The 1,153,433-nt window shown below is 40.6% G+C and overlaps 4 protein-coding genes across 9 annotated transcripts; 3 read left to right on the top strand and 1 right to left on the bottom strand.

The window, feature by feature from the left end:
* Positions 1-26,044: 26,044 nt before the first annotated feature.
* On the top strand, positions 26,045-90,796 carry ARHGEF3 (Rho guanine nucleotide exchange factor 3). Its single transcript, XM_065407770.1, has 10 exons — positions 26,045-26,140; positions 52,786-52,893; positions 56,774-56,944; positions 65,492-65,554; positions 65,889-65,985; positions 66,079-66,155; positions 73,343-73,600; positions 78,341-78,511; positions 89,130-89,316; positions 90,450-90,796. Exons 1-10 carry the CDS (start codon positions 26,045-26,047, stop codon positions 90,794-90,796), a joined length of 1,575 nt encoding a protein of 524 aa, XP_065263842.1.
* A 38,800-nt stretch (positions 90,797-129,596) lies between these two features.
* On the top strand, positions 129,597-182,514 carry TASOR (transcription activation suppressor). 6 transcript variants are annotated; one of them, XM_065408463.1, is made up of 24 exons: positions 129,597-130,133; positions 140,004-140,149; positions 142,289-142,381; positions 143,772-143,844; positions 145,088-145,179; positions 145,593-145,751; positions 155,082-155,209; positions 156,887-156,918; positions 158,498-158,603; positions 159,054-159,157; positions 159,256-159,359; positions 159,577-159,649; positions 159,758-159,832; positions 164,124-164,816; positions 167,372-167,796; positions 171,378-171,522; positions 173,086-173,142; positions 176,117-176,946; positions 178,195-178,317; positions 179,061-179,220; positions 179,984-180,092; positions 180,270-180,448; positions 180,535-180,693; positions 181,376-182,514. In XM_065408463.1, the coding sequence occupies exons 1-24, from the start codon at positions 129,752-129,754 to the stop codon at positions 181,927-181,929; spliced, it is 5,001 nt and encodes a 1,666-aa protein (XP_065264535.1). In that variant the 5' UTR covers positions 129,597-129,751; the 3' UTR covers positions 181,930-182,514. The 6 variants fall into 6 exon arrangements, with proteins under 6 accessions (XP_065264535.1, XP_065264534.1, XP_065264539.1 ...); XM_065408462.1 differs by having other exon boundaries at positions 175,994-176,946; XM_065408467.1 differs by lacking the exon at positions 181,376-182,514 and adding an exon at positions 181,100-181,226.
* Positions 182,515-188,478: 5,964 nt separating this feature from the next.
* Positions 188,479-234,185, bottom strand: CCDC66 (coiled-coil domain containing 66). Its single transcript, XM_065408469.1, has 19 exons — positions 234,077-234,185; positions 232,000-232,064; positions 227,271-227,296; positions 224,807-225,251; positions 221,075-221,243; positions 220,787-220,890; positions 219,135-219,268; positions 217,631-217,807; positions 216,895-217,026; positions 214,812-215,065; positions 213,240-213,324; positions 212,207-212,368; positions 210,062-210,206; positions 209,398-209,535; positions 199,198-199,697; positions 196,635-196,672; positions 194,822-195,108; positions 192,981-193,108; positions 188,479-188,562 (listed from the first exon to the last, which is right to left on the bottom strand). Exons 1-19 carry the CDS (start codon positions 234,085-234,087, stop codon positions 188,479-188,481), a joined length of 3,084 nt encoding a protein of 1,027 aa, XP_065264541.1. The 5' UTR covers positions 234,088-234,185.
* Positions 234,186-323,144: 88,959 nt separating this feature from the next.
* Positions 323,145-969,088, top strand: ERC2 (ELKS/RAB6-interacting/CAST family member 2). Its single transcript, XM_065408253.1, has 17 exons — positions 323,145-323,801; positions 439,625-440,041; positions 513,121-513,195; positions 532,818-532,973; positions 540,279-540,446; positions 625,932-626,099; positions 669,904-670,041; positions 686,652-686,792; positions 688,761-688,901; positions 692,973-693,008; positions 701,384-701,577; positions 744,616-744,751; positions 807,964-808,124; positions 936,967-937,114; positions 938,282-938,401; positions 967,136-967,270; positions 969,035-969,088. Exons 1-17 carry the CDS (start codon positions 323,145-323,147, stop codon positions 969,086-969,088), a joined length of 3,045 nt encoding a protein of 1,014 aa, XP_065264325.1.
* Positions 969,089-1,153,433: the final 184,345 nt, after the last annotated feature.

The raw sequence follows: 1,153,433 nt of genomic DNA, 5'->3' as shown, positions 1-1,153,433 counted from the left end.
TCTGGTGAATGAGGTCATCCCATGAAACATTTCTAAACATAACTAGTTGTACAGCTGCTCATGTGGCATCTTCTGCTATTACTATGCAGATACCCAAATGATGCCACTCTCTTTATAGTGGTTTGCATAGCATTTTATATAAGGCTTCTCACTTGTTAAAATTCATTCAAATAAATTCTGGTTAAGATCTATGATTGAGCTGGAGAGTAAGAAATGGAAATGTGGAAGAGATCACTTACTCATAGCAATATTAGAATTTCTCCTGTAAAAGGACTGTCACACAAGCCAAGAAACATACTTTGCCATTACTTAGAAAACCATTCCTTGGCCCTAGTGATTGACACATTAATCTTATAAGGATTTAAGCCAGGTTATTTGAAAACTGGTGTAGGAACCAATTTCTTGTTCTGAATTTACAGCTAAAAATTTTTTCTATTTACTATTAGAAAGGAAAGTTGGCATAAGCCAATGAAAGTTGCATTTGCGGATTTGAGCAGCAGAAGCTGATATGCATTAAAATGGCTTCTTTTTTTCCTGGGAGGAAAATATTGTCAAGAACTATTCAAAATTATTCGTGCATCATGGAGTTGAAACATGACATCTACTCTATGAAGTGCTAATGAGAGAACATACACAAAATATTTAGTACTTATAGCAATTTGCATCTCCAAAAGGCTGTGTGAACAGTAATTAGTTCCTCAAAATATCCCTGTGTAGTTTTGTAGAGTAGTTTTTCACGTTTTATAGATGTGGAAGAACTCACCTAAGGCTACAAGACAAATCAGTGGCAGAACCAAGTTTAGAACTCAGGATTTCTTGTGGTCAGTGCACTAGACCGTGCTGCGCCTCTAGTGTACATTCATCAACAGTATATTTGGATACTACTTTTTGAAAATCATACTGAATGTTTGTATTTGTGGTGTCTAGTGATTGACAGCAGTGACAACAGAATTCCTTTTTAAAAAATCAATAGACCAAACCCAGAGTAGCAGCAATAGAGTATGCGTCTTCATCCTGCTCTTTTAATGATCTCTGTATTAACTTGGCAAGACTATCTCCCTGGAGTAGTTCATTCTCTGTACCAGCTCACTTCTGAACTTCTCATGAATAGGCACTCAGCTGTGCAAAATGGTATCAATTGTGCAGAAATGTGCCAAATTATTTGAATTGTGATCTGCTGTTCATTTAACACAGGGTTGAGGGCACCAGCCTCCTTTTATATAGGACTTCAAGCTGTTTTGAACATTTTTTCTAGAAACTATCTTATCTGCAGAACTGTGGCTTATAATGCTAAAATAGAAATATTCTGAAAAGCCCAGATTCTCTGGTCAACTAAATCCACTTTGTACTGCATAAATGACATAAAATGGACTTAAAGCCAGACCAGTGGAGAAGTCTGCTGTGCAGGGGAACTCTTTGCTGATGGAAAGTTGGCAGAGGGGCTCTACTATCTTCTGTGTCAGTCTCCCTTTCCACCCCTGGCATGTGGGAGCAATGTGGCATCCCAGGCCGGTGGGATCTGACATGGCAGAGTTCTTCCATTTTCTATTGCTGCATCTATTATTCTAACATATATTAGTTACTGGTGAGTGGCTGTTACACCTGTGAATTTCCTGACATAAAAATTGAACACTTGATGGTGATTTAAATTTTTTAATTGGATTTTCTTTTCTAATGGAATGTGTTAACATATTTGGTAGTAACTTAATTACCTTTGTGAGTTTTAATGTAGAATATGAATTATGTTAACGTCACATTTTACACTGTATATTAAGGAAATCTCTGTCTGTAGTAAGAGCGACAAGGTGGGTGAGATAATATCTTTTATTGAACCAACTTCTGTTGGTGAGAGAGACAAGTTTTAGAGCTACACAGAGCTCTTCCTCACCAGACCTAAATCTGTCCAGCATTTTGCAGATCCAACTGAGTTGCCCATCCGTTAAATCAGTAGGGACACTTTAGTTACTGACATTCTGATCATAAACTACAACAAAGTGGAATAGTGGTCTTGTAAATAAGGCACTAGTCTGGAACCTGGAAGATGTGGGTTCAATTCCTAGCTCTGCACAAACTGCCTGTGTAATCTTGGGAAAATTACTTTAACCTCCGTTTCTGTTCTCTGTCTGCACAGTGAGGATAATGCTTCTTTTTCCCCATCTTTTGTCTGTCTTGTCATTTCAATTGTAAGCTCTTCAGGAAGCTGACTCTCATTGCACATTTATATAGTGCCTCACACAATAGGATGTTAAATTGGTTGTGACTTCGAGGCACTGCTGTAATACAAATTAATAACAATACAATTATCAGGTCCATATAAGTCCCTAGTTAGATATAAATATAAAAATATGGCTGATATACTAAACACTGTAGTCTGGTTAACTTTAAATGTTAGCACAGGCAGAAGTAGAATTAAGCAAGTATTTAATACGCACACATATAATCTACTGTATGTACTCTAGAGTACATAAATAATCAGAGCAGAAAATGTTACCGAGCCACACTCCAGGTCACTCAGCACTTTCTGTTTGTGTGTGGTATTAATCAGTCAAAGTGGCTAAATGATATCTTAATCGTTAAATGTGGGAGTTCTTAGTTACACAAAGATCAGTTGGGGAACGGGGCGGGGAAGCTAAATCAAGAAAAAAGAACTTGGACAAAAAGAAACAAAACAGATACATTATGTGCCTTCAGTGCAGGTCCAACAGAAAATTAGAATCAGAGGATCACTCTAAAACTACCAATCATTCAGGGATTTAAGTGAGACTTTTGATGAAGATTATGGATATTTTACTGTTTAATAATCTAATAAAAAAGATACTTTACGAAACACAAAGCCTTACAAGTTTCGTGTTCAAACAGATACATCAGGATTTAAGAGAAAAAATTACAAGGTACAAGACATACATTAGGACAAAAGATTGGTTTTATTATCAGAAGATCAAGGTCTGAGCATATTTAAACTTCATGTGGTTCTTCAGATACGGTACTTGTTTTCTAAATTGGTCATGTGACAAACAGACGCACATACACGCTGTCTGTGAGTGTGCACAAATGGGGTATTTTATTTGTTGCACAAAATAATCTTGAATATGCCTGTGCAAAAATATACACAAACCTCAGGGCTGAGCTTTCTGAGACTCAAGCCCATAACGTTTGTTTGTGCCTTAATTTCTATAATGTTTAAACTAACTGAACTAATTTGATTGTTACATATGTTGGTGTAAGGCAGCAACACCTCATGAATTATTCCTTGGCGTCACAAATTTATTTCTAATCTTACAAATTCTTCTATCTCTGGTTCATAGGGTCTGCAGTACACAGAATAGAATTAGCCTCCAGTTCCATTTCTTTGTGAATTTCTGTTCACATATTTTAGTTTGTGGCAGTGAACGAAAACTAGCTTTATGGGCAAATGTCATTATCTTGTGCCATAGTGCCCCAACTCACTATACTTTTCACTAATATTCTTGAGTACACCTTGCTGATAACATTTCTCTTACATATACTATAAACATATTAAGAGCAAGGATTCTTCAAAAATAAATAAATAAATAGTACCACATCTTTGGGAACAGTTATGAATCCATGTAGTTGGTTAGGCCCCAATTTAGCAAGCTACTTAAGCACATGTATAAATTTAAGTACATCATTAGGACTACTCCCATTTTTAAAGTTACTTAATTGCTTACATACTTTGCTGAACCAGAGTCTTAAAGGTATCAGAAGAAAGCTTCAGGATTTGAGACTTAATTTTTTGTTTAGAGACAAGATAGGTGAGGTAATATCGTTTAATGGACCAACTTCTGTTGGTGGAGGGTACAAGCTTTCGAGCTACACAGAGCTCTTCTTCAGGTCTGGGGAAGGAAGCAGAGTGACCTGAAGAAGAGCTCTGTCTAGCTCAAAAGTTTATACCTTCCACCAACAGAAGTTGGTCCAATAAAAGATATTACCTCACCCACCTTGTCGCTCTCATATCCTGGGACCAACATGGCTACAACAACAATGCCAGGTGTAGAATTCATTACTTATCCTAACCAGTCTCAAATAAGGACAAAATGTAGATTTATGCTGAAGAAAAGACCCTTTAACTTTCTTTTACTATACTAACTTGGGTAAGCTGTGGTAAGTTTGTTTGTCAGTTTCTTTTTCTGACTCTCATACAGGATACAAGGGCTAAATATATTTTTGGCTTTCTTAGAATAAGCTGTTATGAGTTAGCAAAACTGTATCATTTGACAGTCGAGCTTGTAAAAGAAACTTCTGTATTGATGTACTTCAGTTCTCAGACAATCTGCCTAAACGCTCACCTGTCTAAAGCTGTCTAAAGCTCACCTGTCTAAAGCTGTCTTTAGTAACCTGAAGCTTTCAGAATACAATTTCCTCCAGCCTTACGGAAATGAACAACAATATTCTGAGTTGCTTATACAAATTAATCTCCAGCAAACCTGAAATGGCTCAGCATTTTTCCTGGTTTTCCTTAGAGCACACATGTATCAGAGTGCAAGGTCTTTGAGGCCTGTGGAGAATTATTGTGTTGGTACCATGTTGGACCTTGGGGTCCTCACAAATGTTATGGTGTTCAAAGAAGCACACCTTCTGTTGGGTGATGGTTGGTGACGGGGGAAGTGCACAAGATGTAAGGACTACGTTGCCCATAGGCATTTGTTATGTTTGGGTTGTTTTTTATATATGCATTCGTCTTCTGAGCATGCTTTAATGCTCCAGGATATGGAGGAATATGTACTCCGGTTACAGTGGAAAGCATGGGCCACAATCTGCAATCATTAGAAGACTGAAACAGCTGTGATATTGCTCTACTCAAAAGCGGGGGGTGGGGTGGGGTTCACTGAGTTTCCTAGGAAGAGAGATGCTGGTCTAGTGGCTAACATAGGACGAAGAGCCAAGAACTCCCAAGTTACAATCCTAGCTCTGATAGTGGTTTCTTCCATAACTTTGGGCTAGTTACTTTTAACCTGCTTTCAATTTCCCCTTCTGTAAAATGGACATACTGCTTGTCTCCTTAAATGGTTGTTCTGAGAATTAATATTTGTAAAAAGCTTTGAAGACTAAAATGATTTTGTTAAAAATTCTCCTGAAGGAGCTGAAAGGGAGGCTCGCCTCAAGTGAAATGGTGTAAATATGATTAACATCCCAAGACCAAAGACCAGATCTATTAAAACAGGAGAGATCTGTAAGTCACATTGAGAATCTTGAAATAAATGTGTACAGTTTCCAGGATTTTAGAAATAGTCTTGTGAGAGCTGAGACTGTTTTAAAAAAAATTGAAGGAAATGTTCCAGAAATAGGACATTACAGGATGTCTTTTTAGCCTATACCAATAGTGCAAGAACTGTCCAACAGAAGAAATTATACTAAGATGAGCAGAACTCTGAGCTTGCAGCCTATCACTGCTCCAGCATGTACAACAAGAATGATGAAATTTAATTTAAAACACAATAATGTAACAGTTGTCCTATTTAATATCCTCACTGTAGATTTCAAGATGGTGATAGGTGCCTTTCTATTGTGAATAAAAAGAAAAACTGTGTGTCACTAAGAACGAACAACTTCCTCTCCAGAATTCTGTTTTAATGTATCATCCCAGCAAACAAAAGAATTATCAGTCAAATTAATTAGTTCATCCTTCATTTCCTTTTCCAAAGATACTTGATGTAACCTTTTCCAGCAAAATATTAGCTATGTTAAGAGAGCTAAGGAATGGTGCATGGTGTGTGGAAATCTGGCATGACGGAAACTATCATTCTTCAAAATATGAGAGTTATGTACCTGGTCTTATCTATGAGAATGTGACTGGTGCTCACTACTAAAAGCTGATCAAGAAAAAAGGCAGTAGAAATGAGACTCCTGTGATGAGTCACTGAGTACATAGGCTTGACTAGATTCATGACCCTGACATTCCAGCTGAATTAGTAGTTGAAATGTTGATTCTGTATACTGAGTGATTCCAGCTCAGACTGTTAGGAACGTATGCATGAATCACAAGGCTTTAGACAGACTATTGAAAATAAATGTAAAACCAAAAATGTCTGACAATGCCCAAAAGCAAGTCCTAATCAGACTGGATGCCTATTTTTTATTACATCTGTCTGCTCAGGGAATGGCTCATTGAGACTGAGAAACCCCAGATGATTGAGGGACCATCACTACTGGCATCGCTCCTTTGTTGGAGTCACCTCTGGTTTTGCTATAGTGATATAATTTTTATATTTTCTTGCATCTGTTTTGTAGCCATTATGTTCAAATTCCCACTTAGAGGAGGCAGCTAAAATACAAACATGCTTTGATACAAAACCACCCTTTTTGCCAGGTGTGAATGGGCTAACGGTATGTATATGACTTAGTTCAACAGGAAGAAGTAACAGTTTTAGGTTTAATTAAGCAAGCTATCTTAAATGATCTCTTTTCCTTCCTCCTCCTCCAGCACTTCCAGTTATTTCCTGATATATTTTAGGAGCCAACTTTAGCAGGTTTAGGGAGGAGCTGTTTTAAAAAACAGATGTATGCTTCCTGAAAGACAACATTAAAAGCTTCCAGTGAGAAAGGCAAAGAAGTCTGTACCCTTTAAGGAGATGAGTGCATGACATAAGAAACAATGGGTGTATCTACACAGAATGTAATCTTAAGAAAAATATAAATATTTCACAAAACTCGAACCAGGAATCTTAAAAACTAAAAAGCAAATAAATATAGCTTTTCATGGGAGAGTCTCTCTTTATTATTTTGAATATTCTAATTAACTCCATAAAAAATGGTAAGATTTTTTGTTTTTTCCCCCAGACTTATCAGTTAGTTAAATTACTTCCACTGGTACTAGTCACCAGGCAGGCATGCTGTTCACTGATGACTAGAAGAAATATGGAATAGTATGAAGTCTAAATCAGTTTTCTATAGTTACCTTTAACTTTCAAAGACTTTTGACCTCTAAACTTGTATATTGGCCATTTAAAATGTACTAGCAGAGGTATTTATAGCAATGAATACATATCATGGCCAGGATCAGAAAATCACACTGAAATTTTTCAGTTTGGACTTTAGCCTTAGGTTTTAGCAGGTGAATATTAAAACATCACACAATATATCCAATACTGTTTTTGTCACAATTAGCTAGGATTTTTGCTTCTTCTTTTCAAATTCCTCGATGTTGCTAATTTTTATGAAATTCTTGTCTTTTGGGTGGCTCATTGAAAACTTACAGTTCTACTGAAATGACCTGTATGTGACCCACTAATTGAAAGTTTTTGATCTCTACATGTCAAAAGTGGCATCAGGTGGTATTTAACTGCGGGGGGTGGGGAAATGGGTTCTGTTGATTTCCCTGTTCTGATTTTCTCCTTTTGGTGGGAACATGCCTTTCTCACAGTTAATCACAAATTGTTTCTCACAATTACTGAAAAAAACAATTCAGATCAATCAACACTATGGAAGGGAAACTGCAACAACAAAACCCTCACACACTCTCACTTTATAACAGTCTGGACACTGAAATATAGAATTAAGACCCAAAACTGACACATGATTTATTGGTTACACTTATGATGGGCCCTCAGTTAGTGTATCTCTAATTTAAATATGTTAGAAGGTAGATTGATTTAGTTAGAAGAATTTGCAGCTAAAACATTGTTGTCAGCGTCATTGAGAGAGATGGAAAAAAGTCATAAAAGAAGCTGTATAGAAAAAGTATGGATTTGCTTTTAATTTAAGTAGTTGTAAAAATATTTACATTCATTTTTTAAAACAATCTTGGGGAAATGGTGTACAAGGCTGCATATATAGTTAGACATATTTATAATGTAAATATTTAAATGAACAATGAAAAGAATGCAAAGGTTATGCTAAATACAGTAGGGTGAAATGGCTGCACTGTACTGCTGGAAGGCATAAGATTATATGTGGATCTGTTGCCTAGTGATCATCTTTTCCATATGTGCTAGTAATATCAGACAGGTGATTTAGTTTCATAGAGATCAGGGGGACTGCTCATGTTCACAAAGGCCTTTGTACTTTCTTATTTCAGCTGTTTGGCTTATTCCTGTGATGTGGTTAATATATCCTGCAATGTAACATTTTAATACACATCTGTTGTTAGATAACACACAGTGAAATAAATGTAGCTTCCTGAGCTAACAAAGCAGACGTTCTTAGCAGGGTAAGTTTGAAAGAATTTTTGGGGGTATATTTCTTTAGTTCTGACAGAGGTGGCTGAGTGCCAGATTTTATTCATTAGAGAGAAAGCAGTAATGATCAGAAGCAACCAGTCTTTACACATTTGTACTAAAACAAAGTTACCAGATTTCTGTGAACACTGTGTAACAAGATACCTGCATTTCTCTTCCAGACTTAAAGTAGATTTCATTCTCCACTATAAAGCTATCCTTTAGCCATGCACCTCTTATCCATGAACACTATGGCTGGGATTTTCAAAGAGGTCTAGGGGAATTATATACCCAGTTCTCATCCTTTCAGAAGCAATGAGGTGTCTAACTCCCTTAGGCCCCTTTGGAAATTCCAGACTACGTTTCACTCCATGTTATGTTATAATTTAAGGTGCTATGAAGATTGTGAATTAATTTCACAGAGTTCACAGATAAGTCTGAAAACATTTATGTCAGACAATGGGCTCTAAAGAGTACCTAAAGGTTAGTGATCATTCTTACACATTGCCATGCACATGCTCTTCCTTGCTCTCTCTCCTTCCTTTTCTTGTTTAGCACACTGCTTACTTTTCCCTTATGATATGTGGAATGCTAAAAGTATATTATGAGCATCTTAGTGGCATCAAACTTCCACCCAGTAAGTATCACTGCAGGTACAAATAAAGGCAATGTCATTATTATCAGGAAACTGTAACCCACAGCCAAAGAAACATCGTATTTTCATTCTTGCTTCTCCTTTTATCTCCCTCTCTCTGCCTCATGCTTCTGTGTATGATAGGGACTTTTCTCCTTCATCCTATAGCAGCAGTTCTAGATAGGAATGAAATGATGGAAAGCCTTCCGTTGACATCAGTGGGAGTTGATTAGGTCCTTAATTTTTCCTGGTACCAAACACCTGAAACTGGGGTACATTGGAACAGTTCAAATCACAGTTAATGCTGGTGCAACTCATCTCTACTGAGGTAAAATCTTGGTCTCACTGAAGTTAATGGCAAAATTTGCATTGACTTCAATGAGGCCAAGATTTCAGTATAGATGTTTGCACCATTGCAGCCATACAAAGTGTAGCTGAGCTGGTGGCTGAAATCCCCATTTTAGACAAAGCTTAAATCATAGTTTTATCCTGGACTGGAAATGGAAATACTTCAAGAAATTATTTGGACAGTGACTGAGTTAAACAAAGCCAGATAGTATAGGGAATCTCACAAGACAGCTTAACATATTAATTACTAATCAAATCGCCCCTGAAAGGATTTTCCTTGCTAACTATCTGCACTCCTGCCAATTAACCAAACTTTTTTTATATGTTAGAAATGCCTTTTAAACATTGTTCAAATGGCACATTAGCCTTTTGCGTGTTATGTAATCCATAAAATGTGAAGGATATGTCATGACTCTGCATTATTTTTGGCCATGTCATTAATCAGTTGGGCTTAAATGCTAACCAGCTCTTATTTTAGTTTGCATAATTCTTTTGAAGCGTTGTTATGAGCCCTTTGATAATTTACCTCATTAAGGTGCTCAAAAGCCTTGCTGACTAGCACACATCAGGCAGACATTTTTTTAGAGACATTTCTAAAGAATATGGTATGATAATTCTTGGTATTGTCTCTGTTCCATTCTGTAGTGCTCTGGCAAGGTATATGATAATTTAATAGTGGAATATTTGGAGCATATTTGTTTTCAAAATGGAAATGAATCTGGCCATATGTTACCAAAGATGTGTTATGACATGCAAAATTCAAGCATAAGAATTTGTCTAACACTAGAATAGCATATTTCCAAGAATTCTATGGCTGTATTCTTGGAATGAAAAGGACTTTTTTAATCAAGTGAGAAAGTGATTCTAACTGCTTCCACAAATCAAGGCATTCTGCTACTAGGACAGACCTATTGTTTAACCCTCATCATGAAAACAAGAGAATTCATGGCTTTTGGTTAATTTTAAAGTTTTTTCATTTCTCTCATTCTACCCTGCAGCCATTTACTAAGATCTATCACACTTACTTACCTACATTACAGTGATTTTGTGAGGATTAATAAGCTTATGTTTGTACAGGGCTTTGAAGATACAAACTATGTGTATTCCAAGCATTATTACTATTTTTCATCAGCAAAAAACGCTGAATTGTAAGTCTATATAATGAAGTTAGAATGTGTGCCAAAGTATTTGTCTATAGAATCTTGTCTTGGTATTATATCTCAAGATGAAAAATCCATATGTGGAATACTAAGAATAAATGAAGTGTACTTTGGTAATAAAAAGGTTTGACTTAAAAAATCAGTTGTAAATGTAGGGTGTATTACGTCACGGAGGTGGCTAGAAAATTAGAACCATATTAAAGTTGGCACATTTTGTCAAAAACAAACCATTTGCCATCGTAGTAAATATTGTAAAAAATATCATAATATTAGCATATGATCATTTAAAATATATATTGTTATAATCTTTTAGAAGGAGATTAAATTGTGTGACAGATTATTCTAGTGATAAACCTCACATTTCCTCTCAACTTCCTTATCCTGAAGCCAAGATGTGCCCCCACCCTTCCCAGAACTTGATTGGCAAGCAAAAGTAGTGATATTTTCTAGCTTAATCAGTAGTTTTAAACTCATATTTTATTGTCAAACTTTGTGGCAGGAATTCAATAGCTGAATTTGTAAGTATATGTAGAACAGCTCATTTTTGTGTGTGTCAATGTGGTGATGATGTGCTTATTATTATTGTTTTAAGGTTAAGTAATGTTTTGAGTGATTTTTGTTTTATATGTAATCTATTTGAAATTTTACCTTAATGGCAGTTTTGCTTAATTGCCATCTATGCTATTAAGAAACTAAGCTATCTATGATGGAAGGTCTGAGGACCTACTCACAGTCCATATTTCTTGGCAAAGGAAATAATTGCTTAAAGGGGTTGACCAAGAGGCCTCATAACAACTAGAAACAATCAGCCAACGAAGTCTGAAAGATGAAAAGTGAAGCAGGTTGTTAAGCCTTTGAAAGACAGCACTAATCATGTTCAGTGGAACGTTTCCTGGAAGGTGGACTCTGAAACTGGCTACCAAATCCTTCTGTGTGCATAGGTAACTGGAGAGAACTGGTTTGGAAAGTGGGGCTAGTTCCCCTGGATCAGTACTGAGGGCTTATAAGGATGTTAAGTGAGGAAAGGAGACATTTCATCTCTTTCTAGACAGCAGAATAGTGCTGACAGGCTGATCACAGGGATCAGATAGGGGATTGCTTTTGGGAGATACAAGCTATTCACTTTACCTTTTCTCTCTGTAACTAAGCTGAGAATGCCTTATCTAGTTTAGCTTATGAGAAGCGTAAATTTACACGTTAAGCAAACCATTTATTTTATTTTAATACAATTTTCTCTCTCTTTTTATTTAATCTTGTATTAAAATTACTGTTATATGGGTAATTTCATGCAATTTGCCCTCAAAAAGAAGCAAACCTCATAACTTCGAAGGATTGGTGCTGAAAGATAAAGAATTTCTGGAACCTACTTCCCTGTCCCCCCTGATTCTTGGTCAAGGAGCATAAACTGGCCTATTCCAATAAATTGTGTTGCCATCAAGCTGTGATGGGCAAATACAAGGGTAGAAGCTGAAAGACCAAGGAGGAGATGAGAGTTGGTGGTGGTGTTAGTCTCACTATCATCTCTCATTTTTAATTTGTAGTGTTTGTTTTCTTGCTGAATGTTAAGGTATAAAGGAAATATATTATTGAACATAAAAGAAGATGTAGTTGTCCTATTGTTAAGCTTTTAGAAAACCTTTACTATCAAGCTCATTTCTATGATCATATAAAGCTAAAACAATGGGGACTGGCTGTACAATAGTTCCATTGTTATACATTATCTGATCTGATCTTTGCAAGGAAACTTCTATTACCTGATGTGATGCCATATTTACAAGTATTATTTTTAGCTCCACCTCCAGTAAAATATAAGAGATTGCTTGGTTGGTATTTTCTTCTTGATTTTTATCTGCTTTTTATTAGCTCATATCACATGGAGCTAGTCAGTTCTCTTAAAAGGGGGGTTAATTGACCATCAGAAATAAAATAGTCCATACCAAATGCTCATTCAATGATGATTCAAATGGGAAGGCACTGCACTGGCTCATGGAAACCTGCGTTCAAGAGCAAGCATGGGGATCTCCCATCCCAGATTATCAGAACTATGGGAGCATTGCTGGGTACAAGAAAAGTACTTAGGCTATGGCTACACTATAGCTTAAGTTGACATAAATTATGTTGCTCGGGGGTGTGAATTAGCCACCCCCCTGAACGACATAACTTATGCCGACTTAAGCGCTGGTGTGGACAGTGCTATGTCATAGTTACCACCACTTGCAGGGGCTGCAGTAATTAAACCGATGGGAGAGTTCTCTCCTGTTGGTTTAGAGCGGCTACACTAGAGAGTTTACAGTGGCACAGCTGCATTGGTGTGCAAGTGGCAGTAGCTATGTCGGCAGGAGAAGCTCTCCCGCTGACATAGCACTGTCCACACTGGGGCTTAAGTTATGTCGCTCAGGGGGTGGCTAATTCACATCCCAGAGCAACATAATTTATGTCGACTTAAGCTGTAGTGTAGCCATAGCCTTAGTTTCATGAGTTCTCATGATTGGAGGCTTACATCTTTGCCCTCATTTGTGTCTGGTTGTGGACCAGTTTGTAGTTTGAGATTTTTGCTCATAGTGGAAATATATAGTGTGAATCTGTTTAGTATGGGTTGTGACCTTAAGCCCATTAAAGTCAATGGGAAGTTTTCCATTGACTTGAATGGGCTTTTGAATCAAGCCCTTAATGAGAAAACACATTGATGTGAATTACTTTATATTTCATCCTTATGAGTGTGTTACCTGTGTTCCTATTTTATACAAGTTTCTCCAATAAAAAAAGTTAAAGAAACAAAACATGCACACCATACCTCTATATTTAGGTGTGTATAAAAAAGTTATATGAGGAAAAAGATGGTCCACATTGAAAATGGAGGTGAACATTTTATAATCCTTGCTCAAACTAGGCCAAAATAACTTGAGTTAACAACTCAGGGTGGGGAAATGCTGCTGGCATCTGCTTTGGTTGTAATCTGGCAAAGGAAAGGCCAGGCTCAGGAAAATATAAAAAAATAAAGTTAACTTTTGGGCTTGTATTCAAAGTAGTTAAACTCAGGAAACTTGGATGTTCTTTGTGTGCCTAATTTCAGATTGGCAACAAAAGTATTTATTAAAAGAAATAATAGTGGACTATTGTTATGAAATAATTCATGGGTTGGGCTTTCTTTTTTTAGCTTCTGATCTGGAAACTAAGCAAAAAGCTGATGCTATATTTTAGAAGTATCAGAATATTTTATTTTGTTTGCATTTTGAGTATACCAGCTGCCTGGAGTACAAGATAATAACACACTCTAAAATAAAATTTGTAAAAATAATAAAATCTTTATGAAGGGTTGGTTGTGCTTCAGTAGTTCATGAGAACTTCACAAGACTAAGAGAGGATTGCACTAAGAAGCAAAGATTAGTAGAGCAGCAAAAGTCAACTGAATCTCTGAACACTGAAAGCTATAACATGCTTTATAATTAGTGCAGTTAAGCAAATAAAATATTTATTAGGGATGTGACCCTGCAGTAATGAAGGGAATAGGAGTTCTGCCATTAATTTCAATGGAAGCAGGATCAGGCCCAGTGTCCCTACTGTCCTTACTGTAACTCAACGTCTGTTATTGCTATTGTTTTTATATTAAGTAGTACTTAGAGGCCCCAACAGAAATTTGGGCCCTATTGTGCTAGGCACTATACGGACCCATAGAAAACAAAAGTTCCTGCCCCAAAGAGGCAATCTAGCAGACAAGATAGGGAAAGGATGAGAGGGGGAACAGAGGCTCAGAGTGAGGAAGTGACTTGGCAGTGTTACACAACAGAACAGTAGTAGAGCTCAGAACAGAGCCCACTTCAGAATCCTAGTCCTGTGCCCTATCCACTAGATCATGCTCCCTCTTACATTTAACTTTCTTTCTGGAAGACATTAAAAACAATATGGACTAATGAATAGTGATTTCTTCTCCTGATTTTTTTAATCCCTTCTTCATTTGCCCCCTGCCCATACACACCAAAGCCCATACATTCACATATAGTAGCAAAGTCTCTGAGGATCACTATTCTGGTATCTTAATATAAACACCTGGGGCTAGAGCAGGGGTTCTCAACCAGGGGTACTTGTACCCCTGGGGGTACTCAGAGGTCTTCCAGAGGGTACATAAACTCATCTAGATATTAGCCTAGTTTTACAACAGGCTATATAAAAAGCACTAGCAAAGTCAGTACAAACTAAAATTTCATACAGATAATTACTTTTTTATACTGCTCTGTATACTATATACTGAAACGTAAGTACAATATTTATATTCCAATTGATTTATTTTATAATTATATGGTAAAAATGCGAAAGTAAGCAATTCTTCAGTAATAGTGTGCTGTGACACTTTTGTATTTTTATGTCTGATTTGGTAAGTTTTTAAGTGAGGTGAAACTTGGGGGTACACAAGATAAATCATTCTTGAAAGGGGTACAGTAGTCTGGAAAGGTTGAGAGCCACTGGGCTAGAGGCAGGGATTTCTTGCAGAGAAAATAATAACACTCTTTAGCTGCTCAGACATCAGGGGAGCTCAGTGGAGAGCTTCTGCCTTCTCCTCTTCTGACTCCTCCCATAAAGACTGGATACCTGAGTCTATAATTTAACATAACTATCTAAATTACAAACACTTAATCTCTCTTAAATACCGTACAGGCAGTTCCAATTCATTCCCTCTCTATAAAGTCAAACTTTTAATATAAAAATGAAGCAAAGGGCAGTTGTATTTGTGTTCATCGTCATGATCTGGAACAGAACGTGACACACACAGTTTAAAATCTAAATTAGTAAATCAAGCCAGTCCCCTGACCCCCTGCACACACTCCCAAAATGTGTATATTAAGCCAACCCTAGCCAACTTCTTTATTATAAATGTAGCTTGTGAAAGGGGCCATTTTATCCTGCCTTACCACACCCTCTACATTCCCTAGTGAGGGACCACCATGGTTAGTAATTAGTTTGCATTGTTGGGTGTGTGAGAAGGGTGGAGAAGCATGAAACTCTTGGTAATTTTCTCAGTGGGCCATCATTAGTTTTGAGCTGCAGGAGGTCAAAGGAATTTCAATGTATGAAATCTGGACATTTTTACAAGTAGCCTTCTATTATCTCTGCAGGGATAAATTCTGCGTGTATGCACAGTTATCTCTGTAAATGTGTAATGCTGTCAGGTTCAGCCATCCTTTAACTTCTCAGGACTTTTCACTATAATCAGAACAGTTAGATGGAAAAGACCCATTAGGTCACCTTGTCCTTTCCCCTCCCAGTGCAGGATTGTTCCACAGAGTATATTCACATTAAAAAGAAACATCTTTCATTCCAAAGGATCCCAGAGTGTTTTATTAAATGCATATGTGTTTACACAGCAGTATGTGTATAGAGGAATTGCCTCCCCCATTCCAGCACAACTGAAATGCACCTCTAGGTAAGAATGTAGCACTTTGGAATAGTAAGCACGGAAGAGCTTGGAAGCCAGTGGAGACTCCTATTTAAACTTTGACCCCTGGGTTTGGGTCAGGGCATCTTTTGCTACAAAAACCAAGTAATTGTTAGAGCTGATTGGAAATTTTCCGTTGTTGGGAAATGCTGGTTTGTCAAACCTGAAATGTCTCATGAAAATGAGTCTGGTTTGAAGAATTTTCATTGAATCGCAGGCAAAGTTCCAGTGGAAAGCCACTTGGTTCTCAACCAGCTCGCCTGGTGGGCTGTTTGGGAGCCCAGGTTTTCAGTGTCTGTGTCTCTGGGTCAGCCCCACCATGCCAGGGTTTCCAGGATTACCAGACTCCCTGCAGTGGAGCTGGGGCCCTGAAAATCCAGAAGGCTCTCAGAGCTTTCAAGCTCCCAGCTGCAGAACTGGGAGCCTAGCAGTCCTGGAAGCCCTGACAAGGGTATGTCTACACTGTATTTAGGAGTATTCCTCAACCTAAGTAGACAGATGTGCTCATCTTCCTATGGCGGCACGTGCCCCACCATGGAGACTGCCCCAGGGTGGGGACCCCATGGCTTCCAGACTCCCAGGTCAGCTGGCTCCCTAGGCATGCCTATTGTCATGCTGCCCACTCAGTAGTCAGGCAGCCCAGGGAGCCAGCTAGCCCATAGTCTGGAAGCTCTAGTGTAGTCCGCATAACAGGGTTGCCCTGGAGCCGCAAACCCTGGAAGTCCCAGCAGCTGCTGACTGAAACAGATACTCTTGTTGGTTTCACAGCTGCATGTTGCCGGAGCATATTTCATGTGTCTATGTTTCAAAAACAATTTTTTTCAGGATTTCTGGTTCAAGAGAAATTTCCACCAGTTTCAGCAGCTTTAGTAATGGCCACGATATGATTAGAGGGCAAATGAGCAATATTCTTTATGTGTTTTCTGCCTCTACATAAGCTATATAGATGAAAGTTATTTCAAAGCCAGTCTTTAGAAAATTGTCTGAATGAATGAGCAAAAATTAGGTCCTGATCTTGCACACTGTCGAAGGTAGATAATTAGTTACTCCCATGCAGACTTCCATTGCTCTGTGCTTGTCCTTTGCAGGATTAGGGCCTAATTAGAAAAAGCCTCAGCCCATGAAATTTTAAGACACTTTTTTTTTAGTGGTAATTTTATGTTAACTATTTATCCTATAATCATATTTTATTCCCCTTTCTAAGCCACCAATTCTTTTAATCAAGTGCTCAGTAGTTTAAAATGTGAGCTATTATATTTGGAATTCTAAATTTTATCTTGTAACCTATCTGCTTTCTACCTACTAACATCACTACCAGGACTTTTTTCTACATTCCAAACTCTGAGCAGCTTCAAATGGCCACAACTGTGTTTAAACTGACCTGCTGGAGGGAAATTTTCTTTCCTTTTCCAAAGGTGGAATTACCTTAAGATTACTCCAGGGAGTTGTTATAATGGGCAGAGGGAAACTGATGCAGTCAAAAGATAATGCTTCTATATATATGTGGATATGTGCATGCACCTTTAGTTTGATTAATTTATACTAGTCATTTTGGAATGGTAACTTACTCTGATGAACATTTTCAGAGGAGTAATTTGTCTGCTAAGTAAGTGGGTCCCATTTCCTACCAAACTATGCCGCTTTTTGTGATACACATCCCCTCATATTGCTACCAGGGATTGCAACTTGTTCAGTCTTTTTCTGAGAACTTCTGTGCATTGTAACTTAGATAAGTATTTGCATTCCTTAGCAGCTTTTCCAGTTAACATAATATACCAATAGCCTAGAACATTACCCAGAGCTATATGGAGATGCTGCTGCTCTGAGCCACTTTTTATATTAAAGAAAGATTTTTGTTCTAGATTCTGTTGCCAGTGTAAATCTGGAATAACTTGCGCTAGTGTAAGTGAGATCAGGATGAGAACCAAGGTGTGTCAAATAACGACATGGTCTTTTTAAAAAAATAAACAAAGCAACCCTATTATTTACAGTTATCATCTTTCTTTCCTGTGCGCCCTTTATTTTTTTAATTTTTTGGAACAATAGTGTGTATCTGAAAACAATAATGCAGTTTTGTAATTGATTCTATATAGTCTACCTTTTAATAGCTTCGTGCTTAGTCGCTTGGAATTCATATCATATGAATACCTTCACAGTAACATATATGTTTTGGTTATTTTTCTCCTATAAATTACCAACATGAAAGAAAAAAACAAAATAAAAACCACCACCACCCTACTAGATATTTTCTCTCAGACTCTAATTAGGAAGCTTATAGTCTAGATTTGATTAATGCTGCTCTATAAGGTTGAGAGCAGGGGAGGAAGAAACAGATCAAAGTGAAAAACTGACCCAAACTTGAATCACTTGAGAATGAAATTCATCCAGGCAAGTTAGCATGTTTTTAATTTTGTTCTGCCACCAGCAATCCAAGAAAGATTACGAGAGAGAGACTGAATCTTTGCTACTAGTGCTTGGCTAGTTATTATTCAACACAGCCAAAAGACAGACCAAAAACAAGTAGAGAATTGTTGATTTAGGTCTTGTTACTGTAAAATGAAATAAAGAGAGATCCAGTGTCCTTTACACAGCCCCGATTGTCCTTAGAGAGGTACAGTTCTTAATAAAGAGAAGAATTAAGAATCAGTAATATACACAGATTTCTCTTTATTCATTTAATCTTTCAAAAATAGCTATACAAAGCAGATTTTGGATTTTAATGTGCTAAGTAGTCAGAATACCAGCGTATCAGGAAGACAGTAAATCAACTTCTGGGTGTAGACTTTTCAAAATATTTCTGTTTAATCACACATTCTGCATTTCTGCCTAAAGGCTACTGGAACGTGTTGGCAATGATCAGGTAAAAAAAAAAAAATTAAACCTTCAACATTCTATTTTCCAGTTTTCTTCCTCAGGCTGAAATCAGCTTTCACTGTTTTTTCCCCCCCTCCCTTTTCCACTATACTTTGAAAAAACAAAAACAAAAAAACAAAACATTGTTTGTATAGCTTGGAGATTGTGCTTTCCAGATTTACGTATTTAGGTTTAGTTTTCAGATCTCTGTGCCATTGCTCAATATCCTGGCTTCTTAAAAGCCTTTTATTAGCACAAGATGACAAAATCATCTCTTCCTACCTGTGATGGGTTGGACTAGGTCTGGAAGCCCCCTGCTGGAGGCCATGTGGTCCTGCCTCACCCCTCCCCAGAAAAGAGCACAGGAGAAGTCCTCCAGGCAGCCTAGAGTGGGTGTAGGAAAAGCAGCCAATCAGTGGCCAGAAAGGCCCTATGAAAAGGAGTAGCAGAGACAGTGGATTCAGTTGCTGCCTGGGGCTGGAAGAGGGAAGTCTGGGCTCCTGGCTGGCTGGAAGAGCAGCAGGACTGCAGACAGCTCAGTATGGGCAAGACTGAGCCCAGGGCAGGATGCTGAAGACCGGGGGAAGCTAAGAAGGAGCTCCTGGATGGCTGAGGGGATTAAGCAAGGCCTGAGCCCGGAACCTAGCCAGACCAGGCAAGGGTACAGTGATGGGTCCTGGTGGTCTGGTTAAAGACTGACCCCAGGGAGGGATGCCATAAAGGACATGCCAACTGAGGGTACCATGATGGGCCCCTGTTGGACTGTTACAGGAGGGCAGTGTCTCCAGGGAGGAAGCCTTGGTGGGAAGGTAAAGACTGTATACCCTGGAAGGGGTTTGTTTGTTTGTTCCATCTACAGACAGTGTGACTCAGCTGGAGGGTAGAGTCACTGAAGACCCACTGAAAGAACTATCATCCAGGGGGCACTCACAAGAGGTTGGTGCCACCTGTTGTAAAAACTGAAAGAAAAGCAGGCTCACACCTGATCAGAAGGGGGGGTGCTTGGGAGAGGTGGGTGCTGAACCCATTACACGACTACATTTTTAGAACAATGTGTAGTATTAATTTTCTTTTTGCAAGTGTTCTGGATTAATTTAATACTCGTTAAATTGAGTGACTGATAGCACTGGTGGGGCATGGAGCTCCACTGGGTGTTTCACTACTCTGTGTCAGCCCCTCTTGTCAGACCTAGCATGCTCAGTGCACCTCACACACTGTGTGGTCATATCTATCCAAAAGGTGGCATGCACTGTATCACAGGAAAACTAATAACTCATTGATCATCAATATTATTGAGTCATGTATGTACAGTTAACCTACAAAAAATTATACAGATGTGCTTGAAATATCTAAAATGTGTTTAAACCAGGCATATCCAGGAAAGTTGATTAACAAGTTTTTCCAGGCAAAGGAAAGGGGCCAGCATCTTAAGCCAGTTGTGGCCAAGAACAGTAGGCTATTCATTTGTATCAGAGATTACATAAAAATCATTTGCATTGTAAAAAATAACAAGTGGGGGAGAAGCCAGGCTGGCATTTACACCAGACAGCATGGTGTCTACACCCAGCACAGTAAAAAAACTTTATCTGGGGATACACTTCCAAAGAATATGTTTCAAAGGTTTACTGGACTGTAAAGTGGGGGAGAGAGCACCTAAGCTAATCAAGTCCTGTGAGCTCTGTTTTGGGTCCTGGCTGACAACTGGCCAGCCATACTGGAAGAAGAGACTGCGGTGAGAAAATTTTCTTTGAACAAAAGACTAAAATCTGACTTGACTTAAAGAGTCTTAGAAGCATGTTTTACTTTTGTTTGTTTTTAACCATTTCTACCTTTATTCTTTCTACATGATATCACTTAAACCTATGTCCTTTTGCTAATAAACTTCTTTTACTTTTACCATAAACCAGCTAAGTGGTTTAATTGAAGTGGAGGGTCTGTCAACCCCAGCTAAGTTAATAAACTGCTGTGTAATGTCTCTTTAAAAGAGCAGCTAACTTAATAAGGTTTTGTGCATTCTACAATCAGAGGGGCTGAACATGGCAGAGAGGCATTTTTGGGGAGAACTCAAGCCTGGAAAGGTTGTTGAGGTCCTCCTGCAAGGAGTAACCTGTCTTGTGCAATCCAGAGTGAGGTCATTGTGCTGTAAACAGGCTGCTGGCATCAGAGCTCTCAGCCAAAGCAGCACAACACAGAAGCACCCAGCATTACAGGACAGCAATGACACAATGCCTTACTGGTCTAGGTTGAACCCCAAAGCATGTCACACTGACATGAGCCAAACACAACCAGTCTTTCCTACGTAGCTCTGTCCAGTAACTTTATTTCTGAACCACAGTAATGGGGACACTTCTCTGGAACAGAGACTTGTTGTTTTAACACATAATTTAGTACCTTTGTTTGGCCGATAAATATGGAGTAGTATAAAATCACCAAACTCAACTTCACTTTTGGCTTAGAAAAAATTGGATTCCGTGCTCCAAAAGTGTAAGACTACTGCACTAGCCTACTGTGTGCCATCTAATCAACTTATCTTTTTTTGGTTAAAAAATTTAAGTGACATGCAAGATCTATTTAATTTTTATAGAAATCAGATGGGTTAGTGGTCTAAGCATATGTTTTGGAATGGCTAATCTCTCTGGAACCATTTGCTCAGGTATCTTTCAGATACAGACTTAAAACTCAAGGCTTGTTTTGCCTAGATGTTAAATATCCATTGACATCATATACTGTGGTTTAGTGGGTAACTGCTCCCCACCTCAGACTTGACTTCATTCAAGTGGTTCTGTATATTAAATGGTTTGTAAGGTTTTTAGAGATCTTTCAGGGTGACTGTAATATGGTGTATTGATTGACACATAGCACTGTATATACTCCCAGTTTCTGTACTAAGAAATAGCAGTTTGGTATGATGATTTTTGTGGCACCAGAGGTGCACTTGGCACTTTACAGACTAATTAAATAGGGCTGGTTCCTGCTGCAAGGATTCACAATCTAAGGTTCTGATCCTCCACAGGGATCTGTGCAGGTGGAACCTTCTGACTGTGTAAGCAGCCACCCACAGAGATCCCTTGTAGGATAGGGGCCTAACATCATTGTGATCTAAGAACATTCCTTATGTTGTACACTCTGAGGAGCTATGTACAGTACATAATTAAAGTCAAAATCAATGTTCTTTGCAATTTTTGGTAGCTGTGTAAATGTCAGACATACCATCTTTTACACTCCTTGGAAATACTTAACATACAATCTAGCTGTGTAATCTCTCTCGCTCTTTAATATAATCTTTGCATAAAATATTTAACTTTATTCCTATGTAGATTATTTTATTTTCATGACATCATGAAATTTTGCTTGATATTATAGTTCATATAGAAGATTTCTCAAGAAGAAAACAAAATCACCTTAATCAGTTACCTGTTGACTCATGCATGAACATTTTAGCCTAGAGCACACCTTAATTGACACTGGCTTTTCCCTATATTACACATTCATTGTTGAAATTTGTGCAAGCCATTGAGAATTACATAGATATGGTCAACTGTGATTTCACTGATCTGAGAACAGAGTCCAAGTGATACTGAGGAATAGCTCTGCTGTACAAGATGGGCTTCAAATTTCATTTTTCACTGCTACTCTTTATGACCACCTTTCAGTTTCAGTTAGTGTACAAGGTAGGGGCCTCTGCAGCACCATGAGCATTACTGAGACCATTGTATCTGTGCTCTGCATGGTTCCAAATGCTGTTCAGATATTGATGTTTAATGGATAAAGCCTTGTGTGGTCTAGGTCCTAGCTACCTAAGGGTCTGCCACTGTTTTTCTGTGTACCCTCCTATTGTCTTAGTTCAGTAGTTGCATTACATAATACTCCCTAAATTCAAATGTTTGAGGACTGGAGGTAGAGCATTCTCAATGGAGGCTCTACAAGCCTTGAGCTTGTTTCCCTTGGTGGTTCACCAGAACCCAAGTTAATTAACCTTCAGGGGATAATGGGATGCTCTTCTGTTTACTCGGGCTGTTGCCTAAGGAGATTTGTGTTTAAAGGAATTAGATACAGTATTGTAGTGACATTATGGCAGGTTTCCGTTGATTTGAAGTGTTTACAATGTTGCCTGGCTACTGGAAATGGCATTCTTATTGGCTTCCATTGTTTTAATTGGATGTGTCCAATGGCCCCTAGACAATGAGCACATGCTGTTAAAAATACAAATGTAAGTACATTCTTTGGGTTTGAAAAGATTAAACAAGTGGGTGACCTAGATATTAAAAGTGGATACCTTTCCTAGATTAAAAAAGTAGATTGAGGAACATAGTCACTTTGTGTCCTCATCCTTTTTAGAAGAGAAGCAACAAGCCTATAAAATGGGCTTGTAATTGACCATTTAGAAATAGCTTATATAATTAAATGTATGTAGGAACACACAGAAAACTGAAATAGTCTGACTGGCTACCCGGTCAGTAATACCCACAAAGTTTTCCAAGCCTTTGCTGTACATATTCTTTCTCTCTTCCTGGGAATTGCTTGGAATTGTAGCATCATGATGTTGACTTGTTGTACATGATGTAGATTAAGTTTATAAAATATTGTGCTATTCATAGACTATGGGTCCAGATTTCAGTTTTTATGTAGAAACTTTACTATGTCTGCCAGAATAGCCAAAGATCTGAGAGGTCTGAAAAATCCTCTTCTGGATTTTGACAGATCATTATCATCTATCCTTCCATGAAAAGGCTGCTCTGAAACACTGATAGGAGTCTCCCTTTCCTGTACCAGTAAGGGTACTGCATCCCTGCTGAAATGGTCTCTTCTTGTCTCTCAGGAGAGGCCATTTAAACTGCAGTGCACTAATCTGATCAGTAGAGGAAAAACAGAATCCTTGTACTGGCACATTTCCTGGAAATGTAAACCAGAGTTCATTATTTCAATCCCTGAACCAGTAGACTGTTTTCCGGTATGAAACACTGCTTATGTTGTGAAACATTTTATAGGATTAGAATGCTGAGTTTTTTAGGGCAACTCCTGAAAGGCACTTTGTCTTATTGATTTAAGTGAAGCTGATTGTTAGCACACAAGCCCATACACAAACACACAGGCATTATTTAAAATCAAGGCCTCTACAGCCTGACACCGGATAGCACAACAGCTGCAGTACTCTCTGGACTTCTGCTTCTTAGACTGGCATAAAACTACATATTTTGGGGGTTGATATACTTGTTTTCTAAGGAACAAAGTGCTAATACACAACTTCTAATACCAGTTGATACAGTATATCACCCAAACATATCACTGAGGCCCAGTAAAAGCAAATTATTGAAAAGTAAAACAACACCATCATAGAAGAAAAAATCACGACCTGTAGTTTAGGGAGCAAGTAACACATGGAATCTCTGCATAAACTAAAATATTTTCATGTTTTTATAGTGTTTCATATAAAAGTACCGCTGAGGACTTTACAACTTTGTCATGTACAGCCTAGAATTATAAATTATTTAGGTTATAATATACCAGATTATTTATACATCAGATGTGTATATGACATTTCATAGACAAAAACTTCCCGTTCTCTTCTGCAAGGGTATTCTGAATAAACTAGACTAGCCCTCTGGTTTCTGCACGATCTATGCATTGTAGTCTGCATTTGGTTCATATTATAAATTAAGTTTACTACTAGGGTGTAACCTTCTCTTGTGCTGATCACTCTCTTTCCTTTTCCTTCTAATGTTACAGGTGCTTCTTTGTTAAATGATCTAAAGGCCCTCACTATATCCTAATAGTCCCTAGTTGAGTACTAGTAATTAACAACTCCAAATTCCCAGTGCTGGATCTGCATATGGTCCTTTAGCACAATGCTAAATTTCTCAGGCTAACACTATGACCACAACCTCTCCATTATTTATTATTTTTACTATTTATTCATAAAGCCCCATAGATGTACACAGCACTCTGAAGTGGGTAATATGTGCTGAGCAAATAAGACAGGTTTCAGAGTAGCAGCCGTGTTAGTCTGTATCCGCAAAAAGAACAGGAGTACTTGTGGCACCTTAGAGACTAACAAATTTATTAGAGCATAAGCTTTCGTGCATATGCATCCGAAGAAGTGGGTTGTAGCCCACAAAAGCTTATGCTCTAATAAATTTGTTAGCCTCTAAGGTGCCACAAGTACTCCTGTTCTTTTTGAGCAAATAAGAGTAACTCCCACAAAGAGCTTAAATTCTGAAGGCACTAATACCTGTTATCAAGCTTTGGAGAAAATAATTAAAAAATTCTCATGTATTCCTATAACCCTCCTTGAAAACACAGTTTCTCTAATAAAGTTATCTCCTTATGGCATTCCTCCTCCGTGTCTGAAATTGCTCTTAAGTGTTCTTTCCCCTCCCCCAACTTCCTAGTCACAGCTTCCGTTTCCTTGTCTCCTTTGTCAGACAGATCCCATACTCCTCTTGTAACAAGACGGCCCCTGACACTTCCTCTCTTTTTTCAGGCAATTTTCACTACCTTTGTACTGTAGTAAAGATCAAACGGAACCACGTGGCTGCCTATACACTGAATCGTACTGTATAACAAATCAGGCAAAGGTACTTTTCCACTTCCCCAGTCTGCTACAATGCGGGGGAGGGAGTTCTCTGCGTAAACAATGGATGCAGAGCGTAATTAAAAAGAAAACAAACCTATTCCCTGCCAAACAGGAAAAAGCAACAAGCTGGACTAATAAAAACTGAAAAATATCACATGCTATAAGGCTATGTTGTGATACTTTTTAACCCCACCCGTTCTCCTAGATTGGAATTAGTGCCCTTACACACCACATAACATAAATTCAGCTGACATAATCCATAGGAAATTAATAAAACTAGGATTTTATTTCGGACAATAAAACTCTGCATTTGATGGTTAATACACTATACTGTCTGGAGGACCCAACAAAGAGATACTAATTAAATTGCAAGTTATCCTGCAAGGAACAAGCTGGGATAATGTCAAATTAAAATTCATATTTATGTCATTTAACGTTGATGACGCATAGCCAGCGGTGAGTAAAGGTGTAGGAGAGAAGATGAGTAATGTTCTGCTGAAAATAGCATAATTTTCTCTAAGTGTTTTCCACTGGTAGCTAACTGTGTGAGTTTAAATAATTTGCTCCTTTCCACTGATTCAGCTGAATATTTCTCCCCCATCCCCTCCCCCATCCTGGGCTAGTGGGCGGGTTTTAGTTTAGTAATAAGCTGTGTTGCGTTACTCTTGACTGACATAGGGAGCTTGTCTTTTTCCTGCCTTATTCGAGACCAAGAGTTGCATAGGTTATGCTGTGCTATCAGAAGCCTAGTGCGGGGTCTTTCAATTACTGAACTGCTGGGCGCCGTGGAAGGGAGACTCCGCTTTCTTTGAATTTTGCACTCCGATAGAATCAGCTGTGACATCCGAAACTGCTGCTCCTGCAGCCACAATGGTGGCCAAGGATTACCCTTTTTACTTCGCGGTCAAGAGGGCAAACTGCTCCTTGGAAGTACAGACGGTGATCAGCCCAGCTAAAGAGACGGAGGTGCAGTCTGCTGATATGTTTTCTCTTTTTCTGTCTTCTTTTTCTCTGCAGCTTTTATCATCCGAACAGTCTGCATATGTTTGGGGAAAACTAGATTACTCTTTGAATATAAATTGCCAAGTATAGCTATTTATCTGATTTGTCTTGTGCATCCTGCACTGCTCTCTAGAATGTGCATTTTCAGACTGGAGTGAGGCAAACCCTCTTTATTATCAGCAGTCTTTTGTATAATAAGATTAATCTCTGCAACTATCAGTTGAGAAATTTCCTTTCCTGATAGATGCATTGCTTGTATATTCCAATACCTAATGTCAGTTATTTTTACTTGCTAAACTTAGAATTGTAGCTGATCAGGTCCAGGGAGGAAATCAGGATAAGTGCATCTTTAATATTCTAAGTAAATTGGAAAACTTAATCTGTTAACTAGGGTTAATATTAACTGTGTCTAATCTGACTCTCTAATCAATGAAAAATGAATGCTTCTAAAATGAGGGATATTTTTAATGTGGGATTAAGGAAAAAATTGACTAAATAGTTTGTTTGCAAAAGGTGTGAATTTAACACAGATAGTGTTCATTTAATACTCCAATATTTGATACTCCAGATTAATGTTTAGTCATCTTTGTGTGCCTTTTTGGCAAAGAGAACAGTGACCCTAAGGATTAGGTCCAACTGAAGGAAGGGGGAGAAAAACTTGTCTTTGGGACTCTTATCACTGAAAATACATATTTTCAATAGGCTTGTTTGCATAGTAATTTGAAGGCAGATTGCTAAATTGTGCATGGTTAGTATGAATGCATCAAAGATGATTGCTTCCAATAGTCAGTTGAACTGATCCAAACTGAAAGAAGTCCAGCCATGTCACCTTGTTTAAACAGTTTGTGTAGGTTAAGAGCCAATAAGAACATACTTTACTTGTACTTGTCAGTGTACTTTTATATCTGTGAGTATTTGATAGTACAGTTGTGATATTTAGGGGCCTTTTAGAAAATATACACATAATAGAATAATATTTGCTATTATGATCAAATTAACCAAGTCAGGAAACTCTGAGTACAGGAAACCCTTGCTTGTTTTTTATGTAGTGCTGTTTTAATTATTTGTGAACCATGAAATCTCGTAATCCCCATTGTCACCCATATTGCAAAATGTTTTGCATTAATTCAGAGCTCATTTACTAACTAATACTAAGTAAATATCTTAATTTTTTATTTTATTATGGGAATGTGCAGTTTTGTATAAAGGAACAAAATTGTCAAATTAAATATTAATTTAAAATAAAAGTTGGAACCTGGTTTTTTAACAGGTGGTATATAATCTTTACCATAGGCAAAACTATCAAATTTCAAAGAAAGTAAAATCACAACTACTGTATATTCTAACAAAAGCCTAGAGCATAGGGATATATCTTTCAATAGACGTGACAAAATGCAATAGCTTTAATTAATAATCTTGATCCGGTCAATTGTCCTGGATTTGTATTTAACTTTTTATATATAAACAAGAAAATGCTCCTTATACTGCCAGTCTGAAAAATGCTGTTTGCTTAGACTACAGCAGACTTGCAGCATTGTGGGGGGGGAAAAATAAAGCAGCATTTGTTGAACACCCCTTTGTTGATCCTGTTAAACAATATTGAGAAAAGCTGTCCCCTCTCCTCCCCCAGTCATAAGGGTGGGTTTAAAAAACACCACCACCCACACACACTTTGGGGAAAGCATTTACAGGAATAGACATATGCAGCCCATTCCTTTAAAGTTTTTCAACATAGAATTCTCTTCACTAGCTCTGTGGTTAAGCTGTCTCTCAGCATTTACAGTGAATCTAACCAAGGTTATTGGGCGCCTTCTACCATTATTTTGTATTACTGCATTAGCAAAGCAGCTAGCTGTATAAGTGTGAATGCTTAGCCTTGAAAAGCTATTGCTTGGTGTTAGTTGCTGACATGAAGCTTGTTTGTCACCCAACATTTGCATAAACTTTGCCTTCTGAACTAAAATCTGTGAAGTTAGAATAGGTTTTTTGATGGAGGTGTTTTTAAAGTCATAATTCACATGTCCATGTAAACATTCCCCTCACCTGAATAACATTCTTTTAACACTTTTTGTGAACATGTAAAATACCAATAAGTGCTGTATGGCTCCGTGTGTGCATGTATATGGTTTTGTGTATGTGTAAAATAAGTATGTATTTTAGTGCAGTGAATATATTTAACGTCTGTATGTAATATTTTACCTGTCACTCTAATTAGTCAATGAACTTACTGTATGAATTGAAGTGTAAAAGATGCATATAAAATGCTTTTACTCTGTATGCTGTCTGCTCTAAAGATACTATCTCAAACTCATTTACAAATCCCTCCCTCAAGTGTTTAAAATAGTTTTACCCTAACAGTAAACAATTTCTTCTTTTCATAAGTAATCATTAAGATGGTGAAACTTGTTCTTTGTGATACATAGCTTTTTACCTTGGAGTTACAGTATACATAGAAAATAGCTGCTTAATATTGGCATTTTCCAGAATAAATTTAGTTTTTCTTTTGTCTTCTTAGACAGGTTAAGTAACTTGTCCACTATCACACAGCAAGTCAGTGGCAAACAGAAGATGTAGGTGAAAAATAAAAATTTGGGGATTCTGAGGACAGTTTGGAAATTTTCATCAAGTGGAGTTGCTACAGCTATTAAATCTATTGTAAAGCAAACAATGTTAGTGTGACTAAGGAGTAGGATGGAGAATAATATAGAAAAATTATATACATTAATGGGAACCCCCCACTTAGAGTGACTAGACAAGAACACTACTTCATCTACAGAAAAAATTGGATTCAGAGATTGGCAACGAGCAACTAGAGAAATGGAAGACCTTCTGCACGTAGAAAGACTGAAAAGATTGGGTCTTTAATTTTAGAGAGGAGATGGATATGGAAGGACATGATAAAGATATATAAAATGAGTAGTATAGACAAGTTAGGTCAGGCACTTCTCTCAACGCTTTCTCAAAATACAAGAACAAAGGGACAGTCAATGGAACTGAAAAGCAGCTAGCTGAAAAAAATGTTTCCTTTGGTTGGCTTTCAATGCAATGCACAATTTGCTTATGGAACTCACTGCTACAAGATATCACTAAGGCCAAGAGCTAAGCAGGATTTTAAAAAAGGTCAACATTTATATGGATAATGGGATCATCTATAATCACAAAGCAAGGAGATTAAGAGCGTGAGAATGAGTTTTGGAAGGAATATCAACTGACATTTTTTCAGGGAATAAACCAACCTTTATTTAATAGGAATTAGGAGGAAACTTTTCTGTTAGCAGGCTATACCATAACTGCCAACTGCAGGGTTTCTTGTGCCTTTCTTTTAATCATCAGTACTATTTACTCTCCGCGACATGATACTGGAGTAAATGGACCACTAGTCTGATCTGACATAACTACTATCCAACATTCTTTCTGTGTTTGGTCTGCTCCCACACAAGTTACGGAGTCTTCCCTTTCTCTGGCACAGACCAGCAAGATAACCATGAACAAAATTAAAGTATTTTTATACCCCCTAGGTGGCTTTTCCTTTCTTCTTCCTTTTCCCTAGTTTGCTACCTGCTCTTCACGAAAATAAATTGAGAGCAATCTGTAAACCCTTTCCCCATCCTACCTGTAGAGCTGGAGGCCCATAGGGGAATAGGGAAAGAGGAGAGCATGCCAAGGAAGTAGTACTTTTCCCTTGTATGCCTTCTATCCTGGTCCCATGGGCACAACAGTCTCTCCTGGTTATGGATGTGGAAGGGAACATGAGGGGAAAAACTAGACAAACAAGAAGGGGGATAACAAGGTAACAAAACCAGTCAAAACCTCAATCCCTTTCCAGCTATGAGTAAAACTAAGAATCTTAAACTAGGTAACAGAATAAGGGCTAAGGATCCAAGAACAATTTAATGAATTCTAATATACTTTCATAATGCTGTAATACTATGTTATATGAGCGTACACACATCGATGGAATGATCATTATGGGAGCTAAGGAAGACTAACTGGAAAGTATGGATGTCACTGCTCTTTCTCTCCATATTCTGGAGGTTGATCTTAAGCACAAGTAAGAAGACAAGGGGCTGCATGGAGACCATACACTTCAGAGCTCACAGTAGGCTCAGTGATTAATATCACCGTTCCTGAGATTCTGATGCTACTGTGGGACTCACCCAAACAAACAAACCAACACCTATTGGCCCTGTGTCTTAGGGTATGTCTACACTACGAAATTAGGTCGAATTTATAGAAGCCGGTTTTATAGAAATCGGTTGTATACAGCCGATTGTGTGTGTCCCCACATAAAATGCTCTAAGTGCTCTAGTCGGCGGCCCGCGTCCACAGTACCGAGGCTAGCGTCGACTTCCGGAGCATTGCACTATGGGTAGCTATCCCACAGTTCCCGCAGTCTCCGCCGCCCATTGGAATTCTGGGTTGAGATCCCAATGCCTGAATGATGCAAAACAGTGTCGCGGGGGGTTCTGGGTACATGTCGTCAGGCCCCTCCCCCTCCGTCAGAGCAACGGCAGACAATAGATTCGCGCCTTTTTACCTGGGTTACCTGTGCAGACATCATACCACGGCAAGCCTGGAGCCCGCTCAGCTCAGCTCACCGTCACCGTATGTCATCTGGGTGCCAGCAGACGTGGGACTGCATTGCTACACAGCAGCAGCAGCTAACTGCCTTTTGGCGGTAGACGGTGCAGCATGACTGGTAGCCTTCATCGGCGATCTGGGTGCTGGCAGCCGTGGGGCTGGCAGCCATAGGGCTGCATTGCACCAGCCCCTTGCCTTTTGCCTTTTGGCAGTAGATGGTGTATTACGATTGGTAACCGTCGTCATCGTACAGCAGTGGCTGGAACTCCGTATGTCCTCCAGTCCCCCACCCTCCAGTCATATTCTGCTGCCTTCACAATGACGATGATGGCTATCAGTCGTAGTATGCCATTTTCTGCCAAGCGCCCAGTATTTTCTGCTAAGCACCCAGAAGAGGCCGAGGGCGATCTGGGTGCTGGCAGGCGTGGGGCTGCATTGCACACAGCAGCAGCCCCTTGCCTTTTGGTAGAAGCTGGTATATTATGACTGGTATCCGTCGTCATCGTACTGCAGTGGCTGTCAATCATGGGCACCTGGGCAGACATGCTCAGTCCTATCGAACTGTCTTGATGATGATGGCTATCAGTTGTAGTATGCTATTTTCTGCCAAGCACCCAGAAGATGCCGAGGGCTATCAGTCATGCTGCACCGTTGTCTGCCAGCTTAAGATGTAAAAAATAGATTTGTTCTGTATTCATTTGCTTCCCCCTCCCTCCGTGAAATCAACGGCCTGCTAAACCGAGGGTTTTGAGTTCAATCTTTGGGGGCGGGGGGGCATTCTGTGTGACAGTTGTTTGTGTTTCTCCCTGATGCACAGCCACCTTCGTTGATTTTAATTCCCTGTACCTGTACGCCATGTTGTCACTCGACCCTCCCTCCCTCCCCCAGTCCGTCAGATACTAGTTTCGCGCCTTTTTTCAGACCAGACGCCATAGCTTGCACTGGGATCATGGAGCCCGCTCAGATCACCGCGGCAATTATAAGCACTATGAACACCACGCGCATTGTCCTGGAGTATATGCAGAGCCAGGACATGCCAAAGCAAAACCAGGACCAGCCGAGGAGGCGATTGCAGCGCGGCGACGAGAGTGATGAGGAAATTGACATGGACATAGACCTCTCACAAGGCACAGGCCCCAGCAATGTAGAAATCATGGTGTTACTGGGGCAGATTCATGCCGTGGAACGCCGATTCTGGGCCCGGGAAACAAGCACAGACTGGTGGGACCGCATCGTGCTGCAGGTGTGGGACGATTCCCAGTGGCTGAAAAACTTTCGCATGCGTAAGGGCACTTTCATGGAACTTTGACTTGCTTTCCCCTGCCCCGAAGCGCCAGAATACCAGGATGAGAGCAGCCCTCACAGTTGAGAAGCGAGTGGCGATAGCCCTGTGGAAGCTTGCAACGCCAGACAGCTACCGGTCAGTCGGGAATCAATTTGGAGTGGGCAAATCTACTGTGGGGGCTGCTGTGATCCAAGTTGCCAGCTCAATGAAAGACCTGGTGATATCAAGGGTAGTGACTCTGGGAAACGTGCAGGCCATAGTGGATGGCTTTGCTGCAATGGGATTCCCAAACTGTGGTGGGGCCATAGACGGAACCCATATCCCTATCTTGTCACCGGAGCACCAAGCCACCGAGTACATAAACCGCAAGGGGTACTTTTCAATGCTGCTGCAAGCCCTGGTGGATCACAAGGGACGTTTCACCAACATCAACGTGGGATGGCCGGGAAAGGTACATGATGCTCGCGTCTTCAGGCACTCTGCTCTGTTTCGAAAGCTGGAGGAAGGGACTTTCTTCCCGGACCAGAAAATAACCGTTGGGGATGTTGAAATGCCTATCGTGATCCTTGGGGACCCAGCCTACCCCTTAATGCCATGGCTCATGAAGCCGTACACAGGCAGCCTGGACAGGAGTCAGGACCTGTTCAACTACAGGCTGAGCAAGTGCCGAATGGTGGTGGAATGTGCATTTGGACGTTTAAAAGCGTGCTGGCGCAGCTTACTGACTCGCTCAGACCTCAGCGAAAAGAATATCCCCATTGTTATTGCTGCTTGCTGTGCTCTCCACAATATCTGTGAGAGTAAAGGGGAGACATTTATGGCGGGGTAGGAGGTTGAGGCAAATCGCCTGGCCGCTGATTACGGCCAGACAGCCAGACACCAGGGCGGTTAGAAGAGCACAGCAGGGCGCGGTGCGCATCAGAGAAGCTTTGAAAACGAGTTTTGTGACTGGCCAGGCTACGGTGTGAAACTTCTGTTTGTTTCTCCTTGATGAACCCTCCGCCCCCCCCCCATCCGGTTCACTCTACTTCCCTGTAAACCAACCACCCCACCCTCCCCTCCCCCCTTTGAGCACCGCTTGCAGAGGCAATAAAGTCATTGTTACTTCACATTCATGCATTCTTTATTAATTCATCACACAACTAGGGGGATAATTGCCAAGGTAGCCCGGGATGGGTGGGGGAGGAGGGAAGGAAAAGGACACACTGTAGTTTAAAACTTTAACTCTTATTGAAGGCCAGCCTTCTGATGCTCGGGCAATTAGCTGGGGTGGAGTGACAGGGTGGCCGGAGGCCCCCCCACCGTGTTCTTGGGCGTCTGGGTGAGGAGGCTATGGAACTTGGGGAGGAGGGCTGTTGGTTACACAGGGGCTGTAGCGGCGGTCTCTGCTCCTGCTGCCTTTCCTGCAGCTCAACCATACGCTGGAGCATATCAGTTTGATGCTCCAGCAGCCGGAGCATCGACTCTTGCCTTCTGTCTGCAAGCTGACGCCACCTATCATCTTCAGCCCGCCACTTGCTCTGTTCATCCCGCGATTCAGCCCGCCACCTCTCCTCTCGTTCATACTGTGCTTTTCTGTAGTCTGACATTGACTGCCTCCACGCATTCTGCTGTGCTCTCTCAGCGTGGGAGGACATCTGGAGCTCCGTGAACATATCATCCCGCGTCCTCCGTTTTCTCCTTCTAATCTTCACTAGCCTCTGTGAAGGAGAAACATTTGCAGCTGGTGGAGGAGAAGGGAGAGGTGGTTAAAAAAGACACATTTTAGAGAACAATGGGTACACTCTTTCATGTTAAATTTTGCTGTTCACATTACACAGCACATGTGCTTTTGTTACAAGGTCACATTTTTCCTCTTATATTGAGGGCCTGCCGGTTTGGTGTGAGAGATCACTCACGCAGTGCCAGGCAACAGATTTCGGCTTGCAGGCAGCCATGGTAAGACACAGTCTTTTGGCTTTTTTAACCTTCTTAACATGTGGGAATGGTTTCAAACAGTAGCGCTCTCATTTCCCATACCAAGCACCCGTTGGGTTGGCCATTTAAAATGGGTTTGCAATGTAAAAGGAGGGGCTGCGGTTTCCGGGTTAACATGCAGCACAAACCCAACTAACTCCCCTCCCCCACACCCCCAATTCTCTGGGATGATCACTTCACCCCTCCCCCCCCACCGCGTGGCTTACAGCGGGGAATATTTCTGTTCAGCAGAGCAGGAAGGGGCACCTCTGAATGTCCCCTTAATAAAATCGCCCCATTTCAACCAGGTGACCGTGAATGATATCACTCTCCTGAGGATAACAAAGAGCGATAAGGAATGGATGTTGTCTGCATGCCAGCAAACACCGGGACCATACGCTGCCATGCTTTGTTATGCAATGATTCCAGACTACGTGCTACTGGCCTGGCGTGGTAAAGTGTCCTACCATGGCGGACGGGATAAGGCAGCCCTCCCCAGAAACCTTTTGCAAAGGCTTTGGGAGTACATGAAGGAGAGTTTTCTGGAGATGTCCCTGGAGGATTTCCGCTCCATCCCCATACACGTTAACAGACTTTTCCAGTAGCTGTACTGGCCGCGATTGCCAGGGCAAATTAATCATTAATCATTAAACATGCTTGCTTTTAAACCATGTGTAATATTTACAAAGGTACACTCACCAGAGGTCCCCCGTGTGCCCTCAGGGTCTGGGAGCACGCCTTGGGTGAGTTCGGGGGTTACTGGTTCCAGGTCCAGGGTGATAAACATATCCTGGCTGTTGGGGAAACCGGTTTCTCCGCTTCCTTGCTGCTGTGAGCTATCTACATTATCTCCATCCTCATCTTCCTCATACCCCGAACCCGCTTCCCTGTGTGTTTCTCCAGTGAGGGAGTCATAGCACACGGTTGAGGTAGTGGTGGCTGCACCCCCTAGAATGGCATGCAGCTCCGCTTAGAAGCGGCATGTTTGTGGCTCTGCCCCGGACCTTCCGTTTGCTTCTCTGGCTTTGTGGTAGGCTTGCCGTAGCTCCTTAATTTTCACGCGGCACTGCTGTGCGTCCCTGTTATGGCCTCTGTCCTTCATGGCCTTGGAGACCTTTTCTAATATTTTGCCATTTCGTCTCCACCTTTCTGAAACAGATCCTGGTCAGAGAGAAAATACTTACACTCTTCTGGTAGTTTAGAACTTGCGTAAGCAGAAAACCAGTTTTGCTTGCTTCTTGCAAATATGAATGCTATCTCTGTGGTGGATAAAGACATCATTCCCACTTTTATATCTAGACTATGGTACAATAGACTTTAGCTTCTATGTGTATGTTCATGCAGTTAGTCTCACTTTGGGATGCCAATGTGGATGCATGGCATCTCTGGAAACAAAATACTTTCCGAATGAGATGGTATTAGGTGTCCGCTTTATGTCAAGGCTTGCCCTTTGGTATCATGTCATTAATGAATGCTGCTGAATGTAAATCCTATTCACAGAATAGAGAAGAGAGTATCCCATGTCTGTATGTTAATTTCACTGAGACTGTGCCAGTTGAAACTGTTCAAATCCTAATCAGCGATCATGCAAGATCAATGTTTTTGGGCACAACAGTGGTGGTAACGTCAATAGGTGGTAAAGGTGCTTCTCAAGAGGCACCATCTTTTTGTGTGTAAATCACATCTTAACTTGGTTTTCATATACTGAAAACAAAAGCAGGGTTGTAATAAACAGAATTTAAAAGGAATCTAAATGATAGCAGTAAGCTATTTATATTTTCCAGTTATAGGATAGAATATTAAGTTATATTTGACCTTCTGAGAAGGAGGAAGAGAGGATAAGATCTGGGACAAAGCTTTCTTGTCAGAAATTAAATAATAATAATTATAAATAATTAATGGAGATATCCCATCTCCTAGAACTGGAAGGGACCTTGAAAGGTCATCGAGTCCAGCCCCCTGCCTTCACTAGCAAGACCAAGTACTGATTTTGCCCCAGATCCCCAAATGGCCCCCTCAAGGATTGAACTCACAACCCTGGGTTTAGCAGGCCAATGCTCAAACCACTGAGCTATCCCTCCCCCTAAAAAATTTATGGAGGTATCCTATCTCCTAGAACTGGAAGGGACCTTGAAAGGTCATTGAGTCCAGCCCCCTGCCTTCACTAGCAGGACCAAGTACTGATTTTTGCCCCAGATTCCTAAGTGGCCCCCTCAAGGATTGAACTCACAACCCTGGGTTTAGCAGGCCAATGCTCAAACCACTGAGCTATCCCTCCCCCCCCTATTAATTAATTTTACTGCTGCTGTTTCTTTCAAGCCGGGTTGACTTCAGATTCAAGTGGCAACCAAAAATGTAAGGACTGTAATTGTTGGCAGAATATATTTAAGAGACTTAAACTGTAAGGATTCTTAAGAAAAATCAGCACAAAGCAAATGTTTGGTTTTTCTTTCCTATTTAGAAACAGGAAAACTGCAATATCCTACAGATTTAAAATACTGTATTGCTTGTTACAAAATTTGGAGACTGTTGACAAAATGCTCCATCAGCTACCCAATCAGCATTTGCCTCTTTGTGACTGGAACTTGGCATTGGCCATATAGAGTGGTGTAGTTCAACAGCAGAATCTTTAAAAGTAATTTTATTTTATGAATAAATAGTACGAAAGGGTCAAGAACAAGAATATATGTTCCTGATTATTTTCCATGTAGTATAGTACACTGGCAGATCAGTTCAGTACAAGCTGAACTTTGTTAATCCATCTATTTGATAAACAGGCAAGTAATGCATTACAAGAGTCTGGTCTGGAAAAGATAAAAGACTGAACAATGTTTTTGGATCCCAACAAGGATAAACATGGTGCAGTGGTTTTTCAAATGATAACATAAAATCTTAATAATGTGGTGAGCATTGTGTTCAAAGGACAGCTCAGAATCAAAGACCGTGTTTTCCCTTCATGGAAATCATTAACTGAGTGTATTTTTATCAGGAATTGAGGCATAGAGCCAAAAGGAAAGTCAGTCAGAACTAACTCTGTTTTAGCTAAATGTAGTTGAAGACAACTAAATCAGCCATGCCATTGTCTGCAAGGCATTTTGTCAATATGGAATTAACCTACTTAGGATCTGTGGTCTTAAATAATAAACAAATCTGTATGTTCTTCACATAGATGGGAAATCCAATATCATGCCTATAAATGACTGAGCCCAGAGGCAGCTGTTAAATTAAGTGTGCCCAATGTCAAGCCCTTTGATACAGCACCACCAATTACCCTTGTAAAAAAGACAGTAATTTGCCCAAAGAAGCATAATCTGCCTGTCAGGGAATAATATACTGCTATGGCAGGTGATGGCTGATGATGATGAGGTTTTTATTAACAGCAGTGCCTGAACAATATAGTTGTTCAATATGAACAGTGTTATTTGAGGATATGTCTACATGGCAGTTTATCAAAGAGTTTTGCAAGCAGATCTACAAGAGGATTTTGAGAGTGCAGCTAGCACATCCCAACAACTATAAAAGTTTGTCTTCAAAATACTTATGTAACCCTTTATTTCCTCCCCAATTTTTACCCTAGTGTCTTCATGGATACCTATTTGTAAAGCCACCAAAAAATAATATATGTCCCCTCTGCATGCCTAATTTGGTATAGCAATGTGTTACCAAATTGAATAATAGAAATATAGGATTGGAAGGGAATTCAGGAGGTTATATCGTGCATCCCCAGCAGAGGCTGGTGCTGAATCATGGAGCACTAAGAACTTTAGTTATTAGAATTACTAACCAGATATTGGGACTACACCTCTACCCCGATATAACGCTGTCCTCGGGAGCCAAAAAATCTTACTGCGTTATAGGTGAAACCGCATTATATCGAACTTGCTTTGATCCACTGGAGTGCACAGCCCCGCCCCCCGGAACGCGGCTTTACTGCGTTATATCCGAATTCGTGTTCTATCGGGGTATAGGTGTATATCCTAGCAGCAGGACTGATATGTAAGAAATAATGTAATTGGCATAGTTGCATGATATGATTTCTGTATGTATTTGGTTTAGCCTTATAAAAGAACATAACTTACACATCAGTGATTTGAAATTACTAGTGACTTATTTCTTTGACGATAGATTGGCAGGACCTTTGCAATTCCTGAGCACAATCAGGCCCTCCATGAGTGGCAAGTCGTGTGTGTGTGTGTGTGCGCTCTTGAGGCTCATGACCTGCTGAGTATTTCCACAGCCAGAGCTGCTAGGTGGAGGCTGTCCCTACCTGGGGAATCTGCAGACCCAGATTTTAGACTTGCTGCTCCTTATGTCACCCCCTATTTCCCCCATTGGTGACCCTATCGTATTTCCAGGCAACTCCCTTTTATATATATATATATATATATATATATATTTTTTTTAGTTGCTTTTGTTGAAAGCCTCTATTAGAACAGGGGCGTGTAAGTGGTTTTTCGGTTCCCAGGACTGTTCTCCGGGACGCTGAGGTTCTCAGTTCCCAAGTCCGACCAGCTGGGCTCAGAGGAAGGTCTCAGTGCTGCCGCTATACATAAAAACTTCAGCCTGGCCTCCTGGTCCTTTTTCATGCAGATCACTTGAGAAAACTTGCCGAAGCAAGGAGAACAGTTCCAGCAGCTGTCATGGGCAGTAAGAAGGACCTGCCGGGGTGCAGGGTCGGCTGGGCCCTTTACACCGGTGCTATGAGCGCATGGCACCAGAGGGCACTTGAGCCGCCCTGATGGGTACCACTGAGGGAAAAAATTTCTGGTGACTGTGCTCAGGATATGTACATGCCTACAGTGGCATGCACATGTGCAATCACTCGAACGTAATTTACCTGCTTGATCATGGGGTCTTCCTGGACCTGGACAGGTGTCAGAGAGTGGTTGCATTCGGCTTGGAAATGTTTTCTATGAAGGGCTTCTGAAGAGAGATGTTGCAAATGTGGTGTATTTTGAGTGACCTGTGCAAGCAGAGTTTAACGGGGACAGTGCTAATTAGCTGGCAAATTTGAAACTGTATGAGATATTGGTGATCTACTTTATGGGATGATCTAGTGGTGTGGAGATGTTTGGTTGATAGCCAAACCTTCTGGCCCAGGGGTGGCCAACCTGTGGCTCCGGAGCCACATGCAGCTCCTTGTATAGGCACCGACTCTGGAAAGTTGGCGCCTGTAGCTCCAGCCCCGATGTGCTGGGGGGTGCTCACTGCTCAACCCCTGGCTCTGCCAGAGACTCCACCCCCTCCCCTGAGCCTGCCATGCCCTCGCTCCTCCCCCTCCGAGCCTTCTGCACACCACGAAACAGCTGATTGGGAGGTGCGGGGAGGGAGAGGGAGGCGCTGATTGGCTGCCCACTGCTGGTGGGCAGGAGGCGCTGGGAGTCGGGGGTGGGGAGCTGATGAGGAGCTGCTGACTTATTACTGTGGCTCTTTGGCAATGTGCATTGGTAAATTCTGGCTCCTGCTCAGGTTGGCCACCCCTGTTCTGGCCTGTCTTGAATTCCAGCCCCTTCTGTCTCTTGCGGTCTGCATGTTGTTTGTAGGCCTCCTTTGTCTCCGCCGGGTGTTCCTTGAGTTCTTCCTAGACATGGTGGATTTGCTGGACCTTATCACAGGCCAATGGGTTTTGGGATCTGACCAGTAAAGCGTAAAAGAGTAAAAAGCAATGAAATGCTAACTTCAAAATGAATCTGGGTTGTTTTTTACTTAGCACCATTGGCCTTTGTGTTGCATGTGTTGCTTGACTCAACAGTTAAAACACATGAGATATGCCTGAAAATTACTAACAGCATTCTAAAGAGAACAAAGGAAGATCCTTTGTCTTGGGGTCATGGTAAGGAAGTCCATAAGTATTGAAATAAGCCTCAGGCTTTTTGCACAAATTGTGCTCAAATTATGTAAGAGACTTTCTGCAAAATGGTTCTTTTGAACATGGTTTTTTAACCTTTTCCCACCACTTTTCTTTTGAAGACCTGAAATTCAGCAATTTAATTTAAAAAAGAACAATCCTTAAAATATGGGGATCCTTTTCATCATTGATTCCTAGCTTAATCTGCAGCTCTTCTATTCTTTCAACAAATGGTAAAAATTAAAAATTTGTTGTTGTGACAGGGAGCTGGGCAAAGGGTTGCAGATCCAGCCCTCTGTCACGCCTGCTCCTCGTTAGGGGAACAAATTAGAGTGGGCTGGAGGTAACCTGGCCCTAATTGGGGAGATGGAGACAGCTGCTACTTACAGTAATTAGCCTGGGGGTGCATAAAAGCCTCAGGGGAAGGAAGCCAGGGGAGAGCAAGAGAAAAGGAAAAAGGCAGGGAATGGAAGTAGAGAGGTAGCTCTCCCCTTCCTCCTGCCTGCAGATGGTGAAGGGTTACTTGTACATGGTGAAATGGTGGTGGGAACAAGCGGGAGAATAAAGTGCACCAGTGGTTACAAAACCCAGGATCTCAGAGTGACTTTGTGAGCCTAGCAGGGGCAGAAGCCAAGGGGGCCCTGCCACACTGTGCTGCAGTTGTCCATAAAAATAACTTTTTATTGTTGTGAAACCTTCAGCTTGCTTGGGACTGTACATTTACATACAGTGAGGACTTGATGTATTAAACAAAGCAAATTAAATGCTAGGGGCACCATCCTACACTCCTTACACAGACAAAACTCCCGCTAAAGTCCTTTGAGTATACTGAGCGACATCAGAGTGAATGGGGTGGCTGAGGTTCAAGACCGAAGTACAGTCAGACAAGAAAGGGTAAAAGGTCAAGGACCAAACCAGTTATGTGGTGCCAATATTTTAACAAGGGGCTCCCACAAAAATGTCCCCCTTACTTTGTGATAAATCTATACCCTACGGGCTTGTGTGCTCACAAAGAAGAAGGGTAAGGGACTGGAATTAGCTGTTTCATTTACACAAAAATGCTTTCTCAGTCACAAATGAGGACACCACATTGCTCGACCATTCAACTCATATATTAGGTGTACTTTGTTTATACTTTGTTCCTAAACGCTTATTGCGTATATTGCATTGTTTAGCTTGTGGCACTCTAAAACAGAAGGTGAGGACTGAGACTCTGTAATGAGGTATGGGGGTATTCTTCCACTGGATATGTTTTAAAAGTCTCAGATACTAGGTATCATCTTATGCATTGCAAAGGCAAAAATAAATATTTAAAAAATGTGGTCACTTCCAAGCCCAGTGAGTCAGAATGTGAGCCACTCAGGGAAGGGACTCTCCTCTACTTTGTTTGTACAGCACCTAGGACAATGGGACCCCTATCCTGATTGGCATCCCCGCGTACTACCATAATACAATTAGTAATAATACTTACATTTTTGTCAGATCTAGCAGTTTGCAGAGGTTGGGGTTAAGTCCAGTGGAGACAGAGAAATCACTCTAACCTGCCATTCAATTTGGTAACAGAATTTTAATGTGGGTCACTTAGAATCCTCCATGAGCTAGGCTCCTTCAGTCTATCACTGAACTGAGCCTTTTGGAACACCCTAGAGGAGAGAAATGCTTGTTAGCATTTTGAAGGCAGTTGACAGTATAACTGTGTCACCTATCAATACTGATGTAGCTTGGATATCCCTTGCATGCCATGGCATATGCTTTTATAATTTCTGAGGGGCAACATTTCCTATAGTGACCGGCAACCCTTTTGTTCTGTATTGGACCTTTTAACAGTGGAAGACGCCTATCTCTAAGTGTAGCTGCTGTGTAGGGCCTGATCCAGAGCCTGCTGAATTCAGTGTAAAGTCATCTATTGACTTCAGTGGGCTTTGGATCAGGCCCATAATGATCACTTTTGTTTATGTGATAGTAGGCCCACTTTGAAAATATTTTAAGCAGAGGCAGTGCACTAGTGAATGCGCACAAATTTCAAATGGCTAATTTATAAATAAAATGGAGTGTATGTGCAGCATTGGACATGGCAGTGCTCACCTAGAATGAGAATTAAACTGCAAGTCTTCCAACCAGCTTCTAAACTGTGCCACAGGCAAATTTTGACTATATGAAGGCTTTATAAAAACATTTTCATTTGCCCCCATTGAAATTGCTTACCATATTATGCAGTAAGAGTACTATATGTAGAAAAGAGCCTCGGTGACGTTACTACGCTGTTTTATTCTAGAAAACAAATATGCCCCTTTGGCCTTTTGTAATATAAATAGTTTAGCTCAGGAGTAACCAGATTTTTCTTTTCTTTCATCTTGTTACAAACACAATTCTTGTCTTCTCTGGAATCTTTTATTGGCTTTCTTTGAAGCTGTTACAAACAACAGTACAAATTTTTAACAAAAGTAAGCTGTGGTTGTACTTTTTTTTTCAAAAGCAAACCAAAATATTTGTTTAGTACTTAATGTAGCACAGTTGCTCCTCAAGGCACTGGACAGATACGAATTCATCTGCACAACACTCCTGTGAGGTAAGGGAGTACTATTATCCCTGTCTTACAGATGGGGAAACCAAGGTTAAATGACGTGTATCAGATCACAAGACAAGTAAATGGCAAAGCCAGAACTGGAACACAGGAATTCCTGGCTGCAACCCTCAAACTTAATCAATAACACTGCTCTGGCCCTCGTTTAAACTTTGCTTTAATTGAAATTAGATGAAGTTTATTCGGACATTTTTATTTATATATATAAAGATATATATATATATATCTTTGTAAAGAGAGTGCACAACTTTCTTATGGGAGGGAGGTTGATGGGTAGAGTTTAGGCTCAGAGATGGTGGGTGGGTCAATCTGAGTCTCATTACTATGGAAAAGGGACTGAAATAGCTTTTGGAAAGACCTGTTGGCATGAGGGATGCTTGTTCTCTCCCCACCCAATTACTTTCCTCCTCTTCCAGGGTCTTCTAGCTTCTGTCCTGTAACAATATTCTTAGACCCAGATATCCTGGTACTGGGCCCAGCTGTGCTGTCTTTTGTCCCTCTATGCTATTGAGTGTACTACAATACAGTTTGGGACACCTCGTACTCCATTTCTCAGGAGCATGCTTGATTCAGTGAGAAAGTGGCAGACTGATGGGCAATACGTGTGAGGCCCAGCACAGAGGCCTCTGGGCAGGGGCGGCAGAGCATGCCCAAAAGTGGGGGGGGTAGGGGCCAGGCCTCGCTGCCCCCCCTCTTCCACCTGAGGCCCCGCCCCCAGCCAAGCCGGGAGCTGCGGATCCTCCACCTGCCCAGGATGGGGGGGGGGGGTCAAGAGCAGCCCCTGTCTGTGTCCGTGCCCCGCGGTCTCCCGCCCAGGGCAGGTTGGAGGGCTGCGTCCCCAGAGCCACATGTGGGGAGCCGCAGACGCTCTTGCCCTGGAGGAGAGGAGGATGGGCCTGGGGCTGCTCTCGACTCCCCCACCCCTAGCAGCTGGAGGGTGTGCGGCGTGGTGCTCCACAGCTGCCCAGGCTCTCCAGCTGCGCTACAGCTGTCAGCGTGGCTGGGGGGCGGGACCTCGGGGGGAAGAGAAGGGGTGGGGATGGAGCCCCTGCTGAAAAGTGGGAGGGCCATGGCATAGGGTTGCCAACCCTCCAGGATTTGCCTGGAGTCTCAATCTTTAATTAAAGATTATGTCATGTGAGGAAACCTCCAGGAACATGTTTGAGCAAAATTCCGGCATCCCTGCCTCTGGGTCAACACACAGTGTTCAGGTAATAAGTGGGTAGAGAGCCAGGAGCATTTGTGAAGAGCTGCAGAGATGGGAAGAAGATGCTATATTGCTGATCTTCATAAAACAGGAATAAAATCTGGGGGCAGCTGTCTGAGACAGGAGATTTCCCACCAAATTGGGACAATTCTGGTAAATTTAGGACCTCTGCTCACAAGGGAAACGTGATCTAGATGAAAGTATTATTTTCTCTGATCTAGATGGAAGTATTATTTTTCTCTTCCATACTTCTTGTGAAATATCAGCAGTCCTATTTTGAATAGATTTTTAGGTAACTGTAGTCCCAGTATGAACAGCAATTGCTGTAAACTAAAAACAAAAGCATACTCTCTCATCACACTTAGAATTGCTGATCTATTCTGCCGATTGCCAGTTTGAAACAAACAGCTTATTTTTTTTTATATTCCCATTTTAGTAGCTCATCTTATAATGTTTGTGAACTGACATTCCAGCTTCACATCTAATTTGTTTCAGTATGGAAAAGGCCTTTCTCCAGTGGCCTTTACAAACAGCTCTTCACTAGAGGAACTGCATTTGGAAGTTTTGTAATTCAACCAGCTCTACATTATTTGTGTGTGTTTAAAATTTTCTGTTACTCATTTTAATTCACCTTGATGTTTTGGTTTTTCTGCAAACTCTCCTCCATTTCCTAGTTGCAAGTGGATCTATTGATGTCTCTGCTCATGTTAGGGCCGGATACGCTTTCAATTGCAGAAGTGAAAGGCAGCTCAAAGAAAGTTGTTTCAGCTTAGCCTTGTGCTGCTGAAATACTTTAATGGTTTTGTATTCAGGATCTTTTATAACTGCTGCCTCCTTTAAGGATTCCAGATCCATGATTTTCGAGACGCTGATGGGGCAACAGCTCCTGTAGGATGGGGCCCTGTAGCTCCCCACAACATCCTTTATAACAGTGATTCTCAACAAGGAGTCTGGGCGCCCACGAGCAGGTTTCAGGGGTCCACCAAGCAGGGCCAGCGTTAGACTTACTGGGGCCCAGGGCAGAAGCCAAAGCCCCGTCATGCGGGGCCGAAGCCCAGAACCCCAAGCCCTGTCACCTGAGGCTGAAGCCGAAACCTGAGCAACTTATCTTTGCAGGCCTCCCCTGTGGTGTGGGGCACCGGGCAATTGCCCTGCTTGCTACTCCCTAACACCGGCCCTGGATTTTATATGCAGAAAAACAGTAATTGTGGCAGGGCTGTGGAGTTTTTAATAACATATTGGGGGGTGGGGGGGGCTCAGAAAGAAAAACTTTGAGAACCCCTGCTTTATAACACAGTACTCAAGTTCAACTGACTCTGGATTATTGTAATTTACTGGTTCATTATATGTGAACACTGACACTAATAGGTAGCAGGTTTAAAACAAACAAGGAAATATTTCTTCACCGAATGCACAACCATCCTGTCAAACTCATTTCCATGGGATGCTCTGAAAGTCAAAAGTATAACGAGGTTAAAAAAAGAATTAGATCAGTTCATGGAGGAAAGATCCATCAATAGCTATTAACAAAGATGGTCAGGGATGCAATCCCATGCTCCAGGTGTCCTTAAACCTCCAATTGCCAGAAGCTGGGACTGCACAACAGCGGATGGATCACTCCAAATTGTCCTGTTGTGTTGATTCCCTCTGAAGCATCTGTCCACTGTCAGTGACAGGATACTGGGCTAGATGAACCATTGGTCTGACCCAATATGCAGGGCCGACTCCAGGCACCAGCCCAGCAAGCAGGTGCTTGGGGCGGCCAAGGGGAAGGGGCAGCACATCGGGCTGTTCAGTGGCAATTTGGTGGCGGGTCCCTCTCGGAGGGAAGCACCTGCCTCCGAATTCCCGCCGAAGAAGAAAGCGGCACGGTGGAGATGCCGCCAGAGTGCCGCTGATCGCAATTGCGATTGTGGCTTTTTTTTTTTTTTCCCGCCGCTTGGGCCAGCAAAAACCCTAGAGCTGGTCCTGCCAGTATGGCTGTTTCTATCTTCTTATGAGAGGATAACAGACCCACTACTACCACAAGCTGGTGGGGGGGGGGGGGGGGGGAGGTTCAAGTGGTGCTAACCAGTGGTTTTGTAGGAAAGAACCAGAGTTCGTTCTATCAGAGATACTCCATGGGTGCAGTTTAGCTGATAATCAAAGCATCTGTGTCCATGGAGCATATGGATTAATTACATTGTGAGTTCAATCTCTCCTTTTCGTCTCCCTCTCCTCTTCCTGGCAGTGCTTTCAGGTTGATATATTTCCTATGATTTGGGATGGATTTTTGTAGGCAATTAAGGGTAGCTTCCTAATAGCTGTAACAATATCTCAGGCTGCATTTATAGTACATACTCCCCTCCTCCCCCTCACTGGTTCCTACAGCTCTACAAGAGTTAACACTACTTAAATTTGGAACATTTCTAAGCTATCGGGAAGCAAAGGTAAATCTTCTGCAGCTAATAAAAATACACCAAAAGTGGGCTCTCAAGGCTCAGGAAACCACTGACAGCTGTATGCTTGATTCAAGGATTCCCATTGGTTACTGAGGGTACATCTACACTAGAAATGCTACAGTGGCACTGCTATAGTGTAGATGCTTGTGACAGGAGGGGTTCTTCTGTCGCTGTAGTAAATACACCTCTCTGAGAAGCGGGTACCTTTGTTGACGAAGAATTCTTCTATCAACCTAGTGGTGTCTACACTGGGGCTTAGGTCAGTTTAACTACTGTATGTCTCTCGGGGGTGTAAATTTTTCACTCACCAGAGCAACTTAGCTACGTCGACCTAACTTTGTAGTGTAGACCAGCCCTGAGAATTGTATGGGTTAGAACATCCAATAAATCAATGCGTCTGCTATTGTGGAGCTCATTTTCCAGTTCTGCTGTTGATCTCATAGACCATGTCTACATTGCAATTAAAAACCCAGGGCTGGCCCATGCCAGCTAACTCAAGCTAAGGAGCTCGGGCCCTAGATACAGCCCTACAGTTAGCTCATCTGCTCTTACTGATTGAAGAGTTAATTCTGTTTTCACAAGGAACAGCTACTTTTAAATTCCTCTCTTTCTAAACAAGCATAAACACTGCCTAGGCATGACTTAATTTACTGTTAGGTGAAATATTTGCTGTACTGAGAGAGAACCTATTGTACCATGTGAGTGTGTTTAATTTTGGTGAAGGTTAAGTATTTGTAATATCCTGTGGAACAGAACTTGAATGTGGTTTTCTACTGAACTCCAATATTTGGGAATGTTTATTAGAACTTTTTAATCCTGGGCCAATTTAACCAGTAGCCGACTAATAATAATTTTGAGCTTTCTGCCATGACAAATGTTGACATACTCTTATAATGTTGACTAAAAACTAATAACTTTTAAAGTAAATGAGTATGGAAACCTTGCCAGAAATATAGTGTCTGAAACAGATTGGTTCTGTTTTATTTTACTGGCAACACTTGTGGACTATGTTTGAAACAAAGACACTGCACTGTTTCAGCTTTTAGAGACACGGTTAACCCTTTTGAGGCTAATTTGTTTTCCAGAATGAAACCCTTTACCAGTAATGAATGCTCCACTGTCAAGGAGTTAATACTTTGAACACCTACTTTACTAGATTTACATAGATAAAGGGGGTAGGATAAAAAGGAAGGTAACTAGAGTATTTTTGATCATGTGACAAGAAGAAAAACACAACAAAAACTGATTTGGGTTTGTACAGAGTTTTCTTTTTATTTCAAAGATTGACAGATCCAAAAGTATTCTGGACACTAACAGTGTCAATACTAATAATTGCACTTTCCCATGATGTATTGAATAAGAAGCATAGTTAATGGATCTGTGCCAATTTCATTTATTTTATTTTGTTTGCTAAGTTGAGAGCTTCATTTGCAACCTTTTCTGATGAAGGTTTTGGGAAGATGTTTATATTTTAAAATGCTGAGTTTCTTTAGAAGGTTTCTATTATCACTATTGCTTGGAGGCTGAATTGAAACTTTTTGTGAATTTATAAAGAAAACATGCTAAATAATCAGATTTATACAATGTGGTGGTGATAGTCTATGGCAACGTGCAACACTAAGGTATAATGACTCCTCAGGGGATTGTTTGGGCTTGTTTGTCAAATTCAACACCGGTCATGTAACACACAGTCCCTTTGTTGAAGTTGCTGATAAGGGGTGCAGGGAGTCGGGTGGAGAAACAATTGTGATCAGCTCATATACACTCAGACTTTAATTGTTAGAAGGTAAAAATTACTACACTGCCTAAGTATCAGAGGGGTAGCCGTGTTAGTCTGAATTTGTAAACAGCAACAGAGGGTCCTGTGGCACCTTCTGTTAGTCTTAAAGGTGCCACAGGACCCTCTGTTGCTTTTTACACTGCCTAAAAGAGCACATCAAAATAAATTTCAGAATTAGGTACCATGTCAAATAGAGCCCTATTGTATGGCACCTGGTCGTATACTATATGGGTTTTCTAGCATATGTTATCCAGGTCATTGCTTCTGCCATTCTGCAGACAATATAAGGTGAATGTGGGTGGTGGAGCGGGGTTCTGCTAAGAAAACTTAAAACTGATCTTTACTAGAGTGCTTTACCCAACAGTGTGTGGAAATTAGGAGGCTGTGGGGGGCCTGATTTAATGAGACAGTATAGAAAACTAACCAGTATTATGAAATAGATTTAACTCAATTTGACCAGCAGGCTCTCACTTTGAACTTTGGGGAATTCCCGTTCTTTAAATAAACTAATAAGAGAGTCACTCTGCATTGTGGTTGAGTTGAATGACAGCAAGGGCTCTTGGCCCCTGCTTCAGACTTTTCTACCCACATATCGTACTACTGCATGCTGTTTTGTTGAGTGAAGAGCAAACAGTAACGTCAGCTTAGAACTCAGTAAATTGCAAGAATGTAAGAGCTCTATTCTCCAAGGTGCCAAGAATCCTCAACTTTAATTGGCTTCAGTAGGAATTGAGTGCTCAGCACACCACAGGATAGGGTCCTAGATATTAAGGCTTGGGGTTTTTAAGCGGGGGCCTGTGTATAATATGATTATGCAGCTTCAAAAATAGATGTATAACTTACCTTTTGGTTAAGATGCCACATAATTTTAAAATGACCATTTTCCAGCTTATGATGCAGTGGAAGAAAGAGCAGAAAGGACTGAAACAGTATTTGGGAGAAATCTGACAGAAGGGCTGCATGAGGAGGTGGCTACCATCTGGGGCTCCGAGGCTCCACATGAGTGAATCTGCATGATAGGTGCATTCCCCAGACACCCAAAAGCAGAATGCTGATCTTATGAGGTGTAAGCGTTCTCTATGGCTATTACTTCTCCTTCCTGTGCAGCAGTCTTAAAACTACCCTGGGTTTTAGTAAATCAAGGTTTATTTTTAGAGGGAGTGAGTCATATTAAAACAAAAGCTATGAGGTATGATACACAAGTACCATTTGGGCCTTACAGCAAAGAAGCAAAGTTTTATATTTCTAGAGTACTCCTCTCTTCCAGCTAGTTTATTTCTTCCTCGCAATATGATGTGGTATCTCAGAACCAGACTCAGCTGACTCCCTAGCATGAGCACACGCTATCCAGAATTTACTGACCATGTCTAGATTAGACTGGTTTTCACCATCATCTGCATGTCTTGAACCAGCAGGGAGGTTACTCTGCAAATTGAAAGTCGCAATGAAGTTTATAGTCACAAAATGGCATTCTCAAACCATGGCATTCACAATTTGACCCAGGCATGGTCCCAAACTGTTACATTTGTATGCAAAAAACTTTATTTTCTTGTTTAAAGAAAGTTCAACGCAATAAGATTATCTACTTCAAATTTCTTCTTTAAACCTAATGTGGAGATGGAGATGCAGGATTTATTTTCCAAAGTCTGACACTGCAATGTTATCTTGAATTACTGTCTCGGAGTAAGTCCTGCAAACGCTGCAGATGTGTTTTAATTTGATTTTATTCTTAAATTTGTTTGTATGAGTCCTTTCAATTTGTTCTACAGATTCTAATAATTTAGATTTTGATAAAAATCTATACAACCCATTTAGTTTAACCCCCTTTGCTATCAGAACTAAGTGCAGTAGGTAAAATGGATCAGTGTGATGGGAGGAATAAGACCTCAAAGAACAACCCCACAGATATGTGACCTAGTCAGCATATTGTGACTCCAGTGGCTACTGTAGTAGGCTCTGACAGTGACTTCTGGCTCTTTTACAGCTAGCAGCTGTAGTCATATCCTATCCTATCCTTCTTGTGGTTGCAGCAGCCCCTAGTGGAGGCAGCTAGGTTGATTTCTTCTCCTTAATGTCTACTTCTAGGCAGGTAGGCTCTGCAGTACAGAGAATAGTGAAAATATTTTGTCTCCTGAGCAGTTTGGGTATAAGAATGAAGATTGCCACATAGCAAACCTCACAATCCCCTGCAGAATAGTGAAATGGTTTATTTTTAAAAGGTTAAGGAACGTGTTTCTAGTTCTTCCCTCTCCTCTTGCTGGAACCGTAAAATAACTCCTGCAACCCCATGTGGGAAAAAGGAGTGTTCAGATAGGGTTAGGGCTGTTCAGGGATGGAGCAGGGGTTCAGGGAATTCATTTACACCTTTTATCTTCCTCCTTTCCCCCTATCTTCCAAAAGGGATGGTGGTTTCCCTTCTTTCTCGCAGGATAATCTTCTCCAGGGTTAGTTGCTGCTGTGCATCAATTTACATGGCTGTTTGAGGTTATTAACCCCAGACAGTTGAGAAAATTAGGTACAGGATTGAGCCCTTCACCTGCAGGCTTTCTGTAGCCATTAATAAACTGCAGATGCAGACAATGGAAAAATATGTATATGAAAAATTCAAAGTGGGTCTAGACTTTTTTTTTCTGTTTATCAACTAGTCTCAGACATTGCTCAAGGGGGGTAATTCAAGTTTCACACAGTGGTCCTGAACAAGACACTTAAGAGTCACAGTGGAATATGAATTTACTTGCTTTGTAACAAAATTTACCCTCCTTAGGGATTCTTAATGGGCATCACAATATCATTCCTAAAATGTTAGTATTCGTTATTTGTTGCATTTAAATTTTGAGATTGAAAGTGTGTGTTTGTGATTTGTTAATATGCACAGAGATTAATAGACCGTTCTAATAGATTTTTAATTGGAATTTGATTTTCTAACTTTCAAGCAGGTTACACTGTGATATAATGTAGGGCCAAATTACATCTCTTTACTCCAGAACTGACTTTGGGCCATTGTATCAGAAACATAATTCTAGTTTGACCAAAGACCACATACAGAGCAGCAAAGATGCCAAACCTTGTGGAAAATGGTACAGCAATAGGGGAGAGGAGAATCCTCTCTCAAGGGTCCCCTTTGCCTATTTTCTGGGAAGATATATTTGCCTTTCTTGCTGTCCTGATTCCTCAGTCTGCATAGTTCTAAATACCAGATTCTAGTAGCATTAGAGATAATACGTGCCCAAGTAATCTCTGCTGCTAGGTATACAGTAGCACTCGCTTCGCCTTGGGACTTCAGTGTCCTCTCACTGCAGTGCAGTGTGATTAATGACAAGCAGTCTTTACCATGGGAAGCTAGTGGATTGGCATTATGAATTTAAAAAATAAACAAAACAGCTGATGACGGTGGTGCCAGTCAGACGAGAATTCTAGTCGAAGCTGAAAGACTCTGTAGTGTGTTCAGTATGCCAGTCGTGCTCCAGTGACGTAAAAAAAATGCTCCTTCAAAAAAGCTGTGTCAAAGAGATGGTTGCTGGAAAGGAAAGAATCTGAATGGCACCTTCATGATGAAGATAAGAGTGCAGGCTGAATATTTATATATATATATATATTTTTGGTGCTGAAATGATTGTAGCACCACATTCCATGTGTGGGGAAATTTATTATTTTTTTGTTGGGGGAAGGTTAACATTTTGGTCCTGCATTTCACGAGATGTTTATGGAGTTGCAGCTCTGCCTGCTGATAAATCAATTATTTGCTGGTTCTCATCTTTCTTCTCTGTCACTGTGCTAATGAAACAGAATATTGCTGACCAGTAATGAAAATCGTGAGTTACTACTTCTGGGATTTTTCTAAATACCAGGAAGGATGGGAAGTCCACATCTCTAAAAGGATTCATATCTCTGAGCAAAAGAATAGTATGAAATGGTACATTCTCCTACGGATTTGTCTAGAAAACTGGAGGTAGAGGATGCCTACACATACTTTATAAACATGACTGAAAAAGAAAGATGAAGTGCTATAGGATGTACTTATAATATGATGTTGGATGGGTTTTTTAACTTCACTTGGAAGGTTTGGCGCTTTTTCTGTCAAAAGTAGCATTTTGCATGTGCTGTTCAAGATCCATTAAATATCAGATGGAGGTTAGCAAGCCAAGGGTAACTTCTGTTTTTACATATTTGTAATCTTTCCTTGTATTGCACTTATTGTTTATATTTTTATTTTTTGTACGCAAAACAAGTGGAATATTATACTTCACAAAAAGTAGGCATTCTAGAGGTTAAAAAGTGTGTGAGGGAAGAAAAGTACTAGTTTTTACAGTAGATTTTTGTTGAAAAGTTTTCTTTTATTTCATTTAAATATATACTGTGTGTACACATCTATATGAATATGCACGTGCATGTATATGTACATGTAAATATGAACACATGACACAAACTGTGTTTGTTTTAATTTGTACTTATTAGAATAAAATGTTAATCAAATGCAGAACTACATACTTACAATGACAGAGCAAAAACAATGGGGTTGGAATTTTTTGTATTTGTACATGTTCCCTTCAATGACACGGTCATCATAATATGCATTAGCTGCAGAGCACTTTTCAGTTTGAGGGGCACTCCCCGCAAACAAACCATTTTAAAAGGAGTATCTCAATAGAAGGATGCTATATATGGAGAGAGCTTTTTTTTGTGCCTTTTTGTCTTTCCTAGTCATGCCACTACTTCTGCCTACTGCCTATTTCAGCCATTGCTCAGATCTGTATGCACCAAGCAAGGATAATCTGTCATTGCCAGCATTATAAAACTGGAATTATTTGTTTACTACCATAGCTGTGTGTCTATATTGCTCACATTAGAAAATTAACAAAACTAGCATAAATGTTTTTCTGATGCCTTTTTCATGTTCTCCCCCCCACCCCCCTTCTTTAAACTACAGGAGCCTAGTAACAAACGGGTCAAGCCTCTTTCTAGAGTTACATCACTAGCAAGCTTCATTCCTCCTGTGCGGGCAACCCCGTTAAAGAGGTTCAGTCAAACACTTCAGGTAAAGATAATATATTTCTGTATTTAATGTTCAGATCTGCATTTCAATAAGAGAAGCACAAGTATGCTATCACATTCTTTTAGGGGTTGTGCTTTTCAAAATTTATTTTGTATATGTGTATATATATATGTGAGTATCTCACATATCTTTACGGAAAAAATGAAAAACTTTTTTCCCCCAACATAAAAGGTGCAGTGGTAATGGACAGTGTAAACCTCAGTAGTGGCAAGTGAAAGTGCTCTGGTGCTGTTACAGCTGTGTAGTCATTCACCAGCATAATAATCTTTCTGTCATAGAATGCTTATGTTTCTTGTGAAATCTTTAAGAAACAAACTGCAACTATATATCCATTCTTGATGTTATGATAGAGATAAAGAAACCAATATAAAAATATGTGCATAGCCCAGTTGCATGAGAAGATATGTTTAATATATCTTTGACTTTTGAAGGTGTGAGTTTTAGAGATATATTTAAAAGGGTGCCATATGCTCCAGCACCTTTGACATACTTTTAAATGACATTTTAAAGTGGAGTAGTACAGTTTAAGATAATCCATGACCAGTGAGCCAGGAAACTGAAAAACTCAAATCCCTCCCTCTCAAAACAACTCTCTGCCCTGTAGTTCTTCATCATATTGAAATGACTGGGGAAAAAAGATAAGCTTTGCCATAGAATATTAGTATTTTTAGCTTAAATGCGAAAACAAACAAACAAAACCCCAACCAAACCTATGGAATATCTATTAGAGCTGGTAGGGAAATTTTGAGTTTGGAATTTTAAATGAAAAATAAATTTTCCATTAATTTTTTTTTGGTGTGTGTTTAGGGTGGGTGGGTGGGTGAGTGAGTGGTGGTGGTGTTTTTTTAAAAGTCTACGTGCATGTAATATTGCTGAATCCTCACTATTAATAGTGAACTTTGACCTCCAGTGGACAAAAAGTCTGGCGATCAGATGGAAAATGGAGCCTTGAGCCAACATTCAAAGCATATGTCAAAGCTGAATATTTTAAATAATTAAAAAGCAATCAAATAACAATGCAATTCAAATTTACATTTTATTCTGAAGATATTCTGCTTTGTTTGTAGGTCTCTCAAACTTACAGGTGCACCATGTAGAATATGAGATGCTTGGAGACTCATGTAGGACTTGATCCTACAAAATATTGCATGTCCCCTGCAAGAGGCTGAGTACCTTAATTTCAGTGACTTCAGGAGGAGCTCAGGCAATTGAGCACCTCAGAGTGGGCATTCAGTGCTTTGCAGGATTGTGCCATTTCCCCCACTAAAATAGTAGGTGTTTGAGAAAGTACACTTAAAATCTACAGTGAGTTATAGAACAAGGTTAAGCTCTCTGAAGAGTGAGAATGAATAAAATATCTCTATTTTAGTAAGAAATAATATCTGTTCAAAAAGGTAACTTAATCATGACTCTACTGCAGCTATGAGTTAATTTTGGAAAGGAAAAATAAAACTATTTATTTTTACACTAGAGGCTCGTCTGACAAATACTTAAACAGAGTAAAAAGCCATGGGAAAAAATACATTTTTCTGCAGTAATAGTTTATCTAGGAAGCAGACATGCCAGCATTTGGTTAGCAATGTATCTCTGGTATTCCTTCAATATGTTGTTGAAAGAGCATACCTATGCATACAAAAGCAACCTTTATCGACATGGGGGATAGGCAAGATGTTTGAACTCACCTCAGTGTGTTTGATCCAGTAGGTATACTGTAGTGTGAGGGAACTGGGATTGTTTAGTCTGCAGAAGAGAAGAATGAGGGGGGGATTTGACAGCTGCTTTCAACTACCTGAAAGGGGGTTCCAAAGAGGATGGATCTAAACTGTTCTCAGTGGTAGCAGATGACAGAATAAGGAGTAATGGTCTCAAGTTGCAGTGGGGGAGATATAGGTTGGATATTAGGAAAAACTTTTTCACTAGGAGGGTGGTGAAGCACTGGAATGGGTTACCTAGGGAGGTGGTGGAATCTCCTTCCTTAGAGGTTTTTAAGGTCAGGCTTGACAAAGCGCTGGCTGGGATGATTTAGTGGGGATTGGTCCTCCTTTGAGCAGAGGGTTGGACTAGATGACCTCCCGAGGTCCCTTCCAACCCTGATATTCTATGTATACTTGTTCATAAGCCGAATTTTTTTAGTAAAAAAGGGAAGCACTAGAGAAGGGAGTCGGCTTATGAACGGGTATAGAGAGGGAGAGGTGGGACACAGCCCTTCCCCCCAACAGAGGGAGCAAGGAGAGGCAGCAGAGCCAGAAGGGAAGAGGCGGGGCCAGTGTGTGTCTGCTTCTGGCCACGCTGCTTTCCCCCCAGCCTCCGAAGCAGCTGCAGCTCCGGGGCTGGCAGGCTGCGGCTGTGCTGCTCGGCCCTGCCCCCCAGAGCAGGTTGTGGCTGCGCCGCCCAGCCCAGCCCGCCGGAGCATGCTGCGGCCGTGCCGCCCAGCCCAGCCTGCTGGAACATGGTGCGGCCTCGCCGCCCGGTCTGGCCCGCTGGAGCAGGCTGCAGCTGCGCTTCCCAGCCTGCCGGAGCAGCTCCAGCCAGGTAAGAGACATCCTCCCCTGGCCCTCCCCAGATAAGGTGGGAAGGGATGTGATGGGGAGAGTGTGGGGGTCCCAGGCTAGAGGTGGGTTACTCCCCTGACCCCCAGCTTCTTCCCGCCCCCCCCCCCAAAAAAAATTTCCCCACCAGTTGCCATCCCAGCCCGTCAGGGTAAGCAGCTGGTACGCTGGGACACTTTTGTTTACTTAGGTTTACCTCCGTGCCTGCAGACACTCGAGGTAAACAAACCATCTCGGCCCACCAGCGGCTTATCCTGATGGCCCAGGAGCCAAAGTTTGCCGACCCCTGAAGTATAGGGTCAGCTTATGAACGGGTCATAAAAATTTTCCATTTTTACTTACCCATCTTGGGGGGGGGTCGGCTTATAAACAAACCAGCTTATGATCGAGTATATACAGTATGTCCCACCACCTTAATTGGTTAATACCCAACAAAATTAATTATACAGCAGACAGAAACAATCACAGAACCAGACAGAGATCATGCAAATAAACCATAGCAAAGTGGGGGCCATAAAGATAAAACATACAGAAATGAGGGTTTCACAACCACGACTATTGAGAAGTGATTTCTTGCCAGACAGGATGCTATCAAACTAAGTTTTCTTTAAATCTTCTAGGCTCTTCTCTTTCTTTGGAGGTGATAGGCATTATTAGGACAGGATTGTATTCCTAACAGCCCAATCGCACCTTATTTCAATGTGACTAGTTTGGAATGTAAGGATGTGACCATACACTTTCCAGCTTATGGCTGCCTCTGCTGTTTAGCCAAAGATCTTAGCCTAAGAACACGGCCTTAGACTATCCTAGTGAGAGAAGGCCTATAAACAGGCAGACTGTGATTTTGATTCTCGTTTTGTACCTCTATAACTAGCTAAGTGATAAACATAGACCTAAATTCTTAAAGTATAGGCCTTTACAGACAGGCCTAAATATCTATATCATAACGTTCTTATTGATTGCAATGTGTATGAATGCTCTACATAGAATGTACACATTAATTCTATACACACTGAGGATAGAGAGCAAATGTATGCCACTGCAGGAAGGAGGTTATTGAACTATAAATGGACCAGAAACATACTTTCACATGCCATTACTTATGTTTCTAGTACTAAAATAAAAGGTTGTAGCGCCAATATCCTCAACAAATTTGGAAAAATTGGAATTGATAGTTATATAAACCATTTAATTTTATTGCACAAATATGCAACCTTTTCTTTTAAATATATTATTTTTGCTTTGGGGAATCTGAAATGAAATGTGAGCAAACTGATCTCTCTAACATTTGTCCTACTTTTATGTCTTGTTAGCGTTCTATCAGTTTCCGTAGTGACAGTCGCCCTGATCTGTTCACCCCACGACCGTGGTCTCGAAATGTACCTCCTGCTAGCACAAAACGAAGGGACAGCAAGCTGTGGAGTGAGACCTTTGATGTTTGTGTCAATCAGATGCTTACATCCAAAGAAATCAAGCGTCAAGAGGTACTATTATTTCAATGCTTCTAAACTTTTGACAGTTTTGTCTAAAGCAGAGGTTCTCAGACTCTTTGCTAAGGCAATTCACCAACTGCATTTTGTCTCTTTGCAACCCTCCATTACATATATGCATCCTCTGCTCCAACATCACAACCCTAATCCCATCCTGGCCTGGTGTGTAGGGAAGGCCCGGAGGGTTGGAGAATGAGCCCAGTCCACGCTTGCCTGCAGTGGCGGCTCCTCTTCTGCAGGGCTGGGCTCAGCTCCCCACTTTGGGAGTTGCGAATTGGCACATGGGGTTGCAATGCCATTCAGGTTTGGTCTGGCTGCCCCTCCATCATGATGGTGTACTGTGCAGTACTGCGACTCTGAATGCCCCAGCCCAGTAGGATCTGAGCTGCCACTACAATGTGGGGTGACCTCACCCTCCAAAACCCCTCACTCTGGGAGCTCCCCTGTATGTTTGTTTTCACCAGGAAAATCTGTCTCTGGATTTGACAACCCGTCTAGAACCTTTCTGTGACCCGCTGGTGGGTTGGGACCCATCATTTGGGAAACACTGGTCTAAAGCGTGGAATTCAGGGATGATAGTAAATTAGTAAACATTAGCTCAGCATTTGAAATTACAGGGTAAAATCCTGGCTCCACTGCAGTCAATGAGAATTTTCCCATTGACTTCAGTGGAACAGGATTCCACCTATGGTCTTTATAATGAAACCATACTAGATTTTTTTTTTTTTTTTTTAAGAACAAAGTTGTTTCAATAATTCCTGTATATTAACATTAATATTTGAAATTAAAATTGTTTGTGTGGGTGTGCATGTTTTGGGTGGTGGTTGTTTTATCTGTACTACCATAGTACCCACAGACCGCAATTAGAATAATGTACATGCTAGGTACTGAGTGCACACAGGAAAGCACAATCTTTATCCCAGGGAGCTTTCAGTAGAAGAAGTTTATTATACAAATAATGTTACTCAGTTGACCAAGGGTCTACATTGGTCTCTGAGTGCAGACCCTGGCACAGGGTCCTCAATTGTAGAAAGTCCACTGGTGATGATTTAGAAGAGAATCTTTAGTGTAATGCACCCACAGCCTCCATTGGTGGCCTTGCAGCCAGAGAGCAGCAACCCCAAAGTGGGCATGGCAGTCTGGAGAGGGAAATGTTGCCAGGACACCCAGAGAAAATGCTGATTCAAGGATGTCACTCTACACAGCCTCTGCTGGCTGTGCTCTTATAGCACCCTTCCCAGAAATGAAAGCTGGCCTGTAGTCAACAGTGTAGGTGTACATTTCTGCTTTTCTCTCAGGGTCAGGAAGGTAATTGTCATGTGTCAGACTGGTTAAACCAGAGCATCAGAGGTTTAGGAGACTATAAACTTCTTGCGGGTGGGAAGGTCCAATGATAGGTTTCTACTAGGTGCCCTCTGCAAATATTTACAAATGAGGCACTGTCTGAAGGGGCCATGAAGAAATAACCTTTACAGTACTGATTTGCCCATTGTGGTTCAATGCAAAAATGATTTTCAAACTCTGGAACCTCCAGAATTCATAGAACCATAGGGTTAGAAGGGACCATAAGGGTCATCTAATCTATCCTGCTGCCATGATGCAGGACTTGTTGTGTCTAAACCATCCAAGGCAGATGGCTATCCAACTGCTTTTTGAAAACCTCCAGTGAAGGAGCTTCCGTGACTTCCCTAGGCAGTTTGTTCCATTGTCCTACTATTCTTACAATTAGGAAGTTTTGCTTGAGATTTAATCTAAATCTGCTATGCTGTAGTTTGAACCCATTGCCTCTTGTCCTGCCCTCTGTGGCAAGAGAGAACAATTTTCCTCCATCATTGTTATGGCAGCCTTTCAAGTATTTGAATACCTCTGTCATGCCCAGTTTCTTCAGCCTTTGCTCATATGGCTTGCATTCCATCCCTTTGATTATCTTTGTCACTTGCTTCTGGATCCTTTCCAGTTTCTCTACATCCTATCTATATAATGGTGATCAAAATTGGACACCATACTGCAGCGGAGGCCTGACCAGCACCAAGTAGAGCGGTACTATCACCTGCTGTGACTTGCACGTTATGCCTCTGTTAATGTAAACCAAAATTGCATTTGCTTTTTTTGTGGCAGCATCGCATTGTTGACTCATGTTGAGGTTGTGATCCACCACAACTCCCAGATCGTTCTGAACAGTGTTGCTGCCAAGCCAGTTATCCCCCATTCTATATTTGTGCATTTGGTTTTTCTTCCCTAAGTGTAGCACCTGACATTTCTTTGTTAAATTTCATCTTGTTGTCTATAGCCCAGTTCTCCAATTTATTAAGAGCCCTTTGAATTTTTGCTCTATCCTCCAAAGTGTTTGCAACCGCCCCCCTTTCCCCCCACCCCCAACTCTGTTTTATCTGCAGATTTGATCAGTATGCTCTCTCTTCCAACAGCCAGGTCATTAATAAAGGTGTTAAATAACACTGGACCAAAAACAGATCCCTATGGAACTCCTTTCAATCTGACATCGTTCTATTAATAGTTACTCTTTGTTTGAGGTTGCTTAACCAATTATGTATCCACTTAATGGTAGTTCTACTGAGCCCACAGTTCTCCAGCTTATTTATGAGACTGTCATGTGGGACTGTGTCAAAAGCCTTGCTAAAGTCCAGGCATATTGTGTCCACTGTATTCCCCCTATGCACCAAACCAGTTACCTTGTCAAAGAAGGAAACCGAGTTTGGTATGATTTATTTTTAGTAAATCCATGCTGGCTGCTAGTGATCACCCTTTCATCCTCAAGGTATTTGCAAATTGAATGTTTTATACATTGTTCTGATAGCTTCCCAGGTATTGAGGTCAGGCTGACTGGTCTATAGTTCCCTAGCTCCTCCTTTCCCCTTCCCTCCCCCCCTTAAAAGATGGGCACTGTATTAGCCTTTCTCCAGTGTTCTGGGACTTCTCCTGTCATCCAAGAGCATGCAAATACTATTCTTCTTCGAGTGCTTGCTCATATCGATTCCAATTAGGTGTGCGCGCGCCGCGTGCACGATCGTCGGAGAATTTTCTACCCTAGCAACACCCGGTGGGTCGGCTGTGGAGCCCCCTGGAGTGGCGCCTTCATGGCGCTGGATATATACCCCAGCCGACCCAGCGCCCCCTCAGTTCCTTCTTACCGCCCCTGACGGTCTTTGGAACTGTGGAGCGCGGCATAGCTGTTCTCCACTCTCCCTAGCTTATCCTGTTATCACTGTAGATAGTTGTAGTTATAGTTGTTGTATAGTGTTAGATAGTTATTCATTTTAGTTTTTAATAGTTGTAAATAGTTAGCGGGGGTTAAGGGGGTTGTTCTCCCCCCTTTTCCCCCCGGCGCATAGCCGGGCTCATGCCCAAGGCTCCTGGCTTTAAGCCATGCGCGTCCTGCGCTAAGCCTATGCCTACGAGTGATCCGCATGACTCGTGTCTGAAGTGTCTCGGAGAGTCCCATCAGACAGATAAGTGTAAGATCTGTAAGGCCTTCAGACCAAGAACCAAAAAGGAGCGGGACTTTAGGCTTAGGCAGCTCCTCATGGAGGCGGCACTTAGCCCGGATCCTCCCTCGGCGCGCCCAGCCCCGGCACCGAGCGCCTCGGAGCGCAGCGCCCCTGCGGCACCGACCGGTACTGCACCGCAGGCAGAATCGGACAAGCCCTCACGGCACTGGCCTCCTTCAGCACCGCGCCCGCCACAGGGGCCTCGGCGCCGGTCCCTGTCTCCGGGACACAAGAAGTCCCGTAAGGCGCAGGAGACTGCTGTCCTGAAGACGCCGGCTCCCCCGGTGCCGGGGGTAGAGCCGCGTCCGCCTTTGGACCGCCAGAAGCAAGTGCCTGCTACACCGTCGACTCCGGCACCGCGGCCGTTGAGTCCGGTGCGGACTGAATCACCACCTCGGTCGGCGGTGGAGCCTTGTCTTCCTTCCACCCCAGAGACCTTCGCGACGGCGAGAGACCTTATTGCTCTCACGGAGCCGGCACCGCCCCAACCTCCGGCACCGTCGGCTCCTCACGCAGTACAATCCAGGGGCAAGCCTGCCCTGGTGCGCCCGCCGTCTCCGGACGTGGACTCACGGCACTGCTCCAGGTCTCGGAGCAGGTCCCGACGCCGCTCGCAGTCCCGGCGCCGACTATCGCCTCGGCACCGGTCGTACTCACGGCCAAGATCTTCTTCGCGGCACCGCTCTACGTCTCGGCACCGTCACGATCATCGGTACCGATCGGACTCCAGACGTAGTTCTCGGCACCGGTACGAGCGCCGCTCGAGTTCGAGGGGCCGCTCCCGGTACCAGGTCTACTCGCGGTCGTCGTCGTCGTCTCGGTCAAGATCCGGATCTCGGCACCGGCATGGCCACCGGCACCGATCCCGATCCCGCTCACCGGCACCGCGCAGGGACCGATCACCTCAGGACCGGCACCAATCAGCACCGTACCATCCGGAGCCGGTTTCGACGCGTTCGGCACCGCCTTGGCCCTCGAGATCAGCATCTCGTTCCTCCGATGGGGCCTCCAGATCGGCATACCCTCCTCAGGGTCAGGCTGCTACGGCTGACTTGGGCCACTGGCAGGAGGTGGCCGAGGACCCTGCAAAGGGACCTATGCACTGGTCGTTCTGGACCCCGTGGGCCTATCACCAGGCGCAGGGGGCTCCACCATCAGCCTCTCGCTCGGCACGTTCTGAGCCCAGGGTCCCGGAGGCCACTATCTCCCGCCCTCCCCCAGGGGGCATGGAGGCTCCCGTGCCTACACCACCTGAGGCCCTGGACCCAGGGGCAGGCGATGCTCCGCTTCAGGGACCCCTGGAGCAGGACCCGCCATTAGACCCCTTGCCACCTGAGGCATCCTCCCCATCTTCCCCAGATGAGGCGGTGGCGGGCACAACCGCCACAGGTCCGCCCCCGATAGATCTTCGTGCCCACCAGGACCTATTACGTAGGGTGGCGCGTAATATGGATCTCCAGACGGAGGAGATAGTAGAGGTACAGGACCCGCTGGTGAGCATCCTCTCGGCTGATGCCCCATCCAGGGTGGCATTACCTCTGATACGCACGATTCAGGCTAATGCCACTACAATATGGCAAACTCCTGCCTCTATTCCACCCACAGCCAGAGGGGTGGAAAAGAAGTACTTTGTCCCTTCCAAGGACTATGAGTACCTATATACTCATCCCCAACTGTGTTCACTAGTGGTGTCATCGGTGAACGCACGGGAGCGTCACGGCCAGCAGGCTGCAGCGCCCAAATCGAAGGACGCTAAGCGCTTCGATTTGTTTGGATGTAAGGTGTATTCAGCGGGAGGGCTACAACTCAGAGCGGCTAACCAGCAGGCGCTCTTGAGCCGCTACAACTTTAATTCCTGGAACTCTATGGGGAAATTTAAAGAGTTGGTTCCCCAAGACTCAAGGGAAGAGTTCGGGGCCTTAGTGGAGGAGGGTAAGAAGGTGGCACGGACCTCCTTACAGGCCTCTTTGGACATAGCGGACTCGGCCGCAAGGACGCTGGCCTCAGGTATCGCCATGCGGCGAGTCTCCTGGCTCCAGGTCTCAGGCTTGCCGCCGGAACTGCAGCAGACCCTGCAGGATTTACCCTTTGAGGGCCACGGGCTGTTCTCAGAGAAGACGGACTCTCGGCTGCAGAGCCTCAAGGACTCGAGAACGATCATGCGCTCCCTGGGGATGCATGTCCCAGGGCCCCAGCACAGACCCTTTAGGCCCCAGCCTCAAAGGTTCTACCCTCCCCCGCCTCGTCCGAGACAGGACTTCGCCAGAAGGCGGGGCCGAGGTGGTAGGCGAAGGTCGACCGGCCCTCAACCCGGTCAGAACCAGGGGCCGCCTAGGCCACCTTCAGGCCCTAGGCAGAACTTTTGAAGGTGCGGTCGAGGACGGCGCCCCAGCCACTACCCAGGATCCAGCTCCCTCCTTTCGGGATTGCCTCTCCCGTTTCCACCGTGCTTGGTCCCTTATAACCTCGGACCGTTGGGTCCTTCGCACGGTGGAGAGGGGATACGCTCTCCAGTTTTCTTCGTCCCCCCCCTCCCACCTCCCCTCCCCGTCCCTCTTCAGATCTCATCTCTCAGGACCACGGCTGACTATGTCACCCCGACCTGCAATCGCTCCACCTCACGGTGTGGATGCTCCATGGCTGAATCGGACAGAGCGGCAATGCTCGCAGCCCGTCCAGCAGATTCTGCTGGGAAGTAGAAAGCCCTCTACACGGACCACTTACTTAGCCAAGTGGAAACGGTTCTCCTGTTGGTGCGAGCAACGAGCTACGTCCCCCTTGCAGGCGCCTATTCCTCTCATACTTGAATATCTCCTATCCCTAAAACAACAGGGCTTGGCGATATCTTCAATCAGGGTTCACCTCGCCGCTATTTCGGCGTTCCACCCAGGAGAACTCGCTTCCTCGGTCTTCTCTAACCCGATGGTCGTTAGATTCCTCAAGGGCTTAGACCGACTGTACCCGCAGCAACGCCAGCCCGTTCCGACGTGGGACCTCCAACCTGGTTCTTTCCAAGCTCACAGGGCCTCCGTTCGAGCCATTGGCTACCTGTTCACTCCTGTACCTATCCTGGAAGACAGCCTTCCTTGTAGCCATCACCTCAGCACGGCGCGTTTCTGAACTCAGAGCGCTTACGTCCGAGCCCCCATACACTGTGTTCCATAAGGACAAGGTGCAGCTTTGCCCCCACCCTGCCTTTCTTCCCAAGGTAGTCTCATCTTTTCACGTGAACCAGGATATATTTCTCCCGGTCTTCCATCCGAAGCCACACGCTACTCGCCAAGACCAGCGTTTGCATTCTTTGGACGTACGCAGGGCCCTGGCTTTCTATATTGACCGTACAAAGCCGTTTAGGAAGACGACACAACTCTTAGTTGCAGTGGCCGACCGGATGAAAGGCTCACCGGTCTCCTCACAGTGCCTGTCCTCTTGGGTCACGTCCTGTATTCGTGCTTGCTACGACCTGGCCGGTGTCCCGACGCCGCGCCTCACCGCTCACTCCACGAGGGCCCAGGCCTCCTCGACTGCCTTCCTGGCTCAAGTCCCGATCCAGGACATTTGTAGAGCTGCAGTTTGGTCATCGGTCCACACATTCGCTGCTCACTATGCGCTGGTGCAACAATCCAGAGACAATGCTGCATTCGGGTCAGCGGTTTTGCACACAGCAATGTCTCACTCCGATCCCGCCACCTAGGTGGGGCTTGGGAGTCACCTAATTGGAATCGATATGAGCAAGCACTCGAAGAAGAAAAAATGGTTACTCACCGTTGTAACTGTTGTTCTTCGAGATGTGTTGCTCATATCCATTTCAAACCCGCCCCCCTTCCCCACTGTCGGAGTAGCCGGCAAGAAGGAACTGAGGGGGCGCTGGGTCGGCTGGGGTATATATCCAGCGCCATGAAGGCGCCACTCCAGGGGGCTCCACAGCCGACCCACCGGGTGTTGCTAGGGTAGAAAATTCTCCGACGATCGTGCACGCAGCGCGCGCACACCTAATTGGAATGGATATGAGCAACACATCTCGAAGAACAACAGTTACAACGGTGAGTAACCGTCTTTTCCCAATGGTTCTGAAATTTCTTCTGCTAATTCCTTTAGCACCCTGGCGTGAATAGCATCAGGGCCCGCTTACCTGGATTTCTTCAAATTAGTCAGAAAATCTCTAACATTCTTTACTTATCCTGATCTGCATCCCTTCCCTTTTATTGTCTATGATAACTTTGCTAGTGGTCTGGTCACGTGTTTTTTGTGTGAAGACTGAAGCAAAGTAGGCATTGAACAGATCTGCTGACTTATCTTCCATTACCAACTCACCACCTCCATTGAGCAGTGGACCCACACCATCCCTGGTTGTTTTTTTGTTTTGTTTTTGTTTTTTTGTCTGACCTATTTGGATACTGTCACTGGTAAGATATTGTACTGGAAGTGTGCATAACATTAAATTGCTATTTATTTCTAATAATAAAATGCAAAACTCACTTCATAAGAAGTGGCTAGTATGAGGAGAAAGTCCCACAGAGTTCTGTGTTTCCTTCAAGGAAAAACTGCTGTGCCAAATTTAAAAGTACTTTTAATACCACCTATACATTTAAAGCAATCCCAACATTTGTACCATTAGACAGTCTGGAACCTTTTCCCAACTATGTTTTTTTTTAAAAAACGCAGACACAAAACTCTCTCATAATTAGCTGTACAAACACCAATTATTTTACCAAAAATAGTTGATATAGTTTAGTTACATCAAAATATCATAACATATAAGATGGCCTTCTGGATTGGAAACATGTCAAACCAAAAACTGTACTTCTGTAACTTTTTCAGACAAATGTTTCATGAGAAGTCTTGCAAGAACAGGTCTTCAAAAATAATGCTGAGCAAATAGGTGGTTTTATAGATTAAATTTACATTTATTCCTTCAACTAGATTTAGCAAGAAAATGTAACTGTGCACTAATACAGCTGTTCAGAATATAACAACAATTTTTAAAGTTGAGTACAATTTAAATAAGAAATTTATTCTATGTCCTTTTTTACAGGCTATCTTTGAACTTTCCCAGGGAGAAGAAGATTTGATAGAAGACTTGAAGTTAGCAAAAAAGGTATTTATATACATACATGATTCAAAAATTGTGGGTTTTTCTGCCTTTTTAAACCTCCCCTCCCGCCCACTTTTTTTATAGTAGATTTAATAGTAGCAACTGCCATCTAGTTAAGGTTGAAAAACAACTACTACAATCCCTGTTTTTACACTCTTAACATTCTGAAACATTCAACTTTTGGACTGAGTGTTTTCTAATTGGTATCTAACGCAAGGTGTGCTTGTGAAAATTTGAATAAAATACCATCAGCCACTTTAGAGTTATGGGAGGATTTAAGAGCTATCTCTAATTTCTTGGATATCAAATATATGCTAAAGTTTGCTTGTTTTTGCAGGCTTATCATGATCCTATGCTTAAACTCTCCATAATGACAGAGCAAGAATTAAACCAGATTTTTGGAACACTGGATTCACTAATCCCGCTACATGAAGGTATAATTCCGTTCAATGAATTATTATGATTCTACACTCATTTATACTTAGCATGCTCAGCAAGTGAATTTTTCTTTATTTTATTTTGATCAGATCTTCTTAGGCGGCTTCAGGAGGTCAGGAAACCTGATGGATCTACTGAGCATGTTGGTCATATCCTTGTGGCCTGGGTAAGGCAGATTTTCTAATCAAATTTGAAGTTAATTTGTAATTGTTTCATGGTTTGTAGCTTTTAGCAGACCATTTATCTTTTATGTTGAGTATCTCTTCAAAAGTATATTTCAAGTCTTAATTTTTAAAGAGACAGTTGGCTAATAAGAATTGCAGTACAATCAAATTAGGAACATTTCCCCTACATTTTCTGACTTGTCATTTAAAATTTAGAAAAGGATGTGTTTTCAAAGCCCTAGTTGTTTTAGTGATAAGTAGTGTTAAGAGCACTTTAAGTAAAAATCATGCGCCAGCCACCTGAGGACCTGACATGACCCCATGTTTATATGGAAAGATACAGAACCTTTCTTTTGTAAGGATTTAGATGAACAGTTTATTTTATAGTATAAAGAAAGTGATTTTATAATCAGCAGAAAATAGGTTTTGCTGTTTTCAAGGCAATAGCCAGTGGAAGATATTTAGCAGCCCTTTTCAAAACACTGGGCTATTAAGAGGCAGAAATGTGTGCATCTGTGTGTGTAATGCAACTAGTTAATGACTGTTGGTGCGTGACAAAAATGTACTCTGGTTTTCTTGGAGTAAAAGAATTATTAGATTTGTTTTTGTTTTGTATTCAAACTTCAGCTTGTCCATAGATGGTTAGAGGTAATTTGAATTTAGAAGATTTTATGTATATTCATATATAAATGTAAAGCTTTTTAGCTGAGGTACCATTAAAGTGCCAAAGGCCCAGATCCACAAAGGTACTTAGGCACCTAAGTCCCAGTTTTAGGCTGACTGTGATCCACAAAATCCCCGCTGGGATGCTACCTCGGTCATTTTCTAAACTCAGTGCCTAAATTTTCAGGGTAAAAGTTCTCTAGACACCTAAATTCTTGCCTCTGGGGATGCACACTGCCGCTGATCCCTATCTCCCACCTAATCCCCAATGTAATACACAAATAGGTGCTCTTCTTCCTATCTTTCCCCAGTCTCACCTGTGGAACCCAATCTGGCATGTACTCGGAGGTTGCCAACTAGATTGTATCCAAATCAAAAGGGGGGGAGGGTGCCACCCATGTATTCACCTGGATAGTTGAAGACCCAAGTTCAATTCTCCCCTCTGCCTGGAGGTGGGGCGGGAGGGGAAGAGGATTTGAACAGGGATCTCCTACCTCTCAATGGTGTGCTCTAACCACTGAGCTATGGGATATTCTGATGTGGGGCTCCCTCAGTCTCTCCTCTTGAAGCTGTTCCACTCTTTATAAATATTTAGTCACTGGGCCAGAGAGAGAGAGTGGGTCTAATCCAGTGGTTAGGGCAACCACCTAGGTTGTGGGAGACCCAGATCTAGTCCCCCTGCTCCAAAGACTCTTTCTTTATATATTGTGAAATAGCTTCAGTATGACAAATGAGGGAGCCCCACATGTGAATATCCCATAGTTTGGTGGTTTAGGGTACCTATTTCTCCCCATTCATTTTATAGGAAGCCTGGGTGCCTAACTCAGGCTTTGTGGATTGCAGTGTTGTTCCTCTGTGGATCCATGCCTAAACTCCCTAATCCTGTGGTACCTTATTGAGCCTCTCAGCTCTCTGTAACGGGGGATCCAGCTCAGCAGACTCTGAAGGTCTTTTGTGCTTTCCTTAGTGCAGACTTCAAAGCTGAACTAGTTCCTCTGGTTATCAATTCCTTGATTATTCAAAGGTTTTAGGTACTTCCCTCCCTACCCCCCCCCCCCGAAAAGACTTTATATAACTGAGATTGTATTATACACAGCTGGCACCACCAATCATAAAATAGCTTTGTTCTCAACAAGATTTTGTTTAGGCCAAAGAGGTTTGGAAAAATTTGTGGTAAACATTTGAGACTTTTGGACACTTATCCAAACCAGAGTACTAAATCTTTTGAAGCTTCATCATCAATAGGTAATCTACAGTAATTCAAAAACAGTCTTTAAAAGTCCCTGCCATCTTTTGATCGTCTTGATTTTCTTAGCTTGGGTACCCTGACTGTTTATCTTAAAATTGTCGGTAAAATTTTCCTAAGCACCTAAGTGACTTAGGAGCCAAAATCATGCTATGGTAAATTTTACCCTGTGTCTAGAACAAACTAATAATTCTCCATATAGTATACATCTTCACATCTAACACACAAAATCCATTTTGTTTTTTAAATACATCTAGCATTAAGGTTTGCTTGTAACTGCAGATGTCTTTACGCTAGTAGGAACTGCTGACCAAAAAGGAAAAAGTGAAAAGGCCCCTTTAAACAAGAAACCCTTTGAGACGGTGACCCTTGTTATTCTTTTTGACCTCAAATGAATCACTTATTTCCTATCTTGAAAGCCTATAAATGGATGAGTGATTACTTTTCTTCACTGAGCCATCTCTTTTTTTTAATGTGGCTATTTCCCACTGTTTTAGTTAAATGAATTTTCAGTTAAGTTTTCAATTATTTCCAGCAATTTAACTTGATTTCGAGTGGGTGATGGGTGACTTGTTTGAGAGAATCAAACCATTTAAAAATGTTACAATGGACACAAGTAATTTTGATACATTCAAAATACTTAGCTACCCAATGTGAAAAATAGCAGTTGAATTTTGAGATGAAATATTAATTCATAAGGAGTGGAAAAAACATCATATAGTGAAAAACCAAAATGTTTTTATTCTCATTAGTTTAGAATGATTGATTCGTTCTGGAGTAGTGTAGTGAAGTCACAAATAAATTATAATTGATTACCCTAAATGAGTTAGACTCATGGGTTTGTTATTCACCTATGTAGGTATTCAGACATGCAACCAAAAATTGAAGTTTCCAAGACTGGGCAAACACGTTGTTTGGACACTACATTATCATGAAATGCACATTGATGTGTGCATAACTAGCCCAGACAGTTATGAGAATCATGCCTCAAAATATAATTTTTACTCTTCTGGTGTTGCATCGTTTTGTATAATTTCTGTAATTATAATCCATATTTATACAGGAGGAAGACTATAACATTTTCCTGGTTCTCTAAATAATGGACAAAATATTTATTATTTTTTAAAAAAAAAGGCACCACAGACCACCAATTAGTTTGTACACTGACTTTTGCTTTTTACCTCAAAAGTTTATCTTTGCCTAAACAGGTATAAACAGATTTATTTGTCTTTTATATACATTTCATTCACTACAATATTTTGGAACACTACTCTCTTTAGTATTTTCTTGCTCTATAAGATATGCTTTTGTTATATTGTCTTGTAAAAAGTAGCTTTTGCTCGACAATTTTGATGTTGCCACCATCACAGTAGGTTCATCTTGAACAAATGGAGAGAGCTATTCAGAGTATGCAGAGGGAACAAGAAAACTGATCTAGTGTGAAAGCAGGATTATAGGAGTTGTTGGTTACCTTGGCGGTTGGGCAGCATAGTAAAAAATGTAATGATACGAGTGGCAAATGGGCAGTGATGTGCTAAGGATTTTAGTTAGTTTTTGTGTCCACTACTTACTGCTAATTCCTTTTTTTGTAATGGAAATATTGGACATTTACAGGGTTTTGAAAAGGAGGAAATAGAACCTAAATTAGCAGTGACTCACGGACAATTTTAATTAATTAAAAAATATAAATTACAAATCAGCAAAGTAAGTAAACTAGAATTCTATCAGAAAAGTTGAACTAGGATATTCTTTAAGGATTAAGTGTAACACATATTTCATACAGCTATTTTGTTTTCTCCTAATGAGAGGTTAGTGATTTAACTGGATCCTGCTTCAGGTCACTGTTCAGCAAGGTTCTTAAATACATGCCTAACTTTAAGTATGTGAGTAGTCTTACTGACTTCTAAGGGACTACTCATAGGTTTAAAGTTAGGCATTTGCTTATATACTTTGAGTCAAGGTATTAATTAGCCAATAACATTTTCAAATGACTACTGTTTACAGTACTTAATATTAACATGAAGAAAATGATAGCTTTTTGGAACTTTCAAAATAAATTTTAGCATGATTTTCTTTAGGAACTGTGAAAACCCATGAAGGCATTTTTAAAGTAAAAAGTATAAAAATATAAACAAGTTATTTCAGTTTTGCTTTCAGCTGCTTCACTATGCTCATTTTCAATGAGAATCATGAGAAGTAAAATATCAAAGAAATGTTAAAATATTAGAAGTACAATTATGATTTTATTGCACACTGAGTGTAGCTTTTTTTATTGTGTGTAAAATCTAACCTATCTGATGATACATTGTGAATCATTTTTGGTCAGCAGTGTGCAGAAAGAGTGGAGTATTGTTTAAACATTTTTTTTTTTAAATGCACACAAATTAGGATGGAGTTAATTTTGGTACTTTTGTTTAATTTATTAGTACCCAAAGTTGTAAACACCATTTTATTTGTAGAGCTTAAGCTAATATCACCTGAGACAAGAAGGAAAGGAACAAATAGTGCTTAAATTTAATGTCTCTGATCTTGTTTTTAAAGAATGTAACTTTTAGAACTTGTCAGGGAACACTATCCTTTGGCTTGGAGGAAAATAAAGGGAATGGAGAAAATATTACCAGCAGTTTTTGTTTTGTTTTTTTTACTTAAAGCACAAATTTGGCAGCCAAATCAAATCAGGCCTGTTGAGTAATCATGGTTGGTAAATGTATTGTTGCACCCCAGGAACCCAGTCTGAAGAGTAGGAGAATGGAAGGATCTCACCCCAGCCTTGGGCTTCTCACCCCAAGGGGTTGCACTTAGAGACTGAGTGGGGTCAAAGATGCAGCCAGCTCTGAACCATAAGTCTCATAAGAGGAGGTGTTGGGACAAAATGATAAATTAAAAAGCAGTGAGTTGCCAGGCCCAAATGGTATACATCCAAGAGTTTTGATGGAGCTTAAGAATGAAGTCACTGAGCAGCTAACAACAAATCTGCCCTTTTCTAATTTAAAAACAAAACAAAACAGCTACTATACCAGAGTATTTGAGAGCAGGAGATCTTCTTGTATTTGAAAGTGGTTCTAGGGGGTGATCCAGGGAATTACAACCAGTAAGCTTCACAAATGTACTTGGTAAATGGGTCAAAAATATAATTAAAAAAGAAAGAAAGAAAATGAAAGTACTTGGAAAATTCTAATATGATAGGGAGCATGGTTTCTCCAAAGGAAAATCATGCCTCATTAATCTATTACAATTCTTTGAATGTTTCAGAGTAGTGGATAAAGGAAAACTAGTTGGAATAATTTAGTTAGAATTTCCACAAACCTTTAACAAGTCTCGCAAGAGACTATCAAAAAAGCTATCATGGGGAGAGAGTAAGTATTATCATAGATCAAAAACTGACTTAGAAAAGACAGAACAGGAATTAAGAGTCACTTTTCACATAGCAAAAGTTGAACAGTGGTGTGCTTCATGGTTCTATATTAGAACTAGCATTGCTTGATATACTAATGATCCGGAAAAGGGATTGCGCAGTCAGGTGCCAAAAGCTGCAGATGTTACACATTTAGGTTAGTGAAGTCCACAGAAGACTGTATGGGAAATTTAGAGGGCACTAACTAAACCAGATAAACCACAGCCCAGTGGTAGATGAAATTTTAAGTGTTGATAAATGCAAAGTAATGCACATTGGAGGGGGGAAATGAACTACTCCTATACTTTACATGTTTCTAAATTTAACAGTATCAACTCGGGTCAAGGACGTGGGCATTGTTGTGGACAGCTCAATTAAACATCTTTGCTCAGTGTGCAACTGTGGTCAAAAAGTGAACAAAATACATAAGGATACATAAGGAATGGCATGTAGAATAATATGGAAAATATAATTTAAATATAAATGCAATGATTCACCACCTTGAATAACATGTGCAGTATTGGTCACCCCATTTCAAAAAGGTTATTGCAGGATTAGAGGAGATACAGAGGAAGGCAATGAGAATTATTAGGAACGTGGAAAAACTCTTTTGAGTAGAGTTTTAAAAGAGTAACGATAGAATAGAGACTAATAAGGGGGGAACGATAACACATAATAATGGATGATATAAAGGAGGTAGATCGGGAGATTCAATTGTTCCCGTCTCCTAACAAAAGAACAAGAGGATATTTAATTAAATTGAAAGCCAGCAAATTCAAAACTGATAAAAATAAATATTTTTTTTCTCACAACTCCTAATCAGACTGTGAAATTTATTGCCAGAGGATGCCACTGAACCAAGAATTGAGCAACATTCAAAGCAGGGTTGGGCATTTATATAGATAACAATATCAACATTTAATATAGTTAATTCTAAAATATTTTTTAAAGTGATAGAAAACCTTATACTTTATGCCAATCTCTAATAGAGATTCGGATGAGACCTTCATGGCGAGTAGATTCTACCACACCTACCTTCTGTGGGGTAACTTGTATCTTCTTCTGAAGTATCTGGTGGTGGCCGTTGTCAGAGACAAGATACTGGACTTAGATGGACCCCAGGTCTGATCCAATGTGGCAGTTCCTTTCTTCCTATGGAAATGCTACAGTGTTACAAAAATGTACAAAGCACTACCACCGTTCATTTTTGTTACTCAAATCTTCACAACCTGCAACAGAAGTCCAGGTGGTGTGGGAAATGTTTCAGTAAGTAAAGTCCAGGTCGAGGGGACTACTTGGGAGGACTTAGAGGGAACCCACAACAGGATTGAAAAGCCCAGAGGCTAGGTCATCCATGCAAAAGCATTGAGCCTCCTCACTATCTCCTGGTTCTCTCTGGCTGACTGGTAGTGTCTCCACAAAAATCAGGCTGTCAGAGCCTCTTCCCACCAGTCGTTCCTCCAGGAGCCCTTTTCATTGGGGAGACTCCCCAACAGGAACCTGCTGAATTAATACTTAAGGGCCATGAATGAACAATGGTGAGGACTATGTACAAAAGAATTTGCAAATTAGGAGTTAGAGCAGTATCATGGCCAAATCCAAACTCCAGGTACTTAATTTCTGCCTTATCTAACAATTTACAGGAATAACTGTGTAGAATAATTTATCTTGCTGCAGGGGAAATTTAGTAATCGGAGAAGATATACCTTGTAAACCTTATCTAACTCCCATTATTACTAATGAGCTATGGTTCAACACCAAGGAGAGAGACCTCTAAATCAATTTTAAAATACCTGAAGCACAGAGGGGGTTTTGTACAGCACACTGCCCTTCTGCTTTCAGTTTTACATCTTATAGTTTCAAAATACATTTTTCTCTTTCCTCAGTTGCCTTGCCTAAACTCATATGATAGCTACTGCAGTAATCAAGTAGCAGCCAAAGCCTTATTGGACCACAAGAAACAGGATCACAGGGTGCAAGACTTCCTACAGCGCTGCTTAGAGTCTCCTTTCAGCCGCAAACTGGACCTCTGGAATTTCCTTGACATCCCAAGAAGTCGCCTAGTGAAATACCCACTGCTGCTCAGAGAAATTTTGAGGCATACTCCAAATGATCATCCAGATCAACAGCACCTTGAAGAAGCGGTAAGTGGGGTGGGTTTTTTTTTTGTTTTGTTTTGTTTTTGGTAACAAATTTCATAGCATTTAGCTTCAACTCTGAAGGGTGTTCCATAAAACTAATTCTAAACATGTAGATTTTTCTGAAAATGTAATTAGGTCATATGGCTGTTAAAGTGACATCCAGAAAGGGTAGATCATTTTCTCCCTGGAATAGCAGCTTCAGCTTCTCCATACCAGTTGTACTGGGGTGCTGGCCCCACTGCATCAATGTAAGGGCCTAATCCAGAGGACATTGAAATCAATGGAAAGACTCCCAGTAACTTCAGTGGACTTTGGATCAAGCTCTAAATGCTGACATGCAGCCCATTCTCTGGACATCTCTTGATCATCTTTTCTTAATGTGGCCTTCCATGCAGGTGTATGGAGGCCCAACGTGGAGACTCCGTCTTACCTGCCTCTTCATTCCCAGCTTTTAGGAGGTTGTAGAAGCACTCCTGTTCAGCCAGATTGATTACCTGAACAGTCTCCATACCCAGGTGAATTTCACCCACAGAAATCGTACTGAAAAAGATATGATTTGAGCTGGCCTCTATTCCATGTTTTATTCTGATCAGTGTATGTGGTATGAAATAAAAACAGAGGAAGTGAGGTGAATTCAAAGCATATATTTTTAAAGGAAAGGGCCTGATTGACATGTTGACAGACTTCCCTTCCCTTTGCCTTACCTTTTGGGAGTATGGCATGAATGTCACAACACAGCTAGTAAGATATATTGTGCAACAAATTTGTTTGAAAGAAACCATTTTACATGCTTTGCAGTTATTTTTTAACACCCCAGGCATAATTATTACAAATTAAATGGAACTACATTTAATTAAAAGTTCTGTCATTATCAGAATTCATTATTAGCCTTAGTTGTATGTAGAGCTTGTAGATTTTAACAGTTACTTGCTGAAAAATTCAGGGGCTATTTTTTGACAATATAATATTTCACAAGACATCACAGAGTACACATCTGCTATCACTATGCTACTCATTACCCAAATGCCTTGCCCAGCTCTACTCCTTAATATAAAACTGTTCAGCTATGATGCAAAATTTAGAGCCTTGATATGTGGAGTTTACATGCAGATTTAAGTTTTAATCTACATGCTTTACAATGTATGCTTTTTTCCCCTATAAATGTCTCTTTAAATCAAAAATGACAGAAACTTTAATTAAACAGTTCTTGTTCTTTATTTCAAATTTTTGTTTTGTCTCTAGCCAATGTCTGGTAAAATACCTTCTCATTTCAAAATGCTTCCTTTCCAGGAATGATATATTTGGTAGGTGTTTTAACAGTATATAATCAGGATAATTTTTCTTGGTATTACAGTAATTTCATATTAAATAGATTACTGCAAAACTATCAGAGTTTATCTTTGAAGTGATATATTTCACAAACTGTACAGTTGCCAAGTAAAATTCAGGACAAGTAATTACTAAATGTTATCTCCTAAAACTGTTAGGTTTATAAGATAAATTTGTCCTCCCTTCTGGAAATATGCTCTGCCAGTTAATCCCTGGTATATTTCTATTGGAATTGATAGAATTAATCTGGGAAAGAATCTTGAAAAAGAACCATACTTTATGCACATTCTACAGATTCTGAATGGCTACATATCGCTTTCAGACAATCTGGTAAAATGGATTTACATAACTGTATGATTATTTACCAGTGACCCTGGAATGAATGGTAAAATTCCAGTTGGCTACAACTCTCCCCATTTGCATGCCCATAACTCAAGCAGGATGAATTAATTAGTAACAAATTTACTTACTGAATATTGCATCTTCTATTTAAGAACTGTTTACATGCTGCTTGCTAAGTACTCGAATTTATTAGTGCATTATCTCACAGAACACTTTCTCCACGTGTTGTGAATAGTTGCACTTCAATATTTGCATTGTGTTGATATAATTTCTGTCTCTTTTTGAATGAAATTCACTAACAGTGTGAATTTTTAAAAAACAAATTTTGTTTTGACATTCAAATATTTGAGTTTAAAATTTGCTTTTTGCAAGTAGTCAGACTAGTGATACTTGTGCTCGAATGTTTGCAGAAAATGCAGATGATTGTGAATACAGTCTAAAAATGTATTTTCCGATTTGAGTGAATATTTCCTCAAAACTTTCTTCATTAGCAGCTCATTTCTACCTAAAAGAACCATGGCCACCTAGATTTCCAATTCCCTTCCCATGCTGTCATCACATCTAACACCAGATAGTGAATACAATTAAATTTTAAAAGGGATTGCTCTTAGTGGGGTAGGAGAGAAAGATTTAAACCTTCAAGCAGTGAAGAGAGAAATTGAAAAGATTTTGGATAGGGGTGGGTGACTGGGTGAGGATTGCATCAGAAATTTAGGTAGCCAAATAAACATGTTTTGTTTTGAGTATATGGCTGAGTTCTCAAGACAATAGCTAATCCCTGGAGAATGCAGAACACAGGAAAAAGTGAGAGGGAACACATTTAAACAAAATAATAATATGAATGTATCCTTTTTATCAAGATAATGAACTCCTCTGAGTTTATTTAGCCGGTGAGGACATAGTTAGTTATTACCTTATAAAACAGAAGCACCTTGAAGCTGTTAGCTGGGAGAAGGACAGAACCAGACTGCAAGCCAAAGACATAATAAATCCATACATGCAAAATGGTATTTGTAGGGAGATTTACTATGGTGTTGTAGAAGATACTACTTTTGTCATTTCTGAACAAATTTTATGAAGGTGGCATAATGTACTTTAACACACGCACTCCCCCCACACACATGCAAACAACACGCTAGAAAATAAGTGTTGTATTGCATTGTTGTTGACAACCGATGGCAATTATGGAAAGAAAAAATTATGGGCTGTGTGAGCCCTTATCTTAATGTACTTGAAATTAGGATTGTAACAAAATTTGTAGAAGGTCCTTTTGCTGTATAGAAGTGTAGTGATTATGAGGTAGCAGTTATGAGGCAGTAGCAAAAACCTAAGCTCCCTGTAAAATCTCTTATCTAACATGAAAGTTCAAAGGTTAGATTTCAGCAGACAGGATTTCGTTTGGAGATAACGAAGCAGTTTCTTTAGCATAGGAAAAGTCAAATCCACTAAATTCCAGAGAGCCTACCCAGCAATATTTTCATATTTCATTTGATATTGTAGTTACTGACCTTGCATATTAACTTTACTAGCCTTTGTATTTCACAGAGATCAAGTTGTATAATGGTACTGATGGCTGCTGTTCTCAAAAGTTCTAAAGGATAATGCATCTGAAACTGCCTGATATGATATAGCTATAGGTTTGATTAGTTGTTTATGGCTTCCTTGGGATTTTTGTCTACCTTGTACTTTTCAACTCCCACAAGTGTAGACACAATAATTGAAATTAGACTTTTAACTGATCTAACGTGCAAGTATCAGAACAATAAAATACAAATAATATGCCTTTATTCCCTTAACAAGTGTAATTTTCATAACTGGCACAAATTCAGTGAGAAAAGCCAGTCTAATATTTTATTAATAGTACTACTTAGTCACCTGCTCTCACCACCTAGAAATGATGCTGAGCGAGAAGAAATGAATTTATTCCTGACTGTTAATCTCTTATGTGACCTTGGGCAAAACACAGCCTTTCTGTACTCAGTTTCTCCATTTGTAATATGGGGATAATAAATAGTTTTTATTATACTGCCCACAAAGTAACAAAAATTACTCGTAATCCTGATCCTGCAAACGTACATGCTCAAGTATAACGTTAGTCGTGTAAATAGTCTGTTAAGCCAATACAAATACTCACGTGAGTAAAGTATGCATAAAGTGTTGCAGGAACAAGGCCTTAATTTGCTCTGCTGTACATTGTTTGGTACAATATAGAAGATTCTGAATGTGATTTTTATATTCTATAAATATACATATAGGCTGTTTATGTACATGCATGGTTGTACCAAATAGAGTGTATGTACACATACATATACAGTAGAACCTCAGAGTTACAAACTAACTGGTCAACCATACACCTCATTTGGAATCCGAAGTATGCAATTAGGCAGCAACAGAGACTAAAAAAGCAAATACAGTACTATGTTAAATGTAAACGTCTAAAAAAAATAAAAGGAAAGTTGAAATTTTTTTTTTTTTTTTGATAAAGTAAGGAAACTGTTTCTGTGCTTGTTTCATTTAAATTAACATGGTTAAAAGCAGCATTTTCTTCTGCCTAGTAAAAGTTTCAAAGCTGTATTTAGTCAATATTCAGTTGCAAACTTTTGAAAGAACAACCAAATCGTTTTGTTCAGCGTTATGAACATTTCCATTATGAACAACTTCCATTCCCGAGGCGTTCGTAACTTTGAGGTTCTACTGTAAACAAATTTTAGTTGAATAAAAAATGCATTTGGTTTCACAGTTAAATCTGTTTACCTTCATTCTAAACATTTAGGGTTGATATCAAGAAGCAAGCTTCAGATTTCAAAGAGGCAAAGTGTTAGAAACAAACATAAGCCAAACTATAGTACCTGTACACATTGTCGTCTGCTCCATTCTGGCTCTCACATTCATACCTTACACTTGAAACCTTCCAAACAAGACCACCATAAGACTGACTAAGAAATATGAAATGCTTTGTGAAGTAAAGTGACTCTTTTCCTCTTATCACCTTCTTACAATTAAGAATGAGTGTGAAAGGCCCATCTGATGGAAGTTCAGGTATTTTCATTCCTCTTTGTTCTTTTTCCATAGATAAATATAATTCAGGGTATAGTTGCAGAAATCAACATTAAGACGGGTGAATCTGAGTGCCAATATTACAAAGAGAGGCTCATTTATCTTGAAGAAGGCCAAAAGGACGCACTGATTGATAACTCACGTGTGGTGTGTTGTCATGGTGAACTAAAGAACAACAGGGGAGCGGTAAGGAGTAAATATTTTTTATCACTATATACTTTAAGATAAGGTCTCTTCAGTGCTATGGTGTTACAAGTTGGGATAGAGAGGATATAGCATCGGTTCAATTTTGAGAGAGAGAAAAGGTTGTTGGGACCATTGTGTTATGCAGGATCCTATTCTGTGGGATTCTATCCCTCCATGGAGGCCTTTAGGAACACGGGTGAGTTCCACAGTGTCACACTGTATTTAAATCCCTAGGAAATGGCTCACTCATCTTCTGGACTGCTACAGTTACATCTATTTATAAGAGAGGTTAGACTTGATCCCACTGTCACTAAAGTTAATGAGAGAAGGATCAAGCCCTAGATGTGGAAATATGAAATGGTGGTCCCAGCTCATGTGGACCATTTGTGTTTTGCACTAGGAAGGCTATGGGAGAATTGCCACTTGATTGGCTGGAGATAACTGCTTTCCTTTAAAAGAAAGGGGAAATTGCAGATACCTTTTTATACTTACTGTAGAAAAGATATGCAGTACTTACTAGAGCCCTGCGTGGATAGTCTGATCCGCAAAAATTGTGCACGGATGTGGATATCCGTGGATTTGCAGGGCTCTACTAACACCTCCACAGGTCACTGTGCACCAGTGATTCACGGCTGTGCCAAACCCCCATCCCCTAACAGCCCCCACTTCTCCCCAGAGACCTCCTGCCCCCCGTATCCCATTCCCCACTCCAGGCAGGGAGGCTACAATCCTGAACCCTCACGTGCTGCACTGCCTTCCCAGTCAGGGGCTCAGACATCCCTACGCAGCCGCGGCAGCTCTAGTGCACACAGCACTTGGCTCACTACGCAGGAGCACATGGTCACGTTCCTTTCTGGGAGTTGTAGTTTACCTTCTCCATCCAAGCAATTTGCAGATTACAACTCCCAAAATGCCAGCGGGCTAATGCCACATATTGCAGCTCTCTGCTGCATGATTCAGAGAGCCAAGCTGGAGTTTGAGGGCTGGGTGACAGCCAGTCCATTTGGGTGAGTCTGTGTTGCAGAGCCCTGCACGGATACAAAATTTGTATTCACATTTGAGCTGCGAGCTGCAAAAATGGTCCGTCCATGGATATCCATGGATTTGCAGGACTCTGCTTACTAGCCAAATATTTAAACCAAGTTTGCTTAAGTCTCTTGAACTAGGAAGAAAGATTGGTGAAGTTTTGTGAAACTTTTTGCTTGTATCTTTGAAATAATGCCAAAATAGGACTCAACTATTTTAATTACATTTCAAGTATTAGTGTGGTGTTTTTAATCAGCTTGCAAATAGCTTTAGTCTTTAATGGTCATATGCAAATTATGAATTTAACATGCTAAACGTGAATTAATTAATTTCCATGCATTGCATTATAAACTGCTTAAATCTAGCTCTTCTTGACTGAATACTAGATGTATGTTTCTGAAATGCAACCCACAGTAGTGAGTTAACATGTAACAGAGGAAGCATTAGCTCTGAGGCTCTGTCTAAACTACAGCTTTTTACCATGACTTTATAACCAGTTAGAGACACAGTCACTTTAATCTGTCACAAGTAACATGGTTTAGTTTGTGTCTCTGCAGAAGCCTTTCTACATTGATTGTCATAGAAAGAAACCTGTAAATCTAATAAATAAACATGTGCAACTGAAAATATACTGACTTGATAAATATTAACCATACAACATGCACATTTTAGGTTACCGCCAAATGCATGCACAGGAAAAATTATACAGTGTATTGTGTCTCTCCCGGAGTATATGGCACCTATAAATATGGCTAAATTAGTGTGTGTATGAATTCTGCCTTGAATTTAGATTAACCTGTCTTTATGTGCATGCATTTGACTGGTAGTCTAAAATATGCAGGTTATAATCGTATAATTATGTACTAGATTCTGCTCTCGGGGTCATAATTCACCCTCATGTATTTACATCTACAATTAAAGTCTTCATATGCAAGTCCTTGGCTGGTAGTTTAAAAATGCCAAAAATTAATGTTGTTCAAGTCAATATATCGCCAGTCATTTATTAGAACTGTTGAAATTCAGTGGGGTGTCATTATGTAAGTTTAACTGACCTATTGAAGAGGTAAAAGACTGTGCGTGTGTGGCAGGAACAGCAATTAATGAAAGGATGTTAAGATGAAGCAGAAAGGACCAGCTTTATCTTATAAACCTACCTGTCTTCTGTTCTTATGATATGATATGTCACAGAATGCCACATTAGTACAAGCTGCATTACTTTACTGCTTATGTATATTCTTTTGACTGGTTAACACCTGACATGTTCATTGGTGACAAATGATAATGAAAATTACATGTCCCACTGTGTATATCTATGGGGTTTTCTTCATTCCCCAGGAAGCCAAAAGAATACCTGCTATAAGCTCCCCCATGGTGGCAGTTTTTTTATGGTAGCACCAAGTAATGTCAATAAGGGATCAGAACCCCATTGTGCTAGACCCTATAGACAAATAAAGCCAATCCCTGCCCCAGAGAGCTTAGTGGAAAGTCTGCTTCAGGATGAGTCTCACTAATGCAAGCTCCCCAACACCAAGTCAGGAGGCCCTTTGCTGGAGCCTCATAGCCAGGTAGTACAGCCCACAGAATGGACTGGGTGAGCTGGAGCTGCGTTGGGTCAGATGGGACAAGAGACTGATTAGAGGCCTCAACCAGCTCAATTCTAGTGGTATCATTGCTAGATTGTAAAGCTACTCATCCTTGATAGAACCCACACAGAAAGCCAGGAGGAGCGTGAATCCCACGCTCTGGCACATTTCAGTTGGGTGTAGAAGTTAATTTGTTTGAGCCTAAAAATGGGTTTAACTAGTGCAAACTGGTTTATGTTATAGCAACTGTTTAACCAAACACGTAGTTTGTTCTTCGAGTGCTTGCTCATGTCCATTCTACGTTAGGTGTTTGTGCGCTGCGTGCGCCGTTGCTGGAGATTTTTCCTCAGTGGTATCAGTTGGGCCAGTTCTAGCACCCTCTGGAGCTGCACGCTTATGCACTGGCATAAGGGGTGCCGTTGGCCATGCATCCTCTCAGTTCCTTCTTATCACCTGTGACAGTTGCTGGAACAACCCTTCTTCCTCCGGCAAGGCTTTGTTCCCAGTGTTTAATGGACTCTTCTCTTCATTGGTAGTTATCATAGTTTAGTGTACATTGTTTTTTTTAAATTATTGTTAGCATAAATAGTTCCTATTGTCAAGGGACTTCTTCACCCCAAGAGCCAGGCATGCCCTGGTCCCTGGGCTTCAAGCCTTGTACCTTATGGCAAACCTATGCCCGGGAATAACTTGCACTCCAGCTGCTTAAAGTGCTTGGGGGAAACTCACATGAGGGACAAGTGCCAGATCTGTCGAGACTTTAGACCCCACACTAAAAAGAACATAGACATTAGGCTGAAGGGTATCCTCATGGAAGCCACCCTGAGACCAATCTTAGAGCCAAGCCACTCCAATTTGGCAAAGAGTACTTTCTCAGAGCAAAGCGCTCCCCTGGTACCATTCACCATCTCTGGTGCTGAGAAAGGAGCACAAAAAGCAGCACCCCAAGAGAGGGTGCTCGCCGATGCAGAAGAGAGACCAGCTGGGGGAAGGCAGCATAATGAGACCAGTGCTGGGCTACTCTTCCTCTCCTGGACCCGTGATGGCACCATCGACTCTGCCTAGAGCACTGAGTCCGGTGTGGGACCCTCCACCAGCGGTCTCATGGTTCCATTGACCCCAGAGGCTTTCCAAGCAGTTTGGGACCTTCTTTCTCTGCCAGTCCCTCCAACTCCAATAGGACACCTACCAGCTCCCCTACCTGGAAGCAGGATGGAACAAGGAGCGTCGGGCTCCTTCCTGGCCCCCCGGCACCCGCTAGGGACAAGTCTTCCCTGATCCTGGTATCTGCTCTGCTGTGGTTTCTGAGAGAAGACTCCTCTTCTGAGTCTGAATCTGACGTGCCACCTAAAGCCTACCAACGGTACAGAGTTTGTGCCACTGGACTTCGGTGCCGGTCTCCCTGCCAGCACCTGGCCAGCAGGTCACTAGTCAATGCAGTGGCCTTATTGGAACCCCTGGGGATTTCCCCAGGTACGGGGTTCTCCCTCCTATCACTCCTACTCAGTGGTTTATGAGAGACGGGCTACCACTCCTTCCCACTCAGCACCGGACGCCAGATCTGGTACCGATGTCCAGGAGATGGCTCCAGCGGATGTAGTTGAGGCGGAGGAAGGAGCTCCACCTCCTCCTCTCCAGATGAGGTTGTCACAGGACCCTGTAGCCTGTTTCTGCAGGATGACTGCAGGGCTTGTCAGGACCTTCTGAAGCAGGTCGCTGTGTACGTGGGTCTGGAAATTGAGGAGCTCAGAGACATCACACAGCCTTATTGATATCCTGGCTGCAGCAGCTCCCTCAGAGGTGGCCTAGCCCATGAATGAGGTGGTGATGGGACCTCTCAAGGCCCTGTGGCAAACTTCTTCTCTGCCCCCCACCTCAGAGGGCCGAGAAGTATTATGTGCCAGCAAGTAGGTTCGAATACCTGTAGTCGCGTGCGCGCGCGCACACACACACACACACACACACACACACACACACAGAGTCACTGGTGGTATCTGCAGCAAACAAAAGGGACAAGGAGGACCAGTCGAGTGCTACTCCTAAGTAAAAACACACCAAGAGACTAGACCATTACAGAAGAGAGGTTTATTTCACAGGTAGCCTTCAAGTACGTATCTCCAACCAGCAAGCTCTGCTGGGCAGATAAGACTTTAATCGGTGGGACTCCTTGACTAAATTTAAAGACTCCCTGCCCCCAAGATTCAAGGCAGGAATATGTTGCCCTCTTGGAGGAGGGTCAGAATGTGGCCAGGACCTCTCTCCAGGTGGCTCTGGACGCTGCCAACTCGGCAGCTAGGACAATGGCCTCCGCTGTCACCAGGAGGCATTATTCTTGGCTCCTGTCCTCCGGCCTTCCTCACAAGGTCCAACAGTCTATCCAAGACCTCCCCTTCGAAGACTCCTCTCTGTTCTCAGAGCAGATGGACACAAAACTTCATGGCCTGAAGGACTCACCAAGATCTTTAGGCCTTTATGCTCCATTGGCGTCTAGGAAGCACTTCTGGCCCCAGCAGCCTGCTTGTTGCCTTCAACACAGGAGCCATACCAAAAGAAAAGGGAGAGGTTATAAAACAGCGCTTCCCAGATGGGGTCTTAAAGATACCTCAAATCATAAGAATCATATCGAGCCATTCATAACTTAATGTTTGTTGTTTAGCACCTAAAAGTGAAAATTAGTGTGTTGTCCTCCCCTCATAAAGCTTATTGACTTTTTCATAAATATGAAACTCATTTAAATGGTGATGGGCTCTTGTAGTTACTTTTGTATTCAGTCAGACCTATGAGTGCTTGGTACCTATGGAAATCAGACCAGACAGACCGGTTGAAACAGGACTTGGAACTTAGAAGGGTCTCAAAATTGACCACTTCATTGTTTCTAAGATAAAATAAATGTTGTTAGTGTCACATACTGAAACCACAATACAAAGAATGAAGAACAGATTTTAAGTGACCAAATTTCAAAACAAATAAGCTATTTTAGTATTTTTTAAACTATATAAATTGGAATGGTTTGCCAAAAAATTAGAAAATAATCACCTTTCTTAACACACACAACTGTGCTCATCAGTGCCTGAGACTTAGTCCCAGACAGATTTCCTATCTACCTTAAATTAATTCGTGTGAAAAGAGGGTATTTGCAAAACACATTCATGGTCAAGTAAGCCTTCCCAGCTTTTGCAACTGGCACATCTCAAAAGGAAAAAGATAAGCTTTTCAACACATTATGGAAGGAGGAGCTGTGGATGCAAATGCTAACATAACAGCAGAACAAGGGACCAAACAAAAAGTGCTTCGACTCCAACCCTGCAAGCACTTAAGCATGCGTGTAATTGTATGCCCTTGAGTAGCCATCTTGAAGTCAAAGGGACTACTCATGGGCGTAAAGTTATGCATGTGCTTAAGTGTTTGCAGGATCAGGATATATGCTTGGAAGATAGAATAGAAATAAGAATAGCAAGAAAACTGTACAGAGTTTCTATATGTAGACAGAGCCAGGTCAATTTAAGAATCAGAGAAATTGTTCACTGACAGTAAAAGGAAAATCTTGACAGTGAAGGGTATGTCTCCACTACAAAATTAGATCAATTTTATTTAAGTTGACATTGAGCCTCTGATTTAAGCAAGTCGATTCTGCATGTCCCCACTATTCTCATTGTGTTGGCAGAGCACATCCTTACTAGCAGAGCGCTGCACTGTGGGTAGTTGAGTGGAATGTTGGGTTGGGTTGGGCTTGCAATGCCTCATGGGATAAAAAACATTTGCGCAGGTGGTTATGGGAACATGGTATTAGCCTCCCATGATGCACTTATCTCCCTCCCTCCCTGAAATCAGTGGCAAACAAACCAAGCCTTTTTGGCACCTTAAGCCTGGGTTATCCGTGCAGATGCCATAGCACGGCAAGCATCGACCCTGCTCAGCTGTACACTGTTTTTGTGAGCATTACAAACACCTCATGCCTTATCCTGCAGTATTTGCTCAGCCGAAGCAGGAGCTGCTGCACAGAACAATGTGATGCCACGCAAGCAGCCCTGCTGGAAGCCATGGAGTGGAACAATTCACAGATGCTGGTGAGAGTCCTGCATCACCTTGACATGGTGGAGCGCTGCTTCTGGGCCCGGGAAACAAGCACTGACTGGTGGGACCGCATAGTTATGCAGCTATGGGATGATGAGCAGTGGCTGCAGAACTTTCAAATGCGTAAGGCCACTTTCATGGAACGGCACAAAGAGCTTTCCGCAGCCCTGATGTGCAGCAATACTAAAATGAGAGCTGCTCTGACGGTTGAGAAGCGAGTGGCAATAGCTCTTTGGAAGCTTGCAACACCAGACCGCTACCGGTCAGTGGGGAATCAATTTGGAGTGGGTAAATCTACTGTGGGGTCTGCTGTGATCCAAGTTGCCACGATGGGATTCCCTAGCTGCGATGGGGCGATAGACGGAATGTATATCCCTATCTTGGCACCAGACCACCTTGCCAAAGAGTACATAAACTGAAAGGGGTACTTCGCAATAGTGTTGCAAGCGCTGGTGGATCACAGGGGCCGTTTCACCGACATCAACGTGGAATGGTCGGGAAAGGTGCATGATGTGCGCATCTTTAGGAACTCCGGTCTGTTCAGAAAGCTGCAAGCAGGAACTTTCTTTCCAGACCGCAAAATAACTGTTGGTGATGTTGAAATGCCAATCGTGATCCTGGGAGACCCAGCCTACCCCTTGCTTCCATGGCTCATGAAGCTGTACACAAGCAGCCTGGATGGTATGGAGTGGCATAGTTTGCTTACTAGGTTACAGTGAAAGCAATATCCCCATTCTTGTTGTTGCATGGTGTGTGCTCTGTAATATCTGTGAAACAAAGGGGAAAAAGTTTCTGGTGGGCTGGGAGGTTGAGGCAGATCACCTGGCAGCCAATTTTGAGCAGCCAGACACCAGGACAATAAGAAGAGCACTTTGAGGTGCACTGAGTCTCTGTGAGGTTTTGAAAACTAATTTAATCAATGCCCCACAGTAATGTGATTCTTGTGTGTTATTCCCTACCAAGTTGTCCCCTTCATTGCATGTACTCCCCTGTAAACTACAACCCCACTAACCAGTGTGCTGAATGAATAGTCTTTTCTCCTCAATCCATTAATTTTTATTATGCTCACAAACACTGAGAGACAGTAAAGAAAAGTAAGATAACCTGAGGCTAAGGGGCTGATAATATGGGGGCGGAGGGGATGATGACAAGGACAGCTTGCTTACAATTGCACTGCAGTAACAATCAAAGGTGTCGGAATGGGCGCCTTCTGGTCCTTGTACCCTCCCCTGGAGTTGAGCGCAAGGGATACCCGACTCTTTCCCCGCCCCCCTCCCCATCCTAGAACGTCTGGGAGAGAAGGATGTTGAACTTGGCGACGATGGCAGCAGGTTCATTTGCCCCCTCATAATCTGCACCATCTCGTCCTGCGTGTCACGCTTTTGCTCTCTGCATGCTCTCATGTCCTCAGTCATTGTGCAGGCTCTCTGACAGTGCAATCCTCCATGCGCTGAGCTTCGTCTTGTCACTCTCGGAGACGCGCATTAACTCTTGAGCATGTCCTCCCGAGTCATCTTTTTCCACCTTCTAATCTGGGAAAGTCTGTCCCTGTATGGAGGATGCGCCTATGGACAAGGTTTCAGCTGCAAAGAATACAAAGCACAAGGGTAGCATTGACAGTGCATACATTGTTTCTGGTGCAAGATTCAATCTTTTTATAAAAGAAACACCCCTCAATGCATTTCCATGCAAGCCACAACGTAAGCAGAACTGCTGGCTACTGCAAGAATCGGTTTGCTGCTACAGCCATGGTGAGTAAGGCAACAAGGCATGGTCAATAGGTCTTGTGCTGCAGCTTTTGTTAAGACATCCTTCGGATCAATGGTTCCAACCCATAGCAATATGGATGGTGCTTGAGGACAGGCACCAGCATAAAGCCCCACAAATAGTTTGTTTGTTATAAAAGTGGCACCAGGTTGGGGTGGAAGGGAGACTACCAGGAAGTGTTGCCCTCTGCTTTAAATGCTGGCTGCAATATGGGGTGATCCCCTCCAACCGCAACCAGGGCACACTCGGGAAAGCATGGTTGTGTGACCCAGAATTCACCAAACGGGGTGGATTATTTATTGACTTGCTTGCGGTTTAAGGGCTAGCATTTAAAACTTCCCCCGTTTCCCCTAGTTGACCATATGCGATATCACTCTCCTGAGGGTAACAGAGGTGGAAAGGGAGCAGATGCTGCAAGTGTCTGGGCACAGACCTGGTCCTTATGCTGCGCGCCACAATGATGCCAGAAGATTTAATACTGGAGTGGCATGGGAAAGTGTCCTACTGTGGTGGACGAAATAAGGCAGCCCTTCCCAGAAACCTTTTGCAAAGAATTGCAGAGTACCTCCATGAAAGCTTCCTAGAGATCTCCCTGGAGGATTCTCAGGCCATCCTGAGCACATAAACAGTCTTTTTCTGTGAGCACCCTCTGTGTAGCTGGAGTGGCCACTGATAACCACTATCTCAATTTTTTTATTCAGATTCAACATTACAAATAATAGCATGTAACTCCTACAGTTTGATTGAAAATGTGTACTCACCAGAGGTGACTTCCCTGGCATCACGCTCCGCCGACAATTGGTCCTGTGAGGGGATGGGCTCCAGAGTTTAAAAAAAAGTTCTTGGCTGTTGGGGAGAATGGATCCCCCACTTGCCTGCCTTGCATTCTCCTCCTCCTCTTCAACTATGTCCTCCTCGTTGTTGCCCGGGGCTCCTGGGAGGTATCCGCGGAGTGTTTTGGGGTAGTGGTGAGATCACCGCCTAGAATTGCACTCCTCATAGAAGTGGCATGTCTGTGGCTCAGAACCAGAGCGACTGTTCGCCTCCCTTGTCTTCTGGTACGCTTGCCGAAGCTCCTTTATTTTCATGCAGAACTGCTGTTTGTCCCTGGTGTAGCCCTTCTCCCCCATAACCTGTGCAATTTTGGTATAGATGTTAGCATTTCTTCTGATGATTTGGAGCTTTGCCTGCACAGACTCTTCTCCCCACACAGCAATAAGATCCACTACCTCCTGTGTGCTCCATACTGGAGCACATTTGCGGCCTGGAGCATACATGGTCAGATGTGCTGACGAGCTCTCCACACCGATCAAACAGGAAATGAGAATTCAAAAGTTCCCAGGGCTTTAATGGGAGTGGCTGTTTCCTGTGTACCTGGCTGAAGTGCAGTGGAGTTGAAAGTGCTCTCCAGAGAGGTCACAGCGGAGCACTGTGGGACACCTCCTGGAGGCCAATTCATTCAAATTACACAGCACAGTGTCTAAACTATCCCCATATTCATGCATGGATGTCGACTGAAGTGGTACGCCTCTTGCGGAGGTGGAGTACAGAAGTCGACTATACAAGCATTTAGGTCGGCGGAAGGGACTTGGCAGTATAGACGCATACATTATTAACTTGACCTAACGCGGCATACGTCAACCTAACTTTGTAGTGTACCTGGCCACAGTATCTCAGTGAAATACTGATGGTATTTCTACACAGCAGCTGAGAGGTATGATTTCCACGTGTGGGTAGACAGATTCATGCGAACTCATCTCTGCAACTGAGAAAGTTGTGGAACCTCAAACATAACATTTCATTTCTGTTATGAATAAGGCCCACATTGTGCAAGATGTTCTAGGATCACTGGCTAAACACATTGGATATGGGGATAGAAAAGCATTTTTTGTTTTCTCCTTAGTTTACATAAGTTACATGTGGGTATGAATATTTATACTATATTAAGCCACCAACAGTATTATAATGGGAGGGAGGGAAGAGAGTCCCACTGATGATGTGGTGAACAAATTTACATTTGTTTATTTATTTATGTCTAAGCAAGGGGAACTAAAAGCGAATATATATTGTTAAAAGAACACAGATGTATATTACAGTTAAAATAAACTTTGTTTAGTGACTTTTTAAAAGGAATAATGATTTTATTTTCCTTTTATGCTTTTTAACAGAAACTGCATGTCTTCTTGTTCCAAGAAGTGCTGGTGATTACCCGAGCTATTACCCATAATGAACAACTCTGCTACCAACTATACCGGCAGCCCATCCCAGTAAAGGATCTTGTTCTGGAAGATTTGCAGGATGGAGAGGTGCGACTGGGTGGATCCATACGTGGTGCATTTAGCAACAATGAGAGAAGTATGAATACACTTTTGATTTGAATACTTTATCATTAGTTCATAGGAAATACATGCATCTTTGAAATCTCCCTTCATTTAAAATAACACCTTAGGTACAAAATTTGACCTTTCTTTCAAACTGTTGTTATGCAAGACTCTAAATGTCCATTTTAAAAATCCATCATATCAATAATGTGATTCTCTCCCCCCCCCTCCAAAACAACAACAACACACACACACCCCTTTACTGCACTGGGAAGTGAAAAAGGGAGTAGAATGTAGTAGCAAAACAAGAATTTATAAACAGTTTCCCCAGAGTATATTTTGAAATTTTGTAGCTTATTTAGAAACCTTATGACAAGATTTATCTATTGTGATTCTTCATCTTGTTATGGAGGCATTGGCTGCTACTCCACAGTTAAGGCTGTGATCCTGCAAATACTTATGCATGTGCTTAATGTTAAGCATCTGAGTCATCCTTTTATAGTCAACTGGACTACTCATATTCTTAAAGTTAAGCACGTTAAGTGTTTGTTGAATCAATGCCTATGAATTAACCAGGTTTTTACAAACCATCTTTTAACCTTTTCTGAGAAATAATTTTGAAATTTTTTTGTGACTGATTTATGTTGTGGGTTACAGGTAAGAGGGGGCCCAACCTGCCACAGGAAAAAGTAGTCCTGGCTGCTCTGTAGGGAGCAAAAGTGAAATTTCACAACTCTGCAGGGCTGTTATAGCCAGAGAGGCTCCATAGGGCTCTGGGGGTAGCATCAACTCTGAGCTGCTTAAGGTTCCAAGCTTGAAACGGTAAACTGGCATAGAAATCAGCCAGTTTAGGCATTCGTGGTTGGTTTTATGCATGTATAGCATCACTATATTGGCTGAACTCTAAACTAATTAACCTAGCAAGCATTAAATTTTTAGCAACTCCAGTAGTATCTGGGGTTGCCCCACTGCCCTACAGAGGTAGGAGTGACACAAGGTCCTTGGGTTTTCCCTCGCCTCCTATTTATTCTATGGGTTTTTAACTTAGCCCTGGGGAAGCAACCCAGTAAACCTAAGAACTTGATTGAGTGTTTTAGTATTTTAATGTACTCACTTATTAAAAATGCAGACACCCAAAGCAATCAATGGACATATTTTGTTTTTCAGTTAAAAACTTCTTTAGAATCAGCTTCAAAAGTGGATCACAAAGCCAGTCCCACTCACTGCAAGCCAATGACTCCTTCAACAAACAACAGTGGCTTAACTGTATCCGACAGGCCAAAGAAACAGTTGTGTGTGACGGAGAGGCTGGAACACTGGATTCAGAAGGACATTTCCTAATATCCCCAAATGGGAGTAGGGAACCACAGAGAGAAAGCAGGCTTGAGCAAATGGACCAATCAGACAATGAGTCAGACTGTAGTATGGACACTAGTGAAGTCAGCATTGATTGTGAACGCATGGAACAGATAAACTCTTGTGAGAATGACAAACCGATAGAAACCAACATTTGACTGAAACTTACAGTTCATGGAAGTAAACCTATGTCTTACCTGTACAGTATTTGCATTCCATAAATGGAGCAGTTTGGAAAAGCACTTTTAACACTTTTTTGTGACAATGTCAACACAATCTTTCTTGTACTTGTACCTTTGAGTGTAGTACTGTAACTGCCAATCTATGTAAGCTGGAATCTGTTACAAGTCCTATCCTGTGATATTTCCATAAACATCTGGGTGGATGAAAGTGGTACTTGACCAGTTATTTTCATTGTCCTGCTGGTAGAAAGAATCTCTCAACTCAGAGATGATGCATAACTGTTGATAGTAGGGGGGCACAATTTAAAGGTTCTGGTAGTATTCAGCAGGGTTCAGGGCAGGGCATATAAACCCTGGTAGAAATCGGGGGGGTGGGGAGGCACTGGACCCCGCAGACCTCCCTCATGCGTCTCCTCTGTCTAAACTACTGTTTATATGTATATTACTTAAGTCTCTCCATGCTTTTTACAGTGTTTGACCTCTAACGTGGCACCTAAAGACAAACTTTGTAGTGGATCTTAAAAGGGGTATCGAAGTCTGCGTTTAATTAGGAATGGCATTCAAAATTTTCAGAAAGGCAAATGTCTACAAAAATAACATCTTGGAATAAGGTAAGTTAGCTATTGTGGTGGCAAATCAACAGGAAATGTAAAGAATAGGCCATGTTAACAGTGACACTTAGGGATTAATTTTAGAAAGTATGAAGCACTGTATGAAGATCCAGCAAACCAACATAGTAAGCTGGTCAATTAGAAGGGTCAGTGTAGTGGCCGTGGTTTACTTATTGGCGCACATAATACTAAAATCAATTGAAAGAGAAGTCTACTGCTAACACTGAATCTTCAAATTAAATGTTGGGAATGTGTAAATAAAAAGTTGATAGTTTGCTTACAGTGCCATGTATAACTCTGTATTATCCTGACTAAGACAGGAAGAATCTAAAAAAGCATTAGATCATTGAATAGGCCCTCCAGCATTTTGCACTCCATTGACCTGACTTACTGTTACCACTAAACTAAAGTTAAAACATCCCAAGATTTTGTGTAGATGACTCTGTTTACAATAACATATAGTTGTTTTTTAAGACTGAGACACAATCTTGTATCAATGGTGCTGTACAAACACCCCTTAGAAGACAGTAGAGAAAGTTTAAATAAAAAAGGGAATTGATTTTTCCTTTAGGAAATATCGCATCCTTTATATTTTTGTCAAGTTTTTTTAAATTTTGCTGCATCTAAACCTTATGCTGTAATTGGAACCACTGCTGTGTTTTTTGGTGGCTGATTTAATTAAGTCTATTATTGGCCTGACTCATTATGATGAGAGGCAGATCAGCCAATTTAAGATGCAGTCTAAAACACTGTGCAACAGCCTGACTATTTTAGGAATCCGTGGTTCATCTTTTATTTCTCAGTGCAGGAAATAATGCCAATCTACTGAAAGGTAAAGTAGGCTGCAAAATTTGTGTCCTTACTAATTGACATGATCCTTGATATTATAAAAATTCAGGATGACCTGTGCAAAATAGACGCACACCAGCACAAGTAGTAAAACTGCTAAATTATTGCCAAAAATGTTTGTTTCATGTGTGTTATAAGTTTACAGAAAGAAAGCAGTAAATAAAATGTCACTTACCTTGTATATATGTCATGAAGTGCATTAAAGGAATCAGTGTGGCAAGATAATCAATATAAAAACAAGGTATATTACTTTTTTTTTTTTTTAAAATACTGTTGTCAGTTTTACCCTGTAGACCATATTTCTGTATTTATAGTTTTTAAAACATTGTGAATTTTTTCTATTGCAGGCTTGTAATTTATTTAAACTGCTTCATTTTTAGAGTAGAATGTTTGAGCATGCCAGTGAAGAAGAACAGGACAAGGGAACATGTTATTGATGGGGGAAAAAAATAGAAAATATATTAGGCTATGAACTTTTGGTATGACAACTGTTGGCCAAAGTGTTAGCAAAAAGCATGTAAAGTACTGACTTATGGAAAAGAGGAGAGAATGTATGTGTTGATGAAATATTTGTGTATAATGGCCTTAAACTTTTATGGAAGCATTTCAAATAAATTACATTAAACTGTTTTGGTTTTTAATTGTTTTGATTGCTTATTATCCAAGGAGCCCACTATGGCTGAATCCACACAGGGCTTTCAACAGTATTTAGCATACCTAAGCAATATTTATATTTTGGTTCTGGCTGAAGTGGGTCATGTACCCAGGGCTGGACAAAAATTTTCTAATTTCATAATGTTGATGGAAAAATTTTCAGAGCGTTGGGAGGGAAATTGGTAGAAATTTTCACAAAAAGTTCTCCCTGATTTTTTTTTTTTTTTTTCTGTACCAGCACAATTTATACAGGTTAGACATTCAATGTGAGTGAGGAAAAAATGTTATCAGTTTAAAAACAAAAGAAAGAGTTTCAATTCCTGTAGAGACCCAGCGTACAACAGATTTGTATAAAGTATTATGGGCCACAAACCTGCCATTGCATGCACTAGCATAAATCCATGCAGTGGCATAGAGCTCCACTGGAGTACACACTAGTGCATCTAATTTCAGAGTCAACTCTATGCTTTGGCCATCCAAACCATATTATAACAAACTTCAGCCATAACTGATGATGTCTATATACTCTTCTTCAAAACATGGGAAAGCTTTATGTAGATCAGGGCTTGTTGCATCATTTAGAAAACTGCCTTGCTGTGCTATAAATACTGTTCATGATAGCCAGGGAACTGTTCTGTGAGGGCAACCTTTCAAACATGAAGAGTATATAAAGTTCTCTTCCTGAATCTGCATGCAGCCTGAAACAATAGCTGAGATAGGTATATACTGTCCCAGTTCAAGTACAGAAGAACCTGAGAGTTATGAACACCTTGGGATGGAGGTTGTTTGAAACGCTGAAATGTTCATAACTCTGAACAAAATGTTATGGTACTTTCAAAAGGTTACAACTGAACATTGACTTAACAGTATACAGCTTTGAAACTTCACTATACAGAAGAAAAATGCTGCTTTTAACCATCTTAATTTAAATGAAACAAGCATAGAGAGTTTCCTTACCTTGTCAATTTTTTTTAAACTTTCCCTTTATTTTTAGTAGTCTGTTTAACAGAGTGCAGTACTGTGTATCTGCCCCCTCCTTCCCCTTTTTTTGGTCTAGTCTCTGCTATTGCCTGATTGTGTACTTCTGGTTCCAAATGAGGTGTGTGGTTGACTGGTTAGTTTGCAACTCTGAGGTGCTACCGTAATAGGAATTCAAGACTCCCGAACATTGTCACTACCACCTCTGACCACAAAAGAAGGTCCCCCCCCTCTCCCCCGGAGGAGGAGAACTCACATGCTCATAATAGTTATAAAGGTAGAGATATTCAGAAATAACTGGATGAAAGCTTAAGTTGAGCTCATGCTTCAGTGCTTTGCTGAATCTGGCTATAGTGCTCATTGTTTTCAAAACACGTCACAAACATGAATTTACCTTGAATAACACCAGTATGAGGTAAGTAAGCCTTATCCCCAATTTTATAGGGAAAGTGAGACAGAGAAGTTTGACTTGTCCAAATCTACAAAATGAGAAATGGTAGAGCCTGGATTAAACCCAAGAATTCCTGGCTATGTGCTAAATTTACTAGACCAGTGGTTCTCAATCCTTTTTCATTTGCAGACCCCTTTGGAAAACTATTGTCTGTGTGTATATATAGTTGAATTCTGTTCAGTCAGTTTTCAGTCTAAGTCCTTTGCAAACCCCTTACACGCAGTCTGTGGACCACAGGTTGAGAACCACTGTACTAGACCACATTGATTTAAAATAACATGGAGACAAATATATCAGTCAAGGTTTGCTTTTAAATGTTGGCTGTAAAAATTATGTATTACTGTTCCCCACCCTGTGTTTTACTTATTTGGATTGTAAGCATGTAAACATGTCCCTTCCTTCATAATTTTACAGTCCCTAGCACAACTGGGTCCCTGATTCTGATTGAGGCCTTCAGCCATTTCTGCAATGCAAATAAAAATGAACAAGTTAGCCTAACTGATATGGCAATCTAGGGCTGTTCTACATAGATTTTTTTTTTTTTTTTTTTTTTTTTACTAGTATAACTATTTTTGGTAGGGCTATGGTTTTTTTTTTTTAAACTGAGATAATTATACTGGTACAACCCATTAGTGAGGATGCTGTCAGTGTTATAAAACATCTTTTATACCAATATAACTGTGTCTGCACAAGGGGAACTACAGCTATACTAACATAGTTAAAGCTGTAAAGTGGCGCAACTCTGATGTGTAGAGAAGTCCCAGGAAGTGTAGAGTTCTCTACTTAAGAGTTTATTTTATCAGAAAAGAGTGAGAGCAACAACTTGCCAGGAAAGCGATGTGTAACAGAAGACCTTCAGTTCAGTTTTAAGAGAAGACTATTACACAGGATAGTTCTGATAGGTTACTTTTAATTAGCCAAGATGACACATGGTTAGCTGGCCCTTTAAGGGGAAGCCCCTGTGCTACACTTATCTCCTCCTCCAGGGGGAGTCAAGCTAAGCAACAGTGTCAGGTGACAAAGGGCTGGTCTACACTGAAAACTTATATTGGCATAGTTACATCACTCGGGGTGTGAAAAATCCACACCCTGAGAGACATGTATCAACCTAGCCCCCGCGCTAGACAGCGCTGGGTTGACGGAAGAATTTTTCCTTCAACCTAGATTGCCTCTTGGGAGGTGGATTAACTACTGACAGCTTGGTTAATTAGGATTCCTAGTACTCGGAAGCACAGCACAGGGCAAACATGGGCTTCCCCTATGCTGCTACCCTGTGGAGTGCAGCAACTTCTGCTATTAAGGGGACAATGGAGATATGTTTTTTTTATGCCACCATCTAGTGATGGTGTGCAGTGATCCTTGCTAACAAGGGGAGAACAAAGGGACTGCTTAGAGTCCAGGAGGGCTGAAAGGATAACAGCCTTTACTAAAATAAATATAGAACACATACTTTTTAATCTATGAAATACACTAATGCTATCCACATTTGTTAATGTGTTTCATATTGAATAATGTGGGCCATCAGCATGGAAAAATCAAGTAAATGACAATGAGATTTTTTTGTAAGCTCTTACATCCAAAAGGGTTAACCACAACACCTTAGTCAAAATTTTAACTTGGTTAAGTGTTTTACGCCTATCTAAATTTACTCTGCATTTTCAATCAAATAAACTATTCTTTGCTTCCAATTAGGACTGTCAATTAATTGCAGTTAACTCACGTGATTAACTCAAAAAAAATTAATCATGATTAATCACAGTTTTAATCGCACTGTTAAACAATAGAATACCAATAGAAATTTATTAAATATTTTTGGATGTTTTTCTACATTTTCAAATATATTTATTTAAATTACAACACACAATACAAAGTGTGCAGTGCTCACTTTATATTACTTTTGATTACAAATATTTGCACTGTAAAAAAGAAACAAGAAATAGTATTTTTCAATTCACCTCATACAAGTACTGTAATGCAATCTCTTTATCATGAGTGCAACTTACAAATATAAATTTTTTTATTACATAACTTTGTTTGTTTATATTTACGGGAGATAATGCTGCCCGCTTCTTATTTACGTCACCTGAAAGTGAGAACTGGCGTTCGCATGGCACTTTTGTAGCCAGCGTTGCAAGGTATTTACATGCCAGATATGTTAAACATTCACATGCTTCTTCATGCTTCGACCACCATTCCAGAGGACATGCTGATGATACATGTTTAAAACAATGAGTTAATTAAATTTGTGACTGAACTCCTTGGAGGAGATTTGTATGTCTCCTGCTCCATGGTTTTACCTTCATTCTGCCATATATTGTGTGTTATGGTAGTCCCATATGGTGTTCGATTTAAGAACACTTCACTGCAGATTTGACAAAACACAAAGAAGGTTCCAATATCAGATTTCTAAAGATAGCTACAGCACTCGACCCAAGGTTTAAGAATCTGAAGTGCTTTCCAAAATCTGAGAGGGATGAGGTGTGGAGCATGCTTTCAGAAGTCTTAAAAGAGCAAAACACTGATGCAGAAACTACAGAACCCAAACCACCATAAAAGAAAATCAACCTTCTGTTGGTGGCATCTGACTCAGATAATGAAAATGAACATGCGTCGGGCAGCACTGCTTTGGATCATTATCGAGCAGAATCTGTCATCGGCATGGACTCATGTCCTCTGGAATGGTGATTGAAACATGAAAAGGACATATGAAGCTTTAGCGCATCTGGTACGCACATGTCTTGCGACGCTGGCTACAATGCCATGCAAATGCCTTTTCTCACTTTCAGGTGACATTGTAAACAAGAAGCGGGCAGCATTATCTCCTGCAAATGTGTAAAAAATTGTTCGTCTGAGCAATTAGCTGAACAAGAAGTAGGACTGAGTTGACTTGTAGGCCTTAAAGTTTTACTTTATTTTTGAATGCAGTTATTTTTTTGTACATAATTCTACATTTGTAAGTTCAACTTCCATGATAGAGAGAATCCACCACAGTATTTGTATTAGGTGAACTGAAAAATGATTTCTTTTGTTTTTTTATAGTGCAAATATTTGTAATCAAAAATAAAGTGAGCACTGTACACTTTGTATTGTAATTGAAAATGTAGTAAACATCCAAAATTTAAATAAATGGTATTCTATTATTGTTTAACAGTGCCATTAATCTCAAATAATATTTTTAATTGTGTGATTAATCGCAATTGATTTTTTTAATAGCTTATCAGCCCTACTTCCAATCCTAAAGCAGTCACTACATTTGTTCCCAAAGCAAAGCTCCTTTCAGCATAAGATGTAATTTTGTCTGTATATGGTTTGTAAAGCACTTTGGGATCCTCTAACATGAACAGTGCTATCTAAATACAAGATTATTAGTCTCTACAAATGCAATCTGTAATAAATCTAGTGCAGTCTGTTTAATGCATAATCAAAGTAAAATATATTACAAATTAATATATTTTAAATTCTTGAACAGTATGTTGCTGCCATCTGCTGGGAATATATATATATATATATATATATATATATATATATTTTTAGAGCTAGTTTGATTTAAAACATTTTATACACAATTTTGAAGAAAACAAACGCAAAATATTTCAATAGAAGCAATTTCAAGTTTTAGCCTTTGATGCTACAAATCTATTAGGAAAAACTGCTAGGTTGTGCTTACGTGTTTTGTTTTTTGTTTGTTTGGTTTTTTGTGTGGTGGTGGTGGTGGTTTAAGTGAAATTAAGGGTTTTTAATTTTATTTAAAAAGAAAGATTAAATAGTCACTTTAGAAGATCAAATGGAAAGGAGAGTCCGTGTAACACTGGTAAAGGTACTGACGTTCATAAGACTCATATCCTCAGCATCAGTAACATCAACAATAATTCTTGAACGGCTCACATGGTCTTTAGCTTGTTTAGATAATAGTATTCTTTTGTTGACTGGTGGTATGAATAGATGTCTCTTTATTAAGTGGTATTTTTGCCTACTCTTTCTTTTGTTCAGTCAATCTGTGTATTACAGTGAATTATATTATACTTTTCTGAAATGTACCACTACTATAAAGTTGCTTATAACTTAGAAAGTTTTGATAAAAGGAAATTTTAAAAAGTTTGACAATTGTAAGTACTAGATGAGAGAGAAGTGAGTTTTACAATTACTTCCTTCCTTTATAGATTTACATAAATTACATTACAACACTTTTACTGTTTTCCGATAAGAAATCACTGCTGTAGATCTACTGTGCACCACCAAGAATTCAGTGCTGTGAAGAATCAATTATTTTTAGATATTGCATTTAAATTGTCATAATATATCTATACTTACTGAGTAAATAACTTTCCATTTTTGTAGTTGCTTTCATCAGAGAATACCGAAGCAATTTATGCAACGAGGACCCAATATGCCTTGAAAAATCAAATAAAGAAAAAATTTCATTTGGAAACTTGTTTTATAACAGCTTTTATGTGTCAAAGCAACAATATAGGACTGACTCTCTCTCTCTTATATCTATAAAAAAAACACTATTTGCTTTTTTGGTTCACCTTTGTTCCTTGGGTATGGAGTTTTTTGTAGTTTTTCACTTGTGCGTGATCTGTGTCTCATATATTTGGTGTTATTAGTCTGACCTGAACTTGCTATACTGGGAGGGATGTGTGTTTTCAGTTGTTTTTACTTCAGTTAGTGTTAGACAGCTCTTCTCTTGTGAGAGCAATTTTTCAGTGGAATAAAGTTTTATCGTCTTGTCAACCAGGATGTGTAATTCATACTGGAAAAGTGATCTAGATCTGTTCTATCCTTTTTCTCAACACTACTTAAGGCTAGTCTACACTACCGCACTACATTGGTGCAGCTGCACCACCGTAGCATGTCTGGTAAAGATGCGCTATGCCAATGGGAGCGTGCGCTCCCGTTGGCATAATTACTCCCCCTCAATAAGAAGCGGAAGTTATGTCAGCAGGAGTGCATCTCCCACCAACATAGCACAATGTAGAGACCCCTTTAAGTCGATGTAACTTCATCGACTTAAGCGGTAGTGTCGACAACCCCTTAGTATTTTGCTGTGCAGTTCTCACAAATGCAAAATCTGGCATGTTGTCTTTTGCTAGTTTATATATAAACTGATTCTGATCAAAGAGAAGTAGTGAGAATATCCTTTTTAAAATGTGTGGTAGCCTGAAATTATCTCCAAGTTTTTTTGTTTGGGCTTTGCTGTAATACACATTTATAGTATTGTGTATATTTCTACAGTTACTGAGTATGCTAGTAATACTGTTTAGTATTCCCTGTTCAGGAGGCAGGTGATAGAAAGTACACTTTAGATAGTGGAAGAAGGAGGTCTGTAGTTACTGGTTTCCTCACTCTATCTTTTCTTGCTGTGGTTTGTTTTACTTGTCAAGCTTATTTTATTTTATTTATTTATATTTGCAGAATTGGTCCATATAAAGGGAGAATTATTAGAATCTAGTGAAAATATGGTATCCATAATCACTACATTTAGTCTGGAAAGTCTTTGAAATCTGTCATATGACAGTCCATTTTGTACGGTGTGTGGGGCAGATTCTCAATTGGTAAAAAGTGATTCATATCAGCTGCAGAGCTGTTACCAAGACTGTAGAGTTCCACAAAAAAGTTGTTTTGCAACAACAAAATATAAATGTGCATTTTTTCTTCTTGGAATAGGTATTTTATAAAATATATGCTGCTTTTATATAAAACCATTACTAAAAAGATTCATATTCATATATTTTTGTAGAGGTGCTGGTTGTAGTTACATAATTAAGATTACCTTCTAAAATGTGACAAATTCATGTTTTCCATTAAAAGTAGGTGGCCTTTTGGTGTGAAATTTTTCAGCAATAGTTTCTCTGTCTTTTGAATTTTCTATACAAGTTTTAAAAATATTTTATTAGGAAGTGTTTTAAACAGGGCTCTGGCTGAGGTTTGACCATGGCAGCCCAATTTTCCTTTGTTCACTGATACAGTTAAAACACATTGCCGATCAAAACAAAAACTGATGGAGGGGAGGATGTTGAATAGATATGGTGCAGCAAATATTTTGATTTTTTTAAAATATGGATTTAATTTTTATTTGTCATAACTGAAAATTTATGCACAAGCAATTGCTGATAGATAAATTGTGTGTGTATGCACATACAGTCTTTGTCAGAAGCTACACTTGTGTCAGAATTTCTTATAATGGAAAAGGTTTTATGTATGGCTACTGATGGATAAAATCTGTCAGCAGCTTCACTTCTATCCCCACATAGCTGTCCTATCCTTCCCCCCTTGCTTGCCTACACATTAAAAGATAACTAGCAACATAATACAAAAAAGATTGTGAAGCAGTTAAGGCTGCTACATACAACATACCTAATATGAAAGCAGAAAATTGAAAAATTAAGTCACTTAACAGTATATACTGTCTATTTCTCCCCCCACAGACACTTATCTTTTCCACAACTACCATATTTTACTTTGCTCTTCTAGGAAGACTAATCTTCTATAATTCCCTTTACTACACCACCCCCTTCTCAACTACATTAAATATCCATAACTGTTACTTTTGGGAGAGCGTAGTATGGTGAAAGGGCATATGCAAAAGGGAATGTTGAGGGAGGCAGAATTAAAGACTGTGATGTAGTTAAGAGTGTGCCTGGGACTGGAAGATATTTACTGTTAAGTGACATATTTCACACAGAAATGAAAAGTGTGTGTATCATCTTTGTGTATTAATATACACAAACAAAAATGTCATAAGGATGCAAAGGTTGAAAAGTTAAGCACTCAATAAGTTAGCAAATGCCCCCCCCCCCTTGCTTATATGTATTATGCTACTGTCTTTATATGATCACATACTAAAATGACTATGGATTTAGGCCACTACTGAGCACTTTTGAAAATCTCACCTAAACTCTGCAGTTCTCAACCTTTTCCATACTACCATGAGAAGGTTACTCACCTTGTGCAGTAAATGAGGTTCTTCGAGATGTGTGTCCCTGTGGACGCTCCACTTCAGGTGTTAGTGTGTCCTCGCGCTGCTGATCGGAGATTTTCGGTAGCAGTGCCTGGTCGGGACTCACGTGCGCAGTAGCCGTCTTGCGGTGCCATTGGCGATTCAACTGATGCCCGTGCATCCCGACCCCCTCAGTTCCTTCTCTACCGTAGAGTCTTTATTGCAAATTCCAAAGTAGAGGGGAGGAGAATGGGTAGTGGAGCACCCAACAGGGACACACATCTCGAAGAACCTCAGTTACTGCACAAAATAACCTTCTCTTCTTCTTCGAGTGCTGTCCTTGTGGGTGCTCCACTTCAGGTGAATGTAGAGCAGTGCCCTCATGAGGATGGAAGGGACTTCAGAGTGGAGTTAGTAGCTGAGGCTAGTACCACCTCGTGTCTGAGCTTGAACTGAGAGTAATTGCATAGTGGTTCGTGAATGTATGTTCAGAGGCCCATGTGGCTGCCCGGCAGATGTCTAGAATGGGAACATTGTGCAGGAATGCTATGGAGGTAGCTAAAGCTCTTGTCAAGTGGGTTCTGATGCCCGGAGGGGCTTTAGTATTGCATAGTGAATAGCATGTATGGCTACAGCTGGATATCCATTTGGATAATCTTTGCGTTGATATGGCAGAGCCCTTTGATCGTTCAGTTGTTGACACAGAGTCTAGCTGATTTACGTAAGGGCCTTGTTCTGTCTAGGTAAAAGGCTAAAGCACAGTGCACATCCAATGTGTGCAGGATTGCCTCTTGAACGTTAGTGGGTGGTTTTGGGTGGGATGTAGGTAAGTGAATTGGTTGGTTGAGGTGGAATGAAGATGATAGTTTGGGCATACACTTAGGATGTGTTCTAAGTGTCAAAGAATATTGTGTACAGGGGTGAGCCATGAGAGCCCCTATCTCATTGACTCTTCATGCCAATGTAATGGTGACCAGGAATGCCACTTTCATAGATAAGTGACGTAATGAGCATGTGGCTAAAGGTTCAAAAGGGGCTCTGGTTAGACTTTTAAGAAACAGATTTAAGTCCCATGCAAGTGTGGGTGCTCGGATGTCTGGGGACATATTCTGTATGCCCATTAGGAATCACTTGGTAATCAGGTGGGCGAATACCGACGTCTACCTGTTGATGGAAGGCCATGATGGCCGCAAGGTGAACTCTAAGTGAATTCCTAGCAAGTCCTGAGTTCTTTAGGGATAATAAATAATCCACGATTAGTGGAAGTGGTGCCCAGCCTGCAGATAGTTGCTTGTTCTGGCACCACAGGAATCATAGAATATCAGAGTTGGAAGGGACCTCAGGAGGTCATCTAGTCCAACCCCCTGCTCAAAGCAGGACCAAACCCCAGATAGATTTTTGCCCCAGATCCCTAAATGGTCCCCTCAAGGATTGAACTCTCAACCCTTGGTTTAGCAGGCCAATGTTCAAACCACTGAGCTATCTGCCCCCCCCCCCCCCATGGAATCTTTTCCATTTTTGGAGGTAGATAGGTAGGTATGTGTGTTGTGCTTCCTACTGTTTATTAACACTTGTTTTACCTGTTCTGAGCAGGCTAGTTTGTCGGGGTGGAGCCATACATTCAGGTGAAGCCTCTCTGGGTCTGGGTGGAGGACCTGACTATCATCCTGAGAGAGAAATTTCCATAGAGGAGGGAGAGTGAACGGTGTGCGGATTGCCATGTGTGTGTCAGGTAAGGAAACCAAGTCTGTTTGGGCCATGTCGGTACTAAGAGTATTATTTTGGCTCTGTCGGTTCGTATTTTGTGTATCACTCTGGAGATCAGAGGTATCGGAGGGAATGCGTATAGGAGAGGACCATTCCATTTGATGAGAAAAGCGTCCCCCATGGATTGTGTTCCGAGTCCTGCTCGTGAGCAAAACTTTGGGCATTTCTTGTTTACTGATGTCGTGAACAGATCTATGTGTGGTGAGCCCCACATGTGAAATACGTGTTGTGTTATTTCGTCATTGAGTTCGCATTCATGCTCCTAGGAAAACTGTCTTCTTAAAGCGTCTGCCATCCTGTTCACTTGGCCTGGGAGATATGCTGCTGTAACAGACATGTTGTGTTTTATACATCAGTTCCATAGTTTTAGGGCCTCTGTGCATAAGGAGTGGGAACGTGCCCCATCCTTATGGTTTACATAGAACATACACATGATGATGTCTGTCAGGATCCTTATCGTTTTGCCTCATATAATAGGGAGGAAATGTAGGCACGCGTTGCAGATCATGTGTAATTCGAGCAGGTTGATGTGTAAGTGGGTTTCCGTGGGGGACCACTTGCTTTGGGTTGTATGTTGGTTTAGGTGAGCTCCCCATCCGATAAGTGAGGCATCTGTTGTGATTGGTAAGGATGGCGGATCTTGTTGAAATGGGATGCCTGAGCACACGTTTGTTGGGTTTGTCCACCATCGTAGTGAATGTAGGACCTCTGTGGTCAGCATGAGTCTTTTGTGTAGGCTGTGCTTTTGTGGAATATACACTGAATTCAGCCCTGAAAGCAGCGCAAGCGTAGTCTGGTGTGTTTTACAACAAAAGTGGTGGCCGCACTGTGTCCAAAGAGGAGTTCACAGATTCGTGCAGACACCCAGGACTGAGATCACCAATATGAGAGAGGTCATCACTGTGACTCGGTAGTGAAGCTTTGGCCTCTACACCAGCTGTGTTCCTATGAAGTCCAGTTGTACTGTAGTTAGGGCAGATTTCTTTTCGTTGATTTGTAGCCCTAGGGAGTGAAACAGAGAGATGGTTTGTCGAGTGATGTGTCATGTTTGTCCTGGTAGGGCCTTTTAGTAGGCAATTGTCTAAGTATGGGAATATCAATATTCCCTGTCTGCACAGATGAGCATCTATCACCGCAAGGGTTTTGGTAAAGACTTGTGGAGCTGTCAACTGTCCGAATGGTAGTACTCTGTACTGGAAGTGATACTGCCATTGGAGTGCCATCTACAGCCGAGGATGGTTGAGAAGGAACTGAGGGGGTCAGGATGAGCAGGCGCTAGTTCAATCACCAATGGCACCGCGAGACAGCTACTGCGCATGCATGTCCCGACCAGGCACTGCTACCGAAAATATCCAATCAGCAGCGCCGGGATGCACCGATACCTGAAGTGGGGCACCTACAGGGGCAGCACTTGAAGAAGAACCTATGCTTCAACAGCAAAAACAAACAAACAAAACAGGACACATTTTTTACCCCAACGTGGAGAAACCATGGCCTCAATTACATCCACAAAAAGAGAATTCAATGTTGCAACTTAAATTGTCCATATTGCCTTCAATGCATAATTTCAAAGGGAAGACTTACAGTGGTTAAACATCTATGCATAGGAATTTCAAGGCATATGGTACGCTAATTAGTCTCATCTTAATTTCCTTTTTATTGATACAGAGGGTTTCAACATTAAGGAAACTTTTTGTTTGTTTGTTTCTTTGGTTCTTTTGTTTTGGGTCATTTAATTTCCTGTCTGCTACAGTAGTTGTAAAGGAAGAAGAGTGGAAGTTTCAGCAAAGGAAGAAGAGTGGAAGTTTCAGCAAAGTATGAGACTGCCAGAGTACCGACATACAAATTGTTTTTTTTTTTCATTTAGTTTTTAATTAAATATATGCATTCTCCATATATTTAATTAAATGTATGATCTACCAGTTTCAACAGTCTCTGCTTTTATGATCTATCTGTTTCAACAGTCTCTGCCTGAACAGAGTGGACTTCCAGAAACAGATCCCCTTGATGTTTCTAAATTCAAGAGCACTTCACACAAACACAATTTTGAAGATTTCTCCAATCTTATTTTGTAATGCTGAATAATGTTAGAGCAGTCATGTAGCTGAGAAGATTACTGGCCATTGGGAATAGGAAGTTTTTAACTTTTCTTCCATCTGCAGGTCCTAAGAATGAAGTACTGGTAGATGAGTCATGTAGTCCAGTGATTCTCAATCATTTTTCATTTGCGGACCCCTAAAATTTTTCTAATGGAGGTGAGGACCCCTTTGAAAATCTTAGACAACCTGCAACCAGACCCCCAGGTGTCTGGAACACAGATTGAAAACCACAGTTCTATGGTAATTACAACCTTTTGTGGACCCCTCAGACATAGTCTGCGAACATCCGGGGTCCACAGAGCACAGGTTGAGAACCACTGATGTAATTCACATTTTTCAAAAATCTGTAAGAATTTTGAGTTACAGGGCTTAAAATATGGATATCTCCAAGTATGAAGCCAAACAGCCTGTTGCTCGTTCGAAGAACACCTGAATCTATCATTCCTGATGGAGGACAACTTTTTAAGTGGGCAGGCAATTAACAGTGGTAGTGTTGTCTTTGTTGCCTCCATCTTCTCATTAAAAATAAACAATTTTTTAAAAAAAATCCATCAAAATAGCTATTCTTGTTGCCGTACCAAAGAATACGTACACCCAATGTATTCAATGTTTTCTTCTTAAAGGGATGACAACTACGTGCATGCAATAATTTTTTAAGTGAAAAGACAAAAACCTTTTGATCTACCATCTATATTTTTAGTCATATTAGGCAGATGCTACTGTGCACCTTTTTATACCAGATCTGGCTATAATATCCTTCAACATCAACCCACACATAGAGTGAAAGAGCTAGCTGCATACTAAAGTATTCAGGAAGAGGAAATTAGGATGTAATCAATATGTACTTTATGATAAAGTCCAAGATATTATTGATGGATGCAGTTATATCTATAAGGGTCAAGGAATCTACCCTGGAGATTTCAGGATCTTGGATGAGACCGTCACCTCCCTTCAAACATCAACATTTGTGTTGTGGGAACTTTTGGATAAGCCAGGAGCAAGCTGAGGCATTCCCCCAGACTTAAATAGCTTAAAATGACTTAGCAGCTCCCATATCTATTGTCATGGGGCCAAATTCTCTGCTGGAATAATTCCACTGACATCAATGAAGTTATGTCAGCAGAGTATTCGGCCCATAGTCTATCAGTCTGTTGGTGATGGACATTTTACAACAGAGAAACATTTCACTCCACTAAGGGGACACTTCTCCAGTGTCAACGTTCTGAAAATAAAAACAATATGTAGTATCAACATTTCTGAAAATAGCTACCCGCAATGGAAAAACAAGAACTCCCACCTGTTTCACCTTCCCTCCTCTACCCCAAAAGAAATTAACTGAAGATAGGAAATCTATGAAGGAAAAATTTCCCCTTGGTCCAAAGTACTTTTTTTGGTTTTGTTTTAAATGTACAGTTACAGGAGTCAGTGGCAGGAGTGGAATCAGAGTACTCTTTAAAAAAAACCCAAATGCCCTGAAGGGGAAGATCCAATGAAATGTAGTTGTAGATTCATCTTCTGCTTGGAAGAAAAAAACTATACAATAATGGAAGTGACAGTTACATTTCCCCAGCAGGTAAACGCTGCATCTGGGTTTATGTCTTCACTGGAGAGTTAGCCCAGGCTCTTATTCACATGTTGCTCCATACCCCACTTCTATCCAAACACAAAATCTTCTCACCTGAGATAAGGGGGGTTTTCAATGTGGGCTAACTGGCATGACTGGGTTAGAGCCTAGTTCTGCTTTCACTTGGGCTGGTAATCCATCCATTTTGCAGTGAGGATTCAGGCTGATAGTCCTCCAATGTCTTCCCACAATTTTCTGTGGGAAAGAGTCAGAGTGGCTCAAATATTGCAACACAAAAGAATCATGGGATATGCCCCCAGAAGTCCTGGCAACACACAAGTGACTATACCTCCAGTGAGGACACAGTAATTTGGGTAGGACTTTTCAAGTGTTTTCTCACATCTGGGCTAGGGTGACCCATGTGTGCTCAGACCTGGATGTCAATCACAATCTAACTCTGCAGTGACCCTTTCTCTTCAGTGAAAACACACCCTAGGAGAGAAGCAATTTAACTGCTCTCCTTCAACTGTGCTTTTAGAAGCATTCAGAATCTAGTTACACAAAGATACATGATCTGACAAATAAGAATTGATTATCACAGACTTAAATCCCAAGTAGTACTACTTTAGCAATTTGGATATCCAAGTTCTCTTCTTCGTATATAGAATTTCCATTTTCATGTTGTGATATCCAATAAAATGAGTCTTTTATAAAATATTGATTCCTTTCTAACATCTTCCTTTCTCCCATTTAAATCTCCAAGGAAAGTGAGTCAAATTCTCTGGGAGACAGTCTAATTAACCACAGAATGAAAACCACAAATGCAGTATACAGTTTATCTGGATAATTGAACACCATACTTCTGCAATTAGATAAATATATCTATGATGTTATGTTTCCGTAATTTATGTAAATTACAGCCAGAGAAACTAATTACCCTATTTAAACTTGGCTACCTCCCCAAAGACTTCTAAGAAGAAACTAATTATTAATACCCTATCTTTTTGCAAACCACTGGAGGGTACCACAAGACCAGATCATTTGTGTTGGAAAGATTTTTAAATAGGTGACCTAAAGAAAGAAGCAAAAACCACCAACCAGGGGTTAGGACACAATTTTTAACTTGCATCTAGAGACTGCCACATTTTAAGCCTTGTAACGTATGAAACTACAATTTAAAAAAAAAAAAACCAAACCCTAAACTTTCCAAGATAAGATTTTTGGCTTAAATATCCAAAACAGAAATAAATACGTATCCCATCATCAGTCCTAAACTAGCATTTCTTTCTCTCAGAAACCATCAACTGTGAACTTCTATTGTTTGGATAGTTTGTGAAAGTAGCAAGTGGGTGCCCCATATGTGACCCAGAGACCTCTTGATGGCAACTAGCAGAGCACACAGGGCATAAAGGTTACAGGGATCTTCTAAATCTGGTATCTATATATTAATTCACCAAAGAATGTCATATAAGGTCTCCAACGAAAGCCTGTGTCACACTGGTTCCCATAATCATTGCAAAATGTATATACAGATATGTAAGGAGTTGTATAAGTATTCTGAAAATTATGTTCTTGTGCTCTGTGACTTGGGGCTGGTCACCAGAAAAGGTGAAAAATGGGTTTCTTTCAGGCAAAATATGTTTATGTATCTGTCTACATGTAAATAGATTATTGTATGGTTCACAATGAGTGCCTATTTACAGTCTAAGCAAAATCCTAATCAAGTGATTGAAAAGTCTCCAGGAGAGACCCTAGACAGGAAAACACAAGTTGCGGGGTTATCCCGTGTACAGGCACAGACAATGGATTTTTGGATTATAAGTATAGAGACAGACAGAGACAAACTTGATGTCATTCCACTGAGGAGGCAAGAGGACAACATGCTTGTTGCATGAATGGAAGATCACAGCCAAGCCTAGCTGTAAAAAGTTGGAAGGAATCTGGGTGAGCTTTTGCTCTTATGACACGACAATATCTTATTAGTTAAGTTTAGGCTTTAGTATGCATATTATGATTTTATTTTATATGTAAGCTTTGTTTCCAACATTTCTGTTTGCTATCATTTGACTCTCTGTTCTTTGCCAAATATATTTATACCTGATTTCTCTAAGGCCTGGTCTACACTAGGCTTTTATGTCGAATTTAGCGCCGTTACATCGAATTAACCCTGCACCCGTCCACACCACGAAGCTATTTAGTTCGACATAGAGCTCTCTTAAATTCCACTTCTGTACTCCTCCCCAACGAGAGGAGTAGCGCTAAATTCGAAATGGCCATATCGAATTAGGCTTGGTGTGGATGGAAATCGACGCTAATAGCTCCGGGAGCTATCCCACAGTGCACCACTCTGTTGACGCTCTGGACAGCAGTCCGAGCTCGGATGCTCTGACCAGCCACACAGGAAAAGCCCCGGGAAAATTAGAATTCTTTTTCCTGTCTGGGCAGTTTGAATCTCATTTCCTGTTTGGACATCGTGGCGAGCTCAGCAGCACTGGCAACGATGCAGAGCTCTCCAGCAGAGATGGCCGTGCAATCCCAGAATAGAAAGAGGGCCCCAGCATGGACTGATCGGGAAGTCTTGGATCTCATCGCTGTGTGAAAGTCCGTGCTTTCAGAGCTGTGCTCCAAAAGAAGGAATGCAAAGATCTACGAGAAGATCTCTAAAGCCATGGCAGAGAGAGGATACAGCCGGGATGCAATGCAGTGCCGCGTGAAAATCAAGGAGCTGAGACAAGGCTACCAAAAAACCAAAGAGGCAAATGGACGCTCCGGATCCCAGCCCCACACATCCCGTTTCTACGAGGCACTGCATTCCATCCTAGGTGTGGCCGCCACCACTACCCCACCACTGACCGTGGACTCTGAGGATGGGATATTGTCCGCGGCCGGTTCCTCGTCGGACATGTTAGCGGACGGGGAAGATGAGGAAGGAGATGAGGAGGACGAGGCAGTCGACAACGCTTGCACCGCTGTTTTCCCCGACAGCCAGGAGCTCTTCATCACCCTTACCGAGATCCCCTACCAACCGTCCCCATCCGTTACCCCGGACACAGAATCAGGGGAAGGATCAAGCAGTTAGTGCTTTAAACATCTAAACATTTATTTTTAAGAGAACTGGAAAATTTATAATATTAACAATGGGTTTTTCATGAAGTGATTTAAACATCTAAACTTTTATTTTTAACAGAACTGGAATATTTATAATATTAACAATGGGTTTTTCATGATTTCTTTGCCTTAGGCGCTTAACTATTTAGTCCCAACTATTTAAAAAAAATCTAACAATGTCCGGTTTTTCATGATTCTGCTGCCCAAGACGCTCCACTCTTTAGTCCCTGCCAGTGCAACTACAACAGAATCCGGTCTATATGTCCGGGGATAGAGACGAAATCCTCATGGGAGATCTCAACGTAGCTCTCCTGGAGGTAATGTTCAAGCCTGTTCATCAGGTTCCTAGGGAGAGCGATCTTATTGGGTCCTCCATGGTACGACACGTTTCCGCGCCAGGAGACAATCAAGTACTCAGGGATCATTGCACAGCAGAGCATGGCGGCATACGGCCCTGGTTTTTGCATGCTTTCCCTAAGCATCCGTTCCTTCTCGCTGTCCGAGATCCCCATCAGGGTGATGTCGCTCATGATGCCCTGCTTTGAATTAGGGAGGGGAATGTTAGTATTGGAACTGCTTTACAGCCACGCGGTGGAGGCGGGAGAGGGGCAGCATACAGGGATCTTTCCCTGGGACAGCCGCGAGGGGGTGGGATAGGGGCAGAGTTCATGCTTGCCGGATTGCTGGCGGCAGAGACTGGCATTGCTTTCAATGTGAAAGGAGGCCAGTGCTACTATTAAAGTTTTAAGCAGCCACAAGTCTACGGCTTACCATGTTTGCCTGCTACACAAGTTCAGGTGTCCTGCCCCGCTTCTCAGATCGCCACTGCAAGACCCCAGGCACTGAAGGCGAGGGCCGAAAATTCGACCTTGTCCTGAGTGCGCATGTGAGAGGTGCAGTGCATGGTCTTGTTCACAGAGAAAGACTATGTTCTTTGTTCACAACTTCAGTTATCTGTCTCAGGAATTCACTCCCTTTTTCCCATTCCCACAGACACATCTGCGACTGTCTCCCAACCCAGCCTGGCATCACACTCCCAGAGGCTAGCGCAGATTAGGCGGAGGAAGAAGAAGACGCGTGAGGACATGTTCTCAGAACTAATGGGCTGCTCCCGAGCCCAGGCAGCCCAGCAGACACAGTGGAGGGAGAACTTGTCCCAAATGCACCGAGCAATCATGGAACGGGAGGAGAGGTGGCGTCAGGAAGACCAGCAGGCGACTCAAACGCTGCTTGGACTAATGAGGGAGCAAACGGACACGCTCCGGCGCCTTGTGGATGTTCTGCAAGACCGGAGGCAGGAGGACAGAGCCCCGCTGCAGTCTCTCTCTAACCGCCCTCCCCCGCCACCAAGTCCCACACCCCCCTCACCCAAAGTCCAAAGAAGGAGGGGCGGCAAGGGCCGTTAAAACTTTCAGTCAACCCCTGCAGACTGCTCTAGCACTAGAAGGCTGTCATTCCCCAAAATTTGAAAAGTCCTTTCCTACCCACCTCACACAAGCCCCCGTCCAAGTTTCACCTCCCCCCCCCCCCCCCGTTTCATGTGTGGTTCATAATAAAATATTCGTTTCTGTAAATTACTGTTTCCATGATTTTCTTTTGGAGGAGACTCTGTCTGAAGGGGGGGAAGGGGCTTGGTAATTGGACAGGACAGTCACCTTTAGCAGGGTACAGAGGCGGGGGCAGGTCCAGCAGCAGGACACATACACAGTGCAGTCACTAGTTACCCTGGTCAGTCTGGGAGGTGGTTTTCATGTTCTGTGTGTGTGTGTGGGGGTGTTGATCTGTGACTTTGTGGCGGGGGAGGGCAGTTACAGATCTTATGCCGCGGTCCTTATCCTGGATCACAGAGCCACGCAGCAGGGGATCTGTAACCCTCCTCCCCCTGCCAGAAAGTCACATAGCCGACACATACACGCAGTCCCGCCCAGGAGTGCTGGCAGGCTCCGTTGAAACAACCAGTCCACCACTGCGGAGCCTGTCATTCCTGGAGTTTAGAAGCATCATTTGCATCAGAACAGTAAACCCGCCCCCCGCCAGAGTCTGCGTCCCCGGTTTAAAACATTCCCGCGAAAACAGTACTAAAGACAACGGTGTTCATTAACAAAACAGAACAGATTTTATTTTTTGGGAAGGTGGTGAAGGGGGTATGTAACTTGGAAGGATAGTCAACATTAACTGGGTAAAGAAACGGGGGCAGGTTCAGCTTCTGTGTCCACAAACTTAACAGTCACTGGTTACCCTGCTCACTCAGGAACCTAGCTTTCAAAGCCTCCCGGATGCACAGCGCGTCCCGCTGGGATCTTCTAATCGCCCGGCTGTCTGGCTGGGCGTAATCAGCAGCCAGGCTATTTGTCTCAACCTCCCACCCCGCCATAAAGGTCTCCCCCTTGCTCTCACAGAGATTGTGGAGCACACAGCAAGCTGCTATAACAATGGGGATATTGGTTTCGCTGAGATCACAGCGAGTCAGTAAGCTTCTCCATCTCCCCTTGAGACGGCCAAAAGCACACTCCACCACCATTCTGCACTTGCTCAGACGGTAGTTGAACAGTTCTTTTTCTGTGTCCAGGGCGCCAGTATAGGGCTTCATGAGCCAGGGCATTAGCGGGTATGCTGGGTCCCCGAGGATCACTGTGGGCATCTCCACATCCCCAAGACTTATTTTGTGGTCCGGGAAGTAAAGACCTTCCTGCAGCCGTCTAAACAGACCAGAGTTCCTGAACACGCGAGCATCATGAACCTTGCCCGGCCATCCGACGTTGATGTTGGTAAAACGTCCCCTGTGGTCCACCAGTGCTTGCAGCACCATTGAAAAGTAGACCTTTCTGTTAATGTACTGGCTGGCCTGGTGGTCCGGTCCCAGGATAGGGATGTGAGTCCCATCTACAGCCCCACCGCAGTTTGGGAATCCCATCGCGGCGAAGCCATCTATGATGACCTGCGCGTTTCCCAGGGTCACTACGTTTGAGAGCAGTACCTTAACGATTGCGTTGGCTACTTGCATCACAACAACCCCCACGGTAGATTTGCCCACACCAAAGTGGTTCGCGACTGACCGGTAGCTGTCCGGCGTTGCAAGCTTCCAGAGGGCTATGGCCACTCGCTTCTGGACAGTCAGGGCTGCTCGCATCCGGGTGTCATTGCGCTTCAGGGCAGGGGACAGCAACTCACAAAGTTCGAGGAAAGTCCCCTTCCGCATGCGAAAGTTTCGCAGCCACTGGGATTCATCCCAGACCTGCAGCACTATGCGGTCCCACCAGTCCGTGCTTGTTTCCAGGGCCCAGAATCGCCATTCCACAATATCCACAAGACCCATTGCCACCGTGATGTCCTGGGCGCTGGGTCTCGTGGTTTCTGACAGCTCTGTGCTACTCTCCGACTTCAGGCCCTCACGGCGGTGCCGTAGCCTCCTCTCCTGATTTCTCTGCATCTGCCTCAGGGAAAGGTGTATGATAAGCTGCGAGGCGTTGAGAACGGCCACAACTGCAGCGATGGTCGCAGCGGGATCCATGCTCGCAGTGCTGTGGCGTTCGCGCTGTCACTGATCAGAAAAGTGCGCGAACTGATTTCCCGCCGGCGCTTTCAGGGAGGGAGGGAGGGCGGTAGTGACGGACGGATGACGACAGTTACCCAAAAGCACCCTCGACACATTTTTTTACCCAGAAGGCATTGCCGGCTCGACCCAGAATTCCAATGGGCAGCGGGGACTGCGGGAACTGTGGGATAGCTGCCCACAGTGCACCGCTTCCAATGTCGACGCTTGCCCCGTTAGTGTGGACTCACAAAGTCGAATTACTGTCCTTAGTGTGGACACACACGTTCGACTTTGTAATATCGATTCCACATATTCGATTTAAGTGAAATCGAACTACTCTCGTAGTGTAGACATACCCTAAGTGTGGTGTGCTAAGAGGAGTTCTGTTCTGTGGTGTAACTGGTAAACTGTGGTGTTCTGTTTCTTTGGGAGTCTGTAAGTGTCCAGTGGATCAGGGGTTGGACACTCCAGGGAGATACTCAGGGTGTGGGAGGGGAGCATTGGAATGTGCCTATTGTTTACCTGTGAAGAAAGAGCAGGGCCTCTGGTGGCCTAGATGGCACGCTTGTGTTGCCAGAGGCTGGAGATGTTGGGGAACTGACCTACACCAGGCACAGACAAGGCTTCCTCACCCTAAGGGCAGGTAGTAGAAAAGTGCCTTTCAATTCTGAGTACCTCTGGGCAGTGTCACACTATATCACTTAGCTAGAGCTGGGTAGATTATTCTCAGAGGACAACTGAATGAACATAGTCCATTTTTCTATTTGTTCACATATCCGTAAGCAGTCTGATTTTTACAGAGTTACTTATTTGATTCAAGGTTTGTGCAACCGTATTTGTCAAACTGATTGCTGGTCAACTATTTTCTGTACATATTGCTTTCAGAATTGATACTTTTACTTTTGCTGTGTGATCACTTAAGTTGTATGGTATTGTTTTTTCTCCATGACTGTATGGCTCCTAAATATACAAAAGGCTTTTCAATGGCTGTGCAAATGCTCTCAAAATGAATGCTCTTTTGAATAAATATTCCCTAATTTTAAGTCCAATAGTCCAATAACTGTATCCATTGGTCAAGCATCAAAATGTTCTTTGGACCTGAGCTGTGGAAAAAATACTTTTGTTTGCAGCAATGAGCAGAGCATTCTTTTCAGACAGACACACGTTCATTAACTTATGGTTGGATCTATATCTACATTTGGCATCTGTAGTGATATCTATGCACCATGAAATACATACCCAGTAGAGTGCCAGACCAGCCAGAATGGCAACCTAAAGCTAAAGCTGCCATGTGCATCTGTGGATGTCCTCTTCTGTAGGCAACAGCATTTCACAACAAAGTTTCTCTTTTTACTTCATTCTATTTTACTTTATTAATTGATTCAATTATTTGTCGCATTCCTCAGGTGCAACTAAGATTTACTGGACACAGCATGTTCTTATAGAAACCCACAATGGACAAAACATCAGTGGCATTAACATCCTACACAGCCTATTCCAAAATTTATGGAAATTTCCAGTCAAGACTTAGGATGGGATTAAGGTTTTTCCCTGGAAATAAACTATTACATACTGGCCAGGTCTTTCTTATCTTATGACATCTGCTGAGATAACAACTGGGGCTAATTCAGTTGTTTTGAAAATGCAAACAGATTTGACTCTTAGATTTCCTTTTAATTATTAACATACCAGAATGGTTGTTACTGACCTTAAAAAACTAGGCTAAAGGTAGCAATGCTCTATTTAGCTTTGTTTTAGGATTTCATATAGTGCCTATCACCAGGGCATTTTTTCTGCATTCAACATTTACATCAGAACATTTGATGAAACTGTGACATGATATAGGCTCCAGTGCCATCAATCTGCCCGTGATACACAGCTCTACATATTTTTCTCAGCAGACACAACCAGCTCTGTAACTGAGAAGTTGCAAAAGAGATGATAAAGGTGAAAATATATTTAAAAAAAAAAAATTAGCAGTAGAATCAAGACATTGAGGAGTTTTTTCTAGACAAAGTACCAACTTTATTTGTAATTTCTTTTGAAAAATATAACTGGTAATATACCAAATGTTCAGAAAGTATCAAGAAAAGATATTACAGAAATGTTTACTTGAACAGCATTTTTGTCTCATCAACCAAACCATTATAGGATCTCTCTTATTTTTACCTCCTCCCTTGCTGCACATTACTTCCTGATCTCAATTGAAATGCCAGAATCTTTTCCCAACCCTCTGGAAAGTAATAGTATCTGTACCTGTACATCAACTTCTCAGATGTAGGTTTCTCACTCCCCCAATTAACTCAAATCCTTCAACTCCCTCTTCTGAATTTCCTCCAAATTATCTATACAAAATATAATGAATGTTGAAAGGCACTATAAATTTTGGATCCACATGAGTGAGGAAACAATGACACATTAGACAGATGCCAACCATTACAGTGGTTCTACAAAAAACATTCATATCAGCATTTTTTCCAACCTCGGATTCTGAAAAAGAGATTCATCACCAAGGCATACATACATGTCTTCAGTCCCATAATCCATGTGGTCTTTTCTTTCTTCCACCATTCAAGACTGATGCAGGAACCACTGATAAGTAAGGGCTTATCTACATGGAGACACTCAGGAAAGTGAAGGTGAATCAATGAAATGTGTGAAGTTAATGTGCATAAGTTAAAGCCCACTAAACCCCAGTGTGGATGCTCACATTCAGGAGTAAACATCCTCAGAGGAGGATTAAGCTACAACAAATTAAGGCTACTTTACACCTGAATTAGACATTCAGGTCTAACATGCTATAACTTACATGCTTTAACTTTCCTGAGTGTCCCTGTCTAGCCATGGCCTAAGAGCAAGTAATTATCAAGAAAAGATAACAAAATACAATGCAACATAACTTTGCAATCAGACAGAAGTACATATATTTGTGTTGGAGAGCGGGAAGTGGACTTACATACCTGAAATCTTCACTTTCATTAAAAAAAACAAGTCTAAGCATAATTACTAATATGTAAACTAACACATTTTGAAGAGTTGGTTTTTAAATGCCGGCTGTACTTGAAAGTTCCAGGAGGACTTTAACATAGCCCTGGTCTACACTACGAGTTTAGGTTGAATTTAGGAGCGTTAGATTGATTTAACCCTGCACCCATCCTCACAACGAAGCCATTTTTGTCTACTTAAAGGGCCGGCTCTTAAAATCGATTTCGGTACGCCTACCCGACGAGGGGATTAGTGCTGAAATCGACCTTGCTGGGTCGAATTTGGGGTAATGTGGACACAATTCGATGGTACTGGCCTCCGGGAGTTATCCCAGAGTGCTCCATTGTGACGGCTCTGGACAGCACTCTCAACTCCGATGCACTGGCCAGGTAGACAGGAAAAGCCCCGCAAACTTTTGAATTTCATTTCCAGCGTCGCAAGCTGATCAGCACAGGTAACCATGCAGAGCTCATCAGCAGAGGTGACCATGGAGTCCCAGAATCGCAAAAGAGCTCCAGCATGGACCGAACGGGAGGTATTGGATCTGATCACTGTATGAGGAGACGAATCCGTGCTATCAGAACTCCGTTCCAAAAGACGAAATGCTGGAATATTTGAAAAAAATCTCAAAGGGTATGAAGGACAGAGGTTATAACAGGGACCCGCAGCAGTGCTGTGTGAAACTTAAGGAGCTGAGGCAAGCCTACCAAAAAAAAGAGAGAGGCAAATGGCCGCTCTGGGGCAGAGCCCCAGACATGCCACTTCTATGATGAGCTGCATGCCATTCTAGGGGGTGCCCCTACAACTACCCCACCCCTGTGCTTTGACTCCGTCAATGGACCTCTCATGCAACAGGGATGCGGATCTAGGGGACGAGGAAGAGGAGGAGGACGTTGAAGTTCGCGCACAGCAAGGAAGCGGAGAAAACGTTTTCCCCGACAGCCAGGAACTGTTTATCACCCTGGACCCAGTACCCTCCCAACCCACCCAAGGCGGGCTCACGGACCTAGAAGGCAGCGAAGGCACCTCTGGTGAGTGTACCTTTGTAAATATTGTACATGGTTTAAAAGCAAGCGTGTTTAATGATTAATTTGCCCTGAAGACTTGGGATGCATTCACGGCCAGTACAGATACTGGAAAAGGCTGTTAACTTGTATGGGGATGGAGTGGAAATCCTCCAGGGACATCTCAATGAAGCTCTCCTGGATGTACTCCCAAAGCCTTTGCAAAAGGTTTCTGGGGAGGTCAGCCTTATTCCGTCCGCCATGGAAGGACACTTTACCACGCCAGGCCAGTAGCACGTAGTCTGGAATCATTGCATAACAAAGCATGGCAGTTTATGGTCTTGGTGTTTGCTGGCATTCAAGCAACATCCGTTCTTTATCTCTCTGTGTTATCCTCAGGAGAGTGATATCATTCATGGTCACCTGGTTGAAATAGGTAAATTTTATTAAGGGGACATTCAGAGGTGGCCGTTCCTGCTGGGCTGTTTGCCTGTGGCTGAACAGAAATCATCCCCGCTGTGCGCCACAAGGTGGGGGGGAGGGGTGAAGTGATCATCCCAGGGTGGGGTGGAGGGCTTTAGTTGGGTTTGTGCTGCACGTTAACCCGAAAACCACAGCCCCTCCTTTTAAATGGTCAACCCAACGGGTGCTTGTTATGGGACATGAGGTCGCTGCTATTTGAAACCATTCCAACGTGGAATTCCAACCGGCAGGCCCTCAATATAAGAGGCAAAATGCGACCTTGTAAAGAAAGCACACGTGCTATGTAATGTTAACAGTTTGGTTCACTGTGGAAGAGTGTACCCATTGTTCTCTAAAATGTATCTTTTTAAATACTACTCTCCCTTTTTATTTCCTCCCGCAGCTGCAAATGTTTCAATGCTCGCTGTATCTTCTCCATCCCAGAGGCTAGTGAAGATTAGAAGGCGAAAAAAACGCACTCGCGATGACATGTTCTCTGAGCTCATGCAGTCCTCCCACACTGAAAGAGCCCAGCAGAATGCGTAGAGGCAGACAATGTCAGAGTGCAGGAAAGCACAAAATGAACGCGAGGACAGGAGGGACCAGTGAGAGGAGATGTGGCGTCAGCGTGATGAAAGGCGGCATGAAGGAATGCTCAGGCTACTCAAGGATCAAACTCATATTCTCCGGCGTATTGTTGAGCAGGACAGGCAGCAGGAGGAACCCAGACCGCCGCTGCAGTCCCTGTGTGACCAACCGCCCTCTTCCCCAAGTTCCATAGCCGCCTCACCCAGACGCCCAAGAACACAGTGTGTGTGTGTGGGGGGCCTCCGGCCACCCAACCACTCCACCCTAGAGGACTGCCCAAGCAACAGAAAGCTGGCATTCAATAAGTTTTGAAGTGCAGTGTGGCCTTGTCCTTCCCTCCTCCACCACCCCACCCGTTGCTTCCCTCCTCCCCCACCCCTCAGGGCTACCTTGGCAGTTATCCCCACATTTGTGTGACAAAGTAATAAAGAATGCACGAATTTTAAACAACAATGACTTTGTTGCCTCTGCAAGCGGTGATCAAAGCGGGGAGGGAAGGGTGGCTGGCTTACAGGGAAGCAGAGTGAACCAAGGGGGTGGGTTTTTATCAAGGAGAAGCAAACAGAACTTTCACACCGTAGCCCCCTGGCCAGTCATGAAACTGGTTTTCAAAGCTTCTCTGATGCGCACTGCTGTGCTCTTCTAATCGCCCTGGTGTCTGGCTGCGCGTAATCAGCGGCCAGGCGATTTGCTCAACCTCCCACCCCGCCATAAACATCTCCGCCATACTCTCACAGATATTGTGGAGCACACTGCAAACAGTAATAACGATGGGAATATTGGTTTCGCTGAGGTCTAACCAAGTCAGTAAACTGCGCCAGCGAGCTTTTAAACGTCCAAAGGCACATTCTACCACCATTCTGCACTTGCTCAGCCTATAGTTGAACAGCTCCTGACTACTGTCCAGGGTGCCTTCATGAGCCATGGCATTAAAGGGTAGGCTGGGTCCCCAAGGATAACTATAGGCATTTCAACATCCCCAATGGTTATTTTCTGGTCTGGAAAGTAAGTCCCTTGCTCCAGCCGTTGACACAGAGCAGAGTTCCTAAAGATGCGAGCGTCATTTACCTTTCCCAGCCATCCCACGTTGATGTTGGTGAAACGTCCCTTGTGATCCACCAGTGCTTGCAGCACCATTGAAAAGTACCCCTTTCGGTTTATGTACTCGCTGCCTTGGTGCTCCGGTCCCAAGACAGGGATATGCGTTCCGTCTACCACCCCACCACAGTTAGGGAATCCCATTGCAGCAAAGCCATCCACTATGATCTGCAGATTTCCCAGAGTCACTACCCTGGATAGCAGCAGGTCAAAGATCACTTTGGCTACTTGGATCACAGCAGCTCGCACAGTAGATTTGCCCACTCCAAATTGATTCCCGACTGACCGGTAGCTGTCTGGCATTGCAAGCTTCCAGAGGGCAATCGCCACTCGCTTGTGAACTGTGAGGGCTGTTCTCATCTTGGTATTCTTGCGCTTCAGGGCAGGGGAAAGCAAGTCACAAAGTTCCATGAAAGTTCCCTTACGCAAGTGAAAGTTTCGCAGCCACTGTGAATCATCCCAGACCTGCAACACTATGCGGTGCCACCAGTCTGTGCTTGTTTCCCAGGCCCAGAATCGGCATTCAACAGCATGAACCTGCCCCATTACCACCATGATGTCCAAATTGCCAGGGCCCGTGCTTTTAGAGAAGTCTGTGTCCATGTCCTCATCACTCTCGTGACCGTGCTGCCGTCGCCTCCTCGCCTGCCTCTGCAGGTCCTGGTGCTGCATACACTGCAGTATAATGCGCATGCTGTTTACAGTGCTCATAACTGCCGCGGCGATCTGGGCGGGCTCCATGCTTGCTGTGCTATGGCGTCTGCGCGGAAAAAAGGCGCAAAACGATTCTCAGCCATTGCTCTCAGTGAGGGAGGGGCGACTGACGACTGTAGCTATCCCACAGTTCCCACAGTCTCCGCCAACCATTTGAATTCTGGGTTGAGCTCCCAATGCCTGATGGGTCAAAAACATTGTGGCGGGTGGTTCTGGGTACATGTTGTCAGACCCTCCCCCCCCAGTGAAAGCAACGGCAAAAAATCGTTTCTCACCTTTTTTCACTGTCACCGTATGTCTCCTGGGTGCTGCTGGCAGACTCAGTACTGCAGTTCTACAGAGCAGCATCCCCTTGCCTTGCCTTGCGGACAGCAGAGGGTGCAGTATGACTGGTAGCCATCATCGTCGTCCCATGGGTGCTCCTGGCCGGCCTTGGTGAGGTCGGTCGGGGGTGCCTGGACAAAAATGGGAATGACTTCAGGTCATTCTCTTCTTTAAGTTTTGTGTAATGGAGATTCAGTCCTGCCTGGAATATCATGCCAGCTGAAGGCCTCTGCCTCAGGCTGCTCTCCCAGTCGGCAGCACTGCGCGGTCGCACCTACCCCAGCCTACCCCTTGCTCCCATGGCTCATGAAGCCTGGACAGTAGTAAGGAGCAGTCCAACTATAGGTTGAGCAAGTGCAGAATGGTGGTTCACTCTACTTCCCTGTAAGCCAACCGCCCCGCCCGCCCCTCCCCAATTTGATCTCTGCTTGCAGAGGCAATAAAGTCATTGTTGTTTAAAATTCATGCATTCTTTATTAATTCGTCACACAAATGGGGGGATAACTGCCAAGGTAGCCTGGGAGGGGTTGGGGGAGGAGGGAAGCAACGGGTGGGGTAGTTGTACGGGCACCCCTTAGAATGGCATGCAGCTCATCATTTCTGCGGGATGTGTGGGGCTCTGATCCAGAGCGGCCGTTTGCCTCTCTGGTTCTTTAGTAGGCTTGCCTGATATTCCAGGTAGGACTGAATCTCCATTAGACAAAACTTAAAGAAGGGAATGACCTGGAGTCACGCAGTGGCGTAGCCAGGATCTAAGAGTAGAGGGAGCAAACATAAAAAAGGCGCCCCCCCTTGGCTCCTCCTAGCCACGCCCCCCTTGGCTCCTCCTCCGGCTGCTCTGCGTCCCCCCCTTGGCTGGCTCCTCCGGCTGTGCCCCCCCCCATTGGCTGCCGGCCGCCATGCTGCGCCCCCCCTTGCTCCTCCGGCCACGGCTGCCGGCCGCGCTGCGGGCTGCCTTGCTGCCCCCCCCCGCCTCCTCCGGCCGCACCTGCCGCCCCGGCCCATTGGCTGCAGGCCACCCTGCTGCGCCCCCCCTCGCTGCCACGGCTGCCGGCCACGCTGCGGGCCGCCTTGCTGCGCCCCCCCCCCCACTCTGCCTCCTCCGGCCGCGCCCGCCGCCCCGGCCTATTGGCTGCAGGCCGCCCTGCTGCGCCCCCCCTCGCTCCCCCGGCCGCGCTGTGTGGGCCGCCATGCTGCGCCCCCCCTCGCTCTGCCTCCTCTGGCCACGCTGCGGGCCGCCCTGCTGCGCCCCCCCTCGCTCCTCCGACCGCGGCTGCCAGCCACGCTGCGGGCCGCCTTGCTGCGCCCCCCCCCCTCGCTCCCCTGGCTACGGCTGCCGGCTGCGCTGTGCGGGCCGCCCTGCTACGCCCCCCCCTTGCTCCTCCGGCTGCCGGCCACGCTGTGCGGGCCGCCATGCTGCGCCTCTCCTCCGGCCACGCCCACCGCCCCCCCATTGGCTGCCGGCCACGCTGTGGGCCGCCCTGCTGCGCTCCTCTGGTCGTGCCGCCCCCTCCCCATGGCTCCTCTGGCCGTGCTGCCCCCCCTTGCCTGCAGGAGATTAGCGCCAGCCGGCAGGCGCGCCGCTTTTTGAAAACGTGCTGAGGGGAAGCGGCTGCTTCCCCTGCACCCCACTAGCTATGCTACTGGAGTCACTCCCATTTTTGTCCAGGTGCCCCCGACTGACCTCACAGAGGCCGGCCAGGAGCACCCATGTCTGCCCAGGCGCCCCCGACCAACCTCACCGAGGCCGGCCAGGAGCAACCAGGAGACAGCAGCAGACGGTACAGTATGACTGGTAACCGTCTTTGCCAACTTGCAAAGGCAAGGAGCTGCTGCTGTGTAGCACTGCAGTATCGCGTCTGTCAGTAGCACCCAGGAGACATACGGTGACAGTGAGCTGAGCTGGCTCCATGCTTGCCGTGGTATGTCGTCTGCATGGGTAACCCAGGAAAAAAGGCGAGAAACGATTTTTTGCCGTTGCTTTAAGGGGGGGGGGCTGACGACATGTACCCAGAACCACCCGTGACAATATTTTTGCCCCATCAGGCATTGGGAGCGCAACCCAGAATTCCAATGGGGGGCGGAGACTGCGGGAACTGTGGGATAGCTACCACAGTGCAACACTTCGAAAGTCGACGCTAGCCTCGGTACTGTGGACGCACACCGCCGAATCAATGCGCTTAGTGGGGGGACACAAACGAAAGTATCAAATTGATTTCTAAAAAATCGACTTCTATTAAATCGACCTAATTTCGTAGTGAAGGCATACCCATAGATCCAATAAACTGACTAGAACATTCAGGTTTGATGTATATTATACTGCTGCTAAATTAACCCTTAGTTTCAAATGCGTATCAAAGCTTATTTTACAAGTTTGAAAAACTCCCATTTCTTACTTGCTTTCAGAAGCTAAGGTGCATTGTATTTCAACCAATTTCATCATACACCTGTACTTCCCACTAAAAAGTATAAGTAAAGTGGCATCTCTGACAGATACCATTCATTATAAAAATATTCAAACATAACAAGCATTTCCAAAACTGTTCCAAAAATTATATATATTTCTTATTTAATAAACAATTAGCTAAACTAGCTAAATCACTACTTTTCCTTAAAGCTCAGCCTAGAATAGAAACATTTGAGAAAGTGGGATAACAATTCCAAATCTGACTGATATTCTTCATTGCTCAGAAATAATTTATAGACTATATCATAATGGTAGAAGGCCAAATGGATCTTTCCATTGTATTCCAAAACCTTTCCTCATGATTTAATGTTTGATGCATCTTATAAGAACAGAAAGAAAAAAGTGCTTGTTCAATTATCATTCACTGGAATGATTACTAAAGATCCCCCTAATGATATTTCTATACATACAAAAAGCTAAACAAAATTATTGTATACCAATTTGCCGGCTTATCATTAAAGTTAGCTCAAGAGTGGACTTGTGTGCACACCCCACACTGCAGCTTCTCCCTAAGAAAGCATGAAGAGGCCTCAATAAAAAATGCATTTTACCTACACAGCAAGGATGTTATAATTGCCAAAGTCAAGACTTACTGTGGAATAGCCAACAAATATTAATAAGCATATTAAATTTTTTTATAAGTCCACACATTCATTTTTTCAGATGTAACACTTTGAAATATCAGTCATCAGCATTACATTCAAAGCTTTGATTTTCCTTGGAAGCCAATTCACCTCCATGAGCACAAAGATTAGACTTTTTCTCCTTTTCTATCATTTGTAAAAAACTTAATTTCTATTAGCACTTTCCAATATAGTTGAATTGCTAGGATTAAGACTGGAAATAGTTGCCATATCCAATTTTATTTTCTTTGTAGATGACAACATCCACGTCTACACTACAAAGTTTGGTTAACACAAGTTACGTTGCATACATCTGCTGAAGTTTGTAGATCAGTCAGTATTTGAACACTTGGCTGCTTGCATCGGTACTGTGTGTACTAACCAGGACTGCTTCTATCATCATAACGTCAATGTAAAGTGCAGTGCATCCCAGGTAGGTACGCCTGCTCTGCCATCCAGTGCAATGTGTTTTGAGACATTTTCACAGAACTTTGTGGGATCATAACAAATCACCGAGGAAGTTCTGGGAGCTACGGGTCAAGTTCCTACTATGCCACTCTCCACATCCCATAATACTTTTCACAACCCATAATTTTTACGTCTCTTTCAAAACTATCACAGTCCTGTGTGGCACTTCTTGGCACACATCTTCACTCTAACAGAAGCATGGAGCTGCAGAGCTCAGCACAATTGTGTCCTATTGCAATGGAAGAAACAAGGCTGCCATCACTAGAAATCTTTGGGAGAGGATTGAAGTGTATCTCTCAAGTTTCATTGAGATTTCTCAAGACAATGAGACATCCCTCTTCTGATAAACAGAGTACTCCCCATCACCTAGCTCAATAAGCCAAAAATATTAAAAGCAGATGCCAATCCTAACTCTGTTTGATCTACCTCTACCCGAGCACAAGACACGGATGTGACATGGACTGTGTAACTGTACTGTGTAACCAGACAGCCTTACCACCTTTTTTAGAATGAATTCCCTAACCTTTTGTTTTCTAACATTATACCAGTACAGCAATGAAAAGTCGATCCCTGTGCCTTAATTTGTTAATGGGCTGGAGCCATTTTTCAATGGAGAACAAGGACAGTGAGGTGGGATGAGGTATAAGGAAAAGGAAAAAAATGGCAAAGAATAATGCACATACGCAGTTGCCCAAGCTCTCTTCCCCTTCATCGGTGGCTCACCTGGCTAGACTGCTGCAGAGTTTCAAACAGTTCCTAGCTCGTGGCATAGTTTGAGTGCCCTGCTGGATCTCTCCTGCTCCTGCTTCCTCCTCATGGTTCATGGCAGGGATCTCCATCTCAGGCTTCTCTGAGGTGTCCACAGTTGACTGCAGAGTTCAGGTTGGGTCACTACCAAATGTGGCATGCAATTTGTTGCAAAAGTGGCAGGTCTGTGAGCAGCACAAAATGTGTTTTTTGCCCTTCTTGCTTTGTGATATGCTTGGGGTAGTTCCTTCACTTTCATGCGACATTGCTGCTGATCTCTGTCATGCCTCTTTGCCAGTATCCCTTGTGCAGTCTGCCCAAAGATGTCCATGTTTCTTTGGGTGATCCATATCCGTGCTTGCATAGCCTTCTCTCTACAGGACAAGGAGATCCAATACTTCTTCCCTACCTCAGGCAGGAGCGCATCTAATAGCTCTCTGTGTGTGGAGCCAGCATGGTCAGTTGGATACACACACAAAAAAGGTGTGCTACTAGGTGTGCTCAACCAAGGTGGGCAATCAGGAAAAGGCATTTCAAAAACATGGAAGGGTTTAAAAGGTGTTGGGGGGATTCCAATCTCTGTGACCCTTGGGCTGGGGAATTCAAAACTGTGACCAGAACAGTCACTGTCACGAGGACAGAGGCACTGTCAGACAGGTGCTGGAGCACTAAGGTTGGCACAACTAATGCAGTGTCTATATTTGCACTGCATTGACCTCACTAGGTTGGCTATGGCTCTGTGCCACTAAGGGAGGTGCTGTTACTGTATCTCTGTAATGGGCCATGTAAGTTGGCAGAAGACAAATATAAGTGTAGACACATGCATAACTAAGTCAACACAAGTGGACTTAAGTTGACCTAACTTTGTAGTGTAGCTCTAACCATCCTTCTTTACAATTGCTTAAAATTCTTTTATCTCTATAATCGGACAAAATACCAATTATAGGTATCCCCACACTCCATGCTGCAGCACCTCATTCCTTTGATTCCCTGGTTAGCACATTTCCATGCAAACCAGTTTCTCTTCTGTGTTTATTTAGCCTCAGTAGCACCAAATAATTCTTCCAAACACCAATATTCCCTGGTACCTAGATGATATGGACTTTCTTGCCTTGAACAATTTGTCTTTGTTCTCCTGGTCATATACGATGTTTTGTTCATTAAGAGTTTCTGTAGGATACATTTTAGTGACCTTTTTTACTGTCTCTCTAACTAGTCTACATGTGGTGTATTTGCTTAGCCACAGGGACATAAAATCATTAATCTTTGTAACAACATTTCCAAACTACTACTAAAAATTCCATGGCGTAGACTGAAGATGCTCAGATTTTCTATGGAGCAATTCTAAAACTTCTTCGCAATCGTATGACCAACACTGTTGAAGGAACAAGCTGATGTCTTTTTTTTTTTTTTTTTTTTTAATATTGAGTCATCTTACAGTATTTTTATATTCTTGCATCTTTTATCTTCTCTGGTTTATAACAGGAAACAAATGCTTAAAATATTTCTAAAGGAGGAAAGAATAGTTATAGCAACAGTTTTGTTATAGCAAAAAAAACATTGTCCAGCAACTAGCTTAGTTTTGCCATAAACCTAAATTTTAAAACTGTTAGGTTTAAACTGAACCTTTTTCTAGATCCAGCTGAAAGAATTCTAACAGTGGGCTGGAGTATTTCCTGAAGTTATATACATTAGATGTACACAGAAATGGATGACCTTATTTTCTACTCTCCATTTTGTTTTGTTTTTTTAAGTGGTTGGTTACTCACAATTTGCAGTTTTTCTTGATAAACCTCAATTGAAGTTTCTAGTACAAGTCATGGAGCAAAGGTACCAATAATCACTTCAATATCCTTCATGTAAAAATAACTCCCTTTAGCTCTGATCTTATAAAGAGTTACACACACGCTTAACTTTACATATTTGTGAATAGTTCCATTGACTTCAAAATACATAAAGTTAAGTAACTGTGCAAGTCTTTGCATGATTAGGTGTTTCCTGTGCAGTTTCCAAGTCCACAACAGAGCATGAGGTGGCACAACCAACCACATTTGTGAACTGCTAATTCTAAACTTCCTCGCTCAAAAATACTAGTAGCAGACCATAGAAAATGGGCTATTCCTCTCTGCGGTGGCTGCATAAAATTTTCTGGCATCTTTTTCTCTGAAGGCTGGATGTCAAACTGTTCAGAACAAGAGAAATACAACAAAAATAAATGTACTTACCCCATATTCTCCACTTAAGCAGCTAGCACAGTTGAAGAAATGTTATGAAGAACAAACAAAAGTGAAGCAGCAGCAAAGAACTCAAACCATGCTACCATGCTGATAGCTTCTCAGTTTACAAATGTTATGCAGGAAATAATTTTGTCCCACTTTTTAAAGTATTTAATGGATTCAGGCAAAGAAATATCTTCAATCTCCTACAGTGTATTTCTTTCATGTCTAAAGCTGTTTACCATAGCCAGAGCTGCTTTCTTAGAACTATTCATGGAGCAAGGGCACAGATTCTGAAGAGAGGGCAGGTTCTGAAAATGCCACACAGCATACCTTTCAACTTTCCAAGGCACAAATATGGGACCCAATATGAAGGAGACAGAAAATTATTCATTTAAAATGATTATTCTATTTCTATTCAAGATCTTACGCTGCCTTCTGTATTGCAGTACCTATGCACCTTACAAAAGTGCATTAAGTAACGTATCTACCATGTATGGTTCTTTCTTTCTCTCATCTTCTTCCCAGAGGGAAAAATTATGAGAGATTCGGTTTTAAATTATTTGTACCAGTATACTGTGCTGTGTGTTTATATTACAAGGTAAGACCAAAGTGGGTTTTGCACTTGGATCAAAAGACAGTAAGTTTAATGGGAGTAGGGGATTTAGATTCTGAGTTTATTCCTTTCTTGGGCAGGCATGTGAGAAAGCTGCTTCCTGGATAAACAAGCTTTGTTCTTGTGGTAGACAATTCCATTGTGGCAGAGGTCTGGAGCTGTTGAACATAGTCCTCGTCCTAGAACTTTAAGTGATCTTTAGGGTAACAGTGTTCAATATCTTGAAAGTAAGGATTGAGACCTTGAATCTGACATGCTATTCTATGGGAAATAAGTATAGTGAAGAGTGAACAGGTTTGATATACTCATTGCAGACCTTGTTGCTGAGATGTGCTGCTGCATTCTGTACTTGGGAGTTTCCAGAGGGTTGATGAGGGTGTGTAGGTAGACTGCATTGCTGTAGTGTTGTCAGAAGAATACAGAAGTGTTATTACCAAGCCTAGGTCACTGTCCACCAGGAAAGTCTCAATGAACTGTAGGTGGTAGAACACATTGTTTGCAGATGCTGATGATGTAGGATTAATTCTCTTGGTGTAAATATCTATATCATCTCAGTTTCATAATTAATTATTTCTGATGCAAGTTATTTAAACAGAAGCGAGCAGACCAAATTTGTGTGGAATGTAAATACTGGGACGAAATGAGTGACATCTCTAAATAGTAATACGCTTCTTAAGTGAAATATCCAGTAGTCAGCATAAAATTGGTGAGAAACTCCTCACAGTACCTCTTATTTTCAGTTTTTGTTATTCGTAATAGTTACTGAAGAACTATAAATGTTCAGACACAAGCACATAGCTAGATGGGACACCCAAATTACCAAGCTACACAGGAACCACACATTTAAAACCCCGACAGCACTGAATCAGTCCTTATCTTTCTGGAAAAGATAAACTGAATTCCATTCAGTTTATGGTGTAGGAGATCTTTGGATGAGACCTTAAAAACACAAATCCCATCTTTACCTTGTAGACATTCAAGCAGGGATAAGGACCCATGAATTCTCTGTTGCCACTTCGAGAGGCAGAGTGGGGAACTAGACCTCGGCCTTTTTCTCCCTTTCTGCAGAAATAAGGTTGGAAACTAGGCCCACACTTTCATCTCTGTTCCCAATCATAAAAAACGGTGGGGATCAGACTGATACCTTCTTCTCTGTTCCTGTTTCTTAACGGAGCAGGCTATTACACCTGTGTCGTCTTCTCCATTCCCACTCCTGGAAGTCGGATGGCTTACGTTGCCACTTTCTTTTTTGTCCAGAATGCTAAAGAGAGCAGGAAACTGTTCTCTGGCCTTCTCCTCTGGTTCTGGTGATTATCAAAGGCTGAGTGGTACCTTTAGGGATCAAGCATACTTGGAGGAGCTGCAGGACAGGCAGCAGTTGGTCCTACAGGTTCCCCCCTGCTTCCACCGTTGCAGCACAGCAGCAAGAGCTGGTACAAAGGCTTGTCGACTTCACGTGGTACAAACGCTCCCTCTCACAATATGGGTGTGACCCATGGTGGGTGCTTCAACTGCCTGGGCAGTGCAACAACCGTCAATGGTGCCAAGCCACCCTTTTGTGACTGTTGTGCTGCCTGAGAGGAAAAACCACCACGATCGGTATGAACTCTCCCTTATCTTGCTGCCAGGGCGAGAAGACATAAAATAGGGATGGGAACCAGCCACCACAAGGAGTCTAGGAGTGGGAGGGAGGGACGGACTTGAAGCAGAGGCGCGCCAAACGAGGTGCCATTTTTGCCGGTTTGATACGTTCTCGCTTCGCTGCGCCACTTGCACGGCACGCACCTCCTCCCATATTTATAACCTGCCCTACGCATTGATTGGTCGACGCTGGCCGGACGCTGGCCACGCCCCTTTCCCAGCTGCGGCGCCGCCGCCGCCATGTTGGGGGGAAGGAGAGGCGGAGTTGTTGCCATAAAGTGAGCCCCCGGAGTGGTAGAGCGGCGCAGCGCGGTAGAGGCTAGCGGTGGGTGGTGCATGGAGCTTGGGAAGGGGCAGCTCCGTGCGAGAAGACGAGAAGAAACAGTTGTTAGCGCTCAGTTGTTTCCTCGCCCTAGAGTTCAATGGCGGATGCTGGGGTTACTGGCGGTGGCGAGATAGAGCCGGAGCAGCTTCAGCGGACGGAGAAGAACGACCGGGGCCTCCTCGGTGTGGAGAGCAGCAGCAGCAGCGCAGCAGCTGAGGACAACACACAAGATGGCGGCCGCTCTGATAGTACCGCTGAGGAGGCGCTGCTGGTGGCTGCTACAGAAGACCAGGCCCCCCCAAATCTCAGCAGCAGCAGCAGCCAGCGGAAGAGCAGCGTCTCCACGGCACATGAACAGCAGCAGCAGCCAAAACAAACCAGCGACGTGTTGGGGGGTCCTCCCCCTCTCCCCAAGCCCCCTGAAGATCTGCCTATTAGGAGGAATTTTCAGATCCCCAGGAAGAGCAGAGAAAAGAAAGGTTGTTCCCTTCCTCCCCCCTTCTTCTCTCCCTCACCCCCCTCTTCATCTTATTCATTAGGGAGGCTCTTTATACACTTCTCACAGCTGCATGCAAAATCCTGCGGGTGTGGAGGAGGCTGTGGCATGGCTCCGATTAGAGAGGCTTCTGGGGATGAGATTTTTAGTGTTAGGCATTTTAAATTCTCCTTTTTGTGTAAGGGAAAAAAAGCTTGAATTTGAGATGGTAGCTTAAAAATGGAAAAGGCTGGATTTGATCAGGGTGGGCTTGGAAACTGTTTATCACAGCCCCACTTCTGAGATGCACAGACACACACAGAGAAGATGGTTCTCTGTGGGACACGCACACGGACATAGAGAGAAGATGGTTCTTTTTCTGTCTTTCCCCCTTCTTCCCTCTCTGCAGGAGACAATTGCGTCCATATTTAGATTGAGCTGGTAAACACTTTATACATTTCTACTTCAGAGACACATGCAGAGAAGATGGCCCTTCTTTCCTTACCCATTGAAAGCTTGCGTGTGTCTCCATCTCTTTGCAGGAGAGAAGTGTGCATCCCACATTCATGTGCCTCACACTGGAAATGCTACTTTTTTGAGGCTCCTATTTTTTTAATGGAACTTCCTCTGAAAGCCAGTGCCATCTCTCTCATTTTCTGGGAGACTGTTCATTTCTGCTTGCTTTTATTTTGTTAATTTGCCAAGAAGTTTTACTTACTTTGGTGTCTCCCCCTCTTCCCCTCCTCCCCCCAAGTTGCCCCTTTCTTGCCCTTCCCTAGTAGTGGAATAGGGCTCAATAACACAACAGTTACTATTGCAAAACATTTTCACACAGGGTTTTCATCTTTCAAAGGGGTTGTTTAACTTTTGTAACTTTCTTTAAATTTTGTTCTGTAAGGAGGAAGTGAAGGTAGGTTTGTTTGATTATCCCATTTCTCCTTCCCATTTTAAAGATGGCAGTAATTCTCTCAGAAATACAAAAGTGGATATGAAGCCTAGCAGAGGCCAATGTAAAAGGAGCCGATTGACTTAAAGCAGTGGTTCCCAAACTTTAACAACCCATGAACCCCTTTCACTAAAATGTCAAGTCTTGCGAACCCCCTCCTAAAAATGAATATTTCCAGGGATTTTCTCCTTTACCTGAGAATAAATTATAAAAGCAGTGATCTTGGAAATATAAAATTTGTTTTTGACATGCTTATTACACACTATTATTAATTATCATTACAGTATTTTATTACATTATGAAAATGGCAACACTTCCAAGATCTCACTTTTGTAGCTTGTATCACTTTGAGTAAGCCTCTTATAAGACAAGGCTCCTATATTTCATCAAGTATCAGATGTGAAGTAGCATGAAGGTATTTAAGAAGCCAACTCAAAGAGTTCCTCCTACACAAGCATTCAGGTCTTGAGCAGTCCAGGCAAACAACGCATGTTACAACAAAGCTTAAGCTTGTTCTTCATAATTTAAAAACAATTCTAGCTGCCTATTTAATTTTAAAAACAGGAAAAAATATCCACCTCCCTTTCCATTTCTTATAAGGAGTCTTGAAGTTTAAATAATCTCAGTGTGGTAGATATGCTTGCTTTGATCTGCTTAGCTCTTGGAAGTCCAGAGGCTCCAGGCTGCTGGCCCCATGCTGCCCAGGGTCCCTAGGGACAGCTCTGTCCACCTTTAGGGAATTTTTTTCCCGAGAACCTCCTGTAACATCTTGTGAACCCCCAGGGGTTCAGGAATCCCAGTTTGGGAACCACTGACTTAAAGTAATGTCCTGTCCTCCTGGATGGTCATCTGATAGAAAAATGCCTGGATTTTAAAAGTGGCTCCTTGTTTCAGATGTCCCAAGACCAAGTGTGATTGTTTTAACCACAAAGTTATAGAACCAAATCTCAGAGGCATTCAGTGCATCACATAAGATTTTTTATTTTTTTTAAGTACCTATCTAGCACTTGGTTCCATTGTGAATCTGGATAAACCTGAAATACATAAACTAGGTCTGGAAAACACCTTCTTGGTCATCTAGTACATCACCTGCCTGTGCAGGATTGTTTTCCTGCAGTATATGTTTCTGACCAGTCAAGCATTTTAAATACCTTGAGTTTAGAACTACTTCTATCACTTCCTTTGGGATGGAGGGAGAGACTAGTCTGATCTAACTGGTTCCAACTTACTTGCTAACATCAAGATTTTATTTGGATGTTCTTATGGATTTCATCTTTTAGTGTATCAGAATTTCTTCTTTAAAATATTGTCCAAAGAGGTCTCTGTTTTTAATAATACTTGCTAGTTAAGAAACTTTTGGACACTTGAAACATTTCTTTCCATTCCATCATATACATATGCTGGTTTATTGTTTATGGGTGCTTGGCTGTTGCCATAACAATACCATAGTATAATAAGCCATGATGATATCATGGCACATCAGAAGCCATAACACAATTGGGCCAGATCAGTAATTGGATGGAAGGCTTCCAGAGAGAACTTGGGTGTTGCAGGAAGTGTTAATGATGAATTGGGAAGTTTTGGTATTAAATCAGTACTACACCAGTACCCCAATTTAATGCCAGAGTGACAGTGCACTGCTGGCACTTTGGTCTTCTGGATGTGTTCTGAAACCAAGATCACCCCATTCTTCCACCAAGCACTTAATGGCTGATAAAGATGACCTGATTCTCCTTGGAAAGGTAGGGATATTGATATTGCTGCCCTGCCCAAATTCCAAACTTGGGAACACTAGGCAACATTGCTCTCTCCTCTCTTTTTCTCCCTCCCCCCCCCCCCCCCCCATTCTTCTATAACTTCCAGTGGAAGTTATTCTTGGCCTCTTGTCTAAAATTATGTTGTAGCATTGCTGGTGCAGAATGGCTGCTGTATTCCACCCACAAGGTGACTGTTTTTTAGTTGTGGGAAACTGATCCCTATAATATATGACCTATAACAGTTCTTTGCGCTCCTCCATGATGAAAGCACTAGATCAGTGCAAGTCATAACTACATTTTCTTTTCCATTGCATTTTAAAAAGGACACTAAAACCTATTATACTTTGTGGACTTTTTTTTTTTTTTTAAATAACTATGTGAGGCAATTTAAAAACTACATGGAATTTGCAAAATCAGAAAACACAGGTAAATCCTCGGTCTACCAGCTTCTTCGGTTTCTGAAGCAGGAATAGGTGTTCCTTGAATGACGACTAGAAACAAATGAAAGCATGATATCAAGGCTAAGCCTACCATCTAAAGAGTTACAGAAAATGTGATAACGTGAGCTGAACAAAGCAGATGGAGCTAATTGAGGGATTATATAATGATTCTCTTTCTATTGATTCTTTATTAGACTCTAATTCCCGGGGGGGAACTCTTATAAACTTTTTCATTAAATGCCAGGAGGAATTTTTAATTTATTTGCTCTCCCTTTTCTATAGGGACAATTCAGGGAGTATGGCCTTAAATATACACCTCTACCCCGATATAACACGAATTCGGATATAACGCGGTAAAGCAGCACTCCGGGGGGGCAGGGCAAGTTCACTATAACGTGGTTTCACATATAACGTGGTAAGATTTTTTTTTTTTTGGCTCCCGAGGACAGCATTATATCGGGGTAGAGGTGTATTTATAAGCAGGAAAGATTAAATTTATTTTGACTTGAGGATTTGGTCTATTTTATGGTATCTAGTCACACAGGGCACTAATTGTAATAGTACAGTTTCCTGTTTTGTTCATGAACCTTGTGGCTTACTGCCCTACTACCATGTTGTGAATTATTTATTTGTTTATTTTTTAAAGCCATATCTTGCAAGCTGGCCAGCTTGAGCCTGGCCATTGCTTTGAGATGCCTTTCACCCAATTGTGACAGGGAAGGGCAAGTGCACAATAAATAGTGCTGGTACCAGTCTTCCTTTGGACTACCTGTTGGACTAACTCATCAGCATTATGCCTTTGATTTCAGAAAGGCAGTTAAATATGTGCTTGAGTAGTCCCACTGCTGCTCCTATGCATAAAGATAGGCACATGAGTACCTTCCTGATTTGGCAAGCACTTGTTAGGGTGCCGCCACTTCTTTCACTGTCTAGCTGCAAAATCTAGGTCTTGCTTACTTGTCATTAAAGACTCCATGGCACTTGTAAGTGCTGGGTTGTTAGCCAAACTCCAGTTCACGTGAGGGTGGTTTTTTGATGACCTATATTGTTTGACAGTTCATTAGATATGTATTTTTCCATTATTCTTCCTAAACTTTTGGGAAGGGTGGCTGTATGCTGTTCACCATTGACAGTTTCCACCCTAGGGGATTAAGTGATTCCCTGAATTTGTAAACTGTTTACGGACCTTTTAGGGGCAAAGATGCTACAGTAATACAAGCTCAAGGCTTATATTAACCATTCTGATGTCCTATTTTATCAGTGCATATCTGTCTTGATGATCTTGCCCTTGGAAATCGTGACTTCAAGAAAATGGTACTTTTCATATCTTGGTGGCAGAAATACTTCATTCCTAAAGAGCAATATCATCCTGCTCTTTTTTACTGATTTGATAAGAAGGAAAATACTTTGTATTCCTGGAAACCTGAAGTGTCAGGTGAAGACAGTCAGTATTCCTCAAGAAAGCAAGATTATTTTTCTGATGTAGTTGCAAGTTCAAACAGTCTTTAAAAAAAAAAAAAAAGGGGGGGGGGGGGAGGAAACCTGCAGATTTAATCTGATAATTTGAATGATTTGATATATTGCTTACTGAGAGTCATATACAGAAATTGACTAACGGTGGTGTCTTGGCATTGAAAACCAGGCATAGCACCAGTCTAGACAGTCCAGCACCAATATCTGATTTCAAACATTAAAATGTCTCTTTTTATAAAAAAAAACAAAAAAAACAAAACCCACATTTATAGATTTTTCTTTCTATCTAACAAAACGACTGTTATAATACTGGTCTAGCTTCTGTGCAAGTGTAGTGAAATCTTTTTTGTACTTCAAACAAAATATCACAAACCGTTGAGCATAGTTCCTATATGTCATAAGGATGCTATAAATTAGTTTTCTCGTTTCCATAACTGTATGCAGTTAACATTACAAAAACTGGAAAATGGCCGGTATAAACAGGTCAGGTATTTTTCTAGTCCAGGTTATTGTTAGGGCCCTACCAAATTCAGAGTCTATTTTGGTCGATGTCATGGTCATAGGATTTTAAAAATCATAAATTTCATGATTTCAGATATTTAAATCTGAAATTTCATGGTGTTGTAACTGTAGGGGTCCTGACCAAAAGGGAATTTGGGGGGGGGGGAGGGATTTGCGGTATTGCCACCCTACTTCTGCACTGCCTTCAGAGCTGGGTGGCCAGAGTGTGGCAGTGGCTGGCCAAGGGCCCAGCTCTGAAGGCAGTGCAGAAGTAAGGGTGGCAATACTGTGACGCCCTCCCCCCCACGATAACTTTGTGATCCCCCACAACCCCATTTTGGGTCGGGACCCCACCAGTTTGAGAAACACTGATCTCCCTCATGAAATCTGTACGGTATAGGGTAAAAGTACACAAAAGACCAGATTTCACGGTCCATGGTGTGTTTTTTCACGGCTGTGAATTAGGTAGGGCGCTAGTAATTGTACTTTGCTTCCTGAGCTCCTCGAAGAGTAAGGCCAGAAATAAGCTTAATGAATACCATTAAAATCTAAATCATGTGCACCTATTGCAGGATGTGGTGATTACCTTTTAGGCATAGTAATATAGACAATATGATCTGGAACTGCACTTCTATAGTTACAATTAGTACTTGGTTGCAACAAAAAACTTGACATGGCATAGTCTGTATAGGAACCATACATTCAACTGGTGGTTCTGGGGCTATGTGCCTCCTGAACTGTATTAAAATACCTTCTCTGGCTTAGATTTACGTTCTAAGCAACAGGTGATCTGTATAGAAAAATGTTCCCTGACCTACCCCCAAATGCTCCCTTCCTTTTTATAAAAACAAAAAACACCTCCCGAAACCCAGGTTGTGTTAAAACTTTGTTGACTGGGTTTTTGCTGGCTGAAGTCCGAGTTGAATGACTTCCCCATCCACCACCTAATAAAATTAGCCTTTTGTTTTTGTTTTGTTACATCCCCCCACTAAATTCCATCTAAACAATTCAATCTAACTACTATTTCAGCAGCTGAGGCAGTAGGGATGTAAGAGCCCCGCTGTTTGCTGTATGCTTTGAGAAGATTGCTTTTCCTTAGGCCTCGGTAACCCAACTCTAACACACACACACGACTATTTTCTAAGATAGAAGCGCAAGGCTGTTGATCATTAAATCTTTTACAGTACCTTAAACATTAAGTAACAACAAAGTTACAGAATTTTTACTTTTTTCTGTGTTTTACATGTGAACAGGCAGAACTTGCTCTATAATGAAATTTGTGGTGTGTGTGTTTTTTTTTTTTTTTTTTTTTTAAGACAGTACCACCAAAAGACGCATCATAAAGCCTTGCTGCTTGCTTGATTTGATGAAAACAAATCATATACAGAATATGAGATCCTTCATTAAACTTTTTTTTCCCGTCAGGTGAAATGCATATTTCGGGTTTAAAGCACCTTCAACTCGGAACTTTAGGGTCAAGATATTCAAAAATTAGAAAGTCAAACCAGGCACCCAAATGTCACTCATAAAGGGGCCTGACTTTTCCAGCGGTTGAATGTTCAACACTTTCTGAAAATCCAAGGTGCTTTAAGGGGTCTCAAATTGATATATTGCCAATGGATCTATATTTAGTTCAGAGATGGCATCAATTCTCAGCCTAACTATAGTTCTTGCGATAGACATAAATTAATAAAATTTCATTAATGTAAAAAAAATTACATAATACACTTTCAAAACCTATTCTTGAACAGCTATGCATATCTTTCTCTGCATATAAAACTTTATTCCCAAGAAATTAAAAAAACAAACCTTTGTTATTACCAGAGCTGTGGACTACATATACTCCCCTCTTTCAAGGGATTAGGTGGTAATACCACAGCAATCTATGTGACTTGCCATATGCAAAACTGTTTGATGTCTAGTTGTCAATAACACATTATTCATCGTAGAAGAAAATGAAGATAAGGCTTGTGAAGAAACTACATTTTGGAGGACTGCTGATCTCCATAAAAATCATTCATCAGAGTGCAAGGTCTAAGAAAACACAAATGTGTAACCTCATTAATAATGTCCCAACAGAGTTTTAACAGCGGGCAGGACCTCTCCATAGGCAGTAATGTGCCTTTTACAGACTTGCATTGAGGAAGTAGACAATATGCTGCTGTAATATGTGGCCACTCTTGCATATGATATTGCAAGTCTCGTGAACTGTATACATAATATTGAGCGGCTAAGGCAACTTTGTTCATTGAGATTACAGGAATTCAACAACAGCCTTAGTAATATAACTGGACAACCACTTCAAACCACTGCTATTTTTACTGCAAGACATTTGAAGAAAATTTCTTTTTAGTTGCTCTAAACAGAAATCCCCTGGGTGATCAAAGTTCGATACAATCTATAGTGAAACTGTTTCCAGCATAATTTATTGAATGGAGTGCATGTAGATACTGTATAAATGCAGAATTACTGCAGTCTTAAATCAGATTTATTACTCAAGTGACTTCTTAAAAACTTTGACGCACAGATTTATTTGTAGATAATGTGGAAATTTTCCAATACTTTGATGTAACTTTTCTTAATCCTATAAGAAGAGCTCTAATATAGTAAACAACAAAGCACATGTTCTTTAGATCTGAAGAAATCAAGATGTAGCCAAGATATTGTGTGTGTGTGTGTGTGTGTGTGTGTGTGTGTGTGTGTGTGTGTGTGTGCGCTAAAACTGCTGCTGTAATCCATCTTCATTAATGGAGGAAAAAACTGTTATCCTGACTTTCCTCTCTGTTCCTTCCCTGTGCTTGGTTGGGTGTCTTTCTCTCTCTCCTGCCCCGCTTCCCCCCCCACCCAATGTCTTGAACTAAGATTGTGAGCTGTTTGGATTAGGGACCATTTTATTGTATGTCAGTATGATACCTGGTAAAATGGGGCCATGAGTTGGTGGTTGCCTTCAGACTCTACTGTAATACGTATAATGCACACTCTAGCCAAACTTTGTCATTAATAGGGTTCACGTGCATAATTAACTGTGTATGTATAACAGGTAGCTTTTGTGTTCATGCTTACCATGGCATTAAATCTTTAAAGTACAACTGTATGATCTCTACAGCTGCAAGAACTAGGCCTTCTGCCTCTGTTGAAAGATGACTTGTTTCAGTAACAAATTAAAAAAAAAAATCAGTAAAAACAGGATCAATTATTTTTTTAATGTCCATGCTAAATTTAGCCGCCTTGCAGAGACAAATGTATGGTTCAGCTGCCTTAAATAACCATGGCAGTGACTTAATACTGCGTAAAGAAACAAATCATGACTCCTATATCTAGTAATTTCTTCCTAGAAGGGTCTGATGACTGACTGGATGGCACTGGAAAGCAAACTGCTTGCTCATTAGTCTTTTTCCACTATATATCTTTAAGTCTCATTCTTGCAATATAATTAAAACATGCAGCACTCACTATTTTCACTTTCCATTAAGATGGACTCAATTGCATGACCATAAATATAGCAATAGATGCTGTCCATGTCTTCTCATTGGCAGTAACTGACCAGCTGTTGGTCAAGCTGTTCTTGTGACTCTATAATGACCCTATTTAATTTTGTGCACCTCTCCCACCCCTTTAAAAACCATGCAGATGCATACACCGTGGCCCAGTCTTGTGTAATCCTTGACACGCACTCTAAATCATTTATTGCTATTTTGGTAAATATTCTGTACTTTTATCCACATTTGTTTTTGTGATTCTTCTAGAACTTCTGTGCCTCCTGCGCTTTTAGAGCGGGAGGCAGGCAGTAATAGAAGGGCAAAAGCACTATTTTGAAGGTATGTAGCAGAACTGTTTACAAACAAGAACTCCTGTACCGTCAGGTTAAAGCGCTATTTCTGTACACCTTAAAAAAGCTGTGTAGAGAAAATACCTGGTACATGATGTTTTAGGAGTACAGCTCCATTTCTTTGGGTCTTCTCTCTCCAAGTCTGTTTTTCAGTTCTTTGCTACTCCATGCTCTACAGTCCCCTGCTGGTCATTTGGCCCTCATTCTGTGCATCTGAAATGGTTGGTGGGGATGGAGATGAGGGGCTAAAAGATAAACCCAAATCAAGGAGACTGCTACGCAGATTTAGGCAATAGCTTAGCAAAAAAGTAAATTTTGAAGTGGCCATCTTTGTGAATGCATAATTATGTTATACAGAAGACCCATGTTGTCTTGGGGGATTTCTTAAACTAGAATGTGAGCAACCATAGCTGAATCTATATTGTCCCCTCTATAATAGCCATTTATTGTCAGGGTAAGTAGCCTACGTGTTCACCAGACACTAACATCAATTTAATTTTTTTTTTTTTTTTGTTGTTGAGAAAACGGAGAGGCTACAACCTGAAACGACTGCATTCTTACAATAACATTATTCTGTATAACTGCGTGTTACAGCTTTTTGCAATGTGTCTGCTACTTTCTTGGGAGTATGTTTAATTACATTAGTGTACTTCCCTTGGAAAGCTCTTGTAAACTAAGTTGACAACTTGCTCAAAAGTAAATACTGGTATGGGATGGAGAAATGATAATGATGTGCCTGGCTGTGATACTGACAAGCCTAAATTCCACCTTTTGTGAGACAGTTTTTAATACAAAATATCTAAAATGAATCAAGCCTTTAAACATAAATAGTTTTATAAGATCAAGATAAAAATCCTATTAGTGAAATGAAAATGTAGTGGGAAGTTTTCAAATCTGTATTGATACTAACTTTCTTCTCTTTGTATAGCACTCTTTCAGCCAGTAGCTATGGGATCTCGAGAGTTTGAAGATGTTGTGAAAATTTTGCATTCATCTTATTTGGAGTCAGGTTCGATGGCCAATTTCAATTACAAAAGAGCCAGCTTAATCCATAGTGAGCTGTTGGAAAAGGAGGTGAGTACCCACAGTTTGCTGTTTATGAAACTGTGCGTAAGCTATAAACTTTAGTGGTTTTGCCCAACTCCATTTACTTGAAGCCAAATGGTTTAATATGCTTAAGTGTTGGATCCTTGTAGTTTTGCTTCATGCTGGGTTCTTGAGGACACTGTATGTGACTGCCTGTATTTGAGTTAGTTTGCTATTCTTAAATGGATAGCACTACAGAAATAATCCAATAAGCTTTTAAATTCAAGATAACTAAATTAGGGCTATTTCAAAACATAACATGATTCTTACTAATACACAATGTGAAATATAAAGAAATACTGTTTACAAACGATATTATTAGTCTTTCCTCTTGGAAGTTCCCATTACTAGCAGAGCTAACCAGATTTGCAATAGATGGTGTATACAGCAGAGATCTTTCGGGGGGGGGGGGTGTTACTGGTGCCCTCTTCTTTTTTGGGGGCAGGGACCAAAGTGTGTGTGTGTGGGGGGGGGCTTGATGATTTGAGCTTGCTGCCTCCAAGATGAGGGAAATGGGTGCTGTGTACCCTACCATTTCTATTACGGAGGCCTTTAGGTTTCTCCTGCCTGCCTGGCCTTGTTTTTCTTCTGAATAAAACAGACTGGTTGCTGTGAATATCATTTGAACTGAGGTAAACACAAAATTTAACACTATATGAAGTTACCAATAGGAGAGCTACTATGACTCTTCTCCCGCCGTGGCCGCTCCCCCCCCCCGCCCCCCCCCCCCCCCGAGTCTAGGTTTAAGCCCAGTGTTAATGGAAATCTTACGATTTTTTTTTTTTTTTTTTTTTTTTAATCTCTGTCCAAAAGAGATATCAGAAGATAGCTGTGCAGAAAACAGCCTGCAACATTTAAATCTCTTTTTGGCCATAGCCAAGCCAGTAACCAAGACTGTGCTTCTTCAGACGTCTGGTATCCAATTGCAGAATCTGGCCCCAAATGTCCAGACTACTACTGTTCCAGCAATTTTACTACTGACTATGCTTAGAAATTTCATACTGCTGGCTTGATGTCAGGAATATCTAAGAGTTTTATGGTGGATGAAACTCTAGCATCCTGAAGTGAGGAAAAAATGTGAGGGGGAGCTAGTGCCAGTGCTGTTCGAGATCTGAGCTTTGTGCTTCCTGTTTGTCTTTCAATTTTGAGGTGCATAATTATTGTAAATTAACGGTGGTATCTTCCAATACAGGTTTAATGCCTTCTGCATAAGCTATAGTAGTCTATTTAATTTTAAATATTGCTCTTGCATTAAATCATCTCTTCTAGATTTATAGTTCTCTCAGAAGCAGTGGCAAAACAAGTTCAATAGCTGAATTAGCAAATCAAGCAGTGTCATTGGCTTTAAAACTAACAAGCAGTCATGAAAATACTGTGCTGAACCCTCTTGAAGAAAAAACTTGTTTGCCTCCTCGGTGCCACACCAAAAAAAAAATCACTGCATTCTAGAACTATAACATCAGATTTTACTGGCTTGTGTATTGTCTTGTTTTCAGACAATTCACTAACTGTTGATGATTTCCTGAGTGTTTTTGTGACTACGTAATTTGGCTGAATACTACGAAGTTTTCAAGTATGGGGAGAAGAATATAGCCTTGTTAATGTGCTTCTCCTTTCTTGGAAATGAAAGCACTAGTTAAAGGGCAACTTTTTTTCCTTTTTATTCTGTTAAAATAACACATGGGTTCAATGCAAGCTTGCTTGTAACTGTCTTCTTCAGTTACAAAAATCTGATACAAACTGATAGCAGTGAGGCAAGACTAACAAAATGTGAAATTCGGACTTGGTTTTTGTGCAACAGAAATCAGTGGTCGGAAGTGATGATCAACTTCTGAACCATAGGACTTGCATCTAGAATGGAAGTCCAAAATGATATATGAGAACTTAAGCTGAATGCTTCCCCCTCCCATACCCTTGGTGAAAGGATACAGACTCTTCTGAAATTGTTTATTGGAAACTGTGCTGAAACATTAACCTCATTCAAATTGGCCTTTTGATTATTTGCACCTCGAGCTAACAATGTAGACTGTAACTTAGCCAAATTAGGCTTCTTGGAAGCCAGGTGGCACTTGATCGTGCCAATACTGGTTTCTTCATTGCACGTATTAAGACTTTGCTTGATAATAGTTCACAGAAAAACGCAGAGAACTGAAATGTGATGGTCGCCTAGAAAAAGAGCTTGTTGAATCCTATGCGTTTCTGATGGTTGATCGACCTCAGGTGAGTAGAGACAAGCTTTATAAAATAACTTTTTTTTTTTTTTTTTTAAGTTCATTTTTTCTTGTTCTGCCTTGGGATGGTCTTTCAAACAGAATTGTTTGTTGATGACTTTAGTATCCACTAACTACCGATATGTGTTCTGCATCTGCAGAATTCAGCACAAGGGAGCCATAGTAATTACAGACTAGAGGAATCTTGTCATAGAACTGATCTGTTACGCTGTGGAATTAATAGAGTTCCAGTTACAAATGTTTTTGTTTTTCTTTACCTTTTGGGATCATACCTCTTAGGCTTATGCTTACCCCTCTTTCTCCCCCCCCATCCCCCCAAAAAAGAGAGTGCATTCTAAGTTTTACCTATTGTGTGTTTTAAACATTTGGCTTTTTTAAATATGCATGCTTTAACACCTCAAAAAGGGATATTACCTGCTTGATTTTGAGACTTTTTTGGGGGGATCTTTGGGTAACTTGTACTGCTTTTCTCTTGACATGAACACAAGTGAGACCCCCCCCCCCCCCCCCCCCGAAAATTGTTGTGTGACATGTTGGCTAGTTGGAACTATAGCAGTGAGTCCCTTCTTTCTGATCAGACTCTGTATGAAAATAAATATATAAAATTAAAAAATGTCTTTCTCAATGAGGCTGTATATCCCCAAGAGCCCTACATAATGTGCCATATTTGCAATCAGGATCCTATAGGAAAGGCACCATATTGGATGGGGCCCTTCTGCTGCTACCTTATGATGGATATAAGGTGGAGGAAGAAAAGATTCTGTATTCTCTTTACCTTTATGATACAGAGAGAAGTCATCAAAATGTAGTAATTACACATTCAAGTGTGTGGCTGTTGATCAAGAACATCTTATTTTCTATAATTTTTTAGGTCTATACAGCTTAACCATAGCCATCTATGTCAATAAATGCATTGCCTCCACAGCAAACAAAACTGTCCACATTTTGCATGCATTAAAGTTTATGCCCTAAGACAGGGGTTCTCAGACAGGGGGTCGCGAGGTTATTCCATGGGGGGTCACGAGCTGTCAGCCTCCACACCAAACCCTGCTTTGCATCCAGCATTTATAATGGTGTTAAATTAAAAACACTTTTTTATATATTTATAAGGGGGGGGTCGCACTCAGGCTTGCTACATGAAAGGGGTCACCAGTACAAAATTTGAGAACTACTTCCCTAAGAGTTGTACAGTAACATAAGGTACAATTATAATTGAGATTACGCTAATTTTGTATTAAGTGTTTGGCATACAAATATAACTTACAGTATGTACTCCTAAAAAGGAGAGGCTTATTAAACTGTTGCCTGTTCCATTCATATTCTAACTTTACTTTGCAAATATGTATGCATCTAAAATTAGATATATTTGTTCAATTCAGGTGCAAAATATATGTGAAAAAGGGCTACAGGCGGGCCATTCCAAAATAACAATTCTTGGCAGCCCTTCCATGGGTAACTATCTTTTCTCTTTTCTTTCTGTATATTTACATCATACAGTGTGGGTTTGTTTTTTTTTTTACGATATGAAGAATGTGATATTACTTTAAACCTATTGTCCTTGCTATAGAATTTCCCAAAATTTGCACTTACACTTCAGAAAAATCCCACCCAGCTGGTTTCAGGTAATGACCTTTGATTCAGGAGCAGTACAGTTCACAAATACACAAATTAAACAAAATTAAGCTTGTCTGAAAAATGGATTTCACAGAAGTAAGAATGAATTACCTAATTACAAAATTTCAGGGAATGTTCTAGGCATCCATAGGCAGAATCCTATTCATTTTTGGGGGATAACTGGAAAACCAGATTGGGGGGAGGGAGCACATGGAGCCCCTGTGATCTGTTTAGCTTGAAGTTGTAGTTCTGCACTCTTGCAGTTGTCTGTAGATCAAAGAACAGGTTGATGGCACCCATTTAAGGCCTTCCAGCATAACTATACCCCCAACTCAGCTGAAACTCTACACGGAGGCAAACAATGGGGGAAAGGGTGAAGGTGCTGCAGAGGGCTGACAGACACAACTCTGGCCAGGAGTCTGTGCTTTGCCCCACCAGGATCAGCATTCCCTATATCTTGTGCCTTCAGAGATCGGGTGTCCCAGCACCATGGCCATGCAGGGACCTCTCTACGGTTCCACTGTCATGGCCTTGCTCGGTCATTTACCAGCCAGAGTGTAGGAGCCATCCCTGCGCAGGAACTATTTTTATCAGTACGGTGGTCTCCTCCACAGCTGGGGCTTGTCGGTGTCCTTGCCGTCATCGGGACTCTGCTCTGCTGGGCCAGGATGACTGCAGCCACCTGCACACCTTGTGCCCTGATGTTTTGGGCTTCTTGGCAGCACAGGGAGCCCCCTGCAACAGCACTGTCAGCCCTGCCTAATCCCAACCCTACAACTGTAAAAATAAAAATAGATTCAGAAAAAAATCAAGTTCTGCCCAGCTTAACTGTGGAATGTTGCCCACAGTTTAATGTAGTAGCATGAAAGGTGGCTGAACACATTGTTATGCTTCTCATCAAGCAATTTAGTCTGTTTGTCCTTCTATGTAGCTACAGTATTGCTACAATTTTACTGAACTGATATTTGTCTTATTATAGAAATGGCTAAAACTCTTGTCATGCTGATTAATCTCCTAAGTGTAACATTTTAATCTTCAGAATCTTCATTTTCTTAACTTTGTACTCTACCTTCCTCATCAGGTGTATATCTCTCCAGATATGCTGATTTATTACAGGCTAATCCCCTGGAAGCTGGAGCAACTGGTGACATGATTATTTTTAAAATAATAAAGGTAACGTCTACTCTTAGCGTTTATCTTCAAAGGCTGCATTTCTTATTACTGAAGCTTTCTTGCTTTTGGTGGCTTGTTATAGAATTCTGCTACTTGTTTTTGGCGAGAATCTGAAAGTATACAAGGCTCTGTAGTAGGAAGAAAATATGTAATCATTTTTATTTAAAAGCATACATTGACTTTAATAAACCACAACTTAGCTCTTGCCCTGCAGATTTAATTGGTTTGTTTTTGTTGTTCGTTCAATTTTGCTTTTTCTTCAAAAAGATGGAATGAGAATGACTTTTATAAATACTTGTAACTAAATGTCAGTTACCTCATTCTTACAGTGCTGTTGTACTTTATCTGTAGCTGCTCTAACAATTGATATAGTTAAGAAATTAACCTTGCAATTCTTCTTTTTTGCTCTATAGGGAAAAATGAAAAGCATATATGACCATATGGGTGTGAAAACAATGGAATCAACAGTTAAAAATGCACTAGATCCAACACCAAAGCATGAGTGCCACGTTTCAAAGAATGCTAATAAAGTAAATTCCTTGTTGGCTTATAGAGCATATGAGCTTACTCAGGTAGGAGAGCAGCTTCATTTATTATATTGTATATTTGTATCTATGAAAAGAAAGCATGGCGTAGTAGTGTTACAGATTTTAACACTTCAGACAGGGAGTCAGATGTGGATTACCTGATACCTTACTGTACAAGTAAGATATTTGCCTGTTCTAAAACCTTACATATACCTCAACATAGTTTTCAGGGGGGAGGGATAGCTCAGTGGTTTGAGCATTGGCCTGCTAAACCCAGGGTTGTGAGCTCAGTCCTTGAGGGGACCACTTAGGGATCTGGGGTAAAATCAGTACTTGGTCCTGCTAGTGAAGGCAGGGGGCTGGACTTGATGACCTTTCAGGGTCTCTTCCAGTTCTATGCAAGAGGTATATCTCCATATATTTTTTTTTTCATTCTGTTGTAATAAAAACATTGTAAGTGGTCCTGTATCCCTTTGTTAAGTTCACAATAAGTTTCTCCCTCTCTCTAAAATATTATCTTTGCATATGATTCCACTGCAGGTGAGCACACACCTCACATGTATAAGAACAGAGTGGCTTTTTTTAAAATAGTGTCTGGATCAGTGTACATACTCTGTCTCCTCATACTCCTGTACAAGGGCATTCCCGCCCCCTCCCTCAGTTTCCTCTTCTCACCCATGGCAGTGAGACGGAATTTGATGAGTGTCTGACCCCACTGCTGCTTGTTAGCTCAGGCTAAAACTTTTCAAAGTCTTCTGATACTTCTCATTTTCCTATATTTTGACCTCCAAGGACTGATTCAAACTCTCTACTGGTGAGACCAGCCCACCCTCTGACTTCAAGTCTTATCCATCCTGTGATGGATTAATCCCCCTGAAGTGTGGACACAGGAGGTGTCTTCCCAACCCCTTCTTTTTTAGGAGGGGTGGGGTGAGGATCTCACATTTCATATGCTTGTCATTCTCTGCTAGAGTGAACTTCAGCTTCGTGACTTGCGTTTTCTTGAACAGCCCACAAAGGTCTCCTCAGACTGCTAAGAGACAAACTCCAGAGTCCTGCTTGATAAGTCAGTGCTGCACTGAACAGACAAGTGATGACAAAGACCATCGTGGAGAAGACTGCACCAAGAAAAGACCTGGTGTTGACATGGCTCTGATGCCCTTGCACTAAAGCAGACCTCAACATCAACATTGAAGCTGGTACCAGGATCCCAGGTCTTGAAGTCTGGCACTGAGAGGAGCTGCTGTGACTCCAGATGGAGCTCAGCATCCTTCCATTAAAAATGGAGAAGCCTGTGACGCTGTGGACTCTGCCAGCCTTGGTTCTGACAATGCACTCCTTGGTGTGGACCATTATTGGTGCCCAGCCTCTTACTAGCACTGGTACAGACTTAATACTTAGTATGCCTTGTGTGTCTGTGCCACCCCTAAAAGAGGTTTACTCTTCACTATCACTGGGGCATATATGCTCCCTGTCTTTGAGCAGAGAACCATCTCCTCCGAGCTCTGTGATTACTACTATTAAGAGCCCTCCTGGCTTTTCCCCTGCAGGGCTCACTCCCTGCTGGCTTGACTCATTCAGTGCTAATCTTGACAACACCCAGCGACTCAGCTGTACTCCTGTGGCATGCTGCTCTGGCCCTATTGCAGGTGCTATGACCCATCATTTGGACATTGCGAAACCAGTCTATGATGCCATTGAGGAAGAGATCTCTCTCCGCACCAGCATCCCTGCCCAGACCACCAATGCCTGAATATCAGGCAGGGCCATATCCAGAAGTAGAGCAACTCCTGCACCATGTCACTGCCAAAGGATCTCTCATCTTCATGTGTTGAAGTAATAGCCTTGGCGTCAGTACTGGCACCTGATGACTTTAAAGTGTTCTAGGAGTTACTTGTGAGGATTACTGGGACTCTAGAGACTGAGATGTCTGTCATATCGGTGAAATCCCACAAGCTGTTTGACATCCTGTCAACTGGTCCAGCCAGGAAAACCCTCCCATTAGCGATGGGCTGCTTGACCTAGCCAAAGCAGTGGCAGACACCAGCCACAGTAATGCCAACTGTGAAACAGGTCAAGATACACCAGATTACCTCCCATCCTCTATGGGATTTAAATAATTCTATACTCACCCCAACCCAGACTCCTTAGTCATGTTGGTCTTACAAGAGGAAAGAAAGGAAAAGGACCCCAAATCACTCCTCCATCCTCCCCCCCCCCCCCCAAAGTCATATCCTTCAGCTTAGCTGCAGCTGCATCTGACTAGTTGCCAGGCCCTACTGGTCAAGTATGGACAGGGTGACACCCTCATTTGTGAAGCCCCCTTGTGAAAGCAGAGAGGAGCTTAAGGACTTAAGTGAGGAAAACCAGCTGGTGGCCAAGATCATCTTTCAGGTCATGATGGAGGCCTCTGACACTCTGCACATGGTCACTGTGGTTGCTGTGGATGTAGCCAGAGTGTCATGGCTCCAGGCATCAGCCATGCTAAGAGAGGTGCAGGCCACAATTGAGGACTTATCCTTTGAAGTCTCGGAGCTGTTTAGTGAGTAAGTGCTCTGCACCTACTGAAGTATTCAAAAGCTCTCATGTGTTTTCTGGGGATTTACACCTCTGTTTTCATACCTCCTTGGCCCATGCTGTGTACGAACTTTGCCATCCAACTGACCCGTAGGAAGTGCCTGAGATTCACTGTGGGGCTCAACCATTATGAATACAGGTTGTGTCCTTTGGACTCTCCATAGCATCTTATGATGGAACGCTCCCTTTGCCCCGTGTTGTAGCCAGGTCAGGAGAACCTGTCTCTATATCAGTCTCCAGGCAGCTCTAGTGCCCCTTTAATCTCTGCCTATCGCTCTGTTGAAGGGGAAGGCCTCAGAGACTTCTAAAGGCCCCAAGAAGAAAAACTGACTCGTCTCATAAGGACTCTGCTCCAGAATGATCTAAGTCCACTGTCTCCGAATCATCGACTTCTTGGTCCAGTTCCATGGAGGCTGCAGGTTCCTCCAGTAATACTCAGGGCTGGAAAACCAAGAAGCTCCTCCAAAAGCAAACACTGTTCTGAGAGCCACAGTACTGACCAGGCATAACAGGGACAGCAAGGAGAGGCATTCCTCAACCACCGGTACTGCCCTTGATGGATCCATTAGTACCATATAGATTGAAGCATATACCTCTGCACCCCATCGGAACATTCTAAACCCTCACTACAATCTACTTCCAACGAGACCATCACGTCATTACCGACATCCTATTTGGTACTGCAAGAATTTTGGTATTTGAAGGACTTAACTGTAGTGGAGAAACTACAGTCTCTGTTAATCATGGGCACAGTGGGTCCCTTGGTACTGAGACTAGTTCAGTCTCTAACTGGATGTCCATTTATCACCTACATGATTCATCACCATTTTCATTTGTGGCTCCTCCACTGCTCTATAAGGAAGAGGATGAAGGGGACTTTCATTCCATCTATTCAGCCTCTTCAGTCTTGGTAGAGGGTCTCCTACTCACCCTCACAGGAACTCTTTCTCTGCAGGCCACAGAAATAGGGAGGAATCTAGGACAAGACATGACAAGCAGTAGAAGAAACACTGGATGCCACCCTGCTTTCCAGTATGGAACACCTTCTAATCCCCCACCCCCCATGGTCACGCTGGGATCCCTGGGCTGCTTACAGACAGCAGTTTCTAGGGCTCTGAGCCTAGGGTGCTGGGATGAGGGGGAGATAATCTCTCTACTACCTCAGAGCATTTCCTCAGTGGGGGAGACAGTTGAGGATCAAGAAGCTAGAGTGGTTTGAGGAGTAGCCTCCTCATCTGCTATCTCCTCGTCTTTAGCTGATGAAGCTATAATGCCCCTCCACCATCTATGGCTAATGACTTTTTAAGCAATTCCAAGACCTCATCAGGTGCATGGCAGACTCATTTTTTCAGATGCCATTCGCAGAGGTCAAGGAGTCACCCAGTAACTTTTGTTGTATCTTCCAACTGACAACACTGACCTTCCGATCAGTGAGGCGATATTGGATCCCACGAGGACGGTTTGGCAGACTCCAGCAACAGAGCCACCAACTTGCAAAAGGTCTGATAAAGGACTCTGAATTTTTGTTTTTCATCCCTCTCTTAATTCGCTGGTAGTGGAGGCAGTAAATGACTAGGGAAAACCACATCATGCCAAGGTGACCCCATCTGACAAGAACCAGAAGCGTCTCAGTCTTTTTGAGCGGAAGTGTTATTTATTGGCGACGCTCTGACTTCAGATCATTAATTACCAGGCCAATCACATGAACTACACAAAGTGTAAGCATTTATTGAGAGCCTCCCTCTGGAACAAAGAGTAATTTTAAGCTGTCAGTGCTGAAGGACAATTATTAGCCCAGACATCTCTCTGAGTGGATGCTGTAGACACTGTGGCCCGTTCCATCTTTCTGATAGCAGTCATCATGGGCTTCAGCAGTTCGGTTTCCCGAGGGAGGTCAAAAGTATGGTGAACTTTTCCCCTTAGGTGGGCTTAAGTTATTTTCAGAGAACACAGATAAGTCCCTCCATACTCTGAAAGACTCCAGAGGCAGTCTGCAGTTGCTGGGAATTTATACCCCTGCAATCAAAAAAAAAAAAAAGAGCTTAGTAGTAGATCACACACTGCATAGAGATCCCACCAGATACATTTCTCCAGGTTCTAGAGACCCACAGAAGTTCCAGAGGAAGAGAACCATAAACTATCTGGTTTAAGTATACAACTAGCTTCATCATCAAAGCACCAGTTTTGATCGGCTGGTTGAGGGTGTGAAGCCTCCTCACTCTAGCCTGCCAGCTACAACAGTTTGCTTGGAAGCCAGCTCTCCCATTTCTAACATGCATGGGACTGGATTACCACAGACAAATGGGTTTTGGAGATGGTTACATTGTGCCATCCATTTCACATCCCCATTCCTCTTCAGGGATCCCTTTCATGAGCTCCTACTAAGAAAGGAGATAAAATCCCTCCTTTGCTAGGAGCAGTTGTCTGTCCTGGCTCTACATGAGGAACGGTTTCTATGTGAGTTAATTACTCATACCAAAGAGAAATGGAGGATGGAGACTGGTATTTTAGATCTAAGATTCCTAAACAAATTTGTGAAGTCCCAAAAATTCAGACTGGTGACTCTGGCAGTGATCATTCTTAAATTCAGGGGACTGGTCTTCAGCCCTCAGCCTACAAGACACACTTCCAAATTGTGGTACACCAGGCTTACATTTTTGTGAAAGGCCAGAAGCACTTTCGATACCATGCGATTCTTTTCAGTCTCAACTCCAAGAGTTGTCACAAAGGTTCTAGTGGTGGTGGCTGCTCACCTTCGTCTAGTGGCAGCTGTGGTATTCCCATGAACAACCAGCTGTTTAGATAAGGGTTGGTCTTACGGGGAAGTGCTATCAGCCACCCACAGGGCCCTATCGCTATTCCTGCAGTTAGGCCTTCAGCTCAATGTCAGTCTACGTTGACCCCTGAGTGGAAAATACAGTACATAAGGGACATCTTTAGATTTTGCTGACTGCCAGGACCTATCTTCCTGTGCACAGATTCATAACTTTATCCAACGTTGTCAAGAGCAATCAAGTGAACCCTGAAACCTCAGTAGGATTCTGTTTACAGCTTCCGTGTCACATGGCAGCTTGCACCTTCATCATGCAATGTTATATCTTTGCGGCTTTCAGGGTGGCTCAGGATAGACTACTCAGGAGAGACCGCTTTGATTTTTAAACCAATTTCTTTTCCATGACTGGTGAAAGATTCCCTAGACTGGTGGCAGAATCACCACAATGTCAGGACAGACGTTTCTTCAGCCAGTACTGTTGGTCACCATACTATGGGATGTGTTGCTACTCAGATGGAGTGCATCTATGTCCATATAGTCCCGGGGACATAGTTACGTCAGGAGACCAGTCTCCACATCAACCTGGTGGAACTACAGGCAGTCAGAAATGCCTGTCTCCACTTTCTACCTCCTAGGGAAGTCTATCAAAATCTTGATGGACAGTGATGTTTGCATGTTTCATATTAACCTATGGAGCAGAGGGAGATATGTCTGTGTGCTGAAGTAATAAAGTTATGGAATTGGTGTATAGCCTATTGTATTCACATTTCAACAGTGCACCTTCCTGGAATACAAAACATCACGGCCCATGTTCTCAGCAGGGGCCTTTTCCAGGACTCTGAAAGAGAGCTAGACCACTGAATGTGGCGCTGTCTGGAAGTGGCTTTCTTTGCCTCTTCCACAAATAGGAAGTGTTGTCTGTTCTGTTCGGGGAAGGTGGCCTTCAGCCTTCGGCAGATGCCTTTCTCCTCCTTTAGACAAAGGGACCTGTAATTACATATTTTTCTCAACACTTTGGATTCTAAAGGTGAAGAACAAGATCAGGCAGGACAAATGATAGTTAACCCGATAGTCTTTATGTGGCCAAAATAAGCATTGTATAAAACATTGTCTCCTTGTTCAGTAATCTATTAAAACAGGTAATCTTCCATGCTTTGCTTATCTTAAGATGTGAATTGCATCCCAACCTAAAAATTCTCCAGCTCAAGGCCTGGTTCTTCAATGGTTCGCTGGTAGAGGTATAGCAAGTGTTAAACAGCAGGAAGAAATTTAAGCATGATCCTTACCTTCAGAAGTGAAAGATTTTTTGCTATTGGTGTGAATGTCGGCAAATTGCACTTGAATTTTCCTTACTTGCATTTATCCTGAATTACCTGCTACAGCTGAAGAAAACAGATTTATAAGGTAGCCCAGTTAAGGTTCATCTGGCGACAGTATCAGCCTTCCATTCTCCAGTGTAAGGGTTCTCAGTAGTCTCTTGCCTCACAACTGTAAGATTTATTAAAGCAGTGGTTCTCAAACTAGGGCCGCCGCTTGTTCAGAGAGAGCCCCTGGCGGGCCGTGCCGGTTTGTTTACCTGCCACGTCTGCAGGTTCGGCCGATCGTGGCTCCCACTGGCCGTGGTTCGCCGCCCCGGGCCAATGGGGGCTGCAGGAAGGGCAGCCAGCACCTCCCTCGGCCCGCGCCATTTCCTGCAGCCCCCATTGGCTTGGAGCAGTGAACCGCACCAGTGGGAGCCACGGTCGGCCGAACCTGCGGACGTGGCAGGTAAACAAACCAGCCCGGCCTGCCAGGGGCTTTCCCTGAACAAGTGGCGGCCCTAGTTTTGAGAGCCACTGTATTAAAGGACTGGGGAACCTCTTCCCTCAAGTAAAAGACCTTGCTCCGGTCTAGGATCTTAATCTAGTTCTCAGGTCTCCCAGGACCTCCTTTGAACCTATAGTGACCTGCTTAATATACCTATCCATAAAGACAGCCTTTTTAATAGCTATTATATTGGCTTGAAGAACTGGGGAAATTCGATGCCTTCATAGTGGATCCTCCCTTTACAGTATTTTCAAGGACAGTTTCCCTACTTCCACATCCCAAATTCCTTCCTAAGGTATTATCGGAGTTTCATCTGAACCAAACCATACATTTTACACACACCCTTTACCCCCCCCCCCCCCCAAACCTCTGGTCAGGAAGCTTTTTTCCATACCTCTGATGCAGGGCCGTCTCCAGGCACCAGCTGAGCAAGCTGGTGCTTGGGGCGGCAGATTGTTGGAGGCGGCATTCTGCCCAATCCTAGGGCAGCACGGCAGGCGGCAGGAGGCGGCGCAGCGGGAGGGGCCATGTGGCAGCGCCCCTGCTGTAGGCCTGGCTGCCCCCTTCTCTCTCTCTCTCTCTCTCTCTCTCTCTCCTCTCCCCTTCTCTTCCCCCCCAGTCGGTCCCCCTGCACCCGTGCTCCGGCTGCGCCGCAGGTTTTTTTTGTTTTTTTTGCTTGGGGCGGCCAAAAAGCCAGAGCCGGCCCCTGCTCTGACGTCCAGAAGAGCACTGGCGCTTTTTATCTCAATAGGACCAAACCGTTTCAGAAGTCTTCTCGACCATTTGTCTCCATTGCCAACAGATCTAAAGGCTCCACTGTTTCTACCCAGAGACTATCCAGGTGGATTTTGGGATCTATTATCATGTGCTATGAGGTTGCTAATGTCCAGCCTCCTGCTAGGGTTCTGTCCCACTCCACTAGGTGTCAGTCAACATCTATGGCTTTCCTTAAAGATGTTCCAATACTTGAAATCTGTAGGTCTGGTATGTGGTCTTCAATACATGCTTTCTTCAAACACTGTGCCTCTTGGTCCATGCCTCTAGAACTGATGTGGCAGTGGGCAGTGTAGTTCTGTCTTCTGTACTAGACTCTTATCCGAAGCGCACTCCTCCTGGGGATACTGCTCAAAGTTACCTGAATTGGAGCACCATTAGGACGCTACTCAAAGAAGGAAACTTTACCCTGTGCAGTGACTGTAATTCTTCAATTCCTGTCCTCCTTCCTCTCTGCTTTGGCGTTTTCTTCGTGGGACTTTGCAGTAGAGAAGGAACTAAGGGGTGGTTCACCCACACAGCCCTATGTAGCCTAGGTGTGGGGCACGAGGATGCGTAGGGCAGATACATAGATTAAACAAGCACTGCTACTGAAATCGCTAGTTGAAGGCACATGGGCATTTGAGCACCCATAGGGGGAACACATCTTGAACTACAGTTATTGCACAGGATGAGTAACCTTTCCTGTAAGTGACTTGTGTAGCATTATGTAGGAACTCTGTGGCAGAAGAAGGGATAGAATCCAATTCTCTGGCCAGTAGTCAACTCCCTTAAACACAATACTTTTTCTTCTTGTAGTGCCTTGCTTCATTCAGTACACACCTTCAAACTTCTGCAACAAAGGACGCTGGGGTCCTGCAGATAAGTCTCCTGTAGTACACAATTTTGGTTGATCCTTACAGCTGGTCCATCCTGTGCACTGAATAAAGCTTTGTGCCTGTAGGAAAAATAGTATATAATGATATAATTAAAGAGTGACATAATAGATATGCCTAAGGTGGCTGAATTAAGGTTGCATAGGAAATGTTTGAGTGCTTGACTTTGAAACCTTAATATTCTGTTTAATGTAGGTGGTTTTTAATGTATAATATAATTTGGATTGCAAAATGTGTATGAATTTGCATTTTTGTCTGTACTCTATACACTAGGCTTTATAGAAAATATTTCTTCCAGTTAGTAAAATTAGCTTATGCTTTTTAAAATCTAATCTACTGTGCTGTTCATTTTGGGCATAATTTAATACTTCAAAAGCATTTATTTCTGGATTATTTAAAACTGTTTTGGCTAATAATAAAAATACAGGATTTCTGAGGGATGGCTGTGAAACTAGTGGCACATTTTTCTAAAAACTGGAAACCATTCATCAGCTCTTGGTAAACTTGCAAAATACAAATTGAACATATTTCTAATTTAGTTAACATTTGTGCTTTTGCTTCTTTTATTAGTACTACTTTTATGAATATGGCTTTGATGAAATAAGACGAAGACCAAGACACGTGTGTCCATATGCTGTTGTTTCATTTGCTTATAAGGATGAAATGGTACAAGTACCAAAGTTTTTGCCCCCATCAAGGTAAGGTAGGATGCAGGTTTATAGAGAATGTCAGTGTTGAACTTGAAGAGACTTGTAATCCCTAACATACTCCGTTTAGCATTACTATCACCAAACAGTGGTGATGTGTGCATATTTAATACTGGGGAAATTGAGGGCTTGCTGTTCAGAGCTTCAAGCCCACTATGAGAGGCTGTGAGTATTTTGTGCAGCACAGTGACCAGTGCAGAACATAGTTTTTTTTGCTTTTCTTCCCCTCCTCAAAACCATGCTGCCCAACCAGAGGGGTGTTTATTTTCTGTAAAAACTCCTTCTAACTTTTACAAAATATTAAAATCAATTTTGAAATCTAGTCTTTGTATAAAAAGAAGTTTAAAAGTAGTTTTATGTATTCTGTCGGACAGCAAGCCCCGCACCAATGTTTGTGGTCTTACAATAATATGTTCTTCCACTTTTTTAATAATGAAAAATCTTGTCTGAAAGAGCAACACAAACAGGGAAAACCTCCTATTATACAGAGGAAATAGACTATGTACAAAATGTGTACAAAGTAAACTGAAAAATGGATCCCTTTCAATTATAGTAAACTTTTGTGGCTTTTGTAACAGAAGTAGGCTTAAAGTATCTGACCGGCTTCAGTAGTGGTGTCCCTTTTAAAGTACTGTATGTCTATTTGTGCAAATTACTTAAGAATTTGGTAATTCTGTGGAGACAGAAGGCAGAAAGATTGACTTATCATTCCCAGCAAAGGCATTTCTGGACTTGATCTGCCGAAGTTTGAAATTGCCACCCACAACTTAAAGGATTCACATAGGACGTGGTTTTCAGATGCTTCCCCAACCTGGTACGGAGAAAGGGTTTCAGATCCCACTCTGGCATGGAATGTCCACCTTCTCACTTGGTTGTATGCTCCTCCAAACCTCTATCAGAAGTACAGTGGTCTTCCTTTTGGGTTAGAATTGTTGTGATGAGTATCCAACTTCTCTACTGCTCCTAGGGTGACCAGACAGCAAATGTGAAAAATCAGGGATGGAGGGGGGGGTAATTAGGAGCCTATATAAGAAAAAGACCCAAAAATCGAGACTGTCCCTATAAAATCGGGACATCTGGTCACCCTAACTGTTCTTGAAATATAATGGCTACTAAAATATTCTCTTCACACTAGTCTAACTGCAACTTCTGAATTGCTTTTAACTATATCTGACGCTGCTCTGACAGATATGGTTAAAACAGTACGACTCCCTAGTGTGGATGCAGTTATACTGTTATAAAAGGTGCTTAATTGGGATAACTTATTCCTATAAGTTACACACTGAAGCTATACTGGTATAACAGCATACACTCTAGGGGGTTGTTTGTACTGTTTTAACTATATTGGCATAGAAATTGATACGGATAAAGCAGTACAAACCCTGTTTTTAAGCAAAATCCTTGATCATTCGCTCTTCCTCACTTCCCCCCAATGGATATGTGTGTTGATATCTGATATCTGATATCTGTTATCCCAGACAAACTGATAACATAGGATCAGAGGATACGTGATTGCAGTGTTGCTGTCCTGTTAGACTTGCCAACTAATAAAACATCCTAAATCTGAAGGGGGGGTGGGGAGGGGGTGGTGTGGGGGTGGGGCAGGGTTAATTGTATATTGAGAGAAGCTTCTGTTTAACTTTTTTGTCTTGTTTTATATTTTGTTAGGTCAAACAGCTTTAATACAGACAGAAGCACAGGTAAGGATCAGTTGTACTAGAACTCTTGCATTTATTATAAATGCAAGGAATACTTTTAGTCACTTTACCTGTGCTTTATTTTGATAACCTGTTTTGGGTCATTGTAGTTAGAGAGAATAAAGAGTAGGTATTACCTTTGGTGTAATTGATCTCTAAGGGTAAAAAAACAAACGGATCAGTGTTGATGACATTATGGAGTGGCCAGTTGGAACCCAAGGGGTAGTTTTTCCTATCTCATATTACACTTGAGGCTCAAAATAGTAATATAAGAAAACATGCTGCCTTCCTGCATTTTTTTTGCAGAATTGTATCAAAACTGCAAGAAAAACTGAAAAAATCACTAACCATACCTGTGGTGGGATTGTGTTGTCTGAGGCAACTTTCCTGCTCTTATTAGCTGAAGTTCTTTGACAGTTGATACAAAAAGTTCTTTTCTGACATACTAATGAAATACAGCCTCCTGACTTCCATAACTAGCAATTGATTTTTCTATGCCACTTGACAAAGCACATTTGTTTTACAGTATCTTTAAAATATATGTAAATAGACAGTTAAGAGCTACAATATTCTAATACTGCAGTGACTATTCAGTGGCACCTCAGTTACAGCAGCATTCCAGTTTTAATTTTTAAAAAATGTAGCCCTCTATGGCTTTAGAAAGAAACTTTCTGGTATGTGATTTGGAGCAGTGCTGCTTTCTGGAGTTTGTAGAGAACAGGAAACAGCTTTAAAGTCTGAACAGTCCCAAGTTATTTCCATGGGGAATCCGCTCTGATGCCTAATAATGAAGTATGTGTCACTGTAGCTAGTAGTTTCTCTGCTATCCATTTCAGCAAAAATATCTAGGAGTGAAAATGGAAAAGGGTGGAGAAGATCTAGTAGGTTTGTGAAGTACTGTGTGTATCCCTTGGCACTCCCATCCCTCTATCCTCAATGCAATAGACAGCTTTAACAAAGTCAGAGTTTAACTGTTGATTGGAGTCAGGTCTATGTGGCTAAATATCCTTTTTCACCTAGGAATGAGGGAAATCCTCCCTAAACCCCAGTAGTTACAGCTTTCTACAATGCCCAGAAAAGACACATCTTCTCTTTCACTAGGGAACAACTGGAACAATATCCAGGGATTTCTCCTTGCTATTCAGCCCGAGTGACAACAACTTCTTTTATTTCTCTGCTACTTCTGTGCAGACTTCACGCTCTCCTATCTTTGCCTTTTTCTCTTCAGTCTTGTCCACACTGATGGTTTTTTTGTGTTTGTTTTTTGTTGTTTGTTTGTTTGTTTTTTTGGCTGCAGTTCCACTAGTGGAAGCACTGTGTAGACAGGACAAAGCGAACGTTTTCCATCATATTGTCTCTAGATCTAGTCTAAAGTAAGACAACATAGTAGTAAAAATTGCCTGTGCTCTTTTTTTTCATTGCCACCAGCAGTAGAAAATGTCCCAAAACTTAGGCAGGCTGCCTCTACACTTTCTCTCTTGTCCCTCTCTTGCTTCAGTCTCTTCCTAGTGTATCTTCACTTGAGACAACTGCTTTACTTTTTTTTTTTTTTTTTTTTTTTCTTCCCCCACTCTTCTGTTAGATAAGACTAACTACACCTTATGGAGAGGTCAGCTTTTGAATAAAGGGAAGCTTTTATGCCATGCTGCTTTGAAATCTGCATCACGTCCTTTCCTTCCATGTAAACTGTAAGTATTGATTTGAAAACAAAGTTGAAAAATATTGGTGTTTAAAAACCATCTTTAGCAGAATCTGGTGAATTCTGGCCAGTTTATGTTAATTTTTAAAATTTAATCTAAATTTATTAGGTAACATTTTCAAGTTACTTAGGAACACAAGTCCAACTTGTGTTTCTAAGTTACTTAAGCACTCTGGAAAATATTGTCAATTGACACATGCATTTGATTTAAACAAATGTGTTTGGTTTGTTTGTTTTTTTAAATGACACAACAGGCTTTTCTCTGCAATTCCCGTTCCACTGGTAGAAAACTTCCGTGAATCCTGTTAGTTTCAAGGAATTAGTTTTTCAAATGAGTATTTAAAAACAAAACCAAACACCCTTCAATTTTTATTTAATCGATGAGACTAGGATCATGGGGTAAAGAGAAGCTGATTTTTCATTTTCTCTTTGATTTCAGTCCTGAGAAGCTTAACGTTGAAACTGTTATGAGCATTGATTCACTAAAGAAGAAAATTGCACCAGCATTGTTCTATAAAGAAACTTATCTAGGGGCAAAAGAAGGTAAACACTTGTCTTTTTGAACTAAAAATAACATCTGGGTATAAACCTGAATTTTTAAGACTTTTTTGTTTGTTTGTTTCCCTTCCCCTCTTAATTAGTGTGCAAGAGTGGAATGTACTGTAGCCTTTATGAGATTGTGGAAAAGACAAGGTCTGGAAGTAACTTGGAAGGCTTACTTCAAAAACTGGAGAAAGAGAAATTAGTAAGTAGAACATGTTTGACTCTGTTGGTTTAAAAAGAAAAAAAAATTCTGTAATATTTCAAGAAAATGGAGAGAATCTCTGCTTGCTGGCAACACATCACAGACATAAGAGGATTGTTTTTCAGTGCCAGTGATACATTGGAGCTTGTTACCATTAACAAACGACTCTCCTAATCTTTGGTGCATACTAGATATACTTTTTTGCTTGAAAACACAGGTTCTTGTTAAACCACTTGGGGACAGAGGATATCTCTTCCTTCTTTCTCCTTGGCAAATGACATCCCCATATGGTATGTAATTTTTTTTAAAATACTTAATGATCTTTTGAAATATAACTGTATTCCTCTTAATAAATTACATAATTCTATTACTCTTCTTTTTTTTTTTTTTTTTTGTAGAGCACCAAACTGGAAGGTCCCGCATTCTACAGGCATTGTTTCTATTTCAGGAACCTAGAGGTATAGTGACTTCAAGTAAGTCCACTGACTTCTGATTGCCTTTGGTTAGATATAGTTAACATGCAGTTGAGGTGCTCATCTACATAGCTTAGGTTTAGGTCAGGGTTGCTGTTCATAATGCATGAGCATGAAAGAACATGGATTGATTTAGATATCGGTGATTGCGGGGCTAGCACTAAAAAAAGCCTTTTTACTCTTTTGTTACTTAGTACAATAGTTCAGTTTTTTCTGTTCTCTTTTATGAAAGGGAGCAATATTTATTTCCACTAAGTTCCAGTAGAACTAGCTATCCATCTGTCCTTGAAGACTACCTTTTATTAAGATGTATCATTACAGCTACACACTTAAATTATCTATTAGTTTTGACCCATAAAACATAAAGGACAAAATATAGCTGTAGGGCACTATGTAACACCGTTAATTTGGTTACTTGAAGTTATGCACTGGGGGACAAATCATGTTCTCAATTCAATAATTGAGCAAAGAAAATGTTCAGTGAGAGAAGCATAGGATAATCAGTTATCACTAATACCACTAAAAGGAACTGAATTTAGTAGAACTTTAATAGATACGTCTGGAACGTAACTTAAAAAAATCCACCATTCAGAGCTGAAACTTTTCTGCTTCTAGTATTACTTATTGAGCATGTACTCTTCACAACTTGCTTTGAAATAGTCCACACATGAACGTAGTAAAATCCAGCCTTTCCCTTGCTTTTTACTTTAACAAATGAATTAATAACCAAATATCATGGTTCAGCTCAAGCCAGGGGTCCTACCTCACCCTACCCCTTAGATGTCTTCACATTCTAGAGTAGTCCATGTAAGTATCAGGGAGATGAATGACTTCCTTATATCTTTCAGTCAGGAAAATACCATAGCCAAACACAGTGGGTTCACAGACGTACACTGCCAGCCTGCTGCACTAAGGGGTCTAGTTAGTTCCCCACTACCATATAAACTTTTTCATTGTTATTCCAATTCATTTTATATTGCCTCCAAAAACATACATGTGGGTCAAAATAACTACTAGAAATGGACCCTTTAATAAAAAGTGGTATTTCATAACTCAACATAAGAATGGCCATACTGGGTCAGACCAGTGGTCCATCTAGCTCAGTATCCTGTCTTCTGGCCAAGGCCAGATGCTTCAAAGGGAATGAACAGGACAATTACCAAGTGATCCATCCCCTATCGTTCAGTCCTGCATCTGGCAGTCAAGAGGCTCAGGGACACCCATGTCATGGGGTTGCATCCCTGACCATGGTGGTAAATAGCCATTGATGGACCTATCCTCTGTGAACTTGTATAGTTATTTTTTGAACCTAGTTATAGTTTTGGCCTTCACAACATCCCTTTGCAGTGAGTTCCATAGCCAACCTATATGTTGTGTGAAGAAGTACTTCTCTTCCCCCCCCCCTCCCTTTTTTTTTTTAAACCTGTTGCCTATTAATGACCCGTAGTTCTTGTGTTATGTGAATGGGTAAATAATGCTTTTATTCACTTTTTCTACACCATTCATGATTTTTATAGACTTCTATCATATCCCCCTTAGTCGACTCTTTTTTTGTTTGTTTTTGTTTGTTTTTGTCGTCCCCCCCCCCCCCCCCCCCAAGCTAAACAGTCCCAGTTTTTTAAATCTCTCCTTGTATGGAAGCAGTTCTATATCCTTAATAATTTTTGTTGCCCTTCTCTATACCTTCTCCATTTCTGATACCTTTTTTTGAGATGGGGGCGGGGGCAGAACTGCATGCAGTATTCCAGGTGTGGGCGTACCATGGATTTCTATAGTGGCATTGTTATTTACTGTCTTATCTATCCCTTTCTTAATGGTTCCCAACATTCTGTTAGCTCTTTTGACTGTCGCTTACACGTTGAGTGGATGTCTTCAGGGAACTATCGACAGTTACTCCAAGATCTTACTTGAGTTGTAAAGCTAATTTAGAGCTCATCATTTTGCATGTGTAGCTGGGATTGTTTTCTGATATGCATTACTTTGCATTTCTCAACATTAAATTTCATCTGTCATTTTGTTGCCCAGCCACCCAGTTTAGTGAGTTCCCTTTGTAACTTTTAGCAGTCTGCTTTGAACTTGCATATCTTGAGAAATTTTGTATCCTTTGCAAACTTTGCCACCTCGCTGTTCCGCCTTTTTCCAGATCATTTATGAATATGTTGAACAGCACAGATCCCCGTACAGATCTTTGGGGAACCTGCTGTTTACCATCTCTCCATTCTGAAAATGGACCATTTATTCCTACCTTTTGTTTCCTGTCTTTTAACTAGTTACTGATCCATGAGAGGATCTTCCTCTTATCCCATGACTGTTTAACTTGGTGAGGGGACATTCTCAAAGTATTTTTGAAATTTTAAGTACACTATATCCACTGGATTACCCTTGTCCACATGTTTGTTGATTCCCCTCAAAGAATTCTAATAAATTGGTGAAGCAGATTTTCCCTTCACAAAAGCAGTGTTGTCTCTTCCCCAATAAATTGTGTTAATCTATGTGTCTAATTCTGTACTTTACTATAATTTCAACCAATTTGCCTAGTACTGAAGTTACCCTTACCAGTCTCTAATGCCAGTATCACTTCTGGAGGCTTTTTTTTTTTAAAATGGTGTCACATTAGCTATCCTCCACTCATCTGGTACAGCTGACTGTAAGTGATAAATTACATACCACAGCTAGTAGTTCTGCAATTTCATGTCTGAATTCCTTCAGAACTCTTGAGTAAATACCATCTGATCCTAGTGATTTATTACTGCTTAATAAGGGGGGAAATTTTATCCACATTGAAACTTTTAGTCTCTCTGACTTTTCCTCCCTCCCCAGGACCCATCACTTATTAATATTTATATTGTACTAGCCCATAAAGGTACCAGCTGGGGACCAAAGCTCCATTGGGCTAGGCACTGTGCATGTGTATGATAGTCCCTTCCTCAAATAGAGCATAAATACAATAAATGTTGAGACACAACAGGTAGATATTGTCCTTCCTTCTACCTTTTTTGTAACAGTGAGCCTACTGTAATTAAAGTAATAAGCAATGATTGCTGCACACCACACAACAGACAAAGCTATATTAGAGATGGATTAGCTCCAAAAAGCATTAGAATATTTTTCAATAAGTGAATTGCAGACAATTTTTCAGAATAATATAACTCTTTAAAACCTGGAATTTTTCATTTCTTTCCGGGGGGGGGGGGGGAATGTACCTGTCAGGGCTCTAGCCAGAAACCTAAGGAAGATCAGATCTTTTTACAGAAGTTAGGTGGGGTTGAAAATTAAACTAACAATGAAGAGCTTCACCCTGTGATGGGTGACTTCATCAATTCCATGATAATGGACTAAATCTTAGAAAGGGCTGGATTTCAAACTGAGCTAGGGAATGGTTGAATCCAGGGTTTAGATTTTGTACCCTGTATCTCTACTCTCATGCCTTGATTTTTGTCGTCTTTAACTTGTCAAAGAGTTTGACCTGGTAGGTGAAGTCTCCAATTTCTGTTTCTAATTGAGAAATCTTAATTAGGACTGGTCTTAACTGATGATTTGGCAACTTTTACTCTCAAAAAGGAACTTGGAAGCTGTAAGAGTATGAGATATTCCTCAGTCTTGGGTGAAGTGATTCATCCATGGCAGACAGGCTGAAAGAAGTTAGTATAGCAGGTGCTGGCATCTGAACTGTGTGCCATGTACTGTGAAAAATCTCACTTCTCCTCTCCCCCCGCCACCCCCCTTCATTTGTGTCCTGGCTTCTTTGAACATTTCTGAGACTTAGTTTTGGGTTTGGTTTGTTCTCAAAGCAACGGCTAATTGACCTTATGGATTTTAACTTCCAAGAATTGGGGCATTGCTTGAATAGTTGGAGAATGGAGGAAGGCCTTCATTGCCATGGTGATGAGAACAGTATAAAAGTGTACATAGAAAGGCGACAAGTGGTGATGAAGGCCTTTAGTCTGATCATGTTAATCAGACTCATCTTTTTTTTATTTTCAGGAGTGAAAAATAGGGGAGGTGGGGGGGAAAGTCTTCACTACAGAAAGATAGCAAACAGGATGATCTACTCATGTTCGATAAATGTCTCTAGCTTTTTTGTAAGTAGATTAGCTTGATGATTTTTCCTGAGGTAAAGACTGGATTTAGATAATATTGCCATAGCTATAATTGTCACAGATAGTCACCAGCAAAATTGAAAGTGTAATAGTTTAGCAGTCATATTTTTGTCACAGCTTTCTTAATTACTTGTTTTAATCATGGGCTCTCTTTCCTTCCGTTGCAGCACAAAAAAATGTTCCCTTCACAGCACAGAAAAGTTCAGCTACATCAGTACTGCAGGAAAACCATGAGATTATGCCAAAGCTCATGAAGTTCATTCAGTCACTACACTTCGCTTTAATTCAGTCTCGTAAAGACACTACTGCAGACTTCAATACTGTTGTGGAAAAGCATATAAACGAATATTTGAAGCGAAGCATTAGTGGGTCTAGCAAATATAGGGAATTTGTATTATACCCTTATGAATCACGGCTGGATGACAGAAAATTTCTATATCCTGCTCCAAAAAACAAATCCCATATTGACAGCTGCTTGCGTAATTACATCTTTGGTGCTGAAGCCTATCAACTGCCTGTTTCTAAAGCAAAAGAATTAATGGAGGGAAATCAGAAAGTTCAGCAGTTCAGTCCCATTTCAGATTATGAAGCCCCAGAAGAAGAAACGGACTTCGCAAATGCAAAAACTGGGAAAAGAAATGGTTCTAAATGTGATGGTGCTGCTGCCAAGCAAAAACCCCCTCATCCTGGGGACTATGATCCTGATAGACTCAAAGAGCTGATTAATTTAATTCAGTGCAAGAAAAAAAATGTAGGTGGAGAATCTGATACAGAAGACACTAGAAACAAAAGTGGACTGAAACGAAGACTACACAGTCACTCTGAAAATCTGCGGAAGCACTTAAAAATGAGTGAATCTTCAGAAAATAGTTGCCAGTATGAAGGTAAGAAAAGTAATTCATCTAGAACTCACTTTTTAAATAGTAAAATTATATTGAAAACTTGAAATGGAAGTGCTTTAGGCCTTTAGTGCTTAAGACCATTGGAATAACTTCATTGTTGCTTAGTGCTGTTCTTTTTATGCACAGTTCCTTCATTCATAAATGATTAGTGTGAAAGATTCATAAATAAAGGGATGATTGTCATTGGACACCTTTATAAATATATATGACCTGACTCTCTCTAGCAGCCATGAGCACAAGCAACTGCCATTGACTTCCACAGATGCTGCTGATGTTCTGCAGCTCTAGAAATAAGACCAGTGACCTCTTAGGCCAGGGCTACACTACCGCGGTAGTTCGACAGCTGGCAATCGAAGTTCCGGGTTCGATTATCGCGTCTGGTCTGGACGCGATAAATCGATCCCGGAAGCGCTCGCCGTCGACTGCGGTACTCCAGCTCGGCGAGAGGAGTACCGCGGAGTCAACGGGGAGCCTGCCTGCCGCGTGTGGACCGCGTCTGAACCGCGGTAAGTTCGAACTAAGGTATGTCGACTTCAGCTACGTTATTCACGTAGCTGAAGTTGCGTACCTTAGTTCGAATTTGGGGGTTAGTGTAGACCAGGCCTTAGAGAGTTTGCTTATAAAAGGATATATTTTGGAGGCTGTAGATATAAATGCACAGAATGTGTGGAGAGTCTTTATAAAGCTTTTTGATATCCTAATACTTTCTGTAGAATTTTAAATAATTGTGTCTATCCCTTTATGGTTCCAGCATGGTGGTGTAGTTTCCCTGAATGTGCAGACAAACTGAAACAGTAGCTTAGAGAAGCAAGCACTGCCGTCATTCCTCTTGATGTTTTAAAACACTGAAGTTCAATATAACTGACACCAGCACTGTTAGCTATTTAATTTATCTTGGTAGAAGCTTAACTAATGCACTTATCCAGTGTTGCTGAATGTTGCATTCCTTGAAAGAATGTTAACCAGAAATAAGCTTGCAATTAATTATCACATTCATGGGTTCTGTTTTTATTGTTGTCCCCACACACCTAAAACAAATGAGCATAGGGCACTTTTCTCTGCACCTTTTACCGCATTGGCACAAGATAATAGATCACAGTTTTGCTAAAAAGGCTTTGATTCCTGGAGAGTGCTGCAATGTCTAATTTTTACTTTTTTTTTTTTTTTAAAGCACCTCTTGGCCTGCTTGGCACATGCACTTTCTACAGCAATTGAAGTTCCTGGTGTTGCCAGCAGTAGCTCACTTTTTTCCTCTCCTCCCTCCCCTTTTTCTCTCCACTCCTTGGAGAGGACAAGGATGGCATTAGTTCCCTTCAGTCCCTGATCTGTGGATAGTCTGCCTCCTGGCTTGCTATGGGAATCATAAGGATGTAAATCTGAAGCCACAGGAGTTGGACTCCTGCAGTGCTGCTAATGGGATTTATGGAGCCTTTCCTTCTCTTTGAGATCAGTGTAAAATATAGGATTAGGGCCAAATAGAAATGCAAATAAAACACAATCCCACAACATCCTTTTTGGCTAAATCCTACTGTTGTGTGTTTTTTTTTTAAACTTTCTCCTGCTTGGGTTGCATTTTCTATGCTTTCTATAGGCCCAAAAGTGAGGTTTTTGTTTTGAAAACCTTTTGATTTAAAAATAATTTAAACTAGGTTTTGTACAGGTTAGTTTTGAGCTCTAAAGACCAGAGAAGTTTGGTTATTGGTGCCAAATTGTGTCTAATTGGTATAGACATGCCTTAATTTATGAACTCCAGAAAAAACATTTTTCTAATCTCTGCAAGTGCAGCACTGGTAAAATAGCTAAAGTGTCAGATATTTGAAGTAGTTTAACATTTTTTGGTTTACTTCTTTATTTTAAAATAAATGAATAAATAAAAGTCAACTAACACCCCATAATTTGGGGGTATGGGAACTGGGGCAAGGAATAAATGGAATAAGATTACTAATTCCTTGGTTTTTGCCTGTGTCAATAGGGACAGTAATTTTATACCATTAAATAAACTTGTAAAATTGTGCCTGGGCTATTAAGTTGTTATGATGATCTACTCATCTTCTTTTAATGTAATAATGGGGTTAGGGAGGGAGAACTAATTTCTTTGCTCACTCTTTCCCTCCCAGCAAGTGAGCAAGTTAGTATTTTGCAAGGTTGCCATAAAATATACAGGATATGTAATGTTGCCAAGTTAACCTTAAGAGAACTGTAACTTCTTTATTTTCTGATGTTATTACAGTACTCTTACATTAAGCAAATATTAATTAATGCAACATTAATCCTTTTTTCTGTTGTGTAAAATAAAATGGCATTGTGCAAAGTGGTCTGAAATAGGGCTGATCAGATCTGGGGGTAGACTCCCAGCCCTAGGAAATTGCTGCCCCCTCTCTTCCCTTATTCACCCAGATTAGTCCAGATTTTCTCTGCATGTGAACTATGGGAATTTACTCTGGAGCCTGGGAGGATGGCTTAGAAAGATGACTTGGTATTGAATGGCTTTTTTCCCCCTCCCATTCCCTTTCCCTCTAAAGGAGGAAGAACCTCAGAATCGCCACAGTCTGTTTTCTCAATAATTACCGGTCTCGGGGGACATGATACTGACTTGAGACAACAAGATGTATCGGACCCTGCAGTTACAGACACACATGGTCTCATTAAGTTGCTCTTAGAAACACTAGCTAGTGCAGGACACTTGGATTCATCATTGGCACGGTCTGTAAACCAAGCTTTAGGATTGGACACTGATGAAATAGAGGATTTAAGGCTAAAACACGAATACGAATCCATTCCAGCACAGGATAAGGAAGAACATGTGCTTCCTAATATTGCACAAGCTGAAAATGTAAACTTTAAGGATCCACATAGCCCAGTGATGTTGGAAACTGAAGCAACATGCTTAGCCTATCCTACTGATGTTGACCTAAGGCTTTCTGCTAGTGAAGTAGGCATTGACCACACGCTGCGTTTAAAAGTAAGTATCTTCAAGGGAAAAATCCAGTATTGCTAGGATGCTGATTAAGTGTACAGTGTTTACAGTTGTGAGAATTTCTTAATCATTTAGTTCCTATAAATTGCATGTAAGACTTCTGTTCTTAGGCATTTGTTTCTCCACATCTTGGAGCTTTTAGATTTCCCAGGAACCATACTGAAAAGTCAAGTTTTCTGTACACCAACTTTTTTTGGATATGTGCTCTCGGCTATTAGGCCCATTCCTTTCCTTTAAAAAAATAACTAAAGAGAACCTTTGAAGATGAGACATACCTCTAGTCTCAATCTGTTCTTTCCTAGTTTTTCAACGTGCTTGTGGGGGAGCTCCAATAATATGGTTGCTGTTCCTTTGCTTAAGCAGGTAGCTGCCTGTTACCAAAAGACACCAGTCTATAATTTATCTTTTTCACCCCAGGTTGGAACCCGCCATCACTAACAGTCCATCTTTCTACCTCTTGCAGGGATCAGACATTTTTATTCAGCCTCTTAGATGATTCATGGTGGTGTGGCTTCTCTGTGGAGTATCAGGGGTTGTATTTTATGGGAGCAGGCATAGTAATGATTATATAATGGGCCCTGTGTGCCCCTCCTGCTTAGCCACCTCTTTTTATCTCCAGAGAATGGAGAGATCCACTGTGGTCAACCTTCTATTACCATCCCCTTGGGATGGCATTGGATCCTGCTGGGATGAGGCCTGCTACATTTGGAAGCACAGTAAGGAGAGGCTGGGGGCCCAAGTTCCTAGATCCAGCTGGGAAGGGTATTGTACAGTCCTTAAACGCTGCCTTCCAAAATGCTAAGGCACAAAGGATCTTTCTTCTCCCTGTTTACTCCTGCAGTCAGTTTTCTGTGGGCAGGTTAATGTGCTCCCCAGTCAGATGTGTCCAGTTCTAGTGTCCACAATTCAATAAGAAGGTTCATAAATTGAAGAGGGTTCAGAGAAGAGCCATGAGAATGATTAAAGGATTAGAAAACATGCCTTATAATGATAGACTCAAGGACCTCAGTCTATTTATTTTAACAAAGAGAACATGAAAGGTTGACTTGATTAGTCTATAAGTACCTATATGGGGAATAAATACTTGATAATGGACTCTTCAGTCTAGCAGAGACAGGTATAACACTAGCCAATGGCTAGAAGTTGGACACATTCAAACTGGAAATAAGATGTCCCTGAAGTCTTATCTGCATCTCCATACGTGAGAAATTCAGGATCTGAGGCCAGATCTATACTATATAAATTTACATTGGGGTAACTACATCAGGGGTGTTAGCAACACAATTATACCGACCAGGCCCCTGGTACAGACAGCACTGTGTCAGTGGGAGGGCTTCTCCTGTCAACATAGTTACCGCCTCTCGTGGAGGTGAATTAACTATGCTGATGGGAGAAGCTCTCCTGTTGCGTAGTGGCATCTTCTCTATAACGCTGCACCACTTCAAGGGTAGACCTTCCCTCAGACTCCTCATCTGTCTTAAATTCTGACCCCTGGAAATGGCAGTCCACTTCCTATTCAGTTATTGCTAGAGCATGGATTCTCAAACTGCGGGTTGGGACCCCTCAGGGAGTCACGAGGTTATTACATGGGGGGTCGCGAGCTGTCAGCCTCCACCCCAAATCCCGCTTTGCCTCCTGCATTTATAATGGTGTTAAATATAAATATATATTTAAAAGGCTTGCTATGTGAAAGGGGTCACCAGTACAAAAGTTTGAGAACCACTTTGCTAGAGGGATTCAAGTATATATTAAGGAAGCATGTATAGTGGATGGACTTCCATGTCTTATTGGGATTAAGCATGACATTTTTCAAAACGGTTCAGCGTTGGCCTGACTCTGCCCCCATTGAAGTCAGTGTGGGGAAAAACTGCCATTGATTTTCAGTGGGGCAGTTAGGCCAGTGCTAAGCTCTTGAAAATCTCACCCTAGAACTCTTTCCCAAAATATGACCACTTGGGCCTACAGAGAATCTGAGCAGCCTGTAAGTGGCCCATATATACTTCCCTACACCATTATTGTATGAAAGTTGGAGTTTCCTCTCAGTACAGCTTTTGATTGTAGGGTCTTGAGAGTTCCAGTCCAAGGATCTTCTAGTTAAGTTTCCCAGATAAATTCTCCCATGGTCTAGGGGTAATCAGGTATTACCCAGCTCCTAGATTATTGGAGCTCCCTGAGCAGAAAAAGGAATTTTGGTCCTATTTGTAAATAACACTTATGTAAGCAGTTCTGACAATCGGAATCTGTTTGCAATGGTGTTGTAGCTGTGTGGGTCCCAGGATATAAGAGACATGTGGGTGAGGTAGTATGTTCTACTAGACCAACTTCAGTTGGTGGAAGAGACGATAAGCTTCACAGAGCTCATCTTCAGGTCTGCAAAAGGAAACCAGAGTGTCACAGTTAAATGCAAGGTGGGAAACATTGTTAAGCATAAGGGGTTAAAGCTGTGCAAGAAACTACTTAAAATTAAGTGGGCAGGTAACACCTCTGAAGCTGTAGGACAAAGGAAGGTTAGTGGGTTACAAATTTCTATAATGAGCCCAAAAATAGTCTCTGTGGAGACCATGATTTTTAGGCGATGTCTACACTAGCAACTGAACTACACAATTTTTTTCTTTCAGAGGTATTTAAAAAAAACAAAAACAAAAAACCACACACACACAACCCGAAAGACACAAGTTTTGCAGACAACAAGCGCTGGAACGTTTTGCACAGCTAACACTGCTCATTGGGGGTGGAGGTTTTTTATCAGCAGGAGAGCCGACAAACAGCGGCTACACGGCGCGCCTTTTAGCGGCACGGCTGTAGCAACACAGTTGTGTCGCTAAAAGCAGTGTCGTGTAGACATAGTCTTCATGTCTAGCAGAGTTATGAATTTAAGTTTGCAGGCTTGTCTTTTGAAGGTGTTGTGCAGAGGCTCATTAAGAGTGAACCCCACACAACATGCCTTTCCAGATTCATTTGTCCTACGCATATGCCTATCACAACATGTGGTGTATCTCATTCAGTACATCAAATGCTGCTCCAATGACAACTGTGTTGGTGAAACCAGATAATCACTACTCTCTTGAGTGAATTCACCCAGCTTGTCCCAATCTGGAATCTAGCTAGGAATCGTACAGATTCTATAAATTGAGGTTAAATTCTGAAAGTTATCAACTAGTTGAGAGAGGTGTCTCTCTCCTGCCTTGGCTGTCAGCTGACTGAAGCTACCTCCTTAAGGAAAGGAAGAGAGCAATCCACTTATAGATGGTTCACAATCCTTGAAACGTGGGGGGAGGTGGGAGAGACCATCTAGCAAATGTGCCTAAAATGGCATTCTGAATTACTATGCGGAAAGACACTGTTTTTGTCACTTCAGAAGCTTTGCTGATGTTCTGTCAAGGATAGAAATACTTATGGTGAAATATTTCTGCCTGTGTTCAGATTTGATTAACTTAAAGGCAAAAATTCCATTAGATTGGTGATCTTATCTACATTCCTACTATTGTTGAGATGGCAAAGCTTAATACTTGTGTTAAGGATGCATCATAGTCTTGAACTGAGGGGTTGTGGTTGTTTTTTTTTAGGAACCAAGTACCGGAAGTGTTAGTAGCTTTGATGACTACAGCCCGTGTCCTAGCACTCCTATTGAACATGCTTATCGCAGACAACATTCTAGTTCAAATAATATAGGAGAGGTTGGAATACACTGGAAGCTGATTCCAATTACAGGTAAGACACATTACTAACTCTTATGCTGCCCTAAAATACAAAAATGTAAAAGAACCAGTTTTCTAAAGGTCTCATCTTTCATAGATCCCACTCTTGGGTCACATTGTATGTAGAGTTTTGGTTTTAATATTTGATTATTACAGAAATAGGCGGAACTATAAGACCCCAGGGATCAGATTCTGCTGTGTTTATACCCATGAAACATCCCATTCTCTTTATTGGGCATGGTTAGCTGTAACAGAGACCAGATTTTAACCTCTTGGATGTGATGAATAAATAGGAATAGCTTTGGCAATATACTGACATATAGTGTAGCTGTCTAGAATTGTGGTCATTTGCTTGAATTTGTATCTCACAAGATGTATCAGACTTAAAAAAAAAGTTGCAGTTGTCACTTTGGTAATGATGGCACACTTTTAGTTGCAAGATTAAACAGGCTGATACTACAATGGGGTTCAACATAGAAATCATTTAAGGTTACAGTTGACCTTGCTGGAAGAAGAGTCCCTTTTCACCAAATCAAGCTATCCTACTAGAGGTACTTCAAAGTCTTTTTTTCATCTTTGACCATAAGAATGAAACCCATTTTTCTCAGAGAATCTTCTTTAAAGAACCTTCTCATCCTACTTCTTGATGACTGAGTCGACAGTATTAAGTCCCTGAGAAACTTAACGAGTGTTGGCTTGAAGGGTGTGGATGGTGAGATAGACGAGGTGAGAAGTCAAGAGTCATAAATGCATCTGAGGCTGGGCACTGAGTCTTTTTCTCCCCCACCCTCCTTTCCCTTGTGACTGACCCAAATAAGATGTATTAACTGTCATACCCCATGAGTAAAAGCTATTGGTTCCTGCTCATCTTCTAAGAATCCTGGAGTGGTGGCTGTAGGTGGAGCTGGATTGGCTTTATCAAAGGGCACTGAGACCATTTTAATACCCATCTTCTTGTTTTTTATTTCCACAAACTTCTTCTTAAACTTTTCAATGAGATAGGATAGCTTGGATATCTGACCTTTTGCAATTTAAGCCCCAAAGGACATCAATACCAATTCAGTGCTTTGCCAAATGGCGAAAAATTGAGAGACTGTCAAGTGTTATGGTGGACAATGTATTTTTTGCATTATGGGATGGAAACAATTACTATGTGTGCTGACACCACATGGTTGTTGAAGTAGCAGTGGAAAGGAACAAGATTAGGCAGCTCAAACTATAGTTTATCATAAATGCTGGATGTGGGAGTTCTTATGAGGATTTGCCAGTTGGCTGTTACAGTGTATAGTCAACTATTAAGTTTCAATATTATGCCAAGTTTTTATCTGAACCATGCAATTCTCTCTGAAGTATTCTTTTGGATAAAAAGAGAAGGAACATCCCTGATCACCAGAGATGAAGGAGGTGGTGTGTTAAATAGACATCACCAGTGTTACAAACTCTAGTTCCATAAGAGTTAACTTGAAAGTTAACCCCATAATCAGTATGTAAATACAATAACACAATTAGTTTATGAGAGGTGCTAGATAAGTATCTATGAGAAACTCTACAAATGCTAACTGCTGCTCTCCCTCAGGAGGGGCAGGAAGAGATCCAGAGGATCAACTGGAAAAACATGGAGATAACCAAACAGGTGAGAAGGATGGCTTCTTTTTTTTTTTTTTTTTGTGCATATGCCACTACTTCCCAATTGATAGTTTCTTCTGGTATTGAATTTTCATCAGGAAACTGGGAAGTGGAGCAGTAGTCTGCCATTCAATTAATGGAATTGATTCACTGAAGCGACTCAAGAATGTTAAAGGAGAATTAGAACAGTCTGAAGATTTCAGGCTTTTCCGTCAGTTGTTTGATTCTATCAAACATACCTTGCTGAAAATGTAATGGTGTCAAGGAGCCTTTGAATTTGCTTGTAGGGATTTAAGATCTTTTTAATATCATCATTTACGATAAGCTTCTCTGCCTCTATATAATAGACTGCATCTGATGGTTTGTGGGTTTCTGTATTTTTGTGGTGGAGAGATGGTTGTGGAAGGAAAGCATAGGCCCCAGGGAAAGCAACTTCAGTTTTTCACTTTTTCTCAATTGTAAGGAGATAAATTAGTGATTGATCTCTTGCTATCAATTTATAAATAGTAAGGGGAAATAGTAATTTGCAATTTTGATTTTTTACATTTTCAATCCTCTATCGTGGTTGTGAGGAATGATAGAAAGTTCTGATTTTTGTTTTAAGTAGTAAATTCTTTGCTTTTTGTTGCATGATGCTTTCCAGTCCTTGTCATTGAAAAAACTTATTGAGGGAAAACTTGCCTTTAGTTACCTAACTTATATGGATATCTTGTGTTGCTGAGCACTGGGTAATCTTTCATGTCTTAATTACTACATAAGCCAAACTCCACAATAGGCTGGAAATAAACCTGGGTTTGTTTTAGCTATCCGCTTTCTTGCTTATGATCATTTGTCCTAACCAGAACCTAGTTTTATTCCTTAAATTAAAAGTTCATCTTGAATCGGGGGCTGGTCTCTGACTCCAGAAATTCATTCCAACTTGGTTCTTGCTTGCTTTTTCCCTGATACCTTGTACAAGAAGGCTAATGGGATAGTAGATTATATTAAAAATGATAGCTTTTAATTCTATTCATCTTGCACCCTAAGCTATTAAATGTTCTGGGATTTTTTCCTTTGGCATGCACTACTTGAACTGCTGATTTCCCGCCCTCCTCCCCCCCCAATAAACTCATCAAAATACAGTCTTTCTTCCTTTTGTCATTCTAGAATTACATCTTTCTACAGCATTGCAGAATCTTGTTGTAAATCAACAAGGATAGCTAGATTTTATTTTATTTTTAAAGCTGGTATTTTTTCAGGCAGTCCTTTTTTTCTACAAACTAACTGGACAGACCAAAGTAAAGTAGGAAGTCAGATCTTTGAACAGGAACAAACGCTGGAAGTTATTTGCTCAATATACCTGTTTGACAATTTGTGCTCCTCCCTACACACTTAGTTTCTCTTGAGTACTTGTGACCCAACGGTGTAGATATGTGAAGGATGAGAGTGCTCATTAGAAGAAATCGCCCCCCCCGCCCGCTGGAAAAGTCTTCAGGGGGAGATGGAGAAGGGAATATGTTTTTTAAATGACTCTTAAAAATATCTGTGTAGCAGTGACTTCTAGATTCAAATGCACTCTGCATACCGGTGTAAAAAATAATATATCCCAACTTCGAGCCCTGCAAAACACATCACTGGTTCTGAGTCAAGCTCTGTTCTCTTCTTTTTGCATAATCCCCAAAATAAAGATTCTGCAGGTCATTTTAGACCCTCAGTTACACCTAGGCAACCCAGTTGCCTTCAGTTGTAATTGCTTGGAACTTAATTGGAAAAGAGGGATGGGGGAAGCCTGGCACAAAGGAATAGAATCTGTTCACTTCTGACTGGCTTTGCAGAGACAACAGGATTTTAAAATCCTAAAACAAATCTTATTTTTGTCACTAAATTAAGTAGATTGGTATCCTGTTAAGCACACAAACAGGTCTGTTTGTGTGTGTTTTTTTTGTACTTACTAGTAAAAGTATAATTGCACTTTAAAGGGACATGAATTTAAGACATTATTACATAATTTTGGATACCATTTCTACTCCAGAGATGACACTCCTCTTCCCCCATCCCCCAGCCAGATTTAGGGGTTTTACAATCTCATTCCTCCCCCCACTTTTTTTTTTTTTAATGGTTTTTCTGTCTCATGGTGCTGTTAGAAAGACCCACACAAACCAAAGAGGAAACTGATTGAAATTTCAATTTCCCCAGGTGGTACTACACAAAGTGATGTCAAAAGCACAAAGTAAAAACCTTTGCAGATTTGGCAAAGAGGCAATGGATTGAATGTGCTTGGGGACGGAACTAACCATATCTAGAAATGATCTGTGTGAAACTTAGAATACAGTGAAACTTTATGAGGGAGTCACTACCTGAACTCAGATTTTCATAATTGCATGCCAACAATGCTTCAGTAATGGCTAGCCATCCAACTCATCATTTTACATGCACACAATTTAAACTCTACACCATAGTATGTGACTTCTACTTAGAAGCTAGATAGGAAGAAAATGTCAATGATTTAATTGGTCACCTACCCACTTCAATTTGCTTAAATCTCCTGAAGGTTATGTTGCTTCCTGTTGTGCAATAGTGCTCATCGGATATTGTTGTCGGGCAAAATGACTTGCTTAAGAATGAAAATCCATAAGCAAGAGTAATGAAAAATCCTAAAATATTCTGTTTTTCTCCCCTCGCCCCCTCCCCCTCAAACCTAAGAAAGGTTAAACTCTGAGTGCTTCTGTACTAGCACTTGGCATTAATGCCTCAAATGCAGAGTTAAGTTGTTAGGCAGAAGTTGATGCTGTTTTAAAATTTATTACAAACTTCAAGTGTCTGTTTTATTTTTGACTTTTCAAAGATTAGATTTATAATAATTAACTCTTCCTGTATAGGTCTGAAATCACCAGAAGAACAACTGGTGTATTTACCACCAAAGGATGCCCTTCCTAATGACCCCCGGGTAATAAATAGACAAAGAAGTTCTGATTACCAGTTTCCATACTCTCCATTTTCAGACATACAAAAGGGGACAAAAGAAGATGGACTGTATACAAGTCACGTGGAGAAAAATGAAGATCAGTGTGCACTAACAGATCACCCTCTTGCATCTAAGCACTCCATAAGTGGAATAATAGAGTCTACATTATTGGAAGAATACAGTCTCTTTGCAAGAAAGATTCAGGAGATTTTGCAGCAGAAGAATATTGCATATGTGAGTGGAATGTCCACTCCTGTCTTTTCAGCCCAAGAGAGGGTAATGAGACTTTCTAAATACATATGTTTACAGGCATTCGACATCTCTGTCCAAGAGTATATAGAGAGGCTGAGTGAAAAGCTGAATAATGTTGCTCTGTCATCTTCATGTGGTAGGCATACTCCACCTCTTAATTCTAGTCCTGATCCAGCAGGAGATGCTGTAACTGAGGCCGAATTGAATCCTCTACCAGAACAGGGTGTATCTGTTTCAAGTGACTTTGACAATGCACTGTTATCAGAACCACCGAGTAACAGTATTGTGGAGGAGCCAAACTGTAATGAGCAGCATTCATCAGTGAACTTAACCATAGTGAAAGAGGAAATGGACTGTGTTAGTGCCACCACAGAGGTTTTACTGACATCTGATAAGAACACTTCCAGTGATGATCCACTGGAGCCACCAGAAAAGACTCAGAAATCGCCGGATAACTTAAACATTTCAACCCAACCAGCACTCTCTGATTTTATAAGCCAGTTAAAACCTGAAGTATTCAGCAGCTTGGTCAAAATAATTAAAGATGTACAGAAAAACACTGTGAAATTTTACATTCATGAAGAGGAGGAAAGTACCCTCTGCAAAGAAATACAGGTAAATAGGTTTTTCCTTTGGGACCTATCCTTAGCATAGAGCACGCACTTCATAGCTTATGTAGGCTGAGCAAATTGCATGCAGCAGGGGCTTCTTGCATTCCTTCATTTCCCTTTCCCCCCACTCCAAGACAGCAGAAACTCACTTTGTGCCATGCTCCCATCCCCTTCTGTTTCAGGAACTCCCATCAACCAGTCCTTTTGATCTATAAACAGTTGCAGAGGTGCTCAAAGCTATGGCTCTGTTAATCAGCTGGCAGTGGCTGTGTCCCCCATTTTCCTCCTTCCTGTCTTTCAGTTATTCCCCAAAATCAACAGGATTCTGCTCATTGATGCTTGGAACATTCCCTGAAATAGTGATGTTCAAAAATTGCTCTACATCCAAACAGAGAAATGCCATTAAGTTGAGTGTAAGGCCTTGAAAGCTTGTCCAAATAGTTCTACATTTTAAAAATGGTGTTAATGGAGCCATTCAGTCTGGGGTGAATAAACCTGACTTGCAAACACCTCAATAAAGGCATAGATGCATTTGGGCTTTGAAATTTTGGTGTTACTTTTTCATGAGTTAATGAAGGCTCTCCTATGGTATATTTGCACTCAATTTTTAAGTCTTCCTCTTGTCTAGGCAAGGTATAAACCTTTCCAGCTGGACAGTGGGATTGGTTGTAGAAGAGCCCTTGTTTTGTTCTTTTTGAAAGTAGCCCTGTAGGGCAGCTTCTGTGAGATTTCAGGAATAAAAGAGAAACATGATCAAAAGCATATTGTTCTCCGTTCTACTTGAAGTGGAAAATTTATTAAGGAATGGTCAGGGAATGAAAAATTCCTATAAAATTCCTATAATTTTTGCTTCTTGAAATTCCAGATCATGTTGAGAAATTGCACTTTTGTGTTTAATATTAAATATCATGGAGTTGAAAGTAAAATGTTTTTGGCTTTTAGTGAAAAGTGCAATTTTCAGCAGAGACTAAGGTGGTCAGCCATTTAGATTAAATGGCTGACCACTTTTTAATCTAAAAAGCCATTTAGATTAAAATTAAAAATAATTACAGAAATAGCTTTACAAAATGAATCTAGTCCCTGTGTTTCTATACCTTTTTAGCTAGTTCACTTGGGTACAGGTAAAAATGAATGTGTAGGATTTTTTATTTTAAAATGCCTATGTGCTTGCTTGAATAGTAAAAACTCTACATGGTGAGCTTTTAAATTGCATTGGTTTAACTAATTTTTTTTTTTTTTTTTTGTGGGGTAGGAATACCTTACAAAATTAGGTAATACAGAATGCCACCCAGAACAATTCTTAAAAAGAAGAGCTACTTTAGACAAACTATTGATAATTATTCAAAATGAAGATATTGCCAGCCTCATTCATAAGGTACATTAAATATATTTAATAGTACTAGTTTAATTTAACTGTGAAATATAGAAAGTTGACTCAAAGCTTAAGTTAGTCACTTGCATTTAAAATGTTTCATTGTAGTGTGCATCTTGAGTAGAAGGGATTAAACTTGTTTTGACTTATCCAATTTTGTAACTCTTGCACCACTACTTATGACCACAACTTTTTTCCTTTTAATTTATATTGGATAAAATGGAAGCACTGCTAGCCAAGGTTGAGTTGAGTTTGCACCTAAAGCAGGGATTTAACAATTTTGTTGTAGTATTTGTTGAGTAATATTCAGATCTTGTAAGTAAATTGGTTAGTTTGAGTTAAAATTAAGAAATTTAATACCAAGTGTTAGGGAATTTTGAAGCAATTTGCTCAGTTAAGATTATTCTGAACAAAGTCTTTAAAACTCACTGACATCTTGGGCACTGTATACAGAAAGCATGGTGGTTGTTTTTTTGTGTTTTTTTTTGTTTTTTTTTTAAAGGCTTGTTTTCCATTATTTTTCAACAGTGAAAGTTCCTCTTTCAGCAGGGACTAACTATTGTTCTCTAGAGAATTCCACATATAAACAGGTCTTTCAAAATGGAACTAAGGTCAACTTACCTAATGTCAGGTGTAATCCTTGGTTTACTTTTTCATAGCGTTTCAAATCAACCACTCTTCCCTTGTCTGCTTGCATCATACTTGTACACCTTTAATTCTAACTATATATTTCTCTTTTTAAACAGATACCTGGTTTAGTAACTCTGAAGAGGCTTTCATGTGTCAGCTTTGCTGGTGTTGATAGCTTGGATGATGTGAAAAACCACACATACAATGAATTGTTTGTGTCTGGTGGTTTTGTTGTGTCTGATGAATCTGTTCTTAATCCAGAGTCTGTCACAGTTGGTAAGAATTTTTGTTAAAAATCATGAATTTTTAGTACAGGAGAAAGACGTCTTATTGACAGCACTTGAGAATGAAATCCTCCATTTAACTACAGAAGAGAGGCGATGAAAACTTCTTGCAGTGATATGTATCAAGCTTGTTGTAATGGATCACCTCGAAGAGGGTTAAATCAGTTCATTCTCATATGCACTTTATTATTAGCCTTTCTGGAGGTAGCTGTCTATAACCAACTGGATTGGGGCCACCAATTAAAATTTCATAGGCTGCTGATGTAGAAGTCAGTCTAGTCTCTCAGCCTGGGTCAAATTGAATAGCTACCTTGACATGAAAAGTTTTGTATGATGCTACCAAACCATTAAAATTCCAGTCCTCAAAGAATTATACACAGCTTTTATAATTGTAGCCTTTATTTAAGACCGCATACTTCTCTCCATTCTCTCCCCCCCCCCCCCCCCCCCCGAAACAAAACTTAAGTTAATTCGTTTTTAATGGATCTCTCTTAATGGCAATAAGTCACTGAGTCAAATTTAGTGTAAGCTTACACAACTGTAGTGGACCTGGGCCACTGACAGCAAACTAATCTATTAGAAACTGAATCTAAAAAAAAAAAGACAGTTCTTACAAAGCTCAGTACTGGGGTTATGTTTTCAGCTGTTAATCAAAGATCTGTAAAATGGAAGACACAATAGTTTTTGTGCTTAGCTTAGATTTTAAATGGTTTTTTTTAAACTATATAACACAAATTATTTTCTCTCCAAAATAGATAAACTTAAAAATTTCCTAAAGTTCCTTGAGGACCTCAATACACCTGATGGGAAATGGCAGTGGAAAGTCCACTGTAAAATACAAAAAAAACTCAAGGAGCTTGGGAGGTAAGCAGTGTACTCTAAATACCAAAGTGTTGAAATGACATGTTAGAAAAACAGTGCTTTCAAAGATATAAAATCTTAAAGAAAGAAAATTATTTTTGAAGGGAGTTTTCATTATGTGATATATTATGTAATTTGAATATTGATCTAAATGTAAACCTCCAATCCTCTTTTAAATAGAATGAATGCTAAAGCCTTGAGTCTGCTGACCCTTCTGAATACCTATCAGAAGAAACACATGGTTGAGATTCTGTCATATCATAACTGTGACTCTCAAACACGAAATGCTCCAGAATTAGACTGTCTTATCCGACTTCAGGCTCAGAATATACAACAAAGACATGTTGTCTTCTTAACAGGTAAAACCAGAACTTGCAGCTCTTTTTCTTAAGTTTGATATTATTGTGTTACTAAGTCACTCCTCTTTCTCTCTTTGTAAATTCAGAAAAGAATGTCAAAACATTTTCAAATTATGCTGATAATGGAATAGTAGTTGCTACAGTTGATGACTTTATGCAAAACTTCAAAAATCTCGTTGGCTACCACAATTCAATTACTGAAGGAAACAACCTTCCTTCACCTGGTGTTCCTGAAAGACAATCAGGTAATATTCAGCATATTTTATACTTTCCAGCTAATCAGAGGAGTGGGGTGGAGGTCCTTTAAGTGTAGTGTGTCTTTACTCTTACAAAACGAACTCTGTAGATTTGTGAGGAAATCCCAACTCTCAAATACTCTGTATTTTAAGAAGTGGGAAAGGGATGCTGGGATGGAATACTTTACGATATCTTCAATACAGAATTACTGACTAATTCAGTATCCAAGAAAGCCTGATGATGATGATTGATTAAGAGGGAAAGGTAATGTGTAAGCCAAATGACATTCCCTTCTGTTCTGAGAGAAGGATAAGCTTAATGACAGATTTAATAATGGTAACAAAATGAACTTGGATGTCAGTAATTGTATTCTGTAATTGTCTGATCAAATACTGACCTACTGTATAACTTTAGATGCTGTTTTGACATTAACCCCTTTGGAGCTGGGAGTTGGGATTTCCCAACACTAAACATGAACACAATGCGCAGAAGCTTTTAGCATCGGAATATCTGGACATTCACACAAAGGGTTAAGTGTGTGTGTTGAGTAAGTGAACAAGAGTGGCAGAAGACCAAGCCTTAAGTGATATTGGATTTACCTACCCGAAGCATAACACTCTGTGAGTAGTGTATAGCTTTTTTAAAAAATCATATATTTCAATAGAGTAGGACTTCTCTTTCTTAATATAGTTCTTGTAGAAAGCGATGAAAAGGACGAGGAAGATATGTCTTTGGATTCAGGGGATGAAACATCACAAATAGAAATCTGCAGTGATGCCTCAAAGTATGATTCTCATTCAGAAGCTTTGCAGACAGAGACCAAAGGCTCACATGGAACAGATTCAAAAGAAAAAACTCTAACCGATATGCAGCTGTCTTCTGAAGGACAAATTGGGTTGATGGAAAAAACTTCTAAACTTGATTTGGAGGAGATACAGCCAATAACTCCTGTTTCTACAACATGCTCTGCTGAAGGAGACAAAAACAATTCAGTAGAACAAGTTCCTTTCAACAACTTTCAAGTTTACAGTAGACAATTAAGTATGTCCCATCAGTTCAGTCATTTTAATGTTCTCACTCATCAGACTTTTCTGGGAACAACATACCCAATTTCCACAAATCAAAACCAAGAAGGTGGGAATTATTTTCTGTCTGCTTACAGTCAGAGCATGGATACAGACAAGTCGTCATCTCCTAGTAATTGGGATGTAAATTGTGAATCTTCCAGGCCATATTCAAAATAGAAATAAACACAAAACTAAAACTTTTTATAGGTTTGTTGTGGACTTCTTTCTGTTTCTAAAAAAGTGAATTAACAGTTTCTATTTTATTCTCTGAACAAAATATTTCTTGTCGTTTAACTCAAATGTTTCCGTCTTATTTAAATCATGATGGCCTGTACCAGTTGAAGCATCTGAAAACTGAAATAAATATATATTTTTTAACATTTATTGTATTTGAATTATCTTGTTTTGTTGGCACTTTTAAGTTTTTACATTTGTATTTGACCTGTAATTGGGCTTCAGTTTGAAGTCTGTTTTAATGTAAAACTGAATGTTTGCCTAAAGCATGTGAAATAGCAAAGCTTCATTTTTTAAGTAAACTGTAATAGAGTATCCAAGCCACTTGTCTTTAAATGAATATAAAAACTGTTATGTATTTATTTGATTGACATTGGACACACATTTTGTACAAAATGTTTTTACATAGCGATAAGGCAGTGTAGTTATTTTAATGAAAAATATATATAATACTGGATTTTGGCTAAATACCTCAATTAGAGTAACCAATGGTGCAGTTCCATTTAAAAAAAAATAAACTCTTCATGCACATGGGCCTTAGTAGCAACTTGCTTTGTTTTATATCCTGTTTCTAAAATACAGAAAACTGATGCTGCAAAATTTATTTCAATACCATTTTTGTGTGCATCTAATTAATCTGTTTAGTACCTTCTGTTTACCACAACTGCATGGAAATAGCCCTACAGTTGTAAAGTTCTGTATCTTCTTATAAATGTACAGATGGCAGACAGCTGATTTGTTCTGTCTTAACTTGAATTACTATAGTAGTGTAACAGGTAGATACTTTTAGGCTCTGAACTTAATCTTCTGCTAAATGTGGCAATGCCACTAAAATGAATATCTTCATAAGAGTTTAATTACTGTTCTCACCCTTTCTTAAAAATTATATGTATTGTGCTAGATTTTTGTCTCTCCCCCCCCCCCCCCCGAACATTTTTCTGTAGTAACTCAATTATTGAATCACAAATGTATCAACTTTCCTTGTGCACAGTCTTGTAAATACTATCGAGAAGATTTCCAGAAAATACTATGTGGATGGTAAAACAAACTCTGGCATACTACTTTTTTTTTTTTTTTTTAATTTAGTGTTAAAGTCCACTACCACCTAAACGTTTTCTTATATTACTAAGTTTTGGTTTTTTGTTTTTTTTTTTTTTTTCCATCAAGACAGTTTATTTTTGTTGCAGTCAGTTTAAGTTTTAGTACAGCCAGGGGACAAATGTTTTAAAGGCAAAATGTGATTAAGCAGCCACAAATGACAGGTGCACTCACTACTTTATAGTAGCTAAAACTAACTAATTTCAAGCTGGTATTTATTTTTAAAATACCCATTTAATGCATTTTAAGTAAAACATTTCTATAAAAAGATGACTTCTAAAAATAGAAGAAAAGCTCCCACTCATTCAGAACAGAGGTGGCTACAGCAGCAGCCCAGATAGATATGGAAGCAGAGGCTACTCAGGCAATCAGGTGCTGGCAGTCTAATGCAAACGGAACGTATGTAAGACCGCAGGTGGAAAATCAACATTAATCAGTTGTGTTCTCATTTCAGATACAGGACAACCGGCTATACACACGAGGGTGTGGATCTGTGGGCACAGTATTGTGTTTTGGGTGCATATGCACGCATCCAGGTTGCCCAAGGGCTCCCAGCTAGGATTCGGTGGCGAAGCATTACTCAGTTGGCACGCACGGAGGGGCATGTTATAGGATCAACTGATACTGCTGTTGTATGCTGTGCAAGCGCATCAGCAGCCAACGGATCTATTGGTGATACACCTGGGAGAAAATGATCTGGGAACACTTAAAGGGGTGGAATTAATGCTTCTAACTAGGAGGGACCTGATGCAGATCCTGGGAATTTTTCCGGGGGTTAACATTGTCTGGTTGAATATGCTTCCATGTAGGGAATGGTCAGGAGCCATAAATCCCACCAGGGTAGACAAAACCAGGAAGTATGTGAACAGGGAGGTGGCCAAATTCTTGTTGCCCTGGGGGGGCAGTAATTTCACATCCTGGCATAGTCTATGGGGCACCAGAGTTACTTCAGGAGGATGGGGTGCACCTGTCAGACTCAGGTGCTGCCATGTTTTTGGCTGATGTAAAAGAGGGTATTGGGAGATGTCTGGGAACCCGGCTGGCTGTGGGGAGAAGGCAGCCAAGCTAATGGCTGGCACCTCCTTGTGGTGGATGTTCAGTGCAGGTACTCCATAAATTAAGGCACAGAAGAATGGATAAATGGCTTGGGAAAGGAATTGAGGAGAGGTGCTTGGTAACTGAGCGAGCTGGGGGCAGTTAGGGGCTCCACTGATTGGTATGGCAGGGAGCCAACCCCCTATCATTATAGTCCACCTTAACCCCTCCTACCAGGGGGTGGGGATTGGTAAGATCCCAGCAAGGGAATTGCTGGAGGGACCTGGATGAAAAGGTGGGGAGAGCTGGAGGAAGCACCACCCCATCCACCCTGGAATTGGCAGGAATGGGAGGTTCCTGGCAGTGGATCTGCTGGAGGGACATGAACGGAAAGGGGGGGCTGGTAAAATCAGCCCCCCCCCATTAATTGTGGGGGTTTACCTGCACTGCACATTTTATCTGCTGGGTTAGTCCGAGACATCTAATAAAGTTGCGGCCTGATTAAACCCGTATCTAATGTCTCCTGTCATTCTTTCGGCATAGCCAGATGATCACTGCCCCGCACTTTGAGCCGGGCGAGGGGGTGTCAGGCTGGCTGGGAGAAGAGGGCAATGCTTTCTGGCTTGCGGGGAGAAGGAGAGCCGTAAAACTGCTGGAAAAGCAGTCAGTGTGGTGAATGACTCACCACCTAGGAATGAGGGGTTTAAAAAGGTCACCCTGGCCCTGAACTCATCACTCAGAGCAGGTTACGCAGCACCCACCCACCCTATTTAGGTCAGAAATAGGCTGGGTGATTAGCTACATCTGCTGTGGGCATTAGGCTAGCTGCCCCGTTGAGGGGGGCTGGGAAGGAATTTTTCCCTTACCACCATATTGGCCAGGTGCAGTTGGGGTTTTTTTGCCTTCCTCGCAGCAGGTTCAGGTGGGCTCTGTTCATGCATAGCATGATGGGCCGTAGGCCACATGTTGCAACTCTTTATTTAAGTGTATAATGGATGTTCAGTGCAGGTACTCCATAAATTAAGGCACAAAAGAACAGATAAATGGCCGGGAAAAGGAATTGAGGAGAGGTGCTTGGTAATTGAGGGAGCTGGGGGCAGTTAGGGACTCCTGATCGGTACAGCAGGGAGCCAAAACCCTCCCCCCATCATTATAGTCTACCTTAAACCCTCCTACAAGGGGGGGGGGGGGGTCGGTAAGGTCCTAGCAAGGGAATTACTGGAGGGACCTGGATAAAAAGGGTGGCGGGGAAGCTGGTAGAAGACACCCCTTCCCCCCCCACCTTGCAATTGGAGGTTCCCGGCAGTGGATCTGCTGGAGCGACATAAATGGAAAGGTGGTGGGCTGGTAAAAGCACATGTGCACTTTCTCTCTCTCTCTCTCTCTCATTTATTTATATATATTTTATATATATATCCATCCGCCAGGTTAGTCCCAGACATCTAATAAAGTTGCGGCCTGATTAAACCCCTATCTAATGTCTCTTGTCATTCTTTTGGCATAGCCAGACAATTATACGTATTGTGCTAGATTTTGTCTCCTTTCCCCCCCTTCCTCCCCGAACATTTTTCTGTAGTAACTCAATTATTGAAGCACACATGTATCATCTTTCTTTGTGCCCAGTCTTGTGAATACTATAGAGAAGAGTTCCAGAAAATACTATGTGGATGGTAAAACAAACTCTGCCATATTACCATGTGTTTTGTTTTTTAATTTAGTATTAGTTTAAGTCCACTACCACCTAAGAGTAATATAAGAAAACTAGTTTATTTTTGTTGCAGTCAGTTTAGGTTTTAGTACAGCCAAGGGACAAATATTTAAAGGCAAACTGTGGTTATTAAGCCACAAACGGCACGTGCACTCACTACTTATAATAGCTAAAACTATTTTTTTTTTTTTTTTTAAGCAAACTCATTTCAAGCTTCAGAGTGGTAGCCGTGTTAGTCTGTATCAGCAAAAAGAACGAGGAGTACTTGTGGCACCTTAGAGACTAACCAGTTTATTTGGGCATAAGCTAATGCCCAAATAAATTGGTTAGTCTCTAAAATGCCACAAGTACTCCTTGTTCTTTTTGGTAATTTCAAGCTGGTATTCATTTTTAAAATACTCAATGCATCTTAAGTAAACACTTCTATAAAAAGATAGCTGTTCTTCTATTTTTAGAAATCCCTTGACTTCATTTTACTGTATCTAGTATAGATACAAAAAGCTATTCCTTCTGGAATATCAAACTGTATTCTGTATTACAGAATAAACTGTATTAGGAACTAAGCCACTGTATGGCACATGCAAAGTCATCATGCAGGGGCAATTCTTCTCATGAAGAAAAATACTCTCAATTTCCTTTCATCATTAAACTTTAGACAGATTGCCATACAGAAACAACTCTATTACAAAGCGCACATTCAGATGTGTGTGGTTCTCGTGTATATAATGAGAGAGTTTATCCAAACTGTTGCCTAACAAATGGCCAAATGTTTATCACCTGTAAATTAAACAAATGCTCTTTGATGTTGATTTAAGGCAGTTATCTTCAAATACATACAAGATGATAAGACCAGGGAGGGATGGGCCACTCTTTATTCAGTTATGGGAGTTCCCTCACATACTAGTTTGCTACAGTTTCAAGATAGGGACTGGCAAGGTTGGGATGCCCAGCATATGAATTTTGGTTCCCATTCATCCAGGATCTAGGCCGCAACAGCAGCGGCCTAGCTGGGAATGGGGGTTAGGACAATTCAGGCAATTGGGCATTGCTATTCTGAAGTGTGTAGAATGAGGGGGTGGGGGGAAATCAGTGTTAATCTTCCTTTGTATTTTCATTACTGGGTGCATAGGTGGGCTTCCAGGTTGGCTGGAGGTTTGCAGCTGGGCCTCAGTGGTGAAGCAGTCCTGAGCTGGCAGGGGAGGAGGGGCATGTTATGGGACCAGCTGATACCCCTTCGTTACGCTGCAGGGGCCTGTGAGCAGGCATCAGATATAATTGTGGTTCACCTTGAGGAAGATAATGTGGGACTGTGTAACGAGGTAACCTTAATGGTCAGAGTTAAGAAGGACTTGGGGCTGATCCTGGAACTTCTCCTAGGAGTAAAAATTGTACGATTGGATATGCCACAACGCAGGGCGTGGCAGGGAGCTGCAAAGCCCCTGAAAGTTCAACAAGGCTAGGAGGTATGTGAATAGGCAGGTGGCCAAATTCATGGATGTCATAGGAGGGTCAGTCTTTTCACAGCCAGGTATAGTATATGAGGCACCAGAATTATTCAGGGAGGATGGGGTCGACCTGTCAGACTTGGGAGCTGAGAAGTTTTTGGCTGATATTAAAGGGGGCATTAGGAGATATCTGGGCACCTGGTTAACTGGGGGAGGGGTAGCCAAGCTAATTGCTGGTTCCTCTTTTGGCAGATGCCCACTGCAGGTATTCCATGGGGAAGGGCTACAGTATCAAATAAAATGCATTGGTAAAGGATTTAAAGGAGAAGAAATGGGAGGGGATGAGGGGAGGGTTGGGACTCCTATGGCTGGTATAGCAGGGAGCCAACTCTCCCCCTTCTTTATAGTCTCTCTTAACCCTCATTTGAGGAGGGGGGAAGGTGAGGTCCCTGCTGTGGGGTGGCTGGGGACCAGGGTAGATAAGGGGGAGAGCTGACAGAAGCTCCCAGCTATATATTGAAATGATTATGGAATTATCTGCACTGTACACTTCTATCGGCCAGGTACTCCCAGACTTTTAAGAAGGAAGTTGTGGCCTAACTAAACCATGCTGCGTGTCTCTTGTCCTCTTTCTGGCATAGCTGGACAATAAGCACTGCCATTCAGTTTTAGCTAGCTTATTCAATACATATGCTGTTTTTTTTAGTGCTGGGTTGCTCACTAGCACACAAATAATTTATCTAAGTGATCAGACAGCTTTTGGGGCAAGGCAACACTGAAAGGGGAAGAGATTTGGCACGTCTAATTTTATTTTTTTTAGTGTGAGGCAAAAATTGGTATGTCATTAAATATTTAATACATTTATTTATACCAAAAATACATATATTTTAAATTTTACAAAAAAATTAATGTAAATAAAAACTTTCTATATTGCTGTTTTTCTACTACATAATCTTAAGAAATGTTCAAAGCAGAAGACCGTTCTAAACAGCAAATGCATTATATATTAGATTCAAGCATCTTCAAACAACCACATGGGGGGAGGAGGAAAGGGCACGAAACCACATAACCTGTCACATTTCATGTAGGAGATAAGACCTTGGTTAAAAAAGATTTAGATGCAGTTAGTAAATTACAGTAGCAAATATAAAGTGCTGTGCCTGACATTTTTAAAGCTGAATGTTTTTGTATACGTGTGTACCTTTTTTAAAATGGAGAAATAAAGTTTTCTTCTTGATTTATGGTTGGAATTAGACCAGTCTCCAACTCCTTCTGCTTCTGGAGGAGACCCTGAAATAATGAGTACAAAGTAAATGCTCTTCCTTCTGCACAAAATAGGAGCAGTGGCAAGCTTCTACTTTATTTCTTATTCATACGTTTAAGGCTCTTTAACCAGTTTAAAATATGTAATTATGAAAAAAAAAAACTATGGTAAGTCAAGCACTCAAAGTAGGAAAAACGCCCCACTAAGATTGCAGGTGCTGTTTTACTTCAGTTTTCTTTTGCACATGGAACGTGAGAGTCTTGCCTTCCATCTGTAGGAGGTCTGTGGCAGAGCAAGGAGTGGAACCTAGCTCTGACTCCCAGAACAGTGCCTCAAACAAAAGAAATGTCCTCTGTTCTTTGAACTCTACTTCATTCACAGTCTATCCTGGGCACTGAATGAGGTAGGAATCCTGCAGCACAAACAGTACATGATTATGTAATTAAATACTGCAGCTGTTCTAACAGTTTTTGGTATGTAATTTCCTATGGCTTTAAAACAACAGAAAAAGTACATTTTAGCATGGGTTTTTAGTAAAGTTGGATCCCAGAACATTTTAGCTATACCAATAATTAGTAGGAATAGTAGGCTGTTTTTTTTCTCTGTGCATCATTCCTTGGAAGAGAATCAAGCACTCATACATATGTTAGCCTTCGCTTACATGTGTGGATGTGCAAGGCAACGAAGAACTGGAAATCAAGACTCTTGGGATCTATTCCTGCCGCTGGAGGAGCATGTGAGCTCTAGTAGCTAGAGTGAGCATAGTTAAAGACTTGAAATGCTGATTCTGAAGAGTGGTTTGGGTAAAGCAACACGAGTTGAGGCAGTAACACTAAAAATGTGGAGATTCTAGCCCTTGCTACAGCTTCTTTATCCTGCTCCAGCTGCACTTGCGGCTGGTGTGGTCCCTGGAGCTACTCCCCAGCAGTAGGGCAGTGTATGGCTAACATAACATACTATTATTTGTAATACTGTAGTGGCAAGGGGCCCTAGTGGTGGACCAGGACCCCACGGGACTAGGTGCTGAACAAAAAGATGGTCCCTTACATAAGCCTTTTGCTCCTGTGCACCCCCACCATAAGCCCTAACATAGAGGTAGGCTGGAGGCAGGAACTGAAGTGGCAAAATTGTATGGGCTTGGCAATTCCAAGGTGCAGCGAGGCCCATAGGTATGATGTTAGACTGTCATATATTTAGGTGTGGAAAGATTAGATTTTTATTGGTAAAATGTTGGTTTTGCCATACATACACAAACTGATGAAAAAAATATTTCTATCAGTAGTAACTGACATTTACAGACAAAGTAAGAAAAATGCTGCTTAAGGACTTAGTTTGATTTAAGGGTGTTTATTTTGCATGTTTTGACATATAATCTTGACAATTTGTGTGTTAAGTTAGAAAGCTTTAACTTTTTGATGCTCACTGTCTATCATTAATTGTACTAGACCCCACCCCCCCCAATATCCCACAACTGTGATTCAAAAAATGCTTAAAACCCACAAATTTGCACTACTGTGAAAATTTAAGTAGATTAGAAAGGATTAATAATAAACGGTGAGAGTGTTACAGTAGGTTGCCAGAACTTACACTGGAGGCTGCACAGATCCTGGAAGGAGCTCAGAAAGTGGAAAGGTGGCCTAAAGGCTCTTTTGCCCCTCACTAACTACACCAGGGCTGCACCTTGCATGCTGTGACCATTGAGACTTAGAACAATAGCTGGTCCCTCAGTTCTATTCTTATATCTGCCAGAAATGACCCTGTGCAACCTCTCAGTAAGAGGGAGAGAAAGATACTTGCAGTCTTCCTAAAATACATTTATGAGATCTTGCTCACAAATAGGGGCTAAGGTAGTCAGTCACTGGAAAGGAGGTGACTAGAACTCACGGGGTTTTTTTGTTTGTTTGTTTTGCTGCCTACCATACCTTTTTTTGATGACTAAGTTTGAGTGAAACATGAGTGGCAGATCTTGCTACACCTGTGATGGAGAAAATGGAGCACTGCTCCATCATAGTTGAAAGAGGAGAGGAAGATATCTCTGCTTTTTGGGAGGAGGCTGTGCTCATCCTCCTTTTTACCCCCCCCCCCTCCACACACACTTTTTTTTTTTTTTTTATTCCTGCCTTTCCTAGGCCAAGGAGTGGTGGCAGCTAAGAATACCACTGCTCCTGTATTCCTGTAGGTAGGAAAACATCCCTATTTCACCCCCCTACGGTAAACCTGAAATCACTGATCTCAACACCGTAAAGCACTAACACCAAACTTCTTTGCTAAGCTCACCTAGAACAAACTGCAGGAATGCTCAGCAACATGCTGGCTTCAGTCCCCATAATTGAACACCATTTTGCAAATATGGTGTAGCTAGAGGAATAGTCAAAAGTGATGGATCTTTGGCAAGCATTTCCACAAGCTCAGAGAAACCCAGCCAAATGGAATTGGACAATGTAATGGATCCAGCTACATAGACAGTTTCTATTTACAATCTCCCACATGTACATGCCAGCTAAGGTCTGGCGATTTTGGAATCCCAGCTAGCTCATTCAGAATTGGACAATAAGGACGACTGCCACCTTTGTCTTCCTCATATTTTGCAGGGGCATTGTGTGGGGAAGGGGGTATATCTGCTTCCGGTGTACCAAATGTGCAGGGGCAGAAGCATGTCTCCCTAGAAGCACAGTAATTATTACAATATATTGTAAATGTTTATAGTTCTGCTGGAATGCTTGCAGACTTTCTCCCTCTAGCTGCTTTACCCAACGTATTTGTCGTGCTTCTAGAGCTGTAATGCTTTGGTGAAAGAAGTGGCACTAGTCAAAACTGCAAATTAATTACTTCTGTCAATAAATTACTGGTAGAACCTGCTTATCTTTTGGTTAGACCACTGCTGCACCAAACAATATGACACTACATTAGGACATATTCTCATTAGGAAAATAATGCAAAGCAGGTCAGAGAGTTGAAGTTCCACTAGTAAGTGTTCCTGCTTTCATGAATTAATTTTTAATGGCAGAATGGGAGTGCAGCCTGAAAAGAACCTGATACTGAATGAAATAAAGTGACACAAACACTGTTTGCAAAGGCCAGTTTTCTAGTATTGTAGTTTAGCAGTTCAAACTGATGTTTAATGTTCAGAACGAAAGGCATTATTGTTATGCCTATGAATAGCTCCATACTTTCACTTACACCAAAAAAGTTCTGTGTGAAAGATATGCAAACTTGTAGGGTATTAAAATGTGAGCTATTTTAGGAGTTTTGTTATAGTATGCACTTTGCACTCCCACCCACCTATACCAGGTTATTTAGCAGAGGAAAACCATGAAGCATTTGTGCTGATCATCCAAGTCTACTACCTCAATTGGCCTGGCCATGCAGAAAGACTGGCCTGAAGTAGAGAGAGTGTTCTTACTGAGATGCATAAATACCCCCACCTCTTGGGCACTTGTTGTGCAAGTGTTTCCCATACCTGGTCTTGCTGCTTCCCTTTCCTGCTTGTCTCTGTTCAGATGAGTTCCCCTTTCCTCACAATTCCTTGGACTGCTCCTTAAAGAACCCCAAAATGTCTTTCTTTCTGTAGCCAGACAAGGACTCATTGCATCCAGCTGCAGTGAGCATATTTGCTTTGAACCACATTCTATTATCCACTAAATCACTCCTGTTTTACTAACTAGATGGATAGCAACATCATCTCAATAGTATCTTGACCCCATACAAAAAAGTATGTAGCCTTCAGAGGCATCAGTTGATGTTTTATGTGCAGTGTCCATACTCTTAAATATTTTAAACTTTTCACTAAAAAGAAACAGATCTCATTCAAATTGTTTTCACTAAATCTTGTGGAGGTATGTCATTACCATTAATTTACTAGAGGTAACGAAGCAAACATTACGTACCTTATACAAATGTGCACGTGCTTTTGTTTTGAACAAATTCAGTTATATGATATTTTGTTAAGTCACTTCTTATTTGTATAGATAGACTGGGAATCCAAAAACAGATTTCCATGTTGACAAAATAAAACCTAATTTAGGGAAGGTGTTTTATAACAATTCATACTTCAGATTAACAAAGTAAAATATTTTTCATAGTTGCTATATGATTGCCAGCCCTGTTAAGTCTTTTGCTGTGAGTGGATAGCTACACCTTGACAGGCTCAACCACCAGTTGTGGGAATGTCATCCCCTTAAGATAGGGTCCTGATGTGCTGTGAAAAAATTATTCCACTTTTATCCCAGAGTTGAATCATCCCCTCCCCACTTTCTTAGGTGCTCAACTGTCTCAAAGCTAGGAAAAGAAAGAGGCTAAAGATGAGAGTAATGTAAGAAACACCAGGGCAAAAAAGTAGGATGAAAGACAGGGATAGAATCAAGAATAGGGCTAAAAGGATGGGAAATGATTATGAAAATACAAAACTTTAAAATGTTCATTACAGATTTAGCTCATACTGTACCTGGCGTAATTCTGATAGTCCTTTGAGGATTGCCTGTTGTCGGTCTCTGTTTTTCACCACATTAGGATTAAGAAGTGGATCTCTCACATGATCAGAACTAAAAATCTGTCGTGGTGTATGGCAAGAATCTAAAGATAAGTATAAATCAAATTAATTATACTAAGTAATTGTTTCAATTTTACTTTAATTTCTTCCAAGTAATCTTTATATAGGCTTTGCAGAATTTGTTTTTTTTTTTTATATAATTAACGGAAAATATCAATGTTTATTTTTAAGCATGTTTTTTCTATTTCTATAGATTTAACTTTTCACAGTTGCAAGAAATTATGGGGAGATCGGACAACTAGGGGTTAGACAATAATTGTTAATGCCAGTGGATGCTGAGATTCAAAAAAGTTAAAGCTGCATAACCATTAAAACACAAATTGTCAATATTACATGTCAAAATATACAAAGTAAATATCCTTAAACTAAGTCCTTAAGAAGCATTTTTTTTTTTTTTTTACTTTGCCTATCTTGTAAATTTTGGTTACCATTAGGGCTGTCAAGTGATTAAAAAAATTAATCGCAATGTTAAACAATAAAAGAATACCATTTATTTAAATATTTTTGGATGTTTTCTACATTTTCAAATATATTGATTTCAATTACAACACAGAATACAAAGTGTACAGTGCTCACTTTATATTTATTTTTGATTACAAATATTTGCACTGTAAAAAACAAAAGAAATAGTATTTTCAATTCACCTGATATAAATACTGTAGTGCAATCTCTTTATCATGAAAGTTGAACTTACAAATGTAGAATTATGTACAAAAATATAACTCCATTCCAAACTAAAACAATGTAAAACTTTAGAGCCTACAAGTCCACTCAGTCCTATTTCAGCCAATCGCTCAGACAAACAAGTTTGGTTACCTTTGCAGGACATAAAGCTGCCCGCTTCTTGTTTATAATGTCACCTGAAAGTGAGAACAGGCGTTCGCATGGCACTGTTGTGGCCGGCGTCGCAAGATATTTATGTGCCAGATGCACTAAAGATTCATATGTCCCTTCATGCTTCAATCACCATTCCAGAGGATATGCATCCATGCTGATGACGGGTTCTGCTCAAAACGATCCAAAGCAGAGTGGACCGATGCATATTCATTTTCACCATCTAAGTCAGATGCCACCAGCAGAAGGTTGATTTTCTGTTTTGGTGGTTCGGGTTCTGTAGTTTCCGCATCTGAGTGTTGCTCTTTTAAGAGTTCTGAAAGCATGCTCCAGACCTCATCCCTCTCAGATTTTGGACGGCACTTCATATTCTTAAACATTGGGTCGAGTGCTGTAGCTATTTTTAGAAATCTCATATTGGTACCTTCTTTGCCTTCTGTCAAATCTGCAGTGACAGTGTTCGTAAATCAACAACATGTGCTGGGTCATCATCCGAAACTGCTATAACATGAAATATATGGCAGAATGCGGGCAAAACAGAGCAGGGGACATACAATTCTCCTCCAAGGAGTTCAGTCACAAATTTAATTGACACACTATTTTTTTAATGAACATTATCAGCATGGAATCATGGCTTCCGGAATGGTGGCTGAAGCATGAAGGGGCATACGAATGTTTAGCTCTGTTAACTTTATTTTCTTTTAACACTATCCATTAGTGGCCTACCAAGTACAGGCTCTCTGTATAATACTGCGCCACAACTGATAAGGATCCTTTATAAGGATAAATGTCAGAGACTTCAGTGCACTATTTACATCAGGTATTCACACAACTCTTAAAACTAAATCACTATAACGCCTCCCTCCCCCATCTTAATATCGGTTTACAATATGTTTCAGTACCATTAAACTGTCGATATTGTGGATCATGTGTTGAAGGTCTAGTCATTGGTGCATCTGGATCAAGGTAATAAATTTCATTTGTTCGCACATAGGGAATAAAATGAGAAGAGGGTGGCCGTTCAGCTTCAATAACTGGAGAAGACGATTTGCTCTGTTGCATGTCTGTGTTGATATTTTTCTCTCTTCCGCTATTGCCATTCTGAATTGGGAAATTAGAAGTATTTATCTGCCTTTGTTGTACTTGGTATAATCTGTTTTTAACTGCTGGAACAGGTGGTGATTCAGATCTGTGCAAAACAATTTTAGTTAGACCAAAATTTTCAAGCAATATGCTTCATTTTATTAATACGCCTAAAAACTAATGAAATATTGTTTAATAGATCTTTAAACAAAATCTAAAATGATGTCTTCCCTCCCCTATGTGCTTTATGTGCACTATAAACATTTAGGCTTTTCACGCTTTTAGCGCAAAGTGGCCAGAAACTCAAGGATCTTGCTAATTAGGAATTCCCAGATGACAAAGAATCAGCATAATAACACTGTGCTACTTCTCTTGTCACTCCAGGATAGGCTGCATGGGTTGATGAAAGGGAGAACCCGCACAGCTCTGGTTATTCCCACCTGCCAAAATGGTCACTTGGGACCAAAGAGCAGTCTGAAGGATTGGCCAGACCGGAGAATCAGGCCATGAATATTCTATTTCTATTAGCTTGCAGACAATTGTGGGCTCTTCTTTCCTAGACTGAGTGGCATCCTATAGTTTTCCTTCTACAGTATTTGACACTTTTATTTTAAACATTTAACAGAAATATCTGTTTTCTAGAATTAGCCATTTGCTTGTCATTCTCTCTGTACCTGAAAACAAGCTCTGTGCAATTTATATAAGTAATTCATATTAATTAAATCTGTGCTAGTTCTTTTAAGGATAAAATGCATTCTAAACACTTTTTTATGAAGGCAAATGCAAATAAATGTGCTAGACAAAAAATATATACTGCAAAACGTCATGTTCCCTGCCCAAGTGACAGAAAGGAAAAGAGTAGATCCTGTTCTTAAATAACTAAACTTGCCCTCATTTTGGGACAGATTCTGCTGTCTAATATATGCGTTTAGCTCACAATGAAGCACATCAAAAGGCTATTTTGATCTGATCCAATATCTTCTCCTTACACAGAGAGGTTGCAAGAATGGGCCCTTCAATAAGGAATCCGATTCATTTGGCACTTGGGTGCTTAAAGCAGTCTATGAGGGAAGTTAGTCAGTGACAGCAGGAGCAGAGTTTACAAAAATGTGTACTTCCTGTATTGCCAATCCCAACCATTCAAAAATTGTGAGTAAGGCCCCCCCAAATTACAATTAACTTAAAAATCATCCAGTATTTTAGTAATAAATGTTAAATTAATTTAATTTGCCTTGTAGCACTGAAAACCAGTCAAGTTCATGTTTAAAGCTTTTCTCTACAACCATGAGGGAATTATTTGTGTATTTTTCTCTCATTACAAGTACAGTATCTTTGACATCTGACATTCCAGTTATGAAGGGGTTAAGGGAGATCAGAACACTCCAAATCTAAAGCAAATCCAAAGAACCTTTGAAAGACTCCACATTTGATCAGCTGCCATACTTTTATACTTAAATGTCCAGCATAGTTTACCCAAGTATAGTACTCTCTGAAATGTTTTTTACTTGAGATATATATAAACTTTTATTTTAAAATGGTATATTTTTAGTAAAAAGTAAAAATGGCACTAAAACATATCTAATTTCTCATTCTTAATTTCCTTGTAATAACTGATTCAGAATGCAGACCTACCTTTCTTCATTCAAATGACTCTTCTGAGATTGTTCCTCCTAGAATAAGATCAAAAGAAGTAAAAAAAAAATCCTAATTTTTTATAATATATATTTTATTTTGTAAGACAAAATGTTTTTTTCCTTCTCAAGTTCCTAAAGTAGTGTTAGACCTGAATTCAGGGGAAATATACTTATCTAAGCCTTTAATCAATGAGATGCTATTATAAACACTGCAGACCAAATTCATTGCTGATGTAATTCTCTGAAGACAACTTACACCTCCATGAAGTTAAATGTGCAGAGTAAGTTTGGGATTTCCAGAGCTGATGCAAAAGGTAAGAAGAACCAGGGACATTAAGGTCTGTAATGCTAGTAATGATTGGAGGCAGGGTGTATACAGGTTGTTTGTGACTCAAGGGGGCACCCTTGAGATCATGACACTCCTTGACCAAGTTTTGCCATTAGGGGGAACCTCACTAACTCAGAGAAGGACAAGTTCTGGCCACTAGAGCAGTGGTGGGCAACCTGCGGCCCATCAGGGTAATCTGACTGCGGGCCGCAAGACATTTTGCTGACATTGTCCATCCGCAGGCACAGCCACCCCCCGCCCCCGCAGCTCCCAGTGGCCACGGTTTGCCGTTCCCGGCCAATGGGATCTGCGGAAAGGAGCGGGCCGCAGGGACGTGCTGGCCGCCGCTTCCCACAGCTCCCATTGGCCAGGAATGGCAAACCGTGGCCACTGGGAGCTGCAGGGAGCCGTACCAGCAGACGGTCAACATCAGCAAAATGTTTCAAGGCTCACAATCAGATTAGTTGCCCACCACTGCACTAGAGGTACCACTAACTGCTACTCCTAGAGAAAGTAAGGGTTAAAATTTCAAGCCTCAGAATCAGTTTGTCTAGTGGGGTGTTCCATAGGAGTGGTACCCTGGAAGAGTGATTAGGCAAGAATTCCTTCCTCAACTCTTGTGAAGCCAAGGAAGCAGCTGAGATCTCTGCTAACGCTGTTGCATCAAAGCAGGTGAGCCATAACACCTAATCACCAACTCAGAAAAAGGGCTGGCATCCTATCAGGGAAACGCAAAATTGAAATCTCTAAGGGAGGAAAGGGGTGTAAGAGTGAAAAATTCTCCATGGTATAAAGTAGGATTATGGAAATACACACACACACATTATATTATATATATAAAAATATATGTGGAAAAGTACCTACAGGTGGTTGGAACAATCAGAACCACCAGGATATAGGACCTGATGCAGTACATTTTATGGCTGGATCCATACTACCCAAAGCTTCAGGCTGAGCACTATTATTAAATGTAGGTCCCTTTTTCCAGACACCAGGGAAAACAGTTTTTTCTTATAAATGAAAAATATTAATTTATATATGGTTTATTAGACTTTTGAACAAGCAATTTATACCCTACTTCAATTTATCTTGTATTTTCACTTAAAGGCCAACTTTCCTGAAAACCAACTGCAGAACTCAGTTGTAATAACTGCCATCGTTGTTGACTAACGTAAGTGAAAAACTGTCTTCAGTTTTGCAATTCTATCTTCCACATTCACATACATGAATACCTATGGAATTTCACAGATTACTTATTGTGCCTACAGCCTATGAAGTAGTGCATTTGTAGCATTCATTTTCAGCCAAACAAATAAATGGCTTCTTGGCTGGCTATACAGAATTACAGAGGTCACTTTATCTCACAGACACATTTTTCACTGGAAGGTAGACCTGGCGTGAAGGGAAGGAATGAGGCACAATGTCAATGCTGGGAGGTGAGCAGTATCAGCAGTATTTTCTTTAAAGTATGGGAAGATAGGATTTTTTTTCAGCCATGGGCTGCTGATTATGTGTGTTTAGTGGAATGGGAGAAGGAAGAAAAGGTGCAATTATGAAGTATGTACTTTGCTGTCATAAATTCTCTCACAAGTCAACAATGGCTTTTTTGGTTGTTTGTGAAAATTAACATTGTTCTCCTGTATGTTTTCCTGCCTTTGATGGACACAGAGGGTCAAGTCAGTTTCATAATTTCAATCTCCAAGGGTACGTCTACACTACCCACCGGATCGATCTATCGGGGATCAATTTATCGTGTGTAGTGTAGATGCGATAAATCGATCCCCGATCGCTCTCCCGTCAACTGCTGAACTCCAGCTCAGCGAGAGGCGGAAGCAAAGTCGACGGGGGAGCCACGGCCGTCGATCCCGTGCCGCGAGGACGCGAAGTAATTCTACGTCGATCTAAGATACGTCGATTTCAGCTACGCTATTTTCGTGTAGACCAGGCCCAAGAGTACAATGATACACAGACTTGTATCTTGCTGCCAATCAGATTCCCTCTTTACACAAAGAATAAGTGACAACTAAATAACAGGGAATAAATACACAGAGGAGGGTTATGGTGACATCAAAATCCAGGTGAGTGAAATCTGAACGTATTATGTCACTAGAATACCCACGTTACTGAACTAAGTGCTGGAGTTGCACCAATGATCTAGCCCAGACACAAATGAGATATTAAGTGAGCCAAGGTTATGATGAAAATTTTTTGCTGTTAAACACCAAATCATTACCTTTGTGACTGCATGTCCCTTACTCTTTGTATTAGTTTCCTGGTGAGGTGAAGGAGACCTTTCTGGAGAGACTTCTTTCTTTTGGCAGAGTTTGCCAGGAGTATTTCTTTCTACCAACTGAAGCAGCTCTATCTGTCGTCTTACTTTCTTTTCCTCCCTTTGCTTTTGTAGCCGTCTAGGGTATCTTTCTGATGCTGGAATATACCTTTTCCCAGGTTTGTTTATGTTCCAGTCGGGTCTCTTACCATATTTTTCCATAGGTTTTGTTTGTTTCTCTTTTCTTGCAAATTGGTTATATAAATCAGTGTAACTGCCGTTATTCTCTTTTTCTGAAATTTTAGTTTTATCTGGATACTGCATTTCTTTCTTGCATTTTTTGATGTTAAATTTCTCTTTATATTCTATGGAAATATCTGGAGATGTACAGTCCACAGTTCTTCTTTCTACAACTGGCTCAGTACATGTTTCAGTTCTGATGTATGCTCTGGTGTCAAAGTCATCTAAAAACAAAAGTATCTCTTTTATATTTTTCTAAGCAGGCTACGTGACTTCTTTGATTTATATTTCAGTATTTAGTCTATAAATGCATTACTACTCACTTCATTCAAAACATTGGTTGCTACAATATTGGCATACTCTTTTATTCCTTCTGATGTTTCAGAGTAAACAGCACAGGGAAGAACCAACATAGTGATCAGATAAACTCAGTCCATGTTTAAAAACATGGGGAACAAAATGTAAGAAAACTTAAAATATAAATGAAATGAAACTACATTGTCTTGATATATAGAGTTCATCTTGTATTGTGATAGCCCAATGATGAACAACAACATGAAGCTTTTATATAAATATCTAAGGTGCATCTTGTTCATAGTTTGTCAGATCATATTCACCATTTTAAGTGCTACTGAGTGTAACAGGCATTCTCAATCTGGTTTCTTTTTTCTCTTCTCTGACAGGGGTTCTGAGTTAGGAGCTGACTCAGTAACCTGTCACTTGGATCCCCACCAATATAGGTTAATTGGGATCTAAGTGGAAGACCAATTAACAAATAGGGGCACAGCTGAAGGGCTAATTAGAGGGAAAAGCTATCCTAGCAGCTGGGAGCAGATACATAGAGAGGAAGGAAACCCTGGAAAGGGTGGAGGTGCAGAACTTGAAGGAAGACAGACCTGGTTGTTCTTAGTACTGCTTCCTTTTTCCTTAGTAAGAGGGGAGCTGACTAGGACTTGTACATATGTAAATAGTACTATAGGTAGTGGCCTGATAGAACACTATAATAAAGAACAGTGGTGGGGAAGTTTGCTGGAGTGTGTGGGTTTGTACCTAAGGCAAGAGAGACTCCCAGGGGACCACCCTGCAACATACTTGGGGGCTTCTCCAGGACCCGTGTCCCTCATCTGTGCAGGAAGCCAAAGAGGGAGCCAGCGCCAGGGTCAATGGTCTGGGAAATGGAAGAAATCCTGAAATGGATTATGGAATAGTAAAAGGAGCTGCAGTAGTCCATACAGTTTTTTCAACAGTCCTACCAACCAGAGCAGCAGGCCCAGATAGTGTGGCAGGCAGACCAACAGAATGTTCTCCAGGACTTTATCAAGGAACAGATGGCCATACAGCATGGGATACTGCAGAATCTGGTGAGTCCCGTGACCGGGGTTAACAATAGAGCCCAGGGATCTGGACATTGTAAAGTGGCTCCAAAAAATGACCTTGAGGCCTTTCACCAAACTTTTGAGAAGGGTGGCTTTAAGTTCTGGTTGGGATAAGACATCATGGGCTTTGCAAGTGGCTCCTTATCTGATGGACAAAGCCCAAGCATCCCTAAGTGAAGAACATGCCATCGCAGATAGGATGGTTCTGTTGTCAGAAAGATCCCAACAGAAATTTAGGATGGTGAAAAGCACAGAGGCTGTCAAGACTGGGCTACTAGCTGGTTGTTACCCCCAGAGAGCCAGGGGGTGGAGGAAGCGATGGATGTCTGATCGTAGAATAGTTCTTGCAAGGTCTTCCTGTGGTGGGGAGTATATGGGTGAACAGGCATCAATCCTCAACATTGGACAGCGTGGGGAAGCTGACTGAAAAATTCGTAGAGGCTGACCTACCCAGAAAGACAGTTCATCTCTTGCTGGAGATGAGAGAAAAGTTGGTAGATACTCAGCCAGGAAAAGGGACTGAGAAAAGGAGAGAGAAGTCCAAAGGGCCCTCATACTCTGCCAGAAGAGGGATGGTGTGTTACCAAATGTCGGTGGCCAGGACCCATAGAGAGTGTTCGTGTATGGACTGCAAGTTGGTGCTTTTGTTCTGAGAGACTTGATGTAACTCCAGTAGATGTTACCAGGGAGGGCATATGGTTAGAATGTATACATGGGGAAAGGGGACATTCCTCTTGGAGGTCAAGAGCGTGTTTATATGGAAAGTGGGAGTGGTGGAGGCTTTAACCCATACAGTTGTGTTGGGTCTGAACTGGAAACCCTTCCCAGTGAGAGAGAGGAAACTCCAAGGAGATCACAGGGTCAGTTATGGAATGTGGAAAAGGAGCTAGAAGAAAGGGGCTGTCAGAAATAAAAAAGACCCAGACAGGGAGAGAAAAGTCAGGAAGGTCAACAAGAGAGAAGAGAGTCTGGTAGAGGAGGAAGGAAAACAGAGGTATAACAGGGGCTGATGACTGAGACCCATATGGATATAGCTGATAAAACAAGGGTTTCCTGGGGAGTCCCAGGAATAGACCAGAGCAAGAATGAGATGTCAGGGACAGAACAAAGTGTCATGGAGAGTGAAGAGAGCCTAGAATTAGAGGTAGAGTAGCAACAAATTAGAGGGAAGGTCAGATTGTCTTCATGCCAAGAGCATTCTACTGACAGGCAGAGACTGAATTGTGGGGACAATCCCCACCCACAGTTGGGTTTTTTTTGGGTGGGTGGGTGGAAAACAGAAGACAGCCATTGAGGAGCTGTGAATAAACCCAAAGATGAGGTCCCACAAAAATCAGAGAATGGTGATAAAGGCAGAGCTCAGCCCAAAAGAAAAGAGAGCATTTGGAAGAAGATGGGGAGGTGTGTGACAGGTTCTGAGTCAGGAGCTGACTCAGTAACCTGTCACTCAAATCCCCACCAATATAGGTCAATTGGGATCTAAGTGGAAGACCCATTAACAAGTAGGGCCACAGCTGAAGGGCTAATCAGAGGAGATACGCAACCCTAGCAGCTGGGAGGAGATAAATCGAGAGGAAGGAAACCCTGGAAAGAGGGGCGGGGAATGCAGAACCTAAAGAAAGGCACAGCTGATCTCTTTTTCCCCAGAAGTAAGAGGGGAGCTGACTGGGATGCATATATATGTAAATAGTACTTGAGGTGATGGCCTGATAGAACACCATAATAAAGTACAGTGGTGGTGAAGGTGGCCTGAGTGAGTGTGGTCTGTATGGAAGAAAAGAGAGACTCACAGGGGACCGCCCCATGACACCCTCTTCTTCTAAAAGGGAAAACTTTGTTTCATTGTTTAAAACAAATAAACCACCTTCCCACCCTACCAGTCCCCTTCATACATTAGGCACACCCCAAATACTTCTTAATTCCTTAGAATTTGCAAATCTCCATTGATCTTTCTATACTTGCTGCCAAGCCCAAAATATAGATTTCTAGTTAAAGAAACAAAAAATATTTCAATGGAATTTCCCAACCCACTTGAGGGCTGGAGGTTAGTGACTGTGCACCTACTCTAGGTATTTGTTGCAATAAAAAAACTTATCTAGTTAAACTAAAAGGCACACAATGGCTGTATGTTTTTACTAAATATAATAATTTTTGCCTTAACTATAGTGCTAAGAAATGTAAAGTGTCCTTGATCTTCATTTCTAGTAATAATGTTTGACATCTGGGAACAAATTGGAATGTCTTGGTATGTGTTAGCCAAAGGATCTCTCAATACCAACTGGCAAAGGTTCCTGTCAGGCCTGACAAACTCACTACACCTAACACTTTGCTGTTATAGTATTTATCTATAAAGAATACCATGTGAGTTCTTAAATGAAAGCCAGGATCATGCTAGTCCTTAATATCATTGTGAAATGTATGTACTGATTTATATTTAAAGTTATGTATATTAAAAGTATGTCCCTATAGTTTGTTTCAAGATGTTACTCACCAGCACAGGTGAAAAACCAGTTTTGCCAGACAAAGGGATGTATAGTCACATGGCTACATAGGTTCATGTGTAGTTTAGGCATTGTAAGCAAAACACAATGGGAGCTACACTTGTATTTCAAGACATCTTGACTCTGGGGTCAACACAATGAGTGTTGGTTAATATAAGGAGAAGCAAAAAGCCATTTAGTTATCCATTGGCTGAGGAAACCCCTTGAAGGGGGTGAGGTGTATTCATGAAAATTTGGATCCTGTTTTTGTCTGAAAACCAGCAGCTCTGTCTAAGACTGAATCCCTGGGAGAAAATGGTTATATTTCCTATTTTATAAAGTAGATTAATAAGTGTTACTAGTTCTGTTTCCACCCACTAGCCTTACTCAGTATCTCTCTCTATATTTGATCATAAGTTTGATTTTTCACTATAAGTACATTTCACTGTTGCGGTGTTATACATGACCTGATTTTGAGTTCTATCAGTCAAGCTGTGTGTATCTGGCTCCTCTGGGGATAGTGAACCTAGTAATTACGGTGGATGTCCAGTGACAGGGGCTAGACACTATAGGGAGCATTCTGAGGACTAAGGGGTTGGTGTATACTTGGCACTAACCTGCACAGAGAGGGGAGGTCTGCAGAGACCTGGAAGTAAGTGCTTGTGGAGCCAAAGGCTGTTTGTTTCAGGGAACTAAAACATAGCAGGGACAGACAAGACTACTCCACCCTAAGGGCATGTAGTGATGAGGTACCTGACTACCCTAAGGACCCTCACAGTATGAGATTTGGATACACCAACTACTTTTATGCATGTTTTGCAAGGAGGAATTGTGGAAGGCTTTGCCAATTATTAAACAAAATGCTTTTATACCTTAACTCCAAAATCACTAGCAGCAATTTTCTAGTATCTTCGCTACCTCTTTAGGGCCCAATTCATAAGATATTAGGCATGTACTTAAGCATGAGAGTAATTCATAGATTCATAGATTCTAGGACTGGAAGGGACCTCGAGAGGTCGAGTCCAGTCCCCTGCCCTCATGGCAGGACCAAATACTGTCTAGACCATCCCTGATAGACATTTATCTAACCTACTCTTAAATATCTCCAGAGATGGAGATTCCACAACCTCCCTAGCCAATTTATTCCAGTGTTTAACCACCCTGACAGTTAGGAACTTTTTCCTAATGTCCAACCTAAACCTCCCTTGCTGCAGTTTAAGCCCATTGCTTCTTGTTCTATCCTTAGAGGCTAAGGTGAACAAGTTTTCGCCCTCCTCCTTATGACACCCTTTTAGATACCTGAAAACTGCTATCATGTCCCCTCTCAGTCTTCTCTTTTCCAAACTAAACAAACCCAATTCTTTCAGCCTTCCTTCATAGGTCATGTTCTCAAGACCTTTAATCATTCTTGTTGCTCTTCTCTGGACCCTCTCCAATTTCTCCACATCTTTCTTGAAATGCGGTGCCCAGAACTGGACACAATACTCCAGTTGAGGCCTAACCAGCACAGAGTAGAGCGGAAGAATGACTTCTCGTGTCTTGCTCACAACACACCCGTTAATGCATCCCAGAATCGTGTTTGCTTTTTTTGCAACAGCATCACATTCCATTGAAGTTAATGGGAATATTCATGTGTTTAAAGTGAGGTATATGTTTAAGTACCTTGCTGAACTGGGTCCTATTTTGTTTACTCACATGACCGTGAGTTAGTGCCACACACTGCAGTCAGACCCATATGGATTTGTTATAAGATAGGTAACAGACTATGCCAAGCACCCTATGTATTCAAACCCGGTAATACAGTTAATTTGGGCAACAGGCTGATAATACTCTTATGCAGTACTTGTGAAACATGAAGGCACATAAGTCTAAGCATGCCTTCCTTTCTTAGGAATATCACATCTCGTCCAGTGTTAGGCCTTGTCTATGCTACACAGTTTTGTCAGCAAAAGGCGGCTTTTGTCGACAAAACAGTGGAGGTGCAGGCATGACAATGCTCCTCCTGCCAGCAAACTCTCCTGCTGTGTCAACAAAATAAAAACCACCTCAATGAGAAGTGTAGAGCTTTTTGTGGCAAAGTTAGATCGACAAAGCATCAGTATAGACACTGTATTCGTTACGTTGCTGTAACTGGCCTCCCAGGAGGTATTCCCGATGCCCTCCATGACTGCTCTGCTCACTGTTTTAAACTCCAGAGCCCTGTATCCAGCTACACAGGCATGTGCCCCTCCCCTTTCTAAGCCCAGGAAGTTTTGAAACTGCTCAGTGTGGAGAGCTCACATAGCTCCTGCCCAGCTGATCATATGGGGAGAGAAGGCTGTGGGAGAACTCTTAGGAAATCACAGAATCAAAACATTAACTTGGAATCCTGCTTGCCCTGGCACTGGGACTGTAGCAGCAGGCAGGCTGCTGCTGGGGGGAAGGGAAGGGGCAAGAAGGGAAGAGACTGCTGTACAGGGAAGGGAGGTGGGGGCTGATGTCGGAGTATCCCCTTCCCCCTGCTGGTGTACCAATCTCTGCTGAGCTGGGGTGGGGAGACACCAGCTGTCCATGCCCCAGTGTTTGCCTCAGGATTGGTTGCTTCTGTGGGTTTCTTTTGTAAGTGTTCAGCAATATCAGTTTGGTTATAATACAGAGTGCCACTTTAAAAAGTGATTTTAAATGTGTTACTTTTCATGCACACACAGTAATCATTACAAGGTTCAGAGCACAGTACAAACAAACAAGGCCAGGCTCAGCACACTACAGCAACACACATCACTGTGGTTCAATGTTAATATGCTCCTTCAAGGCATCCCCCCAGCCGAATAGCCCCTTGTTAGGCTTCTCTTATAGCCTTGTGATCTTAATGCATAGTACAATACTGAAGAGCGGATCCATACTTTCTGATAGAGGTGGCTGGGTTGCAGGTTATAAGGGCAGCTGAAAAGCAGCAGGGTGGATAAAAATCAATGATTTTTAAAATAAATAAATTAAAAAATCAGATTTTTTATTTAAATCATATTTTTTTGATAAAATGCTTTTGGAGGGAAAAAACCTACCTAAAGATAGTTTTAATTAAGATACATTATGGCTCAAAGATATCCCATCATGGAATAGGGATTATAAATTCTAATTTTATAGTATGAGACAATATATTCATGTAATGTTTAAGAAAAGTTTTGTAAATGAGTTCCAACAGTTCATGGATTAGGGACCCAATCTTATGGGGTTCCAGGGGCTTCTGTATAGATTATTTAGGTTAATGTTTCTATCTACCCATTGGGACTCAGTGCTCAGTCTAGAAGATACCATCAGATGCTTAGTTTTGCAGTTCTCAAACTGTGGATTTGTGTCTCCAGAGATAACATGCTTGTTAACAGCAAAAATGTTTTTAAATAAATAAATAATATATAGAGGTGAGAAATAAAAGACCTCAACCCTATTGTCCCTCTGCAAATTTGTGTACATAGAGTCAATCCCTTACCTCTCTAAAAGTGCAAAGTTTCAAAAAGTTCAATAAATAGAAGATTGTTGGGGGCAGAACTACACTCTGCCCCCACTATATCAAGAACTGGCCTAATGTGATGACAGTTTGTGAACAAAATCCTGAAAAAATAGATGGCACTGTCACAGCCAAAGTTCTCAACATTGGGCTTAAGAGAAATGTTGAACACATGCTGAATACCCTGAAGCCTATTTCTGTAGCCTTGAACAAAATGCAGGGAAATAGCTGTTTTATTGCTGACGCTGTTGAAATTTGGAAGGAACTGAGTGAGATCTTAAAAAGAGAAATATGCAATGACAGAGTTAAATTACAAGTATTAAAAAAATGAATGGGACAAGCATTATCTCCAGCTCATTTTCTTGCAAATATTCTTCAGCAGTTAAGGTTTGACCCTGGTACTGAGTATTGAGAAGAGGAGTAGGCTACGACATGGACATCCAGCAATCATCCCTCCATACTGCCAACTATAATAAACTTCAGAGTGAAGGGTGAACCATTCAAGAAATATATGTTTGCTGCTGCTGTTTTAAAGAAAGACACACCAGTGAACTGGTGGAATTCACTTAAACACTTGGATTCAGAGACTGTTGAAGTGATAATCTCACTTTTAACAGTAGTAGCTTCTTCTGCCGGTGTAGAAAGAATATTTTCTTTCTTTGGACTAATTCATTCCAAATTGAGAAATCGTTTGGGACCTGAAAAAGCAGGAAAGCTTGTTTTTCTTTTCCAGATTATGAACAAACAGGAAAATGAAGGTGAAGACGACTGAGTTAGCTGCAGAAGCCAATATTTTAAGTTTCTCATGTTGACCTGGCTGACATAAATGAAATATTTAAAAAATAATAATAATAATTAAGTCCAACTATTTTAGTTAAAAACAATTTTACCAAAAACAAACCTGATTTTAAAAAACTTGAATGTTTAACTAAATTCAAAAATTAATATGCTTATTTTGTTAAAATATTATATGTTTGCTATTGAAGAAAATAAATCCAGAATACGTAATATTGTTTTAGTTAAATAAAACAATTTAAACGTCTGTCTGGTGATGTTCTCTTCCTAATACAGCATGGCAAGAAAATCCTCCAAATATTAATGATTAACATGTTGAATTGGAGATAGTACACCTCCCAATGACTTCATAAATATCTGCTTCAATTACCTTTGGAAATAACCAAACAATCATTCATTTTCTGATATAGCTGTACAACTAATCTGAAAAGTTTCCAAAATAAATCACTTTAAAAATGTATAGTGTTTACCTTCTAAAAATGAAACCTATATCTATCTCTGAGTTGTGAAGAATATGTATTAAGGTTATAACAACCAACAAGAATGCACTTTTATGAAGAAATCCATGATTAAATCGAGTCTTCCTGACTAGTGATTTAAATCAAATCCACCCTGAAAAGCAGCTGGCAATCTCGTAGGATGCTCATGGAACAATGGGATTGAGAAACCTTCATCATGTGACGCTGTACCTGCCCCCATGAGTAGGGCCCTACCAAATTCATGGTCCATTTTGGTCAATTTCATGGTTATAGGATTTTCAAAATCATAAATTGCATGATTTCAGCTATTTAAATCTGAATTTCACAGTGGTGTAATTGTAGGGATCCTGACCCAAAAAGGAGTTGGGGGAGTCGCATGGTTATTATAAGGGAGGTTGCAGTACTGCTACCCTTACTTCTGTGCTGCTGCGAGTGACGGCACTGCCTTCAGAGCTGGGCAGCTGGAGAACAGTGGCTGTTGGCTAGGAGCCCAGCTCTGAAGGCAGAGCCACCACCAGCAGCAGTGCAGAAGTAAGGATGGCATGGTATGGCATTGCCACCCTTACTTCTGCACTGCTGCTGGCAGGACGCTGCCTTCAGAGCTGGGTGCCCAGATAACAGTTGCTACTCTCCAGCTGCCCAGCTCTGAAGGCAGTGCAGAAGTAAGAGTGGCAATACCGCGACCCCCTTAAAATAACCTTGTGACTCTCCCCCCACCCCACAACTCCCTTCTGGGTCAGGACCCTGAATTTGAGAAATGCTGGTCTCCCCTGTGAAATCTGTATAGTATAAGGTAAAAGCACACATAAGACCAGATTTCATGGGGGGAGACCAGATTTCACGGTTTGACACATTTTTCATGGCCGTGAATTTGGTAGGGTCCTACCCATGAGGCATTGCAAACCCTTCCCAAAGCACCCTGCAGCTAGTTGCACAGTGGGATAGCTACCCACAGTGCACTGCTCTCTCTGTCGATGCAAGAGTTGCTGTTGTGGATATGCTCCACTGACACAAGGATCATAGTGTGGACATGCAACAGTGGTTTAATTACAGCAGTGGCTGTACGTCGTCATAACTTGCGCTGACAAAACTCTCTAATCTAGACAAGGCCTTAGTTTCCTATTGCTGCTATTTTATTTACTCTTGATACTCTAATCTGTCTAAGCAGTCACTTCTAGTTTTACGCTGTGCTGTATAAACAAGATTTGCCTCTACTGATAGCCTGAGCTAATGAAGGAGCTATTCCACTATTTTTTTTCCTTATAGAACATGATATCCTACTAAATCATATTATTTTTTGGAATTTATACCTGTCTGCACAGCAGTATCTTTCCGAGGAGAGGTTACGGTTTTTACATCTTGATGCATCTTACTGCTCACTTCATCAGAACAATGATCATGACTTACATTTGAAAGGCCAGTATTATAACTCTCACATATTTTATCACCTAAAAAGGAAGAAACAAGTGACTTAAGTAAGCAATTTTCTATTAATGGTCTATATAAATCACACTATCAAGTTAACCCTATCCCTGTAGTTTAATAATTAGGGCTTCTGGGTTCTAGTCCTGACTCTGCAATTGGCTCACAGTGTGACCTTGGCCACATCTCTTAGCCTTTCTGGGGAAGATTTTCAAAAGAAATTACAGGACTTAGGCATGCAAGTCCCTCTGAAAGCCAAAACAGTTGTACTTGTGCTCCTGAAAATCTTCACTTGTGTCTTTCTTCCATTATAAAAGATGGAAAATGCTACTTGGTGTTTGAGGCTTGATTAACATTATATATGTTTAGCTTTTTGAGGTACTTGACTGAAAGGAGTTTAAAAGGATAAAAGTTTTGTTCAGTTTCTGAAGCCAAGGAGCAATGACTAGACTGACCGGATGTTTTTTCTCAAAAATAGGATCCACAGCTCATGCAACCCCCCCAAAAATAAAATGAAATATATTAAAGTTTGGTACTTGCCGCCACCACCACCCCCAAGATTCTTCTGCAGTTTTGAGATGTCATGTCCTTTTTGAGCCAACTCTCGAATACGTTGTTCCTGTTTTAATCTCTGTGCCTGTTCTTGTGCTCTCTGCATTGTCTGATAGAGCTCATTTGTTTTAAGAGTCATGATTTCCTATCATAAAAAGGGAGACAAATGCATGAGATCATTTAGTCGGAGAATAAAATAAACAGGGTTGCATAATCTCCTATAAATTTACATCTATTCATGATTTTTTATATTTGGGTATTTTTTTTTAAGTGAGCAAAAGAAATAATAGAGATGCAAAGATCTTTATGTGAGGCTAACGGAGAGCTTAGTGCCAGCACTGTAGCAGCATAAAGAGCTAGACTACGTCGTGATTCCCCTGTATCATGTGACTTGAAGGGAAGCAAAGAAGCATGTATTAGAAAACTGTGCACTCTATACTTGTGTCAGAGAAACAGCAAGTCATCCCCAAGCAGAGATGCTCCTTCACACTTTTAAGGCTCTGTGGGTTTAAGGTGCAGGAAATGGAGCCAGGTAACAGCTCCTCTCAGCACATTACAGATTTCAGAGTGGAAAGAAGTGCCGGAGTTCTGGTCTCCTCTGTGGTTCTTAGTACATGTTGGTAAAGGGAGGGGAGCATCTGACGGCAGTAAGTTTCCTGAAGGAGCTGTGCTGCTTGAGGGAAGTGAGTCCTAAAGCAGGTCATCTGTACAGGATCTCACTCCCTAAGACCTATAGGGATGCCTCTGATTTCCTTGCAGAATCTGGAGCCCTATGTGGCTTGAGATATACCTGCACGATGCCTTCCTTGAACCCCACAACATCTCCTCCAAAAGAGGAGAATAACTCAAGTTAAGTGGCTCAAAACATCAGCTAAATCATTTTATCTTAATTTTATTCCTTCCGCACATTTGTCCATAGGGGGTAAGGATGGGGTCCCTAGAACACTACGTTTGAATCCACCAATGGGTGAGAAGGCTTCTGCCATCGGAAGATTGAAATAAAATGTATATGGAGTGTTTTGTGTGGTGGTCTCAAAGTATTCTAGTACCTCCAGAATGTGTCATTGATTTTTTGACATGACATTACTAAAATTTATTCGGGGGGGGGGGAGAACTTCAGCCCTGACATGACACATCTAGTCATGACATTTGTGTGGTCTCTCAAAGCATCAAGCTACAGACCAATACTCCAGTTAGGTATTCTCAGATGCTATTACAGCTCAAAGCAGTTTTTGCTGTTTTAACTAAAAATTTTAAAAATCCTATTTTGGGTACGAAACATTGCCTAAGACTTTATCTTCCCCAGCTTTATTTAAAACTATTTGAGGTTTTTGTCCATCTTGGTGTCGTTTTGTGAAAATTGCCTGGACCTCATACCACCCTCACCCACCAAAAAGAAACCACAACCAACCCCTCAAACTAGCGAGTACCCAAAATGAATTATATTGGTGAGGAGAGAGATTTCAGTTTAATGCATGTGAAGTTAATAAGTTCATATTTTTTAATTATGGAAAAATAGGTGGATAATGTCCTTTCTAAAGTGAAAAAAGCTTGAGGTGGTGTTGGGGGGAGTAAGGCAATACTTTCCCCTCACAATAGGGTGGTATTAGTGCTGACTTAATTTTCTAGGCTTTCTAATTTAATCAAAAACGGTGGGTAACATTTTTGAATCAATCCCGTGGGTTCTGTCACTTCTTCCATTCAAATATTAAAAACTAGTAATTTATGTTAACAGAAGTGTGGCAAAATCCCCTACACTGCTTCAAAAATCTCAAGATTTTCTACCTTAACTATAGTCACAAATAGAATTTCAACACTAGTCTTGCCTCATGCATTAGATAATAGTATTATTTATCAGAGGGGTAGCCGTGTTAGTCTGAATCTGTAAAAAGCAACAGAGGGTTCTGTGGCACCTTTAAGACTAACAGAAGTATTGGGAGCATAAGCTTTCGTGGGTAAGAACCTCACTTCTTCAGATGCAAGAACCTCACTTGCATCTGAAGAAGTGAGGTTCTTACCCACGAAAGCTTATGCTCCCAATACTTCTGTTAGTATTATTTACTATTTATTTCTAAGTCTATTAGGCATTGGCAGTTCTATTAAACACTGTCCTTTACTTGCACAAAGTAAAGGCTTAACACCCACTTCCTTTTGTTTTTGTTTGAGCATATCCTCTTCAAACTGTTTTTGCATCAGTTCTCGTTCTCGTGCTAAGCGGTGTTCTTCTTGTTGTTCTTCCCATTTTCTTTGCTCTTCCTCCAGCTGCTTCTTTCTTCGCTTTTCCTCTACTTGAGCCATTATAGCTTTCTAGTGATGTCAAAATCATAATAAAATTTAGTAAAATTAACACTTAGTAGTATGCATAATATAAAATGTATTACATAATTTCATATATATATATATATATAAAAATATGTAATTTGTATTCTGATTCCATAAAAATCCAGTTCAATAAGAAAGATATTATTTTCTGTGACACACAAAATAAATGAAACGTAGCTCTCTGCAGGTAAACCTACTCAGCAGAAAGTATGGCAAAACAAAATACAATTTTTAAAAAGTCTCACAGGGTGTGGGAGGGTGTACACACATGCCCCTGAATGGTATCACATTGATTACTTTTTATAGGCTTCAATTTCCCTGGGGGGATAATAAGGCATCTGATGTACCTCAATCCATCTGTTTGCCCTGGAAGGTGTTATAATGGTATTGTACAGTATATTATGACTCCAGTCAGACACAATAAACCATACTGCTCTGGCAGTGGATGTAAATATAATTAGGGGGCTTAGTGTAAATGAGAATAAGGACCATACTGTTTTAAACATCTGCTGACTAGGAACTACGATATCAGTCAAGCTAAGCTATGCTGTGGGCTAGAGGGAAGGGGCACACACGTCCTATTAGATGCTTAAGGATGTGTCCTATTTTTCTGAGGCATCAGTTTAATAATAGAGGCTCTTAAAGCACTTGACAAACATTAATTATGCCTTACACATTACTGCTGTAAGTGACATACATCTGGTTAACCAGGGTAATCTGGTGAAGGAAAAGTCACAGTTTCTATTCCCTTGAGCAATGTGTACTGGCACCCTGGCTCCTGCCCTAGTCACATCATCACACGTACCCTCATTCATTCTTCCCATTTAGGCTGTGTCAGATTAAAACATGATTGTACCTGATGTTCTAACTGTTTCTGCCGCCTCCTGTCTCTTTCCTCAATTTGTGCAGGATCCAAGAGAGCTGTCATTGACCGTAGAAAACTATGAAGAGAATCATTTACATGTTTTTCCATTAAAAAAAAAATTCCAGTTTTATTTAATCTGAAATATCAACAAGATTTAAATGTAAGACTTTTGTGTCAAAATATGTACCTTTCATTCATTGTCATAGGTTTGCACTACAATAAATACAGTAACTCCTCACTTAACGTCATCCCGGTTAACGCTGTTTTGTTGTTACGTTGCTGATCTATTAGAGAACACGCTCATTTAAAGTTGCACAATGCTCCCTTATAACGCTGTTTGGAAGCTGCCTGCTTTGTCCACTGCTTGCAGGAAGAGCAGCCCATTGGAGCTAGCAGGTGGGGGCTTGGAACCAGAGTGGGCCGGCAGCCCCCCTATCAGCTCCTCTAAGTTCCCTGTGCAGCAGCCGCCCAGCAGGCTATCAAATGCCGGTCAGTTCAGGTGTCCCTCCCCCAACTGCCATGTGCTGCTCCTGCCCTCTGCCTTGGAGCTGCTCCCGGGAGCCTCCTGCTTGCTGTGATGGGGGTGGGAAGAGGGGTGCTGATGTCAGGGTATCACCCTCCCCCCGCTCCTGTACCCCATCTCCACAGAGCAAGGGGGGGACACCAAAGGGTTCAGGACGGAAGGAGCTTGCTGGCAGCAGCTGCTGTCTCAACTTGCTGATCTACTTAAAAAGGCAGTGTACTTAGAGTGGGGTCAGCGTACTTAAAGGGGCAATACCTCTCTCTCTCTCTCTCTCTCACACACACACACACACACACACACACACACACACACACAGTGCGTGTGTCTCTGTCTCACATGCACATGCACCCCCAGGCACTTTGGAAAGTGGAGGGAGTGATGCACTCCAGTGGGATAGCATGGGTTCATCATCACATTCAGTTTCCGCAGGAAATGTTTGCAGCCACTGCCATGCATCTATTGTCTCCTTCCTCCATTCATGCTGCCTTGTAGAGCGTGAGGCTACATTAACAATAATGTGTTAACCCTTCAGGGCTTAGCTGAGTGCTAGTTCATCATTTAGCAGCAAGGCATTCCCTGGGAAATATCCCACTCTCTTCCACCCTCTGACTCCACCACCTCAACCAAGCTTCACAATCATCATTGCTGTGTACAGAATTAAATTGTTTGTTTAAAACTTATACTGTGTGTAAGTCTTTTGTCTGGTGAAAAAAATTTCCCTGGAACCTAACCCCCCCCCATTTACATTAATTCTTATGGGGAAACTGGATTTGCTTAACATTGTTTCGCTTAAAGTAGCATTTTTCAGGAACATATCTACAACATTAAACAAGGAGTTACTGTAATGACATTGAACATAAGAATGTTATTTCCGGTAAATTTTACTAGTGAATAATTGAAATACATTTCTTTTTCAGTAGGGAACCATACAAATTCCTGAAGAGAGGAGTAAATACCAAATTCAGAGACTTATTAACTTCTAAAGACATTCCAGAAATGAATTGATTGGGAAGACTACTGTAATTGAGACATGCACTCACCTGGCTTTTTGACTTTGTTCCGAAGTAGTGTTCTCAACAGTTTTTTCTACATTCTCCACCTTTGAATGTATGAGATGGCCTAAAGCTGCAGGTGTAAAAGGATGAATAACAGCAGTCAGGGCCTGAGATTCGGGGGACAGGCAAAGAATTTCAGGCTGCTTGGTGTATGTTCCATTTATGGGGTGTTGTGGATTAGCACGAGAGTAGTTCTTCAAAGAATCAAAATGCACTGCCCATCTCTCATGCTCCTCAGCCTAAATAGATATGAAGCAATAAAGAAAATGGAAATACACTCAGTTACACTGTCATATAAAGTACTTTTAACTAAATATTTTGATAAAAGCTAAACAGCAGGATTTGCGTTTTTAAAGCTCTATTATGGTGCTGTGCCACATAGAGTAGTTAATTATAGAAATAGGAAAACTGGTTCATATGAAAGTGACCTGACCTGAAGCAGACCAAAATTAAAACCAAATCTTTTTGGTGAAAAATCACTTACAGTGCATTTCTACTTGCAATGGCAAGACTCCAAAACTAGCAAGTGAAAAAGTTAAATTTGTCAAGAATCTTTCAGTCTTGTATAAAATAAGTTAATACTAGTACAGGGTTTTCCATACAGCTTTCTTTGCAACCTTATCTTGATGTACATTATTTTTCATGCTGTCAATTAGTCCTACAAGCTGCTCAGCTGATTGGTTACCATCCTAGTCACTCATCCATGCAGCTTTGTCTGGCTCCCCAGATATTCTCTAGCAGCATGAATGAGGAGCAGCAGCAAGTTCTTTTGGGTGACAGAAAGCTTTTCTTAAACATTTTTTGTGGGCACATATCAGAACAAGTATTTGTATTCTTTCTCACCAGCCCACATCCATCCCCCTGCACTTTCATTCTGGGACAGCAGTCGGCATGCTAGGTGCAGGGATCCTCGCTACTATGAATTCTCTTCCGTCTCCCTAATTTTTCAACCAGGCAGTAGAGCCTGCTCAGAAACACTGCATCAACAACAAGAAGTGTTCCATGTATGAAGCCTTTTCAGGGAGGGTCTTTCAGTCTCCTCCACAAACATGCACTTTAACAAATCACAAAGATCCTGGCCATAGGCATTGGTACATTGTTCATTGTGCTGTCTGAGGTTTTTGAGGAAGAGGTATCTTGTTTCCCTCCCACATAACCACCTAGAGATTTTTTTATTTTTTTTTTGGCCCTAGTCTGTCAAATGGGCATTCTGACATGACACCCACACAAGCCAAAGGAACCAAGGTTTCCCCTGTGGGTCCTCTCTACCATGGGTGTATATATACAGTTTTCACATTTGACTCTCCTAACTTCCAGAAGGAATTGCCTTTTTGGAAGGATTGGGGGAATGTTCCCTTAGTATTTGCCTTCTGAAGAAAAGAAACTAGCACATCCCATATAAAATCTTGCATGGGGTCACTTCCCAGAAGCATAAATCCTCTTCTCTGGCAGAAAAAGTTTTAGTCCTATATTAGAGAGCCAAGAGAAGCAAGGAGTCCAGGAAAAAAAGGAAATTTGAAAAAATGTTTTCAATCCTCCTCCCACTCTTCCTTGAGTTTCTTGTCCCCTAAGGGAGGTAAGCTGTCTGACTCAGATGAAGAGCTACAGTCGGGTATTTGGGGAAAGAATTTTTCTTCTATAAGTCTTTTGGTGTAATGTACAGAAGGACTACAGAAATAACACACATATGAGCTGACTTAGAATGGACTCTTTGTTCCCTTTACTGTCAAAGTACTAGAATGCTACTTCTGCCGTTACTGGCTGGTTGTTTAGCTAGAGCTCTCTGAATGTCATAAAGACTTGGGGTAAACTCCTGGTCCTAGTGAAGTAAATGGGAATTTTACCACTGAGTTCGAATGGACCAGGATTTCACCTTTGATTTTTCAGAGGTACTTGGTGCCCACAACTCCCACCAAAATCAATAGGAGTTGTGGATGCTTATTGTCAGGCTTTCAGAGTTGGTGTGATCTACAGTTTGTTGATAGACTTCCACTTCAGCAGAATTGAAAGAGAATGTTAAAAAACAGACCTTTTCTTATTCCAAATCACCCCTCTAAATTACAGTTACCTTTGATAAATTATGTTTTTCCTCTATTTTTCGTAGTTTAGCCTCTTCCTTTTGTTTGTCCAGATCTAGAAGCCACTTCTTCTGTTGTTCTCGTTTCATGGCACTAAAGGGGTGCTCCACTGGTGTAGCTTCCTGAAATGACGCAGATACTAGTCTTTTACCTGCAGCAGAGTAACTGCCTGCCTCCCCTCAGCCCCCATTTCTCATTTTTAAGTAGTACTGCCATTCATGAATACCTGCATTACTTCACATACTGCTGTTCTATCTGGCGTAAAATAACAGACTTCATTTTCAATACTATCTGGCCCAAATTAATTGTCCCATCAAGGTCTTCATAACGTTCACTATAAAATGCAGCTGATGATAAACTCTCTATTCATCTTTATTTCCATTGATATCTTCAGCAATAGTTAATTTCTACGTTTGCTAGATTTTATTTAACCTCTTAATTTTCCTTCGTTTTTGTATTACGAGCTACATACAGGGATTGGCTCACGAATCAAGTACTTTCCTTGATATCAATCCTATTAACATCAGCTCTAAAAATATCTACTAAAAATGCACGATTTCACAGAAACACCTCATAACATCAATATCCTTGTAAACAGTGGATTCAAATGAAGCAATAAAAATGATAGGGGGAAAAAAGTTTGGAACAGGCTTGCTTAATGCAGATACACACCCACAATAGTAAATTCTTCTTAGAGACAAGCTACTGCATGCAACTTAGTCTTACCCCTAACACAAATGCTGTACGAATGGCAGCTGGCAAGTCAGGAGAACTGAAATTAGATGACTGTCCAGTTGGTCCACTTGAAACACTGGGTACAACTTCACTAGCCTCTGTGACCAAAGTGGTTCTAAAAATGTGGTTTTCCTCAGTAGCAATGCTCAAATCAGCTGGAAATGTCATCTGCAAATAATAGTGTCTTGGTGATTTAAAATACTCAATTTAACTTTTTTGGGTTGATTCTTTCAATATAAACACATTTTAAAAAGTATTTTTAAATAAATTGTACTTTAGGTTTGTACAAGCTGCAGTTCATAGAAACTTCTACCAAAATATGTAATGTACATGCAATTACCACTGTCCAACAGTCAGAAAAAAAAAAGTCAAATAAATCCCAATTCTTAGGGTCCAAGATGGACAACTTTCAAAGGATTCTGAATGCTACATAGGAAAGCAATAGCCTACTTATGCCATAATGCTGATAGATGCTACAATCTGGAGAATTCTGCTTGGCAGGGTCCAATGAAATGGATAGAATGAAACCCAGTCCACCCTGGTTATGTTCCCAAGAGGATGCCATTATCACTTATTTATCAGGTTGCAATTATATTTTTAAACCTCCAAAAAAGTCATGCTTCCTAAGTCAAGACATATTAGGTACCAAATCCTTGGATAAGATTAAGATAGAGTGACTGAATTTGTTTTCCTTTCTATTAGTAGAGGATCCATCCCACTCAGACTCTCAAACTAAATATTGGTTTAGATATGTAGATTCTTATAGTTGAACTTGTCTTTAATCTAATTGGTTCTACATACTGTACTTGCACAAGAAGGTAAATGTGTTAAACACCAAAATTAATGAACAACCTAAGTATTGCTTGACTGATCATAACTATACTGTTTTATTCTTCTCAAACCACAGAACAATGAAAGAGGAAAAAGTCAACAAATTAAGAATAAAGGTTAATAAGAAACACCAGAATGAACAAAGTAAAGAGGTAGGAATTAAATGATAGTTACAGTATGAACAAAGTCGCGAATTATAGGCAATAGGCAAAGTATGAGGCTAAGAGGCTGATTTCACTTGACAAGAAGCTCTACATAGGGTTTCTGTGGCAACACTGAGGGGGTCTAATGCAAGACAGACCAGAGAGAGTGGACATGGGATCACTGGGGCCACTTCCCCCCACCCCACCTCCACCCACACAATAAGAGCTTCATATAGAGTCCTTCAGGGCTCTGTTAGGACATACAAAGATCTCTGTTACCGTTTTTCTACCAGGGAGAGGAAAAGGAATCTACATGTGCACAGCCTATTAACATGACCTGTGTGCTGGGATTTATCCCTAAATGCAGATTTTACAAGTAATCAGTGGATACACATTGAAAACAAACTCTTATAGAGCAATTTTGAAGTATGAACAAAATATAGCACTATAAAAAAAACTAAAATCAATCTGTTCTCTAAGACACACATTGCTTTTATTGAATGGTCCCTTGCTAGCCTTACTTTAGCTTGATTAACTGGCTTCAGTTTTTCCAAATGGGTTTTATCACCATCACCATCCGTTTTCTCCCAATGGTAGTATTTCGTCTGTCGCTCCAAAGTTTCTTTTAATTTCTTCTTTAAAGCTATCTGTTCATCTTTAAAACAATTTTTTTAGAATAAGTAAATATAAATAATTGCAATTTCAAAAAAGAATAATATGCAATCTGGTAATATAAAAAACATAGTGTAAGCCACTTAAGACGGTAATTGGGCTTTGCCTGATTAGTCTTTCTAACCAGATGTTTGTTCTAAGTGTTGAAAGGCTCTGCCTATGAGAAATATGGCTGCAGAGGATGTGGAAACAGGAGGCAACTGGGAAATCTTTATTGGGAGAGGATAAAACTGTGACGGACTATCAGTGACTCAGGAAAATATTTATCAAAAATATTGCATCTGTTGCTTAAGAAATAGCAGAGGTCCTGAATTCTCCTCATTTCATTGTTAGTTTTGTGCCAGTATGACTATACTGAAACCAAGTAAGTTACACCAGGTTAGAATTGGTGTATCACCGTGCAGGATCAAACCCAGAAATATGGTGGGAGATTTTGGAGGGGTTTTTGTCCGTACAGTTTACATCCAGGTTAAACAAAATCTGCTCTATAGGAATTAATGGCTTCATTATTCCATTAGGAATTTCCAGTAATCTTAGATGATCTTATTCTCCTGAAAACACTGATTCAAAGACAAATATCAATAGTTATGTTTAAAAAAAAAGCTTACACCACAATGGTGTTCAGAATTTGGATGCCAGGACTGAGTATAAATTCCTACAAGTCTATTTAAAATGGGGGAAGGAACCAAATTCATATCCCTTTCTACAGCTTTCCCTCTCCTTACCAAAACAGTGTTTGCTTTCTACCTGCTGACTCTGCAGCAGTAGTTGAAACCTGTGGATCAGTGCTATGTTGCGCCCCTTTGAGCCAGCTAGGCTGCAGCAAAAGAGCCAAAGGGCAGGCCTCAGGCCTCAGGAAAATATCTGAGGCATCAGGCCTCAGGAAAATATCTGCAGCACAGAGAGCCTCAGTGTTGTTATTGCTGGAGGTCCACATCCAAGAAGCATTCTCCAGATAGGACCAGACTAGGGGAGGAAGGAGGTGTGTTAAGAACAAGGGGAGGAATGATTGGGATGGACCAGTGCCCTGATCATTCTCTGACCATGCCAGGGCCCACAAAAGCTACTGCAACAGGAGTGAAAGTTATGTAGAATGCCTTAGCCTGCTCCAAGGGCTCCACTAGCCATGTATATGCTGCATAGGGAAGACAAGTCATAAGCTGACTCCTGTCAATTCCTGCCCTGGTGTAGGCACCAGTGCAAGGATGAATATATCTTTATCTACATGCATGTAAATTCTGTCTGAAACAAAACAAGGAAAGATTTTAAAAATAAAAAGCTATTTTAGCCAAGTCTAATTAGAAGCTCAAGCAAATGTTTTTTACAAACAGAAAAAACACAAACTGATAGAAAATATTTAAAATGCTTTTAAACTTTAGTCATATCAATAGATTTAAACCTTTATAACTAGAAAAAAATGGAAGCTTTGTCTATATTAAATGACCAATGCTACAACATAATACCTTAATATAAATATGGCAAATTATATTTTAATGCATACCTAGTTCCTTCTTCCATTGGGACTTCTTTGCGTCTAACAAAATTTTATCCTCTTCTCTTTCACCTAGGGTACTAAACATGTCAGCTGGTTTCCATGAATTCTTACTGAAGAAAAAAACAAAATTAATTTATTTTTAAAAGTCAAGGTGCCTAATTTTAAATTAGCTATTAATTTACATTGGAACTACTCAGGTTCCATTTCATTACTAATGTACTAATATTAAAAGTTTAATATAGGATACAAGAATAAAAAAAATATTTTGAATGATTAATTAACAGATCTACATACATAACTTTCTGTTCAGTCTGCTCAGATGCTGCTTGTTTTCTGCCTGAGGCATAATTATTTTCATTTGGAACAGATGAAACTTCATCAGCTTTTTGGAGTAATCCCATAATGTTCTCCTCTTGTGGGGCCTGATTAGCAGCAGTGCTACTATCAGAGTTTTTGTTTTGGCCTACAAAGTAAAATGTACATGTTAATAAATATGGCACTAGATTGTCACTCCACATTGTATACAATCGTTTATATGAACAGTAGAACCTGGCTAATTCAAATTAGTGGAAGCTCACGTGAACACTAGAACTACTAAGTACCGCACCTCAGAAGGGGTGCACATACAGGGGAGTGACATTAAGCAATGGAAGCACTTCCCCTGAGTACTGGCAAGGTATTATGTCTCCTTGATTTCTAGACCTCCTGCTGGCCTGGTGCAATGCCACAAAACTTCAACACAGTGCAATGCCTAACATGATTCAATTCTGCACTAACTGTTGATGGAGTTGCTTGCAATTTTGCTTTCCAAGAGTCTACTTAGAATATTCTTAAGTAACCTAGTTATTTTAAGGGCACAAACTCTGGTAAATGTGTTTGCAGTAAGATGTTATCTTGTGCACCAGGGAATGTGATAGGAAGGATGGCACTACGGTTAAGAAATTGGACTAGTAGAACTGAGGAGACCTTGGTTCAGTTGTCCTACAAATTACTTTGTGACTTTGGGCAAGTCCCTTAATCCTTCTGTGACTGTTCTGCAACTGTAAAGCAAGGATAAATATTGCTTCCTTTCTCCCAAACCCTTTTTTTCTTTCTGAATCTGTAAGCTTATTTGGGATAGGAACTGTTTATTAATATATATGAACAGCATCTATTACAAAGGCCCTGATCTTGGCTGGGACCTCACAGTGCTACTGTGATACGCATAATACTAATAACAAGGTGTCATTAAAACTATCTGAAAACTATTCTTAACATGCCAGGAGACTCTAAACTCGTGTATCAAAAGAGGGTCAAAATCTTTAAGTTGTACCTCTTTCAAAAACAAACTTCTTTTTAAAAGTGTCTCAATAGGGTACAGTCTTCAGACATGGAATGCTAACTCTTTTCAACCCATTTATTTAGGCCCAGGTTATACCCATTTCATAATGTATTAAGTAGAGAAACTAAAATCAATGGTGGATGCTGTTTTTAGGGAAAACAGATGAAAGATGTCTGTTCTTGCAGAGGCACACAGGGGATTAAACAACTTCCAATAGCTTTAAAAGCAGTTACACCTCTACCCCGATATAACGTGGCCCGATATAACATGAATTCGGATATAACGCGGTAAAGCAGCGCTCCGGAGGGGCGGGGCTGCACACTCCGGCGGATCAAAGCAACTTCGATATAAGGCGGTTTACCTATAATGCGGTAAGATTTTTTGGCTCCCGAGGACAGCGTTATATTGGGGTAGAGGTGTATCTCCATCACTCTTCCTTGCTCTAATCACAAAAGTAGACTTTTAAAAAATAATAATTTTTAGAAAACATAGAATACATAAAGTGTTTGGGTGCTTTTCCCCCCCAGAAATATAGGCAAGAGTATTAGGATAAAAATAAAATACCTTAAATGTACAAAAATATTGAAGACAATATTTAAAATAGAAAATAAAGCAGTATGCGATAATAGTTGGTTTGAACTGATTTGCCAGCTGCTCCATTTCACAGCTAAACCAAACCTAGAATTTTTTACATACCATTGCTTAACATAATCAAGAGTTCCTAATGACATATTTGAAAATATTGACACAGATCTGAGATTGATTTCAATTAGAGCTATAGTTATGATAGTACTGGTAGCTAAACTACAATCCCATATGTAACAATTCAGTGTGAAATATAGATACTGTGTTCATTCCAGGAATTAAAAAAAAACTTGGCTTTTATATTTCCGCTGATAAACTGTTAGACCAATTTTTTCATAATCTCAATCTTAACATACATTTTGTAAAAGCAACTATGGCTACAAAATTAAGGAGCTGATCCTGCAGCAATCCACAGTTGGAACTTTAGGGGGAGTTCAGCACACAAAGGGCTTATAGGATCAGGACCTAAATTTGAGAGATGAGATCCTCTTGCGCGCGCACACACTCACCCATCCCCCACATGCAGATTAAGAATAACTTTCATTGGCATTAATGGGAGTTATTCATATCCTGCATGGTCAAACTGGACTTATGACTTCCAAGTACAATTCTGATTAATGTAGCAGGTACTCAGGAAATGTCTGAAACAAGAAAATTGATTTCCTCTTCCTCTCGGTGATATGTAATCAATTTTTACCAATAGTCTTAATATTATCTAATGTTTTCTACAGGACTAAGGGAAAATCAGTTTGTTCTGGCTAATCAATATGATTGTTTCACTCACAGATTCTGTCACAGTCTCACACATGGATAGGCTATATGAACCTTTTCTCTCAGTAAAGTAAGAATAGATCCTAAAGTGATGGTATTACTTCCTTGTGGGAAGACTGTCAGTGTCAAATCTGGCTTTATTTTAAAATAATCCAGGTCACCTACGTCACTAGTTGGAACCAGGAACAAGTTCATAGCAACTGAAATGAGCTGGTGGCCTCAGTTTAGTTTCTAATGAACTGGTGGCCTCATCACTGAACATAATCATATTTGGCATGTTAGTTAAGACTTTCAACAGACACACTTAGGGCCAAATGCTGGGATAAATTGGTGTTGCTCTAGTGAAGACAACAGAGCTGCACCTTCATTATATGTTCCAGTATGTACTATGATATTACACCCATCACACCATCTGCTGGAGCATGAAACTGGCTTTGGGGTGGAATAAGTCAGGTCTTTTTAACTGGGCACACAGACTTCCAAATATTTCTCTCTCTCTCTCTCTCTCTCTCTCTCTCTCACTCACACACATGAAAAAGAAAATCTTCAAATGTATGCAACTGTCAAAGGCCCAGACCCCACAAACACTCACTTAATGCAGCATCTTAATGAATTCAGTAGTGGATCAGATCAGTTCCTTGTGCAAAAAGTTAAATGGATGTACATTTGCAAGATCAGGGCCAAATACAGCACTTACCTCTGCTCACCCTCCCAAACAAGTCTGCTCCAAAACAGTTCTATGTTGGATCCCCTGGGAGGGAGGATTTAATCCCTACTCACTTGTGATCTTTTCCTGTTTACTTTCTTTAAGTAACGTGCTTGAGAGAGAATTTTCAATTATGTATTTTAGGATCATGTCTAAATACCGTATTCCACGTCTAGAGATAGCCTCTTGTTTAGAGGAACAACTTGTAAATCTTTATACATTTAGATAAAACACACCTGAGAGAAATTAGTTTCCCAACAAAACACAAGTATCTGACTGAGTCTTTACATAACTGAAGACAATATATATATCAGAAGATAATTTTAACAAGTGTGTAAATTCACAGTAATAACTTAGAGATGGCTTTGTAGTTTTTAATTTATAATGGAAAATGTTCCTTTTAAAAATAAATTAAAATATTTTCTTTTTACTCAAAAAGTGCCTTTGACATTTAATAAATACGAAATAACTTTTTTTAAAAAACTGTACATTTAATTATTGAGCAGACTCCCTGAATTTTAAATCCAAAGTTAAAGCATTTCATTTTTATTTCAAAAATCTGCTATTCATTTCCATAATACAAACCTTCTAAAAGCTACCAGTAAGAGTAAATTTCATTTTTGCTGCAGGATATATATCTTACTTGTTTCTTCTTGCTTTTCCTCCTGGGCCTGGGACTCAATTTTGGTTCCTTGTTTTACAGTCATCAGAATCTGTTCAAGTTGCTCTTGTGTTAAACACACCAAATTGTTCCTTAGATCTTCACCTGAGATATGAGGTTTTTGAGACTTCTGTTTGGGCTTTTTAACAGCAATTTTATTAGGGTTCTGTAAATCCGGCATTCCAGTTGTGTTGTCTTTTTGGATAATCAAAGCATGGTTTTTATTTAAGGATTCCTTTGATGAATCTTTAGATGATGACAAAGTCACACAGTTTTTTTCACCTTTTATTGCTGACCATCTTGATCCACTTCTGGGTTTTGCTAAAATATGTTCATGCTTGACACAGGAATTTTGTGTTGATTTCAGAACATGTCCAGACTGTTTTGTTCTCAATGTATGTTTGAGGATTTTAGCTTTATTATCCATCTGTTAAAACAATAACAGTTTTATCTTTCATAGGATATTAAAGTAAATAAACTATGTACCCTTAGTCTTTTCCTTCCTTCAGGTAGTAAAAGCACATTTTTTCTATCTGTCATATCTAAATATTAAAAGCCAATTCTGTTCTCCGTTACATTAGTAGAAACTCTAGTTCACTAAACGGAATGACTCCAGATGAATACTAATGTAACTGAAAGGAGGATTTGCCTCCAAAGTGTGCATTACTGTTAATTTTTTAATTTGAATATGAATGTCTAAAGCAACAATATAGAAATTAGTTTTACAGTATGGTCACTTGTCCCATACTGTCAGTATTAGAGATAATAATCCCTCTTCTGCATTATGGTTGCTGCTAGCAAATAATCAGAATAAAATTTTAATAATCTGATTCTGATCAGAAGCACCAATTTAGAATGTATTTGCAGTCAACTGTCAGCTTTCAAACCCTTTGGTGAACAAAACAGGATAATTTTCCTTTAACCTCTTGCATGCCAGGCATAATCTAGTCTCCTTTCAAATAATGGGCCCAATGATTTCAATATTATGTCATGGGATAGAGTTGTATGAATGTCTTCCGGCTGGGTAAGCATCATAAATGCAAGGGCACTAGACTTGTTACAGTCACATTTATCTGATCAGGTATGAAGGGCTCAGGCAGATGTGGGTGCTGGGGAAAAAGACAGTTTTCAGGTAAGTATTCTTTAAAAACACACTTACCCAAGATAAACTACTCTCTTCTACAAACTGAAGTAAAACCACAGTATTATCTAACAGTCTTGTAATTGTATGAAGTCATGTGCATAGTAAAAAATTATTTTTCCTCACCTTCTCCATCCTATCCCATCCCCAAGGCAACATTGAACCCATAGAAATCAGAACAAGTCATCTCAGGCTGAGCTATTATGGTCGACATTAAGTGGCAAATTCATCCCTCAAAAGACTCATGTGCAACTCTTACAGATATGAACAGGAGTTTTATGCAAGCATCTGAAGGCACAATTTGTTTCTAAGTAAGGTTTCAGAATGACAAAAGGCAAGGCGGATATTTCATTACAATGGCTTCTACTATGTATTAACTGCATAGGAGTTCCTTTGATCCTCTTCTCCACCTCTCTGCTGGAGTTCCCCAGAGATCTCCCTTGATTCTCGCTCTCTCTTTCTACCCCTGTATCTATGTATGTTCTTGGGTAACTTCATCTGCTCCCATGATCGTGCTTAGCATTTCTGTGCTGATGATGACTCTCAATTTACTCATGACCTCTCCACCTCTATTCAGGCTCACAACTCTTTATCATCTTTTCCTGAAAGTCATGTTGCTTTTCTTCAAATTAAACATGGCTAAAAATGAAACTTCTAAAGCTTGGCTGCTGGAACCATGCATATTTTTCTCCTCTTCTCCCCACACATCAGTATGTTGCCAAACCTTATTTTGTTCTGTACTATATAAATATCTCTCTCTCACACTCATTTTCCCTTCAGCTGTAATATTTGTCTATGCTTTGGTTCTCTCTTGCCTTAACTACTGAAACATCCTCTCCTTTGGCCTCTCCATCTCAAATCTTGCTCCCTTCTAGTTCATACAAAAAGTAAGGATGGCCTTGTGGTTAAGATACTGGAATGAGACTCAAGAAAATCTGGCTTCAGTACCCAGCTCTGAAGCCAGAGTCTGTGTGGCTTCCAACTAATCACTTAATCATCAGAACGTTATCCAATGTAGTTCATTGTACTACTGTCTTTTTTTCAATCTCTCTTCTGAGAATTTAAGTTTTAGGCATATTGCATGCAGAGTATTTTCCAGAGATAGAGGGGTTCAAGTCATATTAATCCTACCTATTTTGTCAGCTACCATGAGTTTTGTCAATGGAACTTCATTCTTTCATAGTTAACATTGACCACAGATATTTAGACACATCAGAAATCACTATTTAAACACATTTTGAAAAGATATTAACAATTTTATTTTTGGTTCTTATCTAAAAATCAAGGAATCATTACTCCACTTACCTTAACTGTGGATTTTGATTTACCCACTGTAAAACAAATAAAACAAAATAAACACATGAGAAAAATATTCAATAATCAACAATTATTTCCTTGAAAACCACATCCTGAGAAATTCATGGTCCCACCTAGCCTTAAAATCTATTATTCTATTATGGTTACCTAGTCTCACCTCCTGCCTAATGCAGTCCAAAGAACCTTACTTGTAATTTCTGCATCAAAAACTTGTTAGATGCAGTAAACTTTTAGAAAGATATCCAGTCTTTTTATTTAAATACTTCAACTGAGGTAAAATTCATTACAAACCTAGGTTCCAATGGTTAATAACCCTCTTTCTTAAAAAATGTGTATGTTATTTCTAGTCTGAATTATCTAGCCTTCAGCTTCTAACCACAGGATCTTATTATACCTTTGGGCTTGTCCACACAAAGACTTGGTGCGCAACAAGCCATGGAATGAATGTACGGCCCACTAGCTTGCTGTATAGTGACTTGCTGTGTGGACCCTACTACTGCACACTAAAAGTTCCAAAGTGTGCTTTGTCCTTAGTGTGCAGCAGCAGGATCCACTTAGGGCTTGCCTACCCAGCATGGTAAAGCTCTCTAGGGGGGTATGAATTGTAGAGCACTCTAACTGCCCTGCATAGACCGTGCTGGCCCATTCTAAAAAGTACCTAGTTTGTGATAACATAGTTCTGTGCAGGATCTACTGGGGCAGTTAGAACGCAACACATTAGAGCATTCTACGAACTGCATTCCTCTAAAGCACTTTTTCTGCACCATGTAGACAAGCCCTTAGTATGTGGTAGGCTAGAGTGTTGTATAGTCACACCCTGGCTTGCCATATACTAAGTTGCCCTTTTACTGATTGATTTAAAGAAGCACCTACTATCAGAAATCTCTTTTCTATGTAAATACTTGTAGACTGTAATCAAGTAATCTCTTAACCTTCTCTTGGATAAACTAAACAGATTGATCTTCTTTAGTCTCTTACTATAAAGCATGTTTTCCAGACCTTGAATTATTCTGGTAGCTCTTTTCTGGACCCTTTCCAATTTTTCAACATACTTTTTGAAGTGCTGACACCAGAAATGAATACAACATTCCCATAATGGTTTCACTAATGCTGTATACAGATGTAATATCATGTCCCCATTCCTACTTGATATTCCCTTGCTTATATATCTAAGGATGGTGTTCGTCCTCTTAGCTACAGCATCCCATGTTCAACTGATTATCTACTATTACCCCTACAGTTCTTCTGGGTGTCACGGCATTCCAGGATACAGGCCTCTATCCTGTAAGTGAGACCTACATTCTTTGTTCTTAGACATATGACCTTGCAATTGAAAGTCTTTAAAAAATATGTTCAAATGAGTCCATCTTGTCACGCAACCCAGGGCTGTCTGTATAACTGACCTGTCCACTTCACTATTTACCGCTCTGGTAATTTTTGTCTCATGTGTAGGGCCCTACCAAATTCACGGTCCATTTTGGTCAATTTCACAGTCATAGGATTTTAAAAATCATAAATTTCATGATTTCAGCTATTTAAATCTGAAATTTCATGGTGTTGTAATTGTAGGGTCCTGACCTAAAAAGGAGTTGGGAGGGGGTTACAAGGTTATTATAGGGGGGGTTGCAGTACTGCTACCCTTACTTCTGCACTGCTGCTGGCTGCTGGAGAGTGGCGGCTGCTGGCAGGGAGACCTGCTCTGAAGGCAGAGCCACTGCCAGCACCAGCGCAGAAGTAAGGATGGCATGGTATGGTATTGCCACCCTTACTTCTCCGCTGCTGCTGGCAGGGCACTGCCTTCAGAGATGGGCTCCCATCTCTGAAGGCAGCACAGAAGTAAGGGTGGCAATACTGCAACCCCCCTAAAATAACCTTGTGACCACCCTGCAACTTCCTTTTGGGTCAGGACCCCCAATCTGAAAAACGCTGGTTTCCCCTGTGAAATCTGTATAGTATAGGGTAAAAGCACACAAAAGACAAGATTTCACGGTCTGTGGTGCGTTTTTCATGGCTGTGAATTTGGTAGGGCCCTACTCGTGTAAATATTACCAGCAATGACTTTATATTTTCTTCCAGATCCTTGATAAAGATCATTTACAGCACTAGGTCAAAGACAGATCTTTGTGGGACCCCAGTGGAAACAACCTCATTGATAATGATTTTCCATTCTAGATAAATATCCTTACATTCATATTTACATTAATTTTTATGCTCCTAAGGCCCTGTAACCAGGTGTGCTGTCCCTTAAGGACTGGCCCCAAGTCCAGCACTGCCCTGTTTTCAGTTTCAGCCTGAAATGAAGGTATTTTGGGATCATAGTTCCCAGTAGGCTCCGTGGCCTCTTGCCTTACTTGAGGGGGGGAGAAGAGGGAGTTTGTTGTCCTGGTGGGCTCTGCTCACCAGTCCAGAACCAAATAAGCAGGAACTGCAGTTCTCAGAAAGCCCATGGGAATAACAGGCTATATAGCAAGGAATGCTGGGACAGGAGGCAGGAGTATATGGTTCCTGCCCTCATAACACTGAGAAACTGGAGGGAGTAAGATTTTTTGTGATGCTGTTCTGCTTCGTAAGAGGGAGACCTGTAGAGAGTAGGGCTGCTAACAGTATCTCTCCAGTGAGGAGCGGAAACATCCCCTTGAAAGACCCCTTTGGTAAGTATTTGTTTTATTGTGGCCTTCCTTTTACTGTGAAAGGGTGGAATTTAGGGTTTGGCTAGAGCAGGGGTTCTCAAACTGGGGGTCGGGACCCCTCAGGGGGTCGTGAGGTTATTACATGGGGGGTTGCGAGTTGTCTGTCTCCACCCCAAACCCCGCTTTGCCTCCAGCATTTATAATGGTGTTAAATGTAAAAAAGTGTGTTTTTAATTTATAAGGGAGGGTCGCACTCAGAGGCTTGCTATGTGAAAGGGGTCACCAGTACAAAAGTTTGAGAACCACTGGGCTAGAGGATTACTCAGACAGCCAGAGAAACTGCAGCACAGCTTGCATCTATATGAGGGACAAGTAAAGATCCTCTGTTTAGGGGCACCATTATCTTGAAATCTAGTCAGTTTAAAAATAATGAATTCAAAGTAGCTTTAGCCAGTATGCCTGACTTTGAATCCCCCTGCCTCTATTTCTGACTCTACAATCTCATTTTCTTTTTCATTTAAATGGCTTATTCTCTCCACTGTTACTGTGTAAAAGACACACACAATAATTTCTTTGAAACTGGGTGTCTTAAACCACCACAAGATGTTCCTGATTAAAGTCTCACTGCTGTTTGGAAATTTTAATATTGTATAGGAAACTGAAATTCATAAATGTAACCTGATACAATTTAGCTGAATATCACTGCTGTTTACATCAGTCTCATGAACTTTATAAAAATAGCTTTTCTTGGACAAGATTTCATATTTTATTTTTTTAATTTAATGCCAATCCAGCAGCTAAAGGGTAGCGTTCTATCTTGCTTTGTGAGAGCATTCTGGAGTGACTACTGGTTCCAATCCACTGAGGCCCATAAAGGTGGGAAGATTGCCAGATGTAGCATCTACAGTCCAGAAGGAAAAAGAGAAGAGGAGGGAAGCATGCTAAAGTGGTTAACAATGTCTATAGCAGACTGACTGGCATTGATTGGCTCAGAAAGTAATCCCATAAAGTCTTCCCTGGACAAAAATATCATAAATGCAGAACTTGGAAGATGAAATATGGCTTTAAAGAGAGGGGGAAAGGCAGAGATCTTCAGGCTTCTGTCAGCTATGTAGTGAACCCTGGGAGATTTTGGGAAAGGGGATTTATACTTAGATATAAATTAGCAGTGTTTTATTCTGAACATCAGATTTAGTGTTTATTTATGAATGACTTGCACAACTTATTGAGTTGATCTGTGCTACTGTCCATTCCACTTATAACATCCTGCATTTATATTTTTTTGACTAATACCTATGCTAGTCAGCAATATGGATAGCTGACCCTTCAAGAAATCAAAATTGTTCCCAGTTGCCTTCTTAACAAAATATGATCATATACTTTGATGCTGGGTTATTACTGTAAAAGCAATGCTTTCCATTCAAGCCATTTAATAATGAACAAATACTGGAAAAGAGATTTTTGCATCTCAGCAGCAAGAATGAGAGGTGGCCTAAATATATTGGTTTTTAAAAGTAAAAATGTTCACAAAGTTTTGTCCTGTGGTTAGTGATTCATTCCAAACCTCAGAGAAAGCTGCAGTGTCTTGCAACTTAGAAGGAACTACGTTTACAAAAAAAGATTTTTTTTAACATGCTCCCTCTGTTTAAATACAGCACTGTAAAGATATGGAAGTATTCCTCAAATCAGGTCAATCTATATATAATGGTCAATTTATCTCTGGATGCACAAGAAGAGCCAAAAGACTGCTGAGAGCTGAGCTGAGAGTATCTTAGACTTTGCCAGTTGATCAATATTTGTGATGATCAAAACCATTATTGTCAGACAGTACATATGGCTGGCAACGCATGATTTATGGAAAGTCAAATACAAACCCATGCCAGTAACATTTTGGTGAATATTAGGACCCATAAATAACAATGTACAGAATATTTCATCAAAACCTTGAATAGTTCTTTCACATCACTATACAAAACATTAATACTTAACCTTTATAACAAGATATGATTAATTTTGTTTATCTTCAAGGAGATTTAAAATGTATTAGAGACAATTGAACTTAACGATTATACATAATAAAATCATACCATATGAAGCCAAAATTAGCCTAGGTTTTCCATCCAAAATTTCAGTTTCAAGCTTTAATCCATCTCTGTAAAACAACAACAAAAACAGCTAAACTCTTCTGTACCTGAAATCATCATCAGCAAAGTATGTGAGATTATGGCACAAGGAGATAGGTGCTCTCAAGATACTTAGCTCATATCACCATTTCATATTCTATGTTTATATTAAATACAAACTTAAGCAATTCCTTCTTATAAATATGCAAATATTGGGAGATAGCCATACTACTCAAGTGCTGGTGCTTTTAAGCCTGTACATCTCAATATATATCTAAGTTGGGCTGACATATTTCAATATACACGTCTACCCCGATATAAAGCTGTCCTCGGGAGCCAAAAAATCTTACTGCATTATAGGTGAAACTGCGTTATATCGAACTTGCTTTGATCCGCCGGAGTGCGCAGCCCCCCCTGCCCCGAGCGCTGCTTTACCGCGTTATATCTGAATTCATGTTATATTGGGTCACGTTATATTGGGGTAGAGTTGTATTCATACCTTGTCATGTCTGATTTCTGACCTGATCCAAGAGATGGGTAATGGGATAATTGATAAAGTGGTGAACTAAAGAAAGGTATATTAAACAATATAAACCATGTTAATTTCAGCACCAAAGAAGCCTGAGAGATGGCTACAACTGGGGGGAGGACAATATTTTAAAAACAGTATTTAGCTGTCATTTAAATAAAAATTTAAATTGTCTTCATATTCTAATACACCCCATACCGTTGAGAGAGAGGATTCTTCAAAAACAAAAGAAAAACACCGGGGAGACCTCCAGGGAATGGAAATTAATGTTAAAGATTTACAATTTTTTCTTTCAATCTTACATTTAAGCATTTCAACTCTATTTTACCGAAATCCCAGTTCTTACTGAAAACAAAAAACAAAAATAGTTTGAGATATTAATCCTAATATTAAGGCAGGAGTGTTGTCAGCTCTTTTGATTCATGGTATTTTTCTTGGAGCCCTGGCTGTTAGAATCCGATAATCTGTGAATTTTAGCTTTCATTAAAAAAAAAAAGAGCTTTCTAGGCCTCATAGTTGCATAGAAAAGCCTGAAACCATGAACCCTAAATGCTTGAGCACTACAAGGTAAATAAAAAGAACACATTTTTTTTTAACTTCATTGTTTTTATGCTAAGATCACGATGTTTGAGGCCTGAATCATGATTTTTGAACTCTTGGGGCCACTGATACTGAGACCAACCGAAGTGAAATTAGCGATAAAGAGTCCTGTGGCACCTTATAGACTAACAGAAGTATTGGAGCATAAGCTTTCGTGGGTGACTACCCACTTCGTCAGACGCGTCTGATGAAGTGGGTAGTCACCCATGAAAGCTTATGCTCCAATACTTCTGTTAGTCTAAGGTGCCACGGGACTCTTTGTCGCTTTTTACAGATCCAGACTAACACAGCTACCCCTCTGATACTGAAGTGAAATTAGTAGAGTATGCATAAATTGACCATTGAGAGCATCACTAATGGGCAACGTAAAGTAGTGTTTACTCGGGGGGGAAAAACACCCGTGAAAATCCTAGTTGGAAGAACTGGGAGTAAAGGCTGACAGCTAAAGGTCAGTCAGAATCCTTCCCTTACCTAGCGGATTTTTTCCTTCCAATAGCCACGACCTCTTATAACACGCTACAGGGTTACGATAGCCGCAGTTCTAGGGAGGGACTTTATATACCGAGTCGTGAGGCACAGAACAAAGTACCCAGAGCAACCCACTGAATGCCCTGGACAAAGAGCAAACAAAACACGGACTGGGGGGGCAGGGGCGCATCAGACGTTGCCGGGGCGTCTCTGAGACGTCACCTGCCAGAACAAACCCAGGTGCCGAGACGTCACGTCACGTCGCACATTTTACATTACAACGTTTTGCAGGCCCTGGCCCTAACTGTGGTAGCCCGTTAGCCGCAGGCGGGGCGAGGCACAGCCCTGCCCGACTCTGGGGAGCGGGTCATTATGGAGATCCAGACCACGGGGACAGACACGCCCAGCGCAGAGGAGCCAAAAGCCGGGCACTGCCCTGCTTACCCCAGGTTCATGGCCCTTCCCCTTCTACACCCACGGGATGCGGCGACAACCAGGGGCGGCAGCGCGGCTGGAGCGAGACCGACGCCGCTGCCTGGCGCCCTAGTGTGTGTACGTTGGTTGCTGCCACCGCACAATGAGACGGGAGGTGATAGGCTTCCCCAAGGCTCGGGCCCTCCCGCCAATGAGCGCCCCTTACACTGCGGGGCTGGCTTCGCCTGCGTGCGAGGCATTGTGGGGGCTGGAGTCCGGAGCTTCGCCCGCTCCTCAGCCGCGTGCTGCTGAGCGGGTGACGCAGGGGCCTCGCAGGGCCAGTCCAAAAGCTGCAGCCGGGCGCGCCGCTGGGGACCCGCGCGCCCATGGGGCTGTCCTCGATACAGAACTGCTAGTAGAGGGGTTGGGCGGCGGAGGGGGGAATCGGACATAACAGTGTTAAGATGTATTGGAGTGGGGGAGGGGTAGATGCAAAACTATTCGTATTGTTCTGTATCCTGCGTAAAATAGTAACCGGGGGAGGGGACTACGAAAACCCCAATTCTGCAGTGAGGTTTGCATGGACAAAGCCTGGTGTGGATTTCAGTGCTGGCTTCAGGCCCAAATTATTATTAATTATTATTATTATGTTCTTTATTATTAATTTTGCTTGGGGAGAAAAATGCAGTAGGTACAAAAGTATTTAAGAATATTTGGGAGGTGGGGTAAAAGCGCACAATAGTTCATTGGGGATACAAGTGTATTCAAACTGGTTTGGAATCTGTCACTCCCCAACTTACTAAAAATGGGGGGGGGGGCTATACCAAATTATTAATAGTATATTAAAATAGACAACTAAGGGCCCAGTTGTGCAGTTACACATGTGAGTAACTTTCACTAGAATCAACACTTTACTTAGTATGGGGTTTTCTTGTTACAAAAGTATTGGTTTTTTGCTAGAGGAATAAATCGGGAGCTATGGTTGCTTACTACTGTTGAAAATCAGGCTACTCATTTAGATGTCACGTATGGGTTGGGTGATGAGCTCTAGTCAGCCAGGTTTGAAAATGTTGGGTTAATTGTTTAAAAGTGGTCAAATAAGGGCCAGTGTTTTGAAAGTGGCCTCTTATCACCTTGAGGATCAGTTCCTTAGTACATGGGCGTCAGCTGACTTCGTCCTTGGCCATCTTTTCCGTCCTCTTTTCTTGTCTCCTATTGAACAGCTAGAATTGCAGCTCCCTACCTTTGTATTGCCATCAATGATGCTTTATGGGAAATGTTTCAGGAGTAGGACATTGAGCACCCTGTAACCTATTGCTTTCTTGACATAGTTTCTTTAATAACAGCGCATATGAGAAATACTATTATTTTTAATTGGAACCTTAATTATTTTTTAATCGGAATCCTGAAGTGTTTACTACTTTTTCAGGGAGAATTACTTATGACTTCATAGGGGGCATTAGGCTCTGATTCAGGAAAGCGTTTAAGCATCTATTTATGTCCATCCCTATTCAAGGCAACATTTAAACTCATACTTAAAATTAAATGTGCTTATATCCTCTTGATTTCAAAGGAAGTAAGCACATATTCTAATAGTGTCCTGAATAGCAATGCAAAGTAAGTGTTTGGCCCCAGACTGAATATAATGGATCATATACTGGAGTATAACTCAAAACTCCCGCTGAAATCAACAGGAATTTTGCCTGAATAAGCACCACAAGATTTGTCCCAATACAAGTAAGTGGCAGTCAGATAATAATGGATAATCAAGCTGGATTTGATGTGTACAAAAAACCCAATTTATCTGATGCTGTTTGGAATTACTTTGGATAATTACTGTGCCATACTAACTCATCTCATATTTAACAGACTTCCACCTGTTTCCATCCAAATGGACCTTCCCACGTAGTAGTGTGTTATTGTTGATCTGGTAACTAAAAAAGCCAAACAGTCAATCTTAGACACTTTGGACCAGATCCTCAAAGGTATTTAGGTTCCTAACTCCTTTGATCTGAGACCTCCATTTAAGGAGCAGGATAAGGAAGGAAAAGAGAATCAACACGGGAAACTTTTCTCAGTAAGCTGCTAAAATTGAATTTAAGTTCTGTGAATAGAGGAAATGCTATATTTGATTACAGGATACAATTTAGCTTTTTTTGCTGGCTCCTCTGTTCCAGCCCCTTTCCTTCAGCTCTGCCTTTCACTCAGATATGCCAGAGACACCAACTGTAGGCTGGCTGAATTTATTTTATTTATCTAGCTGATGTATTTTCATGATCATCACGGTGTCTGAATATCTGAAGAATATCTGAAAACAAAATAGTGGGGAAAATTAGACTTCTTCATTTCAAAGATGATAATCTACCAAAATACATATTTAAAACAAAATTCTGTGCCATTTTGAGGTTTGACCATCTGTTCAGAGAATATATTGTATTTGTGAACTGTATTGTCTGTCTAATTTAGATTGTAAAATATTTAGGACAAGAACATGTCTTTCTCCATGTTTTGCGCGCCAAGCACTCTTTCAACTTTCAACATATTTTTTTCTTTCCACTATTATTAGTATGTCTGTGTCAGAATTACTACGTTAAAACTTCCACCTTCCTTCAATCAAATAGCTGTGTTTCAGATAGTTTTTTGTGCAGGTTGGCTCTTCTTTTGTTAGTTCCTGCTCATATTTCTAACCTTCATAGGTACATTTTGTATCTCCCCCCCCCCCCAGCCCCCACTGGTGTTCATAACCCATTTCCACTATAGGCAAACAGAATGTAAATTAATTTGCATATCTTTCAGATGACTAAGTAAGACTGGCCCTATCCCCAATCTCCTCAGCACCTCACGGGACGCATCCCCCTAGCTCAATGCATTGCGGTGTATCATTACTGTATATGCTGACCAAATATTGATTTGCTGCACAAAATCCAAACAAATAAGGTTTGATCAGAGGAGATATAGGAGGCTGAAGAGACTCTTCCCCTTTTAGCCAATGGCAGGGGTTGCAACACTATTACATCCACAGCCTCTACTACAGTGTCTTTCAACCCACTACGTCCCTAGGAGATTACTTTAGCTAGTGGTTTTATATAGTCATGGACCCCCTAACCTGGCCACATCCCATCCCCCACATGCCTGCACACTGCACCACAGACCATTGCTCTATGGTGGCAGGAGTGTGGAGATCCTCAAGGCAGTCTTTTGAGAGCTATTTTCTTTTCTTCCCTCTTCCGTTGTCCTCTCTTTGGTTCTTGCATGGCCACAGGAGGAGGAGAAGTCTTCAGAGGGCAGTGGGGGAAGGAGATATGGTCCTAAATCTGTCAGTATGTTTTCAAACTATATTCTTTCTTCAGAACTTCAAATATAGTATTCCAACAGCACTATTTTTTTAAACAAAATAGAATGTAGTATCGTTTCCAGTCTCCATTTAAGCCAGCAGGTGGCAGTATAGCTTCAAGCATATCAGGCAAAAGCTTGACTTTCTCATGGAGGAAAATTTATTTTAGGCAGTCTGCAAAACCAGTTTTTAAAAGTTTCCTTTTAAAACAACAACAAATTTTTCATTATCTCCAGGCTATTTTATCAAGTAATTTTTTTTTCAGAAAGCACCAGCAGTTTGCTAGACTTTTTTTTCAGACAAGTTTGAAGATAAGGTTCCTGCTTCAAAGATCTTACAATCTAAATCGTAGAATCATAGAACTGGAAGGGACCTCGAGAGGTCATCTAGTCCAGTCCCCTGCACTCAAAGCAGGACTAAGTATTGTCTAGACCATCCCTGCCAGGTGTTTGTCCAACCTGCTCTTAAAAATCCCCAATGATGGAGATTCCACAACCTCCCTAGGCAATTTATTCCAGTGCTTAACCACTCTGACAGTTAGGAAGTTTTTCCTAACGTCCAACCTAAACCGCCCTTGCTGCAATTTAAGCCCATTGCTTCTTGTCCTATCCTCACAAGTTAAGAAGAACAATTTTTCTCCCTCCTCCCTGTAACAACCTTTTATGTACTTGAAAACTGTTATCATGTCCCCTCTCAGTCTTCTCTTCTCCAGACTAAATCCAGTTTTTTCAATCTTCCCTCATAGGTCATGTTTTTTAGACCTTTAATCATTTTTGTTGCTCTTCTCTGAACTTTCTCCAGTTTGTCCACATCTTTCCTGAAATGTGGCGCCCAGAACTGGACACAGTACTCCAGTTGAGGCCTAATCAGCGTGGAGTAGAGTGGAAGAATTACTTCTCGTGTCTTGCTTATAATACTCCTGCTAATACATCCCAGAACGATGTTTGCTTTCTTTGCAACAGCGTTACACAGTTGACTCATATTTAGCTTGTGATTCACTATGACCCCCAGATCCCTTTCCGCTGTACTCCTTCCTAGACAGTTATTTCCCATTTTGTATGTGTGCAACTGATTGTTCCTTCCTAAGTGGAGTACTTTGCATTTGTCCCTATTGAATTTCATCCTATTTACTTCAAACCATTTCTCCAGTTTGTCCAGATCATTTTGAATTTTAATCCTATCCTCGTAAACAATATTGATCTAGTGCTGCTGTTCTGTTTTAGGCAGAGTCCCATATATTGCGATTATACACCTGCACAAATTGCTACCCTTTTGCCAAGATGCCATTCTTTATTGTATTTTTTTTTTCCTTTGGTTCCACAGTAATGTCAGTTTTTCTTCAAGTGCTTGTTCATGTCCATTCCAATCAGGTGTGTGTGCGCACGTGCACAGTAGCCGGATAATTTTTCCCTTAGCAGCATCCGTGGGTCGGCTTGGGCGCTGGGAGCTGTGGGGGTGGCGCTTGGGGCAGGGGCAGCTTTCAGAGCAGTGTCCCCCTGAATACCACTATGCATAGGAGCCAGAGTGAGGGCCATGCTGCTGCTTCAAGGAGCTGTGTGGAGCAGCCCCCGACCCTGCTCCCCAGCGGGAGCTTGAGGGCCAGATTAAAATGGCTGGTGGGCCAGATCTGGCCCGCGGGCTGTAGTTTGCCCACCCCTGACCTAAACAATTCCTTCATTTGACTCTTTCTATCAATATACCTATCTGTAAGGAAACAGCATAAAAATATATCTTTCACTGGACATTTATTCCCTTATATCTAAGTTATGGCATGGGGTGCACACATCTCTGACTAAAATAAACAGGAGTTATGTGCTCACCTCCAAGAGAAGAATTTGTCCCCTATTTCCTCTCCCACTAATCAGAACTCAAACCCATACTCTCTCGCCTGAGATTCTAATGGAAAATTTGAGAACTGGAGTAAGTTGGTATAGTCAAAGTCAATAGAGTTTCACTTATTTACCCCAGCTCTGAATTTGACTTGTGGTCTCATAATGTATTCATCCCTGAAGGCACTTAAGCACCTATTTGTTTGTTCTTCTTTTGCTATTGGCTTTTGTCCCTTTTAAAAAAAGCATGTAAAATGTGAGTTATTGCTGTTGAGGTGTAGTGGGCAATATTTATTATAAGTAAATGCCAGGAACTATGTAGATAAAATCAAGGATTTTCCCCTTACTTCATACTTGCTTTTCATATGCCCAGTTGTTTCTGCCCTTAACTACAGCACAGTTATAAAACTCTAGAGCAGTTCAAATTATTGTGTGTTTTCATATCATGAATGAGGTGGGCAGGGAAAAAGAAGCTGAGCTACACTGTTATCAGAAGTTAAGAGATTAAACTTCACATGTTGAGAGGAGGGAAGATGTTGTTTCATCAGCCTCCATATCCCTAGCGCTGCCTCCATTCCACTCAGCCTGAAATGGCTCCCACTGCCTTTACAACTTCTGTCCGTAATAGGCTCTCTTATCCTCCTGGCACCCATGTACTGATATTTTCCAGCCTGAAAGACCCAGACTATTCCTGCTGTCTCACTGGTTTCTCTGCCCAGAAAAATGCCAGTAGGCTTGCATTCCCTTCCTGTTACCATTCCTCTCAGAGGACTTCAAGAGGGGCAGGATTATGCATTTACATCTCTTCCCAGTTACAGATTTAGAATCCAGTTAAGAAATGGGTGCCAGGAGGCAATCAAGGCTGCCATTTGGAAAACTTGTATCAGGGTTTTTTTAAATGTTTTGATTTGAATAGGTTAGAAAATGTTGTGCTATGAAGTACACCTGGCCTTACATACCACTGTAGATCACAGGACACAAAAATATGGATTTACATGCATGTTTTGAAAATAACACAGACAAATGATTCTCTTCCTGATGGACATTTATGGCTAACTTAGTAAAATGCCTGGGGACTGTATCTCCACCTGTAGGAGAGGTTCAGAGTTTTATATTTGATGGACTTTCCTATCCCGTATCATGGAGAATAATATATGCCTGACCTCTCCTGAGAAGATTTATCTATCTTAGGGTTTGTACTGCTACCCATCACTATGATATACAAGCCCCTCCAAGGAAAATTAAACTGTCGTAATAAGGTTCCCAGTAGACTTCATGGAGTCATTAGTTCTCCTGCCTTCTCAAGAGAGCAGAAAGAAGACCAATAATTGTTTGTTTGTTTTCATAAACAAAGGCTGTAGTCCTTGGTGGTTGCTCATCAACAAATAATATTTATAATTTGTCTAACTAAGTATTTTAATGTTTTTTTATATATATAATATATGTATTTTTAAAAAAACCCTGCAATTCTGTAGAGAAAAGGTATGATCAAATGTTGCATTATGATGGGAAATGTGGAAATGAAGTTTCAATTTCAAAATTCTAATGCTTGGCTTCTTGACCTAAATATAATTCCCTTGGATGACTCTATTATCTGTGAGTTATCAATGAAATGTAGTTAATGGAAGAAAATTAAAATATGGGTTGTTCAAGGTATATGATTTCCTTCTTTGAAAAGTGGCATCTGTTTAAAATCGGGAGCTTTCGATATGCACATTCCAAGAGATTTAATATAAACTATATTGCAAAATTTAAAAGTCCCATTTACATTTTACCAAACTATAGGTTAATGTTCACAATTTGCTGTAATGTGCCAACAGATACCGTTTCTTATGTAGTTTACCTCATCCATGTTCTCATACATGTCTACATGTGAGGTTTTTTTAAGAGGAAAAATCTCACATAGGGTTCAGAGTTTGTCACAAGCAAAATACATAGTTCAAAACAAATGTAAGACCTTCGTAATAGAATTATTCATCACAATGGAGAAAAATTGCTATCTTCAAGGTTTGCATTACCAACAAAAGTTGTAAATTAAACTCTTAAACATACGGATTTTTAAAATCTGCATCTGAAGTGGTTTGATTTGTACATGAAACACTATGGACCAAATACATCCATTAACTTAAATAGTTACATCAAGGATGAATTTGGCCCAATGAGTTTAATTTTGTACATTGCTTTAACAACCAATATGAAGATTTGCCATATACATTTTTCATGGATCATATTTTGCTTTATGTCTTCTAATTAGTATAAAGATATTATTAAATAAACATATACTTTTAAATGACATTTTAAAAATGTGTCTATTCCAAATATGCAGAATATAATTTATAAAAATGGACTTTCTACATTTAAAAAAAAGGTTAACACTTCCCTTAATACAAACATTTTTTGATATTAGTATGAAGGGTACTTTTTAAAATACCCTGGAGAAATCCTACTGAAGTATCATGAATCATTCCCATGGTAATATCAAAGTATCCAGTTTCCTTAACCGAACAACTGTTTCATAGGAGATGGTATGTAGTGATTCTCTCTTGTAGGAAAGATGTTCCCAAAATATTCATCTATCAAAGTGGGGAACGAGAAGCATTCTATCCAGCTATTATGGCAGTGCAATTATCTAACCAGTACTGAGAGAGATGCATTGTGCATTAGTGCTGATAATAGGAATTCTAAGACATCTAATTGTGTCAGCTTTTAAACTGAGATGCTGTCTCAAACAAGTTAGGAAATTTAACTGTATCTTATATACATGCTGTAATTTAACTACAGTGGAGTTGCATCTTACGCGGGGGTTAGGTTCTAAGTCCGCGCGTAAGGCAAAAATCGCGTATAGTCAAAATTACCCTTGAAAATCCCTTAAATCGCCCATAAAGTATGTACAATATACTGTACATGGTTTTGTGTATACAACCCTGTACAGTAATATGTATAATGTATACAGTAATGTACAGTATATAATAAAGAGTACTTATGCAAAATATAATTTTACAGTACTGTATTTTTAATTACAGGGGGTAATTACAGGGGGTCGTCAGGGCTTGATGTCGATCCAGGAGACGGAGGTGACGGAGAGCGAGTCGTAGACAAAGTGGTTGGCTCTGGTTCAGCTCGAGAAGTTGATTGCATAGGTTGTTTTTCCTTGAAAAATATGGTGATCGGCAACTGTCGCTGTTGTCTCTTGAGCTGCTCAAACATTTTTTGATATGGTCTCAAATCGTCCATAATACTACATGTGATTTTGAGGCTTCGTTCCATAGAAGGATCGTATTCAGAAAATAAATAATTCAAGTGTTTTGCTGCTTGGAACACTTCAGCAAATTTATGAAGATTCCAACTTGCTGGCTCTTCCTGTTCGTCATCTTCATCTTCTGTAGACGATTTTATCAGTTTCTCTAACTCTTCGTTAGTCAATGTTTCTCTATGGCTCACAATTAATTCTTCAGTTTCTTTCTCAAGGATGTCGACGAAGCCATCACCACCCACTTGCCTGGCCACCTTTACAATGCGTTTCTTCTTTGTCAGTGGTCGGGAAACCCTTAAAATCATTCACACGTTCTTTCCATAGGTTTCGCCAACATGCATTGACTGTTTCAGGCTTGATTGCGTCCATTGCCTGTTTAATATAAGTGATGCAGTCGGCAATGTTGAAGGACTTCCAACATTAAGATTGGGATCAGCATCCATAGCGCTACATATCCGTGAGAACATAAGCCTCGTGTACGTGGCCTTGAAACAGCAAATCACGCCTTGGTCGAGAGGTTGGAGGATGGAGGTGGTATTGGGAGGGTGGGGAGAAAGACGACTTCAACATCGTTATGTGCAAACCAGAGTGCCGCAGGGTGGCCAGGAGCATTGTCTAGGATCAGCAACACTTTAAAGTCAAGTCCTTTCTCTTCGAGGTACCGCTTGACCTCCAGAATGAAACACTTGTGGAACCAATCCAGAAATAATGTTGTCGTCACCCAAGCCTTTTTATTTGATTGCCAGAACACAGGCAGGAGATTTTTGTTCTTGCCTTTTAGGGCATGGGGATTTGCAGCCCTGTAGAGCAAGCCCGGCTTTATTAAATGCCCAGCTGCATTGCCACAAAACAACACAGTCACACGGTCTTTAGCTGCTTTGAAGCCAGGGGCTTGTCTTTCTGATTTCGAAATGTAAGTGCAGTTGGGCATTTTTTTCCAGAAGAGCCCAGTCTCGTCCGCATTAAAAACTTGTTCCGGAAGATAGACATTTTCTTCTATGATTTTCTTTAATTGTTCGGGGTAGGCTTTTGCTGCCTTTTCATTGGCAGATGCAGCTTCACCAGTAGTCTGCACGTTTTTGAGGTTGAAGCGGTTCCTAAAATTGTTAAGCCAGCCTTGGCTGGCTTTGAATTCCTTCTCATCAGAAGGCTGTCCCTCTTCAGCAGGAGGTTTGAACAGCGCGTAGAGGCTAAGAGCCTTTTCTCGCAACGTGTTGCCATCGATAGGCACACGTTTATGATTCATGTCTTCCAGCCATATGTTTAATGCCCTTTCAGTCTTCGCTAAAGTCTTATCACGCACCTGGCTCGTCACCTTAGCAGTTATTGGAGTACTTGATGCCACTGCTTGACGAATTTCTCTCTCTCGAATCTTGATGGCACGGATGCTAGATTCGTTGTGGCCATATTTATGTGCCACGTTGGAGACTGACATACCGTCTCTCAATAAGTCCAACACAGCCAGTTTTTCCTCCAGCGTTGGAACAGATCGCTGTTTCTTCGGTTGAGCACCAGATGAAGTAGTTGGTTTGCGTTTAGGGGCCATGTTGTACGAAAAATACATATCTTTAAACACTAGAATCACATTCAGCACGGCAAGATGCTCACACTATGAGAGGCACACGGGAACTGAGACCAGCAGATTCACGTCTCCCATCTCACGCTCACTCCGGGGCATACGCTCATTGAGTGGAATGGTGGGTGGAATCGCCTGCACTATTCACAGGTATCTTGTTGTTTTTCTTTTTTTTCCGAGCGCGTATAGTTGAATTCGCGTAAATTAAATGCGCGTATGATGCGACTCACCTGTATTGTCACAATACAGAACCCTTTAAAGAATAAACCCTGCTATAGAATATGTTTCAAACAAGATCCACTTAACTCAAATTTCTCTAGTTGCACCTACTTTCTTAAATTTTGGGGAGGGGGTCAACACAGTTAATCGTATTGTTTTAGTCAATGATCTTTAACACGGATTGCAATAGACAGTGCAGTCGTGGAGTTTGAATTACAGTTTGCTTAGCTCATTATCACCAGTCTCTTCATCTAATATAAAAACGATTAACCCCAGTTAATGTACTTTTGTGGAGTGGATACTTTTAGTATCAAAGAGGTGAATAAAGAGAACACTCCTAGGGCAGTGGTTCTCAAACTTTTTTTTTTTCACGGACCACTTGAAAATTTGGATAAAAGCGCTCTATAAAAAAACCCTTAATAATAAACTTTTTTTTGTTCTACAAATAAAAGCACACAACTCATATTTTAATATCCGTAGTCTTACCTTTCTAATGCGATGGATGTGCCCTCTTTTCCCCCGCCGCAGCATCCCCCAAGCTGGAGCTGGGAAGGAGAAGGGTTTCTTCCTCTCTCCCCTGCCATGGGAGCCCCTGAGCTGGGGCTGGGAAGGAGGGAGGTCTCTCCCCGGCAGCCACAGCTCTGGAGCTGGGGAAAGTCGCCTCTTTCTCTGGCTGCCGCAGCCCTACATGTTCCAAATTACCCCCACCCCCTCTTCTCACCCCACTGCCCCCTCCCATCTACCTCCTATTCCCCCAAGGCCACCACCTCACCTTACATGTGTGTCTTCTCAGGGGCCAGGCACCTAATTAGTGGAGCCACGCCTGCGCAGCTCCACTAATTAGGCGGGTGGCCCTTCATTCTCTTGTGTGCGGCTGCCCAGGCGCACACCTTTGAGGGAACTACTCGTGGACCACCTGAATAGAGCTCGCAGACCACTGGTGGTCCACAGACCACAGTTTGAGAACCTCTGCTGTAGGGATTAGACATTCCTATATTGCGGACTAGAGATCCTCTCTTCTCTGCATGTGTTGTATACCCATTCATGGATTTATTTCTCATTTTATTTCTGCATTCTAGCTGGGTTCCCTTCTTCAGTATGAATTAGTTTTCTTATGTATTATTAGCAAATCTTCTGCTTAGTTACTGATTTTTCAACTGCAGAATTTAATGTGGATAGTAGAATCCAAGGACCTGACCCTGACTGGAGGGAAGAGAAAAATATATTTGCAAAAGTCTAAACATGATACCTCAAACTACTGCTTGCCCAAAAAAATTGATTAAAGTAAATGGACTTCTGGAAGGTAGAGTAGAGCAGCTAATATTTGCTCCGATAATGTAAGGATTATTGGAATGCTTGCAGGAAAAGAATACCAGGCCCTACTTCATTTAATGACATATTAATCACCAACACTCTTGAACTTTGTATGTAGGAGGATTTGCAATATGTGGGGGAAAAAATTAGTGACTAGTAATAATTTCAAATTATATGTCTCTTCTTCTGGTGATCTTGAAATCCCCTGGATCCGGGGGTGAGGTAAAAAGTTTGGGGACCACTGGAATAGGATCAGGATTTCACCATGTGGTAGGAAAGGAGTCATGGTGGACGTGATGTCAGTTGTGCAGGCATTTGTGATTTTACTAGGACTTTGTGACTGGCCTGGAAAGATTATATCAACTCCAATGCTACTACAGCTAATGTCTCAGGTGGTAGAGGGCTGCTTTTGTATCTAGAGTTTGTTTTAACACTGATGGTATGTGTGTACAGGCTAGTTGATAACTATAATGTCTGCTACCACTGCAGTTACCCACAGTAGTTGTCCTAGACAGTCTATATTAAAATATTTCTACCTTTAATTTTCATTAATCAAAGCAAAGTGCAGTCCATAAGAACATCTTACTAAGTTTTTTTGGAACTAAGGACTTTAGGCCCTAATTTGTACAACAGGTGAACAAATATGTAAGTCAAGTGTGGTGCACGGTGTCACAGAGTGACTGGCTCCTTTAAGGGGACATAGTGGCCAGCCACACCTGGGCCATAATTAATTAGCTTCTTGTGAGCCTCAGTGGGTAGAATTAAGAGGGTCACAAGATAGTTTAATAGATAGCTGGACCTCATAAAAAGGCTGAGAGAGATCAGTCTGGGAGTGGAAACGCAGGGAGTAGGTAGGCTTCTGTAGAAGGCTCTAAACTAGGCTTTGGAAGAGCAGTAATGAAATCACAGGAAGTGGGCAAATGGCTGTGGAAGCCTTTGAGGCAGCAACTGCTGGAGGCCAGGTACTCCAGGGGAACCAGCCTTGAGGCCCAGTGCTCTGTACTGGAACAGGGAAGGATGCAAAGAATGGAGCCCAGCAGATGCTGAGATCAGTACTCCAGGGGAATGCGCCTGAGGGCTGTATGCTTTATCAGAAATAGTCTAAAATGGATGTGGGAGCAGGGCTCAGAGATAGGCTGAAGAGAAGTCCCCAAAGGGCAGAAAAACCTTTTGTTTGTTGGGCTCGAAAGTTTTGTTTGCAACTTGGTTGGAGGCTCAAGTTATGTCTGCAGCATGGATCTGTGTGTGGAAAGCCAAGGAAATCCACCTTGGGGAGGGAAATTGAGGCAGGGAATGCCTACAGTGCCACACTCAAAAAGCAGATATGTCGAATGACATACAATGATAAATATGATCTGGGATCAGGCACCACTTTTGTAAGGTAAGAAAGAGGAATTATCTTTCCATCCTGGAATGGTAACTTTCTGTAATTGCTTTGTCTAATATTTTAGTGTGCAAACTAGTAGAAAGTGACAGAATCGGAATTTTAAAACTACACCAATAGCTCCATTCACACCAGTCATCCCAATTTTAAGGTATATCTTACAAAATACTTCTTAAAAGCCAAAGATTGATTATTTGCAAAGAAATGCAGCTGAAACTGGCCATGACATCTATTCTAACAGAGGATGTGGAATATGGAAGACAGTGGTCTAAATGTGAGAACTATCACTTTTAAAAAATCACTGGCATTGTGCTCCTTTTCCTTTATTATGTGAGAACCCTTTCTCTTGCTAGAAGGGTTCAATGCTCATCCCTTCCAGGTGGTTAGTGTCTCTCAACTGGCAGGAAGTGTTGGGAAAACAAACTGATTTGCACTCTTCCCCCAGTGATGACTAAGGGCCTCATGTTGGAGGGACATAGAGAAAATCCCAGCTGGCTTTGTGCCACACAAAGCTGAGGAGCGCTCCAGGAATAAGCATCTGTGGGAGTAGAATCTGGCTGGATATTTTTTTTTTAAAAGCTGAATTGAGCACTGTATAAGTCCTGTTGGGTTCCATTAGCCTGGGAAATAGGTTTCCATAATCAAGAGTTTCTCAAACTTTGCATAGTGTGGGCCGTGACTTTTACAGAAAGTGTGTCTTGTGGACATCTCTCACTCAGGATCACACAGACTTCATCTCCTTCTACTTGTAATTACATAACATCCTCTGGGGATTACAACAACAGGCTGACATGGAAAAGTAAAATGAGGAGGTCTTTTAATGTATTTTTAGTGCCTTTTAATGGCGTTTGCAGTGTTGGTCCAGCTGTGTTGGTCCCAGGATATTAGTGAGATGAGGTGGGTGAGGTAATATCTTCTATATGAAGAAGAGCTCTGTATAGCTCGAAAGCTTGTCTTTTCCACCAACAGAAGTTGGTCCAATAAAAGATATTAACTCCCCCACCTTGTCTCTTTAGTGGAGTTTAGCAGTTGGAAACAAGGAAATGGTATCTTCTCTATGTAACCAGCAAACCAGCAGCAAGTGCATCACAGACTGCCAGTGGACTACAGACCACAGTTTAAGACTGCAGCTATAGGCTGTTGTAAACCCAGGACCTTTCTTAAGGCAACATAATGCCTTATTATGTGTCATTGGGCAGGCTCAAATTCTTATTCAGTTTTTAGCTCTTCATAACTTAACTGTGAACTTATAAAGCATTTTTTGATACTAACTTGCATTATACCTCAGGGAATGTAAATGTAAATTTTTATACTTGTTTACTTAATTGCTTTCCACTAAAAATATTAGAGAGAGTAATCATCAACTTTCTGCAATCAAATGCCGGCATGAGTGTATTAATCTTTAACTAGCACATCTGACAATTAATGAAGTGAACATATGAGCTGTATGCCAACTAAATTTATTGCTGAAATCAAGCAAAAGAATCTCTTTCAAGAAAAGCAGTGATATTGATTGGCAGTATAGTTGGGTAAAGAACTTCACATTCTGATTAGACAGCATGAGAGTTCATGGCACAGTAGTCAGTTTCTGAGACTACTATATCTACACACTAAAATACTCCCAATATTCTTTTGTGGAGTGATGCATGTTTCTTGAAATTTGAATGGTAGTTCTGTTGCCAAAACATGTGCACTCATCATCCTTTTAATCTCAGTACATGACTTCCGACATTTCCCGCTGATATTTTTGGGGCTAAGTGATAGTTAAGATAGAGGTTGTATTAACAGGCTCTCCTCCCCACTCCATCCTATTTAAGCTTGTCACCATAAAAGCATTCATGGCATGGAAAACTTGTATTTCTTTAATTACATACAGCATATGGCAATTGAAGTCTTTGAGATATAGTGCTAGTGAAGCATCTTGCATATTTCTTGGATGGAAAAGCAGATGAACGCTTAGAAATATTATTGGAGAGAAGCAAATTCTGTTCTCAGAAATCAACAGGCACAAACATATGTACTTTGGTCATGGCAAGTGCAGAGATGGGAATAACCTTGAGAAAATTATTGTAGAAGTAATGGTGGCAGGTCATCATAGTAGGAGATGACCAGCAAGGAGATGGTATGTGGCAGATCATTGGGATGTCAACTGCTGAGTGTGTGAAGTTAGCAATGGATCAAGAAGGCTTCCAAAAATTTGTGCTATGATGTCACCAGAATTCAGACATGAATAAATATGGCACCCAGTAGAAATTCTAGTCACACAAAAAAGCATGCAGTTGTCCTCACACATTGAGGTTCATTACAGTACAACTTTAAAATGAGAAAACACCCTTTAAGGTGGTTTTTACCTGAATTTATATAAATATAGAATCTTTATTAGCAAGTATGCGAAGGGGGACTATTTCTTCCCACTCCTATTTCTCTTTGATTTTTTTTTCTTTAAGATCAATTTAATCATCTTGGGGCCATATTCACAGATGGTAAAACCTGTCACAACTCCATTCGTGTCTTCCATAAAAAATGAAACTTTTAACCCACTTTTAACTTTTAGGTGCCTCTAGAACGCCGGTGCCCCTAGGCATGTGCCTACTGTGCCTAATTGGAAATCTGGCCCTGGTTGAAGTGAGTTTTGCTTCAAAAAGAAGAGTGTACTCACTGCATATTTATTGTCTGTACATGTACTTGATACTTTAAAGTTCCAGACAGTTTTTCTCCCTTATTATTTACCCATTCTAACTTATTTTGCCATCTCTTCATGGCAGTGTTACCAAATACAAGCCAATTAAAAATCCCTGTTTGTTGTGAATTTGAACATTCAAATTAATAAAAGTAACTACACAAATCCTTTTATCAGGATCATCAAGGCTAAACGGCGTGAAGATGGAACTATTTTGTAGTAAATGAGGAAAGGCAATAGAGAGATTGAGAATGTTAGCAAGTGCAGAATGGATTATGGTCAAAGGTAAATATCAGTGTATGTCCATGTTTATTACATTTCTTTCTACAGTTACGTTAGAAAAGAAATAAAAATGAAGTGTCTTGTACTACATTATAAAACACAATGGTTGTTTGGAACAGAAATAGCAACCCAGGTGAAATTATAGTGCTTGTTACCTGTATAAGCAGGGGTTCTCAAACTGGGGGTTGGGACCCCTCAGAGGGTCACGAGCTTATTACATGGGGGGTCGTGAGCTGTCAGCCTCCACCCCAAACCCCGCTTTGCCTCCAGCACTTAAAATGGTGTTAAATATATAAAAACATGTTTTTCATTTATAAGGGGGGGTCGCACTCAGAGGCCTGCTATGTGAAAGGGGTCACCAGTACAAATGTTTGAGAACTGCTGCTATATAGTGAATGTTTCCACCATATGTTCAGGGGAGAGGGGTGGTGGGACTTCGCACTTCAGTAAAATTAAGCATTGAGTGGTGCTGAAGTCTCAATATCAGCTATATAATGGGAAAATGTAGGATCAAGTTTGTTTGGATGTTTGTAGAATGAAATTGCTAAGAATGAATGATCAGTAACACCAAAGTCTTTGGATTAGTCAACACTTTTCTGAAGGATACATCATTACTTTTAGAAAAGACACGTGTGTTATGATATGAATTTTAATATAACACCATATAAGCAAAGATTTCCATTTAGCACTCCATTCTTGTCAGGAAAGCATCTCATCTTCTGCAAAATAGTTACAAATGAGTCTCTTACTCCTCAAGGCTTGACTGAAATGCATTATGCACAAATCTGACAACTCTTCAGTATGATTTGCAAGCTGCAGAGAATTCCAAACACTTCTATATTCCTAGGAAGAAATTCACTTCAGTGTAGAGGGCTTGTGGAGACCATATGCATCATGTATGTCCATATTGCCTTTATTGACAAACCCATATTGACAAGTGTGTTAGGACTGGCCTGCTTAGTTCCTGCAGCTTTAAATATTTCTTGAATATCTGATTTCCCCCCCCCCCTTCACCTATTTAAGAATTTTCTCTTTAGGTGTAACATCTTTTCAGACAATGCATGTAATATTTTTGCTGAGGAGTCAAATCAGACTTATATGCTCCCTCTGGGACTACAAATCTTGAAGGTGATTAATTTCTTCTTCCTTTTTTGTTTTAGAAGTGAATGCAGATGTCACAAAATTGGCACTGGGGACCTCATCAGCTAATTCAACAGCTTCATATACAGTAACTGACAAAGGTGAGCATGATGGGGACTGTGAGGAAAGAGAAAATCATTCCAGGCCCCTTTGTGTTACAAGAGTATTTATTATAATTAACTAATGTCTACTGATGTTTCACCATTATACTTCTGCATGATATAGGAGACAAGCTAATAGCGGAAAAAGCAGAAAGTGTCCCCACAGAAACTCAGAAATAAGCGATATATTATTTGGTACCACATATCATAAACATGGGGCGGGGAAAGCTGACCCGCCTGTACTGTGTACTGAAAATATTAACCAAATATTAAAACCGCTCATGGTATTTGTTGAACTCCCACCTAAATGTGAAGGCCAATTGGCAAAGATTGGATACTAATTAAGTTAAATACAGATACCAAGTTTTTTGAAAATTCCACAAAAGCCAAAGGCTCACTCCAAAGTTCTTAAACTTAAAAAAATGGTATCAGTAGAGTGGCAGCTGGTCAAGCAATAGGGAGAAGGAGGTCAATACTACCCTCTCTGCTCCCTGAAATCACCTTTATGGGGTCAAGGCCAATGTTAGATCCCTCTGGAATGCTACTGGTCCATTAGTGTAGAGGGGAATGCTATAACACCTCTCCTTCCCCCCCACCACTCTATATTAAGTGTAACTTCTCTTAAGCAGAGATTTTTTCAAAGATTGCTACAAAACTACATAGATATTAATATTTTTCCTTTTACTATTTTTTTTCCTACTAAAAGCAGCAGGCAACCACCTATGTTCAATAAAACTCTGAGAAATCATAATGCAGACGATGTGCTAGGAGAAAGTAATCAGATTTAAACCAGCTGCATAGATATAATAGAAAATGATAGCTTTAGCAAATGAATGCTAGTAATTATATTTCCATCACTCCCTGGTATATTGTGTTTTAGCTTCTTGGGATAAAACTGAACTTATTCAGCATCTGAATTACATAAGCTTCTAGGTCTCATGCTGATGGACTATGTTTAAAAATCCATGAGGAAAAGAAAAACTAAGGATACCTGAAAGCTAAAAGGTATTTTTCTGTTTCTGGAACCTCTCACTCTAGTGTTTAAGATTAAAAGAAAGCTATAGAAACTTTTAGGTAATATTTAACCTGAATCCCTTATCTTTTCACTCAACATTTAACTTCTACATTTACAGGGCAAAGGTGTCCTCAGAGATGCTACAATCATACCTCTCATATGTCCCACATTTTGAGGAACATCACCCATTTTAGTCCCCAGTTATCTGCATGAATCTGGTGTCCCTTCACTTTTATTGTTGAAAATTATTTACATTAAAAATAAGTATGAATCTATGGAAAGGGTTGTTTATTCTAAAAGAATGAATTCCATATCATTAGCTCAAACAGAATTTATGGGCTTGATGCAGAAATTACTGGGTGAGGGCTTTTGTGTTATGCAGAAGGTCATATGAATAGCTATACTGGGTCAGACCAATGGTCCATCTAGTCCAGTATCCGGTTTTCTGATAGTAGACAGTGCGAGATGATTCAAAGGGAATGAACAGAACAGGGCAATTCTCAAGTGATCTGTTCCTTGTCATCCAGTCCCAGCTTCTGGCAGTTAGAGGTTTAGGGACATCCAGAGCATGGGTTGTGTCCCTGACCATCTTGGCTAATACTCATTGATGGACTTATCCTCCATGAACTTACTAATTCTTTTTTGAACCTAGTTGTACTTTTGGCCTTCCCAACATCCCATGGCAATGAATTCCAAAGGGTCACTGTGCATTGTGTGAAGAAGTACTTCTGTATGCTTGTTTTAAAGCTGCTACCTATTAATTTAATCAGCTGATCTTTGGTTCTTGTGTTATGTGAAAGTATAAATAACATTTCCCTATTCACTTTCTCCACACTGGTCTTGATTTTATAGACCTCTATCATATCCCCCCTTAGTCATCTCTTTTCTAAAATGAACAGTCCCAGTCTTTTTAATCTCCTTATTTGGAAGCTATTCCATACTTCTAATCATTTTGTTGCCCTTCTCTGAATCTTTTCTAATGCTAATATCTTTTTTTTTTTTTTTTTTTTTTTTTTAGATGGGGCAACCAGAACCGTATGCTGTATTCAATGTGTGGAATTATATAGTGGCATTATATTTGCTGTCTTATATCTATCTCTTTTAAACAACTAACAAAATCATCCAAAGCCCAAGATTTGGTGGTGATGGGGGGACTTCAACTATCCAAATATATGTTGGGAAAATAACACAGCGGAGCACAGACTATCCAACAAATTCTTGGACTGCATTGCAGACAACTTTTTATTTCAGAAGGTTGAAAAAGCTACTAGGGGGGAAGCTGTTCTAGACTTGATTTTAACAAATAGGGAGGAACTTATTGAGAATTTGAAAGTAGAAGGCAGCTTGGGTGAAAGTGATCATGAAATCATAGAGTTTGCAATTCTAAGGAAGGGTAGAAGGGAGTACAGCAAAATAGAGACAATGGATTTCAGGAAGGCGGATTTTGGTAAGCTCAGAGAGCTGATAGGTAAGGTCCCATGGAAATCAAGACTGAGGGGGGAAAACAACTAAAGAGAGTTGGCAGTTTTTCAAAGGGACACTATTAAGGGCCCAAAAGCAAAATATTCCGCTGGTTAGAAAAGATAGAAAATGTGGCAAAAGACCACCTTGGCTTAACCACGAGATCTTGCATGATCTAAAAAATAAAAAGGAGTCGTATAAAAAATGGAAACTAGGACAGATTACAAAGAATGAATGTCAGGCATGACATGCTTAGCTCAGCTTTGCTCTGCCCCTCACCACCAGGGAGTGAATAACCACTCAGAGACTTCAAACAGCAGGGCTGATCAAAGCTCCAAGGTACAGAGCCTTGAGACCCTCACCAAGGCACCAAACAGGCCTGTCTCAGCTGCTTACTCAAGGATCCATAGCCCAGCTTTGCAGTCTGTACACAGAGAACAACCAACCATAGATGGACCAAACACACGCCTCACAGAGTCCCGTTGCCATCGAGCACAGCGTCCTTTACAAAAGTAGGTGTGATTCTCCACTGCCTTGCTATGTTTGTGGTCACTTACACCTGTGCAAAGGAAGCAGATCAGAATAGTAGCATTTTGCACCAACTTTGCACAAGTATAAATTACAACACAAGGTTCATGGTAATGGAGAATCAGACCCTAACTCCTTAAACCTCACAACTAAGTGACCACTAAAAAGTTTGTTTATATATTGGCCCTAATTTGCCATCAATTACAGGCTTCAGTAGGGTTGCACAGGTGTATCTGAGGCCTGAATTTAGCCTAGTAGGCATGTGATATTCCATTGACTGCAAAGGTGTACCTGATGCTGTCCTTGCAGCTTCATGTTCCAGAAGGTTCTAGGGTTTGTCACTCCTTATATGAAGCTCAGTAAGTGTCTGAGCTTAATCCTGCTGCAATCTTTGGCAAACCCCTCTGCTGACTTCAGTGGTGCAGGATTAAAGCCCTAAAGCAGCAACATCAGTGTTCAGCTCTTGATTGAATAAAGGTATTTGCAGAAATTAATATGGGTAGAGGTCCATCTACTAGACTGAAATCTTCTTTCCAAAACCAGGCTATTGCAACTGGAAAATTCCTGCTTTTATCCTTATCTGCCGCCTTTCTAACCTGTCCAGCCCTAGAGCATAGTTGATGCAAAGAAATTTCAGCATAACAGATGGAGATTTAGCAAACAGGAAAATGATGGCCTATGTAAATGTAATGCTTTCTCCACTCTTTCACATAAATCTCTGCTTTTGTCAAGTTTTATGAGCAAAGCTCTTTAGCTGTAACTTGCTTTTTTAATCCAGTTTGGTTTTGGACTTAAATTTATCTCAAAAATAATCTTAACGAGAAGAGCTCAGCAAATGCTCTATGCTGCATGTAACTGTTTTTATCTGTGCTTTAGAATTTTCAGAGATGAAAATTCATTTAAGAAATAATCCTTATCAAACTGTCTCTATAGAAGGGGGATTCATTATATCTGGTGATAATTGTTTTGCAGAAAATTAGGAAAATAGCCTAATCTCTGTGTGGGTTAAGAGTCACTCCTGCTGAATGAAAAAGCTTCATCTGTTTTGTTTCTACACATGAAAGTTATCTCCCCCCCCCCCGTTTGTTCTGAAAGCTTGGTGCTGTTGAATTAGATAAGCTTGAATAGAAACGTACTGGGACACTAGTAAATTAGGATATTTCTTTTGAACAGGCAAAGAAGCTTTATTAAGGAAGGGAGATAAAAATGTTGTGCCATAGCTTTCAGAAATGTTGTTGTAGGCCTCAAAAGAAAAATACATTTATCTGTCTGACTACAAGATGAGACTGAACTTGTGATGACAAGCGTGACAACAAATCATCACGTTGCCTGCTGTGGCGCAAGCCAGGCAGTGAACTTTTTTTCCTGTGATGATTTCCCATACTACCTCAATGCCCTGTATCTGTCTAATAGTGTTGTTTTTTATACTCTGGGGCAACTGAATTTTGCAGGCAATTATACAAATATCTGCAGGGAATCACCTCTGTAACTGTGCAAATCTTTGCAGGTTGTCCAAAATCAGTGGAGTTTCTGAAAAGGTTTTTTATTCCAGTTTTCTATAACTTTATATTTCACACTAGATCTTATTTTAAAGAAGCCTGATTTTACAATAAATTATTATATCAGAAGCATATATTATGGTGCTATGATAGCAAGTACGAGCCAGTTACTAATATTCTTACTCATGTTGAATAGTACCTTACTCAGAATTTCACATTCTTCCTCTTAGACTAGAGAATGTATGTGGGCTCGCTGACAAGTTGTTTTTAGTTATGGAACTTATTAAAAATTATCTTTTTCCTCTTAGAAAATTGTTTTAACATTATTTTTCTTCTTATAATATAACTTAGGTGGTTTATTTAAAAATCTCCAGACTTGTTTTATGTATCAGCCCACAAAGAGAATTAGTGCACAGCACATATTTACTGTTCTGGTGTCCCTAACTTTTTAGGACTAAATTGAAGATTTACAGTCTGCCTTGAGTAAGAGGCAGCGTGCAGTTTTACCACCACATGAGCAAACCAGAGAATGAATTGTTAGAGTCTCCCTCTGAGCAAGTAGTTTTACAGAGGCTGGGACTGGGAAGAGCTGTGGACAGAAGAGCTAGGGCTTCTTCCACTCTTTGCCCATCTCTGCCCACTTGCTCACAAGAGGCAGTACTTGGCAACGAGCTCATCCCCATGCCTGAAGTCACAGTCTGAACAGATCTGAGCAGGGGACTAAGAGGGAAGGACGTTTTCTTATTTCCCCTTACTCAGCTGTGCAGGGGTTTAAGGTCTGTGACTTATTTAATAAATTCTCTATGTATATTTGACATATGAAGAAGTTAAGGTGCATATCATGTTTACTGTGTAGAGATTGACTGACTGACTAATTTCTAAATCTCTCCAGTTTATCAGGTAGCTTGGGAGCTTGGGCAACTACTAGAGGCAGATAGCATCTTTGCTGGTCCTCTTCACAGGGCCTAGATTCCCTTTAAAGTGGGAATGGTAAGAATGTAGATGTTAGGCAAATGAAAAGCTGGGAATGGAGTCGAATAGCAGAAGAGTTTAGATTATCTGGCAAATTCTGGCATATTAAAACAATTAGGAAGAGTGGAATATTATTTTATTCCAATGAGTGGTGTTTGTCTTCTGGAGTCAAGTGATAAAATTATACAGAGTAAGGGATAAACCTCCTCACTTCCACAATCCCATACCACCCTGCAAATGGTGGATAAAGATCTTGTGGCCGCCATTTATATGTTTTGGGTAAGGGCTGAGGATTTCAGGGTAGAATTTCCATAGCAATCTCTTAGACTCATCTGCAAAGTCAATCATTTTCAGAATGCTGAAAGTGCTGACATTTTTTCCTACTGGACCAATGCCATGTATGCAATAACTATAATAATATTTGCATATTGGATAGACATCAATTTAATCAATGTCTTAGTTGGTCAGAGCTCCAGCAACTTGCAATTATAATTGAGCCATACATTTAAACACAGATATGTCACAGGAAACAAGGGACAAGTATTTTATATCTCTATGGTGCTGAAACTTCTGCCAAGGAGCGTCAAGATGACCTATTTGTCCCATATGTAAACTGAGTTAATCTCCAAATTTTTTCCTTTCCATAACTCTGACATCTTTTAAATAACACATTATCAGACTGAAATTATGTTGTGAATGATGCCTTACTGCCATATATCATCTCAGAGAAATATACTTAGGATATATTATTTGAAAAATATCTTTTTCTCAAGGGCTGAAAGAGTCAGAACCCAAATCAAAATAATTATAGGATAAAGGTTGCCTTTACACGCGTGGCCAACATACTGTCAGGCTGCATCTGGAATTAGCTGGACATGCTTCTGGACCAATTGCTGTAGCAGAAAAGAAACTTTCTGTTTGGACTAGATAGCTCAGGTTAATTAGTACCAAGCGCTTTTAGCATCTAGGTTGTAATAAGTTCAAATCCAGTCCAAGGTTAATCATGATGCTACCATTTGCAGACTGTTTGATATCTGTGGAATGAATTTGGTAGTCTCACTTGAGTTCCTAGTAGACAGTCATCCCGTAACAAAAAAGGACCTGTCTTGACATTGAAGGGAAATTTTGTTTTTAGTCTTAACAGAGGAGGTCAAAGATTGAAAGAGTTCTCACACCTATAGATGGATTTTCTGTAGTGGAAAGCTGAGGTACATTGTGAAGCTTGAGCAGAAAGGCTTTCACTCTGCCTATTCTGTGGGGAAGGGCATATCAGGGCTATGGCAAAATATGATCATGTGACTGTTCAGGTTTGCATATGTCTTTTTTTCTGATTTTTGAGGAACAGATCCTTACAGAAATGTATACACATTTTCTACAAAAGTTTAGTTTTCTTTAAAAATAATTTGCAGATCAGCCAGCCCCATTTCCCCCATGTGGTGGGGTTCCCCTGGGGTTCTAGAAGAGGGGACAGATTATCCAGTTATGGTGCTAGCCTGGGACTTAGAAGACCCAGGTTTAATTCCCTGATCTGATGCAGACTTCCTGTGTGACCTTGGATAAGTCACTTGGCCCTAGATCCTCAAAGATATTTAGGCACCCAACTCCCATTGCAATAGCTTTGAGAATCTGGGCCTTAGTCTCTCTTTGTCTAAGTTCCCCATCTGTAAAATGGGTTAATAGTACTGCCTTACCTCACAGGGATGTGGTGAGGATAAGTTAGGGGTTTATTACAGGAGTGGGTGGGTGAGATTCTGTGGCCTGCGTTGTGCAGGAGGTCAGACTAGATTATCATAATGGTCCCTTCTGACCTTAAAGTCTATGAGTCTATGAGTATAAATTCATTAAAGATTGTGAGGTGCTCAGGTACTACAGTAATGGGGGCCATGTAAGTACCTAAGATACCTAGATAAAATAAGTGGCAGCTCTTCTGTTCAGGAGTAGTGTTTTAAATACTGTATCTGCCAATCACAAAGTACAATAGAGTCCATTTACGGAGACACACATGAAGACATAAAACATATTCTAAGTAGTTTTGTAGGTATTAAGTAGCAATGCCATTGCTCAGGTCTGTCTAGTATTATTTCAAGCAGAATATCTGAAATAGGGAGGGAATGGTTATGGAAAAGCTGTTTTGCATTTATGGCCCTTGATTTTTTTAAAATGATGAGTGCAGGTGAAGAGCGGGTATAGAATATGTTCAAAAATTGTTCCTGGCTCTCACAAAATATAGCATATACCAGGGGTTCCCGGTATATGTTGGGGTTGCATTTTTGAAAAGGGCAACTGATAACGAAACGACAGATACTGGGGACAGATACCCTCCACTCCTGCCCCACCTCTTCCCACCCAGTTCCACCCCCTCCTCCGAGCGCACCCCATCCTCGCTTCTCCTCCTCCCTCCCAGCGCCTCCAGCACGCTGCTGAACAGCTGATTGCGGCGTGCAGGAGGTCCCGGGAGGGAGGAGGAGTTGATCGGTTACCTATGGGGCCGCTGGTGGATGGGAGGTGCTGGGTGGGGAGGGAGGGCACTGGCTGCCGATGACTGAGACCCGGATCGGAACACGTTCCCTATTGATAAGCGACAGATATGCAAAACGACAGATCAGGGGGAGACGTATACCGGGAACCTCCTGTATACCATTTTTGTTTCTACTAAAAACAGAAAAATACGGGTTACTCTTATGATATAGGAATGTAGCTTGACTTTATATGTCCTACATGACTCTGAAAATGATCCTGATAAAACCATGGCCTCATTTATTATATCAAGGTAAAGAAGTAATTTTTCCTAGGAAAAAGCATTGTAATCAAAATAAATGTACATAGGAAAGGTTAGCTGCTTGCCTGGCTGGGCCAGTATAATTTTTTTCAAAAATGAAGTAAGGAACTCAAGCAGCTGAGGCACTGAAGCTTTGCACAAAAGCTATTTGGAAAGGGATTTTTCTCCTCTCTTACTTTTCTATGTAATAACTGATGTCAGTCAAAATAAATTAGCATACAAGTATAGAACCAGTGACTACAATCTAAGTGAACTAATGTTAGTACTTTCACGGGAGATGAGGAAATGAACTTTCCATAATACTGTTTGCCATTAGAATTTTTTAGTTTCTTTTTATAGAGAGTGGGTTTATTCCCTTCTGGGAGAATATGATAAGGAAATATTGCCCAAGGCACTCGGATCCCTGGGAAAGAGACTTGGGTAGCAGTTTAGTATGATTAAAGCACAAATTTTCACTCGGTCCATCATTCTTTGTGGCCATTCTTCCCACATGTCAGCTGTATCACTGTACTGAGACTTCCAAAGTAGACTGCTTCTTTTGAAACTATAATTGCAGTCTATGGTCAACCTGTCGGGTCTGGCTCTCTTACCTCAGACTCGGTGTCCTACTTTCACAATACTCCCAGTCCCCTACCATCATGTGGTCGAGCATTAGGCCTGAGATTGGATTCAAATTTGCATCTCTGTATGGCAACAAAAAGTTGACTCCTATTGTTATATTCACTTCTTACATTACCTTAAGAGATAAGATGTTGATGTATCTTACTTTATGATCCTCACTGTCATGTTTGTGCTTTTTTTTTTTTTTTTTTTTTTTTAAGGCTACTGCTAAAGCTGTATTTGAAATAAAATAACAATACTGTAAAATGAATAACATACCATATTGATCCAACAGAGATGTGGGCTGAACTATGTCAAATTAAATTATTCCGACACTTTTATTAAAAAAAAAAAAAAAAGAGAGAGCGAGAGTTCACAAGAGATACCGACCTATTTGACTCCTGGGTTGATTGGCAGAGCCTTCCAGAACTACAAAAGGCCTGCTCCCTCAGATGAGGGAGGGACCACAGATCCTAGACCTCAGATAGCCATGGACAAAGAATGCAAAATCAGGGACTGGGTATAGGTCATGCTATTTCTCCCCCTCCCCCGCCCCCCCCAAAATCAGCAGTGAACCCCAGTATGAGAAATGCTGTATTGACAGCAATGGAGATTGAAGTATTTTATTTTCATAGCAAGTATGGCATGGTTTCTGGCAATGAAAGCTTTCACACTCCCTCCCCTCCCTCTGTTGTGTTCTACATCCACCTGTCACATTTTGTCCCCATTTAGAGTGTCAACTCTCTGAGTTTGGGCCTGTCTTATGTTTACAGAGCATCCAGCCAAGTGAGGTCTTCATTCTGATTGGGGCCGCTGAGCACTACTGAAATAATAACGTCTCAACTCAACAACAGAAGCAGCTATAAACGTGAGAGGCCAATTCCATCATCTTGGCCTTTCAATTTTGGTCTCTGCTGCTTAGTACCAGTTGTTTCAATAGTATTGTCTCCTTACCTATGCTTTGCTGTCCTGAAGATTCACCTTGCTTTGAGGATAATGACAGATCATTCAGAAAGATTTGTTTGCAAGGCTTGACATATGGGTGAGCAGAATGACATACACTTTCTGGTAATAGATATTCCTGTGCTGAAGTACATCTGGCTGAACAAAGATATCGGAGGAACAAAAAGCCCCAAATAATTTTGATAATATGAGACATGAAATAGAATCATGCTAATCACTAAATGGCATAATATTTTCTAAGGTTTTGTGAAATGAGGAAACCATATCAAGTTGTCATTATTTGTTCAAGCATTGTTATTGAATTGCTGGAAGGTCTGTGTATTCCAGTGGTTCTCAAACTTGTTTGATCGTGCCCCCCTTCTTTGTGTCTGAAGTAGTGTGGCGGGAGGAGAGGTATAAACAAGTACATATACGGATTTTAAAACATGCAATTCACTAAATATTAAAACCAGTAAGGCGTTGATTCAAACAGAGCCAATTTAAGTATACAGTAATGTAAATTTTAAGTGAGCTACTGCTTAATTGCATCACGTTGTTAATAGTGGGATGGATGTGCCTTTTTTTTTTTTTTTTTTTTTTTTTGAGCAGAGCAATTCTATTCTGGGTTGGATGCTTGTGTGATGTTGTGCAGTCTATATGGTTTTATAAAAACATAATAAGTGAATATAATGTAACTGGAATATGCTTCATGCAAAAGGTCTCTTGTAAGGTATCCTTACAAAGCTTATAATCTACTGAGTGTGATCATCCCATTTGTATAAATGTACCACTCTTGTATCTGAAACTAGAAATATGAAATATAACTCTGAGGGCCTATTGTAATTATGTAAAGTGTGGGCCATTAATAATGGTTTGGAATCTTGATGACTCCCATTAACCAGGACCATTGTCTGCCGATGACTGTGTTTACCTGTTAGTCTTCCTGTATATGTGTGTGCTGGCAAGTGGGCAATGAAGTCTTGCAGTGACATGTGATCATGTCACCTGAACTGTAATCCATCTTTAACCTGGTGCTTTTCCAGTGAGCGGGGGGCGGGGGAGGGTGGAAACCCAGAGGGACAAAGGGTTCCCGCCTTATGCAAAAGATATATAAAGGGGTGGAAGAGAACAGAGGAAGGAGAGGAGCCATCATGAAGAATCCCCTAGCTATCACCTGAGCTGAAACAAGAGCTGTACCAGGGGAAAGAATTGTGCCCAGGCCTGGAAGGTGTCCAGTCTGAGAAAAACTTACTGAAGCATCTCTGAGGGTGAGACTATCTGTATTTAGTCTGATTAGACATAGATTTGCGCATTTTATTTTATTTTACTTGGTGACTTACTTTGTTCTGTCTGTTACTACTTGGAACCACTTAAATCCTACTGTCTGTATTTAATAAAATCACTTTTTGTTTAGTAATTTACTCAGAGTATGCATTAATACCTGGGGGAGCAAACAACTGTGCATATCTCTCGATCAGTGTTATAGAGGGCTAACAATTTATGAGTTTACTCTGCATAAGCTTTATGCAGGGTAAAACGGATTTATTTGGGTTTAGACCCCATTGGGAGTTGGGCATCTGAGTGCTAAAGACAAGCACACTTCTGTAAGCTGTTTTCAGGTAAACTTGCAGCTTTGGGACAAGTGATTCAGACCCTGGGTTGGTGTTGGAGCAGACGGGAGTGTCTGGTTCAGCAAGACAGGGTGCTGGAGTCCTGAGCTGGCAGGGAAAACAGAAGCAGGGGTAGTCTTGGTACATCAGGTGGCAGCTCCCAAGGGGGTTTCTGTGATCCAACCCGTCACAGCTTGAGACAGCTATCCGGAGATCCCCGAGACAGCTATCCGGAGATCCCTTTCTACCTTCAATTAAATGTGCACACAGTGTCATAGCAAACGGATTAATGTACAGATGGCAATGACTTTGTATAATGCTATGCAAGCTTAACAGAAATCCATCAAAATGCACAGCGCCATCTGATGACCCGATATGTCTGGAGGAATCACTTTTGCAAGTTATTCGTTGCTGTGGATAAAATGTGGGCAGTAAGTTTGTTGTTGTTGGTTCCCCCACGCAAATCTTCTCAAGCCTTCCCCCCCCCCCCCCCGAATACATTCTGTGCCTCCCAGTTTGAGAACCTCTGATGTATTCTACATGCCTCATACATTTTGAGGAGACTTCAGTCTCCACATATCATTTCTGCAATGTATGACAAGAAAATGAAAATTATTCAACTCCCACCTCCATTTTTCTATCCAAGATTGTCTTGTATGCTAGAAAAAAGGTCAGTTAAGACCAAGGGTTTTGCCTTTCTGGGAAAGATTTTTTTTTTCTGCAGACCCAAGGAGTTCTTATAAAAGTTACACTCAAATGTATTTTTAGATTTAAAAAGTCATAAGTCTGGAACAGTTTATTTCACAGTAAACTGTTCAATTAGCTATGTGACAATGTGCCAAATGTGGCAGCACTTTAGACTAAAATTGTTACTTTTCCCTAAAGAGACATAATAATATAAACATATTGTATTCATTAATTTGCAAATATACCTGCTTAAGCAAGTTATGAATAGAGAACAGATTGTGAATGTGGATGTTAAATTCAAATAAATAACAGGAATTCTCAAAATATCCCTAGTAACACACATGCTGCATTTGTGGAAAGAGTACAATTGTGCATGTCTATTCTCTTTCTTACTAATGAGTCTCTTTCACTTTTTTCTATTTTAGAAGCCGTAAAACCTTAGAAAGAGAGGTCACTTGGAAACATTTAAAATGAGGGGGAAGCCATCACAACAGAAATTCTTCAAAGAATCCGTCACTAAGGAATGTATTGTCACTTCAGTGCATTCAGCTACCACATATATTCTCAACTAGCTGCAGTAAAATACAATCATGCAACTCTTATTAACCTAGTAAGTGACTGAAGGAGTGCACAAACCCCACACTGGAAATGAATGGGTTAAAGAGCTACTCCGGGCCCAGGTAGACATGCCTCACTGTACCTGCACAGGCTGGAGGAACTCCAAAAGGGGAGCACAGTGGAGGAGAGCTGACCTACACTCTGAGCTCCTGCTGCCTGAGGCCTTGCTATATTGACCTGACCAAGCCTACAAAAAAGGAACCTGTGATTCTGTAAATTTCAGAGATTTATTTTTGTGTTTAGTTCTTTCTTTTTCCCCTGGGGTAGAGAGAGGCAGGAAGTGATCCATGGAGGCAGCCATATAGCACCTGAGGGTGCAGGGTTTAGCTGCCTACCATTGCGCCCTGGATTGGAGCCTGGTGGAGAGGGTGGGCCCAGGCTTTTCTACCAACCCCTAAAGAGGTACAAATATGGAAGTCTAGCCTTTGAAGTGGGACTGGGTTAGGGGAAGATCCTGAAAGTACAAGGGTGTGAACCATGACACCCTGACCCAAGGAAGAAGCCCTGATTCCCTTGCTTAATCCTGAAGACTTCCCAACATTGGACTCCGTATATATACCCTGCAAGGGGAGGACATGAAAAAGTCACCTGGCTAGAGGGCTGATTCACTGAAAGGACAGACCACTATAGGGCAGGATGATAGTAAGAAAGTGTCATGCCTGGGAGGAAGACAACCTCCCATGCTCCTGCCTGATCACTAGGTGGCACTGATGGTGAGTATTCCCCTGTATAGTGCCACACCGTATATCATGTTATATGGCTTCTACAGTGCTGCAAATATTACATAGAACTTGAGGATATTTAGCAATGCATCTGACTATATGTCCATAAGAGTGGCACTTGTAAGTTCGTATAAGTCCACAAGATACCAACACAATTAATACTAATGGGATTTTCCTAGAACAGGCTAAGGAAAGGTGTGATTGAATGTAAGAGTCCCATTGACTTTCATAACCTTTATACCTTGCTCTATCTAGCTTTGTATAAGGTCGCCTTTCACCATGGTACCTGTGGATGTGTTGGATAGAAAACTTTCCATTTATTAAGTGTACATAGCTGCCATTTTGGATCGGTGAAAGGACAGCTGGTCATCCATCTTGGCACCCCTTCTCCTTTAGCTCTTGCACTCTTTTTCAAGTTTGGCACCAAAGCAGAGGGAAAGATAGTGTCACGTGATAGTGAAATCTGCCTCGCAACAGGGAATGTATATAAGGGTGTGCTCAATCCCTGAGGGGGGTTCTTTCTGTGTCTCTGGATGCTGTGAAAGCAGGTCATCCCTGTGAGGCATAGAATCCCTGCCACACCACTGGCCTTGCTGGTAACTAGAGCCCTGAGGGAATAAGACTTAAGGTGGACCAGTAACACCTAATAAGGTTCCTTTGGACTTACCCTCATTCGCCTATTAAACCATCACACATTGTAGTGTCCACATTCAGCACACAGGACATAGAGGTCAAGAGTAGAAGTCAGAAGACATCCTGCCAAAGATGTAGTTACCTGTCACAGAGGTTCCTGAACTCCGATTTCTGTTGTGTTCCTGATCCTTCCCTGAGGTCCTGGTTCCCGTCTGTGTTCCTGTTCTCCTGTCCAGTGTCTGCAAGAAATGGTATAGTCCTTCTCTGTTATTTTTGTAAACCCCAGTGTGTAAGGGTTTGGGCTCTGAGGTTCATTCCCCATTATACCATCTGTGTTAACAACTGAGCAGTTATTCTTTGTGTTATCTTAGTTGCAGGGAGTGCTAGTTTGTTTTTGTGTATCTCAATAAACACCATTTTGTTGTTTGCAACCTTAACCTGCCTGTGTCTTAACTACACTAAAACACTATTGATAGATGCGGAGGGGGGTAGAATACTGCAGATAGCCCGTCTTTTTGTGAAATAAAACCTAATCTTAACTGTCTCAGGCTAGCAGATGGGATAAAATTCAGGTCTTTAAAAACTCTTCTAGTCCAGGAGGAGGGGGGAGACAGAGAGAGAGAGACTAACTGGGCTGAAAATTTACTTCCCACCCTGTGCCTACTAAAACAGATAAGCTATTGGAAGAAGAGTGTGAGTCTGCCACTCTAATTTGGGCAAACTCTGTACAATGACACTGAGGTGGGAGGGGGGTGGAGAGGTCCTCCAGCCACAGCTTGGTATCTCCACACCCTCTCTTTGAGGTGAGGATTTTTATTTTAAACATTCCTCCCCCTTAGACCAGGGAGGGAGTGCTCTGTCTCCCCTCATGGTACACTCAGCTTGAGTTAATTTCTAGGTAATTTTTCTGCTAGCTATGTGAACCCAGCATGGTTGATGGGCAGGGCTAGAAGTGAAGACCCTGGAGTTTGGAAAGCAAGATGAGAATTTACGTGAGTTTCTATCCACTCCTGAACAACTTTTGGGAGGTTGAAGAGACTCTTACCCTTCCAGCCAATGGCAGGGCTTGCAACACCCCTACATCAGCAGGCTGTGCTATAGGATCTATCAGCCCACTACATCCCTAAGAAATGGCTTTAGCTAGTGGTTTTCATAGTCACAAACTCACTCTCAGTTGCTTTGCTGGCTGGTTTGTGCTCACGTGCTCAGAGTCTAATTGATCTCCATATGTGGGGTTGGGAGGGAATTTTCCCCCAGGTCAGATTGGCAGTGACTTTTGGGGAGGGGGGGGGGCTACCTCTGCAACACGGGGCACGGGTCCCTTGATGGAATCATCTGGGTCTCTCTCACTTAATCAATTCCTTTCCATTGCAGGGGCTTTGGTGCACTTTGGTTCCTCCTATTCTTTGCCTGATGCACACAATAGTTTAGCCTCCTGTGGGCTGTAATACTTTGGTCTAACTTTGGTTGTTGGGCTTAGTGTATGGGTGCTGGGATATGTTGGTGGCCTGTGATATACAGGAGGTCAGACTACATGATCTGGTGGTCCGTTCTGGCCTTAAACTCTGACTGCATGACATTAGCCAGGGCCTTATCCCATTCTCGACATCCCTGCACGTTGCTGTGGAGGGTCCTTCCACAGACCATTGTTCTCTGGTGTGCAGGAGTGGGGTGGGGGGAGACATCTCTAGGAAAATCAATCTGCCACCTAACCAGAAACCATAGAAAGCTATGGATATTTTTGATTGGGTACCCTAAAAGGCTTTAGGTTTAGGTACAAAACAACCTTACTATCAGCATGAACTCTTAATAATAATTCAAGAAACTTGCCTCACGCTTGTTTGTCTGCTACTAGAAAAGTGACAATTTAAATACATACTTTAATTTATTAAAATAGCACAAACTGAACATTGAACTGTAGTTAAACTTGATTAACCAGGGTCTTTCCTAACAGTAATATTTCCACAAAATCCAGACATTCCATCTGCTATGCAATAAATGGTCTAATCTCCCTTTTATGCATGTTTAATAGACCTTTAAGTATTTTTTAAATTGTATTACTGCATCTCAAGAAGGTATTGGTATTCTACATATTGGTATATCAGGCAACAACTGTGAAATAAATCACTTGCTGAAAAGTTATGTCAAATCACTGACTTGGTATCTGAATTTATTCAAGCACAAGTTGGGCCTCTAAATACCGAGTTGCAGTTTCAGTAATAATGAACATGTCCCAAGTACCAAAGGAATCAATACAGAGAGGAAATAAAAATGAATAAATGAGGAAATAAAAGCAATTGTATAAGTTGTCACAGTAACATCAAAGAGCAAGGTTCAAAAGCCCAAGAGAGCTGTCCAATCAATTCCTAACACACATTCCCTTTACAGATAAAATATCTCAAAAGAAAAAAATGGTGCTGATAAAATCTGGCAAACTAGTCTAATGATTAATCTAAGTATCTTTATTTAATCTTAATATTCCAATATACCTTCTGATATTGCTGGGTTATGCATCACTTTTTCAGCTGGTGGAGAAAGAATACACTACAGCTTTAAGGGATGTCATGGACCTTATCTACCTGTGTGCCACCCCAGAAACCATAATGTTTTTTTATCTCTACCATGTAGAGGGCAGCCAGACAGATAAATTAGTTAAAAGATAAGCCCTGTCCATTTGCTTGCACATGCCAGCTTGGAAGTATTTGTCCCACATCTCCAACACATGGAATGTCTAGGTTCATGCTGCACTTCTAGGAACCGTGTAAAGCTGGTCACAAAACTCATAGTCAGCTAACTAGAAACCTTTATTAGAATTGTGGAATCACTAACACGAGGAAAGAGCCAAGTGGAAAATGAACTCCTACATAGTAAAATGTTGCATAAACTGGAGCTTGAAAAATGTACAGGACACCTACTAGGCTAGAAATAGATAGAAAAGTTATCAAGGCAGTGCAGGGCTGGAACAAGTGAGATACAGGGACAGCCGCATGGTGAGCAAACTATCACTCTCTTCCAGCTGTGAATGTGGAGAGTTACAGATTATTACTAGGTTCCTATCCTTGGATCCGGTTAGGGCTTTCTCTTATATAATCTCTGGCTCATAGATGTTGGATAAATTTGAAGATTCTGACCCACTTTGGTTGTCTGAAGTAGAATGAGCTCTCTCTTTCAGTTCTTCGCCTTACTTCTTACCCCCAGAGCCTCCATATTGCTGAGAGGTGAATGGATGGGCCTCTGTTACTACTCCTTCTGTCCAGTCTCTGTCTGGGTTGTTGTTCAGGAAGAATTCCAAGCCTTCCTGAAGAACATTTATATAGCACCTACATTTATGTAGCACTTTTCACCCAGAAAGACCCCAAAATACTTTTAGAGACTGAGCTGCAATAGTGATTATTTCATCCACCTGTGTAAGGAATGGTGGTATCTGCTTAACAGTACAGTGCTATACAACTGGGTTTCCCTCAAGATCGTGTAATCATCAACTTCCATTCAAATGCTATTCTATGCAAGGGAAGGAGAAGAAATCTGGGATTGACTCAGGCATGGGGAGATTTTCTGTACAAACAGAGGAGGGACTTCTCTCCATGCTGAAGGCCAGAAGAAAGGGAACTCCCAGAAAGTGTATCTTTCCCATCTCTATCGTCATGATGGAAGAAAAACAAGATATTTTGCTCGGTGACAGCCAAATGCTGCAAGCCCAGTGTAAAATAGGACTTATGATACAGACTGTCCTTGTTTTGCCTGGTCTAACACTAGAGCTGGCTAAGCAAGGAGAGTCCAGAATAAAACTCCTATTCTGCAGCAAGGTTGAAGCTTATAGCTGGAAGCAACTCAGGAGAAATAGCTGGTTGACTTTTCTGACCCTTCTTCCCTGTCAGAGGGGAGAAGAGCACAGTCAGCTGGGTTGAAGAGACTGTAACGTTAGAAAAATAAGTATTTCATTGGAAATAAATGAATTTGTTCCTGTTCACTGCTGTTATAAAGCTTGTTATTTTAAAAAACCTACTTTGTTATATTGCATTTTTTACTTCGTAAACGAAGTGTCAATGTATTTATCGCTTCATTTGATTAGTCATAAAACTGTCAAATGAACTCTAGGGCATAATCTTTATTTTTTTTTAAATCTGTATTCATTTTTCTCATGACAAAATGAACAATCTCCAGCCAAGCTATTCATCTAAGAGGAAATTAAATTCACATACCATTCTTATGGATTGTATGTGAAACAGATTCTTGGTTTTTTTTCTAACATTCTGCATTCAGCACATAAAATCAGTTCCACTGAAAACAATACATTCAAATAAGTTCATGTTAAGTGGTTCACTTAGTTTACATTATGTAATATACAACAGTATATAAAAATGGAAATAACATTTCCATTAGACCATTTTAAATTGTTGGACAGCTTCCCTTAAAAATCAGAGGCTTAATGAATGTGTTTTGTGAAAAAGGAAAAAAAAAATAGAACAAGATTCAGAAAACAAAATTACTGAGTCATCAGTTTGTGCCTGCATAATGATAAACAGCACTAAAGCAACATTTAATGTGGTAGCTAGAAATAGCTGTATGGGAGAAACTCTAGTGTGGGATCACTAAAAATATGCAGTCTTGTAAGATTTAGAGAAGTCCTAGTAAACCCAGCATTGATGAAATGAGAGATTACTCAATACTAGTGCGAGCCAAGCAATGGTCAGCACTATGAATACAAAGATGCACTTTAGCCTTATTGATTCTGTATTATGGCACTTGTTTATTTTAATGGAATCTAGGCTAAAATACAATACATTTCCCCTCTGCTAATGCTTCTTTCATAAGTCTTACTGTCACTCAGCTGCAGTAGTTTTTTTCTTCTCTAGTCGCCTACAAATAAGAACTTAATTCTTGTTGTATTTACCCTACGCTTCTTTGTAATTTTCTTCTTTCCTTTTTTTACTTAGTTAATTTTTTTCTACTTTGCACACGAGTATCATTTCTTTTTACACATCAGGTGGTGTGTTGCCTGCAAATTGATCTGAAAAAGCAACTTCTAAAGTACAAGCAAATTAGTGAGTGGGCAGGGTTTGAATCATCACATGCAGGCGCTTACATTTCAAATGTGGATACATGAATTTTCCCTCTTTTGATCAATAAGGGACTAGATGAGTCTTCATAGACAGATCACTTCCGATGGTCTTCAGCAGTGGACAGAATTTGTCATCTAATAACAGTGTGGGAGAACTATAGTACCTCAACAGTCTTCTTCATGCTGAACACTGTGAAGCAGCCAATTTTGCCTTCCAAAATGCTGCTGTTGCACACACTTGGATGCTGATTGCAAGTATTTTCTTAAGAGAATCATGTCTTAACATTAAGAAAATTAGTCCTCTTCTAAAGCCTTCTTTTATACTTCTTCTGCTAGCTTTGTAGCAACAGAGATAACTGATAAATAGCATCATTCAATTCCATGGTGGCTGTCTGCTGGGTTTTTTTATTTATTAAACAAACAAACCAAAAAAATCAAACAACAACCTGCAGCGTCTCAGCAAGAAGAAAAACTAAATGTCTGCCTGGTGATGAGAATCTCAGCCTACGTGAGAACAAAATGGTAAATTGCACTGCAGTGGAACCAGTGCAGTTCAACTGTACAAAGGGGTAGGAGCGAGACTTGAGAAGGGCCAGTTATAAGGTATACAACCTCTGTGCATTGTGTAGACTGTGCGGTAATGGACTTTCTGCAAAGCATTGCTCAGGTGTTAGCCCTGGAAAAGGGGTAGGGTATGACCTGAATATCTGCCACTTTGTGTGTTGTGTTAGGAAAAAATGATGTGGCAAGTATGCAGAGTTGTGGGAAAGAGATCTTTATTAAGTATGCTAAGTGGCCAGTGTTACAAGCTGTGGCTTTAGAGATTTATGTGTAAGCAACCTGGGCCCAGCTTACATTCCTGAGACCCTCAGGCCACTCTAAATCCTGCTGGAGACTTGACCCTTTTCCCCCAGTTCTACTCATCATAATAAAGTGTGGATCTTTGCTGCCTCTGCATCAGGGACACATAAGGGCAGTGAACAGCTGCTTCAGCCAACAGGGTGAAGTAGCTTTTGTAGTTGCTGTGTAGGAGGGAGTGGAGAGAAAGATTTCTCTTTCTCACTGTAGTGCACCCCCTCGCATCTGCCCACTGTTCAGTCCAGCTATTCAAGTTGGGTGCTAGCATGAGAATTTGACCCAGGGTTATGAGGGATAGAGACTAACTGGTTTTGCCTAATTTCTAACCCCCTGAAATGTTGTGTATTTGAAATTCTTCTCATATAATTGGGCTCATATTCTCCTGCAGGAGGAAAACTGCATAGGAAAAAAGGGAGAAAAACATGGCAGAGAGAGGTCAGAGTGAAATACAAATAGAGAGAAATTCTAAGGAGAAAACACCATGTTACACAGACCACACAGAAGGCCCCACTTATGCTGGCTTCATTTTGGCAATATGTAAGGAGTGGGGTGGTGGATAGGACTATTATGCTTGACACAGATCGTAGATTTATTTTGAGCCAGAAAAATATATTCTATAATTGAACAACCCTGGATAGAAATGTTACAAATACACGGTAGAAGTATTGCAAACCCTATAAACACTTTAATGACTATGCACACCTAGAACTTGAAAGACAGTGTGAAACTATTAACTAAGGTCTTCACATGTACAGTTATATTAGGGTATGTCTACACTACGAGAGTAGTTGGATTTTACTTAAATCGAATATGTGGAATCGATATTACAAAGTCGAACGTGTGTATCCACACTAAGGACAGTAATTCGACTTTGTGAGTCCACACTAACGGGGCAAGCGTCGACATTGGAAGCGGTGCACTGTGGGCAGCTATCCCACAGTTCCCGCAGTCCCCACTGCCCATTGGAATTCTGGGTCGAGCCCCCAGTGCCTGCTGGGGAAAAAAATGTGTCGAGGGTGGTTTTGGGTAACTGTCGTCATCCAACCGTCACTCCCGCCCTCCCTCCCTGAAAGCGCTGGCGGGCAATCAGTTCGCGCACTTTTCTGGTGAGTGACAGCGCGGACGCCACAGCACTGCGAGCATGGAGCCCGCTGCGACCATCGCTGCAGTTATGGTCGTTGTCAACACCTCGCACCTTATCATCCACCTTTTCCAGAGGCAGATGCTGAGAAATCGGGCGAGGAGGCTACGGCAGCGCGGTGAGGACATGAAGTCTGAGAGTGGCACAGACCTGTCACAAAGCATGGGACCCCGCGCCGTGGACATCATGGTGGCAATGGGTCATGTTGATGCTGTGGAACGGCGATTCTGGGCCCGGGAAACAAGCACGGACTGGTGGGACCGCATAGTGCTGCAGGTCTGGGATGAATCACAGTGGCTGCGAAACTTTCGCATGCGGAAGGGAACTTTCCTGGAACTTTGTGAGTTGCTGTCCCCTGCCCTGAAGCGCAAGGACACCCGGATGCAAGCAGCCCTGAGTGTCCAGAAGCGAGTGGCCATAGCCCTCTGGAAGCTTGCAACGCCAGACAGCTACCGGTCAATCGCGAACCACTTTGGCGTGGGCAAATCTACCGTGGGGGTTGTTGTGATGCAAGTAGCCAACGCAATCGTTGAGGTACTGCTGTCAAAGGTAGTGACCCTGGGAAACGTGGAGGTCATCATAGATGGCTTCGCCGCGATGGGATTCCCAAACTGCGGTGGGGCTATAGATGGAACTCACATCCCTATCCTGGGACCGGACCACCAGGCCAGCCAGTACATTAACCGAAAGGGCTACTTTTCAATGGTGCTGCAAGCACTGGTGGACCATAGGGGACGTTTTACAAACATCAACGTCGGATGGCCGGGCAAGGTTCATGACGCTCGTGTTTTCAGGAACTCTGGTCTGTTTAGACGGCTGCAGGAAGGTATTTACTTCCCAGACCACAAAATAACTGTTGGTGATGTGGAGATGCCTATAGTGATCCTCGGGGACCCAGCCTACCCGCTAATGCCCTGGCTCATGAAGCCCTATACAGGCGCCCTGGACAGTGAAAAAGAACTCTTCAACTACCGTCTGAGCAAGTGCAGAATGGTGGTGGAGTGTGCTTTTGGACGTCTCAAGGGGAGATGGAGAAGCTTACTGACTCGCTCTGATCTCAGCGAAACCAATATCCCCATTGTTATTGCAGCTTGCTGTGTGCTCCACAATCTCTGTGAGAGCAAGGGGGAGACGTTTATGGCGGGGTGGGAGGTTGAGGCAAATAGCCTGGCTGCTGATTACGCCCAGCCAGACAGCCGTGCGATTAGAAGAGCCCAGCGGGACGCGCTGTGCATCCGGGAGGCTTTGAAAGCTAGGTTCCTGAGTGAGCAGGGTAACCTGTGACTATTAAAAAGCAACAGAGGGTCCTGTGGCACCTTTAAGACTAACAGAAGTATTGGGAGCATAAGCTTTCGTGGGTAAGAACCTCACTTCTTCAGGGGTGGAGTGACAGTTTTCACGGACTCTGCCGCCCCTCCTTCTTGGGACTTTGGGTGAGGGGGGTATGGGACTTTGTGGCGGGGGAGGGCGGTTACAGATAGACTGCAGTGGGGCTCTGTCCTCCTGCCTCCGGTCCTGCAGAACATCCACAAGGTGCCGGAGCGTGTCCGTTTGCTCCCTCATTAGTCCAAGCAGCGTTTGAGTCGCCTGCTGGTCTTCCTGCCGCCACCTCTCCTCCCGTTCAATGTGTGATCGATGGATTTGGGACATGTTCTCCCTCCACTGGGTCTGCTGGGCTGCCTCGGCTCGGGAGCAGCCCATAAGTTCTGAGAACATGTCCTCCCGTGTCCTTTTCTTTCTACGCCTAATCTGCGCCAGCCTCTGGGAGTGTGATGCCAGGGTAGGTCGGGAGACAGTCGCAGCTGTGGGATGGGAAAAAGGGAGTGAATTCCTCAGAAAGATAAATTTTTTTGTGAACAAAGAACATAGTCTTTCTCTGGGAACAAGACCATGCATAGCACCTATCACATGCGCACTCAGGACAAGGTCGAATTTTCGGCCTTCGCATTCAGTGCCTGGGGTCTTGCAGTGCAGATCAGACAAGCGGGGCAGGACAGCGGAATTCGGGTAGCAGGCTGACATGGTAAGCCGTAGACTTGTGGCTGCTTAAAACTTTAATAATAGCACTGGCCTCCTTTCACGTTCAAAGCAATGCTCCTAGCGTTGGCCAGTTCCTGCTGCCAGCAATCCGGCAAGCATGAACTCTGCCCCTGTCCCACCCCCTCGCGGCTGTCCCCGGGAATGATCCCTGTATGCTGTCCCTCTCCCGCCTCCACCGCGTGGCTGTAAACCGCCGGTTACAGTTCTGTAAAGGAACAGGCAAGCAGTCCCAATACTAACATTCCCCTAATTCAAAGCAGGTCACCATGAGCAACATCACTCTGATGAGGATTTCAGAGACCGAGAAAGAACGCATGCTTCGTGAAAGCCTGCAAAGACTAGGGCCGTATGCCGCCATGCTCTGCAAGACAATGATCCCGGAGTAGTTGCTGCTAGCCTGGCGCGGAAACGTTTCCTACTACGGAGGACACAATAAGGCCGCTCTCCCAAGGAACCTTATGCAAAGGCTTTCCAATTACCTCCAGGAGAGCTTCATGGAGATGTCCCATGAGGATTTCAGCTCTATCCCCGGACGTATAGACCGAATTTTACTGTAGCTGCACTGGCAAGGACTAAACAGTAGAGCGCCTAGGGCAAACCAATCATGATAAACCGGACATTGTTAGATTTTTTTGCAGTAGTTGCACTGCCAAGGACTAAAACGTTAAGCGCCTAGGGCAAACTAATCATGAAAAACCCACTGTTAATATTAATGTTCTGTTCAAAATAAATGTTTACATGTTTAAAACACTTACCGACTGATCTTTCCCCTGATTCTGGGTCCGGGTTAACGCCTGGGGACGGTTGGTAGGGGATCTCTGTGAGGGTGATGAAGAGATCCTGGCTGTCTGGAAAATCAGCGTTGTAAGCGCTGTCGACTGCCTCGTCCTCCTCATCTCCTTCCTCATCTTCCCCGTCCGCTAACATCTCCGAGGAAGCGGCCGTCAACAATATCCCATCCTCAGAGTCCACGGTCAGTGGTGGGGTAGTGGTGGCGGCCGCACCTAGGATGGAATGCAGTGCCTCGTAGAAACGGCATGTCTGGGGCTGGGATCCGGAGCGTCCGTTTGCCTCTTTGGTCTTCTGGTACCCTTGTCTCAGCTCCTTGATTTTCACACGGCACTGCATTGCATCCCGGCTGTATCCTCTCTCTGTCATGGCTTTTGAGATCTTCTCGTAGATCTTTGCATTCCGTCTTTTCGATCGCAGCTCCGAAAGCACGGACTCATCGCCCCACACAGCGATCAGATCCAAGACTTCCCGATCAGTCCATGCTGGGGCCCTCTTTCTATTCTGAGATTGCATGGCCATCTCTGCTGGAGAGCTCTGCATCGTTGCCAGTGCTGCTGAGCTCGCCACGATGTCCAAACAGGAAATGAGATTCAAACTGCCCAGACAGGAAAAGGAATTCAAATTTTCCCGGGGCTTTTCCTGTGTGGCTGGTCAGAGCATCCGAGCTCGGACTGCTGTCCAGAGCGTCAACAGAGTGGTGCACTGTGGAATAGCTCCCGGAGCTATTACCGTCGATTTCCATCCGCACCTACCCTAATTCGACATGGCCATGTCGAATTTAGCGCTACTCCCCTCGTTGGGGAGGAGTACAGAAGTTGAATTTAAGAGACCTCTATGTCGAACTAAATAGCTTCATTGTGTGGACGGGTGCAGAGTTAATTCGATTTAACGCTGCTAAATTCGACATAACCTCCTAGTGTAGACCAGGCCTTAGTTAATGGTAACTTTTTCAGTTTTAAAGCTAGTTTACAGCAATCTTTATTGGAACCTGTTACAAAAAAAAGACAAGAAAAACCCAAACAGTCTTTAAAATACATAAACATGCACATTTTCTTACCAGTTGGGTAGTCAGCTTCAGGAAGTGGTCAATTGATTGATGTGGGTCATCACCCAAGAGAAAGTCTGTGTGTTACTTATCACCAGATCTTTACTCAGCTGTCAGCTTTCAGCTCAGTTATTGCAGTATCAGCTCCTGCTGTGAACAAACAGGTGGAGCAAAGGACAGACATGACTGTAGTCATTTGCTGGTGCACTGTAGTCATTTCCTGGGCAACCTGAATTGCTGGAAAGTAGAAAGACACCCAGGTGGGCAGCCCAGGACCTCAGTCTTCTCCCTTCCAAGTGTCTTTGGATTTCAGAAAGAAATATACTGAAGGAGACAGGTAATTTTATCCTATTTCTGCTTTGTGGTCCAACTTTGCTTCTCTTCATGGAAGTGGTAGCATGAACCAATCAGTTAGTAACTCTCATTTCTTTCAGAGATTGAAATGTCCAGCCAAAAGGTCATCCTCTCTCACCATGCAATAAGGGAAGAGACATCAACTTTTGAGTTCTTGCAACTGGAACTGGATTTTTTTCTAGTCTCTTTATGCAACATATCTTGCCACACCAGCTTGTGTAAGAAAAATTAGGCCATACAAGTTGGCACAACCCTCTTGGGATAAACCTTGAACACCAGCTGATTTGCTCTGTTCAGCAACTTACCGTGTTTCCCCGAAAGTAAGACATCCCCAGAAAATAAGACCTACTTCCAGGTTTGCCTCTCGCTGTAATATAAGGCATCCCCCCGAAAATAAGACCTCCCCGATAATAAGGCCACCCCGGAATATAAGGCCCTGAAGCTACTGTAAGGCGTCTGACTCCTCTGGACTGTAGCGGCGGGCGCCGCCGCGCAGCTCACTGATTGGCCGCAGCGCAGCCGGAACTGTTCAGGCAGTGCGAGGAGCCTGCGCCGCCGGCAGGACAAGCTGCCGCGTGCTGCTCGCTCTGCCCTGACGGAGTCTGGCTGACTCACAATTAGACAGTGAGTGAGTCGCGCGGGGCAGGAGCAGGGCCGGCTCTACGATTTTTGCCGCCCAAGGCAAAAACAATTTTGGCCGCCCCCCCCCCGCCGTTTTTTAATTATCCCACCCCCGGCTCAACTCTGTCCCTTTCCTGCCTCCTCCCCCCCAGCCTCTCAAGCCTAGGAGGGAGGGGGAGAAGCGGCGCCCGCGCCGCGGCCACTCAGAGTCTCCTCCTCCCTCCCAGGTTTGAGAGCCTGGGGGGAGACTCCGAGTGGCCGCGGCGCGGGCGCCGCGTCTCCCCCTCCCTCCCAGGCTCTCAAGCCTGGGAGGGAAGGAGGGAGGGGGAGCAGCGGCGCACGAAACAGCTGTTTCACGTGCCGCGGCCGCTCGGGATCTCCCCCTCCCTCCCAGGTTTGAGAGCCTGGGAGGGAGGGGGAGACTCCGAGTGGCCGCGGCGCGGGCGCCGCTTCTCCCCCTCCCTTCCAGGCTCTCAAGTCTGGGAGGGAGGGGGAGCAGCGGCGCGCGAAACGGCCGCTCGGGATCTCCCCCGCCCTCCCAGGTTTGAGAGCCTGGGAGGGAGGGGGAGACTCCGAGTGGCCGCGGCGCGCAAAACAGCTGTTTCGCGCACCAGCAGCAGCGGAGGTGAGCTAGGGCGGCCGGGGCACATTTTTAGGGGCGGCATTCTGGCGCCGGCCATGCCGCCCCTAAAAATGTGCCGCCCCAAGCACCAGCTTGTTTTGCTGGTGCCTAGAGCCGGCCCTGGGCAGGAGTCGGGCACATTGTGTGGAATCTGGCCGGCACAGACACACAGGGGTGACTGAGGTGGGGGGATGTCTGGTAAAGGGGGGGGGGGAATGTCTGGTGAAGGTGGGAGGGGGGAGAGACTAAATAATCCACTGTCCACTGGCACAGGGGTGGGGGGAGGGGGACTCACTTAAAATGACACAGGGTGGATTTGAGGGGGGGGGATCAAAATGGCACAGGAGGATCAGAAGGGGGTACTAAAATGGTAATCCCCCCCTCTGATCCTCCTGTGCCATTTTTATTGATTCCCCCCTCTGATCCCCCCTGTGTCATTTTAAGTGATCCCCCTCCCCCCACCCTGATACCCCTGTGCCATTTTGATTCCCCACCTTCTGATCCAGTGTGTCACTTTAGGGGGTGACTGCTTTTCTGCTGAAGGGTCTAAAGTACAAGAAATACTGGTAAACAGTGCTGGTATATTTTTACCCCTAGACATGAGCGCAAAAAGAAAGAGCTACTCCATGGAGTACAAGAAAGGAATCGTGGAAGACTCTTGGGGCCAAAATCTTACTGCTTTCTGCAAAGAGAATATGTTGAGTATCCGATTGGTCCGAAAATGGCGAGCAGAGTACGGTAACCTCATTGAACAAGTGGACAGGGGAAATGCTAAAAAGCGCAAGTGTGGATCAGGTCGGCAACCATTATTTTCCGAACTGGAAGACCTGATCTGTGAATGGGTTGTTGACAGGAGAGCAAAGGCTTTAGTTGTGAATAGGGCTCAGATTCAAGAATTTGCCCTTGCAATGGCACCACAGTTTGACATAGCCCCCAAAGACTTCAAAGCATCACAACACTGGCTGGATAATTTCCTTCAGCGAAGTGAACTGTCTTTAAGAAGATCCACAACACTGTTTAGGCTGGAAGATGCTCAAGTTATTAAGCGAGCACTTGCATTCAAGTCCTTTATTGATGATGCTGACTTCTCTAAATACAATCTTTCCAACATGATTGCTATGGATGAAACTGCAGTGTTTATGGGCCAATCATCTCAAACAACAATTGAACAGCGGGGTGTCTCCTCAGTGTACATTCCCTCCACTGCTTACGAAAGTGCACGTGTTACCTGTATTTTGGCAATTCGTCTGGATGGCACTAAAATCCCACCTTTAATCATTTCTAAGGGCAAGAAGGAAAAGATTGAACGTGTTTTGGGAATTTTTATTCTTGAAACTGAAAAAGCCTGGGCCACACAAGCAGTTATAAGGAAGTGGGTCGATTTAATGCTGCCGCTTGTTATGCAAGGGAACCAAAGAGGTCTGCTAGTCTGGGATGCAGCCAGCACTCACTGTGCTAAAGACATGAAGAAATTTCTTCACGAAAGAAAAATAGATCAAATAATGATTCCCGCAGGAATGACGGCCTATCTCCAGACTCTTGATATTGCAATAAACAAGCCATTCAAGGACGATTTGCGCATGGAAATTAATGACTACATTGAAAATAGAATGGAGAGAAATCAGCGTGGAAACTTTGTGAAACCTAAACTGCAAGAGGTTGTGACTTGGGTGAAGAATTCATGGGAGAAAATCACTGACAGTTGCATTGCAAATGCACTACGAGCAGGCTACCTTGACAAGAAGTACTCATTTAAGGACAGTGCTATTGCTAAACATGAGAGATTTGGTCCACTGATTCTGAAAGAAATGGAGTCACAAGAAATTCACCAGAAAATTCAGGGTTTGGATTGTTATGATGATGTTCCAGAAGATTATGACATGACTGTCATTGAATAAATCTTACTTTGTGTTCATACCGGTAAATATCAGTATCAGTAAATGTACCATAGATTGTTGTACATGGAAATAATGGTAGTAACAAGAAATTCTTGATACCGTAGGATTCACAGTTTGTCTGGTTATGCTGGTTTGTGATGACAACTACTACCGTACCGTATACAGGTAATAAATTTCCTTTTTTTTTGTTCAACAATAAATGTGTACCGTATTCTTCTTCATGGAAAAATAAGACCTCTCCTGAAAATAAGACCTAGCGCATCTTTGGGAGCAAAAATTAATATAAGACACTGTCTTATTTTCGGGGAAACAGGGTACCTCTGCAAGTTGCTTTCTGGGACCCCTTCTGTGGTGCATCCCTTGCTGCTTTTGCAGTTAGGCTTGCTCAAGTTGCAGTTTCTCCATCAATACTCTGCTAGCTGCTGAAGTGTTTATTTTAAAATTCATATAATTTATACAAAGTTCATCTATATTCTGTGATGTTCTTTAGACTTTTTTTTAACTGTCCATTATACAATGCAGTCACTTCTGGAACTGTTGTTCTCCAGCAAGCCAGAAGGGCTGTATAAATCTTCCATTTCTGTTCATCTTGCTTAACAACAATGGTAGGACCTTAGTATATATGGCTGAGCTAAGTCTGTGCATTATTAAACAAACATTACATTTCTGATTATTCCATTCCATGGTCAAGTGTTCTTATAAACACACTATTTGGTTTCATTTCCCTTTATTTACTGCTTCTTTCAACGCAGGTATATTTTACTAACTTGATAGCATAAACATGCTTGATTGCAAACATTAACCTTACTTCTTCACTTTATCACTTAAATTAAAATAAAACAATATGCATACAACCTCTTTCTTTCATAACAGGATTGCCCATGGAGTAAATCCTGTCATTTATGTTTACAATATTTTGCCCAACACAGTTTTAATCACACTGTTAAACAATAGAATACCAATTGAAATTAAATATTTTTGGATGTTTTCTACATTTTCAAATATATTGATTTCAGTTACAACACAGAATACAAAGTGTACAGTGCTCACTTTATATTATTTTTATTACAAATATTTGCACTGTAAAATGATAAACAAAAGAAATAGAATTTTTCAATTTACCTCATACAAGTACTGTAGTGCAATCTCTTTATCGTGAAAATGCAATTTACAAATGTAGATTTTTTTTTGTTACATAACTGCACTCAAAAACAAAAACAATGTAAAACTTTAGAGCCAACATGTCCACTCAGTCCTACTTCTTGTTCAGCCAATCGCTAAAAAAACAAGTGTGTTTACATTTACAGGAGATATGCTGCTTGCTTCTTATTTACAATGTCACCTGAAAGTGAGAACAGGCGTTCACATGGCACTTTTGTAGCCCGCATTGCAAGGTATTTACATGCTAGATATGCTAAACATTTGTATGACCCTTCATGCTTTGGCCACCATTCCAGAGCACATGCTTCCATGATGATGACACTCGTTTAAAAAAAAAATGTGTTAAATAATTTGTGACTGAACTCCTTGGGGGAGAATTGTATGTTTCCTGTTCTGTTTTACCCACATTCTGCCATATATTTCATGTTATAGCTGTCTCAGATGATGGCTCAGCACATTGTTCATTTTAAGACCTCTTTCACAGCAGATTTGACAAAACGCAAAGAAGGTACCAATGTGAGATTTCTAAAGATAGCTACAGCACTCGACCCAAGGTTTAAGAATCTGAAGTGCCTTCCAAAATCTGAGAGGGATGAGGTGTGGAACATGCTTTCAGAAGTCTTCAAAGAGCTACACTCCGATGTGGAAACTACAGAACCCGAACCACCAAAAAAGAAAATCAACCTTCTGCTGGTGGCATCTGACTCAGATGATGAAAATGAACATGCAGCGGGCCACACTGCTTTGGATCGTTATCGAGCAGAACTTGTCATCAGCATGGACGCATGTCCACTGGAATGGTGGTTGAAGCATGAAGGGACATATGAATCTTTAGCGCATCTGGCACGTAAATATCTTGCAATGCCGGCTACAACAGTGCCACGCGAATGCCTGTTCTCACTTTCAGGTGACATTGTAAACAAGAAGTGGGCAGCATTATCTCCTGCAAATGTAAACAAACTTGTTTGTCTGAGCGACTGGGTGAACAAGAAGTAGGACTGAGTGGACTTGTAGGCTCTAAAGTTTTACATTGTTTTATTTTTTAATGCAGTTTTTTTTTTACATAATTCTACCTTTGTAAGTTCAACTTTCGTGATAAGGAGATTGCACTACAGTACTTGTATTAGGTAAATTGAAAAATACTATTTCTTTTGTTTTTTTTACAGTGCAAATGTTTGTAATCAAATATAAATATAAAGTGAGCACTGTACACTTTGTATTCTGTGTTGTAATTGAAATCAATATATTTGAAAATATAGAAAATATCCAAAAATATTTAAATAAATGGTATTCTATTATTTAACAGCGTGATTAATCGTGATTCATTTTTTAATTGCGCAATTAATCGCGATTAATTTTTTTAAGCACATGACAGCCCTACTAACAATATATTTTAGCAGCTATAAAAATACCCTGTCCATCTAGAAAGCTATATGAATAGCATAAGGCCCACACCTACACTCCTTATTCAAGCAAAACTCATTAGGCCAAATACCCAGCTGGTGTAAATTGACAGAACACCATTGACTTCAGTAAAGCTATGCTGACTGAAACTATCTGCAATTTGACTCGGTGACTTCAATGTGAGTTCTTTTTTCCTAAGCAAAGACCGAGGAAAGATTGCAGGATTTGGTTCATAGATAATATAAATAAAATGAATAGTTTTTTAGCACATTTTGGGCAGCAGAAAACAAATGCACCACACATGCTTTCCTGAGCAAAACTGATGTTAAACTGATTTGTGTGTCCCCTTATTAAAACAGTTTTATGCAAAGAGATGAGCAGTATGAGGAAAAAACAGCATTAAGAAAATCTCTAGTTTAAAATATTTCTGTTGCTGTATCATTCTTCACTTACAATGCATGAAATGCCTATGTTACGGGGGGTGGGGGGAATTACCTCGGACTAATAGCACCTTAGATTATTACAATTGAAAGAATTGTAAAAATTCCAAATACTTAGCTTTCCCCATTTATACTCTTTCTGTCTGGTCTTTTTCTCAGTGTACACAATAAAAATAGCTTCAATTCCCTCTTATTTTTAGTCAGATTTTTTTCATGTCTGTCAAGTTCAGGCAATAAGTCTGTTTTGGCTTTTAACCCTGCAAAGGATTTTCAAAAACAAAAACAAAGCAATTAATTGCAAAATATTTACATTCATTCAAAATATTTACATTCACATTGGGTTTTTACACATCTCCATGGCCACTTTTTCATGGTATAAAAAAAGGAAATAGAATGGAAATAAAGAATATTGGAAAATCATGGAACATCTTGGAAAATCAACACAGTTAGACAAGAAGTAGACAACGGCTTACTAAAAATATTGCTGTTATAATTATTGCCACCTGTCTTATCTTATTCATATTAAAGACGATTGCAAACGGTGCTCATTGCAACACTGATACTGTAACACAGTCTCCTCCAGGGTTCAGGAAATGATTCTCCATATTGTAGCCTGATCTTTTGTGGCTTATAAAAACCTTTAATTGAGCTATACTTCAGTGAATAATACATTTATTCTCCCCTTCACAGTAGCTACCAATGCTGTAACATATGCTTTGCCTGTCTGCTTCTTGCGATACATATTTGCTTTCCAATTAGTCTGAAGATTTCCGAATGAATCCAGAAAGGCATGTCAAACCATTCCACTCCCTGCCCCACCATGAAGTGCTTTTCATCGTTGAGGATCCCAAAATGTTTTCAATATAGAGGAATGAAGGTTTACTAGGGAGGCATCTCCTCACCTCTCCCCCATCTCAATGGTTGGCAGATTTATTAAATTTGTGTTTGTGTTTCTCCTTACTTCTCCGCCTGGCTGGCAGACTTATTAGAGGGCTCTCATGGGTACTTCTCCCGGTTTCTGATTTGGCTGGCTGATCTGATTGTGCACCTAGATACTTTTCCCCTACTTCCCTCATCCCATTTGATGTACTGAAAAGGGAATAAGTGATGTTTTTTTCCTGCCTTCCTTCCCATCTGCCAGATTGAGGGGCACTGGTGCATCTCTTTGCCGCTTCTTAACCATCAGATTGACAAGAGCTTGGATGCTTCTCTCCAGCTTCGTCTTTAGATGGCAAACTTCTTGGCAGGGAGGCAGGGCAGGGCAGGGCAATGGCTGCTTGTAGCTATTCTTTGCTGTTTTGGCAGACTGTACAAGTGCCTTCTTCTCATTCTGAAATTCCTGCCCAAGTTGTCAGAAGGGGATGGGTTTTCTTCCTAAAAATAAATGTGTGTGGAAGGGAAGGTAAATTATGAGGGAGCTCTTCAAGGAGCTAAAATTACAGCAGCATATTTTATATATAAATCAGAGTTGGTCTGTAGCTTGCAAAGTGAAGTCAGCGATGTTGGCTATACCTTACTTTTCCCCAAGAACCTTGAGAAAAAACAATTCAAAGAGGAGGCAGCCCACAAAATTAAAAAAGACATCAACTACCGTCATAATTTTACTGTCCGAAACAGCACTTTATTAAGTGGTATCTCAGCAAGATTAGTGCCTGAATTTGGAAGAGTTCTTTCATGAGAACTGCCTTCTCCACACACACATGTCCTCACACCAGGTACATTTGTGCATAAGAAATACATGTGCTTAGATTTGAGTCTGCTAGAAATTATCAGACTTGTATTGAGCTGGGATGGCATAAGTGCATTTTTTGACACTTCCCCTTTTCCCTTCCCCCAGCCAAATGCATTGGGGTGATGGCAAGAGGTTGGAAGTTTTGCTAGTGACACTGGCTGAAATAATATGGGGTTGAAGCCGGATGTCAAGTTCTCAGTGGGAGAAGGGAGTGCCTGGCTAGTAAGAAGGTGAGAGAAGCAAGATTTCTTGGTGCCACTGGGTCAAACAATGGGGAAGGCAGTGGGTCAGAAGGTAGAACTCGGAGGAGAAGGATGTGAAGAAGACATCTTATTGGTAGCACTGAGCTGATTCTTGAGCAGCAGGCCTAAACACACCTTAGACAGGGGAAAAGCCTTGTCAACCACTACACATCCTGTAAGTAGGCTTCCTTCAGCCACAGCACAGGTACTGATGGGGACTCTCAATGGGTGCCTAGATCGAGGTACAGAAGCAGCCCAGGCTGAGAGCATGGGAAGGGAGCCTTTCAATTAAGAGTTTGGTTCTGGATGGCTGAGGCACAGATAAAGGTATAGGAGGAGATATGGAAAATGGAGTAAGAGAATTAAGAGGATGAATGGAATGAGGGAGGGAAAGAAAACATCTGTTCTTTTTGGCAATGGGTCCTTCCACAACTGGCATATCCTTTCCTCTCAGACATCTCTTCCATTTCAGCAATCATTAGTAGGACTTTAGTTAAACAGATATAGCTATAGGTTATCAGATATGGTCTGTGTTTTACAATATGAGAGCTCAGGCAGGGTAGCCATAGATTTGTTGTTCTATAATGCCTTCCCAAACACTAGTACAAGCACTAGTGAATTAAACCTCATATAAAATGGGATTAACAATGAAGTTATATGTGGAAAGTTAGGCATAGAGTTTAAATGTCTTGCCCAGGGTTATGTAACAAGTTTGGGACACAGACAGGAACAGAAGCTAGATCTCCTGTCTTTATTCTATGCTTTAACCATTAGACCCTGTGTTCTCTGAAAGATATTAGTAATGTATTTATTTATTATTAACATTTAAATTAATTCAGACAGTAATAAACTGATAACTTACCACTTTGAAATGGATCAGATCACTTTATCTACTGTATTTTAAATATTACCACTGAAAGCAAAGGAGTGATTGTGGCAGTTTTTGTCCCATAGGAAAACATTTTGTCATCCCATCTACCATCCTAAATGTTAAGTCATAGAAAAGCCACTGTTACTATTATTGAATGCAGTCCAATGGACTTTGAAGCAGGTCCTTTGTGCTACATGGCACCAATATGACCATTGTTACCTGGGCATCTAGAGTCCGGAAACTCATTTAAAAATATTTACAAACCATCTTACTGGGTAGAAGTATGAATCTCTCTTTAGACAGTAAGGTCAGGTGATTACTTAAATAACTTTTTGAAGGGAGTTAGAAAAATAAAACAATTTATTCACTACTTCTCAGCTGTATAGCACACAGTAAAACTGCATGACTTAGAACTTGACTATATAATCACTGAGGACCTGGTCTTGTAGCACTTACACACAGTTAACTTAAGTCAATGGGAATTTTACACTTGTAAGGGCTTCAGAAATTAACGGGAACTGATACATATAGAAACAAAGACTTTCTAATTTATTTCAAATATTTGATATATAGTATTTTGCTTTATCCATTTTAACCTAATTTAAGTAAATAGTTCATTAGTAGCACTTTACACTCACTTTGCACAGATTTAAATGACTACATATGGTACAAATCAGTCTTCTGGTCTTAGGACCCAATTCAACATTGATATAAAGCATGCAACTCTATTGGGAAAAGGAGGGAGGAAATTCTGGCTGTGATATTTTTATAAGGTACTCAAACATTAGAGTGACAGGCACAGTTTACACGACTGTTTAAATAGGCTGGCCTTAGTTCACCCTTATGATCTGGCTGAAAGCCAGTTTAAAATGACTACATAGGGTTTCCCCTCACACATGGCATAGGGCTAGGAAAAGCAGCATGATTGAAGCACCACTGCACAGTCTACATCTGCCAAAATGGCTAGTTGAAGCAATCAGCAGCTGGGCGTAAGTTAGAGCAGCCCTAAGGCTCTAAGTTGCACTGTAGCCAGAGCTGCCTATAACAGGCCTCAGGAGGAGAGAACAGTAAAGGCAGCATAAATCCAAATCCTCCCACAACCTTAGGTCCTGTGCTGAGTGTAACTCAGCTGGACCATAGAATCTGGACTATTTACTTAAATGGAGTTGCACCCATTTATACCAGGTATGAATTTGTGTTGTGTTAAATTGTGTTGGCCAAGTTTTAAGCAAAGAAAATAATTCCATAGTATATTTGTAAACTCATGGAAATAGATGATGATGGCAGAAATATTTATAGATATTTAACCATAGCAGCATAAATGGATTCTGCTAAACTTAGATTTTAATTTTGTTTACATTTTGATGGAGCAGAGTATGAATGACTGCTTATTTAGCATGGCATGTGCCCTTAGCATTAAGTAGCTCTTTTATTTTTCAGAACTGACAAGAGTGGAATACAATGCAATCAAAAGTTAACAGATCCCCTGGGAAATGCTTTAAGCTATACTCAAAATTAAAAGGTTGGAGATATTGTATTAACATTGCAGAAAATATGAACATTAAATGAGTATAAACTGTCCAGCCTATTAAAATGAAAAAAAAAGGCAAAAATGTATTAACTCAGAGAGAAATCTCTAGTGTACCTGTGTGGGTTTGTACATTCTATTGCACACTGTACATCTGAATAAGTAACATAAAATTTAAAAAAGCATAAGAAATATTTTATGCCATTCTAACTAGAGCGGTGTAACCCAGAAACTAGGGGAAACAACAGTTTTTTAACACACTCTAAACTCAGCTCAGGTTTAGTAAAAAGTTTGCTAGGCTTCTTTGATGGGGTGTATCTGGCCCTTCATGGTCCTCTGTTGGAGGGTCTGCAGCCCTACTATACCCCTCCCCAGGAAAGGAGCAACCAAGGAGGGTCCACCAGGCTTGTCTAGAAAAGCCAATCAAAGCCCAGCAGGCTCAGCTAAAAGGAGCTACAGGGGTGAGCAAGGGTGCTTCTCTGTGGCCAAAGGGAGATTGAGTGGGTGTATTTACTGGAGCCGGGATGGGGGAAGAGGACCTGGGAACTTTAACCCTAAGGTAATGGGTGGAGGTAAAGGGACCAGGTGGGAAGAGGGCCAGGAAATGCAGCAGCTAACTAAAGGAATCGGTATGTGGCTGCTGTTGATAGGGTCCCTGGATTGGAAACTGGAGTAGTGAGTAGTCCTGGGTTCCCCCGCTGGCAAAGTAGCCTAAGCCTGAGAAGGGGACAAAGCTACTTGAGAAGCACAAGTGAAAGGCTGGAATTAAAGGGCCCAGCGATGGGGCAGAAAACACTGGTGAGAGCAAACAGTTTGTTGAACTCTTTACTAGCCTGGAAGTGATCTGTTCTTCACTGTGTGACTTGTCCAGAGTGCTGAGCCCCTGAAGACCCACCAAGTGAGGTTGACAACCTACAGGGGGCACCAAGAGTGGGAAAAGGACTACAGTGCTGTATGCAGCAGCAGGAGGTGCTCAAGAGGTGAATGCCCCCTGTTACAGGTTGACATGTCTTTTAAATATTTTGATAGAACCTGAGCCTAAATGTCAGATGGTTTTGTATCAAAACCATGTAGAACTTATGATGTTTTGATGAAAATGTATTCATTAGGAATATTAGGGGGATGGATTGGGTGTAAAAACACAAGTGAACACTTAGCACAAGTTGGCTGGAGTAATATTTTAGATAAAATTGGCCTGCTTCTCCATTATCCTTGACTTTTATAGTCACTTAAACCAGTGCAAAATGGATGTAAAATGCTACCAAGTTAGAATAGTAACACTTAACACCTACGTTTAACTGTTGTCAGTAACTACCCAAGATGCAAGGTAACAGGTCTAATTACTATAAATGTGGAAGCTCTGAGATATTAGCATGAGTACTATTTCTCCCATGTAAGGTCAGTGACTGGGCAGGATACCTAGCACAGCTGCTAGCCAGGCCAGCCTATATATTTCTAGCCTCCATACCTGTGCATAGATCCACTTGTGACTTCTTGCCACTATGTTGTAGATTGTCAAGCATCAGGTTAGTCAACCAGCACATTGTTACTGTAAGTTAGTGCACTAATAGCTAATGCAGTAAAACATCTGGAAGGTTAAATTTCTGCCTGGGCCAATTTTTTTTCAGTTTGTTTCTTAATTTATTTCTCTCACTGGTCTCGATGATACACAGGGAAGGAACTCCTTCTCCCTGGCTGCACACAATTGGGGAACAGAAAAGAGATTCTTCATGTGGGATGAGGTGGTGGGAGCGCTTGAAAATTTTACTTCCATGCACATCTACACTGAAGTCCCATTTTCAAAAGTGAGTTAGGCACTTAGGCCCAGATTCTCAACCAATGGGAGTTAAGTGCCTAAATGTGTTTGAAGATCAGGGCCTTAGGAGCTTATGAGACATAAGCTCCTAAAAGTCTAAGTTGTTTTTGAAAATAGGCCTTAGGTGCTTTTGAAATTTTTTACCCAGAGTCTGGGAGTGCACAGGCTGTCAGGGCTAGCAGCAGCATTCAGTCGTTGAGCATGAGATACTGTCCATAGTCAATATTGGTATCCTAGCACTCCCATGAAAAGAGATGCAGTCAGTTTTATAAAGTGTCATTGATTAAATTATTAGATCTCTATGATAAATCAATCCAATTCAAGATTTTTCACCAAATATACTGGATATCCTTGAGGGCCTCTTGAACTTGAACTAGAGTAGGAGATGTTCAGATTTATGGACTATGTTATGGGAATGCCAATTAGTAACCCCATTTTGAGACATGGTACTCAAGAGAGCTCTAAAACTGACTATTTTCACTATGAAATGGTTTTGCTGTTCACAGTAAAACCAGGAGCACATGCTAGAGTAGTTTTATTTCTAATTTAAGTAAGATGTGGTGCAAAATAAACCCATTTGATTATGCAGTTATCAATAAAAGCACAAAAACAAGGAAGTTAAACAATTCTACAATACATTTTGCAGAGAATTCCACAATAACTCCTTTTCACATACATCCTGAGTAACATCTTTTCCTCATGCTCTTTAAACATGAGCTAAAATGGTCCCTAAGTGCCACACTGGCAGTTTAAAAAAAAAAAGCTAATAATTTTGGAAACCAAGGCGACAGCATTGGATTAGCTCTCGCCTAAGGATAGCAAAGTGTGAAATATCTCTTGTGTATAGGGTAAAGAAATTGTCTCCAACAATCAGAGTTAACTGCCATTTCTAGGCCTCTGTTTTGATTAAGGGGAAGAGCTCCAGCAAAACCACAGCCACAGTTCATACTTAAATCAGCCTTATTTTCATCAAAATTCAGTACATAGCATTTCCAGTCCGCATGTGATTCCATATGATTACTATTGGCTACACTGGTCTCACTATTCTGGTTTTTTTTTCTTCCTCCTGTCTCTTTAACTCTTCAGAGCCACCTGAGCATCTTGTCTCATTCCAGTGCAACTGTAATTTATGTCAGTGAGAATTGCAGCAGTTCTCACTAACCTCTTCAGGGTTAGGCCGCTAAAAAGATGATTCAAAATCCATTTAAATTTAATGGGAAAAACTCCCAGGGATTTCACTGGGCTTTGGATCAGGCTCTTAATGAATATATGGTCACCACCTCCTGGTAAATAATTTCTTAGTTAGATATACAAATCTATTCTGTACATGTCCAGTTAAAGTTGTGCTGCTCTTCTTCTAGGGGGGGGGAGGGATAGCTCAGTGGTTTGAGCATTGGCCTGCTAAACCCAGGGTTGTGAGTTCAATCCTTGAGGGGGCCACTTAGGGATCTGGGGCAAAAATCAGTACTTGATCCTGCTAGTGAAGGCAGGGGGCTGGACTCAATGACCTTTCCCTTCCAGTTCTAGGAGATGGGATATCTCCATTAATTTATATTTATTTATTTTTAATTCTAGGAATATGAGCATACTTATGTGACAGTAATTCTCCTCTCCCTCTAATTTGGTCTCTTTCGTACAATTAAAAGTACATAAAATGCATTAGTAACAGGATGCATGGTCTGTCATAAATGGCACAAAGTAGGCTTTATGCAATGGGGAGAACTCTGGTCATTTTTTCTTTGTAAGAGTATAATCCAAGTTTGTTATCTGTATGCACATTTTACATAGTTTTTGTTTTTACTTCACTGTGCATTCTTCCTGTTTAATCAATAAAAAACAATATTTAATTTTTTTTAGAAACAAACACTGGCAGACTAGACCACATTAATGGTCCATCTAGTTCAGTATCCTGCCTCCAATTGTGGCCTATATCTGATGAAAAGATGGGTATACACACATGCACACACACATACATTCTCCTTCTCTTTCCCTCTTCACACCTAACCAATTGTGCAGTACTGTACCATGAAGGCAAAATTCCTTCCTTATCATAGCTGGAAATCAGCTGATATTATGAATCATAACTTCTTTCCTAACTAATGTAATTGCAGACTCTATTTTTTCAATAAAAATGTGTATTCCTCTGAATATTCGTGACGGTATTTGCCTCAATAATACCTTGTGACAGTGAGTACCACAGATTAATTATAAGCATAATTTAAATTGAACTTATCAAGTGTGTCACCTTGATATTTTTGTTTGTTATTTTTAAATTATGGGATAGGATAAATAGGAGCACTGGTTGTCCTACATTATACTAGTGTAGTGTAGACTGTACTAGTACCAGCTTCTGTACTTGTATCCTTTTACTTTGCTCCTTGTCAAATAAAATACACCTTGAGGCAGACTCTCAGTCCTGCCCCTAGCTTTTTATATTTTTGTCTATTTAGGAAGCCTACTGTGTGTCTCTAACCATCTCCATGCCTTTTGCTGCATTATTTCTAATCTTGCTCTGTTCTTTGTGATAAAGTGACCAAAAACTTTTGTGCACTGTAAATTTATATAATGGGAGCATTACTTTACTTTTCCAAGCCATTTCCAACTTTTAATTTGTATTTTAAAAAGTACAATGGGCTGCTATTTAATGTTCCTGATTTAACTTCTGTAGTAGATGGTGAAAGCTGAAAGCAGCTCAGCCACTAGGGAGGCACAGATGAAAGTGGCAGGGACAAGGTTCATGGGAATAAAATTTGTAATGCAGTTTTTTCTCTTCTTTTTAAAGCATGCACCTGTTGTTGCTGCTTTCAATTATGCAGCAGCAGTGACTATGTTCCATTCACACTTGAATTCCTATTTAAAAACAGGTCTGCTAAACAGCTCCTGTCTTCACCATTTTTATATAATCTAAAATATGAAAAGGGGCCAGCTGCTACTGAAGTGTTGTTGGCACAGATAAGGGCAGAGGAGACTGAGCTGGTGAGAATAAAAGAACGTGTTGCAGATGAAGAAAAGCAATACAATTATACTTTTTATAATGTTTGTTTTGAATTTTTTTAAATAAAAAAAAAACTGAACAGAAAAATACCATAAAACAAATCTTACATGTTTTAGGTTGTACATATTCCTAAAACCAGAGTTGCAGCAGAGATGGGGGAGGAAAATATAAAACTGGATTTTCTTATCTTTTTTTTCTTTTGTGTATTTTATTTTTGGAGCCTAAGCTTGCTCCCATTTAAGTCAACAGGAGTTTTGCCATTGATTTCAATAGGCCCTTCACAGGTTCTGATACATCAGTGGTTTGCAAACTTTTTGAGCTGAGCCCCACCTTTTGAGTTTTTGGCTGCACACCCCTAGCCCAGACAAAAGTAGACACATGCAAAAGGATGCTTGATAGCCTATTTATAAACCTAACAGAGACCTCCACACAACTTTAATTAAATTACCTATACCTGTAAGTTTCAAATACACAGATACTTACCAATGGCACAGCCAAGGATTCCTCAGCAGTGGGCTGCTTTTACCTTGCAGTGATACTACATCGCTAGAGCAGGGCCAACACCTGCTCCTCCCCTCTCTTGTTTTCAGGGTGGGGGAAGGTGCATGTGATGGTCTCTGGGTGCGGAGCCAGCGCTGGGTGCGGAGGTTGTCAGGAGTGGAAATGGGCATGACCATGGCGGATATTGATCCTCACCCACAGGCTGGGTGGCCTGCTCAGGTGAGTCAGGGTGGAGGTGGGGCTCCCTGCCCACCTTCCCTGTGAGGACTGGCACAAGCCACCTGATGTTACCGCTGGCATCCCTGAACATTCATCCATGCCCCCCTATTGGGGTGTGCCCCACCGTTTGAAAACCTCTGATATATGGTAGGTAAACGAAGAATTGTAGATATAAGGTATTGCTACATTTTCAACACAGAAAGGGCTTCAGGAAAAAGTCATTTATAAACCAACCAGAAAATATGCCAGAGCTTACCTAAAATGTATAAAATATATTAAAATCAAAATTATGTAAAATAAAAATATCATGACATTGCATATTACATTATATGTGGATATGTTAATAAATATATTTATATGAGCTGGATGAAACATTGTGATAGGTTTGAGTTTAAACCTCTTTGAGAGTGAGTGTGACTGTACCCTTTAATTAAAATGTCATGGTGTGTTGTGAACTCCCCTAAGAGTTTGAAGAGTGGAAGACAGGGGAGGCAAAAGAGCAAGATAGCCAAGCGGTAGCCAGTGAGCACAGTGTGACCATGGAAAAACCTAGAGCGAGAGCTTTTGGGTCTGTTGACTAAAGAGGGTTGGGGCTGTAAGCTAAGAACCGACTCCTCTTGTTTTGGTTCTTCCTGTGTTCAGAGAAATAGGACTTTGTATGTTCCTTGTATATAAACAACATTGCATCAAAGAAAATACCAGACTCCATCAATTTCTGCTTCTAATGGAACATTCCCAGGGCACTGAACTTTGACTAGCTGCTCAGGTTGTAAAGGGGCTATGCTATGTTTAAATAACATAACATAAAAAGCTGCTTCCCTCAAAGAGCTGTCTAAACAGTCTTGTTAGAATCATACAATCATAGAATATTAGGGTTGGAAGGGACCTCAGGAGGTCATCTAGTCCAACCCCCTGCTCAAAGCAGGACCAATTCCCAACTAAATCATCCCAGCCAGGGCTTTGTCAAGCCTGACCTTAAAAACCTCTAAGGAAGAAGATTCCACCACCTCCCTAGGAAACCCATTCCAGTGCTTCACCACCCTCCTAGTGAAAAAGTTTTCCTAATATCCAACCTAAACCTTCCCCACTGCAACTTGAGACCATTACTCCTTGTTCTGTCATCTGGTACCACTGAAAACAGTCTAGATCCATCCTCTTTGGAACCCCCTTTCAGGTAGTTGAAAGCAGCTATCAAATCCCCCCTCATTCTTCTCTTCTGCAGACTAAACAATCCCAGTTCTCTCAGCCTCTCCTCATACGTCATGTGCTCCAGCCCCCTAATCATTGTTGTTGCCCTCCGCTGGACTCTTTCCAATTTTTCCACATCCTTCTTGTAGTGTGGGTCATATACCAGGAACTTCTCCATATGAAAAAGTAGTTGCTGATCACTCATCTGGTCAGGCTTTCTCCCCTTCATACTTAATATTAACATCTCGATACCAAAGAGTAATAACTATAAATGGGCCTGATTTAAGAAGCTCAGATTCATGTCAGAATTAACTGAATGATTGGGAAGGTTTGGATCTGCTGTTTTGGTTTGGACCCATGTTGTCTCTACTAATAACAACCCATGCAGGGTATCTGCAGAATCCTGGCAGCTCTCTTTGCTTGAATTCTACATTTTCCCCCTCTAACAATTTCTCTCCCTCCCTACCCCTGTAGTTGACAGTATATGGGGATGGGGGGTCTCCAGAAGTTCTCTACCAAATAGCCCTATATATACTATGGAAATTTTGCCCTTTGGTGTTAGCCACATTGGGAGCCCTAGTGCAGATGGATTGTTGGCTACGATTAGTTCTGCTCTGAGCTGGGTTAGATGACTGTCTAATTCGTGGTTGCCAAATTGGCCTCTCGCAACCCTGTTGATCAGAGAGCAGAAGCTGCTTTTTTCCTACATTGGCACAGGGATATAGCATAGTCACAATGCTTAAAATGCTGTCAGCAGTTGGTGACCCATCTACAATAAAACTCCCACTGTTAATATGGTGGAGCAAAATTGGTATTAACAATAGTGAAAATTGTTTGTGAAATTTCCCTAGTGTAGACAGGATAAGATTTAACTTTTGAAAATAAGGCAAAGTTACTATAAAATGCCACTCATGAAGGTGAATCATATTTTCCGGTGTCAGTATACCCTCATAGATAACAGGCTTGATAGATCCTCAAATCTAGAAAGGAGAATCACTTCCCAGTTGCTTTTTTTGACCATGTGAACATTCATTATTCTATACCAAGTCATACTTTTGGTAACTACTTACAGCAAAGTTCTGCTCATGTAGATATGCAGCCTTTGAAGAGTAAAATTTGGACTCGATCAGATTGTGATAACTAGAATAAAGACAGCAAGCATTATGTCCTGAGCTCAGGGGGGAAAAAAGGGGATTTCAATCCCATATTGTATTTTTACCTAAAAGACATAGAAACATCAAGGAGGGGCATATTTTTAAAGGAAGACACACTTTTATTATGCATCCTGTCCTGTTTGTTTGGATTCCAGTACTGTCTTGAATAGTAACATCTCTGAATGAATATTCATGACAGAAAATGATTTCAGCTGGCTTTGGATAATGCAAATGTCATACCACTGAAGGGATTAAATCAGTCAGACTGGCTGAAATCAACTTCTTTGGGCATAATATTTTATTATAGAAATGCCACAAAATCTGTCCCAAGCAAGGCTGTTCAACAGAGTCTATATATATATGGGTGAGCCAGGAATAAAGTAAAATACAGATTTGAAGATATTACCCTACAGCAACACGGTTAAAAAGAGGCAGACAGTAATTTATTTGTGAAATTCCTGGAGTGGAGGAGAAGTCTTGAAGCTGTAGTCTGAGGTAAATCTGTCATAATACAATGATACAAATGATAATTCTGACCAGAAAAAAATAAGATAGTGAGCAAAGGGGGGAAGAAGCAGAAAGGAAAAAGTACATTCCCCAACATGAAAAGTCAGTGATTAGAGCTAGGAAACAGAATGTTTGTTTGTTTTGTTTGTTTTTTTAAGGGAGATTTTCCTGGTTCACCTCTCTACAAAATAAATTAATAAATAAAAGTAGTCAGTTTCTTAATACATTTTGCAACATAATACATTTCTTGTGAAATAAATTAGATTCTGTATACTTGAACTTTTAATTTGGGAGTTGCAATAACTAATTTCCTATTTGTTCTCTTCCCCCCCCAATAGCCTTAATTCGGCCTATATATATATATATATATATGCATTTAGATACTTAATGTAGGCATGTGGCTTTGAAAATGTTGGCCTTTTGAATAGAGGCAAGAGAATAGTTTAATCACAACTGGCTCTGTATGCAGACTATTTAATTTTGGGCTGTTTTAAAACCATCAGCCCTTTGTCCTTTCAGACCCACACATATTAGACGGGGATAGTGGAACCCCTGGGTCTGCAATGAGTGAACAGAGACAAATACTTGGGTGGGAATCCATGGGGTTGCAGTGCCTGTGGTTGTGCTGCTAGAGCTCTTTTTGCTCTGTTATTAGGGAGTTTGCTGCTGCCCCTTGTGGCAGGTTGCTCAGCCCTAATGAAAACCCAGCTCCTCGGGAATGCTGGGAATGTTGAGTCAGGGACTAGCAAGCCAGAGAGCCAGGCTCGCAGTTTACGGAGGGAGACTCGCTGAGGGACAGAAAGACGAGGGATAGAAATACACAAACCTCTCCTGACTGCAGCAGACTCCCTCTCTCCCTTGCCTCTTAAATGTTCGCCTGTTCCAGCTCTCCACGCTGCCTCTTTCCTCACTGTAATCAGCTGTCAGCTAGACTTGATGTTGTAAAATCCATGTGAGGAGGAAAGACAGATGCAATGATTTGAAAGGTGAGAAGCTTAAGCAAGAATATGGCCATAATAGATTTTTGTGTATTAATTTTGATTAACAAAATTGTTATATATTGCTGTCTAAAATTATTTAGTGGCTGAAAATGAAGAAAGAAATGGCAAAAAAGGGTTTTTTTCCCCCCAGCCCTTTAATACATTGCAATAAATGTGACCAAGTGCACATCTTATTCTAGTAGCAATGAGTGCCTCTCCCTACAGAATCGTCTACATACCTTTCTTGCAATTTCTCCTAAAATCAGCCATATAATTGTCATGTTTGTGAACAGTTTACAAATATTATTATTATTGTATTAAAGTCTAGCATGGAATTGATGAGAATTTAAAATTCCTAGCTTTGTAGCCCATATAATTTGTAAAGCTTGGTGGGGTTTTTTAAAGACAAACAGTGTCAGAAAAAAAACTGATTTATTTTTTCTTTTTGTGGCTGGGAAAAGGAAATCAAGAGTCAGACTAACAGGATATTATTTTGCAGTTATATAATGAATGAATACTTAGTTGGGTTGCACGTTTACAATGCTGTGTTGGTTTAAGGATCATTTTAGGTGGCCCAAGATTATGATGCAGATGATAAACCCAGGAATATATTTATCATACAAACAAACATTTTTTTCTTAAAGAGCTGGAGTAATAATGTGATGGGGAGAAGGGTGGTGTCTGTTTTATTAGTGTGTGATTGATTTCTAGGCGGCTACCTGCTAAGCCTTGTGATGGATGGAAGGGAATCTACTCCCTTAGCGGCGAATTGATATTTCCCTTTTGATGGACAATCCAACAGGCCACTTGCACTGGCAGAAACTGGCTCGTTGCAATGAGCACGGCCAATGCGTGCAGCCAAGAGGAGGGCAAATCCCACTTGTCAGGGATAGTTTCCTGCTCTGGCTTTTTAAATCAAGGGTTTCACTTAACCATTTGTTATTTTCCCAAGCAGTTGTGGGCCCGGTCCCCCCCGCCTTCAGTGCCCCTTCCCCACAGCTCCACCAAAGGGGGGAGGAAGCCTTCTGTAGCCCTTTCCCCTCACAGGCGGGCAGCGTTCTCCCCCTAAGTGGCTTCTGCGCTGCTCCTTCATTTCCCTAGGGCGCTGGGCGGTGTAGAAAGAGAGACTCAGCACCTGTCTCGGCCCCCTTTCCGTGCCGCCCCGCGGGAGGGGAGGACGTGCTACGCGCCAACTCCCCCGCCCTGCCATCACAGGGACACAGACAACTCCTCTGATGCCTTCCCTAGCCGCTCCCCCCGCGCTCAGGGAGAGACACCCCCAGTAACCTTAGGCTCCCTCGCAGCACTCAGTGCACCGTGAGGCTTGTCTCTGCGCCCCCAGGCTCCCCTCGCATGCTGGGGTGTGAAGACCACCAGCCCCCACGACTCTTGCAGCTTCCACCCCCCTTGCATGGCACGTGTGTGAACGGACCCCCACCCCCAGCGGCCGGGGAGGTGCTTTTTCTCCCCCGAGCCTGCTCCAGGAGTGAGAAGGCTGCAGCTCATCACGCTGCACAGGTGGAGCGGGAAATTTCCTCCTGCTTCTATGGAGGCAAGAAGCTCCCCCAGCCCTCCCTCCACCCCACAGCACCGCCCGCCGGCTCAGGGGGGTGAGACTTTCACCCAGGCTCCCGGATAGCTAGGGAGGAAATGGGCTCAGTTCGGTTCCCTTCTCTGCCCGCTGGGGGAAGGAAGAGAGACACCGCCCCATGAACGAGAGAGGTGGCTTCCCATCTCCTTTAGCTGCCCCCGAGAAGGAGAGGCGAGAGTGCACCCCATCTCTTCCTCACTGTCGTTTCCCTGGGAAGAGGAAAAGAGACTCCCCTCTTCAATGGGGTATGTTAGTGAGACACTTCTCCCTGCTCTGTGGCAGAGGGGTAAAACTCCTTCCCAGGCTCCTCTTGCTGCTATAGTAGCACGGGAAGAACTTGCCCCACCTCCCCTCACTGCCCATGGATGGGTGAGGAAAAACAAACATGTTCTGGGTCCCCTGAAGTGCCTCCTGGGGGAGAGGAGAGACTTTCCCGGTTCCCTTACTTCCCTATACATGGAGGGGAGAAAGAGTCTCTCCAGGCCCTATTATTGCCTTATGTGGTAGCAGTGAGGCAGACAGTCTCCCCAGATCCTTTCACTGTTTTATGGTCTGGGGTTGGGAAGAGACGGGCTGCCCAGTTGGTGCTGGAAGCAAGTCCTTGCTGCTAGGATATTGATATGGAGGCCCAATTTCCTGACTCCCCTATGCTGGTATAGGAAATTGACTCTCTCCAGGTCTTCTCACTGCCTTATGGAAGTAGAAGGGTTTAGAGGGACACCCCCAATATTTGTGCATTTGGAGACCCTCCCTCAATAGTTCTAACTGCCCTATGTGGGAGAAAAGGCTCTGCCCACCTAAACTATTCTACTGCCCCCATAACATAAGAATGGCCACACGGGGTAAAATCAATGGTCCATTTAGTCCAGTTTCTTGTCTTCTGATAGTGACCAGTGCCAGATGCTTCAGAGGGAATTAACAGAACAGGACAATTATTGAGCCCCGTTGTCCAGTCCCAGTTTCTGGCAATCAGAGGCTTGTTGACACCCAGGTCACCGGGTTTCCCTGACCATCTTGGCTAATAGCCATTGATGGACCTGTCCTCTATGAACTTATCTAATTCTTTTTTGAACCCAGTTATACTCTTGGCCTTCACAACATCCCTTGGCAATGAGTTCCAGAAGTTGACTGTGAGTTGTGTGAAGTATTTCCTTATGTTTGTTTTAAACCTGCTGCCTATTCATTTCGTTGGGTGACGATGACCCCCTGGTTCTTGTGTTATGTGAAGAGGTAAATAATAATTCCTTATTCACTTTCTCCATACCGTTCATGATTTTATAGACATTTATCCTATCCCCCCTTATTCTTCTCTTTTCTAAAATGAGCAGTCCCAGTCTTTTTAATCTCTCCCCATACGGAAACTGTTCCATGCCACTATTAACTTTTTGCCCTTTTCTGTACCTTTTCTAATTCTAATACCTTTTTTGAGATGGGATGACCAGAACTGCATGCAGTATTCAAGGTGTGGGTGTACCATGGATTTATATGGTGGCATTGTGATATTTACTGGCTTATTATCTGTCTCTTTTTCTAATGGTTGGCTTTTTTGACTGCTGCTGCACGTTGAGCAGACAAGTTCAGAGAACTATCCACAATGACTCCAACATCTCTTTCTTGAGCAAATTTAGACCCCATCATTTTGTATATATAGTTGGGATTATGTTTTCCAGTGTGTTTTACTTTGTACTTAGCAACATTGAATTTCATCTGCTGTTTTGTTACCCAGTCACCCAGTTTAGTGAGATCCTCTTGTAACTCTTCACACACTGCTTTGGACTTAACTATCTTGAGTTATTTTGTATAGTTGACCCTTTTCTTGATCATTTATGAATATGTTGAACAGCACGGGTCCCAGTAGAGATCTTTGGGAACCGTGCTATTTACCTGTCTCCATTCTGAAAATTGACCATCTATTCCTATCCTTCGTTTCCTGTCTTTTAACCAGTTACTAATCCATGAGAGGACCTTCCCTCTTATCCCATGATTGCCTGGTTTGCTTAAAAGCCTTTAGTGAGGGACCGTGTCAAAGGCTTTCTGAAAGACCAAGTAAACTATATTGACTGGATTACTCTTGTCCACATACTTGTTGACTCCCTAAAAGAATTCTAATAGATTTAAAAGGGAAATCATGCCTCACCAAAAGCAAAGTTGACTCTTCCCGCAACATACTGTGTTTATCTATGTCTGATAATTCTGTTCATTACTATAGGTTCAACCAACTTGCCTGATACTGATGTTAGGCTGTAATTGCCAGGATCACCTCTGGAGCCTTTTTAAAAAATTAGCATTGCATTAGCTATCCTCCAGTCATCTGGTACAGAGGCTGATTTAACTGATAGGTAACATACCACAACTAGTAGTTCTGCAATTTCATATTTGAGTTCCTACAGAATTCTTGGGTGAATGCCATCTGGTCCAGTGACTTATTACTGTTTAATTTATCAATTTGTTCCACAACCTCGTCTATAGACACCTCAATCTGGGACAGTTCCTCAGATTTGTCACCTAAAAAGAATGGCTTAGGGCTGGTCTACACCCAGCCGCTAGTTCCGCGGCTGGGGATCGAAGTTCTGGGTTCGACTTATCGCGTCTGGTCTGGACGCGATAAGTCGAACCAGGAAGTGCTCGCCGTCGACTGCGGTACTCCAGCTCAGCGAGAGGAGTACCGCGGAGTCGACGGGGAGCCTGCCTGCCGCGTGTGGACCGCGTCTGAACCGCGGTAAGTTCGAACTAAGGTATGTCGAATTCAGCTACGTTATTCACGTAGCTGAATTTGCGTACCTTAGTTCGACTTGGGGGGTTAGTGTAGACCAAGCCTTAGATGTGAGAATTTCCCTCACATCCTCTGCAGTGAAGACCAATGCAAAGAATTCATTAAACTTCTCTGCAACAGCTCTGTCTTTTTTGAGTGCTTCTTTAGCTCCTTGATCATCCGGTTGCCCCACTGATTGTTTGTTTGGCAGGCTTTCTGCTTTTGATGTACTTAACATTTTTTTTGCTGTTGATCTTTGTGTCTTTTACTAGTTGTTCTTCAAATTATTTTTTGGCCTGCCTAATTATATTTTTACATTTGACTTGCCAGAGCTTATACTGCTGTCAGTCTTCCTCAGTAGGATTGGACTTCCAATTTTTAAAGGATGCTTTTTTGCTTCTGACCACTATGTGGTTTAGTCATGGTGACATTTTTTAGTTCCCTTACTGTTTTCTTTTTTCTTTTTTGGGTGAGGAGTATATATTTAGTTTGAACCTCTATTTGTTTTCAAATACAGTAAAAGCTGCCAAGAGCGACCACTCATGGGAGTTAGCAAAAGTGGTCGCCTGTAAGAGGTGGGCTCTCTTCAAAGGTTTGAACACCAGAGAGTGGTGGTGTTCCAAGGCCTCTGCAAGCCGTCACTCTTGTCAGGTGGTCTCTCTTCAGAAGTGGTCTCTAAGGCAGGTTTTACTGTAGTTACCATGCAGCTTGCAGGCATTTCACTCTTGTGACTGTTCTTTTAATTTCTGTTTAAATAGGTTCCTCATTTTTGTGTAGTTTGAAGTTAAATGCTTCTGTGGTGGATTTCTTTGGTATTTCCCCTCCTCCTTAAAGAATGTAAAATTTAATTACATTATGATTGCTATGACTGAGCAGTTCTGCTCTTGGGCCAAATACTGTTCTACACTTAGGACTAAATCAAGAATTGCCTCTCCCCTTGTGGGTTCCAGGACTAGCTACTCCAAGAAGCAGTGGTGTCTAGAAATTTTATCTCTGAATCCCATCCTGAGGCGACATTTACCCAGTCAATATGGGAATAGTTGAAATCCCTCTTTATTATTGGGTTTTCTGTTTTTGTAACCTCTCTAATCTCCCTGAGCATTTCACAATCACTGTCACCATCCTAATCAGATGATTGGTAGTATGTTCCGTCTGCTATACTCTTATTATTCAAGCATGGAATTTCTGTCCATAGAGATTCTATTGTAGAGTTTGATTTTTCATTTAAAATTTTTACTATGTTTGACTCTATATGCTTTTTCAGAGATAGTGCTACTCCCACACATGTGCAACCTACTCTGTTATTCCTATATATTTTGTACCCTGATATGCCACCATTGATTGCGATCATTCCATCAAGTTTCTGTGATGCCTGTTATATCATTATCTTCATTTAATACCAGGCACTCAAGTTTACCCATCTTAGATTTAGACTTCTAGCATTTGAAGACAACACTTATAAAATTTGTCTATATTTAGTTGTCTGCTTTCATGTGATGTATTTGGATGGGATTGTTTTTTGTTTGATTGTTTATCTTCTGTTCCCACCTGTACTTCTTCAACTTCTATCCTTTCTTCTTTATTAGGATATAGAGTATCTCCTTTAATAAATCCTTCCCTAAGGGATGTTTCTGTCTGAACTGTGTGCTTCTGTGCACTTGTTGGCTTTCCCTCAGCCCTTAATTTAAAAACTCCTCTACAACCTTTTTTATTTTACATGCCAGCAATCTGGTTCTGTTTTGGTTTAGGTGGAGCCCATCTTTCCTGTATAGGTTCCTTCTTTTCCATAAGGTTCCTAAATTCCTAATAAACCTAAATCCTTCCTCCCAACTCCACCATCTCATCCACTTATTTAAATCCTACAATTCTGCCTGTCTAAATGGCCCTGTGTGTGGAGCTGGAAGCATTTCAGAGGAGCATTCCCCCAAGGTGAAAAGGAAAAAGAGCTCTAAGGCCACTAAGGCCTGTGTGTGTCTTCTTCAAAGACAACTTCTCTCCCAGTATTTATAGTACTTCTATCCATCCTAACATGTTATGTTTTTGATCTAACATAGACTGTGAGGGGCAGAGTCAGTAATTTTTATTCACTTTAAAAATACCCTAGGTGAGGTGCAACTTTGTAATATTCTTGCATGAATTTTTGCAGTGCTGAAAGGCTGATGTACTGTGTGCTCTTATGTATATCTTTTCCAGTCTTCAGGGTTCTTTACTGTGTATCCTCAATGTATTTTTTCAATATAGATGATAGTCTTTTGGATGCTTTTATGTGTATTTGGCAATGTTGAGGGTGGCTTACCAGATGCTTTGATTTTTAGTTTGCAATGTTAATGCTGTATTTTCATAACTTTTTTACTTTTATTTTTTTCATAGTCCTTGAAGCAAGACAAGTGTTACTTAAATGGAAAAGTAGGTAACTTCATTTTGAGAATCACAGGTCACCAGGGAGAACTTGGGAAATGTAAAATATACCACATTCTTAGAAACTGCATCAAAAACCATGGGTCCAGAGTAGCTTTGGCTTCAGGCTTGCAAAATTAAAACCCAGTGACTGAGACTTTACAAAATTGAAAGCAAAACCATCACTCCCTTTTTGTCCCTCTCTAGTTTGTACCAGCAATGGTGATTTTTCTGGGCAATACTAAAAAGAAGAAATAGAAAATATAGATCAGCAGAAAAAATCAATTAAAATTGTTCCAGAGCATTTTTGCCTTTAATTGGGTTCCCTTTTTGTTTGAGTGTGTGTTAATGACTCTTTAAAAAATGATCCTTTTGAAGTAAAGTGGATTGGATTTATGCTAGGCTATTGCTGTCCATATCTAATGTGTGAAGTAAACTGGTTGGGTTTTTTTTCTGTTCTGCCTCAGAATGGTTATAGGCTATATTTGGGGTCTAGGCAAGGCTATAAACTTAGATATCAAATGTGCATTTGTACAGAAAAAATTTGGGCATGATCTTCATTCTACTAAATATTGGTTCCTGAGCTTCAACTTTCGTGCTCTGTGTTATTATTTATACCAGACAACTGGTGCTTTTTGATAAATTCCAGTGTTAAGGACAGAGGTAAGAGCTTCAGAAGATATTTAAAATTAGTGTAACAGTTTTGGCTCTTTTCAGGGAAGTCTAGCAATTTACTTGGTTTATTTGCCTGTGATTTCTAATCCCCACTTCTTAAAGTAATAATTGGTTCTTTTCTTTTTCCATGAAGAAACTGGTCCAGCAAGGATCATGGTGATTCTGATAGCGCAAGTTAGGCCTTGTCAGCCATGGTGTCCAGAATTTGGAGAGAGGTTGCTGTCTTCCTCTCTGGAACCATCTTCTATCATGCATTCAATATGTCTATAGAACCTCATTTATCTATGTCTGTTGATGTTGCTCTTGAAAAGGTTTTCCTGAGGTGATAGTGTTTTTTGTAGCAGAGAATCACTATGCTAATACACTTGCATGGCAGCATACTACCACACATGAGAGATCTTTTGGAGCTGGTGCTGGTGAAAACGGCTTTAGTTTCCCATCATTTTTAGTCTAAAGATATCCAGTCTCTTTCCAGAGGAGTCTGGACAGTGGAGAAATATTGATTGTCTTAGGGTCCAGGCAGCAGTCTTTAGTAGCATATAACCTGCCTTTGGTTCCAGTAGGAGGATATTCCGCCTCTTCGCGCCCCCCCCCCCTTTAATGGCAGTGGATAGGGTACATCTGAGGATAAGAGCTTGGTTCCACCGTAGGGTTGCAAGCTATCCTTGAATGCCTAGGTAGATTTGCCCTTCAGTTGCCTAAAGAAATTTCTCACTTCTGAAGTCATGTTCTGGAAATAAGGAGCAGATGAATTTTCTGGGCTAACACAGACCATTCTCCAAGAAACCTACTTTTACAGTATAGCACTTATTTTAAGTGAGAATTTGGAACAACTACTCTCTGGCCAGCCTGCCTTCTTTCTTTAATGATCAGATTACCATTTTTTTCAAGTGTTGTTCCATTTCTAATTTGTCTATTTGCATATTTAACAGTTTTAAGCTGTTTGCATGTCATGCTAACGCATTTTATGGTACTGCTCGGACTACTCCTGGCCCAATGCTGCAATAGAATCTAGTGGCTGGTGTTTGGAGAAATGGAGAATAAGTATTTTAGCAAGTAAAATGATTGGAAAGATTGTGCTTTAGAGTTTAAAATAATTAAATTAAAAAATCTAAAAATGTAGGATATAAGCATGAAAAGATAAAGGGAGGCAAAAGATCTGAGAAGAGAGTAAGATAAATGGTAGCTTTACCTGTAAAAACTGCTAGTGTTATTGTCATTCAGATAACTGTGGGCAGTTGGGATAGGTGTTGCTGGAAAAGGGGAACTGGTATGACAGGTTGTTAGCTGCCAGTCTGGTTATCAGTGTGAATGCAAGGGAAACAGACTTGTTTCAGAGGAAGTGAGAGAAGTAGAAGTACAGTGCTGCCACTCACCCAATAAGGGTATTGTTAATAGGATACAGAGCATTTTACCTCCAGGTAACTAGTTCAGATCCAGTGCAGCTGATGTAAGGTTAGTAAAATAGGATGACTGCTCAGTGCAGTTGCAAATGAAGTTTACAAAGTCCAACCTCACAAATGGAACCAGTAACATCCTTTTGATTCCCAGAGGCCATTAACTGAATTGACCTGGAGATGGTCCCTTCATGTCAAATTTTGAGGGAGATTGCATTGCTGCTGCTCCTTTAGTCTTCAATGCTGTTAACCCAGCACCTTTCACAGGCAATAAAATTAATTTAAAAATTAATTTTCCAAGAGATACATGACCAACGTAGTATTTTGTTGTGTGTATGTTATACCCTGTATGAATCTTCTGTTTTCTAAAAAAAGACCACCTAGGGTCTAAATTTTTCTGTGACCTCATGAACTATGTCTTTACAATTTTCTCCCATCTCCCCTCTTCCAAAAAGAAACATTATTTTTTTGAAATACAGCTTCCTTGTTACATCATTCTTTGAATACTGAGACAAGATTAGCAAAATAGTAGAACATGATAAAGCATAACTGCATTCAGTCTTGGTTCTTTTTCTGCTGCTACTACAGGAAGATACAGGTGCTCCTAAATGCTTCTTTTGGCCTCCTTCTTTGGAAGAAACAGTTTGCTGTGAAAGGCGTATTTACTTTTGATTGCCAAATATTGGCAGGTATGCTGTACTGTGGCTTTTATACAGACATCTTTTTTTAAAAAAATTGTAAATCTGCTCAGACAACTCTTTTTGCTAAGTAGAATAACACTGAAAACAGATGTTAGATGTTCATATTTGATGTCTACAATGATGGCTCACAATTTCTTATGAATTGGCATGGATAATGCTTGAACAGATTAGGCTCAACTTTTGTACTAAGGCAGGAAAGGAGGGTGTAACACAGCAGAAAAGTACTATGAAATATTTAATAATTATTCCCAGTTGTTTGGGAATTCAGTTCTGTCTCCTCAGAAAAATGGCAACTCCAGTAGCAGAGATAACGAGGTTAGTTCAATCAGGGAGGATGAGGCCCTCTTCTAGCAGTTGAGGTGTGAACACCAAGGGAGGAGAAACTGCTTTTGTAGTTGGCTAGCTATTCACAGTCTTTGTTTAATCCTGAGCTAATGGTGTCAAATTTGCAAATGAACTGAAGCTCAGCAGTTTCTCTTTGAAGTCTGGTCCTGAAGTTTTTTTGCTGCAGGATGCCTACCTTTAAATCTGCTATTGTGTGTCCAGGGAGATTGAAGTGTTCTCCTACAGGTTTTTGTATATTGCCATTCCTAATATCTGACTTGTGTCCATTTATCCTTTTACGTAGGGACTGTCCAGTTTGGCTGATGTACATAGCAGAGGGCATTGCTGGCACATGATGGTGTATATTACATTGATGGACGTGCAGGTGAATGAACCGGTGATGTTGTGGCTGATCTGGTTAGGTCCTGTGATGGTGTCGCTGGTGTAGATATGTGGGCAGAGTTGGCATCAAGGTTTGTTGCATGGATTGGTTCCTGAGTCTGAGTTACTATGGTGCGGTGTGTGGTTGCTGGTGAGAATATGCTTAAGGTTGGCGGGTTGTCTGTGGGCGAGGACTAGCCTGCCTCCCAAGGCCTGTGAAAGCGAGGGATTGTTGACCAGGATGGGTTGTAGATCACTGATGATGCGTTGGAGAAGTTTTAGCTGAGGACTGTAGGTGATGTCCAGTGGAGTTCTGTTGGTTTCTTTCTTGGGCTTGTCTTGCAGCAGGAGGCTTCTGGGTACACTTCTGGCTCTGTTGATTTGTTTCCTTATTTCCCCGTGCGGGTATCATAGTTTTGAGAATGCTTGTTGAAGATCTTGTAGGTGTTGGTCTCTGTCTGAGGGGTTGGAGCAAATGTGGTTGTACCTCAGCGCTTGGCTGTAGATGATGGATCGTGTGGTGTGTCCGGGATGGAAGCTGGAGGCATGAAGGTAGGCATAGTGGTCGGTGGGTTTTTGATATAGGGTGGTGTTAGCGTGACCGTCACTTATTTGTACCGTGGTGTCTAGGAAGTGGACCTTCTGTGGAGATTGGTCCAGGCTGAGGTTGATGGTGGGGTGGAAGCTGTTGAAACTGTGGTGGAATTCTTCCAGAGTCTCCTTCCCATGGGTCCAAATGATGAAGATGTCATCAATTTAGTGTAGGTAGAGAAGGGGCATGAGTGGACGAGAGCTGAGGAAGCGTTGTTCTAGGTCAGCCATAAAAATGTTGGCATATTGTGGGGCCATTCGGGTTCCCATAGCGGTGCCACTGGTCTGGAGGTGTATATTGTCACCAAATTTGAAATAATTGTGTGTGAGGATAAAGTCACAGAGCTCAGTAACCAGTTGTGCTGTGGCATCGTCAGGGATACTGTTCCTGACAGCTTGTATTCCATCTGTGTGTGGGATGTTTGTGTAGAGAGCCTCCACATCTATGGTGTTTAGGATGGTGTTTTCTGGAAGACCACCAATGCATTGTAATTTTCTCAGGAAATCAGTGGTGTCACGGAGATAGCTGGGAGTGCTGGTGGCGTAGAGTCTGAGTAGAGAGTCCATATATCTGGACAGTCCTTCAGTGAGAGTGCCAATTCCAGAGATGATGGGGCGTCCAGGATTTCCAGGTTTGTGGATCTTGGGTAGTAGATAGAATAACCCCGGTCGGGGCTCTAAGGGTATGTTGATATGTACCTGTGTTAGTGTAGGGAGTGTCCTGAGTAGATGGTGCAGTTTCTTAGTGTATTCCTCATTGGGATCTCAGGAAAGTGGCCTGTAGAATTTGGTATTGGAGAGTTGTCTGGCAGCCTGCTTTTGGTAGTCAGACCTGTTCATGTTGACAACAGCACCTCTTTTATCAGCCTCTTTGATTATACTGTTAGGGTTGTTTCTGAGGCTGTGGATGGCATTGCGTTCTGCACGACTTAGGTTATGAGGCAAGCAATGTTGTTTTTCCACAATTTCTGCCTGTGAACGTCGGCGGAAGCATTCTGTGTATAGGTCCAGACTGTCATTTCAACCCTCAGGAGGAGTCCATGTGGAGTTTTTTCATAGATTCATAGATTCTAGGACTGGAAGGGACCTCGAGAGGTCATCGAGTCCAGTCCCCTGCCCTCATGGCAGGACCAAATACTGTCTAGACCATCCCTGATAGACATTTATCTAACCTACTCTTAAATATCTCCAGAGATGGAGATTCCACAACCTCCCTAGGCAATTTATTCCAGTGTTTAACCACCCTGACAGTTAGGAACTTTTTCCTAATGTCCAACCTAAACCTCCCTTGCTGCAGTTTAAGCCCATTGCTTCTTGTTCTATCCTTAGAGGCTAAAGTGAACAAGTTTTCTCCCTCCTCCTTATGACACCCTTTTAGATACCTGAAAACTGCTATCATGTCCCCTCTCAGTCTTCTCTTTTCCAAACTAAACAAACCCAATTCTTTCAGCCTTCCTTCATAGGTCATGTGCTCTAGACCTTTAATCATTCTTGTTGCTCTTCTCTGGACCCTCTCCAATTTCTCCACATCTTTCTTGAAATGTGGTGCCCAGAACTGGACACAATACTCCAGTTGAGGCCTAACCAGCGCAGAGTAGAGCGGAAGAATGACTTCTCGTGTCTTGCTCACAACACACCTGTTAATACATCCCAAAATCATGTTTGCTTTTTTTGCAACAGCATCACGCTGTTGACTCATATTTAGCTTGTGGTCCACTATAACCCCTAGATCCCTTTCTGACGTACTCCTTCCTAGACAGTCTCTTCCCGTTCTGTATGTGTGAAACTGATTTTTCCTTCCTAAGTGGAGCACTTTGCATTTGTCTTAGTTAAACTTCATCCTGTTTACCTCAGACCATTTCTCCAATTTGTCCAGATCATTTTGAATTATGACCCTGTCCTCCAAAGCAGTTGCAATCCCTCCCAGTTTGGTATCATCTGCAAACTTAATAAGAGTACTTTCTATGCCAATATCTAAGTCATTAATGAAGATATTGAATATTCTTCTTGTGCTGTTGGGAGGGTATCTGTGTATCAGTGTGCTGTTCAGTGTTATCTTGAAAGTATTCTTTGAACAGGATGCTATTCTATTGTTTTCCTAAACAAAAATAATGTTCTTATTACTAAAAGGAAAAACTGATATATGGTTTTATTCTGCAAATAGTTGAGTGTGTATAATTTTACTAACAGGATAAGTCCTAAAGAATTCAGTGGAAACTATTCCTATACATAAAGGTCTGGGGTGTTTGGTGTATATATATGTGTGTGTGTGTGTGTGTGTGTGTGTGTGTGTTTGCATAATTTTTAAAGGCACTTTAGGAACCTATGAAATGAAAGGATGAAGTTTTATTTGTTTAATAACAGTGTTGGTAATCAGATATAGAATTGTACACAAATTTGCTCAACTAGTTATAGATTCATTTGAGTACTTTGTGTGTTTGTATATATATATATAATTTATTTTAGAGAATCTTGAGGCAGTTTTATCATTACTTTCAAGTCCTATCTGTGAATTCTTTATATGAAAATAAATAGCCTATCTTTAAACTCCCTTCCTATAATAAATAGGTCACACTGTATGCTTAGTGTATTGACACTTTGTGCTTCAAAAAGTTATTTAATTTATAATCATTATGTCTGTGTATATGTAGACAATCATAGATATTTGAGGCACTATAAGCATGTTTTACATGCCTTCTGGTTACTATTCTACCAGTACCTCCTACATTATGCAAATAATAAAATTTATTTTGGATTACTGACACCTCTATCATGCAGTCCAAATATGACTTTTCCAATCATATCTTAATTTAATTTATAAGGAAAGAAATTATTTTCATGTCATGACATGTTTATCACTTTTTGATTGAACCAGTTATCTGTATGAGTTCATTTTGTAGTTTGTAGAGCTGATGAATTATAATAGTGTTTTATGAAAATCATGCGTCACTTATTGGATATCAAAGGGAAAACAAATACAGAGATTGATCCTCCATAATGAGTTGATATTGTGTTAAATGAGCCTGTTGCATGAAACAATATAAATGGCTCTCCTGTCTGTTCCCCTTTTAAAAATAAAATATGGCCTTATCTACATCACAAATTTCTGAAAAGTCTAAAACATAATAGCTGCTGTACCCATAGTCTTTTACTCCCTAAATTTTGTATGGGTCTTTTTCCCAATCCATATTCTTACAACATAGTATAGAAACTAATATAAGTGATTAAAGGAATTCCTCCTAAAATGTTCAAGATTATAAAAAACTTAATTTCTTCTACTGATGGGCTTCCTTTATCTAAAGGGCCTGAATTGAATAATATACACAAATATATTCCCTATGAGAAAATAGGCATATATAAAAACCAAGCCTTAATATAATAGCCTTTATTTATAAATAAGATTTAAGCCTTAATCTTGCAATTGGATCTAATAATGAAGGGGTCTGAACTAACAAATCCAATTGCAGGACCAGAGTCTTAATTTGTTTGCCAAGACTCGCAGCTCTTTATGCACTTAACACACATTCTCTCTGTTTTGGTGAGATGCCGAATTAGTTATACCATGCTGCATGTATGAATCGTACCTGACTGCTTAAAATGCAGTTGGACACTCAAATGCAAATTATAGTCTCCAACTGGGGCAAAATAGTGTGAATATTTAAACTGTAATATAAACATAATACTTCCAGTTTATCTTATCCATTTTTGTTTTCTATTAATTTTTAAAAATATTTCTCATTTTAGGCCATTCCACTAGCATTCTAACAGTACGTAAACTGGACACTTTCCTTCCTGCTGAAAGTCTGGCCTAATATGATGAATCATTGATTTATACTATGTATTGTATTTGGAGTTACATACCATTTATGGAAACGGTTGCTTTTCTTTAATACGTCTGGAACCCCCTCCATACTCCATTTGATTTTAAAGATGATCTGCAAAAGAATTTTTTTAAATTGGGCTTTTGCCATTTTTTCTTCTTTATGACTTAAAAACAAGGCCTGAAAGATTGTTAGAAACGTTTTTTTTTTTTTTTTTTTAATGCATTTATACTAGAAATACCAGGAATCGGAAGATTGGTCTTCCTTAAGTTTTCTGGTGGACCTTCTCCAATCATATTTTTTGCAAGCTCTAACACCTTATTTGAAAGAGGAAATGTTGATGAATCTTTAACCAAGACATCCTTTATTCTAAAATTTTAATTAATAACTGAAGTTAAATAGGTATTAACAAAAAAAATCCCCACATTATATGCTACCCATTGTGCATATTTTTCATGTTATGATAAATTGTTTTCCCAATATTAATTAAAACAATTCTCTCCCCAGAGAGATCCTAAATATCAATGTGTACAAATGTCAAACTGTTTAGTCTGTAGTTTTTAAGCTCGAAAGACCCAAATATCGTGATGTAAAATATGAATTTTTTAAAGACCCGTTTTTAATTGATTAGCACTCATAAATTAACAGATTTACTTAAAAATTATCTGTGTGTTCAGTCTTTACTCAGAGATTGTGCTGTAAATTTGGAGAAGATTAATTGTATTTTTCATACAATACAAAGAGAATGAATCCTGGCTTAAATGCAAAGTTGAACCCAACCCTAACTAGGATGTAACTACAGCTCTTCCATAATTACATATTTTTTAAGCAAGTTTAAAAAAAAACCCTCTGCATCACAATCTCTCATCTTCAGGGTAGTTCAAAGTCTCATCCAAACACTGTAAACGGGACCCGTCATTCTAAATGAAGACTATGGGTCAAATCTTCTGATGGCATAAATTTGCATACTTGCATTAGCTTCAGTGAGCAACACTCATTTAAACCGGCTAAAGGTCTGACTCTGTAACTGTCATACATTATAACCACTGTCCATTTTATATGCTGACAAGTTTGGGTGGTGGAGAGGCATACCTTAGGAGGGATGTGTGTCAAAAAGTGGCCATCTTTGCTCTCCTTTTATTTTGGGCTGAATCCCACCCCTACAAATTTGCAACCCTCTGGGACAATTTAAATCTGCCTGGTGGCAGTCTTAAATTGTGCTGGCTGTAGTCCCAATCTTCCAGCTGCTGGATAAGGTACCTTTAAGGGAGCTTCTTGCTGGTGGACCAGCACAAAGCTGCCCCTAACATAAATAAGGATGTGTTCCATCATGTTAATGGTTGCTTCAGGCTGCTTTTACAAACAAAAGTTGTAATGAATATTTTCCCTAATGTTTTTATGTGTGGGGGAAGGTGTATCTGAAAGACTGCTTTGATTCTGTATATGTTAATTAATTGGGTAAACCAAGAATTTAATTTTTTTTTTTTAAAACTAGGGTTAAATTCAGTCTGTAATGTAAAATACATCAACTTGAAAATTGGGAGGGTTACAATAATGGCTATTTTGTTATATGTCATCTTAAATCTGGAAGTTGAATGTGATGAGGGAAAAATCAGATTTTAAAACAGTGTCTTTATGATTGCTGCAGTAACAGGTTTTTTTCTGTTTTAGTTTTCAGCTGAAAAAACTGAGCATTTTAATCAATGAAATGTCAAAGTTAAAATAGTACAGCACTTGCCAACCTTGTGAACTCCCTTAGAGACAATACTACTACATAGAAAATGTGCATTAGGAAGAACTAACTTCTGTGTAGAAAGGGTCAGAGAAGTGAGATTTGTTTCTTCTAGGTGGAAATAGAATTATTTAAAAGCACCTCCTAGAATTTGCAGGAGCATTCGGTAAACATAACAAAATCTTCTTTAATCTCTAGGGCAGTGGTGGGCAATATGTGGCCCATAGGCGGCCTGTCAGGGTAATCCACTGGCGGGCTGCGAGACAGTTTGTTTACATTGACCGTCCGCAGGCATGGCTGCCTGCAGCTCCCAGTGGCCGTGGTTTGCTGTTCCCGGCCAATGGGATCTGCAGGAAGCGGCGTGGGCCACAGGTTGCCCATCACTGCTCTAGGGGCATCTGCTGCCTGCTGAGAGGACCTGCATGGGCCAAGAAGGCCCAAAGAGGCACACTTGAAATGAATTTCTACACCAAGAATCATTAAAGGATTAGAAAACATGCCTTATAGTGATATACTCAAGGAGCTAAAACTATTTAGTTTAACAAAGAGAAGGCTGACTGGTGACTTGATTACAGTCTGAGCACTGACGTGGGGAACATATATTTAATACTGGGCTCTTCAGTCTAGCAGAAAAAGGTGTAACACGATCCAATGGGTAGAAGTTGAAGCTAGACAAATTCAGACTGGAATTAAGGCACGTATATGTTTTTTTTAATGGTGAGAGTAATTAATCATTGGAATACTTTACCAAGTGTCATGATATATTCTCCATCACTAACAAATTTTAAAACTAGATTGGATCGTTTTCTAAAAGATATGCTGTAGGAATTATTTTGGTGAAGTTCTGTGGCTTGTGCAGTACAGGAGATCAGACGGGATGATCACAATGGTCCCTTCTGGCTGTAAAATCTATGAAAGTTTTAAAGTTGTGTGTTTGTTTGTTTTGGTGAATTTCTGTTTGTTTTTTTGTTTTGTTGTTTTGTTTTTACATTAAAAGCAGACAGGACTTGTATTTTTAGTGAATGAAGAATTAGTGAAATGATGACATGACAAGAGCCCAGAAGTGGGAGAATTGACCAACTGAGAGGGGAAAAGACTTCTAACCTAACTCTTAGAACTTTGCTTTTTGTTAGTTTGCTTAGTTAAATTCAGTTACCAACATTTTCAATAAAGGATTTTATTATTAAACATCCTTGGCTCTTTCAATTAAGGAGCAATCAATCAAAATAAATATGCACGGAGACATCCAACCTTCTTTGGAAGACAGTTTGCTGTATTAAGTGTGCTTATTTTTGATTGCCAAGTATTGGTAGGTATGCTGTACTGTGCTACTGGAACAGAGCCGAAAGAGGCTCCACGTGGCCACTGCGCTGGTCTGAATCCTGGGAGTTGGGGAATGCTGGCCAATCAGCACCCCTCTCCCCCAACTAGCCAATGGGTGCCAGAGATTCCACTGGGAGGAGTTACCTATGGTCCTTTGGCAAGTGCCTCCCTCCCTTAGTACTGGGGACTGTCTCTTTTTTACCGCTGGCCCCATCAATTTCCCCCACCCTTTGATGCGGGTGGTGGCATTTATAAAGATATGCAATATGTTCTACAGCAAAAATTAGGGGAGATCAGAGCACTACGGCACAGCTGTGGCATTGTAGCATTTTTAAGTGTAGACAGACTCTCAGAAAAGCTATAAAATGTTTTTTAGAACAAAACACATCCCCTTTCCGGCCTTTTGATGTATCAAAATAACCCTCCTCCCCCAAGGCCAGTTCAGGTTATCCTGACTCAGGCAGAAGATGATATGTTTGGAATACTGTTAATGAGAGAAATTCAGATTAGATTTTAAAGATTATTTCTTTACACTCTTTAAGTACTATCTAACGTAAAGGCTGAAAATTGACTTAACTATAATGTAAATATTTAATAAAACGGGTTTAGCTTTAAAGTTGTTCTTAAAAGTTAGTTGTTCAAAACATTGCTGTTAAAAAAAAGTGATGGTTTAAAAACAGTACAGAGCCAGGACATTTTTTAAAAAAGAATACTGCTTTTTTTGTCTTTATTTTGAATATTAGAGTTAGCAAAAAACCTAAACCTCTGGAAAAAAAATTAATAAGGCAGTAGTGACTTTCTACTCACCTACATTTGGTAATAATATAATTGCTCATTCATTCAGCATGCCTGCTACCCAACATGCTTAATATTGCTTTTGGGGCAAACGGTTTTCATTGTTGGAATTTTGTGAACACACAATAAGTATTAATTGCTGTCACTGTGCCTGACAGCAGCAGAATGCCTGACAGCTTTATTTTACAATCTTATACATTCTAAGATGCATATTCTACAACCATTCCTTTTCTCTCCTTCATTCGCTATTCCATTTGCATTAGCTAGAATGCAATCTGGGAAAGAGCACCTCCTGTGAGGTGATGAATGCCCTCAACTTCCATTAACATCAGCGGGAGTTGAGGGTGCTCAGCAACATACACCATCAGGTGGTAGAGTAATCAGTTAAATTCTCATACACAGATATATACATTTTGTTGTAACACACTACAGCAGTGAGTCTTCTGAAAATTTCTGAAATTATTGCTTAAATTATGTGTTAGCTGAAATTTACAATATTAGTAAAAAGACTATAATAATACCAGCAATCCAGTTTCAGAGCATGATTTAAAAATAATCTAAATTTGAATGTTGCCATTTGGTATATTGTAATGGTGTATGTTAGCAACATACAAAAAATCTGAACATACCAATATGTATTTGTATCCCTCCAGTTTTTTTTAAATTTAGTTTTTCAAACTCTTAACAGATATTTTAAAATATAAAGAATCATATTGTGTGGTTGTGACCAGTTTACAACCCCCCATCTCATTTGATCATTGCTCATACCTCCATGCAGCAAACCAAGAAAGGACATTTTAATTTTGATAAACACAATGTCTAGTGCATATATGAACAGGCTTTTTGTTCATTGTCTTTTTAGTATAGATATAGTAAAATGACAAAAGTGCTGTAGAACTCAGATTAGCTAATGAATACACCCTTCTATACAATGTGTTTCACTTTTCCATTTTCCAATTTTTCCTCACTTTTTGTTTTTAATGCAGTAATAAATGTAAAAAAAAAGAATATTCAAAGAAAATTATATCCTGCTTTGCTTGGTGATGTGTTGAGCCACAATTAAAACAAGAAAAATCCCAGATAAAGCTAACAATAAAATATAAATACCTCCAGTTCTGGGCCACTGGTTATAAAAGCGTGCAGCCCTCAAAACTTGGATAAATCCTGCTTACCATTCTATGGTGAGGGTATATTTTAAAGAAATCATAAAGGGTGTCAAGACACACTTTTATTTGTGAAGTAGGCATGCATCTTTTCCAGAAACCATTTGTCAACTGAGGTGTTTAAAAATGTTGGAAAGATAAGTTATAAGGGAGAGTATAGAGACACTGTGTCTTCTTTCTTTCTCTCATCTCCCAGTCCTTTTTATATCTGTTATTTTGTTTTCCTTTTACCTCCAAGGAACTTTAGAAGTACTGAACTATGTCCAGACAGTTTGGAAGGCTTTCTGAGCATATTAAAAATCAGGTTGATAATGTCTATACTTACTTGGCAATGCATATTATTTTGTGGTTTTTAGTAAGCATCAATGAAGTTACAGATGTTGGCGCTCTCGGTAATGAGAACATTGGCAAGTCTTCAGGTGTTTCACTATTTCAGGAGTAGCTTGTTTCCAGGGTTTGGTGGTGACAGCTAGAAGATGCTGGACCAGGGAGGAGAAAGAGACTGTAAATGGTGTTTGAGGTTCCAAGTGGAGTTGCCAGGGTTATAGTGGTGCAGCAATACCACTATAGTTAAGGTTGCGTCACAACTTCTGTTTAAAGATTGACCTAAGTTCTCTAAAATTGACATGTTTAGGAGGATACTCTTTGAAATTTGATGTGCCTTATGAGAGTGCAGGATAGGGTTAGTGACCTAAATTTAGGGTCATTTGAGCTAGGAGTTGCAGAGATATAAACCCTGAAAAAATTGCCATTTTTTCAAAAAGTTTCTAGGAGATGTGTTGTTGTTTTTGCTCAGAGCTAGAGATTAAACTATTGATGTGATATAGGTGAAAATTGTCTCTATATGTTGAGTTCCTAATGGTGGTTTGTTTTTGTCCATATGGTGACTTCTGTGACATAATTATTGCTCTTTTCATGTAACCTGTGTTACATTTTGTTGCCTGCACGAGTCAGACATTCATTCAGATATTGATAAGTTTCTCTGTTTTTTAGTATACAGTGATTTGATGGTAGTCCCGTGCAATTGTTGTGTCTACTATGGAAGTAGATGTACTGGTAGGGTTGTCAACTTTCGAATCACACAAAACTGAATGTCCCTTCTCCGAGGCCCCGCCCCCTCCCGCTCCATTCCCCCTCCCTCCGTTGTTCGTTGTCCCCCACCCTCACTTTCACCAGGCTGGGTGTGTGTGTGTGAGGGCTCCGGCTGGGGGTACAGCCTCTGGGGTGGGGCCGGGGATAAGGGATTTGGGGTGCAGGAGGTGGCTCAGGGCTGGGGCAGGCAGTTCGGGTGTGCGGGTGTTGCAGGGTGCGAACTCAGGGAGGGAGTTTGGGTGTAGGAGGGGACTCTGGGCTGGGGCAGGGGGTTGGGGTGCGGGAGGGGGTCCAGGATGTGTGGTCTGGGCAGCATTTACTGCAGCTTCCAGGAAGCGGCCGCCAGGTCCCTATGGCCCCTAGTTGCATGAGCGGGCAGGGAGGCTTTGTGCGCTGCTCTCGTGTATGCAGGCACCGTCCCTGCAGCTCCCTTTGGTCATGGTTCCCAGCCAATGGGAGCCTCCTTGCGCCTAGGGGCTGCAGGGACCTGACAGCTGCTTCTGGGAGCCAAGTGGAGCCAGGGCAGGTAGGGAACCTGCCTTAGTCTTGGGCCCCTGCTGCACCACCAACCGGACTTTTAACAGCCCGGTCGGCAGTGCCGATTGGAGCCGCCAGGGTCTGTTTTTCACCGGGCGTTCCGGTCGAAAACCGGATGCTTGGCAACCCTATTGTACTGGGGATCTGTACCAAGCTTCATGTGTTTTTGTTTGTTTTTGTTTTTGTTCCTTTAAGGTCTAAAAGTCACAGACCAGGGAATCTATGGAATATAACACAATCATCAACATTTTACATGTAAACTGATTGTCCAATTTACAGGTGCTCAGATGCTACAATCAGGGATATGTTATAAATAGACAGATCTCATCTACGCATGCAATGCGCTTGTGATTCATTAGGAGATAAAAATATAGACAGGTACAATGTAGAAAATTTCTCACAAGCTTTTAATTCAGTGGAAGTGATTTAGCGCTAGCAAAATCCAAACAGGATCTTAACAAAATTAATGGTTCTGTGTAGAAATAAGTAAACAGGATGAAAATATAATAATGAATATAAAACAAATCTCAGAGCTTAGTGAAGATTATATTCTTGCAAGAAAACTGTATAATGTGTACCACAAGAATATTAGTGCACTTGGAAATATAGTAGTAAGGCAGTACTAGAATTAAAAACTTGAGTTTTTAGTCTAAATAAAAATAGAAAGTAAAATTCAAATAAAATCCAGTGTGTGAGACTTATGTAGATCATGTGAGTCCATGATATTATTGTCAGCAGAATACAGATGATGAGATGAGGCAGAAATCTTGAAAATAAATGAAACCTAATTTAGAACAGCCATCAAGAAGTACTTTCTTCCTAAAATAGACTATTCCCTATTCTCTCAGATCTTCAGGGGAGACCCTAGAATAAAATACCCAATAATTTTCTTTCTGAGCATGTGTTCTTAAGAGGCCCCAAATCCTTTTTTACATTAAACAATACTTGATATTAAAATAATAACAAGTAGCTTTAGAAATTAATATAAAATACACATTTAAAAGCTATTAAAATAAATTGTTGAGACAATAAATGTGCAGTTTTTAATATTTCTAGTGCCACTACATTGAAATGATTGGATTTTTAAAAAATGGAAAGTAACTGTTTAAAGAAAATATGACCCTGATCCATATCTAATATGGACCAAATCCTACACTCTGTCCCAGGCCTGAGTAAATGAGCTTGGGAGGAAGAAGGGCCACAGAAAAGTTTGGGTGGGGATGGGGAAGAATGCAGTCCTCCCAAGCCAGTCCACATAGCTGTATTGGAGCAGCTCTAGGCCTGCTACTGCAACCTCTGTAGCTTCAGTGGCTGGTGGATGCATGTGGTTGTGGATCCCCTGACTTTGTTCCTAAAGCCCCTTCTAGGGTGATATGCAGGAGATGCTTATCATTGGCATGATCTCTCTCTGATTTACTTTCCAGTCTCCATGCCCTGGAACCACCTGGTTTTGCTCTGGTTTAGGACACTCCATGCTTGAGGGATGGGGACAGCAGTGTTTGCTTCTAAATGAATTACATTTTGTGCTGATAGCATTTATTCAAGAGAAACATTGTAAATGGCATTTAATTTCCAGGGTCTGAATCCTCCGCATGTGCCTCTTCCTCAGCCCAAGCTCACTAACTGGGTTTAATGCCAGTAGATTCTATAAGCAGTGAGGGGTGGCTGCTACTGTGGCCCTGAGGGAAGTGTCCCCTGCTGCTCCTGGGCTCCATGCTGGCCCCTGAATTCTGATACCTGAGGGACGCAGGAAATCCCTGTGGAGCTAGCTTGTATGGATTTCAGTAAGGAGGACCCTCTGTGTAGGTGCCCTCAAAACCTTTCTCGTCTCCTCCTTGCAGCAGTTCTAAACTGCTTCTACTGCATCTGGGACTCTTTCACAGCCATACAGAAAGGGACAGGATTAGCCCACAATTAATTGATGTACTCCCACATAAGGAAACACGTTTGTATGCTGTATTTCACACTGGCTACATTTTGCATGCAGATCTGTATAATTCAAAATAAGATGTGCAATGGATTGCAAATTAAAATACACATGAACTGCAAATGTTTCTTAAGTAATTTTTCAGTTGCTGTTTCCTCACTTTTTTTTTCTTGTTTTCAGAACTTTCACATATAGGTTACATTATTAAAACAGAAATGTGAACATATCACAAAAGCACACAGTAAAGGAGAAGTCTGGGGAAAAGCAAGGCCTCTTTCTACAAGCTCAGCAATAGGGACTGATGAAAAAAATCAGTGTTGAACAAGACCCAAATTATTGCTCTCTTATAGTCATTAATCTTACAGACTTCACACATGCTGGAGAGGGAAGGAATTGAACAGACTACAGCTAAAAAAGGAGGGCTAAGTAACTTAATAAATGAATTAAAGGAGCTAATGTAAATCATACCAAATTGTGGTAGAAATGGTGGCATTAGAATACCAGACATGGTCCTGATATACTGTAGGTGAGTCCTATGTTTCTCTGAGACACAACCTCACCAATGCCTCAGCCTCCCACATCTGAAGCTTTTAAGTGAGCTCAGTTTAAACAATACTAAGGATTTTGGTAGTTCATTACCACTGCATCTCCTTGCTTATCACTGTGCCAACTGTTTATCAGTGTGGAAAGGAGTTGCTCTTGGTGGTGGGAAGCACATACGAATTAGCTGCATGATCTTTGAGTTGTTATATATGGATCCTCACTCTATACCTATTGTGCTGTTGTGGGGAAGTAGAGATCATCAGGGATCTCTGACTACATTAAAAAAAAAAATTTGGTGAGAGGGTGATTGGGGAATTATGAGAAAGGATCAAATTGTCCCAACCCCAACAGTCATGAGGTGTTGTGTGTTCTCTGCTTCAGTGACCTTAACTTCACTCCCTGATTGTTTTGGAACTGAGATGTCAGAAATATTGTGTACCCTAGTGAATCAATTGTTATACACCATGTGTCAGCTGGAGCTGGCGAGACATAGATTTTGTCTCTTTACTGGGGGTATGTCTGGGCACCCAAATACTAGGATAACAGGCACTGTCGTAAGAACTTAGATAGGGAAACTGCATCTGGCTCTTCTAGGATTTGAGTTTGCCTCCATTGCAGTAGAATTCCAGTAAGACTCCAAACGGCTTCAGGGCTCAATTCCTTGGGCAAGGCTTTGGCCTATATGATTAAAATGTTTCAGCATTACTCTAAAGGCTGAGTAGTTCCTATTGACTTCATTGGAATTTACTTGTATACTTCAGCAGGAGAGCGTTGCTAGAGTCTAATTTCACATCCACTATTTTTGCTTAAATAGTCAAAATTCCAGTACTTGTCAGAATGGATGTGTCTGTGTGGCATCCTGCAAAATTGAGGCTTATTTCTACATGGAAGAAACATCTGTATTTTGGGACAACAGAACTGCCTCTCACCTGCTGGGGAAAATACAAACCAACAGGAAACAGTGACTCTCATTAAGCTGGTTAATACAAAACAATGTTGTGTTAGCACTGGTTGATCCAGTTTGCCTAGGGCTGTATTTGCACTAGAGAAGGGAACTATTTGAAATTGGACTGCTTGGATAGAAACCGTTTTAGCACAAACCGTTCGGTGTGTTCATTTTAGCCACATTGAAGGACATCAGAACCTTGCATTTTTGCCCCATATACACAATCACTATTTTAAACCATTTCCATTGCAATGCCATCCAGGTACTAGTCCTATAATTCCAGGGCCAATTCGCATAAAAAGTGGATTCTGGAATATTTTGAAAGGGCACTGATGTGCTGCAGAATAGTACCGAGGGGATCAAGAAGAAACATTTTAGCGTGTCCAAATCCATGCTTGCAATGAAACAGCTCAGACTGAAGTGGTTTACACTATACTGATTCTTAGACCTATTGAAAACCTAGTCTACTCCCAACAGTTTTTAGAATCCATGTAAACCACTTGGAACACATTGTATGAGGTCATGGATGGTTTACAAATCTTGGAGATTAGAATGGTTTGCAATGGTACATTTCTCTAGTATAGTGGGGACTTGTTTTTGTCTTTGTTTGCACTAATGTCCGTAATTGCTTTTTCTAAAATGGTTCAAACACAGTGGCAATGACTTAATATACTAGCTTTATTCTTGGTTTAAGAATATTTATATTCCCTCTCTCTCTTCCCACCCCCCACCCCCACCAAAAAAACAACAACAACCCTCAACACAAATGTAGAATGAACATTATAGAATTGGAATAGGGTACCTGTATGTAGTCGTAATGTCCTGGGGAAATGCTTAAAAATTGCTGGATTTAAGTGACTTAGACTTGCTGCTGCTGCTCTGAACTAATCACCTCTTTAAGAAATTATTTTAGATCTGGTTTAGTTATTGCAGCCAAGTTACTTAATTTCACAGATTGCTTGGAATGCTTGTTTGTTGTTTAAAAAAAATCAGTGAAGGCTCATAGTTATGGGTGATAAATGTGGATCAGATGTTCCTGGTATTATCAGATTCTTTATTATTATGTTTATTTTTACTGGTTATGAAATGCCCAGTAACTTTAACTGTTCTGATTATTTAAATCAATTACAAAAGTAAGCTTGCTACAGAAATACCATTATGACACCAAATGCAGAAAAGGAGATTTGACAGTCCCTCCTTTACTTGAGGAAAGAATTAACTGTTTATAATATACTTTTTCCTTGAAGTAGGCAAACGACAAATACCAACAAGCCTGTGATTTATAGTACCAGTCATCTTTCTAATAATTTCTAATTGTTCTGAAGACAATTATTCTCTGAAATTAACTGTCTTATTGTAAACCTTAAAATTTAGCTTAACAATATCTGTTTCTACCGCTAAAGCGGAGCTATCAGAAGTACTGTGTTTTATTTAACCTCCCCTCTCATGGCCTCCATCATGTCCCCACCATTGTGGTATTTATTCAGCCAATGTTATTACAGGAAAACAGATATGTTGTGTTTTGAAAATATATTCTTGACCTCTGGTTTCAATTTGTTTTTGTGTAGACATCAGACAGTTTCATCCCTGGTGTAATTTCATTGTGATAATTGATTTAAATGAATTGACTTAAATGACTGAAGTTACATTAGGGATATATTTGGTCCACAGTGTTACTAAGTCAAAATGCCAAAAATAGTTTCTAGCAAGAAAAAAATGAACAGTTGTTTCTCCATTTGAAATTCCATTAAATATGGAAATTCACAGGTCATAATCCTAAATGTAAAATACAGTATTATTCTTACTTTAAAAATAATTATTCCAAGACCAGTTGATGTATGCTGTGTTTTCTGATCCACTTTCATCTTTGTAAAGTTACTTTATATTTAATTTGTTACTTTATTCAACTTTAATTTTTTTTTCCAGATCTTCATCAATTTTTGCCTACTTGAAGAATGCAGTGAAACCGTTTGCCAGCATTATTATCTGGAATTATAGGTTTAATATCCAACATCAGTGTTACTAATTTCTTATTAAATAGTACCTCACAGTAGTAGAAAAATGTATGGAAGTGCAAGAACAATCAGTAATTTGGAAGGCAGTCCTTCCAGGTCTCCTCGTTTGCCAAGATCTCCTCGTCTGGGCCACAGGAGAACAAGCAGCGGGGGAGGTGGAGGAACGGGTAAGACACTATCAATGGAGAACATCCAGTCCCTTAATGCAGCCTATGCAACATCTGGACCGATGTATCTTAGTGACCATGAAGGTGTAGCATCTACTACTTTCCCAAAGGGCACAATGACTCTTGGAAGGGCTACAAATCGAGCTGTGTATGGTGGTCGAGTCACAGCCATGGGGAGTAGTCCAAATATTGCTTCAGCTGGACTTTCTCACACAGATGTCCTTTCTTATACTGATCAGCATGGAGGTCTGACCACATCTTCACATCATCATCATCATCAAGTTCCCTCTATGCTGAGACAGGTAAGGGATAGTACCATGCTAGATCTACAGGCTCAGCTCAAGGAACTACAAAGAGAGAATGATCTTCTGAGAAAAGAACTGGATATCAAGGACAGTAAGCTGGGATCTTCCATGAATAGCATCAAGACTTTCTGGAGTCCTGAGCTAAAAAAGGAAAGAGTCTTGAGAAAAGAAGAAGCTGCCAGAATGTCAGTTCTTAAAGAGCAGATGAGGGTTTCTCATGAAGAGAACCAGGTAAGTAATCCTGAAAGTTTATTTCTACCAATTTTCAACTAAGCACTTAATATTTTGCTTATAATACTGTGACCTGTATTGGAGCAAGTTTGGCATCATCAACAGGAATTCTGTGTCTTGCTGTATCTGCCTCTGGCTGCTAAGCAGTAGGAAAGCATACTAATAAGAAGCTGGATGTAGCTTATAATTTCCTTGATGCAGCATTCCTTTACATTAGTGCTGAGGAGAATGATCGACTGTTTGCCACTACCTGTTTTCTTATTTGTGAGACATTCTGTAGTATTTTTTTCAACAGCAGTCTAAATAAATTCTGCAGCCTTTACTGAAGAGGGAATTGCACCACTTCTACACATAGCTGGAAAAGTATGAATAAGTATGTGGGGACACATTTTGTATGAGGTGAATAGGGATTTAGCGGCCTAGTTTCCATGAAAGCTAAAGGGAGACATGATATTAAATCCCATCGATTAAATTTTATAATATTCTGTATTATATCAACCATGAAGTAAATTGGAATTGTGCTTTGTCAGCTACTTTCCTTAAACAGACCTATCCTTAGGAAATGAACAATTTGAAAATGTTTAGTTATATCGGAAGTGTAATTACTAATGTTTCCATTCTCTGTTATAAAATGATTGAAGATATAGTCATTAATGATTCAGATTATTTATGATTAAATATACAATGCCATCATCAGAAAAGTAGCTATTCTGTACTGTTTCCAAGAAGCTATATAGATCAATGGCAAAGGTGAGATTGCAAGTTCCTATTTTGCACAAGTTTCCTACACACACTTTCACTGATGCTCTTGTATATTTAAAGCTGCCCCTTTTTAGAACATCTATTGATTCTCTTATGAAAAAATATAATACATAATATGTTCTTCACTCTTAGAGATCTCTGATCTGTGCTCCTCCATTAACAGGCAAGCAGCAACAATCAGGGTTTTTGATGCCTTCTTTTTCCCAGGTTTCTAATCACCAGTATTGCTTTCCCTCTGCAGAAGCACTGCTAGTAGTGTGCCTCTCTGAACTTCCCAGTGCATTTAGATGTTTCAATGTATATTATTTCTATCTCCACAAATATTTAAGTAGTGTACCATGTGTGACTGGGTGAAAGCACTATGTCAGCTTTTCAGACTTCATCTTTCAAGATATGTCTCAAGAATTTCTGGAGTCCTGAGCTAAAAAAGGATCTTTCAAGATATATCTCAAGATTTCCTTCAGTTCAAAAAAATCAAGTATTGAGCAAAATTCAGAATTTTCATACTGTGGAAAATTCTGACATTTCAACATTTTTGTTTTCATTCTAAATCAGAATGAAAAGTTTCGATATTTTTCATGGAACAGAAATTCAAAAAGATTTTCAATTCAGGTGTCACATTTCTGTTCTGTTTTGATCAATTGTTTCAACATTTTTGATCAAAATTAAACATTTCAACATTCCCAAAGTCAAAACATTTTGGTCTGGTTTGTTGAAATGACCCCAAATGCTTAATTTCCAGTCAGTTCAACATTAAACTGCATGTTCCCATTTTGGCACATTGCCTCATGGGAGTTGTGGTTTGGGAACTTGATGCCCCCATTGTCTCCTATAAACCAGACTACTACAAAATGCAGATTTGGGTCAACTGAAACATGTCACACATTTGTGTTGAATTTGCTGAATTGTTTCACTCTGAGAGGAAGAAAAAACAAACAAAATTCCCAAAACAGAAAAACTCCTTGTTTTGACATTTTCTAAATGACTCTTTGTTTCAAAATTTACTTTAACTTTTCTTAATATTTTTTAAATAAAATTGAAGTCCAAATTTTTTTTATTTTGGGTTGAATCAAATGTTTCTTTTGACCCACAATAAAATTATTTCTCAATTTTCTGGTCTAGGCAGCAAGCCAGTAGTGCATGAATGTAGTTCTTGTGTTGTTCAGGTACCAAACTGACAGCCATGGAGACTGAAGACCTCTGTTTATAGTGAATGCACTTGAAAATTTCATTCTAGTTGCTGTTATATTCTGTATTCTTCAAATTCTAGAACCCATAATATCTCTAAAACTGAAATGAATTTATAAATGTGTCTCTTGTATATGTACTGTAGGTTCTACCTAGGTACCTCAGTTTTACTCTGGAGGGGACCACTTCTGTTATGTGAGGGTGGATTAGCTGACGTATGTTTGTACAGAATTTGAAGATTCCAAGTGCTATATAAATGCCAAGTATCACTACTCTCATCAGTGCTTCACTGTCTGCACCTATTCAGTCCTTGGTCTATCTTAAGAATGTCCTCGAGCGTGCCAGTCTTGGTGATGTTTCTTGTGATACGGACTGAGACAACCAACAGCCTTAATATGGTAATGATTTTCAGTCACTCCTAATTTCTTCTATATCTAAAAGCAAAAGTATCTTTTTTCCATTACCAATCTTCTCCAGGAAAAAAACGTAATGGAGGTAGTAATTCTCCATGGGCTGGATTGGTTTAATCCTAACCCTGAATGTCAGTCTCCATCTCACAGGATGGGGAGCTCATCTGGAGTCACAGGACTCAAGCAAACTGTACATAGTCCAAAAGAGAACTCCACATAAACAGTGTGTAGCTCAGGTTAGTAAACTGGCACTTCAGTTTTTTCAGTGCTCTTTAAATCAAAGCAGTGCTTATTTACACACAAACGTTAGTTCTTGCCCTCATCAAAAGCAATGGACCCTGCACCCCTACCTTCTGCATTCAACCTTATAATTCAAAAGTGAGGTTATCTAGCAATGAACTGGTCACAACAAGATCCAGCACAAAACTCTTTGGATGGGCTTGGTTTACAGATCTGTTGCAGCTATCAGCTGCTGACCATCTCCTTTTGTTTTGTATGCCAAAGGGTTCCTTTCTGCATTCTGACATGGCAGCTCTTCCCATAATGATTTTGCTTGTGAAAGTTTAAATTTAGAGAGATTGGGACTATCCGATATAGTGTCTGATACTCTTTTACAATCTAGGTGTTCCATGTGCTATTTATAATCTTCTCCCTTCAGTTTTATAGGACCATGTGAGGGGTGTTCACCATCCCCAAAAGGGTTAAGAAAGCTGAGAAAAGGGCCAATTAGTGAGAGAGGCCACACATGAGGGATTTAGGCTGGCGAAGCAAGACCTGACTGGAAGATGGAGCTCAGCTGAGGCTGGACTACCATAAAGCCAGGAAGCTGGCACCAGAAAGGGTTGCAGTGAGGAAGTCTGCAGCCACTTTGTGCATTAGAGAGGGAAGGATGGCACTAAGGGAAAGAGCAGGACCCCGGGGGCTCTGAGGGAAGGACATACCCAGAATAGAGAAGGGTGCAGAAGAAAGCAAGTGGGAAGTGAAGTAGGAAGCAGCCCAGGGGAAAAGCCAGCAGGGTTAGGGACTCAACAGACTTTGGCTGTCTGTTGTAGGGTCCCCAGGCTGGAACTTGGGTGATGGGTGAGCCCGAGTTCCCCTACCAGTCACTGACTAAGTGGCATCGCCTGGACAGCGGGTCCAGTGAGACTCTGCCCCGGAAGGGGAAACCACTTAGTGACCTGGCCAGAGGACTGAGTTACGAAGAGGAAGCTGCAGCTCCTGGAGTGAGAGAGGCCAGTGGGAGAGAATGCGGGGGGTGAGGAGGGTGGGACCTGGAAGAGAGCTAATCCCCAGAACAGCCATGAGGAGGCACCACCCATGGTGAGTGAGTGAATTCCTGTGGCAGACCACAATAAAGAAATTGCTGTTTACCTCATAGTTTGGAATTTGTTTACAGGTTTATTGGTTGTTTGAGGGTCTGGTCTCTTGTTCTATACAATTTCACACCTTTGAGCTCAGTCAGCATTTTTACTGTTAGAACTTATACAATCACACTGTATTGTGGTGGGTTTTCTTAGGGCAGTGTCATTTTAGTGCCTTCGGTCCAGAGATACTATTCCCTGTATAGTCTAAGTCTGGTTCTTAAGTGACTGCAAACTCTGCCTCTATTATTACATTAAGGTATTCTCTAGAGGCTATTTCTTCAACTGGGAGTGTAAGTAAATTAATAATTAGTTTTGAGTTCCTTCCATTTTTATCAGGAGATCGTCCTTTCTGTCTTTTTTGGGTCTGAATCTTTGCAAGAAAGGATATCTCTGATTCTGCTTGGATATTTAAAGTAGGACCTTAAAATTTCAATTACAGTAGTCAAAGAACTTACATTCATTGAGAGACTGTTCCCCTTTTTTCTGGGCCCCAAAACCGGGTGCCGGGATTTTCCGTAGCTCAACCGATTCATTGCTATTATCTCTGAGGTTTACAAAGCTGAAAGGGTGCTACCCTCATTTGTAAATTAGGGCCCTCTTTTGTTGGGGCGGGGGGCTGGGGGGAGGAGAGACAAGGATCCTATGCAGTGGAGGTCTGTAAGGACATCAACCTTATCAGTCTTGCATCCCTTTTAAAAATACTTTTCCCTCTGCAGCTGTGCCCTTTGGGTTTCATGTTCACAGGGCTGAAGTATTGTTTTGTCTCCCTATCTCTTCCTTGCTTGTGCCAAGTTTTTTTGGTTTTGTTTTTAATCGGGGTCATTGGGATTGCCCAGAACGTGGATTGGTGATAAAGGGGCAGCAAGTTGTCTAAGGCTTTGTCTTCACTACCCGCCGATCCGGCGGGTAGCAATCGGTTTTTCGGGGATCGACTTACCGCGTCTAGTGAAGACGCGGTAAAATCGATCCCTGATCGCTCTGCCGTCGACTCCGGAAATCCACCTCGGCAGGAGGCGGCAGCGGAGTCGGCGGCAGCGCGGCAGCGGTCGACTTTCCCGCGTCCTCACCGCTAGGTAAGCCGACCTAAAATACGCAACTTCAGCTACGGTATTCACGTAGCTGAAGTTGCGTATCTTAGGTCGGACCCCCGCTGCAGTGTAGACCTAGCCTAAGATTTTAAACCTGTAAATGGTGTTTCTGCATCTTAGAATCACCAATCCATAATGTCCCAACCAGATACTCTGTGTATATTTTTTCCTGATTAGTAAGAATACCAATCTTCTTAATTTTAGTTTATTATTCAGAAGGGATATTATAGAAGCTTTGTGTGGGGATCAGAAGGCTGAGAGCAGGGAGTGCACCAAAAATCATTCAGTGCTATTCACTCCCTGCACTGCTGCCTGTCAAAAAAGGAGAGAAAACTAGCACCATCCATTTGAACTGATGATTCCAACATGAAGAACCACCATATATAATTCTACTTTTGTGAGATTGCAATAGTTTATTTATATCACACTCTGTCTGTAAACAACAATTATAACATAATTGAATGAAGAAAAAAACTGTGTGTAAACGTCATTATTTAATAGTTGATTTTCAAAACAAATAATCCACTATTGGACATAATGGGCCAAATTAATTTCTGTTGTTGATTTAACTGGAGTTACACCAAGGGTTAATTTGGTCCATTGATTTTTTCATAAAGTAAACTTCCTGCGAAGGTGGTTATTATTTGCTCTTTGAAAACGTATTATAAATTATCTGATCTTTTATGTTGAATTTTCTTCTCTGTTATGATAAGAGTTTGCTTCTGATTAATGAGAAAAAGATAAATGATAAGAAGGATAATAGCAAATCCTCTGAAAGTTTGATAGGTTTGCATGTAAAAATGTTTCTTAAAATGGGTTGTGCACATCTACAGAAATACTAATGAATTGTGGATACTGCAATTACAAGGATAAAGTTGATAAAAGTAAGAAGATTTAACCAAAAGGATCAGCATATGTAAAGTAGTAAAATAACTTGAATTGCGACTGGCTCCTCAAATATTAACATATGATTTCAAGACAAGTGTCCAGAACAGTCAATAAAAATAAATTAGCAAACATGCAGGAAGGTAGTTTCACTTCCTAATATTAATTAATTCACATTTATTTACAGTAAAATCTAGCATGATCAAACAAATATATTAACATGAATTACAGGCTTTACTCATCTTGCAGTTTTGATGACATTACACATCACCCAAGCTATACTTTTTATGTTTATCATTTTGTTTGGCTGTATGATCTAATCCCTGAGTTACCCGTATAATAGACTTAAAAATTTTATTAAGATGATGTTAAAAAAAAATAGTGAACAGAGTTTGAGCATAGAAGTTTCTGGTTATCAGGGAATAACATACAGATTATCGAGGGTGCAAAGTTTGGTTTAAGATCACATGGCATGAGGAATACATAATCTGCAATATCCCCGATTGGAGGTAAAAGGTTGATGGGTCAAAGTACAGACATTGAGATATGAGGGTATGAAGTTCATAGAGTGGTTGTGTTCGGGGGTGGAGTATAATGAGTAGATATGATGATAAGGATGGATTGACCCTCATTTGGTGAGATTTAATGTTTAGGGAGTTTATGGTTCCAGTTCATATGATCCAACGGAGAAGGTCACTTGGTCCCTTTCTCGTAGTGGGAGAACGATGTCACTCTGGCTCACGCCTCCTGGTACTGTCGGTGGCCGGTGATGTGCTCGATGTAGATGTCACTGGATCATCGTATGGCGACTGAGACCATGAGGCGCCGCATGAGACGTGTGTAGCGTCGACCGATCCCGCAGGTCCGCAGCACACGCTCGTTGCAGGGGTCCCAGGCGCCCAGGGCTCCGACAATCAGGGCGTCCATCTGCACCTCATAGCCCTTCGCTCTCGGGGTGTCAGCCAGGGGGGCGTACTTTTCCAGCTTACGAGCTCGGGCTTCGCAAAATGCCGGAGTCCTGTTCTCAAAGGAGACCGTGACTTCGACGAGGATGATCTTTTTCTGGGCCTCGTCGGTGACGACCACGTCAGGTCGTAGCTGGCTGTCGGTACCGGCGATGGTGCAGTTCACGGAGATCTCCCCCAGGCGTGGCGCGATGGCTTTCACCAGGCGGTTCTGGATGGCGTTGTGGCGCAGCTGCCAGGCTCTGGAGTGGGGTTTGCAGCTGCACAGGACGTGGGGCAGGGTCTCGTTGGGGTAGCCGCACTTCCAGCAACGCTTGTCTCGGTTCCCGTGGCGGACGGCTCCGTTGAGCGGGATGCAGTTGAGCCGGGCACAGTGGATGAACCGCCAGTCGGCGAAATGGGTGAAGCCGCCCCCGGCGAGGAAGTGGTTGCTGGCGTACCACTTGCTGGTCAACTCAAAGGCTTTACCCTGGTCCGGTTTACGCTTCAGGGTTTCCACGTACAGCGAGCGGATGGCGGCCTTCAGAGTCCTCTCCAGCAAGCCCCTGGCCGTCGGGGTGACGATGGTGTTGTCGTCGGACCTGATCTGTGGCACCTGGATTCCCAGCTCCTGGCACTCCTCGCACCACTCCCAGCGGCAGCCGATGTGCTTCCCCAGGCGACGCGTGGTGTTGCGAGTGCGGGACCACAGTGAAGCGATGTCGCACCCGTCCCGTCCGAATTCCCCATCCAGGGAGCCGCTCAGGAAGGTGGCGATGTCTTGGTTCGAGGGGGCTCTGCCGATCCGCTTCTCTGTCGCATCACGCAGGGTGTTTGCTGCAATGTTCCTCACCGTGGCGTCGGGACATGTCAGCAGGCGGAAGGCGTGGGTAATCACCGCGACGTCGCACAGGTCACCCATGCGGGGGACGTTGGCGCCGCCGTGCCTGTGGGTGATGTAGACCAGCTCGTTGCTGGCTCTCTGGGGAAGGAACAGCCACTTCTTCACCAGCTTCCAGATGATCTTGTCTGCCTTGTTGAGGGGCACCTTCGCCACGGCGGATCCCCTTAGGGTGAACGAGATGCGTGGGATCAGGAAGGTGTTCAGGGCGTTTATCTTCTGCCACGGTACCAGCAGGGAGGCATAAATCTTGGCAGCGTCCTGCAAGATCTCCTGATGGTGTCCTCGGGTGTCTGCCGGACCGGAACCCTGTTGGCATGCCCAGGTGCTGGTATGCCTGCCCCTCTGCCAGGGGGATGACGGGCTCATCCTGGATCTGGAACCCCGTTGTCTGCACCGAGTCCCTTTTGCTGCCATCAATGTGCAGAGTTGCGCACTTCTTCGCATTGAAGCGGAGCCCCATCCAGTCAGTAGCTCGGCTGGTGGCATCTAGCATACCTTGGAGGCTCTCTGGGTCGTCCGTGGTCAGGACCAGATCGTCCGCGTAGGCCAGAATGCTGAGTTTCTTGCCGTGCAGGTCGAAGCCGGTTGGGCCGCTGGAGATGGCTCGGGTGAGCGGTTCCATGGCCAGGTTGAAGATGATGGGGCTAAGGGGGCATCCTTGTTTCACGCCGCGGCGGATGGGGATGGCGTCCGTCTCTCTGTCCGTGGCGCGTATGGTGGTGGTGCAGTCCTTGTAGAGGTCCCGGAGGATCTGGATGAAGGTTTCTGGCATCCCGAACTTTCCCAGGGTAGCAAAGATGTGATGGTGGGGTATGGACCCAAAGGCGTTGGTCAGGTCAAGCCATGCTACTGTGCACTGCCTCTTGGACCTCCTGGATGGCCGGCTGAAGGAGGAAGTTGTGCTCGTAGCATCCCTCGCAGGACATGAAACCCTTCTGCACTGAGCTGATGGCGCCCCCGCACACTGACCAGTCTGTGATTCTTGCCGCGAGGCAGCTGGCATACAGCTTGTAGATGGTGGAGCAGAGGGAGATGGGCCTCCAGTTGCCGGGGTCGTCTCGTTCGCCTTTTTTGTAGATGAGCACGGTCATGGACTTTTTCCAGGAGCGGGGAACGCGATGGAACTGCTTGCATTTGTTGAAGATGGCAGCGAGCACCAAGCAGCCGGGGTCTTGCTTCTTCAGCAGGGGGTAGCGGATGTTTTCCAGGGGCGGTGTTTTTGGTCCTCGACAGCCTCGCCTGCACCTCCTGCGGGGAAAAATCTCGCTCCAAGTCCTCCGTGAGGTCGATCCGGGGTAGCGGGGAAAGGCACTCTGGGCGTCGCAAGTTGGTCTGGGCCTCGTGATCAAACACGTCCTTGAAGTAGGAGTAGAGCCTCTCGGGCTGGATGGCGCAGTAGGAGGAGGTCCCGTCGAGGATCTCCCTCATGGCTTTCGTCCGGGGTTCATCCTGTATAGTTTCTGAACACGGGATGCAGCCGCCGGATCTTAGCAGCGGCCGACGTCCCCTCTCCTGCCTTCTCTGGCAGTGTTGTTACGGCTCAGCGCAGGGAATCTGTGAGTGGCCCGTGCGGCTTCCCGGGGTTCCCTCCTTCTGGCCGTAATTTCCGCAGACAGTTCTGCAGTCAGTCTGTCCATCAGGGTATCGAAGGTCTCAAAGTCCTCAGCCTTTCCCAACTCCTCCATCCAGGTGGATTGCCACGGCGTGGCGACCCTCGCTCGTGGCCGTCGCTCCTCCTGCTGCGTTGTCTCTGCAGGTTCAGGTGCTGCGGGGACGGTTTGCGGTCTTGTTGTCCCTCGGACTGTGGAGCGGTGTTCAGGTGGGTCTTGAGGCGGGGGTCCTGATGTGGTGGGGAGGGCAGCTCTCGGTGTCTCCGAGGCAGCACTGAATCTTCCGGGAGGGAGTGGGGTTCTGGAAGCACCGGTGCTGGGCTTTGTCGGGGCGCGGTGGTGTTTGGAAGCGCTGGGGATGGTTCTGGTTCTTCTGCGGGCGGCATCCGGCTGGTGGGTCCTCGGTGGGGCTTGGGGTTTTTGGCGGTCAGAGGCTCTTTGGGTAACCTTGGAGGAGGTGTTGGGTCTCCCGGGGGCAGGGTCTGGCTGTGGGATCTGGGGGCTACGAGAGGCTCCTCCGTTAACTTTCAAACTAAGGCCCCAATGCTGCAATGAGCTTCATGCAGGTGAAGTGGCTCTGCATGGGCCTATTTGGAGCTCATTGTAGGACTGGGCCCTAATTTGCTCTTTATCTGCTATACAGTATTGTATATCAATATAGCTGTGTGTGTGTGTGTGTGTGTGTGTGTGTGTGTATGTATTCACACATATACATAAACAATATCACCATTTGTGAAGTCGTTGTACATATTCATCATAAAGTACAAGGCTACATGCACAATGATGATCTGAATAACCTGAGAAGTGCAAGTATTCTATGCTTGTCTTACTGGTCTTCATGAGCTGTGTTATCACTTTTACAAATGAGTTACAAAATCCCAAGAAAACATGTTACCTGAAATACTTTTATTGAACATTTCGTTCACCAAGATAAAGTAAGCCATTAAAATTGTTTTCACCTCCGCTTCATAACTCAGTATTTGAGACATTATTAAAGTCTATTTTAAGGTCTCACTTTGAGCTTGTAGTTCAGCATGCTCATACTCCCTATTTTCTGTTTCTCAGTATTCTGCTGTTCTGTTTTCTTCAACTTTTCTTTTTAAAATCTCTTCTCTGTTAACAGCTGCATGTTTACTTGCTGGTTTTAACTTTATTTTCGATGGTATTTTCATTAAATTCTTCACTTTCATTCATTGAAATTGATGAGTAAGTGAGACACATTTCCAGTTTATCTTCTGCTTTAACTGTTTAAGATGTGGAAAAATGATGAAAAAATACAGGCCTATTAATAAAACTGTCAGACTATTCAATGACAATGTGGTTGTGCCAGATATAGTTGGAAACTTTTGACTGTCAGTCTGTTGTTTCATTTCATAGTTGTCTTTTTTATACATATATATTTAGGCATTCTTAAGTAATTTATATTAAACCTTCTTAGAAGAATTTTTATTGTGATTATAACTATAACCTAAAGTGCTTGTAACCTGTGTAAGTATGTGGAGTGCATTAAATATTAATTTAAGAACAAAAATGATATAATCTAAAAACACATGCGGAATGAAAGACTGGCCATCAGTATTTTGTCATAAATAGGACCATAAACATGGAGGCTCTATCAAATGGGGGTGTGCTGGATGGAAAAGATCTTCAAACATCTTTGTGTTGTTCTTAATTAATCCTTACCGGGGGGGGGGGGGGATGGGAGCTATTGTGATATAAATATTACACAATATTCACATCTGTATTATTATTTATCAGAAACTAATTAATCTCTTCCAGCTGTGCAACAACCAGGTGTGTCAAAAATCACCTGATAAAGGCAAGGTCCTTTCTTGCATTTTTATGAGCTATAAAGAAGGTATGAAAGATGTGTGGGTTTTTCTGTTAATAGTTTACCTTAAAATATCAGGAATGTCAGTGTTGATCTTGGTTTTGCTCTGGGATGTGGTGGGGTTTTTAGAGGCTATATATAATATGTTCTCACATCTTAAGCCTGGTCTTGATCGATAAATTAGATCTACCTACCTACGTTGCTCAGGGCTGTTTTAATTTTTTATTTTTAAAATCACACCCTGTACGACATAGTTAGGTTACCCTAATCCCCACTGTGTGTGCAACTAGGTTGATGGAAGAATTCTTCCATTGACCTAGCTATCACCTTTGGAGAGGTGGATTGCCTATATCAGTGTGTGTGGGGGGGAACCTTCTGTTGATGTGGGAAGCGTCTGTGCTACAGTTGCAGTGAAGTAGCTATGTTGCTGTAGTGTAGATGTACCCGTAGTTGAAGGGGAACTGGTGTTGAATTTAAAACAGACTTCCTTTCTCCAAAGTGCTAATTAGACATTGAAGTTATATAGGTGTTAGCAAAAACAACTTTTAAAAGAGTTTTAATAAAGCTGACAAAAAATATTACTTTCTCAGTTGAACAACTCTTTTGGTGATGTCATTGTATTCTGCAATAATCATAGTCTTCTAGTCTAGGCAGGAGCTGAATTTCTGATGTAAAAAACAGGTAAATTTTTTTTCACAGAATGTTTCAAGCCTTTTTTATACATCAGAAAGAACTAAAACCAAGACAAGTCAACTTCTGAGGAAAGATGGATACTGTATAGCTGAACAGACCAGTAGAACTTTACCTGCTGCCATACGATAAAGGGCTGTGAGCTCATCAGCTTTCAGATTAAACACAGGCATGCTTGGTTAATATTTGGACAGTAGATCTGAGAGTGCTACAAGAAGTGTTGGTGATTCAACAGGTGGCTTTCTTTCCTCTGAGTGCACTGTACTGCTAGATATCAGTATCTAGACAAGTTCCAAATTGGGTAATTACGTTTTGTTCACTATAACTATATTTCCTTTGCCATTTCACTTGGGTACGATATTATTCATTTCCTGTCCTGATTTGTTTTGAATTAGTGCTATGTGCTGTTCAGTAGTTGCTGTCTCATACGTTTCTGTGGGGGGTGAAATGATTTTTGTATATAGAGGCCCCGATTCTGAGCTGAGCCTCCCAGATGCAATCATGCACAGCTCAGGAGGTGCAGTCCCAGCAGGCAGTGTGTGTGTGTGTGTGTGTGTGTGTGTGTGTGGCGGGGGGGGGGGGAGGGTAGCTGGCTTTATCACCTTTGTACTTCCTGGATTCTGGGCTCCCAGTACAACTTGAAGCAGCCTCTTCTGCAGCTTCCCACAACTACTTATGGGCCACTCCAGTGGCCCTGAGCAGACTCAGTACAATGTGCTGTGGATATGCCCCCTCCCATCCCTTGTCCATCCTCTGAGCAAGAGGTTGGAGGGCAGCAGTGTTCCACAAGGAACGGTTCTACACTGCCAGAGTGATGTAAGAGGAACATTGTGAGGAGAAAATTGGGAACTGTGTGTGTAAATTGTTTTGGATTCTTCTGGAATGAAAAACGTTGGATGCAGCGCACAAATAACTAGTTATCTGTCTAACTGAAATCCTTTTTTTTTTTTTTTTATAAAGTTAAAGAAGTATGGGCTGGATGAATGGACTGTAAGGTGGATAGAAAGCTGGCTAGATCGTCGGGCTCAACGGGTAGTGATCAATGGCTCCATGTCTAGGTGGCAGCCGGTTTCAAGCGGAGTGCCCCAAGGGTTGGTCCTGGGGCCAGTTTTGTTTAATATCTTTATTAATGATCTGGAGGATGGTGTGGACTGCACTCTCAGCAAGTTTGCAGATGACACTAAACTGGGAGGCGTGGTAGATACGCTGGAGGGTAGGGATCAGATACAGAGGGACCTAGACAAATTAGAGGATTGGGCCAAAAAAAACCTGATGAGGTTCAACAAGGACAAGTGCAGAGTCCTGCACTTAGGACGGAAGAATCCTATGCACTGCTACAGACTAGGGACCAAATGGCTAGGTAGCAGTTCTGCAGAAAAGGACTTAGGGGTCACAGTGGACGAGAAGCTGGGTATGAGTCAACAGTGTGCTCTTGTTGCCAAGAAGGCTAACGGCATTTTGGGCTGTATAAGTAGGGGCATTGCCAGCAGATCGAGGAACGTGATCATTCCCCTTTATTCGACATTGGTGAGGCCTCATCTGGAGTACTGTGTCCAGTTTTGGGCCCCACACTACACGAAGGATGTGGAAATATTGGAAAGAGTCCAGCGGAGGGCAACAAAAATGATTAGGGGTCTGGAGCACATGACTTATGAGGAGAGGCTGAGGGAACTGGGATTGTTTAGTCTGCAGAAGAGAAGAATGAGGGGGGATTTGATAGCTGCTTTCAACTACCTGAAGGGGGGTTCCAAAGAGGATGGAGCTCGGCTGTTCTCAGTGGTGGCAGATGACAGAACAAGGAGCAATGGTCTCAAGTTGCAGTGGGGGAGGTCTAGGTTGGATATTAGGTAACACTATTTCACTAGGAGGGTGGTGAAGCACTGGAATGCGTTACCTAGGGAGGTGGTGGAATCTCCTTCCTTGGAGGTTTTTAAGGCCTGGCTGGGATGATTTAGTTGGGAATTGGTCCTGCTTTGAGCCGGGGGTTGGACTAGATGACCTCCTGAGGTCCCTTCCAACCCTGATATTCTATGATTCTATGATTCTAATGAGTAAGTCAAGTCAGGTGAGAAGATTAGGTAAAGATTGTACTTCATGAATTAGTACAGTTCTTCACAAGTATTGTAGATTGTACATCAAACATAATTTATGTCCCGGGTAAATTTTTCTTTTCTTTTTTGTTCTTCCCCGCTGGGGGATCCTCTGTGATCATGATGAATCCTTGAGGAAATCTTCCATTTTCTCTTTATCGATTAGTCTCTCTAAAATATTTTCCTTCTCATCTTTAACCCAGAGGCCCCAGGGTTAGTTTGAAGGACAAATTTTCAGAGAGTGACTATATTTTCATCATTTGAGGTAGCGGATGGGGTGGCAAATGGGGACAGTGAGAGATGGGATTCACTTCTTTCCTGTTACAACGTTTAGTCTTTACTTGTTCAGACACTGCCCCTCATTTAGGTCCTTTCATCTTAATTTTCTCAGTGTTGCCCCTAATTTCTCTGTCAGATCGTTGACAGTGTCATCCTCAATTAGTCTACAGCAGAGAATTCCTCCCTGTAGGATATGCAAAACCCTTTTAGGTACCCTGCAGAACATTTTACATATATATATGGATAAACTTGCCTGCCACCTCCTGACTTTCCTCCTTTCCTGCTTTATTTCTAAACTCATAGGAAATGTTTCAGATTGTATTAAAAGACACATTCAGATGTTTGTAATGCTGTATCAGAAAAAGAGAACTTTAAGGTGGTGGCTAATCGTGAGAGGTGTGAAGTGCCCGCAACACAAGTAGTTATGGGTCCTTAGCATCTCTCAGGATCAGGCCCTTTGTCAGTCACTTTCTCTATACAAAGAACATCCAGTATTCCTGGCTATAGGATTGTGTACTGCCCAGGTGCCAGAGGGCTCTCAGGAGAGCTGTTTGTCATGAGCTCTGACCTGCCACTTTAACTTATTAGGTCTGTGTCTGTTGGGTCAGCTGTGGTAACATTCAGAAGTGTTCTGGATATATTTTATGTAGTAATAACTTACTTCCTGATGCTACAGGCAATAAATGTTTGATTTTTAGTACTAGAATATTTGGCTCATGGGGTTGGAAGTTTATTTACTTTTCAAATTTCCCAAGGTATCTCCCACAATGCAGTTATTTCCCTGACTTCCAGCATTTTGAGATGGTAGACAACACTGAAAAACAAGGCTCTTCCAACATGAAAAACATGTGAAATCAAGGCTCTTCCAACCTTGAAATGAAGGGAACAAATGCTTCTTTGCCAACAGCAAAATCCTGAGGCAAATAAATGTAAATATTTTTTAATTAAAGGGTCAGAGAGCAGCAAGGTCTTGTAATGTGATCTCTATTCCAGGCCCCTTTATAATGGAATGAGAATGTGGGGTCTCCACCTCACATTTCTATAGAGGAAAAACAAAGGTCAGCGTAAACTGGAGGAGGAAGCATAACACAGTGAGATTCAGCTATAGAGGCACAGTAAATTCTGAGACATCATCTGCTTCTTCCAGAGACCCATGTTTTCCATGATTCTGTAACAGTGTAATTGGCTACAGAATCCACCTCTTACTGCATAATCCAGGTTTCCATTGAAAAATTGCATTTCTAATGGCTTTTATAGTTGTGAAAAACCCAAAGCTTCTTCATATGAGCCAAGTGTAAATGGACACAGTGTTGTCTCCTTGAATCTGTAGATGACAGCTTGAAACCATGACTTCCAGAGGGGTGAAAAGTCCCCATTCAGCTTAGTGTGATGTTAATGTCAAAATATAATCATGACAATTTAGTGTCAAGATTATTAACTATTTCACTGGAGAAATATCTAGCTAATGTTTTTATCTAGCGCTGCTAGATGCAGTGGCGAGATACTGGGTGCATGTGAGGGCAGCAGGAGGAAGAATAGTGAGTGAGCTGGTTGCTGTGAGGCTCTGATCCAGCAAAGGGTCTAATCACTGATGTAAATTTAAGCATGTGAATAGTTCTGTTGAAATCAGCTGTGCTATTCACATGCTTAGGTTTACAAACACACTTTACTGCTTTGGGACATGACTTACTGGAGTAGGAAACTAAGAGTTCATGCATTTCCTCCACATTTTTTCAAGGCTCCCCAAAGCCAAAAATCTCCACTGCTCTTCAGGCACCAGAGACCTAAGCTACTTCCCATCCCTTACTGGATGGATGCCAAAAAACTCAGATTACCCCTTCACCAGTTGCCAAGAGCTCTAGGTTCCTGCACACAACTCCTACAATGCACTTAACTGTTGTCATCACAAAATTCTGTGGAAGATTGAAAATTTGTCTGTTTAAAAATTTGAAACATTCCAAAATAGAGTTCTGTATTGAATTTAGTGTCAAAATAAACAATATGAAGAATATTGTGCTCAGGCAGCAGGTGGGAGAGCTACAGGAGGAGGTGGCTAGGTTGAGGAGCATCCGAATCCACGAGCAATTCCTGGACAGTCTCCATGTGGAGACAGCTGAGGTAGCTGTCCCAGTACACAGGACTGCTGACACACCACTGGTGGAGGAGGAGATGGCTCAGGGTGGACACTAGCAGCTGGTTACTTGTGGCAGCAGGCAGTGCTCCACCCCTGCTCCAAACCCTCCCGCTGTGGTAATAGGTAACCGTTATGCTGTTCTTGATACAGGAGAGAAGGAATCACCTCCTACAGCAGAGGAGGAGAAGCCTCGTACCCCTAAGGCTGGGAGGTCTGCTGCCACCACTGCGAATAGGAAACGTAGGGTAGTGGTGGTCGGAGACTCTCTGCTGAGGGGGACGGAGGTGCCCATCTGTCGCCCTGACATTTCATCTCGGGAGGTATGCTGCCTGCCAGGGGCCCGTATCCGAGACGTTACGGAGGCATTGTCGAGGATTATCCAGCCCGCTGACTACTACCCCATGCTACTCATCCATGTGGGCACAAATGATACTGCGAGGTGTGACACTGAGCAGCTCAAGAGTGACTACAGGGCTTTGGGATTACGGGTGAAGGAGTTTGGAGCGCAGGTGGTATTCTCTTCCATCCTTCCTGTCAATGGTAGGGGCCCGGGCAGAGACAGGTGCATCATGGAGGTGAATGCCTGGCTGCGAAGATGGTGTCGCCAGGAGGGCTTTGGCTTCCTCGACCACGGGATGCTATTACAGGAAGGACTGCTAGGCAGAGATGGCGTTCACTTTTTGAGGAGGGGAAAGACCCTATTTGGACACAGACTGGCTAACCTAGTGAGGAGGGCTTTAAACTAGGTTTGATGGGGACAGGTGAGCAAAGCCCACAGGTAAGTGGAGAACATGGAGACCTGGGAGATGGGTCGGAAATAGGAGGGAGCATGGGCTATAAAGGCAGAGAGAAAGGAGGGTCAGGTCAAAACTGGGAGGCAAGATCAAATCAGGATCTTAGATGCCTATATACAAATGTGAGAAGTATGGGTAATAAGCAGGAAGAACTGGAAGTGCTAATAAATAAGTAGAACTATGACATTGTTGGCATCACCGAAACTTGGTGGAATAATACACATGATTGGAATGTTGGTGTGGATGGGTACAGCTTGTTCAGGAAGGATAGACAGGGGGAAAAGGGAAGAGGTGTTGCCTTGTATATTAAAAATGTACACACTTGGACTGAGGTGGAGACAGAAGTGTTGAGAGTCTCTGGGTTAGGCTAAAAGGGGTAAAAAGCAAGGGTGATGTCATGCTACTACAGGCCACCTAACCAGGTGGAAGAGGTGGATGAGGCTTTTTTTAAACAACTAACAAAATCATCCAAAGCCCAAGATCTGGTGGTGATGGGGTACTTCAACTATCCAGATATATGTTGGGAAAATAACACAGCGGGGCACAGACTATCCAATAAGTTTTTGGACTGCATTGCAGACAACTTTTTATTTCAGAAGGTTGAAAAAGCTACTAGGGGGGAAGCTGTTCTAGATTTGATTTTAACAAATAGGGAGGAATTCGTTGAGAATTTGAAAGTGGAAGGTAGCTTGGGTGAAAGTGATCATGAAATCACAGAGTTCACAATTCTAAGGAAGGGTAGAAGGGACTACAGCAAAATAGAGACAATGGATTTCAGGCAGGCAGATTTTGGTAAGCTCAGAGAGCTGATAGGTAAGGTCCCATGGGAATCAAGACTGAGGAGAAAAACGACTGAGGACATTTGGCAGTTTTTCAAAGGGACACTATTAAGGGCCCAAAAGCAAGCTATTCCGCTGGGTAGGAAAGATAGAAAATGTGGCAAAAGACCACCTTGGCTTAGCCACGAGATCTTGCATGATCTAAAAAATAAAAAGGAGTCATATAAAAAATGGAAACTAGGACAAATTACAAAGGATGAATATAGGCAAACAGCACAGGAATGCAGGGGCAAGATTAGAAAGACAAAGGCACAAAATGAGCTCAAACTAGTTACGGGAATAAAGGGAAACAAGAAGACTTTTTATCAATACATTAGAAGCAAGAGGAAGACCAAAGACAGGGTAGGCCCACTGCTCAGTGAGGAGGGAGAAACAGGAACAGGAAACTTGGAAATGGCAGAGATGCTTAATGACTTCTTTGTTTCGGTCTTCACCGAGAAGTCTGAAGGAATGCCTAACATAGTGAATGCTAATGGGAAGGGGGTAGGTTTAGAAGAGAGAATAAAAAAAGAACAAGTTAAAAATCTCTTAGAAAAGTTAGATGCCTGCAAGTCACCAGAGCCTGATGAAATGCATCCTAGAATACTCAAGGAGCTAACAGAGGAGGTATCTGAGCCTCTAGCTATTATCTTTGGAAAATCATGGGAGACAGGAGAGATTCCAGAAGACTGGAAAAGGGCAAATATAGTGCCCATCTACAAAAAGGGAAATAAAAACAACCCAGGAAACTACAGACCAGTTAAGTATCAGAGGGGTAGCCGTGTTAGTCTGAATCTGTAAAAAGCAACAGAGGGTCCTGTGGCACCTTTAAGACTAACAGAAGTATTGGAGCATAAGCTTTCGTGGGTGAATGCAAGTCTGATGAAGTGGGCATTCACCCACGAAAGCTTATGCTCCAATACTTCTGTTAGTCTTAAAGGTGCCACAGGACCCTCTGTTGCTTTTTACAGACCAGTTAGTTTAACTTCCGTGCCAGGGAAGATAATGGAGCAAGTAATTAAGGAAATCATCTGCAAACACTTGGAAGGTGGTAAGGTGATAGGGAATAGCCAGCATGGATTTGTAAAGAACAAGTCATGTCAAACTAATCTGATAGCTTTCTTTGATAGGATAACGAGTCTTGTGGATAAGGGAGAAGCGGTGGATGTGGTATACCTAGACTTTAGTAAGGCATTTGATACGGTCTCGCATGATATTCTTATCGATAAACGAGGCAAATACAACTTAGATGGGGCTACTATAAGGTGGGTGCATAACTGGCTGGATAACCATACTCAGAGAGTAGTTATTAATGGTTCCCAATCTTGCTGGAAAGGTATAACGAGTGGGGTTCTGCAGGGGTCTGTTTTGGGACCGGCTCTGTTCAATATCTTCATCAATGACTTAGATATTGGCATAGAAAGTACGCTTATTAAATTTGCAGAAGATACAAAACTGGGAGGGATTGCAACTGCTTTGGAAGATAGAGTCAAAATTCAAAATGATCTGGACAAATTGGAGAAATGGTCTGAGGTAAACAGGATGAAGTTTAATAAAGACAAATGCAAAGTGCTCCACTTAGGAAGGAAAAATCAGTTTCACACATACAGAATGGGAAGAGACTGTCTAGGAAGGAGTATGGCAGAAAGGGATCTAGGGGTTATAGTGGACCACAAGCTAAATATGAGTCAACAGTGTGATGCTGTTGCAAAAAAAGCAAACGTGATTCTGGGATGCATTAACAGGTGTGTTGTGAGCAAGACACAAGAAGTCATTCTTCCGCTCTACTCTGCGCTGATTAGGCCTCAACTGGAGTATTGTGTCCAGTTCTGGGCACCGCATTTCAAGAAAAATGTGGAGAAATTGGAGAGGGTCCAGAGAAGAGCAACAAGAATGATTAAAGGTCTCGAGAACATGACCTATGAAGGAAGGCTGAAAGAATTGGGTTTGTTTAGTTTGGAAAAGAGAAGACTGAGAGGGGACATGATAGCAGTTTTCAGGTATCTAAAAGGGTGTTATAAGGAGGAGGGAGAAAACTTGTTCACCTTAGCCTCTAAGGATAGAACAAGAAGCAATGGGCTTAAACTGCAGCAAGGGAGGTTTAGGTTGGACATTAGGAAAAAGTTCCTAACTGTCAGGGTGGGTAAACACTGGAATAAACTGCCTAGGGAGGTTGTGGAATCTCCATCTCTGGAGATATTTAAGAGTAGGTTAGATAAATGTCTATCAGGGATGGTCTAGACAGTATTTGGTCCTGCCATGAGGGCAGGGGTCTGGACTCGATGACCTCTCGAGGTCCCTTCCAGTCCTAGAGTCTATGAATGTATGAATCTATGAACTGTATTGGTTTTCATGTTTAATCCAATAAATAACCTGTTTCTGAATCTAGTTGTTCCTATATATTGCATACAATATCTTTGGGGACCGCACTGTATTAAATCTATGAATGGTTTATGTATGATTGTGTTCTGCTCCCTGGAGGAGGGTCACCATAGCTTCTACAGGATCTGAAAATGGCGGGGGGGAGGGAATTAAGGTAGTCATTGAGACTAAGAACTCTAAGGGGTACTATCGATGGGAGTGGTTTGCATATACTGGTTCAAAATGGGTTTTACAGAGACTAGGAGACAAAGAAAGAGCTTTTGGAATAAAAGTCATATTGAACTCACACAGGGCCTTCTTTCTGATCCAGCATATGGACAGGACCTCCTGTCCAATGGGGGCCCCAACCCTTGGAGAAGGGTTGGAAAGTCTTTGGCCTGCTAGGGCCTCATAAGAATGGCGTGTGAATTCTGATGTGGCTAGTGTGTTCTTCAACCTGTTTTTTGTTTTCTACATGTTTTCACTGTCATGCTTTTACCTTAAGAATAAAGGAAAGAGCTGTATGGTAACTTGTTATTGCTGACAAAACTCTGTAGTTCTGAGAGAGAAAGCAAAGCACAGGTGCAGGTCTTTGGCAGATTGGTTTGCTGGCGATATCACAGTGTAAGGCAGGGAGCTGTACAGCCTTACAACTCTTGGTCAGGCTGGAGAGAGACAGGGGTCTCTGCCCAAGAGAGGTGATGGTTAGGAGCCAGAAACCTTCAGTGGGTGCTTTTGAGGGACCATGGTGGAGGAATACAGACGCAGTTACCCTGAAACCATTACAGATCTTGCTTCAGAAATGGCATCATTCCACTGAAATAGCATTGCTTTGTTTCAGAAATGTAAGGTTCTTGCTGCAGAATTTAGAGTGAAGAGTACACATCACTTCTTATAATAATGTTTTTTATTTCCGAGCGTATGATATATTGGTGTGTGCCAACATAGGTTTTACCAGAGATTCCTGGCCCAGTTCAGAGAGAGAGACCAGTACCTGGCATTCTGCAATCATAATTTTCAGCCTGTATTTTGTTTCTTCTGTTTTAGAAGGTAGTTCCCCCATTTGTGACACCAAAGGTATCCATCGTAAGCATTGTTAGTCTGTGCAAGGCTCTAGAGGATTTCGATATAGATGGAATGTATGACTTTATAACTAAAAGTAGGCAATGTAATACTTTCTTTACTTTAGAGAAGCATGTTTTGCCCTCAAGTTCTCCTGAGCCAATAAGAGCAGGAGAGGTAAAGAAACCATAGTTGGAGTACAAAAATTATCTAAGAAAGCAAAGGCAGGCAGTCTTCATCTCGGTCAGGCAGCTTATCCCCTGAAGAGGGAAAGCTGTCAGAATGAGAATCTGAACAATTAGACAAGAATACCCACTGTAGACTTTTTCCACCTGAACACTTTGAATTTATTATTAAGACTTTAGAACTGCAAAGTGAGCAGGCAGAGCTAGTCCCATAAAGCTTAAAAGGGTATATTTCCAAAGCTAGTTCCAGAAAGTGGTCTATTATTCCCTTTTACAAAGCTGGAATGGGTATAGGAGCACTTCAGCAATAAAGGTTGCAGGTTAAACAGGCAGACCATTACATTTTACAAACATTTAAAAAAATCTTTCACTATACAAGGTGTCACCTAAGCAGACAAAGGGGTGTCATTCCTAGGCAAGCATGCTACCACCTCATCAGAAGGAGAAATTTTCCTCAAAAGATTCAAGTGACGGGAAAATAAAATCTCCCTGAAGACATTTTGATGCATCAGCTGTAGCTATGCAAGTATCCTCTCCTTTTCATGTACTTGTTACAATGGCCTTGGAAAAAATTACAGAATCAGCTGAAGACAGTATCTTGAAATCTGCCATTCAAAAACTTCCTTAGCAGTATATTTTGTAAGAGCAGTATATTTTGTAAGATGCATCTAGAGGGGTCATTTTGGTCCAAAGGCTGTAAGGAGGGAAGGAAACATGGAGTTGCAGATAACTTTGCACATCCATGGACTCACTAGGATCTATGTAAGTCCCTCTGTCCTCCCTTCAAGGCTACACAGCAACACCTTGACTGACACTTGCAACCAGTAATTTACACTGATGACTGTTTGTAAGTGTGTATATTTCCTCTGGTTTCCATGAAAAAGGATACATGGCATGATGATCATACCATTATACAGTGCAATAGTTTTTATTTCCCTCCAAGATCTCTGTATATTCCTTAACTTGTCTCTCCCCTTTTGGGCAGTCCATTTCTCTACATGTTTCCTTGTCTCACCCTTCCCTTTTGGCGTGCATGGTCTCTCTCTCTCTTCTAGATGTTCTGTTCCTCCAGCTCTCTCTCCTCCCCATTAACACACCCATTCCTTCTTGTCTCCCCTTCAGATATTCTAGTTTCCCCGCTCCACTTCTGTTTACTGCTCCATCTTATTCTCCATGTTCCCTCTCAGGAGCTCTGACCCAAATTTGGTCTCTCCCCTGATATTCCCTTTGTTTTCCTTGTTCACTGTTTGTAGTGATTTTTCTGCTAACGTGTTTGACTGTAGATGGTAAGGGCTTGATGTGGTCTGCTTGATCTGATGTATCAAAATTCCTGAAATGAGCCACTAGTGAATTGTAGGCAATTATTTGTTACTAATTCAGTGTGAATCCCAGGACAAACTGATTTACAATGTGTCGTTATATTGCTACTTGATGTATTGTTCAACATCTCAATTTCAAAAATATTTTAGTAGTGCACTATTAAGAGAAAATATTTAAATCAAATAGAGCTGTGCCAACTTTGGACAAGATTGCCCTTAAATCGTATGTGGTTTCAGTGGTTCTTTTGAATTCTGTCCCTGTATTTATTGTTGGTTTCACTCTCGACAATTTTATCTTCAATAACTGCACTCATGCTTCACCCAAAATAGATTATCTCAAGTGCTGTTGTTGCATTTCTCAATACTTGGATGGGCACTGTAGATTATGATTAGCATTTGTGACCTCATGCTGTGTAGTGTTATTCCATGATGTTTGTATAGAATCCCATCATGTGCATCAACTTCATCTCTATAGTCCCATTAAGATTTTATACCTGAAGATGTATGGGCTTTACCTGTTGGCCATTCAGCTAGAATTACTCTCTTAACTTATTGTAAGGTTGAGCCACTTTGTGTTTACTTTTCATTTGTCAATTTTTTTTTTGGAAATGGATACTATTTGAGTCACATTTATTTCATCTTCCAACTCCTGCAGGTTGCAGCAACATGGTTTTTATAAGCTCTCTTGGAAGCATGTCTATTATGACACATGACAAGAGTTAGTATCTGTGACCCAGTGTGCCTAGGGCAGCCCTCACTGGAAATGCCAAGGAAATGCAAAAGGGAGAGCAGATACTCCCAAGACTGGTGGGTAACACGGAAGTTAATCTCCCCAACCAGTCACAAACTGTGCTTCTGATCCCCACACTGGTTATCAAGAAGCAAAATAAAAAGAGAAATCACACAGCCCCTTTATTGCATTCCAGTTCTCTGGCTCCCAGTCAGCACCTAGGTCCAGTACAGTGAGAAGTTATTTTAAAATTCTGCTCACAAATACAAAATGTTCTTCTGACCCCAAAGGGTCAGCCACGTTACCAGGTCAATATAAGTTTGGATCTTACCCCAAATACCACACTGCCAGTCAATCCTTTAGTATCTAAAACTAAAGGTTTATTATAAAGAAAGAAGAAAGAACAAGAAGAGAGATGTTAAATGGTAAAACGGTCACATACATACAAAGATTTCAAAGTCCATCAGGTTCCTAGCAGTATTGGTGAGTTTGCTGGCTCGAAAGTCCCTCTATAACATATCCACAGCTTGGATGGATCATTCTGTCCTTTGTTCAGAGCTTAGTTTGTAGAAAAGTTATTTCAGAGGTAAGAAGCAGGCCTGAAAACCAAAAGCAGGACTGAAGACAAAATGGAGAAGATGCAGCTGCCTTTTATAGTCTTTTGCCATGCAACTTGATTTCCTTTGTTCCAAACACAAGCTGCCCAGCACACAGGGCCGGCTCCAGCATTTCTGCCGCCCCAAGCAAAAAAAAAAAAAAAAAAAAAGCCACGATCGGCGGCGGCAGTTCAGCGGCAGGTCCTTTGCTCCTAGAGGGAGTGAGGGACCTGCCGCCCCCGAATTGCCGCACATGCCGCCCCTCTCCCTTGGCCGCCCCAAGCACCTGCTTGTTAAGCTGCCAGCACATGGCCTGGAAGCCTTAGAGTTCTGTCCATAGGCATGCCCCTGCATGCCTTGCTGAGTCATAAGGTGTATCCCTTGCCTTCTCTCAATGGGTCAGTTGTATAGCTGATGTCCCTTGATGGGCAGTCAAGCAGGCTAGGCAATGCTAATGCCAATCTGTCTGGGGGTGTCATCTAGATGCACAGCACAAGTTTGGAACTACAGACATACCATACATATAACTTACAATACAAAAGTGGTACAAACACATAAACGAGATTATCATAAATGGCAAATTATAACATTTTTGCAGATACCTTACACGGCATATCTGGCATAACTCATTGCAATTTTATAATATTGGTATTCATAATATCCTAAAGTGCCCCCCAAATACCATACAGCATCACAGTATCCTCTGACTCCTGTGGCTCTGTTGCATGCAAGGGCTCTGTTCCTGACTATCTCACTCTTATCCTTGTTCTCCTGAGGGTCTCTTTGTCCCCCTACCAGGTCTTGTCTCCCAGATCTCTGGGCCAAATTCTGGTCTCAGAAGAGTTCCTTATTTACAGCAGTATAATTAAGAACAGAATCTGGGCCTATGTCCCTTCCCCTGCCGTCTTCCCAGTATCTCTGTCCTCTTATGCCCCCCTGAGTCTGTTCCCCTAATACTTACCCCCAGATCCTCTACTCTATAACAGAATAGGATGCTCCTTGAAGATGCTCTGTCAAAGCCTATCTATGATGGGTAGATCTCTTTGCTCTGCAGTAGCTAAGATAAGGTGAGTTTTCAAACTAGTGCCGGAATCGATTGTTCTAAGCATATATAGTCATTAAAAGTTTCCATAAGTGTATCATAGGTATGAGTGTGACATAGAATTGTGTGTCTGGGAAAGAGAACTGGATAAAAGTGTGGTTTGTTTGTTTTTAAATCTGGCCTTTTTTAGTAGCCACAGATACTTGATTTCAGAGTACAACATTCAGACCATCTGAAATATTCTGTAGTCAAATATGCACATCACAATCAAGATTCAGTGTCTGATAAAATTGGTTGAAAGTGTATATTAACATTCTTTCCAGACAACATAATATACAAAATATTTTCATCACTGGATTTTATTCTGTAGGTCAATAGCGTCTTTATATTGAGTGTCTTTGTTTTTTTTTAATATTATCTTTTTTGACGAGATTACAAGTTTGGTAGAGAAAGATAATAGTGTTGACATAATATGCTTAGATTTCTGAAAGGTGTTGGACTTGGTACCACAGGACACTTTTAAAAAAATAGAATGATATAAAATTAACATGGCACACATTAAGTGCATTAAAAACTGGCTAATTGGTAGGTCTCAAAATGTGATTGATTGTAAATGGGGAGTCATCATCACTTGAGTATATTTCCAGTGGGGTCCTGCAGGGATCAATTCTTGGCCCTACTCATTTTTATCGATGACCTGGAAGAAAACAACATAAAATAAACACTGATAAAGTTTGCAGATGACACACAAATTGGGTGAGGGTAAATAATGAAGAGGACAGGTTACTGATTCAGAGTGATCTGCATAGCTATATAAACTGAAGCAGACAAACACTGTGCATTTTAAAACTGCTAAGAGTAAATGTATACATCTAGGAACAAAGAATGTAGGCCATACTTACAGGATGGGGGACTCTATCCTGTAAGTATGGCCTACATTTTTTTGTTCCATGACCTTTGTGGGGGTCATGGTGGATAATCAACTGAACATGAGCTCCCACTGTGACGCTGTGCCTAAATGATCTAATGTGATCCTGGGATGCATAAATGGGAATCTCAAGTAGGTGTAGAGAGGTTATTTTACCTCTATATTTGGCATTGAGGCGATCACTGCGGGAATATTGTGTCCGGTTCTGGTGCCCACAATTCAAGAAGAAATTGGAGAGGGTTCAGAGAAGAGCTACGAGAATGATTAAAAGATTAGAAAACATGTCTTATAGTTATAGACTTAAGGAGCTCAATCTAGTTAGCTTGACAAAGAGAAGAATCAGGGTAACTTGATTACAGCTTATAAGCATCTACATGGGGAACAAATATTTAGCAGAGAAAAGTATAACACAGTCATATGGCTGGAGGGTGAAGGTAGGCAAATTCAGACTGGAAATAAAATGTTTAACTCTGAGAATAATTAACCATTGTAACAATTTACCAAGGTGATGATGGATTCTCCATCACTGACCATTTTAAAATCAAGATTGGATGTTTTTCTTAGAGTATAGAATTATTTGGGGGAAGTTCTATGGCCTGTGTTATACAGGAGGTTGGACTAGATGATCACAATGGTCCCTTTTGGCCATGAAGATTTCAAATATCTTAAGGCAGTAAATTTGGGCTCTAAAATAACATGACTACACACCTATTTTTCCTAGTGTAGACACAGCCTAAGATACACAAATGCAATAATTTAATGTGGCTCTCCAAGGAATTAGGAGAGGAGCACGATATGTATTGGAGCACTGAATTGTATCACCATTTGAAATAATTTTTACTCTCATTTCACTGCTAGAAAGAATTACATGCAGAGTTTATTTCAGCAATTTAAAAATAATTCTTGCCAGGCAAAAAAACAGGGTATTGAAGGAAAGGTACCTTGTTTCCATTCCAAAATTCCACTAACAGGTCAGAAGGTTCCTGCACTACATTCTTTGCAACTCATGCAGAAGAACTCATGCAGTTGGGTTGGAGCCAAACTGTTTCCTGCTCAGTCAGAAAGAATTTTTACACTTCTGTGAAAAATGAATATGAGAAACCTGATGCTGATGATATCAATCCAAGTTACTTAAGCTCGCTGCCTATTACATGAATTATTAGCTATACACCAATTGCTCAGATATTGAAAGCATGGTTGATTAGTTTTTATGTTTTTTTTTTTTAAATAAGTGCAATGCAGTAAGCTATAATTTTGGTATACATTCAGGAAAAGCTGGAGTAACATTATTTAGAGCTCTAAAAAAAGAAAAGATCAAAAATAGAAAAGTAACTAAAATAACCATGTTATGAGATTCTACTCACACGATTTTGAGTGCTAAGAGGAATAATTGTTTAGTTTGGACTTCTAACAGTATGCTGCAGATTAACTTTTTCCCTTAGAAAAAGGTGATTTTTTTTGAAATTATGGTGAAAAGACCAACTAAAACAAGCAGTGAAGTATTTCCCTTTTGGGTCTAAGATGGATTTCTATTATTCCCATGAATTCTGCATTAGCTAAGGTAATTGGAGAATACCCTAGTAAATGTAATCAAAATAGACAAGCAGTGAATTTGTGTAAACGTCAGAAAGCTATATTACGTTCAGTCCAGATTCCTAAAGTGGCTGCTGCTGTTGTATCTTTGGTCAAAAGTATAGTCATCCAATCAGAAGGAGATTTCCCTTAAGGTCCAGAGGAATCAAAAAATATAATCTTTGAGAGAGAATTTTTATGCTTCACATGCAATTAGGCAGACCTGCTATATCTGCCACATCATTTTTAAAAAGGCTATTGTAGTATGGTGCAACAAATTTGAAAAAGTCTGCAGAAGATAAATTGTTTAGATCTGTATTGAGTAAAATGCACCATCTAGCCCTATCTTTTATGTTAGGTGCCTGAAAGGATGCACTGAAATTATCTGCTAAGGTTATGTATGCAAATACAGTGTAAAAATACACATGTGACTATACCCATGGACAATAGATGGCCATGATAAGCAGCTGCTAAAATCCAGCAAAATTTTTTAGAGTGAGATTATTTGGGAAAAGGCTGTAGCTGATCATGAAGAAAAAGAAAAGCATGTTATACTCTCAGCAGAGCTCCCTAGGAAAGTGAACAAAGATCATTCCTCTATGTCAGCAAAAATATTTCAGCAAGAAAATCTAATATGGAGAAAATAGATCGTGGAACAGAAGAGGAAAGTTGGCAAATTAGCCCTCTTTCAGCATTAGATCATTTTATGTTGTCAGAATATCTCTCTCCAATGAAGATGATATCAGCATTGGGGAAGATGGGTGCATTTTCAGCAACAACAGGTGAATAAGTTTGGTAGTAGCGGTGGTACAAAAATGTTCTGTGAATTGCTTGAATGAGAAAAATCTACTTGCTGTGGCCACGCTCACTTCTTCTGTGTTTACTTTTCACAAACATTTGAATGAATAAGGTTATGTTTGCAGCAAACTAATTTCAAATTTACTTCAGGAATATTAACATAAAATGTATTTTAAGCAAACAAAGAAAGGAGGTGAATGAATATCTGAACACAGCCTTTGTAGCTAGGTCTGCATATGCATTTTGTGTGTGTGTGTGTGTGTGTGTGCGCGCGCGCGTGTGCATTTTAAAATTTAACACGAACTGTGATCATGACAGAAACCTACATACTGATAAATATAATACATTGGGTATATTTTATACAGGATGGGAAACTTTTTAACACAGAAGGGGGACAGGCTTCCCAGAATTCCTCATCAGACTCTCCTGGCATAGAAACAATTCAACCAGCCAGACAATGCGATAAAGAAAAAAATTTAAATTAAAACTCTGCACCCAACCAATAAATCTGACAGTAGCCTATTTTATTTTATTTGTTAGGAATGATGCCTCTGTGTGGCCCAGAAAAGAAAAGCTTTTTAAATATTTCTATAAACAAGATTAGGACAGTATCTGTTCACTTTCTCTTAAGTGCTACATCCCAAGGGATTCAAAATCACAGTGATTCCCTTCACCCTCAGCTCTCTATTTGATTATAAGAGTTATGATCATCCAAGTAATGAACAAAAACAGTACCTTGTGACTCCTGGCTAATCCCAACAAATTAACATATATCAAATGTTAAAAATATATAGGGTGACCAGACAGCAAGTGTGAATAATCGGGATGAGGGGGGGTAATAGGAGCCTATATAAGACAAAGCCCCAAATATTGGGACTGCCCCTATAAAATCAGGACATCTGGTCACCCTAAGAACATAGGAATGACCATACTGGTACAAACCAGTGGTCCATCTAGCCCAGTATCCTATTTGTGACAATGGGCAGCATCAGACTTTTACGAAGAAGGTGCAAGAAACCGCATTGTAGATGGTTATGGAAGGGGAAGTTCCTTCCTACCTCTTATTGCTTAGTGGCTTGCTTATGCCCTGAAGTATAAGTGTTTATATCCCTACTAAAATGTTTTTAGCTTATCTGTGGATGTTCTTATTATCCCTATAAATGTCTAATCCTTTTTATAAAGCCCAGGGCCGGCTCTGGCTTTTTTGCTGCCCCAGGCAAAAAAGCCTCCTGCCGCCCCCCCCCCCCGGCGGGGAGCGCAGCAGGGGAGGGCGCCGAGCCCGGCCGCGGCCCCGCTCTCCCCGACTGGCCGGAGCGCCGGGGGGAGGGCGGCGAGCCCGGCCACGGCCTCGCTCTCTCCGGTGGCCGGAGCGCTGGGAGGAGGGCGGCGAGCCCGGCCGCGGGCCCGCTCTCCCCGGCCGGCCAGAGCGCCGGGGGGAGGGCGGCGAGCCCGGCCGCGGCCCCGCTCTCCCCGGGTGAGCGCTGCCCCCCTCCAGGTGCCGCCCCAAGCACATGCTTGGTAGGCTGGTGCCTGGAGCCGGCCCTGATAAAGCCTACTGAGCTCCTTATCTCAGTGATAACTTCTGGCACTGCATTCCACAGGTTAATTTTTCATTGTGTTAAAAGTATTTCCTCTTTTAAAATTGTTGCATGTCAGTTTCATTTATTGTCCTCTTGTTGTTTTATTATGCTGGAGCTCATTTTACCCCTTCTATATCATTCATTATTTTGTATACCTCAATCACCCCCTGGTCTTATTCATTTTTTCCTGAACAGTCCCAGTCATTTCAGTGTCTCCTAATATGGAAGTCTTTTTTTCCATGCTTCTAAATCAATATTGTTACCCATCCCTGAATAAGTGGAATACTGAATATCGCACATCCTGTAAACTATTCACAGAGCATTAGAAAAAATTTCACAATGACTAAAAGATTATGATCTGTCCATGGACATTCTCTGAGCAGAAAATGAGCCTAATATTTGTCAGGTTATTCATTATAAATAGAACCCTATTTGGCAGTCACTTTCTTACTGTTTGTTTTGTCATCTGCTAGTGCTACTGATATGTTGTCTGTGGGATACTTTTATAGGCACATTAACCCTACATGACATGAACAGTGAGCCCTAAAGATTTTCTGTGGCAAAATTTCCAAATGTAGTGTGTGAAGTTTCTAATGTTTCTTCTGGTGAAATTTCCCAGTTTAATTGCATTTACTCTGACACAAACTTCACTACTATAAATGCCCTACTCCTTGGACCTCAGAAAAATTGCTATCTAAATAATTCAAGGAAAACATCTGCTGGAAAACTGCATAGTAGTGCTGATTTTCAAAGGTGCTGAGAACTCGCAGCTCTAGCTGAAGATAATGGGAGCTGCTACTCACCACTTCTGAAAATCAGGCCCTTAAATAATGGCCATTATTTTAAACTGTTAGTAAGAAATACTAGAATTACCTAGCAACTGTTGTCAGGTTTCAGAGTGTTTAATTGGACAGCAGGGAGGAGTTACCCAATTAACTAAAAGGATTAGTTGTGGTCTAAAGTGTAGAGGACAGTTTTTTATTCCATCTATCTAATCCAGCTATCATCTTTTCTTTCTTTCTTTCTTTTTTTTTTTTTTTAAGTAAAAGCAAATATTTTTGTTGTGCTCTTTACTGTTCCTTTTTGATGTGGAAATGTGGCCTCACAAACATTTAAAAAAATATTTCCCTACTTTTTGCATTTGCAATATCAGGTCTTCACTTCCTTCTCTCTTTGCTGGAGGATCTTCACAAGGTCTTTGGAGGATCTGAATAATACTGTAACATGAGGCTATAATGTAAACTGTTGCTCTCCCTCCTGTTTAGATGATCTAAGAACTAGTATTCCCTCTCCCTCATTTGGGAGATGGAGTGGAGAGCTGCAGTTTACATTACAGCCTTACATGACATCCCTATTAAAGTCCTTAGCCAGATGATTAGAAAAGGTTTGCCAGTATAGCTATACTGACAAACCCTCCGAGTGCAGACATAGCATATACTGGCAAAAAAGTGCTTTGCTCGTATAGCTTATACCGGTTCCCCAAGCAAAATAAACTATACCTGGAAAAGCACTTTTATGCAGACCTAAGCTGTGTCTGCATTAGGGCTTTTGGTGGTATAGAAATGTCATAAAAAAATCTCACTCCTAACAACAATACTGTAGTGGAAAAAGTTTCTGCTGTAGACCTGGCCCTTCAGAGGAAATGGTGAAGTGCTTCAGAAACGAGACGAAAGTGCAGGCCTTATATTTCTAATGTGAAAGACAATCAAATATAAATGGTTAATCTACAACATTCTTTTAAAAAAAGCAGCCCCCAGCTGTGGAGGTTTGTGAAGGAGGTGATAGATTGGAGGGATGAAGTGAGAAGTCAGGAGTGTGGCTGGTTTACAAAGTCAGAAGTAGGTGTAGGCTTTGGAAAACCAAGAGAGCAGTTTTAAATTGGATTTGAAGCTAGATATAAAGGGATAACAGATACAGTCTTGGGGCCATATTCTAGACCCTGCTGTGGCCCCATTGCATGTTCCACTGGCATAAGGCAGCCAGAAAGAGCCCCCTGGAGAATACTCCAGTGCTGGGGAAAGGGGTAGGGCTGAAGTAGGGAGACTTACATAGCCCTCCTGTGCAGACTTCAGGTTATGAGAATGCAGGAGCTGTGGGCAGACCACAATGTGCTTTGGTTACTCTGGGGTGCGAAGCTTTACTTGGCTACCCTATGAGCTGCTCCTGTAAAGTAGAACAGTACTTAGGGCCATGCCAGCCTCCAGAGCAGCTCAGGATTAGGGAAAAATAAAGCCGCCTTTCCACTTCTCCTGGGCTGTGTCTTCTGTGCTGAACCAAGCTGCTCTTGGATTATAGAACTGGTCTCCTGAAATTTAGAGTTAGGTTAGGGAACATCAGAAAAGTGGAATGCGATTTTGGGAAGTATGAATAGCATGCAGATGTATGTTTACTCTGAGTTTGGAAACAAACTCCACTTAATCAGAAACTAGCTCATTCACAGATGTATAATAAACTTTTAATAAACTGTAATGTCATGAATGCTTTGCTTATAGGATAAAGACAGAATACATATTTTCTGTGCATCAGTCAGGATGCAGATTCATTATGATACAATGAAAATGTGATGCACTGGTGCAGTGCAGTATCAAAAGTTTCTGTTTTGGAGAATTAACCAATGTTGTGTTTTACTTCCTATTGTTTTAAAAAATAATTTGGTCAAAAAGATAGTCAGTGGAGTAGAGTGCAGTGACAGGATAATAGTATTCCACTTTGAAAATGAATGTCTCTGCCAAACCACAATGTCTATAAGCTTTCGTGGGTGAATACCCACTTCGTCAGATGCTCCAATACATCTGTTAGTCTTAAAGGTGCCACAGGACTCTCTGTTGCTTTTTATAGATCCAGACTAACACGGCTACCCCTCTGATACTTGACACAATGTCTGTGTTCTATGTATGCCTTATATACTCCCAATCATTTTATAGTGCCACAGAATACCATTATTATATCAGTTTTGGGGTTGGGTTGTTTTTGGCATTTTTCTTAATTTTATAACTTCCGAAAATTCTCATCAGTGAAATAGTAGAAAAATGATTTTTTTTAATTATAAAAGGTAAAGAGTAAATACACAAACATACTTAAAAGAAAACTGTATTTGGATAAAACTGCAACCAAGAATTTAATTCCCCTCCCCTTCCTTTTTTAAATTAGCTGCTTACCCATTCATAATAAAAACCATACAGGCCTTGGGGAAAACATTGCCCTTTGTTAATAGAGGTGAAGATATCTCTTGGTTTATCTAGCAAACAGCCCACTCTAATGATTGTGATGTAATGCAATGCTAATATTGTTTAATATGAAAGTAGTTGCTTTATCTAAATGCATCCTAAGTCATGAAGTTAACTTGATATGAATGAGTGGATTCTTGTTTTAGGATGATCAAATCATTTTTAGTGTCACTTTTTAGATACAAATGTATGCTGAACTCCCTGCAGGAAATTTAAGGATTGTAAATTCCAAAGGCAAGATGGGGTCAGGGCAGGATGGAATATGAGTGCCTTTCAGCTTGGTCATAATACAGGTATCAACCGTGTCTCAACTATTATTATTTAGCCACAAATAAACACAGTGGAGGTTTTGGGACACATTTTTTATTATTCTATGACTAGAGGGTATTATTTAAAAGTAACAAAAACAACAAGTGAAGAACCTGCATACATCATTATTTAAAATAGATCAACTATCTTGACTGTGGTATAACATACTCCCTTATTCTGAAATCCTTACCGAGGGAAAACTCACATTAAATTGGGATTCAATGGGAGCATTGGCTGGCTACTCCTTCTAAGGCAGTGATTCCCAGCCAGGGGTACATTTACCCCTGGGGGGTACGCAAAGGTCTTCCAGCGGATACATCAACTCACCTAGATATTTGCCTAGTTTTACAACAAGCTATATAAAAAAGCACTAGCGAAGTCAGTACAAACTAAAATTTCATACAGACAATGACTTGTTTATACTGCTATATACACCTCTACCCTGATATAACGCGACCCGATATAACATGAATTCGGATATAACGTGGTAAAGCAGCGCTCCGGGGGGGTGCGGGGGGCTGCACGCTCCGGCAGATCAAAGCAAGTTTGATATAATGCGGTTTCACCTATAACGCAGTAAGATTTTTTGGCTCCCGAGGACAGCATTATATCGGGGTAGAGGTGTATATATGCTATATATACTATATCGGCAGTTGCCAAAGCAGGTGTTAGACTAGCTGGGGCCTACGGCAGAAAGTTGAAGCCCAAGCCTGAGTTTTTAAGTGAGGTGAAACTTGGGGTACACAAGATGAATCAGACACCCAAAAGAGGTACAGTAGTCTTGAAAGGTTAAGAACCACTGTTCTAAGGAATGCATCAAGTCTTCCTGCTCATTGCATTCCGCCTGCTCCTGTATCTCCAAGTTCTCTAGTAGTGGGTTCATGCTTTGCAAAGGGCTTCCGCTTCCAGCACTATTGCTCATGCAGTGGGCCTCCTGCACTTCTTTAGCATGGCTGTGTCATATAAGACAGTGGTTCTCAAACTAGGGCCGCCGCTTGTTCAGGGAAAGATGCTGGTGGGCTGGGCCGGTTTGTTTACCTGCCGCGTCCGCAGGTTCGGCCGATCGCAGCTCCCAGTGGCCGCGGTTCGCCGCTCCAGGCCAATGGGAGCTGCAGGAAGCGGCGCGGGCCGAGGGACATACTGGCCGCTGGTTCCCGGCAGGTAAACAAACAGGCCCAGCCCACAGGGGCTTTCCCTGAACAAGTGGCGGCCCTAGTTTGAGAACCACTGCTATAAGAAAGTGCATGAATTGTACCAGAGAAAGTGGGCATCATTGTCTCCTTATACATCAGCCAACAGATACACTTCGTTCCCCCATGATGGATCAGATGATGACTGTAACAGGCTTACTGATGTCCTTGGATGTGATCCCAGAGCACTTTTCTGTGTATCTTTGTATCTTTCCCACATCCGTTTCCTCTCTCACTATTAACAGATAATATGGGATCTCAAATGCAGGGTATGATAAATGTATTTTTGAATCTCTGAAGGGTCAACCATTCTATCAACTACCAATTTTTTTTATGGAGCCCTTGAAATTGATGATCTGTTTGGGGAGACTTAAATTACTCTTAACCTAAAGGGAGCTTTTCTTCCTGTGAGATTAAAAAGTCTAGATTTCTGACAGTACACTGCAAGTTGTACCCTCTATTGTCTCTCTTTGTGTTCTGATGACTTTCTTTTCCTCCTTGTTTTGCTCTCCCCTATTCAATTGTCAGCCCTTTCTTTCTCTTTTCACTATTTCTCCCTTTATTTTTCCATTTGATTTTTTTAAATGTCTCACATAGGAAAATTATCCTTCTCTTCAGATGTATAATTTTAATATAGAATTTTAGCTTAGCTTATCCATATAAAAGATATTGGGTGACATTCAGCTTATTGGAGCTATATCAGGGCTGAAATTGGACTGCAGTTTTCACCATACCTACTTTTTGTTATTGAAGTGACTTTCAGAAAGCCATGTTCCATTATTTCCTTTATTCAGTGACCCCTCTCTCATACACCTCAGTATCCTCTAGTCATCACTGGTCCGTGTGACTTAGTCTGACTTTTGGAAACTCACCCATTGTTGTATCTCTCTGGTGCAGCCTTCCTCAGGTTGTTCGAGTGAGTTAAGGATTTTGTTGTCATGGATTAGGTTTTTGTGTCTTTAATATTCTCTTGTTAGCCGAGGGATTTAGTTCCGTTCTGCACATGCCACTTCCCCTTCCCCTGCCCCCCCCCCCCAAAAAAAAAGGAAAGGAAAGGGGGAGCTTCCCTTTTGGAGGAGGAGCTGAAGTGTAGACCCAGCAATTGTTCTAGGCGCAGATCCTCGCCAGCTGGGTTTAAGGGTAGATGACAGGGACGTTCTAGGTTTGACTCCCTGACAGGCTATCCTCAACCCCACGTCACCCTGTGATTGATGCTTTGTGAAGCTCCCCTATTGGGATCAACGACAGGACTCACTCTGTACCAGACACAAACAGGTTTTTAGAAGGTCTGTTTAGCATGGTACTGAACATTAAGTTCTAGTTATACTCCCACATGCTCCTGAGAAGTTTTGTATTATCACTTTCTAACTCAACGGTAACATTTATTAAGGAGAGATAATCACAGTTAAGGGTGTATAAATTAGCGAACAGGTCATTTTATAGAAACACTTTGTCTCTTTATTAAGCAATGTTGCTATGTTGCTCATCTGTTAGATTTTCATACCAGCAGTTGGAAGAAAATGTTTTTTTCACAAATAAATATCGCAGTTCCCCTACCATGTAAGGAAATTATGAGAAGGCTTGAGCCTCCCACTGACTTCTTAATGCTGTTTGTTCTTTCAGAGAAGGAGAGGATTTCCTTTGGAAATACTATATGTGGATGAAGCTTTTTAATAAAGCCCAAACATTTTCTAAAGGCTATGTAGCTGTCTTGCATTCCAAGAAATTACACTGAAAAACTTATTTATACTACAGTGAATTCAAGTAAAAGAAGTGGAATAAGGAAAAGATGGGAGTTAATGAGAACCAGCAGGGCCTTTGAGCAGAATGCATAATAGTGTAATAAGGCTAGATAAACACCTCAACTCTCCCAGTATCCCTCAGAATAGCAAGCAAATGTAAGTAATTGAACACATTCCTGCGGTTTTCCTTATTCCACTGTCCAAATTGTCTTATAATAGATCAGTTTGTCATAAATACCACAAGGAACAAAATAAACACTCTAGATGTACTGGTAGGCTTTGTTCAGGTTTCAGACATAAAGATCTAAGGGCTGTTTCTATCACTGAGGTTTTTAAAAAAAATCCTTAGAATCAAGGTCCTGAATCAACAAGATACTTAAGCATATGACTTCACTACCACTACTCACTTGCTTTAAGCACGTGATGATTTTATGTACTTTGTTGAATTGAGACCTTAGCCTTGCTCTTACGAATTTTCCATTCATCTTGATAATTCTTACGTCTGGAGCAATTCTCCAGATCACTTTACTTATCTGTTGTTGCTGAAATGCCTTATTTTCTTTCTTCGCAATTACTGATATGTTGCCTAATCTTCTTTTCTTTATGCTTCAGCAATCCATATTTCAAACTGAGCAGTATCCATTCAATGGGGTATATTCATATCTGATTAGACATCATTAGTTACAACACAGTTAAGACAGTGATGAATTTATGTAAGGTCTTCTAATATATGTTGTTAATTCAATTTTAGTTTAGTTTCAATTGTGGGAACTGGATGACACAGGGGATTGGTAGTGTGATATGGAGTCTTTCAATTCTAGGGGCTCAGATTTTTAAAGATATGTAAGCATTGCTCTGCTCACCACTGCAAAAGCCTAAGTGACTGAGGCCTGGTCTACACTATAGCGCTAGGTTGGCAGCGTATGTCGACCTAGTTAGGTCAGTGTACATATTACTGCCTTGCTTCTCGCTCCCTGCTGGGAGCAGGGCAACTGCACCAGGCTTCTCAGCTCCCTGCTCCCCACCAATTGGTCCCCACCAATAATGGGACAGCTGACCAGACATTGTGGGTGGATCTCCCTGACAGGAGCCTGGCTGCCCCCAGGCTCTTGGAGCTCCCCACCGGGCACAGTCGTGCTCCTGTTGGGGAGCCATGTTTGGAGTCCAGTTGGCTGCTGGGCTCCCAGCAGGGAGCTGCACGCAGAGCTGAGAGCCCTCGCTCTCAGCCCCTCGCCCCCGCCACTGCCCCTCCTAAGTCAGTGGAAACGCTCCTGGAGAGGATGCACACCACTGACAGAAAAAGGGCAGTGTGGACATGAACCACTGCAGTAACATAGGTCAACTTAAGTTTATAGTGTAGACATGCCCTTCAATGGTTAAATTCCATTTTTAAAAATGACTTGGGGCACTGAGAAGCCTGTGTCTCACTGAAAGTCAATGATGCCTTGAAATGCTGAGTAGAACAACATCTAAATATCTTTAAAAATCTAGCTCGGTAGTGTGAATCCAGCTCATGTCCAAATAAAAGTTGTTAAAATTTGATGTCTTTGTTCATATAAATTGATTGACGTATGGTTCAGTGAGTGACCAGTGAGTTTTGAAGGCCAAAGAGGCAAATTTGAATTAGATTTGGAAATGGACAGCAAGCCAGTAAAGTTGATAGAGTCTGAGGTTTGTGTACTCTTACTTTTGGAAGTGAGAAAATAGTTGCTAGAGCATTTTGGAATACAGAATTTTAGCAATTAGGATTTAGCAAGACTATTAAAATGTAATTGCAGTAGTCTACGTGGGAGGGATTTAAGCATGAATAAAGACTTTAGCAGAGGCACAATTTTGTTTGTTCTCTTTGTCCCCATGAAAAATGTCAAGTAAAGGTGTAAGTTTACAGTACCTGACACTGTTCTTACACTAGTAATTTACGGTCCGTACGCATCGGTTCCTTTTTATTCTCACTGTGATCATACTCTCTTTTTTCAGTCAGAAAGAGTTTGAACAGAAAGTGTTAACTTGTTATGAGTTCTTCTTCCAAGTTTTTCATGGTGAGATTCTCCATTATCCGGATCATAGGAAAAGATGCACTTCAAGTTGTACACAAAGCAAATGCAGACTATTCAAGAAGGTTTTTCTTTTCTCAGACTGAAACCTCCCCTTCTGGTGTCACCCCAAATTATTTTTTTTTCTGATGCTAAAAACAAATTTGGTTTACGCAGCGCCAGGCTGCTGTCTGTTAAATTATACCTGTGCATTTATATGAGAAAGCACTAAAGACGGGCAGAATTTCCTAATCCAAGAAGGACACTGCTTCTGAAAAGAAGCTTGTCCTCCTTTTTCTTCCTCTTTTGTATTATCTGTACAGCGTGGGAAGAGAGTCTACTACATTGCTGAAAAAGGTGAGATCTTGCAGCTTCATCATCAACATTAACAAGAATCTGCACCTTCCTCGTTACTGAGTTAACGTGTTTATTGTAGACTGCTGTTTGGCAGTCCCCTGAGATTAACTGTTTGGGGTAGAAAAAAAAAGTGTTGTACAGTATTGAGGACCAAGTAGTTTGTCCCTAAAATTACTAAAAATGTATATTCTAGAGAAACAAGAAATGGTACAGGCTAAATGCTAATAGTTGTCTTTCTTGTTAAGAACATAAGAATGGCCATACTGGGTCAGACCAAAGGTCCATCTAGCCCAGTGTCCTGTCTTCTGACAGTGGCCAATGCCAGGTACTCCAGAGGGAATTGTTGCCAATTCAGAGATATGACTCCTACTATTTTACACACATGGAGTTCTTGCTGGGCCCAGGAGGCATCATGATTAAAGACACAATAATCAGAAATAAGGGACTATTATTTTTTCTTTTCTTTAATAATAAAACACAAATAAGCAGTAAACAATGATTACTTCAGTTACAATCCTCTGTTACAATCTCTTCTGTATGTCTCTGAATTGTTCTCAGCAGAAATTGCCCCTAAGAAGTGGGTTCACCTCTGGTGGGGACATTCTTCTCTATGTGACTTAAAACCAAGTATACTATTCCCAATATCAGGAATGAGTCCTTTCTTAATGTATCTTAGTTAACTAGAACAGTTTATGGATGGGTAAAATAATTTCATTCAAGTGTTGGTGGTTTCTGTTGTGTTGATCATGGATAACATAAAGAGTATATTACTGAGCAGAGAGGTAAGTTGTCTATAGTAAGTCATATGAAGCCAGTTATTTAAGCCATTCAAGGAATGAACTTGAAACAGGAAAAATAATTAATATTAGGAATTGTAAATTCAAATTAAATCCAACTATGTTCCTCTGTTTACCAAGGTTGTCACTGAGGCGGTGCTCAAGATGCAGTGCATGAGCTGCTTGGGGCTGGCTGGGAGTGGAGGCTCCATGGGGAACGAAGGTGGGGGGAGAGAGAGCTGGGCCTCGCTAGAGCCCTAGAGAGTGAGGGGGGAGAGCAGGGCAAATGGGCGGGTACCCACCTGTCCCTCCCTGATCCCCCTCCTGCCCCTCAGTCACCTCTGCCCTTCTCCCTGCAGAGGCCACGCTTAGAGTGGTCACATGTCCCCAGGCTTTTAATTGTGCTCCCCCACTATTGCCAGTTACGAGTGGGCTGTGGTTGTGGCTTCTTTGTTTTTTTTTAATTGTCTTATTGCTGCTGTTTGCTTGCTTATAGAGATGAAATGAACAGGCTAGGCTGAGGGCTGAAAGCATGAGTGGAGACGAGTTTAGGACCATAAGTGTAAGAGTGTAATAAAAGTAGTGTAAAAGTAACCAAGAGAGCATATAAACCCAAGAAGCAGTTCAGAGGAATTTACTCCTTTATTTTCCATATTCTCACTGATGGTGAAAGAGTGTCTCCCTCCCCCCCCCCCCCCAGTTACGTGGCTGGATTCATATATCAGCTGCTGTCACCTTTTACTGGCTCAATTCCTTCATGGAATGGTCTTGGTAGCGTCTTCAGCTCATGAATATGCCATTGTTAATGTATATACAGCAGGGTTGTAATTCTTCAACTTTATGATTATATTGCTTTTGTGTTCGTGGCAGGAAATTCTCAGAACATTTTTAAAAATAGAGCTTTAACTTCTTCTTTTCCTCAGTTCATTTTCTGAAATACTCCTTTAGTTCCATCAGGTTTTAATAGGCGTGGAAATTCTGTTTCAAATGAACCCAAACTCTCCTATTTCCTATTTGAATGTCTTCTATCTCTTAAAATAGTCTTTTTAATTTAAATGATTCTTAGAGAGTCTTTAAATTTAAATGGTGGTCAGTGAAGGTATTATCTTTTCTTAACAATCTTTGGAGATTGTTGTCTTCCTGTGTTTGGTAAAGAGTTGCTTAAACATTGCCAGATAAGTGTGAGAAAGAGAGGTTATATAAAACACGTTACTTAAGTAAACTATTTAACCAGTTATGTCTACTAGGTTTCTCACTGTTCTTTGGATCTGTATTACTTAGCTAAAATACAGATTGGAGAATTATTATAAATTTGAGTTTTATTAGCTAAAATAGCTTTTAAAGCAAATAAATTATAGAAGGCAAAATAAAGCTAGTTAGATGGTAGTGTTCACAATGTCAAATTGAACTCCATATGGAATGCTACAATTTTCAATACATAATAATTTAGGTCAATTAATTCAAGGTCTTATCACAATCTTGTAACAAAGGCAGACTTTTATCTAGTTCTGTATTAGTCTGGGCAGGTGACTTTGGTGCCAACATGGAACTCTGGATCCTTTTTATTTCCAATCAAGTTTATAAGACAAGGGAATTATGGGGGACTGCTCATGCTACTTCAATCCAAATAATTCTAAAGGTGAATTTAGAAATTTAGACAAGTTACTTAATTATCAAAGAATGGCAATTCAGTTCAAAATTACCTTGCCCGGGTTATACTCATAGCCAAGCATTGCCACTTACACATGCAAAACTATCACATATTAAACCCAAAACAAAATATGCAGGTAATAACTTTGATGTTATTCTAATTTCTCAGGATTTTCACCAGTACTTTAAGCTCTTATACCACTTTAGCCAAGGGGTCAAACAGTGGTATCAGTCAATTAAAAGTTTCTTCCTCTTTTTGTCTAAGAAGCAGTCAGTTCTCTAGACCACAAAATGTGTGTATTATTTTTGTGTGTGTGAACTCTTTGAAACACTCAGTAACTTTTGCTGTTGCGGAGCACAGTTTCCTATTGCAACAGTACTAGGGCTAGTGAAATGAATTTCTACAGCCTTAACATTCTCAATTACTCATTGATTTAGAGTAACTTCTCGATAACTCAGGGTTTGTCTACACTATGAAATTAGGTCGGGTTTTAGAAGTCGATCTTTAGAAATCGATTTTATACAGTCGATTGTGTATGTCCCCACTAAGCGCATTAAGTCGGCGGAGTGCATCCTCAATACCGTGGCTAGCATAGACTCACAGAGCGGTGCACCGTGGGTAGCTATCCCACAGTTCCTGCAGTCTCCGCTGCCCATTGGAATTCTGGGTTAAGCTCCCAATGCCGGATGGGGCAAAAACATTGTTGCGGGTGGTTTTGGGTACATATCGTCAGTCTCCCCTCCCTCCGTGAAAGCAATGGCAGACAATCGTTTCGTGCCTTTTTTCCTGGGTTACCCGTGCAGACGCCATAGCACGGCAAGCATGGAGCCCACTCAGCTCACCTCTGCTGTTGTGAGTATTGTAAACACCTCACGCATTATCCTGCAGTATGTGCACAATCTGGCTAAGAGACACCAGTACGAGGACGATTGTGAGGAGGACATGGACACAGACGTTCCTGAAAGCATGGGCTGTGGCAATTGGGACATCATGGCAGCAGTGGGGCTGGTTGATACAGTGGAACGTCGATTCTGGGCTCAGCAAACAAGCACAGACTGGTGGGACCGCATAGTGTTGCAGGTCTGGGATGATTCACAGTGGCTGTGAAACTTTCGCATGCGTAAGGCCACTTTCATGGAACTTGGTGAGTTGCTTTTCCCTGCCCTGAAGCGCAGGAATACCAAGATGAGAGCTGCCCCGACAGTTGAGAAGTGAGTGGCAATAGCCCTGTGGAAGCTTGCAACGCCTGACTGCTAGCGGTCAGTCAGGAATCAATTTGGAGTGGGTAGATCCACTACCCACAGTGGGTAGACTGTGGGGACTGCTGTGATCCAAGTAGCCAATGCAATCACTGACCTTCTGCTATCAAGGTAGTGACTCTGGGAAATGTGCAGGTCATAGTGGATGGCTTTGCTGCAATGGGGTTCCCTAGCTATAGTGGGGCAATAGACGTAACACATATTCCTATCTTAGCACCGGACCACCTTGCCAACCAGTACGTAAACTGCAAGGGGTATTTCTCAATGGTGCTGCAAGCACTGGTGGATCACAAGGGACGATTCACTGATATCAACGTGGGATGGCCGGGAAAGGTGCATTACGCTCACATCTTTAGGAACTCCAGGCTGTTTGAGCAGCTGCAAGAAGGGATTTACTTCCCAGACCATAAAATTACCATTGGGTAGGTTGAAATGCCAATAGTTATCCTTGTGTATTATGAAGCCATACACAGGCAGCTTGGACAGTAGTACGGAGCAGTTCAGCTATAGGCTGAGCAAGTGCAGAATGGTGGTAGAATGTGCCTTTGGACGTTTAAAAGCTCGCTGGTGCTGTTTGATGACTAGGTTAGATCTCAGCGCAACCAATATTCCCATTGTTATTGCTGCTTGCTGTGTGCTCCATAATATCTGTGAGAGTAAGGGGGAGACGTTTATGGTGGGGTGAGAGGTTGAGGCAAATTGCCTGGCAGCCGATTTTGAGCAACCAGACACCAGGGTGATTAGAAGAGCACAGCTAGGCATGCTGCACATCAGAGAGGCTTTGAAAACCAGTTTCATGACTGGCCAGGCTACCGTGTGACAGTTGTGTGTGTTTCTCCTTGATGCACACACCCCCTTTATTGATTTTAATTCCCTGTGAGCCAACCACCCTCCCCCCTTCGATCACAGCTGGTAAAGGAAATAAAGTAACTATTGTTTTGAAACCATGCATTCTTTCTTTCTTAATTAAAAAAAAAGTGAGATAACTGACAAGGTAGCCCAGGTGGGATGGATGGGGGGAGGGGGGAAGGACAAGGCCACATTGCTTATTGTAGCCACACTACAAATCAAAACTGTTTGAATGACTGTCTTCTGTTGCTTGGGCCATCCTCTGGAGTGGAGTGGCTGGGTGCCCGGAGCCTCCCCCCCCCCACGTTCTTGGGCGTCTGGGTGAGGAGGATATGGAACATGGGGAGGAGGGCAGGCAGTTACACAATGGATGCAGTGGGGGTCTGTGCTCTTGTTGGCTTTCCTGCGGCTCCACCGGATGCCTCATCATGTCCGTTTGCTCCCCCATTAGCCTCAGCATTGCCTCCTGCCTCTGCTCATCACGCTCACTTAATGCTTTCCTGGACTCTGCCACTGAATGCCTCCATGCATTCAGCTATGCCCTATCAGTGCGGGAGGACTGCATGAGCTCGGAAAACGTGTCATCACGAGTGCTTTTTTTTTGCCTTCTAATCTGCGATAACCTCAGGGATGGAGATGATAGGGGGAGCATAGAAACATTTGCACCTGTGGGGGGATAAAAAGTGAGTGTAAAATTTAAGATAATACCTTTCTGAGAACAAAAGGGAGACTCTTTCACAGTGAATCAAGCAATTCACAGCAGACAGCACATGTGCTTTAAGTACAAGGTCGCATTTTGCCTTTTATATTGAGCGCCTGCCGGTATGGTGACACATCACACACAGCTGGGCAACAGAATTCGGTTTCTAGGCAGCCATGGTAAGCCAAAGGGTACGCGGCGTTGGCTTCTTATGCCTTCATAACATGTGGGAATGGTTTCAAGCTGCAGCACCCTCCTTTCCCATAGCAAGTAATGCCGGTTGGGTTTCACATTTAAAAGGAGGGGCTGCGGTTTTCGGGTGGATGTGCAGAACACATCTCCCCCTACCCCACCGCATGGCTATTCTCTGGGATGATCCCTTTTAGCCAAACGCAAACAGCTGAGCATGAACAGGGTCCTTTTACTGTTCCCTTACAAAAATTCTCCTACTTCAACCAGGTGACCATGAATGATATCACTCTCCTGAGGCTAACACAGAAAGATATAGACTGAATGTTGCTTGAATGTAACCAAAACCCAGGACCATTCGTTGCCATGCTTTGTGCTGCAATGCTTCCAGACTACTTGCTACTGGCTTGGCACAGTAAAGTGTCCTACCATGTAGGATGAAATAAGGCAGCCCTCCCCAGAAACCTTCTGCAAAGGCTTTCAGAGTACGTCCAGGAGAGCTTCATGGAGATGTCCCTGGAAGATTCCCACTCCATCCCCAGACACGTTAACAGACTTTTCCAGTAGCTCTACTGGCCGCGAATGCATCCCAATTCTTCAGGGCAAATCAAACATTAAACACTATTGCTTTTAACCCTGCACTGTAGTTACAAATGTGCACTCACTAGAGGTGCCTTCTCCAGCTTCAGGGTCGGGGATCCCGCGTTGGGAGGGTATTGGCTCCACAGTGATGAAAAGGTCCTGGCTGCTGGGGAGAACGGATTCACCACTTGGCTGCTGCGCATTCTTCTCCTCCTTGTCTTCCTCATCCACAAAATTCTCCTCCCTGTTGCGTGAGACTCCCTCCTTGCAGGTGTCCACGGACAGTGGTGGGGTAGTGGTAGGGTCCCCCCCCTAGAATGCCATGCAGCTGATCATAGAAACATCATGTATGGGGCTCTGACCCGGAGTGACCGTTTGTCTTCTTTGACTTTTGGTAGGCTTGCCTGAGCTCCTTAACTTTCACGCAGCACTGCTGTGTGTCCCTGTTATAGCCTCTCTCCACCATGCCCTGTGCAATTTTGGCATATATATTAGCATTTCTTCTTTTTGATCGGAGTTCTGCCTGCACAGATTCTTCTCCCCATACAGCAATCAGATCCAGTGTCTCCCTTTCGGTCCATGCTGGAGCTTGTTTGTGATTGTGGGGGGACTGCATGGTCACTTGTGCTGCTGAGCTCGCCACGCTGACCAAACAGGAAATGAAATTCAAAATTTCCTGGGGCTTTTCCTGGCAAGTGCATCGGAGTTCAAAGTGCTGTCCAGAGCAGTCACATTGGAGCACTCTGGGATAGCTCCCAGAGGCCAATACCAGCGAATTGCACCTGCACTACCCCAAATTCGACCCACCAAGGTGGATTTTAGTGCTACTCTCCTCGCTGGGGAGGAGTACAGAAATCGATTTTAAGAGCCCTTTAGGTCGACGGAACGGGGTTAGTTGTGTAGAGGCATTCATTTTAAAATTGACCTAACGCGGCTAAATTTGACCTAGCCCCGTAGTGTAGACCAGGGCTAAGACTAAACTTGTTAAAACACAAGTCCACGTTATACATGTTAGTTATTCATTAACTCATGTACATACTTCTGAGAAGCATTTAGCTTGACATAACCAAGTTGTCACTTGAGTAAACAATGCATCTTTAAAAGTCATTTGATTGGTTAGTTGGAACTGGCATAAAGGTGGGTTTTCTAGCTCAGCTTCACAGTTGCAATGACTGGTTTCTCAAGATAGATAGGGAGCTCATTCAGGCAATTCACTCATGATGTTATGACAGCTGTACTCTTATTCTCTTTCTGGATTTCACAACAGTCTCCTTAGATAATTAGTTATCTCCTTTAAAAGACAACTAACAGGGTGCTTAGTTGAACCACGCAAGGAGTGTTCCTGCTGTCCCTCTCGGTCTCTCTGCAGATATTTAGGCTTCAGGGAGCAATGTGTTGAACAACACAGGCCATTTAATATATTTTCTGCTGGGTAGCATGTCCTGGTTTCTCTTTTTAGCAACACTAATGTGGGCCAATCAGAAAGTGACTTTTAATTTGTTAAAGATTTGAAATGTCAAACCAGGAGGTGAGTTGTGCCCCTTTCCATCATCCAGTGAGGAAAGCAGTCTTCTCCTTTAGACTGCTTGCAACTTTGTCTGGAAAATTCCAATATCCTTATGCAAAACATCTTGTGCGAGACCAGTTTGTGTGGACATGTTCAACATATGGCCCAACAACTTCTGGCTTAACTCTGGTCAACAATCTGTTTCTGCAAGCCCCTTTGCTGTATGATCACTTGGCCAACTTTGCACAATGCCATCCTCTTTACATCAGCACTCTTACCTGTCTACAGAAATGTCCCTTTTGATGTTTAGAACAGTCTTTCTGGAGTGGCTCTTCACACACCTGGGTGGTTCTGTCCTTGTTTAGTAGCTCAGCATGCAGCAATATAAAGTAATCTGACTCATTTGATTGACCAATCATCAATTGGAGATAGCAATTAATTAAATCATGCAACATAGCTGTACACACCTCTGTACCAGTGTGAAACTTCCAAGGGGTACTCAGAGTTGCGAGACATTTCCCAACCTTCTCCCCTTAGCATGAAGAAGCCTTTGCATGAAGTTGCCAAGGGTCAGCTCCCTGAATCTCCCAGCCAGAGGCAAAAGAAGCTCTCCTCTCTCAGCCCACATAGCATCTGCTGTCCCTCGTGCAGGTTTGCGATGTGCATTCTCCAACCTCCAAGTCCTCTGAGAGTCTCCTTGCCGTGTCAAGCCCCTTATTCATTGGACAGTCACAGAATTACCAGACCTGCTGTTCCCAAAGAAACAGTACATAGGATGACCAGATCGCAAGAGTAAAATATCAGGACACATGGAGGGGGGGGGGGGGCAGAGCAGCCCCAGGCGCACAGCCCTGACTGGAGCCATGGGAGGGGAGGACACACAGCCCTAAGAAGCTGCAAGGGGGGGGGGGCGTATGGCCCCAGCTGCGGCCCCAGCCGCAAGCCACGGGGGAGGGGCACATGATCCCCGTTCCAATTCCTACCGCAAGCCGTGGGACAGGAACGCAGGATCCCGGTTGCTGCCCCAGTTGCAGGGCAGGGGAGCGAAGGGTCCTGGTTCTAGCCCTGGCTCCAGCCCCAGCTGCAGTCACGGAGGGGGGCCCACAGTCCTGCCTTCGGCCCCGGCTTCAGCCGCTGACAGCTGAAGCAAACTAAGTCAGGGAGGCCCGGAATCAGTGACTGCCGTGCCCTCCCTGACTAAATCGTAGACTTAGTTGCAATCCATATTTAAACATACAGATTTTTTTTGTACACTAAACAAACAACGGGGTAAAGGGCAGGGGGTTTTATTCAGTCAATAAATCAACTTCACAATTTGCATACCTCTCAGACATGCCAGAAGTCTAGTACTTCTTGGATGACTTTGCCATAGTCATGACTTGCTTCTGGGCAATTACAAAGCTGTAGAAGTCCTTGCAACTCATCCTGAAATTCATTTTGACAAGGGTTTCACACCACACCAAGTCTGTGCTGCTTGGATTCCGGATGTCGGTCCATGCACTTTCCATAATTGAAAATACACGCTCTGTCTATGTAATGCTTACTGGTATGCTAAGCATGTATGACACCAGCTTTGTCATGTTCAGGAATTCAGTGCTTCCGTCCTTGTTTCTCAGCACTTGAAACCAGAGTTCCACAACTGAGTGTTTGCCAGGCTCCAACTTGGAGTTGATGTATTCATCATAGAGCTGATCAAGATCCAGTTTTTTTGTAGGTTTACAGCAGTCACAACTGCAGAAAGATCCCTGTATTCGAATTCCCTATTAACTTTGATGTTTAAGCACTGGGTATTGAACAAGTAGCCAGTTGTCAAAAAATGAAACCATTTCTCCAGATATAGGACTGACACATCGTAAAATTTTATGAAGTCTTTTTGGAGACATTCAGCAGTGACGGGCAGTATCTCAGTTAATGCATTTTCAACTTTGGAGCCAAAGAATTTGTCATTCTTCCATTGCTGAAGTTTAATTCTCAAATTCATTATGGCATACACCTCACATTCTTCAGAGTTGCAGCCATGTTAGTCTGTATTCGCAAAAAGAACAGGAGTACTTGTGGCACACTTTCATTTTCCAAACAGAGCACAGTATCACTGAAGATTTTCAGGACATTCTGGAGGAAAAACAGATGAACCTCAACTTTGGTAGGCCCCTCACCTTGTTCACTGTTTTCCATGTGGAGAACAGCATCCATAGAGATTTTGGACACTCGACACTGCCCAGAGAAACAAAGTAGCACTTAAGAGCCTGCCACGTACACCTCTACCCGGATATAACGCTGTCCTTGGGAGCCAAAAATTCTTACCGCATTATAGGTGAAACAGCGTTATATCGAACTTGCTTTGATCCGCCGGAGTGCGCAGCCCCGCCCCACCCGGAGCACTGCTTTACCGCGTTATATCCGAATTCGTGTTATATCGGGGTAGAGGTGTATTTACAAGCCTGTTTACAGCTGGGAAAGACTCAATCAGTATGTCAGAACGTGGCACAGTAAAGTGGGGCATACTCCATATCCACAAAGTCAAACATATCCTTCAGTGCTGCTACTCTTAGCAGAACTGCTGAAATGATTGAACATCTTAATCACCAGAGTCTCAATGTCAACTTGCAGGATATTGCTAGCATGTTTCATGGCTGTTGCCATTTCGGGTGGGGTTTTCGGCTGAAGACCATTAGCTAGATAGCTATCAACTGAAAAGAACAGCGCAGTCTCTGTGCTTCTTACACATTATTATGTGCCCACTGTAGTTTGTGCTATGATGCGCACTGTGGTTCAGAACTGTAATGTAAACTAGATATCCCTACTGTAAATTGTGTTGCACCTGAAAACAACCTGAAAAAACAAAATTGCCAGCAGATAGCATAGAGTGCAATCAGGTTTAACAAATAGGACAGCCCCAATTGACTAATTTTCTATTTCACTACCAACATTAACATTTTACCTGAATATTGGGACAAATGGTGTCCCAATCGTACATCAGTCAGGTGCATGCCCCCAGGTAGGGACCCTGCTCGCCAGTGTGGGTAAGTGACCTGGGCAGCAACTTAGCAGCGCTCAGCCCCGGCCTGCCCTGGGTGGAATCAGCATGTGCAGAGCTCCAACAGCAGCCTCTCAGCCCTTCCCCAGCATGGCTGGGTACCTCCTTTCCCTGGCTGTGCCGTGAGCTAGGTGGGCAGGTCTGCAAACGCTCTGCTGGGGGGAGGATGCAGCTATTACCTCTGCAGGCCACCTGCCCCCGCCTCCCCCATTGAACACAGAGCCATGTCTCATTTCAGAGCCAGCAGTTCTAGGCCTTCCGCTGCATCCATGGAACCAGCCATGGGGGACTCCCTGACTGGATCTGGATGTGAGCTTCCCTGCCCAGCCCTTCTTAGGGGCACCCTGAGTGCAGAGGGGTCCCGCTCCAGGGCTGTCACTCAGCCCTGGGTGCCAAGAGCCATTGGAACACTCCAGCCCTGGGGCTGGGTTGCGGGTCAGCAGCCGCCCAGGCTCAATTGGCTGGGGTGGGTTATTCCCTCTATTGTCACTGCAGAGTGAGTTTCTCGAATGGCAGAGCTTTCTGGGGTGCTGTCCCTGCCCCTTAAAAATAAATGGGCATCTTCAGTTCACTTCAGATAGGTCGGATCCCAAAGCTTGTTCGCCAAGAGCGGGTTTGGATCTGGTGTAGCGCTAAGCCTGGTCACAAAGAGCTGGCAGGTGACAGCTGAATTGAAGCGTGACTTTTGTTCGCAGCCTCAAGGAAAGGGCAGCTCTTTCCAGTACCGGGTTTACAATGGCATCAGTGGCGTCATGGTGCCAGGCCCAAACTCAGAAGGGGCCCTGGCATGGCCCACTCCAATTGTGCTGCGTCCCCAGGTCCCACCAAGCCCGCTGGCTTCTCTCCGTCCCCGATCCCTCCACCCCTCCACTTGATGCACAGGGGGCCGGGATACTCAGTGCCCCTGCAGCAGCAGCAGCCTGAGCACGCTCCGCTCCGCACCCAGGTGCCGGCGTGAGGCCCTTGGCGACAGTGTGGGGGCGCAGACCGAGGAGGGGGTGAGGTTCAAATGTGCACACGGCAAGCAGCCTCCCCCCTCCCAGAGCTTCCCAGGAGCTCCGTGGAGCTAGGTAGGGAGCCTGCCAGGTAGGGTGACCAATCCAGTCCCATGCCAAATATCAGGACAAATGGCATCCTGACTGTACATCGGGACCCTAACAGTACACCACAGCTTACTAGCTCACCTTAAAACACAGTTCTGCTTAACTAGGGTGACCAGATAGCAAGTGTGAAAAGTTGGGACAGGGACTTGGGGGTAATAGGGACCTATATGAGACAAAGCCCCGAATTTTGGGAAAGTCTGATAATACTGGGATGTTTGGACACCCTACTCTTAACACACAACAATTAGATTTGTTTATAGAGAAAGCAAGTATGTGTTTATTTAACGAAGAATAGATATTTATATGTTAGAATTGGAAATGTTAGAAACAAAGGGTTTTATATACAACAAAACCAACTCATGCATTCTAGAGCCTAAACTCAACCAACAAGATACCTTCTTGTCTAATAAGGTACTGCTTACCCCTTTTAGATTTATTTTATCTAGTATCATGAGGTGTGGTTTTATTACTGTATCAAACAGCATCACTTCATCTACTGTATCTTTATTAGAAATGTATTTGTATAAATCTGGTAAAATAGAAGAAAAAGGTAAAAGGAAATTACTTCACAAACTAAGAGTTTGTGTTTAAGCCTAGCTAGTTAGCTGTTATGAGTTCTGTAGGCACTTCAAGCTGGGGATGTAATTCCAAACTTGAGAAGTCATATCCATACTAGCTCTGATGGAGCTAGTATGCTCAAAATAGAGCGTAGCTATGATGGTGTTAGTAGTAGGAGGGGCTCACCACTCTGAGTACGTGCCTGGCAACTTGGACGGGTACATACTCGGGAAGGCCAGCCCCTCCTGCTGCTGAGTTACACTTCCAGATCAAAGTGTAGACATACCCTTAGTTACTCACTGTAGTGAATCAGTGTGGCTCCCCGGCGCCCCAGAGGGGGCAGAGCCCATCTGGAGGCCGCAGTGGGCGGAGCCAGGGAGCTCTGAGCCTGCCCCTCCCGGGGTCAGGCGGCGACCCGGAAGTATAAAAGCTGGCCCTCAGAACTCAGTCAGGCCCCAGCCGCCAAAGAGACCAGACTTCTCCAGCCTAGCTCGGGGCTGGGAAACCTCTGCAGCCCGGGGCGGCCGCCAGGAGCTGCCGGGCCTGCCCTGCGCCTGCTATCCAGAGGAGCCACCGAGCCTGCCCTGCGCCTACTATCCAGAGGAGCCGCCGGGCCCGCCCTGCACCCTCTACCCAGAGGAGTTGCCGGACCTAACGAACGATGCCTGGCCGGACGAACCCAGGATCCAGGATCCCCCCGAGGCCGACACCGGCCCCCAGGTAGGCCCAGAGGGGGAGTGTGGAAGTAGCCCGGGGGCAGCCGACCCCAGTCTGGCTGCAGCATTGCCAGAGCCTATGTCAGTGTGTTGCGGCCAGGATCCCCACTGACTAAGCAGCTGGCCTTCTGCCGCTGCTAGGGCCCAGTGGAGTGGGAGGGCCTGCGTCCCCCCTGCCACCCATGGGTTGGGTGGCAATCTCCCCCTCTCCCAGGCCTGTTGAGGCTTAGTTTATATTATTGTTGCTCAGCCCTGACTGAGGGCCTGAGTGCCTGCCCCAGCGTTTGTTGCCCCGCCCTGACCTAGGGCCTGGGCCTAAATACTTATTATTGTTGCTCAGCCCTGACTGAGGGCCTGAGTGCCTGCCCCAGCGTTTGTTGCCCTGCCCTGACCTAGGGCCTGGGCCTAAATACTTTATATTGTTGTTGCTCAGCCCTGACTGAGGGCCTGAGTGCCTGCCCCAGCGTTTGTTGCCCTGCCCTGACCTAGGGCCTGGGCCTAAATACTTTATATTGTTGCTCAGCCCTGACATAACATTGGTGTCCGCCCGAAGCTTGGGTCGGGCTTATCGTGTCTCTCAGGACAGCGAGGACTGACGAGGAACCCGGCCGCTGGACAGAGGGCCCAGCCATGGTGTGTAGTGAGTCGGTGTGGCTCCCCGGAGCCCGGAAAGGGGTCGAGCCCCGGCAAACTCTTGTACACGTGGTACCAGGAGTGGGGTTACTGATCCCTGGGCCCTGTGAGAAGGGCCTGATGGGGGACATTCTTCCCCCCCCCCCGAGAACCATGGAGATAGAGCGACTGTTTCAACTGCTGGCTGAGAGCCAGGAGCGACAGCAGGCCGCCCACGTTCAGCAGCAGCAGGCAGCTGCCCAGCTCGAACAACAACAGCAGGCCGCTGCCCAACTCCAGCAGCAGCTCATTCAGCAGCTGGGGGACCGGCTGCAGCAACTTGTGACCGCAGTGCCACCCCCCGTGGATCTGCAGCCAGGGGACGGGGCGGGGTCGCCCCGCACCGCCGTCCCGGTCCGACTAACCAAGATGGGTCCCGACGATGACCCTGAGGCGTTCTTGGTTACGTTCGAACGGGTGGCGCTGGTTGCGGGGTGGCCCCAGGTTCAATGGGCTACCCTTCTGGCCCCCTACCTTACAGGGACCGCCCAAATGGCATATCGAGGGCTGGCGACGGAAGATGCAAGGGATTACAGCCGGGTGAAGGCCGCAATCTTGGATGCATTAGACGTCAGCCCAGAGACGTTTCGGCAGCGGTTCCGGAGCCAAACGTACTCCACGGGAACTAGACCCAGGCTGGTGGTCCAAGCCCTGAAGGAGGCGTGTAAGCGGTGGCTACAGCCAGAAACGAGGACAGCGGAGGAGGTTACAGAACAAGTCGTCCTCGAACAATTTGTACACATCCTCCCGACGCGAGGACGGGCCTGGGTGCTCCGCCACCGGCCGGCGACGTTAGCTGTGACCGTCGCACTAATGGAGTACTTCCTCGCGGCCGAATCGCCAGTGGGACCCGGCCTCCGAGCTCAGAACCCCGGACCGGAGCGCCTGAACACCGAACGGAGAGGGGACGCCGCGACCGAACCGCGGAATCTGGGCCGCGGGCAAGAGGCCCGCCCGGGACCTCGGCTCAGACTCCCGGAACCTCCCCCTTGGACCGGACCGTTCACCCCCGTGCCGAGTGTCGCGAGGGTTCCCCGGAGCCCCCCTAGGAGTCCGAGGGGAGCCCCTCCCGTGGCGGCCGTCCTGAACTTGGGCCCTGCTTCCGTTGTGGGAAGTCGGGGCACTTGCAACGGGACTGTACGGACATGGACTGTAGCTTCAGCCAGGTCTGCGCAGGGGACACCAGGGCCCGGCTACCACAGGCCCCCAAGATCACGGTCCTGGTAGTTGTCGGTGACCACTCCACCCAGGCCTTGATCGACTCGGGCGCGGCCAGACCCTGGTGCGTCAGGCTTTAGGACCCCAGGTGGACCCCCACTTGGGGACAATCCACCTGCAATGCATCCATGGGGAGGTACGGCCGAACCCTAGTGCCTGGGTCCGGTTAACAGTGGCTGGCGTCACCCACTGAATCGTAGTGGGCTTAGCCCCTCGACTGGCGTACCTGGTGATCCTGGGGCGGGACTGGCCCGCCTTTGAGGAGATCCTCCGGTCCACCCCAGCCCTGGAGGGGAGTCCCAGGGGGCACTACCGGAAGAGGAGCCCGAGGACCCAGAACCCGAGGCAGGAACCGGAGAGGCCAATGACCCCTGGCCTGGGCCCTAGGTTGAGCCCCTCCTCCATACCGATTTCTGCCGTGACCAGAGAGCTGACCCCACCCTTAGTCGACGGGACTATCATCGACTCCCAGCGGGCGACCCAGTGGCCCCATTTCGAATTACGCCGGGACCGTCTTTACCGGGTAGACCGTGACGCCCGTATGAAGGAGCCCCAAATGCAGCTACTGGTACCAAGGTGTCACCGGCCCGCCGTGATGAAGTTGGCGCACGACATCCCGGCGGCTGGGCATCTGGGCCAGGAGAAGAACCTTGCGCCAATTTTAACTCGGTTCTTCTGGCCCGGTGTTCACCAGGAGGTGAGGAACTATTGTAGTTCCTGCCTGGAGTGCCAGGTAGCCGCTCCGCAAAGGGTACCCCGGGCCTCCCTTGTCCCCATGCCTATAGTGGAAACCCCATTTGAACAGGTGGCCATGGACCTGGTGGGACCCCTCCCAAAGAGTGCGTCGGGGTTCCAGTATGTCCTGGTTATCATGGACTACGCCACCCGTTTCCCGGAGGCCATTCCCTTGCGGAGCACCACGGCCCGGACCATCGCCGGAGAACTGGTGAAGGTCTTTGCGCGGGTGGGGTTGCCCCGAGAAATCCTCACGGACCAAGGCACTAACATCACCTCCCGCCTGCTGCAGCAGGTTTGCAAGCTCCTGGGGATCAAACAATTACGGACTTCCCTCTACCACCCGCAGACAGACGGGTTGGTGGAACGATTTAATCGGACTCTCAAAGAAATGTTGCGAAAATTCCCCCCGGAGGAGCTACGCCAGTGGGATCAGTTGCTCCCTCCCCTGCTGTTAGCTATCCGCGAGGTACCCCAGTCCTCAACCAAGTTCTCCCCGTTTGAACTGCTGTACGGGCGCTGTCCGCGGGGCCTGTTGGACTTAATGCGTGAAACGTGGGAGCAGTCCCCTTCTCCAACTCAGGGCCTCCTGCACTACGTCCTCCAGCTGCAGGAATACGTTGCTCAGGCTGGGGCCCTGGCCCGTGAAAACTTAAAAGCTGCCCAGAACCGGCAGGAACGGACTTATAACCGGGAGGCGCAGGTGCGTGACTTTGAACCCGGTGATCGGGTCCTGCTCCTCCTGCCCTCGAGCGAGTCGAAGCTACTGGCCCGTTGGCAGGGGCCCTATGAGGTAGCTTGGAAGGTGGGGCCCGTCACCTACAAGATCCGCCAGCCCGACCAACGCAAGAAGACGCAGCGGTACCATGTAAACCTGTTGAAACCATGGCGGGAGCAGGAGGGCCTGCTGATTAATCCCTACCCGCCAGAGCCGGAGTTTGGGCCCCACGCACGCCAGACCGAGGACCCCCCGTCTCCCCTGCTTGGCGACACCCTTATGGAGGAGCAGCGCCAGCAGGCCAAATGTCTTCTGCAGGCCTTCCCAAGCACCTTCACGGCCCTACCCGGGTACACGACCCTGGTCTGTCACTCGGTCCAGACTGAGCCAGGGAAGGTAATCCGTGAGATGACCAGACCCTTGCCATACCGGATGCGTCAGGAGGTGGAAGAAGAGGTGCAGGCCATGCTGGCCTTAGGAGTCATCGAGCCATCGCAGAGTGAGTGGCGTAGCCCGGTGGTCTTGGTGCCCAAGCCTGACGGCACCCGACGCTTTTGTATAGACTTCCGACGGGTGAACGCCATCTCACGGTTCGACGCCTATCCGATGCCCCGGGTGGACGAGTTGCTGGGCGAGGCCCGGTTCATCACCACCCTCTACCTCAGTAAGGGGTATTGGCAGATCCCGCTCGATGACCCCTCTAAGGAAAAGACCGCATTCGCCACCCCTACGGGACTGTATCAGTTCACCTGGATGCCTTTTGGCCTCCATGGGGCCCCGGCGATGTTCCAGTGACTAATGGATCGCCTTCTGCGGCCCCATCATGACTATGTGGCCGCCTACCTGGACGATGTCGTGATCTATAGCCGGCACTGGGAAGACCACCTGGAACGGGTGGCGGCGGTCCTGAGAGCCCTGCGTCAGGCGGGACTGACAGCCAACCCGAAGAAATGCCGCATCGGATGGCAGGAGACCACATACTTGGGGTACACCATAGGGGGAGGACGAGTGAAGCCCCTCGTCGGGAAAGTACAAGCCCTGGCAGCCTGCCCGACCCCCACCACGAAACGCCAAGTCCGACAGTTCCTGGGACTCATCGGGTACTATCGACGCTTCATTCCCCAGTTTGCATCCATCGCAGCTCCCTTAACTGGACTGTTGACAAAGGACAGCCCCCGGCAGGTACGGTGGTCCCCAGAGTGTGAAAACGGTTTCCGGACACTCCAGACGTGTCTTTGCCAGGAGCTGGTCCTATACAGCCCCAACTTCCACCGGGGGTTCATCCTGCAGACGGATGCTTCAGAGGTTGGGCTGGGGGCTGTACTATCCCAAGAAATTGATGTAGAGGACCACCCGGTTCTGTACCTGAGCCGAAAGTTGTTCCCCCGTGAAAAGAACTACGCTGTGGTGGAGAAAGAGGCGCTCGCCATAAAATGAGCCTGCGACGCCCTACGATACTACCTCCTTGGGGCGCCGTTCTTGCTAGTCACAGACCATGCCCCCCTCCGATGGTTGATGAGAATGAAAAACAACAATGACCGACTACTGAGGTGGTATATGGCCTTGCAACCCTACGCGTTTACCATCCAGCATAGGGCGGGCAAGAAACATGCAAACGCAGACTTCCTGTCCCGCCTCGGGGGGACAGAGGGGTCTGGCCCCGAAGAACAGGAGCCAGACTTGAGGGGGTGTGTGTGTAGTGAGTCAGTGTGGCTCCCCGGCGCCCCAGAGGGGGAAGAGCCCATCCTGAGGCTGCAGTGGGCGGAGCCAGGGAGCTCTGAGCCTGCCCCTCCCGGGGTCAGGCGGCGACCCGGAACTATAAAGGCTGGCCCTCAGAACTCAGTCAGGCCCCAGCCGCCAAAGAGACCAGACGTCTCCAGCCTAGCTTGGGGCTGGGAAACCTCTGCAGCCCGGGGCAGCCGCCGGGAGCCGCCGGGCCTGCCCTGCGCCCGCTACCCAGTCTGGCTGCAGCATTGCCAGAGCCTATGTCAGTGTGTTGCGGCCAGGATCCCCACTGACTAAGCAGCGGACCTTCTGCCGCTGCTAGGGCCCCGGGCTGGGACGCAGTGGAGTGGGAGGGCCTGCGTCCCCCTGCCACCCAACCCGTGGGTGGCAATCTTCCCCTCTCCCAGGCGTGTTGAGGCTTAGTTTATATTATTGTTGCTCAGCCCTGACTGAGGGCCTGAGTGCCTGCCCCAGCGTTTGTTGCCCTGCCCTGACCTAGGGCCTGGGCCTAAATACTTTATATTGTTGCTCAGCCCTGACTGAGGGCCTGAGTGCCTGCCCCAGCGTTTGTTGCCCCACCCTGACCTATGGCCTGGGCCTAAATACTTTATATTGTTGCTCAGCCCTGACTGAGGGCCTGAGCCCTGACATAACATTGGTGTCTGCTCGAAGCTCGGGTCGGGCTTATCGTTTCTCTCAGGACAGCGAGGACCGACGAGGAACCCGGCCGCAGGACAGAGGGCCCAGCCACGGTGTGTAGTGAGTCGGTGTGGCTCCCCGGCGCCCGGAAAGGGGTCGAGCCCCGGCAAACTCTTGTACACTCACCCTCCATCTCCTCTGTGTGAAACAGAAGCAGCATCTTCTGTTTGATTCTTTAAAGATTTAGGCCTAAGTTATACCAAGAATTCTGGCATATGTATGGATGTCTAAATATTATTGTTTTTAATAAGCTCCACATTTTTCTGTATCATTACTACGTAACTAATTAGCTTCCCAACTAATATAAAAATATGTTCAAATGGCTTCTTACTTAGTAACCAGTTATAGCATCAATTGGCCTTGCTATATTTGTCATTTTTGCCTAAATTCTTTTGTTAGTTAACAAACTGTGTAGTCCTAAATTTTACTGGAATGTCTCATACATACTCGAAGAAGAACATAGGGTTGTATCTGCGTGGATTTCACTCTAGGTGTGCCTCGTGCATGAAATCAGAATATTTGAACAGCAATGTCTGTTGGGCTGTATTTACACTGTGCATGTTCTCACCTGAGGACATAAAGGGCATAGCTTCTGCAACTGTCCCTTAGTTCCTTCTTGCCACCATGGGCAAACTGAACAGAAGGTATCCACCCATTTCCCCCTTAGCAGACTTTTACTTTTTGTGATTTTTTTTTAATCTAATTAGACAAGGATAACTTTATCAGTGAAATTCCTCCTTTGTTTCTTTGATTTTTTTTTTAATTGAAATAAAATTTTAATTTTATCCTTGGCACTTAGCACTATCTTAACCTGTAGTGGCATATTCAAAGCCCTTGAGCTTCAAAAAAGAAGAAGAAAATTCTCAGCGACACTCCTTTGAAGTTGTACCTTCCCAATCAATTGATGAGAGGAACTTCAGACCCTGAAGAATGGGCATTGACCTTCAAGATGAGACTAGTCACTTCTAAGTCCCACTTAGCCAGTGTCCCTGTTAGCTGTCACCAAGGCCGGCTCTAGGCACCAGCAAAACAAGCTGGTGCTTGGGGCGGCACATTTTTAGGGGCAGCATGGCCGGCGCCAGAATGCCGCCCCTAAAAATGTGCCCCGGCCGCCCTAGCTCACCTCCGCTGCTGCCGCTCGTACGCCATGGCGCGCGAAACAGCTGATTCGCGCGCCGCTGATCTCCCCCTCCCTCCCAGGCTCTCAAACCTGGGAGGGAGGGGGAGATCCCGAGTGGCCGCGGCACCCGAGGCAGGGCTGGGGATTTCGGGAAGGGGCGGAGCTGAGGCGGGGCCGGGGGTGGGGTAAGAAAAAAACAGGGGGAGGGGGCGGCCAAAATTGTTTCTGCTTGGGGCGGCAAAAATCCTAGAGCCGGCTCTGGCTGTCACACAACTCCTAAGGTCAGTACGGGCCAAGGATCTGCAGCACCATTGGACAAGGAACCAAGACTAGTGAAAATCACCCAAGACTGATTCTGCCTCCTCATCAAGAAAAGAGAGATCAGAAAACTGGACTAAACATGATTCCTGATGCCGATCCCCCTCTTTTCTCCCTAAGGTGAAGCTTAAACCTTCACTCTCCTCCAAGGTATAGAGCAATAAGCCCACTCATACAGCAGGCTCAAGTAATGCTGGCTCAACATCTGGCTCGGAACTGAAGAGACAGAAGACACTTGCTGCCTACCCCTGACAGTGTTTGAGATCTTTACACAGTTCCTTTTGTTGCAGAGTTTGCTGACCCTTTAGGTTGATGTAATGGAGACCAAAAAAATAAGTCTTGAAGTAAGGTGGTGTAAACTGCATTCAGAAGGGCTCACAGGTGGGTTCCGTGGGGATGGTATGCTCAACTGTAGAGTTGTGTCCTTTTGGAAGCAAAGTTATTTTTATCTGAAAATGGTTCAAGGTGTATACTCCACCCTGTTTCTGATGCCTCAGTGATCAAGGTCTTTGTAGTAGGTGGTGTGGAGAAGGGTACCCCCTTTTGAACATTCTTCAGTGAAAACAGAATGCGAGCTTGGACCACAACATGCATGTGTATTTGATGTCTGATGGGGTTATATCTGGATCATAGCCAGCTTTGTAAAGGACATAAGTGAAGCCTGGCTATTAGCAGTGTCACACATGTGTACACTGACATGTGGCCTAGAAGTTTGAAGCAGGTTCTTACCGTGATTCATGGATTCATTTTGATGCTGGTGATAAATCACCTGGATAGAGTGAAATCTGTCCTTAGGAAGAAATCCTTTTGCTGATTTGGAATCAAGTAGGGTAGTGACAGATCTCTGGAAGAAGATGAAGGACATTGGTCAGGTAGCTCGAGCCCTGCCTGTTCTTCATCTGCAAACTGTTCTTGCTCCTTCCTGTCCACAATCAGCAATTTGGCAATTGATGAAATAGAGTGTAACTGCTGAATCTTCTTGACTGGTTGGAGGTAGACCAGAACCTAGATGGAAGTCTCCAGTATGTCAAATAGTACCAAGGTGGAGCATTGTAGGGATAAGGTTGGTTAGGCTATTGCTGTGCGTGAAGTGGACAAGTTGGAACACTGATGTGAGTGTCATTGGTTTGGCAAGAGCCTCTCCTGACATTTGAAAGGTTCTCTACTGGAAAGTGTAGAGACGGTGGGTTCCAGCGAGCAAGAAGAGGATAACACTTTCTCTCGTGCTGATCTTCGAGGCGACATCAGTACCAGGAGGTCTGAGATGTGTACTGGTGCTGAGTGTAATGCCATCGAAGCCAAGGTTGATGCTGGAGATGTAGCAGCTTCCTCTAACATCAGGTCAGCTAGAACTGATAATGCTTCTGTTGTCAGTGCCAGTACCAGTGCCTGGCAAAATTTGCAGTTGATACAAAACTACTCAAGATAGTTAAGTCCCAAGCAGACTGCAAAGAGCTACAAAAGGATCTCACGAAACTGGGTGACTGGGCAACAAAATGGCAGATGAAATTCAGTGTTGATAAATGCAAAGTAATGCACATTGGAAAAAGTAGTACCAACTATACATATAAAATGGTGGGGTCTAAATTAGCGGTTACCACTCAAAAAAGAGATCTTGGAATCATTGTGGATAGTTCTCTGAAAACATCCACTCAATGTGCAGCAGCAGTCAAAAAAGTGAACAGAATGTAGGGAATCATTAAGAAAGGGATAGATAATAAGACAGAAAATATCATATTGCCTCTATATAAATCCGTGGTACGCCCACCTCTTGAATACTGCGTGCAGATGTGGTCGCCCCATCTCAAAAAAGATATATTGGAATTGGAAAAGGTTCAGAAAGGGCAACGAAAATGATTAAGGGTATGGAATGTCTTTCATATGAGGAGTGATTAATAAGACTGGGACTTTTCAGCTTGGAAAAGAGACGAATAAGGAGGGATAGAGGTCTATAAAATCATAACTGATGTGGAGAAAGTAAATAAGGAAGTGTTACTTACTCCTCATAACACAAGAACTAGGGGGTTGCCAAATGAAATTAATAGGCAGCAGGTTTAAAACAAACAAAAGGAAGTATTTTTTCACACAATGCACAGTCAACCTGTGGAACTCCTAGACAGAGGAAGTTGTGAAGGCCAAGACTATAACAGTGTTCAAAAGAGAATTCGATAAGTTCATGGGGGATAGGTCCATCAATGGCTATTAGCCAGGATGGGCAGGAATGGTGTCCCTAGCCTGTTTGCCAGAAGCTGGGAATGGGCGACAAGGAATGTATCACTTGATGATTACCTGTTCTGTTCATTCCCTCTGGGGCAACTGGCATTGGCCACTGTCGGAAGACAGGACAATAGACTAGATGGACCTTTGGTCTGACCCAGAATGGCCATTCTTATGTTCTTATGTTCTATGTTCTATAAACTTGTGTATGTAACACACTTCACAAACAAAGGGAGTGCACAGTTGAACTTTTTGGACAACCTCCCACTGTACTTCCTGGAGGTGGTGATTTTTAGTCACTCCCTGCCTGTGCTCTTCTTGGCTGGAGTTGCTGGGCTATGGGGTAGGTGAACATTTTGGTTTTGGAACGGTTTTCTTACTGAACCCTGAGTCTCTCCTCTGTGTTACAAGTGTGTGCTGTATGTTTATACTGACTGAGCTAATAAAGGATCCTGTGTTTAAGGACAGAATCCATGTTTTGAAGCGTTAAATGTTCAGCTTTTGAAATTCAGCCTGCAAGAGCATCATGGGTGTGTGTGTATTAAAAAAAAAAATCTGCCACATTCAATAGAATTACTGCCGCTTTCCACAAGTATAATGGAGAGTAGAATTTGTTCCTATGTATTTTATATTGGTAAGAGTTAAAGCCCTCTTTAGGTAAAATTGCAGAGAAAACACTCAAGCTAACTTTTTTAACCTTTTAAAAACAAACTGCAAGTGGTATGGTAAGTGTTGACTATAAATAATTTACAGTAAATTACAAAGTATAATTATGGGGTATATTGGGGACGGTTATCCTGTATGACTGTAGGATAAGACACATGGCTATCATCTTAACTACATCTGGGTTATACAGTACATGGGGATTTCAGTGGATTTGTGTAAACTAAAATAGATTAAATGTATTAATAAAATAAAACATCAAGTGAAGGCTTAGGTCCTGATCCAACTCCCAATGAAGTCAGTGGAAATCCTTCCAGTACCTTAAGTGCTGGATCAGTCCCTTAGATAGCAATATGTTACAGTATGCAACTTCCACCCCAAGCTTCAGTGTGGAATATCCTTCTGTGCTATATTACAGTGACTATTTTAGAAGCTATTTTGTTGCTCACAGTGAGCCAAATCCTGACCATGTATGCAGTACAGAGCCCTCAGGACTCTGGTGACCTACTTGGGCTCCACATCTGTGGAAGCTAACGTGAACCTGAAGGAAGAAAGACCCTCTGTCTTTCTCCTCTCCTGAGGTTGTTGCACAGTACTTACTTTTGCATAAGTTCCCCTACCATCCCCAAGCAGCTTCATAATGCCCACTTGTGGGAAAAGGTCCAGTTCCCCTCCCCTCACTTGTTTACTGGATCTGGTTATTCTAGATCCAAGTTGGCCTGGTGCATATCCAACTGATGTATCTGCATGTACTCCATAGGACCACATAAACTGGCCTAAGAATTGTACGTAGTATATTTGGCAAGCAGTGTCAAAACATAACATGTAAACCACTAAGCAATTCATATTTGTAAGACACATAATTTAAAACTACACTTTGTTACCCCTTTTGACCTATCTGGTTAGCCAATATTTGGGATCTTGCGGGTTGTTTCTGTTAGGAGAAATTGATGTGATGTGATCCTGTTTTATTTACAAAGAATATACACAAAGTCTTGTTTCCGCGAACACAGTAGGAAATCAAACAGGAGAAAGTTTCTTTGCTCTCAGTTCCAAGTCTCCTTTTTGCCAACATGCTACCCAAAAGCTCCCTGTCTTGGCTTTTTCTCAGGGTCACGCTACAGGTGTCTCTCTAGCTGGCTCTGGTGCTTCCTTTCTGCCTTCTGTGTGTACTTTGGTGATGTTTCTGCTTTCTTCAGTTCCCCTGTATTTGCACTGAGCTCCCAGTCTAACCCCTCCTCCCACATAGCTCAGATTCCTTGCCACCCTTGCATGGGGCTGGTGTTTTGGGTGGTGGCTCCTATTGTTTCAGCTATCTATTCCATAAATGAGCTTAAGTGCTTTTCACATTTATCCTGAATGAAGGGTGGCTCTTATACCACCAAAATTCAACAAGGTTTCACCCAACCCCTAGCATATCTCTATCCATATTCACATGAGAACAAAACTAAACTATTTTGAAATTGGTTGCACTGTAAACATTTTATTAAGTGGTTTGAGTGTCCATGTCAGGTCACCAGGAACAAGGTCATAGCTACAGCAAAGCCTTGATCCTACAAGGTGCTGAGTACTCTGACCTACATCCAGCGAACACTTAAATGGCGCTCTGTGTGAGTAGGCCCTTTGATACTTTGTTGAGCACTTTGGCCTTGATCCAGCACTTTGCATGATCCAGCCATGAATTACGGTGGACAGAATGGTGTTCAAGAATAACTTGAACCTCTCTTCTGTTTCAGCAGGGATCCAACACAGATGTTTAATACTGTCAAAACATTGTTCTAAAATAGTATAATGAGGCTTACAGATCACGCTCCTTGCTTTTTAACTGTTAGCAGTTTTAAAAATAGTGGTGTGGACAGGGCTTCTGTCTGAAACCTTGAAATGCTGATAAAAAGGGAACATTTTACTTGGATTTGGTTATTTCTATCAGATAAGAGGCTTTTATCACTTGCTTGCCCACCCTTTTAGTTACACCTGTGTTTTTGTGTTTTCTCTATCTTAACAATAGAAACTCCTTTTATGGTGGTAATTAAACAAGACACGAAGGGTCTAAAATAACCAGTCTTTTGTTTTAGCCCAGAGGTTCCCAAACTTTTCTTATTGTGTACCCCCTTCTAGATCTACCAGCTGACCACGTACCTCTACCCTTATCATCACTGATACTTTGTGTGTTCTTATTAACACTACCTGTCTTTAGCCATCTATCCATATTTCACTGGTACGTACAGATATAGTTATAATGTGACTACACAACCGAACCCCCCCCAACAACCCTGACTAAGTTCTGAGCTTAGTTAGACTGGACAATTGCTGGGCAAATTAACCCATGCTGTACAGTGATTGAAGGTGAGGAAAGAGTTTTGAAGTTTTTTCTGAGTAGCCCAGTGGTCCCCAACCTTTCAGGCCGGACGACCAGCCGCCAAAATGCTGCTGAGGAGAGCGGCCACCGCCGCACAAGCAGCCGCCAAAATGCCGCTGAGAAGCGGCAACGCCAAGAAGTGTCGCCGCCAAAATGCCGCCGAGAAGCAGCGTCATCAAGAAGCATCGCTGCTGAAATGCCGCCAAGAAGCAGCAGCATTTCGGCAGCGACACTTCTTGACGTTGCCGCTTCTCGGCGGCATTTCGGTGGCTGCTTGTCCGGCGGCCGCACTCCTTGGCGGCGGCGTGCTCCCTTGTCAGTAGGCGGGTACACATAAATGCCCCGGCGGGTGCCATGGCACCCGTGGGCACCGGCGTTGGGGACCACTGGAGTAGCCTATTATGAAAATGCAATAAATAAAATAATTAACAAATAAAATCTACGATTAAACACTTTCTTCTGTGTATCCCCCAAAGATGTGTTGCATAACCTGGGAGGTTCCACAGTTTGGGAACCCCTGCTTTAACCGATTGGATCTGTCTTCACAACCCTTTCACTTCATCTGTAGTATAATTGATTATAGAAAGAACTGTGTATGATTAGTGGAATACAAATAGGTCAATAAAATATAGTTATCTATTGTGTTGTTTGCTTCCTTTAGAGGTTTGGTGGCCCCATGGCAATCCCGAGACCCTACATTGTGGACCCTTCATGTCTTTTGAGGGGGCCGGGGGATGAGGAAGGGTGCGGGAGGGGGGTGGGACCTGGGGCAGAGTGGGGGCGGAGCCTGGGAGGAGCAGGGGTGGACTGTGGACGGGGCTGACGGCATCCCAATGTGTCCCGATATTTGTGGTGTTATCTGGTCACCCTAGTTGCCCTCCACATTTGAGTCTGGCAGGCAATGTGACAAAAGGGTGTCTTGCTCTGTACAACCTGCATCCTGTAATACTGTAATCCTTTTTCTTTGAAAGAAGAGAAAAATATTTGCACAGGGAGAGAAACTGACAGAAAAGAAAATAAGAAAAATATTAATAGATTTTGACAAAAAGATAGGATGGAATATTATTTTCCTGTATGTGATGTATGTGTAACTGTGTACATTTCCATGAAAGTATACTGTGTGGTATCCTGAACCTTGAAGTTTAATGTACTTATTAATTTGTACTAAACAGTTTGTTGCAAAGTATCTTGGACTCTTTTTCTGGAAGATTTGTGAAAGTTAATATTTTGTATGTAACCTCTGCAAAAGGTCTTTTGTTTACTGGAAAGTTTAGGATTCTGCTACTTGAGCTTTATCAGATGGTATTACTAATGTCTTTCGGTCTTATGCTCCCTCCCTTTTAGCATCATCAGTTTGAGGCATCTAATCATGTGTATTTTTAAAGCAACATTTTTACTTTGGAAAGCCTGAAAGTTTGGTTGTTTATTTACCCAGACAATTAAAGCAATATGTATTCCTGATGTAAAGTAAATTGGGTAATTATTATAATTCTAGTCAGGGAAGAAACCCACACTATAATCTTAAACCCTAATTTCCATTGGCTGAGTCTCACTCTATTAATACATCTCTCTCTCTCTCACCAACAGAAGTTGGTCCAGTAAAAAGATATTACCTCACCCACCTTGTCTCTCTATTAGTACATAGCAGTCACAGAGGAAGCTCCACTGGCGTTAATGCTGCTCTTTCTGGGGGATGAACAGGGGATGCTGTCCCATGTTCAGCCTTGTCCACCAAACCTTAATGAAAGAAGACTGTCAAGCACTTGTAAAGAGACCTTTCTATTGTCCAAAGGAGATAGAGGGGAAGATACCAGGGTGTTGGTACGTCTGCTCTTCTGACCCCCTTGAAGATATTTTGTCACAGAGAGCAGATGGGATGATCTGCAGCATGGTATATTGGCAAGCACTTATCTAATTGATGAATTAACTTAATCCTGATTTCTTGTGCATCATCTTTATTATGCATTGGAGGAATAGTAACATGAATATGCATGTGGTAGGAGTAAAAAAAAATGCTTACCCTGTTGCTTTGTGTTTGTTTGGTGGGTGGGAGCACTTTTATTAAAATATAAAACAACCTGAAAACTTTTTCAGATGGAAAAGTGAGTTAAGTCAGGCAATTACCATATATTTTATGTGACTGCTTATTGTACTCCAATAAAGAAAAGAGTAATTATAATAGCAAGGAATAACATGTAGTACAGAGAATATGTTGTTCTGAGATACATATATTATACTCACAGTGATATTTTAAACTTTTCTACTCAGTGTTTCAGTGCTTTAAGGGGAAGATTTTGAAAAATGCCCAATGGATTTGGAGCAAGCGTCATATTGATTTCAATGGGACTTGTGCTGCAAAATCCTTTAGGCGCTTTTGGAAATCCCCTCCTAAAATAATACACCAGTTTTAAGGAAGTGTCACACAACTATAATCATGTGACACTTAAGAAAGTGTCACACAACTTGAATGCACTTACCTTTAACAGTCTCTTGCTGTGTGTAATAACCTGGGGGAAGGGATGCCAACTGGTTGTACACTGTGGGAAAAACTGTAGCTAAGAATGATCTAAGGCTTCAGTTGTTAGTAAAGACTGCACCCTTATGGAAAATTCTATAGAAGCTATATGGAAATGTAATGGTGTTCTTTGCATAACTCTCTAAAAGGCTTTAATAACCAATATTTTTCTATAGGTATTTTGAACCATTCTGTATATTTCTGTAGCAGAATATTTTATATTAAATAATTTTAGGATGGTTAAAATATCTATAAAACATTTAATTTTCTATTAAATTATATTGGACTTCTGCATAAGGGAAAGTTCACGCATATTGATATTGCTATATTCTCATTCTATAGAGAACTGATTTAACAAGTCAGGATGTCTGGACAGCTTACTGGTTATCCACAGTACAATTCAGAAAATAGATGCTAGAAGAAGCCTGCTGAAAAATATATCTTGAGTTTCCATCATAACAAAGTATAGTGTGTGATAGCACAATAGAATACTTTCAAATGGACGCCAGTTAAAGGGATATTTCTATTTTGAAAAAAAATGCTTCTGCTTTGCCAGCTAAATATTGTATTGTCTCAATAGGTGTTTCCTATTATCTTTCGTAATAAGGATACTGTTCTCTCCTGAATAAGAAAAATGTAATTATGTTAATGAATATATAGTGAGAAGAGAGACAAAACAGTAAGGTTCCAATCTCTCCGAGAAGTTAGAGATCGGAGCTTATTATTAATTTATGGTTGGAATTTACAGTATGTTGTAAAATATGTTTAATAATATATAGGCCTGAGTGGAACCTGTTTATAGATACTGAGTTGCAGGAGTCATAGAGTTAAGTGCTCCTTTAATCATCTGCGTCTGTGTCAAAATCTAAAATGGAAAGTTGTCTGCTTCCATTTCAAAATTTTCAGTGCGCCAACTCTAGCTGTCCTCAGTCCTCTTTATTCTGGTAAAATGCCCTTTGATGTCAATTGGAGTTTTTTGCCTGAATATGGAATGAGTAAGGGCTGGAGGAGCTAGCACATTGAAAACTACTGTAGTAGGGCCCAGATGCCCCATCAGGATTGTATCAAGTGATATCAAACGCATCATAAGAGACAGTTGCTGCCCTGAGAAGTGTTCAGTTTTTCTTGGAAAACTTGGAGGAGGGATTTATTTTGGCAAATGTTTTTTTTTGGTGTGGCATTTATTGTAGCATTCCTGATAGTGTTGTAAACCTATCAATTTAATTGTTAATGAGGTTCCCTCTTACCCAGTCTGATCCTTACAGCATATGAAGAAAATCAGACTTCTCCTCTCTGCTACTATGGTTACAACACTGGTTATCTTCTATCTAACTACTATACCCTTATCCTCACTGACCTCCCCCATTTCCATCCTGCTTCCCTCAGTTTTAGCTTCTCCTGCTGCTTTCTAGGTGGAATGATCTTTCTTCCCTGCCCCTCAGACCATATTATTCTCTTCTCTGTATCTCTCCAATGGATTATTTCCTTTTGTTTTCAATATAGTTCTAGTTTCTCCTGTTCCCTTCCGGTGCTCTTCATCGTAGGCAGGGGTGGAGTTGTAGTCTCTTCTGTCCTTCCTTACCACTCCCACCTCATGCCTTCATTTATCTGCCAAAGAAACTTCCTTTGTTTCATTAACACAGCTCTTGTCTTGATGGCATCTTCAAGGACTAGGTAGCTGCCACCTGCTGGGAGGTGGAGTCTTTCCCCCTAAGTCCTCCATGTAGTGCTTGACACAGTGTACATTTACTTGGGGAGCGGGGTCTGAGAGAAAGAAAGAGAATTTTACCTGTACAATAATTTGCATTTATTTTTCTAGAAGGAATTATCCAAGTTATAGAATGGAATTAATTTTTTTTTAAATCTTCTTACCCTGCAACTAAATAAAGAAGTATATTTTAGCAGTCCATGCATACTATAGTACACTACTTAAAAAAAAAAAAAAAAAAAAGACAGGCTGAATATGACATTTGCCTTTTTTAAAGGTAAAGTTGAGGGTTACATGAAACTTTTTTACCCCCATCAAAATCATATAAAGCTCTCACACAGTTTTCAAAGCATGCAAAGATGTGATGTGTTTGTTTAAAACTCTCTTGGTTTAGCTATTTGGAGCCTTAGGTATTGACAGTTTATATTTGAAAAGGATTTGATGCATAAAGGCCTGATTCCCTTCTGACTTACACTGTTTTTTCACTGGGACAGCTAGTTGACTTTAATAGAGATACTCCTGATTTAGCAAGTGAGAGAAGAATCAGGCTTTTTTTGCCTTTTTTCCCCCTCCCACAGATGTCCTAGTTTCTGCTGGATTCAGTGGGATTGTAGGTGTAAATTAATCCTGTTTGATATTCAATTATCTATTAAAATAATTTTGAATTGTTTAACAAGGCAGCTCACCCACAATTTTCGCATATAGATGGTAATAATTAACTTCTGTTTCAGATTCATTTTTTTATTTTTAGAAGGTGTGACAAGCCCGCTGCCCGCCCCTCTTCCTGGAGCCCACTGGCTGCCCCAGTAAAGCTCAGAGAGGCTTCTAGTTGTGCAGCACCCCTGGCTTTATTTACACAACATTCTCCCACCACCAGTGTTATGCTATATACAGAGCTTGCAGGCCTGATAATCTCCTCTCCTAAACAGAGTCTGCCCTCAGCCTGGAGACTGATCTTCCCCTGGCCATTCCCCCTTCTTCTGGCTGCCAGCCAGCCTTTATAGCCCTTGAATCCTCAGGCCTGCAGGTGCAGCCAATTCTAAAGGCCAGGCACCAGGCTTCTTCCCAGCCCCAATCTATTTCTCCTGATTGGGACTGGCTGAGCAGGGGCTAATTTGCACAAGCACCCTGCTACAGAAGGGCTCAGGAGCAAATTGAAAGATTAGTAGAGACTCATTCCTCTATTGGTCTTTCTAAACGTAAATACATCTTAAAAAAATCTTTCATGACTTTTAGACTAATAGAGAACAATTATATTTATATAACTTTGCTCTGACTGAATTTAATTGCAAATCTAGCAAGTTGATTTAAATTTTTTTGAGTACTCTGACATTTTGTCATTTATACTTTAATAATTGTACTCATATGGCTACCTCTCAGATATGGATTATTGTAATATAAAAAATTGGATTTGTTATTGTGGCCATAACCTGTGGTTGTTACTTAGTCAAATGCTAATTGAAGTCAATGGGTATTTCCCTTGAGTAAAAGATTGAGGGTCAGATAGCCCTCTCTTTTTCCACGTAGAAAAATTTTAAAAACTGCAAAAATGAACAGATTTTTGTAGAGGGGGTTGAACTTCCGCCACACCTCAGTGATTCTACAAAAACCCCTTCACACAATCTCCATGATTTTTTGACTCTGATGCATCAGACCATAGGTGGTCGAGCTGTCAGAAACAGTATTATTCTATATGGGTTCCCACTTTGCTCAGTGAACTCTTTGACCCCAGAGAATGCATTTGGGGCAGCTGTTTGGGAATTTATGGGAGCATGGCTCCTAAGAGAGCCATTTTGCCATAGAGAAAAGAATGGAGGCACTCTGGTTCTCTGCACAAATTTCCAAGACTCTTGCAGATGTGCCAAAATACACAGTATCTTCCCATGGATCTTGGAACATCCACAGGGTTGGAGGACCATACTTCCTGAAGGGTTGCCCATTCTGCAAGGAGGCAATCTATACCATTCCTTGTTCACCTGTCCACCTCTTGATATGATAATTCCAGGGAAACCCACTTCACCCATGAAAAGGATTATTTAGTCCTTAGTAAGGGCTATAGGATTTGGTCTTCTGTGATTAGAGGGTACTTGGACATTGAACTATCAGATTATAAACTTGCAGTCATATGCAATGTCACTGAAGTAATATTCCTTATTGTCTTCAGTTTTACATCACACATAGTACTGTTTTCCAATAGTTAAATTATTCCTTCTGTGTTTCAAAGTGTGAACAAAATAACTCCTACAGCACATACACCTGCCCACTTAATACATACTGGAGATTACAGTGGGATCAGTCTTGCAGTTAGCTTGACCACTAAGTGAACAGCACTTAGGATGGAAGAATCACTTCTGAGAAGCTGTTCTTTTCAATATTATCAATGAATTTAGGATAGCAAGGTGATTACAGAATTGAGTATCAGAGGGGTAGCCGTGTTAGTCTGAATCTGTAAAAAGCAACAGAGGGTTCTGTGGCACCTTTAAGACTAACCGAAGTATTGGAGCATAAGCTTTCGTGGGTGAATGCCCACTTCATCAGACGCAAGACGCTTGCGTCTGATGAAGTGGGCATTCACCCACGCAAGCTTATGCTCCAATACTTCGGTTAGTCTTAAAGGTGCCACAGAACCCTCTGTTGCTTTTTACAGAATTGATACCACTGTAATCCCCAGAATTTACCAGTGGGCAGGTGTGGGTAGTGGTTGAGTTGTTTTATGGTATATTTCTGTTCTGCAAACATTGACTAAGGCAACATTGCTAACAAGAGAAGATAATCTCAGTGATACAGTACAGTGTTTAAACAAGATTATTCAAGATAGGTGCTTCAAGAAGAAATACCATTCTGTATTAAGGATAAGCAAATCTTGTTATGTCTGAGACTAACTGTGTAGACTAATTTTTAGGATATTTGGGGTTTGAAAAATTAATTTGAGTTCACAGGGCCAGATTCTGTGCTGTGCCTTCTGTGACGCACAGCCCTCAATGGTGATATGCAAAGGTGGCTTTGTCATCTTTTGCACCTGTGTGAGTAGCCAGAGTGTAGTGTACTCTGGCACACCCTTTCCACACCAGGGTTGGTACAGGAAGCCCAGAGGTATCCAGAGTAGAGGGTGGGAATGGGTTCACCTAGCAACCCCAAGGAGTAGGTGTACAAACCCTCCACAATGGCTGTTGAGCCCAGCAAGAGGGCAGCAGGCTGAAACAAGGACTGATTGCAGAAGGGCCCAGAGAAGGCAGAAGGATTTCTTTTATCTTGAAGATCTTTTTGGGATTTTTAGTTGGGACAACTATGACCCTGGAAGGGGTTAACTAAAGACTATGGAGGCCTGAGTCACTGGATGGATTACTAGCAGAGAAACAACCACGGTGCCAGAGTGATCATCGGTAGTGGTTGCTAGCCCCGGGAGAGAGCAGCAATGCTATTCCTGGTCATGAGTGGGCACCCAGTGGTGAGTAGACTGTTACAGGAACAGAATCTACCCTGCAACCTTTTTTTCCTGTAATTTAAAGTCATGTCAAGCCCAGTTCGGTTTAACAATGATTTTCTATTTATTAGGAATCTTGTGCTCTTTAATAAGGATAGAAGAACCTCCCGAAACATCTAGGTTGGCAAAAGTAGTGCCTTATATATGTTCTGTACCTAGGCTATTGTTGCTAGAATTTCTTTCTGTACCATCTCTGATTCCCTGTTAAGCAAAATGTGAATTGAATAGACTTTTGAACTCATGATGTTTGTGTGCTTGAAATGGGACAAAATGACTTCACTGTCAAATGAGTTCATTGTCTTCCAAATTAAATCAGAAGGTTTTTTAAAAATAAGCTATATTTATGTTTAAAATACCCAGTGGTTCAAAAAGCTGTACTGGTGTGGACATGCACAATAGTCTGTATAGACAGCCAGAGTGGTGATGGTACCAGGAAGTCTCATGATCATACTCACCTCCTTTCTTTTGTTTAAACTTTCAGCAGTACTAGATGTTCTTTCTCAGGTAGCCATTGACTAAGGAAATTCAGAATGCCTTTTCTTACTGTTTATAAGAGTCTAGAACTTTCAGTGAATGTAGTTAGTCACTTTCTTCACTCTAGGTGTCCTGGAACTTCTTGGACATAGGATTGGATGTTATTTTTCATGTGATGTGAGCAGAAGAGTGACAAGTGTTTCTCTGTTAAGAGTATTTACAGCAAAGGATAGACAAAACTTCTGCATTGACTAGACTAAAATTTGAGGCTTTGACTATTTGTACCTTGATGGATAAAAATAAGGTCATTATGGGATGAAGTATTACTCTAAGCAGGTTGAACTTTTTACCTGGTCAAAAGCAGTTGGCAAAGTTAATTTTATTTATCAACTGTGGTGCCTAGGTACTATGGTGATAAGCACATTAAAATATCTCTAGTAGAAAATTGATAGTACAGTAATATTATAAGATTGGCGATGCAATTGCAAATACTGCTAGGCTTTTCATCTAAACCTGTTTTTCACAGTCTGTAATAACAAGAAAGGTTTTCCATTTCATTGATGAGTCATCATTTAGCCTTATAGTGCTGCCTGGGAGGAAGGGAGGACTACTAGCCTGCTGCTGCTATGATATTGGGAAGTAAGAATTACTAAGGAGCTGTCTTCATCCTTCTGAACCATACTCAAGTAGGCAGCTTAAATAAGCAACTAGCAGTGTTCTTCTGATAGAATAAAATTGGACAGCCACTACCAGAATCTGAAAACTTAATATTTGAATGGGTTTGGTGTAAACAAGTACAGTTGACTTAAGGTAGGATTGTTGGCATGTCACATGATTCCCTCTTGTCCCTTACAGGGCAAGTTCTGTTGAATATTTAGCTTTTTATCTGGAAAGTATATCAGAAAGGAATAATTTCACCACTAAAGTTATCCTCTCTAAAAATGAATCCCTGGGATTAAATGTCAGCATTAACTTTTTGACTATCATCAAAGGGAGGACATGACACCCAGAATGCATCTGCAGGGCCATATGATTCTTTAGCTGACTGCATGCTGAGTGTCTTGACACACTGAAAGCTTTCATTAAAATTATTCTTAAACTTCTTGTTTGTTTTGGTTTTGTGTTTTTAAGCAAAATCAATTGTAATTGTAGAGAGGATATTATTTTTTCAGGTGATATATTTTGTATGAATGTGTTTCAAGGTTTTAGATATTATTTATGAATTTGATTATGAAAATATTCACCAGTGAGTTATTGGCTAATAAACTTAGTTTTTTAATTGTATAATGTTTCTAATATTGTTTAGTCTTGACATAAAGGAAAACCCGCATTTATATTGCATATGAAAAAAATCAAACTGCAATCATGATAGGGTGCAGGTTTATTTCAGACAGAATCCTAAAGGTCCAATAAGCACCGGTACAATGTGGAATAACTGAACCATGCATTTTTCTTTTTTGAACACCACTAAGCCAAACATTTTGATGATATATTTTTGGTATGAATTAACTATATGGAGATTTTTCTGTATTGCGAGTTCAATGCTTGCAGTTTAAAAAACAAACAAACCACAAAACACCCAGTCCATGCACAAAAGTTTAGTTCAGTGACAGTCAAGGAGGCCTCAAGACACACCTCACCAATATAAAGCCTGAAAAATATAAAGATAACTAAGTGGAAGAACTCCTGCATTCCTTGCAGGTTGATGACAATACTCTAACACACTCTGGCATTCCATAAGGCTTTCTCTTTCACCTCCAACAGATATTGAAGAGCAATACATACCCCCAGCTTCATCAAACTTGCACTCTAGCACAAAGCCTTAACGATAACCTCAGCAACATTGTCAGAATAACTTCCCCGCTCTATGGAATGTGTGAAGGTAGATCCCGAAGAGCAATATGGACAGCCAGTATTCATTCCATAATTAAGGATGTAGTTGAGTTTCTGTTTCAGTAAAAATCATTATTCCAATCTATCATGGAATAGAATTTATTGTACACAGTAAATAAAAAAAGGCAGTCCAAAATCCTACGTCATTTAAAACAAGTAGGTGAGGTTACAGATGCAGTCAGAGCAAATTTAAAGCAGTAGGTAAAGATCGCAAAATACCGGATTCACAAAAGAGTAGTGAGGGGCATCTCTTGATCAAATATAATGACAAATGATCAGACTATCCAATATGGAACCACTGAGATCAGCATGGCTGATGCTACATTTTGGAGTAATTCTGATCTGAAGTTTAGAACATTGGTTCTCAGATTCATTCATAAAGTGGACCACATTTTAACAGAGAGAGTATTTTATGACCACCTCTATTACTGTTGACTGGACCATTATTCCTGGACCAGTCCACACAAGAGATCCACTTCCTGGACATTATAGTGCAAATAAGTGATGGTCACATAAACACCACCCTATACCAGAAACCTACTGACCACTATACTTACCTATATGTCTCCAGCTTCCATCCAGGACACATCACACGATCCATTGTCTACAGCTAAGCCCTAAGATACAACCGCATTTGCTCCAGTCCCACAGACAGAGACAAACACCTAGAAGATCTCTATCAAGCATTCTTAAAACTACAATATCCACCTGGGGAAGTGAGGAAACAGATTGACAGAGCGAGACGAGTACCCAGAAGTCACCTACTATAGGACAGGCCCAACAAGAAAAATAACAGAACACCACTGGCCATCACTTACAGCCCCCAGCTAAAACCTCTCCAGTGCATCCTCAACGATCTACAACCAATCCTGGAAAATGATCCCCCACTCTCACAGGCCTTGGAAGGTAGGCCAATCCTTGCTTACAGACAGCCCCCCAACCTGATGCAAATACTCACCAGCAATTACACACCACACCACAGAAACACTAACCCAGGAACCAATCCCTGTAACAAACCCCGTTGCCTTCTCTGTCCTCATATCTACTCTAGCGACACCATCATAGGACCCAACCACACCAGCCACACCATCAGGGGCTCATTCACCTGCACATCTACTAATGTGATATATGCCATTGTGTGCAAGCAATGACCCTCTGCCATGTACATTGGCCAAACTGGACAGTCTCTACGTAAAAGGATAAATGACACAAATCAGACATCAGGAATGGTAACATACAAAAGCCAGTAGGAGAACATTTCAATCTTCCTGGACATTCAATAACAGATTTAAAAGTAGCCATTCTTCAACAAAAAAAACTTCAAAAACAGACTTCAAAGAGAAACTGCAGAGCTACAATCATTTGCAAACTGAACACCATCAATTTGGGCTTGAATAGGACTGGGAGTGGCTGGCTCACTACAAAAGCAATTTTCCCTCTCTTGGTATTGACACCTCCTCATAAATTATTGGGAATGGACCACATCCACCCTGACTGAATTGGCCTTCTACATTGGTTCTCCATTTGTAAAGTAATTCCCTTCTCTTCATGTGCCAATATATATTTATGCCTGTATCTGTAATTTCCACTCCATGAATCTGAAGAAGTGGGTTTTTTACCCACGAAAGCTTATGCCCAAATAAATCTGTTAGTCTTTAGGGTGCCACTGGACTCCTCGCTGTTTTTGTGGATACAGACTAACACGGCTACCTCTCTGATACTTGTTTGCATTCAGGCAGAATACCTCCCCTGTCATTCATAATCTCACAACACACCTATGGCAGCTACATCAATGGCTTTTAAGGAAGCCTAATCATAGGAAACATTCATGAATTTAAACTGTCTTTAATATGTTTAAGAGCCTGGGTCCCTGTAGGGTAAGCTGGAGATAAGGAAGAGGAGAGTCAGTATCATGTGGTCTACCAGCACTTTGCAGACTACTGGCAAATAGTGTGACCACTTTTTCAAAATGTGAAAACAAGACACATTCAGGAGCCCCGTCCCTCCTCCTCCTCTACCTCCTGAGGCCCTGCCCCCGGCCAGGCTGGAAGCTGGAGGTGGGCTGAGATAAGAGCCACCCAGGGAGTCTGGGCTGCTGTGGGGAGCTCCGGACTCTCCATCTGCTCTGAGCAGGGTACTAGGGTGCCAAGGGCAGCCCCTGGCCTGTGCGTGCTGAGCAGGGCAGGTGGAGAGTCCAAGGCTCCCTACAGCGGGACTGGGCAGCATTTGCTCCCTGGGCAGCATTTGCTGCTGCCCAGCTCTGGCTTCTGGGCTGGCCAGGGCCAGGGCCTCGAAGGGAAGAGGAAGAGCGGGGGCGGGGGGATAAGACCCACCTCAGCTCACCCTCCCCCCAGTGGGAAGAGTCTAGCACCGCCCCTGAACCTTGGGCAGGCGTGGAGCGGGTTGCAGAGAATCCAGGACAAATGCTGTCCTGGAGTCATTCAGCCTGGGACTGGGACTTGAAATGTACATTTCGGGACTGTCCTACCAAATTAGGGATGGGTGGTCACTCTAGTGGCAAGGGCTTCATAGACCACTGGCAATCTGCAGGCCCCATTCTGAGAACAGCTGGCTTAAAAATTTATTTTATGAATTTGTAAAATTACTTTACCATTTCCCCCTAAAATGTTCCTGTTTGGTAACTTCCCATGTCTTTCTGCCGTGACATTTTATCCATGTCTATGCTCTCACCATCTTGCAAAACTTCCTGATCCATAAGTGGAATCTCTCCTGTCATCCATACGGGAATGGTAACAAACAAGATGGTGGTAAAACATCACATACATTAAAAAAAAAAATTATTTCTTAGATTAGAGTTTATTCAGAGAGAATGCTCTGGCTTTGTAAAATCACAAGTCTGGACATTTTTTAAATATATAAACCTGTTTGCTTATCTTGTTAATAACTCCTTCTCTTGTCTTGTGGCTGCTTCATAGACTTATTGAAAATGTTTAGACAATACTAAGCCGCTTCAATTTATTAGGCTGAATTCAGTGGGAGTTGAGGATGCTGAGTCCCTGAAGGGCGTGGGCCTATTTGATAGTGTGATTTGTTCTACTAGTGAATATTATTTTATATCTATTGTTTCAACAAAATTGTTATGTATGGGACTGCAATCACAATTGTTGTAATTTATTATCTTTTTAACTTGTCCCCTTTATTTCATTTTGATAAAATTGTTTAGGAGAAAATGAATCTTCCATAAAAGGTAGTAAGGGGTTTCTTTATCCTTTTTCTGAATTATTAATAAAAATGTTTGCTCTAGTTTTGCAAAAGAAGAGCGTACCACACAATATGAGAAATTCTACTGACTTCATTTGTGTGGATTACAGAGGCCAGTTGCATAGCTCAGTACCCTTTTTACATTCAAATGTAGTGTTTTGCAAAAATTTATCCTTTCAACCCTTAATATAAACCTTCAAATAATTCATACTTTTTTTTTAAAATAAGCATTACATGAATACAGGTCAGCCTATGCTGCCTCTGAATATTCCACAGAACTTGTGCAGTGACTTTCAGATAGGCTAGTGGGCAGTTTTTATATGCAGTGGATACCCTTATCATTCATTGTTTCCAATGTATCTTACCTAAAGATCGGTGTTAGAACTGACATACACAAAGTCCAAGATTGTTTAAAAATGTGAATCTAAATTTAGGCCCTTAAATCTGAACACCTGCCACATTTTCATAAGTGCTCAGCACAAAACAGCTCTCATTGAGATCAGGGAGAGTTGTTGGGTGCTGAGAACTTTTGAGAAGCAGTCAGCTTCTAGATATGGTTTTAGGATCCTAAAGTTAGGCTCCTATCTTTGAATAGCCTAGAGTGCTAATGGCATGTACCTCAGGCATTGTGTGTGTGTGTGTGTGTGTGTGTGTGTGTGTGTGTGTGTGTGTGTGTGTAAAATAAACCCAAACCATCTTTAATAGTGATGCAGAAAAAAGTATTTCTTTTCCGTGTTTGCTCATTACCAAGCTATGTAGAATTCTCCCTCCTGCTTTATATTTTAGGGCTGTACCCTATGAGGAGCTCAGAGTCTCACATAATTGGGCATTTAATCAGTTTGTTCATGTATCCCATTATGTTGGTTACATTATGATCTGGGTTTCTGTCATCACCAGTAAACTGTAATGTCACAAACTTGTTTGTAAAAATTAAGACAAGAGAGAAGGCAGATTAAGAAGGAGAGAGCTTATGTTTATACCCAGATATCTTGGCAATTAGCAATGATGGGGAGACAGGAGTACAAAATTGTAACCTGATAGTGTCTATCAGGTGTCTAAAAATAGTAATAAGAAAGTCTAGTGGAATTCTGAGAATAAAATTAATGTAGCCGTGTTGAATGGTTTTGCCTCATAATTGGAATGTTTTGGGTCCAGTCCTGAAAACATTTATTAGCAGGGTACTGTTTTACTGCTATGATTCGCTGCATTGATTTTGAGGTGTGGACTTTAGCTAGTCTGCTCACAGTAGTAATGCTGCTTTCAATAGCCTGTGTTTGCAGGAGTAGACCCTTCTATTTACTTAATTTTAAAATTTTCTGGAGCTGGGAGCTCCAGGATACATCTAAACTTGAGTACCACACTCTCTGAGAAAATGCAACTCTGGAGCCTATGCCCTTCTCCTCCGCATGCAATAAATGCACTAATCTTTTGCAGATTGCCAAAACGTTCACATCTCTTGTGAAAAGAGCCCTTCACCCTTTCCAGCTGTCACAGTCTTTCCCTCATGCTAAGGGTTATTGAAGTCCAGTATGTTGGACTTTGCACAGATTCTCATAAAATTTATGGATGACTATAGAGTTAATCACAAGTCTCAAGGCAGAGTGTTGCAGTCATCTGCGGTGTGGCAATATCCCAGCATGACACTCACCTTTGTCATATTATATTTGTTAGAAAATTGCCATCTCCATTTGTTTCTAGTTTTCCCTTTCATATTAGCTATTCTAGTCTGGCATCTCCTCTTTCTTGGGAGGCAGTTTAGTCATTATTTGAGAAAAGTTTATTAAATATTTCTGAATCAACAGTTTCATGAGGGAAGGAGGGGAGAAACACAGGACCTACTATGATTAAACACTGTTGGGTGTTACTTTGATTAGCTGTCCCAAGTGGCTACCTTTCCTTAATTTAAAAAGGTAAAAAACTTTTTCAGTGTGTCTTTTAAGCAACAATTCACCCAGTGCAACAGCTTCCAGGACCTTGCAGTATTTCAGGTATAGGTTGAATCTGATTATCTACTACTCTGTTTAAAAAGGCGGTTAGAAATATATTTGTTACTTCCCATTTCAGTATTTTAATGATCAAATAAGTTGTTTTCAAACTAAAGGATACAGCTTTAAAATTTAGAGCAATATTTTGGCCTGCCTAAACAAACTGATACATTCCCTTCAGTTTTGCCTATGTCATTTGGTTGTTTTTATCAACCAAAATGTAATATAGTCACTAAATTTAGGCCTTCTTGTGTTTCGCTCTACTGTGACATACCCCTGAACTCATGTAAAGACCAAATTAAGTCAATGGGGTGCCTCATTGGGTCCAGGACTTTAAACGAATTGTCCCAATACAGGATCTAGGGCAAATCAATTATGGTAAGTACTGACTCCAGTTCTATCGAGATGAAAGATATGCTGTTTTGTAGTTGGTGGGTTATACAAGTTTTTTAATAAGGTGTTTGTAAAAAGAGAGGTCATTTAGTAGAGTAGATTGTTCTGTGGGTAGAGTTAAATTCCATTTGCCTAAAGAAGGAAGTATAATCTATAGTCTTTTCTCTAGCTACACATGATGTGCACTGATGCTAATGATTTATCTGTGAGCATTGGATGAATACACTTTTGAGGTGTCTTTGAGCAATATTTGATCCTTCAATTACACCCACCCCTGAATCTGTTACTTACAAAAATGAATTACCTATATGGACTCTGTTCGAAACCTGTCAATGATATTAATACATTTTAAGAACAGAGCAATCATAGTAAGTAATAAATAATATAAGGTCATCAATGCATGATAGCTTGTGAGCATATCTATCAGTCTCTGCTCCAGACATTCTCTCATTCATTCTCATTGCCTCAGCCAGGGATTCTGTCTCCAAAAGAAATGAAAAGGTGCTGGGAGGACAGTTCTGTCTAGTGCCACATTGACAACAAAACTAAATTAGCCATCAACAAATTTATAACAGATACTCTTGGACTGATTCATAGAATCATAGAATCATAGAATATCAGGGTTGGAAGGGACCTCAGGAGGTCATCTAGTCCAACCCCCTGCTCAAAGCAGGACCAATTCCCAACTAAATCATCCCAGCCAGGGCTTTGTCAAGCCGAGCCTTAAAAACCTCCAAGGAAGGAGACTCCACCACCTCCCTAGGTAACGCATTCCAGTGCTTCACCACCCTCCTAGTGAAAGTGTTTCCTAATATCCAACCTAGACCTCCCCCACTGCAACTTGAGACCATTGCTCCTTGTTCTGTCATCTGCCACCATTGAGAACAGCTGAGTTCCATCCTCTTTGGAACCCCCCTTCAGGTAGTTGTAGGCTGCTATCAAATCCCCCCCCATTCTTCTCTTCTGGAGACTAAACAATCCCAGTTCCCTCAGCCTCTCCTCATAAGTCATGCACTCCAGACCCCTAATCATTTTTGTTGCCCTCCGCTGGACTCTTTCCAATTTTTCCACATCCTTCTTGTAGTGTGGGGCCCAAAACTGGACACAGTACTCCAGATGAGGCCTCACCAATGTCGAATAAAGGGGAACGATCACGTCCCTCGATCTGCTGGCAATGCCCCTACTTATACAGCCCAAAATGCCGTTAGCCTTCTTGGCAACAAGAGCACACTGTTGACTCATATCCAGCTTCTCGTCCACTGTGACCCCTAGGTCCTTTTCTGCAGAACTGCTACCTAGCCATTCGGTCCCTAGTCTGTAGCTGTGCATGGGATTCTTCCATCCTAAGTGCAGGACTCTGCACTTGTCCTTGTTGAACCTCATCAGGTTTCTTTTGGCCCAATCCTCTAATTTGTCTAGGTCCCTCTGTATCCGATCCCTACCCTCTAGTGTATCTAGATTGTGTTAACTCTTTTGACAATACTTCCTTGAACACCAAAAGCTTGCAGTCACTAAACAAGAATTGCCTTTTGACAAAGTCAAATGGCTACTCAGTATCCAAACTGTGACAAGCATAACCTTTTTGGAATATTTTAAAGGACAATGCATTTGGGTTTAATAATCTATACATTTTATTCAGGGACATCACATTTTGGATACATCCTATTGGTTGGGATCAATTTGACCTGCAACAAAGTTTCCTTCAAGTGATCACCAGTTATGTTGGAAAGCACTTAAAATCCAAGGCAATAGATACATTCCAGTCAATACTCAGATTTATCTCTTTTTAAAAAATGGTACTTGGGAGACTTTTTGTGGACGGTTGCATATTGTATTATAAAACTGAAACCCATCCCACCAATCACAGAAGAGGCTATACCAACATTCTAAGAGCCTCTGTTTCTCCAAAAGTCACATTACCTTGTTCTATAGATTCTTTATTCAGAGGCACACTGAAGCAAACACCATTTCTCGCAGTTTGTTACATCAGTAGCTGCAAGGGATGTGCTTTAAATAACTAAGAGCCCCACAGACCCCTTCTTTGGAATATATTTATCTACCCATCTTTTCTTAGGGGAAAGGGCTAATGGCATCATGTCCTTGAGCGAGCATAGCCTTGGAGTCTCTTGTAACCCTGGATCCATAAAGAATACTGGACCGAAATCTGTAGAACATATGACATCCAAATGCAGTTCTCCTGTTATGCGCTGTCCCCTCTGTGTCTTGGTATCACAGTTGGTTTGTTGGATGTTCTGCCAGATTCCTTACTTGTGGTTGCATGCTCCTACCTTCATGGGGGAGAGGAGCACGATTGTTAGAAATTGTGAGTGTAATACAGAAAAGCATTAACTTCCATGGGGATTTCTGGCATTAGAATATGCTAGTTTGTTGGGATATCACCTTGTCCAGAGCACTTATCTTCCCTCCCCCTCTCCTCCCCTCATACACCACCATCAGTGGGATCATCTCTGCACCCCCTCTAATACTCCACAGAGCTGTGAAGAGAGACACTGCAAAGTGTTCTCCGTGGGCTTGGAAGATGCAAGAAGCAGAATACAATGATTCCCTTGTCCCCTGGTCACCAGGGCTTTGGAGCGGAGCTCGGAGCTGGAGTGCGGACCAGTAGGTTTTTGCCCAGAGCCGGAGCGGAGCAATTCAAAAATTTGATTGCTCCAAATCCCTGCTGGTTACATTTGACTCTTAGAAAGTATTTAGTAGTTCTCATAGAATATTCCACAGCCTTGTAGAGATAAGCAAAAACCTGTATGGCACTAGTTTCTGTGTCTACAACACCAAATAATAGAGACCAAGATGTGCATTGGTGACACAAGTTAATTGCATGATTAATGAGAACAACATTAATTTAAGTTACTGTGTAATTACTAATGCTTTCAGTGGGATTACGATGGTATTAACAAGTTATGGTTATTATTGAAGGTGGAGTTGTTGAGTCCTCAACTCAAATTCTGAGGCTGAATCGAAGAATAAAACCCTGTTTAATGGGAGAAAGATTGTCAAAGGAGCTTTTAAAGTTCTTTTAAAGAACACTTCCCTTTCTTCAGTAACTCTTGTTACATGTCAACAATTTGTCTGTTACGGGGTGTGTGTGTGTGAGTGTGTGTGTATATACAACTCTACCCCGATATAACGCTGTCCTTCGGAGCCAAAAAATCTTACCGCGTTATAAGTGAAACCGCGTTATATCGAACTTGCTTTGATCCGCCGGAGTGCATAGCCCCTCCCCCCCGGAGCACTGCTTTACCGCGTTATATCTGAATTCATGTTATATCGGGTCACGTTATATCGGGGTAGAGGTGTATATTTTTCATGCAAACTTTAGAATTTTTCTGTTTCCCAATGAAGAGTAAGAGGCTGAAGTACTATCTTTATTGCTGGCAAACAGCATGAAAATTCTGAACCGTTCTGCATATTCACAGTATGTTTACTGCAAAATAATTGGATATTGACTAGATGATTCAGGGTCATGCTTAGCTGGAAAAAATTACACGGCTTTACATTAATAATTATACGGCATCCTTGCACTCTGTGCACTCTGTAGTTTCTATTATACAGAAAGGCTATTGTCTCAAACACACCTTATTTAGTGGTAACTATGCAGTTTCTGAAACTCATTTCACCATGGTAACTTTCAGCACAATTTCTTTTTAAATGTCTGTTTTAAATGGCATTGGTCAGGAAGAACACATCTGTGAAATTATACAATAAATATAAATAAAACTAGTTCATGCTTACAATTCTGGAGTATTCTTAATAAAACTGTCTAAATGGAAACCTTAAGGTTAAAGCAATAAGAACCAAAAAGAGAAATTACCAGCTAGTGTTCCAGAGAGTATAACTAATGTTGCTTTATCGATGTCATGAGGAAAAAGATAAGATTCCACAGAATATAATACTCAAGTAAAGTCCATCTATAGGAAAAGAAACGCATGTGCACACCATGGCTCTGACTGACACACCAGCAAAGAGAGAACAAAATTAATTAAATGTCTAATTTGTCTTCATTTTTTGAACTGTCTGACTGAATTTTCTCCTTTATTTCTCTCCTGCAATAGTTAAAAACAAATCAGCCAGCTGGCTGAAGACTTTTCACTTGGCAGGTAAGCCCTCAGTTTTATCCTCCAAGGAGCTCAGGGTATCTTGCATTCATTCTTGGAATGAATCCTTCCCAGTCTCTGCTTTATAGAGCCTCCTGCAGTATTGGAGGAAAGAAGAAACAAAGGTGTTGGGAAGCCTGAAGAATGGCATAGGGCAATTGGAGAGAATATGGGGTGTAAATACATTTTTAGCTTTTTTCCCCCCCCAGCACTCTTCTTTCAGTAAAAATAGCGCAGAGACCAACCAGCAGAATAGCTGCTAGGAAAGATAAACACATTGTCTAATGCTGCTGCAATTTCCCCTGCATTATGAAAAGAGGAATACTAGTATAACAAATGTCAGACATAGGTTTTAGAGAGTATTACAGTGGAGGTTTTGTGATACATCTTGTTACATGGAAGCTTTATTCTTCTACCAAGTCTTTGAGTTGTGCACAAAGTGCAAATAAATGGGGATCAGAGAGATTATTTTCCTGCACTTCCAGGTCTGTAGTAGCATCTGTAGCCCCTGTACTCCTCTTCTGTGAAAGTTTTGACCAGCGGACTCATGTAGCTGTAGACCAATTGACTGTTCTTTCTACTGCCCTGCCCCTGAAAATTCTTCCACCTTGCTGTGGCGAGATCTGCTGCAGAGCAGTGCTCCAAAACATGCAGTGGGGGTGCGGTCCCTCTGTGCAGCAAAACATGGTGCTTTTGCTGCAATTAGGGCCCTTTGTGAGTGTGTGACTGAGAGTTTTGCCCTTAAAAGGCATGTGGTTCAGTGTCACCTGCTGTTATCTAAAGTGTAATTGGTTTTCTAAACAAACGGGGAAAAAAACAAAACAAAAATCATTTGATGGATTTATTCTTTTATTGGGATAACTTTTTTCTTTCCATATACTTAAATATTTTATTATACAAACCTGTATTCCTATTAGGTGCTCTTCTAGGAGGAGTGGATGTCCACTATTTATGCCTTGGCATGGTGCAGAGAAATGTATGATTGTTAGTCATTGTTTATTTTTGTATAGCTCTGCACATAGTAAAGTATCGCAAGATGCTTCAAACCAGACCACAGTTTATAGGCTAAATTTCAGCAGGTGTAGGGCATATCTGGATAGAAATTGTTTACACTAATCCTGATTGTATAAACGCCTCTCTGTAGGATCTTCATATGTATTTTAGAGGAAAGGGCTAAAGAGACATTGTGAACCTCCTTATGCTTGTACTCCCCCTGTCCACTCTAGCATAGGTCCCTTTGTATCTCCCACATACATTGTTTGTTTGTTTGTTTGTTTGTTTTGTGTTCCTGGTAGGAATAATTTGGGAGGGAGGAAAGGGCTGTGCATGGAGCTGCTGCCAGCCCAAATATGAACATAGAACAATACTGCTTTTGCAAGAAATGTGTTTACCTGCTTGATGATGATGCTGGCACTTGGTCTGGAAGCAGGGGGTAAGGGCTGGGTTCCTCAGACACTGTCTGCGGAAGGCCACAAGGGGATAGGCCCACTGAGCCAAAGTCTGGCCCCATGCATACAAATGCAAGTAATCTATATATAGTACAATATAGCGTACACATAGCATCTATAAATGTCATAGGGTGGGGGGTGAAGAGGAGTATGATTAAAAAAAACCCACATGTCCAGGTTTTACTGGGACAATTACTGCTTTTCATATAGTGTTCTGGTGTCCAAAGAACTTCTTCTGGAGCACCTGAAATATCTGTTTTTATTTTATAGTCAAAACAAATTATTGCTATACTGAGAATTTGACCTGTTCATTGGAATAAAGTGATGAACAGTTTGGAGTGAAGGGAAAAGCTGAATGAATATAGACACTATCATAGCTTTTCTTGTTCTTTCACTCTGTGTTAATGACACTTGTTTAATGCTTTTTGGTAAACTATTTTATACCATCAAGATATTGGAAAAAATCACCTTCTTTGAGAAATATGCACGTGTCATGTCGAATCAGAAGTTGGCAGTGAAGATGGCAGACGTTCTTTTTTTTTAAAGTGCACTCTCATCTTCTGAGAGACTATTTCTTGACCTAAAAAAAAATCATTAGAAGTGTTTCAGTTTTAAACTTTTTTTATAATTGGTGAAAAATCTATGTCATGCACTGAACATGGAAGCTGGGAAGCTTGCAGAATAGGATTTGATTTTTAGAGATAGTAGAAAATCAGCAAGGTGTCATGGTCAAGAAAGATGGTGATATCAGTAGGGAAGAAAAATCTACTTTGAAGAAAGAAACTAGAAGGCCCAGAAAGAAAATTTTCGTGAAGAGGATTATGAAATGTGACTAGAGATAAGATGGTGGTTGGTGAGGGAGAGAGGCCCTATAGCAGGGATGGGCAAATTTTTTGGCCCGAGGGCCACATCTGGGTATGGAAATTGTATGGTGGGCCATGAATGCTCATGAAATTGAGGGTTGGGGTGTGGGCTCTGGGATGGGGCTGGGGATGAGGGTTGGGGTTGCAGGAGGGTGCTCTGGGCTGGGACCGAGGGGTTCAGAGGGCGGGAGGGGGATAAGGGCTGGGGTAGGGGGTTGGGTGCGGGAGGGTGTCAGGGGTGCAGGCTCCAGGTGGCGCTTACCTCAAGCAGCTCCCAGAAGCAGTGGCATATCCCCCCTCCGGTTCCTACGCGGAGTTGCGGCCAGGCAGCTCTGCGTGCTGTCCTGTTTGCAGGCCCCGCCCCTGTAGCTCCCATTGGCCGTGGTTCCCAGCCAATGGGAGCTGTGGGGGGGTGGTGCTTGGGGAGGCGGCAGTGTGTGGAGTCCCCTGGCTGCCCCTACACATAGGAGCCGGAGAGGGGACATGCTGCTGCTTTCAGGAGCCGCACAGAGTGGGGCAAGACCTCAACTGCGCTCCCCGGCTGGAGCGCCGGAGCCGGGCAAGCCCTGGATCCCTCTCCCCGGTGGGAGCTCAAGGGCCGGATTAAAATGTCTGGAGGGCTGGATGCGGCCCCCGGGCCATAGTTTGCCCACCCCTGCCCTACAGGGAGCTATTTTTGATATTGTGTTGGGATAATGATGGCTGTTGAAAGATATCAGGGGGAGAGAGGGCAATGAATGGTTTAGTATTTCACTGAGTTATGAATAGAACTACAGAGTTAGTTCCAGAAACTGTCTTTAGCACTGTAGTACTTTGGTCTACTGGAGTTGTTATATGGCAGATAAGGGTCTTCTGTATTTGAAAGTTCTGTGGCCATATTGAATAAAATTGTAGTTATTGAACAGTGTTCTTTGGCCCAAATAAGGTAAATACAGCACACTACTAAGAAGCAGTTGGAAGCAGGGAAAGGAAGAAAGGTAGTGTGCTAGTGGGTTTTTTGTTTGTTGAAGTACTTATTTATGATATGGCATTGAGAGATTGCTATTACTTCTCCATGTGAGCAATTGCTGTAATTTCTACATAGACGTTATGTGATCACAAAAGGGAAGGCAGATGGTCTGTGATACAAAGTATTTAATGTATTTGTATCTGTTTTTAATCGAGAAGTATTTTGTCTTATTTGAAAAAATCTAGTCACACTGCCTTTTTTTGCTCTGTGTTTCATTTCTCCTCCCATCTGTTCTGTTTGCTTTCCCAGCTGCCTGGACCCTTCTCCCCTGTTTTCTCTGGCTGCCCCATTCCCTTGTGTCCTGAATATCTCTTCCACTAGTGACCAGCAGGTCCATTCACACTAGCTGCTTTGCTAAAAAAAATAATGCATATTTCCTCTTCTGCTCTTTAACAGCAGCTTCTAACAGAGGCAGCTAGATTGCCACCTGCAGAGAAGCTGGAAAAAAGAAATAGACCCTTACCATGTGAACAGCCAGCTCTCCACTGGCCACCGGCCCACAGATTACCATAGATCCGCAAATGCCAGTTTAGGAACCTCTGCTCTGAGGCACTAAGGGACAATGTTAAGCTGAATATTGGTCTCACTGTGCCATTAAAGTACAACAAAATGCACTGAATAGAATATTATTGCTTAATTAACCAACTCTCATATTGTTTAAGACACTTTAAAAGCAGAATTTATACAAACTTTCCCTCTTGGACTAATAGACTGAATCTAAGGAGATTTGGCCTATGATTATAGGCATGTCAGCCTATAGGATCTTCTATATGTAGAAATCACTGCTAATTTCATTCTTCTCTTGCTTCTGTTTTTGTTCTTGTGTGAGGAAAAAAAAGGCTGCACATGTTTCTTCAGAAGTATAGTCTTCTGGTAGTATCCCTAAACCAAAATATAGTCCTTCTGGGGATGCAGACTTCATTCTTTTGATTAAGACAGATTGACACTAGTTCTCATTTAGGACCATATCTGTTTTGGGCCATACTCTCTGGTCCCCAAAGCAAGTCAAAGTTGCTTTAAACTGGTCAGAGATTCCTAGTGTAGAATTCTCTTTGTTTATGGGGTGGTTCCACTGGTGTACACCTGCAAGAGGGTGGCATAGACACCTCTACTAACTCCAGTGTAAGTGGGAGGAGGATGCATATCCGGGGTGAGATGGGCTATGATGTGAAGTGGGCAGAACTGAGCTCTTCTATGAGCAGCAGCAGGAGTGACCCCTCCTTCTCTAAATTACGCTGGGGCCAGGTGGCCCTAAATCAGGAAACTACAACAAGCTCCCTGTGACTGGCCCCCTCTGCTCTATTTGAGTGCAGCTGTCATGAGAATCAAGTGCAGTGGAGAATTAAGGGCTTTGACTTCAGTGGCAGCAGGACCAGGGCCTTAAATACTTGGGGGATAGTTACTATTTTTGGCACTAGCCCAGATGACCTCAATATTATGACTATTGTGTATATTCAGAGTATTTAGCACTGTGCAAGGATAGAGGGAGATAGGTTCCTTGGGGAAGGAACCTACCGTCTGAATTACGCCTTCAAAAGATTACAGGAGAGGAGCTGATGAGAGTTCATATTTTAGGGTCTCGTGTGGTGTGAAGATAGCTCAAGGCTGTTCTGTATTGCACCGATTGGGTAATGGACTCAAAGGGAACATTATAGCAGCTGGGGAATCAAACTGATATATCTGGCTATACTCCCTTTTCTCCAGCAGTGCCCCCTACACCACTATGTAGAAGGTGGCATGGCGGAGGAGCAGATAGTCCAGTTCTATGCCATCCAAGCAGTCCAGCTATTTAAGCCAGGTTTCCAACTGGTTTTCATTGCACAAAGCAGCCAGAGCAGAGACCGAATCTGGCCCTTAATCTTTAAACAAAAATCCATTTACTTTTCATATTAATAAATCTTCTCATGTTTGCTAATTATGTAAGCCATTTCTGTTTAAGCAAAGGGTTTCTCCTTCACACCTTCCCTGAGATTCTGCTGTGGAGTCAGAATGATAAATTTCTGACTTCAGAATAACTTGAGGTACAGTAGAACCTCTTAATAATCTAATTGGAGAATGAGGAGTTCATAAAATTGAAACATTCATATAATTGAACATTGAAGAATTACTGTAGGCATAGTGCATAAGTTGCAGTATGGTGTTCAGCCTTGCTTTCTTCTTGTATTTCAAACCACTGCAAAGTGATTTCCAATGCAATGAAGGCATCAGAATGTGAAGGGATATTGACTCTTGACTGACATCATTTTTGTTATGTGATTTATTTATTTTGTTCTCCCACTGGGGAAAAATGGTTTGTATATTGTAATATAGATTGATGACAAACTGAGCTGATTTTTCTGATAATTTTTTTTTTTTGGGGTGGAAAATGCTGTTTCCTCGAACCTGAAATGTTTTGTGGAAACATATTGTGTTCAACAAATTTTCATTGACTCACATGCAGAATTCTGATGGAATCCTGCCTGGTTCTCTGGCAGGCTGCTGGAGAGCCTGAGCTCTGGGACAGCCCTGCCATGCCAGAGTCTCCAGGCTCTGTGAAAATCCTGGGACCCCCAGCTTAAGCTGGGACTTGTCTCCCCCTTGGACCTGCAGCAGAGAGTCTGGAAGCCCTCAGAACACCATCTTGAATCAGGGCTTCCATGCTCCCTGCTGTGTAGCCAGGCTCCTGGAAACTGAGTTGCGGGGGCCCTCCGAAGTGGTTAGCCATGGTAACCAGCTGGCCCAGGAGTCTGGAAGCCCTGGAGTCTACCATCAGGAATGCCCAAGAGCTACCTGGGAGCCTCAGACTGTGGAAGATCCTGGGAGCCTAGTGAATAGTGTGGTAAAACTGACAAGAATCATGTCAATTTCAGTCAGTAGCTGCTGGTCCCAGGAGCATATTTTGTTTTGGAAACATCATGTGATTGTGTTCCCAAAACAATTTTTTAGGGGAGTTTCCAATTCACAGGAAATTATGAAATAGCAAAATCTTCTGTGAACCAGAAATCCCAAGTTTCGGCCAGCTTCAGAAATAAGCCTACAATTATAATATGATGACTTTAATCGTAAAGTCCATATGTTGTTGAGACAAACATTCTTTGATAACATCCAAGGTGTCAGGAGGGCAACATGAGTACCAAGGGCCATAAGTTCTCTTCCACTTGCACAGTGTCGAGGGGAACAGGGTGAGCTCTAATAACACAGGAGAGTTGGGAGCAAGGGGAGGACATGTGTATGGGAAAGGCAAGTATGCAGTATGTTGCCTGCCATTGCATAGCTGTATCTATGGCTATAATATATGGGAAAGAGTTGGAGCGGCACTGAATGTGGTTCTTTTTGGGCAGTGTAAGCAGAGTGGGCAAGGCATTAAATTGCTGCTGCCCAGAGTAGCGTTAAATTCCCATATAGAGCTGTCACAATCTGAAGAGGGGGTGGGTGACCATGGACTAGTGGGGAGGGAGATTTGCAGAGGAGCCAGTTGCAGAATTTTCTTGACTGCTTTTAATGAAAGTGGGTCTTGGAGGGATGTGGAGGCAAAGTGCGGATCACATCTACAGCTTGAGGTCTGTGGATATTCCTTATCTATTGCTGTGGATCTCGGGCTAAAACTCCTATTTAAACAGTTCTGCTTTGCACAGCTGCTGCCCTGCTAGTCCCACGGGTGTGGTATCCCAAACCAGCATCTCTTCCTAAGCGATATAAACTTCTTTTGAGAGCAAAGCACTTGATGAAGCTGAAGTGGTTTGTGAAACCATTTATAGCTGGGAATGCATGTGTACCCTTAATCACAGACATTTTTCTATGTTGTGTCCAATTAGTAAACTATCACAAATTTTAAAAAGTAAAACGTATTTTATGAACATTTTATAAATAAAATGCCTGTGTTGCATGTTTACTGTTTCTCAAACAGATTTTTAAAACAGGGAAAATAGACAATACCAATACTATGTATTGACAGAAAAAGAGGGAATACCAACAGTTTAATATTCAGCACTGGGGAGTGCAATCAGCCAGCAAGGACCCCATGCTGGGAGTATCTGAGCACCCTCAATATCCACTTACTTCATTGCACTTGGCACTCAGCAGCTCCCAGGAGGCACCCAGCACTTCATAATATGCATATGGGCATACTAGTATTTCCATATTGTAATAAGACTGCCATGGATCCGATTAAAAACCCTCAAAAGCAGGAAAATTTCATTATTTAAAAAAACAACAACCACCCTCTAGTGCAATTAAACAAAACAATACGGCATTAAGAACCTCCTGCCGTGGTTTAATATTGGAGATTTAGTCCTTAACGGTGAGTTTTCTTGTTATTGTGAGTTTTTCTTACATCTCTATTTTGATATATTTTTGTTGGGGGAAAAATACAGAACAGGTTTTACAGCCATGTTTAACACAATTTGTCAGTGCTTAAAATTCATATTCCCAAATACTGTACTCCTATAATTGAGATTTAATTAGACAGTTATTGTGCAGCACTGTGTGCTAAACAGTGATTAGTGAAACATTTATGGTGATTTATCAACCATGTGGTGGATAAGGATGTACTGTATTAATTTGTTGCTAATCTTTATCAAAGATATTTGTCAATCTGTATTAGAACATGCATGAACAATACTATTAAATCTGGCTGTTTGAGTTAGAGACTGCAGGCTTTACCCACTGCTCAACATCTTCTGTTGACCCTATAAAGAGGGTTGTTTAAAGCTTTGGAGGAGGCCAGGCAGTCCTTACAATGGAACCATGCTGCCTCAGAGTCTATATTTCTAGCTAGTTACTTATCTGGCCCTCATCACCATACTGTCTGTGCACGTCAGTTATTAATGGATTTTCCTTTCACCACACCCCTGTGAGGTAGAGAAACTAATAGTCCTAATTATTTTAGAGATGAAATTGTGGCACAGATTTATACTTGCCAAAGTGATGCAGGAGATCTGCGAGTGAACTTGAAATTGAAGCCAGGTCTCCTGAATCACAGCCCAGTGCCCTGTCTACTAGGACATATTTCCTATCCCATGGGAAAGGTATCACTGACAATTCTGCATTACTTTTTCTGTCTAATCTCTGTGGGGCCATGTGTGGGATGATGTATGTCCCCTCACTCTGTTTAGCTGGGCAAGTCTTGTCCCATGGTCAAATGCAAAATGTCCACATTGTTTAAAAAAAAAAGAATCAGAAAGGTATTTTTAGCATGATGCAGATCTTCCCTTAATAGCAATAACAATTATGCAGGTACTTCCTATTGGGTGATATAAACATTCAGTTATATCTAAACCAGTTATTTGGTGGTTCTGAGAGTGCGTGTAGGAGTAATGGCTGTTGTATGTTTTAGGTATATGATGATGTGCTGTAAATGCCCTTCATCTTTGTGCCAGCTGCCTGCATTGTTCTGAAACATTTGTGTTCTATCATTGCTGAAGCTGCTTTTAAAAATCATTGGATCCAGTTTTGTAGAAATAGCTAAGGTGGAACAGCTTGCAGTTCTCCCTGACTACCTGATCAACAGTAAAATGGGAGGACTACCAATAGATTGTTAAAGTAGTGAGCACTCTAGATTATTTTTGCTTCTCTCTCTGAGGTGTCTTTCAAATAAATGTCATAATGCACCACGTTTTTTAATAACAAAATGTTTATCTGTATATAAAACAACCCAGGAAACTACAGACCAGTTAGTTTAACTTCTGTGCCAGGGAAGATAATGGAGCAAGTAATTAAGGAAATCATCTGCAAACACTTGGAAGGTGGTAAGGTGATAGGGAATAGCTAGCATGGATTTGTAAAGAACAAATCGTGTCAAACCAATCTGATAGCTTTCTTTGATAGGATAACGAGTCTTGTGGATAAGGGAGAAGCGGTGGATGTGGTATACCTAGACTTTAGTAAGGCATTTGATACGGTCTTGCATGATATTCTTATAGATAAGCTAGGCAAATACAATTTAGATGGGGCTACTATAAGGTGGGTGCATAACTGGCTGGATAACCATACTCAGAGAGGAGTTGTTAATGGTTCCCAATCCTGCTGGAAAGGCATAACAAGTGGGGTTCCGCAGGGGTCTGTTTTGGGACCGGCTCTGTTCAATATCTTCATTAACGACTTAGATATTGGCATAGAAAGTACGCTTATTAAGTTTGCGGATGATACCAAACTGGGAGGGATTGCAACTGCTTTGGAGGGCAGGGTCATAATTCAAAATGATCTGGACAAATTGGAGAAATGGTCTGAGGTAAACAGGATGAAGTTTAACAAAGACAAATGCAAAGTGCTCCACTTAGGAAGGAAAAATCAGTTTCACACATACAGAATGGGAAGAGACTGTCTAGGAAGGAGTACGGCAGAAAAGGATCTAGGGGTTATAGTGGACCACAAGCTAAATATGAGTCAACAGTGTGATGCTGTTGCAAAAAAAGCAAACATGATTCTGGGATGCATTAACAGGTGTGTTGTGAGCAAGACACAAGAAGTCATTCTTCTGCTCTACTCTGCGCTGGTTAGGCCTCAAGTATTGTGTCCAGTTCTGGGCACCGGATTTCAAGAAAGATATGGAGAAATTGGAGAGGGTCCAGAGAAGAGCAACAAGAATGATTAAAGGTCTTGAGAACATGACCTATGAAGGAAGGCTGAAAAAATTGGGTTTGTTTAGTTTGGAAAAGAGAAGACTGAGAGGGGACATGATAGCAGTTTTCAGGTATCTAAAAGGGTGTCATAAGGAGGAGGGCGAAAACTTGTTCACCTTAGCCTCTAAGGATAGAACAAGAAACAATGGGCTTAAACTGCAGCAAGGGAGGTTTAGGTTGGACATTAGGAAAAAGTTCCTAACTGTCAGGGTGGTTAAACACTGGAATAAATTGCCTAGGGAGGTTGTGGAATCTCCATCTCTGGAGATATTTAAGAGTAGGTTAGATAAATGTCTATCAGGGATGGTCTAGACAGTATTTGGTCCTGCCATGAGGGCAGGTGACTGGACTCGATGACCTCTCGAGGTCCCTTCCAGTCCTAGAATCTATAAATATATATATAAACCAACTAACTGAAAACTACTATGCAAAGTATTTTCTGGAGTGCCTGAAAGATTGACATAGCAGTATATATAAAATATTAAAAGGGGAGAAAAAACTTTTTCTGATTTCCTTAAAAAAAGGAGTAATGTCAGAAAAGCAAACAGATTTTTGTCAGCCTTTGTTGCACACATTTGCTAAACATTAGAGAAGCTTTGGGGAGTGCTAACAGGATAGAGCACGTTTAGGTTACTGGTTCAAATCCACACCAATGTGGTAATGACCTACATTTGCTGGCATCTCTTTGGTAGTCTGTGTAAAATGAGCTGGTGTCTCAATCCAGTTCTTAATGGACAAATATTCAGAGCACATAAAATATGATCATATTCAGCATTAGCTGGCGTGTATTAGTGTGCCAAGCTGCTCAAACTATCTTCAAACCCTTCACGGTGGTACTTCCAGTCATGGTTGGGACAGAGAAATAAGCTTCTTAAGCTGCTTCACTTGATTTGTGGGTAAACTTTAGCCTCCAGTGCTACCAGTTTGGTACTTTAATAACAATTTTGTAAATTTTGTAAAAAGTTTTTGCGCAGTAACATTATGCTTAGTTTGAAAAAAAGACGATATGTATGTTTTTGATTAGCAATAATGTTAGCCCTTCATGTGAATTATGGTTCATGTCTTTATCGGAATTCATTAAAAACAAGAGATGGTCCAGAGCCACAAAATTCTAATCTATATTTGAGCCATCTCAAAGTTTAGGTACCCGTTGATATTGCTTCATCTTACTTTAAAGATGGGGCCAGCTGTGAAACTTGACTCTTCATTTGAAGTTTCCCGAAACTTAAGGTATATTCCTCTTGGATTTTGGGTTTAGTCCCATCTCTAATTTTAACAAAAAGATAAAACTGTCCAAGACTATTGATTCTCATCTGGCAGTCTTGAATAATCAGGGTTGTGTGGCTTCTCTTAATATCTAAAATATTTTATGATCATTTATGAATAAATTGGAGAATAAATGTTTTAGATTTTAGAAACAGTTCATATACTATTAAAGTCCTTTCAATAATGGGGAAAGTAGCCATTGACTTTAGGAAGGAAGAACCTGGTTTAGACTATAACTTTGGCCTGGTTTAGACTAAATACTATAATAATAATAAAAAAATAATTAATGGAGATATCCCATCTCCTAGAACTGGAAGGGACCTTGAAAGGTTATTGAGTCCAGCCCACTGCCTTCACTAGCAGGACCAAGTACTGATTTTGCCCCAGATCCCCAAGTGGCCCCCTCAAGGATTGAACTCACAACTGTGGGTTTCGCAGGCCAATGCTCAAACCACTGAGCTATCCCTCCCCCCTACAGTATTTAATACCTCATACATAAAAGAAAATTTATTTTAGTAAAATGTTATATCAAACATTATAAAGTGTTCTGTTGCTTAGGAATCTGTCCATAATTTTTTCACTGCTCCTTTCCCTTTGATCCTTATTTGTAGGATATAGATTTGGTGCCATCTTGTGGGGAAGTGTCACAATTGCAGCTTTCTTATTTTCTTTTCTATTTATTTATTTTCTTATTCAGGGTACAGGAGGCATTCAAGCCTCAAAGTAGATACTGTAGGTGAATCTGAGAGGGGAAAATATAAATTTAATAAAGTGTACTGTGAAATCTGAGCATTCTGTCTTCTGAAAACATGTTATGGTCTATTTTGTGGATTTGACAAGTCAGCGAGACTCTCTCTAATAATTTATCTTTCGTGCTTTAACTCGGGATGCGACATCATCTCCAGATGGTCATTCCAGGTTTTGATACATCACATTTTTCTCTGTTGGCTTTGACTGAAGGCTGTTGTGATTGGAACTGCTAAAACCACTGGCTTTTTTTAAATTTCCCATCTCTAACAGAGCACAGAGTGACAGAACTCCTTTTCAAACAATTTGAATAGAAACTGATTATGTATTATTTAGCTCTCACAACTATTGCTAGTTTTAGCAGAGAAGAATAAGAGATTGAGCCTGGAGAATATTCTCCTTTGTTATTTTGTCTGATAAAATAGATCAGGGATATGCTGGGATTGGAGCTTGCACTATCACTTGTTTTATTTCTAGATTACCAGATGCTGTTTTTAAAATTGTGATGTTGTCTTCCTCAGTAACATCAATTCATGTGTTGCCTAATGACCAGTAACAGAAAGATACAGAGGGAAGTTTTCAAAAGCACAAAGAGTTAGGTGCCCAACTTCATGGAAAGTCAATGTGAGTTAGACACCTAACTGCTCTCTGTGCCTTTGAAAATCTCCCTCATAGTGACTTCTTGGACGTTTTTGCTTGTCATTTAGAGAGCCTTTAGATTAGCAGTGCAATGTTGAGATTTTGTACCAGGTCTTAAAGTTCTTCAGAGGTGTCACTCTGTCTTTCTATTCTCTTTTTCAATGTAAGAGAGTAGTCATCAGAACCTTGCTTCCCAAGACTGAACTTACATATCTTGTGTTTATACTTTTCAGGGCATTTCCCCACGTCTCATTATTAATGCATTTTATGTAAGGTTTTAATTTACTGTATACAGTACACTGAGGTGAACTGAGGGTGTGTCTTCACAGCACAATTAGCCTGAGTTGTAACTCAAGCATTAACCCTAACTTAACTCCTGTCCCCCCCATAAATCTCTAGACTGACTTAAGTGGTGCTTTAAGCTTGAGCTAGCTGGCTCCTCAGGGTATGTCTGTGTGAAGCTGGGAGGTGTGATTCCCAGCATGAGTTAGCATGAATCTGTCTACCCACCTTGAACTAGAGTGATTAAAAATAGCAGCGTGGACTTCGGCAGAGGTAGCTGCCTGAGCTTGGACTCAACGGGTTAGGTGGCCTTGGACTCATGTGGCTATCCCAACCTGCTGCCAGTGCCACAACATCTATGCTATTTTTAGCACTCAAGTCAAGTTAAGTTGGCGTGAGTCTGTTTACTGTGCTGGGAATCGTATCTCCCAGCTGCAGTTTAGATGTATCCTGGTGAGTGTGGAAGGTAGGGTTACCATACGTCCGGATTTTCCCGGACATGTCCGGCTTTTTGGGACTCAAATCCCCGTCCGGGGGGAAATCCCAAAAAGCCGAACATGTCCGGGAAAATCCGGCGCCGCTGGGTGCTGGGCCGGGGGGGCTGGGCCGGGGGCTGGCCCGGGGCCGGGGGCCGGCGGTGCTGGGCGGCCGGGGCCGGCTGTGCTGGGCCGGGGCCGCGCTGGGCTGCGGCCGCGCTGGGCCGCGGGCTGGCCCGGGGCTGGCACCCCAGGGCCCGAGCCGAGCCAGGCCGGGGCCGGGGCCGGCCGCCGGAGGGGGCCAGACTGGGCCGCGCCTCCTCCTCCCCTCGCTTACCTGCTGCCTGCTTCCTGCTTCAGGCTTCCCGCGAATCAAATGTTCGCGGGAAGCAGGGGAGGGGGCGGAGTTGGGGCGGGGCGGGGGCGGGGCGGGGCTGGGGCCCCGTGGAGTGTCCTCTTTTTGGACACTCAAAATATGGTAACCCTAGTGGAAGGTGAGGGTTCAAGTTCGAATGATGCTGATGCTTGAGCTAGCAATGCAAGTAGAAATGCAACAGCTCAAGTTACAGCAACTCATCAGCTAATTCAATCACTTGTGCTGCTAATCAAATCACTCTTAAAATATGGCTGTTGTTACTCAAATTAGGCTAGCTCAAGTGCAGTATTCTGAGTCTACTAAACTGAGCTAACTGCTGCAAGAAGACAAGCCTTGAGAGAGCAACAGATCCTTCTAATTAGGTATATAAAAGCTCTTTCATTACATTTTTAGATAGTTTTGGTGCCTCAGTACCATTCATGATGTAATTTAATGGTATCTACCGCCTTGGTGCACTTACAAGAAGACATCAATGGTTGAGCTAACTTCTTGAATTGTAAATGTCACTCAGGGTACGTCTATACTTACCTCCGGGTCCGGCGGTAAGCAATCGATCTTCTGGGATCGATCCCGGAAGTGCTCGCCGTCGACGCCGGTACTCCTGCTCCGCGAGAGGAGTACGCGGAGTCGACGAGGGAGCCTGCCTGCCGCGTCTGGACCCACGGTAAGTTCGTACTAAGGTACTTTGACTTCAGCTACGTTATTCACGTAGCTGAAGTTGCGTATCTTAGTTCGAAGTGGGGGGTTAGTGTGTGGACCAGGCCTTAGGCTTATTTCTTTATTTTGCCACTTTAGTCTATACAGACTGAATTGACCCTCCTTATCCTTGAGGAAATGTATGCATATTTCTCTTGGCTGAGGACTTAGTCACTGTGGTCCATGGTCTTGTCATCTCCAATTTAGATAATTTCAACTCTGTCTACTGAATGTGAAGTTGAAGGCTGCATAGAAACCACTGCTTGCAGTAGCCAGCCTTTTAATACACGAAAAGCTGTCAAAAGCACATCACATCAGTCCCTTTACTGGTTCCTCTTGTGATTGTGGATGCACTTCAAGGTCTTTGTCTTAATCTTCATGATTCTGAATGGTCTATTGCCTCAGTGGGAATACTGAGGCTGATCCAGTCCAGAGTCAAAATCTCAGGAGCATCAGGCACAGAGCTCTCTGTAGAGGCCCCTTTACTGTGGAGCTCATTAAAGCAAGATGTCAGAACGACTTCAAAGCAAAATACAAACCTCATATTTCTGCAAAGCTTTCATGGAATAATGAAGGTCAAGAACAGACCATCATCATTTCTCGGGGACACATAATGTTTTGCATTTGGTGCCTAGATGCTAGTGATAGTCAATGATTTTAGTTTTATTGAAATGTCTGGTACAGTTTTTCAAATCAGCCTGCATTTCTTCCCAGGATTTAGTTTATCCAGTCTATTCTACAATACCTTTATTATAATATGATTTATTAATTTTTCACCTTGTATTAGTATATTTGGACAATGGTCACAATCTGTATATGTTTGAACCTATATTCAGATGCTGATTCCTCTTTGAAACATTCTCCTTATTGAAGCAGTATGAATAAAGGCAAAATATAGAATTCAGTTTACTATTGGCTTCAGTTTTTAAGGGCTATATTCTCCCCTATGTTAGGGTTTTTTTCCTTGGTAGGGCAGTAATTTCTGACTTTTTTTGACTGTGGAGTTTTTGCTCCTTGTTCTGTCTACGGTGGAAGAAACTAAGTCTTTCTCCTTGAACAAAGTCTCTACAAGGCAGTGGAACAAAGCCCAGTTCATAGGATGCTATTCAAGAAAAAGTTTCTACTTTTAAGTTTTTTCTAGGATCTTAACAAACATCCTATCAGAGAGTCCCCAAACCTTCTTAAGGAAGAAAACCAGTCAAATAAGAGAGGATTGAAAATTATGTATCCACAGGTTCTTCAGTGTTTGAAATCTGACCTTGATTGCTCTCATTAATCTCTTTTAGTAAGTGGTTTGCTGAATCAGTGACTGAAAAATAATTCTTTTTCACATGCGTAATCTTCAATTTTATGAGAAGCAGACTTCTCATGCACATTCTACATTTAGAGTGAATTAGCCTCCCTGCCTGCAGCCACCACCAAACTGGATGATATTTCAAGTGCAGGGGAGAGAGACTTCCAAAAAACCCTTTGGCTTAGAGGTAGGGTTGCCAATTCTGGTTGGACATATTCCTGGAGATTACATCACAGGACATAATCTTTAATTAAAGATTAATCTGTAACTCCTGCAGACTCGAGGACAATCCTGGAGGGTTGGCAACCCTACTTAGATGTGGTTGCCTTAGGCTAGGATTGCCACCTTTCTAATTGCTGGTAACTGGACCCCGGAGGCCCTGCCCTTTCTCTGCCTCTTCTCCTTGAGGCCCTTCCCCCGTTGCTTGCTGGATTGTCTCAAGGAACCTGCTGGCAGGTAGGAGGCGGCCCTGGCTGAGCAGGGGCTGGCTCGGGTTAATGACCCAGTGCCTCCCCCCGACCACAGTAACCCTAAATGGCACCCGGACACAGAAACCAAAAACTGGATTATCCGGGTAAAGCCCGGACTGGTGGCAACCCTACATTAGGCTGGTAGCCAGGAGGCCATGAGTCCTGAAATTCCCCTCTTCCATTAACTTGTATCTATACTTCTCTTCACTTATTATTGAGCATGAGCTCATATACCTTACCTTAGGAGTAAGGCAAGTATAATTCCTTAGATTTTACAAATAAGTTAACTGAAAAATTGCCCATGGTCACTTCTAACAGAACTGTGAATAGAACTCTGGTCTCTAATATGACAGACACAGGTCTTATTCATGAATCTCAATTCTTTTTTTCTCTCTTCTGTCTATAAACACTGCTCTAACCACTAGACAACACTCCCCCTATACCCAAGGATAGAATCTAGGATTTTTGATCCCCAACTTTCTTCAGAAGTCTAGCAAATGATTGTGCAAAGTATGTACTTTCCTTCTAATGACTGGCCACGTGGAGAATAGTACTCTTAGCTCAATGAGTACCAATCTGTGTTGGGGATCTGATCGTCCTGGGTTCATCCTGCTGCTGGCCTATGGCAGGGGGTCTTTATGGTTGCACATTATAAAATTTCTGATTTTCCTGTTTTCTTTTCAAACAGCTGGCTTACTTAATTCCCATGGAGAAAAGGAATATTTAAAAGTGGATTTTATAGTTATGGTGAAAAATAGAACAAAAAAAATTCTCACATTTTGGAAATTTGTCACGTTTCAGTTGCCACGTATTGGCAGGTTTGAAGGCTGAGAAGAATGGGCAGAAGTCTGTCTCATCATCAGTGAAGGAATTTTTAATTTACACCAGTTCTCTCTGGCTAGCGCAGGGCCGGCTCCAGGGTTTTTGCCGCCCCAAGCGACGCAAAAAAACAAAAACAAAACAAAACAAAAAAAACAAAGCGGCGATTGCGATCTGCGGCGGCAATTCGGCGGGAGGTCCTTCGCTCCAAGTGGGAGTGAGGGACCGTCCGCTGAATTGCCGCCGAATAGCTGGACGTGCCGCCCCTCTCCGGAGTGGCCGCCCCAAGCACCTGCTTGGCAAGCTGGTGCCTGGAGCCGGCCCTGGGCTAGCGTGTTTGGCAGGAATAACATCAGGGAAGAATAAGACCATATACCCTTCATATACTATCATTTGTGCTGCCTGGTGGATTCTGTCTGTTCATTGCTAATTGTTTTTGAATAATAAGTACAGTACAATCATTATTATATAGCATTTCCCAGGAGTTACCACATTTCAGCCTATGCTGTACTTAGAAAAGGTGATACACACAGGCACTCTGTGATAAGGTTTAGAAAATGTTGACTTTAATGGCTTTTATTGTATATTAATAAAGATACAGTGGACACTATCAAAAAGAACATTTTCAGCAGTGCAATATAGATAACTTGTCATGGTCGTCATCATCATCATCATCACTCCCATAACTGCATTGGTCGTTGGGGCACTGTAGCGGGGTGGCTACCCCACTCCTGCCTGAGGGGTTTAAAACAGCCCTGGCAGAGGGCTGGGGCAAAGGGAAAAGCTACTGGGCTGATTGGGGAAGTAGCCACAGCTGGGCCACACCCCAATCAGGCCCCAGCTGGCCCTATATAAGAGGCTGGAAGCCAGGCAGCTCAGGAGTCTCTCTCTGCCTTCAGAGAGAGAAGGGCCTGGCTGCAGGGAGACAGGGTACCTGAGTGGAGCAGGGCTGGGGAAAGGCTGAGGAGCTGGGGAGCTCCAGCCTGGATAGCCCCAGGCTGCGGCCTGGTAGGAGGCCAAGGGGTACTGGGGGTTGCAGAGGGCAGCCCAGGGCTAGGCCAAGGCAGCAGGTCCAAACCCCCTTTGCCAGTGATGAGTGGCCGATATTGCAGTCTGCCCCAGGGAGCGGGGGCTAGTTGGTGACTGGCAGTGGCCTAGTGCTGAGGCAAGGTGAGGATAGTGGGTGGGGTTCCCCTGGGAGGGGAGACCTAGTGTGTGGGTATTGCCAGGAGGCAGCACCCAGAGCAAGGGGCACCGGGGTCCTGGGAAGGACACGGGGGCCAGAGAAGAGGAAAGGTGGATCACCGGCCTGCAGAGGGCGCTCCAGAGGCTGGTGAGCTAATTCCCTGGACGACCAGCAGGAGGCGCCGCAGGGGTGAGTCCGCCCGTCTACAGGCACCATCCTTGATGAGCAATCAACCAATTGTCTCCACCCCTGATGATTGTGTGTCAGTGCTTGAGTCTCTGAGAAGTCCATTCCTGTCCATTCTCCTCTTCTGTCTACCTCTTCTTTTCTTCCTCTGTACTGTCCCTTGGAGGATGATCTTGGATATGCCAGATGATCTGTTACATGGCCATATCACTTCAGCTTGCGCTTCTTCAAGGTCATCAGGAGGTCTTTGTAGTAAGATGAGGCCTTGAAACAAACCCTTATCAGAGGCCCAGTATGAAGCCTGAGGCCTGAACTAAAGTAATGGTCAAGACTTTGCTAACATAAAGCAAAGTTAAGCTGTGAGCCAGAGGCAGGCCCTGCTCACAGAAGCTGGCAAGGAAAGGGCTGATGCTGCAAAAAGACATACCTAAAAGGTACTGGACAGCAGATATCAGAACATTTGCATACTTGTACATTCCACACACAACAAGGAACAAGCTGACCCATCCCAATGACAGGGCCAAAAGGGTAATATGATGGATAGAGTTGTTTTGTTCAAACCAATATGTACAAGGTGAGAGGCGGCACCTTACTACGTAGAGGGGTTGCACCTCAATACGTCAGGAGTGATGTGTAACTTGTTTGTACCTGTGTATAAGAATGCACCCCTGAGTGGATGTCTTTGTCCAGCCTAGGGGGCATTGGAAAGTCCCGCCACTGACTGAGCTGAGTCCATTGTCAAGGGAGCACATATGTACTGGCTAGCAGCACCTTAGCAGCACCTTGGACTTTATTTGCCCAGGAGCTGGAGACTGTGAATCTCTAAAGGCAATAAAACTGGCCGACATGCCTTTGTACCTTACTAGAGTCTGTGGTCATTGGGGGTTCTCTCGGGGTCTGCTGTGTCAGCTATCTGTGCAGAGCTGGGACAGCACACAGAGGGAACACATGCACGCAGCCGATTGATATCAACATTGAACAGAGCAGAGCACCACACCGGTAGCGTCTGACAACAGTCTTCATATGACCCAGCACACTGGGTGATGATGTTGCGGACCTCTTCATTAGTGGACGAAGTAGGAGATCCCCAGGATTTTACGGAAATATCTCTACTACCTGTATTTTCCGTTCAAGTTCTGTCATAAGGGTCCGTGTCTCACACGCATACAGAAAAATGGAGATGTCTGATGCGTGCAGCAGTTTCAGTTTGGATTCCAGGGAGATGTTCTTATTCCTCCAAATTGACTTTAGCTTTGTCGCTGCTGCTGTTGTTTGCGCAGTTCTTGCCAGAATTTCTATCTTTGATCCTTCATCAGTGATGATTGCCCCAAATACTTGAACTGTTTCACTCTCCCCAGCTCTTGTCCACTGACGGTGATATGTGAGCTGATCCCGTCATGTTTGTTTGTCATTCGCTTGGTTTTCTCTGCACTGATTTCCATGCTGTATTTTGCGGAGGTTTCATCCAATCGTTTCACAAGGTTGGCAAGTTCATCTTCGCTGCCTGACAGACCATCAATGTCATCAGCGAACCAAAGATTTGAGATTGTTTGCCCCCCAATGCTGATTGTGCATATATGATCTTCTAGGGCATAAGTCATTATGTGCTCCAAGTAGATGTTTAACAGTGTGTGTGAAAGAAGGCAGCCTTGCTGGACTCCAATAGTGGTATGAAACCACTCTCCTTTTATGACATTGACGAGAACTGCACTGCTGGCATTGGCATACAGTTGTTTAATGGTAAGAATAAGATTACGACCAACATTGTACTTCTTCATGGTTGCCCAGAGAGCTTCGTGTCGTACTCAAACGCCTTCTTGAAGTCAACGAAGACTTGGTCGATATCCTGCTGGTGTTGTAAGTACTTATCACATAGAACACGAAGGTTGAAAATCTGTTCTGTGGTACTTCCAGCACGAAAGCCAGCCTGTTCTTCAGCAGTGATATTCTCCGCTTTTGGCTTCAATCTGTTCAATATGACTTTCAATATCACTTTGCTGGGATGGTCTGGTAATTTTTGCACAGTGGCAGGTTGCCTTTCTTTGGCAGAGTGATGATTAGTGACTGTGTCCACGTGGAGGGCCAGATCTTGCTGCAGTTCTTGGTGAGTACATCTATTACTATTTCTATTCTGAATTTCATCAGTTCGGCTGGGATGTTTTCAATACCTGTAGCCTTTCCAGTCTTGAGTGATTTCACAGCTGTCTCCACTTCTTCACTCAGTATTGGAAAGTCATCCTCCTCTGTTGAATCTGGGCTGTCTAGGACACTAAGATCTCTATTTGTCTGGTGGTTGTATAGATCAGAGCTGTAATTTGTCCACCTATTGATGATGTCCCTTTCTTCTGTAAGATTGTTCCCTTCTTTGTCTTGAATTGAGTTAGCTTTGGTCCATCTTTCATTCGTCAGATCTGGAAGGCTCATTTGCTATTTTTATTATTGATACACTCTTCAATTTTAGAGCATTGTTTTTCAATCCGTATCTCCTTGGCCACCTTCATTCCTTTCTTGATATTTCTGCCAATTGCTCAGTATTTATCAGCTCCCTCAGTGCTGTTCTTGTCTCTCTTAAATTCTCTTGTAATGTCACACATTTGTAGTATTTCATTTGTGACCCATGGTTTTGTCGTCTTACGATGTTTCCCCAGGATGTCCACTGCGGCCTCATTCATTACAGTGTTGCAATTGTTGGTCACTGTTTCTATGTCTTCCTCTAGAGCAAGGAGCGGGGCAAATTTTCTGCCGATCATTGCTTGGAATGACTCTGCAATGTTTCGATCTCTGAGTCTTTCTAAATCAAACTTGGTTCTGGTGAACTTTGGTCTGATGATTTTCCTTAGCTGAAGCCAAAAATTTAGCATCACAAGGTCGTGATCACTTTCAATATCAGCACCGGGGATGCTCCTTGTTTTAGCTCTGTTAATCTCAGAACAAAATCATTTTTGCACCATGATGTAGTCAATCTGGCTGTGATGTAGACCATTAGGTGTGTGCCACATTAATTGTCTAGATGCTTTATGTGCTCCTAATGTGTGTGCAAGAACCAGATTGTTATAGCTGGCAAACTCCAAAAGTCTCAATCCTCTCTCATTGGTTACCGCATTACAGAAAGGGCCACAATAATCTCACCAATCTGCCTGTGCATCAGTACCCACTTTAGCATTCCAATCTCACTGTACAATCAGGATATCTTTCTTGTGTACCTTATCCATGATGTCTTGGAGCTGATTGTAAAAATCTTCAATTTGCTCATCTTCATAGTCTGTTGTAGGGGCGTAGACTTGTACCACTGTGATATTAAACAGTACTGCCTTTAGACGGATGGAAATAACCCTGCTGGATGTTGGGTGGCATCCTAATACTGAATTCTCGATGTCTTTATGCACAAGAAATTCTACGCCGTTGACATGTTTGTCCTTTCCACTGTAATAGTGGCCTCTCCAAAGTTCTTCTTTCTGACCTTAGAGATTCCCAGGTGTATTGCTCTATTTCGTATGTGAGTTCTTTCAACCTCCCTATTTGTCTCAATGTCCTTACGTTCCATGTGGCTATGATGATATCTCTTCCACGGATTCTCTTTGTTGGGTTACACCAGTAGTATACTTGTCGCGTCTGCCCGGATGGCACGGTCATTATTAACCCAAGCTGCGACCAATTCGGTATGGATACGGTTGACTTGCTCATCATATGGTGTATCTTTGGCAAATTTCTAACCTGGCGGAGCTCATCCCTCTCCAGGCAGCCCCCTTTTAGTCACCTCTTATGACATGCAGGAGGAGCAGTGGGCCTATTCTGTTCCGGGACCCACATTATAATTATAATATTATAGCAATATTATACTAAAATATGTACTGCTTTTAATGGTGTAAATAAGACTATAGAATATAATAGTTTAGAGAATGTGATTTTATTGCCCTCATGCTATAAGACAATATTGAAGTTGACCGTGAAACAGCTTTCAGGCTATTGAAGTCATTGGGAATGCCAGTATTGACCGCAGTGCGAACTAGATCAGACACCCTTAGCATAATTCATTTTTAGGAGGATGAGGATCATATGATACAATCTCCTGTAATTATAAGCTTCCTGGGAAAGTTACACTCCATTTATTTCTACATGTGAAATCATATTTTTATCCCTCCAGGTGGGTAATGGGTTTAGCCAGTTTATTGTTATTTTTTTAAAAAATGGCAACAACTTTTTGAAAATTTCAGCTCACTTTATAAGAAATTTTAATTTTTTGGTTGTTAAAAAGGATTGTCAGAAATATTTGAATTATAAACAGTCCTTGAAAATTCTGTGAACATTTGCTCACACCGAACCAATATTTACCTCCTCCCATTTGAGATTTCTGAGATGCTAATTCCACCACTGAATTTAATCTGCCTTTTCCCATTAGCACTTCTAATATATGACCTTAATGCAATAGCATGCTGGATTGTTGTTCATTGTAAATCTGTTGTACACCATATTTTCTTAAAGGAATAGTAATGCAGTAGGCAATCTTTCTGTCTGTTTGCGGTTTAACATGGAGTCAGCCTATTTATGCTAGCAAAAAAGTTATTTTTTGAGACTTGCATCATGTCTGTCAAGTGATTTGTAATAAGATGCTGACAATTTGACTTCAGAGGATGGTTTAATGGAAGGAGTTGTAGTTGGCACTGCAAAGTATTTAATATTACATGTCCATGGCTTGAAAACTCACAAGTGTTTGACTTAAAACAAACTTGTATTTAAGCAAGAGGCCAAGGCAAGGGAGTGCCTTTTTGAGAGTGATTACAGTACATGCCCGCAGACTTGTTCTAAGGCATGAAGATGAAACCTGATTAACAGCTAACACCAGAAAAGAGCAAAAAAATCCCCAGAAATATAATGCCTTTTTTTCTTAGTTGGAAATGTTAGACTGGAAACACTAGAACAGAACCTACTTACAGAAAATGATGGAAATAATTTTTAATAGTGACTTTGGCTAACATGAGATAAGTGGTAGACCTCATCCAATTAAAAAATATTAAGACAACATTTGTTTGATCTTGCTGGTAGAAAAACTGGCCGGTTTTGTCTTTTAGATGAGACATAAAGCAGTGGTGCTGATCACTTAGAATTATTGAGCCATAGATGCACTTTTCACAATAATAGGGGGTTAAACATTAATGTTCTGGCTAAATTCCAATGTGATTAACTAAAATTACATTGGATAAGGTATCTTTCCTGACCTGTCCTAAACCATTATATAGTGTGCACTGTTCAGCACTTGTCATGTTTCAACCCCTATAGATGACTGTACAGTGGCAGCATGGATAATGTGTTTCCTATATATGGTTTTCAGAACATTTGGGGAATCTTCAGGCAGTATGGTGTTGTGTAAAATAAGTAGTTATTGCTTTTTTTATTGATTACTATTATTATTTATTAAACAGCCAACTTATTATAATGGCTATTGGAAACAAAAAACAACAACAACAACAAAAAGACAACCCTGCTATGTACATTGAAAGGTATTGCTTGATTTTTTTCTTTACTTAATACTAAATATGTTGTATTGCCATTTTGTGGCCTTGATCCTAAAAGGGGATCTGCCTCTGAATCTTAGTCCATTCAGAGTCCCATTGAAATCAACAGAACTCTGCATAGGTAGATTTCTATCTGTTAGGCCTGCATTATTACATGCTGCTCCACTGTATGAAATAAACTCTGTCGCGGGCCCCCATTGCTCTCCTCACTCAAATTTCTCCTCATGTTCCAACTTCTGCTATGTGACCCACAAACAGAAAAAAGACATTTCGATTTTTAAAAAAATATGTAATTGACTCTTTCATCTGAACTTCCCAGTTTGTCCTGTCTTTCTGTGTATACTCTCTAGATTTTAAGCTCTCCGAAGCAAAGGCTATTTTGAAATCTGTTTTATATACAGGGCCAAACATAATGTTGATTGACAAATATAATATAACAGATTCATATTATGATATATCTGAATATATATTAAAGTTAAAATGAATTCTTTTACTAGATTAACAAATTGCTGAAAAAATATAAATTCAGTCTTTTGAAGACTGCCCACATTTTAAACAGTAAGTATGTATTTTTGAAAGATTTCACTGATATCTAAATGTCATTTTTATCACATTTCCAGCAAAAGTGCTTCAGCAGGTTATGAAGTACATAAAAGGTTAAGATGGACCCCCTGCTCTGAATAATAATTTTCTTGTTTTCCCTATTATTCTTTTTAATTGGTGTTCTTTGATTTAACAGTTTGATTTAGCAGTTTCTTCAGGTGGAGGAGGTTTTACCATTAAAACCCTATTTTAGCCTCTCCTCTCAATTTAACAGAAAAGCTCCATTTGCCCTGGACTACCTCAGCCCACAGAAGAAATTTTTGAGAGGTTTGAAGGGGATTGGACAAGACAATATAAAAGTAAAAATAAAGATTTTTGTTATTTGAATGGGACTTTTTTGGGTTCATTAAGGCGAAAACTGCAGGAGTAATTCTAGTGAAGTCAATAGGAGTAGAACTACTTCAAGCTGACAAGCAACAAACAGAAATCATGAAATTTCCTGTTGGAGTGTCCAAAGCAATGCTTAATTTGTAATGAAAGTGGTGCCAGGGCTCAAGCAATTTTTTTACATTCATAATTGAGGCAGCAAGCCCAGCGGTGCTGGGGCTATGAACTGCCAAGTCTAGAGGTGAGCCCTGGTTAAGCACTGGTCCAAAGCAACCTTAACTCTGCTCCTTGTATCATGCCCTGTTCCACATATGGGTTACATAGTGATGTTGTGAATAGTTCAGCAAGGTATCCCATAAAATTGTACCTGTTTAACTTTTGATAAGCCCCAGAGCTGGAAAGAGAGGTTGTGAAATCTAAACAAAAATGCTTTATTTTATCAGCCTAATCCATCTATCAACCAACCGCTGTGGTATCCAGGCATGAAATAAACCATATCTAGAGTATTAATCATAATTATAGCTAAGGAGGGAGGCAGTGCTATTTGGCAAATTAAACTTAAACTAAGCTGCACATCCCTGGAAGTGTTTGCACTTTGTTCATAAAAACTAGAGCTGGTTAGAAAATGGGAAAATAAAAACCTGAAAATTTTCAAGTATTCCTTTTGAAAAGCAATGTTCAAAAATTTCCAATCAGCTCTAAGAAAACTGTACGGAGTATATTGCTAGTACAGCACAATGTTCAACTTGTATAATTTGAAATTTAGGAATGTGTATAGGTATCTCTTCTGCAGAAATAATATTGAAAATACTTGGCACATTGTAAAAGCAAACATTTTTTATTTCAGAAGTATATTTACAATATCCAGGTTTCAGTAATCTTTTGCAGGACCCAGATAGGGAGGTGAACCCCATTAGAAGCAGGGGAGACTTTTAGCAAGGGGTTTCCAGGAGTCTCCTCCAGCACCTCAGTGGAACTGCAGATTGATTCTCTTCCTCAGATACAGAATTGGGGAGCAGATTGGAAACTTGCTTTCTTGAAGGCCAGAAAGGGATGGGAAGGGTTTAATTGTAATTTTCATCCTAAACTGTTCATTAACAATGCTTTTTGTCATGTGGTTTTTCCTTGTTCTTTGAAGAAGCTTGAGTGCTTTTGAATGTCCTTAATATTCTGGTCAAACGCTGACTGCTGTGATAAAATAACTCCTGGGGATCCTGCTCTCTGACTTCAGAAGGCTGCCAGGAGTAACTGCAAGATTCAGATTCTGAGCATATTTGTAGACAACAGGCATTTGGAATCTGAATCCAAATGGGATTGATTATGTTGACTTTTAGGTTGTGAGAAATCATGTCAGGATTAAGGTTTAGTTAAGAGACCCAAATATCCTAGAAAGCTTCCCTAAAGCAGTGCTAAGCACTTCTGTTCTGAAGGAGAACAGATAAGGTTAAGCATGGCAAAGAAGTAAAATGAGAGAGACATCTTTGTAGATAAAAAAGAAAACGGTAAGTTTTGTTTTGTTTTTTTGTCTCCCTTCGACCCTTCCAACCACCATATATTGGTGGTGGTGGTATAATTTATTTGTATTACTGCAGTGCCTAGTAGGGGTCCTAGTAGACCAGGACCCCACTTCGTAGGCACTGTATAAACAGAGAATAAAAATACGGTCCCTGCCCTGGATGTTGTTACTTTAATTGCTGAAGGAAAAAATTTAAAACATGGATACCTAACATTAGACTGCAGGTGCTCAGCACCTCTAAAAATCAAGCTACTTTTAGTTAGATACTTAATGTTAGACAGCAAAATTTGAAAAATTTAATTAGTGTGCCTATATTAATCTAATTCTGATTCTTGGACTCTGTTCTTTATAATTTTTTTTGTTTCTACTGATTTATATAATTTACTAACCATAGTCAGTTAGGGCCACATTCTCCCATCCTTACTCACAGTGGAAGAACCTTACTCTTCAAATAGTCCTCAGTAGAGTAAAGTACTATTCAGTGAGTGAAGGTTGGAGAATTTTGGTTCTTGGAAAAAAATGCGTATCCTAGAAATGCTTGCCTTAGAAATCATGCTGTATTTTTCCAAAGGTACGAGCAAGAAGGATGACTAATTGTTTAAAAACATACCCTTAGAAACCACACTTTGTTGCAGTCTGAAGGCACCTATGGCACCAGTATTTTGTTGTAATATGATGGTGGTAATGATGATGATGATTGTTTTAATGATACACATTCTTTGTGCAAAGCTCTGCTGGGATCTGAGGAACTGCCTGGCTGCTGGCCATTTGTTTATATTTTGGTGCATGTATGTGTACTTCCTGTTGACATTTTGTTTGATATTTCCATTTTATAAATGTCCCTTTCTCCAGTGTATTTTATAACATCCGAAAGTAGTCGTTCACAGCAAACATTCCTCTTACAGCAACTGGTTGGTTTCAGAATCATTTGTATTGCCTGAGTAAGGACTACAGGATTTAGTCCATGAGTATTGGACTGATTCTATCAGTAAGAGGAAAACTATTGATTAACCAATTCTGAGAGAATATGGATAAAAAAGATTTTACTAAGAGGATTCTACAAGGTCCTGTGATATGCTGAAGACTTCTTGCATGATGCTGCATGCCCTGAGTTCCTATTGATAAAATGGGAATTGAAGGAGCATATTACTTCACAGGAGATGCTCCAAACCAGAGCTGTTTGAAAACCTAATAATATTATTTGACAAATAACAGCAATTATTCATTGAATAGAGTATTCAACCAGATCTGTTCAGAACAGGATCACGTTTAGGAGCAGGATGAATTCAAAAGTACTAAAATTAGTTCACTGACCACGAAAGAAGTAGATCATGCAGGAGAAATTCCATGTAAGAAACCTGGAGGGATATTTCAGACTTGTATCAATGGCTTTTATATGCAAAGAATGCTCCGAATTGATTAATATTCTCCCATGCTTTAGGGATTGACTACAATACACTAGGGGCCAAAAACAATCTGACAGCAAGAGATTATAGTAAAGTTTTGGAAAAGGAACTATCACTTCTCTAGACAGTGTATAGTGAGACTGGGTTCAGTGCATTAGGAAGTAATACAGTTTAACTGTGGCTGGATTTATAAAAGGACTGAATAATTTTCTTAACAATAATAAGATTTGCTATTTTGTCCCCTAAAGTAAGAAAGAAACCAAATCCCATGGTTCAGGATGCAAGCTGGTCACCTAAGGGGTCAGAAGATAATTTTTCCACTATGTGCAGCATTGTGCAATTGGTCAGCTGTGTAATAGGATTTTTTCACCTTCCTTTGAAGTATCACTGCTGGAGGCGGGATACTGGACTTGATGGACCAATGGTTTGATACCAACTGGCAAATTTTATAATTCTGTGCCCTAAAACTCAGGGCATTATATATAGGGCAACTTTATTCCATTTCCTTTCACACTGCAAAGAGATAATATGATAGTGCAAGATGGCCTTTGAGGTGTCCCATAACATCAAAATATTAGCTGCAGATGGTGTTTTTAGAGAAGTGTGTGTGTGTGTGTGTGTTTGTGTGTGTAAAATCTTAGTTGAATGTAGAAACGTACAAAAATCCTACATTCTAGGTCAGGCATTTTCAGAGTTGGGGGCTTCATCCTACAGCCCAAACAAAATGATAAAAACTCCTGTCACTTTTATGTACAATAAGAAAATGCAAAGAGCTGTATTAGGCTTTAGCTGGACCTGATTTGTGATATCTTTCTCATGCATCCATCAGGGCTGCAGGGACAAAGCAGGGTTTCCCCTTCAGTGAGACCACCATGAAAAGTGAGAAAAGGCATTCGCATGGCACTGTTGTAGCTGGTGTCACAAGATATATACGTGCCAGATGTGCTAAAGATTCATATGTCCCTTCATGCTTCAACCACCATTCCAAAGGACATGCGTCCATGCTGATGAAAGTTTCTGCTCGATAGCCATCCAAAGCAGTGTGGATCGACGCATGTTCATTTTCGTCATCTGAATCAGATGCCACCAGCAGAAGGTTGATTTTCTTTTTTGGTGGTTTGGGTTCTGAATTTCCGCATCAGAGTGTAGCTCTTTTAAAACTTCTGAAATCGTGTGCCATACTTCATCCCTCTCAGATTTTGGAAAGCACTTCTGATTCTTAAACCTTGGGTCTAGTGCAGTAGCTATTTTTAGAAATCTCACATTGGTACCTTCTTTGTTTTTTGTCAAATCTGCAGTGAAAGTGTTCTTAAAACGAACAACTTGTGCTGGATCATCATCTGAGAGTGCTAAACATGAAATATATGGCAGAATGTGGGAAAAACAGAGCAGGAGGCATACAATTCTCCCCCAAGGAGTTCAGTCATAAATTTAATTAATGCATTATTTTTTTAAATGAGCATCATCAGCATGGAAGCATGTCCTCTGGAAGGGTGGCCAAAGCGTGAAGGGGCAAACAAATGTTTACATATCTGGCATGTAAATACCTTGCAATGCCGGCTACAAAAGTGCCATGTGATAGGATTGCCAGGTGTCTGGTTTTTGACCGGAACTCCCAGTCGAAAAGGGAACCTGGCAGCTCTGGTCAGCACTGCTGACTGGGCCGTTAAAAGTCCGGGTGGCGGCGCAGCAGGGCTCAGGCAGACTTCTTGACTGCCATGGCTCCGCGTAGCTCCCAGAAGCAATGGCATGCCCCCTTTCCAGCTCCTACGCATAGGGGCAGCTGGGGGGCTCTGCACTCTGCCCCCGCCCCAAGCACCAGCTCTGCAGCTCCCATTGGCTGGGAACCATGGCCAATGGGAGCTGTGGGGGTAGTGCCTGCAGATGTGACGGCGCGCAGAGCTGCCTGGCCTCGCCTCCGTGTAGGAGCCGGGGGAGGTGGGGCATGCCACTGCTTCCAGGAGCTGCTTGAGGTAAGTGCCACCCAGAGCCAGCATCCCTGACCCCCTCTCGCGCCCAACCCCCCTGCCCTAGCCCTGATCCCCCTACCGCCCTCCGAGGTCCCGCCCCCCACTCACTCCATCCCCCCTCCCTGTGTCGCTCGCTCTCCCCACCCTCACTCGCTCATTTTCACCTAGTGACACAGGGAGGGGGGATGGAGTGAGTGGGAGGCGGGACCTCGGAGAAGGGGCGGGGCAGTTGCAGGGCAAGGGTGTTCAGTTTTGTGTGAGTAGAAAGTTGGCAACCCTACCATGTGAATGTCTGTTCTCACTTTCAGGTGACATTCTAAATAAGAAGTGGCCGGCATTTTCTCCTGTAAATGTAAACAAAATTGTTTGTCTTATTGCTTGACTGACCAAGAAGTAGGACTGAGTGGACTTGTAGGCTCTAAAGTTTTACATTGTTTTGGTTTTGAGTGCAGTTATGTAACAAAAAAAAATCTACATTTGTAAGTTACGCTTTAATGATAAAGAGATTGCACTACAGTGCTTGTATGAGGTGAATTGAAAAATACTATTTCTTTTATCATTTTTACAGTGCAAATATTTGTAATAGAATACAAAGTGCACAGTGCTCGCTTTATATTATTTTTGTTTTGTAACTGAAATCAATATAATTGAAAATGTCGAAAAACATCCACAATATTTAATAATTTTCAATTGGTATTCTATTGTTTAACAGTGCGATTAAAACTGCAATTAATGACGATTAATTTTTTTGAGTTTATCATGTGAGTTAACTGCGATTAATCAACAGCCCTACTTATCAGTGATTTTATATGAGAACTTGAGGAGCTTCAGAAAGTGCATTAGGATTAAAATATATGGTGCCATGTTTCCAAATGATCAGAATCTCACTGATATGCTTGCTGAGATTGAAAAGCTTTTGTTTTGGACCATATGACTATCTAAAAGTTTATATTTTTATGAAGTTTAGTACATTGTTTAGACAATTTCATGAATATAGGGGAATTATTAACTGCTGTGAAAACTGCAAATAACAATATAATCTGAAGTTATACCATAAACTATAACAATTCGGGACAATTACTTGTGGCCAAATCTAGTCTTCATTTAGGCAAATCTACTGACTCTGCCTTTAGTAAGGACTGCAAGGTTTGACTATCAGTGAATAGAAAACCACTTTATTTAGGCAGAGTACAGGAGGTACAAAATACTTAAGGACAATTTGCAGTGTAGAAATATATGGTAATCTAGAAGGAAACAAGTCGTCTTTATTCAATGATGGAATTACAACTTTTGGAACACTAATAAATTCATTTGTAATATATCCACTGGCTAGAATACGTCATAGCTTTAGAGTGATATGTTTAAATTCTTATAAAGTTGTCAGTGCTATACTGTATAACACAATAAAATGATTTTTTTCTGTTGAAAGTACTTTATGTTGAATTCAGTTCTTTCTGTTGAATATTCTTTGCTTGCATTTGACCTTTCTTTATGTTGATTTTGCTTCATTTTTTCATTTACCATGCTGTTCAGTTTTTGGATGCCAGGAGAACAAAGGTTTGTCCTCTTTTTGCAGTCAATTTGTTTTGCAAAATTCAGTATTGCTTATCATTTGTTCTATTTTTGTTTGTTTGAGATGCAGTAATCCTGTTTACTAAAGTTGTTCATTATTTATTTTTTTGAAAATAAAGCTATTAATTTTTATTTATGGGGATGACTATGATTTGCATGAGCAGTACCACTGAAAAAAGTGGAAGGCAGAATTACTTCTAGTATATGAAACAACTTAGAAAACAAGGAATACTGCGTCTTCAAGCTTTATAGGCACAAAGTGTACTAGTGGTTGTGTCACTTTGAGATTTTTGCAACAGTTCACTTTCTCTTCACTGCCTAGTTTTATTAAGCATTAATTTTACCTGTAACTGACACTATTTTGTGTTTGTGTTTCCATCCATGTTTTATATTTTTCCAGTAGCAGTTGAAAACCTTCATTACAAGTATTTTGTCACAGATGCATTTGACATTTTTATATGGTAGAATCATCACTGAGTCTATTAACTTTTGTACCTTTACCTACCAATAGATTAACAGAAGAAAAACTACATTTAGATCCTTCATTTACCTTATTTTTTTTTTTTTTTGTATTATAGCATTTGCAACTGACCATCCAGGCACTTCAAGATGAGCTTCGGACTCAGAGAGACCTTAATCATCTTCTTCAACAAGAAAGCGGAAACCGAGGAACTGAGCATTTTACTATTGAGCTTACAGAGGAGAATTTTCGAAGACTTCAGGCAGAACATGATAGACAGGCTAAAGAGCTCTTTCTCTTGAGAAAAACTCTAGAAGAAATGGAGTTGAGAATTGAAACACAAAAGCAAACACTAAATGCCAGAGATGAATCAATAAAAAAGCTTCTAGAAATGTTGCAAAGTAAAGGTTTGCCATCCAAAGGAATGGAAGATGACAACGAAAGAGCTCGAAGGATGGCCGAGGCTGAATCTCAGGTTAATCATTTAGAAGTGATTTTAGACCAGAAGGAGAAGGAAAACATACATCTTAGAGAGGTAAGAAAAGCACCTTCCTCTTAAATCTTTTCAGATAAAAGGACATTTTCCTAATTTTGAAAATATATTTTATACTACTTTGAAACTTGAAACTGGAATCTATTTTCTTTTTGACTTTTCTTAAAACAAAAAAGATCTTGAAACATTTAATTTGAAATTCTTCCAATCCACAAACACATAAACATAAGGAATTACATGGACTCTGGAAACAGGTATAAGAAAATAAATTAGGTCACATTTTGGGTTTTCCCACTTTGATAGTGTCCCTTTAACCACCAAGATACATTTCCTTTGAAAAATCAAACTTATGCAGCTATTGAGGAGAGAATGAATAGCTACTGATACTGAAAATTAAATAAGGAAGAGTTGACAAAAATGGAGTAAAATGGTGCAAGCTTATTTTTTTTTCTCTTTGACTGTCTTGTTCTTGGCATTAACACATGCAGGTTTCTGCTTCTGGTGTAAGACTGGGGGTTGAATCGGCCAAAGATCTGTGGCAGATCAAAGCATTGCATGTTGAATGTGAGGTGGTGGGAACTGGCTGGTACAGCAAATGTCTTAGAGTGGCAAAATGGTACATTTATCCAGAAAGGTTGGAACCACTCATCCAAATTCATTAAGGAGTACACATAATTTCTGATCAGAAGTACTTATTGTCCTTGTCATGGAGTAATTGTTTATGTTTACAGTTTCTTCAGTACTGGGAGAGAACAGCAGGAAGAAATATTTTTAAAGCATTCCTTTACATTTTCTTTTTTCTTTCTAACTTCTACAGCCTAGCAGCTTTCCTGTCACAAGGAGATATGGGCAAATCAGTTTGTCTGTAAAAAGAAATGACTCTAGTCTTCACCAGCCCTGAAACCAAGCTGAACTCAATTCTGCAGTTCAAAAAAGTTTGTTAATTTGTATATCTTTGTATGACTCTGAAGTTACTAGTCTTAAGTGAAATATTAAGGACATCCCTATTCTGGTGGTATTTGACCCATCTGAAGCCCAGAAGTACTGGAAATCTCACAAGACTTGTTCTTATATTTCTAACCCATTTTTCTTTCTTTCTTTGCAATACCCTGCTTTTTCAGGGAGGAAGAGTAAAGTTTTGTTCTCTAGGCATTGTGAGTCATAAAGCCTGTACCCTGAAGACCTTTCTCAGGCAAAACTCCCACTAAAAAGAAAAGTTATCCATTAGTAGGGTCTGAAGTCAATGGGATATTAAAGGAATTGCACCTGCTTGCATCAGCACTGAATTTGGCTCATAGTCTGCTAGAGTGAAGCTTCTGTGTTGTACTCTCTAGGCTATTAATCTAGCTTCCTGGTTTTGATCTGCTCTTGTCAGAATGACCTGTGCTGTTTATTTTAGGGTTAAATTATTTATTCATTTTTCATTGGCACTGTTTGTATCATGGAGCTTAGTATCAGTGTTGTTTAGGTCTGTGAGTAAAGCTATATAGGAATGGAATGTGTTTTACTTTCAAGTTTGATATACTGCTTTGTGATGAAGAAATTTAATTTTAAGATAAGGAAACGTGTAACTTGGGGTACTGAATGGGCAAATTCAGCCTCCACTTCTGCTCCCCGCCCCAACAAAATGGAGGTCCTCAGAAAGAATCCTGTCCATAAGTTAGGAACGGTTTTGGACCTTTATGGGGCAGACTGCATACAATTAGTGAATCATACCCAATTTTGCCACCTGGGTCTTTCCCTTAACAAACATTAGCAAAGCAATGGTCCCAACATAGATGTATTGGACTCCACTCTGTGATGAAATATTCACCAAGGAGCGCCAACTCCATGAGGCTAGATTATCCACTATAGAAAAAGAATATTAGAATGTCAGGTAGGTATTGGTTACTCTCTGGTGTTATCTCTTGGGGCCCTCTTTTTTGTTCTGGTAACTGACTATGCCCCCTGTGCACTGGCAACACATCATGAAAGTTTACAATCTTCAGTTCGTACTGCATTTCCTCTCTTTGTAGCTGTACATTTTGAGTCCTATGTTACTTGAGGACACCTGAATTCAGATTTTTCTCTCCGGAGAATGTAGAAAAGCTGTGATCTAAAGGGAACAGGCTCCTGGACCTAATCTATGGGAGAGGTATATGATAGGGTGTATCCCAGGGAGGGGACCCTGAAACCATACCACACCAAACCTCAATGGCATTGATAGGAAGAAGGCCCACCAAGCCAACCAGGACCCAGACAACACTGGGGTTTTGAATATAAATTGTCAGCCTGGTTTTGAAGGCTATGCAGGGAGGCATTGCCAGGTGGGAGCAAATTACATGCAGTGGAGTCCATTTAAGATCAACACCTTAAAGAAATGATTACTTTCAGACAGGAGAAAGAGGATTGTACTGTCCAGAAGCAGAGAGCTCTTATTGACCCATTGGAGTTACTCTGTATTGTTTGTACTATGGGGTATTATGTTTATAAATTTACTTCTTGCAAAACTGCATGGAATGAAATACACACTTTTTGCCAAATTAGTTTCAATTTGGGCTATGCCAGAATCTGTTGAATAAAACCCCATCCAGACAGGGTGACATTAATCTCAAACCTGAATCACTGTGAACCTTTGTATTGTTCTAGCTCTACTATATTTGATTTTTTTAAAGATCTTTTAAAGGTACCTTGAAATATCTTATCTTCTCTCACATTTCTGCCAGAACAAGAAACCAATATTTTGTAAAAGAAATCTGTACATTTCTATATACCTCTTTATTGGCTGGTTTATAGCGATGTGTAAAATTCATTGTTTCAAAGTAAATAATTTTTTATTCTCACTGCATCTCTCTTCTGATTTGGATGACACTGCTCTGATTTCTTTTTGTAAGAATGATTAATGGATTTTCAGGAAGCAGTAAGAGAGAGGTCAGTCTTGGTAAAATTAACAGCTTGGATTTAGTTTAGTATTGCTACCCATTTTGATCCAAGTGGTTTGCAAGTATTTGGGGTCATCTTGGTTGCTTGTGTTAGGATGAGAAATTGATGATGGAGACTTCCTTGATACAAAGACTGTGCACAAAGTCCTGTTTCCTTGAAGCCAGTAGGAATCAAACAGGAAACAATTTCCTTGCTCCATATTCCAAGCTGCTCTCCATATCAGAAGTGCTCTTTTTCTTAGCTTTTCCGCAGGTGGTAATTAGCTTTTCCGCAAGTACATCTTTTGCTGCTTTCTCCATCTGCTTCTGAGATGTTTCTTGCTTCATTTGCTACACATATGGTTCCACCAAAATAATACACAGGCCTCTGCATTTGCATTCAGTGCCCAGTTAACCCCTCTGCCCACATAGCTTAGCTCCTGACTGACCTTGCATGTGGCTTCTCTTTTGGACAGTGGCTGTTACTGTTTCAGCTATCTTTCTCTACAAAGACACTGAACCGCTTCTTAAATTTATCCTGAATGAAGGGTGGCTACTATGCCCACCAGCATCAATGAAGATTCACACAACTCCTACCATAATAGTATTGTTACAGTATATTCATATTCTTTTGAGAAGTCAAAGTTATCACAAGCTCTTCTTAAAAAATGAGCCTTTTATTAAAAAATTAGTGAATGGAATGGTGAAACAAAATCCTTCCCTCATTCAAAATAACTTTTTGCATGTCCAGGAACCATATAAAACCCTTTTCTGGATTGTTAGGCACATAGTTGCTCTGAGTGTCAGGCAGCAGAACCAAGAATATTTTATTGTGGCTATCTGCATAAGACCTAGAGTCATGAGAGATGGATTCTAGTTTTGGCTCTACCACTGACCTGCTGTGGGTAAATCACTTAATATTCATGGAATACATGAAAACTGCAGCTTTTAGATCACCAGTAACAGGAGCCAAGGCCAAGTGGAGAAAGTCATTGTGGGCCATGTTAGGAAGGCGTTTCACCATCTGTAAAATGACGATATTTCCCTACCTCCTAAGTCTGTTGTGAATCTTCTATTATTCATGTTTCTCAAGTGCATTGAGAACCTATTTAAGAGTCTTTATAAATGCAAATGATAAGCTTCACTGAATTTTTGGTGCCAAGGTTTGAATCTTTCTCCCACTTTTTCTCCCATGTCCTTTAAGTCTCCTGTTTTTGTTTTTTATTGAAGATGAGCAATTTTATTTTCAATTGAAAAGCATAACAAAGAGAAGGCAAGAAGTGTTCCTCTTATGAGAAGTTGCTTTAGCCATTTTAGTGCTCTTGCATTTTGCTGACACCATCATTAGTAGAGGCAATCTGAGGAGACTAGTGATAGGTCTTTATCCCTGAGTACAGCTAAAAGGTCAAACTCTTCCTTTAGAAAGGACAGGCTCAGAGATTAAGCAGCAATTAAAGTAATGATAGAAGCCTCCTGTTTGTGTGCTCCTGCTCCTCCTGTCATTGGTATTGTGAAAGTATATGTCCTATGCACTCCCTTCCTTCTATTTCAGTGACCTTTGTGGAGATGAGAGTGTGGGAAAGAGACATACAAACAGTTAGTACGTCCAACAAGCAGGAATAACATTGACAAGTAAAAATTGTTAATTGATTGGAATCAGTCTTGTGAGATATTTAACACTTGGTGCTTCACAATTCTGGACCCATTTCACTCTCTCTGTTGTGTTTGCTGTTACAGTTGCACTAACTAGTATAGCAGCAAAGAGGTAACCTTGCAGTAATATCATAATGTTTACTCCAGTGATGCATTCCCTGGCGTGAGATCAGGAAAGCCTCAATGTTGGAATACATGAAAACTGCAACTTTTAGATCACAAGTAACAGGACTCAAGGCTAAATGGAGAGGGTCATTCTGGGTCATGTTAGAAAGACTTACCTGTTGGAATGGAAGATTTGTAGAGAGGTAAGTAAAAGTGGAGTGAGGCCTATTGAGGTTTGTAGAAGGTGAAAAAAGCTAGCTAGACTGAACTTGAAATCCTGCTATCCTATCACAGAAATGGAAAAATGTCAATGTAGTTAGCTTTATTTTTTAATAGTTGTATGTGTGTGATATGATTTTTTTAAAGAGGGGTTTCATTTATATTCCATCTTTTAAGAAACTTAAATATATTTAATATATTTCTTTCTGAGAAAGGAAAAAAACAGATTTATATACTCCTGGAGTGTCTGCATCTATAACATGCATTGAATGAGATGCTATTTCACAGTCTAGTGTCATTCTTTGAACAAAAAAGATTTACATAAATAACCCAAAGCATTATATTGAATTTTGAATCCAGTTTTAAAGAGTAGCTTTTTGAAAGGACACAAAGTTATTTTCCATGATTTTTAGAACTTCTTTACTCATGATCATATTTCAACAGCTTAAAACTGAACCCTTGTCTGTAACTGTTTGCCTTAATTGTACACACACGTTCATTTTGTTAGGGTTTTTCAGTGTTAGGTGGATTGTACTGATATTTTTAAGAGGTGAGAGCACTGAAGCATTTGCTTGAAGAAGAAAATCACATACAGTATAATGAACTACATGGTCCTTGCAAATATACACACATAAGAAAAAAGATCTTGTTAGTCATTGCTGTGTCCCTTTTAAATTAAGCATTTTAAACGTTTAAAATGTGTTTGAAGTCATATGAAGTCTTATTATGGTTTGGTTGGCATTCAGAATTAAATATTATGAAGATCACTAAACATACATTCCTATCACAAAATGTGAGAGGCCTGCCTTATATTTTGTAAATTGGTTATCATGTATCTTTTCTAGGTTTTTAAATAAACATTTTTCTCCATAAGTTTGGGAGAACTTTAGGTAATACGGTGGTTTTATCATGTGGAAATCTAGCACAGATGTTTGGTATTACTTTTTTTAAACATGATGACCACACATGATTTACCCTAAGTACCATTAAGTATTTTTTTATTATTGCTATTAAAAACTTGCCTTAGGCAAAGTCCCACTAAATTTCTAGTAAAGTCAAATGTTAAAATTCCAGTACGTATGATTATATATAACACGCAGCATCTCCTATATAATGTATAATTTCACTAAAACCGAATCTGACATCATATTTAGTTTCATACATGCAATTTAACCCTTATCTTTTATGTATTCTTAAAATAATGCTATAATATGTAGTTTATAGCTACAGTTTTTTATACTTTGTAGAAACTTTTTGATTATAATTTGTGTACTTCAAACTTTCAGGATTTCTTAAAAAAATTCTGCTTCTATCTTTGAACTCAGTTGGTCAAATAATGAAGGTTGATGATAGGACTTGAACTGCCAGCATGAATTAGTTATTGCATGTTTTAAAAGTTATTAATGGAACAAAGTTCCTTCTTCCACTGTGAATAGAACAGATGCCCTGCAGACTTTCAATGTTTACTGTAAATGCCTTGCATTGGAGCCAGTAGTAATTTACTAAGGAAATACTTTATCAACACCAAACGTTTCTCCCCCCAAAGTTAGTTATATAGATTAACAACCACTCTAGACTAAACCTCTTTATTAGGCTCATTAGTGCGTCTTTCCCTTTTATTTCTACTGACCAGGCTCAAAATACTAATCTAATCAGTTACTAGAAGAATGCCTTCTATTTTAAAAAAGTTAAGTCAAAAATGTAAATTTGGCCTCCCTAAACCTTTTTTATATATGATTCTTAATATGTTGGTTATAAATACATCCTTATACAAAAGATCCTCATTAAGGCAATTATTTTATATCAAAATGTAAATAGTAATATGTACATTTTAAGGTGACCTCTTAGGTTTGGAAGAGGACTTTGCAATCATAGTAGCTGCTCCAGATATGAAAAAACAAACATGATTATGCCCTGGAGGACAGTAACTACTCTTACTTTCACCTATTCAGCCATATTTTCATTTTGCACCATATTATTCTTGTGAGGGTGCTCAGTTACAACACATTGTACAGTGCATGTGAAGAATTAGAAAGGTTACAGACTAAAGATTCAGTTTCTTTAAAAGACAGAACCACTCTCAATGAAGATTTTACAACAAGTTTAGAAAATGTGTCAGTTTAAATCTGTCAGTTTAAAACTGGAGTGGATACTTCTGAGTAACAAGTGAAGAAGTAGTTTGCAGTGTTTCAGATTTGAAGAAATAATCATAAGTGGAGGTAACAAAGGTATTTCAGGAATCCAGAATTTATGGATACGTCAGTTTTTATACCTTCCAATACATGGAGGTGATAAAGGCATCTTGACAGCATTCCTGGAAGGTGCAGTTTTCAGAAGGTAATTTTCTAGGAACTATCTCGAATTGTAAAACTGTAACATCAGACCTAAGTATATAAATAATATCGTGGCAGGGCTGCATGTCCAATTCACACACATTTTTGAGGGTTGCAGGTTTGACATAAGCATCTAAGGAGACTAACAACTAAACGGAGAAGTCCTGACATTCCTTTTGTTTCCACCATATTTTCTCTTATTTCTTTCCATATCTTCCCTGTTTTTCTCTTCCTTTTCCTTCTCTGGTCACACTAGCCTGGATCCACAAAAAGGACTGAAGTGTTGTGATACTCATGGTCACAATGCCCAAGTCTTAGTACCTAGAAAATCACAGGAACAACACGGTGATCCACAAAGTCTGAGTTAGACACCCAGGCTCTTATCCAGTCAGTGGGGAGAGATAGGCACCTAAGAATGTGATCGATAAAGCCAGCATGCTAGGCAGAGAACTGCCTAAGCTAGCCAATGGGGAGGTGCTGATGAGAGACATGTATGCTAATCTCCCACCTCTGACCTCAAAGTTCTCTGCCTAAGTCTGGGTTACAGGGAGGTGCTTGCATCTGGGTGAAGGTGGGCAGGACTAGTGGCAGGAGTTTTGAATCCCAGAACTGAAGCCAGGGATTAGAGCCAGTTTCAAGGTTGAGAATCGAGTCAGGAATCAGGCCCAGGGTCAATACCAGGTATCGCGTCTGTGTTGAGGTTCCAAGGGGACAATCAGGTGTCGGAATCCAAGTCAGAGCCAAGATCAGTACTGGGAGTTCAGAAGCAGGACAGTTGTGGCAGCTAGCTAGGGATCTGCATTATTTCCTGGACACTTGTTGGTATGTCCTATGGGCTTATACAGCGTCAGAGAGCTGTCAGGGAGCCAATCAAGGATTGCTAAGACTGCTGTCAATCAGATCACTCAAGGAGGATCTTCCTATGGCATTCAACCTGTCGGAATTGTAGGTTGCAGGGAGTGGCCAGGTTACAGCTGCCACCAGGGGATGTTGGTTGGCTGGTAGCCCTGCAGACCTTAGTTCAAGTCCCGCTGATCCTGACAGCATATGATTCACGAGCCAGGGGAAGATGTATATTCATCTGCCTAAGTTGTATGTTGGGTCCGATCAGAGGCTGCTTAACTCCACGTACAATGGGAGTGGGAGGCTGATGATGAACTCCTTCATAACTTTTAGCCTAGTGGTTAGGGTACTCACCCTCCATTTCAAGTCACCTTCTTATCAAGCAGAGGGGGTTTTGAACGGGAATCTGCCACTTCTGAGGTGAGTGCTCTAACCATTGGGCTATAGAGTCACTCTTTCTCTGGCCAATTAAATACTGAATTATTTAATGTGAAACAACATTCATAGGAAAAATTGAGGGAGATCCTCATTAGAATATTCCATACCCTAGGGTTAGGGCACTCATCTGAGTGGGGTGACTTGAACGAGGGACTCTCACATCCTGGTTGAGTATCCAAACCACTGGGCTAAAGGTTATGAGGGAAGAGGTCCTCCTTCTTCCCTTCCCCTCCCTGGCTGTTTTATGTGGAGTTAGGTGGCCTCTGAGTGCTTACTGGATCAGGACATGCAGGCAATTTAGGTGGCCAAACATATACTGTGAATGTACCCAGTGGAAGGAAGGTTCTGAATTAAACAGCCTTTTTTAAAAAACGTCTTTTAAAGTTAATAAATACACATGGGGCAGACAGTCCCATTTACACATTACAGGATCCTCACGCACAAGAACAGGGCAAACATAACGTAATTGTGATCAGTGGGATGGAGAAAGCAGTCCTTATTGTAGTAGGACAAATGAAGGAATTTAAATACAGTGGTTAAATATTTATATTCACAGGTTTGAGACTGGTAACCAAAGCCAGAAAGGAGGGCCATAGAGCTGCTTTCACTAACAAAAAGTATTTCTTCATTACCCTTCCTGGCATAACTTTAGTTAATATCAAGATGGGGGAGGGGGGGAGAGGGAGAGACAGAGACAATATATGATAGTTAGGAACAGATATCAAAATTAGTCAGTTTTGGTGTAACTGGTACATTTTCACACAGTGCATCACAGCTGAATCTGATAACAAAAAAGACTGACGTGTGAATCCCTTTTCCTTCCTTCTGGCTATTGTTCTATTTTTAATTTTGTTGTTGGACTTTTTATTTTAGTATAGGTGAAAACAATTTTGTATAGTCATAAACATGTTAGCACAAGCGCTTACCTGAATGGGGTGCTGGTAACAATAACATCAGTCTGCATTTAAATTTGGAAACCTTAAAAGTCAATAAAATAGCAAACTTCTCCCAGTCTACAGATGAGTCTGATAGAGGTCAATCATTGCTTAGTTTTTAAGATTCTGGTTGTCCTGGAATGGTGTCCAGATCATTTTATACTCCATGTTTTCTTTGAAGTTTAGTCACTTTTTCAGGACTGCTATGTCTTTCAGTTGTCTCATTTACTGTCCAACTTGCAGCCTTTTATTCCATGTATGTGCTTCACGATAGGTGCTTTTTGTAGGTATCTGTTCATCACTTCATTGGTTCTTCCAGGATAAGGCCAATAATCTGTTTTGTGGCATGGAGCATCTGGGTCACTGTAAATGCGTGGTCTCAATTTCCCTCTTGATTCCTCAAACGCAGTACGGTCTTCAGAGTTAACCCTTTTTGCACAGTTAATTTAATTCCAAAAATCCCACTGCCATAAATCAGAATCCCCTGAAGCACAGTCCAAACAATACATTTGTCCCAACAGTCAAACACCAAATATGGTTTCGGCGTCTCACCACACCTCACCCCACCCTTTGTAATTGGAGTGTTTCGCCACTCTGTTTCCTCCCCAGGTAGAGTTTCAGCTCTTGCCTGGAGACATCAGTGGGCTCAGCCCTTCCATCATTCTCCAGCTGTCCTGGCTGTCAGGTTCAGAGCCAGCAGGCATGTACTCTGCTGCTGTCAGTCTTGAGCCCTCTCTGGCCGTGGGTCGCTGGTCTGGGGAAGTTTGTAGGTGACCCACTTCCTGCCTTCTGCTTTCACCAGCCTGATCTGGCTCCACTGCTCCACCAGGGAACTCTGACTTCCCTCTCCTTCAGGGGCATCCCCTCCATTGAGTTTGCAGACGACCACTATTTTTCTGAGCTCTCCTTACTCTCAGGACTCTTTCTTCCTTTCTGAACTCTAGGTTCAAAACTTTCCCTTTAGCTACTCACTCAGGGTATGCGAATCTGTGTTCTGAATTCCCCTCTCAGACTTCTGAACTCTCATTTATAACACTCTGGGGCAGCCCAGTCCTCCTCATTACATCAAACTATAGCACGTCTAGACTGGAACAAGAGAGCTAAGCCCAATTTCATTTAAGGAGCCAGCTACCCTTTTACAGTAAGCAATAATCTATTTTGTTCAAAATAACTGTCTTCAGGATGTGAGGTCTAGAAATACTATCTTCAGATTCATATAAAAAACCTGTCCAGTAATTTTTTAATCATTGCAAATACCTATTTCCAAGTATCCTGTACATGCAAGTAGCCCCGTCCTGCACATGCATGATGAATGGTAACCCCAACCGTTCCCACCTTTTCCATCTGTTTGCTAGATGAACTGAATTATACTTGTAAAAGGGAACATCTATATGTAAACAGGGGAATGGTCCTGCTATTGTGGGGAACTTTCCTGGCTTATACACTACCCCGGTGAAGTGGGCTAGTGAAAGGATCTGAATCCCTGCTCCCACTTCCTTTACCCAGAGCCCTGCCTGACCTAGAGGACTCCCCTTCCACTCTCCTGTGTGGCAGAGTCCTCGTGACCCCAACATGGCTGGGCCCAGGATTCCTGGGGGGCTCGACCCCCAACCTTGTTGTGGTCACTTCGGAGTGGGGACACCCTAGCCCCTGCCCTGGGTGCTCTCTCTGCACTGGATGCTTCCCTGACCCACTGATCATTACATACAGTTCAAAGCAAATACAATTTATTATATACAACAATCAATTAAAAAAAATAAGGAAAAAATGGGAAAGGTTGAAGGAAAACACATGTCCCCATGCCACAGAGTGGGGTTATCACAACCAGCATCTCTGGAATGTCAGGGCAGTTCAACAAGTCCCAGGCCTCCTTCTCAGGCCCCGGCTGTGCTGCAGGGATGCTGCATGTCGGACACTTGCTCTGGCGGTGGCCACACGCTCTCAGACTCTAGGTGGCAGGACCCTTCTTCCCAGCATCGCCCCCGCCCTGACAGGGTTACGATCCCCCTCCAAGTCTGGCCTGCAGAGCCTCTTGGCTGAGGCGTCTCCCTGCGCTGGGCCCACTGCCCAGGGTCCCCCTTCTCTCCCCAGCTGCTCACCGCACCCAGCTCCGGACTGCTACAGCCTCCGCTCCAGCTCCACTCTGCCTCAGTACTGCTGCTGCTCTGCCTCCAGCTCCCTGGGCTGCTTCTCTGGCCTCTCTGGCTCTGGTTGCCGCAGCTCTGCTCCCAGCACAAGTCTGCTCTCTGGGCTGCTTCTGTGACTCTGCTCCCAGCACTGACCTGCTTCTTGGCTGCTTGTCTGGCCCCTCTGGATCTGGCACAGCTCTGTTCCCCAGCTCAGCTTGGGCCCCTGCATTCTCCTTAGCTTAGCCCCACTCTGCCCGACCCAGTAAATTCCAGCTCACACGGAGGATGGGACCCCCGCCTCCTGACTCTCTGATTAGCCTGGCCAACCTGTCAATCAGGCTGACCTGAAAGATTGGCCTTTCCCCATTGTTCCTGGGGACTGTCAGTCTCAGGGTCTTGATTTCCCATCAACCCTTCCCCTTTCTTTTGGTACTGGGAGCTAGCCAACCAAAACATCCCCACTGAGTTTTAGTAAGGGGACAGGTCTTTTTGGGAGCAATCAATTAATACTTTGAGGCAGTGCCGTAACAAGGGCGAGGCGAGTGAGGCACTTGCCTTGGGAATGCAAAGCAGAGGGGCGCAGCTCTCCCGCCCAAGCGGGGCGGAGGGGAAAAAAAAAAAAAGCCACGATCGGCGGTGCTTCGGCGGCAGCTCTACCGCCACCGCTTCTTCGGCAGCAATTCGGCGGCGGGTCCCTCAGTCCCTGTCGGAGGGAAGGACCTGCCACCGAATTGCCGCTGCCGCTTCATTCATTCTTCGGCATCAATTCGGCGGCAGGTCCTTCCCTCCGAGAGGGACTGAGGGACCCGCCGTCGAATTGCCGCCGAAGAGCCTGGAGCCAGCCCTTGCCTCGGGTGCAAAAATTCCTTGTTACGGCTCTGCTTCGAGGGAATCTAGATAGACCTTAGAGCAGTTCTTCAGGTGGACCCTAAATTCCTAAAACCCCTTCTCTAAGTTCCTTTATAAAATTCTGATCTGTTTCAGTCTTTTACTAAGTCCCAGCATAATTTAGAAATAAATTTTTAACCACCATAAATTCCCCAATTCGTGTCTTAAACAATAGTTTATGGAATGCAAAATTTTTACCTGTTGGTAATAAAATCTTAATTTGAACTAGCATATTCTTCAGTTTTGAAATGCAGTGGCTTACAGTATTTATTTAATAGAATTTTTTTTTTCATTTTATACTTAGAAATGATGCCTTTGAAAATTTCCTTTTGTGGTATTTTGCTACTTTCAGAATGTTTTCTTTTTCTAAACATTTTAATCTAGTGATCCTGTTCCAATCAGTTAACAATTAAGACTTATAATAATTCTTCTGCTACTTGGTTGTGCTTTTTTTTTTTTTTTTAGTAATTCTGCTTTCTCAAGGTTGCAAGGAAACTGGATTGATTGAGAGAATGTCTAATTACAGTACACAATACAACACTTGGAAAGTACCTGACAAAAGTAATGTTTACTTGATCCTGTAACTGAAAATCATTATTTCTAAACTGCCGGAGCTTTTTGAAAAAGTTAACATAGATGATGATGGTAATGCTATTAGAATCTTTAAGGAAAATAAATGTGGAAAAGGGGGGAAAGTATTGTTATGAATTGAAAACCTCACTGATAATTTTAGTGAACGATTGCTTATTTTTCATAAGCACAAGAAGTACCCTGTTTATATCTTTGGTCTTAGACAGCACAATAGCTGGGAAACTTGGGAAACTCAATATGGAAAAAGTGTAAGGTACTTATGTGGTACCCATCACCGCAGCATCTGAGCACCTTACAATCTTTTATTAAGGGGGAACAGAGAGACTAAGCAACCTGCCCAAAGTCATACAGGAAGTTTATAGAAGAGCAAGAAATTGAAGCCAGGTCTCCCAAGACCCAGGCCAGTGCCCTATAACCACTGGACCATCCTTCCTTTCCCACTGGACTATTACATTCTGGACTGAGAAGAATAAGTGGACCTGCAACGTTAAAAATAGTAGTAGAATGATTGGGCCCAAGGACACCGTAGAAGCTAATACAGAAGATATTTTGACATTATATTGAAGGGTTGTCTGTCCTAGGAAATACTGTATATTACTTTGATCATTTCATCATCAGAAGGGTATTGCTGAGAATGAAAAGACACAGAAAAGAGCAGTAAAGATGGCTAGACTTATACTAGGTCTTGCATAAGAAGATAGATTCCACAAACTAGGATTATTTAGATTGGAAAAGAAAAGCGACTGAGGTATTCAGAATGAAGAGTGTAATGAAAATTGTTCAGTTGCAACTTTTACCTTGTTTCATAATATTAGCACCAGATATTATGTGATTAAATTTTAAAAATGGCAAATTTGGATCAGATATGCCTGAGTATATTTTACTCCTGGAATTCATTATTACAGGTGGTTCAGAAAGAGGACTGGACAATTTCGTGACTGCTAACAACTTTAAACTAACAAAATCTCACCCTTCAGACCAGTGTTTCTCAAACTTATTTGATCACGCCCCCTTCTTTGTATCTGTAGTAATTTATGCCTTCCTCCTCTGGGCACCCGGTGAGCAGCTGCTGCTCTCCGGTCACCCAGCTCTGAATGTGCGCAGTAAATTTGTTTTTTTCCCTCTAAAGCTTCTCATGCACCCCCCAAATATATTCTGTGCCCCCCCCAGTTTGAGAACCACTTTTGCTTTAGACCATATGTTCCATCCTCATTTTCTCTCTCTCTCTCTCTCTCTCTCTCTCTCTCCCTCTCTCCTCCTGCCCCAAAATCATTGCACAATTGGCTAAATATATTAGGTCAGTGGTTCTTAACCAGGGGTTCTGGGGTATGCAGAGGTCTTCCAAGGGATACATCTACTCATCTAGATATTTGCCTAGTTTTACAACAGGCTACATAAAAAGCACTAGCAAAGTCAGTACAAACTAAACTTTCACACACACAATGACTTGTTTATACCGCTGTATATACTATACACTGAAATGTAAGTACAATATTTATATTCCAATTGATTTATTTTTTAATTATATGGTAAAAATGAGACTGTATGCAATTTTTCAGTAATAGTGTGCTGTCACTTTTTTTTATTTTTGTGTCTGATTTTGTAAGCAAGCAGTTTTTAAATGAGGTGAAACTTGGGGTAGGCAACACCAATCAGACTCCTGAAAGAGGTTCAGTAGTCTGGAAAGATTGAGAGCCACTGCATTAGGAAACTTTTTGAGTTTCCTCTAAGGCATGAGCTAGTGGCCAGAGGCTAGATACCAGACTAGATTGGTTAATGGCCTGGTCTAATATGGCTAAACCTGTCTTCCTAGATAAAACCCAATAAAAAGAAAGTTTAAAAATACTACAATCATACTTAGCAGGCATCAGAATAACAACCATGTCTGAATAAAAGAATTTGCACTAATTTAACCCAACTGACCTTCAACCAGAGAGCATAAGATACTTGAAATTTGATAGTCAGTTAGATCGCAAACTTAAATGAACATATTTTATTCCAGATGTATAATCCTTCAATATCCAGAAAGAGAACCTGCCTGAAAAAAATTCTATACATTCATTTATATCAAAGTTGTTAAATTTGTTTGATTTTTTTATGCTGCTCCTCTACTGTACAAATATTGAAGAAATACTACCATATTTATTGCAGCAGTGCCCCCAAATTGACCGTTTTTAGTTATGGAGATGAACCAAGCAGAATAGGACGTTATTTTAGAGCTAAACAGAAATTCAAGTTTTGTAAAAGGAATAGATCAGTAAAGTACAATTTCATTTGTAACAGACCTATTTTTCTAAAGCTCTTTTGCCTTGTAGGCCCAACCAAAGCAGGAGAGTATTATCAAAGTCCATTTTGTCATTGTTAGGGCTGATATTTCCTTTATGTATTTTCTGAACCCCAGATTGAAACTGCAGTTGCTAGTGCAGGACACACGCTAATTAGACTCAGACTGCTGACAAGGAAGAGACAGAATGGTTAATTGGCAAGTATCAGGTGCTTTCTTATTATCCATGTGTGAATAGTGCAGCCTTTATCCAGACCATGGAGATGGAGTCTTGAGCAATGATGAGTGACAGAGCCCCCATTTAGGCTTCCAGCACATAGCAGTGTGCTGACTCTCGCTGAAAACTTTTTAAGGGCTCACTGTCTGCCTAGCCAAGATAGTTCTTTCCTAATATGTGCAAAGGACAAAGGGAAGAAGAGAAAAATGGAAGGAGGCATTGGTTTTTACTTTTAGAAAAAGCTGCCTTTCATTTATTTATATGCACATTTTTGAGATATAAGGATGAAAACTGCTGTAAAAGGTGAGCATTGCCATTTAGAATACAACAATAACATTAATTAGGCAAAATGGTAATTATTGTAATGGTAATCCTGTTGCAGATTTAGGGCCTTATTTTACTTGTTTGTTGTCAAATCAAGTTTTGGGACCCTAATCTATATCTACAGAAATCAACGGCACAACACCCATTAACTCTAATGGCAGCAGAATCAGTCACAAATTCAGCAGGTTTTAAAACATTCTGAACAAATACCTTTTGGGCTGAAATATTTGGTTTCTGTCAGAAGATAAATTATTGACATTTTAATTTAAGCAAAAACATTTTAGAAGTTTTGAATTTAGTTAGGATGAAAAAACCTTATCTTGTTTTTTTGACTGCACTTTTCATTTGTACATTGTTACTGTAGATCAAAACGGTGGAAACTTGTCCTGGGCATAGTCCTCATTGAAGAGTTGTGCCACTACTTGGCTTACTTTTTTTTTCATTTGTACCTATGTTATGGCCATTGAAAAATCTCTACTGTGTTCACATGCAATAGAAGGTTTCATTCACTGGAGGGGAACACTTAGATTATAGATACAGTGTGCATGGGTGTGACTATCTGGAATTGTACATTATTCAAAAGTGGCAAAAAGCAGCATTCAGAATCTGATTTGTTGTATTAACTTTTTCTGTAGTATTTTTTGTAAATTTGAGCATCCATGTCCAGTAAAGCTCCTGGTGGAAATGTAGTAAATAGAATAATTCATCTAATTAAAAATTGTCTGTGGCCAGAGAACTGGCTAGGGAACCCTCAGGACCCACCTCTTCACTTGTACAGAAGAATAGATAAAATGACTTCAAACAGGAAGGACCTGCTAATTTTAGAAGCATCTTTGAAGTCCAAGGGATACCCACAGGGAAGGAGTTCCATTGACAAGACCATACTACTGAGAGAGGCCAGTCCCTGGTCTGTTTTAGATGTGTGTTAACATAACAATCCAACTTGTTTCACTTTCTTTGGTACAGTAGGAGGTATTAGGAGACAAAAGATGGTCTTGCAGGTCCCTTGGCCCTAAATTATGAACGGCTCTATATAGCAGTAAGACTTTGAAGTGTCTGATAGACTTACTTGCAGCCAGTGCAGTTCGTGGTGAACAGAGGTGATTGATTCCCATGCATCTATATTACGGTTCAAGCAAGCAGTTGCGTTGTTCGGTTGTTGCGGGTTTTGGATAGAGAAGGAGCAAAATCACAATTGAACCTGGAGGTGACAAGTGCAAATTTGGCCATGATAAAGTTTGTAAGGGAGATGCAGAGCACTGGAGTAGCACTGGAGCTCTTTCACAACTTAGATGACCCAGCAGCCCTGGATGCTTGACCAGGTCTTAAGTGAAAGATATATTTGACCTAATCCTGCTGCCACTGAAATCCATGGCACCTTTACCATTGACGTTGATAAGAGTCAGCTCATGCACATGAAGAACAGGAAGTGTTAAAATAATGGAGACTCCTTCAAGACTGAACCATCTCTTGCTGACTTTCTCATAGCCAGTTTAGAATCTGAACCAATGTAAACTTCCAAATTTAAAATAAAGTATTTTCCCCCCTAACTACTGTATAATAGATCCTTTTGGCTGTACAACTGAAGAAACAACACTAGTGGTCCCATTTCCTTTAAATATCTAACTTTGTAACTTTACATAGTATTTTACATTCAATAGTCATTTCCCTTCAGAGAGGTTTTTAATGACTATCATTAGGCTTGGCAGAATTTAATTTAATTTTTTTTATAATTGATGGATAATATCAATGTTTATTTTTAATTGAAATTTTCATAGTTGCACAGAATAATGGCTTTTAACCTTTTAAATTATATTTTTATCAATTTAAAAATTTACAGTTGTAGGAAGCTATGGGGGAAGAGTCACACAGTGAGTATCAGGCAGTTATTTAATGACAAACGTTGAGATCCAAAAAGTTAAAGCTTTATAACTGTTTAATACACAAATTGTCAACATCACATGTCAAAATATACTAAGTAAACATCTTTAAATCAAATTGTAATAAGTTCTCTAGCATCACTTTTTCTTACTTTGTCTATCTGTAAATTTTATTATTGAAGGAATTTTTTTTTGTTTATATGTATACAATGAAAACAACTTTTATTGACAAATATATAATCTTTCCAAGCCTAACTATTATAGTATCCGTCAGTCACAGAGAGGCTAGTATCCCAGAACATTTTCTATTTAGTCCTATGGGCTCTGACATCCCAACAGAATGTATTTAACAAGAAAACCCTCAGGTCATACACATGCAAGGTATAGCTCATAGTATGAACTGATGGACAGAACAGTAACATCTTCTACAATTATTTTAAGGTAAAAAAATATATTTAAAAAATGAAGACTATTTCAACTGAAGCTCGTTTCTGGAAAACCTTTATTCAAAAGATAGACATATAGTTGGCTGACCAAAAGAATTTGACACAAGCTGGTTCATTTCCATTTATTTGAATACTTTGCTAATTCCTGTCTTTTATAAATCCCATTTTTGCTCAGATGACACTGGATTCTTTAAAAGAGCTCCCCACCCCCCAAATAAAATAAAATAAAAAAGCTCTCTCACTACATTGTGTCATCCTAGCTGGGTTTGTATTCCTATCTGCCAGTCTCATTGTTTGCCCTTGGGTAAGTCTGCCTAAATATCTAGCCTAGTGATACCTACTCCCCTGTGTGAAGCAATTTAGGATCCCTCATTGAAAGGAACTCTATATGTGCAAAACAATATTATTTTATTTTAAAAGGTCTGCTCTGATTAGATATAATCTTATAAATTTAAAACTTTTGTATCTGTTAATTATTATGGGCTAAATTCTGGCTTGTTTTACATAAATGCATTGCACAGCAAAAGGGGTAGGGACACACTTCTTCCGATGCCCAGTGCAGGACCTTGGTAGAATACTGTTAATACTATTTCCTGAGCACAGGGTAGTTGTTATTTATCTTACTCTTCTGCTTAGATGCTCTAGCCATGGACCAGGATCCCCTGCTAGACTCCCCTGTAGAAACGTAACAAAAAGACAGTCCCTGCCCCATACAGTTTATACTCTAAGACAAGCCTGTTAGCATGCCTAGTATGGCCATAAATGAGGGATATGGAGAACTGGCTCTAGACAGTGGGGGAAGCACTCACTGCAGAAGTTGTAAGGAGTTCTACGCTGCATCTTCTCTTAGGCATTCTGCTTGTGTCTGCCTTGGATAGGCAGGGTACCTCAGAATACCCCCACATGGCTTCTACTTTTCCATATCTTTACCTCCTCAGTGCTCCAGAGAGGAGCTAAGAGTAGAGTCTGGTTCTGCTTCTCAGTCTTGTGTTGAGAGCTTAGTTAAGTTATTGGGGTAATACATTTTAGGGTAAAGATTAAGATTTCAGATACATACAGTGTGTGCATATCTTATAAGATCAACATTGTGCAAGTGTATGGAAGCATAACAGCCACATTTATAAAAGACTTTTCTTCTGCTTAAGAAAAAATCTGGCCTTTGGGTTTGCACTGCTATGCAAAATAAAATTGCTAAAGAAAATTAACATTAGTTGTATAAAATTCCAAATAAATTATATCATAAGTGCACTTCTTTATATTTTTTAGTTTCTGTAAGTTCCCATTCAGATATATTATATGTCATCACAATAAACTGGATTCAAGTATATGATAAATGTGCCATGACTTACTAATGTCCATTCATTCATTTTCTTTCTCTGTGTCCTGCTGAGCTCCTAGTTTATGTGATGAGGTTTTTTTTCTTTTTTTTTGTAAAACACATTAGGTTTCCTGAGTTTTGGTGTAGACTACATTACTTTCAATCATAATATTCATGCAAATGCAAACATTTAGCAAACATGTTCCTATACACTGTCTAGTTTAGCTGCAGAATAAAAGATATTCAACTATGCAACTGGGAACCCTAGTCTTTCAAGTGTAATCCTAGTTGAGTGTAGGGTGCAAAGAAGCTATAGTCTAACCAACAGAACACAAACACAGAACATTTTACTTTAAGTTTTTAAATTTGCCACATATAGTTCATATTCTGTATTACACATTTAAGAGGTCAGTAGATTCTGTACATAGTCCAAACTGTTGTAATCTAGTAGAAGAAAAGTGGTAATATAAATAATTAAAATTGAAAAGACTGCTTACCCATTTTGCTGCTTCTGGACTTGATAATTGCAAACAGATTCTGGCTACTTTTGTTTTTCCACTTAACTGAATCTTTATACTATCATTGCTCTGCTATGCAAGTGATCGCTTTCCTAACTCACTTCAAGCAAGCATTGCTTTCAAAAGCTTCCTGAAAGGGGATAGCCCCGCAGAAGAAAATGTACACCTCATTAAAGGGACCATGCTTCTGAACACACTTTTTTCCTCTCCTTCATAACCTACCATTTGCAACATGCCCTTTCTATTACCTCTGACTGCTGTTGATAGCATTATGTGTTCCTTCTCCCACAATACCTTAGGTACTAACTCAGGTACCTCATGTGTTTGTGGAAATACATGTACGGGGATGAACATGTGGACCTTAAATTTTACTTTTGTAACCAAATTTTAAAAATTTAATCACATGGCTACTTTTTCTGATAATGGCAGAAATGTGCAATCCCTTTTTATATAGTTTCCATTATGGAAATGGATATGATCCTACTGACACAGGGAACAGCTGACTAATTTATGAACTGCTGCCTCTCTCTTTTTTCAAGGTGCTTTCACTTTTTTTCTTAAACTTCAAGCAAATCCTCATTAGACTTTAACTAAAACTATTAGGGGCAGTAAGGAAACTTAGGCTCTTTGGTTTGCATGCATGTCACATCTTATCCAAATGAAGGAAGCTAAGTTGAGATGCAGAATGCCTCATGAATTTTAAATTGTTATTACTACAAATACCTTTTATATAAATGCCTTACTCTAGAAGAATATTTTCCCAGACAGGAGATTGTCATTAATGTGAAGTTTGCTAAATCAACACAAGCTATTTTTGTTAAGGAGGAAGACAGAAGACGAACTCATATGAATCTGTTCTTAAAAAGTGATGGTAAGTTTGTTTGAATTTATATTTACTCTTTCCTATTCAGGTAGGCTTCCAAAAGATTTCCTAACTACAGTAATGGTTTGTGTGCATTGAACAGGTAATAACATCTTATTGATTAGATGCCAGTGAAGGCATTCAAGAATAGTGAGATTAATTTGTGCTGGCATTTATCACATAAACCCTTGTGATTATTAGTAATACACAAGATTGTTTTAATGCTTGATTTAAGATCATCCTGTGACCAGCTTTCTTCTCTTTGTGTGAAATTGCTTAATTGCAAATGTCAGGAAAAGAATGAGGGTTAACACCTGTTCTGCATGATAACTTTTGATCAGAAACAGCTGTTTGGTAACCAAGTTGATTATGCTGCTAAATTTTGGGGGGAATGTTATATATATATATATATATATATATAAGCACAGCTACAGCATGGCTCAGACTGTTGTTCAAATATGACTTCCTTTGAAGTATGGTAGTTGTTGGTTCTTAGCTGGTCTTCTGGCAAAATATCTTGCTAATGGGTAATGTATTGAAGAGCCCCCATGAAACAGGAAAGAAAAGAGATAATGCTTTTGATGTGAACATGTGATTTTTAAAATATGGTTCAAGAATTTTTTTCAGTTGATAGACTATACTGTGTGGTTTTGATGTGCTGTTAGTTCAATTACTATGCTAAATGGACAAAATAGAGGATGTTATTTTATGTGAGCATATATATTAGAGGAATTTCAAACCAAATGGAGTTTCAGAAAATGTGGGAGTCTCGTATTATTCTGTTGTATTCATAATGTCAAAGGGAAGGTTGTGTCCCATTCTTCAGGGTTTCACACTATAACTCACCTGTAAAAACTGAAGTCAAGAAAAAACTTGATGTGGTATACTTTTTTTTTTATATATCCTCTGAGAAACTGTGGAGGAGTGACATTTTAATAGAACAAAGAAAAACTAGGCAATAGTCCAGGAGCAAGGCATGTTTAATTTTGGGTTTAAGAGTTTTACCACTTTGATTAGTAAAATGAAAGAATACAGTTGAGCTTTTTAACCTGCCACCAAATAACTCCCTAACTTTATATATAGTGTATATTTTGCAGTCATTTTGTCACAGAGGCCCTGATCCTATAAAGACTCACTCAGCTGCCTAATTTTAGAGTCTGTGAGTATTCAATGAGATGCCTGTCCCTAAAGTTAGGGATCTGTGTAAATCTTTGTAGGATTGGGGTTTAATATGGCCTAGCTGAATACTGTACTTTAAAAAAAAAAAAATAACGACTTCTGTTTAAAAAAAAATCACCCAAACTGTTCCCGACACTTGTATAACTTGTGGAAAATGATCTTATTTTAAGACTTTCCCATACCTCAGTTGACGTCAACAGGAGTTTTGCCATGAACTACAGTGGGAACAGGATATGACCTTTTAAGCCTGATCCTGCCTAGAGTTATGCACATGCACAATTTTACTTATGTAATTTGATGTGAGTAAAGTTGTACAGTGCTTAAGTGTTTAGTACTGGGACTGTAGTCATCAGTTTAAGATCCACACTACTCCTTTTATTTACACCACAAACCCATCGCCATAAGTATAGTTTTACTGGTGTAACTGAGAGAAGTTAGCCTAGCAATTTATTCTGCTAGGCCAAAAATGGACGTAATTTATTACTTTACAAGTAATCCGTGTACAAGTTGGAAAAAACAACAACCCCAAACAAAATCTTCATATCAAATCACTTGTGTCGCTCTCTAAGAACGTCTATCTGAGTCCTATACAGAAATAAATTTATGTGCACACAATCATCAGGCTCAAATGTATATGTATATACATATGCACACAGGATTGGGGCTATAGATATTCCAATTTATATTCCTCAGCCTTTACAAAATATCTTTCCTGTACAAGCCCCAGATTGTGGCTACTGGGCTAGCTACTATATGAAGCAGCATGGCCAGGTTATTGGGGAAATGACCCATAACTACCAAAAATAAATTTGCTTTCTCGTCGGTAACCCCAAAGATCCCCAGCTGCACCCCGGTCAACCCCTCCATCCACAGAGGCAGGAGGGGCAATTTGTAAATAGTTCACCATATAACTTGTTCTGTCTGCATAAATAATATAGTGTGTGCAACTAAAATATTTTTTGTCACTAGATGGCACTCTTGAATGAGGCTTGTGATTTATTCCTGGGCTGGCATTTCATTCACAAACAATCCCTCTCAATTTTTTATTTTAATCACTTCTTTTATAATGTTCTAGTGAAATAAAGAGAAGGTGGAAACTTTTATTTTAAACTGATATCAGGGTCACTTATTGGGCCTTTATAAGAGCATTTTAACTAAATGCAGTGTGGAACAATTGCAAGTAAGAACTGTCGCAAAGATGACACAGAGAATAGTGAAGCTTTCTTTACATAACATACAAGTTCAGTCCTAACAAATTAACCAAGCTTCTACCTTTAAAGTTTTAATGTTCTGAGTGTAAAGAAAAAATATATCTTTTTTTTGAATGGATGATAATTTCACTTAGGTACTTTTCTGCAGTTTTAGTTGGTTGTGATATTTTCAGTATTCTTCACAGACTAAACTGATTAGCATTGCTCTGGATTGTTAAACAGTCATAGTGTTGCACCCTATAAATAACTGCATTTCAGCAGTGAGTAATGTGGATGTGTATTTGTAACTCAATGAGTGATGTGTATGTAGTCATTTTAATATTTTCTGTACTGCCCATCTCCATCTAGCTGAGATGCAGAACAAAATGCAAACAGTGATTAAACCAAAACTGGATCTAGTGGGCCAGAAAAAAACAGCTATTTTATCAAACAAACCTGGAGGGCAAAATATTGAAAAGAGAAGAGCTGATGAAAGAGGGGAATGCAAGTTGATCCTAGGATGTAACCATCCAATTAGGTATTGCATCTATAGAACTTACCTTCTGGCCAACATTGAAGCTTTTGTGGCTCCTAAGTGGGACTCTGATCGATATCCTTGGGGAAGGAACTATATAGAAAGGGTTCCTGGACTCTAAAAAGGCTTTGCCAGCAGCCTGATTTAGAATTAAACTTGTAATGGAGAGCGGAGAGCTTTGGCAAACTCCACTGCTTTGGAGCAATATAGGAGAGAAGCAGACACTTAAGACTTTATATATCATAAAGAAACCTTGAATTAAACAACTTCAGTGCTTAAAGCAGTGCAGAACATGGATAGTGGGCATTAATAATTCTTCCCTTACAAATGAGCAGTTATGTTGAGGAACTGTTGCAGCTTCTGAATGACATCCAATGGCTAGGGGGTTTAAATACTAAATATTCCTCTTTGCTGTACAGTGCAGGTAGGAGCAAAGGACTTAAAAATGTTTTGGGACTTTTCTAACTAGTTGGTTACATGGGTATGTGGCATACTCCTGCTTGACCCCTAGCAGGCAGAAGTGGCTCTATGTGCCTATAAGTTGGCTTGGACCCTGGGAATTTGAGGTGGTGGGAAGAATGTCAGATGAGGGAACCAGGAAACATCTGTATTGCATGTTAATATGCCGCCTTCACCTCAAGAGACACTTCAAGCAGCATTAACTCAACATTTAATCTATATCGATATCTTTTCTATCTAATCTCAGCAAAATGACTGACCAAGTATTATTATTTATCAATTACAATTGGTTAATAACATAGTAAAAGCATCCTGATTGGTTATTAATTTAGACTGGTTAATAATTAAATCACACAGAGTTTTAATATCGTGTGTTGCAAAGAGCTGCAGGAGACACGTTAAAGAGCCATTTGTGGCTCCTGAGTCTCAGTCTGAATATCACTGCTTTAAGCTTAAAAATCAATAGCCTTGTCAGAAAACAAAGGTTGCTAAATAACATGACAGTAATGGCATGGAATTTGGGTACAGGATTTTGTGATGCAGAGTCAGAACAGGTCATATTGTTACAAGGTTGCAAAAAAGTTGCATGCAAATGAAACAGATGAAAACGAAACTGCCCATGTTACTCTCTAGCTTGCAACATCAAGTTGGGGGGGGGGGGGGGGTTGGTCTGATTTCTACATATTCAAATATGTTTGGCTGTATTTCTAAAGACAGTGCTTTCCTATACTTAGCATTAATAATACTGTACTTTGTCTTTAATACAGGAAGCTCCTATGGGGTTCTATAATGTGCTTACAAAAAATCTTGTCTAAAACTCATGAAATAAATAACACAAAACTGTTCTGAATAAATGAGTTAAGTAACAGAACCCTGTTTTAACAACAAGGAGTCTCTGAAGAAGTGAGGTTTTTTTACCCACCAAAGCTTATGCCCAAATAAATCTGTTAGTCTTTAAGGTGCCACCGGACTCCTTGTTGTTTTTATGGATACAGACTAACACGGCTACCCCCTGATACTTGAGAACCCTGTTTTGTATGTTAACATTTTATATGTACTGTTTATTTGTGTGTGTATATGCACACACACTTATACCTGCTACCATCACTATGATTAAGGGCCTATCTGCATTTCTATTATAAAATGAATTCATATATAGAGAGGGATTCCTCCATGCACGGATCTGTCCCTTCTTGTGTGGAAGGAGGGTCTTCCCCCACTTCCTCCATACCCCTCATGAATATGAGGGCCCATGTACCACACAGAGGAGTGGACAGAGACTAGTCAGGCCAGGGAGAGGAAAGAGCAGGTGGGCTAGGGGATGCACATTGGCCCTGCAGAGCTTATGTGGAAGCAATAATAGAGCCTGGGAATGTTTAATTTCTTGTAATGAGTCCTCCTTTGCTGTTTCCAGAGCTGTTGTGGTCAGGTGTAGTCCCTGTATTGTGGATCCAATGGAGCTTTGCTGCCAGGGGAAAAAAATTGTGCAGACAAATAGGGCCTATGCTTGGATGGGTGCAGCATTCCTAGGGCTGTGCAGATTCCCAGGAATCCATCAGGCTTGTGGGCTGCTTCTGCAATCTGTTCCATGGGATAGGTAGGCAACCCCCACCCTATCAATGGAATGCTCAGGGGGAAATTTCTTCTCCAAGAGCTGCATCCCACGGGTTTTACTGAATGAGAGAATGATCAGGGCCAGCACTGTAAATGAAAGACTGAGTTTCACATTTAACTCTGAATTTTCCTGGTTCTATATACGCCATGGAAATATGGATACAAACTTTCAGGGGACACAGAATTCATTTTCAAGAAAATTGAACAATCAAATTAGATGAGATAATACAGTTATAGTGATAATATATAAGCAATACAATAAAATACATATATTGATTGATTAGATATTTCTTATTTTACATGATCAAAACCACATTTCACAGCTGTGATGACCTGGTTTTCTGATGTAATCACCAAGAATTATGACATCAAATAGAACTGCAGAATGCATATAAGCTAAAGTAATTAGTTTTATTGGTTGAGTCACTAGTGATGACTCTCTTGTCGTACCATAGCAGTACCATATCTGTTCTGAAATAAATCTAGAATTATTTTTTCCTATATTAAAGCCTTCTTTTTTGGCGGGGGGTGGAGGGGAGGTAGTAGAATCTTGCAATCAATCAATATGCAGGAGGGAAGAAAGACGTTTAATAATTTGTTAAAGCTACTACGCTTTGGACGGATCTTTAACTGCTGTAACTTGATATGGCTCTATTGAAGTCAATAGAAGCTCTACCACTGATTGCAACGGGAATAGAAGTGGGCATAAATACATTGGGAATTGCTTAACCCATCACTGAAATGCTTCCATCTCTAGGGATGCAGGCAGCAACCAGTTGGTGCAGAGCAAGCTGTACAACAGTGGTAACAGTGAAAAGCAAAACGACAAGTTGTGGGATTTTTTTAAATTTTGTCTGAAATTCTCCTACCCCAGTGTTTCCCAGTCTTGTTTGGGATAGAGACCTTGGGTGAGGAGGGATTATCAAGGGTGGAGAAAATTGTAGGGGCCTGAATCCCTTTCCACCCTCCCTACCTCTCTCTCTCTCTCTGTAACCATGCTGCCAAATCTGCAGATGGCTCCTTGAAAGCACCCCAGCTTTCCTGCCTGCTCCTAGTATGGATTTCAGTATTATAGCTGTGGGGATCAGCTCACACCCAGGGCTACTGTCTCATGCCACAACTAACTGCCCAAACTTCCCTGCTCCTCTGTCACTCAAATATGATCTCAATGAACACCCTCTCCTCTCCCTCTCAGTATGTAGTGTAATGGGGAAGGGGATTAGAGAGGATAAGGGAACAAGTGTGGGGAGAAAAGTAAGGGAAAAAAGTTAGAAAGAAGGGGGGAAAAGAGCAAGACGCACAACATAGAAAGGACTAGAAAGAAAGAGCAGAGAAGCAAGAGAGAAACTAACAGGAAAAAGGATAGATGGTGGCAAATGTATCAGTATGTGCCTGGCATGGGGGAAGCAGTGCACAAATTCACCAAGCAGAGGCTGCAACAGAAAAGGAATTGGATCAACTGTCCTATATAGTTAAATGTGTGGAAAGAGAAAGGATAGTGTGACCTGAGGAGTGCAGGTTTTTCAAACCAATTGTTTACCTCACTATGCCATTCCCTTTGGCAATACAAAAATTAAAATAATGAATCTGAAGGGTAGAGGTAATCTTCCTGTAAGTGCAATCATAATGGCAGGAGATAGATGCTACTGCTATGCTGCCTGACTTGAATAGGATTTTTACTTGACTATCTATGGTGTTAACCCACAGGCATTCTTCTTTAGTTCAGGTAGGACAATTTATGCTTTTGGAAATAAAGGTCCTTATTTCTACTGCTACAGGTGACTGTTTTTGCCACATTGACAATTAATTAAATAAATTAATGTTTCTTAGTACACTTACTCTACAGGCAGATCAAAGCAAGATCAGTTACAGACAACTTGTGGTACATCTGAAGTGCATAAAAACAATGAAATACAATATGAAATGACGCCTGCAGTATGATAAGGTACAAATAGAATACAAGATGGTAGGTGGTATAATAAGCGTCATTTACACTTAACGTGGGAGATCATGAGTGGCATACTTGTGGTGTTATTTTGAGTTATAATGACATTACATTTAACTCATGAAAATAAATGTTTCCCTTCCCATTGTCACATGATATTCCTACATATTGATTTTTCTCTCTCCATCATAGATTTAGATAAAAACAGACACTACCCATCAAATTCAATAGGAGTTCTGCTGGTTTGCTAGCTACAGGACCAGACCCCTAACATACTGTATGCTATGTGTGAACATGTATGTTACTTTGCCTAATATTCATAATTTGTTGACACTCCACAATTTTATTTAGAGCTATAGGTTTTATTGTCAAATTTAAAGTCAGCAAAAGTTTAGCAGAATAAAGGTCTTGACAACCTTTAGGTTAAGGATTGGAAACATTTTTACTAATGCCTTAAATCTTGACACAGATTAGCTACTTATGAGTGTCAGTTAATGTTCTGTTAAATAAACTTCTCAAGATGTAGAGGACTGGTTTTCATGGAGACCTTGATGTTTTTGGCTCACTTCGTAGATTTCATTCATAAAGGCAGAGTCTTGATTGAAACTTCAGAAATGTCACTCAGTAGTGCAATAGGATGTCTGGTAGTTTGGTCATTGCAGCCAACACATCCATTAACTATAGATTTTTGCTCACTTAATATACTGACATGGGCACAGGTGTCTGGATATCTTCATTTTACTACCTTAGGTTCAGAAGTGTTGATAAAAGAAAATTAGCCCAAATTCTTATGTATTGTTAGCTTTTGGCCTTTGTTTGACCTGTAAAGTTATTTGTACCTTTCTCAAAGTAATAGCATGATCTAAGTCTAAAAATGTTTTATATTCCGCTCCCTTCCTGTCTATGTAGATCAATTAAATGTGAACATGGAAAACACTTTAGCCATAGAATGCTACTTTGTGTAACTTTTTAGGTTTTACTGCAATGTGTGTGATTACTGATTTAATTGTGGATAGGCTTCAAACCAATATAACGATTCTGTAGTACTTTGTTTTTCCTTATTATACTTAATACTCCAGAATTGTAATGTTCCTAATATCACATTTGGTGTGCAATTAGTGTACGTATAAAATACATCCATCTCTTTTTAGTTAACCAGTGTAAAAAAATTGAGAAACTAGAAAACACACTGAGGTCACAAAACACACCTTTGTACAAGTTAAAAGTGAAAGTTATTATCAGTAAACAATATGCATTGTTTCTGTGCTTGGAGATTTGATTTTTAAATAGTCAGATTTCATTCACACAATGCAATGTATACAGTGTCTCAGAAGAGATTTGTATGTGGGATGGTAGCTACCATCAATTACCAACTAATAGTTTAAAAACTTAAATAATTCATATGATATGCAGCATTTTAGTTAACATGGAATTTCTGGTATTCTTTGTCAGTCTGTAAAAATGTTCTGAGTGATCATTTTTCTTAATGACATATTCTTTTGCATGTCATGAATATTATGTGAAATTCAGTATAATAAAGTAGAACTTTAATTCAGCCAAGAATTCTTTCCTAAGATAATTTAGACAAGTGTCCAAAGAAACATATTGTATTTAAACACGGCAAGTTCAAACTGCTACTTACTCTTTCTGTAAAGATCCCCACTGATGATGCTGTGCAAACTATAATTGCCTCACCTGGGCAAAAAAGTGTATTTCCATATGTATATACAAATGTACAAGTAACTTTTCTCTAATGACAAAGTAAAAATTGGATGAGTGACAGAAAAGATTTTTGTTTTAAATATATTGGAATGCTTTCCATATGTAGTACATATTTGTGATTCAGAAAGAATAAAAACAGATTGTCCTTACTAGTCTTGTTAAGTTTGCATCTTCCAACATATTTGGAAATGTAGGTGCATGAATCATTCCTTTCACTCTTCAAGGTACAGGGCAAAATTCTGCATTACTTTATCCTCAGCCCTAAATAAAAAGCTGACATTTTGTAGCAAGAATTGCTTTCATGCACCAACCAGTATTCTCAGATGGAGCTCTGCACATTCTTTAATGGAACGTCTTGCAGATGTGGATGGTATTCGTAAGAAAAGATTTTTCCAACCATTTTCCAATGAATGACCTGTCAAAACTTTGCCAGGAAAAGGAAATGTATACTTTTAAAATTCTCAATATATTCTGAGCCAGATCAAATGCATAGTATTCCCAGGATTGGATTTATACACAGTGGTGCCTGAAAAATAAAAATCTTTAATGAGGTTGCTTGACTGATAATGGAAATTGCAAGTCAATATTAGCAGTGATAAATTAAAGTAGAAGGTAGGAGATATTTTGCATATTTCTGTAGTAATAAATATCGGTAGGACACGGGAATGTGAACTCTCATCATCCACAGAGGCAAATTCACACCTACCTGGAAAACATCAAGTTAATGAAGATGGAAACAGAGCAGCGAAGGACAAAGCTCACTGGTTTTTGATCCCTAGAAGACAACAGGATAACTATTGACCTTGGGGGAGGGAATAGTAATGAAAGAAAAAGGAAAAGGATGTCAATGTTCTTTCATCACTGTCCAGTCTGTGCAGGTGACAGGGGGAAGTAATATGTTTTCTGTCTCCCACTCCCACCAAACACTGTGGTAAGGGTCCTCATATTGCTTTAATAGCATACAGAAGATTAGTTAAGCTGTTTTTTGATTACGTCATCTTGGCAGTCTTAAAATACTGAGAAGTTGATGCTTCTTACTGAAAAATTTTAACAGTAGCAATGCTTACTCACTTTTTAACTTAAGGAAGTCTGTCAGGTATATTTATGTGGCATGAAGTAGAAAAGAACTAAGCATAGGTGCAGACTCCGTGGGTGCTCCGGGCAACCACTCACCGAAAAAAATAGGCAGTGCCCAGCACCCACAGGGCCGGATTAATCTTTTGTGGGTCCCAATGCCCGGACCGCCACTCTGCCCTGAGATCCCATCCCTGCTCAGCCTCTTTGCCCCAAGGCCCCGCCTGTCACACACACGGGGGGAGGGGGCAGAGAGAAGAACCCGCTGGCAAAAACAAAAGTCAGTGCCTGTGAACTGAAGAACAGTATAAAATTGAGTAACAGTATAAGACTATGGGCTTGTCTACACTTACCCGAGGATCACTGGTGGTCGATTTAGCGGATCTAGTGAAGACCTGCTAAATCGACTGCTGATCACTCTCCTGTCAACTCCTGTACTCCACCACTCCTGTACTCCACCTGATAGAGAAGAGTAAAGGGAGTTGACGGGAGAGCGTCTCCCGTCAACGTCACGTAGTTTGGACCCCGTGGTAAGTAGATCTAAGCTACGTCGATTTGAGTTGCACTATTCATTTAACTCAAATTGCATAGCTTAGCTTAGATCGACTTTTCCTTTTAGTGTAGACAAGGCCATAGACTCTTCTTAGTAGATCATCCATTCCTGCTACTGCTTTTGCAATGCAAAGGATGGAAATGTGGCTAAGGGAACAATATCTGAAGCTAACTAAGGAATTCCACTACTGCATGAATACAGTGGCATATGAAAATTGCAAATGATATGTCTGACCTGATGATTACCATGGAACTGTGACCATTTTCCCTAAGAGGCAAAAAGTCACATTTCTGCTTATTTAAATGCCTAGTTTGTGGAGGGTGCTGAAAGGTATGTGTGTGAAACACAGTTTAACAATGACTGGGAAGGATAAAGTGTGCTAATGCGTTTAAGAAGAGCTGGCCCGAAAATATTGAGGTAGAGTTTTAGGAAAGTCTGGTGAGGTTTTTAATGGTTTATCCTTTCTTGTCTACAAAACATTATTGATGGATGAGTACCTACTCTACTTTTGCCAAATGCTTCCCCCTCTTTCCCCGCCACTCAGTCATATTGTATGCAACTTTTAAAGAAACAGTTTAAATATAAACATGCCATGCATTTGTTAATAGAATTTTACTGAGGTTGCAAAATCAAGCACTCAAATTAAGGAAAGAGCAGAATTAATGTTGCCAATGTGACCTTACTTTGGCTCTGTTGTGTATATGTGTTATGATATGGTCTTTAGTTACATGATTATATGCTGTTTTTTTCCCCCCAGACCCGTACCTCATTTAGTGAACAAGATAGACAGTGCTCGGTTATTGAATCAGTATTGTGTAGTGAATGAGGCTGTTTGTAGTACCCTAGCCTCATTTGCTGTAGTTGGAAAGTATGTAGTGAATAAGAAAGCATGTAGGAAGAAAGACAAGTAGTGTGGTGGGTTAAGGCAGCTGACTGTGACCTGGAAGAACTGGGTTCAGTTGGTAGCACTGCCACACATTACCTATCTAATGTCACATCTGACAAACTTTTCACAGGTGTCCACTAGCTGTCTGTTCCTCATTATTTGGGTGCTCAACTTACTTAGGGCTTGATCTTTAGAAATACAGAGTACTCAAAGTGCAACTGAAGTTAATGTGAGTTGAAGATGCTCAGCACTTGTGAAAGTCAGGTTCTGGGTGTCCCAAGTTGGGCATCCAATCTCCTAGGCATCTAAAATTAGTCGACACTTCTGCAGATTTTGAAATTAATGTCTCTGTACCTCAATTTCCCATCTGTAAAATGCAGATAATACTTCCCTGCTCCACAGAGGTGCTGTGAAGGCAAATTAATTCATATTTGTCAGACATCAGAATGGTGATGAGTGACATAGTAAAAAACCTATGATTAAATTCCTTATGAGCTTTTTCTATGGCACTCATCACCATATCAAGTTTCTCACAAATATTAATGAATTTATCTTCACAAGACTCCGCAGAAGTAGGGAGGTGGTATTATCCCCATTTTACAGATGGAGAATTGAGACACAGAAGCATTAAGGCCAAAACTTGCAGAAGTGCCTGCCATCCATCCATCTCTAAGCTAAATACTAAATTTCTCATTCAGTGTGTGGCCCATGCTTTGTTTAGTGCAGTAAATAAAGCATAGGTCACCACTTTGAGAGACTAACAAGGACTCCTCATTGTTTTTGCTGATACAGACTAACACGGCTACCACTCTGAAACCTGTCACTTTGAGAGAGAAAATATTGAATAGCTATTTCATTCACTAAAAACTGTCTATCCTATACAGTGACTCACCAATTCAGCAAGATAGCTAAGCGTATGCATAACTAACAATGTGAGCAGTTCTGTCTGTATCAAGCTTAAATGGACATAAGTACCTTGTTGAATCAGAGCCTGAACGAACCTGCAGATAGAAACAATATGTGATCTCATAATGAATTATGCACGGGGAAAAATTTAAAACCCTGGCAGCACTGGCATTTTCTAATTTTTGTTCACTTGAATCTGAAGGTTTAACAATGTTCTTCTAGCATAGTTTTTTGTATATAATTATAATAAAAATTTGTTTCCCTTAGAAGGGGAACAAAAAGTAACAACTTTTCCTGGTTGGTTATCTCTCAAAGATTGTGTGTGAATATAAGTTTTACGTAAGTTCTGCTTTTGTCTTGGGTTGGGCGTAAACTTGATTGCAACCTATAAATGGGAGGATCACAGATCTGATACCTTTTATTTTGTTTTACTGGTATTTGCTACACACCAGATTAAATCAACTCAACCCAAGAAAGGGATATTTATATATTGTTCTGCCCTATAGTATTCAATTTCCCCTTCAAAGTAATGAACACAGAAAAACAATGCACAGTTGTATATTTTATAGTAAAAAGTCATAGTTCACTTTGGTCTGAAATGTTTAATTTTTTTAACCAGGAAAAGGATTTGTGGGAAATGGTGTTGGATTCTTTGAGATCCATCCTTTTCTTTTTTCTCTTTTTTCTTTTTTTAAAGCAAATTAAATCCCTTGTTATTTGTACATTATGGACTTGATGAAACCATTTTTACAAAGGAGAAGTTCCACTGATTTGAATTTGATTGATTTGAATTGAATTAAAGGCACAAGATTTGAATAGTGAAACATGCGATGGGGGTGAGGAAGGAGATTGTGATTCCATTACACGGTTCTTCTGTATGCATGCAAATTCCTCTCCAGGCATACTGTGAGTTGGGGTTCTGTTTTTTGGGAGGGGGAAGTCAAGGTAGAAGGGCATAAAGTTGGTTCCCAGTGGAGATTCACCATGGAGTTAATTCTGTGATCTGGGTCATCCAAAAGGTTAGTTCAGCTCCATAGTGTCCTAGGGATAGACTGCAGAAGAAAAGTGTGTGTGTGTGTGGGGGGGGGCGGAGTATAACATCTAGTAAGTGTCTAGTAAACTGACACAAAAAATAAATTCTAGCCTTTTAAAGTGCAGACTTCCCTAGAAGTAATCCAGAATTAATTATCATTCCATGATGTATATCTGAGGAGTGTCTCTGCTGATTTCTGAATGCTATGATGCTCGCACCACACTTCCTAGATGCCAAGTATATGATAAATGTATAGGAAAAAACCTTCAAGTTTATGTGGATTGTATAATTGTGCATTGTTAAGTGTAATGAAATTCAGGTTTTTGTCTTTGGGGGCTGAAAAAACTATAATATACTGTATACAATTATTTTGTTGAAGGCAAATTACAGAATTAATTGTATCTGAATATTGTGGATTAATACCAGAGTTTAAGAAAAATACAGTTTTGACTTAGACTTCTCAAATATGATATTAAAAAATATGCAATAGCCACATCTGCATTTTACTTCAGTTTTACTTAGGGTTGGAGGCAGCTAGAAATAATCAAAAGGCTGTGGATGCTTGCTGCCCACCTATCCAGGGAAAAAGTGGTCTGCTCTGCAGGACCAAAAAGAGTACTCCAGGGAGAAGTTGCAAAACAGTTCATTCTGGCCTGCATTCAGTAAGGAACTTAAGCACATCCCTAATTTTAAGTAGGAGAGTAGTTTAGTTGACTTCAGTGGGGTTAGGGATATGTTGAATGGGGACCTTTGTATGCAACTATAGTCCTAATGATCATCTCCTCCTCTGCTTAGTCTATTGAACCTGTGGGATTTTCTAGAGCCCACATTCTTCTCCCTCATCACTACCACCACTGAGGCCAAGAAAGGAGACAAACTGCTCGGTGTCATCTAAGGGCCATCTGGTATGATGGGGAATAGATAGTGCTTGGTGAAAATGTCCTTGGCCTTTTGACACTTTTCCCCTGGTTAAAATTAATATTTGTTTAATTTTAATATGCTGGGATACATTTGGGCAGTGCATGAGTGGGAATTTTGCCTGAGTCAGGACGTGGGGGTCAGGACCTTTAAGTATCATATGTGAGGAATTCTTATAAGAGTGTTCTGTGGAAACAATCATGAACAATAATGGATGTTGCCTGACTAGTTTTCCACAATAAAATATACCCAATTTAATCAAATAGTGCTGTTATTTTTAGTGAACATCTGCTATTTTTAATGTTCTTTTTGGGAGAAGAGAAAAACCTATATAAATCAAGAACAATAAATATTATTGTCTTACAATATGTTTTAGACATGTGTTGGGACAAAAACAATAACCACAGGCTGGTACTACAGAAATCTTTCTGTAGACCATTAGACTGTAGCATTGTTCTTTAATATCCTCCATTACTGTAATAGATAGTTTAGTTCCTGTGCACTTCTTAGTCAATAAACAAACATCCAGGGCATGCAAAAAGTTCATTTTCCACAGGTTTTGGAAAAATTAAATTAGATGAGATAATGCAGTGTTATGGTAATGCAAAGGCTAAAAAATAACACACATTCATTGTAACTTGAGCAGAGCTCAGAATGTTTTCTGTTAAATGTTTTCTGTTAGAAATTACTGGCATTAAAAATATTGCAGTGTTTTGTTTTGTTTTTGACTAAGGGAAACTCTTGTGAATTGTTTTAGTGTCATTACAATGCTATTTTCTCACCAATGTTTTGGGAAATTTAAGATGCTATAACTTTGAGTGTTCAAGACGTGTTTAGTCTTTAGATAACACTTGAGAGATAAGAGATTTATGTTCTTGTTCCTGACATTAACATCAACTTGGGCCCTGCTCTTGCTCCAATTGAGCAAACTCAGTTGGAGTTCTGGGTATTGGCAATCTCACAGGATCAAATTCTTGATTTCTTTGAGCTCAAGCCTGAAGTACTGAAAGAGGTGTGGTGAGCCAAGGGGCTAGCATTCTATCTAAATAGAAAATCTAGACATCAAAAGATGTATTTAAACCCACATTTTTAAAGCATGGTGAGCACTGTTGAATCTTCATTAAAATTTACACATGCAAATCCAGTGTTTGTTCTTGCTAACTCTTAGTTGGACACAGTTATCCACTTGCATGTGCAATATGAATTGTTTAGGTACACAAGCACTTTTATGTACACATCCAATCCCTCCCCCCCCCGCTTGAAAATTTGCCTTTCATCATAATACCTGGCCCTTATAGTGCTTTTCACTTGTTGATTTCATATGTTTTACACAGGTGGGTAAGTTCTGTTGTCCTTATGTTAAAATGAGAGAGATTGAGGCCCAGAGAAGGGAAATGACTTGCCCAAGGTCACCCAGCAGGTGTAAATGTGATTGGCCATTCTCACTTCATAACATTATCAAGCCAAAATTTTAATTTATTTTACAATTTATATTCTCCTATTGCATTCCCTTCTGTTTCCATACAGCCTGTATAATTGCTACCTAAAGACTGTGACTAGTGTAAAATTATGGTACTGTGTTGGAAAACTCTATGTTAAGAACTTTAGATTAAAAGAAAATCTCTGAATGCTTCCTGGTATAATCTAGAGTCTCCTTTCTCTCCACTTTTAAAAGATCTTGCCCTGTTGAATTGGCTGTCCCATCCTAATAAATAATTTCACATTTTGATACTTTTGCTATTACGTGCACTGTAAATCAGCAACCCAAATACTAGGGCTGTCAATTAATTGCAGTTAACTCGCACGATTAACTAAAAAAAAATTAATTGCGATTAAAAAAATTAATCGCGATTAATCGCAATTTTAATCACACTGTTACACAATAGACTACCAATTGAAATTTATTAAATATTTTGGATGTTTTTCTAAATTTTCAAATATATTGATTTAAATTACAACACAGACTACAAAGTGTACAGTGTTCACTTTATATTATTTTTATTACAAATATTTGCACTATAAAAATGATAAACAAAAGAAATAGTATTTTTTGGTTCACCTCATACAAGTACCATAGTGCGATCTCTTTATTGTGAAAGCGCAACTTACAAATGTAGATTTTTTGTTTTGTTTTGTTACATAACTGCACTCAAAAACAAAACAATGTAAAATTTCGGTGCCTACAAGTCCACTCAGTCCTACTTCTTGTTCAACCAACTGCTACAACAAACAAGTTTATTTACATTTATGGGAGATAATGCAGCCCGCTTCTTGTTTACAATGTCACCTGAAACTGAGAACAGGCATTCGCATGGGAATGTTGTAGCCGGTGTTGCAAGATATTTACAACAGTCCCATGTGAACGCCTGTTCTCACTTTCAGATGACATTGTAAACAAGAAGTGGGCAGCATTATCTCCTGCAAATATAAACAAACTTGTTTGTCTGACCGATTGGCTGAACAAGAAGTAGGACTGAGTGGACTTGTAGGGTCGAAAGTTTTACATTGTTTTATTTTTGAATGTAGTTATTTTTTGTACATAATTCTACATTTGTAAGTTCAACTTTCATGATAAAGAGATTGCACTACAGTACTTGTATTAAATGAATTGAAAAATACTATTTTATTTTTACAGTGCAAATATTTATAATAAAAATATAAGGTGAGCACTGTACACTTTGTATTCTGTGTTGTAATTTAAATCTATATATTTGAAAATGTCAAAAACATCAAAAATATTTATATAAATAGTGTTCTATTAATTTTTAACAGCGCAATTAATCACATTTAATTTTTTTAATCGCTTGTCAGCCCTACAAAATACCTGGTGTCATGGTTAAAGGGCATCCTGTGATTCAGACCCACTTTTAGTCCCGGTCAAGTATGCCTCTCCCGTGACTGGTTTTGCTACCTTCCTCTTTTCTGGATGGATCCATGTGGTCCTACTGCTCTTAGACAGGATCTCTGGGAGCCCACCCCCATTTACCAACTGTGTTAATAGGACATCTCCAACTGTGGCACCTGAAAACTCTCTTCCTTTTGAAAGCCTGTGACCATTGGCTGATTAAAGTGATTAAAAAATAGCTTCTTCAAAACAAAATATTTATTCATCCAAAGGTACATAGCAAGTGGAGAAAAGGGTTAAAATAACAAAAGGCCTATATGCCAAGATCTCACTTGAGTTTTATTCTTGCCTTGAAGTTTGGGGTAAATTTCACTCAGTCCAATCATCCCTACTCCTACAGTCCTTGCAGCAGTCTGAGTCTTTCTGCCAGAGACTCATCTCCAGCTGCTGCTGCCCTGCTCACCCTTTCATCCCTTTGATCTTATGCTTGGGCCTAGCAAAAATTAACCTGCTAGCCTGGTTGGAGCTAGGCTGGAGGGCATTTCTCTATTAATAACTCCCTTGTTGTTTCCCTAATGACCCTTGGTATTCTCTCTGATGGTACCTTATTGCTGTCATTGTTTCAGTGCCTGTCTGTTTCCTCCAACAGGCTCATTCAATTTAACTCTGTGCAGTCAGGCAGGATAATATCAAGCAGGTAAACTGAGGTGCATATGATAGTCATAAAAATAATACAAATAACTCATTCTCCTCACCTCCTCCATGTTATTTATTAGAAATGTCTCATTATCCTTACATGAGAGAAATATGATGGCAGGAGTACAGGATTAGTCATGCATAATTCACTTTCAATCACACTGTTGCTTTCCAGCTGAAAGCATTATCTTTACATGTACTTCGGTCAATGAGAACAATCAGAAAAAGCTCGAATTTGATGGAACAATAAAGACATGAAGTTATGCAAAGCAGAACTATCAGGAACTAAGAAAACTTAATTTCTTAAGGTATGAGGAAGAGCACTCCTTAGGGAGTTTTCAGAAAAAAGGGAGACAGTTCATTGTACCACTAAATCTTTAGTCTCCATAGTGGTCCTAAAGAAGCCAGACTTTACCGAATAGTCCAGGGTTTACCTCGGTAACCACGTTGGTGAAACTTCCTGGCTCTCAAACAGTCTGTGAGATTTCCAGTGTTTGTGGGAATTGTAGAAATGTAGGGCTGGAAGGGCCTTCAAAGTCAAGTTCAGCCCACCCCGTGCTGAGGCAGGACCAAGTAAATTTAGACCATTCCTGACAGGTGTTTGTCCAACCCATTCTTAAAAACTTCCAGTGATGGGGGTTCCACAACCTCCCTTGCAGGCTTAGTCCAGAGCTTACCTACTTTTATAGTTTTTCCTCATATCTAACCTAAATCTCCCTTGCTGCAGATTAAACCCATTGCTACCTTTAATGGACATGGAGAACAATTGATCACCATCCTCTTTATAACAGCCCATAGCATATTTGAAGATTATCAGGTCCCACATCAGTCTTCTTTTCTCAAAACCAAATATGCGCAGTTTTTTAATGTCATAGTCTCAGGTTGATCTTGAAGCATCCTATCTGTAGTCTAGCAAGTTTTTATGCTAAGGTATCCCTATTTCTGTAATATATTTATTTCTAAGGCCCTACTTAACTTGTGATGTTGTAGAAATTGTGGATTGTACCATATTAGGATTCCACCATAATTTTGATAGTGGGACCCCCAGTGTGCAGCGGGGCTGACAGTGGGAGCCCTCACTGTCAGCCCCGGGCAACCAACAGTGGAAAATCACAGACAAGTAATAATGGATTTTATAACTGCAAATAATAAGGTCCATAATTACTTTTCCACCATTTTCCATGACTTGTCCATAACTCAGATGTAATTTTTTTACAATCATCCCACAATTCAAGTAGGGCCTTATTTATTACTATAAGGTAATGTGAAAATGCCTATCTGTTGTGGAGGGAGACATATCCCCTTTTTTGAAGTTAGAACAGTCACACAGCTGGGTACCTGCTGATTAACATAGTATCGGACAACTTACTATGTTTCTGATTAACCTCAAAAGGGGAAGAACATGTTTAAATCTTCCTTTGTGGTATTGGCTTATGCTGAAACAATATTTGTTCCTGATTTAATTCACTTCCTCAACTTATATTGATATCTTAGGGTTTTCCTTCCCCCCCCCCCCCCCCCCCCGGCTTACCTAGGCAAATAAGGATTCTCCAAATTCCCTCCCTTTGACTGGTAAGATTGTACACTCCACCTTCTTTGGAGAGAGTTAATATACAAAATGGATGGGTTCCATTTTTATTTGAACTTTTATTAATGTATAAATAAAGGCATGTAGTAGTATAGTTCAATTGTGAAGTATATTTGTGAAAAAACAGGGGAAATTGACAACAATATGAATAATGAATATAGCTTATTAGTTTTTGGAAAAAAATAGAACTACTCAATTATACTTATGACAGTTCACTTTGAGAAACTTCTTCATTTCAAAGATGCTGTTCCTTGAGCCATTGGAGGAGGAGGTTCTGTCTTGTAGAGCTGTCTTTAACCAATTTACTACTAGTTTTCACCAGTCTCTAAATAGTGTTTAATATGACAGTTTTATAGATTACTAAACCTCAATCTTCATTTGCAAATATCAGTTTAATACACTTTCTAAACAATTTACTTGGGCTTGCTATGTACAAGACCAAAAATTGCTGTTAATGCTATTTAAACATGGAAGTGTGTACTCAAAAGGCATCGTTGCAAGTATACTCTGAATATTCTGGATAGCATTTTCAAAGCAGCCTCAAGGAGGCAGATGCACAACTCCCTGTATGTGCCTAACTCTCTTAAGCTCCTCCATAGATCCAGCCTTTTCCTCTTATTAAACATGATATGAAAATTCTAATGGATAAAAATCGTCTGCTCTAGACTGAGAATTCTGATTCTCCCTTGTTCTGTAGGACTACAGGCCTTTCTGAAGAATAGAAATATACACGTGTGGAATCTTTTGTAATAGTTGGACAATTGTAGACTAATGTACCTATTGTCTTTTCCTAACCCCAGATGATTAGTGGTTGTCGTGTATCCTGCAGTATGAGTTGCTATCCTTTTTTTTTTTAAATACCTTATATTTGGGTAATGTCTTTAACCACTCATATTTTAAAAATTTAATCTGTCAGTCACCTAAAGAAGTAGGCTGATTTTTTTTGTAAAGAGGTACAGTACTAGGCCTCCACAGCTCCTACTGACATCTGAAAATTAGGCTGATTTTATCCTTATTTAGGCAATTGACTATAAACAACCAGATGTGGATATAAGTTCTTAATATTAGCTGCCCAGGTATGAAAATGTTGGCCTCAGTGTATGCTGACATGCTGAGGAACAGTGGTAGCAATTTTTCTGAAAAGATGTGTTGAGTGATTTTTTTCCCCCTGCACAGCTCATGTAGGAAACTATCACAATAAGTAATTCTCAGACAAAAACTAAATTAAGATGGGCTAAGATTGAGAGTAATTTAGAGTAAAAAAACATACGGATGTTGTAATTATTCCCAAAACAAACCCTATAAAACCATTAAGTTCAGAGTTCAGATTGCTTTTAAGTTTAACCTTAACATATTAAGGTATGGAAATGCACAGTTTAAACAACTGTAACTTTTTCCCCTGTAACAACATCATGCAATAACTGCACAATTAATAATACACATGTTGTAGACCCAGATCAGAATAAACTGATTCATTCAGAGTATACATTTGATATTTTTTTTAAATCCCTCCCCCCGCTTCCCACTACATGGCAGAGTTATGGTTGGGTAGATGTCCAAACTCTGTGTTTCCATATTTTAAAAGTAAAACCTGATGTGTTAAACTTAAGGTTAACTCTGAATATCCTGGGTTTGTATTGCTTATTTTGACAATTATGAAATCCCTGTATTTTTTAACCCTAAATTTCTTATACATACTTACAGCCTTAACTCAATAGTTTGCCAATGGTTTAACAAATAATTTAAACACCAAGCCCATTGTGTAACCTGGAACAATTCCCAAGAATTGATCTTGAAATTGTTTGGGGGTTACAAGAGACTTTGTAACATGGGCTTGCTTAAGTTTAAAGTTTGGAGATGTTTAGCTAGAGGGTTTTGTTTGCACTTATTAGCATATGTAACAATAGGAATGGGCAATAGGAAAGTGAAACTTTGAGCCCGATACTGCACTGCTTTCTTAGCAAAGATTCCTAATGGCCTGACAGTTGCTTTCTGCAAAACTGCAGATGATCATTTAACAGCCAAAACCACAATTAGGCATTTACTCTTGTAAATGGGGTCATTCCATGTGCATACACCAGCTGCAGATATGGAGAGCAGAAGGGTGCAGCAGAAGAAAAAGAAAGGAGGTGCCTAAGCAGAGGTCCACTTCTCCCAGTGAACCACTCAGAAGTCATTAGGAGGAGCCCTTTTGTGGTAAGTTTATAGTGAGTGAATTTATTTTGCAGCTATATTTACATTGTTTACATTTGTCATCACTGAACTCATTTTTCTGTTTTTCTGTTTTCTACTGAATTTACTTTAACATTATTTTTCAGTTCCTCTGCATTCATCATCTTTATTGGTGGGGGAGGAGGAGAGAGGGGCTTGGCAAAAGATGTGATCAATTTAGGTTTAGTTTTGTTTCTCTTGCAGATACTGTATCATCTTCTAGGAATTACATTGCTATAAGAGAAGAGTAAGAAGAAGGACTTAATGATTTCCCTCCTCTCCTCCTCCTTCCCCCAACTGGGCCTGAAAGATTATAAACTGAGGCAGGTAAGGTTGCAATTCCTTGACTTTTATTTCTTTTACATTTGATGTGAGGATTGTGCACTAGCTGTATTGTAAGAATGCTGTCTGGGCATATATATATGAGGCAGAGTATTGATCATACAGATAAATAATACAGATCATAATTAGATAATGGGATTGTGAGTATGAAAGGTAAAAGTATTAAAGTAATATAGTATCTTTTTTTTCTCTCCTATAGATCTTGTATATGATGATGTCATCCAGTTTTACTTGCCAGTTTCCTCCCAGAAAACACAGGAAGATGGGAGACTCTGTAGCGGCTGGCTACACAAGGATTAAATTACACTTCGTCTTCCTTCTATAAATACTTCCTTACATTGTAAACTGATCTAAAGTATATAGTAACATCCAAAATTACAAAAAGTTTGTTAAAATAAATGTATTTAACCCATACAGTGTTCTTTAAATATACATTTTTACTGCAAGTGTAAAAAGCTCTTGTATATTGATGTAAATATCACAAATGCCCTCTGCAATGATTTCCCTTCAAACAGTCAGATTATAATTAATAGTTATTCCTGTTTTACACTGATGGAAGTATGATGAGAATCAGGCCTTAGATCTACAGGGATCACTTCACCTACCACTGAAATGCAACCTTCTGAATAATAGCATATTGTGATATCAACTAATAGGATATATGAAATGATTTTGAAGGGAGTTTTCAACATACTGAGATGTTGGATTATGTACCTGAAGAGAGTTTTGGTTCAAAGGAAACCAAGAATTGTAGATGTTCATGCGATATTGGTCAGTTTGCAAGTCCAGGTAAAAGACTAGCTCTTTAAGAATGGAGGTCATGTAGTAAAGTATGTGGGCCCAGAAAATCTGTTGGATTCTATGGAGAGAGTCTATAGAGAGCTATAAATAACTAGAAAGCATTTAACTAAGAAGCAATGGAATGAGTAAAATAAGAGGCAAATTGTTGCGATATTATGTTAGCAGGATTAGAGAGTTGGAAAGCTCGTGTGTTTAGTTTCATCTTATATGGAGCCTTGTGCCAAAACATCTTTGTGCATTAGCTTTACTAATTGGTGTCAGCACACCTCTGGGAATAAATGTTATTAGTTAACTGCTATTTCAGAGCCAAGGGCAACACAACTACTTATTTTTTTTATAAGTGCTACTAAACAAGTGGCTGTTTTTTGTCAATAATGATGTCATACAGTACATAAAATCTGAGGCCTTTCAAATATACAGTAGTAATCAATTTCAAGCAAAAAAAAAAAAAAAAAAAAAAAGGATTATACCCTTAGCTTGTGTAAACTGCTGTGTTTACACAGATTCAGGATCTGGCCTGTAAGAGTTGATGGTGTGTATTTTAGAGACCGGTGAAGGAGATAGGACACAGTCTCATGAGCTGAATTTAGGTGCAAATATGAGGGTCATAGGTCAACTGGCTCCAAGGCAGATGCTGTAAGTTGCACAGGCGCTGAAGATGATTATGACTGATCTTGTCCAAGACTATAAAAAGCTGAGTAGCAGATGTGAAGTATGTGCAGAATAAAACATTCCAGGCAGTCATCAGACAAAGGACAGTATGTACTGGGCTACAGAAACTAAGCAAATTGACTAAATCAGATTGATAAGTCTTTTTATGTACAGTGTGATAGTTACAAGAAAAAAATAGAATACCCATTGTGAAGTGCCTAAAGAGAAAAGTGTCAGGCTTCAACAAATGTTTAGGGAAATCTAGAAACAATGAGATGAAGTATTAAGAAAAACTGATAATTAAAGATGGGTGAAAGAGCTTTGAAAAGTTTGAATACCCCTGAAGGTAAAGGGTGGATCAGAATATGATACCAGTTATATGTTGATGTACATGGGGTTCAAATTGAATGTGTGGGTAAATGTGGGAAAATGGGTGTTACCCTACTCCAGGTCTTTTCATAATTTCAAAGCAGATAAATGTTTCGGCAAAGATGATAGGCATTGAAGTAGTTAATAATGTCAACATCTATTTTCTCATAACTAAGCATAAGAGTTAACGGGGATAGTTCAACTTGTTGGAGACAGTGGGCTAATTAATCTCTGGAGGCTTGGCATCAAGCAGTTCAATGCCAATGTAGAGTGAATTCCACACCAGTAATATTAGTACTGGTATTTCATTTAATGATTTCAAAAAGCTTTACAAATAACTAAATGCTGCAATATTTTTAGATTGTAAACTCTTCAGAGCAGGGATTGTGCCTTTTGGAAAGCACTTTCCAAACTGTGTAATCTATCAGATATAATTTATTAATACTTGAGACTGGTATGTATGGATATTTATATGATACAGATGCGTAAATCAAGGCAGAGAGAAGTTACGTAATGAGCTCGAGGCCAAAGTCATAAGAAGTCACAGTGGCAGAGCGGGGGAAAAAACGTAAGAACTGTGATTCCCAATCCCCTCTTCTGATTTCTATACCACATTGGATAAAATGAACAAACCCTATGCCTCTATACACTTCTTTAGAAATCCTGTTATGCCAAGGTTTTATTGAGTACATAGAATTTTTGAGTACTGCTAATTTATTAAGTGCTTCGAAAACTGACAGACCTGCCATTTTTTTGAGATTTTTTTTTTCTTGTTACAGCTAGGAAGTCTTCGGCAGATTGTGTTTTCCACAGATAATGGCTCTTATTAAATCAAACGCCATAAATGCCAGTCTCCATGGTAACATGTAGTTTTGTGTGCCAAGATCTGCTTTCGTAAGTCAGACTTATCAGCCCACAGGTAGTTTCACCGTTGTATAAAAATGGAGTCTTTGTCTTGTAATGAGAAGGAAGAAATAAGATCTGAAATGGTGTTTGCAGTTCACTTATGGTGGCATGTGTTGTATGTGTTTACATCTTTTTTGCACGGTAGATCTTAAATGTGTCTGGCTGACAGCAAAAAGTACTTAAAGACATTTTTTAAATTAATGTTTGTAGCATGTAGCACAGGAGTCAGTAAGAGACATAGTCTTGAAAAGCTGCTTGTGGATTGGACCTTCTAGAAACATTGTTGATCACATATTGTGATTGCTACCTATATTTCAGAGGTGGAAGAGTACATTATCCCATCAGTGCACAGATTGTGAATCATCTATCTACATGTAACTAGCAAAAATTACCTGCACACAAATGACTGGACAGAATATAATCACTTAGGAGATGTCCACACTACAGTAAAACACCTGTGGCTGGCCTGTGTCAGCTGATTTGGGCTTGTGGGGTTCAGACAGCAGGGCTATAAAATTGCAGTGTTAACATCTGGGCTCAGACAGGACTCTGGGACTCATGAGTTCCTTCCATATGTGTTTCCATATGTGTTTGGGGCCCAAGTATGCAAATCTTAGAGGGGGCAAGGCAACGTGGCAAGACTACTGAGTGATATTCACATATTTGGAGATAGGCTAACCAATGTTGTGTCATAATTTGTCATTCCCAAAGCAATCTATCTTGATTTACTGATGTGTATTACCTGGAAAGGGAGATTATCATCTTAATCTGGGTTGGAAGGGTGATCTAATGTATGATACAAATTGAAACATGAGACTGAACTGCCAAAACCCATATACCAAAAGCCATCTATGCTCTTGGATATATGCCAAGACTGAACTGACAGGCAGAAAGAGAAATCTGAGAGAGGAAGACACCTTTTGTTTTCATCAAGATACAGGTAAAATGTCAATATTGTCTTTAAATGAAGCTTAGTGTCAACCTTAGTATTTGGCAACATACATTATTTTGGCTTTTATTTTGTTTTCTATTTCTGTAAAACTTTTCTTTGTGACATTAGTATGAATTTGATTTCAGAGCTGTTAGGGGCAGTTTTGAGGGGCACCTTGAAGAGGAACTGAACTCTGACCTCAGGGAGGTAGTCGGGGTGGAAAATGGCTTTAATTTTGTATGTGATTGTAATGCACAGTCCAGGTAAAGCTCCCTCTGCTGGACACGCATGAGGCTGCTGTGTTGGTTCTCAATCTGCTGGAGGTGTGTGCTTGACGCTTCCGTGGATCTGAGAAGGCTGCTGCACTGTCTTTCTCCTTGGTCTCTCCGGCACATTTCATGGGCACCAGCACTCTGTTACCCCTTCACAGAAGTGGGACTGCATGGTCCAGATGCTCTAGAATCAGCACTGGCCCCCTACTCCTTAATAGCTGAAGTCCACAGTTTCCCTCTTCCGGGATACTTGATAGATGAGGCAGACAGACTCACAGATGAAAAAGGGTTATAAACACAATTTACTCCTTATTTACATAGCACAGAAGATTTACAGATCTAGACAAAAATAATAAATACACCTATACTAATTTCCCTGGATCAGTTTCCTCACCTCTCTGGAGCATTCTTGGGCTTTGTTCAGAGTCCTCTGGATTGTCCAGGGTGTGCTCCCTGCAGCTCATGGCTTCTTCTCTGAAACATGGAGTGTCTGTCTCTTTGCTTTCTTTAACCTGGGCAGGTCCTGCTGTTAAACAGGACCCCTCTGCTACAAAAGCCCCTCTGTTCCCCCTCCTGTCCACAGCTTCCTCTTTCTCTTACTTTGTGAGTCCCTTAAGTTTATAAGTCCTACCACTAAAACCTGGTTTCTTTGTACAGCTGCTGACGTAAGTCCACTCTTCAAATTCCAATCTCCTGCAGAGAAGTTAGAGCAAACTGGCTCCCCACCACCTTCAGCCATCTTACTGTTCTGTCGGGGCCCAGTTCTATTCATTAGTTAACAGCCCTAAACAACTGTCTCAAAGATAGGTTTGTAGGCTACATGCCCCTATGTTACCATCCCTTGGAATTTTGGTCCAACGTGGAAGTAAAAGGATAATAGAGAAGGCAACAAGTCCCACATTCAAATGTAGTTTGTGGTCTGACATAGTCTTCAATAGCAAAAAGAGTTAGAAAATGGCACATACAGATTCCCCAAATTGTCACATTGATATATCCATGCATTTACTGTGCTCATCACTATGATATGAAAGTGCCTTGGCATGGATATATGGCTGTCTGTGACCTCATTCCCCAAACAATAGCACAGAAGGGCTGGCATAGGATGGGAAGGTGGCTGGGGGAGCTGCATTAGTGTTGCTACAGATGCTGTAACTTTGACTGACTTGACTTCTGCAAAGTTGTAATTTCAACCTTACCATTACGTTGTAGTTTGGATTTAATCTATAACAAGGGGTCAAAATCTAAGTTTATCAGCCTTTCTGATTGTATATCACTGACTCCACTTTTAAAAAAAAGTTCTACATTAAATATTATGTCACTAAGTTGCAGTAAGAAGTTACTGGCTTGCAATTCTTTGCTGTAAATGGTGTCCCTGCTAGTTTATCATCTTGACATCTTTATGATTTGATATTTGATGGCCATTGATGAAATTTTATCCTATTTAAGATGATGTACTGTAAAAGTTACTGAAAAATCTGCCTGCAGAACCAACAGTTTATTCCTACATTGTCTGGATCTGATAAAGTTAATCACACATTTCACATATCATATTGCTGTAAATCTTCTTTACTTTGTTGCCAAATATTTTGAATACTTGGAAGTTAGAAAACTTTATGCATATTAAAATGTAATAGAAACAGTAAAATTAATTTACTTATGTAAATTGTGCTCCTGAAATAATTTCTAAAATGATTTAAACAATTTTACAGTGGACTTAGGCCATGTGTACACTAACGACCTTACAGCGGCACAGCTATACCAATGCAGCTGTGTCGCTTGCTGTAAGATCGCTTGTGTAGCCGCTCTATGCAGACGGGAGAGAGCTCTCCCATCGACATAATTAAACCACCAATACAACAATAACTACATTGTGATATGAGTTTTCGAGCCTCAAGTGTTGGCAGTCTCTATGGTCTGATTCTGGTCTCTCAGAGGCTTTACACAGGTGTGACCTCATTGATTTCAATTCATCTTCATTTACAATAGTGAGAGAAAATTGCTTAGAAAGGAGTGAAGTGCATGTTTCTAAATGCCATCAAGTATATGGTTGTGAGTGCAGCCTAGACATTATTATACCATATATGTCTGGTGAATAACAATATATGGTATAATAATGTCTAGACTGCACTCACAACCACGTACTTGGTATACTAATGTGCTTCATGGATAAGGAAAAATATTTTAAACAAAAATGTTGATTGGAAACATCATGAAAATGATTTCAAGAGCTTATCTCAAATATTTCTTACCATCATCAAAACTGTAATATGGATGAGGACATAGTGCCATTTATGTATCATGAGGACAATCCGCTATAGTCTGATACTCTGTTTCATGGGCTGGTAACAATGGAAGCAGAAGACTCAGAGAGGAAAATTGCTGGTCAGCTGAATTCAGGTTACCACAGCAACATCCTGTTCTGTTTCCCAGGCAATGGAGAAAGATAGCAACTGCTAAGTGGATTTGTTTCTTTTAATTTTAAAACACATTTTTTCTTTTAGTGAGCTGATGTATGAACTTCACTCTAAATAAAATGTTGATAGACTTAATCATAGGATAAAATATTCAGTTGAATATTAAATAGTATGTGTGGGTTGGTTATTGTGATTCAGATATGGTAAAACCTGAGGAACTGGTTGATTTTATATTGTAGTTCTTTTCTGCAATTTCAAAACTATTTTAGAGTATTCTGGGTTTAAAATGTACTTTTATAATGCATTAATGCTATTCCAGGGACGGGGTGGCTCTAGCTTTTTTGCCGCCCCAAGCACGGCAGGCAGGCTGCCTGCGGCGGCATGCCTGCGGGAGGTCCGCCAGTCCTGTGGCTTCGGCATACCCGTCGCCGAATTGCTGCCGAATCCGCGGGACTGGCGGACCTCCCGCAGGCAAGCCGCCGAAGGCGGCCTGACTGCTGCCCTCGCAGGGACCGGCAGGGTGCCCCCTGCGGGTTGCCGCCACAGGCACGCGCTTGCTGCGCTGGAGCCACTGCTGTCCAGGGAAAAGATACTTAGAAAGGAGTGAAGTGCATGTTTGATATTGAAATATTTTGAAAAACAAACCCTCGAAAGAGAGAGAGTTGTACCTCAGCTGTGATATCTGGGGAGGTTGTGACATCCCAAGTAAAGAGGTTAGAGATCCTAGATATCTCTGGTATGATAGTTTTTTCTCCCATAGTAGATATTTTGTCATGACCTTACAGGTAAATAGTGCTTTTTATCCGAAAGTAACCTTTTTACTGATGTACAATCTATACAAGGATTAAATGTTGTCTCTTAAAATCATTTTCAGTTATACCTCTAAATCAAAATTATATCCCTAATGAAATTAATACATCATACACGTTAATATTCTTTGGTTAGTTTGTATCATTAAAATAAATTAAGTGTATATAAGGATTGTCTTCAGATAATATAGGTTCCTGTGTTTTGATTTGGCCTAACTCACTTACACTTATTTTCAACTACTTGGAAGTAAAGCAGAGTGGTGGAATGGATCTAAATATTAGATAGGTGCAGTAGATTAAGTTTTGGCTGGTTTTGGGTTACAAATCAGTCTAATGCCCGATGCACTGTGAGGTTGGGTTTGCTTATGGTCACATGCTTTTGAATGTGGTTGTGGTGTTTTCCAAAATTAATGCTAAGTTCCCTTTCCCTTTTAATAAAATTTATCTTTTGTTACACACAGTCTCAGTGCTTGTGAGAGCAGTAGTATTGCCTCTTAGAGGCATCCAGGAGTGGTGGCAAGTTTTCCCAGCTTACTGGGTGGGGGCTCAAGCCAGTTCTGTTCTGTTTTGTTTTGTTAAGAGGAAGTACCTAGATATTGAACCTGGTCCTTGTTGCTGCCAACTCCACCTGGCAGAAGGGTTACATTGTGGTGGTGACGTTAGAACCCTCATTCGGGCATTGCGCTATGCACCGTGCAGGCAATGATCAAACAGATGTTCTGAGCTGAGAGATTTTACAATCTAAGATTACTTCTATGCTACGTGCTAGGGGTGTAACTTCCCCTCCTTATGTATAAGTGCTTGTGCTAGCTCAATGAGAGCTATTGCCAGGATGAATAGTTGTGTAGCTGTGGTAGCACAAGTAGCATCAGTGGAAGCATGGCTGACCCATGCCGACTACATACCCATAGGTTTCAGATGGTTTTGTACTCAGCACAGCTTAACCATGCTGTCTCTGCTGCTACCCATGCTACCATGGCTACGCTGCTATTTATATATGTGCTAACTCAAGTGCACACAAGCAGGGGAATCACACCCCTAGCTAATAGGGTAGACATAGCCTAAGTATAAGGAGAAAAAATAGGTGGATACCAGATAAAAAACAGATGGGGCAGGAAAAGATAACTGATATGATTATGAACAGCATGATAAGCAGTGGTCATAGAACACCAGATGCTTACCTAATGTCAAGTTTTTGTAGGCATCACAGTAGAGGAAAGATGGTCCAGTAGTAAGGGCTCTTGGGAGACCTGGGTTTAATTCCCTTCTCCTCCACAGACACTGTGTGACCATAGGCAAGCCACTTCGTCTCTCTAGCCCAGATCCACAAAAGGATCTAGGCACCTAACTCCCACTTTAGGCACTGAAGTCCAAAATTTAGGTGCCACTGAGATCCTTAAAACCCCTGCTAAGATGTTGCCTAATGCGGGAGGCATCTAAAGTCCCACAGCACCTACATTTCCGCTGTTAAAATCCCTGAGGTACCTAAGTTTCTGCCTCTAGGCGTGTACGCTGTGGTGGCACTTACCCAGGGTGTGGGTGACCCCGATTCAATTCCTGCCTCAGCCTAATGAGGAGAAGGCATTTGAACGTGGGTTTCTCACCTCTCACCCTACCCACTGGACTATGGGATATTCTGAGATGCATGTCTCAGTTTTTCTTCTTGAAGGTGTTCACTATGTATAAATAATTAAATATGCATTAGGCCATTGGGAGAGTGTTATTCTATAGTCCAGTGGTTAGTGCGCTCACCTGGGAGATGGGAGACCCTCTTCTAATCCCTTTTCATCATATAAGGGATTCAAACAGTGGTCTCCCACATCCTGGGTGAGTGTCCTCACCACTGGACTAAAAGTTGCAAGGAAAGCTGCCATCACTGCTGCCATCTCCTACTTTTTTGTGTGGAGTTAGGCATGTGCTGTTGTCTTTCTTGCAAGAAATGACTTTGTCACCTGACTCCAGGAGAGGGTTCATGGCTGTGGATCCCATGTGCAGATAGGCATTTCCCTCCAGCCTAGAATTAAGTACTTAACTGCCTGAGAGGGGCAGGGCTTAGCCTTCTGTCCCCTTAACTGCTATTGACTAGCATAAGTGGCTCCTGATCTAGTATGCTGGCTTTTATGGATCCCATTTTTAGGTACCTCTTTCTCCCTATGCATTGTATATGGAGCCTAGGTGCCTGATCCAGGGTTTACGGATTCTACTGGGTGGCTAGGCACCTAAAAGTTAGGTGTTGTAACCCCTAAGTCTCTTGGTGGATTTGGGCTTCTGTGCCTCAGATTCCTATCTGTAAAATGGGGGTTATTGTACCTCCAAGATAAATGCATTAAACATTGTGAGGCACTCAGAGACTATGTTTTTAGGGGCTGTATAAGTATCCAACATAGATAGCAGAAGAGTTTCAGGGGAGAGGGGGAATTTTAAGGACAACATGGTGGCTCTGTGGATGTTTACAGGGAGATTCTTGTGAGCAAACAGATGATTATCAAAAAAATTTGGTAAATGGACAATCAAGACAGGCACTACTAGCAGAGCAGAGGAAGGCACTGATGTCTCACTAGAAATCATCTACAAAGAAGGTGTAGAGGTAGAAATTTGTCTTTTTTTGGTCATGGTTTCTTGTAACATCAAAGAGATAAAAAGTAGTCTATAATTGATATAATTATATCGTTTTCACTTCTATACAATGTTTCCCTGGGAGAAAGGGAAGGATGGCTTGGGCATCCCGATGCCCCACTGATCCCTCGCTTTTGGAATGGACCCTTGGGGCCATCAACAGCTGTCACAATTAAGAGCCGCTCTAATTTACACTCTCAGACCACCAGCAGTATGTCCCCCTGATCAGGGGAGAGTAAGAGTAGCCTAACATAAACCTTCACTGCATCCCTCTCCCCAGCCTCCTTTCCTGAGCACTCTTCTGCTGCTGCTCCGGAACATGGGCCACTATATTTTAGACTTTTAATGAGCATGTCCTGGCTGTTTGACTAACATTTCCCAAACAATTCAATACTATCCAATGCCTGGCCTGTAATAAAATAGAATACAATTAATCATTTTCATTAAATATGCAACCTACTCAGTCCACACCTTGTGTATAAATAGTTCTTGGAAAATAAAAGGAATGATGCTAAAATATTAATGAAATCATTCTACTGTGGTTTAGATGATTGGTGTACACTTGCTGAAAACCACTCTTTCATGTGTGTATCACAAAGCTGAAAGACATCATGCTTGAAGTATTTTGTTCATATCTTTAAAAATCCTCTTCAGTGGTCAAGCTGAAGTTCAGTGACTACAAAACTAGTCAGAGCAGTCTTGTCTGTTTCAACTTTTAAAATATTCAGAGCTATTTTAAGGGTGAAATTGGTAATGCTATACAGTATCTCTCAAGCACATTGTGACAGCTTAATTAAGTAAATAAGGAGACAGACATTGGGTGATCCTGTTCTTGATGGTCCTTGATAAGCTGTTAATGGACAGAAATATTTTCCAGCAGAAGGTTAGATTTCACCAGGACAAAGGGGCTTCTGCTTTGTCTTTCTTGAAATAGCAATCTAAAGACAATATTAACTTTTCTTTTTGCCAAACACACATTCTAAATAAAAAGATTTAAGAGCAAAATCAGTGTTTCCAATAATGTCAAATACTTCTGTATCATTTTTTTCTCTAGAATAGCTGATGCCATTAATTTGCTGTTTCAGTTCGCTGTTTTGATTTGAAGACACAAAACATCTCTTCATTACAGATGACAATTGTCTTTAGCATTTGAATGAAATTCCATATCATAACAACTAAACAGAGCTCTTTTCCCCCTCGAACGTTTCCAGGTGTTTTACATTAGAAAACCAGCCATAGCCAACTCCATAAATTAGCTTAAAATGCTACAGTAGTTCAAACAAGTTTTTAGTCTTTCCCTAAAAGTACCCAATATTTTCATGTTCTTGATAAAAACAGATTTCTTGGTGCCGAAGAATGAAAACATACTTTAATAATCAACGTGGCTAAGGTAACTCAACATTCTGTGCCATAAACTGTAAGTATCTATGTATTCATAGGCTCTAAGTCATGGAAAGTATTTTAAAATAAAAGAGAGTATTGAGAGATAACACACATTGGATCACAGAGTACTTGAAAATACGACAAAGCTTAGTCCATGTTCTAAGCTATTCTGCACAAACCACAATTCATCTTAATCTATTATCAAGATCAAAACAAAAACTAATGTAGATATGTTGTTGAATAATAAGTTGTTTGAAAAATCATAGATTATGGTCCACAAAGACTACTTAGTTATTTACCATCTAATTCCCTAACCCTTTTTCCTTTAAAAAAATGACTTATAATGATGGTGTCTTAACCCCCAATCTTTGATTGTGTTTTCACCTGTCCAGTTTTCTTACAGTTAAAATTTTGAGGATGTAGTGTTAATTTTTCATTCTTTACTATAGCTTTAGATCTTTGTGCTCTTAATCAACTTCTATAATTATTATCTGAATTATTTATGCATTTCCATAATATGTAGAATTACCTGATGGATGTCGATAGACTGATCTTAAGTCTTCTGTACTAAACTACGTATATTTAGCTTCCTCAATTCTCTCTTTGTGACTTATTCATCAATCTTGTATCTAAACATTCTTTTCCTTTGTATTTTGTCTATTCTCTGAATGATTTTTCTGGAACTGGAATTGTGTTGACACCATGGCTGTTGGTATATACATTTTAGTACAACAGTGGGTTTCTGCACCACATACATGTGTTGCAAATTTGTTTTGTATTTTGTTCACCTCTGAGTTTAGGTTTCCAGTGAATTTATTACTTTCTAAATAAAGTACAGTAGCTGTCCCCAAACGTGTGTCTGTTTTTCATCTCAAAATACTATGTAGGACAGGGATCGGCAACCTTTGGCACGTGGCCTGCCAGAGTAAGCACCCTGGCGGGCCGGGCCGGTTTGTTTACCTGCCGCGTCCGCAGGTTCAGCCGATTGCAGCTCTCACTGGCCGCGGTTTGCTGCTCCAGGCCAATGGGGGCTGCGGGAAGCGGCGCAGGCCGAGGGATGTGCTGGCCGCCGCTTCCCACAGCCCCCATTGGCCTGGAGCGGCAAACCGCGGCCAGTGGGAGCTGCGATCGGCTGAACCTGTGGACGCGGCAGGTAAACAAACTGGCCCGGCCCGCCAGGGTGCTTACTGTGGCGGGCCACGTGCCAAAAGTTGCCGATCCCTGATGTAGGATTTCAAATTTATTTGTACTAAATTTCATCTTGCTGCATTGTGGTTCGCTCTTCCAAATCTCTTCAAGTGACCCAACAATGTATGTCTGTCATTCTGCATGATTGATATACATCGGATTTAATTTTAAATTTATTTTTGTAGTACTGGAATGCCTGATCATAGTTTCATTTATGCTTTATTCTAATTTGTCATGCTCTAGTATACTTAAACCAGGCTCTATGATTCTACAGTGATGGGGGCAATATAAGTATTTAGAGAGAGTAAAATATCAAACACTATCACTGCTGCAAATTCCATTTGATACTGTTCCCTCCTGGAAGTCAAACTATTAATAATTTCTTTCTGTTCATCAACGTGATTCTTGCTATTCAATTAAGGCTTCATAATGAGTCATCAAATGTCCCTACAAAAGATCTGTCATTGCAACAGACTGCAATACAGCAGATAGTTAATTTTGGCTGAGGTACTTCTGCAATCAGTTGGCATCCTTCTGAGCAGTTTAGCTAAAAGAGAACATGAGCCATTATCATTCAATTGGAGATACAATTTAGTGGAGAAGACTATTTTTTAAAAGTAAGTTCTATGACAGTTTCAGGAAGGATAACCATTCAATGTTTTTATTTTTTATTTTATCACTATTAACATATAAACTTTCCATACAAGTACTAACATAATTTATTCATAACCTGTATTTGTTCCTTTAATAAGACACATTTGTGTTTGGTTAACGTCTTCTTGTCTGTATATCTTGTTCACATTCCAAAAACGGCAACCATATGTTATAAAATCTGCTTTATCTTGTATGTGGTGGTGGTGGAGGGGGGTTATTATGTTTGGAAGAGCTGGGCTCATCTAAGCAATAGAACTCTGAAGAAACAAACTTAACTTATTAAAGTCTCATTAAAGGTAAATTTGTTTAAAATACCTTTTGTAAAATGTCCATGGATATCTGGCAATAGACTCTTGTCATCCAATTGATTTCCAAGAAAAATATGAGATCCCAAAATTGCAAATCAGGAAAAAAGCAGTGTACCTTTTATGTCTCCAGAAAGAAATGAAGGAACAACAAGATACTAAGTACATGTGCCTTATTGCACACTTTGCAAAAAATAAGGGGAAGCAGTTTAATTGCCTAGCATCGATCAAATGTACACTGCAATCCAGTACTTTCTTTTAATTCTTAATTCAAGATTTCTATTTACATTATTGTTGAATAGAAACTAATACAGCCACATTGTAGGTATCAGAGTGTAGTAAAAAATATTAAGTGACATCAGGCTATAGGCCCTCTCTTTGCTGACTGGAATTTCCTGCTGACATTGGCCACATTAAATGGGCAAAAGATTGCAGCCTGCACCTCCCTCTGGAATTGAGAGAATACAAAACATTTGTCAAGCAGCTACTATCTCAGCTTCAGGATTTTGGTATATGCATTTTGAAATATTTGCAGAGTCCTTACTTTCTCTTCCTTTGTTATAGCATAGTATTTAATTAGGCTTAGAACAGGAATATTTATTCTTAAGAGGTAGCATTCAGCAGTGTTTATTTGGTTTGAAACTTCCACAGGATATACTGTCCCAAGACTTGTTCCCTATAAATGCATCTACTTTCTGTCTAAAGAGCATGTTTCGGACAACATGACTACTCTTAAAAAATTATAATCACATACAGTGGTCCTCCTTAAAAAGTCAATGTTTACCAAATCAAAGTATATGAGATACTGTATTACTTAATGACAGGTTTCAGAGTAGCAGCCGTGTTAGTCTGTATCCGCAAAAAGAACAGGAGTACTTGTGGCACCTTAGAGACTAACTCTAATTTATTAATGCTCTAATAAATTTGTTAGTCTCTAAGGTGCCACAAGTACTCCTGTTCTTTTTGTATTACTTAATATTCTAAGAATTGGGAAAATTCTGCAATGCCTCAGATGCTCTACTATGATAACACTTGGTAAATTATTTTTAATAATTTAACCTAATAAGTAGAAATGAAATAAAACACGGTACTGGCTATATATTAAGTTTAAGATAATAAGTATAGAGAAATAATTCTAAGCATTCTGTTTAGCCCATATGGTTGACATAACTGAAAACCAAGCAAAAAGAATGGCTGAAAAGCAAACCCTTAACAGGAGAGACATTGACTTTCAAAATACAAATGGAGAAGCCATATCCAACTACCTAGCACTTCATATTTATGAACAAATCTAGTTCAAACAACTCTAGGAGTGAGGCTGTGCAAAGATATTTTATTGGATCCTTTTCCACCAACTGAAACACCCAAGATTCAGTGTTTGATTTCCTGCTTCCCCCCCCCAAACAAAACACAAAAACATCCCAAACTCTTATACTATAAAATTCCTATATTATGCTATCTGGATAGGAAAAGAATAGAATAGGTCAGCTGTCTAAAACTGAGGGATGTGATTCATGGGGAGGGGGATAATGTTAGAGGAATAGTGGCTTCACTTTTCCTGTCAAAGGAGAGAATGGGTGAAACTTGATGTATCCCAGTTGTGGTCATGACAGATGCTGAAAGGTCCCATGTTTCTAGAAGTGTTCAATTATTGTCACCACAGAACTTTTTCTTCACAAATCAGTCAATTCTCCACATCATCCAGCATTGGAGTTAAATTGTAAATAGTTCACTAGCTTCTCTGATGGCCCCTTTTTGGGATCTAGGTTTGGCATCATTTTCTGAAGGAGCCCTGCTGGATAAATCATATATAGCCTGAACTAATGGTGTTTTAAACAAATATAGGTAACACGTGCCATAGAAAAAAAAAAGAGAATAAGAAACCAAGAAAATCAAACGATTCTAGGGTATATACTTAATTGACCCAAAGTGAATACAAACAAGGAAGCACAAGGTACACCAGATTTTATGCTAGCACAATGATAGGAAAACAATGACAAAAATTAAATGCAAACATTGATATTGGCAAATTCTAAACTATAAACCTGCAATATTGTGAATCTAAAATAAAATTCCTTTTTAGAAAAAAAGAAAAGAAAAAAACCATTGCTAATAGTCACAGTTTATCAGAAATGTACAGATTTCTGGCTTCCATACTGCTGTAGCCATCATTTTCCTGTGGCTCTGTGCAGGTTATCTGCAATGCCAATTCTGCTAAAAATCTTATATTTGATGTGTGTAGTTTGCAACAGTGAACTATGCAAAAAGATATACAGTACCCTTAAAGTTTAGTGCATATTATCTGTTAAAACCAATTAAAAATGTTAATAACAATGCTAGCATATTTTTCAACAAGCTTAAAAGTTCTGGACGCCATATGTGTTGGGTAAGGGACATATGATAATTTGCGCTCTGATTCATATTCAGTTCCCTCTTTGTTTTTCCAGCACCATTCCCCCCCCATTTGAGGGACAAAGGTGAAATTATTCACCCATCTTCTGTCCAAATTGAAACTGGGCACACAGAGTACAAATGGAAGAAGCATAGAGGTGCATATGGAGGAGAGAAGGGTGGAAAATGTGCTAAAATGGATGTTGCCCTCTGACCCAAATCCCTGTCCTGGAATACCCCTAATGAAGATTATAGAATGCGAATTTGCGTAATTGCTATGCTCCCAATTCCAATACCAGTTATCCCATGTCTTATTACACTAAATAACTGAATTAATATACAATTGACACAACAAAATGTCCTTCAGCTATTTCCTCCATGTGATGGAGGGCCTCTAGCAGAAGGTTAGTGGCAGGATACTGTGGAATCCCACCTAACAAAAATGCTGTTTTATTTCCTAGCTGCTGTAGCCTGGCATGGAATATGTCAGTGTTGTCAATTCATAGTTGTGTCAGAAAAATAAAATGTGTTTGATCGTAATTTTTTTTACTGAGATGCTATCTCAAGTGTTTCATGCCTGTATTTTATTTTGTTTTTTGGTGGGGGGGAAAGGGGGAGAGATGGGGGGGGGGAGGGTATGCTGATAAATTAAGAATAATGTAACTTTCTTACATTACAGAATTTGTTTAGGATTCTGGTTTAATAGAATTTGATCTATCTTTGTAATGGTGTTTTTGGCTGGAGGACACTACAGTTGAGTTGACAATTTAGTTAAGTGCCTATGCTTTTATTTAAATGAAATAATTGATCAGAATGTTAAAATACTGCTGATCTCAAATTTTAAAGTTCAGGCAGGCTGATCGTGTAGGGGCAGTACAGTGCTCTTGTTCACCAGAAGAGTGGAAACCATCTGCTTTGTGGAGGTGTTGGAAAGAACTAGTTGTTCTTATGCCACAACTTGCTGTGACTTGCAGATTTGCCTGTTTTACCTGGGAATATTAGAAACTATGTTTACTGTGAGGCCTCTCCTGTGTCTAATTTAGCCTAGTCATTGCCATCTTTCATCTGTCCATTTAAATTTTCCTCTGGTTATCTGCCTCGGTTCCTTCTTAACAATCTCTATTTTTTCTATATTTTACATTTTTTTTTTGCTCTTGTCTTGTGGCTCCTCCTGCCTGTTTCCTACTCTGCAGAAGGTTATGTGCTGCTTGGAGAGAGGGGCATCCCCTGTTAGCCTCCTGGGGCTGGATCACATACTCTTTTATCATAGAATCATAGAATATCAGGGTTGGAAGGGACCTCAGGAGGTCATCTAGTCCAACCCCCTGTTCAAAGTAGGACCAATTCCCAACTAAATCATCCCAGCCAGGGCTTTGTCAAGCCTGACCTTAAAAACCTCTAAGGAAGGAGATTCCACCACCTCCCTAGGTAACCCATTCCAGTGCTTCACCACCCTTTTTTAGCTTATCATTGGATCAGAGGAGAAAAGTTTGGGCCTCTGAGTTGCTGCTGGCTGAGCCTTCAGCCTCCTGGGACATCAGTGGGATCAAGGATTGAAACTGGTTGGCTTTCAAGGAATCACCCATTGCTTTACCCACAGCCACAGATGTACCTTTGTCATAGGGATAGATAGAGAGGAAGGATGGTCCAGGTTTTAGCCTGCCCCCACTCTGCCGTAAATAGGCTTGGCAGAATTTGAGTTTTAAATCTGAGGAATAATATAGATGTTTATATTTAAGCATTTTTTTCATTTTTTTCACTAGTGTGGGAAATTATAGGGTATGTCAGAAAATAGTGGGGAGCAGACATAAAGACAGTAGATGTTGAGATTCAAAAGGTCAAAGCTTTATAATTGTTAAGCAAATTGTCAACATCACATCAAAATATACAAAGTAAATATCTTAACTCAAACTCTAAAGTTCTCAGGCAGCATTTTTCTTACTTTGACTATCTGTAAATTTCCGTTATTATCGATGTAAATATTTTTTCGTCTGTTTTTGTGTGTGTATGTGAAATCAATGTTTACTGGCATTTAACTGATAAAAATTGAATCCTCACAAGACTAGCCATAAACTTGTTGCGTTGCCTTTGGCAGGTCACTTAATTTCTGTGTCTCAGTTCCCCATCTGAAAAATAATAATAGCGCTTTCCTATCTCTGATCGGTTGGGATGATAAATTGTGAGGTGCTCTGACACTGCAATAATGGAGACCATGTAAGTACTGTACAGCAGATCCTACAAGTTCTCCTATGCCTTGTACAAAGGACATTTCTAGTGTGGGAGACACCACTATAAGGAATAAGGTAACCAAGAAACTAGTACTTTGGGTTTGGGTTCCATTCCAGTATTCAAATCCAACACCCCAGAAATACATGTGGAGGAAGAAGTGGGCAACCAGTTACTTCTGGTTTAGGCCCCATATACCCTAAAAAGTTATAGTAAATCTAAAACCTCCATGGATGCCAAAGAAAAGATCTATTTTTGGTGTGCTTATCACCATAATGACAAGGCACCATCATGCTATCTCTGTACTAGTATGCAGTATTCTGTGTAGCTCTTGAGAGAATCGTTTTTCAGTCTGCAGAATTCTGGTTAAATTGTACATACAAAGTAATTAACCAGAAAGATCTAGGAATTGCAACAATCCAGACTTCAGATGGGATATAATGAAAGCATAAATTAATAACTGAACATGCCCCCAAGGTTATTTGTAGAAGCCTTGCTAGTTAGGGGATAGTTTAAAGATTTTGTAATGTAAGCAAAAGGAGCTTCAGGCAAAAATTTCAGGATCAAAAACTACCTTATTTTAAAAAGTTCTAGAAGGCTCCCTGGTCCTTTTAATAAAAGTAATTTCAAAAGACAAAAACAGCATCAATTCAAAAAAAGACATAATGTGGAAAAATGTGGTTTCCTTATATTATAGTAACTGCATATTCAGAATGTCACTTAGGTAACTGTTTAATCAAATTATAAAGCACCTTAGATGATCTCAGTTAGAAAAACAATATATTATGCACATAAAGTGATATCAACATGTCTCTGAATCAATTTCCCTATAGAAAAAAATTGTACACCGAACAACATAAATTCAAGAACTGAGCCTTGTGATATCCCCAAATGTTTGAACCTGATTGGAAGAAAACCCACACAAAATAATAAACGGGGAGTCATTTTTTGATCTTCTCCAGAATCCCAAAGTCTGCTGCATTTTACCAGCAGGGCTAGAGAATAAAAGCTTTTAAGTCAGCCTGCATCAGATTGATTCATAAAGCTAACAGGAAAAGTATTATGAGGCAAGGCTTTATGCTATGATAGACATCTAGGAATACTCATCGTTGGCAGTCTATTCATCTTTGGCTAAAGGGGTGGAACTCTGGTTTGTTTCCCTGGGTAATCTATGGAATTCTGTTCATACTCCAACTCACTTTATATGCCCTTTGGGAACAGTGTCAAGTCTTAAAATTAGCTGTAATTTTTGTTGATCAGATAGGGAGTTGATTGGCCAGCTTTCCCCCCCCCCCCACACACACACAATTTCCACAGAAGAAGAAGATGACAAATCTAGGACATTCACTTAGTGTTTAAATCCATTGTGAGGTTGACATTTAATTAATTTTTCGTTTTCAACTGTCTGCTGAAACAATCAGTTAGTGATTGAGAGATTTCATCACTGAAGGTGACTTGTAAAGGTTTTTTTTTCTTTCTTTTGAAAAATTAGTTTTGTGCTAAATGCTCAGAACAGAAAGGGTAAAGGGGCATTCACTAATTGCTTTATTCTAAATGTACTTTTTAAAAAATATTTTTAGGGCAGATACTAGAAATTCACTGGTGCCGTGCACCATAATGGGCAGTTTTAAAATTGGCTCATTTTTAAATTTGGCAGTTTTAAAATTCTAAAAACCACAATACTGTATATCTTTTAACAAACAAATTTAAAACACCCAAATGTTTGCGGCACTACATGCTATCCTTAATTACCAGAGCCCTTATGGCCAGTGCAATTTCTGGTACTGGTGACATTGCAGCATGATGCATTGTATGCCATTGGTCAGTGGGATTCTGCAGGCCAGAAGTAAGAATTTTTGAATGGTATGTTTGGACTTCTATCATGCCTTCCTTCTATGGAAGCCATGGGATTTGGGGGAAGTGGTGGAATAAGACAAGCCAGTCAGAGTAAATCCAACTCCTATGTGATTATCAAGAAGTATGTATTATTTTATTAATATTTATTATTTGTATTGACCCTGGCACTTAGAAATCCTAGTCATGGACTAGGACCCAATTGTACTAGGCACTGTGCATACGCAACAACAAAAAGACCGTTCCTGTCACAGAGTATACAACAAGAGACAACAGATGGATACAGACAGAGGGAGATTTAAAGGAAACAATGAGACAATATTGGTCAGTGTGATAGGCAGTTCTCAGCATACCAATGTCCTAACTGTAACTTTAATACTAAACTGTTCCTAAGGTCATACAAACTGATCATAAGCATGAATAGAACTGCATGTATTATCTATGGAAACAGCCATCATTTCCTTCCCTTTAGCCAAAGATATATGGACTGTCAAAGATGAATGCTTCTGGATAAATCTCATGAAATTCGGTCCTGCCACATACTACTTTTCCTGTATGCTTTAAGTATAAAATGCTTCTTTGACTGTAAAAATTAAGATTTTTGGAAAATTGTATTGATTTATTCATTCACATGCTATATACGTGTAGATTGCTGAGTTATTGTCTTGTAGAGATATAACATCACATACAGGCATAGCAGAGTTAGGAAATACAATTAGCCAGGAAGCTGAGGGAAAGTGCATTTCTCGTAAACCTTTTGCTGGAAAAGTTCCTTTTTGCTAATTAATTTTTTTCTTTTGTGTAAGAAGAGCTTTTATTGTATTAATTATTGGCATCTTCCTTTGTATGCAATCATTTAGTTAATGTTGTTTAAAGAATCTTTGCTCACTTACGTGGAAAACTCATAACTAATTGGCTTTCCTTTTTTTTAGTTGTTTGTATAGATATTTAAAATATTAAATCCTGAATTCTTCAGGATGTGTTTTTTAGAGATGTCTTAAAATACTGTAGTAATTGATTTAATATCATGAGCCAAATTAGTTATTTTTATTTAACAGTTATATTGTGGTAGCAACTAAAAATTGCAACCGGGTTGGATTCCATTGTGCGTAAAGATATAATAAATGACAGCCCCTGATCACAAAAGCTTAACCTGTAAGGACAGGTCTACAGTATAATAAAAAACCCTGTGGCACTGAGTCTGGAGTCTGAGCCTGGGTGCCAGTCTGAGCCCAAATGTCTACACTTCAACTTTATAGCCCACAAGTCTAAGTCAGATGACCTGGGCCAGTTGCGGCCATGCTGTGGGTCTTTAATTGCAGTGTAGATGTACTCTAAAAGAGAAGGGTTTGTAACGGGTGGATGAGACTAACATATGTGCCAGAGTGGGATGGGGAAGATGAGATAAATATAATATGCTCACTGCAATTGAATGCTGTTGGTCATTTTCTGGGCAGCAGCAGCAAAAAAAGGGATAGGGATCCTACTGCATTTGGATTACAGGGAGGGGAAAGGGATTTACCTGAGTGGAGCCAAAGGGGGAACAGTAAGTGGCTGGACCAGGTGGGAGAAAGGGAAGGTATTTGTATATTCAGGAAGAACTCTCTCATTCGTCACAATCAGCAGCACCCACCAGCTCACCCATGGGGTGAAAGTAGACTGTTTTTAATGATCTGTCATTGGAATTGCGCTAGTTGCTTTTTATCTTTTCTTTTTTTGTGGGGGTGTGAGCTGGGAAGGAATTTTTCCATCTCTGCCAGATTAGCAGGGGCAGGGTGTTTTTTCCCCCATTTTCCCCATAGGTCAGGAACTGATGAGCTAGGTAAGGAGTTTAAGATGTCACAACTTAGTAGGTGGCAGGTGTCCGGTGCAGGTACTCATTAGAGAGGATATATAGTTCACTGATAAACAGGAATTGGAAGTGGATTTAAGGGAAGGTAAGCCCTAAGGAAGCTGGAAAAGAGGGTGTTGGGACTCCTAATGTCTGGTACAATGAAGAGATAACCTTGTTTTTCCCCAGATACCCCACCCCCCCATTTGAGGGGAGGGCAGTGGGGTCAAGAAGTGAGGTGGGACTAGGTTGGGAAGGGGGATTGCTGTTGGCAGCCCTCCTAAATGGGTAAAAAAGATTAAGGAAAGAGTGATGACCTGCATTGTATTATTTACTGCCAGATAGGTTAAGTGAATAAAGTTGTGGCCTAATTAAAACACATCTGTTGCATCATTTCTTTCTTCCTGTTTGTCTGAGACAGTGGGATGTGCCCAATACTTAGCTGGTTAGTAGTAATAATCACAGCTCTCCACCTGCTTAGCCCTTATCAGGTTGTCCTTTACTGTATGCATTATGGAAAGAGATGAGTTTTGAGGAGGAAACTGAATGATGACAAGGAGATGGCTTTATGGGTTTTGAGAGGGAGCTTTGCCCATTCATAAGGAGCAATATGGAAGACAGCACGAAATGGAGTTGCAGTGATATAACTGAGAGCAGCATTTGGTGCCAAATTTTATTAAAGACTTGGATGTTGATCTTATACTGTCCAGGTTATGAAACAGTCTCCAAGTCATTTGAAGTCCGATTGACAGTTACAGAGAAGCTTTTTCCCCCTGAAAATGTACTTCATTAGCTCTCCAAGGAGTAGGCTATGCTTAAGGCACTCAAAGCCCTGGTCTACACTACAGGGTTAGGTCGAATTTAGCCACGTTAGATCGATTTTTATAATGAATGTGTCTACACAAGCAACCCCGTTCCGTCGACCTAAAGGGCGCTTAAAATTGATTTCTGTACTCCTCCCCGGCGAGGGGAGTGGTGCTAAAATCGACCTTGCTGGGTCGATTTTTGGGTATTGAGGACACAAATCGACACTATTGGCCTCCGGGAGCTATCCCAGAGTGCTCCAATGTGACTGCTCTGGACAGCACTTTCAACACCAATGCACTAGCTAGGTACACAGGAAAAGCCTTGGGAACTTTTGAATTTCATTTCCTGTTTGGTCAGCGTGGCACGCTCAGCAGCACAGGTGACCATGCAGTCTCCCCAGAATCACAAACGAGCTCCAGCATGGAGCGAATGGGAGACACTGGATCTGATTGCTGTATGGGGAGAAGAATCTGTGCAGGCAGAACTCTGATTAAAAAAAGAAGAAATGCTAATATATATGCCAAAATTGCACAGGGCATGATGGACAGAGGCTACAACAGGGACACACAGCAGTGCTGCGTGAGAGTCAAGGAGCTCAGGCAAGCCGATCAAAAGACAAAGGAGGCAAACGGTCACTCTGGGTCAGAGCCCCATACATGCCGCTTCTATGATCAGCTGCATGGCATTCTAGGGGGGGACCCTACCACTACCCCACCACTGTCCATGGACACCTGCAAGGGGGGAGTCTCACGCAGCACGGAGGAGGATTTTGTGGATGAGGAGGAGCAGGAGGAGGAGAATGCGCAGCTGGCAAGCGGTGAATCCATTCTCCCCGGCAGCCAGGACCTTTTCATCACCCTGGAGCCAATACCCTCCCAGGGCGGGATCCCTGACCCTGAAGGCGGAGAAGGCACTTCTGGTGAGTGCACATTTGTAACTACAGTTCAGGGTTTAAAAGAAATAGCATTTAATGTTTGATTTGCCCTGAAGACTTGGGATGCATTGGCGGCCAGTACAGCTACTGGAAAAGTCTGTTAACATGTCTGGGGACGGAGCGGGAATCCTCCAGGGACATCTCCATGAAGCTCTCCTGGAGATACTCTGAAAGCCTTTGCAGAAAGTTTCTGGGGAGGGCTGCCTTATTTCGTCCTCCATGGTAGGACACTTTACCACGGCAAGCCAGTAGCAAGTAGTCTGGAAGCATTGCAGCACAAAGCATGGCAGCGAATGGTCCTGGGTTTTGGTCACATTCAAGGAACATTCGGTCTATATGTTTCTGTGTTAGCCTCAGGAGAGTGATATCATTCATGGTCACCTAGTTGAAGTAGGAGAATTTTTGTAAGGGAACAGTAAAAGGACCCCGTTCATGCTGGGCTATTTGCGCTTGGCTAAAGTGTATATCTCTCTCCCCCCAGCTTAGTGTTATCCACGAACTTGCTGAGGGTGCAATCATCCAGATCATTAATAAAGATCTTGAACAAAACCGGCGCCAGGACCAACCCCAGGGGCACTCCGCTTGATACTGGCTACCAACTAGACATCAAGCCATTGATCACTACCCGTTGATCCCAACAATCTAGCCAGCTTTCTATTCACCTTTATAGTCCATTCATCCAGCCCATACTTTAACTTGCTATCTATCCTGGCCCCTCATAGACTCATAGACTCATAGACTTTAAGGTCAGAAGGGACCAATATGGTCATCTAGTCTGACCTCCCGCATGATGCAGGCCACAAATGCTGACCCACCCACAACAGAATCTTCCCTCCTGCGACCCCTGCCCTATGCTGCGGAGGAAGGCGAAAAACCTCCAAGGCCTCTGCCAATCTACCCTGGAGGAAAATTCCTTCCCGACCCCAAATATGGCGATCAGCAGAACCCCGAGCATACAGGCAAGATTCTACAGCCGGACCCTCATTCTACCCGCGATGGCACGTTAATGCCTAATTGACCAAAATCACGTTATCCCATCAAACCATTCCCTCCATAAACTTATCAAGCCTAATCTTGAAGCCAGAGAGGTCCTTCGCCCCCACCGTTTCCCTCGGAAGGCTGTTCCAAAATTTCACCCCTCTGACGGTCAGAAACCTTCGTCTAATTTCAAGCCTAAACTTCCCCACGGCCAGTTTATATCCATTCGTTCTCGTGTCCACATTACTACTAAGCTGAAATAATTCCTCTCCCTCCTTTGTATTAATCCCTTTGATATATTTAAAGAGAGCAATCATATCCCCCCTCAGCCTTCTTTTGGTTAGGCTAAACAAACCGAGCTCCACGAGTCTCCTTTCATAGGAGAGGTTTTCCATTCCTCGGATCATCCTAGTGGCCCTTCTCTGTACCCGTTCCAGTTTGAGTTCATCCTTTTTAAACATAGGAGACCAGAACTGCACACAGTACTCCAAATGAGGTCTCACCAGCGCCTTGTATAACGGAAGCAGCACCTCCCTGTCCCTACTAGAAATACCTCGCCTAACGCATCCCAAGATCGCATTAGCTTTTTTCACAGCCACTTCACATTGCCGACTCATAGTCATCCTGCGATCAACCAGGACTCCGAGGTCCTTCTCCTCCTCCGTCACTTCCAACCTATGCGTCCCTAACTTATAACTAAAATTCTTGTTAGTCATCCCTAAATGCATCACCTTACACTTCTCACTATTAAATCTCATCCTATTATTGTTACTCCAATTTACAAGGTCATCCAAGTCTCCCTGCAGAATATCCCGATCCTTCTCCGAATTGGCAATACCTCCCAACTTTGTGTCATCCGCAAACTTTATCAGCCCACTCCTGCATTCGGTTCCGAGGTCAGTAACGAATAGATTAAATAAAATCGGACCCAAAACCGAACCTTGAGGAACCCCACTGGTGACCTCCCTCCAACCCGACAGTTCCCCTTTCAGTACTACCCGCTGCAGTCTCCCCTTTAACCAGTTCTTTATCCACCTCTGGATTTTCATATCGATCCCCATCTTTTCTAATTTAACCAATAATTCCTCGTGCGGCACAGTATCAAACGCTTTACTAAAATCTAGGTAAATTAGATCCACCGCATTTCCTTTATCTAGAAGGTCTGTTACTTTCTCAAAGAAGGAGATCAAGTTGGTTTGGCACGATCTTCCTTTCGTAAACCCATGTTGTAATTTGTCCCAATTGCCATTCACCTCAAGGTCCTTAACTACTTTTTCCTTCAAAATTTTTTCCAGGACCTTGCCTACTACAGAAGTTAAACTAACAGGCCTGTAGTTACCTGGGTCACTTTTTATCCCCTTCTTGAAAATAGGAACCACATTAGCTATTTTCCAGTCCATCGGTACCACCCCCGAGTTTACAGATTTATTAAAAATTATCGCCAAGGGGCTTGCAGTTTCTCGCGCGAGCTCCTTCAATATTCTAGGATGAAGATCATCCGGTCCGCCCGATTTAGTCCCATTTAGCTGGTCAAGTTTGGCTTCCACCTCTGATACTTTAATGTCAATCGCCCCTCCTTTATTCCCCTCTGTCCCGCTCCCTCTATTCCTAAGCCCTTCATTAGCCTTGTTAAAGACCGATGCAAAATATTCATTTAGATATTGTGCCATGCTTAGATTGTCCTTAATCTCCACTCCATCTGCAAGCTTCAGTGGCCCCACTTCCTCTACTTACATCAGTCTGGGAAAGGGAAAGAGTGCCAGATGAGTGGACCAATGGTGTTATAGCGAAGATACCAAAGAAAGGAACTCTCAGTAATTGTAATAACTGGCGTGGTATCACACTTTTATCTGTGCCAAGCAAAGTATGGTTTAAGATCATAGTCCAGCGTATATCAGAGGCACTTGATAGTGTTCTCAGAAAAGAGCAAGCTGGTTTTCAGAAAGGGTGTGGATACACAGACCAGATCTTCACTCATTGTAGAAACACTCACATACTCAGGCAGCACCATCAGCCAGGACGGCGGAACAAGCCAGGACATCCGGAACAAAATCAATAAAGCCAGGAACACCTTCAGGAGCTTAAATACAGTCTGAGTATGAAAAGTTGAAATAGTCATCATTTCTATGTCCTTCTTGCCCAGAATTTCCATTTTCACTGGAGTGTTAGGGACATTAAAAGCAAAATAATCCAGGAAGTCTGGCAAATAGGCAGCTGCACCATGTACTATGGCTAAAGCATAGTAGGCTGCATTTTTCTCATTTTCACTGAATGACAAAGCAAGAAATTCTTCTGCAAATCTCTCCATCTCCACTGGAGACAAAAATGTGAGTTCATCCATGTAGGCATGAAGGACCAAAGCACCACCATTAGACTGATGTTCTTCATGAATATAGTTACTAAATTTAGTGCCAGTTTTCCCTGAGAATAGCCACGTGGTGGGGGGAGGACTGAAGGGATTATCCCAAATAGCCATACGGAGGGGTGGGGGGAGGTTTGGGCTGCACGTCCACCCGAAAACCACAGCCCCTCCTTTTAAATGGCAAACCCAACCGGCATTGCTTGCTATGGGAAAGGAGGGCGCTGCAGTTTGAAAACATTCCCACATGTTATCAAGGTGTTAGAAGCCAAACCCACGTAGCCTTTGGCTTACCATGGCTGCCTGGAAACCAAATTCTGTTGCCCAGCCGTGTGTGATGTGTCACCGTACCGGCAGGCGCTCAATATAAAAGGCAAAATGCAACCTTGTACCTAAAGCACATGTGCTGTCTGCTGTGAATTGCTTGATTCACTGTGAAAGAGACTCCCTTTTGTTCTCAGAAATGTATTATCTTAAATTTTACTCTCACTTTTTATCCCCGCACAGGTGCAAATGTTTCTATGCTCCCCCTATCATCTCCGTCCCTGAGGTTATCGCAGATTAGAAGGCGAAAAAAACGCACTCGCGATGACATGTTTTCCGAGCTCATGCAGTCCTCCCGCACTGATAGGGCACAGCTGAATGCATGGAGGCATTCAGTGGCAGAGTCCAGGAAAGCATTAAGTGACCGCGATGAGAAGAGGCAGGATGCAATGCTGAGGCTAATGGGGCAGCAAACGGACATGCTCAGGCGTCTGCTGCAGCTGCAGGAAAGCCAACAAGAGCACAGACTGCTGCTGCATCCACTGTACAACCACCTGCCCTCTTCCCCAAGTTCCATATCCTCCTCACCCAGACGCCCAAGAACACTTGGGGGGAGGGAGGGAAGGCTCTGGGCACCCAGCCACTCCACTCCAGAGGATGGCCCAAGCAACAGAAGGTTTAACCTAGTCAGCAAACAGCACCAGCGAACTTTTAAACTTCCAAAGGCACATTCTACCACCATTCTGCACTTGCTCAGCCTATAGTTGAACTATTCCTTACTACTGTGCAGGCTGCCTGGGTATGGCTTCATGAGCCATGGGAGCAAGGGGTAGGCTGGGTCTCCAAGGATAACTATTGGCATTTCAACATCCCCAACAGTAATTTTCTGGTCTGGGAAGTAAATCCCTTCTTGCAGCTGCTCAAACTGCCCAGAGTTCCTAAAGATGTGAGCGTCATGCACGTTTCCCAGCCATCCCATGTTGATATCGGTGAAACGTCCCTTGTGATCCACCAGCGCTTGCAGCACCATTGAGAAGTACCCCTTGCGGTTTATGTACTGGTTGGCAAGGTGGTCCGGTGCCAAGATAGGGATATACATTCCGTCTATCGCCCCACCACAGTTAGGGAACCCCATTGCAGCAAAGCCATCCACTATGACCTGCACATTTCCCAGAGGCACTACCCTTGATAGCAGAATATCAGTGATTGCACTGGCTACTTGAATGACACCTGTCCCCACAGTAGATTTGCCCATTCCAAATTGATTCCCAACTGACCGGTAGCAGTCAGGCGTTGCAAGCTTCCACAGTGCTATTGCCACTTGCTTCTCAACAGTCAAGGCAGCTCTCATCTTGGTATTCCTGTGCTTCAGGGTGGGGGAAAGCAACTCAGAGTTCCAGGAAAGTGGCCTTACGCATGCGAAAGTTTAGCAGCCACTGGGAATCATCCCATACCTGCAGCACTATGCGGTCCCACCAGTCTGTGCTTGTTTGCTGGGCCCAGAATTGGTATTCCACTGTATCAACCAGCCCCACTGCCGCCATGATGTCCCAATTGCCACAGCCTGTACTTTCAGGAACATCTATGTCCATGTCCTCCTCACAATCGTTCTCGTGCTGCTGTCTCTTAACCAGGTTCTGCACATACTGCAGTATAATGCACGAGGTGTTTACAATGCTCGCAACAGCAGTGGTGAGCTGAGTGGTCTCCATGCTTGCCATGCTATGGCGTCTGCACGGGTAACTCGGGCAAAAAGGCGCAAAATGATTGTCTGCAGTTGCTTTCATGGAGGGAGGAAGGGAGGGGAGAGTGACGACATATACCCAAAACCACCTGGAACAATGTTTTTGCCCCATCAGGCATTGGGAGCTTAACCCATAATTCCAATGGGCAGCGGAGACTGCGGGAACTGTGGGATAGCTTCCACAGTGCATCACTCTGTGAGTCGATGCTAGCCACTGTAATGAGGACGCACTCCGTCGACTCAATGCGCTTAGTGGGGAGATACAAAATTGACTGTATAAAATCGATTTCTAAAAATCAACTTCTATAAAATCGACCTAATTTTGTAGTGTAGACATACCCTAAGGAATGTGTTCCCTCTATTTCTAGTGTTTGGTTTTAAAGGGACTAGTTTACAACATCAAAAACAATTGCTTAGAGATATAGTTTGAGGGTCTCTTAGGCACCTTTATTTGGGCTTATAAAGAAGAAACATGAATACAGGATTACCTAATTAAAATCCAAAATTTGGGCCTTTGAAGTCTCACCAGAAAGAATGGAAACCCAACGAGATAGGGATGGTAAATTGCTTGATCTGGATGAAGGAAGGGGTCAGGAGGGAAGAAGACACATCCACAGCATCATTTGCCCTCCATACTTGAAGATGTATCTCTGCAGAAATTGAGCTTTATGGATGGGAATAAGGTTGGGAATGGACAAGTTAGGACTTGCGGGAGACAGCGACTGTCCATAGTATAGTTCCCACTAATCCTGCAAGGAATCATCAAGTAAGCTAATTCTGAACCCATCAGCATTATTTTAGTCACCTCCACCTTCATAGCTCTGAAACTCATTGTGGGAAGGTTTGGTGGCAATGTCCTATGGCATTGTACTTTTCATGTAGGTCAGTGGGGCTGAGAGGGCCAGAAAACAATAGCCTTTACACAGATAATTCTGAATTCCAGCAGATCCTATGAGAACCCTAGAGTACCACATCTGAAATCCCTTTTGTTCTAACTGTGCACATGCGTGTGAAGGAGACACGGACAGAGACTGTAAAATAACCACATATGGAATACCATGGAATTTACAGTCACCTACAGTATGTGAGAAACATTCACGTCGGCATCAGAAGCAGTACTTTGAATAGATATTAAAATATTTTTCAATTAATGGTTTGTACACAGTTCTCAATGTTGTCAATATCTACCCTCAGTCTTCAGCTTTGAAGAGTGGCTGATGTTTGCTTTTGTTAATTGTACATCTTTGTGTAGCAATTGTAACCTCTATATTTTTATTACCTGTAGATTAAACTGTGAAAAATATCATACTGTGATACATAAAAACTGGAATGCAAAAGCTACTGTAGATGGTGCTGCATCAACCCATTATATAATTACTATTCTTAAAATGTCAAATTTGAATGTAATGGTTTTAAATTGCTTGCTTCAAATATTGGTAGAAAAACTCTAAGCAGAGAACTTCAGTAAAAGATTTTAAATGACATTTATTTTTCTTAGTTTTTGAATTAGCAACACAGTGTACTATAATTGAATGAATTATGATTTGATGTCTGGGCAAAAGCAGCAGTGTTGTATTTGGACTAAGAAATTACTTGCTGGCTTTGTCACAGTTGACGTTAATTATTGATAGAGGTTTCAGAAATAGCGCATGTGCCGACAGCGTTGACTGTAATATAAGATAGAGACTGCAGTGATGCTAGAGGGATCATAAGAAAGATGCACCTGTAGCATTTGGACTTGTGCACTTCTGAACATCAGACTTTTAATTTGCTGTGGACTGTGCTATATTTATATGAGAGACAAAATAATGGAAAGATGAGTCGTCAAGCTTATTTTTATCGTGTCCCTCCACAGGAACTACACAGAAGAACCCAACTTCAGCCTGAACCAGCAAAGACAAAAGCTCTTCAGACAGTTATAGAGATGAAGGTATGGACTTTGCATGCTTGCCAATACGTAATCTTTTAGTTTGAACTCAGTTAATACCAGTTAATATAAAAACAAGAAATGAGCTGTAGCTTTTATTGAATTTATTTTTGTGTAAAGCAAGGGAATAATCAGTATTTCCCCCCCCCCGCCCGCAAAAATTTCTAAATTTCATAGATCTGTAAAAGTTTTTTTAGATTCCTTGATTCCAAGGCCAGAAGGGATCATTGTGATCAGTTAGTCTGGCCTCTTGTATAACTCAGGCCATAGAACTTCCCCAAAATAAATGTAGCTACCATTTGCTCTTGTAAACATCTTATTCATAGTAACTGCACATACAGTTTTGCATTTTGACTAATACCCCTTTTTGGTGAAAAGCTAAGGCCTGCAATTTCACAAACGTGAGAATAGCATTCTGGGAAAGGTATAAAAATATTCTTTGTCTCCAGAAAGAACAAATAATTCATCTTTTTCCAAACCCATTATTGATAAATTAAATAATTTCCCCCTTTCCACATATTTTCTCAATAAATCATCCCCGTATTAGAAAGATGACTGATTTGCAGTGAGCAAGCTGATAAACTGGTTTTGCTGATCGTAGAAACTAGATCATACAGAAAGTAGTGGCCGTTTTCCTGTAATCATAGAGTAGAATTTCATATTCTACTAAAGCATAGTAAACATTTTTTCCTTTTACTAACCTCCATTTTAGTGGTTCTCCTCTTCACACTCATATCACTGTTCTTAGTAGTCCCCTTCAAAAAGCAGACAAGTTCTGCTCAGTGAAGTTTTGCAAGGATAATTTGGCTACATTCTAGGGCATGTCAATTAAATAACATACAGAAAAAAGTTGGACAATCAATGCATTGTAGTATTTTAGTTATCAGAACAGCTTGGGGTATATTTCAGGAAAACTTTGTTAGCTTTAGTAATTCGAAAACTCCAGAGGACTGATCCTGCAAACCCTTACTCCTGTGTATAGTCCTTTGATGAGGCTACTCACATGAGCAAGAGTTAGTAGGATTGGCTCATATATTTATTATTAAAGAATTAGTGCAGAAGACACACACCCACCAGCTTTTGTCACAGATAATAAGAATACATGCTAATGGCTTGCTTTTGGTTGGATGTTAATGTAAATCTGGACTAGCTCCATTAAGGTCTATGAAGTTACAGTGGTATAAATCTGGTGTAAAGGAAATCCGAATAAGCCCTGTATTTTTATGCTGCACACTTGCCATATGATACAATATTATAAATGGCAAAAACCTGAAAACAACCTTATCATCCACCTTAAAAGATAAATGACTCTTCAGCACTGAGCTGCATATTACTCATTTTTTGGATGTGAAATTCTTGCATTACAAAGCTATTCTTTCTTTCCCAAAACTGTGTGTGTGATTTGCCAAATTTGACTGTACTAACTGCTGTCAAAGCTGAGTGGATAAATGAATATTAATGAAAGGTATATTTTTATATCCGTTTTTTTTAACAGGGCTTCTGGGTATTTATGCCATTATCTGTTTCTGTATAATTCACTGTTCTTTTGATTATTAGATTTAATTATTGTGTCTAAGCCACTTTTTCTCAATCTGTAAATTGCTGGGCTCCTTGCAACCTGCTGGAAGCACAAAGAAACTCAGGTACAATGGGGGCAACAAAGGTTTTTTTTTAGTTTTTTTTGCTTGAGGCTTAGTAAAACCAAGTATTCTATTGCTGAATATTAAGGAATATTAAGGAATATAAATATTCAGTACATAGTTCCAGGTGTACTAAGCCCAAAGAGAATGATCAGGCATAAAAGAAAAAATAATAGCCTGTCTCTGACCAAATAATTGAAATCTGCCTCTCATCTGCCTCTCATACGAACCTTTTAAAGATCATTTTTCTGTTGAAGATCACTTGCCCATATTGCCTACCTGTCTCTTAAAACCATTTTCACACTGGAGACAGGTCAGAAATTTGTCTAAGGGGAAGAGTGCTGTGACAAAGCTTGATTGCTTTGTTTGATATATAGCATTGCCAACATCACACATTCAAAAATTACAATTCGGGCATTCAAAAAAGACCATTAGATTTTTTTAAATCTCATAATTTTAAACCAGAGTTATGTTGAGATCTTTTTATTTGCCTTCTGGGTTTTGACTCTTTAGGGGTAACAATTTGTAACATTTCTCCACAACCATATGGGCTACAATATTTTAATCAAAGCTGAGATTTTCACAGAACTATGTAAATGCACAAGTTGGGTCTTTAAGAAATAACTCAAATATTATTAGACTCATGATAAAATTGTGAGAGTTGGCAAACCATCCTGAATACAATAATGATGGCCTTTCACTTCTGTCTTAAAGGAAGTGCAAATTAAGGGCCTTAGTTTTGCCACTGACTTTTAAGTGAGTGACTACAGCATGTCTGAATGCTGAAGTAAATACAGGAGTTGCTTTTTTAATGGATAATTATTAGCTTGGATTATCCTATATGTCTAATGAAAAAAAGTTATACCCATGGCAGTGTTCCATGTACTGCTATATATTTTATGCAGAACTTGCTGTTGATTCCAGTCTGGGAATCCATGTATTAGCTGATACAAGAACATTGTCCAGCATTTTTTGCTGTAATTTATCAACTACAGCATATTAGAAAGTAGGAGACTATGTTTTGTTGGGATGATCATTTTGAACACTTAATGTTGAATAAGATCAATTAAAAAATAGTCAAACTGACGTGTTGCACCTGTGAGGATAGTAACAACAAAAAGAGGGCCCTAAAGGTTAAGCTGCAAAATAAATTTTGATTCTTCTGCAAATGCGCAAACCCATTCTCCATTTGGTAGGAGGAAGTACCCAGAGTCACAGGTATTCTGACAATTTTTCTGCCATTGAAGTCAGAAAGTCCTGTCTTTTGGCTCCTCAGGATACTAGGAAATATATTGTTTCCATTGAAAAAGGATTGAGAGCAGTGCTTTTTACCTGCAAGATCTTTGTAATGAGCACTCTCACTGGTCATTGCTGAGTCTGTAATTCCCTCACCTGACACTTTTACCTTTCCCCAGAGCCTTTTAATCTGTCCTCTTTTCATCAAATCCCTACACTCCCCATGTCTCTTCTCTTCTGCACCCCAATTCTCTTTCTTCCCCATCTCTCCTTTCTCTCCACCCAGAACTGCTTGCCAAAACTGCCATGTTCTCTTTTCCTAGCCCTATGTTTCCAGATACCAACCCCCCTCTGTCTCAAAATTCCTTACTCACTTTTTCCTTCCAAATTTCCAGACTTCTCCAGACCCCTAATTCTCCCTGCCTGCTTCCTCAAACACAGCCTCCCACTCCTCATTTCCACTCTCTTCCTTCTTCTCCAAAGTGCCTAGCTCCTCCTCAGTTTCCCCTGTACCTATCACCTCCCTTGTCCCCTCCCTCTCCACAAAAGCTCAGTTCTGCCGAGATGGGTCAGAGGACAGAGTGATCGCCTAGAGCCAGGAAACTGCAGCTCTGTTCCACTCTATCCCTCATTCCTTCAAGATTTATTTTTCTCCCAAACTTCCTTATCCACATTTACTCCTTGGTCTTAAAGGGTCTTCTTCTCCTGTCTGTAATAAGGATGGCACATAGACATGCTCTTTATTTCCTGGCATCAATCACACTACATGGGATGGAGTACAAGATGTTTCTGTCATATGATGGAGGTCAGTATTCACTGACTCCATAGGCTATTGTTTCCAGGGTTCTAGTATTGCCAACCACAAATGTTCAAAGATCATGAGTCAGGGTTCAAATCAAGAGGTTTATTAAGTAATACATTCATTCTGAGTTATTTTTTATTTGCCTTCTGGTTGTTGAGCCTTAGGGTGCTTTGCTTTATATTTTCAGGCTGTAATTTGCAACCAGGAAGGCAAGAATGTTATTTTTTTTTAAATGGAAGCTGAGATCCTCATGTTGTCTCCTGATTCCATCAGTTGGTTCACTAAAGAAAACAAATACTGAAGACAGAGAGTTGGCAACGCTGGTTGGGGTTCCCATCTGTCCCTGTTATTTCTCAGCCCCCCCTTTCCCCAAGGTTCCTCTGTCCTTTCTCCACCTTTGTTCTTCCATCCCCTTATCTGTCCCCTCAGGCACAGAGGAGGAAAAGCAGAAGCTGTTGGGCAGGCAGAAAGCCAGTAGCTTGGACTCCTCTTCAGCAGGCTAACATCCTTTTCCTTCTGCTGACCTCAGCCACTCGAAGCTGAAAGCTAGACGGCTAGGAGAGAGTTCACCTCTTAACAGGAATCCTAACCAGGGCCGGCTCCAGGCACCAGCTGAGCAAGCTGGTGCTTGGGGCGGCAGATTGTTGGAGGCGGCATTCTGCCCAATCCTAGGGTGGCACGGCCGTTTTTTTTTTTCCCCCCCCCGCTCCGGCCACCATGTAGGGGGCGGCGGCGCGGAGAAGCAGAGCGCCCTGCAGGGCACTCCTCTTCCTTCCCTCCCCGCCGACCGGAGCGGAGCCCTCGTGGCAGGAGGCGGCGCAGCAGGAGGGGCCGCGTGGCAGCGCCCCTGCTGTAGCCCTGGCCGCCCCCTTCTCTCTCTCTCCCGCCCGCTCCCTCCCCCTCCCTCCCCCCCCAGCCGGTCCCCCTGCACCCGCGCTCCGGACGCGCCGCAGGTTTTTTTTTTTTTTTTTGCTTTGTCGTTCTGGCCGCCCCGGTTTTTTTTTTTGGTTTTTTGGGGTTTTTTTTTTTTTGCTTGGGGCGGCCAAAAAGCCAGAGCTGGCCCTGATCCTAACTGTAGCCTCCTGCCTGCCCAACAAGGAGCGCAGCAACAGCTAGTGGTGGGAGACTTCACTGCAGTGTCTGCAGCAGCCTCCTGTTAGCTGAGCAAATCAAATAAACAGCTAGCTGATCCTCACCCAGAAATGGAAAGCAGGGCGGATTTCCTGAGCATTGGTACCTAAAGCAGCAGCTTCAGACTCCCCTTAGCTGTTTCTCCTCGCTCTACACTAGCTGGCTGAAAGTTGGTGGAGACAAACGGTGGTAGGGTTTTTTGGTTAGTTTTTTCAGGCTGAAATTTGCAGAGGGACAGTCTGCCTTTTTCTTCTCCCTCCTTAAAATAATGCCCAGGCATAAAAGGCTTGTTTAAGGAGGAAGGTCATTGAAAAATAGTCTGAAAACCTGAGGTATTTTGATATGCTAGCAAAATGTTAAGTGAATAACTGAATTAGTATAGGTTATAGTTTATCTGAATGAGATGTAAGCCAAAAGCATGTAATATTGGTGTCACCTGCCTTGCTAAGGGTATGTTCACAGGAGTCTGTGATGTGGGTGGATGGTAAACCTACTCTGATTATTCTGTTGAATGAAAGGTCATTGGTTAATAATATAATAGGCATCAGTTATTGGATGATACCACAGGCCTGTTATTAGTCCAGATCGTCCAGCTAGCTATGTAGTTCAGCGTGAATTGAGAGGGTTGAAAAAGTGGCGTAGTTGTTCTGTGTATGTCCTGCATTAAATGCAGATTGGATTTGACAATAAACGACTTTATTGATTGTTTGCTAAAATATTATAATGATCTGTTTCCATAACCAGTGATAGAGATGGTCCGTCACATCCTCTTCCTCAGCTTTGTCCTTGCAGTGCTAATGTAGATGATACGTGAGTAATGAAGTGGAAGGGAAGAAAGCTAGAGTGCTGGTGACATAGTTTCTGAGATCCTATGTTGTGGCTGTGCAGGAGTTGAAGAAAATATTCTTCACTTCGTAGCTTTCTGCAAAGATCCAGTCAGTGGAACTGTTCCTGGTGGTTAATCTAGTTAAACTGGACCATTTGCATCTGATGACGTGTGTTTCTTTCTGCAAGGAGTTGTCAGGTTACTTGTAATATACAATTACTCATATTTGGACAGAGTTCTCTGTATCCATGGTGGCTAAATCTGTTTTTGGGGAACAAATCAGCATCTTCTATGTTTGCATTTTATTATGTGGTGCATGTGGGAGGAACTGAGGCTGTACAGGACAAAAACCTGTATGTTAGATCCATGTTTCTTCTTTCTTGTGAAAAGCAGCAATGAGGTGTTGAGGACCTTGTTGGAATGGAATGTCAGTGCCTTGTTTAACAAGGGCAAGGTGTCAGATTCTCTTAAGAAGCAGTTGTTACACTCTTGCTTAAGAAACCATGTTTTGGTGTGGACAGTTTCTCTAGCTATCACTCATCTCAAATCTTCCATTTTTGCAGAAAGACATGAAATGAAAACTGTTTTACTGTGAAGTCTTACCAACAATTATGTATGCAAACCAGAAACGAGTTTTATTTAATTGACAAAGCAATGAGTAGTAGTAGTATATTTTTGTTTTTCTAAATGTTAGAAGATATGTTAATGCTAGGTTATTTACTGCAGTATACTTTGTTATATATTCCATACTAAAAAACTAAGTTGAGAATATATAATAGTACCACGCTATAAACTAAAAAGTCAAGAAATGTGTAATGCAGCCTTAACTCTGTCTCCATGTGCATATGCATTATGATAGACCAGGGGTCGGCAACCTACGGCACGCGTGCCGATTCTGAGTGGCACGCTGCCTGCCCGGTGAGAGGAGGAGGCGGAGGGGCCGGAAAGCGCCACGCCGGGGGAAAAAAGGGGAGGAGGGAAGCTTGGCTGCTGCAGGACCAAGCTTCTGCCTCCTGCCCCTGCAGGGGAGAGCGGTGGGGGGGAGTCCCGCCCCCCCGCCCCACTCAGCCCCCCCGCCCACCGCTCTCCCCTGCGGGGGCAGGAGGCAGAAGCTTGGTCCTGCGGCAGCCAAGCTTCCCTCCTCCCCCGTTTCTTCCCACAACCCCCAGCCTTCTGCCCTGACCTCCCCCCAACACCCAGCCTTCTGCCCTGCACTCCCCACACACCCTCCAGCCCTCTGCCCTGACCTCCCCCCAACACCCAGCCTTCTGCCCTGCACCCCCACACCCCCCCAGCCCACTGCCCTGACCTCCCCCCAACACCCAGCCTTCTGCCCTGCACCCCCCCCACACCCTCCAGCCCTCTGCCCTGACCTCTCCCCAACACCCAGCCTTCTGCCCTGCACCCCCACACTCCCCCAGCCCTCTGCCCTGACCTCCCCCCAACACCCAGCCTTCTGCCCTGCACCTCCACACACCCTCCAGCCCTCTGCCCTGACTTCCCCCCAACACCCAGCCTTCTGCCCTGCACGTCCACACACACCCCAGCCCTCTGCCCTGACCTCCCCCCAACACCCAGCCTTCTGCCCTGCACCTCCACACACCCCCAGCCCTCTGCCCTGAACCCCCCCACATCCAGCCTTGTGCCCTGCACCTCCACACACACCCCAGCCCTCTGCCCTGATCCTCCCCACACACACCCAGCCTTCTGCCCTGCACCTCCACACCCCCCTAGCCCTCTGCCCTGACCTCGAGTCGCCCCCAACACCCAGCCATCTGCCCTGCACCCCCACACACCCTCCAGCCCTCTGCCCTGACCTCCCCCCAACACCCAGCCTTCTGCCCTGCACCTCCACACACCCTCCAGCCCTCTGCCCTGACCTCCCCCCAACACCCAGCCTTCTGCCCTGCACCTCCACACACCCTCCAGCCCTCTGCCCTGACCTCCCCGCAACACCCAGCCTTCTGCCCTGCATGTCCACACACACCCCAGCCCTCTGCCCTGACCTCCCCCCAACACCCAGCCTTCTGCCCTGACTTCTGCCCTGCACCTCCACACACACCCCAGCCCTCTGCCCTGACCTCGAGTCGCCCCGCTCAGCCCGCTGCAGGCCTAGGTGAACAGAACCCCAGGTTGGAAGCGGGCTGAGCAGGCTGGCGGGGTAAGATCAGCATTCTAATTTAATTTTAAAGGAAGCTTCTTAAACATTTTGAAAACCTTGTTTACTTTACATACAACAATAGTTTAGTTATATAATATAGACTTATAGAGAGAGACCTTCTAAAAAATGTTAACATGTATTACCGGCACGCGAAAACTTAAATTAAAGTGAATAAATGAAGACTCGGCACACCACTTCTGAAAGGTTGCCTACCCCTGTGATAGACTTTCATTACATGATAATACTATTATTTTCCCTACCTCATTCAATGTACCAGTTGAATGACGTACATAAATGAGGCAGGGACACCTCGTGAGTGAGGCAGGTGTATTGAAATCCATTGCCTTTAACTGAATTGCACCCACTTACACTCTGAGTTTGGCATATGTGTTGTAATAATTTTATATGCTCTTTGGCATATAAGCATGTAAGATTGGTTACAATTGGTTAAAATAACCTAAAACATTAAAAGGAGGTTGAATATATTTGGCATGATTGCATTCATTGTTTGTATTAAGAACTAATACTGTGTATTTTGCAACACCAGGGCCAAATCTTGTTCATGCAAAGTCCCACTTAAACTAGCGAGACTACCTGTGTGAGTAAATTAGGCAGAATCTGCCTACCAATTTGGCATAATGCTCATCTTCATTGTAAACTAGTGACAATCATGCTGAAGTCTGAATAGCACAGAGACAAGAGCAAAAAGTATTTAAAATGGGAAGTTCTTAAGTGAATGAAAATATTTGTGATTTTACCTTACTTGCAGAAACAACCATCTTTATATATTGATCCAGCTTTGATATTTCAGGTATGTTACTAGAAAACTGCTTGTGTGTGTAGTGCAAAGTACTCTTCTTGTTCTGATTGCACGAGTCTTCCCTTTCTCTTGTTTTAAAGGTGAACCTGAATATTTTCTACACGCTACTTTTTAATATCTATACAGACACTGTCTATTTAATTATCATTATTTGTATTTCACTTTTTTCCTAAGGATTTTTTCTTTTTGGCTCTCTTGCAATAGCTGTCATGCTGGGCTTATAATCAGTGAATGTTTATCACAAAAAACTCTTTTCTGTGAAATTAATAATGAAACCATGTATATTCATAATAGGTTTGGTAATATCCTTCTTTTATAGGACTTAAATTTTGGGCCTAACCTTAAGGTGACACTATCTTCTTAGAAAATAAATCTTTTCAGAAAAAAAAGGAATGATCAAATGCTCAAGTATTGACATAAAAAAACCCATGAAACTAAAGGCTCTATTTCTCAATTGAGGGAATAGAAACATACCATGTGATGTGTGTGTTCAATTAAAACTGATCAAGGCAGATTGAATTTGCAATTTCAAATATCGAATACTGACATCGAGCTTCTTGTGAACACTCTAAAGAGTTATTCACGGAAATAATTTGATGAATACTTTTAAGTTACAAATACATTTGGGAATAGTGATTTGCTTGCTGACATTTCATGAACAGAAAGAGGCAAAATGCCTTGAATAAATTATTTCTTGCAGATTATTTGTCCAGCTCTATATTTTACTGTGTGTGTGTGTGTCAGGCAATATGCTACCAGCAGTTTTGTCATAATGTTCTGGGATATATGAGTCATTATCACTGGAAACTAATCTGCAAAGTCAGCTTCTTACTACTTCAACTTTCCTCAGCACAATCAGGACAATCCTGTATTAATTAATGCTCTTAATTTATGCTTTAAGGCAAACACTTAACACTGCCGGGACCAGTAAAGAAGGAATCCAATTCTTCTCCCAGGCCAAATATAGGATTGCACTGTTAGGTAGGGTCATTAATGGGGGGGGAGAGATGCCCCTTCCTCTGAAGCATTAGGTATTGGCAACTGTTGGAAGCAGTATACTAATTTTGATTAATAGTCTGATCCAGTATAGAAAGTCCTGCTATATATTCCTGTGTCTGTCAACAGGGTTTGGAGGGCCTAACTTCAATCACTGATGCCATATTTTTGGAGAACTCAGAGGAGTTATTAGTCCTAGTAATATTATACTTCTTCCTTAATCTTACTGTAGCCAAACCTTCTGTCTTTGTGATTCAAGCCCCAAGCTCTGTGGCTTATCTATACCAGCAGCATTCCAACAATCCCAGATCTGGAATGCTGCTGGTGTAGATAAACTGCAGAGCTTGAGGCTTGAAGGAGATACTGCATCTCAGTGTTTAATTTGTAATGAAAGAGGTGCTGGGGCCCAAGCAATTTTTTTACATTCATCACTGATGCAACAAGCCCAGAGGTGCCGGGGCTATGAACTGCCACACCTAGAGGTGCTGAGGCTCAGCCCTGGCAAGCCCTTGCACAAATTAAGCGCTGCTGCATATGCTCTTCTTTCAGGTTGTTAGATTGTCAGACCAAGTGTCCATAAATTTAGCCACAACTAACGCTTGTTGAAGTTTTTCTGACAGAATGGATTTCGGTCTGAAATGCTGATTCAACTGAATGGAAACCAGGGAGGCTGACTGGCTGGGCAGATTTCCTGCCAGTCTTCCCAGTTCCCTAGCAGCCTGGCTATCCTGATTCCCCATGTACCTGCCTAGTAGGCTTCCCAGCCTGCTCTGTTCCCCTAGAGCTTGCCTGATGGGAGCCTTAGGCTGCCTGGCTGCCCAGCTGGTGAGCCAGCTTGCCATAATGGAAATTCTTGAAAAATTTCATTTCGGTTTTTCCAAAATGGAATTTTTAAAAAATGTGTGTTCCGCAGAACATTTTTCATTTCTGAGGTTTATGTTCTGATTCTGAATGAAAAAAAATCAGTAATGTGAAATTTTCCCACAGCATTAGCCACAACACGCTGTTTGAGTAGAGACTAAAAAGAAATGTTTGATTTCAGCACTCAGGGCTTATGTGAACAGATACATAAATAGCTACAAGGCATAAAGTGAGAAATTTCTTACAAGACTTAAATTTTATGCCACAGGGCATAAACTGATCAATTACAGTAAAAGTAGAGAGATGTAACCCCCGCCCCACTCATGATAAAATTGCAGCATTAGTAAAACACAGTTAAAGGTTTTTTTGGATTTTGTCATACTCTGGAGTAACTGGGAAAAGAAGGTACTAGAAATAGGATATGGGGTTGGCTGGAGCAAGCTGGTTTGCTCCTTTACGGAATTTTCTATATTATAAGTACTACAGTAGTTGTTTGTTTGTTTATTCACTCTTGTCCCTTATTAAGGCTGATCATAACCACGATAATTTGTTGTTCTTTTGCACCCCCCCCTTTTTTTTGGATGATTTCACCAAAACAAGAATTCTATAAACAGGCACCTCCTTTTTTCTTGGTCTTACACTCCACCACACACTTTTCTCTCTCCTTCATCACATAAACCTTTCAGAAAAATGCTTTTGCAGAGGGCACAATAAATGCCTAATAATAGATGAGTTTTCTCTGAGTAGGTAATGTAATAGCAAAGAGATTTTTCTGTTTGCTTCTTTCAGTATCTTAATTCTCCAAGGTCTTCTCGTTATGAATATGAATAATGCTGATCTCCTCATCAAGATTTAGATACCATGGTGATAAGCTATGATTCTGTCCATGGAAACATGTCAGATTAGAGAGTTTCACCTAATAAATTACCGTATATACTCGATCATAAGCCGGTTCTTTTATAAGCCAACCCCCCCAAGATGGATAAGTAAAAATGGAAAATTTTTATAACCTGTTCATAAGCTGACCCTATAATTCAGGGGTCAGCAAACTTTGGCTCCCGGGCCATCAGGATAAGCCGCTGGTGGGCCAAGATGGTTTGTTTACCTCGAGCATCCGCAGGCATGGAGGTAAACCTAAGTAAACAAAGTGTCCCGGTGCGCCAGCTGCTTACCCTGACGGGCCAGGACAGCAACTGATGGGGAAATTTTTTTTTGGGGGGGGGGGAGAAGCTGGGAGTCAGGGAGTAACCCCTGTGACCACTCCCCACATGACCCCACCCCTAGCCTGGGACCCCCACACTCTCCCCATCCCATCCCTTCCCACCTTATCTGGGGAGGGCCAGGGGAGGATGTCTCTGACCTGGCTGGAGCTGCTCCGGCAGGCTGGGCAGTGCGGCTGCAGCCTGCTCCGGCGGGTCAGACCGGGCGGCGTGGCCACAGCATGTTCCATCCGGCTGGGCCGGGTGGCAGGGCCGCAGCGTGCTCTGGCGGCGTGGCCACAGCCTGCTCTGGGGGGGCGGGGCCGAGTGGCACGGCTGCGGCCTGCCAGCCCTGGAGCTGCAGTTGCTTCGGAGGCTGGGGAGAGAGCAGCGTGGCCAGAAGCGTAGAGACTCTGGCCCTGCCTTTTCCCTTCTGGCTCTGCTGGCTGTGCTGCCTCTCCTTGCTCCCTCTGTTGTGGGAAAGGGCTGTGTCCCACCTCTCCCTCTCTACACCCATTCATAAATAGACCCCCTTCTCTGGTGCTTCCCCTTTTTTACTAAAAAAAATTCGGCTTATGAACGAGTATATACGGTAGGTAATTTAGATGGCATTTTACCTACATGATTAAATACAAATCTGAAAATCCTGTTACAAACAAATGCCATTTAAAAAAATTTTTTTTTCCTTACAGCCGGTTGGAAATTTTTAGATGGAATGGTTTTCTATTGGAAATGGTCAATTTGTCAAAATCAAACTGTTCTGTAGGAAAGTGCCAATTTTGATGAAGTTCTGATGAAAACCAGGCAGGATTCTGCTTGAACGCTGCCTGCTAGGCTGGCTTCAAAACCTGCTTGGTTTCCTACTAGCTTGCATGCCTGGCATCTTTGCATCATGCACCTGGCAGACTGATGGGGAGCCAGGAAGACCTGGGAGCCCCATCTCCCAAGCTCCCTGTGACTACCAGGCAGGGCCGGTGCAACCCATTAGGCGACCTAGGCAGTCGCTTAGGGCGCTAGCATTTGGGGGGCGGCATTTCGGGTCCTTCGGCGGTGACCGCGGCGGCCGGATCTTCGGCCGCCCCATTCGTCGTCGGCATTTGGGCAGGGGAGTGCGGGGAGGGCCGCCTGCAGCAAGAAAGGGGGGGTGGCACGCAGGGAAACTCCCCGCCCCAGCTCACCTCTGCTCCGCCTCCTCCCCTGAGCACGCCGCCCCGCTCTGCTTCTCTCCCTCCCAGGCTTGCGTCGCCAAACAGCTGATTGGCGCCGCAAGCCTGGGAGGCGGGAGAAGTGGAGTGGTCACGGCGTGCTCGGGGAGGAGGCGGAACAGAGGTGAGCTGGAGCGGGGAGCTGCCGCACGGCTCCCCGGGCTGGGGAGAGCTGCCGCGGAAGGGTGGGGGGTGTGTGTGCCTCAGGGCGGAGGAGGGGAGCTGCTGCCGTGGGGTGGGAGGTACTTTAGGGTGGGTGGGGGGGAGCGGAGAGCTGCCACAGGGCTCGGGGAGGGGGGGGGGGGGCGCAAGGTGGAAGTTTCGCCTAGGGTGCGAAACATCCTTGCACCCGCCCTGCTACCAGGGCTTCCAATCTCCTTGGCAGGCTGCCCAGATTCCTGGGCTATTCACCCATCATCAGCCCAGGAGTTGTCCTCTCCTACTGCCTCCCATTGTTAGTTTAGGGGTTTCCTTCCTTGCAAGTGAACAAGGAGACCTGGGATAGGTGGCGGCAGCACTGGTATGTTCTCAAATTGGCCTATTCCATTTCGCAGGAAATTCTGAGATTTGAGGCTTTGAGATCTGATTCTGAATGAATTCTCGAACACTGAATTTCCTGTGGGATGGATACTGCATTTTCTGGCCAGCTCTATTTTACCTCCTTTATTGTCTGCTGTCTGAATGGCTCGGCTGTCTGTCGGGGAGTTTGGGGCATTGTGGTAAGGCTGGGGATGTGATCAAGAAGTTGTTTGAGTCAGTTTATTTAGGCTTCTAGCAGCACCTCTGATAGCTCTTATGTTCAGCGAGGTGTTCTCATTTTTTTTTCCTGTGTAATGATTTGGGTAAGAACACTTGCTGCTTTACTTTAATGCCCTCTCTGTTGTAGCTCCCCCTGAAGAAAGGGGAACAGGTAACATCATTAGCAGAATGTGCAACACAGTTGCTTGTCAAACTGGAAACAGCAATACAAGTGAAAGATGTGGAATAATGTTATATTTTCAGTATTATTCTCTGTCCAATTCCTTATGCATCCTAACATCTTGTTTGCTTTTTTGATCGTGGGTGCACATTGAGCAATTTACAGTGATGCACAGGTTCTTTTCCTGAATTGCTACAGTTAATATGGAATCATGTAAGGTGTATGAATAGTGTAAAATTTCTCTCCAAAGTGCATTACTTGGAATTTATTGACATGGAACTTCATTTGCCAGCATATCACCTCCCTACTTCTACTCAGTATTTCCCTGGTTTATGCATCTAGGAATCATATTCCCCATCTTGCTGCAGCATTGCACTTAAAAAAGACCGGTTGTTATATTTGCATAAAAATACAGTGGAAAAAATGTTTTAAAAATTCAGTATGTTAGGTAAGACTTCATAATGTATAGGGAAATATTTACCTAGTTCCATACCCCAAAATATCTCTGCTATTGCAATTTGCTATCCTATTGTCATGCAAATGAGTTACCCAACTTTTTCCCAGTGTAGTTTGTTTGTTCCTATTGTTACAGTTCTAGTAGCAAGCAGAATCTGCCTGTGACCAACAAGCTACCTGTCTTTTCCCCGGCCTCCTTTGTCTGATTTTGAACCACATCGTACACTCACTGCTGCATGGGTGGCTGTAGGGATTCCACTGGGCTAGGCATCCCTATGAGACTGTAGTAAGACAAGCAAATATTTACTGTAGGGATAGCTCAGTGGTTTGAGCATTGGCCTGCTAAACCCAGAGTTGTGAATTCAATCCTTGAGGGGGCCATTTAGGGATCTGGGGCAAAAATCTGTCTGGGGATTGGTCCTGCTTTGAGCAGGGGGTTGGACTAGATGACCTCCCGAGGTCCCTTCCAACCCGGATAGTCTTTGATTCTATGAGAGCCTAGGCAACTGCCTGCCCTCTCTGTGTAGCAGAACCAGCGCTGCATTGCTTTTGATTTTAAAATAATTCTTTTGTTGTATACTGAAATTTCTTAAAAATATCTATTAGTGTGACCCTTTTAATTGTTTAGTGTGCTGTGTTTTTGATTCTGTGACTTAATATAACTATTTAATAAATGTACACAGTATTTCACAAAGCATGATGCATGGTGTTACTCTGGTAGTAATTTTATAAATTGTTGGTGTTTAATCATTAACATGTTCTTGAATTCTTTGTTTCACACTGTAGATGACTTGCTGTTCTTGTGTTTTAGACAGAATAGGGTTGACAGAAGACTTACAGGGGCAAAGGGAATTAGTTAGATAAAATCACAAATTTTCCAGGATGTAACATTTTGTGTGACTTTGGTCTTTAACAAAACATATTATTTTAAACAGAAGGAAGAAAAGGCGCAAAATCCACCCAAACCACCCACTACCTTCAATACTAAGATGGGAACGTCCACACAGTTGTTTTTATAATTAATTCTGTTACATAACCATTTGTGAGTGTGAGAGTCATCACCAAAGGGGGCAAAACCTGTTATAATCTACAAGTAGAATGTAGAAATATTCCTTCCATGGGAGGGAGAACCAGATATTCAATCTTAAAGTCATAGTATTAAAAATAGAAAATATTCTTATTGTTATCTTGTCATTCTTGAAGATTAGCCTCCTAAAACACTGTGTGTCAGAGCAGCAAAGCCTGAATGAAAAGGTTTCTGTGGGAATTATGAGGCAGGTGATCAAGGAGGAAATAATCTTCTCTCCCAAAATGGAAGTGGAGGCTGATAGTTGATAGTTGGGGTCTATCCATTAAAGGTAATATTTCAGAAGGCAGTCTCTTGTTTAGCTACATGTACTGCTAAGAGGACACCATGGTCCTTCTTTACAGTTCCTTGGTTGTACGTCCTTGCATTTGTTTATACATAAACTGCAATTTCCTCATAACTATTACAACAGCTAAAAGGGCTGGGGAGCTATCCACAATGTGATGTAGAGCTCCCTTTTAAAGTTTCCATAATGATAACATTGTACTCTGAATGTTCTGAGGCGTCATATCTAAGGTGGTGACCATTTCCACATAAATCAGGGAGGAAGGCTGCTGTGTCTCTCCATTCTTAAGTAAATTAAGCAGTCATGGGATAAGAGGGATAACTGGTGAAAAGACAGGAAAGAAAGAGTAGGAGTAAATGGGAAGTTTTCAGAATGGAGAGGGGTGAATAGCGGTGTCTCCCAAGGATCTGTGCTGGGACCTGTGTTGTTCAACATATTCATAAATGATCTGGAAAAAAGGGTTAACCATGAGGTGGCAAAGTTAGCAGATGGTACAAAATTACTCAAGATAGTTAAATACAAAGCTGATTGTGAAGAGTTACAAAGGAATCTCACTGAACTGGGTGACTGGACAGCAAAATGGCAGATGAAATTCAATGTTGATAAATGAAAAGTAATGCACATTGGAAAACAAAATCTCAACTATACATACAGAATGATGGGATCTAAATTAGCTGTTACCACTTAAGAAAGAGATTTTGGAGACATGGATAGTTCTCTCAAAACATCTGCTCAATGTGCAAGGGCAGTAAAAAAAGCTAACATAATATTAGGAATCATTAAGGGATAGACAACAAGACAGAAAATATCATAATGCCACTATATAAATCCATGTACACCCACACCTTGAATATTGTGTGCAGTTCTGGTCACCCCATCTCAAAAAGGGTATTTTAGACTTGGAAAAGATACAAAGTGCAACAAAAATGATTAGGGGGATGGAACAGTTTCCACGTGATGAGGGATTAAAAAGACTGGGAGTTATCAGCTTGGGAAAGACACCACTAAGGGGGGATATGATAGAGGTCTATAGATCATGAAACCTGTGGAGAAAGTAAATAAGGAATTGTTATTTACTCCTTCTCATAACACAAGAAGTAGGGGTCACCAAATGACATTATTAGACAGCAGGTTTAAAACAAACAAAAGGAAGTATTTTTTCAATCAACACACAGTCAACCAGGCCAACACTATAACGGGATTCAAAAAAGAACTAGATTAGTTCATGGAGGATAGGTCCATCAATGGCTATTAGCCAGGATGGTCAGGGGTGCAAAAACGTGCTCTAAAGTGTCTCTAGCCTCTTTTTGCCAGAAGCTGGGAGAAAGGGGATGGATCACTTGTGAGAACAGGCTTCTGTGTACTAGGAAAATCTTCCAGTGGAGGGAGGGAGGGAGGGTGTGTGTGTGTGTGTGTGTGCGCGCGCACCCGCCTATGGGAGTACAAAGAGTGAATCTAACAGTGGTCTTTGCTATACTTTTTAATAGGTTCCACTAGGTGCTCCCCCTGTGCTGGCTTAGCTCCTTTGGCTGGTGCAGTGGGGGAATAGGTTTGTGGTGTTACTTTAAACTTGCACATCTCCACCTAATTATACTGTTGCTGCGAGGGTCTCCTGGTCTTTTCTCAAAAGCAAATATTTTATCTGTTCCCGCAGAAGCACAAGGTGGCTCTTTTGTGGGTTCTCCTCTCTTTTGTGCATCCATGGAGGCCTAGGTACAATCTAGATCAGCGTTTCCCAAACTTGGGATGCCGCTTGTGTAGGGAAAGTCCCTGGCGGGCCGGGCCGGTTTGTTTACCTGCCGCGTCCGCAGGTTCAGCCGATCGCGGCTCCTACTGGCCGCGGTTCGCTGCTCCAGGCCAATGGGAGCTGCTAGAAGCGTCGCGGGCCAAGGGACGTACTGGCCGCCGCTTCCAGCAGCTCCCATTGGCTTGGAGCAGCGAACCGCGGCCAGTGGGAGCCGCAATCGGCCGAACCTGCGGATGCAGCAGGTAAACAAACTGACCAGGCCTGCCAGGGGCTTTCCCTACACAAGCGGCGTCCCAAGTTTGGGAAACACTGATCTAGACCTCAGCATTTTGAAGTAAATGCTTGGTAATAAGATGATAGGCCTGGGAGTGGGGACTGAAAAAATAGGCATCTCATATAAGAATTTAGTCTTGTAATTCTCATTCTCTTACTTCTTTTCCACCAATCTATCAATACTCTGAATTTAAGTAGCCAAATTATGGATAATTATCACATAGCAAGCCGAAGAAGATATTATTCTAGAGACCGAATCTCTCCCATCCAACCATTTCACAGTTCTTTATTACTAATAAAGGAAATAAATGCATTCCATTAATTTCTTGGTTCTGCAAATCATTATTGGTTACAGGAATAAAGGTTAACAATACTACAACTCAACACAATGTCTTGCAGAAAAAGAAATTAATGTATATCCCTACATAGCTTTGGTTCCTCTTGGATATGTAACAATTCAAAGGGTTCAAAGTTTCATTTTGGGTTAGTAGTCAAAAGTTCAGATGCTTATCAGAGCTGTATCCAGGCTATCCAACCTCTGAAATTGCAAATTTGGCCTGGTCGTATCCTGAAAATAGGCTTTACTATCATGCAAAAAGTTTTGGTGCTGACTACTTCAGGACAGTCTGTAGGTAGTATAGGAATAACCTTTTTTAATATCTCAGAACTTCAGTTTCTGGCTAAAGACAGGCAGTACAGTCAACTGAAAACAGAAACAAAGTTTTATTTTACTACAGAGATTCAAATTTAGTTTGTCTTGGTTGAGCTTTTATTTTTTTTGAGAGAGAGAAGGGGTAAAATCCTGACTCCATTATAGTCAATAGGCCTTCTGCCATTGACTTCAGTAGGGCAAGGATTTTATCCCAGTTTCTAATATGTCTTGGCTACTTTGTATTCTTGGACTTAATTTCTCTGCGCTTGATCCATGGAGAATTTGTTCCCTAATAGATGTGTGAAAACAGATTGCCTACTGAGTCATTTTGCTATATTCTTTCAAAGTGAAAGTTGTGTGAATAGGTACTACAAGTCCTGATGATCGCTATCCATCCCCAAGTGGATAGATTTTTTAATTTACAGACAACAAATGAAAATGAGAGCTGAATCACTGGATTTTTTAAGTGCTGTGCTGGCACAAGCTGATAACCAGTATATGAGGTGGCATATGATCCGTGGTATATGAGGTGGCATTTCTGTTGTTGCAAATTAACTTGGTTACATACTGTTTGCAAAGCTCTCTGAGATTGTAGGATGAAAAGTATATAACCTGCGCTTGGCTATATGTGGGTATACCAGTGGAGGAAATGGACATAAGGAGACTCCTCTTATTTCTCAAAACAGCAGGACTGGATTGTAACCTTATTTTCAAGAGACCACTAGATTGAGAGGCCAGCCAGCTCCTGATAGCCCTAAGTAGTTGGCAAGGCCTATAAGTTATTTCCATATACGTCTGGCCCTGCTGTCCCCATCTATTGTCCTTCTTTTGTGTGCCTTCTAGGATGTAGGGCAGGATTTTGCCCAGATTGTGCATGAGCATCAAAATGCTCATTCTTAATTGATGCTAAAATAAAATCAAGCATTGTGCTGTCTTTTGTTTGAGAGCAGAGGTCCAAATCCTGTTTTCCCTTAAACCAGTGTCAGTGGAATTACCTGGGATTTACATCAGTACACGTCATAAGTGCTGGAACTAAGGATGCTGAGGGTGCTGCTGCTCCCCCTGGCTTGAAGTGGTTTCCATTATATACAGGGTTGACAGTTTGGTTCAATGACTCTCAGCACCCCCACTATACAAATTGTTCCAGCACCCCTGCATCAGTATAAATGAAAGCAGAATTTGTTCCAGTTTCTTGTGCTAGTGTATTATTATTGTACCACATTGCTACAAATACTGCATTTTTAACATCCAGGTTTCATATAATTACAAATTCTCTCTCTCTCTCTCTCTCTCTCTCTCTCTCTTTCTTTTTAAAATTTTTAATCCAGGACACAAAAATAGCTTCACTTGAACGCAATATAAGGGATCTCGAAGATGAAATACAGATGTTAAAGACAAATGGAGTTCTGAATATAGAGGACCGAGAAGAAGAGATCAAACAAATAGAAGTTTACAAGAGTCACTCAAAGTTCATGAAAAATAAGGTACAGTCTACTAATAAAATAGTTTAATGGTATTAAAATAATGTGAACAGAAGTTTTAATTGGACTCTTCAGTTTAAGCAGTCCTCTGTGAATTTGCTTATGGTAGATCTGCGGTACTTGGCACTGAAAGGAGTTGCTGCAGGAACCTTTTTTGGAATAAAAAAAAAGGCACTTGTAAGTATTAATTCAGGAGAAATAGAGAGGAGGCTAATCCATCACACTTCAGCGGCAAAAGCATTAATTAATTTACTACATTTCTCATGTTTTACACTTTCTTATGTTTCTTTTTCTTTCCTCCACATCTTATATATGGTCTCTTCATTTTCTCTTTTTTCAGCTTTATAACTCCTGCTTTCATTGTCCAAAGGCTGCTTTAAGACTTTATTGGTTTCCATTCTGACCTACAGTATTTTCATACCATTTTAATTGTTAATTTTTTCATTACCTTGATAATGGTGTTATGGTTAGTACTACTATGCCATAAATGATGCTGAGGAGTTATTTCCATTGTAAATGTGTGTTACATGTACAGTATTTTAAAATTCTAATAGTTTAAAAAATTTTAATTTGATAATTCTGATAGTTTGCACGTACACAGTTCCTTTAACTTAAGAATCTCAAAACATTCTACAAAGGTTGATACATATTATTATCCTCAATTTACAGAGAGAGAGAGAGAGAGACTAAGTGAATTGGCTAAGGTCACACACCAGTTAGTAGCAAAGTTTGGAATAGAACCCCAGGGACCTAACTCCCAGACTCACTAAACAATACTACCACTCAGTTATTTTAAAATAATCAGACTTAAACTTGGCACCTAACTTGTGATCCCAGCTGCACGTTTTTACCACACTTAATTTACATTTGTTTAGCTGCCATGTAGTTAAAGAGCAGTCCCAACATTTTGGTTTTTGTACTTTTGGATTACTTTTTCTGATTCTCTTTTCTCAACCAATAAAAATTTTTTAAATAGTTCAAAAAAAAAAATACAAACTATGATGAGTTTATTCCAAAATTTGTGTTCCTGATTATATTCTTGTTTGTTTATAAAGTTACAATGTACTGATATGGAGCTACCTTCTACAGTACAGGTGTACAGTGATCAGATTTTTAAAGTGGAAAAACTAGGACAGCAGTGATAGAGGAGGGGGAATGAAACATTCACATAGATGAATCTTGGGAAGTGGGAAAAGGAGGCATTTTACCTATAAGTTCCTTTAAGATGAGAATGAGCAGTGAGTGGGGAGGGGAATGCAGGAGAGGAAGGACAGCCAGCTGACTATAATGAAGTTGAGACTGGCCATAATAAACAGAGTAAAGCTGGTCAAAAGCACTGTAGCAATTTTGATTATGAAACAAATTTTTTTTTCTTGATATTTTTTTTTTTTTTGCATTCATTCCTCTGCATCCAACATCTATTTTTATGTGAAATTTTGTGGAGCTGATAATTTTTGAAGTGAAAATTGGAAAAGCCCCTTGTGTGCTTAAATTTGTAGCTAGGGATTTTGAAAAAGCATCACCCCCTCAAGCAGCTATCTGCTTCTGTGGAGCCCACATGATTTGGTGGAGAATCATAGACATGTTGGACTGGAAATGACCTTGATAGGTCATCTAGTCCAGTCCCCTGCACTGCAGCAGGCCTAACTATTATATAGACCATTCCTGAAAGGTATTTATTTAACCTGTTCTTAAAACCTCCAGGGATGGAGATCCATAACCTCCCTAGGTAATTTGTTTCGGTTCTTAACTTCCTTGACAGTTAGGAAGTTTTTCCTAATGTCTAACCTAAATCTCCCTCGCTGCAACTTAAGTCCATTACTTCTTGTCCTGTCCTCACTGATTAAGGAGAACTATTTATCACCCTCCTCTTTATAACAACCTTTTATGTATTTGAAGACTGTTGTCTCCCTTCTCAGACTTCTTTTCTCCAGCTTAAACCAACCCAGGTTTTTTCAGTCTTTCCTTAGAAGTCATATTTTCTAGATCTGTAATAATTTTTGTTGCTCTCTTCTTGACTTTCTCCAATTTGTCCACATCTCTCCCAAAGCATGGAGCTCAGAACTGGACACAGTATTCAAGTTGAGGCCTTATTAGTGCTGAGTAGAGGAAGAATTAATTCTCATGGCATGCTTACTACAATACTCGTGCTAATATATCCCAGAATTATGGGTTGTTTGTTTTTTTTGCAACGTTATTAAATTGTTGAGTCTCATTTAGTCTGTGATCCACTATGATCCCCAGATCCTTTTCTGAAGTGCTCCTTCCTAGGCAGTCATTTCCCATTTTGTATTTGTGCAATTGATTATTCCATCCTGTGTATAGTACTTTGCATTTGTCCTTATTATATTTCATCCTATTTATTTCAGACCATTTCTTCAGTTTGTCAAGATAATTTTGAATTCTAATCCTGTCCTCCAAAGCACTTGCAACCCCTCCCAGCATGGTGTTGTCCACAGACTTTATAAGTGTGCTCTCTATGCCATTATCCAAATAATTTTGGAAGATATTGAATAGAATCAGACTCAGGACATATCCCTGTGGAACCCCACTCAATAGGCCCTTCCAGCTTGATTGTGAATCATTGATAACTACTTTCTGTTTGCTTTTTCAACCAGTTGTGTACTCACCTTATGGTAGGTTCATCTAGGCTATATTTTTCTAGTTTGTTTATGAGAAATTCATGAGACAGTGTCAAAAGCCTTACTGAAGTCAAGATACAGTAAAAGCTGTTTTATCTAGCATGTAGGGGGGATGAGGGGTGCCGGTAAGTGAAAAATGCTGGTTAACAAAGAGGGAGGGAGTTTGGGTGCGGGGCTGGGGTTTGGGGTGTGGGCTCTGGGAGGGAGTTTGGATGCAGGAGGGGGCCTGGGGCACGGGTTGCCGGATCCAGGGGGTGCTTACCTTGGGTGATTCCCTGCCAGCGGCAACCTGTCCTGGCTGCTCCTAGGCAGAGGAGCGGCAGGCGGCTCTGCACGCTGCCCCCGCCTCTCCCCGAGCACTGCCTCCGCAGCTCCCATTGGCTTCTAGGCAAATCATTTTACTCTCTGATTCTTAGTTATCCCGAGTGTAAAATGGAGACAATGAGAAAAATTATCATTGTATGATATTAAAGGTATTAGGATTTGCCATCTCAGAAAAGGTACATTACCTTAATTTTAGCAAGTGTGGGATCTCCTGTATCTTCAGTATCCCGTGACACCTGCCATGTTTTAGCTACTGTCTTAGATTCTTCCCACTGGATAAATGAAAGCTTATGGCCCTTTTGGCAGCTTACTTTAAATATAAAGGGTTTTTTTTTAGCACTTTTTATGTTCAATACAGTCTTTTAAAACTCATATGTGGGGTTACCACTAGTGAGATTACAGTACGCTTTCAAATGTGGTTAACCTACAAGTATGCAGTTCTCAGTGACTTAGAATGTAATTACTACAATATCTCAGAAAAGTTATTGAAGCTTTTAAGGTATAAATAATGTCCAAAATCTTGTATATAAAGGGGAAGTTCCAGTGTTTTTGAGAGGAAGAGGTTCAATATAGTTCTTTTCTCTAAAGAGCAGATGAATGAGAAGAAGACTGTTATACATACCATTGTTTCATCACAAACTTCAGATCAGTACTTTGATAAGTATGTCACATTCTGATGAAACACTGTACAACTTCTTTCACCAGCCCTGTCCTTCCTCTTACAACTGAGATTTGCAGCAAAAGATACTAGTTCTGCCATTCATCAGAGAACCTTTCAAAGTGGAAAAAGTATTTATATGGCTGTCAGCAGGCAGATCTTATTATGCCTGATCTGTCGAACCTGAGATTGCTGATAAGAAGTTTTGATAAATATAAGTCCTGATTGATGCCAAACAATAGAACAAAGCTCTTTTCATGGTTAGGTGCTAGAATTCTCTTTATATTGTTATATTTAAAGAATATGTATTTAGTTTACATCTCTTCTTAATTTAAATCTAGAAAGGAAGGTGTATCAGCTGCATGCAGACCATTAGTAAATATTGCATTTGTACAGCATCAAGGTATTTTCTTTGTAAATTCTAATACACTAATAATAAACACACACCTCCAAACTTCTCCAGAGAATGAGATGGTCAGGAATAGAGACAATTAGTGGCCCTGGGATACCATATATGATATCTTCAATCTAGCAGAGAAGGGTAAAATACTATCCAATAGCTGGAAGTTGAAGCTAGACAAATTCAGACTGGAAATAATGGTGTATATCATTAACAGTGAGGGTAACTAACCACTGGAACAGTTTGCCAAGGGTCATGGTGGATTCTCCATCACTGGCCATTTTAAATCAAGATTGGCTGGTTTTCTAAAAATATGCTCTAGAAATTATGTTGGGGGAAGTTCTGTGGCTTGTGATGTGTTATAGAGGAGGTTAGACTAGATTATCACAATGGGTCCCTTCTGGCCTTGGATCTAGAATCTATATCCAGACATCTGGGTTAATCTTCATTGTAGTCTTTATTTCTAACTCACATGGAAGTTATGGTCATTGTTTTACTTTGACTCCAATAGAGAGGCATGGGTCCTCAATGGATCATGTCAACATTCTTCTTACATTCACCTTGATATGTGCACTTCAGCAAGGTCAAAGACTTGTTTAAAGAAGTGCTTAACTTTTTACAGAGAACCATACTGTACAAGAACCTTTTAACAATTGAGTGTATCAGATAAAAATTGTGAGGTCTTGTTCTGTCCTGGATATTTCTTTTTAAGGGAGAGGTCCCAGTTCTTGCATTCTTTTTCATTTTCATTTTTGTTTTATTTTATTTTTTTTATTAAAGAGTTTGCCAAAGACACAGTTATCCTAACTTGGATCTGTTCAGGAACTGTAACACATTTTCTTGACCTCCTTACAGTGTGCAGAACTCCAAACCGGAACTGCATGCTAATGAGCAGATAGTTTCTGAGCAATGAGGAGCATATCTGTGATGAAAATGAAGCCATTTTCCTTGCTTGTTGATTTCTCAGAGTGTTGATAGTGTCATTAACAAAACTGTGAAAAGCTTCCAACAGAGATTAGGTGTGTGTGATGTCCACAAGGGTCTAGGGTAAAACATGTAATATAATTAGATTGGCCTCAGATCTAGGGTTCCTCCTTTATATTATGTACTCAGACTTTCCCAGTCTATATTTTGTGTACCTTTTTCGTTTTAGTTTCCGCCCTTGCTTACATGTGCTGGCAAAGTAAATAAATGATGGGGAGGAAAGAAGAAGGTTTACTTCCAAGCAGAATTGTTTTTCTTTTTTGAGTAATTTTGGGATACATGTTGTATGTTTCTTTTTACTTTTCCCAACATCTGTTTTTCTTTCTTTCTACATTCCCTTTTCTTTTTTTTGGATAAATTAAGACTATAAAGGCTATTGCTTTAGCTTCCTGTATAGATTAGGATTTTGTGCAATAGACAAAGGGTGACCAGCCAAATTCTCCAACCTAGTGGATACATTTTGAAACTTGTGGAGAGAAAAAGAGAATAACCTTAACTATGTAATTCAGAATTACGGCTGTGACATATTATTGTGTTTTGATTGTGAGGATATGGCTAAACATGACAAACTTTTTTTTTTCTGGGCTACCACTCCCTTCAGCTCTAGATTTAACCTCATCCCAAGTGGCCTTTGGGATTAAACTGAAAGGAGAGAATGGATAGGGCAGTTCCAGCTCTTCTTTGGTCACCTTCATAGCATTTAAACTTTGATTTAAAATTAAAATGTCTGGCCCTTTTGGTTGTGAGGAAAAACGTTTAAATGAAAACCAAGGGTCTGCCACAGTTAGCAGAGGGACAGCCTGAAATAATATCTCTGAAAAGTTACTGCCCATTCAGCCCCATGTGAGCTGAAGTCATTTGGTAATTTAAATAGCTAATATTAAGTATCTCACAATGGAGCATTTGAGTAGCTAATTTGCTTGTCCACTGTTGTCACATAGAAGCTTGAGAAGAAGAATACCTGTTATGTCATCTAATATTTAGGATTGTTCTTTATAATATATTCTCCAGTGCTTTGACCAGTTTTAAATGTTCGAAATACTCAGTCTTTTCCATCCCAGGACACTTCTCCCATTTAGCAATATGAGAAGGGCAAGGTAGCTGTGATCCTCCTGACACCTGTTCATGAGCATCAGGTTGAGAACCTCTGTCCTAAGTGATGGGGTTTCCACAACTATTACAGTCTAATAGACTCACCATTTGGAATTCCCCTCCCCCCCCCCAATTCTCTCCTCCTCCCTGCCCCTCAGCCTTTTCTTAATTATGACTTTTTCCTTTGGCTTTCCTGTTACTGGAGAGCTCCACATGAGCTGCCAGGGAAGGAAAATGGAGGGTGAAGGGCATCAACTGTGTGGCAAGTGGAAGATGGTTAGAGTTCCATCACTCTGTTTCCCACCCCTCGGTTAAATTCCTATTCCTCATCTACCACTAATTCTTACTGCCATGCTCATAACCTGGGCTCACTCCAGCCAATGGTAATGATAGCTGTGGTCTTGGAGGGAGTATGGTGTTGCATTCAATCTACACATGCATGAAAGCTTTATTTTTCCTTTGTATAGAAACCATTCAAAATGAAATGGAAAATTAACATGCCCATTACAACATATGGTATACCTCCTCCAGTGCATCAAATGCACCAGCAACTACTATGTGGGTAAAACAAGAAAATCACTCCACTCTCAAATGAACTCACACAGAAAAATGATAAAAGACAAAATCATCCTCTCAACTGTGAGTGAACACTTTTTTCACAAAACAATCACTCCATATCTGACCTCATCCTCAAAGGAGACCTGCACAACACCTTCAAAAGTTCATCCTGGGAGCTTAAATTCAAAACTGCTAGACCTCAAAAATCATGGACTGAGTAGAGACATTGGATTTATGTCTCATTACAACAATCTATAACCCACTTACCCTCCTTTGTCCTCTAATTGCAAAGATATTAATTGCTCACTTCATTGTGATGCTCTGATTACCTTTCCCAGACATAAAAAAGAGCTCTGTGGAGCTCGTAGGCTTGTCACTTTCACCACAGAGGTTGGTCCAATAAAAGACATTGCCTCACTCACTTCTTGTCTCTTATATCCTGGGACCAGCATGACTATAACAACACTGCAAACATGAACTTAATAGAAATTGTGGGCGCCGAGCATCTCAGCATCAGAACCCTAATGCTTCTCCTGACTCTCCAGAAGGTATCTGGGTTGCATCACATGAGATTTATTCTCATCTCTCCAAACTCGTGTGAGTATAAATTGGAGATTAATGATGTAAAACAATGTTTTTTAATTTTGCAGATTGACCAATTGAAACAGGAACTTTCAAAGAAAGAATCAGAACTTCTCGCCTTACAAACTAAGCTTGAAACCCTTAGCAATCAGAATTCAGATTGCAAGCAACACATTGAAGTGCTTAAAGAGTCGCTTACTGCCAAAGAACAGAGAGCTGCCATACTTCAGACAGAGGTAAGCTATTTTCTCATCATACAATACAATATAAATGTTTAGTTAACAGAGCGTGTCAGGGTCAAAATGATGTATTAATTACAAATCTTTGCAGAAGATATATCCTGGGCTTTTTTTCAATTTGTTAAAAATCGTGTAACAGCTTAAACCCTGCCATGTGCTAATACATTTGGCATATTTTCCTTATTACAGTATGTTAGCACTGATCCTGCAGTTTTTGAAAAGAACCTACTGACTTCAATAGTGGTCTTGCATGTGTTAGTATTGCAAGATTGGACCCATGTATGGAATCCGCAACATCAAGGGTGTGTAGCTGTAGCTGAGATTTCCCTTGTCTTTAGTGGAATATATATATATATATATATATATGGCAGTTCTCATTTCTTCTTAATATTTTCACCCCTAATTTCAAATTGTCTTGAGATCGTTTGGGAGCTCAGACCTGTTTCCTCAAACCTAATGCTCATTTTTGTGTCTTCTATTGTACATTTCAATTCTAAAGAGAGAGGCCATTTATAAGTTTTGAAGGGTGCATAAATATAGGCGGGGTGTAGGTTATTGGTATGAAGTCTTTTTTTCTTACAAAATTAGCTTTCATTTTCAAATGTGAATAGATTGTTAATCCTTAATATAGGCCAGTATATTAGGGATTTTTTTATGTGTAATGTGTAAAGTACAGAGCTTGAAAATATAGATATTTAAATATGGTTTATGCAGTTGAGATGGTTTTCAAATGTGATTAAATAAACCATTTAAATGTTAAAATGGTCTCCACTAGTTCCTTTTCCATGGCTGTTTTTTACTGTGAAGGTATGAAACACAAAATAGGAATGAAATTTATATTTTAACTGTTTTATTTGTAAGTTTTGAATTGGTGTGCATTTTAAAAGAACATGAACAGTTAGACACTGCATTTATAAAAGGAAAATAAACTCTTTACATTCAGAAAAGTATACTAATTTAAATGGATTGGTTTCTTGCATGATAGTTCAAGGTTTAATCCTAGGTTAAGGAATTCCAGGGGCAAAAGTTCACTTTAGTTCATCATCTTCATGGGGAAAAGTTAGCTGACATTTATCTCTATTTATAAAATATATATTCTGAGATTCTGGGTGTCTATTGAACTGCATGTCCCAGGATTCATCCTCTTACATGTTAATAAGGTAGAAATAAAAATTTGAAATTGCAAATCTGCCCTCATCGGTCAAATAAAATAGAAGGAAACAAATATAAAATCATGATGATAGAATAAGATAAAAAACATCCTTCTGCCTACCACTACTTCAGAAAGAGCCACAGATCCCAAAGGAGACTGAGGCAGTCTTGTGGTTTTGGGTGTAGCCAGCTACATCTCCCCTTCCCACTCACCATCCCCACAGCGTCTAGCAACTGCCTGCTCTGACTCATGTGCTCAAGACAATGATCCAGGAGTACATCCTCCTTCCCCATTCCCCTGGTTTGGGGACTGGCTGACCTGCTTTTACAATGTTTGAGACTCTATTACAACAGACAATTGGGTCTTAAGCACTGTCCAAGAGGATTATGCCATACAGTTCCTCTCTATCCCCCCTTCCTACGTTGCTTTTCAGGGACCCCTTTCACGAGACACTGCTCTTTTAGCAGGTTCAGTCTCTACTGGCCTTTGGGGCTGTAGAGGAGGTCCTCTTGAAGCATTGGGGACCGGGATTATATTCTCAGTATTTCCCGGTTCTCAAACCCTTGGGAGACCTATCTTCAGCCTCTGTGATCTTAACAAATACATCTGATATGTGAGATACCAGATGGTCACCCTGGTAGCAATACTTCCTGCCTTAAACCACAATGACTGGTTTGCTGCCCTGTACCTTCAGGATGCTTATTTTCATGTAGCAATTCTCTCAAACTACAGGAGATTTCTCTGGTTTGTTGTGGTGGACCAACACTAGCAACACTAGCCCTTTGGCCTGTCTTCCGCCCCTGGGGTCTTTATGAAATGGATGGTCACAGTAACAGCATACCTCAGGAAGAGGGGAATTCATATCTTCCGATATCTGGATGATTGGTTACTGAGAGGCAAGTCAAGAGAGGATGTCCTGTGTCATGTCTAGTTCACACTATGCCTACTCAATCATCTATGTCTCCTCTTAAACATCGGGAGGTCAACTTTGGTTCCAACTCTAAGAATCAAGCTCATTGGGCCCTGATAGACTCTACGAATTCGAGAGCATTTCTGCTGACCAACCGATTCCAGGCAATCTGTCACTTATGTCTAGAGCTGAAGATCCAGCCCTCAACCACAGCCTGAGTATGCCTGAAGTTGCTAGCCCATATGCCTGCATGCACTCAGGTAGTCCAATATGCCATGTGACTTTATCCTCTTAAAATGTGACTGAAGTCAGCCTATCGTCCATACTGTCATCCTTTGAACAGATTGGTCAGTCTTCCACTGCCAATCCTGGATTTTGGTTCAGGACGTGTGTCGGGGCATTCCCTTCACTTGGTCACCACCATCAGAACTATTGTCATTGATGACTCCTTAATAGTTTGGGGACTGCATCTGGAGTCACTGAAGGTTCAAGGCCTGTGGTCAGAATGTGAAGCTTCTTTACATATCAATGTCCTGGAGCTTTATGCAATCTACGATGCTTGTCAGGCCTTTCAAGATCTCATCAGGGGCTCAGTGGTTTTCATGCTCACCAACAGTACCACTGCAATGTATTAAATGAACAGGCAGTGGGGGAGCACACTCCAATGTGTTTTGTCAGGAGGCAATCAGGTCCTGGCAGTTTTGCTCCAGGGAAAACATTACACCCATGGCTGATCACTTGCCTGGGATCCACACTCATTGGGCAGATCACTTCAGCAGGAGTTTCTCCCTGAATCGCGAGTGGTCTCTAAAGCTCAGCATCCTGCAGTCTGTCTTTGCACTCTGGAGTATGCTGACAATTGACCTGTTAGCCATGAAAGAAAACAAGAAATGCCAGTTGTTTTGTTCCCAAGGGGGGTCTAAGTTCAAGCTCTTTGATCGATGCTTTTCACTTGAGCTGGGAATTGGCACTCTTATATGCCATTCCTCCAATTCCGATTATCTTGAGGCTTGTTCTCCAGTGCAGTCGAGACAATATTGGTTTTCCAACCTCCTCACATTGTTGGTCCAACCTTCCATATCCCTTCCTCTTCATCCTGACCTCCTGACTCAGTAGCACAGTCAGGATTTTCACCCAGCAATCAGTTCCCTGCATTTCATAGAATGGATGCTGCATGGTTACATGAGGAGGAGGAATGATGCTCGGTGGCAGTCCAACAGGTCTTGCTTAACAGTGGGAAGCCCTCCACCAGGGTGGAAGTGGAAGTGGTTCTCAGTATGGTCATTAGCCTGGGGACTTCAACCAACATGGGCTTTTATCCAGGACATCTTGGAGTACCTATTACACCTTCAGTCTTCTGGCCTTGTGATTAGTTCACTGAAGATCCACCTGTGGCAATTTCAGCATTTCATCCACCTATCCATGGGAAGTTTGTGTTTTCAAACCCCATGGCAGTGAGATTCTTGAAAGATGTCGCTCGTCTCCACCTATCCGGTTAAAGAGCCAGTTTCTTTAATATTATTTTAGCAGCTGTTAAAGTACCTTTGGTTAAGCCTCTGGCAACTTCTTATTCCCGTCTGTGTCAGAAAACTGCCTCACCTGTGGCGATAACATCTGCAAGGAGAGTGTGCGAGTTGTATGCTTTGATGGCAGAGCTTCCTTACATGCAATTTTCCAAAGACAAAGAAACCATGTGTCCGCACTCCAAGTTTTTCTCTTATGTGGGATCCCAGTTTCATTTGAACCACATTATAGATCTACCAATGTTCTTTCCTAAGCCACATTCAATCCCAGAGGAGCAGTGGCTCTGGATGTTAGGTGATGTCTAGTATTTTATCTTGGCAGAACGGAACCTTTCTATTCCTCAACGCGCCTGTTTGTTTCCTATGCAGACCAAATGATGGGCCTTCACAGAGTGTCTCCAGGTGAATAACTTCCTGTATCATGACAGCATAGCCCAGGTTACACCTCCTCAAGGGGTACAAGCTCATTTCACAGAGCTCAGGCGATATTAGCGACATATCTAAATGACATTCCTATATTGGACATTTGCAGGGTGACCACGTGGTCCTCTGTGCATATCTCTACAAACCACTATGCCTTTAAGGCTGCACCCAGATCAGATGCAAACTTTGGGAAAGCAGTTCTGTAATCCTTCTTTAAATAGTCTCCGAGCCCCATGTTCTGTGATTACTGCTTGCAAGTCACCCACATAGAATATGCAGCTGCATTTACTCAAAGAAGAAAAAACGGTTACCTACTTCTGCCGCCCCCCATCTACTCTGCATTGGAGTCTGCACTTACAACATTTGGTGTGAAGGAGCTGAGAGGGTCAGGGTGGAGCCACCTTTATATGACCAGAGGAGGGGCTATGCCTGCAGGGCATCAGCGCTACCTCTACAGGTACTGCTAGGCAAAGTTATCCGGCTCCACTGCACGGGGCACCCCCCCATAGAACACATATCTGCATCACAACTCGAACAACAACAGTTACAGGTAGTTAACCGTTTTATCACTGTCTTCTTTATTACATGTCCTTAACATATATGAAGACTGTTATCTGATCTTTTCTCAGGACTAAACATGCCTGTTTTTTATGTTTCCTCATATATCAGGTTTCTAATCCTTCTATCGTTTTTATTGCTCTCTGAATTCTCTCCAATATGAGCACATCTTTCCTAAAGTGTGATGCCCAGAACTGGACACAATAATCTAGCTGAGGCCTCACCGGTACTGTGTAGAGTAGGACAATTGCCTCCAATATCTTTCCTACAATACTCATGTTAATACACCCCAGAATATTAGCCTTTTTTTTTTTTTTTTTTGCAACTGTATCACATTGACTCATATTCACTTTGTGATCCACTATAAACTGCTGATCCTTTTCAGCAGTACTACCATCCATTTTATGGGTATTCATTTGATTTTTCTTTCCTAAGTGAAGTACTTTGCACTTGTCTTTATTGAAATTCATCTTGTTGATTTCAGACCAATTCTCCAATTTGTCAGGATTCTTTTGCATTTTAATCCTGTCCTCCAAGGTGCTTATAATCCCTCACAGTTTGGTGTAATCTGCAGATTGTATAGGTATACTCTCCACTCCATTATCCAAGTCATTAATGAAAATATTGAATAGTATCACACCAAAAATGACACCTGCAGTACTAGATACACCCTCCCATTTTGACATTGGCCATTGATAATTACTCTTTGAGTATTGTCTTTCAACTAGTTGTGCACCCACCTTATATTAAATGAAACTGGACTGCATTTCCCTAGTTTTCTTCTGACAATGTCATGTGGGACTATGACAAAAGCCTTATTAAAAGCAAGATATATCCTATATACTGCTTCCCTCTATCCACTAGGCCAGTATCTCTGCCAAAGAAGGAAATTATGTTGGTTTGACATGATTTGTTCTTGACAAACCCATGCTGGCTATTCTTTATAATCCTATTATCTTCTAGGTGCATACAAATTGATTAATAATTTGTTCCAGTATCCTTCCAGATATCAAAGTTAGGCTGACTGGTCTGTAATTCCCAGCATCCTTTGTTTCCCCCTTTTAAAGATATGTATTATTTTTGCCCTTCTCCAGTCCTCTGGGATCTCGCCCATCCTCCATGAGTTCTCCAAGATAATTGCTAACAGTTCCAAGATTGCTTCAGCTAGTTCCTTAAATACCCTAGGAAGAATTTCATCAGGCCTTGCTGATTTGAATACATCTAACTTGCCTAAATATTCTCTAACCTGACCTTTCCCTGTTTTGGCTTGTTTTTCTTCCCCTTTGTTGTTAATATTAATTGTGTTGAGTATCTTGTCATCATAAATCTTTTTATAACTCAGATTGAGACTTATCCTTTCTGATTTTGTCCCTACATGCTTATGCTGTTCTTCTGTACTCCTCCTTAGCAATTTGTCCATATTTCCACTTTTTGTAGAATTTCTTTTTGATTTTCAGGTCATAAAAGAGCTCCTGATGGAACTGTATTGGCCTCTTACTGTTCTTCCTATATTTCTTTCACATCGCATAGTTTGCAGTGTGCCTTTTTAATATTATCTCCTTGAGCAACTGCCAGCACTCCTGAACTCCTTTTTTTCTTAGATTTTTCTTCCAATGGGACATTAACTACCAGTTCTCTGAGTTTGTTAAAGTCTGATTTTTTGAAGTCCATTGTCCTTATTCTGCTGCTCTCACATCTTCCTTTCCTTGGAATCCTGAAATCTATTATTTCACGATCACTTTCACCCAAATTGCCTCTTCCTCCGTGGTGGTCAGAATCATGTCTAAAATGGCAGTTCCCCTAGTTACTACTTCCGCTTTCTGAAACAAAAAGTTGTTCCTAATACATTCCAAGAACTTATTGGAAATTATGTGTTTTGCCATATTACTGTTCCAGCAGCTACCTGGGTAATTAAAGTGCCTCATTACTATCCAGTCTTGAGTTTTGAATATTTCTGTTCGTTGTAGATATGCCTCATCTACCTCCTCTTTCTGATTTGGAGGTCTCTAGTAGTCTACCCCTTTTACCCCTTTTATGTTTACCCAGAGACTTTCAACTGGTCTGCCTCTCACCTCCTCTGGATCTCAGAACAAGTGTAGTCTTCCTGATGGATAATGCAACATCTCCTTCCTTTTTTATACTGCCTGTCCTTCCTGAACAAATTGTACTCCTCTATACCAATATTCCCGTCATGAGACTTAGCCCACCACATCTATGTGATGCCAGTTAATTCATAAATTAGCTTATGGACAGATACTCCAGTTCTTCCTGTTTATTCACCATACTCCTTGTGTTTGTGTATAGACATCTAAGATGTTGAGCAGATTTCCCCCCCTAATTTCCCTGCCATACTGATGGTGATGTATTCCAGTTAGTTCTCCACTGATCTGATTACCTAATTCTTCATCAGCCAATACACATTAAGGGAAGTCCAGCATTTATTGTTATCATGTGGACTGTGGCAAAAAAGGGCTGACGCTTTCCTCTGAAACTGCAGTGTTACTTTGTGATGCGTTGCTGGCATCAGGCATTACGACAGAGAAGAAGTTTCTTTTCCCCATGCTTACAGTCCCTTCGGTCTCATTTGCTACATGACAACGGGCTCAAGCTTGAACATTTTGCAGGAAGCAGTTTGAGTTAAAATTAGCTGTAATTGTCTGATGTGCAAAGGATGTGAACCAATTGTTACACATCCATTTATTGTTAGCCTCTCAGGAAAACCAAAGGAAAGATGAATGTTAGAATGATTGGATAGGTGGAATGGTATGGTCTGAGCTCTTCAGGGCAGACAATATACCTGACTTTTATTATTGGCCATGTATATTTGTGGAACTATATAAGTGGTAATGAGATTTTGATCCAATACTGTGAGATACTGTTAACTTTAAATGGGAAAAGGATCCATATAGCAGTAGATTTTGTGGACTACGGAAGAATGGGTGCTATATAATTCCTGCTGAATATCATTACTTCACTATGCTATCCGGATCTAATTCATCTCTGTGCCAGAAGACAAGACTTAATCTGTTTATGACTGAAGCAAGGCTTTAAGTTTGTTGTGTATTTGTGGAGATCTTGCACTTTTTCCTGACTGCTGTGGGGGCTTGCTAAATCCATGCAGAGTGGACTTGAACTTGTCAATGACTTAATCACCAGAAATTGTTTTTTCAAATATATATATATATGTATACATTATATATGTATACATATGTGCATATTTTTATATAATATGCTAACTTTAATTAACTAATAAATTATTATAACTAATCTGAAACACAATGATCTAGTCTTGCACAAAGAAATTTGTTGACATTTTGAACAGTTTTTGTCACACTTTAATAATTAAATGACCTAATAAATTGATGAGGCTTTGAAGCACAGCAAGCTACTTTATATGTCCCATAGAAAAGCGTACTTCTTCTTTGAAGTAAGTAGTGTGGGCCTAATGATTTTATCATACGGCATCACAAGGAATTTTCTTTAGTTCTTTTCTCTCTTTAAGATCTCTTTGTGAAAGGAAATGGGGAAAGTTGCTTAATGATATCCACCTCTTACAGGAAGCAATTTGGGTTTAAATTAGCTGTAATTGTTCATGTGCAAGAGATTTTTGGCCGAAGGGTTGAACACATTAAAGTGACTTATTTTTCCCTGGGAGATCAGATAGAAACGAAAGCCTCTGTATATGTAATAGGTTAATAAGAGTTTTAGTCTTAATGCAGTGATATACCTTTCATCATACAGTAAAAGCCACAAAAAGAAAATGAGTTCCAATTCAAAACAAATATATGCAATGTACATCAAGAAGATTGTAAATGAAATTCCTTGAAATTTGCTTACCAAATAATTTTAACCTATCTGTCAATTTAGAATGGGGAATACTTTTTAGTTGACTCTGTAATGTCTGTGTTTCTCTGGGATGCATACAATTATAGTGTATACATTTAAAAATACTATTCCACCTTTGTAACAGAATATTTAAATAACTTGTGTTAAAATTTTTATTCATTTATACTATATGCCTTGATTTTATACCCTTAACTAATGTTTATACATTAGGTAATATTACAGAAATTCCATTTTCAGTTCCTTTGAAATATTCTGAATGCTTCATAGTTTCCCATGCTTTTTTGTGGATATATATTTGACTTTACTGGCAGGGCTGTTGCATTCTATTTGAATGATATTGAGTCCCAGATGTGCTAAAAACAGTCATATTTAATTTTGTACTGTAAAAACAGACTTTTTTATCTGTTATCTAGAAATGAAGTGTACTCCCTGTACCCAGTGCATTTCTAGAGGACTAGATGTATTAGGTACATAATAATAATAAACAATTTTTCATCAGATTCTCAACTCATTTTGGCACATAACATGCCACATTAATGCTCACATACAAATATAATTTCTGTTGTCAATTTTATACAAAGGTATTCTTAATTTGTCATCAATCCTTTTTATTACATTGCACATATAGAATTGTATAAAGTTGTTCATAGCTATAGTAGTGCAAAAGCTAGACGGTGTAGAACTACCCTTCTAGTGAATCAATAATAATGACTGATACCACTATATAGATAATTCTACATTAGTATTAATTAGGGTTGTCGATTAATCACAGTTAACTCACGCGATTAACTCAAAAAAATTAACTGTGATTAAAAAAATTAATCACAATTAATTGCACTGTTAAACAATAGAATACCAATTGAAATTTATTACATATTTTGGATGTTTTTCTACAAATGTATTGATTTCTATTACAACACAGAATACAAAGTGTACAGTGCTCACTTTATATTATTATTTTTATTGCAAATATTTGCACTGTAAAATGATAAACAAAAGAAATAGTATTTTTCAGTTCACTTCATACAAGTACTGTAGTGCAATCTCTTTATTGTGAAAGTGTAACTTACAAATGTAGATTTTTTGTGTGTGACATAACTGCACTCAAAAACAAAACGGTGTAAAACTTTAGCGCCTACAAGTCCACTCAGTCCTACTTCTTGTTCAGACAATTGCTAAGACAAACAAGTTTGTTTACATTTACAGGAGATACTGCTGACTGCTTCTTACTTACAATGTCACCTGAAAGTGAGAACAGGCATTTGCATGGCACTTTTGTAGCTGGCGTTGCAATGTATTTACGTGTCAGATATGCTAAACATGCATATGCACCTTCATGCTTCGGCCACCATTCCAGAGGACATGCTTCCATGCTGATGATGCTCGTTTAAAAAAAGAATGCGTTAATTAAATTTGTGACTGAACTCCTTGGGGGAGAATTGTATGTTTCCTGTTCTGTTTTGCATGCATTCTGCCATATATTTCATGTTATAGCAGTTTCGAATGATGACCCAGCACATGTTCGTTTTAAGAACACTTTCACAGCAGATTTCACAAAATGCAAAGAAGGTACCAATGTGAGATTTCTAAGGATAGATACAGCACTCGACCCAAGGTTTAAGAATCTGAAGTGCCTTCCAAAATCTGAGAGGAACGAGGTTTGGAGAATGCTTTCAGATGTCTTAAAAGAGCAAGTATCAGAGGGGTATCTGTGTTATTCTGGATCTGTAAAAAGCAACAAAGAGTCCTGTGGCACCTTATAGACTAACAGACATATTAAAAGAGCAACACTTCCATGCAGAAACTACAGAAAACCAAACCACCAAAAAAGAAAATCAACCTTCTTCTGGTGGCATCTTACTCAGATGATGAAAATGAACATGCGTCGGTACGCTTTGCTTTGGATCGTTATCGAGCAGAACCCGTCATCAGCATGGACGCATATATTCTGGAATGGAGTTGAAGCATGAAGGGACATATGAATCTTTAGCGCATCTGGCACGTATATATCTTGTGATGCCGGCTACAACAGTGCCATGCGAACACCTGTTCTCATTTTCAGGTGACATTGTAAACAAGATGTGGGCAGCTTTATCTCCTGCAAATTGTAACCAAACTTGTTTGTCTGAGCGATTGGATGAAGTAGGACTGAGTGGACTTGTAGGGTCTAAAGTTTTACATTGTTTTATTTTTGAATGCAGTTATTTTTTGTACATAATTCTACATTTGTCAGTTCAACTTTCATTATAAAGAGATTGCACTAAAGCTGAATTGAAATATACTATTTATTTTGTTTTTTACAGTGTAAATATTTGTAATAAAAATAAATATAAAGTGAACACTGTAGACTGTATTCTGTGTTGTAATTTAAATCAATATATTTGAAAATGTCGAAAACATTGAAAAATATTTAAATAAATGGTATACTATTATTGTTTAACAGTGCGATTAATCTTTTTAATCGCCTGATTAATCGCAATTAATTTTTTTAATCGCTTGACAGCCCTATATTAATACTCTACAGGTGTATAGTACCCTCCAGATGTGCATGTTAAAGCAGTTAACAAGCTTCACTGAACTAATACTCATGCTAGGTAAGCTAAGACAGAGTTTGTGTTGCACTAGTGTCACACAGGCAGTTTTTGTTAGAGTGGCTCCAGGCTCCAGCAGCAGCTGTTGCTCTTTCTGCCCCCCCCCCCAGTGGTGGAGGCCAGTTACTGCAGGTAACTGGACTTTTAGTGTCTGGGCCACAGTGCTGACCAAATACTGCCAGGTTCCCTTTTAGACCGGACACCTGGCAACCCTAGGAGTAGAACCCAGATTATCTGCCAGTGCTTTATTTAACCAGTGCTTAAAAAATAAAAGGTGGCGGGAAGTTCTCGTGGTCTTATAGTGAATTAATATTTTTTACTTTATCCCTGATTTACACAGTCTTCATTATTGTATTTCTGGTGATGACCTAATGGTTAAGGTTGTCCATCTATGAACCAGACTTCTATAAGGCCTATACCTTGCTCATGAACCAGATTCACATAATTGTGTATGGCCATGCTAAGATGGGAAAAATACAAGCTTACTAAACATCTTCAGAAAGATATAGTGACCGTTAACACAGAGCCCATTGATTTCGCAAGTAATGTCTTAACTGCAACATGCAGGAATATATATAAATGTAATGTATCACCTCAATGAGTAAGCAGCAGTTAAGAAATTTATGAAATATGACAGTCTGGATATGTACTAAAATAAGAGATATTTTGCGGAGAAAAGAGGAAGGAATTTTCTCCTCGGTCAGACTCGCAGAGTCCCTGGGGTTTTTTCACCTTCCTCTGCAGCATGAGTCATGGGTCACTTGAAGATTTAAATAGCATAAATGGTGGATTCTCTGTAACTTGAAGTCTTTAAGTCATGATTTGAGAACTTCAGTAACTCAGCCAGAGATTAGGAGTTTATTATAGGAGTGGGTGGGTAAGGTTCTGTGGCCTGCAAGGCGCAGGAGGTCAGACTAGATGATCATGGTGGTCCCTTCTGACCTTAAAGTCTATGAGTCTGAGTCTAACTAACAGCAGCTGAAACTGTAAATGGTCTCAAAACATAGGGGTATAATTATAACAGACTAAAAGCAGACAATCAGAATCATGCAGGTTGAAATCAACTGAGATCAAATGTGCCATGGGGTCTAACAGACTCTGGTTTGGTAGTGCATATGTTTTCTGTTATGTTCTGCCAGACAGTTTTTTAATAAAGTCAATCAAGCCTGGTTATCTGAAGTCTCTTTAATTATTAAGTAAATTTGAACCCATAAAATTATCAATTTTTGATTAATTGATTATAAGGTCGAGTTGAGTTTTGCACTTAAAGAAGGGATTCAACAATTTTGTCTGAATAATATGGTGTATTCTCTTCATACATATAGACAGTAGCTATGAGGTTACTCATGTGGGAGACCCAGGTTCAAGTCTCTGCTCTAAATCAGGCAGAGCAGGGACTTGAACCGGGGTGTCTGTTATCTCAGGTGAGTGACCTAACCACTGGGCTCTTGGGTATCCTAGCGTTTCTCTCTTGCTCAAATTTTTCACAAAAAGAATTCAAACGGTCTCAGTTTTGCCCCGATCTAAAACTGTGGAAATTTTTTGAAATCTTTGAAGATTTTGCAGGATGGGAAAACCATTTCTCACACAGCTGTATTTAAGGCACAGCTCATAATCCTGGGTTATGCAGAGATGTACAGCTTCAGGGAGAGTACTGGAAGACATTTTGTGTATATATGGTTAAGCTTACTCCCTGTGGTGCATGGCTACTGCTCTACAAGCCAGTGAATAGTTGAGGTGGGAACTTAACTCCATCTCCTCCTGGTCCTATTTGGAAATCTTTGCTAAGGCATATTAGAGGTGCCTCAGAATGAAGTTCTTTCCTACACGTCTTGTAAAGTGTATAAAAGTCCTTTTCTAACCCCATCACACTTTGTAAGGTGTACATATGCTGAGACCAGGGCAAAGATATTCTCCAACCTGGGATTCTATTGAAGTTAACAGGAGGGAATAAAGTGGAGCCCTCCTTCCTTCAGCCTTTGTTCACCCTATCAGATCAGCAGGGAAGGTGGAAAGGACTCATATAGACCTCTTGTCTCATTCTCTTTGCACCTTATGAGGTCAGCAGGATGTGGAAAAGGATCGCCAGGTTTTGCTGGTGGGTCTCAGCTTGCTCATTTTTTCTAGCCAAGTAGTCAGGTTAAGGAGGAGACCCTTACCAAAAGATTGTCCAGGTGTTGGGCCTTTGTGTCAGATGTCTTGTCTCCTAATCCTCACACATATGAAGCCTCATCTCACTATATTTTCTAACTAACTAGGGTAATGTTTTGAGATCTCTAAGACGGAATTCTCCTGTGCTTCTGTTCCTGAGATATTTTGCTGCTTGGTCCTTTGGTCTGTAAATGAATCTCAGGTATTGCTCCTTGCGGCTGTTTTGCAATTAAAGCTTCTTGTAGAGTTTCCTCACATACTGAGGTTTTGTCTCATTAAAGATACAAAGAAAATGATCAGTTTCTATGTTGCAGTGTTACATTTAGAAGTGTTTTTTTGTTTAGAAGTCACTTTTGTCACATTCTAATTGTGATTTCATTAAGTGTAAAGAAAGCACGCCTGATAAGCTTTAAGTTTTAACAGTATTCTAGTTTTGCCTGCACTGTGGCCTAAATATATGTCTCAGATGATACATTTTCATTCATTTTCCTCAAATATACCTTTCTAAAGTGAATGTAATGGTTTTGAAAGATGCCAGATGGATACAGTTCTATTCAGATTAGTTGGTGCGTTCAAATTAGTTATCACAAGTGCAAGAGAATTGGTTTGGGTCAGTTCTTGGGTTGGAGAACTCCATGGATAAATTTGGGGGATGCTGGGTGTAACATTGGTGATTCAGTAGGTGACATTCTTCCCTTTCCCACTAAATCCATGCTAATCTCCAAGTCTTAGCAGCAGTCTTCTGGATAAAACTTAAAAAACAAGGTCCCCAAACTGGTGGTTGTTAAAGTTCCCATGGCACTTGTTTGTAATGATAGTGTTATCTCTCCAGTTTAAATAAATACCTTCTTCAATTCCCCATGCAGGTTCAATTGGATATGGTATTATTCTTCATATTTCCACCCTTAAACTGTTTAGTATTTTGCTTTGATAAATAGTTGCCACTTTCCACTCCCAATGTGTCTGTATTTAAGTGGTGTCCAAAGTGCTAAATGCATCCATATACCATGTATAGGACAGACTGTTTTTCTTATTCTTTGTTTTACAGCACTCTAAAATTGTTGTAGAGACCTCACAGATTGCACAAGATTACTGTTTGGAAGAATTTACTATCTAATTTCACATATAATGCAATGAATGGACAACAAAATAGTGGTGTGGGATTGTTGATGAAAAGAGGTCACAGGAATCAGACTGTTCAGTTACTTAATAGAGAAATGTGGATAGCATAGACTTTTAATCTGACTCTTTTAATAAACTCTTGCAGCACTGGGGCAAAAGTGGGCTTTGAACACAGAAAGGGTGATTTAGTACATTTGTTTGGAATGGGCGTCCATTTTTATGGGGTAGAATGGAAGAAGGTTTGAGTCTGTAGTGGAACACAATAAGAGACAGTTTACATACATAGGGAGAGAGTTAATCAAGACTTTCCAAGAGAAGTATAAGAAGCTTTTAATTTAATGCGGTTTGTGCAAAGGAAGCAATGGAGAGAAGGAAGGATGGTTAAGGCACTAGATTGGAACTCATGAAACCTGGGTTCAATTCCACAGACTTTTGTGTCTTAGTTCTGCATGTATTAAATGGGGATAATACTTTCCTAGTCAGTAAGAGTATTGTAGGGATAAATTTGTTAATGTGTGTGAAGTGTTTGGATATTACTGTGATGAAGTACTCCAATCATGTAATCTGACAGCAGTGAGGGGTTATTAACCATTGGAACAAATTGTCAAGGGAAGTGGTGGTTTCTCCATTTTTTGAAGTCTTCAAATCAAGATTGCTTGCATTTCTGGTAGATATGGTTTAGCCTGACACAAGTTATTGGGCTCAATACAGGAGTAACTGGCAGAAATTCTATGGGCTGTGTTATGCAGGAGGTAAGACTAGATGATCTAATGGTCCTTCTGGCCTTAAAATCTATGAATTTAAGGCAGTAAGTTCTGTTACTATCCACCTGAACTGGATTTGAACCAGCAAAGTCATCATTAACAACTGTGTGCTAACCAGTCTCCTGTAACTTTATCTTGGGTTTTGTGGGAGAGCCTTAGAGCTGTCTTCACAGGTAAGTTTCAATTGGAAACAGAATATACTCCAAAATTAATGTAACAAAGCACAGGATTTGTCACCAGTTGTATCATAATAACTTAAGATGTTAGTTAGTTATTTACCATAACAGTCACAAGTTATAAATCCTTATATCTAAGCAATTTTATGATCAGAAAGCTAAATTTCTACACAAATGACCTGAATGTTCTCATACAATATAGTAACAAAGAACAATAGTATCAGTTAGCTCAGCTGTGCTTTTCCACATTAGTGGTAGAAATATCATAGTTCCTAAAAGCTATTTTGACTCTCCTTTCACTCTAAAGTGTGGAGAACTCTTAGGAGAAAAGGCAGTATTTCTATCTCTCTGTGGATCTGTGTTGAGCTGTTGTTGGTGATGGGTTAAAGGCTAAATTTGGTATCGATCTAATTCCAGGTAGCCTAGTTATTGGTCATTTTTGGTGGTAAGGTAAGAGAAATGTTCAATGAAAGAAAGATTTGAAAGTTTCTCTAACAAAGCCCAAGTATTTCCCAAAGAGTGGCTCTAACAACAGATAAGGAGGCTGAGTCATTTATTCACAGAACAGGTACAATTGTGTGCATAAGCACTGCAAGCTTCCACACACTATCCTGAAAACATGCTCCTAAACTGACCTGGAGAACTCACCTCTAGGGGTGAAAGATAACCATTAAAGACCTGTTCTAATATTGATTTCAATAGGATGTTTGTAGTTACACTGTCAACTTCCTGCCTCAATAGGATTACTTTGTAATCACTGTGTTGTTAATTAAATCAGCTCAAATACTGAATATTATATAACAGGATGTGATTCCACTTGATATTCCTCCACCTTGCTCACACGTTTCTTGCATACCAAGTACAATATGGCATGGGGCTTAAAACTAAGCTATTGGCATTTATTATGATTTCTTGTAGTTCGGCTATTTCATGAGGCTGATTAGTTTATTTGTTGGTGAATGGTATCAGTTTTTGCCATTCAGTAGAAGGCAGACCTTTCTATCCTCTTTATGATTCACATTGATTAAATAGAAACCTATACTCTTTCAAAAATATATAACAATATTTTCATTCTTGAATTAATATTATTTTCCTGTGAGCTTACTCTTTATATGCTTTGCATGTTTCAGTGACTAGCAGTGAAGGATATGCACAGATATAATAAGGGTTTGCCTAATACCTGAAGGTAGTTGAAGAGTAAGAATGATAATGCACTGTAGTGTGTTTATACAGATAGTTGCTTTATATATATTTATTTAGTGGATCATCATAAGTAAGAGAAAACTGATTATTTTTATTGACTGTAGTTAATTTTCCTCAAACAATGGTAATTTTTAAACCAGATTTTAGATACAATGGCACTTGAAGTCATAAGACATGAGAACTTTTTAAATATAGCAGTAAGTGGGTCGACTCTGCAAATCTAAATATGATGTTTTTCACCTACTTTATCTATGGTCTTTAATGTCAGTGGTTTCATATGTTTAAATGTTTCATATGTTTGACTGAAGAAGCCCACATTTGAAGTTTTTATTAACAAACCTTAGCTGAAACAAAAATATCTTATCCTGTAAAGCAATAACTATTGTGGTGGCCAGAGATGGGAGCTCTGAAAACTGGTTTATTGTCAGTAGGAAAAATGTTTGGAACCAGTTATTACAAGGTTTATCATCTCTGCTAGATGCATTTCATTTTTACATACATTTCATTTTGTTCTGTTTTGAGGGTTTATGGTGGTAGTGCCAACCTATGCAAACATTTCCTGCCCTAATGCATGTAGTCTTTGTTTTGATTCTCTTTGTTAATTACATGAAAACCTTGGGGTCAGATAAAAATGAGCCAAGGTTAGGATACTCCAGCTACACAACATTGAAAATGTCACTGTACTGTGGAAATACTGTTAAAAAGAAGGATATTAGACTTATTGAGTATTCTGTTCTGAAGATTTTAGCCCGATATTAACTTTTAAAGTGCAATCTGATGCTGTTACTTAAATGTTAGCGAGATTAAAAACACAAATGATCTGTTTTTGTGCTTTGTTTTTCAAGTGAGTAAATCTTTCTCATTTGTACATTCAAGTTAATGGCAGGTAGGCATTATATAGATTTTATTAGCACTTTTTGATCATGGCTGGCACATTTAACTATGCTCATGACATCGGAGCGAACTTTGACAGGTAGATACTAATACAACTAGTAGTTCGCTGGAGCAAAACATTCATTTCATAAGGAATTCTGATGGCCTTATTTAGCACTTTATTAGGCAGCGCATCGTTGCTTTAGATAACACAAACAATAACTGGCAGATGTGCTGTTTGAATATTAACGAACTGTAGGAAATTCTGTAAATTGTGAACACAGTCCTGTCAGGAGACTAAATGGATTAGAAAGATATATTAAGTTTGTACTGTAACTGAATACTGATGTGTTGATTGTACATGTATTAGTACTGAAAACTCAGCAAAACTAAGGAAGACAGGTGATTATGGTAAATTTAAAAAAACAACACATTAAACATTTATTTTCACAGAAGGCTCTGAAATGATCAACTTCTTGGCAGTTATTTGCACAAAGAATAAATATGAACAGACAGCATGGAATACTTAGAGCAGTGGTTCTCAAACTTCATTGCACTGTGACCCCCTTCTGACAACAAAAATTACTTCATGATCCCCTGAGGGGGGACTGAAGCCTGACCCTGCCCAAGCCCCGCTGCCCCAGGCAGGGGGGGCCAAAGCCAAGGCCAAGGGCGAGGGCCTGAACCTGAGCCCTACCGCCCAGGGCTGAAGCTTGAGCTCCGTTGCCCTGGGCTGAAGCGCTCGGGTTTGGGCCCCGGGTGGTGGGGCTCGGGCTTGGGCCCCGGATCCCAGTAAGTCTAATGCCAGCTTTGGTGACCCCACTTTGGGGTCCCGACCCAGAGTTTAAGAACCACTGACTTAGAGCAAAACCACAAGTACCTTATTTTCCATTATATTACAATATTTACATTGAATATCGTTTAAAGTGTAAATCTGTTTTTATAGTAGTGATATTATTGCTAAAGTTATTTCATTCGGAAACTGCTTTCTAGGGTAAAATTGTACTTTACATTCTTCTTCGAGTGATTGTTCACGTCCATTACACATTAGGTGTGCGCGCGTTGCGTGCACAGACGTCGGAAACTTTTTCCCTCAGCAGCTCCCGTCGGGCCGGCAGAGGTCTTCCCCCCCCCGCCAGAGCGGCGCCCCGCTCTAGCATATATATACACCTGCTGGCCCGACCCTCCCTCAGTTCCTTCTTACCGTCTGTGACGGCGTTGGAACAACTCTTATCTCTCGCCTGAGAGTGTCCCTTAGCGTTAATAGTATCAGCGTTAATGTTAGCAGTTATCAGTTCTTTAGAAGATAGTTAAGCTCCTTTGTTTTAGGTGTTTGGTTAAATCCCGACACCGGCCCTGGGTGGCGGGGCATGCCGCACGCCCAAGGCTTCCAGGCTTGTGCCACGTGCCGCAAGCCTATGCCGATTAGCGATCCCCACGACTCGTGTCTCTGTTGCCTGGGGGAATCGCACCAGAAAGAGCGCTGCAAGATCTGTAAGGCCTTCAAGCCCAGAACCAAGAAAGAGAGAGACTTTCGGCTTAAGCAGCTGCTCACGGAGGCTGCATTACAGCCCTCCACTTCAACTCATCCGGCCGCGGCACCGTCAGCCTCGGTGCGGAGTGCCCCGGCATCAGTTGGTGATCCTGCACCGGTGGGACACCCTAAGCCTACGGCACCGAAACAACAGGACCGCCCCCGGCACCGGTTATCTTCGCCGACAAAATCGAACGGCCAACCCAAGGCCCAAGGCTGCTCTCCACATAAAAAGGTAGCGCCCGTGAAGGACTCGAGTGCGCCCAAGGGCATTGCTGCCCCAGTACAGATCCCGGTGCCAGTGGCTCCGGCGCCGAAAGGCCTGTCGAGCCCCGGGATAAGCGCATCGAGTGAGGAGGAAGGGCTGGAGGAGCTTTTGGAACAGCCCTCCACGCCGGACATGTTTGAGGCAGCAAGAGACCTCATCGAATTGTCCGCGGAGAGCCCCCTCCAGGCCAAAGACAAGCATCCGGGGCCGACACTGAGACTGCCATCCAGAGGCAAGCCGGCAATGGTGCGCCCATCAAGGTCACCATCTCGGCACCATTCACGGCGCCGATCCCGGTCGAGTTCCGCCTCGGTGGACTCCCGGCTACCCTCGGCGCAGAGAGCCTCACAGGCGTCTGGCCCTAGCAAACGCCCGGTACCGGTCCAGTGTTCCCCGGCTCCTTATTCGAACAGGCACCGGGACGTGTCAGTCACGCGATCCCTGAGACTGACCACTAGCAGTTGTTCCGGGTCCCGAGGGCACCGGTACCGGTCCTGGTCCAGGTCGACAAGGTGCCACTCCCAATCCCGGTCCCAGTCCCGAAAGCACCACTCTCCGACCCTGGACCGGCACCGTTCCACGGCACCACCGTGGCCCTCAAGGTCACCGTCCGTGGCTTCTGAGGCAGACTCGGGCCATTCCAGCAGATATACCCACAGGGCACCAGCCAACAGGGAACACCAAGCCGCTTGGCATCCACAGTGGGGCCCGCCAGGACAGTGGCCTTTCTGGACTCCATGGGCCTACCACCAGCACCAAGGCCCTCCATCCAGGGCCTCGAGATCCGGCCCCTCAGGACACCGGTCCCGCTCCCCGCAGGGGCGCTCCTCCTCTCACAAGGAGGCCACGGTCTCCAGACCACCAGAGCAAGAGAGAGCCGACACGGCACCGAGCCCGGTACCGTCTCAGGCCCGCTCAGCTGGACAGACTCCAGAGGAGCTCCCAGCCGGTGAGGAGTTGCAGGAAGGGTTAGAGGAGGAAGCACAGAAGGCCTTAACTTCTTCCTCCTTGCCAGATGAAGCCGTGGCGGGCACGGCAGTTTCAGGCCCTCCCCCGATTGACCATCGGGCTCCGCCGAGTAGCCCTCAATTTGGGGTTACAGGCGGAAGAGACGGTAGAGCAGGAGGATCCCATGGTGGACATCCTAAGCCCTGAAAGCCCCTCTAGAATCGCGCTTCCGCTCATAAAAACGGTACAATCTAATTATAAGACAGTATGGCAAACACCGGCCTCCAGTGCACCAACTGCGAAGGGCGTAGAGAGGAAGTACTTTGCCCCCTACAAAGGGTTCGACTTCCTCTTTTGTCACCTGACAACCTGTTCGCTGGTTGTATCTGCGGTCAACGAACGAGAGCGACATGGCCAGCAAGCCCCGGCCCCCAAGGCCAAGGAGGCAAAGCACTTGGACTTGTTTGGTAGAAAGATCTACTCGTCCGGAGGCCTCCAGTTAAGGATCGCTAATCAGCAAGCGATTCTGAACAGGCACAATTTCAATTCTTGGGCATCAGTCTCCAAGTTTAAGGACTCCCTGCCTCAGGGTTCACAACCTGAGTTCGCAGCCATCGTGGACGAAGGGAAGGCGGTGGCCAAAACCTCTCTGCAGGCCTCCCTTGATTCCGCGGACACAGCTGCCAGGACAATCGCGTCAGGAGTGGTGATGAGGCGCTCGGCATGGTTAAAGGCTTCAGGCCTTCCACCAGAGGTGCAAAACACCTTACAAGACCTCCCGTTCGAAGGGTCAGGCTTGTTCTCAAACCAAACGGATGCCAGGCTACATAGCCTCAAAGACTCCCGAGCAACCCTCAATTCGTTGGGAACGCCCACCCCAGCGACACAGAGGAAGCCTTTTAGGCCCCAACCTCCGCAGCAGAGACAGTACCACCCTCGCCCCAGGCAGGAACCGTACCGCAGAAGGGGCAGGGACAACAGGCGTAGGCAAAACAACATGCCTAACCAAAGCCAAGGCCAAGGCAAGCCGCAGCCTGGCAACAAGCAAGGATTTTGAAGTTGCGATCGAGGACAGCGTACTGACCCTCATACCAGATCCTTCCCTATGTTTCAGGGACCGTTTGTCCCATTTCTACCGTGCTTGGTCCCGTATAACATCAGACCGTTGGGTCCTTCGCACGGTGGAGGTGGGATACACGCTTCAGTTCTCCTCGCCCCCTCCCTTCCACCCCCCATCCCCATCCCTCTTCAGGGACCCCTCTCACGAGCAACTCCTTATACAGGAGGTGCAGGCCCTCCTCAGAGCAGGGGCGGTGGAAGAGGTCCCTCCAGACCTAAGAGGGAAAGGGTTCTACTCCAGATATTTCCTTATCCCCAAAGCAAAAGGGGGTCTCCGCCCTATTTTGGACCTTCGCAAACTAAACAAATTCTTAGTGAAGGCCCGCTTTCGCATGGTCTCCCTTGGCGCTATTATCCCATCCCTGGATCCGGGGGATTGGTACGCTGCCCTCGATATGAAAGATGCGTATTTTCACATCGCCATCTGCCCTGCTCACCGGCGGTTCCTGCGTTTCACCATCAACCAACACTATTTCCAATTTACGGTCTTGCCCTTCGGCCTGGCGACGGTCCCTTGAGTGTTCACGAAATGCATGTCTGTGGTGGCAGCCTTTCTTCGAAAAAGAAAGATGTGGGTATACCCATACTTGGACGACTGGCTCCTCGCGGGCAGGTCAGAGGACGAGGTTCGCTCCCACGTGGCACTGGCGTTACATGTGTTCCACAAGCTCGGTCTCTTAGTCAATGTGCCCAAGTCCTCACTGATCCCCACACAGAGACTGGACTTCATAGGGGCAGTCCTGGACTCGGTGGAGGCACGAGCAAGTCTTCCAGTTCCCAGGTTCCTGGCCATTCAAAGAGCCGTAACCTCCATTCAACAATTTTCCACAACCACAGCCAGATGCTGTATGCAACTCCTGGGGCACATGGCGGCTTGCACACACGTAGTCAGACATGCCCGCCTGAGACTCAGACCGTTACAGCTGTGGCTAGCCCAAACGTATCGCCCCAGCAGAGACCCCTTGGACCTTGTAGTGACAATCCCAGCTCGGGTGTCGAACTCCCTCCGCTGGTGGCTCGATCGACAGCAAGTTTGCGAAGGGGTCCCCTTCACTGCACCGCAGCCCACCCTGACGCTAGTAACAGATGCGTCAGACCTGGGCTGGGGGGCACACTTAGGGGACCTACAAACCCAGGGCTTATGGTCCAGGGAAGAGAAGTTGCTCCACATCAATGTGAAGGAGTTCAGGGCGGTTCGCCTCGCCTGCTAGACCTTTCATGCTACCATAGAAGGCCACAGCGTGTCAGTTCTGACGGACAACACTACCGCCATGTTCTACATAAACAAGCAGGGCGGGTCCCGAGCCTCTCCCCTCTGTCACAAGGCGCTCCTCCTATGGGACTTCTGTATAGCCCACTCAGTCCAATTGGTGGCAGCATATCTTCCGGGGGTTCAAAACGGGTTAGCAGACTGCCTCAGCAGGTCGTACCACATGCACGAATGGACGCTGAGAAAGGACGCCCTGCATTCAATTTTCCAGAGGTGGGGTTTTCCCCAGGTGGATCTCTTCGCCACCAAGGACAACAGCCAATGTCCTCGGTTTTGTTCATTCCAGAATCTCAGCCCAGGCTCATTGGCCGATGCCTTCGCAATTCACTAGGGCGGGAGCCTGAGGTACGCCTTACCACCATTCCCGCTCATCCACAGGGTCCTGCTCAAGACCCGCAGGGACAAAGCGACAGTTATTCTCATCGCACCGGCATGGCCGCGCCAGCATTGGTTTACGACCCTGCTGGAACCGTCATTGACTGCCCCGATTTTCCTACCCCTCCATCGCGACCTCGTCACACAGGACCGGGGTCGCCTACTCCACCCGAACCTACCGTCGCTACATCTCACGGCGTGGAATCTCTCTGGCTAAACGCTACGAAGAATAGGTGCTCCCACCAGGTCCAACAAATTCTCCTTGGTAGTAGGAAGCCCTCCACAAGAGCGACCTACCTTGCCAAATGGAAGAGGTTCTCCCACTGGTGCGAGCCTAATCACATACAGCCTCTGCAGGCCTCCATCCCATCAATACTGGACTACTTGCTGCACCTCAAGCATCAAGGGCTCGCCCCCTTCTCAATTAAAGTGCATCTGGCCGCCATATCGGCGTTCCACCCGGGAGAGCTGGGTTTTTCGATATTTTCCAACCCCACAGTAGTCCGATATCTCAAGGGGCTGGAAAGGGTGTTTCCCTACTCACGCCCGCTGGTCCCTACATGGAACCTTAACCTGGTCCTAACTAAACTCATGGGACCACCCTTTGAACCCCTAGCCTCTTGCTCTCTCATGCACCTCTCATGGAAGGTAGCGTTTCTAGTGGCCATTACATCGGCTAGGAGGGTATCGGAGTTGAGAGCCCTCACTTCGGAACCCCCTTATACAGTTTTTTATAAGGACAAGGTGCAGCTGAGACCGCACCCCAAATTCCTCCCTAAGGTGGTCTCACAATTTCGTATGGGGCAGGACATTTGTTTACCGGTGTTCTTCCCCAAACCCCATACGGACCCAAGCCACCGCAGCCTGCATACCCTCGATGTCCGTAGAGCCCTGGCGTTCTATCTGGAACAGACCAGGCCATTTCGCAAGTCGACACAACTGTTCATTGCCATTGCGGAGAGAATGAAAGGCCAGCCTATCTCGGCACAATGATTATCATCATGGATTGTGCTTTGCATCCGCACATGCTATGAGCTTGCCAAAGTACCAGCCCCGGCGATCAGGGCTCACTCGACTAGGGCCCAAGCATCCTCAACGGCTTTCTTGGCGCAGGTTCCACTCCAGGAAATCTGTAAAGCGGCCACCTGGTCGTCGGTGCATACATTCACAGCCCATTACGCAGTCCATCATCAGACCAGAGAGGACGCGGTGGTCGGCAGGGCTGTGCTTCAATCAATTGTTGCTTGACTCCTACCCTCCTCCAATGGTAAGCTTGTGAGTCACCTAATGTGTAATGGACGTGAACAATCACTCGAAGAAAAAAACGGTTACCTACCTTTTCGTAACTGTTGTTCTTCGAGATGTGTTGTTCACGTCCATTACACTTCCCACCCTCCTTCCCCTCTGTTGGAGTCACCGGCAAGAAGGAACCGAAGGAGGGTCGGGCCGGCAGGTGTGTATATATATGCTAGAGCGGGGCGCCGCTCTGGCTGGGGGGGACCCCTGCTGGCCCGACGGGAGCCGCTGAGGGGAAAAGTTTCCAACGTCCGTGCACGCGATGTGCGCACGCCTAATGTGTAATGGACGTGAACAACACATCTCGAAGAACAACAGTTACGAAAAGGTAGGTAACCGTTTTTTTTGTTTCAAATCATGATAGGCCAGATCCTTCAGTGTACTGTCTGTCTTATGCTTAATTGTCAGTGTATTCTGGCTATAAAGCTAGCTTAATTGGTGTAGGGAGGATGACTCTGGTGTAGGGATGATTCTCTGATGTCATAGAATTGGCGAAGGGGCTTTTATGTCACTTGCCTTCCCTGCTTGTACAGCAGAGGAAAGAAGTCATAGCCAGAGGAAGAAGGATGGCCAAGTTCTTGCACTATGCTGATTATCAACAGTTTTGGTCCCTCATGTGACTGCTGCAGCCTGGCATAAACTACAGCATCCCTCACACCCAGGCCCATCCCTAGAGGGGTGCGGGGCCCGGAGCATAGGTGCCGAGTTTCTAATCTGCTGGGAGGTGCTCCGCCCAGACCCCGCCCCCACTCCACCCCTTCCCCCAAGGCCCTGCCCCGCCCACCTCTTCCCCACCTCTTCCCCGCCCAGTTCCGCTCCCTCCGCCGAGCACGCTATGTCCTCGCTCCTCCCCCACCAGTGCCTCCTGATGCCATGAAAAACAGCTGATCTGCGGCACGCAGTAGGTGCTGGGAGGGAGGGGGAGGCACTGATTGGTGGGGCTTGCCGGTGGGCAGGAAGCACTAGGGGGAGGTGGAGGTTCTGGTAGGGGGGCTCCTCCTTGCCCTGCCTGCCGCTCACCTCCCAATTTGCCTTCTCACCCTGCTTGCCCGCCCGCCTCACCTCCCTGCCTGCAGGGCCCCCCCAAAGCGTGGGGCCCGGGGTGTTCGCCCCGATTCACCATACCCAAGGGACGGTTCTGCTCACACTATTCTAACATATTTTAAGCAATTTCAGCTCTCCATACAAAAGAATATTGCTTTGATGTCCCTCTTTTCCACGTATCCATGATAACCCCAGGCCATCACTTGCCTGCTTGTGACCGTCTTACCCCAAGGCTCTGGAACCTGTCACCTTTCTTATAGTTTTGATGCGCTGTGGTCTTTGGTGACCCCGTACATAGGCACTAGAGAACATGACAGAGGAAGAAAGCAACAAGGGAATAAATTCAAGAACTTGAACTGGGAGATGAAAGGAGAACTGGATGTTGAGGAAAGGGGAACAACTATATTGTGCAGGACCAGGACCCTTGGATGAGCAAGTGCCTATGCTACAGCAGAAGTAACACAGCTTTATCCATTGGCATACAACATGTGGCTGAGGAATCAATTGTGGAGCTCAAAGCTCTAAATCGTATCCCTCAAGAGCAACTGTATTAAGAAGAAAAAATTATTTGTTTATTATATACCCTGAACTACACCCTCTAATTTTTAAACTGAATTGTTTGAATCAGCCTGTTGCTATGGAAAATAGTAGGGGGCACCACCTGCCAAATGCCTCCCACGGTTTCCTGTGCAACCCCAGGAGCAAATCTGGTGTGAACTGGAAGCACTCTGAACAGCTGCTGGTCCCTTCTCTGCTGGACTGTGGGAGCTCACAAGAGAGTAGGATGTGAGCTAGCCTGGCTCTGCCCTGCCCCAGCCTAGGGGGAATGCCTAGCAAAGGATGACTCCACTACCCCACTCACCCACTCAGGACACCACAGTAAGAAGAGAATAAGAGAAGCTCAGAATTATGGCTCTCTTCCCCAGTGCAGGTTAGAGCAGCCTAGGGCTTGCTGTAACTTGTGCCAGCTAGCAGTAGTTCCCTATGGACCATAAACCATTTGGAGGTAAACAGAGCTCAGTGTGCTCCAACCACTCCCCCTCTCCATGATCAGTACAGCAAGGGGCTGTATACAGGTAAGTGTAGGAATCATAGGACCAAATTCAGAAGTGATGCATAGGGTGCAGCAAATTTTCTATGCATGTACGTGGACACACTTACATTACTTAGATCTGCCTTAGATCTACGTACTCTTGATCTCCTTATATGTAAGGAAGTCTAGTTTATATGTCAAAGAGTCAGAAGATGATATAAGCTACAGGAGTCTCATTTTATCCTTACTTACACCTCCGTAAACCACCTTGCTGGATAAATTAGACTCCATTCTTTACACATGGGTTGAGAAGGCATAAGTTGGTTTGTGGGAGTTTGAATGTAAGGGAGTTTAACTGTCACTTATACATTACTTTTGAATTTGGCCAATATTTTAAAATGTATTTATTTGTAGAAATTTCCCCATTACTGAAGTATCTAAAAACCTCACAGATATTAATAAATTTGTTTTTACGACATCCTTGTGAAGCTGAGACGTATTATTATCCCTATTTTACAGTTGGGGAAATGGGGGAATTTAGACCGACAAGATCCCAGTTCTGCAAAGCACTTAAGTATAGGCTTAACTTTGAAGTCTGTGGTACTTCAACATATTAAGCACCTGCTTAAGAGTTTTACTGAATCAAGGCTTTTGTGATTTGCCCAAGATCACATGGTAAATTTGTGACAGAGCCGGGAACAGAACCCCCATAGAACTTGTTGCTTTCATTTTTGTTCCTTAACCACGAGACTATCCTTTCCCTTAAAATACTAGCTGGTGTTTTATGAAATTATGTGTTTTATAAAATGTTGCATATATATTTATTTTGTTTTTTTCTCCCTATCCTTATATGCTTTTAACTATTGTTTTCTAGTGGGAAATAAATGTCAGTAAAATGCCGTGTATGATGGCTTTTCTTTTTTTAAACTAAGATTCTGAGTTTTGCATTTTTTGCTACGAGAGAGTCATGACTTGCAATTTTTTGCAAGAAGAAACAACCGTGGTTAGTTATGATCCTGCTTTCATTCCTCTTCAGCCAGGCAATCTCAGTATCAGAAATGGTAACATTAACTTGTGGAACCACATCAGGGGCACCCTAACCTGATCTAAAATATTCATATGAGACTAATTCTTTCTGCTGAAATGATTTTCTAAGTTTTTAATATATTTCCTAAAAATAAAGGCAGTTGATTGCTATCTTAAACATGCATATTGGTTGCAGTATTTAAGAAAAAAGGGGAAAAGATCATGTAACTTATTTTGTATGAAAGTGTTGGCACCTAACAGATTTCTTTATTCCTTTAGAAATTCTTTGGATTTTGACAGTCTCAGCTGAATGGTTTTTCTCACAAGCGTGTTTAATTTCTCTAACAGAAAAAAATTAATTTTTAAAAACACTTTGGTAATTACACTGAAAAATCTGCTACCTTTCACAAATGCTGCATTGTAATTATTAATCTGCTAGTGACTCATCTTAAATTCTATCATTAGGATTTCACAATATATAATGAGGAAGATCTAAAAACTCTTGAGTAACATATTTAATGGGATTGTTTAGTAGAGTGACAATAAATCAGGATGTCAGAATTATAAACAGTCTCCAAAATGATTACCATCTGTCACAGAACTATTCAGAAAACGTTAAGGGATGTGATTGGGATGAGAAGCAGGGCAGCTTATGATGTGTTATAGCTCCAGTTACCACTGAGAAGTTTAAGATCATTCTGAGTTGTTTGAATGTTCATTAGGCTCAAGTTCATAACTCTCAAATTTTACCCCCATCCACAATAATCTGTAAAAAATGAGTGTGCGTTGAAGTCTGATTTTTTTCTCTTCTTGAAGGCATTTGTATTAAGAAAGTTAAATTCCTTTGGATTTTTATTTGGAATGTTTTCTGGATTGTTAACAGTAGAAGAGATTTTCCTATAATTTTATGAAAATTATGGTTAAATACTTTTACTTTTATGAAGCAATTTTTAATTCAGTTCCAGTGAATCATATATATCAACAAGTCATGTTTATTGACCGTGTATTAACAACTCAGTTGTTTTATTAAAAAGCCATGTTATGTGAGTGAGATAACTTAATAAATGTGTTTGGTTCTATATCATAACATACTGTACTTGAAATACATTTTGAAATCTAAAGCCTAGTCAATTGTGGCTGTGCTACAATCTTATTTATGGGGCGTGTGTAGCTGTACTGTCCCAGGAGCAGACCAAGAAGCAGAATTTGACCTGGAGAATCACAAACTGTCTTCCTGTTTCCTTGAACTTTGGGGGTGTAATGTGCATTGACTGTATATCTGGTGCAACATATGTCTGCAATACAGCAGCACTGGCTAGCAAGTTGAGGGGCCAGAGGCAGTGTTCTACCCATTCTCCATTCACATGCACTGGGAATATTTAGAGCCTTGTAGAATCTGCTCTTTCCATGCTGCTACCTATGCTATAGTTGGTGTAGGGCAATAAGGGGGCACCTTCTCTGTGTGAGCATACAGGATGGGCCCTCAAATAGTAGTACATGAGCTCACTGGATATCCACATTGATCTAGTACTTCTATTATCTAGTGAACAGAAAGAATTATAAATGCCGGTGACTGTAATACTGAAAACCACCGTTAATCTTAAAAATAAATAAATTAAAAATCATGGAACAGTTATAGCTGTTCAGAAAGAATTGTTTTAACAAAAGGATGCATCCTCTTTCTTTTAACTAGTTAGGAAACAAGCCTGCATTGCTTTGAGCAGATCCCTAGGCAGACCATGTTGGTCTGGTATTGATGACAATAACATATTAAATTACAATTGTGCAGCGGTTTCAAGCAGGCTGGAAAATTAGCTCTTTTGAAGGAAACAATTATAGATTTTTATCTTTATCCAAAATCTTATCACTCTATTTTATTTCAACAGGAAATGTAATGTACAAATAATTTGTCAAGCCACATTTTATAGGCAGTCCATGTTTAAAATGCATATTACAGTTTATATAATCTGAAAATAAGGTGTGACAAAGTAGATAATTATATATGGAGCATGAATTGGACCAACATATAAATAATAATATGCAGTTTGGGTTCCCTTTTCAGGTCTTGACAGTTTTAAAAAAAGGAAGCTCAGATAAACATTTACTATTAATATAAAAATAGCCATTGAAAGTAAGCAGCTTGCTGATATAATTAAACTCGTGATTATTCCAACCAGGTGACTTTTTTCCCTTCAGTGTTCCATCAATAGTAATAGTTTTACTTAGAATTCAGATGGTGTCTAGGCCTATTGCTGGACCTCTGCACAGGGGGTGAATTTCATCCATCAGTGAGTATCAGTCAGAGGATTCCATTTACAGTGTCACTCCTGTAGGTAGAATGCTTTATTTTTTCATATGAATAAACCTCTTCTTCTTTAATCTAGTTATATAGATGTTGCTGGGTTAGTAAAATGTGTATTTGGGAAGTGTCCTAAATCTCATCTTGCTTATTACAATAAAAAGGCAGTGTTTAGATGAAATTAGTGAGAGTTAATGTCAATGTAATACCATGTTTTAAGTGAGAAATAATAAAGAAAAGGTTATTATCAAAAGACCTTAATATATGGTTCTGATATTAAGGCGCTGATCTTGCAGTGAGAACCATGCTAACAGACAAAATTGGGTGAAATATATATTAAGAAGGTAGATTATGTAATAATTGAAAATAATAGCATTGTCTATCTTCAGAGTCCAAAGTACAACTAGAGCTTAGATCATAATGAAAAGTTTGTGTCTAATCCTAGTAAATTTCATTTTCCTGATGAGCTTCAAACTCTAGTTATTATCCATGGTACAGTAACACAACTCCATAGACATAAAGCAACAATTGAATTGGATGCTTCTCCATGCAATAATCTTCCTAAATGGCAGGTAGAAGAATGGGTAATTTGCTGCAGTGGTGGTGAAACAGAGGGGAAGGCTGCTTCTGCCTGGCACTACCCTTTTATGGGCAGTACCCTGCCACTTGATTGACCAGTCCTAGTACCTCTTGGGGCACTGGGATTGATCAATAGCAGCCCTCCTATTAAGGAAAGGCTGTCAATGGCCAGCACATGCTGCAGCTCTACTTCAGCACTGGACTTGCCCTCTTAGGCCTGGTCTATACTAGTTTGTTATTTCGGAATTAGCCAAGTTAATTAAAAAAAAAAAAAAGATTCCGTCCACACGACCAAACCAGTTTTTTCGATTTAAAGGGCTCTTTAATCCGATTTCTGTACTCTACCTCGGTAAGTGGAGTAGCGCTTAAATCGAGATCGCAATCCTGGGTTAAAGGTATTGTGGATGCAATTCGATGATATTGGCCTCCGGGAACTAGCCCAGAATGCTCCCTTGTAACTGCTCTGGACAACACTGTCAACTCTGATGCACTAGCCAGGTGGGCAGGAAAAGCCCCGGGAACTTTTGAATTTCATTTCCTGTTTGGTCACCATCAGCACAGGTGACTATCAACACAGTCCACCATCACAGGCGACCATGCAGAGTCCACCATCACAGGAGATCACGCAGTCCCAGATTCGCAGTCGAGCACCAGCATGGTCCGAATGGGAGGTACTGGATCTCATCGCATGTTGGGGAGACGAGTCTGTTATGGCAGAACTACGTTACAAAAAAAGGAACGCAAATACGTACGCTAAAGTCTCCAGGGTCATGACGGAAAGAGGCTACTCCAGGGACACAGAGCAGTGTCGTAAAAAAATCAAGGAGCTCAGGCAAGCGTACCAAAAAGCCAGGGAGGCGAATGGGCGCTCTGGGTCACAGCCCCATACATTCTGCTTCTACTGTGAGCTGCATGCAATTATGGGGGGTGACGCCACCACTACCCCACCACTGTCCGTGGAGACCTGCAAGGGGGGAGTTGCACGGAGCGAGGAGGAAGAGTCATTGGAGGACAAAGAGGAGGAGGAGGACAGTGCACAGGCGGCAAGTGGGGAATCCGTTTTCCCCCCTAGCCAGGAACTATTCTTAACGCTGGAGCCAAAAGCCTCCCCCCACTCCCAAGGCGGGCTCCCGGACCCTGACCCTGGAGAAGATACTTCTGGTGAGTGAGAGCCTGATCAGAGCCACGTGGTGGGGGGCGGGGAGGAAACCCAGCCGTGCTGGGTTGTTTAGTTTAAAGGGCTCATCCCTGCTCAGAGCCTCATCGGAGCCACGCGGTGGGAGTGCGAGGGTGTGTGTGTTGTGTGAAGCGATCATCCCAGAGAGCCTGCAGGCCCTCCTTTTATATGGCAAACCCACCAGGCGTTGCTTGCTATGGGAAAGGTGGCCCAGCAGTTTGAAACATTAAAATGAATGTAGAAGAAGCAGAACCCCGCGTGCCCCTAGGCTGCCTGCAAGCTGAATTCTGTTGCCCGGCCGTGTGTGATGGCTTACTCACACCAAAGTGTCCCCTTTGTTCTCTGAAATGTATCTTTTAAAATACTACCCTCCCCTTTTCTCCTCCCGCAGGTGCAAATGTTTCAACGCGGCCCATATCTACTCTGTCCCAGAGTCTGGTCCAGATTAGAAGGCGGAAAAAACGAACTTGGGACAACATGTTCGCCGAACTTATGCAGTCCTTCCGCACTGATAGGGCCCAGCTGAATGTGTGGAGGCAAACAATTGTGGAGTCCCGTAAAGCATTACAGGAACACGAAGACAGGAGGGATGCGTGCGATGAGAGCAGACAGGACGCTATGGTCAAGCTCATGGGGGAACAAACTGACACGCTCCGCTGTAGTGTGGATCTAATGCGGGAAAGGCAGCAAGACCACAGACTGCCACTGCAGCCCCTGTATAACCGCCCTCCCTCCTCCCCAAGTTCCATAGCCTCCTCACCCAGACGCCCAAGAACACGAGTGGGGAGGCTACGGGGACCCACACACTCAACCCCAGAGGATCGCCCAAGTAGCAGAAAGCTGGCATATGCGAACTTTTGATTTGGTTTCTGGACTTGTCCTTCCCTCCTCCTCCACCTCCCTAACCCAATCCCCCCCCCCCCCCCCCGGTCTACCTTCGGATTTCTCTCAATGTGTTGTGCAACAAATAATAAAGAACAGTTTTTAAACAATTTTGACTTTATTTCCTTTCATATATATAGAGGGCCGGTAACTTCAAGAGAAACAAACACAACTGTCACACGGTACCCTGGCCAGTCATGAAACTGGCTTTCAAAGCTTCTCTGATGTGCAGCGCGCCCTGCTGCGCTCTTCTAATCGCCCTGTTGTCTGGCTGTTCCATCTATCGCCCCACCGCAGTTAGGGAACCCCAGTGCATTAAAGCCATCCACAATGGTCTGCACATTTCCCAAAGTCACTACCCTTGATAGCAGTTGGTCAATGATTGCGTTGGCTACTTGCAGCACAGCAGCTCCTACAGTAGATTTGCCCACTCCAAACTGTGCTATAGCCACTCGCTTCTCAACTGTAAGGGCTGCTCTCATTTTGGTGTCTTTGTGCTTCAAGGCAGGGGACAGCAAGTCACAAAGTTCCATGAAAGTGGCCGTACGCATACGAAAGTTTTGCAGCCACTGGGAATCATCCCAGATCTGCAACACTATGCGGTCCCACCAATCTGTGCTTATTTCCCGGGCCCAGAATTGGCGTTCCACGGCATGAACCTGGCCCAATGCCAGTAATCGCACTGTATAGTAATCGCACTGTCGTTGCTTCCTCGCCCGGTTTTTCAGGTACTGCACATACTGCTGGATAATGCGCGAGGTATTTACAATGGTCAAAACTGCAGCGGAGATCTGAGCGGGCTCCATGTTTGCCACGCTATGGCGCCTGCATGGGTAATCCTGGAAAAAGGGCGCGAAATGTAGGAGGCCTGTTCGGTTCAAGATGGCCGATAAAAGGCAGTAAATGGTTGTCTTCTGTAGCTTTCACGGAGTCGGGAAGCTCGCTAGAGCTGCAAGAGCAGGAGAGCAGAGTTTGCGGCGGAAGCTGTGCGGCTCAGGTCACGATGGCCGAAAAATGGCAGGGAATTGTTGCCTTCTGTAGCTTGCACGTGAGCCCAGGAGAGACAACATGGAAAAATTAGCTAGTGATGCAAGATCGGGAGAGCAGAGTTTGCGGCGGAAGCTGTGCTGCTCGGTTCACGGTAGCCGAAAAAAGGCGGGAAATGGTTAGATAAAAGAATAGATAGAAAGATGAGAGGACATGCGAGGTGGATTCATAGTATCAGGAGACAGGCGGTGCACCATCCTGCACCATCAGCTGGCAGTATGGCGTCTGCCGTAGCTTTCACGGCGGGAGGAGCGAGTGACGCAGCCAGAAACATCCGCGAGAATGTTTTTGCCCCATCATGCACTGGGAGCTTAACCCACAATTCCAATGGGCGGCGGGGACTGCGGGAACTATGGGATAGCTTCCCACAGTGCACCGGACCGACATTCGATGCTAGCCTCGGTACTGTGGACGCACTCCGCCGAATTCATGCGCTTTAGTGGGGACACACAACACCAAATGTATAAAATTGCTTCCGAAAATTCGAATAGAATAAGTTCGAATTAATTTTGTACTGTAGACGTACCCTTAGTCCCACATAATTTAGCCTTACATAACTTCTGTAACCTCTCTTTATAAGTTAATTCTGTATTATTATATACTATTATTTCCTAATAGAGAACACACAGATTATTTTTTTCCTAAATAATTTGATTCTATCATTATTTTCCATATTTTCAGTTGGTATGTGTTAATCAGAAATATAAAAGGCTTTTTTTGGATTTTGCATTGTATTGTCAACTTAATGGGAGCCTAATTTTATTGTGGTTATTTGCAGTTTAAAACAATAAATACTTTTCTATCTGTGTAAGCTGAGTAATATAAAAACCCAGACACAACAGTGCTCTTTCATCTATTCAGGCAAGGAATAATACATGTGGAGCAAAGGCTGTCTTTCTGAAGTAGATTTGCTACTTCACAGTTTTACCATGGTGAGCAATGGTAGCTGAGTTGTGTAGCCTGAAGGCTTTAGTAAATAAAAGCCTGTGTGGATTGGCTGGCACTGACATGTGGCAACAATTTTCTTAGGTTTCAGTTGCTGTAGGGAGGAATTACAATTGTGGTGCACAGTGAGCCATGAAAGTTGTGGTCTTATACTTGAGAAAAAACTGAACTAAACTACTACTGTGTATAATAACACCTAGATAAAAAAAAAAAGCTTTGTTAAAGCAGCATTTTTAAGAGACAGAATGAATGAGAATTTTCTGAATTTAATGAATACCTTTAAATTAAAAATACAAAATACAAAACTTCTGAGTTTGCTGGATTTGTTTTTCTAGAAGAAAAATAATGTATTATGATAGTTTCAGAATTATTTAATTTCCTTGGATAAATGGTCTATTTATACTGTTAGTCACTGAAGCAGTTGAGATACTAGGAAACTGTTTATTCGGCTGAATCAATGTTGTGTCTGTTAGCCATCTTGGGTATCGCTTCCTCCCCAGTATGTGAGTCCTTTTTCCTTCTTTTTCTGTGATCTTTAATTTAAATCTTAGTCCTTGAAACAAATCAGTTGAAAGGAACGTTTCTTGTACAATGTCATGTACACATTCTTTGTATACTGGTATTCTCTCATTTTGAATTGCATATTATACTTGCTGTCAGTCAAATTATTTCTATTTCTGTATATTTAATTTTTAAACATGTAATTGCTAAAGAAATGGTACTTGCTATGCAGCATTATGTAATATAAATTTGCATAATTGCCAGGGTTACTGTCAGTCATGTGGAAAATAAGATTAAAAAAAAGAAAAGTCTTTGAATCCCTCCTCCTCTGTGAAACACCTTCCCAAACCTGTTCACCAGACCATTTCCCTCACCTAATTCAAAAACTTCCCAAACACCCACTTAATCATTGTACTTATGAGACATGAGGTAGGGGAGACAAGAAGGGAGGGAAAAGTTAATGGAATCTTCAAGACCTTTGGAATGAAATCCTTCATGTCTTCACTGATATTTGATTTTATCTTTGTTATCCTTGCTTTTAATGTGATTTTTTTTTTTTACTTTGTTACCCTGTCCATTCCTTTTCTTTACTGAGGGACTGAACTTGTCATGTTGAATTGACATGGTGTATTCTTCAAGACAGAACTGTATCTTAGTGTTTTGGGAGACATGTAGCACCTAAACATTAAAAAATAATCATGGACATATTTACAGTATGTGCCTCTTTTCATTATTAAATGTTATGTAATACAAACTACAAAAGGTAAAGTATTTAAAAAAGAGAATAAAGTCAATAGTTGTAAAGATGCAAGTTAAGTGTTCTTGAAGCCTGGATATTTGATGAGAGAATAATGACTGCAGTAATGGGAGAAGGGGAAGGGAAGCTGTGTTCAGTGATCTAAAGCTACAGGCTTGTTGAAGAAAGGAAGACCAAGTGTTCTAGTCAGTCAGAGCAGAACTAGTGAAAAAGGAATCCTGAACTACAGAGTTACAGAGCAGGATGGTAGAGAAAGCCAAGACTGGAGAAGTATGGGCTTGGTGAGTAGGAGAATAAAGTCCCACTTGAGCAAGCTACTTAGGCATGAATAGTCTCATGTTAGATGTGTTAAAAGACCTTGCTGAATTGGGCCCTCCTTAGATAAAGATTAATGAACTAAGAATTGAATACATTGGACTCTATATTTTCAAGACTCCATTTTAATTTTGGATCTGGAAGTTGATAGGAAGTCCATGAGAGTAAAAAGGACAAGGGTATTTTGTTTTTTTCTTTCTTGGGAAAGAGAACACTTTAGATTCCCCTAAAATTTAAAGAATATGAATTTAAAAACATCACAAAAGAGTAAAAATGCAAAAAGCATGATAGGATATGATTTTTAAAAAAGAAAGATTTCAGCTGAAGTGGATCTCTGCTTCATTTCCTTGTTAATGAACTGGAATCAGCAATGTCAATATAGATCCATGAAAGAGGTTTATAAGGACAAGTTAGTTTTTTCTGGTTACATTTGTTTTTGTGGTCGCACCAGAACAAAATATGAAAAATTAATAAGTAACTTTTTATTACAATATGTGTTCTAGTATAGCCAAATGTAAAGTCATAGATCTAGAGAACAAAGAATGTAGGCCATACTTACAGGATGGGTGACTCTATCCTGGGAAGCAGTGACTCTGAAAAAGACTATTGCATCATAGTGGATAATCAGCTGAATATAAGCTCCCAGTGCATTGCTGTGGCCTAAAAGGCTAATGTGTCCCTTGGGTTTATAAACAGGGAAATATCGAGTAGCAGTAGAGAGGTTATATTACCTCTTCATTTGGCACTGGTGTTCACAGTTCAAGAAGGATGTTAAATTGTAAAAGGGTCAGAGAAGAGCCACAAGAATCATAAGAGGACTGGAAAAAATGCCTTATAGTCAGTGATGTAGTGCTAAATTTTATAGAGCCAGAGACCTGCCCCTCCACACCTGCCCCCGGCCTCTCTTCACACGTGCCCTACATACTCCATTCTACCCACTCCTTGGATATCTCACAGCCACAACATCTCCCAGGGCAGCTGATCATTGGATGCTTTGGGGAAGAGCACAAGCCTTGCAGGGAGCCAATGGGAGAGGGGCAGGAAGAGGGGGAAATGCTGAAGAGCCAGAATGTTGCTCCATCTTGTCTTTCAGGTGCCATAATGATGCTCCAGTCAGTTCCAGCAGCACTATACCGTTGCGTATAATGAAGGACTGAAGGAGCTCAATATATTTATCTTAACAAAGAGAAGATTGTGATCAAGTTACTCCTTAATCTACACATACTTGCGTGAGGAACAGAAAAATGATAGAGGGCTCTTGAACCTTGCAGATACAGCTATAACAAGATCCAATGGCCGTATTTTGAGGCTAGACAAATTCACATTACAAATAAGGTACACATTTTTAATGGTGAGGATAACCATTGGGATAATTTACCCAAGGGTTGCAGTGAATTCTCCATCACTGAAAAATTAAAAGTCAAGGTTAGATGTTTTTCTACAAGATGTGCTCTAGTTCAAGCAGGAATTCATTTATTAAAGTCCTATGGCCTGTTATTCAGTAGGTGATATTAGATTACCACAATGGTCCCTTCTTGACATATAATCTGTTAACATTATGTTCTCATAGTGGGTTAAAAAGGCATTTTGAATTCTGAGAGTATTTCATGTTTAAAAAAATTGGCATTTCCTGACTTTTTTAGGGTTTGAGTTTACAACCTTAATCTTCTTTCAACATATTTCTTAAAATATATAATTTCCTAGCTTTTTAAAAAACCTAACTGAAAAAACAGAAATTCCATCATGTGGAACCATATTGATCCTGACATTGGCCATCAGTACTGTTGGAACCTTTAGATTTACAACACATATTTCTCCTACTTTAGCGAATGAAATAAGTGATAGCAATAGTAAGCTGTTAACCTCTGTGTGGACCAGCCTCTAGTGGAGGATGAGAAACACACTTTGCCAATGGGTTTAACAGCTGTGCAATGTTGGGACACTCAGATCCTGGGGGTTCTGTTACAGGTTCTGGAGGGGAGTGTTCTCTATTGGAAAGAGAGCCTTATGCTCTCTGAAGCTTCAATCTCCTTCTGCTTTTGTCCCCTAGTACAGCAGTTTCCAAAACTTTTTAGTAAGGTGACCCACAGACTGCATTTTATCTTTTTCTGTGACCCACCCAAGGTCCAAATTTGTGTGGGAGAGGGGCAAAATCACAGGCCTATGTCCTCCTCCTTGCCAAGGGGGCACCAGCCACTCTCAGCAGCACTCTCCAACCCAGCACTACAACCCTAATCCTAGCCCGGTGCACCAAGGAGGCCCTGAAGGTCATGGTTGGGAGAGCAAGCCCACCCCTCACTTGTCCCTCACTGGCAGCTTCTGTACATGGGTCTGGCTCTGGCGCTCTGCTCCAGGTTTTGCGCTAGGCAAATCCAAGTGAGTGGCTGTAGCGAAGCGAGACTCACCAGCATGGCACCTCCTGCTGGTTGTCTTGGGAATTAGCTCTCCAAGACTCAGAGTGCCTCCTACTGGCCGGTGTCTTACTTGCCGCTGGCCCCTGTGTCCGTCCTGGACCCCGGTGCCCTTTACCTTGGGGTGCTGCCCCAGCAGTACCCCACCATGCTCTGGGTCTTCCCACCCAGGGGAACCCCCAACCCTCTCACCCACCTTGCCTCAGTGGCTACTGCCAGTCATCATCTAGCTCCCGCTCACTGGGGCAAACCTCAGTCTGTCATGGCCACTCATCATTGGCAAGGGGGTTAGAACCTGCTGCCTTTGCTTATCCCCGGGCTGCAGCCTCTGCAGCCCCAGTACCTTCTTTAGGCCTTGCACAAGACCTGCAGTCTGGGGAGTTGCTTGGCTGGAGCTCCCCAGCTTCTCTTGCCTTTCCCCAGCACTGCTCTACCTCTGGTACTCTGCCCCCAGGCAGCTAGGTCCTTCTCTCTCCACTGCTAGAGAGACTCTCCAGTGCCTGGCTCAGAGCCCTTTATAGGGCCAGCTGTCTCCTAACTGGGTGTGGCCCCAGCTGAGGCTGCCTTCCCAATCATCCTACACTATTGGCTCCCCGGGGGGCAGCCCTTTCCCAGGGCTGTTTTAACCCCTTCAGGGCTGGAGTGGGGTGACCACCCCGCTACAGTGGCATTGTGACCTGGTGCATGAGATTGTAGCACCAATCGGTTTAGCCCAGCTAAATTTTTGCTGAAACTTTCCAAAAACACTCAGCTTGTAGTAGACACCTGGCAAGGAAATTCTAAGCCTGAATAGTTAAAATTTGATAAAGTTATAAACAGAAAACAGGGTCTGATAGTGAAGAGGCCAGATTTGCAAAAGTGCTGTCCACCCAGTAGCAAATCTAGCACAGTTTTGGATGCTGAATACTTTAGAATTTGTAGAGGCAGATTTTCAGATTATGGCTTCTTTAGTCTAAAAAGCACAAAATGCCCTAACTTCTGAGTTCTTAACTTTGCAACTTTAATATTCTAGTAATGTAGTTTGTGTAATTTCCTAGATTTTCCAAAAGCTAACTGAAAAAACAGAAATTTCATCATATTGACACCCACATGGTTCATCAGCGGAGTTGGAACTTTGCTACTGCACAGACCTTTGCCACTTGAGCTAATGGAGTAAATGATAGCAGCAGTAGTAGTTGGATTATCATTCTCTATGTATGTTGAGATTCGACACTTTGGCAGGGGGATTCACAGATATTTTCTGACCGCTGAGGAATGGTGAGATTCAAAAATCTACATTCCAGGTTCTGGTAAGGAGTATGCTGTACTGGGCACATACACTTCTGCCCGTTCCCCTCCTTCTCTGTCCACATCTTCTCTATTCCCCACACTGGTTCCTCGTTCCAGTACTGTTCTCTTCACCAAGTCAGTCCCAGTCTCCTTCCCCAGCAAGTCCTACTCCCACTCCTGGATTCCCAGTTTCCCCCCCAAATTCCAGTCTCTGCTCAGCCATTACTGGTTCCATCACCCACCAACCTACAGCTCCTTATCCCCAGTCTCCTTGCTCAGTCAAATCTAGTTCCTCAGTCCCAGCTCCTCCTCTGATTTGTCTCTGTCCTCTGCCTACATTCCCTGTCCCCATTGTCTCCCAGTTCCAATTTCCCTCCCCAGGCTCCTCATTCAATCTGTGTTATGCCCTGCCTCCACCCCTCATCTCCTTGTCCAAGTCTGTTTGCCCAGCCAGTTCCAGTTCTCTCCCTACAAACCAGCTCCTCCTCAAATATGTATCCACGCTTCTCTCACCTCCTTTTTTCCCAAGCCAGTGCTTTAAGTGGTCTGAAAAAAGTGTGTGTGTGTGGGGTCTATCATAATCCCAGCCGCAGTAAATTCTCATGCACTTGATACAGATAATTTACATTATTTTATATATTACATAAACATTCACTGTTTTGCTCATGAAGCTATTTATACTTGTTTTTAAATAAGGCAGCAGGTTTGATACAAATTTTTACAATACAGCCTGGGAGTTTGGTGGTTAGGCATCTGGGTGCAGTGGTATTCAGTGGGGTTAGAGGTCTCTGATATGCAGGGGTTGTGATGTAGTGAGATTCATTGGAGTAGGGGTTCTCTCTGGGGATGTGGGGTGCAGTGAGATTCAGTAGGATTGGAGGTCTCTGATTTGGAAGGGCTCTCTAGGAATAGGCGGCTGAGGGTGCTGTGAGATTCAGTGGGGTTGATCTCTATTGGTCTGGCAGTGCAAAGAGTCACTGGGATTGGGGTGGGGGTTTTCTGGAATTTGCAGGCTCTCGCTGGGGATGGTGATGCAGTCAGATTCAGTGGGATTGGAGGGTCTCTCGGGAGATTAGGGCCTGGGGGTAAGTACGATTCAGTGTGGTCAGGGGTCTCTCTGAGGCTACTGCATGGGGTGCACAGTGATGTTCAGCAGAGTTGGGGGTGTATCTGGGGACTGGGATTCAGCAACGTTCAGTGGGGTTTGGAATCTTGGGTTTAGGTTCTCTAGGATTTGAGGGGGTCTCAAGGGATGAGGGCTGTGGTGAGATTCAGTGGGGTTGGAGATCTCTCTGGGCATAAGGGTCTGGAAGTGCAGTGAGATTCAGTGGAGATTGGGGTCACTCTGGGATTGTGTCTCTCTGGGGATAAAGTGCTGAGGGTGCAGTGAAGTTTGGAGAGTATTGGGCTTGGGGTGAAGTGACAGTCAGGATGGAAAGTCTCTATTAGGCCCTGGGGCCTGGCTCTGAGTCAGGTGCTCCTGTCCTTCCCTTTTGGCATTGCTCTGAACATATCTCCCTATAAGGTACTGGGCAGCCGGTGAGGAAAGTCCATGCTCCCAGCAGCTTCGTCTGGCCCTCCCCAGCTTCTAGGTTGCACCACCCCCACCCCCACACTGCTGCCTCTGCTCCACTCCCCCATGGACACAGGCCCCCTGTGTGTGTGTGAGAGAGAGTGAGAGATAGAGATAGACAGGCAGCTTGGCCAATGAGTGGGCAATGGCTGTCTATGGGGGAGTGGAGGAGAGACCTGGGGACTGTATGAGGCAACAGCAGGAGCCTGGGCTGCTAGATGAGGCAGCAATTCCAAAAGAAGCTCTGTTCCCAGTCACCCCCCCAGCATCAAAAAAGTGTGTGTGTGTAGGGGGACCTCAAGCCACTGATTCTCAGTCCAATCTCCTTCCCCAGCTAGTCCCAGTTTCCTTCCCCGTAACTACCTCTTCCAGTCTGTTCCCCCTGCCCACATCACAGATCAGGCTCTTGTGCCTTCTGTATTCAAATCAGGCTACCTGGGTCCAGAATGGTGGATTATTGAGAAAACTTCACTCTCCAGTATATATGGACGCTGATATGTAGTAAAAAGTTACTTTACTGCGAGTCCATCCCATGTTTCTAATGTCAAACCTATTACAGGAGAGCCACAAACCAGTTTTTATCTAATTTTTCAATTTATCAAATAAATCACAACTGAATAAGCTGGCTCAAAATAAGCTCAACTTCTGTTAAACTGTATATAAACTAAAGGCATGGTTTGATCCTTGAATGCATGAATGTTATTGCGAAGTTGCCAGGAATTGGCAAAAATATTGAGAGTTCACTTTTACTTTTATATCTTATTAGGATGTTTTGAAAATTTTATAAAGCTGTGGTAAATAAAATAGTATGTACTTAATACTGCTTGTTAGTTTATGCTTGCAACTGGAGGGAAACAATTCACAGCAGTTTTCCTAATCATAACTGTAAGCATAGCTAAGGTTATGTTGCCAAGTGCCAGGCCACAAATAAAGACAGATGTGTGGTCAAGCTGGCCTCAGCTTTTATTAAATAACCAACTGAACCAAATAAGCTAACCTTAAATCAGGCAGGAAATCCTTGCCAGACTTGATGCAGAGTCATATACATTGGTAACATACGCCGTTGCCCAAACCTGCAATGCCTGTGACTCATGCCAAAGCACAGTGCACTAATCTGCCAAGGCCCATATCAACTGTTGATGGTCCCACTTGGGTTGGTGACTTATGACTTTGGGTACGTCTATACTTACCTCCGGGTCCGGCGGTAAGCAATCGATCTTCTGGGATCGATTTATCGCGTCTTGTCTAGACGCAATAAATCGATCCCGGATCGATCCCGGAAGTGCTTGCCGTCGACGCCGGTACTCCTGCTCCGCGAGAGGAGTACATGGAGTCGACGGGGAAGCCTGCCTGCCGCGTGTGGACCCGCGGTAAGTTCGAACTAAGATAGTTCAACTTCAGCTACGTGAATAACGTAGCGGAAGTTGCGTATCTTAGTTTGAAGTGGGGGGTTAGTGTGGATCAGCCCTTAGATGTACTAGGCCCTTTGAGGCCCCCTGCTGGAGGCCTTGTGGTCTTACCATGCCTTATCCCAGGAAAGGAGCAGAAAGGCTGGAGGGAAGCAGCCAATCAGAGCTCAGCAGGCTCAGTTAAAAGGAGCTGTAGGGCCTGAGCAGTTCAGTTGCTGGCTGGGACCAGAAAGTTGAAGGAGGAGTAAAAGGCTATAAAATCCCACAGGTAAAGAGACTGGGGAGAAACCCTGCTCAAGCATGGATAGGACTGGAGAGCTTTCCAGGCATAGAAGCCTGGGAGAGAGAACCCTGATTAAAAAGGAGGCAGAGACTGTTACAAGCTGTCCAGGCAAAGAGGCCTGAGGGAAGAGCCTGAAAAATCAGGACAGATGGAGAAACTCTCCAGGCAAGGAGGCCTAGGAGAGACCTTGTTGGGAACAGACAGGGAATCCAAGAAGGTGATGGAATAGAGTGGGAAGCAGCCCCGGGGATGCAACAACAACTGTTAAAGCAGCAAGTGGCTACTACTTGTAGGGTTCCTGGCGTGGGTCTGGGTTCTGCCACTGAGGAAGTGGCCTAAGCCCTAAGAAGGGAATAAGATTTAGTATTAAAAGCCTGAGAAAGGGGCTAAAATTTAAACAGGCCTAGAGATGGGGCTGAAGACCCTGGAGAGGCCCAACCATTTGTTGGACTGTGTTACCCTGGAAGGGGATCCATGCATTCAACTGTGTGAGACTTGGCCGGAGGGCTGAGCCACTGAAGACCCACCTGATGAGGCCAAGAGCCAACAGGAGGTGCTCACGAGAAATGAGCATGCCCCATCATACTTGGTAATGGCCCAGTGTGGTATTCTAAGTGCCTCTTCTGTTACAAATGGTAACGCAGGTCCTCACACAAATAGTGAGAGGATGGCCATGTGATTCAGACTCTTCCTGGGAGAAGAGTAGGGCATTCACAAATTGGTTAAAATACCCAAGAATATTGTGTTTATCACAAATTTTTAAATGACAGCTTTTCCATAACTGAAATCTCCCCTTTTTCCTCCTCCCCTAATTATGAGACTAAGTTGTGTTTTAGGTGTGGCCAGGGTGAACTAAAATTGTGTGAGAAAGGTTTGGATAAATATCTGCAGCAAAAATGAAAATTTAGTATAGCAAATGCTGAGCTGTAAGGATGGCATGCATCAAAGTCCACTATCTCCTGAGTTTTTTGTTTATTATAATAATAATTAACGAATACCATTTCAGCACCTTTGACCAGAGGATCTCTGATTGGTTAATTTTAACCTCATGCTATCCTTGTGCTGTATTATCATTTCAATTTTAAAACTGAGAAAACTGAAGCACAAAGTGTTTGCAACTTACCTAAGAGTCACACAGGAAGTCTGCAGTGGAGCTGGGACTAGAACCTGACCTGATTTTTCAGACTGCAGCATAACCACTAGACCCACCTTCTTTCACAAGTGGTGCATTTTTGCCCACTTCTGCTGTATGTAAAGTAAACAAAATGTTGCTGTCCTGTACCTGTTATCACAGCATGGGTCAAATGTAATCAAATAGAACCCGACAAGGACGTCATTCATCACGCCATCTTCTTTGTTGGTTGTCCTTTCTGTATTTACTATACACTGGTATCTATTTCACTTTATATAGGGCTATGTTCATTCCTTGTAGTGGAGGAATGTACTAATAATGCTTCCAGTGTTATCCTGGCCAGTATGAGGGGAGATTCACACTTGAAGCAGGCAGGCAGTGATTCCATCTTTGCCTTACCTTGCAGAATATGCCAGGGGAGGGCAGCATTATGTTCTTGCATGGGCTACATAGACGCATCAAAAGCAGAGGCTGCTGAGGGACCATCTAGCTTAATGTTGCCCCCCAGCTGAATAGCTCCTTCTAGAAAGTGCCACCTGTTTTTTGCCATGTTCTCATCCCCTACATGTTTCCTTTGTGGACTTTCTGCCACTAAGGCCATATACCAGGACATATTCATTTATGCCAGTGTAGCCTCTCAAATAAATCTAGCCTTTAGCCTCTCTTGATTTTAGTGTTTAGTAGCTGTTTTCATGATGATCTTTATTTTAATATCCTCATTCCCACTTTGTAGTAAAGGTGTGATACTTTTTTATTTTCTGAGCACAGAAACATGATGTGGGTCACAGTTGCAAAGGATCACATGTCCAGGTCAGTATCCTCTTAGTCCAGTGATACTATTACTTACCTCAGGGGTCGGCAACCTTTCAGAAGTGGTGTGCAGAGTCTTCATTTATTCACTCTAATTTAAGGTTTCGCGTGTCAGTAATACATTTTAACATTTTTAGAAGATCTCTTTCTGCAAGTCTATAATATATAACTAAACTATTGTTGTATGTAAAGTAAATAAGGTTTTTAAAATGTGTAAGAAGCTTCATTTAAAATTAAATTAAAATGCAGAGCCCCCCCGGACCGGTGGCCAGGAGCCAGGCAGTGTGAGTGCCACTGAAAATCAGCTCGTGTGCTGCCTTCGGCACGCGTGCCATAGGTTGCCTACCCCTGACTTACCTCCTCTTCTTCCTCTTTTAAAGTCAGATACAAATAAAACACATCAGCAAACAGTAACAGGCGCAAATGAATCCTGCCAGTTAATACAACACACAAACAATAATGGCTAAGATGGAAGTCAGGGGACAGAATGAACTCCTTGACAAATGAGATTACTCATTAATAGTGAGCCATTATCTATTAATTAAACTCCAATCCCATGGTGAACAGACTGCAATTTTCAATGTGTTTGTTACTATATTGTTACTTTTATAAAAACTGAGTAGTAATCTACTAATAAAGAGGGAATCATTCCTGTTTAATTCAAACAGATCTTTCTCAATCTTGGACCAAGAGCAAGCAGGAAAATTATTTCAATGATTAATATCTTTCCCTCTCTCCCCCTTGATATTATGTGGTCAGAAAAACACCAAGAGTGCAGCTCATTGGCCCTCTGCCCTACTTTCTGCTGGGTACCTCTCTCCACCACATGCATCTGGTCCACATTTTCCCCCTTGCTGAGTTGAACACACCTCTAGAAGCAATTGTAGGAAGCTGAAACTTGGAGCCAGGGGGCTAGCTGAGATTGAGGGCCCAGTCTGCTTGATAGTGGTTTGCCTCACAGTCCTGGGTCATTGGCTAGACCAGCAGTTTCCCAGAGTGTTTTTCAGAATGTAGCCCTGGTCAAACTAGGATGAGTGGCAGGCATATTAGTAACTTCACTCTTTGCTAATCAGAAGAATCTGCCTGGCAGGTGAGGAGGGGAGAGGGAGCATCCCTAGATGTTTTTGTAACTATTCTGTTGTAGCAGAGGACAAGCACTCTGGATGGGCAGTTGCTCAAAGAGAACATGAGAAGAAGCCAGATGTGTGGTTTAAAAGTTACTACTGGCTACTCTGTCTTGCTTCAGACTCTGAGCTATAAAGTAAGGGGGACACAAGTCCGGCAGATTCTTCACCCCCCCACCCCAATGCTGCTCTCCTCCAATCCCTGCAGGCTTCTCTAGCTGCTGCACTGACTCCCTATGTCTAAAGAAGGAATTCCTCCACAGGTTTAAAAACTGGATTATTTGGTTTTAAAATACAATTAAAATGTTTAAAATTAAAACAAATCATCATTTAAAGTTTCAAATGTAGCAGATGAGAGGGAATCCAGGATGGGGAGCTGTGATGTGGCAAACTGATCATTCAAGAAAATATAAATTCAAAACACATTTTATGACCCCAATAATACATTCCAGATTGTGCTTTATGGGATAATAATGGTACATCTCAAGTGCTAAAAGGTTACTTTGTCTTTGACTTGATGCCTCACAAAACATTTAAGGTGTACCATTATTATAGCTTAATGATAATCATAGTATGAGTTATTGTTATTGTCTACCTAATTTCTTAACTGAATAGGACTTAGACATTTGATTTATATTGTAAACTACTATTAGAAAATCTACAACTGTCCTTTTCTTAGTTACATAAGGTGCTCTTTGTATCATAGGAAATTGAAAACAAGAAAACTCTATTCGCTGTGGTAAAGCTTTAAAAATGAGTGTGAGAGCATTTTTATACAAGTGATGAGAACCTCCTGGACATGATTGACTTAAATTAGCTTGATTGCTTTTTATCAGTTGCAGCTGCACTATTTAGCATAAAAATGCAAAACATCTAAAAATCATTTGCCTTGCAGCACAGTAGAAAGATGTTTTTGGTTAGTTTTAAGATGCTTCAAATGTTTATTCTACACAGATTCTCTTAGAATGGATTCAGAACATATCTAGTTACAGAGCATTAGTATAGATATTGTAAACTTTGAGAAAATTAATTAAGGAAAATATTCTGCTTTATGAATTGCATATTTAGGATTTGGGTATTTTAGCTTTTAACTGTTACTAAGTTAAACAGTTCAGAGATATTTGTTGTAGTGGCATAATCAAGCATCTGTTGTTAAATACTAAAAGAAAGACTCCAGAATTTTTAATGTAATGTGCAATTAGTTTCACTTGGCTGAATAGTGACATGGTTGAAAGAAAAATCCAGAAGTCATGTAAAACAAAATTTATGTCAAAATCAGAGGAGAGAATTTTAGACCAGTATTGCTGATTGCAACCCAACTTTGAAAACTGACCTGAGTAAGGCTGCTATTGTTGTTTGATAGTTATGTTCTATACAGTGAGTTTGTGTGTGTATAGAGTGTCTTGCTGTCCTTTCTGGATTTCTTCAGTACCATGTTTTGGGGGCTATACCACATGCAAACTCAAATTTGTGTCATTTTATACAAGGACCGGTTTTTCATCAGTGGCATAGTAGTTTATGACTATAATTCCAGGCAAGTGCTCCCATGCATTCCTTAGATGCTCAATATTAGCTAATTCGGAGGAAAGATATGCTTGTGCACAGAAGGGTATGTGCCCGTGAGCACACAGAAACACATGCTTTGTCAAGAATTGCTACAGAAATCATGTTAAAATTATTCTTGTTTTTATGTCAAATAACCAGAATTCAGCTATTCTTTGATATGCTGTTATCTCAAATTGTGCTCTTTTGAAATGTGGTTTTGATCCAAGATTCCCACATCAAGATCAAAACCTTTTATTATTCTTTGGATTAGTGTATCCTTAGATCTTCTTTGAGTGCTTGCTCATGCCCATTCCAATGTAGATGGGTGCTCACCCTGACCTACGTGGTACAGCATGTGAAACTTCAGCTCAGACCTCTCCAGGCGTGGATGGCATCCATATACTCACCAAGCCAACACCATCTGGACAGTCATCACAGTCCCCCCCATTGGTGATCACCTCGCTGAATTGGTGGTTAAACCCGCGGACAGTGTGTGAAGGGGTCCCATTTTCAGGACCCCAACCTTCAGCATCTCTTGTCATGGGTGCTTTAGAAATGGGCTGGGGTGCTCACTTGGGGTCCCTCAGAACTCAGGGCCTCTGGTCTCCGGAAAAGCTCTCACTACACATCAACGTCAGAGAGTTCAGGGTGGTTTGCGTGGTGGTTTTCCAACCCCATGTAGTGGGCAAGTGCATGTCAGTCCTTAGACAACACAACAGCGATGTTTTATATCAACAGGCAGGTGGAGTGTGCTCCTCTCATCTGTGCCAAGAAGCACTCTGCTTGTGGAAATTCTGCATAGTCCATTTGATCCATGTTGAGGCCTTCTATCTGCTGGGATCACAGAATGAGCTAGCGGATCATCTCAGCAGATACTTCTTCAACCACCATGAGTGGTCTGTTCATTCAGACATTGTGAAAATCATCTTCCAGAAGTGGGGGACTCACCAGATAGATCTGTTCATGACAAAGCACAACAGGAAGTGTTTCCAGTTCTGCTCCTTCCTGGGTTGCAGCCTGGGGTCACTTGCAAATGCCTTCCTCCTCTCTTGGACAGGTCATCTTTTCTATGCATATCCTCCCATTCCTCTCATATGCAAGGCCTTGATCAGAAGGGACAAGGCACAAGTCATCCTGATGCCTTAGCCTGGCCACATCAGCACTGGTTCACCACGCTCCTAAACCTCTCAGTGGAAACACCAGTCTGTCTACCTCTGTTTCCAGACCTGATGTTTCAGGACCATGGCTGCCTTCGTCATCTGCACTTGGAGTCCCTTCATTTCATGGCCTGGAAGCTCTATGACTGAACCCTGTGGAGCCACCCTGCTCGGCGCCTGTTCGTGAAGTGCTTTAAAGGAGCAGGAAACCATCCACCAGAGCCACCTACCTGGCAAAATGGAAAAGGTTCTTGATCTGGTCTACACACAAAGGCATTTCAGCTATGCAGTCAACATTGTCATTCATTTTAGACTACTTAGTCCATCTGAAACAGCAAGGGCTAACTGTATTATCTATAAGGTCCCTCTGGCCACAATCTCAGCCTTCCACTCCTGGGTGAATGGTCACTCTGTTTTCTCAAACTCTATCTGCAGTCAGTTTCTTAAGGGCCTTGAGAGACTGTACCCTAAGGTATGGCAACCAATCCCTCCCTGGGATCTCAACTTGGTATTGGCAAGACGGACAGGACCTCCTTTCGAACCTCTGGCAACATGCTTGTTTCTCCATCTGTCATGGAAGGTAGCCCTCCTGGTGACCATTACTTCGGCCAGAAGGGTCTCAGAGATCCGGGCCCTCGCTTCAGAACCATCTCATACGATATTCTTCAAGGACAAGGTCCAATTGCATTCGCACTCAGCCTTCCTTCCAAAGTACAATTCCATAGTAACCAGGATATCTTCCTACCAATCTTCTACCTGAAATCACATGCCAACAGAGGAACAGAGGCTCCACTTGCTGGATGTTACATGCACACTAGCCTTTTAAGTAGAAATGACTAAATCTTTTGGAAATTCACTCAGCTATTCATAGCCATTGCAGACAGGATGAAAGGTCTTCCAGTCTCAGCCCAGAGAATTTCATTATGGATCACCTCCTGTATCTATACATGCTATGACCTGACCTCCTGCCCTGATGGCACCTTCCACAAGGGCCCAGGCATCTTCAACAGAAATGGCACAAATTTGTATCCAGGACATTTGGAGAGCAGCGATGTGGTCTTCAGTTCACACTTTTGCATCTCACTACACCATTACCCAATGGCTTGAGATGATGCTGGATTTGGCCAAGCATTACAACTTAGCATGCCAGTAAACTCCAAATCCTCCACCTGCATAACTGCTTGGGAGTCACCTACATTTGAATGGACATGAGCAAGCACTTGAAGAAGAAAAAATGGTTATTAACGTTCCATAATTGTTGTTCTTTGCGATGTGGTGTTCATGTCCATTCCACCCCATCCTCATATCTCTTTTGGAGTTAGCCAGTAAGGAGGGACTGAGGGGATAGCAGGTCGATGGGACTGTTTCTACTAGTACCATGAGTGTGCAATGCTAGGGGGCACCAGAGCCAACCTGATGGATACCACTGAGGGAAAAACCTTCCGGTGGTGGTGCTTGGGGCTAATACGCACCTGTATTGAGCAATACATCTCGAACAGTTATGGATAGTTAGTAACCGATTTTATTTCTAGGATGATGGTCCCAGTTTAAGTCTTTAGGCAGCCATTTTGACTGAAGATAGTTAAAAATAGTAGAAGATCCAATACATATGGATATTCAATTTCCTTAACCAAATTTATGAGTAAGTGCTTCATAATGGAGTTGGCCTCTACTCTTTTATCATCCCCAGAAGGTAGTGCTTCCTAGTAAACTGGTACAGCTTTTTGGTGAGTGAATAAAAATGATACCTTTCTTACTCCTCCGGTTTCTTCCTTGTGTGTATTATAAATCATGTGTATTCTGAGGTTAGTGTCTAAAAATAAGTTCTATTGGTCTTAGTTCTGTTGGACTCACAGGAGTAATAGAGCTAGGAGTGTGTGAGCTAGATTATATTTCTTTTTGTGCATCAATAATAGAGTTTTAACTTTATATTACAGGGGCAATTAGTTACACCTGTGCAAACTTTCTGAAGGTAAAGGGACTGCATAAGAGCCAATGAGGGCATATATACTTGAAGAGAAGAACCAAGCTTGACTTTCAGATCCTAGTTTAAACTTTCCGGACTGGCAGGAGAAAAAACATTTTTAAAAATGTGTATGAAGCACATTTGAGATGGAAATAATAGGGATTGATAAGCCTGTATCCCCTCAAAACTATTTTTACAGCACCACTTTTCATAGTAAAGTATATAGATTTGGTAACTGTTGGTTTTTGTCTTTAACTACTTACTTTTCAAATTTCCTCTGTGTTCCTAAGTTCCACTTTAAATGTTACCAACCACAGTCTTTGTCCTGGCTATAGACATTATTTTGACTGTATTTTTACTCTTGGAAGGATACTATTTATGCTTAAATGATCTCTTGTGCTTTTCCATTTAACTGAACTGTATGAAATGTGTGCCACTACATATGAGTTGGCCCCATTCCATTCTTGGTTAGTGAAAGCCATTGGAGACTGCCTAGGACAGCTACAGACAAAAATGTTAGCAGTTCTTCAACATGTCATCTTTAACCTCATCAAGGTCAGAAAGCATCTTTTTTGTTTGTCTGAGATGATATGGGGGGGAGGGATAGCTCAGTGGTTTGAGCATTGGCCTGCTAAACCCAGGGTTGTGAGTTCAATCCTTGAGGGGGCCACTTGGGGATCTGGGGCAAAATCAGTACTTGGTCCTGCTAGTGAAGGCAGGGGGCTGGACTTGATGACCTTTCAAGGTCCCTTCCAGTTCTAGGAGATGGGATATCTCCATTAATTATTATTATTATTATTATTATATTGTGATACTGTTACATATGTGCCAATAAATGTAATTAAATTTGCATAGTGCAGGGCCCTCTGCAGTTAATCTTTGGTAGACTTTATATTAAACTGCTTCTGTATGCTGGCATTTTCCTGTCCTGTGAAATGTATCTGTATTTTCACAATCTTTTGAAGAGATTAGAAAAAGGAACAGAATTTCACTTGTGCAGAATAATCTATGTCTGGAAAAAAGATTACTTTCAGAATGTTTCAAAGGCTCCCATGTTATTGTCAACTGTCAGAGGTTGGGGAATGAGTTTTGTTACTAAGGTTTTGTTTCCACCTCTCTGGTAAATCTGCTTTCACGTCACATCTAATTTTGTGGTAAACAGTTTGCTCCCTTATCATTTTAGCAGTAATATAAACAGTAATCAAAATACATATTCCAACTAAAGAAGAATATTAAGAACAATTAAGCAATAAATGTACATGCACAGTTGGCACCTTTAAAAAGTGAACAGTTATTGTATAGCAAAGTATTTATACTGCATTACTATATATTTCAAATATAGGAAATGCAGTGGAAAAGTCCATACCACACTATAGTATTTGTTTTCTTTTAAAGGCATCCACAGTGCCTAGGAAACAACTTTTGCACTAGTCCAAAAAGATTTAATATCACAAGTTGTAGCTTAAGGAACCTGTTTTTAGTTTCAGGAGCTAAAGTCATGGAAAGATGGGTCTTTTGGGGATATCCTGGTTAAATAAAAAGTAGAAATGCAGGGAGCACTTGAGTCTCTTATAAGTAGTGACTCTAAGAGTTCACAATTCTGTTGATAATGTAAGAACCAGAATAGAATCTAGCTGCCTCTCCCATAGTTGCATTGGCTAGCAAGAGTTTAAAAGAAGTATTAAAAACTTATTTGTCACTAAATTAAGAATATGTTTTGAATTCACAATAGGAGCAGATCACTTTAGTAAGAAGGAGCCATTTTTATTTAGCCACTTTTCAGAGAACCACTACACTTCAAGAGGCATAAAAATAGAATCAGCTGAATTAGCCATTGCATCTTTTTATAATGCTGGTGTTCTCAAAGCAGCATTCACTGGAAATTAATTTAGGATCTCTAGAAGCAGCAGCACCTTCATCTGACAATAAAGAAGATGCAGAAGTCAGGACTCCAGCTGTTGGACTACGAGATCACTACACAATGCTTCATTCTAAATCATAAAAATATTGTTTCTGTTGCAATTAAAAATTAAATGTGAAAAATGGTGTTATTACAAGATTTAGTAGTTAATGGTAAGCTAACATTGGTGTAGGAACTTTCAATTTCCTGACTTTTGGTAACTTTAACTATACAACCTTACCACAGATCCTGCAGATGCTTACTATGCATGTGATTACACTCGTTAGTAATCTGACTTCAACAGGAATATTCATGTTTGTAAAGTTAAGCGCATGTATAAGTATTTGCAGGATTGGGGTCTTAATGTAGTATTAGCACAGGTGTTTTTTATTTTATTTTATTTCCAGGTTTTTAATAGAAAAGGAAAAATGAGAGGGAGGGGGAGAGATACTTTTTGAAGTGGTATAAAAAATTGAACCAGAGTAAGGCTATGTCTATATCGCGCACCTTACAGCGGCACAGTGTAGCCGCTCTTTATCGGCAGGAAATAACTCATTCTCAACAAGGGGCGGTAGCTTTGTCGATGGGAGAGTGTCTCCCTCCAACAAAGCGCTGTCTACACTGGCGTTTTTTGTTGGTAAAACTTTTGTTGGTCGGAGTGTGTTTTTTTTACACCCCTGATGGACTAAAGTTTTACAGACAGAAGATGACATAACATTCTACTGTCTTAAGTATTCAGGGCTATATAAGTGCTTAATCCATTTTAACATCACACTTATGAAAGGATGTATACATGTATATGTTTTTCTCTAACACGGATTTAACTAAATTTTCTATGGCATGTATGCATTAATGAATACTCAGCTTATCATTGTTTACTCATTATTTAATCAGTGAGGCTGTATTCACTGAGGACCATTTACATGCCACATTTCAGAATTCAGACATTTTGGAGTTATTTGTGTGAAAAAAGTGTCAGGTTCTTTTCTCCATAAAGTGGAAAAATATTTTATTTTTACCTTCACAGAGCTCAAAAATGGTTCTTGAGATTTTGTTCAAAGTTTCCTCCAAAAGTCACCTTTGGGCAGACCATGAACCAGGAAAAGGCACTCAGCTATGGTGATAGGTACTAATATAAGAACACAGACAGTTAGAATGAAAAATTTCAGATCAAAAGGGGATTTTTGCAGAAATGCATGAGTATGTGAAAGTCACCAGTGATTGGTGAATCATTGGAACTGCTTTGCAGATTAAACTATAATCTATTGACCAGATCATGCAGGGCACTTTGTCAGGAGGTGCTAGGACCTTTGTTTTTCCATTAATATATTTTGTAGGCCCTGGAAATGATCATAAAATACACATTTGCAGTAGGTCATTATAAAATGTTACTATCTTTCACCTGCAGTGTCAAATTTAAGCAAGATAGCAGTGTTACCATAACTTACCAGGAAGTAATATACCATACTTCCCCTTTTCAATCTGTAAGACACACACATTGCCATAATTATATTGTTATATAATAATTAGTGAAGAGGCTGATTTTCATGAAGTACACTCCGCACTAATGCTCTTTCTGCAATATTACATTTTGATAGATATTAACAAGATGCTTTACATGGTGATCTATTTACTGTACTTTATACTAATCAGAAGCTACTTCATCAAAAAACAAAAACAAACAAAAAAACAACAACCCAGGAAATTCAAATACACATAGCAGAGATTTTATCTCTTAATTTCCTATTTGTACACCCTTTTCCTGTTTTGTCACCTAAATACACAGTTGGCAGTTTATGGTAGCTGAGGATTTGGGCCACATGTTCAACAACGCATTAGGGGTGAAATCCTGGCCTCACTGATGTTGGCTAGGATTTGACCCTTCAAGTGAAACTTACCCTAGATTTCTGGGACTCATACAGTGCCCTTGGCCCTATTTTTAGTCTTCATGTGGGCTTACTGTTGCCAACCCTCCAGGATTGTCCTGGAGTCTCCAGGAATTAAAGATTAATGTGTGATGAAACCTCCAGGAATACGTCCAACCAAAGTTGGCAACTCTATGTGGGCTTCAAATGGTGTGGAGTTGCATAGGCCATCTGGGCAGGGGTGCATTTCACTGTTTTAGGGGTAATGTTCAGAGTTTCACACTAATTATAATAATGTTAACAGTAATTGGATTGCAAAATAATACTCTGCACATAACATTGAATATTTTATCTAATTATTTTTCACCACATATTTATCTCTCGTTGCCCAGTAATAATAGAAATTGTTAACACTTATTATATTGTTCCTTCCAACAGAGGCCTTCAAACATTAAGGGGCAAACAGGAGCAATCAATCACTGGACTTCTTTGGGTGTTGTGGTGTACTGCATCTCAGGGAGCCACATAGAATTCTGTGACTCCTACCCCTGGTGCAATCATGTCATATTCTTTCAATACCCTCCTCCTTCCTACTGTATTTGGGGCAATATGCATATTCCTTATGCACTCCCCTATGTATCTGTGTAAGGTACCAGTCATCTGTCCCAAACTATGTAAGCCTCATAATAGTCCTGTGTGAGAGAGATCTTAGTACAGTGGTTCTCAAACTTTTGTACTGGTGACCCCTTTCACACAGCATGTCTCTGAGTATGACCACCCCCACCTTATAAATTAAAAACACTTTTTAAAAAATATTTAACACTATCATAAATGTTGGAGGTGAAGCAGGGTTTGGGGTGGAGGCTGACAGCTCGTGACCCCCCACATAATAACCTCATGACCCCCTGTGGGGTCCCGACCCCCAGTTTGAGAACCCCTGTCTTAGTATTTCCATTTTATATATTAGGGAAACTGAGATCTAGAGGGGTTAGAGGGAATCTATCGAAGGACACCTAGTGAACTACTGTCGGAGTTAGATCAGTCTCCTAATTGCCAATCCTGTGCTCTAACCATTAAAACTAATCTATAATACCTGTGTGAAATAGGTTTTACACTACTTAACACTGAATGTTACAGTTTGAATTTGTAAACAATTAGGAATTTCATCAGCCCTATATGAATTGGAAGAAAACGTACTTCCTATGAAGCAACGTTAATATTCTGTCTGAGAATTCTTGTTAAGGCCTGCTCACTTTTTTCTGTGTTATAACTTCTGTAAGCGGGGGGAGAGGGGAGCTGTGCCTGAATCTATGGTTATTTTATCTGTGTAAGCTTATTCACTGAGATTTCATTATCCAACACAATTCAGGGTATTTGATTCTTCAGTCATCAGAGAGATGTGGTTATTAGTCAGTTCCTCCTGCCCCTCAGCTCAGATAGCACTTCCTTTGAGATTACTGCTGCAGTTACTGGATATTTCATATGGTTCAGCTAGATAGGAAGTTGTCAACATCATTTTTTTTCTGCAAAAGCAATAATTACCTACACTTTGCAAAGAGTACAGTATTTACCATGTCTTCATATTACTGAGTATATCTTGTTATATTTTTCTGTCCTTTCCTTGGTGTTGTATGCTATATAGACTTATTTTTTTTACTGTAAATTCTGTTGGAAAACATCCACCATACAGATTAGATTAATGTCTATCAAATTCAACAGTAGAACGTCTTGCCATCAAGCTGCAAAGGAGATACAGGTAATGTAGTAGCTGGAAGGTCAACAGATTACGATTTTAGTGCATGGGGTGAACTTATCAGAAGAATACAGTGAAATGCACAGCCACATAGTTCTTTTAGATCCCAACTCTTGATCCTTCTGTGATCACAGTATGCTTCACCGGCCGAGCCCTGTTGTGGGAAGGTAATAACCAGTCAGGCATGAAGGCTCCCAATTTAAGGACAACCTTCCAAGTCCAGAATAGTCTGCACATGGCTCGAATCCTTCACACAAACTAACATGCTGTTTGGAATCGGGTATGGGAGTCTGCTTCCAGCAGCAGAAGTAAATGCACCCCTCCCCCCCCACATTTTTCTTCAATAACAGCACAATCTCAAACATAACATCCTTTCTTGGCCAAAGGATTTTGTCCAGCATTACTGAATAGCGTTTCCACAAGAGCAGAGCTTGACAGTGTGATATTAAATATGATAAAAAGTTTAGCCACTGCTGCATACCTTTTCAGTTGATCTTGTTCCTGCAATGCATCACTGAGGAACTGCAGCCCAACAATTCTTAAGACTGAGTCAGATGCAGATGCCCCTTGATCATGAAAGCCATAGAAATTAGTGCCAGCTTTGGATGTTGTAGATTGATCTATAGGCTTCACGGGATGTCACAATACATGAGATCTTGTTTAAAAATATCCTCTGCAGTTTTTCTCTAATCCTGATTCTGCATCCAATGCGACTTAAAAAATGAGTGTAACCCCAAAGTAATGCCAAATGACTTTGTTACTCACTGCTACCTCAAAGGTCAAAATGTGCCTGAACGGTTTTCTAAGTGGTTTCTTCAAATTATCTACCAAGCAAGACCTATATTTTGGAGCAAACTAGTCATGTCTGGATTTTAGCACAAGCACAGTAGGCAGAACAGCACAATGGAAAGACTGTTTTTCTGCCGCTGATGTTTGTCAAGTGCAATAGCAATTGAGGACATCACATCAAAAATTCCAGCTCTCGGTTGGAGAATTTTGGCAGCTGGAGATGCTCCATCACAATATTAATCCTATCACACATGTCTTAAATGTGGCGAAAGCAATCAAACTCTGAATTCCATCACATTGAATGGGAATTGTTTTTCCAAGTGTCATTTCACAATGTCAGTACTTTTTTAACTTAATGTGGAACACTTACCCATCACACTTTTGAGAAGATGCTTCTATTGAGTTCTTGGCCAGAGCTCCAGAAGCATCTGTAGTTGCTACCAAGTTGTGTGTGTGTGTGGGGAGGGAAATAGGTCATATGTGGTGGCAAGTAAAATATACACGCACAGTTGGCAGTATCACTTGATAAAACTTTATCCATACTTATATGGCTGGGTATATACATATTAGAATCTGGGGTGTCCACTTCCTTACCAGCATTGTCTTCCATTTGCTTATCAACATCATCCTCTGGTACTCCAGGTCCTGCCAGTAGCTTGAAGACTTTAAAAAAATGGTATCATTGTCTTTGACAACATACCTATATTATTTTTGTTGAGTCCAGATCTAACTGAGAGTAGATCTCAGTCAAGAGAGAAACAATCTTGTTGTACAAATGTGTTCTAACAATGTGTCGGAAGCCTAAGACTGCTGACACTCTTGTTAGGTTAGCTGAGTCAGTTCAGTGACAGGTAATACTATAGCTTCTTGCTTGATGTGTTTACATGTGTGTTGTACAAACATAAGGCATGGATGCCAGTTTGTTTTTAATTCTTTCAGTAACTGAGTTCTACTGTCCCACTAGTTGACTTTTTAATGTTTTCTGCACACATAATAGTGGCCTTGTAAATAATTTTGTTAAGTACTGTAAGTGCAAAAGCCACTCCCTTCAATAATCAACAAGGGCAGCATAATACTAAATTTTGTTAGTGATAACTTATCTAATTTTTCTTTGGATGCTGGTCCACCACAGAATTATTGCTGCAGGAAAGTATCCAAACAGGGACCCTTGTACTCTTGGAGTTTCCCCAGATGCTGTGAACAAGTCATCACCAGCTCTTGCATCTGAAATCCATACTTTCACATATCATCTTCAAATATTTATCTACGTTGCTTCGCTAAAAAAACAAATACAAAAGGAAAACAAATGCTAAATTGATGTACAAAACATACCATAAATACGGCTTGTATCTGTGTTTTACTAACTTAATTAGAGTAAATATGGTATTGTTGGCCTTTTCTGGCCTAGTGCACAACTACTTCAGGAAACTTACGAAAATAGTACTAGAAAAAATGATAAATATGTCCACCTGAGATGAAAATATAGCTAGCAAAAATTTGAATGAACTATGTCTAATTAATAATACATAATTATTTACCTGTACGTGCTGGGTGAAATTTGATGGTGCCTTATATTGTCAACAAATTGTCTTCCTTTTTGGTTTGCCACAAACTGCTTCAATAAAGTTCCCATCATCTTCAACACCATCTTTTGAGAAGTAAGTTCTCATAACAATCAGGAAAACTTTATTTTTAGACTCCATTACTGACTGAAGAGATATCCCAGGATTAAAGTAGATGAGAAACTATTTACAACAACAGGAAATCAGAGAAGCATAGAAGATTAGGGTTGGAAGAGACCTCAGGAGGTCATCTAGTCCAACCCCCTGCTCAAAGCAGGAACAACCCCATTAAACCATCCCAGCCAGGGCTTTGTCAAGCTGGGCCTTAAAAACCTCTAAGGAGGGAGATTCCACCACCTCCCTAGGTAACCCATTCCAGTGCTCCACCAAATGAACAGAACATACAATCAGTGAAAGACCCACTGGCTGTGGTGGCGCTAGGCAGAAACAGACTAAGCAATTGCTTAGGCCCAGTGTTTAATTTGTAATGAAAGAGATGCTGGGTCTCAAGCAATTAGGGGCTGGGGCTCAAGCAATTTTTTTTTTACTTTCATAACTGATGTGGTGAGCCTAGAGGTGCTGGGGCTCAGCCCTGACAAGCCCTGGCACAAATTAAGTACTGCTTAGGCCCCAAATTCTAAACAGACCTTTTAGCATTGGAGCATGCCCAGTGCCTGCTAAATGTTTCTTATCCCAACCTGCAGGGGATGCAGCTATTGGTCTTCTTCTCTTAATGCAGGACAGGGAGAAATATGTCTGGCTACTCTGCTTCCTCCTCCTCCTCGCCACTGACTCACACCTCTGCTGGGCCAGGCTAGGCAGAGAGTCTCCCTGCTGGCCTGGGCTGCAGATCGACTCACCCTACTGCTTATTTGCACTGACCAAGCAGAAGTGAAGGGGGATGGCTGCCACCGTACCTGGCTGGTGCAACAGCAGCACCAACAGAAAAAAAAACATGGCAGCCAGAACTCAGGGCCGGAAGCTCCCAAGCCTGGGACAGTGGATTCTGGGGCCAACCAGAATCCAGGACAGTTGGGAGGGATGTCATTATTTCCAAAAACCCCATTTATCACTAGACTCATAATTAAATTGACCCCATGAGTCTCTGCTCAATGCATAGTCAACCTGTCGAGCTTGTAGCTAGGGTTGCCAACTTTCTAATTGCACAAAACTGAACACCCAAGCCTTGCCCCTTCCCTGAGTCCCCACCCCCTTCCTTCTTCCTCTTCCTGGAGGCCCCACCCCTGCGCTCTACATTTCCCCCTCCCTCGGTGGCTCACTCTTCCCCACCCTCACTTTCACTGGGCTGGGACAGGGGATTGGGGTGCAGGAGGAGGTGAGGGCTGTAACTGGGTGTGTGGGCTCTGGGGTGGGGCCAGAAATGAGGAGTTCAGGGTGCAGGAGGGGGTTGCGGGTTGAGTCAAGAGGTTGGTGTGTGGGAGGGGCTGAGGGCTCTGGGCTGGGGCCAGGGATGTGGGGGTTCAAGGTGTGGGAGGTAGCTCTGGGCTGGGTCAGGGGGTTGCGGTGCAGGGGGGTGAGGGCTTTGTGCTGGGGGTGTGGGCTCTTGGGTGGAGCTGGGGATGATGGGTTTAGGGTGCAGGAGGGGGCTCTGGGTTTGGGGGAGGGCTCAGGGCTCAGGCAGGGGGTTGGGGCGCGGGCTTAGCTCGGATGGCTCCTGGTCAGTGGCGCAGCAGGGCTAAGGCATGCTCCCTGCCTGTCCTGGCACCACACTGCACCCCAGAAGCGGTTGAGAGAAGCCCAAGGTTCTGGTAAAAGACAGCAATAACGGGAGTAGTGCAGGCTCCTGCAAGGGAAGCCCAGAAATCAGGTTTGTGCAAGTGCAAGGAAGGACTTAAGTAGCCAAAGGGCATATAGGAATTATCCAGATTCATTTGGACTTGTTTGTGATACCCTGGAAGGGATTCAAACTTTGTGACTTGGCTTCAATGCTGAGCCAGAGAAGATCTACAATCAGAGGCAGGCAGCAAGCAGGAGGCACTGAAGTCAAATGTAGTGGCAACATCCCACACAGATGCAAGGGGGCGTTCTAAGGGTGAGTGAGCACCACCACAGCATGATTATCTGCTAGATCTTACATATAGAAACAGGAGAATTCTGCAGGCAGCAAATACACCCTCTCCTCAGCCACACCAAAAAAAGCCTCATCTAGCTCCTACAGAATTAATTCCATTAAAGCTGGTTGAAAATTGGTCACTGATTTTTTTTCTGTTAAAAATGGCTTTTTCAATAAAACAATTTTTTTCATGAGAGAGTATTTTAATTATTTTTGGGTTTTCATTGATAAAAACTCTTTACTAAAAATTAAAAAAAAATCCTGTAAATTTTTTCACAGGGAAAATCAAATCTTGTACTGACTAGTTCTAGTTTCCATGTGCTCTAAAGATGGAGATCATGTGTACATAGTTCTGGGCTCTCCCTCATTCCTGAGGTGAGATGCTGATTAGCTGGGTCTTCTCAGAAGTGACAGTTGGAGTCTAGATTTTTAAAATACTTTCACTGTTCATAATCCCAGGAATATAGGGAACTGCAGACTAGGAATTTTATTATTTCAGATATATTGGGCAGATCCCAATTTACAGAAAGTTCCCTTTTTTTGTTGGTAGCACTTAAAGCTTTCCTATCCGGGCCACTGAGATTCCCCCGGTGTGTGGAAACAGTAGCTGGTACAATACCTAGTTTTATATGCCTGTTTGCTTTACACCACCCCTTTGTTGCCTATTTGTGTAACACATGTGATGGGTATGTCTCAAGTGCACTCTGCTCCAGTCAGCCAATGCAATGACGACACAACAAGCCTGCACAAAATAGAGAATCCCTGAAGCTACTCTGCTTGGCTATTCCTGGGATCAGGGGATAGAAAGCCACCTTTATCTCTCCCACTACCACAAAGTGTGCCCACACAGCTTTGGTGTGCCTCCACTCTGAGGATTTAGCCCATTGTTTTTGTCTTCACGGTATCCTCTGTATTTTAATTAAGAAAAGGGTACAAATAGTGCAATCTCAGTGGCTTTTTATTCTTGAAGTCTGATAGTCATGAAAGCTTTTTTCCTGGACTCTTAAATTATATACTGTATTTGAATTAATATAAATAAAAATACTTGTTTAAACTTCTAAGGTTTTGGCTTTTAGCTACCAGAGACTTCTGTAACAAATAATCTGTATTCTAATCTGTGCCAACAGTTAAAAGATTACATATTTGGATATACCTCTAGGCTGCAGGAGGAACTTAATATAGCTATAAGAAGAAACAGTTTTGTACCAGACAGAAATGTAAATAAGAGAAGTTACTACAAAATTCTTTTGGAAATGCATGCTTTTGTCCTTGCGCTTGGTTTTGACCTTGTTTAATTCAACATTGTATGGTTGTTGTTTTTTAACAGTTATGTTTTCCTTATTATTCAAGGACATATTTCTACATTTAGGTTTGACCTAAATTTTGATGGCTATAATTTGTGTTCAGTCTTCTAATCTATTTATGTATTTTTAAAAACTAGTCTGATTATAGCCAAAACAGTTTTTGAGGAAGTTTTATTCCTGTGCAAGTAAGACGAGGAAAAGTGATTACTTATTTAACAATCTGATTTCAGAACACTTGAATTGTGAGAAGATAACATGAACAATTCACTTTCAGTAGCTTTAATTATTTAAATCTCATGGTAAATTAACTGAAGACTTTCTGATGCATTACACTCCTTACTTATTAGGCCTGATGGGGTATACCTTGCTCAAACTGGAACTTCCATTGACTTCAGGGGATAATTTAATCAAGAGATAGTAGACTGTACCCCTTTATTGGGAGTGCTAATCTAAGTGAGGAATGTAGGCTAGGCCTTTAATTAGCAAATACTAACACTGTTTTAAAGCTTCAAAAAGGCTTTACATGTCATGACTGCATTTTAGGCTTCTACATTTGTGCTACATGAACATGTTATAATGCAGTACCATTGCTGTCAATGAACTAGGAAGACAAGTGGCATGATACAGAAAACCAATTAGCCAACAGTTATGGGTTTACAATATTGACATATTTAAAGTGGTCTTTTTTCACTGCTACAGTGGAAAAAGTAAGGCAGATGTCTCCTCCACTGCTTCATTTACCCAACTATAAAATTGAATTTGGATGATTGTCTTCTAATATGTACAGGTTTTTTTGATGCTTTGTTCTTGCTTTAGTTTTTTCAGCCTCTTCTTTCAATAAATATCACTGGTGTCTACCTCTGAGAAAAATGGAGGTCTTGGCTCATCTAATGAATATACTTTACTGCGCTTAGGGACAAATTCTGCCCCTTCCTTTGCAGGTGCAGCATTCCCCCTGTTAGCAGAAACTCCTTTCCTACAGAAGAAAGGGTAGGGTGGCGTGGGGTGTGGTGGGACTGTGGACTTGGGGGCAGTGCAATGGCTGAGGTGTGCACTCCCTGAAAGCCATGTAGATCAGCTTACTGCTTGCCCGCATGCATTGAGCAGGAGACAGGTTGAGGGTGAGTCTAGAGCAGGGGTAGGGCACGCAAGCTGATTTTCAGTGGCACTCACACTGCCCGGGTCCTGGACACCGGTCCGGGGGGCTCTGCATTTTAATTTAATTTTAAATGAAGCTTCTTAAACATTTTAAAAACCTTATTTACTTTACATACAACAGTAGTTTAGTTATATATTATAGACTTATAGAAAAAGACCTTCTAAAATGTTAAAATGTATTACTGGCAAGCGAACCCTTAAATTAGAGTGAATAAATGAAGACTTGGCACACCACTTCTGAAAGGTTGCCGACCCCTGGGCTAGAGGATCCATTTCAATATAGGTTAGTGTAGCAGTGGCACTGCAAACCTCTTGCTTGTAGTAAAAGCCACAGAGTGGCTCCGCAGCTGCTTTACATCTGATGTTGTAGATGATTCCATCCTCAACTGCCCTGCATGTAGCCTGTACTTAAATTCTGATGACCTGGGTTCATTGATCAAGCAAAATTTTAGGGCCCCAGACCTTAACTAAGCCCTCAATGAGCTGCCCAGACCTGAAAGGGGAGTGCCCAAACAAGGATGCCCAGAACAACAGGAAAGAGTACCTGCCTGAGGAGACTCAGCAGGATAAGACCTTTTTTCATTAGGAAGACCTAATTAGACTTAGAGGATAAGAATATTAAATAAGAATATTAAAACTTATTTTCCATAAGATCTGGAGACAAAACAGCTATTTGTTTAGGCTTGGGCACCAAACAAAGACAGAAATTATGCAGGCGGACACATTTATGCTACTTTATTTTGATACTAGTGTGTGTCAAAGTTTTTCCTCACAAAGAAACCAAAGAAAATAAAGTGGGCTGGAATAATACAAAGAAAAATGTAATGAAATAATTAGAAAAAAAATTCTTGGAGACTTTCATCTAAGTGTTCCCATTTGTCTGGATTTGCAAGAGAGAGCTGGGCAGCCTACTGTTGATGGGGAGAAACTCTTGAGGCCCAGTCTGCTAAGTTGGCACTTGAATATATCTAGTGTCAGCTTTGAAGATTGTCCTGCTGGAGGAGGTTCGGCTGCTTCTCACACCCCTGCACAAGGGAGGTATCTGACTGTCAAGGTCTTTGGGTCTGTACAGGTTAACCTAGGAGATGTAGATGTGTGCTTAAAGTGGCTATCTCACAGTTAGGTCCAATTTCCAACAGATCTGGATTTGCAAAATCCAGATCTGGCAGCCAGGCATGGATCTGGGAGCTGCAAAGCTCTGATCCACAACAGAGCACAGATTCAGAGCTTAAAAAGTACACACACCTATGTACTGTGGCTGATAAGTATGTCTTTGGATCCAGTGTCAAAGACTGAATCCAGAGTCAGCAGTCAACATCAAGAACTGCCAAGCACAGTTATCAAGAAGGGACTAGATCTGTGCTCTGAGGGTCTGACACCTTTACTATTGTCACTTGTCTAGTGGCTCTGTATCACTGAGGCCTCTGACCTGCCCAGATCAGTCCATTTCTGACACCATGATCTTTGCTGAACTACTTGCCTTACTGATTCTGTGCCCAGCTTAGTGGTGATGTGAGCAAGCATCTTAGTGTGGGGGCCCTCACAACCCTGCACAGGGGGCGATATTTTATAAGCTGCTGATCAGATTGTTGGATCTCTGTTATAGGATCATGTTTTCATGTTGTGCTTCTTATTTGGCCATTTTCAGATGCACACACTTGATGCCCTGTTTGCTTGGGAGAAGGTTTTCCCTTTCTGATGCTCCATCTATCAGACCCTCCCCCTGTAGGCAAAAAGACATGGATGGATCTTTTCTTAGACTCTTATTGTCAGAAATTGTAGATGCCAATTTACTTGGTTCCAGAATTGTCAGTTCCATTGGTTCTGGGTAGGAACAGTTAAGGTTCTTTTGGGCTCCCTGACCATACCTAAGGACTAATTAAGCTTCCTAAGGCCAGGTTTACGAGAATCAAGCAGTTGAGAATCTGAAAGGCCAAGAACTGATGACAGGATCAAAGGCTCTCTTTAAATGTAAGGGTACTATATCCATCTCAGTTCTATCGATTCTGAGGTTCATGGATGTGAAGATTTTTTTGTTATGCAGCCTCTGGAGCAGAAACAGGGTTTAGTGTGTCAAGATCCATCTGATGCTCCAGAAAGGACTGCCTGTTGTTTTTGGCATCTCTTTGAGTATGTCTACGCTGCAGTGTAAGCCCAGGGTTTGAGCTCAGGCTCAAGCCTAACCCCTTTCTGTCTATGCACAAATTGTGCTAATCCAGAGCTCGAGCCCAGAGTCCCAGATGTAGTGGAGGGTCCGAGCCTGAGTCAAGCCAGGACCTAGGATTCAAGTCCTGTTGCTTTGCAGTATAGATGCAATCCCACTGGACTCGTTCTCTGGGAGTCTACCAAAAGTACTCCACAATTCCATTGGCCGACTATTACTCCATTGGACAGTCAAATTTGGTGGATAGACAAATTTTTCCACACTGCATCATGAACAAGGGGCTAGAGTGACCGCATTTTGGGAGGGCGCTAGGAAGTCTACAATATGGGTGGTTGGACTAGGGCCTGCATAATGTAGTGTAGATACTGGAGCGCTGGGTTGGGAGCCTGTGTCCAACAATTTCTAACCTGGGGTTACAAATGAGTGCAGATGCTCACATCCTAGTTTAACAAACCCAGGATCTAATAACTTGAGTGCTACTAACCCTGGGCTTACATTGCAGTGTAGACATGCCCTTTGTAACACTCAAAGGCAAAAGAGAGAGACCTGGAATCCTTTTTTCTTCAGGGAATTAAAGGGCACATTTCCAAGGTTCGGCAGAAAAGATAGTGTTGTAATCCCTAGTTGGATTTAGAGCTGTATATTTAGGGGCTGTGAGAACCACTCACTCTAGTTAATTCTCAACGAAACCTCTGACTTATGTTAACCTCCTAAAATTGTAAAAGTATCAGAGGTTTTTGCTCTTCTCTGATCTGCAGGAATCATGCTTTCTGGGAATCCCTTAAATCAATCTGGAGAAGTACAACAGAACATTTTCAGGCAGCATCTGATTCCCTCGATTGACATCTAAAGCATCTAGCCTGTGCTTGAGGCACAGTCTTCTGAGACCCATTATGACAGATTATTGGGTACCCTCATTCTTTTCAAGAGGATGTTATCCAAGCTCTACTGTTTAAAGAGCAATTAGAAGCTCATATTTTCCCCTTTTCTGAATAACTCAGCATAGCTAGCAATAGTGTTAAGAGAATGAACTCATTCAATTACAGCTTGGTGATTGAGGCAAATTTACCATTAGCATTCACTTGAATTTAAAAATGAATTCATTTAATCTGTGCTTATACTCCTTTTGTGTTCACTTACCACCAATGTTTCAGTGATCGCGTTTACTTTCATGAATGCGTGTGTAAGTATCTGCAACGGAAGTGGTGTATTTTTACATGGAAAGGGACACTAGCTGACGCAGCAGGGGGAGAGAGTTACTTTGGCACAGCGGAAATTAAACGAGTCAGAAAAGGATCTGACTGCACCCCTCACAGCTAGTTCCACACATGCAATTACTTTGTAGGAAGGTGATGAGAGAAAATTAAATTTAAACTCTATACTCAGCCAGCAAATCTTACAGAAGCCTAGTTTTACTAGGAATAATGCCTTGGGCAAAATCTGTGTGACCCAAAAAGGCAAAGGCTTACAATTTTCTAAAATTCCCTAACATCAGGAATATGTAACAGAAAACTGTTGTGCTACCCTAATTATTCAGTAATGTCAAAGAGAGAGAAGATTAATTGTTTCACCTTCTAGTAGTTATTGATTTACATCTTTTAAAATGCACTAATCAACACTCTCTTAGCACATGTACTTTTAAAAAAACACCAAGAACATTTATGAAATGGCATAATGACAAGAAATGACTCTCTCAGCCATCAACTTCCCCTCCAACTTAACCCCTCTCAACTTCCACCTCATGCAGGATGCATCTGTTCTCCCAAGGCTTTTATGGAGCAACATACCTTGACAGTCCTCAAAATGAGCTTTGTTAGTAGAAGGGGAGAAGTAAATTCCAGAGTCAAGGATGAATCACTGAGAACTTCCGCTCTGAAATAATAAAAATACTATTTCTCTATAGTAGCACCCATAACAAAGTACCGGTAGTTACTTTCCATACATTCAAGGAAGAATGGTCCCTGCTCTGAGGAGCTCACAACCTAAGGAACAAGGACGTACTGCATATCTTATGACAGATTCTGTTGTTACATAATTTCTAGTCCTATTTCAAGACCAGGGAGGTAATTTAAGAATCCAACCTTTATATATAAAATCTCATTTAGCAGAGTTAAGCCTGCAGTCATGGTTTCCACTCATTTGGTGGAACTAGAAACATAAAAGAGAATCTCAGCTTTTATTGTATTTTTAAAAATAATTCTGTAGCCCTTCTCCCTTGTAAATTAAGACTTGAAAATGTAGCTCAGTCTCTACAGCTGAAAGAAATGAGCAGCTGGGCTCTACTTTTGCAGTATTTGGCTAGGGGTACTTGAATAGTCTCTCCACACATACATCTGATGCAACATGACACAGTTAAATTATCATCTAGCTAATCCTCTCTGAAATAGTTAAACTGGCCTTCTGCATAGAATTGTGATAATTGTGGAGTAGATTTGGGGATCAGGGCACATCCAAAAATTCTGAGATCAGCTGTGGTGTCTGTCACTTCCTCATCCCAAGAGCCAGTATTAATATAGATATGTTTTGGAGGACTTTGCAAGAATCCAGGGAATGACTATTATATTAAATTGCTTCCTGCTGCATGGGACCCTGGAATACAGAAGAATAAACAGCCCTTTCTGTTAACAGATACATATAATAGGCTGTGGGGAATGATAAATATATTTACAAGTTACGGATGGCCTCAAAACCAGCAAGTTCCACACTGTGAAAGTTGGAAGTCTAACCTAAGGGACTACATTTTGACATGTGTAGATGGGGATTATGCCAGAGCCTCTGTTTAGACTGCAGCATATGTACACTGGGTTGAGACAGCATGAGTCATCAGGCTTTTTCCCAAAGTAGGGCATTTTGGGATAACTATGGGCCGCTTTACTATACAAGGCCACAACAGTCCATGAAGTTCACTTCAGTGGGAATAAAGGTAAGAGACGGAACAAAGAGTCTCTGAGCTGAGGTTTGCAAAGTTCTGCTATGCTTGCATGGTTCAATCAGAGTGGTAGGGGGTGAAAATGGAGAGTTGTTTTGTACTCCAACAAAGATTTCTTGCTTTGTATCTTTTTTTGTTGTTTTTTGTTTTTATAGGTTGGGTAAAATATCCCAGATAATCTCTTTGCTTTTCGTGCATGTAGTGATGCAGGACTAACCCCTGCGGCGCCTCCTGCTGGTCGTCTCTGGGAATTAGCTCTGCCAGCTTTGGAGCACTCTCTGCAGGCCGGTGTCCCACTGCCGCTTGGCCCCCGTGTCCCTCCCGGACCCGGTGCCCCGTTATCTGAGGTGCTGCCCCCTGGCAGTACACCCCTTAGTCTCAGGGTCTCCCCTCCCTGGGGAACCCCCACCCCCTATCCCCACCTCGCCTCAGTGTAAGATTACTGCCAGTCATCAACTAGCCCCCGTTCCCTGGGGCAGACTGCAGTGTATGCCACTCATCCCTGACAAGGGGGGTTTGGGCCTGCTGCCTTTCTCTGCAACCCAGTACCTCTATGGGGCCTTGGACTAGGCCCTGCAGCCTGGGGAGTTGCCAGCCTGGAGCTCCCCAGCCCCACCTTACTCTAGGTACCCTGAGCTTCCCAGCAGCCATGCCCTGCTCTCTCCCAGCCTGGAGAGAGACTGTGTGCCTATACTCCTGGCTCAAGCCTTTTATAAGGGCCATCTGGGCTCTGTTTGGGGCGTGGCTGCAGCTCTGCCTGCTTCCCCCAATCAGCCCAGTGGATGCTTTCTCCTGCCACAGCCCTTTCCTAGGGCTGTTTTAAGCCCCTCAGGGCAGGAGTGGGTGTCCACCCCACTACAGTGCATTAATAATGATTGTTAATTTATCTATTGCCTGTTGAGTACTCATGATATTTACCCTGCACCTCGGACTGTGAGATGTGAAGGGAAAAGGAGTTAAGAAAATAATTGTGTACCGTGATGTTTATAACTTTGCACCATAGGAAAATGTGTGACCAATGATCTGCATGGTCACAAAGAGTGTGACTGAAAAGCAGGAGAAAGAAATAAGGAACTTGCTGTTTGAGTCCTTTTGGAGAAGGTGGAGCACATCCATGGAGCAAGTAATTAAGGAAATCATCTGCAAACACTTGGAAGGTGGTAAGGTGATAGGGAACAGCCAGCATGGATTTGTAAAGAACAAATCATGTCAAACCAATCTGATAGCTTTCTTCGATAGGATAACGAGTCTTGTGGATAAGGGAGAAGCTGTGGATGTGGTATACCTAGACTTTAGTAAGGCATTTGATACGGTCTCGCATGATATTCTTATCGATAAACTAGGCAAATACAATTTAGATGGGGCTACTATAAGGTGGGTGCATAACTGGCTGGATAACCGTACTCAGAGAGTTGTTATTAATGGTTCCCAATCCTGCTGGAAAGGCATAACGAGTGGGGTTCCGCAGGGGTCTGTTTTGGGACCGGCTCTGTTCAATATCTTCATTAACGACTTAGATATTGGCATAGAAAGTATGCTTATTAAGTTTGCGGATGATACCAAACTGGGAGGGATTGCAACTGCTTTGGAGGACAGGGTCATAATTCAAAATGATCTGGACAAATTGGAGAAATGGTCTGAGTTAAACAGGATGAAGTTTAACAAAGACAAATGCAAAGTGCTCCACTTAGGAAGAAAAAATCAGTTTCACACATACAGAATGGGAAGAGACTGTCTAGGAAGGAGTACGGCAGAAAGGGATCTAGGGGTTATAGTGGACCACAAGCTAAATATGAGTCAACAGGGTGATGCGGTTGCAAAAAAAGCAAACATGATTCTGGGATGTATTAACAGGTGTGTTGTGAGCAAGACACGAGAAGTCATTCTTCCGCTTTACTCTGCTCTGGTTAGGTCTCAGCTGGAGTATTGTGTCCAGTTCTGGGCACCGCATTTCAAGAAAGATGTGGAGAAATTGGAAAGGGTCCAGAGAAGAGCAACAAGAATGATTAAAGGTCTTGAGAACACGACCTATGAAGGAAGGCTGAAAGAATTGGGTTTGTTTAGTTTGGAAAAGAGAAGACTGAGAGGGGACATGATAGCAGTTTTCAGGTATCTAAAAGGGTGTCATAAGGAGGAGGGAGAAAACTTGTTCACCTTAGCCTCTAAGGATAGAACAAGAAGCAATGGGCTTAAACTGCAGCAAGGGAGGTCTAGGTTGGACATTAGGAAAAAGTTCCTAACTGTCAAGGTGGTTAAACACTGGAATAAATTGCCTAGGGAGGTTGTGGAATCTCCATCTCTGGAGATATTTAAGAGTAGGTTAGATAAATGTCTATCAGGGATGGTCTAGACAGTATTTGGTCCTGCCATGCGGGCAGGGGACTGGACTCGATGACCTCTCGAGGTCCCTTCCAGTCCTAGAATCTATGAATCTATGAATAAGGCAGTGTAGTTGCATTGTGGGGAGCTTTGTCAATCATGTTTAATGTGGGTGTTTTGGACCTAATTATGGTAAGGTGGATGTGACAGAGCTATTGTTGTACTTGAGTGGTGATTGTCCATATGAGTGAGGGAGTGGTGTCTGGATGCGTTATGCTTGCATAATCCAGGAATAGAGAGAATGGGCCAAATTGTTGGCATAACTCCATTGAAGTCAGTGGATTTACACCATTTGAGAATTAGCACAATGCTTTAAGGCACCCAGAAAGGTACACTCTCATCAGTGGCTTCTGCAGCATCCTCTCCCCACTCTTGTGCACAATGAGTGCAGGCCATCTCATTAAGCCTGACTCTTGGGAAGGAGGGCAAGGGGTTCCTTGTGGCAGCTCTAATTTGGCCCACTGATTTTTATTATGATTTTTTCTCCATCTTGTAAATGTCACTATAAATATTCTATCAAATATAGACAAAACAGCTCCTTATATTACACCTTTTAGAGAAAGTATCTCACTGCACACCACATTTACAATCATTGCCTAGTTTGCAATGTAAAATTACATACTGTCAATCAGAGAAATATTGACTGAAGATACGGTTCTAAAGGGCACTGATTAACAGCTATTCATATTCTTTTAAAAGATAAGTATTTAAATGAACTTTTGCAAAATTAATTATTTAATATTACATTATATGAAAATAGTTTCTTGGCATTTAATTGCTGTTTCCCATTTCTCTTGTTAATATGCAATTGTATATACACTGAAGACATACTTTTCTATAGTTAGTCTGGTCCTTGTTCAAAATGAATTCTATGGGGAATCAAGCAGCAGTTCTGACTCAAGCATTTCTCTTTGGAGTAACTTGTGCTGTTCTTGGAGACAGAAATATATTTAACTTGATAATTTCGTATGTTGCACTCATGTAGTGTTTCCCCCACATCAGTGTGTCAGTTTCATATTTACGTAGACACATGTTGAAGAATGCCTATTACAGTCTTCACAAAAATTAATGAATTAAGCCTCACACAAGATAAGTAATATTTCTATTTTAAAGATGAGTAAACTGAAGCACAGAGGGTTGAACCAGATTTTCCAAAGTGTGTGCACCTGACTTGCATGCAAACAAACTCTCATGCACATACTTGTATCCTTGTGCAGATCCCCGGATATGTACATACAGTGGACTTCGTGTGAGTATATTTGGACAATTGAATAAACATGCCCCAGCAGGACAATGGAGACTCCCTGGAAAGGCTATTTATTTGCTAATGACTCTGCCCCACTACCCCCTATGAGACAAAGGGGGTTGTGGATGTAAGTGCAGCATGGCTGGGACATGAGGTCCTATACTGGGACTCATGACCAAAACTGTGCTTATAAACAGGAGGGCTTCTATGTGTGCTCAAGCAGAGAGAGACCAGAAGACAAGACTGGGCTGGAGGAGATGGGGTGCAGAAGAATCCTGAACTTCCTGGAAAACACTGGCTAAGATGCAAAGGACATGGAGGGTGAGGAAGCTGGGGCAGGGTCTTATGTACAAGTGTTTATTTTTCTATAGCTCTGTATATCTCTTGTGCTTTCTCTGAGAGTAAAATGTGTGTGTGTTTAGAAATTCCTTTGCAGTGTGCGTGTTGCTTGCTTACACTGTCATGTAACCCCCAAAGAGGAAAATAGTAAACCAGAGAGTCCACAAGTTTGGTGGAATACTGGGAGCATGCAGCAGCTACTGGAGAGGCTTGGGAGAGCTGCCACTAATTTCAGGGCCTAGGTTATTGGACTGTGAGGTCCCCGCTGCCAAGAGAGGTGTCAGACATGAGGTCTGCACCTGAAACCTGTGCCTAGAGGCCAAGAGCCAAAGAGACAAGGCTTAAACTCTGCCCAGACTCAGCAAGCCAAAAGCACGTGGGACCCAAGGTTTGGGTCCAGTACAGCAGCCTGGTGAGCATTCAGGAGTGGGAGTTCCCCAATTACTGGTACTCAGAAAATGTAAATGTGAATTCCTTTGAAGTTTACCTCCACTAATATGGAATCTAGCTAGAGTCTGGCTTCCCAAAGGGGAAGAAGGTCCCAGCTTGTGTCCTCAGGGGTATTCAGGTGGGAATTGTGAAATAAAGAATTTGAAAGTGGTTAAAAGCTGAACCTTTGAGGAGACTTGGAGACCCCTGTGGGTCTGCAAAGAAGCAGGCTGTATCAAGACTAAGTTGGGCCTCTCAAACTGCTTGAGGGAAATATGAAGCTTAGGTAAGACCATATGTGTTTAAGCTCTTGTTGTTTAACACTTTTACTCTGTTGGTCATGTTACACTAGATAAGTAATACTTTGGCTTGAACAAGCTGTCTTGTGTCACTGCATTTATCAACTGGTCACAGCTCCCAGTGAGAGCTCTATAGCAGGGACCAAACAAAGTTGGATCTACTGAGGAGAAAACAGCTGGTAAACAGGGGGGTGCTGTAGTATAGTAATCCAGTCTCAAAGCAGGATCATGATATTCAATTCTGAGGAAGTGTAGGCCTGTCATTTGAAAGAGGTGCTCCTGGAGAGAATGAGAAGTCAAAGATACAGTTTACCCCTGGAACCAGCACACAGGCCCATTGCCTTTATAGTATAGAGATTTTATCTATTTCCAAGTCCTTTGTTGAGATGCATTTTGCTGTTGCTGTTGTGACTAAATTAGCAACCTAATAACAGTTTTCAGTAAAAGATTGGTATCCCAACTATTTATAATCATTGACCTCAACTATTTATAGTAAAACAATCTGAAAAAGCAGAACTAATGCCATTTTTTCTTACTACTTGTTGTATATAAATGTAGTGGATATTCATTGGTACCTTTTACATTATTAGTAAATTATACGCTATTTTGGCATGAAGCAGTTCAGTGTATTGACACAACTTTATGGAAGAGCATTGTGGTGTGTTGAATTTAATTTCTATTTGTTTAAAAATAAAATCGGAAGGTTATTGAAGACAGGATTTTCAAAAGTTAAGTTACCAAGATTGATAGTTTTGTAAATTGGTTTTAAGTATTTTGAATTTACAACTATCATTATGTTGCAAAATAACATTGACTTTGGAATGACTTACTTCCTTTTGCAGTAATTCAGAAAATATTATGACAGCTATAGTTTTATAGTGAGCATAAAAATCAGTGAGGTAAGTTCAGTGAGGTAAGGTTAGTGTTGGAAGTTTTATTAACGAAAACTTTAAGTATTAACACATGACTTACAATTCCCATGTGTTTTCTGAAATTTGCTGGAACTGAACTGAACATTAAATTCTGAACTTTGGACGAGTCACTTAAAACCACCTAATTTTAGTGCTAGAAGTAGCCAAAAATGTAAATATTAATAAAACAGCTTCTTTTATACAGTTGGCTGCATTGTTAATCCACATATGATCAGAATTCCGTGCTGCAGATGATGTAAGTCCAATCTACACTGTGTTTCAAACTGACTGAAGGAATGATTTTTATACTCGATTTAAACTCTCTTCCATCTAAGCCATTTTCTAATATTATTTGGCCACCCAACATTACTTCCATGGGGAGGGCATGATAACCAAGCAAATTTTGGCCTAGAGGAGAGGAGAATGAAAGGAGGGTCAGCCTCCTCTGCAGCATGAAGAGTCTGCTGCCAAGCTGGGGACCTTCACTAGAGAAGGGGTCTGTCTAGAGCAGGGGTCAGTAACCTTTCAGAAGTGGTGTGCCGAGTCTTCATTTATTCACTCTGATTTAAGGGTTCGCGTGCCAGTAATACATTTTACTGTTTTTAGAAGATCTCTTTCTACAAGTCTATAATATATAACTAAACTATTGTTGTATGTAAAGTAAATAAGGTTTGTAAAATGTTTAAGAAGCTTCATTTAAAATTAAATTAAAATGCAGAGCCCCCCGGACCGGTGTCCAGGACCCGGGCAGTGTGAGTGCCACTGAAAATCAGCTCGCGTGCCGCCTTCGGCACGCTTGCCATAGGTTGCCTACCCCTGGTCTAGAGTCTTCAGTGGCAGAATGGGAATGATTCATGCAGTGTCCAACCATTGCCCCCCTGAGAAACAAGCAGGGAATCACTGGAAAAGTTAATACATCATGCCTATTACACTGAAAGGGGATTTCCCCTCCCTTGCCCTACAGGATGGAATTCATCTGGAAAAACAATGAGGATTCTGGTGGCACCTTAAAGACTAACAGATTTATTTGAGTATCAAAGGGGTAGCCGTGTTAGTCTGGATCTGTAACAGCAGCAAAGAGTCCTGTGGCACCTTATAGACTAACAGACGTTTTGGAGCATGAGCTTTCGTGGGTAAAAAACCCACTTCTTCAGATGCATGGAGTGGAAATTACAGATACAGGCATAAATATATATTGGCACATGAAGAGAAGGGAGTTACCTTAGAAGTGGAGAACCAGTGTAGAAGGCCAATTCAGTCAGGGTGGATGTGGTCCACTCCCAGCAATTGATGAGGAGGTGTCAATACCAAGAGAGGGAAAATTGCTTTTTGTAGTGAGCCAGCCACTCCCAGTCCCTATTCAAGCCCAAATTGATGGTGTTAAGTTTGCAAATGAATTGTAACTCTGCAGTTTCTCTCTGAAGTCTGTTTTTGAAGTTTTTTTGTTGAAGAATGGCTACTTTTAAATCTGTTATTGAGTGTCCAGGGAGACTGAAATGTTCTCCTCCTGGCTTTTGTATGTTACCATTCCTGATGTCTGATTTGTGTCCATTTATTCTTTTACGTAGAGACTGTCCGGTATGGCCAATGTACATGGCAGAGAGGCATTGCTGGCACATGATGGCATATTTCACATTAGTAGATGTGCAGGTGAATGAGCCTCTGATGGCGTGGCTGGTGTGGTTGGGTCCTATGATGGCGTTGCTAGAGCAGATATGGGGACAGAGAAGGCAACAGGTTTGTTACAGGGATTGGTTCCTGGGTTAGTGTTTCTGTGGTGTGGTGTGTAGTTGCTGGGTGAATATTTGCTTCAGGTTGGAGGGCTGTTTGTAAGCGAGGGTTGGCCTGCCTCCCAAGGCCTGTGAGAGTGGGGGATTGTTTTCCAGGGTAGGTTGTAGATCATTGATGATGCACTGGAGAGGTTTTAGCTGGGGGCTGTACATGATGGCCAGTGGTGTTCTGTTATTTTCCTTGTTGAGCCTGTCCTGTAGTAGGTGACTTTTGGGTACCCGTTCAACTGATGGGATTCCCACGAAGAGAACTTTGTGGAGTTTCCTTTTCCATATACATGCAGGGGACAGTATGGTCATGTGTTTACAAACTGTGTTCTAGCCTATATCTCAGGCTGCCGTCCCTCCCTAGGTGAAAACTTAGTTAACTGCCATAAATCTCTCCCTCCTTTGCCAATATTCCTTAAGTATTTACTGCTTAAGTATTAAAAGGAGGATACTAAATCAGATTACCTCTCTAATGAATAAACAACTCTTTAAAATTAAAAAGAATTGCTAAATTAAAAATTCAACGAGGTCTGCAACTACAGAATTTAAACTTTAGCACTAGAAAAGTAAAATGAGTGCTTCTGATTTTCACACTTCAGGGACGCTGGCTTACAGCAAAAGAGCTGAGTCAGCCTGTGTCACTTAAATTAGGAGGAATCTGTTGTGATCCACTTCTAGAAATACCTAGATATGCTATGACAATTAAGGGAGTGCTGATGAATCCTATAAAGCATATCAAAATATCTCAGTAGGAAGAACTTTAACTTCTTGTAAATAAGTTTAATGCAAATATGGGTATTGAATGTCGATTTTTTTTAAAATGATAAAATTCAAGTGTTTACAACAGATCCTGATCCTGCATCTTCTTGTGTGAGGCAGATTGCTGTGCTCCTGTAGAGCCTTATGGAAGTCAGTGGGGCAGGGTGGGGGGTGTGTGTGTCTATATGGGGGTAGGAGTCCACTCACATGCAGGAAGTTTCAGGACTGGAGCCATATATTATAAAAGAGTATATGATACATTGTGATACAAATCTCTGGCGTTTACCTGTCATAAGGATCATGTCATGGGTAACATGGATTAGGGAATTACTGTGCAGAATGGGGCCATTTTAGCAGGCATAGTGCATAATTTTTTTGTTAAGAGAAAATCTTCACTTTAAAACATTTTATGAACCTGTTTTTCGGAGATGATCCATTCGGGAGATGGTTAACCAATTCACCAACCAGTCAAGAATTCAGCATCTGAAAACTGCATGAGTAGTAATAAATGTATCCATTCTACATTTTCACGTTTCCATATAGTAAAAGTATAATATTCAATTGCACAGGATTCAAGTATCTGCGATTTTGCGGTAGGGAAAAATTCTTCTTTTAAATGGGTGTATTGTGTTCCTGCCTTTTCTTTTGAGAAATGGATGTGCATTGAAGTCCACAATTTAAGTTAGTATTTGATAAGTTCTGTTTTGTAACATTTCAATGTATAAAAATATGACAGGCAAATATGCTGGCATTTAGTTTTATTTTATAGTTAAATTTCATGCAAAATATGGGGCAGCATTTTAAAAGAGCATGAAAAACACCTGCTGTGCATATACTACTCAGGTCTGTGTGGTTACAAGGGGATGAGCACACACAAATTTCTGATGGAGGCCTGTTTCTTAGGCTAGGTCTACACTACAGCGGGGGGTCAACCTAAGATACGCAACTTCAGCTACGTGAATAGCGTAGCTGAAGTGGCGTATTTTAGGTCGACTTACCTGGCTGTGAGGACGGCGGCAAGTCGACCGCTGCCGCGCCGCCGTCGACTCCGCTACCGCCTCTTGCCGCGGTGGATTTCCGGAGTCGACGGTAGAGCCATCAGGGATCGATTTTATCGCGTCTTCACTAGACGCGGTAAGTCGATCCCCGATAGACCGATTGCTACCCGCCAGATCGGCGGGTAGTGAAGACGTGCCCTTAGTTTATCAGCTGTGGCACCCCTTAAGGCTGCTGCACCAACTACCCATGTAATGAGTGGCAGCACAGAAATGGAGCAGGCTCTGCAGAGCTGGCACAGGAGGGGACAGAACAAGGGGAAGAATGGACAGAACCGTGGCTCTGTCCCTCTGTCAGGAGTAGGCAACCTATGGCACGTGTGCCGAAGGCGGCACGCGAGCTGATTTTCAGTGGCACTCATACTGCCTGGGTCCTGGCCACCGGTCCGGGGGGCTCTGCATTTAAATTTAATTTTAAATGAAGCTTCTTAAACATTTTAAAAACCTTATTTACTTTACATACAACAATAGTTTAGTTATATATCATAGACTTATAGAAAGAGACCTTCTAAAAACAGTAAAATGTATTTCTGGCACGCGAAACCTTAAATCAGAGTGAATAAATGAAGACTCGGCACACCACTTTTGAAAGGTGGCTGACCCCTGCTCTATGTGCTAAGTAGGGTTACCAATAGACCCTTATTACAAGGGACGTCCCGTGACTTTTCATCTCTGTACAACAAGATTGGGAGTGCTGCAAAATGAAGCAAGAAATACTCCTGGTGAATGTATTATTATTATTATTATTATGTATTATTATTCTTTTATTATTTATTAATGATAATTAGTAATATCGGGAGGAGGGGTGGGATGGGGTGATAAGAAAACAGTCCCTTGTTTTTTAAATACAATGTTGGCAACCTTAGTGCTAAGTGATAATATTCTGTGCCAAATAGAGACCCAGCAGAGTTTAGTCTCCCTTGCCCGCTAGAGCAATGGATGGACTGAGAGGGAGACTGTGACTTTGAGCAGCACACTGCCTTTTATTCAGTAGCGATCATTATCTCATGATCTAGTCCATAGCATTCGACGTGAAAAGTCAGGAGTGTATTGTTAACACATTAAAAAGAAAAAATACAGCCAAACCTGTGTCTTAGCAAATATTTTTAATTTTGGTGTTAAAAGAAGTAATTCTTAACAATGAAACACAGCATTGCTTCTGTACATTTTATTTCCTAGCAGAGCTGCACAACCTTTAAAGCAGTTTCATAAATGATATATATAATATGGCATACAAGTTAAACATATAACAGTGAGGTACTTCCAAAAATAGATGTCACTGCTGGAACTGGACATGAGTAGTGGGTGATGGTATGAAGACTAATAAAGTTTGACTTTTAATTTGGCATTTTTTGCAACTTACATGAACTTTTCCTTTTTTTTTTAAAGTATACGCTACTATTGAAATGTTATAAAAGTGTTGCATATTGCCGGACCAAATGACAGGTTTTAATATATTAAATACTTGAAATAAGTAAGAGAAAAAATAAGCTAGACAAAAAATAAAAAGCAGTCTACTTATACAATGGTCTTTGAAAGGCTTTATGTATGGGGTATCTCATCGGATTTTGCTTTGTTTTTCTGGGAAAAGATGTTCTCTAAATTGCCAAGTTTTACTAGTAAGTGAACTGCCAAAGTTTGAAGGGGCTGGGGGAATGAAGGACTTTGAGTGAAAAAACGAAGAGAGGGTTCTTGTGTACAAAAATTGCTTATATATATGCACACATACACCTGATGCTGTAATACGATCAATGTTCCAGTTCTTTTTTGGTCATATTTAAAATGCAGTTAGGCGGAAGAGGCAGACAGGTTTTCACAGCATGCTGCAGTAAGGTGGTTTTTTTTTTTTTTTCATGATTTTGTGATAACATTTTTAGGGAAGACAAAGATAATTTGTAACCTCGGAAAATCAACCTGGGTGTATACCAGACACTCTTTTGCTCCTTAGCTTCTACAGAGCATGAAGATGATTTAATAGCTTTTGGTTTCACACCATTTGGAGGTTCACATTTGACTTATGAAATGTCATTCTCGCTTAGTACCAAGCTGATGATATACTCTAAAAGGTTGACTGCAGTTCAGCGGAGGTAGTTTAACTTTCTGAGAAATGCAAACATTTTGGTTCATGATTATTAGAGGCTGAGAGAAAAATTAAAAGCGGGGGAAATGATTGATCAACATGACCAGTTTTCCTCCAAACGCCTGTGTATGCCTGTGAATGGAAAATAAATCCATATTCACAAGGCCCCACACAGTCTGTGTGCCTACTCACTCTTCCCAACTGGCTCTGCCCTTCTGAATAGGCTCAAGCAGAGCAATGATCACAGGGACTGACTGCTGCTGCCTGTGTGTGATACAGTGGGGATCACCTACTGACCCTTTGGCTATAGGCAGACAACAGAGCATTAGGCATAGGACTACTCACAACTGGGAGAGTAAAGGAAAAAGTCCTAGCGGTGTGGTAGAACACCTGGCAGAATTGGGAAGAAGGAGCAGCCAACCTTGGGAAGAAGGAGCAGCCACTAACTTGAACTGCACCTCCTCCCCTGGAGAACAGGAGTGGAGAGAGAGAGAATGTGTGTGTTAAGTTCCAGCACACATCTCCTCACCATTTTCTTTTAGCAGCCAGAAGGGTGAAGGGGATGTTATAGATGGCATGTAAATTGTGTACTTTGTCTAATATTCTGCCTTAGATCTGCAGTGGATTTGCTGTCACCTGCAGGTTTTAATCTGAGCTCTCACATGTGCTTGTATGTAAAGTGCCTAGCATACATTTGGAGCTGTATTGATTAAAAACTAGTAATAAAACACAAAGTTTCTTCACAAAGAAGAACAGGGAACATTGAACAGGATGTTGGCAGACAGACGTCACTGCATCAGTTATTCTTGGATCATGTTTTCAAGCTTTTATTTGCAACCATGAGAGGTAGAAACTTTTTTTTCCCAAAGTGAAAGCTTGAAATACTGTCACAATTACATGATTCCAACAGCTGGGAATCTAGGGACTATGTTTAAATCTATTCCTGCCTTGGGCCAGATCCTGCCTCTTATGGAAGAGTCTAATTAATCTCAATGAAAGAGCCTTTACATTAGGAACCATGATCCGCTCACTTTGCAGTGTACAAAACACCTATGGGCCTGAACAAAACACATCACTGTGATAAGATGCAAATATTCTGATGGACTTGAGCATGGAGCAAGAATTTAGCCATTAGTTTTTAACGAGAAAAATAATACTTTTCGGAGGTTTGGGTTCTACCTTTAGTAGTGTAGAAAGCCATAAAGTGTTACTTACTATATCAGGGGTCGGCAACCTTTCAGAAGTGGTGTGCTGAGTCTTCATTTATTCACTCTAATGTAAGGTTTCGCGTGCCAGTAATACATTTTAACATTTTTAGAATGTCTCTTTCTATAAGTCTATAATATAGAGCTAAACTATTGTATGTAAAGTAAATAAGGTTTTTAAAATGTTTAAGAAGCTTCATTTAAAATTAAATTAAAATGCAGAGCCGCCCGGACCGGTGGCCAGGACCCGGGCAGTGTGAGTGCCACAGAAAATCGGCACACGTGCCATAGGTTGCCTACCCCTGTACTAAATCAGGTGTGGAAGGGCAATTTGCAGTTTCATAGTACATGTGCTAATCTAAATGTAGGGATTTGTTGGACTGGCCTAGCAGTTAACCACCAGAAGAGAGATGGGAGAAAGGAGGCCATGGACCTACCCCCTTTAAATCTAGCCAAGAGAGCAGGCTGTCTGCAGAGGGAAGTGTGTGGTGCACTCCTTGAAGCAGCCATACTTCCCCTGCACAAGTAGGAACTCTGAGAGGTACCAATTCTGATTTTCAGAGGTGCTGAGCAGCACTGGTTCCTGTTGACTTTAAGTGTGAAAATGCTGATGCTCAGCACTTCTGAGAATCAGCCTCATAATGCCTTTCTGAGGAGCAACACTTTTAGAGCTCCTGCTGCAGTGATGCCTCCCATCCACTCAATTGCAGGCTAGTGCCTTAAAGGCACAATAGATTTGCTCAGGGCAACATAGCAGGTCTCCTGGTTTTTGTTTTGTTTTAAAAGTCACTTTGAGGCTTGCATTTTACGCTTGTGGACTGTAAGACCTATTATTATTATGTTGTTCTTATTCAAAATCTTCATAAAAAGAAAAGAGAAAAAAATCCAATAAACTATAGTGTAAATCTTTTTCCCAGTGTATAGAAAAGCAATGAGCCATTTTAAGAGCAGGAAGAACACGCATCCTGAGATTCAATAGATCATCTAAATTGGTCCCAAACTGAATTTTAAAAATGGCTTTGCAAAGACTTTTGTTCAGAACAAATTTAGCATTACAAAACTCACAATATAAATCAAAATAAATCAGATTTCTTTGCAGATTAGTTTGTACTCTAACAATGTGCAGTTTAACCACTAGAAAAAAGGTTGATTGATTAATATACATGACCCTTTCTGACTAGGCTTATTGCACTGCTTAAACATGCCAAAATAACATTTTTCATTGTTACTTAATGCTAGCTTTTTTATTGTGAATTAAATTTCTCATATTTCAGTAAAATGTTGATTTAACTCCAAATCCATCACTTTCTGGTGTTACAGATTTTATATTTGAAATTTTGGATTTGTAAATCTAAAATTTCTCACTTGTTTGAGCTCCTGCAAACTCCCTGCTGGAGGGGAAAGTGTTCTAGGACTACACTGCCATGTACTATAAACATATAATAATGCCTTCTCTGAGTGGAACTTACTGCTTACCTTCGCCTGGTGAGATCCATTTAACACAGACACTGGGTGATTTCAGGGATCAGCCATAGAGAAAAAAGGGTCAGAAAAATTCTACCTTCATTCAAGGAGTATTGCGTGTGCCATTGGCTTTATTCTTTGTATCAAGGTGTTTTAATCTGAATTCTCTAACTTCCAAGTAGTGATAATGTCCGTGTATTGGTGGACTACCTGCAGGCTCTCTCCATCCCAAAATCGCCTCTGCATGCTTTCCAGACTGTAGACTGAGACTGTCCTCCCTCTCCAGAGGAGAAAAAGCAGACCCTGAAAGTAGGCATGTAATACCATTTTTGGCATCTCCTTTCCCATTCCAGGAGGGCCCCAGCTAAAAATTTGGGCCTAGTAGCCGGTCTTCTGGAAAAACAAATAGAAATAGTTCAGTTAAGAATAAATTGTTTTTATTTCTGTAACCCATGGTTGACTTTGATGGGAGTTTGGGGTGTGCAAGGAATGTAGAATTGAATCCATAAAGCTTAGCTCTAACAGTGGTTTGGTTTTATTGATCTCCAATGGCATTTAAAAAGGAGGAATTTCTGAAGAGGAACTTTTGAATGGATTTATGTTAGAGGATCAAATTTTACGTACAGCTAGTCTATCTTAATATTTTGTGACTATAGATTTTCTTGGGAGCTGTCTATTTCATGATCGAATACAGCGTGTATTACTTTTAAAAAATTAAACTTAATCACAAGAAGACTGCAAAAAAACTAATGTTTAGGCTATTTTGATCTGAAAATAACAGAGTAGGGAAGAAAATAATTTGTCATAAATTCATAATGCCTTTACTCCATTCTCCTGGCCAAAACTTCCCCTCCCTGTCTATACTGCTTGGTTTCTTCTCACTGCAGCATAGCTAGTTGCATTTCAGTGCAGCAGTATGTTTATAGAGGGAGATGTGTTTTAAGTGATAATTCAAGGAACCAAATGTGAATTGTAACTCCCATTTAAGTAATAATGGTTACAGTTAAGTGTGTAGTAAAGTGCTTTGCTGAGTTGGGGCTTTGATGAGGATTTAATTGTTTTTTGTGTGTTTCATTTTAACAATATGATTGATAAAGGAAAAAAAGTTAAACACCTGGGCTTATCACCTCCCGCCCCCCTTTTGGCTTTTGCTTCAGTCCAATAAGTTGCCCTTTCCATAACAGCAATGCTTAGGGTAGAGAAAAAATGAGATGTATTTAATGGGTATACTTTCCAATTCAGTTTATTTTCTGTTATTTCTCTTTTCCAGTTTGCTTTATTTACCACACTGTCTATGCTACCTAAGCACCATATTTTACTGCATTTTCCAGCAGAGAGATGTTGCTTTTGCTCTTTCCATTTCTGCAGAACTTTCCATTTCCATTTCTGGAAAGAACTTATACATGAATGTTACTGAATGTCAAGTTCAGCACAGCTTACACAGTGTATTTTGGATTCTTATACTCTACAATCATTCCAAGCTTGGAACTTTTCAATCTTAAATTATTCCAGTGTTGGATCATTTAATTTTCATATTGTTCCTATTCTTTTGTTCCATGTACAATGCAACTTGTTTAAATCCTATATTATCACATTTTCCAGTTGTGTTTTTACTGTTCAATCTCTGACTTCACTTCCCCTTCTCTTCCACATCATCATAATCTGCAATCTGTTATATATATCTATCATAATTAAGAATCTGTATTAGTTATTATGGCCCTGATTCATTAAAGCACTTAAGCATTTGCTTAAGTGCTTTGCTTGGTTGGAATGGAATTTCTCCCATGTATTAAGCACATGCTTAAGTATTTTGCTGAAACTGGGCAATTATTATTATTTTTAAGAAGTTGTGATGAGCTCTTTTACTTCAAATGCCTTTGATTATCATAAATCATAGCCCAATAAGGAAATGTCAAACACAGTAAAGCCTGATGGTTACTATCCATACCATCAACAATGTCAAGTTTGCATACTACATGTTAGTGCAGGCTGTGAGCTCATACAAAGAGCGTCCTGTAGACCTCTTCTCCTCCCGTTCACAATGGAGTAGCCCGACTCCTATTCCACTTGAAAGTATGCATTATCCCTGTGGAAACTACTCATAGCAATTGTTTACATAGAAATGTCATGTGAGAAAAGCATTAACATATTTTTAACTGTGTAGTGCAATAATTATTTAGTCCTTTTTGAAAAAGTCACACTGTCTTCTTGCTCTTCAATCATCCCTCTTTCCATCTTTTCTGTCCCCTTTCTCCCCCTGGCATTGGCTTGTCTGCCACTCTGGTCCTCTTTCTTCTTTACAGTTGTATGTACTTCTTGGCTGCTTGGACCTAGTGTACAGTATATGTACTGCCCAATGCCTGGTTCTCTACTTCCGGGGACATGCTGCCTAGGCACCTGGTCATCCCCTCCCATGCTTACCCTGGTTATGCTGCCTGGTTACTTTGCTCCCTTCTCCAATGGACATTCCTTTCCTGTTGATTATTCTAAATAATGCCTGTCAGCTTCAATCCAATTTGTGCTTGTAGTCCCTGAAGATGGCTTCATTTTTCCTCTCTTATTTTTGATGTAGACAGGTGGGCTTTCTTTCCAATGCTTTTACAGATATCCAGACTCCTAACTGCTATGCAAAAATCTAGCTGCCTGTAGAAACAGCTGTACACACAAGTAGGAACCAGTATCACATGACCTACCAATTCTTTCCAGATCACCAACAAGTGCTCTGCTGACCATATTTTGACAAGTGTTTCAATATGTATTTTTATCTTACTAATACAGTCCACCAACTGTTAAAAGAACAGCAAAGTTGCACGGTTGTATTCAAAAAGTAGAAATTGACACAGTTAAAGTTGAATATGTATTTTCCTTACTCTTGGGGTGCTTACTGGTTTAAATTTAACACTCTATTAATAATTTTGATGGAATTTCATAGTTTGTTTTTTTACAAAGAAATACAAAAGAAAATCCATAATATAGAACAACTTGGTTAGCTACACCTCACAAGGACTAGAGGAAAGGACCTTTCTGCTTCAGAGATGTTCAATTTTTATCTTACAAGATTTGCAGTGAATACAGGAAGTACTCTTGTACTTCATTTATTGAGAGCCTTACAAGATGACGGACGTTGAAGAAGGTAAAGGCTCCTGATGAAACCTTCCCTTTGTTCAGTGGCACCTTCACTATTTCACTCTACAGATAAACTACCGAGGGTACCCTCCCTAGCTGGGTACTTCATGACTTTAGCAAGAAAACTCAAAGTAAAATGCACTGCACGTTCAGAGTACTATTTTCAATGGACTATACGTTTATCAAATCAAAATGAACTTTCCTAGATCATTCATAAGCACCTCAACTTAATGAAGGCTGTTTTAATGTCAAATTTCAACTTAATATTCCAACCTTTACTGTTTTAGAGTTGTTAAACAAACAAAACAACACCACAACTCTAAAGGATAATGTTTTAATGAGAGAGTATATTTATTTAATTCTCTAAAAAAAAATCAACTTTGGGCAGAGAAAATCTTAGTCCAAAAAGTAAAGGTTTCAGATGCAACAGAAAATAGGGGGTTAAAATGGAAAAGCTTATGTAACCTTAACTATTATTTACTACCATTCTTTCCTTAAAGTCTTTGTGTTTCATTTATTGACTACAGGTTGATGCCTTGAGATTACGACTGGAAGAAAAAGAAACTTTTCTTAATAAAAAAACAAAACAACTGCAAGACCTCACAGAAGAGAAGGGAACCTTGGCTGGAGAGATTCGAGATATGAAAGACATGTTAGAAGTAAAGGAAAGAAAAATCAATGTCCTTCAGAAAAAGGTAAGACTTCTAACAAAAGAATATGTTGTAAAATTTGAGAGAAACTAGCAAGAGCATGTATTCATTTATTACAGTATACTGCCTTTAATGTGATATAAAACACAGGGGCTAAGACTGCAATCCTTACTCATGGAAGTAGTTCCTACTGACATGATTTGTCCTATTGACTTCAGTGGGACTATTTCTGTATGGATTATTTACATAAGTGAAGGTTTTGAGATTGGGCCCACCATCTGCAATTATTACATTCAGTATAGAGAACACCATATTCGTGAAGTTAAGGAAAAAAATCTTTAATAAATTCAGATAAAATTCTTTGACTTTCAAAAAAGCCAGATTCTGTTAGCCTTACTCGCATTGAGTAGTGTCACTGAAATGAATGGGACTGCTTAAGGAATAAGGTACTATTCAATGAAGGGGTGACAGAATGTGGCTCAGACTATTTCACTTTTTATATTACACATTTTAAAGATTTGAAAAATAACCTAATTAGAGAACCTAAATTCTTTGAGTTTTTATGTCCTGTGCTTTGTGTGTGCAAAAATCCAAGAAACCAAAGACACACTCCAAAAAGGGGGACAAAAGCCATCATGAAACAATTTATTCCCCCCCCCCAATTTTTTTTTTTTTTTTTTTTAACAAATAGAAAATTTTCCACAGATTCAGCTAACTCACTTTATTTTATTTGGGAGGTTGGCCTTACCTTAATACTGTCCACTCTAGGGAAAGAAACCTTTTTGGAAAGCTACTAGCGTAACACTACATCTGTTCTATGTACAGTCTCTCTCTATATAAAATGAAAGAAGAAAGAGAAGAAAACACAGGGTCCACTAGTATCTGGAATCAAGTATGTTTTAATGTATATTTTTAAAAATAAAAATAAATTCACTTTAAATTTGTAGCCTATCAATAGGTCCCTGCTCCATATTTTGTGATATATATATGAATATATGTATAGTATGTTTAAATGATACGCTTCTTAAAACAGACTGTTGCTAATTATAAGAACAAAATTAAAAGCAAACCAAATATATTCTTCTCCAGGATTCCTCCATCTTTAGCATTGAAGGGTTCATATGGGCTGCATGTGGGTCTATCAGAGGTTGGCTAGATGTGGACGCTTGAGCAATGCAAGATGTGCTTGCATTCTCAGGAATTGAGAACATTGTCCCTGTAGGCCCAGGAAGTAAGGGACTGAGTTCAAGACCAGAATTTGGATCCCTGCCCTCTGTTTTTTTTTTTTTAATGAAATTCTTTAAGAAGAAAAAAGTTGACATTCTTGGATATTCAACTCTAGTTTGTAACCTTGATGATGTGGAAGATATCAAATCATAAACCTTTCATTGATCCTGGATTGAATATTTTTGTTCTGGATCTCAAATTAGGATAATTTTGAAGAGGGGAAAAAATAAGTGTTATGGCTTGTGATTAAAAAAAAAAAGGCAATTATTTGAAGCCAGTCAGAGGTTTGGAATAGCACTAAAATTAGTCCTGGGAGATACTGATCAGTAGGCAGAGTGCAGGACAGGTGCTCAAACGGTTATGATAAAAGTAACTTGTCACAGAAGTATCATAACCAAATTAGGGACATGTGGTCTAGATGAAATTACCATAAGGTGAGTGCATAACTGGTTGTTGAAAAATGGTACTCAGAGTAGTTATCAATGCTTCGCTATCAAACTGGGAGGGCATATCTAGTAGGGTCCTTCAGGGTCCATCCTGTGTCCAGTACTTGTCAATATTTTAATTAAGGACTTGGCTAACAGAATGGAGAAAGTGCTTAAAAATGTGTGGGTGACACTAAGCTGGGGTGGAGTTGCTAGCATTTTGGAGGACAAGATTAGAATCCAAAAGGACGTTGACAAATTGGAGAATTGGTCAGAAATCAACAAGATGAAACTCAATAATGACAATTGCAAAGTACTACATTTAGGTACTGACGATAGGACAAGAAGTAATGGGCTTAATCTGCAGCAAGGGAGGTTTAGGTTATATGTTAGTAAAAACTTTCTGACTAAGGGTAGTTAAGCTCTGAATAGGCTTCCAAGGGAGGTTGCAGAATCTGGAGGTTTTTAAGAACAGGTTAGGCATACACCTGTTAGGGATGGTCTAAGTATACTTGATCCTGCCTTAGCGCATGGAGCTAGATTAGATGACCTCTTGAGTGTCCCTCCAGCCTAACATTTCTATGATTCTAATATGTAGTGAATGTAAGCTTTTGAATATACACTATATTGCATTATTTTTGTTTTTTTGTTTTAGATTATTCCATTGGTGTATGAAAGAGGTACAGTAAATTCTCTACCTACCATACATTCTGTATAAAACCCTGGGTTACCTAATAATTCTGCCCAAAATATCTTCATTCCATTTGATCCCAAAGTTGTACACTTTCATATCAAATTAACTAAAATGCAGTGTTTGTTCTTTTATATCCATGCATATATAAATAGACCTGTAGCCTTTCAAAATACCTGACTTTTTACTGAAAATAACAATTCTAGAGTTGCACTACTATTCCCAACTGAATCCCAGCGTGAACTCTTATTATGATCTAGTAAGTGCGTCCCCTGGAATGTGCATGGTATACAGTGCAAGAAATAAATCTTGGTAAGAACTAATTGCAAAATGTACCAAATTGGTTCTCTAACGTTGGAATTAGTGCCTGACTTTATTTTACTTGAATAATGTACTGCATCAGGATATGTCTGATGTTCATGTTGTACGCTAAGGGCCAAATTCTTGTTTTACTTGCAGAAGAAATGATCAATGGGATTACATGCATGAGGATTTGGCACTAAATCATTCTTTGGGATCATAGAGTTAAATGTATGTGTAGATTTAGACTATATGGGGTATTTGTAATGAGCCCATTGCCATAATATCTAGGTGCTGATTTACCCTGGCATGCCCAGACATAATTATTGTGTAAATATCATAATTTTATTTGTATGGTAGGGATATAATGCATGGAAAATTCTTTTAGAATTACCTTCAGGTCACATTTACAACTTAGTATGAGGCTTTCAAAAGTGTACGAACATGTTTAGGGTTACATTCATTCACAGATGATTTATCTGAAGAAAGTTTAAACTGAAACATTATCACCCTTTCTCCCCAATTGTTTAAATAAATTCACATCATGATACTATAAAGGAAATTTTTTCTGTTTATTTTCCTTATGTCTGATGTACAATCCCAAAGTAGAAATTCTGTAGGTTTCCATCAAAAGTACAGACTTTTCTACACAAAGCTAAAAAGTTAATCTTTTTATCGAGCCCACCTGTATTTAGACTGATTATTCAGAATGTCTTCCTTAAATAAAATCCCAAAAGCCACCCCCCTTTTTTATCCTGTGTGACCCAAAGGGATGTCTCACCCCTTCTCCAGGACCCAGTAAATTATTTTATCCTTTATCCACTAGAGATGTAGAGTGTTAAGTATCAGGGGGTAACCGTGTTAGTCTGTATCCACAAAAACCACAAGGAGTCCGGTGGCACCTTAAAGACTAACAGATTTATTTGGGCATAAGCTTTTGTGGGTAAAAAAAGACTTCTTCAGATGCATGGAGTGAAAATTACAGATGCAGGCATTATTATACTGACACATGAAGAGAAGGGAGTTACCTAACAAGTGGAGAACCAGTGTTGACAGGGCCAATTCAATCAGGGTGGATGTAGTCTACTCCCATTGATGAGGAGGTCTCAATGCCAGGAGAGGGAAAGTTGCTTTTGTAGTGAGCCAGCCACTCCGAGTCCCTATTTAAGCCCAAATTAATGGTGTTAAATTTGCAAATGAATTTTAGTTCTGCAGTTTCTCTTTGAAGTCTGTTTCTGAAGTTTTTTTTTTTTCAAGTATGGCTACTTTTAAATCTGTTATAGAATGTCCAGGGAGATTGAAGTGTTCTCCTACTGGCTTTTGTATGTTATTATTCCTGATGTTCAATTTGTGTCTGTTTATTCTTTTACGTAGAGACTGAATAAAGAATAAATGGACACAAATCAGACATCAGGAATGGTAACATACAAAAGCCAGTAGGAGAACACTTCAATCTCCCTGGACATTCATTTTGTCTTCTCCCTTACACCGGTTCTGTTTTTTTTTTTCTTTCTTAAATCTAGCCTCCCTACTCTATTTGTGCTTTGCTGATGCTGGGTTCCTTTCTCCTTTTCTCCCCTAGTATATACATCCCTGCCATCCTTCTCTCATGCTCCACTGGTGTCCAGTCACTGCTCCACTTTCCTTTTTGGTCCCTTGGATATTTCTCTCCCTGTGGAGCCTTTACTCCAACTGTTGGTAGCCAGACATTTTGGTGCTTAACATTTGAGGTTCATCAGTCTCTAGCAAGAACTGTGTATATTCCAAATATACTATGTGAAATGGAATATGAACTCTTTCAGATGGAACATAAGAGCCTCCGCAGAAACAGATTATTTCGTCCTTCTGGTGAAATATCCTGTCTCTTGCAGTGAACAAGTTGGCATAGGGCTGGAACTAAGGGAGCTGGGGATGTGGCAGCACCCCCTGGCTTGAAGTGGTTTCCCTCATATACAGGGTTTACAGTTTTGTTCAATGGCTTTCAGTACCCCCACTATAATAACTGTTTCAGCACCACTGCTTGGATGCAGATAAATGCATGGTTGCCAAGTTATTCTCTTGAAAACATTGAATATGATGGAACTGCAATTTTAAAAATGTTCACACTAGTCATTAGCCTCTTCTGAAAGTATGACAAGCCTAATTAGGAAGGCTTCATTTTCTTCTATGCGGGGTCAGATTTTGATGGTTTTTTTCCATGTTGAATAACACCTGGCTCTGCGAGTAGTCTTATTTTTTCAGTGGGACTGCTCTGAGTAAGGTCCTACTCAACATACGGCAGAGTGTCAGAATCTGGCCCTAACTTATTGTTTTATATTGCTAGTGTAGAAGCATAAAAATGATTCTATTGAGTACTTACTAATAAAGATGGGAAAGAAAGAAAAGCATTGGGAATATTTTGATAGCCAGGAGTCTTTCTGATGCATATGAAAATTCAAACAACTAAAAAATCCTCACAGAATTGATGTGGTGAGTTCTACAGGTAGGCATCTGAGCCCATGTAGCCAAAATATAGTAGAGAAAAGTAGAGGGCTAGATACTGAGTGATTAATGCACTTTCCTTTTACTCCGTAATTTCAGTGTAGTTGTGAATGATATCCAAATAATGTCACAGAGGAGGCCTTGAAATGGCTTATGGACCTACAACTGCATCCACAGAATGCTGCTCTGCAGATGCCATATGCACATGAGAGAGAGTGTGTAGTTTTGACCAAACTGGAAAACCACTACACTATTCAGTATAATTGTCAGTCTTAGTGGAGGCCCAGGATTGGAACAGCATGCACTTGGATGGTTTGGATCAAGGTGCATTGGCATGGAATAATAATAAACTTATGTCAATGTCAGAGGTGCAGTGTTACTTAATATTTCTTTCTTTTAGAAATTTTGGCACCAGCATTTCATTTTAGTGCCAGTAAAACTGGGTATGCTGCTTTAATAACCATGTTTAGCCTGGCAAAGCTAGTCTTACACCTCATATCTGTCAGTTTAGCATGCAGAGGGGCAGACCTCAGAAATCTTTGTGTATTTCTTACCAATATTTACATGTTCTATGACTGCAGCCACAGTGTAGATTGAAAGGCCAAGGGATATGCAGTGTTACAGAAGGCAGAAAGTGCTGAAGTGGATGACAAGTCTTTTATGTCTTTCCGTGTTCCCAATTTCCTCCTGCATACGGTGGCTAATCCTGATACATTTAGTCCTTGGAATTCATAGGTGTTTGAAAGCCAGTTACATACCACCCTGATATATGACTCTTTGGTGTTGAAAACAGGAGCTTTGTAGAAAGAGAAGAAAGTAGAGGAGTCACTGTTAGATTTTCTTAGGACAGAAGCTTGTGGAAGTTCTTTTAGGGAGGTTTTTTGCAGAGGATTAAAATGAGATAATACAAGTGGGTTAAGAGACTATTTGCTTTCCCCTACAACACACAAACTTTTCATGTAAAATTGTTATCGTTTCCATCTCTACTAGTTTAAGTTTCATGATTGATGAAGTGCTACGTGACTTAAGGCCCTAAACTACCAGCTAATTATGATATTTCCTACAAACTCTAAAGTCTTAACTATAATTTAATAATTAGAATGTGCATGCATAGCAGCTGGATGCTGCACACTTGGTGGTATTGTGCTTCTGAGATTAAATTATAATGTACTATACAGTATGTTGCATGCCCTGCGGTTTAGTGTCTTCTAAAAACAGTAAACTTACATCTTGTCTGATTAAGGCCATAATGAAACAAACAAATATGTCTTAATCTTGAATTTAAAAAGTTTGAAACTATATTAATATTATTAATTTACATAGGCAAGGGATTCTGACTGAGAAGGACAAAACAACTGCACATTCTGGATTCAGAACATTCATGTCTTGAAACAGGAAGAACGGCTGCACCTTTGGACCAGGCTTGGCATGTAAAGCCTAAGCACATTGCTAATATAGTTTGCATCAGATTTTTATAGATTTATAAATTTGGTGTGTGGTCTCAAAATCCCATTGCAGGCTTTAGAATATTTAATGGCAGCTGTTACAATTGTTAGGGAACAGAGGAAATGTGCTGAAAATACCCATGCCCAGATTTTTACAGGTGTTTAGGCATTGCTGTGCTCAGTATTGCCACACCTAGCTGATTTAGGAGCCGTAATATCATTTAAAAAAGGGATTTAGGCACTTGGGAGCCTAAATCCAGTTGATAGGGTTAGACTCCTAAATGCCCTAAATCCCTTGGGTTCAGTTAACCATTGCAAAACTGAGCGCAACAATGTCTAAATACCTTTTCAAAAATATGGACCTTAGCATTGGCAAGACATTGGTGGTAGAGCACTGGATGTTACTACAAACTGTGGCAGATGCTATCAGAGAGCTCTTAAATAAGGTGCAACACGAATTGAGTTTGTAAATAACCAAATCATACTCTTCCACATTAGTGCTAGAATGAGACAACAGATGTAATTGTTTCTTAAAACAGACCCGGGCTCTGACAGCAGATTGTATATGTTGTTTACCTTGCAAGTAATGGTAATTTTTTAATGATGACATCAAAGCTGCTAAGGTGACAGTTGGCTTGTGTATCATATGAAGAAATAGCACCTGTAGAAGTAGATGCCCCAGATAAGAATACTGTCTTCAAAGTACTGAATGCCAGAAAATGTTGTCACTATCTGCTGATGGGTGAAGCTGTGCAACACAAGATAATGTTTGCTTGGACACTCCAGGATAAAAAGGAGATACACCAATGAAAAAAGACTATTTTAAACTATCAGTATTAATCCAAGAACATACCATCATAGAACTGATGTCAGAACAATCTCCATTTGTTTTGTAATGGAGCTCAACTTTAGAGCATTTAGATTAGAACCAGGGAGGAAATGATTTTCCTGTTCTGTAAAATGTTTTGAGACTTCAAAAATTTTTCTTATTTTCCACTGGGATGAAACCAAGACCTTGCAAAGTTTGTCATGAAAAATGAGAGAGAACTACCTGTTACAGAATAGCTACTGGTCCAGTGGTTAGGGCACTCACCAGGGATGTGGGAGGCTTAGGTTCAAGTCCCTGTGTCTCCCACATCCAAAGTGAGTGCTATAACCACTGGGTCAGTCTCTTCAGTTGGAGCTGTTCCATTTTGTATGACTAATTAAACGTTCATTGGGTTAGAGAGAGACTGACTCAGAGCAGAGACTTTAACTTGGATCTCCCACATTCTGGGTGAGTGCCCTAAGAACTGGGCTTTTTGCTATTTGGGAGTGCTATTTCTTGCTGTCTATCATTAGAAATTCCATTCTGGTCCTGAGAAACCTTTCTGACAAACGGTTAGTCAAAACTGATACGTTCTTGGGGGGAAAAAATTGGTTTAAACGAATTTGTATTTTCTGACAAAATATTTTGTCAGCAATCCACGACCAGCTGTAGCACAGACCCAATCAGTCCATCTAAATCAGGGCTGTTCTTAATCCGTTGGGGATCATGAAAAGATTTCAGTGTGGTTATGACCACTGTCTTCCCCCCTCAATTCTCCGCTTTACCCTTTTAAACAAAATTATGGTTCTAGCCCTTATGGTTATGGAGAAAACCTAAAAAACAAACTGAGCATAAACTAACGCAGTTATACTGGCCTGTATCTACAGCCAGTCAGAAACAATAGCTCAAAGTGTTTATCTCACTCAAGACTCTGTGGACTTTGTGATTCTACAGTCATGGATTTTTTCCACTGTGGTGCTGAATCTACCATTTTTCCAATGGAATTTTCCATTTTGCTGTAGCTGAGCTCCCAATACTTTGCTTTGTCTCCCTGCTCTACTTGGACCTGCCTGTGCTGCCGCTTGCTCTCTAGTTTTCCCTTCAAGAGGAAGTTAATTGGATTACAGCACATTCTCCCTACACTGGTCTAAGGAGCGAGGCAGCACGACGCTCATGACCATTCATAATTTCTTACCATTTGCCCCTCCTCTGTGGATTTGCTGGTTACAGCCTTGATTTCACTCTACAGCACACCTAGACCAAATCACATACCAGATTGCTGTCAGTTGTCAGTAGCTGGTGAAGGATTCTAGCATGAGAAGGATGGAGCAGTGAACCATTTGGAGAGCAAGCATCCATCTTGGCAAAAGAAATCTACTAAATTCCTCAAGTGAAAGCTGATGAGTTCACAAAATCAGAAGGGTGTTTTATTAAGTAGCAGTCCTGAAAAGATGAAAGTTCTCTGAGCATCAGAGTTGGTATCACTGCAAATAGCGTAAGTTAATGAGTCCCTTGTAATTGGGGAAACATTGTTGTGCCCTGTGTCTCATGATAGTTATGTTGTGATTGACGTCACTATGTTGGTATTTGAAATGATGGTGCCATTGGGAGTTTGCTACTTAGGAGCTTTTGAAAATCCCATCCGGCACCTAACTACATATTCATACTTCTAAAAATATTTTTAAAAAATCTGGCCCATGTGACTAGAATCCATTGCACCTTGAGCCATGTTCAGTTCACCACAGAGCATAGGCATCAAAGAAGATGCCACTGGAACTATTAAAAAAGGTATCTAATGAGATTGTGAACTTCATAAAGATAAACCCACAAGTGCCCCCTTCACTATTTTGTGTGAGGAAATGGGCACCTTATATAGGTAACTCTTCCAAAACTGAAGTTCACTGGGTTTCACATGTCAAAGTTTTCCTAACTTGTTTGAGCTCAGAGAAGGTAAAGAGTTTCCTGGCTAAATAAGCCTCTGTCCTTGCTGAATATTGCACTGACCAGATAAACTTGCTCAGAATGCTTCTCTTAGGGCAGATTATGACATGGGATCTCATCCTGAGGGTTTCAAACAAGTGTCAAGGGACTGTGACCACACCACCCTTCCTATACTGGTAAATGTGAGGAGTGTCTTGGCTAGATTAATGGGGGTCCTGATGGAAGAGTATTCCAGAACAGAAAAGATTAGGAACTGCTGCTCAGTCTAGATTGTTCAATTAATCTAGAAAAACACCTAGAATTACCATACTCAAGTAACAAGGAGCCCATCAGCAGCACCTCATTCACCTTAAGCGTATGAGACCCTCCACAAAATTTCCCAGAGGGAACAGGTCTTGAAGAAGATCCCAACATCCTTAGGAAAGAGAGACTTAACAAAGGCTGAGCAGCAGCACCAGAGGGTGAGGGCTGGCATAGGTCTTCCTCATCTCACAAGCAGATCTAGGACTTTGTAAGTACATGGTGTCTCAGCAGTCAGCACATACCCACCCTTAGTAGCACCAAGTAATGGCTCCTTTACATCTCAGGAACTCCAATGATGTCATCATTTGTAGACTCCATGAGCTTTATTATGTGGGTTTAGAGACTAGCAGGTGTGTGAGGAGTCAGAAGGGGGTGACGGTAACCAGGGCCGGTGCTACCATTTAGGCAAACTAGGCGGTTGCCTAGGGTGCCAAGATTTGGGGGCACCAAAAAGCGTTGCCCCCAATTTTTTTTTACAGCGTTCCTACGCCCCCTCCCCAGCGCGCGGTCACCGCTCCACTTCTCCCACTTCCCAGGCTTGCAGCGCCAACCAGCTGTTTGGCACCGCAAGCCTGGGAGGGGAGGAGAATTAGAGCGGGGGCAGTGCATGCTCGGGGAGGAGGCTGAGCAGAGGTGAGCTGGGGTGGGGAGCTGCTGCACGGCTCCCCGGGCCGGGGGAGTGGGGAGCTGCCACGGGGGTGCCTCAGGGCGGGTGGGGGAGCTGCCGTAGGGCTCCCCACCCCAGCTCACCTCTGCTACGCCCCCTCCCCGAGCACGCCGTCGCTGCTCCACTTCTCACGGCTCCCAGGCTTGCGGCACCAATCAGCTGTTTGGCACCGCAAGCCTGGGAGGGGAGGAGAATTAGAGCAGGGGCGGCGTGCTCGGGGAGGAGGTGGAGCAGAGGTGAGCTGGGGGGGCGGAGCTGCCACGGGGGGGGCGGGCCTCAGGGCAGGGGGGAGCTGCTGCAGGAGGGGGGGCGCCTCAGGGCGGAGGGAGGGCGGGGAGCTGCCGCAGGGCGGGGGGGAGGTGCAAGGTGGAAGTTTCGCCTAGGGCGCGAAACTTCCTTGCACCGGCCCTGACGGTAACCAAGTAGGAAGTTAGGCACTTGGTGGTTTACAGCCGTGGACACCATCAGAGATTATGCTTCAGTAGTGATTGATAGACTTTGTTTTCTTGCACCTCACACCTGCAGGGGCCTACCTACCCCTCCCAGCCCTATGTGGAGAACACATCCCGGTGGGTGGGGGGAGGGACATGTTATCTGAGGTCATTCTGAGGGTTGTGTGTGTGTGTGTGTGTGAGTGAAGAATGAAAGCTCTTTGGGAGAGGAGCTACTGTAATATGTTTGTACAGTGCCTACCACAATGGGTCTCTGGTCCAGGATGGGGCTGTTAGGTACTACTGCAATACTACTGCAATAATGACGGTAGGTAGACAAGTAGTTGGGGAAAATCTATATAGAACGGAGATAAACCGGTGTAGGATAAATAAAAGTAATGTAAAGTATAATAAAATATGAGCAAGTTTCACATTTTTGTGGGTGGAGGGCAAATGTGAAGGGGGCACAGGGAGGTTTGATTTGATAGGGAATTTTTAACAGGATAAGTAAACAAGTTTTGCCCATTGTAAGCTTATGGTAGCAAGCTGTGACAAAGTTATTTTCAAACATAGTTCATACAAAAATGTGACTGTTTAAAAGTTCAGAATTGTTTAGATAGAATATACTGAAGTACCTTTAATGATTTGTATGACATTTGTAATGTGCAATTAATGAGACCTGTACATAAGGGTATCATGCTACCAATGTCACTTGCTGGCAAGATACCTGCTGCTGAGCTCTGAAATGTCAATAGTAATTAACACTTATCTTTATTAAGTAAGTAATAAATAATGATCTTTAAATAAAATACTACATTTATTCACGCTGAGAAGTGACTCCCAACATGTGAACTGACTATTAATCTAAGCAAAGGGAAATAGTGGTGTTTTATTTTCAATAGACTGGAGGAAATTTCTTCTGGAGACAGTGTAAGAGTAAGACACTATATGTAATATGGCTAAGTAATGACAGAAAAGAGTACATATTTGGATGATGCTACGGAATGGAGAGGAATAATTTAGTGTGGCACATGGAGGGATAACTAGGAATAATGGAATGCGATTAAGAAAACAAAAATTGATTGAATCACACAAAAACATATTAGGCTATGGAAGTCTCCCATAGGATGTGGTACAAGCCCTAATGCTTGGGAATTTAAAAATAAAACAGGAGAGAGCAGTGCAAAATGTACTTGAGAGAATAATTTTTGCATTGGCAGAAAGATGTTCTGGATGATCTAACTTCTGTCATTTCCTCATGTGCTAAGCCTGTGTTCTGAACACTGTGGGTTAAATCCTGGACTCACTGAAATCAATGGAAGTTTTACCCGTGATTTCAATGAGGTCAGGATTTCATCCTATATTCCCCAAAAGATTGTTGTAAGTGTCTGAAAAACAGCATTTATAATGAAAAGCCCAAAAGATCCCTAATTATAACAATATCTTCCCTGGCAAAATGGAAAATGGCTGGGGTGAATCTGCACCTATGTGCTGTTGATTTATAGCATTGACGGACTGACTGTACGTCAGATCAGAAGTAAATGTAATTAACGGACATATTTGTAAAGAAAATGCATTTTCTTCTAGCTGTACTAATTAATGCAAATTAGACTTATTTTATAAGAATGAAAGCAGGCAATTTCATCCCAAAGCATCTTTGTGTATTATTACTTATTACTACTACTACTACTACTATTTTTGTTGTCACGGCCATATGATAAATGTAAATTGGGCAACAAATGCTATATGTTGTGCACAGAGAAAATAAAGTGAGTGTACATTTTAAAGTATGTGGTACTTTGTGTGTATGTAAGTTTGTAAAAGGGTGAATTCTGTAATGGATTTGCTATGGCAAGTACCCATATTTAATGAACATTAAACATGCAGAAGCATTTATGTAGGTTTTCAGGTGACTATCTAGATCTCAAGTTAAAACAGCCCCTGGGCAGTTCACCATATAACAGCCTTTATGGCAATTTCAAATGATATATTATATGTAATACTGTAAATAGTTCATGCTTTTGAACAAGGTATACTTCTTTGAAGACTCTACCTAATTTTTTACTTGAACACCCTTCAGCAGTGCAATTAGCAGTTAGTCATTTGCTCAGAGTAGATGAGGCCTTCACTTATTTTTGCTGTATTCTGTACCTTTTTCGTGAGTAAAGGTTGCAGAAAACCTAAGCAAACAGGGGACTCCTCCCTATGCATACAGTCTGTAGAAGTTAGATGGAAACATTGCTTTCTTAAAATATAAAATATGAAGTTGAAATTTGTAGTTCACAACTATATTGACTTATGGAATGTTTATATAAACTTGTTATTAAGAGATGTCTCATTGCCTATAGATTTCTGAACTTAGCATGAAGACATCTGATCTTTGTAGAAATTAGAAACAATTAGAAATAATAAAATACAGGATGGCTCCAGTCGTGCTTTTCTTTATTCCTTTAAAAAAAATTGTTAAAAATTACAAGGATAGATTTACCAGCAATCATTTTCCCTTTTCTCTAGCGAGATATATTCACATTTTGACAAACCTGCATTAGAATTTTCATCTACTGATATCAAAGAAGGCTACAATTATGGTTACTGGGAGAGCTGCTCTTTGGAACCCTTTTTCCATATATCTCCATTAACCGCTTTTCTGGGAGTGGTTCAGAATTTTTTCTTCTTAGGGCTTGTCTACTGTAACAGGATGCAGCTCTGCTCCTCTCGTCTTGTCCTGCAGAAATTGTGCAAACTCTACTAGTTGTGCATTCACAGCAGTTTTTATTTTGAGTTTCCTCCACCAAAACCACCACTGTTCCCATGCAACAGTTTGTTTATGGTATCCTGTGTGCTTTTGGCCCTCTCATTAGGACCAGAGGGGAAAAAAAAGTCTCTCTTCCCTGAGAACTCTGTGTGACTGGGCTCAGCTAGCCCTGTTCCCCTCTCTTCCCCATCCCTGGCACTTCCTTCCTGTGCCTCATCGCCAGATTTGGGTTGATGGGTTAATTGGCTCTATCACATGCAGCCCCTCCCCCCCACCTGGTTATCTAATTACCTCAATCAGCTTTCTCTGGGAAAACTAATTGGCATCTAAGTGATGAGCGTACAGGCACTCCTGTTCACTCTGTGCACTCTCATACTACACAGGGAATTATTCCAGAATAACTATTCCTGATTAACGCCCTGTGTGAACACACTTATTCCAGGATAAGAGTGCCTTGTGCTGAATTATCTTAATCTACTTTGGAAATTTGCTAATAAATATGAAAAATAGACTTGTTTATTTAGAATTCATTTTACATATAGTTTTACATTTGTGTTCTCTCATTGGCAGAGAACCAAAACCCCATAACTTTTGCATTTCTGGAACTCCTTGATGGTAGCAGTCAGGCTTTTCTGGTCATTGCTGTCCGTGTTACTGTGTATACTATCACTAATGTTTCCACCGAGTTAAATGCTTTTGACCTTTTATCACTCTTGGAAAAGCATCACCTTCATCTTTGAGTGAAGCTATTATTGGTGTAATGAAAGCATGAAGTTCAAAGACTTGAAGACTTCGTACTGTAGTTAAGTTTAACAGTAATGATAAATGAGAATTCTTTGTTATGCTTCCCCCTTCATATTATGGTTACCAGATGCAGTTAGAGCTAACAGTGCCAGTTTGGTCAATTGCTTTGATAATTTTCTTGTTGCCAAGTAATATGTACTTCTTGGAGGTAGACTCAATGGTGGTATGTTTGAATAAGTGTAGATATAACCCAACTTCAGAATAGAATCTGAAGCTAATTCACTTCCTTCTCATACACCTGAATTTAATTTTAACATCTAACCAGATACAGTGCTAAGATCAAAGTGAAATAAAGTGCATGGGGGTGAAGAGTTACTTGGAGAGGCAAGAGGAAAATGGCATAACATTGTCTGATCTTGAAATGTGAAAGAGATGCTAAGCCCGACTTTCTTCTCACTTAGCTATAAATCTGGAGTGAGTCCACTAAAGTCAGTTATGACAGTGTAAGACCTTGGGTAAGTGAGAGGAAGATCAGCCCCACTGTTTTTATTGCGTAAGAAATGTCATGAATTGAAGGCACAAATCTGTTTCTAGTCTTGCAGGGAACATGGGGATCATATGAGTCCTTTTATTACTATCTACGCAGCACCATGCAGGATTGATCATGCTGCTGATCAGAACAAGAGAGCTTCTGGGCGCAGCTGCCTATTTGCCCATTACTGTTCCTGACTCAGAGTGAGAAATTGCTAAAGTGCCACATGAATTTTTAAAGAATTAGTCTTAAAAGCAGCTGCTTGTTGATAAAGAGGATTGAGAGTATGTAAAGATATATTTTAACCTGCAGTGAAATACCTGTTGTAAGCTATCCTAAAATATTCATCCATAGTTAAGTCTGGATTTTTGTCATGGCTGTCAGGGGAGCAATAAATAACATGATTTTAATGTTTGTTTAAAACAATCCATGACTTTTGAGAGTTTGGGATTTTTGCATGTCAGTGGGTGGATATGATAGTAAACAGTTGAACAAACTTTGAGAGCTGCAAAGCTTAAAACCTGGACTGCGTGGTAAGATAATAGAAAGCAGGAATTTAGCAAATTAGTTATATAAGAGATCAGGCCAGTAAACTATCACAGAGGGCTTCAGTCCCCTCCGTGGGGTCATGAGATACCCCTCTGATCAAGATAACAAATTACCAATAAAGCTTGGTTGGGTTTACGAAGGGTAAACGCTCTGGTATGGCAACTTGAGTTCCTCACTGTTATCACTGCAATTGCACTGTTCTTACTATTTTCCATGAAAACAGAATAAAAAAGGTTACTTTCAGCCTGTCTTCTGAAATTCATAAATTAGTAATATTTTGCCTTAACATCGCAGCCCTAACAAAAGTTTTAGAAGCACAAGTTTAATTCCCTGACTAAAAACTTTTGAGCCAGATTGTCCCTGCCCTTATGCGTGTGTAGTGGGATGTGGGGTATGCACACAAGAAACCTCTCCCTCCTCAAGGGCATGGGATAATCAGAATCTCTTCCCTGAGCGGAAGGCCACAAAGCACTCGAAAGGAGGGAGGAATAGGGCTCCTCCGCCCTTCTCGTTGCATCTCACACACCTGGCAGGCTGCAGAGCTGGCAGCAATCTGTGCCAATCCAATGGCTGGCACAATAAGTGTACTCCCTTTGAGAGACTGGGAGAGTTTGTGTTTCCTGAGTCACAATCTTGCCTGGAGTTCCAATGAGGGCTGTCTGTCGTTACATCTACCCCATTCAGACTTTTGACACGGTGTCACAATCTAGCTCATAGTATTCAGTAAGGGCTAGATCAGGGGCGGGCAAACTTTTTGGCCTGAGGGCCGCATCAGGTTTCAGAAATTGTATGGAGGGCCGGTTAGGGGAGGCTGTGCCTCCCCAAACAGCCAGGCGTGGCCCCTGCCCCCTATCTGACCCCCCCTGCTTCTTGACCCCTGACGGCCCCCCCCGGGACCCCTGCCCCATCCACCCCTCCTGCTCTCTGTCCCCTGACCACCCCCGAATCCCCCACCCCTAACTGCCCCCTGCTGCCCCATCCAAATCCCCTCTTCCTTCCTGACTGTCCCCCCGGGACCCCTGCCCCATCCAACCACCTCTTCTCCCTGACCCCCCCACCGCTGCCCCTCACCGCCCCATCCAACCTACCCTTTCCTTTCTGACTGCCCCCCCAGGACCCGTGCCCCATCCACCGCCCCTTCTCCCTGTCCCCTGACTGCCCCCGGAGCCCCCACCCCTGACTGCCCCCCGCCGCCCTATCCAACCCCTCCTCTCCTTCCTGACTGCCCCCCCTGGGACCCCTGCCCCATCCAACCACCCCTTCTTCCTGACCGCCCCCAGAACCTCTGTCCCCATTCAACCCCCCTGTTCCCTGCCCTCTGACTGTCCCCACCCTATCCACACCCTTGGCCCCTGACCACCCCCCGAACTCCCCTGCCCTCTATCCAATGTCCCTCCCCCACTCCCTGCCCCCTTACCGTGCTGCCTGGAGCACCGGTGGCTGGTGGCGCTGCAGCCACGCTGCCCGGGTGGAGCCAGCCACGCACCACGAAGCACAGAGCACCGGATCAGGCCGGGCTCTGCAGCTGTGCTACCCCAGGAGCTCGCAGCCCCGCCACCCAGAGCATTGCACCCACGGCGCAGTGAACTGAGGCTGCGGGGGAGGGAGGACAGCGGGGGAGGGGCCGGGGGCTAGCCTCCCGGGCCAGGAGCTCAGAGGCTGGGCAGAACGGTCCCATGGGCCGGATGTGGCCTGCGGGCCGTAGTTTGCCCACCTCTGGGCTAGATTGTTCTTCTTCCCTGAGATGAGGCATGTGTGGGGAGATATGGAACTGCCCTACCCCAGGAAAACACATTCTGCCTAAAAATTCCTGGGTATGCAAAGGCTGCATTCCTGCTACTACATCCTTTTGTGGGTGCAGCTTATTTGCCTCATCAGTGCTGGCCTAGATTTTTTGTCTCTACCTCCTCCTTCCCCTCTGAATAGGGTGACCATATTTCCCTAAACAGAAAATGAGACACTGGATAAGAGATGGTCAGTGCTCAGGGGAGTTTACTTACATTACGCAAAAAAGATAAGGCAGTTTCATATATTTTATATATATGTTCATATATTTCTTGGTTTCGTATATTTTACCTAAAACTCTGTAGTTACTGGCATTGTTCCTTGTCTTGCCGTTCTTCAGGGTGTGAAGCTGCTTGATACCAGTTGTATTTCTCTGATGATGCTATTTTTGTGAGGGGTTTGCTTGTCTTTCAGCAACTTGTCGTAGAACGCAATACAATCTAGAGAAAAGTTTACTCACACACACAAGATAGCCTTCATGGTGGAGACATTCAGATGTGATTGTTTTCAGGAGACCATACATCATTCATAATTGAAAAGACACGTTCAACAGGCACGGTAGTAACAGGCACTGTAGTAACAGGCAGACATAGCACAAATTCCAAAGTCTTGGCTATATCTTTGTATTATACTCCACTACGGTCCATCTCTCGAAAAATCTTCTGCCACTTTTTGGTGATGGGCGTTCTCTGATGATTTCAGTCTCAAAGACAACTGGAGACAATTGATTTTGCACTAGATCACTTGTCAAAGAGACGATTCTCATCCAACATATTTAAGGTGGGAATTCTGGTGTGGCATGCAGTGAGGCTGTCTTGCATTTGCTCCCACAGCGGCATGTTCCTCAGCAGTGTCCACTCAAATTTTTTGGTGCACTCAAAGGCAAGCCTCCAGTGCTTTTTTCAACTTCTGTGTCTTGCCTCAGAAAAAATCCTGAAACACTTGGTGTTAAACACTTACTTTTATCCGCATCTCTGTGTTTCTTGCTTTTAAAGTGCTGGGTAATGTCATTTCGACTGCCGTGGGCAATGGAGAAATGTGCTCCACATGTCTTTCATACAACTTTGCTGCTGTCCAATGTTGAAGTGTCTTTTTTTAAAAACTTGAACTGCTTTTGGAGGTCTTCATTACAATTACACAGACATTTCCTAGACCATTTTTATAGCAAAAAATGACCATACACAAACTCTTGATTCTTCTAAGGACACAGGTATGCACAAGCCCTCCTCCCCCCCACTCCCCTCCCCACACAAAAGGAACAAAAGCATCACTTGGCAACATCATGGTGGCAGCACTGCCTTCACAGTTGGGCAATGGAGAGCATCAGCTGCTTGCTGGGGTGCCTAGCTCTGAAGACAGCGCCCCCACCAGCAGCAGCACAGAGTAAGGGTAGTATGGTGGTATTGCCACCCTTACTTCTAACACAACCAGCCCTTGACAAAGGAGAACTTGTGTGTGAATGAACTGTCTATTATCCTTGTAGGGATTTTTTTGGATACATGATGTCAGCCTGCCTCTGGCTGGGACCCTGCTCCGGACAGCCCTTGTTTTGCTGAACCAATTCCTTGCTATGGGCCAAGTTGATCTCCAAGTCAAAGGGTTTATACCAGAGATCTCTATGGCCTGGTAAATCTGCTATTGAAACACCAGGGTAGAATTGATTTGCAAGTGTTCCTTCACAAGGCATTCTCTGAACACTGGCTCAGTCCAGCATCTGAACACAGCACTCTGCCTCTATGGCAGGCAGCCTGTTTGGCTCAGGGGGACTCAGCTACCACAGAATGTGCAATTAAAAACCCTTCCTATTTCAAACTGTCTCATCATTCAGGCTCCCAAGCTAGGCAAACATTGGAGCTGTGAGGAGACTATCACACTGCTCTCAGCCTGCAGCTGCAACTCAGCTAACCAACAAAAATCAGCATTTACAAATTAGAGCACCGTCACTGACCCCCATTGGATGACCTGCCTGCGGCATCCTTCAACCCTACTGATGCTGACAATCCATTTAGCCATGTTTTGTGCCCATCAATAAATGGGGTTCCTACCTTCTCCTTGCTGACCTTGCACTGAGCTGATAGGAAATTTAATTTAGTGCTTCTATGCAGCCTCCTGGTCAAGGTGCTCAAAGCATTCTATATTAAGCCTCACAGTAAGGAAGGCTCAGGGTAGGTCTACACTTACCCGGTAGTTTGGCGGCGAGCGATCGAACTTCTGGGTTCGACTTATCGCGTCTTGTCTGGACGCGATAAGTCGAACCAGGAAGTGCTCGCCGTCGACTGCGGTACTCCAGCTAGACGAGAGGAGTACCGCGGCGTCGACGGGGGAGCCTGCCTGCCGCATGTGGACCAAGGTAAGTTCGAACTAAGGTACTTCGAACTTCAGCTACGTTATTCACGTAGCTGAAGTTGCGTACCTTAGTTCGAATTAGGGGGTTAGTGTAGACCTGGCCTCAGACTCTGAGGCAGCATAGAAGTAAGGGTGGCGATACCATGTCACCCTTACTTCTATGCTCTGCCTTGCAAATTGCTCTGCTGTTGCTGGCAGGCATTGCTGCCTTCAGAGCTGACCCCCCTGACAGCAGCCGCAGCTCTCCACTCTGTCACCCTACTCTTTGTGCATCCTGCTCAAAGACCAGTGACTGCAGTCACTGAACTCAGGGAGGAGTGCACCATTCTGATGTGTGTAATACACTCATTTTACCAGAATACCAGGCTACTTGGGAAGGGATTATACATCTCTGAGGCACAATCCTTTAAGTAAACTCTTCACTATGCTGTGATTCAAGCAGTGGACAGTTGTCCCAGCTTGACCCAGACATAAGAACTACCTGTAGTGTCCAGTCAGAGAGTGGGGGCTGCTGCCCTGGGGGGACAGGTTTGAAAGCAGCGCTGCCTGCCAGCAGCAAATTTCTCCCATCGTGCTGCTGGTGGGCAGCACGGCCTTCAGAACTGCCCCCCCACCCCCCCGGCAGCAGCTTCTGCTCTCCACTCTACCTTGTAGCTGGAGAGAGGGTGCGGCTGCCTGGGGACAGCTCTGAAGGTAGCGCTGCCTGCACAAATCAAGGACAAATGCCTAGTTTTAGTGAAAAAGTAGGGACGGCCAGAACAGAGTTGAAAAGGGGGATTGTCCCGCCCAGAACGGGACATATGGTCACCCTATCTCTGAGGCACCATGCACTCTTAGTGGGGTAGAGACAGAGCAGGCCTTGTGTTCCCTGGTGTAGTAGCTGCAATCTTCTTGGCTCTTACATGGGCTGTGCAGCCATGTAAGGACCAGACAAAATGTAGTCCTAAATGTTTTGCTGAAAAACATTGCAGAAACTAGAATGAAAAGCAAGAGAGATCTTTCCTGCTTTTGGTAAAGTTTAACATACTATCTATAAATATTATGATACCTCTCTACTGATGGTAAAACCAAAACTAGTGCTCGTCTTGGATAGTGCAATGGAAATTAATATTTGTGTACATTTAATTTTTATTGTATTCATTTTGTCTGTTAGGTAATGAGCTTACTGCAGTAAGTTGATAAGCATTAAACTAGACATCTGCTAGTAACTTTAAAAGTCTAGACAATTACTGGTATCTGTCATCTTATGGAACATGATGGTAGATACTTATTTGCAAATTCAAGCACATCAGACCCTTGGTTGTAAAGTGCCTCATAGAATGAATCCTGGAGCACAGACTTATATTTATGACTTGCAATGACATGTAAAATAAAATAAAAATTACTGAAACATGATAAATATTTTTATAAGAATTCTTTATTACATAGTGAGCTCTTTGTAAGACATTTTTTCTGGAAACTTCACAGGACAAAGATAAATGACACCAAGAATTTTGGATAAAAACTTTAAAAGACATTTATAGAGGTCAAGAAAAATACTAGTGAACATCAAATTACATACAACTTTTATCTTTATTTTATCCCTTTTAAGACTAAAGTAAACATGAAAATATAAACTCATCAAAACAAAACAACCTTCCTCCCACCCACAAAAAGAACAAAAATCTTGTTGGGTTTTTTTTCTAGCTTCTCTCCCTAGAATCTGAAACAAGATTGAAGGAGCAGCTTTGGAGAAGCAAAACTATTTGCTGCAACTCCAGTCTACTCTGTGCCATTATAAAGACTTACAACAAAACAAATGAAAATTGTTAATGTATTAAATGTCCTCACTTATAAAAACTTAGGTTGCCTAAGCAGCATTTAACATAACAGATTAATTTTAAAGACAAAATAAAGGAGGGGGGTAGTCTTGTCCTTCCCCAACTCCTCAAACAGTATTAAATACATCCACTCAGTCCTCAGAAAAAGCCTGAAAAGACATTGTTTTGTCATAATTCCAGTATTAGGAAAGTTAAATAAGGAAGGTAATGTATTTTTAATAAATACATCATCATTATCTGAACTCAGAGGTCCCGCAGCTGAAAACTCCTTGCCACCAGTTTCCTGAAGTTTAAATCTATGGTATGTTAACTTGTGTGCTATGAAAAATGTAATTTCATAGGTAGCCATGTTTGGCTTTGTATATGAAAGGAAGTACTTGAATTACACCCAGAAGTCAGTAAGGAACCAGATAACTGGTATAACGTGCTTCCTATATCTAATATCACTAGGCAAGCAGTTGCATCTCACTCTAGCTGAATCTTCTAACCTTCAAAGTTAGCCCCCTTTCCCTCCCCATTGTAGGAAACATTAAAATAATCCAACCTAGAAGTCTCAGAAATGTAGAAAATTACAATGAGACCCAGAACTGAGAAGTATTGCAAATACTTTACCAGATGTAGATAAGAAATGAAGATTTTGGCCACCAATGTGAACTAAGTTTTCAGCACCGGATGAGATCTAAAAGCACCTCCAAATTTCATTATACTGTAAGGAACCATTCTTCATTTGCCAGAAAGGCTGGTCTAAGAGATCTTTTCATCTCTTAATTTCCACAATAAATAGGATTTAAGAAATCTGGGTAAATACGTGTTTGGCTGTTTAGGATAATAAATCTCAGACATGTTAATGACACCACAGAACCTTTTATAAACCAATTGTTGAAAAAAGGAAAATTCAGATACTACACTAAGATGTTTTTATTTTCATTGTAGATAATATAAGTTTTGTATACAAATTTGCTATGTCACAGGAAGAGACAGAACAAAATGAAGGTAGCAAAAGATAAAGTGTGGATGTCTCTTCACACTGAAAACAGCTATCCTGAACAAAGCACCATTTTAGGTTATTTCTACTTCCTGTTCAGACATTTATAGTATTAAGGCATTGCCATGTTACCTTTGCTGCTATTGAAAGGTACAAACTGTTAAACAGATGTTGATTAAAGAGGCCCAAGTTGCTGCGTTTAAAATTTCTGTTTAAGTTTAGTGGTGCTTTGATAGTTTACACACATAGAAAGTCTGTGTCTGGCTTGAAGTAAGTAATGGTGCAACTCAATACGTGCATTGTCTTTTGTACCGCTATATTGCAAATATTAAGTTACATTCATAGCAATGAGAATCCTTAGGTCTCCGATGAAGAACATTTGGAACGCTTCAACTCTTAATTTCAGCTACATACACGGACCATGTGTTAATTTTGAATGACTTAAAAAAGGGCATCTTTGAAATTAGAAGACCAGTGTTGTAGATGCCTCCTACTACACTTTTTTCTTTTATGTAAACAAAATCTTGTTGTTCCCAATATAAAAATAGATGCTATCTCTCAACAGTGCAAACTAAAAGGTATCTCAGACAATGGAGTATTTCTTTTCATTAATAGTATGTCATCACTTAAGATGTTTGTGATTTTTTGAATGTATATTTTCTAATAAGTGCTTTGAAAAAACGTATATAAAACTTTTCCCAGGTAAAATCAGATTAGCTGTAACAAGCTTCTGTATACATTTTTGGGGGATGGATTCTCAGATAGTGTAAAGCAGCATAGCTCCACTGAATTTGTGAAGCTCTGCTTATTTACTAAGGATCTGGACCTATAAATATAATTCTGTTACTTTAAATGTCAAAAAATATGTCTACCATAGATCATTCTTATTCTGTTCAAAATCCTCCCTCCCCCAAATCCAAGTATTAGGCCTGTGGATCAGTAAACAAAATTGAATTCTTTCATCTGTTGGTTTTATTGGAAATACTGGTCTATTATCACAAATAGTATAGAACAACTAGAATTTAGAGGACTTGGAAGTTTCTGGCGGTGTTTCTTGGACTGTGGGGACAAATATACATTTCAGAAGTAAAGATCACAGATAAACTTTGAAGAATTTGGCTCACAGCCTTTTTCCCTTTCAAGTGTGAAGTCAGAGATTTATACACTACTGTATGAACATTTTATGACTTACGAGTTCTCTATTTAACTGATACTGTAAATAATGAGAGCAAGTACTGAATGTTCTCTGTATTCAGTCATGTATGATAACAATAGGATATAAATTTACATATTTTCCAGAGGTAATTATCAAGGTGTATTTTTAAATGTCATTACTCCAACTATCATTTTCATGGAAGGCTGCATAAATAATGTAAAGTTGTGCTACAAACCCGCATATACAAGTAAAAGTATAATTGAAATCAAAATTTAATTTGTGGCCAACTTAGTCACAATAAACCCTAGAAAATATACATCAGAAACTTGCTACATTTCTACTATAACTGTGTATTCTCTTAAGTGGGTTTGTGGCACAGCCTAATGTTTAAATGTGAATTTCCTTTTTTCCTTCTTAATTCCTGTATCTTCTTTCCATTAGAATCACATCGGGGCTATAGTATGGTCTGTACTTAAATAGAAGATGCATTGAATTCCAAAATTCAAAACTGGCAGGGTTTGTTAAATGTGTTTTAAACTATCTAGGAAAGGGAACAAAGGGGAGCTTTTGATTAACACAAATAGTCTTGTATCTTAAATAATGGTAAAGTGTGCCATCAATAGAAAGCAAAATGTATAGTTAAAGTAAAAAGGAAATTTAGGTGAAATTTTGAAGCAAAATATGAAGAATGAGAAAACTGCTGATATACTAAAGCAGGGGTAGGCAACCTATGGCACGCGTGCCAAAGGCGGCACTCAAGCTGATTTTCAATGGCACTCACACTGCCCGGGTCCTGGCCACCGGTCCGGGGGACTCTGCATTTTAATTTAATTTTAAATGAAGCTTCTTAAACATTTTAAAAACCTTATTTACTTTACATACAACAATAGTTTAGTTATATATTATAGAATTATAGAAAGAGACCTTCTAAAAATGTTAAAATGTATTACTGGCACGTGAAACCTTAAATCAGAGTGAATAAATGAAGACTCGGCACTTCTGAAAGGTTTCCGACCTCTGTACTAAAGTGTCTCCATGAAAATGCAAGGAGTATGGAAAATCAAGAAAAAATAGCAATATTACTAAAGTATGATGTTTAGACTACGTCTGGTATTGATTCTTGTGATAAATGAAGGGTGAGGGTAGCTCCCTTTTATGGACACCCAGCCAGCCAGCCAGTTACTTATAAAGGACCTCTTGGTGGCTGTTCTCTGCTTGCTTTACCTGTAAAGGGTTAAAAAAGTCCCCAGGTAAAGGAAAGGGAGTGGGCACCTGACCAAAAGAGCCAATGAGAAGGCTAGAACTTTTTAAAATGGGGAAAAAAACTTCCCCTTTGTGTTCTCCGGGAAAAAGGGGAACAGGGAGCAGTTATGCTATGAGAAGCTTTAAGCCAGGTATGATCATAAATCATCAGATCATACCTAGACCTACTTATTTGGAACTCCCAAATGTGTAAGTAGATCAGGAATGTTTAGAAAGATGCAATTAGGTTTAATTCTGTTTATTTCTTGGCTTGTGGACTCCTCTGTGCTAACCCCAAATGCTTTTTGTTTTGCTTGTAACCTTTAAGCTGGACCTCAAGAAGGTTATTCTTGATGTTTAAATTTTGTAAGTGGTTTTTTTTTTAAATCTAGCAAAAGCCCAAGCTCCAGATGTATTTTCTTTCTATTTGTTTTTAATAAAATTTACCTTTTTAAAGAACAGGATTTTTTTGGTGTCCTAAGAGGTTTGTGCATATGCTGTTTAATTAGCTGGTGGCAACAGCTGATTTCCTTTGTTTTTCTTTCTCAGCATTTCCCCAGAGGGTGTGTGTGTGTGAAAGGGCTTGAGGGTACCCCACAGGAAGGAATTCCCAAGTGTGCCTTTCTGGTTTCAAAGGGGTTGTTTGCATTTGGGTGGTGGCAGCATCTGCCCATCCATGGTCAGAGAGAAACGGTAACCTTGGGAGTTTAATACAAGCCTGGAGTGGCCAGTATTAATTTTTAGAATCCTTGCGGGCCCCCACATTCTGCACTCGGAGTGACAGAGTGGGGAATCGACCTTGACAATTCTTATAACTGGAATGTCAATATAGATGTACATAATCTCTAAATAGGAGAGTTGGAAAGGGAAGAATTAGTAGAGCAGTAGCTTTATATGACAAATATTTATAATACCTGCATTATGAAGTGAAGTTCTTTGGATAAGGATACAAAGAGTGAAGAATAAGTGAAGGAATAAAAATAAAGGAAGCATCAGATCATCTTAGACATGTATATTGTCACATAGCTTGAAAACTGACTGCAGGCATTATATATATATATATATATATATAGATATATATATAGATATAGATTATAGATATATAGATATATATAAAGGATAAATGGTCAAGTATAACATCGTGAGTGTAGGGGAGACCTATCTAGAGTGGAGTGCAGCAGCAATATATAGTAGGTGTGGTTTTCTTTAGCATTTTCATACTTTCATTAGTATAGTGAACAAGAATGAATAAATAACATGTTAATGAAATTCACAGGTAATACTACATTGTGGTGTAATTGCAGACATCAACTGAAATAATACAAAGGAATCTAAAGAGATTAGAAATATGGGCAGCTTCAAATAAAAAAATTGCATCTTAACACAGCTAAGTGACTCTTACTCACTGTGAAGGGGAAACCTGGAAAGTACTAATGCTGAGAGGGCCATAGGAGTGATAATGGACAGCAAATTAGGCAAGAGTTTGCAACTTGATATGGCTCCAAAAAGCACAGATGCAATTTTGAATTGCAGATGCAGAAGCATTATGTTACAGAGTGGAGGGGTAATAATCCCTGTCTATGTGACTCTAGTGTGACTGCGTCTGGAGAGTTAGATTGAATTTTGGACATTTCATTGCTAGAAAGATAAGGACAAATGGGAGGGAGTTCAGAGAATAAAAATAATTAGAGGACCGATGGGATTTACTTTTGAGAAAGATACGGTTTCTGGCTCAATGAAAACTAAGAGAGTATATACCCCTTTTAAGTCTTTGAGGGGTGTTAATGCCGTGGAGGAAGAAGAATTATTTACCACTTCATAAAGGGGGGCAAGATGAATAGCATTAAATTAGACTGACAGTTATATGTTAGGTTGTGTGACAGTATCCAAATGGGAGCAGAGGAAGTTCCATTGCCTGGGATTTTTAAAACTAGACTGGACAAAATATGAGTAAATATACAATTGGGATCAGTCTTACACTGGCAGGGAGATGGACTATAAACCAAATAGGCCCTTTTCAATTCTAACGTCAATGATTCTATGCCCATGGGCCCATAAGACCATAAAGCACTGGTAACTGCATAAATCAGATCCTCTATCTGATGCTCAGGAGAGTACTAGGAGTTATTCTGCCCTGCTGTTGCCATTAATTTGTTTGGTAGGGAGGGGGAAAATATGCTGCCAAATCTATCAATTCTTCCTAATGCACCTGAAGCCACATGGCAAGATTTGGCTCTTTCACTTTAATATCGGTCTCTTTAAACATTTTAAACTATGTTTTTTCCAGTAGGGTTGCCAGGTGTCTTGGTTTTCGACGGGAATGCCTGGTCAAAAAGGGACCCTGGTGGTTCCAGTCAGCATTGCTGACCGGGCCATTAAAAGTCCAGTCGGCGGCACAGCGGGGTTAAGGCAGGCTCCCTGGCTGCTGTGGCTCCGCACAGCTCCCAGAAGCAGTGCCATGTCACTCCTCCAGCTCCTAGGTGTAAGGGAAGCCAGGGGGTCTGGGTGATGCCCCCGCCCCAAGTGCCGGCTCCGCAGCTCCCATTGGCCAGGAACCACGGCCAATGGATCTGCGGGGCGGTGCCTGCAAATGGGGCAGTGCACAGAGCCGCCTGGCTATGCCTCCGCATAGAAGCCAGAGGGGGGACATGCCGCTGCTTCCGGGAGCCACCTGAGGTAAGCGCCGCCTGGAGTGTGCACCCCTCACCCCCTCCCATGCCCCAACATCCTGCCCCAGCTCTGATCCCCCCCTGCCCTCCCAACCCCTCAGCCCCAGCCCGGAGCCCCCTCCCACACCCTAAATCCCTCATCCCCAGCCCCACACCAGAGCCCGCACCCCTAGCCAGAGCTCTCACCCCCCACACACATACCCCATCCTCTGCCCCATCCCAGAGCCCCCTCCCGCACTCTGAACCCCTCAGCTGCATCCTGGAGCCCCCTCCTACACCCCAAATCCCTCATCCCTGGTCCCACAATGGAGCCCGCATCCCCAGCTGGAGCCCGCACCCCCTCCCACACCCGAATCCCCAGAGCCAGCCCGGTGAAAATGAGCAAGTGAGAGAGGATGGGGGAGAGCGAGCGACAGAAGGAGGGGGGATGGAATGAGCAGGGGCAGGGCCTTGGAGAAGGGGTGGGGCAGGGGCGGAGCCTCAGAGGAGGGGCCAGGCAGAGACGGGGCAAGCGTGTTCAGTTTTGTGTGACTAGAATGTTGACAATCCTAGTTTCCAATAATGTGCTTCTTAGTTTCCTTCCTTGTGACACTTTAGGAACCAAAATATAGAACCTGTTTCCAGAGCAGATTGCTCTTTGGTTTTTCAAGTTGATATGCTAATTTATATACAGATGAGACAGTTTATAAATACTGTCCACATGCATACGTATGTTGACTTCCTTGAATACTGCGTGCAGATGTGGTCGCCCCATCTCAAAAAAGATATATTGGAATTGGAAAAGGTTCAGAAAATGGCAACAAAAATTATTAGAGGTATGGAACAGCTTCCATATGAGGAGCGATTAATAAGACTGGGACTTTTCAGCTTGGAAGAGAGACTGCTAAGGGGGGATATGATAGACGTCTATAAAATCATGACAGCTGTGGAGAAAGTAAATAAGAAAGTGTTATTTACTTATTCTCATAACACAAGAACGAGGGGTCACCAAATGGAATTAATAAGCAACAGATTTAAAACAAACAAAAGGAAGTATTTTTTCACACAATGTGCAGTCAACCTGTAGAACTCCTTGCCAGAGGATGCTGTGAGGGCTAAGACTGTAACAGGGTTTAAAAAAGAACAAGATCAGTTCTATCAACTGATATCTATATATACCTCTTCTCTGCTGCCTCTCTTTTCTGGAACAAAACTATCTACTGTGATTCTAATTGCCTCCTAAGAGCCTTTGCAATTTCTCACTTTGGACAGAGGCCCCCAAGTCTGTCCACCTAAAATTAACATCGAATAAGGTGGACAAGATGATATTCACAGAAAGGGATTTGCTTGTCCACCTTAAGTGATGTGTAGTAATCTACACACATACTGTACAGTATCCAGTTTTCAATTTGTTTATATTACTGCATGTTTAAGGCCTGATGCTTTTCTGTGTCTTTCATGCCAAATAACATAGCAACTTACTGCAAAATCTGCTTGAATATTCTTTGCTTATGCCACTGCTTCCTACTTGGGTGCAGCCTTACCAACTATCAGTACAAAAATGGCCCTGTGCAGTAGAGCCCCAATTTCTGGAAGCATCTGAGAGTATCATCTGGAGAAACAAACCATACAAGGAGTTAGAACAAAGCCAAAGTTCTTTGTATTCTAGGCAATAAGGGGTCAGAGTTTCAACTGCTCAGCATACACAACCAGAGCCAGATTTTTAAAAGAGCTCAGCACCCAGTAGCTTCCATTGTGACACTTACGGACAAATTTTCAAGAGTTCACACCCATTATGCTGAAGTCTTTTGAATAGCTGGGCCTGTGCACCTACAGAAAAGTATTAGTAAGGAGGATTAACTAGTAAGGAGGATTGTCCACTTCTTGGCGTAGCATAATATTAATTAGGGTTACCATACGTCCGGATTTTCCCGGACATGTCCGGCTTTTTGGGCCTCAAATCCCTGTCCGGGAGGAAATCCCCAAAAGCCGGACATGTCTGGGAAAATAGGGAGGGAGGGGCTGGCGGTGCTCGGCCGGCGGCGCGGGGCCAGCGGCCGGTGGCGCTCGGCCGGGGGCCGGCGCCCCAGGGCCCAAGCTGAGCCGGGCGGGAGACGCCGGGGCCAGAGCCTCTTGGCCTGGGCCGACCGGCCGGCCACTGAAGGGAGCCGCTCGGCCGGGGGGACTGGACTGGGCCGCGCCTCCTCGTGCCCCCCTGCCCCAGCCCCAGCTTACCTGCTGCCTGCCTGGTTCAGGCTTTCCGCGAATCAAATGTTCGTGGGAAGCAGCGGAGTTGGGGCGGGGCCGGGAAGGGGTGGGGCGGGGGGCGGGGGCGGGGCGGCGCTGGGGGTGGAGTTGGGGCGGGGCGGGGGCCCCGTGGAGTGTCCTCTTTTTGGACACTTAAAATATGATAACCCTATATTAATTAAATTGTAAGATCCTTGAGCGAGTCTTCCGTTGTGTTTAGAAAGCACCTAATACATTTTGGATGTGTGGAGTGTGAGTCTTGTTTAAGAGTTCAAGAGCAAAGTTGTTTTGTTCAGAGTTTACTGATGCCCTAAGGAGAAGGGGACACAAAATGAATATTTCCTGATACACAAGTGGATATTATCAGCCCAGGTTTATTTTGGCCAGCTTCCTGTTAGAGGTTAATTTTAGCATTAGGGTCCAGTTTGCTGTCAACTGGAGTCTGGCAGTAGAAGCCAGGCCCTCAGTCTAGGAGCTCCTTTTCCTTTGACAGCCTTCCGTTCTCTTGGCTTAGTCTGCCCACTGACGAGCTTTTATAGTTCTGTAGAAGTGTCAGCACGCTCGAGGGCAGCTCCCTCCCTAAGGCTCATTTTGGCTTTCTCCTCCTCTTTTTCCTAGTTGCTCTGTGGTAACTCAGCAGCCAGTTCCTTCCCTCTGAAGGCCATGTGGCTGCCTCAGTATCCTGAACAGGTAAATTTGCATCCTATATACTATGGGGGAAAGATGGAGTGCTCCCATAGTATTTAGAGCTACTTAGAAAATTTCCAGAAGAGTTTATTCATGGAAAACAGACTGAATATATATATATATAAAGAGAGAGAGAGAGAGAATATTTTTGTAGTGGGAAAAATAGTAAAAATGCCCTCCCCCATTTTTGATCAGTTCTACTAGTACAGATCATTTCTCATTACTCTTTCACTCATTCATTGATAGGGCATGATTATGGATATGGTTTTCTTATGGTAAAATTAGGCAAAATTCATGGAGCAGTCGTGGTAAAAATGTACAAAATCATGATACCGTCACGGCAGGGCTGAAGCTGAAATCTGAGCCCTGTGATGGGGTGGGGCTGAAGCTGAAGCCAAGGAAGTAATAGAGATGTGTTAAAGTCACGGAATCCAAGACCTCCGTGACCAAATCGTACCTTTAGACATGATACTATCACAGTGTCTAAGTATACAGGAGTTATTAACAAATCGGAGGTATTTTTATTACAAAGTAATCAGAAAAAACTTTCTGTACATTTTTATATGTTAGAGACCCCCTATTACAGATGCTATTATATGTGTAAAAGTGCATGTTACCAGCATAGTTGTATACGTTTTTTTATCTTTTAGTGATTATTTGTAGAGCTGTTAATTCTTTTCTGTACATATTTTGTAACCAAGGAGAATATTACCCCAGTTAATTTCCAACCAAACTGTATTTCTGTTTTTTATAATAGAATAATACTTTACATTTCTGAAGAGTTTTTTCTTTTGAGTAGTTTAAGCTTTTTACTAGTATTGATGGATAATATCCCTATTTTACAGATTGGTAAAATGAGGCACAAAGAGCGTCTGGTGCTTAATCACACATGAAGTCTGTTGCTAATGTCTGAATAGAACCCAGATCTCTTGATTCCTAGTCCTGTGTATTTAACCACTAGACTATTCTTCCTAAGTCTAGTTTACTAAAACTTATTTATTGAACAGATTAATATTAATAACCATTTTAATTTCTTCTATGAAATATTATTTACCCGGTCTCTGGCCTTTCCAGATTATTCAAGTCAAAATCACTGGTTTTATTTGTTGTTCCAAGTTCCTTCCATTGAGCATATCCTTTCTGTTCTTTGGTAGTAGCTTTAGAGCTATTCTGTGGCTGGTTAGTTAAAATTGAATGGACTGTGAAATAACAAAGTTAAAGATACAGTAAATCCATGTTACTACAGAATTTAATAGCTGTTTTTTTCTAGCCAAAATATAACATGGGCATCAGAATGTTTCTGAATTCCTAAGTTAGGTGTTTCCTACTACAGAGCAGACAAACTTAAACAAATTGTTAAGTTATCCATGGAAAAATCAAGTTTAATAGAGATAACTATTAGGTCTATTCAGCAGAAAGTTTGAGTTCTGCAGTTTCGGCCAATGAGCCTTGATAGGCTTTTGTGACAGCTGAGTGTGATTCAGGAGCTGAAAGTCTCTTTGTAATGTTCCCATAGAAAATGGACTCCAGCCATTGGAAATCCCAGACTAGTGACAAGAAAGAAGTCCTATTACTCTTTATCTTGTTATACCAATGGAGTGAGTGTAAGAGAATTTTCCCCAAAGTTTATCTTTATATCTTCCCTCAAACCCCTCCCCTCCCAAATCTGAAGGTGGTATGCATTCCTGTATTATCTAGTTCTCTGAGACTATTTTTTTAAGTTAAATGTTATAGTGGTTTTATTGAGCTAAAATTATACTTATAAACTTGGTAAAAGCCAGCATCCTATTTTTCCTAAAATATAAGTTTCTCTATGTTGATCTTTTTATATTTTTTCTCTAAAATATCAAAGCAGTGTTTGGGACTAAGGGATGGCACATTTAAATTCAGAAAACCAAACTAATTTTGAGTTGCCAGATTACTAAAATGTGTTTGAAATCTCTGTCCAACTTTATTTTTTGACACTCCAGTCACTTAGAAATAGCCAGTTTTTTTAATTGTAGAAAACAGTAGTATATGACAAGATTCATCCTGGAACTGATTTTTACAGCCAAATTGTTCCATTTATTTTATTTCTTTATTTATTCAGGGTTTTTTTTTAGAAATATAAGTACAGGTGCCCACCCAGTGGTCCAGGCTCCTATCCCATAACTTAGAAATCACAGTATAAACATAAACAGAGGTCTGCCCATAAATATATCTACCTTAGCTCATACCCTCTTCAACAACCTTAACATTCAAATGGGTTTTGCAAATCTGGGCTCTGGCAAACATAATGGGGAGCAAGTTCCAAAATCCAGGACTCCTCTCAGACACTGCCCTGCCAGCAATTCCCTCTCATAGACCAAGGAAAATAGATGTGTATAACAGAAGTGCTGACAATCTTAATCTGGTGGCAAGAAGTTCTGATTACAACATACTTCTAAATTAAATAGTCTTTCAGGAATATCGTGTTGCTGATTCTAGAATTTAAAATGTGAGGTTTGTGTATATTCGGGAACAACCAATATCTGCTGCAGAAGGCTAGGATTTATTATGCCACCAGTGCAAATAGGTGTCCAGATCCTCTTAGCAACTTTGAAAAATCTCACCATAAATCTTTAAGTTCAGAAGAAAAAATATGCAAGTCACTTACCTAGAGGTTGCTGATCAGTTCAGACCCATCCCGTTGGCAATAACTCAAAATGGAACCATACTTCTACGAGCAAAGGAGCGCTCCTGTGCTAGCTCTCTCTCCCCGACCCCTCTTGCCAGATGCCCCATTGACCTCATTAAGCCTTGGATCAGGTTTTTGTGTATATACTTATAGTTGATTTGGTATCAGAATTGGTGGAGCTTTTAGGGAGACCTGAAGGTCATTTATGGGATGATCTGTTGCCCTAGTGCTATTTTTGCCACTACTGTTGTTTTCTTCTCGATGGATTGTCGATAGTTATTCATGCATTTGCCATGTACAGTTGTTTATTGGTAGAATATGAATTATTCTCTTTTTCGCTGCTGTAGAGTTGTTTCCATATATAATATATAGTGACGTGGGGAAGGAGAATGTTTTGTAAACAACAAGTGTAGCATTCAAGCATACCTCTATGTCAGGGTGACTTTTAAAATTCTTTTTATGTTTTATTTTAGATTGTACGTGATCAGTTCACACTTCACTGTTGTGAATGTGTTCGTGGAGAGTTAAATAAATATATATTTAAGCCCAACAGAGAAGATTGAGTGTGGTGTTTCTTAATTGTGTCCTGGCTTGAAGAGTTCTTCTTAAAAATTTGGCTTAAAATAACTGATAGATAAGAATTTGACTTTTAAAAAGTATACTTTACTGTACACTCAGTGTAGTTATGAAAGTGTGCAACTTAACTCAAAATGTAAGTACATAGTACAAGGGTTAATGTACATACATGGGGGGGTATAATCTCTTGAGCTCTGTGTGCATTCTAACTCTTGTTAATGTTAATATGAGTTGCACACATTTATCAAGGGAAGGCTATGTCCTAAATAAGTAACTTGGTAGCATTACTGTATTGCATACATTTTATATAACAGGGTTCAAAAAAGAACTAGATAAATTCATGGAGGATAGGTCCATCCATGGCTATTAGCCAGGACTGGCAGGGATGGAGTCCCTAGCCTCTGTTTGCCCAAAGCTGGCATGGGCAACAGTGGATGGGGGAGGGATAGCTCAGTGGTTTGAGCATTGACCTACTAAACCCACAGTTGTGAGTTCAATCCTTGAGGGGACCATTTAGGGACCTGGGGCAAAAATCTGTCTGAGGATTGGTCCTGTTTTGAGCAGGGGGTTGGACTAGATGACCTCCTGATGTCCCTTCCAACCCTGATATTCTGTGATTCTATGATACCTGTTCTGTTCATTCCCTCTGAAGCACCTGGCATTGGCCACTGTCAGAAGACAGGACACTGGGATAGATTGACTTTTGGTCTGATACAGTATGGCCGTTCTTATGGTTAACACAGTTCACATTAAAAATTTGAATCCAGCTTTATTCTAAATTGTTTTAAAGTACTGTTGTAGATGAGAGTAAGCAACACATCACATCACAGACAGAAAGCCAGATTGATATGTTTTCACTTAATTAAAAAGTATGTCATGTCACAAATGCTGCTATTCCAAATCTAAAATGTTGTAGTGCTTAAACACTGCACAAACAAATAGTTTGTTCCTCTGCTGCTCTTGTCATGAGGTTGGGGTGTGTTGCTTGAAGCAGCATTAACTAGTTCTGGGCTCCTGGCTAAATATTGCTGTAGGACTCAACCTGAAGAAACTGTAGTACTAAAAGAAGTTGGAGATAGTGAAACAGTGCAGAGTGGCCAGTCCTTTATGTGGATACCTCTTGCCTCCATGGGTTTGATGGGATGATCAAGGCCAATGTATTTTAATAAGTTACTGTGAACACCAATAAACTGAACTGATTTGGTTTTAGTAATTCACACGTATGTTGGCATTTTAGAAATGATATTGTCATGTGATTTGGGAATGTCCTAATACCCTGATATTTTGGAGAGAGAGCCTGCAATGCAAAATATTAGAGGAAATACAAGGTGAAAATATCTTGTTGTCCCTTGTGCTATTTTTGCTAGGGGATGTCAGCCATAGAAAGCACTCCAGAAATATGTAGAAATGGGAAAAAACTTTCTCTTTTGGTAGCAAAGTGGATAATTTGCAGGCATTTGAAAGACTAGAATCTTTCCTCTGTAGATGAATGATTCAGAACTATGATAAGTATTGAAACGACATAAAAAAATGAAGAAAAATCTAACATACTTTGAAAAGATTTATAGACCATTTACTCACTACCCTGATAAAGACGAGAATAGTAATAACAAATAAATTACCATAATATATGTAATTGGAAGCAGCAAAACACCCTCCTTTAACTCTACTTCATAAACAAAATCTTGCATTTTTCCAAGACATGCTGTGTATTTTAACATATTTTTCTAATTCGTATTTATTGTAATTTTTATATCTAAATGTCTTATAACCATATATTTTGATTTTTTAAAAATTTATATAAGTGTAGGTTGTATAATTTTTCCCCCCAAAGAAGAACAAAAATTTACTGTTCATGTGCTGAATCTGTAAGCACTTACAAGGACTATTCTCTGACTTGATCATTACACTGTTCTGAAATGTCAAACTATCGAAGCAAAAGAAGTGCACAGTGAAAACATTTTGTTAATCAAAACCCCTGATTAAATAAAATAAGAGTGCAGCTTCCATGTCATGGAAGCTGATGTAGGGCGGTGGAGGCAGATTGTATATTGTTCTTACTGGATCAGGACCTTAAGTAGTTACCGTAAAATCTGTTAAAGTAATATTAAAAATTACTTTCCGACTGCCTTGACACTTGATGACTGCACTTCACTCTGTGAAACGTTTCTGGCTACAGATCAATGCTTCTTTCCAAAAACCATTCCCTGTGCTATCTGTCTATCATGTAGCGGTATTTTTTCCCCAATATGTTATAGTAGGCAAAAAAGTTTAATCTGCATCTTAAAAATAATTGGTTTTGTTCTAACTGATTTTAACTAAGAATGTATTTTATCTCAGCATTTAAAAAATGTAGTAAAGTGAACAGACATTGGTACAACTCTCTATATTTTTAATTCTTCTATTGTATTAGGTCACTACGAGAGTTATTTCTTTAGTGATACTAGATTCTGGAGTATGTTGAGATGTGTCTGAAATGGACCATTTGCAGTGTGGGTCAGAACATTTACCATGAGTCATACCAACCAATAAAAAATAAATTGTGTGTAAATAGCCATGTATGGTATTTGCATTTGAGCTACACTTAATATTGTCTTTTTCAGTTGAGTAGTTCATTTTTGCACCCTTCATTATGTTTGTGTGTCTCTGGGAGGGGGTTAACGTGAGAATGGATGCTAGGGTTCAAAATTCTTTGTCTTAAAATCCAACCCTGAAAACACTTTCTGAAGAAAAAAACATATCTGCTGAGGGAGAAGGGGAGCTTGAAATTCTGTCTGTTCATAGGGATATCTTTTCCATTGCATAAATGTTTTTTCTAATAAATCTTTCTCATTAGAATGTTATAATAATTTGCAAAATATTGTTTGGAATTTGGTTTCTTAAAATACATAAGTTTTTTTACTAAATAAAGAATGAAAAAATTTATAATCACAAGTTCTGTTTTTCCTGGGTTTTCCTTTTAGATGTAAATGAAACTAATCTTATCTTTTTTGATTCACTTTACTGGAATATGATGATTCCTTCTGTAATGTGATACACATTTCAGAAAACGAATTAGGTCTAGAGAAACTAAGAGGGGTCAAACAAAATTAGTTTTAGGATTCAAAGAGCCAGTATTACAAAATATTTGTAGTTTAAGTCATTTAAAACCCATATAAATCCAAAGCAGAGTAGAAAATATGTTGAGCTAAATTAATTGTATTAGCAAATATTTAAGGTTTCATAAAAAGGCCACAGAAAAATTTCTCTGAAAAATTCTGTTACACCTCATTATAGATCGTTAAAGGCACTATTTTGAAAATTGTCTTTGATTATATTATTTTCTTGCAAATTACAGAGTACAGTATCTTAGCTTTAACTTGGATAATGAAAATAATTTTTTTGAGAATGTAGCTTTCTGTAGAATTACAAAGAATGTCAGCAGGTGAGATTTAATTTAATCCGTTGAGTACTCAAGAAGCATTCTGAGACAGTCGCCAAAAAGTGACAGGATTAGCACTTGCAGTTTATTGACAGGATGCCTAATAGATCAGACTATTATCAGAGTGTGTAATGCTTTAAAAAAATATAAATAGTGTCAAATTTAAATGATGAGAATATACACATTTATTAAAATACTGAAAGATGAGATGAATTTATTTTTGTAAAGATAATAGCGCAGTGTCAGTGCAGCAAAGGTAGATGGGGATTACATGTTGACAACTTGATGGTAATGCATGTCCTACCTTGCCAGAGGCATGCATGTGGAAAATAAAATTAATATATATATACATGTATGTTAGAGAGAGAGCAATAATCTGTCATAACCTATATCATTCTCGGTTTAAAAAGTCCATGAAGAGCTAGTTAATTTGATGTGTTACAAGATTTTAGTGTCTAAGAATACAAACTCCCATTGTACTCCCTAACCCTATTGAGAGTTCTGTCCAAGTTTAGCTAACCAAGAGATCTTGTCTATTCTACCAGATTATCATTAAACTCCTATCCAACTGCTCTTAACAAACAAACAAACAAACAAACAAACAAAAAGACTGTTTTTCCTTTCACTTTCCACCAGTATAATCTAAATAACTTCATGGAGCTACTCCAGATTTACACCAGTACCAGTGTAAGTAGGAGACTAAAGAGGCCATTTGTGTATTGCTTTATCTGTGGGCCATGAATTGAATGATCTACATTAAAACAGTTGTAATTCAGTGGGGATGTTTTTAATTTGCTGCCTGTTCTCTTTACCTCTGAGGGGAGAATTTTGTTAAATGCTGTAATATTTTAGAACATGTTTTCTTGGTTAAGGCTTGGATCATATTTTAAAATTAGTTAGAAGGGGAAGGAAATCGTATAAATACTTTGGAATTCAGATAAGCACTGCACATAGGAAATAAGTACTTTAATTTGGGGTGCCTACAATGGGTAGGTCAAGCTGATAAAAATAAAAGAGCAGATCCAACTTTAAATATTGATTACATGTTTTTGGAAACACTCTCCTGGTATTTTCCCCCTCCATTTGAAAATATATTTTGATGAAGCTGAAACATGCAATGGCTTAAATATTCCACAGGGGGTCATGAAGTAGTTGTTAGAATCATTAATACTTGGATGAAAGTAAAGAAACATGGTGTGCAAGTCTCTAAGTACCAGTTAATATAATTTTGGATGTGACTGTTACAATGCCATAAAATAGGTGTTAATGAGTTAGGAACTTTTATCTTCTATTTCTATGTCTGAACAAAAATATTACTATGTATGAAATAGAGATAATTTACAGTAATGAGCTAATCTACATAATATCTTCCCAGCACCTTGTCCACCCCCACCCTCTTTCTGTTTCCTCGAGGAAGATAGATATCCAGTAATACTCAGAGAGATGGAGCATGTAGTGTCTCTTGAGCTTTAACTCTTTATACAGAGCCAAATTCCAGACGTGGAATGTCATGCAGGACAGAATTTGTCCAATTGCTATGATGCATATTTATATATTTAAATGTCAAAATTAAAATATTGTCACCAATTCCACTGATAGCAATGATGAAAATGTATGGAGTATACTTGGTGTGCCTTTTCTAAAGCTAGTATTTTACTGTGTTACAGAGCAAGTAGGGATTTCTTACCCATAGTAATAAGGTCATGTACTCACATCATCGTACTGTAAAAAGTTTAAATTAGGATACAGTATTGGCATAGTACTATCTGACATATCGACCTAACCACTCTTCAGATTGCAACACATTTTAATAAAGAAATTACCACTAGCATGTGCACATATATTGCACTCTCTCTCTCTCTCTCTCTCTCTCTCTGTATGTATTATACGCAAACCCTAATTGCTAATTATAAATTGTCAAAATATCTTCAATTGACTTCACACATTTTAAGGTAAACAGTTTATCTCAGATGTTTTTTCATGCTAATGTGCACCCCTGTTTTGTGGTGGTTATAAATTTTTGCTCATGAGGGGCCAAATTTCTGCTGGCATAACTCAGCTGAATTCAGTGGGGTTAAATGAGCAGAGAATTTGGCTTTAGGTTTGTAATAAATACTCTAGTATACTCTAAATAATCTAGTTCAGCTATAACAGTAGTAGTGGGTCTGATCCTGCTTCCACTGAAGTCTTTGAGCTCTTATGGATGAAAGTTGCTTTGCATGTGCAAAGTATTGCATTATTATATGAAGTCAATGGCAAATTTTCTATTGATTTCAGTACATGCAGGATCTGGTCTAATGTGTCCTCTGCTGGAGCCTATCAAAGTAAAGATTCAGGCCCCGATTCAAAACAGTGATTAAGCGCTTGCTTAATTTTAAGCATGTTCTTAACTGCTGTCCTGACTAGGGATGCTTTCCTGAATTGGAGCTTTAATCTGAAGACCTTAAGTAGGAAGACTTAGTGAAATGAATGGGAGTTTTTGCCTGTATGAGGTCACATGTCAAGCTTTGAAGAGGTAATATTTTTCATATAAAGACTGGAGCACTGATCCATTTAATGGCTTTCACTGGAATTAGATTTTGAACACAATATTTATACAATTTTTCCAGATTAATGTTAAACTAATGAGAGAGAACGTTGGAGCAGCTGGATTAATTTGTACACTAAACCTTTGTGATTAATGTGGAACATGTTGATCACCCATGAGCTTGATGTGCAATGATTTGAGAAGAGCATTTCCTCAATAAAGGCCCCACTGAACCATTAGGATTGCAGTTTCAATCATATGCAGCGTTTTTTTTGCCAGGTTGCCAGGACCTACGTAAATGTCATATGGGAAGTTTAAAAAACTGCTTCCTATTAAAAATGACAGGATAAAGATAATTTAATCAATACATTAGTGCTTCAAAGCAATGTTTAATTAAGCATCTCAGAATTTGTTTTATAAAATGTCACGCCAGCTTTCTATGATTGATTTGTTCTATTATAAATTGACAACCTCCCAATGTAGTTTTCCCATTATTTTTCTTCCTTTACTATTACTATGCATTTTTTATATAACCTACATCAGCCATAAACGGCAGGAACAAAACACAATTGAAAAGAGTGATCTATTTTTGTTCTGCATCAATATTCAAGAAGACTCTTATAAACCAACCACAATGCTAAAGTTGTCTATTTATTCAGCATTATGCAGTTGTCTTCTACCATATAAGGCTCTAGTTGTAAAGATTTTCACAGCCATGAAATAATCTAAAACTTCAGGTTTTATATATGTACAGTAGTAAGTCAGTGACAGGAAGTCTGTGGCAGTTGCTTGGCCAGTCACATCTATAATATATTAAGGAAGAATAAGTGTTTTATAAAACTGCCTAAAAATATATGTGATAAAATTCTTGGAGACACTTTTGTGTGAAAGTGAGCATAGTAGCTAAAATGTTTATTTTTAAGTAGAGGAAAATCAAAGTGATTCAACCAGTGGGTCTTACTTCATATATCTTGTAAGCCCAAGCTACAGTATCTGTGAGTATAAAAATGTAGTTGTTGAGCCTTTAACACTACTGTGTGTTTAACCCTCCACCAGCCAAATAGTTCTGTGCTTCATCTGGGAGACGAAGAGGATAACATCCTTGACAATTTCTTTATTAAGCTCTCTAGTGAATATAATATCTGATGCTATCCAAGGGCTGCTGCTTAGCTGAATCATGGCCAGGTGTAACATGTTCTTAATTTGTTAAGTGATTTTTGCCGTAAAATATATTTTCACCTTTGGATATGTACTTGAGGGACTACTGTCAACAGAAATAAAATGACAGTAGAGCAACCTGCCCAAAGGTTCTGTTATTGCAGGATCAGTTGCACAAATGGGAACATTGTGTATGGTAGCTCCATTAATCTATTTTTGACATATGTGGGTATATCATTCTCCTTATTCTAATCCACGTCTGAAGATATGAAGTGGACAACAGCCAGAAAAGTAAAACTGCTGTGATAGTTCTGCATTTGTGTGTGTATAGGTATTCATATGGAATAGGTTCTTACTGTACATTGTCTGTCCATTGGAATTGAGCACCTTAGGTAATAAATCAACATTTTTTAAAATTTAACCAAACTCCATGTAATAGAAGAAAGTCAGCTTCAAGAACGATTAATGAAAGTTGTCTTACTCTGTGATGACATTTTCTGACCATTTGGGGCGGCATTACTATCACACTTATCCAAAGGCATGCTTTTTTTGAAGGTTTCATATCACTTAGAAAACTTCAGAAAGATTATACTCTTTTTATACCCATTTTACATAGTAGACCTACTGAAGTAGACAGGTTAAGCAATTTGCTAAGGTCTTAGAGATGGTCATTTGCAGAGCTGGGAATAGAACCCTGGATTCCCCATTCTAACACCCCTAAAGCATTCAGTAAGATAAATCAAAATGCAGTATCACAGTGAGGGAGGAACAACATAAGGAGTGTAGGGGAAATTTCAAGTGATGGAAGTGGCACTGATTTTCTAGACTGCTGTTTTCTTTTGGTTTGAGAATATTAAAAAGTTGTACGCTTACATAAATATGGCTTTATATATGTTATAGCTATACCCATATTATCAGCTCCGATTTGGTCTGTCTTCCCTCTTGTATATTTTTAAATTTTGCTCATGTTTGCCTTCTTACTCTTAAGAAAATTGATGTTGTTTGCAGTGTTGTTGCAGCCAGGCTATGAGCCACTCTTGGTCACAGAATATGAGAGAGAAAGTGGGTGAGGTAATATCTTTTACTGGACTGTCTTCTGTTGGTGGAAGGGGACAAACTTTCAAGCTTCACGGAGCTTCTCTTCAGGTTTGGAGAAGGAAAGCTAGAGTGGCCAAGCTAATAAGGTGGGACAAATCGTTAAGCATAATGGGTTCACATGTGTTGTAGGAGATCACTTAATATGAAGTGGGCATCTCTGCAGTCATAGGACAATGGAGGGTTAGTAGGCAGCAGGGCGTGTACAAGTTGTTGTAATGGGCCATAAAACCAGTGTCTCTGTTAAGTCCATGTGTTTTAGTGTCCAGCGGAGTTATGAATTTAAGTTCCCAGGCTTGTCTTTTGAAGGTGTTGTGCATGTTTCCTTTGAGGACGAAGACTGAGAGGTCAGATATCGAGTGATCACTTTGTGAAAAGTGTTCGCCTGTGAATGATAGGGTGTTTTTTTGTCTTTTATCATTTTTCTATGTGAGTTAATCTGAGAGTGTAATGATTGTCTAGTTTCACCCACATGGCAGTTGTAGGAGCATTTGATGCACTGGATGAGGTACACCACATGTTGTGAAAGGCATGTGTTGGACCCATGCATCTTGAAAGGGGGGGTATTGATCATTGTAGCAGGGGAAGTATAGCTGCATGTTTTACACCTGTTGGTCTGGTAGGGTCTGGTGCCGCTTTGAGTTGCTGTGTCCTATCCCTGTGGGGAGCTTGCCGAGATTGGGGGGGGGGGGGTGTTGTTTGAAGGCCAAAAGGGGGAGAGGGTTCAAGAAAGATATCTTCCATGATGTGGTCCTCATCAAGTATGGGTTGTAATTGTTTAATGATATCCTGTGTGGATTCTAGCATGTTCTTTGTGGGTTTTGTTTTTTCTTGAGGCATAATTTATACAGGATTCCTTTAAAAAAAGTTCCTTACCAATATGTAATGCAAAAGAAAGAGTATTTATTTTTAAGTTGTATTATTTTTCCTCCTTGACATTTTAAGGTTGTAAAAAGGAATATTTTGCATATGCTGGTGTTTTTTAGATAAGAGTGCATGATATGAAGTAAGAGAAATAAAAACGTATAGTCAATGGTAACTAATGTAGTCCTCAGGAGAAGATCCAGGCTACCAATCATGTACAAGAGTTATAATCTGCAGTTTAGCTTGTTTGTTCTCAGGCTATAGATAATGGATAAAAGTGCCTGGTTTGCTGCCAGTACATGGTTTATTTGCCAGATATGCTGTTTCATACTTGTTCAACTTGATCCATATCACAGGTTCTTCCTATTAAGAGCCTGCTTTACATGCAGTTACTTTAAATCAGTTACCCACAAAAATATTTTATGGTACAGACTTTGCTCAACAGATTTGGCACATTTTTTCAGCCGCAGTCCCGAAATCTTTGTGTGAGCATGATTCACATTGAAGTCAGTAGGAGCTTTCAGTGCACAAGGAGAATATGTTTGGTTCTAACTGTGTGAAAATAGGGATATTCTGAATATATTATAAACTGATACCTCAACAGGTTTTCCCTATTTTATATCCTAGTTGACCATTCCTGCCTTGTTACTATGTATTTGCCTTTAAAAGTTAAGGACCAACTTTTACTTCTCAATGTTCATACATTCTTGCCAGCAAAACTGTGGCTAAGAGCAAAAGTGCTGGTGGAGACTGGCTGCCCAGATTGTGCATTCCACAAAAAAATTAAGATGAACCAAGCCCCACTAGTTGTCTGTGAATTATGTCTTTTGGGCCATGTTCAGGTTATACAATGGAGCACTCAGAAGAATGAGAGAATCATGTAAAAATATGTATCATTAAAAAAAATCTAGACATATAAATTAGAGCTACCCCTGGCCAGCTGCAGTTTACATGTTCAGTACTGGTGGTTGCACCTTCAAAAGGCTAACGAATGCTGGGTGCACCTCCAAGAGTTTGGTTCAAATAAACATTCAGAAGTTAAGATGCTTATCCATAGGTTTTGAGGCTTCCTTTCTTCTTCCACAACACCCTCCAAATCCACCCCTTCTGCCCCAAAACTTTCTAATATGTAGCCATGAATATTGAAAGAATTGAGCAAAAGATGAGGTTGCTCTATTGCTCATCATGTGTGGTATAGAAGATCTGCAGTAACCTGAGGGATACAGCACAGTACGTGTACATGTAGTTGTTTTAGTAATGCAGATTATTATGGCTCAATTCCCTGCTTGAATGATAAGAAAATATTGATTAATATTGTGATCTATTTATATTTTCAGATTGAAAATCTACAGGAGCAACTTAGGGATAAAGATAAACAGCTAAGCAATTTAAAAGATAGAGTGAAATCATTGCAGACGGATTCCAGTAACACGGACACAGCTCTAGCAACATTAGAAGAAGCTCTGTCAGAGAAGGTAATGTTTAGCATGTAACAGTGTTATATGGTGCTCTTTCAATGAGGTGGTGAAGAGTGTCCAGAAAAAAGATGCTTTTTTAAAGTAGTCTAGCACCAAAGAAAGAAATGAAAGAAAGTTTATGTAAAATTACAGAATTAACCCAAAAAATAATCTCCTCTGTATTTTTATTTGGAATTTTATGCCTTTAACCTGCAAATGACTTCATCCCACATTAAGTGGTGGGTTGTTGGAGAAGGTGTGTTCCACCTTCAAGGATTAGAGAGCCAAGAAAGTTACCTGGTACAGAGCTGAGGTGCATGCAGCACCATGCCAGGTCAGTGTGGGGCTGGTCAGGTGACCAGAAGAGGGGCAGGGACTATTGGTACCCAAGTCAATGCAGTAAATAACCTGGTTTTGTTTTCACCTGGACCAGTCTGAGCAGCCTCCCATCCATGTAAGTAGTTAAAATACCAGGTTTCGTCATGATCCACTGTGGGCATTAAGCTAGTTGCTCCTTTCTGGTAGGGTGGGGGTGGGGTCGGGCTGGGGTTGGGGTCTGGGAAGGAATTTTTCATTCACCACCAGATTGACCAAGGCCAGGTGGGGTTTTCACCTTCCCCACAGGAGTTTGGGGGCTTAGTGGGGCAAAAAACATAACAGAGGTTAGGCTATGATGTTGCAGCTCATTATGTAAGCTTGGGGCAGATATCCAGTCCAGGTACTCTGTAGGGAATAGATGCAGTGATTAGATAAAATGGATCTGGAAAGTATTTAAAGGAGGTATTTTCATAGGAGTGAAAATGGGGGGGTCAGGGCTCCTACAACTGGTATGGCAGGGAGTCAACCCCCCCTTCTTTATAGCCCCCATTAGCCCTCATTTGAGGGGGGGGGCGAGATCCCAGCAGCTGATGGGCTGGGGACCAGGGTAGGAAGGGGGAGGGCTGACAGCAGTGCTCCGGGTAATATAAATGGTTATGGAATTACCTGCACTGTACAATTTTATCTGCTGAGTACTCTCTGACATTTGGGAATAAAGTTGTGGCTTAATTAAACTATGTTCATTGTTTCTGTCCCTCTTCTCGCTTGGCTGGACAATACCTAAATACCATTGACTTCAGTGGGACCAGAATTTCACCCATTAACTTTAAATACATGAGTAGTGCTATTGAACTCACATACTTGAACTCAGTGGGACTATTCTTGTGCTTAAAGTTCAGCACATGCTTTATTTTATGTGGAACAACTGGTAAATGTTTAAATAAACTTGAATGAGTATGGAGCCTTCCCAGTGGCAAGTGGGACCTGCTCTTAGACACTAGTCTGAATACTGTGAAATGCTGCCCTCTGTTATGAGGGTTTTCTGGAGTCTACAGATGCAATTAAAACCTTGTGACTGGAGGTGGAATTAGTGTTATCTATTGTAAGTAAATATGTTTGGGCCTGTGTGCAAAGTTAAATCATGTTCTAGTGTCTAATGAGAATTTTCATCATATAATGAGGTAGTATTATTTAATCATCTGAATAAGTTGGCGAGTGTTTAAGGGAGACCACTGCAGGTATAAATGCAGCATGGTGGGTTTAATGTTATTCTATAGCACTGCTTTTCCAGGGTACAGGCTACTCTCATCCTGTAAATATGGAATTAGTAAATATCACCCCTATTTTACAGAAGGGGAAATCGAGTCTGTCAGATGTTTTCTGACTTGCCAAAATCACACAATAAATTAGCGTCAGTACCAGGGGCCCCAGCTTCAATATTCACATCTAATCCAGTAGTCCAGATCAGTTATTTATCCTTTCTCCCTTGTTTTGTCATCTGTAAAATGGTTAATAATATTTAGCTAATGATATATGGCTGCATATAAATTTTCCTCATGTCTATTTTTGGATTTTGCTTATCTTAAATATCATTAAACCATTTTAGAAATTTTAACACTAATGCTCAAAGAATTTAAAGTGACTTGCCTGGGAGGCAATGTGGTGAAGTGGGTTAAATAGGGAACTGGGAATCAGAAGACTTAAGTGATTTTTCAAAAACTTTTGTATTTCTATAGAAATTTCTTTCTCCCATGTAAAATGGACCAGATTCTCAGCTGATGTAAATCAGTATGCCGTTTTACACCAGCTGAAGATCTGGTCCAACATGAATAATACAAAGTTCCAAAATCTATATCAGAAGCTCTAAAAGGTTTTGAATTATGGGCTTTGTCCTTTGTCTTTCAGTTTTATCTGTTTATTTTTGTAGACTGTCAAGTTGGAAGACTACACTGCAGTTCAAATTAGAGAAGTTCATCAGAATCATCATACTTGTGGAATGCTACAGCACCAATAATGTTTATGTCTCATGTTTGGAGCTAACTGTCTTTGATTGGAAATCTTTTTGTACTGGGTGGAAAGTGAATTACTGGTATACCAGACATGAGAACAAAAAATCACTACAAGACCAGATCAGGGAGATAAGGTTAATGTGGTGTGAACAGTGCAAGTAACAGGACGCTTGGTTCTGGGGAATTGTACACAAAAAAGAAGAAGAATTGCCTTGGGGTGAAAACAGTACTCTGCTCTGTTTGATTTGGATACTGCAAATCATTGGTGCTAGCCCCTTTTGCCACAGTATCACAGTGGGAGCTCATGTTCAATTCATTATCTGTTGTAACTTTTTCAGAGTCCTGGCTTTTCCAGGTACAGGCTGCCCTAATCCTGTAAACATGGCTTAAAGGTACAGATAGGTGTCTAGTGGGATTTTCAAAAGCACCTAGCCGCCTAACTCCAATTGTCCTTGGATGTATTGAAATAAATGTTTAATTGTGCCCATCTTTCCAAGTGATCCTGATGGCTCTTTATTTAGTGACTTTGCCTTATCCCTATTTATCTTACCACAAAGCTTGGTGACATCTACAGTCTTTATAATCAGTTAGCCAGTTTTTAATCTATCTGATGCCTGCCATATGGATTTTTGCATAGTGCTAACTTTTAATCAGAATGTCAGGAAGTACTAAGTCAAGTGCTTGACAGAATTCTAAAAGTATTACATCAACAGTTACCTTTATCTACCAAACTTACAGTCTTGACAAAAAAATATTGTGAGTTAATCCAATAAAACCTGTTTTCCTGGGAGACACATTGATTGGCATTAATTAGATCATTAACCTTTTATTTTTTAAGTCTCATATCAGCCATTATGTTATTTTGTCTGGAACTGATGTCAAGCTAACTGGCCTATAATTATCTATGTCATTCTTTTTGCCCTTTAAAATATTGCCACAATATTGGCTTTATTTCAGTTCTTTCGACCTTTCCCACTTTTCCAAGATTTATTAAAAATAAACATAAATGCTCCAAAAAGCTCCTTGCACAACTTTTAAAACTGTTGCCTGCAAATTATCCAGGCCAGTTGGGTTTTTGTTTTTTGTTTTTTTGTTTTTAATTTTAGTAGATTCTGGTTATCTTCCTTAGTTACTGTTGGAATAGAAAGTATTCGATCATCACTTAGTGATATGAATACATCATCCAGCTTCTTTTAAATACAGAACATAAGTGTTTGTTGAACATTTCTGCTTTTTCTGCATCATTGTTGATAATTTTATGATCTCCAGCTATCACAGTTCCAGTTTAGTGTGCCACTTGCCAGACTGCTGTGAGAGGATCCAACTGCTGAATCCCTGGGTGTTTTAAGACCACAGCGTCTGAGTGGAGTCCAGGCATTGCTGCTGTCTTAGAGCCTCTGGGCAAACTCTTGGGGTTCAGATCTATCTCCCCTCCTGAGAGCTGCAACTGTACAATCCCCTGCCCAGCCTCTAGAACTAGAACTAGTGTTGATCCCTCAAATTATCCCCATACCTTAAACTCCCCCTCTCCCAGAACTCCACCCAAAAGTGTGAGCCTTACAGTTTACCTCTTCAGTTCGCAAAGAGTGGCCCTACCAGGAGCACAAGTCTCCAGCCGGCATAGTTCTGAGGGTCATTGGGACAAACAAGACTCTCCATCACAACAAGGTAATGGTCCAAGGAGAGGACTGCAACCTGTATATGACTTTCATTGACCTGACAAAAGCATTTGATACAGTTAGGAAGGCTTTGGAAGATCATGGGAGAATTCAGTTGCCTGGAGAAATTCATCACAGTGGTTCGGCAATTCCATGATGGCATGCTCGCTCGTGTTGTGGATGACGATGAGTCATCTGAACCATTCCCAGTCACCAATGGAGTCAAGCAGAGCTGTGTATTGGCACCAACCCTCTTCAGTATGATGTTCTCTGCCGTGCTTACAGATGCCTTTTGTGACTGTGACTCCAGGATTGGTATCAGATACTGGACTGCTGGCAAGCTCTTCAATTTGAAGAGACTGCCGGTGAAGATGAAGATACAGGAAGTGACTGTTTGCAATCTTCTGTTTGCTGATGACTGTTCCCTGAATTTCAAATCTGAGTCTGATATGCAGCGAAGTATGGACTATTTCTCTTCAGCCTGTGACAACTTTGGTCTCACAATTGACATCAAGAAGACAGAAGTGATATACCAGCCTGCACCAGGAAAGCCTCATGTAGGGCCTACTATCACAGTGAATGGCCAAACCCTGTATGCAGTCGACAAATTCACCTGCCTTGGCAGTACACTTTCATATGCAGTTCACATCATTGATTAAACCAATGCCAGACTGCCAAAGCAAATGTGGTCTTTGGCAGACTACGTGCAAATGTGTGGGAGTGTAGAGGCATTAATCAGCAAAGCTGAAGGTCTACAAAGCCATAGTGTTGCCAACTCTGATGTATGCCTATGAAACCTGGATGGTGTACAGACATCATGTGATGGAGCTGAATCACTTTCACATGGGCTGTCTAAGGAAACTAATGAGGATAAGATGGCAAGACAAGGTTCCAGATACTGAGGTTCTGATATAGGCAGGCATTCCAAGTATCCATACTCTGATGAAAATACAGATAAGATGGGCATGTCATGTCACCAGAATGTCAGATAAGTGACTGCCAAAGAAGATCTTTTATGGCAAGCTAAAGGAGGGAAATTGCTCTTAGGGAGGCCAGAAGAAATGTTTCAAGGTTGCCCTCGAGTTATCCTTGGGGCATTTCAACATTGACTGAGAGTTTTTGGGAAGATCTTGCTCATGATAAATCTACCTGGTGAAGCCTCATCCATATTTGAGCTACAGTGTATGAACAGAGGAGAATTGCTGAGGCAGAGCAGAAGTGCCAGCAGTGTAAATCTCGCAACAGTAGCCTGTGCACCATTAATGAAGTAAGCCATAGTGGCATCTCTTGTTCAGTGTGCCACAGACAATTCAAAGCTCAAATTGGCCTGATCAGCCTCACATGTTCACAGAAACCAGACCAATCAGCGATGTCATGGTCATCTTCAACTCAAAGGATGAACAACAGCCTTTTCAGTGGGTCATACGATAGGTGCAATGCGTAGCACAGACACTTTGCACAAGACCCTAAATCACCATTGCTCTTCGCTAAGAGATTAAACACAGAGAGTAAAGATCATATAAAAACATCAAACCTGCTGAATGCAATGCTCTTCCCTTTGACTCATGCTTTCTCTGGGGGACCATCTGAATTCAGGTAGGCAGGGTTCTCCCTTGCATCATCAGGCTCCTGCAGCAGTTTCTCTCTTCTTGAGTAGCTGAAGATGGTGAAGACCCTGAATAGATCAGCTTCTGCCCATTTTATAATGTTCCAGTGCCTCTGTTAGATGACTCCCAGATCAGCCTCATCAGGTGATCCCAAACTCCTATCATGTGGCTTCATTGTCAGGCAACCTCTCCCCTGACAAACCAGCTCTTTTGGATGGGAGCCAGCATATAGTCTCAGGTGTTTGTATTTGAATAGAGGACCACCCTGAGTTATCAATGCTTTCTTGTCAGCACTGTGTCACTAAGCCTTGGAATTTCAGTCCAACATGAAGGCTAAGAGACAACAGAGAAGACAACTAGCCCCTACATTCCAAATGGACTTTGCAGTCTGGTAGACATACAGGGAATTCATAATTTCACACAGAATTAATACATTGTACAGACAACTCCCCCAAATCACCACACCATCTAATAAAGGACTTATATCATTTTTAGGTTTCCTGTTGTTTCTGCAACTATCTGTGAGACATCCCTCTCTGCACTATCCAATGCTATGGAAGGAAGTGCATGATCATGCTGCCTCTTGCTGTTCAGAACAGTTCTTACAGTTCTCAACAGAAGACATCAGCTCAACAGTTTTGCCATTTAGACAATCGCCATAAAAGTGAATTTGTCACTTCCCTAAAGTGATTATTTGTAGGTTCATTTTAAAAAAGTATTTGTAAACCTCCCCCGTCTTCCATGCCCCCCCCAAAAAGGCTCCCTCTTAAACACTTATGACTAACACAGGTAAGATCATCCCACACATTAAAAGAAAAATTATACACACAAGGAAAAGTTATGATTTTCCCAGCAGAAATTTAATCCCTGATCTACTGTTATGTAGTGCTAAAGGTTTCTATAAATTCTCATACTATGCAAACTATGGTCTTAATGAGCAGGAGTCAGCACTTGATCTCCACAAGATAAATTGCAGGTAGACTTTTTGAGCCCTGTCTATACTATGTAAAATATGGTTTATTCACTGAATGTGGTTTAACCTAGGTCTGCTTAACACAGTTCAAAACTCCCATTGAAATAAATGGGAATTAGGTATCTAGGCACTTTTGAAAATCCCACTAGGAGTCTCTGCAAGTTTAGGCACCTAAATAGGCTATGTCACTTAGGGCCTGATTTTTAAAGGTAAGTCCTATTGAGACTTATGTTTCTAATTCACACACTTTTGAAAATTAGACCTGAAGTTTAGCTCACTAATTCACTACTATTATATGTGCTAAAACAGTTCTCAGAGCATTAATACTGAATGTGGAAACCATGTTTTGAAAATTCAGTCAGCAAAAGACTTAAGCATGTTGTTGAACTGAATTCAAAGTCAGTTTACTTTTGTTGGTTTGGACAAGGCTTTATTCAGAGATTCATAGATTTTAAGGCCAGAAGGGACCATTGCGGTCATCTAGTCTGACATCCTGCATAACACAGGTCATATGACTTAAGTCCAATAGGTGTAGTTGAACTAGATCATATCTTTTAGAAAAAGGTACACACTTGATTTGAAAACACCCCACAGAAGGCTTTTATCCAGAGAATATTAAAACATAAAAATTAGCAAACCAAATAACAACAAAAAATCCCACTTGATGCCCCACAATCAGATGGTTTAACTGTTTTTCTCCTCTAAAATGTTTTACCATAAAAAGGGGCCTAAAAACTGGCTTTTAGTTTTGTGTGTATGATTCTAGGCACGCTATCACTTGCATTAGATTTGCACATGCAAACTTTGTGTGCTTATTGTTTGAAAATTTTATAATTTATTTGCACCAATTGTAGTGCATTGAGAATTGCACATAAATAATTAGATTTTGAATTAGAAAACATCGCCACTAGTATTTTACCAAAAATCCTAGAAGTAGAATTTGCAAGAGTATGAGTGTTCCATTTTGGCTTTTCTTTTACGTTTAATGGCAAGTTGGCTTTGTCACTGTGTCCAACTAAATGAAAAACAGAGACTGATGGAATCCTAAAATCATTACGTACCTACCATAGAACAAACAATTTTACAGTATACCTGTAGCATGTATTCATTTAATCTAGAAAATATTTCCAGGATCCTAATATACATGTTTCAGTCTTTAGTACGTTTCCAAATGATTATCTTGATAAACCGAGGTAGATAGAAACTCTTTATAGATCCTTTTTGCTGGAGTATTCTGCCTTTTAAAGACTAGTAGAATTAAATTTGATGGGATGCATACACACAAAAGTAAAACTGTTGTGAACAATGCCAAGTTTTGCATATGGGAAACACAATCTTCATCATGAGCTATATAATCATTAGACTATGGTTTTCAAGTACTACTATATTGTACCAGTCTTTAAAATGTGCTTTTTAGGACAACAGTCCTTTATCCAAAATACCAAATGTTTATAGCTTTTCTGGTGTTGAATATAATTAGGATTGATTCGGTTTCTGGTGTCAAATAACTTGCAATAATGTGCAAGATTCTAAGAAAGTAATTAGTTAGGATTGTGCAGGAATAATTAATTGATATATTTACAGTTTGTGGGCATTTTTAAATCATTCTCTAAACTGGAAGTTTCTTCTAGGCAATGAAAGCTCTTTAAAAAAGACTAAAGGTGCACTTCGTATTAAGCCAAAAATAATTTTATTCCTGCCCAGATAATTTAAAAAAAATAAGAATAGGTAAAAACACTATCGACTTCCTTGATGTTAACATTAAACTTTTAAAATATCTTAGCTTTAGGACTGGCCCAGCAGCTCAAGAGGTTGCTTTCATGAAGCACATATTTATGAAGTTGGTCTTGCCATACAACTGCTGTAGCCCCACACAGTAGATAAGCAATTGAGTATGTCTGATAATAAAGCAGCATGCTGCTACAATTCAGTTCCTGCTTCTGTGATAAAGTGCAAGTAGATTAGACCTGTGAGGTACTAGATTAGTGCACAAGGAAAGCTTGCCAGTGCAAATAAGACTAAAACAAGAACACATTGTTGGGATTTCTTCAAGTTAGCTGTTAATCAAGTAAAACATGGTATATTAGGCCCTTTTAACACGTTTTTGACATCTAGCCCCCTGCAGCTGACAGTTAAATTAGCCTTCTTTTGTGATTGACTGAGAATAATTTTATACTATTTAACCATTAATAAAATGCCAGAGTGACTATTATGTATACATTTAATATAGTTTATTATATAGGGAATATTACTTTAAGTAACTAAATCTTCAAGGTGGCATTGGTATGAAAAACAAAACAAAAACACCCTAACGTAATTATGCATACAGCAATGTACATATTTTAACATTTCTTAATCTACATTCAATGCAGGAGGATAATCTTTGAATTTACAGTTTAAATATCATAGAATCTATGATTCCCCATAGCGGTCTGGGAATTTATTTATTATTAGGAGTGAGTCTGGGCTCTTAATAATGTACATTTTCCATGTCTTGTGTAGCTCACAATATGTGACACATTAAAAAGTAAACTTAGAACAGTTCTGTCATACTGCTCAAAAGTGATGTTTCTATTTAAGGCCGTGCTCCTGCAGCTTCATCCACATGGGCGAACCTCTCTGCCTATGCAAAGTCCTATTGAAATGGCTAAAGGAAATTGTGAGACTCCGGATGAAATCCTGACCCCACTGAAGTTAGTGGGAGTTTTGTTATTGACTGTATGAAGCCAGGATTTCACTCTCTTTTGAATATGGTGTACAGAGCTGGGCAGCCTACCACTGTAAAAATTATAATGTCTTGGAAAGGGTTTTGCTAGTCGGCCTTTGACAATTTCTTTTTGCTGTATGCAAGATGGAACACATCTAAGTACATACAGGAATGTCATCACTATGTAGCCTGTTTATGTTAGAAAGAGAACTATGTAATTGTTCAACATTGTCTTCAGCCAAAGGTTCTCATAGTAGTGTTAACTCTATAATATAGATGTATGTTTATCCAAGGGAATAAAGGTGATTTTCTCTGACAAGTAAATGCAGGATGTAAAATGAGAGTAGGACTCTGAATTTCAGGCTCTTTTAAAAAAATGCTCTTCAGAAGTGCAGTATCAAATATCTGTTCTATATCAATATTCTTATTACAAGAACATCAAACTTAGTGCTGATTATTTACCTATGTCAAAATCTTGGGTTCCAGCCGCTGACCTCCTGCAGCCAGGTCTGGATCTCCAGCCTTGCTCAGCCTGCTTTCCGGCCTGCAGTCCCAGCAGGCCACACTGGGCTCTGCTCCTGGCCTTGGATCAGTCCTCTGCAGCCTCCCCGCTGTGGCCCACTGTCCCAAGCCTGGGACAGTGAGGGTTGCACACCAGGCAAGAGGGGTTGCAGCTCAGCACCCCCATCTTAAAATTGCTTATCTCAGACAACACTGCATTTGACCTTGTGCCTGCCTTCTATCGCCATTTTTTTCCCCACTGAGAGTTGAAGGGAACATTTGACAAAATGGCAGCTCCTAAGAAAGCGAAGCTAGATGTCCGATCATTTCAGCCTGCTTGGACAGACGCATTTGGATTTATTGAAAAGAAGGACCGTGCTATTTGTGCTTTCTGTTATGAAAGTGTTCTTTGTTGCACATCAAGTATTCGACGACATTTTGAAACGAAGCACGAGAAAACCTTTCTTGATGAAGCAGACAAGACTGAATCAATCAAAAAGGCAATAGCAGCCTATGAGAAGCAAAGCAGTGTTTTTAAAAGCTTAAGTGTAAGTAAAAATCAAGCTACAGAAGGAAGTTACAAGATTGCACAGTGCATTGCAAAAAACGGAAAGCCGTTTACAGGTGGGGAATATCTAAAAGAAGTTTTTCTCAGCAGTTCGGAGATTTTGTTCAATGATTTGCCAAATAAAGATACAATCATATCTAGAATAAAAGAACTGCCCATCTCTGCCAGAACAGTTGAGAGACGCATAAGTGAAATGGCAGAAAACATTAAGGAAAAGCAGACGATTGCATTGAAAGACACAGCAGTGTTTAGTGTTGCAGTTGATGAGAGTGTGGATATAAATGACGTTCCACGTTTGGCAATTGTTGCAAGATATTGTGCTTCCGATGAAATCCAAGAGGAACTTTGTTGCCTAAAACCCCTGCATGGCACAACAAAGGGGGAAGATATACTGGAAAGTTTTGTAAACCATTTTGAAGAATGAGGAGTTGACATCAGAAAAATATTTTGTGTGACAACAGATGGTGCTCCTGCCATGGTCGGAAAACAGAAGGGATTTGTAAAGTTACTTGAAGATCAAATTGGCCATTTGACAGTTAAATTTCACTGTATCATCCATCAAGAAAACCTGTGTGCAAAAATTTCCAATTCAGAGCTTAATAATGTGATGAATACAGTGGTGTGAATTGTGAATTTCCTTGTTGCTCGATCTGCTTTGACTCACAGACAATTTGAAGCACTGCTAGAAGAGATGGACAGTGCTTATAATGACATCCCACTTCACAGCAGCATTTGGTGGCTAAGTCGTGGCAAGGTTTTGGTGCGCTTTGTAAACTGTTTTGAGGCAATCAAGGCCTTTTTGTCGGAAAAAGAACAAAACTATCCTGAACTGGATGATGACACATGGCTGTGTAAGCTCATGTTTCTAACTGATATCGCTGCTCACCTAAACGAACTCAACCTCTGTTTCCAGGGTGCAGGGCAAACAGTTCTGGATCTTTATGAAGCCTGGAAAGCATTTGTTGTGAAACTAGCAGTTTTTTCCAGGGATATTCAAACTTCTACTTTTCGCTACTTCCAACACATAAAAGAGCTATCGACACGTTGCACTGTCAGTGTTGATGAGATTGGAAAGTACATGCAAGAACTGGAATCAGAATTTTCTGACAGATTTCAAGATTTCCAGCGATTTGGCCCAATGCTTTCTTTTCTAATTAAACGTGAAAAGTTCAACGAAAGCGACTTGGATTTGTCTGTATTTCAGTGGATGGGTGTCGAAGATTTCAAAATGCAACTCATTCAGTTAAAAAGCTCAGAATTGTGGACATCAAAGTTTGTGGATTGCGGAGCGCACTTGAAGCTACCGAGAGAGATCCTGGGGCCTCTATTCTGACCTGCTGGACGTCCCTGCCAGTGAAATTTAACTGTTTGAAGAAAATTGCGTTTGCAATGCTTTCAGCATTTGGATCTACATACCTGTGTGAACAGGTATATTCACACATGATATCTGTCCTCTGTCCCTCTTGGAGCCAGTTAACAACTGATCACTCAGAAACCTGTGTGCAGCTTAAAGTATCCAAATACGTGCCAGACATTGGAAAACTCAACAAGGAAAAGCAAGGGCGAGGATCACACTAAACTGATGAGATCTGCATTTTAATTTAATTTTAAATAAAGCTTCTGAAACATTTTGAAAATCTTGTTTACTTTATATATAACAGTAGTTTGGTTATATATTATAGATGTAGCGCCCCTCTCCACCTGGTTACCTCCTTTAATGGCAATCCGCTTACAGGTTTTGATGGACAGGTCTGGGTTCTTTTGGATCCCGCCACCCACTCAGCAGGGTAAATCTTTTTTTTTTTTTCTATGAAATTATTTGGTGGTGCCTCCACCCCCCTCGCTCCTTCCTGGCAGGGTCACCAGGGCAGCTTGGGCAGAAAATTCTAACTACAGAGTAATCCCCACTTACTTGCCAGATAGTTGGAGACTTCCAAGAAATAACACAACATATAAAAATATATTCAACACAACAATTATATTAAACAGGCAACAAATACAACATAACAGGGTGAAACACTATTTTTAGGGTCACCTGTGCCCACACTGAAAATACCCATGACTTGATGTAACAAGTGTAAAATTAGTGTCCTGTTGGTACGTGTACTTTGCTGGGGCCCTTGATGACCTATAAAATTCTCTGCAGTGGTTTAGCAGTGTGGCTGACTGGGTTCAGTACAGCCCAAAGGACCCACAAGTGGGAGGAGGTGGTGAATCCCTCCACAGGTATAATAAGCAGCAGGTTATAAAATCCTCAAACCCTTACTCCCTGGCTTGAGGACACAGTTCAGGGATTAGGGGGTCCCCAAAACAAATTCCCTGACTAACTAACTAAAAGACGGTGCACTCATGAACTCCATGAATTGATCTTCTGGTTTGAAGATGACGCTGGACTCTTCAGTCACTGCAGAGGGGCGGCTGTCTGCTGTCAGGGATCCTCCTCAAGCAGGAATCAGGCTGCGTTGGTCCCAGGATTTCCCCTCACCACAAAGGGGTGCAGGGCGGAAGGTGTAGGTTATACAACTACCCTAACATCCAAACTGTAGCCTCCTAGCCCAGCCTCCAGTCACACACTCAGCAGGCAGCTTCCCTGGACTAGCAGAGCTGACCATGTGGTGACTGGTCTCACCTAGGGAGCTGGAGGTTAACCCAGCCTGGCTGGGGAAATTTCTCAGCAAACGCTACCAATTGGGACTCATCCGTGGGGAAAGAAAACCCAGGTGAGGGATCGGCTGTCAGGTCCCTAGAGGCCAGTTCTCAGGGGGAACCCTGCGTGTAGGCCTGGGACTCACCAGCTCCCCACACAACCAGTCCAGCCCTCACCCTGGCTGGCTCCAGCCTCTCCAAAATGGCTTCTCCCCTCTCCTGAACTCCCTGGGAGGGGCATCTCACTCCCTATTGGTTGCCGGGCAGACTCTGAGTTTGCCTTGGCTCCTCCTCCCGGAGCTGCCAGCAGACAGAGCTCCAGGAATCTATGTAATCTCCTTGGGGGTTACATAGACTTATAGAGAGACCTTCCAAAAAGTGTTACAATGTATTACCGGCATGCAAAGCCTTAAATTAGAGTGTATAAATGAAGACTCAGCACACCACTTCTGAAAGGTTGCCAACCCCTGCTATACACAGTGACTCCACAATCTCTCTCTTGAGTGGTAACAGCTAATTCAGACCCCCATTATTTTGGGTATATATAGTTGGGACTGTGTTTTCCAATATGCATTACTTTGCATTTATCAACTTTGAATTTCATCTGCTGTTTTGTTGCCCAGTCACCCAGTTTAGTGAGATCCCTTTCTAATTCTTCATGGTCTGCTTTGGACTTAACTATCTTGAGTAATTTTGTATCATCTGAAAATGTTGCCACCTCACTGTTTACCCATTTTTCCAGATCATTTATGAATATGTTCAACAGCACTTGTTCCAATACAGATCTCTGAGGGATGTTGCTCTTTACCTCTCTCCATTCTGAAAAGTGCCCATTTTCCTACCTTTGTTTTCCTGTCTTTTAACCAGTTACTGATCCATAAGAGAACCTTCCCTCTCATCCCATGACTGCTTACTTTGCTTAAGTGCCTTTGGTGAAGGACCTTATCAAAGGCTTTCTGAAAGTCCAAGTACACTATATTCATCGGATTACCCTTGTCCGTAGGTTTGTTGACCCCCTCAAAGAATTCTAATAGATTGGTGAGGCATGATTTCCTTTACAAAAGCCGTGTTGTCTCTTCCCCAACAAATTGTATTCATCTATGTATCTGATAATTCTGTTCTTTACTATAGTTTCAACCAGTTTGCCTGGCACTGAAGTTAGGCTTACTGTCCTGTTATTGCCAACATCATGTCTGGAGCTCTTTTTAAAAAAAAATTGGCATCACATTAGCTCTCCTCCATTTGTCTGGTTAGTAGTTCTGCCATTTCATATTTGAGTTCCTTCAGATCTCTTGGGTGAATACCATCTGGTCCTGGTGACTTGTTGCTGTTTAATTTATCAGTTTGTTCCCAAACCTCCTCTATTGACACCTAAATCTTTTGTTAACACCAAGGGGTTTTGTGCTTATGTAAGGTTGGAGCCATGGAAACTGAAAAGACAGGCAAGAGTTGGAAAAGCCCTCCCTGTCTGCTGGAAACACTACTCATGCTCCACTTGTCCCATCATTGAGTTCCAACACCTTCTCTCATGCTGGGAAGCAAACAGGCAGACAGTACACAATGGCCACTGAAGACAGTCGTGGGGAAGGAACACATGGCAGATATGTGGGTAAAGTGAGGAAAAGCAACTAATGGCTGAGGTACAGAATGCAAGGCTCTGGGGAATGCAAGGCTCTGCCTCTTTGGAGAAAAGGGGCTTTTTTGATGTTTCATTGAGTGGGCTAAGGAAGGGGAATGTCTTAATTGGAGGAAGGAGAGTAAAGAGGAAGAGGGAGAGGAGGAAGGAAGGGCTGCTGCAAGGGTGGGAGCTGGACTTGTTAGGCTCACACTCTGCACTTTATTTTCATCCTTTGTGTCTTAAAGGTTGAGGTTATTCCTTTTACAGATTTCTGTTGTACCTGGGGGGGGGTGGGAAGGGAACAGTTTTGAAGGGCCTCTAAGCCTCTGAGAAGGATTAAACTGAATGTCTAGAGAGGACAGTTAAATAACTAGATATTCTTAATAATAAATTTCAGTATAAGTTCTGTGAATGAATGAATGCTTTCCCCCCCTTACACGGTAGCTAAGCTTTTTACAAATAAAATAAGCTGATGAGAAGCCACTGAGGTGGTGCTGTCTTTGTTTCAATATTTCATTGACATTTTGAGATGTAATAAAAAATTCAACTGAGAATAAATCATATTAAAGCTAGCAAAAATAAAACATTACATGTATTGCAGTATAACAAGCTATGCATAGAGCAAATTAACATGAGAGAAAGAGAATGTATGTTATTCTGACAATATTAGACTTCCACTAACCATGGTCATATGCTGGTATGCAGCAGTATTTTAAGAGTGCTGCTTTTATAATATAGATTTCATGCATAAGTATAAAAAGAACTTAAAAAGAAACAATCAACAGCACTAAAATGGCACACCAAAGGAATCAGAGGGGGAAAAGATGGATTATGCCATGTCATCCATTTTCCTGCCAGTGTAGTAGTATTTCATACTACGATACTGTTTTGTCTAGTCCAGGTTTAACTTTCCTGAGTGATATGGCTTCCATCACATTCCTTGGGAGACTTATTCCATAGTTTCCATAAATTTCTCTGTCAGGTTTTTCCTGACATTCTGCTTAAATTATCCTATTTTTAATTTAATTTCATCTCACACTAAATATTTTCTCCTATTGATTTGTTTACATATTTCAAATATTTGTAGATGGCGATGTTCCCCAATTTAGTCATTGCTTAGCTAAACTATACGCTATATACTTGTGTTTTTACATATTTTTAAATCAATTATTTAGCCCACGAATCATGTTAATCTGCAGTGACTACCTTCTAATTTGTCAGTGTTTCTGTTGATGAGCCCAGAACTGAATAAACGTTCTAGAGGTAATCCCTTCAAAGCCATGAAGAAAAACTATCATTTTCCTTCTCCTGCTTAGAGCCAAATTCAGCACACCATTAAAGAATATGATCAACTTTAAGCATATGTGTAATCGTTGCTATTAGGATAGAAAATGTTCTTCTTTTGGGTTTTGCAATCAAAATGAAGGTATCTTTTTCTCTGTCTCATTCAATGTTTTCCAAAATGTCATACCTGTGAATATAGCATTACCGATAACTGGCAGATTGTTGCTTGCATTCTAAATTATCACACAATTGTTAACTAAACTTTAGAACTTTCATGAAGACTCTATTGCAACCTGCATAGAACTTGCTGGGAAGCTAGACTGTAATAAGAAAATTCAAACTCAGTATAGTAGAAAACGTGGCTTTGTCATTTTGAACATTCATTTATAATTTATGGATTAACAACAAAGCAGGTGCATTGTCCAAATATGTAGTGTTCTCTAAATATTTTTAAACGTCTATGTATTTTACATTAATATCAAATTTTGTTGAACTTTGTCTAGGATGGTACCATAATTCAGCATTTAGGGCTGATCCAATGCCCACTGAAGCCAGTGGAAGTATTTCTATTGTCTTCAGTAAGTGTTGGGTCCTCTTATTTCCCTTATCTCGAGAATTAAGGTGATATATGTGCTTCCAAAGATCAATTTCCACAGTGCAACTTAATGCAAAGAGAGCTTTTTTTTTTCTGAATTGCTGTACCAAGCTTTACATTTTTATTACTCTTTCTTATTGTTAGGAGAGAATAATAGAGCGCTTGAAGGAGCAGAGGGAACGGGATGACCGAGAAAGACTGGAAGAAATAGAATCCTTTAAAAAGGAAAACAAAGACTTGAAGGAGAAAGTTAATGCTTTACAAGCTGAACTAACAGAGAAGGAGGTCAGCCGTTGCAGTAAAATTTAAAATCTTTATTGTTCTGATCTTCCTAACAAGTTTCACTGATATAAACAAGTTAATTACAGACACTGTCAAATTGCTTAAGCCAGCAGTTCTCAAACTGTAGGTTGGGACCCCAAAGTGGGTCATGACCCTGTTTTAATGGAGTCGCCAGGGCTGGTATTAGTCTTGCTGGGGGTTGGGGCTGAAGCCGAAGTCAGAGTCCCACTGCTCAGGGCTGAAGCTGAAGCCCAAGGGCTTCAGGCCTGGGTGGCGGGGCTCAGGTGACAGCCGTCCCACCCAGGGCTGAAGCCCTCAAGCTTCGGTTTCGGGCCTGCTCCAGGGCAGTGGGGCTTGGGCTTTGGCTTTGGCCCACCCTCCTGGGGCAGCGGGGCTTAGGCTTTGGTCCCCCTTCCTGGGGTCGTGTAGTAATTTTTGTTGTCAGATGAGGGTTGCGGTGGTTGAGAAACCTGGTTTAAGCTATTGGTTTTCAACTATTTTTAGAAACTAACTCCTAAAGCAGTATATTTTGAGCATTCCCCACTGTCAAACTCTTGATTACTTTCCATGAAATATTTCTTTCCTTTATTTCTTCTTTGTGTATATTCCTTTCCTTTCCTTTACACATGTTTGACAAGGCTTTAGTATTCCACTGCTGGTCCTATTTTCAGTTTTTATTTGAACTAATGGGCTTAGCAGGAGCAAGACCTTCTGAGAGTAAGGTCCACAAGTATTTGATTCAGCCAGACTGATTATTGATAAGGGGTTTTACTTGGTGACTCCCTGGTCTGGTTGATTCTTTACTAAAGTTTTGTTGTGCCATTGCATACCACTGCTCTGTGCTCACATCATTAGATTCTTATGAACTATGTGATAAGATTAAATCCTATTCATGTCATGCTGCAAGATACTTCTTTTTGGTTTTTCTTCTCTTGCATACTTCTCCTGTAGAGTCTGAGTACCCTTTAAAGTAAAGCTATTGGGTGAGAATTTATAAATAATTAAAGTTGTGATGAATTAATGGGAAATATTTTTTTCTATTGAAGTCTGTCTTTGGTGGGGTTTTTTTTAAATCTACCACCAGCATGATGATGAGGAGGATATTTTTAATAAAAGCCTGCTGCCATTTTTGCAGGGGCTAAAAGAAATGATGGTGAGAATTCCATGGGTTGTGGCTCACTTGCAGGATGATCTGTATTTATCTTACTTAATCAATTCCCTGCTATTGGGGGAGGGCGGGGGTCTCAGGTCTTGGTGAATCCCAGTTCCTCCGATTCTGTGCCTGTCTCCTGAGAGCTGTAATACTTTGGTCTAATTTCAGTGTTTGAGTTTACTGTGTGGGTGCTGGGCAGGGGTTAGTGGCCTGTGATATACAGGAGGTCAGAATAGATGATCCAGTGGTCCCTTCTGGGGCTTAACCTCTATGATTCTAATTTATTTTAAAGCTTCTATAGGCTATTAAAAGTAAAATAGACAAAATTAACAATAGAAGTTGATAATAGTATTTTAAGTACAGATGAATATGTAGAATACTGATGTGTGCAGCTACCTCCACCCTTCTATCATAGGATAACTGGCAAAAGTAAAATCTGATAGTAAACTAAATATAAAGGAGAACACTGATCAGTGTAAAATATAGAATCGACTATTTTCTAATTCTCAAGGATTACATTTAAAATACAAATGAATCATCCATTTCCCCAAGGAAATTACCCTCTATCTTTCCAGCAAAGGGAACATGGTATATTCAAGAACAAGTAATCTTTTCATAGACATTCAACTTTTTGTTAACCTTCTAAAAATTACCTAATAATATTTTATGATGCTGTAAATACCCATCCCCATGTCTGCACACATGTACAAAGTTTTTGACTGAAAATATAGCCGGTACGATAATTTACAATCTTAGTGGCTAGGATCAATGCAATTTCTAACACCATCTCTTTCTTCTTTTTTTGGATAATGTTTCAGTCTAATTTAATTGACCTCAAAGAACATGCATCATCATTGGCATCAACAGGGCTGAAAAGAGACTCCAAATTAAAGTCTTTAGAAATAGCCATAGAACAAAAGAAAGAAGAATGTAGTAAGTTGGAAGCACAGCTGAAAAAGGTAAGTGCCTTCTAAGAAAATTCTTATTGTGAAATGGACTAAACTCTTCACTTTTCTAGTATATAACTGGCAATGAAGCAAGAGGTCCATTTTAAAATCTGGCAGTCTTCTGCTGTCTGCTGATCCTAGCATCAAACAATGTTGACTTTTTCTTAAGAAGCATGTATAAAAGCTGTCTGTGAGCCTGAAAAATTGTCTTAAGTTTCCTGTCTAAGGGGTATTTGGAAAAGCTGGTGAAAATACTGGGGGAAGGAGGGAAGTTATAGAAACCAGCCATTACTATATCTACAAATCTAAATTACTCTTTCTAGTCAAAAATGTCTAGGTTTTATACTGAAATTCTCCTTAATTTTATGTATTTATTTAATTAATTAAAATTTTAGGTAGTTAAAGAAAATAGTGTTGAATATATCACAGTTGGCATTATTTATATCCACCAAGAAGCAGAAGCAAACATTTAAAGAAAAATGTTTTAGAAGTACAATACTTATCCAATAATTTTATGTAGATTACTTCATTACAATACTAACTGATCTCCAAATTTTGTTGACACATTTTTTTTCATGTGTTTCTTTGACTTTTTACTTTGTTATTTGGTAGTGTCTGCACTCATTGTTTGAACACCAAACTCATGATATACTCAGTGGGTTTAAGCATCATATTTTCCTTCTGCAACTGTTAAATAAGCCAGTGAGAAGTGTAGATAAAAGTTTAAACCCCCAAAATACTTTGGACATAGATTTATATGCTTATGTGCTCTAGAAGAGGTTAATTATTTTAGCTTGAATATTGACATTTTTAGGTCCAGATTATGATACCCTTCCTCATGTTGAATAGTTAGCCTCATTGATTTCAGTTGGACTACCTGTGGAGTAAGGTATTACTCAAGGGTGAACAAGGGTTTCAGAATTTGAATCTTATATTTTTACCTATCATTTTGATTTTATTACGTACTTCTAGAGTAGGTATATGTGCTGTAATGTATACTTTAGAAGAGCACACTCAAAATATTATGATCTAATATAAATTTTACATGTATAAAACACACTATATATACAGTTGTTGGGGTGACCGTATAGCGGTCACCAAATGAAATTAATTGACAGGAAGTTTAAAACAAACAAAAGGAAGTATTTCTTCACAGAATGCACAGTCTACCTGTGGAATTCTTTGCCAGAGGATGTTGTGAAGGCCAAGACCATAACAGGGTTCAAAAAAGAACTAGATAAATTCCTGGAGGATAGGTCCATCAATAGCTATTAGCTAGAATGGGCAGGAATGGTGTCCCTAGTCTATGTCTGCCAGAAGCTGGGAATGGGTAATGGGGTGGATCACTTGATGATTACCTGTTCTGTTCATTCCTCTGAAACACCTGGCATTGACCACTGTTGGAGGACAGGATACTGAGCTAGATGGACATTTGGTCTGACCCATTATGGCCTTTCTTATTTGGATGAGAGGAGGGCATCGTTTCAAATAAACTTGCATGCAAAGAGCTTTTAACAAAATCTTAACCTATCAGATATTTACAAGAAATTATCAATGCCATTTGCACCAGAATTAAAATACCTAAATAATGCATGTAGGCATAGGTCACTTTTATTTTATTAAAAGAAATATAAATATTATTTACTGAAGGTGTGAAGAATCTTTATTTGTATTATAGTTCAGATCAGGTGATGAGCATGGTAAGATACTTATAATTTAAATATTATTACCTCTATGGTTAACTTTTACATTTAATTTTGTTGCTTTTAGCGGTATTCGTTCAAATGAATTCACATGTTCAAAATATTTTTCCAGTGGCCTTATTTTTGGGAGATTTTTTGTAATAAATAGTTCTTTAGAATGCTAAAGCACCTGTCATCTTAAAAAAAATGGAAATCTGCTTGAAATAGTTGAAATTCTAAGTGAACATCTATGAATGTATATATCAACACATCATTTAGTAATGGAAAAATAAGCAGTTATAAAAGTCTGTAAGTGTCTGGGCCTCCTTTTAAATAAAAAGGAAGTATGTTCCTTATGAATAAAATACAAAGGGTTACCAAATGAAAGTTGAAAACATAATAGTTTGATTATACCATAAATACAACATGAATTCCCAATGGGAACTGGCCCAAGATTTGTAGGAGGCTTGGTAGTTCCACAATAATATGCAGATTCAACATTGTTGGATGTGTTTAGGAGAATAGAAACACTGGCTGTTAATGACAATGGACTGCAAACAGTAATTTTTAATTTACATTTACTTTAGTAAAAGCTTTAATTTCAGCTAAACCTAAAAATATCCTGTGATAAAAGTAACTTGCTCTCCAGAAATTGAAATCTACCTTCAGTCTCTGATTTTATCCCTTAACAAACTAACTGAAACAGAAATCAGTTTTGGGAGGATTTTAGAATTGTGTTGAATGGAGATGGGAGGGAGCATATACATTTCTTCATTCTTATACACAGTATACAAATCTGCATGTCCCATATGGATGCTCACTGTATCAATGAACACTCAACACTGCAGAGGTGAGAGATGTGTCACTTCATTGGACATAATTTGAAAAGTAACTCCAAATATGTATCCATTCTTTTAAAAAAATATTAACTTGCATATCATTTATCATTCTTAAAAAATAAATAAATCAGAGTGGCGGTACTGTTAGTTAACTTGCCCAGCATTAACTATGATTCTTTAGTTGTATCCATTTTTATTCCTAAATATCGATTTAATCCAGCACATATTTGCAACAGTGAATAGTTCTGAGAAGTCATAGTCCTAAGCACTATGCCCAGAAGAAGTGTTTATGGGATACAAGGCCTAACCAAACTTGTGATGAGGAACAGTTTTGCCTTGGAATTTTGTTCCTCTTCTTTTTCAATTATTTTTTAAATTCCTCCTTTTTTGATATATATATATATATATATATATATATATATATATATATATATATATATATATATATATATATATATATATATATATTGTTTCTCCAAGACATTTTCCCCAGGCTTGACTATAACTATTTCTCAGTATTACATACTTGACACTGTGCAATACCTGCATTTCTGGGGGAGAAAATATGCAGACTCTGAAAGAATATATTCAAAAGTAAAACAAAAATCCTTAGGCAGACTCTTGAAATATTTGATTACAACAAACTGAACTGTAGTCCCATTATTAATTGAAATAGCATATGCATTTAAAAACCAATAAATAGGAGAGCATTCAAAAAGAATAATTGCTCCTGTGTTCATACTGTATTTTACTGTACACCAAAATTGTTTAAAACCATGAGCATGCTTGTTAAGCCTTTTGTTACGAGGATTATGATTTGGAACTGATGGGAACAAAATTAGTGGAGAGCTCCCAACACTTTTGTGCCAAAACTCTACAGGCATTTTTTTACTTATTTTCCTTTGCTAATTATGATGGAACAGCAGGAATTACCTCATAGGTAGTTAATTATTTTTTATGTTGCTTTCCTGAATCTTATTATCCATTTTAGAATTTCCTCTTTTTGTTGTTTATCATGGATTTTATATTTCCATGCTTACTGACATACTTGCTGTTGCTAAACTACTGTTTGCCAAGCTGTACTGTTCAAAAGTCATACTGGATCGAAAATTCAGGCTTGTGTTAATACAAAAGAAAAACCATAAATTTAATGATAAAGTTTAATTAATCTTTTATTATTACTGTCTTTGAAACTTTTGTGATAAATTGCAGCCTTGGCTAAAAGCGCTTCTAGTGATTCATTGCTTGAGACTAGCACTTAATGTATCATCAAAAGTGGACACCTTTCTTTATTTCATGGGTTATTTAACTTGAGAGAGGGAAAGTAACACAAACCTTAAATTTTTTACTCCAGCTATTCTTTTTTAGAAGCCAAAGTCAACATTTATGTTTCCCCAGTGCCTCTCGCTTTCACCGAGGAATGTTTAGAAACTTAAATTTCTACTTTTTTATGACAAGTTCTTCTGTGCAAATGCACTGGATTTGTTGAGCTAATGCTGTTTTCCTGGATCTTTCCTTCTTTTCCTGTCTATGCTTCACTCCTTCCCAACTTTGCAATGTAGCAAGCTGAACAGTTGTTCAATCAGATGTACAATCCAGTAAGTCCTTTCTGAAAGTGCCCGCTGTAACATATGAAAGCATGAGGATCCATTGACCTGACACTGTGTTGTGTTCTTCCTCTATGGAGCTTTGCAAAAAAATTTTTGATGATCACCTGTTTTAGTTATGTCAAAATAAATGAGCTTTGTGGACTTCAAGGCCATTTTTTTGAATATGATATGTATTAACTGGGAATTGGATTAATATAACATCCTCCGAAGTTCAAATGTCATTGCCTTCAGGTCCTCAACTTCTCTATTATATTTTTTTTAAAAGCATGCAAAAGATAGTTTTTTGTTTTGTTTTATTTTATTTTATTTTAACGCTATGCTCATGGAATACTTTACTGGATCCTTCAAATTCAAAATAATATATGGTGATGTATTTATGATATCTCACCTGATAATATCAGTAATAATACCTAGTAAATGTCTGTTCAGCATATTTTTGTAAAGTTGCAGTATGATCACATTAGTTCAGAAGGCAAAAGATCAGTTTTTCAGTAGAAGAATGTGCATGTTCAGTATTTATACATTTAAAAAACATATTTTGACCAAGAAAAGGCTGAAAATACAGAATGATAAAAACAAATGGCAATGTTGTCCTATTAGTTTAAACAAGAAAATGTTATAATGCTTTTGTTTGTTTGGGATTATTCTTTGATGCCTTCTTTAATATAATTTCTTAAGCAATTTCCTTTTGTCTATATTGTATTCATTTTTCAATTTGAGGAAGAACAAAAACACATTCTTATCTGTAGAAGATTTTCCGGCTGGTACAAACTAACACTAAAAATATGCTGTGAGCATCACAGGGCAGAAATAATGATGTAACTGGATTGTGATAACATAGCAATTTATGACCTACAGATTACATAGTAATTCTAAATATAATTACCATGTAATTCCAATCAGAAGGTGTGAGAGAACTTGATTTTATAGGGTTCTATAAAAATATGGTATTATACACTTGGGGTGACACTGGTCCCACTGAAGTCAATGGGGGTTTTATCATTAACTTCAGTGGGCCAGGATTTCATCCGTTGGGTCTGTTGTTCTGTTGTTGATGCTGAGTATTTCCACTGATGTAGTGGAAATTTCATGTGTATTAATGGGAGCAGGGTCGGCTCCAGGCACCAGCTTACCAAGCAGGTGCTTGGGGCGGCCACTTCGGAGCGGGGCGGCACGTCCAGCTGTTCGGCGGCAATTCGGTGGACTGTCCCTCACTCCTGCTCAGAGCGAAGGACCTCCCACCGAATTGCCGCCGCAGATCGCGATCGCAGCTTTTTTTGTTTTGGTTTTTTTTTTGTTTGGCTGCTTGGGGCGGCCAAAACCCTGGAGCCGGCCCTGAATGGGAGAATAGATCCCATAGAATCTACCATATTTACTTCTTGAAAATCATGTAATTACATTTGGAAATCAGTCATGATTTGTTCATAGAGAACATAAAACCTAATTATATACCCACTTTCTCATCCAACATACTGTGGTGATCAAATAGTTTGCACTCTTGTACACTTTGCACTCCTTATATTAGTTTGGGTCATCGACATGATGGTTTCATAGGTAGACGACATACTTTCATGCATATCATCTGCACTCTTATAGTGCACACCTTTTGTTTATTGCTGACTCCTTGGTTACCTTTTCTCTTGCTCTATGTAGACCATTCCCTTCATTATTTCCGTTTTAATCACACTGCTACAGTGATTGCTATTTGTTGACCATTAACCTTTTTGCATATAGTATCCCAAATCTTATCAATTTTTACTTTTTGCATACTTCTTTTTTACAAGTACCATCTCTCAGTGGTTCAAAACCACTGAATGGAAAATCTTTTATATTAAATTCATGTAGCAGGTAGTTACATCTTATCCTCAATGCATATTTTCTTTAGTTATTTTTCCCTTTGTGTTTATTTTTGACAATGTGAGAATAATATGTTTTTCAGACTGATCTAAAGACTTGTTCTTTAGACTACATGATTGCCATTAACAGAAATTGAGCCAAATTTGTGTTTCCAAATATGAAATAAATGACTTTATATAAGGTGGATGGCAAAATACAGTCCTGTTGAACTCCAATCTTCATTTTAAAACTTTCTGGCATTTAACAATCAATTTTTAAGTAAGCCTTAGTTCCTTCATACTGCCTGTTCTTTTTCCAGTAGAATGATAAATCTTTGTTAGTCCATAGAGTACTATCAACTCTGGGGCACTCACTCTTATCACTGAAGCTACATTTTAAAAATGCACAGAACAAACAGACGAATCTGTTTCACACTTGTAGGCTTTTTGGTAGCAAAGTGGAAAAATATAAAAGGGGCCCAAATCCTGCTCATCTTGTTCATGAGAATATTCAAAATGAATTTAGAGGGACTACTTGTCTGAATAATATTAACAGAATTTGGGCCTTGTTTACTTTTGTGTGTAGATGTAAACACCGTTTAGATTATGCAATCATGCCCTGTGCTAATAAATAATGGTTAGAAAACAGTTACATTATTGTTATTTTTCTGTAATAAGGTATTACAATTTATTTGATTGTTTCTAGTCCTTCAAGCTGCTTCTGAATATTGAGGACCTGATTCTGCAAATACTGAGCAGAAGCAATGGAAGATCAAAACCAAAGCAAAGATCAGCTCTAAATTGCTTAGCTCAGTCCCAGGAATTAGTTTCAAAAATAACTTAAATTTAAAGCGATTTTAAAATTTAAGAGGAGAACAGATTATTTAATTTATTATTGAACCAGAAAAAATGTGAAGGATCTTAGAAAGTATTTTCTTGCATGTACATTTCTGCTGTTTCATTTAATTATTATTTTTGGTCAAGCACTAATTTGATCTTTTTGGCTAATTTAAATTAAGGTATACTATTCCAATGCATACATCTGATACAGAAAAATTAATGCAGGATTGTGGGCATAATTTATAATATATTCATTAATTTTATATGTCTTTATCACACTTTAATATTTATGTAGACAATTTGGTATTTATATAGAAAACATTATTTTGCCTCTACTTGTGGAATGCAAAATAAAAAACAGGGTCGGTAATGTGAAATGCTTTTTAGAATCAGAGAAGTTCAAACATTAGGGTGACAGTCTCTTTATTTGGATGTTTTGGGGATTGCAAAAAATAATAATGTCTTTTCCAATACTGAAATACAGCATAGTATCAATTCAATAATTGTATGCAAGTAGTATATTTTCTTTAAAATGCAACATCCCAATTAATCATTGGAATAAAAAGTGTGTATTTATATTTAACTTTTATTACCGAGAAACTGTTGTTAGATGGTTACAGTACTATGCAAATTAAAAATAGTATCAAGCCCCTAAAATAATTTATAAACAAGCTATTGGCATTTATATTGAATATGTAAGTGGTGTATATTAATAAGAAAATTTTGTCTTGTAAAGAACTGGTCTGATGGAACAGATTGTTTAGCATAAGTAGTTAGCACAGGGGTGGCCAAACTTTCTGGCCCTCCGAGCCACATACGACAATCTTCAGAAGTTCGAGAGCCAGAGGTTGGGGCTTCAGCGCTGCTCCTGCTGAAGCCCTGAGCCCTGGCAGGTGCGCCCCGCAGGGCTGAAGCCCCAAGACCCCTCCCCGCTGGGCAGAAGCCCCTACCGCTCCACCCTGCTGCAAGGCAAAGGTCCTGAGCATCCCCCCACCCAGTCTGGTAGGTGAAGAATGGGGGTGTGCGGGGGCTCCATGAGCTGCACTTTAATGGTAAAAGAGCCACATGTGGCTCATGAGCCACAGTTTGGCCACCCCTGAGTTAGCACATTTAACTGTGAAACTGAGAGTGTCTTTCCCAGACCTGAAGAAGAGCTCTGCATGGCTCGAAAGCTTGTCTCTCTCACCCACAGAAGTTGGTCCAATAAAAGATAGTACCGCACCCACCTTGTCTCTCTATTTGTCCCTAATGTGAGAGAATTGAATAACTTAGTTGTGAACTTAGTCCATGTCTATACGTACTACACTGCAGCAGCGCAGCTGTACTGGTAAAGCTGTGCTGCTGAAGCACGTCTGGTGAAGATGATCTATGCCGACAGGAGAGAGTTCTCTCGTTGGAATAAAAAAATCTCACCTCCGCAAGTGCATTAAACTGTGTTGGTGGGAGAAGGTCTCCCATCGACATAGTGCTGTGCACACGAGTGCTTCTGCCGGTGTAATTTAGTCACTCAGGGGGGTGGAATATTCACACTCCTGAGCGACATAAATTTTGCCAACATAGGCTGTAGTGTAGACATAGCCTCACTCTCTATTTACAGCCAATCAGTCCGTCCTTGGCAAATTTTGAATAACACCAGAAAACTTTTCTGTTTCAAAGATGTTTTATGATATTGCTCCATCAGCCCTCCATATATGTAGAACCTTTCCTTTTTTCCTTCCATTTGGTAGTGTGCATGGGTTTGATCCTGCATCCCTTCTGCAAAACAATCCTTATTCTCCCAATTAGTCCCAATCTACTGAATGGGTAATCCCATGCAAGTAGGGACAACCTAATAATGGTTTCAAATACTGGACTCCATATTTAATTTCCTAATGTTTTTAGATTATAATGTTTTTATCCTGGTATTTGCATTGTGCTTTTATATTATTTTAATTGTTATGCATCTCTGTGAAGCATCTCCAGAGCCTTGGTAGGGTGGGGTAGATAATTTATCAGTTCTGGGCATACTCGAGTTTTATAGGCACTGTCTCGTGCTTGGAATGGTGTTGAGATGCATTGCTCCAGGGGGAATCTATCCAGGAGGAATTGTGCCTCTGGAAGGCGGAATTTCTCATGGAATTTGCCAGTATGTAGCGGAATATACCTTCAACTACACCGTTTTGTGAGTGCAGCGTATTCCTGCATGCATGCCCAACTAGCTCTGGTGCCTCTGCTGTGTGGAACCCTGGCTCTGCTTTCACCCTTCCCCTTTTGAAGTGTCTTGAATACCGGGCATGTTAGGAATAGTTCTTTTGTTGGAGTAATAGGGCTTTTATTGTGCCTGGCTACTGAACAAAAGTGCAAAGGGGAATAGGGAGTCTCCTGGTTCCATTTACTTCCCTTGTGCTTCCTGGAGCCGCCGGGAATTATTATTGTTAACATGAAAAGTCCTCCAAGTGATTTCATTTCACACAACTAATTTTAACACTACAAATTTGAAAACATTACTGTTTTGTCTTCAATGTCTAGTACATGCGTATAACGCTCTTCACAGTTACAATTATAAAAAGCAGCATCAAACATGTACAGTTCTAATGTAAAGTTGACATGCAAACTACCGTTAATTAAAGCATCCATAATGATTAAAGAGACTGTTTCTGTAAAGCAGTGTGGTCAAGTGGATATAGTGTGTGACTGGGCTTCAGGGAATTTGGATTCTCTTCCCAGCTCTCCCATTGAATCGTTGAGTGTGTCTACACTGCAGTGGGCGTGTGGCTAGACAGATATGCGGTAGCTCTGTTTGAGTTAGCGTGCTAAAAATAACAGTGTAGCAGCAGTGGCTTGAGTAGCTGCCTGAGTACAATCCTTCCCGACTTCCTGGTATATACTCAGTTGACTAGCCTGAGCCATTGCCCAGGCTGCCACAGCCACACCGCTATTTCTTCACAACACTAGCTCAAGAAGACCTAGTGTGTGTATGTTGATCTGAGCCAGGAAGCATCCTCCCAGTTGCTGTGTAGACATACCCACTCTAGGCAAGTCACTTTATCTCTCTGACCATGCCTGCACTACGGAATGTTGCAAAAATCATCCCATCAGTGCTTCACTAATTCAGCTGAATGATGTGTGTATTAGGAGGAGCCCTACTGTGAACAATTTGTTTGTCCTTAAATTTCTCCTAACTACCTCACTATGCAACTGAACAAAGGGAAGCATATGACATGGTATAAGACAGTAACTTTACTTGGTAATTTTGGGGCTGTTGTGTTTCAGGGATATGACGTGACACTCTCACATTTCATAGCCTTGTCCTGCTTCCCCACAGCTGTGTTGGGATGCTGTGCATCCAGCAGGACTATAGGGATTTCCCCCCATTTACTTCTTTTGGCCACTGGGGAACAATGTGGCAGAGGAAATGCAGCTGGCCAAGCAGCTGTAAGTCCTTACTCTAGCTTCTTCATCTTCTGGGTCTAAGCCAGCAGGAGCTGGAAGGAGAAGACGGTGGTTGAAGCCGCCTGTCCCAATATGCTGATGGCAAGGGAGGTGAGTGAAGAAAAGACTGAGAGGGCAGAAGGAGAGGGGATAGAATGGAAACAGGTTGAGTGGCAGGGATAGAATGGTGGGAGCAGGGTTAAAAGGAGAGACACAGAAGCAGGATGATAAGGGAAAGCTAATGGTGATGGAATAGAATATAAGAGGCAAATGAGAAATAGGGACAGAGTGGGTGAGTCTGTTTCAGGACTTCTTAAGTGAACCATGATCCCAGGTGGGAGAAGGAAATCTGAGGAGTGATGTGGAGGGCTGGCTCTCCCCATAGATTACCTGGGATCTTAAAAGAGGGAACCTGATTTTTCCTGTGGATTTTTGGCCTCTGCAGAATTATAGGAATACTTGCCAGCTCCTGCTCTGTTTTCCATGGGAGAGGAATGTGTATGGCCCAATTGTCAAAGTGCTGTACACTCTCATTTCCTGTTGAAGTCAGTGGGAACTGAGAGTACTTAGCACCTTTAAAGAAGGACCTCAATCTCTTGCACAACTGGGTTTTGAGCCCTTATTGCACTTACTTTAAAAATATAATGGCAAAAAAAAAAAGTTTGACTATAGCTAATCCCTCTCCCTCTCCCCCGGTGTGATATTTATCAACTTTGTGGATTTCTAAAAGATAAAAAAATATTTTGTTAGTAAATGTGCCACCAGAACAATATAGTTGAAATACTCTAAGTACCAGACCCTGCAATGAGCTCAGTGTAGGGAGATCCCAGCATCTGTGTGAGGCCTGTAGCCTAAGAATGTAATATTGTCTAGAGGGGAGGGTTGGAGTAACAAGAAGAACAAATATAGTGAGCTTCTTATGTCACTTCCTTGTTCTTTTCACAATTAGATCTCCTGTGTGAATAGAAATCCCAAAGTAGAAAAATAGAATTTGAAAGCAACATTATTTTCCTTATTATCCTCATGCTTAAATTATGTTACATGCATACACAAAATATTTTTGTTCTTCAGTAATTTAATTATTTTTTCCTCATTTAAACACAAGATTTTTAATATTTCTACATATATATATATAGAGAGAGAGAGAAATTTCTACTAAATCATTGCAAAGAATGTCAACCTTCTAACCGTAGTAGTTCGTGGTACTGATTTTTTTTTCAAGACATGCATGTTTCATTTTGACCAGCAGTTGTTTCATTGCTTGCTTGCCTTGTTTATTCCCTGAAATTAAAAATAAAACAAATCAACATCTGCTCTGTTTAGTAAGATAGCAAGAAGACCTACCGTTCTAATTAATTTTTGTAAAATATTTGTACATTTTAAAAAAATGTTCTCTGAATTTTCTATGTTTAATGTGCACTGCGGTTAAACTACTTGTTTTTTCCCTGCCTGCTCTTTGAAGATGCCAATTAGGAATAATGGGAAACAAGGGGTAGGCTAAGCATTGCAGTGCATTGTTGTTTCCATCTGTCTGTGATTATTTCAGCCAAGAGTTTAAAACACTTTATGCCCAATCCTGCTCCCATTGAAGTTAATGGGACTTTCCCATTAGTTTTGGTGGGAGTAGGACAGGACTACGCACTGTTGTTGTTGTTTTCATTGTGTTCTTTCTTGTCTGTGAAATTGCCACCCAACCATGCATGTGTTTGCCAGGTATATTTATTTGTGCCGTGTTCACCAATGGGCTTGTTTCTCTGATGTTTCAGGTTAAGTATTAACAGTAGAAAAAAAGGCTTTGGGTTAAAACTGTCAGCTGAAAGCATTCTTCTAGTTTTACCTTTAAAAACAGCTCTGATTCCTTCCTTTAAATTGTTAGTATCCAATGAGATTTTTATAGATATCCAGTGATTTAATCTGTGGACTAGGGTACCGAATGTTGCATTTTTTTAAATGCCTGCCTGTTTGACAGTAGTAAGAAACTTTATAGTGAAACAAAAGTTAAGATTTTCGTGGTTACGTTCATGTATGAAAAACGCTAAATTGGGGGAAATATTTTTTCTTCATGATGCAGTTTTGGGAATATAAACCCCTGATGATTATAGGAAGAATGCAGACAGATTTTCATTTTTCTTTTCTGTGCCTTTATGGGAATATGCTTCCAATTGACAAAAATACCCATAATCCTTTTTTTCATGCAGACTTGAACACTGAGGCTGCAGAAATAGCGCCAGCAAATTATCTAAATGATTGTTGTTGTTTTTTAACTTAACACTGAAGGCTCATGAAGCTGAAGAAGAAGCTCGGCTGAACCCAGAATTTGCAGACAGAATGAAACAGCTTGACAAAGAGGCATCTTACTACAGAGAAGAATGTGGCAAAGCTCAAGCTGAGGTTGACAGACTTCTAGAAATCCTCAAGGAAGTGGAGAATGAGAAGAATGACAAAGATAAGAAAATTGCTGAGCTAGAAAGGTAATTTTTGTATTATTTGCTTTATATTGAATGGCCTTTTTATTAAGAGATCTCCATTGTGGAAGGACCTAAAATAACAAAAAAATCAATTCACATTACTTCACAAGTTGTACCTAAGAAACAAGTGTATGTGCTGGCTTTGAAAAGATTTGGAATCTCCTCCTTTTGGCTAGAAAAGGCTTGGTATTCTACATATCAAAGAGTATATATAGGGAAACTCCTACACAGTTTACCTAGTAATATCCCTGTCTGCAAAACCTGGGTGAGATATTGCATTATAGGAGCAATTATGCTTTTTTACTGATACTGTATTAATATTAGGTGAACCCAAATAAGAACCATTCCAGACATTTGTCCTTGCCTGGAACAGCATGTACAGTAGACATCTGAGAAATTCTGGAAAGATGTGGTAAATCTTCTTAGTCTGTTCCTTAACTCTAGCTTTAGGTATTTTTCTGGGGTACCTCACACTTTTCTGTTGGCAAGTATCCTTTGAAGGTGGCCCTTCCCCTTTCTTCTTACATGTGGGGAAGTTGCTCAGCCTTTCCCTGGTGGAGGGAGAGAGGGGGTTGGAATCACTAATCGTGTTCCTTTCAAATTGAAAAGTACTGTAAAGCTTCTCCTGCAGATTGTGCCCCAGGTTGTTCTATATATGTGAAGTTCTTGAGTCTGTGAGATTTCTCCATTCCTATCCCAGAGTAGCCATTCTTATAGGAAGGAAGGAAGCAATCTTGTGTGTTCGGGTGTTTCAAAAGTGTGTATTTCAGGGGTTGTGTTGTGAGAGGAGAATCTCAAGGGGCCACATAAATCAAAAGCAAGATCAGTGGGTCCCACTGTAACTGTTGCTAGATCCTGCCCATCTATCAGCTACTACTGGACAAAGTGGCGCACTGTCACAGAAGAAAGATCCTGCTACAAAATAGACCTACTAGTAATTTCAATTGTTATTGGAGGGAGAAAGCCAAGATCTGTCTTTTACGGAAGGAGGCTTGTGTGGATTAGAGGTAAAACATCCTTCTTACATGGTTTGAAACTTCAGATGAACTTCCAAAAGTTAATGTGGTTATTTATCAGCTTCTTACAATTTAACTGTTGCTAAATATTTACTTTATTTACTTTTTGCAGACACTTGACAAAGATCTGGTTAGCAATAATTACTTGTGGATGGTGTAGAATAAAATGCTTAAGAATAAAATCACGAAAATGATATGCTGTTCAACATATTATTTTACTCTACAATATATTTACTATTATTACAATATTATAATTGTATGAGTAATGTGCATGTGCCCAGGAGATGTGGGATGGATGATAGGTAAATTTTGTAGATAAATGCATAATAAATACATCTACCTGATGTGCACAATGTACACAATGCCCACAAGTTACTGTGAAATTTTTGATATACATATAGAAAATTCTCCTTGCCCAGAACAGGAATTATAGTAACTGTGGGCCTTAATGTGCTAAGAAGCACTGACATCTGCTGAAGTTAGTGGAAGTTACTGGTGCTGAGCACCTCGTAGGATTGGGCCCCAATTTTTCTTTTAAACCTTCTTGTTTTGGGAAATTTGGCAAAATAAAGATTTAAATTCCCACACTGTAAATAATATGTTTAATAGTTTACTTCCAGCATAGTTAATACAAAGGATATAATCAAATACAGAGGCATAAATATAAGAATAGATCGTATGGTTTTCTTCATGCATATGAATGTGATTTCCTGCATGATATTTTTATTTGATTTATGTGAACCTTAGTCTGAACATAAAGCAGTTTCAGTCATTTACTGACAATTGATTATAGAGCAAATGGCCAGGATTCTAATGAGTAGTGGATATTTTACATGTTTTCCTTCAATTTCACACAAAGAAATGAATCACATGTATATTGAGTGTGACAAAATTGGTGACGTATTTCTGAGAAACGTGTACAGTATATTTGAATAGCTGAGTATGACCAGATGGTAGCTATAAAATGTTATAAATTTTAGCCCCGAACTTGCATTGAGATCTGCTAGAATGGCCCCTGGCCTCTGTGTGGAATCCAGTTAATTTCAATGAGACTACTCACATGATTAAAGTTAAGCACACATGTATCATGCATCTGAGCTAGGGTACTCAGCACTTCTCAGGATTGAACCCTAGATATACAATGTACATAAGAAAGTATTCCATGAAGAAGCAGATTAACTATTCCAAAATAAAACACAAATGTTGATTTAGAAATTGCATGTCGGTTCATCTATTTAGAATGTAAGGGCTAGATTATCCCATGTTTTAGACTGCAGCGTGGGAGAATAAGGAGACATACGTATATTCACCCTCCTGCATGTGTATGGGTATTAAGGGGTGGGGAATGGGTGGCCAGCACACCAGGGAAAGTAATCTGCTCTAGGTATAGAGACACAATGAAGAGGCCTGATTTTCAGAGTGTTGGTGCTTAAGCCTTTTTTAGCAAATCAGGCTCCTTTAATATGACCCAAAGTTTGAGACCCTTATAATTCCAGCGAGAAGTAAACTACTGCAGTTTTTTACAAGGTGCTGCATACTTTCCCCCTTGTGATGGCTCAGCTCTGTTGGCTGGTTATCTGAGGGAAAGCAGAGCCAAGACTTTACCTACTCTCCACCCATTCTTTGTTGGCAGGGGCGGCTCCAGGCACCAGCACTCCAAGCGCGTGCCTGGGGCGTCAAGCCGTGGGGGGGCGGCCTGCCGGTCACTGTGAGGGTGGCAGTCAGGCAGCCTTCAGTGGCATGCCTGCGGGAGCTCTGCCGGTCCCGCGGCTTTGGCGGTGGGGACGCCGAAGGCGCGGGACCAGCGGAACACCCGCAGGCATGCCGCTGAATCCGCGTTACCAGCAGACCTCCCGCAGGCGTGCCGCCGAAGGCTGCCTGACTGCCGTGCTTGGGGCGGCAAAATACATAGAGCCGCCACTGCTTGTTGGGGTAAAAAGATGAGTTGCAGCTCTGCAAACTTGCTTCCTCCGCCTTGTTCCCTACTCTCCTATGCAGCTTCCAAAGGGCAAGTTGTCTTCTGTCCAGTGATAGTGACAGCACATGCTCCAGATACAGAGGCTTGTGTGGGATTTCTTAGGAAAGTGAGTGCTCTGTCCAGGCATGCATTTTGAACATAATCTGCTGAGCTCCATGTGTATTCCTATTCTAACATCTTCCTTGCATTGCAAAGTAGTCTTTTAAAATTGCCCAGTATCTAATTTTGTTGGCTTGAATTATAAAAGACATACACCTCTACCCCGATATAACGCTGTCCTTGGGAGCCAAAAAATCTTACCGTGTTATAGGTGAAACCGCGTTATATCAAACTTGCTTTGATCCGCTGGAGTGCGCAGCCCCCCCCCCCCCCCCGGAGCACTGCTTTACCGCGTTATATCAGAATTCGTGTTATATCGGGTCACATTATATCGGGGTAGAGGTGTACTTCATAATATTATTAGTTATAGTGTTTTTACCAATATAAAACATCTATATTTCAGAGTTGTGGAGGAGTGTTTATAATTAAATCCTTTAATCTGAAATTTAAAAACCGTTGAAATAAGTTTGTATTTCATGGATTGAAATAAAACTTAACACAGAGAAATCACTTTTTAAACTGGGCAGTTGACTAGTACACTAGAGAACGTCAAATGTTTGAAAGAAGAGATATCTGATTTAGGACAGTCTCAAAGAAATGTACGTGCTGAATAGCAGACAGGCAGGAATTATTAGCAAAACTGAAGGAGCTTTTATGCATATGGTAATTCTCTTTGGCTTGAACTTTATATTTCTACTTCAGAAATCACTGCGTTTCTGACAGTTTAATCATTTACTTCTAACAAATGCCTATACTGTATACAATACATCATGTATACTGTAGGTTGGTCTGTATGTTAATTACTTTTTATATACAATAAAATACTTTTATTTTTCAAATTGGTTATTGTTACAGTCTGATAAACCTAAAAGCTTTCTATCACTCTTTGGTAACTTATTGCATTGGTCATGTTTTTTCTGCTGTATCAGTATAATACTCATTTTCAATAAAGTAAAGTGTAAAAGATCTTGTACAAATATCAATATAACTAACAATAACAATATATACTCTTAATAGCCTGTAATATGCTTTTCCCAGAACAATCTTATGTTATTTAACTTTCTATGAGTTCACATCTTGAGTGGTTTGTTAAAGGAATGAGAACTGAGATCTTGTGCTTCCAGAACCTGAGAAATGCAGCTATCCTGTTACCCACATGTGCACCAGGAGCTAAATTATGGGTGGGTGAAGTTGTTATAGAGTTCCTGGCCCTCCACAGTAACCAAATAGGATCAGGATGTGTTGCAGTGGGGAGCTTACTAAACATGGGAACTTCCTGGTCAGGAAGTTCTTTAGTTACTGCTCCTTAGAGAATTACTTTTTGTGTGTGTCCTCACACTATAGTGTGTGTGGGTGAAAAGCAGCATAGGGAGGCTGTCCCTGCTCATGGATGACTCGGTATTTGGGAATTGTAAACAGAGTTCTCTGCAAATGTCTGGATTCCATTTGTTTCAACCTTAATAGAAAAGATGGTTGGAAAAGTTGTGGAAGATCTGGCAAGACACCAAGCTACAGCTGGCAACAATGTGCAGCTAAAGAGGCAGAATATAAGAGATGCCACAAAATGGGATATTTTGCAATAGCGTGCAGGTCATCAAGAATAGTGGAAACTATCCAACAGGGATTGTTATCAGATGACGGTGAGTCTATATTTCTAAGGACTATATCCTCACTAGAACAGGCAATATCTTTGTACATAAGCATGAATCTAAACAATCAAAAACTTAAATTTAAAATTGTTACTGGAGCAGCAGTCACCGCAATTCCAAAACGTTTATAATCAATCCCAGATGAAAATCAGCAAAGATCAAATAAGATTCTACATGGGGCTAGTAACAATAGTTGGATGTTTGTGGGGAGTTCCTTGGGAAATGACTGAAAGTTCTTTAACAAGTAATATGTGTCATATCAGGACTAACAACTCCCCTACTAGAGTTTCCAGCATACAAGGACTTCACCTATTACTGAAACTGGAATGCATTAATGGCAGAAAGCAAACTGTACAGGACATGTATCCACACATCTTCTCAGGGCTAGGAATGTTGTCAAGAGAGTACAAAATAAAATCAGTGCCATCACCAACTCCCTTGGCTCTCTCAGTCTCATAGTGCATCCTTATACCTTTTCTAGGAAAAGTCAAAGAAGAATTAAAGAGAGGGGGTTATTTCCTGGATAGAAGAACTCACTGACTGGTGCACAAGAATGGGTGTAGTACTGAAGCTCAATGGCAAATTCTGCATTTGTGTGGACTTTACACAACTTTATAAAATGGTGCGCAGAGAAAGACACATACTTCCTGCAGCTGATCAGGCATTAGCTGTGTTATCCGAGGCCAAAGTCTTCTCAAAGTTCGATACTATGACAGGCTTCTGGCAGATCCCCCTGGTTAAAAAATCTGTACCATTAACTAAAATTCATCACCTGGTTTGGAAGGTACTGTTTCATTCGTCTTCCATTTGGCACATTTCAAAAATAGAATCTCTCAGATTGTCAGGTTTTCCTGGCATCCTCTTCCATGCAGATGAGGTGTTGGTATATCGCAGAGATAAAAATGAACATGATGAGTGACTACACACAGTTTTGAGATGCTTTCAAGAAGCCAGACTCACTCTGAATAAGAAATGTGAATCTGGAAAGGAGCAGATTATGTTTATAGGACACATAATTAGCAAACAGGGAATTCAGCCAGATTCAGACAAACTGAAAGCATTAATTGCCTTACCCAAACCACAAAACATTTCTGGTGTAAAAAGGTTTCTGGGCATGACAAACCATTTTGGGAAATTCTTACCAAATTTATTCATGTAACAAAACTCTTAAGGGATTTCCATAATGGTCACAATTTGCGGATCTGGGTGAACACACAACAAAATGCATTTAATAAAATAAAAGAACTACTGATCTCTCCACCTGTTTTGGCACACTACTCTAAACTACCCATCAACAGTAGCAGTTGATGCATCATCATATGGTTTAGGAGCAGAACTCAAACAAAAGCAGCCAGAAGGAGACCAGAGACTTGTTGCATTTATATCAAGGAGCCTCTCAGAAACTGAACAGCGGTATGCCCAAGTGAAAAAGGAAGCTCTACCAGACACTTGGGTCTGTGAACAGCTCAGTGCGTATCTGTTCAGCTTGGATTTGAACCTAGAAACACATCATAAGCCCTTAGTGGATTCAAAATCACTGGATGATCTTCCACCTAAGATTCAAAGATTTCAACTACAGCTGATGCAATTTTCTTTAAACGTTGATCATGTACTAGGGAAAGCTCTCATAACAGTAGACACTCTATCTAGAACCCCAATTAAGCAGCCACCAAATGAAAAGGAAAAGACTTTAGAGAAAGTCGTCAAAGTCTACATTGACTTTGTTCTGGCAACAAATCCAGCATCTGTCAGCTGACTTCAGCTAATTAGAGATGAACAACTAAAGGATAAGACTTGCCAGAAATTTACTTAACTCTGCCAAAGAGGGTGGGCTCAGAGTCAACTTCCAACAGACCTACTGTTGTATTGGCAGGAATGTAATGACCTGGTTGGGGCTGATGGCCTGCTTCTGAAAGGATGGAACAATTTTATCCCTACAGTACTACAGAAAGAGATTCTCTCCAAAATCCATTACAGGACACCAAGGAATAAACAAGTGCAGAGCATGAACACAACAGTCCGGGTGGTGACCCAGTCTGAATGGGCAAATTCAGACTTTAGTAGAGCGCTGTGGGGCATGAAACAAGGGGCGGGGGGCAATCTCCAGAGCTATTACTCTCTACAAAACTACCTGACAGAGCTTGACAGTGGGTAGCAACATATTTGCTTCTCTGAAAAGGACACACATTATTGTAGTTGATTACTTTTCCGAGTATATTGACTTGGCTATACTTCCTTAGACTTCCTCAGTACAGGACAGCCAGAGACTGAAGTGAATATTTGAAAAACATGGAGTTCCTGAAGTCTCCATATCAAATAATAGGTGTCAATTTATCCCTGAAATATGCCTACCATTCGCACGGGACTTTGATTTTTAATATTTTACTAGTAGTCCACATTTCCTCCAGAGCAATGGTGAGGTGGAGAGAGCAGTGCAGATTTTAAAAAGACCTATATAAAAATAGTGGACCTGTATAAGGCATTTATGGCCTAGCAGTCAACATCACTTGTGTCTGGTCTATTCCCAGCAAAACGTTTGCTGCGAAGACCACTAAGGATGGCTGTATCTATGGTACTAATATGCTTAAATCTAAATAGCCCAACCTGAAGGAATTTTGAAAATGGGATTCTGAAATAAAAATTAAGCAGCAACAAAACTTCAGTGATTGGCACAGAACAAAAGCATTACCTGAACTGAGACCATGGAGCAATGGTTGGCTTAAAAGTTTCCAGAAATTTGGAACTGTTCAGAACCAGGCAGACACTCCCAGATCCTACCTAGTGGAGACTCCAAAAGGACTTCTCTGAAAGAATCTGGTTCATCTTAAATATTTCCTAACACAACAAGGAGCGGATCTGGGACCTGCAGGTACTCTGTCACGAAGTGAGCCCTCCTTCCCCCAGAGAACTGCACACACAAACTCAGCGAAAGTGAGACCATGGTCTGGAAGATTGATCAGACCCCCTCAAAGGCTTGATCTTTTGAATATTGCTCTGGACTATGTAAATGGGGTTGGCAAAGGGACATAATAGTGTAAATAGTTTTGAGGAATTGGAAGTTTCTTTTGAATTGTATGTATAGACACTGATTTATGATTTAAGTTTCAATTTATTATAAAGAAAGGAAGATGTGCAGTAGTTATAGAATTCCTGGTCTTCTACACATACCAATCAGTAACAGTATATGTTGCATCATGGAGCTTAATAAATGAGGGAACTTCCAGTTCAGGGAATTCTATAGTTGCTACTTAAAGCATGCCTCTTCGTGTTTGTCTTCACACTACAGTGTGTGTAGCTAAAAAGCAGCATAGGGAGGCTGTCCCTGCTCATTTGTAGCTCAGGATTTGGGAATTATAAACAGTTTCCTGCAAATGTCTGGACTCTATTTGTTTAAAGAGCCCTGCACGCTTCATAGGATGATAAATTCCATCCCATGGAGGAGGGTATTTGAAGAAAAGTCCACAAAGGAAATGGACTAGATTAATAACAAATTTCTTTTTGGAGAGGGCTTCTGCTTGGACAGCCCTTTCCATGAATCACTTTAAGCAGCCTATGCAATGTATGCCCCAAATCAGCTCAATTACTATGCAGAAGAAACCAGTTTAGGAAATGGTAGGTCTTTAAGCTCCAACAGAAGTTTGGAGGACCACCCCTGAGGGAAGCAGAAACAGATCAGGCACATGTTGATTTTTAACAGATAAAACAGGTCTAAGCTACAGTTTTGTCCAGTTATGTGTGTTGCTTCTATGAGCTATAGCCCCAGACTAACCCATCTGGCAATCTGCAGGTATATACTTGAGTCATTCCAGCTTGATGTTGGATAAAGAGTGAAGTGCCATCAGGCTGATGGAGGGGGGATGAGAGAGTAAATCGTGATGCAGATCCCTAAAGCCTGGAGTTACGCCAGAGAGGAAAATGTAGACTGGTTAATCAGTTTGTTAAATTGAATCCAGCCACTTAGCAGAGCCCTTAGGAATTACAAAGATTTCTGACATATTATTTTGAGGCAAAGACACTGCTGAAGCATTTTCTTAGCTGCAATTTGATTATATTCTCTTTGTGGGACTTTAACTGTATAGTAAATATGTGCAATACTATTGCAAGAGTCTGACAGCATTTGCATCAGAAATCCTTTGTGGTGAGCTAGACTGGGGCTGGTCCTTAGGTGGCTATGCAGTAGGGAAGATAGGGTCCTCTTAATACAAGTACAGAATTATGGCCTCTGTGCTGCGCTGCCGGTCTTCCTGGGAGCAAATCACCCAAAAGCCATCGATCCACCCTCTTTAAGGGCCTGCGGCCAGTCAGGTCTGTTCCTATATCAGCCCCAACTGAGAAGGGGTCAGTTGAGGAGTGTTGCAGGAAAGTTAGCTCCTGTGGCTTGTCCCTAGAGTAGGGAGTAGAGGTTCAAGGGGAAAGGCCTGTGGGCCCCTCCAGCTTGCTTTATTCAGGGGAATAGCTTTGTATGTGTGTGTTTGTGAGTTTTGTATTTGAAGAATAAAATTGTGACCTGAAGGAAAGTCCTGAATACACTTTTGGGAGTGGCATTAGTTCTTCCTGCACTGGGAAGATAGACAAGCAGTCTACCCACTCCACATCACCCAGCAGAGCTAGGATCATATTGTACTCTCCATAGCACAATTGGGTTCTTCCAGGGAGCAATTCTGCCTCTTTGGAGCAGAATGCCCCTGTGATCACCTGGAATGGTATAGTGCAGCATGCCTCTCACTCCAGGCTTTGATTAAATGGCACAATCTATTCTAGCCCACAATTTGCAGTTCTTTTGTGCAAGTAATTATCCACTTCACACCTGCACCTGTGTGTTTGCACATACCACCTTCGAGAGGCACAGTTATGAATATTCAATTTCAAATATCCTGACTTTTGTGGGATTTAGTCTAAAACTTTATTTCACTGGGTATTTTTGTAGTCAATTGAGATGGAAACAAAAGTGATGGCTACTCTATAAAAATTGCCAGCATTCAAACCGTGCAGCACTGACATAATTCAGTATGTGAAATACAAGGAACCAGCATGCCGAATAGCTGTCAAAAGCTATTTTTCTGTTTTGTTTTGTTTTTTAAATTATCTTTCATAAATAAATGCAACAATGTGCAGCTGTGACAACTCTAGGAATTATTCTAGTTTGGCATAAGATGGGGATTTTTTTTTTGTCTTGGCTAATTGAAAGGGCACGTTAGATATTTTTGTACAAATAAGTTATCAAGCATCTGGATATTTTCAATGATGAAGTATTAACCTCATTCTCAGGAGTGAAAAAAAATTGCTGTCAGCTTTGAAAGGGACTGTATTTCCTGGGGGGACACACAGAAGCAATATCTTTGATCATTGTTAGATGAAAAATCTAAAAAATGAAAATCTTTGAACCTGTAGCCAAATTGTTTAGGTTTTTTGTTGTCACGGATGAAGACGAAATACTGAATGTGGGTCATCCCCACTGGTTCAAATAATGGTTTCATGACGATTACTGCAGGCTGCCAAACAAATGCCTTAAGAATTGCCACCTATTTTATTAACTACAATTTGTATATGTACACTGTGAGTTCGTAAACATATATAGTTTTCTATAGTCCATAAATGACTAGGTGACTTTTTTGCTTTTAAGTTTTTGTTTGGTCCTTGCTCATCAAAGAAATACTATACAGAAGTTTTATTTTACTGCTTTTTTAAAATAAAGACTGTTGATATAACATCTCACTATTCGTTGGAAAAAAATAATATTTATCCTCCCTTTATTCTCTTTTGCTATCTCCCTTCCTTTCTGTTTGTTTTCCAAACTGCTGCCTTCACCCCTGCTCCAACAAGCTTGACTTCCAGGTCAGTACCTTCTGCTCTCTTCTGTTACATCACTTGCTGTTCAGCTAAGCTTGATCTTCTCATTGATATAATACATTTCTTAAATGGTTTTTCTCTTACAATTTATTTTTCATCGTTTTCATTATACATTCAGAATTTGTTTTTTCATATGATAATTTTGTTGTCAGAAAGTATTGGAAGGTTACCAGTTGTGTTTCAAGCTCAATCATCATTTTCTAAAGCACTATGTAAAATGATGGGGCTAAAACAATGTTATACATTTCCCATACAACAAACATTCTGGCAGTAGTAGAGCAGCTATGTTAACATTGTAGCTTAAGCCATTTTATTTTAATAAATCACAATGTTTTGAAAACGTTTTCTAAGAAAAAGTGGTTTAGCCACATATTGAATCCACATGTTGTTTTGTGTGAAGATCTTTTTCTTTTTTAAATTTGTTTTTATTGTTATTAAGGAATTCATCATTTACATACAGTGTCATATACTGGTTCAAACGATGTGAGTAACTGGTACAACTATGAGACCCTTTCCTGAGAAAAGTTTATTTCAACAAATGGACATTTTTCCAATGAAAAAGCTCTTATCAAAAAATTCCCAACCAGCTCTAGTCAACAATAATAAGAAAATAAGTAATAGACATTTTTTACCACCCATTCCTATACTCCAAGAAAATAATACTTATTTATATCAGCCAATGAATCAAAATAACAGGGACTCTAGAAATAAGCATTATGTGCTTGGTCCTTATTATTAACAGCATGCAATAGAAAATTTGATTTTTTTTTAAATTTATTTTCCATTACTTATCATAGCTGAAGTTGAAGAAAATACTTAGCTGGGAACTGGCTTTATGTGTCACGGTGCTTAGATGCAGAAAGAATTTTTACTGTACTTTTCCAGATGATTTAGCCCCCTTTCAGATGCCTATTTAAGACAGATGAGTTCATGGTGATTGTACTGCAGATGTTTTTTATAACCCTCTCAAAGGAATTCTATAGCTTCTTTCTCAAAAGTTCAGTTAGAGGTGCTTTGAAATCAAATCCTTTGTAAATTCAGGTAGCTCTGCAATTACCTTACTGTACAGTATCCCTATCACATTTACATACAACTAAATTGCCTCTCATATTTTATTCTATAATTTTGTGCTTGCTATTGAAAGTAGACCTGGTTGAAACTCAGAATTTCTGTTCCAGGGGAAATGCTGACATTTTGAAATTTTCCTTTGTCTAGAATTGGAACAAAAATCATAATTTCAAAATTTCCTGTGAAATGAAATTCCCCCCAAAACAAAATTAATGTGGGAAATATCAAAATTACCTTTTAAAAATGTTTCATTCTGATAAGGTCAAAGTGTTTTCTTTCAGTTTTTTAACTTAATATAAAGTTGAAATGATAAACAAAACACTTATCGAAATGAAGCACTTTGACCTTTTCAGAGTGAAACGGTTTGATAATTTTTCATTGTCAATTTTGACAAAATTGATTCATTCCTTCTAAACATTTTATTTAGTCAAATCATCATTTTCAGAAAATTTTCAACCACTTCTAGTTGAAAGGGAGTGAGAGTGGTACCACACCCAGGTCTTGCTTTTCTGTACTTAGCAGTGTAGATTCTGGGCTCTTAGCTGTAGAAACTTTGCTGCTTCCCATGAAGTGTTAGATGCTCTAGGAAATCCATAAATCTTCCAAGCATAACACTTACATTTGAATGTGGAAAAAGTTTTCTATTTGGGCTTCCAGTAAACCATTGTTGCCTGAGTTATTTCAATATCCTCCAGTTTGCAATAGACGGTTTGGCTAATGAAATTTAGCTCACACTTATTGTCTCTGAAATACACCTGGCAGCTATATTTTCCTTTTCATTCCTGTGGAATGGCTCTTGCCATTGGAAATGAATGAAGAAGGGCTTCTTAAAAGCCTACTTCAAGTTGAAGGATCCAATGGCTTTGTGGGCTTTTGGTCCCTAGGTGATTGATTATCCCTTCCTTTAAACCTTTCTCCAAGCCTTCATTGTACTAATTGTTGTCCTGGGATGTGGTTTTTTTTATTTTTTTGGGGGTCTCCTGACAGTTGTATAAACTACATCCTTGCTCTTGAACTCATCTCTTATTCATAATTTTTCTTAAGGAAAAAGTGGTGCTTCAAGCTCACACAAGGTTTTTGCTAAAAGTGGTCTCTTGACTTCCACATAAACTAGTCCATTTGTCTACTAGTTTTCTTCCCCATACCACATGGCTTATTTGGGCAGCTTTGTTCCATTCACTAAGGCAGGCTTTCAGACAATATCTAGATAGAACTTCCCTCCCACCCCCCACAAATCATCCAGACTGATGAGCCCATCTCAATGCAGAGGTTTCCCAGGTAGATAATTTTGGGATATACAGGTTTTTCATTCTCAGGCAAGGTTCCAGGTATCGGAAGACCTGATGTCACATTCAGATAGAGCTATGGCAGAATCTTCAGTCTGCCTTTGTAACATGTCCGTATCTGAAAATTTCAGAAAGCCTACATTTATGCTAATTCACACTTTTTACCCCCAAATTATTCTTTGTATATTGAGGCTGGGCCAGATGATCATTTTGGGAGAGATGCTGTATCTTAGCTCCACAACTGAGCACTCAGCCCACTTCCAAGGGGGGTTGCTGCTGCAGATTAGCATCCAAGAGGAGGGAACTGTGGATGCAATTTTATGGAGGACAAATATTAACTAGGTTGCAGGCCTCTTAGACCCCAAGTTGTAACCTCAGACAGAAAAGTGTTCAGCACATTCCTAGCCCTACAAGGATGAGCCTGTCACAAATCACTATCTTTCTCACATCAGCCTCTAACTTAATCTTCTACCTTGGTAGTCTGGATAAATATTGGCAATTTTGAAATCTTTGGAGAAGATACTCGTTACTTAAAACTTCACATATAGCATTTTTTCAGTGTTTAAGCTTAGCTTTTATAAATCACTTTCCAACTAAAGCTGATTGCATTTCTTTACATATGTAGTTCGCTTTTCGTGAAATTTGAATCTCATCATTATCCTGTTCTGTTTGCAGTCAATAGCATTAGTAAACTGGATGAACACTGATTTAGTTTCTTCTTTATTGTATGCATAATATAGACAGCTTCTAGAGAAGATAGGCTGAATAGTAATTAAATCCAAGGATTCAAACAATCATTAAGAAACAATTTATTTGGAAATCATTGGTTGCTTATTATTGCTACACTTGAAAAACGGTAGTGTTCTTTTTTATTCCATCCAGAAATGAATTTGAGATGCTTACTTTGGGATAACCTTTGATGAATTTAATATTTTAATGTTGGTGTTATAGCATTTGTGTCAGCAAATATTCAACATATATTGAAAAGGTCATCTGCAATATAAAAGTTAAAGAAAGAATATCGTGCAATATTATTGCCATGTATTTAATTTTTGTGGTATTTAATGATTGGTGTGTGGAAATATCTGTCCTGTCGTTGTGGGCATGATTCCTGTTTCGTTATATTGACCTAAAAGAGTAGTTGACCTCATTAAAGAAAACTGTTGTCCTAACTCTGCCAAATTTTGTCCCTCGAGTCTTGGTTAAGGCTACTAGAGTACAATGTGGGTTTATTGACGGATTCCAGTGATTGCATTTAAGTTTCCAGGCTTGTATAATCATTAATGTCAGAGCTTCACTTAGAAAATGGCTGTATTTAATTATTCAGTTATATTAATCAATGTATTGCTAAGTGTGTTTTTTAATTATTTGTTTTGCTTTATGGTTGTTAGAGAATGTGGTGTCTAAATGATAACATAATGTTCTTCTATGCTGATGGCAGACTAGAGAATACAATATATTATAGAAATAATTACATGTTTTCAATCTGTTAAATAAAATAAGCCCTAAATACAAGAAACAGCATTTTTGAACTTTTAATGAACCAACTTAATATTTCTCATTTAGGTTACTGTACATTGCAACCCCCTCCTCCATTTCTGTATATAGACAAACTGTAGGATGGTATGTGTTCGAACAGATTTTAATATACTGAGAAATGCAAGAAATTTTCCCACCAGCCTTAGCTGTTGGTCTGCCTAATTGTTTCCATGGGAGGTTAAAGCTCAATGAGATGAGCAAGGCAAGGTCTAAGGGGATTTTAAATTTAACTTAGTAGCCTTCTGCAGTTTTGTCAAATGTCAGTTTGATGGTTCCAAGGGCACTGTGATATGTTGTTCAAAGATAATTTCCTTGGAGAAAATGAGATAGTTATACTAATGAGCACTGAGAGAATCCTTGATACATTGTCCTTTTCAGAAAGACTGCTTAGTCTTGGTGAGAATCATAGTTGTAATATTTATTGGGTAATTGACAGTGTTTTGTCATCTTTTTCTGTTATGGTGTGTTACTAAATAAGACTGCCTTTTAAAAATATTTAAAGATTTGATAAAAGAAGATGCTTCACTCTTATCTGTTATATATATATATATATTCACAATCAAAACATTTTGGTAAAAAAAGAATTAAAGTCAAAAGTATGTTTCAGTGGAGTCCAATTAACATATAAAAGTCACTATTACACTTTCTTTACAAAAATTCTGAATCTTTAACAAAAATCAGCAAACAGAATAAATGGAGATGAACAATTAAAAGATCCAGTCTGTTCCTCTCTGCAATATAATCCTTCATTGCTCACCATTATCCCACCCATTTGACCCTACCCACATTTTACTTTGCCTCCTATAATGTGCTAAACTTTATGCAAAGGTCAAAATAACAATTTACTCGGAGATAATTAGAAATTGATCCCTGAACAAGAAAGGAGAATTTATAATCTCCTAGTAATTTATTATTTTGACACGTAAATTTTAGGGGGCAAAGTTGAGTGTGGGAGGGCAGCATAAATTGGGTGGGGTGAGAGTTCTCTAATCCTCTGAGTACAAAAATATATGATTTGGTTTTGAATGCACTTGGCTCTCCACTGATATGCTATGGAAGCAGGGCCACAAGAAACTGTTCTCCCTTTCCATTCCATGCTTCCCAGCGCAGGGACAGCCTTTTTGCTTCCCTTGTGTCACTATTGGCACTAATCTCCCCAAAGTGGGCAGGGCCATGGATTCTGCAAAGCATATCCTGCACCCTGTGAAAGGACGGTGAAGCAGCCATTCTACTCTTTCTTTCCAGGGTATACTGCACCTGGCTGAGGCACTATGACTTCCCCATGCATCAGAGATTTACGTTTGGGGAGCAGTCAGATGGTCTCTCATTTGGGAGATGTACATTTATTTCATTTGTTCACTAAGTCACAAAATCATTCTATTTGTGTAAAGGAAAGAAGCAGCATAGAAAATAGTGTGGAGACCAAAGAGGGATAATGATACAAAGGACGCACTAACTAGAAGAAAATACTCTAATTATAGATTGTCGATTGAAGTAGTGGAGAAAGTTACTCTCAATGGCCCACTGTGATACACAAGGTTTGGCCCTTGTGTAGGTTTTCTTCTGAGGGTATATTTTCACTGCAAAAAAAGCTGTGATGTTAATTTAAATTACCTAACTCAGGTTAAAATAGCAGTGAAGTTAAGGCAACTCAGATTTTAACTCAGTTTAGGTGCTTGAGTTAAAACCTCGAGCTGCTAACCCAAATTAAAACATGAGTTGCCTTCTATTTTAACCTCAGTTAGCTAACCTAAGTTAAGAGCAGAGGAAGGTCTATTTAACTGGGGTCCACAATTGTAACTGTAGCTCATTTTCCAGGTATTGGGCCTCCGTAAAACAAACTTTATTTTTAATTTCTGTTGTGATTGTGGCTAAAGGTGCTGCTGAAAATAACGACTGAACAAGCAAACTACTTCTTTACAGCCCTCTTCCCTAGCGCACACACCTGATGGTCTAATGGATCTGTGACAGACAAACCCTCTGATTTAGATTGGAGTCATTTTCATTGTAAATGAAACCATCTAAAGTGTTATTCAGTAAGAGTGGGATGAAATAATAAACTGTATTGTACTGAGCTTTCAGTGGTCACAATCCACGACGTATGTGGAGATGAAACTGGGCTGAGCCACAAATGACATTATGAAAAAGGTAGCAATGGTAATCTAGTGAGTCTCAGTTCTTTGCTTTCCTCCATGCACCTCTCTCTCCAGCATGCAAACGCAGCATGCCTCCAGTGCTTTAGGTGGAAGCGCTGCAGATTAAAGGACTCTACTTAGTGCAGCTAGTACTGTATCAAGTACCATTTTTGTTTAAACAATGACTCTGGAAAAATTCCCAGATTATACATCTGCTAAATAAATACCTAAGCACAGATGTTTATTTTCAAGGTGGGAGATACAGATTCTGTGACAACATTCTGCTGTACCGACTCATAATGCCAAGACATTGGTTTGCATAATGCAGTAATATTTTCTTGTAGATGTTTGTTGTGACAAAGTGATAGTGCCTTACTGAAGCACTCAGTAACCCCACACATTCATAAGTCAGGCTTCAAATATTCATGAGATTTTAAAATGGTGAAATTTAAAAAATAATAAATTTAGGGTTCTTTTTCTTTGCGCCTATAGGATACACTTGGGTTAGATTTTCAAGCTCTTGTTTGCAATCATGACAAACTTATGTTTTAACTGAAACTGAATTTCTCATGTAATCACTAGACAGGAGGAGCTGGACATTTAAGTAGAACACCAAATAATGAGATGCCAACTCTCAAGGTTAACGTAACATTGAGTACTGTAACATACTTGCGTTCTACTGTGTCTTTGAGAGCTAGTGATGCGTGAATCAGATAATGTGCAGATAACTAAAATTTTAGCCATATTTGTTGAACCAGGTATTTTCAGCCACTTTTTATGCTGTTCAGTTACTTCGCCTCATCGTGTAGTCACCTTCTCAAAGCAGCAGAGAGTAACTAGGAGTAGTGCTCATTTAGCTTAGCCAGTAGATAGAATTTTAGTCTCTAGGAGAAGAGGGGGAAAAGAATTACCTCCCACCAAAATTTCTTCGTCCTCCCTCCGGGATCTAAAAAAGGAGGCAGAAATGGGTCCCTGTGATAACGTCCTCTAAGGCTCTTAGGGTATGTCTACACTACGAGGCTAGTTCGATTTCTCTTAAATCGAAAATGTAGAATCGATATTGCAAAGTCGAACGTGTGTGTCCACACTAAGGACAGTAATTCGACTTTGTGAGTCCACACTAACGGGGAAAGCGTCGACATTGGAAGCAGTGCACTGTGGGCAGCTATCCCACAGTTCCCGCAGTCCCCGCTGCCCATTGGAATTCTGGGTCGAGCCGCCAATGCCTTCTGGGTAAAAAAAAAAGGGTCGAGGGTGCTTTTGGGTAATTGTCGTCATCCGTCCGTCACTACCGCCCTCCCTCCCTCCCTGAAAGCGCCGGCGGGAAATCAGTTCGCGCACTTTTCTGGTCAGTGACAGCGCGGACGCCACAGCACTGCGAGCATGGATCCCGCTGCGACCATCGCTGCAGTTGTGGCCATTGTCAACGCCTCGCAGCTTATCATCCACCTTTCCCAGAGGCAGATGCAGATAAACCAGGCGAGGAGGCTACGGCACCGCGGAGAGGGCCTGAAGTCTGAGAGTAGCACAGGCCTGTCAGAAAGCACGGGACCCAGCGCCGAGGACATCACGGTGACAATGGGTCATGTGGATGTTGTGGAACGGCGATTCTGGGCACGGGAAACAAGCACGGACTGGTGGGACCGCATAGTGCTGCAGGTCTGGGACGAATCCCCGTGGCTGCGAAACTTTCGCATGCGGAAGGGGACTTTCCTTGAACTTTGTGAGTTGCTGTCCCCTGCCCTGAAGCGCAATGACACCCGGATGCGAGCAGCCCTGACTGTCCAGAAGCGAGTGGCCATAGCCCTCTGGAAGCTTGCAACGCCGGACAGCTACCGGTCTGTCGCGAACCACTTTGGCGTGGGCAAATCTACCGTGGGGGTTGTTGTGATGCAAGTAGCCAACGCAATCGTTAAGGTACTGCTCTCAAAGGTAGTGACCCTGGGAAACGTGGAGGTCATCATAGATGGCTTCGCCGCGATGGGATTCCCAAACTGCGGTGGGGCTATAGATGGAACTCACATCCCTATCCTGGGACCGGACCACCAGGCCAGCCAGTACATTAACAGAAAGGGCTACTTTTCAATGGTGCTGCAAGCACTGGTGGACCATCGGGGACGTTTTACAAACATCAACGTCGGATGGCCGGGCAAGGTTCATGACGCTCGCGTCTTCAGGAACTCTGGTCTGTTTAGACGGCTGCAGGTAGGTATTTACTTCCCGGACCACAAAATAAGTCTTGGGGATGTGGAGATGCCTACAGTGATCCTTGGGGACCCAGCCTACCCGCTAATGCCCTGGCTCATGAAGCCCTATACTGGCGCCCTGGACACTGAAAAAGAACTGTTCAACTACCGGCTGAGCAAGTGCAGAATGGTGGTGGAGTGTGCTTTTGGCCGTCTCAAGGGGAGATGGAGAAGCTTACTGACTCGCTGTGATCTCAGCGAAACCAATATCCCCATTGTTATAGCAGCTTGCTGTGTGCTCCACAATCTCTGTGAGAGCAAGGGGGAGACCTTTATGGCGGGGTGGGAGGTTGAGGCAAATAGCCTGGCATCTGATTACGCCCAGCCAGACAGCCGGGCGATTAGAAGAGCCCAGCGGGATGCGCTGTGCATCCGGGAGGCTTTGAAAGCTAGGTTCCACAGTGAGCAGGGTAACCAGTGACTTTTAAGTTTCTGTACGGAGAAGCTGAACCTGCCACCGTTTCTTTACCCAGTTAATGTTGACTATCCTCTCCAGTTACAGACCCCCTCCACACCCTTCCAAAAAAATAAAATCAGTTTTATTTTGTTAATGAACACCGTTGTCTTTATTACTGTTTTCGCGGGAATGTTTTAAACCTGGGACGCAGACTGTGGTGGGGAGTGGGTGTAGTGTACTGATGCAAATGATCCTTCTAAACTCCAGGAATGACAGGATTCGCAGTGGCGGACTGGTTGTTTCAACAGAGCCTGCCAGCCCTCCTGAGCGGGACTGCGTGTATGTGGGGGCTATGTGACTTTATGGCAGGGGGAGGAGGGTTACAGATCCCCTCCTGCGTGGCTCTGTGATCCAGGACAAGGACCGCTGCATAAGATCTGTAACTGCCCTCCCCCGCCACAAAGTCACAGAGCAACCCCCCACCCCCCACGCACAGAACATGAAAACCACCTCCCAGACTGACCAGGGTAACTAGTCACTGCACTGTGTATGTGCCCTGCTGCTGGACCTGCCCCCGCCTCTGTACCCTGCTAAAGGTGACTGTCCTGTCCAATTACCAGGGCCCTTCCCCCCATTCAGACAGACTCTCCCTCAAAAGAACATGATTGAAACAGTAATGAACAGAAACGTATTTTTTATTAACAACCACACATGAAACTGGGGGGTCAAACTTGGACGGGGGCTTGGGTGAGGCGGGCAGGAAAGGACTTTTCAAATTTTGGGGAATGACAGCCTTCTGGTGCTTGAGCAGTCTGCAGGGGTCGAGTGAGAGTTTTCACGGACTCTGCCGCCCCTCCTTCTTTGGACTTTGGGCGAGGGGGGTATGGGACTTGGTGGCGGGGGAGTGCGGTTACTGATAGACTGCAGCGGGGCTCTGTCCTCCTGCCTCTGTTCCTGCAGAACATCAACAAGGCGCCGGAGCGTGTCCGTTTGCTCCCTCATAAGTCCAAGCAGCGTTTGAGTCGCCTGCTGGTCTTCCTGCCGCCACCTCTCCTCACGTTCCATGTGTGTCCGGTGCATTTGGGACAAATTCTCCCTCCAATGGTTCTGCTGTGCTGCCTGGGCTCGGGAGCAGCCCATTAGTTCTGAGAACATGTCCTCTCGCGTCTTCTTCTTCCTCCGCCTAATGTGTGCTAGCCTCTGGGAGTGTGATGCCAGGCTGGGTTGGGAGACAGTCGCAGATGTGGCTGTGGGAATGAGAAAAAGGTAGTGAATCCTCCGAAAGATAAATGTAGTTGTGAACAAAGAACATAGTCTTTCTCTGTGAACAAGACCATGCACCGCACCTATCACATGCGCACTCAGGACAAGGTCGAATTTTCGGACCTCGCCTTCAGTGCCTGGGGTCTTGCACTGCCGATCTGGGAAGCGGGGCAGGACACCGGAATCTCTGTAGCAGTCAAACATGGTAAGCCGTAGACTTGTGGCTGCTTAAAACTTTAGTAGTACCACTGGCCTCCTTTCACATTGAAAGCAATGCCAGTCTCTGCTGCCACCAATCGGCCAAGCATGAACTCTGGCCCTGTCCCACCCCCTCGCGGATGTGCCAGGGAAAGATCCCTGTATGCTGCCCCTCTCCCGCCTCCACCGCGTGGCTGTAAACCAGCGGTTACAGTTCTGTAAAGGAACTTGCAAGCAGTCCCAATACTAACAATCCCCTACCTAATTCAAAGCAGGTCATCATGAGCGACATAACTATCATGAGGATCTCGGACAGCGATAAGGAAAGGATGCTTCGGGAAAGGCTGCAAAGACCAGGGCCCTATGCCGCCATGCTGTGCAAGGCAATGATCCCGGAGTACTTGAGGATCTCCTGGCGCGGGAACGTCTCCTACTTCGGAGGACCCACTAAGGCCGCTCTCCCCAGGAACCTGATGAACAGGCTTTCCCATTATCTCCAGGAGAGCTTCGTCGAGATGTCCGTGGAGGATTTCAGCTCTATCCCCGGACATATAGATTGGATTTTAATATAGCTGCAGTGGCAGGGACTAAAGAGTGGAGCAGCTTGGGCAGCAGAATCATGCACAACCGGACACTGTTAGATTTTTTTTTAAATAGTTGGAACTGAATACTTAAGCGCCCAGGGTAAAGAAATCATGAAGAACACATTGTTCTTATTCTTAATATTCCAGTTTTGTTAAAAATAAATGTTTAGATGTTTAAAACACTTACTGCTTGATCCTTCCCCTGAATCTGTGTCCGGGTTACATGCTGGGGAGGGTTGGTAGGGGATCTCTGTAAGGGTGATGAAGAGCTCCTGGCTGTCGGGGAAATCAGCTTGGTAAGCGCTGTCGACTGCCTCGTCCTCCTCATCTCCTTCCTCATCTTCCCCGTCTGCTACCATGTCTGAGGAACCGGCCGTGGACAATATCCCATCCTCAGAGTCCACGGTCAGTGGTGGGGTAGTGGTGGCGGCCGCACCTAGGATGGAATGCAGTGCCTCGTAGAAACGGGATGTGTGGGGCTGGGATCCGGATCGTCCGTTTGCCTCTTTGGTCTTCTGGTAGCCTTGTCTCAGCTCCTTGATTTTCACGCGGCACTGCGTTGCATCCCGGCTGTATCCTCTCTCTGCCATGGCTTTAGAGATCTTCTCATAGATCTTTGCGTTCCGTCTTTTGGAGCGCAGCTCGGAAAGCACGGACTCATCGCCCCACACAGAGATCAGATCCAAGACTTCCCGATCAGTCCATGCTGGGGCCCTCTTTCTATTCTGGGATTGCACGGCCATCTCTGCTGGAGAGCTCTGCATCCTTGCCAGTGCTGCTGAGTTCGCCATGATGTCCAAACAGGAAATGAGATTCCAACTGCCCAGACAGGAAAAGGAATTCAAATTTTCCCGGGGCTTTTCCTGTGTGGCTGGTCAGAGCATCCGAACTCGGACTGCTGTCCAGAGCGTCAACAGAGTGGTGTACTGTGGGATAGCTCCCGGAGCTATTACCGTCGATTTCCATCCACACCAAGCCTAATTCGATATGGCCATGTCGAATTTAGCGCTACTCCCCTCGTTGGGGAGGAGTACAGAAGTCGAATTTAAGAGACCTCTATGTCGAACTAAATAGCCTCGTGGTGTGGACGGGTGCAGGGTTAATTCGATGTAACGGCGCTAAATTCGACATAAACGCCTAGTGTAGACCAGGCCTTAGAGATTAATAGAAAAAGATCCTATAGAAAGATAGTGGATTGGGCTATGGTTTTGGTAAGCACTGTTTTGCTAAACTTTTTTTCTCCTTTGTGCACCACTGTATCTAAAGTGTTGAGCTTAGGCTAAGCGTGGTCTTTGGGATTACAGAAATTAAAACACGTTAAACTCAAAGTCGCAATGGTCCAAATTCTATGGTGTTTACTCAGTTTTTACTCATTTTTCATCAGACAGAACTCCCACTGATTTCACTGGGAATTTGCCTAACAAAAACTAAGAAAGGACCCTTAGGATTTAGCCTATTCAATCAAGAGAGCCCTTTGCAAGGAAGGATGCTTTGTGCAAGAAGGCTCCATTCAACAACAGATGGTCAATTTGATATACTTGTACTGTGGGGCTTCCATTACCCTCATATTTCTTATGTTATTGTATCTATCTATCTGTGCTGCTTATTTACATTCGCTATCTACATTACATTAATAATTTACATTAAATTAAAGATTCCTCAATTCAAAAGGAATGGAAAAAGGTCATTTTTTAAAATTGTGAGATACCTTTGAATTATAAACTGACAGTTAATAAAAATCTGTTTACATATTTTAGTTACTGGTGCATCTACATGAGTCACTTCCTCTTAAAAGCAATAATTTGGCTATTTAAATGCTCAGGGCATGGACACATTTTATAGTGCTATAAAATGGAATAAAAGAGGCTATGCAGAGAGCTAATTATAGGGTTTGGTCTTGTTGCTAAAAGAGTAACAAATATTCATAGCATATGTCATATAAAACTAGATCTGATAAACAAACTAAAGACAGAAACCCCAATTCAAAAAAATCCTCTGTGGGGTTTAAGGATGTAGAAATGATAAACCTCCTAAATTTAGCTTTTGGGCTTTGTTAGGCTCAATCCTATGCTTTGCTTGTTTTTAGGATGGATTAGATTGAGACCATGGTGAACTGGCACATGGATTGTGTGAATTGTTGATCAGTACTGATAGGTGCCCACCAAAGATGCCCAGTACTGATAGGTGCCCACAAAAGGCAGGGGTGAATTTGTTCACCTTTCCTGAAAAGACCTCTGGAGTGTGTAGAATGCTGTGTGTTTGGGGGACAATTCCTGTTTGGCTTTGGGGATTGAATCATAGCTGTTCCAGGACTGATGCTATCTCCATCATTGACTTTTTGCTTTTCAACCTCCTGATTTTGCTCCAGTGAAAAGCACTCTTGTTTCCTTTTGTTTGGGGGCTTAGCTACTGCCTCTTTGATTATTAATTTATAGCAAATATAAGAGCAATCAGAAGCTGGTAATTGCACTCTGCATTGCTTCCTTCTAACATATTTGCCATGTGAGGACCTCCCATGAAAATTACTGCTAGGATGCCAGTTTTGAGCTGGATTTGCAGTTGGTTACAGCCCAGGTGCAGTTTGTACTACAAAACATTCCTAAGATAAAATAGTAAGAGCTCTGTTATCTAAAATTGTACACTGTGTGCTTATGATCATCACTTTGTGCCAGATTATGCCTGGGTATAGTATGGGTGTACAGGTGGGGGAGGAGAACACAAGGAGCCCTTGTTCTCTCCTTCCCCTATCATGCACAAGGGCCAGGCACAATAACACTTCTTACACTAAGGGGAGGAAGTGACAGGACTACTCCACAAACCACTCCAAAGCCTGCTGGAGGAGGTATGTCTGTGTCTGTACCCCACACTAATCTGCCTATGGAACCCCCCACCTTTTGTTTCTCTAGAAAAGTTAGAGAACACCTTGTGACAGAAATTCAAGACAGGAGTAACAGGGTGTGACAAAAAGGTCATGGTGTATAATCTGCGTGTTTTGTGTGTGTGGCTGATTTAATCAAGCCATGGCCCATAGGCACAGCTCCTTGTACAATTTAATCTACATTTCATGGTATATGTTGCATGGGGTGGAAATGGGGAGGTGTTTTCTTTAGGGTAGACTATCGGTGAATATTAACATTGGTTTAGTACCACATGCTGTGTGTGCATCCTTTTGCTAGAGGTGTGGTTAACACCATTATTGTTATCTTAGCATGAGTTAAAAATGTGACCCATTATAACCAACATACATAGTGGGTAAGGCAGGTACCATATTTAGGAAAGTATTCCTGGACAGTCTGATTTTTCTCATTGTTTTTACAGCATTATCTTGCTCTTGCCCATCTTATTTTGGGACTTGTGTTAGGGCCTGATCCAGATGAATTAAAGTCAGTGGGAGTCTTTACTTAATGAGGGTTGGATATGGCCCTTACAGCTGTTTGAGCTGGTATTTTTATTTTTCATGTTACTAATAGAAACATTTGCCAAATAGAAGTACAAAGTTGATTGAAATGTTTGAACTGTCATTCCCATAAGTAATCTTATTTGTCTGTTTAAAATTAGAGATGTATCTAACATTTTAAACAGAGGTCTTATCCAGACCAGAACTTCCCTGAGGATACCAAGTTTTTTTTCAAGTCCAACTGTATTGGAAATGTTGGCTGTGTCAAAGTAATTAATTCTCCATGGTTCTAATGATTCATCTTGTTTTTGCATTTAAAATATTCTTTCTCATTTTTGGTCATCATGTCAAATGGGTTAGACAACGAAAGTAAAGCAAGAAGAGTTAGGCATAAGGAACAGATTAAAGTACTCAAGGATGTTTTGGACATTAGGCATTCTTCAGGTTGAAGAACATAATCCTTTTTCTGGATTGCAAATGTGTAGGTTTTTTTTAAATTCCTGAAAGTATATAAAATTCAAATGACAGCACAGCTAGATATTTTACCTATTAAAATATCTGTCTTTAATAACCTATTTTATTGTAAATCCTAATAATTTATAATCTAGGTATTCTTGATTAATTGCAATTTGAGCACTAGAGTTTTCTTGAAGAAAATAAGGCTGCTTATTTCAACTGTGTTTTCTTTATTATTTCAAAGATTTCAGTCTGAAATGGGTGTGGGTTTTCTTATTATGATGATACCTATTTCCCTAGACCAATCCATCTATGGATTTTAAGTGAATACATAATTTCCCTGCATGTTTGAGCCATGAATGCATTCAATAACCCTCTCAACACTTCACCAAGGCATAAAGTTTATGAAAAGAGGAAAGGCTCCAGGCCTGGTTTATATCCATATGGAGTTCCTACTTCACTAGGCTGCCACCGTTACTCAAACAATGTTTCTGTGAGGGGACTAGAATCTGGGTCTGCAGAGTCTGGCATGGATGATGTCCCCATAGTGCTACCAGGAGCCCATGCAGAGCCCCTGCCAGGGAGCACTGTAGAGAATAGCGCCACAGGAAGTGCCGTCCAAGGGACCCAGAGTGACAGTACTCTGTGGCCCTCTGATTGGCCAACCATCCTATTTAACTCTGGAGGGTGCCCCACAAAGTTATCTGGGCAACAACACAGACTTGTGGCCTGCTGTGACCCCCAGACCTCACCTTGTCTCCTGTTCTCTAATCCTAGCCTGACCCTGACCCTAACTCTTGCCTCCTGACTTTAGCCTGGTACTACCTCTGATCTCCAGTCTCCAACCTTGGCCTGAATTTGGCCCTGACTCTTGCTTATTGAACCTGACTCTAGCGATTCCTCTGATCCCTGCTCACCAACTACTGTTCCTGATGTGGGGACCCTAGTCCAGCTGTGACCATTAGGCCAAACTGGCTGCTCCCTGGTCCCTTACCAGGACAGTTGCATCCCAAAAATCTGGTGCAGGGCAAAGGTTGTAGCCATTCCAAAATCAGGAAAACTCCTGGGAGATCCCGTGAGCTACTGACCCATCTCTCATTTGTGTCACATGGATGCTTATGGAGAGACTGATTCTCATGTGCATCAGTGAGGTTATTGAACTACAACTGCCCTTAGTTCAGGCTGGCTTCAGACAAGGACAGTGTACTGAAGATCAAGTAATTCACCTAGCACCCAAGACATTGAAGATCCCTTCAAAAAGAGCTAGAAAGTTGGTTCATTGTAGAAATTCAGCTGTCTTAGGCATCTCTGTAACAGACTCCCACAAGGATCCATTCTAGCTCCTCTCCTTTTCAACATATATACTTACAAAGTACCAACAACTAATGCTGATGAGTATGTATGTATGTATGTGTGGATGACATCTGTCTCACTGATGTGAGTAACAATCTACAAGACACTGAATGTCACACTTACCTTCATCAGTGGACACTTAAATTGAGTCTAAAATGGTGACCACAACATTCCACGTGAACAATCGTCTGGCCAATCAAGCCCTTACAGTCTATGTTGAGGATCCTCCACTCTTTTTCCAGCCAATTGTCACTTATTGGGAATCAAATCACTGCAGTCTAACATACCAGTCCCATCTAGAGCACTGAAATTAAAACGTCACCTCCCATGCTGTGTTGATCCAGAAGCTAGTGGGGAGCAGAGGCAACTGTTTAATGAACCTCAGTGCTGGTGCTGGTATTCATTCCAGCACAATATGAGGCAGCAGCTGGCATACGCATCTAATTGATTCAGAGCTGAACACAGTCACCTATGTCATTAGTGGTTGCTGTAGCCACATATTAAAACCATAGCTCCCTCAAAACTTCAACAAGATGCCATTACCCTTAAAACTGCAAGGAGGGCTATGACAGAAGAAAACAACCAGCTACATATGCAAGGTTGACAGTGACTCCAACATTTACAAATAAGCAATGCACACTTCCTGTAAGATCGGCCTGCATCCAGAAGAAAACACATACACCTCCAGTCCCTGGTGACTTGCCATGACTGATTTGGTCACATTCTTTTATGGCAGCTGTTCATGAACTCATGTCCAGAGCTGCCAGCCCAGTGCCAATCTCAGATGAACAGTGGCATATCAGGTTTGACAGCTCTGTCCTTGCAGAGTGGCAGCAACTCTGGGGTAGAGAGGCAGATGTGCTGACAAATTTCAGAAGCCCTAACCTTCATCCACCTGTTTGCAACCTGGGATGCACATTCTAGATTACGCTTAACAGGCTGCTAACTGGAATGGCAAGAGTGGCCACCACAATGCAAAAATTTGCCTTAGCTCATTCTTGGCAGTGTAACTGTGGGGCAGCAATGCAGACAGTCAAACATGGTGGAGGAGTGCATGACGAGAAGGTTGGCGGGCTGACTGCAATCCTTTGCTACCCTGGACGAAACAGCAGTTAGATGGCTTAACAATCTAGATATAGATTTGTGATGACAGGAGTGTAAAAATATTGCTAGAGCATGCATAGGTGTAATCAGGAAGGCCAAGGCACAATTGGAGTTGCAGCTAGCAAGGGATGTGAAGGGTAACAAGAAGGGTTACTACAGGTATGTTAGCAACAAGAAGAAGGTCAGGGAAAGTGTGGGACCCTTACTGAATGGGGAGGCAACCTAGTGACAGATGATGTGGAAAAAGCTGAAGTACTCAATGCTTTCTTTGCCTTGGTCTTCACAGACAAAGTCAGCTCCCAGACTGCTGCACTGGGCAACACAGTATGGGGAGGAGGTGAGCAGCCCTCAGTGGTGAAAGAACAGGTTAAGGACTATTTAGAAAAGCTGGACTTGTACAAGTTCATGGGTCCATATCTAATGCATCCAAGGGTGCCGAGGGAGTTGGCTGATTTGATAATGGTCACTGGCCATTATCTTTGAAAATTCGTGGTGATCGGGGGAAGTCCCGAATGATTGGAAAAAGGCAAATATAGTGCCCATATTTAAAAAAGGGATGAAAGAGAACCCGGAGAACTACAGACAGCCTTACTTCAGTCCCGGGTAAAATCATGGAGCAGGTCCTCAAGGAATCCATTTTGAAGCACTTGGAGAAGAGGAAGGTGATCAGAAACAGTCAACATGGATTCACCAAGGGCAAGTCATGCCTGACCAACCTGATTGCCTTCTATGATGAGATAACTGGCTCTGTGGATATGGGGAAAGCAGTGGATGTGATATATCTTGACTTTAGCAAAGCTTTTGATACAGTCTCCCACAGTATTCTTGCCAGCAAGTTAAAGAAGTATGGATTGGATGAATGAACTATAAGGTGGATAGAAAGCTGGCTAGATCATTGGGCTCAACAGCTAGTGATCAACGGCGCAATGTCTAGTTGGCAGCCGGTATCAATCACAATGCCCCAGGGGTTAGTCCTGGGGCTGGTTTTATTCAATATCTTTATTAATGGTCTGGATGATGGGATGAATTGCACCCTCAGCAAGTTCGCAGATGACACTAAGATGGGGGGAGAGGTAGATACGCTGGAGGGTAGGGATAGGGTCCAGAGTGACGTAGACAAATTGGAGGATTGGGCCAAAAGAAATCTGATGGGGTTCAACAAGGACAAGTGCAGAGTCCTGCACTTAGGATGGAAGAATCCCATGCACCACTGCAGGCTGGGGACTGACTGGCTAAGCAGTAGTTCTGCAGAAAAGGACCTGGGGATTACAGTGGACGAGAAGCGGATATGAGTCAGCAGTGTGCCCTTGTTGCCAAGAAGGCCAACGGCATATTGGGCTGTATTAGTAGGAGCATTGCCAGCAGATCTAGGGAAGTGATTATTCCCCTCTATTCGGCACTGGAGTATTGTGTCCAATTTTGGTCCCCCCACTACAGAAGGGATGTGGACAAATTGGAGAGAGTCCAGCGGAGGGCAACGAAAATGATTAGGGGGTTGGGGCACATGACTTATGAGGAGAGGCTGAGGGAACTGGGCTTATTTAGTATGCAGAAGAGAAGAGTGAGGGGGGATTTGATAGCAGCCTTCAACTACCTGAAGGGGGGTTCCAAAGAGGATGGAGCTAGGCTGTTCTCAGTTATGGGAGATGACAGAACAAGGAGCAATGGTCTCAAGTTGCAGTGGGGGAGGTCTAGGTTGGATATTAGGAAACACTATTTCACTAGGAGGGTGGTGAAGCACTGGAATGGGTTACCTAGGGAGGTGGTGGAATCTCCATCCTTAGAGGTTTTTAAGGCCTGGCTTGACAAAGCCCTGGCTGGGATGATTTAGTTGGTGGTGGTTCTGCTTTGAGCAGGGGATTGGACTAGATGACCTCCTGAGGTCTCTTCCAACCCTAATATTCTATGATTCTATGACTACAAAACCACATCTTTGTTCTTCAGGTCTGTATATTCATAGTAACAGATTTTTATGTTTCAGTAAGATTCCAAAATATGGACATGATTTTGTTCTTGAAGTCAATGGGAGTTTTCTCATTTGCCCATTGACTTCAGTGGGAGCAGGACTGGACCCTAAATACTAAGAATTTTATGGAGCAAATGTATTTTTGTTTAACTAGTTAAAATATTTTTAAAAATAAGATACATTATTGTTAAGGTTTGATTCAATTAGAAAATCAAAGTGTTGGTTTTTTTTAAAAATCCATCTACATTAAAGGAAGAAATTTCCTGTTTTCGGTATATATTTTTTATTTTTAAGGTATAAGGTCAGATCTGGATAGGCAGATATGTCCATGTGGAATCCCACAGAAGTATTTGACCTCCATGGGATTACTCATGCATAAAGTTATTGACATATATAGCTTTTGCAGGATCAGTCTTAAATCTTTACAGCATCTTCTATGAGGCTGATTAGTTGAACCCAGTAGATATAATAAATTGTCAGGGAACAATGCAATGTCCATACATCTGAGTCATTTGTTAAGGTGTAGAGTTGATAAAGGAAGAAGATACTCATTTTTGACAGATTTTAAAAAAATCATCATACTCTATTTTTCAAGAAATATTTCCTCAGAAAAATATTTTTAAGTAGCTACCTCAGCAAGAGTCTTTCTAAAGTACATCTTCCACAGCATTTTATCCTAGCTGTTTGATTTCTTTCTAAATTAACGTGTAGAGTTGTAGGATTTTTCATCACATCTAGTTTGGGGGCATGAATACTTTAAAAATGCTTAGTTGTTTAGACTAAATTGTTACACTTATACAATTAAAATTCAATTTCTTTTGTACTAAAAACATGGTCTATCATGTGTTTGGTAAGACTGTTTCATTTTGTATTTTTATATTTTGTTCCTGTGCTAGGGACATAAAACAGAGCTTTGTTAATCCTATTTCCTATTGTATATTATTCCAGACATGGAGTATTGCATGTTTTTGCTATGAAATTGGCAGTGAAGTGTAAGAGTTTCTGGTGCAATGGTGAAGTTTTTTAATTGGCTCTGACTGGTAGTCCCACTGTAATAATATTTAATGTGATGAAAGTTGTTGAAATAAAGTATTCCGTAGGGGAATATTGCAAATCCTGCTCTTCCTCTTGTAGCAATATTTTGCATGTTTGCATTTTTGGAAGTTTTTAAAAAAAAAACAAAAAAACAATTTTTACTTTGTGGTATCAGATAAAGGCTATTATGAGCATGAAACATTTTTTATTTTTGGCTGACATTGCCTAGTTTTGGCTGACATTGCTTAGTTTTTAGCCAACGTACCCAGGCGTCTAATTAAAATTAGGAACTTAGCAGTGGGTTGATTTTCTGTAAATATCAGAAGGCAAGTCATCTGAGAGTGAACTATAGCTATGCACTATTGTAAGATGAAGTCTGAAAGAGACCTAGCTATATTTATCTGCTGAATGGAATTTTAAAATGCTGGACTAAAGGAGTGAAATGTCCTGCTGCATGGATAAGAGATCAGCTTTTGTAATGTTCTTTCAGAAGAACAAGAAAAAAGTTTAACATAGTTAAAAATAATATCCATTTTAACATAAAGTGATATGGTGTTTCTGTATTCTTTCTATTGATCTAGGTGCTAATGTGGTCTCCATCATGGTAGTGTATGAGTGCCATTCCCTACTAAAGTTTTCTGTTTAAGGTCCAGATTGTGACTAGCCCTAATGCGGTTGCACAGGGAAGTAATCAGGAGTAAGACCCTCTCCTACACTCCTCATTAGGGCTCCCCCAGATCTTGGGCCCAAGCATGGGGCGGGGGAGAGTAGGAGCTGTGTGCCTGGTACGTACCCTTCTTGAGCAGGTGAATGGAAGGAGTGAAGAGGAAAGTAGGCAGAGCCAAACCCTGCCCCTGTGCACTGGCCAGCAGAGAGGAGCTGGAGTGTGGGTGGGGAAAATGATATGCCTTGTAAAAAGTTGCAGAAAATTATTCTCCTTCTCCCTTTCCTTCCATGAGCAAGAGGCAACAGGGAGGAAATTTTGAGACTCCGGGGCTCCTGGGAGTTCCTCTTGGAGCAGCATAGCTATATTTTGCCCTATTTTAAGGGCTCAGAGCAAAGGTTCAGTCTAGCCCTAAAATACCAATGAGGGGATATAATTGAAAAAAGTTTAGTATTAAAAAGCCCCACAGTCTTAGAAATTAATAACTAATGCTTGGACAAATGTGTCAATTTATTCATCTTTCCTCCTTTATGCTTGTTTGAAGTCCTCCTACACTGAAATGATGCTCAACAGTTTGTTTTATACCTTCATCTCATATTCGTTGTAGTATGGTTGTTATTTGGATGTAACACATTTCTTTACTGGATGGCAGAATTGGTTGCATGAAATCTGTGAGGTCGCATTGTTCTCACCTGTAAAGTCCCACATGCCTTTGTTCTTTCTTCTCTGCAGTTTAACATGTAAGATGAAAGATCAGGTGACAATAAGATCCTCTCAACTTCCCATATCCATAAAAAATACATTTCAGGCTTTTAAAACATTTATTTTAAACAATATTATTTTATTTGAACTCTTTCCAGAGAATTTTTCTATTTCTTATTCTTCATTCTTTCTCCTGCCACCCACATAACAGATCATCTGTTTTATTCATTTCATAGCAGAGTACAATTTCAAAATGTGAAAAATGGAAAGGAACAAATATTCCTATTTGTTATGTATGTATTCATGGGGACAAATACTTAGTTAAGGTTGTTCTTTTTCTTTCTTTCTTTTTTTTTGGGGGGGGGGGGGAATTCTGCATCCTCCAAGACAGCTACAAATTATGTCTCCACAATTTACATAAATTTCAATGGTGAAATGGTTTGAAAGAATTATAGGAAGTATAATATAATGAAACATTAAACTACAGATAGGGGGTTCTTGAGTATGCTGCTCCAGGAAAATTGGAAAGTTTGATCTGGAAAATACAGCAATCTATTGCATTTAAGAAATCATGTCCTGAAAACTTAACTGTGGTATGCATTAGCTGAAATAGAAAGTTTCTGTAATGTCTAAACTTTTTTGTAGTTTATTCTAATTGACCAGGACCCTGATGTAATGAACCCTTCCCTCTTCTGCTTCTGACAGGTGTACCAGTGTAGTGTGCAAGAGCTATAATTCTAAGGGATGTTTTGGTGCCAATTCTAAATGTAAAAGGAAGGCAAAGGGGTTTTTTTGGGGTGGGGTGGGGGGAGCTTGCTGTGGTTTTTTTTTTTTTAAGTGAAACCCTATGGAAGTTAAGTTGGTTTTGTTGTAATGTCTTTACCTAAAACGTAGCGATCAGTGAGAAACTCAGAATTATTACACACTGCAGCAGATTATAAGCAAACTATTCTTGATTACAATGAATTGAAATAGGTTTGAATAAGAAACTTATGACCACTTTGTCTCAATCTTCCTGATTTATATAGAGTGGGCTGTATATAAGTAATATCCTAAACTTCAAGTGACTTTGACACTAAGATCACTTGGAGTTTAAGGAATATGCATATAGTGTATTATCTGGGTACCACTTACCTGCTACTGATGGTTGTAGTAGTTCTTACTATTAATCTCTACTAACTTTCTCCCCAAAAGTTAGTTCCTTAGTTTTTCTATGATAGAAAGCTCTCTATGATACTACTGCATTGTTAGAAGCTACAGTGACTGCCTGGATTCACTGACTATTGCCAAGCCTGGGAAGCCAACCAGTAATCCTTTATCGTACTGGCCTGTAGCACTCCTCTGCATATCATACAAGTTCACAGAGAGAATATTACCGGCAAGGATTATGCTGCTTGTAGAATTAATGTTATTGAATGAACAAGCAGGTGTCTGATGAGGCTGCTGCTGTAATGATCAAGTATTAGCTTTAACATCACATACTGAAGCAGGATTCCAGCAAAAACTCAAGACGGGGGCAACTTTCGTAGACTTATCTGCTGTCTACAGAACTGTATGGAGGAATGGCCAGCAAAAGCCAGCAAAATTATCCTATGAAACGCATCGATAAAATTCTTCCATGAAGTTTTGACCAACTGTAGGTTTTGCATTCTCCTTGGTGACCAGGTCAGCAGACCATGCACTCTTAGTGATGGCCTACCACAGGGATAGTCCTAGCACCTATCCTGTTTACTATGTACACCAGTGACCTTCCCCAAACATCATCGTGGAAATTTGTCTATGCTAATAATGTTGCTCTGACTACACAGGCAATGGATTTACCTACAACAGAACAAATTCTAACCAAGGCCCTTAAAATCATGGAAGAATATTTCATTTATTGGCAGTTAAAACCACACCCTATGAAGACTAATGTGTCAGCATTTCATCTAAAAAAATTGAAAGCCTAGAGGGGAACTGCACAGGGACTTTTGTGATGAGTCTTGGTGTGTGACATTAGACTGAAGCTTCACGTGCCACCAGCATCTGAAAATGATCCATGACAGAATAAGGATGCACATAAATCTCATCCAGAAACTGGCAGGAATACTGGCATGCAAAACTTCCAGAGACCTCTTCACTGGCCCCTGACTGCTCTACTATGGAATACTGCTCCCCAATCTGAACACATACATCACTTGTTAATTCTCAACATAACACAGTCATTCAGATCATTATGTGCACAGTAAAATCAACACCACATCTGTGGCACACATCTGTCCACCCCAAATTTGTTGTGACATGAGAATCCTTCGGGAGTGCCATTGTATTCGAGGGAATGAGGATCTTCCAGTACATGAAATAAGATACTAAATAATATACTGAGATTTCCAATCCAAAAGACCCTTTTGGCATGCAATGCAAGAGCACAAAGAATTGGGCTCATGCCAAAGGTAAGCGGTGAGCAAGGTGGAAGGACACTAACGTCCACAACAAACACCACAACAAGCACCCAACCGAAGAACCAAATGGCTTTTCACTTCCACTTTGAATCACATCCACACTCCTCAGATATGGCACCACATCCACACAGGCCAGATGTGCTGACCTCCTTCATAAATGGGGACTGAGGGTTTGTCTATGCAAACATTTAGTTCATGGCAAGCTGAAGTGTGAATCTACCCTGCACGAGCCTGCCATGCTACATCTGCTGCCTCCTGACATTCATTAATAGTTTGTTAATGTGCTTAAATCTAGTCCTCTTTGAAACAGGATTAGAGCTTGTTATCATTTGCCGTTCTGTGTTGCACACTACAGGAAAGAAGCTGGCATAGGAAGTACTGGAGGGGAAGGGTGATGACAAGAAGCAGGTAGTTCAGTCAGAAAATATAAACCCCTTTATAGGGGCCAAATGTAAATTAGTTTATCATTTACTCTGCACTATGTTTGAAAACCATTTTTCATTGGAAGGATACACCATAACATCCAATCATACTAATTGAATAATACACTGCTTAAATTCAGTTGAACACCACATCAAACTGTTAGGACAGAAAGAGACATTTCACAGTGTGTGTGCCCTTTTTCCATGCAGAAATGGTTATATACTTAAGATCTACCCCAGGGGTGAGCAAACTTTTTGGCCTGAGGGCCACATTGGGGTTGCAAAACTGTCTAGAGGGCCAGGTAGGGAAGGCTGTGCCTCCCCAAACAGCCTGGCCCCATCCCCTATCCACCCCCTCCCATTTCCTGCCTCCTGACTGTCCTCCTCAGAATCCCCAGCTCATCCAATCCCCCTGCTCCTTGTCCCCTAACTGCCCCCTCCCGGGACCCCCCACCCCTAACCGCCCCTCATCCCCTATATAACTCCCCTGCTCCCAGTTCCCTGACTGCCCCGGCCCCTATCCACACCCCTGCCTCCTGACAGGCCCCCCGGGACCTCACACTTATCCAACCCCCACTGTTCCCCGTCTCCTGACCCCTATCCACACCTCCGCCCCCTGACAGGCCCCCCCGGGACTACCAGGCTTATCCAACCCCCCCGTTCCCTGTCCCCTGACCGCCCCCTCAAACCTCCGCCCCATCCAACCGCGCCCTGCTCCCTGCCCCATATCCAATCCCCCCTGCTCCCTGTCCCCTGACTGCCCCCCAGAATCCCCCGGCCCTGGGTACCTTACCGTGCCGCTCAGAGCAGCATGTCTGGCAACCGCGCCACCCGGCAGGGGCGTGCCACTCTGCCAGCCAGAGCGCTGCCTGCGCAGCGGCGTGGCTGCGGGGGAGGGAGAACAGCAGGGGAGGGGCCGGGGGCTAGCCTCCCTGGCCAGGAGCTCAAGGGCCGGGCAGAACGGTCCCGCGGGCTGGATGTGGCCCGCAGGCCGTAGTTTGCCCACCTCTGATCTATCCTATATGAACCCTTGTAAATGGGCTGATTTTCATTTGGATTTGCACAATACTTCTAACATGGATTGGCATATGATTATAAAAATAGAAAGGATTTCACCCAGATGCTGAAGGTATTTTAGTAAATAATAGAGAACTGTGTGTTTAAACCCATTTTGTTGTTTATTTCTAAGAATTAGCTTCAAACTGATACACAAGGTTTTTATCCCCCTCCCCCCCACCCCCCAAAAAATCTGGCAGTATAACGCGGATGGAAATATCTCTGCTATTTCTTAGCACTAACTGTTACTGATTATTTGTTGACACATACTGTTGTGTATTTCCTAGCATTAATGTTACAGTGTGATAAAAGTGTTTAAACTAAATTCCTAAATCTATTGTAGTGGACCTGATGACCCAGTGGTGGTGGTTCTCACCATCGTCTGGTGTATTTCTTGCTCCTCAATCCAAAATCAAATTGAATTGACTTAAAGATGATGCTGCAACTGTCAACTTTCAAGGACATGTCTAAAGGAGAGAGTGTCTATAATAATGCATCTGGGAGCTGGTCAGGGGTGCTCGAATAATTTGTATACGGGTGCTGACAGCCATTGAACCAAACTTTAAACACTTCAAACCAGCACCCCTAGTTCCAGCACCTATGGAGCTGGGTTTATACCAGTGGTTCTCAAACTTTTGCACTGGTGACCCCTTTCACACAGCAAGCCTCTGAATGCGACCCCCCCTTATAAATTAAAAACACTTTTTAATATATTTAACACCATTATAAATGCTGGAGGCAAAGCGGGGTTTAGGGTGGAGGCTGACAGCTCGCGACCCCCCATGTAATAACCTCGTGACCCCCTGAAGGGGCCCGACCCCCAGTTTGAGAACCCCTGGTTTATACCATGTCAGAGAGGAGTGTTCCTCATCTGGGTAGGAGATAAGATTCCCCCGCTCTCGAATATCCTCTAAGTCTTTAATGAAGATACAAACAAAAGCCTCCAACTCTCCAGTGCCCCAAAATCTTAGCTCCTGATTATTTGTCTCAGCCTGGGGGAGTTCAGTTTATCATACTCCAGTTACTGTTTTGTGTAACTCAAAACATGATTGAATTAACCAAAGGGTGATTTAAGCAGGAAAATTTTTGATTGTGTTGCTTAACTGAGCTGAGAAAATAAATTGCTGCGAAGAGGGTTGTGCTTTTTAATATATACAACAACATGGAATGTTGGCAAGCATATGCTTTTCTTGCAAATTCTATTTTCTGGTCTTAGAAGTTGAGTATAAAAGACACAGGTAGTAAATGGGCCTCGAGTCAGGTTACCTTATCTGTGTGTCTCTGTTAATCATCTAACTCCAACAATATAGCACAAGTTTAGTACTACTGTACAGTGCATCTGTCTTTCCAAATGTATTAGTTTTTTGGCTTTATCGTTGTCTTTTTTTTAATTTGTCTGCTTTTTTATCCTTATAGTTCTGTTTTATCTTTATTTATTTTTCATTAATGGATACCATCCTGTCTTAGTCTTGAACTGTTTTCTGTATGCATATATCTTTGATTTCTTAAATATGTTTTGAAAATTACAGGAAGATGAGCTAAATTCATAGTTAATTCTTAACACATTTCAGATAAGAAATAAAACAAATAGAGAAAACATACATGTCATAGTACTGAAGCAAGCTACATCGAATTTACCAGTTTGCTAAAAAAGTGGTCACATTGGAGCTGAGGGTTTCGGAAAAGGAAATGAATAGGGAAATTGCACAGCACACTTGTTGCTTTTAGTTCACTGAGTGCCTTGTTTTATTTCAGAGTTCTGTTCCCCATTTTGTAAATATCACTGTTGTTAAGTTTGAAGCTGTTAAGCTCTCACCTTCCATTCTGAAGCTCCCTTGGTGAAAACCTAACATTCCTGTACCATTACTTCATCTGTATCAAGTTCTCTGATACCCTGGATAGCAATTTTGTTGGCTATCCTATAAAAGTGAAGGGTATTGAGCTTCCCAATAGCTGGCCTAAATTGAGCAGCATTTAGGTCATGATAGCTTCCGTTTCCATTTAATGCAATAAGTTACTCTTCCAACTGAGAAAGAGAGAGACATTAAGGAGGGCTGGAAACATTGCAAAGCTGAGTGAATGGTCATAAAATATATTAATGCATCTCCACAGACAGTTTCATCAACAGCAGCAATAGTTTGCGCAAAAAAAAAAAAAAAAAAAAAGCTTTGTTCTCCTGCAAGCATTGATGAAAGCAGGGTCTTTGTCACTGATCATTGCTCCATACAGTAAAAAGATAAAGAAAACTAACAACACAAACACAGAGTTCTTTCTTTCTGGGTCAATCTCTAAAAATAAAAGTTCTCTTGTTTTTATTATTTTGCTTCCTAGATATTATCACGAAAACCCTTTGATAAAAGCGATTGTGTTGGAAATAATTATATAGAAGGACTTAAATCACTGAAAGTTCAAATACCAACCCATGTGTTTAGCTTTAGGGGAATTTCAGTTTGTCAAAAATGGTCACGAAACATATGAAAATACTATATTCTAAGAGGCCGATTATCCACTTGTTAGTAAGCAAATTTACATGTGCATATCTGTGTGTGATATTTTGGTACATGCACATCTGCATTTTAAATTGAAAGATTCTAAGGCCTGTGCACCAGATCTTTCTGTAGGATTGCACTTATTTGAAATGCACTTACTGGGGCAGGAAATGAGTCTTTGTCTCATTAAATTGGGTGCATGCTCAGCCAAATTGTGAGCTAGATTGTAACCTTACGATCTGACCTCACTGAAGGGTGATGCATAGTCCAGTGCCCCGGAAGGAGACTAGAGAATTAATTGGGAATCAGAGTCACAATCCTCCCCTGCTCTCTCCTTGTTCTGGAGAGAAGTTATTTTTGCTCTTTTTGTAGAGCAGCTTCTTCCCCTGTTGTGTCCCAGCTAACTACTCTGGCTGGCTAGTGGCGGGTGGGGAGAGAGCAGAGGAGAGGGAAGGGTCCTACTCCTCCACCCCTTCCTCACCCACTTGCTCACAGCAAGGAGTGTCAGGCCAATAGCTCTTGTTCTCTCTCTCTCTCTCCACTGCAGCTGGAATCACAGTCTCAGAAGTTATGAGTGGGAGGTAGGAGGGGGCCTTATTCCCTATTCCTTATCTGCACAGCAGAGTAAGGGTTGTGTCAATCTTGCCCACTGAGGGTGACCTCATTCTGTGAGTAGTCCCGCTAACGTGAGTAGCACCACTGAGTGAAAGTAGAGTGGCAGAATCTGGTCCTCCGTGAGAAAGGATTATACAGAAGTTAGTCCTCCCTGGGTAAGTCTACACTGCAATTAAAAACACGCAGCTGGCCCATGTCAACTGTCTCAGGCTGCGGGGCTCAGGCTAAGGGGCTGTTTAATTGTGGTATAGACATTCGGGCTCAGGCTGCAGCCCGAGCTCTGGGAACCTCCTACTTTCTGGGGTCCTAGGGCCCAAGCTCCAGCCCAAGCCTGAATGTCTACATCACAGTTAAACACCCCCTTAGCCTGAGCCCTATGAGCCTGAGTCAGTTGGCACGGGCCAGCCATGGATTTTAACTGCAGTGTAGTCACGCCCAATGAGGTCTCAATCCAGCAAAGAGTGTGATTAGTCCGTTTACTGTCATTGGGATTACTAATGTGCTTAAAGTTGCACACCTGCTTGAGCACTTTCTTGAATAGGGACGGGAGTGCACAAGAGAGAGCATTCCAGAGACTTCTAGCAATATAGTTTGATTATATTTCTTTTTTCTTTAAAAAATAATTAAACAAATATACAAAATACCCACAATCTAGCGGAGTCTCTCAAAACCTTTCTCAAGAAACGGTTAGTTGTGCATTTTAAGCACCCAGTAGTCAAGGAATGTCAGTGAGGTTTCCACTTGCAACCTTCATTCTATTTTGTATATGCATATTAGAATGCAATCTTTACTGTGAGCTCTGAGATTACTGTACTAATGCTATGCAAATGTACTGACCTTTACTGCTAAACATCCACCATCCATTTGTCTGATTATATATTGCCTCTTATCATAACCCTATACAGTGATCTGTCTGGAGCATGGATTGTCTTTGATTTGTTTGTATGGTGCCTAGCTCAGTTGGGCCCTAATCCCGGATTGGGGGATGTAGGCACTACTGCAATACAAATAATAATACTCACATGATCAAAAACTCTTTCTTAAATAATACATTATAACTTTCATACATATTTTTCTACAGCCTTTGTAAAGTGCCTCTTTCACACAGTGAATGAGGCAGAGCTCTGCATATCAGCTTTGCATACTTACATTTGTATGAAGTTCAGCAGTTCTCTTATTGTCATATACTATGTAGTAGTCAATAACAGAAGGTGCTACATTGTCTAAAATTCTAGAAACATTTGTATGTTCTATTGTATAATCTGAGAAATAGCATGGGATGATGTAATACTGCCACCTAACTTCCCATCTTCCCTCCATCTCTCACAGGATCAGGACATGCAGGTGAATGATGGCAGACACAGGGATGGATTTAAGTGGCAGGCTGTAACTTTATTAACTTAACACGGGGAGGTGTGCTGTATGTCCCACATCTCTCATGTACCAGGCATTGAAGTGATTTCAGTGCAGGGGTTACAGGACTCCCAACATACGACCCATAACTTAGGATAGACCATTCTCAGCCTACCTCTAGAATTCAGCTCACTTCTGAATCCTCTCACCCTCCCTCCTGCAAAGGGGTAGAAGGAGGGTGCAAAAGGAGTCTGTGAAGACTTCAGGCTCTCTCTTTCCACAGACACAAGGTCTACCAGTGAAACTCAGGTCTTTATTATCTTCAGAAGCTGGCCCTTTCGGCTTTTATCGGCACTGGATACCAGTTATTCCACTCTGCACTCTAACCAAAACCAATCACCAAGAAACAAACTATTATATGTTGGCATCCATCATTATATAGAGAGGGAGAAACTCCGAGTAATGATCTGTAAAGGATAATGTTCCAGTTTCTTACTCTGCCATCTTAACTTCTAATTGATGTAATATAAAGCATTTATACAGTCTCACTCTAGTAATATATAAAAATTAAATTGTGTGAAAGAACATTGCATTGCTAAGGATTTATCAGGTCTTCCCCAGTTCTGGAAGGAAAAAAGGGAACATGTCAAAAAAGGAAGGAAATTAATATGCTCTGAGTCCTGTTTCAGTCATTGTTAGTTTCTTGTACATCAGTGCCCTTGCCCTCAACAGTATTTAAGAGATAGTCATGTAATCTGGTTGCTGCTGCTTGATCTCAGAATATATGCGATTGCCCAACAAAAGTGATCTTGGGCCTGATTTTCCATTGCCCTGCACCTTGTGTAGTCCTTTACACCAGTGCAAAGTAAAAGTAAAATGCTATCAAATCATGATGTTAGCCGTTTACACTCATTTTTCACTGTTGCAAATGACTAAATAAGGTGCTGAAAACAACAAAGAATCAGGTCCTTTTTAGTTTTGCTCGTGGAAAAATAGAGGTTTCAGCTCCGTTGTCTACCAAATTTCTTTTCAAAATAGCAAAGCCCTTCTTCAACCTCTGTGGCTGGACTGAGATCTGGGGAAAATTCATTTAATTTTATAGTACTTGCAGTAAGCAGAGTTCTATATCTCTGATCAGACAGCATTGTTCCCTGAAACTTTTTAAGGCTTTTCCTAGTAGAAATACCGTAGGCTATTTTCAAGTAGTGTTAGTTTTTAATTTAACTGCTTTTATAAATTCTTACTCTTACATAGTTACTGGTGATTTTTCCATTAATAATAATAGACTATCTGCTGTATAATGGTGCTGTACTTACAAATTTGTTCTATGCCATTCTTTTCTAATGTGTTTTCCTTGAGATTCACATGAAAGTTGTAGTGTAAATAATAAATGACAGGCGCCATCGTGGGAAGTAGGTGGCGCTGTCAGTAGAAAACACAATTAAAATTATAAAACATGACCCAATTGTTGCAGCAGCCTAATATCTGTGCAGCAAATGTACATTGTAACTAGATCTTTTCTTAAAGTGTCCACTTCAGAAGCAACTGGGGAATTTCCTTATAGGCACTGGAAAATATCCCCTTCATTTGGCAAAAAAGGATTAGCCTGTAGATCTGATTAGGAATTTGCACATGACTTTATTATTATATAGATAAAAAGAAGCAAATTCCTCAGAATCAAAAGAAAGTCAAAGAAAATAATATCTAGTAACCCAAGCAGGTAGAAAATGCTGCTCTAAGAATTTTTTTAGAGCTTGACATGACAGTTGCTGACGATGTAGGATAAATAGCAAAAAAAAAAAGGTGTTTTACTCCATTCATCCAGGGAAATATTCTAAGTACAAGAAGCAGGAGAATTCCAAATATTTTAATAAATAGGATTCATAGTGAAATATGAGTCAACTTTGAAACAATTTAATAATATAATTTTTAGCTTAAGTTGAGCTCAGTCTTAACAAAATAAAATGTTTAATTCTGAGAAAATATTTCTAATTTCATGAAATGCTAGCCAGAAATTGATTTATTTACTTAATTCCTTTGTAGAAATCAGAATTATGTCATTTAAAAACATAAGGCTCCTCTGGTTTACATCTTTTCCCCCCAAAAGCCACCCCTAAATGAACTGTAAAAATATGAATGTGCAGCATACTTCAGCAAACAGCACAGCTGGAACATTCAGTATCCTTTACTTATTATTTCCCTGTATATTAATAATTAAATATTACTGCAAGGCCCAATCCTGTAATCCTTATTCAGGCAAAACTGTCTGTGAAGCCAATGCCTGTATGAACACTGCAGGATCTGGCCCATTGTCAGAAACTATTCTTTTTGAAGCAGGCAGCCAAACATACAACAAACTCTTTGAAAAAAATTATCTCTACTATGTTGTGTGACAGCAATGTCATGAGATTATACATCTTTTTTAGCATAAAGAGTGTTTGGAATATGTCTTGTGAGAAGGTTTTAAAGATGAAAATAATCTATGGGCCAGAATATTTGTTTTATCTTTGGAAATTTCATTTCATCTAGACCATTTTGATATATCATTTTAAAAACAGGATAAAATGTTATGTTTTAAACCTGACATCTGGTGATAAATCACATTCACAAGTTTAAATTGTAGCAAGAGATACGTGATTGTAGCCATCAGCATTAACGGGCATATGCATACAATCCTTAGACATATGAAAGATCAAAACAAGAAAGTGGCCAATCTGAAGCACAATCAACAAATGGAAAAAAAGAAGAATGCTCAGTTGCTGGAAGAAGTTCGTAGGCGAGAAGACAATATGACAGACAACTCTCAGCACTTGCAGGTGAGCTGATTTATTAATTCATAATTGTATGCTGGTTTATTAATTACACTTTAAAACGGCCAGAAAAAGTATTTTCCAATGTATGTGTTGTTTCAAAGATGCATAATGTGTCTGAACCTAGTGATCACTCAACTCCCATCAGAGGAGGCATTCATAAGCTCACAAGATTAGGTCCAATATGTGCTAGAAGGGGATCTTCCATGTAATGCAGAATAAGAAGACTCCGAATGAGAATTTGCTAAATACATTCAATATTAATCACAGATATGAAATGCTGACTTCTTGATTTGAATTGAGAATTTTAAATCTATATAGTATAGCCATACATTTCTCTCTTCCATTCATTTCACTTGCACTCCTTGGACCAAATTCTGCACCCAGTTATACCTATGTGACCCGACTTATGTACAGGGCCGGTTCCATGCACCAGCGTAGCAAGCAGGTGCCTGGACGGCCAATGAAGAGGGGGGCGGCACGTCCGGCCGTTCAGTGGCAATTCGGCGGTGGGGCCATCACTCCCTCTCGGAGCGAAGGACCTGCCGCTGAATTGCCGCCGATCGCGATCGCGGCTTTTTTTTTTTTTTTTTTTTTTTTTTTTTTTTTGCTGCTTAGGACTGCAAAAACGCTAGAGCCGGCCCTGCTTATGTATAAGTAATTTGGAGGAATGCTGAGTGGAATGTATTGGTCTTCTCTTCAGTGTAACGTCATTTTCCCTTAGTGTAAATGAAAGAAGGATATTCCATTTCCATTTCCTGACTTATCTCAAAATGAAAGGAATGTGAACGTATTTTTTGTTTTATGTGTTTTTCTCTGTAAAATAATTATAGAAGGTTAAGCATTATATTATTCTTACATATATATATATAAACATTCAAAGATTTAAAAAACAAGTATCACAAGGAAAAAGCAGAGCCTTCATGAACCAACAGCTCCTCATTTTTAAAGCCAGGTTTTTACCTTGGTTTCAGAAGAGTTTATACAGTTAATGGATCATCAAAATTCAGAGATAAAGATTCTGCAAGATAATCAGCTGATACAATTCAGTGATACAGTGTGTACAGAAGAAGTTATATTGTAGCAGAGACTAACACATAATTTTGATACCTGCGTTCAGTTATTATTTAGCCTTCTCTGACACTTGACTAAAAATAACCTCTGATCAAATGTATCTAATATTACAAAAATCTGTGAACCACCTGGGGGTGCCTGGAATCAGTATTTATAAGTAAAGTTTAAGTTACAGTACTCCAGGTGCTTGTTTGCTTGATCTGGTGGTATAATGGCTCCCTGAATGGTTTCTAATAGATGAAATTTGGCCTGCATGTGCTTTGTACTGTATTGTGTTTCCAGTGTGTCTGTGTGCAATATGGAGAATTTAACACCACTATTTGCTACCTAGTGTTGGCTCTACAGCTGCTAGGTATGTCAGAATCAGATATAGGAGATTATATATCATCCAAGTTCTTGGAAATTTTATAAATTTCAGTGTTGTATACTGCACTGTACTATATTATCTGGGTTTAAAAAAAAATAAATATTGAAGTTTATGTAGGCTCACCATGGACCATGTAATTTATAAGGATAAAATTAGATTTCTATAGTGCAGAATTACCATTTAGAACACTGAATTAGTTTTTAGAAGTTAATTTATCCCAGTAAACAGAATCTGATTTAACAGCCTGAGAGCGCTTTATTTTTGCCATTGATAATTCAGAAGGCTGTTGTGGTGGAAACATCCACTAAAAGATAGTTTCAGAACTCTCTTTCTGAGTCTTTGATGTGCTACCCTCAGAGAATACCATGTGGAGCTTTCATGTCTCTCTCATTTTATCTTCTTATATATAATTATAATGTGCCCATCAAATAGTACCAGAGTGATACCTTGGCTGAATTTTCAAAGAATAAACTCTGCCTCGGATATATCCCTCTTCTGCAACTCAGTTGCTATCAAACATTTGCCAGTAATTAATTATGAAAATGTTAAATAATTAAGAACAATTATTTTAATATTAAGATTCTTTATATTCATTACATTAATTTTTCATTTAAAATCTATATTTTAGAAGTCTACATGAGGCAGAAATAAATGTCAGCTATAATGTGTTAATTCCTGTATAATAGAACAAACTTACCTTGAGAAGGAATGCACAAGCTGTGGTTATCTTTATCAGGAAATTAAAAGATGTGGTATTTCCGTCCTGGGTGTGTTTACAACCTTTAGATGCTTGTTTCTGTAAACAGCAATATACCCAGTAATAGTATATCTGGCATATTGTAGGTAAAAAGAGGGGGAAGTCTGATACAATTGTTCAGAAAAACTGAATGACCTCTTCCTAAATGGAAAGTGCTTTAACTTTCTCTAACATGAGGGCCTTATTCACATGGGACAGTGATCCACAGGTTAAAGAGGCATTAAAAGATCCGACAAAACAAAAAAAGAGGTTAATCTCTCTTAGACTTGGCTTTTGCACTGGTCCTTGAAAGTTACCTCACTGTTGGTAGCTTGATTTCTGAACCACTAGGTGCCTTCTGACTTCACTGAAAGTTGAAGGTTCTGAGCACCTTGAAGGAGATGCTCAACACTTTGCAAGATATAATGTAATGTGAGTAAAAGTCAGTGATACCAAATCTTTATTTATAACTTGGGAATTGACATTATAGGGCATCTTGATCAGAGTCGTATCCATGATGTAGAGTTAGACTCTGCATTGCCCTAAGTGCACATGTGACGGGTCGGGGTACAATGAGCTTCCATCTCCCTTTGGGTAGTTGCAGTCCCTGCTTTCAGGAGGAGTGCTGGACTGTTCCTTCTCTACTCCCTTAGAAGTGAAAAGGAGGTGAGGCCATGGCTTTACCCCTTCCCACCACAAAGCACTAGCCAGCAGATCTAGCTGACTGCACAGGGCTTATTGATATCCTGAACCACCACAAAGGCCTTAGAAGCTGGCCTACGGCCTCTGTGTGCCTGAAGCTCTGGGATAGACTCTGCTGCAGAATGCTTATCAGTGCTTTCTCTGGGAAGAGGCAGCTCAACACTGCTCCTTACTGTGGCACAATCTAACCCATAAGTAAGGTGATCAGGGTCAGCACTAGTGTTGTGTTCTGTTTCAATGAAATCCAAGTTTTATCTAGTTTTACTAGTACCCATTGCTGACTGGCCATCTGGATAACTTTTACTCACTCCTTGCTCTGACTTCTTTCTGTCCACTCCCTGTTGATGTCTGTTGTGCTTTCACTGAACTGGCTGTATTCTCCTGCTGTCCGCTTCCTCAGTGAATTAGACTGGCTCTCATTCCATTGATTAGGGGTGCAAAGCAGGTTGGATTAAAGGGCAAGTGTTCAAAAGCAGGTAAGTGAGGAATAGAGAGCTCATAGAAACCAATGTCAAATGTAAAAGAAATCTTTGAAATGTGAAATGGAGATCTTTTGGAAATACAAATGACTATGTTTATAGAAAAGACTAGACTGACCCAGAGTGCTGGCAGTAGCTCAGAGGTGATTTTGATTGACATCTGAGGCATCTGACTGAAGGTGATTTTGACTTAAAACTTTAGCACCTGGTCATATTAAATAATTTAATTTATTTGGCATAATATAAATACTCCTGCAAACTTAGTTACAAAGAATCTGGCTGGAGGGATGCAGTACAGATGCTTTCTGCAGGTCTCTGAGCTTTTGACTACATTTGTGAGCATACTGAATTTCTACTGTGTTTGGCTTTTGCTTTCTAATATCTCTGTTCTAAATGATACATATTGTAAATTAATTAGATTATAATGAGGTAACTTGTGTCCACTCATTTTCTCTCCCAATGAGGAATTAGCCCACTGCTGGAATATGGATATTTGTTATCAATTGGAAAGTATGATAATACTTTATATCAGTAGATAGAATTTGAACCTGTGTGGCTTCTGCTTAAATCCTTTATAGTGAAATGGGCACATAGTGAATTCATAGATGTGATTTTAGTGTTGTCCCAACTAACAACCAGATAAAATGGAAAACATAGTCAATCTTTATATTAAGGTTCCATTTATAAATAGTATATAAATGGTTAATACATTATTAATGGATGTTTTAATACATGGTGAATCAATTCTTATACATTACTATAGAGTCCAATAGCTCAATATGTTGCTTTATTCATGTGGCTTATATCCATCTGTAACACCTTCTACTGGATGTGCTTATAACACATATTACTCATGTCTGTTATATGCTTATAACATCTGTTAATAATTTATTAACCTTTTATAAACCATTTATAAATGCAACCTTAATGTAAAGAGTGACCTAAAATTCTTTGACCAAGTATAATAGATTTTTGATACTATGTGAGGCCATAGCCAGCTGGCTGTGGCTCCAAGGGTCTAATATGTCAGTTCAGGACATATCCTGTGCTGGAGCACAGTGTAGCTCTGGCTAGATTCCCTTTCTCCCCAGGCAGGGCTCCTACACTGGGAGCTGGGAAGGAGTTGGTGCGGGAGACCATAGAGCTGGCTCAAGGTACTTGGAGATTCCCCTAGAGCAGTGGTTCTCAAGCAGGGGCACGTGTACCCCTGGAGGTACGCAGAGGTCTTCCAGGGGGTACATCAGCTCATCTTGAAATTTGCCTAGTTTTACAACAGGCTACATAAAAACCACTAGCGAAGTCAATACAAACTAAAATTTCATATAGACAATGACTTGTTTATACTGCTCATATTCCAGTTGATTTATTTTATAATTATACAGTAAAAATTAGAAAGAAAGCATTTTTTCAGTAATAGTTTGTTGTGACACTTTTGTATTTTTATATCTGGTTTTGTAAGCAAGTAGTTTTTAAGCGAGGTATAACTTGGGGTTACGCAAGACAAATCAGACTCCTGAAAGGGGTACAGTGGTCTGGTAAGGTTGAGAGCCACTGCCCTAAGGGAAACCCAAGGAAATCAGTTAGCTGGGTTTCCATCTAGTTTATACAGCTGGAGCAGGGACAGAGGTTCTGTCCCTAAATCTGCAACTTGCTATATGATAGGTTTCAAGAAATTCAGAAGTCAGTAGTTTCTGTGAAACCTCAGCCTCACAACAACATCAGTTTCTTCCTGAAACTTATAGGCCTCATGGCATCCTGTGCATATACAATACTTTTCACTTGGCTAAGGATGAGGCACCTTTAAAGCTGGTTAAGCATTGAGTATCTTCCTTGGCTTGACAATCTCCAGACTTTAGTGATCATGTCTCAGAAGATTCTAGACCCCTATTGTGGTGGACAGTGCCCGAGGATGTCTGCTGAGGGAATTCAATTCAATCTCCCTTAGCTGTCAGTTTAAATTGTGATTGATGCTTCAGGCATAACTTTAGGGTCAGATTTGGACTGCTATAAAATTTAGGGGCCTTCAGAAATATGAGGAGGCCTGACTTCAGAATAATGTCTTGGAAATTAAGGTTACTTATATGGTTTTCAGAGCTTTCCTTCCACAAATCAAGGGCAGACCTGTGCGAATCCTGAGACACACCATGTAGACACTGACACATATTACAGAAATAGTAAGAGAGGGAGGAGCTGCCCTTGTCCATTTTGTCAAGAAGCTGCGTGACTTTGAGAATGGTGTATCAGGCATCCCCTCTCTTCCCTGGCTCTTCATCTGTCTTGCAAGCAGATGACTTGAGCAGAAATTATAGTGATCAACATGCATGGTCTCTCAAACACTTTGTGGTGACTCCAGTCTTTCATGGATGAGGGACTTCTTAAATACTTCTCTTTACGGCAAGTGGGAACAAGAAATATACTTGTTTGGGTCTACAGGATAACAGGGATGCTGGTTTTCTGTCTGGTAAAGGAAGTTGTACACATTCCTTCCTCTACCATTGGTGGTATAATATTGATAAATGGGAAAAGAACTGTGCTGGAGTTGGGGGTGTAGCTCTGTATATTTCTTTTTATTGAACATTTGGTTGCATGAGGGATCATGGCCATTGCTTTTTGGAGGGTCATGACATCAATGCCAAAAGTGCATAGGCCCCTAGGAAAACTTGAAAGTGGATATACTGGTAATCTGTGTGAAAGACTGCAGCTACTACTGTTGGTAAGTACCCTCTCTTTCTCTTTAAAAAAACAGTAATTCCTGCTACATTTTAAACTTTATATTAGACTAAATTATGCAGTTTATTGTGGATATGGGATCAACAGGTGGCTATCAATACACAGTTTTTTCAATTGTGAAATTAAGCATTCAAAGAAGAAAGATTTTTACCCCCCTTACTATAAAGCCAAAGATTTGTTTACATTTTGAAGACAAAATATTATCAAAACATGTATAGATATCTGAGGTTATTATAGCTGTTTATGATAAATTTTTTAAATTTGCAGTCGAAAGGCTTGTTTAATTTGAGTATTTCAGTCTTTTCCCTGGCCCTCAAAAATCTTTGGTTCAGTGTTAGGTTTTTGCAGCTTTCCACAGAACTTCTCAAATCTATGTTTTCTGGTGTGGATTCCAAGCTGTATACCTGTCTGTAAAAAGTTTTTAAAAACCTCAACTATTTATCTTTCTGTTGTTCTCCTTTCTCTTTTATTACAGGACAAGCTTTCATGCTATATTGTGTAGATATCAAAATAACTCGCCAACATGTGTTATGACTTGTTACTTTCAGCATACTAATTTGTTTGTTAATAAATATTGAGTTCCCAATCCTCTCAATAAGAATAAAATTAAGTTTGTAAGGCAACATCCAGTTAAGAATGCTTACAGACCATCTCCTGTTTTGATATACTAATTATTTATTTTTGTAAAAATACGTTTGATTTTTTAAAATAGGAAAATACCTTTGCTTACCAAAAGTAGACTTAGCATGTCTTGATATGACTTACATGGTGGAAGATATCAAAACATTATCTCCTACCCTGTGTGATCCCAAAATTTCCTCTTATTGATAACTTGCAGTTCAAGTAAATAGCACTATTTTCCAATAAGTGGATGACTGATTTTGTAGTTGTCAGTCTTTCTCTCTCTCCACCCTCTAAAGAGGAAGATGTAAATGGCAGGAATTGGGGGAGTGGAGAAAACTGGCTAAGAATATAGAATAAAATACTCCGATCATCATATGTGCTTACAAAAACTTATACACTAAAACAATATAAAGGTATCTCAGACATAAAGAAAATCTAAGGTCCAGTCTTACTTCAACCTGTTCCATAATTGCTTGAACACTGCTAATGAAGGGACTGGACATAGCCATTACCTCACTTCAGCATGGCTTACGCACTCCCTTAGAAGCACGAGCCACCAACAATCTCAAATCACAGCAGTGTGTCTGGAAACCAAATACTTTAGTCTGAAACTAAATACTTTTAAAAGTACTCTAACTTATCCAGTGGACTTCACAAACTGTACGGTGATTATAATGTTATTTGAAGAGTATCTCATGTGCTCCAACCACAATATTAAACAATGGAAATTTACACATAATACTACACAAATTGTTCTTATCAAATACAAAGTAAATCATCAGAATAACTTTCATAGGAAACAATTCTACTTGTGCCTGATTATACATCTTATAAATGTAGAATTCCCACTATAAAATTTGAACAAAAACATGACGTATTATATTCATGCTGAGCACAATAACTCAATTGTGTGTGTGTGTATTTATCTAAACAGCAACACACATACATCTCCCAAGGTAGATTTTTGGGCCAGCAGGAAGAGAGAAGTAAAAAATGTTCATTGCCTATTTTGTTCTGATCTGTTCAACTTCAAAATCTGTTTCTGTCATTTCCCCCTCAGATTTGTCTTTTGAAATTTTTTTTGCCTCCTCTGTAAATTTAAACAAATAAGTTCATAATAATTCTCCTGAAAGCAGGTTGAGTAGAAGAGAGCAGAGGACTGTGTCATGAAGAGAGATTTTTCTTTGCAGCAAAACATTTCCTTTTCTTTAAGAGCAAAGCAGTATACGGTCCAGGTTAATCCGGAATATCATAATCTGTGATTTCAGTTTATCCACTCTACTATTGCTTTAAGTGAATTGTTCTGCAGCTATTTTCAGGCAAGCAAATTGGTTCTAGGTTTGTAAAAGTATGATTCTCGCCATGTGAAAGTCTGTAGACACCCATTCAATTAAATTAGGTCCCAAGTGATTTAATTCAGCACAAAACTGTTTCATGCTCTACAATTCCATTTCCTCTAGGACCCCAACAATCCTTAAATTTGAATTCTGTATTTATTTACCAGTTTGTTGACACATCGGTATAATTTCTACCACCCTAACAGCACTAGAAATATAAGATACATTGAAGACAGAATGTGTTGTCACATCTCATCTCTCTAGTCTTCTTAAATTAAAATATAACCAAAACCTAACCAAGCGGTATACCTGATGTACATTTATTATGGTATGCTCTAGAAGGAATTTTCTTTCTGACATGTCAAAAACAGTGATATTAAAATGTTTATAAAAAGAGAAGATTTGAAGATGAGATGAAGTATCACAAACAAAAATGAATACAACAGTGTAATCTATTCAGAGATAAAAGAAGCAGCGTGACTGTAGTACACAGATGTCAGTATGCATTTCTGAATTTTCAAACAAGGCAGGATGAAATCCCATCCATGAAGTTACAGCTTTGTAGTGATTAGTATTGAAACACATACTGCTCCCATTTTCAGGACTTTCAAAATCATAAGTTATTGTATTCAAAGTTAGTTTTAACTAAGGCCTGGTCTACACTTACCCCCCAAGTCGAAGTAAGCTACGCAAATTTAGCTACGTGAATAACGTAGCTGAATTCGACATACCTTACTTCGAATTTACCGCGGTCCACGCGCGGCAGGCAGGCTCCCCCGTCGACTTCGCGGTACTCCTCTCGCCGAGCTGGAGTACCGCAGTCGACGGGGATCACTTCCTGGTTCGATTTATCGCGTCCACACCAGACGCGATAAATCGAACTCGGAACTTCGATCCGCAGCCGTCGAGCTACCGGGTAAGTGTAGACTAGCCCTTAGAGACAAGCTAGGTGAGGCAATCTTTTATTGGACCAACTGCTGGAAGAAGGGACAAGCGTTTTAGCTTCACAGAGCTTTTTCTCGGATCTGGAGAAGATAACCAGAGTGTCACAGTTAAAACAAGGTGGGATAGGTTGTTATGAATAAGAGGTTCACACATGCAGTAGGAAACCACTTAGAATAAACTCTGCAATTAAGAGTTAGCATAATTCACCCCTTTACTGGGAACTAAAAACCATGGACTTAACAGAGACACTGGTTTTATGGCTTATCACAACAATTTGTAACACAGCCTTAATTGCTCACTTTATGCTAACGGATCTCTTGCAGCATGTGTGAACCCCTTATGCTTAACAATCCGTACCACCTTGCATTTAGCTTGGACACTCTGGTTATCTCCTCCAGACCTAACAAAAACTCTGTGAGGCTTGAAAGCTTGTCTCTTCCACAAACAGAAGCGGGTTCAATAAAAGATATTACCTCACCTACCTTGTATCTCAAATATCCTGGGACCAACATGGCTACAATGACACTGCAAACAACAACGTTTTTAACTTATGCATTTATCTGAAATTGGATCTGTATCCATCTCAGAAAGATGTTGTAGCATATTGAAGGTTTTAATAATTCTGGTTATTTTGTGTAAATACAATTTTTGGCTTTTAGTCATTGGCTTTCATTGTGGGGGAAGAAGGAGCTAAGGTTAGGATTTTGCCTTTTAGGTTACAATTACTCCCTGATCTTCCCTCATTGTGCAGGGGGGAAATGCATAGTGTGTTATACTTTGGTTGTTTCAGTCCTTCTCTACAGCCTGCTAGCTACACAAAGATGGGGTGGCGAAGGGGAAGGGATTGAGAAGAGAATTAGCCCACATTCTTCTCTCCCTTCCCCACTGAATTTTAAGTGATGCATACCTGGGGGGGGACAAGTGTACTAGACCTTGGACTTTGTGCATGTGGTGGGGGAAAGGCTGTTTGTGCCTTCCCCTCGGCATAAAAGCCATGGACAATCTGGCCTCTTGTCTGGAGAGCTTCTAACACAGTTGTTGACAGCATAGGTTAAAAAGCTACTTACATTTTGGAAGATGGCAGAATTCAGTTGGATCACAATACATATAAAAAGGTTGTTTTCCTTTCTTCACTCATGAATTAATACAAAAATTAGAGAGATGTGGTAAAGATCTGTAGGCAGAATTTGAGAGTATGTCAGGTTTCAAATATATCAGCGTTAGAGTTAGAAAAGAGGCCTCCTTTAAAGCTTCTGAAAAACTGTTTTGGAAAAATGTGAGTAATAAGTTAATTTATTATTATTAAAATGAATGACAGTTTTGCTACCCTGAACCAGGTACCTGTGCTACCTGAACATATCTGTGGTGAAAGCTGCAGTTTAAGAAAAGATTACAGATCCCGAGGCTCATTACTACACTTGGTGCTTTAGAGCTCTAATTTAGTAGCATTGCCTACAGAGAAGTATTTTCAGCACAAGCTTCTTTTCTGTTTTTCACACTAATTTTTCATTACTTAAATTGGATACATTTTTTCAGGTCTTGGCAAATTCTTTTTGGATAAACAAGCCAATTTCAAGTCCAAATGGGCAATATTTGTAATTTTTGGCTTTCTCCATATACTGTCTATTGAGTTAATGAACTAACATATGAAGAAATGTAAAAGCCAATATTTTATGCCAGTTTTCTGTAATACATCTGCAAAATTCTTTTCAATTTATTGCCTGAAAACTGAAGTATGTTCTTGTATGCTTCCGTTTTCAAATTATAGGTTCCTTAGGGATTGTAAAGTTTCTTCTTTTCCACTGGTTAAGCTGAAGTGTGATCAGTTTAAAAAAAATAAGGAGCATATATGTATTTATTTTTACCCTTTATAAAACAAGAGGTATGAAAGGAAAGAGCCTAGCATGGTAGATTACACAACTGTGCACATCAGTGATTTGTTCCTGGGCACTTCCTTTGCCATTTCTCTGCTTCTCTAATTATAGTTGAATTTTGCCAGGATAGGAAGTGTAACTAATAACTTCAACCTCAAAAATGTCCAGGCCTCAGCAAAAGGTATAGTTTATTATGAATTTCACACAGTTCACTGAGGAGTTTTTCCTTCAAATATTTGGGGGGGGGGGAAGCAGTTGCATTTTTGAGAGCATTCATCTTGTATGTATTCCTATAATGTGCACATATTTATCATATATATTTTATTTGTTCTTTAAATTGAGGAAATTGCCTCAACTACAACGTATTGTTCTTATTTTGATGTTGTATACTTTGTACTGCGATTTATGATGGAAGTCATAGAAAAGCTGAATCTGCTTCTGATGATTTATTGCAATAAGTTTAAAAAATAGCATACATACAAAATCAGAATAATCAAAATAAATACATTTAAAGACACAGATACCTTACATACATTTGAATATTAATTCAGATTGTTAACATGAATGAACACGTAGGCATTTTTTTTTCTTGGCCAGTGGAGGTTCCATAAGTTCTGGATAAATTCCATATGTGTTGCTGAAATGTGTGTTGAACTTCAGCCAATGTTTTAAGATTATACTGAAGAGAATTTTTCTAAAAGGTTTCAGATGAAGAAAAGTTCTAAACTATTTGAGAGTCTACAGAGGGCAGAAAGGTTGATTGGTAGGTCTGAGGATCAATACCAGAAGTGTTTTTCTTCTTTTGGGATTTGCTTTGACATTTGTTTTCATTGCACAGTGTAATTCCCAGAAGCCAAAACTACTTTTGTTATAAAATGTCCCTATAGACAATCTATGAAAATCATATTTGAAGATCAGTTTCTAGTAGACTTGCAGTCTCTTAAAATCCTTCTTTCTTTGTAGTAATTGATAGACTGACAGAAATGACAGTGTTCTGTACAGTGTATTTTTAACTGACCATTTACAAAAATATGTAATATCTTATAACTACAATTGTTTTTTCATTTCATGTCTTTTTTTCTTCACCAACAGTTATTTACATACACATATTCAATAACTTGAATATAATTCTTAAAAACATGTTAATCTCCTTCAGGATTTGTGACTTAAGCCAGGAGAACTATAGAACATTACGAATACTTCATTATAACAACAATGGTAATATTGTATGCACTTCTGGAGCATCTTTCATCTAAAAGTTTGAATGTAGATTTCCCTATTTTAGCAGTGTATCAGAAATAACGATTTTTCTTATTTATTTATTTGTTTGGCAAGCAAACCCAATATATTGGTCAATGTCAGAGGACAGGATACTGAGCTAGATGGACCTTTGGTCTGACCCAGTATGGCCATTCTTATGTACTATGATTTTAGGTGGGATTGTCCAAAGTAACACAGCAGAAATAGACCTAAAACCTGGATCTCCTGACTTTTAGGGCTTAAATCCATTAAGCAATACAGTAAGATATCCTGATATCACAAACGAGGTTTTACTCATATATTCCAGTTACAGTTACTTTAAAATCTATGAAAAATTATTTGAAAATATTTGCATGTTTCATTAAAAACATTTCTAATGACTTTCGAATAAGGGTACAGTTTATAGAACACATGCTTTAATAAACGTTTTGAAAGATGTCTGTTATATGTATATGAATGGGCACTTTAAGAAAAATAGTTCTTGGAAAAAACCCCGAAACAATAAGAAACAGGGAAAATTTAATGTGATACACCTTTTTTTCCTCCTCTGGGTATTTATGTAATAACTCACACATGTGGGACTCCTGTAATCTCCAGGGGGCAATCACATTCAACGTGTATCAAAAGAAATAGTTCAGTTAAACCAACTCTCCCTACCAGCAATAATTACCACAGGTTTACAGTGAGATATAGTTGCAAAAGGTTAGTCAGTAGGGCATCTGCAAATCAAGTCATATGTCAACTCTACATCAATAACCTCATTATAATAGATGTTAGTATTTCAGCACATTACAGTCCAATATAGCAAAACACACATAGCTAGCTTTTTAATGTTAATTTTGACTTATAACTTGTCCAGTATCTTACCGTTATATATTTAAACACCTTAGATTATATAAATTATAATCAATGACAAAGACAATAATTTAGACTGAAATTCTGCAAACAAAACTACAATAAAATGTCTGAACCTATTTATGCAGTTGTCCTTAATTTAACATGAATTTGGGAAGTTTTATTGTGTAATGTAAAGACAGCTTCATGATGTAGATTATCCTATTTAAGTGGTTTATCAGAAATGATGCTTATGCTGAACTTTTTTTGGCAAGCAAACCCGTTTTCTTATATTTGCTGACATAATTTTTCAGGTGCTACAAATATAACTAATTAGCTATATACTGCAAGAAGTTCATGGAAAATACTTCGCTTCACTTTCATTCAGATCACAATGTTTTTCTACTTTCTGAAAATAATAAGTGACTAGATTGATAGGTTGTCTGAAGAAAATAGAAGGCTTTGAAAAAACTTTGAGTAAAACAGGCCATATGAGGGTGAAATACCTAATGTCATAATTTCTTTTTGTACATATGTGTGTAGCATATGTTAACCCAGTGTGGCTATTTGTCTCCCTCTAGTGGCTAGACCATGTATGAAGGTTTATGGGTCTGGTACTGCCTCCAAGCTAAGGCACCTGGTCCATTAGCTTGGAGAAAGAAAGGTTACTTAGCTGAAATGGGCTTTCTTTGAGTAGATTATCAATAGCACAGATCCATACCATCTGCACTCCATCCCAATTGTTTGCACTGTTCATTGATTTCTGAAAAAGTGGGAAGGTGTGAAGGTATGGGGAGGCTGTGCCTCCTACAACATCCCATAGCTTGAGTTGAAGTCCCTATCTCTCCCAGTAATCAAACCTTTCAGGAGCGTTGCGAGCTTTGGTGCAACATCAGTTACATCCTAAGAATGTAGTGGATGTCCACTGACAATCTACTTAAATAACTTCAGTTATTAATAATTAACTTTTCTATCTGTTTTGCTCCTGTGATTGGTAGGTAGGTTATGCAAGGTAATAGCTGGTATCTGACTTTCTTATTCATTGAATAAATTATAACTTACCATTATGGAAAGAAGACAAATTCATTTAAAAAACATCCAAAATAGAATTGTATGGTAAAAATAGAGTTGGTAAGATATAACGGACAGATGTGAAGCTGATATGTAATATTGTTATGAATACAGAGATATAACTGTTTTATGAACCCTATATGGGACCTGGTCAGGAATGGGAATTATGGTGTATTGGATTATTAGAATTTCCTATATGACTGTACTGATCTAATGTAATAAGGGGCTGCGTAAAGAGCAAACAGGAAAACATGAAAGAACAGTAACTGCCAGTGAGGAAGGGAGAGAACGGAATGAGTAGAGGAATGTTAGGGAAGACATTAGGGCTCCTAACTGGATCTGGAAAATATTGTATGCTGTATCCATCCATCACGGGAAAAAGACTCCCTGAGTAGAAATAGATGGGAGCAGATCCTCAATGGTGTAAATTGTAATAGTCCCATTTTATTAAATGAATAAATTAATTTTAATTGAAAACAATGGAACTATGACAGTTTACACCAGCTGAGGATTTGCCTCCAGTGTCTGTGGTTGTGACCATTGGAGGAGAGAACAGGCAGTTTAAAAAAAGATGAACCAGTTTAAAAAGTTTACTCTGTACATAATTGGTCTGTAGCAATGTTAATTTTTTAAAATCTTAAACCATATAAAATGTTGCTGAATGGATTCACGTATTAAATGGCATTTTGGGGAATCCAACATACAGAGGAAAGGGCCCACTTGGGATCCCTTATCAAGTTCCAGTGAATTTAATAAAAATTTATTTTGGTGTTAAGTTAAACATTGGAAATCAAAAGCCAGTCCCAGAGAAATAAAATGAATTGTAATAACTGAAAAAGCAACTTGCAGTTGTAAAATTACTGTTTTATATGTACATGTAAAGAACTGATATACAGTAGCCTGCTTTTATTATGATTATTTTTAGCTGTGAAGTAATTCCCATTGGATGGGGTAAAGGTTTACTTAATTAATATGTAAAGATTTCAGTGTATCCTTGGTTAGATTAAATGTCATCACAAGTTGAAATCCTTATTAACTTTTCAAATAAAAGAAACATAAAACTTTTCACTTGGAATTTTTCCATTCATGTCCTATGTTCCTCTGATATAGATTTGCATAGGATTTTACACTTTGAATTCCTCAAGATGGTCCTGTTTTAAAACTGTGAATGAATTTGTCTCCATTTTTCTTTGAAGGTTAGTTAAAGGTTTTATTGTACTTCATTCTAAGAAATATTTTTTTTAGATTTTCCTCTCTGTGTCTGTGAGGGTATTCTAGGGACATACCTGCACTAACTGGAAATATTTTAAAGATTGCATTTGTTCCTTGGTTTAGCTAAGATTTATTTAATAATACTGCAGAATAGCAGCAACTTAGTGAAAGAGGTATTTTACGCTCGTTCTTTAGCCATGTAGCGGTGTCATACTGGTTGGAAAATTGTTCCCGGAGAGTAGTTGTCAGTGGTTATGCTGGAAGGGCTCAGTTCTGGGTCCGGTTCTGTTCAATATAATCATCAATGATTTAGATAATGGCATAGAGAGTACACTTATAAAGTTTGCGGACGATACCAAGCTGGGAGGGGTTGCAAGTGCTTTGGAGGATAGGATTAAAATTCAAAATGATCTGAACAAACTGGAAAAATGGTCTGAAGTAAATAAGATAAAATTCAATAAGGACAAATGCAAAGTACTCCACTTAGGAAGGAACAGTTGCACACATACAAAATTGGAAATGGTTGCCTAGGAAGGAATACTGCGGAAAAGGAATTTGGAGGTCATAGTGGGTCACAAGCTAAATATGAGTCAACTGTGTAACGCTGTTTCAAAAAAAGCAAACATCATTCTGGGATGTATTAGCAGGAGTATTGTAAGCAAGACATGAGAAGTAATTCTTCCGCTCTACTCCACGCTGATTAGACCTCAACTGGAGCATTGTGTCCAGTTCTGGGCTCCACATTTCAGGAAAGATGTGAACAAATTGGAGAAAGTCCAGAGAAGAGCAACACAGATAATTAAAGATCTAGAAAACATGACCTATGTGGGAAGATTGAAAAAAATGGGTTTGTTTAGTCTGGAGAAGAGAAGACTGAGACAGGATATAACAGTTTTCAAGTACATAAAAGGTTGTTACAAGGAGGAGGGAGAAAAATTGTTGTTCTTAATCTCTGAGGAAAGGACAAGAAGCAATGGGCTTAAATTGCAGCAAGAGTGGTTTAGGTTGTACATCAGAGTGGTTAAGCACTGGCCGGGCTGGCTCTAGGATTTTTGCCGCCCCAAGCGGCACAAAAAACAACAACAACACAATAACCCGCGATCGCAATCGTGATCTGCAGCGGCAATTCGGCGGGAGGTCCTTCGCTCTGAGTGGGAGTGAGGGACCATCCGCCGAATTGCCGCCGAATAGCTGGATGTGCCACCCCTCTCTGGAGTGTCCACCCCAAGCACCTGCTTGGCAAGCTGGTGCCTGGAGCCGGCCCTGAGCACTGGAATAAATTGCCTAGGGAGGTTGTGGAATCTCCATCATTGGGGATTTTTAAGAGCAAGTTGGACAAACACCTGTCGGGGATGGTCTAGATAATACTTAATCCTGCCTTGAGTGCAGGGGACTGGACTAGATGACCTCTCAAGGTCCTTTCCAGTTCTATGATTCTATGAAAACTAGCCCTAATTTTTCATAATCTAGGTGACAAACCAAAGATAAGAAGCAGGTATATGCATTGTCTGGCTATACTGAAAGAAGGACGGGAGACACTTGATATGGTTTTAATCAGGCTGGAACTTTATAATTAGATGTCTGGGATTACCCGACAGATAAAAGTGTACAGTGCAAGTAACCCGATGTTCATTCAATAATTACCCACGGGCTTCCGCCAGCTCCCCCTCATTTTCAATCCAGGTCCCCTGCCAACCCATTGCTGGGACCTTAGCATACACCCTCCCTCGTAGGTGGGCTATAAGAAAGGGGGGTTGGCTCCCTGCGGTATCATTCATAGGAGCCCCAACCTTTCCCACCCCCTGTTCTGTTCCTTTAACCAATACATCTTTTTAAAGTCCTTTTCTAAGTCATTTTCCTGTTCACTGTATACCTTCCAAAAGTCTGATCGATATACTACAATAACAGCCAAATTGCAGACGGGGAAGGTTTCCAAGTTGGTTTCTGCTGCTGTACTTGAGTCTGCATAGATATCAACAGAGAATTAGGAGATTGGCCTGTGGGGTCTCCCTGACAGAATTTAGCTCTAAATTTTTAGTGATGATTTCATTATTACCATAGTATTGATCATACAGGGACAGTCTGTGACTGACCCTTGTGCAATATGCTGGGTGGAGGAGGGCATAAAGATCCATCTTCTTCTCCTCCCATGAGCAATAAGGACCAGGAGAATTACAGTCCCAGCACTCTAATGAGCACAGGGGCTTGTCCAATTCCCAGGGCATAGGCACCCCACAGAGGGTGAGAAGGAACAGAGTGAATGCAGGGCCAGTGCTAAGCCCCTTCTACACACCAACACAACAGAAGAACATGTAGTAGCAGGCACACAGCTTTTGTGCAACTGGGAACTCTGGGAAGCTTTCTTTCTGTCCGAGGCAGGCTGCTTCCCAGGGCTTTCCCTGGAGAAGGGCAGATCTGCACCTTCCCAATGCAGAACAGTTCTTAAATAGCACCATCAGGGCCATGATATTGGAAAAAAGACCTGATTTTTTTTGCAAAAAAGGGGGTTTCTTGTGTGCAGTTTGTTACCATTGCTGATCATGGAAACAGGACTTGTGTACATTTTGTAAATGAACAAATTACACTAAGAAAATATATGACTATGTCACTGATTTCTGTTCCAGATAAGTAACTGACATACCAAGCCATGAATTTGCTTCCACTCAGCAAGGGCAGGGGGCAACAGTATTGTGACAGAAGGCCTAGAGTTTACCAATAATTTATATTTACTTACAAGAGAAAATCTGTTACCTCTGTAACTGGCTAAAATAGAAACTGCATTCATCCAGCATGAGGGCATGATTGGTCTCCCCTCCCATAGCCAAGAACAATGGAGATGCAAATTTATAGTTGGCTCCCTGCCTATTGAGAAGTAGCCTTTGAAATACTGGACTTGGTGGAGTAACGTCCCAGAGGTGATGAGGGGACAATATTCGTTGGGTGGGGGGACAAAGATTTTGTATTACCTCCAGATGGTATTCTTGATCAAACACTCCCTTGTGGCAATATGGGTGTAACCTCACTGTGATAAGATAATGAACTTTAATGCATAGGACTTGATGAGTAGGTTGGAGTGAGGGATAGGGAGAGATTGTCAAACTGATCCAAGGATGATTACCAAAGGGATTTGATTTCCAGAAATGTACAATTTTCTTTTATTTTTTCTAAAATTAAGCTAAGGGGAGCCTACAGTACAGCGGTTTTAGATGCTTTGTTTTAAAACCCTTTTCTCTTTTGAATAAATCTTGAATAAATTTTAAGTAAACTACTGTTTGTAGAAGGTATCAGACCACCCCAAAGGGACTGGAATCCCTCTATCTCCAAGGAGGGGAACTTAAGGGCAAGGTGTTTCTGGAGTCTCAGTTACTCCTTCTCAGACCCCCTTCCCACACCCCATTCTTGGTGCAATGGGGCATAGACAGAGGTGTCCTCTCCCAATGAAGAGTATGCCAATGAGCAGTGGCAAGTAAACATGGGAAGAAGCCTGAAGACCAAGGAGGAGGTGTGAGCTGCTCTGCTTTACTCTTGTAATTGTGCCTTAGAATAAAGTAATACAACAAGTTAATTAAACAGAAAGTTCTTAAAATGGACAAAAACACTTATATTCTTTGAAACATAGAATTATTTTCTCTATATTTTCTAGTAAGAAAGTTTAGGCCAATCAGTTTTTTCATTGAAATGGTCTGAATATTGGATGTATAGCTGCCTGCCTTTAAATGTATGCTTGTTCTAGATTTTGAATGCAGAAGGTCAATTTGGAGAAGATATTGACATAATTGCTGCCTCTTTTTAATGAGGTTTCTTAGATTTTTGAAAATGCTTCCATTGTCAAAGTTCATATATAGGTGCAGGTTTGCCCTCTCTATGCCCAGATGGTTGAGGTATATAGTGTTGATTTTAGTGCATTAAATTACTGGTGTGCTGTCAAAGTCAATTATACTTGTGGAAAATGAAGCACACAGCTTCCCTGTATCATTACAGCAGATTTGTTTTTGTTTTGGTTGCACTTCTTCGTTGTGAAAGGAACCTTATGAGAAATTAGCAAACCAAAGTTTCTAAAATGCTCACAGTTGAACAATATTCTTAAATGTTTGCTGAATACCTGAACCTAATCATAAAGGTCCCAATTTTAAAATGAAATGCTCTTCTCTTAACCTGATTTAGTGATGGGTTTACACATTTACTCATCTTAAAGACATTTTTTTCTTACTCTTATTACAGCCTTAAAACTATAACTACCCTGTGGTTTTGTGCACATGTATAAAATTTCCCTTCACAGGTAAACCACATGTGCACTGTGAACATCTGTCTTCTAACCCAAATATATTGTTGTTACAAGCAAAAACCTATCCATCTCTTCTAGCCATGTTCTGAATGGTCTGGGTTTTTTTGTATGTCTTCTATGATGATGGCTTCTGTTACGTTTATTATTCCCCAAACTAGTTTTTAAGTAATAAAAGAACTGTGCCAAATCTTTCGTTTGAATAACAGGCACAATGTAACAATAGCATTTGTGTTTTTAAGGAAAACTTAGTAAATGTGAAATACATTTTAAATGAACAAATATTAAAAAGGATTAGGATTGAATGTCTCTTTCCAATTATTAGAATGCCACAATACATTTTATTATTTTTACTGTAAGTTGAGATGATTACGATTGGGTGAACATTTATAGGTAAAAGAAAATCACCAGCAGTTTGAGTATGAGGACTTGAAAGAAATGTAGTCAGTCTAGTGCCTATATTCTGAATATGTGCACTTTTAGGTATTAACATGAATTTCTCACAGTGCATATTTACCTCTTGTATGAATCATGTAGGTGTATTTTCAATACAAAAACAATCGGGGGTTTGAAAGGATTGTTGGTTTGTTATTTTCTCTGGAATGAATGCCCTACTTCTGTTTTATTATTTGAAGTATGAACAAATAGAGAAGGTGAAGAATCCTAGTACAAATGTAGGGTTGGAAGGGTCCTCGAGAAGACATAAAGGTCAGACCCCTCCCCAAAGGGAGGACCAGGTAAACCTAGACCATTCCTGACTGGTTTTTGTCCAAGTTGTTCTTAAAAACCTCCAATGATGGGCATTTCATGACCTGCTTTGGAAGCCTATTCCAGAGCTTAACTACCCTTACAGTTAGAAAGTTTTTCCTAATAGCTAACCTAAATCTCCCTGCTGCAGATGAAGCCCATTACTACTTGTCCTATCTTCAGTGGACACAAAGAATAATTGATTGTGGTCCTCTTTGTAACTGCCCTTAACATATTTGAAGACTGTTACTAGATCCCCTTCAGTTGTCTTTTCTCAAGGCTAAACATGGCCAGTTCTTTTAACCTTTTCTCATAGGTCAGGTTTTCTAATCATTGGACTTTTATCATTGGACTTTCTCCAATTTTTCCACATATTCCCTGAAGTGTGGCACCCAGAATTGGTCACAGTACTGCAGCTGAGGCCTCACCAGTGCTGAGTAAAGTGGGACAATGAACTCCTCTGTTATACATATGCCATCCTATTAATACACCCGAGAATGATGTTAGCCTTTTTCACAACTGCGTTGCATTGTTGACTCATTTTCATAGGTCCAGATTCCAAGGCCAGAAGGAACCATCATGATCATCAAATCTGATCTCCTGTATCACACAGGCAATAGAACTTCCCCAAAATTATTGCTAAAGTATATATTTTATGAAAACATCCAATCTTGATTTAAAAATTCAGTGATGGAGAATCACCATAACCCGTGGTAAATTGTTTCAACGCTTGATCACTCTCACTGTTTAAAATGTACATCTTATTTCCAGTCTAAATTTGTCTAGCTTCAACTTTCAGCCATTAGATTGTTTTATACCTTTTTCTGTTAGATTGAAGAGCTCATCATTAAATGTTGGTTCCCCATGTACATACTTACAGACTGTAAGCAAGTCACCCCCTTAACTTTCTCTGTGTTAAACTAAATAGATTGAGCCCCCTAAGTCCATCACTATAAGGCATGTTTTCTAATCCTTTAATCATCAGGTTTGGGGTGCTTTTTTGGGGTAGGATGGAGTACCTGTTGATGAACATTCATACAAGGCTGAAAAATTACATAAGGACCTATATATTTTTAATTTTTTTCTCTTTGTGCCTCCTCCCCCCCCAGTATATGCCTTTTGACTGAAAGTGTGAATTTGCTTTTTCAAGTGTTGCTTACAAAAGTGTATGGATATTTCACACTACGTATATTGCCGCATTGAAAACATGTTGGTTGAAGGTGCCTCCAGATACAGTTTGTCTCTCTGATAATCTGCTACAGCTATTTATGTAACTTTAATCATTACTACCAGGAATAAAAGTGAAATGTGTGTTTCTGTGTTGCACTCCCAAATGCCTAACTATTCACTGTAATCCCAGTACTACAAGATACGGAGTGCCTCATGCAAGGTACTGAATGCCTTCAGTGACCCTGAACTCAGTGGAAGGTGAGGATGCTCAGCACTTTACAGCACTGGGCCTTAATACTTTTGGAGAAAGGGAGGAGACTGCACACAGAAACAGAGGATGGATTTGAGTAACATTTTATCAAACTATGATAATGAAGCTCAAGCTTGGTATGCCAAACAGTTTTTACAAACTTTTTGGCAAACCTGAGCTGATTTATAGTTGTAGGAGGAACTCGGTGGGTTTGCACGGTTTTGACCCCAAACCTGTAAAAATGTTGACTTTGGCCAAGTTTCATTTAGAGCTTTTGGCTTTCATTGAGCCCAAAAGTCAAAGCAACTTTTGGGATGTGAGCCAAAGCCAAAGAAAAGGTTTGAATGAACCCCTGCAAACCATAACATCCAAGTTTTACATAGCTCTAATTATGATAATAGTTTCCCTTTTTCTTTATTTCTTTTCACCTTTTTCCATGACCGAGATCTGTGTTTCTAATTGTTAGGGTATAGGGATGTATATACTCAGTGAAATCATTTTTTGCATGGGTAACCGGGCAACAAATGTAAAAGCTCATGGGTTTTGTCTGTATTTACTTTTACCTTAATTATTTCAATTGCATAGCACATTTTTAAACGTCAAATATCTACCTGTATTTCTGAATTTCAGACAAAAGCCATAAGATGTGCCTGTCTTTTGCAATATTTTTTGTTCTGGTATCTCTTGCAAGGTTAAACATGACCCTCATGGTATAGCTTTAGAATATGAAATGATGTAACTGGGACATCTAAATAGAAATAGACTGCTAGCTTGAACTTCTAACACTTGTTAATAAGTGCCTTTCAAATTCTGGTAATGTATTTTCTATTGAGACAGAGTCATAGCTGTATATTTAAGGATACAAGCTACTTGTTATTTGGAACTCCTGGAACTGAGGGACAGAATGTGTTGGTGCTCCTGGCCTGAAAGTGCCTTTCAAATCCACAATCCAGATATGCACATCAACTGTTATACATCTGGTAATAGTACACATACCTTACGGGATTTGGGAAGTTCTCTTAGTCCATCAAGCTCCCCCCGCTCCCCGCTCCCATTTTATTTTTTTTAGAATCACATGCTCAAATAAAAAAACTTACTACTGTCTGTATTATAGAGCTAAGTTCATGGCTCCATTTTTAAGGTTGCAAAAGTAATTATACATTAAGCCTCCTTTTGGCCTAAAAATTCTCCTGGTTAGGCTCATGCTGTCAGACTGTTTAAGGTCTGAAGCAGATCAGCCAAACAGTTTTTGAATTAGAGTGGTGAAAATTTAACATGCAATCTTAGCCAAATATTGCAGCACAGATGGACTGAATTTAAGATTCATTTTGAAAAGTTAATTTTGTAGTATTTGAATGTATATAACAACTAGAAGTTAAGTGGAAAGGTGTCACAGGGTTGCTGGCCCCTTTAAGGGAGTCCAGGGCCACCTGTGACAAGCTAATTTAAGTGGAACACGCCTATCTCATGCTTGAATAAAGAACACCTGAGCCTGATAAAAATCCATTGGGGCTCAGTGGCAGGGAGGTACTCACAGAGTGAAGAGTTTTCCTAATTGAGAGGAGCTCCCAGAGAAACACAGGCCTGAGGGCTGTGTAACCCCTAAATCCAAAGGGAAAGACTTTATTTCAAGTTTAATTTGGATTTAATAAAGTAGGACCCCAGCATGGGAATTGTTGCATGCCCAGTAACAAAAGTAATTTTCCAGACAGTCTTCACTGACAATTTCCCAACTTTATTTTGAGTACCTTTTCATGAAAATTTTCTTTTAATAGTGCCATTGTAAAGGGGAATTTCATAGTATCCTTAGATGAACTATAAAGTGTTTGTTTGGAATTAATATGTTGATTCCTCATGTATTTGCAAATAATACTTTCCTCATGTATTTGCAAATAAAAGACTAAATCCTAAAGTCCTTACTCTACTTTTGAGTGAAATCATTACCCCATTAAAGTCAATGGGAGTTTTGCAACCAACTTAACTGGGGCCAGAATATCACCAATGGACTTCTTATGGAGCAGTGGCAATCAAAGGCTCATGAGGGGCCTGGTTTGGTTCACTAGACAGAGCTGACAAGCCTATTACATTGGGGGCCCTATGGAGGAACCTAACCATTGCAGGGAATGAAGAATAGAAGATGTTGGGGTGATGAACCTACTAAAGCTCACAGGAGGGCCAGATTAGGTGGGGTCATGGGGTAGCACATTACTTCTTATGACTCCCATACTCATCTCTCATCAGCTACAGGTTTCTCAGGCCAGATCTACACAAGAGCCTCCCTGGCCACCCATGCGTCTAGGGGCTGCAGGGACCTGGCTGCTGCTTCCGGGAGCCGCACGGAGCTAGAGCTGGCAGGGAGCCTGCCTTAGCCCTGGACCCCTGCTGCGCCACAGACCGGACTTTTAACGGCCTGGTCGGCTGACCGGAGCCACCAGGATCCCTTTCCGACCAGGCATTCCAGTTGAAAACCGGACACCTGGCAACCCTACTTAGAAGGCGCTTGTCTCCAGTTCTTCTGATTGATTGTACCATCCCTCCCAACCTTACAGGTGTTTTATTTGAAAATCTTATGTCTCTTGTAGCAATGACTGCCTCCTGCTGCCTCCTCTATGCTCACTTTGAAGTACTGAATTATTTTATGACTGACAATGAAAGAATTTAGAATGAGGACAACTCTCAAGGGTAGTTTGTCTAGCAAAACATGAAGAAAGATTTACAGCAAGGAGGAAATCCACACAGTATGAAAAGTGACTTTAGGAACAACAGATGCATGTCTATATGCAAAAAGAAACCTATTTCCATGAAAAGTAATTTCAGATGTGCTGAATCCTTCTGAAGCCAATGGGAGCTGTAAGTACTCAGCACCTTTGAAAATCGGACCACTTGTTTCTAAGTGCCAGAACTTAAATACCCTTGTGTCCAATCTGAGTATGCAAAACATGGATATTTCAGCATTGCTAAAGCTGCGGTTGAAACTGAAAAAAGCAAGCAATGTTCACTATTATTTGCTCTTAACTCTCCCTTTTGTGCCTTAGTTTTTCAGCATATACCTTTCCCCTTGCATAAAAGAACCACTCCAGTATCCTACAGTAGTAGTACAAAACACTACAAGCATGTTACTTCAATATTTTGGACCACTGTTTTAGTGTTGAACAATAGCGTATTCTAAATAAGGAATGCAACCTGTGAATCCTGTCACATACAGTTCCACAAACATAAAGGTATTGAGTAAAGACAGAATATTAGCCGTATCTTACATTGCTTTTACAGTTTTATATCAGGATTGATACCCCTGAAATATTCTTTTAATTGTTCTACTTGCTTTTGGTTACTACCCGTTATTTTAAAAAATCTTAGTTTAAACTTCAGACTCTTAAGAACAAGACTGAGCTAGAATTAAGAACATTTAGCAAATATGAGGTGCAGTATTTTTTGTTGGAAGTCAATTGGTGTGTGACTGCAGACAGTGCTTCCTCTTGGACTCAGTATATGTTTTGTTAAAAAAATATTATTATTTTCATTACGTGTTGATATGTACTGTATTTGGCACTGTGAAAGCAGCAGAGCATGCAAGTAACTTTTTTTAACATTTCCAGCAGAATTGTTATTTATATGCCCCTAGCTCTTTTCTTCTCTTGGTTTCATTTCCCTGTGCTGTTTCCCTATTACATCTCATAAACTAAGCAGGGTCAGGTTGAGTCAGTACTTTGATTATAGATCTGCACACAATATCTAGGTGAACTGAAGGAGGTAGTGTTGATTTTGAGTCACTGATCATCTCCCTCCGAGTCAGCATTCAGCCAGGGTCCCAGAATTTTTTTTAGTGGGCGCTGAGTTGCTGAGGGGGCCATCTTTGAGATGTGGTATGAAGACCACATGTTGTCATTTAAGATCCCTTGCCACTTTACTGAAGCGTAGGAATGCTAATCTTGGTGTGCTTGTTTAATAAAACTCCAGTAGTTATTGTCCATACTACCTTCCTAAATTCCCTCTTTAGTTTTAATTTGATACCGTGTAAGTTTTCGCTTCCTAGCCTAAACAGCTGTGCAGTATTAATAGGTAACGTTAGTGCTTTGCATTCACCCCAGAAGTGACTGCATTTCAGTGGTGTCAGAAGTGATGTTTGTATATCTTTTACCTAAAAATATATTAATAATAATAATATATGGAGATATACCTATCTCATAGAGCTGGAAGGGACCCTGAAAGGTCATCGAGTCCAGCCCCCTGCCTTCACTAGCAGGACCAAGTACTGATTTTGCCCCAGATCCCTAAGTGGCCCCCTCAAGGATTGAACTCACAACCCTGGGTTTAGCAGGCCAATGCTCAAACCACTGAGCTATCCCTCCCGCCCCCATTATAGGGTGTCAAGACAAAGGGCTAAATTGTGATATCTGTGCCACAGCACTGCATGATGGTGGGGAGGATGGGGGTCATGGTGCCCCACAGAAGAACACCAGAGAGCTCACACAGGCACAATCTCCCAGGCTTCTCCGTTTGCATGGAGACTGCAGAGTCTCCTTCATCAATAGGACAGAGCAAATTGTTCTCCCTATTGTGACCATTCAGGCTGCTGAATAGGTGGGCATGGATCACTTACCCTGTCTCCTTTCCAGCATCCTCCCCTGGAAGGAGCAGTAGAGTACAGACCCTACAGTTAAGGTCTTGTGAAGCTCCACGTGGGGGTGAAAGGTTTGTCCTGTTAATATGCCACAAAGTTAAGTGACAGTGGGGAAAAAACAGTGTAATTGTCAGACAAAAGCAAGAGCTGCTAAGAAGAATCAGGACTGGTAATGAATGAGACTACTGGGTGGTAATGGGGTAAAATACACAGCACAAGAATTTCTGGTACCCTAGTGTCTCAGAAATTGTAGTGTCACACAGTAGTTAAAAAATGTTTTAATACAAGAATGAGGGCCCTGATTTTTAGAATTGTTTGTGGGCAATCTCTGAGCACATTTACAGACTAACAATTACTATACAGACAAGGCCTGGCCTACTCTACCTGCTGGGCAGGGACATAGTGCCAGGGGTGGTTGCTCATTTATTTAGGTCCTTGGTTTTATAGGGCTTTATAGACTAGTACTATGATCTTGAATTATATACTTTGGCATATCAGCCATCAACCAATTCTATAGTTACTTCAATGCTAAAGAAATACATAAGGGAAGGTTTTGCAATCTCTGGAACAGGGGAAAAAAGCTAGAAATATTATGTTTGGATCCCTGCAAGAGGCTGTGAAAGAAATCTATAGCGATGTTTTTACTTTTAAATCTAAACAAAAGTCTTAAACTGCTGTACCTGAAGAATAATTCCACTGAGTCATAGGGATTTCTTTGACTTTTCCACCATTCTACAACAGCACATCCTGAACATGTAAACAACTTCAGTGTGTAAGTCACTACTGGCTTGTAAAAGCCCAGAATAAACTTCAGAAATCAAGGCCCCTAATCCAACCCATTGGGACTATCGTTGTCTCAGGAAATAATCCAAAAGGGCAGCTACAGTGTATCAGGTTTCATGGGCCATGTGAATTGTAATGTGGTATTTTGAGACCTGTGGGTTTGCTTCAATGTTAATGTGGCTATCCAATATATGACACCTACCATTTCTTTAATTATCCACAGTTACTATATAGGTAATGACACAATGTGTATGCATTTTAACATGCAGTTTTGTCATGGCAAGAATGCTGTGTAGCAGTGCTGCATGCTGTGATTTACAAAAGACTGTACTATGGGGTGCCTTACTGCAGGGGTTCTTAACCTTTTTCTTTCTGAGGCCTCCTCAACATGCAATAAAAATTCCACAGCCCACCTGTGCCACAACAATTGTTTTTCTGCATATAAAAGCCAGGGCTGGCGTTAGCGGGTAGCAAGCAAGGCAATTTCCCAGGGTCCCATGACACAGACAGCCCCACAAAGCTAAGTTGCACAGTCTTCAGCTTCAGCCCTGGGTGGCGGACTCGGGGCCCCGGGCTTCAGCCCTGTGAGGTGGGGCTTCAGCTTTCTGCCCTGGGCCCCAGTGAATCTAATGCCAGCCCTGCTTCGTGACCCCCTTGGAACCTGCTGGTGGCCCCCCCAGGGGGCCCCAGACCCCTGGTTGAGAACTGCTGCCTTACTGCATCAGGAGGCTAAGTCTTTCTGTCTGTTACTCTTATCTATACATAAATACAGCTGTACTTAAGCAACTAAAGTACATTCCTATAAACAACTTGAGATGTTTGCAAAGCTGGCTATTGAACAGTGAAGGATTCCCAAAGCGTGGGAGTAAGAAATACGTGACCTTCTCTTTGAGTTTAGTGGACAGTTCACAAGCTTCCGGTTTCTGTCAGGTTGGGGCATCGCATTTTTCAGTGTTAAGCATTTTGCCCTCCATAACCATTGTGAGCCTTTCCAATGTATGGTATATTTTGTGCTTTCCTAAGTACTTATTTTATTTTCATGCAGCAGCCTAGCATCTTTGCTACACTTTTTTCAGTTGCTATCATAAACCATTGGATGTAATGTACTTTTCCTTACTGTATGCAGAAATGTAGAAGCAGAGGAATGACATGTAAACTTTTGCTTCTACTCTTATAAACCCTTTGCTGATCATGTACTGTAGCAGTTCTGGCCAGGTGTGATTTCATCAGTGTGTGACAAAATGATTATGACTTTCTTCCCAGATGTGGACCTCGTCACAGTTGCCCAAGACTTTGTCACCTGATACTAGGCTTCATTAATCAGTTCTAAATGATGCTATATGTGGCTAACATTCTGAATCTAAGTTAGTCCAGAATATGCCTGCCTGCTTATTATGTAATGTTTTACACAGAGAGCACAGTGTACCAGACTGCATAAATTACAGTGGCATCTGAGTAGAGTTTTGAGTGTTGGTATTGAGCTCTGTAGCTCTAAGTGGGTTGTGATCTAGGATGTGAGAGACACTATATATTGTAGCTGTACTCAGCGAGGGTGCTTAGGCGATTAGTCCCCTGCTATAAAAAGAGTGAGTTGGTGGCAGGGCATTTTCCATGAGGAATGATTCCTAGATTGTGAGGCCAGAGAGAGTCATTGTGATAATAGAATCTGACCTCCTGTATAACACAGGCCATAGAACTTCCCCAAAATAATTCCTAGAACAAATCTTTTAGAAAAACGTACAGCCTTGATTTAAACTTGTCCGGGATGGAAAATCCACCACCGCCCTTGGTAAATTGTTCCAGTGGTTAATTACTCTCACCATTAACAGAATACAGTATTCCAGCAGCGGTCACACTAATGCCAAATATAAAGGTAAAATAACCTCTCTACTCCTACATGAGATTCCCCTGTTTATGCATTTCAGGATTGCATTAGTTCTTCTGTTCAGTTGATTATGTACCATGAGCCCCACATCTTTTTTCAGAATCACTGCTTCCCAGGATTGTCTCCTATCCTGTAATTATAGACTACTTTCTTTGTTCCTAGGTGGTATCCTTTTCAATGAATATTATTTGCTTGTGCCCAGTTTACCAAGTAATCCAAATAACTCTGTATTAGTGATTATCTTCATTATTTACCGCTCCTCTAATTTTTGTGTCATCTGCAAACTTGATCAGTGATCTGTTTTTTCCTTCTAGATCATTAATAAAAATATTAACTAGCATAAGGCCAAGAACAGATCCCACTGGGACCGCACTAGACACACACCTGCTTGAGGATGATTCCCTGTTTACAATTACATTTTGAGACCTAGCAGTTAGCTAGCTTCTAATCCATTTAATGGGTGTTAAACCTATGAACCTTTTCCCCCTTCTGGTTTGAAAAAGTCTGAATTTGTTAATCATTGCGACATAGTGCAAATCTCCCCTTTTCTCATGGGAGTGAGTTGAGAAGTTTGGCATTATTGGAAGTAGAAGTTTATTATTACTGAAATTATTTGGGGCAAGTATTTTTCTAGTCTGGGTGGTTTTGTCTGGATAATTTGTTGCATATTTTGTGTCGCTAAATATAATAAAAGCACATAGATGAAATGGAATAGATGTATCAAAGAGAGTGAAATAAATAAAGTTCAGTATCACCCACCTCCAATTAAGCCGTTGCCATTTTGTATGTCTGTAATATTCTTTATTTGTGACATTTCTTTAAAAACAAGCAAAAAAAAAAAAAGGGGGGGGGGGGAGGATAATGCCTTATCCCATACTGTAAAATACATGTCTATCGGAAGTGTCAGGATGTTGTTTAGGGTAGTGTGGAATGCACTTCATCATTATGGTAGTTACAGATCCCACTGGGGCTTGATACCTACGAACATCCAGTAACTTTAGAGCAGACAGGTGGTATGGGGATGAAGGAAATTTAGTTGTAGCCTCAGGCAGATACTCAACTTAAGCAGCTGTTTCATGCATTCTGGCAACATGACTCAGTTAAAATCAAATAACACTCCTTATGCCAATATTTCTTTACCTGCATATGAAACCAGTTGTCCTTCATTTAACAAAAACATGATAATTCAAAGAGCATTAAAAAAATGTACTGTTTCTCACACAGAATTTATATCTTGCAGCTGTACAGTAATCCAAGTGAACTGGAGTACAGTTTCACTTTATCAGCCAATCATAACTTTAAACTGTTTTTACAATTCATCCTACAATTTTTAAAGCCAGATTTAAGTCTGTATGTGAAAAATAGTCCACTTGATGTATGAAACCATAGATTAGTCAATATGTATTTAAGGTAGTACTTCAGTAACAACAGAAAATGACTTTAGAGAATTTACAGATTAAAATATGAATGATGCTTTAGGAATTTGTGTTATGCTCTCAGTGCTGTATCTGAAAACAGTAGCTTAAAAATATACTTAATTTACTCATCTAGGGCCAAATCCTGACCTTACTTTAAAAGCAGCATGCTCAGTATGTTAGCCTGCTGCAAAACCAGGACAGTTGAGCATCATGAGGAAGAGTGGTCAACATGGCTGTGTGATTGTAACCAAGGCAGCTGTCTGAGAGTGGATGAAGCTCTGCAGATGAGCTTTCTGCTCTCTGTGGCCATCTGAACACATACCCTGGTCACTCTTCTCCTGGTGAGGGTCCTACTGCATAGGAATCAAAAGACATGGATGGGTCTCCAAATTTAAAGAAAGAAAAATAGTAGCTAGGCAGCCAGTGTAAGGTTGCTACAAGGGGAAACCATGTCCTCTCCCACCATGAAGGCCAGTTTCTTGGATTTTGCTACATGCTGACAGCTGACAGCTCAATTACATATCTCTGCTGGGAAATCCATGTCTTGGTCTGTCTGTCTATGTGGCACGTCATCAGGGAGGAACCTCCTCACCTCTACAAGTGAATTTCTGGGAGCCAATGTACATACTCTTGACATTATCTTCCAGTGCTTAGGTAGTGGCTAAAACTTAGACTCTGCCATGGGCTTGTGGAAGAGTTGATTAGCCTCAGAGGTATTTCACACCAAAATAGAGGAATCTCAGGATTTTTTTAGGCCTTTGAGTCTACAAAACCCTCCTCCTCTGTACAGCTCTGGCCGGCTCCAGGGTGAAGGGGCTCATTGGGCCAGGATTTGACTTATGAGAGGCTGAAAATTCTTGGAATTATTTTGTGTTTTTAATAAACTATAAAAAAGCCCAACTTTTTACACTTACAGTACTTTTTTTGTGCAGCTTCGTTCTGCTCTACTGTATCGGTCTTTTATTTTTTAAAGCATGTGCTTGGTTATTTTAATAGTTAAAATGGGCTTTTCGAGATTTTTTTTATTTCTCAAGTAAATGTGGTGTTTGTAAAGTAAAAGATGCTGGATTGATAGAATTGAAGACTGACGAGATCTCCATCTATTGGGGATTGGTCCTGCTTTGATGGGGATTGGTCCTGCTTTGAGCAGGGGGTTGGACTAGATGACCTCCTGAGGTCCCTTCCAACCCTGATATTCTATGATTCTATACAATAGATTTAGCATGAGCAGCAGCAGCCTTAGAAGTACACTCACATATTTCACCACCAGTGTACATTAAGTGTGACTTAGAAGGGACAACCTCTATGAGTGAGAGGGTAGAGCAAGCTCCATGCCCTCTCAGTCCTTGTTTTTTCTGATGAACATGATAGAAAAGCTACTAATTGATGCTATTTATGGTATTTGTCTATTATTCTTTCATCAAGCTATAAAAATTTTGAAGGAGAAAGTGGTTAAGGACCTTGAGGTCAATGGCAATTGGGACAAATTACAACATGGTTTTATGAAAGGCAGATCGTGCCAAACCAACCTGATCTCCTTCTTTGAGAAAGTAACAGATTTTTTAGATAAAGGAAATGTGGTGGATCTAATATACCTCGATTTCAGTAAAGCGTTTGATACGGTACCGCATGAGGAATTATTGGTTAAATTGGAAAAGATGGGGATCGATATGAAAATCCAGAGGTGGATAAAGAACTGGTTAAAGGGGAGACTGCAGCGGGTCGTACTGAAAGGTGAACTGTCAGGTTGGAGGGAGGTTACCAGTGGAGTTCCTCAAGGTTCGGTTTTGGGTCCGATTTTATTTAATCTATTTATTACTGACCTCGGAACCGAATGTAGAAGTGGGCTGATAAAGTTTGCGGATGACACAAAGTTGGGAGGTATTGCCAATTCGGAGAAGGATCGGGCTATCCTGCAGGGAGTCTTGGATGACCTGGTAAACTGGAGTAATAGTAATAGGATGAAATTTAATAGTGAGAAGTGTAAGGTGATGCATTTAGGGATGACTAACAAGAATTTTAGTTATAAGCTGGGGACGCATTGGTTGGAAGTGACGGAAGAGGAGAAGGACCTCGGAGTCCTGGTTGATCGCAGGATGACTATGAGTCGGCAATGTGACGTGGCCGTGAAAAAAGCTAATGCGGTCTTGGGATGCATTAGGCGAGGTATTTCTAGTAGGGATAAGGAGGTGCTGCTTCCATTATACAAGGCGCTGGTGAGACCTCATTTGGAGTACTGTGTGCAGTTCTGGTCTCCCATGTTTAAAAAGGATGAACTCAAACTGGAACGGGTACAGAGAAGGGCCACTAGGATGATCAGAGGAATGGAAAACCTGTCGTATGAAAGGAGACTCGAGGAGCTCGGTTTGTTTACCCTAACCAAAAGGAGGCTGAGGGGGGGATATGATTGCTCTCTTTAAATATATCAGAGGGATAAATACCAGGGAGGGAGAGGAATTATTTCAGCTTAGTACTAATGTGGATACGAGAACAAATGGATATAAACTGGCCGTCGGGAAGTTTAGGCTTGAAATTAGACGACGGTTTCTAACCATCAGAGGGGTGAAGTTCTGGAATAGCCTTCCGAGGGAAACGGTGGGGGCAAAAGACCTCTCTGGCTTTAAGATTAAGCTTGATAAGTTTATGGAGGGGATGGTTTGATGGGATAACGTGATTTTAGTCAATAAGTCAATAACGTGCAATCACTGGTAATTAGTATCAATGGTCAATGTGGGTCTGGCTGGAGAATCTTGCCCGCATGCTCGGGGTTCTGCTGATCGCCATATTTGGGGTCGGGAAGGAATTTTCCTCCAGGGTAGATTGGCAGAGGCCCTGGAGGTTTTTCGCCTTCCTCCGCAGCATGGGGCAGGGGTCGCTTGCTGGAGGATTCTCTGCGATTTAAAGTCTTGAAATCATGATTTGGGGACTTCAACAGCTGTGTCAAGGGAGAGAATTATTCCAGGAGTGGGTGAGTCAGATTTTGTGGCCTGCATCATGCGGGAGGTCAGACTAGATGATCATAATGGTCCCTTCTGACCTTAAAGTCTATGAGTCTATGAGTCTATAAAACACATGTCTTTTCAATATTTTATGACCAATCACTTTTTAATAGTTCATTCTATTCTGCTTTATAAAAGTTACTTTCTGCAGTAAAAGTATTTTCTGGAAAAAAATCAAAAATACTTAAATACCTTAAACAGGTTTTTCAGGTTACAATTCTGTTATAATTATTCGTCAAACTACTCTTGGCTCCATGGCTTTAAAGTTATCAGAGTTTACTGTGTTGTGAAAAATATGTTTTACATTGTTTGGACATGCTTGCCATAAGTTTCTCAGTATTTCATTATCCTATAAAACCTCCCACTGACAATGTCTGGAGGAGAAAAATAGAGTAAACTATAGAAGACCTAATGGCAGATTCCTGCCAATTTTCATTCTTGAATCAACATCATTTGTTTTTGTTTTTGCTTTTGTAAAAAGGTGCACAACTGAGTGTTTCAAATCAATTTTCTAGTTTTATTTATCTGCCTAGTGTATCACATATCTACATTTCCTCCACTTCCTGGTTGCCCCCCCTCCTTTTGGTTGCCCAATATCTGTGATTCTGGTTATACCAGCATTGAGTATTTGTGCATATAATTTATACACCTAAAACCATACATCACTAAGAAACTGAATGCTTTTAATATCTTTCTCTTGGAGAGGCATGTTTAGTTCTCTGTGATAAGAACAGCAGTATTCCTCTCTTTGCTTTGTTTCCTCACAATTTTCAAATTCGAGTTGTTATCGTTTGCATGGGCCAACCTGTGATATTTTTCTTCAGGTCTGTGTTAAGAAATATTAGCATGATCATTATTTTTGTTTGGCAAGTGAATTTTACATGCAGATTGGAAAATTAACGATAGCAAGCCAAATTCTGCTTTCAGTTTCACTGGTTCAACCCTGCCGAAATCAAAAAAGATAAATGATAGCAGAATGTGTCCCATGAGTTCAAAGGGTATAAACTGCTTTTCTTTCCTGACCTAGGTTAAGAGATTTTGTTGCTCTCCAAAAACCTTTGTGGAATAAAGGGCTGAATCATCTTTCCTATATGCAGGAAAACTTACCAGGATTCACACTGGGAAATCTTATATCTGCCTGGGCCTCTTGTTGGCAGCTTGTCTACAAACTAAAGTAAAAGAGAGAAATGAATGTGACAACTCTGATAAAGAAGACAGATATCCTTGAGAAGTAGATACTGCTCTTTTTTATTTTCTTTTTCCTGTAGTCAGGAGTAATTTAAGATCATATACTTTCGTGAAATACTTTTTGCACCATTACAACCATGCCAAATAATAAACTAATTAATAATTGACATGTATCACTGTGGGTTTATACCAACAAGAATTACTCTTTTGAAGTGGCTTATCTCATTCCTCCCTGAGGGTGGAGCATCACATAATGTTACACTAATGTTAAGCTATACCTTGGGTCACACTATACATATTTTTAATGCAGCACAGTAGGATGCCAGTTATTCAAACAGATTGTCTAAATTTGTCTGGATAATTGGGAGTTTGTATAATTAAGAGTCATTGTCAGACAGGAAGACAGGTTACCAGTTCATTAGATACAGTAAGGAAGTTTGGATAACTAGGTTCATAGTGTGAATGTTTAGTTTTTCTGTTAACCAGCTCTATTATGTGTAGGAAGACATGTATTTATCTTCTGTGCCTGTACATAAAGCTTCTTTAATATTCCCCTATCACTTGCATTTACAGAACAGATGGTATATTGTAAGCCATTGCCTTTGTTATTGTACAGTGAACTTTAAAAAATAGTAGTACCAACTTCAAAATGATAATCGCTATACAATGTCAACTTATTGCAATCGGAGGACTGTGGTGCTCTAATTATGGGTAACAATTGTATCTCTTTCTACTTTTTAATCAAGTATCAGAGGGGTAGCCGTGTTAGTCTGAATCTGTAAAAAGCAACAGAGGGTCCTGTGGCACCTTTAAGACTAACAGAAGTATTGGGAGCATAAGCTTTCGTGGGTAAGAACCTCACTTCTTCAGATCTCCCAATACTTCTGTTAGTCTTAAAGGTGCCACAGGACCCTCTGTTGCTTTTTACTTTTTAATCAAGATTTTTTGAAAAAGAGTTAAACATGCAAAGATAAATAAGGTCCCTCAGTATCCACAATTCTGTCCCAGTGTAACATTTTAATATATAAAGCACAACAAATAATCAGTAGATATCACAGTATCCCTACTACCTGATCATCATGTTAGAAGTCCACTGGTCCACATGTTAACAAATACAACAAACACCAAATCACTAACAAGTTATATCCAGTACAACACAAAGGTACATCTGGACAAACAGCAAGAGATCAAACCAAGAAATAAATGTCCATACTTCTCTATCCTATTAATGTGTATAAAAAATGTTGTGCATTTTGACACTTACAGCCCAGCTCTGCATGCTAAACTTGGATGTCCCACTAGGAATTATGCAGCTCCTATACAGCCTTCACTAATCTTATCACCTTCTGTGGTGTTACTGCTCTGGTTGGTTCCACTGGATGAGGGATCTTCCATACTCATGGAAGAGTAGATAGGATTTGCCCCTTCATCTGAGGTTTAAGTGGTCCAAAGGACCTTGCAGAGGCCTTCTGTATTTGGGTGAATTGTACCTATCGTGAACCAGTAAAGGAGGCAAGCAGTCCCTATGGTTCATGTCTCTCTAAATTACTACCATCCAGCTATGTTTTGTGTTTGTTTCCTGTGATTTTTTCCCCCTGTTAGTGTTTAAATGATTGAGACTTTATGAACCAGTCAAATCTCCCACAAGTCTCTGTGGAGATTTTACTTTGTGGAGGAGTTTTCAATGGAATTCTCCTCACTGAGGGAAAGGAATTTAGGGGTGGGGGGTAGGTGTATGCATGAAGTGATTTTGAAGGTCTTATGCATGTACCAAGAAACTGGAGAAATTGGATATTTGGAAATAGAAATTGGTGGTCTTCCAGGCAATTTGGGATCTAAAAGTGCTAAATCCTTTAATAAATAAACCTTGGTTCAGACTGGAATGTCTTGGCTTGATCTTAAAGATGATATTATGAAGGACTTATAGCAGTTGACTAGCCTCAAAGATAATTATCTGCACATTCCAGTCTTGTTCTGCCATCAGCAGTGCCTGAGGTCTAAATGAAGCAAATGTTATTTCCCCATCATGTATATTATATTTAAACTAGCCTCAGACCCAAGGATTTTATATAAATGGTGCTCCTTACTGGAAATATATGAAGAAAAACATATTTTAATATCTGTAAAACCTGCTGGTCATTGCACCTTATTTACATGTTGTTAACACACTATCCCTAATTTCAGCAACCCTTGGCATTCTTCTAACTAAGCCATCAAATGGTGGGAAAGTACATTCAGCTTGTGGTCCAGTACTAATAGTTTTTATTTTCATTGACATTCTGTGGATGAAAGTATATGATTTTACAGTTCTCCACTGAACATTTGCGGGTCAGATCCTTTAAAACATGTTAATGTAGCTTTGCAGATTTTGCTTCTAATGCATATCAGGTGCTCAACAAAATTCATTTACAGTAGCATGTAGTATGTACTGGAGCTAATTTGCAGGCCAAATAGCCCATCTGATAAAGTACTTATAATTTAAGCATTAATAGAATCATTTTTAGGAGCCCACTGCCTTGAGATGGATGGGAAACTCTTTTTTGTTTTTAAAATTGTTCAGTTAATACATGTGTGTTTTATTTATTGTAGACAATGCCTAAGAATTTTTTAGGCTTCATCATTAGGAAATGTTCTGTCTATATTTCCCGAAAAGTAGAGAGAGCTGATACTTTAAAATAATTAGTTAGCCATTACTTCATTTAGTATACCTTATAATAATAATAATAATAATAATAATCAAGATATCCAGGGTTGTGTTCATATGAGATGATATGGGTTTTCTAATAGTGTTGCCTATTTTTGAAGTTGCATAAAAATTTCCATTGTAATAGTCATTTTTCAGCTTATTATAACTGTATTGATATTTAATCTAAGTCCAGGGTCAATTTTTTTTAATCAGGAAAATTGGTTGTTCAGCTGTTTCAAGAGAAAAGGGAGTGAAGTTGGGGCGCTGGAAGATATAGGAGCTGGCAAAAGGTATAGTCTCCTATAGAGGCTTCATTTCCAGAACATCTCTTAGCTTATGGAACAGGCCACTGGCCTGGGAACCAGGACTCCAAGAGTTCTAGTCCAACCTCTTTCACTGACTAGCTCCACCCGAGGTCCAATCCTAGCTTGTGCATAGAGTTTTCTGAACTGGGCTGTGTGGTGTTAGTGCAAGGACCCTGAATGACAGTACAAAGGAAAGGAAGCATTAATGTACAAGGTGACCAGTACGTTTATTTGTGCATGAACTTTCTGTTGTGGTCAATTAATGTTCCTCCAAAAAGAAAATTGTAATAGAGTCTCACTCTTGGGTCTGCACCTCCAACTTGTGTAGAAGCTCCCAAGGTGTGAAGAATTTTCTAGATTGCTGTTGCTCTGTTCATCAGAGACATTCTGTTCCTGGAGCAAAGGCTTGATGGTTGCAAGTCAATTACTGATAGTATGACCCTCTATTTTCACATGCTTATACTTTTTTAAAGCATTGACCCTTTGAAATGAAATTTTCCATGCTTGTTTTCTTCCAAAAGGCTAACTCTTTTTTTTTTTTTTTTTTCCGCGATTTGGATGAAATCTTTTCAGCTATGCTTGAGTAATGGGGGAGAGTGATGGAAAATATACTTTTCCCTTTATATGAAATTATACTTTCAAGTTTTAAAACCTGAAACTTGTCATGGACATAGTCATCTTTGAGGGTTGCTATCAATTCTTGGTTTGGGGGAAAGGGAGATAAAAATAATATTTATAGGCAATTGGGAAAAAATACATCTGAGCCTGATGAGGAAGCTTGGATAGCAATTTGGTCTGCTGTTTTCAGGCTGCTGCTGGGATTGTTTGCAAAATAGGTCCAAAACCCACTATTGAGTGATCTAGTTGGAACTTAATTACATAAAAGGGTATTTAAACACTTCAGTGCCAATTTAATCATCCTTATGTGAGATTCGGATGTCCTTTTAAATTGCTCATGTTCGAATAAACGTCTATATATTTTGTTTGAAACAGACCAAATAATCTCATCTTGTAGATTTGAACTTTTCCTATTTACGCCCTTCTGCTTCAGTTCCCCCTTTAAGGAAAGGAAAGAAAAGCTCAAGTGAGTAGTAAAACTTCAATCCTGCTGATTCATGGTGATTAAAGATTCCATTATTTTTTTGAGCAATATGCGATGGTATTGCCAGTGTCCTAACCAAATTCTGCCTTGCTGAATGTATTCTGTCTATCTAAAAATTTCTGTTGTGAATCTGCCTATCTTAGGGTTTCAGACTGCCACCCTCACCATGGTATCTGAATGCCTTCCATGTAAAAATGATTGTCCTAACGAAGTCTCCATGAATTTCATGGAGTATCTGGATTTTATTTCAGTTTGTCCAGACTGGGACTTAATATTTTGATTTCCCTTTAAGTTCCAATAGTAGAAATTGTTTTTCACTTACCATATAAAAACTTGTTTAATATTGCTAGAGAAGATATTTACCATGTTCAACCCAAAGAGGTTCCATTTAAGAACATAAGAACATAAGCATGGCCATACTGGATCAGACCAAAGGTCCATCCAGCCCAGTATCCTGTCTACCGACAGTGGCCAATGCCAGGTGCCCCATAGGGCGTGAACCTAACAGGTAATGATCAAGTGATCTCTCTTCTGCCATCCATCTCCACCCTCTGACAAACAGAGGCTAGGGACACCATTCCTTACCCATCCTGGCAAATAGCCATTAATGGACTTAACCTCCATGAATTTATCTAGTTCTCTTTTAAACCCTGTTATAGTCCTAGCCTTCACAATCTCCTCAGGCAAGGAGTTCCACAGGTTGACTGTGCACTGTGTGAAGAAGAACGTCCTTTTATTTGTTTTAAACCTGCTGCCCATTAATTTCATTTGGTGGCCCCTAGTTCTTATATTATGGGAACAAGTAAATAGCTTTTCCTTATTTACTTTCTCCACACCACTCATGATTTTATATACCTCTATCATATGCCCCCTTAGTCTCCTCTTTTCCAAGCTGAAAAGTCCTTGCCTCTTTAATCTCTCCTCATATGGGACCCATTCCAAACCCCTAATCATTTTAGTTACCCTTTTCTGAACTTTTTCTAATGCCAGTATATCTTTTTTAAGATGAGGAGACCACATCTGTACGCAGTATACAAGATGTGGGCGTACCATGGATTTATATAAGGGCAATAAAATATTCTCCTTCTTATTCTCTATCCCTTTTTAAATGATTCCTAACATCCTGTTTGCTTTTTTGACTGCCGCTGCACACTGCAAGGACGTCTTCAGAGAACTATCCACAATGACTCCAAGATCTCTTTCCTGATTAGTTGTAGCTAAATTAGCCCCCATCATATTGTATGTATAGTTGGGGTTATTTTTTTCCTATGTGCATTACTTTACATTTATCCACATTAAATTTCATTTGCCATTTTGTTGTCCAATCACTTAGTTTTGTGAGATTTTTGAAGTTCTTCACAGTCTGCTTTGGTTTTAACTATCTTGAGCAGTTTAGTATCATCTGCAAACTTTGCCACCTCACTGTTTACCCCTTTCTCCAGATCATTTATGAATAAGTTGAATAGGATTGGTCCTAGGACTGACCCTTGGGGAACACCACTAGTTACCCCTCTCCATTCTGAGAATTTACCATTTATTCCTACCCTTTGTTCCCTGACTTTTAACCAGTTCTCAATCCATGAAAGGATCTTCCCTCTTATCCCATGACAACTTAATTTACGTAAGAGCCTTTGGTGAGGGACCTTGTCAAAGGCTTTCTGGAAATCTAAGTACACTATGTCCACTGGATCCCCCTTGTCCACATGTTTGGAGAACACTTTAGGAGAACACTTTAACCTCCCTGGCCACACAATAGCAGATGTTAAGGTAGCCATCTTACAGCAAAAAAACTTCAGGACCAGACTCCAAAGAGAAACTGCTGAGCTCCAGTTCATTTGCAAATTTGACACCATCAGATCAGGATTAAACAAAGACTGTGAATGGCTATCCAACTACAGAAGCAGTTTCTCCTCCCTTGGTGTTCACACCTCTACTGCTAGCAGAGCACCTCACCCTCCCTGATTGAACTAACCTCGTTATCTCCACACTGATTTATACCTGCCTCTGGAGATTTCCATTACTTGCATCTGAAGAAGTGAGGTTCTTACCCACGAAAGCTTATGCTCCCAATACTTCTGTTAGTCTTAAAGGTGCCACAGGACCCTCTGTTGCTTTTTACAGATTCAGACTAACACGGCTACCCCTCTGATACTTGTCCACATGTTTGTTGACCCCTTCAAAGAACTCTAATAGATTAGTAAAACATGATTTCCCTTTACAGAAACCCAACTTTTGACTTGTTGACTTTTGCCCAACAAGTTATGTTCTTCTATGTGTCCGACAATTTTATTCTTTACTATTGTTTCAACTAATTTGCCCGGTACTGACGTTAGACTTACCAGTCTGTAATTGCCAAGATCACCTCTAGAGCCCTTTTTAAATATTGGCATTACATTAGCTATCTTCCACTCATTGGGTACAGAAGCCGATTTAAAGGACAGGTTACAAACCATAGTTAATAGTTCCGCAATTTCACATTTGAGTTTTTTCAGAACTCGGGTGAATGCCATCTGGTCCCGGTGACTTGTCACTGTTAAGTTTATCAATTAATTCCAAAAGCTCCTCTAGTGACACTTCAATCTGTGACAATTCCTCAGATTTGTCACCTACAACGGACAGCTCAGGTTTGGGAATCTCCCAAACATCCTCAGCCGTGAAGACTGAAGCAAAGAATTCATTTAGTTTCTCCACAATGACTTTATCGTCTTTAAGTGCTCCTTTTGTATCTCGATCGTCCAGGGGCCCCACTGGTTGTTTAACTTCCTGCTTCTGATGTACTTAAAAAACATTTTGTTATTACCTTTTGAGTTTTTGGCTAGCTGTTCTTCAAACTCCTTTTTGGCATTTCTTATTACATTTTTACACTTTACATTTCGGTTGTGGGTGAGTGATTCCTATATACAAAATCTGAAATGCAGTAGGGAAACCTCAGCATGAAAAGCACTATATAAATGGTGGTTGTTTTTCAATATTGTTCCACTAAGCGCTAAAAGCTAATCATAACTCCTTATGAGAGAGTCCTATAGAATGAAATAAGAATGAAGCCAAAAGGATTCTACAGAAATGTAGTAGTGTTCTATGGATATTCTATAAAAACTTATAGAATGTAATGAAGAATGATGTATTTTCTATAGTTTTAGCCCCTCCCCCTATTGAATTGTACTGCTTGAATGCAATTCTCTGTTATGTTTTATAAAGTGGCATAACAGGTTGTGGGTTCTATTGTGTGTGTGCATGCCACTCCAGTATGCCTATTATGGCCCTCAGTCCTTTAACAGATGGATTTGTTGGTTGTGTAATTCTCCCAGGTGGGACAGGTGAAGCACCTGGCTGGAGGGACCACATCACTGTGAAGAGTAATGTTGTTTAGGGAGTCAGATGACATCCTGTGAGGAGCTGTGAGGAGCTAGGGCAGGAGTCCAGCAAAAAGATTAGCAGAAGGTCCTGGAGAAGGTCCAAATCCTTATATTAGGAGTGACCACGAAGCCCTGAGGACGGGCCAGAAAGGAGCTGGGGGAGCCAAGAAGCAAGGGTGAAGAGCTAAATATGTTTGCTTGAAATGATCCATAAATCAGACTCCAGAGAGGAGATCTTAATTTGGAATACCAGCTGTGTGGTATGTGCAGAAGAAGGGGTGCAGAAGGAAAGGAAACTGAGGGTCTGATACACCTAAAAGGGACAGCAGTTTTGCACGTTGTTCATTCAATTCTGCATGTTCTGTATGTGTAATTCTGCACACCCTCCCTCTCTTCTTCACTGCAGTGTTGCTCTGTAATGCTGCATGCAGGGCCGGCGCAACCCATTAGGTGACCTAGGCAGTCGCCTAGGGCGCTAACATTTGGGGGGCGGCGACCGCGGCAGCCGGATCTTTGGCCGCCCCGGACGTCGGCGGTATTTCAGGGGCAGGATCTTCCGCCACCTCTGTCGGAGGCGGCATTTCAGGGGCGGGACCTTCCGCTGCCTAGGGCGGCAAAAAAGCTGGCAGTGCTCCTGGCTGCATGCTCTATGTGCAATTATACACATGCTTTCTGTCTGTGCAAAGCTGCACGTTCCTTGGCTGTGCAAGGTTCTCAGTCTCTCTGCCAAAATGCTCCCCTCTGAGTTACTATGTCTGTGGGTCTCCTTTATGCAGCAACATAGCAATGTCTCATACTTCCCTCTCAGTCCTTGCTAACTGCCTGCTGCCGTAGTTCCAGGGAGAATAGGCTATGCATTCACTCAGATCTGGTTCCCTCTTGCACATAGAGTATTTCCTGACTGCCTTTTCCTATCCTGACTGCTGCTGAGTTCAGTCCCACTTCTAGATATGCTGCTCCCTCAGCACCATTTCTTCCTCCTTCAGGGAACTGTTTTCCATCTTATTGAAGGGATGTAGCCTGACCATTTCATCCAGCAGGGTTATTACTGCATACATAGATATGGGGATAATTTTACTAAGTGGGAGCTCATATGTGAACCAGATTTTTACTCAGCAGTCATAGAATTTTGCATATTGATTGTAAGTCACCTTCATGGTGGAGTTCCTACAGTCACATTCTGGGGGTGATAATTTTGCTGAGTCATGTGCTCTTCCATGGTCTTCACTCCTCAGGATCTTATGTCCCAGTGATAGAGGTTTATTGGCAGTATTTTGTTATTCTGACTTAAACTGGCAAGGCTATCAAGTTCCTCATTCACTGAAACAGAAGCCCTAAGTACTGTATAAATGATGCATGGGTCCTCTACACTGGATGATTTTCACCCTCTGTGTGTTGCTATGTATCGTACAATGAATTTGGGGAACAGTTTGTAGTTCTCACCCATGTGTTCTGCTGTACTTTACATATGACTGTAAATGGAATTCCATAAAACACTACTTAGGATATGAATTGCTTTGCATAGCAGCAAATAATTCTTTTTTTAAAAAAGGGCTGTTTACAAATGATATACCAAAAATAAGAACTTTACTCTTTGACCTATAACAAAAGCATAAATACATTTAAAATTATTTGTTATGGAGATGTGCATTATGTACAGTAGCCATGTGGGCTTTTTTAGCATGCATTATGTTTGTGACTTATTGGAATTTTTGTAGATCTGCCATAGTTACAAACTAATACACCTCTACCCCGATATAACGCTGTCCTCGGGAGCCAAAAAATCTTACCGCATTATAGGTGAAACCGCATTATATCGAACTTGCTTTGATCCGCCGGAGTGCGCAGCCCCGCCCCCCCCGGAGCACTGCTTTACCGCGTTATATCCGAATTCATGTTATATTGGGTCGCGTTATATCGAGGTAGAGGTGTACATGAATATGTGTATTGCAAAAGTGCTATAGAATAAAGTAAACAGAGGAAGAGAGATTATTTGTGTTAAAAAAGAGTGCAGACCTAGACTTCTCTGAGTATTCAGTATTCAGATGAACTTTACTTTAAAAGCCACATTATTAAATGGGGTATCAAATTTCCTTTCTATAAACGCTATACTATATTACCAATTGCATGGATTTTTTTAATCTCTTGCTGCCATAATGGTATCTTTAATTTGTAAGAACACTACAAAGTAAATCTTATGTACGATGGTCCTCAGGGTACCCAGGACTGAGTCACTTTGTTACCCCTTGCCACCAGTGAGAGGGAAACTTGTTTGTGTTTAGCTGGATGTCAGCTCCCTGACTCCACCAGGCTGTTAGCCATTCAACCACTCTCCTCTGGGATATGCCATCCCTTACTTTGCCTTGCAGGTTAATAATAGGTTCACCCCAATCTCCAAGTTCCTCTGAAGCGTTCTGCTGTAGTGTCCAGACCTGTATCCACTGAATACTGGGTCTGCTGTCCCCAAAGGAACAGTATACACACCAGCCTGTATGAATCAGCTCAGGATTAGCACCTTGCTTAATATCATAGCATTTAGATATATTTATAGTGAAAACAAGGATAAGTTTATTACCAAAGATTCAAATGATAGTGAGTATAACTAATAGGTTAATCTCCTGTCTAAATTAGTTTTATCCCCCTCCCAACCTGAAAGTCCCCAGCAGCATTTCAACCATGGTTGGCTGAGATCCTGTTTTCATGAATGTAGTGAATGTAATGTTTTCATAAATAAACACACTGCTTGTTTACTCTGTAGGTGCAGGATAAAGGGATATTGTCTCTGCCTTCTCCTTACTCCCCAAAATTCATTGTCTGTACCTAGAGACAGTATTAATCACCTATGGCTTATTTTCCCTTTGTGCTCATGCGTATTGACTTCACATCTCTGCGATAACTTTGTATGTAAATGGGCATCCATAGTGTTAGCTTACAGTACAGATGCTCCCCGGGTTACGCAAGACCTGACTTATGCAAATGTCCACTTATGGAAAAAGTTCCATAAGTGAGAAATAGGATTTTCGAGTTGCAGAAATATTTGCGTAATGTACGGGTATACGTTTCCGACTTACACAAAATTCGAGTTACGCAAGGCTTTCCGGAACGGAACGATTGCATAAGTCGGGGGGCGTCTGTACTTAATTTGCATCTGACAGAGAGGTGAATAAACATCTCTTGTCTGACAGAAGACCTGTTTCTTCACTTCTTCTAGTGACTCATACCTTGATACAGACTCTCAGAACATATTTTCAGTATATATATATATATATATATATACACACACACACACACTTAACTCTGTACATAGTATCTATACTTACATTTCACAACAGTATTAATGACCAATGTGACTTCAGCTTTAATTTATGACCTCACATAGTATTATTTGGTGAGCCAGAATGTACATACCAGAATCAGGACATTCCTGTAACCCTCTTAGCAGCTGGCATTAAGGGGTTCTTGGGTCACACTACATTACTTTAAAATTCCCCATGTCAAGCTATTCAGGTACTTTCATGACATCAAAGTATTCACATTGGACAAAGTTTAAACACGTAATTTAAGTACAAAACTACTTTATTTACGTAAACTACCCATTTGCAATAACACATTACACATACATTCCCTGCTGCTTTTGAAACTATTCTATGAGAGAAGCATTTCTAAGTTTAATAATATATCAGGATTATGGATTAAATGCAGCAGGGGAAGTAGCTTTGTGTAGAGTAACCTAACAAGTGTGCTAAGAATCAACTTTTGGCAAGAAAACTCTTAATTTGCCCCCTCTCCCTGAAGTTGACCTGGTGGATGAAATAGTAGATGTGTGTATGATTCTAGGCATGCCTTCTCCAAAGATCAACATTTGTACACACTTTAGTCACCTTTTATATGCAGTGCTATTGACATTAACCAGAGAGGCCAGACTGACAGCGCTGTACTTTAACACCAGCTAAAGAGTTGCTCTGCTCTACTTGCACGGTTTATCAAAGAGACTCAACACAAAAATCACACAGCCTAATTGTTTTCAGTCTAAAAGAGTTCTCATCTAGATACATTCAGTTACCCTACAGGATACTGTATCTATACATATACATCTATAATATACATAAATTTGATAGCAGATATAGTTACTATAATATATATTTTAAATAATTTTGGAAATATTAGGCTAGACTGTATGATTTGTGAGCATACATATATCAGGTCTAATTCTGCTCTCACTTATACCAGTGTAAATCAGATTTAATACTGCTTGTATAATTGGAGTTACATGATGTCAAACTAGTGTAACTTAGAGCAGGATATGGTCCATTATCTTTTTCCTACCTCATTACAGCTATCGTGAACATGTTCAAATGAGAGGAAATGCAGTAAGATTGATTAAGGAAAGAATTACTTTTCAAATTAATTCAAACAATTCATATAACATACTTTTTTAAAAAGGAGAAGTGAAATTATAGGCAAATGCTTTTATGTAAATATAATATGTTGCAAATACATGAGCCCCAATTCAGGAAAGCATCGTTACCAGGACAGCATTTAAGCATATCCTTAAATTGGGGCGATAGTGCCTATAGTAGTATTAGAGAATATTAATGCACTTTAAAAATGTGAGCAAGGACAGTGTTAATACCTATTTTGTCAATTTAAAATTGAGGCATAACGATGTTAAGATCAGTTTTCCAAAGTGTCCACTGATTTTTGGTGATCAATTTGAGATACCCACAGCCTGTCAAAGGTGCTGATCTGCATCCATTACAGTGAGTGGACAGATCATATTGACTTTGTTGGGTGTTGGGTTGGGCCTACAGTAAGTTGTTGACATCGTGAAAATTATGAACGTATCTATGGTGGTACAATTGTCCCCATGTGAAGACTTTTATTCCAGAATAAGAGTGCCTTGGCTTATATCATTTTCAAAGTGATATAAACTCAAAAAGAAAAAGACACTCGTGTATAGGAATCATAGAATTATAGAAACGTAGGACTGGAAGGGTCCTCAAGAGGTCATCTAGTCCAGTCCTCTGCACTCATGGCAGGACAAAATATTACCTAGACCACCCTTGGCAGGTGTTTGTGTAATCTGCTCTTAAAAGTCTCCAATAACAGAGATTCCACAACCTCCCTAGGCAATTTATTCCAGTGCACGACTACCCTGACAGTTAGGAAGCTTTTCCTAACGTTCACCTAAACCATCATTGCTGCAATTTAAGACCATTGCTTCTTATCCTCATCCTCATCCTCTTCCTCTTATCCTCATAGGTTAAGGAAAACAATTTTTCTCCCTCCTCCTTGTAACATGAAATGTACTTGAAAATTATCATGTCCTCCCTCAGTCTTCTCTTCTCCTCTCCAGACTAAACAAACCCATTTTTTCCCATCTTCCCTCAAAGGTTTTCTAGATCTTTAATCATTTTGGTTGCTCTTCTCTGGACTTTCTGCAATTTGTCCACATCTTTCCTGAAATGTGGCACCCAGAACTGGACACATTACTCCCGTTGAGGTCTGAACAGCTAAAAGTAGAGTGGAAGAATTACTTCTCGTGCCTTGCTTACAACATTTCTGCTAATAAATCGCAGAATGATGTTTGCTTTTTTTGCAACAGTGTTATACTGTTGACTCGTATTTAGTTTATGATCCACTATGACCGCCAGATCCTTTTCTGCAGTACCCCTTCTTAGGCAATCATTTCCCATTTTGTATGTGTGCAACTGATTGTTCCCTCCTAAGTGGAGTACTTTGCATTTGTCCTTATTGAATTTTATCTTATTTACTGCAGACCATTTCTCCGCTTTGTCCAGATCATTTTGAATTTTAATCCTATCCTCCAAAGCACTTGCCAGCCCCTCCCAAATTGGTATAATCCGCAAACTTTATAAGTGTAGTTTCTATGCCATTTTCTAAATTATCAATGAAGGTATTGAACAGAACCGGACCCAGAACTCATCTCTGCGGGTCCCCACTTGATATGCCCTTCCAGCTTGACTGTGAACCACTGATAACTATTCTCTGGAATGGTTTTCCAATCAGTTATGCACCCACCTTTTAGTAGATCCATCTAGGTTGTGTTTCCCTAGTTTTTATGTATGAGAAGGTCATTCAAGATAGTATCAAAAGCCTTTCTAAAGTCAAGATATACCACATCTACTGCTTCCCCCCATCCACAAGGCTTGTTACCCTGTCAAAGAAATCTATTAGGTTGGGTTGACACGATTTGTTCTTGACGAATTCATGCTGACTGTTTACTTATCACCTTACTATCTTCTAGGCGGTTGCAAATTGATTGGTTAATTATTTGCTCCGTTATCTTTCTGGGTACTGAAATTAAGATGACTGGTCTGTAATTCCCCGGGTTGTCCTCAGTTTCCTTTTTTATATATTGGCACTATATTTGCCCTTTTCCAGTCTTCTGGAATCTCTCCTGTCTTCCATGACTTTTCAAAGTGAATTGCTAATGGTGCAGATATCTTCTCAGTCAGCTCCTTGAGTATTCTAGGATGTATTTGATCAGGCCCTGGTGACTTGAAGACATCTAACTTGTCTAGGTAATTTTTAACATGTTTTTCCCTATTTTAGCCTCTGTTCCTATTTCATTTTCACTGGCATTCACTATGTTAGATGTCCAATCACTAGAGTATCCACATGAGAAATTATATTGTTATAACTATCGTGTTATAATTGCAGTGTTATAGTTATTCAATTAAATTTTCCCTTGTAGCAAGCCCTTAATAGCAGGGATGGAAATACAATACAGATCTCTTGACTTCTAATCCTGTTCTCTAGCCACTAAACATACTGCCTCAGGAGGTAAATGTATATACCTCTTAAATGTAAAAGTGCAGGCATTCCCGGCAAAACTCTGTCCTCAGTTACACCTTGGCAACCCAGTGCAGGGAATAGAGTTGCATGGGTACAACGAGGGCAGGTTTTATCTCAGTCTTTAACATTACATGATTATATTTTCAGATCAGGTTTCTTTTTTATCTAGAAAACAATATTCTGACTCTATAGCTAATTATGTTTTAAAAAATACAGTGTATAATCAGAATGACTTGAAACAGATAAAAGTATGTTTCTGTTATACTTATTTATGCTGGGCTTTTAACAGTTTCACGTTTAAAGTAACAAAAGGAATCTGAACTCAGAAGTGCATAATGAGAATACATCTTAATTTGCCATGTATTCTTCAGCAGCAACAAAAAGATTCTTCTCCAAATTACACTGGTCTACAATTTTTGAGAAGTCGTCTGCTTCAGAGATAAAATGTGCTATTTATTATGTATTTTGATGTGCTGAATTCAAATATGACAATTAAAACAACTGATTGGCTACTGTTTCTAAGATATTTAAGTTTTTACATTTTATGTCTATGTATATTGTGTAGATAGTAGAGTTTTAATCATAAATTGTAAACCTAGGTCTTTTCATGTGTTTATGGTTGCTTTACATGATAATATTTCACCTGTCCTGTTTATGTAACACTTTAAAAATTAGCAAAAGGGTTATATAAATAAAATTTATTATGAAACAAAAGGCAAAAAACTATTCTGTACATAGTTTAGTCCTATTCAGTGTCTACTCGGCGCTTCTTGGCTTGTCTCTTGTATTCATTAAATGGAGCATCTCTTGTCACTGTCCAGCAATAGTCTGCAAGCATTGATGGGCTCCATTTGCCCTGATAGCGTTTCTCCATTGTTGCAATGTCCTGGTGAAATCGCTCACCGTGCTCGTCGCTCACTGCTCCGCAGTTCGGTCGAAAAAAATCTAGATGAGCGATTTTTGTATCTTTAGTGACATGTTGCAACCAAGGCTTTTGTATGCCTTGAGGAGGTTTTCCACCAACAACCTGTAGTTGTCTGCCTTGTTGTTTCCGAGAAAATTTATTGCCACTAACTGGAAGGCTTTCCATGCCGTATTTTCCTTGCCACGCAGTGCATGGTCAAATGCATCATCTCGAAGAAGTTCACGAATCTGAGGACCAACAAAGACACCTTCCTTTATCTTAGCTTCACTTAACCTTGGAAATTTTCCACGGAGGTACTTGAAAGCTGCTTGTGTTTTGTCAATGGCCTTGACAAAGTTCTTCATCAGACCCAGCTTGATGTGTAAGGGTGGTAACAAAATCTTCCTTGATTCAACAAGTGGTGGATGCTGAACACTTTTCCTCCCAGGCTCCAATGACTGTCGGAGTGGCCAATCTTTCTTGATGTAGTGGGAATCTCTTGCACGACTATCCCATTTGCAGAGAAAACAGCAGTACTTTGTGTATCCAGTCTGCAGAACAAGCAAGAGAGCAACAACCTTCAAAACAGCCACAAAGCTGCCACTGATGTTGGTCATAGTTTATGCACTTCAAAAGTTGTTTCATGTTGTCATAGGTTTCCTTCATATGGACTGCATGACCAACTGGAATTGATGGCAAAACATTGCCATTATGCAGTAAAACAGCTTTAAGACTTCGATGAATCAATGAACAGTCTCCACTCATCTGGATCATGAACGATGTTGAGGGCTGCCATCACACCATCGATGTTGTTGCAGGCTACAAGATCACCTTCCATGAAGAAGAATGGGACAAGATCCTTTTGACGGTCACGGAACATGGAAACCCTAACATCACCTGCCAGGAGATTCCACTGCTGTAGTCTGGAGCCCAACAGCTCTGCCTTACTCTTGGGTAGTTCCAAATCCCTGACAAGGTCATTCAGTTCACCTTGTGTTATGAGGTGTGGTTCAGAGGAGGAGGATGGGAGAAAATGTGGGTCCTGTGACATTGATGGTTCAGGACCAGAAGTTTCATCCTCTTCCTCGTCTGACTCAAGTGAGAATGATTCTGGAGCATCAGGAACCGGCAGTCCTTCTCCGTGGGGTACTGGGCGTATAGCTGATGGAATGTTTGGATAATGCACAGTCCACTTTTTCTTCTTTGACACACCTTTCCCAACCTGAGGCACCATGCAGAAGTAACAATTGCTGGTATGATCTGTTGGCTCTCTCCAAATCATTGGCACTGCAAAAGGCCTAGATTTCCTTTTCCTGTTCAACCACTGGTGAAGATTTGTTGCACAAGTGTTGCAGCATATGTGTGGGGCCCACCTCTTGTCCTGATCTCCAATTTTGCAGCCAAAATAAAGGTGATAGGCTTTCTTAACCATAGTGGTTATACTGCGCTTTTGTGATGCAAAAGTCACTTCACCACAAACATAGCAGAAGTTATCTGCACTGTTCACACAAGTACGAGGCATCTCTGCTCACTTTGGCGAAACAGAAATGTGTCCCTTTGCAAAATCAAACACTGACAAATAAGAGAGCACGACACTGTATGATTTCTAGAGCTGATATAGGGCAATTTGTTCAGCAGAGTGATGTAAGCTTCGTTATGATTGCATCATCCATGACTTCTAGGAATAACATGATGCAATTCATATCATGTATGACGCAATACCAGCTTCAGATTGCATCATTCATTGTTTTGCCTAAAAAGCAAGTACTGTCCAAACCCAGTCATAGATTTATTCATAGATCCAGTCAAAGATGTATTTTAGTAATTTCTGGTTTAAATTGAGATCCCTTCCCTTTATAACTCACGTATCCTCCGCCATTCCCAAGTCAAGGGTCGTATATACTGACCCAATAGCATATCTTGAATACTAGAGCCAATCAACAATTTTAAGCATCATTTTCATTCTCAGTGACCCAGAATTAGTAAATTTTGACTACATTTATTTCAGACGCATTTTGGCTGTAGAGCAGTGTTATTCAAAGTGAAACATTGCTTATATTCCTCCAGCCTAAATAAATCAGTAACATCAATGTGAGCAGCCTTCAACTGGTAGGCTGTAACCATAAAGAAATATTTGGGGCTTGATTCTGATATTTAAAACTATGTTAAAATTAAGTTTTATACTAATGTAACTTTACTGAATTCGATACTGTTAAATTAAATTAATGGAGATATCCCATCTCCTAGAACTGGAAGGGACCTTGAAAGGTCATCGAGTCCAGCCCCCTGCCTTCACTAGCAGGACCAAGTACTGATTTTGCCCCAGATCCCTAAGTGGCCCCCTCAAGGATTGAACTTACAACCCTGGGTTTAGCAGGCCAATGCTCAAACCACTGAGCTATCCCTCCCCCCTGTTTGTTTGTTTTTACTGGTGCCAGAGAGATCAGAATCAGGGCCTCGTCTAGGCTACCAAACTTCATAGCTATAATCCACTGCTGTTGTAGTAATTTCTGTTTAGGAGCAAATCTACTCTGCATGCAGAGGATTCTGTCAATCTTCCCCTGCATTTCAATTTTGCAGGAAGAGCAAAATTTTGGGAGTTTGCATCACAAAGTCCAGCTCCACAATGGCTCATTGTACCCTTCTGCACAGTTGATACTTGAGAGTGGTGAGATGTTTGAACTGGTGGATCTGCCACTATATGGATCCATAGACCAGATGTCTCGCACAAGATGGGAGGCGGGGTCTGTGTAAAATACTCCAGTCCTGAGACAGCAGTTGGGGAAACCTCTGAGTTGTGTGACTTGGGTGGGAGTGATTTCTGCACCTATGCAGAATGTGTTTTGGGAGCTAAAGAACACTATACAGTATTTAATTCTGAGGGGGAGAATAGATGGATACAAGCTTTAAGTTCCATTTAGATGATACATTGTACCCAATATTTTCTCCTAAATAATGAGCCTGTTTAGAGTGATTTTTTTTTGTTTTTTTGTTTTGTTTTACCAATTCACTCCACTATTTCCAAAACTATTAAATAAGTCTGGATATTTGGACATAATACATCACTGAAAATTGGTATAATTTCTAGGCAAAATCATCCCATTCAGTGTAACAGTGGATAATGTATCCAAGAAGCACAGTATTGTGTTTCTGTTTTTTTAATTAATTAATGGGGTTAAAAATAAAACTCTCATCTGATGAATGATCTGTTGCCTACATGAAGTGAACTCAGTCCAGTTTCCAGAACCTTTATGGACAAGTCTCTAGAATTTAATACATATTAAATGAATAAGGGTTCTATGGAAATTAGTCTATTATAGAGTTTAATAGAGAATTATATCATCTCTGTTTTGTTAATCATCCTATGTGATTCTTTAGGAGGGCTATCATTTTCTTTCAAATTGTTAAAATACCTAAAAGAAAGTCATACTTTTTAATTAAATTCGACAGGACTTTTACATAGGGATGACAGGCATCCCCATCATAAAGGCCCAACTGGCAGTAGCTGGCATCTTTGTTGATAAACTCAACTGAGAGACCAATACATGAATATCAGGGAGACTGAACTACCTCTCATCCTTAGTAATGGTCCTGGCAGGGTCATGTGGGGAAACTTGTGCTGGTACCTGACTTGCTTCTCTTTTGTTGTTAAATAGGCTTCAGCTACTTGAGATGTCAGTCTAGTACATGTCATAAGCAGTAAAACACCTTTTTAAAAAGCCTACTTTACTCATGATGAAGCAATAATTATAAGGTTGAAATAATGGACCTTCTTTTCAGCACTTGCTGTCAGCGGTATGACATCCCTTTGACAATTATTACTGCCTTCTTATTGAAAAGATAATCAACCAAATTGGGGTGGCATTTTAAATGCTGTTGCTAATTTACATTAAAGTAGATTTAAATTATACAGTATATCAGGGGTCGGCAACCTTTCAGAAGTGGTGTGCCGAGTCTTCACTTATTCACTTTAACTTAAGGTTTCGCGTGCCGGTAATACATTTTAACGTTTTTTAGAAAGTCTCTCTCTATAAGTCTATATTATATAACTAAACTATTGTTGTATGTAAAGTAAACAAGGTTTTTAAAATGTTTAAGAAGCTTAATTTAAAATTAAATTAAAATGCTGATCTTATCCCGCCGGCCCACTCAGCCTGCTGCCGGCCTGGTGTTCCGTTCACCTAGTTCAGCAGTGGGCTGAGCGGGGCCTGCGGAACCCCGGCTGGCAAGGGGCCGGCAGCCGGAACCCCAGACCGGGGGTGCAGGTGGGAATGTGGGGGGTGGATGCAGGAGCTCCCGTTTGGTGCTCAGGGTGGGGATGGGGATGTGGGGGGGTGCAAGAGTCAGGGCATGGGGTATGGGGGGGTTGGGTATGTGTGTGGGGTGCAGGAGTCAGAATGGGGGCTGGAGGTGTGTGAGGGGGTACAAGGGTCAGGGCAGAGGGCTGGGTGTGTGGAGGAGGTGCAGGGGTCAGGGCAGAAGGCTGGGTGTGTGTGGGGGTGCAGGGGTCAGGGCAGAAGGCTGGGTGTGTGTGGGGGTGCAGGGGTCAGGGCAGAAGGCTGGGTGTGTGGGGGGGTTCAGAGGTCAGGGCAGAGGTCTGTGTGTGTGGGGGGGGGTTCAGGGGTCAGGGCAGAGAGCTGGGTGTGTGGGGGGGGTTCAGGGTTCAGAGCAGAGGGCTGTGTGTGGGGGGGGGTTCAGGGGTCAGGGCAGAGGGCTGGGTGTGTGTGGGGGGGTTCAGGGGTAAGGGCAGAGGGCTGGGTGTGTGTGCGGGGGTGCAGGGATCAGGGCAGGGACCCCAGACCAGGGGTGCAGGTGGGAATGGGGGGGTGCAGGAACTCCCGTTTGGTGCTCAGGTTGGGGGTGGGGATGTGGGGAGGTGCAAGAATTAGGGCATGGGGTGGGAGGGACTGGGTATGTGTGGGGGCTGCAGGATTCAGAACGGGGGCTGGAGGTGTGTGAGGGGGTGCAGGGGTCAGGGCAGGGGGCTGGGTGTGTTGAGGGGTGCAGGGTTCAGGGCAGAAGGGTGGGTGTGTGTGGAGGGGTACAGGGGTCAGGGCAGAAGGCTGGGTGTGTGTGGGGGTGCAGGGGTCAGGGCAGAAGGCTGGGTGTGTGTGGGGGTGCAGGGGTCAGGGCAGAAGGCTGGGTGTGTGGGGGAGTGTTCAGGGGTCAGGGCAGAGGGCTGGGTGTGTGGAGGGGGTGCAGGGGTCAGGGCAGAGGGCTGGGTGTGTGTGTGGGGATGCAGGGGTCAGGGCAGAGGACTGGGTGTGGGGGGGTTCAGGGGTCAGGGCAGAGGGCTGGGGTGCTCGGCTCCTGGGGGTGCTCACGGCAGGGGGCTAGAGGGGATATGCCCCATCCCCACCTCTTCCCCCAGGGCCCCATCCCCACCTCTTCCCCCAGGGCCTCATCCCCACCTCTTCTCTGCTTCCTCCCCGGAGGAGCGAGCACACTGCGGCTTGGCTCGGCTCAGCTCCCCCTCCCCCTCGCAAGGGCGATCAGCTATCGGCGGCAGGGAGAGGGAGTGGGAGACGCAGGAAAGCACCACGCTGGGGGAAGAAGCGGGGAAGGAGGGAGCTTGGCTGCCGGCATGACCAAGCTTCTGCCTCCTGCCCCCGCAGGAGAAATCGGTGGCCAGGGGGGCTGAGTGGGGACAGGACCCTGGCAGGCAGCAGCGTGCCATCAAAAATCGGCTCACGTGCCATCTTTGGCACGCGTGCCGCAGGTTGCTGACCCCTGCAGTATATGTTTACTAAAAATGTGTACAATACCCTGCTGGTTGATATTTCTTGGGTGTAATTTCCTAGTCCCTTACATTGGTTATACCATTATCAAATGACCCAAAATGAACATTAACTACCTTCCTGGAATCTAAGTAGCTTATTTTTAATTTTTTGTTAAATCATTCACATAGTTTATTCCAATGCCTATATATTACATTTCTAGAGCCTGATCATCCACTTCTCTTTTCCCCATTTCCAGATGTCAGGGGGACTGTTTGTATGTGGATCACACCCCTCCATGCAGAAACGGGCAGGGTCAGCCACTTCCACAGCACCATATCCACCAGCACCTTCCCAAAACCTTGGGAATGATTCTTCTTGGTTTGGGAGCCTTTCAAGAGGAAGGTGGAGGGACCCAGATGGGCTGTGGACAAAAGGCATGCAGTCCTCTGTTGGGTGGGAAAAAGTTGAATGGTAACACAGTGTTCCCTCATAGGTCCTGTAGAATTTATGGCTGGGTCTGTATTATCTTGCCCGCATCTGCTCCCTGGGGTAGGGAACCCCCCATTTAAGTGAGACTGTGGGGACAGCTGTGGACAGGGGGAATTCCCATCAGGGCTGCACTATGAGAGGCCTCTGTGTGTGAAAAGCCCTGGCCTCCCACTGCTCCCGCATCTGTGTGATTTGGTGTGGGCCTGGCTCCGCAGGGGGACAAACTTTGCCTTCCCAACCCAAAGATAGAACAATTTGGTAGTTGCTAAATGACAACAATCTTATGGAATCTTTCCCTTTGGCCAGTCCCACATTTTTACTGGAAGGGGCTGTCTAGCTCCTATCAATTCCATATTCACAGAACTGCAGATTATTGATGTCTACACAGAGTATAGTTTGAACTCAAAAGAATGAGAACTGCTCCCAGTTGATGTGAAGAAAAATAACTTTCCAAGAAAACTGAAACAACTTCTAAACCAGTTGATTCTCAGTTGAACAAATACAATAAAAGATCTGTTATTTTTGTAGCTTTCTTGATAACCTTTTCTCGCTAATTCTAATATTGTTGTATTTAGATAACAGTGGTAACTAAGATAATTGTACATAAGCAGTAGTGCGATATCGCAACATGTATTTTAGTATGTAAAATTCATAAATGGTCTAAATATGCTAACAAAATATTACATTTTAAATTAGTATGATCACTGTGCATACTGGTATGTGAAAAAAATCAGTAAGGGAAATCCAAAACTCATGTATTTATCACTATTGTTGTTAAAATTAATTGCCAAACCTTTTAAGATAATATTACTAATAATATTAGTCCTGATAGTTGGAAGATTGCCAGTTCTTCATCATCTCGCAGAAATATGTCCTACTTGAACTGTAAAAACATGTGATTCCCCTTTTCCTCCCTCCTTTTTCCCACTCACTGGAGCTGTATTATGTTAGCGTGAGTTGCGTTGAGCCGAATCCAATCTGGAATTAAGAATGCCCAAGGGCATTTTTAACAAACTGTCATTCATTTGAACTCTAACCCTGTTTAGTTTAACAGAATCTGGTTACTCAGATGTATATTTTTTGCACATTCACTTCTCTTTCTTTTCGTATCTTGGTGTGAAACTGTGTTAATTGGACTTGGAGGGAGAGAGGATTGTTTAAAACATATTGAAAACTAAGAATGAGAGTTACGTGCACAGTAGCTTGGCTTGTTGTTTTTCTGCCCTCCAGAAATGATGAACTTCAGTTCAGACATTGAGAATAAACATATTTAGTCAAAGTGAGATCCTCAAAATGCTGACATTTGGTTAAGCTTTCTGGGTTGAAAAAATGCACTGTTTTTAATAGCTCATTTATTATATTATTATAATAAGGAAACTGGTGAAATTAGGCTTCCAGAAATTTAAAAAAGGCGCTAGTAATGGATTCGGGATGTTCAGGTTTTCATCTTAAAAGACAGCCCAAAATTCAATGAGATCCCCAAAATAAATTCTTCCAACGGTTGAGATTAAATAAACCTTTACTTAGTAATTACAACATCTAGCCAACAGCCATGAGGGAGCTTCTGGATGTTACAAGTTCAACCTTTTCCAATAGGTGTCACTGTAAGGCAGTAATGATGAAGAGATGTGAGGTAGAATAGAGATAAAGGTAGAAAAATCCCATAATAAGGGTAATTAGAAGAATAAGATTATCATTACTTGCCGTCGGCAGATAATTAAAATACTTTACAATACTGCTTGAATTTTGGATTAGATTACTGATGAGCAATAGTGACTTTGAGAGAAATTCTTCTTGTGATTTTTGTATATAGAATATCCTATCAATGTACATTCATGGACTGACAGGAGAATAGACACTTCACTATGGAAGGAAAGTGGATCCACTCTAAAGGCCGGATTAATAAAGTTAGGAAGTTGTTGAATATGTCCTTCGGTGCAAACTTTCTCTTATACTTTGTAGAGGTGTGTGAAAAATGCATGAAGCCGCTATTTGACCAACAATAAGCTGATCCCTCAGCAACCTTCCATGGACAATGGAGAAATTGAAGAACTCCAGTGAGGGAAAGGATAGTATTAGTGCTGGTCTCACTGCTCCTCCATGGGGACTAGAGTACAGCAATCTGTTGTCACTTTTCTGGGGAGAGGGAAGAAAAAAAAAATCCCCAATGCTCCCTTTCTTCCTCTCAGCAGGGATTGGAACAGCAAAAGAAAGGGATATTTGACAAAATTCAGAAAGCTGATATTCAGCTTAAAACCAAATGCCAGGGATTTTGTGCAGCCCTAATACTAGGGTTAAATGGTGATAGATTAGTTCTCTCCCATATCATAATCTTTTATCATTTTAACCCGTCAGGGATGTGAATAGGTTCTGTTGTTAGGGTATGGGCTTATGGTTGATCTTTCTCCCTTTCTAGAACTGTAAATGAATTACAGGTGTAGCTGGCAACATTGCCTATAGTTAAGGTTGTCTGATACTTTACATTATAATATAATGTGAGTGTGTATATTTAATGTATATGTAGGGGCAGTGATCTTGATTGTGACATTAGCAATCACACACATATACATTTTCTAAGAAGGTATTTGAAAGTCACTTCCTGCTACACTTTAGTAAGGCTTTTGATACTGTCTCGCATGACCTTCTCATAAACAAATTAGGGAAATACAGCCTAGATGGAGCTATTATAAGGTGGGTGCATAACTGGTTGAAAAAACATTCCCAGAGAGTAGTTATCAGTGGTTCACAGTCAAGCTGGAAGGGCTTATCAAGTGGGGTTCTGCAGGGATCAGTTCTGGGTCCTATTCTGTTCAATATCTTCATCAGTGATTTAAATAATGGCACAAAGTGTACATTTATCACGTTTGTGAATGATACCAAGCTGGGTGGGGTTGCAAGTGCTTTGGAGGATAGGATTAAAATTCAAAATGATCTGGACAAACTGGAGATATGGTCTGAAGTAAATAGGATGAAATTCAATAAGGACAAATGCAAAGTACTCCACTTAGGAAGGAACAATCAGTTGCACACATACAAAATGGGAAATGATTGCCTAAGAAGGGGTACTGCAGAAAAGGATCTGGTGGTCATAGTGGATCATAAACTAAATACGAGTCAACAGTGTAACACTGTTGCAAAAAAAGCAAACATCATTCTGCGATTTATTAGCAGAAATGTTGTAAGCAAGGCATGAGAAGTAATTCTTCCACTCTACTTTTAGCTGTTTAGGCCTCAGCGGGAGTAATGTGTCCAGTTCTGGGTGCCACATTTCAGGAAAGATGTGGACAAATTGCAGAAAGTCCAGAGAAGAGCAACCAAAATGATTAAAGATCTAGAAAACATGACCTTTGAGGGAAGATGGGGAAAAAATGGGTTTGTTTAGTCTGGAGAGGAGAAGAGAAGACAGAGGGAGGACGTGATAACAATTTTCAAATTCATAAATGGCTGTTACAAGGAGGAGGGAGAAAAATTGTTCTCCTTAGCCTATGAGGATAGGACAAGAAACAATGGGATCAAATTGCAGCAAGGGAGATTTAGGTTGAACATTAGGAAAAAAATTCCTAACTATCAGGGTAGTTAAACACTGAAATAAATTGCCTAGGGAGGTTGTGGAATCTACGTCATTGGAGATTTTTAAGAGCAGGTTAGACAAACACCTGCCAGGGATGGTTTAGATAATACTTAGTTCTGCCTTGAGTGCAGAGGACTGGACTAGAAGACCTCTGGAGGTCCCTTCCAGTCCTACATTTCTATGATACCAGCCTGCCTGCCAATCAAATCCTGGTGCTGCTTTAGGTATTTGTGAGACAAGTAGGTAGGGAAACATAGAACACTGAACTTAAGTTTTGGCAGAAAAGTGAAGGAGGAACTGATTTGCAAATATTGTGTTAAAATGTAAATGCATGTATAGCTTTTGAGTCTACACATGCTAATGATTTGTGGTCTTAAACCGTTTTTTTATTCACCTTTTAAAAAAATTTCTCTCTACCTTTAAAATCTCATCACTTCTATGTGTAGATATTTTTACAAATATACTTGACTTTTTTATTCTCTAAAATAAAGTAAAAAGTAAATCAGCACATTAATAGTTGGAAGATAATGATCACTTTACATGCTTTAAAAATATTCTCAAATGATTTGATTGATGGGAAACTTGATGTGAGCTGTGGTGTCTATCAACACACAGTAGGACAAATCTGGCTAATGCTTCAGGAGAAGGAAAAAGTAAATTTTAAAACTTTAGATGTGATGTTATTCCAGTTTAGGGTCTTGTACTGCATACAGGCCCACACCTCCAGAGTGCCATCGACATAGATGTCACTGTTGTGAAATAAGGGACCATGCATTTGAATCAGTTTGTAGGGCTGCATCTTTACAGATGTTACTATTAACAGATGCAACTGACTTTAAGTAATAGATTGGGGACTTAATTACATGGCACTTATTATTAATGTGAATTGAGTAGCTAAAACTGCATTCAGGGCTTGGAGAAATTTAAGGATGAGATTTGGGAATAATCCTATTAAAACAAGAAAAATATTAAGTTAAGTTTTATATATAGTTGGACTTCTTTTGGGACAAGGTATGTGCCTTTGTATATGAATATGTAGAAAATTAAACCCTATTTGTACTTTTATGGTAACATATTGACATTATATGATCAAAAATATTATAAATTATTGCAAGTAACCCCCCCCCCCCGTGCTTGTGTTCATCCTTAGTTTTCCTTTTGTTCCTTTTTTCTTTTTTTCTATAGGTCACAGTGCAGATCTCTCTTTTTCAATATGTATTTTCCCAAGTATAACTTTTCTAGGAAATAGTCACTGTGGAAAGGCAGTAATAGCTATTTTCGAAGAAATGTGAAGTCCTCACCATGCAAGTGACTCTGCATCAGTGTAACTCTGCGCCTACACAGAACTGGTCGCAGGATTCACATCATTTCTCTTTGTTGTTTCATTTATACCTGTATTTCACCAGTTTTACTTTTTGAGGGGCAGGGTGGAAAGATATTGAAAGGTATTAACCAATTTATTGCTGTTGCTAATGGCCGCACTGCACCTTAAGCAGGAGGGACATTGTCCGGTCTTGCCAGAGGAAGGGTAGCAGTGTGGATTGAATGAACATGGAGTTGCCTACACTGTACACTTTTATCTGCCAGGTAGTCCCAGACATCTAATAATAAAGTTGCAGCCTGATTAAATCCATATCAACTGTCCTTTCGGTATAGCCGGACAATTCTAGGTATGTCCTAGTAGAATATGCCTTTTTATGTATTGAATGTACCGGGCACATTCTAATATCCCATCAACCTCAATGGAATGTCAATAGAGAATGGCTGCACACTACTTATGGTAAAGGGGTTAAGTAATATATAAGTTTTCAAATAATGTTTGAGTCTGATTACTATTGTTTGATTCATACAATAGTGTTCATTCTGCTTCACAAAGCTGTTATGTGGGAGACAAGCAACATAATATTTGCTCAACTTGAAAAAAAAAAAAGTATGTGATTTATATGTGCTGATTGCATGGTAGTAGGATTTAGATAACAACATAGAGACAAGCAGTAATTAAAAATGAACTTGGGGAAAACATCTTATTTTCTCTGTAGACAGGCTGATTATATGACCATAGCTGAATTCTGTCAGACTTCTTCTGTACACCAGCAAAAGCAGACATTTTTGCTTGACTTCCATAGTATCAACAACATGGTAGCACAGAAAAAAAAAGCAGTCAGATTGGATATATTCCAGTTGGCTCCCTCCCCTATCACTTTTTGGCTAGTCTGATGTAATGCATCTAATATTTTCCTCCGCTGTTGGTTAATTTATATAATTTTAATTTTTTGGAGAGGGGAGTGGGTGGGTAAGAAAACAAAACAGGAAGCATGTCACAATTTCTCTAAAAATATAATCATAGGATCTTGGGGAAATACTCTACCACCTATTGTTCACATAAAACTCTTTAAAAAGTATAAAACTTCACATTATACCCCAAAGTATACCACAGTCTGTAGTTAGTGATGTGGCGATTACTACAGTGGCTACTATATTTTTAGCAGATTACAAGTAGGGAGAAAGAAAGAAAAGAGCAACAAAATATCTGTAGTGACCAATCTTACTTTTCAAGTATTTTATTCCTCATGTGTTTATAGGAGGTGCATATAACAAATACAAAATGGTTTTACTCTGACAAAATATTCAAAGAGAAAACCCCAAGTTAGGACCATTGCATTAGCCTGTATGTACTGGAAGCCTGATTCTCTGTTCACACACATGCAAAATTGGAACCTGTGGATGACATCAAATCTGATTGACCTGCAGTCTCCAGTCTTATCTCATTTGCTGAGTTTCTGTGCCAAGGGTAAGGGGAAGCCATGCTGGAGTTAATGTGCTTTTTAGCAGTGACCATGTAGTGACCTTCTACTCTGTCATATAGACTTAACAGTGCTGTAAATGTAATGATCCACCCACAAGACAGTCCTGCTGCTGCCAGGCAAGTGTAATATATATTTTCCTTTCTGCAGAGGTTGAGTTTTATTCTTTAATTAATATTATGTCACTTTTATAACACAGCCTACACTTTTTTCTAAATTGCTATTTTTTAAAGTTTTTAGAGTTTTTTAATGTTTTTTTTAATCCCTGCAGTAAGCAATTCCCCATGAATGCATTTCATATTTATTGGTAAATCTCCTCAAAAATTGCTAAGACGGAGCTGAGGTTGAGAATATATTCCATGAATTAAAAAATAGATGTTCAAATGTAAGAATCTTATCTCTTCCCCTATTCCACATGCTCTGACCATACACTCATCAGAGGTTCTCACCAGTTGTCATATAAAATGTAAGTCTGAAAGGAGCTGTTTTTCGTGAAAGTTGTGTGTGGTGTCAAGATCAGTTTATAATGGAAGTGCTATTAGAGCCTGAACTATAGAGTTACTACCACAGGTCCATAATGAGTTCCATAGACTAAATGGTGTAGGAAGTATTTATGGCAATGGCACAAGTTGAAGGGCTCTTGGTAATGTACGTTAGTTCAATGGTTTGTATAAATGTTATTGGTGACTAGATGGATTCTTGGAAACTCGATCATTTCCTGGTGTTTAAGAACTGATTTTTTTTAACCAGTAAAAAGTAGGAATGGATTTGAACGATGCTTCCACTTATATTCAGCCCTACTATGATTTTTCTGTGTTTACAAAATATTATTTGCTATGAAGAATATGGAACTTAAACAATCTATGCTTTTTAGTTAGAAGAACTGATGAATGCACTGGAAAAGACCAGACAAGAATTGGATGCTACCAAAGCCCGTCTTGCCTCAACACAGCAGTCTCTGGCTGAGAAAGAAGCACATCTGGCTAACCTCAGAATAGAGCGGAGAAAACAGCTTGAAGAAATATTAGAAATGAAGTAAGTACATTTACTCCTCTTGATACTAGATGAATTGCAATTTCCATTTTTTCCCCCTGCTCTATATGTACTGTACTCATATTTAAACCGTCTGAAACTCAGGACCTCTTAAGAAATGTGTGTGAGTTAGGTTCCCTCTAAAATATCCTTGGATTATGAAGGTAATGTTTAACGGGAAGTCAGCAAAACACACAGGTAGAATTCTTGAAAAAGTGTTTTGTTATAACTTCCATTTGCCTTGTAGTGTTAGATGCTAATACAGAATCAGCACAGTTTAACTTAAGTTGAGAGCTTCTGAAATATTTTAATATGAATCTGTCTCCATTCATTATCTGTGTTTTAAATTTCCATAATATTCTGCCTTATTCTGATGTGAAAAGGGTTCATCTGTGGCACAAAGCAAATTTGTCCACTGGGTTATGCTAAAACTAGGATGCGGTCACATCTTTCAGCAAGAATCCTGAAAAAAGCTCCATGTTGGATTTCCTGTTAGAGTGTCAAATGAAAGGGAAAGGGAAGGTCAATTTTATATAGCTGTTGTAAAGCTTACTAAGTTGAATTGACACAAAAATATCAGCATATAACACTATCTCTATCTTAAGCTTAAGAAACTAAAAAGGTTGCAGAGGCCTATAATTTAAATTTAACTTCCTTCCCATAATAAAGGAAAATATGTGTAATTATAATGCATTAAGGCTGTGATACTCTCTTTGAAATTGGTGGCTTGCTAGAGAAGAATGACCTCGTTATGACTTGGCCAGTCTGGTAATTATGTAGTGATCATTATGCACAGGAAATTCAAAGAACATGAAATATATTGTAAAATTAAAAATAAAATAAACAGGCCATTTCTAACTTTCAGCTTTCCTTAGTTTTCTTGCTGTACAGGGCAGATGTCCATATAGTTATAAAAAAGGTAAGTCCATCTGACAAAGAAATTATTTAATATTGTTGCTCTAAATACACCATACAACGCATACACATGTATACATATGGTATAATTCTGCATATGTCAAACTGAAAAAGGGATATCAAATAATATGTAGGTTGATTATAAATATCTGGGTGCAATCATAGCCCCAGTGTAGTCAATGGGAGTTTTCACCTCTGGTCTATATTAAAAAGTGGAAATGTGCATGGTTCATTATTGATGATACTATTATTTAGTGAACAAATAGGGAACCAAATGCAGTCATAAGCAGTTTTTATTTACTTTGCTATTTTATTATAGCTTTCTTTCATATAGATAGTTGTTAGCTGCTGATTCAGCTGCAGTTGAATCAGAGGCTTAGTGCCAATACAATTTCAAATGTTCATCTGTCTTGACTGTATAATTTTGTTTGCTCTAGTCGATTGCATTAAGTAAGTGATAAGGTCTTGCCTTAATGGAAAGGATGCATTTTTGGTATGACTGACCACAAATATCAATTATTGGGTAAAATTAAAAAAGATTGTAAGGGAAGTTCTGGCTATTGCTGTGGGATATTTGGGTTGCTGTACAGACTCTCATGGGTATTGGAGACACATGTTTGGAGTGCATCTTTTGATTGAGATTCCTAGCTTGTAAAGCCTATGTAGAGCTTGAATTCACTTTGGACAGAAATGGGTTACCTAGCTTTATGGATAAAGGACCTAATAGTGGGTAGAAGACTCAGTTGTCCTAGCCCAGAGATAGAAAGGTGTCAAAGACTAGGATGGGATATAGGAGTAGACAAATTAGTGGCTGTCAGAGCCACTAATGCTGTGATGACAGTATCTTGTAGCACAAATTCCTAATTAAGGAAGCAAGTATTTGTGATGGATAAGATACTGTTTTTACTTTTTCTTCATTTGCATAGTTGTCGGTGTCGTTTGTTCTTTAGGTTTTGATAATTACTTTTAACAGCCACCTTATTTATTTTTTACATTGTTGCCTTTTAATTTCTTGGTTTATAATTTTTCTAGACTTGTGAATCTTTGTTCGACCCTTAACTGGTGCTTCTATCTTTAAGAAAAGCAATTTTGTACATACATTTTTTTAAAATAAATGTTTATCCCTAAAATATGAACCAGGATTTCTCCAAAAATAAATCCTCCACATTAAAAAAACAAAACAAGTAAGTTTTCTTGGTTTAGGTGTTTTATTATACATAAATTAAGGATACCTCATAGGTAGGGCCCTACCAAATACATGGCCATGAAAAACACATCACGGACCATGAAATCTGGTCTTTTGTGTGCTTTTACCTTATACTATATAGATTTCATGGGGGAGACCAGCGGTTCTCAAATTGGGGGTCCTGACCCAAAAGGGAGTTGCAAGGGGGTCACAAGGTTATTTTAGGGGGGTCGCAGTATTGCCACCCTTACTTCTGCGCTGCCTTCAGAGCTGGGCAGCCAGAGGGCAGCAGCTGGTGGCCAGGCGCCCAGTTCTGAAGGCAGTGCCCAGCCAGCAGCAGTGCAGAATTAAGGGTGGATCTACGATACCATGCCACCCTTACTTCTGCGCTGCTGCTTTCAGAGCTGGGCAGCCAGAGAGTGGCGTCTGCTGACTGAGGGCCCAGCTCTCCAGGCAGCAGTGCAGAGGTAAGGGTGGCAATACCATACCATGCCCTCTTTACTTTACAGTGCTGTTGCTGTCAGTGGCTCTGCCTTCAGAACTGGGCTTGTGGCCAGCAGCCATCACTCTTCAGCTGCCCAGCTCTGAAGACAGAACTGCCGCCAGCAGCTGTGCAGAAGTCATGGTAGCAATACCCCAACCCCCCCGACACACACACAGTAACCTTGTGAGCCCCGCAAAAATCCTTTTTGGGTCAGGACCCCTACAGTTACAACACTGTGAAATTTCAGATTTAAATAGCTGAAATTATGAAATTAACAATTTTTAAAATCCTCTGACTGTGAAATTGACCAAAATGGACCATGAATTTGGTAGGGCTCTATTCATAGGCAGCAGAGGGTTTTCTAACTGTCATCTTCCCTTGCAGTTTGGCCACTTGATTGACTACTTTATTACTCCAGTTTTAAGCAGTTGTAACTCCATCTATATTTATAAACTCCAGAGAGAGGTTTGGAGTTTAAACCTGAGCCTTTTGTGAAGTCTCTTCTCTCTAGACATGTGGGACCTCCCTGGAGCCTATCACAGGGATCCAGTCCTATTGCAATCAGTGTGAATTTTGCTAATGATTTAGGGAGGAATAGGATTGGGCCTACTTTCCTTGGTAAATAAAACAGATATTAATATATTATTGTTTTACAGTATACCATAAAATACCGCTATGTGAGATGTGATATAAGGCTGAGTTAATGTTTGGGAAAATCCTTAAATTTGAATGGGATCATCTGATGATATAATTTTAATACAGTAGGTCTGCACGGGTGTATCTGTGCCTTGGTCAGCATAACCTCTATCACTTGTGATGATGTGTGATATGGAAAGAATTTATCATGACTGTCAGAATCCAGGATGATTTTGCAGAGCTGATATAACATGGAAAGCAATGAGGCACACATTAATGTGGAACTTCACAGTGCCATTTTTCAAAAGGCACTTTTTAGTGGAGACCTGCACTTCAACTTCTTAATGTTGTTATTTTTTAAGTGCTTGTTACCACAATCTTATTATTGCATTAAATCTACTTTAAAAAAAATGTTATTGAAACTTTGCCTTAATAAAAAGTTTAGAAAACATAAAAAAAATATACATGTAAAAAATCACGCTTTGAGTTCTGTGGATGAAAAGAGCTATATTAATGCTAAATATTGTTTCAGAACATATAAGATGTATAATTTATCATGTGAATTTACATTTTAATTTATATATATATAGATAGATAGATAGATTTAATAAAATCTGCAGTACATTGTATTATATACTTACTAAATAGTCCAATAAGAATAATTCACAAACATGGGTCAAAGGAGTTTGATTTTATATACTTGCTTACTGAAAGAGGAACATAATGAAAGAGCAATTCAAAACTGCATGGCATTTAATTATTTTTATTAATATACATTATATTCTAATAACCAAACAGTGAATCAAATTAGAGTCATACGGCTGATGGCAGAATACTGACAGTTCTGCATAGTAGTAATACACTAGCATAGTGTTTATTCATCTGCTTTTTCTCTTATAATGTATTAATTTAATTAGCAGACCAGACTATAGCTCCATAACTGATATTTACCATTTTATTATTTAATGCTGAGTAGATACAATTTGTGACTGCTGGCTTACAGGCATGAATTGTGTACTTAAGAACTTTCATGATGATTTCCTATGCTTATATTATGTTAAAGTTCCAAACATAGCTCTCAATTCTAAACCCATCTGGTTGACATTGCCAAGATCCATCTTAATTCACTGGGTATAATCAGTTGTCAGTTTTAGACAAATTCTTCAGTTGTCATTACAAGTCTCCATGTATACTAAGTTATTTAAAGAAGTTTAGAATAAAACCAGGTAGCAACTTAATCTAATGCATTATGTAGTTGAGCTTTTTGATCTGGACTCCGAGAGAGAGCACCACTCATTAGATAAGTGCCCTTCAAAGAAGAGGAAGTTCAATGGAATGAGATAAACATTTCCTTATATTCTTTGCTTGATGTTATCATGTGAAAAGATGAGATTTATTTTTTTAAGAATTCCACAATATTAAAGTTTGGAGCAAGAGTTGCATGTTATTGACAATAAAGAGTTATATAATTTCTGGAGAAAATATTTTTGTTATGGTGAAAATAATATTCAGCATAACAAAAATATTTTCTCAATGTGCACAAATAATTCATACTGGCATTAATGGGAGTAATGCATACATGTTAACATCAGCATATACCATATGTTCAAATCCATTATTTTGCCTATTTGGTCCTAATGCTTTCTGCATGGTTTATAACCAGTGCCTTCTAAGCATAATAAAATCACTGAGCTAATTATTATGTAAAATATACTATTTTTTCAAAAGTTTCTGTATTGCATAATGTCAATAATTTAATATAGATTTCAGAAATGATTTACAGTCTCTTAAAATGTTTCAAATGTCTTGAAATTAGACCCTGCTATTTAAAAATACATACTAGGGCTGAATCCTTTCCTTATACTTAATGAGTGGAAAACTAAAAATCTTGTGGAAACTCAACGCTTATCTTGAAAAGTTTCCTTCATCTTCATAGATTTCAAGGCCAGAAGGGATCATTGTGATCAACGAATCTGACCTCCTGTATGACACAGGCCGTAGAACTTCCACAAAATAATTCCTAGAACAAGTTTTTCAGAAAAACATCCAATCTTGATTTAAAAATGATCAGTGATGGAGAATCCGCCATGACCGTTAGTGTGTTGTTCCAATGGTTAATTACTCTCACTGTTAGAAATTTACATTTTATTTCCATTCTGAATTTGTCTAACTTCAACTTCCAGTCATTGGATCACATTATACCTTTCTCTCCTAGATTGAAGACCCCATTATTAAATATTTATTCCCCAGGTAGGTACTTATAGGCTGTAATCAAAACACCTCAACCTTCTCTGTGCTAACTAAATAGATTGAGCATCTCAAGTCTATCACTATAAGGCACGTTTTCTAATCTTTTAATTATTGTCGTGCTCTTTTCTGAACCCTCTCTAATTTATTAACATCCTTCTTGAATTGTGTACTCCAAAACTGAACACACTGTTCCACTAGAAGTCTCATGGGTGCCAAATATAGAAGTAAAATAATTTCTCTACTCCTATTCAAGATCCCCCTGTTTGTGCATTCAAGAATCACATTATCTCTTTTGGCCACAGTGTCTCATAGGGAGCTCATGTTTAACTGATTATCCACCACGATCCCAAAATCTTTTTCAAAGTCACAAATTCCCAGGATAGAGTCTCTCATCATGTAACTATGGTCTACATTCTTTATTCCTAGATGTATACATTTACATTTATCCATATTAAAATACACAGTGTTTGCTTTCACCCTGCTTATGAACTGATCCAGATCCCTCTGTATCAGTGACCCATCATCTTCATTATTTACCAGTCCCCCAGTTTTTGTATCATCTGCAAACTTTATCAGTGATGATTTAATATTTTCTTCCAGGTCATTAATAAAATGTTAAATAATATAGGACCATGAACTGATCCCTGGGGGACTCCACTAAAAACACACATGTTCTGTGATGATTTGCCTTTTACTATTACACTTGGAGACCTATCAGTTTGCCAGCTTTTAATCCATTTAATGTGTGGCATGGTAATTTTATATCTTCCTAGTTTTTAAACAAATATTCATATGGTACCAAGTCACAAGTAGGGTGACCAGACAGCAAATGTGAAAAATTGGGACAGGGGGTGGGGAATAATAGGAGCCTATATAAGAAAAAGACCAAAAAATCAGCACTCTCTCTATAAAATCAGGACATCTGGTCACCCTAGTCACATGCCTTACAGAAATCGAAATATATTACATCCACTCTATTACCTTTATCAACCAAACTTGTAATCACATCAGAAAAAATCAAGTTAGTTTGACGGACTCTATTTTCCATAAACCCTTGTTGATTGGCATTAATTATATTAACTTCCTTTAATTCTTAATTAATAAAGTCCCATATCAGCCACTCCATTATCTTGAAACATAAGAATGTGGGGAAGGAGGCATTTCTTCTGTGTGGTGTGGGCAGCAGATCCAGCCTTTCATTCTTTCAGATGACCCCATATTTGTGAAGAGCTTTTTCAGATCACAGGGCATCCACAAGGCCTTGCTTCCCTTTTGCCTGGCAGCATAATTTCCCCAGAAGCAGTGCTTCCATTCAGTCTCAGATGGAGGTTGCTGCCAAACACTTTTCATAGGCCCACATGGAACAACAATATATTTCACTTAATTGCAAATAGCTCATATTTTATATATTGGACTTATATGGAATCACATGTAGTCTGAATATATTAATTAATAGGAAAACGGCTCATTTGTATATAATAGTTCACATATGCAACGTATGAAAACTGCTGTGCTATCTGTGCATATGAAACCAATATACTTCCCTCATGTGGAGTGAGTTTCAGTGTGTGGATAGGGTCACTATTATCTTCCTAACAGTGTCAGTATTATCTTACACTGAGGAAGATACTATTCTTGCCCTGAAGAGCTCACAGTCTATAAAGACGAAGACAGATGAAGAGCGGGGGAATGGATATATCACACAAAGTAAGATGGCAGAGTGATAATCGGCACACTTCCTGTTAGTTCCATTTTTTAATTCTATATATAAAAATTCCAAACCGCAACCATTAAACATTAACAAAATTCCTTAACAGCTAAACTGACTGATATTTTTGCTTTAAAAACAAATCCATGAATTGACTTCTTGCAGAATGCTGTGATTAAAATTAGGATCTCAAAAACTGACTCCTTTGCGGTTCTAATCAAGTCAATGAAGATGAGGGTGGTAAGCACTACACTTGGTAATAAGTGTTTACAGGTTCAGTTCCACACATTATACAGAAACTGAACATCACTGTGTTGACTTGAAGATGAGTGCATCCATACTTTTTGAGACGTTAATATTATGCACTGAATTTTTCTTTTAAGCATCTGGTCAGTCCAGTGATGTATTGGAGGGGACTCTTAGTAAACCCGGGACAAAATTCCTGCCAGCAATTTGAAAGGAAAGTTGGGTAATTTCCTTGCCTCTCATAGTGCATACCATCACTATGGGTATGTCTACACTGCAGCTGGGAGTGTGCTTCCCAGCGCAGGTAGATAGACACACACTAGCTCTATTTGAGCTATGGTGCTAAAAATAGCAGTTTAACCAGGATGGCAGAGGCGATGGGTTGGGATAGCTGAGTATGTATCTAGGGAGTCTGGGTGGGATTACCCAGGCGATTCACCCAAGATGCCACCTCTTCTATCCTGACTGCACTACTATTTTTTAGCATGCTAGCTTGAGCAGAGCTCCTGCATGTCTGTCTGTCTGCACTGAGAAGCAGCTCCCAGCTGCAGTGTAGAGGTAGGTACCCTATAGGTACTGCTAAAGCAGTCCAGCTGGAGATGACTTAATCCTGATACTCAGGAAAAAAATATTTTTGAAGAACTATGTCGCCCTTTAGAATGGGCCAGATTGTACCAAGTAGACGGCTTGTTCATAAAGGGAAGATACTTTGGGGTCCCTAATAAAATGATCCTTCCCCCCCCCCCCCATTGATTAGCACAAGCAGAACACTGTGATGTGCTATCCACAAAATCTGTTCATTTTTTCATAAGATTCTCCAATGAGTGGTTGATACCACCAACTTAAAAATCACTTCCATTGTTATAGGAACACTTGTGGTTATTATAACTGAAAGAGAATAGGAAAGAAAACAGTACTTGTCTCTGTTTTTCAGAAAGTTTTCTTTGTGCTTTTGGCAGCACCTGTGTATTGTCATGTTTGCAATTTTAGGGGGGGAAGGGGAACACTCCCATGTTTTATTTCCCACCAAACTTTCAGCCTCACCTGAAAGGAAAGGAAGGGGGAGGGCAGAAGAGAAAATGAAGAAGCAGAGCGGGGGGAGAAAGAAAATCTGAGGCTGCTGCATATTGCAGCAGAGCTGAACACTTTTCTCCCCACCAATCAATGATTGAGCTGATCTGCAAAGCAAGGAAGAGGCAGCTGCAATTGCCACTAGAGGCCAGTCTCAGGCAGGAGGCTGATCTCTGAAGTTGCTCAGCTCTCTCCCTGCCTGCCCTTCAAAGGGAAAGGGTTTTTGTTTTTTGGTGGGGGAGACCTTGGATGGATCCAGGTGGAGCTGAGGGGGACAGTCTCATTTGGGTAATTTGGTGGGGGAAGGAAGTGTTTCTAGGGCCTTGTTGATGGCGAAGATATAGGAGGGAAGGAGGCAGCATATACTCATAGGGACCTCTTTGAGGGATTGTATTGGGGAAGGACTCTCAGTACTGTGAAGTTCTCTGTCGTTCCTTATCTTTGCTGGTTAAGTCATTGTGTGTAGTCAGCAAGTTATTTAGTTTCCCCTTTCGTTTGTGTGGGTCATTCATGCAGCAATGGGGAGAGACAAGCACTTGAACAAAATAGAAAAGATTAGCAGGGTGACTTAGGGGTAGGTTTAGTCCCTGAAAGTACTTTTTAAAACTGACAAAATTTAAGCTAATGATGTCTCGTTAATATAAGTGTGTTTGTGAAGTGATGCTGCCTCCTTCATTTGTTTTAGTTTGCAACACTGTGCTTGTTCAAGGAGGAAAACAAATAAATGAATAATACAGTCCCTTACCTGCATCTCTCTCTGCAGAGGTACCCATGGTACCTGGAAGATGTTTGTGAATGTTCCTGTAAAAATATTGACCTATCACTGAATTAGTTTCAAGACAGTTGTTCTAACAAGCAGTGCCTTGAGGATAATGGTAGAATAAATAGGACTGGATGTATGCTATTATGTGATTCCCTATACTGTTTGGATAAACTCCAAATCTACACAAAAATACCAGGATCAGATTTTTCTAGTCTACTCTTCTGAAAATAGGATGCATATTAACAATTTTCTCTAAATAGTTTGCTCAGTCCTAACACAAAGCACTATAAATGTCAACCTATATATTGGGAAAGATAGTTTTAATAGTTTCCCTATGATGTGAATTATTTAAGCAGTCATCAGCTATTGATTTGAATATGCATTAAATACTTTGCTAACGTATAGTTGTGGAGAAAAAGTGTTTTCATAAACTAATTTAACATTTTACATTATTTTGTATGAGCTATAATTGTATATACTATAACAATCAGTAAATAGGCAACAAATTGATAGTCTTTAAAAATATACCTTTTGAAAAGTGGACTAGTAGGCTGTTTTTTGTAACCTGTGGACTGTTTCCATTTAATTGTAGGATTCATGCTGAGAGTATAGAGAGTCATATCCCAAGTTAAATACAAACAAAACAGCAGGATGTTGATACAACTGTGACTTCCATAGGAAGTAGTTAGAATGGTAATGTGGTCTCCTTCTAAGGTGGGTGGAAAGTCTCCTGTGACAGCTTTTTGCCCCACAGACCTGTAGCTCAGCATGCCTTGACTAACTTTTTTGACACCACCTTGCAAACACCATAAAGATTAGAGGAATCCAAATGAAGGCTTTGTTCTCTGGAACAGAAGTTTGCTTGACCAAAATAAAGAGATGTTTAAAAAAGAAAAACTCTAAAGGGGCAGAGGGCAATAAAATGCTTCTCTCTGTGAGAATAGTGTGAGTGAACTATTTACTTGGCAAACTGCTTTAGTCATTTAAAGACACATGCCTATCACCACATGTCTGTTTAGATGAGAGCCCAATAATAGTGCTTTTAGGGTGAAATACTATGGTTTCTCCATGGCTTTATTTGACAAAATCTGTGACATCTGGTTATTCATTCCCACAAGGAAGAAAGTGTACCATCTCCTCCTATAATTTGTTCTGTAGGTTACAGTTATAATTTGTTTTCATAACATGACGGAACTTGGCATTGGAATGTCATTAGACCAATTCAGGCAATCTTCAGAATATGAAAAAAGGGGCAATACAGTGCCCGGTCTTTGCCTGAGTATTTCCAGGGCAGAGAAGGTCGAAGGAGCCGCTGTCATGTCTTGTGTTCCCTTTACAGCAGCTGAGGACAGTAGCAGCCCTTGCACTTAGGAAGTGCTTGGAGTGTACAAACCAAAAACACCGTTTTCCTTTTCACCAGGGAATGGCTGCAGTGCTTTTGTCTCTAATGATATGGCCTTCACAAAATAAACCGAATGACAATGGTTCAACTGCATATAGTGTGCAATTACAAAGGGTACGTTCTAATCCTTTTGATCTACATGGAATTCAACCAGTCATACCCAGCCAATTAGAAAAAGAATGGTAACAGCTGCTGAATCTGGACAATTCATAATTGGGGGAGTGGCCAAATGTCAGCTCTCTAAATATGAAATATACAAGTTTGGGTTCTAGGGGAAAGATCCCCTTCAAACAGGTGCGGGAAAGAGATTTTTTTTTTCTGTACTGTATTGCTCATCATTTTTACATTGTAAGATGCTGTGTTACAGGGCTGTAGTTGTAACTAGATTAAACTTATCTTGTTTTACATCATCATCTTCCTTGCACAGGGCATGTTACTTGGAAACAGCAAGTTGTAACTTGCAAGGTTCCTGAGGTACCATCCCTTCCAGCCAGAGGGTTTTCTATTCCACCATGGGCATGGCCCTCCAATTGTGAGACAGACCAGTGATCCGGGTGTATTTTCAAGGCATCTGCAAGGCAGGAAGGGAGTGTGTATGGAAGGGCTGTCCCTGTATGTTATTTTCTGAGTTCCTACCTCCTCGAAGCATATTATTGTTAGAGATCATGTTGCCATGTCTCCAGGCATTCTTATACCCTACCTCAGTCAGTTTCGGGCAGTAGGAGATGTGGATCTTAAAAACGAAGAGGTTTCATGCTTAAGTGATGATTTCTGTTGGAAAATCCACAAGGAATTGTTACGGGTTTTGGGGTGATGCTGCTGCATGAAGTGACAAACCCCCAGCTCTGAATGTGCCCAGCCACATACCACCCCAACCTTGCACACTGAAACAGATGAGTGTGGGGTCTTCTGCAGAATCTGGTAGGGAAGGGGATGCAGCTGCTGCTTTCACTTTTATCACCCCTATCTTTATTTTTCCACATTCCTGTGATCACCTCTCTAGTTTTTATGTATGGAATATTGCCCATTTGTTCCTTCTCTATTTCCTTGTCAGTAAAAGTGTAAAACAAAACAACAACAACAACAACAACAAAACCTGCCATGTAATTCCCTTCTTCATAGCTTCACTGTGTCCAAACAGTAGAAACTACAATTTTTCCATCACATGGCCGCTTGTCTTATGTTTATTCTGAAATGGGAACAAATCACCCCCACTCTCAGAAATCTTCACAGGGCTTTTTTGGTACAGATTCCAATATAAAATCTTCCAAAGACATTCCCTTTGTCTCTTTGACCTTTATTTTTCAATCAGGTTTTCTATGCTCCTAAAATATTTATTTTCTCTCCATAGTTGGCAGTAAAGCTCTCTCCCACACTACCATCATGGGCTGAACAGGCTGACTTGCACCTATTTAATAACTTGATGATTTTTCAAATCTCTTTTCAAGAACCTGTTACATGAAGTCAACTAATGCATGCTGGAGAGGTTAAAGACCGTAACTCCAAATGCCCTTTTGCTTGTGCTGTTGACCTACAGGGAATAAGAGAGTCTGCATGATGATACAAGTAGCAATAGTTTTAAAGTACAGATTGCAAGAGTGAGGATTGAAACAAGTGCTCTCCCTAGGGACTGGCGAAACTCACAAAGTTTTAGGTTTTAAGAACTGCATAAACTACTTTTTGAGTTTACAAGGTACTGAAGTCTGCAAACCCTTCTCTTGTAATTTTAAACCATTATATTTTCAAGAATAATCAAGTTTTAAAAACAATGTTATACCCAAAGGGGAGCCTGTTTTATGCATTTTCATCCTCTTTGGGTTTATCACTCTGCTTGTTCTTTAATTCCCTTTTCACCCTATGTTTCTTCCGTTGTCTCACTGTTCTTTTTTCTTATAGTCTCCCAGGAGTGACATGCATACCTTGCAAAGCTTTTCTTTTGAATTTGCAAACTTGCATTATTTGAGTGGGTTTTAATTTGTCAGATTAGCCCGTGGCACTGGCACACCTCAGATTTCCAGTATTCCAAGGTTCCCAAATTCACTCCTGAGTGGGTGCTGGGTTTAGGTACTGGGGGAGGCTGTTGAAGAGGAACAACAGTGAGAAGGAATGGTGCTTAGGGATATAGAGGCAGGAAGGCAATGGAGAGGGTGTTACATTAGCTGACTCCAGGAAAGGTATGACACTAAGTGGCTAGTACTGTGGGTGGCCTAAAGGACCAGAGTTGCCTAAAAATCACTCCTGTTTTCCCTGCGTAGTTGTGGCTGATATTTGAAATATCCATAAGGAAGAAGGAAAGAGAAACAGGCAAGATTTTTATGCATCCAGTACAGTAGGTGGGGGACTAGTGCTGCCTTCTAATTATTGAGCTTTGACTAGGTATTTGCAAAATGATTCAGCCAAGACCAAATATCAAAATTTTGCCTAGAATTTGGCAAAATATCTATTCTAAGCCAAATTAAATGTGCGGGCTATCTGCATGTTCAATGTTTCATAATCCTTTAGTATGAATAACACTATACAAAATAATTTGTATTATACACTAATTATGAATTGGTAAATATTGTTAAAAAGTTGTCCTTATAAAAAGAAAATGGACTTACAGATCTAAATCATGAAAATTTGGATCTGGATTATCTCAAGGGATACTGAGGTTTAGAAGTACTACTTAATTTTCTTTGGAAATGTTTTAATTTAAACTAAAGTTAAGTGATTTTGGAGTTTGGCTTAGTTTTACTTTGTAAATGAAAATTAAAATATTTTATATTGAAAACTGTAATAACAACTTTTTTAAAGTTTCCATTGCATAACCTTAGTTTTAAAATATGAAAATAATAAAAATACAATCATTTTATCAAAAAAAATAATTCCACAGGAAGAAAGCTGTACTCCTCCAGGACTGATCTCAGCCAAACTGTGCCTTAGTTTTTAAGATAATCTAAAATATGCTTTCTTATAATTTTATTAACTGAGGAAATAGGAATGATCAAAATGATGAAATAGGATGATATTTGGACTGAACTGTAGCCAATGAGAGAATGTGATGGCATCCATTTCTGATGCCATAGTCAGAAGAACAAGTGGTTTCAAAGACAGCAATGAGGGCGTGGGAAACTGAAAGAAAAGCTAAGCTTCTGTTTTTAGGTTTTTGGTTTTTTGTTTGTTTGTTTGGTAAACTGACAGAATTACACCCTTGTCTGCTGTAACCCTCTTAGTGTAATTCTCAGAGGCCTCAGTGACACCTAGGGCAGCACTGATCAACTGCAAGTTCCCATATTGCTAACCTCAGCCAACAAACTGGTTATGATTCTAGCAGATGTGTCTGTATTTTAGGCCTTCAGAATAGAGTGGGTCAGTTTTTCCCTTCTTCCAACAAAAATCTTGCATATTTGAGATGTAGAACATGACAATTTAATAATAGGAATTAAAAGATGATGGCCTCGCCAGCAGTATGGTTTTGGACTTAGTGAAAACTTGAATTTTTGAAGTTAGAGAACCAAAAAAGCTAAAGGGTTCATGTCATATAAACTAAATTGACTGCTTATGAATTAGTATTGTGTAAACAGAATTAAAAAAAAACATTAGAAATATATATTATACTATATATTGTAAAATTTCATATAAGACATTTATTTCAAATAAATGCAGAATATAACATGATGTTACACAATGTCAAAAATAGTGTGCATGCTAGGGAAAGATTTTAATAATATTCTTGACAAGTCAGATGAAATCTGTCAATCATCTATTTTTATCTGAATGAATACTTGCATTTCCTTTACTTAGCATATCAGAAAATAACATGGAAACAGTGTAAGTGCAGAAAGTAGCACACCTAGAATATTTCTGTATATTTCTCAAGATGAATTCATTTAAACTGCTAACAGATCATCAGCCTTTATTTTATTTTTATTTTTTTAAGAAAAAGCAAAATACTTGTCTGTAATATGGTTTGTAATACAAAAGAGTGGTGTGAGGTGTGAATTTTAAGTTGCATATGTAGTCATTATGAAAACTACTCCCACACAACTGTGCTAAGGCATACGATTTTTAACTGATAAACACCCCTCTTGAGCAGCAGTTGCCAAATTATGGTGAGTTGTGTGATGACCATTTGTAGTAGGAACTAGGATGAAATCATCCAAATCCTATTAGTTTATGATTTGTGTTGAATTTAGGTCTCTAAAGTATTAAAAGTCCATAAAAAAAAACCGCAACTGCATCACCTTGATCTCAATGGCGTTTAATCTTTAAAGGGTATTTATGCTACTTTGGTAAGGCCCTGATTTTCCACTTTATCCCGCTTATAGCATCCTGATCCAGAGCTGCCTGCGCCTAGCACAAGTTAGGAGGGATAGCATGGGCTCAGTCCTAATTTATGTACAGCTGGCATAAGAGGAGGCATAGCCACTTCTACCACTGGAGGATTATGCCCGTGGAAAGTTTCTCTGCAGAGGGAGAATACTCCATTGGTCATCTCTGACTTTTTTAAGGACCTTAGTTGACCAGCCACCTCTAATATTTGTTTAGGGACCCCAAACCAGGAATCAGCCCCACTTCTTGCTATGACATCTGAGAAGAGGACCCATAGGGCTCCCTCCAGACAGCAGCAAGGGGCAACCTAATAGTGCTCTGGATGGCTGTCTTGGGGGAGAAGAGGGCATCCACAGAATCCTACTTTAATTGTGGAGATGGGAAAGCAAGAAAAAACAACAACCCTAGACTGCCAGCATTTCTTTGGGGCCATTCCAAGACTGTGGAACTGACTAATTCAAAAACTAAGAACAACCACAAATCTCAGAACTACTGTTTCAACTGTAGAGTGCACTTCCTCAACCTTGGTCTTAATAATAAAATAAATATACACACAATTTTCTCCCTGTGTAGAAGAAAAGAGAGAGAGAGAGAAAAGGAAAGGATTGCATGTAACATTGCTACTCACATCACTTAATGCACTACTAGATGATGCTCAGGTGCCACTGTGATGGACATGGCATATGATCCTGATTAGAAGAGAAGAGAAGCCAGCTGACATAGATGTACGAAGGCAAAGGACCTTTTCCTCTTTTAGGGAGAGGGGCAAGAAATCTCCCAATCAGAAAGACTAGGAAGGAGAAAGGTGACTTAAAGGGACCTATTTAAATGCTACCCATAATCAGCCATTACTAACCATGACACTCACCATTTTACAAAGTGACAGTCAAGTTAGGAGCACATTTTTAATATCACCATGTTCTATTCCTATACAGATGTGCTTTCCCCTTATTAAAAATATGATATTAGTAATGGTCCAGAACCATGCAGAATCACTGTTGAAAGCTGATGTATTTTGGACTGTTGCTGGTGAATATTCTAGCATTTTATAACTGTTAGCATGATTCTTATTTCTTAATTGATACTCAATTTTATTATGCTGCATCTTAATATTTACTACTGTTCTTTTAAAAGTATTTTAAGTTAACAAGAAGGTGAAAGACACTCTTCCTTTATTAGAATAAATATTGTTTTTTCTCAGTGTACACCAAGTTTTGGTTTTGTAAATGCGTAGCTACTAAGGACAGCTATGACTCATTGGCCTAAATTAAAAATCTAAAAAGACTTTTTGTGATTAGAATCCCCCACCTCAAACATGCATACATTTATCCTTGTTGCACTTGACCCTGATCAAAACCAGTCCACACAAGCTCCTGAAGATCAACCTAATACCCATGTCCTTCTAATTTCTAGGGCTTATCCTTATTATCCCTGAACTCCTAGAGTATGCTCCTTTCAATTAACTTCATTTTCTTTCAGTGACTAACTATACAGTGCTCATCTTCCAGTCAAGAGGACAGGTGACTAATCTTTGTGGATTAGTCAAGTGGAGGCAATCATGAAGTTTATCATCTGTTATCCCCTTGTTCTTCAACGCCCCACAGGCAGCTGTAATGGGTAGGAAATACATGTAAGCCCCTAAGAGATAGTATAGGTAGGTGCTGTGTTATGTAAAAGCTAAAATATTTCACCCCCACCCCCTCCTTGTGGATCATAGAACCAAAGCTAGTCTTGATACTTGCAATACCTAACTCACTGTCTGATTCATAAATAATTTACCTGTGTCATTACAGGCTTAATTGTGCTTCTCCAGACTAGCAACAGGCCAGGCATTAGATTTTACTCAGTTTCACTCTGTTGCCTTGAACACTTTGGAGAAACACACCTAACCAGGTGCTCACTAGCAACTGGGCAGTTTGAGAGAACATAAATCTCTCCTACATCTATGGATCCAACTGTAAGTCTGGTTCTGCCTTGCCTGACTGATTTCCACTGGCCTAAGAAGAAATGACCTGAAAAAGACACTTCTAAACCTTGCTCCCTTGTGTTTCTGCCACCAAGCTGTGTATGTAACAAATGCAAGACTGGGGGTCAGGAGACTTTGCTTCTATTCCTGGCCTTACCACAGACATCCAGTGGGACATTTGGCAAGTCACTTAGCCCTACATTTTCACACATGTCCACTACTTTGGGGTTGTCACCTTGAGACATGATTTTTCATGGTGCTGAGCATCCTTCCTCTTACTGGATCCAATTAGGGTTGCTGGTACTCATCATCACTAAAATGTAAATCCTGTGTGTTTCAGTTTGACCAACCAGAAATTGCAGTACTTACAATTAGAGGGTGCCTCTGAAAATTTAGGCCTTAACTTGTGTGTCTCAATTTCCCAACTGTAAAACTGAAGTAATAATATTTCCTACCTCACTGGAATGTTGACATTATGTTCCTATACAAAAGTAATATTTTACTATTATTTTATTATTGCACTTTAATTTAAAAGTCATTTGATACAAGGTATTTTTCTCTTAACCATTTTATATTTTCCTGAAAGAATTCACATTCACAGTATATAGTAAAGAGTTGAAACATTTAAGCTTAAAATGAAAAAAAGTCTTGCTTATCAATATATTCCCATTTGACAGACATTTTTTCTTGTTTTTTTCTTTGTAAAATGTATGCCTGTTGATGCAATGTTTTTACAAAGGTGTGTGTGTGTGTATATATATAATTTAATCCCTGATCCTTGAATAAAATTATACATGTGTTTAAGTGTTCACAGAGTAAGGACCTTAGCTTGCTTGGGAGTCTTCTGACAGTACAAAAATAAAGTGGGACCTGATTTGAGATATGGGTCCAAATTATACTGTATTACATAGGTATCGATCCAGAATAATTCCATGGTTTTCAGTGAAGTTACTCTGAATTTACATCAGTGTAAGTGGTCCATAAACTTAGTTTTTCACATCTACCAGATTGGGAATGCTTCAGAGAAAAGGCATTCAACCATAGGTAGAGGAACGTTACCACATCAATCTACAGTGGTCCCACTTGATAATCCATGAGTACCCTTGAATGCTCTGGTAGTAGTTATGTCTGGGAATATCTACACTAGAGCTGGAATGTGTAAATTCTATCTTGAGACATACCCATGCTAGTTCTGATTGAGGTAGTGTGCTAAAAGTAGAACTGTAGCTAGGAAGAGCTAGCTTCCCCAAGTACCACCCTGTCTGAAACTATAAGTATGTGCTGGGGCAGCTAGTCCCTCCTGCTGCTTGCTAGCATAGTGGGGTCCTGGTCCATGACTTAGAATAATAGAATATCAGGGTTAAAAGGGACCTCAGAAGGTCATCTAGTCCAACCCCCTGCTCAAAGCAAGACTCCTAGGTGTTACCATAATATAAATCAATAATAATAATAATAATAATGCTCTGAGCCCTGAGTGGAGGTCTCAAAAGCCTCCCAGAAGACACTAAAAATAGCTCCAATTCATGTACTTTTTTGATTATCTAACATTTTGGAATATTACCATGTTTTATAAAGTATTTTTCAATTACAATTATTTTTAGTAACTGAATAGCCTTATTCTGGTCTTTTATGGCTAACCCAAGAAGCAGGTAGTCTGCGATCATCTCTTTTAGTCTTCTGTGTGGTCTGTCTGCAAATGAGCGATGTGCATGTCTGTGGAGTTTAGAGCAGAGTTGGTGTTGGAAATGCTGTGTGATTCAATAGCATAAAAGTAGACATGGATTACAATAGCATCCAAAAAATAGAAACCTATGCACTGTAGTAGATCTTCATTTGATATCCAGCAAACTAATACCCTCTTAACAGACCAGAAAATACTCGAACATTTGTGAGCTTAAAGAAAGACTTTTTACCTGTTCAAAAATATTTAAACTTTCAGTATGCAAAACTGCTGAAACAAAAACTCTAATTATTTTATGTTTTTGTGGGAAATCAGTCCCCCCCAATCCCTTCCCCCCTCAAAAAATAAAAAACTAGGGATCCAATCAGATTGAAAAATGCCTATAGTATTTCCACAGTTCTATTAAGAAATATGGTTTATATTTTTTGCTCTCTTAGCAAGATTTCCCTTCAACACTTTCATATAATAATGTTTTGTTTGGTCTAATGTAAGCTTTTGTTAGGATATATCCTACAATGAATCTAATTAACAGATGAAGTTAGGAAATCCCTACTGTAATTTGGCAACTAAATGAATGGGGGATATCAATATTTGATAAGCAACTTCCACTTAAGGCTAATGTAACTATTACCTCATTAGAAGTGCAACTTTACACTCTTCACATAAAAACCTCTATTGAATTTAAAATATGTATTTGACAGAGGACCAACTGAAGTTGAAAATGGCTCTGTGAAATTCATGCTGTCTTTATTGATGCTGACTAGCTTTATAAATGTTTATCTTAATTATGTTTTATTGTGATTAAAAAGATTGCACATCCTCTGCCATTTCAGTAAAGTGAGCTGTTTCATTTTTTTTTAAGGTGGGGGCAGGGTACAAAGAATAGTCCAGCTCAAGAGAAGAGGCCCCTTGCAGGCCATATGAATCCACTTACATGTAAATTGCTTGTCTATATGAATTAAGGTGAAGGTTATGAAAGAACTGCTTTTCTGTGTTTACTATAGGATTTTTGACAGTCTCTTTCCTCTTTCAAGTAAATTTGGCTTAAGTCCATAGTCAGTACAGTTTTAAGTAAACTCCTCTTTTGTTACATTAACAAGGTTATAACATCACTGAGGCAGATTTCCAGCTGCATGAATTGAGGGCTAAGCACGCGGGTGGAGGGGATAATTAAAACCTTAGGGTGGGAGAGTTAAACTATCAAGTAAAATTGGATAAAAGGCTAATTGTCCATAGCAACGTAATACGTGTTTCCAGATACCTGTGAAATAATGATAAATAGGAGTGGTCTTTTAATTAACTTTTGAACATGCAGTTTGAAATTAAATTTTAGGGTACAACAAATATCAACAATAAATAGAAAACTAAAAGTCTTAATTTTAGTCCTTCATTTGTCATATTTTAGTTATTCATTTGATAACACAAAGTCATGTTGAAGAATATAGTATTTTCCCAACTTCCTTTACAAAACAGGAAGTATTTTTGTATGAGTTCAAGATGTATGGTACAGTATATCAGAACAAGCTGGTCAGCACTTTGTCAAAGTTTGTCATATCTTAGGAAAAAAAAGAAAGAAGTGGAGTTACATACCTTTGGTGACCTTCTAAAAATGACATATAGTCAGGCAAGATGATACATTACTGCAAAGTTTAAAAAAAACAAAACGACTTGTAATGGCAGCTTGTACTGAAGTAAATGAATTGTGAAGGCCCATTTGTTATTCATTAGGAGAAGCAGAGCAGATTACTGTTCTGCCTTCATAGGGAGCCTTTAAACTTAAGGTCATTTTACACTAGTACCCTTGTGGCATGGACAACATTTAATACATTTTTAACAGCTTTTACATTTCCACAGTTTGCAGCAGTGCTGGTTGAATCATTTCTGTAATGAAGGTGTTTTAAAGTAGTTTAGAGTTACTTTGGAGGTAAAAAAAGAGGAAACAAAGAATTGAACTGATTGAGTGACTTTATATACTAAAGAATTAAGCATGCAGAGCCTACTGCTATGAAGTAATGCAAGCTGATTCCCACTGCTAGAGAAGCACATCCCTGGGAAGCAGCAAGTTTCTATACCTTAATAGAACTATAGTTGCTTTTCTCAGTGATTGCTCCCTTGGGGAAGGGAAAATCTGAAGAGGGGGATTTGGGGAACCTTACTATTTTGAGTTGCTCAGGAGTCTGATGGAAAATGTTCAGCATTTCGGGATTGCTTTGGGGAAATACGAACACTGTTCATCATAACCAGTAAATGTTGCTGTGGGCATCCATGGTAAACAACCCAAGGTAAACTGAAGTTTGGGATGAAGCATAGAGGTTTGCAAGAGCAGAATAAATATTGTCATTGACTCTCATATGATGGTGCTGTGGCAAGTCAAAAACAAAAAGGCAACTAGAGTATGTGCTGAGATAAAACAATCTGCGAACTTTAGTTCAAATATACCAAGAAAATCTGAAAACATCCAGTCTATTGAAATAAGATCTATAATTCTAAACAAGGAAATAGCATTTGTTAAACCAACATAATCGTGTGATTATTTTACATGTTACTTTTAGACAGTTGTGTAGATTTGTTTGTCCTAGTTCATATTATACTGACGAGTTTTGGTCAGAAATTGTTTTATCAAAAGAAAGACCATGCTGCTGAATTTTAAGCAGAACTTAGCATTCATTTCCATGGATACTTCTGCTTGAACACTAGTGACACACCATGGTTCCAACTTTGCTTGCAAATAAAATGAATTAAGAGAATGCTAAATATACTAATTACGCTATTTCTCCCAGGTTTCCTCCTCCCCCCCTCCCCCCCTTTTTTTTCTTGTTCAGCACACAGCAGTATTCTTTCTGTACTTCATTGTAGATACCAAAAATAATATAATTGTGGTAGTGATATAGTGTTTTTACTATTTTGTTACAGTATGTTTCGTCCAAATTAATGGGAATGGACAACTAGCATTTGAACAAAAAATTCTAATTAGTACTTTAACATCAAAGGTATTTTTACATGTAATTTTAATAGCAGCTCATATTTTAAAGTTAATAGATTTTGTCCCTTTAGAGCATAGCAAATTTAAAATCACATTTTAAAATGCAACAATATTGACTTCTTCTGTTTTGAATAGAAGCAAATGGGACATTATAAGAGAACTTAGAAATTAAGATATTGTTATTATTGTGAATAACCTTAATTATTAGAATAAAATTAGCTTTCTTGTTATTTAGTTTGGAAGTGTTCAATTATGTTAGTGTTATTAATGAACCCTCTAACAGAAGAATATGATCCTCTTTTATGGTGAGGTTTAAATTACAACATTTTCACATAGTCATTCTTGATTTCTGAGCTAGAATTGTTTTAAATGAATTAAATGAAAAATTATTGTTCTAATTTTTAAAAAGTGGTGTGCATGTGTGAAAAATGTAGGATAGCTGTATCTCCAAGAGCTCTCTCCTGATATTTTGTGTGATCAAAACAAAAACACATATAGCTTTGATCACTTTAGATTTTTTCATATGCAGGTGGTGGGAGAGAGGTGGAGGGTCTTATCAGCTCATATTAAAGCAGAAACCCTTAGAGAGGCATAGTTCAGAAACTTTGTTTTTAAGGCCTGCGTATTTGGTAACCACTATCATGGAAGTATTCTGTGATGTTCACATAATAGTAATCCTGAGCAGGTATGGTATAAGTGACATTTCTTTACAAACTGAATATCTTTTTAATGCCAGTCATAGAATCATAGGACTGGAAGGGACCCCAAGAGGTCATCTAGTCCAGTCTCCTGCACTCGTGGCAGGACTAATTATCTAGACCATTCCTGACAGGTGTTTGTCTAACCTGCTCTTAAAAATCTCCAATGATAGTGATTCCACAACCTCTCTAGGCAATTTATTTCAGTGCTTAACCACTCTGACAGTTAGGAAGTTTTTCCTAATGTCCAACCTAAACCGCCCTTGCTTCAATTTAAGCCCATTGCTTCTTGTCCTATCCTCAAAGGTTAAGAAAAACAATTTTTCTTCCTCTTCCTTGTAACAACCTTTTACATACTTGAAACTGTTATCATGTCCCCTCTGTCTTCTCTTTTCCAGACTAAACAAACCCAATTTTTTCAATCTTCCCTCATAGGTCATGTTTTCTAGACCTTTAATAATTTTTGTTGCTCTTCTCTGGACTCTCTCCAATTTGTCCACATCCTTTCTGAAATGTGGCGCCCAGAACTGGACACAATACTCCAGTTGAGACCTAATCAGAGTAGAGTAGAGTGGAAGAATTACTTCTTGTGTCTGGCTTACAACATTCCTGCTAATACTTCCCAGAATGATGTTCGCTTTTTTTTGCAACAGCATTACACAGTTGATTCATATTTAGCTTGGGTCCACTATGACCCCCAGATCCCTTTCCATATGCCATTACCTGATATTGGTATTTATTGTTTCTTTTAAGTTCCATGTTTGTAGTTTATTTGTCATAAATGTAGAACAAAAGTACACTTCAGTGAGAATTCCAGAATGAGGACCTATTGGTTAGCACTACTTTGTTTGTACTGTGGCTCTCATTGAATTAGGGTAAATTACTAAAAAATATCAGTTTTCATTCCTTTGATTTATTAACCTTGGGCTAGATCCTCAGCTGATCTTGAGGAATGCTTGGCACAGGTGAGGAATTGTGTGTTTTTATGTTTCCTGGTGCTACTCAGCACCACACCAGTCCTTCAGTATAGGTTACAAGACCTATCAGGCTGCTCTAACCTGCACCCACTGTCAATAGTCCCAAGGGGAATTTGTAACAACTGTGGATCATTTAGATGCTATCAAGACAGAGCCCACCCCTCTTTGCCTCCACCACATCCCCTGTGCTGGCTGTGTAGTTAGGAGGATGGCAAAGCGCTGCTGTGGCAGCGTGATGATCCTCCTACACAAGGTGGTCATCTGTGGGCCTGATCTGCCAGATCTAGAACCACTTTGCTTTGTTGAATGGAGCAAAAAAGCTGAAGCACAACTGTAGGATCAAAGCCATTATTCCGTTTAGATTAAATGATGGGTATATATCAAAAGTTTGGTGTAGGTAAGGGCTCCAAAATTTGGATGCTTATTCAAACCTCTTGGGAATATCTGGCAATAAATCATACAGTGCAGGTCATCATTCTTTCCTTAATTGTTTCCACCTATTTGGCAGGGCTGCCATCAGCCCACCCCTTCCACTGGCTCCCAGCTAGCCCGTTGCTAGCTCCTGGTATGAGATTTAAGCAGGTCTTGAAAAGTGGGAGGTGTCTTTCTGCTGTACCTGATGTAAGGAGCCACAACTCCCTGCTTTCTTAGGAGACGTTTTCCACTAAATCAGTGGTTCTCAAACCTTTTTTTGGGGGGACCACTTAAAAATTGCTGAGGGTCTCGGCGGACCACTTATTGATCTTTCCAAATGTTGTTTGTACTGTTATATTGTAAAACACTTTGGATAAAAGCGCTATATAAAAAAAACAATAATAATAAAAGTTTTTTTGTTTTACAAATAAAAGCACACAATTCATATTTTACTATTAGTAGTCTTACCTTTCTAATGCAATGGATGTGTCCTCTCTCCCATGCCGTGGCATCCCCCACGCTGGGGATGGGAAGGAGGGGGGTCTCTCCCTCTCTCCCCCACTGCAGCAGCCCCCGAGCTGGGGCTGGGAAGGAGGGCCGTCTCTCCCCAGCAATCACAGCCCTAGAGCTGGGGAAAGTTGCCTCTTTCTCTGGCCGCCGCAGCTCTGCACGTTTCAAATTCCTCCAACCCCTAGTCTCACCCCACTTCCCCCCTACCACCTATTCCCCCCAAGGCCACCACCTCACCTTACATGTGCGTCTTCTCCAGGGTCTAGGCACCTAATTAGTGGAGCCACGCCTGTGTGGCTCCACTAATTAGGTGGGTGGCCCTTTATTCTCTCATGTGTGGCCGCCCAGGCACGGACCTTAGAGGGAACTATCCGCGGACCACCTGAATGGAGCTCGTGGACCTCTGGTGGTCCACGGACCACAGTTTGAGAACCTCTGAACTAAATCCATTTCCAACTCTTGTTTACCATGGAACTAGACTCCAAAAGTAATAGCAAATTTTTTTTTAAATCCATCAGAAGCAGAAAGCCTGCTAAATAACCAGTGGGGCCACTGGACAATAGAGATGCTAAAGGAACACTCAAAGATGATAAGGCCATTGCGGAGAAACTAAATGAATTATTTGCATCGGTCTTCACAGTTGAGGATGTGAGGGAGATTCCCAAACCTGAGCCATTCTTTTTGGGTGACAGATCTGAGGAACTGTCCCAAATTGAGGTATCATTAGAGGAGGTTTTGGAACAAATTGATAAACTAAACAGTAATAAGTCTCCAGGACCTGATGGTATTCACCCAAGAGTTCTGAAGGAACTCAAATGTGAAATTGCAAGACTACTAACTGTCATCTGTAACCTATCATTTAAATCAGCTTCTGTACCAAATGACTGGAGGATAGCTAATGTGACACCAATTTTTAAAAAGGGCTCCAGAGGTGACCCTGGCAACTACAGGCCAGTAAGCCTCACTTCAGTACCGGGCAAATTGGTTGAAACTATCGTAAAGAACAAAATTGTCAGACACATAGATGAACATAATTTGTTGGGAAATAATCAACATGGTTTTTGTAAAGGGAAATCATGCCTCATCAATCTACTAGAATTCTTTGAGGGGGTCAACAAGCATGCAGACAAAGGAGATCCAGTGGATATAGTATATTTAGATTTTCAGAAAGCCTTCGACAAGGTCCCTCACCAAAGGCTCTTAAGCAAAATAAGCAGTCATGGGTTAAGAGGGAAGGTTCTCTCATGGATTGGTAACTGGTTAAAAGATAGGAAACAAAGGATAGGAATAAATGGTCAGTTTTCAGAATGGAGAGAGGTAAATAGTGGTGTCCCCCAGGGATCTGTACTGGGCCCAGTCCTATTTAACATATTCATAAACAATCTGGGAAAAGGGGTAAACAGTGAAGTGGCAAAATTTGTAGATGATACAAAACTACTCAAGATAGTTAAGTCCCAGGCAGACTGCGAAGAGCTACAAAAGGCTCTCACAAAACTGGGTGACTGGGCAACAAAATGGCAGATGAAATTAAATGTTGATAAATGCAAAGTAATGCACATCGGAAAACATAATCCTAACTATACATATGCAATGATGGGGTCTAAATTAGCTGGTACCACTCAAGAAAGCGATCTTTGAGTCATTGTGGATAGTCCTCTGAAATCATCCACTCAATATGCAACGGCAGTCAAAAAAGCGAACATAATGTTGGGAATCATCAAGAAAGGAATAGATAATAAGACAGAAATTATCATCTTGCCTCTATATAAATCCATGGTATGCCCATACCTTGAATATTGCATGCAGATGTGGTCGCCCCATCTCAAACAAGATATATTGGAATTGGGAAAAGTTCAGAAAAGGGAAACAAAATGATTAGGGGTATAGAACGGCTTCCGTATGAGGAGAGATTAGAAAGATTGGGACTTTTCAGCTTGGAAAAGAGGCGACTAAGGGGGGATATGATAGAGGTCTATAAAATCATGAGTGGTACAGAGAAAGTAAATAAGGAAGTGTTATTTACTCCTTCTCATAATACAAGAACAAGGGGCCACCAAATGAAATTAATAGGTAGCAGGTTTAAAACAAACACAAGAAAGTATTTTTTCACGCAACGCACTGTCAACCTCTGGAACTCCTTGCCAGAGGGTGTTGTGAAGGCCAGTACTATAACGGGGTTCAAAAGGAAGCTAGATAGATTCCTGGAAGATAGGTCCATCAATGGCTATTAGCTAGGATGGGTAGGAATGGTGTCCCTAGCTTCTGTTTGCCAGAAGCTGGGATTGGGTGACAGGGTATGGATCACTTGATGATAACCTGTCTGTTCATTCCCTTTAGGGCACCTGCCATTGGCCACTGTAAGAGGACAGGATACTGGGCTTGATGGACCTTTGGTCCCAGTATGGCCATTCTTATGTTCTTAACTATATCCCCTCTGTAATGAGACCTGTACTGCAAGGCCTGCCACCTACTAAGTTGTGACATCTTAACCTAAGGTCCTTACCTACCTCACTGGGTGGGTCCCTGACCTAATGTGGGGAAAGTGGAAAAAAACCTCATCCTTCCCCTGATTGTGAGGGTAAAATTCCTCTCCAGTCTCAAAGAAAAAAATGCAACTACCGCAAACCCAAATCAGATTATAAATCTCAGTTCTACTCTGATCCCATGGGTGGGACGGTAGACAGTGATGATCGGTGACAGAGAGAGAGAGTGAGTTCCGGAATGCAGGGGTACAGTATAAATACCCTCATGCACATGGTGAGTGAGCACCACTATCTGGTTTGGCCATTTCCTCTTTTCCCGCCCTGGGCTCTGCTCAGTTAAGTATACCTCTACCTCGATATAATGCTGTCCTCGGGAGCCAAAAAATCTTAACGCGTTATAGGTGAAACCGCGTTATATCGAACTTGCTTTGATCCGCCAGGCTGCGCAGCCCTGCCCCCCCGGAGCACTGCTTTACCGCGTTATATCTGAATTCGTGTTATATCGGGTCGCGTTATATCGGGGTAGAGGTGTACATGTCCCTTTCCCCTCCCTCATGACCCAAATGCAGTAGAAACCCGGCCTCTTTTCCTGCTGCCCAGACAAAGAGTCATCACATTCATTAGCAGTGAGCACATTTTCTGTCTGGGGAGTTATTGAATGTTAAGAGATAGATAATAGATAGTTTGGTGGAGGTGTGGAAAGAAATTTCACTAACCCATAAGCCTGCAATCTCCACAGGAGATAGGAATTTCAAGTGCCCCTTCAAAGGGAAATTAACTCACAATTCATGCTTATTCATCTGGTTCATCCCTGGAGTCCATGCTGACTAGACAGGACATTTTGACAGAAGAATATCTTGAGTAAGAAAGCAATGTTTCCCTGCATGTGGAAAAAGGTGCCTCTGATTGATCAGTTTCTTGCCTCCAGGGTTAATTCATGGTTTAATCAAGCTTTCTTTGCTTCCCAGTGGCAAACAGATCCTGGATCGCTTTCAGTCTCCTCTGAGAATGTCAGCATGAGCCTTGTTCTAGGAAAATGAATTCTCCCTGAATAGTTGCTGCTACTCCTTAATGAGTCACTGAGACCTTTTTAGATAGCAGTTGTGACAGATATGGCAATTTCCTGCAAAATCCTTGAAAAACCTTATTGTATTAAATGCAAAATTTATTTATTATTGTGGGCCAGGATTATTTGTAACCTGCTACCATGGAGATGTGATATGAGGCCTGTGAATTCAAGGGAATATGTTGAAATTGTGCCAGAAAGAATAGACTTCTGGGACAATAAGTGTGAAGGAGGTTTCGTGGGAAATACCTAGGGAGAGGTGAATGCAAATTCCCCTGAGCGTGCCGCGTCCCCACTTCTCCTCCCAGCGCTTGCCACCATGAAACAGCTGTTTCGCGGTGTAACAAGCTGTGGGAAGGAGGGGGGAGGAGCGGGAACGCGGCACGCTCAGGGGAGGAGGCGGGGAAGAGGCGGGGCCGGGGCGGGGATTTGGAGAAGGAGTCCAATAGGGGCAGGGAGGGGGCAGAGTTGGGGTGGGGATTTTGGGAAAGGGGTTGGAATAGGGTCAGGGCCGGGGTGGGAGGGGGTGGGGCGGGGGTGGAGTCGGGGCAGGGCCGGGGCCGGGGTGGGGGTCGAGCACCCACCGGCGCCAGGAGAAGTTGGTGCCTATGCCCAGAGGTGGAGTTGGGGTGACCTCTGGTAAACTTTTTAGCATGCATGTAGGTTCTTTTATTGTTTTTAATATGTCTTCTCTGATGGTTTTGCCTTAAGAATAAATGTGTTTGCTTAAGAAGAGCTTAGTGGCAGCTTGTAACTGCTGACAATTACTCTGTTCACAGTCTCTGGAGAGGAAGCAAAGTACAAATGGCCAGTTTAGGCATTCTGGCTTGCTGGGAATATCACAGCACAGGCAAGGAACTGTGCAGCCTTTGAAGATTTCCTGGTCAGGAGGGAGAGAGATGCAGGTCTCTCCCCAAGAGAGGTGACGTCTGGGAGCCGGAAGCCTAAAAGTGGATGCCCTTGGTGGATGGCAGAGGGGGAATACAGGTGTATTCACCCTGAAGCTGTACAGCAGGGCAGTAAGGATAACATCTCCTAATCTTGTGCCCATCACTCTGTTGATGTGGGATAGGAGGACAGAGGGTGAGCCGCCAGAAGGATGGAATGAGCCTCCTAAATCCTCCTGCAAGGGATCCCAGGAATGGCAGTTTTTAACTCTCAAAACAACCTTTAAACGCTTGACACATTAGCTGAAAATGGTCTACCTGTTTTTCTCAAGACATCCAGAAAAAAAGCACTTGCCTTTTCTTCTAAAGCAGAGATAATAACTGCTTTCTGAGTTACTGAAGTAACTCTTTAAAAAATATCTAAATCAAGGAATTCTCTCTCTTTTTCCTAGAGTGCAACATTTTGTAGCATCATACATGAAATCTTCGTCTATTCAGCTAGATCAGTGTCTTATAATTTTCATAAAGACTGTTCTGATATTTCAAAGGGTCCAGAGCTTGGAGGTTACTGTATATTCATCTTGGATATCTATGGAGTGGATATCATATAATTTGGTCTCACCTTCCTAAGGAATCCGAGTTTTTTCCATGTGTAAATGCATATGACAATTACAGCCTGATGGATGTTTCCCAGTACTCAGTACAACTGGCAACAAATATGAGCTTCTTTGTTCTGGCCAGAAGGATCCTCTGGCTTGGCTCCTGCTTCAGAGATTCTTTAGATAAACGTCAGCTCCTATCTCTCTGTTTTAATGGCTCTTGTCTCTTTGTAGAAAAATTAGACTATGCTTTAAAGAAATCTTGTGATAACAGAACAGTGCTCTCTGGGACATCTACAGTAATTCTAGCTCTCAGTTCAAATACAACATCTGATCAGATAGTACTGCTATGCAGTCTTGACCTAACTTCTCCATCAGAAAATTCCTGCTAAAACACAGAAGCCAAGGCAGTCCTCCTGAATATTTAACTAGCATGCTGCTACAAATAGCAATCAGCAAATAGGTCTTTTGTCTTTCCCTCTCTGGGGAATTATTACTTAGATCCCATCAGTCCATACTAATGGCAACTGAATAAAGTAAATACACTGTAGAAAAACATACCTACTCAAGAAAAAGGTTCCGAGTAATATGCACTTCTCTGAAATACATTATCACTAGAGTCAGTGAATACTTCAGAAACATTTCCATTAATATTCAATTTGTTTCAGCTCCATTTGTGCTTCTTCTATGTTTGCTTTCTGAAAATATTTTAGCAAGGGAATTTACTGGCATAATTGCTTATGGAAACAGCAATTTTTCAGTAAATATTAGAGCATTTTGAACACACAAGTAAGCATTCACACCAGAAATCTGATTCTAAGAATTATTCCAAGCCAGTCCGGGGACAAATGCATAATATGGGACCTTCCCATAGGGAGGTGATCCTGGAGCCCACTTAAATTAGAAACATTATCCCTGTACTTTGTCAGTGCCTAGACACTGAAGATATGTCTTCACTGCAGAGTTAGCCCATGCTTTTTTTGGGTGTTGCCTCTTACCCACATTCCCATCCACACAAAAACCTCTTACTCAAGTTAAGTGATTCTTTCAAACCAGGCTAGCTGGCACAAGTGGAATTCTGGGTTACATCTTGGGTTCTGCTTTCATTCAGGCTGGTAACTTTGCAGTGAAGATGCAGGCTAAATCACTCCAGTGCTGATAGCCCTCCAGTGTCTTCTACTAGTGAACGTTTCACAGTAAGTTCCTCAGCTGAGAAAAATAGCAGTCTATCCTAGGGCCTATTAATGTAGAAGTTAATCCAAAAGTATATTTAAATACCAACAGAACATATTTGATATGATGAAAGCTTGATTCTGCTGCATCACATGGTACTAAATCAGATGAAGTACAGGTAGTCATACAGGGTTCCCATACATGTGTGCAGTGGATAGTATATGGAGTATAGATAATTTTTATTTTCATAGGCATGAGTTTATAGCAGCTATGAATACTGAGGGGAAGAAAGCAACAATGGATTCCATTTCCTAGTTGCCAGTTCTGTGAAATGCAAGAGAAATCTGCAGTATTAACCTAAAATGAGTTGATTCAGAAGTAGGACAGGATCCACAACGCTTCATTGAAATGCACAATAATGTACCATATATATGTTTAAATATATCAAGAGTCTTGTTTCTTTGGAATTCAGATGACCCAGGACTGACAGAACATAGAATAAAAGATAATTTTCTAGTTGAAGGCACAATAAAATCTATTTTCTGAAAAGTGGCATAAATCTTGCATAAGAAGATAAGTGGAATTTGTCTATAAAACCTTCTGAGGAGAGAGAGGATTTAGTATTTATTCCAATCACAGATTTTGGCATTGTGAGTTGTTCCAAAGAATTGCAGCTCTGTCAGTCTCTGGGTTGGTGTTAAAAACCACCAAAGCGTGTTTTCTAAAGGAAACTATCAGAGGTCATGATTGTGGCAGCCAGGGTCAACAGCTACCAGGCCCAGATAGCTAGATACCAGAGATCTCTCTTTATCCAAGCTCTTGGAAGTGCTAGATCTGACTTTGTACTAGATTGTAATGCTAGATTCAGATCTGTTAGGAGGTCAAAACAAGCTGACAGATTTCAGTGGAGAAAAGCTTCTGATTAAATGGAGTTAGCTGCAAAGAGCTATGTTCATGTCACAGCTGGGCAGAGACAGATGTGCAGATGAATAATCAAAATTAACAGCAGACACCCTTAAAGGGCTGGTTAATCTGCCAATAGTGAGTCTGTCTCTTTTCTTCCCACAAGTGCATGAGCTCATAAAAAATATAAATGAGCTCAATAGCAGCAAGAGCCTTAAGATCTGCCTGTTCATTAGTGAAATTTCGGAGACACATTTCCTGTGGCTCCATATCTTTTTCAAGCTTCATATATTAAAAAAAAAAGAACTTAGCAGGAAGGGGGAAACATGTTCAAACAAATAGAAACTCCTTTCCCTGGCCCCATGCCCCCAAACTTTCACTTACCTGTATAAGACTGACAAGATTGCATGTATTTTAAGATGTGAAAATATTCAGATAAGATTTCCCCGTATCACTCCCGGAGGAAACTAGATGGGTGGGGGAAGGGTTGAGGGGGAGGATTCTTCCTCAGCCCTGCCTCACATTTGCTGCTGTAGTAGGTCTTCTTGTAGTGATGGGTTGGGGAAGTTTGCTGTCTCCATATGATGTTTTTAATGTTTGTCTAGACAGCCGTTACTTCTTTAGGGAGGTGGTCTGATGGTCTTAATTCCACCCAAATCCCCCTTTTCATCTCTGTTAGGGGGCAACTGCCTTACTCACTCCTTCATTCTGCAGCAGTGGGATCTACCTTGGTCAGCTACTCTGGCTCTTTCAACCTTGAAAACACAATGTAGGTTTGTGCTCCAGAGTTCACTGGGGTATTTGAAAATCAGCTATGTGAATAGTCACTTACTATTAAAATGAGCCATTTGTTCATTCTCCTGTCCAACACTTCTGTATGGCAACCCACTGTAGGAAATGATATAAGAAAGTTCTCAGAGACTAAGATGATAAGGAAAACCTCTCTACCCAGCTAAATCTGTGCAGAATGAATGAGTAAAGGGAGAGCCTATTCTGGATAAATGTGACAAAAAGATATTTTTAACCATTTTAATTGTGAAAAAACATATTGATAAGTATGGGAAGTGCTTTCATGAAGTACAAGGATTGCCCCATGCCACTGGCATTTTTGGCCAGTCTGTAGCCTATAAAGAAGACCAGCATTAATAGGTTATGAGAAGAATTCTATACAGTATTTTGCAAATAGGATAATGTGATAACTTTCCCTGTTTGTGCTGTTGGATTCTGGAACCCAGCTTTTCTCCTTCAATACCTGAGGAGGTTGTGAAGGCTAGGACTATAACAATGTTTAAAAGGGGACTGGATAAATTCATGGTGGCTAAGTCCATAAATGGCTATTAGCCAGGATGGGTAAGAATGGTGTCCCTAGCCTCTGTTCGTCAGAGGATGGAGATGGATGGCAGGAGAGAGATCACTTGATCATTAGAACATAAGAACATAAGAACATAAGAAAGGCCGTACTGGGTCAGACCAAAGGTCCATCTAGCCCAGTATCTGTCTACCGACAGTGGCCAATGCCAGGTGCCCCAGAGGGAGTGAACCTAACAGGCAATGATCAAGTGATCTCTCTCCTGCCATCCATCTCCATCCTCTGACGAACAGAGGCTAGGGACACCATTCTTACCCATCCTGGCTAATAGCCATTTATGGACTTAGCCACCATGAATTTATCCAGTCCCCTTTTAAACATTGTTATAGTCCTAGCCTTCACAACCTCCTCAGGTAAGGAGTTCCACAAGTTGACTGTGCGCTGCGTGAAGAAGAACTTCCTTTTATTTGTTTTAAACCTGCTGCCTATTAATTTCTTTTGGTGACCCCTAGTTCTTGTATTATGGGAATAAGTAAATAACTTTTCCTTATCCACTTTCTCAACATCACTCATGATTTTATACACCTCTATCATGTCCCCCCTTAGTCTTCTCTTTTCCAAACTGAAGAGTCCTAGCCTCTTTAATCTTTCCTCATATGGGACCCTCTCTAAACCCTTAATCATTTTAGTTGCTCTTTTCTGAACCTTTTCTAGTGCTAGAATATCTTTTTTGAGGTGAGGAGACCACATCTGTACACAGTATTCGAGATGTGGGCGAACCATGGATTTATATAAGGGCAATAATATATTCTCAGTCTTATTCTCTATCCCCTTTTTAATGATTCCTAACATCCTGTTTGCTTTTTTGACCGCCTCTGCACACTGCGTGGACATCTTTAGAGAACTATCCACGATGACGCCAAGATCTTTTTCCTGACTCGTTGTAGCTAAATTAGCCCCCATCATGTTGTATGTATAGTTGGGGTTATTTTTTCCAATGTGCATTACTTTACATTTATCCACATTAAATTTCATTTGCCATTTTGTTGCCCAATCACTTAGTTTTGTGAGATCTTTTTGAAGTTCTTCACAATCTGCTTTGGTCATTGCCTGTTAGGTTCACTCCCTCTGGGGCACCTGGCATTGGCCACTGTCGGTAGACAGATACTGGGCTAGATGGACCTTTGGTCTGACCCAGTACGGCCTTTCTTATGTTTCTTATGTTTCTTATGTTTAATAGACTGCTTACAAAGTTCAAGTTCCCCACTTTGCCAAAGACAGTGGTTCTTGCACAAGATTGTGAAAGACCTTGTAAATAGGTATTAAGGATTAAAAACAGGAAGCGAATGAAGGGATTAAAGAGGTAGGTTATGTGTTCAGACTGACTGGAAAGGAAAATGATTTAGTATTGTGGCACATTAGGTAGATTGCAGTTGAGAGATGTGAGAAAAAGGAAGGCTAGAAAGGAGAGTTCCTAACCAAAGAAAGAAGTGACCAAGGGATGGACAGGGTTTTGTAGCAATTGGGATCATGGTCAAAAGGTGGGTTTTGGTGGTATTACAGGAGAAGCTACAGCACCTAGTGGGAGACTGGGACTGGAGAATTGAAGATTACAGCAAAGTTGCAAATCTCATAGTGGGAAGGATAGTGGGAGTTTTCAGTATTAAGAGACTAGAAAGGCAGAGTAGAGGGATCAGAAAGAAAGATGAAAAGTTTATTATTAGAAAGGTTATGTTTCAGATGGTGGTGGGATATCCAACAGGAGAAGTCAGAGAGAAACTTGAAGAGGAGAATCCAGAAAGAGAAGAGTTCAATGGTTGAGAGGTAGATTAGTAGTCTTTCAGATGTGTTAATAGTTGAAGGCATGGGAGTTGAGGAAGTTGCCAGTAGAGAGTTTGGAGAGAAGAACAGGGGATTGAGGACCCTAAGGTGGACACTGACAAATAGGTGAAGAAGGGAGGCTAGAAAGATACCAAAACATTGTTCTTCGAGCTAGGAGGAAAATAAACGACTCAATCCTGCAAGGTCCTTAGCAGTCTGGCCTTGATTCAGCAAAGAATGTAAGCATGTGCTTAATTTTAAGCATGAGTAATCCCATTGACTTCAATTGGACAAATCATATGCCTAAATGCTTTGCTGGATCAGAGCCCAGGTTCACAGACTTGGGCTAGTGGGCTCATGCTAGCATTTTAAGAATAGCTGTATAGACAGTGCTTTGAAGTTGCAGCTCGGGCTCTGAAGCTCATCCGTGCCCCATTGTGTTTTATATGTTTGTCTGGTTCAAAATTGTTTATTATAGGACTTAAAATACTTATATAGGAAAGGGCTGGGGGGGGGGGGGTCAAAACTTGAAAGATACCTTTGCTCTCTGCTGATGTCATCTTAAAGATTCAGAAAATATATATTTTTAGAAAATGAATGTTTGAATGTTCCCATAAAGTCAACAACATCATGTAGTCTTAAAATCAAAGGTTTTTCATGTCAGGAATGTTATCCATTAGCATCCCTAGATCTAAATTTATACCTAAATTATCTTTAACTACTTCTTAGAGACCTATAATTATCAATTCACATATTCCACCATTTTACAAAGATACAATATTTCAAGAGATTTAGAATTTTGTTTTCTGAAAACCCGAGGTAGTATGATATGTACAATTCAGTTATTTAGGAAAAGGGCAGAGGAGCAATTTTACAAATAATAATGGTACATGTTCCTTTACCCAAAACCAATTCCAACTAGGGGATAAAGCAGGCTGTTGTGGAACTGGAGCATTTCCTCACCTGCCTTTCCTACACAACAAATTTGTTACCTGTCAGTTTCATATAGAGTTTATTTATGTTTCACACAGTAGAGGTGGCCTGCATTTTATCATCCATCTGCTGTATTTGCATAACCTTTCACAGTTAATGGCTGCCATCTTGACAAATTAAACTGGTTTCCTATGTCTTTTATGGTTTAAGCCCTCTTGGACAGGTTGTACTTTCATTTAATTCCTGAATAGTGTTTGCTAAGTGTTGTAAACAGTACAGTCATTCATTTTATTCCATTGACATTTGACATATATACTAAAAAGAAAATTCTAAGAAAAATTGTTTAGAAATAATCAAAAGAGCTTGTTTAGAAAATGTTGAAACAAAATTGAGCCTTGGGAGCTCAAACCCTGAGGCTCCTTGGGCTTCTAGTCTCCTGGCTCCCTGTGAGGACTGACAGGCAGCAGAGAGCCTAGAAGCCCTGAGAACCACAGCTAAGCTAGGAGCCTCAGAGATTGGTAGCCAGGGTTCTCAGGGCTTCCAGGCTCCCTTTGGCAGTCCTGGGATCCCTGATCCTGGAGCAGTCTGCATGGAAGGGCTGTCCAGGAGCTGCAGACCCTGAAAGCCCAGGCCATTGTCACTAGACCACACAAAATCTCTGTGTCCCTCTCTTACTTTTTATAGTACATCATATCTTTGGCGGAGCTCCTAAAGTCTATATATTTTGTCAGGGGTGCTGGAACAATTTGTATATAGTAAGGCTGCTGAGAGCTATTGAACCAAACTGTAAACCCTGTATATAATGGAAACCATTTCAAGCCAGGGGGTGCTGCCACACTCGCAGGACCCTTAGTTCCAGCACCTATGTATTTTGTACACTCAGTGTTTGTAAGTTACATATGGACTCCTTGTTTTGTTTCATTGGTGAATGTGCCAGACTGAAGTGTAACCTTACAAAATTCACTTGGATGCTTGGACAATACGTGATGTGTGGCAGAACTTGAAGCAGTTCCCAAATGTTGCTGAATCCCAAGCAATTACCTGCCAAACTGGAAATCCTGTCTTCTCCAAACAAATCTTATGCACAAGATCGTTCCATGGATTTTAGAATAAAACAGTGCAATTTGTGAGATGTGATATAACAACAAAATATTAAACAGGAGCTTAATTCTCCCATCCTACTTTGGATCATAAGACTGGGAAGTACAATGCTCTCCGTTATTAAAATGACAGCCCCCAGCTAGAGAGCCAACAGCCCAAATCAAACAATAGAGCCAAAAGCGTCTCCTGTACCACCACAGCAATTGAGATCAGCTGGTGCACTAACAATCCCTTGATTTAAACATCTGGTGGCAGAACATTCTCAGCAGAGGTCCATTGACTATGGAATTCATTCCCCCCTGGTCTGACAAAGCCAGAGTTTCTTTATGTTCAGGGCACAGTGCAAGGCCCATTTCCTTTCCCAGACAGAAAGTTTAGCTGACAGCCAGTTCTGCATCAAAAATGCAGAGAACCGGCCTAGGAGGAATGTGACTGCAGGGGCCAGAAGATGAGCTGATCCAGAATATTACCTTGTACCCTCCACCACCTCTCCCCAAAAGATAGTCCCTTAGGGAAAGCAGTGGTGGAAACACCTCCTGCTCTTCCCTGGGGGTGAATCCCTCAGGGTACACTGGCTCATGGTGGTACAGAGACCTGCACAAATTTGATGATTAGGAATTTGAAAAATATACCTCTCCTCTGCCCCATCTGCCAGTCCTCTTACTCCACAAGGTGCCATACCACCAGTTGAACCTACCATGTCCCCTATTGCTCTCCTTTCCTCCAGCTGCCACAAAACCTTAAGACCCCAGATTCTCTCTCTGCTACCATTCTCAAATGTTAGTTCTACCAACCTGCCACTTTTACTCTGAGCAGCTCATGGTCAGCTGGAATTCGTGTGATTTTATTTGTGGAAAAAGCTCCACAGGGCATTGCCATATGTCATACCTGTCCATTGAGGGGGTGGGAAAGTGCTATTTGGCAAAATAACCTACATGTGCTAATTTTCTTCTGGCTCAAATTGCCAATTACTGTAGAAGCAGGCAGATATCTCAACCTGTACACTCAAAAGATGTTTGGCAATGGTAAACCTAATTTGCGGTACAACTTACCAAGTCAAACATATTGTGCATTATTTCACACGCAGTAAAGTTTCTCATTTACAGCATATTAAAAGGTTAAAAGCACTCAGAGGAAAAGAAGAACATTAGACAGAGGTATTTTAGTCCAGCAAGCAGAGTTATAAAGGGGGGTCCTATACATATAGGGGTCCAGGCTAGTGTGATGACATGAGAAATCTGGGAGAATTTCTGCCTTCCAATAGGAAAAAAATCTCAAGGGATTCCTCCTATTTTGAAAGTGGGAAAAGTTCAAGTTCTCAAAAGGACTCTGCAAAATTAGTGTGAGGATGGGTCCTTAGCAAGAAATATCGCAAAGGGACCTATACAATATGCCTTATGTGTGTGTCTTTGTCGCCTCAGTAGCTGTTAACATTTTTGCCTGCAAAAACCATAAGGGTCCCTAATAGAATTGTGTATGTGGAGTGCATATAGCATATAGCATGGAGTATATGCAGATATACTCCAAATTTTTATTTAATTTAGGTTTCAGTTGTTTTCTAGGAATTTGTTGCTTTTGTAACAGTGAATGTAACCTCAAATAATGGATATAAGAGCTCTATTCATAATAATATGGCTATCCTAGACATTTTATTTTGCTTTGTTTGTTGGTGGTAATTTAATACAGGTACATTTGTTGTTTGCTTTTTATCTGTTTACTTCATCTATTTTATATATGCCTATTTTACCCTAATCATTGATATGTTGTTTCCTATATGTTTAAGAAGTCTACTGATGTTTGTTTGCTAGGTGTCGTGTGAATTTTCATGACTGACACAAAGAGGTATAACATACATAGCTAGATAAAAAGCAGCACAATCCAAACATATTTGATCTCAAGGAGTAAGGATAGTAGGACTGTGCCTGAGTTGCAGTGCTTTCTGTCACTGCTTGCCTTTCTGGTAAAAATTCACACTGCAGCTTATAACAGGCAGATGCTACTATTCCTTTCAGATGTCTAGAAAATTGTGCAGGTAACTTCATTATAGAATGCTGTACCGTATCAACTTTCATTAGAAAAATTAAATGGCAAATACTCTAAGGAAGCAGTACTGAAAACTGTGAAGAGTTTTCTGTTGTTTTCTGTTCATTATTATAAAAGGCAGAAACTGTTCCAGTAAGTCTAATTTTATAGTCTGTAAGTATACTAACTTTTTTCTCCTCCTCTTTTCAAAATATTACAGTATAAAACTGCTTGGAATAAGAAAGCTACCCAGCTTTGTTCCAAAGAGCATGACTGAGGTGCCCTCAATTACCTTTTACATACCATTTTCAGATTTTCATGAAAGGAAATTTGACAGAAACGTGAGCACCAGTGCTGCCTGCATCTTGTGTCCCTGAAGATGTAGTTAAATGAAGAGTTGCTTTAGTTTCAGTAGCAAGGAAATCAAAGTGAATCTCATAGTATTTACTGTTTATATAGGTTTATGATGAATTTCTATAATGACTAGCACTTTGACATACTTTTTGAAGCAAAAATGCACACACATTGTTCACTGAAAGAACAACAGTGGCTTATATGAAAATAAATCATTATGCCTTTGATACTTCCGTGAGGGGGAAATATGTTTTTGGCAATACTGGAGAACACCTGCTCCTGCTGTTTATGAAAGATAAGTATCTGGAAATACACTAGTATTTCTCCCCAACAGTCCTCAGTTTAATCTTGATATTTAGTTATTTCAAGTTCATTTTACATTTCCCCTACAGTATAAAGATGAACTTTCATAACAAATTTAATTTCCATTCCTTTTAACCTCATGCTTTTGTATTTCATTCCATGCTTTTGAATAGAACATAAAGCGTGACCAAAACAAGCTAAACCTAGAGTATAAAAATCTGTTTCTACAACACTATGTGGAGGAAGGACAGTTACTTAACACCTTCTATGAGAGATTATGTTGAAATGTTCTGAATAGTTGTTAAGGGATAATATGTACTGTATTTATTCCCATGATAAAAACACTGAATTACTCTTAAGAACAGTTGTAATAACATGTCTAGGTTTCATATTTATTAATTATGAACATCCATGTAAATGTATCCAGAAAACTATATATTTATTAACATTTTATAAAAATCCACCAATATAATGGTCTTTGTTAATATGTACAATTAAAAAAACCCAACTATTCAACTTGTATTGGCAAACATCAACTGAGATGCCCTCCTGAATAAAATAAACACCAATCTTCAACACCTTCCCTTAGGCATAGCTGGAGGAGTATTGGAACTCTGTTCCAAAATGACACGTGTCTTTGCAGTCCTAATATCATCATTATCCAATAGATGCTATCCCACAAGTGGGAAAACAAAAATGTATTCAAGAGCCTTTTCTGTGCACTCTACGTGTGCGACAGAAAATTTCCATGCACCACATGTCCCTCTACTATATCTGTATGATATCTGCCAAAATAAATATTTTATTCCATTTATTTTTAGTTGGTATTACACAGGTCCTCCTAAGATTAAACAGTCAAAGGTCAGATAAGTTGAGATGAACCATGGATTTAAGACGGTTATGCTGTACATAGTTATTTATATAGAGGTTTTATAATATATACTTGGTTAAAAGCTGAGGATGTTTGCTCAGCAGAGAAGAGCAAAACCATCATTATCTGATTGTACATGGAATCCAGTGGCTGCTAATCAAACCTGCGGCTGCATCTTATTAAAAAATACTTGGCGTAGACTTGCTACAATTAGAGGTTTTGCCATGTCAAGGCAATCTTTCACTCAGAGCAGCGACCCATATTGTATTGAACAAACACATGAGTTTTTAATTGGGAACAATAGCTTAACAAACCACTTCCCAGGACCATTGAAAGAAAAGTATTTGCCTGTGGCAATTCTGGCACTGAATAATGTTTATTTGCATTTATTTCAAGCCAGGGCCCGATATACAAAGCAAAAGAAAAAAATATTCAAAGTCAATATAGAAAACAAAGTATAAATGACCAAAAAAATTATAATAAAATAAAAATTAGCTAAAATGTAATGCCAATCAGTAGATGTGCTATACGTGATTTAGTGGGGAGTATTTGATTTGTATACTGGGGCCAATTCTGTTCTGTTACACTAGTGTAAATTAATGCCAATGAAATCAGCCCATTTGATCCAAAATTGTATGTACTGCATTGTATACATCACTACAGTATATTATGTATTTATTCAATAGATTTGATTTATAATATATAGTTAGCTATTGTTATATAGTATCCATATTATGAATGTGCTTATACAACATTCTTTATAAAAATTATAAGGTGTTTCATGATACAATACTTGATAGAAATTCTTGTTTTATAGAAATGATTGAGTACAGCATCAAATATATGATAAATCTTAAATGCCAAGACAGACAGGACATTTTAGGTTCTTTGGGAAGTCAGTCTGTAGCCATGGAATGTAGAGTACTCTAACATCCAACATCTAAAGGTTATAACTAGGGCTACTGTCAAAAATCTTCCTTTAGATACTATTAAAGTCAATGATAGTTTGCATATGCATAATTGAGTATAGAATCTAGTTCTAAGTAACCAGATGATTCTGACCTAGCTGAGTGCAAAAGTAGTAAGAAAAAGGACGGCCTAGTATTTAAGGCATTGGAATAGAAATCAAGAGATAGGAGCTCTACTCCCTAGTTTTCCACAGGTTTCCTGTGTGAGCTTGGATAAGTCAACTTTGGCTCAAATTTTCAAAAGTGCCCAGTAATGTTAGGGGTTCCACTGGAGGCTCCTAGGACAAAATTTTTAAGAGGTGCTGAGTACCCAAAAACCGAGGCTCTCAATAGGAGGGGATATTTTTGAAAACATAGACCCCAACCTCTCTGGATCTGCATGCCCTCGTACATAGGCACAATAATACTTCCCTACCTTAGGGAGATTGTCAGATAAACCCACTAATGTTAGTGAGAAGTTCTGAAAGTTCAGCGAGTGCAAGAGAAAACTCTTTAAATAAAAATTTAAAAATCTGTCAAGTATGCTGGACCGAAATATTACATTTCTTGCATTTAAATAGCAGAATTTTAAAGATATGAACTTTTCTGGAAAGGCAGTTTAAGTTTTTTAAATAGGAGTGATGTATTAAAACAATGGAGTGCCTGTGATGGTGTGAGCTGCAGCATTTAGAGATAGCAAGGTCAGGAACTCCTGCAAGTAAAGAACTGCAACAATCCACCCTTGAGAAGAGAGAAGCATTTATCAACAATTCAAAATGCTCCTTGCTGAGCAAAGGTCTCACTCAGCAGGCTGATCAAAATAGCTTTAATAGGGTGCATATGTGCAGGGAAGCAATGTGGATTGGGTAATAGTTCTATTTTAAAAAAAACTTGTAAAATATTTTCTATACCTTTGGTAGTACGCATTTCTAGTGCTTTCATTTACTTTCTTTTGGTCAAATATCCACGGGGAATATTACATGTGATTGTTTGTGTATCATAATTGTGGCTTTATTGACTTTGTATTATTTTAATATAATATTTTACATAGCCCTCTATGCTATATGTTAGTTTTGATGATGATGATGTTTGCCTTGGAATGTGTTGCAGATAGCTCTGCTTAAGCCACTAGTTGAGGTGATTGGCAGTAAACTGTACGCGAGAGAGTGATGTTTGTTTACCCTGTGTGTATGGGACCCTGGGTGAAATGAAAAGAGTAACTCAATAAGCTAGTTTCTTGACTGGATGTTTAAGACTTCCATATTCCTTGTTTTATTTTCTTCTATAGCATGGCTAATGAAATATAGCTTTGAAGCCCTGAGGCTTGAATATATTCAAACAACAAAGTTTGCTTTATCCTGCTGTTTTTATACTATTGTAGTAAGTCATTATAGTCCAGAATTTCTCTATTGATTTCCTGAAAGTTTACTTCAATAATGGAAACCCTCTTTGGCTATATTATAATTTTCTATGCATATTTCTTTTTACCACTGCCCCGAGATGAATTCCAACTTCTTGACAGCACACCATTATACTAAGAAGACTATAGAACTGAGATACTATAGTGATAAAATACTTTACATATGCTCTCCATTTGCAAAGGCAGATTTTTAAAACACGTTTCCATATTTTGATTATTGTTAAAGTTAATTCACACTTCAGACACTACACTTCTATATTATGAATCTCAGCGCACAAAGACAAAATGCTATAATAGCCTCACTGAATCCCTTAACATATCTGTATCTCTTTAATCCACTTATTTAGCCTCCTTGTCACTAAATTTCTTTGTCTTTTTATGAATATGTATGCACTTAAATGTGCACAAACAGTATAGATAGACATTTGTATGGCATAATACAGCATGTGGATATAATTGGTATTATGAAGTATAATACATTCATTTCCACATACCAGCAAAGCTACCTGAATGTACCTATAATATAATTTACAATTCAGTGCTGAAAATGTCTTTTAAATGTTTAATGTATATATATTTGGCTGCACTTTTGAGGTAGAAGAACTTGGCTGCCAATTACTGCAGCTGCTAGCTGTCAAGAGGTTTTTGCTTAAATGCGAACCAACTTGTATGAATGACTGGGCAAACTCTTTATCCCATAGTTGTGCTGATAGAGAAATGGTCTCATTTTGAACCACTGAAGATTAGATGGTGGTGTACAGAATTTCAGACATAAAAGATTTTTGGAAGGCACAGTAACAGACAATAGAAGTGTGCTTATTCGTAAATATTGCAGAATAAGGACAGCAGACTATTTGTCTGTTCTAAGTCCTCGTGTTACATAAGAGAGAACCCTGATTCTGTATTTGAGGATACTAATAAAGAAAACCAGGAATGTCTCAGCTTAGTTTTTGTCTGAGAAAAACCATTATTCGCAAAATATCTGAGTAACAGTAATTTTCTAATCTCTAATATTTTGTTTATATTTTGTAGTGAGTAAGAGGAAGGACATTTTTATGGCAGCACTTGTACCCTGAGCATGATTATACTTAAGATTGTGTGTGACTGTTCCCACTATACATGCTATTGGCTGTGTACAATGTACACTGCTACAATACACTAAAATAAGAACTTGATTAAATGTTATGCCCTTTCCAGGAATCAAAACATCTCAGTCTGGATACTAAATACAAAGTATAAAAAGGGGCACCATAAAGGTCAAAAGTTAAACAGGGCAGATGATGGTCAGACTCCTCATGGAATTCCATTTTCAGTTCTTGCTGAAGTTTAATTTGATGCTTTCACAATATCAGTATGGCTGAAATCCAGTGCTTCAAATAGACTTATACATTACAAAATCTTTGTAATGTCTGCAATTATTGTGATACTGATCATTGGTTTCCAGAAAAAGACAAACTTGTGTCTGGCAGCGTGGATCAGAGTAATTAATTTGCAAGTAATCTGTGATATTGTAAATTTGTTCCATTATCCAGAAATGACTATTTCAAGAGAAACAGACAGGAAAAGTAATTTTATCCTCTAACTCTTCATTTAAGGTTCCGTGCTATAGGACAGTCACATCATATACATAAGTATGTGCTCACTATTGTTTTAAAACTTCCTTTTTTTGGAAAATATTAAAGGAGCAGTTAACTTTCATTTTAGAGGGATGACAATTTACAAAATGATGTGGTTTACAATGAATAGAGACAACAAAAGCATTTCTTTTGGGGAAACGCAGAAGCAGTTGCCTTGCTGCCATCAGCATGCACCATGTCGGAAGTTCTAGGAGGGATTGTGTAACACTTCTCAGCAAAATTTAGGTAATTTTTTTATGTTCAGTTAAACCACAATAGCCAAATATCTGTCAGCAATTTTTGCTGAGTCAGGCAAATCTTTATTTACAGACAGATCATTAATTCTAAAGTTGTGTGACCGGACCTCATGGTCCAATCTTCATCATTTTGTTTTGACTACTGTTTTCACAAGAATCTCTTGTTCCCCTGTAAAAAGCAACAGAGGGTCCTGTGGCACCTTTAAGACTAACAGAAGTATTGGGAGCATAAGCTTTCGTGGGTAAGAACCTCACTTCTTCAGATGCAAGTGAGGTTCTTACCCACGAAAGCTTATGCTCCCAATACTTCTGTTAGTCTTAAAGGTGCCACAGGACCCTCTGTTGCTTTTTACAGATTCAGACTAACACGGCTACCCCTCTGATACTTGTTCCACTGGTTTTTTTTTCTTAAGCTCCTGTATCTTTTCTTTCATTGACTCCTGCCATTGTACATGATCATTTACTCACTTGCCCAGTTAATTCATTTTTTCTAGAGATGCCATGGGGGCTTGTACTTTACCCGGTTATTGCCATGATTTGCTCAAATCTTTTTTTATATTACTGCCCCCTCGTGCTGAATCCCCCACATCCTAGCCTTCAGCCTGCTTTGTTGATGAATTATTTAGGCATATGGGCTTCTAATAAGGAGGAAAAGGATACTTTTGTGACCAAAGTACCAAATCGAGAGATGTTGGTTCTCTTCCGAGCTTTGCCACAGACTTTCTGAGCAAATCATTTAATCAATCTATGCCTTGGTTTTCTGGATCTCAAAGGAGATAATAAAAAATTCTCTTTCAGAGGTAAAAGACTTAATTAATGCTTCTAAAGAATGCTGTGGTCTTTGGTTGGAGGGCACAATAATGGTTAAAAGTATATAATTAATGACATTATCCTTAGTCTAAAAAAAGTCCTACCTGATTGTCTTATTCTTGCAGTTATTGATGTTAGGCGTTTTCATCTTTTTCTTTCTCCTTTGTATCTGACTACACCCATAAATGATTATTATATGCCATCAGCTTCCTTTTTGTAGATAAACTGTTTTTAAATATGGCGAAAACCTGCTTGCAGCAAGCTCTAAAGTAACCTATTTTAGTGACTGTGAGATTCCTTGAATTTGCCAGATTTAATGTCTCCCTTCCCCCACATATCTAGTACATTTATGAAAAGTGACTGCTGATGAAATATTTTTCCAGTCACTGGTTGATCCACCCTGTGTTGCCATTTTATTCAGTACCACCTGCTAATGCTGTCAGATGGGAAGCTAAATCAGAATCTGGTAAGATGGTCTCCATATCAGTGAAAGAGTGCCAATGTATGTAGGTGTAGGCAAAGGGGCAGGGAAGAGAGCTGACAAAGGAGAAGAAAAGAATGCCAAATGGAAATTGTTGAGTTGGGAGACAAAAGAAATCCATGGACATTTAGACTATTAAAAACAGTAGGAAAATAACAGAAGTGGTTCCTGTGGTCAAATAGAGAGCCAGGAAATTCCCAGAAACAGGAGAGGGAGAGAAAAGTTTTGATGGTTCAGGCACTTAAATAAAAAAAAAGGCCATCAGTGAAACCATGAATGGATAGTTTAAAGCTGTAAGACAGAAGAACATTGCTGTTATTGAACAATTATTACAAAATAAGGTAGTAGAGATAGCAAAACAGTCAATAATACACACTTTTTATAAGCTATTAACGTATGGTTTAAGACCTATATTGAGGCTGCTGACATCTGAGAAGCAGCAAATGTGTCATTTTACTGTTTATAGACAGTGTCCTTACTCAAGTAAAAATTAATATTTGAAATCTGAAAATAAAAAAGTAAACTTTGCATCCAGGGCCAAACTCTGCTCTATTATGCTGGTGTAAATCTAAAACACTTTCACTGCAGCTAGTGGCGTTTTTCAAGGTTCATAATGATGTAATTGAGAGCCAAATTCGCCGTCTTATCTGCAACGAAATTGATTCTGTGTTAACCAAAGGGCCAGAATTCTCCCCTGGTATGAATGAATGAAATTGAACTTCTAGCTCAAAATGTTTAAGAACTTCTATCATTACCATTGAATGACATGTTTAACTGATAACCAGGATACACTTGAAAGCATAACTGCTGCAGGTTGAAATGTGGTGAAGATCAGGATGGTTAAAAACACTGCATTATCATCATTTATTATTATTAATTTGACAGTACACAATATCCTAACCTGTACTGCTACTCTCCCAGGTGACTCTGGGAAATATTAAATGCAGCCTTTTGATGAACTAACTAGCTATCGAATAGTATGCATGATGCAGATTACACTGCTCTACAGCCAAAATGCTTCTGAAATAAATGTAGTCAAACTTTACTAATTCTGGGTCACTGAGAATGAAAATGATGCTTAAAATTGTTGATTGGCTCTAGTTTTCAAGATATGCTATTGGGTTCAGTATATACGACCCTTGACTTGGGAATGGCGGAGGATAAGTGAGTTATAAATGGAAGGGATCTCAATTTAAACCAGAAATGACTAAAATACATCTTTGACTGGATCTTTGAATAAATCTATGACTGGGTTTGGACAGTACTTGCTTTTTAGGCAAAACAATGAATGACGCAATCTGAAGCTGGTATTGCGTCATACATGATATGAATTGCATCATGTTATTCCTAGAAGTCATGGATGATGCAATCATAACAAAGCTTACATCACTCTGCTGAACAAATTGCCCTATATCAGCTCTAGAAATCATACAGTGTTGTGCTCTCTTATTTGTCAGTGTTTGATTTTGCAAAGGGACACATTTCTGTTTAGCCAAAGTGAGCAGAGATGCCTCGTACTTGTGTGAACAGTGCAGATAACTTCTGCTATGTTTGTGGTGAAGTGACTTTTGCATCACAAAAGCGCAGTATAACCACTATGGTTAAGAAAGCCTATCACCTTTATTTTGGCTGCAAAATTGGAGATCAGGACAAGAGGTGGGCCCCACACATATGCTGCAACACTTGTGCAACAAATCTTCGCCAGTGGTTGAACAGGAAAAGGAAATCTATGCCTTTTGCAGTGCCAATAATTTGGAGAGAGCCAACAGATCATACCAGCAGTTGTTACTTCTGCATGGTGCCTCCAGTTGGGAAAGGTGTGTCAAAGAAGAAAAAGTGGACTGTGCATTATCCAAACATTCCATCAGCTATACGCCCAGTACCCCACGGAGAAGGACTGCCGGTTCCTGATGCACCAGAATCATTCTCACTTGAGTCAGACGAGGAAGAGGAAGAGGATGAAACTTCTGGTCCTGAACCATCAATGTCACAGGACCCACATTTTCTCCCATCTTCCTCCTCTGAACCACACCTCATAACACAAGGTGAACTGAATGACCTTGTCAGGGATTTGGAACTACCCAAGAGTAAGGCAGAGCTGTTGGGCTCCAGACTACAGCAGTGGAATCTCCTGGCAGGTGATGTTAGGGTTTCCATGTTCCGTGACCATCAAAAGGATCTTGTCCCATTCTTCTTCATGGAAGGTGATCTTGTAGCCTGCAACAACATCGATGGTGTGATGGCAGCCCTCAACATCGTTCACGATCCAGATGAGTGGAGACTGTTCATTGATTCATCGAAGACGAGTCTTAAAGCTGTTTTACTGCATAATGGCAATGTTTTGCCATCAATTCCAGTTGGTCATGCAGTCCATATGAAGGAAACCTATGACAACATGAAACAACTTTTGAGGTGCATAAACTATGACCAACATCAGTGGCAGCTTTGTGGCGATTTGAAGGTTGTTGCTCTCTTGCTTGTTCTGCAGACTGGATACACAAAGTACTGCTGTTTCCTCTGCGAATGGGATAGTCATGCAAGAGATTCCCACTACATCAAGAAAGATTGGCCACTCCGACAGTCATTGGAGCCTGGGAGGAAAAGTGTTCAGCATCCACCACTTGTTGAATCAAGGAAGATTTTGTTACCACCCTTACACATCAAGCTGGGTCTGATGAAGAACTTTGTCAAGGCCATTGACAAAACACAAGCAGCTTTCAAGTACCTCCGTGGAAAATTTCCAAGGTTAAGTGAAGCTAAGATAAAGGAAGGTGTCTTTGTTGGTCCTCAGATTCGTGAACTTCTTCGAGATGATGCATTTGACCATGCACTGCGTGGCAAGGAAAAGACGGCATGGAAAGCCTTCCAGTTAGTGGCAATAAATTTTCTCGGAAACAACAAGGCAGACAACTACAGGTTGTTGGTGGAAAACCTCCTCAAGGCATACAAAAGCCTTGGTTGCAACATGTCACTAAAGATACATTTTTTGCACACTCATCTAGATTTTTTTCCACCGAACTGCGGAGCAGTGAGCGACGAGCATGGCGAGCGATTTCACCAGGACATTGCAACAATGGAGAAACGCTATCAGGGCAAATGGAGCCCATCAATGCTTGCAGACTATTGCTGGACAGTGACAAGAGATGCTCCATTTAATGAATACAAGAGACAAGCCAAGAAGCGCCGAGTAGACACTGAATAGGACTAAACTATGTACATAATAGTTTTTTGCCTTTTGTTTCATAATAAATTTTACTTATATAACCCTTTTGCTGATTTTTAAAGTGTTACATAAACAGGACAGGTGAAATATTATCATGTAAAGCAACCATAAACACATGAAAAGACCTAGGTTTACAATTTATGATTAAAACTCTACTATCTACACAATATACATAGACATCAAATGTAAAAACTTAAATATCTTAGAAACAGTAGCCAATCAGTTGTTTTAATTGTCATATTTGAATTCAGCACATCAAAATACATAATAAATAGCACATTTTATCTCTGAAGCAGATGACTTCTCAAAAATTGTAGACCAGTGTTATTAAACAGCTGAAAATGAGCTGCCTGATTATGAGGAGCTCAAAAAAGACTAGGAAGAAAATACATTTCTGTGATCTACAATCCAAAATGAAAATTTATTAGACGATCAGAATAAAGAGGAAGAAGACAGTGTTGCATCCGAGAGCCTATCCAGTGCAAAAATTCAGATCAGTGCCTACAGTACAGCAATCAATACCCAAGAAACCTTTTACAAATTTTTGTACAAAACAGAACTTGTAATTTTGGTTCGGATGTTACTAAATTACAAAAGGTAATAGCAGCAACTTCAAGCATCAAGGAAACCATAAACAATCTAGTAAAACTTTTTTCCCTCCAAAAGTGAACATTAATAGTTTGCAGCTTGCATGTTTGAAATGCTGGTGAATGGTATAGCGAACAATGGCTGTAAGGTTGGGCATCCAAATGTCTTATGCAGCTTTGGAAATTGCAGTATTAATATGACTCAAATATGCCAAATAACATGAAAAATTGTTATTTATATGGCACTTAATATATTATTTTTCAGAAGAATATTATTTCTCCTAACAAATATAGTTCTGCATCAAAGTACACATTAGTGAAATGTTAAAGTTTATCAGTCTCATACCGGCAGTTGCTGTATGCAGAGATAGCTATAATCTGAGACCAAGCATGTACTACTTTTAGCCTGTCTAAAGAGGATTTTGTCAGTGATAACACGCATTTATGACATTCCCAAGTGTTAATCTCTGCAGTAAATTTGCTTGTGTTACTTAATACAAACACCACATTATAGCTGGTGGTTTATTTCCTATAGAACATTTATGGAAAATATATATTTTTTAATATACCTAATCCTTATCCTTTGCCTTCAAAAATTTATGGTATGAAATATGTGGATGAAATATGCAGCTGGAGAAGGCATAAACCCTGACTAGGACATCACTTAAGTTGTTTTTTATGGTAGTGATTCGAGACAGTTCTCTCCTTCCCCTTCCAAACATCATCTGGAAAAGAGACATTAATTTACTTTTATAAATGAATGAATGACCAATTCCCACTAAGTGATTTTTTTTCATGATTTTTTTTCGCGATTTTAAATGTTGTATAATGTTGCATTGTTAGAAACTGAAAATAGGTAAGTCAAATCACAAATAACCAGATTGTGGCCCGTCCTTTGTCTTTGCTCAGGGGAGTAAAGGAGCAGAATGCGTCATGTTACTCTTGTAATTTAATAATTCATAGATTTTAAGTCCAGACAGGATTGTCTAGTCTCACCTTCTTTGTAACACAGCCCATAGAACGTCTGTATTAATTCCTGCATTAAGTTCAATAGCTGTGCTTGAACTAGAGTATATCTTTTAGAACAGCATCCAATTTTAAATAAAAAATTCAACCTTTGGTAAATTGTTTCAATGGTTAATGATCCTTGCGGTTAAAAATCTATGCCTTCTTTCTAGTCTAAATCTGTCTAGCTTCAACTTCCAGCCATTGGTTTTCATGGTACTTTTGTCTGCTAGATTGGAGAGACCTCTATTATCAAATTTCTGTTCCCCATTTGGGTAGTTATAGATAATCTTGATAAACTACATAGATTGAGCTCTATAAGTCTTTTAATATATGGTGGGTTTTTTTTTTTTTCAATTCTTTAATCTTTCTCATGGCTCTTCTCTGAACCGCCTCTAATTTTTCAACATCCTTCTTGAAGTGAGACACCAGAACTGGACACAGTATTCTAGTAGCAGACACACCAGCACCAAACACAGAGGTACTATAACCTCTCTATTCCTATTCAATATCCCCCTGTTTATACATCCAAGGATCACATTAGCCCTCTTGACCACAGTATCACACTGGGAGCTCATATTCAGCTGATCCACCATGACCTCTAAGTCTTTTTCAGAGTTACTGTGTCCTAGGATAGAGCTTCCTATCGTGTATGTATGGCCTATGTTCTTTGTTCTTAGATATGACCTTACATTTGGCATATTGAAACACGTATTGTTTGCCTGTGCCCAGTTTACCAGGAATTACCAGGAGTTCCAGATCACTTTTTATCCCTATAGCATAGGGCCAAGAACTGATTCCTGTGAGACCCCAGCCATTCAGTGGTGATTCTCTGTTTATGATTACATTTTAAGACCTATTGTTTAACTGGTTTTGAATTCATTTTAATGTATGCCATGTAGATTTTGTATCATTTTAGATTACTAATCAGGATATTGTGTGGTACCAAGTAAAATGCCTTACTGAAGTCTAAGTATATTATATCAATACTATCACCTTTATCAACCAAACTTTAATCTCATAAAAATGATATTAAGTTAGTTTGACAAGACCTAATTTCCATAAACCATATTGATAGGCATTAATTATTGCCCTTCTTTAATTCTTTATTAATCGAGTCCTGTTTCAGCCATTCCATTGTTTCGCCTGGCCTAGAACTACCTGGGTCATCCCATATACACATTCTAAATATTGGCACAACATTCACTTTCTTTCAGTTTTCTGGAACTTCCCCAATGTTCCAACACTTATTGAAAGTCAACGTTAACAGTCCAGTAAGCTCTTTGGACAATTCTTTTAAACCTCTGATGCAAGTTATCTGGACCTACTGATTTATAACTGTCCAACTTTAGTAGCTGCTATTTAACATCCTCCTTAATTGCTGTTGGAATGGGAAATATTTCATCATCTGGCTTTATCCCAAATACAAATATAGACTTATTGACAATTATATCATATGCATCTACTAATGGACCAATGCCATTATTAGGATTTCTTTTATTCCTAATATACTTTAACAACTCCTTATTGGCCTTAATTTTGCTGGCCATAGATGACTTCTTGTTTCCTTTTACTTCCTTTATCAATTGTCTCCAATTCCTAGCTTCTTTTTATATATATATATAAAGGGGGGGAATAGATAGCAGTTAATATAAACTAGAAGCTAGGAATTGTAGAAATATATATGTATAGCTGCTTTCACTTACCTTCTAAGTCAGGTTAGTTTCTTAATCAATGTAGCCTTCTTTTTCAGTTGTGAGACTGATTTTTTGGGCATCTACTAAAATGTTCTTAAACAGCTTTCAATTTCCATTCACATTTTTCTGTTTAATTTCTTAAGCATGTGTGTAACTTGAAGCAGTGAATTTAACCATTTGTGTGCTTAAAGTTATGGACTTGTTTAAGTACTTTGCTGAATCAAGGTCATAAACTTGATTTTCAGAGATTCTGAGCACCCAGCAACTCTTACTGATTTCAAATGGACCTGTAGAGGCTTGCAGTGTTCCCTCTAATTTTTTACATCCATGTGCGGAATGAATTTTGTTATGTGCACCAATATGGAGGTGATGTGTGACACATCACCTCCATATTGGTGCACATAACAAAAGTCATGTGGTGGGGGTGGGGCTGGGGAGTTTGGAGTATGACATGGGGCTCTGGGTTGGGGTGTGGGGAGGTGAGGGCTCCGGCTGGCGGTGCAGGCTCTGGGGTGGGGCTGGGCATGAGGGTTTGGGGTGCAGGCTGCTCCAGGGCTACAGCAGGGAGAGAGGACTTCCCCCCAGCTCTCTCTCCCTGCAGCAGCACCTGGGCTGGGGGGTATAGGCGCCTCTGCCCCGGCCGTGGCAGGTCTGGGCTGGGTTGGGGCCGGGGAAGGGATTCTTCTCCCCCCGACCACGGCAGGTCCGGGCTGGGTGGGGGCCGTGGGAGGGGCGCCTCTCCACCAAGCCGCGGCAGGTCCGGGGCTGGGGCTGGTGGGGCACCTCTCTCCTCGGCTGCGACAGGTGCAGGACTGGACTGGGCTGGGCTAGGGTCAGCGAGATGCCTCTCCCCCCTGGCCGTGGCAGGTCCGGGGCTGGGCTGGGTTGGGGCTGGAGAAGAGGGTACCTATCCCCGCTGCGGCAGGTCCGGGGCTAGGGGAGAGGCATCTCTCCTCACCACAGCCCTGAGCACCTGCATGGTGCTTAATAGGCTGCTGTACGGCCACACAGTCTAGCGGGAACTTAGATGCTGAGCACCTCTGAAAATCTGGCAAAACTCCCATTGATCTCAACAGGGCCAGGATTTCACCCTGCCACTTTATAATCAGTGCCTTTTAAAAACTGCAGTATTTAGTGCCCATGAAACACTAATATGTTCTATGTGAAGAAGAAAAATGATCTTACAAATATACATATGGAGTAAAACTCACTTGGTGTGAAGGACCAACGCAAAGCCCTCTGCATCACAATTTTTGGCACCATTTGCCTTGTAAATTTTAATTAATTCAAATTCTCTAGCAAAGACAGACAAATACAACCCGAAGCAATAAACAGAAAAAAAATACCATCTTAAAAGGCCACAAAATTAGATGGCATACTTCCATGTTATTCAAAGATTGTAGTGTCACCTAGCACAATTACCATGCATGTCAAATAGATAATTGATAGTGACATCTGGGGAATAAGTTCATTGCAATCCTGTGAGTTCATTATGGAAGGATGGGCTGTTGAGAGGGACATTCATCATGTCTTTTCATGAAAGTCATGTGGTGGAAATGTTTGTTGGCTACTCCTGTCCAGGAGAAATAAATACACACCTATAGGTACAATTGTCTTTGAGAGACATCAGAAACATACAATACCTTTCAGTCACTCTGGGAAGAATCACTGCAACTGCAAAGATCATGCCTCCTGGAGTTTCTCCAGCTGCAGTAGTTACTAGAAAATGATGCTGAACTTAGCAGCCTATGTAGAGAAGTGCTCTAAGTTTAAAATAAATGACAAAGCAAATAATAAGGCAGGTACTGTTGGGAAAAACCAAAGAGAAGGGGTCTCTCTCTCTCTCTCAGTGTTACATACAGCAGTTGCCATTAAGAAGGCAACTCTTACCAAATCATATGACAGTGATTTCACAGTATTTCTCCATATTAACACTAGAAAATAATTGTGATATCTTAGCTACTGTTGTAGAGCAATTGTTAAGAAAATGTGATTATTTAATTGTGACAACAGTGTGGGTGAATGTATTTGAATTAATCAACATAAAGGAAATAATTTGTTCTTGCTAAATAGTCTGAATTATCATAGATAGGGAAGGTACCTGGTACTGCATATTAATAGATAACTTACAGTGTTTTGTGTAATTAGCTATGAATGCCATTTTTTTAACGAAATAATTTTTCTTTTTTAAGCTGTGAATATATTTGGGGTTTTATTACACCTCAGCTAACAAAATTATTACATATTGTATGGTAAGATGCCCTAGAATGTGAGTCATAGTGGAACACAGCTGGAGGTTATGGTCAAACTCAATTTTATTATAGCCATTTTATACACTGCTAGGACTATTTAATTAGTGTACAAGTAAAGGCAGTTATTTCAACCCATCATCTATTAGGAGATTGAAAGAATCAGATGGGCCATGTGGCTGCATTTAAGCTTCCTGTTGTGTATTTTTTCCTTCACAGTTCAGATATATTCTTTGTATTAATCTGTGTGATCAAATAATCCAGACATGTCTTAACTAGCACCAACAACAAAGCCAAACACCTTGTAGCTGTGAGACCTCATGAAAACCAGACTTTGGTCTCTCTGACCTTTTTTAATACCATTTACACATCCACAGGATCTATTAGTGACATTTTTCTTAAGGTGGAAGTACTAACCTTTCAGCTTTGTATAAGCTACAGGCAGAAGATCAGCTATTTCATGTGACACTTACAAGAGATGAATGGTAATAAGATATAAGAATTACCCAATGCATGATGCTTACATAATATATAAGTAAATAAGCTACTGTAGCATATGTATGGTTCCTGTTACTTTTAGAATTACATTTCACTTAAGATAATCACTAAAAATAACTTCTTATAATGAATAAATAGCTCTATAAAGCAATCTTACACTCAGGAAATTACTCATTACATGTAATTTTCATGTTCAAGAATAGATTGCAAGTCTATCCTATAACAATACAAATAGTGGGTCTACCGCACAATCTAAATTCCAGCACATTTAGTAGTCTAAATAATCACCATTCAGCTGAATACTAAGTTACTAAAAGAAAATGGAAGAGAGATGCCTCTAGATTGGCTGCATGAATAAAGAAGCTGGGTACGTTGACATCTGCTCTCTAAAGGAACAAATATTCTGTGAATTTGTTTATAGCTTGACACACTACTTAAATTCAGTTGTCTAACATTTTGCATAAATATTTATGAACAGTGGCCTGTGCAGTTTCACTGTGAATTAAGAAATATTGGCAGTTAAACTGATATAAATCAACAGAACACCAGATACAAACATTTCTTTTGATCTTTGTTTTTACTAAAACCTTGTAAAAATGACCAGAACCTAATAGCACAGTCCCATCTTTTAGGGTCTGATCCTGCCAGATCCTGAGCATTTCCTGAGAGATGTTGAGCATACTAAACTCTCATTGACTTTATTGAGAGTTATAGGTTCTGAGCTCCTCATAGAATTGGATTTTGAATTTTTTACAAGAAGTTCTTGGAATTGTGTTCTTGGGGCTGGAATGTAATTCTTTGAAAATGACTTTGAGAACAAGTTCATTCTTTGGAAGTATTTGATGATCCATGTTTTTTCTGGCATACCTCTGCAGATAAGGCATTTTTTTCAGTGTTTACCTTTTTATGACATTTTAGAGAAACAAAGAAATTGGCACGTTGTGTGTTTTCAGTTTGAAGCTGTATATTTGCAGTTATTTTTCTTTTAAAACATTGGTGGTAAAATCTAGAAGGCAGTATAAAAGTGATACTACTACTAAGTAATGAAAAATTATTTTCTGCTGTAGTGTGATCTGCAGATTTTCTTTGAAAGCCTTTGTAACATTACTAAATATGTTTGGAATAGACCGTGTTTCTCAATGAGAGTTGTAGTTCAGAGATCAACATTCTCATTCTTCATGCCAGAGTTTTAGGCACTGAGCTGCACTAAGTGAAGCTTCTTAGTGGTCTCATGGTTAATGCGAAGTAATGGGCATTGCAGTAATGCAAGATGGAGGTAAAAAGAGGGAAGCCAAACTTTCATAGCTAACCACATGAAAATAAGTACTACAGCATAAGCCACTTGGGATTTAGGAGCAGGCAGCAATCCAAAAGGACCCTGATGTTTCTGATCCTTTTAATCAAAATGTGAATGTATTGCACCAGTTGATGGAGCTGTCACAACCCCCTTCAATACTCTAGTTGCTTCCCCCTTTCAAACAGCATTTTATCTTATCAGGATAAGTTTTGTCTGGTTTGAGCCTCAGCCAGTTTTCAATCAGGCCTCTACTGAAGCCAGGCACTGGGAAAACAAAGAAACACAATGGCTTGGTTCTGCTAAAAATGGTTAGAGAGTTGAGTATGATCAGCAGCATACTACAGCACATTATAAAATGATTAACTCCTTCATTAAATTGTATTTATTATACAGGTGTGGTCACATCTCCAGATTAAGATTGGGTTCAATTTTTCATTTATAGCAAAGACTTTGACCTCTTTGTATGAGGAAACTGTGTATTTGTCTGAACTTACAGAACAAAATCTGCAAGGAAAGGATTGAAATTTCTAGAGATTTTCAGACTAAATCTTGTAAATAGTCACAACTGATACAGAAACACACTGTATGCAACATTAATATCCCTCATGGCACAATGCAAAACCTTGATTACATGCTCAGCAACATTAGCAAATATTCACAGTTGACATGTGTACACAGTATGTGTTGTGCTCTGTGTTTGTGAGGGAAGTATGAGGTGGTAATTAAGGTTTTACATTGTACTGTGAGCGAGATTAATGTGTTTGTCTGTGGTGTGTTTCCTCATCAGTTGGCGAAAGCAGGAAGTTCCTGTCACTGCCAGTTGAAATGCACTGTGTGGGCATTAGAGTGCAGTTAAGAGGTGTCCCATAATTTGTCATATCCTGGCTTTTTAGGGTTTGTGTTGGAGGCTATCACACGTATCCAGCCTTGTTTAGATATAGATTTTTTATATTAAGAAATCTCTTGGAGATTAAACAAAGGAAAGGAAAATTAGCACTCATACTGCTCTTGAAAACTGATAACTGAATATAAGACAATCATTTAATGTTTTCAGTTCTGTCTTTCTATCTACAATATTCCTCTTTTTAACCCTTGTATCTGAAAAATTACTATAAAGAATGGAATTTTTAAAATGATAGCATAATCTCAGTGAAATCCTTAAACATGGTTTATCAGATGCTAGTATAATTACAGAATTTCAAATCTTGAAAATTATATGATATTAAAACAAAATGTAACCATTCTATTTAACATAAATCCAGAGTCTACACTACAAAGGTAGTTGCATAACTTGGAGCTGTGAAAAATTAAGCTGAGCTAAGCCCTGGTGTAGACACCACTATGTTGACAGAAGAATTCTTCCATCGACCTCGCTACCACATCTCAGAGAGGTGGATTTACTACAGCAATGGAAGGAACCCCTTCTGTTGCTGTAATAAGTGTCTACATTACAGTGGCAGTGCTGCATCAGTGTTCCTGTAATGTTTCCAGTGTAAACATACTGTGGTGGGGCATACCAGGCCCTTTGAGGGCCCCTGCTGGAAGCCACATAGTCCTACCACACCCCCCCCCAGGAAGGAGCAGCTGAGATGGGTCCTCCAGGCCTGCCTAGAGAGGTTCAGATAAAAGGGGCTGAACGGCTGAAGCAGGTCAGTTCCTGGATGGGACCAGAGGGGCAAAGAAGGGTGTGTGACAGGTTGGGTCACAGAAACCCCCTTAGGAACTGCCACCTGATGTGCTGGGACTACCTCTGAGCCCATTTTCCCTGGCAGCTTGGGACTTCAGTACCTTGCCTTGTTTGAGCCAGACACACTTGCCTGCTGCAAACACAGAACCAAGTCTGAACCACATCCCCCAAAAGCTGCAGTCTTAACTGAAAACAGCTTACGAAGTGCTCCTGTCTCCAACACCCAGATACCCAGTTCCCAATGGGATCCAAATCCCAAATGAATTTGTTTTACTCTGTATAAAACTTATACAGGGTAAACTCATAAATTGTTTGCCCTCTATAACACTGATAGAAAGATATGCACAGCTGTTTGTTCCCCCAGGAATTAATTGCTTGCTCTGGGTTAATTAATAAGTAAAAAGTGATTTTATTAAATATAAAAAGTAGGATTTAAGTGGTTCCAAGTAATAACAGACAGAACAAAGTAAATTACCAAACAAAATAAAACAAAAACAGGCAAGTCTAAGGCTAATACAGTAAAAAACTAAATTCAGGTAAATCTCACCCTCAGAGATGTTCCAATAAGCTTCTATTACAGACTAGACTTCCTCATAGTCTGGGTCCAGCATTCACTCACACCCCTGTAGTTACTGTCCTTTGTTCCAGTTTCTTTCAGGCATCCTTTGGGGTGGAGAGGCTATCTCTTGAGCCAGCTGAAGACAAAATGGAGAGGTTTCCCAGGGCCTTATATAGTCTCTCTTGTGGGTGGAAACCCCTTCTCTCCCCCTGTGTAGAATCACGACTACAAGATGGAGTGTTGGAGTCACATGGGCAAGTCACATGTCCATGCATGACTCAGTTCTTTACAGGCTGATGCCATTGTCCACATGTTAGCCCGAACATTCCCAGGAAAGCTCAGATGTGGATTGGCGTCTGTCAAGGTCCATTGTTAGCCAAGTACTCCCATTTACTTGAATAACCACTTCACACTATGTTGACCAAATCTGCCTTAGGTGCTTTCTACAGCAAACACTTTAAATACAAGCATAGAGCCTACGCTCATAACTTCAGATATAAAAATGATGCATGCATACGAATAGGATGAATACATGCAGTAGAACATAACCTTTGCCAAGATATGTTATGTGGCATATCTAGCATAAAACATATTCTAGTTATGTCATATTTACACTCATAAGCATATTTCTATAAAGCATTATGGGGTGCAACGTCACAGGTTGCTCCCTCTGGCCAGAGGAGCTTGATGGTCTGGTTTACTGGCTCTGGCAATGACAGGATCTGACAACCCTAAGGTAATGGGTGAAAGGAAAGGAGCTACATAGGAAAACGTAGCCCAGGGAATAGCAGCAGCAAATTGGAGGCAGAGGTTCGTGGCTGCTGTGTATAGGGTCTTTGGGTTGGGACCCAGAGTAGTGGGCAGGCCTGGGTCTCCCCCACCAGCCAGGGCTGGAGTGGTCAAAGCCCTGGAGAAAGGGGGTTGTGGCTATTTTAAAAGCCAAGCAAAGAGCTGGAGTTTAAAGGGCCCAGAGACATGGCTGAAGACCCTAGTGATGGTGATGGCAGAGTTTGTTGAAATGTTTGCAATCCCGGAAGGGGACTAAACTTGAGAGGTGATCTCGCTGGAGAGTTGGGGTAGTGAGAACCTGTGAAGATAGAGTCTCCAGGTAGGAAGCCCCAGGGCCATAGGCATCGACTTCCCCTCTGCCCAGTGAGTTCTCAACTCCCTGCCAACCCCCGACCCTGCCCCCGCCCACCTCTGCACCGCCCTCACCCCACCCCCATTCCATCCCTTCCCCAAAGTCCCCGCCTTTTCCCACCCCAGCCCCACCCCTTCCCCCCCCATTCCACCACCTTCCCCCAAGTCCCCGCCCCTGCCCTGCCTCTTCTCCACCTCCTCCCCTGAGCGTGTCGCATCCCCGTTCCTCCCCCTCCCTCCCAGAAAGTCCTAAGTGCCGCCAAACAGCTATTAGGCGGGGGGGGGGAGGAAGTGCTGGGAGGGAGGGGGAGGAGCGGGGATGCAGCGTGCTCGGTGGGGGGAGAAGGAGGTGAGTGGGGAGCTTGGCCTCCGGTGGGTGCGGAGCACCCACTAATTTTCCCCGCCCCGGAGCACCCACGGAGTTGGCGCCTATGCCTGGGACAGTGCTCAGATAAAGGAGCAAAGAAGAACTCTGCAGAACCTAGGTGTAGGGGCAAAGAACAGGGAACTTCAGCAAGTGATGGACAACGAGAAGGACTCCAGGGAAAGCAGCCGTGGAGTCAGTGCTCTATAACAGGCAAGGAAGGACTTAGTTAGCTTAAAGAAGGGGCTGAGAACTAAGCCCAGAAAGCAGGGTGATGAATAAGCCAAAAGAAAGAAAAGAGTAATTTGTTTGGATATTTGTATAGACTTTCAACTGGACTTTAGTTACTCTGGAAGGGGTTTGTCCATTTTGGACTGTGTGACTGGGCTGGATGGCCGAGCCACTGAAGACCTGCCTAACAAGGTCGACAACCTACAGGAGGAGCCAGGAGAAAAAAGACTGGAACACCACACCCCACTGACAGGAGGCACTCACGAGAGATGTGTCCCCCGTCACATATACCCTTAGACTAAAAAAAGTTATTTTGCTTTAGCGGCAGTATTGTAATGCTGATATGCTGTAGTGTACCTGGGTGATGTTCTAGAAAGCAGACTGGAAAAATAGTAAGGAAAATTTGCAAAACATTCAAAAAATAATTTGGAATGCCATCAGCTTCCGGTTTTGATGGAATAAGTCAGGACAAATAATAGGTAATAGCTATTAAGAAAAATGGAAAAAAAGTAAAAATGAAGCTCTTTAGTGCTGTTAGAAAAATGAAGAAAGCAAGCAGCGGGGAAGAGGAAATTCTTGAAAAGTTCTGTGGAAAATGGAGACAGACATTGATTTCAATGAGAGCTCTATGGCTATACCAATGTGTAGTACTATTAAAATATACTCTGCTACTAAAGAGCAGCAGCACTTTCTACATTTGTTTGTTCTGAACACAATTATTTTAAAACAAGCTTCTGTTTTTAGTGGCAAAACTTTATCTGTGAGATAATGACCTTTATTGCACCAATCAACACTTCGTCTGGTTTATAATAAGCAATATGGACTGATGAAGCGGCTTTTTATCAGTTAGATAAGGACTCACTGGGATAGTTTCACCTCAGGCACTTAACATACAGCCAGTAAACTTTATCTGACCGATAAAGAATCGAGATGGAGGTCCTTGTTACTATTCTAAACCTAAAGTTTAGAAACGAATAAAAAAAATCTCTAAACATTAGAGCACAGATATCCTTTTAAACCTTGGCATTTGGCCTGTGACTTTCCAAAGTTCTGTATTGGTTCCTAGAGGTAGAAGTTCGGAGTAAAGAATGATGGTATTTCCTGTCCTTGGATAAGTGCCAAGACCAGCACTACAATATGATTTTAAGAGTTTCCAGAACTAACCAAGACAAGAAGGGCACTTTCTGAAATAATGGAGCCCTAGGGCTAATTCTGAAGTATATCATATAATATAGTATAGTTCTATCCAGGACAATTATCTTAAGCATCCTGCCATCCAATAAATCTGTATATTTAAAATATTTATTTTATAAATCACACATGCATTTGTTATATTTCTATTTGTGTCAGCCCAGGCAACCTTAATTCTGTCATTTTCTAACTTTTGATTGCTTGACTTTACAACATTAACATTCCTTTAACATAGTTTTTGTATGCAATATCTTAAGTTTTTAAAAAAGCAAACAGAAATAAACAGAAATCACATCGTATGGAACCTTATTAACCTTGACAAGAATCATCAGCAGGATTGTATCCTTCCATTCTACAGTACAGATCTCTAATATTTGAGTTAATAGTAGGGCTGTCAATTAATTGCAGTTAACTCAGGCGATTAACTTAAAAAAAATTAATCGTGATTAAAAAAATTAATCGCTATTAATCTCAGTTTTAATTGCACTGTTAAACAATAGAATACCAATTGAAATGTATTAAACATTGTGGATGTTTTTCTACATTTTCATATACATTGTATTCTGTTTTGTATTTGAAATCAAAGTGTATATTATTTTTTATTACAAATATTCGCACTGTAAAAATGATAAACAAAAGAAATAGTATTTTTCAATTCACCTCATAGAAGTACTGTAGTGCAGTCTGTTTGTGGTGAAAGTGCAACTTACAAAGGTAGATTTTGTTTGTTTGTTACATAACTGCACTCAAAAACAAAACAACGTAAAACTTCAGCGCTTACAAGGCCACTCAGTCCTACTTCTTGTTCAGTCAATTGCTAAGACAAACAAGTTTGTTTACATTTATAGGAGATAATGCTGCCCTCTTCTTATTTACAATGGCACCAGAAAGTGAGAACAGACATTTGCATGGCACTTTTGCAGCTGGCACTGTAAGGTATTTACGTGCCAGATATGCTCAACAATCATATGACCCTTCATGCTTCGGCCACCATTCCAGAGGACATGCTTCCATGCTGATGATGCTCGTTAAAAAAATAATGCATTAATTAAATTTGTGACTGAACTCCTTGGGGGAGAATTGTATGTCTCCTGCTCTGTGTTTTACCCGCATTCTGCCATATATTTCATGTTGTAGCAGTCCCAGATGATGACCCAGCACATGTTTGTTTTAAGAACACTTTCACTGTAGATTTCACAAAACGTAAAGAAGGTACCAATGTGAGATTTCTAACCAACCCAAGGTTTAAGAATCTGAAGTGCCTTCCAAAATCTGAGAGGGACGAGGTGTGGAACATGCTTTCAGAAGTCTTAAAAGAGCAACATTCCGATGCATAAACTACAGAACCCGAACCACCAAAAAAGAAAATCAACCTTCTACTGGTGGCATCTGACTCAGATGATGAAAATGAACATGCATTGGTCTGCACTGCTTTGAATTATTATTGAGCAGAACCTGTCATCAGCATGGATGCATGTCCGCTGGAATGGTGGTTGAAGAATGAAGGGGCATATGAATCTTTAGCGCATCTAGCACATAAATATCTTGTGATGCCGGCTACAACAGTGCTGTGCCAACACCTGTTCTCACTTGCAGATGACATCGTAAACAGGAAGCGGACAGCATTATCTCCTGCAAATGTAAACAAACTTGTTTGTCTTAGCGATTGGCTGAATAAGAAATAGGACTGAGTGGATTTGCAGGCTCTAAAATTTTACATTGTTTTATTTTTGAATGCAGTTTTTTGTATATAATTCTACCTTTGTAAGTTAAACTTTCACGATAAAGAGATTGCACTACAGTACTCTTATTAGGTGAATTGAAAAATACTATTTCTTTTGGGGGTTTTTTACAGTGCAAATACTTGTAATCAAAAATAAATATTAAGTGAGCACTGTACACTTTGTATTCTCTGTTGTAATTGAAATCAATATAATTAAAAATGTAGAAAACATCCAAAAATATTTAAATACATGGTATTCTATTATTGTTTAACAGCACGCTTAATCACGATTAATTTTTTTAATTGCTTGACAGCCCTAGTTAATAGGGTAACCGGTAGCAATATTAGACATTATGCTCTCTGTGGACCAATTAGTAGAGGAATGAGATGCACACTTTATAGATGGGTCTTACCGCTTTTTGCTAGACAGCAGAGAAATGTTGAGCCTCAAGAAGCCTGGCTTCTATTCCCAGTTCTGCAGGGGAGTTTGGACTAGTGAGTACATACCTCTCCACTCCTATCCCAACCAACTTGCCCTCTTCTGTCCCAGTCTCCCCTACTCTTATTATTTCCAGCATGTACCCATCTATTCCCAGCACGCCCCTGCCACCTCTTCTCACTCTCTGCACTGAGCTCACAGGACACACCATTACCCTGATGTCAGTTCTGGTGACCAATGCAAACAGCGGGCCCCAGCAATCGCAAGAGAAGTTTTCTTCAGCCCCTGCAGGCTGGGCTTTGGCATGCTCAGAGCAGACAGAATCTTTCAAGAATTTAGCCATCTATTCTGACGGGCCTCTTGAGTATGTGCAAATAGTGATTTTCAGAGGCTTACGCTTGAGCCAAATATGGGTGAATTTTCATGGGGCAGCACAAGGCACCTCTCTAACCTCAAGCTGACCACCCTGCCAAAGCTGCTCCAAAGTATGTAAGCACTAGAGCTTCTCAATGGAATGGTTACACACATTTTTATAACACTGGTAAAACAATGCATTTTCCCCTAACCTTGTATTCAGAAATGGTTGAACCACCTTTGCTGAAATTAAAAAAAAAATAAAAAATCAACTTACAGCAGGCATGGAAGAAATTCTGGCTGAATAATTTAAAAATATTAGGCCCTTTTGGCTATAGGTATCAAACCCCCTCTACAATAAATAAGATATTTACTGAAGGAATATTTTTATGGTTCCCTGAGATAAGAAAAAAAAACTTGGGGGGAATTATTGTCAGATATTGAAGTCTTACACAGATCAATTTAAAAGGCAAGATTGGGCAAAGAATAGTAAGAGGGCATCATCCACCAACTATCCGTGACGTTATACTGTAACAGTGTGGAAGGGAGAGTGGCATCTGTTAACTCATACATTTCTTGTCCCCTTCCTTGAGCGGCCTAGGGAATGGGCAGAAAGGGGTGGGGACTGGGAGGCTGCTAGATTGCCACCTTCCTGTAGCATGCCAGTCAGCACTACTGCATACTGCCCTATACATGGGGCTTGTGGAAAGCCATGCTTTGGCCCAAAAATCGTATCCGTTCTATAGATCGTTAGTTTATAAACCATCCATCTCGATCTATGTTACTAAATAGACTCAGTACACATATACACACTCTATATTGATCTGTAATATGTTGCCTCTTTATTTTAGGGACCAGAATTTGTTGTCAGTTAGAAACCTGTGACATCCACTGAAGTCAAAAGTCTCTGGTTCTGCATAGATTTAATTAGGGCAGGGTGTGGATCAGAATCTACCTTAACATGCTGAATTTTTTTGCACCTTTCGGGGCTCTGTGGGATGCAGACAGGACAAAATGTGTTCCACTGTGCCTCCCTGCAGTAGAGTGGTCATCCTCTAAAGATTTGCCTACCATGCCTACCATGCCTTAGCTAATGCTAGTTTAATATCTGCAGTATTTTCTATACTTCCCTAAACTGTAGTTAGAGTACCATTATCTAAGGTAATTGCCAAGATTTTAATGGTGACCATGATAAATGCCTCTATATACAAACTCTTATTGATATTCATATGGTATTTCCCATTACCACTTTAACTCATTCCCATAATATTGGCTGGCAGAATTTATTTGGCAATGTCTAGACTTTTGACGGTGGTAGACTCAGACTTTTAAAAAAATATATTTTGTAAATATATACAGCACTCTGTGTATGTGGCAATGAGAGCATTGTGTATAAACAATTTAGTGATAATTTTCTATGTTTAATTTTAGACACAAATTCAGACCAAAGATATTTCTTCCCAGTCCTGTCAATCATGGCAGAAACACCATTGTACTGGCACCCCCCCCCCTTTTTTTTACAGTAGAAGAAAGAAGAGAAGATTCTGTAGTTTTGCTAAATTAGTAACTACAAGTTTCAATATTCCAGACTTCTCTGTAAGAAATATTGCAATAAGTTATAAACTTAGTTCATCTCTGAATTATGCATTGTGTACTTAGGGTGTACTAGAGCTATAGTATGTTTATCTGTTGACTTCCACTGAGATTTAGGTTCTATTTCTACTTAATAACTTGCTTTGTTTTGTTTGACATGTATTTTATGTCTTCCATGTGCATGGATATATAAGATACACAATCGTGGGTGAGGGTCTTGAGAGAAAGTGCAGCACTATAAGCAGTAATAATAGTAATTGTAAGACAAAAAATGGGACATAGTTTCTTTTATTTTATCTTGTATCTTTCCTTCACTGGTCTAGGGATGTTACTAAATTGCATAAAACTGTACATAAGAAATTGAATCATATTATTCTTTTATTGTATTTAAAAGTTTAATTCTTGGCAGTCCACAAAACTGACAAGAAAATATATCCATTACCTTTCCTGCTGACTTGCAATTATTGTCCTCACTCCAAAAGAAATGTTTTTGCTAAGCTTACTGCTGATTGACATCCTATACTAAACCTCAGCTTGTATTTCCATTATTCAAACTGAGACTAGAGCACAAATTGACCCTATATATTAATGGCTTTTATATTCAGAGATCTGGGTTCAAGTGGTGATTATTGTAGATCACAAGCCTTATGAATTTGGTGGTTGTGGTATAGATTATAAAACTCCTACTTTTTCTTTGAGTAGTGTCCCTAATGGTACTCCACTCTAGTAGTGTCCCTATGGATGCTCCATCTAGGTGTGCTTGCACCCCATGCGTATCAGATCACAGGTTTTTGGTAGCAATGTCTGTTTGGCTGTGTATGCATGCCCTGCAGCCTTGTGCCCTGCACCCATGGCTATATAGTTCTTTCAGTGATGACTGCTCATCTTCGCAGACTAGGAATTCCCATCACTCAATGATTGCCTCTCAAGGTATGCTCCCACAACAAAGCCTCAGTGGCCACTAAGAGGGCCAGCAACCTATTTCTCAGACTGGGACTACAATTAAACATTAAAAAATCCACCTTAACCCCAGTGCAAAGTTTGGAGTTCATAGGAGCTTACCTCAGTGCAATAATGGCCAAAGCATACCTTCCTTCGCATAGGGTCATAACCCTCACCAATTTACGCAGTATAGTCCAGATCAGCCCCCAGACATGAGCCAGAAATGGTCTCCAGCTGTTGGTACATATGGTGGCTGGCACTTTTGTAATAAAGCATTCAAGACTTCACATGTGCTGCCTCCAAGGGTAGCTCAGAACTGTTTATTTGCCAAGCAAACACAGTTTGAACAAACTAGTTTCGGTGACTTCAATCATAAAAAGCTCCCTCGACTTCTGGAAGGACACTCACAATGTTTGTGAAGGGTTCCCCTTCAATCAACCATCAACAACGTCAGTTATAACAGACACATCCCTACTGAGATAGGGAGCCCACCTAGATGCTCACACTGTTCAAGACAAGGGGTCTCTTCTCCAGTCCACTCTGCACTAGAACGCAGAGCAGTCAGAAATCCCTGTCTCCATTTCCTTCCCCTGATTAGGGGCAAATACATGAAGATCGTAATGGGCATCATGTCATGCGTGTTTTATATCAACTGTCAAGGGAGATCACCTTCCTCTGCACTGAAGCAGTGAGGCTCTGGAATTGGTGCATACTAAACCAGATCAATATCTCAGCAGCTTACCTTCTGGGTATACAAAACATCACAGCAGGTGCTTCTTTCAAGATCACGAATGGGAGATACACACCACTGGATATTTCAGGATTGGGGTGTCCTGCAGATAGACCTGTTCGCCATAGCCAAGAGCAAGAAGTGCTCCCTGATCAAGAAGTAGCTAGGTCACTACTCCTTGGGGGATTCCTTTAATCTTTGTTGGAGTTCAAGCCTGCTGTATGCATTCCCCCAACTCCCTTAATATCCAAGGTGCTGTTCAAGATACAAAAAGATACAGTCAGGTTTATTCTAGTAGTTCTGATGTGGCCCAAGACAAACATCGTTCCCTTACTGCATCCACCTTGCCGTTTGTCAACTGATCTCTCTCCAGATCATCTCCTACCTTCTCTCTAAGGATGCCAGTCAAATTGTTCACCCCAACCTCGAGATTCTTAGTCTCAAAGTATGGCTGATAGATGGTTCACAGGGTTATAGGATGTAAAGAGAGTGCTGTTACATAGTAGGAAACAATCCACTCATGATACCTACATGCAAAAGCGGTTAAGGTTCAGTCACTGTTGTTACCTAAGACATCTCTCACCTACATCCTCTCCGTTATCAGTTATGCTGGATTACATCATTAGAGCTAAAAATGATAGGATTGTCTCTAAACTCTGTTAGGGTGCACTTGGCAGTTGTTATGACCTCAACTTGGTGCTCAGTTGCCTTACGAGGCCCCCTCTTTGAACCTATGGCTGTCTGCTTCCTTCTACACTTGTCTAGGAAAACAGTCTTTCTAGTAGTCATTATGTTTGCTCAAAGATTTGGAAAGTTAGGGGCTTTGATGGCATACCCCCTTCACAGTCTTTTTTTAACGATAAGGTCACATTACGACAGCATCCCAAGTTATTACCAAAGGTATCCTCAGACTCCACATAAACCAATCTACCCATCTACCAGTTTTCTTCCCTAAATCACACCAGGATAAAGGATATGCGGCATTACATATACTCAGTGTCAGGGGGCATTAGCCTTTTACCTAGACAGGACTAAGCCCTTGAGAAAATCTCCCAGATTGTTTCTCTCCATTGCGGACAGAAATAAGGGATCTCCAGTTTCCAAGAAAAGACTCTCTACCTCAATAGCCTTTCTTAAGAATGTTTCAGAAATATGTAGATCCACGACTTGGACCTCCGTACATACATTTTCTGAACACTATGCGGTCACTCTTGCCTCAGTTTGTAAAGCCACGTTTGACTCTATTGTACTGTCTTCAATCTTTGACTTGACTCTGAAGCCCCACCCCTCCATAGAAGTACTGCTTGGTAGTCACCTGGAGTGGAGCACCCATAGAGATGTTACTTGAAGAAGAGAAGATTACTCACTTCTTTATTCTCAACAGCTTCGCTATCTTCCCTCCTACCCTCTGCTTTGGTATTCTATGGGCATGAGGCTGCAGAGGGCGCATGCATGGACTGAATGGAGATGGCGACCTAAAGTCTCCAATTGGAGGTGCATGGATTTCAAGTGCACCTAGAGTGGAGCACACATAGGGACACACATCTCGAAGAACCAGTTACTGCACAGGGTGAGTAGCCTCTTCATGTGAAACAAGGTGACACAATTACGGTAGTAATCTCTTTTTGTAAAGAACTCAGGAGTTGGTCAGTATGAATGTGGCCATACAGAATAAGCCTCATCAATGGAGCTTTGTAAGATAGCTTGTTGCGCCATTCTAGGCTCCAGCTGGTTTAATTAGTCTCTCATTTTCAGAGGGACCAACTTCAACAAGACAACAAAGCACAGGCTTGAGAAAGAACTCATATCATATGAGCCTATGTATTGATCATCTGCTAAAACAATTAGTAGGTTTTCCTTTGCAAAAATATTTGAGTAGCTTGATCTTTGTTGTTCAGTAATGAAGGACTGAAGCTAATTTGCTCCAATGTGTCTTGTAAGTTCTCTTTGGCTTCCAGTTTGTATCCTTGTTTTCAGTTTTTCCATATTTGGCTTCCTTTTTCTTTTTGGCTCATAGCAAAACTAAAATCAAGCGCAAACTAATGCTTTTATGTTTTCATCTCATCTCAATACACTTTTGAAGCTCATAGCATCATAGAAATGTAGAGATGGAAGAGATCTCAAGAAGTCATCAAGGACAGCCCCCTGTGCTGTGGCAGGATTTAGAAAACCTAGACCATCCCTGACAGGTGTTTGTCCAATTTGTGCTTAAAATCCTCCAATGATGGGGATTCTACAACTTCCCTTGGAAGCCTGTTCCAGAGCTTTATTACCCTTTTAGTTAGAAAGTTTTTCCTAATATCTAGCCTAAATCTTCCTTGCTGCAGATTAAGCCCATTACTTCTTGTCGTACCTCCAGTGGACATGGAGACCAACTGATCACAGTCCTCCTTATAACAGTCCTTAACATATTTGAAGAGTTCCCCCTTAGTCTTCTTTTCTCAACATGCCCAGTTTTTAAAGCCTTCCTCACAGATCAGATTTTCTAAACCTTTTATAATTTTTGTTGCTTGCCTCTGGATACTCTCCAATTTGTCCTCATCTTTCCTAAAGTGTGGCGCCCAGAATTGGACACAGTACTGCAGCTGAGGCCTTACCAGCTCCAAGTAGAGTGCGACAGTTACCTCCCATGTCTTACATACAACACTCCTCTTAATACATCCCAGAATGATATGAGCCTTTTTTTGCAGATGCATCACATTGTTGACTCTGATTCAGTTTGTGATCTGCTGTAACAAGATTACTTCAGCTTTTTCAGGTTTTTAAGTACCCTAAGATGAATTTCACCAGGCCCTACTGACTTGAATACATCTAATCTATCTATATATTCTTTAACTGTTGTTTTTTCCTATTTTGGCTTGCTTTCCCCTTGTTGTTCATATTAATTCAGTTGGGTATCTGGTCACCATTAACTTTTTTAGTGAAGACTGCAGCAAAAAAGGAATTAAACAGCTCAGCCTTCTTGATGCCTTCAGTTATTAGCTCTCCTTCCCTGCTAAGTAGAGGACCTACACTTTCCTTTGCCTTTCCTTTGCATCTAATGTATTTAAAGAACTTCTACTTATTCCTTTTTATGTCCCTTGCTAGGTGTATTTCATTTTGTTCCTTAGCCTTTCTGATTTTGTCCCTACATGCTTGCACTATTCTTTTCTACTTCTCATTAGCAATTCCACTTTTTGTAGGATTCCTTTTTCATTTTCAGGTAATTAAAAAGCTCCTGGTGGAGCCATATTGGTCTCTTCAGTTGCATCATTAGTTGCTTGCAGATTCACATAAGGTCAAATGAATTTGTCTGTTTAAGTTTGATGAAAGAGAAATCTCTGCAATCTTGTCAAGTAATGTACGAAAATTAAAGCAAAAATCAAAACCAACCAAACCAAACTTCTGGTTGAATAGAAAGTGTTTGGAATTCCTTAAGTCTAAACTTGTAGTCATGTACAACAAGGGTCTTGATCCTGCAATCCTTGTGGGATGCACACCAAGGAGTACAAGGTTGTTCCCCTCCAGCTCATGTGCTAACAAAGGCTCCCCATAAGTACAAGTGAAGTTAAGTACTAAGAACCAGATTTTCAAAAAAGCTCATCAGTTTCTGTGCATGTTTGGGGTTCAGCGCACTTGAAAATCTGGCCACTTATAATCAATACTTTAAATTAGAGTTGAGCTCTCCCGAAAATGTGGCCCTATTTGTGAGCGCTGAACACTGGAAAATCTGGCCTTGGGTATGGTCCTCTGCATCAAGCAGATTCTTAAACCCTTTGCACACCTACTTCCTTACTTTCAAGTGCAGGATGATAAAGGAGTTGAGCGTGAACAGATAATGTTTGGGGAAATAAGGGTTTATGGGTAATCCATAGGCTATAGCAGGGTATTTAGCTGTAGCCCTTATACTACAAGCCAAGTAACTTGATAGCCTTGCAGCAGTGTTCTCATTAATGCAATATTAGGTCCCCCTGACTCCTTGTTCTACTCTATTTTTACCACACAATTATATGTAAACCTACTCTGCACCTGCACTGTTTAGGCTCAAGCCCTATATATTAGTTTGCAAAGTGTTTCTGATATATTTTTTCATTCACATGATGTAAGCTATTTTGTATGCATTAATATCTGTAACTTGAAGAAAACAGATATGCTTCTGCTCTCTTTTTATGTAAAAATAATGGACTATATACAGATCAAGGATACATTGAACTGGATAATGCTTCAGTGCTTTTTCAGGTGGTGAGCCTTGTGGAGTAACAAATAGGCCAAGGCCAGGAATGGGAGTCCCAGAATCCATATCAGATGCATCTGGAGGATGTGCCCCTGCTGGGGACACTAATGGTGTTGGGCAGCTGCTGCAAGCTAATCTGCAGTTGCTGCGACAACTTCAGGCATCTGTGGGTGATGGGTCTGGCCTGGGTTCCAGGGGAGGCCCAGCATGGTCATGAGTTTGGGACACGGGAGACAGGCAGGTGAGCAGACCCCCCCGCACAGGTTGGGGTGCAGTGGTGTGGTTGAAACCCCTGGGCACATGTCAACTCACCAGTTGTTAAGACAGATAACCTTCTGGAATAGAATTGAGCTTCCTGGGGCGGCTTTGGGGGAACAAGGCTCCGAGGAGGCCCCATCAGTTAGTCCAGAGTATGGTTATGCTGGGGTGGGTGACCCGATGGAATTCACCTGCTCAGTACAACTAAGGATAAAATCCTGAGAGGGGAATACGTGGACATATTATCCCTCTTGCACAGGGGGGTGTTGACAGAGAGTAAGTTGGGATAGATCACACAGAATAAGGAGTTGCCCAAGTAGCCACAGGTGCATTCCAATTGGGAAAATTGGAAGACTGCCTTCCTTATCTATGCAGGTGTTATAATACAGGCTTACCCAGAGAGAAGCCCAGCCTTGTTTAAGTATATGGATATAATCAGGCGGGCATACAATACGTTTGAGGGCATGTCTTGGTTTAATTATGACGAGCAGTTTCGATTAAGGGTAGCAACACAAACTGGGATCCGGTGGGACATACCTCATCACACACTGTGGTTAGAGTGGATGACCTTTCAAGGTCCCTTCCAGTTCTAGGAGATGGGATGGGACTCCGCGGGGACACGTGGACAGTGGCCTGTTCCTTCCACTGCAAGCTCAGGAGGGACATGAGTCACATAATAATATTTGCTGGGCATTTAATAACAATGGTTGTTTTCGCAGCCCCTGTAGATTCAAGCATGTGTGCAAGATATGCTTTGGGACCCATTTGGCCCATTCTTGCCGAAGTGGTAGGGGACAATCGCAAGGGGAAAACAGGATTGGGGATGGATGGAGTGCCAACTGCAGGTTTGGCTCAGCTGAAACAGGTCATGAGGTGCAGAACACAGGCAGGGTAGGGAGGCAAGCTGGGGGCAGTCCAATGGGCATGGGCACCATTGCCAGTTAGGCTTAAGGTGTTCAGGGTTTCCTATGGTATTACCCTAATAAAGTACATGTGGCATATTTGGGGGGATAACTTTGGGATTTTGGATCCCCTTTTCGGGGAGTAGCACCCATGTAAGGTAAAAAAAAAATTAATCAATTGCCTATAGGGAACCTAAGGGTTCTCCCCTTCCCTCCCCCCACAGGTTTGGTCCCCAACAGCACTCCAAGTGAATATCGAGTAGTACATTACTTTCATACCCACGAGGCAGCTCCGTTCACACTACAATGAACCAGGTGGCCTGGCAAAACATTTGGGGGTACCCCATGCAGAAGACGAGACAGAGGGCCCTTCCACTACATTAGCATACCTGGGTATCAAGTGAACGCAAAGGCAGACATATTACAGCTCCCTCCCAATACAAATATGTGTTTCCTGTATGACAACATGGCAGGCCAAACTTCCACTTCACACAGGGTTATGAAGTTAGTGAGTGAATTTGTGTCACTGTGTTTGAGCCTTAACATCTCTTTTCCTTCCAAGCATGGGCCCACAGTTGGAGGATGGCATAGTGCATGCCCTGTCTTGTTTGCAGTTCAACAGAGTGCGGGGCCTGCACCAGGAGCTAGCGACTAACTCACGTAGATGCCACTTGTGCTATGGAGCTGTGGCATATGAGGGTCTGGGAGGCTGGTAACCTGTATGGCCCATCAGGAAGAGATGGGTGTTGCAGGACATGGCATTGGCAACCCAGCTGTGAGAGTCCTTGATGATCCTTGCGTAGTTCAAAGGACAACCATGTTCATTGGGGCGGGGAGGGGAGTTCACTGATCAAACTAGAGGGGTAACATGTTTTTGGGCTGCTACACAAAAGTCCATTGAACGATGTCTGGAACCCCGAGTAGGTGTGGGGGGAGGCAGCCAAGCTAATTGCTGGTGCCTGCTTGTGGCGGATGCACAGTGCAGGTACTCCATAGGGAAGGCATCCAGTGACCAGGTAAATGGCCTGGTAAAGGACTTAAACAGGAGGTGCTGGTTAAAGTAATGGAACTGTGTGGGATTTGGGACTCCTATGGCTGGAACTGCAGGGAGCCAACCCCCCTTTCTTATAGCCCACCTTAACCCTCCTACGAGGGAGGATGGATGGTAAGGTCCCAGCAATGGATTTGCTGGAGGGACCTGGATGGAAAAAGAGGGGGAGCTGGTAGAAGCCCCACCTGGGTAATTACAAAACAAACAGGGTTTACCTGCACTGTTCACTTTTATCTGCTGGATAGTCCCAGACATCTAATGATAAAGTTGCGGCCTGATTAAATCCATATCAAGTGTCTCCTGTCCTTCTTTCGGTATAACCCTTACTATGATGCCTAAGTGAATGCTGAGCAGTTCTAAAAACCCTACCAGAAGTTAATGCAAATTTCCAAGTGAATTGAACATCTTCAGGATGTTGTCTTCTGCAACTAGGGTGACCAGATGTCCCGATTTTATTGGGACAGTCCCGATATTTGGGGCTTTGTCTTATATAGGCACCTATTACCCCCCATCCCTTGTCCTGATTTTTCATGCTTGCTATCTGGTCACCCTATCTGCAATGCAATATTTATTGTAGTGATATTCGAGTAGTAGGTAACCTTAACAAAATATCTGCTACATCACTACTATTAGATGCCTTATCATGGCACTGAGTTACTGAAAACAGTTGTAGATAGCTTAATTTTGTGAGGTTTCTGTAATGCGTGTACTAAATAACGTTTTTCCACAACCAGTAAGCAAATATTTGGAAAATATCAAGTAAATTCTATGGTTTGTTTTTTCTTCCCTAAGTCCACATGCTTGTTATTGGCCAGATTACATCTTTAAACCAAAAAGAACAAGGAGTACTTGTGGCACTTTAGAGACTAAGAGACTATTTGGGCATAAGCTTTTTTTTTTTCTTTTCCCCCCATGAAAGCTTATGCCCAAATAAATTTGTTAGTCTCTAAGGTGCCACAAGGACTCCTCGTTCTTTTTGCTGATACAGACCAACACGGCTACCACTCTGAAATCTTTAAACCACTGGCTGCTTTTTAGATGATTGGTGTGGCAATGACAAACTCAGCCAGAATTCCTCCCAGGGGGCTTTGGGGAGTGCAAGCTGGAGCAGAAGCTGTGCCACTCTTTGCAATGGGAGAGCATGATCTTTCCCAGTGTTGGCTCAGCTTTGCTGGCTGGTGTGGAGGAGCAAACAGGGCTATGGGATCTTTGAGCCCTTTTTTGAGAAGCTGCTTGTTTAGCATTGAGCCTGCATACCCTGACCCCACCCTGATTGGAGATGGCTACATTGTCAATCTTGTGCCTTCTCCGTACCCCTATTCACTTATGTAGGATCAGTTATAATCTCGTCTTAAAAATGCAAAATACATAGCTACTGGTTTACAAAATTAATTTTTCCTGTATTATTATTAATTTGTAATATATTGTGTAATGCAGCTTCTGAAAGCCTGCAAAAAAAGACAGGTCTGTAGTACAAGCTGTTAAAACACTGAACAGTTTGTGGAGACTTTGCAATGGAAATATCATTTATCTTTCTATGAAGTTAGTTCAGGATCAAGCTGAGGGTGATATTCCAGACTCTATGTAACATGATTGTTCCTTACTACACTGCTGGGCTATATATCCTTTGTTAATGACTATATATTGATGACTGAAAAGGAAAGCCTGACAAACTGCAGTGAAAATAACGTCCCCCTTGAGAAATTTTGTTTGATAAAATGATGACCTTACAGTATAACTTTAGATATTGAGCCTTCCGAAAAAAATAAATATTACTATTTTTTCTTAATCAGTGGAAAAAAGTGCCTAAGGAGACTGAAATAAATCAATATTTTTGAAAATGTAAACCATTCCTAACCTAAAAAGTAAAAACATTACTTTTTATACTTTCAGGATTTGGTCCGAATATATGTGTCAGTTCATTTTTTCATCTAGAGAATGAACTTTGAACCCCTGTTTTCACTCTGTAAGCATTTCCAGTTATGGAACTTGTGTTATCTCATAAATTGATAAGAATTTTCTATGAACTCCCTTCTATGGAAAGGTGTATTAAATTTTTCCTGAATCATTCTAATACTGTTATAATCTCACTTCAGTACATCAAGCTCTACCCTATCCAGGTGAATGTGTGTTTTAGCCTTCTAAACTGTAGTAGTGGTATATTTTCTTAAGTGCAGTCCCATATGTTCTGAGAAGCTATCAAGATAAAATCATATTTAAATGAAATTCATATTTATGTTGAAACTGCCACTTATGTTTTTTGTTTATATTTGGCATTTCTCTTGTTTGGACAATTAAAATAGCCTGGTCACTTTCAATTTTATTTACGATGCCTACTTCAGTTATTAGTCTGTTTCTTATCTGATTCTCATGCAGCAGAGCTGCACAATGTATTCTGTTTTGGGTTCACAGCACAAGCAGACAATGTTTAAAATGACTTTTGAACTGTTTTCACTGAGATTCTAATCATGTTAGGCTATATAAAATTCTACTATTTGTAAAATTATAAAATCATATCTTTAGTATATTGTGTATGGAAAAAGGCATTTTGTGAGTGGGAAGGGTGAAAGAACCACAAAGCAGAGTGGTTCAGGCATCTCTATGGCAAACAGAAGGGCCTGCTCACGTCTTAAGAGTTTATGCCCATTGACACTTATTAATAATACATACATTTACTTTGTTTTGTCAGACTTGGTATACGATATATTTAATATGGATAATTTGTACAGGTGTTTCTTTTAAGGAAAACAAGTTCCTCACAAGCCAATCAAGATTCCCCGTTGTTACGAGAACTTCACAGTGACAACAAAATGTCCAAACTTCATGTTAATATATCCACGGCACTTAAGAGATGAGGAGCCACAGACTTCGTACATTCTTTTCAGAAGGATGTTTTGAATTTTAATTTGCACACAGCAACTACTGATTACACAGTGACATGTTTAAGGTCTTCAACCTCTGCAAATCGTTATCATTCCACCAAAAACAAAGTTTGATGATAAAATATCAACTACTAGCTGAGCACAATACATAACTAGATTTTTAGGGTTTTTTAAAATTGACTGGAATGGTCTTTTCCATTTGTTATATTTAATCCAATGCCCCTCCCCCCCCCCGTAGAGGTTCTAACTAGGTGGAAATATGATACTATCAATAAAGCCCCCCACCTCAGCCCTGGGCGCCCCACTCATCAGTGCCCCCCCACCCACACCCCCTGCTGCCCCAGCCCTGGGCTCCCCTCCCAAATGTGACCTCCTCGTTCACCACAGCAATCCCCATTTACACTTGCAGTGGGGATCAAACCGTTTCTCCTATTTTTATTTCACTTTAGTATAAATCTTGCCCCCTCCCATCCCCCGCAACCCCGTCTTTTGCTCCAAATGCACATGGAAGGCATAGGGACTAATCCTCAAACCTTGTACCTGGAAAGAGGTGGGGATCTAGTAAAGAGGGTTCAGGCAGAGGAGCGGGAGTGCTTGGGGGCTCTACACTGGCAGAGAAGCGGGGTGTGATGTACTCACGGAGGAGGGTGGAGGAGGAGAGGGGGTATCAGGAGGGTTGCTCGAGAAGAGGTGCAGGGGAAGGGGGAGGTGCGGGAGGAGAGGGCTGGGGGAGGGCACAAGGGGAGAGGTGCGGGTGAAGGGAGAGTACAAGGGGAAGGGGTGCGGCGAAGGAACTATGGGGGGAGGTACAAGTGAAGAGGCTGCAAGCGGGATTGGGAGTGCAAGGGCTGAGAGGGGCAGGCGCTGACAGCTGCTTCCCCAGCCCCGTGCAGGCAGAGCTGAGAGGACGGACACTGACCCCCAGGTGCCCAAGCTGCGGGGGTCCCCCGGCAGGGCAGTATCCCCCTCTGCCCCACTCAGAGCCGGGCTCTGCCTCTCCCTGCCCCTGGCACTGTGGGGGCCCAGAGCAAGCAGCGTGGGGCTGAGGCGGGGGAGGTGCGCAGCGGGCTGGGTCCGGGGGCAGGAGGGGGCAGCTCCCGGGCAGCTCGGGCTGCCCAGCCACTCGCCCCATCAGCGCGTGAGCCGGGATCCGCACCCCCTGCCCAGCTCGGCAGTGCCCTGAACAGCCCACTTGGGCGGGGAAACGCCGCGTCGCCTTGGGGAGACTCAGAGCAGCAGCAGTGGTGTCAGCAGTGGCAGTGGCAGGACCCCTCCTCCCTCCCTGCATCCCGGGCCCCGCTTCCCTCCCTCCCCAGCTCCTCACACACTCCGGGAGCCCCTCTCACTGCCGCAGCCCGAGCTCGGCTCCAGGGGACAATGCTCTGGCTCTCCAGTGGCAGGGCTCTGGCCAGGGCCGGCCCCTGGCTTTTTGCCGCCCCAAGCAAAAAAAAAAAGGGGGGCCAGAGTGCCGCCCCTTGGAAAGTGCCGCCCCAAGCACATGCTTGGAGCTCTGGTACGTAGAGCCAACCCTGGTCCCTTTGCATCTTACCAAGTCCAGAGGATACCTTCCTCAACCCCTCTCTACAGAGGATCAGGCAAGGACTTCCTCAGAACCCTTTGTCTTAGTCCATGAACACCGTACAAAGACCACTGGATCCCTTCAGTCCTCCCTTCCAGTTTGCAGCAGTTTATTTGAATACACATTTCATTGTACAGTTAAGTTACTATTCACACACAGAGCTGTTCACTGCTCTTCATTGAGGGTTCTTTTCATGTCAGCTTTCAACTGCCACCTGTTTTGGCTGTTCAAAAAATGATCACAGTTTTTTACAATGGAAAAAGGGCATTTTTCTCTCTTTCCCCCTTCCTTCTCTCTTCATGCTGAGAAAAGGCCAAAGTGTGTTTTTTGTTTTTGTTTTCACAGTTCAACGATTTTGTTGTCTTTCTCTGTTTTTATATGTGCAGCAAGCACACACATGCATGCATAAGCTTTTGGTAGCTATCGTACTGGATCTTTTTAAAGAGAAGAGCTATAACATTGCTATTTACCTCCCTCCACACTACATACTTTTAAAATGGATAACAGACAGACTAGCTGAAATTTAGTGAGAGAAGATATCTCCACAGCAGTTTGCCCTTAAATATAGTTAGTGGAATCCTGAGTACTTAGCCAGCTGGCCAGATCTTTTTCTTTTCTCTGTTTTAAAAGCTCTGGGCTGCAGGAAAGCACTGGATTTTGCTCCTCTGAATTGAAAATATTACCCCATTTTACCCTTGCAAATTATTTCTGGGTATCAGGGTAACAGATTATGTGTAAATATGTGTAAATATTAAGCATTAGAATAATACAAATCACTATAGGAGGAAAGTAAAAGGTGAGTGTGGGAACACCAGAGCTCTAGAAGATCTTTCTAATATGAAGACAAAAAACTCCTCATTAATACTTAATGAAAAAGTAAGATGATAGGAAGAGGGTTTTGTGGACAGCTCAAGTGCCTTCTGTTTGCCCTGGGTATATTTGCAAAGTTCAGCAGTCTCTTCTAACTTAAGAAACAGCTAAGTTCCCTTGGGGACACTTTGGGGATCAGAGACATACTGTAGTAGGGAATGTAAACATGATAGAGCAAAGTGCAAGATCATGCAGAGCACTGTCTGTTAGCAAAAGAATCTTAAAATTGATTCACTGCTTCTCTGTAAATTCTCTCAGCAGAGAAGTAATGATCTCTGAGGTCTAGAACTGGATAAAGAATTCTGGCATGAAAGCTTTGCACAAACTACAGCTGCCTGAAGAAAATAACAAGATGGCACCCTCATATAATGAACTGAATTAGTCTAGTGAAGAAATAATGGTTTATACAGTATAAAGGCTCACTAAATTAAATGGCTATATCAACATGAGATATCATGAGTTGTAACCTAGAGAAGTTACTAGAATTACAGTTTACATTGGTAATTAGAAGCTTCAAAAGGAAGTTCAGGTGAGGAATCGTATGACATCATTGATATAAAATGGTGGCTTAATCCTTGACTGTGGCCATTGATTGAATACTTCAGTTTTTGAGTGCTCAACTTTAGATACATTAGCCTGATTTTCAGAAGTGCTGAGCACCCACAACTACACCATCAGTGGCAGCTCTGGGTGCTCATTACCTCTGATGTTTAGGTTAAGACACTAAGTGCATCACATCAGGTTAAGACACTAACCTGATGTGATGCACTCAATATCAGTGGCCATTTTTGAAAATTTGGTTGTGACTATCTTATCTAGTGAAGCCACCAAGGACCAAAAGAGATTGATAGCAAAGAAATGAGCAACTGTCATGGGGGATACAGAAGTACCGGTATATCATGTCCTCTCTTATGTGTAATAGGAGAGACCAGAGGATCACATGTGTACCAGCTCAAAACAGCAAGTACTTTTGTTTTCTTTAAAGGCACTGTATCCTAAAGATATTAAGTTGCTACTGTAGTCAGTCCAGACTCCCTTGAAGAGCTAACACCAAAGGTGTCACAGACAATCTTTTAGAGGTTGTTAATCTGAGAAAATGACGTGGAGCAGTCAGGAGCGCCGCCAGCTTTATTGCCGCCCTAGGCGGCGGAAGGTCCCGCCCCCGAAATGCCGCCCCCGACAGAGGCGGCGGAAGGTCCCGCCTCCGAAATACCGACGACGACCAGGGCGGCCGAAGATCCAGCCGCCGCGGTCACCGCCCCCAAATGTTAGTGCCCTAGGCGACCGCCTAGGTCGCCTAATGGGTTGTGCCGGCCCTGGGAGCAGTAGCATGTGCCAACAGCAGCCCAATACAAAATAATAAAAGGTCCTTGAACTTGTGAAATTGATAACTGTGGACTGCAAAAGATATTTTGTATTTCTCCATAAACATAGCCTAGCTCCACTTCCTTTCTATCCTCTTTTTCTTGTGTTGGACTCACTTGTCCCTATCCTTATATTCCTTTTAGGAGATCATTCTAATGTAACATTGTTTTATAATTTTGTTTTTCTCTGAAAACGAAACATTTAAATAATTTTTAAAAGAGCAAATTGACAGATATTTCCTAAAACACTGATAGAATCCAAACAGAAACCTGTCCTCTGCAGTGATTGGTTTTTGCCAGCTATTTTGATGGCTCGAAAATATTTATTTTGAGTTATTGGGACAAAAGACTAAGGGATAATTTTCTTTAACAATGAACAACATAGTTCTCACAGAATGCTGAAAAGATTGATAGCTGTCTTTAACTACAGATTAAATAAAATTCTGGGACCGTCAAGGTGAACTGTTGCAGAATTAATACACTACTCTGTACCAGCCCCTACAGTCACAGATGGATGGGGATTTAAAGCTGAATCCAGCAAGATGCTGAGCATTGTGGCCCCATCTAGCGACACATTTAAACACGTGCTTAGCTGTGAGTACATGAGCAGTCCCACTGGCTTCAATGGGACTATTCATGTGCTTACAACCAAGCATGTGCTTAAGTGCTTTGCTGGACTGAAGCCAGAGTACTCAGCACTTTACAGGATCCATCCTTGAATCAGTCAAGGGAAGTAATCCTAGGTTGGTTCCATTGTCTTGGAAAATAGTCCTTTACACCAAAGTGAGTTTTTGGTGGTTGCAGAGCTCTTTTTACACACGTGGACTCCCCAGCATGCAAGAGTCACATGTGCATTTGTGTTATGACCTGTGCATATTTACAGCACCTTAATATTAGTACTGCTAATAGTTCTTGACTTATGAACATAAAATTCATTCATTCATTTTAAAAATTATTACATTTGATTAATAGTAGCATAGATGAAGATCCTCATTTCACTGATAGTTACAAAGTACTGGTGTAGAGCAAAACCAGGCATTTTTCAGGAAGCTGCTGTCATTGCATGTGAGAAGCCTGTATTTCTTTGCGGGGAGGGAGGAGGATCCTCCTTTGAGGAAAGTCCGAATTAATTGAAATATCCAAAATTTATTACATAATGAGACAACTTGCTTTCAGAAATTTTGAATAAGGAAATACTTGAAAAAATGTACAGGGTTTGCCAAAGCAAAATAGCTTTGCGGGTTTTGGCAGCTGTGCTCAAAGTCCATAGGTCACGATAGTGAAAAATGACCAACACAAAATATCAGCAGCTGGCATGTATCTTAATGCTCACAACACACACTCATCAGGTTTTGATGGAGAGATGTATGCTGCTAAAAACAAAAAAATTTAGAGTAATGCTGGATAGGCCAGTATATGCAACTTTCTCAGCAGTTAGAAAATGTACAGTACACTTTGGTCTCACTTATTTTCCTATTTAGCAGACTATTGCAGAATATGTTTTATTAGTGCAAAATATGGCACTGCAAATATTGGAGTATTTTTAATTCTGTTAAAAAGACACAAAATCAATTATATGGTATTACATTTTAAATTAACTTTTCTTTCTTATAGTAATAAAGATAATTTGCATGTTTATAGTGCCATCCATCTGAGGCCATCAAAATGTTTTGCAGATATTAATAAAATTAGTTTTCTACACCATAAGGTAGCTAAGTGTTATTTTATAGTTGAGTTGACCGAGATATAGAAAGGCTGTGGCGTGCAGAAGGTGGCACAGGAAATCAAAGGGACTACTTACATAAATGTTTTTAAAATCTGAGCCTAAGTTTTCTTAGGGCTTGTCTGTATGAAGACTTATAGTGGGTCAAAGTGCACAGCTCACTATAGAACTTTTAGTGTGTGGTAGGGTCCAAACAATGACATAGGACATGACAGGCTAGCACAGAAAAGCCCTAAGTCATAGTCCTGTGCCTTTAGTGTCCTTCCTTCCACTAGTTTTAGAATTCTGAAAATATTTTAGTTTAATAAGAATGCCACTGCCCATCTTTAATAAGGATAATTAGCAAGTACATAGCACTTTATATTTTTTTATGAGATCTGTACAGACATTAAAGTCTGACCCTGTTTCTGCACTGGAGCCCTCCCCCCCTCACAAACTCTGCATGAACAGTGGTGTGCATGATTTTAGTGGCCAGTCAGAATTCTTCCATAGGTCACAAGAGAGTGCTGAGAGATGTAGCAAATTACCACTTCAGGGTCCACACAATGGTTTGAGTGGTGTGTGGTATGTAGGAGCTGTTGATAGCCCAAGCTGCCCTTCAGCATGGTATGTGGACCTCAGTTTTCCCATCTGTGAAATGGGGATAATGATCATAGCATCATAGGACCGGAAGGGATCTCGAGAGGTCATCTAGTCCAGTCCCCTGCACTCATGGCAGGACTAAGTATTATCTAGACCAGTGGTTCTCAAAGTTGGTCCACCGCTTGTTCAGAGAAAGCCCCTGGCGGGCCAGGCCGGTTTGTTTACCTGCCGTGTCCGCAGGTTCAGCCGATCACGGCTCACACTGGCCGCGGTTTGCCTCTCCAGGCCAATGGGGCCTGCGGGAAGGGCGGCCAGCCCATCCCTTGGCCCGCGCTGCTTCCCGCAGCCCCCATTGGCCTGGAGCAGCAAACCGCGGCCAGTGGGAGCCGTGATCGGCCGAACCTGCGGACGCGGCAGGTAAACAAACCGGCCCGGCCTGCCAGGGGCTTTCCCTGAACAAGCGGCGGACCGGCTTTGAGAACCACTGATCTAGACCATCCCTGACAGGTGTTTGTCTAACCTGCTTTTAAAAATCTCCAATGATGGAGATTCCACAACCTCTCTAGGCAATTTATTCCATTGCTTAACCACCCTGACGGTTAGGAAGTTTTTCCTAATGTCCAACCTAAACTGTCCTTGCTGCAATTTAAGCCCATTGCTTCTTGTCCTATCCTCAGAGTTTAAGAACAACAATTTTTCTCCCACCTCCTTGTAACAACCTTTTATGTACTTGAAAACTGTTACCATGTCCTCCCTCAGTCTTCTCTTTTCCAGACTAAACAAACCCAATTTTTTCAATCTTCCTTCATCGGTCATGTTTTCTAGACCTTTAATCATTTTTGTTGCTCTTCTCTGGACTTTCTCCAATTTGTCCACATCTTTCCTGAAATGTGGCACCCAGAACTGGACACAATACTCCAGTTGAGGCCTAATCAGAGCAGAGTAGAGCAGAAGAATGACTTCTCGTGTCTTGCTTACAACACTCTTGCTAATACATCCCAGAATGATGTTCGCTTTTTTTGCAACAGCGTTACACTTTTGTCTCATATTTAGCTTGTGGTCCACTATGACCCCCAGATCCCTTTCCACGGTACTCCTCCCTAGGCAGCATTTTCCATGATACCTACCATCTTTGTAAAGCACTTTGAGATCTACACATGAAAACTACTAGATAGGAATTAGGTGTTATTCTTAGTCCCCTGAACCATTAGGCTTCCTCTCGCTCTCCCTCCTGACAGAGTTTTCCACTCCAAGTTAGGAATATAGCCTATCATTCTAAAGCCCCTTCATTTGTGATGACAAAGAGGCCAGCAAAGCCACAATATTGGATTACTGTTAGATAGTAAACTGCTTTGGTTGAATCAACAGAGAGCAAAAATGTTTGGTTCCACAATAAAAGGGAGTTCTCTGAGTTTAGTTGCTCTCTGATCAATTATGTATTTTTTAAAAAAAGTTATTTGAAGTGAGGCCAGTGATCCTCTAAATTTCTTCTTAGTAATGGCACTTGTATGGTATGTAATGTTTTCTGTGTTCTACTATAGTTTGTCCATTGTTATTATTACATAACTACATACACACATACTGTATGAGTACTTTATATACATTGATATAGATATATTTATGTCTGTGGCCAAAAAATATGAATCCAATCTATTTGTTGGGATCACAGTTGGACTATGATTTGTACAGAGATTTGAAAATACTGCACCTTATCCAAAATTTGTTAAAATCAGTGAGGATATGTCTGCACACACAGCCCAGGTCTGTAGGACTTGGTGTTTCCAAGCCCATGCTTGAGTATTCACGCTGCCTTGTAAACCTGCATCTTAGCAGGACTCGGGCTCTGACCCACATTCTGAGTGCTTGCTGACCCAAGTCAGACTGATTTGTGTGTGGACAGAAAGGGGGCGTGGGCTCAAACCTGAGTCAGAGCCCTGGCTTAGTGTGCAGTGTAGACATACCCTCAGACTTTTTCTATTGATTTCAATTGGCTTTGGATCAGGCCTGCTGGTTTAATTCATTTAATCGGATTGATTTTTTTTAATCTGGTAATGTGTCGGAAAGAGAAAAAACTGTGATTTAGCATTGACAATATTGGTAGGACAGGGCTTGTTTCCAGTGGATTTTACATAGTGCATCCTACGCTATTATTTTGCTATCTGATTATACAAAGATTTTCTAAAGTATGATCAATTTTGGAAGAGTAAATGGGAATGAGATTGTCTTCTGGGGAAGAAATTTTGGGAACAGGAAAATGTCATGCAGAACAACATACTTGGCCATCTTCTTTCAGTTCATCCTAATCTTAACCCCCTGCTTTTTCACTATTGCCTAAATTCTGTTTGCCTTAGTCACATTCACCATCCTACTGGCTTCAGTGTTAAGTGAACAGGATTTGATTCAGTGTCCCTCTTTCGCTCCCTTCTCCAGAAAAAAGTAGAGATTTCTCTTGAACTCAGTTTTTCTCTTTTGCCTCAATCCCCTTCCGTAGTAAGTTATTCCATATGTTTATTGTATGTGTCAAATTATTCAAACTGTTATTTCTAGATTGTTTTATTTCAGAATTGTTTTTAAATTGGCAAATACATGTTCAATGAGCTGTTTCTGTGTGGACCAGTGTTGACACCCCGTGGTTAACTAGATTTAATCACAGATGAGTATTTAATAGGGATATCCTATGGGAGATCTCCCAGACTTTATCTACTGTTTGAATACAGTAGTCTCATAGCTGAACCATGTATTAACTGTGCAGCCCGTTTCTTCTATCATTTCCTCCAGGGTGTATGTAAAAATACTGCAATAATATATTGAATAACAACTGGATTTTATGACTTCTTTTTCTTATTCTCTGATTCAGTACATTTTAACTGTTTCTCTGCTAAAGTAAAAATGTGTTGCCAAGTGCACAAAAAAGACAGTGTGTAATGAGTAATGAAAGTGTTCTTTAAATGGTCATAGAAGCAATGTCTTTTACATCGATCATTCAAGAAGATTCAATTATAAATCTCTAAATCTTATTTATTACTGTTGTGGAGAGGGTATTTATCTGGAAAGTTTTTCTACAGAATTTTATTTCCAGTGGTCTCAACATCTGTCTTTATATTTAAGGCAAGATTCTGCTCTCAGTAAAAACCTTGCTGTAATTTTAAAATAGCCCCATTGAAAACAAGGACTGCAAACAACTCAGGCTAGTGTCTGTTTCCTCTTTTGTATCATGTACAGTACTGAAAAAAATGTTGATAATTAATAGACAGTGCCCTTCACCATGGTATCTGGGCATCATGTGAAAGATTAAATTAAAGGATGATTATTTTATTTTTTTAGATTGATAGTGACACATAACTCCCATCTGTTATTTTGGACACCATTAACAAATCAGCAGCAAAGACTCACAAAAACCTCATCACTAACACAGTGAAGAGATAGGACTTCCCCCCCCAAAACTCTGGCACCCAGAAAGAGTCACTGTTTCTGGGGGGAGGGATAGCTCAGTGGTTTGAGCATTGGCCTACTAAACCCAGGGTTGTGAGTTCAATCCTTGAGGGGCCCATTTAGGGATCTAGGGCAAAAATCTGTCTGGGGTTTGCTCCTGCTTTGAGCAGGGGGTTGGACTAGATGACCTCCTGAGGTCCCTTCCAACCCTGACATTCTATGACCTATTCTTTTCAAATACCCAAGCAAAAAGATGGTCCTTGTAGCATGCTCTGAAAGTCAATAATCCTTGGCTGTGTCAGACCAAGAGAAGAAGCTTGTTCCACAGTTGAGTGGCCCTCATGGAAAAAGCTAGAGCACTAGCCCTCTCTATTATAATCAAGTGGCTCCAACATTGAGTGCCTCTGTTGACCATCACAAAGGCACATACAGGAGAGAGTCATTCAAGTAGGTGCCAAGCTGTGTAGGATTTTGTAGATCAAAACCAACACTTTAAATTTCACCCAGAAACTGGCAATCATTCAGTGCAGGTCATGGAGCACTGGTGTCAAGTTATTTCGCTAAAATATACTGCTTACCAAATGGATTGCTACCCTCTGCATCAGCTCCAACTTCTCTTTTTGCACTAGCTATTAAAAGTATCCTCATATTGAGTTAAATGCAGTAATCTAGCATCACAATAATTGGTCCAAGAAGGGCATGTAAGGTTAAATTCTGCCCGTATTTACTCTCCATGCAGCTCCATTGATCCCAGTGAGGTTGCACAGTACTTAAATCAAGACAGAATTTGGCTGTTAGCTGTCAACACTCTGCTCCATTTCCAGCTGCTTTTACTTCTCTTACTAGGAAGTTTCTCCTCCTCCAATGAGATATGTATCTGGGGCACTTTCTGCCATCATACATACGGATGCTGTACTGTATATGCATTCTGTTGAAAGGTAATTACTAGCGATCTCAATAGTTTATTTGCACAGGGTTCAGCATTAATTTGCTGGGGTAAACTGATATTTAATTCTGATGTCCTTGGGGGTTGAGGCTAATTGGTCCTTTTGACTCTCCCTAGCTAATTATGCACAACTGACTGGCCCACTCCAACATTTTCAGTCTTTAGGAAGGAATGGATGTATATAGCAGAGTTAGGACTATTCTCTGTTCACCAAAATCTCCAGGAAAGATCAGTGGGGGACAAGGCAGCCTGTCTGCCTCCCTGGTTTGTACCAACGAGACGTAATATATTCCACCAGGTCACGCTAGATTCCACATAACAGAACTCTAGGCCTTAGAGAGATTCCCCTTACTACAGTGTACTATTATTGCTAGATATTGTAGGGTACCATCTGGAATGGCTGCCAGTTGTAGACCGATGTGGCAGTGCAAGAGCAGCACATTACAGTAAGACCTGCCCAGAACCCTTTGCTACAGAATTGGGGGTTGCTGCCTGCTTTCCTCCACTGAGAAGATTTTTGCTGTGGATTTCAGAGAGAACAGGTCTACCTTCCCAGCTTCCTACCCTATCTCCCCTTCACCTCTGAGTAACTTTGCCAAGTTTCAGGTTTCATTACAAATGTTTTGTACAGCTCTACTTGTTACCAGTTTTAGACCTCAGCATTCCAGTTATTTGAACCACTTGGGAGTAAAAGTTTGTTGTGTTATAAATTTACTTTTCCTTTAGAAGAAACAGACTATAGTTCTTTGCAAGTTAATCTATTGTTCCCATTAGCGTGATAACCTTTAGACTGTTTTTCCTTTAGGCAAATTATTGGAAACATATTTTATTGTTCTTGTAACAAAGTATTTTATTGTAAGAAATCAAAGTGACGGGATTTACTACATTTTAAATCTACAGGCAAGAAAGTCCAAGACCTAGCACTGAGGAATTTTTAGACAAAGAAGAACTCATTTAACCAAAACACAATTTGAATTCCTTTTGTTACAGAGGGAAAATATACTTCATCTCTTCTTAAGTGCATTGCTCTTCATAATCTACCATAAAACTTGAAAGTGTCAATCATTCAGATAATTGAAAACATATAATAAATTTAAGGAATGTACAGCTGCTAAATTAACTAGACATTTAAAAGACAAGAATTTTATTGTAAAGTCTTTGTTGTTTTCCCAAGTAAGTTTTACTTCTAATTGTGTTGCACAGAAAAACTTGATTTTACAGTTAGTGGGGTTTAGAAATTCTTTTCTGTTTAGTCTTTCATCCTTGAGTATTCAGAATAGAAACTACCATGTTTATCATACTTATTTTGACCTTAACCTTTCTTTTTTTTTAATGAAAGGGAGTTAAAATATTCCAGCTGGCATGTCTCCTGCTGTTGTGAACAGTACAGGAAAAAAAGAAAGTAAGAAAAATCTTTTCAGTAGTGAGTAAAACCTAATAGCAGAGCCCAAAATGCATAATATTGTTATATGTTATACACCTCTACCCCGATATAACGCTGTCCTCGGGAGCCAAAAAATCTTACCGCGTTATAGGTGAAACCGCGTTATATCGAACTTGCTTTGATCCACCGGAGTGCGCAGCCCCGCTCCCCTGGAGCACTGCTTTACCGCGCTATATCCAAATTCGTGTTATATCGGATCGCGTTATATCGGGGTAGAGGTGTATTTGCTAGTTCTAGTTTTCAGACATACTGAAAACCTGGCATTTTTATCTGTGATATAGAAAAGAACTATGATATAATAGTAAATATCTGAGAGAGTAATAAAGCATATTGTCTAATTTTTACTTCAACTTTTGTTTTGCATTACATAAAGAAAAGGAACTGCAAATATAGGTAACTAATTTCACCTCTAAACCTATGGTAGTGGGGTCCATTGCAAGGCTCCTTGGGCCAGATCTTTAGCTGGTGTTGACTGGTGTAGATACATTTGTTTCAATGGAATTCGCATCAGATGAAGATGTTCTAATTGCATAGATTATGGGTGAGAATCTGCTCTGTGTGCAAGTGAGAATCTCCTCTCACTTATATTAGTGTAAATCAAGAGTAACTTCACTAAAGTCAGTGGAGCTATACGAGTATAAAACAGTTGTAACACATGGGAACCATGTTAATATTTTTCTTATCTCATCAGTTGTATTCTCAAATGTGTAATCAGCCTAGAGACTCTGTCTGTCTGCTCCATGCCATGAAATGCCTAGATATATATATATCTTAGTGTCTGTGAGGGACTATGCTGGACATCCTCAGTGAGAGAGGCCTAGAACTGAGAAAGCCTTGGTCTAAAATTCTTCTGATTACAGCTAGGAACTAGATCTAAGCCCTCCTAAGTAACAGTATCTAATGGGCAGGGAAATAGGATGAGAGGCAATTGTTCAAGGTACTTAGGACCTACCTTATTAAAAGCTTTGTATGTCAATATTAAGACCATGGATTAAATCCCTTTGACCATTAGCAGCCAATGTAATTACAGAAGGTGGGTTTAACTAACTTTAAAGGAACAATCAAGCAGACATGTTTTGCAGCTGTGTGACCTCTGGATGTGCTTCAAGAGAGTACGTTTTTAGAACAACTCATGACAGCTCCGCACCAAAATCCCATTCATATCTAATTGTTGGCTATATTTAGATCTCTGGGTATCTCTGAATATCCTATAGCTCTGATATACTGAAATGGCATATCCTGTAGGGTTTGGTGGCATTCCCATCATAGTACTTGGAAGGAGTGTTCCTCCTGACTCCAGAAGTCAACTGATTCATGCCCAATAATAATGATGGATGCTCGTTGTCCTGGAACTGAGTAGGATGGATTTGAAAACCAGACCATAATAACCCTAACAAGTAAGACTATGTTGATGTAACGTGGACTTTACTCAACATATTCAAAATACTCTGGATAGAGCTTTTAGAGCCTCATTGATATCAAGATTTCAGCTGTTCAGTCCCTGACAGCTTAAATTATAACTTTGTGTTTAAAGCCCAAATGCAGAAAGAGGCCATAATGTCTTCTGTTCAGTTTAGTCTGTTGATGGCACTAAATTTACATCTAGCCTCCCTGATTGTGGAATTAAACAAAAAATATATATTTATATGGTGTCACAAAACCACAGGCTGTGTTATACCTCTAACCATTTTACAGTCTTTCTGGGAATGGACCCTTCTTTGTGATAGGCCCTTGGGCTCCACTTTTTACAGAGGTGTAGCCCCAGGGCTCTGCTACTCTGAGACTGGTCCTTATCCTCAACACACCTGTTTCTCTCCAGGGCTCCTTCAGCAGATCCAAATGAGCTTAGGTTCCTGTTGGAGATTTACCATCTTGAGAGCAACCAGAGCAGATGTTTGCAGGGCAGCCTTTTCAAAACAAGACATTATTTGTCAACTGGAATACAGTATTTAGGGACATTGGGTTAAAATGGTAATGCAAAGCTTACAGGCATGTCTCTCATCTAACGTGTCAGTTTCTGCTTGCTCACTTAGGCAGGCCCGCTTTGCTCTGGCCCGGAAGGCAGACTGCATGCTTTCAGCAAAACTCCCTGCCTTGCCCAGTTGTCCTGGATTGCCTCACCCTGCACTAGGAAAGCAGGATTCTTATTGCAGTCTGCACAGACCTCCGCTGTTTGTCTCCCATTTATAATAATAATAATTAATGGAGATATCCTATCTCCTAGAACTGGAAGGGACCTTGCAAGGTCATCGAGTCCAGCCCCCTGCCTTCACGAGCAGGACCAAGTACTGATTTTGCCCCAGATCCCTAAGTGGCCCCCTCAAGGATTGAACTCACAACCCTGGGTTTAGCAGGCCAATGCTCAAACCACTGAGCTATCATTCTGTTTTCACATGTCCTGCCCCCTGATCTGTTGAGGTCAGGCAAGGAAGGGTTTGTGGTCAGAAGACAGATAATTGTCCATAGACATCCTATTGGCTGGCAGTCATTAAAAGTCAGAGATCTGGTTGTTGGTCTCCATTGTATCTCCAAGATAATCCATTCACATGTCGCCTATTCTTGACAGACCATTCATACCAACCCAGACATGTCTACATGATGCACACCCAGTCAATTAATTGCTTAGCCTCCATCCCAGAAAAGAAAACCTCTTCATACCTAGTAGATAACAATACCAAAGTGAGTGAGGAAACTGAAACACACATCTTTCTTAAAAATAACAAGACATTTCTTATGCTCTACACTTCAATGTGTTGTCACTCCAATAATGTAGAAGCTGCAGAACCCATGACTTCCATCAGTGTTATGCACTTGAAAGTTATGCCTGTTTTAAGCTGGATATACTCCACAGATACTAAAATACTTTTACTTTGGTATTTGGGATATTGGTGATGGCCAAAAGATAATAAAAGGAAAATGCCTAGTTTTAATAACACTTATGTAGATTAATCCCTTCCTCTTCTAGCTGATGCACGCAGAAATATACTGAAAGTCTTAACAGACTTTACGTAAAGCTTGGGACATTTACCTGAGAAAGGAAACATCTCAGTCTGCTCGGAATTGGCATGGTGATTCAATAGCTCATACATAGCTTATTTCAGTATGTATTATCTATCTGTCTTGTTTGGAAGGATTGAAATAGTTCCAAAATGAGTGTTGCACTCTTTACTTTCTGTTTAAGTTAAAATTATAGCAGGTGTTTTTGATGGTAAACAAAGGACACAGCCTAGGTAAAACTAGGCTGAATGTGTATCTTCCTTTTAAATGTACTTTAAGTTGGAAAAAATCATAATAGAAATAAAGGCTAAATTCTGCTTTTCTGTTCACCAATACAACAAAGGGGAAAAAATAGCACAAAAAATATTTGGGCGAGACCAAATCCTGCAGTCTTGATTAATCCCAAACTCTTTTTGAGATTAATGCATTCATTAGTGAAATTAATGAAATATTGATGGAATGAGTATTGCAAATTTAGGCCTTTTATGAATACTAACTCAAAAATAACTAATTATAGCCCAGAAAGGAATTATTACAATAATTCCTACATTTTATAAAAACAAATAGCATTGTCACATAAATTTCATTGTTGTTTCTTCTGGGTCCAGTTTGCATAAGAAAATTAGGTCTATATCAAATCTGTTGTAGTTAGCCAATATTATATTGGACTTGAAGGCTGCTAATGGCCTGGTAACATAAAATGACAAACAAAATTCTCTAACAATATTAAAACAATATAAACTATTTTCACATAGGATGTTCACCATCACAAATATAGATATAATTTATTTGTTCATTGTGCTGTGCTAGTACTTAAAGGGCACATAATGATACAATTATGTTTAAAGGATTGATAATGATGACATTGTGTCGTGGTGCCTTTTCAACACAGTGATAGTGTTTCAATTTGTAAATTTTATATGCTAAAAAAAATGTTTCTAGCAAGCTGCAAACTTTTAAAGACGTTAAGTCTGCCAAATTATAGCCACTTACTTTTGCCTGACATATTTTCAGCTTAGACCCATATAGGGGCTGCCAAACTTGTTTCTTTTCATTACCTGTTCTATGTCTGGCTTGAAGTTTAGATTTTAGAAAATGGAAAAAAGCTGTTTGTGAAATCACCAGGCTCTTGAGCTCTTAGTTTCCTCTTAGTATCAACGTTTATTTATTTAGGTTTGGGCTGGGTTTCAAAAGATGAAATTGGAAACAGAGAAGGTGACTCTGAATACCATTTATCTGTATGTAAGCGAACATTCAATGTACGTTTAATTTAAAAAATTGCTGTTTCCTACAAGAGGGAGATATTTTTCACATTGTTAAAACATTTTTAGAGGTCACTAGGTGGTCATGTCACCAGCAGGGAGTTGTTGTTTGGCAGGCTGCATTAGCAGTTAGTAACAAATGCCTCCCATGATTCTGTGTTCAAAAGGAGTTGCTTTGCAAGTAACAAATACTTACAACCTGAGAACTGAAGTATAAAAAGTAGTGACAGGGGAAAATGTTTGGAAATGTAAAACAGCATCTTTAGTGGCCAAATTGGAGTGTTTAGGGAGTTGAAGATTACATGTCTACTTTATACTTAAGTTTAGAGTTTACAGAAGCAATAATATCTTAACTACTGCATTTGGCAGTCACATCATTTCTAGTTAGTAAAGCACTGTTAATTTGTGGTCTGCCATAGTCCTTGGTTTGGGATATAATTAGTGCTCTTACAATAATTGTTATAGAACCCACCCCAATTGTTTAATAGATACTATTTTTCTGTGTTGTTCTGAGTATTTGGATAATCAATAATCACTGATGAATAAAAATCCTGATTTTATTTAACATGGGCCTAGAAATATACAAAGTAATTTTAAAAAGTAAAGAAAGATATTAATAACAAAGCCTCTAGAGGAAAATTAGACCTGACCTACACAACAAAAAAAGGGACCAATTTTGAAAGTTGCTTCTCTTAATCTTTACCATTTTTAATTGATCAATATATAAAGGGCAGACAATTGCTTTACTTAGTAGTAGTATTTATAAGGTAAAGGTACTATCAGCTGGACTGAAAACATTCTCATTTCACTGTATATGTAAACACACTTTATTAGCAATAATTGTAGTTTCTCTCTTTTACTATAAACTGCACTTGTTTCCTGTGAATATAGTATAGAAGTTATGATTATTATCAGACTATTGCAGCTGTGATCAGATCATCCCATCCTGCAGAAAAAGCCCTATAGAGGGGCTCTGGAAGGAGGCAAACTTCTTGATCATCCCCGCCTGATGTTATTCCCTGATTGTTCACTTGTAGGGTCTACTTTGATCGGTACCCCAGCCTTAGCCTCTGATGTCCATTCTACTCCCACTTGCCACAGTAGCCTCCAAAACCATCCCCCATGCTCAATGCAAATACAGCCCCATATTGGGCTATGTTATCTTTTTTGCCCAAGTTCTTCACAGCCAGAGTGGGGCCAGAGAGGGCTGGCCCAGTCTGAATCCTCCAGACTCAGAGACGATTGTGCCACAGAGGCAACTGAGCCATGTTGAAAGGGGATATCTGCATGTGGAATGTCCCCTTCTCATATTGCAGTGGTGTGGACAATCTTTACTATACAGTTCAGCTTTCTTTTACCAGTAAGCTAAAGGGGTTTAGTTTCTGGAAGGAACTGTAGGATTCACGTCAAATTCTTTAGCATATAAGGTAGCACCAAAAAAAAGTTCAAACCTACAAACAAGCTCAGATTTAGTGTGATTGAAACAGTTCATCCAGCTATGGATAGGCTTGATCTTAATAGCCATGTAAATAAATGGACTATAACTCTCTAAAGAGATTTGTAGAAGATCAATGAAGGAATGGTGAACCTCTTTGGAATCTTTCTGTAAGATAGTTATGCTTTTGAGAGAGACAGACATAATTTTTGTTCCTTGTAAGTGAACACAAACAGAGTATTAACATATGTACACTGACAATTTATTTGTAATTCAATACTTTTTATTTTCATGCAGAAAAAAAAAATATTGGTCCAGATCACCATCAGGGAGGATGTAGAGAATTGTAGTGTCTGGAGATGGTAAATTTAATCTCATTAGTTGGTTAGGTAATTAGCATCCATCTGGTGCCTTCTTGACTATAGAAACTAAGAATTTATTCCATCAGTGGGATCTTACCTTAAGACAATCAGTGACAGAACTATCTTCAGAAAATGAAGGGCACAACTTTATAACAATAATGTTTCATCATTAACAGCTTTAGCACATCAGCAACATAACAACACTGATTTCTAGGGATTCCTTTTGTTACTGACTAGGGAAGTATCATAGCTGTTGACTGTTTTTCTACTCTGACATTTTTAATCTGTGGCATTAAGTTTCACTTGCAAAATTAAGCCTCACCCAATACAATCACAGTAATTAATAAATACATAGGCCTCAATCCTTTGATACATTAGAGCTGCTTCCAGCACAGAGGAATTCTTTGTGGACAGAGACCCACTGTAGTGATTCTTATGCCACCCCTCTTTCATGTGTGAAGGAGGTAGAGCTGATTTTCAGCTACCATAATGGCCGGTGGACATTGTTTGCAGCTAGTACAAATTACAGCAGCCCTGTAGCTGCTCTAATTTATGCAAGGGGTTGTACTAGATCATCAGCTGGTTGGCCCAGAATGAAAGGGATGTAAAAGCAGTTTCCCCTTCCCATCCCACTAGATGCACTAAGGACTCCTTTGCTATAACAGTGGGTCTGGCCATAACTATTACATATCAGATTTACATATCAAAAGTCCTGCACAAACATTAATTAGCAATTTATCTTCTTTCGCCATAAAATGTGCATTTATTAGACATTGCAGTAATTGCAAGGTAGACCTTTCTCCTTTAAAATACAGGCATACCAGACAACCCCCTCTTAGAAAACAAAGTAAGCTGTCAACAAACCTGAGTGTACCTTTCCCAGTCACTAAAGGCTTCTGTTTATCAACCAGAACTTTCCTATGGGGGTAAGCATGGATACTCAATCTTCCATGATCTTCTAAAGTTTGCTTAATCTAGGGTTACCATACGTCCGGATTTTCCCGGACATGTCCGGCTTTTTGGTCCTCAAATCCCCGTCCGGGAGGAATTTCCAAAAAGCCGAACATGTCCGGGAAAATAGGGAGGCATAGTAAGGGGACCGCCTCCTCCCCGGGGTTCAACTTTCCCGGCTCCCTCCGCTCTCCCCAGCGCAGCAGCAGCCAGAGCCCGGGAGGAGGCGGCTGCAAGCTGGGATGCCGCCAGCCGGTGCCGGGGCAGGCCGGAGCCGCTTGGCCGGGGCCGGTGGGGCCGGGGGGGCTGGGCCGGGGGTGCTCGGCCGGAATCGGGGCCCGAGCTGAGCCGGAGCCGCTGGGACTGGGGCTGGGGGTGCTTGACCAGCACCGCTCGGCCAGGGCCGGGCCGGAGCTGCTCGGCCGCTGGCCGGAACCGGGGCCCGAGCCGAGCTGGGCCGGAGCGACCGGGGCTGGGGGTGCTCGGCCGCCGGCCGGTGTTGGTCGGCCAGGGCCGGGGGTGCTTAGCCGCTGGCCAGCAGCCGGAACCGGGGCCGGAGCCGAGCTGGAGCGACTGGGGCTGGGGGTGCTCGGCCGGCGCCCCAGGGCCCGAGCTGGGCCGGAGCCGCCGGGGCCAGAGCCTCTTGGCCGGCCGCCGGAGGGAGCCGCTTGGCCGGGGGGACTGGACTGGGCCACGTCTCCTCGCCCCCAGCCCCAGCCCCAGCCCCAGCTTACCTGCTGCCTGCCTGTTTCAGGCGTCCCGCGAACATTTGATTCACGGGGAAGCAGGGGAGGGGGAGGAGCAGGGGGCGGAGTGTTCAGGGGAGGGGGCGGAGTTGGGGCGGAGCCTTTGGGAAGGGGCGGAGATGGGGCGGGACCGGGGCAGGGAAGGGGCGGAGTTGGGGCGGGGCCAGGGCCCCTTGGAGTGTCCTCTTTTTCAGGGGCTCCAACATGGTAACCCTACTTAATCTCCTCTGACTTCATGGAAGCTTCAGTAATACCCTATAAATGTGAACTGAATATATCAACCTTCATAAGAATCAAGTACATTCCATTCAGCCCAAACAATTGGAGATATTTGTGTTTATCTGAGTGACTTCCACAAATGTTCATTAACATGGAACTACCTCTTTTACTTTTCCATTGATCTGGCCATTCACTTTTACTGTTTGGCTTCTCTCCAAATTAGACTGGACAACAAAGTGGGTAAGCTTATTTAAAAATGTAAACCTCAACAAAAATGTAAGCTTAAATATGGCTGTTTCATATGCCCACAGAGCCACGCCCACCACTCTTGTATGCGGCCCAATTACAGTGAATGAGCAAGAATCAGTATTTCACTGAAAGGTTCCAATGCGGTAACAGAATAGGTCAACAGCATTCTGTCACACAGTTACAGTTATATTTTGAAGAACTTGCGCTCAAGCACCAGAGAGGACTTGAGGGCCAACTTGTAGGCTAGCAGGTAAGTCCTGGAAAGGAATTAACTTTGATTGTAGTTGGTACTTTTTCTCCATTTTCTATGTGTCCATATCTCTGTTTATTAGCAAGAGCAGTTATGGGTCCAAACTTTCACTGTTCCCCAATTCAGCAGATGCTAAGTCCTTCCCCATTCCCCATTTGAAATGCCATTCTCTTCCCCATCACCTTCCTACCTGTGACTGCTTCCGTTTCCATATACAGATTTCTGTACACAACCCAGTGTCTTTCCACGGCCTTGTCTGTCATATCTTTTTATGGTGTGGCCCTCAGGCTCTGCTCACAACTTCCATGTGCAGAGAGAAACATGGAAAAAAACCTCCCAACTTACTGAAAACTCCTAACTAGGACTCCTGAGTCTTTAAGAGTATTTCATCCCACAATATTTAGATGGTACTATGATCTGCTGATGTTATCCCTGTACTGAATGCATTTTTTATCAACCACCATTGTTCTACTCAGCAGTATACTGTTTTCTATCTCAGTCTCTGAGTCTATTTATTGCCAGATGAAAATTATGTTAAACTAGCATTAAGGTCAAGCACACATCAATAATTTAAGAGTAGAAATATTACAGGGATGTAATCATCCCAAAAACAAGGGTTACAAACCCAGAAAGTTCATAATTAATGTAAAAATTTAAAATAAATCCAGACACGTTAAGATATGAAAATGCTCAGTTAAGACATCCAAACGCCCTTTACTCCACCTACTAGTGACACTATACAATAACTATAGAGTTGTTATTAGTGCATAATAGTGTACACAATCCAAGATTACATAAAAATAGTTTCTAAAGAAAAAAATATTTTTTTCTTATGGTGCCACTACAGGGTTGAATTTGGAATGTTTGGATGCCTTAACTGTGCAATTCTGTACTTTAGCTGTGGGGTTGCCATTAGCAAAATGCCTTCTTTCAAAATGGCCGCCACTTCGCATTGTTCTCAATGGGAGTGTAGTCAAACTACTCTCAGGGCTGCGTAAATAGCACTGTTCAGTCTGTAGATCGTTCAAGAAGAGGACTCAGGTGGCATGGGATTGTTGCCTCAAGTAGCACCTGCTTAAGTAGGCCATGCGGCCTGATCTAGTACCAAGTTCTTCCATGGGCCGAAGATCACCCTTGGGCTTGGAGAGCACTGCTGCCTCCCGTTCTGGGGCAGGCACCTCTCCAAAGAGAAACAGGACCTGTTCTCCGTTGTTGGTGCTGAGGAAAAAGTCTCATAAGACTGAGACCACTCCAGGACTCAGGGTGACTCCTCTGCCTCCCCCAGGAAAAGCGCGGACTTGCACAGGGCCTGCTCTGGCGTGTGGGATGTAGCAGGTATCTCTGATCCTTCCCTGGAACTGAGGAGGGAGGGAGGTCAGAAACCCCATACCGTTGACTTCACTTCTGGCCTCCAGGCATCCGTTGAGTCCAGTACTGACAAGGGCGATGCCAGCACCAATTGTATGCACGGTGTCGATGTACCAGCTTGCAGCGGACCTTTTGGTTCCGTACTCATCACTGGTCCAGGACTTTCTGGGACTTTGCACTTTTGACAATCCCTCCAATGGAGCATGCCACTGAATTGTCAAGCCCCTCAGTACCACAGCCAGATCCTCCCCTTCCAGTGGTTGGGATGGAACCGATACCGGAATCAGTATGTGGGATCTCGGTACTGGGACCCTCGACCCTCTGAGCCAGAACCAACCCTGCCTGCAGCACTGACATGTTCAGTACCAATGGTACTGCCTTCATTGGGGGCACCAATTCCTGCTTTGTTCTGGGTGATGGATGAATCAGACTGCCTATTGGCTCCCTTGGGAGTCACTCTGACCATGTCTCCAAGATCCTGAGGCTGTTCTGCTTCCAAGTTAATGTAGTCATCCTCCTGCTCTGCATCACCTGATGAACTCTGAGGGTCGCCAATGGACTAGCATGGCTCCCAGGGTTGGCATGCAACCCATGGCCGGAATGGAGGACCTGTGTTTCAGCCCCTACTGGCCACCAATTCCCTACCAGTATTAGTGGCCTCCTTGGATTCAGTGGGACGCTCCTCGCTTATGGAGATCCCGCTCCTCATCTCTCGTTCAAAGGCAAGATCACCCACGAAATCAATGATGGATCAGCCGCAAGCCCAGGCATCGTCGGTTTTCCTCCCTGCCGAGCAAGCAGGGTCCTCCTGTCTGGCTATGTCATCCTGGGAGCAAGAGCTGGCTTTGGCTCAACCAAGAGCCTCGTCCTCATCTCCAGACGATGCCATATTGCCTGGTTCATTGTCCCCTTCCATACCAAAGGACTTTAAGGTGTACCAGGACTTTTTATGCCACATAGTCACTTCCATTGGCATCCTGAAAGAGTTTCTCCAGGAGAACACCCACAGCTGGTGGACATTTTATAGCCCTTTGTTCCTGGAAGAATGGTCCTCCCAATTAATAATGCACTCCTCGAGCCGTCAAGAGCCCTTTGGAGTATACTGGCCTTGGTACTACTGGTGGCTAAGCACATGGAGAAGTGCTTCTTCATTCCTATGCATGGATTTGAAGGGTTCTATTCCCATCCAGTCCTGAATTCCCTGGTTGTAATGGCCGTGATTGATAGGGCCCAACAGGATAAGTTCATGTCCACCCCAAGGACAGAGACTCCAAGCAGTTGAACCTTCTGGATCTATACCTCATCATCCCTACAGATGAGGATCACAAATCAACAAGCTTTGCTGTCCAAATATGATTTTTCTTGAACCAGTTGCCCGAGGCCTTGTGTGAGGAGTTTGGGGTATTTATCACAGAAGGCTGCTTTGTGTCCAGAACATCCCTGCAGTCTGCCTTTGATGTTGCAGACACTTTGGCCAAAGTTATGGCCCCTGCGGTTACTATGAGGAGGGCTTCCTGGCTGCAAAACTCTGGGATTGCTTTGGATGTCCAGCAAGCTACTGTGGACTTACCCTTTGATGGGTGGATCTTGTTCTTGGAAAAGACTGATGACACTTTGACACTAAGGATTCAAGGGCTACCTTGCGGTCCATGGGAGTGTACATGCAAGAATGCTGCTCACAGCACTCCTTTGCACAGCCTTTCCCCCTGAAGCATTGGAACTAATCCAGAAAGAGGGCTAGATCTCACAAGAGGAAGCAGTTGGGCTTGGGGTTTGATCAGTCCTCACGCCCTCCTCCAGTGCCTGCTAAGCACCCACATTGACACCTTGCTCCAGAGCACTGTTCCAGTCATTGCTCCACCCTCTTCATTCCCCTTTCCCTTTGGTGACAGGGTGGCCCATTTTTACCATGCTTGGAGCTTGATCACCTCCAACAGTTGGGACCTAGTCAGATTGGGTTATGCCATCCAGTTCCTCTCCTCACCCCTCCTCATGGTCCCTCTTCAGGGACTTCCTCCACTGCTCCCAACATCAGCTTTCTGCTGATGTTGGGAGCAGTGGAGGAAGTTCTGCTGGAATGTGGGGCCACGGCTTCTGCTCCCTGATACTTCCTGATACCAATACCCAAGGGAGGGATGAGATTCATTCTCGACCTTTGCGGGCTCAACAAATCAATCAAATACATGAGGTTTTTCATGGTCACTTTATTGGTATCCTCCCAGAGCTGTCTCAGAATGACTGGATCACTGTTCTGGACATTCAGGACACCTACTTCCATGCAGTTCTGCCGAGCCAGAAAATGTCTTCATTTTGTGGTAGGAGGACGCCAATTTCAGGATGCAATTCTCCCATTTGGCCTCTCTTCTACCCCCCAAGTTTGCACCAAATGCATGGCTGTGGTTATGGCATATGTCAGGAGGAAAGAAATCCATATTTTCCTGGACCTTGATGATTGGTTACTGAGGGGCGGTTCCAGAGAGGAGGTTCTTTCTCCATCAACCCCACGTTGCATTTGCTCAACCATCAGAAAGTCAACCTTGGCTCCCATGCTAAAAATCAAGTTCACTGGTGCCCTGTTAGATTCCATGAAGTCAAGAGCATTTCTGCTGACCAACCACTTCCAGTGAATTCAACAGCTCTGCCTCAGTCTGCAAGCCCTTCATGACAGTCCAGATGCATCTTAGCCTGTTGGGACATATGTCCTCTTGTACACAGGTGGTCCAGTTTGGCAGATTGCACCTTCGCCCACTTCAGGTCTACTGCCCTGCTCTATGTTCTCTGAATAGACCTTCCTCCACTAGTCCTATACTCCTTCCGCTGGTGGGCGTCCCCATGCAATCTTTGCCAGGAAATCCCCTTCACTCAGCCCTCTCCAACCAAGTCAGTGGTTACTGACACTTCCCTTCTGGGTTGTGAGGGTACATCTGGGCTCACTGAGTGTAGGGCCTGTGGTCAGAACAGGAACCCTCACTCCATCTCAACATGCTGGAACTTCAGGCAATCCACAGTACATGTCGTGCCTTCTGGGACCATATCAGACACACAGTGGTTTACATACTCACCGACAATACCATCGTGATGTACTATGAGAACAAACAAGGGGGAGCACATTCCAGGTTACTTTGCCTAGAGGCGAACAACCTGTGGCAATTCTGCATCAAAAAAGACATTGTTCCAGTAGCAGTCGACTTGCCGGTGATGCAGAATTGTCTCACGGACCATCTCAGCAGGGTTTTCTTTCTGAGCCAGGAGTGGTTCCTGATGCTGAGTGTCCTCTGGGTCATCTTCACAATGTGGGGCATCCCTATGATCAATCTGTTTGTGATGAGAGAAAACAGAAAGTGTTGCCTATTCTGCTCTTAGGGGAGTGGAGGGGCTCAACCCGGGCTCCCTCTGCAGCTGGCAGTTGACTCTTCCAAATGCCTTTCTCCCTATTCTGATCATTCCTCGGGTAATCCTGAAACTCAAGGCAGATCAGGCCAAACTCATCCTCATTGCTCTGGTGTGACCGAGACAGTGCTAGTTCTCAGACCTTCTTGTTCTGTCAGTTCAGCCTCCCATATGCTTCTTCTCCATCCCGACCTGCTCACTCAGATCCATGGCCACACCTTCCAACCTGTGCTCAGCTCTCTGCACCTTATAACACAACTGCTGCATGGCTGAATGAAGAGAAGAGCTGAAATTTCAGTAGACTCTGAGCCCCCACCCCTGGACAGGGTATTGCTTGTGAGTCACCTAAGTGGAATACACGTCTGCATCACATCTCAAAGAACCACAGTTCCAGTAAGTAACCATTTCTTTGATTGCTAGACTGAAGTTCTTTTATGTAATAAACTGAATCTGAAACCTTTTTTTGGTATTACTTGTCATCTGAAACTCTTTTTCACTCCAGAAGGTGGAGGGAAAACACAGAGATGAGACTATTCATTCATTTGGTTTAGTGTTAGAGCATCTGACTTATTCAAGAGGTCCTGGGCTCTCAACTATTATTATATATGTTGCCGGTTTATGTATTTTAATATCAATTATTAATCATTAAATGAATTAAAATTAATGAGAATTAAAATTAATTTAAAGGCATAGTAGACCTACTGTAGTTATGAAATTAACCAAATTGTTGAAAATAAGTCAGCCTGTGCTTTTTATTTGTATGTTTGTTTTTTAAAAGAGTGAAAGGCCAAAGTTTCTTCATCCCCCTTCCCCCACGAGGACCTCTTGTGCACCCCCAGTTTGCACAGCACTGAGCTAGGGTCCATCTCATAAGCCAGAAAAATACAAGTATCTATTAGTGTTTCCTTCTGATTCTTTTTTCAATATCCCTTTCCCCAGTTTCTGCATGGCCATTTTACTTGGGGAAAGAGTAGACTTGTTTGCAACCTGACTCAGAGGTTGAGGCAAATGTTTTAAATTCATTGCCAGAATACAGTGGACCATTGTTACAAGGATTATGTGCCTAGAGAATATTAATTTCATTTACATTTGGATTTGGACTGTAGATGTGTGGATTTAATAATTGCAACACTTGATATGCTTGACAGGACAGCCATCTACAATAATTAACATATAGTCCTTTACATGACAATGAAAAAAGCTATAACCTACCTTTTCCCATGGATATGCAGGCACTGTTTCTATCAGCACTGGATCCTTTGAACAGTAGTACTGATATTTAAGACATAAACTGCTATTTCCTATCACCTGTTCAACGTGTTTTTTCATGTGTGGCAAGTAAACAGATGTCTCTAAAGTCTCTCAAGGATTTCATTTCACATAGAAATAGTAATTATGATGCTATTTGCTTTAAGTAGTATTCCTCCTTTTTAGTGGGAGTTCATCCCAAAATGGAAAGCATCACTTGTGTGACCCACTAGGCCACCCATACTTTAAGTTTGAGAGCATTTTCCATAGCAGCTAATTCTTACTGTTTCTGTCACAATTCTTTCCAGATGTGTTGTTGATTCAAGTAGTATTTGAAATGATTCTTAGAAACCTTTTCTCTCTTCTATGTTTTGGAATCTATAGTTTGTTTAAGGTCATCATGACCTGTAGTTTTGTAGGTTATTTTAATAAATTCAAACATATACAGGCCCATTCATCTAATTGAAAATGTCTTCTGTTTGGTACTACAACAAACAGCGAAGTGTGCTTTTTCCTTTTGTGGTCACGTTCACTCTACACTCTCCTTTTATTTCATTTGGTTGGCCATTATATACCACAGGCAGCATTTCTTCCTTAAATTTATGACTTTGATCTGAATTTTAGGCTCTCTGAAAGTAATTTATGGTTATTGAATATGCTTCTGCAACTGTATGTAATTTATAGGTTATGATTCATTCACCTCTAGTAGAGCTACTACTTTTTTGCCTGTTACAATGCAAACTTGGTCATCTCTATAGTGTGAATATATTGCACAGATTAGTGTTTTTACATCAGCAGCATCACTGTCTTCCTTTATTCTAACATGGTTACAGTTTGAAAAAAAAACCTATTTTTTTAATTGGGTTATCACTCTTTTGACTTGCAGCTTTGAATCAGAGCATTTAAAGTTTAAATGATTTGCTGCTTTGTTTAATGTTCTTAAGTTCTGGTTTTATTTATTTTTCCATCCTATAATTCGTTGTTAATCTTTTCAACTCTGCTACTTTCACCAACTACTCTTATAATGTTTGTTCCAGCAATTAATGTTTTTATAGTCTACTGTGCTACTGTGTATCATGAGTTTGGCAAAAAAAAAAAAAATACATCATCAACCTTCAGTTAAGATTCAGGGCTATTTATTAGCATCTTCCTCTGATTTGGTTTCTGTCATTAAACAAAAATATGATTTGCTTGTGAATTATCCAGTGCCATAATATAATCTAAGATGTGTATGAGATTTAAGTGGCTTGATTTTCAGAGGTACTAAGCACCCACAAATCCTACTGACTTTCTTGGGTGCTGCTGGGGCTCTGGTATTCAACACCTCCAAAAATGAGTCCACAAATGTCTCCTTGTTGCTATGTTCCTCAACAAAAGGCACACTACTTACATCATTTTTTTGTAAGATATATGCATCCAAATTTTGCAAAATAACTTCCATTTGGCATTTTTCAGCTGTTGGTGTGAAAGTGTTATAAATTTATCCATGGTCTGTTATTAGGGAATTGTAAAAAGAAATGCTGTTGTTTGTTTGTCCGGTTCATTCATACAAGTATTCATTGGACAAATTCATATTGTGATTCAAATAGAAATATCATCTGCCTAATCCCAGTTGATGATTTACAATAAGTAAGGCACAAGGCTCTCAGGCCCTGTAGATTTTTTCAGGTGCAGGCCAGGAGATGAACATTTCCAAGCTTCCAGAGGTTACCTCATGTTGTTATACAGCAGGAGAAAGAGGAAAGGTCTTGATGGTGGATATTTGCATTCTAAACTGGGGCAAAAAAATCTGAAAACATATACAGATATTAGCTGCCAAACATAGCCCTACACCTCACCATCTCTTTGAAGGTTATTACAATATAGCATTACATCCATTGCCAGCACACATGTGTCTTACTGTTGGGGTAAACCCAGCTGTGTGCCATATGGATGAATCTTGCATGCTTTGGTTCCCTAAAATGTGATTGAATGATTACAGACATAAGTGTCTGCAAGTTAATGCCTCTTAGCTGACATCTAAGAAAGAGCAAGATGTAAATAGGCAAGGACTTTGATATTTAAAACATTGTGCTTTGAGATGACGGAGGACAAGCCTGGCTGCCTGGTTATCACACTCAGGGTATTGGTAGTAGTATATAGGGCATTTTACCTCCAAGTCATTACCATCAACCAACTTTTTAGTGGCTGGCTGTACGTGAAATGAATTTGGTAGTTCCAGTCTGATTTGTGAGGTCAGGTGCCCATATCATAGAAACAGTCATCAATACTGCTAGTGTAATACACGCTCCCTGTTGGCAGTATCACATGGAAGCCCAGGAACAAATAGTTACTGGAAACTAAACTGCTTCCTTACTCCTAGAAAAGCCCCCTCATACTGAAGTGCATTTGCAAGCAGTTACTTAGAACACTGTCTGCAGTTCTGTGGATCAGTGGAGAACTTCAGTTTCCATACTGTCCATCTGGTACCATTTTAACAAGCATTTAATTTTTTTCACATAGAAATATGTTTAATAAATGTTGTGCTCCAGACATTCTCATAGTCTACTACAGCTGTGGCATGAGTCTTTTATATGCTATATTTCTGAAAGATAATGTCACTTAGAAATTAGGAAATTTTATTTTCATGTACACCAATGGAATTACAGTAACTTTAATTGGAGTTGCACTGTTGCGACAGACAGCAGAAATTAGTTCTAAATCTTTTCTCTTTCATGGTCACATCAGCTCCTTTGTTCCATTTGATGACTGACAATTATTTTTACTTTTTGTAATATATATTTCCTACTTCAGCACCTTTTTTTTCTTTTTCTTTTGGCCTGTCCTGTTTAAAACTTGCCTTTACAACACTTATCTTTGGAAGTGCCTGAAATAAATGTCTCACTATCGGGTTCCTATTGTGTGGCCCAAACAAATGACTCTTGACTACTATGCAGACATAGATCTTACTGGGCAAAATGTCTTCTCTTTGCTACAGTTCAGTGATATTTGCTGTGTCTGTTTTGTCTATGTTTGAGAAAGCCAGTATAATCTGTCTTCCAGTGCATGTCCTCTTCCCTAAAATTGTACATCTGTCTTTTTTTAAATTGGTTCTTTAGCCTGAAACAAATTTTGAAAACATTTACCCACAAAAGAAGATCAATGAGTAAGCTGTCCTATACAAATTTGAATCATATGATGATATGCATGCTTCTGGCAATGCCTGCAGTAACTCCCTTAACAAGGAAGTCATAATTAGTCAACATGACTCTGGTATCCTACCTCTTTTTTCATGACTAGTCTTTTAAGATACTAATTAGGGAAATATTTGTGTACTGTTGTCTGATCTCCTCTCTTTTCCCTTCTGAAATACCTTGGAGCCGTTCCATGTTCTCGTCACCTCCCAACATTACTCTCCTTCTTGATGTATTGCATTTTGAAAGCATTCATTTTGTATGCTATCGTTACGGCTGGAGTAGGTTGGTTGATCTAGACAGGACACTTGGCCTCAAGAAGTTAAGGTGTTCATTTACTGCTGAAAAATGAGCAAGAGTCTGTTTATTTATTTAGATGTTATAGTGCTTATTTTAGGAACAGCACACCAGTAGAACTACAGGGTTTACAGTCTAACCCTGTAGTTCTCTAGGTGCTTCACAAAATTAAAATTATTGGTATTCCATAGAAGGCAAATAAAGATTGAAATAGTTGGTTGCCCTTTATTCATACTCAGAGTATACTTAATTGCAAAAAGTAAAAATAAAATTAAATAAATGGCAAATGACAAACGTCTTTGAATATTAATATGATAACAAGTTTGCTGTGGTTTGTTAATGAGGAAAGATATATATTTTTTTACATGTAAGAAAATCCTCAGAGACAAAATGCTGTGGGAGGTGAGAGAAAGTTCACCCTCTAACACAGCAGTCCCCTGTCAAATAAATAAATTTGACTAGATCATTGTATTTTTAAAAACAAAAAGTAGTAAATTGCAATAAATTGTTGCAATTATTGGTAAAATTGCTTATAGTTTTAAAATAAAGTTAAGATAATTCACTTTCTTACAGAATTTACACACACATCAATGCTAAACAATAAACCACCACTTGATTATAATAATGACTACAACAGATCAAAGCCACCATATCTCTCACCAACCCAAACAGTCAAGAAAAAAGATGGACTTTGCAGCATGCCCAGGAGGTTAGTAAATTCAGAGTCCGACAGACCATAATGGGGAGCATATTCCAAAGTTAAGGACTCTCAGAGAAAACTCTGCCAGCAGCCCTGTGAATCTTAAATCTAGAAACTCTTGTATGAGTGACTTTATTGGTCTCACCTGTTGTATTGTGGCACAGAGAGTGGCAACATGTCAGGCAAACTGGTCCCAAATCATGAGGGGTTTTGTAGATGAAAACCAACCACTAGAATTCCATTTGGGCATGTATTGTTAGCCAGTGGAAATTATGGAGCATTGGTGTTATGTAATTTCTAAGAGACACTGTACTTAATAAGTTGGCAGTCATGTTGTCTGGCCACACCAGAAGAAAGACAGGAGGCAATGGATGTGATTTCATTAGGCTGCAACTTTATCCACTTAAAATATCTGGGAGTGCCAGGCAACAAATTGTACAGTGCAGGTCTCCATCCTTTCCTTGAACATTTCCATATAATCCCCAACCAGGTCCCAGCTATCCTGCTACCTGGACCTCACCACCCTCCCTTCATATAAGGTGAAAGGAGATAAATAAAGCAGGGGGTTGACATCCTGTTGTTCCAGATGGAGCACCAACCCCCATTCTTCAGCTCCATTAAAGGGGGTTAGAAAAAAGGAGCGGATCAGCTTCCTGCTGTACAAGACGTAAGAGCCCCAACGCCCCCTGACTCAGCTCCCCTCAGGCTGCTTTCCTTGAAATCCAATCTTTACCAGTCCATTCTGCAGCATATTTGGCAATGATTTGGAGCCCCTGCCAGAGGGCTTCAAATGTGGCCTCAGCAATTCATATGTCCTGGGCATATGCTTGGCAGAGAAACATGTTAAGATTTAAACACTGTAATACAAATGTTCTTACCAACTTCATAATCCTGAGTGATCTGGAGGACTGGTGATTCATAACCTGTACCACTGACATGCTGTCGTTTCAAAAACACACTTTTGTTTGAAAAATCCATTTTCCAAATATTTACTGCTGCCAAAATTGGAAGGAATTCTAGGAATGTGATCTTCTTTACTGTACAATCTCAGGGCTATTTCTGGGCACACCAGCTGCCTCGGTAAAATACTCCAACACCTACTCTTCCTGATGCAGCTGAATGAACCGTTAAATCTGCTTCAATCATCCATTCCTCCCTCCAAAAAGACGCTCCATTAAATTGATTCAGAAACTGTCCCCAAACCCCTAAATCCTCCTTTATCTCTTTATTAGCCTTTATAAAATGGTTGGACTTTGCTATTTCTGTGTGGCAGATGACAGTTGGATGCAAAATGCCCACTCCGGGGCCACCCCTTGGCATGCAAAATTTAGATGCCCAATAATAGATTGCAACTCCCACAGTGTAACCTTCTTTGCGGCTCTAGTCTTGATGATCAATCCCAGAAGTTCCCCCAGTTTATCCAGGGGGGATCTAGATATAGCAGCCTGTGTATCTCACTCAATCCCCAGGTAGGTCGGCTTCGAAGAGTGCTCTTCTCCTTTTTCCACAGAAGTACCTCCAGCTTACCAGGCCTTGCAATGTGGCCAGTAATCTAGAACACAACTCAGAATCTGCCCTGTCTGCAAACAAGAAGAATCCAAATAGCGTACTTCATGGTATAAACCAGACGCCCATGCCACTGCCCATTCCAGCATTGTCCTGAATTTTTGCTGAGCCAGAGACAGACAATCCCATTGGAAGTGACTTATCAAAATACAACTGACCCTTGAAACAGAAATCCTGAAGGTTAAAATCAGAAGAATGCACTGGCAATAACACAAAAGCCAACCTGATGTCACATTTTGCCAGCATCACCCCCAGGCCATAGGTCTGAAGGAAGAATAATGTTCTGAACATAATTCAGGGTCTGTTGCATCATTAACTGAACTATCGTGTGGGTAGGACAAGTGGTGGATCAAGCACCAGGTGCCTTCTTAGGAACCAAGACTATAGGGAGAAACTCAGATGTTCTTCATAAGTAAATGATTGAATGGCCCAGCAACTCTGTTAGCATTTATTTCCTGTGCAGTCTTTTTCTTTACAATGTGCTCCAACCCTTCTATGGACCTCAAATTTGTGGACATTACATGACTTCTTACCCCCATATAGGGAATCCTAAATCCTGTTGTAAACCCTTCCCATAAATGCAACCCATCTGTCTTGCTGGGGGTAATCCCAAAGGAGTAACCATAACACTTTGAGCTTATCTGGACTCAGAAGCTTTTGCCAATACCCCTGCTGCCAGCACCTCTGCCCCTGTACTCCAGAGCAAGCAGGAGGGGGGAGTGGATTTACTCCAGTGTTCTACCACATTTGGGCCTTCCCCAAAAGCTGTAGCAGTTGTGGGCCGCATGGGCCCCAAAGCAAACACCTGCTCTTGTTAAAAGTCCAGCAAATGTCATTCAGAGCATGGGCTCTCTGTTGGGCTTGCTGAGTAATAGGCTGCTGTCAGTATGAACACCTGGCCCCCATGGTGTCATCCACCCCAAGCAGAACGTGTGATGCGGGATGCCCCATTGAATTCCAGCCTGTGTTGCAGCCCTCAGTCTAAACTGCTCATCACAATTAAACCAATCCATGCCCCCAATTGTATTAAATGCCTGCCATATAATGTCCATATATTTGAATAATGCTGGGCTTCTTTCGGGGTATTGCTCCAAAATAACACATATGTAGATCAAAAAAGCTGCATCCCAATTTTCTCAGATTCCAGCTAGCCTTGGTTGTTTGACATTGGCAGATTTAGATTAAATCTCAGGAAAAACTTCTTAACTGCAAAAACAGTATGGAGGTCATGAAAGCTCCCTCGCTGGAGGTTTTCAAAAGGAGGCTGGATAGCCATCTGTCTTGAGTGTTTTAGACACAACAAATCCTGCATCTTGGCAAGGGGTTATATTAGATGACCCTTGTTGTCACTTCTAACCTTATGATTCTATGAATGGTTTGCTTGTCCTATCCCATCTTATTGTCTTTCATAACTTCCTTGTCAAGCAGTGATAAATGTCTATGTATTCACCTCTCAATATCTTATCTTTAGTATTGGAGAGAAGGTAAACTCCTGTTGGGTCCAATGCTTCTGTATTACCATATTCCTAACTAATCTCCATGGATCCCTCAAAGTCCCGAGGCTCTCTAGGTACCCCTTGAAGGGCAATCCTATCCCTGAATTTTTCTCTCCCATGCCTCTTGTATTAATGATCCCGTTGTCTGGGGACTGCAGCATTCAGTTATTCCTTCATCCCAAAGCTGAACCCATGCATGGTGACCAGGACTCCCCTGTAAGGTAAGCTCCCAGCCTCTGAAACAATTGTAAGTTAACCTGTAACAGTTGTGAAAAGCTGTTGATGTCTGAGAGAGCCGTGTATCAACTATCCTGTGCCTGAACTGCTGCAAGGCTCTCCCTGGGCTGCGGCACCGTGCTCTCCCAAACCATGTCCATTACACTTCTCTCTCCTGAAATGTCCTGCCCCTCAACCACTCCTTGGTGTTGTTGTTACCCCGCCATCAGTGATTGTGTCTTTTGCCATTCTTGTGCTCTGCCTCTTGGGTCTTAGAGGTAGCTCATCCCACTGGTCTGACTCTGCTTGTCCTGTAGCACCCTGTAACTCTTGAATTGATGCTGAAATAACTTCTTCTACAACAGCATGCATCATTTCAATCGGTTTTTGGCCTCCCCCCCCCCCCCAATCCTTAATGCTTGTTGTCCTGTCCTGGCAGGGTTTGCTTTCAAGTGACCCCTGCTACTCGGGGAAAGGGGTCTCCACCTGGGTTTCCCAGCCTGCTCTTTATCCCTTTCAAGGGCATCCCATGTTCCCTGTACGGACCAAGTTCTTTATGACCTTGCCCAGTTCTGTTTCCCTTGCATAGATTAAACCCTCCTCTTGCATAGGAGGAAGGGATTCAACCACCCCAGCCATGCTGATAAAGAAGCCCAGAGGGGGGGATTTCCTTTTCTTCCTCTAGTTGAGCTGCACCTACTGGAAGAGGAGTATCTCCCCACCCCACCCTCAGTCTTACCATGTAGCTATGGTGAGCAGGCATCCAGAACGTCTGACAGGCTGCTTGCACATGAAGACGCTGCTGCCAGCGGATCCCTGCTACTCCTGCTGCCAGGCCAATCCTGGGGCTGCCTGTGGTATAAATATCCCACCCTCCCACACACAGTAAGGGTAGTGCAGTTGTAATCCACACACCTCCTGGGTGTGGTGTTCTGTCCCATCTAGTGACACTGAGACCACTGAGAGAGCGAGAGAGAGATTAATCAGTCTGCTCTACAGCCTTAGCTAAGGGCCATATGGCTTTTAGCTCATTCAATAGATGCTCATGCACTAAGCTCCAGAGCAGGGCCGGCTCTAGGCACCAGCAAAACAAGCTGGTGCTTGGGGCGGCACATTTTTAGGGGCGGCATGGCCGGCGCCAGAATGCCGCCCCTAAAAATGTGCCCCGGCCGCTCTAGCTCACCTCCGCTGCTGCTGCCGCTCGCGCACCACGGCGCGCGAAACAGCTGTTTCGCGCGCCGTGGCCACTCGGGGTCTCCCCCTCCCTCCCAGGCTCTCAAACCTGGGAGGGAGGGGGAGACCCCAAGTGGCCGTGGCGCGCGAAACAGCTGATTTGCGCGCCGCTGCTTCCCCTCCCTCCCAGGCTTGAGAGCCTGGGAGGGAGGGGGAGAAGCGGCGCCCGCGCCGCGGCCACTCGGAGTCTCCCCCTCCCTCCCAGGCTCTCAAACCTGGGAGGGAGGGGGAGATCCCGAGCGGCCGCGGCCGCTGCTCCCCCTCCCTCCCAGGCTCTGAAGCCTGGGAGGGAGGGGGAGCAGCGGCGCGCGAATCAGCTGTTTCGCGCGCCGCGGCCACTTGGGGTCTCCCCCTTCCTCCCAGGCTCTCAAACCTGGGAGGAAGGGGGAGATCCCGAGTGGCCGCGGCGCGGGCGCCGCTTCTCCCCCTCCCTCCCTCCTAGGCTTGAGAGCCTGGGGGGAGGAGGCAGGGCTGGGGATTTGGGGAAGGGGCGGAGTTGAGGCGGGGCTGGGGGTGGGGGACGGCCAAAATTGTTTTTGCTTTGGGCGGCAAAAATCCTAGAGCCGGCCGTGCTCCAGAGACCCTAGATTCGATTCTGCCCACCGATGACTGGGGTCTGTCGGTGTTACACAGTGACTTCCCCTGACCTACCCCCAACTGTTTCCTTCCCTTCCTGTCCCTCCCTGTAAAGTTTTCCCCAACTGCCCACCTACTGTAGGGGAACCCTTATAAGGGCAAGTCTTTTCCTCCAGCTAGGCGGATAAAGATCCCTCTCATGGAAGGTTACAATGAGCAAATTCTACCTTGGCTTCAGTTTTCAAATGATACTAGTCATGTACCCCCAGGAAAAGTGCATTGTGGTAAACATATCTATTCAAACAGAGTCCTCTCTCTGGCCATTGCTTACTAGGTGTCATAAAGTTTGAAGCACATGTTTTATCGCAAATAAATATGGGTTTCTATTTATTCTTAGAGAATGGAGCTAATTATTCTGTTGATGGTCCTCTTAAAAGTTTAGCCTGCCAGTCTTTGAGGCCTAGTTTTGAAATTCCTACTCTTGAAAATGCTGTTGCTTTGATTGTATGGAAATTAGGGGGGAAGCCCTCATGTAACTGCATCAAAAATGTGCACCATACTTCTATTTAAATTTCCTATGCGCAGAAGCCCCAAGAAGTCATCAAGTGTGTTAATTATTTGTTTGCTCAAAGGATCATATTCATAGATCCATTATCAAAATGCTATCAAAAATTGGACATAGGCCCCACCCACTAATGAGAGTAATTATCTTTTGAGTTGTACTAAACATTGGCAATTTGGAATATTTGGTCAACTATACAAATAAAAATAAAATAAAAAATTAAGCAAAAAGTTGTTTTCTAACTTACGAGAGAACTCTTTATAAAATAGATATTTCAAGTGCTATATAGTTTCAGTAAAGCAAACAAAACAATAGTAACTTTTTTTCAAAAGCACACTATCATTTTGGTAGTTTAAAAAATTGGCTGAAAATTATACTCTTGGGATCAAGCCATTCATCCTGCAAACTACTTTTATCTTTGTCCATTATAAACACCAGGAGCAATGTTGAAAGACAAGTAGTTTGACAGTGACAGATTACCTATGGTTTTGTTTTCCTGTTTAGCTTAGATAGACTTTGTGCAGTGCTGTGTCCCACTGTAACACAAACCCCTGTATTCAGATGTCATTGGTCTTATTATTCCTAAACATTCTTAATCCTCTGTGTTGCATGGCTGTATGTCTTACTACAGGCAGAGGTATTTTAGACAAGCAAGCTTGTGTTGGTATGCAGAGCACCAGGGCAAAATGGGCAAATAATGACAAATCGTAATTAAGAATCGTAATAACCAGAAATAATGATAATATCTTAACATCATTTTTTCACAGATTATGTGTTCTATTGTTTTTAATTATGCATTGAAATAGCTTTGGCATTGGGTATATTTAGTACCTGACCTTGATTTACCAAAGGTCATCGTTAAGATATTCCTTACACAGCCTGAACATGGGTATTGCCTACTCATGTGGGCATTCCTATCAGTTTGTACCAAATGATAATATGGCAGTTATTGGAAAGACATGGTCTGTGAGACTATGATGTAATTAGTTTCATGGACAGATATATCTCCACTCCAAGGGATCTGTTTTCCTTATCTGTCATTAAACAAAATTCAAGTTAATAAGTAAAAAATGCATTATGACAGGGACTAGGGGTGGTTTCCAAAGGCACACAGGGGAATTGTATGCCTATCCCGAACGGAAAGTCAGTGGGAGTTCACTGGGTACTCTACTCCCATTTGTGCCTTTGAAATTGCACCAAAAATTTTTTTCTTAATGATTTTTTTTAGGCAAAAGTTTCATTTGCATATTTTAGGCTGCTGGGGGAAACAAAGAATTATTCAATGCTGCCAATATAAAAAACATAGATATTAAATGGGGAGCGGGGACATCGTGGGAAATGAGGGAGGAAAAGATTGCTCTGTGAGAAATGCGGGAGGCAAGGGGAGGATGGAAAGAGAACTGCATTTTGATGAATCTCTCTCCTCCATTTCTTGCACTCTGAACTTCCGCATCAAGTGCAACTTCTCTGTGCTCCTCTGCACAACCCTGCCATCCTGCTCACAACCTCAAGTTCACTCCACTCCCCTTCATATCCTCATGTCCTCTCTACATGGGCACTCAGCCTCCCCTCAACATCCCATGGTGGGCGAGAGGATATGAACAGGGTGGTGCCGAGGGTACAGGAGTCCCCCAGCTGTGAAGGAAAGAGGATGATGTGGAGGAGACTGATTAGATCGGTGGGACTGGGGACATATGGATATGCTGGAGCTAGAGGAACCCAGTGCCTTGATGCCAAGCCATTAGTGTCTCAAGAGCCTTCTTGATATTGCTGTCTTTGCTCCCCAATGACTCCATGCTGTTTAGAGCCCTTGATGCGCTTATGGCTTGGCACAAAGATATTCAGCTTCCCCGGCATTGCTATTTCATATTATTGTTTATTTTTTCTGAAAATAGCTTACACTAAAGAGAGTTGTTGTTTGAAAACAGTTTTAAAATAGTTTAGCTTTTAAGTGGAATAGTTTATAAATGGAGCCCTCACAGATTATATGATATGTAATCTGCATATTCTGCTTTTAGCTCCAGAAATATAATTCCAGAGTAATCCCATTGAAGTCAATAGAGACTCTGGATCCACACCTCTGTAACTGAATGCAGATTTAGCCAGTGGCTCTGTTGTAGAATGTACAGATTTTAAATTGATGCAGGCAATCAACATATTTTCTATTTAAAATTACAGATAATGTTCCATTGTTTATTTTCTAACGATGCATGTGCATCCATAATGGATTAACAGCATGTTTTAACATACAGTGTTTTTTTCTTTAGGGTGACAGAGAGAAGCTGTTTCAAACAGGATCTCTCATCACCGTCTATCTCAAGCCACCTCCTACTGAACTTAAGGTTGAATACTCAGGGTCATGAGGGAAAGAAAACAATAATTAAAGGGGAAAAGTTGATTGAGCTGTTTTTTTTTTTCTTTCTTTCTCAGTATGATTAGCACATGAGAAGTGGGCTGTGTACTCTGTGTATATCATTAGTTCAAACATTTCTGACTTGAATTATTTTAATGGCTACATTTTAAATTGCATTTTTGTATTTTATGCAGAATGGCTCAAGTAATCAAGACTGTAAAGGTTCTTGTTAGAAAATCTTGTTTCTATAAATCTTAAGGTTGGCATTTTATTTTATGTGGCAATTGTACTATCTCCAGCTACCACCCCTAAAAATTGTCATGGGTTCTGTTATTAGAGCTGAGAAAATTATTGATAGACTAACACAGTTGGGGAGTAAAATAGAAGTGTTTACGAAGTTCCCTTTTAAATTGACTGTGAAAAGTGGCAATGCAATGTGTTATGGTTGTAGGTTTCTGTGAGACTCTTTATGAAGGTTAACTGCAAGGCAGCACTCAAAAGAGAGCATTTATCTTAGTGGTCATCCTTCAATGTTTTAGTCTACTGAGAATTTTTTTCAGGGTGCTTAAAACCATTTTTTTGTGTTTTATTAGCTGTATCTTGAATACCTCCTACAAGCTGAATGACAGTTTAGGGTTATTAAATCTGTTCTTAGTACATTCTTTTATCCATTGTTAATCTTGACTAAATATATGTTAGTGAACAACCCTTTTTTCTCAGTTGTTGCCCATATTTGTTAAAGAAATTATTCCTTTTGACATTTGTTTAGGCTGCAGTTTGATAAAATACTATGTACAGTATACTTTTCCAGTTTGGCATTCAGCAGACTATTTCATGGATTTATTTCTCTTTGCATTATCTTATCTTCCTTTCTAGCATGCTTGGGCTTCCTTTTTATATTAAGTAATTTTTTTCCAGTCCAAGACAGCCTGTTTCACAAACATATAGTATATGCCTGTATTGTTGCTTAAAGATCATCTAGGGGTTGTGTTTTGCGAGTTTTATGCTCACACTTAAATATATGCAGCTTTGCATATCTTATACTTTCTGAAGTCCCATAGCCAATATTTTTGTGTAAATAAAAATGGTTATTAGTCTTTAAAGCTACTCCCAGTGACTTCAGTGGGAGTTTTGCATGAATAAGGACTACAGGTTTTAGCCCTTTGGGTAGTGGAGCTATTCAGTAGTTTATTGTCTCTGTGAGCAAGATACTTAAGCGCATGCACAACGTTAAGCACACAAGTAGTTCTGATTAAATATGTTGCTGAACTAGATCCTTGTTTATTAGTTCTAGAAATGGTGCACGAACTTGCTCCCGGAGACATCAAATTAAGGGCTAGATTCTGCCACCCTCACTCAAATTGAGTAGTAACTTACTCAACAAGAAGTCCCAATGAAATCAGTGGGACTGCTTGCAGAGTAAGGTCAGACATTAGTAAGAGTAGCCGAAACTGGGCCTAAATAAACTGGGCATAGTCAGGTGTTTTCATAAGGTAACACCAAAATCATTGCCTGATTTTGCTATTAAGGCAATTTATTGAGGGTCTGTCACCTAAAAAGGGCACATGAGTGCTGTATATATGAGAGTTAAATACTCTGTATTAACCAAAACTGTGGGTCTAAGTGGACTATCAACAAACCCTCTGTATGTTACTGTTGATACTGAAGCACAACATTGTTTCTGTACAGGTTGAGATTAAGCCAACTGTCCCTCATCCAAACAATATCATCTGTCTGAAGATGTTTTTAAAATTGTAGTGTACTAATCAGCATTGGGTGTTAATGTTTTGATAATTTTACTGACGTGGAAGAATGTCATCACACACACACTCCCACAAGTTGCACCCTTAGGATGCAACAGTATTTTGAGAACATCAGAAATCAGTTGCATTCCAACAAACCAGTTATTAGAGCTGCACCTCATATACTAGTTCTGAATTTGGCCAATATCTGTAAACTGCTTTGGGATCATTTGGAAAGTAAGCTGATATATTAATGTAAGATATTATGAATATTAATAAGGTTAACAAATACTGTGCTTCATTGTTGATGGTAAACCTTTAGGTAACATTTAAGTAATCATGTACTGCTTATGATTTCTCTCTATAGCCCAAAATACATGTCCTCTGAATGTAGTTTGTGACTGTATACAGAAGTATATGACTGGAGTGAATGTATTGCCAAATGCTACACAAACTTTTACTTAAGCAGACTTCAGACATGAGAGTTAGCAATCCTATTCTTCTGTGCATAGTAGATAACTGTCAAGATGAATTATTCACGTTATATATTATCTTTCAATCAATAGTAACCTATATTCAAGCTGAGTAGAGAGTAGTGGTTAGATATCGTATATATTTTGTTGAATTTCAGAAGGGAGTCAACACATCTCAGAAGCTTTGCAGGTTCAAACATGTAGTGTCCGAATATATATGAATTTTTTTTGATCTGTAAAGTAGGAGTGGAAACAAGACTGATACATGAGATTTCAGAATCTGCTGCCAACCATGCTGGAAATAAAACAAGCTTTGCAATGTTCATAGTATTCGGGTACAGTACTTCCATTTCTGATCCAGGATGGAACCAGAGCACAGAGGTGCCCCCAAATTAAAAGTAAACTTTTTGAACCTCAAAAGATTTAGCTTAGGCTTTCAGTAAAGATTCAGCTTGATTTTAGTATCTAAGTCAGTTCATCCATTGCTAAGAATTTTTTTGATCAGTTACACAAAAAAGGCAGGTTGTACAACTTTTTAAAGTACTGTGCCTTTTGTTTAAAATCCATTGTATTATAATTTTAATAACTGATACATTTCTCTGGGTGGAGCACTGCATTGTGTCATTTCTGAGGAATTAACTTTATGCTCTAATAAGTCATTTCCCTCTCTAATTACTCTGACCATAATTTGCATAAAAACTTGCATATCCTCAAGACTTACCTTGTTCTTGAATGGGGTCCAAAATGTTTCAAATAGCTCATGAATACGTGACAAAAAATGAACTGTAGATGCACAGATAGGAAATTAGTTTTAAGCACATAAACTACCTCCTCCTTCTAGGGGCCTGATTCTGCAACCCTTACACTGAGTAGTATTTACTCAAATAAGTAGTGTCTGAAGACTGACTTCAGTGCGACTACTTGCTTTAATAATTACTATTCAGCATGAGCAAAGGTTGCACAATTAGGCCCTAAACTGTAATATAGAAAACAAAAATAAGTTAAAGTAGACAAACCTCCACAAAACTTCCCAAATCAACAAACGACTCTCCCCAGTGTCCTAAAATTCTCATTGTCAGATAGGCTGAGTGAATCTGTCAGGCAAGTGCAATAATGAAGACACTGTTGCATTCACTGTCTTTTTATCCAGTTGGCCGGCTTGGGAGCTGATCAGCTGCAAGACTCCATAGGGCTTTGCAGTCACCCGTCAAAGGGAGTGTGAAGTCTCAGGATGTCACTGCCCTCCCTCCTCACACTGCCATCATGTAACTGTAATGCACAACCAGATTTTGATATTTTAGCTGCATCTTCAGCAGTATTTTTCTCTAGTAGTCATCTGCATTTTGGTTATTTTGTTTTTTGTTTTGTTTTTTGGAGGAATGGCAAGAATGAATTCCTTACATGGATAAAAGGGATTCAAAGTGCAATACTAATAAGAAGGAATTATTATTAAAATTTTGGAAGAAAATGCTGATGGATTTAGGGACTATTTTGTTAATTTAGAGATTTTTCTAATTTGACCATGTAAGGCTGGATTAACTTTTCTTGATGTTAGAAATATTACTCCAATATTTATGTAATAGATTAGTTTGGGGGCACGGGGACAAGCTACTATTAGCAAAAAGGATTGCTCTCTGTAAATATTAATGCTGGAGAATGTTTTTAAATGCACTGCTCTAATAAATTATTTTAAAAGGTATTTTTATTACTATTGTTTATTAAACACTAAGGAGACATTTTAGCTGCAATAAGTGATAACATCTCTATAGAACTATATTATGATATTTACTACTTTTGCTGACTTGGGATGTAATTAAGAGTGATACATGATGCTGATGCTTTTAAGTTTGTCAGCAGGGGAGTGTATCAGACTGTATGTTGTACTCAGTGCCATTCAAGCCCTAATTTTCAAATGATATGTTCAGAGGGCATACATTGTAGGCCGCAATTTCTAGTAGTGACAGGGTAAGTACGGTACATCTCTGACTTGGGAGATTTATATATGGAGCTTCCCATCTTTTTAGGTCACTGAATCAAATTTAGTCCATGTTGGTTAATGAGGAAGTCATTACCATCTAATGGCTGTTTTGATAGTGAATACGAAATAAGTTGCAGCTTAATTCCTTGTTTCATGGCTTTAAAATCCCCCAGCTACAGTGGCAGTAGTTACCATCCTTATTGACACTTTTTCCGCAGAGAGGCCAGGTTTAATAGGCTGAACTGCCCTTTCAATCTCAGAGTTCCCTTCAGAGGAGGTTTCAGGCTCATTGGCAAGGTAGTGTGGTGAATTTTTCACAGCTGCTGTCAGAGCTGCACATGTTCTATGAAACAACAGAGAACTTTAGGCTCCAAGGCTGTCCATCTGGCCTCTCCCATGAGCACTCAGTTCACTTCACTTAAAATAAATTAGTAAAACAGCCAATATCCTATTTTATTAAGCTATGTCTTCCTGGAATTTAATGGAGTCTGAGTGCAGGGACTGCAGTGACATTAGGACCACACGGCATGGGCCACAAAAAGAGGGAGAAAGCTTCTAGTGTCCCTATATACGCCTGTATAAAGGTCTGTCATAGTCTGGCTCTTGGTTTTTTTTAACCTCAATAATTGTAGTGATATATGTCACAATAATGCATATTGTTTTGAGCTACTGCTTGCTTGTTGATTTAAGTAGTCAAGAGAGAGTAATCAAATGTTATCTTTGGTAGAATATATAGTCCGATCTGATTAACTAATCTCTGGTTAGCCAAAACTCCTGGTCAAATGCAGTTGGATTGTATAGCTTGGGATTGTTACTGTCACTATTCAGATCATGCATGATCTATGTCTCTTAGTCCCAATGAAAAGGCATCAGCAGAGTTTATGCTCTTTCAGCCTTTTCAGGTTGGTGACCTCTTATTCAAAGTCAAAAACATTCATGATCCTCTAACGTTTAGTGTAAAAATGTATCAAGGATAACAATGTTAACCCTATATATTTGGGCATGTTTTGAGAGGTTGACAGAAAATAATTGACATTGAGAGCAAAGGTATTCGGGGAGTTGGGGATCAAGATTTTGGGGTTTTTTAGATTGTAAAAAAATTGTCAATGCCTTGCAACCCCCTTAGATTGCCTTTCATACCCCTGTGTGTGTGGGGGGGGAGGGGTAGACATAACCCACTGGTTATGAAACACTGCTGTAGGTCTGCATATCTAGGTGTCCACTGAGTTGGAGGACCTAGAGTGCAGACTTGGCAACGATTGTTGGATTGCTGCCTTGATATTCAGAAGATTTTGTGTGTGTGTGTGTGTGTGTGTTTCTTAAAAGTGGGGTTGGATAGTGTTACAAACCCACACACTTCTATGGTCGCAAGTACATATGGCATTTTTAGGCAGGTGAAAAAATAAAGACAAATATGAGTAAATCTAAGTGTCAGTTGTCTGAATGCTACCAAATTTACCAAGACCTGTGACTGCCCTTGCTCTCTATTCAGATTTGGGGCCTCACTGCCAGGTAAATTCTGGAGGAAATATAAAGATTCACTACAGCAGCTTATTTGGTTTCCTTAGCAGTTGACAAAAAAATTATCCCTTGATGTTGACCTAACATTTTCATTCTCCACATGATTCTTTGAGAGAGTCCTCTTCTTTTACAGCTGGGTAAACTCTGCATTACACTTAGTAAAATATGACAATGTAGCAACTGAAAATTTGAAACCCACCAGCTGGCAAATATTTAAAGTGAAACCTACTAGAGAATATGCAACTGTATCTACATATCTTAACTTCTAATTTAACCAGATTTAAGAACCACTGGGAAATCTGAGATATTGCCGCCTAGTCCATAGTCAGCCTGAGTTTGTTAGGTTTCTATTCTGACCATTCTGTCAACTTTGTCAACTGCACATCCCAACAGTGATTATATATTGTGCTTCCTATTAGAAGTTCTAGGTATGGGAACTCAATTATTACTAGATTTGTAATTCTAACATGGAGCAATTTGAACTAAACATGTGATTGCAGAATTCATCTTTCGGCATCAAGCAACTTAATTCTTTCTTTTTTGTTTTAGTACAATTCAGTTTATACCTTGATATTCATCTGATGTATCTACTGTAATAGCAACAAATAATAAAACAATAGGGTTTGAGCCCAATAGCATTAATGTGGTAAACAGTGCAAAATTTTATTCTAGATGTCCTGAAAGCAAGACTAATACAGCAAAAGCTGTCTTCAAGGATTGTTCAAGATACTGACAAAAATTGGTTGCTCAATGGAAGCTAACAAAAACCCCCGACTATTTCAGAAATATTCTTTTAGTTAGCATAAACCATTGGACATTATGGAAACTTATGACCAATTTTTGTTTGTAATTTTAGTTCTTCTTCGAGTGCTTGTTTATATCAATTCCAGTTAGGTATGTGCGCACGCCGCGTGCACGGCTGTCAGAAACTTTTCCCTAGCAGCTACCCGTCGGGCCGGCTGTGGAGCCCCCTGGAGTGGCACCGGTATGGCGCTCTATATACGACCCTGCTGGCCCGACCCCCCTTCAGTTCCTTCTTACCGCCAGTGACGGTTGTTGGAACAGTGGTCTCTTGCTCGCAAGTGCGCCACTAATCCCTAACTCTTCTGCTTATCTTTCTATATAGTTACCCATTGTTAGTTAATTGTTCTCCTCTAGTTGTTAATTGTAGTCTTTAGTGATTGGTTTTTTTTCCCCTTCAACAAGTGCCCCGCAGGGCTCTGGGGCATGCTGTCCCAGGGTTTCAAACCCTGTAGCTCCTGCGCCAAGCCTATGCCCACGGGTGACCCCCATGACTCCTGTCTCCGGTGTCTGGGAGAAGCCCATCAGGCAGATAAGTGCAAGATCTGCAAAGCCTTCAAGCCTCGCACTAGAAAAGAGAGGGACGTTCATTTAAAACAACTCCTCGTGGAGTCTGCCCTCCATCCGCAGCAAGACCCGGCCCCGAGTGCCTCGGTGCGGAGCGCTTCTCCGGTGGTGCCGTCCGCGGCACCGAAAAAAGACTCGGTATGCCCTCCCAGGGGTCAGCAGTCTCCTGGGGCTCAGAAGTGTTCCCCTCAGCACGGCTCCCATTCGCCGGCTGCCCGCAAGAAGCAGGCCAAGGACAAGCCTCCACAACAGCACCGCAGCCTCGGCAGAGCTGCAGAGCATGGGCCTACGGCCAACAGACCCTCCATTCAGGCTCAACCTCCATGCTCAACCTCAAGCCCCGCGCTCCTGGACTCCCTGTGGCTGCAGGTGTAGGAGGTGACGCTATCCTCCACATTGGACACTTTTGAGGCCACTAGGGGGCTTATCAAAATGACAGCGCCCAAGTCTCCAGTCTAGAGGCCTCCACTACCCTGAGGCACGGCACCTTCAAGAGGTAAACTGCCTATGTTCGGGCCATCTGCCCCCCAACCAGGATCTCCGCGTCGCTCGGAGTCTCGACACCACTCTGAGTCCCAGCGCCACTCTGAGTCCCGGCACCCCGTACATATGCCCAGCGCCAGTCTGACTCAAGGCACCAGTCCGACTCGCGGCACTGGTCTCGCAGCCCTGACTCTCGGAGCCATTCCCACTCAAGGTGGTCGTCGACTGATAGATCATGGTCCGGCTCGAGGTCCAGATCCCAATCTGTGACTTAGTGGCATCGCTCGCATCTACCTCGGACTGCACTTCCCACTCGTCGCTCGACCGACCGGCACTGCTCTACCCAGCGATACTGCTCGACGTCACGGCACCGCACCCCATCTCGGCACCGCTCCCCAGAACGGCACCGGTCCTGTTCATGGCACCATTCCAGATCTCATTCTGGACAACGTCCCCCGCTTTGGCAAGGGCCTCGATCATGGTACCGCTCTACATCATGGCACCACTCTCCACCAAGGCGGAGCCCCACCTCGCAGCACCAATGGACCTCCTGGCACCGCTCCGCACCTCACCGCCGTTCCCCAGAGCAACACCACTGGTCACCGTCCTGCCCTCGTTATTCCCCACGGCACTCATCCCATCCATTCAAGGAGGAGGAGGCCTCTGTGGGGCAGTCCCACACTGCCCTCCCTTGGCCATCCCACTCGAGATCAGCCTCCTTCAGGTCAGGCAGAGCATCAGGGGTATTGGAAGCACCCAGATCTGGGCTGGAAAGTCTTAGACAGGACGCTTCAGCGCCCCACTGGCAACCCCAGTGGCAATTCTGGACCCCTTGGGCGTACCATCAGGCCCAAGGTGCCCCCCCCAGTGCTCCCCCACCGTCCCATTTAGGGTCTCGCCTCCCCGAGGCAATCATCAGCTGCCTGCCTCAGGATCCCTCACAAAACCCGGATCCAACCTCACTCCCGGTGGAAGCTACACCCGGGGCTCGGGAGGAGCCCATCCCAGAGGATCCGGAGGCCATCACAGAACCAGTCCTGCCAGTGGCATCTTCCTCGTCCCCTCCTGTCAAAGCGGTGGCGGGTACCTCCACATCTGGTCCATCACCTATGGACTACAGGGCCCTGCAGGAACTCCTCCGAAGGGTGGCCCTAAATATGAACCTCCAGGTGGAGGAGGTGGTAGAGGACGAGGACCCTGTGATGAACATCCTGGCACCAGAGGGTCCCTCTAGGGTGGCCTTACCCATGCTAAAGACTATTCAGTCTAACGCCAAAACTATTTGGCAAACGCCTGCCTCCATTCCCCCTACAGCCAAAGGGGCCGAATGGAAGTACTTTGTCCCTACTAAAGGGTACGAATATCTTTTCACTCACCCCCCTCTGTGTTCCTTTGTTGTGGAGGTGGTGAATGAAAAAGAGAGGCAGGGTCAGCAGGGGCCCGTGCCCAAATCAAGAGACGCTAAACGCCTTGATTTGTTTTGGAGAATCAAGAGGGGACCTTTTTCTCTGGATCGCTAACCAGCTTGAGATCCTGAGCCGGTACAGTTATAACTCGTGGTCTGCGGTTCAAAAGTTCAAAGAGCTTCTCCCGTCTGAGTCAAGGGCTGAACTGGGGGCCATCGCTGAGGAGGGAAGACTCGTAGCCTGGATTCCCTCCAGGGTTCTTTGGATGCCGCGGACTCGGCAGTGTGTACCCTGGCATCGGGTATTGCGATGAGACGCAATGCCTGGCTCCAATCCTCGGGTCTCCCCCCGGAAGTTCAGCAAACAATTCAGGACCTCCCATTTGACAGACATGGCCTGTTTTCTGAGCAGACAAACTCTAGACTGCATAGCCTGAAGGACTTCCGTAACACCATTAAGTCCCTCGGCATGCATACCCCGGCGACCCAAAGGAAGTCTTTCAAACCACAGACCACCCAGCAGCGGTCTTTCCCCGCAAGGCCCAGGCAGGACTTCTCCCGCAGGAGGAATAGATATAGTCAGCATAGGCCATCGCGCCGCCTCCTGGGCAGGGCCAGGGACAGTCCAAGCCCCCTCCAGGCCCTAAGCACCACTTTTGAAGGTGCACACAAGGCCGAATTACCAGTCCACAACCTGGACAGCTATCCTCCCTTCCTGAACCGTCTATCCCGCTTCTACTGTGCATGGCCCCTTATTACATCGGAGCGGTGGGTACTCCGCACAGTAGAGGTGGGATATTCTATCCACTTCTGCTCCTTCCCACCCTCCCATCCCCCTTGCATGTCCCTCTTCAGGGACCCCTCTCTCGAGCAACTTCTCATCCAGGAGGTTCAAACCCTCCTCACTCTAGGAGCAGTGGAAGAGGTGCCCCAGGAGCTCAAAGGCAAGGGTTTCTACTCCCATTACTTCCTCATCCCCAAAGCAAAGGGAGGCCTAAGGCCAATTCTGGACCTAAGAGAACTCAACAAGTTCATTGTCAGCCTGAATTTCCTCATGGTCTCTTTGAGCACAGTCATCCCTTCTCTGGATCCGGGAGTCTGGTATGCCACCCTCGATATGAAGGATGCCTATTTTCACATATCTATCACCCCGTCTCACAGACGGTTCCTCTGCTTTGTGGTAAACAAGGTACATTATCAATTCACGGCTCTCCCATTCGGTCTATGCATGGCTCCCCGTGTCTTCACCAAATGCACGGCCATCACGTGCATGTCTTCCCTTACCTGGATGACTGGCTCCTCTGAGGCCACTCTCGTTAGCAGGTAGAGTCGCAGGTGCAAATGGTCAGAGACACGTTCGAACACTTAGGCATCATTCTCAACTTCAGCAAATCCGTCCTCACCCCGACTCAAAGAATAGAGTTCTTCGGAGCAGTTCTCGATGCCAGTCAAGCGAGAGCATTCCTCCCAGAGGTGTGGCATCTTACCCTCTTGCAGATAATCAGCAGCCTTTGCAGTTTTCCCACCACCACAGCGAGGCAGTGCCTCAGGCTGCTGGGCCACATTGCATCCTGCACCTATGTGGTGCAGCATGCCAGATTGCGACTCAGGCCTGTGAAAGCGTGGCTCGCATCCGTGTATAGCCCACGCCGCGACAGTCTGGACATGGTGCTGACCTTTCCAAGGCATACCCTCAATTCCCTACGATGGTGGCTCGACCCCCGCATGGTGAGTACCAGGGTCCCTTTCCACCTTCCCCAGCCCACCTTGACTCTGGTAATGGATGCATCTGCACTGGGTTGGGGAGCGCAACTCGGAAGCCTGACAACTCAGGGCTTATGGCAAGTAGAGGAACTGGCTCTGCATATCAACATCAAAGAGCTCCGGGCGGTCCACCTTGCGTGCCAAGTGTTTCTGCCTCGCTTTCAGGGTCACTGTGTAGCGGTGCTCACAGACAATACCATGACTATGTTTTATATAAACAAGCAAGCCGGAGCCCGATCGTCTCCTCTCCATCAGGAAGCCCTCCTACTGTGGGAATTTTGTCTAGCCCACTCCATCCTTCTCCAAGCTTCATACCTGCCAGGCATTCAGAACGTGCTGATGGACAGCCTGAGCAGACAGTTCCTTACGCATGAGTGGTCGATTCATCCGGACATCATCCACTCAATCTTCCGCAGTTGGGGATTTCCCCGAATCGACCTGTTCGCCATGCGGGCCAACAGGAAGTGTTCAACCTTCTGCGGATCTCATCCTGGATCACGGCATTTATTCACGCTTGTTATGACTTGGCGAAGGTTCCTCCACCTGCCATTACGTCTCACTCCACGAGGGCGCAAGCCTTGTTGACAGCCTTCCTGGCCCACGTACCTCTTCAGGAGATCTGCAGGGCTGCCACGTGGTCTTCAGTGCACACCTTTATGGCACACTATGCCATTGTCCACCAATCTCAGAACGATGCGGCCTTCAGCAGAATGGTTCTTTGATCTGCAATACCTTGACTCTGATCCCGCCTCCGAGGTACGGCTTGGAAGTCACCTAACTGGAATTGATATGAGCAAGCACTGGAAGAAGAAAAAACGGTTACTCACCCTTTTTGTAACTGTTGTTCTTTCGAGATGTGTTGCTCATATCTATTCCATTCCCCCCCACCTTCCCCTCTGTCGGAATAGCCGGCAAGAAGGAACTGAAGGGGGTCAGGCCAGCAGGGTCGTATATAGAGCGCCATACCAGTGCCAATCCAGGGGGCTCCACAGCCGGCCCGACGGGTAGCTGCTAGGGAAAAGTTTCCGACAGCCGTGCACGCGGCGTGCGCACATACCTCACTGGAATAGATATGAGCAACACATCTCGAAGAACAACAGTTACAAAAAGGGTGAGTAACCGTTTTTTATATATGGTAATAAAAATGTCTGTTATCAACTGAACAATCAAATCATTAAGCTTAGCTGGTTTCATGTAATCACATATTTTGTCCAATTTAACTTTAGAAGGGGAATATATTATACAATAATAGAATATATTTTTCTGTGCCTTTAAAGATGCAGAATGCTTATTGCTGGTTCTTGCTGTTGGATGGCTCTTGTTATCTCCAGCAAAGTTACTTGAGGGAGTCCTGGTGTCATTCTGAGGAAAGTAGGAGCTGAAATAAGAAAGACTTGCAGGGAGAAACCTGAGGCTGAAGGGTGGGTTTTTTTCATGTTGTTTGAGTTACCAATAAAGCCAACCACCAAGAAGAAGGAAAATTTGGACTTTTGTGTGTACATTCTCTATTTAGGCCAGGATGGGAAGATGAGCTGCTGCAAATCAGTTTTTTCTGTTCCAATGCACTTAAAGTCTGGGATCATCTAAGGGAATTAAGCATATTAAAAGAAATACATTATTTAAGCACAAATAGCACATTAAAATAATTATTATTATTATAAGCCCATTAAAAACTTATTGAAAAATCTGGATACACAATGCTTTTGCATAATATCTTTGTGATAAAAAATAATAATTTTAAAACTAACTTTTCTAATGTCACTTTGTACTTAAACAAAGACTGTTGGAGAATATGGCATCCTTCTATGCACCATTTATAAAAAATAGAATTAAAAACAAAGAAACTTTTATTATAATGAACAGGCAGAATAATAAATGAAAATTTTAAGTCTATGTATAAAATGCAGTTGTTTATCTAAAATTAATCCATATCTCATAACTTTGAGAGCAGAATATATGGGTTGTTTTGCTTTGGCTCCATCAGAAATATTGTCCTCTAAATATTTACATTAATACATTAGAAACTTTGAAATAAAAGTGATATAGCTTCCTTGACATTTTTGCTGCTAAGCTTGGAGACTATAAAATTTTCAGCCTCTTACCTTACCTTGTATGAAGTTCATGAGCCATATTCTTACAGCTATTAACAGGTGGAGCTTAGGGTTAATTTATGACTCATTTATCCATGTTTATTTTTTCTCATGATTGAGCGTACGTATTTCTGGAGGAAGGCATAGGCCATAACGTATTCTATTCTAAAAGCTTTTATATACTATGTGTTTTTTCTGAGCTGGAATATTTTGTTTCTCTCATTGCACAAATCTAATACATTCTTCTTATTATTTAAGAAACTAAGGGAAAGATTGCTGTCTTGTCTTCAGGGATGCTTAGGAATGTAAGGGGGAGTAAGACCCTTCCACAACCCTTCATGACTCCCTGCATCTCCACTGCAGGATTGTTTTAATTAATGCCATGGTTGGCACATGCAAATGGCTCCAAAGCATGGATTAAGAGGAAGGAGGAGAAAGAGAAAGAGAGGGAGTAACCGTGAAGTCCATGTTTCATCATTTTCACTTTTTGCCAGAAATTACTCTTGTATTATGGTACTCACTGATAATTTAAAAACAGATCCTGTGTGGTGCTTATAAATAATAGGAAAATGTTGAGTAAATGAGAGGAAGGTCCAGAGACCTGTTATTTGTGTGGTTAAATCGCCAGGAGGCAGAGATAAAGAACTGATTGGAAAATATATTTAATTTGTAGCATTTAAGTCTTTCTTGTTAGGTATTTCTAATATGAATTTTTAGTGACAAGCTTACTTGGATTAAGCAAAGTGTGTTTTAAAACTATATGTCCAAGACTGTTTCTAACATGACAGAATTCAAAGAAACATTGCTAAAAATTGCATTATATCATGTAATACATGTATTCAGCTAAATGTCATGTGAAATATTTGGATCAAGAGAGAGCCCATTCTATTAATTTGTTGGCACATAGTCTTTTCATGATTTTATGACACCTGCCACAGTTTGCAACTGGATGACTATTCTAAGTGTAAATGATTTTTCAACTATCACAAGAAATATTCCTAAGTGTTTTCTGATTTATTTAAATGAGAAACAATAGCATTTTTTTATTTTATTTTATCAGGCAGGAAGCACTGCTTGCTGCAATCAGTGAAAAAGATGCAAACATTGCCTTGCTTGAACTGTCTGCTTCAAAGAAGAAGAAGACTCAAGAGGAAGTAATGGCTCTTAAACGAGAGAAAGACAGATTAGTGCATCAGTTAAAACAGCAGGTGGGAGAACATTCATTTTACTCTTCTATTGGGGGCTGCGGCTTGTTGGTATTTTCATTTTCACTGTTTTATTCTAACCTCATATTGAAAGTCTTCAAGCCAAGCCTACCTTGTACCAGCAGCTGTGCAAGGTAGGGTAAGAATAGTGTAAATGTTGCTGTACTATTACTTAATTGATGGCTGTAGTATTTAGATGCATGTTTGCTTGGCTCATGTTATATGCAGCCAACACACTTTCTGTTTTCCCTCTTCCATAAAAGCTGCCACCTTCGTCATCACAAAAGACATCAAAGAGCAGATGCATCGCTTCGAAGCTGTTTAGATATGTGTACATTTGTAGTAAGTAGTTATTTGTTCAGAAGGTTCCATGTTTTCTGAGAGGTTATCTGGAAATCATAATTGTGATTAAAACAAACCCCAAAATTAATAAAAATACTTTTATCTTTGTTATTATAAATACACTGTAGCAGATGAGTGCTTAGTTACAGGCTCTAGAAATAAATTTTGCTACATGAAAAACTCTGTAAATGTCATTTTATTTTCTACCTTACAAATGAGGAAAATTACCATAGTAAGCAGCATACAGTATCTTGGACATCTCCACTGATTAATTTCAATAATGTGAACACACATTGTACACTGACTACTCTCTGATTTCATCATAGCACTTGTAGGTACCGTAGGCTCAATAGCAAGCCAGTGAGGGAAGGATGCTCAGATAACCTACGTAGTAACTATCTGTGTCGTGTGTCATATGAGCATGTTGTCAAACACCTTCTCTCCTTTAGTAATGCTGAACAAAGAGATGAGAAGGCTGTTTTCAGACCGTGACTGGTAGATAGTGTTGTATTTGGTGTTTTCCTTTGTTTGGTAGTGTCATCATTGAGTTTTGTGATTGTTACCTGAGAAGCAGGAAAATATCACAAGGCAAAGTCATACTCCCTTCAGCCTCTCAAAGAAATCAATCAGTGGGTCATTTCACAGGTGAGCATGCCATGTTAATACTGTAGTTAGACAATGTTATGATTCTTTATTCTGAACCATACATTGCATACTATAGGTTTTCATTCACTCAGCAACAGAAAATTAAGGAAAACCCATGCTTCTTAGCTAAGTTCCCTATAGCTCTGACCTCATGCACCTAATCATTATAGCTTTTTCCCACAGGTCTATAGAAATAGGAAACAGCCCCTGAGCATGAACATATCATCCATTTGTGATGCTGACTTCATCACAGACATTGCTGCCAAGTACCTGGGTTCCAGCCATGATGCACATATGTCTCAGGTCAGTCAGCTATTTAGGAGACATTTCAGCCAATACCATATACCCAGTAGATACATCAACATTTGTACTTTTTCATTCTTTTTACTTATTGATCCCAGGATTTCCCATGCTGCAGCCAACAGCATGGATTCAAACAAGGATAGGTTCTTTTTCTTTTCTTTCTTTTTTCTTTATTTTTGTTAGATGATAGCAGATATTTCCTGTGACCACTTCAGATAAGTCCCTTCTTTCCTTCTCCTTCATCTTTCCTGACTGAAGAGTGAAATAATAGAGCACCTTACCTTTACAATGTTCGTCAACGATATTTTTGAAATGCACTCTAGATACCTATACACATATTGGGGTATATCTCTTCAACTGATTTCTGTGAAAGTTTGCAAAACATCCATAATTTCCTTCAGCCACACTGTAGAAACAGATAGAAGCAAGAAGAAGGAGAAGGGAGTAGCTAGAGAAGCATTATTTTGGATAGTTTAGATGCTACTTCACTATTTATAGCTTTTATACACATTAAATTGATGCCAAAATTACCTCGTTTTATTGTCCTGGACATCTCAAGAAGAAAGACAAAACACAGTGAATGTGGTTTAACTAGGCTGCAACTTTATTAAGTAAAACATCTGGGACTCCTCTGTGTAGGTCATCCTTCCTTCTGTAATCTGTGCAATCTGGGGGAGGGCTGATATCAGTCCTCATTGCAGGTCACTACTACCCTCTCCTCATGCAAGAGTTAAGGGTATAGGGAAAAGAGGTTGTCTCCTTGCTGTATCGGACATTAGAAACCCTGACCCTGTTCCCCACCTTTTTTAGGAGATGCGTAATCTGCTTCCAATTCTGATTTATCAGGGGAACCAGACCCTATTGAACAATTAACTATGATGGGCATCTGCCAAGTTGTGACATTAATTTTACAACCTAACTTATCCGCCAGGTCCCTGGGTGACTGAGAGGAGAAAGGATGGCAAAACAAAACAATAAAAAAGCCCAACCAAACAAAAAATAAAACCAAAACATCCTGCCCAGACCAATCTGGCAGTGAAGGAAATACTCCTTTCCAGTGCAGAAAGGTGACTAGATAATGCCAGATAGCAAGGCTACAAAAGCCAGTCCTACTCTATTCCCAAGTGAGGGAGATATTTCCTCCAAGGCACAGGATGGCATCTCAGGCAGGGGGACAGGCCTGTAAGACCTCCCACTGGGTGCACAGGAGCAAAAAGGCTTACACTATACTCCTCTGTCTAGCCAATCAGCCAAGGAGCACACCTTCTCAGGCCCACAAAAAGGCTGGGTGCCCATGGGGGGTGGAGAGGAGGTCAGTCCTTGAAGTGGCCAACTTTTTCCCCCCATACTGTCTCAGAGAAAGCCTCCTCATCAGTGAGGCTGCAGTGAAAGTGGTAATGGGGGGAAAGGTTTACATGGGGACCCACTATCAATAGACTGAAGAGGTGTCGTTGAGAATCTCTTTAGCAGAACTAAGAGTAGACTTTTTTTGTATCACAAAGAGACATCAGTAGGTGATAGCAAATGAGGTTAGAAATGGGTAATTTAAGGGTTCCAGTGCCTAGACTGTCTTTGCTCACAGGGAGTTTTCAGCTTCTGCCTTTTATGGTACTGTGTTCATTTCCTGTACAAGAATTCAGCCATAGCTTGGGTAGCAAAGAATATGCATGAAACAGATTTATCTCCACATTGTATTGCTGCATGATCTATAATGTTCTGGTTATATCAATTCTTTTGCAGGATATTTCTTCATAACACTCATACCACACTGGTACTTTCTACTGTGCGCCAGTATAAATAGAAATGTTTCTTTTTTCCCTTCTTTTTTATACCTTCCAATGGGAACCTTTGTGCTGCTCTTCAGGTTTTGGTCTAATGAACACTAACTTTTTACTCTTTTCTGTTGAGCCTGCCTCTCATTTTACCTTCCTGTTAGACATATTTTAATATTACTGCTCCAAAAGAGAAAACAATAGTCATGTAATAAAAGCAGAAGCCCTCCCATATCACTTCTAGGTACAGACATGTGGTATGAATCAGGTACCAGGGGATAATTGCCAATCTCCTGTTTAAAACAGAATAGCTGATTTGTAATGATTCCAAAATGATATTACAGTTAGGGTTAGGTTGTGTTAGCACTTCCATTTACATCTCTGTTTTCAAAGATTAGTAACTTTAGCAAGCAAATAATTTGGTGTTTGAAATTAGATATGCTGGTTCTCTGTCAGGAGGTGATTTATCTTTTAAAACTATAGAAATTTATTTGGCCTTTTTATGACTAACTTAAGAAAATACTGTTTGAATCAGCTGTTATTTTGAAAGTATCAAATATAGGCAAATCAGCTCAGCCTAAATAAAAACTGCCCTGAAACTTTGCCCAAAGTTCAAGATGTACCATTATATATCTCAGACCTGTTTCATTAGTTTTTTGCTTTCATTGCCATATTCTAAGGCTGGGGGGAGGGGGGTCTCTTTCTTTCTGTCTCACAAACATTCCCTGGCCCTGCTGTTGTCTTCTCCGGTGGCATCCCAGAATGCATAACACACCAGAGAAACTCAAGTGTGAAGCCCCAAAGTGAACAACATTGTGCACTGGGAGATGTGGAACCTAGCATGCCAGTCTGCTATACTGTCACTGAAGAATGATTGCAGTATCTCAGAAAGTCCTGATGCTACTGGTAGTGAAGGCCACAGTAACGTCTCTCTGGAAACTCCTGTTGTTTTTAATGGAGATGGGAAGTTGAAGTGTCTCGTTTAGGAAATTCCTGTTTTTGATGGGCCACAAAGATCCTAAACTTCCACCAAAGAAATCTGCCCTGGGAGAAGGGAAAATCATAGAGGGTGATAAGAAGAAGGACTGTAATTCCCCTTGCCTTTCCAAGGAATCTTAATAATTGGTATGAGGAGCCCTGGAATAGCCTCCTGAAATCTCAAGTTTTTGGTGGGGGGACAGGGGACAGTCCTGTTGATGTGAATGAGATCCCTAGATTCTCTGATAAGGAGAAAATGTGAAGCCTCCCTCCTAATACCTCTGCCAGCAGGAGAGAGGGCCAAGGAGTTTCCCCAATATGTTCTGATCCGGGTTAGGCCTATGGAGGTAAGGGTCATAGAACTTTGGTGGGGAGACCTCAAAATGTTTAGGGTCTCCTAAAATTCATTTAAAATGTCTAGGTGCTTATCTGGCAGGAACATCTAACCATTTGCAAATTCACCTACTGCTGCCGAAAACACTATACAGCAGAATCTGGTGACTCCCAGAGTGTGTAGTCATATAGGCATCCAAGATCTGCTTCATATTTAAAGAGATATGGGACTGTATGTAGTAGATTTTTATTATTGTGTTTTAACAGTTCAAGAGGTGAACTCTATTAAACTCAGTGGAGTAACCCAATGTATTGAGGTTTCTCATAGAGTTTTATTGTGATTGGATTAACGCCAAAAACCAGATTCTATCACAGTGCTGTAATGCATCACAGATTTACACTGAGATTGAATTGCCTAAATGCAAATGTGTCTGGATTTACCACAGGCTTACCCTGTGATAAACTGCTCTAATTGCTCTGATAGAGTCCTAAAGCATCATGGTGTATTTTGTACTTCAGATGGAAGCAGATTGGCTCTCCACAACACTTCCGCAAGATAGTTTCAAAAGAACATTAAGGGTGTACCACAAACTGATGAAAGCACAGAAATTCCCATGTGATGGAGAAAAGTACCATATGTTTTTCAATAGCTAGGCATAACAGGGCAGCACCTGAACAGCTTTCTTAATCAGCCCCATTGTGCCTATGAGGCCATATGTTATGCTTCCACCTTAACGATGAATTTCCTTCCTTTTGTCAGTCTGTGTCATAACCTTAATGTTATTTAATGGCTTTTATTTTCAATGTGAATTGTGTTATAACAAAGTCAATTCTTAGTAAAAAAAAATTGGAGAAAAACATCTACTTCCCATGTATGACAGGTTAGCCAGCTGCACCCTTTTCTTTTCTTGAAGTTTCATCCATATGTTGTCTTCAGTGCAAGTATTTGTCTGTTTGCAATACTTTAGAAAAGTAAATTTCTATATAACTGCTAATTAGGTCTAGGTTTTTTTTAAAAAGACATATAGTTGCACACACAAAATGCTTTCAAAATTTTACATACTATTTGCGAACATACTCAATTAAAAAACAAAAACAAGAAAAAAATAACAGATAATTGTACAAGCAAATTGATTATGGTAATTTGCATGTATAACTGCACTATTTGCATGTAGAATCATAGAAGAATCATAGAAGATTAGGGTTGGAAGAGACCTCAGAAGGTCATCTAGTCCAACCCTCTTCTCAAAGCAAAACCAACCTCAACAAAATCATCCCAGTCAGGGCTTTGTCAAGCCGGGCCATAAAAACCTCTACGGATAGAGATTCCACCACCTCCCTAGGTAACCCATTCCAGTCCTTCACCACCCTCCTGGTGAAATAGTTTTTCCTAATATCCAACCTAGACCTCCCCCGCTGCAACTTGAGACCATTGCTCCTTGTTCTGTCATCTCCCACAACTGAGAACAGCCTAGCTCCATCCTCTTTGGAACCCCCCTTCAGGTAGTTGAAGGCTGCTATCAAATCCCCCCTCATTCTCTTCTGTAGACTAAATAAGCCCAGTTCCCTCAGCTTCTCCTCATAAGTCATGTGTCCCAGCCACCTAATCATTTTTGTTGCCCTCCGCTTGACTCTCTCCAATTTGTCCATATCCTTTCTGTAATGGGGGGCCCAAAACTGGACACAATACTCCAGATGTGGCCTCACCAGTGCCGAATAGAGGGGAATAATCAGTTCCCTCGATCTGCTGGCAATGCTCCTACTAATGCAGTCCAATATGCCGTTAGCCTTCTTGGCAACAAGGGCACAGTGTTAACTCATATCCAGCTTCTCGTCCACTGTAATCCCCAGGTCCTTTTATGCAGAACTGCTGCTTAGCCAGTCAGTCCCCAGCCTGTAGCAGTGCATGGGATTCTTCCATTCTAAGTGCAGGACTCTGCACTTGTCCTTCTTGAATCTCATCAGATTCTTTTGGCCCAATCCTCCAATTTGTCTAGGTCATTCTGGACCCTATCCCTACCCTCCAGCATATCTACTTCTCCCTCCAGCTTAATGTTATCTGCGAACTTGCTGAGAATGCAATCCATCCCATCATCCAGATCATTAATGAAGATGTTGAACCAATCCCTGGGGCACTCCGCTTGATACGGGCTGCCTACTAGACATCGAGCTATTGATCACTACCTGTTGAGCCCGACAATCTAGCCAGCTTTCTATCCACCTTATAGTCCATTCATCCAATCCATACTTCTTTAACTTGCTGGCAAGAATACTGTGGGAGACTATATCAAAAACCTTTGCTAACGTCAAGATATTTCACAGCCACCACTTTCCCCATATCCACAGAGCCAGTTACTCATCCTAGAAGGCAATCGGGTTGGGCAGGCATGACTTGCCCTTGGTGAATCCATGTTGACTGTTCCTGATCACCTTCCTCTCCTTCAAGTGCTTCAAAATTGATTCCTTGAGGATCTGCTCCATGATTTTTCCAGGGACTGAGTTGAGGCTGACCAGTCTGTAGTTCCCTGGATTCTCCTTCCCTTTTTTAAAGATGGGCACTATTTTTGACCTTTTCCAATCATCTGGAACCTCCCCCGATCGCCATGAGTTTTCAAAGATAATGGCCAATGGCTCTGCAATCACAAAAGCCAATTCCCTCAGCACCCTCGGATGCATTAGATCCGCCCCCGTGGACTTGTGCATGTCCAGCTTTTCTAAATAGTCCTTAACCTGTTCTTTCGCCACTGAGGGCTGCTCACCTCCTCCCCATACATGTACTGTCACACTAATTATGTGTGTGAAATAGGTGGGCCTTATGTGTATAACACTCTCTTTAATGTCTGTTCTAATATTTAATTTAAAAAATGATTTATTTAAGGTTGTGGGATTATTATTATTATTTATTATCATCCTGGCTAGGAGGAAGAGATTAAAACCCATTAAAATTCTAGCACAGTTACATTAAATAAACAAATAAATAAAACAACTTTGCTAAAATGGATTCCTGTACACTTTCTGAATTATACCTGCTGTCAGAAAGAACTCAGTTTGACTTTCAGATTCCAATTTTATTTTTCAATTAGAAAAACCTATTATTGTTTGTAAATTGAGTAAATTTGCTTTGGAAACTGTTGAAAGCCAATAGACACTGAACTTGCAAAATCTATTTTTCCACACTCACTTTTTAGGTGAATAACCATGCTTTAAAATCAAATGATAAAATAAAGGCTTCATTTTAAAAGAAAGATGTGTGTGTTGTCTTTTCAAATATCTCTATCAGTTGAATAATTTTTTTTTTAATTGACAAATTTACTAATTTGCTATGAAAATGTCTGGCAGTTGGCAAAGCAAATCATAAGTGCAGGCTAAACTAAAAGTAAATAAAACAAAGTATAGAATATTTATGTTTAGAGGATTCATTGCAAATTTCACATCTTTGGTGCTTTTTAAATATATAGGGCTAAATTATGGCTCTTAGAGCCATGTAGTGGGCTGTCTCTCTGACTAGTCAAAGTACTCCAATGGTAGTGCAGACTTAATGCTTCCAAGCATACTGGCTCAGCATCAGGAGTTGCTAGACCTGTACAAAAATGTAGCATTTCCCATGCTAGGCAGTGAATGGAATGGAGTGAAGCAATAGCTTGTCATGTCTCCTTTCACTCAAGAAGCACAACCAACACCCTAAATACTTTAAATAAACTAAGTATTTGCATAAACAAATGAGAATATTACAACACATTGTAAATCTCTGGACTTACTCAATATGTGTCTCCATTAATGTATCAAGATATTATTTTATGCCTGAACTTGTCATAAAATGTGTAATACACACAGAATCCTTCTGAGATATTCCATTTAAAAGACCAGTGAATGTCTATGTTGCAGAAAATGTATTTGTTTATAACAGGTCTCTCTGTATTGTGTCATTTTGATAACTGTAGGTATGTTACTTAACTTCTCTGTGTCACAATTTACCCATCTGCAGAAACAGCGATAATAATGTTCACCCATGTGGTGCACTTTGAGATCTTTGGCTGACTGATGCCACCATTTAAGTGTAAAGAATTATAGATAGTTATTATAGAGCTGAAACCAAATATTTGTTATGTAGGGGTTTAAATCAAAGTGAAGCACAGTGAAACACCAGCAACTGAACAGATAGGAGCATTCTGATTGTTTTACTTGTGTATACTAAAGTTGAACGCTTGATAGGCCTCAATGTTTGTGTGAGGTTTAAAAGAGCTTTCAGAAATAAAGTATTAACCCACCACTAGGGCTGTGGTTGACTGATTGTATAATATGTCTAATCATCCTAGCAAGGATTCCTTTTGAGTATTCAGAGATAGTTATTGTTAGTGACATTTGTACAATGATGCAACCCTTCATGAAATAATTAACCTAAAGCCCATTATTAAAAAAATCTCAAGGGATTTTTTTTAAGAACAGAAGATATTCAATGTTCCTGATTTATCCTGAACTCAGATACTGTGAGTAAATTTCCCAGTTGTCTCTTTACACTTTTGGGATGTTCAGCCAAAAACGTAAGTGGAATTGGCCAAATTGAGAGGTTTTCCAACTCCTTGAGAGCATTTTATTCTTCTTCTCCAAACAAGAAATTAGAAACCTTTCCAACATTTTTGAGACTGCAGGTGTACGGGATATTCTGGCCAGAGGCAAAACTGGTGTTTGGCAGTGTTCTCTAACCTATTAGTTCATTGTTTCATATTTCAGCACATGAACATATTGCTGATGGAATAAACAGTGTGAGAACCAATCAAGGAACTTGTAATATCGCAACAACGTTAACCGCTAGCAATGTTTTCCCTTTCAAGCAATCCATAGAAGTATTTCTTACTACGAGCTAGAGCGGGTATATGTGCAAATAGTGCTTACAGCAACACCAGAGAAAAATGAAAATGAAAGAAATATATTGCATTATACAGCTTAAGTACATAAAAAATAGTGTTAATGTGACATTACGGGGCTGAAATCAAGAACTCAAGTCAGGAAATTCCATAAATTAGGGTTTTTCTTGCAACATTCATTCAGCTATATTGCGTACATCCTGTATATTTTATTATATATATTAGAAATATAAATAGTAATAGTATATTTATATTTAACAAGGAAAACAGGAATAGAAATTGCTACATATGTATGATGTGACCAAGTTAGTGTTGCAGCTCAAAACATAATTTTTTGGAATTTCAGACTACTGGGTTCTGCATTTTGCAACTTTAATGGTACATTAATGCTACCTTATTGGATTTAATTTTCCTAATTTTTAAGGAATGAGGGGACAAAATATCTAGTGTTCCTTTTTTACATCCTCTGCAGAGATCACCAGCTGAAATCTTGCCCCGCTTTATTACTTTCAAGCAGAATGCACTTTTGTGTACTCGCTTTAAAATTTGGCCCTTAATGACTTTTTTGCCTCGGTTTCCTCATCAGTCAAATGGAGACAGCAAGACTTAATTATGTCACAGAGTTGTTGATAAATTAAATTAATGTGTGTAAAGTTCTTTAAGTTCCTCAGGTGGAAGATGTTATAGAAATGAAAAGTATTACTACTATTAGTATCATCATCCCAGATCTTTATTAGAGGAGGACTTGGCAGAGTGCTGGACCCTATTCTCCATAATTTTTCATCAGGGGCTTGTAAGGAAATGCATATATATGCTATAATCTTTCATTTCTTTTGAAAGTGATGTAATTCTTATTTTAAAGTGGTTGAAATTTTTGTGAACAATGGCCAACTCTTCCTCGCCTCAACTAAGCATATTTCCTGAAAGAAACTGACTCTTAAGTATTTTTCTCACAAAAAAAGTTTAAATAACGTTAGTTATGACACAAACTAACAAAATCAAAGACCCTGGGGTGAATGTTCAGAACAGTGTATAGTGTGTGGATTTAACCAACCAACAACTTCACTGGGAGTTATATTGTCCAATTCTACTCACCAAAGTCTGTGGATGTTTTGCTGCTGACTCCATTCTGTCGGGACAGGAGGGGTTTCCAAGTGAACTGGTATTCTTGGTCATAATTATATACACATCTGAGACCTTTGTAATGCCAGGATACAATGTTGAAAGTTAAGGATCAAAGTCCATATTTGCAACCAGCCTCCCCAGTTGCAGGCATAACTGTTCACTGTGCTGGAAAACAAGAACTGAATGTGGAAATCAGTATTTGCAGTATTTACTCTAGGCTTTCTGTCATAGTAACAGTATCTTATATTATGAAAACTTCAAGATGTGTATTACTAACTGAAGCAACTACTTGATGTTATGGCTGTAACCGTTATTCTCCCTTCCACTTATGTTTGTCACTATCTTTCATAATAGTGGCCTTAATTCAGCAGTCTTTAAGCCTTTAAGCACATGAGTACTCCCACAAACTTACTTTCTAATATTTTTTTATTTTTCTCAGTCATGAAGTTTACTTGTCACTAATGTTATTCACTTTCCAGTGTGCACAATATTTTACTTTGTTTTAATATGGTAGGCTTGTTTTAAATGATGTGCAAATCTTTGTAATATATTAGTCCATCACGTAAATCAATCCTAGAATACAAGTTCATGGTTAGATCGTGTTTCGTGGTAATGCTAGTTACTCCAGAAGAGGTATTTAGGGACAGGGCTGTGTTGAGAGAATATCTGCTACACCTACTCAAGAGATGTAGCAAGGGCTAGCCCTCCTCACAATCTCCCCAGCACCTTTGGAAGTTTTATATTTTAAAAGGCATAATAGCTCCAGATGCACCTGCTTGGGTGTTGTGCCTCTTTCCCTCTTCTGTTCCACTCAAGCTCAGGAGTCATAATTGAGCCTTTTTACCAAATGTTCCACTGAGATGAAAAAAAAGCTGCTTCTTTTTTTTCTTGCCTGGCATAGAAACTGTGATGGGTGGACCTTGTAGGAATTGTGAACCTGGTATGCAAGCCAACACACACTGTTTCTAGTCAGTCCTCCTTTAAAACGGATCACCACCCTACTTCTCAGCATTGTCCTTATTGAGGGTCCTAAATCCTTGATGAGCCATAGAGATGTCTAGTGCAGGGGTCGGCAGCCTTTCAGAAGTGGTGTGCCGAGTCTTCATTTATTCACTCTAATTTAAGGTTTCGTGTGCCAGTAATACATTTTAACGTTTTTAGAAGGTCTCTTTCTATAAGTCTATAATATATAACTAACTATTGTTGTATGTAAAGTAAATAAGGTTTTTAAAATGTTTAAGAAGCTTCATTTAAAATTAAATTATAATGCAGAGCCCCCTGGACTGGTAGCCAGGACCCAGGCAGTGTGAGTGCCACTAAAAATCAGCTCATGTGCCGCCTTCAGCACGCGTGCCATAGGTTGCCTACCCCTGGTCTAGTGATACTCTTTTTCATTGGTGATCTTCTCAGTTTAAACTTGTGCTATAACTTCTGTAAAGCCACAGAAGCCACAATTAACTTTGTTCAAGCAAGTATTTCAAAATTAATTGAGGTTTAATGTATGGTTCTCTGGGCTAGCCAAAAGGCTGCTGTTTAGGCAATCGACTGAAACTGGGGAGATGTAGCTTTTGGTTTGGCTGGAAGGATTGGGAAAGGATGTTACAAGTCCCAAGTATTACCATTTTTGCCCTGAAAATGGAAAACATTTGCATTATATTAAAAAAATCATGAATCTCCATTAAAATATATTTTTCTCCACAAGGCATTTATGAAGCATAAATAGAGAAATTCATTCAGGTCTATTATTAAGTTTTCAACTATGATAAAGCTTAATGAAGGCAGGCTGTACTTTAGGTAGTGTCTATTTGATCTTATACGCAGAACTAATGACTAGTCATTTAAAGTATATTGTAAATTAATGGGTCTCAAATTTAGCTACCCCTATTATACATTTAGTTTTAAAATGTTCCTGTGATATTGGACCAAACTATCACGTCCGCAAACAAGAACTGGTAATAGATAGAGTGCCTTAACAAAAAAAGCCAAGCAGTGTTGTGATGTCTCTTTGCGCTCTCTCTGCTACCCATCTCTATTCTAATAAGCCAACAATGGGTTGAAATTGATATTTCCTTTCTCAATTGTTTCTTGTCTACTAAGGAAAAAATCCAGTACTTTCCACTTGAGTTGTATACTTTACATGGTGCAAGTAGGAGAGCTGAACCCAAAAATGAAACAGCAAAAATTAAGTGTATCATACAGATTTTACAAGACATGGGAAGACAATTGGTACTATTAGCCATATAGTTGCAGCATTAAAGGTCTTGGTTTGCTACTGTAGCTTCCGATTCATGTCTGTTTTTAAATAATTATTGTGGGGAATTATCCTGTTAAAGAGTTATTTCCTGTCATTGTAAAATATCAAAAAGAGACCTACCATCTTATATTGCTTGTCTGCTTTTAGTAGGACCTGGCCTGAAATGTCCCCAGGCAGCTTCTATTCCAGAGCTTTAATTATGCTTTTTAACCTACTTCTTTGTGTCTGTGTTCTTACATACTTCTTTGTAATTACCAAGTTTAGTAGTGGGACTCAGACAAATACTTTTAGCATGACTTTAACCTATACATTACTGACTATGCTGTATTATTACAAGATATTTCCTGTGCTTTGAGTCATGCTGTTAATTCACAGAACTTGAAAAGGTTTAGAAGACGCAAGCTGCAAATGTAGTGAACCACAACAGAAAAATCAAATGGACCATGTTCAGATCAGAATAACTTTATTCAATCACAAGTGTCATGAAAGTTGAAATTTGGCCTCAGTACTTCAGATAAGTATTTGCCTGGCACTTGGAATCGCAGTCTGTCTCAGTCTGTCAAGTTTCTAATATCCAGCTGGTGTTTGTGACAGGACTATTACCCTTCAGCATTTAAAAGAGAGAGACTTATTAGGCACTCTGTCTTGTCTCAGGATAAGTCAGTCACATTTTGGAATATTGCATGGCGACAGGTGTCACAGCTGTTAATATCAGTTAAATAGTATTTTATGCAAAGCTTGTCTGCCACTGTTCAGCTATTTAAATGATCAAATCAAAGTCTCTGACAGAGTCCACTGGGGGGCAGAGGGAGGGAGGAAACCAATCCCACCTACTTTCCATTCATCATTTCTAGCAATCTTGAATGGAGAGATTGTGCCTAACTTGCTTTCAGGTGGTTAGGCAGACAGACTGCTTTGCTCGAAGGTTTATTTATGCCATCCAGGCCTCTTTTGGCTCATGCCATGTACTTCCCCCAGGATCCTTTCTGCATCACATACTTACTCTTTGAGCTCTACCCTATGACATACCTTGGTTTAACTTTCAAATTAGCAGTTAACTTTAAAAAAAATCTGCAAACTGTTCCATCACTTTTAAAACAGCTAATTATTGTGGGCTCATTCTGCTTATATTTCCTAGAATTTTTCTTGCATGATAAATTGTACTTCCATTTCTGGTACAGAATCTGCCAACATTTTTCTCTCCTAAAATATTACTACACAGTTAATCAGGGATCTAATTTGGGTCTCATTTGCAGCTGTGTGAGACCTTGGATGAAGGTTGGCCTTTAAGAGAACTAAGGTATTCCTCACAATTATTCCTTACTCCTATTCTCAAGCACTTTGGACCTTGATGACAGAAATTTCTGCTCAAGCACACATCCACCAATGATTGGACTCTACTAAGCTGACTAGACAGCAAGTGTGAAAAATCGGGACAGGGGGTGGGGCGTAATAGGTGCCTATGGAAGAAAAAGTCCCAAATATCGGGACTGTCCCTATAAAATCAGGACATCTGGTCACCCTACACTCTACTAAGTTTTCTGCCAATTGTCCACGTTAGTGGACCCTCTAGATATCATGCAGGCTCTGTTTAATATAGACTGGGATATGGATGGAAGGAAAAGAACACAGAATTTGTCTGTTCCTATAGACCAAAGCACCACGGATTCCTACACTTTACCTTGGTAAAAGAACATTTCTAATTCTTATATCCATGCTCAGAATACTTTGCCAACTGCAGTCAAAGTTAATTGTTTCTCAAGTCACAGCACAGGAATTGGAAGTAGGATAGCCAAACCCGTCTTCAATAAAATGGCATGCCTCTGCATCTATCTTGACCAGCACACTTCTCATCAGAAATCATCTATTGCATGAGTAAGAGAAACAGCACCCTTATTATTCAGTCTGGAGTTAGAACTCTGAAAACAAAAAACAAAAAATCCCTCTCAAATTTATTATACCTGCAGTGCTTTATGCTATATTCCAAGATTAAAAAACTATGTTAAAATGAAGTTAAGGTTGAGGGTACATATCAGTAACTTAAAGGTAAGAAAACATTACAGAGATGTTATAATTATCCCAAACCATTAATTACAAACCAGGAAATTCAGAGGCATTTAAAAGAAATCCAGACATGTTAAAGTTTCAGAGTAGCAGCTGTGTTAGTCTGTATCAGCAAAAAGAACAGGAGTACTTGTGGCACCTTAGAGACTAACAAATTTATTTGAGCATAAGCTATCGTGGGCTACAGCCCACTTCATCGGATGCATAGAATGGAACATACTGGAGATCTTGTAGGTGTTTGTCTGAGGGATTGGAGCAAATGCGGTTGTATCTTAGAGCTTGGCTGTAGACAATGGATCGTGCGGTGTGTCCTGGATGGAAGCTGGAGGCATGTAGGTAAGTATAGCGGTCAGTAGGTTTCTGGTATAGGGTGGTGTTTATGTGACCATCGCTTATTAGCACAGTAGTGTCTAGGAAATGGACCGCTTGTGTGGATTGGTCTAGGCTGAGGTTGATGGTGGGATAGAAATTGTTGAAATCATGGTGGAATTCCTCAAGGGCTTCTTTTCCATGGGTCCAGATGATGAAGATGTCATCAATGTAGCGCAAGTAGAGTAGGGGTGTTAGGGGATGAGAGCTAAGGAAGCGTTGTTCTAGTCACCCAGACAAACTTAACTCTGCCCTGTAGTGATGCCATCCAATAACCATAAGCTCATGATTAATGCATTTTAGCATTTGTGATCCCAGACTAAATAAAAGTGATTTTCAAAGAAACGTTTAAATATTCCCTCCCATATAATTACAGCATCCCTGACATCTTTTATTTGCCTTTCTGCTGTTGAGCTGTATTCACTACCTTATCTTCATCTTAACATAGCTTTTATCTTGGAATTTTCTTCTTTATAAAAAAATTATTAAAAATATAATACATGAGCAATAAATAAGAAACCCAGAGAATAATACTTCTAATTATGTCAAGGTACGTAGTATGAGCCTTACATCTTACATAGAGACCAACAAGCTCTACAGGAGAGGGGGGGATCGTAGTCCCTGCACCTCAATGTCTCTGAAATGTATATTACTGCCTCAGTTTTCCCGACACATCTGCCTCAGTGTGCCATTGGGGGCCTTTCAAGCACTGAGATCCAAGTTAATACACAGCTACAGAACCTCGAAAGAACAGTGACAAATGGGCCAAATAAACTACCAGTGAGAAGTCTTGACATGTGACCAGTCCATCTCATTGCAACCCTATAGAATTGTTGCATGTAAATTAGCTACAGATGAACGATGGTGATTGGTTGAATTACTTCTGTTACAATGGCACCACTTAAGAGTTATGTGAGATGACCTGAGTCTGTAGCCTGTATACGCATAACAATTAAATAGAACAATAATTAACAATAAACATTAATAAGTTGGCTTATCGCCCCAAAATGTCAGTTCTTTGACCTTTTGAATCTCATGATGCCTTTCATAGATCTACGTTGAGATTTTTTAAAGCTAACTAGAAGATTTGGACACGTATCACTCATTCATTTTCATCAGCTTTTTTTATTTCCAAATCTCCTAGTCAGCTAGCCTTGCAAATCTCAATCCTGGTGTTTTGGGGCTAATGTTCATTTTTGGCTCCTGTTAAAAATTTTCTTAGTGGAATTCAGTGCTTGATTCCATGGATATCATAATATTCTTAGCCCACACCATTAGGCAATCCTTTCTCTTGACGAGGGAGGAATTGCCACATTCAGTTCAAGGAAGTCCCTTTGGCAGAGTTATTTTCCGAAGGGGTACTGCTGATGACATTTTATGGATTAAGGTTTTATTCTGAGTCATTTGTTGATCCAAGGAGTATGTTGTTATAAACAGGAAAAAAAATCAACAGTTTAGAATTGAAAGATGTCTCAAAAGATTTTTCATAGCTTTTCAAGGGTATCTGTGTTGCTTTAGCCAAGGTGCATTCACAAGCAATGAATGCACACTCAAAGAATCCATAATTACAATTGGAAGGTTAAACAAAAAAATTACCAAAGCCACAAGACTCAGCTTAACTCATGCAGAAGGGACCCTGCTTAAGTGTCATATCTAGCTGGTAAATTAAACCTAGTATTTGATTGTCGCAATGACAGAGCACTTATCTGGGGAGATGGAGCTCTCTAATCAGTGATAATATAGTCAAAATTAAATGGTTCAGGATCTGAAGATAAATGGCAGTTAGGTTGAACATGTTTGCAGGGCCTGTCAAACTGACGTTTGAAGTTACCAATTTTGATTCCAGAAACTCACAAGACTAAATGGTAAGCAAGCAGCAAAGTAGAACAAATAAGTAGAAACTTGCCAAAAAGTAAAATAAAAATAAGAAATTGGACTTCTGTTTTGCCAAACTTTTGGAAGCTCAGGCTCTGCAGACACCATCTTAAATGCTATTCTATTGCCACTTCACTAATCCTTAGAAGTCACCATAATGTTCATTTAAAAAGTCATAACTATTTCACAAAGTATTTCCATAGTTTTATTTCAGGAGTAATGGACATTTGTATTCAGTCTACATGTTGGAGCACAGTCTGGATTCCTTAGCTTATAAATACATACTGTTTACATAGGCTTCTTCATTTCATGCATACTGTTACAATCCTTGAAGAGGTTGTCAGTTGACAAGTAAGATAAATTGGTTTAGTGGACTTTACAAGTGTTTAAAGCTAAGTAAAGTGTGTATTGTCCAGTATTTAATTAAATGTAACTTTGTCAGGCTACAAATCAGTTACAGAAGTGTCTTCCAATAGGCAGTTAATGTTTTCTGTGTCTTGCACAAACAAGAAGCATTTGAGATTCTTCACTTGTCTGCAGTTGCTAGCAGTTTACAATGTATGTGTAAAAATGCTGTTCTAAGACAAAATACTTGATTTTATTTGGAGATGACAAGTGTTGGATTTAGTTGACTTGTTTAGGAAAACTTTTTAACTGTTATCCAACCAAATTTAGTCCTGGAGTTCTCAGTGCAAGTACTACTGAAAAAGCAATTAGTGTTGTATTTACATACACTAGGTCTGAACTGGTCCCATTGATCTATACAAATTCTGGAAATATTTTGATTCTTTATTTGCGCTATGTACTGTAAAGTATCTTATTTCAATTCTTATATAGGGGATTTCAAAGCTAAAAGGGATGTCACTTGTTTTCCAAAATTAATTTCTTAAATAAGAAAGACTAAATTAAGCCCTCTACTAATAATAAATCAATAAGAATAATACTTTGCACTTTTATAGCACTTGTCATGTAAAGTTCTCAAAGTACTTTATGAAAGTGAGTAAATATTAGGATCCCTATCTGTATTAGCATCCACAGAACAAAGATTTTGTAACTTGCCCAAAGTCACACAAGTCCATTGCAAATTGGAACTAGAATGCATGTGTCCAGATTTCCAACTCCTTGTTTTAATCATCAGTCCGCATTGCCTGCAGCGTAGCAGTAGACTTTTTATCTGCCTCTTCACCACCTTACATAAAAGAAATAAGCTATAGTAGGGGAATATTCTGAAAATATTTCAAATTCCATTTGGTGAGGAGAGATGGGGGAGAAAATCCAAAGGTAAGTAATAGCTATTGAACGATATTATCTCTATAAATCCCTTAGCAACAAATCTTGCTATTTTTTTCTTCATTTAAACCACATTTGTGAGAGTTTTATTGTTAACTTGATCCAGATGACTGATCAAAGCATAGTTCCCTATTGCTACTTTGCTAAAATATTTTTTTAAAGACAGTTTTAATATTACAGTTTTACAGCTACAGATTGCTGTTAAGCTATTGAGTCTATTACCAGTCAATCAAAGACTTTCATTTCGTTTCAGTAGATCCTTGCTTAAATGCCACTGAATCTTAGGAGGACATGAAATATCTGTCAGTTTTCCTTTAGAGGCTAGTCATAAATTCTTTAGTAAATGGATGAAATTTCAGTTACCCCACAGTTACCATGTGTGACTTTGGAAACTCAACAAATAGCAATGTTGAATGATCAAAGATAATTGCTTCAAGCCTTAAAGATTATTATACTTATGTATCTTGATGTTAGCTGCTTTTAATTTCTCTTTCATTCATTTATTACATAACCATATCACAGAAGGGATGCTCCCACCACTGTATTTACTTAATAAATTATTAACTTCTTAAGAGTAAACAGTTTTGGCAAGTTTATATTGTTCAGGCTAAAACTAGTTATCTTTGTTGGAGATACATTTAATTAATATATTGTATTTTGTATGTTCAGGCTTTTCATCTATTTTCATTATAAATATAAATACTCTAAACAATATCATAACAAAAAATAAGAAAATATTCAATTGTATAAAGCTAGTGTGAGTAATATCAGTAAGTAACACTTTTAACATAAGAAAATAGAATTAATATAAGTAAATGATTTGATGTGGATAGTATAGGATCAGCAATACACTATGCAATGAAAATGTAACAATAATTATGTTTTGCACTTCTATACACCTTTCATCCAAAGCCTCAATCTGCTTTACAAATATGAAGTATTATTACAGCCATACAGATAGCTAAAATAAGACACAGAAAAATTAACATATATGTCACTGTCCCACACTGAACCAATGGTAGAAAAGGGAAGAAAAATCTTTTGAATCCCAGCCTCATGTATTAACCATGTACTGTGAAAAGTGACCGGGAAAAATATTGGATTGTAGAATTTCATGTTCATTGTCTTTCAGCTACTTTATATCGAATGTGCTCATTTTATACATAAAAGGATATCTCATTCAAACTGCCAGTCCTGCAAATTCAAACTGGTATCTTAAAATCAAGCTAAGGTCTTTCTGGCTAGTGCTTCATCACCAGGAATGAATACTGTAGAAATGGAATGTAGTTAAAATTATGTTGATGATGTGTGAGCCAGAATAGAACCCACCTCATTCCCTCAAACCAGTAACTAAACTAGTTCTGTATTGCTAGCATGGATAAAAATTAGTAAAAAGTTTATTACTCTGAATAGATATAAGGAGAAGATCTGCTAAATAATAAGGTGCCAGTTTTACATAGCTGTTTTTCTGATTACATCCAAACTTTAATTTATAACTGAGTTCACAGGATCCCAGATAGCATGAAAAGATGTCAGTTTGCTATCTTTCACTGCAAAAACCGTTTTGAATCTATAGGCTTGAGATATTGCATGTAGCTAACATGCTGTATTCAATTGTGATTAATATTTCTAGTAATGAAGCATTATTTTACTTTACTTTTTATTAAAAAGGGGTTTGACTCTGTACATGTATCAAGATATATCAAAATTGCTAAATTAAGTCCCAATTTGGCAAAACCCTTAGGCGTATGCTTAAGGGCTTTGCAGAAAGCAAATGGATTTAAGCACATGCTTAAAGATTCTGTTGTTCTGGGGTGCAAGTCTACTGAGAAGCTGAAACTAGTATCAGATGCTGCTGCCCACTTTGTGAGAATCTTACTAGGAGCCAAAGACACGAGTGTTTCCATTGGGTTTCCAGATAGGATATATGGTGGTGTTTTTCATCTGTAACGCCCTAATTGGCATGGATTCTGGCTACTTGAAAGATTCTCTCTTTCCCTGTGCCATACTTCCACAGGGGTGGTAAGTGGAGATGTTGAAACTGGAGCCACTTCAGTATTAAAGAGAGGGAGGGGCCAAAAGGACAGTCTGCAATTCTCGCCTCTCAAGCTTTGGAATTTATTCCCTCACTCTTGATTGAAAACAATGCAAATGTATTCATCTTCAGGGCAAATTGTAAGGCTCATCTATTTTCTTAGTCTTCTGGAGAGGGTGAGATTATAAGGGGTGGGGTGGGATGGGATAAGGCCCGAGGTGGAATGGTGTATTGGCTTATTTGTTATTTTATTATTATTGAATATGTCTAAGAAGCAAGGCTTATTGTGTTCCTTTATTTGTTGCCATAATATCACATATAATTTTAAGTGAAGCTGCGCATTTAGAAATCTAGGTCGATCCTTTTTTGTTTTAGAATTTGAAGTAAATAACATACATCACTAAAATGATACCTAGATATCCAGGATTTTGTATTTGAGAAAACACTCTCTTGGAGTTGTCATAGATTTAATGGTCAGAAGGGACCTTTATCCTCATCTAGTCTGAACTATGGAATAGCACAGGCCAAAGAACCTCACCCAGTAATTTCTGCATTAAACCCATAACTTCTGTTTGAGCTATTGTATATCTTCTAAAGAGATATCCAGTCTTGACTTAAAGAATGCAAGTGTTGGACTAGTTTTTTATTTGTGGAATTACAGAATAAAATGGGAGTTAGTAAAATGAAGAAAGGACAATATTTGATACAGTGGCATCATTTACAAAATATAGAGAGTAAATATGTAAAGATATATTAGACCCAAAATGGAATAATTGGCAGTTGTAATTGTGTTTTAAGACCCTATCCTGCTCTATTTAAAACAGTTTTGAGAGGAAAATTTAAATATCACATTTCAAAAACTGTCCTTTAATAGCTATGAAATAATAGTTACAAAGCCACAAGTGATGCAGACTTGAAGTTGACACATTTTAAACACCCACATAGATTGTACTGAACTATACATGTTCTAAGATTGAGACTCCAATATTTTAAACTAAAACTGCAGGTTCTGATGTACTGTAGTGTCACAAGCTAAATAGAAAACATTTAGCAAGCGCTTGGATGGGAAATCTTCAAGTAAATTCAAGATGCTGCAGGAAGTGGTGGTACTGCCAAGTCAGTAGGTGGCACTCTTCCCTCTAAGTCAGTACTTAACCAATGTTCCAGCATGTTGTCTTGGGACACTGTGCTGTTGGAGGTGCTGTATTTCAGCTAAACCTAGGCTCTAGTATAAACACATGTGGTCAATAAAAATCCAATGGTATTTTTTTCAAGTGTAGGTATGAAGCCCTGAGGTATCTGCATAAATTGCAATCTGGTTAATTAATTTCTTCCTGGAATAAAAATATACCTGACATTTCAAAGCTTACCAAACATTAAAAGAGTTTGCAAGTGAAACACTCAGCAGTAACGTACAGAATATTAAGCAACAAAGAGTCCTGTGGCACCTTATAGACTAACAGATGTATTAGAGCATAAGCTTTCATGGGTGAATACCCACTTCATCAGATGCATGGGGTACAGAGTATTGTGTTTTTTAGAAATGGCTGGAAAAGATTGTTATATCCCTCTATTATATTTCCTCACTGTGTTTACTTTTTTCCAAAAAGGACTTCTATTTATAAAATATTTTAAAGATCACAAAAGATCTCATTGTTAAATTGTAAGAAATATCCAAAGGAAAATAGAGTTTAGTACAGAAGTACTGTATTTTTTAATGGTAGCTCAAGTGAAACAAAAATTTAATCTTAAAATGTTCATATTAACTTATTACTGCAGAGGGCTAACCAACCAAAACATATTTTACCAGAATTTGGTGCCATTTTTAAGAGGCCAGTTAAAAGCAAGTTTTTTTTTTAAAGGTTTAGGGTGTCTGTTCAAAATGTGATTTTTTTTCGTCTCTGTTTCGCACTTCTTACTACTTTGCTCCCAGTGTAGACAAATTAAAGGAAGCTTCCTTTAGCATTCACAGTTGCTTTGTGCATATTTTTACTGCAATCTGGCATTCACAAAAAAGAAACATTAGAAGTGGTTTATTTATATTTCAGCACCAAATTAGAAAGATTACATCATTCATTTACAGTTCTTATCCCAGGACACTTCTAATCCCCAGCACCTCATTACAGGAGACACTTTTAGGATTGCATATATCATCTTGTTTAGCTTTTGCATTCTTTTATGGGATACAGTTGAAAGGTAGGAAATTTAAGGCTGTTCATTGATAAGAAAATAAACTAATAAAATCTTAGGAGCTTCCCCAAAGGGGAAAGATATTACAGTGTTTACAGTAACTGGGTTATTATTTGTCCATTTGTTCTCCATCTTTTTCACCCTCGTGAAAAAGGCCTTCCTTCTTGAATATAAATGCAAACAATCTACCTATAATTCAGAGAGAGTTGATCCTCTGGTAAAATTAGAAGAAACTCCTGCATAAGTACCAGGGCCGACTCCAGGGTTTTGGCCGCCCCAAGCAGCCAAAAAAAAACCAACAAAAAACCGTGATCGCGATCTGCGGCCACAATTCGGCGGGAGTTCCTTTGCTCCTTGGCGGAGTGAGGGACCGTCCACCGAATTGCCACCGAATACTTGGACGTGCCGCCCCTCTCCGGAGCGGCCGCCCCAAGCACCTGCTTGACAAGCTGGTGCCTGGAGCTGGCCCTGATAAGTACACACAGTCATATGCTTCTCTCCCCTTATCCAGTGTGGAGGAAGCAGAATGGCCCTAATTGTACAGAAAACATTCAGTGCTATGCTGATGAGAAAGATACTGACACAGGGTCTCTTCCCCTCTTCTTATTAAGTTTAGAACTTAAACGAGCGCACAGCTACAGGTCAGCACAAACTCTTTCTATATTCTGTTTCTAGTAAACACACAGATTTAAGATGCCTGCAGCCATTCCATGTTATTAAATGATTCTGGCCATTTAATGAAAATACATATCATCTTTTCCTTCCATGTATTAGAAATGTTCTGTTACACTGTTGTTAAGCAGAAAATGAGGGTACACTACTGCAAATCCTTTCTTAGCCCAGGATAATGATTGAGAGGTGTCAACTCATGTTGGATGTATTGTGGTGCACTGGAACTAGAATGCTGATAGGCAAAATAGAGGTCTAAAAAGAATCAGGTGCCAGTATGGAATAAGCAGGTATGAAAATATTTTCTGACACCAATGATGGCGATAGTTCTAGGATGGAAAAGTTCTGTCACAAATGTATCTCACCCACCTGTCTTAGCAGTGCTGAACTTTCAGCTTCATCCAGGGCCGCCCGGGGGGGGGGCAAGTGGGGCAATTTGCCCCGGGCCCCGCAGGGACCCCGCGAGCCCTGGCCCGGTGGCAGTCCGGGTCTTCGGCGGCATTTCGGCGGCGGGGGGCCCTTCAGTGCTGCCGAAGACGCGGAATGACTGAAGGGCCCCCCGCCGCCGAAATGCTGCCGAAGACCCGGACCGCCGCCGGGTGAGTACAAGGGCCGCAGCTCCCCCGCTTTGCCCCAGGTCCCCTGAATCCTCTGGGCGGCCCTGGCTTCATCATCCGATAAAGCCTGCTCAATATGTCTCTGCTATGTGAATTTGTTTTACATATCCATTGTGTATGCTTTTTTAGCAGGAACCATTTAACACTTGTAGCACAGGTATAATCTAGAGCTGCTTGTCTCGGTTTAAAATGTCAGCTGTTGACTCTCATTTCTCTACCTGTTGTCTTGTGCCTACATTGTTATCATTGTTAACTGACATTAAAAAAAAAAAACAAAAACCTTTGACTCCTAGTTTCCACACTGCATTACTGGAGATAGCAACATTATTTCCTATTCCAAATATACATCAGAGTAGTAAGTTGTAACTCAGTTATTAAATGTCTTTTTTCAAGATATGCAGTGTTGTTGCAGCCCAGGATATTAGCGAAACAAGACGGTTGAGGTAATATATATTATTGGACTAACGTCTGTTGGTGAGAAAGACAAGCTTTTGTCAGTTTAGAATAACAGGATATAACATCCTCTCTGCAGCTTTCATACACCTTACAAGGGGGTTTGGTTGAGTATCAGGCATGGAGCACCATCTAATATCAGTATGGCACCTGTGCAACTCATGCTGCCATTGCTTCAGGTACAGAGAAGGCCCAAAGATAAAAGACTGGAACCCATTTCCATTATTTAGCAGGAAGTCTAATCCAAATGCAAGAGCAGTTGTAAATGACGACCCTCTACAGACCTTAGACCATTGTCCTATTTAGAGGTTTCCTTTCCTATACCTCTTACCCTTGAAACAAGAGTCTGGATGTAGGTTCATTTATTACAGTAATTAACTTAAAGATGCAACAAATATCAAGGATATGTTTTTAATTAGTATTTTGTTCAATTTCAGTTTGTAGGTATTTATTTTAGTGCATAAAGGGCAGGGGAAAGAGACAGAAAATTAATTGTACTCCCATCTCTGACAGATTCACAGAAGCTTCACCACGAAACCTGTCTAAATTTCGGGTACCTCTGGGCCACTCCATAGATTTTTCTTTGAGATAAGTTTGCTGGTAATAGCTTCCAAATTTTCCACCTTCATAAGTGTTTTGTTCTTTGTAGCCTCGAGTGGCTGCTCTTGTGAAGCCAGCAGGTGCATGTTCAACTGTTGCTTCCTTTTTCCACCCTCCGTTACTTCATATTTTCTCCTAAACAACAGGCCACCTCACTCTTCCTCCATCTCACCTGCTCCCTCTGCATTACTCATACTGATTTTCAGTAGAGCTGATCAAACATTTTCCAGTGGAATGTTTTTGATCTAAAAATACTGATTTGTTGAAGTCAAAACATTCTGTGAAAACATGTTGATTTCAACATTTCATTTTGAAAATTTTATTTTATAGGGTTTTTATTATTTTTATTTTATGTTTTTGTTATACAATTTTTATATTTATAAAATGAATTTAAAATATAAAATAAAATAAAAATTAATACAAAATAAAATATTAACATTTAAAAAGTCAAAATTGAAATTTGATTGTCCCAAAACAAAATTTTGCACACAAAAATTCTTGTGGGGAATTTCTACATTTGACATTTGTTCTATTCAGTAAAAAAACAATTTAGAAATCACAGAATTTTCCACAACCAGCTCTGGTATTCAGTCGTTTTTGCTGTTCATCCTTCCATTGTTTTAAAAGGAAATGGAAGATCATCTCTTTTGAAACAAAATGGAAAATATGGGTTTGTCAGTGACTTAGCATGTGGCAATGTATTTGATTACAAGGATGGGACATTGTTCCAATTACTCTGCCACCTGGCCGTTGGAGGAATTAATTATGTGAAACACGGAGATGATCCTTTTTTGAACATTTTATTGCCCCTGAGATACTATAAAAATATTGATAGTGGCTAAATACACTGCTCTACAGCCAAAATGCTTCTGAAATAAATGTAGTCAAACTTTACTAATTCTGGGTCACTGAGAATGAAAATGATGCTTAAAATTGTTGATTGGCTCTAGTTTTCAAGATATGCTATTGGGTCAGTATATACGACCCTTGACTTGGGAATGGCAGAGGATAAGTGAGTTATAAAGGGAAGGGATCTCAATTTAAACCAGAAATGACTAAAATACATCTTTGACTGGATCGATGAATAAATCTATGACTGGGTTTGGACAGTACTTGCTTTTTAGGCAAAACGATGAATGATGCAATCTGAAGCTGGTATTGCGTCATACATGATATGAATTGCATCATGTTATTCCTAGAAGTCATGGATGATGCAATCATAACAAAGCTTACATCACTCTGCTGAACAAATTGCCCTATATCAGCTCTAGAAATCATACAGTGTCGTGCTCTCTTATTTGTCAGTGTTTGATTTTGCAAAGGGACACATTTCTGTTTCGCCAAAGTGAGCAGAGATGCCTCGTTCTTGTGTGAACAGTGCAGATAACTTCTGCTATGTTTGTGGTGAAGTGACTTTTACATCACAAAAGCGCAGTATAACCACTATGGTTAAGAAAGCCTATCACCTTTATTTTGGCTGCAAAATTGGAGATCAGGACAAGAGGTGGGCCCCACACATATGCTGCAACACTTGTGCAACAAATCTTCGCCAGTGGTTGAACAGGAAAAGGAAAACTATGCCTTTTGCAGTGCCAATGATTTGGAGAGAGCCAACAGATCATACCAGCAATTGTTACTTCTGCATGGTGCCTCCAGTTGGAAAAGGTGTGTCAAAGAAGAAAAAGTGGACTGTGCATTATCCAAACATTCCATCAGCTCTATGCCCAGTACCCCACGGAGGAGGACTGCCGGTTCCTGATGCACCAGAATCATTCTCACTTGAGTCAGACGAGGAAGAGGAAGAGGATGAAACTTCTGGTCCTGAACCATCAATGTCACAGGACCCACATTTTCTCCCATCCTCCTCCTCTGAACCACACCTCATAACACCAGGTGAACTGAATGACCTTGTCAGGGATTTGGAACTACCCAAGAGTAAGGCAGAGCTGTTGGGCTCCAGACTACAGCAGTGGAATCTCCTGGCAGGTGATGTTAGGGTTTCCATGTTCCGTGACCGTCAAAAGGATCTTGTCCCATTCTTCTTCATGGAAGGTGATCTTGTAGCCTGCAACAACATCGATGGTGTGATGGCAGCCCTCAACATCGTTCACGATCCAGATGAGTGGAGACTGTTCATTGATTCATCGAAGACAAGTCTTAAAGCTGTTTTACTGCATAATGGCAATGTTTTGCCATCAATTCCAGTTGGTCATGCAGTCCATATGAAGGAAACCTATGACAACATGAAACAACTTTTGAGGTGCATAAACTATGACCAACATCAGTGGCAGCTTTGTGGCAATTTGAAGGTTGTTGCTCTCTTGCTTGGTCTGCAGACTGGATACACAAAGTACTGCTGTTTTCTCTGCGAATGGGATAGTCGTGCAAGAGATTCCCACTACATCAAGAAAGATTGGCCACTCCGACAGTCATTGGAGCCTGGGAGGAAAAGTGTTCAGCATCCACCACTTGTTGAATCAAGGAAGATTTTGTTACCACCCTTACACATCAAGCTGGGTCTGATGAAGAACTTTGTCAAGGCCATTGACAAAACACAAGCAGCTTTCAAGTACCTCCGTGGAAAATTTCCAAGGTTAAGTGAAGCTAAGATAAAGGAAGGTGTCTTTGTTGGTCCTCAGATTCGTGAACTTCTTCGAGATGATGCATTTGACCATGCACTGCGTGGCAAGGAAAAGACGGCATGGAAAGCCTTCCAGTTAGTGGCAATAAATTTTCTCGGAAACAACAAGGCAGACAACTACAGGTTGTTGGTGGAAAACCTCCTCAAGGCATACAAAAGCCTTGGTTGCAACATGTCACTAAAGATACATTTTTTGCACTCTCATCTAGATTTTTTTCGACCGAACTGCGGAGCAGTGAGCGACGAGCACGGTGAGCGATTTCACCAGGACATTGCAACAATGGAGAAACGCTATCAGGGCAAATGGAGCCCATCAATGCTTACAGACTATTGCTGGACAGTGACAAGAGATGCTCCATTTAATGAATACAAGAGACAAGCCAAGAAGCGCCGAGTAGACACTGAATAGGACTAAACTATGTACAGAATAGTTTTTTGCCTTTTGTTTCATAATACATTTTATTTATATAACCCTTTTGCTGATTTTTAAAGTGTTACATAAACAGGACAGGTGAAATATTATCATGTAAAGCAACCATAAACACATGAAAAGACCTAGGTTTACAATTTATGATTAAAACTCTACTATCTACACAATATACATAGACATAAAATGTAAAAACTTAAATATCTTAGAAACAGTAGCCAATCAGTTGTTTTAATTGTCATATTTGAATTCAGCACATCCAAATACATAATAAATAGCACATTTTATCTCTGAAGCAGACGACTTCTCAAAAATTGTAGACCAGTGATATTTGCCAAGTGTTTGCCAAGAGGTTTTATGCATCTTACCTCTGGCTGCTCCTGCACTGCCTGTGGGTGTTTTGTGGTATTTCACTTGAGGTAACAGAGTTCATCTACAGGGGGCACCTATCTCCTCTCCCCCTCATCACAACCCAGTGGACACAATCCTATTGGGGAGCTCTGCTGTAGTATATGTTTTTATAGTAAGTGCAAATTTGACATCTCTTTTTTCAATGATCCCTATAATTCACAACCTCCCCCATACTGTGCCTTTCTACAGCAAAATAGTTATACTTAAAATTTGGTTGCAGCACTACAATATATGGTATTTATTTGTTGGTTTGTTTATTTTACAAACCTCTTGCTTTTCTAGTTTAAAAAAATTGCAAAATTTGGTGAATTTAATGGCAAGCATTAATTTTCATATTTAAGAATGAAATGTTTCCAAACAGTATTTCAACTCAAGTTTGTATTGGATTGTTTAATACTAAAACTACATGGGTGCAGATTCCTATTATACCATTCTGACATCTAAATTATATTAATTAAACTCTCATCTAATTGCGCCAACAAACTCTGGGTAAGGACTTCGAAAACAACTGAATTTTGTTCATGGGTTTGTCAGGTGCAGGTAGGTAATCTCTTGGTTCTAGCCCACGAAAGCTTATGCCCAAATAAATTTGTTAGTCTCTAAGGTGCCACAAGGACTCCTTGTTGTTTTTTCTTGATTACAATGTATCAAGCATGTCTGAAATTATTTTAAATAATGACTACTGACAGTAGTATGTATTCTGTCCAGTTTAAGTGTTTGCATGATTGGGAAATTACATAATACAAATATTTTAGTGTGACCCAGCAAGGTCTGGATTGCTGAGCTCTGAGTGTCACATGATATGAAAAAAATGTAATAGCGATCATAGGCAGTGTCTTATTTATTATTACCTCTAGAAGTCAATAACTGAAATGTCAAATCTTTTCAGTTGTTTTCATAACCTGAATCTGGTTAAAATTTATTCTCACTGATTAACATGCTGTGCTTGTATGTGTATTATACGGTCTTCAGATTCTTATGCCTGATTGTTTTAACAGCCTGATCCTAGTAAAAGAAACAACTTCACAATTAAACCCTGAAAATAGGCGAAAATAGGCTTTCACCATAACCACTCATCATTGTTACTGTGAATGCTAATGTAATTGCTAGTATGCATGAAAACTTATATTCCTTTTAATCTGATCTTGCAATTATTCAGTAAGACTTAACACATTGAAAAAGAAATATCCAGGAACTCATATTTTACAATAGTAAACATAAAAGTATTGGGCTAGATTTTGCTCTCTGTTACACTCCTAAAACCCAGTGAATTTACTGGGCCAAATTCTGTACTCTGTGATCCCATTTGTGTAGAAATCAGTGTGATTGCATGGGGCATTAATTGGCACCATATTTGGCTCAGTGACTTTAGTGGGGTTGGAGAGGTATCAATAGAAACAAAGTCTGTCCCACTGTGTTTTCTTTCTTTCCTTCATTAGGCCCCAGTCCTGCATTTGTCTTCTGCTGGCAGACCCTTGGACCTACATAGAGCTAATCACGGGCTCGAGGGCTTAGAATTTGACTTTTGATAACATTTTTAGATTTTGGAATGAAAGGAGAACTGTAGGTGCCATACTGTAGATCCTGCCGTGACTGTATTTGACCGATATGTTCCAGCACTTAACAACATAAGAGTGGCCTTACTGGGTTAGAGCAAAGGTCCATCTAGCCCCGTATCCTGTCTTCTGAAATGGCCAATGCCAGGTGCTTCAGAGAGAATGAACAGACCAGGCAATCAATGGAATTGTCTCCCTTTCCCTGTTCAGACACAGAACAGAATGAAACTGATGGCAGACAACTATGATGATGACCATCACCACTTCCACCACCACCACCATCACCACCATCACCGGTCTCCTGGGAGGACCCAGCACTCAAATCACCGACCCTCTCCAGATCAGGTCAGTCACCTCCTTTCTTACCTTCACGCTTACCCTTTTACCATTCTGAAATTTCAGGATAAAATAAATCTTCCAAAGAAATAATAAACAATATAAGTGATACGCTTTTTGAACTGAAACTAATAGCTTTGGTATTTATTTCCATCACTCAGGGAATCTAAACGTTTTCCTTTCTCTTTCTGTTTGGCTTTTTGTCTGTCTTATAATATTTTTCTTCCCTCTCTTCCTTTTTCTTTTGCTTTAAGCTTTTAAGCAGAGTCCCGATTCAACTGTTTAAATAGAAAGTTACTGAAGAGCTGCTTAGTTACTGCAACTTCACTATTAGGTACTTGCTTTTTGGAATAACTGCTATTCAAAGACTTGGTCAGCATTTCCATTATGAGCTTGTGTTCAGTTGTTCCTAAACTGTCCATGAAAATATCTTTGAATTGAAACCATTCATTGGCAAATATTTCATTAACTCAGTTTTGGTTGTCTTTAGTAAACAAAATGTAAATGTTTTGGGATATACTTTAGAGTGATTTTCAAAAATGACTAGTGATTCCGGAGGGCCTCAATCTTTGAGTGCCCAACTTGAAACATCTTCAAGAGACCTTTGTTTCAGAGTAACTATCCTCTGACAATTGGGACCCATTAGTGTGTGTCAGTTTGGACACCCCAAAATTGAGCCACCACCTAAATCACTAATCACTTCTACAAATATCCGAACTTGTTTTTTAAATAAAAATATGCAAGTTTTGTTTATAATAATGATATTAAAATGTTAGTATTTTACAAAATATGAAAAAATAAAGTAAATCAAAATTACTCAAATGTGATTCCATTTTAATTTTATATTAGCACAATTTCTAGGGCAATGTACATCACCTTGCCTATAATTTTAATACATAATATGATGTAATTTTATTGTCACCCCAAAAATTTGTCTTTAGGAGGGGTTTTTTTTATGCTGGTTCTGCAATTAATGTTGCTGTAAATAGGCAAATAATTGGTAAGTGTCAAATGTTCAGCCGCCGTAATCTTGGATTGTAGCAATCTGCATAAAGTGGATACCATGACATTAAACTTTATGATTTTGTTGTATTTAAGATGGATGTGTTCTCAAACAGAAACTGAGGGCTTTTTGTTTTCTGAAATGCTAAGGCCTTGATCCTGCAACGACTCAAGCTCATGTATCACTTTATGTATAGGAGTAGTGCCATTGGAATTAATAGGACTATGCATGTGCATAAAGTTATGTACATGCTAAAGTCTTTGCAGGATTGGGGCTTTGAAGTGGACTTCTGAGAAATTTATTGAAAAGTGCTAAACAGTTTGCAGAATGTTTGGGTTTAAAATTACTTGTCTATTTTAGCCCCTGTTTTTATATTACAGTATTATTACCAAATTATATTTGACCCTAACTGTGTGAAACTTATAAGGATTACAATTTTTATTTCTTTTCCTTTATATTATGTTATTGAAATAATTGTTTTTCTTTTTTTGCTATCTGCAAAATCTTTTCCTTCTTATTTTCTTTTTACCTCTGGTTCTCTTCCTCCCCCCTTTTCTCCTTTCCTCACCACTAATTAGAAGAAACTACCTCAGTGGGGTGGGATTGATGAGAGCCAGAGGACCAACACGGCAAAACTCAGCAGCATCTCTTATTGTGCTTCTGCCCTCTGTCTTCCCCGATGAGACTATACTTAGAAGTAGGCTGAATTGATTAGGATATTTTTGATGCAATATCTTCACATATGATAGTGCCCTCTTTTCTGTTCATAGGATGGTTATTTCACTACTCCTGCACCACGCAGATGCTGCTACGTGATTACGTGACATACTCAGCGACTAGTTTTCCAAACCATTTACCAAGCAGTAAATAAATATTGCTCCCTCCAAGGGAGCAAGAAGGAAGCAGGGGAGGGAGGAATTGTGACTCGCAGTGCCACCCACTTACATCTCTGTTGGTGGCAACTTACACAGGACACCAACCTTTGCTCAGGGCTGTGCTTAGTCACAGTAAGACTTGATAAGAGCACAGCCCACACTGGTAGTGCTGCAATTTTGTAGGTTGCACAATATGACTGCAGGTCAAAAGCTGCATTGTAAAGAAGTCACACACACTTTATATTCAGTAAAAAAAAAGGGGTCTTTAAAAATAAATATTTAAAATTGGAGATATAGATTTTGTAAGATTTTTCTACAGACACACTGGTGCTAAAGAATTAACATATCCCTACCAAAATATTATTTAAATGCTACATTTTGGGGAGTCTGATAAGAGCCTGAACTCTTTTCCTTGATTCCCTTCTGCAGAACACCAAAGCAATGACATACTTATTAGAAAAAAGAACAGGAGTACTTGTGGCACCTTAGAGACTAACAAATTTATTTGAGCATAAGCTTTTGTGGGCTACAGCCCACTTCATCGGATGCATAGAATGGAACATATCCTAAGGAGATATATATACACATACAGAGAACATGAAAAGGTGGGAGTTGCCCTACCAACTCTAAGAGGCTAATTAATTAAGAGAAAAAACTTTTGTAGTGATAATCAAGATAGCTCATTTCAGACGGTTTGACAAGAAGGTGTGAGGATATTTAACATGGGGAAATAGATTCAATGTGTGTAATGGCTCAGCTGGTATGAAAGAACGACGCAGGTGCTGCTCAAAGGAAGAGGGAGGGGGCAAAGCAATAGTATGTTCAGACTAGGAAGAAGCGGGTAGGAGTTGAAGAGCATGATGAAGTCATCAGCAACAGGAGGAAGGGTCTGGGAACAGCTAGACAGGAGAGCACAGAAGAAAATACATAGGAGGAGGGCACAGGGTCTATAGCAGGAGGAGGAAGAGAGCCTGATTCTGATCTCACAATTCTATTGACAATATGGTATTCCGCCTGATTTACACTGGTGTATGAGAATGCAAAATCTATTCCAAGAGCATTTCATAGTTCATTTATTTTGGCAGGTAAATTAAATAATTGTGTGAAAAAATTGTGTGGTTTGTAAAAACAACCATGAAATATACAAATGTTAAGAAATTGAGAATTTTCAGCCAGTGTGGATGGTAGTATTGTCAATAGTGACAGAAAATGAAGGGGAAGAGGTGAGAGGAAAGGTAAGGAGTTCAGTTTGGACCATGTTAAGCTTAAGTCAATGGTGAAACATGTAGGAGGAGAGAGGCTGAGAAGCAGTATTGGGCTGAGGGATTCTGGTCAGATGTAGAAAGGTAGATTTGTGAGACATGCATGAAGACGGTAATTGAAGCCATATGAGCAGAAGAATTTGTACAAAGAAAGGATGTAAAAGAAGAAGAAGAGGAGGCAGGGATGGAACCCTACGATCCTCCCATGGAGATGAGAGATGCTGAAGAAATAGCCAGAGAGAGATAGGAGAACTAGCAGAGACTGGAAGAATGAAAGCCCTGGGAAGAGTATAAGATATCATGAAGTACATTGATCAGCAGTGTAAAAAGAAAGCCGAGAGGTCCATGAGGATGAAGATGGAGTAGAAGCCTTAAGATTTGGCTGAGAATAAAGTACTTGGAGCCTTAATGTGAGAGGTTTCAGTTCAGAGAGTGAAAGCCAGAGTGGAGGGGTGTCCAAATGGAATTTAGGTCAGTGATGGTAGATGACACATTGACTGAGTTTGGATATGAAGGGAAATTGGGCTTTATTGGAGAGCCAGGTGGGGCTGAGGTGTTTGAGGATAGAGCAGAACATGTTTGTGAGAGGAATGAACCCAAAGAGAATGAGAGACTGAAGAGGGTTTACAGCTGAGTCATTAGAGAAGAGGGAAGAAGGAACAGAGAAGAGGCCATATGAGCAGTAAAAAAGTCAATACATTGGTGGAGTGGAGGCTGGAGAAGGACTGAGAAGGAGAAGTAGGTGGCAGGTGGGCGATGTTGAAGGAAATCAAGAGTTGGTCAGAGAGAACTTGGGCAGTGAGAAGTGAGAAAAATAAGCCGTTTTTGGTGAAGAGAAGATTGAGGAAGTGGCCATTTGAGGAAATGGGAGAGTTGATCCAGAGTTCTATGTCAAGAGGAAGTAACGGTAAGAGTAAAATTCATTGGCTGAAGCATCAGTGTGGAAGGTGAAATCACCCTAGGTGAAAGTGGAGGAATGTTAGGTGAAGAAGAGGGAAAGCCAGGTGTCAAAATCAAAGCAGGTGGATGGAGAGTAGGTGATGACAGCAGCATGCAGAGGGAGAGAATGAGTGAGAATGGGGGGAGTTGTAAACAGCGGGAACAGGAGAGTAGTAGCCTGATGCCACTATCTGATATTTGGAGTGAAAGGTAAGAGGAGAGGCCAAAAAAGAGCAGCTACCGAGGCAGAGCTGTGGCATAGCAATAGAAATTCTGGTTTCTGTGGATAGGAAGAGATGGAAGGAAGGAGAGATGAGGAGGTTGTGCATAGCAGTCGTCTCTCTTTGGGTGAAATAAGTATTCCACAGTGAGGAAGAGAAGGAGCATAGGAAGGTAATGAAGGTGCAGATGGGTATAAGGTTTGAAGGGGCAGCCACTGGAGTGGAGATGGTGTCAGGGATGGTTGTGGGATTTGAGAAGCTGGTGTCTGGGCAGATTATGTCAGAGGCAAGGAGAGGAATTGACAGAGAATGCAGAAGTGAGATATGGACTTACAGTTGTGTGTGAGCAGGGGACAGAGGGATGAGGGTAGAGTGGGTGAACTTGGAGCAGTAAAGGGGAACTGAAGAAGGGATGTGTGATAGAGATGACAGGAAGTAAGGGGGAGGAGTGAGATGAGGAGGAAGGGGAGCAGTGAGTCAGAAAAGAAGTGTGATGAGAATGGTAGGACACTAATGAGAGAAGATTATGCAGTCAAGGAGCAGAAGAACAGGAGGTAACAATAAAATGGAGGGTGAATATATCAACAAACCAGCAAGAAAGCACACTGATGGTACAGCAGTTAAACCACGGCAGTTAGTTAATTATGCATGAAGCAAATGAATAGATCCATAAGCTAATCATTGTCAAAAGAATCTCCAACAGAACAGCATGCTAGCTATGAATGTGAGAGAACTAATCATAGCCCGTGCTTACATTTTTCAATTATGAATCATTTTTCTCTGTCTGTGATCTGTTATTGTTTGCCATTCCATACAGTATCTTTGTTATTGCAGTTTGATTGTCATGTGGTTTTATTATGCAAACCTTTATTTCCCATTCACAACAGTATATTGCATACAAAATTCTGGATGTGTGGTTTTTGGTGACCATGATCCAACATGCTGGTAGTGGTGTGAAACCACAGAATAAACTGGAAAAATAAACATGTAAATGGTCAGGGGGTATTTTTAATTTTATAAGAAGAAAAAGATGGTGCACACTGTAACACATATGCCACTTAACAGGGACTGCTAGTTACCCTTTCAAGGTTGTCTAGCAATTTTGAAGACTAAGCAGAAATTCCAAAAGATAAGGCATAACTTCTAGACAGAAAAAAAGATATTTGAAATACACACAGTATTAACTTTGAAAAATATGTTTGTCTATGTTGTATTGAGTGGATATTGATGATTTTGAATGTTGCTAGTTTTATACGTGTATTTATATATATAGACATATCTTTCTGGAAAACTTCGATATTATATACGGCATATATGAACAAGTGTGTGTGCGCGCTTGCATGAGAGAGTAAGAGATTTTCTACCCCTCAGCATATATTTGGGAGAGTAAGGCCAGGGCCGGCTCTAGGTTTTTGGCCGCCCCAAGCAAAAAAATTTTAGGCCGCCCCGCACCCCAGCCCTGGGCTCTCCCCACCCCCCCATCAGTGCCCTCCCCCACCCACACCCCCTGCCGCCCTAGCCCCGGGCTCTCTCTTCCCCCCCCCACCCGCACCCCCTGCGGCCCCAGCCCCCAAACGTGACCTCCTCGTTCACCACAGCAGTCCCTGTTTACACTTGCAGTGGGGATCAAACTGTTTCTCCTATTTTTATTTCACTTTAGTATAAATCTCGCCCCCCCCCCATTCCCCGCAACCCCATCTTTAGTGCTCCAAATGCACATGGAAGGCATAGGGACTAACCCTCAAACCTTGTCCCCGGAAAGGGATGGGGATCTAGTAAAGAGGGTTCAGGCAGAGGAGCAGGTGTGGGAGTGCTTGGGGGCTCTACACTGGCAGAGAAGCGGGGTGTGATGTACTCACGGAGGAAGGTGGAGGAGGAGAGGGGGGTATCAGGAGGGTTGCTGGAGAAGAGGTGCAGGGGAAGGGGGAGGTGCGGGAGGAGAGGGCTGGGGGAGGGTACAAGGGGAGAGGTGCGGGTGAAGGGAGAGTACAAGGGGAAGGGGTGCGGCGAAGGAGCGATGGGGGGAGGTACAAGTGAAGAGGCTGCGAGTGGGATGGGGGGGGTGCAAGGGCTGAGAGGGGCAGGCGCTGACAGCTGCTTCCCCAGCCCCGTGCAGGCAGAGCTGAGAGGATGGACACTGACCCCCAGGTGCCCAAGCTGCGGGGGTCCCCCGGCGGGGCAGTATCCCCCGCTGCCCCGCTCGGAGCCGGGCTCTGCCTCTCCCCACCCCTGGCGCTGTGGGGGCCCGGGGCAAGCAGCGCAGGGCTGAAGTGGGGGAGGTGCGCGGTGGGCTGGGTCCGGGGGCAGGAGGGGGCAGCTTGGGCTGCCCAGCCATTCATCCCATCAACGCACGAGCCGGGATCCGTGCCCCCTGCACAGCCCGGCAGTGCCCTGCACAGCCCACTTGGGCGGGGAAACGCCGCGCCGCCCTGGGGAGACTCAGAGCAGCAATGGTGGCAGCAGCGGTGGTGGCGGGAGGACCCCTCCTCCCTCCCTGCATCCCAGGCCCCACTTCCCTCCCTCCCCGGCTCCTCACACACTCCTCTCGCCGCCGCAGCCCGAGCTCAGCTCCAGGGGACAATGCTCTGGCTCTCCAGCAGCAGGGCTCTGGCCAGGGCCGGCTCCCGGCTTTTTGCCGCCCCCCCCCCCCCCAAAAATGGGGCCGGAGTGCCGCCCCTTGGAAAGCGCCGCCCCAAGCACATGCTTGGAGCGCTGGTGCCTAGAGCCGGCCCTGAGTAAGGCCCTCTCCACCCTTTATGTATATCTATGTGTGCATATACTTGCTATAAAGAGAGAGGGTGTGTTATCAATCTATATGTAGATAACATATACACACACCTTGGAGACGAATAAACACACATTTTTCACACGATGCTGTTTGCTAAGGCTATACTTTACATATTATATTTACATTATAGATGCTATATCAGGGCAAGATTGAGACTTTTCAGCTCACCCTGAGTAAGGAGCAGCATGTGGGTGTGCTGCCCCAGAAGTAACCCAGGGTAGGAATTGTGACTCCTGCCAAAGGAGACTACTCCTTTACTGGGTGTAACATACTCCTCCTCTTCAGCCTGATCAAATCCACTGACTGATGTGTTAAGGGAGAATAGCTAAGTCTCTACCTGCTCCCTGCCCCTCTTCCCCTCTTTCTGCTCATCTGTTTGGGAGAGAAGGGAGTAAAGGTACACAGCCCCAGCTTAGCCTCACATGTCTGGACTCAGTGTCTAGAGAAGCCCTAAAAAAGCTGCATAGAGAATAGGGGTATTCTTACTCTCCCATACTCCCCTGTGTGAGTGTATGTGTCAGACACAATATGTACATACATGATTGTTGTACCTCTGGTTTTTATATAAAATCTTTCTCATATTTATTGGTATTGAGTAAATTCAAAAAAGTAAAATAAATACACCTCAGTACAGTATTTGTAATTTTCAGTTATTTCATCCAGAATTGGCTGTTAACAAACTCTAAAAACAAATTAAATCTGCAACTTTTTATTTAGATTATTTGATTCTTTCCCTTCAGCTTGTGCTTGAGAGTTGGCAACTTTTAAATTCCACCTGGAAACTTATTGGCAGTCAGTGCAGATCCTGGAGCATTGACGTAATCTGCTCCCAAAGTGAAATTCTCCTTAATAAGCATTCAGAGCTAGCTTCAGTTTCCAAGTGGCTGTAACATGGGTAGCCCCATGTAGAGTGCATTTCAGTAATTTAATCTGGATCATTGGAACAAAAAAACCTCATGGGGGATAAATTTGAACACCCAGATTTGGACACTCCTGACACCTTTGTCTTGTACAGACGTCCAGAAGCTTTTTCTTGAGAGACTCTCCTCCTCCCAACACTTTGTAGTCTAGAGGAAGGTGCTTCAGACCAGCAGACTGAGTTCTAGTCCTAGATCTTCCATTGGGTGCTGATAATATTTCTCTCTGCTTCACAACCCTTATTAACTAAGGCATCACATCCCTGCCTTAGAGGGAGGCAACTGTCATTCATCCATTTTACAGATAAGGTAATAGAGGGACCGTACCAGCTCACTTCAGGCTAAACTGGGAATAGAACACAGGTTTCTATAATTATAGACCCAATTTTCATCCACTCTGCCACATTGCCTTTCAGAAGGAATGTGATATTCTCTCTCTACTGACAATCTGCTCCCAAAGCCAGGAACAAAACCTAAGAAATCTGATCTTTGTTAGTGTTTCTAATACCAAGCATTCAAAAATTATTACTCTGACCCACCCAAAATCATGAGATTTTAAAAAGTAATATTTTGGGTGCTTTTTCTTTGCCTTCTGGTTTTAGGGCCTTTAGGGTACACATTGGTCATGTTTTCATGCTTTTCTCTGCAGCCACGAGGATTACAAATGTACCTTATTAAAAGGAAATCTGAGATTCTCACATAATCACAGGATTCTAGGAGCTGGGGCTTTAAAAAGAAAACAAACCACCAAATATGGTGAGAGGTACTTTTCTGTTACCTAACTCTTATCCTGCTTCTAAGTATATGGACGGAAATGTAAAAAAACAGGTTCAATATTACAAATTTATGGAACAGGGGGTTAGCCAAGAGTCTTGTTTTAGTCATTGCTTTAGCTTATTAATGTATCAAGTGAGTATGGTAGTTTGAAAAGTATAAAATAGAAGCTGTGAATCAAAAACCCAAATTAAACTAGGTCTGGTTTTGGTTTGTGACTGGAAAAGAAAAACATGATTGAGAGTTTGCCACAATCAAAACCAAAACTTGCTTTCTAAACTCAGTATGTAAAACTAAATTTTTTACATATCTCAAAAACAATAGAAATTGGGCTGATAAGGAAAGCACCAACTCAGCTTCTAATATAAGAAGGAGCTACTGTGGTATAGCAGTTTAGTGCATAGCCTTGGGAGCCAGTGTCAATGGGCTCCAGACACTGACTCATTGTTTGACTTTGGGAAAACATTAAACTACAGTACACCTAAACCATTGATACAACTTTAACATGGATTCTGTATAATAATAGTAATAATAAATTAATTAATACCACACAGGGCTGGTGTTAATTAATTAATGCTTGTAATGCACTTTGAGATGCAAAGATGAAAGGTGCTAGAGTGAAGTGCAAAGTGATGGTAAAAGTAATTTCAGGTTTTACAGTATTTCCCCTTACTTTCACATGTTGCTGGGTACATGCACTTTAGGGCGCTTATGGTGTGAATAACTTCCAGTTCATGTGGTCATAGTAGCTGAGGAAAATAGAACATTGCTCAGATGAAACAGTCAATCCTGTCTATTTTACAAATATTTTATTTAAAAAATATTATAATTTAATAAAGATATTTCACACTAATTAAGATAAATACAATAAAAACAACTTTTATCATGGTCAGCATCATGTAGTACACAGTTGTCATGGTTATTTTTCGTTCCGGGCACGGAGGAAAACTGGTATATGACATACGACTGTGTGGCAGCTGTTAGCTAATGCTGACCTTTTAGTGGCAGCCACTATATTTCTCATTTTCTTTATACAGTCAAAAGTCAAGACTTAGGCATTGACTGAGTAACTAACTGAAGTCAATGAGACTAGTCATGTGCTTAAAATTAAACATGTGCTTACGTGCCTTCCTGACTCAAGTCCTTAATGATGACTTCATACTGCATATCAGAGAACGTGCAGAGGACTATTCCTGCCTTTAATATTTACATAGCTACTAATACCTACTTTATTCCAAAAAGGGGACTGGACCAACCCTTCATCCAACTTCCTTTGGCCTTTGAGGAAGTTTGGATTTGGTTTCACACTGAAGTTTCACAGTAGATCTTTTATATTTGTAATAGCCCAGATGAAAACCCTACGTCCAAAGAGCCCTGAACTTTGGGGAAGTTCTGATCTGGATCTCTGTTTTGTAGCTCAGGCTAATCCCTAGTTTATTCTAATTTGACAATGCTGCATTTATATTCATATCACAGTGTTAATTAATGTCTAGTAAGCTCTTTAATCAAGTAAAACCCTATGTAAATGGGAAATATGTATTACTGTTGTTATCCCTAGCCTTATATTTATAATTATTACAGCAATATGAATTTTCATATGCCTTTTAATCATATTTAAAGTTGCACTTTTTCTGGCAGATAAGTTGGAGTGCAGAGATTAGGTTTTACTGTCTATGTTACCTCCAGAAGATGGATTCTGTATATTGAAAAGTTATACCTATCCTTTGCTTAGAGAAATAAATTTATTTTATGTTTTGAGGTTTAATGAATGTGATATAAATGTATACATACTGTCCTGAGTGTATATTTATATATATCTATATTTATATGTCAGCTTTGCAGAGTCTTTTCCACATATGGAAGAATTTCTTGAGATCATGTTTAGCTGTAGAAACTTCTCCCCATCACTTCCCAGGAGTGTGCGTATTAGGATATACAGTACTTATATAGAGGTTTATATTTATCTTACATTGCTTAGTAGAAAAATTAACTGCCACCATCACAGCCTAAAGTAGGTTTAGAAAGCAGCTGAAAGAGGCAAAAAAAATTCCATTCTGTAATTTACAGTAACTTGATAACAAAAATTGCATATCTGATACTTTTAGTGTTGGTTATTTACATGAGATAGCATGTCATAGGCTTTCATTACAAAGGAGTTTATACATTTTTGCATTGCAAATCTGATTTCATGGACCACTTCTTTTAGGAAGCTTTGGATTTCGGCTTCATCTAGTGACACAGCTTTAAAATATATAAGTACATGGTGAAACATCGTATTCATATTATTGTTAGTAAGGGTGTGATAAAGTCAGTGGTCACATTGTACTTATTGTATTTGGGTACATCTTAAGTATACACAAATAGGCAAATTATGGGACTTATTTTAAGGTCCTCCTTATAACTTGCTGACTCATTATTAATTGTGACCACTTTTGTCATGGGCAGATTTGAAAATATATCTGTGAGTCCAGTAGGTAAAGCTAAAGGAATTTTTAAGTTTTATTCAACTTTCTGAGTATAAAAAAGACCCCCATAATATGAAGCTCCCAAAGTTCTATTCACCAGAGATGCAAATGAATCTTCACTGCCAGTCTCTTCCCATTTTCCAGTTACAGGCTCAGTTCTGCATGTCATTCGTGCACAGAACTCTCACTTAAATCAACTGCCGTTCTATGTACGGAAGGCTTGTGGGATTGGGCCCTAAGATATATTTGACCTTACAAGTTTCTTATAAGTGACTAACAGATAAAACATTCTCAGAGCTGTTATAAATATTTAAGATTTTCTGAGTTTAAAAGGTGTAATTTAAAGATCTTTTATTACAAAGCAAGTAAATGTGTACATCAAAGGAAATAGAAATAGCTCTGAGGGAATTAATATATGTAAGTATCATTGTTTGCAATGTCTCAGGGCTTGTAGTTACATGTTTAATGAACCATCACTAGCCACACACAATAAGGAGATATGATTGTAAATCAGTCTTTAGAAAGCTAGTTCAAGAGATGAGCAGGTTATCACCACATTTACTTACCCTACATGGAGACGTTAATTCTTAGCATCCATGCAACATGAAAGGGAGCTGTGATGAGCCTTGTCAGGTAGGGTCTTCTGTTGTAGTAAGAAAGTCAGAACAGCTTAACTCATCTGGGTTCTTCTGTTATCTGTGTTGTGAAAGCATTTATCTAAAAAGAGATTTTATCCCAGCTAGTATTTTAGAATTATTTTATTTTAGATAAAGAATTTTATAAAGATACTAGAATGTTGTTAATGAAAAAATACCTTGTTTGCAGTATTATAGCTTCATGAAGGGATTTCTTGGCTCTTTTGAATCAGACACCTAAGGCCTGATTCACTCTTGCTCTGTGCTTTTTTGTAGCTGTTTATACCAATGAACTACAGAGTGAGTGAAAAATGCTACCATATCAGAATGAGAGCCTTTTACATTCAATTTGCACTCCCTTGTGTACAGGAGTACCCAATGTGCACGGCAACAGTCATTTGGGCTCATAATTTTCAGTCACCTGATGTGTTACAAAATTCACATACATATTATTTTAGCCATGACTAACATGCTACCCCTTTTCTAATCCCTTCTTTAGTAGAGTTCCATTCATCTAAGATTCAACTGCCACAGTTTTACTGTTGATAGATAGACCTTAAAGATCTGGAAGCTGAGAAATATGATTGTGAAATCTATTTTTAGATACACTTCAGTATTATAACAGATATATTTTGTAGAAGCTCGTCAAGCATAACAAGTTAACCAGGCAACACTGAAGTCAGTTGAAGTTTTGCCATTAATTTCAGTAGGTACTAGATCAGAATCATTAGGCCATCATAACAGCATTAGACTGATCTCAATGGCCAGCAATGTTGTGATAAAGCCAAGTTAAAAGATTTATACATAGATTATCAAAATGTACTTGGCATGCAATCATTAGCCATTTTTAGTAAATAACACTGCAAAAATAAAGATATATGTTGGATTTCAGATGCTTTTTTCGCATGTGTATAATTGAAAACTTGCTTTTGATTTAACATTTTGGATGCCATTAATCTGTAATGCGAGCTGGTATCTTTTCAGCATTTTAAAATGTATAAACCAACTGAAATATCAAGGTTTGAAAAGCAGCTAATGTATACACATACATTAGTCAAAAATTGTTTGATTATGGTTTATTGTTTGAAAGATCCATAGATTAATGACTCTCTATGGTACACACTGACAAGAGAGACTAACACTTTTTCTGGTGCAAGTCTATGATAGTAATGATTGCTGGGGCATTTTAAAATTTCAATTTGCACCATAATACATCAAGAATGTGTTGACTGGCAATATACCTCAGCGTGCTTCAAAGAATCATAGACTCATTTTTGCACTGACTTATCTGTCTTCATTGAGTTATCAAACTCTAGTTCATGGTAGAATATTTTTCTTTCAAAATCAATTAACACTGTCGTCCTGATTCTTCAATAGCTTGAACTTTGGGTAATCATTTATATCTAAGCAAAGGAATTACAAGGTGAGTGTAAAGTGCTACTGTTCTGATTTGGTACCATTTTACACCACTTTGCACAAGCATAAATGATTACAGAAGGTGTAATATAGTACAGAATCAGTCCTCACATTTTTAACACAAACCATTGTGATTAGGTATTACAGGGATATGAAAAATCACATCTTGCATATAATTTGTGTGGACAATGGTGAATAGGTCATTTTAATATCCCTTACTGAGCCCTATCCTCTGTGTAGTTGTGTTAAATTTACGAGGGCCAAGATTTACAATTATTTTAACAATGAGATTGTCACTTTAGTGTAATCCTAGGAAACTGATAAAAAGACTGCACAATAGCAAAGGCAAAAATCGTAGATCCTAAAGCATCAGGATATTGGAGATAGATTAAGGTACCATAGGGAGGAGGCTCCACTGAGACAGATAATGAACAAATATTTTCAGCTCTTGTCTGAACCACACTCTAGCACCAAATGTTTTTAGGTCAGTCAATCACTATTATCCATAGAAGCCATAATTTAATATTATGAGTATTAACACAAAAGTTAATATAATATATAAATGAAGATAGTTTTTTCAGAGATGTTGATATTGGGGACATTGATCCCCAATTATGGTAGGCATATGTCTTTGATCATAAAATACTGGTGGTCGTCTGTACATAATCTGGGTGTGTGGTAGGAAGTAGAGATGTAGTATGCAATTTATTTTCTAGAGAAGCTGTAAATCAAGTCACAATAATATCATCATAGATTTTTAGAGAAGGTAAATTGAGACTTTTTTGATGTTTTTAATGGTAGAAAAATAAAAGTCCAGCTAAAGTTTTTGACTCATTTGTGCATCATAATAGATTATAGTGTTAACTAAATTAACTTTCCCAAGCTGATTAATACATGTACAAAATAAGATCTTGTTACAGGAGTTCTCACAACAAAATAGATGCAGGAAAAAGAAAAAGATGAAAGAGAAATTTTATTAATATTGATAGATTCATAGATTTGAAAGCCAGAAGGGGCCATTGTAATCAACTGGTCTAATCTCCAGTATAACACAGAGCAATGAACCTCACCCAGGTGCATTAAGACCATAATTTGTGTTTCAGTTTAGGCCAATCTTTTAGAAAAATATTCAATCCTGATCTAAAGACTGCAAATGATGGAGAATCCACCACATTCTTAGGTACAGTAAATTGTTCCGCTGTTTAATTGCCCTCACTGTTTTAAAAAAAAAGGTGCCTTATGTTTAGTGTGAATTTGTCTAGCTTCAGCTTCTAGCCATTGGATCTTGTTATGCCTTTTTCTGTTAGATTAAAAAACATGATCATGCCCTACAAGTATCTGTAAGAGGAAAAGATTTTTAATAGTTCTGAAGTCACTTCTTTACTAGTGGCAGCATGAGACCTTCGTCAAATGTCCCACAGATTGAAATCCCCCAAACAATTTGGATAAATTTACTCTTTAAAAAGGATGGTGATAATCCGTTGATAATCTGAGTTATGTGCCAACCATACTTTTTAATATTAAAACTGAACAGATAGACAAAGCTTGTGAAAAGAACCAAAATTTTCAAAAAGGGGAAGATACAAACATAATGGCGAATTCAATAGAAAAGTTGAATAGCATAATTTTGAAAACAATCATAAAAGGTAAATGAATACAGTAATAATCCACCTGCAATAAACTTCTGTTTCAAGCTAACTACATATGGTTTTATTAACATAAGACCATGTACAAATGGCTCTGTATTATAGTCAGTGGTAGTCATGTGAATAAATCCAAGAGTAAAATTTGGCCCATAGAACTCATTCTATAACCACACTAAAAATGTATTTTGCCAATCATATTATGCAGTGGAAAATACACAGGTGGAATCTTGTGGAGTTTCTTAACCCTCAGGTATTTCTTACATAGTTTACACCCTGGACCTATTCTCCTATTGATGTGTATGCAATACAGTTGAAAGGAATATGCATAATGAGCAAGTGTAATATACATGATACCTTTGTACAATAGCTCAGTACAGTGGTTTTAGTTTTGCAACGCTACCTTAGCACTGAGAAAGGAATTGTCATATAAAGAAATAGTTCAACTATGGTGTCTCATAAAACCACAAACTCCATCATTGTCTGCCTGTGCTCTGCCCTGAGGCCCCACCTCCATTTGGCCTCTTCCCTTTGAGGCCCCGCCGGCTGCTCACTCCTCTCTGCCCCCTGACCCCTGTGTGAGTGGAGGGCAAGGCCTTGGGGGGACAAGGCCAAGAGGAAGTGGGGCCTCAGGGTGGAGCATGAGTGGGGCCTCGGGGGAAAGAGGCTGAATGGGGGTGGGGTCTTGGGGGAGAGCAGGGGTCATGGCCATGGTCCGGGTGCTTGGGTCCACAAAAGATTAATCCAGCCCTGCTGCAACCTCACCATCTCTCCCCTTGAATGTGGATTAAGGGGGGGCTATAAATATGGGGAGTTGGCTCCCTGCCATACCAGTCATAGGAGTTCAGAAACTCCCCTTCCCCCATTTCCTCTTCTTTAAAGAATACCTCCTTTAGATCCTTTACCAGTCCATTTTATCTCATCACTGTAGCCCTTCCCAACGGAGTACCTGCACTGGACATCTGCCCCATATTTACATAATAAGTTGCAACATCATAGCCTAACTTCCATTCCATGTTCACCCGATCTAAGATGAGCCAGCTGTGGGGAAGGCAAAAAACCCCCACTTTGCCTTGGCCAATCTGGCAGTGAGAGAAAAATTCCTTCCCAGGCTCCCAAGAAAGGAGCAACTAGCACAATGCCCACAGCAAATTCTGACAAAACCCAGGGGTGGGAGGGTGGGTGCTGCTCTGCCTGGTTGAGGTAAAAGAGGGCTTTTCCTGCTCCAGAATGAACCTGCAGGGGTGGCTCAGCATCCCCACACTGACCTGGTCTGCAGCTTCAGCAAAAAGTCACTCCTTATTTCTCTAGCCCTTAAAGGGGCACACACGTTTTCCAACAAACAGAAAATGGCCCCCACAGCTTAATGTGTGGTGAGGTCTGTGCCAGGACTAGCCCATTTGGGGCCTCCGCAGGAATATTTCCCTGCCTCCCTAAAATACTAATAATTAATAGGGGGCCCCCGGAGCTGCTCAGGGTCCTAATCAACTGCTTAGTCTGCTTATGTCTAGCGCTGGCTCTGGGTGAGGTCATTCACCAAATTTTGATATTTTGCTTTCTCTACTTCAAAAAGAGAGACACACATATAGGGAGAGCAGAATATGGGAGTTTAATTCCATGTTATGGAGGTAAGGAGTGAACATTTTCCATGTTTGTATCCCTTTTCTTTTCTTTATTGAAAGTTCCAAATTTTGTTCTCAGTCACATGGGTACATTTCCCTTTGAAGTCCATCAGCATTCTCAGAACAGAATTTGGGCCATAATTCTTAATTTTGAGAGATGTAATAGTTAAAGAAGAAATTAATATTTGCCTATTGAAAAATTAACAATGGACTAGACCAGTGGTAGGCAATCTGCGGCCCGTCATGGTAATCTGCTGGCAGGCCACGAGACAGTTTGTTTACATTTATCGTCCGCAGACCCGGCCGCCCACCACTCCCAGTGGCTGGGAACGGCGAACCGAGGCCACTGGGAGCTGCAGGTGGCCATCCCTGCGGATGGTCAATGTAAACAAACTGTCTCACGGCTCGCCAGCAGATTATCCTGACGGGCCACGTGCAGCCTGTGTTGCCCACCACTGGACTAGACAGTAGAACAGCTGCATGTGGTTAGGGAAGGTTCTTTGTAAACATGGAGTTCCTTATTTTTGTTGATTTCTGTAGTTATTTTTTTAAGATACCAACAAAGATTAACATAACTTGTGTTTCTTGGGTGTATGAAATGGGATCAAACTACTCTATGTGAGTGAAATCATGTAGTCTTTCCTCAGCCCTTAATCTAGCAAAACTCCTGAGGACTTCTAAGTTATTCAGTTAAAGTCAATGGCCTGAGTAAGGTATCAGGGGGTAGCCGTGTTAGTCTGTATCTACAAAAACAACAAGGAGTCTGGTGGCACCATAAAGACTAACAGATTTATTTGGGCATAAGCTTTCGTGGGTAAAAACCTCACTTCCTCGGATGCATAGAGTGAAAGTTACAGATGCAGGCATTATATACTGACCCATGGAGAGCAGGGAGTTACTTCGCAAGTGGAGAACTCCTACAGAATTCAATGGGAGCTATTCATATCTTGTCACCTAGGAGAATCAAGCCAAATGGGAGTTGTGCAAGATTTGGCCCTTCATTGAGAATAACAATATTCAGACATTACACTTTCTTTACTGCCTATTATAGTTGTGCAAACCTTAAAACTAAGAAATATTCCACGTTAACTTTAAAGGAATTTGCCCACATTTCTTCTGTGTTAAATGATAGCTAAGTTTATATTTGACTGTCAGATTTCTTTACTTAATTCAGCAACATGGAAGACATCTTTCTTAACATCTGGTTTTTAATAACAGTTGACATCTAGGAGCTCTTTTTTTAATTCTTAGAATGGACTAGGAACAGTAGTGATACTGGCAGTGTATATTTTCATGCTAAAATTCCTGTCTGTTTCAATCATAATTAATTGCCACTCATTTCATTTATTTTTTTGATTGAATTAAGTGCCAGAAATTTACATTACACCAGCTAGCTTTCAATGTTAGGAAATTGAAAAAAATCATGTTTTTTAATTTCTAAAATATGAATGGGTAGATTTAAAATAGAAGAACTTATAAAATTTTATTTGTTTTGAAATGTTAAATTAAATGAAACACATATTACATGTACATGGTATATGTTTGTCTGTCTATCTAGGTATCTGAGTATCATGTAAGAAAAAAGGCCAGGTAAAATTATATATTGTTTCGTGTTTTATCTTCCTCCCAATATTCATACATATCTAACTCCTGCATTCAGGACGAAAATCCACAGAGACAAGTGTAGCATGTTACAAACACATATATCTCTGAGTAGAGAGATTAAGGAACATACTAAAAACCGTAATCTGCAAATAAACATACTTAGGGAAGGAACATTTCATTCTTCTGGTGCACCTTTTTACCTCAAGCCTATAATAAATGGAAAGAATACCCTTTTTTGTTAGATCTGTATCCCAAATAATGATTTTTTTAAATATGAGTTTATGAAAATTCCATGAGCAACTGTTACTGAGACAAGCAAAAAAAAACCCTACCATAATAACCTGTAAAAGAGCAAAGAAACTGGCTTATAGTATTCTAGCAATATACGGTATTTAAGGCTTGGTTAAATAATATATTTGATTGATTATATGTTAGAAAAGTATACTTCACTGAAAAGAAATTTTTGATTCCTCAGCAGTTTTTATTGTATCCTTTAACCTTACAGAATGTGAAGCTGTTTGATTATAGTAATTACTTCTTTGCTTACTTACGAGGTTTAAACTGTTTCTGCAGTAAGCGCGGATTCACATCGCGTGCAAACAATCAGCTTTTAAAAAAATATAATCTTTTAATATTTAATCTTATAATCCACTTTTGACACAAAGTTTTAACTGAGTGGGAAGAATGTTTTACTTCATTGTTCTTATTCTGGTTTCTATAGATGCAGATTCTCTGATATACAGAAAACTATTGTTCAGTTGTTTTTGCTGCTTAAAAGTGCAAAAAATTTTCTTTGTAACTCATGCTTTTAATAGCCAAGATCACTGTATCTTAACATGCACCAAGGTAACTAACCTTTTCTTCTTTCATTCCAATGCTAACATCTTCTCTGTGCATCTCCTAATATCTGGCACGCAGGATGATGAGGAGGGTATATGGGCATAGCCATTCCTATAAACGAAAGTTCCAGTTTTATTCTGAGGGGTGAGAAACCATCTTTTATATCTATTTCAAGTTGCAGTCTAATGTTTTAATTTTAAACTGTATTCATAGACGTGTGTCTTGAAATTTGCCTATGTAACAATGTGATGTTTTCTTATGTGCCATAGGGGATTAGAATGATGTGCAATTTTTTGGAACCATAACGATTTGCCCAATATAAGTTTTTTGTTTTTTTCAATTTCTAGCAGTTTAATTGTTTAGGTCCAAAGTGCTCTTTTCCAAGTAATTTGCATCCACTCTTGTGGATTTCCTGTGAATAATGGATTCCTGTCACTAGTAGATAAGAATGACATCCTCTAGCAGTAAACTTTAAACTGGAGTTAACCTGCCATGTTACGTCAGCTGGGAAAGCCAATATAAGAACTCAGAATGTTTTTTTCAGATTAAAAATGAATATCTGTTGTTTAAAATACTTGGCACAGTTTAGATATTGCATCCCATAGGAATCTGATATGTTCATGTGCATGAAAAAGTGATGCTAATAAATGAAACATTATATTTTTGTGAAAATTTAAATTGAGAAGTACATGCTTGGTAAGGAAAGCTGCAATCTTCTAATACACCAATTCCATTCTGACTCAAATAATATGACAGGCGACATCCTAGGTTGTGTCCATGAAGTTTAAGAATAGAAAAATATAGCTTATTATGCTAATTATTTTGAACTATGAGTATTATATTGTCATTACTTGTCAATTATGTGTTCAATGCGTAGCCACTTGTAGGTTCTTGTCTTGTAAGTTATATTTAACATATAGTTCAAAATAGGGCAATGGCCCTATGATTATGACATAGGGCTTGATTCTCATTTAAACTAAGGGCACTTTACACCACTCTGGCAGTATAAAGTGGCATTAATGTACATGAAAATCAGGCCCCTGGGTTTAAGTGTACAAAACATTTATAATGTAAGTGGTGCTTTACTCACTGGAACAGTTCTATTAACTTCAGTGGGAGTATTTATGGGTGCAAGGACTACTCACATGAGTAACGATTTGCAGGATCAAGCCCTTGTTGAAGTTGCCTACATTACTTTTCTGATTGTTCTGGTATCTATCATCAAAAAAATGGAAAAATACATGAATTAATTGTAATTTTATAAATGGATGTATAAAATTTAGTGTCTTGACTCGATGAGACTCTCATCTCCAGAATAAACATTTTCCTCATGAGAGTAATTTCTTGTTAATTGAAAGTATGTATTCATTGTACATAATGACTGTAAGGTGATATTGAATTAGTGATATTCCTATTTAATGGTTTGTGTTTTTTAAAAAAAGAAAATGTTAAAACTCCACGTCACATAGCGAAATTTAACACCCAAGGGTAGTAAAATAAAATGATTATTCTGAACAGTGTGGTACCAGTCAGCATGTGAACAAAACCAAACTTGTTTATCAAAATACAATTAAAATCATTTTTTTCTGATTCAAGTTAAAATGTTATATCATGTGTTTATATAATATACGTGTATATAATGTGTACACACACACACACACACACTGTATAGTAACAATGCAACAGCACCTATCATACATATTGTAACTACTTCTGGTCCCAGTTTCCTCTTTTCTGCTAATAAGGGTTCTTTTTAAAAAAAAACTTTAGTTCTGTTTCACATGAAAATTTAGTAGAGGTCTGGGTTTTTGATGTTTTCATGTTGTGCTGTGAGTAATTAGGAAGTGCTGTTCAGCTAAAGTTGCATGTTATTTCAATAAGTTTCTTGTGTGATTTACAAGTAGCAGAGTTCTCAACTGTTTGTCAGATTCTTTTCTTCTGTCCTGGATGTGTAAAGCAGATTTTTGTTTACTTTTCAGGCACACATGTATTTCCAGTTTTAACAAAGTTTTAGTCTTAGATTTTTTTGTTCAGTTGCCAGTGTAATTTATATCATATTGTTATAATCCAGAGCACTGATAAATATCATATTTGATCTTTCTTTCCAAGTCGGCATAGTCTGGGAGTGCTGCAAAGGTAGCAAATCATACCCCTGGTGGGAGACTGTCTCACATACAAAGTGATTTCAAAGTTAATCCCATTCAGGCCTCCTGATGCAGAAGAATAATGGTTTTAGTGTGGGACCTTTGGGATAGGTTATCATAAAGTGAAAACCTCATGACATAGACCACTTCCTAAGAGAAAAATAACTTATTGGGTATTCATTTGATAATAGGCTTTTGAAAGTAAATGGGAGTAATAATAAGGCATTTTACGTTCATTTTGTAAGGATGTGTACATGTTGTATTTAATCCACAAACTGAGTTCAAACAAAACAAAAATAAATAAACATTATAATCACTATGGCCATAGGAACGAAGAAAGCTAAGAGCTTGATTCACCCATATGATCACAAGAGTATGCAATTTGACCCCATTCTGCCTGCAGGGGTGTGTTCACATCAGGTAGTGTAGGAGGCATTACCATCTTCTTCCTCCCTCAGGGATTAGAATGGGGGAAGACTGTTTTAAATTCTCACGGGTTCTGCATAGGATCTCTACTAGCTGGTGTTGCCCTAGATGGCTTAGCCTGGCCCCACCGTCTCCCTGACTAGCTCCACTCATTGTGTAGGATGTGCCAGCTAGATCCTCATATACTAGCAGAACAGGAGTTGACAGTGGCTTGACTTCAGGGGACATTTTGCCAAGTGGCCTGCAGCCTGTATTCTGTAAGGTAGATGAATCAGGCCCCTGATGATCTAGTTTATGAGAACTGGCTTCTCTTCAGTTTCTATTTAGATCTAGATTTTGTATTATCGTGATATTGAAGTTGTGGATATTAGATGTTATACCTGGACAGTGATAAGTTTCTGAAAGAAACTATATGTTACAAGACTACTGACCAGCTTGAGTGTACCACTCAGGAAGCATAGTATTTGTAAAGCCAGTCATTTGTATACATTTATTTTGCACAAAACACGATTGGCATTTAGCACGATTGTTGCACTGTATTGCAAGATTTTAAAGTAATATTCTTGTTAGAATTCATTTAAGATGTTATAGAGATAAACTGGAATGAATACTGTCCAAGATTTAGCTTTTGAAATTTTGAATCACATTGGGCAAAAGCATTGGGCAATAAGAGCATGTCTTGGCTCTTGGTGTGATGGATAAGGCCTAAAGTTAAGTGAATTTAATAATTAAAAAGAGTAATAATCCAAGTAAAAATGAACACTGTGGAATGTCTTATTGCTATTAAAAATAGAAATAATAAAAATGTTTTTGTTACAAAGCAATATTATAATGGGTCTTCTTCGGCAGTCCCTCGATGCGAGGATGATGTCTTGATGTCTGCTAAGGTGGCTCATTGGTGCATTTTTAAGTGGCTGAGTGCTATAATGGGAATAGCATTCATGGCAATAATTAATATTTCTGTCCAGGCTTCCAAAGTTATAAGGCAAAGATTCTCTGTCGCAGCATTGTTCCACTCCAATATTCTCTACTGAGCTCTTTCTCAGTGTACTTGAGAGCAACCTGGGAGCTATCCTAACCTAGGCTAGGTGACAATGATTCCCAAGGGACTGCCCACCAACTGAGCATAACTGAGGCACATCTCACTCCAGCCACCTCCTCTAGATAGTGGTAATATAGAACTAAATGAGAAGATATGGGTGGTTTCAGCTGCATTTTTATGCACTCTGGAGCAGAGTGGTCCAATGAGTCTGGTCCATAGCATCTCATTATATAGATAAAGTAGATCTAAAGATAAGTAAAATGAACTGGGATTAGCAGAAAATATTAGTTATCCCTTCACATTTATTTCAGATTCAGATTCCACCAATGGTGAGAGATTAAAGGAATGTACTTGTCTAATTCAACAAAAATCTAATGTTCTTTAGAATTGCTGTGAAGAATTTTACCACAGTTTTAAAAATGTTGCTCAGAAGTAGTTCCAATGGTGATAAACCCCTAGGGGAGACATGACTATGTCAGTGGTCAATGAAGCTGATGATAACTGAGAGTGAAGGGAAGTTTACACTGTACCCAGTATTAGAGTGAACAGATGGTTTCAGCCTTCAGAATTTAAGAGCTCCCAGGAGACTCATCAATACATGGGACAAGACATATCTTAAACAGACTCCCCCTTTCCAAAGCAAAGAGTATGATACATAGAAACCAATTTTTTCAGTCAGCTGAAGTAATGTTAAACCTCAGATTCAGTATAATTTAATTCAGTTTATGTTCCCTGTAGGACATTTTTTTAGCTTCAAACTTATATCAAAAGCTAATTGTGAACATAAGAGAGAAACAAGAGACAAGCAGGAATGAATGAGAGGGATATTAGTATGTCAGAGGAAAATTGAAGTTAGCATGCAACAGTTTAACTTGAAAACACTTGGACCACAAGTATGTAGATTTCTAGGAAAAATCTTTCACCTTAGTTCTGGTAGTTCATGAGGGTTTTTTTCCCCCACCATACTACTTGGTTATACATTTCAAACTGTAAGTTATGGGTGTAACAATTCTATTCTACCACATATTTTTGTGCATGAACAACATCTTAATAATGATCTTTTAGAGTCACATTAATTTTGATTTCAGAAACTTACATACAAAGTATATATTGCTGTTGAAAACTCTTTTCTCGGGAGCCTAAAGACATAATAATTTAATTCTTATAGGTGTAATAGAGAATAAACAAACAGCCTTTGAGTTGAAAGGGATGTTTTTTAAATGAGAGACATTTCTTTTCCTACTAAAATTAAAAGGTCTGCTTATGTGGCATGATAGGAGCTACAAGTACAGTGTGTGCATGTTGGAGTCGGAATTAAATTTGAGTTTGTCACAAGAATGGCAATTTGCAGTGATGATCTAATCATTGAATTTTCAAAATAATAAAGCCATGGGACCAAATTTGCACTAAATTATGTAAGTGTAAATATGAGTGACTCCATCAGACTCAATGGATTTATTCCAGATTTACACCAGCATGACTGTGGGCAGAATTTGTCTCATGCAATACAAGAACATTTTTATTTTCTAAAAGCACTAGAGTAGAATACATCTTTTAGAATTGGAAACATATGCAATTTTTTTAGGATCTGATTCATAAAAAAATACAGATGTGGACATTAATATGTTTTGGCAGAGATCCTGGGCCATATCCTCAGCTGGTATAAATCAGTGTAATTCCATTGACTCCAGCTGAACTATGCAGATTTACTCTAGCTGAGGATCAGGTCCCCTTTACAGCAGGATCCACGCTCAAATCAAAATGAAAAATTATGAATATGAACCTGTATAATGACAAGGTATCAGTAAGTGAATAGTTGTAAATGAAAATCAAATATGGGAATGGTAATCTGTTTAGTCCATGGATCAACAGCTTGAAAGGTCAATATTTTTAAAAGGGAACTCTCTCTGCCTTCCCCCAACTTTATTTAACTGGGAGAATGACCACCCTGCAGCTTTAAGCAGGTTTTTGGGGGGTTTTTTGGCTAGTCTGGCCGAGTGAAGGGAACAGTGCTTTATGGCTGGAGGGGGAGGGGGGAGGCAGGGGGGCGGAGATGAAAACTGCTGCAAAAGGGGCAGAGTGGTGGCTGACTTATCCCCTGGGAATGCAGGATTTGACAAGGAGCAGCGTGGTGCTGGGAGCCTTCCTTTTTACACAGACCAAGGCTGAGGCAGGGCCCACCCTCCCTCCCTTTTAGGTGGTAAAACCAGGTTTGGTCAACACCTGCTGTGGGCATTACGCTAGCCGTCCCTTTTTCAGGGAGGCTGGGAGGGAATTTTTCCCTTACCACCATATTGGCTTTGGTCCAGTTGGGGTTTTTTCGCCTTCCCCACAGCGGGTTTCAGGAAGGGCTCTGTTCATGCATTATCTGTTCAACTAATTATTTAAGTGTAGGGTGGATGTCCAGTGCAGGTACTTCATAGGAAAGGTATACAGAGACCAGATAAATAGCTTGGAAAAGAACTTAAAAAGAGGTGTTCATTAAAGGAACGAACGGGGATCAGTTGGGGACTCCTATGATTGGTACAGCAGGGAGCCTCCCCCCCATTCTTATAGCCCACCTTAACCCTCCTATGAGGCAGGGATGGATGGTAAGGTCCTGGCAATGGATTTGTTGGAGGGACCTTGATTGGAAAAAGGGGGGAGCTAGTAAAAGCCCCCAAGGTAATTGTGGAATAAACATGGGGGTTACCTGCACTGTACACTTATCTGCTGGGCAGTCCCAGACATCTAATAATAAAGTTGCACCCTGATTAAACCCATGGCAGATGTCTCCTGTCCTTCTTTCAGTATAGCCAGACAATTGTGGCCATCAACCCCTCCATTCTTAGTTTATCTTAGTTTTCATAGAAGGGCTAATGTATATGCATAACTCCCATTTTAGTCAATGGGAATTATTCATATTCTGCAGCTGGAGAATCAGGACCCCCAAATTTACTGCATCCTTGTTTAAAGAATTTAACAAAATGTTGCTGCAAATCAAAAGCTGTAACAAAAGAGAGGCACAGAAGAGATCTGCTGCACTATAATAGAGCTGGGCAAATAATGGATTTTTCTGTTAGCTGACCATTTTGAAAAATTAGGGCGGGGGGGATTAATTTTGGGTCAATCCAAAAAAAGTCTCTTTCCTGCCTCCCAGAATTTTTGTCAAACCAAAAAACTAAAAAAATAAAATAAAAAAAAAATCAGGTTGAATTAAGTGTTTCATTTGACCTGAAACTAAATGGTTTGTTTTTAATTTTGACCATTTTGAAAGGTTTGGGATTTTTAAAAATAAAATTAAAGGAAATTTAGAAGCAACAAGTAATTTTCAAAAATATCAAAATGAAATGTTTTTACCTTTCCAAAATTTTTGTAGTTTTTTTCCCCCAAACTGAACAATTCAGCAAAACTGACATGAATTCACAAAACGTTTTGGTGTTTCCACATATTTTGCTGAAAAAGTTTCAGACAAAAATTTTTGCTCAACACTAATAATAGATTCATTTCAGTTGAACTGTGAATCCATCGCTTATCTCCGAATATAAACCCTTATTTGTTATTTTTGCACATTTACCATTTGGAGCATTAAGTGTTAGAACATCATGAACTGAAAATTGCAGTTCTTAGAACAAGCCAATGCCACGCTTTTTGAATGTGGAGTTCCCATAAAGGGTATGTAAGCTGTACATGTACTCTTATTTCAGTTGGACTCTTAATTCAAATTAAAGGTTAAAAAAAAAATCAACAGCTGTGAAAAATAAACTTCAAGAGAATATGTTCCAAAATTTCACTTCTTAAAGTTGTTCAAAATGTTTCCAATTTTAATTCTCCATCTTTTTAAGTAGGGTCACAGTGCCAGCTGCTTATAACTGAAGGTTGCAGACGAGTCTATATTCTTGTGAGCTGAGGCACTGGCAACATTTTCTTCTCATGGAATCTTCCCCAATATGTAGCTCAGTGGAAACATTAGCTTCCTTTCAGCTGAAAGGACAAGTCTAAAACTGGGGACACACTTTGGATTGAAAAGCCAAATAATTATATTTAAGAAACCCTTTTTTTAAGCTAGCAGATATCCAAAATACATAAATGTCCGCTTTTATATCATTCTGTAATATAAAAGTGGTTTCAGTAAATTCTTTAAATGTTTTGTAGACAAAAACTGCTCCTGGATTTTTTTGTGGGCAAATTTAAAAACAGTATTGGTGAACACTCATTTTTGAGCAAGTGTGAAAATAGGATGTTCCATAAACAGATGGCAAGGCAAGGCATCTCCTCCTAAGACTGCAATGCCAGTTAATAGGCATTCACCACTTCAAAAAAAACTCTGAGATAATTGCACTGTCAGAGTTGGGAAAGATAAGTGTGCTTCTGAATGGGCCAAATCCTGTGAAATTTCCCAAGTGGTAAGGAGGAAAGCTGTATGGTTCCCCTTGTAGACTTTCCTCCAGATTCTTCCATTCGTGTCCATGGTTTGCTCTCCCTTGCAGATATCTTTCTGTCTGGCCTCTATCACTGTAATGTCTGAGCACCTCACAAAAATGAGCTAACTTATCTTAACTACATCCCTGTTTGGTAGGAAAAGTATTAATAGCTCTGATTTTACAAATTGGAAATTGAGGCACAGAGAGGTTAAGTGATTTACCCAGGAGCTCATGGACACCTTTGTACCAAAGATAGGAATTGAACTCCCATCTTCAGAGTTCATGTTCAGTTCCTTAACCACAAGACCAATTTTTCCATAGACTAGCTTTCCTCCCCATGAGCTCTGGTGGTGCATTTCCCTCTACTGGAACTGTCAACGGACACAATTTTCTTCTTTACTTAGTACTTTTTTACTTCAAAGAATGAAATTGCAGACTTCAGTGTTAAAAGTAATAACTTTCTGTTTTCACTGATCCATCTTAGTATATTGAATTAATAACCAAAGGATGGGGGATTTTTATAATCAGCTAACTCATTTGCAGTCAAACTTTTTCTGATGCTCTTTGCCTTATAAAATATTTTCTGTTCATGTCTTTTGAACTCTTCTAGCTTTTCAAAATTCTTTGCTATTCTGTGCACAAAACAGTTTTTAAACAAAGTTGCAGATTATGCTGCTGACTTTCTCTCTATTCACAGAATAGGGATTGGAATTGCAAACTTAAATGTTATATTTTTCTGTTAGTGCTATTTTATTTTCTTATTTTGATACAGAGGTAGCTGCAATAGCAGTGTTGGAACGCCTCTGGGAATGTCTTGAGTCAGAATGTGGTGGAATTACCTGCTGCTTTTCTTCTTTCATTCACCTTCAACTCTGACGTAATTGCATGTTTGAGAAAAACTTCAGTATAAATCCCTGCTATGTAAAACCTTTGTGATTAAAAAAGGGTGTTTCCCACTTGCCATATATTGTTTGCTTTTGGCACAAATCTACAGTAAGTGATGCTCTGAAGAATCTCTGAAGATCTAGTTCAGAGTTCACTTATTGTTCAGTTTTTTGTTGGAGAAAGTATAGTGAGATTTAGAAGTGGATGAAATAATTTCATGTAATTGACCAATAATGGGCCTGATTTTGTGGGGTGCTGAACACCTCTTTTGGGTACCTCCTCAGTACCTTGCATAACTAAGCAAAACGTTAGCATGAATGGTTATTAATTTAAGCCAAACTAGTAGTTGTGTGTGGCAGGGAATTAGGAGCAGTTTTTTTAAAAGATGGATTGAAGCGTCAGTATTTGAATCTAGATGTATCTGTCTATGGGCTCTACATAGCAGCTATCGTTCTGGTTTTCAAGGACTGAATTGACATTAGGTTTAGACTGTGGCTTTTGTTTGAAACTGCATGAGAGTTAGGTTTTCTGAGATTGTGCTGAGATTTTGGCTACATCTAAATGGGCAAATAGGCCCATTCTATTTGTGGATCTACCTGCAATCACAACTGTAGGAATAGGTCCAGATCTGAGAGTTTGAATCCAGAAGCCCCTGAAATTTGAGAGGGTTTGTGTTCTAGATTCCAATTTTGCCTTATGTTCATTATTTACCTTCTTTAGATCAGATTGTACCAGCCTTACTCGTGTTGATTCGTACCTTACCACACAAGTAGTCTTATTGAAATCAACAGGCCTACTTCCTTAGTAAGGTACTTCTCTGCATGAGTAAAAGTGGTAGAATATGGTCCTCTAATGTAATTTTTAACTTTACTACTTTGGTGCTGATAACCCATGAAAGAGCGAGAGGGAGAGACAGAGATGGGGGAACAAAAGACTGACTGGATAGGAATGTATTGTAGGGTCACAGAGCACTCATCACTCATTAAGAAATAGACTGGCTATATGAGAAAATCTGATTGGCCAAGAAATTTGGCAGTACATGCAACTGTCCTGGTTGAGGCTTGTTAGAAACAAGATCTTTACTTTTTTTTTTTTAAACTATAAAGGCAATAACATGTTTTAAGAATTTAGGCTATATAGCAGTCTATTATGGGTGACTGAAACCACCTGGCTTTCAAAGAGCATGACTCATGACACACCTGAGGTATGCAGGCATAATATAACTGCTCACTTTTCCTTTTCTATTGTTTACCAGTAAAGTGCAGCAGACATGGGAAGATAGTTGGGACTTTGCCACCTACTCATCCATGTGTGTCTATAATCCAAATAGACACAAAACAGATTGGCAGCCAGTACTGTAGATTTTATTCTTTGGCAGCTGTGACATGAATCAAACATGGTGGTGTGTAGGGATATTTTGTACAAATTTTTTATCTTGAGAACAGGGTGAAATTCATTCCTGGGATTAAGGCAAGTAGAAGGCCCATGTGCCATTTTAGTCATCCCTAAGACTAAACAGGATTTAAATCATGCACAGGGACGAATTTCACCATTAGGTAGCGTCAACTTCAAGCTAAGGCCAACACTTTCAAAAATAGAAATTTAAAGTTAAGCTTCTAAATATAGATTTAGGACCCAACTTCAGGTACTCATTTTTAAAATCTTGGCCCAGGAGTCACTGTGGTAAGGGAATAGCTTCTCTAGAGAGACCTTAGAGTTATATAATGGAACCATCCTTCAAAGTAGGAATTGTTTGCAGTATGGGTGCAATTTTACGGCTTCTAAGCTATTAACAAGATTAAGGCAACATAGTTTTAATGTTTGTTTACTGGTACCTGGTAGCTATTCAGTGTCTCTGATGCCCCCTACAAGGGAAGAGAAGGAAAAGGGCTGTTTTTCAAATTAAATACAATACATAGCGTTGTATCTGATGTGACTGCATGTACAGAGATGTTCATGTTCATTTAAATCTCCTTTTTAAAAGTTCTTTCCTAGGAGCACTTTGAAGTATCACAAAGATTATGCAAATAAGGATATGTTGGAGGAAAGTAACTAATAGCCATTGTTCACTTTTTATTTCAGTATATCAAATGGTTTGTAAATAAATGTTTTCGTGTTTGAATATTCTGTTGAGGCGGTGCTTTAGAAAAACGTGTTCACTTTGAAATTAGTGTCAATAGCAGGCAAAAGCAGTGGATGAAAAGAAGGAGCTTGAGTGTATGATTGCTAGCTCTATGTTTAATTAGCTAGGCAGATGTTGCTACGTAGTCTGGAGCCCAAGGGCCTTTTGGATTTGTGACTTTTTAGGTGTGCTTGTTGTTCGACTATTTTACTGGAACTTGTTTTTATGAACAAAAGGAAAATCCTTCCTGGAACTTTCCTTTGCAAGCTGGGAAGGGACTTAGGAGAACTCTTTCTCTGTTTTGTGATAGTATTTCTATTTTTATTAGAAATATCTATAGATTTAATGTGCAACTTTCAAAGTAAGTGTGAAGTTACTTTCATCCTTGTCTGTAGAATGTCATCACTAGTATTTTTATGTCAATTCTGCTCTGGAGTGGACAAGGCAGAGCTAATTTTCATTAAATGTACATAGCCCTTCAATTAGCTAAATGCACAGTTTAAAAAAAAAAAATTTGCATTGTGCTGTAAGTGAATGCAACACTTTACAATACTTCCCACAAACACAAAATATGTGCTATGAGATCTCCAGAAGAAGGAAAATCGATAGGAAGACTGGAAAGAAACTGGTTTCTTGATATTTAGTTTTAGCTCTGCTGTGGCAAAATATATTACAGTATTAAGGTCAGACAGTAAAATTGGAGTTTTGCCATTGACTTCAGTGGGGTCAGGATTTCACCCAGAGTCTGTTAGGCAGTTGCAAAAAAAAAAAAAAAAAAAAAGATCTGTTCACAAATATAAGTATTTCCAAAGAGATTTGCACAAATAGCAGGTCTATAACCTTACTCTGGCTGTCATTAGGCAGGCATTTATGTTATCTAATCCTTATCTTATCTTTGGTATTTATATTACAGCAGTCACCCTAGTATCTAGGTGTGGAATTTTTATTATATAAATTCAATAAGTTACTTTCTTGAAACTTGTATCATAGCAATGTAAGTCAGTAAATTCTGTCTGAACTTTGGCCTCAGCTTCTTCGGCTACAGATGAAAATGTGTCTGCAAACAACCTGAAAATGTGTTTAATGAAATAAACCTTGAAGCTTCTCAATCCATTCAGCATAGAAACAACAATCACAATGCCTAGCACAATGGGCCCTGATCCCTGTTTGAGACCTGTATATGCTACATAATGCAAATTAATAATATTTTTTATAAATTGTTGTTAGGTCAGAAAGTGGAAAAGGGCATTATATTTAACCTGTCTATGAAAAAGCCTTGTTTGGGAAGCTTACAAACAATATCAGAAAATAATTGATTTTTATCTTGAATTGAGAAAATCAAATCATTTAGATGCGATGTCATCTCTAAAGCAGATCAAATATCTTTAAAAATATATAGTGGATATTTGTTCAAATACACATTGGTTGTGGTTGTGTTTCTGCAATTTTTGTGATTTCTTTCCACACATCTACTATTGAATATGTTCAGTAGCATTAACATTCCTGGAAAGAGTGAATTTTAAGCAACTGTTAGTGAATATATACAGTGAGTGAATTTGGAACTTGAAGCATAAATATTTACACTGGAAGCTTGAGTCTAAGAGTTATATTAATCCAATCGGGAACAGAAACCAAACCATGTGATCTACATCTCCATCAAAAGTAACACTTTCTTGAATTTCAAATATTTAAAAAAATACAACAAAGTGCTCAAAATCTACATTCTACACACAGTCCAAAAATTATTCAGTAAATTTTGAATAACTGATACATTTGTGTAAATTGCAAACTATTTATGGACAATTTGTGACCGGAATAAAGTTGAAATTTGACAAACAAATTATTCACTTTGCTGTAAGTAATTCTATGAGAAATGGAATATCCCGGGACCATTTATAATTTGCAAGCAAGTATAGAGAGAGTTTTATCAATTTGGAATAAATAAATAAATTCAACTACTCCCTGCCAGTTAAAATGCCTTTATCTCTTAAATAAAACCTTCCTTTTCCTCAACAGTCTAGTGCAGCAGATCATCTTATTCATCACTGATTTCTTCAAGGATAACTTTACATTGAGATGATTTACATACAATACTGTAGTGATGAGCACAATATTGAAATGTAGGATAGATGGATAGACCAATTTAGGCCATGTGATCTTGTCAAGTTCAACATAGTGAGCACTACAGTCATGACATCACTGAAGCCTATATCTTTCCCATGCAGATTTTATAATGTACCGAATTAATCTTTCTTCAAAATCATCCAGATGGGTGATGAGTGATACTATGTCCCACTTTGTTCACACTATTGATGAAGTACTCTCTCTGTTGCGATGCCAACAACTTTAGAAGAATTCCTTCTGCAGTCTCCCACTTCAATATTGTGTTGATGGAGATGGGTCTTGTTGCAGAAACACCAATTTTTACTAACCCTCCCTCAGACAATTTGCTGGTTACCCAAGCTAGCCTGTTATTCCCATTAATTCACTCTCCCATAACACAGAAAGCTCAGACTCCCTATCCTTTGTGCTCTACCTCAGCCTTACTCAGAGGCCTCTCCTGTACTGCCAGTTGCCAGCAAAGTCGTTAGGCCCTCCCTCACCTGCAAATGAAGTCCCCACTTCAAAGTTTAATAAGTGTAGGTACTTGAAAATAATGTTTGGTCGATCATTGATGGTCAAGAAGTGGTTTCAGACATGCAAATGTGCTAGATTAGTTGTGCTCTGGACCTACTCAACCTGTCTTACGTACATTGGAGTTCTCCTTTCTTTTCCCCATGCCCTTTCTAGCCAGTACTCCTCCTCCAAAGAGATATTGAAGCCAGGTATAACCTGATCTATATGCCTGAAAGGTCTGATCTGCATCTAATTTTTCTGAGACTCAGTCATACTTGAAAAGAACATTAACTGAATATTTCTGCTACAATGATCATCAGTAAAATATTTGACATTGTAAATACCAGCAGTATTGTCATTAGACTTCAGAGTTAACATAGCATTTGTATAAATGGTGACAGATTGAAGCTCTCTTACAGCTAATATTTTGAACTCAGAGTCTGCACACTCAATATGACGGCAATGCATTGCCTCACCTTTGGCAATCTTTTTGCAGGGGAAGCTTAAATTCTGGAGAAAGTCTTCAGAAATTGATGACTCACAAAAATATCTTGGTTGGTCCCTATGTGGCCCTCTGGTTGTCCACCACAGGGATAGCATGCTTCTTAATAGATATCACCCTTTCCTCTGTTCTATTGCATCTTTTCCCAAAGAGAAACAGATAGCTCCTATTTACCACATCATTAAAATACTCTCACTTCGTAGTATGTGCAGAACTTCCTCCATAGCTATTGGTACAACCACTTATTTCTGAAGATTTTTTTTGGGGGGGGGGAGTCTAACAGCCAAGTACCCACATACAAATTGTATTTGTGTTCCCATTTTCTTCTCTGAGTGTCAGAACCAAGACAATTTGGAAGTGGCAAAATACCAGGTTTGGTCAAGACCCGCTGTGGGCATTGTACTAGCCGCTCCTTTCTTGTGGGGCTTGGTAGGAATTTTTCCCTCACCACCAGATTGGCCAAGGTGATTTCACCTCACCCACAGCAGGTTTAGGGGGCTTTGTTATGGTGCATAGGGAAAGAAATTAGGGTATGATGTTGCAACTCATTATGGAGGGATAGCTCAGTGGTTTGAGCATTGGCCTGCTAAACCCAGGGTTGTGAGTTCAATCCTTGAGGGAGCCATTTAGGGATTTGGGGCAAAAATCTGTCTGGGGATTGGTCCTGCTTTGAGCAGGGAGTTAGACTAGATGACCTCCTGAGGTCCCTTCCAACCCTGATATTCTATGATTCTACGGAAGTGTGGGGTGGATGTCCAGTGCAGGTACTCCATAGGGAAGGGATACAGTGACCAGATAAATGGCTTGGAAAAGGACTTAAAGGAACAGAATGTGGCAGGGGGAGGAAGGCATTTGTGGCTCCTGTGACTGGCACAACAGGGAGCCAACCTTTGTACCCTCTTCCTTTATACCCCCACCTTAACCCTCATATGGGGGTGGTCATAAAGTCCCAGAAATGGGTTAGCTGGGGACCAGGATGGAAAAAGAGGGGGCTGGCATAAGCCCCAGGTAGCTATTGAAATGACCCTGGACTTACCTGCACTGTACACTTTTATCTGCTGAGTAGTCCCAGACATCTAATAATAAAGTTGCAGCCTGATTAAACCATATCCAGTGTCTCCTGTCCTTCTTTTGGTATAGCTGGACAACACCACTCTTCACTCCTCATCTAGACATCATTCCACCTTCTTTAGTTTTATTTTGCTTCTCTTTAGACAGACCAATTGTCTAGGAGGTAAGATGTGTTCCTTCAGCACCCATAAACTCAGTCTGTGTGATATTGGGGCAGAAATTATCATTTCCCAGCAATATATTGGCCTTTTTCAGCATTAGAATACTTTTAAATGTTTGTTTACTATTTCCTCCCTAATTTCATTAGCAGTTCAGACCCAGTTTCTCTTCCACCTTTCTTGGGGGTTGCAGTTTATCATTTTCTGGTGTTAGGTTTGTTGTTTGGAGATTTGTTTAAGATGTTTCTAGAGTAATTGGAAGAAGCCTTATAATATAATGGATATCCTTTTGTCCTACTTTCTGGCAAGCGCAGCAATATTAGTTCAAAGGAAAGAGGATGGAAGAACTGAACAGCATGACACTCTGCTATTGGTTGTTTGCAGTGTTGTTGTAGCTGTGTTGGTCCCAAGATATTAGAGGCACAACATGGGTGATGTAATATCTTTTATTGGACCAACTTCTGGCTAGCAGTCCTACCATTGGGAAGCTGCCCAACCGTTTGCCATACAACTGATAATCCATTAAAGGTGTGGGTGTGGGTGTTAGAAAAATATTTAAGAAACTTAGTTTTTCAATTTATTTTAAGCCCAAAATAAATAATGTTCCAATGGTAATGGGTTTTCTTAGAACTGAATTTGTCAGCTGATCAGATTGCAACTAATTTGAAGAGAGGGAAGGGCTCATCTTCAGTGTGATTAAAAGAAAAAGATTTCAGATGAGATGAAGCCTGTTTGTTCAGTGATTGTAATGTTTTGGAATACCTTGACTTTTGGTAAAGGGCAAGAAAGAGGGCTTGAACACTAATAGTAATCCTCCTCCTAAAGTCATATGTAAATCCTCAGCAGACACCGTTTTAGTTTGCGGGTGTTTTAGCTAAAAATGGTGTCCCAGAATAATTAAGTTGGAAGAAAAGCCCCTCTCCTTCCTGTATTGATGGGCTGTAGCTTCCAAATATACATTTTAATACAAGGTGAGAGAGAGCCCACTCTTTCCTATACAAAAAGATACTACTCAAACAAAAAGCTGAAAGCTGTACTAAAATTTAACGGCTGTAAGCACCAAGGCAAAATAATCACTATGCCGTACTACGTTTTTACTTCTACACTCCATTTTACTTAGAGATTCATAGGTTTTAAAAATACCCATTTCCCTCATAGCTACTTCAGTCTGTCGGTTAAACTTTGATCTGACGTTGAAGTTTTCAAAAGCTGCCTGTGTTGCAAGATTTCAGCAAACTTGATCTTGCAGGTTTAACTTAAATATTGTTTCCATTTTGAAGTCTGTCATGCGGGTGCACCACAAAGAGTGTTTGGTTTTAGTCCTGATGTCTTTGGTGGTGGTATGCAATAAGTAACAAAATACTAGGAATAAAGAAAAGTCCTGAAATGTATCCCTCCAGCTATGGGCCAGTTGAGAGTGAGAGAGACAGGATGTAAAGTAAAACCAGTATTTCTTCCTTTGATCAAAGGATAGATTCCCACCACCACCCAGCAGGTGATTAACACATAAGTACATTCTCTTCTAAGTGGCATTGATTGGACAAAACTAAATAGCTGCTTAGCGCCCCCAAAGCAAACATTAGGTAAACTGGTGTCAGGAATATTTTTAAAACTCTTTGCAAGTTCAAGTTTGTAAATGAGATTATGTGATCTAAAATGATTGTCAGGAAAGTAAGTTTGCCACTATATAGTTTGTCTACTGAGTTATCTGAGAATGTGCAAGTTTGTAAAGGAAGGAAAACCAAGCAGTTGACTCCAGCACCTGACTAATTCTTGAAGCTGTGTTTTTGCTTTCAGAAAATGAGCCATTTGCACAAATAGATGCTGCATATTTTCCAGTCATGTATACTTTCTGCATTTGAAAAAAAAACCTCATTAATACTCATCCGGGTGATAAAATTCTGGGAACATAAAAGCATGGTAAAAACAATAAGACAGGGTGTGGTGGGCCTCAATTTTATATACAACGGCAATTCAGAAACAGACTTAACCAACTGGAAGGTTTGTAAACCACAGATTGTTTTTACTTCAAAGTTAATGACAAAGGGCGTTCTGCCTTGTTTCTCCAGGAAATAAAGTACTGCTTTCTGTTTTCCCATGGAATCACCATGGATATTTTATTTATTAAGTGCCAAATGTGTGCTTGCTGATGGGGAAGAGCAAAACACTGTCACTGCCAAAAGGAACTAACCATTTTTATAACTCATCAAACACAGCTAAACCCTAAGTCAATAGCTCTTCAAGTGATAATGTATCTATATGTATTTTTTGTTATATTGTCTTTATCCATAGCTGACGTCTCACATAATGTATGAAATAATCATAAAATAAAAAAATTAGTTACATTCTGCAAAGTGGTTTGCCTTTAATTATAACGTATGTAGTTTTGGCCAAGTTGCACAAACAGGGCAGGATTCAGATTGAAAACACACGAATTCATGGTTTTGTATCTGAAAATAACTATTTCAGCAAAAATGAAAATAAAGCAAAATTCTATAGTGACTAAAATTATACTTTAAACAGTTCTCACTGTCACCTTTCAGTTTAGGGCTGCAGTGTGTCCAAAGGCCTATGTTTGCTCTACTGTATTTGGAAATTTCAAAGGCAAATTTACCACCTTAATAATTTGTCAGTTAGCACCCTTTTTTATGAGTATTTTTCCTTCTACCTTTCCCCCTTTTGAAACACTATGGGTGAAATACTGGTTCTATTGAAGTCAATGGGAGTCTTGCCATTGACTTCACTGGGGACAAGATTTCACACCATGACTCTAAAAAAGATCTGTCTTGAGCAATATTGTCCTTACTTCTGTCGTTATGGATTGACTTCCAGCACATTTCAGAATATGACCAGAAATTCAACACACCTCTCGTTGTTTTGATAGTGGGATGATGATAGAAATCTTATCATTTGCAATCTCTGTAGACCATGATCTTAATAAATGCTAAATATCTCTAACACTTTTCAACCAGGTGCAAAACATAATCATGCCATCTCAGACTTTCATTTTAGAATCAGTCACATACTGCTATTTGGAATATTTAATTTCAGGGAAGAATTTCAGTAAGTAAAGTAGAGAATTTTTTGAGTTACCGAAGCAGTTGTAGCATTATATCTCAGGGGACATGATATTAAATCAATTTATTTCATTGTACAGCACACTGAAATATATTAAGTACATACGACTGCAAGAGAAGATGAACTAATGAATAATATCTTATATCATATTTATATTAATATCATACTTATACCAAAAGTCATTAAAGTGCTTTGCAAACTATTTGTATACACTGCAGAAGCTTTATAAACTGCGAAAGATAAAAGCCAACATTTTTAAATGTGGGTGCCTATAGCTAAGTACCTAAATCCATATTTATATGTCTAAATAAAAGTGGCCTGATTTTCAGAGGCACTGAGCATTTGCCTCTTACTTTGAAAATCAGGCCTCATTTATTTAGGTGCCTATATAACAAAGCTGCATTGTCAAAATCTAAAATCATACGAAGTAAAGAAATCTTGGCTAAAAAGGAACACAAATGCATGTGTCCAGAAATAGAATATGGATGTTGCACACACACACAAAAAAAGCTTTAAAAATTCGAATGGAGACTTCCTTTGTAGTTAATCTTTTGCATTTAGACTAGCAAAAATGCAGCACAATCTCTCTGCAGTACATGTCTTTCATTTGATATTATATTGCAAGCTTAGCCCATTGCAATCTTAAGAAAAACAAATATTGTTTGTCAGTCACTTTCTATTAAGAAAAATAAGAGTTGTAATATGAAACAACTAAATTTGGGGCAGGGAAATATTTGAGAAATTAATGCGAAGTTTGTGAAAATAAGGTGAAATAAGAGTACCTTAAGCAAGTTTTTGCATTGTCTACATTTTCTCCACATATGGGCTTAAAGATTTCCAAACAATCTAAAATTATCTTGGCAGGCGTCTCAATGATTAATGATCAGGTAGCTTCAATAAAGGTGCTTTATGTAATGACAGATAAGAAGAAGGGTGGAAAAAACCTTAACAAAACACGTGTTGAGATGCAGTCAGAATGGTTTATTCTGTGTAGTTTAGGTTGTTTTTTGTGCTAATAGGAAAGCTTCTTTCCTATCCAATGTATTGTTTGTGTTGCTTTGTGGTATCAACTGCAAGGATCAGTTCCACTGAGACACTGCTAAAGCCTCTTTTATTATATAGCTTTGTGAAGCACCACCAAGTGTCCTGACTCTTGCCCTTGACGTGGTGTCACAACTGCCAATCATTTGGTACCATAAGCAGGCAGGCACTGTCATGATTGTCTTCGGGGTAAATTCTTGTTTGCATTTCCTATACAAAGAGCCCATAGTTGTTATTACACCTGCCAGTGTTCAGTGTCACTGACCTCTCACCTAATGCACAATCAAGTGCGTATTTTTTTAAAACAGACAAACTGACATCAAGCCCACTGAAATTACATGCATTTGTCATGCGCTGCCACCTATCATCTAGAGAATAATAATAATAATTAATAATAAAAAGAACAAGCAAAGGGATTCACAAATGTAAATGTCCTCTGGAGATTGCCTTTTAAACTTGGATGTATCGTTCAGTTAAAATGCATATGATTGATTGCTTTTTTCCTTATAAAAATAATTGTTTTAAGGTATATAATGCCCTCTTTACTGCATGTGTTTGATTGCAGCTGTTTTGCATGGAGTTGTTATATATGTTTCAGCTGCCAAATACAGTGTCGCAAGCAATAAACAAATAAATCACTGGACTGTATTAAAGGCATATTTTGCCCAGATGCTGCTTTGAAATACTGGATTAAAACATAAAAGTTAGCTTTAAACCACAAACATGAAACTCATGGGAAATGTCACATGGAAAAGCCGTTTGATTGGCAGGTGCCTTCCTACAGCTGATACATGAAAACATGTACTGCTGAGTACATAGAATATTAAATGTACATTTTGAAATCAGTAGTATGTTAATTTACATTTTGTCTCTTCTTTATGGTTTGTCTGGGTAACCAAAACAAATGGACTACTAAACATAAATGAGTAATGTGGTGGGTTGTTGGTCCACTCAATGGTCCATGAAATTTCAGTAATTGTTTACTTTGTTTCAGCTAGAGATGGGTGGTTAATGGAAACATATTAATCTAATAACAAAAGATTTAAAATTTTAAAAGTTATGTGAAATCTGTCAAATTATTTAATGAATACTATTTGACCAGCTGTAACTGCATCATAGTTTGTACCCTGGAGCCTCTCTTGATCCAAATCATTCCAGCAGAACTTGACTTTCCCAGTAATATAATGGGGTGTGGGGAAAGGAAAAACGTGTTTATAACAAAGTGATAACCAGAAGACTTACTTAGGGTTAGATATTCCATTGTTACTGAACTGAAAAGCTTTTTAAAGAACAATTTTAAATTGTGTTAAGGTCCCACTTTAAGAACAAAACATATGTGAAGACTTAAGAAATGGCAACTGTGCATTAAATACTGACTAGTTCTGTCTCATCATTTCCTTGTGTTCCCCCTGTCTGTCTGTTATATCCACCTGTTTTCTGTGTCTTATATTTAGATGGTCCTTAAGGCAGGGACTGTCTCTTTGTTACGTATTTGTCTAGGCCCCAGTGTAATGGGTTCCTGATCTATGATTGGGGTCTCTAGCTCTATTGCACTGCAAATAAATAAATACTACTACTAATAACAATAATTAATAAAATGTTTGGCAATTAATCCATCTTTCATTGAACCATCTATTCTTTAGTTCTGGGTTTCTCCTACTACAGTTGATGGCATCAGGGAGTGATGGTTGTGATGTCTCCAGCAATTGTAGACCAAACACAGACCATTCAAATTGGGTCTCGGCAGTTAAGTAAAGGAAAAACTGTGTAATTCCCAGGGCCGGCTCCAGGGTTTTTGCCGCCCCAAGCGGCAAAAAAAAAAAAAAGCCGCGATCGCGATCTGCGACGGCAATTAGGCGGAAGGTCCTTCTCTCCAAGTGGGAGTGAGGGACCGTCCGCCGAATTGCCGCCGAATAGCTGGACGTGCCGCCCCTCTCCAGAGTGGCCGCCCCAAGCACCTGCTTGGCAAGCTGGTGCATGGAGCCGGCCCTGGTAATTCCACATGATGCCTTTTAATTGGTTCCAGTGTGTATCATCACCAATGGAGAATTGCCAGACTTCATAATCCCATCGAATTTTGCAATTACGTCTCGTATTTTTACTTCAGGGAGATAGCAAACAGTCCTGTTGTCCTTGTGTCCCTTGCCAACTCCTCTGTTCACTTATCTTAATATGAAATCACTGTGATGATATTTGCTTGTCATCTTAGGGGAGTTGAAAAACCTCTTTTGGTAGTGGCTTGCTTCATACCACAAGGCAGTCCATAAATTGTATTCCCTATAGCTTTTCATTCCATTCCTCTAGAGACAGGTTCCTCATTATCTGACTTGCTGCATATCTCCTAATGATTCAATGCTTCTAGCACTGAGGTTGAATGCCTCTTGGTTCTCTTTACCATCATGGTCACAAACCTAGTGATGATGCATGTTGGTAAGGAATGGGAGTAGTTTTGAACTGAGGGACTGATTTTCTGAGCCTAGAAAGTTGGGTGAGAGGGGATACTCCAAGCCTGAAAGTGCCAAGTAGGAGAAAGTTCAGAGCTGACTGGGTTGGTTCTGAGCTGTGGAGAAGCTAGACAGAAATAGCAAGGGTTCTTGGGCTGGTGTGTGTATCAGTATTTCCAAGTGGGTGGGGTAGAGATGGAAGGAGGTGAAGAGATATGGGGAGTTTTGGCACCAGAGGGAAAGGATTTGGTTTGGGTAGGGATGAACAAACTAGGGAATGGAGTCAATTGGTGCATGAAATGGTTGTGTGTGGTGATGCTGATGGGATAAATGGTACAGCTTGACTCTAGGATGAGAGGTTGGGACTAGGAGAGAGCATTCAAGCATTGAGAGAGGGAGAAGTATGGTTCTTCTCCTAATTCTTTAATCACACCGTCAGTGTGTCCTTTGGAAAACCCTCCTCATCCCCACTTCAACTTTCTGTGGGAGTTCCACAGGGTTCTGTCCTTGATCCCTTTCTCTTCTCCCTCTATAATTTATCTCTGAGTAAGCTCATCCCCAGACACACATTCAGCTACCATCTCTATGCTGACAACTCACAGATCTACCTCTACTCAAGACCTGTCTCCTCCTGTCCAAATTAAAATCTCAACCCATCTCACTTGAAACCTCCTTATGGATATCTAGCCATCAGCTCATGTTCAGCATGGGTAACAGAGAGTTCTTGATCTTCACTCCCCAAACCCTCCATACTACCTCCTTTCTCAATCACTGTGAATGACGTCACCATGCTGCCTGTCACTCTGTCCCATGGCATTATCTTTGACTTGGACCTCTCTCTAGGTCCTCACATCCAGTCTATGGCTAAATCTTTCCAATTCTTTCTGCATACTATCTCTAAGTATAGGTCTATGGTTATGGTGGCTTGTAGAGTACAGACAATGCACTCCCAGATAGCACAGGTATCAATATCTGTGTAGATGGTGAGGCACTGCTTAGGCGAGTACAGTGCCCTACACACATGAACCCTAGGGCATATAGCCCACATGGCTCTTGACTTGCCCAAGCAGTGCTTTCCTCATCCACACTGCTATTTTTAGCAGTGTAGTGTCCTGCTACCTCCCTGCTGCTGGAGCCTTTCCCCCACCCCAGTGAAAGTCTCTGGCAGTGGGGAAAAGCTGGAGCAGGGGGAGGCAGTGGAGAAAGGTCCTGACAGCTCTCACTGCTGGAGCCTTTCCCAGCTGCCTCCCCCCCTGCCAGAGCCTTTCACTGTCCCATGTAGCTACACACTTCAGTGAGTGTGGATGCAGCTTGCTTTTCACTGTGATGCATAACTACACCACTGCAAGTGTAGGCCAAGTGTAAGATACAGTCTTTCCTACCCATCCACACAGCTAAAATTCTCATCCAGGTTCTCAACATTCTGCATCTTGACTACTGCAACATCTTTCTCTCTAGCCTTGGAAAATTGTAATCTTGCCCTGCTCATATTTGTTCAGAATGCTGCTGCAAAGATCGTTTTCCTAGCCCATTGTTTTCACCCATCATACCCCGGTCTTCGCATGTGTCCCTCCATTGCTTGTCTTCACTTTAAAGGCCCTTAACAGTCTATCCTCTGCCCCAATAGATCATCTCTCATTCACTAATGAAATGTCAACTACTGCCTCCAACTGACCCAGGATGCCAGCTTTCATTGCCCAGTTGTTAAATTCTCAAACAAGGATCTTTGTGCTTTCTCCCATGCTGCCCCTCACACTTGGCAGGAGCACCCAGAAAAATATCTGCAATGGCTACCTTATTATCTTCCTCTTTATCAACCGGGAGCAAGGGAACGGGGAGATTGCTACCTGCTGCTCCATCATTTATTTTGGGCAGCTGCCACTGCCAGTTAAAAGAAAAAAAATTAATTATTGTGATGGTGTGAAGGACCCGCAAAGTACAAACCATTACCTAGGCAACCCACCAACCAGATGCAATGCTAACAAGACTAAGTCGGTGTGCAGATGACTGGCAAAGGAATGTATGTGAGCCCCAGTGGCAATAGGCAACTGAATCCCCAAAGAGCAGGTATTGAGTTGGGAGGGGGAAAGAGGTGTGGAGCTAAAATGAGTATTTTTTTCCTGTCCCTCCCTTGGGTTTAGCTAGACCAAGCCACATTTTATAACACATGCTTCAGGCTATGGGTGTGAGAATCCCTTTAGGATATTTGTTTCAGCCTTAAAGAGCAGGATACTGGCTTTGTTTTCACCCCACGCCCCAAAGTGTTTTTACTGTGGGATAACTATTTCATAAGAACATAAATGTAAGAAGATTAGAATGGCCATACTGGGTCAGACCAATGGTCCATCTAGCCCAGTATCCTGTTTTCTGACAATAGCCAATGCCAGGTGCTTCAGAGGGAATGAACAGAACAGGCAGTCAGCGAGTGATCTGTCCTCTGTGGTCCACTCTCAGCTTCTGGCAGTCAGAGGCTAGGGACACCCTGAGCATGAGGTTGCATCCCAGACCATCTTGGCTAATAGCTGTTGATGGACCTATTCCCCATGAACTGATCTAATTCTTATAGTTTTGGCCTTCATAACATCACCTGGCTATGATGTTCATAGGTTGACTGTGTGTTTGTGAAAAAGTACTTCCTTTTCTTTGTTTTAAACCTGCTGCCTATTAATTTCGTTGGGTGACCCCTTGTTCTTGTGTTATGTGAAGGAGTAAATAACGCTTCTTTCTTCACTTTCTCCACACCATTCATGATTTTATGGACCTTTATCATATCCCACTTTAGTAGTCTCTTTTCCAATCTGAAAAATCCCTGACTTTTTAATCTCTCTTCATATGGAAGCTGTTCCATATCCTTAATAATTTTTGTTGCCCTTCTCTCTTGTCCAATTCCAGTATATCTTTTCCAATTCTAATTGTGCATTAGCTATCGTGCTGTGAAATCCTAGTGGAAACAAGGCACTGTAGTTTTACCACAAGGTAAACTAGGCCAGGTCAACCATGGGCACAGTGTTGATCTCAATGAGCTCCTTTGTGGTTAAAAATGACAGGTGCCTTGTCTCCACTAGGATTATACAGCACGATAGCTAAAGCACAATCGTTATCCTGCCATAAAAATTCCACCATTTCTGCAGTGAAGGCATAGCCATAGTTGGCCCATTAAGTTTTAATTGCACTCATCTAAGGGCTGGTCTTCATGGGGAAATTGATCAGTGTAGTTAGTTATTCCACTATAGCTGTGCTGGTCAGTTTCCCCATCTAGACAAGCTTCAAAGCTTCCAACTTGTGCTCCTGTGTCATTTCAGCACTCTTGAAAATCCCACTCCTGGTGTCTAGGGATATTATCCTCAATCCCCACCTATTCAAGCATGTCAGGCCTTCTTTCTTCTCTCTCTGCTTTGGGTTAGAGTGCACCACTCTTATTCATGTTAGTGAGCATTTATTCGCATGAGTAATCATACTGACTTCAGTGAACTACTCAAGTAAGCAAGTACTTATCAGTGTGAGAAAGGGATGTACAATCAGGCCCTTTGGGAGGAGTGATCTCAGACTAAATTACAGACTACTGATGCAGAAATTACACAGGTGTTGAGTAATACAACAGTTTAACTCTTCAATTACAGTCTTTAAACCTTATAATTCCTCATGTCCTGCAAGGGATTTTCTGCTTTGCAGGATGAATTCTATTGAATAATGCTGAATTCTTGTAAAACAGACACTCACTATCTAACGGATAGGTGGAATTTTAAGACTCCAGTACTGTAAGTACATTTAATTATTTCAGATACTATTATTTGCCACAGGGGATAAAGCAGTGGCTTATGCACAGTAAAGATGTGATTCTCTTTCTATCCCATTTGTTAAGCTAGTTCTCAAATAGCCTTGAGTAAAAGGAAGAGCATTTGGTCAGAGTTGTTGTTCTCCTCCAAAACAAATTGAAGTTACATTGGATGAGAAATTACATATTTCTTTCCAAAAATGTCTAGATCAAGCAGGATCAATGAGCACATTTAGACTGCCAACATTTTTTCGTTAGACTTCTCCAACATGGGATTGCCAGTGATTCCAGTTTGTAAAGTTGCAGGAATAGCATCTATTTTAAGTAGATCTTATTGACAAATGTTTTGAAATAATCATTCAAACTATGGCTGTACCATTTGCCTCATGATTTACCTTGACATCAGGTTGGAGTAACTACAGCTTTAACAAGAAGTAAGCTTTGAATTTTAGAAGTAGTTGCATCAATCAGTAATCTTTAAAACAGGGTGTTCTGTGTTTTCCAGCATATAGTTATTGCTGGTTTATTTTTATGCACACAATAGTCTAGAAATGTGTAAAGGGTTAATTTAGCCCTAAAAGGCAGGGAGAGTAGATTGCCTGACTATTTATGGGGTCATTGCCATCCACTCCATCCCCACCAGAACATTGTCCTTAAACTGTTTTTGAAGTCTAAACTTTCAAATGATAATTAAACAGGAATCTTTTGTTATACCACTCCCCTCCCCCCCAAAATCATCAGAACTCCTACTATTGTTTGGCTGTATTATTTGAAGGAGAGATTGTATTAAGAAGCACACAGTATATTATGCACAGTAAAATTTTGTTCCCCTTAAGTTGGGCACAGGCAAATCAGGAATGGGTGAAGAGACCTCTGCTGGGTGGCATAGAAATAATTTAGGTTCCCCAGTGCCAATTTCCAAGGCAACTGCTGAAGGCAATCTTGAACACTTGTTCTCACTTCAGCGGAGTTGCTGGCAGAGATAGTCTTCTATTGTTTAGGACACCTAAACAAGGCAACCATTTGAAAACAATGGGAGAATTTGGCACATATTAATCTGCAGGGCATGTACATACTTTAAATAACTTAACGATATGAACATCTACTCACTTTCACAGTCAGTGATCAAGGGCTTTTCACAAATAGGAGAACTAATACATTTCAGAATATAAGACTAGAATGCAATATGATATAACATGCCAAGGCTCAGATTTTCAAACCCTTCTGTACACCTTTTGTGTACACAAATCCCAATTTGCACATACTAATTGGGGTATTGCATCAAGTACAAGTCAATCATGCACATGGGTTTGAAAATTGTGGTTTGTCTGAAATTGCTATGACTTCTTAAATGTATTTACATTCATTATATCTAATGAAATTCCACCAACTCCAGAATTCAACCCTATTATTAGTCAGCTGCTTAGATATCTGAAGAAAAAATATACCTTTTGGATAGCTACAATTTCTTCATTTCAGCAAAAGGAAATTTTCATTTTTCTAGGATAGACCATGCCTTCCAATACAAACCCTTTGCACTGCTCCAGTGTCAGGCCAGAACACCACTACGTCACCAGAGAATTCAACAGTGCTGTGGTAATATGTGAGAGGGCCTGATTTGTGCGAGAGGACTGCCCGAAAACAGACTTAACAGATCCAAAATCAGGACCTTACTGTTTCCCCATTCTTAGTAGAGACAAGGCCTGTTACTCAGAAGTCTTAAAAGTTGAAACTAGGGCTGTCAATTAATCACAGTTAACTCACTCGATTAACTCAAAAAAATTAATCGCAGTTTTGATCTCACTGTTAAACGATAGAATACCAATTGAAATTTATTAACTATTTTCGATGTTTTTCTACATTTCCAAATATATTGGTTTAAATTACAACACAGAATACAAAGTGTACAGTTCTCACTTTATATTATTATATTTATTACAAATATTTGAACTGTAAGAATTATAAAAGAAAAAGTATTTTTCAATTCACCTCATACAAGTACCATAATACAATCTCTTTATCGTGAAAGTGAAACTTACAAATGTCAATATTTTTTTTGTTACATAACTACTCAAAAATAAAACAATGTAAAACTTTAGAGCCTACAAGTCCACTCAGTCCTACATCTTATTGAACCAATTGCTAAGACAAACAAGTTTGTTTACATTTATGAGAGATAATGTTGCCCACTTCTTATTTGCAGTGTCACCTGAAAGTGAGAACAGGCATTCACATGGCACTTTTGTAGCTGGCATTACAAGGTATTTACATGCTAGATACGCTAAACATTCATATGCCTCTTCATGCTTTGGCTACCATTCCAGAGGACATGATTCCATGCTGATGATGCTCATTTAAAAAATAATGAGTTAATTAAATTTTGACTGAACTCCTTGGGGGAGAATAGTATGTTTCCTGCTCTGTTTTACCCGCATTCTGCCAGGTATTTCATATTATACCAGTCTCAGATGATGACCCAGCACATGTTGTTCATTTTAAGAACACTATCACAGCAGATCTGACAAAACTCAAAGAAGGTACCATTGTGAGATTTCTAAAGATAGCTACAGCACTGAACCCAAGGTTTAAGAATCAGAAGTGCCTTCCAAAATCTGAGAGGGACGAGGTGTGGAGCATGCTTTCAGAAGTCTTAAAAGAGCAACACTCCGATACGGAAACTACAGACCCCAAACCATCAAAAAAGAAAATTAACCTTCTGCTGGTGACATCTGACTCAGATAATGAAAATGAACATGCGTCCGTCCGCAGTACTTTGAACTGTTATCGAGCAGAATCTGTCATCAGCATGGACGTATGTCCTCTGAAATGGTGGTTGAAGAAGAAGGGACATATGAATCTTTAGCACATCTGTCTTGTAAATATCTTGTGATACCGGATACAAAAGTGCCATGCCAACTCCTGTTTTCACTTTCAGGTGACATTGTAAACAAGAAGTGGGCAGCATTATCTCCTGCAAATGTAAACAAACTTGTCTGTGACTGACTGAGTGACTGTCTGAACAAGAAGTAGGACTGAGTGGAGTTGTAGGCTCTAAAGTTTTACATTGTTTTATTTTTGAATGCAGTGTTTTGTACATAATTCTACATTTGTAAGTTCAGTTTTCATGATAGAGATTGCATTACAGTACTTGTATGAGGTGAATTGAAAAATACTATTTCTTTTGTTTTTTACAGCACAAATATTTGAAGTAAAAAATAAATATAAAGTGAGCACTGTGCACTTTGTATTCTGTGTTGTAATTGAAATCAGGATATTTGAAAATGTAGAAAACATCAAAAAATATTTAAGCAAATGCTATTTTATTATTGTTTAACAGTACGATTAATCATGATTATTTTTTTTAATTGCGCAATTAATCGTGATTATTTTTTAAAATCGCTCGACAGCCCTAGTTGAAACTCATTTGTTTTGGTTTGGTGGTTAGGACAATGCTGTTTACTGTGTTCCCAGGTAGGAATCTCACCACATGATTATCTAGCACCCAATCAATTACTATATTGCTAGTGAGGCAGAGTTGTGATCATTACAGTGCCATCATTGTAGATTAGTCCGCCAACCAGTGACTGCTTATTTAAAAGAGTGCAATAAAAAATATAGGGACTGTCAGGTATGATTTCCCTAGTCTGTGGGATCTATTACCTAGTCAGTGTGTCGGTATCCACTGCAAGTAAATCACACCAATTGCCCCTTGCTGTATTTGCTACATCTAGTCTGTTCCTTTTAACCTTTGCCATCACACTGCAAGACTTAAAAGCAGAATAAATAAATTGTGCTGTTTGGGTTAAGGATTTTGGCATTATGAAATCTCCTGAATGTATGAAAATTTTACACACTTTACAAACATAAATATATAGATGATTTGGACTGAGAGAATAAGTAATGTGTATCTGTGTTTAGTGAATAAGGCCTTTTATGTAGTAGTTGATCATTCTAGCACGTTCATGAAAGTCTAAATTCCTTTGGTCTGTCCATTTGATTTTCTTGCCAACAGTCAAGGGAATGGACTAGATGGACCAAAGGTTTATATTCATATATTCATCCCTATTTGTCAGAGCCAGTTATTTCCCACATTGGCACCTTAACTGAAGCCACAGAAAAGTCATGCATATCCACTTGGCATTTGCCCATTCAGGGTAATTTGCATATGTAGTTATCTGTTTTGTGAGTCATTTTTTTGTGGGGACAATACAACAGTGCATATATTTTTTGTAAGTGCAGCTTAGCCCATTGTGTCTGAAAATGTGGTCCTCTAGGATTCTGCATAAAAAGGGGAATGAAATATATGAGAGATGCTTAGAAAGACTGACATAGTCTGCTGTTCATCTGCAGTCTGCTGTGTCTAGTTTAGTGTTTGAGCTGTACATATGCATGCTGGAATCTCTGTGTGAATTAGTGAATGTCTCTTTAACTAGCTGTGTGGTGAGAGAGCCAGCATGATGAGGTGGAGCATGCCAGTTTTCCTTCCCAAAGGATCTAGTTGCTCATATTGGCAGGAAGTTTTACTTACCAGAGTGGTTAGCAACTGGCAAAGAGAGCACATCCAGATCTGAAATATCCTTTACACACATTTCTACATGGGAATTTCTTATGTTAACGAGGGAACTGTAGGATTGTAGCACATTACTAATCTGCTGTTTTATTTATTAAGGCAGCACAACAACTGTAATTGCAAGGTCAAAACAGTAAAAGACGTTATTTCCATTAGAATTTCAATATATTGGTGCTTGTGGTTTGTTGTTTTAGTCTTTTGAGATTTTAAAAGTTAGTGATTCTACCCTTTTTGTCCTGTGACTGCAGAGTTGTTAACATTCCACTCTACCTTGAATGGTCCCCTACAATATGTGCTAACTACTTACACTAAACAATCTGTTCCATCTTGGGACCTCTGTGACCCTGGGAGTTCCTTTCCCAAACCCGAAGAAGAGCTCTGTGTAACTCGAAGGCTTGTCTTTCTCACCAACAGAAGTTGGTCCAATAAAATATATTACCTCACCCTCCTTGTCTCTCTAATATCCTGGAACTGACAGGGCTACAACTGCACTGTATGTACCCTGGAAGTGACAGGCATGATGTTAATTTCAAAAAGTGGTTCCACAAAGGTTTCTTTTTTCCTACCTTTTAGAGGAAGATGTCACCTATCCAGCTCAGAGTGAGAAAGTCTGTCCTTTGGTAATACTGATTATTAATGTCCAGATAGATTTTTGAAGATTTAAAGTTATATGTAAATGCTAAATATATATAAGGGTTGTTTATGTATCTTTATGTGGAAGTTATTGCTATAATGCCAGGATACTGTTAGAGCAATTAAAACATAAATTTTGTTTGCAAAAATTTCACACTGTTCTCTTAGACTCCCCACTCCACACCTGTAGGTTAGATCAGTGGTTCTCAACCTTTCAAGACAACTGTACCCGTTTCAGAAGTCTGATTTATCTTGTGTACCCCCAAGTTTCACCTCACTTACAAGCTACTTGCTTATAAAATCAGACATAAAAATACAAAAGTGTCACAGCACACTATTACTGAAAAATGGCTTACTTTCTCATTTTTCCCATATAGTTATAAAATAAATCAATTGGAATATAAATATTGTACTTACTTTTCAGTGTATAGTATATAGAGCCATGTAAACCAGTCATTGTATAAAATTTTAGTTTGTACTGACTTTGCTAGTGTTTTTTATGTAGCCTGTTGTCAAACTAGGCAAATAGCTAGATAAGTTGATGTACCCCCTGGAAGACATGTGCGTACCCTCAGGGGCACACGTACCCCAGGAATATGCATACCCCTGGTTAAGAACCACTGATAATGCTCGTATTTAAACTATAGTGTTATTGGGGCATTTCCCTTGTGGATGATTTCTCTACAGGCTAGTACACTAACTCTTACCACTTGATTCCTTGTCACGGTCCCTTTGGAACATGATTTTCACCGGAGCTATAATTGAAGAATATGTCAAGAATATTTAGTATTCCTGTTGGAGAAGTCTACTGTAATCTAATCCAAAAACGAATGAAAAACTCTAATGCAGTGCACTGTCCACATAACAGTCCAGACAGCACAATAATTAGAGAGTTTTAAAATAACTTCTCATTGTTGCATGTGAAATACAGTGCATTGCCGGAGCCACCTGCAAGTGGTGCCATTAAAACTCATGGCACCTTGTTTTGTTTAAGACCTCTGCCTGCAACTGTATTATATTATTTACTTATATAAAACCTCAACGTACTGTTGACTGCTGCTTTAGCTCCAATACTGTTGTCAGCCTTTACAGTCCATTAGTCCACTTCTCCTACAAGTACCTCCTTGCTTTATCCCATACCAGCTCCTACGTGCAGCACGCTCCATAAAAAAATTTCAGGAACCCTCTGCCTTCAGATCCCTCCTTGATGGTCAGAGCAGGAGTCAGGCTGGGCCAGAGACCAGGAGGTCAGAGTCCGAGGCAGGCCAGAGGGCAAACCAGGTGTCAGGAGTCAGGCAGATCAGGTTACCAAGAGACGCGCAGTAGGCACAGGTATTGCAGGGGAAACAGTCCTAAGCAGGGAGAACCCAATAGCATGAACAACTTCTGTTCCTGTCCTTGGTTTATATAGAAGCTGTGAATCAATCAGGACTCCCAGCATTCCACCAATCAGATTCCAGGATTGGAGTCCTCTGTCAGGATTCAGCTTCTATTCTGGCAACTGTTAGCAGGTCACTGGGTGGCAGACAGGGCCGGCTCCAGGCACCAGCCTCGCAAGCAGGTGCCTGGGGCGGCCAATGAAGAGGGGGGCGGCACGTCCGGCCCTTCGGCGGCAATTCGGCGGTGGGGCTGTCATTCCCTCTGGGAGCGAAGGACCTGCCACCGAATTGCCTCTGTAAAATGAAGCGGCGATAGAGCTGCCGCCGATAGCGATCGCAACTTTTTTTTTTTTTTGCTTCTTGGGGCGGCAAAAATGCAAGAGCCGGCCCTGATGGCAGATTGGAACTTGTTAGCTCCTAAGAGCCCTATGGAGCAGCATTCAAGACCTGTGGTCCCTGACTGGTGTTGATTAGGGTTTTGGTTGATACAACAATAGAAATACTAAATAATAATGATAATTAATAACAATTCAGATTAACCAACAGTTACCTGACAGCTATCAGTCCTTGTAGTTCTCTATCATGTAAGTCTTGAAGGCCTTTTGGCACCCAAAGTGCCAAATCATCTAGGCATACCTATCATTGTAGGAACAGAGATGTCAGGGACATCTGAGGGCAAAACCTGAGTCAACTCTGCTTCTGAGCCAGTAGAACCAGATAGCTTGTTACCTCTTGGTGAAGAGAGGGTGGCAGCCCTCACACCTTCCAGGATGTTGGTTAGTGCTGCCTTTGTGCCAAGTGGGGGCAGCCTGGAAATCCCAAACCAATGGCCACTGATGAAGCAAAGAGAAAGGCACTGGATGCCAGGGATGGAGCAGAAGCTGCTGACACGAACTGGTTGCCATTATTCCCAGAGGCCACCAAGGTAGCCAGTGTGGAAAAGGAAGGCTCTTTCATCCAAACACATTGGTTTCACTCACCATTGTCACTTGGGTGTTACTGAAAGGCTGGTGGTACCCTGGGTTGTATCCATCCCATTTGTGGCTGCAAGTGTGTGTGTAGGAACAGTAAACCTGTATTGACCTATTGATCTCCACTACCCTAACATAACCCCTGTGGCACCTGCAATGATTTCAAAGATAAGAAGAATAGTGCTGCTCTGATGGCTGTCATTGCCCTGCTGCTGTTCCAAGGCAGAAAGGGACTCTAAATGCCACTGGAGCCTGGCTCTCTCCAACCGTGGGAACAAATGCTTCTGCTGCCCTCCAGAAGGGATGGTTATGTGGGCACACCACCTGCAGGGGAGAGACTTATCCCAGCCCACAGCTGCTGCCTCAACCATTGGTTACCTGGTGTTGCTTAATGCCAGGGGTCCCTACCACCTCTGAGCTACCTCTTCTATGGCAGAACTAGGAACCATCCACAAGCTGCTCTCCAAGCACAGGAGCCACATAATGATTGTCCCTCCCACTCCCCCAATGACTGTGATCAAGCTGATTTAAACCAAGCAAGCACAGTGCAGGAAAAGCTTGTGAAACTCCTGCCCATAGCAGGTACCCATTCGGGATGGCACCCCAGCCTTGATGCCTACTCAGTGGCAGGGCACAAAGACTAATGACCACTTTGGACATGGAGTGTACAATCCCAGGGCTATAACTAAATTATCTTTCTCACAATAGATGCTGTATATCCTCAGGCACTGTAGAGGTTAAGTCATTGCTTAAAAGGGAGTAGTGATATTTTTGAAAGAATGTTGCAGCTAAAATAAATCCTTTCACCTTAGCTACAAATTATTTTCTGTAAGGGCAGTTTAACTGCAGATGAGTTATTCCCACAATAATAGGGCTCCTGTATCAGTAGTTTTTAAGGCTTGTTATGTTTTGTGCTGTCATTAATTTCTCAGTAGGATGATAGCAGCTGTTCTCTGATTGAAACATGAAGAAAGATGTGTTGGAATCAGATAAGCATCACTTCCAAAGCAGCTTTACCTCCCAATTTGCTTGCCTTTGTAATATTACTAGCAGTTAAGGAATGCTGAAATTGAGCTTTATGCGTGATTTGAATTATAATCTTGCAAGATATATTTAAATCTGCCTAAAGGTATTTTGGTTTTGTTTCTGTTCTTCTTGGGTCAAAAATACATGTATAACACTGTAAACTAAAAAGCATAGAACAGGAAGACATTGGCTGACCTTTGATAGTAGTTCTGTAAGATTTCTCCTTGTCAACCCTTATGATTATGATTTGCCTTTTTGATGGCTTATGAGACTTTTTTTTATCTGAAGTGATTTGTGGCTGAACAGCATTAGTTTCTTTTATCTTCTTTTCCAAAGCTGCACTTGTAAGACTACATTCAGCAGCAGATTAATCCCCAAATAACTTGGTTCAGCTTTCACAGCTGCTGCCAAATAGGCCTTCTTTCACAGGCCATTTTATACTTTGTGGCGGTTATAATTAACAATTACCCATAGCAAGGCTCTTTCTGCATTTCACAGAATAAAATGTGGGCCCTTATTGACACAAAATACTAGTGAGAATTATCAACATGAGAACTTATAAGGAATTTTTTTTAATGGTGAGAAATAATCTATTTAGGAAATGTACCCAAATGCTTTGGCAAACAGTGACGGTTGCCAGCAGCTAAGTAGGTCTAAAGAAATGGTCACCTTCAGTTTCTTCTGGTCTTGTTTGATTGTTAGTAACATACAACTATGAATATATTATATAAAATGGTGCACCAGTTTTACCTCTGCTGAAACTCTGTTGATGTCAGTGGAATTATAGCAGGAATAAACTTGGCCTGATATGACTGTGACATTCTATACCTTGGGAGAGTACCCTGTAACCCCCTCATTTATATATAATTGTGATCTTGCATATAAAGCATGCCATGTAAGGTATCAGGGGCAAGGTTTTGATGTGGTGAAAATCACTGTTCTATCTAAATATGTATATCATTAGTGCATATGAAGTTATGAGATTGTTTTGTATGGTTGTCAGTAAAACATGCTGTAAGTTGGGGAATGGGCCAGATATTAGCTCCCCAGAGACAACAGCAAGGAAAGTAACCAACGCCCGGGCGAGTATCAAACAACCATCAACAGCCATTGTCCAGCAAGGGAGTTACAATTCAATGACTCATCTGCATAAGGCCACACCAGGGGAATCACTCAACCTTGCCTGGGGACTCAGCAATGCCCACCAGACATGCTTGGACTTGTGTTCTCCAAGCAAATGGACTAAGGGTATAAAACAGAACACAGGGACCCCATGCTTGGCCTTTCTCCTTCCCCCATCTATGCTGTAAACAACAAAGACACTCAGAAGACTAAAGACTCCAACAGAGGAGACTGGCCCAGGTGTAAGGAACAAACCTGTATATTAAGGACTGCAATATCCAGTGGGGTGAGAAAAACTGCTTAATCATATTGCCCAGTCTAATAGGGTTGAGAGTTTAGACTGTGTGCTTATATTTTATTTTGGTAACGAACTCTGACTTTTTGCCTATCACTTATAATCACTTAAAATCTGTCTTTTGTAGGCAATACATTTATTTAACTGTTTATCTTTACCAGTGAGTCTGCCTGAAGTGTCTGGTGAATCTGCTCAGGTTTGCAAAGGCTGGTGGATATCCACTTTCCATTGATGAAGTGGTGAACCTATTAATAAATTTGTACTGCTCGTCTTGAGCAGTGCAAGATGGTATATTTCTGAGGTACAAGGCTGGGAGCTGGGGCGAATTTGGCTGGTACCTTTCTCTGTGTGATTCAGGAGTGGCTCTGGGAGCATTCATGCAATCTAGCGGGTGTGGAGCTCCACATGTGGTTGTGCTGAGTGATAACAGCCCCTGGAGGGGCTTGCTGCTTATCACTAGCAAAGCATTGTGAGAGACAGCCCAGGTTGGAGGGTTAAGGGGGCACAGTGGTTCCACAGTACTAGGTTGCACGCCAGGATCCCGTCACAATGATATATTAGCAAATAAGCCTGGTGAAGGAGATTCTAGTCTCCCATCTTTTAACTCACTGGTATCGTATGAGATGTGTCACACTAACAAAGGAATTTAACATATTTATTTATTTTTGGCCCTTAAATTATATTTGTATTACTTTGCTGTTCTAAATGTCCAGTAGAATCAAATAAACATGTTCTGAAATTCAGATTATTTGGCTTATGCATCTTCATTAACTCCTTTATTTCTGGACTTCATTGTAGCTTCTGTGGTCCCTTGAAACTCCATTGCTTCCAAATGCTATAGGTTTAGCAGCACCTGACATGTGTTTTGCCCTATGTACCAGGTATATTTAGCAGCACTTACGGTTGTTAAATATTACACATTCAGAAGTTGACAGTAAATTATTACCAGGGCAAATAGTTGGACCAATGCATATTTCCTCTTGATATGTTATTTAAAAAAATGTCAAAACTTCCGTTCAAACTCACAGGCCCTGATTTTGCAAAGACATATGCATGTGCTTAACTTTACGCACTGTGGGCCTAATCCAAAGCCCAGTGTGCAAAAAGACACCAATTATTTTCAATGGGCTTTGGTTCACGGCCTCTGAGCAGTCCTGTTAACGTCACTGGACAACTCCTCGCAGTACATAAAGTTAAGCACGTGCGTAAATCTCTGCAGAAGTGGGGTCTTATTTTGCAGCAGTTAGACTGTTTTGGAAATACTGGGCCAGATTCTCTGGTGTATTCTGGTCCCTTTTCACAGCTTGAGGATTTGACACAAAAGTAAAATTCTGTCACAAAACTATATACATTGGGGAAAACCTCTCACTGTGGATTTTTTAAATAATTTTATTTATACATCATGCACTTCCTCCCATCAAGGTCCTTGGGATGCTGTATAGTGTAGCATAAGCACACTGAAAACCAGCCTTTTAAATTCAAACAAAAGCAAATGGGGGAGTATACAATTTTAACCTTAAGGTTACATTTATTATTATTCTGACTATCATAGTACATATAGCATTTTACAGCTTCAAAGCAGAGAACAAACATTTTGATTCTCACATCTTTGTGAGATACTGAAATATAATTATCCCCAATTTACTGATGGGGAAACTGAGACACAAAATGGCCAAGTGACTTGCACAAAATCAGCAGGGGATCTTGAAAAATGTGTATTTTAGGTTACCACTGAACATACCCACCTTCCTTCTGAATCCCCTCAAATTGGAGTGGACATCTCTTTTGGCATTATTACCTAAAGTACTTTACCTCTTCCAGAAGGTGGTACAGTACTACTAAGAAAGATTTCAGTACACTACACTACACTCCAATTCTGGGACTCTTTCCTGAAAAAACACTATTTGGAGGAGGTTTTGGATATTTTTATGTAGGTGGGGGAGCCAGAATACCTTCTGGGTAATCCCATGCTCTGAGATATTCACATTGCTCCAAATTATTTCAATTTAACTTTAGGGTAGAAATAACATTTAAATGCTACAGATTTTATTTCACATCAATGGGACTGAATTGTCCAAACTGATAATATTAATAGTACATAATAGTATGGAAAATTCTTTAATTGGTAATGTTGATTCTTGAATGGTTTTAGGGGGGAAAAAACTAAATGCCAAGTGATTCATTGGAGCACGTGATAGGCTAGAACAATGCAGGAAGGAATGTATATAAGGGTTATGACAGTTTAGATTAAGGAACACTATGATATGTTCTTAGGAAATCAATGTGAGGTGGAAGAATCAGAACAATCTGATGAAAAGTTAATGGATGGCTAAACACAGGCCTTGTTTACACTAGGGAAAATCAGATCTATAAATTCTCCTGTGGTGGTGGCGGCAACAGAGGCAAGCTGTTACATAGATGCGGGCACTGTGTTATCTAGTCTGGTTAGATGACATGGTGTACTACAGTTCTCACTGATATTATTCACTCAGTGCATTGGTCATAATTTTGGGCAACAAGGGCTTGAACGTTTTTTTTTTCTCCCTGGGGCTTTGTTCCAAATGGATATACATTGTTTTGTTTAGGAGGAGATTTTCAATGGCACTGAATCAAAATTCTCATTCAGAGGCAATGTATGAGGACTATGTGCCTAGCTGTCATTTGTGTCTTTGAATGTGTCTCCCTTATTTGTTCTTTAATTTAAAAAATATACAAATTTATATACATGAAGTCTTGGCACCCTACCAGCAATTAAGCTTGCAATCAGTAAAAATAACACACAGCAGACCAATACAATAAGAAAAGTTAACACTTCAGTCAATACACAAAGCACGGCAACCCCATTCCACTCTACACTCAGCTCTCTCCCAAGGTCCTGTTAAATAGAGTCAACAAATTCAGGCAATTTTGGACCAAGGGGAAAGTGAATTCCAGAAGCAAGGGACCCTCATGGAGGAATACTCTGCATCTCTGTCTCAAATGGGGCCTGATCCTGCTCCCGTTGGAATCTGTGACAAAACTTCCATTGACCTCAGTGGTGTAGGATTTGGAAAAAACATTGGTGAAAAAAACATTTCCTGGTCAGTAGAGTAAAAAGATCATCTGGCAACAACTGGGGGACCTCAACCATTCCCAAATTGTGAACCACAATAACAAGCAGTGGAGAAGAACTTTAAGCTGATTACTAGATACTTTTGAAAGATTCTGGGAGACATATAAAGTTTCTCTGGCTTGTTGAGCAATTCAAGTAGCTCTTTTGATTCATTACCTTGTCAAATAGTAGACTCCCACCATAGATAGCACCCACACATCTTAGGCTTTCTGTTAAGTGTTTGGAGTCATGGGCTATTTGGATACCTGGAAATAAAGATTTCACCAGTGGGAGATACTGAAACACACAGGCTTCTGCAGGCATGATTTATTATTGGAATTTCACATTATTGTAACAAGCCCACAGTTGGGAAGCAATATAAATTCAATACACTCAGCCCTTCAGATCATGGAATAATATTGGATGTTTCAGGGTTTGGTGAGTAGAATAGAAAATTAAGCTGTGAGAGACTGAGGGTATGTCTACATTGCAAGTGGAGATATGATTGCAACATGGGCTGGCATACCCACACTAGCTTTAATCAAGCTAGTATGGTTAAAAATAGCAGTCGAGTTGCAGTAGCACAGGCTTTACTGCAGGCTGTACAAGCCCACTAGGGACTTTAGGTATGTTCTTGTGTTCCTAGCCTGCACCAGGTCTATGCAGCCATCACATCTCCATTGCTATTTTTAGCCACTTCTCTATCTAGATTTAAGCTAGCTCGGATATATCTAAACAAGCTGCGATCACACCTCCAGTTGTAGCATAGACACACTCTGAGACAAAAGGATGATCTTTTTTGCAGTAAGGGAGCAATTCACAAATGCTCAGTACTTTACAAGCTCAGAGAAAACCATTAAGTGAAAGATTATCCAACTAAAAAAGACAAATGGAACATCTGGGGAATGCTCTTAGTATTCCAATTTGGAGTTGGTAAATTTTACCCCAAACTTGATTTAAAGAGCAAATGTGTGCTTTAGTTGTTTGAACTGCATCTCAACTGTTTCCCATAAGCAGACTTTTTACTACTTGGAAATTTAGATAGCGAAAAGATCATAACAAAATGTCTGGTTTGGCACTTTGCTAATTCAGTTATAAACCATGGAGGATTGAAGTTCACATAAGCACAAGTCATTGAGATAAAACTGAAAGACACTACTTGTATCTAGGACTTAGACTGTACATCATGCCTTGCCTACGCAGCTAGCCTATGTAGTACCTTGGGGGGATAGGGGAGCTTACAAAGTTCTAGGTTTTCCTGATGTTGCAAAAATAACAACACAGAGATGATGATTGTAAACTTTCCCGCAGGAATTTTTTGTCTGTTCTGGAGGACTCAGACATTTCTGCCCAAGCAGATATTGGTTAAAATGGAACAATCAGTCACTTTTTTTTTTAAATAATGTGCACCAATTTATAAACTTTGGGCCTGATCCTATGAGCTGCTGAGTGCCTCAGCTGAATGCCCTGAGCTCCCATTTAGGTCAATGGGAGCTGAGGATACCCAGCACCTTGCAGGATACGTGTTTGTTTGTTTCATAATAGGGAGATAGCAGAACTCAAAGACTCTTCAACCTCAGAAGTTCTGTCTGTATTTGTGGAGGAAAGCAGACACACAAGGGAGAGTCTTAGAGATCGAATAGCAGAAGCTCATCTTCTGTTAAGTTTTATCTATGAAGCTTATGTGTAATATTATTTTTGACTTCAAGCTACTTTTTGGTTTGCCTAGTTACAGTACTTTCTTCTGGAATATACCTGATTATACTATCTTAAAAGAATATGCATGCTACAACTACTTGTAAGAAAATATGTGACCGATCATCACAGTGCATTGCAAAACTGTAACAATAATCCTGTCATAAATTTGGTAAATTCCTATAAGTATCTGAAAAATTGGAGAAAATACCCACACTGTCAACAGATTTTTACAATTGTTTCTGAAATTTCCTCTTACCTTTTCTGATGTGTAAATTTTAGAAAGGGTTGAAGGTTTATAGTGGTTGCATCTAGAATAGCTTATCTTTTTCTTGTTCAAACCTTTTGAGGTTAATCTCTTTGCAATCCTCCAAAAAGGAACCAGGTTCCTCATGCCCTATTATCTTTAAGGAACCTGTATAACAGGGGTCGGCAACCTTTCAGAAATGGTATGCCGAGTCTTCATTTATTCACTCTAATTTAAGGTTTCGCGTGCCAGTAATACATTTTAACGTTTTTAGAAGGTCTCTTTCTATAAGTCTATAATATATAACTAAACTATTGTTGTATGTAAAGTAAATAAGGTTTTAAAATGTTTAAGAAGCTTAATTTAAAATTAAATTAAAATGCAGAGCCCCCCCCCCCCCCCCCCGGACCGGTGGCCAGGACCCGGGCAGTGTGAGTGCCACTGAAAATCAGCTCACGTGCCGCCTTCGGCACGCGTGCCCTAGGTTGCCTACCCCTGCTGTATAACATCAAGCACCTTTGGGGATGGAGAAAAAGATGGAGCAAACTAGAATCCTCCTGGTGGAGAGCCATTAGGAGGAAGTAAGGATCTTGTTAGAGTGTTAAGAGCAGGGAATAATTGGCCTTTGGGGTCATCCCAGAAAAGGAAGATTAGAATAAATGTCCAGGATGTAGGCAAATTATGAATATCTTTACTTAAAATTCTATAAAGCTTTAACAAGGCTTGATTTTAGGTCTGAAAGAGGGCTGAGTTTCAGGTCTAACCAGTTAGCCAATCCCTAACAGAAAACAATTAGAACAATAAACTTTTCAAAGAAAGATATTTTCAAATGTTTTTTGTTGCTTTTCTTCTTTGCAGAATATTGGCTCAGCTGTACTTATTGTATCCATTATCACTCTTTGCCCTCTTGTTTATATATATTAGTGAATGTAAACCAAGACATTTTTAACTTCCCTGGTTTTCATTCATTTTTTCCCCAAACCAAGTGGTAGTGCTTAAAACAGCTTTATCAGCCTCTCAAGGAGGCCAATTGAAGCTTTGGCAACCAGCCACAAACATAAAAATATTTTAATAACATCTATTTATTAATGTATTTATTTATTTGGGGGGGTCAGGGGAGCAAGTGCTTGTTTTTATAGGTTTCTTTAAAAAACAGAAAAATTGTTCTAGCCTGACTCTTCAGGGAATTCTTCTGAAGTGCTAGGTCATTCCTGACCAACCTTTTAATTGAATTAAATTATAATAATAATAATAAAAACATTTAAAAGAGAAGTACTAACTTCAGTATCTTAAATCTGATGCAAAAAAAAAAAAATCAAATGATGGTCAGTTGTATAACACATCTCCTGGAGGGAATAACCTTTATATTTTATTTGCACATTATAGGCCACCCTTTTGGTGCACAAAAATAAAAGATCACTCTCAATTGTCAGTAACTGTCTCTGATTGCAGAAATGCATATTTTCATATTTTGATCAATAGTACTAGAGTGGAGCCAAAAGTAGAACTCCAAGTCTAAACCCTTTGAGTTGTGAGTGATGGGCTTTGATTCCATTTCCCAGATTCAGGCCCAGTTTCATGTCAGATTAAAACATAAAATGAGCCAGTTTTCCATTCCTGGTTTTGGATTCAGTTTAAATTTCATAACAATAACTGTCCTAATGAGATTTGAGCATGGAATTCTTGTAAGTAAATTTGTCTTGCAAAGTCCTTGTAATTTGGGGTATGTCAGACTTGTGCTAGCAGTGCTTGAACTAGCATGCTAAAAACAGCAGTGTGGATGTTGCGGCTCTGATAGAGATCAGGCTAGCCATCCAAGCTCAAAACCAAGGAGTGGGGTGGGCTTAAGAGTCAAGCTGCCGCCCAAGTTGCAACATCCTTCTTGTTATTTTTAGCACACTAGATGAAGCCCATTAGCATGAGTCTGTCTACCCGGGCTGGGAGGTTCACTCCCAGCAGCAGCGAAAATATACCCTAAATCTCAGGAGAACAGCTTGCAAGTTTCAAAATCCAAATCACTATGTTTAGACAGACTCAATTCTGAAACCCGTCTATAACTCTAATCCAGATTCCACCACTGCCTTCTCAGCATGCACGCGCACACACACACACACTCTCTCTCTCTCTCTCTCTCTCTCTCTCTCTCTCTCTCTGTGCTTAAAGGCTGTTAATACATTTATTTTATTCTCAGAAGTATTCCATCAATCTGCTATTTCCTTCATGTTATTGTCACTGTTCTAACCTTAAACCTCTGGCATCTATAATTTTCCCACAGATTTATAAACCCATTCACAAGACAGTATACAAGAAGTATATATTTCATGTTAAAATGAAATTTTACAAATTACAAATGTTTGATCCCCCACCTCAAGTGTAGAGGTGTGCAAATTGCAGTTTTAAATATGAAAATAACCATTTCCAATATAAAAATTAAAACTGTCACATTTTAAGTTTATTTACGTTTCCTTCAAACATATTCTTGTGGGGTGGCATTTATCCTTTGAAAGGCAATCCTTTTGTTGTAGCATTATTTTTAAATTTGCTATGAAAAGTTGATTCTGAGTCAAGGATTTTTGATGGTTTAACAGAGTGCACAGTGTGTAGAGGGACTTAAAAGCGTATAGGAGTCAAAATACAAGTAGCCTTATGTATTGTGGATAAGCTATTAACAGGAATCCTTTGAGATATGCTGTGGTGGTATACTGTTGATTCTAAAGGTTAGAAATAGCATATGCTGATGTATATGATATTCCCAGGGCCTGATCTGACCAAAATAAACCTGTATAGCTACAGGCATATGCAGGTTCCGTGAGCTGGTCCCTATTCTTAGGCATATGTATTTTTTAGGTATTACACACCCACTCACTTCCCAGGTGGCCTCTGCATTGATCACCAGGCTCTGTGTTTATATGTATGTATAGTTCATGGACAATCCTAATAGGGTCAGCCTTAATGGAATATAAATAGATGTTCCATTGACTATTTAATACATTTTTGTGGGGTAAGGAATGTTTCTTATTATATGTGTTTGCACGTGGCCTAGTATAATGGGATCCTGAACTTGATTCTAGACACTAGTATAAAGTAAATAATAGGGCTGTCGATTAATCACAGTTAACTCATGCAATTAACTCAAAAAAATTAATTGTGTTTAAAAAAATTAATCGGGATTCATTTCACAATAGAATACCAATTGAAATTTATTAAATATTTTGGATGTTTTTGTACATTTTCAAATATATTGATTTAAATTACAAGACAGAATACAAAGTGTACAGTGCTCACTTTATATTATTATTTTTATTACAAATATTTGCACTGTAAAAATGATAAACAAAAGAAATAGTATCTTTCAATTCACCTCATACAAGTACCATAATGCAATCTCTTTATCATGAAAGTGTAACTTAAAAATGTAGATTTTTTTTGTTACATAAGTGCACTCAAAAACAAAACAATGTAAAACTTTAGATCCTACAAACCCATTCAGTCCTACTTCTTGTTCAGCCAATTCGCTAAGACAAACAAGTTTGTTTACATTTACGGGAGATACTACTGCCTGCTTCTTATTTACAATGTCACCTGAAAGTGAGAACAGGCTTTTGTAGCCGGCGTTGCAAGGTGCTAGATGTGCTAGATATGCTAAACATTTGTATGTCCCTTCATGCTTCGGCCACCATTCCAGAGAACATACTTCCATGCTGATTACGCTCGTTAAAAAAATAAGACGTGAATTAAATTTGTGATTGAACTTCTTGGGGGGAGAATTATGTCTCCTGTTCTGTTTTAGCCACATTCTGCCATATATTTCATGTTATAGCAGTCTCGGATGGTGACCCAGCACATGTGTGTTTTAAGAACACGTTCACAGCAGATTTGACAAAACGCAAAGAAGGTACCAATGTGAGATTTCTAAAAATAACTACAGCGCTCGAGCAAAGGTTTAAGAATTTGATGTGCAGGCTAAAATCTGAAAGGGATGAGGTGTGGAGCATAGAATCATAGGACTGGAAGGGACTTTGAGAGCTCATCTAGTCCAGTCCCCTGCACTCATGGCAGGACTAAGTATTATCTAGACCAGTGGTTCTCAAAGCCGGTCCGCCACTTGTTCAGGGAAAGCCCCAGGTGGGCTGGGCCGGTTTGTTTACCTGCCGCGTCCGCAGGTTCGGTCGATCGCGGCTCCCACTGGCCGCAGTTCGCTGCTCCAGGCCAATGGGGACTGCAGGAAGTGGCGGTCAGCACATCCCTCGGCCCAGGGGCTTTCCCTGAACAAGCGGCGGACCGGCTTTGAGAACCACTAATCTAGACCATTCCTGACAGGTATTTGTCTAACCTGCTCTTTAAAATCTCCAATGATGGAGATTCTACAACTTCCCTAGGCAATTTATTCCAGTGCTTAACCACCCTAACAGTTAGGAAGTTTTTCCTAATGTTCAACCTAAATCTTCCTTGCTCTAATTTAAGACCATTGCTTCTTGTCCTATCCTCAGAGGTTAAGAAGAACAATTTTTCTCCCTCCTCCTAGTAATAAGCTTTTATGTACTTGAAAGCTGTTATCATGTCCCCTCTTGGTCTTCTCTTTTCCAGACTAAACAAACCCAATTTTTTCCGTCTTCCATCATAGGTCATGTTTTCTAGACCTTGAATCATTTTTGTTGCTTTTCTCTGGACTTTCTCCAATTTGTCCACATCTTTCCTGAAATGTGGCGCCCAGAACTGGACACAATACTCCAGTTGAGGCCTAATCAGCACGGAGTAGAGCGGAAGAATTACTTCTCATGTCTTGCTTACAACACTTCAACTAATACATGCCAGAAAGATGTTTGCTTTTTTTGCAACAATGTTACACTGTTGACTCATATGTAGCTTGTGATCCACTATGAACCTCAGATTCCTTTCTGCATTTCTGCAGTACTTCTTCCTAGGGAGTCATTTCCCATTTATTATGTGTGCAACTGATTGTTTCTTCCTAAGTGGAGTACTTTGAATTTGTCCTTATTGAATTTCATCCTATTTACTTCAGACCATTTCTCCAGTTTGTGCTGATCATTTTGAATTATAATCCTATCCTCCAAAGCACTTGCAACCCCTCCCAGCTTTGTATTGTCTGCAAACTTTATAAGTGTACTCTGTATGCCATTATACCACTGATAACTATTCTCTGGGAACTGTTTTCCAGCCAGTTATGCACCCACCTTGTAGTGGCTCCATCTAGGTTGCATTTCCCTAGTTTGTTTATGAGAAGGTAATGTATCAAAAGCTTTACTAAAGTCAAGATATACCACATCTACCGCTTCCCCCCATCCACAAGGCTTGTTACCCTTTCAAAGGCTTAAAAGAGCAACACTCAGATGCAGAAACTACAGAACCCAAACCACCAAAAAAAAAAAATCAACCTTCTGCTGGCATCTGACTCAGATGATGACAATGAACATGCGTCGGTTCACTCTGCTTTGGATCATTATCGAGCAGAATCCGTCATCAGCATCGACTCATGTCCTCTGGAATGGTGGTTGGAGCATGAGGAGCAGGGCCGGCTCTAGGCACCAGCAAAACAAGCTGGTGCTTGGGGCGGCACATTTTTAGAGGCGGCATGGCCGGCGCCAGAATGCCGCCCCTAAAAATGTGCCCCGGCTGCCCTAGCTCACCTCCGCTGCTGCTGCCGCTCGCGCGCCATGGCGTGCAAAACAGCTGATTCGCGCGCCGCTACTCGCCCTCCCTCCCAGGCTCTCAAACCTGGGAGGGAGGGGGAGATCCCGAGCGGCCGCGGCGCGCAAAACAGCTGTTTCGCGCGCCACTGCTCCCCCTCCCTCCCAGGCTTGAGAGCCTGGGAGGGAGGGGGAGACTCCGAATGGCCGCGGCGCGGGCGCCACTTCTCCCCCTCCCTCCTAGGTTTGAGAGCCTGGGGGGAGGAGGCAGGGCTGGGGATTTGGGGAAGGGGTGGAGTTAAGGCGGGGCCGGGGGTGGGGTAATTAAAAATGGGGGGGGCGGCCAAAATTGTTTTTGCTTTGGGCGGCAAAAATCCTAGAGCCGGCCCTGATGAGGAGACATATGAATCTTTAGCGCATCTGGCACGTAAATATCTTGCGACACCAGCTACAACAGTGCCATGCGAACTCCTGTTCTCACTTTCAGGTGACATTGTAAACAAGAAGAGGGCAGCATTATCTCCAGCAAATTGTAACCAAACTTGTTTGTCTGAGCGATTCGCTGAACAAGAAATAGAAATGTTTGTGAGCTGATATTTTATATTATCAGTTTTTATTATGTCATTAATTTGGGCTGTGTTCTTGTGAGATCGCACAAGCCAAACAAAGTCTGGCCTAGTCACAATTTGGATGAGACTTCACCAAATAAATTGCAGGTTAGTATGCCATGGTAGCACACTTCTCCTGAGTGAGCACTGAACCAGTGCCCCAGCGTGAGATTAGGGGACAGAATATTGTAGACATCTATCTTAGGTTCATATATGGCTCTCCATTACCATGATACCTGAGCATCTCATTAATCTTTAATGAGGTAAGGAAGTGCTAATCAAGTTATCATTTTTGTGATAACATCCGTCCCTTAAAAATTTCCCTTGCATTTTTAGCATCTTCTGTTGCTTTGCGTTTTTTAATAGTTTAATAGCTGTGTTTCATCCCAAAAGTGGCTGTGCTGTGTGAAATGATTCCAGTATATATACTTTATAAGCCATGTGGATAGTATTCTCAATGAAAGGCATTATAAAAATGTAAGTCGTCGTTATTTTCCCAATTCTCTATTGAGATGGTTTGCCATGTAATTCGTAGGGTTGTCAGAGTTTGCTTCCTACTCATCTTGTGTTTCCTAATCTAGATGTTTCCTCTTCTACCACTGACTGTTTTAAAATCTAACATTGTAGCCCTTGTTACTGAATCAATGTGGAGACTGTGGTAGAGGTTTTTGCTTTCTGGAGGAGTAGTTTTTGAAGTGTGTATAGTTTTTACCTAGGCAGAATGGTAATGAGAAAAATGTCAATAGAAATTATTTTCTAAAGTAAAATATAATTTTTCCATTACATAGACATCACCGAATAATGTTTTCAGTCACTAGATGCTGTACATATTTATCTTGGAAAGGTTTGGTTTTTAGTCATTAAAGACATCATTGGTCTTTTGATTGTTTTATGTAAAATCCTGTTTCATGTGGCATCTTAGACTTGCTTTCATTTAAAGTAATTTATTAAGTTGATATCTGGATTCCTCATTATTTAAATCTTGACTCAGACATAGAATGTATTTTCTATATTACTGTCATCATTATGAATTAGGCACATTATCTACATTAAAAATGTATACAAGTGATTTAATTGGTATTTTAAATATATCTTTGAAGGTTTAACTGAAAAATGAATACACTTTAAAAAGAATTACTAGATGGTCACAACTGAGAGCTGCTTTGAAACGTTTTAGTAGTCAATGTTTATATACTTAAGCTAGAGGGAGAATTTGGGTGGAGGGTGCCTTTATTTTTAGGAATAAAATTATTCAGGATTTGTGAGCAACATTAGATTTTTTGAATATTAATTTTTGCTCTAGGCATGCTTTTTTCCATGTAAACATACTATAAATGTGAAACAAAGGTTTTAACTGGAAATCTGAGAGAAGTACCTTAACCGAATGGATCACTCACTCTTCCTTATAATGACGATTTATGAAGATGGGTTAATCTTACAGTGTAAGTGAATGGTATACTGACAGGTTCTCATATGAACAGATTAGACTTCCACCTTAGACATTTTTATCGTGCTGGTTCATTCCTTTAGAAGAATGCTGGCTTTTACATTTTTTAGAAATGATTCCAAATGGCTTGTTGAGATTACATCTTGCATGTGAATTTCAGCTGGGATTATGTTACAGAAAAGACTGACAATATTTAATAGGTATGGTTCAGACAGTACTGCAGAAAGTGAACAAGCTGGTCCTAATAAATGGAACAAGCTAATATATATATGCATATATAGCAAGTAGCTTTAAGACAATCTTGTGGATAATGTACTTGAAGAATGCATGTGTACATAAAATGTAATATCCAAAGAAAATAAATTAGTTATGGTTATGTTATTACATATAGAATACACAGATGTATATGAACCATCCTCATGTCTGTAACACTTAATGACCTTAATTCCAAGCAGCAACTCAGATCAGTTGTAAAATCATGTTCTTTGGAGGACAAGGGAACCACTGCTTTCCATGCTAAACCTGACTAATGCACAATATTCCGTGAGGGTTGATAAGTGCTGATAAACTCACCACAGTTAACATAACTCCATTAAGGTATCCATTTCTTTGGATTTGAATCTAAACTTAATATAAAGCAAAGCTTATGATCTCAAGTGTTGTTTAAACTTTCTGCTTCATTTTAAGTCTAAACATTCACTCAAGGTAAAACTTGTGATGCGAACATGGCACAGGCTGGAGTGATGACATAAAGAGTACACATATTTCTGGAATTTACATAACAAATTTTATTTAAAATCAACAAGTACAAATAATTGTGGAGGAAACCTTCTAAAGAAAGATTGTCTATTTTTAATACATATATCTATCACAATCTCTTTAACAAATATGATTAAAAGTAAAAGTAACATGTAAACTGGTAGTATCATACCATATATCATCTATAGTCTTATGCTTTTATGGTTGTGTTGAAGTCATATGCTGACACTGAATTTTAACGGTTAATTCCTAGTCTATAGAAACTCTTTATCAAGGGGATTGGTAATCAGGAGTCTTTCATTTTAGATCACTTGTTCAAATGTATGGTAGTCTAGATTAACCTTAGAACTGGTTGCAATTTTTTATCCAAACTTTTTTTTGACAGGAAGTGGCTTTTTGACCAAAGCAAAAATTGTTTGGTGTCCATATGGGATCTCCCCTCCTTGGACCTGTCTTTCTTATGGAACTCCTATAATTGCTAGGGAGAAAGACAAGATAATTTGAAGTATTTGAAAGAAGAAAAAACTTTTAAATAAATTTGTGCCTTAGCCTGTCACTCAAATGCTAAGAGTAGATGACCCAAGAGTTCCAGACTTGCATTTAAAAAAAAAAAAGTGGAAACATTTCAAAACCCAGTTCTCTTAGGTATAACGTTTGGTTGTGGTTTTTAATCTCTGCACCATATTGTATTAATTCTCCCACTTTTGAGGAAAATCTCATCCCTTTCTAAAAATACTGATCTTTATCCCTGTGTTCGATCTACATGGATTCTACTCATGCCTGTTGGACTTGTAAAACCAAAAAAATCAAAGTGTTTAATTTAGAATATGTTAAAAGGAAACAAGCACATTTTTTCTGATTTTTGGGGGGTGGGGTGGTGAGGGAGAGTTTCATCCAAAACAATTCAATTAATTCAAAACAAATTCACGAAGTATTTTAGTCAACCAGAATCTATATTTTTCAATGAAAAAAAAATTAATCAACACTTTTTACCAACTCTATTAATCACATGCTCAAAGTACTCATTTTTGGAGGACAGATTTCTCAGCATCTAGTTAAGAGCATTTTCAGAGCACACCACTCACTATTTTCTGAGATTCATGGGCCTCATGGCATCCTCAGCATCATCTCTCCTCATGCCTGCCTGCGACATGAGATCTATATAGCATTAGGTAGCCCAAAACCATACCCCAAAAGTAGATAGCTTACAAAGGAGGATAGTTATCTCAGCACAGGCATTGCAGCAACTAAGCAGGTTGGAGTCCAGGGAAAATGTTCTTCAGAGAGTGTCTTTCACTCCTCCTGTTCCCACCAACTTAATCTCTGTATATGCCTCCAATCTGTGCTTGGATATTCATTATTAAAACCTCAAAGTGCAGGGGCATTGGAATAGATGGGAGTTGCTGCACCACATAAACATGCTAGAGCTCAGAGCAGTACACTTGGGCCCTCAAGGCTTTTCTTCTGTATTTGCAACATCAAATAGTACAAGTTCTGACAGACAATGCCCCAGCCATGTACTACATAATCAAATGAGGAAGAACAGTCTCCTGGGATTCATTGCACACAGGCAAGAAAGCTGTGGAAATGGCGCATAAAGCACTAGATACATCAAATAGCTTTTCATTTGCATGTGAACCTCAGCAGAAGGACTCAGGACCAAAGTGAATTGTCCCTAAAGGAAGCAATATTTACCCAGCTATTCAGGAAACGGGGACATCCAAAGTTGGACCTATTTGCATCTCAGGAGAACATCAAATGTCCACTATTATGCATGAGAACAAATAGACACGAATGTTTATTACATCTCTTACAGATGGCTTTCTGATTGGAGCAAAGATCTTCTATATGCCTTTCTTCCTATTCCTTTTATTCTAAGAATACTGTGAAAGATCAAGAGAGACAAAGGAAATGGCATTCTGGTAGCCCCAGTATGGCCAAGACAACACTGGTACATAGACCTTTTAGTCTGTTCAGAGAACCATCTCTCTCTATGCCATTGTCTTCTGACCTCTTATTGAGGAACCAGACTAGTACCCCATCCTCATTCAGAGACATTCCAACTGGCAGCATGGTGGATAATTGTTTGTGGACCACTACAGACAGGTCATGTTCAGAGAGGGTGAAAACTATATTCTTTCAGTCCTGGAAATCTTCTAGTCTTATATGTTATGCTAAAAATAAAAATTCTCTTCTTGGTCTTTGAGCAATCAATTAGTCTCATACAAGCTGAGATACCTGCAACTCTAAACTATCTGCTCTACCTAAAATCCCAAGAAATCTCTGTGTCTTCCCCAAAAGTCCATCTAGCAGATAGATCAGCATATCATCAGCAAGTTAAAATAAGAACATTTTTCTCACACTCTGCATTTGTCAGATTCTTAAAAAGGTTTGTTAATACCGTCTCTGCTCCCCCTTCCTTGGAGTAAAACTCAGTTAAAACTTAGTCTTAACTAGCCTCAAACCCCTTTGAGAGACATCCCTAGAACACCTTTCCTTGAAGCCTTCTACATTGCCATTACCTTGGCAAGAAGAGTGATTAAGCTGCAATTTCTGATATCCAATTCATTGTACACACTGACCTACAAATATGAACTCATAATGAGACCCCACCATAGCTTCATTACCCAAATAGTATCTGACTTGCACTTTCTCAGAGCATTTCCTTCCCTGTGCTGTTCCCTCACCTCATTCACACCTTGGGGAAGTATGTCTATACACTTTAGACTTTAAAAGAACCCTGTGATTTTAATCTAGAGAAAGCAGAACCTTTGAGAAAGTCAAACAGGCTATCTTAAGCATATGGGGAAAGATGCCAGGGTGTTCAGTGCATATCTTCACCAAGCACTATTTTTGAACTTAGCTTTGATCTCTGCTGTCCAATTTGGGAGAACAGTGTTACAGTCCATATTTTCCTAAGAACTCCTTGCCCACCATCCATATGTTGTCGGGAGGAGGGGCACTTTTCACTAATCTCCCACTGATGGGAATACACACAAGTCCTAGAAGAAGAAAGGAAGGAATGTTAGGACATTCTGGGCAATCCAGACCAGTGGGAGGCTGCGTCACCCTTGACCTGCAACCTGGGATGCTTCACAATGCTTTGCTGCTGTAGCTTCCACCTGGGCCATTCACAAACAGCCTGCCAGCATGCAGGTCACACCTGAGTCTGTGTATAGCCACAGCCTTAGTTCAGCAACTCTGACCCCAGCAGCCTCTCAGCAAAGACCAGCCATACTCTGGCCTCCAGCAGCCTTGGTTACTATTTGCAGGGTGACCCCAACACACTCCCTGTCTTGAATTTTCCACAAAAAAAGCTTGTGTTCTGCACCGTCCAGCCCTCTCTTGGACAGTACAGGTATTTTAGGTCTGTTGCCTCTCTAAAGGGATCAATATACAACAGTTTGCTACTTTAAATGGAGCTATCCACACAATTCAGTTTAAACACAACACTGGATTAGTTTTGGTTAAAGAATAAAACAAGTTTATTTAACTACAAAGAGAAAGGTTTTAAGTGAGTACAAGTATAAGGCATTCAGTTCAGAAATGGTTACAAGAGAAATAAAGGTAAAAGGCTTCCTAGGACTAAAGCTTAACAAAGTAGACTTGGTTCAAGGTGAAATCCCTTACCACATGTTCCCAGTAACATTGCTGACCAAATTCTCAGGCCATGATCTGCTCCCAAAGGCTGTTTCTTTTGTGTTCTTAGCTGAAAGAAAGAGATGGATAGGAAGAGACACCTCGGAGTGTTTGTGATTCACTAAAATGTACATCTCAGAAGAGAGCAGCAATATTTAAAAAGAGCAAAATAGGCAGAACAATATATATATATATATATATATACATATATATATATATATATATGGAGAGTCTAGAGCAGGGGTTCTCAAACTTCATTGCTCCGCGACCTTCCTTTGACAACAAAAATTACTACATGACCCCAAGAGGTGGGACCAAACCCAGAGCCCGCCTGAACCCTGCCAAAGCCCACACCCCACCACCTCTGGCAGGGGGACAGAGGGAAAGCCCAAGAGCTTCAGCCCCAGGTGGGGGGGGGGGCTAATCTGAGCCCCACCACCCAGGGCTGAAGCCCTTGAGCTTCAGCTTCAGCCCTGGGCAGTGAAGGCTTCAGCTTCCACCCCAGCAAGTCTAATACCACCCCTGGTGACCCCATTAAAACAGGGCTGTGACCCACGTAGGGGTCCCCACCTACGGTTTGAGAACTGCTGGTCTAGAGTATGCAAACTAACATTTTTAATATTCATGGTTGTGTAGCCCTTCATCAAAATATTATTTTAAACAGAACCAGATGATACTGGGTTTTTAATTCTGTTTCACTCAACCAATACAGTTTTCATTTTTCCTGTGGTCCAGTTTAGTTCTCTGACCTAAGTTCTTTGCATTTCACCTACTTATGCAGTTCTTTTACAGTTCAAACAGATTCACCCAGTGACATCTTTACTGATTCAGCACAATGGGAAGAGAATTTTCCCATTATCGCAGACCATAAATCATAAAGCATGTTCTCTTTTGATAGATTTCAGATGTCATTTCCATACTGTTTCACTCACAAAATAATTTCTAACCAGAGGTTGAACTTCTGTGACAACGTGCCCATTCATTTCCCTGTGATATTTCCTGGCTATCACCAAGGATATCTGCAATAGCCTTTTTCAAGAAAACATAAGATTTCCTTATCCCCCCCTCCCTGCAGTGTACCCCACCGTGCAGCAAGTAGGGGAGATATACATGCTGTTTCTAGTGGTTAAGATGATTTTTTTCATATGCGGTTTATCAAATATTTGGTTCAATTACTAAATATTCACAACTACTGGTTGTGTTCTTTGTCTACGAATAAATATTTTAATTTAATTAAATAAAAATAAAAATAAATTAATTGCAATTAATTTATTTTTAAATATAAACTATTTTTATCACATCAGAAATATGTGTCTGAAATTTCCTAGACTTCTCCCTCTTTCAAATTTATATAGGCATAAATATGCACAGCACTCTGAATAAGAGCTGAGCTCCAGAATGGGTGTAGCCAGTTGATGGAGCTATAATTAGTTCTAACATAGGCAATACTAAAAACAAGAAAAAAGAACTGTAAACTTAAAAAAAAACAACAACAACAACAACAAAAAAACCCTGTGGAAGCTGTAACAGCCTTGGGGCAGTTGTAATTTATGCGTGAAGAGGTGACACAGGTTTTAAAGCCTATTTCCTCTGGTGCTTAATAAAAAGAAAAAACCTATACTTTACCATGACAGTCACCTACCATCAACTGGGGCAACACTTCTTCTGGGACAGCAACTTGAGAAACACTTCAGTGTGTGATACAGTTTTAAAGATTGCACAATTAATGAAATATGTGTTCAAGAAAAAGTGTGTTCAAAGTTGTTAAACCTGTGTAGGTGAGCTTTGTTTCTCATGTTATGATTATTTTAATTTTATTCTATTAAAAACATGCTTGACTATAAATATTAAGAAATACCCAAAATAGGTTTTGCATATTTTTCTTTTTCATTGATTTTATGTAATTTTTGTATGTATCTTTAATTTTGCTGTAATGGACGATCTGCAAAAGGTAGCTGCTATTCCATTCAGTTGCTAAATAAACACAAATGGCAACATTTAAAATTAAATTAAATTGTTACCGGTAACAAAACATAGATTTAAGGCTTCTATACCATATTACACCACACTGAAGTTTACCCCTGGAGTCTCACAGGAGTCTGGGCCAGTTTGAGTCCATACAGAGCCCTTCTGGAGCCACTTGATTAGGGCACTTCCCTGTGTAATGATGCATCCCCACACCATGTGTATGATTAAATTAAAATTGTATGTATCTTTAACAAATTAAATAAAGAACAAAACTTTGGATACAGGGCCAGGCTGAGAGGATAAGGGCAGCAGAGACAAGGTCTGCAAGGAGTGACTTGCAGTGGGAAGGATCAACTGGAAGTAAAAGACCTAATTCAATGGCAAGGGGAAGGTAGTCTCTGCATTAAGTCAGTAGCTGCCAGCAGGAAGGGCAGAGGGTCTGAAGGGAGTCTCCTGATAGCTTTGCATGTGTGCTTGTATTTTGATTGGCTTCAATCCAATACCTGCATACGCACCTTCCCCGAACGATGGAGAAGATTCCTGTCAGGATCAGGAGCAATCAGTGTGGGATGGGGTTAAGTTAGACCATAACCACATCAGGGAGTATATGCTTAAAAAAGCACAAACTATTTTCTCATGCCCCTATATATCTGCCCTGACAGTGTACCTGTGGAAGACCTTCAGTGGGCCCTGTCAGTGGAAGCCAAAATGGAGGAAAATCACTTCTACAACTTCTTTGTTTTCTGCTACATTTTTTTCTTTTTTCTAGTACCAGACAGAATTTGGTCCACTAGAAATGGTACATATTTTCCTTCAATGCATAACATATTATATACTGTCATTGCATTAGTGCTCCTGAGATTTTTGTAAAGTAAAAATATAATTCATTAGTATCTTATAATTTACATTATTTCAGATCCTTTAGATATTTTAGTTTTTAAAGTGCCTTTTTTACTTAGAGAAGATGATTGATAAATAGAATTCCTACCTCCCACATTCCGCCATTTTTTATCATGCTGTTTCTAAGACAGTGAATATAGAGATTTATTTATGGCGTTAGGGTTTATTTAAAACTTTCATTTGGGCTATGTCCAGTTTCAGTCTTATTCAAATCAGCATAACTGGATTAGAACTAGAGTTGGATGGAAAATGGATTTCCCGTCCCAAAAAATGTTTCCTGTTCCACCTCAGGATAAAACTGCAAACATTTGACCAAAAATAAGAGAAACCCCCACCCCAGAATAGTCAACTGCTTGGTAGTTAGGGCACTTACCTGGAACACGAGATATCCAGGTTCAAGTTCCTCCTTTGCCTGATAATGCTGACCAGAGACTTTAACCTCATCGCCCAGGTCAGTGTCCTAACTGTAAGATTATTGGCTATTCTGGGGTGTGCACAAAGAGTTATGGTAATATAAATGGCCACTCAACTTTAACTAAAGCAATCTTGCCATAGACCTTAAAATATGCAAAGGTAACCCATTAAAGTCCTTATTTAATCTCTCAGAAGTTATGAAATTCCATCCTCAGAGATCTTTAGGCTTTGCAATAAATAGATTAGAATATACCGCCTGAGATATGTTTTAATAGAGTTTTATAGACAACTATACAGAGACTTTTAGAGATGTGAATGAAAACATAAATGTCTCTGTGCTGTCTGCAGAACCGCATCCACAGACATCCAACATTCTATTACACTGATAGGTGGAAAAGCATCTTATCAGGGTTTGCATCCAACTTGGAAGTGTTTTGAAATTCTAAGCTATTACACCAGGGATATTTGAAAAAAGACTGTCTCATCATACTCATGTCATTTATTAACTTCAATTCTTTCTTTGTTCACTATCTATGCTTCACTCTTCAAACTATTTGAGAACTATGTAATAGTTGCAAGATAAAGATAAACAGTGTAATTGTTGCAAGCACCTACATGGGAGCTGGTGGTCCAAGACTCAATTCAGAGGTGAGTAGTTAATCTGGACAGAATCCAGTGAGGTTTAACTTAAATTTCCTTCCATATCCGCAACTTGTACATTATACCAGCTTATACTTCCTCTAGCCTCCCTTTGACTTACAGCTAGTTACCAACATGTAAATTACACATAACCTCTGAATTTTGTCTACTGAGTTTAACAGAGTGCAAGGGTGTCTTCAATAGAGTATCAGAGGGGTAGCCGTGTTAGTCTGGATCTGTAAAAGCAGCAAAGAGTCCTGTGGCACCTTATAGGCTAACAGACGTATTGGAGCACGAACTCTTTGCTGCTTCAATAGAGTAAATTGGTTTAACCTATATGTTGAGGCATAAGAAGAGCGCAATGTAGCAAGAAAAAATAACGGAAATGTTTGCTAAAATAAGAAGTGTGGGGTTATTTTAACTTGCACTTCCTTCCAACTCTTTGTTTGCAAGTAACACTAACTTAAATTCCAGTACATAGTAGTAAGTAGATTGAAGGGAGTCTGTTACATCACCTTAGTGATGTTAAAAATCACTACTTTTGCCTCATATTCTCCAATGCCCCTCCTCACCCAGTACTCCTGCAGGCATTGGGTTAAATTTATCACTAGTGTAAGTTGACCGAAGTCAATTAATTACACTATTTACTGATTTCAGTTTATAGGAATTCTAGTTCTCTAGTCTACTTTGGCATAACATGCTTAAGATAACTCACCATAAAATCCTTTCTTTTCACACTGTGGCCCACCCTGACAATTATAATTCCCCACCATTTTCAAATGCCTGGGGGGAAAATATGAGCTTTTGGCCCATTGTTCCTATCTAAGTTACAGTGCCTCCAGGAGTTCCTGCTAGGGTGTTGCACTTCCCCATCATCCTCTCTTGAGAGTTGTATCTAAGCATAAACTGAAATCACACAAAGTTTGATGAAAGTTTATGGCAATATACCTTCCATGCAGTTTTACAGCCAATAAACTCCAAAACAAATCTACAAAGAGAGTGATTGTTATGTTTCCTCAGAATACCCTGCGTTTAGTTCTGGTCAGCCCAGAGTATCTTTAAGGAGCTGATAGGCTCAGTCCTCCCTAAGCTGCCACTGAACCTGAATTGGCAGTTAACCCCCAAAAACTCAGGCTGGTGTCTGGTTTGGCAGGGCCTTGTTCTAAGGTCTCCAATGGAGAACAATGCAGCAAGATTTTAGGGTGCCATGCAGGATCTGAGTGTCTCTCTTCACACTCAATATATAATGTACCGGTCCCATTGGAAGTTTTTTCTATTTCTTTTACAAAGCAATCATTATTGCACTCAACTAACTTATTTTTTTAAGAAGACACTCAGCTTACTGTGAGACCACAACAAACCAACCAACAAGAAAAATCTCTAGGAAGATCAAAGGAGAATCATGCCAGTTTCCCTGTCTCCAGAACTTGGCTGAAGCCTCACGTTAGAGCCTTTCTTTGAGATGAATGAGGGAAGTCCGTTATATTTGTGTTTGACCCTTAAAAAGACAAGACATTTCTTTACGTTTACCTTTCTGTTTCACAACAGAGGTGTGTAGACTTCACGTACACTTAAAAGCACTTAAGAGCACCAACGCATAACTATCAGAGGGGTAGCCGTGTTAGTCTGAATCTGTAAAAAGCAACAGAGCGTCCTGTGGCACCTTTAAGACTAACAGAAGTATTGGAGCATAAGCTTTCGTGGGTGAATGCCCACTTCATCAGATGCAAGTAATGGAAATGTCCAGAGGCAGGTATAAATCAGTATGGAGATAACGAGGTTAGTTCAATCAGGGAGGGTGAGGTGCTCTGCTAGCAGTTGAGGTGAGAACTGCTTCTGTGAAGCAGTATCTCCTCCCTTGGTGTTCACACCTCAACTGCTACACCTGATCAAGAGGTGCGGGGAGGGAGGGGGACGCGCTGATCAGTGGGGCTGCCAGTGGGTGGGAGGTGCTGGGAGCTGGGGGGAGGGAGCTGATGGGGGGCTGCTGACGTATTACTGTGGCTCTTTGGCAAAGTACATTGGTAAATTCTGGCTCCTTCTCATGCTCAGGTTGGCCACCCCTGCACTAGATCATATTCTCATATCCAGTCAGTGGAGAAGCTGTGTACATCACTGTCAAGGGGTACCGAAGTTGGTAATATCGGCTCATGGTCATGGTGAAATTGAAGTTGAAGGCAACTCAAACCAAGCCATTCGTTACTCATTTAGATTTAAAGAAATTGAGTCTGTCAAAATGGAATATCAGGCTGAACTCTGAAAATGATTTGACACTCTAGCCCTTGCAGATGAAAGGCCTGAACATAAATAAATCAACAATTTACAGAACTGTTTCCAGTCTTCTGTTATTAGGCGCCACCAACACAGTGCTGGAGAAAAGGCACCCCCAACCCTAAGCATCAATTGATCAGTCAACAGACCCTGGATGCCATAGAAAAATGATATGTGACTTGCTTAAACAGGAACAACCAAGGATACCAACACTTCAGTGCCTTGTGTAACACAGCTTTAAAGCAGGACTGTGAGAAGTGTTGGGCAACTAAGTCTCAATTGATGGAAGCGGCACTGGCCAGAAATGACTATGATGCTGTCTTTAAAGAAATGTGCACCTTAAAAGCCAGTCCACGGAACAAATCCTCACTTGGCAAAGATGGACATATTAACATACTGAACACCAAGGCAGAATGTGTGAGTAGATGGAAAGAACACTTTCAGGGGCTTCTTAACCACCCCACCAGTATTGCAGATCCACAGCTCCAAGTGGATGAGTCCAGTGACTGCCACTTTGTGTAATATAGAGGATGTTAATGTCAAAAACGTTCAAAGCACAGTGTGTAATCTCAAGAATGGTCATGCTGCTGGCATCTGTGGTATAGCTCCTCAGCTGAACAAGCATGGCAGGGATTCCATCTTGGAGTGGCTGACCCATAACATCAACAAAGTATGGATTCATGAGAAACTATTCGATGACTGGCACCATGGGATTATTCTCCCATTTTGGAAAGGAAAAGGCGATGCTCTGATGTGTTTCAATCACCAGAGCATCACTTTGCTTTCAATTCCAAGCAAATAGTTCACGTTGGTTCTTCTTAAGCATGTTAAGCCTGCCATAACAAATCTACACCATCTACAGCAAACTGGGTTTATGCCTTAGGCAAATTATTGAGAAAGCCCAAGAGTTTGGCACAGTAAAGATGAAGTGTTTATCGCCTTTATTGATTTAAAAGCTGCCTTTGAATCTGTTAATCATCGCTCCCTTTGGCGCTGATTGCAAGCTGTTGGAGTGACTGGCAAGCTCCTCCACCTTCTCATAGAATTGCACCACCAAACTGAGAACTGTGTTCACTTAGGTAGTAGGAACTCCAATTGGTTTATGTTCAACAGTCGTGTGCCTCAAGAATGTGTGGCTGCCCCGATCTGTTCAATACTATTATTGACAGAATAATGGAAGCCATCACTAGCCGCATACTGGCAGTGGTGCTTCATGACTTCTGCACAACATATCTGGAATATGCAGATGGCATGGCTATATACACATCCTTGTGAACTATATCTAATCAATGCTCTGAATATATTTATGGAGGAAGCAAGGAAACTTGGTCTACAAGTCAGCTGGAAGAAGACAAACTCATGAAAGTGACTGATGGGTTTCTACCCCTAACCATCAAAAATGATGGACAAAAAATTGAATTTGTCAGCTCATTTGAGTGTCTTGGCTCCATTGTCATCAAGGAGAGAGGCTGACTTGCTGGCATGAAACATCAAATCAGCAAGGCTATGGTGTTATGCATGCTTTTTGGAAGTCTCTTTGGCATCAACACCATGTATCCCACCACAGAAACACAAATGCACCAGCTGGACGCTTTTGACATGAAACAGCAATGACATGTTGAAGGCATATGGTGGTTTTATCACATTATGAATGAGGATGTCAGGCGTCAGACCAACCAGCCTCCAATGTCCTCCCAAGTGACTCAACACTGGCTTAGGTGGCTTGGCCATCTGTTCTGTATACCAGAGACCATACCAGCCCACCAGCTGATCCAACAAAAGCTGTATGGAGAAGACCTCATGGACAACCTCTTACATGCTGGAGGGATAACACAACTTCTGACCTCACTGACCTCAGCCTTAATATAGAGTAAGGAGCAACATTGGCAAGAGACCGGACTTCCTAGAAATGGGTAATCTGAAGTGTGCACACAAGCAGGAGAAGTAATAAATGATTAATTAATTATAGTACTGCATAACCATTCATTTGGAAAACTTGGGTCTGATCCTGCTCCTATTGAAGTTTTTTCACTGAATTCAGGAATAGAGGACTGGGCACTTTGTTAACTGAATCCTGTCTTTTATATTGCTGGTAATTTTTAATATGCTGAAAAGGTATAATGGGTCTTTTTCAACCAAGATGATCCATTATGTAAAGCTGTACTTACTCTTGTGTTAAATGGCTATAATGTATCTGTTCCATATTAAAATATTATTTCAAAAGATAATAATAACATTTGAAAACTGGTTAATAAATTAGGGTATTTTAAAAAATAATAAAATAAAAAATAAAACTGCTATCCACTATGGAAAATTATACTTAAAATGGAAAATTCCATTATTTTACTTACTTAAAAGTTAGTCTTTCTGAGTGAAAGGAGTGCAGAGACTATCCAAAACAAGAATAGGAAACTTGTTTTGCACTACTAAGTAACCTGAATATACACCAATAATAATATATATATAATGTACTGTGATCCTCAGACCTTGTGTGTTAAGGTTTTGCCTGGAGTGAATTTTTACAGACAATTTATAAGCTCTTGCAAATAGGAGTTTACAGTGGAAATACTGACTCTACCTTAATTGTACCAATGTAAATGGCACTGCTGTAATGAGCATCTGGCTACATTCCATCTTTTAACCACACCACCAGCTTTTGTATATCATACAAGTGACGTTTCTGCTCCTCCACAGTTGCTTTCCACATGTAAATCCTAAATCCCTCCCACATACTGGCATGCAGGTGTGTAAAACTCATAATTTCATCTATGTGAGAGAAAGTTTTGCATTTAAAAGAGGTGCCAAAAACAAGCTGCACAGTTATAACTGAGTGTTGGGCAATTTCAACTGTTATACTTTTAAATGTTTGTTATGTAGTCACTCAGTCACTTTCTAAATAGTTGTTGATAGGAGCATGTGTGTCTGCCTAAATATAAGTGAAGAAATTCAGGAAAAAAAATCCTTTTCGTATAAAACGGAGAGTTCAGAGTGCTGCCCAGATGTAGTACACAGAGTTCCATGGTAATGTCAGTGGCATCCCTCATCTTTAATATGGAAGTGTAACACAAAGAGACTCTTGGCATGTAATGTTCTAATTTATTCCAAAGAGTCTTCCACTCAGATAAGTGAGGAATATTGTGTGCTGCTGAGTTCTATAATAAAATAATACTTTAAACTTGTATAGCAATTTCCATAGGAAGATCTCAAAGCCCTTTACAAAAGTTAGTGTGGACATGGGCTGCAGCTACAGGTTATAGATGTTGCATTATATGCAAATAATTTTGGCACCGACCTCCTGGCAAAGTCAGTCTAAAGCAGACTGTATCTTTTATCAATACAGTTCAAATAATTAGATTCCTATACAGGAAATAGAATTTTTAGGAAAAGCAGGTCCTTTGGTAATTTAGTGGGTTCAAAAATGCAATCAGACTTATTTTTTTCGAGGATTCCTTCTTTTCTTACTTGATTCACCTATGGAAGAATCAGCTTGTGATCTGTGGAGTGTGAGTAGGAGGAAAAATGAAGGGTCTTTGGTATCAGGATGAAAATCAGTCAGTATTAAGAAAGGCATTTTGGCTGTTCAAGAAAGCTTATGCAATAAATTGGAGACTTTTAGGATTCTTATTTTAATTTTAAATAAGAAATTTATCCTTTATTTTTTTATTTTTTTATTTATTTAGATCCTTCATCATCTGGCTCTGCCCTTCCTAATAGCCAGTACTCTAGTTTCTACTATTTTATCAGAATGTCAACTCCTGCCTTTGCTCCATCAGCAACTCCAATCTTTACTGCCAGGTAGTCCACTTCTTGTCAAACATCTTCGCACTTTCTCTCAGGCTGCCCCTTAGGCATGTGGAAACTTCCAGTCAAAATCTGTAAAACCATCACCTTATCCTGATTCTGTTCTGTTCTATTCAGGTTCTTATACTGTGCTCATCACTTTAGTATCTGAGCATCTTCCAGTAGTGCGTTAAGCAACATGACTAACAGCTGTCATGAGTTTGTTCTCTCATCCCCTCCCCAAAGGAGAAGTATGTGCAGTGTAGTATCTTATTTTGGTGGGATTTTGTGGGGAGGGTTATTGTTGTTTTGTTTTTAAAATACATGTACATTTTGCTATGCAAACACGTACTTTGGTGACATCAGGCGTTGAGATGGAAATAACCTGGAGCAAGTTATTATAGAAGGAATGGTGGTGGGCCATCTTAGTAGAGGATGGAGGAGATGGATAGATGGTGTTCAGTAGATCACTGAGAGGTCAGCTGCTTAGTTTGCAAATTGAACACTGGATCAAGAAGAATTCTGAAAATTCTCTTATGATGTCATCAGTATTCATATGTGAATAAATGGACTTTTGCTTGCTTGCTTACATTTTGCTATGTATTTATGTTAGAGAAGGCAAGGTCAAACAAATACTCCTTGCATTTGGAGTGGAACATACTGAGGTTTGTGATGGCACTTAGATGTGAGGGAGTTCATTTCACAGTCTCAAACCAGCTTCTGTGATAGTTCGGTCTCCTAAACAAATGAGAGAGTTCCATTTTTTTAGAATAAAGTAGTTGTCAACCACAGTCTTCATCCCTGAGCTTTAGAAGTGGTCCTAGCCCAAGCCACCTTGAGAAGGATTGAGACTTTGAATTTGATTTGAAATTCTTTGAGAAGCCAGTGTAGAGAGCAGAAGATGGGTTTGATGTGCTTGTTGTATTGTTATGTTGCTGAGAAGAGATGCTGCAGTGTTCTGTACTAGTTGGAATTTCTTAAGTATAGAAGGTTTCATGTGCAGGTATATTGTAGCCCAGCTAAGAGATGACAAAAGAGGAAAAAATGAGTATCATTCTCCAGGATGGGATGGAGTCTCCTGCTAACCAGAAATGATAGAAAGCATTACTACTGGACACTGCTATGTGAGAGCTTATCATTACCAAGGAATCCAAGAGTACAGCTAAATTATGGACTGAATTGACTAATTGTGGGTGTGTATCTTCAACAGAGGTGAAAGTGGGCTGGTATGGGCAGGTATTGTGTACCGGTAAGAAGTGGCCACTGGTACGGGCCCGTACACAGTTGACATTAAAGCGCTGCCCCTTTTGCCCCCCCCTCCCAGGGTCCCCAGGCGGGGGGAAGGGTCAGCTGCCCCAGAGCCCGGTGATTTAAAAGGGCCAGGGGCTCCTGGCTGCCACTACTGCGGCAGTGGCTGGAACCCCGGGCCCTTTAAATCACTGCCAGAGCCCCAGGTGGCGTGGGCCAGGCAGTGCTGAAGGGCTTGCTGGGGGAGGCTGACCCCCAGTCTCGCCCCTTCTGCCTGAGGCCCTGCCCCTTCCAGGGGCCTGGAGCTGGGCCACTGTACCGGTAAGACTTTTATGTTACTTTCACCCCTGATCTTCAACCATAGGAAACTGCACCATGGTTGTGAACGCTTCACAGTGCTTTCCTCTGCCCACCAGTGTCATATCTATCTTGTTCAGTTCAGCTTCAACCACCTATTTTTCATCCATGAACTGATCTCATCCAAGCACTGGGCCATCTTGATGGTAATGGTGTGGTCGTATGTGATGAAGCATATTGTTAAATTCCTCCTTAAATCCATCCTCCATGATTACTAAAACCACTGCAATGTGACAATGGCTAAGCTCAGACAATCGGTTACTATGAAAAACAGGTTCATTTTACTGTTATGTCATTGTTATTCCCCTCCCCCTGCCTTTTGTCTGTTTCTTCCATTTGCAGAAATTTTGTCATTATCCTCACCTGTGAGTATTCTGGGGCGGGGAATGTCTTCTTTACTTGTTTGTACTGCACAATGGGACCTGGTTTTTTATTTGGAGAATTTAAGTGCTACTGTAATAGAAATAAATAATAATAAATACAGCATAGGATGTGATTTCATATAGAGATCTTTATATTCAAGGTTTCTCAAATCACTTTACAAATCAGGAATTGTGTGCATATCCAGAGGACAAAAATAGTAGCTTTCCATAAATTAGGAACATTTGGTCATTCTTCATAAGATCAATGTGGGACAAAGGATATTTGCCCCAGAATTTGGGAATAACCTGATGTAGTTTGTGTGGGGTTAGCAACATTAGTAGAGCTTGTTGGAAATTTTTTGAGAAAATAGAGTTTTCTCAAAAATACTGGTTCATCAGTGTCTTCCAAAAGTGAAGCGGGTTCAGTGAAAGCTTGCCTGGTGCCCTGGTAGGAAGGGAGCCCAGGATTCCAGGGTCCATGACTCCGGGGCAGCCCTAGCAGTGGACTCCTCCAGAGTCCACCGACCTTGGGAGACCTAGCAGCTGCTGACTGGGCTGACTGTGATGGGCAACAAGGAGTCAGTTTCAGTCCCGGGGAGCATATTTCATTTTAGAAACACCATGTGTCAGTTTTACTAAACAATTTTTTTTCAGGAGTTCTGCTTAGCAAGAAATCTCGAAACATTTGGTTTCATTCTGAATTAGAATGAAATCAAATTTTGAAATATTAAAATTTCTAACAAACCAAAGATCTCACACTGTAGCCAGCACTAAATGTTATATAAAAACACTTGGACTCATTCGGTCTTATTTTACTGAGAAAGGGATTGTTGATTACTATACCAAGATAATTTCCTACTGTTATCAAAAAGTTCCATTAAATATTAAACTTATACTTTGACTTCTCACTAGAGACAGAAGGGACTTTGCTTTAATGTCTCATCTGAAAGACAAATTATCATTGTCTGCTGTACACCAGTTTACTGTTTGTGTACTGGGCAACAGCATCTTTGTGTGCTTAAATTTTGGGGCTCATTAGCTGTGAGGTTGCTTGTTTTTTTAGGGAGGAGTTTCTTTTTTGTTTAGTAAAAGGAACTACTGATCATATTTTACATAAGGGTTAAAGTAACAAAAATAATCAGTCACTACAAAAGGCAAAACAGGCTTCGTGTTTTGCCTCAGAAGAAGCTGTGACCAGATTAGTTGCAAAATGCAGAATCTGGAGACAGCAAAGTACTACTGAGAATGAAAGGCAGAACGTAGTCAGTTGATAACTACTATTTAATGTTCTTTGTTTTTGCTTTATGAGCATTGATCATTCCCTCTACACCCTACATATCTGTACTATGCTGTTAACACACAGTTTGCATTCTTGGGCTTGTCATTGTGGACTGTGTCATTTTCATCACCTTTAGTGTGATCTACCACAAACCACATGATAGCAGCAGCTATAGAAAATGCTCCCAAAATTTGGGAGTGAGAAGGGTTATTTATTTTAATTCAAAAACAAGTAAAAACATTCAAAAACAACGAGAAGCAAGATATAAAGAGAAAACAGGAAAAGAATGAATACACACAATGTGTATTACATTGAGTTACAAGTGTATTGAGAGATAATTGAAAAGCATAAATATTCTTATTTATACTGATCTGCATCCCCATCAACTTCTGTTCTGGGCATGTGGCATGATACTGTACTAATTCCGTACTGTATCAGTCGGGTGTTCTTGTTTACTGTTCTAGCCATAGTAGTTCAAACTTGGTGGTGTTTTTGATGTCCACAAAGGGGATAAGAATTAACGTATTTCTACTATGAATTTGTCTAGCTTCAGCCACTGGATCTTGTTAAAATCCATTCCATCACAATCTCCCATTCTGTCCTCGATGCCTTCAACTCCCCATCTGTCTCCATAAGTTGTTTTACTCCATGCTCACATCTCCTCATTTGAGCTACTCTCTCACTCACCAAAACATGTACTAATTTAATCCTATCTTCACCAAGCACAGCTCTTTCTCTGATCTCTCCATCACTGAGTTCCCCCTACTTGGCCACCACCTGCCCATCAATCCTTTCTCCTGCCCTTCCAAGACATCAATGTTAATGTCTTCTCTTCTATCTCAGTTCTCTCCTTTCTGCTCTCTCTTTCTTTTCTTACACTGATATTGTTGTTGATTCTCTCCATTCTACACTCTCCTTCACCTGTCTCCCATTGCAGGATCCACCCAGCCAACCTCAGCTCACCCCCAGCTCCACTTCCTTCATTCTTGCTCTCATGCAGTGGACTGTTTCTGGTAGAAGTCCCGATAACATGCTGATTTCCTCCACCACAAATTTGTTTTCTTCTCCTCAATTCTACCATTTGCCTAGCAAAGCAACTCTGCTTCCCCACCTTGATTAACTCCAGCATCCACAATCCCAACTGCCTATTTGCTACCTTTGACTACCTCCACAAACCATTCCCTCTTTCTAACCTCTCTGTACAAGATTTGCTGACTTTTTCATACTATCATAACTGATATCTGACAAATGCAGATGTTAGAAATTAGAGATGGAGAAGGCCTGTTTGACTGATAATTCTATTCATATGCAAATGAAGGATATAGGTCCTACATAGGGTATGAGATATTAAACTGATACAACAGGATAACAACCAAAAGACAGAGGAAGATGACTTGGTAAATGTATCTATCTAGGAATTTCTAGTGTTTGGTTTGGTCCCACCAATAATTGTAATTGTTTCTTTGCTTCACAATTAATTTTGACTATTTACTTAATTTAGCTAGGATTAAATACAAAAGAAACTCATAAAACTCAACAATTCTGTTCTATTATGACAATTGACAGACTAAATGCAGCTTTTGGTAGCCATTTTTAATATAAGACATCAACTGAATACAAAGAGTCATTCATCAACAAGCAACAGCTACTGTATTTTAAACAGCTAATATGAAGTAGACAAGAATAAAACAAGCCTGAAGGATTCAAAACAACTCTAAAGTTAGAAATAATGTGGGAGTAATATGTATGAGTGATGTGATGAAACACTAGAAATTAAAGTTTATTAAAACTTTGTCTTATGGAGACAGACTGCCAGTTATAGCAATAATACTCACAATATACTGAAAAGCCCTGCTGTATAATAAAAATACACCGAAGCCAAATCAAATGGTCCATTGGTTACGAGCATGCACTGGTCAAATATTACACATGGTTTCAAATTATGGCAGAAGAGCAAATAGGGAAGTGTTTTAAAGCTAAAGATGTGAGAGCTTTGCGTGACAAACTTCAGCCTGAGTTTTGTAAGCCTCTAATAAAGGTCTACATGTCAGAATACCCAACATCCACCCTGGACTGTAATTTCTCTGCTTCCATATAGGTTCAATTTAACTGCCAGCATTGGAAAAATAGCCCCTTTCGGCTCCAATACTTGTGTAATAAAACTTGTGTATTGTTGATCCAATAAATGTTAATCATGTCCCACGTAGGTTCAAAAACATAAATGAGAATGTCTTCCAAACATTGCGTGTGGTTGGAATAAATTCCTTCCAAACCAATGGGACAAGGTGGGTGAGGTAATATCTTTTATTGGGCCAACTTCTGTTGGTAAGAGAAACAAGCTTGTTCCCAGACCTGAAGAAGACCTCTGCGTAAGCTCAAAAGCTTGCCTCGCTCACCAACAGAAGTCGGTCAATAACAGATATTACCTAACCCACTTTGTCTTTCTAATATTCTGGGACCAACACTGCTACAACAACTTTCCAAATCAATTATTCTTTAATAGTATAGGTAATTAACTATTAGAATAACTAGCCTAGGGATGTGGTGGATTCTCCTTCACTTGAAGTCTTTAAATCAAGATGGACCCTTTCTGAAAAATATGCTCTAGCTAAATTAGAAGTGATGAGCTTGATGCAGGACCCTCATAGGAAAATGCTATGGCCCGTGTATTATGCAGGAGATCAGAGTACATCAATGTTTCTCATCTAGTGGGTCCTGACTCCGAGGGGAGTCATGCAAAGCAATCAGGTGGCTTATGAGGCACTGAAAATGTTGTTATAATCTAAAGCAAAGAAAATCTTGCTCCACACTCCCTTCCCAATCTTATCTTTCGAAGTCAAGTATCCTCTGTCAAGCTCTCAAAATACACATGCAAATAAATTATATAGGCTTATCATTGTTCTCATTGGGTACATTTTTACTCTTACTTTTATAGTAAATGTTATGGGATTGTAACACATTTTAAATTAGAATAAGGGGTCACCAGCTTGAAAAGGTTTAGAAGCATTGGATTAGATTGTCACAATGGTCCTTTCTGCCCTTAAAATCTGTGAGTCTATTAGAGAAAGAGAGAGACATGGGAGCCAGTCAGAGAGAAGGGGGATGAAGAGGACAGCAACACAGAGGGAGAAGAATCTGCTGCAGTGTGTACAAAAGAGGAGAAGAAATGGAAAAAGGAAGGAGGGTTTGGAGGTGGTAGGAATAGAAGAGGTGAAGCCCAATACCCTGGCTTCAACCTGATTCGGAATGGGGAGTGAGAGAGAAAGAGAGGGTGACTGCAGAGGCAGTGTCAGCTAGAGTGATCCAGGTCTCTGGAAGGGCCAGGAGCTGGAGAGAGTGATCAAAGTTGTAGCCTTTATGCCATAAAATTAATTAGGCTGTGAGGTGAGGTGGTTTTCTTAAAGAGTTCCCTGCACAATAATTTCTTTACCCAAAATGAAAATTAACTGCATGCATTCTTAATCAAAAGGAAATCAGAGGATGTAATAAGATTAATCATGCTATAATACTGTGTTTGGTCTCTGCTAGTGCCAAAGATGTAGAGTAATTATCAGTCTTTTTATTTTCCAGGTTGACGACTATGAAGGTCTGAACTACTTATTCTGTCAGATAATGTGCTTAACTAGCTCTCAATGAAGTTGCATATCATGGTTCACTACCCTTGATTTCTTTCAGAACCTAAACTGACTGGCTTAGTGACTAGTTGTAGTGTATCTGTGCAGATCAGCAGCAGATAATTTAATCTGATCTTGTTTGATTTTATGGGTCTCCTAAAAACTTTGTTTCCACATACCTAGCAGCTTAACAGACAGACATATGATTTCAAGCTGCTAAACATCAAGGACTATTTTAGAAGGGGCAAGAATGCATGGTGAGGGAAAGAGGGGTGGAATTAATGCCCATGAAGAATTTCACTCTGGCTTATACTTCATTGCCTTTCATTTTCAGACATGAATATATTTAATATTATGCATTTCTGCATGTGTTTATATTGTACAAGAAAACAAACCAAACATGAGATGACTCAACTCTTCAATAAATAAAGTGCTTTCATATGTATATGGTTCTACAAACTCCAATGAGAGACAAAAGGAAAGTTCTTTACAGCTCTAAATAGGACTGAACAATAGGGACATTCTTTAAAAGTAACTCCTTATAGAAATAAAGGTGCACCTTTCAAACCACTGAATCAATACAGTAGCTGCTTAATGGGTTAATGTATCCTGGATTTAACTTCAGTTTGAGCCTTTATGTTGCTGACAGGGCTTAAATGGGCAGGTAAATCACTGGTTCAAAATGTCATCTTTTTTTTCCCTTATGAAATAAAATACAAAGGACTTGTCATTTGTTGATTTAGTAATTTCACTTCAACCATAGAGTTAATCAACATTTTTCTGCACTCTAATTTTATTGGAAAAAAATTGGTTTCTGTTGTGGAAGTGGATTGGCTGAAGATAAAAGGAAATGCAATAAGCTAATAAATCTATCCTGCATATAGCATCATTCTTGGGAGCCAGCCATTTTGAATTGTATATGAGGTATTAATTTAATGAGGCTCCATTTTAATAAGGTTCCCTAAGAAGGAAAATACAGTAGCTTTAAATTAGCAAAAACGTCATTCCTGAGAGCCTGAGGAAGATGAAGTGTGTTTGCATTCTTATAAATGAGCTTTGGGTTAAAGTTTGAGCATCTTGATAGCTGAGCTCAGCATGGAGGCAGTTTGTAAGAAATCAGCATTTTCTTTGTCATCAGATAGTGCTGGATAACTTTTATGCCAAATTAGTGTGATCCTAACTCAAGAATTCCCCTTGTAATAGATTTTGGGGTGGGTTTTTTTGGGTGTCCCATCACAATAAGCACTCCCATTTATTAAACTAAACAATGGTGGGTGGCCATTGACTTCAATGGAATCATGATTTCACTTGGTTGTTATAGACATCATCTACTGGAGGAGGAGCTACATTGTCCACTGCGCAAATACACCCATTGATCACTTCTGTGGAGTTTGTATATAAATAAATACTAGTGGTGGGGGTTGACTTAGAAGGAGCCAAAATGCACTGGCAGCACTGTCCTTGGCACTAACTAGTGCTATCAGTTTCTCACTTTTCTGTGCTTAAAAAGTCAATACATTTATATAGAATAGTATAGTGGGCACCCCTAAAAGGTTTCCTTTTAACTTTTACAGTTAGGTATGGTGTTATTGGTATAAGCAGGTATTTTTTATACTTAGAATGAGAAACAGATCTAGTGCAGCTAATACCTTACCCAAAAGGAAAAATAAAATAAAAGGAAATGCTTTCAGTGCGCTCCAAGTACATGGATTGCAGTATTAAACATATGATAGCCCATATAAAAATAAATATAATAAAATCTGGTGAATAGTTAGACTCCACCAACGGTATTCATGGTTGTAATATCACATCTATGAAAATCGGAATTCATCCAGTCAGGAATAAGGGTCTGAGATGGTACCCTCTGAAGTAAATTGAAAATCTGCTATTAACTTTAGTGGGTATTAGCTCAAGTTAAGATATCTTCACTGTCATTACTACTAGGGGGTTGCTCAGGCACCATTATCTTTTCTATTTATAAGCTTTTCTGTGGTTCTCATTTAAGTGGTATTTGAGTGCCTCAAAAATTAATCAATTTTATCTTCACTACACCCCTTCAAGGCAGGGAAGTTTTATTCCCATTTTGGGGAACTAAGGTAACAAAAGATTAAGTAACCTACGCAGGTCATGTGGGAAGTCATGTGGCAGATCAAGGAATAGGATTCAGACCTTATGAGTTCCAGTCTGATGCCTTCACCATGAGACCATATAAAGAAAGCTGTTTAACTGGGATTGTAATGTGAGCATTTTCAAAGGTGGAATAGCAAGTAAGCATCAATAGTTTCAAGGATTGTTCTGGGGTGCCAAAGTTTGGTGGTGGAGCAGGAAGCTGGGACTACTGGAAAGCTTATAAGGGTCCAGCAGCCAGTACTGGATTTACCATGGTGCCTGGCCCATGGTCCAAAGGGGCCTGGGCCCGGCCCGCTCTTCTCCGCCCCCCCCCCCCCCCCGTGGGGGCAGAAGCTTGATGCTGCCGGCTCCTGCTGCAGCAGGGCAGGCTCTGCCAGCAGCCAAGCTCCTCCCCCACCTCTTCCCCAGAGGGTGCTACGTTCCTTCCCCTCCCCCTCTCCCTGCCACCGATCAGCTGTTTGCCAGCAGGAGGGAGGGGGAAGAGCGGAGCCTCAGCATGCTCACCACTCCAGAAAGGAGGAGAAGAGGTGGGGGCAGGGCCTTGGGGAAGGGGCTGGAATCGGGGCATACCTCCTCCAAACCCCTGCCGTGAGCACCCCCATGACCCCAGCCCACACCCACAGCCCTCTGCCCACCCTGACCCCCCTCACACACACCCAGCCCCCTGCCCTGACCCCTGCATTCCCCACACACGTACCCTGCCCTGACTCCTGCATCCCCCCTCACACACCCCCAGCCCTCTGGACCCCCCTCACACATACTCAGCCCCCTGCCCTGACCCCTGCACCCCCCTCACACATACCCAGCCCCCTGTCCTGACCCCTGAACCCCCCCACACACATACCCAGCCCCCTGCCCTGACTCCTGCACCCCCCACACATACCCAGCCCCCCCACCCCATGCCCTGACTCCTGAACCCCCCCACATCCCCACCCCCATCCTGAGCACCAAACGGGAGCTCCTGCACCCCTCCATTCCACCTGCACCCCTCACACCAAACAGGAGCTGCCCCAGGTAAGCGCTCCACACCCTAACCTCCTGCCCCAGCCCTGAGCCCCCGCCCTCATCCTAGCTCCTGGCCAGACCCCACACATCAATGTTTTTTTACAATATTTGGAAAGATCATTAAGTGGTCTGTCGAGACCCTCCGCGATTTTCAAGTGGTCTGTGGAAAAATAAGTTAGACTACAAGAACAATCAAGGTACCTCACTTTATTTTCATTTACTTTCTATTACTTATAGGAGGAGGATGAAGAAAAAAAGAATGAAAAACAGTGGTGGGGGGAGATAAGAGAGAATGTTCTTTTTCTTGGCTGGGTCCCAAGGAGGGGCCCCAAAAATGAAGCTGAGCATAGGGCCGGGGGTGGGTGGGGGCGGGCCACTTACTCTAAATCCACCACTGGCTGTCACCTGGGCTGGGGATACTGTGTCAGCTGATCCCCACAGTCTCCAACCAGACATGGCCCTGCCCACTAGCTTCTCTCCACTCCCTAGCCCACCCACCACTTGCTTCTCCCCTCCCACCCCCACTTAAGGCTTAGCCCTCTCACTTTTTAAAAATGATTGCTTGCCCCCCCTCCCCAGGCTTTTCTGGTAGCCCTGTTGCCAGGTATCCAATTTTAGACTGGAAACTCCAGTAGAAAACGGGACCTGAGTGTCTGGCTAGCAGTGCTGACTGGAAACTAAAAGTCCGATTATAAGTGGTAAATAATGAATAGTGCACCTCCAGCCTGATTTTTCAGACCAATATTAATGTATGTAAAATCTGTTAAACTATTGAGATTTGCCAATGGTTTCATATATGGCTGTTGACCAAGTGATTACTCACAAACAGCTAATAATATGAGTCTGCAGATAATAGTGACATGAACTATCTCTGGTTTAATGCACAAAATAATTGTGAATCAATGTATGTATTATTTGGCCAAGTCTAGGTGTCTTAAATTTTCTCTCTGATAAAAATGATATTTGAAAGTGTATTACATATTTTTTCAGATTTTTATGGAATATTTTTAGTTGCACCAATTTTGTTGTTTGGATGTCATTATTGATTTCTCAGATAGAATAATTGGAATTTGTAGATTTGGATTATCAGAAAAGTCAATAAGACATTTTGACATTGGATTATTATACTTTGTATAATATTGTTATGTCACATTTTTTCCAAGTAGAAGATTTTCAGCTGTCACAGCTAATATGCATGAACAAAGATCATCTTCATTTTTTACTTTATAAATACAGCAATATGGACTTCCCTTCCTGATTTTAACATTAAAAGGGAAACAACTGAAGGTACTTGAGAATGTTACTATAAAGTGTGTGTCTGTGTGTATTTTACATAAGAACAGCCATAAACTGGGTCAGATCTAGGGTCCATCTGGCCTAGCATCCTGTCTTCTGACAGTGGTCAGTGCCAGATGCTTCAGAGGAAATGGAACAATGGAATTTCAAGTGATTCATCCCCTGTCGTCCAGTACCAGCTTCTGGCAGTTGGAGATTGAGAGACATCCAGAGCATGGGTTTGCATCCCTGACCATCTTGGCTAATAGCCATTGATGGACATATGCTCCATGAACTTATCTAATTATTATGAATATTATAGCCAGGTGTTGTAAAACTGCCTATTATTAAGGTTGTCTAACACTTTCCATTATAAGACCCCATTTCAGTTACTTATATCTTTTCCACTTATCTTTAAATCACTTGGGCTGAAGCTTTTCTTGCCAGGTATCTGCCTCGGCCTGATTGACTTTGGAAAATTTCAGCCAAAACAGTGTAGCCATTTCCAAGAACAAGGTTAAGGAAAAATACATTGTTTTGCCCAATATAAAATATTCTGGAGACCTTTTATTTGAAAAATATTTAGCACCTCTATCCTTTAGAGCAGGAGTTTAAAATTTGGCAACAGGGTAATCTTAGTATCTGCTATTTGGCTAAATTATAAACCTGTGAAAAATTACAGTTCATATATGCTCAGTAGAGACTTAGATTTTTATCAGCTACATTCCCTCCAGAGTCCTTCCACCCTGAGCATGGTTCAGCCCAGGACTGAGCAGAACTTTCTCTGCAATGACAGCTCTGGGCTGCTGCAGGCCATACCAGATCCTGGCACAGGAACTGAGAGCAGGAACACTATCTCTCCTGTGCTTTCAGTGACACCCTGGCTGGGTCCAGGCAACATGGAGGAGGAAGGTGCCTGATCTGAATGCAGGGAGGACAAGGGTCAGATCTGCGGGACAGGAGTAGATTGGGACAAGGAGCCTGGTGGAAAGGAGACTGGAAATGGCATCCCAGCATACTTAAGGCACAGACTGTCGCCTGCGCACCAGACACTGGACCCATCCTTGCTGCATCCCCGGGATCAGAAACAGGAGTGTTTAGGTCCAGTGCAACAGGCCCGGGGCGATGAACAGATGTTACCAGCCACAACCTCCTCATCTCCGGACAATAACCTGGCACTGGATCAGTCAGTTTATACCCCACAAGGCTATAACATGTTCAAAGACCTCAGGAGGCAGGTAATTGTGGTCTTGAGGATACTTACTGATGTGGTGTCGGATGCACAATACTAACTCCTCCGTATCCTACACTCGTGAGTACCAGAACACAGCAATCCCGATCAACAAGTGCTGTTGGAGCCCACAAAAGCCTTTGGCAGACAATGGCATCATTGGCATAGATGTAAAAATGGACAAATAGAGACAGTACCAGCTCCTGGCTACTGGATATGAACTATTTTATTTACATCCAGTACCAGGGTCCCTCATGGTGATGTTGGCCAATGAGAAAACAAATCAGGGTCACCAGAAGTTGACTTCCAAAGACAAGAAGATGAAGCATCTTATCACGGCAGCTGCAACTGTTCTTCCAGTGCAGGCCGCCTGAATCCTCAGGCCACGGGCAGAGATCCTCAAGAAAAAAGCTCATGGGTGCGGGGGGGGTCATCTACCTCTGAGTCACACCACACTGCTTCAGCACGAATCAGGTAGCAGATTTGACTCCATGCCTGCGGACAACATACCATTCATTCTACAGTCCTTCCTTTCCCCTCTTTTTGACAACTGTCTAGCTCGCTTCCACCAAGCCTGGTTGAGCATCATCTCAGAGTGTGAGGTATTGAAGATGGTCCAGAGAGTGTACACCATCCAGTTCCTCTCTCTACCCCTGCAACCAACCTCCCTCCCCATCTCTGTTCAAGGACTCTTCCCATGAGTGTCTGATTTGACAAGAAATTCAGTTCCTGGGCACTGTTGAGGATGTTTTCCCTCTGCAAAGGGGAACGGGGTTCCATTTGAGGTCCCATATTATCCCCAAGAAGACAATTGGCTTTTAGCCAATACTAGATCTCAGAGGCCTGATCTTCTGTGTCAACAAGCTCAAGTTCAAGATGGTCTTCCTTGCATCCATCATCCCCTCCCTAGGCCAGAAAGACTGGCATGCAGCCCTCACATTATAGGCGGCGTACTTTCACATCATGATACACTCAGTGCACAAGTGCTTCCTGAGGTTTGTATTAGACAACAATCACTACTAATCACTACTAGAATCAGGTTTTCCTCTTTGGGCTCTCTTTGGTGCCCCGCTTATTTTAAAGTGCCTTGCGGTGGTGGTGGCCTACCTCAGAAGGACAGGCACCCAGGTATTCCCATACTTGGATGAATGGCTGGTCAGGGACGCCTCAGAATCTCAGGTCCCTAGCCAATGTCATGCCCACTTTCCACTTGGGCCTGCTGCTGAACAAGAAGAAATCCACATTAATGCCTGTGAGGAAGATAGAATTGATTGAGGCTGTACTTGATGCAGAAGTGGTGACTGCCTACCTACCACTCAACAGATTCCACCCCCGACACAATTTAGTTCCTGCCTCTTACGGCCTTCTGGGTCTTATGCTTCTGGGTCAAGCTTCTGGGTCTTATGGCAGCATGTATATGCGCTTGTTACCTCACGTGCAAGACTCTGCTTCTGGTGACTTCAGTCTATCAACTGACAAAATACCACCTAGACAAGGTGGTGCATCTCCCTCCAGTAGTTCTCCAGTCACTAGATTGATGAAAGGACCCTGCAACATTCACAAGGGGGTTCCATACAACCCCAGTTCACAAGGAGGTTCCATACTGCTCCAGTTCATGGATAAGGGGCTAACATAGAGGGATCTCATGGTGCAGATTTGTGGTTGTTGACAGAGAGAGCCTTACACCTCTGTAAGGCCTTCCTTCCAGACATTTATGGCTGGACAATCATGGCAATGTCACACAATATGGCAGAAGTCTGCTACCTAAACAGGCAGGGAGGGGCCAGGGTGTAGTCCTTGTGTCAGGAGGCCGTCTGCCTATGGGAATTTACCATACGACACAACATTATTCTATTAGTGGTCTGCCTCCTGGGGGTGGACAAGGTGAAGGCAGACAGCCTGAGTAGTCAGCAATCATGAGCGGTTGATGCACCAGCAGGTCCTTCAGGACATCTTCCAATGATGAGGGATTCTGTACTTTGACTTTTTTGCGACAGTGGAGAACAAGAAGTCTCACCACTTCTGTTTGTCAGAGAAGGTCACAGTCTGGGTTCTCTTTCAGAAGCATTTCTCCTTTGTGGACAGATGGGCTATTCTATGTGTTCCCTCCCATTCCTCTGCTTCGGCGCTACAGAAAATCAGGCAGGAGAAAGCCAAAATAATCCTCATTGCCCCCAGCAGAGCCAAGGCAAACATGGTTCAGAGAGTCCCATGATCTCTCTTTAGCACCGCCAATCAATTTATCCTTGATCCCCAACCTTCTAGTTCAGAACAGGCTCAGCCTTGCACCTGAGCCTGAGCTCCCTCCACTTGGCAGCATGGATGCTCACTGGCCGACACCAGCGGAGAGGGCTTATTCATGAGACATCTGTCAGATTCTTGTTAGTAACAGGAAAGACTCCACTAGGTCTACTGCCTCTCTAAACAGACAAGGTTCACAAGGTGGGCAAAACAGCACAGGATATCCCCTTCAGTACCTGTTGCACCTGAAGCATTTCAGCCTCTCACTGAGGGTCCATCAGGTGGCCATTTCAGTGATTCACCCACTGATTGACCAAGCCCAAGTCTTCTCCCAGCTCATGGCAAAGAGGTTCCTGAAGGGTATATTGAGTCTATACATGCTTGTCAGGGATCTGGCTCTAATGTAGGACCTTAGCCTGGTTCTCTCAAAACTGGCGACTGCTCCCTTTGAACCTATAGCTACATGGTCACGGCCCTATCTGTCCATGAAAGAGGCTTTTATCTGGGCAATCACATCTGGCCGAAGAGTTGGGGAGCTACAGGCTCTGATGGTAGAGCCATCTTACATAGTCATCCACAAGCACCAAATATCCATTGGATCTCAACCCAAATTACTTCTTCAGGTGGTGTCAAAATTCCACATCAATGAGGCCATCCACCTGCCTCTGTTCTTCCCCAACCCTTACTGTGGGAGAGTGAAGTAAAGGCTCCAGATGCTGGATGTGCACAGAGCTATATAGTTCTACCTGGACAGGACAAAACCCTTCCAGAAATCTTTCAGGCTATTTCTGGCTTACATGGAGAGAATCAATGGACAGGCTATATCTACACACAGGACATTGAACTGGATTGCCCAATGTATCAGGACATGCTACCAGTTAGAGGGCTGGCAGCCACCTAGCAGAATATGATCCCACTCTATCAGGACATAATCCACCTCTGTGGCCCCTCTGGCAAACCTGTCAATCTGGGATATTTGCTGAGCACCAACCTGGTCGTCTGTACACACATTCATGAAGCACTACACATTGGTGCAAGTGACCAGGGATGATGCACGATTTGAAAGATCCGTGTTACAGACCATATTTACAGAGACGCCTCATACTCGGACCCAAGGAGGGAGTCACCAACTGTGGAGTATGTATACAGACTAGTACTTGAAGAAGAAGAGGTCACTGTACAGTGTAGTCCGTATAGTGTAGTACTGAGATGTGTAGTCCGTATACATATTCTGTGACCTACTCCCCATCTTCACTACTTCAGAGTCCTGATGCCCTGGGCTCTTGTTGGAGGTGAAGGAAATGGGTATGGCAGGGTGGCTCTGCCCTTTATACCCTCGCAAAGTGCATGAGAAGAGGGTAGGGCTTGACATGCACTCACCAACTGGAATATGTATATGGACTACACATCTCAAAGAACATCAGTTACTGTACAGGTAAAATAACCTCTTTTTCCTTTGTGATGTTAGTCAAATCACTTAAACCAAACTTTACATATGGTAAGTGTTCACTAATTGTGCGAGTTTCAATTTCTGGGTGCCTAACTTGAGACTCTAGGGCTTGATTTGCAGAGGTGCTAAGCACTCACAATTGCACCTGAAGTTAATGGGAGCTCTGCTTGAATATATGAAATGCTATATAATGCTAAGTTTCCTGAAAAATCAGTTCTAGGTGTTTCAAATTGAGCACCCCAAATTAGTAAATACTTTTGAGCTTAATCTTTCAGTGCCTCAGTTCCCCAACTGTAAAATGGGGAAAGTACCCTTATCTCATAAGGGTGTTGTGAAAATAAATGCATTAATATTTGTATAGCATTCACATATGATAGTGATGAGCACCATAGGAAAACCCAGGAGGAAATTAATAATGTTGTGTTCAGAGCAGAGTTTGAATATTGGATAGTAAATAAGGCATGGAGCCACAACTGAACAACTACGAGAAAACAATATTGAATAGAACTTTGTCCGTTTTGTGCACTGAATGAGGCATGGGTCCTGTGGAAAATAGTGTGTTCATGTAATTGAAGACAGTACCATACATACATACAAGGGGGCTACATTAAGGTTACACAGGCAACCTTAATTCTGGCATTTTAAAATAATGTTAATTTAACATTTTTCGTATGTAATAAAATAAACATGTTCAGGAGACTATGTAGGATACAGGTACAAATTAGTATTGTATACTTAAAGGGAAAAAAATCTGTGTTTTACTGACAGTTGGCCTTTAATCATAGTGAAATATATTAAATCTGGGTGACAGGAAGGGGGATCAGTTTCCCGATAGCTTTGTAATCAGCAAATTGTAATTGTGATTGGTATGTGAGGTTGAATGTATGATGACAGATTTGGTGAAAAGATAAAATCTGCAATTTAAATTTCAATGTTATATCTTAAACAAATAGTTTTATAGCAGCCTTTCTTCTGTCATTTTACTTATAATTATAATTAGAATTTTTGATCAATTTCATTATTTTGATAAAACACAACTTCCTTAAGTGAACTTTATCTATACACTTAAAGGTCAAGCAATTTATAGATTTCTTTTTTATTATAAGAACTAAATTTGTAAACATTTACTTCTAGCTATTATAAGGTCATTGAAGCAGAAAAGCAATCAAAGTAAATAGCATAAATTGGTTTAAAAGACAGCTAGACATTTTTACGAAGAGAGAGAGCATCGAAGGATACAGTGACAGGGATGTGGGGTTCAAATAAACTTAAAGGGGACAAGCTTGTTGGTACAAATGGCCTTTTCCTGTCCAGAAGTTTCTTGTGCCCTTATGAGATAAAATAGTTTAAAGGGTAATAAAGCGTTGTCAAAATATTTGACATGTCCTGTAGCTAGTTATTTTGAGCCAATAAAGTATCTTAATTGACCTAAATGACAACAGTTCAGGTATAAATATATAGAATTTACGGCCTGAGAAAGCAAAATACCATGCATCAGCGCTGTTTACAAAGTGATAGTTGTCAGATTCCATGTAGGGGTTTTATTTGATGGGAACTGGTTAGCAAATTTGTGCTTTATAACGTGCAAAACTGAATGAAATTTAAGAATTAAATTTCATGATTTTGGTTAGGAACTGGAGGCGGAGTTCCAGAATAACAAAGCGTCACCCTGTTGCAAATTCACAACTCCTATAATTTGCAAACAGTTTTTGCATTATTCGCATTGTAAAAATTTAAGCTTCCAAAATCCCTAAGTAGAATATGCAGGTGCATGCAGGGAATAAAACATTTTAAATTGCAGATTGTATAGCTAGAAGATTAGGGATGTGTGAATGTTTATTCCATAGACTGGCACTAATATGTTTGATGTTAGTTTAGGAAAAGTGAAATCTTTTTAAAACATTGTTACATGAATGTTTTGCAAACATTTCCTCAAAAACTTTGGAAAGTGTGACACTTTATAAATCTCTCTCTGTGTGTATCCTCTTATTTGCAGTACAAATAATAATCCTCATCCTGAATATCCTATATAGACAATGGGAATCTTGACTGGTTAAGGAGTTCAGCATTGAGGCCAACATGAAAATCAAAGTTATATTTGAAGGGCTAAATATAACCCTCATTAAACTCATAGAGTTTAATGCCAGAAGGGACCACTGGATCATCTAGTCTGACCTCCTGTATATCACCAGCACCCCACTAAACCCAGGAATGGAAATGAGACCCATAGAAGACTAGATGTTGTGTGTCACAGGCAGAGAATAGAAGGGACCAAGGTGCACCAGTGCAATGGCAGAGAAATGATTAAATGAGATATACCCAGATAATAAGTCAATGGAAGTTGGATTGACTTTAAACAGAACTTCCTACCTGAAATTACAGCTAATGCAGATTTTTGGGCCACTGTTAGGGAGACAAGTGTGTACCCTTAATCTAAATCCTGATGTAAATCTAGTCAAATCGCAAATTGTTGGGGGCAGGGACCTTCTTTATCATTCTGTATTTCTTTGCAAAGCCTCATGGACAGCTACAGTGCTGCAGGAACAATAAATAATTTATTATGTGCTACTGCCATCTTTAAACATTGTCAAATTAGAAATAAAAGAAATAGAAAAATCAGTAGTTCAGATTCCTCAGAAAGAATTAAACAAATGAGTAATCACCTAATGATTTATTTTAAATATGAAGGTACATTTGAATAAAGTAGTCCAGGGGTCAGCAACCTCTGGCACGCGGCTCGCCAGGGTAAGCACCCTGGCAGGCCGGATCAGTTTGTTTACCTGCTGCCTCCGCAGGTTCGGCCAATCGCGGCTCCCAGTGGCCGCGGTTCGCTGCTCCAGGCCAATGGGGGCGGCGGGAAGTGGCGCGGGCTGAGGGATGTGCTGGCCGCGGCTTCCTGCCGCCCTCATTAGCCCGGAGGGGCGGACCGCGGCCAATGGGAGCCGTGATCGGCCGAACCTGCGAAGGCGGCAGGTAAACAAACTGGTCCGGCCCACCAGGGTGCTTACCCTGGCGAGCCGCGTGCCAGAGGTTGCCGACCCCTGAAGTAGTCTTTGAGTGGAAGAAAGAAAAATAATCTAATGTTGCATAACAAAGCTTCAAAGTCGGATTGTCATTTTTTTCTGGTGGTGAAGTGCTCACATTATCTTTTTAATGCTGAAATCTGTTCAAGTCAGTAAAATTTCTTTAATGAACTTGAGGGCAAGTCTTCAAAGAAACTTGCAATTGAACCTGGGGAAAGGCCAATGTCTTTGAACTATGGAGAAGAACTTTATCCTAGATTAGCTTGATCATTTAGTTTACCCTGTTTTGTAATCTAGTAACAAAGATCTCAACTTCAAGAGTACCCCTATACTGTAGTGAAAGACCAGGCTAAATCTAATATGTTGCTATATACAAGTTCATCACTTCCCTTAGCTATGGTCATTTAAAAGTTGGAGGGCTGCTAGCACAGTAGTTCATTTTGCATTGTGATCATATATGTCTTTATCCTTCCATAAGGCCAGTCAGGGAATCATTGAATATTATATTTTCTTTAGATTTGTTACTGCTTTGTAATTTGAAAACAAAACTTCATTTTTGTTTTCATTTTATCTTACTTTTCACTTTACTTCCATCCAGTTCAACCTTTCATCACCCAAATGTGGAACAATGTGTCTTCAAATGTTGAAGAAATAACAAAATCTGGAACAAATTATGAAATTATGGAGCAGGCAAATGCAGAAATGTATGGAAATAAGCACATGAATGGACAGGCTCTGATGCACATGAAGTCTGTTATGAAGGACACATTATTTTTAGTTTGAACTTCTGCTTTTAAATTTCACTGTAATATGATATAACGTTTGTTTTGTTTAGTACTTGAAGAACTGTTGGTGTTAACCGTATTCTTTTCTACAGAAATCCCTTTGAATTTTAGAATTCGTACTCTTTCCAGGTTTCAATAAGAAAAACATGGAAGAGATTCTAATAGAAAAACAACACTCAGTTTTGCAGCTGACAATCACAATGCCTTTAGTGCTGCTTTTATTTTATTAAGTGGAACAGGTCAATTTAATAGAAGAGCTGGATATATTCCTTCCCTGGTGAAAATAAAATAAAGAACTAGTAGAATTTGAGTGATCCATCACGTCTCTTTTTTTTAAACATTTTGTGTAGTGTCATTTAAGATCCATGTCATTTGTATATTCATTTAGGAAAAGAAGAAATGTTGCTACTTAAATGGGAATGGAGAATATGCTTTATTTAAAAAAAAAAAAACTAGAATATGGTCCTCTTTGCAGATATACAAATTTAATTTTGTTTTTTTATTTCATGTATCATTTTGATTTTACTCTTCTCCATTTACATGCCTACTATTCCTCATTTATCTACAATGACAATTAAGGTAAAAGATACTATAGCATATAGGAAAAATCAGGTGAAAAAAGATGGTTCATAGAAAAACTGAACTTTTAAACAGAGAGCTGTGGCAATGGAGAAAAATGGTGTAAAAATATGGTTCACTGAATGAAAATGATTGAAAAACATTTACTTCCACATAAGTCTTCATTCAACTTTTATAATAAAAGTTACTATATTTTCTTAAATTATAGTTTGCACAAATTCTGTTCTTTTGGGGTGAAATCCTGGCGTCATTAATGTCAATGGGAATTTTGCCATTGATTTGAGTGGAGCCAAGATTTCTTCCTTGGTTTGTAGGTAATAGACTGAAATGTTTTTTTATGCTACTCTTTTCTTACATTTCGTATGAATTTATAATCTTTATAAAGCAAAAGAAAAACTGGATTTTTTCTGAAAAATTAGCTTAGTGGCTACTCTGTGCAGATACTGTATAGCTGAAGCCAGATACCATACAAAAAGTTAGTTGAGCTAATGGGCTGGTTCCAACAGACCATACGTTTTGAATCTGGGGTTGCTTAGTTATTGAGGGTATAGGATTCTGAATGCTTTTATCCTTTTATTGGTGAATGCACTAAAGTGCATGCAGACAGAGAATGTTAAAGTGGCAGTCAGATAAACTTGTTAAAGCAGTGGGAGTTTTTCCTTTCTTTCTACGTGACTTTATCATCACTGTGGAGTTAAAAGGCAATTAGCCCTTCAGCTCTTTTCTGGCCAGTTTATTGGCATTTTACACACAACTGTTGAATAGACAGTGCCATATTAAAAATTCCAGCAAAGCTAGCCTGGGGATAACAGACTCTAAATTTCAGGTTAATTTAAGTTTCCTTAAGAGGAACTGTTGCCAAAAAGCTCAAGTAAAATAATTTAAATACAGTACCTGTGCTCCTTATACTCATAGTTGATGGAAAATTGTAGTAGTCTTGCTACATGCTGTGTTACATTTCCAGGGAAATATTTTTATAAAGAGTGTTTGATGAAAAGTTTATTCCTTTACTAATAACAGGGTACCCACTGTGTTACTTAAGGCAGTGAGCGTAGTGGGCAGAACTAGACATTTTCTTCATAGTAACAATGATCATACTTTACATTGCTGTAGTTTTCATCTGAGGATCTCAGAGCACATTACTTGAACCTTTCAATATCCTGGTGAGGTAGGTATTGTTATATCCATATTACAAAACTGAAGCAGAGAGTTTGAAAAAAACACGCTGAACTCAAAATTTGTCCCAAAATTTAGATTTTGTGTTGATTTTTGTTTATAAGAAGGCAAATGAAAATATTTCCAGGTTTATTTTTAATTTCAACATTAACAGTTGTTTTTAAACAAATAAACATTCCCTTTGAAGTATTTACAGCCCCAGTTCTTGAGAACCTAAAAGTGAAACTAGCTCCATTGTTACTCATAAACCAAGAAAAGAGAGAGAAATAAGTAGTGAGAAGAAGTACAAGTAGAAATAGTGAGAAATAAATTGGAGTTTTAAAACTATTTCAGGTTTAATAATCTCATGCTCCCAATGAAGTATACAATAGAACTCCCATTTTCTTCAATGGAAGGTCATTGGGCCACTAAATATATATTAGCTACTTATGTGAACAAATGCATTTGATTAAAACTTTGAAGCTGATTCTGATCTCATTGACACTAATGTAAACAAGGAGGAACTCCACTGAGGTCAATGGACTATCATCAGCGAAAAACAGATGCAAGGGAGGACAGAAATAGGCCCATTATTTTTAAACGACTATCTATTTAAGTAACTTGCCTGAGGTCATATAGGCCTAAACCAATGTCCACGTAAGTCAATGGAAAGACTCACATTGGCTTCAGTAGCCTTTGGTGCAGACCATAGTGAGTCAGCAGGAGAGTCTTTGGGTTCAGAGGTCTTATCCCCCACTTTTGTTAGATTAGCCTCTCAGGATAGATTCCCAAGTTTACACATAGAGAAGAAATAAGGCTTAATGTTTAGTTTATCTTAACAATAAGCAAAGTAAACAAAAACAACATTGTTACCCAGTTTCAAACTAGTAGTCTCTTCTTTCAGTTAGCCGTGCTACAATTGGAAGTGAGCGCCATAAGCACAGTATTAATGGGACTTTATCTAAAGTGGTAGATATCTGTGCTGCAACACTGCATGTTAAGGGCTCATACCCTGCTGTTGATACATGATGGGGCATTGTTACAGTTGCAAATAATAGAATTATTTTTTGCCTTTTTAAAAAAAATTACTTTGCAAACTACATGCCAGAAAATTTAAATAAATATTTAGGGAGCAAATCAAGCACGTGGAAGTTAGGAAATGCCTGATTTAAGCTTGCTTGTGCAACCTTTATTCTTTCACCCTGTACATATGCAATGTGATAGTCTTCAATTACATGATCTCTTACTATTTTTTTCCACTGGGCCCTTTTGTGTTTCAGTGCACAGCATGAATGGTGCTAAGGGAATGAGTCAGGATTGCATAGTGAATAAGATAGAGGAGAGAGAGGCAGGGGAATGCCAAGCATGAGAATTTGTTCTATCCACGTCTCTCCCTGGATTTCTCATGTGACGATTAGCAAGTCACTTAAGCCAAAACGTTTGCATTGTGCGACCCTTATTTTCTCAGTGCCCAACTTGAGACGCCTGAGCCTGATTTTCAGAAGTCCTGAACTCTGAGGACTGAACATCAAGTCAACGGAAAATGTGGATGTTTAACCATTCTGACAGTAAGAGAGTGTGGCTTGGACGAATGAGCACAGTGTTGCAAGTCAGAAAGTCTTGAATTCTCATCCTCTCTCTCCTAATGATTCATTGTGTGACCTTGGGCAAATCACTTTGCCATTTTATCTAAGTTTCCCCACCTATAAAATGAAGATAATATTTACACACCTTTCTCACCGTGACGTTTTCAGGATAAATCAGTCATTCTGTCTCTACTGCTTTGAACATATGAAGTGCTATAAAAATGTGGTGTACTCTGAAAAATCAAACCAGAGACATCTCAAGTTGGGGGCCAATCACTGAGGAACCCCACATTTGTGGACACTTTTGCATATTTTGGTCTTATTGCCCTGTATCTTTATTTCCCAACTGTGAAATGAGGATAAACGTATTCTCCATGTTACAGGGGAAATATTCAGGTCAGTTCATTTACGGTCATGAGGTGCTCAGATATTGTGATGATGAGCAGCACTGAAAAGTCTGTGAAGCAATTCATAATAAATAAAGGCTGGATTTGGATGGTGTGCAGATAATAAAGTATAGGGACACACATTAAAAGGATAGGTTAATAAGAAATATTTTATAGATCGAACAGATGCCCTATTCCCTTAGCACTGTCCAGTCTGTGCACTGAATGAGGCACGGATCCTGTGTAGATAATAGCATGTTATCATGTAGTTAAGGACTATCTTAATGCATATACCCAAGGGAGCAGAATTAAGGTTGCACGGGCAAGCTTAAACCCGGCATTGCATAAATTTCAAGTGCTTGACTTTGCAACCTAAATATTTTTCTTTTAACAAGCTTTTAATGTATGTGATACTGGGGCTATGTCTCCACTTGGAGTTAGGGTGTGATTCCCAGCTCACATAGACATATTCGTGCTACCTTTCATTGAGATAGCATGCTAAAAATCATAGTGTAGCCACAGTAGCATGGACAGCAGTGAGCGGCGGCACAGGCCAGCTGCCTCAAGTACATACCCAAGGGGTTCAAGGAAGTTTGTATGTGGAGTAGCTAGCTTGAGTTGCCACTGCCCATGCTACTATGACTACACCAATATTTTCAGCATGCTAGCTCAATGAGAGTGAGTGCAAGTATGCCTGTGTGAGCTAAGAATTACACCTGTAGGTCCAAGTATAGACGTACCCTGGATCTCCTGGATGGTAACAAAGGTGTTTAAACATGTTTGGAAAAAATAGTTCTATTTTGTGTGTTCAAAACATGCAGTTTAACTGAAAAATGTAGTTTGAATTTATTACAGTTAATGTTTAAGGCATTATTGTATTAGGAGTAAATAAGCATAGCCTTCACAAAGAGACAACAAATCCTTTCTTGGAAGTTTAGCCCCCCTTTCTTACTTTCTATTAGAAAGTAAACTGCAAAAAGTACTACAGATAACTGCAGCTTTTATTTCCAACCTGACCTTCCATGTTCTGAAAGTAATTTGCCATACTGCTTCTCAGAGTCTGCTCAAGGACTTCCTCTAGCAGAATAATGTGGTTCTTATTAAGTACATCCTATAAGACCCTGGAGGATTGCATGCAAAGGAAATAAGACGTAGACACAAATGAATTTCCATTCTCCAGTCAGATATATGATATTGATTACCATGATGTATATGGAGGTTATTGTTAAGAAGACAAAGAAAGAGAATTAAAACAAATGTCTGACAAATTGGCTGTCTTTATATGCAAGCATGACAAGTGGTCTATATAGCTAACCAGAAAGAGGAGATGCAGGCTTCAGGCCAAATAATGATACAGTCAACAAATTTGTTTGAATCACATGCTCTCATGTAACTTCTCTTTTAAATAAGGCCTCATTTTAAATTACATCATCAGGAAGGACTTAAAAGTTTTACATGAAAAAATGATTGATTTTCTTTACTCCAAGTGATGCTTCACTTATATGAATTGTATTTCTTTACCATAGTACCAAGATGTTCTGTTAAAGTGGCACTTCTGGAGGAGTTATTTTCCCCCTTAGCTCTTTCGTTAATGAAATACACTAGATATAACCTATTACCCTGCAAGATCAACTATTTTAATTTTGTTTGTGTTTCTTACTGTAATTCTGTTGATGCTGAGGGATATGTCTTTTCTGTATGACAAAGTATTTTCTCATTAAATGGCAATGAAAGCTGATTGAGTAGAGGAATAGACCATAATAACATTAATGTAATGTTTCTTATAATTTGAGTTGTAGAAATTTTGGATCTACTGTATCATGCGTAATGTAACTGAGTGTAGATTTCAGAGCCTTAGAATTCATTTGGTAGATGAGGACGACTTATACTAAACTGAAATTGCACAAGTGTAAAAAAGTTAACAGACTTTTATGCACAATCATTACATTTTATTCTTCAGAAATATGTAGAAGCTTTGTTAATCAGGAGTTCTAATATGACTTTCCTATTAAACTGTTTTAAACCATGAAATCTGATATTTTCACCATGACTAATCCATGAAATTTGTCAACTTTGTCCATGATTTACACAAGCTCTATTTATAAGGAGAACTTATTTTAGTCCTAAGGCATGGAACATTATTTCTCAGCATGCTTTTAGTATCTTTTTACTAATATGTATAAACAAAGTGTGCACATTCAATATATTATTTCAAGATCAGGAAGTAAAACATGACCAGCACTCAGTAGATTCCTCATAGCTAAGTATATGAGTCTTAAGCCATTAAGAAGAAAATAACCTATCATATGAAAGTTGGTAAGAATGGCTGTGATCATAAAGTTTACCTAAAATAATTGGATAACTTGCTTGCAGATTAAAAACATGTGTGATACTTGTATGTCTTTATGTTTTAGGCTACATACAGAATTAATTGCTGTCAGTGTAAAGCAGACCAAACAAAAATAGATTTTCATCATCTCTTTGTTTAGAAAAAAATTGAATGACAGTGAGCATAATTCTGTTTTGCATTTTGAGGGAGGAGGTGGCTATAGAGCATTCACATACTGTAGCACAATACTATATATGGGAAAAATGAGAATCCTTTATGTAAATGTAATAACGTGCAAGTAATACCATCAAAAGGGAAAAAGGGGAAAAAATCTCTTGCCTCTAGAATGTTAGTCCATTCCAGCTGTCCTCCATCACTTGGTAGGGAAAAGGGTTGGGAAAAGGCCAAAAAGCAAACATTCACAGAACATCCAATTTTTAGCAGAGTATAATGTCTTAATCAGGTTTTACAGAATTGCTTTGAACCGTACATGCTATAAATGTACAATACATTCACATATTTAAGTAGTCGCACTCCCTGTAATGATGAAAACAAGATGGCTACTTATTTATGCAACTACTCAATACTGTAGTTGACAGGAAAGCTATATTGACTAGTAGGGGGAGCAAGAGACTAAGCACTTGACTTTTATTCCTGGCTCTGCCAGAGTTCCAACCCTCTAAACCTCCAATTTACATAGATAACCTATGCCTTTGCACAGGGCCGGCTCTAGGTTTTTTGCCGCCCCAAGCAAAAAAAATTTTTTGGCTGCCCCCCGTCCCAGCCCTGGGCTCCTCGCCGCACCCCCCTGCTGCCCCAGCCCTGGGCTCTCCCCCCCCACCCACACCCCTTGGCGCCCCAGCTCTGGGCTCCCTCATTCCTCCCCACCATTGCCCCCCACACACACCTCCTGCTGCCCCAGCCCTGGGCTCTCTCCCCCTCACCTGCACCCTCCTTCCGCCGCAGCCCTGGGTCACTGGTAACTCGCTCCCATGGCAGGTCATTCCGCAGGAATTTTAGATGTGCACAGAACACAGACAGGATTGGTTCCCATATGGTTACAGAACTGCAGTAAAGTGGAACAATTTTCAGCTTGTGTGATTGGAGGATATCTGGATGCATATTATAAGACTGTCCTACATAAATGAGGAAAAGTTGAGGTGCCTTTATTATTCTTTTGTTCCATTCTTTCTTTCTATGGGGAATTTGCCAATGCAATATCACTGTCTTCCTTTTACACAAACAAACAAACAAAAAAGGCAATGGCTGTTGAAAATAGCAATTCCAGTCCTAATAACCACTGGGAAGCATTCCTTGCTCAATTTTATCCTACTTTTTCTACAGCAAGTTACAGTGGATCAGTATATTTGATTTGGGAGAAATGAAGTAACAGCTGCCCAAACTGAGCTTGAGCACTCCTGAATTTTGAGGTGTTCAAATCTGGAAGGCAAGTGCTGGCGGGGGAGAGGGGGCTGAGGCTCTGGCTCTGCGGGGGAGCACGGCAGCATGTATGCAGCAGTGTGTCTGGCGCTGAGCGGAGCCAGACACACTGGTCTGAGTGGCACGGTAAGGGGGCTGGGGGGTTGGATGGGGCGGAGGTTCGGGGGGGCAGTCAGGGGCAGGGAGAAGGGGGGGTTAGATGGGTCAGGGGGTTGGGGGGGCAGTCAGGGGACAGGCAGCGGTTGGATAGGCATGGGAGTCCCGGGGGTTTGTCAGGGGACAGGTAGGGGGTGGGGTCCTAGGGCGGAAGTTGGGGGGGGTCTCAGGAGGGGGCAGTTGGGGACAAGGAGAAGGGAGGCTTAGATGGGGGTGGGGTCCCAAGGGGCAGTTAGGGGCAGGGGTGATCAGGGGACAGGGAGCAGGGGGGGTTGGATGGGTTGGGGTTTCTGTGGGGGGCAGTTGGAGGGAGTGGATGGTGGCAGGGTGGGGCTACCCTCCCTCCCTGTGGAGTGTCCTATTTTTTTAATTTTAAAATATGGTATCCCTACTCACAGTGCAGCTCTCCATTCACGGCAGGCTGCAGCATGAGGTCTCAGCTATCTCACTCCCTCCCCCTCTTTCCTGTTGGTAGTGGCCAAGGGAATGCTGGGAAATGTAGTTCTTTCCCTGCTCCAGGGCTGGCTCTATAGGCAGGGAGCTAACCAAGGAACTACAGCTCCCAGGGCCCCCTGTTGGTTCTCAGCTCCCATGCTGGATCCCTGCCGCCCCTGCAAATGGGCTGCCCCAAGCACTTGCTTGCTTTGCTGGTGCCTAGAGCCGCCCCTGCCTTTGCACTGGGATTTGGTTCTTCTCTACGTGGCTCCTGTCCCCTTTTAGCATGGCTCATGTTGGATTCATTTACCATGGGAACTACTTAAGGGTGGTTTCCAAACTGTGGAGAAGAAAATTGGGTAAATTAATGCTAACAAGGATTAAACAGAACCATCTCTGTAGCTCTTCCACCAACCCTCTCATCTTGCAAAAAGAACAGGAGTACTTGTGGCACCTTAGAGACTAACAAATTTATTTATTTATTCTTGAAATCTTGCATCCTGCAGTGTTCCAGACAACCAGAGACGGGGTGGATGATGATGCAGAAGTGGCTGTGGCCTGTGCTGGGATCCCTGGGATCCTTCTGCCTATGAAGGAAATGATAATTTTTCCAAACTTACTTAAGTACCTGTTACTTGAGAACTAGAGACATTTATTTCAAGTTGTAAAATACTTTAATATAGCTACTTTTGAGTTATTTGTGAGTGGGGGTAGCCATTTGTAAGCAGAATTTTCTCACTTACCTAGTTCAAAATCATCTAAATGGATTTTCTTCAAGCTTTCCCCAAAAATATTACATTTGGCATGAGACAAAGCATGAGGAATCTCAGCCCCCAAATGGAACATTCTGAGAATGTTCTGAGTGAGTAAAAATAGGAGTTTATAAGAAAAGTAAAATTTCATAGAATCATAGAGAAGTTGGGAATAGAAAAGATCTGTCTATTGATCTTCTGTTTTCATATAACACCTTCTAGTGTGGTATCTAAGAGCTGTAAGATTATCCAGTTCATCTTTCTGCAAATGCAAAACTGTTTCCTGCAGAACCTTTAAATGTTCATTGCCATGAATACTATAGCACCAAATACATGAATAATCAGTAAAAGTTATATAGACACTCTGTTACTGATTCATTCCAGATAACTCAGTCATTTTGGGCTAATATTTGCATATATATTCAAATTAATATACAGGGAATTGTCCAGCAAAAGACTGAAGACTTGCTTCTACAGCAGCCAAAGTATCACAAATGTGTTTGGCTTTATCCCTTTGATGCAGCAGTTTCAGAATATAGTCATATGTATCCCACATTGAGATTCTTCTTCTTTGTTCCTATCTTAAAAATGTAATGCCGTGTTATCCATATAAAACATAATCTTCCAAAATGTATATGTATATTGGCTTTAGAGAAATCACCCATAAGTTCTACATCAGTTTCTTTTTCCAAAGCATACATCTATCAGCTAAAAGTGCCCTTGTTTTGCCTGTATTATGTCACTCACGTCTGGAAAGAACTGAATCCTGCTGTTTTAGAAGCTGATCTCCTGCTGCTATTTGGCTATTTGTAGGATTCTGTCCCAATTCCCCTAATCTAATATTTTTCAATAGCACCATATTTGGACTCGTGCAAATTCTTTTTCTTCCATGTGAGGTTCTCTAAGCTGGGACAACATATATTGATATCAGAGTTTTAATGTTCTTTTTCAAAACAGTTGAGTCTCCTCAACTCCCCTGGGTAGAATATATATATCTATATTCTCCTTTGATCTGTTGTCCAGAAGTTTTATTGTACTTTAATATTATATAAATCAGCTACAGTGCACGATTTCCTGCTGCAGTCAGGTTTGCCATCTTCTTAAGTTGTTTTTTCCTGTTATAACTCTCTATTCTGAGTTCACTGATCCTGGTTCCTATTATGTCAAAGGTTAACTGATATCCGTCCAACCTGTCTGTACGCAGCCTTCATTAGTTCTTTCACTGTGGTCAGCCTCTTCTAAGGTGAGAATACAAAGGAAGATGGTGTGTCTGATATAGCTGATGCATACCCAAAGATGTTTCTGTAAGGAAATCAGTTTTAGCCATCTTTGCTTTACTTTTTTGCATATGGCAAAGACTTACAGCTACCTTGAATTTGCCAGTAATTGGTTTCTATAAAAGTATAAATTGATCCCCATACGTAGCAAAATGTAGACAGAGCAAACTTAGGGACAGATTGCATAGTGCTTTGCTCTACAATTAACTCTATTGAATTCAGAGAGACTACTTGTGGTGTAAGGTACTATTCCATGAGTAAGGGCATCACAGTCTGGCCCTTAATGAGCTAGAGCACACAGGCATACATGCCTGCTCACTTTGTCAGTTGGCCTTTCTCTGCTGAGAGACAGTTTTGACCAAAATTACATAAGAATTAGTTTACTGAAAAGTTAAAAATGGTTGATTTATGATTATGATGATGATCATTTTACCATACCACAAAAATGAGAATTTCCTCATCAAGAGGTACTGTATGTGCCTTAAATGTAATTTTTAAAAAATGTATAATGCTGTGTGTTTAACTTTACCTGTGTGTACTTCTCAAAAAAAGGTTAAAAATGGTATTAAAGAAATGACACACACTGAATAATTTAGTAGTATGTATTTCAGTTGTACCAAATATGGTACATTTGCAAGGCCCACTTTTAAACTGTACCAAGTTTTCTTGCTTTCACTGTGATTGCCTCTAATCCACAACTCCTTGCCGTTGCTGACTCACTACCGTCAGAAGCCACTCCAACCATTGTCTGGCTATACCAAAAGAGGGACCGCAACTTTATTATTAGATGTCTGGGGCTACCCGGCAGATAAAAGTGTACCGTGCAGGTAACCCCAATGTTTACTCCATAATTACCCGGGGGGCTTTTTCCATCACCGTTTTTCCATCCAGGTCCCTCCAGCAAATCCATTGCTGGGACCTTACCATCCACCTCCCACCTTCATAGGAGAGTTAAGGTGGCCACTAATAATGGGGGTTGACTCCCTGCCAAGGAGTCCCCAACACTGCCTATTCGCTCCTTTACCAAACACCTCTTTTAAGTCCTTTTCCAAGCCATTTATCCGGTCACTGGTTGCCTTTCCTATGGAGTACCTGCACTGGACATCCGCCCTATACTGAAATAATGAGTTGCGACATATTGCCTACCGCCCTTCATGCCATGCATGAACAGAGCCCACCTGAACCCGCTGTGGGGAAGGCAAAAAAAACCCAACTCCACCTAGGTCAATATGGTAGCAAGGGAAAAATTCCTTCCCAGCCCCCCTCAACAAAGGGGTGGCTAGCATAATGCCCACAGCAGGTCTAGACCAAACCTGGTATTTTACCACCTAAAGGGGAGGGAGGGTGGGTGCCGCCTCAGCCTGCTCCATGCAAAAGGGAGGGTTAAGGTACAGGGCTGCCCCTTTTAAGCCCCTCATTCCCAGGGGATGAGTCAGCAACCACATTGACCCTTTTGCAGCATTTTTTATCTCCTCCCCCCCAAGCCATAAAGCACAGTTCCCTTCATTCAGCTAGCCAGCCAAATCCCCCCCCCCCCCCCGCTTAAAGGTGCATGGTGGTCATTAGCTGATGTGAAACACCATCTCCTGAAATGCCAACTCAGCATTGGGGGTGGGGATGAGAACAGACCGGTAGTACCAACAGCTACTGCACTGAGAGACTATTTAAACTACTAACAGGTTTTACTGATGGTGATGGGATACAGAAGATAGAAGAAAGAAGACAAAAAGGGAAAGAAAAAGGCATGAGAGTATATGTGGAAAAGAGAAGAGAAAGAAATGCAGAGCAGACTAAAGGAAAACAGTAGGGAGAAGAGAGTATGAGAAGAGAGGAAATTGGGACAGATTAGAAGGAAGGGAATTACAGTTGGCAGGTACTATGTGTAAGATTTGACCATAAATAATATGTTAATATTTCTAATTATGGAAGATACATAAAGGAATGGAATAATCATCAAGAGATTTATTTTACAAAATATAAAGTATAAAGATTTGTAAGTGCTTCTTCCATAATATTCATTTGATAAGTTTTGCAGATCTACTGTTCTTTTCCACTTGTACTTTAAAATTAATTTAAAGACTTGTTGTTATGCTTCAAATTGTGAAATCTTCTAAGGTCAATGAGTGAAGTAATTGACCTGCCTCCTGTAAGATAAAAATATGCAAGATAAATTACATAATTAGTTTTAATTACATAATTACAGTGTTTAATGTGTGGGGGTCAAAGGTTACTATTACATTTAGAAGTTATGGCAAAGAACACAAAAATAAGCAACATAGTTTAATTCTGTGTTTCTTTAAGGTTTTCTAAAAGGGGTTCAGTATGAGCTATCCTTGACCTAGAACATTGGATGATTATGGCAAATAATATATTGCTGTTATGACTTGTAGAATCATAGAGACACCTTTGTAAATGGCTAAGTGCACTTTACCAAAGACTTCATTTAGATTTAAAGTATACTAAAGTTAATCAGCAGTGGGAACTCAACTGACAGCAATTTAATTTGATTGGGGAAGGTAATTATGTGATTACCAGTAGTGTTTATATATGCACAAGGATATTTTTATTGGAAAAATCTAATTGCTTTCTTACTAAGAAGAGAAAAAAACAAACAAATTTGTTATCACAGGTTAAGAGGATATCCTTCACTCCTCTATGAAACAGCTTCTTGTTATATATTAGAGACAAAATGAATTTGTTTTACCTTAGAACATTTGCTGATTTGCAGCAGGATTATATTAAGTTCTTTTTTCTAAAATATAAGTATTAAGTCTTTGTGTGTGTGTGTGTGTGAATCTTATCACTTACGCAGGAATTTGGTGATACCCTAAAGATTTTGTGGTGCTGGTCATTCATGATCCCTTTTAATTGTGCAAGAACTGTTGCTTAAATACATCATAGTCTGTTTTTCCATCTAGAAAATGTACATGGGCCAAAGCTAAACCTAAGGATCCAGATTATTAACGGTTATTTGGTTTTTCCATGTTAAAAAAAAAGGCAATTATTTACTATACCAGAGTTAGAGTAGCCAGCTGACAGAAGCAATGTGTTGCACTCATATGAGACTGGATTTAGAGTTGCCTTCTGGGGCATTGCTGAGTGAAATCTCATTTTATTTACTAAAGGCCTGATGCAAAGCCCATTTAACTCAATGAATCAGGCCCTGATTTTTCATGGTACTGGTGATGCATGCCACTTTGCAGAGTTGTATCAGATGTCATTGAAGAGATGTAAGCAGGAAACTAAAGATGACAATAACAACTGAATGAAATGGGCTAACTACAGTTTGACAAGTTTGGTCATCCAGATATATTTCTGGTTGTTCAAATACACTATTTCTCCCCCATACTTGTTTTTCCCTTATGCATGTTTTAAATAAAATATTACAATTTTGAATGTGTTGTCTTTTTAAACTAGATGATCCAGTCACTGTTGGAGGCACATAGCCATGGCAAATCTCACGCTGTACATTGATCACCTGTCCAACCTTTGCCTAGAGTGTGATCCCCAGTTCCTTCAAGAGTTCCATCTTTACCTGTCTATAAAGAGGAGGAGGAAGAGGAGGAGAGAGACATCTGGGATAACCACATATCAAAGATTAACACCAGAGCAGGTTGAATCTTAATTTTATATTGTTTTCTAAATGAGTTGCCAGTACTGATTTAAATATTTGCTAAAGATTTTTCCTTGATGCATATTGTAATGTCATCAGACAGATTGCAGCATGTGACAAGTTTTTACCATCTTAAAAATTTCTTGATTAAACTTCCCACTTACCAAAATTATGCATACATTTTTCACAGGCTCAAAGTGTGAAACTGAATCCCAGGTCAGTCCAGAAAGTATAAAGAAATCAGTTAATGATGATCATGTTTAGTGATGTCTTTGAACAGGTCTCTTGCAAACATGCCTAATACAAAGTCAGAAATGATTTAAGAAGTCCAAAAATGTGGAGGTTATGTTATTCTTCTACCATCCTGTGCTTACATAGTTGAATGCAGGATCTCCAACAAGTACACTCATTTGCTCCAGGCATATTAAACTTACATTTCTTACCCATTCTTCCTCTTCCATTACCATGAGACCCTTGATATGCACAAAACAGACAGGGTTTCATTTACTATCCTAAGGACTGCCCCTCCAGGAGTCTAGCACAGCCCACACACAATTCTGGAATATGTCCAGCTTTTTTCCTAAGCAGAATGTGAACCTGTGACCTTGTGGGCCTCAGGCAAGAGGGCTGCCTACTGAGCCACCAATACCCAGGCCATCAATAAGTTTTAAATGCCGGTTGCAGACTTCATAGAGATAATGACTTCAGTGTGTAAAGGTTTTGTTGTAGAGACCACAGCCTAACATATAGTGTGATAGAGTAAATATGCTGAAGCCATTTTAGATCTGTTGTGTAACTGAACTGTCTTGATATAACAGTTTTTGTAGTACATTTCCATTCATGAGATATTATTGAAAGTGACACTGATATATAGGTTTAGGCCCAGAGTGTAGATATTGTACCAAGAAGGTTTAGCAAAAACAGAATGTTTTCATGAAATTGTTAGAGTGGAAATTTCAATGTAAACAGTTTTTGTTTGGATTTAAACATTCTCCTTCAGGATTTGCAACCCAGAAATTGCAATGTTGTGCTAGTGAATGAGAACCTGAAAGTAAAAATACTTGTAACTGAGAACCAGATACCGAAAGTGCTGAGTCAATTTTTATTATGTTTGTTAAATGAAATGCAAAGACTAAACAAATATAAATCTTGAAGGGTTAGATTTAAAAATTATTTCAAATATAACAATCCAAGGCAACATTAGTAACACAGGTAAATAAATTTGTTTGTTTTTTAATATTATTTTTAACCTGAGAGTACCCCTTTATCATATGTTCTTGTATTGTTCAGAAATAAGCTAAAATTACCCTAGATGAAGCCTTAAGGTTTCTGGCCTATTAAAGTTCTCCATTTCCAATTTAGTAGTAAAAAATAAATAAAAGGTGTATGAGATTTTAGATAATTCTCATTCATTTACTGTTATTATTAATCATGGTTATTACTAGGGCCCTACCAAATTCACGGCCTTGAAAAACATGTCACAGACCGTGAAATCTGGTCTCCCCTGTGAAATCTGGTCTTTTGTTTACTTTTGCCCACAGATTTCATGGGAGAGACCAGCGTTTCTCAAACTGGGGTCCTGACACAAAAGGGGGTCACAAGGCTATTGTAGGGAGGTAGTGGTTTTGTCACCCTTACTTAGGCGCTGCTGCTGGCAGCAGCACTGCCTTCAGAGCCGGGCAGCTAGAGAGTGGTGGCTGCTGGCTGGGTGCCCAGCTCTGAAGGCAGTTCAATCTATTTAAATGTTAATGTTTTTGATACAACTTCATAGATCAGTAAGTATTAAGTATGAACCTAGAAAACTTGACTAGATCACTAGCATTATCAAATTAATTTGAATTTTTTTATCAATATTTCTGATTAGATAATATGTTTTCATTATTTATGCTACAGTTGAGCCCAGACCTGCAGATGCTTAATAACACATGTAGTCCTGACTTATGCAAGTAGCCTTACTGACTTAACTGTGTGCACTCATGTGAGTAACGGTCTGCAATATCAGGCCAGCTTTTTATTTATTTTTTTGGTTGCACTAAAATGTTAGTTTTCATAATGACAGATGAGAAATACTTTTAAAGTCTCTTGAGGGCTGTAGCTGGTATAACACTAGAACTGTAGATTTGCTTGGCAGTCCTATTGTTATTTTTGTATGTCTGCTCCAAGTACTTCAAGAAAACAAGTGATGTGCAATATTTTTGTTACTTTGCATCCAGTAGATATACCACTTAATTTGGTATCTGAAATTGCTATATTGTGAACTGGCACTTTAAATGTCACATAAACTGGTAAAATAGAAAACAGAAATAGAAAATTAAATACACAGAAAGAGCCCTTTTTTTAAAAGGGTCAGTTTCTTCCACTCATGCTTATGTTAATTAGTACCTTACTCCACAAGTATCCCTATTGATTGCAGCGGGGCTACTCACAGAGTAAGGAAGCACTCAGTATGAGCAGAGGTGGCAGAATCTGTGCAAAAGTAGATAATACTTGGGATAGATGATAATTTAATCACTGTTGAGACTGAGGTCCTTTATTTGTCCACAAGACAGATACAGCACATTTGGCAGCAGCGCATGGTTCCCCACACAGTTCTGTCACTCTGCCTTAAATCCTCATTGGAAGGACCATCTTTTTACAATACCTACAGAGTAATATTGCTACATATTTTTCATAAACAATGTATTTCATAATGCACAGCAGATACAACAATAGGTGTTATAAGTCAGTACTATAATTAGTTTGCATAGGTGGGGGCAGTACATAAGTGTACTTAAGTGTACACTTAAGAGTAATTAAGTGATGGAAACACGTGCCATGTGATCTAACTAGCAGGATGATTGTTGAACACTGCAAAGAAGAGGTAGGTTTTGAGCTGCATTTCAAAAACAATTATGTCGATGAAGTAGAGAGAGGTACCAAGGTTATGAATATGATATAAATAGCTAGATAGTGAATACATTGTTTGTGATAGCTAGTGCAGTGGCAGAAAAGAATTGACTTCAAACAGGAAGATAGAGATTGGGGGGTCTGAAAGGATGATTGAGCTGACAGAGTAATTGGTAGTTTAGAGAGAAATTGGTAGGACCATAGCTATGAAAATCCTTGAAGATGAGAGCAATTTCTTAATGGTTGGGGGATTATGTGGAGGCCAATGGAAGTCTTTCAGGATGGGTGTATTATGGTTGTGTTTTTACCTATGGGAGGTCACGCTTATTACAATGTTCTAGAAAGACTGGTGGTTGGATATGCATAACTTTGGGAAACCATAGAGGAAGGGAGGTACAGTAATCAACTACAATGATTAGGGGGCTGGGGCACATGACTTGTGAGGAGAGGCTGAGGGAACTACACTTATTTAGTCTGCAGAAGAGACGAGAGGGGGGGATTTGATAGCAGCCTTCAACTACCTGAAGGGGTTCCAAAGAGGATGGAGCTAGGCTGTTCTCAGTGGTGGGAGATGACAGAACAAGGAGCAATGGTTTCAAGTTGCAGTGGGGGAGGTCTAGGTTGGATATTAGGAAAAACTATTTCACTAGGAGGGTGGGAAGCACTGGAATGGGTTACCTAGGGAGGTGGTGGAATCTCCATCCTTAGAGGTTTTTAAGGCCTGGCTTGACAAAGCCCTGGCTGGGATGATTTAGTGGGGTTGGTCCTGCTTTGAGCTGGGGGTTGGACTAGATGACCTCCTGAGGTCTCTTCCAACCCTAATCTTCTATGATTCTTCTATGATTCTATGATGTGATGAATGAGCAACCAGAGTGAGTATCATGTTAATATGGAGTCTGATGTTTATATGTATTTCCTTTTACCAGTTTAAAATTTGTTGCCTTTCAATTTCATTGGATATGCCCTTGTTCTTCTATAAAGAGAGATTAAATAACAGCATTCTATACCAGTGGTTCTCAAATTTTCCATGCCTTGACCCCTTGTTACAACAGAAAAAGGTTTCAGGACCCCCACATTTCCCTATTCCCTTTAATTTAGCTATAAAGGAAAGGAGGATATTCACAACCCTCTGGAACCTGTTTGCAACTGTTCTTGGAGGTCACGAGCCCTAGGCTAAGAACCCACAATTTATAACATTCATTATTTTATACACCTCTTCCAGGACATTCTTATTCATATCTCCTGTAAACTAAACAGTCTCTTCATATGGAAGTCTTTCCATGCTTCAGATCATTTTTGTTGACTCTCTCTGGACCTCTTCTGTTTCTGCTGTATCTTTTTTAGGTGGGGTAACCAGAACTGAATTCAATATTCCGCTTGAGGTATATCATCAATTTATTTAATGATATTGTAATATCTTCCATATTATTTTCTAACCTGTTCTTTATACACCTGAAGATGACAATCTTCTACAAAAGAATTAAGTTGAATATGTGGCATTGATGATTGAAGTGATGTATGAAGCTAATGTAGTCAGGCTTATCTCTATGCCCTTTCAGTACTTAGTCATTCTACAGAGATGACCAGTGAGGGTGCCAGATGCGATGGTGGTTTTGATGTGGTCATTTGTCCACTAGAAAACAGATTGAATCTCCACCATATCTTTTGGATAGGCTAACAAACATCTATAAGATGATAATGATTTTTGGTCATGATCAAGCTGAGCTGTATTTATACCTGTGACTAGAGTTGAAAAGCGCTGTGAATCCCATTACCCATCCCCTGAATACTGGTCTTTTAAAGACTTAATACCATTTTTAGTTTATGTACGTGTCTAGAGGAAAAGCAATCTGTTCATGTATTGGCCTTTAAAATACCAGCAACTCTTGTGTTTAAAAAAAAGGAGATGTCAATCTGAATTTAGCAGCTTGTCAATAAATGATGATTGAGGATTTGAATAAGCATTCAAATGCTGGACTAATAACTTTAACCAGCCTGTCAGATAGCTTTAACCCACTCATATAGGAACGTATACAGTGTAGCAGTCACTCATGAAATATGAAACTATGAGAACAGCTGAATAAATTCAGACACATTTTTGAACATTCTAACCTTTGTCTTAAAAATTGGATAATATAGAAGAAAAACCAATACCACTTTCTTTTGTTTTTGTTATTCTGTTCAGTAACTGGGAAAACTTAAAATTTCTTGGAGTTGCTGGTTTAAAGAACAACTAGCAATTTTTTAACACTATGGTATATCTAGCCACCCCATACGAACTCTATTCCTTCTCACTCATTAAGGAATGAATCTGGTTTCTGTTTTGTTCAATACTGTATATACATCGCACCCATAAATATTTGAACTAAGTAAATACAGGATCTCAAACATAGAATAAGCTTTCAGTATAAATTGGGGGCTGGGAGTGTCTTTTAAAATATTTTATTCAAAGGCCAAATGCTGCCCTTTAGAAAAAAAATACTTAAGCTAAAAAAAAATGGATGGATTTCCATGTGCTGTATAACAGCAAATTCTTGACCAGATTATGTCTTGATTTTCACATTTATATGTCTACAGATCTGGCTATAAAGAATCTGTGGGGAGGGGTTTGCAGATACCCGCTTCAGAAACACATGGCCAGTGTTCAGCCATATCTGGGGCTAGTTTAATTCTCCTTCTTCATTCAAGGTGCCTCATTTTTGCTTACAAATACAGAACAGACTCCCTAGTAATTTTCTTACTTGAAAGCACAATGATTTTATTCCTAACTGATAATAGCATGAATTGGACATACGTTTATGACTGTGCTAAAAAAAAAACATGCATAATGTGAAAGATAGTTCTGTGATGGGTAGTTGCAAAAAATATACCAAACATGTTGCATATTGTAAAATCTTGATTAAAAGTGTACTTATTTAGATTTATATGTATAGCCCAATGGTGGTATATACCTGACCTTTATGCATTGCAAAATTATGAATGAAAGTTTGCATGATTTTGTCACATGGACATTTGTTGCTGTCACCCTCTCCAGATGTCTCAATACTTTGGCTATTCAAAGCATATCTGTAAGATATGTATGATATGAAATTCTGAGGGACAATCTAGGTTATAATCAGTGGTACAGTCCATCCAGGCTTGTCTTGGAATGAGACAAGGTTTTTGTTATGTTTTGGAGTCTGGTTAAAACGATTCTCTGCGTACCCACTTAATGTGGTTAGATCAGCCCCTTCTGTAATGTCTCGATCCTCTTGTGTGTAATATGCCTTTTAAATATGATCAAACATAGAATAAATTTAATTATAAAAGAGTCTTTTAAAACAAAGACAATTATAAATATAGCACATATGGCCACTGTTTACATGGCAAAATCATACAATACAAGAAACAAAATAAAAATGTAATGTATAGAAACAACATTACTATGCATTGCACAATTAATTAATTAATGTGAATCTCCTCCATTTAACTTTACAAAAACCAAATAATTTACATTAAAAGGAGTACAGTGTCCACCCTTTATTTTGATGATGGTTATATCTATTGACTGAATACCTGAGGAGACTCAAAAGGCATGGTGCTTTAGCAAAGTTAATTATAACTTACACTCTAAATTTTTCTTCCATTCTGTTTCACATGGAATATATAGGAATTATAATATAATATAATATAATATAATATAATATAATATAATATAATATAATATAATATAATATAATATAGGAATTAATGGGATACTCTGTTAATTCTACTGAATTTGGACATACCTGCCCCTTTGTGGGGTTCTGCAACATAAAGGGGGGGAAACATGCACAGCTAGAGAGAGCCACCCTTTTCAGAGGATGAGAGAATAACAGCATATCTTCAACAAGGTGCAGTGGTTACTGTCAGCTCCTTAAATGTTTGATTGTATGTTCATGGAAGTCAATGGCAAAACTCCCATTGACTTTAGTAGTTCAAGATCATGACCTAAATGCATAAAGCCACATTTATGTGTTGTACAATATAAATAAAAACATACATCACTAAAAATAATGAACTTATGTTAATGGCATGTGAAGTTTAAGTCTCCAAAATTGGGAATTTCTGAAAGCTAAGGTTGCTCTGACAACATTAATTTAGACACAGAGCACATCCTACTTATTTTATGGTATACATTAGTAACAGACAATATTAATTTGGGTTTTCACTTAACAAGGAAAATAAAACTGCAAAATGTGACATACTGATAGCATGGTCAAGTTACTGCTATCAGATTAATTTTAATCATGCTGGGAATTTCCTGACTTTTGAGGACTTGATTTCTGAACCTTAACATTGAATTAATCTGTTTGGTTTGGTTTTAAACTTTCTCATTTTTGAAAAAGAAATATGAAAAAAAGAAATGCTTTGCTCACAGAACTTATCTATACCTTGATCCAGTGCAATCAGTTTGTAGAGTTTGAAAGTTGTTTGAAACTGAGCTATTCAGTTTACACCTAAACTTTGGTACTATCCCTATGCTGAAATACATTATGTAAATCAACCTGTTTAAAACACTTTAGTAAAATATCTACACTAAAGGCTCCATAGCCTAATAACTCTCTCCACTGCAGAGCCTATACAACTCCCCGGTTCCTGGCCCCAGCAGATAGAGCAATCCTTAATTAATCCTTTAAATTCCTTAATACAGAGCTTTTTGGCCTAGATCTCCTATAAGTTCCTTGGTCTGTAGATACGCTTTCAGCCTCTGCTGGTTTTGGTAATGCAGTAGTGAATCCTTAATACATGTATTTTAAAAGAGCTAGAAAAATACAAGAAAAGTTATGCACAAAATTTTAATTTTTAACACTCAACTTTAAAGCTGCTGAACTGATTTTCTTCAACGTTTTCTTCAAGCAGACTTTTTCAATGAGATCTGCAAAACAAAGTTTGACATTCCTAGCCATAGCCATTTGATGCAGACATAGCAGCAAATTGAGGACAGACACATGCATGGAATTAAGCAGCAGGCTGTAATTTTTTTAAAACTTTAGAACAGGGGAGGGACACTACTTACCCATCACCCATACTCTCCTGTGCCAGGCATTTAATTGGTTTCAGAGCAGGGATTACAGGGCTCCTTACCATGTAACCCATAACTCGGGGTATGTTCTCCTCAGCCTTCCCCACTGGACTCAGCTCTCTCTGAGACCAAGCACCCTCCCTCCTATGAGGGGGACAGAGGATGCAGAACTGTTGGGACCTTGACTTGTAATGGCCACAAGATTTGACCCTGGCCCAAGAAGGGCCTCGTATCCCATGAACCTGAGGCCCATCACCAAAATGCAGGCCTTTTAACTCTGGGAACCCTTTATTTTATCCTTTTAAATGCACTGGAAACTGGCCTCAAGTTGCGGTGAATTAACAACTCAACCCAAGTACCTCAGTTAGGTACTGAGTGCATTCCTACTTAACCCACTGTGGTTTGAAGGTGCTGTGAGAACTTAATAATGTACTAAGGTAAATTTTGGACTTTGAGCTCCAAATATGATTTTATATGAAGCTAAAACATCATTTCAGCTTGTATACATCTTAACTCTTGTGTGTGCTAATGAAATGTTACTTTCATTTCTTTTTAGTTGTATCTTACTCCTTTAGTTACCAGAAAACACTAATTTGCTTTATTCTTGGTTCAGAAGTATTAATTATGTAGCATTCAGCTATTTGGGGAGGGGAACGGGGAGAAGTAAACTAAATGTTAATTGCAGACAAATACATCTAAAATGTGTGATATTTTTAAATATATATTTTTTAAACATTGGGTAACCTGCAAAAAAAAAAAGCAAACAATGAATAAACGGTTCAGGGTACACATGAAAAGATACTTCACCTGATAGAATTGTTCCACAGTTGACTGGTGCAGGTAAATACTTTCTCAGTTACTCCTTAAAGAATCTCTAATAAATTTATTTGATGGGAAATAAACAGTACATAAGGCACTTTGTGTAAAGGAATTATATCCCACATATGTATTGTCATTCTACTTTTGCTATAAGGAATTCATTTCTGTAACCTATATTTCACTACCCATTAGATATAGGCTTTCTAGGTCCCAGGTGTGGTCGTCATGCTGACATTCAGGCAAGCTTGAGCCACAATTGTGCATTTCCAGCAGTTTTAGTTTTTTTGTATACTAATTAAATGGTATACTGGTAAATCTCTATACAGATCTGTTTTTTCTCACAGAAGCAGAACTCTAAAATAATGAATGCTTAGAAAAGGGAAATGAATTACACATTCATGAATTCATGATCTAGGCACAAACATTTAAATATGCTTAATGACAGCAAGCTACACTTCTGGAAATAATGTTTTGCAAACAGGCTTGTGGAAAGCTGGCTTCTTGTATACAATGATTCATACATTAAATTAATGTTCTCAATCACAGGAGTATTAAAAACAAAATGCATGAGGAGCAGCAGGAATATCACTTGGTGAATTAGCATATACTTCTAAAACTCTCTTGAAGTAATTTTTCCATGTGTTTTAACTAAGTGCCATGCCATTGTATACCTGTACAATATTTAAAGCACAGTGCGGAAGTATGAAGGCTTCCTTTGTTTCATGTGTTACAAGCCCATATTCTGTTTGCATTGTATCTTCCATCTTCAAAAAACCTTCCCTCAACCCCCTTGACTCTTTGGATTCCTCTTTACCTAAAAAATCCTCAAGTGTGCTCTCTACCAACATCAACTCGGATCTTAATTCCCTCCAATCTGGCTTCTATTCTACACTCCACCAAAGCCATCCTGCCCCAGGTTACTAATAGAGTCAGGTAAATAATATTAATCGGATAATTTTTTGAAAAATTCGACAATATTTTTGAATAATTTATTCAGTTAGTAATTTTCCATTATTTGCACAGTTCTACTTAGTAATGACCCCTGGCTAGCTAATCCAAAGTGACACTTTATCCTCATTCTTTTTGATTTGCCTGCTTCCACTTCCTCTCTTCTATTAGGTTCTGCAACTCCTTTTCTCTCTTGGTTCTCATCCAGTCTTGCAGTATTTCCTTCACTGTATTCTCTAGTGACTCTTGATCCTCCTCTTTGGCCCTATTTCATCATTAATCTTAATGCTGTATCCTCAGTCTTTTCTTCTTCTCCCTCTGTACTGTTGCTGTTGACCAAAGCCACTCCCATATTTTCAACTATTAACTTTATACAAATGATTCCCAAATGTACCTCCACATTCTCCCCATTCTCATCTGTCTTGTCTCAAAGTGTTTACAGACCTTTCCTCACTGATGTGTCGCCATCACCTCAAATCCACTGTTTCCAAAACTGAAATTCTTCTGCACTTGCAGGTTGGGGCTGAATCTTACCACTTCCACTTCTTCCCCTCCTAGTCAGAGTGACTAAGAAGTTTTTGAAAGATTGGGCCACCATAATTTACATTGGTTATCCTGACCTTGGTTCCCTTGTCTGCACAGACATCAATCATGTACACAATAGACTTTGGGATTGGTGGCAGTTATCAACATATGTTCCAGAGAAAGAGAGAAAGCATATAGTGCCTAGCACGTGAATCGTTTATTCTTCTTTTATAAGATTTGATTTCCTGTGTATGGGAATCCATAATACTGACAGTTTATTGCAAAGAGATATGTAATAGTTAAATACACATTTGCTTTCTTAAAGAACTTGTGCAGTTTTTTTAGTATATGTAAAAATTGTTTGCTTTATGTAACTATTCCCTTTGTCTAAATTTAACTTGTAGAAATTGATGATAAATGTTCAAAGGATCATGTAAAACTGTTAAATTGTCAGCTTCAAAACTGCATAAAATGTTGACGTTTTCATTAGATTCCAGTGCTGCGGAATGTCCGGCTTTCATCATAACAGAGTTGTTTAGTTCTATGTAAAGTCTAAATACTCTGCCCTTGGGAGATATCTTACTGTCACCTGCTCCTAAATTGAAAATTATTTGTTCAGCCAAAGTTTTTTTTTAAAGGAATTTATTTTTTTTTCTTTAACAGAGGTCTTTGATGTGGGACAGAATTCCTTCAGTGTAAAATAAGCCAAGGCCTAAGTAAGAGATCCTATATTGGAGAGATGCTATTAAACAACTATTTAGTTTAAATGCATCCTGTTCTAGATAAGCAACTAAAATCTGTCCCTTTTTGACCTCTTTCTTTCTGTCTACATTAAACAGATATCTAGATATTTGGATAAATGTCCTTTTAGATACTTTACCAAGAGAACACTTTAAACCCCTTCTCCTATTAGCTCTTTCTCAGTAAATGAAAAAAGTACTATGTGAACTTATTTAAAGTATTCATATTCACAGTTCTAATTATCCAAATATGTACTGTATGGAATAATGGAGGAGCAAAAGATAATAGAATAGAAAGAGAAAAAGATAATATTACCTAATATTAAAATATAATCAAAAGGCTGTACATTTCAGATATAACCAGAACTATGAACAGTATAATCTTAATTAAAAAATATAAGAAAATGCTGCAGACCCTGTAGAACAAATTCAGTCTTGATATAAGCAGATGTAGCTGCCATTGAAGTTAATGGGAATTGTTCCCACTTACACCAAAACTGTACTTGGGCCTGTGCCTACATCTCAATCTTAAATTTTTCTGTATAAGAAAAAAGAATAAGGCCCTGTTTATTTTTAAAGGCTCTTGTTGAAATTAGGGGGAGCTTTCATGAATAAGAGTATTTAAAAACTTAGCAAGGGTCTCTGGTTTTGGCCCTGCTTTAATTGTTTTCATTAAGTATATTGCAAAGTATGTTTTACAAATAAACATGGCTGGTTAATATGAAAGTTTAATATGCTGGCACAAGGGCAAGTGTGGCAGGACCAGGGTATAGGGCAGCTGGAGAGAAACTTTGCAGAAGAGCCAGATTTAGAGGGTAGAAAGAAACCTCTCTGTGGTTACAGGTTTGTTTTTCATGGTTCTTGTACAACCAGGAAATGGAAACAAAAATCCCATCACAGCCTACACTTCCTGCATGAAGACGAAATCCTTAAACTCCATTTGGGGTCAATGCTCAGCACCTCTGAAAATCCAACCATATGTATCTCGAGTTGGCACAATAAATCAGTGGCCCCTTTTGAATATTTGTCTGTGTTTTGCCCAAGGTTGAAAGGGAGTCTGTGGTAGAACTGTGCTATAGTCCTGGCTGAGTTCCCCCTTGTGGACCATCATCAGGCTGCTGTGTTGTACCCAGCCTTTGAATTCCACAAGCTTCCAAACTCCCTGGGTCTGGGCAGCATCCAGACGCTGTCTCTAAGTGCAGCCTCTCACACAGATTCCTGGGGTGCAGACTCCCTGTCTGGTACCCCTTCTCTGGGATATGGGACTCCATGGTCCAGCTGTGCTAGGCCTCAAGACCAGTTCTGAACCCTGCAAGTCTCCCCAGTAGCTTATGCATGTTGTCCCCAGAGGTGCCCCCCATGGGCACTCTGATTTACAGTTTAACCCTTCAGAGACCACATGACATTTACAGTAAGGAACACTCAGGCTTTGCAGAGAAGCTTGTTAAACACATGCACACTTTGCCAGGAGAAAGCACAAGAGAGTTACAGATCTATGGAAAACAACAAACACTTGTACACAATTCCCTCCCTCCATTTCCCTCACCACTTGTGAGAGTCTTTTGGGTCTTGGTCAGTGTCCTTTTGGGTCTTGGTCCAGGCTCCTCCTGCCCAGTCTTCTTGTTCTGGTAATAGTGTGACACCCCCTCCCCCCCATTGACAGTGAGTGTGTCTTTTTTAAAGCAGTCTGACACCTTTTCTCCTTCTATCTTTGCCCTAGGGTACTTCGTTTTCCAACCCTTTGGGTGCTCCGCTGGGCAGAGGGTTGGTAACACCCATTATCCTGCCACAGTAAGGCTATTTAATTGTTGATTTCATTCAAGATCAGACACCTAGGCACCAGCCCATCTACCTTCCTGCCCCCCCCCCCCCAAAAGAACCAAGGGGGATGATGCCATCCAACATAACAAGCATATAGAGTGAAAGGTTACACTCAAAATGGAGGCTGAATTACAACATATCCTCCACCCCTCAAAATCAGACTGGGGACACTGACAAAATGCCCAAACTGTCACAAGCTGGAAATAGATCCAGGATTCCTGAGTGCTAGTCCTATGATTTAGCCACAAGACCAGCCTTTCTTCTTTACATTTGACTGTATTAAGATACCCAACTAGTCTAGTGTGAAGTTTTTGTGTAGAGATGTATAGCAATCTGACTTGTAGCAAGCTGAACAGAGCTGCTAGGCAAACCACATGTGACTGAGGTAATATGATTTTTATAGGAAAAATCCCACTCACTGGATGACTGGTCAATTTAATACCAGTATCCTCAAGTAGCAGCCCCTCATTTAATACACTCCACAAAGATGAGAAAATGGCAAAAAAAGATAGCTACCTCATCCCACAATCAGTGCACACATGTCAGATGTTCAGTAAATAGATAGTATCTCTCTGCCTTTCTCTTTACTGTTTAATGAATTTCTTAAGTAGGAGAGAGAAGGAAGAAAAAAATGGTAAATGCAATGTTTAAAACATTTTCATGAGTAACTTACATTTCTGGTTGCTAAAATGGACTTTGACTGCAAATTTGAAATCTCAGATGGTCTTTTGTTAGAATATGTTTTCTAAAAGAATGTGCCAGCAGATTGAACATTACACATGGGCTAGAGTCACCCCAACCTGGTACATGCTGTCTTCCATTGGTGTAAACCAAGATCCAAGGCCACTGGAGCTGCCAGATGTCTGCCAATCTGCCAGATGTCTTCTTTACTGGAGCAACTGTAGGGAGCCAGTGCAACTCAAAACAAGTGCTGGCTAGGGAGAAACCCAGGCAGCCTGGTGATGCACTGATCTTTAGCTTCCTCCATCGAGATTCCGATAAAGCCCAGATGCAAACTAAGTTTGTCAAACTCAATGTAATCCTTATATCAGTGATAATTCCACCAGCCCTCCCCTAGGAGTGAATCCAACCCATAGTGTTTAATAAATTAACTATGACAGTTGCTCTTGTTGTAGCAGAGTAAAATGATATTTTCTTTTTCATTCATTCATTATTTGTATTGTGGTAGTTCCTAGGAGCCACTGTCATGGATCAGGGCACAATTGTGCTTAATACAATACAAATACATAACAAAAAGGCCTGAAGAGCTTTACTTACTAAGCTATTGTAATTAGTGCAAACCAAGAAATGTTTTTATATAGTGGTGCCTGGTCAGTAAGTTCCATTCCTGAATGAGGCCTGTGGGCACTACTATAATACAAACAATAAAATAGTAAAAAATAGTGCTCTCTATTAGAAAATCAGTATTTAACAACACTTATCACACTGTATTGTCTGATATACTGAAGTTACTGCCATAGTATGCTTAGAAGAGGAAATAATGGTAGTCTCTCAGATTTAATATCTGAGATACCACAGTGTGGCAACTGTTCCCTTTTTATTGCAGTCTCACTAACTATGATCTAGATCTTTGCCATTGTCTCCATATATGTGCCCTTGTAAAGGCTATCCAGATTAATATGCATGTTCCTTTTCATCTCTTGTTAGGATTAGTATAATTCTCTTTTTCTTGGTCTCTGTGCCACCTCTCGTACCTTTAAAAAAATTGTGATTTTTACTTTTTTCAAAACTTGGCTGCCAAAATGTCTGCTGACCTTAGTCTTGTACCGAGAGATTTACTACTCCTTCATAAGTAAATTTTCATCATTCCCCAGTATGTGCGATCTTCTCTGCCACATTTAAGAAGGCTTGCATGTCTTTAAAATTCTTTGGCATACTGTGGCCTGAGTTTGAAATCAAGCTTTACATTGCTGAATATTATTTGATTTGAATGTAGTAACTGAAAAGTGCTATGAGGTATTTATACTATCTCGGTGCATGTGAGCAGCTGAGTTATGTGCTTCAACGGTCCTATGGAGTCAGTATCTGTGTTACTATTATTACTGTGTTTAATAATCTTGGGAAAGACTATCCTGTTGGTAAGGAAGTAATAGCGGCAAGGGTGACTAAGTATTTGCCCTCAGTGTGGGTTGATGGGTGCTCTTATTATTTCAACAACTCAATTTTTCCTATATAATTTCAATAATAATAATAATACAAAGAGCACACAAAGTATTTTGTTAACTAGACCCTTAGCCTGTTGACTTGCATCATTTAAAGGTAAATCGCAAATCAAAAATGACCAATGATAAGAATATTCACAACTTTTTTGCTGCAAGGCTTTGGTGTCTTCCATTACATCTAATGGTGTTGATATGCCTATAACAGAGATCCATGGACTGCATATCTTTTCTTAGAAACAGAATGAATGGAATTTTAAAAGGCTCTATAGTAACTTCTACAATCAATCAATTGGACCATATCAACTGTGAAAAATCTTACTTTCAGAAGAATAAGTATTAATGAAGATGTATAGATGTCTATGATACAAAACATTCGTGCCATATTCACATTGGATTTGTGTCTAAATTTAATCTATTTGCAGGAAGTGTGAATTCTGAATTCTCACATTCAGAAGTAATTCAGAAGATAATGTTTCTATTTGACCAGAGATAATTTAATTACATTTTTTCAGAGACTGTCAAAATAATTTAGATTTACCCTTAGTTAATTATTAAATCCATTCAAGGGGACCAAGATTTAGAAATATACTAGTTAAAAATTTCACCAAACATCCTGTAGTACAGAAAACAGCATGTGAACTGTCTCAATGCAGTTTAAATTCTGTACTAAACAAGTGAATTATTGAATCTCTGAAACAAAGTCAATCATAGCCATCCAAATCCTTCCTTGCTTTTGTCTCATTTCATTCCCTGAAATTGGCAAAAACTATTTTCAGCTCATCATAAACCAATTAGCAATAATAATGAATATTGTATATGCTGCAAAACCAGCAAGTAATAATATATCTAAATTATATCACAGAGGGAATTAACTGGTACATGTGTTACACTGTTTGTTTGTGGGTAAAACTGCAGTGTATAAGTATCAAAGCTCAGTGACTAATGATCTTTTATAAGTGCAAAATAGTAGCAATATGTTTATAATACTACTGTAAATCCAAGCCAATGAACAGTCAGTAGTTTAGCTAAACAACATGCCATTGAAAGCATTTAACTTAGCACTACCATGGGATATCTAGTTAATAACACAAACAGCTGCATAGAAACTATCAGGAGCCACTATCGGGCTGATGTATGCACGCTGCTGCATATCTGTGATGAACAGATGCCTTCATTAGAATTTTAGAGCAAGTGTGTGAATCCATGGCGTTGATTCTATATATTGATTCTGTTACAAAATCACTTTTGGAAAAGTCATTTGATTCCTAATGCAACTGTTTACATAGGAATGGAGGTTTTTGTTTCGTTTGTTTCAGGTGCATTGTGCACCTTTAATTTAAATGGAATGTTTGGCATTATCAGTTCACAGTGTAAATGGGTCTCAAGGTGAGACCAATTCAGGCATTTTATATATATAATTTGTATATATATTACATATACACAGTTTACAGCTGATATAGCATATAGTATATTGTATATAATACAATACACCTGTGATTGTTTTCTATGTGCTCCTTTCCTGTCTTTTTCCCGGTGCCTCCGAAGCAGTGTACATAACTGATATGGTGCCCCAGATGGGGAAGTGTGTGTGTGTGTTCTGGTCCCTAGACAACTGAAAATGATGGGGGTGGAGAGACATAATACCAGTAGGCATCTTTTGCGGCGGGGGGGGGGGGGGTGTTTATGCAGTACGTGCAAAGAGACAAGCTTAATTAACTCTTACTGAATCAACCTGAGAGAGCTTCCCTGTAGGGAAGCTGACCTAAAAGAACTGCTGCCTGCAGAACACAAGGCTCCAGTTCAAGTCTAATGTGTTAGATGCACATACAGCAAGTCCAGTTTCCTGAAAGGGGGCTTCACTCATTTCAGAAGTCTGCTTCAATTTTTGACCACCAGTTGGGAATCACAGTTGGAAATGAGAGTTGGATCAGCTCACAAAAGATGAGGAGAAATATAAGATATGGAAAAAGCAAATTCAATATGAGACAAGATTATTTTAGTTCCTACTTGCTAATCTCGTGGAGGCTTCCTTTCGCTCATATATTAGAACAGTCCACAAACATAAGGGTGGACTTTATTAGTAGGTTCAGTCTTCACTAATGACTGGCCATCTGTTGTCAGACATAGTACTTGACTTCCTATTGTTAAGGTAACTTGAAACTGTATGGTAACAACAATTTTAGTAAACTTACTGTAATTATGTACATAAAAACATTATTGTGTTAAGTATTTATAGCTGGATCATGAACCACATCAACTGCTTTTCTTAATTGGTTTATAAATCAGATGGGTGAGAGGCAGGCTTCATTTTAACATTTTTATTTTTTACCATCCTTTTATTCTGGGTTTCAGTTTTTTAAACTGTTGGCATTTTAAGAGGTAGAATTCCTTTTAGTCCATGATCAATCTATAATAACTCACTCAAACTACTGTGACCATGGCCCAGAAAGTCTATTTGATCTAAAGTGTTGGACACTATTTATTGTATTTGTGGAAGGTTGCGGAACAGGTTTCCATAATCTACTGATCTGTTTAGCTGCAATGAGTGTTGGATTCTGTTTGGGGTATCTCTCAGATTGCACTTTAACTTTCTAAAGTCACTCTTTGGCTCTGCCTATGATGCCTTCTCTAATTCAAAATGGCTAAAAAACAACTTTAGGTGACAATGGAATTTTTTATTACTTGCTTATTTTAAAAGTTGATTTAGAGCCGAGGTAGTGCAAATATAGTGGTATCTCTCATTTCTAAAAACATTTACCCATATGGAAGAATGGCATGGTGCCTGCTCCAATGGCTCTAATGTGGCTTTTAATCCACATTCTCCAGTGGAGAAGGATTCCGAGGCACAAAGTCATTGAAGGCCTTTTACCTGAGGTGGGCACAATATCTTTGTAAATGCTGGCACCGTGCAGAGAGCATTGGACATTGCTATGTCCTTAACTGGGTGCAGCACATGCTGCCACTTACTCACTGCACAGTATCTCAGCTCTATGAGGGGTGACCCTCTGCACTCCTTTCAGAGTGTTTTTCACCAACAGTGTTGACTCACCAAGTTCTTGTGTTCAAAGGTAACAGGAACACCACTGTAACTGGCTCTTGCACAGAGGAACAAGGGGATGATGGTGAAAGTTCTTTGAACCTTATGTCCCCCTTGTGCACCCATGCAGGGTGTCCTAAGTATCAGTGCTTTCTTAAGAAGCCCGTTGCTCAAGGGAATTTACATGGCAATTGTGATCACACCAACCCAGAAAGGCCAAAGAAGCCACAAACATGCTAAGAAAAAATACCATTAGAATTGTGGAAAGCAAAACATTCCATTTTCAAGTACTTCTGAAACTTGCTTTGGAGTGGCTTCCATGAATGCTTGAGGTGTTAAAATGCTTGTAGCATACCACAAGTGAAGGGATCACACATCCTTTGTATAAAGATAAGCCTCTGGCAAACAAGATAAACAGGAAACTATGGCTATGTTCTTTGTACCTTAGCAATACCTCCTGATTTTGTGTGGCTTAGATAGCTAATTGCCCCTCTGTATCTTTACATATAAAAGTGGTGGTTTCCAGTCACCATGTTCTGGAGCTTGCAAACAATAGCAAAGTAACTAGGCAGGCAGAAATGAGAATCTTGTCCCTTTTCTCTTAAAGGATGAGAGATATATTGTTAGTTTGGGTTTAAACAATCTTACTCTTTATAAAAATGATCTCTATCTGAGTCCCCTCACACAGGGGAACACTTCCATACTCCTACAGGATCTATCTACCTGTGGTTGTCTTCCATGTGCTACTTTCCTATCTTTTTCCTCAAAAGCCTCAGAAGTACTGTATATCAGTGATAGGGTGGCCCCAGAGTGAGAATTTGTGTGCTCTGAGGCACGCTGTACACCTTTTGTTTCAGTTCTGTGTAGAAATCAAGCCAGGATGAATTTATTTAATAAAGTTGCTAGTTTTCTACCTTAAAATTGAGCCTTAGTGAGAATAAAACAGAACCCACTGTCTCATTTGTGCCTGCCTTTATTTTTCTCTTTCACTGAATGCTTCATTTATATACATTTCATATACATATGGTTTGTTGTTTAATCTTTCACTGCATTGTTACAAAAATATGCCAAAGCTGACTCTAATTGTTAAGGAAACTAAAGGAATTTGGGGAGAATGCCCAGAAATTCAACATTATTTAAATAAAATACATGTGTATTTTAAACCTTTTAACATACAGAATTCTGTGCCTTACCCCATTGATTAATATTAAAGTAAGACTTATCAGCACACGCTACTCAGGGCTGTGCTGCTGGAGGCAGATCTAGAGGTCCTCATCCAGGTCATGAGCCTGCAATCAGTTACACTCATGCTTAACTTTATGCATGTGTGTCATCCTTTTGAAGTCAATGGGACTACTCGTGCATAAAGACAATTATAGGCGTCATTTTTTTAAGACCGTTTCCTCAGTTTTTACTCATTCCTTATTAGGCAAACACCTATTAACTTTACTGTGAGTTTGCCTGAGTATGGAAAGAGTAAAAACTAAGGACCTCAAGATTAGCCCATGGAGATGATAGAGAAGAGGGAGTCTGGGAATCGGGCTGTTAGGAAGTCATTGAAGGAGGGAAGGATGATGAAGCTGCCATACATCATCAATGGGAGGAAGGGCATACTGTAGAGACTAAAGACACATTATGGAGACCCAACAGAGCTGAAGACCAATCTATTGAGCATCTTATCTGGATTGAATCTTGCGAGGTTCCCCCATCACAAATCAAAAGCAGATCATGGAATAGTCAGAATTTTACACACAACATGCAAAGTAAGATTATCAGTATTTTTAAAAATGATTTACATATGAGTCCAGTAAATGTTGTGTGACTGGTGTCTCCAAGCTGTTGAAATCAGTCTTAAGCAGAATATAGTTTAGCTCATCCTAAATGCTCTGTTTATCATGATCTAGGAAATTTATTATTTTCCCCCCAGTCTGTTTATTTCATCATTCCATAGTATTGCAGATTGTGCGATGTACAGTACTTGTTTTGCATCTTACTATCAATACAAGTATACATACAGTACCACTATGTATTCAAAAAATTACAAATGCAAGCATCTAAGGGGAGGTTTGGACGGGTTGTTTTGTTTTGTGGGGGATCTTTAGTGTGAGAGTTTGGGATTGAATCTTGTAATAACAAATACAGACTCTTCTCACCACCTCAAAGAAAAGACCAAGAATGGCTATGAGGAGAATAGGATGACAGGCTAAATGAAATCTGGAACTGAATTTTGATGAACACCACTGCTGCAGGTAATTAACGCCTTTCATTTTGAACAATGATTTCAAGCACTTGAGGGAATTTGGAATGATATTTTGCACTTGATTCCAAGAAATAATTTAGAAAGGAAATGAAATAAGACTAATTTTATTTTCCATTCTCTCTCTCCCTCTCCTGTTCTTTCTCTTGTTGAAAAACTATTGTCATTTATGTCATTAAAATACAGAATTATTGCCCCCAGACTTCCAGTGAACCACAGCTGTTGAGCTTTTATGTCAGAAAGCTTTGAATACCCAGCTACATTGGGAACATTTGTAGCCTGTGGACCATGACAGTACTGTGGACTTCTCTCCTTTTCTGACAGAGGAGTGCCTCAGGGTGTGCTCACATAGTGACTGCATTATTTTCTGGCAATTGTGGTAAAGTGTTCCTTGCTTTTGGTTTTTCTGCCTCATCTCAAATGTACAATCATCTTTCAAACCTATTATATCACCTTCTGAATTCTGTTCCTATGTCCCTTAGGCTACACAGTCTATTGTTTAAAACCCTTACCACTGCCATACAGATATTAAATTAAGCATAGCAGCTTAACATGGAATGTGTGGGTACTTGAAGCAAGATTTAAAAGACATTTTGATTTCTTCACCGTGTAAGAATATATTGCACTGGACTGTCAAGAAATATAGGAATTAACCTTTTTCAGCATAGGAGCTGGTATTTTGCAGTGAAGAGCATTAATATTAAATCAAAAACTGAACACTGAGCATGTGAAAAGATGAAGATGTATTCTGTTTAAAATATTCTGTAAACATACTTATTTTCTGGGTGATGGAATTAATCATTTTTCAATAGCACTCACCAGCTGCAGCATATGTAAGTAAACTGAGTACTTTCCCACAGCATGTGCTGTATATTTCATTAATATAGCATTTTATTTTGACAGGTAGTCCTTATTCTTCTTCATATGAAGTCTAAACTCAGCAGATGGATAGGGAAAAGAACTGGCAGAAGAGAGTGTCTATATTATGTGAATTGAGATAGGACATATATATTTTATTGACAAATACCAGGACATGAAAAACTGTACTTCCAGACAATCTTCATGTAGCATGGTCCCAAGCCTGGATCACAGTTTCTCTCTGATCTGTACATCTGACATTTTCCCACTCATTCTCTTACTTACATATTACTAGAATAGGAAATGTGGTAGTGGAGAAAAATTCTGCTTTCCCCTAAAGGAAATTTTCTGTGCAAAACTTGGCATTTTTGTTAGATTTGTGGGATTTTGCACACATCGAAAAGAAACACACATAGAGAACCAATGTGATCTGAATGAAAAACTTATAAAGTTTCACTATGGTTCTGTGAATTCTGTAAAGGTTACCTTATGACAAACAAAAGGTCTCTATCCACTTATAATAGTGTCATCCAAGCACTACCAGAACTGAAAACATACAGTCATTCTAATGGCTATATTTTCCTTTTCTCATTTTGAGGTGTAGAGAATGGACAGGTACAGGTTTTTATTTGCATCCACAGTCAGGTAGAATTGTAAGTATTCAGAATGGTACCTGCAATTCAACTGCTATCACAAATTACCCCTGCAAAAAGCAGGCTGCCTTCCTGAAAACTGATCCCTGTGTACTTTTTTTTTTAAAACATCCTCGGTGTATCATTTCTGGGATCAATATCTTTTACCTAACACAGATAAAGCCTTGTTTTCAGCCATTTAGACCCCAGTCCTTCAAGAAGAACTGTGCAGGCAGATTGCGGGGTTTATGTGCAATCCTATAGAAATCTTGCAGGACTAGGCATTTTCAAAGGGCTTGTGAAAACCTTACCTGAATGCAGCAAAGTAAGAATTTTCCACTTCAGAGGAGATTTAACCTGATTTATTATGTTCTTAATCATTGTCAGAATAAAATATAATTTTGAAAGATAGTCTTTTAGCAGTAAAAACCCAACTCTGAGCCTGAAGGATCCGTGGGTTCAATCAGCCCCACTTTGCTACACCTGCAGTAATTGTTTGCTGAGTGGAGTTAAAAGGGCTGAAGCTGGCTCAGGTGAGGCCTGACTGGAAGGAGAGCAGAAGCTAGCTATTACTCAGTGAGAGAAGCCTGACTGGAGCTAGAGAGGTGAGTTGGACTGCTGGCAGACAGCCTCCCTGAAGGAAGGTAGGCCTGCAACAGAGTGTGTAAGGTAGTTGTAAAAGGTAACTGGGGAGGGGTTTCAGAGTAGCAGCCGTGTTAGTCTGTATCCTCAAAAATAACAGGAGTACTTGTGGCACCTTAGAGACTAACAAATTTATTAGAGCATAAGCTTTCGTGGGCTACAACCCACTTCTTCGGATGCATATAGAGTGAAACATATATTGAGGAGATATATATACACACATACAGAGAGCATATATATACACACATACAGAGGGGTGTTTTCCCAGGGTTATCTATGCTGGCAGAGGCCTGCAGGGAGCAGGAAGATTCCTACAGAGGCTGTTCTGCCAGGGAAGTTGAGAAAACTCTCCAGGAGTGGAATCAGCTGGATGGCCAAAAGTGCTAAGAAGCTCTGCAATGAGCCTGGAGATTAGGTTTAGAGAGAGTGATGCTGATACACAGTGAGCCTGGGAAGAGTCTGTGGGAAAGACCTCAGTAAGGTTGAGGTAGGAAGTGGTCCAGTGAGACAGCAAGGGGTCGGCATAGCCAGGCCTTGACTGCTTATTAAAGGGACCCTGGGCTGGAACCCAGAGAATAGGAAGGGCCTCGATTCTCCCATTGGCCCACCAAGGAAGGTGGGGAAAAAACCTCTGGGCACAAAGGGTTTGGACTATTGAAACCCCCTGATATAAGGGGTAAGGACTTGTGAGTCTGGATACAGACCAAAGGCCCAATGTTAGGTCAATAGACTATCAGTTTCTACCAGAATGGCTGGGACTGTATGTGACCCAGCCAGAGGGCCAAGTCGCAAGAAGAAGCACAACACCACAGGGCTGGAGTAGCTGTCAGCAAAAGGAGGAGAGCCTGGTACACTGCACCCAGCCAGAAGTGGGTGTGCTAGCTGCTGAGTCACACTCTTACACAGTGTTTTATACAATAATATCTGGGAGGACATTGTTCTTTATTCAGTCCAACTGATCAGCTCCTACATATTTTGAAAACCTTTGTGTTTGGCACCAAAGAAGTTAGGACTAAAATGCCAAGTCACACACTTATGGAAAACAATTAAAGTGAACCTCTGAACTGAATGTGGCCCACAGAGTTGTGGCTTCTGGAGACTACAGGTCCTAGAAAAACATGTTTGGAACTCCTGTGGTTTCCACAGTTGAAACTTCTGTGTTAAAGATAGGGTCGTCAGTGACCTAATGCTGATTAAATTCAGCCTACAGTTAGACAAATTTTGGACACTCCATTTAAGAGGATTTTTAATCCTGAACAAGCACACCACCGGGTTCTAAAGTAGTATCCACAGGAAGCCAGAAATACACAGCATTCAGGAAAGGAAGAATAAAGCACACACACATTGATGAAGAGACCTCTAAAATGTATTTGCCATAAATTAAAGTTTATATATTTTTCACCCAATAACTTCTTTCAGACTTTTCTTCATAATTAACAGCATTATAATTCCAAGGTAACTGTCCAGTGTTGGTTGGTTGGAATGTCTACAGTGTCTTTTATCAAAGTACCCATTTGAAAATTACTTGACTATATTTTATGCAAGAGTTGATTGTAATATATGCAGCATTTCTCTCTTGCAGCTGATGTGTTTTGTAATCTGTAGTGAATTAACTGTGTTATAAAAGGCATTCTGTGTTGTCATCTTTCACTGCTGTCATTACCGGTAGACCTGTCTCTCACCATAAAAGGCTGTATGCTAGTTGCTGACTGCTTTGTTCCATATGCTGACTGGAATGTTCCATAATTATAGTCAGCAAGCTAAAACACCTTGCTGTACAAATACTGTCTCCATTCATATTTCCTTCACCAGCATTTATAGTGCATGCCATTGCTTGGCTGCCTGCAGAAAGAAGCAGCTCATTTAATAGGTAGGAAGATGAACCATGTCAAAGTACCAGGTGTGTCTGGTGCAAGACCAACCTATTTTGACTGAGGATAAAGATCTAGTATGAATGCTAGCTGGTTCATTGGTGTGAAAACTGTGCTGTGGAAAAAGAGGAAGGCTAGGAGAACTACGGTAAATGTTTCCTGCCTCATATACTAATTTTGAGCAAAGCACTTAAGTCAGGTCAGATTTATGACTCTGTCTAAGAGTACAACAATTACATAGTTTCCTCTCACATCCATCTTGTTTTCCTAATTAAAAAAAACATAGTTATATTCCTGACTTAGAGGTAAAAAATTGTATTTATTTTCATTTGTAACAGGCATAGAATATCTCCTTTCTTTTTATGATTTGAGGAGTTTTTAATGCTCATGAGCTATTATTTCATACAAGAAAATACGGACAAAGTCCTGAACACACCTGGAAATGTTCTCTATAGCATTAGGCAATGTAGAGAATGTATAGTCTGTCATCACCCAGATCCTGTTGCTCTTTATTAACACAAAAGCTCCTAAAATGTTAATCAATCAAAGTGTAAAATAGAATGAAATGTGGGCATGAAACTCTGAGGATGCTAAGATACATTTCATTTTAATGAAAATGAGTATGATATTAAATAGTATACTGTAATATAGTTGATCTAATAAAAAGACTAAAATACTGCATTAAGTAGTGAAAGGGGAAAGATATGAATAGATAAGAACCAGACTAGACTGTGTGATCCATGATCCAAAAGGAATTGGGACACACACACTGAGGGACAAATCGAGAAAGGCATTGATACATGTAGTGCCCATTTTGCCACATTGGCATCCTCTTAATGTATGTGTTAATTTTTTATTTATTGTGCTTTCTATTCTTTTTGAAAAATAAAAACTTAGAGATGAGCTTTGCACCTGTTTGGCAATGCCTTTGACTTCTACATTTTCAATCTAAATTTACTATAAACCTGATTTATAAAAGTTACAGCAATTTAGTGTCACTTGTCTAAGGTTGTTATCTCAATAAGATGCAGAGTGCAATATACATTCCAATGCATGACTAAGGACTTGTTGAGCTAAACTGTATGGAAATAAAGGCTGGATGAACTAGTTTAGAAAACATTTTCTTGACCCATCTCCAAAAGAGCAAAAGAGTAGTCCTTGCTCCCTTGCACATTTCCCTCCCAATGACTCTCCATTCTATCAGCAATTTTCTTCCTTCTCTTCTGCTATTTTCCAGTAAACCCTGGCTAATTTCCTCTCCATAAGCTCCCAACTGGCCACAACTCCCATAGACTTCCTCACAATGCTTTGAAGATAGCCTGTGCCCCAGTTGTTCTTGTTCTACTTAGTTCATTTCACTGTTGTCACTTATCTGGGACAAGCATAGTCCCAGAACTTGAGAAATGGGAATCCAATAACAGAGGCCAGAAAAGCCCTGCAGAAGGATCTTCAAAGATAGGGCTTTGTGAAGAAAAAGGACTTATGAGGAACATGGGATGGAGCCAGGACCTTTGGATAGATGCAGGAAGGGAGTGAAGGACCTACTGAAGGGATGCAGAAAAAGAGAAGAAATCAGTATGGTCATGGGAAGAAAAGGAAGGGCTCGGGGTAACTTTCTAAAGGTCTCAGGAAGCAAGGAAGTGTGGGCTATGGCCATGATATAAAGACAGTTAGAAAAATATGGCCAAAGAATGAGGAGCGCAGGAGCCTCACAAAACTCGTATAGAATGGATAAGCTTCCTGCAGGTATTCAGAGAAAAGGGATTTTTATAACAAAAAATAAAATGGACCATTGCTATTATTACAGTTTGCCAGGACTAGGTTTGAAACATTGTCTTTGAGATGCAGGGTTAATTTTTTCAAAAAAAGTGTGTGGGGAAGTTAGAGATATAAATCCCATTGGCAAATACTCAGATGTATATGTGCCTCTTCCTCTTGTACCTGCTACTTAGAAAAGGTTCCCTCTTTGTGTCCCAGGGTTTAGTTTAATCAGGGAATTACTGTACTGTTTTTCTGTACTGTGCCAATACCAGAAGCACATCAAGACAAAGGAAATGTTTGAGCATGAAATTGGACAGGGTTGGATAGTTCAAGACATTGTTAATCCTTAAGAGGAAAAAGGCTGTAATAAAAATGGGAAAATAAGCCAATTTGGAAGATGTAAGAGAGATGTTGAAAATTATTGGCAATTTTTCTCCCTATGCAATAGCTTTGGAAAACAAGAAACAATAATGAAAGCCAGTTCATTATTTGTCATGTCATAAAAAAGATGAATAGGCTGAAATGTTTTTAAATTCTTGACTTAATTGAAGTCAGTGTTTATAGAAATTGCCAAAGTAAAAGATGAGGGTGATGGCCTTAAAATGTCAGCAAAAGAACATTTTTAAGTACATCAGATGCAAAAACATTGGAAACTATTAATCTAATTTAATTGTCATCTTATGCCAAAAAAGTTGATATGGTATCTTTGAAGGGTAATGGGTATAAAGAATATCCTCAAAGAGAAATATTTCCACATGTCTGGGCTTTATCATGCCCTCATTAAAGCTTCTTCTTCCTTGAAGCTTCCTTTTCCTTAGCATAGGGTCCCTTCTTGTTCTGTGAATATCTTCTTTAACCACTTAGTTTTATCACATTAGCAGAGTGTGTTCAGATACGCTCTTTAGATCCTATTCAGATAATGGTAATTATGGAGGGTTTTTAAATCCTTTAGTTTTACCAGGTCTGTCTTTCTCCTTTATTTGTTTAATCAGACAGGTTGGAAAGCTCATTCTGGTCAGTTTGTTCTTCAGATACAGTGTGCCTGTTTATTGAGCAGTAATGGCTTCTCAGGTTGCTTATGTTTATATCTCAGGAAATAGACACGAGCCAAATGTCTGTAGTATCCTAAAGATCAAAATAATTAAGGATTGAGGAATGACAAAAATGGCAGGTGACTTAGATGTGACTGTGTCCCTCTTCCCCTTCCTACCCATTTCTATTCCCCTATTCTTATTAACTCCCTCATTTCTGGCATTCCCTTTCATCCTACCTCTATGCCCTTTTATAACATCCAATGAAAAAAGTTACATACCCAAGAAAACTGTGCCAGTTCATCACCATATTCATTTTCTTGTATGCTGTGTGTCCATCCCAAACCTTTCATCTGATTAGTGTCTTTTGGCCTATAAACTCTCCATGGTAGGGATTGCCTCTTTATCTCTGATTGTACAGTGCCCACCACAATGGATCCCCAGTCATAATTGGTGTCACTGGGGGATACCAAAAGAAATATTTGTTAGTGCATGTAGTATGAGTGGAACTGGAGAAATAGGATCAGTTTTCAGAAGGGACCTGGTTTGGTATGACATGAGTGGGTCAGGAATGCAAGCCGGGGCTCTGCTGTTAGCAGGCAAATGCAGGCCTCTCCGCATATAACACTGGCCTCTGTGCATGCTCAATAAAGATCTCTTTCGAACTATTCTGCCTGCTTGCTTCATCACCAATTGCTAATGAGGCTCAGCTCTGGAAGAGATGTTCACCACTGGTCTGAAATAGCCTAAGTCTATCCATCAGCAAGACACAGGCTGCACGGGAGGTGGGCCTTTGAGGGAAATCAGGTGTTTTCTGGTTAGGGGAGTTTGGTAAACTATAGGAGATCTAATATAGTTTAATAATTTATGGTGGGGTCCCTAGAGCCTTGGATAGGTGCCCCTTTTACTTATTAATAAACCTAATAATAATCGAACAGTGGATAAAGATCTAAAGGGACCAATTCTGCAAGGTGCTGACCCCCTCTTGCCAGGGGCTGAATTAGCTCACTAGAAGTTGAGGGTATACTGTACCTCACAGGATTAGGCCCAAAGAGGCAGATATTATCATTTTTTGCTTAATGAATCTGAATTGGTTATTTAAATATATATAGAGAGAGAGATAATTCTTTGCATCCATCCTGAAAGCTTCTAATTCCCAAGGAGTCAGTGTTTAAATTACTCGATTTCATATGTATAAACACATATTTTATTTGCAAAACTTAGGAGTGACAAATGATTTAACCAAGTTTTCAACACTGTAATTCACTCACACTCATATTGCTATGAAGTGAGTTACTACCAAATGTTGGCTATATATCCATAGTAGGCTTAAATGGATTTACAAAGAAACTTTTTTTTCCAGTCATGGTTGAGCGATATACAAACAATCTTTATTCATGGGACCCACATAGAGATTTGGAAGTGACAGACTGCAACCCAATCTGGTGGCAGGTCACACAGAATCAGCATAGCTGCCTCATGGTCCCTACTAAATCCAATGGCTATGATCACTGCATACGCTGGGCCTGTTCCAAAGTCTACTGAAGTCAATGGAAAAAATCCAATTGACTTCAACAGGCTTTCGATCAGGCCTGCTATAAATGGTGTTTTTTGGCTTCTAGATTTTCATAGTTGCAGATTCACAGCCTCCACCCCCAACTCTCCCTGCTTGCTGCTACAGATTGGTGAATGGTGAAGGATTTGGCTGGTAATCAGAATAGCCAGCTCAGATGCTATTCTGTTAAGTGGTGACATGTGGAAGATTTAGAGGGCCAGATTTCCAGCCTGTCTTTACAGTTTTGTGCCTGCAACTAATTGCATTTTCTTTGCACATTTGTATGTGCAAATTGCACCATTAGGTTTGTGCATGAACACTTGGAAACCAACTTCCGGATGACTAAAAATTTGGCCCAAAATATGTACAGGCAAAAAATGTGAATGCCTTACATTTTACCTTCATTCTAAAAGATTTTAATTCTTTTTTATATTATAGGCCCAATCGTCAGTTGGAGTAAATCAGGTAGGTCCACTGAAGTCAATGTAGCTATACTGAATTACGCCAGCTCAGGTTCTAGCCCTATATTTAACATCTAGCCCCAACCAGCATTAAGAAACCAATCAAACAGACTTCAAACATCTGTTCAATCCAGTTTCTAAGGCTGAGTTTCAGGCTGTCTTTTCTATCCGTTACTGTTTAATTTGGTGTATTCATGTGTTTCTTTGACCTTCCCTGGGAGGTTGATGGATGTGTTTTTAAGCATCCTTAAATGAATTATAATATATGCCAAACTTATATTTTTGTAATATTTCTGCCAAAATGGACTACAGTGGATGGTTTATGTCCACATTACATTGGAATGTGCATGTTCATAAAATTTTATGCCTGTCATCTGACGTTTTGCCAACATTCATTTGCTATTACATCACCCTCATGTTTTACTTTAAATAAATTACAATGCAGGTACTAAGATAGGTACACATATCTTAGAAGGCAAACAATACTTAATGATCTCTTTTGGGGAGAAAGCTGCACCTGTAAGGAAGATATAGCTAGAAAGAACTTATAAAGTTTATTTAATCACAGTAATGATGCTTCCAAAACTGCGTTCGACCTGCATTAGACAGTTACCTGAGCAATGTGTGTAGGTAAAGGTGCAATAGAGGAGTTTGGCACTGAATCTGTAAGGAAAAGTCTCTTCCTCTTAAATAATGAAGGAAATGTAAAACTAGTATTTAGTTTTGTAACTTTTATGCTCTTTGACTACTTTTTCATTTCACTCAGCTGAAAGAATGAAACAAGATTGGTCAGTTTCACTTTTGTTTATAGTTAGTTTCACTTCCTTGTTTACATATACTGTGCTGTTGCATTTGGGTTCACAACACTGTAGGTGACTCTCAATACAAAACAAAGTTATTCATTTAAATTACTTGTAAAGAAGTCAAAACATTTCCGTTCCTATTAGCTTTTGTAATTTTTTTAAACAAAACCTAAATTGAGGGCCTGTACTGAGCTGAAAGCTCTACTCAAGGAAAGAATCACCTTGAGCCTTGATCCTCCAAGTTACTCTGCATGGGAGTACTCCTGAACCCACACAGAGCCCTGTTCCTGTCAAATGGGCTCTGCATGGGCACAGAGGTCTGTCACTTGTAGAATCAGGGCCTTGGTCAGTGAAAATTTTCAAATGAGAAGCTTCCTCAGTGAAGTGGACAAATGATCCCATCTTGTCTGTACATGAAGCAGAAGATATAAATATCTGAAGACAGAACATTAACACTGACCTTACAGTGCAGAGTCCAGAGCTGTATCAATAATTACTAATCCAAATTAATTTGATATAAATTCATTCTCTCATTTTTCAGCAGCAGTATTTAATTGGAATTATGTAACTGTAGGGCAGACAGAAGACATTCTATATAAACCATAACCACCCAGGTTTGAGACCCTTTCCTAAACCTGGGCTGAGGATGACAGAAGAAACAGAACTCAAATCCGCCTGAGTTCAGGTGTGTCCTTAGTTCAATGGGAACCTTTCACATAGTCCTATATATCAGAAAAGTTAAAGGACTTGTTGGAAATCAGAGACTTAGGCCTTGTCTACACCCAGCCGCTAGTTCGGCGGCTGGGAATCAAAGTTCCGGGTTCGATTTATCGCGTCTGGTCTGGACGCGATAAATCGATCCCGGAAGCGCTCGCCGTCGACTGCGGTACTCCAGCTCGGCGAGAGGAGTACCGCGGAGTCGACGGGGAGCCTGCCTGCCGCGTGTGGACCGCGTCTGAACCGCGGTAAGTTCGAACTAAGGTATGTCGACTTCAGCTACGTTATTCACGTAGCTGAAGTTGCGTACCTTAGTTCGAAGTTGGGGGTTAGTGTAGACCAGGCCTTAGTGGAGTTGGACCCAGAAGTTTGCAGAGTGGAGGACAGAAAACACGAGATACCACCTGATCCTAACCACCGCCCATATCTGGAAGGGGAGAATGGTGACAGAGAGGAAGAAGGATCATCTTGGATTTTAGAGGATGGAGGAAAAAGGTTCTGGTCAGAGTTGAGAGAAAGATATAATATGGGGAAATGGGAAAAGGGAAAGATTACCTCAAAGGTGTCAAGTAACCTTCAGTTACTTGCCCAAACTGTATGGGGCAAAACCATTTGAGGTTTGCACATCATGAATACCTATATAAATACAAACTACACACACTAAGAAATAGACATGCTTGAAAGAAAATGAATGAACAAGTCTGTTTATAGTAGAGAATACAAAAGCCTAGAACAAAATAAATCCTATTTGTAACCATATAAAGTTGAGAGAGACAGTTCTACGGGACAAACAGCAGAGCAATTAAACTGAAAGCTTGTTACACTTATAGCACTGTATTCCAAGGAGCTCAAGCTCATGTGCTTAGATGTTTTGCATTTTATATGAATCTTTTGGAAGGGGATAATTTTCCAGGATTTCTGTACTTCAGGGCTAAAATCTGTAGAAAACACAACATGCTACACTCCACTCTGTTCAAGATTTAGATTTTTGGCCCAGTTTCTTACTGAGGATGGCAGATTTCTCAAGTGTGTACACATTGCAGGCTGTTGCTAGGTTTGGCTACGTATTGACATTTGTTTCTTGCAGTTTAGTCACTGACTGTTTATAAAGTAAATGTCAGATGTTGATCCATGAGTGAGAATGTGTTACATACTGAAAGTTCCACTCCACATTTGCTGTTCTGTGGAGATTTCTCCTGTGTGAACTTACGTAGCTTAACCCTTTAAGTTACAATGACATGTGAACCAGAACTGGTGAAAAGCCTGTTTAATGCAGAGATTAGTAGAGTGTCAGAAAGAAACAATTAGAGGATTAAAGTTTGCTTTCTGAAATTGTTCTGAATTGATAATTACCAAAGGTGTTTCTGTTGATATGGTAGCTTATTATGAAACACACATGACTGAGGAAAATACTAAATCTAAAACAAACTGTACAGATGTAATTTAGTAGTAATACCCTATTATTCATCCCAAAGAATTCCAAGGGAACTTAAACTAATAGTTGAACTATACATAGGGATTATTTTCCCCAGCCATTGAAATGCAGCCATCTTTGAGGCGAATTATGGCATCTGTTAATCAGGGAACAGCTCCCTAACTGTGGACAGCAGTTCTGTGTAATAGAAAGAAAAGAATACTACATCCAATTGAAACAGGAAATGGCAGGGGGGTGTTTATGATTTAAGTAGGTCAATTTGAAATTTGGCTAAGACACTCCTATTACAAATGGTTCCATAGGATCTGTAATGACCATAAGTGGTCAGGAGTTGGACTTTAGAAAGGCAGTATCCCCACCCACATAAGGCCCCCTAATAAGATGCCAACACAGACTCAACCTCTCACACTGGCTTAGAAGGAGGAGTGACACCTACTGAATCACTATAACCTTTCCTTGAAGCATTTAGATTTTCCTTGGAGGTTTCTCATCCACTGACCCAACCCAATCCTGCTTAGATTATAAAATGCACCCCATTTGCAGCATAAGGTTGAATAGATTTGAGTACAACAGGAAAAAAAACAATGAAAATTGAAATTTGTTGTTCATTTGTTTTCTGCAGTTTTTTCCTCCTTTGCTTAATTTACATCTGTTTCCCTTTGTAGTGTGAAATACATAACCATACATAATACACAGTCTAGTCTATAGTTCTTTACCAGAAACTATTGAACTGCAACAGATATCTTTTGTCTTCAAAGCAATGTTGTAAATAAATAACATTGTTTTAGGTTGCTTTAGGAATATGAGGACAAGTTCAAGTTAGGAGTGTTTGCTGCATCATGTGTTTTAATACACCATATAACTACTAAGTATTGGATAACAGCTTATTATTCTCCCTTTAATAATAGGATCCTGATCCTCCAAGATGCTGAGCACCCTCCTCTCCCACTGAAATCAGTCAGTCCAGGATTTTCACCCTTTCAGAACAACAATATCAGGGCTTTGTTTGTCACCGTTTTGCAGCAGAGTGGTACGTGCATGATGTTAGATTGCATCAGGTTTCATTGCATAAGATAATACAGTTTAATTAGCAGTGCCCAAACACAGAAAGCCCAAAGGATTCATAAGATTATACTGCTTAAGATTTTAACAAGAATTGATCAAGTTTAGTCAAGAAAAAGATTAGGGTTGTGCCATTTTCTATTCTTGTTACCAAAGACCCAAAAGAACATGTAACAGCCAATTATACCAGAATGATCCCTCTCTACTTTAATGTCCTAACCGTTCTGTGACTTTTTTCAATAGTCTATACATTAACAGTCTGAAACTTTTAAATAAATGAAGAATATTTTAATGTTACACCCATCATTTTTTTAAACTATTGTTAACTTTGATAAGAAAAATTATCTAAGGGATATAATATAATGTATGATTAATTAAGCTAAGTGTCATAAATAAATTGGTTGAACCAGTCATTCCCACCAATGACACCAGTCATTGAGTTAATCTATAGTAAATTCCTCATGATGGAATTCTTGTATTGACACCTGAAAAGTGGGGGCATAATTACATAAAATTGGGGGGAGGACAAAGTTGTTGCAGCATATAGAACATTATATGTGATTATATTATATCCTGCAAAGTTGGGAAGTGAAAGGTATAATGGAGCATATAGACCTGTGGCTCTCAAACTTTTTTACTGGTGACCCCTTTCACATAGCAAGCCTCTGAGTGCAACCCCTCCGCCTTATAAATTAAAAACACTTTTTTTGTATATTTAACACCATTATAAATGCTGGAGGCAAAGCGGGGTTTGGGGTGGAGACTGACAGCTCATGACCCCCCATGTAATAACCTCGCGACCCCCGAGGGGTCCTGATCCCTAGTTTGAGAACCCCTGATATAGATCTATGAAAAGTTGCAGGGAGGAGAACTGCCCTCTGTGCCTCTAGGAAATGGCGCCCTGGCAGAAAAGGCAGAATGGATAAGTAGAAATCCTCCGATATTATCTTCTGACTTTTTATTATCAGAATACACTTTCTTATAATTCTTTATAGTAAAGCTTTGTTTGTCTGGCCATTTCTTCTAAGTGCCAAGCTTATACTCTTTCACTGACTCTTACTCAGGGGTTAGCTTTCAAATACAGCTGTTGTCCATTTAGGGAATCAGACATTAGAAATAGGAAAGACCTATCAGTTCATCAAGTCCATCTCCCTGCCACTGCAGAATTATTCCCTAAAGTACATTTTCTAGTATTATGTTACTGCAGATAATTTATTTATTATATATTTGTTACATAGTAACTTGTCTTCAAAAGCAGCTGATCAGTGCAAACAGCCTGGAAAGAAAAATGTAAACAAAGGGATCTTCGTGTCACCTTCTGTCTTTCTTCGTACCAACAGGATAGCCTAAAATGACTGTTATGTTAATTTTGGGAACTATGTTCTTTCTTGGGTGTGAGAGAATAGCATAGGTCAGGCAGTGTAGTCTAGTGACTAGAACACTGGACTGAGTCAGGAGTCCTGGGTTCTGTAAACTGCTCTGCTACTGATCTACTGTATGACCTTGAGCAAATCACTTCAACACCCTGTCTTTGTTTCTCTTCTCATCGTTAATCTTGTCTATTTAGACTATAAATTCTTCATGGCTGGGACTGCCTCTGACTATAAATTTATACAGGGACTAGCACAATAGAGACTGGGGCCTCAGGTGCTACAAAACTGATGATGATAAAAACAATTTGTAACAGATCCATCCTCCCTTGAGAACAAATATTCCTCTCCCACCATATCCCACTGAACAGTGAAGATCTTTTTGGAAAGATCCCTATTAGCACTGCTGTGTATTGTACTTTGACTTTAAGATAAATAGAAAGCAAACAAATATATCTTTGTCTGACAGGTTTGTCTTGGGCACCCCACTTCACGTATCCCTCAGCCAAGATTAATTGTTTCAGAGGGAGGATTTCCATCTTCAGAGCAGGAATGCAGAAATTCCTCCTATTTTGTACATTCTTGGCATCTTTTCTTTGTTATCAGTTTCACATCCTCTGTGTGTTGTGAAGCTCTCTTTGGGGAAGGGGATGTGAATATTAAAGCTCAACAGAAGTCCTTGAGTCTTTTTTTTTTTTTTTTTTTTACTTTAAAATGTTCTTTACCTCTGTCACCTAATTTAGCCCCAAAGCTTTTCTTCCACATCCAAATTATGTTTTTATAGCCATTTCTGGTATTTGGAAAAATATTTATTAATTGGATTGATGTTACTTTTGGGAGTCTTCCTTTTCTCCCCAGTCCCTTTTTAATGTTGCAATCATGGGATTTTTAGCACTGGAATATATTACTTAATTTGGACTTCATAAGGAAACATCCAGTACTTTGTTTATAATTGAATAATGATTTTTAATTAAAATTCTAATATACTCTGGTTATGGTTGATATAGTATCTATACCAGTTTAGACAATACAAACACATTTCTAGTATGGTTTGAATTAAATGAGAATTTCAATTTTTTCCTCTCGTTAACATTTACAGTTGTTATTGACATATCTTTGAAAGGGTAGGATTTTGACTTTTTTAATTAGGGGCAAATGTGCTTGACATCACACTGAACCTAAATTAAGGACCCTAGTTTTAAGTTTGGGGTCCTTTCCACTCAGTATTTATAGAAAAACAAAAAATTATGTAATCAACTTTTCCACAGAAAGTGAACTTTTCCATGATTCCTTATACTTTGTTTACCTGGCTCATAAACAGTCTAATTAGACTCCTTTCCATTATGTGTAACAGTAGTTTACAGCTCCAGAAAATATGGTAAGAGTGTGAGAGAATATAGAGTTGGCAATAAAAGGAACAGGCCAAGTGCAATGCAAAAGCAACATATGGTTATGAAAAAAAAATAGAATACTTTCCATAAATGGAAGGTCCATAAATTACTGCAGCCCTGGGGTTAAATATTTGTGTGTGGAATTGCTGGAGCATTTTAGTAACTATTCATTAAAACTATGTAAATGCTCAAGTAATCAAGCTATTGTTTTATACTGATATGTGTACCTACTGTCAAGCAAAGAAAGAAAATGTGTTCCATTGATAAGGAATGATTTCATAAATATGCTTTTAAAAGAACAATTAAAAAACCTTTTCCTTAGAGGGACACTGTTAGGTTAAATTCATATTTTTTTTTTTTTAAGTATACATCAGAGCACTAGATTGCCCTCTCCCATGGACATACCCTCAAGAAGTGAGAGGAGGAAAACTCCACAGGGTTCCCCTTGTGGATTTCCACACATTATTTTCTCAGTAGTGGAGGGTGAGAAGGGGGCAGTGTGGTTTTCCTCTGTGGAATGGGCAGCAAGTCCTGGCCAGCAAGAGGGCCTCAAGGGATCCTCTAGCAGCACCAAGCCATCTGTAGGGAGGCCTGTGCCTCTGCACTAGCTCTTGGTACCCCATTTTCTCTTCCTCACAGCTCCTTACATGTGGGGAGGAAGGAAAGATTGGCACAGTGCCATGGTAAGTTGCTCATAGTTTAATTAAATGCTGAGCTGCATTAACTTTTTGGCAGATTTCCCATGGAGTTTGGTGGGGTTGATTGGTATTTCTCATGTCACTACCTGCCCCCTCCTCACTTTAGGTCTTTGCAGGTCTGGATATGGCAGTGACACACAAGCACACACACCAGCTCCATCATGCACAAATCTTGTGGTGCAATTTTCCTCTATGCTAGTATTAACACCTGAAATTATTAAAAGAAGCCAATTTAAAATCTGCTTTTCCTTCCCTTAAAACCTTCTCTCTTTATTTTCCCCAACGTGTTCTGTCCTGTTTTGGTCTTTCTCCACTTCTTTTTTTGTCTTCAGCTTTTAATTTTTATCTCCATATTTCCCTTCCTATTATCCAATTCTCTTCCAGCTATTACCACTTTCATCTTCATTTCTAGTTTTTGGTCCTTTCCCCTTCCCTCGGGGTTCTTGAGATGGGGCCAGAGCATGGATCGTGCCCACTTTTCAGATTCAAGTGATGTGAGCATAGAAGGGGTGAACTGATGACAGAAAGACCTTGCAGATGTTTCCCTCCATTTGCCTATGACATCTTTAAGTTGATGGTTGCAATATTCTTATGACTGAAAGGGGGAGGGGGGGCAATATTTCTCAGGGTTACGAAATTTCCATTTTAGGTTCACATTAAGCAATCTTAAATTATTTCAGCATGAGCTCAATTATAATATATTTTGTAAGAGAAAAGACTTTAAAATGGTTTTCATTATATTGTTCTTGAGTGAAGGAAAATGGAAATGGCCATGGAAGGAGTGGCAACATTTCAAAGCACCCGTGCAGAAATAATAAGGCATAAAAACAAATGGCCCCACAACAGAACAAAAAAACCAAACCTTTGAAAACAGTAGAAATGTAATCTTCATTGCTGACTTCAAGAAGTGACGTACATTTGTTATGGCATATTGTATGCTGAGTAGGCCACACATTCCTTTGCCTTTTGAGGTGAGTCTGTTTTTAAAGGTTTAGTGTAACTGGCTTGTGGATGCACTTCTTGTTTCCCCCCTAACTCATGCAAATAATCTGTGATAACAAAGGGTTATGTATTCTCTCAGTACAAACTTTGTAGATCTCACCATGCGCAGAGACATATCTCATCCATACCATTAATCAGATGCTCAGGGGGAAGGAAAAACTCTGTAATACTGCTGCAAATTATGAGCCTAGGAACACAGCATGCATGCAGTGAACACTTCAGAACAAGTCCTATCAGAATGTGGAATTATCTAGTCTCTTATTTCTTTACAATTCAGTTTCCTTTCAAGATTCTAATTTCTTTCTGTCTTTGTTTCGTTTTTATTCAGGTTGGCCGCGCGCATGCACGCACACACAGATACAAAACACTTCATTGTATCAGAAGTGCTGATATTCGGCTCTGTTTGGGGAGAGAAGGAAGGGTAAAAATGTGCTAAAGCTCAAGTCTTGTGAACACCTGTTCATTTTTGAGCACTACAGAAAATGTAAACTCTCCCCTCTGAATACTTTAGTCCTCCGTGACAGTAAGCCTTGTGGGAAGTTAGCTTTCTCTCTGGAGAGTTTTTTTCATTGTATTTTACATTTCTGAGACTGACAAGTGATTTTAGCCAAACACGGAACACATGTATAGATAAAGGAAGATGAGTAAGGACTTGAAGTGACTTAGGCATTGAAGTTCCTATACATTAGTTGTGCTCTGTATGTTGAGGTAACTTCTTGTAATGCAGTGGAATAAAATGCCATTGAATATATTTAGAAAATACAAATATTGTTAGGCTGCTTTCAGAAGTAGAGACCCTTATGTAGTTCACAGAGAGGAACTGGTTTTAAACCCAATGTATTTGCCTTGTATGCTCGAAGGCCAAAGCGAAATAAATATGTGCATGCACCCACTCTTCTAATGTAATAACTAAATAAAATATATGCCCAAAACAGAGTTAAAATTGTTCTTTGCCTGTTGTAAAGGGTTATTTACTTTACTGTCAGTATTACAACTTGCATGCTGCAATAAAATAAATTCCTTGCCTTGTTTCCAAACCCGACTATCCAAAAACAACAGAAATAATGATATTTGTGTTTACGTTGTTTTAGGTTTATGACCAGATTACTGGAAACACCACAGTAACTTGTGAGTGATGTCTGGAATTTAAAATGCTGCCTGCTGTATTCAGAGAATAAGTAGATGGATTTTCAAAGGTGCTGAGCACCAATACCTCCGATTGACAGAGGTGCTCAAGTACCTTTCCATTAGTTGTGTGCTGTTGACTTTAGTGGGAGCTGCAGGTACAAAGCATCACTGAAAAACAGACCAAAGCACAGTGTTGTGCAATGCTGTTTGCTGAGTGTTTTGCAGACAGACGTGCAAGACTCAGTTCTGACACAGCCAGAAAAGTCAATGAAGTTCAACACTCAAGAAAAGCAAGTGTAACTGATGCCTTTTCTGCAAAAGTACTTCCCTGCCAAGTATCCCAGTTTGTTTAAACATGTTTTTTAATATATCAGAAGTTTTTGAAACCAACTTTGTTACCTTTTGGTAAAAAATTGTGAAACACTTTTTTGTAAAAAAGTCTTTTAGATGTTTGGGGTTTTTTTAAACTAACTAGCCTCTAAGTCTCTCTTTCTTTTATATTGAACCTGAGATGGGCCACACCAATTTGGACAAGTTTAGATATCTCTAAAACTGGGCAAAGCCCTTAACCAATTGTGGAAGATGACAGATTGAATACTTAAGCCAACCTGTCTGAGTAGAGGAGCCTGTAACAATTCTCCTTGTCACAGAAGGCACTCATGCTTGCTCTGTTTATAATGTCCTGTTTGCCATTTTATTGTGTGTCTACAGCTACCCAAGGGTGATTAAAAACAGTCAGTAAGTTCCCCATGTCACTTTTCACTCATCATCACCATTATGAATGGTGATAGTTTTAAACCTCCCTTTGCCCGTTAGCTAATGATATCCGAGAACTGAGTATCACCCTCCTCTTCCCCTGTCACAGATGTCATGAATTTTCTATTATTTCTCATTGTCAGATTATGGAAAGACTCCAAATCCAGAAATTTAAATAACAATTCAGTTTCCCCTTTTCTGTTTCTCAAATTCTTCTTCACAGAGTTCTACTTGACACACAGTGCTACTTTTGAATTTGTTTCACTGCCTGTGCCTAGCAACAGAAGTACCTTTTACACTTTCCAGGCTTCCCACATTTACTTTTAACGCTGACTGTTGTCACTGGGTATATATCTTTGTTTGCTATTTATTGGTTACCAAGTTAGAGATGATATTCAAAGCAAGGCTTAAGTGGAACTTAATTGATGAATAAGTCCAGTGTTAGCCCTCTGCACAAGGATGAATTGCACTTTGATACTTTAACTTATGTTAATATATTTCCTAAAAGTTATCTAATACCTTCTTGAAAATATATAAACTTTTACTATAAAATATCCAGGTTTCGGGCACAAAATATATTTGCTGCCCAGCTCCACTGTACAGATTATTGGGTAAATTAAACAAACATGGGGTCATTACCCATGCATCCCTTTTGGGGTTAAACAAAAGGAATCTGGAGAGGGATACAATCCCATGCATATGTACGTGTACACAAAATCAGTTGCATTTCTGTATAGAGAAATGTATCCTCACTGTTTAATGTGCTGGTTGAATTTACTTTGTGAATAATGCAGAGAAAGTGCAGATAAATTGATAGACTTGATTAAAAAATTGTTGAAACCATGGAAAGGACATGACCTTCTTATGTCAGTGGTGGTTTTGTGTTGTTATCGGAATAAGGGACTTAATTCCTGGAAGTGCCAGACAATTTTTAGTTGGCTGCATATCTCCTATATAGTAGTCTGTTTGTCATCTTTTTTTTAGAAAAGATGGAATTCGGATTGCTAGCCAAAAATGTAGTAATTTTTACTTGTGTTGAGGTTATATAACAGATTGTGGGCTTAGATGTTTAGTGTGTCAAAAAGACTTGATGCCTCATAGAACTGAATGCTAATGTTTTTGCTCAGATGTTTTGATTTGATTTAGGAATGTGTTAAACCTATTTGAATTAAATGAAACCACACTCAAAATTCAAACCAGACCTTTTAGATCTATTAATGGTCCTTTTAAAATTTTTATTAATCATTACTATTATTATTTTCATCTACCTCTGCATTGTCTTGTTCCAGACAGAAATATGAATGCCAAAATACCACAGGTCTTGGAATTTCTGGCCTGTCCAATGACAGGAAGTACCAGAAATTTTACCCCCCTTTGAGAGTTGCTGTGAGTTTTTGAAACATCAAGAGGAAAGGATAAAGTTTGGGGAAGCATCCAAACTGTTGGGATGATTATCCCAACAGAACAAAACCTCTAAACCCTCTGAGGGTCCTTTTATTTTCTTAGAAAATGTACAATGGGAGTTAGGCACCTAACCTACTAAGGTGCCTTTATAAATTTCATTAGGTGCCTATCTGCTGCTTTAGGTGCCTAAATACCTTTCAAAATTGGGCCCTAAGTGTTTGTGCAAAGGGCCATTTCCAGAAGCGTGTTCCATTTCTGCAGTTTTCACCCCTTGTTTTTGATTTCAGGAGTGCTTTTTGAAACACTTCTTCTTAGAAGATGATCCAAGTTCCCTCAGCTGATTCCACATCTGGGTCTGGTTAGACTGTGACAAAGTCATTGACTTCATTGAATTGCTCCATGGTCTGGATTCCAAGTGTTCCAACAACTCAAATGATCACTCTGTCTTGGATTCAAGACTGAGCTGGATCTGAGACATGTTAAGAAACCCAGGTTGTTTGTGTTGCTCCACTGATTCCATCAGCTTGAAACAGATGGAGTTTCCCTTGATTAGGAACGAGAAGAAATAGTAGTACTATAGATCTGAGTGTTTAACAAGGTTCTAGTCAGATCCAAAGAAACAATAAGAGACGTGGATCTGACAGTGGCTCAGCATCAAAGGAGCCATCCAAGTCAAAGGAGACTGGTGTAGACAATGGCTTGACATGGCACTCTGACAGATGAGGTATCCACTAAACCAGCTTCGAAGTTTGGGTGTGGGGGTTGGTTCAAGACAATCTCTAGTTATATAAGACAAAAACGCCACCATTATCCTGTTATTCAGCACTATATTTTCTTGTGTTAAAGTACTCATTACTTTAGAAGAAAGTATAAACTTAGAACACCTGTATCCTGCAAGTATACAGAAGCATATTATGTATACTAAGAATATACTGTTTCAAAAGAGCTCTGAGGCCTGCTTGTAATGTTTGTATAGAAAGTTTAGTGATACCATTCCAGGTGTATCAGTAATATTTGACTGAAAAAAAAGACACCATCACTTGGATTTTCTCATTCTTTGCAAAGTTGTATTTTCTCTCTGTAGATCTAGTAGCACAAAGCTTGTTTTTCTACAAGTTGCTCTATTTTCAAAGATAATAGGTAGATGTTATAGTTCCAGCTTTTCTTCCTAATATTACATGTGTGGCTCTATTTGCATTCTCTCAGCTTATGTTTTTTCAGATGCAGAAAATTATGTAATTAGTTGTGGGGTCTCATACCTTCATTTCAGAGATGTTTCCCATTTAAATTAAAGGCCTGTTCTTCTACCCAATCAGTAATTGTCTAGATCTCTTAAAATCTCCTTCAGCTTGATTTAATTGTTAAACATTAATTTAGTGGGGAAAAGGCTTCAAAGGGGGAAAAAAGAACCACTGGAGGGGCTAAATATTAATAGGTGCTTAAAAGCAAAACAGTCATTCTTCCCCTTCTGAGCTTGCAGCCCTTCAGGCCTAGTGGAAAAGAAACAATTGACTGTATTTCAGGATTATATAGGTTTCATTGACTTAAAATGAACTGAAAGCAGCTGTAGGGAGATTTACCTCAAGTCTTTATTATTAGCCGTATGAGGCAGAAAGAAAAACAGTGTTTTGTTTGAATCAGAAAATACAATTTTCAATGGTGGTTTTGAAAAGGTTAGATAAAGAGTGTCACTTTTCAATAGGGGGAAAAGGTGAAATGAAAAATTCTGTTTTGCTAGCATTATACCCAATATAAAAGTTTATCTCAAGAAAAAGAGAGATTACAGTATGTTTGCAGGCTTTTTGTTTTTGTTTTATTTCTGATGGATAATCTTTGTGTTTACTACACTGTAGAGTCTATTCTGTCTTTCATGACAGTAATACTTCATCCCATTAATTGCTTCTACCAAGCAAATGAAAACAAAAATGAAAAAATTATAGACATAAAGTATAAACTTTAGTGTGTTCTTATTAATATCAGCTATTTAACACTAAAAACCCTTTCCAATACTTGATACTTCATCCAAAATACAGATTTTTACAGGTTTTCTTGTTTTTTTTCTGTCCCAATTTTAGAGCTAAGAAGTCAGCTTAATCAAAATTAATGTGTTTTTAAATAAAAAAGTGATGGGTATGTAAAGACCAAAATCAATTAAGAAATAAACTCCAATGCATTTCTTCTCTACTGTGAATGTTTATGGATTTTAATCCTTCATTTTTTCCCCACTTTATCTGGTACAAATGAATTTGTGAAAAACATTCATTGTGTTAGCACTGAGATAGTTGCATTTAAAAAGCAACTGTCTGTGCTCAATCATTGTTTATCATAATCAGATTGCTTGACTGACTCAATTGCACTCAGTTGACTTAGTTTGCCAAAGTTTGTAGCTGTGATAAGATTATAGTGATGAGCACCTATAAATAAATATGTACAAAAAAAATTAACAAATCAGGTGCCAGATATCAGACTGAGAGCATATGACCAGACCAGGGAGTGAAAGACCTACTCTGCTATCTTGGGATTCCCCATTGTTCATATTCACTTACTATAACCATTGCCTGATCTCACCACCTATAATCAAACACACTGTGTTAGAATTAATTATTGAATAACCTCTACAGTGCAAAAAAAAAAAATCCTTCATGTTTTGTGAAACAAAGCATTCTAATATAAATGAATCCATTAATGACAGGTTTCAGAGTAGCAGCCCTGTTAGTCTGTATCCGCAAAAATAACAGGAGTACTTGTGGCACCTTAGAGACTAACAAATTTATGTCAAGGCTGTATCCCTACTTTGAACTTTAGGGTACAAATGTAGGGGCCTGCATGAAGACTTCTAAGCTTAACTACCAGCTTAGTTCTGGTCCGCTGCCACCATCCCAAAGCTAATTCCCTTTCCTGGGTAGCCTTGAGAGACCTTCACCAATTCCCTGGTGAATACAGATCCAAACTCCTTGGATCTTAAACAAGGAGAAATTGACCCTTCCCCCCTCCTTCCTTTCACCAACTCCTGGTGAATACAGATCCAAACCCCCTTTGGATCTTAAAACAAGGAGAAATCAATCAGGTTCTTAAAAAGAAGGCTTTTAATTAAAGAAAAAGGTAAAAATCATCTCTGTAAAATCAGTATGGAAAATAACTTTACAGGGTAATCAAACTTAAAGAGCTCAGAGGACCCCCCTCTTCTGTCTTAGGTTCAAAGTACAGCAAACAAAAATAAACACTCTGGTAAAAGGTACATTTACAAGTTGAGAAAACAAAGTAAATCTAAGACGCCTTGCCTGGCTTTTACTTACAATTTTGAAATAAGAGAGACTTGTTTAGAAAGATGGGGAGAACCTGGATTGATGTCTGGTCCCTCTCAGTCCCAAGAGCGAATACAAGTCTTAACTAGATTATATAAATATGCATCTGAAAAGTGCTCTGGCATTGCAGTAGCAATACTTTACTAAACAGTCAAACTTTGGCAGTCCGATTGTCCATGGGTGCATGCCAAAAAACTCATGGGGAAAATGTGGGATAGAAGTTTTCCACCTCAATTCTGGCTCCCCTCTATAACCCATGGACAAGGCACTCCATAGGTGCTTTGTTACAGGAGCCGTAGAAAGGCATTCTGGTGCCAGGAGGCTTTGTGCTCAGACATCTTTTGACCTGACAACCACTACTACATCTCTCACCCACCTACCCTTGGAGTTGATTATCCCTTCTTCAAGGAAAAATTGTCTTACTAAGAGGGCTGTGGCCATTACTGGTCAGAATAGAGATTCACGATAATGTTGCTTTGATAAACATACATTGTATCCATTCTGCAATTGTTGAAGTTTGGGAGACAGAAATTTTCCCGTGGTTAAACAGTCATTCTTGTGATCAGCCTGCATTTTGTGGTGTTTATAATATCTCAAAAATGTACTCTTGGCACTGTAATTTCTCATGCGTGGAAAGTTGGGTTTTTTTAGTGTTGAATTGTCTGTGTGGGTGGAAAAGTTGTGTTTTTTCACAATAAAAAAGTAAACTCAGACACTATTCTGTGCTTCGCCATCCACACTCAGTTAATTTATCAATGATTTGAACTGATTATTCCAGGTTTGTCCAGTATGTAGCCTTCCATGCATGGATGTATGTTTGCTTAGTTTAAAACAAAGGCGGCGAGGGGAAGATTTAAGAAATACTGTGTGAATTAACATAATGCTGATGCTCTCAAGACTGTACTTTACTGATTTCACTGTGTGCCCAGTATAAACATCAATTATTTGCACAGAGAACATCAACTACACTGAGCAATGATTCCTCCCCATATTAATTTCCTGAATCTCCCCCAACTACCTGTAGACATGACATTGAAAAGTGCCAAACAGATCAGGCATTCTTCCTGCTGAACTCCAATACTTGAAATTTTAAATTTTTCAAGCTGTCTGGAATTCAGTGATCCCTGGAGTGCCCATCCCAAGCGTCAAGAAAACACATGATCGCCACTGCAGATGAGCATTCAAATACACATTTATTTTCCTATTTATTTTTGCTCTTTATTATATTAAAGGAAATTCAGCACAAAAATAGATATTAAGGCAAAATGATAGTAGTTATTTAAATGCACAACAGTCAAGAAGTTCAAAACCATGGGCCTAAATTTTCAAAACTGACTTTTGGATGCCCAACCTGAGACACCTTAAAGGGGCCTGAGTCCTGACAAGCGCTGAACACCTACTCTGTGAAAATCAGGACCCTTTCATGTGTCTCAAGTTAGGCACTCAAAATCACTACTCGCTTTTAAAACTTTAGGCCATAATTCTGAAATCAATCATAACTCAATCACGTTGCATATATTTTGGTATATTAAAGCATTAAAATTACTACCACATAGAATAAGACAAAATAATACTTTGCACTTACATCACACTTTCTTCCATAAATCTGAAAGCACTTTACCATGTTTGGTACGTATTGTTATCCCCATTTTACAGGTGGGGAAACTAAGCCACAGAGGTTAAGTGACTTGCTCAGTGTCATAGAGTGAGCCAGTAACCCAGATTCCCTGTATCATGTTCAAACTACTAGACCACAAGTGTGTAAGGGTGTCAAGTTTTGGTTGCTATGTTCCCTAGAACCCTGCTCCTTTCTGGACTCTCAACATGCTCCTGTTCCATTCCATCACTTCTTCAGCAAAGGCTCTCTGTCTTCCCCCTCTCCATCATCTCCAACAGTTCCTTCCTCCCCTCTTACTTTTGATTGTCCCTTTCACTGGAAAGTCCAGAGGCCCTGGCACTATGTTGGTAGGATCTGCACTTTTACTCAGGTTGAGGTTTTCCCCACTCAGGAACACTCGCTTCTAAATATGGCACCCACAAAATAAGTTCTGAATAGAGGACTCATGCTTGTGCCCAGGAGATACACTGTCAGACCTAGTGAACTCCATATCAAAATTAGGAGGACGGGAAAGTGATTGGACTGCCTGAAATCAAACAGAGTGAAGGGAATGTCTTTTTCAGGTCAATTGCTGGATCAGAAGGCCTATTGCAGGGAGGAAAAGGGAGTAATGAAAGAGGCTGAAGTTGAGGCCAATTCTGTTTCATATTCTGTTCACCCAACCCTATTGCTTAAGGGATTAATGACTTTGAAATGTCATAGTCTTTTAAAAAAAATCAGTGGGGGCAGTTCAGCTTCATTGTTTTACTACTTGAAAATATATGAATGCATCAGAGATCAAAAGAAAACGTTTATACAGTCGAACAATGTAATTCTACATAACAAATAACATTTATTTGCAGCGTTTTATAAAAAGCAAAGGAAATAAAAGAAAAGTTGTAAAATTCTATAGGAACCCGGACACATTTTTGAAGTTTTTTGAAAGGATACAAATTTAAAAAGAAAAGCTATGAATTTTAGTGTTGAATTAAACTCAAAGCCTCAAAAACCTCAAAGCCTCATTGTCCTTGTTAGCTGCAAATATGGCTCTATCCAGAGTGGCCCAATTTCAAGACATTTAGGGCCCGATTTTCTAACCTATGAATGGCCAACTTCATGTGCAAAAATGTATGTGAAATTCTTTGCCTTGTTTGTACATGACATTACAGTAATTGCATGTGCAAATTGGGTAATTGTGTGCACAAATGGTCAGAAACATATTTGGCCATTTACAGGTACAATTACTTGATTTGTGCATGTATTTATGGTAATTGCAAACACAAGTTAAACTCACATTTTGGTACATATTATCATGTAAACATATGTCAGAGAAAAATCGGGCCCTAACAGCAAAATTAATTTCCTCCCTACAGAATGGCAGTTTTAACATATCTACACCAAGTAAGCTAACATCCTAGATAGACTGAATACTTTGTGCAAGCACGTTAATGTGCTTCGTGTAGGAGGAATACTTTTCCTTTTCCCTGGAAGTTACTCCCAATTCTCTTTTTACAAGATGTGTGAAGCATTCTGCTTGTTTTGGCAATGCTGTCTGCTCACAAATAGCATGGGTTATACTTTCTTTCCAAGTGTTGTTAGTGATCAACAGGAGTCCTGAATTGTACAGAATTACCAGGGCTTAAAGGCATTTCAGCCCAGCAACACACAACAAGGAGAGGCATATTAAGCAGGTTATTCACTTAACCAGCAATAAATTTAATCCTCTGATTCTCAGAGGCCACCTTTTCCCTGTCAGTCTTCATCTCCTACAAAAAACATAAATTCCGCATTCAAAAGAATGTGGAGTCTACGTAGCTTGACAAAAATCTTTGACACAGTTACTTGAAAGAAATACAGTAAAAGGGGGTTCTATCGACCCACTGTAAAAAGTAGCTCAAGATCTGCATGCTAGCTCTGCAGAATGTAATGGAGGAGGACAGTTTTCCTTTTAATGTTGATAATCTCTGTTATACTTACACCTCTCCTGAAAACTGGACTCTGTCAGACAGTCTTTTGTAGCCTATGGTGACAGGAAGATCAACAGAAAGAAGTTGCTCCGTTAACCTCTGAAGTAATTAAATTGCATTGCAACAAGTCAGCACTCACGCTGCCAATTTATTATCATTTAGGAGGAAATGAAACTACTTCAAGCCATTTTATTATCCACAGTTATTCTGATAAATAAACAAATTGCTAATGTCCAAATGTAACAATCAGCCATGTGGGATGTTTAACAGTGAAGAATATGCTGCTAATGTGTCTCCTTGTACAGGTAAAATGGTCAGTATCCAACAACAGCAAAACATGATACAGCTTATTTTTAATTTTTACACATATCAAATGTACAGAATTAGGACTAGTTTTACAGATAATCCAGACATTTACATACAAATGTAGAAGTGTTAAAGATGGACCAAAGCAAAAACCTCAGAACCAATCCCCTTCAAATGTCAAGGGATTCGAATTCAAATCTCCAGCTCTTGAGTTTTGGTTTCATGTCAGATCCAAATGTATAAGGGACCTACTTTCTGTTTCTGATTCAGATGAAGCCAGAAAGTCCTGAGAACAGATTTTGGCCTAAAATGATTAAAATCTTGCAAGATTGTGTGGTCTCATGAGATTTCCACCTTACAGAATCAAAATTTTGTGAGAATGGCTTGTGGAGAAAGCAACACAACCCGTCTCCCACACCATATCAACTCATAGACACATGTATACACCACAAAACTGGCATGAATATACACTCTATTTTTCTTGAGACTAGCCCCTATGCCCAGTCCCTTGGGTTCTATGGATTTTGTTTGATTGGGGCTTTTTTCTGAGAAGAGTAGGAATAATTTGCATGGCTGGCTTTTTATAAGGACAAATAACACTACTCTACAGCCAAAATGCTTCTGAAATAAATGTAGTCAAACTTTACTAATTCTGGGTCACTGAGAACGAAAAGGAAATCTATGCCTTTTGCAGTGCCAATGATTTGGAGAGAGCCAACAGATCATACCAGCAATTGTTACTTCTGCATGGTGCCTCCAGTTGGGAAAGGTGTGTCAAAGAAGAAAAAGTGGACTGTGCATTATCCAAACATTCCATCAGCTATACGCCCAGTACCCCACGGAGAAGGACTGCCGGTTCCTGATGCACCAGAATCATTCTCACTTGAGTCAGACGAGGAAGAGGAAGAGGATGAAACTTCTGGTCCTGAACCATCAATGTCACAGGACCCACATTTTCTCCCATCCTCCTCCTCTGAACCACACCTCATAACACCAGGTGAACTGAATGACCTTGTCAGGGATTTGGAACTACCCAAGAGTAAGGCAGAGCTGTTGGGCTCCAGACTACAGCAGTGGAATCTCCTGGCAGGTGATGTTAGGGTTTCCATGTTCCGTGACCGTCAAAAGGATCTTGTCCCATTCTTCTTCATGGAAGGTGATCTTGTAGCCTGCAACAACATCGATGGTGTGATGGCAGCCCTCAACATCGTTCACGATCCAGATGAGTGGATTCATCGAAGACGAGTCTTAAAGCTGTTTTACTGCATAATGGCAATGTTTTGCCATCAATTCCAGTTGGTCATGCAGTCCAGATGAAGGAAACCTATGACAACATGAAACAACTTTTGAGGTGCATAAACTATGACCAACATCAGTGGCAGCTTTGTGGCGATTTGAAGGTTGTTGCTCTCTTCCTTGGTCTGCAGACTGGATACACAAAGTACTGCTGTTTTCTCTGCGAATGGGATAGTCGTGCAAGAGATTCCCACTACATCAAGAAAGATTGGCCACTCCCACAGTCATTGGAGCCTGGGAGGAAAAGTGTTCAGCATCCACCACTTGTTGAATCAAGGAAGATTTTGTTACCACCCTTACACATCAAGCTGGGTCTGATGAAGAACTTTGTCAAGGCCATTGACAAAACACAAGCAGCTTTCAAGTACCTCCGTGGAAAATTTCCAAGGTTAAGTGAAGCTAAGATAAAGGAAGGTGTCTTTGTTGGTCCTCAGATTCGTGAACTTCTTCGAGATGATGCATTTGACCATGCACTGCGTGGCAAGGAAAAGACGGCATGGAAAGCCTTCCAGTTAGTGGCAATAAATTTTCTCGGAAACAACAAGGCAGACAACTACAGGTTGTTGGTGGAAAACCTCCTCAAGGCATACAAAAGCCTTGGTTGCAACATGTCACTAAAGATACAAAAATCGCTCATCTAGATTTTTTTCGACCGAACTGCGGAGCAGTGAGCGACGAGCACGGCGAGCGATTTCACCAGGACATTGCAACAATGGAGAAATGCTATCAGGGCAAATGGAGCCCATCAATGCTTGCAGACTATTGCTGGACAGTGACAAGAGATGCTCCATTTAATGAATACAAGAGACAAGCCAAGAAGCGCCGAGTAGACACTGAATAGGACTAAACTATGTACAGAATAGTTTTTTGCCTTTTGTTTCATAATACATTTTATTTATATAACCCTTTTGCTGATTTTTAAAGTGTTACATAAACAGGACAGGTGAAATATTATCATGTAAAGCAACCATAAACACATGAAAAGACCTAGGTTTACAATTTATGATTTAAAACTCTACTATCTACACAATATACATAGACCTAAAATGTAAAAACTTAAATATCTTAGAAACAGTAGCCAATCAGTTGTTTTAATTGTCATATTTGAATTCAGCACATCCAAATACATAATAAATAGCACATTTTATCTCTGAAGCAGACGACTTCTCAAAAATTGTAGACCAGTGTAATGTAAGCATTTTTTCATATAAAATATCCAGGTGGCCTGATATCCATATCACTTATTCCTCTTCCCCATGGAGGACATGTGGAGTGATTTATCCACAGCTTTTCAGAAGAAGCAGTCAGGGTGGCCAGCTAACTGCAATGTGCTCATGCTGCTGCCTGCAGGATTTCTGGTGTATACATATGTATGTTGATAGCCAGAATTTGGTGAAAACACTTTGCATGTGTGTGTTGAGTGTTGGCATTTTGGGACTATAACAATAATGCTTTACATGTATAGCGCTTGGCCTAAAGCCTACTGAACTCATTGGAAAGACTTTCTTTGACATCAGTGGGCTTTGGTTGAGATCTATAGAGCAGTCAAAGCACTTTGCAAAGCCAAGTAGGTATTATCCATGTTTTACAAATGATTATACTGAGAAAAATGGGTGGAGTCAGGTTCTCACACCAAGTTAGTAATCGGACTCTTTCATACCCTCTGCTCTACTCAACAGCCCAGGCTACCATTTCGTCACTCTTACTCATGCTCAGTGCTATGGGCTGCATCCTCTGAACTTCTCCATTCCCTTTGCACCGTAAGAACAGCTATATCTCCCTGCTTGGTATTTTCCTACATGTCAGGTAGGTACAGAGCCAGTGTAGCCAGCCACCTTCACTACAGTCCCCGGCATAGAAGTAGGGGATGGTTGTGGCCAGTGCACACTTTACTACAGCTATATACTCACCTGACTATATCACTCCCTGAGGTCCATTTCCAGTGTTCCTGATTTAGAGCAGCCCCTTGGCTAGTCTAATCTATGCCAGGGTCATCATAGAATTGCCCCCAGAATTGGGGGCCATAGTTGGCTCCTATATACTGCCCACAGCTGCATCCAAAATGTGGCCCAATATCCTTTCCCTTCTCTTCTCCTCCCCCATTCCAATCACTCCTGATGCTAAGGCTATAATTAACCTAGAGTCGTTCCTCCCTAGACTGGTTTGAAGTGTACCCCTACCAAGATAGAGCACAAGGACATTGTACTAGTACCTTCCTTGACACACCATGGTCAGCTTTTTCAGCTGTTCTCATTTAAGCGTGGATGACAATACCACTTCCAGCTGAGGCACAGAATGAAGACTCTGTGGAACCGTGGTCTGTGCTGCTGTGAGGAAACTCTGCCGGGCAAGAGCTAGAGTTATTGTACTGTGCCACATTCCTTTAAAAATAATTTAGAGATGGAATCATAGAATATCAGGGTTGGAAGGGACCTCAGGAGGTCATCTAGTCCAACCCCCTGCTCAAAGCAGGACCAATCCCCAAACAGATTTTTGACCCAGACCTCTAAATGGCTCCCTCAAGGATTGAGCTCATAACCCAGAGTTTAGCAGGCCAATGCTCAAACCACTGAGCTGTCCCTCCCCCCTAAAGATGGAGGGGAACAGGTAGAGTAGAGTGTAGCTCAACCATCCTCATAGCTTGTAGTGTCCGTAGAGCATTCTAACGACATATTCGTTCTTGTTTTCAGTGTTCAGAGTTTTCTCCAGGACATGTCAACGTCACTGGCTGAAAAGCGTAAACTGAAAAGTTCTCAAGAAACCTGTAGCAGCACTAAAACTACAGCAAATATTTCCAAACATAAACAACTCTCAGTGGACCAATATTGTTTCAACACTCACTCTTTTCTCCCTCTCCTAACCCCTCTCGTGCTCAAATATTAATAGCATGCATAAAACCAACTATATACTGTGTGTGTGTGCATATATATATGTAGACAAAGGGAATATATGATAACAACAAGGAGTCCGGTGGCACCTTAAAGACTAACAGATTTATTTGGGTATAAGCTTTCGTGGGTAAAAAAAAAACACTTTTTCAGATGCATGGAGCGAGAATTACAGATGCAGGCATTATTATACTGACACATGAAGAGAAGGGAGTTACCTCACAAGTGGAGAACCAGTATTGGCCGAGGCCAATTCAATCAGGGTGGATGTAGTCCACTCCCAATAATTGATGAGGAGGTGTCAATTCCAGGAGAGGCAAAGTTGCTTTTGTAATGAGCCAGCCACTCCCAGTTCCTATTCAAGCCCAAATTAATGGTGTTAAATTTGCAAATGAATTTTAGTTCTGCAGTTTCTCTTTGAAGTCTGTTTCTGAGGTTTTTTTGGTTCAAGGATGGATACTTTTAAATCTGTTATAGAATGTCCAGGGAGATTAAAGTGTTCTCCTACTGGCTTTTGTATGTTACCATTCCTGATGTCCGATTTGTGTCCATTTATTCTTTTACGTAGAGACTGTCCAGTTTGGCCAATGTACATGGCAGAGGGGCATTGCTGACACATGATGGCATATATAACATTAGTAGATGTGCAGGTGAATGAGTCCCTGATGGTGTGGCTGATGTGGTTGGGTCCTCTGATGGCGTCGTTAGAATAGATATGGGGACAGAGTAGGCAACGAGGTTTGTTACAGGGATTGGTTCCTGGGTTAGTGTTTCTGTGGTGTGATGTGTAGTTGCTGGTGAGTATTTGCTTCAGGTTGGGGGGCTGTCTGTAAGTGAGGACTGGCCTGCCTCCCAAGGTCTGTGAGAGTGAGGGATCGTTTTCCAGGATAGGTTGTAGATTGTTGATGTGCTGGAGAGGTTTTAGCTGGGGGCTGTATGCGATGGCCAGTGGTGTTCTGTTATTTTCCTTGTTGGCCCTGTCCTGTAGTAGGTGACTTCTGGGTACCCTCTCGCTCTGTCAATCTGTTTCCTCACTTCCCCAGGCAGGTATTTTAGTTTTAAGAATGCTTGATAAAGATCTTGTAGGTGTTTGCATCTGTCTGAGGGATTGGAGCAAATTTGGTTGTATCTTAGAGCGTGGCTGTAGACAATGGATCGTGTGATGTGTCCTGGATGGAGGCTGGAGGCATGTAGGTAAGTATAGCGTCAGTAGGTTTCCGGTATAGGATGGTGTTTATGTGACCATCACTTACTTGCACTGTAGTGTCCAGGAAGTGGATCTCTTGTATGGACTGATCCAGGCTGAGGTTGATGGTGGGGTGGAAATTGTTGAAATCCAGCTGGAATTCTTCAAGGCCCTCCTTCCCATGGGTCCATATGATGAAGATGTCATCAATGTAGCGCAAGTAGAGGAGGGGTGCTAGAGGATGAGAGCTGAGGAAGCGTTGTTCTAAGTCAGCCATAAAAATGTTGGCATACTATGGGGTCATGTGGGTACCCATAGCAGTGCCACTGACTTGAAGGTATAAGTTGTCCCCAAATCTGAAATGGTTGTGGGTGAGGACAAAGTCACAAAGCTCAGCCACCAGGTGTGCCATGGCCTCATCAGGGATACTGTTCTTGAGAGCTTGTAGTCCATCCTCATGTGGAATATTGGTGTAAAGAGCTTCTACATCCATGGTGGCCAGGATGGTGTTTTCAGGAAGATCACCAATGCATTGTAGTTTCCTCAGGAAGTTGGTGGTATCTCGAAGATAGCTAGAAGTGCTGGTAGCGTAGGGTCTGAGGAGAGAGTCCAAATAGCCAGATAATCCTACTGTAAGAGTGCCAATGCCTGAGATGATGGGGCGTCCAGGGTTTCCAGGTTTATGGATCTTGGGTAGCAGATAGAATACACCTGGTCGGGGCTCTGGGGGTGTGTCCATGTAGATTTGTTCCTGTGCTATAGCAGGGAGTTTCTTGAGCAGATGGTGTAGTTTCTTTTGGTACTCCTCAGTAGGATCAGAGGATAGTGGCCTGTAGAATGTGGTGTTGGAGAGTTGCCTGGCAGCCTCCTGTTCATAATCCAACCTGTTCATTATGACTACAGCACCTCCTTTGTCAGCCCCTTTGAGTATAATGTCAGAGTTTTTTCTGAGGCTGTGGAAGGCGTTGCGTTCTGTACAGCTGAGGTTATGGTGCAAGTGATGCTGTTTGTTCACAATTTCAGTCTGTGCACATCTGTGGAAGCACTCTGAGTCCAGTCTGTCATTTCGACCGTCAGGAGTCGTCCACGCAGAATGCTTCTTCTTGTAGTGTTGGTAGGAGGGTTCCTGTGGGTCAGTGCACTGTTCAGTGGTGTGTTCAGGGCTGGCTCTGGCTTTTTGGCCGCCCCAAGCAAAAAAAAAAAAAAAAAAACTGTGGCGCAGTGGGACCGTCTGGGGGGGGGGCGGGGAAGGGGGAGGGAGCGGGCGGGAGAGAGAGAGAGAAGGGGGCGGCCAGGGCTACAGCAGGGGTGCTGCCACGCGGCCCCTCCCACTGCGTCGCCTCCTGCCGCCTGCCGCGAGGGCTCCGCTCCGGTCGGCGGGGAGGGAAGGAAGAGGACTGCCCTGCAGGGCACTCTAGTTCTCCGCGCCGCCGCCCCCTACAGGGCGGCCGGAGCAGAACAAGAACAAAACAAAAAAAGCGGCCGTGCCACCCTAGGATTGGGCAGAATGCCGCCTCCAACAATCTGCCGCCCCAAGCACCAGCTTGCTCAGCTGGTGCCTGGAGCCGGCCCTGGGTGTGTTGAAAATATTCCTTGAGTTGGAGACGACGAAAGTAGGCTTCCAGATCACCGTAGAACTGTATCATGTTCGTAGGCGTGGTGGGGCAGAAAGAGTCCCCGAGATAGGACAGACTCTTCCGCCGGGCTCAGTGTGTGGTAGGAAAGAATATATGCTGTGTGGTATAGGATAAAGGTTTTGTTGGCATGAGCATGGGATGACTGCATTAGAAGTGGTGAAGATATTTTCATTTAGCACAAAAATGTTTTATCCCTTATATACCTTTTTGAAAAACAAAACAGAGAGGATTAGGGAATGCTGAATTTCAATTTGTAAATTCAACACTATTTGGTATTGGCTCTTGGCTATAATCATTTTACATGATTTAACAATTCAATTTTCAAGAGAATAAAATCATAGCTTCTTTTCCCCTATGTTTAGCTAAAACAAGCCATTAAAGAATGTAAAATATATCATTTTATTGGCACTGACTTACAAGTGAGTCAGTGAACTTTTTTACATTTTCAACTAAAATTGGATTCTAACCTTAAAAAAATTTATGACAATTGCTCCTTCTTGAGGCTTGAATGTTGACATATAATTAATTTAGGATTTCTTCACAAGCTTTCCTGTCTAGGTTTGTACCTGTCACAAAAATATCCTTGAAAGTTTATCTAACAGCAGGAGCACCAAGCAAGTCCATTGAAAGTAAGCAAAGCAGTTTAACTTCTGCCAACAGGAAGTGCTCATAACAGGATGGAATAAAGTTGGAAAAAGTGCACTGTTTTATTCAGTATATTTACAAAATCCCAACATAGGCTGATATGGTCATAATATCGACAAATGTAGATAGTGTCAACCACCATTAGTAGTTAATTGCATTCCACAAACACAGACACTGGTGCATAGCGGAATATTCTAAATCATGATGCACAAACTGCCTTAATATTATTTAGAATTGTTTCATCTCAATATATTTAAACTCATTTTCATAAAAATGTTTCCTTGTGAATAATTCCAATTCCTTATCTTGTTAAATAATTTAAATAAGGCTCTAATTGGAGAAGTTTTCCTATAGACACATAATCAACTCTGGTCTCTAGCTACAGCAGTTCCCCAAGAAGCCAGAAGGGGAAATTCGGTCTTGAGTGGCTTCCCAGAAGGATGGGAGGGAGGTTTCAGTTGGGTTGTGAGTTGCTGCTCCTCTCCTCTCTTCTCTTCCAGTCCTGAGAGAGATCAGGTCCTAAATGATTTTCTAACCTGGAAAATAATTTAACTGTTCTAACTGGTTGCATTTTCTATGGACCCTATTAAACAATTTATGTTGATTATAGTGTCACTTTGTAACACTGTAAGATCCATCCCTTGAGGTATTTAAAATAAAACTGTACAAAACATTAGAAAGCATTTTGTGGGAAACAATCCTGCAGAGGCAGTGAGAGGGCTGGACTGTTGCTACCTCTTTCCCGTCTCTCATTTTTGTGATTCTGTGGGTTGAAAATACAGCTACTTACCACTATCTTTGGTTGTTGAGCTGCTGCTAAGAAACTACTCCTGATTCAATCAAATGCTTCTGCCTATAAAGCAATGGATAAGCTGTGGCTAGGGATGTAAAGTACAAATGATGACTGGTTCCAAAATCACAAATAGCTTTGGGGAACCTCAGCAAGTTTGGAGTTGGTTTGGTTTGGAACAGATAAACATCTGCACCAAAAATGTCTTCCCATTCACATCTGCAGTGCAGCCTTCTTCCACACACCTTATGTTCTAGACCACATAACCCCTCCTCATAACCTCAGAAATTAATTGCATGCTCCAGCTATGTCTCTGTTTCCTCCCTTTTCTTTCAGTTATGCTATTCCCTGGTGTAGAAGGTAGGCTGCTGCATATGAGAGCTAGGAAAACAAGCCAGTCATCTAGGTATTAAAAAAAAACAGTCTTGAAAAGTCAGAGCTGGGTGCTGGTAGAGGTTAGGGCTTTTTACCTACACTAGTCCACAACATTTAAGTTTCTGGCTCAATTCAGAGAAAGGGAAGAAGGCTGATAAACATTCTAATATTATAAAATCTTGTTGCCCCTTCTTGAATCAAAGGGAACAGCATGCACAAGATATTGAACTTTGGTTGAGTCAACCAACCTTTCATGTAACCTGTGTCAGAATTAGTCTCTGTGGGAAAGGGATTCAAAAGCAGCCAAGGGAAATAGAAGAAGTAGCAAAGTGTGGGCTGTATTATCTCTATTATAATTTCACAAGTTTGTCTTCAGGAATTAACTTCCACTGAAGTTTCGCCATTTAAAATTTAGTGCCCTGTGGATGCACAATAAAGGTATCTCTCTTCTTACTCTTTTATTTAAACTGACACTCTGCTGACCTCAAAGATGCCTTTGTGATCCACTGCCATGGGGACTCTCTTCATTCCAATCAATAGGCCTGTAGTATGCAAGTAAAGTAGATCGTGATGGTAATTCTGAGTTGCCACTTATGTCACAATGCCACCACTCAGAAAATGAGCTCTTCATAGGCTGGCAACCAAGATGGATACAGCACTAAAAGCACTACTAAGGGGAACGGGGGAGAAAAGAAAGGTGCTTGGAAAGGAGCACAACTGAAACAAAAATGGGGGAGGGATAGCTTAGTGGTTTGAGCATTGGCCTGTTAAACCCAGGGTTGTGAGTTCAATCCTTGAGGGGGGCCACTTAGGGATCTGGGGCAAAATCAGTACTTGGTCCTGCTAGTAAAGTCAGGGGGCTGGACTCACTGACCTTTTAGGGTCCCTTCCAGGTTTTTTGAGATAGGTATATCTCCATATATTTATATTTTTTATTTATTTAAAAGGGAAAATAGGGGTGGTTAGCTCCAGGCTCCAGCCACAGATGGAATGGGGGGACAACAGGGAAAAAGAAAATGAGTAAGAGGGGAGATAAGGGGCTGTGGGATAAAAATACTAATCAGTGCAATTGTGTGATGGGTTGTTCTGGTTTTTTTTTTTTTGTTTTGTTTTGTTATTTGTGAGGTCAAAACCACAAAGTAAGTGCAGTTTTTAGATTAGTTTCATTTGTAATATACCAAATGTGCAGTTACATGCCAAGTAGAAATTGTTTGCTTTTTAATAGTGCCCTTTGTTACACTGTATTACTATTTAAACATTGAAATTCATGGATATAGTGCTGTAAATTTACATGGTGCTTTACAGTCACATAGCAAACTTTGTTACCTGCCTTTGAGAACTTGTAGTCTAAGGCCCTGAGCCTGTATACTCTTACACAGATGCTTACCATTAAGTATTAACAGTAAATGAATAGTCCTGTAAACCTCAGTAGGACTATTCACGTGCTTTAAGTTAAGAACACATGTAAATTTTTGCAGGATTGTGGCCTAAGGTCTTGTTAAAAAAATTGGTTGTCTCTTTTATTTTTTCCTTCCTTACTGCATCAATGCTTATTGTAAAGACTTGTCAGTAACTCCATGATGTAGCTTTACATATGCTCTTAAGTGCCCCATCGTAGAAAGATAGTCTCTACGGGCCCAATTCAGGAAAGCATCACTATTCAGAAAGGGCACATAAGCATATTTTTTATTTTAAGTGCATGTTTAAATCCTGTTGAAGTCAAAACATTAAAGCGTGTTCATAAGTGTTTACCTGAATTGGGCCTTAAATCTTCCTGCTCCTGTACTGAAAACTACATGGGCAGACCCTAAGAATGGAGCATAATTAGCCCACATGAGTTAAGATGGGTTAGATTTCAAATTGTTGCATGCTGTTTGGATCAGAATTTGAAAAATAAGAAGTAGCTATGCCTACAAGGTCATGTTCAGGCGGCATGGTAATGTTCTATCAGTTCTAAGAGCTAGTACAGCTAGCTGGTCCAGCTTGAAAAAGATGAATCATGTTAGCATTTCAAAGAATTGCATCTTTCCTCTAGAAATTAAACTAAGATATAACTTTAACTATCAAGCTTTAGGCATATATGAACAGGTTCCTGTGATGAGCCATATGAAAAAAGATATTATTTAAGAATTGTCTGAAGGAGAAGATGAAACTATATTTTGTTAAATGCAAAAACAGGCTTACCATATGTAATACCTCTCTAAATTACTTCTAAGGCATCTTCATTTGCTTCATAATTAGAATTATTTATCTTGCAATAAAATAAGCATATATTGCATGTAGAGCTGTCGATTAATCGCAGTTAGTGCACGCTATTAACTCAAAAAAATTAATCGCAATTAAAAAAATTAATCGTGATTAATCGCAGTTTTAATTGCACTGTTAAACAATAGAATACCAATTGAAATGTATTAAATATTTTGGATGTTTTTCTACATTTTCATATATATTGTATTCTGTGTTGTAATTGAAATCAAAGTGTATATTATTTTTGCTTACAAATATTTGCACTGTAAAAATGATAAATAAAAGAAATAGTATTTTTCAATTCACCTCATACAAGTACTGTAGTGCAATCTTTGTCATAAAAGTGCAACTTACAAATGTAGACTTTTTGTTGCTGTTACATGACTGCACTCAAAAACAAAACAATGTAAAATTTTAGAGCCTACAAGTCCACTCAGTCCTACTTCTTGGCCAGCCAATCGCTAAGACAAACAAGTTTGTTTACATTTAAGGGAGATAATGCTAACCTCTTCTTATTTACAATGTTACCTGAAAGTGAGAACAGGCGTTCGCATGGCACTTTTGTAGCCAGCATTGCAAGGTATTTATGTGCTAGATATACTAAACATTTGTATGACTCTTCATGCTTCGGCCACCATTCCAGAGGACATGCTTCCATGCTGATGATGCTCATTAAAAAAAAAAAGCATTAATTAAATTTCTGACTGAACACCTTGGGAGAAAATTGTATGTCCCCTGCTCTGTTTCACCCGCATTCTGCCATATATTTCCTGTTATAGCAGTCTCGGATGATGACCCAGCACATGTTCATTTTAAGAACACTTTCACTGGAGATTTCACAAAACGCAAAGAAGGTACCAATTTGAGATTTCTAAAGATAGCTACAGCACTCGACCCAAGGTTTAAGAATCTGAAGTGTCTTCCAAAATCTGAGAGGGACGAGGTGTGGAGCTTGCTTTCAGAAGTCTTAAAAGAGCAACACTCCAGTGTGGAAACTACAGAACCTAACCACCAAAAAAGAAAATCAACCTTCTGCTGGTGCCATCTGACTCAGATAATGAAAATGAACATGCGTCAGTCCTCACTGCTTTGGATTGTTATCGAGCAGAACCCATCATCAGCATGGGCACATGTCTTCTGGAATGGTGGTTGAAGCATGAAGGGACATATGAAGCTTTAGCGCATCTGGTACATAAATATCTTGCAATGCCGGCTACAACAGTGCCATGAGAACGCCTGTTCTCACTTTCAGGTGACATTGTAAACAAGAAGCAGGTAGCATTACCTTCTGCAAATGTAAACAAACTTGTTCGTCTGAGCAATTGGCTGAACAAGCAGTAGGACTGAGTGGACTTACAGGCTCTAAAATTTTACATTGTTTTATTTTTTTAATGCAAGTTTTTTTGTACATAATTCTACATTTGTAATTTCAACTTTCATGATAAAGAGATTGCACTACAGTACTCTTATTAGGTGAATGGAAAAATACTGTTTCTTTTGGGGGTTTTTACAGTGCAAATACTTGTAATCAAAAATAAATATTAAGTGAGCACTGTACACTTTGTATTCTGTGTTGTAATTGAAATCAGTATATTTGAAAATGTAGAAAACATCCAAAAATATTTTAATAAATGGTATTCTATTATTGTTTAACAGTGCGATTAATCACAATTAATTTTTGTAACCGTGCGATTAATTGCGATTTTTTAAAATCACTTGACAGCCCTAATTGCAACACACCACAACAATCAGGTGGTGGTTTCAGATTCTAATAACTTCCATTTAAGCAGTACATGACTAATAGCTAACAGAATGCACTAGTGTGCTAATAATTTGTTTAAATCACACAAAAAAAACAACAAGGGCTTGTTACACTGTGTGACAAACTGTGCCAGAGGGGTGTGATTTGTAAAGTGCACTAATGTGATGCACTCTAATTGCTCTATACAGACCTTACTGGTGTGTTTTAAAAGGTATCTATTTTGCATTAACATAGCCCTGTATCTTAATGTGAACTAGTTACCTTTCAGAGCATGCCAGCAGGGTCTACATTGGGTAGTTGACACTCAACATGTTAGAGCACTCCTCTCTTGTGTGCTTAGCTGGTGCTGTATAGACAAGCCCATTGTGTGACTAGAGGCATAACTGTCAGTATGAATATGCATGTCCAAGGAACAAGGCTTTCAAACTCATTAGCTTACACCAGGGGTCGGCAACCTCTGGCACGTGGCTCACCAAGGTAAGCACCCTGGTGGGCCAGGCCAATTTGTTTACCTGCCGCATCAGCAGGTTCGGCCAATCGCAGCTCCCACTGGCCACGGTTCACCGTCCCAGGCCAATGGGGGCTGCGGGAAGCGGCTCGAGCGAGGCATGTGCTGGCCGTGGCTTCCCGCCGCCCCCTTTGGCCTGGGACGGCGAACCGCGGCCAGTGGGAGCCGCGATCGGCTGAACCTGCCAACATGGCAGGTAAACAAACTGGCCTGGCCCGCCAGGGTGCTTACCCTGGCGAGCCGCGTGCCAGAGGTTGCTGACCCCTGGCTTACACAAATCTTTAAAAATAAAAAAACTTTGCTTCTCCCCCCCCCCCATGTGATTGGAAAAAACATGTGCATGTCATCTCAGGCAAGATGTACTTGTATTAAATTAAATAACAAAATGGCTACTGGATCAAAAATGATAATCCCAGCAATTCTCTGCCAATTTACGGGAGCCATCAGCTCCAAAAACACCACTCTGTGCCCAGCATTTCCAAGAAGACATGTCCTCTCAAGCCAAGAATCCAGCCCTTTCCCCAGGGGAAAGAAACGGGCCCACACACGAAGTACTTCAAATCTGTGTTTCATCAACACCTATCCACACACTTGATCCACCCACAAAACTAGCTCCCTTGCATCCCTGCTCTATGCCTGTGATCCTTTTTGCATTGAACCTCCAACCACTAGCACAAGGCACTCCAGCACAACAAAAATGTAGTGACCAATATGCTTCCAGGAGCAAGGTACAATGAAACCCACAGTAACCTGAGTTAGCTAAACGCAACTCCAGACAGTTTTCACGGTTAACTATCAGCTGACTCTTGCAGTGGGAAACTAAAACAAACTTCTCAGTGCCAGGCCAATATACATGGGAGTATTCCCTTCTAATCCCCAACTCGCTATCAGCAAATCTAGGCATTACAGAAAAGGTAAATCCCACAAAACTGGAGATTCCAGAGCCCATCAACCAATAGATTTCCATAGCTATGGCCTAACTCAGATCAGGCCAACTACCAAGAACACAAAATGGGGGATAGGAGGGAAAGCTATTCCTTCTTCAGTGGTGGCTGACAAATAATGCGCTTTGCTCTTGCTAGCAGCTTTGTGTCTGTCTGGAAAAGGTAGTTGGCATGGGGTTTCGTATTCACCAGCAGCTAAATGATGTATTGGCAGTTAAGTGACCATATTTTAAAGTGAAAAGCCTGTCACTTCACCTGTCCAAGAATGGGATGAGGGTGTCAGGGAAATATGCATAGACCAAGAGAAATTGCCTACTCCTGCTCAGCCAAGCAGCTCCCTTCTCCTCCTCCTTCCCCGCTGCCCGGTGGATTTAAGTCTAAATATGGAGAGTGTTTGGCTCAAGGACTCATGCAGTGGGGGTAGAGAGTCTCCAAGAGGCCTTACGGTGGGGGCGAAAGCAGGCTGGCAATTTACGACAGGTTTGGAGGGCAAAGAAGTCTTTGAGGGACACATGCACTCAGCCAGCTGTCATTTGCACCATCTGTGCTGGCCAATGGCTCCTTCAGGTGACAAGCCTGCAGGAGTTTAGAAAAACTGGGATCAAAAACTCATTTTTGAGAACCCTCGCAGTATTCAGGAACACAACTGGCAACCTTTCACCATTCCCAGAGTGCACAGAAAAGCCTAACCCTGTGGAGAGAGGAATCATCATTTTAAAATGTGTGTGTTATACATACCGCCTAGCTTAAATGACTTGCCTAGGATTTTTTTCCTTTTAAATCTTGCCCTAAATCTGTTTTGATCATATAGATATCTCATTGGTTTAAGTGCGTTCAGCATTTAGAGCTCATTTCACATTCTCTGGATTTTTTTTCTGAATGAGAGGTATTTTGCATATCTTTTTACCAGACTTCTGAGGAGCGTGGATTTAATTATAGTGAGTGCCAATGAATGGGATTGACCCCAAATGAGATTTTAGTGGGTTCATGCCATCTGTTTTCATTTTTTCCATGAATTCCTAGTAACAAAGAGATCACTCTAACTAGTGACAATTTTCTCTTTTAAAAGGAAACAACATCACTCGGGGCTTTTTTTTTTTTAAAGCATGCAGTAAATTGAAATTAAAATACAGTTAACAAAATGCAAAAATACATCCAACCTCCATCTGCCAAAAATAAACAGTTTTTGAAAACAAGTTTCACATCCCTGACAATGACGACTGTGTTTATAGCATGGTTCTGTTGCCTTACTTCGTTCTGCTATCATTGCGAGCTTGCGCCCTGCATTTAGAAATAAAACAGAAACACATTGAACTTGCTGAACTAGCTGTTGCCACACTGCAACTCTAATGGGCTTAGTGACCACAACCTACAGGGGCCAGAATGTGTCAACAGCAAAAGGGCCAACCTCAATCACTGTCTGTGCTGTAGAGTTGTTACATGTTTAATTCTTTGCAGCTTAGTTCTCCTGCTGTTTTGGCTGCTCAGAATCAAGGCTCATATATTGCAGCAGCCTCTCTACCTCATGTAATGCCACAAAGGTCCCAGCAGGAGATCTTTCAGTAGAGCAGACAAGCCACAAGCCAGGGCAAGCAGGGCATCACAACTTCCTAATAAGATGACTTATTAGATTGGGGGCTTGACACAGCTTTTATTTAACCACTTCATTTGTCAGCCACCGAAAGTTTGAATTGTCTCTAACTCTGAAACAAAACAAATGGTTTGTTGATTTGTGTCCTCCGCTTCGTCTATAAATAAACAGACTATATAGTTCTGATGTCGTCATTTATTATCATAATTATATATTAAGTTTTCCCTTACTATCTGATATCCAATCACACAGTAATTTATATTAAATAGGTGCACTCCTGTTGGATGGGTCACTGCTTATTCAGGACTTTGAGTATGGTTATAGAAGGCCAGTAGCGAAGTGGTTAAATTACTGAAAGTGCCGGAACAGTTTCCTGCCTGCACAGGCCTAAGGCAGTGCCTGCTGTTTGGAGTAAAAGAGAGTACCTTGCCTTGTCCCAGGTGGCGGACAGGCAAACCATGTTATTAAGAAGCAGAGATTGCAAAACCTTGATCTTCAGACAAGGCCCCTAATTAGTCCCTAGCAGGAGAATAAATGGCATTCCACATCAGCAAGGATGAAAAAGGCTCCTTCAAATTTCATTAGGTGATCTCTACTAATGCCAGTTTTTAGGATCGTGTTGGGAACTCTTGTCGTTTGAGCCACTTCATGATTCAATATTTCTGCTCATTTAAAATGTTAGCAAATGTCCTGTTTCAAACTCTGCACCTTGAGGGAGTTGTTAGCATCCTGACAAATAGCTTTGTGCCCTAGTGACTGCTCCTTTCTGCCCTCTCTGAGCCTGATCCAAAGCCCATTGACATCAAAGGCAGTTTGTCCATTGACTTCAGTAGACTTTGATTCAGGCCCCGTGAGAACAATATTTTGAAGTGATTCTTAATGGAGCTCCTGTAATCCCCTTTTTATTTCAGTGTAGAAATTACACACTGAAGAATGTTTTAAATTTTGGCATAGGTCTGATTAGCATTGTTTTTGCACTAGACTTGTTTTTATAAAGTATCTATTAAAAAAAAATCTATCGAGTAACATCGATGTCCTAACTTTGATTTATAAACATTCCTAGTAGAGAAAGCATCCTTGTCTAAATAGTCTCAAGGCTCACAAACTTCATCTAGTTCTATCATATAATGGTACAGTAGTTTTCAAGGACTGTCACTGCCCAGATGATTTGGAACAATTTGATTTTATTCATTCCTATGGTATCTGCTGTTATTCGTAACTCAGGTTAGCAATTTATAGAATAGAATTATAAAATTGGAAGGGACCTCAAGAGAAATTCTAGTCCAGTCCCCTGCATCAAGGCAAGACTAAGTATTATCTAGACCATCCATGACAGGTGTTTGTCTAACCTTCTCTTAAAAATCTCCAATGACGGAGATTCTGCAACCACCGTAGGCAATTTATTCCAGTGCTTAACTACCTTGACAGGAAGTTTTTCTGAATGTCCAACCTAAACCACCCTTGCTTCAATTTAAGCCTATTGCTTCTTGTCCTACCCTCAGAGGTTAAAGAGAACAATTTTTCTCCCTCCTTCTTGTAACAACCTTTTATGTACTTGAAAACAGTTATCATGTCTCCCCGTAGTCTTCTCTTCTCCAAACTAAACATATTTGACTCATATTTAGCTTGTGATCCACTATGACCCCCAGATCCCTTTCTGCAGTACTCCTTCCTAGGCAGTCATTTCCCATTTTGTATGTGTGCAACTGATTGTTCCTTCCTAAGTGGAGTACTTTGCATTTGTCCGTATTGAATTTCATCCTATTTACTTCAGACCATTTCTCCAGTTTGTGCAGATCATTTTGAATTTTAATCCTATCCTCCAAAGCACTTGCAACCCACCCAGCTTGGTATTGTCCACAAACTTTATAAGTGTACTCTCTATGCCATTATCTAAATCATTGATGAAGATATTGAACACAACTGGTCCCTGCAGGACCTCACTTGATATGCCCTTCAAGCTTGACTGTGAACCACTGATAACAGTTTTCTCAAAACAGTTTTCCAACCAGTTATGCAACCACTTTATAGTAGCTCCATCTAGGTTGTATGTCCCTAGATTGTTTGTGAGAAGGTCATGTGAGACAGTATCAAAAGCCGTACTAAAGTCAAGATATATACCACATCTACCACTTCCCTCCATCCACAACCCTGTCAAAGAAAGCTATTAGGGTAATTTGACAATTCTGGCATTATAGAAATCTGGAAAATTCATCAGATCCATGCAGGAATTCAACCAGCTCTAGATCTTTTTGTGCAGATTAACTTTATTGTGTAAAGAATTTAAAACATAAATAACAAAATGTGATCACTTCTGAATTACCCTTCCAGAAAATGAACAGTCCTTTCTTTAAAAGTATTTGTTTTATAGATGATTATTGCGAATCACTAAATATTTATACCTGCATTGTCTTACTTCACTTTATCCACTTTTATTTGGAATCTTCAAAAAAGGCTAGTTTATCTCATACTTTTACTATTTTAAAATTTACTGTGAATAATCTGTAACGCAATGTATAGTAAGAGGAAGAATTATTCTGTTTTAACAATTTAATGATAGTCTCTAACGTCTGGGAAAAAAACTTCAAAATGGTCTCCTCTAAGAAATTATCATTATTCAGGAATATTTCATGTTACCATGAAGAAGAAGGTACGTTATTAAGATTTAAATTGTTTAAACAGGGTTTGGGATGTTTGTTTTATTCTTGCTGTACTATGATTAAGCAGTGCACTTTTTGCCTACATGTACCCAAATGTTGTCAGACAATTGCAAAACTAACAGGTGTCATTTCCTCTACGTGGAATTTTTAAGAATGACTAAAATTTGCTCTCCTGAAAGCAGGGTGTTTTGTTTTCTGGATTCAGTGTTTTCTGGATAGAATATGCAGTGCTCAATTTACAATTTGATGCAAGAGACTTCCTTCTGCATTATTTTAACATGTATGTTTTATTGATTTGAGATGTAAGAAATTGTATGCCAAAACTTTGGTTATTGTAACTAGTTCTAAACAAGAAAAACTAACATCAGTTTTGACAACAAACAAAAACTGTTTTTGTTCTATCAGTTATGTTTAAAAGAGTCCAATTTCAAACCAAACACAACTTGTGGTTATTCTGTCAGATATTTATATAGCCACTGGGGCGCCATAGTTATGCACTGCATACATCATTGTATTTTTAAAATGTACTTAATGAACATTTTCTCTTTTCTGGTAACTACTTCATTGCCTTAAATGAATGCATTCCAATAGAATTTGTAACAAATGAGTACTTTGTGTTTGCATTAATGCCAAACACGTTTAACAAATTTTTAACAAGGAACACTGGCATAAAGCCAAACTCCTAGAGGGACACTGAAGGAATGCTATAAATTCAAACTAGATTTTACCTTTTCACTTAACTCAGCAAGTGTCTTAGGTGTCTTTCGCATCTCAGTATTGCAAGTTTTCTATTTCAGGTTGGATAAAAATTTATATTTTAATTATTTCTCCTGGTTTGGCCCTCTTTTGCTAGAGACTTTTAAATCCATATAGCAGTGTTTGACAGAATGCTATACTCATTTAGAAACAGGCAGATCTTTATTCATTCAAAATCTTCTTTGTGGATCTGTCCCCTCCCAACAATTTGGCAGTCAAAAAGTTACAGGAATAATACAAGTCCTCAGGTTGCAGTGACAGAGGAGTTCAAAGTGTAGGTAGCCTATTGTGTTCAATAATGTATTAATATAATAAAAATTATAGTGGAGCACATTTCTATTAGATTTGCATAAAAAAAGCACCCAATGTTGTCCCTAGTGTTGAATTTCAAGTTTCTAAATTTTGAGCATGTTTGCATCTGCACTTGAGAGGAAGGGGAAAAACAGTCCACAAGATTCTCATTGATCTAAACTGCAGGATTGCACTGAAGTCATGAACAGATTCTTAGCTGAATCCAGCAGCTGAATCCAACTGCGGTCTTTCTGTTATGCCCACATGGTACTTGTCACTGAAGACCTTGGGAATCACCTATTCTGTAATACATGCTAATACTGACAGTTACAAGTATCTGAACAAACCACATACTCCCTTTTTACTTGTAATTCCATATATGAAAGTAATCTTTTATTATGGTGTATAGTTTTAATCAAATACAGAGACTGAAAAATAATAATATTTAGCACCCATCCAAGAATCTCGAAGCACATTTCAGATATTAAGCCTTACAACTCCTTGTGAGGTAGTTCTGTGTTATTTACCTTCCAATGTAAGGGGTTTAAGGCATAGAAAGCCCCAAGGTCAGACGGTGAGTCAGTAGCAGAATCAGGAATAGAATTCCATGCCACTTTTCATTACCCATCTCAATATTTCATAGTTTGGGACTGACCACAAATACTTAAGAATGCATTTGGATCGCAATTGCATTCAGATTATAATGTGGCATTCCATAGCACAGTTTTAAAACTGCTAGTACCAATGGTCTCTAATCCTATTTTTGAATTATTACTGTTTTGACTAGTTGCTTAGACCAAGAAAATTAAATTATTTAACATAATTTGTTAGTACTTTGATCATAATAATAAATAAATCTTCACTAGGAATACAAGGAATTCATTCTGACAACATTTTTAAAGATGTTAAGTCATAATGCAGATGTCTTCTAATAGATTGTTAAGGAGCAGAAATGGCCCTACTGGATTTTCATTAATGATAGCTTTGTAGTACCAACATTTGGTTAGATACCAATTTCCTAACAGTAACTGGCTATTTTTTCTCTCTCTCTCTCTCACTAATGACCATATCAGTTGTTGGCCTTTTATGCTGGTAGAATGTGTAACAGGTTAGAAGAGGGCAATTTAAGGCTATGTGAATGAGTATCTGTTTTTGTATGTGGGTGCTTGTTGCAAACATTTGGAAAGCATATGGAACATAATGGACATTAACCCAGATGTCAAAAATAGCCTGCATTTTACTACCGTTATTAAACAGTTTCCCCTTTAACCCCTTTGTGTTTACCCTCTCTCTCCCCCAGCTTGTTTCTGCAAATAACCACTGAAAAGAAAGGACTGGAGGCAGAAACTAGTAATCAGGCAGGTGTCTTTATCCAAAAGAAAAATATTCTGAACATACATTATGAGCAATCACACTTTTTAGATCTTCAGATCCCTGTGTAATTTTCATTCAGTGATATCTAACTGACATTCAAAAGTGCTGAGCACCTGTAGCTTCCATTGATATCACTTGGAATTGTGGGTACTCCGCACTTCTGAATATCAGGTCCAATATATCTAGCCAAATCTTAGGTTTGTATTTTTGTCAGTGACTAATGCTGTGTACTGCATTGAAGAAACACAAATATAAATTATATTTACTCAGACCTTGTAGGTGTTTGACAGCAATATCCTTTTATATATTTATTTGACTTATTTGAAAAATATTGTGCATTTCCCACTTGTGGTGAACAGGTTTTTCATGTACTTCCAATAATATAATTTCCCGAAGAATGGATTGGTTGATTAAGTGGGTGGAGTTTTATCCAGGAGTTCTGTTATTGTATGTCAAACCCTAAATGAAAAGTAGGAAAATGGACTTCAGAGAGATTGTATTTTGCATGTTATTGCTCTTCCTCAGACTAGCATTGTTTGATCTGAGTTCTTTACTTTTAACAGAATAAATGAGTGTTAATTGCAAAGGTGCTTTAGCTTGTAAAATATCAAGATATATAGAAGATTGTGATAAAACAATCACTGTGATTGTTTTATTCATTTCCCAATCTGTTAAAAAAATGGTGTAGACATTTTTTCTTCGAATACTTGCAGGAATGTACACTTCTCGTTAATTTCCATGGGTTTTTCCTGTATCGATATATCTCTTTGGATGATTAAAAAATCCTCGGTACCCAAAAGAATGGGAACTATGCACAGTTCACAAAATGTAACACGTGCTCTGACTTACAGTTTTCATAAAAAGTTTGCAAAGATTTTATGTGCCAGAACTAGTAACATGATCTACTTTAGGAACTCCCTTGCTTTCCAGCTCTGCAGAAGTCATTTTTGTCCTATTCAATGGCCTGATCCAAAGCCCATTTAAGTCAGTGGGAATCTTTCCTCTGACTTGGATGGACTTTGGATCAGGTCCTAAGTGTTTTAACCAAAAGAATTGCACCGAGTTCTTGTAGGAAGATTGATAGTTCATCTGACTATAAATATATGCAGCCACCACACAGACATGTACCTGTAAATACAGATTTCAAATTCTTTGCATGTTTGTTTGTCCACAGCACTTAAACAGTGTGGAGCTGCACTTTCAGAATAACCACACTGATAAAGTGTTAACTTTTAAAAATAAAAAGCCATTGTAGCCAAATAATTCTATTTACAAAACAACTTCATCATAGTCTTTTAACAGTACCAAGAGCAGAAAGATGATTTGTTTAATGCAATAATATATTTTATACCATTTTTAAACAAACATTTTGGAAACTTGTCAGTTACATGAATGTGAGACCAACAATTGAGAATCCTAGTAGGTAAATGCATTTGTCCTTTTTTATTCACAAACTCAATAAATTAGTGTGCACATGCACTGCAAGGGAAGTGTTTGGTCCCCCCCTCCCACCCCCCATCTGACATATACATGTACTGAATAAGACTGTTTGACTGCACTGTATTCAAGGCTGTTAGGCATTTTATTGTTACTTGAGTTCTGTTGCCATTATAGTGAGTTGGGTCTGACCCTGCATATACTTACTACCAGATTTTGTGCCTGGTCCAAAGCCCATTAAAGGCAGTAGG

This window comes from Emys orbicularis, chromosome 7 (assembly GCF_028017835.1).
Source record: "Emys orbicularis isolate rEmyOrb1 chromosome 7, rEmyOrb1.hap1, whole genome shotgun sequence".
NCBI classification, from domain to species: domain Eukaryota; kingdom Metazoa; phylum Chordata; order Testudines; family Emydidae; genus Emys; species Emys orbicularis.
Note: the sequence above shows the minus strand (reverse complement) of the source record. Positions and strands in the feature narration are given on the sequence as shown.

Coding starts and splice junctions, on each gene's coding strand:
- ARHGEF3 (XM_065407770.1), top strand. CDS start 26,045: ATGGTGGCCAAGGATTACCCTTTTTACTTCGCGGTCAAGAGGGCAAAC. Junction 56,945..65,491: donor AAGAAATCAAGCGTCAAGAG/GTACTATTATTT, acceptor CCTTTTTTACAG/GCTATCTTTGAACTTTCCCA. Junction 89,317..90,449: donor ATTTAGCAACAATGAGAGAA/GTATGAATACAC, acceptor TTTGTTTTTCAG/TTAAAAACTTCTTTAGAATC.
- TASOR (XM_065408462.1), top strand. CDS start 129,752: ATGGCGGATGCTGGGGTTACTGGCGGTGGCGAGATAGAGCCGGAGCAG. Junction 171,523..173,085: donor GAAGCTGATTCCAATTACAG/GTAAGACACATT, acceptor GCTCTCCCTCAG/GAGGGGCAGGAAGAGATCCA. Junction 180,694..181,375: donor TGTTCCTGAAAGACAATCAG/GTAATATTCAGC, acceptor TTCTTAATATAG/TTCTTGTAGAAAGCGATGAA.
- CCDC66 (XM_065408469.1), bottom strand. Junction 225,252..227,270: donor AATCAAAATCCACAGTTAAG/GTAAGTGGAGTA, acceptor TTGTTTTAACAG/ATGGATAATAAAGCTAAAAT. Junction 212,369..213,239: donor AGAAACAGTTAGAACATCAG/GTACAATCATGT, acceptor TGACATCACTAG/AAAGCTATAATGGCTCAAGT.
- ERC2 (XM_065408253.1), top strand. CDS start 323,145: ATGTATGGAAGTGCAAGAACAATCAGTAATTTGGAAGGCAGTCCTTCC. Junction 744,752..807,963: donor ACAACTCTCAGCACTTGCAG/GTGAGCTGATTT, acceptor TATGCTTTTTAG/TTAGAAGAACTGATGAATGC. Junction 938,402..967,135: donor ATGATGCACATATGTCTCAG/GTCAGTCAGCTA, acceptor TTCCCTGTTCAG/ACACAGAACAGAATGAAACT.